At 36.9% G+C, this 1,143,243-nt stretch overlaps 66 protein-coding genes, 11 long non-coding RNA genes and 1 other non-coding gene across 122 annotated transcripts; 38 read left to right on the forward strand and 40 right to left on the reverse strand.

The window, feature by feature from the left end:
- The first annotated feature begins 14,005 nt into the window (after positions 1-14,005).
- Positions 14,006-194,179, forward strand: LOC149610225 (latrophilin Cirl-like). Of its 4 annotated transcripts, none has more exons than XM_089859280.1 (15): positions 14,006-14,485; positions 78,662-78,760; positions 180,137-180,175; positions 181,739-181,928; positions 183,006-183,112; positions 183,178-183,693; positions 183,817-183,920; positions 184,973-185,164; positions 185,236-185,419; positions 185,507-186,045; positions 186,162-186,274; positions 186,378-186,768; positions 188,316-188,588; positions 190,034-190,220; positions 190,798-191,051. In XM_089859280.1, exons 2-15 carry the CDS (start codon positions 78,685-78,687, stop codon positions 190,905-190,907), a joined length of 3,021 nt encoding a protein of 1,006 aa, XP_089715406.1. In that variant the 5' UTR covers positions 14,006-14,485; positions 78,662-78,684; the 3' UTR covers positions 190,908-191,051. The 4 variants fall into 4 exon arrangements, with proteins under 4 accessions (XP_089715406.1, XP_089715405.1, XP_089715402.1 ...); XM_089859276.1 differs by having other exon boundaries at positions 14,010-14,485; positions 190,034-190,147; positions 190,798-194,179; XM_089859277.1 differs by having other exon boundaries at positions 14,011-14,485; positions 186,174-186,274; positions 190,034-190,147; positions 190,798-194,179.
- Positions 194,180-228,733: 34,554 nt separating this feature from the next.
- LOC149610226 (1-phosphatidylinositol 4,5-bisphosphate phosphodiesterase delta-4-like) lies at positions 228,734-235,791 on the reverse strand. Its single transcript, XM_089858813.1, has 6 exons — positions 233,288-235,791; positions 233,011-233,205; positions 230,999-231,409; positions 230,733-230,930; positions 230,001-230,671; positions 228,734-229,928 (listed from the first exon to the last, which is right to left on the reverse strand). The coding sequence occupies exons 1-6, from the start codon at positions 233,626-233,628 to the stop codon at positions 229,225-229,227; spliced, it is 2,520 nt and encodes an 839-aa protein (XP_089714939.1). The 5' UTR covers positions 233,629-235,791; the 3' UTR covers positions 228,734-229,224.
- A 9,200-nt stretch (positions 235,792-244,991) lies between these two features.
- Positions 244,992-246,352, reverse strand: LOC149610227 (uncharacterized). Its single transcript, XR_016376692.1, has 2 exons — positions 245,667-246,352; positions 244,992-245,323 (listed from the first exon to the last, which is right to left on the reverse strand). It is a non-coding gene; the product is annotated as an uncharacterized LOC149610227 (long non-coding RNA).
- Positions 246,353-246,439: 87 nt separating this feature from the next.
- On the forward strand, positions 246,440-248,056 carry LOC149610228 (uncharacterized). Its single transcript, XR_016376659.1, has 3 exons — positions 246,440-246,678; positions 247,020-247,216; positions 247,856-248,056. It is a non-coding gene; the product is annotated as an uncharacterized LOC149610228 (long non-coding RNA).
- Positions 248,057-251,500: 3,444 nt separating this feature from the next.
- Positions 251,501-253,200, reverse strand: LOC149610229 (uncharacterized). The gene is made up of 3 exons (XR_016376665.1): positions 253,104-253,200; positions 252,566-252,762; positions 251,501-251,952 (listed from the first exon to the last, which is right to left on the reverse strand). It is a non-coding gene; the product is annotated as an uncharacterized LOC149610229 (long non-coding RNA).
- Positions 253,201-253,767: 567 nt separating this feature from the next.
- On the forward strand, positions 253,768-254,789 carry LOC149610230 (uncharacterized). Its single transcript, XR_016376745.1, has 2 exons — positions 253,768-254,115; positions 254,459-254,789. It is a non-coding gene; the product is annotated as an uncharacterized LOC149610230 (long non-coding RNA).
- Positions 254,790-257,722: 2,933 nt separating this feature from the next.
- Positions 257,723-264,573, reverse strand: LOC149610231 (uncharacterized). The gene is made up of 5 exons (XR_016376642.1): positions 262,584-264,573; positions 261,149-262,494; positions 260,206-261,065; positions 259,665-259,858; positions 257,723-259,107 (listed from the first exon to the last, which is right to left on the reverse strand). It is a non-coding gene; the product is annotated as an uncharacterized LOC149610231 (long non-coding RNA).
- Positions 264,574-264,695: 122 nt separating this feature from the next.
- On the reverse strand, positions 264,696-308,563 carry LOC149610232 (uncharacterized). 3 transcript variants are annotated; one of them, XM_089859151.1, is made up of 7 exons: positions 308,413-308,563; positions 290,384-290,544; positions 288,535-288,687; positions 286,499-286,583; positions 266,223-266,289; positions 265,843-266,153; positions 264,696-265,775 (listed from the first exon to the last, which is right to left on the reverse strand). In XM_089859151.1, the coding sequence occupies exons 2-7, from the start codon at positions 290,495-290,497 to the stop codon at positions 265,150-265,152; spliced, it is 1,356 nt and encodes a 451-aa protein (XP_089715277.1). In that variant the 5' UTR covers positions 290,498-290,544; positions 308,413-308,563; the 3' UTR covers positions 264,696-265,149. The 3 variants fall into 3 exon arrangements, with proteins under 3 accessions (XP_089715277.1, XP_089715279.1, XP_089715278.1); XM_089859153.1 differs by lacking the exon at positions 308,413-308,563 and adding an exon at positions 301,477-301,561; XM_089859152.1 differs by lacking the exon at positions 308,413-308,563 and adding an exon at positions 293,324-293,463.
- LOC149610233 (uncharacterized) lies at positions 308,544-674,659 on the reverse strand. Of its 5 annotated transcripts, XM_089859160.1 has the most exons (9): positions 674,510-674,659; positions 672,731-673,312; positions 599,249-599,318; positions 539,060-539,127; positions 485,361-485,428; positions 451,188-451,289; positions 371,634-371,711; positions 326,686-326,726; positions 308,544-308,563 (listed from the first exon to the last, which is right to left on the reverse strand). In XM_089859160.1, the coding sequence occupies exons 2-7, from the start codon at positions 672,778-672,780 to the stop codon at positions 371,704-371,706; spliced, it is 366 nt and encodes a 121-aa protein (XP_089715286.1). In that variant the 5' UTR covers positions 672,781-673,312; positions 674,510-674,659; the 3' UTR covers positions 308,544-308,563; positions 326,686-326,726; positions 371,634-371,703. The 5 variants fall into 5 exon arrangements, 1 of the variants encoding a protein (XP_089715286.1); XR_016376639.1 differs by lacking the exons at positions 308,544-308,563; positions 326,686-326,726; positions 371,634-371,711 and adding exons at positions 514,317-514,365; positions 672,303-672,608 and having other exon boundaries at positions 451,276-451,289; XR_016376638.1 differs by lacking the exons at positions 308,544-308,563; positions 326,686-326,726; positions 371,634-371,711 and adding exons at positions 514,317-514,365; positions 672,303-672,614 and having other exon boundaries at positions 451,276-451,289.
- Positions 348,301-350,261, reverse strand: LOC149610234 (uncharacterized). Of its 3 annotated transcripts, XM_089859692.1 has the most exons (8): positions 350,116-350,261; positions 349,819-350,034; positions 349,542-349,663; positions 349,281-349,485; positions 349,014-349,195; positions 348,909-348,948; positions 348,726-348,827; positions 348,301-348,456 (listed from the first exon to the last, which is right to left on the reverse strand). In XM_089859692.1, exons 2-8 carry the CDS (start codon positions 350,021-350,023, stop codon positions 348,356-348,358), a joined length of 957 nt encoding a protein of 318 aa, XP_089715818.1. In that variant the 5' UTR covers positions 350,024-350,034; positions 350,116-350,261; the 3' UTR covers positions 348,301-348,355. The 3 variants fall into 3 exon arrangements, 2 of the variants coding, with proteins under 2 accessions (XP_089715818.1, XP_089715817.1); XR_016376838.1 differs by having other exon boundaries at positions 348,526-348,948; positions 350,116-350,258; XM_089859691.1 differs by having other exon boundaries at positions 348,726-348,948; positions 350,116-350,258.
- Positions 350,309-354,338, forward strand: LOC149610235 (uncharacterized). 3 transcript variants are annotated; one of them, XM_089859686.1, is made up of 5 exons: positions 350,309-350,693; positions 350,790-351,183; positions 351,257-351,420; positions 351,554-351,619; positions 351,979-354,338. In XM_089859686.1, the coding sequence occupies exons 2-5, from the start codon at positions 350,907-350,909 to the stop codon at positions 354,172-354,174; spliced, it is 2,703 nt and encodes a 900-aa protein (XP_089715812.1). In that variant the 5' UTR covers positions 350,309-350,693; positions 350,790-350,906; the 3' UTR covers positions 354,175-354,338. The 3 variants fall into 3 exon arrangements, with proteins under 3 accessions (XP_089715812.1, XP_089715813.1, XP_089715814.1); XM_089859687.1 differs by having other exon boundaries at positions 350,309-350,660; XM_089859688.1 differs by having other exon boundaries at positions 350,309-351,183; positions 351,979-353,574; positions 353,643-353,829.
- Positions 372,041-447,530, forward strand: LOC149610236 (uncharacterized). 4 transcript variants are annotated; one of them, XM_089859137.1, is made up of 3 exons: positions 378,775-379,853; positions 414,506-414,607; positions 431,475-447,530. In XM_089859137.1, exon 3 carries the CDS (start codon positions 431,858-431,860, stop codon positions 436,832-436,834), a length of 4,977 nt encoding a protein of 1,658 aa, XP_089715263.1. In that variant the 5' UTR covers positions 378,775-379,853; positions 414,506-414,607; positions 431,475-431,857; the 3' UTR covers positions 436,835-447,530. The 4 variants fall into 4 exon arrangements, with proteins under 4 accessions (XP_089715264.1, XP_089715262.1, XP_089715263.1 ...); XM_089859138.1 differs by lacking the exons at positions 378,775-379,853; positions 414,506-414,607 and adding an exon at positions 372,041-372,200; XM_089859136.1 differs by lacking the exons at positions 378,775-379,853; positions 414,506-414,607 and adding an exon at positions 376,937-377,471.
- Positions 400,275-407,860, forward strand: LOC149610237 (uncharacterized). Of its 2 annotated transcripts, none has more exons than XM_089859437.1 (2): positions 400,275-403,393; positions 403,496-407,860. In XM_089859437.1, the coding sequence occupies exons 1-2, from the start codon at positions 403,132-403,134 to the stop codon at positions 407,581-407,583; spliced, it is 4,350 nt and encodes a 1,449-aa protein (XP_089715563.1). In that variant the 5' UTR covers positions 400,275-403,131; the 3' UTR covers positions 407,584-407,860. The 2 variants fall into 2 exon arrangements, with proteins under 2 accessions (XP_089715563.1, XP_089715564.1); XM_089859438.1 differs by having other exon boundaries at positions 400,275-406,604; positions 406,673-406,821.
- LOC149610238 (uncharacterized) lies at positions 423,710-424,605 on the reverse strand. The gene is made up of 2 exons (XM_089859157.1): positions 423,848-424,605; positions 423,710-423,795 (listed from the first exon to the last, which is right to left on the reverse strand). The coding sequence occupies exons 1-2, from the start codon at positions 424,554-424,556 to the stop codon at positions 423,746-423,748; spliced, it is 759 nt and encodes a 252-aa protein (XP_089715283.1). The 5' UTR covers positions 424,557-424,605; the 3' UTR covers positions 423,710-423,745.
- On the reverse strand, positions 424,648-425,711 carry LOC149610239 (uncharacterized). The gene is made up of 3 exons (XR_016376643.1): positions 425,482-425,711; positions 425,264-425,421; positions 424,648-425,174 (listed from the first exon to the last, which is right to left on the reverse strand). It is a non-coding gene; the product is annotated as an uncharacterized LOC149610239 (long non-coding RNA).
- Positions 633,502-635,013, reverse strand: LOC149610240 (uncharacterized). Its single transcript, XR_016376497.1, has 3 exons — positions 634,341-635,013; positions 634,146-634,251; positions 633,502-633,812 (listed from the first exon to the last, which is right to left on the reverse strand). It is a non-coding gene; the product is annotated as an uncharacterized LOC149610240 (long non-coding RNA).
- On the forward strand, positions 651,140-671,823 carry LOC149610241 (serine/threonine-protein kinase NIM1). 2 transcript variants are annotated; one of them, XM_089859146.1, is made up of 4 exons: positions 651,140-651,449; positions 665,440-665,822; positions 666,759-667,027; positions 670,366-671,823. In XM_089859146.1, the coding sequence occupies exons 2-4, from the start codon at positions 665,540-665,542 to the stop codon at positions 671,185-671,187; spliced, it is 1,374 nt and encodes a 457-aa protein (XP_089715272.1). In that variant the 5' UTR covers positions 651,140-651,449; positions 665,440-665,539; the 3' UTR covers positions 671,188-671,823. The 2 variants fall into 2 exon arrangements, with proteins under 2 accessions (XP_089715272.1, XP_089715271.1); XM_089859145.1 differs by lacking the exon at positions 651,140-651,449 and having other exon boundaries at positions 664,964-665,822.
- Positions 674,660-675,148: 489 nt separating the features above from the next.
- Positions 675,149-678,029, reverse strand: LOC149610242 (ribosome biogenesis protein BRX1 homolog). Its single transcript, XM_089859155.1, has 9 exons — positions 677,889-678,029; positions 677,538-677,782; positions 677,285-677,396; positions 677,039-677,203; positions 675,912-675,985; positions 675,772-675,822; positions 675,572-675,707; positions 675,417-675,511; positions 675,149-675,358 (listed from the first exon to the last, which is right to left on the reverse strand). The coding sequence occupies exons 2-9, from the start codon at positions 677,652-677,654 to the stop codon at positions 675,170-675,172; spliced, it is 939 nt and encodes a 312-aa protein (XP_089715281.1). The 5' UTR covers positions 677,655-677,782; positions 677,889-678,029; the 3' UTR covers positions 675,149-675,169.
- Positions 678,030-678,091: 62 nt separating this feature from the next.
- On the forward strand, positions 678,092-682,347 carry Paip1 (Poly(A) binding protein interacting protein 1). Its single transcript, XM_089859149.1, has 8 exons — positions 678,092-678,509; positions 678,583-678,701; positions 679,541-679,714; positions 679,781-679,996; positions 680,071-680,184; positions 680,402-680,632; positions 681,052-681,131; positions 681,232-682,347. Exons 1-8 carry the CDS (start codon positions 678,092-678,094, stop codon positions 681,323-681,325), a joined length of 1,446 nt encoding a protein of 481 aa, XP_089715275.1. The 3' UTR covers positions 681,326-682,347.
- Positions 682,006-689,057, reverse strand: SCOT (Succinyl-CoA:3-ketoacid CoA transferase). The gene is made up of 14 exons (XM_089859147.1): positions 688,710-689,057; positions 688,095-688,209; positions 687,894-688,027; positions 687,732-687,824; positions 687,513-687,662; positions 687,274-687,441; positions 687,018-687,125; positions 686,837-686,951; positions 686,637-686,731; positions 686,442-686,563; positions 686,313-686,388; positions 685,112-685,288; positions 684,938-685,039; positions 682,006-684,281 (listed from the first exon to the last, which is right to left on the reverse strand). The coding sequence occupies exons 1-14, from the start codon at positions 688,773-688,775 to the stop codon at positions 684,234-684,236; spliced, it is 1,569 nt and encodes a 522-aa protein (XP_089715273.1). The 5' UTR covers positions 688,776-689,057; the 3' UTR covers positions 682,006-684,233.
- A 151-nt stretch (positions 689,058-689,208) lies between these two features.
- On the reverse strand, positions 689,209-711,519 carry LOC149610245 (ubiquitin carboxyl-terminal hydrolase 24-like). Of its 5 annotated transcripts, none has more exons than XM_089859132.1 (37): positions 711,382-711,519; positions 710,352-711,062; positions 709,319-709,549; positions 709,082-709,228; positions 708,889-709,011; positions 707,708-707,743; positions 707,430-707,636; positions 707,090-707,363; positions 706,303-706,514; positions 705,553-705,807; positions 705,243-705,485; positions 704,285-704,416; positions 704,034-704,222; positions 703,767-703,964; positions 702,902-703,198; positions 702,725-702,823; positions 702,279-702,653; positions 701,302-701,805; positions 700,614-700,782; positions 700,388-700,543; positions 700,063-700,306; positions 698,832-699,079; positions 697,997-698,414; positions 696,974-697,376; positions 696,283-696,402; positions 695,743-696,221; positions 694,857-695,082; positions 694,474-694,791; positions 693,784-693,903; positions 693,609-693,704; positions 693,422-693,533; positions 693,132-693,364; positions 692,972-693,037; positions 692,581-692,671; positions 692,432-692,510; positions 692,161-692,329; positions 689,209-691,188 (listed from the first exon to the last, which is right to left on the reverse strand). In XM_089859132.1, the coding sequence occupies exons 2-37, from the start codon at positions 710,598-710,600 to the stop codon at positions 690,964-690,966; spliced, it is 7,743 nt and encodes a 2,580-aa protein (XP_089715258.1). In that variant the 5' UTR covers positions 710,601-711,062; positions 711,382-711,519; the 3' UTR covers positions 689,209-690,963. The 5 variants fall into 5 exon arrangements, with proteins under 5 accessions (XP_089715258.1, XP_089715257.1, XP_089715260.1 ...); XM_089859131.1 differs by having other exon boundaries at positions 703,767-703,961; positions 708,883-709,011; XM_089859134.1 differs by having other exon boundaries at positions 700,644-700,782; positions 708,883-709,011.
- On the forward strand, positions 711,478-713,778 carry Dph2 (Diphthamide biosynthesis 2). The gene is made up of 5 exons (XM_089859150.1): positions 711,478-711,624; positions 711,711-711,823; positions 711,891-712,111; positions 712,578-713,231; positions 713,293-713,778. The coding sequence occupies exons 1-5, from the start codon at positions 711,478-711,480 to the stop codon at positions 713,589-713,591; spliced, it is 1,434 nt and encodes a 477-aa protein (XP_089715276.1). The 3' UTR covers positions 713,592-713,778.
- A 1,869-nt stretch (positions 713,779-715,647) lies between these two features.
- heph (polypyrimidine tract-binding protein 1 heph) lies at positions 715,648-831,849 on the reverse strand. 5 transcript variants are annotated; one of them, XM_089859140.1, is made up of 18 exons: positions 831,512-831,849; positions 830,992-831,114; positions 829,287-829,320; positions 736,857-737,117; positions 728,923-729,072; positions 726,803-726,940; positions 726,298-726,349; positions 726,129-726,187; positions 725,853-726,018; positions 725,034-725,125; positions 723,404-723,547; positions 721,217-721,250; positions 720,763-720,855; positions 720,582-720,679; positions 720,342-720,460; positions 720,146-720,223; positions 719,415-719,478; positions 715,648-719,307 (listed from the first exon to the last, which is right to left on the reverse strand). In XM_089859140.1, the coding sequence occupies exons 1-18, from the start codon at positions 831,517-831,519 to the stop codon at positions 719,239-719,241; spliced, it is 1,782 nt and encodes a 593-aa protein (XP_089715266.1). In that variant the 5' UTR covers positions 831,520-831,849; the 3' UTR covers positions 715,648-719,238. The 5 variants fall into 5 exon arrangements, with proteins under 5 accessions (XP_089715266.1, XP_089715268.1, XP_089715267.1 ...); XM_089859142.1 differs by having other exon boundaries at positions 723,404-723,537; positions 725,036-725,125; positions 831,512-831,848; XM_089859141.1 differs by having other exon boundaries at positions 726,803-726,937; positions 831,512-831,847.
- Positions 779,026-780,523, forward strand: LOC149610248 (uncharacterized). Of its 4 annotated transcripts, none has more exons than XR_016376695.1 (3): positions 779,026-779,090; positions 779,196-779,396; positions 779,474-780,523. It is a non-coding gene; the product is annotated as an uncharacterized LOC149610248 (long non-coding RNA). The 4 variants fall into 4 exon arrangements; XR_016376694.1 differs by having other exon boundaries at positions 779,059-779,396; positions 779,474-779,606; positions 779,740-780,523; XR_016376696.1 differs by having other exon boundaries at positions 779,059-779,396; positions 779,474-779,606; positions 779,762-780,523.
- On the forward strand, positions 783,806-790,052 carry LOC149610249 (uncharacterized). Its single transcript, XM_089859503.1, has 4 exons — positions 783,806-783,911; positions 787,265-787,541; positions 788,840-788,951; positions 789,036-790,052. Exons 1-3 carry the CDS (start codon positions 783,806-783,808, stop codon positions 788,862-788,864), a joined length of 408 nt encoding a protein of 135 aa, XP_089715629.1. The 3' UTR covers positions 788,865-788,951; positions 789,036-790,052.
- A 704-nt stretch (positions 831,850-832,553) lies between the features above and the next one.
- Positions 832,554-834,920, forward strand: LOC149610250 (SAP30-binding protein). Its single transcript, XM_089859154.1, has 7 exons — positions 832,554-832,675; positions 832,751-832,949; positions 833,004-833,140; positions 833,221-833,272; positions 833,355-833,535; positions 833,605-833,837; positions 834,403-834,920. The coding sequence occupies exons 2-7, from the start codon at positions 832,778-832,780 to the stop codon at positions 834,579-834,581; spliced, it is 954 nt and encodes a 317-aa protein (XP_089715280.1). The 5' UTR covers positions 832,554-832,675; positions 832,751-832,777; the 3' UTR covers positions 834,582-834,920.
- On the reverse strand, positions 834,862-895,495 carry Reg-5 (Rhythmically expressed gene 5). Of its 2 annotated transcripts, none has more exons than XM_089859159.1 (5): positions 895,269-895,495; positions 840,989-841,055; positions 837,426-837,530; positions 837,261-837,335; positions 834,862-835,995 (listed from the first exon to the last, which is right to left on the reverse strand). In XM_089859159.1, the coding sequence occupies exons 1-5, from the start codon at positions 895,302-895,304 to the stop codon at positions 835,904-835,906; spliced, it is 375 nt and encodes a 124-aa protein (XP_089715285.1). In that variant the 5' UTR covers positions 895,305-895,495; the 3' UTR covers positions 834,862-835,903. The 2 variants fall into 2 exon arrangements, with proteins under 2 accessions (XP_089715285.1, XP_089715284.1); XM_089859158.1 differs by lacking the exon at positions 895,269-895,495 and adding an exon at positions 845,543-846,034.
- Positions 856,697-878,332, forward strand: LOC149610252 (uncharacterized). Its single transcript, XM_089859504.1, has 31 exons — positions 856,697-857,057; positions 858,109-858,211; positions 858,284-858,458; positions 858,527-858,673; positions 858,747-858,855; positions 859,432-859,548; positions 860,377-860,493; positions 860,845-861,201; positions 861,274-861,388; positions 862,264-862,449; positions 862,524-862,615; positions 866,009-866,184; positions 866,759-867,070; positions 867,136-867,282; positions 867,344-867,455; positions 867,796-868,005; positions 868,072-868,100; positions 868,532-868,619; positions 868,686-868,808; positions 869,506-869,781; positions 870,067-870,181; positions 870,872-871,057; positions 871,409-871,510; positions 873,011-873,261; positions 874,153-874,427; positions 874,915-875,170; positions 875,235-875,480; positions 876,417-876,695; positions 876,761-876,875; positions 877,327-877,518; positions 877,586-878,332. Exons 1-31 carry the CDS (start codon positions 856,892-856,894, stop codon positions 877,725-877,727), a joined length of 5,316 nt encoding a protein of 1,771 aa, XP_089715630.1. The 5' UTR covers positions 856,697-856,891; the 3' UTR covers positions 877,728-878,332.
- On the forward strand, positions 863,018-865,879 carry LOC149610253 (uncharacterized). Of its 2 annotated transcripts, XM_089859466.1 has the most exons (5): positions 863,022-863,110; positions 864,565-864,833; positions 864,905-865,019; positions 865,333-865,521; positions 865,589-865,879. In XM_089859466.1, the coding sequence occupies exons 1-5, from the start codon at positions 863,079-863,081 to the stop codon at positions 865,680-865,682; spliced, it is 699 nt and encodes a 232-aa protein (XP_089715592.1). In that variant the 5' UTR covers positions 863,022-863,078; the 3' UTR covers positions 865,683-865,879. The 2 variants fall into 2 exon arrangements, with proteins under 2 accessions (XP_089715590.1, XP_089715592.1); XM_089859464.1 differs by having other exon boundaries at positions 863,018-864,833.
- LOC149610254 (pancreatic triacylglycerol lipase-like) lies at positions 878,653-882,151 on the forward strand. The gene is made up of 8 exons (XM_089859505.1): positions 878,653-878,806; positions 879,281-879,552; positions 880,406-880,552; positions 880,622-880,730; positions 880,803-880,919; positions 880,978-881,100; positions 881,668-881,943; positions 882,006-882,151. Exons 1-8 carry the CDS (start codon positions 878,653-878,655, stop codon positions 882,149-882,151), a joined length of 1,344 nt encoding a protein of 447 aa, XP_089715631.1.
- LOC149610255 (pancreatic lipase-related protein 2-like) lies at positions 891,291-895,118 on the forward strand. Its single transcript, XM_089859506.1, has 13 exons — positions 891,291-891,393; positions 892,020-892,318; positions 892,428-892,553; positions 892,700-892,776; positions 892,851-892,920; positions 893,214-893,322; positions 893,382-893,498; positions 893,847-893,963; positions 894,082-894,134; positions 894,198-894,402; positions 894,475-894,598; positions 894,704-894,880; positions 894,951-895,118. The coding sequence occupies exons 1-13, from the start codon at positions 891,291-891,293 to the stop codon at positions 895,045-895,047; spliced, it is 1,674 nt and encodes a 557-aa protein (XP_089715632.1). The 3' UTR covers positions 895,048-895,118.
- A 1,170-nt stretch (positions 895,496-896,665) lies between the features above and the next one.
- LOC149610256 (afadin- and alpha-actinin-binding protein B-like) lies at positions 896,666-900,042 on the reverse strand. Its single transcript, XM_089858805.1, has 10 exons — positions 899,902-900,042; positions 899,677-899,800; positions 899,476-899,612; positions 899,236-899,404; positions 898,953-899,167; positions 898,202-898,364; positions 897,839-898,129; positions 897,538-897,696; positions 897,296-897,468; positions 896,666-897,207 (listed from the first exon to the last, which is right to left on the reverse strand). Exons 2-10 carry the CDS (start codon positions 899,797-899,799, stop codon positions 897,120-897,122), a joined length of 1,518 nt encoding a protein of 505 aa, XP_089714931.1. The 5' UTR covers position 899,800; positions 899,902-900,042; the 3' UTR covers positions 896,666-897,119.
- Positions 899,093-900,070, forward strand: LOC149610257 (uncharacterized). Its single transcript, XR_016376501.1, has 3 exons — positions 899,093-899,179; positions 899,250-899,295; positions 899,364-900,070. It is a non-coding gene; the product is annotated as an uncharacterized LOC149610257 (long non-coding RNA).
- Positions 900,071-900,703: 633 nt separating this feature from the next.
- Positions 900,704-901,880, forward strand: Fdx1 (Adrenodoxin-like protein 1, mitochondrial Ferredoxin 1). Its single transcript, XM_089858844.1, has 5 exons — positions 900,704-900,735; positions 900,819-901,102; positions 901,231-901,425; positions 901,484-901,536; positions 901,679-901,880. Exons 2-5 carry the CDS (start codon positions 900,840-900,842, stop codon positions 901,780-901,782), a joined length of 615 nt encoding a protein of 204 aa, XP_089714970.1. The 5' UTR covers positions 900,704-900,735; positions 900,819-900,839; the 3' UTR covers positions 901,783-901,880.
- Mettl4 (Methyltransferase like 4) lies at positions 901,848-904,517 on the reverse strand. The gene is made up of 8 exons (XM_089858843.1): positions 904,292-904,517; positions 904,187-904,228; positions 903,499-903,694; positions 903,277-903,438; positions 902,777-902,843; positions 902,531-902,705; positions 902,136-902,313; positions 901,848-902,063 (listed from the first exon to the last, which is right to left on the reverse strand). Exons 1-8 carry the CDS (start codon positions 904,490-904,492, stop codon positions 901,933-901,935), a joined length of 1,152 nt encoding a protein of 383 aa, XP_089714969.1. The 5' UTR covers positions 904,493-904,517; the 3' UTR covers positions 901,848-901,932.
- A 569-nt stretch (positions 904,518-905,086) lies between these two features.
- On the reverse strand, positions 905,087-906,145 carry LOC149610260 (uncharacterized). The gene is made up of 2 exons (XM_089859525.1): positions 905,717-906,145; positions 905,087-905,631 (listed from the first exon to the last, which is right to left on the reverse strand). Exons 1-2 carry the CDS (start codon positions 906,143-906,145, stop codon positions 905,278-905,280), a joined length of 783 nt encoding a protein of 260 aa, XP_089715651.1. The 3' UTR covers positions 905,087-905,277.
- Positions 906,146-906,216: 71 nt separating this feature from the next.
- Positions 906,217-907,222, reverse strand: LOC149610261 (proton-coupled folate transporter-like). The gene is made up of 4 exons (XM_089859071.1): positions 907,113-907,222; positions 906,960-907,046; positions 906,739-906,895; positions 906,217-906,357 (listed from the first exon to the last, which is right to left on the reverse strand). Exons 1-4 carry the CDS (start codon positions 907,213-907,215, stop codon positions 906,327-906,329), a joined length of 378 nt encoding a protein of 125 aa, XP_089715197.1. The 5' UTR covers positions 907,216-907,222; the 3' UTR covers positions 906,217-906,326.
- On the reverse strand, positions 907,216-908,323 carry LOC149610262 (proton-coupled folate transporter-like; the record flags this gene model as incomplete). Its single annotated transcript, XM_089859526.1, has 2 exons — positions 907,429-908,323; positions 907,216-907,352 (listed from the first exon to the last, which is right to left on the reverse strand). Coding segments are annotated over exons 1-2 (1,032 nt in total), but the record flags the coding sequence as incomplete, so codon positions are not given.
- Positions 908,324-909,906: 1,583 nt separating this feature from the next.
- On the reverse strand, positions 909,907-911,893 carry LOC149610263 (putative peptidoglycan muropeptide transporter SLC46). Its single transcript, XM_089858874.1, has 3 exons — positions 910,905-911,893; positions 910,352-910,591; positions 909,907-910,032 (listed from the first exon to the last, which is right to left on the reverse strand). The coding sequence occupies exons 1-3, from the start codon at positions 911,797-911,799 to the stop codon at positions 909,923-909,925; spliced, it is 1,245 nt and encodes a 414-aa protein (XP_089715000.1). The 5' UTR covers positions 911,800-911,893; the 3' UTR covers positions 909,907-909,922.
- Positions 911,894-912,906: 1,013 nt separating this feature from the next.
- LOC149610264 (proton-coupled folate transporter-like) lies at positions 912,907-914,832 on the reverse strand. Its single transcript, XM_089859527.1, has 5 exons — positions 913,848-914,832; positions 913,545-913,784; positions 913,402-913,485; positions 913,174-913,330; positions 912,907-913,106 (listed from the first exon to the last, which is right to left on the reverse strand). The coding sequence occupies exons 1-5, from the start codon at positions 914,830-914,832 to the stop codon at positions 912,977-912,979; spliced, it is 1,596 nt and encodes a 531-aa protein (XP_089715653.1). The 3' UTR covers positions 912,907-912,976.
- A 1,884-nt stretch (positions 914,833-916,716) lies between these two features.
- On the reverse strand, positions 916,717-921,444 carry LOC149610265 (proton-coupled folate transporter-like). The gene is made up of 7 exons (XM_089859528.1): positions 921,306-921,444; positions 921,119-921,238; positions 917,697-918,761; positions 917,394-917,633; positions 917,251-917,334; positions 917,023-917,200; positions 916,717-916,955 (listed from the first exon to the last, which is right to left on the reverse strand). Exons 3-7 carry the CDS (start codon positions 918,679-918,681, stop codon positions 916,829-916,831), a joined length of 1,614 nt encoding a protein of 537 aa, XP_089715654.1. The 5' UTR covers positions 918,682-918,761; positions 921,119-921,238; positions 921,306-921,444; the 3' UTR covers positions 916,717-916,828.
- Positions 920,809-922,450, forward strand: LOC149610266 (lysosomal proton-coupled steroid conjugate and bile acid symporter SLC46A3-like). The gene is made up of 4 exons (XM_089859529.1): positions 920,809-921,754; positions 921,785-922,034; positions 922,114-922,212; positions 922,279-922,450. The coding sequence occupies exons 1-4, from the start codon at positions 920,813-920,815 to the stop codon at positions 922,437-922,439; spliced, it is 1,452 nt and encodes a 483-aa protein (XP_089715655.1). The 5' UTR covers positions 920,809-920,812; the 3' UTR covers positions 922,440-922,450.
- Positions 922,451-928,910: 6,460 nt separating this feature from the next.
- On the forward strand, positions 928,911-930,772 carry LOC149610267 (lysosomal proton-coupled steroid conjugate and bile acid symporter SLC46A3-like). Its single transcript, XM_089859530.1, has 5 exons — positions 928,911-929,898; positions 929,963-930,202; positions 930,260-930,352; positions 930,414-930,570; positions 930,649-930,772. The coding sequence occupies exons 1-5, from the start codon at positions 928,980-928,982 to the stop codon at positions 930,770-930,772; spliced, it is 1,533 nt and encodes a 510-aa protein (XP_089715656.1). The 5' UTR covers positions 928,911-928,979.
- A 735-nt stretch (positions 930,773-931,507) lies between these two features.
- On the forward strand, positions 931,508-934,215 carry LOC149610268 (lysosomal proton-coupled steroid conjugate and bile acid symporter SLC46A3-like). The gene is made up of 5 exons (XM_089858702.1): positions 931,508-932,791; positions 932,861-933,100; positions 933,161-933,244; positions 933,306-933,462; positions 934,042-934,215. Exons 1-5 carry the CDS (start codon positions 931,873-931,875, stop codon positions 934,163-934,165), a joined length of 1,524 nt encoding a protein of 507 aa, XP_089714828.1. The 5' UTR covers positions 931,508-931,872; the 3' UTR covers positions 934,166-934,215.
- LOC149610269 (putative peptidoglycan muropeptide transporter SLC46) lies at positions 934,210-936,750 on the forward strand. Of its 2 annotated transcripts, XM_089858700.1 has the most exons (5): positions 934,213-935,795; positions 935,868-936,107; positions 936,171-936,254; positions 936,310-936,466; positions 936,528-936,750. In XM_089858700.1, the coding sequence occupies exons 1-5, from the start codon at positions 934,868-934,870 to the stop codon at positions 936,643-936,645; spliced, it is 1,527 nt and encodes a 508-aa protein (XP_089714826.1). In that variant the 5' UTR covers positions 934,213-934,867; the 3' UTR covers positions 936,646-936,750. The 2 variants fall into 2 exon arrangements, with proteins under 2 accessions (XP_089714825.1, XP_089714826.1); XM_089858699.1 differs by having other exon boundaries at positions 934,210-936,107.
- Positions 936,751-936,881: 131 nt separating this feature from the next.
- On the forward strand, positions 936,882-939,474 carry LOC149610270 (uncharacterized). The gene is made up of 5 exons (XM_089859176.1): positions 936,882-937,335; positions 937,410-937,497; positions 937,568-937,718; positions 938,286-938,365; positions 938,480-939,474. The coding sequence occupies exons 1-5, from the start codon at positions 937,112-937,114 to the stop codon at positions 938,597-938,599; spliced, it is 663 nt and encodes a 220-aa protein (XP_089715302.1). The 5' UTR covers positions 936,882-937,111; the 3' UTR covers positions 938,600-939,474.
- LOC149610271 (dynein light chain Tctex-type 5-like) lies at positions 939,443-940,719 on the reverse strand. The gene is made up of 3 exons (XM_089859177.1): positions 940,347-940,719; positions 940,123-940,274; positions 939,443-940,037 (listed from the first exon to the last, which is right to left on the reverse strand). The coding sequence occupies exons 1-3, from the start codon at positions 940,353-940,355 to the stop codon at positions 939,872-939,874; spliced, it is 327 nt and encodes a 108-aa protein (XP_089715303.1). The 5' UTR covers positions 940,356-940,719; the 3' UTR covers positions 939,443-939,871.
- A 2,492-nt stretch (positions 940,720-943,211) lies between these two features.
- On the reverse strand, positions 943,212-955,533 carry LOC149610272 (uncharacterized). The gene is made up of 23 exons (XM_089859261.1): positions 955,388-955,533; positions 954,510-954,563; positions 952,571-952,728; positions 952,283-952,507; positions 952,062-952,214; positions 951,781-951,991; positions 951,463-951,709; positions 951,237-951,402; positions 950,670-951,168; positions 950,130-950,602; positions 949,930-950,073; positions 949,199-949,855; positions 948,987-949,140; positions 948,644-948,910; positions 945,798-948,583; positions 945,556-945,733; positions 945,334-945,491; positions 945,108-945,273; positions 944,836-945,026; positions 944,540-944,769; positions 944,177-944,475; positions 943,813-944,108; positions 943,212-943,744 (listed from the first exon to the last, which is right to left on the reverse strand). Exons 1-23 carry the CDS (start codon positions 955,437-955,439, stop codon positions 943,433-943,435), a joined length of 8,076 nt encoding a protein of 2,691 aa, XP_089715387.1. The 5' UTR covers positions 955,440-955,533; the 3' UTR covers positions 943,212-943,432.
- A 4,181-nt stretch (positions 955,534-959,714) lies between these two features.
- LOC149610273 (ankyrin repeat domain-containing protein 13C) lies at positions 959,715-971,997 on the forward strand. 2 transcript variants are annotated; one of them, XR_016376658.1, is made up of 12 exons: positions 959,715-959,971; positions 960,190-960,231; positions 960,324-960,428; positions 960,488-960,619; positions 960,679-960,745; positions 960,814-961,090; positions 961,158-961,225; positions 962,150-962,393; positions 962,474-962,502; positions 962,573-962,673; positions 963,559-964,011; positions 964,121-971,997. XR_016376658.1 is itself a non-coding variant. In XM_089859174.1 (11 exons), exons 1-11 carry the CDS (start codon positions 959,803-959,805, stop codon positions 963,690-963,692), a joined length of 1,368 nt encoding a protein of 455 aa, XP_089715300.1. In that variant the 5' UTR covers positions 959,715-959,802; the 3' UTR covers positions 963,693-971,997. The 2 variants fall into 2 exon arrangements, 1 of the variants encoding a protein (XP_089715300.1); XM_089859174.1 differs by having other exon boundaries at positions 963,559-971,997.
- A 2,696-nt stretch (positions 971,998-974,693) lies between these two features.
- On the forward strand, positions 974,694-979,461 carry Cth (Cystathionine gamma-lyase). Its single transcript, XM_089859668.1, has 10 exons — positions 974,694-975,305; positions 976,282-976,363; positions 976,433-976,528; positions 977,434-977,543; positions 977,622-977,744; positions 977,882-977,939; positions 978,002-978,079; positions 978,147-978,474; positions 978,539-978,677; positions 979,262-979,461. The coding sequence occupies exons 1-10, from the start codon at positions 974,946-974,948 to the stop codon at positions 979,280-979,282; spliced, it is 1,395 nt and encodes a 464-aa protein (XP_089715794.1). The 5' UTR covers positions 974,694-974,945; the 3' UTR covers positions 979,283-979,461.
- Positions 979,462-979,500: 39 nt separating this feature from the next.
- LOC149610275 (histone H2A deubiquitinase MYSM1-like) lies at positions 979,501-983,347 on the reverse strand. The gene is made up of 10 exons (XM_089859664.1): positions 983,140-983,347; positions 982,956-983,070; positions 982,781-982,888; positions 982,417-982,718; positions 982,192-982,355; positions 981,797-981,916; positions 981,541-981,716; positions 981,258-981,444; positions 980,183-980,577; positions 979,501-979,738 (listed from the first exon to the last, which is right to left on the reverse strand). Exons 1-10 carry the CDS (start codon positions 983,181-983,183, stop codon positions 979,637-979,639), a joined length of 1,713 nt encoding a protein of 570 aa, XP_089715790.1. The 5' UTR covers positions 983,184-983,347; the 3' UTR covers positions 979,501-979,636.
- Positions 983,348-986,026: 2,679 nt separating this feature from the next.
- LOC149610276 (VWFA and cache domain-containing protein 1) lies at positions 986,027-1,025,019 on the forward strand. Of its 2 annotated transcripts, none has more exons than XM_089859660.1 (16): positions 986,027-986,646; positions 987,242-987,304; positions 1,018,420-1,018,568; positions 1,018,635-1,019,025; positions 1,019,098-1,019,233; positions 1,019,305-1,019,636; positions 1,019,705-1,019,840; positions 1,019,914-1,020,302; positions 1,020,383-1,020,703; positions 1,020,781-1,021,070; positions 1,021,134-1,021,602; positions 1,021,679-1,021,794; positions 1,021,889-1,022,005; positions 1,022,085-1,022,230; positions 1,022,308-1,022,556; positions 1,022,630-1,025,019. In XM_089859660.1, the coding sequence occupies exons 1-16, from the start codon at positions 986,236-986,238 to the stop codon at positions 1,023,100-1,023,102; spliced, it is 4,188 nt and encodes a 1,395-aa protein (XP_089715786.1). In that variant the 5' UTR covers positions 986,027-986,235; the 3' UTR covers positions 1,023,103-1,025,019. The 2 variants fall into 2 exon arrangements, with proteins under 2 accessions (XP_089715786.1, XP_089715787.1); XM_089859661.1 differs by having other exon boundaries at positions 1,022,320-1,022,556.
- On the reverse strand, positions 1,025,001-1,027,840 carry LOC149610277 (myophilin-like). Its single transcript, XM_089859674.1, has 6 exons — positions 1,027,625-1,027,840; positions 1,027,316-1,027,470; positions 1,027,183-1,027,249; positions 1,025,909-1,026,013; positions 1,025,645-1,025,677; positions 1,025,001-1,025,585 (listed from the first exon to the last, which is right to left on the reverse strand). Exons 1-6 carry the CDS (start codon positions 1,027,673-1,027,675, stop codon positions 1,025,391-1,025,393), a joined length of 606 nt encoding a protein of 201 aa, XP_089715800.1. The 5' UTR covers positions 1,027,676-1,027,840; the 3' UTR covers positions 1,025,001-1,025,390.
- An 819-nt stretch (positions 1,027,841-1,028,659) lies between these two features.
- LOC149610278 (uncharacterized) lies at positions 1,028,660-1,030,587 on the reverse strand. The gene is made up of 3 exons (XM_089859673.1): positions 1,030,457-1,030,587; positions 1,030,147-1,030,354; positions 1,028,660-1,030,088 (listed from the first exon to the last, which is right to left on the reverse strand). Exons 2-3 carry the CDS (start codon positions 1,030,201-1,030,203, stop codon positions 1,029,456-1,029,458), a joined length of 690 nt encoding a protein of 229 aa, XP_089715799.1. The 5' UTR covers positions 1,030,204-1,030,354; positions 1,030,457-1,030,587; the 3' UTR covers positions 1,028,660-1,029,455.
- LOC149610279 (membrane-associated tyrosine- and threonine-specific cdc2-inhibitory kinase-like) lies at positions 1,030,521-1,035,852 on the forward strand. Of its 2 annotated transcripts, none has more exons than XM_089859666.1 (12): positions 1,030,521-1,030,695; positions 1,030,753-1,030,885; positions 1,030,957-1,031,086; positions 1,031,167-1,031,264; positions 1,031,644-1,031,928; positions 1,031,995-1,032,117; positions 1,032,194-1,032,538; positions 1,033,564-1,033,762; positions 1,033,834-1,033,963; positions 1,034,036-1,034,158; positions 1,034,239-1,034,380; positions 1,035,368-1,035,852. In XM_089859666.1, exons 2-12 carry the CDS (start codon positions 1,030,823-1,030,825, stop codon positions 1,035,410-1,035,412), a joined length of 1,683 nt encoding a protein of 560 aa, XP_089715792.1. In that variant the 5' UTR covers positions 1,030,521-1,030,695; positions 1,030,753-1,030,822; the 3' UTR covers positions 1,035,413-1,035,852. The 2 variants fall into 2 exon arrangements, with proteins under 2 accessions (XP_089715792.1, XP_089715793.1); XM_089859667.1 differs by having other exon boundaries at positions 1,030,783-1,030,885.
- Idh (isocitrate dehydrogenase [NADP] cytoplasmic) lies at positions 1,035,826-1,041,351 on the reverse strand. The gene is made up of 12 exons (XM_089859671.1): positions 1,041,211-1,041,351; positions 1,040,972-1,041,117; positions 1,040,858-1,040,897; positions 1,039,224-1,039,330; positions 1,038,889-1,038,975; positions 1,038,654-1,038,814; positions 1,038,016-1,038,159; positions 1,037,513-1,037,580; positions 1,037,383-1,037,451; positions 1,037,173-1,037,324; positions 1,036,798-1,037,101; positions 1,035,826-1,036,228 (listed from the first exon to the last, which is right to left on the reverse strand). Exons 2-12 carry the CDS (start codon positions 1,040,985-1,040,987, stop codon positions 1,036,147-1,036,149), a joined length of 1,230 nt encoding a protein of 409 aa, XP_089715797.1. The 5' UTR covers positions 1,040,988-1,041,117; positions 1,041,211-1,041,351; the 3' UTR covers positions 1,035,826-1,036,146.
- Positions 1,041,352-1,041,419: 68 nt separating this feature from the next.
- On the forward strand, positions 1,041,420-1,047,213 carry LOC149610281 (protein KRI1 homolog). Of its 2 annotated transcripts, XM_089859663.1 has the most exons (13): positions 1,041,420-1,041,921; positions 1,042,140-1,042,210; positions 1,042,283-1,042,385; positions 1,042,446-1,042,545; positions 1,042,618-1,042,713; positions 1,043,162-1,043,324; positions 1,043,398-1,043,637; positions 1,043,698-1,044,037; positions 1,045,011-1,045,117; positions 1,045,200-1,045,454; positions 1,045,543-1,045,607; positions 1,046,658-1,046,762; positions 1,046,868-1,047,213. In XM_089859663.1, the coding sequence occupies exons 1-13, from the start codon at positions 1,041,804-1,041,806 to the stop codon at positions 1,047,211-1,047,213; spliced, it is 2,109 nt and encodes a 702-aa protein (XP_089715789.1). In that variant the 5' UTR covers positions 1,041,420-1,041,803. The 2 variants fall into 2 exon arrangements, with proteins under 2 accessions (XP_089715789.1, XP_089715788.1); XM_089859662.1 differs by having other exon boundaries at positions 1,042,283-1,042,545.
- On the reverse strand, positions 1,046,629-1,052,039 carry Skp2 (S-phase kinase-associated protein 2). Of its 2 annotated transcripts, XM_089859670.1 has the most exons (12): positions 1,051,870-1,052,036; positions 1,051,564-1,051,689; positions 1,051,314-1,051,488; positions 1,050,594-1,050,750; positions 1,050,419-1,050,527; positions 1,050,139-1,050,253; positions 1,049,981-1,050,030; positions 1,049,734-1,049,862; positions 1,048,507-1,048,605; positions 1,048,308-1,048,435; positions 1,048,070-1,048,232; positions 1,046,629-1,047,512 (listed from the first exon to the last, which is right to left on the reverse strand). In XM_089859670.1, exons 1-12 carry the CDS (start codon positions 1,051,953-1,051,955, stop codon positions 1,047,329-1,047,331), a joined length of 1,521 nt encoding a protein of 506 aa, XP_089715796.1. In that variant the 5' UTR covers positions 1,051,956-1,052,036; the 3' UTR covers positions 1,046,629-1,047,328. The 2 variants fall into 2 exon arrangements, with proteins under 2 accessions (XP_089715796.1, XP_089715795.1); XM_089859669.1 differs by lacking the exon at positions 1,051,564-1,051,689 and having other exon boundaries at positions 1,051,870-1,052,039.
- Positions 1,052,040-1,052,047: 8 nt separating this feature from the next.
- On the forward strand, positions 1,052,048-1,053,663 carry Taf8 (TBP-associated factor 8). The gene is made up of 7 exons (XM_089859672.1): positions 1,052,048-1,052,367; positions 1,052,536-1,052,634; positions 1,052,705-1,052,767; positions 1,052,841-1,052,965; positions 1,053,031-1,053,178; positions 1,053,259-1,053,369; positions 1,053,439-1,053,663. Exons 1-7 carry the CDS (start codon positions 1,052,235-1,052,237, stop codon positions 1,053,549-1,053,551), a joined length of 792 nt encoding a protein of 263 aa, XP_089715798.1. The 5' UTR covers positions 1,052,048-1,052,234; the 3' UTR covers positions 1,053,552-1,053,663.
- A 739-nt stretch (positions 1,053,664-1,054,402) lies between these two features.
- Positions 1,054,403-1,054,692, forward strand: LOC149610284 (Nuclear RNase P). Its single transcript, XR_016376852.1, has one exon.
- A 739-nt stretch (positions 1,054,693-1,055,431) lies between these two features.
- On the reverse strand, positions 1,055,432-1,056,598 carry Cchl (Cytochrome c heme lyase). Its single transcript, XM_089859456.1, has 4 exons — positions 1,056,389-1,056,598; positions 1,056,051-1,056,322; positions 1,055,902-1,055,985; positions 1,055,432-1,055,839 (listed from the first exon to the last, which is right to left on the reverse strand). Exons 1-4 carry the CDS (start codon positions 1,056,596-1,056,598, stop codon positions 1,055,605-1,055,607), a joined length of 801 nt encoding a protein of 266 aa, XP_089715582.1. The 3' UTR covers positions 1,055,432-1,055,604.
- A 556-nt stretch (positions 1,056,599-1,057,154) lies between these two features.
- LOC149610286 (mitochondrial substrate carrier family protein S-like) lies at positions 1,057,155-1,059,005 on the forward strand. Its single transcript, XM_089859454.1, has 8 exons — positions 1,057,155-1,057,294; positions 1,057,448-1,057,601; positions 1,057,673-1,057,741; positions 1,057,815-1,057,877; positions 1,057,934-1,058,006; positions 1,058,074-1,058,121; positions 1,058,188-1,058,411; positions 1,058,508-1,059,005. Exons 1-8 carry the CDS (start codon positions 1,057,237-1,057,239, stop codon positions 1,058,677-1,058,679), a joined length of 861 nt encoding a protein of 286 aa, XP_089715580.1. The 5' UTR covers positions 1,057,155-1,057,236; the 3' UTR covers positions 1,058,680-1,059,005.
- On the reverse strand, positions 1,058,795-1,059,927 carry LOC149610287 (C-reactive protein 1.1-like). Its single transcript, XM_089859459.1, has 2 exons — positions 1,059,386-1,059,927; positions 1,058,795-1,059,326 (listed from the first exon to the last, which is right to left on the reverse strand). The coding sequence occupies exons 1-2, from the start codon at positions 1,059,815-1,059,817 to the stop codon at positions 1,058,997-1,058,999; spliced, it is 762 nt and encodes a 253-aa protein (XP_089715585.1). The 5' UTR covers positions 1,059,818-1,059,927; the 3' UTR covers positions 1,058,795-1,058,996.
- A 225-nt stretch (positions 1,059,928-1,060,152) lies between these two features.
- Positions 1,060,153-1,062,671, reverse strand: okr (DNA repair and recombination protein RAD54-like okr). The gene has a single exon (XM_089859450.1). The coding sequence runs from the start codon at positions 1,062,536-1,062,538 to the stop codon at positions 1,060,337-1,060,339; it is 2,202 nt and encodes a 733-aa protein (XP_089715576.1). The 5' UTR covers positions 1,062,539-1,062,671; the 3' UTR covers positions 1,060,153-1,060,336.
- A 15-nt stretch (positions 1,062,672-1,062,686) lies between these two features.
- LOC149610289 (uncharacterized) lies at positions 1,062,687-1,080,269 on the forward strand. Its single transcript, XM_089859447.1, has 19 exons — positions 1,062,687-1,062,833; positions 1,063,299-1,063,343; positions 1,063,424-1,063,513; positions 1,063,579-1,063,722; positions 1,063,800-1,063,856; positions 1,063,935-1,064,018; positions 1,064,087-1,064,398; positions 1,064,474-1,064,649; positions 1,065,649-1,065,835; positions 1,071,778-1,071,857; positions 1,071,926-1,072,097; positions 1,072,316-1,072,378; positions 1,073,042-1,073,407; positions 1,074,445-1,074,510; positions 1,074,587-1,074,674; positions 1,074,750-1,074,884; positions 1,074,968-1,075,038; positions 1,075,920-1,076,402; positions 1,079,615-1,080,269. Exons 1-19 carry the CDS (start codon positions 1,062,807-1,062,809, stop codon positions 1,079,903-1,079,905), a joined length of 2,937 nt encoding a protein of 978 aa, XP_089715573.1. The 5' UTR covers positions 1,062,687-1,062,806; the 3' UTR covers positions 1,079,906-1,080,269.
- Positions 1,065,880-1,070,155, reverse strand: LOC149610290 (uncharacterized). Its single transcript, XM_089859452.1, has 9 exons — positions 1,070,002-1,070,155; positions 1,069,832-1,069,938; positions 1,069,618-1,069,770; positions 1,069,391-1,069,552; positions 1,069,099-1,069,321; positions 1,068,796-1,069,029; positions 1,068,080-1,068,729; positions 1,066,925-1,067,077; positions 1,065,880-1,066,203 (listed from the first exon to the last, which is right to left on the reverse strand). The coding sequence occupies exons 1-7, from the start codon at positions 1,070,146-1,070,148 to the stop codon at positions 1,068,277-1,068,279; spliced, it is 1,479 nt and encodes a 492-aa protein (XP_089715578.1). The 5' UTR covers positions 1,070,149-1,070,155; the 3' UTR covers positions 1,065,880-1,066,203; positions 1,066,925-1,067,077; positions 1,068,080-1,068,276.
- Positions 1,070,442-1,071,190, reverse strand: LOC149610291 (uncharacterized). The gene is made up of 3 exons (XM_089859463.1): positions 1,071,052-1,071,190; positions 1,070,769-1,070,988; positions 1,070,442-1,070,708 (listed from the first exon to the last, which is right to left on the reverse strand). The coding sequence occupies exons 2-3, from the start codon at positions 1,070,937-1,070,939 to the stop codon at positions 1,070,457-1,070,459; spliced, it is 423 nt and encodes a 140-aa protein (XP_089715589.1). The 5' UTR covers positions 1,070,940-1,070,988; positions 1,071,052-1,071,190; the 3' UTR covers positions 1,070,442-1,070,456.
- Positions 1,080,270-1,080,493: 224 nt separating the features above from the next.
- On the forward strand, positions 1,080,494-1,090,882 carry LOC149610292 (uncharacterized). Its single transcript, XM_089859449.1, has 11 exons — positions 1,080,494-1,080,788; positions 1,081,157-1,081,275; positions 1,081,337-1,081,490; positions 1,081,566-1,081,666; positions 1,084,288-1,084,409; positions 1,084,475-1,085,644; positions 1,085,733-1,085,842; positions 1,089,264-1,089,398; positions 1,089,479-1,089,696; positions 1,090,256-1,090,371; positions 1,090,564-1,090,882. The coding sequence occupies exons 1-11, from the start codon at positions 1,080,678-1,080,680 to the stop codon at positions 1,090,617-1,090,619; spliced, it is 2,412 nt and encodes an 803-aa protein (XP_089715575.1). The 5' UTR covers positions 1,080,494-1,080,677; the 3' UTR covers positions 1,090,620-1,090,882.
- On the reverse strand, positions 1,085,800-1,088,705 carry LOC149610293 (uncharacterized). Of its 2 annotated transcripts, XM_089859458.1 has the most exons (3): positions 1,087,591-1,088,705; positions 1,087,467-1,087,512; positions 1,085,800-1,087,379 (listed from the first exon to the last, which is right to left on the reverse strand). In XM_089859458.1, the coding sequence occupies exons 1-3, from the start codon at positions 1,087,675-1,087,677 to the stop codon at positions 1,086,829-1,086,831; spliced, it is 684 nt and encodes a 227-aa protein (XP_089715584.1). In that variant the 5' UTR covers positions 1,087,678-1,088,705; the 3' UTR covers positions 1,085,800-1,086,828. The 2 variants fall into 2 exon arrangements, with proteins under 2 accessions (XP_089715584.1, XP_089715583.1); XM_089859457.1 differs by having other exon boundaries at positions 1,085,800-1,087,512.
- A 2,315-nt stretch (positions 1,090,883-1,093,197) lies between the features above and the next one.
- Positions 1,093,198-1,103,682, forward strand: LOC149610294 (uncharacterized). Of its 2 annotated transcripts, none has more exons than XM_089859446.1 (15): positions 1,093,198-1,093,347; positions 1,094,981-1,095,188; positions 1,095,271-1,095,349; positions 1,095,455-1,095,498; positions 1,095,560-1,095,754; positions 1,095,825-1,095,988; positions 1,096,066-1,096,181; positions 1,096,244-1,096,555; positions 1,096,624-1,096,657; positions 1,096,730-1,097,933; positions 1,098,006-1,098,356; positions 1,098,429-1,098,844; positions 1,098,923-1,099,303; positions 1,099,885-1,100,049; positions 1,100,123-1,103,682. In XM_089859446.1, exons 2-15 carry the CDS (start codon positions 1,095,045-1,095,047, stop codon positions 1,100,223-1,100,225), a joined length of 3,708 nt encoding a protein of 1,235 aa, XP_089715572.1. In that variant the 5' UTR covers positions 1,093,198-1,093,347; positions 1,094,981-1,095,044; the 3' UTR covers positions 1,100,226-1,103,682. The 2 variants fall into 2 exon arrangements, with proteins under 2 accessions (XP_089715572.1, XP_089715571.1); XM_089859445.1 differs by having other exon boundaries at positions 1,095,010-1,095,188.
- Positions 1,103,573-1,106,520, reverse strand: Bap55 (Brahma associated protein 55kD). The gene is made up of 11 exons (XM_089859453.1): positions 1,106,361-1,106,520; positions 1,106,205-1,106,281; positions 1,105,967-1,106,138; positions 1,105,792-1,105,892; positions 1,105,533-1,105,725; positions 1,104,799-1,105,057; positions 1,104,600-1,104,714; positions 1,104,453-1,104,533; positions 1,103,971-1,104,066; positions 1,103,818-1,103,904; positions 1,103,573-1,103,743 (listed from the first exon to the last, which is right to left on the reverse strand). The coding sequence occupies exons 1-11, from the start codon at positions 1,106,383-1,106,385 to the stop codon at positions 1,103,663-1,103,665; spliced, it is 1,287 nt and encodes a 428-aa protein (XP_089715579.1). The 5' UTR covers positions 1,106,386-1,106,520; the 3' UTR covers positions 1,103,573-1,103,662.
- Positions 1,106,521-1,106,586: 66 nt separating this feature from the next.
- LOC149610296 (uncharacterized) lies at positions 1,106,587-1,111,193 on the forward strand. Of its 3 annotated transcripts, XR_016376759.1 has the most exons (6): positions 1,106,587-1,106,717; positions 1,106,962-1,106,997; positions 1,107,404-1,107,580; positions 1,107,637-1,107,859; positions 1,110,031-1,110,752; positions 1,110,820-1,111,193. It is a non-coding gene; the product is annotated as an uncharacterized LOC149610296 (long non-coding RNA). The 3 variants fall into 3 exon arrangements; XR_016376758.1 differs by having other exon boundaries at positions 1,106,962-1,107,580; XR_016376760.1 differs by having other exon boundaries at positions 1,106,962-1,107,580; positions 1,107,664-1,107,859.
- A 192-nt stretch (positions 1,111,194-1,111,385) lies between these two features.
- LOC149610297 (uncharacterized) lies at positions 1,111,386-1,113,291 on the reverse strand. The gene is made up of 2 exons (XR_016376574.1): positions 1,113,051-1,113,291; positions 1,111,386-1,111,854 (listed from the first exon to the last, which is right to left on the reverse strand). It is a non-coding gene; the product is annotated as an uncharacterized LOC149610297 (long non-coding RNA).
- A 1,524-nt stretch (positions 1,113,292-1,114,815) lies between these two features.
- LOC149610298 (uncharacterized) lies at positions 1,114,816-1,118,150 on the forward strand. Its single transcript, XM_089859531.1, has 6 exons — positions 1,114,816-1,114,843; positions 1,115,422-1,115,501; positions 1,116,756-1,116,890; positions 1,116,969-1,117,166; positions 1,117,237-1,117,392; positions 1,117,823-1,118,150. The coding sequence occupies exons 1-6, from the start codon at positions 1,114,816-1,114,818 to the stop codon at positions 1,117,982-1,117,984; spliced, it is 759 nt and encodes a 252-aa protein (XP_089715657.1). The 3' UTR covers positions 1,117,985-1,118,150.
- A 3,188-nt stretch (positions 1,118,151-1,121,338) lies between these two features.
- Positions 1,121,339-1,123,433, forward strand: LOC149610299 (telomerase RNA component-interacting RNase-like). Of its 2 annotated transcripts, XM_089859461.1 has the most exons (3): positions 1,121,347-1,121,812; positions 1,122,144-1,122,212; positions 1,122,759-1,123,433. In XM_089859461.1, exons 1-3 carry the CDS (start codon positions 1,121,531-1,121,533, stop codon positions 1,122,861-1,122,863), a joined length of 456 nt encoding a protein of 151 aa, XP_089715587.1. In that variant the 5' UTR covers positions 1,121,347-1,121,530; the 3' UTR covers positions 1,122,864-1,123,433. The 2 variants fall into 2 exon arrangements, with proteins under 2 accessions (XP_089715588.1, XP_089715587.1); XM_089859462.1 differs by lacking the exon at positions 1,122,759-1,123,433 and having other exon boundaries at positions 1,121,339-1,121,812; positions 1,122,036-1,122,212.
- g (adaptor-related protein complex 3, delta 1 subunit-like garnet) lies at positions 1,123,022-1,136,748 on the reverse strand. 3 transcript variants are annotated; one of them, XM_089859443.1, is made up of 26 exons: positions 1,136,495-1,136,748; positions 1,136,190-1,136,285; positions 1,135,939-1,136,100; positions 1,135,756-1,135,863; positions 1,135,004-1,135,133; positions 1,134,596-1,134,735; positions 1,131,744-1,131,817; positions 1,130,565-1,130,614; positions 1,130,378-1,130,406; positions 1,130,125-1,130,173; positions 1,129,242-1,129,663; positions 1,129,073-1,129,176; positions 1,128,779-1,129,004; positions 1,128,571-1,128,716; positions 1,128,277-1,128,502; positions 1,127,854-1,128,206; positions 1,127,653-1,127,776; positions 1,126,803-1,127,192; positions 1,126,546-1,126,728; positions 1,126,403-1,126,450; positions 1,125,330-1,125,467; positions 1,125,116-1,125,256; positions 1,124,964-1,125,049; positions 1,124,778-1,124,902; positions 1,124,593-1,124,675; positions 1,123,022-1,124,093 (listed from the first exon to the last, which is right to left on the reverse strand). In XM_089859443.1, the coding sequence occupies exons 1-26, from the start codon at positions 1,136,588-1,136,590 to the stop codon at positions 1,123,962-1,123,964; spliced, it is 3,861 nt and encodes a 1,286-aa protein (XP_089715569.1). In that variant the 5' UTR covers positions 1,136,591-1,136,748; the 3' UTR covers positions 1,123,022-1,123,961. The 3 variants fall into 3 exon arrangements, with proteins under 3 accessions (XP_089715569.1, XP_089715568.1, XP_089715570.1); XM_089859442.1 differs by having other exon boundaries at positions 1,130,378-1,130,427; positions 1,136,495-1,136,747; XM_089859444.1 differs by lacking the exons at positions 1,123,022-1,124,093; positions 1,124,593-1,124,675; positions 1,124,778-1,124,902 and having other exon boundaries at positions 1,124,960-1,125,049; positions 1,130,378-1,130,427.
- Positions 1,136,749-1,136,902: 154 nt separating this feature from the next.
- mRpL17 (mitochondrial ribosomal protein L17) lies at positions 1,136,903-1,137,585 on the forward strand. The gene has a single exon (XM_089859460.1). The coding sequence runs from the start codon at positions 1,136,942-1,136,944 to the stop codon at positions 1,137,491-1,137,493; it is 552 nt and encodes a 183-aa protein (XP_089715586.1). The 5' UTR covers positions 1,136,903-1,136,941; the 3' UTR covers positions 1,137,494-1,137,585.
- LOC149610302 (uncharacterized) lies at positions 1,137,576-1,142,341 on the reverse strand. The gene is made up of 13 exons (XM_089859451.1): positions 1,142,167-1,142,341; positions 1,141,657-1,142,083; positions 1,141,455-1,141,571; positions 1,141,287-1,141,373; positions 1,140,902-1,141,219; positions 1,140,643-1,140,834; positions 1,140,267-1,140,389; positions 1,139,878-1,140,074; positions 1,139,637-1,139,791; positions 1,139,368-1,139,558; positions 1,138,501-1,138,582; positions 1,137,832-1,137,941; positions 1,137,576-1,137,758 (listed from the first exon to the last, which is right to left on the reverse strand). The coding sequence occupies exons 1-13, from the start codon at positions 1,142,298-1,142,300 to the stop codon at positions 1,137,738-1,137,740; spliced, it is 2,154 nt and encodes a 717-aa protein (XP_089715577.1). The 5' UTR covers positions 1,142,301-1,142,341; the 3' UTR covers positions 1,137,576-1,137,737.
- Positions 1,142,342-1,143,243: the final 902 nt, after the last annotated feature.

Raw genomic sequence — 1,143,243 nt, forward strand, 5'->3', positions numbered from 1 at the left:
TCTCTGGTGTTTTCTCGGGCAAGGGGTCGTTCTGTTATCCCCGCGTCGGTCAATTTTAGGAAGCCAGGCGAAACATAGTATCTCCTATAGCGCGCTCCCCCTTTAATAGTAATTTCTCCTCCGTTATTTGCAGGTGTAGGTAGGGTCTGCCGTTATCGCGGTTTACAATGAACGGTGCATGGCAAGACCTTCCTTGCTAAGAGAATGTTGTTGGAGTTGGTTGGTTGGTGCATTACGTTTGAAAGTTGGAATCTCTCTCTCTCTCTCCTCTTTCTCTCATTGTTATGTAAATAAGCATGCAGTCGTTTTCCTGTAAATTCGGCTCGGTTTGCCCCCTTATTCTAGATACTGTATAATAGTTGTCGCGCCGCTTCGTTCGTTCGTTTTGGACCGAGGGGCTAGTCATTAACCAAAATTTTGTACACCTGATTACTGATTTCTCAATTTTTATGCGAATTTCAATGATTACTGAACGAATTCCTTGATTTCTGTGATTTCCTTAATCTTTACACTGATTTCCCATTATTGCCGCAGATTACCTGTGATTCCTGTTTGAATTCCGGTATTTTTTAGTGAATGCCGTGAGATTACCACTGGATTCTTCGTGAATTTCGATGAATGCTGTGATTAATATTTCTATTTCAACCGATTATGATTTTTATTTTGGATTTTCGAATTCCTCGATTGATTATGCTTGATTTTTTCACGAAAGGTGTGATTACCGAGGTGATTACAAAAGATTACTAGTAATTCATGTGATTATTTTCTCAAGACTTCACGTGATTTCAATTATCGGAGATTTCTGATTACCTTTGATTACCCACAAGAATGATTTTGATTACTAAGAATGATTTTCTAAGAATTCTAGAAATCGAGTAATCGATTTCTGCGGTTTTGTACACCTGATTATTCAAGTGACTAACCCCTCGTTTTGAACCTTCAAACCGATTGAAATCCTGGTTGGATATTTGCAACCCGACAAAGTTATTAACCCGAGAAAAATTCATTTTGAAGGTATATCTTCCACTGGGGATTTCTAGTATAGCTCTCTCTTGTCGAGAATGGTTGGTCGCGGAACAACTTCAAAATAATTAATACAAGTGATAATGATGAATTCTAGCGAAGGCTTGATTTCAAAATTAAAATAGAATATTATGAATACCGCGAATATTTGGTATATTTTCGGCAATTGGTCACGTGATCTTGAATTAACTTTGAAATTGTGTACTCCTCGAAGTGTAACTTAAATACTTGAAGTTAATATGATATCGAAAGTCTTGAGTAACTCTGAATAGCTAGAAAATAGCGAGCGGTTCTAACTCAGATGGTTACGCAACGATGGTATTGATGTCGGAGAAAAACAAAATGGCGCCCAGAAAAAAAGATGGCGTCGATACCATTGAAAACCTTCGATACCATCTGAGTTAGAACCGCTATTTTCTACCTACTACTCTTTGCCAAATACGTATCAATTGGTCACGTGATGTGGACCTAACATAATTGAAATTACGTTGGGTAATTAGTGACTCTTTTCTTGCCGATTATTTGCAATGTCGCTATGAATACCGCGACAATCGACGAATATTTGGTATACTCGGCCATATTAATATGTCCGGTCACGTGTAGGTGGAAAAAACACTTCGAAATTTTTACCCCTAGCTAACTGAAAGAGTATGAGGGAAGGTTTTCTAAAATAGAACGAAACCCATTTGTTAATTTATTGAAATACCTTATACGCCTGCACGCAATAAAGCGGGAAATAGTTCAAAATATTCCTCGAACCTGCGCTTCGTTCACGAAATCCGATTAAGTTTTATAGGAAATATACTACAGTAGTGGACCCCATTCGATTTAGATCTCTATATACAGATGTGACACCCAATAATTTAATCCAATAAAAGCGCGAGGCGGGAGGGGGTTGCAATGGGGTGTGGGGAACATCAACCATGGGGGCCCAGCAGCGGATTAAATCTTCTTCTTCTTTGTATCGAACGCGCGGGACCCCATTTTGCTTTCCCGAACGCGCGCATTTCGGATTAAGACTAAATTATTAAGAGTTTTGTTTGTTCGACCAATTTCGCGAAAGGAGGATCCGAAATTTTCATCCTGGAGCAGGAACTGCTTGCTTGCTTGCTTCAAATGGATTGCGTATATAATTATTCCGTTTTCCGACGCCCCAGGGCACCCGCGACAAAATTCGAAAACCCAATCTGGTAAACCCGAGCATAGAACATACCGTTGAGAGGGGTGGGACACTTTGATAATGTATAAGGTGATTCTGATAAGTCTGCCATATATTAAAGGGTGCGTTCTTAGGGTCACACTGAGTGGAAAGTGTCGCAAAGAACATGGAGTTGTTACGGAGATGTGGGCCCCTAACATAGATTGACCCCTAAAACAGGGAAATAGATTGCATATGTGGAGTGTTTAGCTTTACCAAGAAGTGATTTCTAGTTTATTAGGGAGAAGGTATAACATGCCTAAGTATTCGCGCGCCATAGTCCCTGCAGTCCCCCTTTCAAAATACAAGGGGGGGGACGTTAAAGGAGGCCGGGCTATTTCGCCTCTCCTCAGTAAAATACGTCATATTCGTCATTCGCGTCGCGCTGACGTGAGTTTTCAAGAACCAATGAGAGATGCTGGTTGTAATTTAAGGGCGGGGATTAACTCCGGACCTACGTTTGGACTGGAGATAAAGATATAAATGTCTCGAATTTATACCTTCTCCCTAGTAAACTAGATATCACTTCTTGGCTTTACTTTACCAGCTTACGTACACTTATACGCATTTTATGGTGTACTTCTGCTAGATGGAGGAAGTAGGGACTTAGAGAAGTGCTCATTACTGATTAAGGTTCAGTAACGTACCTTGATTGAAGACCATTGAAGGCTGATATGTCTTACGATTTCCTAGTTTAAGGAGTCAGTCAATGTTTGGGAGCCCATATCTTAGTTACTAAACGTAGTACAACCCATTTCCACTCAGTATTTGACCAAAAGAACACGAAGCCCTTAAATTTATGGCAGACTTATCAGAACCACCCAGTATATATTAAGTATTTATAAATAGTTGATAAGTTTTCAATTAAAATCTTATAGAATTTCTTGAATATCCGAGCCCTCTTTATTATAGAATATTTGAGTTGCATTTGCGTTTTACCTGTATATCATTTCATTTCCCCACGCGGAACCTATATAGCTATCTCTGGTTTGAGTTAAAATTTAACAAAGGTTTCAAATCGACCTGCCATGAAGTTTGTTTGGTAAAGCTCTTTGCTTTAACCTCGCTGAAGAATGTACTATACGGCGTCGTCTTAATTTTTAATCGGTAAGGTTTCTGATGATATTGCGATTTCGGGCTATATTAATTGCATATTATATACCCGGCCTTACCCTGGTATTTTACGGGACTGGAAACTGGGTAGCGTTCTCTGTCCGGGTTCTTATGTAATCTGTAATTCGTGATATATACAGGGTGTTTCTGATAAGTCGGGCATAAATTAAGGAGGGTGTTCTTTGGACAAACGATTTTGAGTCGAAAATTTTGTAACTTCGATGACATTTTCCCGTCCGGGTCACTGTTTTCGAGTTATTATTTGAGTGTTTTAGGGATGACCCCTTAATTAAATTAGAAATAACTGTCTAAATCAATTTCTTAAACAAATATAAGGGGTCATCCGTAATATTTTACGGATGACCCAATCTTAACTTGAAAACAGTGGCCCTTAGGTCAAAATGTCATTGAAATTATACATTTTCGACTCAAAATTGCTTCCCGAAGATCATATCCCTTAATTTATGGCAGACTTATCAGAAACACCTGTACATAATATAGTATTTATAACTCAAATTTTCTCCCCACGTGCTGGTGACGTCATTAAATAAAGACAAAAATCAATGTTTCATTAACCGAAATAAAATAAAAAAACCGCTCACCAACTAAAGTGTCGGTATTTCGGTTGGAAAAGCACCTTATCGTAAAAGTTAAGTAGGATTTTTGTCGTAAAATAATACTGTGGGGGTAATTATTATACCCTCTCTCTCCGGATCCTCATTTCTTTATGAACGACTATAAAATCTTAAAAGAATTGTACCTTTTTTTTAGTGTCGCTATTATGGTGGACGGCTTTTAATAACGACCTTCCCTGTCATATTACTATCGAAAAATGGAAGGACAAGCCGATAACTTGTTTTTAACATGTGTCTTACATAGATGTATAAAAAAAATATTTTAATTTTTTATACAGGGTGTTTCAGAAAGAGAGGTAAGAATTAACGAAGTATACGTCGTTTACCAGGCAAATTCCAAGGGGCTGCCATTGCGTCTTAGTAGTTTTTGAAACCGCCATCTAGCGTCGAAGTAAAGCGTAAAATTCGGTATTTTTGTCTCTTGAAACGTCGGTGCTTAAAGCCATCTAGCGTTCAAAAGCAGGAAGTTCAAAACCATCGTCTGAAATCCTTTGGCGCGGTGAATCCGGTGATTTGAACATATTTTTTAATTCTCATTGGTAATTAGTATGTTTTGAAAAATAAAAGTGGCAAGTTGGGGTAGAACATGTTCCGTTCTTGGCTGTAATAGTAGTGATAGGGGTTTAAGGGAGTGGAGATCGCGCGTTTGCAAACTTCATTCGGGGCCTGACAAAGGGTTAACTCTGTGTCATAAAGATTGTTGTTGTCCGCGGCCATTTTTAAAATACGGAATAAAATCAAAGTACAGAATTCGCTCACTATATGGCGCTATCAAAAACTACTAACATTTAAGAAGTGGGAGGTAACCTCGTACATCGCGTATAGTATGGAAAATCAATTTTGAGTCGAAAATGTAGCTTCTATATGACAATTGGAACCAAGGGCCACCCTGAACTAGTTATGATTGGGGTGTTTTACGGAGGACCCCTTAATTAAATTGAAATATTAGAAAATATAACATGGTGCCGAAACCCGGGATCGAACCATGCATGAACCTTTAGATTGTATCTCCGATTTTCAAACCACCTCCTGATATGCAATATACGAAATTCTCCAACATTTTCTTTCAGTTTCTTACTTAAAAAATTTAAGAGGGTCCTCCGTAAAACACTTCAATCATATACTTGTAAACGGTGAAACTTTGGTCAAAATGTCAATTGACCTAATAGCTACCGAGTTATGATTGTAGTGTTTTACGGATAACCCCTTAATTGAATTGGTATTTTCTTTCAGTTTTCACTTAATTTAAAAAGGTAAATAACTCCAATCATAACTTTTTTAGGGTGTTCCTTAGGCCAAAATGTTTTAAAAGTTACAACATTTTCGACTCAAAATTGATTTCCCATTGAAATATTCCACTGTACTTCGATCCCATAATTACCCCTTTTTGGAAAACCCTGTATTTAACCAGTGGGCGAAAAGCTTTTAAAGTTTTTAGCGTCTTAATTTTTTTTCGGGGGGTTGGTTTTTTTTAGCTCCGGGCATCGTAAATTAGAAAAACCTACAAAAGAAAGGTCTACGCCTTTACCTATGCTCAATTTTTTTTTAATCCTACCATTTTTTCTTTTGCGTTATGACATGATGGGGTCGCGATCGTGTCGAGTTATAAAATCTTAATCAAAAATTATAATTAAGATTCTTTCCGAAGGGTTATTCTTAGAACTATTTGATTAGTTATCCACCAACGTGTGCGGGCGATGATGTTATTATTCGGTAAATAAACCTTAGAATGTTTGTGTGCGGTCCCGAAGGATTTAAAGTTAATTAATAAATACAAAGAGTATAATTAATTATAACTTGTTTTTAATTTTTTGTTTCTTCTTTTTCTTCTTTTTTAGGGCATTTTGAAGACTGACTGATTTGAATAAATTGCCAATTTGTTATGTTTGGAACAGGATAGAAACTGACTGATTTCTACAAATTGCAAATGTCTTATCTTTGAGACAAAATAGCGACTGACTGATTTCAAGAAATTGCAAATGTGTTATCTTTGAGTCAAATAGCAACTGGTTGATTTGAAGAAAATGCAAATGTCTTATCTTTGAGACAAAATAGCGACTGACTGATTTCAAGAAATTGCAAATGTGTTATCTTTGAGACAAAATAGCAACTGGTTGATTTGAAGAAATTGCAATTGTGTTTGGAAGAGATAGCAACTGGTTGATTTGAAGAAATTGCAATTGTGTTTGGAAGAGATAGCAACTGGTTGATTTGAAGACATTGCGAATGGGTTATGTTTGGAACGAGATAACAAATGACTGATTTGAAGACATGGCGAATGTGTTATGTTTGGAACGAGATAACAAATGACTGATTTGAAGCCCTTCCAGCGTATGGACAAACAATAGAGCAACTAATCAACTAAACAGGGTGAGTACTATGATTTCAACGTATATTTGTGTTTGTTTATACATTTTCCTCATCTTGAAATCAGTATATACTTGAAATTACCGCAATCACTCTAAATAGCAAATTTTTAAACTACGCATAAACTTAAAGCTCTCTGTAAATTCAAATTCCTAAATCCTTTCAAATTCTACTCGCGTAAATTTTTAAAAACTGAAGGTATAGTCGGTATAGGTTAGTTTTCAGTCCAGGGAAATTATACGAATTACACGCTTTAACGCGATTTTTGAAGCGTGGGCGTCCGATGTACTTCTCTTATAGTCTTTTTTTTTAACGACCTCCGAAGTAAAGGTACCCCCACCTACAAAATTTAAAAAAAAAAACCTTGTGGTCCCCCCCTGATTTCGGTGCAACATCTTTTGCTTTTGGCCAGGGGCTTCCAGACCTTATTCCAAATAATTACACATTCATTATAAGTAACCAAGAAAAAGAAAAAAAAACCACCATTACTTGAAAAAATGAATATTGAGACAGAAGTTACTATGTTGATGTAAAACTCGTATAACCAGACAATGTCACATGAAGTAGAAGACCTGATTGACTGATATTGCACATCCAGCCCAAACTGCTTCACCTAAAAGGTTGAAATTTGGCACGGAGGTTACTCGTATTATTAACGCGCTAGGAAATATTTTTTCAATCCGCCTTCATCTTGAAAAATGGCGGCCAGAAATGCAAAAAGACATTCTTTATGAAATAACTTTTTGATTGCTCGTTTCACTTATATTTAGCAAAATGGTTTCCTATATCTTATAGACGGCATTTTTATGGGTTTTGGGGTTCGATTCGCTGCCATATTTAAAATGGCGAGCCTAAGACTAACGACTTAGTCCAGGTTTAAAGTCCTGACTTAACAATAATAATTAAAATCCAGCGAAAACCGCTTTATTTTAAATACGGAAAAATTGCGGGGACATTAGTCATAAATAGTACGCAAAATGGAGTTTATGGCAATCCACCGCCATATTGAAAAATGGCGGCCGTATCAATAAATCTAAAGCGACCTTCTTGATCTTACCTTCCAAGATATTTCGTTAATATTTTATATACTGGTTGGTATCTATATCATATAGACAAATTTTACGTAAGGCCTTTAGGAACATGCCCTCTGCCATCTTTTAAAATGGTGAACGAAACTATACAGACAGGCGAAACCTTATCTTTTCGCTGCTATAGTTCACTAACGAGTATAGGAATTCCAGGGAACCGCTTTAACTGTTGGGCTCTTTAGATAAAACCCATAAATAGTTTCAAAATGCCCTCCGCCATGTTTTAAAATGGCGAACAAAACTGTACTGACGGGCGACACCGGGTCATTTCTCTGTCAGTTCACGAAAGATAATAGAAATTCCCGGAAACTGCTTTAACTGATGGACTCTTTAGATTAAACCATTATATAGTTTCAGAATACCCTCTGCCATGTTTTAAAAATGGCGAACAAAACTATGTTGTCCTACGACACCGGGCCCTATGGCTTTCAGTTCACGAAAGATTATACTAGGAATTCCAAGGAACTGCTTTAACTGATGGACTCTTTAGATAAACCTCAATAATCTTATCTAAATGTCCTCCGCCATGTTTTAAAATGGCCAACAAAAAACTACTGACCTACGACACCTTGTCCTTTCGCTGCTGTATAGTTCACGAAACGAATGTAGGGAAAGAAGGAATTCAGGGAACCGCTTTAAATGATGGGCTCTTTAGATAAACCCAAAAAATCGTGTCTAAATCCTGTTTTCGGTTTTTAAAAAAAATGCCCCCTTCAAGATAGTGATACAATTGTACGAAGTCTTCTCTAAGATGTTTCAGAAGGTACGGATGTAATTACCTAAAAGACCAGAGATTATTAAAGAAACGAGACCGGTTTTTTACCTTCAACTTGACATTTAACCAAAAGAAGTAGGAGAAGATGGAGAGAGGAGAAATTTTCGTGGCCGTCTATTAATATTTGGGCCCCACCCCGCCAATAACCATTAACTTTCCCGCCTTCTAGATATCGGAGGCGAAGGTTTTTTAATACTTCCAATTTTTACCACCGTTATGTCTATGGCCAATCGAGCGCCATTTTGTTCCCCTAATTGCTCTCGCGAAGTAATGTTAGCGATAGAGTTATTTTAAATCTTAGCTATTATTAAATCTTTTTAATTAAGATTATAATTGATATCAAACTGTGATATCAACTTTGAGAATTATAAATTGCATTCGCGCCAGATTTAATTATTTAAATGTGTATATAGGGTGTTTTTGATAAGTCTGCCATAAATGAAAGGGTGCGTTATTAGGGTCAAACTGGGTGGAAAGCGTCCAAGAACATGGACTGGGATTACAACGTTTGCTTACGGATCAATATGGGCTCCCAAACATTGATTGAAATAGAAATACATGTAAAGTAAAACATATCAGAACTTTATCGAACCTTGTATCTGTTCTAGCTGAAGTTTCTACTATTAAATGGGTAGAAGTGTGCACACGCTGTGTAAAGCTATTTACTCTCGTGCACATGTGTAACTATTTCCTTAATTGTTTTAGGGGCAAATAAATTTTTTGGGTGTCCATATCTTCAGCCGTAACTAAATATTGAGACCCCTTCCGTGTTCTTTGACACTTTCCACTCGGTTTGACCCCACGAACCCTTTCATTTATGGCATGCATACTTATCAGAAACACCCTGTTTATATATGCCTAAGTTTCGAACCTTTTGAGAACTTGGACATTTTAGTTAAAAATCTTTTCGTTAAATATATTGGGAAGGTGCTTGTGGTGAGCGATTAATATTAGGTTTCTAACTTTTAAGGGACCAACCAACAGTCAGGGGGAAAATTGGGGTTGGCGCCCCCCCCCTCCCTTTAAAAGAGAGGGACTAAAATTTATCGAGTAAATTTTGTTGGTGGCAAAATCACTCCGCACTCATTTACTTTAGTAGTCTGAAAATGTTTCGACCATCTTACTGGTCATTGAGTCATGCGGGATGGATAGGTACGTTTAAGCCTTTGACTGTTGTGTCCATTGACGTTGTTAAGGGAATATATTGTCAATTTTCCCTCTGATGTTCTCTTTGCCGCTTGGCGTTGCGCTCTACGCTGGCTATATTTAGAACTTTCCCCCCGCTTGGCTCTTATTTACGCTCGTTGCTGTCTAAATTGTTTACGGGCTTTTGGCCTAACCCGTCAAAGTACCTGCGCCCTCGAGCTGGCAACGAAAGCTATATTTGCCCAAGGTTTATTTGACCAACGTGATGGCTTTGTAAAAGGGGTTATTTAGTCCAAGTGGACGACGGACTTTCATTTTGACACCACCACCACCATCCTATAAGACTTTCTAGCTATACCAGCCTATCGTTGTGCCTGGTATTCGTCTTATGGCGAGCAAACTGAAGGCTAAAATTTCCGAACAACGATTTATTATACGGGTATCTTAAGTCTGTCTATAGAAAATACCTATTTTCAGAAGTGTTTAATATACTTCTCTTCGAGAGAAGTGTACCACTATAGCGGCCGGGGTTAATTGTAACATGCATGGTTCTTCCCAATATCAGAACATTTGGAGGAAGGTTACTAAACCCAATCACATACGCGATAAATAGTTCCCTCGTCATTACTCCTATTAGTGCTTAACTATTTTCCAAGGCGCTTGTGCGTGGATTTTTGTCCCACGTCAAGACAATCAAGGTTTGCGGGTTGATTGCTGAGGATTTAGTATTGCCAAACCGTTATAGAATTCACCCCAACGCGGTGCGATGCCCATCTGAAGTTGGATGAGCAGGAGAACAAATTAAAAGGTGCATGAGCCTGGGAAGAATCATGTTACACTGCTAGAGTATTAAAACGATACAGTGTCATCCTTCTTCTATTATCCCCTTCTGCTATTTTGTGGTATTCGTCTTATGGCAAGCAGACTTGTGCTAACTTTGCCGAACATCCATTTTTTCTTTACAAGTTAGAGACCAAAGATTCTCTTGGGACCCATTTAATATATTTAAAAGAAAATTAATAGCTCTACTTTAAGTTAAGTTTTTTTATAATCGTAATATCTTATTTATTGCGTACCATTTATCTCTCGTTTGGTGTTGCAATAATAACAAAAGTTTTTGTTCTGGATTTCTAAGTTCTAAAAGTAGGGAAAGCTCAAAGCTGTAGGTACTTCTGTATGTTTTCTCGTTTTTCCAAAGATTAGAATTGCAAATTATTTTTTGGATACAAAATAGGCTGCTTTTGCTTCACGGGTTTTCCATCAGGAGCAAGGAGGGAGATACTAAAACGGAACAATAGCTCTGAAGGAAGAGCAGAGAAAACATAAAATATTCAGTCTTTTATTTATTATTATCCTTAAAGAAAGTTAAAAAAAAATAATGATAATAATAGAAACTCGAAAATGTTTCTTTATTTTAAATTTATGATTATTAGTTTTTTAATTTTGTTTTATTCTGGGCTCCTGATTCTTGTAGACCCCCCAAGTATTTTAGTATCGTTATAAAGAGAAGAAATGGGGCTATTGTATGTACATAAAGGATTTACATCTGTATTTATTTAAAACCACAGTTAAAATACTTTTTAGTATAGGTGTAGTAAGGATTCGTGTTGGGAGTGTTGATGACGCTTTTTTGCTTAATTACTCAAATTCTGTTTGCTGTAATCCCGTGTAATTAGTAACCGTTTGAAAGGGATAAGTTGGGCTAGTACATACTTCAAGAAATTCCCTGTATCTCTTATAGAACCAGAGTTATAACACTCAAAGGACATCTCTTTATCTCTTATAGAACCAGAGTTATAACGCTCAAAGGACATCTCTTTATCTCTTATAGAACCAGAGTTATAACGCTCAAAGGACATCTCTTTATCTCTTATAGAACCAGAGTTATAACGCTCAAAGGACATCTCTTTATCTCTTATAGAACCAGAGTTATAACGCTCAAAGGACATCTCTTTATCTCTTATAGAACCAGAGTTATAACGCTCAAAGGACATCTCTTTATCTCTTATAGAACCAGAGTTATAACGCTCAAAGGACATCTCTTTATCTCTTATAGAACCAGAGTTATAACACTCAGAAGACATCTCTTTATCTCTTATAGAACCAGAGTTATAACACTCAGAGGACATCTCTTTATCTCTTATAGAACCAGAGTTATAACTCGGTTATAACACTCAAAGGACATCTCTTTATCTCTTATAGAACCAGAGTTAAAAGGGGTCATGTAAATAAGCCCATATTAAACCTTGCTTCATGAACATTTTTCTTAATTATACGGGCCCTGATTATCGTAATCCTAAATAATTAGTACCGTTTGAAGGGGGAGAAATAGGACTATAACTAACTCAAAGGACTTCCTTGTATCTCTTATAAGGCGTCGTGTAAATAAGCTCATGTGAATCCTATGGAGAGGACTTTTATGAACATTTTGCTTAATTACTCAACTCTTGTTTGTTGAAGCCCCAATTGGTATCCTTATAAAGGAAAGAAGTAGGACTGTAACATACTCAAAGGACATCCCTGTATCTCGTACAGAACCAGAGTTAAAAGGTGTCGTGAAAATAAGCCCATGCTAATCCAATGGAGAGGACGTTTATCAACACTTTGCTTAATTACTGAGCTCTTGTTTGTTGTAATCACAAGTAATTAGTACTGTTTCGAAGTGAAGAAATAGGACTATAACAAACTCAAAGGATTTCCCTGTACCAGAGTTGTAACACTGCAAAGTGAAGGTGTCGTAAGGAATTCACTTTATTGCGTATCCCCCCCCCTTTTTTCCTTTTTTTTTACCAATGTCCAACCTCGAAAGATATCTTCGGAGATTTAGCAGCTGGCGCCAATCACATTTCGATTATTTATCCCACGTGATTCGATCCCTACTAAACAAAAAACATTACTGTATACCGTGGCATATGACACAATAGTGTTTTTGTTGGTCAAAGGGGGCCAATTTTCTGTCACCTTTTGGTAAACGTATATATATGGTACCACCATTACAGCTATCTTGCGTGACCAATATAACACTCACGATATATTTCCATTAAATTCTCCTTTATTTATTTATTTATTTATTAACACTAAATCCATACGTATAGCGTCTGACTCTGATACCTTTACGCTAATTTTCTTCTTCGGTTAGCTAAATCGTATTTAATTCTTATTATTTGCCAGGACTTCGTGACTTGTGAATTTTTTTGCCACCGTCGGGGGAAAAAGGTTTATATTTATGGGTATGTTGTGACGCGATTTATATACAGGGTGTTTCTGATAAGTGTGACATAAAAAAGGGGGATGTTCTTTGGGAAATAAATTTAGAGACGAAAATGTAACTTCTATTTCCATTGTGCCATAAGGGGCACTGTTTTCAAGTTTTGATTTTGATGAGTGTTTTAGGGATGACCCCTTAATTAAATAAGAAATCATTATCTAAATCAGTTTCTTAATCAAATTTAAAGGATCATCCGTAAAATACACCTTCCAATATTAACTTTAAAACAGTTACCCGGACGACAAAATGGAGATAGAAGTTTTGACTCAAAATATCCTCCCAAAGAACATCCCCCTTAATTTATGGCAGACTGAGACTTATCAGAAACACCCTGTGTATATAAGTTCTTATCACGACCGATCGTGACCAAATGGTCATTTTTTAATCTCAGTCGTCCAGCGTCACGCGCGAATACCAAATAATCGAACAAGACCAATTACTTAACAATCCCAACCACTTTATTTCCAATTTTATTTGGCTAATTTACTTTCAAAAGAATTCTTAAAAGTTTAAAGCAATTTTTATTATAATTTATTTTTTTTTTTCAGTACATTTTTTGGGGACCCCAAATTTTTCATAGTGTGTTGGGACCCCTAAGGTATACATATATCTGGTCCCTTTCTTGCTTATATTTTTTCTAGGGGGAGAGGGGAAGAGACCGATTTTCTTTTATAATTTTCTTTAGCCAGGAGGCGCCACTCTACCATACGAGAAATGGCGCTACTTTGGCTTCTGTCTCAATCCTCTATTGGGGAAAAGGGCCCATCCATCAAACTATCTAAACAGTTTTTTTAATATTATTTACATTCTTTTTTTTTATGGGGTTAGCGGGACAGAATAACCTCCAAGATGGTGGTGTGGCACTGTGTCTTTTATATACGGGAGACCCTTAAAAAACCCAGAAATTTTATAGCATTATATTAATGAGTTTGGGGAATAAGTTTGCGCGCCAAATTCGCAAAAAGCGTCCGCGCTGTACTAAAACTTTTAACCTAAGCTATATTTTTACCTTTCTTCTCCTAAGCACTATAACTAATTAGTCTGCACCATTTTTATTCTTCCCGCGGGAATTTCCCGCTTAAAAAAAATACGTTACTATGGGCCCCTAACGGACTGAAAAAAATACCAGTACCATTATTTTATCCTTTTCCGATTTTCGCGCCCAAAATGAGCGCCATAAAATTTCTTATTTGTATTAAGGGGACCATCCGATAATAACACGAAATACTTTAGGTAAAACCCCCTTAAATATGATATTCTTAAAAGTGGTCTTGGAAAAAGGAAAAATCAGGAGGCTATAACGCGTACTAAAGGTCTGGACCAATCAGGAGACGGTATTCTCTTCTCTCTCTTATCTTGGTACTCCGCCGTACCGTAAGAGAGCGAACTAGTCGCGTCGGGGCAACGCGGCTTCATCTTGGGCCCGCTCTTTCTCGTTCATTGTAGCGCGGTATTTCGACGAGTTCACGTGGGTTCGCGTCACTCCGCCAGTTATTAAACGTCAGTGTATTTTCGGGTCTAAATTGTTACTCTCGAAAATTTATACTCCGAAGTATTTGAGCCATGGGTTCGCTTTGAATTTAAACAACTTGCGCTTCGGTTTACTACTTGTGCTTACCGGTTGGTTCTTTTTATATAAGAAAAGGTGTCAATTTCGTCTTGGTTCTTGTTGTATTTTGGTTTATTTTGTTTGTTTCACGGATATCCGTTCGGTTTTAACAAAATAAACATCTATTACTACGATGAACAACAATAAAGGGGAGGCTACTAATAAGCCGAGGGAACTTTGAAGTCCCCCTATCCCCCCTTTTTATCGTCAACTACAAGGTCAAGGGTCATTTCGTCTTAATTTTACAGACAGCGTCTCTTAAAGTAAGTTAAAGATTATAATATTATTTTAGACGTTGATAAAATCGGGTTTAATTTGCATTTCTAAGGGTACATAGTCAGTGTTTTAATTATTACGCCTATCAAAGGCACATTAAAACCCCTCATCATGGTTCTACCCCAATAATATCATGACAATGACGGTAGGGGTATCTTTATATGGGAATGTTTTTGTCGGGGGTATAGCCCCCGCTCTTGTTATCGTCTGTACTGGCTTCCCCCGTGCGCTAATGTCTTTTCAATACACGACCATCTTCTCTTCCGCCCCCCACTTCCCCCAAATTAACGCCCTATCTATATACCTAAGGGGTGTGTAAACCCCCGTGCCCCTCTATTGTCTAATCTTATTGAGCGTATGCAAATCACAGTTCCCCCCATCCTCCCGTTGCGTATTATTACTAAGTAAGGTACATCTTGGATGTTGCTGATAAGGAACGAGCTATGGTTGGTTTAAAACCCCCAAATGTTTATATCTCTTAACCCCCTTCCGCCCCCACCTCGGTTTTAGAACAGATTTAGGAAACCTGGGGGGGGGGGGTTCATGACGAGATTTTGTAGTAGGGGTATTGCCCCCCCCCCCAATTGTCGCGCCATTTCTGTAGAACTTGATGGGGCTTGCATAGTTTGATATTATGACTCAGCTTCTTTGCTTCGTCTGTCTGTCTGTTTGGGATCCGCGTTTCTTTTAGGACATATTAGTAAACTGGGTGTTGTTTTGCGGGGAAATTTTTGTAGGGGTTTTGCGCCCCCCCCCCTACCACACGTTTTTGGGAAATTTATCCAGAATTTGACAGTGAAAATGAAACTTCAATCTTTTTGGATGTGAATCAACTTTAAAACCCTTTTTATAACAGATTTAAAACGAACCTAAATCGGGGGTTTTGCGGGTTCAGACGTGAGATTGAAGTTGGGATTTCCCCCCCCCCTTGTTGTGCAATTTCTCTAGAATAGGGCATTGAAAATGGAGCTTTGATATATTTGAAATGACTTAATTACTTCGCCTTTTCGGGTTTTTTAGTTTCTTTATTATTATTATTTTATCTATTCGCGGGGTTCTCTTCTCTCTGTTTGATGGGAAGGGGAGGAGCCTAATTAGGTATTTTTGTCAAGCGACCGCGTCGATTTTTCAATTTACACCCTGGGGCTGTTGTCTAAGATTTTGCCATCTCAGCTAGCTACCTGACTTTGATCTCCCCCAAAAATTTTATCATCTTTTCGTTAATAATATAAACTGTTAAAAATTCTTGGAAATTATCTCGCTCGCTTGACGATAAATTTTATGCTAATTTTACCACGAAATTTCTTCTTTTTAAAAACGGGATCAATGTAGCGGAAAATTTAAAGAATTTGGTGCAGTGTTTGAGATTCTTTTTATCGTTCGTTACTAGCCTTTTTCCAAGTACCGCATATTCTGTCGTTTGTCGTGTTTTATAGTGAGTAGACAAACAAAATGAGCGAGTAGTTGTTTGGAAGAATTAGTATCTGAGTAATAGGGAGCGATTTGGGCAAATATTCACAAAATGACTCGCCAAATATCGATATTTTACAAGTATAGTGAATATTATTAGGCTGTTGGTATAACCTCGTTGTTCGTCTTATTACGAGCGAGAAATCGAAGTAACAGTCGTACGCGAGTAATTGTTCAAAGAATGTCTAAGTAATAGGAAGGGATTTGGGCAAATATTCGTTCGGGATTCGCCGATTATCGCCGTTTTCCAATTAGTGAATATTATTAGGCTATTGGTGTAACTGCGTTGTTCGTCCTATTACGAGCGAGAAGACGAACAGTCGTACGCCAGCAATTGTTGCAAAGAATGTCTAAGGGATTTGGACAAATATTTTGCTCGGGACTCGCCGAATAGCTCCGATTTAAATTAGTTTTATGTCTTCCGTACGCAATTTATTTTAAATTCGAGAAGAAAGAAAGAATAACAAAGGAAACGGCAAAATTACTTAGGTGCGAAAAACAAATCTGTTGTTTAGACGAGCTGTGTTTTGTACACTTTTGACGGATGTTAGCTTCTCATTGTATAGTTAAAGCTGTAATGGAATACACGTGTGTGACATTCTATCTTATACATGTCATACAAGAGGTCTAGGAAGAGGGGGAGAGAGAGAGAGAGAGAGTATTGGTGTTATTCTTGTTGTTGACACGAATAGCAGCTACAGGACGGCTGCCTCCTTTCCCACGCCGACAATGTCCTTCTCTGTTGTGAGATACACTTAGCTATTCCTGTTGAACCCTCCATGAGAGTCGCATAGACCGGGCCTCTTGTATCTTTTGCGAGGATATCTGTCTTGACACAATCAAAATCATTAATTTTAGAGAACGTATAGACTAATTGGTGTACCAGGGAGCTAGTCTCTTAAGTTGTTGAGCAGTTTGCCTCCCTATGATTTTGGGTTACTATGTCCGACACCTCTTTATGGTAATTTGTTTCCAAATTATAATACGATATCATTTGAAGCTCTATGCATTTATCCAAAATATTTTCAGTTTCGATTGAGCCCATTTTATACCTAATTTGTTATGTCCGGTCGAAGTCCAGTTTTTATTGATCTGTATTATAGTTCATCGCTTGAACACTTTCCCTCCCCTATAATATTGGGTATGTCCGACACCTCTATACAGTAATTTATTTCCGAATTGGGCATATCATTTGAAATTTTTTTCCCCCAAAAATCATGAATTTATCTCCAAAATATTAAAAGACTTTCAGTCCATTTTATACCTAATTTGTTATGTCTGATAAAAATGATGTTTATGGACATTTGAGGTTCAGTTTTTATTGATCCATATTATAGTTTATCGCTTAAAACAATATTATACGGACAACATATCAGTATTACTATAAAATATATACGCGTTAATCACCTACTTCGTTATCCTGCTCTCAAACAAAACCCTCCCATTTTTTTTATTAACGATTGACCGCTATCGGTAAAACCCCTTTTTTTCTTCATATCATTATCGGCTATCGTTTCGTTTTTAGTACCTTACCGTCCGTTTATAGTTGGACATGGAAGCTTCAGGTAGATCTGGGTACACACCAATAACGCTAAACAAATACTGTTTTAAGTGAAGGCCCGTTCAGACTGACTAAAAACGTTACGTTCACTGCGTGCAGGGAAGCTAGTCGTTTTCCTCGCTTTATTAGACACGTGATAACGACTACGTAATAGATTTTAGGGTTTAGTTTTGAATGTTTTCAGTTTCGTTGTACCACCTCGTTAGCGCCTTTTCTTTAGCCATAGCTCACTCGATTATGTCTTACTGACGCGTGATCGAGTGAGCTATGCATTAGCAGACGATGTATGAAACGTTTTAGTATTATTGGCGCGGTATTTTAGTATTCCAAAGTTTTGGCTCAAAAATACGCGACTCGTTTTAAGTCGTCTGCTCTCGCGTCTGAACTGGGAAATGAACGCACTAACTAGGCGGCCGCCGTGAACTTTAGATTTTACTGTAGTCTGAATGGGCATTTAGATCTGAAATTGCGATTGGAATTAGTGGGAAAACGTAGTTTTAGTTGCATTGAATCCATTTTCCGTTTCACTCAGTCGCTCTGCTTCTTTCATTTCCTGGGATTATAGTTATGTTTTGGCGTCCTTGGGCCTTTTTTTGCTGTTCCATGGGGGCCCCTAAGGGGGGTCCATCTAAACACGACTACCATTTAAGTAATCCGATCTATAGGGCCCGCAGAATCTTTTATTCGATTTTGTAGATGCTCTTTTCCAACAAATGTTTTTCGCATTGTTTTTTTATGTAACTTTTCTTGTTTTTCTGTTCTGACTAGCAGCGTCTAGGCAGCTCAAATATCATTCGACAAAGCCAAAAGGGGAAAGGGGGACACACGACAATAAAGCTCGTGCATACGTACACATTTGTAATACACCGTGTACTGTATGGCACGGTTTGACAAAAGGTTACGTAGGAATATAACGACAATATTGGTTAACGTTACGCCGTAACCCCGGAGTTGGTTGGCTTGGTGGACACGCTTGGCGGAACCAGTTTCCGTTTACTCCTGCATCATGGCGTCCCCCTAGCTTTTATACTCTTGAATGTCATAGGTTCCGAGACCGTTAAGTTTTTAGGGTTTCGTTGAGACATGATGTCCAGTTTTATGTGTCCCTCTTGGATAAAAACATGTAACTAATTGCGCTCTTGTTTATTATTACTTGCAATATTTAAAATTAAAATTTTTCCCCTTTTATTAGATATTATCTGGAAGAGAAGTATTATATACTTCTGATATTATCAAGAAGCGATATCTAGTTTATTAGGGAGAAGTTATAAATTCGAAACATTTTTAGCTTCATCTCCAGTAGCGTGTCCGGAGTTAATCCCCGCCTCTAAATTTCAACCAGCATCTCATTGGTTCTTGAAAACTCACGTCAGCGCGACGCGAATGACGAAAATTACGTATTTTCCGACTGAGGAGAGGCGAAATAGCCCCGGCCTCCTTTTACGTCCCCCTTGTATTTTGAATGGGGGACTGGGACTATGGTGCGCGAATACTTAGGCGTCTTATACTTTCTCCCTTGTAAACTAGATATCGCTTCTTGATAATATTTTTTTTACCAAGATTTCAGGGTTGGTACTAAATTCCCATAGGATATATATATTTTTAGATATAAAATATATATATACAGTATAGGGATCTTTTTAAATTGGGCGTTAAAATTTTTATCGTTTCGTATAAATCGCATTGGTTCGCGACCAAATTCGATAAAAAAAGAAGTACTGAGGGGATTTTGCCCTGTATATATGGGGATAAAAATCGTGTATATATTCCCATATATATATATGAAATGTCAGAGTAGAAGTATTATTACACCTGAAAGGAACTATTTTATGTCTATGGGATTTTACTGTCCTGTAACATTCCGCCTTAGTTTAAATCCCTACTGTTAAGTTATAGCGAAGAAATCCCACGAGATTCATTTGGATTTTTTTCAGCGCGCGAGGAGCGGGTCTATAGACCATTTCTACGGAGATTCGTAGCTACAATTACCCCGCTATTACGTTTCATTTTATGGGAAGGAAGTAAAGATGATTTTGATATTTGAAATGAAATAGTCTATATAGGGATGAGAGGGGAAGAATCTCAAGATGAGATGAGGAGAGGAGTAAATCGGATAAATGAGTATTTCAGGGTCTCGTGCCGTGCAACTCTCTATCGGGATTTTTATTATTAGACTAAAAAATTGTAAATTTCTAGCACCCTCTCTCTCTTGTGTAAGAAATATGAAAAATTACTATTGGGTTCTTTTTTATTGGGGAGAGTTATTTTGTGATAAATCGTTTTAGTGGGTTTAAGATAAGCTCGTTTAAAACTGTCCATCCCCACTGTTAATCGTATAAATCCTTAAATTAATATTAATGTTTAACAGCAAAGACACCCGTCATACATTGTTATTAGTTTTCGAACCGCCATTTTTAAAGATGGCGTCCGCAAATCGAACCCAAGGGGCGATAGTAATTTCCTGCATACAATTTTGGAACTGAATCGAACAGAATTCTGCAAGCTTTACAGTTGAATTGCAACTTTTAAGCGCGCCAAACACTATAGATTTTTGTAGATGAAAAATAGACCTTAATACTTTCATTTAATCTATTTGGAAACACGTGTTTTCCTATTGAATTAGTTCGATACAAATCGTGTGTGACTAATATTTTTGCTCTAAACTGTAACCATTAGTAAAACGTTCCCTAACATCTGTGTAGCTCTAATAGGTCTTCGTTTGAACATTTATTATCCTGACACAAAGCTTGACGAAATTTGCCTCTTTTTGGGATATTTAAAAGGGGGCCCCTTCTTCTTTAAATAATCACCATCTATCCATCCACCTTCTCTTTTGGTTGGGGTCCACCCTTCGACCTCACACGCCGTTTTTCATCCTTAGCATAGGCCATGGGACCAAGAGAACTTGATTTCATGCTGGAGTTTTTGGGGATGTTTACGATTAGGATATGTTCCACGCCCTGGAGGTTTTTTTTTTCCTTTTTTGACGTTTTTCTTTAAGAAGAGACGCCATAATCGGTGAACCATTATTCCCTTTTCAAGTCAAAGGAGCGGGTCTTTTAACGAGGGCCCATTAGAAACGGTTCCTTTCTCGCCCCGGGTACCCGCTCTCTCTTTTGCAACTTTGCTGGAATCTCGGGTTCTTTTTTTGAAAAGAAACTGTCATAGTACCCGGCCAACCTTGGAGGAGAGAGGCGAGGTGGAGTAGAAATGTTTATGGGCCTTATTACCATGTGCGGCAGTGAAAATCTCCAAGAGTACCTTGCGCATGCACGCCAATATCTTTGGTAGGGGATTGTTAAGTGTTGCCGCATAGCGCCATTTACAAATAGAGGCGAATGGTCACGAATTGGCATTAAGACATCGGTGACATTTTCGTTCCATACGATATTACCAAGAAGTGATATCTAGTTTATTAGGGAGAAGGTTAAGATGTCTAAGTTTTCGCGCGCCGTAGTCCCAGACCCCCTTTCAAAATGCAAGGGGGGACGTAAAAGGAGGCCGGGCTATTTCTCCTCTCTTCAGTCGGAAAATAACAAAATACGTAACCAATCAAGAACCAATGAGATGCTGGTTGTAGTTTAGAGGAGGGGATTAACGCCGGACCTACGTTTGGACTGGAGATAAAGCTGAAAATTTGGGCCGAATTTATACCTTCTCCCTAATAAACTAGATATCTCTTCTTGATATTACTAAAATGCCTACCGAGGATGCTAGTAGTTGTTGCCGTTCCGTAGATGAGAGTACAGCAGCAACGTTACAGGTTTTGATATTTCGACTCCATCTCACCTTTCTCCTTCAAGGACCAAGTTGGAATGAATGACCTTTCCTCCTGCCTGGTCCATGACTATTTTTAGTTTTTAGGGTTGTTGCGAATTTACATCCCAGTATCAATCCGCGCCGTTAATGGGTTTCTTTTGAACCGCTAAAGACCACCCCACCCCCTAAGGAAAAACGCCCATGGACCTTTTCGGTTCAACTGGGAAGCCGCCTCCATTTTTGCTTTACTTTCTAATAGTGTTATTTTTGATTAATTTTGCGCGGAAGGTTTAGTTCCCCCCGTATCATACTATCTTTTGAATCGGAATTCGTTGAGAAATTTTGAATATTTTTTTCTGGTTGAGAATGTACCGTAGAAAAGGTTTAAGAGATATAGTTTGGAAGGGTAGTGAGTGTAAGCTTGACTTTGGTATGATTTTAAGGTGAAATTCTCGTCCAGGGTTGTTGGTTGGGTTATTCGCGTTTCGCTTTGAGGTCCGCCGGTATCTTGGAAAATCCTCCCGCTATCAAGCCCCTTTCAACAGTTGTTGCCTTCTAAAAGCGTCTTTATGCTTTATGTTATCTGTATAGTAAAAGTCGCTTAGGCCTAGTAATTTAACGTGTTATGAGTATGTTTAATTATGTCACGAATGTTTTTGAAGAATTAACCCTTTGTCTTGGTGAAGTAACCTTAATATTCAGGTTTATTATTGTTTTGTATTTATTTTTAAGGAATCTTAACGCTGGTGATTTATTTTTATTGCAAAGGTTGTTTAACACTTCCTTTGCAAATTCTTTAAACAGTAAATATTGGCTTCTTTTATAAGTAACAAATGTCCGATCCCTTTTGATGTGATTTTGATAGTCTGGGGCAATTTAAGTAGTTTTCAGACAAGGAGGATTCATACCATTTATACAAGGATTCCAAACTAGTTGGAAATACACCAATCTTGAGCCACGAAACACTAGTAGAGGCAGCCCAGCTCATTGCGTGTGAGAGACTATAGGGAGCTTCCAGTTGGAGGAGGAGCTGAGTCTCGTGACGTAAGTTACGCTGCCATATTGGTGGGTTTAAAGCAAGAACGAAGCAGAGACCACCCAATATGGCTACCAGAACAGCGGTATGACTTTGGAGGGTCTCTATAGCCAACTTGGTCATGCCTCTAGCGGTGTCTTCTGACGCGAGGAAAATTACCCAATATGAAGGCTTGCCCCTTTAAGTTTGTTTCCCTGAATGTGAAATTCGTAATGGGCTATTGTCCTCCAAGTAGCCTAGATACTCCTTGTGTAAAGGGTATCTATCCTCCTAGCCTGAAAACTTACGTATTTACATAAAATAAGTCGGGCATATTTTTTGTTGGGAAGTCAAGAAGATTTCGTGTCTTTTTGTATTTCTCAAGAAGGTTGAATCTGGCTAGCTCTCTCTCTCTGAGCATTCTTATGGGAGGGTGTTAGTTCTTCTTCTTCTTCTTCTTCTTCTTCTTCTTCTTGTATGTATCTCGTCTTACTTAAGGTCTAAGAAATCTTTTCTTATATATATATATTTACTCTCGGTGCCCCTAACACGCTCAAATGGGTGGATGTTTTTATTGTTAGAACGTTTTTATTTTTTATTATTATTAAAGTCGAAAAATGGAAACTGCCTTGAGAAGGACTCTTAAAACTAGTTTTGAAATTTGAGAATGTCGTTGTCATCGTCGTACGCCGACAGTTCATACGGAAATCCTGTCTTATATAAGCAATAAAGCGAAATATGGACCTTAAAACGCGCTCTTATCTGGGTAAATAATTGTTGTACCGTTGTATAGAGGACCGTAAGGGGTATGAAGTACTCAAGGGAATTTCCTGGAATTAATCTTGAACTGGAGTGAATTGAATTGTCAAGTTTTGTAAATATTCTGCGACAATATTATTTTTTTAATTGATTAACAAGGGTTCGCATACAAACCTGGAAACTCAGGGGAATTTAGAACTTTTAGTAAAATTTAGTAAAATTCTGGGGTATCAGGGATATTTTTGAGGTTTGAGTAAGTTTGCTCTGAAGGGGTTAAAAACCACCCCTTGTTATTACTCCTTATATGGGAAAAAACTAGGCTGTGCGAGTCCAGTTTTTTAGGGTTCGAGTCGAGTCTCGAGTCCTTAAAAAAGCTCTTTTAGAATCTCGAGTCTAGTCTTTTAATTGGTATCGAGTCCTCGAGTCCTAAAGTCAGCTTAAGAACTGGGTTTCAAGTCCAGTGTCGAGTCCTGATAAATTATATCAAGTCCCACTGGAGTCCTATTAAATTAATTCTATTAATACTAACTTTAATTTAATTTACTTAGTTTAATTCTAAATAATTAATAATACAAGAATTATAATAAATTTCTAATAAGGATAAATTTTATTCACAAAGTATAAATCTCACGACGAAAATGACGCGGAGTAACAAAAATTTTAACTTTTGGTTCTGGTTTGCTTAACTCCTTTAGCTGAAGTAAACATTTTGTCCTATCACCTGTCTTTTCTAAACTTTAAATCGATTAAACCCCACTAAATCCGGCGCTTTACTTAAAATTCCGGGTCACAAAGTAAATATTTTTGGACTTGATAAGGCGTCAAGTCTCGGTTCGAGTCCTCCTCGAGTCCAATAGTGCAGATTTTAAGGACTCGAAATAATTTTCAAGTCCTAAAATTTTGATTTTCGAGTCTCGAGTCGAGTACTCGACTCGAGACTCGATCGAGTACTCGCCTTCATTCGAGTACTCGCACAGGCCTAGAAAAAACTGGATAACTATGGGGAAAAAACCTGAAACTCTGAGAAATCTGTTTTTCAAAACGTTATGAACCCTGTTAACCCTACTAACATTTTTTGGATCCTGAAATATTTGGTACCATTGCATAGAGGACCGTATGGGCTGTAACATACTCAATAGAATTTCAAGGAATTGATTTTTAACTTACAGTTATGAGGGTTTAAAATTTGTAAATATTGCTCTGCGGCGGATGCTTTTAAAAACTGATTAAGTCTTCTCCTAATTGTCGTAAGCCGAAATATTTGGTACCGTTGTGTAGAGAATAATGTGAGCTATAACATACTTAAGGGATTTTCATGGAATTTCTTGGAAACTGTAGTTATGATAATCAAAAATAAATAATCCTCCACGGAATGTTTTTAAAAACTGATTAACTTTTCTCCTAATTGTTCTAAGTCCAAATATTTGGTACCATTGTGTAGAGGATAATATTATCTATGACGTACTTAATAAATTTTCATGGAATTGCTTAGAGACTATAGTTATGATAATCCTAACAAGTTTATAAATAATCCGCGACGGAATATTTTCAAAAGCTGGCGTATTTTCTTATTCAAAGTCTGCTCATAAAAGGGCGCTGTAATTAATAAATCATTAGGGTTCCTTCCTCGTAATGATCCAATAGGGCGGTACGCGCGATATATACTATAGTATAGTGTCTGGTCCTATATAGATATTTAGAACCAACCGGCAGGGGGGCCCCCGCGCTAAGCCTTGGTCTCTTAACTATAATAGCGGGCCGCATTACCATGTTATTGCCTATAAATTTTAGGCTTAATGATTTATTCGTGGTGGCGTCGGCAGCGAAAGCGCCCCGAACCAACATTTCCATAGTTATATAATACAATCCCAATCCCGTTCAATGCTAATCTGATCGGTCTCTTTGGAGAACTGAAATATCCTCAAAACTTAACTGGTTTCGATGTCCTATAAGCTTCCTTTCGACACCCCCGTCCGTTGTCGATAATGACGTGAAAAATAATGGTTTCTACCAATTGGAGAATATTCCTAGCTCTTTCCTCCCCATCTTTGATTAAAATTCAGATACCCCTTCCTTTTCTCTCTCTCTAACTCGCTCTCCTTCCTCGTTTGGACAAATTTAATTCCAGCAATGGCTAATTACGCCAGAGGGGCCACGACATGATGATTTCAACCGAGCCGTTATCCTAGCTTCGCTTGGTCCTTCGTTGACGTTTCCATTTCGAAAACCCCGGCCCAAATGAAACGAATTCCTTATAGATTAGCTTTAATAATACTTACTTATCGATAAGTGTACCGCCATAAGAGCGTGCCTTAATTCCCTATCGAGCATTTTCTTATGATTTACGAAAATCCTTGACTGTTTTGGGGCCTTAACTGAATTTGTAATATTACTGGAAGTTAAGGTGTTATCTGTGCGTTGAATTTATACATTTTTGTTTCGTGAATTTACGCGTTTTTGTTTTCGTAGCGCGTGAATAGGGACTTGGCAGTACTACGTCATGCAAAGTCAGGCTACCTTCCACTAGTGCTAAAAAACGTACCAGGAGGAGGGGCTTATATAGCTTTCATTCTGTTAAAAAAACATACCATAATGGCGCTTGGGGCGGAGTTAAGCCCGAATTGCCAAGTCCCTATTTATAGCTTTTTGTTGGGAAACGCGTGAATTTATGGGGGTTTTTGTTTGGTAAACGCGTGAATTTATGGGGGTTTTTGTTTGGTAAACGCGTGAATTTATGGGGGTTTTTGTTTGGTAAACGCGTGAATTTATGGGGGTTTTTGTTTGGTAAACGCGTGAATTTATGGGGGTTTTTGTTTGGTAAACGCGTGAATTTATGGGGGTTTTTGTTTGGTAAACGCGTGAATTTATGGGGGTTTTTGTTCGGTAAACGCGTGAATTTATGGGGGTTTTTGTTTGGTAAACGCGTGAATTTATGGGGGTTTTTGTTTGGTAAACGCGTGAATTTATGGGGGTTTTTGTTTGGTAAACGCGTGAATTTATGGGGGTTTTTGTTTCCTCTAGGTAAAGTAACCGTCGAAATATTAGCGAAATTACTTTGGAAATTAAATTTGTATGAATGCCGTAATATCACAAAGAGAAGGGGCCATAAGGATGTCACTAATTTGGGTTGATTATATTAGAAATTTGGGTGCGAAGGACGTGATAATCGTGGTATGGTCCCCGAAACGGAAATGGGAAGATTATTTTTTTTCTCCCTTCATTTTTCGGCTAAAAGCGAGATTTTAGCGTCAAAAATTACTATCTTAATGACTTTCGAATGTTTGCCCAAAGGTTTTTTGTTCGAGGTAAAAATGTTTCTTACGATGCGGGGGTGGGATACTATTTGGCAAAAGAAAACATTTTTTTTCTTTTCTTTCTTTTATTTTCGGTTTCAAAAGTTTTGAGGGCGGAATTTTATTAGTTTTTATTAGCAGGGCTGCTCTGCGCTCGTAAAATTATATTATTTTCTTCTCTCTATCTCGTCTTTTATTCTACGGTTATGCCAAAATTCTTATGTTTCTCTTCCTTAAGGTGAGGGGCGTGTCACTGTCATTTTTAGCTAGAGTTAGTAAACAAAAATATTGTTTTTTTTTTGTTTTTTTTTTCGATCCTGGGCTCATTTACCAGTGCAGTGAAATTTACCTTAACAAAAACAATTAATGACGTAATTTAAGAAGTTATTGTCCCCTCGGGCGAAGATGACACACGCGAACTTTTGAGCTGAATTTATCTCGCTCGCCACCCCCTCTCATTCATTCATTCATTTTTGGACACATTTTCTATTCTTTAGTTGGGTTTTCTTATTTTTTTCGTCGTGTCATTGTTTCGACGAACATAATTGAGCTGAAAAAGAAAATAGAATTCATTGTTTTCATTTGTTTCCTTCCTATTTTTCCTTTCCAAAATTGCCCGTCTTAAGAATCCAAACAATACCGTTTCTCAATTTAATAACTCGATAAAAATATATATATATATATGCGGTATTACGTGCGCTTTGGGTAAGATTGTTCGAATTTTGACATATTTTTTATTATTATTATTAAGAAAGTCAAATTAATTTTGTAAATAGAGTATAAATATATAAAAAATATACAGGGTGCTTTTTTTGGCCAAAACAGGGGTGAATGATCGAAGTACAGGGGAATATTTTGACTTAAATCATGACATTAATGACATTTTGCCCTAATGGTCGCCGTTTAAGAGTTATATTTGTAGGGAGTGTTTTACGGATGACCCCTTAAATTTAATAAGAAACTGAAATAATAATTTCTAATTTAAATAAGGGGTCATCTCTAAAACACTCCATTCTGGGCTGGGAAATATGATTTTTTTTAATCTGGCCAGTAGAGTCCAATCACTTAAATTAAATCAACTGGACATTGGGCAGTTAAAATGGTGATTTTTAAGCTGGCCCAGTTAATTTTTAAAGTCCAGGGCCACTGCCCCATCCAATCATAACCCAAAAACGTAAATATCTCATAGAAATTACATTTTGGACTCAAAATTGATTTTCCATAGAACTATCACATAATTAATCTTTTTACAAACACACCCTGTATTTAATCTTCATCTTAACTAACGTGTATTTTTCTTTATATATATTTAAGCACTTGGGATTAGGAATTATATAATATCTTTATCTTGAATGTTTAAAATAAAACTACAAAAGAGAAATAAGAGGGAGAGACTTAATTAATGCAAAATCCTTGCATGTATATTTTATTTCGTTTCAACTTAAAAGTGAATTTACATAATTTTGTTTTCTCTTGGGAAGCGAAAGGGGGATGGGGGGTAGAGAGTTTTAACAAAAAACCGCAAAATGTAAAATCCAGCTAAAGAAACTAATCCCCTTGAGGCGTATGTTGCTTAAAAAGGACGACTTTGACAAGCGAGAAAAACTTTAAATACAACCCCTAAAAAAAAATTCGAAATAAAACAAAGAATATATAGTTTTGCATGAAAAGAAGAGCTTATAAGGGAATCAAATGAATTTAAAATATTTTTTTTTAGAACGAATAGAGCTTTAGTTTAGTCTTACCTAATAAATATGGATGATGTTGGGAATTTTTGGTTGGCTTTACAGTCTTATCTAAATACCCCTAGCTTGTTTTATACATATATACAGGGTGATTCTGATAAGTCTGTCTTATTTAAATTAAGGGGATGTTCTTTGGGAAATCGATGTTTTGAGTAGAAAATGTAACTTCTATCTCCATTTTTGCCCTAAGGGACACTGTTTTCTAGTTATGATTTAAGTTTTTAGGGATGACCCCTTAATGAAATTATCTTGAATCAGTTTCTTAATTAAGCTAAATTTAATTTAAGGGGTCATCCGTAAAATACTCCAGGACAATCTTAACTTGAAAATAGTGGCCAGGGCAGCAAAATGGAGATAGAAGTTACATTTTCGACTAAAAATAGTTCGTACAAAGAGCATACAACTTGATTTGTATAACAGACTTATCAGAAACACCCTGTATATATTTCTATTTTATTTTTAGTTGGGTTTTCTTTAATAAATAAGCCGTTTTTACCTAACAATTGAGGTAGAGAGAGCGACCGAGGCTTAGTAGAGTTGAGTTCTTTGCACCCATGTTTAAAACGACAAGAGCAAGAGTGTGTAAGCATCATGCATTTTTTGGTCTCAGTGGTTTTTCGTGGTCATACGACTGAGGATGGTGGTTAAAGAAGAAAACCACCTAAAGAAAAATAGGTATTATTATTATTATTTGAGCGCGTCACGTCACGTCAACGGGACTCCCTTTTATGTCACGGACTTCTCTCGTCACGACTCTTTACCGCCCAAAAATGTATTTTCCATGCCTGCTCGACTCCCTAATAATAACTGTAGTGAGTGTGTCCCCTCTCTCTGTGAATTTATAACAATATATCCATGAATAAATATTGTACAGGGTGTTTTAAAAAGGAATGGTGATTATACTTGACCGAATTCGGTATTGTGGGATGGTTCTATGGGAAATAAATTTTGAGTCGCCATTTTGAACTAATTAAAGGATACAGTTTATAAGTTGTAAACTTTGGAGTGTTTTGTGGATGACCCCTTTTATTTAATAGGGTTTCTGCAAACCTGGAAAACATTGAAAGCTCAGGGAAATAAATATTTGAGAAAAGGTTTTGTAAAATTCAAGGTAATGAGGGAAATTCGTGTGGTTTGAGTAAGTTTGCACTGAGTGGGTTGCTTCAATTATAATGAAAACCACTCCCGTTGTTATTACTCCATTCAGGGAGAAAACCTGGGAAATAGATTGGAAAAACCTGGAAGACCCTGGGAAATCGGTTTTCCAAAAGCTACATGAATCCTGATTTAAGTTAGAAACACTTCTATCATGTACTTCCGGCCTACCACCCTTTTTTAGAACACCCTGTATACTTTAAGTCATAGAAATTCACGTTCCTTAATACTTAATTCACACACTTTCTTGGCAGAATAAAATATATTCCGCGATTCACTCACTGACAATTCTGCTCCAACGAACCTATTTCGAATTTAGCTAAGGTCGCTCCTTTTGATACCTTTTTTTGTGACCATATGCTTTTGCGGCTTGATGAATGAAGTCCCCACATTGACATATCCTGCCCTATCTGGACCGATATCTTACAATGAGCGACTAAAAGACCATTTTTACACGTTGCCCTTTTTGTGTCTGGGCTCAGGGATCTCTCTTATACATTTTTATTCTGAATATTTAAGATTGGGGACCTCTCGCGAGTCACCCGATGCCAATCTTTATTGGTTTAAAAACATGAATTTTCAATGGTCCACGGTTTTTTTCTTTTTCCTTTTTTTGGGGGTCCCTTTATAGGGAGGGCTAAGTTCCCGTGGAAAATTGATTTTTGACTGCCTTGCGTCGCCTGTCATTAGCTCTTCTTTTTTTCAACGCTTATTCGATCCGGTAACCAATTGCTAAAGAAATTATTTTTCAATACCTAATTCGTGATGGGAATGCGACGCTCGATTTTTTTATTTATTTCTCAATTTTGGTTTTGAAGGAGCGTAGTATGCATGCAAACCGTGTAATATCAATCATTATCATCATAAGTTCATAAGATATGTTCCATCCATAAGATTGTCACTGGTTACAAACTGGAGCTTGTCATGAAGTGATGATGTAGGTCATAGAGTCGAGGTAAAGCGAAGACGCCTGGTGAGGCGATGTCAAAGGCTTAGTAATGCAGACTAAATATGAAGATGGAAGTCCTGAAATATTAAAAGAGTGTAGTCAATTCTCGCTTGTCGTTCTCGAACTAGCTCGAGTTGTAAGTCTCTGGTTATTGAGAATTTGTCATGAAGTGACGTAGGTCATAGATTCTAGTACAGCGACGCCTGGTGAGGTGCTTTCAAAGCCTTATAGCACAGACTAAAAAGGAATATGAATTGCAAATCTAACCGAGTGTAGTCAATCCTCGTGTCGTTCTCGAACTAGCTCACAGTAAGTCTCTAGCATTACGAAGTAAAGGTAGCGTCATACTTATGGAACATAAACTTATGTTCTTTTATACAAACAGAGGGGTTTTAAGACGTTTTGTTTCAAATCTTTGAGAGCATTTTTATTATCCCCCCCTTTTTTTTTGTCTTTTTGGTTCGGAGTGTCCTCGACAATTTCCCTGGTAAATTATTACATAAGGAGGAAGGAAACCCTTGGGTTCTTGGGTTGTTGTTGCAGACGGGGAGAGAAAGATGAAATAGTGTGTAGTCACACACACACCGCGCGTTCTCACTTATCTGCGTTGAGACCCGTGTAGCTTGTAAAGAAAATATCTTGTTACAGCCAAAACCAGAAACACGAGAAGATGAAGAATCCCAAGAACTATTTTTCATCTTACCTTTATTTTATTTTATCCGTAACGCGGGGAAAACAAGAGATCTGTTTAGTTTCAAAAGACTTACGTCTATTTATTTCTAGGCTACATTGAATGTAATCTTTTATATTGGAATTTTCTTGTTCCGACGAGGAGAAAAGTTACTTCCTTAGTATTTTATTTTTTTTTGTGATTGGACGATCGCGTTTGAACTACTAGTTCGTTCGTTCGTTCGTCGTTCTTTGCAAATTAATTTTCTTTTCATTCGGTATTAAATCTCTTTTTTTCTCTGGAATTAGAATAACAATGATTTCAGCCCTCCTCCCTTCCCTCTCTCTCTCTCTCTCTCTCTCTCTCTCTCTCTCTCTCTCTCTCTCTCTCTCTCTCTCACTCCTATTCAAATTACTCTCGATGATAATTACCGTTATTATAAACTCTCCATCAATCATAATTAAGCGCTCAAGAGAAGAAAGAACCCAAAGAAGAAAAAAAAACTAGATTCTGCTAATAAATTCCGTATGTTCGACTCGTAACGAGTAATACAATGAAAGCCAAACGCTATTAATCTTTGAGATACTGCTTATTTTCATGTTATGGCAGTTTAAAGCCGCGTTACCTGGGTTTGAACGGATGATCTAGTTTCTGTTTTGTTTCTGGGTGCTCCCTTAATTTTACATTATAATAGTTTGCCAAGAGTAATGTTTCGCGTGCCTAGGTTATAAGCAGCTTGACGGCACTGAATTGTTATTATTTTCTTTTTTTAAGAAAACACCTCACTAAGCAAGAACAATTTTTCATCAGTTAGGGTACTATGTGTAAGAAATTCCTCCAGAATGGATCGCCCCCCAAAAATTGAATCTTCCAGTGTATGCATTTTATGTTTGTTTGATTGTTACATAGAATGGAGATAATTTGCATATGCTTGTGTTGTACGTGATTGGATAACGTGATAAAAGGCTTTTTGACTGGTAAATTTGGTATGTACAGTACATACCAAGGCACTAAAAGACTATAGGATTCATTAGCTTTGTAGGATAAGGAATGTTCAGAGCGAGCGAAATCAGATTTCGTCGTACGAATCATGATTGTACTGTTGGGGTCTTTGATCCGAAATCCTTTGGGGGAGGGGGCTATATCCCCTCTATACTTACATCTCTTTAGTTGGTAGGCAAGACAGCGTGTCTTTGTGTATAGCAATGTCCGAACAAGCTGCTACCCCGAAAAGACGGCTGCTATGTGTGTCTGTCAATAAGCGGGTGGGGTTTTCGATGATCCCCCTAAGTATAAAACCCCCAAGTGGACAATGGGCCCCCCATCACCCCGTTTACAACTCTTCCAACCTTCTTCCCCCAACGGTTGGTTGTTGTGTCCGTTCGTTCCGTTTCAGATTCGGGATAGTGTTATGTTGCGTCTAATAACGAATGGGTTTCAATTTCTTTTTAGTGCTAGAGGGCCCATGGTATATGCGCAAGTTAACTATACGCCGTACAGGGAAATGTAATACGGAGATCAGTTACGGTATATCCTTGTTTTGGGTCAATTGTTAACTTGGGGTGTCGTCCCCCTACACACAGGATGTTGTTGACCAAGGAAAGCCGCGCCGCTTCTTCTTCGTGTCTCCCGCCGAGTTCTGTTTATATCTTATGCGTCAGGGTTATGCTAGAATAAGTCTTAGGACACGAGATGGTTCGGATCGCCTTTGTTTTCGCTGTAAAGGCATTCTGACTTTATACAAAGCAGCGATCGACGGAAGAGGGATCCGAGTAGCGTGTCGCACTGTTGGTGTGTTTTTAAAACGTCTATCCCACCACCACCACCAACAAGATGGACGGACCGTTTCGATACTATAGAATGTGGTCGTTTTTCCCAACGTTAGACCGTTTGTTGATGGTGTGTGTATGGTTCCAAGGAGATACTCTTTCTTGATGCCATCCCTGACGTTCGGGATATATCAAGCTTGCAAAGGTTAGCGTGGGCTCTTGGCGACCATTTCTGTATAGTAGTGTGTGTATGGTAAGGGCTTCGTGTTTCGTTATCCTCCCAAAAGAATTCTTTAAAAATATTCCAGGAGCGACTGGGTACGCCAAGCCGGAGCTGGGTTATTCCAAGCGTTGTATGGTTTCAACGTTGTCAGCCTTGGGTACCTAGTGTCGCTTGTAGTTGAACGCGATGGTCGTCTCTACGGGGCTTTGGCGATTTCTTTTGTTTAATGTTCTTCTTCCCTCCTTTTTCTTTTCCGCTCTCACCCCCCTCAGCCTCTATTTCAGTCTCTCCCATAACCCCCAACTTCGTACGTTCCTTGTATGGTATGGTAGGCCGCTTTTCCGCGAAACCCCTGGAGGGAAGTGTGAGGGGTTCTCGGTCCTCGCCTGACGGGAGTTTCAATGATTGAACGCTCTTTCCTATTGCAAGGACGCGACCAGCTTGGACGACTTGAGAGAGTGAGGGGTTCCTGGGGCTCCTTTTATTCTCTTTCGCGCGCCACTCCAGGGACAACCTTTAATATAGTCAGTCACATTCTTGGATAGAATCAAATTTCTCCCATGAAAGAATGAGTCTTAGATGGCTTTCTAAGATGGTAAACGAATATAGGAGCTTAAAGAAACCTTGGTGGTGGTGGTAGTGTCGGCTCTTTTCTCGAGTCTATGGTTTTTCTTCAAGATTAGATTATATGGTTGAAAGTCTAAGACGTATTCACTCCTCGAAATACCGTCCGTTTCGTCTAGATAAAAAGTGTGACTGTATAGGAAAGAAAATATGTCACTTGAATAACAATACAAATTTTTATTTATATTCACAAAATCTGGTGTATGGGTTTTATAAATAAAAGTCGATACCGTGAGCTAACGTTTCGTTTTTCCTTTCGCCGGAGAAGTTGGTATTTTTTTTATCCTCCTAACCTTTCTCCGCCGGTTCCTTTCAGTCTTATCTCTCTTATCTTTGATTTATAAACTCTTTTCTCGTTGCCTTATTCGTAGAACAACCCTTTCCTTTTCTTCGAAAGAATACTTGGACAGCGTTTAGAAAGGGGAGGGGGAGGGAGGAAAACTCTTTTCTAGTTATTTTATCTGATTTCCGTTTAGTTGGCCAATTTGTTTCGCTTTCTATTCTTTATAAAGATAAAATAGACTTGGAGAAACTTTCTATACGATAGACTTATTCGCATTATGTATAGAAATCAAAAAATGTTACTCTTTAAATTGCAGTCTAGACAATGCCGTCGACTAGCAATTGGATATAAGGTCTGAATATTTTATCAGAAACAATGGCAAGGTTGAGTTTTGGGTCTGGACGTGACTTATTTACTATACTGTAGAACTTCTTTTATATTAGAAGCGCATCCCTTTTGCTTATACGCGCTTAAATAGAATACAAAAATAATATTGCTTCCTCTTTATGGTTTGTGGTTGGTGACTTCTGTTTTCTGTTTCTTTTAAGTGGGGAAAATCTTTAGACCACATAATCAATGGTTCACTTAGCTTTGACGAATTGAGGTTAAATTCGAGTTAAGGCCCATTCAGCCTCGTTCAGTTAGTTTCTGTCGCGTCGGTACATTCTTTGCCAAGTTCAGACGTTAAAGCAGGCGACTTAAACGAGTCGTCACTTGGTTATGGTAATTTTTGGGCCAAGTCTTTAGAATACTATAAGATGACACACAGTGCAAAAAATCCTAAAACTTTATTTATGGTATGCTAAAGCGTAGCTCACTTGATCAGGCGTCAGTAATCGATGCATGATCCAGTGAGCTATGGCTAAGAAAAGGAGCTAATGAGGTGGCGCCATCTCGATCGACACTGCATCCTGACGGAACTAAAAATTTTCAAACTAAACCCGCGAATCGTTTACGACATATTCGTGGACACGTGTCTAATCAAGCGAGCAAACCGACTTTACCAACGTGAACGTAAGAGTTAAGTCTGAATGGACCTTTAAGTTATAATGTTTATATGAAGAAAATATCTTTTACTTAAGTCGGTTTTATTAGTGGACGGTAGCGGGTTTTGTGGTGAGGCGAGATCACCACATTCTTTGCGAAGCGAGGTTAAACGCGTTGATCGTCTTGATTTTTTTTCCCCATTTGCTATATAGCCAGTAATGTGTTTGTTTGAATAGTATTTTTAAGTTGATACGAACTTCATATGGGGTTGGTGGTACGTTACGCGTCATTACCGAAAAAACTTGATGGTGGTGTATGTATGTATGATGGTGGTGAGAAGTAAATGTTTCCACCATAAACATTGTTATCATAAGTTTATAAGATATGTTCCATAAGTATATGACGCTACCTATACTTCGTAATGCTAGAGACTTACAGCTCGAGAACGACAAGTGAGAATTGAAGTCCTACACTCGGTTACTTTTGCAGGACTTCCATCTTCCTATTGTGTCTGTACTAATCCGTTGACAGCGCCTCTGACCTACGACACTTCATGACAAGCTCTCAGTAACCAGTGACAAACTTATGGAAAACATAACGTATGAACTTATGCTGCTATATAACGAGCAAGCCAGTATTTGCACGGATCGGTTCATTTCTTAAAGATATTAACCAAAATCGGAAACGTATTTTTTTTTTCCCCTCTTGAAATACTTGAATCGAGCCAGCTCCATCCCAGCTAGACTTGTAGTAGAATTTTATAATGTAATTTTTACCCCTGAAGGTTTAGTAGCTATAGCTAGCTGTTATCACGAATGAAGTATGTGGCAATGACAGTTAAGTACCTGATGTATAGAAAACAAAGAGTTTCAGTGAAGGTATTCTCTTCCATGTATTTTTATTTTTATTATTTTTTTTACCCCTATGGCATGGAAGCAACGAACGAAGCAGGAACGCTTGCTCTTATTCTCGTCGATTAATTTTATGCCTTTTGTTATTAAGATTACTCTCTTTAGCTTCAGGCCCCATTTTTAATTTAAACGTCGTTGAAATTTCGTAATTACAAAAATGTTGTTAATAATGTCTAGACAATAGAAAAGATATCCCAGGCCCGAATGATGTTTTAGATTCTCCCATCAACAAATTGAAGTGCACGGACTGACATGTTTTCATCGATTTTTTTTTTTACTTTTAAATTATTTTAAATGATTTGAGATTTCATCTTAATGACGTTTAACATTTATTACAAGCACCCAAGGTAAAAATTGGGATTGGACCCTAAGGGGCACATGTATAAAGTATACAGGGTGTTACACAACTTATGGTTAGACCGAAGTATAATTATCGATTTTGGGTCAAAAATGTAATCTATGACATTTTGCTTTAATGGCCACCGTTTCAAAGTTATAATTGGAGCGCTTTACGTATGGCATTTAAAGTCAAGGGGTCATTCGTAAAACACTAAATTATAACTTGGAAACGGTACGATCTGTCACCTTAGGACAAAATGTAATAGAAGTTACATACATTTTAGGCTCAAAATTGATTCCACATAGAGCCATCCCTTTGTGTTCTTCGGTCTTATAATAATACTTCGTGGAACACCCTGTATTTTTTATTGTATGTAGTGGAATTATAGAACGTTCCTTTCAGCGTACACGTTCCAATGCCCTTCAGATTTTCGCTCGAATGAAACCATCGGTTAGTGACATGTAGGGTCCCCAATTATCGGTAGGGGGTGCCCATCTTGTGAAGTATAAAAAGTGCGGGAATAAAAAAATGTGCGATGAATTTCCCGCTTCAATAATAATAATCTATAAGATTTTAGATATATAGGTACGTACCTTTAAATTAATTGATAGCCAAGGGTTAAACTAGGGAAGATTGCGAGTTAGAACGGCGCGTGCAACCTTTAAGAAACGTCCCAAGAGAAAACAACAAAAATTAGGAACCGACATTCTGGTATTGTCAATGAAGATGACCCTGGATGTGTGCAGCCCCCTCCCCCCTTTTCTTTTAAATGTCAAGTGAGATTGTCTCGGTGTTTAGGGAACTATTAGCACGGTGCGGCGTCGGTCTCGCCTTGGCCTTCCTTGTCAAGATGAGGGGAACCGTAGTACATTTGGGCCAATTAAGGGACCGTTCCGTACGATTTTCGTTTTCTAAAAGACGCTCTTCCCTAAGCTCCCTCTCTTTCTCGCTAAAAGCAAGTGCTCGCAGACTTTGGCTGACTTGATCTTCGTCCCGAGATATTTAAGTGTAATAGCGCAGGCTGCCTACGCAGACCGGGATGGTGGTGGTGGTGGGTTCGGCTCCTTCTTCATCAAGTAAGAATCTATTTGGGTTTTGGGCCGCGTCTTCCTTTCAAACGGAATCTTATTTCATCTTCTTCCTCTCGATGAAGAACAGTTTTTTGAAGCGGAAGGAAGTTGTAGAGAGTAGTTAAAAAGGACGGAGAAAGAGAGAGATGGGAGCGACACCAAAAGAGATAAGAGCAGTCTAAGATTGTCTTACTTAAATGAAGTAGTCTCTACAGCTCATTCGATTTTGACGCGATACCATCCAGATGAGTCGAGGACTCACTTACTTGAACTGTTCCCTCCCGTTTAACGCTCAATTTGCTTTTAGCGAGTATCTCTAATTAGGCGAGCGCTTTTGGATAGAGATACCCAATCTAGATTATTTATTTATTTTTATTTTTATTATTTAACCCCTAATGAGTTACGTATATTTACGATTTGAGGAAACTTTCTTTCTTTCATCCTTCTGCCATATTTGATTTTGGGTTGCTATAAACAACCTCTTGGTCCTAACTTCTAACCTAGGGCCATCTTGTAGATGGAGTATACTTGTCAATCAGTCAGATTTGGCCAATTTATCGCGAAGAAAATTTTTTTCTTCTTTTCCGTAAATTGCTTTAGCAGACGAATTCATTGTAAACGTCATTTCTTTATCCTTCTACCGTCATTCATCATCAAAACTGTAATAAAAAAGAAAAAAAAAAAAGATTGTTGGACGTGCCAGACGAAATATCTTTACCACAATTACGGAATATGTTTAAGGCCCTTTCAGACTACAGATTAAAATCTTACCGTTCGCGGCGGTGAAGTCGCTTTGCTCGCTTATTTATTAGACACGTGATAATAAATGCGTAAAAGATTCTTTGCGGGTTTGGTTTGAAAATTTTTAGTTTCGTCGGGCAGTGAGTGTCGAGATGGCACCACATCGTTAGCGCCTTTTCTTTAGCCATAGCTCACTCAATCATGCCTCGATTACAGACGCGTAATCGAGTGAGGTACGCATTAGCAGACGATATTTAAAAAGTTTTTAGCATTTGTCATTTTTATTCGGCGATTTTATTATTCAAAAGCCTTGGTTCAAAAATAACCCTATTATGCTACTCGTTTAAGTCGTCTGCTCTTACGTCTGAACAGGGATATGAACGTACTGACACGAACCAAGCGGAATTATCGAGGCGACCGATGGGAACCTAAGATTTTACTGTAGTCTGAAGGGGCCTTAAGAAGAAACTTAGAGATAAAAAATTATTTACATTCTTATAAATCTATCACTCGATCCGCACGTGTCACGAGACTTGTTTTGCCTAATTTTCTTTAGGGAGAATCCAAGAAGGTCAAAACGTTACACTTTTTTTTTCGTAGAATTATTTGCAGCTATACTTTCTCGGGGTCGAACCCGGTTCGTTCTCGAAAAAGGAGCTGACAGATTGACCGAATCATTTTTAAGACCGTTGTCCCTTTTAAAAAGAACTTAGGCAGTTTGTGTTTTTTGTTGTAACGCGATTTTATTTTTTTCTTACCCAAAGTCTTCTTTCTTTGCCAGCGTTTTAAATTGCTACGATGAGACAGAGGATAGACTTACGAATTTTCGTGCGTTGCGAATTTGTTATATGGTTATATAGAAGAAGATAAAAAAAAATTCTTTTAGTGGAAGAAGCTAGGTAAAAGCCAGGACCTTTATTTTGGAGGAGTAAAATATATTCCGTCCCTTCTTTTAGGCGGCAATGCCCTAATGTAAGGGAACATCTCCCGCATCAGAGAAAGAGAAAATGAACGCGGGAGGTTGGTTGGTTGCTTGATTGCGTGGGGACACCGCCATTAAAGTGGATTAAACAGAAGTTTCTAAGATATATTTCAAAAGAATGACGCTACCCATACTCCGTAATGCTTCTGAGAGACAAGGGAGAGTTGCCTACACTCCATCTTCCTATTTAGTCTGTACTAAACCTTTGACAGCGTCTAGCTCACCAGGCGTCTTCGCTTTACCTCGAATCTATGAGCCACGTCACTTCATGACAAGCTCCAGTTTGTAACCAGTGTCAAATTTATGAAACATATCTTATGAACTTGGATAACTTCGTGTTGAGACACTTTTTTAAGTGTGGGGTAGCAAGCGTATACGTAAGATGGATTGTTTCCAAGCTGGCTGGCCTATTAACAACTCGCGTATAGAAGACCCCAACGCCGCCCATCGTGGTATATAACATCCCCCTTTCGTTATCCGTTGGAAATGCACTGCTTTCTTCTCAATGTGAGATTATACTTAGGTAACAATCCGCCTTAGATTAATCGTGGTTGTCAGGTTATATTGTCTTGGAGCCACCCTGTCGTAGTCATCTAAATGTATGTAGAAGGAACCCCTTTTTAAAAGAAGTCGGATTTTCCGTCATGTAGTCCTTTTTCTTCTTCGCGTTTTAAGACACCACGATGTCCACGTGCTGTAACCATATATTTCACTTTGAGATGTTACCAACCAGAATGCGGTACAGTGGTGGTTAAATCCCTTTTTGTATTTTGGTAAAGATGATCGGAGAAGATGTCGCATTTATAGATACGTCTTGTCTCTCCAAAGAATTCCTAATTTCAAAACTCAAGAAATCAAATTGTATCTATTGTCTGATCTTTTAATATCTTCAAATGGACAGACAGATAGTTCCATACAGAATCTTTATACCACTGTAGATTGGCTGCTGTATTGTTTTCATTAAGTTTAAACATATATTCTAGATTAATGATGGTGGTGGAGGAACTTTCAATCCAGTTTTTTTTTTGTAGTCGCAGTCATGTCTTGCATGTACGTTATAAACGCCAAGGGGGTATTGATGGATCCCTGCATGGCGTTTTAATTTGAGCGGGAAAAACTGGTCCCTGATTCCTTTTTTTTATATATCACTGTAACAGTATAAAGGGGATCATGCAGAGCCAGAGAGACTCTTCTCTCTCTCCTTTAGGCAAACCAATAATGTTTCTCTACCATCATCTTCTCCCCCCCCCCTTCTTTTCTTAAATGGATTCCGACCATTTTTTTCTATTTTTTAAATCTCCCCTTTAGCAAGGGCGATTATGAATTTTGAAACGGGGTTGGTGGGTGTAAGATTTCTTCATTAATTTTTATCCCGGTTCTCCATTAATTTAGTCAGCTTACTTGATCCGATATCTCAACGTCGTCAAAAATGGCCCCCAAAAATCTACAAAATGGGTTAGATATTTGAGGAGAACCAATAGCTGGAATCATAAGTTTATATGTTCCATAAGAATGACACTTCGTAATTCTAGAGAGTTACATATCGAGCTAGTTCGAGAACGACAAGCGAGAACTGACTATATCTGGTTAGTTTTGCAGTCCATCTTCCTACTTTGTCTGTATTAAGCCTTTGACAACGCCTCACCAGGCATTGCTTAATGAGAATCTATGACCTACGTTACTTCATGAGAAGCTCCAGTTTGTAACCAGTGACAAACTTATGGAACATTTCTTATGAACTTCAGTCAGAGGAGCTATTAGAAACGATCTGCTGTCGCACGAGATTTGAAATCTTTGTCACGTGATTTACATTCAAGTTTCCAATCAAAAGCATATAGTTCGTAAACAAAATTTACATAATATTTAACTTAAGTCTATTTATCGCCTACAAATAATTATTCTCACGATTTTTAGTTGTTTAGTCTTGTGACCTTGTTTAAAAAGACGTGCAATAGCAGCGTGCAACTTGGAAAACTTGGATAGATTGACCTCCTTCAAATAGCTAAACCAACCTTTCGTTATTTTAAGCTACCAGGATTATAACTGTATCTATGGATCATTTTGATACCACCTTTTGTTTACTGTTGCATGAACCGGCAAGTTCCCCATAAGTTTCTTGCACACATACCTTATCCAAAGCTGATAAATTATATTGGCAAGGCCCATCTTGGGTTGGTTTGGTAATGGGGTGACTTTTAAGGGTGTTTTTAATTACTAGGTCATTTTTATTAATAAGGTAGCCGCTAAAATTTCAATTAAGAGACTACAGTCAAGGCCCTTTTTAAAAATACAAGAGAGAAAGAGGTAGAGAGAGAAGATTGTTTATCGTTGTATTTTTGTCGCATATGCAGGCGTTTAATACCGGCGACTTAAAAGGTGTCATTAAAGAAAAAATATTTTATCAACCCTTTATTAATGAACTTTCATTGCGGCATTAAATTGTTTTGGCGCTCTCTATGCATTCTCTCGGGGTAATACGTTTTATATTAAAACCCTTTTATTTTATGAAAAGTCACGCGCCGCAATAAAGCCTTCATGACGCAAATTGCGTTTTGCTGAAAAATGAACACTTCAGCACCGTCGTTATTCGTGAAAACGTGGATGAATTTTCAAATTCGTATTAAACCCACACACACATACACATTAGGTTATTTCTGGCGTTGTTTTTTATATTATATAATTTTCGCTCTGTACACTACATTTAGTAAATTTGCGCCGCTACAAATATTATGATGGCTATTAGGTTTATATAGAGTTTTAATTGTTTAGAGAGGTATAATATATTCCTTGGGAAATTTGAAATTCATAAAGTTCCATTTTGTAGTGTTGTTATTTGATAGGATGAGAAACAATTCTTAAGCTCGTTGTTTTGAAGTTTGAATTGCGCGCTATTCAATAGAATTTTCCTAATGCCACGTGCTGCGTTAAGCCTTGTTTGAATTTTGAAATTTCGCGCCTTATTTTGAATTTAGCGCTTTTTAACATTTCGTAATGCCACGCTCTTCGTGAATTGCTTAAAATCTTCGTTAAGCCTTGTTTGAATTTTGAAATTTCGCGCCCTATTTTGTATTGCACGTGCTTCGTGAATAATTTAAGTTCTTAGTTAAGCCTTTGTTTGAATTTTGAAATTGCGCGCGAAATTAAAAAAATTAGATTAATACCACGTGAATAAGAAATTCGGTATATACTTGGAGCAAGGAAAGCATTTACCACCAGACCCTCTTTTTGCGCCAGATACACGCACGCGATTAGATAAAAAGTGACGTCATTGCGGGGTTGATTTTGATCAGAAGGTAGCAGCTAGCCGAGGCTAATTTCTAATAAACCTTTGGATTAATAGTTCTTACCTAGCTTGGCTTTTGTTTTCATTTATGGTATGTTGCCCTCCCTGAAAGGTAAAAAAGCCTTGTTTGGGGATAGGTTATAAAGCGTGCGAAGCGAGTATTAAAACGTCATTACTCGTTCGTTGGTCAGCTTGCATGGTGGACCCTTTGTAATTCATGGTGTAGGTAGGTATAGGGGCCACTCCAAAGTTAGCTACAGCCATCTAGCCACGCATCCATTATATTTGGGCACTAGCTGACTCCCTAAGGTTTAATTGCCTAACTCCCCTACTTATATGGGGAAAGGAGGAACGAAGGGGGTTTCACTATCTAAGGTAAACAGCGTTGGACGCGGCTTATTACGTTCTTAATGGTAGTTAATACCCGTTTAATCTCTCACCCACCACCCCTTTGATGGTAGCCACGCGATCTCGCCACCGTCCAGAACATACCTACCCACCTACACACCTACCTACCTTGACACGAGGACTGACCAGCACCGCGAAGTTTCTAAAAGATCCATATGGAATACAGAATAGCGTGCTCCTTTGATTATAGACTATTTGGTACACGGTTGTTTTATAAAATATACCATTGTAACGTTTTGCTATAAATTATACGGGACAATAGAGCAAAGGTGACATTCGTCCCACGTTGATAGAAATGGTCTATATGGTTTTTTTAATTGTATTCGTTTTGCCTAATTTCCTGACGGATGGTCATTCGGTCCGTATGGTTTAACACGAAATATTCTCGTTCTGGTTGTGGATTGAGAATAAAAACCATGAAAAACCTCGCTAATTAATATAATTGACAGGTTTTTTTCCCCCTCTCTCTTTGGGTTTTTGGCTATTTTCGTTTGCCGCGTGCATTCCATATTTCCGAGAACTTTTTCAGGGGTGTTTCTAAGTCCCCATTAAACGTTTCCTTCCTAGCGACACTCGCAACTAAAACGCATTCCCTTGTACCTTAATAAACCCGAGTTAATTTTCTAATTAAAGTTAAGTATAGAGTGTGTGTTTTTGATAAGTCTGCCATATTTTAAAGGGTGCGTGGCTTCTTGGGGGTCAAACTTAGTGGAAAGTGTCGAATGTGCAGGGGTCCATGTTTACTTACGAAGATGTGGGCTCCCAAACATTGATTGACCTCTAAAATAAGGGAAATGTGTTGCAGGATATATCAGCCTTCAATAGTCTTCAATATAAGAACAGTATTAAACCTTTATCTGTAGCAGAAGTGTACTATTAAATGGGTAGAAGTGTGCATAAGCTGGTAATGTAAAGCTAATTAATCCACACTTGTTATAACTATTTCCTTAATTGTTTTAGTGGCTAATCAATGTTTGGGAGCACATATCTCCGTAACTTAATGTTGTAGACCCCATCCATGTTATTTGTGGCACTTTCCCCTTGGTTTGACCATATGAACACACTCCTTAAATTTATGGCAGACTTATCAGAAACACCCTGTATATAAGAGCCACGATATTTAAAAGGAAAAAAAATATTTTGACGTTCGAATTAAGGGGCTTTCCCAATTAAAGAGATCTTAATTTTTAAAAATTGCTGTCGTCTTGGGAAAAAGTCTGGGGTAATTAAGTTTAGGAACTCACCATTATCGTCTCAACGATTCCTGCAGTCCTCTCTCTCTCTCTTTTTATTTTTAAATGTCCGAGACGAATCGTTGAACTGGTCTCGATTAAGACGTTATACCAGAAATATTTTGTCCGTAATACATAATTTAGCCCGCGGCTCTAAAAGATTATTTTATTTTTTTTTTATTTTCTTGGCCCGTAATATTACACAAGACAAGAATGGCGATTGCGATACGCCAAAAATTTTAATTTTGTATTCCATATCTCTGGGTGGTCTATAAGACATATAGTTTAGACGAACCTGTGCCTATGAAATCCTGTCTAGGGCCGTGTTTGTCTATTTTTCTGTGAGGGGTAATATCCCAGCTTCCCAAAGGTAATATTTTCACCGTGTATGGGTACTAGATAGAATTTTCGCAAAAATGTCCTGACAAAATTGTTGCAAAATTTCCCGAGAAAATTGTTGAATTTTCGCAGAATACTTAATTTGCGCCAAAATGTCCTGTAAAATATTTAATTAGCGCCAAAATACCCTGTAAAATTCTGAATTTTCGCCAAAATTCCCTGTAAAATACTGATACATCTCCGAAATGCCCTGAAATTTTTTTATTATTGCTAAGAATTAATTAGCAAATGTGATCGAGAAAATTAACTTCTCTGTTTCCATTAACGAATGATCTACAGCCTTAAAGATGCTGCTCACTAAGTTTTCATGTTAATTGCTTCTCACGTAATTAAATAGTGACCTTATAATTTTGTGAAAGGTGATCAGGACTTTAAAATAAAAGAACATTTCATCTACAAAAATTACGGTCGGATATAGGGATGGTTTTAATTCAAATCAGTCTGGTTGGTTTAACGTTTTTTAATCTGAACTATAATTATTTATTTTTCGCATTATTCTTTTTCTTGGAGTATAATGTAAGGACGCGAAGATGGTCCGGTGAATGCGCACCGAATTTCGGTCCTTTTTCTTCCGCTTCTTCGTGTTGTGAGGATTAAATTGCGCTCGTAATAGGTTGGGCGGTATCATCTCTATACGCGCCGTTTAACGCAACAACGTAAGCCCGCTTTTTCCCAAAAAGAAAAAAAAAATCAAAAACCTCTGGACCTTTCTCTGAATTCTCTCTCTCTCTCTTCAGCGTTCGTTAGCCTCTTTGCCGCAATTACTTTAGAGTTTAAAGTCTTCTGTGTTTTATATTTAAAAGGGATAGGCTATTATTATTTCACTACCGAGTATATAGACTTAACCGGGGTTTTAAGGCGGTATTTTTCAATTTTTTTTATTTTTTAAGTTGCGTGTCATTTCTTTTAAAAATTATGATGCGGTGAATTTTGAATAAATAATCAGGTTTGCGTTTGAAATATTGTAAGAAATAAATTTTATGTTTTTTGAGCGTTATGTTATTTTTTATTTTTAATTACTGTTAAGGTCACTTTATTTTATTATGATTGGTCCGTTTTAGGGTTGTAAGTCGGAAAATTTTCCGGAAAATGACCGAGCTATATTTTTCCGGAAAATTTTCCGTATTTTTCCGCTACCGGTTTCTTAATTAAAAAGTTAAAACTTTAAAATTTTTCAATTGCCTTTCTTTTCAAAACATTCATTATTTTGTTTTCGGTGAATTCGGAGGGGGAAAAATTGTTTGTTAACCCTGTTCAAAGTCACAAATTATGGGAAAATCAACCACTAATATTTGGCGGTACTTTAATAAATCTATTAAAGATGGCAAAATAACTGGAGAATGTATATATTGTAAACAATGTTATGCAAATAACGCAACGTGGATGAAACGCCACTTTTCATCTGGTATATGCAAAAAGTGTTTCCCATCTTGTATTGAAAAGTTTTAAAATTAACTGCAAGAAAAATGAGTCATCTCATGATATGCAACTACATTTGGTAAGTCAGCGAGGTGTAATTAGTTAAATTCGTAATTCAATTATATAAAAAGGCTGCAGTTTCTATTTTAAAATGTATCTATTATATTAATTTCGAACTCAGGACAACAAAACTGAAGAAGCTATCGAAATATCTTCAAAAGTTTGATAAATTGACTCTAAGCTCACTTAATTGCTAGTTTTATATTTTTCCGATTAGCGGAAAATTTTCCTCTTTGCGGAAAATTTTCGGGAAAATTTTCCGGAAAATTTTCCGCGTTTTATTTTTCCGGAAAATTTACAACACTAGTCCGTTTCTTGAAAGAAGAAAAATTTATTATTTTTTAGCCACATCTTATGATGTATTATCTACGATGAGGATATTAGTTTCACCTGACCTGGAGTAGTAGTTGTATTATTAGTAGTAGTAGTAGTAACAAATATTTCGTTCGTCTTTCTTTGAAGGGAGAGGGGATCTCGGCAGGGTGATAATAAATATGGTCTAATGAGGTAGAGAACGATGTGGGTAGCTAGTATTATGGCTCAGAACGTGGGTCATCTTGTTTTTATTTTGTTTTTTTCCTTCGTTGCAATGCAATTCGCAAGTAATATTTTCTGTATCCGAAGACATTTTTCATCGCTTTCTTCCCGCTCAATTTTTTTGTTTCCGAGAAAGACTATTATTGCTTTTTTCTTCTGTAGCTTTTAATTTATATATGAGATGGTAGAGAGTACATAAAAAATAACCCTGACTTCTAACTTATACAGGGTGTGGCAAAAAGGTGGGGGGTATTTACAGGTCCGAAGTACAGTAGGATGGTTCTATGATGGGAAGTCAATTTGGAGTAGAAAATGTTGTAACTTCTATGACGTTTTGGACTGCTTACAAGTTATAACTGCAGTGTTTTACAGATGACCCGTTAAATATATTAGAAATCATTGTCTATTTCAGTCTTTTACTTAAATTTAAGGAATAAGGGGCCATCCGTTAATCACTCTATTCGTAACTGTTTTGGGTGTTTTGTCCCTTGGGGCAAAATGTCATAGAAGTTACATTTACGACTCAAAATTGCCTACATTTTTGAAAACCCTGTACACTAATAATTGAACACTTTACCAACTGATGACAAGGAGTGCAATTGGAAACTAGCTACGCATTTTGTCTTAGAAAATGCGCGAAATTATTAAAGACAAAACATTTATTTTCTCAAATATCTCATCTATTAAGATGGTCTACAGTATGTTTATGCTTTGTAGGGGCCTCCTTATGGTTGGGCCGCCAAAGGCCTTTGATTGATAGAGTGATGTTTTTCGAAGCCTTTTGCTTTTCAAGCCTCTATCTCTCGCGTTAGCTCTCTCTCTCTCTCTCTTTCGTCTCCCATGATGCAATGAAGTACTTTCTTCTAGATCCTCTCTCTGACTTTGGTGATGTATATCTTTTTGTTCTGTCCCCTTTATGGCGAGTTGCCCGGCCAAGCAAAACTCCATTCTAATTATTTAAAGTGCTAGCTAGCTGGCTCCGTCCAATAAAAACTTATGTCCAAGGACATCTTTTGACGCGAGATAGAAACTTATCAAATTATGAACACGTTCGTCCTTTGTAAATGAAGCTCATTGTAATCAACTAGTAGTTCTTTTCGGATCTAACGCCATTTTTCCATGCATTCCTGAAAATAATTATTATCCTGCGTTATTTTTACCTCTCCGAGTGACGTATGTCACGGAGAGGTTCTGTAACGATCGTGTGTGTCTGTCTGTCTGTCTGTCTGTCTGTCTGTGTGTCTGTTGTTACACCCACGTGACCGCGTTCGCAGTTTCCAAATCGGAGCAAACGTGTTCGCCATTTCCGAACTGCTTTCACAGTCACGGAAATGGCTACTCTACTCGAGTTCTCACACCACCATCTTCTAGTCTTTGTCCATCCCACAAGGACACCAGTCGGTACTCACTGGCTTCTAATCACCACCATCTTTTCATCTTCGTCCATCCCACATGGACACCAGTCTGTACATACTGGCTTCTAATCACCACCATCTTCTGGTCTTCGTCCAATCCACTTGGACACCAGTCTCTACATACTGGCTTCTAATCACCACCATCTTCTGGTCTTTGTTCATCCCACTTAGACACCAGTCTGTACATTCTGGCTTCTAAACACCACCATCTACTGGTCTTCCGTCTATTCCACATAGACACCAATCTGTCTCATTGGCTTCTACTCCATTATCATCGTCTGGTTTTAGGATATACGCGGCGATCAGCTAGGGTTACGAGAAACGTCTAGCCTCCCTAAGGTGGGATCGCCACCAAAGGTTTTCGCAATTGCGCTTTTTCCTTGCTATTATAATGGAAACGAATCGTATATATACCCCAATATTTGAAGAAAGCGGGCAAGAGGGGTACCCATCACTTTAAACGTCAATATTAGCAAAGTTTGAGATGATAATAGGTATAACTTTATTTTAAACGATTTAACTATTATTAATGTTAATTATTGAAGATTAAAATAATTAAAAATAATTATATTTATTTAAATATTAAAGATAATCTTGTTTCTCAACTCAAAATTAATACGGAAAGAGTTAAAAAGCAGTCTTATGTTTTTGTCTGTGTGTGTCCGTCCATTGTTACACTAGTGCGTCGCGTTAGCAGTTAGCCCTGTGTTGATGTGTTAAGAAATCATACAGAACCTTAATATTCCCTTTTTCCATAATATAAAGTGAATATGTGGAAGTATTTTTCGTAATTATGATGCATTTAGTACTTTTGTAGCTTTAAAGCTCTGTTTCATTTTGATATTCCAAAGATTTCTTTTAATATTGTTATTTGAAATGGCTGTTTATATATTACTTAAGCTATACTACATCTGTATATAGAATAATCCTTGGTTTAGTGATTTCATGAAGAAAACTAAGACCTTGACTCCGGCGGGTATAACAAGTATCATCCGCAATAGGCTTAGTGAAACAAAGAGTAAATAATTGAGGCCTGAGGTGAAGTAAACTTTGGGCTTTGATTTTCGTGTCTGAAATGAAGAGACATCAACGGTTCAGAGTGAGCCGAAAGTTAAATACACTATTAAATAATCAGGTTAAGATTTTATAATAGAAGAAAAGATCATGGTGGTAATTAGAATAGTAACAGGGCTAATGGTAAACGGGTAGTAGCTACAGGCTTTTTATTCTCTTTATGGTGCGCATTGACTATTAGTGCTTCTAGCTACAATTTAACTTTGGTGTTATTTAACGTTAACATTCATGTTGGCAAACTAAGAATGTTATTGAGGCGAGACGAGACGATAGTGTTTACACTGCTGAAGCGTAGACTTCATTTCCTGATCTTTTCCCCATTGACTTATTTCCATGTGTCCAAGATTTATCCTTATTGGATGTAAAATGTCGTCTGCTTTACTGTATTATTCGCTATGCTTGGAATACTGCTTCAATATTTCGTAAATTTTTACTTCAAAAAAGAGAAATAATTCCATAACTCGGTAAATAAGTTTGTAGTAGTAGACCTTTTGACTCGGAGAGGTAATATTTTGGTTTTCCCAACTTGTTTTATTTTATTTTTCAAAACTTCAGTTTTATTAACTTCTGGTGTCGCGTAAATAAACACATTTTCAATATAATATAGATTGAATTTCAATTTATTTCTCTTAGTATTTGAGTGGCTTGGTTTTCCCCCGTAATTTTTACAGAAACCTTTGCATCAAAGGTACCCAGCGTTGTTGCCATTTTTGGTCGCCATTTCGAAAGATGGGGCGGAAATTCGAACACCAAACATTTACCATAAAGCCACGGGTGTATATAGAATATGGGCAACCAGTTGTGAACTAAATATTGTTCAAATCGTTTGTAACAAGAAATCAGTTTTATTCCCTAAATGTTTATTTCCATTTCTGGCCGCCATTATTCAAGATGGCGGCGGATTGGAAAAATCTTTCTTACCGCGTTAATACAACTTAAGAGTAACGTCCCTGCAATTTTTCAACCTTCTAAGTAAAGCGGTTTGTGCTGGGCGTTTACTATCAGTCAGTCAGTTTGTCTGTCTTTCAATAAATTGACTGATATAGAGATGTACGTTTTTCACCCTTTGAAACCAACCCGCTTAAATACTATTGCTGGTTAGCTCAAGATATTTATTTTTCGTAAGTGCATGCATACCACTCTTTCTCTCTCCCAAAAAAGAAAATATATGGACTTAAATAAACATCTCTAGAAAATTAAATTGAAATTGTAAAATAATATTATTTTTTGAGGAATCTTTGATCTCCAAATCGATATTACCTTTGATCAGATGAATACTTTTTTTGAAGGTCTCTTATTTCAATTCTCGATGATTTAATCGTTAGAAATGACTTTATTCACGAAAAGAGAATCGAGATAATAATAATAAAAAAAATAATAGAAGAACCTAAAGTGAGATTCGATATTCCCATCTCCTCCAGTCTCCATCTTTGCTCTCTGCATGCGGACCAAGAGGGGGATGATTTTTTTTCTTTTTTTCTTATTGATCTTTGACATAGTGCCGCTAGAAATTTCCATCTATCCACTTTGCTATACTCCCCCACCTCTCTCTCTGCAATGGGAGAAAGGGTAGGGTACTGACTCAAGAGGATGATGGGATGGGAAGGATGATGCTGAAGAAGAGATTTTGGGATGAGATGATGGAGGAAAACCAGTGGGATTCGACCGCGAAAAATGAATGCTTTAAGCTGGATGGAGAGAGATGCGACTGGGAAGTAGGGATGGAATTAAAGTAGGACTAATATTCCGTTTAGATATTAAATGAGATGGTTAAGTTGTAGCGGGCAATCGCGTATTGAGCAGCGCGAGGGGGTTATTTGCCTTAGAACTACAAAATAATTGAGTCCAACCGCACGTTGAGGATATAAAAAAAAACATAAGTTTATTTACATGAATTTAGTCAAAGAAAAACCTTTTAACCTCTCTCAACCATCTCTTGGTTAGAACTGTCTTTTCCTCTCCCTCAACCCCGGCTTAACGCCTCTCGCGGACAAAAGGGGTTTTGGGATGATAGGCGAAAAAACTTTCCATCACGTGGTCAGCGCGCAAAGCGCGGGACCCGTGGGTTTTTTGGGGCATCTCTCTTGAGATGACTAAGAGGTATTTTTCAGTAGGAAAAATACCTTTTCGATACTTTTATATTGCTTGGGGAGGGGAGCCAAATACGGGTGTTACAATACCCCCCCACCAAGCTTGGTTATACAGAGGATAAGCAAGGTGTAATAACTTAAAAACTATACATTAGCCAAGCCGATTAAAAGTAGATTAACAAGGCGTTATCATAAACCGACAAAACAAAACGAAAACAAATGATTAAAACAACGACACACTATTGGGCGATTTGAGAAATTTTAACAATAGTGAACACTAATAAAACACTTCGCGACAAAAATTTAAACAAACAAAACAAAACAAAAAACATTACGACCGAGCAAGGCGAGAAATTTCAATTCGGGTATCTTTTGATTGGGTTTGTAACGCGACGTGGCCTACCCGTACCAACGGGTGCGTGGGAAGGGGTTTTATCTCTAGTGGTTTTAGTTTGAATATCAGCCTTAGTTTTACTAGTAGATTTAGTTTTACAGGTAGTGTTAGCTGGGGAATTTAGGGTGTCATCGGTAGAAACGTCCGTAAGGTTCGAATCAGGAGGGACTGTTTGCAAGAGGTCGGACGTTCTGGCGTCATAGCGTTTTAGGTTTGTTACGTGATGGGTTCCTAATTTAACTACTTTGCTACCTCTCCTATCAATCAGAGAGTAATTAACGTCGGACGATTGTCCCTCAATTTCGTATGGGCCGTCAAAGCGTGGACACAGCTTTTTAGCAATTCTATCGTCTTTGTTAGACAAGGGGTGAGTTTTTAGGAGTACAAGGTCACCAATGTCATATGAAACGGGCACGTGTTTGGCATCGTATAAAGCCTTTTGTTTATCGTGGGCTGTAGCTCGAGCGGCCAGGACAAGGTCACCGATCATGCCGGAGCGACTAACAAGCTCCTCGACGTAATGAGCTAAGCTTTCTGGTTCAGCTGACCCATCCTTTTCTAACACTCTTTGCAAGGGAAGTTTCATATCCCTCCCAGTTAACATAAAATAAGGGCTTAGGCCCGTTGTGGTGTTCATGGCGGAACGCATCGCCATGGCGAGAAGGGGTAAATTTTCATCCCACTTCTGATGTTGGTCTTCGACGTAGGTTGCAAGCATAGGCTTAATAGTTCTATTTTCTCTCTCCGTCGGATTGGATTGGGGGTGATAGGTTGTGGTATTGCTAATCTTAACGCCCCAATCGGTACAAACTGTCTTAAAATATTTCGAATTAAACTGACTTCCATTGTCAACGATTAGTCTACGTGGAACCCCATAGCGTGTGAACACCTCGTCTGTCATTTTGCGAGCTATTGAGACAGAGGTCCCAACGCGGAGAGGAAACAGTTCCACGTATTTCGAAAAATTGTCTACGAAGACTAAAAGAAACGTATTTCGCTTAGAGCTTTTTGGAAGGGGACCCATCAGGTCCGCTGCTATTACTTCCCAGGGCTCCGTGGGTATGATCGTACCTAACAAGCCAGCCGGCTGTTGGTTAGGCGCTTTATATTTTTGGCATTTATCGCAGGAAGCCACGTATTTTATGCAATCCGCGGCCATATTGTCCCAGTAAACCGTCTGTCGCAATCGCCATAGTGTTTTCTCCATTCCGAAGTGTCCTGACGTAGGATGGTCGTGGAGTTCAAACAAAACATTGGGACGGAGAGCGACTGGAATTACTGGGCGCCAAGCTATAGGGTTAGACAAACGTCCCGCGTGTTGACAAGAGCGGCTTTCCGCAAGAAAATAAAGGACACCATCCTCTGAGACGCTATAATGGGGCGCTTTACGCATAATGCGGCGCGTTAGCTTTGATCTTGGCGGAAGGTTACCTGTCAACAAATACACTTTTAAAGGACCTAATTGTGGGTCAACGTCTTGGGCAGAAGCCAAGAGTTTAAGGTCGCGGAGTAGAGCTGGCGTAATGGGCGGAGTTGTGGCACAAATTACTGGATTATCCGATACTCGGAAATCATTTGTGTCTGTAAAACTGCAGATATCTTCGAATCTCTCTGATTCGGTGTAAGCGTGATCTGGGGTATCTATAGGGTTGCGCGACAACGCGTCAGCCACTAAGTTTTCTTTCCCTTTTCGGTGTACTACTTTAAAGTTGAACTCCTGGAGTTCGACCGCCCACCTTGTTAGTTTAGAAGAGGAGTTTTTCATTCGGGCTAACCATTGCAATGCGCTGTTATCAGTTACTAACGTAAAAGGAACACAGTCGACGTAATGGCGGTACTTATTAATACTCCATACGACTGCTAATAATTCTCGTTCCGTCGCATGGTAACGAGTTTCAGTGTCCTTTAATTTTTTACTTCCGAATGAAATAACTCTTTCTTTACCGCGGGGGTCAATTTGGTACAGCACGGCGCCTAGGCCTATCAAGCTAGCGTCCGTTCTTAGGAAAAAGGGGAGATCATAATCAGGAAAGGTGAGAATGGGGGGTTGGATGAGGGCGTCTTTAAGGGACTCAAAACTCTTTTCGCATTCATCTGTCCATTCGATTTTGGTAGTTTTGGCGCCCTTTGTGAGATTTGTCAAGGGGAGGGCCAACTCCGCGAAATGGTCGATGAACTCTCGGTACCAACCACACATTCCCAAAAAGGATCTAACCTCCTTCAGATTAGTAGGTCTCGGGTATTTCCTGATAGCCAAGGTCTTTGAGTTCTCAGTTTCTATCCCCTCTTCACTAACCATGAAGCCCAGATACTTAATCTTTTTTAGTAGAAAATTGCATTTTTCTCTCTTACAAGTTAATCCAACCTGGCGCATGCGCTCTAACACCTGCTCTAGTACTTCCAAATGTTTCTCTATCGTTTGGGTTTTTGTCAGAAAGTCATCGAAATAAATTTCGGCACGCTCAGTCAAAAAGTCTTTGAAAACAAATTCCATAAGCCTTTGGAAAGTCGCAGGTGCGTTAATCAATCCAAAGGGCATGACATTAAATTCGAATAACCCTTTGTGGGTTACAAAAGCTGTGTATTGTTTGCTTTCTTCGCTGAGTTCTACCTGCCAAAACCCGTCTTTGAGATCGAGGACAGAGAAATATTTGTTTCCTAGCAATCTGTCTAATTGAGCCCTAATTAATGGAATAGGATAGACATCGGGAATAGTTACGCTATTTAACTTTCTAAAATCTCCGCAGAAGCGAAAGCTAGGAGGCGGTGCTTCGGTAGTTGGATCCTTGGGAGGAACACTTTTCTTTTTAATTAGTAGGATTGGGGATGAGAAGGGTGAACTACTTTTCCTAATAATTCCATCTTTGAGCATTTGCTCCAGCTGTTTCTCTACTACCTCGCGTTTGGGAGGAGAGAGAGGGTAAGGACGTGATTTAAATGGAGTAGGATCAGTTAACTTTATCACGTGTTGAACTACGTTAGTTCGTCCTGCTTTGCCGGAAAATACGTCAGGAAAGCGATCGACGAGTTTTTCTATCTGATCTAAGCCCTGGTTTTCCTCTGGGGTCCTAACAATGGGTTCCTCCTCGGACGTGGCTTCTACTCTATCAGGTTCTAGGTCCTTACTTATTTCAATCTCAGCGGGAGAATGATCAGTGGCGCCACAAACATTTGAACCAAAACTTGTTACATACGATACTAGTGGGTAATCTTGTCCCTCATCCCGGAAAGTGTAGGTAAGCGTATGTGGCTTCGCGTGGAGGCCAGAATGAACGCTAAAATCCCACCCAATAATAATATCTGCTTCGGGGTTACGGGTGACGAAAAATTTCCACTTCCAAGCGCGGTCACTAATTTTGACAATGAAAGTCGCGCGTCCTTCCAGTTCAACTGGGGTGTTGTTAACGGCCTCTAACGGGGGTCCTAAAAAGGGTTCTAATTCTTCGTTAGGGGTTTTAAGACTGTCATACAATCTTTTCGACATCATTGTGACGTCTGCTCCATTGTCTATTAGAGCTGTGCCTTCCCATCCGCGAATAGTAATGGGGACACGAGGCCTAGCGTGGGTCGTCGCGGTACAGCAGCTGAGCCGCGGAACTAGGGCTTTATCTTTACTTCCCATTTCATCTACTTCTATTTTCGCGAGATCATCCCAGGGGTCAGTTTCGGGGACTACGGAACTCTTAATTTTGATATCGTTAGGGGAAACTTCGCTCGCAATTCGCGCGTTACCAATGGGTTCAATAAACAAGGTGGCCGAAGCGTGTGGTCCAGACCTAGAATTTTCTGGGGTCGCCTGATTGTCTCCCTTTTTGCCTTTGGCATTCTCTCGCCTCTTTCTACGGCAATATTTTTCCGTGTGATTGTCTCTGCCGCAGTAACTGCAATTACGGGTAGGACGCTCACTATTGGGGGCCTGTTTCGAGGGTTCGCCATCAGATGACGGGTGTCGTGAGTTGGCGCTTTGCTCTTCCCTAGGTTTTTTATCAAAATTACTCGTTTTCCCTTTGTAATGATTATTGGTGCCCCTGAAATTTTGGGAATCATAGGCGTCGCATTGCGCCTGCATGTGTTGCGCTTCCTGAGCGGCTTCTTGTACGTCCGTGAGGGATGGTTCGTCCGCTAGTCTCATAGATCGAACTAAATGGGGATTTAGGCCATTTAAGACCCTTCTAGCTATTTCGTGTGACGTCATGAGGGGATCGAGTTGTTTGCAAAGCTGTTCTATTTCTAGAACAAAGTCTAAGACTTTCTCCTGGGGTTTTTGCTTTCGGTTATTAATCGAAGCTTCTATTTGCCTCTTATAGTCTCTTCCCAGAAAAGCTTGAAAAAATTTTACCCTAAATTCTTTATAATCTAAAACTCGATCCCTTTCACGGTCCCACCAAAGACCAGTATTCCCTTCGAGCATCAAAGGGACGTACTCTAAAATTCTCCTATTATCTAGGCGCTTCATACGCATGAAACGTTCGACCTCGTCGATAAACCGCATGGGGTTTTTGCTAGGAGCGTCCCCAAATTTGGGCAATGCCACCTGTATGTCGCGGCCAGCGTAAGCGGGTAATCCGGCATAGGGGGGTTCGAAATTTGGGGGGTGGCCTTGCTCTGCCATTTCTACATGCAAATTTTCGCGAGACGCGTTACTTCTAGATCTAGCGGTAGTGACGGGAATACCAGTGTAGGGGTCATAGATCTCCGTCGAATCAGAGCTAGATCTAGGGGTGTTTCCAGGTTGGGGATTAGCGAGTCCCTTGGCTAAGAATTGTTGAATTAATGCCTGACTTTGTTTCTGACTCTCCATCAGTAATTTAAGAGTAGCATTTATGCCTTTAATTTGCTTTTTAACTAACAAAGGGGCCATTTCTTCGCCGTCACTACTACTGGAATTTTCATCTGCCATTGTTAACAGGTATATAAAAATAAAGGGCTGAGCCTTTCTTTACGCGACAGTTAAATATAAAGACAGAACTTAAACAAAATATAATCGTCTTCGAAAATGATATAGCATCAAATACAAATAAAACTGTCCTCAGTGAGTTTTAAAATTTTACACCGACAAAATTAAATTAGTGGTAATTGTAAATTTTCTTACTGGTACGTTATCAGTTCTTTTTGGGGATTAGATGCCTTCTTCTTTCCGGCGTGGTTTTAGCTTCGTTGCTGGTTGGCGCTCGTAGTTTCCAAGAGGCGTTACGATCTGGTCTTCCGGTCCTTACGGGTAGCGGAGATATCGTGTACGGCTTATGGTCTTGAAAAAAAAAATCGGGCGGAATCCTTTGTCTTCAGCAGCGGCGGTCCACGAGGGTTAGGTTTTTCGGCGGGAAAAGGGTCCAGTTGGCTCCCGTTGTTCCTTTGTTGATTATTTTCGTTTTCTTAGTTCCTCCAAGAGTTTTTAGTCTTTTTGGTCAGCGTAGTAGTTCTTGGGTGCAGCATTCGTTTGGTAGAGTTTGTCCGTAAATCGTTTTACTTTGAATTTACTTTTAATGACTAACTTAAGTTTAATGAAAGCTGCCCCGCGCCTCCACCATATTTGTAGCGGGCAATCGCGTATTGAGCAGCGCGAGGGGGTTATTTGCCTTAGAACTACAAAATAATTGAGTCCAACCGCACGTTGAGGATATAAAAAAAAACATAAGTTTATTTACATGAATTTAGTCAAAGAAAAACCTTTTAACCTCTCTCAACCATCTCTTGGTTAGAACTGTCTTTTCCTCTCCCTCAACCCCGGCTTAACGCCTCTCGCGGACAAAAGGGGTTTTGGGATGATAGGCGAAAAAACTTTCCATCACGTGGTCAGCGCGCAAAGCGCGGGACCCGTGGGTTTTTTGGGGCATCTCTCTTGAGATGACTAAGAGGTATTTTTCAGTAGGAAAAATACCTTTTCGATACTTTTATATTGCTTGGGGAGGGGAGCCAAATACGGGTGTTACAAAGTCTTGAATGTGGGTGTTTTTAATTGAAATGAGCAGTTTACAGTGATGCCATAGGACTGGGAAAAGCCTGGGAAATTTTAAAATAGGTCTTAAAAGGTCAGGGAAAAGCCTGGTAATTTCGAAATGGGTCTTATAAAAGGTCAGGGAAGTTTAAAAATTTCAACAAACGCCACTCGGGGAATTTTAAGGGTTTAAAATATCTGCGGTTCAATCATCCAATTCGGTGATTTTTTTAGTGTGATCACGTTTGACCAGACACCGAAATCATTTACCTGCTCAGCAGTGTTTTACATTCATTTAAATTAATAAAATGCGGTTTAAACAAAATTGTTTACTTAAATCACCCCTGCCTTTATTTAAAACAATAGTAATGAGGCCTAAAACGTCAGTGAAAATCGTAGTAAAAGCTCATGCGAAAGTCAGGGACTTAATCTGAAAAATAGGTGTCAACCATAGTTTAGAATTTGGTTTGGTTAGATCAGGTATTAATGGATCAAATAACTGTAATGTTTTTAATCTTCCCAGTTCAAATTTGGGGAAGACCGCGTTGTAGAATTAGGATGCGGCGCTCAACCATCTTTTATATATTACACACGTACGTATATTGTACCTAGGCGTTTTAAGATGTTAACGAAATTTGAAACGGCGTCTTTGCTCGGGTTTCAAGTTCCACCCGGATGTTCCCTCATCCTCCTTGCTTTTTTTCTCTCCTCTCTTTTTATATATATAAAAAAACTGTAATAATATTCCTGTCTCTCTGGGATTCGAAAGTTTTCCTTTTTTTAAAAAAAAAGTATATATATAAAAGCTTAAAATCAGTTTGAAAATTCAATGGAGAAATAGTCGTATGAATTTTCTGTTTGTCCATGACGAAAAGAATAAGGGACGCGAGATAATAGCCCCCCCCCCTCCCGCTCAAAGTCCAAGAAATTTGTTCCGCCATAAATATCAACGTTACTTCTAACTAAAGACGAAGTAACCTTAACACTCCCCCCTTTTAAAACTCAGCCCAATTGAAAAACAAGGGAAATAACTTACACTTAACTCCAAACTTAGGTTGACGTTATTCCGGATGAATTTCACTTTTAATTCAAAGTGCGGTCAAACCTACATCGCGGGTGAATTAAATTGCATTGAAAATACGTTAAGCTTGCCTTTAAACTTTAGTCTCAACTTAACTTGTAATGTCACAGTTTTTTTTTAAAGAGGGATTTTTTTTTATACTTTTGGCTTGTCGCTGAGAAGAAATTCGAAACTCAATTTTTAGCTTTTTTACAAAAGGACGTCAAGTATTATAAACCCGACCTACGGATAAAATTTTTCATGGTGAAATTTGACCAGGTTATAAAGGCGGGTGTATGTGTGTGTGTGTAGGGATGAAGGCCAAGGTATTTTAACGGCTACTTAACTCCCATCGCCCGCTTTAATCTAACGTAGGGAAGGACTTGGGTAACGAAATGACCCGGGAATGTATGTATGTAGTAAGCGCGCTCACGATTTTGGCCCAAAACGCGACAGAATATTATTTAGTTTTTTTTTTTCTTCTTAGCTGTTTTTTCTCTTTTTTCTTTTTCCTGAACCTACGTCCTTCTCGAGTTTCTCCAGGAGGAAGAGGACACTTTATTTCATCTCGGACATAGTTCTAGAAATCTCTCCAGGGTATTGGGAAAGATTTTTTTTTTTTGGTGGTCGACAGTATAAAATATTCAGCTTAGAAATTCGGTACATCTAACCTCTAAGACACATTTTATTTATGTGTTTTTATGCCGTGTTTCTCGTATAGTTTCTAAAACGGACTCGAGGGTTTCATATAAACCTGGGAAAAACCTTGAGAACCTCTCGGATATGTCAGGGATAAAAATAATTGACTAAAAATTTCAGGGAGAACTTTGGGAAATTAAATTTATTATTGTTAGTAAAATTTAGAGAAAACTCGAGGAAATTTGTTGTTAGTAAAATTTAGGGAAAACTCGAGGAAATTTGTTGTTAGTAAAATTTAGGGAAAACTCGAGGAAATTTGTTGTTAGTAAAATTTAGGGAAAACTCGAGGAAATTTGTTATTAGTGAAATTCAGGGGAAAACTCGAGGAAATTTGTTATTAGTGAAATTCAGTGGAAAACTCGAGGAAATTTGTTATTAGTGAAATTCAGGGGAAAACTCTAGGAAATTTGTTATTAGTGAAATTCAGGGGAAAACTCTAGGAAATTTGTTATTAGTGAAATTCAGGGGAAAACTCTAGGAAATTTGTTATTAGTGAAATTCAGGGGAAAACTCTAGGAAATTTGTTATTGTTAGTGAAATTCAGGGAAAAACTCGGAGAAATTTGTTATTGTTAGTGAAATTCAGGGAAAAACTCGGAGAAATTTGTTATTGTTAGTGAAATTCAGGGGAAAACTCGGAGAAATTTGTTATTGTTAGTGAAATTCAGGGGAAAACTCGGAGAAATTTGTTATTGTTAGTGAAATTCAGGGGAAAACTCGGAGAAATTTGTTATTGTTAGTGAAATTCAGGGGAAAACTCGGAGAAATTTGTTATTGTTAGTGAAATTCAGGGGAAAACTCGGAGAAATTTGTTATTGTTAGTGAAATTCAGGGGAAAACTCGGAGAAATTTGTTATTGTTAGTGAAATTCAGGGAAAACTCGGGGAAATTTGTGAGGTTTGAGTGAATTTGCCCTGAAGGAGTTGCAACAAACAGAAACAACCATGCAACTCCTGCAGTTACTAGGTAACCTTGTACGTCTGTAAATATCAGGGAAATATATGGGAAAATACCTGGAAATGTCAGGGAAATCCGTTTTCTTCCAATAATTGTATAAACCCAGGGTCACTCCGCCTTTTTTGTTCTGTTTTGTTTTATTTTGCCCTTGATTATTTTCCGCCAATGTCTCTGTACGAATATATTTCCAGAATTGTTTTAAGAAGTTCAAGCGAAAAAAATAAAAAGAAACAGTTCCGTCTTTTCAATTATGGTTAAGAGAGGTCATTTATAATGACCTTTACTTTTAATTATAATGGAATCTAGTTATAAATACTTGGGTTGGTTGGTGAGGTTGGATAAGGCGTACGCGTTAATGGCAGACAAGCGAGAAGGGAGGGATATGACAACATGACTCGGGGTTATTCTCTAGCGATTATCATTCTGGTGTTATTTTTTTGTTGCTCGTCATCAGATTCCGCCTTGGGATATTCTCGATTCCATTTCTGTCATTCTATCCTTTATAGCCACGAGGTTGCTTCTCTTTTGACGCGCACGTCTACGTGTACTCCTATTTTATTCACTAGAGTATTGTCAAAATATGGCCCTTAGGACAGACATTTTTCTTTCTAGACACTTCCCCCCCCCTGAATTTTCCTACGCGGATGAATACGTAATATCAGAAGTGAGATGAGACCAGAAGTACTGAGCTAACCAAATTCTTCACTCGCCAAAAGTGAATATTCTTGATAACACAGGAACGGTTGGCCCTCTAGTAGCGGTTTCTGAATTTTCCCTCCAAAACGTGAGACGCTCGTGGCGGTAGACGGCCGAACTAGATTGAAGGAGCCGCGTCCGTGTTCGGCCGCTTTAGGTTGAGGGGAAGGGGGTAGGAAATGTTTTTGGAATTCGACCAATTTTTTTCTCAGTAGTGTAGGCGCGTGGGAAGCGGCATAAAATCCTGAAATTTGTTCACTAGTGCCAGGATCTACTATCAATGCTAGAGCCTTTCACTTCTAGTCTCATCTCACTTCTGGTAATATGACGATGTGTATATAATTTTTTTACTCGCGCAACGACATTAATTTGAATATATTACATTCAAAGTTTATATTATTTTATCCCCAGCTTCTCGGATCGGATGTACTTTGTTATTCTAAAGCTAGAATAAACCTAGAATAAACTTACCTGAGAATAAAAAAAATAAATATTCTACGCCCGATAAAGCTTTTATTTCGGGTCCGGCCGGGTCGATACCAATGGTAGCTTAGCTAGACTTCGTTTGCCCCCCCCTCCACATCCGTCCATGCACAAATTAGGGTTAGGAACTAAAATTGTTCTGTGGGAAAACATCAAACCCTATGTATGTATGTTTTTTTTTCTTCTTTCCTTTCGTCTTCTTTTCTTGGGGTTAGGTAGCTAACGTAGCGTTTAACCTTCTGACCCCTTTCCCCCTCCCTCCCAACCAAAGTCAATTAGTAACAACAACCTCCTCGTTCTAAGGGGGGTAGAACTATGGGAAGCTTTTCCACTCAACTGAAATAATGCAATTCTTCCGCAGAAAGAAAAATACAAATTACTCTATACTATACCTTTGTTTGTTTTCGTTTTTTATAGGGGCTTTATTTTTTTACCTTATCGACTTTTTCAAAAGTTTTGTCTACCTATAGGTTACTTTTATTGATCTCTGAATTCGAAATTTAATTTAACAATATCAATCTTGTGTGCAGGGTGTTTTTTGATAAGTTTGGCATAAATTAAAGGAGGATGTTCTTTGAGCGAAATGTAAGTTTTACGACATATTGCCACAAGGGACACTGTTTTCAAGTTAAGATTGCCAGAATATTTTACGGAAGACCCCTTAAATTTATTTAAGAAACTGATTTAGACAATTATTTCAAATTTGTTTAAGGGTGCATGACCGTGCATCCCGAAAACACTCTAATCATAACTCGAAAACAGTGGCCCGAATGTCAAAATATCATACAACATTCTAGCTTTATGAGTAACCCCTAAATGAGCATCGTTTTACTAACCCTATTATATGTTTCTGGAAAAACCACATCATGATTACAGATTACGTATGTAACCATAGACTATTTAGTATTCTACCTAGACGGGACAACCTTATCCCGGTTGGTTCCCAGTCCCATTAAAACCCCCGGGCCCCGGGCAACGCCGGGTATAGCTTAGCTATTATATGAAGGAAATAGACCAAATTAGACCTAACGATCTTGACCCATTATCCTATATTACGTACATACCCATCATTTGTTTTTAAATAAAACAAAACAAAACCAGATAATGCGCTGATACAACAATGTCCTCCATCAAGAAATGAGAATTTGCGGACGCACCCAATGTCTGTTATATTTCGTAACATACTTCTCGATTAACTGGCTTGCTCGCTCTTCTATTTTAAATCCATTCGTGACTGACCAAGGCTTAAAAAAGGGGTGAAGATTATAATCCTCGATGCATGCTCTCGACTTGGCGAATATTCGTGAGTCATAACACTCGTTCCCATTCCTCTTTAAAGAGGGGCGGTTGCATACGTCTAACGCCTTGGATGGGTTTGGGTTGGGGTGTTTAACCCCTTCAGTATCCGGAAGGAAGCTTGGGGAAATAAAGGGTTGAGATGGACTCACTGTAGAGAATTACTACTAAACTCTCTCTCTATGAACGTTTTCCAAAATATATTGAGTGTTAAATCTTCCCATATAGTTTCTAAATTAGTTTTTATCGATGGGGAGCTACCCCCCAAAAATACCCCAATGCAACTCCTGACACATTGACCCTTCAAAAGTAAATTAAACTAGAGTGCAAGAATTACTTCATAACTTAAGTTCAGAGTAACAAACACTTTTCAAATTCCGGGCAAGTAAAATATACTGTTGTTTGACCACTTCGTTTTCGTAAGACTTTTAAACATTAATGGGTATTTGGCACAACAAAGACGTAACACAACACGGACCACATTTAATGGACTGGCAACTTTGAAGCCCTGTCTAACGTCCTTGCTTCCACATGCCATCCGGATGTTCCATCTTAACCATGTATCAATAAGACGACACTGCTTTCTTTTGTTAACTTCGCGTTAATGTATTGTTAATGAGGGAAGAGGAGGGTCTTTGTAATCCAAGTCTATGTCAACTATATGGAATTTTTTTCATACTAGTTTTGTATATAACTCCGCCCACCCAAAATAGCATTACAGAAAGAGGGAGCAGGAGCTAAAAGCGCGTGCCAAAGCTCGTTAGGCCTTGTCGAGTATGAAGTTTACGGTTCATGCAAGGGGTTACCAAACGCGAACCTTCCTGCAATACTGCAATACAACGTAACCAAGGGTTCGTTCGTTCGAATGACTTATACGAGAAGGGGATAATAGAAGAAGGATGACACTCTGTATCCTCTTTACTTTTGTAACATGATTCTTCCCGGGCTCATGCACCTTTTTCTTTGCTCTCCCGCTCATCAAACTTCAGATAGGCATTGCACCTTGCTAGGGTGACTTCTATAACGGTTTGGTACTAAATCCTCGGCAATCAACCCACAAACCTTGATTGTTTTGACGTGGGACAAAAATCCACAAACGCATGCGCCTTGGCAAATAGTTAAGCGTTACCTAATAGATTAAAGACGAGGGAACTATTTATCGCGTGTGTGATGTGATTCGGTTTAGTAACCTTGCTCCAAATGATAATTCTGATGTTGGGAAGAATCATGCTAAAATTACCCAGGCCGCTTAGTGGTGGTACACTTCTCTCTCGAAGAGAATTATTATATACTTCTACTTATACCTATCCGCTTGTGTTTCATTTCAGTCGGAGTTTGCCCTTAGCACTCCATCTGTACGGTTGCTTAATTTACTTTGTGTTTATTGCATTTTATCTTTGATGGTCTCCGTCCATTTGCGAGAGACGAAGAGGAGTTAGGAGTCGTTGCCTGTATTTATTCTTAACGTTTATTCCCCTATTTGTCTTAATTCGTCCTTTGAGAGTGGATGGATCAGTGGGGGAGTTTGGTTAGTAATGCTCTATCACCTTAGCGTGTTAACTATAAAATGGATCGATAATTCAACGTTGTTGTTTATTTATAGATCTTTTAGGGGAATTCGAACGTATATTTTATACCCCGCTTTTTCTTCACTTCTTTTCTTGCCTTCGTGTGTTGCTCACGAGTTTTTCGGGGGTCTTCTTCCCCATCTGGCGCAATGTTTTTAATAGCTAATGTTGCGTGACTATTTTCTCTCTCTCCTTTTCGTGTTTTATGTATTTTTAACATGGCGCCCGTATAAAAACATGGAGGTTGATAAATCGTGTAGTTAATATTATAACATTTGTAAATAGGTTCTTGCTGCTTGTAAATTTACTCGTTATTTTTATAACCTCACCTCCCCATAGAAGAATTATGGCGGGAGATTTTTACGACGTTAATACGTAATGCGGTTTCAAAAGTATCTCGTGGTCTTCCTCACGCGCGACCATAATCACGTGACATTGTTTGAATTTTTAAAAAGCAACAAAGGCTTAACGAATATTTTAATGAATTTACTGGTTATGTTAGGGTTATCTTGTTGTTATGCCTTTGAATCCGTGTGTCGAGCTAAAAAGAGTAACGCGAGGTCTTCCTCTTGTGCGACCGTAATCACATGACATTGTTTGAATTTTTTAAAAAAGCAACAAAGGCTTAGCGAATATTTTAATGAATTGAATGGTTTCTCTTGTGGTTATGCCTTTCAATTCGGGTGTCGAGCTAAAAAGTAGCCCAGGGATCTGTAATTTCAAGAAAAATAGCGAGATATTTCTGTTCTTTGTAGCTTTTCCGTACTAAATCCTTTAAGCGCATCGCGGGGGGCTTGATAACATCGAACCCTACTATTTTTTCTTTCTTCACGGATCTTCCTTGGTTGCCGTCCTGAGGCAATTTCTGGCCCCTAAAGAGCAAGCAAGGAAGCAAGCTACTGCAACAGTATAGAGACAACTCCTAATTTTTGGGATTTTTTGGTGCACTAGGATTTAAGGTTTAGTGATGAAACTATACCCCCACTATATACCTAAAAGAATACGGTGGAAAAGATAGCCCCAGCTTGGTGTCTAAGGTTGTACCACGCGGTACCTTAAGCCTTATGCCTGATGGAGTTGGAATCTTTCAACTTCCAAAAGATGCTTTCCCGCCCAAACCCAGTACGCGGTATAGTGGTATACCGGCTTATTATTATTGAGACCTAGCTTCCTTATTGGTCGATACAAAGTGTTTGTGGTTGGTCCAAATGGTTTTAAGATCGGATTCAACGTTATTAAAAACTCAGCACCCAGTTACAAAATCTGGTAATTTTAGAATGCATACTACAGCGCAAAGCTGCACGATTCTTGCTAGATATAAAAGAGTGGGGTACGAAAAATAATTTAAACGAAAGTGTCATTCCAAGTAAAGAAGCTCTTGGGAAACAACCCTTTTTTTAAGAAGGATGGTATGTTATATTCGTTGCAATAATCTCGGACATTGACGAGTTAGGAATGTTCTATCTTTGGTAGAGAAAGAAGAGAGGGGGTCATGTAGAGTTGAACTTGCAAAAAGCAAGCGCCAAGGAAGCTCAAGATGAGAAGAGAGGGAGAGGAGAGATGGGAGAAACGCGTTCCTTAGCAACGGTTGCTAGGATGATGGATATTATAGTTGGGGAGATGTTGAGTCCTAAGCCTCGTTTTCGGAGGAATATCGCCGTGCATGCATACCGTGTTTGTTGCCCTTTAGGAATTTTCTCGAGCGAGAATGTTTCAAAGGATGAGCCCTCCTACAGCACCCCGACGCTTGGTTGCTGCTGCTCGTTGCTCAGACGATAATCTATAGATTCAAATCCCGGTCGGTTCGTCCATCGTACTAACTAGAATGAATATTAAACCAGCCCTTAACTAAACTATAGCCGCTGTTGAATGCATTCGCTGTTGCGGATAGCTACCGACTGAGCAAGTTGCTTATATAATGTTGGCTGGCCCCGTTCTGCTGTACCGCGGGAATTAACAGTGTAGATTCTGTAGGTAAGGTAAGGGGGCGAGGGATGTATAAGCGCGTTAACATCTTGGACGAATATTTCAGCATGATTTTCCAAAAGCTAGCTATATACGATCACGTGCACACCACAGAAGTGAATTAATATAATACTATATAGAAGTTTTCAATTTATTAAATCGTATTTTTATTAAAGGTCTAAACTTGTACACAATGTTATTGCTAAGACAAGTTTGAAACTTAAGATTGAAGCACGTGATTGGCGAGAGCTGGCGCCGACCTCTTTCGTAATTATGACGTAGAAAGGGAAAGAAAGTAATTGTGGCGCATTTTGGAATTTCACAATCTTTTTTTTTTGTGTGTGAATCTGATTGTTACAAGATCTTGGTGACATTTTAATCGATTTTAACGAAACTTACATTATTTTAAAGAGAAAAATACGCCCTACCTCATTAAATAGAATTAAGGAAATTAATTTTAAATTAAACTTGCCCTTTAAATCTATTTACTTATCTTTACGATGCATGCTGGTAATTAAAGATAATTTCGAAATTAATGACATGGAATTTTTAAATGTATACTCATGTTAACTGACTTCGTGAATACATGTAAGATAAAAGGGGGGAAATGGGGAGAGAATCCATTTGGCCGTACTCCATGTGGACCACCAATATGACGGACCCTTTAATGGGTTTCCGTGCGAAGTTTCGAATCACTATCTCTCTCTGTACAGATAGAAACATAGATGCTGGTGTACTGTTCCTACGTACACCTTTTGGGAATAGACTTCACCCTTCTATGTCGTCGTGTCACCTCTCCTCTTCTCCGTTTATGTATCGAGCTTAACAATGAAGATGGGGAGGATTATTAATTATAATCGGGTCGTCGACGAAAGACCTCCCCCCCCCACCTAAATCCCCTTTTCGCACCCCCTCCCCCCTTTATAATGGAATTTGCGATAAACATTTGTCTCTCTCTTAGGCGTTACACGTTAGACGTATGAGTCCTTCCTTCCTTACCGTATGCTTATACTCAATTTTGATTGGTTCATAATCAACCAAATACCTCTTTAAAAAGCCTTTGTCGTCGTCTGCTTTCAGTTTCAAGTTCTTAATCTATAAATAATTCTAGTTCCATTCACGACTCGCGAGATTTCAGTATCAAATATTTTTAATAACCATTAACATTTTAATAACGAAATTGAAATTGCCTCGAGACTTATTGCCTCTGTCTGTCTGTCGTAAAATGAAATGGCCGGTTTTATGTATCACATCTGCATCTAGATTATGTATCACATCTGCATCTAGATTCTATTTTAAAATTCCTTGTCTGTCGGTCGGTCGGTCGGGGGGACCACTAACCTATTTTTTTATTATTGCAATTCATAAAAATGGCTTCCGAATAATTTAATAAGAATGTGGTTTTAGTCGTCAAGAGATCTCACTTAATATTCTACAACGAGGTTTTAATAAAATAGTGAGTGGCCTAGGGATCCATGCCGTCTGTACGTCCAAAAGAGGAAGGGTTCGGTTTCCGGTTTCTCAACTCATTTTCCAATGGAAGTTAAATTACGGGCGGAGTGATACGTAGTGTAAATTTAAATTGAAAAATCTTTAACTTTTACAATGATGGTGTTACAATAATGGCGGAGTGAGACGAAGGGGGGGTTTTGCCGTTCCCCCAGTGTTGTCAGGTCGTTGGTGAGTCAGGGGATTCACCTTTGCAATGTAAAAAGGGGTAGGCAACCCTCAATATCAGGACATACAAGGGGGGGTTGATTCATTGCCATCCTTCTCTGCGCACTGTCATGATACAAAACACCTAATACAAAACACCTACAGCGCAGGCGCCAAAAAGCAAGATGCAAGGCAAAGTTTTACCCCTGCATCTCTTCATATTAGTTACATCGAAATGATCTATTGCAAACAGAGAGAGCGACAGATTTTGACTCGTTACTTGACTAATTTGACTTGCAGAAAGCCTGACAACACTGCATACTGAAATTTAATCCGAGATTTTGGAAGGACTTTTCTGAAGCCCCAACAGTGAAAACTATCTATTAAAATTTATATATCGGAACATTTTTTATATATATAGTTGAGAACCCTTTTCTGTCAAAATTATTGTAAATGAGTTGGTTGGAAACTTGGAATGGGGGAAGGGAACTTAATTACCCCATCTGAAACCTTTTTACATATTTTATTGGAGCATGCCAGCGAATGGAGGGGCTTCTCTCTCACACACACTCTTTTTCCCCGATATCTTTATAATTGAAAGACCAAGCTAGAGAAGAGGGGGTGTCTTATTTAGAGAAGGAATTAGTTGGCGCCCTTTAACAGGGTCAGAGTCATTAGCCATGCCTAAGAGATTGAGTCAAGGGGGGGGGAGAATGGTTGGGGTACCCCAAGTCTTCTTATTCTTTCTTTTTTACCATTTTTTCTCTTCTCCGCGTCTTCATAATTTCATTTTCGCGTCTTTTTCTATCTCATTTCATTTCTCTCTCTTGGCGCCCAAAGTCAACCACTGCCACATCACCCCTCTCTCTCTCAGTTCCCGCCTTCTTTTTTGGCGCTCTTTATTCGCGCCCAATATCGACCCGTGCATCCCTTATATTTATGGATGGGCCTTAACTAATCAATTTTGTATAATAGTTCACTGAGAGCTTGGTCATGGGATTAAACCGATATATGATATCGGTATCGGTGAACGATATGCCCGCACATTAACCCATATATCGTTTCTAGTTTAATTTAATGATTTTTACAGAGAAAAAGGTTGATAATGGGAAAAATAGGGTGATAATGGGTAAAAATAGGGTGATAATGGGGAAAAATAGGGTGATAATGGGGAAAAATAGGGTGATAATGGGGAAAAATAGGGTGATAATGGGGAAAAATAGGGTGATAATGGGGAAAAATAGGGTGATAATGGGGAAAAATAGGGTGATAATGGGGAAAAATAGGGTGATAATGGGGAAAAATAGGGTGATAATGGGGAAAAATAGGGTGATAATGGGGAAAAATAGGGTGATAATGGGGAAAAATAGGGTGATAATGGGGAAAAATAGGGTGATAATGGGGAAAAATAGGGTGATAATGGGGAAAAATAGGGTGATAATGGGGAAAAATAGGGTGATAATGGGGAAAAATAGGGTGATAATGGGGAAAAATAGGGTGATAATGGGGAAAAATAGGGTGATAATGGGGAAAAATAGGGTGATAATGGGGAAAAATAGGGTGATAATGGGGAAAAATAGGGTGATAATGGGGAAAAATAGGGTGATAATGGGGAAAAATAGGGTGATAATGGGGAAAAATAGGGTGATAATGGGGAAAAATAGGGTGATAATGGGGAAAAATAGGGTGATAATGGGGAAAAATAGGGTGATAATGGGGAAAAATAGGGTGATAATGGGGAAAAATAGGGTGATAATGGGGAAAAATAGGGTGATAATGGGGAAAAATAGGGTGATAATGGGGAAAAATAGGGTGATAATGGGGAAAAATAGGGTGATAATGGGGAAAAATAGGGTGATAATGGGGAAAAATAGGGTGATAATGGGGAAAAATAGGGTGATAATGGGGAAAAATAGGGTGATAATGGGGAAAAATAGGGTGATAATGGGGAAAAATAGGGTGATAATGGGGAAAAATAGGGTGATAATGGGGAAAAATAGGGTGATAATGGGGAAAAATAGGGTGATAATGGGGAAAAATAGGGTGATAATGGGGAAAAATAGGGTGATAATGGGGAAAAATAGGGTGATAATGGGGAAAAATAGGGTGATAATGGGGAAAAATAGGGTGATAATGGGGGAAAAATGGTTCGAAATCGACATCTTTTAATTTAGATATCAGCCATCACTACTGAGAACCAAGCTTAGGAATGTTACCAGTTTTTGATGGATGATGGACAGACTTTAAGTCAAATTTACTTATTTTCATAAGTTACCCCATTATTGTCATTACATTTAGGATAAGATGGAATTTTTGTTTTAATTTTCTATTTTCTTTTCAACTTTTTTTTACCAACTTTCCCTCGCGGAATGATGGAAAAAAAGAAGAAAAAAAGGGAGCGATAGAAAAATTTGCAAGTTTATTTATGCAAATTATATTCGTTGGAAAAGAGAAATCTATTTTGTGTCTCGCGTGGCGGCGACTCCCCCTAAGTTGTCGCTCGACGACTGCCGAGCACTATCAACTGCCAGTTTTCAAAGCCCCATATTTTTTTTCTTTTTTGTTTTAACGAAATCAAAAGAGTTGGGGATTTTTTTTTGATTTTTTTCGTTTCCAAGGAGCTAATAGAAATTACCATGGAAAGCCTTTTTTTACAATGCATAAATGAGATGGTTGAGAACTATACGAATTTGACCCTAAGAAAAGTTATAACCAGCAATGAGCTAAGGAGAGTAGCTCAGCAACCATTTATATCTACTGCTAATGGCATGTTTTCTTGCTGTTGTATGTAGAAAGTTCCCAATTGCGAAATAGGGTCAAACCAAAATGACCTTTTCCTATGTACACCTACCGAAAAGCCTAACTTACTTAACCACTTTATATACTAAGCTGTAAAATTCAGCTACGTATATCACAAGTTCATAAGATATGTTCCTTCCATAAGTTTGTCACTGTTTACAAACTGGAGCTTGTTATGAAGTGACGTAGGTCATAGATTCGAAGTAAAGCGATGCATGGTGAGGCGCTGTCAAAGGCTTAGTACAGACAAGAAGTGATGTCTAATTTATTAGGGAGAAGGTATAAATTCGCCACATTTATCTCCAGTTCAAACGTAGGTCCGGAGTTAATCCCCGCCTCTAAATTACAACCAGCAAGCATCTCATTGGTTCTTGAAAACAAACTCACGTCAGCGCGACGCGAATGACGAAAATTCCGTATTTTCCGACTGAGGAGAGCCGAAATAGCCCGGCCTCCCTTGTATTTTGAAAGGGGAACTGGGACTATGGCGCGCGAATACTTAGGTATCTTATACCTTCTCCCTAATAAACTAGATATCACTCCGGTACAGACTAAATAGGAAGATGGACAGCTGCAAAACTAACCGAATCTAGACAGTTCTCGCTTATCGTTCTCGAACTAGCTCTCATTAAGTCTCTAGCATTACAAAGTATAGGTAGTGTCATACTTATGGAACTTACCTAATAAACTTATGATATATAGGGGTTGGGGCTTTATGCGAAAACATTTGGGGCCGTCGAATTAACGAAGAGGTTTACACTTAATCTGGTATGCTAATGAAGCGTAATTTGGAGTTGGAAGACCTTTTTTTCCTTCTTCTTATTCTTCTTTCTTGCTTTACCTACATTTTTTTATTCTTATACTGGGAATTAGTCAAAAAAAAAAAAAAAATCACTTCAACCTTAAGCGTGTTCAACGTCGGAAATGTTTGTCTAGGTTGGCCTCTATTTTTCTTTCTTTCTTTTTTCTTTTGCCGGTAAAAGAAAGGTTAGCGCTTTTAATTAAATTTAAAACACGCTCCTGAATAATTAATTGATATTAAAAAAAAAATAAATGAAAAAAACTAAAACGCCAAGAGAGATTTAGAGAGTAAGAAAATGTTTGAGAACTTCCGGTTTACTTGCCCTGGACTAAAATGTTAGCGTTTAAAAAGAAAGAAAAAATAAAATAATAATACTTAAATACATTTGCGGAACTCGTAAAGTCTAATTAGGCGTACACTGTATTGTCTATTTGATAAGTAAGTACTTTCTTAATTTCGATGTTTTCAAAGTTGGGAACCCCAAACTATACTAATGGTCCTTGTTTTCTTAGATTTGGCGTATTAATCTCTTTTAAGTCATGGTAGATAAAAAAGTTCGCCCCGGCCACTCACTATCTTTAGTATATATACGCTACTTTTGTCTCGAAACCTGCAAGAAGCTTAAAGTGTACACCTTTTTTTACAGGCTCATGGTGTCCTTAAGTAACTTTACTAAGCCTACTTTAAACCATTTAGATGTTTTTCTTATAAACTTTGAAAACACGAAGGACTTGAACAATGTTTTTGTCCTCTTTGGGGGGATTTTGTATCTTTTGTTTTGTTTTTAAAGGTCTTAGGGGGTCGATCCAAATGTCTTCTGGGAGATAGTAGACACGTGACTTGACACTTGTTTTTTAAGGTTAAAATAGTATGGGTAAGTTAGCAGACGACGTGCAGCATTTTCGGCACCGGTTTTGTAATATTCGAATTATATCATAACTTGCCAAGGCTTAAGAAAATTTAGACTTGGGTGAAAATCGTTTTATCTTTTTATAAAGGTCTTAGGGGTCAATCGCAATGTCTTCTGGGAGATAGTAGTCACGTGACTTGACACTTGTTTTTTAAGGTTAAAATAGTAATGTTAAGTTAGCAGGCGACGCGTCGTGTAGTATTTTCGGCACCAGTTTTGTAATCGTCGATCGAATATTCGAATTATATATCATAAACTTGCCAAGGCTTAAGAAAATAGACCTAGGTACAAAATCGATTTTAGGCCAATTTAATAAAGGCCGATTCTCGCATCGCTAGCTCGCAGTCAACAAAGACTTCAATTATAGATACTCGTCATGCGAATAACTGTGGAATCAACCGAGTACGTACAGAACGTTTGTCAATAAACATACGAGGATAGTAAGTTGGCCATAGTTACTAAACTCGGTTTATATGTGCTGCATTACGATTTAAAGGGAGGGTCGTTTTTGAAGGATGTATTATTCTTTAATAGTTAAAGCTAAGCTATATATATCCGCACCATTTAACTTTTGAACGGGGGCGTTTAACGAAGGTATACCCCCTTTCCCTATTTCGATAGTATTTGAAACTTTTGGTGGCCTGCCTTTAGGGATGATGGGTTTGAAACGCGCTATGAACTCTACCACGGGTCATTCTGGTAATCGTAAGCGATTTTAGGCGCCATTCCGTAGAGATGAGTCGGCATTTTCAAGAGAGAGAGAAAGAGCCCCCTATAGTTCGGTTTAGGGGCCCCTGAAGACCAAAGAGAGATTTTAGGCATTCAAATTAATCCTAACCCCGCAAGAGTTCGGACCACGCTTCTCTCTCACTCTCTCTCTCTCTCTCTCTTGTCTTAGAAAATCACTCCCTTCTCCACCTGTTGAGAAAATTCTAATAGACCATTTCGATTGAAAACCCCTAGCTATTTCAATGGAAACTTTCTTGACATTTCATTCTTGTATTTGGTTGAATTGCTTCCGAGTTTTCTATCAAAGTGGTCCATTGATATATGTATGTACCTTGTACCTTCAATCTGTAAGCCTAGTAACCAAGGCCTAGCTAACCCCTTTCTCTATATATCGTTCCCTGAACTGGTTTTGGTTGTAGTTGGAACAAGAGGAGCTTTAATTTTAAGCCCGAATTGAAAAGCCCTTATATACTGGAAATTGAAACAAGTCCACCTAATTTACAATGTTTACAATTACCTAGCGACGATGGTTCTGAATCTGAGTAAGAGGGAGAGGGAAAAGGAGTTCAATTCAGTATCTTCTTTAGAACGTTTTATTTGTAGATTTAAAAATAAATAAAAATAAATAAAAATAACAAGTAAAGGAATTATTATAAAAAATAAGATAAATAAATTTAAAGAATTTTTAAATTTGAAAATAATAAAAATAAATAAATAAAAGACGTTGGGGAATATTTTTTATTTTTTTTAACTGAAATTAATTCACGATCTAGAAAAGACTTAGTATCAAATAACTTTCTCTTTTGAGTAGTGAATTAAGAAAAAAAAACCAGTTTGTAGTTGTACCTCTCTCAGACTAGACGAAAAGACTCCTCTCTCTTTAATTTCAGTACCAAGTTCTTCCTTTTCAACTTCAGGTTTATTTTTTTTTTAATATATATAAAGAATTTTTGAAATACAGTACGGAGTACGAGTTATCGTAAATTAGTCTATGTATAATTCGAACCATATCAATTTGTACCAAGCACAATGGATTAAGATATACTTGCTTACGTTTTAACATCACTGCAAAGTGATATTGTCATGGGAAAAAAAAGATCTTTCATGGTAGAGAGGTATGAGCTTCGTCAAAAAAGAAGAAACAAGTTTTTATTTTCTTTATTCAGTAAGCCGTGACGTTTACGGTAACGTAATAAATTGTAGGTTGGTATTATATTTCCATTAGGAATGTTAGTTGCTGCTACCTTTTATTTCGTTTTTCGTCTGGACCTTTTAAAATGGAGGAATTTGATTTTTTTTCATGAAATGTTTTTGTTTAATTGAACTCGGCGTATTCGATTTAAAGTTTAAATTAATTTAATTTTAAAATTATTGTATTCTTTCGGTTTCTTCTGAACTATCTAAGTTTTTCATTTTTTATAATCTAAAGTAAGAAATATTTTAAACTAAACGTTTGAAAACGTTTGATCACGTTTTTGATAGCTTTTTTTTATTATCACACCGTGTTAATCCATCTTAGATATATTGTTGTGGAGCTCGAAGTGTTTTTTTTCTCCTTGGTCGGATTAGATTCGGGGCGGTTTGAATTTCTTAAGGATAGAAGAAGGGCCGTGCGTGTCAGTGGCCGAGGCCCGAATTAGGCTTAGCTGCACCCTCGCTATGGGAAAACAATGCGAAAGAAGAAAAAGTATATATTTTTCTATAAAAAAAAAACAGACCCGCATACTTTTCTTAAAAAACCAAAGAGATCTCGAAGAGAAATAAATTCCTGGAGTTTTAAATCGTGGTGAAGCGAGAAGTATTTTTACCTTCCTATGAACACGAATTTATACAGTTTAACCTTAAATATTCAACTTAATCTAGATAGTTATTTAAAGGGTTATGTTTAAAATAATGCCTCAAATTGATTTAGCTTCAATATTTATGGTAAAACTAGAAATAAGGGCCCCAGCATTACCCCTCAGGATATTTTTATTTATTACTTTTCTTGCCGCCATTTTACAAGATGGCGGATCAAAAAACCTCAGCAGTTTAAACCATAAATCCGTCTATAGGACTGAGGAAACCAGTGTTCTAAATTTTATTGAAATATGTTGAAACGTGCAAGAAGCATTATTCCACAAAGGTTTTTTATGTTTCTGGCCGCCATTTTTCAAGATGGCGGATTAAAGAACCCTAGCAGTTTAAACCATAAAGCCCGTCTATAGGATGATGGGAGCCAGTGTACTAAAATTTAGTTAAATGAGTTGAAACGCGGAAACAATGTTATTCTATAAAGAACGAATTTTATATTTTTGGCCGCCATTTTTCAAGATGGCGGCGGATTATAATGAATTTTCTTAGGACTTGCCTACTACTTAAGAGTAACATCCCTGCAAATTTTCAGCCTTCTAGGTAAAGCGGTTTAGGTTTGGCGTTGATTATAAGTCAATCAGAATTTTCAACTTTGACTTAGTATATTTACGGTATTATTGAATAAATTCAGGATGGTATTACTATCTCCTAAATTAACGCCTAGAACTTTCTAGGGGGGGGGGTTCTGAATTTAAATGGGGTAAACTTAGACGATAATACGTTAAAGCTCTTCACGATTTCTCCATTAAAACTATTGGATTTTTGATAAACGGTTTGTTGGCGTTACGATCTGAAAATATTAAAATCTTTTCCCCAAAGCCCTGCATTACCAAAATATTCTAGAGAGGATACCTACTACCGCGAAATGTGATTAAATATCCCTTAATCACGAATTAAAGTTATTGTTATGATGCAACCCATTATCATTAAAAACATTAATTAAGTCCTTAATCGAGATTAAAAATACGGGAGCGTATATATTATACATATTGTTTCGGAAAACAGAAGCCGACCGGTATTTTATTTTTGTTGATTCCTTTATAATAGACCGTTTCATGAGTAAAATAGTCTGGTGTGTTGACTACCTTGTTTTAAGAAGCCAGCCGGAAGTTTCGGCACATCCGGTTTATGTGAATAACAAAGACGTTATTTGTGACTTCAAACAATAGAACTTTAGTGGACCGTTAACTTCGAAGCCCAATTTAACGTCTTTGCGTCCATATACCCAATCAATGTTTCGTTTTAACCCTTTAGAGCTATCTCAGGTGTGACGTCAGTGCCTAGGTAAAACGTCATGGACTTAGCTTTGGCAGTTGGCGGCCATGTTTTGGTACCGCTTTGGTTCTATGGGCAAATAGCATGGGTGACGTCACGCTAAGGCTTCTGAGGTAGCTCTATAGGGAAGCAACAGAAGGGGCTGAGCTCAAGACGACTCCATCCATTTACTTCTACATGATGGGGGATTTTATGAAGTGGAAGGCTAGTGGGGGAATTAAGATGATTGGTTAAACGGAGTTCTGACGTTTTGTAGGCGGGGATTATGATGTTACTGCCGTGTCAATGTATCAAGCAGACAATCGCTTTAAGTAGTGTCTATAGGGAGTGGGCAAAGGGGTGAAAATTTCCCCTATTAAGCATCAGACCCTCACTTAGCCAATCAGGAGCCTTCCCCCACTAGCCTTTCACTCTGTAAAGTTTGTCGCCATTTTGGTGGAAAGAGAGAAGCCACTTTAAGCCACACCTCTCTGCCAACTCCCTATTATAAAATATAAATACATAGAAAGAATAAAAAAACACAAAATATTTGCAAGCAACAGTTTTCTTCCATTGGAAAATAATGAAATATGAAAATACATTTCTTTACCCTCAACCCAATCCAATCGTATTATTGCTTAGAAAGGATGGATGGGGATGAGGATGAGGGAGGACCAAGAGCAGAGATCGGATGAGAAATCATTGACGCGTTCTTTCTCTCAGTTTGAGGTCACATTTTTTTTAACGTCGTCGTCGTCTCTTCCTCTCGGTTCTTTCATCGTTGGCAAAGGATATTTATATTTAAGAGGCGGAAAAAAATGGTCCAGCGCTTGTTGAATCCCAAAGATCGATTTTGTTTTTTTTTAAAGAAGGAAATTCTCTTTTTTTCCATGGAAGAGGCTGCGCTCGGAGCATCTTGGATGGAGAGAGAGAGAGAGAGAGAGAAAGAAAAAAGGAGGTTTAATATTCCAAAGTTGTTCGATCGGAGATATCGTCTTTCTTCTTGCATTTTTTTTCTGTTATATTATTTTTTGCCCCCTTGCTGCAATAGCTGCAAATCGAAGAATGAATGAATGTATGCCAGGCGCAGTTTACGCGTTGAGAAAGTAAAGGAAAATTTCAGGTAATATAACATTATACCTTAAAAGAATGGCCTTTATCTAAATATAAAAAGAAAAACATTGTTAAAAAAATTAAATGATATCTAATTACAAAATAATTAGGATTTAATTAGTCTTAAAAATAATCAAGGACTACTGCGCCATCCGCCATTTTTAGTGGCGTCTGCTAAATCGAACCTCTTACCATCACCTCTCAGCCTTTGAAAATTCAAGCAATCCCATTGGGGTAAGTGGTTCGATTTAGCAGACGTTACTAAAGCAATGGCGGATGGCGCAGTAGCTAGTCCTTGATTATTTTTAAGACTAATTAAATAATTATTTTGTGATAAGAAATCATTTATTCTTTTAATATTTTTCCATTTGTACTTAGAAAAAGGTTGTTCATTTAAGGTATAATGTTACGTTACCTGAACTTTTCCTTCAAAGGCGCACAGATACGTAATGTTAAATTTCGTAGACTCGAAAGAAATCATTTTGTAATATTACCAAAATGGCCTGTACGTTCGCGTTCCCGTTTGCCATAAGTAATATTTTATATATAAGTTAGACGCTGATTGAACCGACATTACTTAATGAGAAAAATTACTTTTTATTCTTCACAGTTCATTTGTTCCATATCGTTTAGATCTATTGGATTCTCTTCTCTTCTTCCTTTTATATATATATATCTATTTGCCTCCTTTTCTGATTGGCTGACTGAAGATTGTAGTTTGGTAGTAGGGGGGGGGGGTCCCCTCTTTTGAAGGTCTAAATGGGCGCTAATGGCTTCCGCTAAATATCGATTTTTGAAGGAAACTGGCACTAAATCATCAGAAACGTTACGAGAAAATCCTTATATCTATCTAGAAATGAAAGAGAAGCGAAGGCCTGGCTCGAAGTATTAAATGGCCATCGTGAAGGGGGGGATAAAGACTGACTGACTTGGGAGGGGGGTATGGGAGTCCGTCGTCCATTTGTGGGTCATTTAGCTCTTGCACTAGCACTCTTTTGCTCTTTCTTCTTTATCCTTGGGTGTTACATCATCACTCGTTACGCTATTAAACTCCTTTATCGTCGTAAGCCTATCACACAAATTGAGCGTCTCCGCATTATTAGAAACCTCTTCTAGAGATTGAGAACTTTTCTCTTTCCAAAATATTTCAAGTATAAGTCCATCATATCAACCCTTTAAAGGAAAAACACGGTGTTCCTTATACAGGATGTTTTTGAAAGATATGTAAGAAATTATGGGTAGGTTTTTTCTTTGAACAGTTTCGAGTCGAAAATGTTGTATGAAATTTTGGACCCTAAGGACCTTAGTTTTTAAAACTTGCAGTGTTTACAGATGACCTCTTATATTTCAGTGAAGGAAATTGGATGACAGTTAGGACTTTCAAATTGAATTTGGGTCATCCGCGTAGCACTCCAATCGCAACTTTTATGACCTGGACGACAAAATGTCATCTAACATTTTCAACTCAAAACTGATCAAAGAACACCCCCATATTTCTTACAGACCTTTTAGGAACACCTTGAGCAAACTGCGAAGTGTTAGTTTTGCACGGTATGCACGAGCAAGGGAAATTAGCTATCTAGTATATCAAGGGCGTTCTATATTGGGAAGCTAAACTCACTATGATCTAGTCGAAAATACTTCATTCTTAGTCGAATTTTAAAATTTTAGTCACGGCGTGCTATTCTTACCTTAATATCTGTTCCAATTTTTCCTCGTGATTCTATTGTTTTTGCTAATCAAATCGCTTTTTTTATTTTTTCTCTTTTAGGTAGATCACGTGGTTGCTTGAGGATGAGCGTGTTCGGTTATATGACGTTATGGGCCTTCGTGATCGTCGTGACCGGATCGGCCGCTGCTCGTCTAGGTGGTGAGTGAACAAAATTCATATATATATATTTTTTAATGTCTCTTGTTTTTTGTTTTGTCTTATACTGTTTTGTTTCGTGAATACGTTATGTTTATTATTATTATTCTTATTCTTATTATCACGGAGCACGAATTTTACCCTCGCTATTTGCGAAAATTAATAGCCCATTATGAGCAAAGAAATAGGGTGTATATAGGGGTAATAACAAATTTGAATTGTTCTCAGAACTTTGAAATAAGGAAATCGTATGAATTGCATTTTTGTTTTGGGTTAAATTTAGGGGTTTTTTTTCCTGGACTAATTTGTTAAACTTTTGGGTGCCACATGGATTTTACAATTTTGTCGACGTCATACAGTGTACAGTGATCAAAGTACGTAGGATCGGTTTTCTCGCAGAACGCCGTCAACAAACGTCCTTTCTCAAGGCCCTTTTCAGGCGATTCAAGTTTTTATCCAACTTGAGTTGAGTAAAATAGTTGGGGCGTGTGAACAGAAGTTGCAAAAGTTGAATTACCAATTTAAATATTGGGCACTAATGTGTGCTTACTCGACTTTTTGACCCATCTAGTCGAATCAAAAGTTGTATCGTTTGAAATGGCCTTTAGTTGGCCGTCAATTTTTGGAAGTACATTTAGGATTTGCCAGTTTTTGAAAGTACGAAACAGTAAAAATGTTTACAAATATCTTCTATTACCAAGGGTTATTTTGCACTATTTGTACCAATCCGTTGATGAAACCAAATCATGCGACAATAACCCTTTAAGCTCTTCCCCTCACTCATTAAGTATACACCGCAAGAAATAGAGAAGAAAACAACATTGATTAATCGTGTTTTGCGCAGAAATTTAACTTAAACACTCATCACGTGAAGAATTTTAGTCAAAATAACCTTTTTATAAGTTCGGTTTTCAAGTTTAATATGTTAAAAACACAACGGATGTCTTGTTTATTTGAAAACAGAGCATTTTCGTAAAGAAAATATTCCCTTTAATTGTATTTTTCCGCCGTATCAAGTTTAGGTTATATTTTTAGAGTTTAAGGAGATAGAAAAATTCTCGGCCGATTTGCTACGCAGCTGGCACACACTCTTATATATATGAGATTGGATCATGAACTTGCTCTTCTTTAGTTCGTTCCGGAAAAAGCTAGGTTTCCTCTTCCTCTCACCCCCCCCAAAAAAAGCAGTTCCTAGGAAGAGGAAAAAAAGGCTTAAAGAGAGAAAAAAGTGTGCAAGATCTCTTTAATATCATGGTACCCTAGAGATAGCTTAAACGATCGCAAATTAAACGAGAGAAAAAATAACTAGTTAGTTGAAGGAAAAGTCTGACATCAAACTTATATACAGGGTGTTATATAGAAAAGGGTGATAGTATGGTACAGAGTTCATAAAAAAACCTGGATGGAAATGTCTGGGAAATTAAATTTTTGACTCAAATTTCAGGGAAAACTTAGGGAAATTTATATCTCTTTGTAAAATTCAGGGAAATTTGCGAGGGTTGAGTATGTGTGCCCTGAATTAAGGGGTTGCTCCAACTGAAAGTAACCAATCAAGTAACAAAAGCAGTTACTAGGTGGCCTTGCACCGGAAATATCAGGGAAACACATGGGAAAAACCTGAAATTGTCAGGGAAATCGGTTTTCCAAAAGTTGTATAAATAATGCAGTAGGTTCTGCGGAGTTTTGAGTCTAAAATGTAACCTTTGTGACATTTTGTCGTAAGGTCCAACACCCTAAACGAGTTATGATTGGAGTGTTTTACACATGACCCCGTAAATTTAACTGAGAAGACACTGATTGCTAATTTGATTAAGGGGTCATCCGTAAAACTCTTGTTTAATCATAACTTGTAAACGGTGACCGTTAAGGCAAAATGGGTCATAGAATCAACCAAATTCACATCGGTCCTACCATCATCTTTTTTGAAACACCCTGTATAGTTAGTAACATTTTCGTAACCTTTATTTTTAATACTCCGATGAGTCTAAATTTAAGGCAATCTTAGAGTGCAACTAGATTTCTTTTTTCAAGTCTCGAGTTCATTGGCGGCGCTGGCAATTTGCTAACTTAATCAAGGCCCAAGTCCTTTTCTTTTCTTTTTTAGTTAAGTTTGTCTCTCGAGACAGTTGGAGTTGGCTGCAGCTAAGATAATAGCCCCTCTGTCCATTCCCCGGTGCTTAATAAAAATAGCTTCGTTTTTTCCCTAATAACTTCATCGCGTAGTACCCAGTAAAAGAAATCTAGTACTACTTTTTCTCGTTTTTATACTTAATCTAAGAAGTATTTTTCTCTCTTCCTTTTATTTTTTACTTCCGATTCCGTCGGGATCTTGTAAGCCAAAAATAATGTTCTTACTTACCATTTCCTAAGATTTATAACGTATGTACGTACGTATGATGGTGTTACACGCCCACTTTTTCTTTTCTTTTCTTAATTTCGTATTAAGAAGAAAAAGTTCCATTTGCGTACGTTAACGAACGAGGAATTGCAATTATGGAAAAATAGATGAAAAATAGGCCAATTAATCAAAAGTTACATTTTTCCCTCGGGGAATTTTTAAGTGATGTTTGGGATTTTAGGGGTTTTGCAATTATGGAAGAATAGATGACAAATAAGCCATGGGGTTTAATGGTTTTTGGTTTTGAATGAAAGGGTAAATCTTTTCTTAGAGGGGGGAGTATTGTTTGCTTGGTATTGGGTTAAAACGAAACACACGCTATCATGTGTTAAATGCAAAGATATTAGGTAGGGAGGGCTTCAAAGGCCAAGTCTGTTGTTTGAAGCAGTTTTTAAGGTATTTGTTTGTCCACATACCCGTAAATGATCTGTCTTAAGTAAGCAAGGTGATCAACACACCAGATTTTATTTTGAAAACTTGCGTATATTATATTTTAATTATGTGATGTTGGTTGGAGTTTGGGAGTCCCGAGCGCCTAATCCTTGACGATGATTCGCTAATCGGAAAATAGTGAAACCGAAAAAGAAAATAGATGTATTAAATTGGAAATATCCATATATTTCGTTTAAAACTTTCTAAGCCATTTTTCAGCCATCACCTGGAACTTCTCCCGTAACAACATAAGTTTATAAGATATGTTCTATAAGTATGACACTTCTTATGCAGTTCGTAATGCTGTAGACTTACAGCTCAAGCTAGTTCTAGCAGAACGACAATCGAGAATTGACAGTACACTCGGTTAGTTTTCCATCTTCCTATTTAGTCTGCATTGCTAATCCTTTGACAGCGCCTCACAAGGCGTCTTCGCTTTACCTCGAATCTATGACTTACGTTGTCACTTCATGACAAACGCTTATAGTAACCAGTGACCAACTTATAATGGAACATATCTTACAAACTTATGCAGTAATATATAATCCCTTTCCATAGAGGTTTGAATATCTCTGGCGATTTAAAAGTAGGGGGTTTAGATGATTATTTTTTTTTCTCTATCTCTCTCTCTGTTTTAATCTGTGTTGAGTTTAGAAGCGTGTAATGTATTCCTTGGAAGCTATTTCGGTAGATTAGTCTCGCCTTAAACGAAAGTGGTATGTCTGGGAAGTTTTCCAACTTTCTCTAGCCCGCTCGCTTATAGCAGCTTTATTTGTTTTTGTAGTGAGTGGCTCACTATTTTTCTTCTACTCTCACTCTCTCTCACTCTGTGATTTTTTTTGTTGAGGAAAGTTCCATTAGTTCGTCACCTTTTTAACATCGAGGGGAAGGAAAGTTGGAACCCCGTAGTAATTTAGTGTATTAGGAATGGGACGTTATAACACCAGTATCTAGCGGAATAAATGACGCTAAGTGGTGTGTGTGTGTGTCCCCCTCGTTTTTAGTTTTAAAGGCTGCGGCGATGCTCTCTCTCTCTCTCTCTCTCTCTCTCTCTCTCTCTCTCTTGGGATTGCTATTAAAAGGCCCTGGCCACTCTTACGGAATTTGGAAACTTTTCTCGCTTTCGTATTTAATTGAATTTTTGGCCCACTAGTTTCCTTTTTTTCTTCTTTTTAGTTATTTTCTTTCGGTTTCGATTCGAAAGCCTAGACTTAATACCATGAAGGAATGGAACCTGCAAACCCTCCCAACCTCTTTAGCACTCGCCCTTTGCCCCCAATCTCCCTGCGGATTCAGATTCTGATTTGAAATTCCCCAAATGTTTAATTTTTTTATTTTTTATTCTAACTTGTCTGGATGGTTTGGTGGCGATTTTTAAAACGTTTTATTCGTTTTCCGGAATTCGATGTCGATCTATTTTTAAGGCTTTAATAGTTTTAAGCGGTGGTTCTAATGAATATTTCCCCTACCGCTCCCCCCTTTCCCAATCTCGTTAAAATAAATTAAGCATTTGACATGATTTTTCTACCGACCAATTTCAAGTTTCGAAAGAAAGAAAGAATGAATGAATAATCGTGATACGAATTTGAAATCACTTGTCAGTCAGACCAACGTTGGGTTTTTATTCAGGGTTCGTACGGTTCCTGGATAATCTGAAAAACCTGGATAAGTCAGGGGTTTGGAAAAAAGGGGAAAAGTCAGGGATTTCTTTTGGTATATCAAACCATGATTGCTTCGAGCAATGCTAAATATGGGCCCAGGTGTGATGAAGTGGACTCTGCAGGTAAACACCTTAAAATGGTCAGGGATATTTTTACAAAATTTGGTCATGGGTAAGCTGGAAAAGCCAGGGATTTTCAATATAAAAAATTTGGTCCGAACCCTAGCTGTTATTGTTACGTCACGTCTTGTTTTTTGAAGAGCAGAGGGAAAGCCCCTTCCGGAAACCAATTGCATTTTGTACTAGGATTTTTTTATTTTAGTTTTTCATTTCTCCTAAACCCTGGTGACCCTGAGGTCGAAAACTGAAGGGGATTTTTTTCTTTCCCTTAACCCTTTTGGCGTCGTTTCGTTTCACCAAATGGATTTTTTTCTTCTTCTCTTCTCCTTTTGGCGCTCGTGGGTGTCCCCGCTTCATTCACCTTTAGAACTATTTTACGTCACCCTCCATTTCCCTCTCCTCTCTCTCATCCTCCCCCATCATCTCTCCGCTCTTGAGCTTCATCATCCCGGGATTCTCTCCTCTCTCCATCTTCAGGAAATTTGCCGCTTCATTTGGATGGAATATAAAAATCTTTTAGCGTAAATACCCCTTTTAGTTGAGGTAGATAGTCCATCCCACACTTTAGTATCTTCTTAGTACTAAAAAGGGGACAGATTTGATATAAAAAAATTGGCTAGACATTCTCTCTCTCTCTCTCTCTCTCTCTCTCTCTCTCTCTCTCTCTCTCTCTCTCTCTCTCTCTCTCTCTCTCTCTCTCTCTCTCTCTCTCTCTCTCTCTCTCTCTCTCTACTCCACTTTTAATTTCAATTTCGGAAATAAAAAAAAACGGGGGTTCCCAGGCACGCAGTACGTCAATCATTCCCCAGTTTTATCAATTTAAACTCCTTCCCTCCCCCGCCCTTTTGCATTTAAGGAGATTTAGGCACGCCTATTTTATATAAACGATACGATACTATGACGTCATCTTCACCCTTAACGACTAAATCGAGTGAGGACACTGAGGAGACTAAACAATTTTTATACTTCCGCGTGTATTTAGTTCGGTTCACTGATTACCCTTTGACCTTTGTATCTTTAAGTCAAGTCAGAGATGTCTAAATTGATTGTTGGGAAAGGAATGTATTGTTTCGATTTAAGCCTTGGAGCTATAAACAACGCTTGTTTTCGCCCAAGTTGGAATAATATTTAATTACTTAAGTTTCATCCTTCGAAGTTATTTTGTCTCGAGGCGATTTTTGCGTTAAAGATGCGCGACCTCACGTAAGATACCCTTACCATAAACATACCTGAGTAATTTGAACCTACCTAGTTTTATTATCAAATGATATGATATATCTTATTGTTTCTCCAAATTCATCGGGATGGTCCTTGGTGCTTAACTTAAGAGAAAGAGAGAGATAGATAAAGGTGCAGGGGAAATACTAATTTATTTGCCCCTCAAAACTTGTTTTCGTATATATTTTGAGAGGGTCTTTTCTTCTAGTGTGGTCCGAATTAAGATTCGAAATAGATCACGCGATTCTCTCGTTGATCAAGATCTCGCCGTTACACTCCACCCCTGTAAGAATTGCATTCTATTTTATATGATGTTAACTACTTAAGACCGATTCCAAGGCCCAAAATATATTCTTGAAGGAATTTAACTTATTCACAAACCGCGACGCGCCCAACTATACAAAACTTAGGGCGATGATTTCAATAATATTTTCATGAATTAATTGAATAAATTCACGTAATTTATATTTCATTTTACTTAGCAGTCGAATTCCCTAAGGCTATATTAGGAATTTAATTTAGATTAAAACGTTTTTAATCATATTACTTATTCCCAACTTATGTCTATATTTACTAGAAACTTAATCTCATTCTTTCTTGATTTGATTAATATATATATATATATTAAATTTCCCCATCATGTCTTTTTCATTTTATTTAATATTAAATTATGGGAAAAATTCCTTTCATAATAATACTTTGATAATTCCCAAACCATACCGTAATTTTCTATATAATAGAAGAAATATATTTTTAAGAAATGAATTAATGGTTATTTTATTTTTCTTTAAATAAGTGGCCCACCATATTTAAGAAAATATTTTTACGGATATTACGTTTTTTTTTATATATGAATGGAACCGATTATCGGTAATTTTAGCGGTTAGATAATATTCTATATATTCGATGGTGGTGGTACTTGGTTATTATCATTGAATAGTTACTATCTAGGGACTCTTTGATATCGGCGCCTGCGGCTATTGTTGTTTGCATGATAAGAAAGGATCCTCCTGGAACCATTTTATTTTTTTTTATTATTTTTATTTCTTTGTACCATACCTAAGAGAGAGAGAAATTCCATTCAAAGTAAAACACCCTCTCTCTCTCTTTCTCTCGTTCTCCCTCTTTCGCTCTCTGGGAGAGAAAAAGAGAGAGAGAAAAAACCCGCTGAGAAACAATCGAATACAGTTTTTTTCTCTCTCTTTCATTCTTTACAAAACAGATATAGTTCTGTATTATATATTTCCAAATATAATAGTTCTTTTCAAATTCTAGTGCATACGTATAGTACATACATTTTTGGGGGATCCTTTATTGACCTCCCAAATAGTTTTAGCTTAACTTTGGACACGGTCACCAGTGATATATACATCCTTTGATTGGTATAAACATAAGTTCATAAGATATGTTCCTACCATAAGTTTGTCACTGGTTATAAAGTGGAGCTTGTAATTTTGAAGTGATTGAAGTAGGTCATAGATTTGAGGTAAAGCGAAGACGCCTGGTGAGGCGCTGTCAAAGGCTTAGGAAAACATACTAAATAGGAAGATGGACTGCAAAACTAATCGCGTGTAGTCAACACTCGCTTGTCGTTCTCGAACTAGCTCTCTAGCATTACGAGGTATAGGTAATGTCAGAAGTGAGATGAGACCAGAAGTACTGAGCTAACCAAATTCTTCACTGGGCGAAAGTGAATATTCTTGATAACACAAGAACGGTTGGCCCTCTAGTAGGGGTTTCTGAAATTTCCCTCCAAAACGTGAGACGCTCGCGGTGGTAGACGGCCGAACTAGATTCAAGGAGCCGCGGCCGTGTTCCGCAGCTTTAGGTTGAGGGGAAGGGGTAGGAAATGTTTTTGGAACTCGACCAATTTTTTTCTCAGTAGTGTAGGCGCGTGGGAAGCGGCATAAAATCCTCAAATTTGTTCACTAGTGCCAGGATCTACTATCAATGCTAGAGCCCTTCACTTCTAGTCTCATCTCACTTCTGGTAATGTCATACTTATGGAAAGAACATATCTTATAAACTTATGGTATAAACTATAAAAGCATAGACCCCCCCTTATAGTTAGTTGTTTGTTACACAAAGCTAGAGCGTTTTAGAAAATAAAAATCCCATTGTTTTACGGTTCAATCCAATCCATTCCATTCCATGCAACCAACCGGAGTTAGATTTTTCTTAAATACATTTTTTTATAGTGTACTCACTTGTTCTTCCCCCCTCCCTTTTACCCCTTATCACGTGACTTGAACATCCCCCTTCCTTTTCGATTATCGCGTTTACCTGGTAAGGTAGGAAGGTAAGTCTTAGCTGATTTTAAACACGCATGCATCCGAGTGATACAGCGAACGAAAACTTGTCTGACCGGTGGTGGGGAACGACCTTCTACGAAAATGAATAAGATTCTGTTCACGGTATAAACGTTAATTATATGAAAGGCAGTTGCGATACCTTGGTATTATTAGTGAAGATTTCTTTAGTGGTATTCATTATTTAAAGATGAATGAAGAAGTACCCTCCCGAGTTATTACTGGTCGGTATATCCAATTAGAAGTCACGTAATGAGGGAAGTTACTGCCCCCCTCCCTAATATTTATCGCCCCCCCCTTTAAGTTTAAATGAAAAGGATATCAGGAATTTTTAAATATTTAAGTGTTTGTTGCTGCAGTTGGGATTTACTTAATATTTTAGGGTTTCGTTTTCCTTTAAAGTTATGTTATGTTACGTTCGTCATCTTCAGACTGACTCCATCTTTAAATAATATAATTCTTACTTCTTAGTAAATGTTTTGTAGGGTCTATGCTAACTTTTGATTGTTAAAGAATGATGAAGAGACCTGTTTCTATTTTTCTTAGGAAATTTTTAACCCATAGCTATTTTTAAAGAAACTGGTAATTATAAACTAAGATTATTTGAAACTGGAGACACGATATATTTTGTTTGACTCATAACAGAAGTGGGTTTTGATGTTTTTAACCCCCTTTATAATTGCCATGTATAGCTAGCTTTATTGAGATTTAATTCCTTTATTATTTATTGTTACTAAATTACTTGGGAACTTAATATCCTGGTTTGTTAATAATTATTTTTTGTTGAGTAAAAAGGTCAAGGAGATATACAGGGTGTTTCTGATAAGTCTGTGGTTAATTGAAGGTTTTCTTCTTTTTGTTGAAGCAGAGTCGAAAGTGTTTTGAAGAACATGATGCGGTCGACAACATTTAGTTAAGGAGATATGGACCCCCAAACGTTGAATGGCTTCCAAAACAAGGAAATATATTACACATGTGTAGTAATTAGCTTTAATTGTACCCATTTAATGGTACGCTTCTGCTAGATAAAGGTTCAGTAACGATTATTGAAGGCTTGGTAGTCTATTTCCTGGTTGGTTTTAGGGGCCAATCAATGCTGCAGACCCCATGTTCTTTGACTCAGTTTGAACACAAGAACACACCCTTAATTTTTTACAGACTTATCAGAAATACCTTATATAATAATTATAATAATATTTATTGAACTTTATGAACCCAGAGTCCTTGATTGTTGTCAGTTGTTTTCTTGCCTTATGGCGATTGCGAGAAAATTATCAGTTCCGGGTTCAAGTCGCAATTAGTTTCGGTTTCTTTCTTTTCAATTAAAATTAATTTCTATCTCTTGCTAAGGTGCCTACATCTGTTTTATACCCTAGATTTGAACAGAGTTGTATTAGGAAACCATCTGTCTTCTATGAATTATAAATACATCTTTCTAACACACTCGTGTTTTACAAATTGTCACCCCAAACTTCTGTATAGAAATAATTAGCTGTAAAGGTGTACTTAAATTTTAGAAGATGTATCTAAGATGAACATCGTAGTAGTTGAGGCCCAAGACAAGTATTTTTAAGGTGAAGTAACAGGTGGTATGCGATAGAGGTTCCCCTCTTAGATGCCATATGGATGACGACGTATGAGTAGTTGAAAAAAAATCTATATTTTTTTCTTTCTCCTAAGGTGGAATGGAACAGCTCTTGGAGGTATCTTTTGATTGTAGTTCAAATTCTCTAGCTCAGCTCTCTCTTTTTCAAAAGAAAATTGTTGGAATAATAAAATTTAGCTAGGGGGCCTTTTTTTTCATTTTAACAGACTAATTCTAGCTTCTATTTCTTCCTATCATTTGTTAGCTTAAAATTGGTATCAAAAGTACGTTTTTCTCTATGTAATTTTACACCCCTCCCCCCTATCTTTTCTTTGGGAATCGATGCGCTCCCTTCGAGAGAATAGGCGTGACCCCATAGACCATTTTAACACACGTTCCAATCCGCCTTTCGTAATGTTAAAATTATATATGAAATCACGTATAGGTGCTATATACCAACCTCGCACGCACGCGATTTGAACCAAAATTATCTATTTTTTTATATTTTATATCTATACGAAGTGAAATTGATAATGAAGTAATTAAGGGGGGAAATAAGTTTTGGGGAAAGATGATCGTACCTTCCAGCGTATTACTTAAATACCCGCGGATATAATAAAGGATGATATTCACGTGCAGGGGCAAATCGTTTTTAGTAATATTGAAAGTGAATTAAATCGAAGTTATAAGTGTAATATGTAGGCCTGACTCGCTGATAATCAACGCCCAGGCCAAACCGCTTTAGTTAGAAGGATGAAATTTTGCAGGGACGTTACTTTAAGTAGTATGTACGCCCCAAGATAGTTTTTTCTCAATCCGCGGCCATTTTGTATAAAAATCTTATATGGAATAACATTGATTGCACGTTTCAACCGATTTCACTTATGTTTTGTACATTGGTTAGTTTTATCCCATAGACGGGGTTTATGGCTTTTTGGGGTTCGATTTTCTGCCATTTTTGAAAATGGCGGTCGAAAAGTTTGTTTTAATAAATTGCCATAATAATCGGTATTTTCCAATTTCAAAGTATTAAATTTTAAACATCGTGTTAATTGACTTTTAAGTAATGTTGATGGAAACATATGGCAACGTGCCTGAGATAATATTGTGCTTTTTTTGTTTTGTTTTTGATGATAATGGTAGGGCATCCTTTTGACGTTTAGCGAAAAATACCGTTTTCTCCCCTCTCTATCTCTCTTTTTTTCTCTCTCTCTCTCCGGATGAGATTAAAGATCGGCGGCGAGATCCTAGAGAAAACAGAGCAAACCTGTTGTGATTTTTTTTTTATATAAATTTCGATTTTACAATAAAATAACCCCCTAATCAAGATAAACGAATGTAACTCCCTTTCTAAAAGAGGCGTGGTTGGTACATAATAGTTTTGTCTAAGAAGAAGAATTCGTGTTTTTGTTTTTCTTCTACTTATTCGTAAGTAAACTATTATTTCGTTACCTCGTTTTATAAAGTTACATTCCCACTCGACCGAAAAATACCGACGGAAATCGCGCAATCTTACGCCGGACTCCGGCAGTAGACCGTTTAGACTACGACCGAATTTTAAATTTGTCGGTTGATATTTTTGAGTCACGTGCCAGATCCCGTAAACTATTATTTCGTCACCGCGTACGGTTTCTAAAGCTACATTCCCACTCGACCGAGAAATACCGCCGGAAATCACACAACAACCGAATTTTTAGTTTGTCGGTTGATATTTTTGGGTCACGTGACATCCCGCGAACTCATACTCTCTTTAAAAGTATGACGTCATTAGACCGATTAATTTCATTGGCGTAACACCGAATATGCGACCGAAAAAAGAGAACGCAAAATCCGTCGGCTCGGCGTAAAATATTTTCGGTCGAATCCCTTTCTGCTATATTTCCGTCGTGTTTTCGGTCGAGTGGGAATATAGCTTAATACAAAGTAGTTCGCGTACTGGATCTCATTTCCCTTTTACTGAAAGACAGAACTTGGCGTTTTTGCGGATCGATATCGTAAATAGATCGTAAATTAAGCCCTATTTCTTCTTCTTCTTATTCGGAAGGCGATATTTGACGCCTACAACTATATAGAAAAGAGAGCGAAAAATCCCAGGTATTATAAGGAAATGAAGGTTTCGCGTGTTGCTAACCCGAGCTCTAGTTGCGCCGCAACAGAACCAGAAAATACGGAACAAAGGAAAAAGAAGAGTCACTTTTACCTTTTCTTAGAATAATATCGCCTAAGATCTTAAATTTCAAGTTATTGCTTTAAAAGGTTGTTTTTCCACGTTAATATTTCGTTACATTTGAACAAAACTCACGATCAAGTTTTTAAATTTTTGAGTTAAAAGTATAAATTTAGGGTTTGAAGACAAAATTTGCATAATAATATTACTGAAAAAGGTCTATGCCACGTGGGTGGTGGTAGAGTTAATTAAGCCTATTATTGACCTACAAAATAATGATTCTCCCTGTCTATTTGAGTCTAATCTAGTTAGTTAACTTGTTTACTTTTGAAAGTTAAGGGCATACTCGTAAATCCAAAACAATAAATCAAAATCGCGAAAACTTTTGCGAACATTTTGTCTAAACATTTGTGTGGGTGGTGGAAGTTAATTAGGTCTATTATTTTGGCCTACAAATAATTATTCTCACAGTCTTCTTTAGTCTAATCTACGTAGTAAGTTACCTTGTTTACCTGTGAAAATTAAGGGCCTACTCTGAAATCCAAATCAAACAAAATCATGAAAACTTTGGGAAAACACTTGATCTAAACATTAATAAGTTACAAAGAAACTTAACTTGATTTTCTTCAAACTGGTAATATAGTTGAAACACATTTTTCTTATATTTTTTTTCTAGTTTAGGGGGGTGGGGGTGTTCATTCTTGACCTTTGGGAGCATCTTTTTTATTTTTTTTTTTTTTACTTTTTGTGTTAGAAGACTTTTTCCCGCTCGTTTTCGGTTGCAATGACAGGTAGAGAGTCCTATAGACCAGAGAAAGAACGTAGAAATCAAAGTATTCCCATTTTCTCCTGGCCGCGAACCCCTTTTGAACTTTTAACCCCTCTCTTTCCCCCCTTAATGTATTCCAATGCCAGGCCATCATCTATTCAATTTTCAACTCAAAATATATAAGTCACGTGATATATTATGTTTCCCTTAAATCCCAAGGGTATTAAAATTCAAGAAAACTTTTTTATTCCAAAATCTTTACTTTAAAAATAAGAAGTAAGCGAAGAATTTCCGTTTTAGTTATGAACTACAGTAGATAGATTTCCCCGCTTTTTCAATGTATTTATCTTTTTATTTATTTTTCAGTGTGAAGTTGAAATAAGGCTATTTTGTATTTTGTTTATAAGATAGGCGCCTCGTGTACTAGCTCGACGGAAGTCATTTTTGGGTAAGGGAAGTTAGTGCATAAGGAAATGGCCTTTTGCTGAAAAGAATTTGGGTCCATTCGGAAATAAACAAATTCTGGAAATGATATCTATCCATCTTACTGTATAGTCTATATATATACTTTTTCTATTGACCATTATAGCACGCGCTATATGCTCGCGTGGTGAGGGGTCACGCACTTCATTACCTTATTATAAAGGATATATAACACAATTTGGTGTTTATTTCAAACTTTCCTTCCTCTCGTATCTCTTTCCGAAATATCTTCGATACACCCAGGCGGAGTTTGCCTTAAATCTAACGGTGTCAACCGCCTATAACTTATATTCGTTACTTAAAGCAAACTGCGATTGTATCTTAAGGATTATCACGTAAAGGCGAAAAAGGTCATCCGAAATATAAACTCTGGTCCCGGAAAAGCTCCGTCCATACATCGACGCCCTAGACTGTAAATTTTTTTATCTTAAGATAGTACCAAAGTTAAAGGCAAATGTATACCCTTTTTTCTTAAAGAAAGGGAAACGTTGGCCATTACCGTAGTCGCTTTTGATCCTAAAATTTATCCGAGAATCCTGGCGATATTATTCGACTATATGTTTTTATAGATTACATTTCGGAAAAAGCTACTCTATAGATTTCTTATTCCCATATGGTACGTTCACTATGTAAACGTGAATGGAGTTAAAGGTGGGAATGAACCATTGGAAGGTAGTCGAGTTAAAACCTCTTTCCTAGTTCTTTCTTTATTCCTCTTTCTCTCTCTCTCTCGGTCCTTCTTTTCTTTCTAGCAAAAGTTCTCCGGAAAATAAAGTAACCTTTCGGTTTTTCTCTCTCCTTTACTTATACTGGAAATAAAAAAAAAATAAGGAAAACCAGGAAAGAAAGAAAGAAAGAAGCGAAAATCCATAAGGTTTCGTTTTGATAACTGCAGAAGAACCAAATATGTTTAGTTTCAGAAAAATACAGTATACAACTCCTTAACTCTCTATCTGACTTGAAGGGGAGAAAACACTTGTCTGTTTTCAGCGAGTGTTAAACATGCACCGATTTCCATACTTTTTGTGTCAGTGTCTCATTTATTAAGGTACGAACGAAATTATGAATATTAATATACAGGTTGTTTATGATAAATTTGTCGTAATTTAATGGTGTGTTCTGAGGGTCAAACTGAGTGGAAAGTGCATGTCAAAGGACATGGGGGTCTACAATATTTAGTTATAAGGAGATATGGGCTCCCAAACATTGATTGATTGACCCCTAAAACCAGGGAAATAGAAATAATCACACATGTGGTAGGAATTGTCTTTACTTTACCAGCGTATGCATACTTCTACGGATTTAATACTTACATTTCTGCTTGATAAAGATTCAATATCGTTTTTAGATTGAATTGAAGACGGATATGTCTTAATACTCCATGTGTGACTATTGCAATGTTTGGGAACCCATGTTGTTCCCTAACTAAATGTTGTAGACCCCATCATATTCTCTGACTTCTAACACTCAGTTTGACCATAAGTTGATAAGATATGTTCCATAAGAATGACGCTATCTATACTTCATAATGCTAGAGACTTACAGCTCGAGCTAGTTCGAGAACGATAAGCGAGAATTGACTACACTCTGTTAGTTTTCATTTTTTCAAGTCCATCTTCCTAATTTAGTCTGTTCTAAGCCTTTGACAGCGCCAAAACCAGGCGTCTTCGCTTTACCTCGAATCTATGACCTACGTCACTTCATGTCAAGCTCCAGTTTGTATTTTCGTAACCAGTGACAAACTTATGGAACATATCTTATGAACTTATGGTTTGACCTTAAGAACGCACACTTTAAATTTTTTATATGATTTTTATATGAGACTTATCAGAAACTTCCTTAAGTTATGGTGTATAAAATTTAGACTTATTTTGTCATATCGTCACTAAGCCTTGACCCTAACCAGTTCAGTTGAATTACAGCACTGACAAGTGACTTTGTAAAACGAATATATTTATTCCACTGGATCAATTCCATCCTCTCCCATCCTCCATCTCTTGAAGAGAGAGAGAGAGTGAGCGAGAGAGAGCAAGTTTTTGTTTTTCCGCATTACGAATGCAATCCATATTTTTTTTTCGTGTTTCGTTTCTTAGTGTTAGCCAAAATCCCCTCAAGACTGAGATAGTCCAAGTGCGGGGAAAGTAGAAATCTCTTCCGCGGAAGTATTTTATAAGCTTGTTTTATAATACATTTTATTTTTTATTTCCTTCCTTCGAGGACCGGGAGAATGTGCGATTTCAAATTCCAAACGGATAAGAATCTAGTCCTAGAATTCTTTATTTTGATGTTGTTTAAAAACAGTGTCTGGAATACATTTTTAAGATTTCTGTTTATTACAGCTTCGTTTGTTACTTGGGTTAAATATGTTAATTAGCGAATTTTAAGCGTACATTATAAAATTTTACAGTAATCCCTGTCGACTTAAATTTGCTATGTGTTAACAATATTGTCAGAATTTTTATAATTAGTTAAAAATTCCCCTAAAGTTAATTTATCACATGTTTGTACCTAGTGTTTATTTTTTCTTAAGTACAATCAAATGCATATATAGGGTGTTTCTGATAAGTTTGCCATAAATTAAGGGGGACTTCCTTTGGGTGCAAGATTTTGAGTCGAAAATTTAAGTTCTATCTCCATTTTGCCACAAGGGACACTGTTTTCGAGTTATGATTAGAGTGTTTTAGGGATGACCCCTTAATTGAACCAGAAATCATTCTCTAAATCAATTTCTTAATTAAATTTAAAGGGTCATCCGTAAAATACACCATCCAATTTTAACATTAAAACAGTGTCCCGGACGGCAAAATGGCGATAGAAATTACATTTTCGACTCGAAATCGTGCACCCAAAGAAAATCCTTAATTTCAACATTTTAATTTGTTTGGCAAAGCGTAGGGAAGACCTGTTTATGCACTACAAAACGCGCAATTCTCACTTCCGCTTGGTAAAATCTCTGCATCTCCTTGGAAACTGAAAAATAAGGCGGAAAACATTTAATATGGTTTCATTTTCTAAACGCTCCTTTATATACGCATTGCGTAGGAGTATATTTTTAGGCCGTCTTATGTTCTTTACGAGAGGCAATTTAAGCAACGATATCATTATAAATCCCCTCCCCTCCCTTCCCCACTTTTTGGTTTTTGCGGGGGAGCAAATTGAATTTCACGGATTCCCAGCTATAGTACTCTTAAGAACAAAAGAATCGTATGGTAGTAGAGTCGTGGCTAGAAAACATTACCACCAATGTAATGGTATAATGAAATTTCGTTCGTATGGCTTGCTATAGTCGGGAACTTGCCTGAAATGAATAAAATAATACACTAAGTGTCGTAAGGGGATCCCATTTACTTGATGGTCAGCTGTGGTGGTGTTAGTTATTTTAGGATTGACCCTTCATTACTTTGTAAGTGCTGGCTGGAGGCGTATACGTCATTAAATGCGGGCGTCCCACAGATTTGTCGATTATCGAATGGTACTACCTTACTGTATTCGCCATATTCGGAATAGATTTAACCTTTGACCCCAAAAATTTATGTATTGCCTAATGTACCACGTCGCTGAAGTCGCTATATTCTGAGTAGGTTTAAACTTTGACCCCTTGAATAGAATATTTGAGGTAGAATATTTGCTCGACTTTGACTTGACCCCTTGGATAGAATATTCGAGCTAGAATATTCGCTCGACTTTGACTTGACCCCTTGGATAGAATATTCGAGCTAGAATATTCGCTCGACTTTGACTTGACCCCTTGGATAGAATATTCGAGCTAGAATATTCGCTCGACTTTGACTTGACCCCTTGGATAGAATATTCGAGCTAGAATATTCGCTCGACTTTGACTTGACCCCTTGGAATATTGATCTCTCAAAAACTCAAAACTCGTCTTTGCTTTATATAGGATGATATCGAAAGTGAATTTATATCGGCATAGGTTAAGTTCGCCCAGATTTCAATCTCCAACACATATCGGGTTTTGGATTCGTGTTCCATATCGAATAGTTGTGGGTCGAGGCCAACCAGGGAGGGTAGACTTCGCTCGTTCAAAAAATAAAAGAAAAACCCTAACCTATTGGGTCATTTCAATTGTTTCTCATTTTTCCTCAATATTTTTCTCGTTGAAAATTTTTTTTGGGAGAGAAATTTAAAAAATAGAAAAAAAGGAAAGAAAACGCGTGTTGGGGCCGAATTGCTGCTCCCTAGGACTGAACCGCATACAGATGAGCGGATTTTCTGGCTCCATCTTCTTTTTGCTCAGCTTCGCTCTTTCTTCCCATGTGTTGGGGGTTTTGGTTCGATACGATTTCTTATCTTCTTTTTTTTTTGTTATTTGGTGGTGTGCGAGACTTTTGCTTTAGTTTTTTTTCTATCTCGAACTGTAAGGGCTGAGAAAGAAGAAGAAAAAAATGTACTTTTGTCTTTTATTCTAAGTTTAAGAAGGGAATACAAGTTTCCAATATTGCAATCGCCACAAGAAGAGAAACTTTTTCTCTCTGTCCTAGTTTGATCCCCCCTTCCTGTTTTTTTCCTATCCCCTTTTACGTAAAATGGCGATTTAAAGGGTTAGCTCTGACGACTTATTATCGCCTTACGATTGTCTGTCTTTTCCTCCCACGTAATGTTAAGTTGAAAAGAGTAGCTTGTACGATGAGATGAATTTCACATTTGTTAACAAAAAAGTAGGTCGTTTCCCACGGGTCAAGATTTGAAAACAACAAACGGAACGGTCAAAAAGAAAAACTTACTGTTTTAAAAGTTTCCTTTCGGTTATTATAGTTGAAGATGACATAATGATTATAGGAAGTAATTGACATTTTTTTTTGTAAAGTCGTACTGTATAGTTTCGTGTAGGGATGATAATTGAAGAAACGGTTCTTGGAATGTAGGTTACTACGGTTGTTATTTATGTAAATTAAGACAGGCTCGAAACTAGTTTTAGTCATTTTCACACCTCGGAATTGGAAATGTTATTTATGAAGTGGTAAAACTGACCTGAAACCAAGGCTTGAGTCGAACCCAGGTTTAGGTCGAACCCAGGCTTCACAAAATAGAGAAATGGTTTTTTTTTGTTGTTTTGACACCTTTAAAAATAAGGGCAAGTATTTACAAAAACTATAGTTTATTTAAATGAATAGTAAATAACCATATTGCGCATTTCCTCACGTGATTGCACCACGTGTTTAGAATTAATTTAATCCAGATATATTTAGCTCTTACTTCTTATAACGTATTTCTGTAATCACCACCGATAAATGTACATTACATATTCTTTTTTTACGAGGTTTTTTGAGTAATGCGCGTCTTGGGACGGGGGGAGGGAGGGAGCTAGGCCGTGCTACAGGCCAGGTCCATTTGGGAATTGAGTAAGTAATCTTAGATTTGGTTTGGCGATCGTGGGAATAATTTTGGTGACAATGCAGATGCCTAGGAAGATGAGATGAGATGAGGTTTAGGGGGAATCATGGTTAGAAACGACGACGACGACCCCATTTCCCCGTGCCACTAATATTCTTATTGTTTCAAAGAGAACAACTGACTGATGGGAACGGAAGGAAGGAAAGGAAGATATCGGATATTATTTTTGATCTTGTTCCTACGGGCTATTATTTTTAATCTTCTTTCGTCTTGAGTCTTGACCTCAATTTTCTCCGGGCGATTTATTCCTAGCGTTTTTTCCTTCTTTCTTTCTTTCTTTCCTTATTCCCCAAACCAAATCAAACGCAGTCAGCAGCAATTCATCCATAGAAATGACCCTTTAATGGCGGACTCTCACTTTCGCTCACTTTCTCGCAGGATGCGCAGCTAAATTGTATTTAGGCCCCATTTATAGTTGGTGATTTGTTTTTATTTTTATCGCGAAGTATTTGCTTATTCGGACTTATTTTATTTTATTCCATAGTAGGTGTAAGAGTAACTTAATCCATTGCCACCTTTATCTATCCAGGATTGTGCATGGTGATGTTTGTAGCCCGGGGACATTTGGTTGTATAGTATTGCCTAACTCTTAACCTAGATGGCGCTATTTATCAGCAGATTCCCGCGCAATTTGACAGCTGAATTTTAAAAGTGACGTCATTTTGCGGGAATTCGTTCCCAAATAGTCTGGGCGCGCCTCCAGCGGGAAACAGTGGCGATTACTTATTTTGAACACAAAAATATTACCATGCACAGGCCTTGATAAATATAAGAGGCAATGATTAAATTCTCATTTTTCGAAGTATGATATATTGCTAACGCTCCTTTTTAGACAGTCTAGTTAAAATATTTTTGGGATTGGTTAACTTCCGTTTTAACGTGAGAAATTCCCGGTTTTCTCTTACACTATGCTTAAAATTTCTGTTTTTAAAATATTTTTGAGAGTGCCTCGTTAAAACGTCGCCTCGGGCAGGGTACCTAACATCCGACACTATAAAAGACAAAACTTCATTCATTCTTAACACTCACCTTTGTATCCTGAGGACCGTTAGGAATTTCCCCTCTCTATCTCGAGGTTGAAACGTTTCATTAAAAATGTCTAATTTTTTTTCCGGTGTCAGACATATAACTTAAATTATAACCATAATATTGAATTTCATTTTTAAAAACTCTTGAAATAAATATAATAACAATATTACCTTTGGCTCTAACAAAGCAAACTTTTAAAAGTAAATTTAATGTGAATTAAATACGAAGGGAATTAATTAATTATGAGGTATAAGTAATTATCTATTGTATATTTAATGAAGACTTGACCTTTCACACCTCCCACATAGGTCAAACTCAATTATTAGTTTAGGTAAAAATTGATGTTTAAGGTCAACTCATTTATAGTCTAGTGTATAGGTTAGACCTCATTAGCACTCGGCAAGAAGAGGTCGTAATTAAAAATGCCTTTCTGTTGTAGATAAGGGTGGGAGGGGGGAGGGGGGGTCATTCGGTTTAAAGTTTTAATTAAAAGGCGAAGAGTGGCAAGCTATAGCGGCGCGAAGGGCTTATTAGAGCGCGACTAATTCGGTTTCCTTCCACTATGCACAAAAAAGCGCCATCTACAATCTTGTAGGAGTCCCTTTGTTTCTATCCTATAGTCTCTTTGGTCTCTTCTCGATCCATTTCGGATCTTCAAAAATGCCAAATAACATTCGCAAGTTGCAGTGATTTTATCACCAAAAACGCAAATTTATGTCTTAATTATAAAAATTTTATTTTTTAATTATATTGGTCAAAACTGACCTCATCAAACGTCGAAAACTGACCGATTCGAATCAAATTTTCAATACCATTAGAACTAATCACGTGACATGTCGTAACGAAGCCCGTTTTTTGATTATGGTCCAAAACTTGAATTTATGCCTTAATTATTATATAAAAAGAAAATTATTTTTTTTATTATTGGTCAAATCTGACTTCATCAAAAAGCGATTTTTCTCAGTAACCAACTGACCAATTTGAATGAAATTTTGAACGCTGTTAGAACTGATCACGTGTCATGTCGTAACGAAGTCCGATTTTTGATTATGGTCCAAAACTTGAATTTATGCTTCAATTAAAAAAAGAAAATTATTTTTTATTATTGGTCAAATCTGACTTCATCAAAAGGCGATTTTCTCAGTAACTAACTGACCGATTCGAATTAAATTTTGAGTGCCATTAGAACTAACAACGTGACATGTCGTAACGAAGCCCGATTTTTGATTTGCGTCTTTCAAACAAAAAGAGAGACATTAATAAAAGCCTTCTTATAAATTAATTTTTAGTCAGTGAATTTTTTTTTGGAATGTGATGCCATCTATTAGCAAACTTGTTAGGACAAAATCCACCTTTGGTGTAGGAAATTAAAGTCCATTTAGTTCCCCCCCCCTCCGGTTTGGTTTAGTGTGGGTACCATTTTTATATCAACGCCATATCAATAATGGCTGCCGCTTGCAATACGTGTAGAATATGAAAAAGCGGAGACCCCTTTCCGAGATATTTTTTAATGTTTTACGAGGTTCCAGTCAGAATTAAACGCTTTTATATACCTTAGTTAGTATTCCTTATAGCTAAGTTGCGTGGGGGAAAAAAAGAAAACGAATAATTAATAGTTTTAAGAGAGAGAGACGGGGGGGCTGATGCCCCAAGTTAACTAACTCGGATGTGTCCCAAATGTAAATTAAAACGAAATTATTAAATGATATTTTTTATACCCATCAATGCTTTAAGCATAAGGTTTTAAGATGTGTTCCTTATACTTCGCAATGCTAGTGACTTACAGCTCGAGTTAGTTCGAGATCGACAAGAGAGAATTGAAGTACTACACTCGGTAAAAATTGCAGGACTTCCATCTTCTCCTATTTAGTCTGTAGTAAGCCTTTGACTGCGCCTCCCCAGGCGTCGCTTTACCTCGAATCTATGACCTACCTCAATCACTTCATGACAAGCTCCAGTTTGTAACCAGTGACAAACTTATGGGAACATATCTTATGAACTTATGTTTAAGTCATATACGGTTCGCTTTGCGTTTAATATATTTCTGTTGACATCAAAATGCGTGAAGTTACTCTTATGTACACGAACTTCTTATATATAATTTTCCCCTGCAAAAAAAAAAAGCAAAAAACGGAAGAGTTCCTAGCAGGTTGGAAGGAACTGCCCCAATAAATCTTGTTTATTGATTAAATACGTTTATCCGTTTTTAAGACCATTATAATTTGGGAGTAACTCCTATTTATTTAGAAAAGAGGCCTAGCTCTTTAATTCTTTACCAAGTCCCATGTACAGGGTGTTATTCCAAAAATTGTAATTACAGAAATTGGGAAATCAATTTTGAGTCGAAAATTATGTAACTTCTATCACCATTTTGCCCTAAGGGACACCTTTGAAAAGTTATGATTTGTGTGTTTTACAAGGGTTCGTACACGACCTGGAAAAGTCGGGGAAATGTTCGCCATGTACGACATTTCAAATGATCAGGGAAATTTGTGGAATTTAGTCAAGGAAAACCTGGAAAAGTCAGGGAATTTCATTCCAAAAATTGTATACGAGCCCTGTTTACGGATGACCCCTTAAATTGGAGTAAGAAACTAAGGGGTCATCAGTAAAAAACACAAATCAAAACTGGTAAACGGTGTCCCTTGTAGAAAAATGTCGTAAAATTTCGACTCAAAATTGATTTCCCATCGAATTCACTACTACTACTTCGGTCCTACCTTCCTTCCTTATTGGAACACCCTGTATATTTATCCTCAAGCCTGCAATTACGCAACAACGATCATACATACTCCTCTTTTAAATAATATTTAACATCGAATTCGTGTTTTCATGAAATTCACGTTTTTTTCTTCTCTCTCTCTCTCCATTTAAAGACAGGCGTTATTTAGAAATACAATTTTTATTACCTTCGGGAGGCCACCATAGCAATTTTCCAAAGTCCGTAGATTGAATTTAATTTCAAATTAGAGGTCATTTATTATACAAAGAAATATGACGTTCAAATAATAATAATAATACTAGATTTAATTTGTTCGTGGGAAGAGATGTAATACGAACGCGGCCCTCCCTGCTGTTGACCCCGACATTCTTGACCTTTTTCTTATTTTAATAAGATATTCTATAAGGTCAAGTAAATCTGGGTGTATGTGTAAAGCTAAAATATTTAGGCTTCTATAGCGTTATTTTTAAGTTTTTCTTATATCTTGTACAGGGTTCTTATGGAACCATAATAAGCCAGGGATTTGGAAAATTTAGGGAAAAAAGTCAGGGATTTAAAGTTTTGTTCTTAAAAATCAGGGATATGTCAGGGAGGGATTTCCTTTGGTATTTCAAAGCATTCTTCGAGTAATGCTAAGTATGGGCCAGGTGTGAGGCTCTTGTAAACACCCTAAAATGATCAGGGAAATTTTTTCGACAAAATTTGGTCAGGGATTGTTGAATTATTTCGCGTCAAATTGAAAATATGTTGTTATAAGTAAATTAAATATTCACTAAACTTGATTTAATGTTGTAAATTAATGTTGTGTAGGAAAACGAAAATGTATAGTTAAAATTACGTGTAAAAATATAATGTAAAAAAGAATTTTTGTAAAACATGAATGGGTTTTTGACCCTTTTGTGTTATCAATAACCATCAGTCGCCAAGCAGTCGCCGAGAAGTACCGGAGGGTCGAGAGATAGCCATCAGTAGCCAAGCAGTCACCAAGAAGTACCGGAGAATCGAGAGATGGTTCTTACCATCTCGGAGATTTTCCGGCCTTCTCATTGGCCACCTCCGGCCTTCTCATTGGCTGCAAAGAAATCCATTTTCAAGTCCATAAAAAAGTATAAATAGAAGATACTTTTCTTTAAAAAGACCAGATTACTTGAAAACCGCTTGTAACGCAGTAGCCCACTCAGAAGGGACCCACTTAGAAGGGACAAAAATAAAAAGATGAATAAAGAACTTTACGGCGTAAAACTTAGTCGTTTCTTTAAGGAATAAAACTTAGATAAAATTATAACTACAATTACGACGCAAAACTTAGTCGTAATAAAAAATAAAAACTTAGAAATTTAGAGCGGGAAATAGCATTTTTCAGTCGGTGCTATATTCCAATAAAAACAATCAGCTCTCCCAGCTTAACACTTTGAGCACAAAACTACATGGTGCCGAAACCCGGGACCACGAGCGAAACAAATTGGACCATTAGAAACAAAAAGAGAACAATTGAGCAAAAATTAAAAAACAATTTCGCGACGCAAAATAAATAGCGGAAAATACGCGACGCAAAATAAATAGCGGAAAATACGCGACGCAAAATAAATAGCGGAAAATACGCGACGTAAAATAAATAGCGAAAATTACGCGACGGAAGAAACAAAACCGTAAGAAAAAATATCCGAATTTCCTTAAAAACAATCGGAAAGAAATAGAATAACAGTCGGAACTTTAAAATGGAGACGCCGGAAGAAAGAACAAAGAAACGGGACGCAGAACGCGCTAAACTGAAGACCTCCCGAAAGGTTGTTCGCCAACTTGTTACCAAATTAGTCACGGAAATAGAAGGGCTACTAACCGGAACAAGCTGCCAAATAGAGGACGTAGAGGATGCCGTAGCATTACTTCAACAGAAAGAAGAAGCGATCATCCAATATGACGCGAAAATAGAAGCGTTATTCGACGACGAAAAGGAACAAGCCAACGATACCCTCAAGGCATACGAGTATCGGGACAAAATCACGATCACAATAAGGAAGGCCAACCGCCGGATCAGTAACATCAAGGGAGCCGTCGCTACCAGCAATTCCAGCTCGAGCGGAACCATAATCACGACTGGATCAGCGACATCATCGTCCCAAGTTCACGCTAAACTTCCAAAACTGACCATTAGCAAATATGGAGGAGACTTCACCCAGTGGGGCAGTTTTTGGCATCAATTTTCAATAGCAGTGGACAAACAAGACATGAGTAAGGTCGAAAAATTCACGTACCTAGAGTCTTATTTAGTTGGGGACGCCAAAATGTCTCTTAAGGGAATGTACGCGTCTGACGAAAACTATGACGAAGCGATTAGAATCTTAAAAGATAGGTTTGGTAGGCCGGATATGGTAAAATACATACATTTGAACATTTTAAATAATTTAGAACCAGTTACTAAGGTTGGGGATTTGAGGAGTCTGAGAAACTTATATGATCAGTGCGAAGTTAACATAAGAAGTTTAAAATCGTTAGGGGAAAATATCGCAGAGTGCGGGACGTTTTTATGCCCGAAGCTTTTAAAATGCTTGCCCGAAGAAATAAGGCTTGAGTATAGTCGTACTAGAAAGCCTGATGCCGACTGGAATATAGTAATGTTATTAGAATTCTTAAAAGATGAATTACAATCGAGGGAAACTTGTCAAGTGTTGGGAGCTAAATCCGTCTCAGAAAAACATGGTGGTGCTAGCTTCCAATATAATCAGAATCAGGATAGGAATCAGGATAGGAGATCTCAATACCCGAGAAATACCACCTCGGCCCTTTCGGCAGGCGTAAATTATCGCCAGAACCCATCTAATCAAAATTATAATCAAAACCGTCGGGAAATCCCACAATATGAATATCAGGATAGAAGGAATAATGTATACTGTATATTTTGTGAAGAAACCACACACAAAACCGCCAATTGCGAAAAATTTAACATAGAACAAAAGAAAAATTTCATAAGGGATCAGGGTAGATGTAACCTTTGCCTTAGGAGCTCGCATGAAGCCAGAAATTGTCATGCCAGATATAGAACGTGCCTAAAATGTAAGAAAGGTCATAATTACGCAATCTGTTACCAAAATCCCGCAAACATTGGCCCAGAAAGGAAAGAGGAAACGAGGGAAAATGTAGAAACTAACGTCAATGTAGGTGTAGCTTCAATAAATATAGGAAAATCAGAGAGAAAAAACACAACAGTTCTCTTACAAACAGCCAGAGCTATAGCGAAGCACCCCGAAGAAAATCATTTAGGGGTAGAAATCAGGTGTTTCTTAGATTCAGGAGCCCAGGCTTCCTTCATACGGGAAGACATAGCTAGAAAATTAAACTTGCCCATAATAGGTGAAGCAAAAATTGGGATCAACAAGTTCATGAGCCGAGAAATTTCAGAACACGTTAGAAATAAAGTGAAAATCACACTAGAAAACATAGAGAAGCCTGAAGAAAGAGTAGAAATCGTCGCCATAGAGGTTCCCTTCGTATGCAATTCCGTAACCACCTTCGATTGTGACGAAATAGAAGATTATATGAAAGACAGAGGATGGCAACTAGCCGATAAATCAAATAACGCGGCGCCAATACTGGGAGATGGCATGGAATTGTTGATAGGAGGGGATTTCTACTGGGCAATAGCTTCGGGTAGAACGGAAAGATTCGGACCAAAGGTAGTGGCCATAGAAACAAAATTAGGGTGGGCCGTACAGGGACCCGTAGATTCAAACGGCCAAGGTGGCATAACTTCTTGCCCAATATCAGTAATGAGGGTTGGAGTTGTGGAAAAAGAAACAGACAAAATAGTTAAGGGATTTTGGGAATTGGAATCCATTGGGATAGTTAGCGAAGACCCCAAGTCAGAACTGTTAGAAAATGATCAATGTATCCAAAATTTTAACTCGGAAATAAAAATGAATAATGGCAGATACCACGTAAAGTTTCCGTGGCGGATTGAGAAAGAGGTGTTACCTGACAATTTAGAGATAGCGACCAAACGCGCCAACGCTCTAGTACGTAGGTTTAAGAGGGACCCCTTACTATACGACGACTACAAAGCCGTCATTGAGGAACAGTTGAAAACTGGGGTGGCCGAGGTAGTTGAAAATCCAAACGAAAAACCAGCAGGTACCTTTTATCTCCCCCATCAGCCGGTAAAAAGAGAGGCAGCAGAAACGACGAAATTACGCGTGGTTTTGGACGGTTCATCCAGCGCTAAGGGGAGCCCTTCTTTAAATGACTGCTTGGCTTCGGGGCCAAACTTAACCCCCGATATTCTCTTGTTATTGTTAAGATTTCGATTGCACAAGATTGCCTTTATTGCAGACATAGAGAAAGCTTTTCTCCAGGTAGCCTTATCAGAAACAGAAAGAGACTCAGTAAGATTTTTATGGGTTAAAGAGGGGCCAAATAAACAATTAGAAGAAAATAAATTCGTAACGTTGCGCATGGCTCGCGTGCCTTTTGGGATAACCTCCAGCCCGTTTTTGCTAGCTTCATCAATAAAATATCACATACATTCAGTAGAGGGGTCAGACAAAAATGCCGTAAAATTAATTGATAGGGATCTTTATGTGGATGACCTAGTGAGCGGAGAAAATAATGTAGAAGCAGCGTTTACAGTTTCTATGGGAATTAATGAAGTAATGAGTACCGCAAGCATGCGATTTAGAAAATGGCAGACTAACTCAGCGAGGCTCAGAGAATTATGGGGAAATACAAAATCAGAAAATGAAGTCCCAATGTTTGAGGGAAAAGATGCCCCGGAGGGAATAAAAGTTTTGGGCTTAAAATGGAACCCCAATTCAGATACGTACTCTTTTGACCTCACGAAGTTAGTGGAAATATTCCAAAACATTAAACCAACAAAGCGTCACGTGATAAGTGCGGTAGCTCAGATCTTTGATCCAATTGGGATCTTGGCACCCTTTACCATAAGGGCAAAAATGCTATTTCAAAAATTGTGGGTTGAAAAGGTCGCGTGGGATGAGAGATTAAGTGAGCAATTAGAGGATGAATTTATCAGCTGGTGCCGGGAATTGCCCAGCCTGAGACACATTAACATACCAAGGCATTACTTCGATAGTTACGCCGACATTCAAGAGCTTGAATTACATTGCTTCACGGATGCCAGTAAGAGCGCATACGCCGTGACAATTTATGTGAGATACGTTACGCAATCAAATTATGTAGGGGTGTCTTTAGTAACATCTAAAGCGCGCGTGGCTCCACTCAAGGAATTATCTGTGCCCAAACTAGAACTAATGGGGTGCAACTTGGGGGCTAGGTTAACGAACTATGTCAAAGAAACATTTAGCGAAAAATTAGTCCGAACCTATATGTGGTGTGATTCCACGATAGCACTATATTGGATAAGAGGAGCAACGAGCATGTGGAAACCCTTTATCTCGAATAGAGCAGCCGAAATTCAAAGGCTCACTAATATAGACGATTGGCGACACTGCCCAGGGATAGAAAACCCTTCCGACATCCCGACTCGGGGCATAACCGCGGAAAAATTAGCAAGTAAACAGCTGTGGTGGGAAGGGCCTGATTGGCTAAAGAAACCGAAATCAGAATGGCCAGAAGACAAATCTAGAGAAATTAAAATAAATGCAGAAGAAATTGAAAAAGAATTAAGAAAGACAATAATGGTCGTAAACTGTCAAGAAAAAATAGGGTTGGATAAAATTATAAACCTAGAAAAGTATAGCAATTTGGACAAATGCTTGAGAATAACTTGTTATGTAAAAAGGGCTTTCAAACAAAATAGAGCAAGGGGCCCCATAACAGCTGAAGAGATGGTTCAGGCAGAGATAGATTGGGTAAGGTGTGCGCAGCAAAAAGACTTCCCAAATGAGTTAGCAACAATTAAAGAAAATAAGAAATTAAAACCATCAAGTAGCTTAGCCTCTCTAAACCCAATAATGAATTATCAAGGTCAGTTATGTGTAGGAGGGAGACTCGATCAAACAGATTTATCATTAGAGTTAAAGCACCCAATAATACTAAACGCTAAACAACATTTGGCTCGAATGATAACCCAAAGATCACATTGTAAAGTATTACACAATGGGGTGCAAGACACCATCACCCAAGTAAGAGGGCGATATTGGATAGTAGCGGGGCGCCAGTTAGCCAAGAAAATAGTGAAAGAATGCCTAATTTGTAGAAAAGAAAATTGTAAGGCGGGGGACGCACCTACAGCCCCATTACCAAAGGATAGAATTGAGCAGGCACCTCCATTCCAAATTTGCGGAATAGATTTTGCTGGGCCATTGTATATAAAGGGACCGTCGTACTATGAAAATAATAAAACGTTAGACAAGGCTTATATATGCCTGATCACCTGCGCGGTCACAAGGGCCTTGCACCTAGAATTAATGCCCTCACTATCCACCGAAGAATTCATGCTAGCTTTTAGGCGAATGATTGCTAGGAGAGGGATACCTCATACAATATACAGCGACAATGCCAAAACGTTTGAAAAAGCAAACAAGGACCTTCAATCTGTCTGGAAAAAACTGAATGACGCAACATTGTTAGAATATTTTGGAAGGGAGGGAATCAGATGGAAGTTTATTGCCGAAAGAGCCGCATGGTGGGGAGGGTTCTATGAACGCCTCGTAAGATCAACTAAATCAATCTTAAAAAAGGTATTAGGATCAGCCAAATTAAATTACCAAGAATTAGAAACCACCCTTGTAGAAGCCGAGGCAGCGATAAATTCTCGTCCCATCACTTTTGTCTATAGCGACACTCGAGATCCTTCCCCCCTATCCCCAGCACAATTCTTGATAGGTCAAAGAATCACGACACTTCCACCTCAAAGGTTCACGCAGACGAATCAAAATTCCAATCGTGAGCTACTCACAAAAAGATTAAAATATAGGGAAAATTTAAATGACAAATTATGGAAACGGTGGCAACAGGAATACGTGTTGCAATTAAGGTCCGCGCATCATACGGACTCGAAAAAATTAAATGAAATACAATTAAAGGACGTAGTTTTGGTCCACCAAGATAAAATACCAAAACACGTTTGGAAATTAGGAGTTGTAGAAGAAAAATTAATTGGTAGAGACCAAAAGGTCAGAGCTTGCATAGTTAGAATGAGCAATGGAACTAAATTGAGAAGGCCTATACAGTTACTATATCCAATGGAGATTGGAGAAAACAATGTTTAAAAACGCAAAATAATGTAGGTCAGTTAAAATTACTCTCGCTTCGTCACGTAATTTTGTGGGGAGTGTTGAATTATTTCGCGTCAAATTGAAAATATGTTGTTATAAGTAAATTAAATATTCACTAAACTTGATTTAATGTTGTAAATTAATGTTGTGTAGGAAAACGAAAATGTATAGTTAAAATTACGTGTAAAAATATAATGTAAAAAAGAATTTTTGTAAAACATGAATGGGTTTTTGACCCTTTTGTGTTATCAATAACCATCAGTCGCCAAGCAGTCGCCGAGAAGTACCGGAGGGTCGAGAGATAGCCATCAGTAGCCAAGCAGTCACCAAGAAGTACCGGAGAATCGAGAGATGGTTCTTACCATCTCGGAGATTTTCCGGCCTTCTCATTGGCCACCTCCGGCCTTCTCATTGGCTGCAAAGAAATCCATTTTCAAGTCCATAAAAAAGTATAAATAGAAGATACTTTTCTTTAAAAAGACCAGATTACTTGAAAACCGCTTGTAACGCAGTAGCCCACTCAGAAGGGACCCACTTAGAAGGGACAAAAATAAAAAGATGAATAAAGAACTTTACGGCGTAAAACTTAGTCGTTTCTTTAAGGAATAAAACTTAGATAAAATTATAACTACAATTACGACGCAAAACTTAGTCGTAATAAAAAATAAAAACTTAGAAATTTAGAGCGGGAAATAGCATTTTTCAGTCGGTGCTATATTCCAATAAAAACAATCAGCTCTCCCAGCTTAACACTTTGAGCACAAAACTACAGGGATAAGCTGGAAAAGTAAGGGATTTTCAATATAAAACTTTCCTCCGAACCCTGATGGAGTATAAAAGGTTATTTTCCCAGCAAAAAAGTATATTTTGTGTTTTTTTTTCTTTTTCTTCTTTTTACTTTGTTTTTTGATGAAAAAAACAACTTCTAAGGGCAGATGAAGCCCTGAAAAATAAAAAAGACGCATCCCCAGATATTAGATTATTAACTAACAATCCCAAAGTTTTTTCTCCCCCCCCCCTGTAAGAAAAAATAAAGAAAAAAAAAATAAAATAAAAAATATCAAGTTGCAATCCTGGCGCTTTCCCTCGCCCGCCTTTACTATGAAGTTAAGCCTTTTTATGGGACCTTTTTTTTTCTTTCTTTTTCAATCTGATCGATATTGAGGGCTTCCGTAAGACCGTAACTCGATTAAACCCTGCCCCCTCTGTCGGCCACTATAGCTCGACAGGAAAGAAAACCCTTTCTTTTTTTCCAACACCAAGCAAAGGATGACATGAAAAAAAATATCTTCACAGCGGACGGAAAGGGGTAAAAAATAAAAGCTATATACCTAATATTGCCACCGGTTTCTTTTTGGTTCTCCAAAAGTTATATTGAACCATACCGCGTTGACTGCATAAAAAGGGTCAAATTTTAAGCAACAAGAAGTTGGTTTACTCTAGTCCTAGCACGAGCTTCAATAGACATATTCGTTTATTACACACACAGAAACCGGCAGAGGCAGTGCAATTTGGCTAGTGAACTCTGGCTCCATCTGGCGTTGCTTCTTGGCGAGAGGGAGGATACCCCAATGGCGACATCGCCCCCGTGTGTGTTGGTTTCTCTGTGTGTAATAAACGAATATGGCTGACTAGTTACAAACTAGACTTAGCAATAACTTTACGCCTAAGCCTTGGTTCTGGCGTACTTTTCATCTTTACACGTCACTGATAGTAACTTCCGGTAGCACGAAAGGTTTTTTGCTGAAAGATTTTCACTAAATTTATATTTGGTATTTCTATAACGTTTTAAAAGGTATTTTTTTTTAATTATTGAAAAAGTATTACTGTATTTATACGTATTAAGTAATAGACGTGTTACGCGTAAATTTTAATAACACTGGTCGGTCTGGTCCTTATAACGAAAGTTTTGAAATTTATGTGGAAGCCCCTGTTTTATCAGCACCGTATTTTTTTACTAAAAGAAAAAAAAACAGAACAGGAAAAAAAAATGCCGGTGTCTCTTTGGCATCAAGTATTGTTAGTTTAATATTAATGTTTAATGATCCATTGAGAAAAATCTCTTTAGACGGGCGTACGTATCCCCTCCCTTAGTAGTACGTCCTTATCCGATGTCAATCAATGTTCTCCTAAACCCTTTTGACATACCCACCAATCTGTATATAACGCTTGAAACTTTATCGATTGTTCTATAGCTCTAGATAGCAGCTAGCCATAAGAGCCTATTTAACAAATATTGTTCCAATTTTTCATCTAAGCCTAACGTGTAATGTTGGTATATCAAAGCCTCTAGAAAAGCGGTTTAAATCCTTCTATACAAAAGAAGCCTTAAAAGACTTGGGTAACATTTACAATCTTAGAATGAACGCAATAACTATTTAATTTGATGTATAAAGGTGTATGTTCTAAGGTTGAATGTCTGGTAGTCATCGTGGTTTGGCGCCCGAAACTAATACGTCCGGTGTGTTGTGAGTGTATTTTTTTACGCTTCTATTACCGTTTTCATTGGATTAATCGTAGGAATGTTGTAACTATCCTACCTCTTTCATTTTAATAGTTACGACATTTTGGCATTAAGAATGAGTCTGATACTCCTTAATAGTTTATAGCCGGATTAGGGGTTCTATATATCCAAGGCTTATCGATTATGAACAGCAAAAACATCGTATAGATGAAGAGAATGACGACAATTTTGTTATTTTTGTTATTAATCATGGTCCGGATAGGGTAACGTTGGTTTCCTCATTTTGATTTGTTGGTCTTCCGGCTTATTTTTGTTTTTGCTTTTACTTCTACACAAAAATAAATAGATAATCACTCCCCCCAATATAAATGACGTATACGTCGGAAATGGGAACGAAATTGGACCAAAAAGTTCGATAAAAACATTGAATTTTTCATTATATTAAGGGAATTTATTATATTTCAATCGGACTTTGCCTTAATCGTGACTTTTATGGCTTCATTATACCCCGTTATCCTTGTTGTTATCTCTGATTGGTTTGTGGTAATACCATTTTTACAATTTACTAAATTTTACCATGTAGAGACTTTAAGTGACTGACCTATTTGGTTCTGAATATAAGCTCTCTGACCTACAAATGTTAATCTTAACGAAATCAAAGTGTGCACAAGAAGTGATATCTAGTTTATTAGGGAGAAGGTATAAATTCGCCACATTTCTAGCTTTATCTCCAGTCCAAACGTAGGTCCGAAGTTAATCCCCGCCTCTAAATTACAACCAGCATCTCATTGGTTCTTGAAAACTCACGTCAGCTCGACGCGAATGACGAAAGTTAATTATTTTCCGACTGTTTTTTAGTTTTTACAAAACAATCTTTTATTCTGTCAGATAACACGAAATATAGTAAGTTAAGCACTAAATACAAATTAAACATGGGATACAAAGAATAGTTTCAGTGTGTTATGAATTTATGATGGGTAATTTTTTCCGACTGAGGAGAGGCGAAATAGCCCGGCCTCCTTTTTCTCCCTCCTTGCATTTTGAAAGGGGGACTGGGACTATGGCGAGCGAAAACTTAGGCATCTTATACCTTCTCCCTAATAAACTAGATATCACTTCTTGGTGTGCATGTTGTTAGGAGTTTCTTAAACTGTCTATTGGATACGTGTCCTTGAAACCGAACATCTCCCTGTAGACAAACTCTTTCACATGTTTGATCTACAAATTTAAACATAATGAAGTTAAAATATATTCTACATAGACGTTATTTTCTTAAACTGTCTATTAGTACGTGTACTTGAACGAGAAAGAGCTCTGGGTTCCAGATGATCCTCCCTGCATGGGTCGGGTGGAATTATATAACGGTACCTAACAGTTGTTGAGGTGGGTGGATGATGGTGCGGCATAGCGGGGATACAAAGGGTGAAAGAATTGGAAAAATGGGATCCCCTGTCAACCAGTAAGCGAACCTCCACCCCTTTGACAACCTTACACGCTTCGTTCGTTATAAAGAGGGGCGATCGTGGGCCCCCTTAAGGGGCAGAAGGCGCGGATGGCCTTTGCCTATACATCTTCCCGCTCTTTTCCTACTACCCCTTTCTCGATATATTTTCTAATCGTATCGATCAATTGGCTAGCTAGCTATATTGTGAAACTATTGTAAATCTTAGTAGGGGCCAATTTCACCCCTTTACCATTTAGTAAAAGTGGTCGTTTTAAAGACTGCGAATCATTTTTGGGGACTATTGCAAAATATACTATACCCTCGTGTTTTATCAGTAATGCATACAGACAATGGGAACCATTGCGCCCCAAATTCCCTCAAAAGTTAATTCGTATGCTGCTTTTGTCAACTTGGCTTGATAATTAACTTACTATCCGTTACTCCTTATTTTTGACGTCTTTCTGAACAGTTATTTCATTGGTTAATATCAGCCCGAGAAACTAGACGCAACAGGCAGCGAGATGGAAAACGTTATTCGCTACATATAAGTTGGTATAATGATTAGTCTAACTCCAGGGTTCGTACACGACCTGGAAAACCTGGAAAACCGGGAAAAGTCAGGGAAGTTGAAAATGGGCCTAAAATGTCAGGGAAAAGTCAGGGAAATTAAAAATGGACCTTAAAAGTCAGGGAAATGTCAGGGAAAAATTTATTGGAGGGAAATTTAAAGTCTGGATAACTGTAGGGTGACCTTCTGAGACTTGAGCAGAGCCCAAAATTTGCGGAGCTCGCTTCGCTCGCTCTAGTTATTTACAACAATAATTCGTGCAAAAATTACTCTAAATTTAGATTGGTTTTCATATATGTTCGCCATGTACAATATTGAAAATGGTCAGGGAAATTTGTGGAATTTTGTCAGGGAAAACCTGGAAAAGTCAGGGAATTTCATTCCAAAAATTTTGTACGAACCCTGAACTCTTCCCACAAACTCCGCAGTCCTAAATGTTTCCTAGTAGCTCTATGCATTCCTGGTTTTAGTGGTAACGCGCTTAAGGGAGATGGTGTACTCTATAGGTTATTGATTCTTTATTCGATTCACTCTGAGCTGTCAGTTAAAACACTGACCTTGTAGCTTGGGTTTATGTTTTAAGATATATTTACTCTCCATCTGTTAGCTAACCCTGCAGCTTCTTCTGTTGGACTGACTATAAAGTGTCCGCTATTGAGAACGCCCTTTTACTATGGTTGTTTTCTTATCCTTTTTTCTTTCTTGAAAAATATAATATGTCCAAAAACGTTATCCGTTCTTCCGTGTAGACTTTAGAACTTCTCTTCTTTAGGCGAGTATGTGTATGTGTAGTTTGTCCATTGACCTAAACGGAATAGAGTTCAAAGTTATCGATTGGGTTAAGGTGCTATCCATCGTACCCCTTTTCAATCAATTAATCTTAGCTGGGTGAACGAATGCATTGGATATTTCGAGATGAAAACCAATATTCTTTCTCTTGGAAATAGCTAGCTAGCTGGATACGTAATGTTATTCGCCTTTGGTAGAAAAATGGAGGGGATGGCTACTTCGATAAGATCCGTAATATACTGCGGGAGTATGTTTTTTATTGGAAAGTATTGTACCTCTCCAGTAGGATCTCTGGTTTTTAAAGTTCGATTTTATATATATATTTCTTTTTTCTTGGTAGCATAGCATCTTAAAAAGTGAAGGCTTTTCTTTGTTTGACTCTTCTGAAGAAGATTTTTATTACTTTCATAACATAAGAAACTTTATACTTCGCCCCCTTTCCTTTACCATCTTCCTTCTGTATTTCTAATTTAGTTGAAAGGAGTTTCGCCCCCCCTCCCAATCCCAATCTTCAAGATATACAGAAGCCCCCATCATAGATTATTATTTTGTCTGCAAATATACATGTATAAAAATAAGAATTTTTAATATCGCTATAGCCTAACTTCTAAACATATCGAATTTTCAACTTTAAAACTTATATTTGTAAATATATATTTTCTCTAAGGAATCTGACCCTTTTCAAGAGTGTAATTTTCAATGTTATTCTATATGAATATTTAACTATAGTTAAGATTTATAATATTTAAAAAATGCTATTCTTGAATTGAAGTTCATTTAAATTTAAATGGTATTATTGGTGATTTTTATTATATTCATGGGAGTTCGTAACCTAACTCATTAGTACGATAGTTTGATGTGCTACTGGGTTTAGTACTTATTTATTTTTCTCTCAAGAAATGTCTAGAACACTCGCGTATATTTATATGTACAGGGTGTTCAAAAAAAGGGTTATTTATTGGGCCGAAATAAGCTGGGATGGTTCTATGGCAAATCAATTTTGAGTCGAAAATTTTATGTGACTTCTATGACAATTTGTCCGAAAACAAATTATGATTAAAGTGATTTACGTATGATCCCTTACATTTAATTTAGAAACTGAAAATTAATGATTTCTAGTTTAATTAATTTATGGGGGTCATCCGTAAAACACTTCAGTCATAAGATGTGTGGTGAAATGGCGATAGAAGTTACATCTATTGAATCCCTTAGAACCATCCCACTTTACTTTGGTACTATAATAAAATTACCCTTTTTGAAACACCCTGTATAATAAAGCCACTCTTTGTCTCGAGATGTCCTTCAAAAAGGGGGCCCCATTAGGTCTAAATGGGCCCCACATTCCGTCTCATTTCGGGACCTAATAATTTGCTCTTTATGTTGACGGAAATGAAGCTCCATTTTAGCCTTTATATAATATTTTCTCGACTAAACAAGATCCTCGTTTTAAAATTAAAATATATTTCCTAATCTACCCTTTAACCTAATTTCCTTAAGGAACGTACGTGCCTTTGAAACTTATTAATTTTAAGCTTAATTAGAAAAATAATGTTTGCTAAAATTCCATTTAATCCCTTAAGTGCATGCCCCGCCGTTTAAAAGTGTTATTTATTTATTTATTTATTTATTTAACTTAATTTAAAATTGTTTACAAAATATTTCGGGAATGAAATAATAAAATATAAATAATAATTATTTACTTAAATCGTGACTGTCTTTTAAATTAATTAGAAAAAACGTTTCCTGTAAGTCAATTAACGAATACATACCCTTTTATATTTAAAGATAAAATTGTATTTTACTCTTCCTGTAACGAGGGATAAAATAATTAGAAACACATCACGAATTTAACCTTTGAACCTTTGAAATACGTATTGATTATTCGGGTTTTTTAAAAAAAAAATTTGAAAGAAAAGGCGTCTAATTTAGATAATCAATGAAAGAGTTAAAGTAGAACAAATCGGGATTCACGATTTACCATTAACGCCGATTATAAAAGACCTTATAGTTTTTTTAAATATGTTTAATTTTAACCGGTTTAAATATCCTTGGATTTAATATATTTTTTTTATTTTATTTTTAAATATCTTCCGAAGTATTTCCTATTCGTGTATTTCGTTTTTTGAAATATAGGACAGCACCCTTTACTCTCACTCTCTTACCCTTATAGACAATTCCGATTCTAATCTGTAGCTATGTTTTTACTCGTCTTTATACGTGCTATACTTAAATATTAGAACCGTAAAACGAGTTTGGAATTTGAAATAGTCTATTATGAAACAACAATCTTTTATTTTAAACGATTTTTCCCGAAAGAGAAAAGAAACAAGAATTCTTGGCAGGTTTTTTTTTCTTCTTCTGTTTCTACTTGAAGTTATTAATTTTGGGCCTCGAGAAGGGTGTTTTCTGTATTTGTTGGCCCAATTTTTTGGACCACGTTAAAGATATTATTCATTCTCTACAACCAGCCGCCTTCACTTGTACCTTACCAAAAAAGAAGATTTGTTTTAAAAAATTTCTCAAACATTGAGGTCAAAACTTCAATCTTTTTTATTTGGTTCTGAAGGTGTTAGTTAGTTACTTTGCGGAAAACAGAGAAAGTTTGCAATTTGTTTTTTTGCAAAAATATAAGGGATGGTTTTCTCTCATTTTTTTTTGTTTAATAATATATATTTTAAATTTATGAATGAATTCAGATGTCTCAGTAGTAGGACCGAAGTACCAGAGGGAAATAAATTTTAAGTCGAAAATGTAAATACTCCTACGTATTTTGGTCAAGAGATCATTCTAAACAAGTTATGATTGAAGTATTTTAAGGATGACTCCTTAAAATCTAGACTGATCCAGTGAGTCAGGCCTCCTTGTGTACCACCTGAACCCTGGCCTCCCTGCATAAATGGTATGAATCCTCCTAGTCTGTAAACTATGTATATGGTGGTGGTGCTGTGGTTAGTTGTGGCAAGAAGCGATATCTAGTTTACTAGGGAGAAGGTCTAAGATGCCCAACTATTCGCGCGCCATAGTCCCAGTCTCCCTTTCAAAATACAAGGGAGACGTCAAAGGAGGCCGGGTTATTTCGCCTCTCCTTAGTCTGAAAATACGTAATTTTCGTCATTCGCGTCGCGCTGACGCGAGTTTTCAAGAACCAATGAGATGCTGGTTGCAATTTAGAGGCGGGGATTAACTCTGGACCTACGTTCGGGCTGGAGATAAAGCTAGAAATGTGGCGAATTTATACCTTCTCCCTAGTAAACTAAATATCGCTTCTTGGTTGTGGCATAGGGGTGAGATGTCACCTATAAACAAGCCACGTGCTAGTAGAAAAAGCTTATATTAACTATTACTACCCTAATTACTTCGATTAACGCTTTGAACCCATTCAAAAGGCTTTAGTTGCTAATTCATTAGAAAAATTTATAAATTCATATCTTTACTATATAGCGTATCTCATTTTTACGGGGAAGTGACCTAATAGTGTTCAAATAACAGGTAGGGAACGGAGAATTTGTTTCGTAATCTCTACGAAATCGTGATCTATCGAAATTTAAAAAGCAACTTGCGAAAGATTTTCAAAACTATCAATCAAAATTATTATTATATATGTACCTGAAAAGGAAAAGTCGGTTTCAATTTTTTTTTTATTTTTGGAATGCCGCTGCATGCCTTTATGATCGGCTTTATACGTTAAAGGGGCCTATTTTTATATCTATAATTCGCTATTAAATTAAGGAGTTGACCCCCTCTCTGTTCCGTAAAATAACCCTTTTAAATATATGTAATCAATACTATCTTATCTCTATACACGGTTGTTACATAAAGTAAATTTACAAAATATTTATTAGACTAATTATGAATTGTCCCATTTGGAAATTACAAATTTATTTATAAAACTAGGCCTATATTTCTCGTGAATTAACCGAGCTCCCTCCTCCTTGCCGCAGTTATAGGTGGCGTTATTAATAGACGGACGAAGATAAACAAAATAATTATTGAATGAATGAATGAAAAACTATATCAAATTGGGGAAAAATAATTTTATAAACGATATTCTTTGTTGTGAATTAACTGAGCTCCCTCCATCTTGCCGCAGTTATAGGTAGCGTTATTAACAGACGGACAAGGATTAACAAAATAATTATTAAATGAGTAAATGAAAAACTATCAAATTTGGAAAATTTATTTAGAAAAAAACAACTATATCTTGTGAATTATCATAACTCCCCCAATTATCTTATTGTGGCGTTATTAACAGACGGACAAAGTAAAATTTACCGAATTGTTATAAAATTAACGAAAACTTTCGCATTGGAAAATTTATTTAACGAAAATACGTTTTAGTGAATTAGCTCAACTAAATCTAACGCCCTAGATCTTGTGTACGTTATTAACAGACGGACAAACGAAGAAAGTTATTTGTTTCGTATACGTCACGTGATATTCATTCCAACAGCTGCGATGTGGTCATCCTTCTCTAGAGTAGATATTGGAAAAGCTTCTTGAGATAGTTGATGTTGTCGAATATGTAAGGGAGAGAGTCAAGGTTTGATTAATGAGCGGATCCCGAAAATTCTATTCCATTTCTTTTGCCTTTCCCCTGTTTGTTGTGATATATTTTCCGTTATCCAATCGTCCAAGACTTGACCGATTTCATTGGGACGGATTCATGGCATCCCAAAAACAAGAAAATAGAGAAAAGATAGTGTGTTCCATCCTTGATGTATATATATACAGGGTGTTTATGATAAGTCTGCCATAAATTAAGGGGGCCAACGATTTTGAGTCGAAATTGTGACTTCTATCTCCATTTTGCCACAAGGGACACTTTTCAAGTTAAGATTGGATTGTGTATTTTACGGATGACCCCCTTAAAGTTAATCAAGAAACTGATTTAAACAACGATTTCTAATTTAAAATTAAGGGGTGATCCCTAAAACACTCTTAAGATCTTGACTTTGTGGCAAAATGGAGATAGAAGATACATTTTCGACTAAAAATCGTTCGTCCAAAGAACATCCCCCTTATTTTATGCCAGACTTATCAGAAACACCCTGTATAACTATATCTATCTATTAGTTTTACTTTTGTTATTAAACCCCTAGCATAGATGAACCGATTTTTGTTCAAGAATCAAGATAACTTTTCCTTTATATCCTGTTTCAACGTTCAACTTAAGACGGCATAACAGTGTATTAACTGCCGTAAAAATTAATAGTAAGTCTTGCTAAAGATATAAATTGAAAACCATGTTAAATTGCAGCGTTATTAAAGGCCGGGATGACCCTAATATCCCCTCTTGTTCAAATTGTTTTTAATGTGGAACTAATAGCTAGCTGGTTTCACGGTTTGTCTAGAGATATGTAGGAAATTAAAAACGTGCGTTGAGTATAGACCATTTTAGTTAGTCGTCCGAGCTATTTATTACTAGCCTTTATTTATGTATATAAAATTTATAGTATGAAGTTTTAGGAGTTGAATTTATTAAAATGGCCTATTTGACCATGAGAAATTGCTAGACCCCCTTTTTTTCAAACGCCAAGCTAAAGTATTCATTGTTTTCTCTCTGCTTTTAACAAATTAGCTTTTTTCGCGATTAATAATTGCTTCGGAATAATATGAATTGAAACCATTTTTCTTTCGTTAAAAACACAAGTTAACGAAGCGAATATTGTTACCTTTTGCTTTTAAGATTGAATATTCATAATAAATTTTAGTAAATTCATGTTGAGGTTGAATTTAACACATTTTGCGATGGATCCCAATTCCGCCTCTAAGAAGGTTAAAAACCATCGTGTTATTTTTTTTTTAACGTTTTCTTGATAATGATGAAATTCTCGATAAATAAAAGGCCTTGGGGCCAAGACAGTCATCTTTACCGGCTTGGTAACGATCTTAGAATGATCTGAGATGCTATGGGGAACTACGGTTTAACTAAGGCAATATTGAATCATTCTAAGGTTGATTTAAGAAAATCATATCGCGTGTTTAAGAAGTAATTTAAAAAATTGTTTTTGAAAGATTTTTTTTTTTCTGTTAATAATTCACGTGAAAATAATCTTAAGCGAGGGGTGGCACACTTTTCCCTGAATGTTTCTAATAAGGTCTATAATTCTGATTGAAATTAGAAGAGCTCTTTAAAAGCTAAATAAATTTTAGAATAGATTGTCTTATGTTAAATTTCGGAGTACCCTTATTCCTTAATCGAGAATTATCGAGAAAAGCCGAGCTGTAATTCTATCTCTAGAATAATTAACTTCCGAAAGAGAGAAAGTGGATGCTAGGGACCCTTTTGACCTCTTCCGTTCTCCGAAGAGAGCTAAGCTCCAGAGCGGCCTGCGAATCGTCAATTTATTTGGCCTAGCTTAGATACTTTTATTAACTTTCCCGTTAATTAATTTAACACCATAATTAATCCGAATTTATCCAACGCTCCTGGAGAATTTCAAATAGAATTTATGTAATTTTCGATTTGTAGCCAACTTTAAATAAGCGTGTAGCCATGAGAAGTATAAAGGCTACAGAAGAAGAAACGGCGTAACAAAGGAAAGTGATAACTGTTTACTTTTGGTGTTGATAAAAACGTTGCTAAGCCTATACAGGGTTTATAAAAAATAATTTAAAGAAAACGTGGTGGGACCCAAGTACAGTATGGGCGATTTTAAGTCGAAAATGCAACATTTATGACACTTCCCTAAGGTTCACCGGTTTCAAGTTATACTTGGAATGTTTTAGGGATAACCACTTACTTAAATTAGAAATCATTGAATTTTAGTTTATTAATTAAATAATAGGTGGTAGGACCCAAGTACAGTATGGACGATTTTAAGTCGAAAATGTTCCATGACATTTTGCCTTAAAGTCCAAAGTTTTCAAGTTGCAATTGGATTCGTTTTAGGGATGGCCCCTTATTTAAATTAGAAATCATTGTATTTTAGGGTCTTAATTAATTTAACTTGTTTACTTTCACTCCCTTAAGGCAAAATGGCGATAGAAATCACATAACATTTTGAACTCAAAATCGATTTTCCATGTTCATTCATCGATCCCACCTACCATCTTTTTCATTTTTTAAACACCCTGTCTAGTTTCTCTAGAGAAGTTAAATAATAAGAACATTTACATTCTTGCCGAGGTATTTCTCGGTGGTGCATGCAGCATGGATGACTCTGTGTGCTGTGTGTGTGAGAACTTCTATTGGAGTCAGGCCAAACCCCGTAAGGAACTTAAAGGAGGAACCAGCAACTCGGTCGGTATAAAGAATCTCTTCTTAAATCCAATCCGTGTACGCTATGACTCGATTGCGGAACGGACATTTTGACGGCTCGACGCTATAATGGCGGCAACGCGAAAAAATCTTTTCGGTTCTCTACACGCTCCTCCGCGAAAAACGTGTTTCTACCAACAAACTACCTATGAAAAAAAGAAAAAACTTTTCTTCCCAACCGTCATTTTTCTATTTTTTTTTTTTTTTTTCTATTCCAAAATCCTCACATATCTTTTCGCTAGTCGTTAAAGAATTCCGAGATATTTCGCGTGGGTGAACTAAATTTTGAAGCCGATTTTTTGGCCCCATCTTCCCTCCAAAAAGCCAAGGAAGAGTCGTACCATCGTACGGACGGTCGGGATTTATCAAGATTGCTACTGTACAGGGTGTTTCTGATAAGTCTGCCTTAAATTGAAGGGTGTGTTCTTTGGGTTAAACTGAGTGGAAAGTGTCAAAGAACATAAATGGGGTCTACAACATTTACTATATTTAGTTATGTCGGAGATATGGGCTCCCAAACATTATTTGGCCCTTAAAACGCTTCTACCCATTTAATAGTACACTTCTGCTAGATAAAGGTTCAATAACGTTGTTAGATTGAAGACTATTGAAGGCTGATATGTCTTACTCCTTGTTTTGGGAACCAATCAATGTTTGGGAACCCATTCGTAGACCCCATCCACGTTCTTTGATGCACTTTCAACTTAGTTTGACCCAAAAATACACAGTTTAATTTATGGCAGACTTATCAGAAACACCCTGTACAGGAAGGTATATTCAAACGCGGTCTGTATTCTTGCTTTACAGCAAAAAATAAACCCCCCTAACTTGTCTCGCTGGATTCAAATTTCACCCCGCTTGCCGTTGACAAATATATAACAACGTTCCAATAGAGCAGGGAACTTCTTTTTGCTGCAAAATATTGGCTACTCGCTAAACTACACGTGTTTGTAAAGGAATAGAATTTACCCGTTAAAGGTTTACTGTCTTCCGTGGGTCCACCAATTATCCGGAATAGTGCGTGTTTTTTTTTTTTAGAAACTATTTTTTACAACAACAAATTCAAAAGCTATTCTTTCTTAATTAGGGGTTGTTCATAAAACTAAAATGAAAAGGCTCTAGAATAGGACGGTTTTTACAGGCTTAATGTCCTTGCAACCACAAAATCATGTCTAATGAACCTTAATTTCCCTCGTGTTACTGACTGGTATCAGTCATCAAATCCAGAACTTCAATTTTCTAATTGCGGCATTGCATAAGGAACAAACAAAATAAGCAAACATGTAAACAAATCAACTTTCTTAAATAGATGAGCACTTTCCTTAATAAGCAATATTAAGTCTGATTTTTAAAGATAGCAATGTACATCCCAGCTTTATTCATGTCAAACCATTCAATACCACTCCTTCAAATTTCAGAAACGAAATGTTCGCGCCATCCCCGGTAATACGTACAAACTTATGGCAAACTGATATATTTAAAATACCCCCCTATATAATACTTCATTAACTTTAAAAGGATGAACAAGCGACAAATTCTTGGAACAACTTTAACGACAGTTAAGTCTTAAAAATAAGAAAAATTGCGCTTTTAAATAAATGACCGGGCACTTTTTTCTCCTCTCTTTCTCATTCTCTCATCGTAGCTAGAAATAGTTGGAAAGCCCGGTTCCTAAATATTCGGTAGCGTATAAACAACACGCCTGATATCATAAGTTTATAAGATATGTTCCATAAGTATGACGCTTCCCAAACTTCGTAATGCTAGAGACTTTCAGCTCGAGCTAGTTCTAGCAGAACGACAATCGAGAAAGTCCTACACTCGGTTTGTTTTGCAGGACTTCCATCTAGGTCCTATTTAGTCTGCTACTAAGCCTTTGACAGCACCTCACCAGGCGTCTTCGCTTTAACTCGAATCTATGACCTACGTCACTTCATGACAAGCTCCAGTTTGCAACCAGTGACAAACTTATGGGACATATCTTATTAACTTATGCTAGGATATATATTCCTCTAAACTTGCGTAACGCTTCGACGACAAAAAAAAAGTTCCTTGAGAAAAAAAAATTAGTAACGAAAGAAAATATGCCCGACGACTTTTCAACACTTCATAGAACCGCGCCAAAATATTTTTAAGATCCTTCCGCGCGACACTCTCTCTAAATAAAGTAGAGCCCCCCTGGAAAAGTTATTTATGGTTACTACAGTACTTTATCTAATCCATTCTTGGTTAGTTACTAGATGAGTTGGTTGACCTGTTTTTGTTTACTTTTGTCCCTAGCGGGGAAGAAGGTACGGCCCAGCGTTAACATTTTTATTACTTTTAGGGCGGCCATTTTAAAAGATGGATGGCCTTAAATTGAACCCATAAAGTCATAAGGCAAGTCCCTAATAGGGTGTTGGGAGCGTGTGTATAAAATTTTAGTGAAATCTCTCGCAATGAACGTTTTATTCCATAACGAAGGGTTTGGTTACATTTTTGTACGCCATTTTTAAAGATGGCAGCGGATTGGAAACAATCTTTTTTAATGCGTTCCTACTACTTAAAAGTAACGTCCCTGCAAATTTACAGCCTTTTGGATAAAGGGGTTTGAGCTAGGCTTTGATTGTTTATAAAGACGTAAACAGAATATCGTAACCATCTCATTTTAGTAAGTGATCGCTTTAGCTTCATCTTAAGCCTAAAAATGCGAATTCTGACGGTATTTTGCTGAATAGCAAAACCATACCAATTCGTTGAGATTGAAATAGGAATTGTCACACAGTAGTGCATGTCGGCTTTAGGTTTAAGTATTGGATTTTCCAAAATGAAAATCGCATTTTTAATTTTGAAATGGAGACAATCTTTTAAGGGGATTGAATTTAAAGTATAAAATTTTCATTGCCCCAAAAACGGTTCTTGAAAGTCTTTTTGATATAAAACTAAAGTTTTAATCCCGTCGAATGTTGTATAGACAGACAGACCACCCCATGAGGATCAGCTACTAGTCCCTGATTAAATACCACTACATGATTTAAACTTATTATTTAACGGGGGATAGGTGGAGAGGGGGGGGGACCAAATTCGTGATGAATGACAATAGCGTAGGCTTCAACGCCCCAAAAAACACGGGTGGATCCTTAATTCTGATCGCCCCAAAGGTAAAGGTACATTGAAACGATTTGTAGACATCCATAAACGCAGTACCTATTAGTTGTCTACTGATTTCATCGGATAGACTAACTTAACCCTTTCAATCAATTAATTTATGTGACTTAAATTTAAAATTCAAGACACGCTGAAATTATTTTTTTTTTTAATTTTTTATTTTTTATAGACGTTATGGATAATTTTTAAATATACTTAATAGGTTCAGTCTCTCTTTGGTTATGCAGTGGAAAACTTAATTATTGGTTTACGTCCCATCTAGGTAGGTATATATATAAAAAAGAGCACCATGTTTAATTGAAGACTTTGATCAGAGGGGACGGCTAGAGACGTATAAAAAATTTTTAAACAAAATTTTGAAAAATGTTATAATATTTTGACTTCCCCCCCTAAGGGACGTAAGCCAAGGCCGTATCCACTTGGCAAACACTATTTTTATTCCTACGTGATTAAATATTACGTATTAATACGCCATAGCTTTCTATATAATATCAAAATAGTTTGTCCGAAACCGTATACCGCGTAAGTAATAATTAACAGAACTAGCTTGCTTTCATCGTCGTAAATAAACTACATATTTCATCTTTATAGATAGATGGCTAAGGCGATACTCAATATAATTATACACTCTTTGAATATACCATATTTGTGCCGTCAGTTCTTAATAATTTTAAGCCTTTCTTAGATTGAAACGGGCTATAAGGGATAAAATGTACGCCTGGGAAATAAATGTAATAAATCATAAAACGTCTCCTTACAGGAGTAACGGCGTCTCCCGCCTTTGATAGGGCTAATTTTTACGAGGCATGCCGATTCTTTTTATTTCTTTTACTAGTCCGGTAATAAATTGGTTGCAAAGTTGTCACATTTCGGCCCCAAAAAATATGAAATAAAGTACTTTTCCCGAGTCTATAAGGAGTTTGCAGTGCAGTCCGACTCTGGCCCCTGTCCCACTACGGACTGTCAGAGCGCAGGATGATTACTCGATACCAAGGCACATCATTTTTTACGCCGAAAATCATATATTTCATTGCCTAAATATAAACACAACATCATCCTCATTCGTCTACTCTATGACAAGAAATATAGACATCACTTGAATCTATTTATAATAATTTTTCTGGATGAATATATTGCAACGCATTCATTAGATCAGGGAGTAGGATAGAAAAGGAGAGGAATATTACTTATCACGTGGCGAGAGGTTTCAGATTTCCCGCCAACTGCCACAGCGTACTGCCCTCTTGCGAGAATCTTATGGAACAAAAAAGTCTGTTGGAAGTAATTGCGCAATCAGCACATTTTTTTTTGAAATTAGGACATTTTTTGTTGGAGAGATGGCGCAAAATAGTAACCCACGTGACAAGATTGAACCAATTTAGCCCCCATTGACCCCCGTTCTCTCACTGTTGGTTTTAGTTGGGGCAATCAGCACGAGACTTTTGTAAAAAATAGGGCATTTTGTGATAAAGAGATGGCGCAAAATAGTAACCCACGTGACAAGATTGAACCAATTTAACCGAATTCGACCCCCGTTCTCCCACTGTTGCGTTTAGACTATTGGGATAGACAACCCTCAATATCCGAACATACAAGGGGGGTCGTCTACAACAATATGGGCGCCAAAAACCTAAGCGGAAATCTCCTTCTTAGTTACATCGAAATGGTCAATACGACTCCTTTTCCACACTCCTCCCGTATATTAGATAAAATAAATATGAATAGAAATATTTGATACACTATTGATTAATTTGAAAAGCATTTTGTACCTAAATTATCCATCACGGGCTGTTGACAAGTTCTTCTTCTTTTTTTTTACCCCCCCCCCGTTCATTCAACTCCCAACGAGATGCTTCTTATCAGTTTTTAGTCCAGAAAGGAGAGAGAGGCAGAGAGGGTTAAAAAATGTTGAGCACATCCTTTTGAGGTGATCGCGAAATTCGCTAGATAATTAAGCGAGCGGCCGACGAAAGGTTGGAAGCAAATTACATTTGCATATTTTATCTCGCGGAAAACCTTTTCGTTACCAGTGTTCTTTGTAGAGTGGTAGGGGGGGGGCAGAGAGAGATGATACCGAGCTATAGTGTATCTTTACCAGGGCATGGAATTCCCCCTCTTGCTCTCGAAATAGGATTAATTAATGGGAATCTCCTCCATCTTCCTTGCCTCATCCTCCCGTTGCTGCATGGTATACATCGGGACCGGACTGGATGATGTGGAATTTTTCTGCCCGCTACAGGAAGCTTGTTGTGTACGGATTTTCTCGTGTCACATGTCTCGTTGGGAAGAGACGAAGATGAAAGAGTCAAACATCCCTGGCTTTTTTTTTCTCTCTTTTTGTTTCTTTCTCTCCCTACCCTAAAGTAAACTAACGGGAAGATTTTTGTATCTCTTGACGTTTTGTTGATAGAAATATTTGATTTTGATTTTTGAATATTTCCACTTAATTTGTTTCGGTATTTTATTTTTGCGTATTTGATGGATTATTTCGATAAAAGCTTCGGCCGCCTCGTGCTCGGCTGTCACGAGCTTGATGATTTGAATACCGTTAAAAGCAACTCCGAGCTTGCACGCGCTGAAGGTCGAAATGCTCTTGAATTATTTTCAAATACGGCGTTTCATTTGTAATCCCGAGCGATTCATTCTCGTAACTCTAATAAGTGCAATTGATTTTTCTATTTTTTTTTTATGAAAGTTTTTTATTCGGAAATGCTACTGTTAAACAGAAGAGATGCTACTCGGAATAACCCATCCACATGTAATAGACCATTTCGGTGCAACTAAGAGGGAACGACCCGGAAGTAAATCTTTGCCTTCCACTTAGCTTTTTGGCGATTGCGCTGTAGTCTTTTTGTGGGCGTATGTCCCGATACTGAGGGTTGCCTACCCCCTGTTTTCTGTCTAAAAAGGTCCATCCCAGAATACGCGTACTTCATTTTTGTTAGGAAACTTAATATTCATGAGTTTATGCTAATTTAAAAACATTGTTCCATGACCTTTCTGACCCTTACTCATAGAGCTACCGCTGATTTTATTTCCTAAATTTTCTCTTTCATTTGTTACGAGGAAATTTTAATTATTGAACTAAAATCAATTATACATTTTTAGAGAGGGCACTGGAAAAGTTAACTTACTAATCGTTCGATTTTAAATTACCGAAGTTAGTTCTCTTATACATATATAGGTACATCTCGTTATAATTCGAAGATGATGATCAAGATGATGGGGACTTTATTCCCTCCTACTTTGCAATTTTAATGGGATTTTAATTCAAGCCCCTTTTCTAAAGGAATGAAACCCTAAAATTATTCACAAATTTTAATCGCTCCTTTTAAAGAGTGAAACGTATTCCTCTTTGATGAAGAAAAATTTCCAATTCCGATCACGAAAATTCGTCATTCGGGAATCATTCATTCCAAGGGGTAAGACACTTTGTTGCAGAGTTTTAAGTATTGCTTGCGTTACGAAGTTAACAAGGCGTGTGTGCGAGAGTCTATCTGGGGGGACGCATGCGCGTGGTGACCGTTTACGCTTTATAACGGAAAATGTCTTTCTAGGCAAGAGGGATTGTACTTGGCTCAAGTTTGAGTTCGCCTAATTGCGCTGAGGCGTTCGGGCTTACTGTAAGTCTTATCTTTACGCTTAGGAGTCTGTCGGGCGCCGTTCAAAATGTTCTTGGCGTATTATACGAAATGCGCGTCCTGAAATCGGCCGACCGTTCAAGCATTTAGCAACGCCAAGGCCTAACTCTCTACACTAACATTTGGTCGTTCCCCGTTTAACAACAAACTTGGGAAGCAGAAGCTTATTCTTTCTTTATGTTTTGGGGCAACTATAGAACTACAGTCCGGAACTGTTAAAGGACCCAAAGCTCCTCGAGGAGGGGCTGAATACTTCACTGAGAGTTTAATTTATGAATTATGGTATGATATATTTGTGTTTTATGAAGTATCCATCCCCACGTAGGGTACGTAGGAAGGGGGTTTATTGTAGCGGAATTTATTTGGGTCCTTTACAGTTCGAGTCAACGAAAAGGAGAGAAACTTAGTCTAATAATATTCGGGACCATTAAGCCAGTAACCCCCCCACATTTTGATTTTTCGACTCCCGTCAAAAGTTAATGGTTTTTAAGGAGAAATAATCCGTCTTTCTCGCGCTGTACGCTTTAAACTAACGCTTATTTGAAGCGGGTCCGCTTCACATATCCCAAGTATTATTCGCCAGTAATTGCAACAGTACTCGTTCAATGTCAAGTAGTACCATGGTGAATAGTGTACCCGAGTTATGTGCGATTTAACAATTAATTTATTTCCTATTTGAAGAACATTCCCCTTTTGTTTTGGTGTTGTAATACTTATTTCGTGACCTAAATAGCGGCGGCTTTCGTATAGTTCAAAGGGTTGTGGGCTGAGTTAGTCTTTTCAATATATTGGTCTCGAGTGACTTGGCTGTATCGCAAACACACCACTCAATGGAGAAGAAATTCTTTCTCTCTTTTCGCTCTATCTCTCTCTCGCTTTGAAAGAGATCGGGCCACCAGCACATTTAAGAGTAAGAGGAGGCGCTAATTAGTAAGTCAAAGCGAGTGAAACGACCAAATGGGAATTAGATCAATGTCACTTTGACCGACCTAAGTAATTAAGTATTCCGGAAATTATTCCTTTCCCTTGGATTATCTATCTGACTTGGTAAAAGCCAGTCCAAAAGAGGAGCATATAGTCCCAACTTTAACTTATACCATCAGCGCAAGTTTATTGGTTGATACCTACCAAAGGTAGGGGCGTGCGCAAGGTACTCTGGGAGACTTTCATTGCATGCCTCACATGGTGACATGGCCCACGAACATTTCAACTCCATTTCATCTCTTTTTTCCAAGCAAAAAGATGGATTTTTATTTCGTATGAGGACTTCCAATTTTACTCTGGGTCGTCCACAAAGCCACGCTCCATCTTTCATGGGACAGCTTTGATGACTCAATTCCGTGGGGTTATATACCCCCTGTATTTTTTCATCCTAGTTTTGACCCCCGTGTCGTACATTTTTTTTTGCCCCGAGGTCTTAACTCTTATAGAAACGTACCTTACTGGTGACCGCTGTTTATGTTTAGATGACCAGCGTCTTTCCATTCTTTTATGGTCAAGGGATGTTGTATGGTCGACTATTGTCCTAGGGTTGGATATCACGACGCGTCTTTCATCAAACTTGAGATGGGGTGAGTTGAGGAAAAAGGAGAGAAAAAAGGTCCAAGTGGTCATCTGGCCGCAATCCACTCAATCTTCAATATCGCCTACTTGACCAAAAAAAGAAAGGGGGAGGGGGTAAAGAGAGGGGATGGGAAGAAATATCATCTGGAGTGAAATCCATCTTAGGTTGTTGGATTGGAAACCCGCCGGCTACCACCTTATTGGTCAAGAAAGAGAGAGAGAAAAAGAAAATTCCCCAAACCCTCGGATATGATTTCTTAGATATTTCAGGGTTTTTTTTATTTTGCTTTTTCTATGTTATTTCTATGGCGCCTGTAAAGTCTTTCATCCGCCTTACACTTGTGTACAGGGAGAAGTATAGTCTAAAATATTCAGGGGTAATATATGAAAATATTTAAAATCTATTTAATTTTAAATAATAAATTTTCACAATATTTCTCGGATAGTTTCTTTTTGTTATATTATTAATACATATATCTAGTTGGAATCATTGTTCTCACGTATCTCTCACGTTAATTTCTAAGCGGGTTTTTTTTGGGCCGAGCTTGAGAATGTTACTACACGTCACACACTCTGAATTCATTGGTTCACAAGGTTCAAGTTAAATTTTTCTCGAGTCAAAAATGGCTTACTACACCATAATTCCTATAAACTGTATGCATTCTTGGTTATACGTACATCCTTTTGTTACACTTAGAGCGATTCTGTTTTTCGTTTTCACCATTGGGATTCCCAAACCACTCTCAGAAATCAGATAAGAAAGTTATTCTCTTGTTTTTCTTTTTTCCTTATCATAACGATAATAAACGGCCCTAGATATACATAGATAAAGAAAGGTATTGCGCATGTTCAAGAAATCTCATTTCTAGAATCTTATCCCTTGGCCATGTCATAGCGGGGGAGAGTTTCCTACCCCTCGCACTTGTACCACATCATCCTTATATAAGAGAATTTCTCTTCTGCCGTTACCAAAAGAACCCAAAAAGCGTAGACGTAAAGCTGATAAATGGTTTAATATCATAGAACGTAAACAAACGAGCTCGACCCAAGCATTTCATCCCCGAACTTCCCAAGATCTATTCAGATTTAAGCTACGTTTAACGTAAATGTGGTTGGTTATTCCGTGTGAGACGTACGTACTAACATGGATGGAGATGTGGAAAGAAACTTAACCGTTATTTCGCGTTTCGCGTTAGAGGGAGAATATTTGACGCCATTTTTCTTTGAATATTATCTTGTATACCGTCTCGTCCCCCTGGTGATATGGCTGAAATCATCATTTTCAAGTCCTTCTTAACATGAATGTAAGTTATGGCGGTTTTCAAAGCAAAGGTTTTACTATAGCTACGCGTTGAAGTTAACTTGCGGTTGCATGTTTCAAGACATGTAGGACTGGAATGTTTTGCTTACGGTTAAGCATAAGTTTATAAGTGATGTTCTATACGTATGAATATTACTACACTTCGTTATGCTAGAGACTTACAGCTCGAGCCAGTTCGAGAACGACAAGCGAGAATTGAATACTACACTCAGTTAGTTTTGCAGTCCATCTTCCTACTTAGTCTGTACTAAGCCTTTGTCAGCGCCAAAACCAGCCGTCGGTTTACGAGAATCTGTGGTCTATACGTCCCTTCATGACAAGCTCCAGTTTGTAACCAGTGACAAACTTATGGAACATATCTTATGAACTTATGATATCAGGGATATATTTGAACAGTTTTCTTTTTTGAATATTTGGGGCTTTTGCTGAGATCAGAAATTACTGAGAAGAATAAGAATGCCTTGAGTCGAAGTCGGATATAAGCAAAAGTAATAATAGACGAGATTCAAACACAATGTCCAGATAAAATCAAATTTAGAGCATTACTTTTTGTTTTTGGTTTTTTTCGCAGCTTTGTACTGGTATTATTAAGTTTGAAATGCCAACTCTGGTTTTCTCAATTTTCTTTTATACTCTCTTCAAGTTTTTATTTTTATCTTTCTTTATAACAGTATATTCCATCCCTTAGGATGTTTGTTTAGCTTGCTTCATCCTGAAAAGAAAGTTTTCTGCCGGAACCAGTATAGATTTTAATACAATTCAAACCGACACTTTTCCCCAAACATAAAATCCTTTGTTTTTCGTCTAGAACTCTAGATAGATTTTTCATTTCACCATCGGTTGTCTAGAATAACTCAATTTATCGTTTTCTTAAACCAACAATACTGATGAGATCGACTGTCCCCGAAGGATGCATTTTTAATTTTGTTTCCAAAAGTCTAGTCTGTATAAATAATTTATTTCCCCACTAATAAATTTAGCGCAACCTCAGCGAGAAACGTCTTGATATCTCAGCGAAGTTGGTTTAAGAAATATATCTGATTTAGTTTATCATGGTTGCGTGGTGCGTGGTGGTGGTAGATTTAAGTCTTCGGTTGACCGGACTTGATCCCCAATGCAGGGGGTCATCGAAAAACGCCGACAATTTCATTACTGGAATTTATACACTTCTCTTATATATAAGTCTAGACTCTTCTAGATCTAGTATCTTTGTGAATCTGAGTTCCTCCATCTTGGCTGGTTAGTTGATCGGTCGGTCGCCGGGTACTTTTAGGAGTTGGGCTCTCGCTAAAAAGCCTTCTCAGCAATCGTAATTCAACCCTCATTTACTTCTTTTTTTCTTTCTTCTCCTTTTCCTCTCTTGGATCCTTTTCAGTTCCTCTCCTGACTGAATTCGTGTCTCTCATCTCTTCCCCGCAGCATCTCTCTCTCCGCTTGCTCTTGGGCTTCCCTCCTCCCGTGATAATCATCATCTCTCAGCATCCCTCCTCTCTCTTTCTCCCTTCCCTTTTTAACTGAAGGATATTTCACAAGGAAAGCCTACTAAAACCCCTAGTTAAATGCCCTATCTTTTCAAACCACGTTCGCCACTTATTCTTCGGTAAATTCTTACCCCTAAACTATACCGGGCACTTGGACCATTTCATTTTAAGAAGGGAGCCGTCTTTAATGCCAACATTGGCTAAAGGAAAAATATATCGCTTCAGGCTAACACGCGCTGATACTTAAAGACCCCCGGATAGAAACGAAACGGTCTAAAATGTATTTTACCCTGAATTGGTACTACCAGGAATGGGTTGATACAGTAACGTTTGTAGGGATTGTTTGTAACTTATTGCGTGGTAAAGGTTCGTCTTACAAAAGGAGAATCACGTGGGAGAGGAAAGGCGGTGGACGCTGCTTCTCCAATTGCTTCGTATCCGTTTCCGTTGTCGCGTTCGCTCGTCTCCAAAAGAATCACGCGCGCCACTTCCCGCAAAACCTAACCCCCATTCTCCCCTCCTGCCTATTCTTGGCCTAAACTGTCCAATCAGCTATCTTAAAATGAACGCGGATGTTGGAGCAAGGGGGAAAATCCGGTAGAAAATAATTAAGGGTGTGCCTTTCGCTGTATTCATGTATTACGAGTGGATTAAGGTTGGGTTCATCTCGCTTGGCGTCCGAAACACGTCACCTTTAACCCTCGTCCGGAATTTCTTTTCTTGTTGCGGAGAATTAAGAGAAGAGCGCCACTGATTTCCTCCGCCAACCTCGCCCGGACTTACCCAAAACCTAACCGAGGGGACCCACAATTAACTGACACCTTTGAACCTTGCAAATGAACGGTGTTTATGAAAATCAAAATATTGGAAACATTTTCAGTGTATTTCCGATTATTCCTTTGTGCTAACCTCACAGTCATGATATATGACGAGTATTTAGTAACTATCGTTACAAGATAGTGATGATACCCTCGTCTGTAGCTTACGCACTTTCTCTCTCAGTTTATTAATTTTCGCAGAAATCTCATTATTACGTTTCCAGAGAAGCACAAGCTTTTTACTTTTTTTTGTGTTGGTGGATTCCCGCAGTGTTCTCTTTAATTACGGAATATACTGATTATAAACTCTTTTCCCAAGTATTTATCCAGCGTGCAGGGCCATCCATTCCTTTTGTGCCCAATGCTAGGTACCTCCTTTTTTTGTCAGCTAGGTACTTACTATATTATGTTTTACCAGCAGCGGCTGATGCTCAACAGTGCTATGACTAAACTCATCTGGTAGACCAAAGATAACATTCTAAACACGCAAAAATGCAAATGAAATCCTTTAATTCTTTCCTATTCTCAGTAAAATTTAAGTGGGGTACCTTGAATTGGTCTTTTTGTTTTAGCTAGAACGTTAATTAAACAATATTTAGTAAGTAAGTTCAGCTAGCTAATTGGACCAAGTCATCTTGCGACTTATTGCCACTTATCTAACGCCTTTACAATACATAGAGGGGTGGTGGCTAGCCCCTATGCCACAGCTAACCGACAGCGCCCTATACTAACTATTACCGTTAACCTCTGCAAGTTTTGATGGAAAGGAGAAACCGGGTTAGACCGCGGAGGAAAACTCCCTTAATTAATTAACGTTTTACTAATTATCCTACAAAAGAAATAAATCCTTCCCCATATATTTTTTATTCACGTCGTCTGCTATTTTTTATTCAAGGATTAGTTTCAAAGTCATTAAGTCGATTTTAAACCATTTTCGGAAAACCCCAGAAGTTTCCCGCCCTTTTTGCAAAGAAAAAAAGGTCAATTCGTAACATGACTTACACAAAACCGTATGTGATAGGAAAATCCGCTTGTAGGGGGCGCTATAGTAGGGACTCGTAGTAAAAAAAGTAATCCCTAGTTTGTTTTGCTTAGCTGAATTTGCCTTTGGTGCGCGTCGTAAGCTTTAGTGACCCCCTTCCCTCCTTGGGTTTGACCCCTATGGTATAGTACTAAAAACGGACGGGTCCATCCAAGCTAAAACTATCGGACTGGACTGGCGAGCCATAACTGCGGCATTCCTCCGAGCGGAAAGATATGGACGAGTCATCGGGGTGAAAACGGTCCACTGCCCCAAGAACCCCTCCCACCCCTACGTTTGATTCATCAAGGAATACACAAGAGTTACTACCATTCTTTTAAGAATAAGTAATAGATAAATTATCGCCGTTTTGCGCTTTTCACCCATGATATCAAAAACTAATTCAATTGGCTAGAGAGATCTCCTCCTCAGATTCAGGGTTGCCAGTAATTTCTGAGAGCATCTCATGCATGCAGGTTTTGAACTGAATGATTACTGAATCGAACAGTGGATAGCATTTGAATTGCACTTGCAAAGGACTGGCAACACTTTGTCCACAAACTATCCATATTCATGGAAGGATTGTAGTAACTATTTCACGCATTCCTTATCCATCCTCTCTTTACTGTAGATAATAAAATGGGGCGTAGGGATACGTAATATGAGATATCGTTGAAATGAAAACAGATCGGGAACAAGTAATTTTAGTTGTTTGGTATCGGCTTCGGAATTTGTTGCCCCATCTTTCCAGCCCAACACACGCAGTCGTCTCGGAGACTCGGAGCATCGGTCGGGTCCGGTCCAGGGGTGAGGTGAGGTTAGGTTCGCTTCGTTCCGTGGCTAAACTAGACATCCCATTAGAGACGGAGGAGAGAAAGAGATGGGGTGGGGGAGAAACCCCCGTTAAGTCGTCGGGCTTTCCCCGTACCCTTAAGGCGCATCGGGACGCCCGAGTTCGTTCGGGCGAAAGCCCTCGCGTTCACAAACTTCCTTCCGAAAACGACCGTATTCCCTCGCGCCCTCAAACTCATCTCTCGAGTCCGATAGTAAACCCTGACGCTGTCTAAGTTATTTCAAAACCAGGGACCAAGGCGTAACAGACCCATATAACGCCCTTACGCTATTACCAAAGTTGACTTGATTCCTTCTATACGGTTTTTCGTGTCCTAAAGTTCGTTTTGTTGAAACATAGTCCCTCCTGCACGAAGACGCGGACATCTCGTCTTAGAACCCTTTGCACCGACAGACGACGGGTTTGTTAAGTTAGTTTTATCACGTCTTATTGGTCCCTTGGATCAAATTCGATTGATTCCCGCCATGTCTTATAGGATAGAGAAGGATATTAATTCAACCGGAACAAATCCCAATTGATCATTGGATGATGCAAAAAATTCCAACGAATTGGAATCCAACAATCAAGATTGGCTAGCTACCGGGTATTTTTGGAGCGTTGGGCAGTTTGGAAAACTCTAGGGTCATTAGGGATAGACTAGAAAATGGTGCTGAATCGTTTGGGTTTGTGTTGTTATAGGTCATATGGGCTCTCCGACCACCCTCCGTTTCTTACTAATGGAGTAAGCCAGTTCGTAATGTTGATGGTAAAAACGTTTCTTCCAACTATATTCTCTGGGCACCCAAGCGAGCTTTCTTTTTGGGCCACCCGCGGCGCTCTTGGCGCGATAGAATAGGGGACCCCATCTTCTTCCATATAGATGTGTTTAGTATAAGAACCAACCCAACGTCTTGGGACAAAGAAAAAAAAACCACATACATACACTACAAGAATTGGGGGTATATATATATCGTTGCATGTTTGGGTTTTTTTGCGCGCGTTCGATCAGTACTAGTCTAGTAGTACTTTACCACGGGGTGCACCGACTACGCTCTGGTGATTTTGCGGATGGAAAAGCCGGGGGTACTTCTTCGTATACTAGAGCTTTACCAGCCATGGAAAAAAGAACGTATCTTGTCAGATATCCATAATTTAAGGGTCCATTCAGATTAGGGTAAAATATTTCGTTCCCGTCAACGGTGGCCTCGGTAATTTCGTTTCGGTACGTTCATTTCCCTGTTCAGACGTGAGAGCAGACGACTTAAAACGAGTCGCCTACAGTGATTTTTGAGCCAGGACTTTAGAATACTAAGTTTGACGTATCCAAAATGAGTTATATGGTACCAAGAATTCTGAAGCTTTTCATATAACGTCTGGTAAAGCGTAGCTCACTCGATCAAGCTTCATTAACCGATGCGTGATCGAGTGAGCTAAGGCTAAAAAAAGCACTATCGAGGTGGTGCCATCTCCATTGACACTGCAAGACGAAATTGAAAACTTTCAAGCTAAACCTGTGAATCTTTTACGACGTAGTCGACGTTAACACGTGTCTAATTAAGCCAGCAAAGCGACTACACCGTCGTGAACGTAAACTTTAAGTTATAATCGAGTGAGCTATGGCTAAGAAAGGCTCTTTCGTCTGAATTGACCTTTAGGTGTTTGAAGTGAGGTGAAAACGAGTATGATATCAGAGTTTGTCATTTAAAATTTTATACTTTGAGATAGGAGCTTCTACCAACGCAACCGCCGTCGTATCGAGGGTGTTTCTGGGATGGGAATCGGTGTATATATGTATGAAGAAGGGTGCGATGGGTTGCCGGCAAACGAGCTTCTTCGCCACGGTTCCCAGCCATCCGAAAGAAATCTCCGAGTTCCAAAAATCTAGTCTCGGTATTCCTTTTTGGAAGGAACAAATTTGTGGGGATTCTCGAAGAAGATGATGATGCTAAGAGGGTGGTGGTGGGAGACTAGACGATGACGAGTGGATGAATACGCGACCATTAAGGGTCCTTCCATTGAAATATCGGAAGACCCCTATCCCAATATCACCCCCCACCCTTTCCCCCTTTAGTCTGGGAGTCGAAAACGCGTACTCAATTTGGATGAAAACACTGTGAGCCGACAGAGAAAAATCAATGGATCCCTTTCCTCCTCCTCTCTCTCTCCTTCCTCTTTAGGAAGGAATAAGTTTCAGCGGCGAGTCATTTTTACGGTTCATTCGTCCGTAAGTTAAAATGCTCCCGGCTAAACTGCACTAATAACCGTTGCTCCCGATTTGTTTAATCTCTATCATCTGATATCTCGCGGAAACCACGTTCTCGAGCCAGCCCGCTCGCGCGCGCGAGATCAAAGGCACGTGTTATTTAACCAATCAAGTTAACCCTTTTCTTTTTTAGACCTTATTTTCCCGCCAATAATTTGAATTTGAAAATATTCTATATTTTATTGATTAAAAAAAAGAAAATGCGACCTAATGAGGCATGCATTGATACGTGATGTTTTTGGGTTGGGGTAATGATAAAGTAATCGAATTCAATTGTAAACAGTTGTTTGAAGCCCCAAATATATTCGGTTGGTCGAGGGCCAGGAACGACGCTAGCTCATTTTGCGATTGGGGGAAAAATATTATTTGCGCTTGTCGTAACTGATCCGTTTTTCATCCGTTATTGGATTTGCGATTTTTCTCGCGTTTTCACAAACCCAACCCAAAATGTGAGATTTCTCCAAACCGATATTTGCCTTTTCGATTTTTGCCTAGCGACCTACCCGAAAAAAAAGGGGTATGCTCGAATAAATTTCAAATTCGTTACTATACGCCGACGAATTTATCCAAACTGTACCCATAATTCAGTTTTCAAAGCAATCTTTCCCTCATATTTTTAGACGACGTTAGAAAAAGACTAAAAACCAATTTCACTTCGATTTTAGGGGGTTTTTTTTTATTATGTTTTTTTGCGTTCAGATACATCGATATGTTGGTATGATATTACAATATTTATTAAATAAAGTTTTCATAGAACTATAGATGAAAATATGTTTGCAGCCTTCGTCGTAGTTCAAAGTAAAACGTACGCTTCGTCATTAAATCCTCAAATCTTAACTACAGCTGGGAATTAGAACTAAAAGGGTTTATGAAACCATAAGCGTAGTTCAAAGCGTAAAAGGGTTTTAAATGGCAAAAGCGTAGTTCAAATAAGAAAAGGTTCTAGAGGTCGTACGTAATCGTAGTTCAAATAAGAAAAGGTTCTAGAGGTCGTACGTAATCGTAGTTCAAATAAGAAAAAGGTTCTAGAGGCCGTACGTAATCGTAGCTCAAAGTAGAAAAAGGTTTTGGAGGCCGTAAGCATAGTTCAAGGTATAAAAGGGTTTTAGTTTAGAGCATAAGCGTAGTTCAAGGTATAAAAGGGTTTTAGTTTAGAGCATAAGCGTAGTTCAAAGTATAAAAGGGTTTTAGTTTAGAGCATAAGCGTAGTTCAAAGTATAAAAGGGTTTTAGTTTAGAGCATAAGCGTAGTTCAAAGTATAAAAGGGTTTTAGTTTAGAGCATAAGCGTAGTTCAAAGTATAAAAGGGTTTCGAAGCCGTAAGCGTAGTTCAAAGTATAAAAGGGGTTTTAGGAGTTGTAAACATAGTTCAAGGTATAAAAGGGTTTTAGAAGTTGTAAACTTAGTTCAAAGTATAAAAATGCTTTAGCACTCATAGACGTAGTTCAAAGTATAAAGTAACCTTTCTCATTTGCTCCTCTGACCAAACCCAACTATTTGAAAATTTACCGCCTTTTTTATATCTATTCATTTTAAGTTGAAATGATTTTAAACTTCGGTTTAGCGTTCTTCTTTCCGGTTGAACTAAACCTTTTTTGACGTTGACTTTATACAACTATCTCGTGTGGCATTTGTGGATCGATTTAAAATGTATTATAACCAAGTTAGTTTGCAGTACGTTCAAAGCTAAAACCTTTAACCTAATATCTACCTACTTTAAGGCCAACATATATTGAAAGATGGAATAGGAGAACCTTCTCTTTTAAAGTTTCCCGCGCTGTAAATTCAAGTCTTCTGGCGAAAAGCGTAAAATGAAACTAGATTCCGTTGCCGCGACTTATTCTTAGCCCGTAAAAAACGCTATTCAACTGCGAAGGGCGTTCATTGGGTCGCTTATATCCCTTCCCCCTAAGTTTTCCCCTATTTTCCCTGGTAACTGCAATGGGAAAAAGTAAAGGGATGTGGGGAAAAATGCAAGTTTAAATTTTTTTTTCTTCTCTCCCTTTGGTAACTCGCTTCCCAGAGAAGATTTTTATCGTTGCCGCGAATGTTATTTGAAAAAGTAAACCACTCTGGCTCGAGTTAAAAAAAGGTGCTGGATATTATTCCTTGCTAAAAACAGGGAGGAGTGTTTCATAGGAGACGTATTATTTGGTGAACTAGTATTCTACAGCGCGAGCCTACACTCCAACAGTTTGAGAGTGGGGGTCGAAGAGGGTTAAATTGGTTTCTTCTTGTCACGTGGGGGGATTCATTATATTTCGCGCCCTCTTCCCAACACAAAATGTACTATTTTCAAGAGAGTAACTACCGCCAACGGATTTGCTTATTTTTTCCTTATCAAGATCGTCACTAGAGGGCAGTTTATAGTGAGAGTTTGAGGGAACTCTGATGTTGCTTGCCACTTGATAAGCAATAACCGAGTTTCCCCTTCTCCCGGGCTGTAATGGTTGGTTGTTAAGATTCTGATCGTGCGGCGCTGAACTTTACTTCAAGTGTCCTTCCCCTCAAGTCTAACGCTTGAACAGAATTTTCTGTAGTTTTCCAAACGACGATTTACGAGATCGGAGATGCTTTCGCTCTATATATATATCCTTTCCTTTTAATCCCAAACTTTAGCCACACGAAGGGTTCACGAAAAAGGAAATAGAAGTTAAAGTTAGGCTTAGCAAAGTTCTCCTATGCCTTGGCTCCTCTTACTTTATAATCAAAAGTTTTCGGAAGTCCGCGGAATTTTTGTATTTAGAGTCTCTCATCTCCTCCCTTTACTTTTGGGGCCAAAAATGGCCGCCATCTCTTCAATAAAGCTATAGCTTAATACCATTATATTATTCTCAGCAATTTCCGAAGTTGGAGAGAATTTTCGAATTTTTCTCTCCGATGGCGGAATACGGAAAATACTGAAAAGTCCTCGCTAACTAAAAATACTGGGGAAAAAGAAATCAGGATTTTACTGGAATGTGAAGCGCTCCATTCGAATTGCGATGAATTTTTCGTTTTTGGGAAAGATAGGGTTTAGTTGGTACAAGGGACCATTGATAGAAGGAAAGGACATATCCCTGGGACTCTTTTATATAGTAGGGAATTGTTGTCTAACCACACCCCCTCACTCACCGATCCGATCGTCCAAACGTTCCAATCGAAAATATTCGCAAGCAAACCGCCAACCAATTGTGCTTGTATGTTTAAAATTAGTTTGGGGAAACATTACCCCTGCATTTCTCTACAAACTCTTGTAAATTGTAATTGTTCGCAATTCCTAACAAGATTTTTTTTTGCTTAGGATAAAGTTTCGAGCGTTATACACAGGGTGTTTCAAAAATGGTGGAAGTGGATTTTATGGGAAATCAATTTATAACTTATAAGTTTACTAGTTATTGAATTGAACTATTGTTTATGGTGAACTACAACATTGATTAGATTGTTTTACGGATGACCCCTGAAATTTAAGTAAGAAACTTAAAAACAGTACTAATTTTATTAGGGGGTCATCCCTGAAATACTAGAATCATAAATTGTAAACTTTGGGCTTTAGTACAAAATGTCATAGACATTACATTTTCGACGCGAAATTGATTTGACACAGATTCCATTGTACTTTGGTAATATAATTACCCTTATTGAAACACCCTGTATATATTGACTTAACATGATCCCTTTGGCTGAGTGGCATAAGCCAATTTTTATTCGTTTCCACCCAAGTAAGGCGAGGGGTTAAATTTCTGGATGTCATTATTCAGAAGCACGTGCTCATCGCCGCATCCAAAACCATGGCACCACCTTCTCTCACCACCGAAGGAAGAGATTTCTCGTGCAGTTAGTTATGTAGTATACTAAACGTTATAAAAATGAAAGCCGAGCCGAGGGTGTTACCCCAATGGTCTCGAAATTACGCCTACTTGTCACGTGTTGGGGTAGAAAAGCCCCGTCTTTATTTTTAAAAAGTATTTCTCTTTTCCCTTCGCATCCTTTTTCCTCTCTTTTCCGCCCAAATAGCCAAATATAGGAGAGGGCGCCGCTAGACGGCGTTAAACATTAAGGGATAGCGCCATCTTTGACTGGTGACGATAGTGGAGGGCATAGCACCATAGCCGTTGACTCGTTAATCCCCGTATATGATTCTATACGTTCCTCGGGGGTTCTTCTGGAATACCTACTCTTGGTTATCGATCCCTGTTACCAAAACGTTCCTAGCTCTTTTCCCCATAGCTAGCTTCTCTTGAATTTAACCGCGTTTCCAACGCCTTCTTTTCTACTCACTCGACTTTCTCCCTCTTCTGACTTTTCTCTCTCAACGGGAATCACTATCATTTCATCCAAGAATATCTTACTCACTACAATATTATAAACACTCCTGTTGTCTTATTTGACTTATTTTGGAACGGAATACAACAGTGAGTATATATAATGAGACGGCTAAGCGAGACCAAATTCTCCGTCAGCCCCTTTTCAAAACCGTTACCGCGCTGTGACTCGGTATCGGCGTTAGCACATGCGCAAACGGCGCAAAAGAGAGGGGAAAATCAGAGAAGTTTGTTTACGGCCAGTACGGTTCACGTGACGTCTGGCTTTTCGGCCATGCGCCGAGGTAGGTTCGCGTGAGAGAGAGAGATCGGGTTGTGCTTTTATATTTATCTCCCACCTTCCCTCTTTGACTCTCCTTCGTATACGAGCTCACTGTATACAGGAACCTCTTCGTTTAGAAAGTTTCCTGGGCTGGAAAACACTGTAACGATTTATTTTAAATATTCATGGTGCAATTGAATGAATTAGTTTAGCGCGGGCGTGGTAGCTAATGTTCGTTGTAGCTGCGCTCGCTCTCGAATCTTTCTAGGGGCTGTTTCTATGATATATACAATATAAAATATCCTTTGGGACAACTAAATATGATACCCCGATACGTCGCTTCTTCCCTGTATAGTTCATTTCACCCCAAAGTTACTACACCCTCGATATAAACCCCTATACCCAAAATGTCCTTTTTAACCTTAACCCTAATTGCGATTGCAGTTTTAATATGGTATGAACTTTTGCAGTATTATACGCTTTTCGCCTTTCTTAACGTTCAACCAAAGGAGACCAATAAAAAGTTGACGCTTTATATAACGTAACATACTGATAAAATACAAATATGGAATTCCCCGTAATTATAAACTTTAACCCCCAACATGGCACGGTGTACTACTCCAGAAGAACTTGAGGGAAATAATTTCTTCGTCGTTTTGTAACGCCTTTTAATAGAGGTAACCGCACCAGAGCCTGGAGTTTCTCATTTCCTGTACAAGGCTTAATATGCACGTGCAGTTTGAAGAAGGAAAAGCGGGGGAGAGGGGGTTAGAGTTTAGCCTCGCGAGCGCACGCGATTTCGGCTACACTTTATATACCGTAAGGTTTTTTATTTCCGATTATTAAAAATGCATTTGTGCAGAGGATATGGAACGAACGAGAGCAATAAGAGGTGGTGGTGGTGTTGGACCCCCCCTCCTCCTCCTAAGCCTAACGGTGTATTGAATCGATATATTTCTATAGGGTTAAAAAGGTCCGCCTCTTACAGATGATAATAAGTAAGTTCCAGTTTCCTTCGGATTCTAGTTCCGCTTACTTCTTCCAGAACTGAAGGAAGTACAATATTCATTTTGTAGTTCAGATATTTTTCTTTTGATTCAAGAGCCAATTTTCTTATTTTATTTTTTGCCTTGCTCGCGAAGTTGTACTTTGTCATTTTAAATTATATTAATTTAAATATTGTAATTAAGATTCGGAAGTAAAATTTGCGGAAGTGAAGATTACGTATTTTTTATACAACCCCTGGAAAGTAGCTTCTCTCTGAGCTTTGGTGTTCAACACGGGAAACATTTCTACAGGCGTTTATGCTTCAAAGTTTTGGTCTAAATTTGACCTAAAATCAATTTTAACCCTTATCTTATAAATATATTATGAAATATTTATATTTATTCACATTTTTTTCTTCCGGAAATTGGCTTGGAAGTTAAGCTGGTTTGTTTTTGCGACCGACGGAGATTAGGCTTAAATATTTTGTAGTTGACGTAATCCTGTATCTACTGAAAACTGAATGGGGATTTGTTTCATAATATTTTCTTTTTATAAACGACTAAGCCTTGGTGGTTCCTGTTAGGTTATGATAATCGCTTCGTTTTTATGTATTCTCTGTATAGCGTGTTAATATCTTTGTCTTTACATATAAACATAAAAAGAGTTATTTTTTTTTTCTTTTTCCTTTCTCTTTTCGCTGGCTTTTGTGGTTGCGCTGTAACTCGCTTCCTTTATTATATAGAAGACGAAAAATGACAAAATCGATGGTTTCGTCTATAAAATAACCTAGTCTTTCTGTTCGTCTTCTTTGTTTGGGTTTTCTTAAAGGGAGAGTGAAAAGGAAAGTTATTTTTATTTGATGTTTTTACAAAGTGGTCCTTCCTAAAAGGGTAATTATAGGACCACCAAAGTACAGTTCAGTTTTGAGTCGAAAATGATACTTCTGTTACATTTTGCCCTAAGGGACACTGTTTACAAGATATTATTATTATTATTAATAAAGATTTACAGATGACCCCCTTAAATTTACCTAACTGATAGGCAATGATTTTTAATTTATTTAAGGGGTCATGCGTAAAACACTGCTCCAATCATAACTTGTAACCGGTGGTCCTTGGGTCAAAATGTCACAGAAGTTAAAACATTTTCGACTCAAAATTGATTCCCCATAGAACCAATCCACTGTAGATCAATCTTACCATGCTTTATTTTTTTTTAAATCTGTAGAATGACACCTTCGTTTATAATATTGTTAGCAGTATAAATACCTTTCGTATCATCTTACCTTTAAATAAAGAGAGAATGTGAGAGTGAGACGCGTGTGTTCTATTTTATCATATCTTGTACGTGGTGGGAGGAGGGGCTGGGAAAAGGGGGGAGGGGAGTAAGTAATTCTTTAATGGCGACCACCAAACTTCGTTTTCCCCAAAAGTGAAAGTGGGCCGTCACAAAAATACATCTCTTCTAGAATCCTTTTGTTTGTTTTGTCATTAGAAGAACAACGACGACGAAAATTTTTCTCTTTCCTACCCCCCCCCCCTATCTTAAAAAGTAAATGGCGGAAGAACTTTTCGGAACTGTCTTTCAAGTAGCTATTTTACCCAGAGCATAAACACGACCGCAGTTCAAACTAAAAGTTGACAGTATACGTCAACGTCTAGATTTTTAATAACTTCACGTCTCTTCTCTTTCAAGTTTAGCGGCGCGAGGAAAATCAAGCATTTTTTTTTCGGTTTTAGTTTTAAAAATAGGCTTAAGTTCAAGTGAACGAAATTGAAGTTTAAGAACGTCTAGGGTAACAATACACGTTGACGTTCACGTTCTGATTTCACGCCTACCTAGCCCTATTTCTAGCTTTTAATATCTTCGCATCTTTCAAGTTTTTGGGGTTTTGAAAATAGGCTTAAGTTCAAGTGAACGAAATTGAAGTTTAAGAACTGTCTAGGGTAACGATACACGTTGACGTTCACGTTCTGACTTCACGTTTACCTAGGCTTATCCATCTCTATCTTTTAATAACTTCACAATTGTTCAAGTTTGACCCCGCGAGAAAAATCAAGCATTGTCCTTTTTAACCTTCAAGTTCAAATGAACAAAGTTGAAGTTGAAGAAGGTCTAGGGTAGGGTGTACTATTCTCTTTGACGTTCACGTAGGGACGTTACGCCAACGTCTAGCCTATCTTTAACTCTTAATAACTTCACATCTCTTTCAAGTTTGACGGCACGAATTTTAATTTTTGAAAATAGGCTTACGTTAAAGTGAAATATATTGAAGTCTAAGGTATACGTGTACGTTACATTTAGACGTTCACGTATGGACTATACGCCTAGAGCAGCTATAAGGTCATAGTTTTCTTAACAGTTTTATCTTGAATATTAGTTTTGGAAGATATCCGTCCGTTAGAGGCGCTTCTTAAGGCTCTTATCATGCGAGCTCCGAGCTCTCTTTTCCATCTGTTAGTTGACGAAGGCCCTTCCTCTCCTGCTCCATTCGGTAATCATTTCCAAAACAGGCCCTCTCCTTTCAATATATATATACCTGTATTGATTCGTGAAGGCCTAGCTTACTTACTGTACTGTACCAACGTCGCGTGCAGTATTGTATACTCCAGTATGGTTTTTTACAACCTTGGAAGGAGTACCATAATCCATACTATACCCTCTTTATTTTCTTAGCATTTTAAGACTGTCTATTTATATATTGATATAAAAAAAATATGAATTCCCACTGATGCCTATTGGTATATAGGTAGTAGGTGTATTTATGTTTAAATCATTCAATCAATCTCCGTGTTAGCTAGCTGTTTAGTTACGGTAGTTCAAGATGTAAATGCAATACGTAATAATATATATGGCGGATGTATTTTCTTGTTGATTCTCGTATTGGAAAGAAAGTAGTTCAGTCAAACTCAATGTGGGGTATTATAGGTAGACGTATAGAGGGGGTTTTGTTTAAAGATCTTATTGTTTTTTGGCACGATAGATTATTGAAAGGTTGTCATTCTCCCAACTTGAAGGGGGGGTTGTTGTAATTCTCCTCTTTTCGTAGTAGTAGGTAGTATACATTTAAAGGTTCCTATGTCCCTCCGCCTCCTTCTTCTTTAACACCCTGTATATATATATTCTTTCTTCGAGTAGTTTTATATACCGCGCAATCTTTTTTATCGAAATGCATCGAGGATTGATGGCACTAGCCAGATTCAACTTTTAAACCCAAAAAAGAAAATAAAAAATAAGGCTTTTATTTGTTTTAGGTTTTTTTTAAATCGAATTTGCGCCTTTGAGATTTTTAGTCTGCAGTTCGAACGTTGATCTATCTGTCTTAGATGGTGCAGCGTGGCTTAAGTTACGCGCAAACCCTTGATTTGTTAAGCCTTGTCTTCCAATTCAAGATTGATCTATTGGTTCGGTTTAAATGTAATTCAAGATTGATGACCGTCTTGCCTATAGTTAATATTGAACCGTAACCGTAATTGATAATTTTATTAATTTGTTACGACGTCATTGTGAGTCAACAAAATATCCTGAACTGAACTAGTAAGAAATATTTTATTTTTAGCAAAGGCTTAACGAAATTAGTTTATGGTAGATCTTTTTATTTGATTTGTTAAATTCTTTTTTATATACATATATTTATTTTTGGTGTGAAATATTGGAATAAGTGGATTTCTTTAAAAAAAAGAAAATGAAGCAATAGTTCCTTGAAATTGACGCTCGGTTCACGAATAATTGAAAAGAGCTACTAGATTTTCTTCTTTTTAGCTGTAACGTGTTTTTTCCCCGCCATTTCTATGGATTCGGATCTATCCTTGAAGAGAGGATGGATTTTTTTTTTCCTTTTTTCGTTACAATACACTTTCTCTCGATTTTAATATCAATTCGAGTCTTCTCCATTTGACGGCTCTCTTCGGGTGTGCTATCGCCCACGCACTAGGCCCTAGCTAGTGAGCTCTACAACTGTTAATACATTCAGTTAGAAAGATAGGAGAGAAAAAGGTTTTCAGGAACGACGCCGTCTTCGTCGTTGTCGTCTCAATTCGCTTTTTTTCTCCCTGAATTGCAATCCATATAGAATTTCTTTAGCTGTGCTAAAAGATGCCGCTCGTAGCTTTCCTACCACTATAAGTTCCCTGTCATTTCTACTTGGCGCGAAACGGAACGAACGGTGCGTTCCGAGAAAGATACCAACCCCGTATTTATGAACTTATCCATCCATTCCTCTGAACCGAATAAGTCTAAACCTAAACCCAACAGTCGCTCGAATTCGGTTTACTATCATGAACGCGTTTAACCTTAGTTCCAAGTTAGGTTCATGGACGGATTATGGGTTCATATCCGTGTGTTGAAACCGAATAAAATCTAAGGCTATCTTGTCGATTTTCAAGGGATTCGTGTTGTCTTTTTCGTTTATTCCGTTTTAGTTTAGGGGGAAAAAACCTCCGGGCATCCATCCGCCCCTACCCTTGGCAGTAGTAGTATTGGAAGGAAGGGAAGACGATTCAGACAGTCTTTTACGTTACGTTATGTAAGTAGATAGGGACTATAGCTCACTACTTGGGGGCATACGTTTATAGTGTGACAGAAATTCAGACGACGGTGCATGGGGGTCGGGGGACACCCCGATCAGTTCTCTGATTGAAGGTTATAGCTGGAATAGTGAGAGCTTTGAAAGTAGACGTACGTTTCTCGCTACAACGCCTCCTATCATCACCCCTCCTTGCTTCATTCAAATCTATTTTTGGTCATAGACATTGGGGGGAATATAGAGAAGCCCAAAGACATTTTTGTAGTTTAGATATTTAAAAAAATAATGGCTTAATACTTAATTTTATTATGTTAAATTACTTTTGCGCTGCTTTATCCGTAGAGAGAGAGAACTGTTTTCTGTTTTTGTGTAATTGCTGTGTACGCTTAACTCGTAGAGGGTAGAATCCGGGGATTAGCAATCGATATGGCTCCCAAGTACTTAAGTAAAGGCGTTGGGATTTGTAGCACCGGTCCTTAATGGACTCTTCCTGGTTAAAGTTTTAGTAGTCGAGTCCCTTCGTCTCTATCAACACGCCTGTCTAAACCATAGACCCCCACCTCCCTTTGCTTAAATTATTTAGTTTAAGCTATCTTGTTACTGCTTGGTTCATGCAATCCGCGAAGGCGATTCTTCGGCACGTTTTCTCTGTATTTAATCCTCTTGAAAAGCGCCCCCCATCGTTGGTTGTTTGTTAAGATAGTTTTAACATCGCCGGATGAGTGAAGACAACACTTATTTGCAGCCTACAAACCACTTTATTCAAATTAATTTCAACCACGTAGTCATTTATTTTTAAGTGTTTATATCATTTAACGCTAAAATGAGTTTATACAGTAGTATCTTTAATATTATAATACAATTCATACCTTATATTAAGGGTCAAGATATTCTGACCTTCTTTCCCCAGAGCGCGTGACAGCTTTTAACCTTTGACCCCAGGGTTTTTGTACAAAGGAAAAGGAGCTCGGGCTTTCCCATCTATCTGTCTATTGGGCGGGAAAGGCGGGAAATATTCGATGAGGCGTAAAAAATAGTCATCGACCCTGCGAAAGTGTCCACACGTCCATGCTAGAAGGTGAAAGATTCCTCTATGGTCAGTACATGCCAAATGTCATCAGAAGGGGTCGGATATACTTACTCCCCCCTTTAAATATGTATGGGGTCGAGGCCTTGGGGCATCCATATACCCCCCCCCCTCTTTTTCTTTCATAGTTGTAGATGGAATCAGTCGATAACCTTTAGGACTGTCGTTCAAGTACTTATTTGGTCGATATACGTGAGGTTCGATTCCCGTGACTTTTTGGGACCTTGTTTTGAAAATGATATTGAACTTGTGTTTTCATATACGATTTTAAACCCCCAAAGTTGTTGGACTTGGGAGTTTGAAATAAATAAGTTTGACTGGCTCAATATTTAAGTCTGAGAAATGTGTTTTTTGGTTTTCCTTTCGACTCGAGTCTCGAAAGAAAAAGGCTTTCCAAGCTGTGTGTGTCTGTGTGTATACACTTTCATTTTCGGGTAAGGCAGGCAGACGGATGAAGTTTGGACAAGGTTTTCTTTCTTTTTCCTCTGTAAAAGCGACTCGCTCCTCGAAAAGTAAACGTATTTGCGCGCGTTGCCTTCTTTACTCAAACTATTTGCACTCGGATTTCTCCTTTACTTTTCTCGCCTTACCCCTGAACAGTGAGAGAGAGAGAGAGAGAGAGAGAGAGAGAGAGAGAGAGAGAGAGAGAGAAACGGACCCCCTCGTCCCCTGGCGTTGAAGCCCCAAAACAAAAGCCCCCCGTAGTGAAAAGCGAGATCCAAATACGAGCTTCATTTTTGGAAAGCTTGTTCTTCTATTCCCCTCTCCATCTCTTTCGTTTTTACCTCTCCGCGGACTAGATTCGAGAGGATGGGGTATAGTTGTGAGGGTAAAACTCTAACGCGCAGCCGGTGAAGCCCTCCGAGCTATGGATCTCCCCCTGCATCTTCCATCCAGCCTCTCCTGATCCTAGAGAGAGCGAAGAAGCCCAAGAGCTAGCTAGGCACTATACTTCTCAATCGATAAAAATAGTACTCGAAAAACCTGGAAAGGAAAATCAGTTCGAGCTGTGCTCCAATCTCTAACACTTTTTACTTCCAGCGAATGAACTTCTAAAGGTTTGGTTCGATTCGTTTTGAGTGAATCTGGTTTATAGTGCAGAAGTGTTTTTTAGCTTGACCTCCCTCTCTCTCACTCACTCGTAGACGCGATTTAATTTCATGATGGTCAAGCTTTGAAGGAGGCCAGTCTTGACCCCTAGCTCACTGATCGATTCCATCTTCCCCTTCCTTAAGGGAACCTTTTTATCGAAGGGGGATTTTTTTATCATATCGAGAACGGTTTAGCGCCTACCTTCCTCAACCTTCACCTTCTCTCTCTCTACTAAATTGAATCTTCTGCGAAGTGAATTTGCTTTTGGGTACTTTCCCGCCCGAAGTAAATCTCCCGCCGCCATTTTTTATACACATAAATACATTTTTGATTTGCTCAGTTTACAACAATCAACCTCTTATACCAACCATCCCAAGGATATATTGGAAAATGATATAAATCACTTGAGGTGATGTATTGTAGAGAACTTCGAAATGAAAAGAATGATGGGGTACATTTTTAAGAAATTCATTCATATCTTTTCAAAGAGCCGATTATCGATTGGTGTTTAGGTTTTTGTTTACATAAACTAACCGATCATAATTTGTTGACGAGTGTTGTGAAAGCTGTACTAATGGATCTATAACAACTTTGCAGTTTGAAAGTAGGGGAGTTTCCGTATAAGTAGGTCTTCAAGAGAGTCGAGGTTAGAGATAGCAAACTCATTCCCCTTCTCTGTCCCTATAGTTCCGGACGTGACGTAACCTTTAAAAGCTTCCCCCTATGTTATACCTATATAGAATCTAAACAGGTAGAGGTACTGGGGCTTTTATCCCTTTCGGAAGTCGAAACCGTGCGCCGCGGAAGAAGAAAAACTGAACTGCCAGAGAGAAGGTATTTGGAACTAAATCCGTAGACATATATGTAATACTAACATCCATGAAGTTACTCTTTTCTTACATGAAATTTACCCATTGGTTAGACTTAGGCAAACTGAAGAAGTCTGTACTATCTAGGGGATATATTCTGGGGTGTGTTGGATAACTTCTTGATAGAAGAAAGATTTTGGGAGGTTGGTTCGTCCGCCGGAAATGATTCGTCTTGACTTTGGGTGGCGTCCTAGAGAGGGGGACCATTATTCCATTGGGCGGGGGGTACACGGGGGGGGGCTAAAGGGGTTCTAGCTCGGATTAAATTGCAATCAAGCATCGGGAGCTCTCGACCTCGTTCTGTCAACTCTTTCGATCCCTACTAGCTCATCCCCGACAAAACACTGTTAACATTGCAGCGATGTTGAACCTACAGCGGAAGGTTACGTAATATAATCCGCCGTTATGTATAAAATAGTCATTGTAAAGGTTCGGATATCTCCGTGTAGTTCGCAAGATATCGCAATTTATGTACGACGTAACCCAAGATGACTATATGGTATGCTTAAGTCTACTCATCCTTCAACCAACCAACCAAACCATCCTGGGTTTGTTACAGATGGTGTTAGACGCGGAGGAATACCTAATACATAGTATAGTGGTCTGGGGAAACTACTTACCCCGAATGGGAGTAAATATATATATATATAGCAGACGATTGATAGTGGTTTGCCTCCCTTACGACGGCGTGAAAGAGTTAAAGACACACGTCCTAAAAGCTGGTATAAAATCCCCTAATGGAAGTTGGCCTAGCTGCTGGAACTATTTTTCTTTTGACGTGTTTTGGTCTTAAAACCAAAATGATCCTGATCGAAACGTGATATACCAAAAGAAAATTAACGCGCCCATCAACTTCTGTTTGAGATCATATTGACCTATTGACCTCTGACTAACGCCTATCCGTTTACCATCAAGATTGCCTTTTTTTTTCATCCGGCAGACGGTGTTTGAACTTTGCACAAGGCCTATTCTTTGTTTTTTCAACGTTTTGTCAGGCTTTTGGGTTGGGCATTTTCAAGTCAATCTTTTTTGATAAGAGACCCTATATACCCTACTTGTAATTGAGATTCCGAGATAGTGTGTATGTGTGGTACGCGACGTAAATGCTCTTTTCCGTTACAAAGTTTGACTTTTTTTTTTTTTTTTTTTGCTTGGTTGACTTGTTGTTTTGATAGATAAGGCTTCCCTTGGACGTGCCGTTGGGGATTTGGCGGGTTTATTTTATTTTTTTCCGTTATTTTTGCGCCAAAAACGTCAATGTTTGTCTCGACTCCAATTAGTTATCGCTTCGGAATTTCTAGATAAGGACTTGAACAAAAAAAATTTTGAAAACAAAAATAGTCAGTCCGAATTGAACTTTGAAACAAAATGAATCGATGGGAAATATCGTAAGTTTATAAGATATGTTCCGTCCATAAGTATGACATTACTAACACTTCGTAATGCTAGAGACTTACAACTCGAGCTAGTTCGAGAACGACAAGCGAGAATTGAGTAACTACACTCGGTTAGTTTTGCAGTCCATCTTCTCCTATTTAGTCTGTACATACTAAGCCTTTGACAGCCCCTCACCAGGCGTCTTCGCTCTATGACCTACGTCACTTCATGACAAGCTCCAGTTTGTAACCAGTGACAAACTTATGGAATATATCTTATGAACTTAAGGAAATATGTGTGTTAAAAATATTTATTACAAACTATTCAAGTTCTAAATTAGACTGCCACCTAACTAACAAATGAAGTCAACTTAAAGTATAGTCTATTTATTTTTATTAATTATTTATGGGACTTGCATAGGAAGGACATCGTCCTTTTCGAAATGGTAATTAGAGATGAGAAATTAAAAAAAAATACCCAGTTCATTTTGAGGGAAAATGTATATAGGTGGTGTTTCAGTAATTCAACTGGGGAATTTTGCGGGAATCAACTGACCCTTTCCTAGCTTTCAATATTGACCACTACTCCGCTCGAACCAAAGCTAGAGAGAGAGAGAAGATACTCCGACGGTTGACAAAAGAGGAGATAGAAAGAGAGGCTTAGCTACTTAAATTCATTAAAGCAATGCCCATTAAAATCCCTCCCACTCCAAACCTGTCTTTGTAGTCAAAACTCTTTCCATTTCCCGATTCAAAACCCCGGGAAAAGGGATGCGCGTGCTTACTTCGTTCATTAGAATACATTTAATAAATAAATATTGAATCTAGGAGAAAACACGTGTGGCCGAAATGACCCGTACGGTATCGTACTCGTTAAACATTATAACTTGAACGGAGGACCTTTGCAGTGATCGTGCTTTTGCACGTGCGAACCAAGGATTACGTATGTCCACCAGGCGACCCCGAATTAAGATAATCGCGTATTTCAAGTTAAAAATACGGCGTGCCCCGCCTTTTACTTTATTAAACGTCTTAACCTGGGCTGATTTGCATATTTTTTTTATTTTATTTTGCACGGGTAGAGAGAGAGAGTCGCTTTTCCAAATGGTACCCATGTTCATTTAAATTTCAAAGTTGAGGGAAAGAGAGAGAACTAGGAACTGGGGAGGGTTAGGGGAAGTAATACCTACAGGCTACAGGTAGGAAACCACCAGGAAAAGGGGGGAAGTTCTCCGGAAGAACTAAGCCTTATTAGAAGAGTCGCTAATGCGTCAATTACACCGCCGCGCGTCTGTCTATTTGCAATCCGCCCCATGGTCTTTCCGAAGAAAGCGGCTTATCTTCCCCCGGATCCTTTCTTCTTCGACAAGCTAGCTTTGTCAGGCGGTAAGTTTTACCGAGCTACTATCCCTAATTAAATATATAGAAATAGGCTTAACCCAAGAATTAATCTACTGTTTTTTTTTGTGTGTGTGTGGGTTATTTATGAAATTGGGTGGTGGGTTTTGGTTATTTATTGTTAACGTGTTTTATTGAAAGTTGTTCATGAGGATATAGTAAAAAATATTGGTCCCCGAACGTATTAATTTTGAAGGGACACATGTCCTTATACCGAGACCCCATTTCTTCCTTTTTGGATCTTGGATGGGACAAGCAATATTGTTTCGGATATTAGTCGCTAATTGCCTATAAAAAGAGGCTATTAATCAGGAAAGCCGAGTGTCTCTGTGTCCTAGCTTGTTCTTCTCCCTTCTTAAGTACGCTGCCGCCTTCTTCCCACCCTTCCCCATCTTTAATCTTCTTGTCTCTACGTCTTCCCATGGCTGGCTGGCGGATCTAGAAAATACGTACGTACGTACGCTTGATCTTGCTTGCGTCCAGCTAAAGCATTTTTTTTCTTTGCCCGGAATCTTCTCTCTCGGTTAATATGTTGGACTCGATCCTTTTTGGCGTCGACCCGGGAATATACATCATTGAACGCCGCAATTTCGCCATCTTATTCTTTGCGGTTGCTAGCGTCTTGGGCCCCCATTTATTAGCCGGAGCATGCACCCACCTACGAACCATACCCCGCGCATGCAAGGCGCCCCGACGGAGGAGCCCAAATAGAAAAATCTCTCTCATCTTTTCGCTCCAATGAATCTCGCACTGAGAGACGAATTTTTGGGACTGGCTTTTATCCAAGTATGGTGGTGCTTGGGTTCCTGTTTGGGGGTCCCCCACTCCCTCTGTTTTTGGCCCCCACCTTGTTTCGTCGACTTAATTCGGGGTGTCATCCCTCTTATGTCTGATATTTTTTTATCTGTCCCTTTGTCTTTAAAAACGAAAGAATTCTGTGCCCCAGAAAAATAACGCGGGAAACAGACAGACACGCGGGAGAAATTTGCGCCAAACTCGTTTATAATGTAACATACATTTTTTTTTTGTTTGGACCCCCATTTATACAGGGTGTTTCTGATAAGTCTGATAAATAAATTAAGGGATGCACAATTTTGAGTCGAAAATGTAACATATCTCCATTTTGCCACAAGGGACACTGTTTTCAAGTTAAGATTGGAGGAGTATTTTACGGATGACCCCTTAAATTTAATTAAGAAACTGATTTAGACAATGATTTCTAATTTAATTAAGGTGCCATCCCTAAAACACTCAAATCATAACTCGAAAACAGTGACCTGGACGGAAAAATGGAGATAGAAGATACATTTTCGACTCAAAATAGTTCGTCCAAAGAATATCCCCCTTAATTTCTGACAGACCTTTCAGAAACACCCTGTACTTCTTTCTTCTTGTCCCACTAGCGTCCGGAGACTGGACGACGTACATTTTTACTAACCAACCATTTCTTATCACAGACACACTTAAACGATTTAATCTAATGAGAACTGAACTTTAAAATAATTCTGATTCATTTAAGTTTAATCGAAAAGGCGTTGTCTTTAAAGGTCCAGATAAATATTTTTTTTGCCTCTGCCTTTATATTCCTCCGGCCCCATCCATGTATCAATCCGTCCGTTTTAACTCTTGGGAACTTAAGAGAGATGACTTCTAAGGTAAACATTATAACGAAACTAAAAAAAAAAAATAAAACATTCCAGGCTCTTCTCTCTCTCTGCTTAAACGATATAAATTCTTTCTTTGGCCCGCCTTGGCTACATACGTCTTTAAGTCTTCTTCTTGTAATCTCGTTTGACAAAAAAGTTGAATGAATTCTAATGGGAGAGACGCCCCGCTTTAAGAACGTTCGCGAGATAACCCCAGCTTGCTTGCTTTTCGTTGAGAGAAAAAAATGCTGGAAAAAAAATGTTATGTCGGTGTTCGCGACCGGAATAGCAATTCTGCCCTGTAGGAAAACAAGAAAATCCTTATAGAGCAACTCTAAATTAAAAGCGAAAATTCGCTTCTTTCTTCAACTCCTATTATAGCAGGGTTCGTACAAATCTGGAGAATTCAGAGAAATAAATAGTTGACAAAAAACGCAAGGAAAACTCAGGGAAATTTAGAATTTGTGGGGTTTGAGTAAGTTTGCTCTGAAGGAGTTGTTTAAACCCACTCCCATTGTTATTACTCCTTACGTTTGGGGCAGATAAAATTTACTCATTTGTTCCGTGTTGCCAGAGCATTGTCAAGCTTATGTCTAGCGCTTTAAGTTACCGAAACTTAAATTATTGTCTGCTTCATAATGAAGCACATTGACATTTGAAAATATATGGGAAATATATAGGAAAAAATCTGAACTTAAGGAAATACATCGGGGAAAACATAGAAATCACAGGTAAATATGGGGGAAAAACCTGGAAATTTCAGGGAATATACGGGGCAAAAACCTGGAAACTTCAGTGAAATATATGGGGGAAAACTCAGGAAAATCGGTTTTCCAAAAGTTGTATGAACCCTGTGAAACTGAAATTAACTAATATCCTGTATGCTTTCTTCATCTTGAATAGACAATTCCATTAATTCCATAGGGAGGCCACCTTCTTGGGCACCTCTAGTCGGCTAGACTCCCTCCTAGCCGAACTCTGGCTCCGTGTGGCCATGGAAGAACTCGGCCTAAGTTCCATGGTGTGGCGTTGCCTCTTGGCTGGCGCCAGGGGAAATAACTTACCTAATAGGGTGGGCCTCCCGCCTGTGTGTTGTGGTTTCTCTTCATATAATTAATTGAAGAGTCTATTGTTATTACTTACAACGCTATATACTTTAATAGCGCTTTTTATTTATTTCTTCATCTCCTGAAAGTTTACGATGTTCAAATTCAACTTACTTGATTTAATGGATGTAATACTATTTGTCCGGTACCCTTCTATGTCCAAATAAGGTTACTTCATTGAATCAAAGTAAATTGAACCAAGGAATGTTGTGTGTATATATATATACTCGCTTTCGAGATGTCTTTAATTGAATTTGGGCGAGCCAATGACACAATCGACTCGAGAAATCTTCCCCGCTACCAAAAAAAAATCACTAACCGCGCGACACATCGTCTTTATTTCTTATTGTACATGGATATACCATTGAGGTTTTTCCCGAGTGTAATTGTCCTTTATCAGATCTGACCAAAACAACATTTGAAGTTGGGTACGTCCAAGTAATTTATTTTTCGTCTACAGCAGACATTTGTGGGTTTTAGAAACTTTATACAAATCAATTTGATATTGTTATATACTCTTTAATCGAAACAGAACACGGATAAAAGGGGGGGGGGGGTTATTTTTGACCATTGGTCTTTTTCGTTCGTGTTTCTTCCGTTAGGGGGAGTTAAAATTATTCCTTCGTGTTTCGGAATACATACAAGAATGACGGCATGCAGCCAGCCTTAGTCTAGGTATAGTTTCTAAGCCTTGGCTCAGCTGAAAATATCGGTAGGGGAAATTCTAATGACAATTTATTCGCCAAGAGTTAATCGTGTAAAAGCGGCTGCTACAAGAAAAGGGAGGGACCCTTAGCTCAGACTCCCCCGTCGCGAATTCATTTAATTTTACCCTTGAATACGCAACTGGCTCTATAGAAAAATGTTCCTTAGGTCTATTTATTCTTCAGTTCAAACTCTAAATTTAAATTTTACACCGCTGTATTCATGGAGGTTTTTATTAAATTCCCGTACCACGTGTATTATATTATAATTCGGGCATAGTTAGACGAGCATGGTGGAATTTAGTTTATTCAACTATACCACGTGATATATATAAAGTGAAGGTATTTCCGATTTAAACAGTCTTTCCTTCCCCCCCTTCCTCTCGGGGCTGGTAGACATTTCAATCTTTGCGCCCTAGAAAATTTAACCTAACATATCCCTCCGCTGTAATTTTTCCCCTTGTTGAAAATAGATCATGGTACTTGAGGAAGTGGCTCTCCGAGGTTCCCTGAATTGTGTTTCTTTATGTGTAGTTATAGTCTATCTTGTATTGCTTTATTTATTTCGTATTGCTTGCTATAAAGAGCTTTAGCCGAAAATGTAATGGTTCCTCTGGGAAATGAATTGCGTCCCTAGAAACACTGATTTTCTTGGTCTATCTTTTAAGAGAAGTATCAGAAGGGGATAATGGAAGAAGGATGACACTCTGTATCCTCTTAATACTTAAGTTATGTAACATGATTCTTCCCAGGCTCGTGCACCTTTTGTTTGCTCTTCTGCTCATCAAACTTCAGATGGGCATCGCACCGTGCAAGGGTGAATTCTATAACTGTTTGCCAGTACTAAATCCTCAGCAATCAACCCACAAACCTTGATTGTCCTGGCGTGAGGCACAAATCCATGCACAAGCGCATGCGTCTTGGCAAAATAGTTAGGCGCTAATTGAGTAATAATGAGGGAATTATTTACGGCGTATGTGATTGGGTTTAGTATAACCTTGCTATAATAAATTTTATGATATTGGGAAGAATCATGAATTACTCCAGCCACTTTGTGGTACACTTCTTCTCGAAGAGAAGTATTATATACTTCAGGGACTATGCAGTCATTTTATTGGCTACAGCTCTTAACACGATTTTCTTGGTAAATTGGTCAGTTCTCTGAGTAACACCGCGTCTAATCCACCGAGTTACAACTTAGGGAAACTTCCGCGTTTCGCTTTTGGCTACAAATTTGAAGATCCTTCGATAGATGACTATTTAATAGATGATAGAGTCCAGAGTGTTTTATCATTAGTAGAGTATATATGTACTTCCAGCCACAACGCCGCAGTTGGGTTAGTGGTGGCCGACCAAACAGGTATTACAATTATGGATCTTTCACTCAATATACACCCCCTCATCTAGCTATTGCCTTATAGCTCTCGCGGAGAACACGCGAACCCCATTAGTAGTTTCACGCCCGGCTACCCAACAAATTACATTAACCAAGCCCCACAACACACACACAACTATGAGAACTATATATTCCATATCGCAACCCAGCCTGGCTAGCTAGCTAGCTACCCAACCAAAAACCCGCAAACCAGAACCAATTTTTCAAGCAACGCAACGCAAATGATTCTTTGCCTTCATTATTATACCAACTTCGGTTTTGAATTTTAAATTAGGCTTAAGTCTGATTTTTAGGAATACTTAATGGATAACCCCTTATATGATAGGGGTGCCTCATAAAGGTTTCATATCGTAACTCTCCCAAAAACAAATTTTTCCAATAAGCAACTTGCACAAATGAATGATTATTTGCCACTATACTTCACCAACTTCCGTTTTGAATTTTAAATTTGACTTTATCCTGATATTTGGTAATGAGAGAATGCTCGGTAAATACTTAATGGACAACCCCTTATATACTAGGGGTGCCTACTAAAAGCTTCATGTTGCAAGCAACCCAAACTAAAACAACCAATGTTTCAGGCAAACAACGCAAATGTTTACTAACATCCGTTTTGAATATCAAACTTGATTTCTGATTTTGAGTAATATCCTTTGAGAGAAAACCTTTATGAACGACCTTTTATATATTAGGGGGCCTCCTAAAAGCTTCAAATCCAAAAAACCAAACCCAACGAGAACAATTTTTACATTCAACACAAATAAATGTTTCTTTGTCAGTAGAAGTAGACCACAACTTCCATTTCGAATTTTATATTGAACCCTGATGATAAGGAATGGGCAATAATAAAAGTCTCAGTAAATTCCTAATGAACGACCCCTCATATATTAGGGGTGCCTCCTAAAAGCTTAGCGATGAATTCTATGGTTTATATACGTGAATTAGTTTCTTGTCGATTGGCGATCGTTCTTGGAGCACCGCGCGGAATCACCTTCGTTTCGTGCTTACCTTTAATTCTTGAATTCATGGGATCGCTTTTTACCTGGCGGCACTTTTCGATTTAATACTAATGGATTTTCTAGAAAGGCCCGTTCGCTTTTTTTTTTGTCGGGGAGGGAGGGTTTAACTTGATTCGATTTGCAGCAACGGCTCAGAGGTTAATAGGGAATAAACGAAAGAAGAAGAAGAAAAAATACTCAAGACTAAAATCTCCCCAAAAAAATACTTATATATATTTCCCTAGATTTGTCAGGTGGCCCTTTTTTTTCTTCATAAATAGAATTTATTCAGTTTGATCACGAACGTCTTGGTATAAGTTAACCAGAAATATATATACATTTAATAAGAATAATTGTGTATTGCCATTTTCACTCAAGGTATCTAGGCGGATTTTGCGGTAAGGGTTAGACTAATCGTTACGTATGACGAATTTTACCTGGCGAATAATCTATCCATCTCGCTGCCTGTTGTACCTCAGACCGCATAAAGTAGATGGACAGGCAACTGAATAGGGAGCTAGGTTTGCTTAGAGCAACGCCTGACACTAGCGCTGTTGGCGGCATGTGTCGCAAGTTTATCACCAAACCCTAGTAAAATAGTAAAATTCGGCGATAAATTGCGGTCGGTAGACGCGTGAGGGCGCCTACTATGTATTGCCATTTACTTTGCCTGTCCATGGTTAGGTGGTCTGAGGTTGCACCTTGAGCGCGCAGCTAACCTCGCGCTCCTACCAACCAATGAAATCGCTGTTAGAAAGACGTCAGAGTTAGGCCGGCCCACAAAACCTTCATAGAAATTAACACGGGATATATGGTATAGCACAATAATTCCAATTATCTGTATGCATTCCCGGTTTCAATATATATATTTTCATGGGGCAAATGAAAGTAAATTCATTGGTTTGACCCTCTAGTAGTTGCCGTCCGTGATTTGGACCTATAACTGCAAATGCAGACTCGTAACGCTGCCGAGCTAACTCAGCTAAGCCTAAAAAGGGAGTGAATTCAATTATCGAAATTCGCTGTATCTCTTGATTATGTTATTTTTTCTTCGTTACCTTTTAGGTTTTTTTTTTTTTTGTCGATTGCTTTTCTATCGGTCATTAACTTTAGAAAGGACGAAACGAGTCGGTATTAACATTCTAATTACTTTTTCTTGTATTTTTTTTTCTTTCTTTTTACTTGAAAGAACGTCTCTCGTTCGCCGCGATTATAGCCCAAATTAGTTTCGCTTCACCGGTTTTTCTGTCGGCGTGACTTTTAACTCTGGATTATTTCGATTAAGTCTTTGCCTAACTTTGGGTTATTTACGGAAAATGGGTATAGTTAAAGGCTGAAATGAAATAGTTTATAGATTGAATCGATATAGTCTATACAGGGGCAATATAGACGTCAAGGTATAAGCTTAACAATATTATTCCCCTGCAAAACGTCGCGCGGGAATTTTATAATCCTATTTAGAAGATCGGATCCGATCGGACGAAATCCACTAAAAAACGCCTTCAATATAATAGAAGCTGATTTTATATCGAACATTGGAATTTATTATTCTTTTTTTGTCCCTATAACAATCAGAAGTAAATTATACGAAGTGTATAACGTTTTATCTTGAATACAGGGTGTTCCTAAAAGGGTAATTAAATTATTGGACCAAAGTTCAGTGAGTAATTCTATGGGAAATCAATTCTGAGTCGAAAATGTTGTAACTTCTATGACATTTTGGATTTGCCCTAATGGAAACCGTTTTAAAGTTATATTTGGGAGTGTTTTACGGATGACCCCTTAATAAAATTAGCACTTTCTTCTAATTTCTTAACTAAATTTAAGGGGTCATCCATAAAACACTCCATTGTTTAGGGCGCTCTTTGGGTCAAAATATCGTAGAAGTTACAACATTTTCGAGTCAAAGTTAATTCCCATAGAACCATCCCACTGCACTTCAGTCCTATATTTACCCTGTTTGGAAATCACCCTGTATTGTGTGTTGAAAGACGACTGTTTTTACTTCGGTTTATGAATTTCCTAGTTTTTCTGATATGGCGATTGCAGCTGGGATCTTCTTTCTTCATCGATTTTTATTCGGGTGAACGTGATGGATTCTGTTACGACTCTGTTTAGTTAGGCTTAGCAATTTTTGGTAGTGGTACAGCCAGAACAGAAGGGCAAAATTGTCGCCAAGGGTTAGGCCTAGGTTTTTTGTTGGGCAGGGGGGGGAATCAAAGATTCAAATGAACCCTCGCACCACTCCCATCGTCGCGCTTCTGCTGTTTGTTAAATCCGTTTACCATTTTCCATCCTGGCTGTTACCTTGTTACCTATACCCTTCGAGATGGCAAACACAACACACAGCACCATACTTGCCCGGGTCCATTCCGTTCATGTTCAACTTGTATTTAACATTAAAAGTTCGCCCTGAGGTAATGGGTAATACCTTAATATTCATTGACTTTTCTAAGTTGAACCGTTAACAACAACCAACCCGCGAAAGAATGTCATGTCCCTCTTTGATGTTTACTTCATTTTGGGAAGGGAACTTTGGCCCCAAAGAGAATGTATTCATTTCTCCTAATAATAACAATAACAATAACAGGAATGCGTACAGATACTAGGAATTATTGCGTCCCATATCTCATGTTAGTAGATAATATCTATGCGAGTTTTGGGGGCTGGACTTGAGAACTTACTATCCGTCATGCCTGATAATTCCGATGTAACTGAATTCCATCTCTCTTTTCCGCGCCTCACGTTAAATGAAAATGGCTAAACTTATTCTTATTAGCTGTATGCATTCCCGTGTAAAGGAACCAATATATGCCACTGAAAAATCGCTTCGAGGGACCGATGGTAAATGTATTCTTTGTCGATGAGACATTGATGGTGCCTTTTATAGTTATGTTTTCGTATTTAAGTTCCTCGGGACTATAGTTAGTGCAGGGTGAAGATTGGGCCGCCGAAAAGTCATTTGGGAATTGAACTTTAGGGAAATCTTCAGGAGATTCTTTGCCCTGGGCTCCTAAACTTTGCTCTTTACTTAATGGCTTTTTAGCTTAGGGTAATGCTACGCTAGAGATATATTTGTTAATATTGTTTTTTTAAAGATCCAATTTCGGTGTCTTTTAGAGACATTTGATCCTAATCACGTGACTTCATCATTTTTTTAAGCTCTAGAATATTTTTATATATTAAAAAAAACACACGCGCGAAAGAAGAAAGAAATCGTACGCGAAATTAATTTTAAAATTTGAAAAGCAAAGGCTTAGTGAATTTTTCAAATAGACTGGTTTTTAAATTAAAAATTTTAATATTAATATCAAAAATGAGTCTTGTTAATATGAAATATTGACTTAATCCGTCCAATATATTTAACCGAATTAAAACTAAGCCGAAAGAGAGAAAGTCTCCAACACTCTGTTAACCCTTACTTTGTATTGCGCAACTCAATATGGACGTTGGGGTTTCTTTTGATGCCTTTTATCTTTATAAAGACTAATTTATTCGTCGATCGGAAAGTGAAGAAGGAGGAAGGAGAGAGAGAGGGGGGGGGTAGCCGGGTTAAAACAAATTGTGTAGGATAATCTTTCAAAGTATAGAAGAAGACATAGAGTTTTTGGTGTGGTCCCCTCTTACCCCTTACCCCCCTTTTGGGGCCAAACGCGTAATCGCCTTTGATAAAATAATAAGAAAGTTCAAGAGAAAAAAAACCTAAACTATGTAAGGGCTTCTCCTCTCATCTCATCTCCTTTTATAAAGATGTTGGTTGAACTCTTTTTCCAGCAGCATAGGCGGAGCCCAGAGAGAAAGGGACGGTGTAGAAGATATACCCATAAGAAAGTTAGGCGTATTAAGCCTTGGCAAAGGTCTTGCTTGCTCCCATACAGCAAATTTCCTTAAAAGAATTCGGTCGTCCGTGAATACCTTGTCACCCCTTCTTTAAAATAAAAGAAAAAGTATAAGAATTTGCGACTAAGAACTGCGTGGCTTTCCACAGATAAGCTATGGATTATTATACAAATTTAAGACGTTAAGTTCTCTGTGGAAACGTCATAGTTGGTAGGTGACTTGGTTTGGTGTTGGTTGGATCTTAAGATTTCGTTTTTGGGGGTATCCGAGACTCCAAAAGTAAGGCGTATCCTCTAGTGGTGGTGGTTGCACGGCGACTTCAGTACGTGGTTAGGTAGTTGCTGCAAAGTCTGAGAGAGAGGGTCATCCGTTGAGATGGAACCGAACCGCGCCGCATAGGCTTGTCCTCCGGGCTTATCTATCCAGCCGGAAAAGTTAAAGATCTTATTTTAACCCCCTTGGGAGTTCGTTCTTCTTCAAACCCGAAACCCCCCTTCCCTCCTTACTCGTTTTAAATCTCCCTAAGGAATATTACATAAGAGATTGTGTCCCTATCTCCGTTTTTTTTTGGTGTGGCGAGTTACTTGTACGACGTTCGGGGCGACCCCTGTAGGATTTATTTCGTAGCGCGTGTCTTGATGAGATGGGTGTGGCGCCTTATTCAACCTCCCAAACCCTCCCTGCTATCTGGCACTACCTTTTATAGAAGAATATAGCGTAGGAGATAACGTAACGTAGTCTTCCACTTTCTTAATAATTTGGTTCGTCTCTCGTTTGAAGTTTGCCCGCGTACTTGCCAGTCTATTGATGTCTGTTCATCCATCTAAAACGAATGATAAATATACCCATGGAAAGGGAGTTTGTTTTAGCCTAATTCGTCTTTTGTATTCGTTACTTTAGTTTAGATGGATGTATTTGAAAGAATAGCGAGCGAGTGAGTGAGTGAGGTACCTCTCGGGGGTTGGATGAATGCAGGACCCAACTCCTCCCATATTGAGAAAAGAACGCGGCTAATCACTTAATTGCCCGGGCCAATTTCCCCCTTGAACGTGAAACCCTCGTTTGTCTTACCTTCTTCTCCTTCAACTTTCTTCCTGTTAAGAATGAAGTCCATTTTTTTCTTTCTTATTGTCCCATCAGAGTTGGAATTAATCATTAAATCCATGAACTTCTTGACCTTTTGGGCCATTTTCTTATAATAAACTATTTTTATGAATCTATTTCTTTGGACGCAGGGGTTTTTTCACTATTTCATGGAGAGGGTAGTTTTGTTTTTCTCTAAATTCTATGAGTGCAGAAATATAAATAGTTTTCAGACTAGGAGGATTAATAGCATTTACACCAGGAGGTCAGGATATTTGGTACAGCACTTTGAAGGCCAAGTAGCCTGGCTTCCTGGTGTAAATGGTATCAATCCTCCTTGTCTGAAAACTAAGTATTGCAATTCTATTTATCTAAATTATTTTGAAAACGTGATTTGGAAATCTTTCATAACCAAAATGTTTATATCGTGTTGAGACACTAAACAAGAGAAAGGTTTACGAAACTTATAGTGAATTGTACTATACATAGTTTACCGTAAATTCTTTCAGAAAAACCGATTTATTTATACCATAAAGTTCATTTGCTACTGAATACTGAGTGAGATTAATTTATTTATAGTTTGATAAACAAAAATTTAAACGTGATTGAAATTGCCTTTAAGGGAATCTTTTAATGTTTCGTTTAGTGTAAAGGCAATCCCCCAGCTTTGTCTGTAATAAACTCTATCTGTAAATAACATGGGGTGCCACTAGAGTATGCTCACTTTTGATGTTAATTTGGAAATGTGTAGGGGTACATTTTTTTCGTCTCTAATCCGTCAAAGTCTTTTGTAGAAAAAAAGAATTAAAAATTTCTATATTGCATGAGGGGGATCGGTTAATAAAGTTCCGTACACAACCGGAATATATATTTCCCGTTTGCCAGAAATGGATTGAAGCGTTTGCTTCTTCGTGATGAATTGTGTTAGGCGCGTGCTAGTGATGTGGCCCATCATTCATAACGTTCATTTTTCTCTTATCTCGTATTTTCATTGACGTAGAAACCTTTAGGCTTCAACCCCCGGTTTACTCAATTTCCTTGTGATAACGTGGGCGCGACTCCTTGTCACTCTCGCATCATATCACCCACCGGTAATAAAAAACCACCGCCGATCGGGTTCTTCTACCTGATACTGTTCCTTTAAAGGTGTATAGTACATTAGGGATGACCGTCAATTGGTTCCCCTCCTTCTGTCCGACTCTCATCTCACTGATTTTGAGTGATTACTCTTTTTCTTTCCCCATAGAGACTATAAAATGGAGACTGCATTGTAGGAGTTAAGGCCCATTCAGATTACAGTAAAATCTTACGTTTCCGTCAGTCGCGTCGGTACGTTAATTTCCCTGTTCAGACGTGAAAGCAGACGACTTAAAACGAGTCGCATATACTGTGAATTCAAATTGAAAAGCGTCGCCAAGAGCGTACCAAGATGCCTAAAACTTTACATATATCGTTTGCTAATACACAGCTCACTCTATCATGTGTCAGTAACGTATGATCGAGTGAGCTATGGCTAAAGAAAGGCGCTGACGAAGTTGGTGCCATCTCGACACTGCCCAACGAAACACAATTTTAAAATTTAACCCGCGAATCTATTACGTAGTCGTACGTCACCGACGTGAATGTCTAGTCTAAATGGGCCTTAGGCAACCATTTTTAACAGTAATCTTTCCAATAACAATCACGTGACGCGTGGCACTCTATTTACAGCAGTTTGCGCCTGGTAAAACGCGCCTAACTGCTGCACCCTTCACGAGCAGCATGTTTGTTACCTTGAACCTTTTTCTAAAACATGTCTCCCCTTTATGGTTTCCCTGCCACAGGTACACACCCCCCAAAACTAAAAACCAACCCCCATGGTCGCTTTTGTAATACCATTAATTTTGTCGGCGATTAGCATAAAGATAACCTTCAAGCCTTAAGCCACCATTTTCCTCTACTTTTTTCCACCCATGTGCCGAGATAAAGAATCTCACCGGTCGGTCTCGGACAATTTCCTTTTAGGATTTAATTTTTAGTAAATATTTCAGTTAAAATTAATACTTATCAGCAAGTATCCGATACCTTCCCGGGTTTACCTGATGTACTTACTATCTTCCTCGTATCTTAGTTAAAAGAGAAGGATGGTGGGGATTGGGGGAATGAATTTTTGGCAAATTATAAATTAGAAAAACTTAAGCTTAAAAGTTTTTTGAGGTATAATAGCTTTTGGGAAAAAAGGGCGCCATACTTGCGAGGCCCACCATCGAAGTGTCTTGACTGTAAGAGGACCACCCGATAGATGAGTTTTTTTTCTCTCTCTCGTAATCCTCTCAGCGAAATCCTTACCCCATCTTATTCTCAAATCCCGTCAAGAAATTAAATAAATTTAATTGTATTTAAATGAAGTATATCACCGTCACTTTAATTATTGGGTAAATAATAATATTTAAAAAAAGAAGTGATCATTTTAATGACTTAATTAGTCTTTTCTAGTATTTAAATAGTAATTATCCCCGCCCCCCTGGTAATTAGTAACGGGAAAGAGATTTTGGTTCATTATTATTTGAACTCCTCCTTCCGTGAATACGCATTTAACTGGTTTTTATGCTCAAATCTCCCTCCTCGATTTACTATAATTAACTTTAGTTTATTAGCTAGATACCTGAAACCAACCCCCACGTTTGTTTGCCAAAACCAATGCAGTATAATTAATAATACAGGTTGCCTATTACAATACGCTTTATTTAAATATAAAAGTTGAATATTAAAAGGATAAACCTTTTCGGGTTTATGTTTAATTTTAATTTTGAATTGTTGTTAGGATTAGGTTTGCTTTGTTGTTAGGCTTAGGTTTAAATCGTGAGGTTTGAATTAGATTTGGTTCAGTTCGGTTCAGTGGGATGTAGGTCAGGTTGCCATCTTGAACCCCATAGTTTCTAGGCTCTATTAATTCGAAACAGCCTCGCTCTGCTAGTTGCACGCATTTACTGAATAAATTCAACTTGAGGTTAAAGGTCATTATAAATTGATAATTGAAGCAAAAGTGACTTTATACTTAATTCAAATAGGAAGTGTTACCTATACGAGGAATAGGGGAGAGAATGTTATATGATATAGTGATTTTATCCGAAAATTTGGCTGGCGTGTTTGACTTTGTCTCAGCTAACTCTTTCCTGGCCCTTCCTTATCTAGCTTAGAAATTTAGAAACAATATTTATATTCTGGACGAAACTCCAGGACGGTGTTGGGAAGTTATAGTTCCCGTGTTGTTTTAACTACAGGCATTGGCTTAAGCTCGGGGTTAACGGGGTCAAGCGTAAATTTCCCCCTGTAGAAATACTATTGTAATCTCGGGTTGGTTATTTCGTAATAGATTAAAATAGCTCCCCCGCCATATTAAAGGCGGGAATCCAAAGGCGGGAAATACGACTTTGAACCTTAAGAGCCCTATAATCGATCGCTAGGTGGTAGGTAGGTAGGTATGCCTTAGCCCGAACGAGAAACACTGATTTAATTGAATTAACGTCGGCGGAAAAGCAAAGACAAGGCGTTGTAGACGGAAAGGTAATATATGCCTATCCGATTCAATAACATTAATGTTGGCCCCCCCCCTGATATTATTAGGGCCTCCCTTAAACACGTCTACTACCTTCGGAATATTCTAATTATATTAGGAATTCACCCTGGCAAACATTTATACAATTCTAATTTAGATAAACACTTCCTGGAATAGACCAGCTTAGAATAATGACGGAGGAATTTTGAGTATGGAATACTTTCCGTCTGCCAATTGTCCCCTATACCCCGACCCCAAATTCCCGCCTTCAATGAATAGACCACTTTACTAGAACCAGGAGTTCATAATAGCCCGAAGTACGAAACTGGTTAAAAAGCCCGTAACAACAAAGTTTCGCCGTAAAGCTCAGCGGATTCATACACCGCTTAACTCCCAAAGAAATAGTTACCCCATTTTTTAGCGCCCACGCGCATTAACTTCCACACTTCCGGTTTAGCACTATTTTTATCTTGTGATTTTGGGAGCGAAAATAGCTCACGTCTGCTTCTGTCGGAAGACTCGGAACGGTGTAAATTAAGCCTTGGCTAAGAAGTTGGCTTTTAGTCGGGGTTTCTAGTTTTCTACAAAACATTTAAACGATCGTCAATGATGTTTTGTTTTGATATGTGTGAGTGAGAAATCCGTGGTTAAATTAAAACGGTTTGGACAAATTTATTCCCAGTTTCTTTAATATAAGAATTGCAACGTGTTTCTACGTCCACCATATCGCTATTTTTCTTTTCGACGGAGATCCCAGCCAACGGAAGTTTTGGAACGAAAACCAAGGAGCATAGATACCACTACGATATACTGTAAGGTTGTATGTCCATAAACAGGCTAATCCATTCTATGCGCAACGACAGAATCTTGTTGTTCGCGATTTTTACCATTAGCTCTATGGCCAGTTTCATACTTCCCCCCCCGAAGGGGGGTTATTATGAACTCCTGCTAGAACTAATTTTATTATTATTATTATTATTATATTTAAAATTGGTGTATTTAACAAAATTTATACAAAGCGGTTGTTTAAATGGAACAAAGCAACAAAACATGTTGTATTGTGCTCGAGGTTTCAAGTTGAGGTTTGTCAACAGTGACATTAGTCAGTTAAAAGGAATTTGAGCTTCTAGTGATTAATTTTAATTAAGTTAAAAGCCAGAACCAATAACGATATGGTTAAGGTAATATCGCGTGTGTTTATCCTAACTTAAAATCATTCTGAAGTTTCCTTTATATACGTTTTTGGGGGGTAGTCACGTCAAAATGGTACAGCCTTGACTACCTTTAAGAATCAATTCAATCTACAGTGCCAAAATTATCAGTGTTGGGATTGGGGAAATTCACGTCTGTCTAAAGTTACGTATATCTTTCATCAAATTATATTGCGAAGGAAGCTGTTAGCCAAATTGCAATCGGTCTATTTGATGTTTAATTTTCGGACATACGTCCAATCCAGTCCAGGCCAGGCTGCACGCGCCATCGTGTGTGCCCTTCCCCAACGGAACGGAAAAGAAAGTATATTTGACGTGACAAATAAAATCTCGGTGACAGAAAAGGATATCCGCTTTCATCCTCACGCGTCACTCGCTCGTTTCCCCTCCGTCATCCACGTTTCTTCTTTCAATCAGGGCACGTGACACCTTTAACCCCCAGAACCGTATGGAATGATTGGCTCGTGCGGAAGGTGCCGCCAGAGGTATAGTAAGGGGGAAAAAGAGGGCTTTACTTCCGCGCCGCCCGGAGTAAATAGATTCCCCCGAATTTGTCATCCGTGGAATATGTAAAAATACTTCAAGATTGAAACTACTTCTTGTACCTTAAAGCCATCGCCCATCTCTCTTTCTCTCTTTTTGCGTCTGAATCGAAAATATCTCTGTATCAACAAAAGTTCATAGTTGAAAACAAAAGTATACCCTTCATTTAAACTTGCTCGCGCCGTGTAATATGAGAACCCCTTTATCTCTCAGAGTAGTGTCGACCCTCCTCAGCGTATGATTACCTTCACTACCTAACAACAGGGAGCATGCGTGAATAGGCTACCAAGAGTTAACATTTGGATCGCCAAGATGCAGTACTATTTTCTGTAAACCTTTAACCCTCAAGAAAGGTTCTTCTCTGATTGGTTGGTTCTTTTAGAGGTCGAGAGGAGGGTCGTTAGCTTCTCATGGCGTCTACAGCCAAAAACTGGGATCTGAAGTGTATACTTTTTGCTTTTATGTATGAACCTTTGGTTAGTACTACCACCCATCTATTTTTATATCTCTTGCCCCATCTTTCGAATCTATTTCTAGTACTTTAAAAGAAAGAAATGGGAAGTAGATCTAGTATTTTTCTATCTTGTGAGGGAAGAAGATAATATAGAAAAACACGAGCTCTTTACACCTAAGCCACCCATCCCGGGGATACGGCGGTGAAACTTACCAGGATCTTTTTAAAGTAAAGATACCGCACCATTCTCCACTGTCATCGCCTTTACTTGTTTGTATTTCTCTCGAGTTAAGCCTTTTTTTCCGGAACGTAGGAGGATGGAGAGATGTTGGAAGAGGGGAGAGAGAGAGAAAGAGAGAGGATTATCCTCGCACACTTTCTCCCCAATTGAGACCATGCCTTACTTTCTCTCTTTGTGAAGCAATTCCACTTTTCCTCGTTCGGTATCATTTCGAACCAAGAGAGGAAAAAAAGCATTAGTCGCGTTTTTAGGTGACACAAAAGAGTTTATCGAATTCTCTCCTGAATTGTTAACACTTTTACTGCGTTAAGTCAGTGCGCGGTCATGTATAAATACTAACGTACGATGTATTCTCATCTCTTACGTTTCACAATTCACTTCGTTTAGGTGTCCGTTGAGGAGAGATAAATATGACTTCCAACCCCCAAACCCGCCACCCTTGTGAGTGAGATTGAAATTCGTTTTTTTTCTCTCTGCGCATGGGCGAAATTTCAAACGCACCACTCAGGATTCTCCAGAGAGATATAGTTCCTTCACCCTCCGTTACGTAGCTACTCGAGGCACCTCAGCTTCTCGGCTGCTGCGCGTATTTGGTGGCGGGCTTTTGGGCCTAGTTGGGAATCCATTATACATTAGTATTTACACATATCCATGGCTAGAGCGTTGAAGATTCTTGCTTGTGCTGAAATAATTCTTAGAACTTTATTTTTCGTTCCGTTTGCTATAAATAGTTCTGTTGTAATAATAGCCTCGCAGTGACTTACTTCTTGTCAATAAGCCTAACAGTTTTTTTTTCTTTTTCGGGGGATTACCCCGCACTGGTCTTTGGATTTAGTTATAAATTTGGAGCTATTCTTTTTATATCTAGAAGGCCAATGGGGTCCATAACGAATTGGAGCGGATTTTGCTATTTTTCTAAGGGGTCCCCTTAAATACTCTGGGCTTTATAACCATCCTCAACACCATTAAAGACTGAGACGTTGCAAAGACCCTTCCCAACCCAGTTTTTATAACTATATTAAATTTTACTTGCCAATATAAAGTATTGTTACGATTAAATTGGATTAGATTTTCTCATTTTTATTTTGGAAGTAATAAAAATTGGACAAATCTGAAAAATAAATATAATTTTTAGTCTGCGTCGTAAAGAGACAGACAGACCTTGATTAAAAATGTTTATTGATACAATTTAGTGTAAATGTTCAGTTAAAATTCCTTCTAGAAAAGAAAGGCGTGGGATTTCTCATTTATTTTTTTTTTTACTCTTTTCTTGCGATACTTTTTAATTATCTTTTTAGAAAGGGGGTGGGTAGGAAACGACGCGGTGTTTTCCTGTATCCATGAGTGGCGTTAGACAAGACCTACTACAGCGCAGTCTCACATAAATCTACTTAAGAAAGAAGCACACACAAAAAAAAAATCCAAATCTTATAGCCCCCTGTGTTTTGAAAAGAAAGAGAACGAGCTAGAGGAAGGAATCCTTTCATAGGGGCGCTGTGGTCGGAAATTAATTACTAAAATGGAACTAGAGGGGGGTCTTCGGCGACATGTACAACTTAACTTCAAAGTAGAACTAAAGAAATAATAGACTTACATAGATTAATTATTAATTTTAGGTTAAAATGACGAAATATTCTGGTGATACATACATGGGTGGCTTTTTTCTATTATGATACACGTTTGACTGATGATAATAACGTTTAAAAATTTGAGGAAAAAGAAAGGGTAAGGTTCTTTAACGCAGTAGGTGTAGTGACGTCTCCCCTCCACGTGCAATATCAACACACTTCCTCTTTATGTTCGCTGTATTAGTTAGCTTCCTTGTCTTTTCTTGGATGGTACAGTACCAACCTCCAAGAATTCCATCCTTCTGTTTATAGAGAAGTGTCTTAGAACCCCCGTTGTCTTGGAAGACCTCACCCATCTCCGGACAATTATTATGCAGTAGGAAGGATTTTAGTAGTGGCTCAGGGTTTTTAGCCTGAAATTGTCTAGTCGCTGTGATTAGTTGGGTTAAAGGATATAGAGCTGGTAATCAATTTCCTTCCTTGGAATTTGATTGAATAAATCTACTGAATTTGAGTCATAAATATACTGACTGATTGATGAACTTGGTATTCTTTCAAGTATTTATCATAGATATGATCATAAGCTTATAAGATATATATGACTACTTCGTAATGCTAGAGACTTACTGAGAGCTAGTCTGCACTAAGCCTATCAGAGCCTCACCTGGCGTCGCTTTACCTCGAATCTATGACCTACGTCACTTCATGACAAGCTCCAGTTTGTAACCAGTGACAAACTTATGGAACATATCTCATGATAAAACTCTTCTGAAATTGCAATCAACTCAATGTGGAAAAAGGATGAAACCAAAAGGGAATAATAATGAGAAGGATGCCACTTGATACTGTATGGATGTAACATGACTTTTAGGAACCTCTTCCCTGATTGGCTAACGAGCTGTCGTCGTTGTGCCGCCGTTTAGTAAAGTAAGGGGCGCATGGAGAACCTAATAATAGTTGAGGATGTAATCCGCATCTTTAATGAAATGAATTTAGCTGTAGTTATCGTAGTAAAACAAAATTGAGCAGACAACATGAGGGGAAAGTGCAGTGGCGTAAGCTAGGGACTATTTTTTGTGTAGTTGCGCGAGCTTTCAGCGTATTTCTGATTCTGAGCTTGGTCAGACTCTCGCGTTACAATCCTGTACCTAGATAGCTCCCTTCTCGTATTATTATTATTCCCCTTTGATAAAACGAGTGGAGCAGAGCAATCACTTCCAAATTCTTATTCCTTTTCCTTCAATCGAAATTTCTTATTTTCCGGGTGATGGAGGGAGAGAGGGAAGAAACGAAAAGATCCATCGTAGACTAGCCGATTGTCACGGCTTTGAAATTCCATCGATACTCTAAAGAGCCAGCCATCTTCAGACATCTCTCATTTCATCCATCCCAACTATACCATTTTCTCCTTCTTTCTCTTTTTCTACCTCTCTACCTCGATCCATCCCAACTGAGAACTTCCATCCTAATCTCCAGTCCACTGGTTTATTATATACAATTTACCTTCGTCCGCATTGTACTCTCTTTATGGATGCGCGAGGCAGGTTCTTTTTCACAATCTTGATAGGAGTCGTTCAACATATTTTAAACATTAAAGGTGATACAGGAATAATAGAAAAATCATTGATACCTCGTACCTTTTTACGCATTAAGGCAGTTAAGTTGAACTTCACGAGATTTTTACCTCGCGATTTTAAATTTTTTTCTTTTCATTTTTTATCAAACGAAATTGAGATTATGATGATAACTTAAGAGAGTAAGAAGTTTTTATAGCGAATTTATGTTTAAAAAATCCTTGCATATTTAGCTTTTTTGGTATTACGTCAATTTCATCGAACGCCTGATAAGCAGTTTGAAAGATTTCTTACGTTTCGTTTCATGTCTTGGAAAAAAGGTTTGAGAGGGGAGAAAGGTGTCTATAGACTGCTATCCCCCTTCTCATTGTGTTGGTACGGTGGCGAGTGCCCACCCACCTGCTCATGCAGTGCTCAGTTTTTGCAGATATGAGACGTCTGTCTACCTTTAGAAGGGGTTTGTTTCTTCTTTAAAAAGAGCCGACGCCACTTTAACAGTTTTTCCAAGTGAATTGAGCGTGTGAGGTCCGTCTCATCTTCTAGACTAGAATATGTTCTCCTTGGTTTTCATATCACGCTTGTATTTTTTTCTTCCTTCTTATCCAATGAGGTCGTGAACCCTAAAACAAAAAAATATTTCATAATATTCGGTAAAGGAACAGCTCTAAATACCCGCTTGGAATTCCTTTCATTATTGTATTTACAGGGTCACCACAGGTCAGAGAAATTCAGGGAATTTCAAAGTGGGCCAAAAAGGTCCGGGAAAAGTCAGGGAATTTAATCTGAAAATTTTGTGGCAGCCCTGATAAAGGAACAGCTCTAAATACCCAGAATTCCGTTCATTGTTATATTTACAGGGCTGCCACGTGTCAGAGAAAGTCGGAGAATTTCAAAATGGGCCTAAAAGGTCCGGGAAAACTCAGGGAATTTGAATCTAAAAACATTTCGTGGCAACCCTGATAAAGGAACAGATCTAAATACCCAGAATTCCTTTCATTAGGGGTGCCATAGATCAGGGAAGACCTGGAAAACTCAGGAAATTTCAAAATGGGCCAAAAAAGTCCGGGAAAAGTCAGGGACTTTGAATCCGAACATTTCGTGGCAACCTTGATAAAGGAACATACAGCTCTACATACCCAGAATTCCTTTCATTATTATATTCAGTTTATTTTGACTATAGATGAAAATTGAAACCAAGGAACTTAGGGCCATCCCAATTCCCAATGTGTTTTTAGAAATGACCCCACTCTTACAGTCATAATAAATATCTTTGAGCTTGTGTTAGGACAGACGTCTGAATATTGTATTACGGACAGAACTTCTTCGAGTCCAAGTTAAACTAATAAACGAACCAAAAGCGAGCAGGGGTTGAGTTTCTCTGGTATGGTTGGTATAAATTTACCAACCAAAAGGGGCCGCTGCGAATAACAAAACAGTTTTATTTTTTAAAGCAATTTTCGCTTCTCGAGGGTTGCCGCAACGCTTTTAGGGGCAATGTGCACTTTGTCAACTGAAGAAGTGTTTACTTTAAGACACATCTATGGTTTTCCTTCCCTTTTAGCGAAGTCAGTCAGACATTGTTTACGTTTGGAAATTGAATAGGGCCATTTATAACGCAATTAGACCAATACATTTGGTGAAATTGTTTACGAGAGGTTGGACACTATCCTAGGTTTTAGTTTGAAGCGAAAAAATAGACACTAACCACCTCGGGGATATTATTATGAATTCGGCTGGTAATATTCGCAGCAGCATCGTCCGCACGCACGACTTCGATACAAGTTGGGTGGTCCATGTTCGGCCTTTAGTCTCGCGGGCCCTTCAAATTTCCTTTCCCAAGGACGTCTAAGTATAAAATATTTTTCATCCCAAAGCCGTAATTATGTTAATTACGCCCCTAGAAGTCGTCTGCTTCCCCTTAAGTTACTTCGGAGATATTTTTCACCATCCAGAGTTCTACGCCAGGACTTATCTATTATAGATAAGCCTAAAACCTGAATTAATGCTTTTCATGTATCTATCTGTTACCTTACGTTACCTATACTGAGAACAAATTTTTTATCATTGTTTTTATTTTTTTCAAGTAGCGTGTAACGAAATTTAAATGGTCCGTAGATAATCAGATGGAAAATAATTTAAAAGTTATTCGGGTTGCCCTTGAACTTAATTTAACCGATTTTCTGAGTAAACTTAAAAGGGAAGGACGTTATTTAATTTATGTAATGTCTTAATTAACGCAAGAAAAAAGGGACTGTCTTGAGAAATTTTCAATTTTCTTTAAGTTACGTATTTTAAAATAACTTATATGGGATTAAAAAAAAATGTTTTTTGATGGTTATTTATACAGGGTGTTTCAAAAAGGAAAGGGTAATTATAGGACCAAAGTACAGTGGGATGGTTGGATCTATGGGAAATCAATTTTGAGTCGAAAATGTATGTAACTTCTATGGGAAGTCAAGTTATGATTGAAGTGTTTTATGGATGACCCCTTATTGAAAATATCCCTGTTTATCAATTCAGTTTCTTACTAATTTTTGGGGGTCAACTTTAAACACCAACCGTAATCATAGAAGTTACATTTTCGACACTAAATTGATTTCCCATATGATTGGAGTGTTTTAGGGATGACCCTTTAAATTTGCTTAAGAAAATACTCAATTATCCAAGGGATCATTCGTAAAAGATAACTTTTAAACGGTGAATTTTAGGGTAAAATGGTGATAGAAGTTACAATTTGGATTTCCCTGAGAACCTTCCTACTGTACCGAATTCGTTCCTAACCCTTTTTGTAACACCCTGTATATATTTTTGGGGATATAGGGATTTTTTAAAATCTTATCATCGACGGTATATTATATATATTTTCTTCTATAAAGACCTATGAAGGCTTGCTTTTTTTCTACTCCCATTTTCTCTCCATCATCTTTGGAGGCTCCCGATATTCTAGATGAAGAAGAACTAAGAAGATGACGAGCGAGATAATGACGCTATGAACTATATAAGAACGGAACGGGCCCGTTTAAGAACGCTTTCTCAAAGATAAAGATTTTTTTAAGCCTTTAAGCGGACTTTCCCCTCCATCTTCCTTTTTATCCTCTCTCTCTCTCTCTCTCTCTTTCTCTCTCTCTCTCTCTCTCTCCCGAAAGAGAAAAGATCTCGTTCTCGTCTTCATCCCGTTAACGGAGGAAAATCTTTTTTATTTATTTCGGCGTCGTTGCATGCAACAGCTTTTCCAAATTTTAAACCCCGTACCCCTGCCCCTACTTCGCAATCTTAAAAAGGATCGATTTCTTTATATACAGGGTGTTTTTGATAAGTCTGCCATAAATTACAGGGTGTAGGCCTAGGAGTTCTTTGGGTCAAAGTTACCAGAACATTCTGGGGCCTAAAACATTTGGATACGTTGGAGATATGGGCTCCTATCATTGATTGGCCCCTAAAACAATTAAGGAAATAGTCACAAATTTGGAGTAATTAGCGTTACTTTACCAGCAAACACAAACTTCTACCCATTTAGTAGTGAACATTTCTGCTAGATAAATGTTCAGTAACGTTCTTAGATTGAAGATTGATATGTCTTACTTCACATGTATGACTATTACATTGTTTTTTAGGGGACAATCAACCCATATCTCCTTAACTAAATGTTGTAGACCGCATCCGCATTCTTTGACATGCACCTTGCACTTTGTTGACCCTAAGAACACGGCCTTTTATTTATGGCAGACTTATTAGAAAACACCGTTTATAAAAATGAAAAAATCTACGAGAAAAATTCCCTTTAGAGCGCATTAATCTGATATAAATATTCCTTCGAAACGTCTTAGAAAGATAGACGCTTATACGTCTGTAATCTTTTGCCCTGATTATATTTAAAAGCGTAAGTAAATTGCTCTCTTGTAGGTGGGAGATCGTGAAGAATTTTATCTATAAGTTTTAACAACTTCTAATCCATAAAGTCTAGAATTAGGTATAAAAATATATATTTATATTTAATACAAACCGAGCATTCTTTATTTATTTATTTATGCGCTTTAGTTCTAGTTTAGGCATGCATTTGTGCATTGTAACTCCAGGTCGAGACTACGGCTGTCAACGGTGTTGTAAGCCTTTGCCTGGACCATCTAAACTAAAATATAAGTAGCTGGAGTGATGCTAAATTATGTAGAAAGACGTACGTTATTTTATAAGCAACAAGCTCTTAGCTTAACGAGAAAGAAGTGACTATACTTACTTACCCCCTTACAACCAACAGAAAAAAAAATATATATATATAATCCAAGTCCCTGAGGTTTGCTAGAGAGAGAAACTTTTGTCAAGTAAAAAACGTAATAAGAATGGGTTTTCCGAGCGATTTATGGTTCACAACGGGACAAAAGAGAGTCGTTAGTCCTCAACGCTATTTGGATTGTCAGACAAAACCCCCACTAGCTATAGAGAAAGACTCGGAACAACCAACCGCCAAGGCCTAGAAAAAGAAAAAATACAAGCCAAGGCTTAAGGGATTTGAAATATATATATTCGTGTACGGTTTTGCATACCACGTGGTGTGTGTGGTTACAGTTGAACTTTGTAAAAGGCAAAGACAAACTGTAGGAGTCCATAAGCGGATCAGTTTTGTTTTTTCCTTCTTCTTCTAGTATGAGATGGGATGGGGCTTTGGGGCAGACAAAAAAAAGGGGTCCTTTGGGGACTCCTGGCTGGACCCCTTCGAACTCGAATCACTAGAAGTGTATGTATGTAGTCTAGAAGGTAATAAACCGGGCTTTTATAGGTGAATAAACTTTGAATTTTTGGTGTATCCTTTATATATACTATGTATTACGAACCCCGGTTTTTGAAATATCGTCTCCTAAATCAGTGTCTTATTTTTTTAGGAAAGGGGGTCGTACGTTAAGGATAGAAAATAGGATTAAATCAATTAATAAAGATTATAGGAATGGCTACGCCGACAATTGAATTTCTCAAATCCGTTTTTGCTCGACAGTATCCGTGTCTCCGTCTCTCAAAACTCTCGACCTTAGCAAGGACCATTTTAGCAGACTTATCGGGCTAGCTTGTAGACGTCTTTTGTAGGTTGCCATAATCTTATTAAGGAAAAGGCCGGAATTGATTTGGGTTGAATTAGTCTATAAGAAGGGCGGTACTAACAAGATACTTTATAAAGGGCATTTAAAATTTAAAGCACAAGCCTTAAATATCTAAGATTAAAGGAAAGGTTCAGGTAACGTAATATTATACCTTAAAATAACGGCGTTTTTCTAAATATAAAAGGAAAACTATTAAAAGAAATAAATGTTGCTAATTATTACCATGGAATTAGCATTTAATTATCCTTTAATTGGTTTAGTGGCATCTGCTAAACCGAACCTTTTACCCCCTACTTTACCCTCAGCCAGTTAGAATTCAGCCAATCCTGTAGGGGTAAGAGGTTCGGACTAGCAGACGCCACTAAAGCAATGGCCGATGGCGCAGTAGTCATCGTTTTTAAGACTAATTAAATGCCAATTATTTTGTATTAAGAGATATTGTATTTATTTTTTTTATAGTTGGAAAAAGGCCGTTCTTTTAAGATATAATATTACCTGAACTTTTCCTTTTTAAGTTAAATTTTAATTTATTTTAACTTAAATTCAATGTTCTTCTGTATACTTATTTATTTTTATGGAAGATCCCTTATCATTCAATATTAATCTTGAAATTTTTATTTTCCCCCCGCTGTGGAAGAAAATAAAAAAATAAATGTTTTGTTCTCACCAATTTTCAGTTGGAATTTTTGTTCTTTCAATCTTATTGGATTTAATAGCACTTTCAATTTGACATCCGTAACTAATAGAGCCAGTTCTATATACAGTATATCGCCCCAACATATATTTTTATACCAAAAAGAATATATACCCCTAGAGAGTGAGATTGAGAAAGAGTAAACCTTTTTTCTTTTTCAAGGAAACTTGATAAAAATATTATTCGAACCTCTTTGAATAAAGTGAGTTAGGCATAAGCCTTTGCAAATATTCATTTTATTTATGATAGTTCAGATCGTAATGATGTAATGTAAGGGAGCTAAGGGAAGGGGAGGACCCATGGTTGGTTGTGTATGGTGTTTTTTGTATAGTGTTTTCCAATCACGTCCCATTTTTATTAGTATACTTTATAGGAAAGACATCGTTATGGCTAACTTGTCCCCAACTCGTATCGTAAATTGTCCCCGACCGCGTTACCCTTTACTTCTCCCAACTCCAAAATAAAAATAATGAAAAAAGAAAAAAAAAATACCCCCATCAGTGCCGTCTGCTTACGTTTAACAACAGAAGTTTGTAACATGTAGACGTACCTGGAATTTTATTTTATCTATAATTACATCGCAATATTATACAGGGTGTTTCAAAAATGGTGATTATAGGAACGAAGTACTTAAGAGTGGGATGGTTCTATGGAAAATCAATTTTGAGTCGAAAATGTATTAATTTCTAAAACATTTTTCCATGAGAGGGCCATTTAGAGTGTTTTTTAAGAATGACCCCTTAAATTTAAGTAACAGTCTGAAAGACCATGATTTCTAATTTAATTAAGGGGTCGTCCCCAAAGCACACCTAATTGTAATTTGTAACTTGTACACGCTAGCCCTAGTTACATTGATGTCATACTGTACATCAATTTCGACTCAGAATCTATATTGACAAATTCCTTTTATTACAAATAGAGAAACCAACACACAGGGGCAAGAAGCTCCGCTAGAGGCAGCACGAGTTGGTTAGCCTCCTGCGTCTAGTGAACTCGGGCTCCGTCTGATGTTGCTTCTTCGCGAGAGGGAGGATACTCCATTGGTTCCCTCGCCCATAATTAAACGAATTTATCTGTTTCCCATCCCTGTATACTTCGATTTACATTCTTCTGCTATTAAGAAATATTTCTTCCCTTTTTAAAGAAGAACACGTCAGATTTCTTTTCGTTTTCGTCTTTTGGTTTTTTTTTTCTATAATATAATATACACACTCGAGCAAGGAGACTCTACTCTGGTTTATAGGATTGTAAATTCTTTCAAATATGGATATGTCACGCGATACCAAACTTTATTTCTTAGCCTGCCTAACTTCGTAGACTTTCTCTCTTATTTTATTTCTTGTTGGGGATTTAAAAAGAAAAGAAAGAAAAACCATCTGATAAAGAAAGAGAAGAAAAAATAATGGGTAATTCGTGCCCCGTTTCTTAAAAATCGTCTTTTAAAAAGACCCCTAACCTTTTTTTGTTGTTGTACCTAACCTTCTTCTCCTTACCTAATACTAACCCGGGGTCACCTAACCACGTGACCCCTTTTCTTTGTTAACTTTGACCGATGATACCCTTGTTATTTTTAAGGAGTATTTATTGAACGTTAATTTGTTTAATTATTGATTTTACTTTATTAATTATGTTTTTTTATGATTTTTGTTAAATTTTGTTTTTCTTTTTTGTTCATTATTTTCAGCGCCCGTTCCTAATTTCAGTTTGCGACCCCCGTTATTAGGTATTATTATAATTTTAATTTTTATTAATTAATTATTTTGGTTTTTAATTAAGTTGGTGATGGTTTACATTATTATTATCATCATAAGTTTATAAGATATGTTCCATCCATAAGTATGACACTACCTATACTTCGTAATGCTAGAGACTTTCTGAGAGAACATACGAGAATTGAAGTCCTACACTCGGTTAGTTTGCAGGACTTCCATCTTCTCCTATTTAGTCTGTACTAAGCCTTTGACAGCGCCAAAACCAGACGTCGCTTTACCTACGTCACTTCATGACAAGCGCTCAGTAAGCACTAACCAGTGACAAACTTATGGATGGAACATTTCTTATAAATTTATGTTGATATTATTACATAGTTTATTTTTAATTACAAGTTTATGAGATACTTTTTAAACTTAATGGTGAACATTGTATAATTACTAAGAACGGTTTAATATATTTTTAATATAATAACATTGTTTCAGTGGCTCGTTAAGTTTTGAGATAGTCATTTAGTAAGCCCGGGTAATTTAGGGCGCTAAATAGCCCTCGTTTGGCGCGTCATTCGAAAAGAGAGAGGGGGGGGAGAGATACGAGCCCGTCATTGTTAGTTCAGAATATATTTTTTTTAAGCTGATTTATTAGACAACCTTTCTTTTGTTTTTATATACGTTGCTACATACAAATAGAACGAAGTTATACTTCAAAAGTATGCTAGGCTACAGTATGTTGTCATAAGACAGCAGACGGCTGGCTAAGAATCCACGAGCTAAGCCTTGCTCTGTTTGTTTGAAATAAAAAACGAAAAAATAGTGATTTATAGCTTTGGTCCTTCATCTAATAGTGTTTTCCTTTGGGTCCTCGCGGAGCGCTCCCATGGAGGAATAAAAGTAGGAGATCCTATTCTTCAAAAACAGTCTTCAACGAAGCTAGAAACTACTACTACCTATTTTATTGCTCCTTGGGAGCGCTCCGCGAGGACCCAAAGGAAAACGCTCTTACTCTTCTTCCAAGAGAAACTCCTTTGTTTAAATACATCCCTTAGTTTTATTTTCTTTTAGAAAAAAATTTCTTAGACATTTATAAGAATTCGTTTTCTTAATAAAAAATAAATGTAGATAAAGTACAGGCGTAAAGGTGGTGGTATATTTATACAGGGTGTTTCTGATAAGTTTGTTCCATTAATTAAAGGGTACGCATGTTCTGTGGGTTAAACTTAGTGGAAAGTGATAAAGAACATGGGGCCAATCAATGTTTGGAAGCCCATATCTAAATGTTGTAGACTCCATGTTCTTTGGGACACTTTCAATTCAGTTCGACATTTTAAAAACACACCCTTTAAATTATGGCAGACTTATCAGAAACACTCTGTATATTTTTCAATTAATTTTAAAGTAGGTTTTAATTAAAATCCGAAATTAACGTATACGTATTCGAAATTGGAATCAAGAATTTTTTGATAAGATTTTAGTTTTCGTTTTTCCCCCAATTTTCGTTAGAGCGCAATATATCTGTATAAAATGTGCTAAATTAGGCCTAAAATTTAACCTATTATTTTTTATTCGATTTTCATTAGATCGCTTAAACTACGAGACGAAATACGCTTGCGAAGGTCGTGAGTTAGAAGTCTCCTGCGATGTCGGAGTCATCCGACTTATTCGTGGTAATTACGGCCGGTTTAGTATCAGTTTGTGCAATGACCATGGCAACCTGGACTGGAGCGTCAACTGTATGTCCTACAGATCCTTCCTCATCATGCAAAATAAGTAAGTACCTAAGTAGAAACCCAACCCAATCGCGGATTAATTCTGGGAAAGCAAAGAAATAGTACCGCTTGTTTCGCATTAGATGAACCAACAGCAGTGTTGGTCATCTCAAACGGACCCTTAATGGACTGGACTATATGGTTTCGGTGCCCAATATTTTTCTTGACGAAATAGCTTAAGTTTGCGCGTATTAATACTTAATAAGGTAGACACTGACAGAAGGTGATAATAGAAGAAGGATGACCTTCTGTATCCTCTTAATGCTTTAGTTTTATGTAACATGATTCTTCCCAGGCTCATGGCTCATGCACATTTTTGTGTTGCTCTCCTGCTTATCAAACTTTAGATGGGCATCGTACCATGAGGTGAATTCTATAAGTGTTTGGTACTAAATCCTCAGCAATCAACCCACAATCCTCGTCTTGAAATGGGACAAAAATCTGTGCACAGGCGCTATAGAGTATTGATCAGGGAACTGTTTATCGCGTTTGTAATTCTGCTTAGTAACCTTGCTTCAAAAGTAAAGCCTGGGATATTGGGAAGAATTACAATTACCCTGGCCGCTTTGTGGTACACTTCTCTCAAAGAGAAGTATTATATACTTCTGGTTGTAACGGTACTCAATATGGTTTAGGCACCGGTTATTATTACTTTGCTTTATCTCTGGGTTGGTTATTTTTTTTAAACAATACAAGACAGTGCAATGTCTTTTACGAGGACCATAAACCTTAGCTAAATGTTTTTAAAAGCGTATAGCGACGGATGGTAGCCGTAGGGTGTCTCTTTTTAATATAAAAAAAAGTTACTTACTAACCTTCACTGACTTTATACCGTTTTACGACGGACTTAGGTTTTTTTTATACACCTATACACTAAAATGACATTTTTGCCCAAGAAAATGCTAAGCCCACGCTGGAGGCAATGTTGGGTTTTACCTTCTTCCGTAACTCTTTTGACCTTCTAAAGTAGATCCTACTTTAATACCCGTGGACTTCGTTTGATGTTTCTAGAACTTAATAGAGTTACTTGGGGTCTAAGATAGCTTTTTTTTTTTTTTTTTTTTTTTTAATCTTGTAGGTGTAGCCAAAAACAGAATTGTAGCGTGGTTGTGTCCAGTAGTTTATTTGGAGATCCTTGTCCCGGAACTGAAAAATATTTGGAAGTTCAGTATCATTGCGTTTCTGGTAAGTTAAGACTTTGTTGTATTGCAAGTACTTGTTGTGATTTACTTACGAAACTATTCTTGTAGACAATTCCTCGTTTGGTTCAAAGAAACGTCTCAATTCCACGACAAATTCCACAAGTGTCGCTAATAACGAGACAAAAGACGCCACCCAAAAACCGCCTTCCGCGTCACCATCCTCCAAAAATGATACCACATCCGTCTTAGTTACGTCATCACCTCCTAACCCTGGTGGTGGGGCTGGTTCCGTTAGTAATTCCAAGTCGAAACCAGGAGGAAATAACTCTCCCAAGTCCTCAATCGGAGCCATGAATCCTTCACCGACCACGCAAACTTCCGTTGACCTTCTCAACCCGGAAGTTGGTGGTGCCAAACCTGAAATGGGTTCTAATACAGTGGCCCCATTGGTTGTTAATAACGAAGATGGTCCAGGAGGAGGAAGTGGCGGTAAAGATAACAACAGAGAAACATCCGTTACCATCGAGGATTTTTTCTGTCCACCAGTCTTGGCACGGGGATTGGTCTGGAATTGGACGCGAAGTGGCGAAGTCTTCGTTCAGAAATGTCCGGGCGGTTCAACCGGTAAGTAATCCCCTAAACTTGGGTGTTTTTTAAAAAATAGGAACTCTGAACATTGTTAAGCCTAAATTTAATCCCATCAAGTTATAATGGGTATTCGGGCATTAAGAGAGCTGTTTTTGACAGGTTTGGCCCGTTGGGAATGCGGCGATAATCCCGTTTCCTGGAAACCTTCTAGTCCCGATCTCCGAGATTGCAAATCCGTTTGGGTCGAAAATCTACGCGAAAGGGTAAGTTTAAGTTGTTTTTAAAACATCTGGCTTTTAACCCCCAGTGATAATCCTATACTTGTAAGCTTTACTTTAGTTTCGGGGTGGTTTTTTTTATTTTTTCGGGACGTTTAAATCGCTTTTTACCTTGTTGTAATTAAACTGGATTAAGTACTTAAATATCCATTAACTAATCGAGATTGTAGCGCAACTTTAATAATTAAGTTTACGCGTCCTACGCGATCGCTTTATTCCTTCGCAACGCTTTGGTCTAAACCCACGTAATTTATTTTGATATACCGATTAAAAAAACATCGTTCGGATTAGTCGAATCAATCACTTGTCCTGTCTCTTTTCCTATCCATGATAGTCGATATAGCAAACGCCTCTTAAACATTTTCTTTTTCGTGGCTCTTCATTTTTCGGAAGCGTTTATATTGATATCGAGATGTCACTTGAACTTTTCCTCCTTTTACTCGAAGTTAATAAACTAAAAGTACTTTATTTTTAGACAAAGGTAGTAGCGTAGGTTTATAAGATATGTTCAATAAGTATGACACTAACAACAACTCGTAATGCTAGAGGCGTACTGAGAGTTAGTTCGAGAACGACTCAGCTATAGTTTTGCAGAATTTCCATCTTCCTATTTAGTCTGCATTACTAAACCTTTGGCAGCGCCTCACCAGGCGTTGCTTTAGAAATAATATATGACCTACGTCACTTCATGACAAGCTCTCAGTAACCAGTGACAAACTTATGGAACATATCTTATTAAGTTGTGGGTTGTGATAGTAGTAAGTAATATTACCGAAAGAATTTCAAAGTTTAAACGTATTCAACTTCTATTTATCTGCTTCTACTTCGGGCGATAACTCGAAAAACGGCTTAAGTTTCTTGGATGGTTATAATCCGGTATAGCTGTAGAGAACCCAAGCTTGGTATAAAAAAATGCGCGCGTAAATCAATGTCGTATTAACGTCGCGTCACGGTGTGGTTTTAAATCTGACGCCTATGTACCTACTGCTGGTATTCTTTATTTAAATTTATGTTCCTCACTTTTGAATCCCTCATAGTTGATTGAAGGCGATTCCGTCATCAGTATCGCCTCGGAATTGTCATTGATGACGCAAACGAAATCCCTGTTCAGTAAAGACTTGTACCACGTGACGGATTTGATCGAACAAACTTTGTCTCGCGCTGTTAATGGAATGGAAGAATTTCTAGACATGTGGAGGCGATATCAAATATTGCGTGAACTACTACAGGTACTTGATTTATATTAAGAGGTGACCAAGGGTTAAGTTTAGGAGGACTAAAGGGTTGTATCCGTGTTTAGTCTATCGTGGAGACCGTCAGTAAATTATTGGATAAAACTCAGCAAGATGCTTGGTTAGATTTGACCTTATTAGAGCGCAAGGAAATTGCTTCGGCCTTATTGGACGGTATTGATAACAGCGCGCTATTGTTAGCCGAAGCGTCCAATCAGGAAGGCCTTTACAGATTAATGAGAGATAATATTTGTAAGTACTTATCCGTTTTTTTTTCGGTCTTTGTAAGTACTTAAGTACTTGTCTGATTAGAGGAAGGGTTATATTATATTTCAACAGGGTTATCAGTACAAGTCCTCGATGTCCGCAACATGAATTTCGTCTCGTTTCCACCGAGAAACGAAATTGGTAACGAGGACGATGTATCCTCATGGGTTAGGATGGAAGATTCGTTAGTTCTACCAGCCGACGCCATCTTGGACTATTCCAAGAGCGGTGTTACTAAGATAGTTTTCGTGGCCTATAACGGCATGAGTCAACTCTTGGCACCCGAAACGGGCGAGAATCAGTTCCGGTTTCACGCACCCGGCGAAGATGACGCTAGAAACATTTCTCAGATTGTTAATTCGCGCGTTGTGTCCGCTTCCATTGGACAACAACCTGGAAGAGGCGCGGAACTGACCCAACCCGTCATCGTCACCTTGAAACATTTACAAGAGGATAACGTCACTAACCCTAAATGCGTCTACTGGGATTTTAATTTGAGGAAATGGTCCGAGGAGGGTTGTTGGGTTTTGTCCTCGAATCGAAGTCACACTGTCTGTTCTTGCACTCATTTGACCAATTTCGCGGTTGTCATGGATGTTCAACCGACACCCGTAAGTCCCTTTTATATATAAAAACGTTCTTAAATTTTTCCAGAAAACCATTTTTATCATTGAAATGTATTAAGTAGTGGTAGATTCTAAATCTTATTTCTTACGCTTAAAACCAGACATTTTTGCAGGCCATTCCTTCGCAGAAGATTCTTAGATTGGTGTCCTCTGTCGGGTGTTACATCGCGGCGTTCTGCTTCCTCGTTGCCTTTATAGTTTTGCAGATTCAACGGTAAGTAACTCTTTTTTGCATTACAATTACTATTACTATTCCGAATACATACCAGAATGAGGACCAAGGCTAAATGAACTCTTCAATTTCGTTTTCTCTCTAGGCACATGGTGGGTGATTACGTCACGATCCACAAGAACTTGGCGCTTTGTTTAACGGTGGCCGAGATACTTTTCGCCGCCGGATTGGACCAAACTCATTTGCCAGTTTTATGCGGAGTTGTGGCTGGATTGTTGCACTACTTTTTCTTGGTTGCCTTCATCTGGGTCTTCTTGGAGAGCTTCCACATTTACGTCCGTCTTGTTGAAGTCTTCGACGGCGACAAATCCAAGAGTATTTGGTATTACGGATTGGCTTACGGAACACCCGCTTTGATAGTTGTCATCGCCGCCTTGGTTGACAGAACCAGTTACGGGACGCGACAGTATTGCTGGTTACAAGCTGACAATTACTTCATATTTAGCTTCGTGGGACCCGCAGTTGGCATTCTCTTTGTAAGTACTACATTTATGACGTTTCATTTCTCTTCATTTTTGGTTTTGGGAAAGGGGTATGGTTGAATGGAGCTCGTTAGTAAATAATATTCGTATTTCCGCCGCATTCGAAATCATCAAATCGTACTCCTTTGATCTCGGGCAAACTAACTAGTTCTTTTGAAATCCTAAAGTTTTCTATTTATTTTCCACCAAAGCTGGCTCATTACTGCAAAATTAAATTTATACCGCTCATATAAGATATATGCTCAGGGTTTGTATGAAGCCTGGAAAACCTTAATAAGTCGGGGATTTGTAAAATATGGAAAAAAGTCAGGGATTTCGTTAGGTGTATCGAACCTTGCTTTGAGCAATGTAAAATAAATAACAGATGTTATGAAGTGGGCTCTGCGTGTAAACACCTTAAAATGGTCAGGGGTAACCTGTAAAAGTTGTGGTCTTCATTACTAAAATTCCCCGTCCGAACCATGATACTCTATTGAAATAATTTCTCCCTTTCAAACGTATATACTCTTTTAATTAGTGCCTTCGCAATTAGCATTGACCATTCCTATTTACCTACCAAACACTTGCCCATTATGGCAAAGACCTACAGTCTGACAGTCTCTAGGTATATGGATATTTGTGGAAGCAAATAAAGTAGATCAATATCTCAACTATCTGATGGTATATTTGAAGTCTCTGTTAATTTGCAGCTGCTGGATAAACCTGGTCCGGTATTAAAAGCCCCCTCTTACTCTATCTCTCTCCTTCTTATTAAGAAGTCCAAACTAGCTATCCAGTAACAGAGAGGGAGCAATTAATTACTTTCAAACGTTTTAGTAACGAAAGCTTTCGTTCCAATTTCTTGATATACTTGACTAAATGTATGCCCAAAAAGGTACAGCTAAGTGTCCACTTAGCTAAAACGAATGGAAAACAGGTTGAATTTCAAAGCGTAATTGTAACCCAATATCTCTTCGGTCTCATTCGTTACCAAATTTCTCGTTCATTAGTCCTTTCGGAACCCTTTGAAATCTATCTACGTTCCCTTGAATCTGAGTAACGATGGCAATTAATGTAATGCTTAAACCTTTCCTTTTTCTTGGAAGCGAAGGCACGCCATGGAAACCTTTGATTTTTTTCATCATCCTGGAACTTATTAAAACTAGGGTAGTTTTTTTCCTATTAATTCCTCATCTGAATCATTTTTATTTTTACGTTTTTCCTTGATGAGAGATTCCGATTAAAAGGAACTGAAACTAATTGCCTGGAAATTCGATGCAATAGGAAGTTATTTTCAATCCCAAGTTTTGTTTGTAGAGAAACTTTGTTTTAACTAATGGGGGTACGTTCGATTCAGGAAAGGCGCGGGGGGGAGGGGTGCACTCTCAGTCAGTTGCCGCCTGTCAAAGACAGCGGACTTAATTACTTTGTAATAGATTCTCTGATCACGTGGCACCACCCGCTTCCAAACGTTCTTGCCATCGTTATTTCAAACGAATCTAGTTTTATTTTGAAATTGGGTAACAAATTTATTTTTAATAAATATTTTTCATTCTCTGCAGGGTGCCGCTGTGTTTCTGTGCATTGCCACGTGTATTTTGTGCCATCATACTGGATTGGCCACCTCTATAAAGGGCAAAGAAGAAGCCAGATTGGTGGCCTTGAGGATGTCCGTTCGATGGGTTTTCTTCCTTTTGGTTCTATTCGCTTTGACGTGGTCAACCGGATTGGTCTACATCACGGATGAAACTCCATTCGTCGCCTACTGCTTTACCATTCTTAACACTCTTCAAGGGATATATTTCCTAGCCTTCTGCGTCTTTGGCAACGGAAAGGTAAGATACTTTTTAAGTACTTACGGTTGGTTAAGTTAAAAACGGTAATATTTTATAATACGGGACACAAAGCACGCTTAGAAATTTTTAAATTTACTTATACGCACTCAAAAGCACTTGCAAAATACGCCGGGTAGTGAGTGGGATCATGTATTCATTAATTGACTGAACTTTTAATTAGGTCTATTTTAATTACATAATATATAAGGGGGAAATTAGAAATATCAAAGGGCCCGAGGCCCGGGGTTGTAAAGTTTTATTTGATCTTGTTTTTGGCGTAAAAGAGTACAGAGATACAAAATGGTTCTTACTGGTTAACTAAATATTTAAATGCTGCTTTTACGAGAAATTCTTCATTTGAAATTCTAAAGTTTTTCTTCTACGAAAGATATCTGTAATAATTAATGAGGGAACCGGGAACCCTCGAAAGTCTTCTTCCCCTTTGGTAAACAAACTGTTCAGTTATCTCAAGTCAGTTCCTTATACTATACTCTTTCCTTAGAAAGAACTAACGCTAATACACCTTTGCGACGTAGCGCTTCCAGGCACTTAGAATCGCTTCGAGTTCACTATGAATATTGACTAACTTGATAAATCTGAATTGTTTAAAGTACAAATTGAAGTAATTTCCACGCTTTTGGCCCGGGAACTTATCATTGTAGAGCTAGATGTTTCATTCATGTTATAGTTGAATAACTTCATTCTAGGATCTAGTTAGAAATTTTCGTAAGAAAAGGAAGGAAGGGTAAAATTGGGTTTGCAAATTCTGAGAGACGACCCGCGTTGCTGCTTTAGTAGAAGAAGTCTCGTTAAAGATTCACGTAGCTTTTAGTATAACGAGCGGAAGAAGGGCCAGGAAAAGTCATCCTAAGAAATAGGGCATTTCGTTCAAACTATATTCATGCCCTCAGTAATGTTACAACTTTAGACTAGTTTAGCGTTGTTAAAGTTTGGGCTTGGTTCTGAGTAGGAATGGTTCAATATTTGAAGCTATTTGAGTTTGCAATGGGTAAAGAAGCGAGTCACGGGGTATATTTTGCTCGGGTTGTACCTGAAATCATAGCGATTTCTTGAAGTATTCGCGCGGGAGTTTGTGAGCTTATTTGCTTAACTGTAGCGCATCTTGGCGCTGTACGTTCTTGAACGAACGTTTATTCAAGATGCAAATACGTCGCTTCTCTCTTTAACGGAAGACTTTAAGAGCTTCCCTCGCATGCCATACAAATTATACTAGCTTTCCTTTTTCCCCGTGCTGGGGAAAAGAATAAAAAAAAAGCGGGAATTTTTTAGTTTCTGAATCTCGTTTAAATTTTCATATTTTGAGTGCTTTCTTTTAGTATTTGATCAAAGACGATATATTTTTCGACGTTAAAAGACTTTGTAGGAAATTTTCCCAAATTGATTATGCGCGCCTATTTTTTGTGTGTTATTTTTCTCGGGTGCAGTTGTCCGAGGGTTGCGAAAACTTGATGTCCGGCGTTCTATCGAGGTTGAGGAAGTCTCGATCGAATCAGGAGCCGACAACGGGTCCGACAGTGGCCAGTCCGGGACAACTCAGTGTGGGTAGACAGTCTACGACGGGGGGATGTCCTCCCTTTAATAGCAACACCCCGGTTGGCTCTGTGTCCACAGGTATTGGCACCGGCACTCTGACTTAGTATAACAGTCCCTCTTAAGTACTTAACCGAACGAGATGGTATTTAACTTTAACTCTGGACGGATAGTGGCCGGCTTATTAACCCTCTGTATAAAAAACCAAACAGAATTCAAAAAGAAATTGGTGCTGGGCTGATATCTGGGTGGGCAGAGGGTAACGAACCGATTGTGCTTTTAATTGTCTAAGTTCTTATTCGGCATTTTTTGCGATTTTTATCATCGTTGTTTGCGTTAGTTTCTTAGTTGTTTGGCTTGGTATTCATTGTTTGGCTTTGTTCCGTTGCATGAAGTACATACTTTCGACGTACTTTGCTAATTTCATGGCATGCTTTTTTACTTTTCTTGAATGATATTGTTTCCTTTCTTAAATTCACCATGGTGGGTCTCATTGGTTTCTAATTTCCTTTGGTATATAGTTGGTTTGAGTAGTTTCCTATTTCCGTCGTTGTAGTTGGCTGGCATTGTTCTTCTCTTTCATTTCCACTATGGTTATACTTTTGATGGTTGGACTTATCCCAATTAAGTTTATAATGTTGGTTACGTCTAAATTTAGCTCCAGCAACAATCTTGGAACTTACCAACCGAGAAAAGCTTCAACTCCCTTTCATTCGCAACACAAGGTCCCCAATCTACAGTAGCACCGGCAACTCTAGGAACAGCTGATCAAGTGCAAGCCAGGATTATTCCGACTTCCGGTGGCATTTTGGTCGAGGGTCCGCGCGTTAATCAAATTTGGAAATCTAGCGGACGTGGAGGGGAGAATCATTTTAACAGTCTTCAGAAGGGGTCAAACGGAACCGTACTTGTCAATACCAACGGAACTTGGCGTACCATTAACGGAGTCAGCGGGAAACCCGAAACGAAACGACACCAAAAGGATCATCGTCACAAAAACAATAACGCGGTGGCGCGAAGTCGGTCTTCTTTGAACTCCGAAGGCGCCAATGGACCTTTCAGCGACCATATTTACGAAAGCATTGACGAAGATTCTCTGTCGCCTTCCGGGGACAGTCGAGCGAATACACTATCCGGGGCAGACCAAGAAGGTGCCAGAGTTCCCGTTGAAAACTACTACGGCGATCATTCGGACATGAGCCAACATTCCTCTTCGAGTTACGGTTACGACCAACGTCCCCTCTTGGTTACGGGGAACGGTACCTTACCGAACAGGACCGTCACTCCCGTGTACGACTTGGATTCGTTGCAAAGAGCCAATTACTACGTCCCGGATAGTCCCGAGACGAACAACTCGTACCGACCGGAAAGGTTTTTGACCTATGGTAGTCAACGGAACCATGACGCGGTTGCTCAGTTGGCACACCGGGCGGCCTTACTGGCCAAACAACGTCAAATGCTCGAGGACAATTGCGTCAGTATCGGGGGAGGCGAGGTCCTAAGTGATCGTGAGGACATGGAGGAACCGTGGGAAGAAGGTTCCTTACCCGAAGCCTTGAGGTGTCCCAACGACAACGCCGTTGTCATGGCCATCCTGGACGGAGAACGCGTCGTCACACGATTGAGACCCGAAACCACGAACGCCCTTTCACGATCGCCCCACCTTCAAACGTCCCCTCCTAACCCGGCTCCGCCAACTTCCGGCGGGGGTGCCACCGTAAACATTCAATCCGTCACGCCCCCTCACTATAAACTAAGTACTTATTGCTGACTGCGGGACACTAGTTTGTAAAAAAAAAATGAAAAGTATTTAAGTATGGTGCGACAAGTATGATGTGACTCTAATTTGGAGTTCGCTATTAAAATAGGCCTTCAGGATAAACAATGACAAATTCGTCATTTAAAATAAGATGGTTATTCGCCGCTCGCTATTTTTCTCGTAAAATGATAAAAATCCCTCCTTTACTTTAAGGCTAGTCTAAAAAAAATCAACAATCAACTACAGTGTACGATAAGAATATATATATAAATACGATACTCCTAGTCTAAAATTAACTAATTATTCGAAAACGGTTAATTAACACTCGAGTGATGTCGTGTACGCCTTTTTTTCTAGTAATTAAGAAACGCGTCCAGGTAAACACTCAACAAACACAAACAGAAACGCGATCGCTTTAGCGAATGAACAGAGCTTTTATTTTTTAAGTGAAAAAAATAATCTAAAGTGAATTAATCTAAAGTTACCGGTACGTAAATTCACAAAATCGCGTGAACTTCAATCGGTGCGATTTTTTGCCAAGAAGGTTCATTTTTTTTGTAGATAATCTTAATTTCAATTTTTCTTTCTTGTCCCTTTGGATTTCTTATAATCCTATAAAGGATTATTGAGAACCGTAACAATCTAAAGAGAAACTTAAGTGCTTCGTGTGATATAAAAATTGAATGACCAATATATTAAGTAATTAATGAAAATAATAATTAAAATAATACGCGACGTTTTTATAAAGTAATTATTAGTCACGTTAAATAATCGCGAAAATCCTACCTACCGTAAAAAAAAAAATTATCTTGCGTATAAAATGATAAGTATGTGTAGTTTTCGGTGTAGATAATCGGAACAATCATCCCATCTACTACTTAAGTAAAAACAAAACGTTTTATTTTCATTCGCCAAAAACTCCCCTTAAACTTTAAAAGTTAGCCAAAATAATTTCGCACCCTTTTTTTTCTATAACATTATTTTAATACATCCCTGAATAATTGATGAGTTGTGAATGAATTAGGATTTAGTGTAAATAACGTTAATTTATTTTTAAGGCCCTTCCCCACCCAAAACGTGAGTGATTTTAATTCATTTTTAATTAATTTAAATTCGTGATATGTTTTATTTTTTAATTAATACAATTAACTCTCCAACAATCAATAAACCAATCATCAATCTCTCTGTCAGTTTGCGGGCTTAGAAGGGATCGTTTTTAAGTCAAAACCCCTTATTATCCGTAGTAATTTAAACCCTGACACTCATTATCGAACCTCGTTTTACAGGGGTTCCACTAATTAACCCGGCTAACCCAAACTAATTACATACTTAAAGATAAATAAATAAATATTAATTGTAGAGTGCCTGCGATTATATAAAAATTGTTCTAGTGAAGTAAACAAAAATCAACAAATAATTTTTAATTAGGGGGAAAAAACAATTTCTGCAAACAAATTAATGTTGTGACAGTATTTTTATTATATATTTCTCGTGCCACGATAATTGCCTCGAAATTCGAGGTTAAATAATTAAATTAAATTAAATTAAATCGTTGGCATACGTACTTAAGAATTTATCTAATCCTAAAACTAAATAATTAATAATTAAATATCTTTTTTAACGGTCCAGGCTTTTTAATATACTATTGAATATATACGAGAAAAAAAAGATTAACCGTCCTGTTGGTAATATAAACGTTTTTTAAGTAAGATTAAAATTAAAATTAAATTTTCATTTCCCCCTCGCGCTCTCGCAAAAGTTTTCAGCCGAAAAACTTCTCTAAATAATCTTCTAAAGGATTAGATTAATCTTTTTAAAAGTGACAGATGGATCCCTTCTCCCCCTTAACCTTTAACCTCTAACCTTCTTCTCTTAACTTAGACTTTAATTTAAAATTCAATTATTTTGCCCACAACCAAAAATGAAAATAAGAAATCAATCAGAGAGATTTAAAAATTAAAAAAAAATCGCTACAAAGTTTTAGCGACAAGCCTTAAAAGTGTCCGGTATATAGCTACAGTTTATTTGCCCCTCCCCTTAAAGTGACTGAACATTGTTTTTTAATTTTGTCAGATATTCTTGTTTAAAAAAAATAAATTCCGCGGAGACACGTGAAGGGAGGAATATAGCCGTGCCAAAGCCCGCACGTGGTCTCAATTTCATTTCCAGTATAAATATATGATAAATGATAAATATATTGACAACAACAACTTCACGACGCAAATTAAACTTTTTGTACAGACAAACAATGAGTAAATAAAAAAATGGTGTTCTTTCTTAAGTAATTGCTTTTGCGTTACAATGTGTGTTTGCGCGGTCTTCTAAATTAGAAACTGCCAGCGCTGTAGTAAGAAAATGTATTCTAAGCTTATTAGAGTGTATTTGCGCGGTCTTCTAAATATTAGAAACTGCCAGCGCAATATTATATCAAGAAGTTATATCAGTATCTCAGAGAGAAGGTATAAGATGCCTTTGTATTCGCGCGCCATAGTCCCAGTCCCCCTTTCAAAATACAAGGGGGGGAAGTAAAAAGAGGCGCCGGGCTATTTCGCCTCTCCTCAGTCGGGAAATATGACTGTAATTTTCGTCACTCGCGTCGTCGCGCTGACGTGAGTTTTCAAGAACCAATGAGATGCTGGTTGTAATTTAGAGATGGGGATTAACTCGGACCTACGTTTGGACTGGAGATAAAGCTGGAAATCTTTCGAATTTATACCTTCTCTCTGATATACTAGATATATAACTTCTTGATTATATATATGCAAAGTTACCCGGGGTTTTTAAGGGATTGGAACCCGGGAACAGTTTCCTGTCTATGTAGACACCTAACTCGTACAGGGTTGCCACGGGTCAGGGAAAACCCGGAAAAGTCAGGGAATTTAAAAATGGGCCGAAAAGGTCAGGGAAAAGTCAGGGAATCTTAAAAATTTCAGCAAAGTCAGGGAATTGGATTTTAGTGGGTAAAATTTCTGGGAATAAGTTTTTATTAAAAGAGTATTGAAAGTCAGGGAATTTGGTTCTGAAAATTCCGTGGCAACCCTGTCTTAACTAATCCCTAATTTCTCTAACGTTTTACTGATATAAACTATACACTTTTTGGTCAAATTCGCTAACTAATTTTCACTGTGCATAAAGAACAAACCAACCCAAAAATCCACTTTCTGAAATATTTTTAAGTAATTTTTGGTAAATGATTTGAAGCAGTTTTAGTTTTTTTATATAGTAATTGATGTCTCTAGTCGTGATCTTGAAACCTTTTAAACCGCCAGAATTTATAAAACGGGTCGATGCACTCTTAGTAAATAGTAATGGGGGTATGGGCTAGAGAAACTAATTTGGCGGGAGGTTTCCTTGGAAGGTCAAAGTGGGTTGCAACCCCACTTTCTAATATTAAACGATATTGGAAGCATTTTCTTGATATACTCTGTTAAATATTTGCCTCTCTCGTTGTTGGTACCATTATTTTGGGGAAGCATTTGGATACTTTCCCTAATTAATTATAACTAATTAATTTAATTAACAGTCTCATCCTCCCGGTAAAATTGCACTGTATCTATTGACATGGCCGCCTTTTCCAAGATATTGGCCTTAATAATTAACTTGAATTTATATTTATTATTTTGTTTGGAGGTTTTGAAATAGTTTTGGACCTATACTTCCGGCGGAAGAATATTTCGCGCTCTTATTTCCTGCGAATATATACAGTTCAATCCTACCGACCTCCCACTATAACTACGGGAGCGTTTTTTCATTCCTCTAGTATACTAGGTGTCTACGTGTGCCTTAACGATGTCCACCGATGTCCGAACATAAAACGTAACGCTGTCCGACTAAATGACTGCAGCAGACACTACAAAAATGGAGCTAGAAAAAAATGGGAGGTACCAGTCCATAACGCGTTAAAAATGTTCAGAATGAATTCTGTCATCGACAGCGCGTTATTCTTCCCGTTCCAACAAAACGGTGGGTCCTGTCGATCGAATTTTAGGCAGAAAACGGTCCAATGTTGATATAATTGGCCTAGCAGGCGTTGGATGATTCACGCTAACACTCAGACCGAGAGAAAAAAAGCCGAGAAGTGCATGCGAAAAACGTGGCAATCCCTTGCCCCATCGACCGCCCTACCAGAAGCCCCCACTCTTTAAAAAGAGACATGGAGGAATGGGAAATCTCTGGTAAGTCCATTCAATAGACTATTCCATTAATCGCATGCATAGAAACCAACGTGCATGGGTGGGGCCGCCATCTTTAGTCATTTCCCATGGCTAGGATGACCCTGGACGTTTCTGCGTACTCTCTGGACCCAAACACCTAAAGCGCAGGCGCGGAAAAGCGACATCTAAGTCAGTTTTACCCCCGTGTCTTTCCCTCTTAGTTACATAAGAGCTTTATACCCCAATAGAGTAGTGTCAGTACTACGTGTACAAACGTCATACTCTTCTTAGGCTTAGCTCAGTGTCATCACCCTACTAGGCGCGTACAGTATCTCCTCTGACGACACTAGTCTATGGCGGCCTCGCCCCTCTGTGTTGGTTTCTCTGTATGCAATTGTCGAAATAGTCTATAGTTCTTTAGGGTAAGTAAGTAGTTCAATGGTTGAATTTCAGTATATTTGACATCAAAGTCGGGTGAGTGGGAGAAAGTTGAAACCCTCGTGCTTTTTGATACCAACTTTTCACATTTACTACTTCAGAAGCACTTCAGTAAAATACTAAATTGACATTTCTTTTTATAAGAGGGCCATGGGGTTTGGGGTATAACCCCCTGAACAGAAACCTTAGCGATATCTGCCATATATATATCGAATCAGTGCGCAAGGAAAGGGAATAAGAATTCAGGTAACATCTCGTATCACTCCGCCTGTAGTTTCATCAGTACTATTTATCATTTTGGGGGTTTGGGGCCGGGTTGGACTAGGAAAAGCAGGCGGTAGATTGAGATATATATGAAGAATGGGAGGGAGTTTTTTTTATGGAGGGGCGACAGATTCAAACTGTTTTGTCTCCATTTTCGGAGGCGACTCCCCCTACCCTAATTCTGTGAATCATTGAACATCAGGACCATTCATTTTTTCCTTTGGGGTTTTCCTACGTTAAATTTTTTCCCCATCTGAAATCAAAAGTGGGAGAGACGTGGAAACCTACCTTAATCTACCTACATCACTTTTTAAACTTATCAGGCATTTTATCTTTGATAACTTAAACTATAATATCAAAACGGGATAATAGAAGAAGGATGACACTCTGTATCCTCTTAATAGTTATGTAACATGATTCTTCCAAGGTTCATGCACCTTTTTGTTTGCTCTCCTGCTCATTAAACTTCAGATGGGAATCGCACCGTGCCAGGGTGAATTCTACAACTGTTTTGTACTAAATCTAGTAAATCCTCAGCAATCAACCCACAAACTTCGTCTTGACGTGGGACAAAAATCCACAATCGTGCCTTGGCAAATAGTTAACCTCTAATAGAGTAGAGATGAGGGAACTATTTATCGGGTATGCGATTCGGTTTGTTCTGGTTTTGGGAAGAATATTGTTACAATTACCCTGGCCGCTTAGTAAGGTGCACTTCTCTCGATTATGTACTTCTGTATTATGTACTTCTGATAATATGAATTACCCTATGGTCTTAGTCAGCCTATTACACCAGTACATGGTGTTTGATGATTTATTTTTGAGTTTCGCGGTGTTGTGCAGTGCAGTCAGTTTTTTTTCATCCAGATAATCGATAGGAACATGGCAATTGGCAAACACATCGTTATAGAGTAAACATTTCATTGAAAAGATATACACTCTTTTTTCCCCAGCGCTATAAATACATTGGTGGGCCTCAGTGGCTTTTCATTCGTAACTAATAGCTCTCCTCATTTTTTGAAAAGACTTTCCGACTCGATTTTTTTCATCCTATCTAGGCCTAGTTGTTTATTTAGCGGTTTTTCCCCAACAACAAGGCGATCTTCCCCCGCACTATATTAGCCTCTAATCCTCTGAAGATGTACTGTAGAAACGTTTCAATGGACGGTGCGTGTTTACCAGTCGTCTTTCAAAGGAGTAATCATCTTTAGAGTTTGAATATTCTTGATAAAATTGCAATTTATTCTTGATGGGGGAGAAGATTCACGAGAATCAATTCATTTTCGAAGAGAAATTATATCAAAGGAGGTATAGTTTAGATATATCCTTAAGAAGGTTGGGGAGAAAATGGCTTGACTGCAACTTGATGGCAGGGAATATAGAGGTTTTACTTCGAAAGGAAATAACTATACAGGGAAAGAGACGTACGTGTCTTATAAGTCTTCATTTGTGTGTGTGTGTCCCTGGCGTCCGCTTTGTCCCCATACATGTCCTTAATTCTTGACAACCCCCGGAAAAGAGATACGTCCCCGTAACTGAATCAAGGAAAAGGAGTTGGGTCCCTAAATGTTGCAGCCAACTTCTACCCATTTGGCGATAAACCAAAGCTTCGGGGTGAAAATTCTATAGCGTAAAGGCTTAGGTTGAAGTTAGTAGTTGTTACCATCAAAATGGTCCATTTTCTTAAAAGCAAACAGACTTGGCTTGAATGTTGTTTGTACAAGGTGACATCAGCGTGGTCATCCGTGTCTTCTTTCCATAGCTGTCGAAATGAAAGAAACTTGTTTCTAGATGGGAACAGCTAATCCCCCACCCTATACTTCTAAAGTTTTGTTTATCGAATCGATGGAGAGCATTTTTTCGATTATGAGAACCCTGGTGGTGAAATTAAGCTTTCACTTGACTGTAGAGTATATAGGAGAACCAACCTTATTTTGAGAATGACGCTACTCTATTTTCTTTATCGTACACCATCCAATATGTCATCCTTGTTTAACGTATTTGAATCAACGGATAAATGCCAGGGGACAATACGGTATTCAGGGACTTAGTAATTCTTGCGCCATTTTAGCTTCGTACGCCTTACATTCAATTGAACGAACATTTCGAGGAAAGTGAAAATTGGTCTCCTCATTTTCGCTAGGGAACGTGGCACGTGTTTTGATACTATTTTTTCAATGGGGGTCGAATAGAGCCAATGAGGGAAGAGGTGGCACGCGCTTTTGTTTGATTAGCTTCCAGGAAAGTGGCGGGAAAATAGTTTATAATCCTTCCGGGATTTGGCTGGAGCTTCAAAGTTTGTAATTAAATTTAAGATTACTTTTAAAAAATTCAATTATCTTACGTGTCAAAGGGTTGTTTTCTTTCTAGGCGAGAAAAATATGTAAAAAAAAAAGAGAGAAAATAATCCCGTAACTATGGGAGTAATTCGTCTGTTATTTTGAAAAGTCCCTGCCTGTTCCAAAAGCCAGCTAAGTCTCTAGTGAAGGAATATTAATAATTTGTAGGGCCAGTTCGATCAATACACAGCTAATACTCTACGTAAATAACAGTTCGTCCACCGGGGGTGTTTTTAATCGTGGGGCTATCCCCCCACTCGATGACACATTTCTGATCGATGACGTGTCCCCTGTATAAGGAGAGGATCCAAGATTGACGGGTCCCATCTAGAAAACGGACTCTCTTTGTCAAAATGCGGGGGTCCAAGGCCCTCGGTCACTGCTTGACGAGGCGGACACTCCAGTTTTCATCGTGGTTAAGACTTTTGAAGGATAAACCCCAACCCCCAATCCTTTTTCTTTTCCTTCTTTCTTTCTTTATTTCAAAGAAAGCTAGTCTTTGGGTTTTGCTTTTTCCGGAGGATGGGTGGCTTTGGGTGGAACACTCCGTTAAAAAAATGACATTCTAAAGAAAAACTCTTGAGCCCAAAGTCGCGTCGAAGGAGATTCTTGAAAAGAATTTTTATTTGCCATAAACTTGAAGAAAGTTTCGCCCCGTTTTTATTTTTTTGCGTATGAGAAATTTTTATCATATTGTTGATGTGGGGGAGTTGTCACAATAAGTGGACTTGAACGCGCGCGCGGGGTTTAGGACCAGGGGATGGGGGAGTACCTCCTTTTTATGACTGTTTCCGTATTTGATATATAACGATATCAACCAAAGTATCTTTGCTTTCTTTCTGGGGGCAAACATATTGTTAAGATTGTTATTGTAGCTATCCTCCGATCCTCGTATCAAAAAGTTCACAAAGTCTTAGAACTCAGTTGAAATTTTATAACGTTAGAAGTAGATTAATCCGTGAACGATGCGAAGTTAACCATGATAGTGGTCAAGATATTATATTTCACTGTCAAGACAGACAGCAGGAAACGGGAGACGATATTTTTTTCTTTTCGGCTGCTGGGGAAGAAATTTCTGAGACAAAAATTGGGTTGTAAAAGACACCGTTCGTCGCCTATATCCTAGACGGCCAGTAACCATAAATTGACCATTGTTATAAAAAACGGACAGGGTGCGCCCCGCAAAAAAAATAAAGATATTACACTCTGAGAATGCACTTTCAGTTCTCCATGAATATCGTATCGGTTTAGAACAATGATAAAGTGCGGACAAGTGAAATTGCCAGTCATTTGCGACATGTGCAATTCAACCCTATGATCCTATCTGCAACAGACTGAAAAGCTTGTAGAATAGACCAATGACTGAATATTTATTTACTTTTCACATTACAGTGAACCCCTTTTGGATGCAATACAAGGTAAACAAACTTCCAGGGGCAAGCCTGCGTACTGAATAATTTCCTTCACGCCAGGAGACACCGCTAGAGGCATGACCGAGTTGGCTAGCCTCTCAGATGTAGTGAGCTTCGGCTGCCTCTAGTGGTGTCTCTTGGCGTGAGGGAAATTAACTAGTGTTGGAGGCATGCTCCTGGAAGTTTGTTTATCTGTATGTAATATTCGATTAAGTTCCAAACCGGCAGGATAAGCTATAATAACAATTACTGCCAACCCTGAAGCGAAGTAAAAGGTTCCGTCTTAGGCGCTCAAACACTAGGCGCTATTTGACCGCCTACTTTTGAATAAGGTCTATTTGAAACTGCGGGTTTAATAGATGATATTCTTGGGAGGGTTGTACAACGTCCGGCAGTATTACTAGCTGGGAGGGGGAGCGAATTACTCGTCTCGAGAAGGATCAGACTATATAAGAGGCGTGATATCTGTTGGAAAGAAATCCGAATCCCCCATACCCTTACTTAATACGATCCGCAAATATACGACCACAATGCCTATTTCTCTACTAGACACGCCACTACGCTCTTTGGAACTTAGAGAACGTGGTGACATTGTCATCCCATAACCCCTCCAACGGTCACGTGCCCAAATCCCTACGAAATAGAGAGGTTAAGAAATTCATCCAATTCGAAAACATCTATCCCTCACTATATTTTGCTTCTTAGGTCTATAGCGCTAACACAAGAGCCCCTTTACCGTACATTACCCATAGTACTTGGTTGGACATAAGCTTTAGTCGCCACCTGGTTATAGCAAGAAGAATTTCTATAATTGCACGAGACTGAGCTAGTAAAATGTTTCCACCGATAAGTGGCTGCCAACCACGAAAAGCATGCTGGGATTTTTAAATAGCTACGGCTAGGTTTAGGTAGAGCGGCAATAAGGTGGTAGACTTAAACTCTCTAATATAAGCGTTAGATTTTTGGGTTTAACTCTAGTCTTGCTTTGGTTTAACTTTAGTCTCATTGCGTTCTCAGTTTGGGACGGGATGAATTTGAGCCTATCTACTATAAGGGGATGATAATATATGGTCTAATCCTCGTAGACTCCCTCAGTTTTAGGAAGGCCTATTCTACTTTCAGCTTCTTAGCTTTGGCTGCGAGCGAGGGTGAAAGCGGTAAATCGAAGCTTGACGTTATTAACACCTTATTTATTGGGAAGACGAGTTTCCATTAAAGGTGACCCCCTTGACCCATTCTTCTTTCCCGGCTCTTAATTCTTTTGTCTATAGATCAGTCCTTCGTCTAATTTCGCTACTACCATCGGGTCGATTCGTATTAATCCTCTCTCAGACGAACTAATGCAACATTAATGTCCTAAATATTCATTCCACGTTCAACTTTGGAGTCCAGTGCTCCCCAAAGTTTTGGAGTTGCTAGTGCACAGCTTGGACTCGATTACAAATACATGACACACGTTTTCATGGGTTTTTAGAGAACTGTACAGGAAATTTCTGATAAGTCTGCCATACATTAGAGGGGGTTGTCTTGTTGTCAAACTGATTGTCTACAACATTTAGTTACTAAGACATGGGCTCCCAAACAATTGGCCCCTGAAACGAAGAAGCAGTAACACATCATGTAGAGTAATTGGCTTTGAAGACTTTTGAAGGTCTTAATCCACTCTTTTAGCAACTTCCTTGGTTTTAAGGGCCAATCAGTGTTTGATAGCCCATATCTCCGTATGTTGTAGACGTTCCCATGTTCTGTGACACTTTTCAGTCAGACACTAAGAACACAAACACACCCTTTAATTTATGGTAGACTTAGACCGTCTGAAAGGGGCTTAACCAACTCTACACATCCCGACCTATTTTTCCACCATTCTCGACCTTAATTAAGTATTTAGTTCTAAGTGCTTGTCGGAACATGCTTGCTACATTTGGGTACTTTACTGCAGATGGACGTACATATATTCTGCATGGTGATTGCAGTTCGTAGAGAAGTAATTCACATTTAAGAAATGTATGGCTTCGTTTTTATGACGTGTGTCCAGCGTAATACGACGGTCATATCCAAAGTCCTTTCGATGCCACAAAGTAAACTCGATATATCACAACCCTTTATAGCCTATAACCGGTTGGTTGAGAATAAAAAAATATCAATAAAGTTTCTTGGAAAGGAAAAAGTTCGAAACGCGCGTTATTCGAAGTGTTTTCCTGCAAGGTCTTTTCTTTTCTTTGAACTGGAAACTTTTTCTCGTGTGTCCTAAGTCTCATCATAGACCAAACAGAGAGAAACCACCAGAAATGCTTTCACATTACATTGGAAGATATCTTTTTTAGGAGCGAATTACCAAAGTTTTCTCCTCGCGTTTATTAAAGTGACGAGGAAGTTTTTGATGAGATAGTTGAGATTTAGTTGCATTCTGGGTAAATATAACGTATCTAGGCGGGCTTTGAGGGATAAATTTTGTGTCACTAATAGTTTATCTCGCTGCACGTTGAACAGTGCCCCTCTCCTGGCCTCGTTTTGCTACGTCACATCATTCATCCTCGAGACATTATTGCCCATGCGCTAGGAATATAAACAAACGACCAACAAATGAAATCACAGTTAGGAAGACGTCAAAGCTATGACGCGTGACGGAGGCCACTTAAGTCCCGCCCATAAAACCCGCGTAGAGATTAACATGGGATACATGGGGCACAATTATTCCTGATAAAACATAATCGTGATAACTGTAAGCATTCAGTATCTACTTGGTAAAAACTTACGAAACTCTCAATGTTCTCATCTACTCGTTCTGAATCTCTAGTAACCCATATTTTTTCGGGTTGTCCGAGTGTCGATCCGACTTCCCTCGTATTAGGGATTTATTTGGGCTTTTTGTGGGCCCTTGGTGAAGAAAATGGAAGAATGGAGGAAACTTCCCGGGGTGATTTTTACGTCTGTATCTGTATCTAAGGGTCAGAACCGTAAAAGGTTCTGTGTCTGAAATGAGCCTGGTTGGAATGCCCCCATTGTTACGGGAGAGAGAGGGGGGGCGATCTCTACTGTTATAATCTTCGGGAAGTGATTTTCGGACATCCTTCCATCTAGTTGGCGCGAGGAGCTTCTGGGAAAAAACAAGGGTATGATATGAGAAGATGATGGGGGCGGGGGGGGAGTGGTTTCACGCGGTTGGAAAAATCAAGTACAATGACGTCATAAAGCAAACCGGACCCTCCTAGCGGATGCATTAGTCGCCTCCGAGGGTAGCCATTTCCTATGTCCCTAGCTTCTTTGTTAATAGCAAGGGCAGGCGCCCTAGCGTCCAGTCCAGCCGATTTTTGATATCAATAGCAGGCAGCGCCCCGTTGTTAAAAATATTTTACGATCTGACCAAATATACAATTTTTTTATCATCCTTGGACATCATTTAATAGGCTATTTATATGGAAGGACCGTGCAACGTTCGTCTCGTTTCTCCCCTTCCATCTTTGGAAGTCGCGCGCAAGCCAGGCTCGCGTTCTGAATGAAAGTAGCCTATTAAGAATAGCCTTACCTAACAATGACAAGATTTGATTTAAGAGGTAGCTCGTTATCCGAATTATTAAAGCGCGTAAATAAAGGGAGATTTATAATGTTTGGTTCCGCGTCTTAAAGGCCATATTACTCTTTATGTATAAGATGTCGAGGGTCATAATATGAGATACGTCCAATTAAAAAAGATCTAGAACTAACTTTTAGTATGTCGTAACTTTCAAAGTATAACATTTTATCTCGACCTGACCTAACCTAACCTAACTCAAAATGATAGTGATAAAGTGTAGTCATTTAATTAAAAAATGGTTCCACTCAATTTTGGATAAAGGAAAGGCGTTGATCATCTCTTTGCAATCGCAACCCTTTTGGGATGGAGTGGAGATAAGTATCCTTTTTTTTTTCCCTCTTCCCTCCATCCCCATCAATTTCCAATTTTTCCTTTCGCTAATCCCTTCCCTCGTACCACGCGGCTTTCACCATCAGTTACACTCTAGAAAGGATACGAAATTCCCTTAGAAAAGCACCTTTTATCGTAGAAATCTATTTGATTTTGGCCCTAGCTAAGGGGCTATACATTATGGAGTGATTTTGATTTCGATCAGCTGCGCGAGGGACAGATGGCGCGTGATACAGAGTGACTTTATAAATATATCCAGCCCCTTCCTTACTTATGATGAGTCTGCAATTTTTGATATACTGTAATGAGGTCAAAGGCTTAAGTAGTTTTTAAATGAAACTATAGCACCATAGCTAGTTACAAATATATCTTCCATTTTTGACAACCGAAAATGTACAACCTAATTATGTTTTAGACCAAGTCTTAATTTGATGAAAAGGGTATCGTTCAATTTGTTTCTGTTAATGAGTTCTAGGTATCTTAGACGTAAAATAGTAATTACACGCAAACCCTTAAGCCTTGTCCTTATTAATTCAAATTAGTTGAACCAGTCGGTATCTTTTCAATGGACTCTCTCGCTCAAGAAAGGGTGACGTTGAAACTAATTTTCGCGCTCCATCTCATTAAGAGCCTTGCCTTCTCGAAGCCAAGGCCTAAAATAAACGATCTGGCTTCAGAAGTATATATCTTGAAGTAAAACGTGTAAATGTGTGTATTTATCTGTACTAAATTTAATGTTTTACTTCGAGTTACGAGTTTTAGTAGAGAGCCAAGACATAAATAGTAGGTAAGGTAAACCGAGGTGCAAAGCGTTTGACAAGCTATAGCTGGTAGGAAAATTCCTCCGTCGTGGTATCGTTGCGGCCTTTTCAACCTCTTATGGTCGTCATCAAGTTGACGATAAAATTGAAGTATGTTCTCCTGGTCCCTCATGGAAGGGGCCCTCCGTTACCACCATCTTTTAGAAAAATCTTCAAGGCAAGCTTGAGGGCGGGAAACTACGCCAAAAGAGATGTCGTAGCTAGCTAGGTGGATGAGTGGGTGGTGGTGGTGGTGGTTCGCGATATTAATTTCAGCGGCCATTATGCCACCTTCCATGTTTGGATAGGCTTTATTATTTTGACTGAGAGCGAAGAACCCTATACCTACTACCTTTAGCCAAATATTACAAGACGTATTTCAAATAAACCTAAAGAATGAACGAAGCCACGTTGAAATTTAGGGTAAACTTTCATCGGAGAAGCCCATTCTCTGCCCATGAGGTTATTATTAATTCTTGCTTGGTCCCGAGGCGCGTGCGAGGCTTGTTAGGGAAACTTTGGGGGTCTTTGGGAAGAAAGAGAAGTTGGGTTAGGGAATTGATGAAAGTCCCTGCCGCTAGTAGGAGCTGGAAATACCTACTACGTATAACTATTAACCGTTGGGAGGAAAGGACGAAGAGAGGGTGGCTAATTTCGTATCGATTGTTCGCCTAATTAGCTTCTCTTCGGTCTCTCGTGTCAATTTACGTATATAATACTCTCTCTCTCTTCTCGGAGCCCTCGCATCCTCATCCTCATCTTCTCCTCTCATCTGTTCTTGGTGCTCCATTCGTTCCATCATCCTTTCCTTTTCTCTTCTCCTCGCAAAGGCGGGGGAGAGAAGGTTTATACGCGTTATTATTAGACAGACAACCCTCCCCTTCGCGGTGCCTTCAAAATATCTCGTTTATTTTTATAAGGATGTACCTATAGATCAACTTTTATAGACGTAAAACTCATCCTTAGAATTTAATAAGAAAAAAAAAAACTAGTTCATAAAAAACCCTTGGGGATATCAATGACCTTTTACGGTGTCGGTTTAGGTCGGACGTTAATATTGGTAATTGTAACTAACTGTCGGGGGTTAATCCTTTACTTAATTAGATTTAATTAAGTTAACGAAAATGACCACGGGGAATAGAAACACAGTCGTTTGATAGTTTTAAATCGTATATCGCGAAACCCCAATCGATCTATCTATCGGCTTGGAAAGGGTTTCCCCGATGATGCTTGGCCTGAAAGGATTGGGAATGGTGTTTGGGTTTAAGAGGAGGTTGGAAGGGAGGGGTGGCAAAAAGTGGCTGGTGATTTATGTCTGTGGCCTGATAAGGTTTAATTGGGCGAGTCGTCGTTGGAGCCCGCTAATAACCTTGCTTGGTTGGACCACCAAGTCTGATAAATCACGGTTCCCTTTCTCGCTCAGCCTTCTCTCGCTCTCCGATCTAATTCCTGAATCCTAATGATTATACCTCGAAATGATTTCCTATTTCCTCTAAGGGATAGATAGATCTCCATAGATCTCCATAGATACTAATAGTAAACTTAACCATTTCTCTAAAATTATTTGATTCTGGGTCAATACCCTCCTTACATGTATGTGTGTGTGTGTTTACACGTTATTTCAAATACAACTTTATTTTGTAAAAATAACACGTGTAATCCCATCTTGACCTGATGGATTTAAAAATCACGGGGGTAAAGTCAGATTATAGCCATGTGAAAGAGAAATATCCATGGATTATGCTGTGTAACTGAAAATGTTTCAAGTATCCCCTACACCTAGTGTGTCTGGGACGTTTTGACCCAACGATAACATGAATTGATTCTTTACCTAGAATCTAGAATGTTGGAGGAAAATTATGGGTACTCTGGGAGATTTTCATTGCCTCATGACCGATGAACTTTGGTACTCCATCTCACATCTCTATTCTTAGGAGCTAGAATCGTTTTTGAGGGTTATACTTGGCTCTCCAGCTGCTTATAAATATATTCCTGGGAATTTTGGAATTAATTCTTGCTACCCACAAACCAAAAACTAAAAAAAGAAAAACAGCTCTCTGAATAGTTCTGGGAAATAGAATTTCTTGTATTTTCGGTTTTTTTTTAAATGGGCCAGAAAATCCCTAGTAATCCCCTAGATTTAATCCGATCTAATTTATCGTGACTCTCAGAGTTTTTTCTTCTCTCCTCCTAGCTCCTTGAATTGGAGACCCTTCCTTTTTCGTCGCCAGTATGCTTACCATCTTACCCCCACTCTCCTATACAGGGTGTCACAAAAAGGGTAATCATAGGTACAGTGGGATGGTTCTATGGGAAATCATTTTGGAGTTGAAGGTGTTGTAACTTCTATGACATTTTGTCTTGAGGCACACCCTAAACAAGTTGTAATTGCAGTGTTTTACGGATAACCCCTAAATAAGGGCTAAATTTAAGAAGGAAACAGAAGGACAATCATTTCTAATTTAATTTAGGGGTCATCCATAAAACACTTAAATCATAACTTGTAAACGATGGCCTTTAGGGCAAAATGTCATAGAAGTTAATACATTTTCGACTCTAAATTGATTTCCCATAGAACCATCCACTGTACATCTGTCCAATAATTACCCGTTTTAAACACCCTGTATTAACATGTATAGAAACTGCTTCCCTTTACAAATTTACGCAAAGATTGAGTGTGAAAAGTATGTGTTTTTACCTCTCCGAGTGACGTATGTCACGGAGAGGTTCTAAATTCGACGTGTCTGTCTGTCTGTCTGTCTGTCTGTCTGTCTGTCTGTCCGTTGTTATACCCACGTGACCGCGTTCGCAGTTTGCAGATCGGAGCAAACGTGTATTCAATTTCCAGACCGCATTTACAGTCCCGGAAATTGTATTCCACTTACAGGCTATAACTCCATTGTCTGTCTAACAACTGTTCATTTGTCCACCCCACATGGACACCAGTCTGAACTTTCTAGCTTCTAAACACCACCATCTTCTAGTCTTTCGCCCATTCCACATGGACACCAGTCTGTACACCTGGCTTCTAACACCACTATCTTCTGGTCTTTGTTTTTGTCCATCCCACATGGACACCAGTCTGTACACCTGGTTTCTAACACAACCATCTTCTGGTCTTTGTTTTTGTCCATCCCACATGGACACCAGTCTGTACACCTGGCTTCTAACACCACCAACATCCTTAAGGTTAAGACATACGCGGCGATCGGCTAGGGTTACGAGAAACGTCTAGCCTTCCAATGGAGGGGTCTTCCTCCAAGGTTCACGCAATTGCGATGTTCTTATCTACAGCCGCGATTCGAATCCCTTATATACTACCTATTTGAGTAAGTCGAAGCAACCGGCGTATGCTTCATTTCAAACGCCAATATTAGTCAAGTCTCTCTAGAATGTTTAATTGTTCTATATCAAAACGATGTAACGTTCAATAAGGCAAACAACTGACGAAGAAAATATTTAATATTAATTATATTTATTTTAATATTTAAGATAATCTTGTTTCTCATCTCAAAATTAATACGGAAAGAGTTAAAAAGCAGCTTATTTTTTTGTCTGTGTGTGTCCGTCCGTTGTTACACTAGTGCGTCGCGTTAGCAGTTAGCCTTGTGTTGATGTGTTAAGAAATCATACAGAACCTTAATATTCCCTTTTTACATAATATAAAGTGAATATGTGGAAGTATTTTTCGTAATTATGATGCATTTAGTAGTTTTGTAGCTTTAAAGCTCTGTTTCATTTTGATATTCCAAAGATTTTTTTTAATATTGTTATTTGAAATGGCTGTTTATATATTACTTAAGCTATACGACATCTGTATATAGAATAATCCTTGGTTTAGTGACTTCATGAAGAAACCTAAGACCTAGACTCCGGCGGGTAAAACAAGTATTATCCGCAATAGGCTTAGTGAAACAAAGTGTAAATTATTGAGGCCTGAAGTGAAGTAAACTTTTGGCTTTGATTTTCGTGTCTGAAATGAAGAGACATTAACGGTTCAGAGTGAGCCGAAAGTTAAATACACTCTTAAATAATCAGGTAAAGATTTTATAATAGAAGAAAAGATCATGGTGGCAATTAGATTAGTAAAAGGGCTAGTGGTAAACGAGTAGCTACAGACTTTTTATTCTCTTTACGGTGCGCTATGACTATTAGTGCGTCTGGGTATAATTTAGCTTTGGTGTTATTTAACGTTAACATTCGTGTTGGCAAACTAAGAATATTGTTGAGGTGAGACGAGACGATTGTGTTTACACTGAAAACCAGTTGTGAATGTAGCTACCAGAATATAGGGTAAACAGCTGAAGCGTAGACTTCATTTCCTGTTCTTTTCCCCATTGACTGATTTCCATGTGTCCAAGATTTATCCTTATTGGATGTAAAATGTCGTCTACTTTACTGTTTGCTATGTTTGGAATACTACTTCAATATTTCGTAAATTTTTACTTCAAAAAAGTGAAATAACTCCATATCTGGGTAAATAAGTTTGTAGTAGTAGACCTCTTGACTCGGAGAGGTAATATTTTGGTTTTCCCAACTTGTTTTTTTTACTTATCCGGATGTAAAAAGAGAATTTCGGAAGTTCCTCCCTGGGGATGTGCCAAAAACACGTGTTTCTCTTCTTGTGTTACGCGCAATTTTTTTCCTTTCAATTCTCGTTTCCTTTCCCGCGGAACAAGTTGATTAGGACTATAGTACCTTTTTCCCCTAGCTCGTGATTTACAAATTTATGCTTTCAGAGTACAGGTAGACATACAAGACGATTGCGATACTTCTCACAGACTTCCAAGCTATAGTATTTTGGGGCAGGAATAACTTAAAGCGGGATTACACACATACAGATAATGGGAATTATTGTGGCACCGTGTCTCCGATGTTAATTTCTATGCGGTTTTTGTGGGCAGGGCGTCATAATTCTGACGTCTTTCTAACTGTTGTTTCATTGGTTGGTAGCAACAAGACGTCTCAGGTTACGAGCAAGGATCAACTCGCAGCGATATAAATAGTTTGCGAGGCACAATTCGTTATACATAATGATAAGTCTAGATATTCCCACAAATAGCGCCTAGATACGTTAAGGAATTTGCTACACAATGATTCCAAATAGTTGTATGTATTCTTTGTTCAAGTAGAAAACCCCCAGAATAAGCTTTTGGGAATTATTAAGCATGGATGAAATTCCGTAGCTAAGTACTTAAATATAGAGAAACGTTTTTAAAGATGAAAAAGTATAAAAGATGTGGATAAAACTCGTGAAATACCAATCTCGAATCGGATGCAAGGAAGGGGACAGACAGAAATGAAGTTTTTTGGATTTAGGGTCCGACAGAGAACGAGAGAGAACTTTTAGGTCAAAGTATAGAAAGATTTTTAAGGGCAAATGATTCCTGGGTTGGGGTAGTTCATAAGATATATTGCATAAGTTTGTCACTGGTTACAAACTGGAGCTTGTCATGAAGTGACGAAGTTCATAGATTCGAGGTAAAGCGAAGACCGAAGACCCCTGATGAGGCGATGTTAAAGGCTTAGTACAGACTTAATAGGAAGATGGAAGTCCTGCAAAACTAACCGAGTGTAGGACTTCAATTCTCGCTTGTCGTTCTCGAACTAGCTCGAGCAGTGAGTCTGAGCTAGCAGGAAGTGTCATACTTATGGAACATATCTTATAAACTTATGTTGCACATAATGACTTTAACACTCTATCCCAAACCGAAACGGATTATGTTCCTTTACACATTTCTACAAAAACCTTACATTTTTTCATTTTTTTGCATATATGGATTAACCTGCTTTAGTCATATTTCTTAATTAGAAATATTAACATGTGAAAACATTTTATGAATTTAAATACCACCAATAAGAAGGTATTTCGAGCACGTATGGATCCTGTTTAATAATTTCGTAGGTTCAGTTTAGTTCAATTCCTTTCCCAACTGAAATGTTGCCTAAATTAGCTTCCTATAGCGTAACCTTAAACTCCCAATTAAAATTTCTAATTTTCTCTTTAATTTCGACCTTGTTGCTTAAAAATTGATCGCTCATTTTCGTTCCCTAAGCAAACTCTATCTACCTAAATTTTAAATATCCGTTTCACCCGCTTTTCATCGTATACTGAAATTTCATTTTAAAACTGATGAAAGTTCATCGTCGATTTCGCTCGTCTTTTAAATTAAAATTGTCTAGGTATAATATCATTGGATCTAGTTTAATTTATTCGGTACCAGAACGTGTAGGACTCTGCACGTGCTAGAAAAATTCCTATTTCGAGGGGTCGAACAAGGGTTTTTCTCATAGCGCGAGACATGTTTTTTATGAATTAAACGTATTTAAACAGGGCGTTCTGATAAGTCTGTCTTAAATTAAAGGGTGTGTTCTTTAAGGGCCAAACTGAGTGGAAAGGGTCAAAGAACGTGCAGTGGTGTCTACAACATTTAGGAACGGAGATATGGGCTCCAAAATATTGATTGGCCCTAAAAATAAGGATAGTCACACATTTGGTTGGAGTAAGACATATCAGTCTTCAGTAGTCTTCGATCTAAGAACGTTATTGAACTTTTATCTATAGGCTAATTACTCAACATCTACGACTATTGCCTTTTTTAAATGTCAATCTCCGTAACAAAATGTTGCAGACTTTTTCCACTCAGTTTGACCCAAAGAACACACCCTTTAATTTATGGAAGGTTTATCAGAAAGACCCTTATGTCTGGCTTTCTGAAAGGACTAGTAGCCGACCCCTTGATTATTCTAATTTGCATCTTGGTAAATTTATAAGGAATTTAAAATCGACTTAATATATGCTAAGATCAAAGAGTTTCTCGAATATTTCCTATCCTTTAAGTAGATTCATCTTTTCTAGATAATTATTTTTTAATCTTCATATAATAATCTTGTTGTAAAGTTGCTGATCTAAACTTAACTTTTAAATTTTAAGGAATTTACGCCAAGTCATTAGTAACGGTTAAAATATTTATCTTTTTTTTTAAATCAAATGAAACTTGTTTAACAAACCGTGAATATTTCTTGAACTATTCATGAAAAAACTGTTTAGGTGTAATTTACTTATTGTATACTTTAACAGAAAGTCTATTGTCCATCTGCCATGCACCCACACCACGCCGTACCATACCATACCGTAACGTAGGATTATGTTTATACCATATTGCAAGTAGGGTCATTAGAGTATATGTCTCGGATTGCCGTACTTCCTGTCATTATAAGACTAAGGCGCTGTCTTGAGTGCTGGTTGGAATCCTGGTAGACAAAGAGAGACCGCGTTTATTAGTGAAGGAGGCCTCAACCGACGGACGGTCTGCTTTTCTTGAAACGCCTAACGCGTAACATCGAGTATAGTGTCTTATAATGAGGGAGCTCTGCCATCATTTTCCGGATTGGGTTTCCGTCGACACATACTCCTCTTGACCTCTCTTATTGACCCCCCCCTACCTTCCCCCGCACCAGCAGCAGATGTAACCAAGACCATGGTGTTCTTATGGATACAATTATATCGTTGTATTCTTAATTACTTTTAAAATATATCAAAATATACCAAAGATATTAAGATAAACGTCTGTAAAAATCTTGTTAAGCCTTAGTTTCAAAATAGGCTTACTTATATCACTGTATTCTTAATTACTTTTAAAGTAGATCAAAATAGACCAAAGATATTAAGATAAACGTTTTTAAAATCTTGTTAAGCCTTAGTTTCAAAATAGGCTTACTTATATCATGGTGTTCTCTATCCCTTAAGAAATAGACCAGAATAGGCCAAAAGTTGAATGTTTTTAAAAATGTTGTTAAGCCTTAGCTTAAATTAGGGTTACTTATATCATGATATTCTTAATCCTCTAAGAAATAGACCAAAATGGGCCAATTAAATATTTTTAATCTCGAAAGCTTTGCCATCAAATTAAGCTTAAGACATGGTGTACTTAAAAATACAATCTTGATCCCTTAAAAAATAGATGGAAAGTAAACTTTTGTAAAAAAAAATTTCTTAAGCCTTGGTTTCAAATTAGGCTTAGGGCTTGAAACTTCTCGTGGATTTTAATACCCAGAATCCGTCTGTTATTTTTGCAAATCGTGAAAGATTTTCTCGACAAACAGCTAGTAACAAATTTTGTAGAACTTGGTTGAAATCTCAGTGTGGGAAACAAGGGTCAAGAAAAGGTCATTTTCTTCATTCCACTCGATTTTTTTAAAGCTAGGCGAGGGGAAGAAACTGCAGGAAAAGACTAATTTGTTCAAGGTAAAGCGAACCCGCCCTTCAAAAAAGCGAAGAGTCACAAATTGACCGCGGGCATTTAAAGAGATGTTGCCCAAAAAAATCATGAACAGTTTCGAATTGGAAAAACTAAGTTGAATATTTTTATACATTCTTAATTAACCATGGGAATGTTATTTTTTCTTCTTTTTCATTTATCTATGGGGCGTTAGCGCTAAATTTGGATTACAGAATTCCAGCAGAAAAAAGGAACTATTTCAAGGGTCAGTCACGCGGTCTAAGTGTCCAGCTGACTATATACGTATACAGAGAGATTGGGTTCGTAATGGGACGTAAATGATCTTGGGTGGTAATTGTAATTAGGTAATTACAAGAGGCCATTTCCGTTTCTAATTAGAAAACGGCCCTCTAGCTCGTAATTAAGTCGGAACGTTTTCGAAGAGCGATTAAATATAAAACCATGCCTCATTTTGACGATAAAAACACCAAATTGGGTAATAACAGAATGGGATTATAGTAGAAGGATGACACTCTGTATCCTCTTAATACATTGGTTATGTAACATGATTCTTCCCAGGATCATACACCTTTTTGTTTGCTCTCCTGCTAATCAAACTAAGTTCAGATGGGCATCGCACCGTGCCAGGGTGAATTCTATAACTGTTTGCCTGTACTAAATCTTCAGCAATCAACCCACAAACCTTGATTGTCTTGACGTGGGTCAAAATCCATGTACAAGCGCTCATTGGCAAGTAGTTAAGCGGTAATAGAGTAATGATGTGGGAATTATTTTCGGGCATATTTGATTGGGTTTAGTAACCTTGCTATAATAAATGTTCTGATGTTGGGAAGAATCATGTTACAATTACCTCGGCCGCTTTGTGGTACACTTCTATCGAAGAGAAGTATTTAATACTTCTGGTATTAAATTATTGTATAACAACTGCACTTGGCATCGTATAGAAAAGTAGCATATTTAGACCACCTGCTAACTCGCTACAATTTTTTTTTCGAAGTTCAGAACTGATTTCAAGTGCATGACGTTCATAAATTTATTGAACATTCTTATTTACTTAACGAAAGATTAACATGACGTACACACAAAACTATATAATCTAGTTATAATATTACCAAAAGGGCCTATATAGCGACGTATCTCAAAAACATCCGGTATGTCCTCGGTCCAACGTTTGCTAGCCAACCGAAAAAGATCTTGTGGATTATTTACGACAAAAGTGCTATGGGATCTCCTTTTTTCATAGTGAATATTCGCACGCGATGTCCCCCTTCCTATGGATATCCTACTTGGTGGGCCTCCATCGCGTTTTCTCAATACCACGGCGTACTTTCATCCCTGGAATAAAAATGAAATACTAACGAAATTAAACGAAACGGGGCCGAACCACGTACGTAACGTTTATGTTCAGGTCATTGGGTCAAATAGATAGACGTACGTTCGTAGGTTTGGAAGAAATATATTTTTACTTTGCTATAATTATTTTTGGGAAAAACGCCTTTTAGGTTAACTAACTAAATTTGGTTGTGTATTGAGGCGCGATAGCTCTTCGCCAAGTATACTCGGGATTCGACAAACAGGTGCTCGGAACTCAGCAAATATCGAACACGAAACGAATGTCTTTCCCGAATGTAACATAAATCTGTTTTTGTTTTTCATTCTGAACAGCTATAATGTCGATGATTTTATACTCGGAATTCGGCGAACAGTCGCTTGATACTCCCCAAATAACGAACTAAATTTGGTTGTATGTTAAGAGGTGATAGCTCCTCATCGAGTATATTCGGGATTCGGCAAACAGTCGCTCGGGACTCCCCATATACCGAACACGAAACGAATATGTTTCCCGAATGAAACATTTACTTCGTTTAAATTCATTCTGAGTTTGAGGCGCGATGGCTCTTCACCGATTATACTCGGAATTCGGCGAACAGTCACTCGGGACTCGCCAAATACCGAACACGAAACGAATAGCTTTCGAGAATGAATAATTTTTTTTGTTTTTCATTCCTAGTTTAGTTTTAATGTCGATGAGAAGATGATGAAGATGTTAAAGAATAAAAAAGGGAAGTAAATTGGCGTGCTCTCTTTATCTTATCTGATTTTGTGCTTCTGCTGGCGTATACGTAGACGTGGAAGTAGGCGTATCACGTCCCAGCTTCATCGATCCTGATCCCAAATATACAATCTTGATTAAAATTTTGTTAATTCAAAAGGCCGCGTGCCTACACTCCTCGTTATCTCATCAACCAATCAGAATCGAGTAAGAGAACGCGATAGATCGATCAATGATACTACGGTAATACGTTTGTATCCCAGGAGATGAAAAAAAAAAAACCGCTGAAAGTTGAAAGGTGCAACGAGAAATCGTTCCATTTTCCATCGTGTCAGAATTTCGCATTGTCCCTCGCTCTCTCTCTCTCATCCGAGATGAAGATGCTAAAATCATACCCACGAAATAAACTTCATCCATGCTCCTTAAGAGACCTTATTAAGAAAAAATCCTCAATTAACATTGATAGATTAGGTAGGTTGGGCATACTGTTCTTGGTTCTCCTAACAAGAAGTCGCGAGTGGTACCATTACCAGAATTGCCCGTTTGCTTGGTGCTTGAAGTAGAGATAGAGTAGAAATCTCCATACCTATAACCATAAGTTTATAAGATATGTTCCAAAAGTATCACTGTAACTATACTTCGCAATGCAAGGTAGTTCGAGAACGACAAGCGAGAATTGACCACACTCCGTTTTGTAGTCCTACTTAGTCTGTACTAAGCCTTTGACAGCGCCTCACCAGGCGTCGGTTTACGAGAATTTATGACCTTCTTCGCTTCATGACAAACTCGAAACTCTCGGTAACCAGTGACAAACTTATGGAACATATCTTATGAACTTATGCTATAATGTAGCCTCTGTAGCACCATCTACCGCTACGAAGTTGTCCCAGCATTTTATTAGGGTCGTATGGTACTAAAACGTCGACGATACCCATTGGGTTTTAAAAATAGAAGAAAATTCATGAGGACTAGTTATAATTTGTAAAAAAACGCTAGGCCGCAGCACTTAACAATCCCCTACCAAAGGTATGGAAATGGGCAAAATACTCTGGGAGAATTTCATTGTCGCACATGGCTTACTATCATTTCAACTCCTTTTCACCTCACCTCTCACTCCTCTAAGATTTAAGTCACGTTCACACTTGACACTTTGAAACCATTTACAACTATTTTGGAAAAGTCGAATATGTATTTTTCAAAATAATAATTGTATTTTCCCATGAAATATTTTTATGGTTAACAGGCAAATTTAAGGTGTTGACCTTCCCAAATTTGCTGGAAACGGTTTCAAAGTGTCAAACTTGTGTGAACATGGCTTTACATTTACATTTACAATCATATTGATGATTTGAATTGTTAGCCTGGTTCCCTTGTGAAGTACTGTACTAAATTAGTAAAGTAACTTAACTTGGGAACAGTCAAACTGTGCTCTTGAAGACCAGTATATTCATTAGTATTTAAATGCACCGTGTCAAAATTTCAACTCTATAGCCTAAAGCTAGACACTATAAACTCGTTCTTCATGGGAAAAACGTTAGCAAAAATATAGAACTTTCCCTTTTACCTTATGTTAGATAGGTACACATAAACGCGAATTAAATTAGTGGCTAGAAAATACACCATTAATCAAACTCGACTATAATTAAAACTTTTGTGTCTCTCTCTAACCCAACATTTTAAAATATTTAAATGAGTCCTTTATGAGCGGCACTAATTATACGAACGTACTGCTATCGAAATGGCCGACGAAATTTTCCAAGGTCTTTTAACGTCCTCAGCAGTACGACAACATTTTTCTCGTCCATGTTACCAACTTGAATAAGATGGAAGTTAGAATCCACCTTACAATGAATGCAATTTGTTACTAACATTCCATTCGCTTTTCTTAGATGGACAAAATTATGCTCGCACGAGTAACTTTAAAAATATATCTCGCGCTTGAATTTTTGAGAATTTAGCTTATATACCTTAAGGTAGGGATCCTATAGATATAAGAAATTCGTAACTTTGTCTGTCCAATTTAAGTAATATCAAGAAGCGATATCTAGTTGACTAGGGAGAAGGCATAAGATGCCTAAGTATTCGCGCGCCATAGTCCCAGTCCCCCTTTCAAAAAAAAGGGGGGGGGGACGTAAAAGCAGACCGGGCTATTTCGCCTCTCCTCAGTCGGAAAATACAAGTAATTTTCGTCATTCGCGTCGCGCTGACGTGAGTTTTCAAGAACCAATAAGATGTTGGTTGTAATTTAGAGGCGGGGATTAACTCCGGACCTACGTTTGGACTGGAGATAAAGCTAGAAATGTAGCGAATTTGGTCCTTCTCCCTAATAAACTAGATATAGCTTCTTGCGATAAACAACAAGGATTTAGTAAATAAGATGTAGTGATTTTTAGGCCTAATTCAGTGTACATAAACTAATTATTTGTTATGGTTTATTATATTTCATATATCTATGTAAAGGTAGGTACGGAGCGTTTTGAAGGTTCGTGACTGTCCCTAATGTAATTAGCCGGACATACTTTTGAGACTTTATAGTTGGTGAACGTTCCTTGTTTACTCCAGGGTTAGTGTAAACAAAGTTAAACAGATACGATTATTTAAATTAGGTCTACCCAGCCACCTTACTCTTCCGGAGCTAATTACTTAAAGCGGACCATTTTTCCCCCAAAAAGAAAGTTTTAGTCACTGGCCAAATTTAAAATGACTACCTTTATTAACGTTAAATACGTCTCACGAATTAATTTCAAAAGGGAATTATTTACGTTTTATTGAGTTACGACTTACGTTGAATTTAAATTTAATATTTAAAATGAAAATATGTGTTCAAATGTATTGGTTTGTTTATTTATTTATTTATTCCGAATATTTTCTAGGCATTTTTTCTGTTAAATTTTACCTATATTTTAGTTTAATTACGAATTCTTTGGACAAAGGAAAATTACTTTAACGATAAACGAATTGATTTCTTACGCTATTATTCGGTGTTCGGCGAGTCCCGAGTAACTAACTATTTAGCTCCAGAAAACGTGTGGTGAGCCCTTATATAACAAAAAATAAATTAATAAAAAGTAAAATAAAAAAAATGGGAAAGTAATTAAAAATATTTAAGGCGGAGACATTTATTAAATTTATAATTATAATTTAACAAGCTGAAAATCAACTTTCACGAAACTGTTCCCTCCCCCTTCCTATTTTGGATTGAAGTTAATCGATTTAAACTTTGGATTAACAATTAAAAAGCCATCTGCTCATTGTGCTGCCTTGACAGTCCGTAATTCATGTTTCTTCTCACGTGAATTTTGAACAAGCTTTATAGACTAATTTTAGGGGCACTTATTGAAATAAAGATGTAATATTCCTGAAGGAAAATTTTTAAATTCATGGTGGCATTTAAACACAATGAAAATATGAATTAAAATTCATTAGAATTATCCGCCCTAATCATTAAACGCATGAGTGACTCATTGTTTTTGGTTTTTTTTCCGTTGGTTTTTTTGTTAAATGATTTAAAAATTTAAGAGGGTTTTACTTTTACACGCAGGTGTTTTCCGAGGGGCCGGTCACTCAGTGTAATCGGTGTACACGGCTGTACCTTTGTCTGTACTAAATTGATTACGCGTAATCTTTAAAAGCCCTGTCATTGACAGTGCTAAAATAATTACATGTAAGCTAACTTTGACAGTGATTAGGCCCTCGGTTTTATCATCTTATCCACTAACTTTGACACGCTCTATGATCTGCACTGTTTATAATATACGTACCTGAGGTTTCACTAATTAACGGGGTTTTTTAGTAATGTATTGGTCTAGCTAATGAAGCGCGTTTGAGAAAACTAAACCAAAATAAATCAATTTAATTTAGAATTAAAAATAGAGAGAAAAATTTCATCCTTAGAAAGAGATGATTTACGCAAGTTTAATACTTGTTCTCTATGAGAAAGTATACCACTTTTAAGGCTGAAACTTTTCCTATAGAAAGAGCTACGTATAAAAAACAAATTGGGGTTGCAAGGGCGACCTTAATTAACACTAATCGAATTTCAAGACAAAAAAAAACTCAGAAAATAACCGAGGCTTGTTTGCTAGAAATTGGATGGTGGTTTTGGTTTTCCTATAAAAAACCCGCAACACTGTTTACAAGGCGCTATTCATTTCTACTAGTTCAAATTAAGATATGTTCTCCGACCTATATATTTTTATTTGTTCCTAAATATAACAATTTTCGATAATCCCAAAAAGAAGCACGATCAATTTCGGAATGTATTCAATAATCCAATACTAACAGCAATAATATAAAACAATATTTTACCGTCTTAATCAACGCTTTAAACAGACAGTAGTATGAGTTCAATATTCATCATAGAATTAAAGTTCCAGCTCTCTTAAATATGCAGTGTATTGAAAAAGATAATACTTTTATGGGCAAATCTGTAGGTGAATTTTATCTAATGTTTTATACGCGCCTACAGATTTTCTATGTATGGAAAAAAGCATTAGGCTACGTTATTTTAACGAGTTTTTTCTCTATCGTAATTTTTTCTTGTCATGTATAAGAAAACTAATGATGATAAAAGATTCGAAATAGGAGAGTATTCATACGACACTCATTAATTTTCGAAATAATGGGGTAGCCGTCATTGTTTTATAGTTAGCCCTTACAAAACATTACTAATTTTTGTCCTTATTAAAATTATTTAAAATATTTTAATATCTGTCCGTTCAACCAACACAATTTATTTTTAAATCACGTGACATTGTCTATTTTTAAAGTATAGCGCGTGCAGCCCGTGAAAGAGTGAGGTATGATTAAAGCGCGCGAAATTTTAAAGCATTCATAAAACCATAGCCCACTTGATCACGCTGGCTGCATGGGCTCTAGAAGCCCACTCAATCGACCCTAAGAATGAAAATAACATGGGTTCGGTCTAAAATTCAAACCCGTCTGGTTTTAACATGGGCGTCTATGGAAGGGGACCAGTTTTATCAACCTTTTTGACCCAAATAATGCATACACTGGTTCAAATCTCTTGAATTTTTAATGAGACGTGTATTGAAAGGTTTGATATTATCCTGTAAAATTTAAAGTCTTCAGCTATAATAGTTTTTTTTATAAAAAATTTTGCCCATAGAACCAAAGCAGTCCAATGTATGCTAATTAATTATAATTAATTCCCAATTAGCAGTAAAAGAATTACAATTAAATGGAAAAATACTGATAACGTGGAAAAATACTGATAACGTGGAAAATTACTGATATTGTGGAAACTTACTGATACCGTGGAAAAATACTGATATTATGGAAAATTACTGATACCGTGGAAAAATACTGATATTATGGAAAATTACTGATACCGTGGAAAATTACTGATATTGTGGAAAATTACTGATACCATGGAAAAATACTGATATTGTGGAAATTTACTGATAGCGTGGAAAAATACTGAAATTGTGGAAAATTATTGATAACGTTCTTTCCCAGTTAGGTTTAATTTGAAAAAGCGTATCACCGTAATTAGTGGAACGACTAATTATCTGCTAAGGGTACGGTCTTGCTACCACTTTCATTCGTGTCCGTAAAGTTTTTAAGGTCAGAATCTTTCAATTTTATTTAAATTAATTGATATTTTAATGTTAAATATACAGGCTGTTTCTGAAATGTCTATCAAAAATTAAGGGGGGCTGTTAATTAATTACACAATTAAACGCCTCAAACGTCAGACGATATTTTATTTTTCGTCTTCCAAACATACAGGGTGTTTCTGAAATGTTTATCAAAAATTAAGGGGGATGTACTATGGACGATTTTGAGTCGAAAATGTTCTATGACATTTTGCTGTCGTCGCCACCGTTTTCAAGTTTTGTTTTGAGTGTTTTACGGATGACTTCTTATAACTAAAATGAGAAACTCAAAGACAATGCTAGTTAAATTAAGGGGTCATCCGTAAAACACTGCAATCAAAACTCGAATATGGTGGCCCGGACGGCAAAATGTCATTGCCGTTTTCGACTCAAAATCGTCCATAGCACATCCCCCTTAATTTTTGATACACATTTCAATAACAGCCTGTATGTTTGAAAGACGGCCGTTTAGTTGCGTAATTAATTAACAGTTAGTCGTGGAGATCTGTAATCATTGGAATCAAGAGGCTCGGAACTTTCAGAGTTCATGTGTTTTCTTAAATAATTAAGCTAATTACAATCGGAACCCGAACGAAAATAACCGAAAAACCAAAACGTGTGTGATTTCAGCTTCCAACCTAGTGTTACACCCCTAAATACTAGTTCATACGTTTGCAAGTTAAAGTTTCGATGGAAAGTTTGTGGAAAATTACTGATACCGTGGAAAATTACTGATACCGTGGAAAAATACTGAAAACGTGGAAAATTACTGATACCGTGGAAAAATACTGAAAACGTGGAAAATTACTGATATTGTGGAAAATTACTGATACCATGGAAAAATACTGATAACGTGGAAAAATACTGATAACGTGGAAAATTACTGATATTATGGAAAATTACTGATATTGTGGAAAATTACTGATATTGCGGAAAATTACTGATATTGTGGAAAATTACTGATATTGTGGATTGATATTTTAATGTTAAATATGCAGGCTGTTTCTGAAATGTCTATCAAAAATTAAGGGGGGCTGTTAATTAATTACGCAATTAAACGCCTTTAAATCTTTAAATTTCTCTACTATGTGATGATTTTTATTTTTTATAAAAAAAACTATTATAGCTGAAGACTTTAAATTTTACAGGATAATATCAAACCTTTCAATACACGTCTCATCAAAAATTCAAGAGATTTGAACCAGTGGATGCACTATTTGGGCCAAAAACGTTGAAAAAACTGGTCCCCTTCCATAGACGCCCATGTTAAAACCAGACGGGTTTGAAAGTTTAGACCGAACCTATGTGACGCGCTGCATTCGCGAGTTAACATGGCGTGCAGCCAGCGTGCGTGATCAAGTGGGCTATGATAAAACACGTGACATTGCAACTTTTTATTCGAATGGATTAGGCTTAAGGAAAATTTCCAAATTGATATTATAAGCCCACGTTTTATTAAAGAAATAAATGGTAAGCAGATGATGAAAGTAGCCATTAAGTCAATTTAAATATGATTGAAATATTCGGTTTACCCGGTTACCGGTAAAATCCGGGTTATTGCTGACAGAAAGGTATCGAATTTTGATACTCCATCACTTTTTAGTCTAATAATGGCGTCTTATAATAACAATAATAACGGTGATATCATATGTCTACAGTTTTTAATGCGGCGGGTATTCTATCTCTCTCTCTCTCTCTCTCTCCTCAGTTCATTGTATATAATAATCAATCACTATCTTTACCCTATCAATAACTAAGTGTAATTACCGTACTCGGATTTTTCCCCCCTCTCTTGTTTTTTATCCCCCGTCTTTTCAGCTAGGGGTTTCTCTTTTCTCTCGACGGGCGTGTGCTATGATAGATGGGCGTATTCTTTAATTATTCACGTTTTTATTACTCTCTAAGCCTCTGTTGCTTTTTATTAGAATGTCTAAGAAACGTGTACACCAACGTGTAGTCGAGTCGTTCTGCAATTTGAATTCGTTGTTTGAATTTCAGTTGTAGGCCTAGTTCTTATGCCTAATTTTTCCCGCGATTTCGAACGTGAAATATCATCACTAGACGTTTTTATTACTCCCTAAGCTTTGGTTTCTTTCTGTTAGAATGTTAAGAAACGTGGAGGCGTTCTGCACTTGATTTCTTTGTTCGAGTTTCAGTTGAACTTAGCTTTAGGCTTAGTTAGAGTTAAGCCTAATTATGCAGGCGATACCAAACTTGAGAGATCTGATATCTAGACTCCTAGAGCACCGCTAGACGTTTTCAGTCTTGGTTGTTTGTTATTAGAATATTTAAGAAACGTGTGCACCAACTTGGTGACGACGTTCTCTTCTGCACTTAGATTTCAGTGAACTTGTAGTCCTTAGGCCTAATTATTCAGGCGATACCCAACTTCAAGAAATCTTACATCTAGAGCGCACCCTAAACGTTTTCGTATTGCTCAAACTCTCTAATAACTCAAAAGAATAAGAGAAATAAATTTTTAGGCTGCAGTATTTCTTTCCGTAGACTAAACTGATTCTAAAACGATACTCGTTACATTCTAAGGTTTTAAGTAACTTTCTCTAGCTATTGCACCGATTACTCAAAACCGTATTGAGTTAAACAAAAGAGAGAGGACAATGTAGTAATAAAATTATGCAATCTCTTGTATAATGAAAGGGGTTTTGATTGAATGGCTTTAGAACTTTACTTCTAAAAGCTAAATACAACGGGAGGCGTAATCCATCCTCTCTGACTTTAAAACTGAATAGAGAATCTGCGCCTCCATTCTTTCAGTTTCGCCTTTCTAACTCTTTGATAAATAAACAACCTTACCCTTCTTTGTTTTATTACTCCATGGAGTTTGGTGTTACGCAAATTTTCGTCTCTAAGACTTATATGGTTAGTTTCTATGGAAGGTTCCCAATTTCGCGGAAACGATAGGTTTATACACGTTACGGCGACATGCCATGGAACTGTTGCCGCACATATATGTTTACCTGTCGGATACTTTAAAATTAATAACTCTTTAACAAGCTTATCTCATTCCCCATAAAGTCCCGCTTGGTCCGGGAACGTCCTTTTGAAACTTGAAAATATGATGAGATGGTTTAGTGAAAATTAGTAACCTCAAATTTCAATAGCTCTTCCTAGGTAACTTCAGCGTGTTTCTCAAAAGCGGAAGTTGAAAGCGTGACGTACCCTTTTCCTTAGCTTCCCAGAACATCTTCTGAGAAACTTGATCTAACCCATGTTTGATTGTGAGGTCAGAGCTTTGCAATTAAAGGGATTTTTATTTACTTCCTCGAAAACTGTGCTGATTTCTATTTACTTGCTCGGAAACTGTGGGGATTTCTATTTACTTGGTTGGAAACTGTGGGGATTTCTATTTACTTGCTCGGAAACTGTGGGGATTTCTATTTACTTGCTCGGAAACTGTGGGGATTTCTATTTACTTGCTCGGAAACTGTGGGGATTTCTATTTACTTGCTCGGAAACTGTGGGGATTTCTATTTACTTGCTCGGAAACTGTGGGGATTTCTATTTACTTGCTCGGAAACTGTGGGGATTTCTATTTACTTCCTCGGAAACTGTGGGGGATTTCTATTTACTTCCTCGGAAACTGTGGGGGATTTCTATTTACTTCCTCGGAAACTTGGGGGGATTTCTATTTACTTCCTCGGAAACTTGGGGGATTTTTATTTACTTCCTCGGAAACTTGGAGAATTTTTATTTACTTCCTCGGAAACTTGAGGAATTTCTATTTACTTCCTCGGAAACTTGGGGAATTTCTATTTACTTCCTTGGAAACTGTGGGGATTTCTATTCACTTCCTCAGTCACCTCGTCTACCAATGTCCTCCCATTACTTAGTGAAAACAAAGCTAGAGTTTTCAATGAATTTTGAATGATGGAAGGATTTTGTCAGGAGATATTTACAATCCGGAGGTAGTTTCCATAGCAACGGAGAAGTTGCTTGCCAATAGTTTTATCTCGATAGAGCGAGCGCTCTGACGAAGACGATTGTTTACGCCCATAGCTAACTAGTTAGCGCTCTTTTGACATCACAATAAAAGCTAATAAAATTATTGCATCTCTTTCATGGTCGAGTGATAACTGAACCGTTAATTATAATTTTGTTCATGGCTTGTTAAACCCCGAAATTTGAATTAGAAACAGTTTAAATTAGGTAATTTGAAATTTCTTCGGCGTACGTTAGTGGTTTTTTGGCGAAATCGATTAGCGAGAAACAATTTTAATGAGTTGGACCACCGTAAAAGTTAATTACTTAACTTTAAATGAATAATTAAGCATTTAGACAATGTCGCTTTATGGGTGGTATCGTCTAGGGAGTTCTATTAGGTGAAGTCCAAGCTCATAGGATAGCTTTTATATTTTACATTTTCTTAGATAATCATATAGGTAAAAATTATATGGAATTATTTTTCTTTTTTTTTTCGTCTATAGGGGGACCACCGTCGACGATTTAGCCGGGAAAACTAGTTTTGGCGCGACTTCAGGTGCTAAGACTCGAAATTCTTACTCTCTTAAAAACGTTTTGTTTTTTTGCCAAGGCCTATAAGGTGTAACTTTCAGCTACGATGTATAAATTAATTTAGTGGTAATCAAAATTATCGTAGACTGTAGAGAGGGCAGATTTGAAGGCTATAGGTATATATTTGGATAAATTATTGACGTCTAATATCGTCCGTTTGTATCACATAGTCTGCTCCCTTGGCACCTTACCTGATTGGTTGTCAACTAGAGCTTCGATTCATAGGAGACTCTTATAAGAGAGGCCTAACATTTGCTTGGCAAAGTTTACTTAAAACGTTTTGAGTTCTATCAACATTCTGGAATTAGAGAGTTTAAGAAAAGGTCTATGATCTTTCAGTATGTCGCGAAAGCAGAACTACCCCACGTGTGACGTGCAACGTGTTTTTCTTTTCAATTTCTATATTGTAGCGCGAGAAAAATTACTGCACGTGCTTTTAAAATTTGTTATACTAGACTTAGAGGTTAGGTGTACGCTCAACCTTTCTAATAGACCTGGTATTGCAGCCGATTTTACTCCCCCCCCTTTACCCGTTTCCGATCAAAGTTATGGACTTAACGGAGTGCTATGATGAATGAAGCCCCGTTCGTCATTAATATCGGCCGTGCCTTACAGGGTCGATTGTCAGGGATAGGGCTTTCCTTCAGGGATACAGCCTTGCCCTTAATTGGCTCCTTGCGCCTTAAAGATGGGGAAGTTAATATACTTTAATAAGTGAAAGAAACCATAAGTTTATAAGATATGTTCCATAAGTATGTCACTACCCATACTTCGTAATGTTAGAGGCTTAATGAGAGCTAGTTCAAGAACGACGTGAGAATTGACTACACTCGGTTTTGCAGTCCATCCTCCTCTTTAGTCTGTACTAAGCCTTTGACAAGGCCTCACTACGCGTCGCTTTACAAGAATCTATGACGTTTCACCTACGCCACTTCATGACAAGCTCTCATTAACGAGTGACACACTTATGGAACATATCTTATAAACTTATGGTGAAACTCAACGCGGTCTTAACAGTCAAAGACTGCGATACTCAACCATCTCTTCTATTACCCTATTGGTTAGGGTGATCCCTACGAAATCAGGGACTCGGGGTTTTCTCTTTTCAGGAGATTTTTCCATCACCCTGGCCCTTTTAGTCCGGGAATCAAATTATTGAGGCTTGCCTTTATTTCCGTATCCCATATCAAGGAGAGGATAGGGGGTGGGAGGGGTGTTTTCAACTTTGGCGCCATTAAGAGTAAAGCCGGAGAATGAAATCAATTAATTATTGGAATTGAAACATCCAAAAATCCCCTGGGCTAATTATTTTTTCCGCTTTACTGAACTCCGGATGGATTGAGAAGCAAACGCGAGCTGCGAAGGAGAAGGGGCCCCAACCATTTTTCACTATGACCCCTTTCCCTAGCTTTTTCCTATTAAACGGATAGACGAAATTTTTCCCGCCATATTTCTAAGGAAAACGACACGTTTTTCGTCATCCTGCAACATTTATTCATATTAAAACTAGTAGAAGAACCCCTAACGGTTATAACATTAAAGGGCTCTAGAATATAAATTTAATATATTTGTTAAGCCTTTTGTTTTTTTTTCATTTTTTATTTCGCGCGCCCAAAACCATTCGAAACGTTATGTGCATTTTCAATACGTTAAACCGTTGTTTTTGAATTTGAAAATTGCGCGCGCTTTAACAGTTGATGTAATGTCAAGTGATTAGTGAATTAGGAATACATATGGAGATAATCTTTTATAATTAGTTTCATTTAAATATCACCTTGGACTTTAGGAAATCTGTCCAAAAATATCCCCTTTAATGTCACGTATTTGGACTTAAAAACCATCGATATTATTGCGGGTACCTTATTAAATTTTTGCGCGTCTCTCCCAAATAAGGGCGCTTTCCCAATGTTAAAATTTTGTTATTTCAACCAATTAGTTCCCTGAGAAAGGTTTCAAAAGGACAAAACTGTAATCGTGTGAAGTCACCTTTGAAGGTGTATACGTAGGCGCGTGGCAACAATTACGAGAGATTAACGCGTTATCTTAATTCCAAGAGAGAATAATTGAGATTTCTGCCTTTCTAATTATAAGATGAAGCTTGCCTCCAATGAAGCAATTATCGCAGTTTCCTCATTAATAATCTTTCTATGAAAAGTGTCTTTTCTCTACGTCCGAAGTATTCTATTGATATGAAATTCTTATAATACGGGACGTGTTTGGTCCCCAAGTTGACTTCGAGCGGGAAAATCTTAATCCCATACGAAGAAAAAGTAATTAACGCTCCTACCTTTTTCTGGAGAAGGTACTATCTACTAAAGTTAATTATAGTACTCGTCCGATATCCCTTGAGGGAGCCCCTAACAGCCTGGGCCCTCGATAAAGCTTACTACACATTAGCGTGTTTTGAAACTTTGCGTTTTAAAAATCGCACCAACGTTTGCGTTACGGCCATAGCGAAATCTGGCGACGGTATGGGAAAACTCATACCCTACACAGGGAGAAATGAGGTAAGATGGAGTGGTAATGAGGATAGGCGACTTGCGGTACCGAAACCCTCCCAGTGTACCTCGCGCTGTAGGCGATTGTTAAGTGCTGCCGCGTAGCGCCATTTTATTTGTATGTGTATTGAGTCCTTCAAGCCCTACTGAACGCCTTCAAAACGCGATAATGTGTAGTAAGCTTAATGAACCGTTCCTTACCAGGACCACTTTTTAAAAGAAGTTTGTCCAATCGAAGAAAATTTTAATATTCAAAGACACTATTTGTCTCTGTCACTAATTAAGAAACTGTGTTTTTCATTCGAGGATTATTTTATTAACTCATATTAATTTATTCATTTAACTTCGTACTATTTAAACAAAAGTTTTTAGCGTTGATATTACTAATTAAAAAGCTTCATCTAATTAATTTTTTTCTTCTCAGCGGGAAAATTCATTTCCTTTGAAATGATTTTCGCAAATATTTATCATTTTTATTAGAAGTACATTATTTGTTCAACTTCGGTTCTCGAGAGAAATTAAGGGACTATATTGACTTTTATTAATTAGGAATATGTTTTATAATTAATATGAAAAGCGTGAAATTATATATTAATTTATTAGGAAGCTCAAAGTCAAACAAAAATTCGACGCAGCCCGGGACGGAGTTACAATTATTTGGCGGCATCTCTCGACAAAAAATATTTAATGTAAATTAAAACTTTTTAAATTAATTTAAAGCTGAAGTTAAAATAATGTTAGTTAAATAGGTTTTAAATATTTTATTGGTAGTTAATTTGGTATTAATAACGTACGTTAAAAACGTAATTATTAGAGACTAGATGGCAGTGTTAGATTACGACAAAGCGGTAAATTTAAATCGTCATCCTGGAAAAAAAATCAATTTATCGAGTTCCATTTCTTATAGGAAATCTTGGACTTGGTGACGTGAACGAAAGAATTCGTTGGAACCATAGGGTCGAAGTGATCATCCCATAGGTGAACGTATTAGGGACTAGATGGCGGTGTTAGACTACGACAAATGCGGTTAATTTGAACAGTCAGCCTGGCAAAAAATCTATTTCTCGACATCATTTCTTGTTAGAAATCTTGGACTTGGTGACGTGAACGAATAAAGTCGTTGGAACCATAGGGACGAAGTGGTCATCCCATAGGTGGACGTGACGATATCCTTCCTGGATGCAACTGACGGGCAAGGCGAACGTGGCCAGTTTTCGATTTTTTCCTATAAAGTTTTCATCCTTTACGGTAAAGACCATGATAGCTACTTCCGGGTAATAGAGGTCAAAAGTTAAAGTTTCGTCCCATCGAGGATTGAAGCCGTTATCGCGGATGATAACCGTTTGTCGTTTTTGATCGTCCAGAGGGTGACCGTACACCTTGATGGTAACGTACGGGTCAATTATCTCGCCGTCTTCGGCTTGACCGGCTTTTGGGATCCAGTTCCCGCTGATGACTTTGAGAGTCAGGGTCATCCGGTTAAAGGCCGAATTCTCCGGGTTTGCGGCATCGTAAGTACCATTTCTTAAATACTCGGGTTTCAGGACGTATCCGCAGCAACCGTTCTGGGAGAACATGGCCTTGTCCAAGAGACATCCTTTGTCGTAAGCTTGAACGTTCATAGCTGCAATTTGACAACCTGCTGCCCAGAACTCGGTTGGCACAAAATTACTGGAAAATGTTCGAAGTCCGCTTGGGTATATTCGACTTAAATGATGGCGGTTGTAGTCCAGGAATTCTTCGTTCTTGTTTTCCAAGAAGTATTTAGCTGTACCTAATTAGAAAACGAAATTACTCATTAGCTCGTTAATATATTTTTTTTTCAGAATTAGAGACGTTTTAGTACCTTCAGCGAATGATGCCATTTCGTAAAACTTCCAGTTCTTTTTAACCTCGTCAAAATCATGAAATCTGGTGGCCTTGCAGAGATTGACTAAGTCCGACAGTTGACGGGAGAGTTTCTGATACGTCACCGGCTTATTGGAGGCCAAATCCGTTTCGATCTCTTTGAAGTTTTGCCCTTTACCGACGATTCTGTCTTTAACCTTGACACTATCCTTCTGGACGGAGTTTTGCGTAGGTAAGCACGTCAAAGTGTCCTCTTCCGGGGCGGACAACTCTTGTTCGAAAGATTCCTCCTCCTCCAAGAGTTCCTCTTCCTCCTCGTCGTTGGCGCTCGAGTAATTACCGTCCTCGCTTTGACTCTTCATCTTCTTGGCCTTCAAGATGATTTTTCCTTTCAAGTCGTTGAGGGAAGGGTATTTAGTCGCGTTGGACGGAACGGGAGTTGTGTAAAGCGATTCTCCCAGGATATCGACAAACATATTAGCAGCCACTTTTTGCTGTTCTAAACTACAGTGATTTTCCAGCGAAATGATCAAGGGGTACTCGGACTTGGAAAAGGCGTACAGTTTCAAAGCTTCGATGACGTCACTGAGGAGGATTTTCGTTGTAGCAGTGTAACCATGGAATACTATGGGCAAGTCGTCGGGGCCGTCCCACATGTCAATTTCGATACTGTAATGTTACAAGGGGGAATGTATTACAAATTGAAACTTGCACTGATTTATTTAAGTACCATCTAATTCCGAATTTTAGAGCACGAACATAGGCCTCCATGGTACTGTCACCGACTAATTGGCCTTGTCGCAAGTACGTATTGTGTGAAGACGCGATGAAATACTCGTTAAGAGGACGGGACATATCCTGGTTGATGGATGTTTGTTTGACGTCGAAAATATCTTGGTCGTAGGAAAGCATAAAGTCCTTGAAACCTCTGAATTTGAGATGTTAAAAATTATTAATTTACATTTATTCAAAGAATGCTATTTAAATTTGCCTAACCGGAACGTAAGGCAGCCTGCGATGTGACCAGGGTCATTTTCATAACCTTCTATGATCGCTGCACACTCTTCTCTGGTTCTGACAGTGTTCTGTTCAACTTTCAAGAACTCCGCCAATTCAGTGGGACCCATAATGTCGCTGTTTTTCAAGGAGTACTTGTCGAATATTTGCCTGAGTTCGGGTCTGGCTTCCAGCAGATGGTAGAAGGCGACGAACTCGTCTCTGTCAAGAACTTCGCGACCAGATATCGAAGACGTAGACGATTTTCGAATGTTGGCTTTTCGGAAAAGATCCCTGGCAATTTTCTTGTCCATGTTGACGTTGAGCGTATGAAGAAGCTTGAGACATTCTGTGAAGGAAAGATTGCCACTCCTGTCCCGATCGGCTCTTTGGAATTGTTTTATTAACCATCTGCGTGTGGAGAAAGAAATTTCCTGGTAAGTTTAATCAGGGAGGAGTAGAAAAGGAGCCATATTGTCGGATGAACTAGTATTCTACACCGCGAGCCAATCCTCCCACAATGGGAGAAAGGGGGTCGAGGGGGTTCAATTATTCCTTCTTGTCACCTTGGTACTGATTTAATATTTTGCGCCCTCTCTCGTACTTATTACATCACTACAGTAAACAGATGCTTTTGTTCATTTATGAATATTCTTACGAGAGCGCATTTCGTCTTGGAGAAACTAGCTTGTCTGGAGGCGAAAAGAGGTTGTGACACGCTCGGCAGCATAAGTTACCCACTATACTCTAGTTTACTTGGGCCTAATATTGCGGCGCTATCTATCGCATACCTCAGTTTTTAGCCACATCGTATGTGTGAACAATAAAAAATAACTTCGCTATTTTGTCCACTAGATGGCACCTGAGGAGTAGGCCCACGCTAACGCAAAGTATTCTGGGTGTTTAAGTGCAAGACCTCTCTATAATGGGTATAGGCTTTCCGCCTCCAGTAAATCTGATTCCTCCAAGCTATAACCAAGTTTTCCCTTTTCCCTCTTGTGGCAGTTAAGATCTGCGATTGTCAGTCTAAATTTAAGTTAGTACAATTTGTCTCCTTTTCTACTCCTCCCTGATTTAATTTATTATTTTGGCATTTAGAAATCCTTGAAAACGCACTTCATAAAATTAATATTTGAAGTTAATTTAAGTGGTAAGACTATAAAGGAAAACCGTGTATTATAAGAATATGTTTATCGACGTTGTTAAGGTTATCTTGAGATAGTGTAATCAATTAAGTTGGTTCAATGATTCAACTGGCGTAGCGTAACGAATCGTTGAATTTGTACGTTATTAAACAGGGTGTTTCAAAAAGGGTGGGGTACAGTGAGGTCTATGGGAGATTTTGAGACGAAAATCATTGTTTAAAAATTATTATTATTATTTAAATTAGAAATCATTGTCTTTCAGTTTCTTGTTTTAATTTCAGGGGTCATCAGTAAAATACTTTATACATTAGGGCAAAATGTCATAAAGCATTTTCGTCTCAAAATAACTCATAAAAACCACTGTACATCGATCCACCACCCTTTACAGAACACCCTGTACATATTAAATACTTATATCGTTAGTTTGCGTAAAATATTTGATGGACATTTATGTTAGGGCTGCTTTGTGTCGCAACGGGAAATACACACGTAGGAATTTCAAGCTATATCTATAGTTAACGCGTCCTTGATATAATAATTTACCAAATGTCAGGGGATCATAAGTTCATAAGATATGTTTTATAAGTTTGTCACTGCTTACAAACTGGAGCTTGTCATGAAGTGACGTAGGTCATAGATTCAGGGTAAAGCGACACCTGGCGAGGCGCAGTGAAAGGCTTAGTACAGATTAAATCGGAAGATGGACTACAAAACCGAGGGTAGTCAATTCTCGCTACAACTAACTCTCAGTAAAAATGTAGCATTTCGAAGTATAGGTAGTGTCATACTTACGGAACATACTTATAACTTATGGTGGATGCAATAAAGGAAGGAATGGAAAGACTAATTAAGAATGTTGTTTATTACCTGTCAAATTGTTCTTCTCTGTGTCCAGAGCGACATTCTTCAATTAAATGTGTTAATCCTTTGACCCAGGCGTTTCTGGTCCTTTTATTAGGGGCCACCAAATTGATAGTCCGGTAATCCGGGTTGACCACAATTGAGAAACACTGATTTTCGTCTAAACGTGTCAAGGGGACGCTACGATTTCGAACTAGTTTCCTATTCCATTATTAATATTAATATGTCATTAAATTGTGTATTAGCGGAAGTTGATTACCGGAAGTTGCTCGAGGATACTTACGCGTATCTGGCCTGGATTTGATTAAAAACGTCGCTATTCCAACCAGTCCTGACTTCAACAACCTCTTGCAAGTCGACGCGAGGCATAGTCCAACAACAATATGTCTTATTCGAAGGGTAATACTGAAGTCTCATTGTTTTTAAATCAACGTAGAAATGTCTGCGGTAGAACGTACTCAAAGACTTGATTTTAAACATACGAGTTCCTTTCGCTAACCCAGGAAGTATCAAAGCAATCGGAAGTTCCTCATCTTCAGTTCCGACTTCCGAATTTCTCTCGCGAAATTCTTCTTTGGAAGGTTTAATATTAGGAAACTTGTCGTCGGTTTTAGCGTCAGACATTGTTAAGCTTATTTCGCATTAAAATCTGATCTTAGAAAATGGTAAACCTCGACTAAAATCAAAATAGATTGAACTAAAATTAACCGATAACAAATTTTATCATACTTTTAACGCGAAAAACACCATTTTGAAAACCGACACGAAAAACGGAGCGAGTATTTTCGTAACGTTTTAACGCTACGATCTAAATGGGACGATTACGAAAAATGCGGAATAATAATACTAGCTATGACGAAACTTTGATGAAGTTCATTTTTTGAAGCCGGTTTTTAATGGGAGGGGAACGACAAACGCCCGCGCTCTCGCTTCAAATTCTCTTAAATGAGCGCTAACGAAGTTAGAACGGAGCTTCGAGAGCGTGTTTGCGATACCTCTACCTTATTCGCGTAGGTTTTTCGAAATATCAAAGAGAAAAATATACAAGCGCTCTATGTATATACTTGAAAAAGCCAAATACCGAATCCAATTATCACAATAAAATTTTGGCCCCCGTCCTAAAGTGGGCCAATAACCTTTAATAGCAGTGACTGAGGTTCGAAAACTTTAAACCCATAAGAGTTTTAAATGGAATTTAGTTATTCATTTAATAGTCTCAAATTTTAATTATTAATTATATTCTTTAAAGGGAGGGTGAAAAGGATAATCAAGTGATTTTTTTAAATAGATTTTTCTACTAATTATAAGACCAATTTGCATTTAGTGAAACATACCGGAAATAACTCCGAAAATTTTTAAAGTGAAATGAGGGAAGTTTGACATTTCATGGATAACTTCAAATAAGTACCTCTGACCAATCACGTAACGCCCTGCCTTATTGTTAACAAAATTCTCGTGGCAAGCTCCATAACTCGGGCCACGATTCGTATGCACATCGCGCTGAAATTTTATCAAATCTCGCGATAAATTTCAATCGACACGGAACATGACAGAGAATTTTGTTAATAAAAAGCCAGGGCAGTCGGAGGTTCACGAAATTTCAAACAAATTGTAATTTTAAAATCATTCGGTGTTATTTCTTGGATGTTTCACTATGCTGATTGCTCTTATAATTAGTAGAAGAAACGATAAAAAATCACTTGATTTTCCATTTCAACCTCCCTTTAAGCTCCAGTTTTGGATGAAGATTGGCAAGGTTTTCCATCCTGTTGAACGAATCAGTGTAATCATGTTTGTAAAGTAGAATTTGACAAACCTCTAAACAGTAACCGGTTGTGTTTATTTGTGGTTATTAGTTGAGTCGGCCTAGTGATACGTCCTCCTTAATCCGTTAGTTACCCTAGCTAGAATTGTGCACTCGGTTATGTGATGTATATAAACTTTGACCCGTATTAGCCATGGTTTTGAGGAGGGCAGGTTCTAGTAAGTCGGGCGTTAGATATGACGAAATTTTTAAATTTCTTTTTAGCCTAAACAGGGCCGGGTTAAAGGGGAGGCGAGGGGGCACTGGCCCCCGGGCGCAAGGCTTGTTGAGGGCGCATTGGGTTAAACTATGCCCCCTTAGCAACATTTGCTGTTCCTTTTTTTCCGACTTAAAGCAAAGGGCGGCTTCGTTGATGCCCCTGAAAGACGCCTTTTCTGCTACACGTTGGCTAAGCTTGGCAAAGGCTGGTTAAACCAAAGGCAGGAACCAATGGGACCTAGTGCATTAGATCTGATTGTTCCTGCCTTTGGCAAGGTAAAATTCATGTCCAGAAGATTAGCCATTATGCTAGGGGTGATAATGGAGCTGCCTGTTACTTTAAGGAAGCGCACATTACTATCTCGGCCCCGGGTGCAAAATTTCTTAATCCGGTCTTAGTTTAACGTCATCCATGATATTTGCCCATAGAACCAAAGCGGTACCAAACATGGCCGCCCACTGCCAAAGCTAAGCCACGTGACGTTTTACGTGGCACTTACGTCACAACTAAGATGACTCTACACTCCCATAAAAGTTTTTACCATGGTTTAATCGGCAGAAGCTTTTTTTATTCAAAATAGTGTAATAAAGGCAATTATTAGGCCTCTGAAGAGTATTTGATGGCACTTGTGTGTGTTAATACAGATAGAAAACTAATTAAACCACGTTAATTCACACAGTAAAAAATTTTATTTAAAAAATTTATAAAACGTTTATTTAAACGTACAGACGACTAGTTTCGCTTCTATTCAGAAGCATCTTCAGGTCTGGTCTGGCTTCTCTTTCCGTGCGTTAGATTACGACTACGTCGGCCCCCCTCCCTCGTCTAATTTGTCGTTTCCACCCCCATACCAAAGTTCAGTCAAATAGCTGGCAGGGCCATTGTCTTTATTTAATGATGTTTTTTGTGTTCTTTTTTTATTAATATGGAGCGATTCCCTAAGGTTTAATTTTAAGTAATGGTCTACTACGGTGATAGACTTTGCTTTTTCAAAAAGTATTTTGTGGTCGCTGTTTTCGTTGATATGTTCGGCTAGCGCAGATGAATCGATTTTTTTATTTTTAATATCATTTTTATGTTCGTTAAATCTAAATCGGAAGTTACGCCTCGATTGTCCCGTGTATGATTTACCGCAAGAGCAAAATATTTCGTAGACACCATGTTTGTCTAGTAGGCTTATCTTGTCTTTCAAGGATCCAAAGATCGTTTGCATTTTGTTGGTGGGTTTAAAAACTGGCTTTATATTATTGTTACTAAAAAAGTTTCCAATCCGCTGGCTATGAGAATTAAACGGAAGTATCACGAAATCGGATTTTTTGTAATCGGATTTGAGTTTTGTATTGCGGTTAATTTTGTTTCTGTTTAAAATTCTATCGAAACCTCTATTGAGAGTAGAGCTAGGGAAACCCCTGTTGTCCGCTATGGCTCTGATAAAGTTTATTTCTTTCTCGAGGGAAATGGAATTAGAGCAAACATTTACTGCTCTTGTCAGAAAGGTGTAAAAAGCTGTAAGTTTTTGGTTAGTAGGATGGCACGACTCCCAGTGAGGTGGGATTGATACCGAGAAGGGTTTACGGTACACTGAAGTGTTAATTTGGTTATCAGTTTTTTCAATAAGGACATCTAAGAAGGGGATGGAGTTATTAGATTCGATTTCTAATGTGAATTTAATGTTATGGTCTATAGAATTAAGGAATTGTAAGAAAGTGGTTAAATTCTCGTTTGTATATGACCATTTGCACAGTATGTCGTCGACATAGCGTTTCCAAAAACAAATGGTGAATGGGGATGTGTTAATAATCTGGGATTCCAACTTATTCATATAAAGGTCACAGAGGAGCGGAGACAGGGGGCTGCCCATGCCAAGACCTGATTTCTGGGTATAGATTTTATCATTAAATTTAAAAAATGGGTTTCTGGTGCACAGGGTAACTAAGTCTATAATATCCTCAAGTTCTAAAGGGTTGAACTTTGCTTTTAAAAGGCGCTGGCGTAATTCGGCTATGGCTCCGTCTACTGGGACTTTCGTAAACATACTAACTACATCGAAAGACACCAGTAGGTCGTTGGGTTCTAAAGCTAAATTATTAATCTCATTCATTAGATGTTTAGTGTTTCTCAAGGTGTGTGGGTGTTCTTTACATAAGAAAAATAGTTTTTTAGAAAGGAATTTAGCTATTCTGTGAGTCGATGAGCCCATACTATCGACTATGGGCCTGAATTTAAGAGGGGTTTTATGTATTTTGGGCAACGCATACATTCTTGGAGTTATGAAGTTACTTGGGATGAGAGATTTTTTCTGTTTATCTTCTAATGTTAGGCAGTTTTTCACTGTTGCTTTAACCCGCGTGTGTGGGCTCATCGACTCACAGAATAGCTAAATTCCTTTCTAAAAAACTATTTTTCTTATGTAAAGAACACCCACACACCTTGAGAAACACTAAACATCTAATGAATTAGATTAATAATTTAGCTTTAGAACCCAACGACCTACTGGTGTCTTTCGATGTAGTTAGTATGTTTACGAAAGTCCCAGTAGACGGAGCCATAGCCGAATTACGCCAGCGCCTTTTAAAAGCAAAGTTCAACCCTTTAGAACTTGAGGATATTATAGACTTAGTTACCCTGTGCACCAGAAACCCATTTTTTAAATTTAATGATAAAATCTATACCCAGAAATCAGGTCTTGGCATGGGCAGCCCCCTGTCTCCGCTCCTCTGTGACCTTTATATGAATAAGTTGGAATCCCAGATTATTAACACATCCCCATTCACCATTTGTTTTTGGAAACGCTATGTCGACGACATACTGTGCAAATGGTCATATACAAACGAGAATTTAACCACTTTCTTACAATTCCTTAATTCTATAGACCATAACATTAAATTCACATTAGAAATCGAATCTAATAACTCCATCCCCTTCTTAGATGTCCTTATTGAAAAAACTGATAACCAAATTAACACTTCAGTGTACCGTAAACCCTTCTCGGTATCAATCCCACCTCACTGGGAGTCGTGCCATCCTACTAACCAAAAACTTACAGCTTTTTACACCTTTCTGACAAGAGCAGTAAATGTTTGCTCTAATTCCATTTCCCTCGAGAAAGAAATAAACTTTATCAGAGCCATAGCGGACAACAGGGGTTTCCCTAGCTCTACTCTCAATAGAGGTTTCGATAGAATTTTAAACAGAAACAAAATTAACCGCAATACAAAACTCAAATCCGATTACAAAAAATCCGATTTCGTGATACTTCCGTTTAATTCTCATAGCCAGCGGATTGGAAACTTTTTTAGTAACAATAATATAAAGCCAGTTTTTAAACCCACCAACAAAATGCAAACGATCTTTGGATCCTTGAAAGACAAGATAAGCCTACTAGACAAACATGGTGTCTACGAAATATTTTGCTCTTGCGGTAAATCATACACGGGACAATCGAGGCGTAACTTCCGATTTAGATTTAAAGGGCACCCTACACGCTCAATAATTTGAGCAAAAAACGTGGGGCCCGTTATTTAAGTTACAAAGTATAAATAAAACGTTATGCAGACTTATAATTTGTGCGAAGTTCAAATATAATGCTACAATATGTATTAGGAAATGGAAAATCATTTGCGTTAAATTTTGAACAATATTTGCGTAAAAAAACTGAACATACATATTGAGTGAGTTTTTATTCCTCAAAATATTACTCAAAATACGAACAATATTTCGCATTCGATTAAAACTAAAGTCTGTGTATTTAACGATTTATATGTTATGTTTGGTCCTTAAAATTGTACACGATCCATGGACTCAACATCAACTTTTTTATTGCGATAAAATATATTCAATATAATTGAATAAATCGTGTGCAATGTGATCAATATATTTGTCCAATAAAATATTGAATTTTTGTTCTACATATTGAGCTTTCAATATTATGACAGATTTCTATTTGCACAAATAGTGAAAACTCTAGGGAATAATTTATAAGATGATGAATTTTATAAATGTCCCCCACTTAATTTGTGCAAAACATTGAGCGTGTAAAGGCCGCTTTACGAACATAAAAATGATATTAAAAATAAAAAAATCGATTCATCTGCGCTAGCCGAACATATCAACGAAAACAGCGACCACAAAATACTTTTTGAAAAAGCAAAGTCTATCACCGTAGTAGACCATTACTTAAAATTAAACCTTAGGGAATCGCTCCATATTAATAAAAAAAGAACACAAAAAACATCATTAAATAAAGACAATGGCCCTGCCAGCTATTTGACTGAACTTTGGTATGGGGGTGGAAACGACAAATTAGACGAGGGAGGGGGGCCGACGTAGTCGTAATCTAACGCACGGAAAGAGAAGCCAGACCAGACCTGAAGATGCTTCTGAATAGAAGCGAAACTAGTCGTCTGTACGTTTAAATAAACGTTTTATAAATTTTTTAAATAAAATTTTTTACTGTGTGAATTAACGTGGTTTAATTAGTTTTCTATCTGTATCTGAATTATTAGGCCTATTTTAACCTATTTCTTTCCAGGGTGACTGCTAGCCAATATTACGATAACTTGACGTAAGTATATTTTGGAAGAAATCTCCAACTTTGAAGTATTAATGGCAATTTTTAATTTAGATTTTTTTTCACGCGTGTTATCGTAGACATCTTAATTTTTTAGACATTTTTACGCCCTCGATTGACCTACTGCGCATGCACTCTTACACCTTTTTCCGATAAAAAATAACACCATAGGTGGTCAGTTTAGATACCGCAACATCGTCAAACGCATAGCGAGTTCATTTCTTGGATCGTCACGCTGCCTCTCAACCGTGAACTCTCGTCGGATTTGGACACTGTTTAATCCGTGTTTAACTTGAACTTGGCCCGTTTTTGGTTAACTAGATTTCCATTTAAGTACGAGTCAGTATAGGCGAGTGCCCGTGGTCAACGTGTGATTGTTTGGAGTCATCTGAATCCTTCTGATACTGGTACTGTGCGTAGGGTCTATGATTTAAGCGTCATAAATTATCCGAGGTTATATAATGGCCTTAACGCCTCCCCTATTATGAAATGCCTATCCATATGAAAAGCCAGTCTATTAAATTATAATTTTAAATAAACCACGACCACGAGGTTAAGACATTTGAACAAGGCTTAAGAAATTTAGCTTAGATTATTAAAAAAAATTCTTAGCAATATATCGCCAGAATTTCGCTAATTATTTAGATGTATGGGATTATTTCGGTAAATTATTATTTTGTTAGGCTTAAAGTAGCATTTATTTTAAAATTAGGCATTGCCTTAATATTTGTAATTAATTTATTTTAATTTTTAGACGCGAATGATTTTCTTGGATGATCTGTTGCTGGTCATTCAGAGACGTTTTCAAGTAGACTTGGAAGTTCATCCGATGTTAAGGACCCTTATTCCAGATGACATCTTTCTTGGATTTTCGAAACACGAGGCCTTCAAACTGATTGGACCGTGAAGTTTTTCCGCTAACGAACTTGATTTTATTCTTAAATTTAATCGGTAAATAAGCCTACCCCTTTTAATTTTACGCGGTCAAATTTTAATTTATGGAATACTTTAAATATTTTTTTTTGTAGAAAATTTTTGTAAACACTTATATTGTTTTTTCTCAATAAAGAATTTTTACCTTGCCTCACGTTATTTGTTTTCTTGAAATAGTTTCGATAAGAGGGATGGCTTGCATTTTTTAGGGTCTGTACTTGGGGTAGTATTTTTGAGCCCCTTTTTTAGGCTTTTTTTACTTTTTAAAACAATTTAAGCTTATTTTTGCTTATTTTTTTCGTTTTAAAACATTTTTTTTCATATAAGCTAAAAGAAGCTTAAAAGAGGGTCCCCAAAAAATAGGCTATCTGTTCAGAGCTAAAAAATTCAAACCTTCCCTCTCAATCAAATAATTTCTAAGAAAACAAAAAAGTGGTTTAAGGCAAAATTATTTATTGAACAAAAAGTAAAAAAATTGGGTCTTTACAAAAATTTTCAACAAAAAATAATATAAAGTGTGACGTAAATTAAAGTTTGAACGCTTAAAAAGAAACTAAGTAGTTGCAAGTATAATTCTAATAAAAATTTGAATTTTCTAGATTCGGTTATGATCATCGCCAGTAATTGTAGAGAATGGTTGCAAGGCCACATGACGTTGAAAACATCTTGTATCGCAAATCCAAGGAAGATGTCAACTGGAATGAGCGTCTTTAACAGCGGATGACCTCCAGAGTTTATCAAAGGTTGAAATCATCTACGAGAAAACGTCTCTGAATGACCAGCAACAGAATATCCAAGAAAATCAGTCACATCTAAAAATGAAAATATATTTATAACAAATATTAAGTCATTGCCTAGTATGAATTAAAGGGGTCCTAACAAAAAATATTTTTATCTATGGTAATGTTTCCGTAAATTATTGAAGGAATATTTCGTTAAATATTTCCATAAATAAAATCACACTAAATATTAAGCCATTACCAAATCGGAATTAAAGGGCTACTTTAAGGTCCTAAAAAATAATAATTTACGGAAAGAATACCTCAAATTTAAATAATTTAAGAAAAAAAACTAAAATATTCCCTTACGAAAAATTTAAGAATCGCACTAAATATTAAGCCATTTCCAAACCAGAATTGAAGGGCTGCTTTAAGGTCCTAGCAAAATTATGATTTACGGAAACAGAATCATAGATTAAAATGAATTAAGCTTAAGAAGAAATAAAGAATTTAATTTCCCCTAATATGAACCCAAGTACGTGATTAAAGATGTTCTAACTTAAGCCTTGTCTAACTGACCTCGCGTCTGGAAATTTTATCATATTGTAGTTAATTTTCAATAAATAAACATAATTAACTAACAATTAACTCTACCTAAATAATTTAAAATCTAGGATTAAATAAAATAATAAAGTGCTAGCTGGATGGCTTTGGATTATTGAAAGGCTTTCACACATACCGTACTAGGCTTAACCTTTCGCGTTGATTTCAGCGTTCTAATGGACAATCAATGGCGGAGAGCTTAGAGTCACGTCCCAAAATCGGCGTAAAACGTGGCATTCCATCCAATATTGCCTTCGAATGTCAGCATGACGAGGAGCTGATCAAGGAACGATGTTGACTGGTCGCCGGCGAAGAGAGAAAAGAGAATTGGACAAGTGGCGTCCGAGTTTTATAGTCAATTCTGTCGTTGGGGGCGCTTCGAAGTATCACGTGGGCGTAATTCAAATAAGAGAACACACCATTAGGCCTATAAAATATTAAAGACAGCGCCCCTAGCGGCTAATTTCTTCACGTATTAGATGTCAGTAAATACGTAACTACGTATACAGCGCCCCTAGCGGCAATTTATGAACTATACTTTGCTTAAACGAATGTGTAGCAGAATTTTATCATGTTTTAGATGTCAGTAAATACGTAACTACGTATACAGCGCCCCTAGCGGCAATGGAATAAAGGAGGGCTTCTCGTATTACGCGGTGCGAGCAAGTTTCAACGAAGCGTACTTTTTGATTTTATGTCTATATACTTTTGTTTATACTTTATAAGTGTACAATGGAATAAATAAAATTAAATAATTGTTCGTCAATTTAATGAATCTCATTTCTTATTGCTTTTCTTGTCAATAAAGTTACAGGCATATGTATGATTTGTCGAGGGGCTATTCACTACTGAAAATTTTCTTTCATTGGTGATTTTTATTGATGCTTTAAAAAAGGATAGGGATTCATTGGTCATTTAAAATGTAAAATTCTATTAGACTTTCGTGTAAGCAATAGATGGTTTATACATTGCCGCTAGGGGCGCTGTATACGTAGTTACGTATTTACTGACATCTAAAACATGATAAAATTCTGCTAGACATTTGTGTAAGCAAAGTATAGTTCATAAATTGCCGCTAGGGGCGCTGTATACGTAGTTACGTATTTACTGACATCTAATACGTAAAGAAATTTTTATAGGCCTAACGGTGTGTTCTCTTATTTGAATTAGCGCCCACGTGACACTTCGAAGCGCCCCCAACGACGGAATTGACTATAAAACTCGGACGCCACTTGTCCAGTTCTCTTTTCTCTCTGCGCCGGCGACCTGTCAACATCGTTCCTTGATCAGCTCCTCGTCATGCTGACATTCGAAGGCAATATTGGATGGAAAGCCACGTTTTACGCCGATTTTGGGACGTGACTCTAAGCTCTCCGCCATTGAATGTCCATTACAACGTTGAAATCAACGCGAAACTTTAATTCCTACTACGGTATGTGTGAAAGTCTTTCAATAATCCAAAGCCATCCAGCTAGCATTTTATTATTTTATTTAATCCTAGAGTTTAAATTATTTAGGTAGAGTTAATTGTTAGTTAATTATGTTTATTTATTGAAAATTAACTACTATATGAAAAAATTTCCAGACGCGAGGTCAGTTAGACAAGGCTTAATTTAGAACATCTTTAATCACGTACTTGGGCTCATATTAGGGGAAATTAAATTCCTTATTTATTTTAAATAATAAACCTCGACTGTTTGCAAATTAGGTCTCATTTACCGGCGCGAAACTATATTACCTAAAATGAGTAACACATGGTTTAACAGGGGCCAAATTAGGTTGTACTAGGCTAGACTAAATCTTTTATAAAAATATATCTGGGCCTGGCAATAATCTCTAAGCTTTTGCTTTATGCCGTCATTTTAATTTAAATTAATGAGGGTATTTTTGAATTATTACGCGTAAATTATAGATTTGAGATTCTAAAATTTCATTCGTGGCAGAATTTAATTATTTTAGATAATTCACCACGGTCTATTTAATAGTAAATTAAATGGTTTAAATTAATTTGGATTAACTGTTAATAAATTATCATTAATTATGCAAATTAAGCCAATTTAATAATTTTAAAATGAGCCACGAACGCGAAGTTAAGGCTTGAGATTTTTAATTTATATTTACTGGAATATTTTACGTAGTTTTTTTCTTAAATTATTTTAACCTATGGTATTACTTACTATTTTGCTAGGACCTTAAGTACCCGTTTAATTCTGATATGGAAATTGTTTAATATTTAGTCCAATTCTTAAATTCTATTTATGGGAATATTTTACTTGGTTTTTTCTTAAATTATTATTTTGCTAGGACGTTAAAGTAGCCCTTTAATTCCGATTTAGCTTAATATTTAGTGATTTTTAAGTTTTGTTTTTGGGAATATTTTACAAAGTTTTTCTTCAATAATTTACGGAAACAAAACCATAGATTAAAATAATTTTTTTGTTAGGACCCCTCTAATTCTTATTAATATTTGCTATTAATATATTTTCATTTTTAGACGGGATGATGTTCTTGGATGTTCTGTTGCTGGCCATTCGGAGACTTTTCCTAGCAGATGATTTCAACCTTTGTTAGAGACGCTCGTTCCAGTTGACATCTTCCTTGGATTTGCGATAAAAGATGTTTTCAACCTTATGTGGCCTATGTGGCCTTGGAACCATTCTCTACAATTACTGGCGATGAACATGACCGAATCTAGAAAAATTCAAATTTTTATTAGAATTATACTTGCAACTACTTAGTATCTTTTTAAGCGTTCAAACTTTAATTTACGTCACACTTTTAATTTACGTCACACTTTATATTATTTTTTGTTGAAAATTTTTGTAAAGACCTTTTAGTTTTTGTTCAATAAATTTTGCCTTAAACCACTTTTTTTGTTTTCTTAGAAATTATTTGATTAAGAGGGAAGGTTTGAATTTTTTAGCTCTAAACAGATAGCCTATTTTTTGGGGACCCTCTTTTAAGCTTCTATGAAAAAAAGTTGTTTTAAAATGAAAAAAATATGCAAAAATAAGCCTAAATTGTTTTAAAAAGGAAAAAAAGCCTAAAAAAGGGGCTCAAAAATACTACCCTAAGTACAGACCCTAAAAAATTCAAGCCATCCCTCTTATCGAAACTATTTCAAGAAAACAAATAACGTGAGGCAAGGTAAAAATTCTTTATTGAGAAAAAAACAATTGAGGTGTTTACAAAAATTTTCTACAAAAAAATATTTAAAGTATTCCATAAATTAAAATTTGACCGCGTAAAATTAAAAGGGGTAGGCTTATTTACCGATTAAATTTAAGAATAAAATCAAGTTCGTTAACGGAAAAACTTCACGGTGCAATCAGTTTGAAGGCCTCGTGTTTCGAAAATCCAAGAAAGATATCATCTGGAATGAGGGTCCTTAACATCGGATGAACTTCCAAGTCTACTTGAAAACGTCTCTGAATGACCAGCAACAGATGATCCAAGAAAATCATTCGCGTCTAAAAATTAAAATAAATTAATTACAAATATTAAGACAATGCCTAATTTTAAAATAAATGGTACTTTAAGCCTAACAAAGTAATAATTTACCGAAATAATCCCATATATTTAAATAATTAAAGAAATTCTGGCGATATATATTGCTAAGAAATTTTTTTAATAATCTAAGCTAAATTTCTTAAGCCTCGTTCAAATGTCTTAACCTCGTGGTCGTGGTTTATTTTAATTCAAAATTATTATTTAATAGACTGAATTTACGCAAATAATAATAATTAACTGCCTGTTTCATTAAAACTACTGAATTTATTAAAACAATAAGCTAATAATTATTAAAAGGCTTACATTTGCTGCGCATTAAGAAGTTTGTTCATTCCAACATGGCCTTGATAAATTGATTCCAAAAGAACATTCAATGGCGGATAAGGGCTCTAGATTCTGGATTTATTCCTTGACGACGAAAAGAAAAATGGCTGATCGTCGGCGAAAGTCCTGATTTCCAAGAGCTGAGCAGGAAACGATCTTGACTCCACGATGCCAATCGAAGAAAGAAATTTCGGCCGGTTACTCAAGAACAAACTTCTCTCCCGCAAGATTTACACCCTCAAGGCGTTAAAAGCAGACGACACTAATTGGTGTAAATTCAACCAAGGAGTAATACCGTTTTTCCGTTGGCCTATTCCATGGAGTAGTTTTCTTGGAGCGAAAATGAAAGTTTCCTTAAAATTCCATAAAATTTGTCTGTTTTCTGCAATATTGGCAGACGGCCGGAAACAGACAAATTTTATGGAATCTTAGGGAAACTTTCATTTTCGCTCCAATAAAATTACTCCATGGAAAAGGACAATGGAAGGTATGGAGCAATATTGTAGGAGACACCAAATTTTATGATATTTTAGGGAAACTTTCATTTTCGCTCCATAAAAATTACTCCATGGAAAACGACAATGGAAGGTATGGAGCAATATTGTAGGAGACACCAAATTTTATGGAATTTCAAAGAAATTTTCCTTCTCGCTCCAAGAAAATTACTCCATGGAATAGACCAACGGAAAAACGGTGTTACTCCAATTAGTGTCGTCTGCTTTTAACGTCTTGGGGGCGTAAACCTTGCGGAGAGAATTTTGTTCTTGAGTAACCGGCCGAAATTTCTTTCTTCGATTGGCATCGTGGAGTCAAGATCGTTTCCTGCTCAGCTCTTGGAAATCAGGACTTTCGCCGACGATCAGCCATTTTTCTTTTCGTCGACAAGGAATAAATCCAGAATCTAGAGCCCTTATCCGCCATTGAATGTTCTTTTGGAATCAATTTATCAAGGCCATGTTGGAATGAACAAACTTCTTAATGCGCAGCAAATGTAAGCCTTTTAATAATAATTAGCTTATTGTTTTAATAAATTCAGTAGTTTTAATGAAACAGGCAGTTAATTATTATTATTTACGTAAATTCAGTCTATTAAATAATAATTTTGAATTAAAATAAACCACGACCACGAGGTTAAGACATTTGAACGAGGCTTAAGAAATTTAGCTTAGATTATTAAAAACATTTCTTAGCAATATATCGCCAGAATTTCGCTAATTATTTAAATGTATGGGATTATTTCGGTAAATTATTATTTTGTTAGGCTTAAAGTAGCATTTATTATAAAATTAGGCATTTCCTTAATATTTGTAATTAATTTATTTTAATTTTTAGACGCGAATGATTTTCTTGGATGATCTTTTGCTGGTCATTCAGAGACGTTTTCAAGTAGACTTGGAAGTTCATCCGATGTTAAGGACCCTCATTCCAGATGACATCTTTCTTGGATTTTCGAAACACGAGGCCTTCAAACTGATTGGACCGTGAAGTTTTTCCGCTAACGAACTTGATTTTATTCTTAAATTTAATCGGTAAATAAGCCTACCCCTTTTAATTTTACGCGGTCAAATTTTAATTTATGGAATACTTTAAATATTTTTTGTAGAAAATTTTTGTAAGCACCTCAATTGTTTTTTTCTCAATAAAGAATTTTTACCTTGCCTCACGTTATTTGTTTTCTTGAAATAGTTTCGATAAGAGGGATGGCTTGAATTTTTTAGGGTCTGGACTTAGGGTAGTATTTTTGGGACCCATTTTTAGGCTTTTTTTACTTTTTAGGGTAGTATTTTTGGGACCCATTTTTAGGGTAGTATTTTTGGGACCCATTTTTAGGCTTTTTTTACTTTTTAAGCTTATTTTTCCCTATTTTTTGTTTTTAAAAGAATTTTTTTCATATTAGCTAAAAGAAGCCTAAAAGAGGGTCCCCAAAAAATAGGCCATCTGTTTAGAGCTAAAAAATTCAAACCTTCCCTCTTAATCAAATTATTTCTAAGAAAACAAAAAAAGTGGTTTAAGGCAAAATTTATTGAACAAAAACTAAAAAAATTAGGTCTTTACAAAAATTTTCAACAAAAAATAATATAAAGTGTGACGTAAATTAAAGTTTGAACGCTTAAAAAGATACTAAGTAGTTGCAAGTATAATTCTAATAAAAATTTGAATTTTTCTAGATTCGGTCATGTTCATCGCCAGTAATTGTAGAGAATGGTTCCAAGGCCACATCAGGTTGAAAACATCTTTTATCGCAAATCCAAGGAAGATGTCAACTGGAACGAGCGTCTCTAACAAAGGTTGAAATCATCAGCTAGGAAAAGTCTCCGAATGGCCAGCAACAGAACATCCAAGAACATCATCCCGTCCAAAAATGAAAATATATTAATAGCAAATATTAATAAGAATTAGAGGGGTCCTAACAAAAAAATTATTTTAATCTATGGTTTTGTTTCCGTAAATTATTGAAGAAAAACTTCGTAAAATATTCCCAAAAACAAAACTTAAAAATCACTAAATATTAAGCTAAATCGGAATTAAAGGGCTACTTTAACGTCCTAGCAAAATAATAATTTAAGAAAAAACCAAGTAAAATATTCCCATAAATAGAATTTAAGAATTGGACTAAATATTAAACAATTTCTATATCAGAATTAAACGGGTACTTAAGGTCCTAGCAAAATAGTAAGTAATAACTCACGGAAACAATACCATAGGTTAAAATAATTTAAGAAAAAAACTACGTAAAATATTCCAGTAAATATAAATTAAAAATCTCAAGCCTTAACTTCCGGTTCGTGGCTCATTTTAAAATTATTAAATTGGCTTAATTTGCATAATTAATGATAATTTATTAACAGTTAATCCAAATTAATTTAAACCATTTAATTTACTATGAAATAGACCATGGTTAATTATCTAAAATAATTAAATTCTGCCACGAATGAAATTTTAGAATCTCAAATCTATAATTTACGCGTAATAATTCAAAAATACCCTCATTAATTTAAATTAAAATGACGGCATAAAGTAAAAGCTTAGAGATTAGTGCCAGACCCGGATAAATTTTTATAAAAGGTTTAGCCTAGCCTAGTGCAACCTAATCTGGCCCCGTTAAACCATGCGTTACTCATTTTAGGTAATATAGTTTCGCGCCGTTAAATGAGACCTAATTTGCAAACAGTCGAGGTTTATTATTTAAAATAAATAAGGAATTTAATTTCCCCTAATATGAGCCCAAGTACATGATTAAAGATGTTCTAAATTAAGCCTTGTCTAACTGACCTCGCGTCTGGAAATGTTTTCATATTGTAGTTAACTTTCAATAAATAAACATAATTAACTAACAATTAACTCTACCTAAATAATTTAAACTCTAGGATTAAATAAAATAATAAAATGCTAGCTGGATGGCTTTGGATTATTGAAAGACTTTCACACATACCGTACTAGGCTTAACCTTTCGCGTTGATGTCAACGCTCTAATGGACATTCAATGGCGGAGAGATTAGAGTCACGTCCCGACTTCGGCGTAAAACGTGGCTTTCCATCCAATATTGCCTTCTAATATCAGCATGACGAGGAGCTGATCAAGGAACGATGTTGACTGGTCGCCGGCGCAGAGAGAAAAGAGAACTGGACAAAAGGCGTCCGAGTTTTATAGTGAATTCCGTCGTTGGGGGCGCTTCGAAGTGTCACGTGGGCGCTAATTCAAATAAGAGAACACACCGTTAGGCCTATATAAATTTCTTTATGTATTAGATGTCAGTAAATACGTAACTACGTATACAGCGCCCCTAGCGGCAATTTATGAACTATACTTTGCTTACACGAATGTCTAGCAGAATTTTGTCATGTTTTAGATGTCAGTACATACGTAACTACGTATACAGCGCCCCTAGCGGCAATTTATGAACTATCTATTACTTACACGAATGTCTAGCTGAATTTTATCATGTTTTAGATGTCAGTAAATACGTAACTACGTATACAGCGCCCCTAGCGGCAATGGGATAAAGGAAAGCTTCTCGTATTACGCGGTGCGAGCAAGTTTCAACGAAGCGTACTTTTTGTTTTTGTCTATATACTTTTGTTTATACTTTATAAGTGTACAATGGAATAAATAAAATTAAATAATTGTTCGTCAATTTAATGAATCTCATTTCTTATTGCTTTTCTTGTCAATAAAGTTACAGGCATATGTATGATTTGTCGAGGGGCTATTCACTACTGAAAATTTTTTTTCATTGGTGATTTTTATTGATGCTTTAAAAAAGGATAGGGATTCATTGGTGATTTAAAATGTAAAATTCTATTAGACTTTCGTGTAAGCAATAGATAGTTTATACATTGCCGCTAGGGGCGCTGTATACGTAGTTACGTATTTACTGACATCTAAAACATGATAAAATTCTGCTAGACACTCGTGTAAGCAAAATATAGTTCATAAATTGCCGCTAGGGGCGCTGTATACGTAGTTACGTATTTACTGACATCTAAAACATGATAAAATTCTGCTAGACATTCGTGTAAGCAAAGTATAGTTCATAAATTGCCGCTAGGGGCGCTGTATACGTAGTTACGTATTTACTGACATCTAAAACATGATAAAATTCTGCTAGACATTCGTGTAAGCAAAGTATAGTTCATAAATTGCCGCTAGGGGCGCTGTATACGTAGTTACGTATTTACTGACATCCAATACACAAAAAATTTATAGGCCTAACGTTGTGTTCTCTTATTTGAATTAGCGCCCACGTGACACTTCGAAGCGCCCCCAACGACGGAATTCACTATAAAACTCGGACGCCACTTGTCCAGTTCTCTTTTCTCTCTGCGCCGGCGACCAGTCAACATCGTTCCTTGATCAGCTCCTCGTCATGCTGATATTAGAAGGCAATATTGGATGGAAAGCCACGTTTTACGCCGAAGTCGGGACGTGACTCTAATCTCTCCGCCATTGAATGTCCATTAGAACGTTGACATCAACGCGAAAGGTTAAGCCTAGTACGGTATGTAAGAAAGTCTTTCAATAATCCAAAGCCATCCAGCTAGCATTTTATTATTTTATTTAATCCTAGAGTTTAAATTATTTAGGTAGAGTTAATTGTTAGTTAATTATGTTTATTTATTGAAAGTTAACTACAATATGAAAAAATTTCCAGACGCGAGGTCAGTTAGACAAGGCTTAATTTAGAACATCTTTAATCATGTACTTGGGCTCATATTAGGGGAAATTAAATTCCTTATTTATTTTAAATAATAAACCTCGACTGTTTGCAAATTAGGTCTCATTTAACGGCGCGAAACTATATTACCTAAAATGAGTAACGCATGGTTTAACGGGGCCAGATTAGGTTGCACTAGGCTAGGCTAAACCTTTTATAAAAATTTATCCGGGTCTGGCACTAATCTCTAAGCTTTTACTTTATGCCGTCATTTTAATTTAAATTAATGAGGGTATTTTTGAATTATTACGCGTAAATTATAGATTTGAGATTCTAAAATTTCATTCGTGGCAGAATTTAATTATTTTAGATAATTAACCATGGTCTATTTCATAGTAAATTAAATGGTTTAAATTAATTTGGATTAACTGTTAATAAATTATCATTAATTATGCAAATTAAGCCAATTTAATAATTTTAAAATGAGCCACGAACCGGAAGTTAAGGCTTGAGATTTTTAATTTATATTTACTGGAATATTTTACGTAGTTTTTTTCTTAAATTATTTTAACCTATGGTATTGTTTCCGTGAGTTATTACTTACTATTTTGCTAGGACCTTAAGTACCCGTTTAATTCTGATATAGAAATTGTTTAATATTTAGTCCAATTCTTAAATTCTATTTATGGGAATATTTTACTTGGTTTTTTCTTAAATTATTATTTTGCTAGGACGTTAAAGTAGCCCTTTAATTCCGATTTAGCTTAATATTTAGTGATTTTTAAGTTTTGTTTTTGGGAATATTTTACAAAGTTTTTCTTCAATAATTTACGGAAACAAAACCATAGATTAAAATAATTTTTTTGTTAGGACCCCTCTAATTCTTATTAATATTTGCTATTAATATATTTTCATTTTTGGACGGGATGATGTTCTTGGATGTTCTGTTGCTGGCCATTCGGAGACTTTTCCTAGCTGATGATTTCAACCTTTGTTAGAGACGCTCGTTCCAGTTGACATCTTCCTTGGATTTGCGATAAAAGATGTTTTCAACCTGATGTGGCCTTGGAACCATTCTCTACAATTACTGGCGATGAACATGACCGAATCTAGAAAAATTCAAATTTTTATTAGAATTATACTTGCAACTACTTAGTATCTTTTTAAGCGTTCAAACTTTAATTTACGTCACACTTTATATTATTTTTTGTTGAAAATTTTTGTAAAGACCTAATTTTTTTAGTTTTTGTTCAATAAATTTTGCCTTAAACCACTTTTTTTGTTTTCTTAGAAATTATTTGATTAAGAGGGAAGGTTTGAATTTTTTAGCTCTAAACAGATGGCCTATTTTTTGGGGACCCTCTTTTAGGCTTCTTTTAGCTAATATGAAAAAAATTCTTTTAAAAACAAAAAATAGGGAAAAATAAGCTTAAAAAGTAAAAAAAGCCTAAAAATGGGTCCCAAAAATACTACCCTAAAAAGTAAAAAAAGCCTAAAAATGGGTCCCAAAAATACTACCCTAAGTCCAGACCCTAAAAAATTCAAGCCATCCCTCTTATCGAAACTATTTCAAGAAAACAAATAACGTGAGGCAAGGTAAAAATTCTTTATTGAGAAAAAAACAATTGAGGTGTTTACAAAAATTTTCTACAAAAAAATATTTAAACTATTCCATAAATTAAAATTTGACCGCGTAAAATTAAAAGGGGTAGGCTTATTTACCGATTAAATTTAAGAATAAAATCAAGTTCGTTAGCGGAAAAACTTCACGGTCCAATCAGTTTGAAGGCCTCGTGTTTCGAAAATCCAAGAAAGATGTCATCTGGAATGAGGGTCCTTAACATCGGATGAACTTCCAAGTCTACTTGAAAACGTCTCTGAATGACCAGCAAAAGATCATCCAAGAAAATCATTCGCGTCTGAAATTAAAATAAATTAATTACAAATATTAAGGAAATGCCTAATTTTAAAATAAATGCTACTTTAAGCCTAACAAAATAATAATTTACCGAAATAATCCCATACATTTAAATAGTTAGCGAAATTCTGGCGATATATTGCTAAGAAATTTTTTTTAATAATCTAAGCTAAATTTCTTAAGCCTCGTTCAAATGTCTTAACCTCGTGGTCGTGGTTTATTTTAGTTCAAAATTATTATTTAATAGACTGAATTTACGTAAATAATAATAATTAACTGCCTGTTTCATTAAAACTACTGAATTTATTAAAACAATAAGCTAATTATTATTAAAAGGCTTACATTTGCTGCGCATTAAGAAGTTTGTTCATTCCAAAATGGCCTTGATAAATTGATTCCAAAAGAACATTCAATGGCGGATAAGGGCTCTAGATTCTGGATTTATTCCTTGTCGACGAAAAGAAAAATGGCTGATCGTCGGCAAAAGTCCTGATTTCCAAGAGCTGAGCAGGAAACGCTCTTGACTCCACGATGCCAATCGAAGAAAGAAATTTCGGCCGGTTACTCAAGAACAAAATTCTCTCCGCAAGGTTTACGCCCCCAAGACGTTAAAAGCAGACGACACTAATTGGAGTAATACCGTTTTTCCGTTGGTCTATTCCATGGAGTAATTTTCTTGGAGCGAGAAGGAAAATTTCTTTGAAATTCCATAAAATTTGGTGTCTCCTACAATATTGCTCCATACCTTCCATTGTCGTTTTCCATGGAGTAATTTTTATGGAGCGAAAATGAAAGTTTCCCTAAAATATCATAAAATTTGGTGTCTCCTACAATATTGCTCCATACCTTCCATTGTCCTTTTCCATGGAGTAATTTTATTGGAGCGAAAATGAAAGTTTCCCTAAGATTCCATAAAATTTGTCTGTTTCCGGCCGTCTGCCAATATTGCAGAAAACAGACAAATTTTATGGAATTTTAAGGAAACTTTCATTTTCGCTCCAAGAAAACTACTCCATGGAATAGGCCAACGGAAAAACGGTATTACTCCTTGGTTGAATTTACACCAATTAGTGTCGTCTGCTTTTAACGCCTTGAGGGTGTAAATCTTGCGGGAGAGAAGTTTGTTCTTGAGTAACCGGCCGAAATTTCTTTCTTCGATTGGCATCGTGGAGTCAAGATCGTTTCCTGCTCAGCTCTTGGAAATCAGGACTTTCGCCGACGATCAGCCATTTTTCTTTTCGTCGTCAAGGAATAAATCCAGAATCTAGAGCCCTTATCCGCCATTGAATGTTCTTTTGGAATCAATTTATCAAGGCCATGTTGGAATGAACAAACTTCTTAATGCGCAGCAAATGTAAGCCTTTTAATAATTATTAGCTTATTGTTTTAATAAATTCAGTAGTTTTAATGAAACAGGCAGTTAATTATTATTATTTGCGTAAATTCAGTCTATTAAATAATAATTTTGAATTAAAATAAACCACGACCACGAGGTTAAGACATTTGAACGAGGCTTAAGAAATTTAGCTTAGATTATTAAAAAAATTTCTTAGCAATATATATCGCCAGAATTTCGCTAATTATTTAAATATATGGGATTATTTCGGTAAATTATTACTTTGTTAGGCTTAAAGTACCATTTATTCTAAAATTAGGCATTGTCTTAATATTTGTAATTAATTTATTTTAATTTTTAGACGCGAATGATTTTCTTGGATCATCTGTTGCTGGTCATTCAGAGACGTTTTCAAGTAGACTTGGAAGTTCATCCGATGTTAAGGACCCTCATTCCAGATGATATCTTTCTTGGATTTTCGAAACACGAGGCCTTCAAACTGATTGGACCGTGAAGTTTTTCCGTTAACGAACTTGATTTTATACTTAAATTTAATCGGTAAATAAGCCTACCCCTTTTAATTTTACGCGGTCAAATTTTAATTTATGGAATACTTTAAATATTTTTTTGTAGAAAATTTTTTTAAACACCTCAATTGTTTTTTCTCAATAAAGAATTTTTACCTTGCCTCACGTTATTTGTTTTCTTGAAATAGTTTGGGTAAGAGGGATGGCTTGAATTTTTTAGGGTCTGGACTTAGGGTAGTATTTTTGGGACCATTTTTGGGACCCATTTTTAGGCTTTTTATACTTTTTAAGCTTATTTTTCCCTATTTTTTGTTTTTAAAAGAATTTTTTTCATATTAGCTAAAAGAAGCCTAAAAGAGGGTCCCCCAAAAATAGGCTGTTTAGAGCTAAAAAATTCAAACCTTCCCTCTTAATCAAATAATTTCTAAGAAAACAAAAAAAGTGGTTTAAGGCAAAATTTATTGAACAAAAACTAAGAAAATTAGGTCTTTACAAAAATTTTCAACAAAAAATAATATAAAGTGTGACGTAAATTAAAAGTGTGACGTAAATTAAAGTTTGAACGCTTAAAAAGATACTAAGTAGTTGCAAGTATAATTCTAATAAAAATTTGAATTTTTCTAGATTCGGTCATGTTCATCGCCAGTAATTGTAGAGAATGGTTCCAAGGCCACATAAGGTTGAAAACATCTTTTATCGCAAATCCAAGGAAGATGTCAACTGGAACGAGCGTCTCTAACAAAGGTTGAAATCATCTGCTAGGAAAAGTCTCCGAATGGCCAGCAACAGAACATCCAAGAACATCATCCCGTCTAAAAATGAAAATATATTAATAGCAAATATTAATAAGAATTAGAGGGGTCCTAACAAAAAAATTATTTTAATCTATGGTTTTGTTTCCGTAAATTATTGAAGAAAAACTTTGTAAAATATTCCCAAAAACAAAACTTAAAAATCACTAAATATTAAGCTAAATCGGAATTAAAGGGCTACTTTAACGTCCTAGCAAAATAATAATTTAAGAAAAAACCAAGTAAAATATTCCCATAAATAGAATTTAAGAATTGGACTAAATATTAAACAATTTCCATATCAGAATTAAACGGGTACTTAAGGTCCTAGCAAAATAGTAAGTAATAACTCACGGAAACAATACCATAGGTTAAAATAATTTAAGAAAAAAACTACGTAAAATATTCCAGTAAATATAAATTAAAAATCTCAAGCCTTAACTTCGCGTTCGTGGCTCATTTTAAAATTATTAAATTGGCTTAATTTGCATAATTAATGATAATTTATTAACAGTTAATCCAAATTAATTTAAACCATTTAATTTACTATGAAATAGACCATGGTTAATTATCTAAAATAATTAAATTCTGCCACGAATGAAATTTTAGAATCTCAAATCTATAATTTACGCGTAATAATTCAAAAATACCCTCATTAATTTAAATTAAAATGACGTCATAAAGTAAAAGCTTAGAGATTAGTGCCAGACCCGGATAAATTTTTATAAAAGGTTTAGCCTAGCCTAGTGCAACCTAATCTGGCCCCGTTAAACCATGCGTTACTCATTTTAGGTAATATAGTTTCGCGCCGTTAAATGAGACCTAATTTGCAAACAGTCGAGGTTTATTATTTAAAATAAATAAGGAATTTAATTTCCCCTAATATGAGCCCAAGTACATGATTAAAGATGTTCTAAATTAAGCCTTGTCTAACTGACCTCGCGTCTGGAAATTTTTTCATATTGTAGTTAACTTTCAATAAATAAACATAATTAACTAACAATTAACTCTACCTAAATAATTTAAACTCTAGGATTAAATAAAATAATAAAATGCTAGCTGGATGGCTTTGGATTATTGAAAGACTTTCTTACATACCGTATTAGGCTTAACCTTTCGCGTTGATGTCAACGTTCTAATGGACATTCAATGGCGGAGAGATTAGAGTCACGTCCCGACTTCGGCGTAAAACGTGGCTTTCCATCCAATATTGCCTTCTAATATCAGCATGACGAGGAGCTGATCAAGGAACGATGTTGACTGGTCGCCGGCGCAGAGAGAAAAGAGAACTGTACAAGTGGCGTCCGAGTTTTATAGTGAATTCCGTCGTTGGGGGCGCTTCGAAGTGTCACGTGGGCGCTAATTCAAATAAGAGAACACAACGTTAGGCCTATATAAATTTTTTGTGTATTAGATGTCAGTAAATACGTAACTACGTATACAGCGCCCCTAGCGGCAATTTATGAACTATACTTTGCTTACACGAATGTCTAGCAGAATTTTATCATGTTTTAGATGTCAGTAAATACGTAACTACGTATACAGCGCCCCTAGCGGCAATTTATGAACTATATTTTGCTTACACGAGTGTCTAGCAGAATTTTATCATGTTTTAGATGTCCGTAAATACGTAACTACGTATACAGCGCCCCTAGCGGCAATGTATAAACTATCTATTGCTTACGCGAAAGTCTAATAGAATTTTACATTTTAAATCACCAATGAACCCCTATCCTTTTTTAAAGCATCAATTAAAATCACCAATGAAAGAAGATTTTCAGTAGTGAATAGCCCCTCGACAAATCATACATATGCCTGTAACTTTATTGACAAGAAAAGCAATAAGAAATGAGATTCATTAAATTGACGAACAATTATTTAATTTTATTTATTCCATTGTACACTTATAAAGTATAAACAAAAGTATATAGAAAAAAAAAACAAAAAGTACGCTTCGTTGAAACTTGCTCGCACCGCGTAATACGAGAAGCTTTCCTTTATCCCATTGCCGCTAGGGGCGCTGTATACGTAGTTACGTATTTACTGACATCTAAAACATGATAAAATTCTGCTAGACATTCGTGTAAGCAAAGTTTAGTTCATAAATTGCCGCTAGGGGCGCTGTATACGTAGTTACGTACTTACTGACATCTAATACACAAAAAATTTATATAGGCCTAACGTTGTGTTCTCTTATTTGAATTAGCGCCCACGTGACACTTCGAAGCGCCCCCAACGACGGAATTCACTATAAAACTCGGACGCCACTTGTCCAGTTCTCTTTTCTCTCTGCGCCGGCGACCAGTCAACATCGTTCCTTGATCAGCTCCTCGTCATGCTGATATTAGAAGGCAATATTGGATGGAAAGCCACGTTTTACGCCGAAGTCGGGACGTGACTCTAATCTCTCCGCCATTGAATGTCCATTAGAGCGTTGACATCAACGCGAAAGGTTAAGCCTAGTACGGTATGTGTGAAAGTCTTTCAATAATCCAAAGCCATCCAGCTAGCATTTTATTATTTTATTTAATCCTAGAGTTTAAATTATTTAGGTAGAGTTAATTGTTAGTTAATTATGTTTATTTATTGAAAGTTAACTACAATATGAAAACATTTCCAGACGCGAGGTCAGTTAGACAAGGCTTAATTTAGAACATCTTCAATCATGTACTTGGGCTCATATTAGGGGAAATTAAATTCCTTATTTATTTTAAATAATAAACCTCGACTGTTTGCAAATTAGGTCTCATTTAACGGCGCGAAGCTAAAATAAGTCTCGTGTATATAGGCCTAACGGGGCGAGATTAAGCTGCACTAGGCTAAACATTTAAAAAATTTATCCGGGTCTGGCACTAATCTCTAAGCTTTTACTTTATGCCGGCATTTTAATTCAAGTTAATTTGAGCGCAAAAAATTAAAAATAAACTCGTTATTTTAAATATTTGAGATTATAAAATTTCTTTATGGCAGTATTTAATTAAATAGTTTAAATAAATTAGGGTTAACTGATAATAAATTGGTGCAAATTAAGTCCTTTTAATAATCCTAAAATGAGCCGTGCACGCGAAGTTAAGGCTTGAGATTCTTAATTTCTTCTTATGGGAATATATTACTTAGCTTTTACTTAAATCATTTTAATCTATGATTCTGTTTCCGTAAGTCATAATTTTGCTAGGACCTTAAAGCAGCCCTTTAATTCTGGTTTGGAAATGGCTTTAGTTTTTTTCCTTAAATTATTTTAATCTAAGGTATTCTTTCTGTTAAATATTATTTTGCTAGGACCTTAAAGTAGCCCTTTAATTCCGATTTGGTAATGGTTTAATATTTAGTGTGATTTTATTTATGGAAATATTTAACGAAATATTCCTTCAATAATTTACGGAAACATTACCATAGATTATAATATTTTTTGTTAGGACCCCTTTAATTCTTACTAGGCAATGACTTAATATTTGTTATAAATATATTTTCATTTTTAGATGTGACTGATTTTCTTGGATATTCTGTTGCTGGTCATTCAGAAACGTTTTCTAGTAGATGATTTCAACCTTTGATAAACTCTGGAGTTCATCCGCTTTTAAAGACGCTCATTCCAGTTGACATCTTCCTTGGATTTGCGATAAAAGATGTTTTCAACCTGATGTGGCCTTGCAACCATTCTCTACAATTAGTGGCGATGAACATAACCGAATCTAGAAAAATTAAAATTTTTATTAGAATTATACTTTACACTACTTAGTTGTTTTTTAAGCGGTCAAACTTTAATTTACGTCACACTTTATATTATTTTTTGTTGAAAATTTTTGTAAAGACCTAATTTTTTTAGTTTTTGTTCAATAAATTTTGCCTTAAAACACTTTTTTTGTTTTCTTAGAAATTATTTGATTGAGAGGGAAGGTTTGAATTTTTTAGCTCTAAACAGATGGCCTATTTTTTTGGGACCCTCTTTTAAGCTTCTTTTAGCTAATATGAAAAAAATTCTTCTAAAACGAAAAATATAAGCAAAAATTGTTTTAAAAAGTAAAAAAAGCCTAAAAAGGGGCTCAAAAATACTACCCTAAGTACAGACCCTAAAAAATTCAAGCCATCCCTCTTATCCAAACTATTTCAAGAAAACAAATAACGTGAGGCAAGGTAAAAATTCTTTATTGAGAAAAAAACAATTGAGGTGTTTACAAAAATTTTCTACAAAAAATATTTAAAGTGTTCCATAAATTAAAATTTCAATTGAAAGGGGTATTCTAGTTACCGATTAAATTTATGAATAAAATGAAGTTCATTAGCGGAAAAACTTCGCGGTCCAATCATTTTGAAGGCCTCGTGTTTCGAAAATCCAAGAAAGATGTCATCTGGAATGAGGGTCCTTAACATCGGATGAACTTCCAAGTCTACTTGAAAACGTCTCTGAATGACCAGCAACAGATCCAAGAAAATCATTCGGGTCTAAAAAATAAAATAAATTAATAACAAATATTAAGGCATTGCCTAATTTTAAAATAAATGCTACTTTAAACCTAACAAAATAATAATTTACCGAAATAATCCCTTATATTTAAATAATTAGCGAAATTCTGGCGATATATTGCTAAGATATTTTTTTTAATAATCTATGCTATATTTCTTAAGCCTTGTTCAAATGTCTTAACTTCGTCGTCGTGGTTTCTTTACTTTTAATTCAAAATTATTATTTAATAGACTGAATTTACGTAAATAATAATAATTAACTGCCTGTTTCATTAAAACTACTGAATTTATTAAAACAATAAGCTTATTATTATTAAAAGGCTTACTTTTGCTGCGCATTAAGAAGTTTGTTCATTCCAACATGGCCTTGATAAATTGATTCCAAAAGAACATTCAATGGCGGATAAGGGCTCTAGATTCTGGATTTATTCCTTGACGACGAAAAGAAAAATGGCTGATCGTCGGCGAAAGTCCTGATTTCCAAGAGCTGAGCAGGAAACGATCTTGACTCCACGATGCCAATCGAAGAAAGAAATTTCGGCCGGTTACTCAAGAACAAACTTCTCTCCCGCAAGATTTACACCCTCAAGGCGTTAAAAGCAGACGACACTAATTGGTGTAAATTTAACCAAGGAGTAATACCGTTTTTCCGTTGGCCTATTCCATGGAGTAATTTTCTTGGAGAGAAAATGAAAGTTTCCTTAAAATTCCATAAAATTTGTCTGTTTTCTCTTAATCAAATTATTCGAAATCATTGGCTTCAGAGTGTTTTCATTACGGTCAATGAATGAAACTTTAAATTGCGAACCCCTATCAATATCCTAATTGATAACTCAATCACGCAGTCTGGCGAAAATACATCCTACTTACAAAGGAACAGTAGAAACGGACTTAGCACTGCTCGGTCATCTTCAAAAATATCACTAGCATGGGGCAACGATAACGCTGATAAAAAAAAACAATTATCACCATTGAAACAAACCATTCGCCTTAAATATATTTCATTTTCATAAATTCCTTCCGCCGCTTCCTTGCTATCGCCGACCTCTTTGTTCCCTTCCACTCAAACTGAAAATATGAACATAAATTTATTTAAAAAATAATTAAATTAGATTCTAATTAAAAGTCCGAAACAGTATTAATTCGTCCAAGACACTCCGTTCCACTTCCAAAGCCCAACGATCACCTGAAATCAAAGACACACCAAACTTAATCATCCATCTGTACGTGTCGCTTCACAACTGAAACTAATGTAATAATGACCATTACCCATTCTATTGTCTGACTTGAGCGTCACATCTTCGTCCAACGGGCACCATTCGTCATTTTGCGATTCCTAACTACTTTAAACCAAACTCGTTAAAAGTATTCAACAAAAATACCCAAACGTTTACTTTCCCACACAACTTTGAAGCAAAAGTCACCATTTAGAGTAAGCCTAACGCACTCACTCTCGCATTCACAACAACAAGGAAAATATGCTTATAACCTGATGTTATAACCATAAGTAACATAATAAACATAAGTATGACATTTCGTTAAATTTCTTAGTCAGTGTGTGTTTCGGTGTACAGTATAAAGTCCGTACGACCCAGCTTGTTTGTTTTTCTAATAGAGACCGCTAGTGGCAAAAAGTTCCAAAATCTTGCTCGGCGGTGCGACCGCGTTTGCGGAGTTAGAAAACCGTGAATCGTCTAGCACTCTAGAAGACAGCTTTTAAATCTCTGCCGGTAAAGTTCGGGCCTTTGCTGCTCTCTAAGGTGTAGTAAATAATGAATCCCGTGGAGCACTATTTTATAAGAGGACTATTTTTATAAACTGCTGTAATTGGACAAAATTGAACTACGTTTCAGCGAGAAAGAGCCAATGGCTATAAAGACCAAGGATTCATGTATGATTTGTTAGTTACTCACTCTTTTCTTCTTAAAAACATTTATCTATACTAATGAAACACACGGTGACTTACAAATTTAACATTGAAACAATGGGAAGTGTCATACTTATGTTTATTATGTTACTTATGTTATAACTAAACCTAGAACCTTACACAAACTTTCAATAATCGTCAAAATTCACATTTTACAGCTACCCACCCTACATCTGCAAAATATAATTAAATAACAATAAAAAACTTTACATTTTTATTACAATGACCTTTTTCGGGACCATCGACTTAGACTGCCAATTTTAAGTTAAAATTACTTGTTAATTCCACCAAAAATCTTCACCTTAGTTTTAGTCCTTTGCCATCAGACACACTTCTAAATTTCTCTTCTGAAAGTTGAACTGCACCTCAAATTTAAATAAAAATTAAGATAAGCACTCATTCAGCTATAACCATTTAAAACGGCTGTCGTCCATCCCTCAATTTTACCGTCACATGATTTTATCTTGAACTGATCTCATTTAACTTGCGATCGATACAAATCCAACCGCAATCATAACATCGTCGGCTTCCTCTAAGAGTATAAAAAAACCATTAAAACTCTAACTTCTTATTAGAAACACCTTCAATACATCTAAATCATCTCAATCGCGTTCAAAAGTGATTCCATTAGAAAGAGACACTGTCAGGAGTTCATAGTTCATCTGCAGAGATGCCATCAACGATCCAACTAAAACAAAAAAGTAACGGGATACAGTTATATAATTATACCCCAGGCAGGCCCTATTCATTAGCAACCGTCCTATGGATTCCGCTTACCACTATATTAATTGCCATACACATAGGTGTAAAACAGTTATAAACACTGGCGATGATACCATTATATTCGTGCACTGTACACACGCCAAAACGTATTAACCGGATATCTCCACATTTTCCAAAGTGTTATGGCTCGGGGAGTTGGAGGGAGTTCAACGTCGTAAAAATTTGCTGATTTCCCTTAAAATTTAGGTGATTGAATGTTAATCGTGAATTATATAAAGCATTTAAAGGATCAGAAATATTTTGGAAGTTCACAAACTAGAATAAAATAAAGGATTTTCGCAAGCAAATTTTATTTGGAAAGATGTGGGTCTCAAAAATTAAACGTGTCAAAGTATGCTCGAATAAATTTGACCATTTCGATCATCCGTAGCTCAAATTAAAACCAAGATTAAAATAAAGTAATACCAAGAGCTACAAAACATGACTCGTAATGTAAAATTAAAACGTACTTCGATCTTGGCTATATATGATAGCAGAAGTGAGATGAGACTAGAAGTGAAGGGCTCTAGCATTGGTAGTAGATCCTGGCACTAGTGAACAAATTTGACGATTTTATGCTGCTTCCCACGCTCCTACACTACTGAGAAAAAAAATTGGTTGAGTTCCAAAAACATTTCCTACCCCCTTCCCCTCAACCTAAAGCCGAGGAACACGGACGCGGCTCCTTGAATCTAGTTCGGCCGTCTACCGCCACGAGCGTCTCACGTTTTGGAGGGGAAATTCAGAAACCGCTACTAGAGGGCCAACCGTTCTTGTGTTATCAAGAATATTCACTTTCGCCGAGTGAAGAATTTGGTTAGCTCAGTACTTCTGGTCTCATCTCACTTCTGATGATAGCGATAGATTGTCATTTTCGTTCAAATTGTTTTTGGGGACCTCAAAAAATTACTTGGAAAAAAACAACGCATTCCAACCCATAAAACCCCTAAAGCTGAACCTGACGGGTAGTGTTAGTTGCTACAGGGTTTTACGGAACGAAACTTAGATCTATTTTTGACCAACTCCGATTAACGTCCCATTAAAATTATCGGTACGGGTTTCAACTCTTATGAAAACGTAAATTTCAATCTTGGTTAATTTGAAACAAAGAGATCAAATGGCGAAATAATCTTCAGGCAAATTTGTGGATTCACAAATTTCCCTAGATTAAACCTAAATCGAAAGTAGTACTATCTCTTGTACAGGCATATTTAAGGTTCGAGCACTTGCTTTGAGAATAAACTATCCTAAAATATAAAACTGATCTGACCTGTTCATCTAACGCTCGACATATTAAAACCTGCCGTCCTCAATACGAAGCAGCCCTTACCACTAAAATTGACGACAATGGCAACTCAGTCTAAAGACTTTTTACTCTTCATCTGCTATGACAACATCACCCGTTTCCGCTAAACCAATAGGCCTCGTTTGTAAAATAACCTCTGATCAACAGGACAGACATGATTAGAAGTTAGTTCAACTTAGTACCTAACATGCACTACAATTTATCGAGAACAGATAAATGGAGAAGCTTGTGCTAAGAAGTAAATTAGAAGTTAAAGTCATATCTAACGCCCGACATACTGGAACTTAAATTCCTCACTAACATGGAAAGCTTCAAAATTTATATATTTTTTCTAAATATTGGCCGTTCAACATCATGTAGGATTTTATTTGCACAATTAGCGAAAAGTTTTGGAATAATCTATAACATGATGAATTTCATAGATGTCCCCCTTCAAATTTGTGCAAAATATTGCGTGTAAAGGCCACGTAATTCTCGCAGCTACTACTATACAGTTTAAAGCGATTCCATGGGTCCAATCATAGAATGTTTCGATCACATCCACAAGGCATAACCAAGGACATAACCACGGTGTCTCTACACAGGACAACTCGACTTACGCAACAACTTACAGCCATTCTTCTTTCTGTCTGCTCAACGTTCACGCCTTTTCTCTCTTTAATCTCTTCCTACTATCTTGGCAAAGGAATAAATAAACACACTGTAACACCTATTACCTCAAATCCGTTACTGCAACCATATTAAATTCTTAAGTCTCCTTGCACCATTTAGCTCTGAAAAAAATGTATATTTTAATGTATGGTTAAATCATACGTTGAAAATTAGTTGTGAGGATCGAAATAATTAGAGTTTTAATTTATAATATCCGTGAAATGTACCACCAGAAGTCCCCTTCTTAGGGAAAGCGACACGTAAAAGTAGTCGATATATTGATTGAAGTGGGTAAAGTAAAATAATTAAAAATAAAACAAGATAACGACATCACGCCACAAATTAAGAATGTTTTCAACTTCAAATTGTGCGCGTTTTAACGGAAATGATTTTTCCCTTAAAATATCATTTTTACGCGAAAATGAGTCCACTCGTGAAAAAATATTCAGTTCAAGCCGCGTTAATTAATCGATAAGTATAATTACACATTTAAACAAATAATTGAATGAGCATCTTCTTTTTAAAAAAATAAGTGGATAAAACGTATTGTCTCAATGGCATAAAATTCTAAGAGTTGTTAGTGAACATCTTAACTCTATCGATTTTCCAAGCACCTTTGCAGACTCAGTACGAGAGATCGCCACTATCGGAATCGTCCATAATCTGTCCCTCCTCAATGTCACTTTCTACGATCTTGGCTTTCCTCCGTAACTGCCGCCTGTTGCGCCTCTCTCGCTTCTCCCGAGCCACAACCTCGTCACTCACGACCTTCAAGAGCATCATGGAGACCACTTCTTCAACTTCTTCCTCGATATTTCCGCGATACTGCCCATTGTCTTCCACTATTTCTTCTTCCGGTTTGTCATCTTCGACAATGATTCGTTCCTCTTGGTCTTCTATTGGGATCTCCATATCATCTAAAGTAACGTTGGGTTCGACCAAGTCTTCCTCGTCCATCATTTCCGTTGGTAACTCATCGTGGCTGAATTTTACCGCGGATTCTCGCGACGTAACATCTTCGTTTTTGTAATGGGAAGCGCTAGATTCGCGTTTGGAAGAAGAACTATCGCTTTCAACTTCCGTTTCTCTTTCTTCCTTTTCCTCTAGATCGTCGACTGGAAGCGTATCCGGTTCGGTTAATTCGGCTAGCGGAGAACACGAAATTTCTTCTACTTCTGGTTGTTCCGATTCTTCTTCCTCTACTTCCGCTATTTCCGCTTCTTCTTCCGAATCGTCGGGAACTGGCATACCTTAACGCGTGACGGAGACAAACGATTCAAGCCAACACCTCAAATGAAACTAACCAGGCTCCCTTACCTTGAGCTTTCATTAGAGACTTGATTGCTCTGGCCCTCATTTCCAGTTCCAGAATTTCAAGCTGGGATTTGGCCAGAGACGAAACCCATTCAGTTCCAACACCAGATAAATCGGCTACCCCACCTTCTTCGGTTTGGTCCTGATCGTCTTGCCTTTCGTTACCGATGGTTGAATCTTCTTTGGCTTCAGAAAACAATCGAGACTCCTTCGATTCGGAACCAATTAAACTATCGACTTCTCCTTGATCAGGACAAAGTTCCAGAGTATCGTGGTGACGTTTTTGATGTGGCGGATCATTTACCATTTCGTCCCTAGTGATGTTTAAATGACACTGTGTTAGTTAGTACTTCAAAGATAAATACGCAAAGTAGCTAGCGTACCCGACTTCAGAATGACCTTCCTGGTTGACATCAGTCTCGCGTGATTTGGAAACATTCGGAACAGCTTCTATATCAATGAAAAGAAAAATACATTATGAAAAATTAGAAAATGAGCACTTCAAAAAATATAAAACAGAACTAAAGCATATCATGTGATGAAATAAAATATTTATAAGAATGTATACAAATCTATCAAGAATACCAAACCCATACAATGAGAAAATAAAAACTGCAGTTAATAATGCATGTATTTGGAAAATACTCTATTATTATTTTTGTCACGTATCTATTGAGTTCATAATGAATTAAAAGTAAATGTAAAAAGAAAATATCAACCAAAAAAATAAACACTGCATTATTGTTTATATTCAAATGAAGTCATAACGAACTGGAGCAACATTCCCACGGGAACTTAAAAATAAAATATACAGGGTGTTTTTAACAAGTCCGCCATAAATTAAGGGGGATATGTTCTTTGAGCGATTTTGAGTCGAAAATATGTGAGACGTGTACACCACAAAGCGTGATAATTGTAACATGATTCTTCCCAACATCATTTTACATTTGAAGAAACTCTATTATCGCTTAACTATTTGCCAAGGCGTGATTGTGGATTTTTGTCCAATGCCCGTCAAGACAATCAAGGTTTGTGGGCTGATTGCTAAGGATTTAGTACCAAAACGTTAAAGAATTCACCCCACGGTGCGATGCCCATCTGAAATTTGATGAGTAGGTGAGCAAGATATAAAAAAAACGTGAGCCTGGGAAGAATGATGTTACATAACTAAATTATTAAGAGGATATAGAGTGTCGCCCTTCTTCTATTATCCCCTTCTGATTTTACTAAATAATTTTATTTGGAACAGATTCTGAGCTCAAAAACAAAAATTATTTGGTTATTACCGCGAGAAAAAAAATGGTTCGATTTTTCGCTACTTCTTTAATTATGAGAAATTTGAATAAAAACTGAATTATTGTCGTGGTTTTACGATTACCCGCGTATTCATTCATTTTTACATTTCGCATTGGAAAATTTTCATTCTTCTCTTAGACATAACTGTTTAACTCTTTAAACTAATGTTCTATGCAAAACGTAGATTTTTTGTTGCTGTAGTGACCTCACTGAAACAGAAACAAATCGGCATTTAAAAACCGCTTTTCATGGCAAGAAATCATTAAAATTGTCAACGTTTAATACGAATTTTATTTAAATCTGGGTAAATATCTCAATTGTCGGTTAATTTTAGGGCTAGGCCTCGAATATAAAATAGACCCATTAAAGGGAGGCTAACACGAGGCTTGAAAAATGTATATAATCAGAAGGGGATAATAGAAGAAGGATGACACTCTGTACCCTCTTAATTCTTTAGTTATGTAACACAATTCTTCCCAGGCTCATGTACCTTTTTGTTTGCTATGCTGCTCATCAAACTAAGTTCAGATGGACATCGCACCGTGCTAGGGTGAATTCTATAACAGTTTGCCGGTACTAAATCCTCAGCAATCAACCCACAAACCTTGATTGTCTTGACGTGGTACAAAAAACCACAAGCGCATGCGCCTGCGCCTTGGCAAATAGTTAAACGATAATATAGTAATGATGAGGGAACTATTTATCGCGTATGTGATTCGGTTTAGTAACCTTGCTCCAAATATAAAATGATGTTGGGAAGAATCGTGTTACAATTACCCCGCATTGTGGTACACTTCTCTCGAATACATCTGATATAGTTGATTAAGCCTAAAATTCAAGTTCTTAAACTATGATAACAATTTAAAAATTGAAATTGATTTAAAAGAATACAGTATACATGGTTAAAAAGGTCACACAAACTTCTATCTTTAAACAATCTGACAGTTTTCATGCCGATTTTGCTTCAGGGGTCAGTAGAACAGAATAGATCTGTTCCACCCTATATAACCCTATAACTATAACAACCTGTTCCCAAACTTCAAATGACTCTTAATATAATTTTCAAAATAAACTTAATGAACCCAAGACAAAGTTCTTAAGCCTAAATGCAAGATTAAAATAAGGGTGAAAGACGCCAATATCGAAAAAAAAACATATAAATAAATAAAAGAACCGACAGAGTTCACTCTTAGACGCGTACATTGTTGCATTTCCCCTGACCATAGCGTACCTAAACTAAACATAGTTACACCCTCTCTTAAACCAAGTCCGTAAAAATGTAATACATAAAAACTAAATTATTTCAATATCGAGGAAACACATGAATCACAAATTAGTATTCAAGACACATCGCCACCAGGTTTTACAACTTAAGAGCCCAAAAGCTAAGCTCCCAACCAAAAATAGAATAGAATTCAAATAAAAAAAAAAAAAAGTAAAGTCGCTCAGTACTACTACCCAGGTCCCACGGAGCCCAAATTATTCTAGATACGCAAATAAGCATTATCTAATTTCTATTTAAAACGGAGTTTCATTTAAATATTTTTTATTGGTACACGCTAAAAAAAGAAAGAAAAATTATATTTTGACGTTACCAAGGCAACCAAGTCAAAATCAACAAAAAAAAATTTCCAACAACCCAAAAGTACTTATTACTATAGGGGCCCAAAACTGGATATTCGTGTTTTTTGCACATTATGATACAATATAAATTAAAAATTCATTATTAACGTGGAAGGGTCCGTTTCTTCCTTCCCCACATATTGTAAAGGTACAGGCCCCGTTATAAACAAACTTCCACCACTACCACCACCCCTACTCCCGCTCTCCTTATGGTACAATTAAATAAAGTTACAATCGTATATTTAATAACAAGAGTGAAATGATCTGGTGAGGCTTAAGTAATTGTGCAGTGGGGCAATTAAGGTCTTATTTCCCCCCACGTTTGACCGGTTACTGAAGGAGGGAATACATGTACGAGTTTTTCGTATAAACATAGCCCTGTAATGCATAAGTCTGAGCCTGCAGTAGGGCCCTGAAGGAGAAAATTTTGATTCCGGAGTAACGTTGTTGGTGGGCTTCCGCAGATGTTAAAAATCCCTGCATACTTTTCATGGTTGGACAACAGTGACTGCAGCCACATCTCGATGGAAATATTTTAGAAGCGAATAGTATTAAAAATAGAAAGTCTTGTTGATATAACCAGACCAGGCGGCGCCTAAAGCGTATGCCCAAGCAAAATTGGGGTACTATGGGTAAATTTTACGTTCATGAGTGGAAAAGGGAATCCAGTGTTAGTGCTATAGAATTGCTCCTCTAGTATGAATCTTTCCTCCTACAAAGTAGGAAATTTTATGGGAGACAAAATTAAAGAGACTACAGCGCCATCTATGTTAAATGTTTTCTTTTAGAAACTGGAACAGAATGGAGGCAGGGCCATCTGTGATTTTTCTTCTGAAGAAACGGAGATTACAGTAAACGATAGATTCTGTTTAAAGGCAAATTTTCCACCAGGATGTGCCCCTCTACGAGACGTAAATGGCCACTAGACGCCTCTCTATACCTTTCTTATGAAGGATCCGTGGTCGTAGGCAATATTCTGCGGCCTATACTTATGGAGAATATGATCTGCTTATGGTATAAACTACAGTGGGGACAGGGACAAATTGCAACACTGAATAATATTGTTTGATATGAATATAATGTAAGGTTAGATGACGAAACTGGTTATTGAGTTTTCGTTTGGCAATGTCGCAAACCTTTAGGAGTCTTTATTAGTTCATGGTTTAACTAGCAGCTGAGGTTCTCGGCGTTGTCAATCTGTGTGAGAAAAATCTGAATTTTTTCCCCTATTTTTAAATTGTGTATAATAGTACAAAAGACAACTTAAATATATCGAAAGTGTTTCAACATACAACCAAACACTGACGAAGGTTTTGTTAAATTTCGTATTATAATAAGCAAACAAAATGCCATAAATTAAACGAAATTGCGATTAATGCAGGTCTCAACTTAAACCTAACTCTGACAAATGTTTTGTTAAATTTCGTATTATAATAAGCAAACAAAATGCCATAATTAAGTATAACCATATATAATCAAAGATTATACGAAATTGCATTAATGTATAGGTCTCAACTTAAACAGAAAGCGGCTCGTTACCGTTTAATGACCCAAAAATGCAAAATAAAGTTAATAAACCTGAACAAAATATATCTATTTTGGTAACAACAAAAATACAGGTCAAAACATTAAACACCTCTTCGTGTAGTTTATCGTAATGACCCCCTGATAATTTATACTTTTAATCAAGTCTAAAGTAAGTTAAAAACATCTCTCCCTCCCCCCCTTTTTGTACACACGAATATTTAAGTCGAATCTCCAGAGTGTCTTGGGGTGTTTTGTTGGGACAACAGTACCTCATGGGTTGCACGCAAATTCCAAAATTTTAAGCGTTTGTCCAGCGCGCGTTGTACTTTCTTTTGTCTTTACGCACGTTGTTATTCGATTTCCTCAAATGAAACCGAAATAGATTAAGCCATTGAAGTTAAGGAATACCCAACTTAAAATTATTAAATCGATTCTAAAACTTTCCCTGAAATAAGGTTGGAAAATGTTAGTAACGAAAAGATGGGTCCTGTACTTATTACATGGTTAACAAGGGGTTAACCACTCTCAGATCCCCAGAGCTACACCAGTAACGACTTACGAGTAATCAATTTGGCAATGGTAATTGTAATCTCTTTGCTACAATACAGAGTCTACACCATTAGAGTCTCGATAAATGGTAGAAACTGAAACTAGCTTACTGATAAAGTAGTAAAATTGTCAATTAAAGTCCGAATACCAGCGAAAAGAGTTCTAGCAAACTTAAAACCGAGCATCGAGACTAAAAAAAAAGTGACCTTTCAAATTTTCGAATCCCCTCTGCATGGGGAAAAAGTTGGAAGGGTTTTATAGTTAACTGAAAGGCGTGTAATATGGTTCTAGCGAACTGAAGATAAACAAAACATAGTTTTCAGACTATATAGGAGAATTGATACCATTTACACCAGGAGGAGAAGCTACTTGGTACTGCGCTTTGTCCGCCAAGTATCCTGGCCTCTTGGTTTAAATGATTGATACATCCTCCTAGTCTGTATAAAAAAATTTCATCACAAAAAAAAAATCGGGAGGAAATTTTTATTAAAAGGCTTTCTGTTGTTGTTCTTCTTCTTATAGCCCGCCCTTCACAGTTTTCAGTTAGTCAGAATTAACCTTTCAAACTCCTCAAATATCTGCACGGTCTCCGCATTGTTGGTCTCGATGCTCGGTTTTCAGTTAGATACAACCATTTTTGCTGGAAGTCGGCCTTTAAAATCTTTGAAAATTCATGTTCATTGATTCGTGGGAAAAAGTCACGTGTTTCTAGAGCTGCAATAATTAAAACAATAGCGACTTCTTTGGATTGTTATTAAGAAATCGTTCGATCGGAGTTAAGGCTACACAACTTTGAATTTGCCTACTTCTAACAATAAAGACAACGGCTACTTTTGAGAGTCCATTTAAACGCGAACTAGCCGTTATCATTTTTAAAACTGGAGTCCCATTAAAGGCAGGCAAGGTGTAGAAGCTGGTATGACGCGTTTGCTTTGTTCAAGAGACAAGGGAATTATTTACCCTAGAGAGTAAATCAACATGACGCTAGACGACGCGGACATAAGACAAAAGAATAATAATATTTTATATATATTTTCCGAGGGAGACTTTAATCGTGTTCAAATATAAGATAAACATCATTAAAGTTTAACCACGAACTTTGGAAACAGGTTCTCCAAGAACTAAATTCATTAGTAAAGTAATAATTTAATCGTACGCTTCAGTGGGGTGGTGTTTACGTTTCTAAGGGTTTGAAAATAAGGCGCAATTTTTATAAATATTCTTGAGAGGCAACTTGTCTCGCAATACTGAAGCGCTAAAATAGGCCTAAAAGACGGCAAATGACCCCGATTAAGAAATAAATAGCTAAGCCTAACCTTAGCCTGACACACTATGAATACTATGGGGAGGGTGTCTGTTTGCCGTATCGTCTGCTACTACGAACTTTCTCGTTACGTCATACCCTCCTAACTCTTACTTCGGTTTTGGCATCCATATTGGAAGTAGTCAGCTCAGGCCATAATAATTAATTTAGACTATCAATATTGACGTCAAGTATGTAGCTCCTCCCATCTGAGTACCACTCTATTATCCAAGAGAGAAGAAAAACACTTCAAGGAGCAAAACTTGATATTTAAAAATATAATTTAGTGAAATACACTATTTTACTGTTCACGAAAAAGGCGCTAATTTTAATTTAAATTGTCCTCTAGACAACTAACCTCCGTATTAACTAATCACGTGACATTATCAATTGTCAAAGCGCGAGGAATTTCAGAACGAAAACAAAAACAAAGACAATATGTCAACAATCAAAATAGGCTTAACAATTTTTTCAAAATGAATTTGCTGTAACGGGATTTTCTACAAGTTGTGTCGTAATATTTAAGTTAAATCCTCAGCTTTCCTACCCCATAAAGTTTGGTCAAAACTGGCTTTAAGAACTTGGGAGGGGGAATTCGGAATGGTCAAGAGTTCCAACTTAGCCTTCCTCCTTCAAGAAAAAATCGTTTAGAATAAAATTTTGGATAAACGCTTTTCCATATAGATTTCGAACGCCTTTTTTGGATTTCATTTTAATTTTCGTTTCACCGATTGAGACACGAGTACGCCCGGACTAAAAGCAAAACGATGCTTTGGCAGACATTTTTTAACCAAACAAATCGAAATAAAAAAAAATGACTGGGGAAATGAAAATAAATTTATCAGTAACGGGTCGGTAATAAAAAAAAAAGAGCGCGAATAAATGGGGTGATTCGGTTTCGCCTTCTTTCGCGCTCTTTTCTAAAACAGATTTTGGCGCGCGATGATCCGAGTAGTGGGATTACCCGAATTTAGATAGCTCTCTTTAATACACCGTAACCAGAGCTAGCGATTCCAAACCGTATAGTTAGATATTATTTAAAAAAATATGACAATGCGCATCCCTAAAACCGTCCCTTTCTGTGTTTCGATTTCAATCGGGTCACACCCAAACACTATTAATGCTCTTTCAAGTTGAGAAAGCTGTTTCAAATAATATTCCACCCAAATTCGATTTTGAAAATAGAAACACTATCACCCGAAACTAATGTTTTTCATAAAATATTGATGCGCGTAACGAGATTGGTTACGTTCCAAAGTTAATGCCAAAAGAGACCTCTTTTCAAAATTAAGATAGAGTCTGGTTTTTGATCACGTGCATGTTTTTCTTAAGGACGGAACATTGATGGGTATGTGGACAACAAACACGTTACATTCGACTTTAAACAAAATTATTTTGGTGGACTAGTAACTTAGAAGCCCAATCTAACGTCTTTGTTGTCTATATACCAATTAATGTTTAGCCTTAACCGTATACAGGGTGTTTCTGAAAAGTTCATCAATAATGAAGGAGCGTGTTTATTGGGCCATTTTGAGTCGAAAATGTTCTATGACATTTTGCCGTCCGAGCCACTGTTTTTGAGTTATGATTTGAATGTTTTAGGGATGATCCCTTAATTAGATTACAGTTCTATTTCAATTTTCTAATTAAATTTAAGGGGTCATACGTAAATTACGCCAATTCCAACTTGAAAACAGTGGCTCGGACGGAAAATAGTCATAGAAGATTTTCGACTCAAAATGTTCCAATAAACACGTCCCTTCATTATTGATGGACTTTTCAAAAACACCCTGTATATCAAAGCAGACGACACTGCCCCTCCCCCTTTTGAAAAGTGTCTATTACTAGCCTAAAACTTAAATGGTTAAATTATTTGTTACTAGTTGAAATATTGGTTTAAATAGTTAAACTAATTGTTAGTAGTAGAAATATTGACTTAAATTGTTCAATCACTTGTTCTTAGTTGACATATTGGTTTTAAAAACATTACAAGACATAATTACCGGGTCAACTATGTGTTATTTATATAATTGTTTCTGCTACAACTAACAGTACAACGAAGCAAGGGTGTTTCCTCTAGTAGTTTTATAAATATCAGCAAGGTGATAGCTTTCCTTTAAAGTTAACCCGAAGAGAGAAGCAATAAATATTGAACTATTTATATATTTCCATGCACTGAATGGCTGTTAGTTTTTTATATAGAAATTTTACAAACACGATTTTTATTATGTTTCAAAACGACATCATGATTTAATAGTTTAAGAAAATCGATGCGGAAAATATATAATATCAAAATTCGTTTATAGATTAACGTGATGATTCAATATTGAATATAAATATGTCGGGGATTTTTAAATGGTTTTGATTGCGTGTGCAAAAGTATTTGCCTTCAAGTGATTATTTCTTTATGTACATACAGGCTGCTTCTGATAAGTCTGCCATAAATTAAGGGGGATGTTCTTTGGACGGACGAACGATTTCGAGTCGAAAATGTAATTTATATCTCCGGGCCACTGTTTTCAAGTTAAGATTGAAGTATTTTACGGATAATTTTGTATTATAAAAAGGGAGTTACAGTAATTTATGTAATTTGTAAAAATCAAATATTTTTATACGTATTTTATTGATCTTGAAAGAAATTTAAATTTGAGATAAGATCGTGGAGTTTTACAATATCGCCTAAATAATAGCTTCTCCCTGAGATTTGGTGTGCAGCAGGAACAACATTTCTACAGGGGTGGGTAAGAAATACATTAGAAAATTTCCCCCTAAATGCTGGCTTTTTAACTAACACCCAAAATCGGAAATATGATAATTTCTACCAAGGCCCTTAACAAATATCAATTAAATTCATTAATTAAAGACCTAAATTGAGGGGATATAACGTTTATCTAGTCGAGTTTGTTTGTGTAAATGACATACCTTTCGAAACTTTCATATACCCTTTCGAAACTAAAGATAAAGAGTTCTTTTTCAGACCATAAACTATACAGGGTGTTTCTGGTAAGTTTGCCATAAATTAAGGGGGGATGTTCTTTGGGAAATCAATTTTGAGTCGAAAATGTATTTTCTATTACATTTTTCCGTCCGGGTCACTGTTTACAAGTTAAGATTGAAGTATTTTAAGCATGGCCCCTTAAATTTAAATAAACTGAAAGAGAATGATTTCTAATTTAATTAAGGGCTCATCCTTAAAACACTGAAGTCAGACCCGGACGTTAAAATGTCTTCATAGAACATTTTCGACTCAAAATCGCCCAAAGAATGTACAGCGGATAATACTCGGTACACAGAAAGAAAATAGTTTTAAAACTATTTTATTTGTATTAGGTTTTTCGATGCTGGCCCATTTTAACTAAGAATAACATCAGCAAGGCGCTTAAAACTAACCCTGACAATTATTTAAATTAAGTGAAATTAATTCTTAGGCCATTAAACAAAGACCTTATAATGGTTTGTTTTCAATTTTTAAAAGGCGACCGAATCGGGAGGCCACAAACTTAATTCCAAAGACACTGTAAATTAAAACGAATTAAGTCATTTATAAGTCTTAAGACAAAGGGGACGCTGACATATATTCAAATATATTCTTTGAAAGAATTTTAACAAAAGCTATTACAAGAGCGCAGGCGGGAGCTGCAAGGTCGCTTAACCGACGAATAAGTCGCTACTAAATTTCGGCAACAACGTTCGGAATCATTAAAATATTCTAGAAACACAGCCAAGCTAGCTGTAAGCTTTGGAGGTTTGTTAAAACTGAAAATTCCGTCGTTACAGGAGGTCCCTTAAATGGGACAACCGAGACCAATTTGAAAGATATACTGTTTGGAATTTAGAAGCGACAGACTAACCAAATTTACAGGGGGGGACAAGGGGGGAAGGGTGAAGGGTTCTAGCCCGCGAGGGGTTCGGCACTCTGTAATTATCATACCCAAGTTTGAAATAAATTACGCGAATTAACAGATTTTAAATTGATTTGATACGTTTCAGAATTTAAAACAGATTCCAAAAATATACAGTATATCTTGCCGCTTTGGTATTTAATTTTAGCAGCATTAATTAAATTTTCCAATGAAATTGGTTACTAGCAGAATCCTTGTTAGTTATCACCGAAAGTTTTCAGTCCCTACTTCAAGTATGTCAGGTACTTTGCAAGCTGCCTCATCACTAAATAACTACACCTAATGACATTAACTTTTTTTTAAGACAAGTCCCAAAATGCACAATTAAATTTAAGGTACCAGTATCCCTTGTAATCGGGAATACATACAGTAAACCGGAATCATTGTGCCACCATATCTCCCATGTTAATTTGAACGCGGGGTGCCGGGGTTTTGTGGGCCGGGATTAAGTTCTATCTGTCACGCCTCATAATTCTAAGGTCTTTCTAGCTGTGATTCCAAAGCGGGTTTCTAGGCGCACTAAAGGTGGAAGATAGATTATTCGCTAGGTAAAATTCGTCATGCATAATGATTAGTTTAGCTCTTCCCATAAATTCCGCCGAGATACCTTTGGAAAAAGGATACGCAATAATTCCTATTAACTCTATGCATACCTGTTACGATAAATATCAACACAAAATCATGGAATCTTAGAAATGAGCGAAAATAGTGTCGATACCCTCCGCAGTCGAAATTTTCCATCTCTCTCTCTCTCTCTTTTCGGGAGTAGAGTTGGAAAATTCTCGACTCGACTTTTCATTTAGTCCTCGAGGGGTAAAAAGGGGACAGGAGTCGTCGTGAAGGGGAGAGAGTGTAAGGGGGTTTGAAATTCTCATCGTTCAAAACAAGATTAAAACAGCGAAAAGGGGGTAAAGGGTTGGGGTAAGAGAAGGGTGTGAGCTCATTAAAAGGGGAAACCCAAAAGCCGTTAAACTTCTCTCGTAATTAAAACGCCTTGATTTTTTAAATAATTAAACGTTGGAAGCGGTATCGCCGCCACAACCAAGAGTGTGTGTGTGTGTATGAACTCTCCGTGCCTGTTTTAACACCCACCGTTCCACTATCTCGCTCCCATGAACGTTTTAATGGGTTTATTTTTGGAGAAGGTACTTGCTTACCTAAATGAATTTATAAACAACTATATGGGTTTTAAAGGCCCGGTGTAATGATACGTAAAGGTACTTTAATTTAGATTGAAATTATTCTAGCTTAATTAAAAATTTAGTATCCTTCTTCAACCTTTGTGGAAATTGAGGTCTTTTAATTATATAGTTTATAGTCTGAAAAAGATCCGTTTATCTTCAGTTTCGAAAGGGTATTATATGAACTTTTATATTTAAATTTTCTATATCATTTACACTAACAAACTCGACTTGATAAACGTTATAGACTAGGAATTTGGGTCTTTCGTTAATGAATTTATTAAATATTTGTTAAAAGCGTTTGAAGAAATTATCGTATCTCCGATCTTGGGTGCTAAGGAAAAAGCCAGCATTTAGGGGTAAATTTCTAATGTATTTCTTACCAGCCCCTGTAGAAATGTTGTTCCTGCTGCACACCAAATCTCAGGGTGAAGCTATCATTCACGCGATATTGCAAAACTCCACGATCTTTCACAAATTTCAATTTCTTTTCAAGAACAATAAGAGATAAATAAAAATTTAAATTTTTATAAATTACACAAATTACCGCAACCCTCTTTCACAACACAAAATTAAAAAGTTTAAGAAATTGGATGAAAAATTTGTGTGGAAACGTTTAGATCTCCAGAACATCACGAGTGTTTTTCAATTTTAATTTCAAGCGTTAGGCTTAACGCGTACTGAAATTTAGGCTTAACTAAATTAAAGTGCAGAACGACTAGAGTGCTACGTATTTTCGGTCAATTATTAGTATTATGTGAGTAAACACGTTAAAACAAATAAAAAATTGATTTAACATTTTAAAATACTCTTCCATTTCCCGAGGCTTTAAAAAAAGGCAGGAACCAAAAAATAAAACGCAGTTTAAAAAATGAGAAAGCTTTAGATTCAACAGGTTACAAGAAAACGAGCTACTTCCTAAAGTGGCCGGAGATAAGGCAAAGACTTCGTGAACAGAAAGGCAGAGAAGAGCTTGGAGAATGTATAAAAAAAGAGCGCAACATCCCTAAGCCTTTGCTAACGACTACACAATCGCCTCCCTCGCCTTTTCTCCCTCATAAACGATGAAAACCACTAGCCTCACCACCTATTTGTCCTCCTGCCCGTTTAAAGTCTCGATTTCCACGCATACCCTCATCTCCCCACCCCTTTTAACTTCCTCGTTCGCGCAATAAAATTCTCTTCAATTCCAATTGAGTCCTTTCCCCTCCTACCCTCCCCTGGTTTTTCTCTCTCTCCTCTGAGAATCCTTGGGTTAAAGTATGAGATGGGGATTGTAGCTAGGGTAGGGATGAAGTTAAGATGATAGAAGAAAAAAAACCAGGAGATTTTTGAGGGAGGATATAAAAAAAAATAGTGGAAAAAGGTATGTACAGCTTGGGTTGTGGTAGTTCATAGTCATCTTGTCTTCACCACCTGTTTAAAAAGCATAAAGAAACGAGAGCCAATCTATCCATTCCCCTCTCGTCATCACTACTATAATCTTAACCGACCGACCGCGTAAGGATCCCCTTATGAGAGTGGAGAGAAAAAAGATGGGGAGGGAGAGAGAGAGAGAGAGAGAGAGAGAGAGAGAGAGATTAAAAAAATTCCATACCTTTCATCATATACCTAAACTTCCTAAAGGTGTGGTGGAACTAAAATTTCAATAGACCATTTCGATGTAACTAAGAGGGAAAGACACCGGTGGTAAAACTTTGACTTCCAGCTCGCTTTTTTTGGCGCCTGCGCTGTAGTCTCTTTGTATCATGAGAGTGCATGCGCAGAGACGGATGGCAATGTATCAATGTCCCGATACTGAGTGTTGCCTACCCCATTTTCATATGGAAAAGGTCTATTCGTCGCAGTGAAATTATGGTTTTAAATTGCATGGGCGTTTGAGTCTAAATATGGGTGTTTCTGATAAGTTTGTCATAATTAAGGAGTAAGTGATTTGGGTCAAAATGAGTGGAAAGTGTCAACAACGTCTTAGTTACGGAGATATGGGCTCCCAAACCTTGATTACCTCCTAAAACAAAGAAATAATAAAATCACATGTGAAGTAAACAGCTTTACTTAACCAGTTCACTTGTACCTGTTTAATAGTAAGTACACTTGATTGATTTAAAAAATATTGTATATCTTTACGTTTAAAAATATTTTAAAGTACTTGATTACACCAGCCCTTTGAAAACTCCCTGATCCTCACACTGACTTTTTCTTTCCCTTGCATGCAAAATAAGAGCGGAGAGAGCGAGAGAGGCAGGAGAAAAAACAGGGTTTTTACTACCCGCAACATCTTTTTGCGTTTACCGCTAATCTCTACCTTCTGGCAATAACCCGGCCGTCTCATACGCTTCAAATAAGTCTATAACCTAGCTCCATCACCTCATCCTCATGCATCCTCATCTTTCTAGGGGTCGACGTAAGAAGCCTCGAGGCTACCTTACCGACACGGATCCGAGGATATGCATAAAAAAACCACGAAAAGCATGCAGAGTTTGTATACGGTATATCATCGACACCCTCGTCGAGCTCTCCATCCTTAACCATTTTCAATGAGAGGAGAGGAGAGGTTTTTTATGACGAAAGAAGCCGGAGAAGGGATGAAAAAAGGCGGGGGTGATCCGGTGGGTAAGAAGGATGGAGTAGAAGGCCTAAAACACGTAGTTCTAACATCATTACCCCGAGATACATGTCAACAAGGAAATAACGTTCATTAAGATCTTGCGTAAGTTAAAAGAAGAAAAAACACCAGGAGAAGAAACTGAAGCAATATTGAGGGAACGACCACGTTTGGATGAGGGGGAAAATTATGTTGGATTATTCGTGGGGTTGGATGCAGTTCTTAATTATTTTTTAATCAAAGAGCTAATTTTAAACAGGACGTGAACATTTAGTCTTGGAGGAACATTCAATGCCCACAAAAAAATCATTCCTAGAATATGACAAAATTCTCTCACAACTTCTACCAATATTTCGCTTAATACCTACTCGAAAGAATGTCAATTTCAAGTATCCTACCCCTTAAGATTATTCCTTGGAAAGGATGAGACTATACGGACTGCCAGTCAAGAAGACGCGCGGTCCAAAAAAAATCGCTGAAAGAGAAAGCCACCACCAGATTCTACGTGTACGTATACCAAAGATGAAGAAGCTCAAGAGGAAGGAAAGATGGAGAAGAGAGTGAAGTTGGTCGTGATGGGGGAAGGGGAATATACGGCGACGTGGAAGGTTAGGGGAGGGTAGACGCAAATGAAAGAAGGGTGCTGGGTGCCGGGAATGAGAGGGGGGTGTTCAAATTAGTGGACAACCGGAGTGTTTGGGAGGGGATGGCGTTATAGAGACGCTCATTTTCATTTTGGGCGACGAAAAACCCCAAGTATTAAACGACATTCGTTCCGTAGCCCGCCCCCTTTTTAATAAACGGATTCAAAGTCGGCAGTTTTACAAAACCGTTTTTCGCCCTTTTTTGCTCATTTCCCACTCTGCATCCCCCCCCCCATGCACATCTCTCGACTCTTCATCTCTGAAAAGTTCTTCACTAATTTCGGTGGTGGTTTGCTTAGCATATCTTTCCAAGCTCTTACAGACTTCTCTGTCGTTCTCTAAGTATGAACTGGTTTTCGCGCTTTCAGTGTTAAAATATCGCAAGACTGCCCCAAAAGAAAATTAATTTCAAAATGATGAAATTGGTCTTATTTTCATTTAAGAAAAAGTTGGGTATGGTGTGGTTCAAAAGGTTACAATTAAAATTAATTAACTGTTCAATATAAAATAATCTATCTGCGACCTAATTACTTAAAAGGTTTAAAATTTCAAACTAGGCTTAGCATAACACTGAGTATAAGATAAAGCCCAAGCCTTATTTCTTGTACACTTTCCACCTTCTACGTCATAGGGAACCTAACATTAACTTCCGGTAACGCGTAACTTTCAACATTTTGTTTTGAGGTGACAAAAGTTTTCTTTTGGTAAAAGTTTTAAATGATTGAAAAATCATGTTCTTTATACGTGCTAAGTAATAGACATTTTAATGACATGTTTGAAATTTTACAATTTAAATTAGACTTGCCCTTCAAATAGATTAACACTAATCTGCTATACAAATCACTCCAAATATTAAAAAAAAATAAAATTAACCAAAACAGAGTTACAATTATTTCACCCTCATTCATAATTATACCTAAAATTTCCACTCCCTCCATTTTTCCCCCTCAAGTTGGCAAAGGAGCAATTACTCGGAGATGCACTAACGAAATTCGTCGTAACTCTGTTATACACATCACAGAAGTACGTCCATCTCATTGCAATTTAGGCGCGAATTAAGTCCAAGCTAACTAACAGCCTTCTTTTCTTTCTAAACACCCACACAACTGAATCCTAAAATGAAATCCCCGGGTCGAGTCGCAAAAAAGATGGCGAGAATTTTCAAAAGGTTAAAGGTTAAGAAATGAGAGGGTCTAAAAGAGTTGAACTCGAGGATGTAAAACATCGATGAGATTTAGGGACTGTTCGTACAAATATGAATTGAGTTCAATAATTTTGCCCTTTTAAAATATTCACCAGGAATAAATACACCGTTAACAGGAATAATTTCTAGTCATTATTTCAAACGTATCAAGGACTGCGGAATTTCAAGGAAGAACTAGACTTGCCTCGCAGCAAGAGGATCCTGGTTTCGATCCCGGCCTGTGGCAAGCGGGTGAAAATCTGGGAACAAATCCTTCTGCGTAGAGTTTGCAAGTTCTCTCCCCGTTTGGTAAAAGGAGTTTTCCTCCGCGGTCTAACCCGGTTTCTCCTTTCCATCAAAACTTGCAGAGGTTAACGGTAATAGTTAGTATAGGGCGCTGTAGGTTAGCTGTGGCATAGGGGCTAGCCACCACCCCTCTATGCAATGTAAAGGGACCCGGCCCACAAAACCCGCATAGAAAGTAACATGGGCACAATTATTCCAATTATCTGCATGCATTCCTTGCTGTCGCCTGTTACTCCTTGATTTCTCAAAACAAGATGAGGACGAGGACGCAAAATTTAAAAAAAAAACGTCATCACTACGCCATGATACTAAGGTAAATGGTCACGTTACGTCGTTAAAGTTGAGATAATCTCAGTCAAATAATGGATTATTTGGCTGCTAATGTTTATGTCAATATTAAGCTCAATTTGTCATACACGTTTGCTCGCTTTTACCTAAGGTATTGAGTCAAAATATTATGTCATCATACGAACAGGCCTTCCTTTCCCTTTCCTTCCGGAAACCAGACTCAACCCTTTCATCCCCCTTATAATATAAAAGTCCCCGTTCCATCCTTCTCCCTCTAAAAAGAATATTGCAGCTCGTGAGAGTAAAGGGTTAAAAAAGAAGATAGGTATAGGGGAAGAGTTTCCCTGCAAAACAGGCATGCAATCGAAGCAAGCATGAGCACTATACATTTGCTTCTGGTTCAAACCAGAGAATATGCCTAAACCCCCGAGATGGCATATATATAGGCCAGTGAAATCGGCGTAGGCAACCATAACGTAGGCAAAAAGAGGGTGCCAAAAGATGACGGGAAAAGTGGGTGGAAAATCTAGAGACGGAAAAGAGGAGAGAGAAAGAGAGAGAGAGAGAGAGAGATGGAAAACTTTTACGCTCGGCCAAGCCAAAGCTCTTCGTGGAAAAACCCCTGGATTTTCTCCTCTATACTAGGGGCATGCATCGCGAAACTTCGGGGAGTGTGGGAGTCTCTCTCTCTCTCTCTTTCCTCCGTTACTCTCGGGTCTCCACACCGACCCCCCCTTTTGCTTTGCTAATCTAATTTTAATTTCATCAAAGTTAATTTCATTCCTAATTTCATTTCATTACATCCAGTTTAATTAAATTTAATTTAATTTTCAGGCACCGACGCAATTAGAATAATTGAATATCCCGAACCGGAGCGGAGCGCGAGCGAGCAAGGGGACGAGGCTTAGCAAAGAACCAAAGAGAGAGAGAGAGAGAAAGAGAGAAACTTGGGTAGAAATAAAAGACTAATAATATTCCATGGGGACAAGAAGGATAGCAATTTTTTTGAACTAAAAATCTGAAGTGTACGATGCGAAACAGTGAAATTCCATAGGGAGTACCAAGAGCAACCGCGTCATTTAACGCATCTTCAAGAGAAGAGAAATACGAAAATAACATATTGATGTCTTCGTTTTTCTCATACTGCTCGAAAAATATTGCAATACTTTGGTCCAATTGGTGTTTAGAGCATTCATCTTTCCTCCTTAATTCCAGTGGAGATATTTCAGAACTATTATCTCGGGTTAAATTTCTGAGATGAGATGTTTAGACAGGATCTGTCCCTACGGAATATTTTGTCGCGCCTGCTGCATGGGTGAGGTCTTCTTCTCCCAGCGCGTGTCTCGATCCTATATTAGGAGGGAAAAATCCGTGGATGGTATAAACGCGTTGTTCATTCGCAGTTTCTCGCGAAAGAGAGAGAAAAGAGGCCTAAGAGTGAGAGAAAAAGAGAGAAAAGAGTGTGGCAAAACGGGAAGGAGAGAGAGGGAGAGAGGGGGTGATACCAGAAAAGGGGTACGATTCCGTACCCCCCACGTGTATAACCCCGGCTATACCCTGGCAATACCCCAACCCCTAGTAGTTCGCTTTATTCCTAAAAGGGGGTTTTGCTTAATAAGTCGACGTAAAAGAGAGTGAGAGTGAGGTGGGGGTCCGAACTTTGGGATGTACGCGGAAAAAGGAACGAAACTAAAGGGGGATGGGAGTGAGATGGTTTTGGCAAAACAGCCAATCTGCTTTCTTGATGAAAAGAGGGGTGGAGTAAGAGCCAACGCTGATGAGGGAAATGAGAGGGTGAGAAGTGGGTGGTTTGATGAGCACAAGCACACCATAGCAAAGCGTACGTACGTAAAACCATAACCTAGCTTACTCCTCGTGCTGCGTGTGTGTGTCTCACGATGTGCTCGCGAATTAGAGAGGGGTGAAATCCCGACCAGCAAAACAACATCACCCTCTTTTTGCATCGTCAGATGGCTACTAAAAATGATGCCAGCAACTACGACGACATCGGTAGTAGTTCCCCGCATCGGTCACGAGGTATTACGGACTAACCCCGCGATTTTAACCTTCTAATCGTCGTGCTATCGTTTAAAACAACAATTTAATCATGAATTACCAAATAAACCGCGAGGTTAAAATTTAAATTTAAAAACTTTATAAAAACTTTCAAACTGGGAGAGTTTAAAACAAACTTTTCCAAGTTTCATAAAAGTGACAAAACAATATCTTCTCGTAGTGTCTCAACAAGTTATTAACCCTTTCTACCAGAAAAAAAAGAAGGAAGCAGAATTAAAAAAAAATAATAATAATAATACTAAAACTAACTTCAAAACAGTGTGTATATCAGTGTCGTGATTAACTAAAAAATTAACTGAAAACCTTTAGTGATTAAAAAAAACCTCGTTCACGAAGACTTTGAAAAAAAAAATTGAATTCGAAGTTAAACTTGTTCGGTGGTGTATAATATTGAAACCTAGGCGATAATTTACAAACTTTAAAAAACATACTTTTAAGAAGTATCGCTCGGGGTCAGTTTATTTTAACTAAAACTCTCGGAACTAAAAAGTGCACCGCACCATCGGTGGGTGAATCGTGTGTATATATATATAAAAAATAAACCCATCTCTCTCAACGTAATTTTTTTGGGTTCCAAGTAGCACCAACTGAAGAGAAGGTGAGATTGTTCGTTCCCCTACTGCACTCGCTCCACATCTTCTACTGGGTTTCAATGGCATTTCGTCTCCCCCCTCTCTTTATGGTATGGGGATAGGAAAATAGAGTTCTTGAAGCTGGCAACCCCTTTTTTTATAGCTCACCTATAGTAGCAAGTACCCTCACGTAATCGGGTCTTTGATCTAGCTCTTACACCGTCGGGATTTTTTTTTTTTTTTGGTTGGGTTTCCCCCTTTCGTTACGTAAGTCTCCTTTCGGGTCCAGTATTATAAAGTGGCGCGTGGTGGTGGTGGTGAATGGATGGTTCGGGGGGCTCTTTTAGGCGGGGCAGACGGGCGGACTTTTCCGATCGGTCGTGCATGGTGGGCGGCGGAATAGTAAAAGTTAAGGAAGGGAAAAGAGGTTACCGAGGAATCTCCTCTCCAGCAAGGAGCGACCGGAGTAAAGTATCGGAGAACCCCCGTATCCGGGACGAAAAGTTTTCCCCTCTATCGCCAAGCTGTTGCTTCCATCCCGTTAAAAGTCAAAGTGGAATCGCGCTGCAGGATTGGGATGCAGGGTAACAATTACTAAGAGGACAAGGATAATTGCATTGCTCTTCTATTGAGTGTCCTCGTACTTAAATGTATAATTAGTTAGATATTTAACTAAGTCGGTTTCCAAATTTAAATTTTGAGATGGGACAAGGATAATTGCTCATCTATTGAGGGTCCTTAAATGTTTAAATATATATTGAACTAAGTCGGTTTAAAAATAAAACTTAAAACGCATTGAAAGGTATGGTATCAGTTTTCAAAAAATTCTATTGGCTCTTGTACCCAGTTTAAAATCCCAGTAGGATTCAGAAGATAGGGACAGATTGACAATTACTTCTATTGGATGTCCTTAACGTTTAATTACTTAGATATTTAACTAAGTCGGTTTTCAAATTAAAATTTTGAAAAAGGACAAGGATAATTGCTCTTCTATTGAGTGTCCTCCTTTTAAAATGTTTAATTAGTTAGATTTTTAACGAAGTCGGTCTCCAAATTAAAATTTCAAGACGGTGCTCAGCTACAAATTAGAATTTTAAGTAATGCGGAAGCCTGCCTGGTTTTCAACTTAAAAAGCATTGAAAGATATGGTATCCGTTTTCTGTTGGCTCTTTGGTCCCGTTTGAAATCCCAGTAGTATCGCGAGTATTGCGGGTCCTTAATGTTTAATTAGTTAGATATTTAACTAAGTTGGTCTCAAAAACAAATTTTGAGATAGGAGCTACGTATCAGATTTTTAAGATAAAGTTCTCATTTTCATCTTAAAACGCATTGGAATGTACTCTATCTAAATTTGAGTCCTAAAATGCGACAATGTTTTGAACTTGAACCGTATAGCATATCCCCTGAATGTAGGCTGCGCTTCAACACTGCCTGGTGTTGCAAAGCAAATACACTTACGAAATAACTATTTTTCGTGTCATCGTTATGAGAATTATATTTTACCCAAAACCTATTTAAGGCATTATAACAACGCTAATTAACTTAATTGAAGAATTCGACTCTGCTTCAGAAGCGTCAATTTGAAAAAAGGTAATCAATCTTACCGTGAATGATCTTTAAGATTTCTTCATTCTTGTACTTCTTGGCTTCCAACATAACTCTCTCTCGAATTTCAGTTAGCGAATAACTCTATATATATCAAAGACGAGAAATTTAAAACTTAGAAATTACATTACAAAATGAAATTAAATTAGTGAAAAACTAGAAGCCCTAATTGTAAATTTCCGGCCTAGCGCGAGAGAGAAAGAGAGAGAGAGAGCGTCGTTACAAAATTTAAATTACTTAATTACGAGAAGTTCATTAGGCGGTATGCAACAGCGATGGGGGGAGAACTTCTTGAAAATTTTTAGATTCAATTTAAAACTTTGAATTAGAAAAGGGGGGTTGGTTAGCCGCTAGCTCGGCACGTGAGTATAAAAAGAATGAATGGAAGGGAAGTGATGTGATGTTAAAGGTTGTTGCATGGTGCACGGGGCTTGTCTAGTTCCCCGTTCCGCGTGTACGGGAAGTCTCCATGAATGATAGCACGCTAGGTGATGCGGAGAAACTACTTAACAGAGTTAATGAAAAGCTAACCCATCCCTACCTTCGACTTTATTAATTAGGTAACACGCGAATACGGTGGTATACAGAAACCCGACAATTTTGAAGCGGGGATGTTGATGGGGGTGAAGTTGTAATTTCGATGACGAGACCGATGAAGGGGGATCTGCCGCGCGATGAAACGTACGTGGGTTGCCCCGGTGCACGGAAACGATGATGTCTCTAGAATCGACAGGGTGTGCGCAGTACATATCTATATGTCTTTTAAATTGTTTTCAATAACAACCGTGAAGAGATTGTATTCAATAACACAACATTTAAGCAGAAAATAATTGAAATGACCTCTTAACTTTTGGTATATTTTTCACGCCGCTAAAATACATTAATTGTACTATTTAACTCCATTACACTGGGTGCCATAAATTGAAGGGTTTGTTCTTACGGTCATACTGAGCGGAATGTGTCAAAAAAGCATGGGCATCCCAAACATTGATTGGCGCCTAAAACAAGGAAATGGTGTGGAGTGAGACATATCAGACTTCAATATAACGTTATCGAACCTTTATCTAGCAGAAGTGTCTAATATTAAATGGGTAGAACTGTGCGTACGCTGGTAAAGTAAAGCTAAACATGTGTGACTATATTTCCTTGTTATAGGGACCAATCAATGTTTGGGAGCCCATATTGAACCGTAACTAAATGTTGTAGACAGTCCCATGTTCTTTGCGACACTTTCCATTCAGTTTGACCCAAAGAACGCACCATTTAATTTATGGCAGACTTATCAGAAACACCCCATATAATAATAGTTCAATGATTTATATATAATAAACATTCTTAACTTTGAGTTAAATTTTAAGGTGCCAGTAAGTTTATAACTCGATGACTGTACCGAAGGAAATCATTATTTCCACAACTTAATTATAGTCAATCGAATGACCCACCGATTTTATAAACCCTTAATTCATAGAAGATGGGAAAACTAGCGGTTCAAAAAACTGCGTCACGAGAAGGAAACTTAGGATCTAGTCTATCAATGTCCTTTGAAATTTCACGGCACTGTTGAAGCTAAGAGCGGTGAGACTATCACCATGGTGCTGTTTTAGCTCGTCCTCAGAAAAATTATTGAAAACATGCAATTTTAATGAATAAGTCAAAGTAATGTCTAACTGATAATCAACGCACAGCTAAACCGCTTTATATATGAAGCTGAAATTTTGCAGGGACGTTACCCTTAAGTAGTAGGTACACAATAAAAAAATATTTTTCCAATCCACCACCATCTTGAAAAATGGCGGCCATAAACGTAAAATAACATCCGTGCATTTCAATCGATTTCACTAATATTTAATACAATGGTTGCCTATATCCCTTAGCTGAGCCTTAGGGCTTTTAGACTTCGATTTTGTAGTCATGGCGGCCCTAAAACTATCAAAAATATCCCGACGGCCTGGCAAGAAACACCGGGTGCCTTATCCCTAGTGAAACACCCTGTAGACTAAAATAGGCCAGAATTGATATAGAAACGTATAAATACCTGTAGAGTGGCGGGGATCATCTTTTGAAGTTGGTCTCCGGAAAGGATGGTGAAGAGTTGATCCACCAAGTTATCGCGGTCGGAAACGTAGTGACTCAGGGGGTGCAAATCCAGCCGCAAATTCAATTCCTCCCGGCTGAAAGTCTCCGTCGCCTGCAACGGCCGTTGACAAGAGTTAGTTTTCAAGATATGTAAGTGCAACGTCGTATATATATTGAGGACTGAGTTAGGGTTAGTACACGCGTTAGCCTACGACGAGAAATATGATCAGAAATATTATCAGACAAGCGGAAAGATTTCGTTACTTCCATCAACCTTGATTAAAAGGTTACCGAGGGTTAAACTACAGTTTCGACCCTAAATCGACCTTTTTCGGGGTTAAAGTATTGAATATTTCATACGTAGGCCTTGGTTTAATGTACACGTGATGTATGAAGTTAGCTAACACGTTCGTAACAAGATGTATCTAGCGCCAATAATCTTCTTGGGTTGTAATGCCATAATCTAACTTATATTGGGTGTTCCAAAAGGATGCGTTAGGCCCGAGGTACACGGGGTTTTACGGGTGAAAGAGTACAAAAGGTCACCGTTTGCAAGCCATGATCGAATGGTTTTATGGATAACCCCTAAATTTAATTAAGGGACCATCCGTAAAAAAATTCAAAAATAACTAGTAAACGGTTACTCTTAGCGCAAAATATCATATTAATTAAATTTTCGACTCATAATCACCCATAGAACACCCTGTACATGTTATTAATTGAAGAACAACATGTGTTCAATAATACACACGCAACTACATCATTCTCATAACCAGTGAAATATTAAAAAGCTCTTTGTTATTGAACATGGAGTTTTATCAAGATGAAATGAAAATTTCAATTTATTTGGCGATTCCTTGATAACAAGCTCATAAAATTCTTCCTTCAGAATTAAGTGTCCTTTTAAGTCTTTAACCGAGTCCGATCACGTTTCAAATTAGAATTTAAACGAGTTAGAAAGTGTTCGATAATAGGGGAGGGAGTCAAATATTGAAAGATCGAAGTTACAAGCCTAGATCGTCCTTTTTTCCCTAACTTCAATCCGTCAATTTTGCAAGAACAGGCAGAGACAAGTTTATTTCCATAAAACTGCCGTCTTAACAAGGCGTTATGATGTTGAAAACGGTTTCTTTTCTTTTTTTTCTTTCGAAAATGTCGATACTTAGCATTCAAGACGCGAAGCAACTTTACCGCTTAACAATTTCGATAAATATACGATGACGGACTATTCAATTTAAGTTTTGACGTCTTAATGTTAAGTTACGACTTTATTTTCTTAGTTTGCCGACAAAAAATCGTTACTGAAATGACAAGGAGTTTGTTCGATAAACCAAAAAGGTAAAAGTATTGGAGAAACAGAGCACATAGCACGTATGAGACAACATTTTTTTAGTAACTATGAAGGCAAAGGTAACAAACTATGTAGTTTAGCATCCTAATTAACAGTTGGCCTATTTTAAGTATAGCTAAATTCAGCATGCATTAAACAATTAACCAATTGTTAGGATTGGGCCGTGCTTTCAATAAAGGATCTCAAACGTGTCTTAAAGCATTTATTGAATTAACTAGTAGCATCGTCCGTTACATACTGCGCGCCATTAATTGATCTCCCGTCTTTATTTGTGGATAGATAAAAAGTTAATAGGCCTACACGATAATAAAGTATAATACATATGATTTGACCTACTGTCGATAAAATACTATTTGGTCTACAAAACACAACACTTATTAATATATTATTACAGTCTAAATAAGGTATTTGTAGCAATAGAAACATTGATACACGATATATTTAGGGTTAAAAGTACCTTTTTGGCTATTTTCTTGGTAGTCGTCTCTGATTTGGTGCTTTTTCTCTTCTTAAGGCGTTGTTGTTGTCCTGTTGTTGAACTCGTTGGGGTTTCATCTTCAGCTTCCATCATTTTAGGGTTAAAATTTACTTCGGTGACTTCGGTCCAATGCAACGAAACTAAATTAAGAAGCATAAAATACGGGTGAACTTCAGTCGTTGGTTGCTAGCGCGCTAATGATGGGAACGCAACTTTTTTCGGGTTCCGTATCATCACGTGATACGAGACAGCCAATCATTGAACAATGTAATTTTTTTTGTGGCAAGGTTGAATGGTAAAAAAGAAATTTTTTTACAAATTTCTTTTTTAAATATTTCAAAATATAACTTCAAAGATAAAACTCTGATTGTTTCTATTCAGGGGTTAGTCATAAAAGTTTTAATTTCAGTATTTAATCTTTAGAATCTTAATTTAAATATTTATGATATGGCGTGAGTAATTAAAATGGAGATTAATTTAAAATAATTAATAAGGTGTTTACTTTAAATTAAGGTTTCATTTCTAATTGATCTTATTTATATTTGAGGACGATGTTGGGCCTTTGCTGCGATTATGAGTCGAAAATGTAACTTTCATGACATTTTGTCGTCCGGGCCACTGTTTTCAAGTTAAGATTAGAGTATTTTACGGATGACCCCTTCAATTTATTTAAGAAACTGATTGAGACAATGATATCTAATTAAATTAAGGGGTCATCCCTAAAACACTCAAATCGTAACTCGAAAACAGTGCTGGCCCGGACGAAAAAAAATGTCATAGAAATTGCATTTTCGACTCAAAACAAAGGACATCCCCCTTAAATTATGCCAGACTTTATATTTGAAGACACGATTACCCCACAATAGATTCACCTTCCCTTGAATGTTTAATAATTTCTAAATACCGAATATACTAATCGTCGTATTAAACGAAATATTTGACATTCTATCCATACGAGTAAGCCCTGAACAAACCCTAAAACAAACTATGGGACAGATAAACTAATTTCATTGAATTGAATTGAATTGAATTAAACTACAGCTTGTTCAAATAAATTCAATTTAACACTGGATATAAAAACAATGTTAACAATATAATTTAGAGGAAAAGTATCCCCCTTTTAAAAGCAGCGCACCGTGAAGACAAAAATAACAAATGAACAAAACTCCAAAAAGGCAAATTAAATAAATTCAACGACAAAGAGAAATAGAAAAGATAGAGAGAGAGAAAAGAGAGAAATAAAATCTCTCTCCCTCATTCCCCGCATTTGAAGCGAGTATATAGCAACAACGACAAATCTGTTTTAAATGCGAACCCCTCTTCTTACACCGCACCAGTCCAATTTTTAAAAATTTATGGAAAAATAAAACAAAGTAAGAATCGGGGTGAAATGGATGGTAAGCCCTTAAAAAGGGTACGAGGCTATTGGAAGTATTTAAAGCTAAAGTGTCGTGAGTCAAATTTAAATGAAATCTTGGAAGTTTGTAACTTTTGTATCAGTGGTCAAAATTAAAGCTAAAGTGTCGTGAGTCAAATTTAAATGAAATCTTGGAAGTTTGTAACTTTTGTATCAGTGGTCAAAATTTACTTCATGATGTCGTTATAACCTACAAAGTTGTATATAGTTTTAATGCGCGTTGCATTTAACACCAATAAATAACCATATATACTTTAATCTTAATTTGTACCATTTTCGGGGTAGTTGTGGATCAATTAGATGAAAAAAACACCAGAAGTTTAATAGGAAAAGGTCACGAATTTCTAGCACAATAATTTTAATGAGAACTAATAAAGCCAATTAACTGCAATTTTTTCACAAAATCTTGAACTCTCTTGGATTTATAGTTTCATGGCAGATTCAAGTGTCAATTTTAGATTAGTCGATTACAGTTATTGTAAGCTATTCCGCCAAGGACATGCGCATAGAGTTCGTAATAGAGAAGCAACACGAAAATTTTATAAAGATATTAATTAATTAATTCTTGCCCCATTGGCTTTTGGCGCGAAAAATCCCGTATCGAATCACAATTTTCCCAAAAACAAACCCCAATTTTAAAGAGTTACATCATTTCAACCCCGAAACGGGGGTCATACAAATACGAGACTGAAGTCATATTTCAAAAAGCGAATGAGCAGAAAAATCGTATTAATTAAAGGAGCAATTGGCACACATCCCCATATACGCAAAACACATACACAAAGTGTCGTCGCGGATCCGAAAACAGCTTCAAAAATCACCACCACTACCACCATCATCACCGAGCCGAGCTAAAGGGGGATTTTCCCCTTCTAAATTTCTCTTGTCAAAAGATTTAAAAAGGGGAGGAGGGAGAGAGTGTTAAAGAGGAAGATGGGAGAGAAAGAGAAAAGAGTGCGAGACGACGGTTGAAGCCTTTCTAAAATCCCTTAAGAGCTTAAAGAGGCTGCTGGCTTGTAAACAGCCCCGTTCAACTTTTCTCTCTCTCTCTCTTTCTCTCTCTTCACTCGTTTAGCTGTTTAGCCGCATCTTTCGTATTCTTTTTTTAAAAAAGGAGAATCTTGCCCGATGGCGTGTTTAAAATGAAAGATTTTTCTCGTAATTAATAAGTGGCGGTTTGAAGCTGACGCCTTCCAGTTTACGACGTCAATTATGAGTTTATTTAATCATTTCACGAGTATGACGGTGTATACCAACGTGGAAAGGATTCCATAGCCTTCCCATAAACATTGGAATAGAGAGAGAGGTGAGATGGAGTTAAAATGTTGGTGGGTTCTGTGTGGAAATGATAGTCTACCACAGTACCATGGCCACGCCCCTATTTTTGGTAGGGGATTGTTAAGTGCTGGCGCCTAGCGCCATTTTAAAATAGAAGATAGTTCTCATGAATTAGCTTCTATTTCTAAGACACAGGGGGTTATGTATTGTCGACATTTTCGTACCTTACAACCCTACCAAAACGTTTCCCCACCGAGGATGCAGTAGATGTTAGAGGTATGGAGATAGCTGCTCTATGTCACCTCTCTCCTTCAAGCGTAAACTGTTGCGCAGAAAAGCCAGGCGCTCATTCCCAGCGAATAACCTATCATAAACGGATTAAACACGTCACGTAGCGCGTAAAAACAAGGAAGGCCAGGGGTGAAGTCGAAATAGGGAATAAATTTAAAGCAGGATAGAAGGGAACTAAACTACTGAAGAAGTAAAAAATAAATACGTGTATAGAAACATAGGTTTGCCTATCTTATTAGGTTTAAATATGATTTAACTTAAAAAATATTACACATTATACCAAACTGGGAATTTTGGTGTCTTGAAAGCCGCTCAAAGGCTGTAGAAAAGAGGACTCTGATAAGTGGAAGAAAGACAGTATTAAGAAAACCATACAAAGAATAACTTCTATGCTTCTGAACTAGAGGAGCAACTAACTACAGAACTTACAAGCCAAAATGATTGTATCATCAATATTTATGCGAGAATGTCAATGATTCACGTAACTTCTCTCCATCTCTCTCTAAAGAGAATAACAGAGAGGAAAATGGGGATGAGAGAGAGAAAGAGAGAAGATGGGTTCCTCTATCTTCTAAATGACGAGCCATATCAAACTCTCGTTCACTCTTTATTAGCATATTTCACGCCTGATATTTTTCCAAGGGTTTCTATATATATATACATATTATTAGCTTTATTTTATATATAAGCCCTTTATGGAAATACCTTTAACTTATGGGATATGTAACAGGAGTTAATTTATGGAGGGGGGCGAGTAACCGTTTCTTTGTTGCTAATTTCCTAATTTGATACTTATGTCTGAAACTAAATCTCAAGGAATATTTACATAAAACAAGATCGTTGAACCTTTAAAAACGTTCTCGCAAAAAAAAACCTATTTTCCTCACAGAAGCTTATAACCATAAACAAAGTTCACATTTGAAACCCTTGGCATTGGCGATGAAATTTTCTATCGCCGCGACCGCAGCGCGCTTATGCGGACTTTTCAATTTTTGTCTGCCGAAAAACCAAAAATAAATAAAAAACGTTCCTTTAGCTAAAAGGGGCGTTGCCATTTTAGTTAGAGGTAATGAGAACGCAAAGGGGGACGGGGGAAAACATCATTCTGGTTAAAAAAAAATAGATACAAGCAGAGGCTGGTAAATGTTTTTTAAATTTGATAGGATATATTTATAGTGACGTCAAAACCCTTTTACAAAAATTTTCCTCTCCTGAATCTCATACCCTCTCGAGTTTTGAAGGGAGCAAAATTTCAACCCCACGTGTACTAAAAAAGGGAGTTTTTCATCACCAACGCCGGACACAGTATAAAGCATATTCTTCTTAGTACTCCCATATAATAAACTTCTGATAATTACCAATGGCAATAATTCAAATACTTTTCGATAAGGATAAATATTTTATATCAAAAACACGAAACGGAAGATTGTACCTTGAATATGTAATCACGCAATAACATATAGTCTTTCTTGACTAAAACATTTTTCAAAAAAAAAATAAAAGCAATATTAAGAGTTTATGGTTGATAATAAATCTATTCTTCTTTTTTTTTTTGCCTAGTTTAAGGCAATTTCGATTTTACAATAAAAGTATTCTCGTGTTTTGACTAAATTGAACGCGAAGGAACTACGCCAGAAACTTATAAGGTTCCCCCAAAAATATATATATATAACTTAAATATATATAAAAGAAAAAAAACGTTGATAGCAATTTTTAAAAGACTATAATTTAGAAAAGATATTTTCTCTCGATAGCTTGGGAAATACTTGACCTTTTTTCCCCCTCTGCTCGTACCTGATCGTACAACGATTTATTAAAAAAAAAAAAAAACAGAATGAAAATAACGCTCATTTCCTAAAGTTTATAGTACGTAGTTGTACCGGACAATATGGGAGTTACGAAATATTGGATATTACAGCGGTTCTTGTTTTTATTTTATTTTTTAAAAGTGGGAAATGATGTATCAAAAACTATTTAGATTTTATACGTTATTGTTTTAAGGGTTTCGATTTATGTTACACAATTTAAAAGTATCGGGGAAAGTTACATTGTTTATCATTTGTTACAGTACAATTATATTTAAAAGCATATGGATTGAAATGATATTGCAGGAAGTTAATTTGGTTTTCGTACATTTTGGGCCGCCATTTTAAAAGATGGCTACGGATTACTAAAATATTTCGTACAGAGTGGCTAATAACTATGAGTAACGTCTATAAAAAATTTCAGCTTTGTAGGTTAAGTAGTTTGGGCGGGGCGTTGATGAATAAACCAGTCCATAAATAAATAAATAAAAACACCATAGTCGCCTGTAAGATGGTTTTTCCTTGAACACGGGTGTGTTGTAAGGTAAACATTTCTACAGGGGCTGATTGAAAATACATGGGATGGTTTGCGCCTATAAGATGGCTTCCCTTTGCATCACCACAATGCATAGAGATATTCAAATAAATTTTGCTTAATCAATTTAAAAATTAAATTGAATATGAAATTAACTGTTAATGATGTGAAATAGACGCTTTTCAAAGGATGGGGCGCAATATCGTCTGATTAAGACGTTATATGGATACAAAGACTTTAAATAGGACTTCAACGCTACCAGTCCTCATGGTTTGATGTCTTTGTTGACCACATACCGGATGTTAATCTATCTTAAGAAAACAAAGGTGCTTAAACACCAAACTCAATTTAACACCCCTGATTTTTGTAAAGAGTTATACTAATAATTCTTTAATTTAAATTAAATTTAATTACATTACAACTTCAAATATTCCATTACTATATTCCTAAACTAAACACTTCCCAATTACGTCGCATTCGTAGAAACGAGTGACGCAATATAAAAAACCCTCCTTTCTAATAACAATACTAGCTAGACGAGGGTGGTTCATTTTGTCAAAAGTACTTAGGCTTATTAAAACGTTAAAAATACAAATATGGGGTGGAAAAATATATAGTTAAAACCACACTAAGCCGCGGGTGAAAAGCCAGAGAAGGGCCGGGCAAGAAGAAGGGGTAAGGAGGTCATAGAATGAATTCAAGCAGAGGGGGTTACGATTATAAAGAATAAAAGCACCGCGCAAAGGCCTAAAGCACGAAAATTTTTAATCACAAAATGAGCTTGAGTAATTATTATTCCCTAACTCCCCCTACCACACCACCAGCACCACCACTTCTAGTTCGTCCGTCTAACAAGTTGATTCAATGGAGTAAACTTCCCTATTTCATAAAATAAACCTAGACTGTCCTTGTTTAAATAGTGAAATGAATATCAGTCCCCCCCCCCCCTATAAAGTGAAGAGTAAAAAAAGGACAACCTTTTATAATCGCTGACTGTTTATTTTCATCAAAATTAGAAGTTTGATAAAAGCATTTCCTCATTAACTATCAAAAAATGGGAATGGAAGAACCAGTAGTAGTGGAATCGCGGGTAGAAAGGTGACCACCAGGTGTGGGGGTGGAGGGCTGAACATAAGTTCTAATTGGAGAGAGTAGTTTTTGAGGAAAATAGAAATTTGGGCGCGCGCCTCAGTCGAATGCCATTTTGTAATTTGGCGGGAAAAAACTGGGGGAGGGGGGGGGAATGAGACTAAATGTACAATAAACCTGGGAAATAATTAAAAAAGGGTGATTTGATATATTATTTTAAAGTCAGGAATAAATGCCAATAGAGTTGTATTTAGTATGGGCGATGATACGTCACTGGTGCGTGCCATAAAATGGATGAACTCATCCCCTATAGCACCCTCTAGTGGCTATAGAGGTTGTGATAAATATTACCCCTCAAAATGGCGAATTGGTCGGAGCTTACTATCGTCGATATTACTCTATCCCTGGATTTAAACCAATGAGATTCATAGTTGACGAAAAACCTTTAGGGATCCAATAGACATACACGTCTAATACTCTCTTCAGACCCTTTTCATTTAAGGAAGGGGGCAATAACCTGCTCAATTTAGGGTTAAAACGGAACATTGATTGGGTTTTTAGACCCAAAGACGTTAGATTGGACTTCACCATATTTGGTCCATATTGTTTGAAGACATAACTAATGATATTTTTGTTTAAGACAACAAAGTTGCTAAACATTAGACTAAATTTTACACCCCCCCCCCTCCAAATCGACTTTTGAAAAAGATCTTTGCACTCTTGTTAGGGAACAGCTAACGTTCTATTTAACAACAAAAACCTTTCTGGTAAAAAATGAAAACAATTTCAACTCCTCCGATTATTTACTCCAATATTATAGAGTGAACTCTGTTCAGTTCAAAAGAGCGACAAGGGAGAAGAGAGAGGACCGCACCCTTCATAAAATTCCTATCAAGCAATCGTAAATTTCGAGCCCTATTAAAAATGACCCCGGCTTACGTTTTATATAAGAACAATAATAATAAAAAACATTTAATCCTAAAAACCAAACCCGACATATGGAGGTTTAGTATACGAACTATGACCGCTGTCGGGTGAAACCAGCTTTAAGGGGTCACGCACACCGGCATTAACTAAGCAATTACAGTGAAAGTGCAATCTTTAAACTATATAGAACCTATTTTGCATACTTGCCAGCTTGACTGTTTGAGATTAATTTTATCTCGAATAATTTCCGCAAAGGTTGAATTTATTTATATGGAGGACTTTAGAACTGTTTTAGTTAGAGTGCTTTTAAATTGCATTTTTAATGACCAAGGCTTAAGAATAGGTGAGGCACACAGTGGTCTACAAAAATGAATGAAATAGGCTACCTGCCTTTTTGATGTAGTGTTTATTTGGGCTTTAAGTTTATGTTAATTAGCGTTTGAAGGTTCGTTAAAATTTCGATCGCTTATACAAAAATTTCATTTTTCAATGACCAAGGCCCTAGACATTAGTCTACGAAAAGGAATGGAAAGTGCCTATTTTATGTAATTGGAAAATTACTTAAATTCGTTTTAATGAGATATATTGTCAGTCCAAGCCTGGTAAAAGAGAATATTTGGAATTTGAGACGTCAAAATACTTGAAATTTAAATGCTAAGGAGAAACCGTTTGAGAATGTCACACGTGATAGATTAAGTAGTCCTCTGTCCAGTGGCACAAAGATCAACTAGGCCTTGGAGACAGTAAGATGTGAAAAAAATATTAATTTTTTTTTACAAAATTATGTTCTGAACCTAAAATATTCATCTAATAGATTTTTGGAATAAATTAAAACGAATACACGCCCCTTTTTGCTAATTTAAACCTTAAATATTTCGTTAATTAAAATAAAAATTAAAACTGCAGCCCTGAAGCCAAATATTACAAAAAAATTATAATAATAATAAATTTTAAAGTTATATATTAAAGATAAGAAAGTCCATTTAGACATTTAGGCACTCCCATTTTTAATACCGGCGAAACTTCAAAAGTCAAAAGCGTGTTTTAAAACACGTCCGTACAAAAATTCACGCCAATTAAGGGGGTCAGTTAAGCGCTCGTTTAATTTCGTAACATAACAGGACAACATAATTCGTATAACCATTTAATCTTTTGCTAATAAAAAGCTAAAATTAAATTTTGCTTTCCCAAAACGTAAATTACGACTTAAAATCACGAGATTTGAAAATTACAAGGACCCAAAATTAAAACACCGATGTAGACTTGTCTTTAGAAGAAAAAAAATGTTTCTAAATTAAAAAGCTTTCAACATTAATTCCCCCAATACGTTTGTCATAAGTATATGAACGTAAGTGTACAACGTTGCATAGTACCTTAAGTAAGAGATAATAAAACCTGTGTTAGGAATGTGAAATCACACATACCCTTTGTTTCCACATGGGTACCCAATACGTTTGTCATAAGTATATGAACGTAAGTCTTCAACGTTGAATAGCACCAGGAATAGATTTAATTTTAGAAGTAAGAATGGAGAACGGTTAGTATTTACTTCAGTCCGTCTCATAGCCCAGTATAGAGCCCTTCCCTCCAACACGTAACGAAAAGTTTAAATCATCTTATTGTCTCACTTAAACTACGTTTTGATGACGTTGCTGACGGGGACGACGAAAAACACTTAATTCCTTTTTACCTCTGTCGCTATGACCCGCCTCTTCTTTCATACCCCTCGTTCCCGTGGAAGGGGGTCCGGGACTTTGACGCGCGCCCAGATTACTCTGTTCTCCATTCCTACTTCTAAAATTAAATCTATCCCTGGTTTTACTCAAAAATATTTTGACTCTAAGCGCCTCAATTTGGAAACTGTTAGGTAAATTACAATTTGTCAAATTACAGTAGATAAGATATTTAGAAGTTAATTAGTAAATATTTATTATTTTTCTTAATGTACCTTCTATGGTATTATTCACCATATAACAACCAGTAAGAGGAGAGATAAAGATGCACGCGCATACCGGAAGTTAAACGGTAAACATCTTACCTCTCCAGACCATCCATATTTCTACTCCTCTTCCTTACATACTCTTTTGTTTCCAATTGGGTAGACAAATATTATTTTGCGTTGAATAGGGACTTAGGGAGGTTAGATCATAAACTTATGATTTTATACCGCATAGGTATATATTTTTTTAATTTTCAAAATGTAATAAAACTAAAGCATACCCACCCATTTCATTAGCGATAGAAAGAGAAAGCGAGAGAACTTGCTAAGCCTAATAATGAATTGAAAACACGTCGGGTTCAATTAAAATTTAACGGGGCGGCATGGAGAGAATACGGAGAAAAACGTTGGAGAGAAGTTGAAAAAAAAAAAAACGTCAGACATAGGCATGCACGCAACATATATATATAGAATTCCCGCCATTATTTTATATACATGTAAGAAGAGGGTTATATCAAGCTCACCCCTGTCTTCTCTCTCCTCACTCGTTAGGCAAAATTTCAGAGGTTCTCTCTCCTAACCGAAGCTTTTTAATTTAATTAAAAAAGTAAATTAAAAATTCAAATAGACTTTCTCTCCCCCCTCCTCCCCAAGTGCTTGCTCTGGCTTTAGAGATGTACATGTACATGTGAATCCCCCCCCCCCCAAAAAAAAATTCATTCGCGGGTGAAATTTTCCCGCTCAAACTAAAGAGGGTTAAAATATCTCATAATTTTTTTGGGTTGCTCATTATAACAGAAGCATATAAGGGTGGTAGTATAGGGATTATCAGGAGTATATTGACGCGAAGTAACAATGTCAGGACTGTACGATCTAACAAGGTTCCATATATGGTTTGAAAAAGTTCAAAGAGAGACTTGACGGCAGTATTAGTCTTATCTTCAACACTATACTATCGGCCTTATCTTCAACACTATACTATCGGCCTTATCTTTAACACTATACTATCGGCCTTATCTTCAACACTATACTATCGGCCTTATCTTTAACACTATACTATCGGCCTTATCTTTAACACTATACTATCGGCCTTATCTTCAACACTATACTATCGGCCTTATCTTCAACACTATACTATCGGCCTTATCTTCAACACTATACTATCGGCCTTATCTTCAACACTATACTATCGGCCTTATCTTCAACACTATACTATCGGCCTTATCTTCAACACTATACTATCGGCCTTATCTTCAACACTATACTATCGGCCTTATCTTCAACACTATACTATCGGCCTTATCTTCAACACTATACTATCGGCCTTATCTTCAACACTATACTATCGGTCTTATCTTCAACACTATACTATCGGTCTTATCTTCAACACTATACTATCGGTCTTATCTTCAACACTACTACAGCCTTCATCATAGTTTATAATATCAAGGGTATTGAAAGTTTGTGTCTTGAGAACTTAGCGGTTATTTACTTCTGTACTTTCACGTTTTCAAAAGCGTGTAGGGATGGAGGTCGGTTGGTAAAATGTCGTTAAGAAACTAAGTTAAAGGGGAAAAAATAGCCAAGAGCGAAAGCGAAACTAGACGCATCCGAAATTAAAACCGGGGCTAATTTAAATGACGCTATTAAGGGGCAGAATGCGCTTTAAAAGAGAGAGAGAAAGTTGGTTAGAGTGCTTGGAATAGCAGACAACATTAGTAAAAAAAAGAAGACCAAAAGGAAGGGGAAGTAGAAGTGAGTTATTTTCCCAACTGCTAAATAAAAGCTTACCTTGAAGCTAAATGTCCGCTGTATATTTAGTTTTTGCGCGCTAATGTCCATGCGTTTTTTATTTTTAATTCACAAGTGCGTAATAAAGTTTCGGGTAATTGCAACGCCTGCACATGACAAGAATTAATTCATTTCATCCTACAATATTAATTAGTAATTAATTGGTGATACCAAGAGAAATTTCATATTGTACATACATAGTTTTACATCATGATATAGATGTTTTACAATATTGATACTGAAATAGCGAGCGAGAGAGGTAAAAAGGAATTACGTATTTTCCGCCGTCCCCGTCAGCAACGTCATCAAAACGTAGTTTAAGTGAGCCAATAAGATCATTTAAACTTTTCGTTACGTGTTGGAGGGAGGGGCTCTATACTGGGTTATGAGTCGGACTGAAGTAAATACTAACCGTTCTCCATTCCTACTTCTAAAATTAAATCTATGCCTGGTAATATCAAGAGCAATTTCATATGGAATATATACATAGTTTTACATCTTGATATTGATGCTTCACAATATTGATAATGACAGAGCCCTTAGGCGAAAGAAAAAACTGTAAGAAAATTAGTATATGCCCAAAGATAAGCGTTTTAGTATACATTTACCAAAATTAAATTACATAAAAAACATCCTTTAGTTTGAACGAAACCCTTTCAAAATTTGGCTTGAACTTCAAACGCCAAATTTGCATTTTCATATTTATTTATATCTCTAGGGGGTTTAAGTGCAGTATAGCTAAATATATCAACTAAACCGAGTGTCCAGGAGCCAGCCTAAGAGTGTGGATGACATTAAAAAGATCTGCATGGTCGTATATAACAAAATTACGAGTAAAAGTTGTAAGGTCCACGCGTGCTAGTATAGAAAGAGTAGGAAAAGCGGCTATAGCTATCACAGGGGGGTTTTTGAAATGCCCTACGGACTTAGGGTCACCCCTAGACCCTCAGAAAGCACACGCGTCCCACTCATAAGTTACGTTGGTAAACTAGTGGCGAACCATAAGACTAAAAGGAAAAAGAAGGACTTTGGGGTTCTCTAGCTCAGTCCCTAGCTGTAAAACGTGGGCATTAATTTCGTTAAACGCGTCGCGAGAGCAAAATTCCGCCCCCTCCACCCCGTACACAGTGCGACGAAAAAGGTAAGGCCATAAGATTTAGACTGGAAAAGTGTTTTTCCCCCCAGTTGTTTTCCCTTTTTCCTGGGTCCTTGCTTCTACAGTATCCTCGCGCGCGCGATCTCTTTCCCTCCTTTTTCGGTTAATATAAAAGTAGAAATAGAGTGAAAGATCAGGAGAAGCTAGCTAGTAGCGAGCCAAGGCTTAGAGAGAAGTGTGGATCGTGTTGGGGGTAAGATCGTCACTCTGGGAAAAAGAGAATGGGAGAGATGATGTGGGGAGAACAGAGAGAGAGTTGAGACCCTTGCGAAATGAAGGGCGCTGGGGTAAAGAGGGTGTATGGGATGGGGGATAGGACAGAACGCGGGGAATATGTGAAATTTTAATTACGCCGGCTACATTGTTTAATTTAATTAAAACCGCAGGGGTAGAGCTGCCGGGGCCGGGAACGCGACTTTTCTCTAGTCCTCTTCTCCTAGTTTTTCCACCCCCTTTTTGCTCCTTTTTACTAAAGGCTAAGGCAGCTAGGCAAAGGCCTAAGAGAAGCTTCACCTGCTGTTTTGCATCTGTATACCATCAATTATGTAAGCTTCGCCGCAGTGAGCTCTAGTCGGCGAAAGTTTTATACCCTCCTTTTTCCACGTCCCTTGACTAGTGGGCTCCCTACACCTAGAGTTCCCTTTCCTCTCAGACATCAACGTTAAGGCCTGCCTAAGGGTGGTTTGGGTGAGGGAACGGGCCGCGCAGTGTAAAAATACATTTTTACTCCTCATCCCATGGTACAGCGCTGGTCAGAAGAAGTAAGGGGCAGTTGGGGCTATCCCGAACGGTTGGGTGGCGGCGTTGACCCCTCCCCCTTTTCTGGAGAGAGAGAGAGAGAGAGAGACCCCGTGGAAGAAAAAGCAAAAGCAAAATAATAAGAGAAGAAAACTAAAGCTAGTGGGATAGCCTAGGGTCCGTACGAAACTTTACAAATTTTAAGAAGTAATTACGTGATGATGCTGGAGAAGAGAAAACGTCGGTGTTGGGGTTTTTATAGATCAACCCACTCTAGCTTTTTACGAATTAACAATTAAAAGGCGAATAACATATTGAAGGGGAAAGAAAGAAAAGGCAAATGTGGATGTGGATTTTGGAAAACAGGAATGGAGGATGAGTAGGCAGGGTATGGATGCTAGGGATTTTTACACCACGGTGGAAGGCCAGTTAGGTTGGAAAACGCGAGAATCTATGCAAATTTTTAACGTCGCTGTACACTGAAGAATATCCCTTTTTATTGACCCCCCATCTTCCTCGTCCCCCTTGGTATACCCCTCATCTTTTTCCCCAAAAAGTGTTTTCCATCCTTCTATCCTCTCCGTCCTCCCCATCCATTTTTCTAGCTTCCACTTTCATTTTGCTCCTCTTTCTAACGAAGGCGAATGCAGCCCCCCTCATCCCAGGCACCTTCCGCATCCCTCTAAGCCTCGGCCCTAGCTTTAGTAAAACTCCGAGTTGGGTCACCCTCCCTTCCTCGTTTCTACCCCTGGTTCGAAAGCATCCTTACCCTTTCTCTCCTCCGAAAAACCCCTCTTTCGGAAAAGGTTCTTCGGTTTGGGGGGGGGCAGGGAGAAAGTGAGGGGAGACCTAAGGCCTAGGAATGCCCGTAGTTTTATTTTAGAATTTAATTACTGCGCTCCCGCTAATTGAATCAGCTCAATAATAAAATGCCAGGGTCACTTCATAATTCCGAAACTCAATTAGCCGTTCGTTTGGGAGGAAAAGTGGGGTTTGCGCCGCTGTTGGGTGAGGGGGCCCACACTCCCCCCAGAACAGCGTCAGAGAGTGAGAAAGAGAAAGGAGTGAGGTGCGAGGGGCAGAAGGAAGGGGTAAAAAGAAGGGAAAAGGGGAGTTTGAACAAAAAGGGGTGGTGGGTTTAGATGGGGGGGGGTAGAGTTGAAAACCCATGGTGGAAAAGGGGGGCAGTCAGCCTAGGTTTTGCGTAAGAGGGAAAAAGAAGGGGTACAGCTGGCGGAAAAGGGCCCCTGAAAGTCGTGGAATTAATTTAATTAGAACTTTAGCATAGGGTCCGGCCAACGACGTGCGCGCGCCATGCGCAAATTCATACCCCCCCCTATATATTTTTAGATCTACAAAACTTATAACTAGTATTTTGCAATCACCCCTCTCCCCCTCAATATACTTTCTTCCACAACCAACTCTGGCTGGTACACAAGCAGCATCCCCCCTCACACGATATGTACACAACAAGCCGAGAGAAAAAGGGGTGATGTTTGAAAAGAATTGGTTGTATTAAGGGAGGGGGGGGGGCAAAGAACAGGGATGGAATTTTCATTCTCCATCCTCTTTTTGGTCTCCCACCTCTAGATTCCCCAAAAACTTTTTCTCATCCCCTTGTCCTCCTCATCCAGCATCCCTTTTCTCTAAACTAAAACTTCTTCATCTCCTTTTCACCAATAGAAACCAGATTTAAGGCGCTTATATCTCGGGTTGGTAACGGCGCGAACTTCCAATTTATGAAACTGCCCCCCCTCTCTCTCTCTCTCTAAGTTGGACAACACATCCGCATCCCCCTTCCCATCCCTTTTGGAAAAATCTTTCTTTCATCAGAGTTTTGGAGAGTTTTCTAAAACCATTTCTTCATAATTTCAGAGAGCTCTCGCTCTTGAGCTTCCCTTCTCCCTCCGCATCATCTCTCTCTCCTCTTTCCATCTCAATCCCAAAATTCCCATCCCAATCCTGACTACAACAAAAAGGGGGAACGGAGGTCGCGAACGAAGGAGTGATCACTCTACTTCTCGGCATCTCTAAAAATTCTTCTTTCCCTCCTCCCGCATCTTTTTTATCTCACCCCTTTTCTCTCTTCTCATCCTTTAATAGAATGATTCGTTAGGTTAGGCCTAGGAAATCGTCCTTCTAAATTTGGAGTCAAGGGGGTACAGGGACTTCTATATATTTTAGAAACCCTTATTCCCCTCAGGGAACTAAAAATTAATACAGAGATGCTTCATTATGAGAAAGAGGGAGGGAGTCTAGAAAGAAAAAAGCTTGGGAAAATATGTTGATAATTCGTTAACTAAATCTTGGTGTTATTTATATACAGGGTGTTTTTGATAAGTCTGCCATAAATTAAAAAGAGTGTTCTTATGGGTCAAACTGAGTGGAAAGTGACAAAGAACATGGATGGGGTCTGTAACATTTAGTTACGGATCAGTATGGGCTCCCAAACATTGACTGCCCCCTAAATCAATGAAAGAGTCACAAATATGACATATCAGTCTTCAATAGTCGGAATCAATATTAGAACGATATTGAACCTTTATCTCTTTATCTAGCAGAAGTGTTCTATTAGTTGGGTAGAATTGAGCATACACTGGTAAAGTAAAGCTAAATCAAAGTGTCATTTTGTTGCAAGATCTCACAGCACCCAGTACAAGTGTTTCGAGCTAAGGTAAACTTTACTTCGCACAAAGTTAACACAGTTATTTAGAGATATTGTTCAAAATGTCAACTCTTTGGGGTCATCTCAAGGACATGAAGAGGCCAATAAATGTCTGGGAGCCTATATCTCCATAACTAAATGTTGTAAACTAAGTGTTTTTTGAAGAACACTTTCCACTCAGTTAGACCCAAAGAACGCACACCCTTTAATTTATGGCAGACTTATCAGAAACACCCTGTATACCACGACTTTGGCGTCATATTAATCATAGTTTCTTTTCTATATTTTTCAGGTTTTTTGCTGACTGTATAAACACTATCATAAGGAATCTGTATTAGATACAGTCCAGGAGGTATGTACTACTTTGAATAACAACTTTTAAAAATAGTAAATGAGAAATTAAAATATTTTATAAATACACTGAAATATTTATGAATTTGAATTTATAATTCCGAAGCATTAGAATTAACATCTGATAGATTTAATTTTCCTTAGTAAAATATAAATTACTTTCATTAAGGTAAATAAATCCCCGTGCCATTGGCATCAAGATTTTTCTAATTAAATATAATTAACGTTTTTTCGCTTAATTTATTCAGATATAAAATATAAATAAGGGTTTACTGAAAAACTTACGACAGGTATTGGCGAGGAGGGATTGGAGCAAGATGAGAGTGAGAGAGAGAGAGAGAGCAAGAGATATACAAGCATCTCAATCCCACGAAGCTAGGTGAAAATTCTCATCCAAAGATAAAAATCTTTCTACCTTTCCTTTCCCTCAGGCTAACCGTACGAAAAACCTTTTTTTTTTAATCATCAACGTGCCCAAATAAAAACCCTCTCTAATCAAACAACATTTTTTGCACCTCCATCCAAAGCTCGTTGCCTCATCTCGCGCCCCTCTCTCTCTCGTCTCTTTTTGCTCCCGCACTTCTTAATTTGAAGACGGGTATACCCGCTAATCTGGGTTAGGGGATATTTTTGAAGTAAACTTTTAATTAATTATAAAGTTTATTAAGTAGATGGTAGAGAAGTAAATTTTTCTGGAGCTCTCTTTGGTAGAGGGGAGGGAAACTGGGGGGATGAAATGATGGGGTGGCAGAAGCATGAAGAAGATGAAGATTAGGAAAAGAGAGAGATGGCGCAAAAGCTACTAGTACTGTCGACAGGAATAACTTCCATTCTACCCTGAATAAATATTTGTTAAAATAGACCATTCCTGTCTGTAATTCCTGCTGAGAATAAAAGATTTATTAGGCTTCATTACAAACATCCCTTTTGTAACAGGGGGAGCCATGCATGAGTGTATGATATGTAAACAATTGATTGAATTGAATAATACAAGGCACAATACTATGAGATTTACAATGATTTTTTGAAAAACTATGAACAGCGAAGTTAAAGTTAGAACAGGGTTATCACCCTGGTGCCAAAAAGCACCACTAGAGGCTTGTAACGACTCGGACTCCATCTGGCGTTGCCTCTTGGAGCGAGGGATATAACCTAAGATTTCAACCTCCCCCTGTGTGTTGGTTTCACCGCAAGTATTGTCTTTATAACAGAAGTTTCAACAAACTCTATACTTTAAAGGGACTGTAAAGGAGGCATCGGAGAGTGCATTGGTAAATATTATTAGAAATAGGTTACGTCATAGATACCACACCACGTGACGCCAAGATCCAAAGATTCCGTATGGAGTAGGCCTTGTTTTATGCCTGATTGCAGCGCCAATTCCCCGAAGTGAGGACTGTTTTCGAAATAAAACTAATTTTTTGAACAATAACTCTCCTCGGTCACGTGCCTCTGACGTATTTCAAATAACTTTTACACACCCCTTTAGAACGGATATTTTACCAATTTTTTCGCCGTAACCTGTGCCAAACAGGGCTAAATATTAGCATATATTTCAAAATTTCAAAGTATAGTCCTTTTTCAATGTCCTTACTCTTCCCCATAAATGTTCCTAACTTTTTGTTATTAAAAGTCAATATTAAAATATTCAAATCGAAGTCTCGCTGCTATTTATTGCTCTAAATGAGTTGACACGATTGTACGCTAGCTAATATTCATGCAACTATGTTTAGAAACTCATTGGTTATACCGGTAGCTAGCTAAGAGAGAGAGAGAGAGAGAGAGAGAGACTTCGGTTGTGTGTTCATTAATTTTTTCTCATTAGCTGAAGGGGAACTTTCTAAAGCTTAACAAAACATTAATCAAAACCGGGGGACCCCCGCACTAATTAACCGAGTTTGTATAAAATTACAATATTTAGTTCAAAGCGAACGTACCTACGAAAGGTGTACATCTTTCTCTCTCCCTCGATTCTTTTTTCGATAGACTAAAATACCTTTACCTTAATTTATATAATTTTTCTTACCTTTAATAATTATTATCAGTGAGCTTGACCTCCCAAGTCGCGATGCTCTCCGCTTCTTGTGGATGGTTCGTTGTTTAATTTTTGAAATTGGTTAGGATGAGTTTACACTTTAAATTTTTTTCGAAATTTTTAGGCTTTTGATAAAGATAACCTGTTGAAAATAAAAAGAGAAAAAAAATTATATATTTTTAATGAATACTTATATTGTTTTAATTATAATTATAATGTCAGACTTTCGATTTGTTTTTCCAATTATGAGTAGATAAGTGTTCTAACCCCCGTTTTTAATCTACTTTTTTTAAAGGAAAAGTTCAGGTAAAATAATTAGCAGTTATTAGTCTTAAAAACAAAGAACTACTGCACCGCCATTTTGGGCGTCTGCTAGCACGAGCCCCTACCTTCCTGAACCTGTGAGAATTCAACCAATCCCGTAGGAGTAAGTGGTCCAATTTAGCAGACGCCACTAAAGCAATGGCGGATGGCGCGGTAGTCCATGTTTTTAAGACTAAATAAATGCTAATTATTTTGTAATAAGTAATCATTGATTTTTATTCAGAAAAAGGCCGTTCTTTTAAGGTATAATGTTATGTTACCTGTACTTTAACTTTGGAAAAATTTCCCATAATTATTAAAGCGCTACGTTTCAACAACGTACCTCTGAATGACTACCTAAATTTAATTTTATATTTATGTTTTTCTGTATACTTTTATTGGATTTGGTTCTGTATTTATGATTATACAAAATTATTTTCATTATATGGAAGAAGTAGTTAAACTGCAGTCTATTTCTACAATCGTTAAAAAACAATTACGAAAATCATTTAAATTCAATCGAAAAACTAATAAACTACAGACGTGTACGTGTTTTGCGAACTAATTCGAAAAAAATAATATACAGAAATATATTCACTCTTAATCCAAATCCATATATTTAGTCATGAGAAAAACAAACGGTAAATAAACCTTGGAAAAAGAAAAAAAAAGTATAAAAATGAACGTTTAAATTTTCCCACGAGAAAGAATATATATAAGTTGTCTCCAAATTAAGTCAGCAGCGAGTTCGAGTTAAACCTCATTCGGAATCATGTTGAAAAGTCAGTGTGTACAAAGCTACATACTCTATTATATCATTAGTATTTAATCAGGGAGAGATACGAGGGGCTCCAGCTTTGAAAACGCTGAAATTTCAACCTGATTCTGAAAACGAGTAAAAAGGGTAAACTAAGGTAAGTTAAGCTATACCGTGGGTTTCAATTTACAGTTTCAAAAGAAAGTTAGTAAGAAGATTCCCAAATAAATATTCATTTATTCCTTCCTTCCAAAACTAACTCCAATATTCAAATATTCAAAAAAAGAAAAAAAAGGTAAAAATGTTTGCGTATTCTCTGCAAAACTGGGAAAGGGAGGATAGTTTATAGGATAAGCAAAACCGAAGTCATTTCATTAATAAAATGGAAAAATATATATAAAGAAAGTAAGGGCACGAGCGGCGCAGAATCTTAAGGGGAAACGTTTATCCCTCCTCCCATCTTCTTAGATTCTCGATTCAAAAATGATGAAAGAAAATTTGCTTCGGGAGCTTCTCTTCTCTTCTCTTGGAACGGGAGCTTAAAATAAACTCCGCCTCGACTCCGCCCACATTCAAACGGCCCATGCCTTTTAAAGACGCGTTAAAAAGCGGCTCAGAACTGCGGTAAAACGGCCCAAAAGATGGGCATCCATGGACGAGAAAAATGTGAGATTGGGCCGGAGCTATAGGGGTGATGCGGAGGAGATGCTGGGAAATTAAACGTAGTGAGGATGTGGAACGGAACGGGGGTGAATGGATGGAGGATGAACTGAAGATGATGATCCCAAAAGTTATCACTTTCTCTTGGTACATGGAAATGGAAGGTCATTGATATTCTTGATGACCTCTAATATACAGAGTGGCTCTGTGTGTTCTATGGGTCAAAATGAATGAAAAGTGTCACAGACCATACAGGGGTCCACAACGTTTAGTTAAGGAGATCCGGATCCCAACCAGTGATTGGCCTCTAAAACAATTAAGGAAATAGATTACACATGTGAGGGTACGCACTGTTTTAGCCATTTAATAGTACATTTTGAGGCTGATATGTCTTACTCCACTTTCCTTGTTGTTACGGGGCCAATCAATGTTTGGAAGCCCATATCTCCTTTCACTAAATGTTGTAGATCCCATGTTCTTTGACACTTTCCACTCAGTTTGACCCAAAGAACATGTCCCCTTTAATTTATGGCAAACTTATCAGAAACACGCTGAATATTAACGGCGGATAACTTTGGGTTCATCTACTTCCAATGAAAAGGGAAGAAATCGGTTAAAGGGTCCTTTTATTTATCCTAAGAGAACTTTTATCCGATGTCTCTTAAAGATCGTCGGAGCTAGTCTGACCCCGGGAGAGACGTACGACGGTGTATATAGGTCTTAACGGCCCTGTCTCTCTCTCTTTCTCCTCTTCCTCGGTCTTCCTCTCAACTTCTCCGTTTTCTCAGCCCCGTCCGTTTTGTGGAGAGGGGTTTCCCCTATTCCTCTTGGTGTGTGTAGAGAGATAGAGGTGTTTAGAGGGCTGGGGATGGAGGGTAGGACATAGCTACCGGACGTTTTCGGTCCAACATGATGAACCCATTATTTGACCCCTCGAGCAATACAAACACAAGGAAAGGAATGGATGCTGGAAAACGGGCTTGAGAGGGACAGTTTTTGATTAATCGAGGAACAAACGTTTATTTCAGCAGCACTGACTTGAGTTAGAGAAAAGTGTCCCGGATTTAGCTATTAACGAAAGGGGTGAGATTAAACGTTCGTCTTATATGAATTCGACTAATCACAGTTGTGATTGACTGACTTTGGGTTCGTATTACGAAACTATTTTAAAATTAGGCATTGAAAATTAACCGACTTCGGACTCTTATTACTAAACTATTTTAAAACTAGGCATTGAAAATTAACCGACTTCGGACTCTTATTACTAAACTATTTTAAAACTAGGCATTGAAAATTAACCGACTTCGGACTATTATTACTAAACTATTTTAAAACTAGGCATTGAAAATTAACCGACTTCGGATTCTTATTACGAAACTATTTTAAAACTAGGCATTGAAAATTAACCGACTTCGGATTCTTATTACGAAACTATTTTAAAACTAGGCATTGAAAATTAACCGACTTCGGGTTCTTATTACGATACTATTTTAAAACTAGGCATTGAAAATTAACCGACTTCGGGTTCTTATTACGAAACTATTTTAAAAATAGGCATTGAAAATTAACCGACTTCGGGTTCTTATTACGAAACTATTTTAAAACTAGGCATTGAAAATTAACCGACTTCGGGTTCTTATTACGAAACTATTTTAAAACTAGGCATTGAAAATTAACCGACTTCGGGTTCTTATTACGAAACTATTTTAAAACTAGGCATTGAAAATTAACCGACTTCGGGTTCTTATTACGAAACTATTTTAAAACTAGGCATTGAAAATTAACCGACTTCGGGTTCTTATTACGAAACTATTTTAAAACTAGGCATTGAAAATTAACCGACTTCGGGTTCTTATTACGAAACTATTTTAAAACTAGGCATTGAAAATTAAATATAGCTAAGCCTATAAATAACTTTGATATGGATAGGAAATTTAAATAGCATTTAATAGTATACAGGTATTTCTGATACATCTACCATAAATTAAATGGTGATATGTTCTTTGGGTGAAAACTAAGGGGAACGTGTTAAAGAACATGCATGAAGTCTACAATATTTAGTTACGGATTAACATGTACTCCCAAACATTGATTGGCCCATATCTCCGTAATTAAATGTCGTAGACAACATGTTCTTTGACACTTTTGAGTCATTTAATTTATGGCAGACTTATGAGAAACACTTTATGACTGTTTATTGTTATATAATAGTAAAGGCAAGGCTCCTCTGGGGAATTCTATTCGTGATATGAAATGTTATATAAGCTAGTTTTTCGATTTTTACATACGTCCTTAACCCAATTAACTAAGAAGTAATATCAAGTTTATTAAGGAGAAGGTATAAAATCGCCACATTTCCAGCTTTATCTCCAGTCCAAACGTAGGTCCGGAGTTAATCCCCGCCTCTAAATTACAACCAGCATCTCATTGGTTCTTGAAATTTCAAGTCAGCGCGACGCGAATGACGAAAATTACATATTTTCCGACTTAAAAGAGGCGAAATAGCCCGGGGCCTCCTTTTACGTCCCCCCTTGTATTTTGAAAGGGGGACTGGGACTATGGCGCGCGAATACTTAGGCATCTCATACCTTCTCCCTAATAAACTAGATATCACTTCTTGACCCAACTTACTGAGTAGAGTTCAAGTTGCACAATATCTTATTGTTTCTCGTTTCCCGATTGGTCAATAGCATAGGCCATAAAACAATAGTAAGTCTAAATATTCATAGAACGGTTTTTAACTTAATAAAGGCCTTATATGCCCTTAAAACTATATCTTAATCATTATAAAAGATCTACTGGATAATATTTACACGAGAGTCCGTTATAGATAGAAAAGTATATACATATAAATAAGAAAAATAAGCTTAAATATTATTAAGTCACGATATGGTGACTTGGGAAAAGTCATTTACGCGAATTTATACACGCGTAAATAAAAAGCATCTAAAACGAAGCGTATGGGGACACTCCGTTATACAATAATATTCTATGTATAAAACAATATAAAACTATAGAGGGGGGTCAATAAGCTTGACCAAATAAAAATAAAAGAGAAAAACGTGATACTGGTTAACTTTAATGGGAGTAGAGGGAGAGAGAATACGTTAGCATATGCCAAATAGGGGAGAAAGAAAAAAAGTAAATAAAACATTTAAATTAGAAAACAGTGTAGAAAAAAGTATGTACCTATACATTACATTGTTTATGAATATGAATCATAAATAAAAAATATTTCGTAAGGGTTTTAATGCTAAAAACGTCCTTCCACTAAAATCACAAAGTAATAACAAGAAGTAATATCTAGTTTATTAGGGAGAAGATGTAAATTCGCCACATTTCCAGTTTTCTCTACAGTCCAAACGTAGGTCCGGAGTTAATCCCCGCCTCTAAATTACAACCAGCATCTCATTGGTTCTTGAAAACTCACGTCAGCCCGACGCGAATGACGAAAATTACTTGTATTTTCCAACTGAGGAGAGGTGAAATAGCCCGGCCTCCTTTTACGTCCCCCTTAATTGTATTTTGAAAAGGGGACTGGGACTATGGCGCGCGATCACTTTGGCACTTTATACCTTCTCCGTAATAAACTAGATATCACTTCTTGGTAACAATAATGCATCTACAAGGGAACAACTCCCCAGTTGTGGAAGTAGCCTTGTACTTTCATAGATAATCGTACTCGTAGGAGAAGAGGAACTAGAATTTTTCTTTTCTTAATCGAAAGAGCGTATAAAATAATAATTGTTATCAATTGGAATTATGTTTCTATCTACAATATTAAAGAAGATACGAGCGCAATTAAGTTTCCGTAATGGACACTACGCGTTAGGCTATTCCACGAAGCACACACTTGGAGTACCCCAATTGGACGCCTTGTACCACCTGATGGATTCTCTAGAGAGTACTTGCGCGTAGCTAACTACACAGAAACTCTAAGCTAAGACCCAAAAAATTTGAACCTCCCTTATAAACTTACCACTAATCAACAGGACAGAACTAATTAGATGGTAGTTGAACTTATTTCATAACTTGCGCTAGAAATCATAGAGAAAAGCTAGTATTGCAGAAAAAACTGCGCTTGACAAAGCTAATTAAGAACTAAAAGTAGCTTAACTAGTTAGAAATAAAGCGCGTGTCTTAGTTAACCAAGACGTTTAAAACAAAGTATAAAGAAAAGGTGCGGCAAAATCGCACGTTTAAAAATGCACGTCATCACATAATAAAAGCTAGCTTTTAATTCTTTTTATATATTCATCCAATTAAAATGCTACCTATTGTGCTCATTTCCATGCACAAAACCTTAATTATACTAGCACGTGCTAATTTACATTTAAAGCTGCGGTAAGGTGCTCAATAATTATACCTAAATCCTTCACATTTCACGTGAAAATATATATATATATATATATATACACCTATAACCATAAGTTCATAAGATATGTTCCATAAGTTTGTCCCTGGTTACAAACTGGAGCATGTCATGAAGTGACGTAGGTCATAGATTCTTTCTAAAGCGACGCCTTGTGAGGAGCTCTAAAAGGCTTAGTACTGACTAAATAGGAAGATGGAAGTCCTGCAAAACTAACCGAGTGTAGCATAGTCAATTCTCGCTTGTCGTTCTCGAACTAGCTCGAGCTGTAAGTCTCTACAAACATTACGAAGTATATGTAGTGTCATACTTATGAAACATATCTAATAAACTTATGCTACAACTTATAGAAGTACGTGAGTCGAGTAGCGAAAAATCAAGAAACACCGAAACGGAATATCAAAAAAAAAAATTAAGAACACACATGCATCAGGAGTGCAAAAAATCATTACCGTATATATGAAAAGTTCTGTACTGTTTTTTTTTTAAATATACAATACGCGTACGTACACTTCGTGAGTGTTATAGTGTAGGGGGATTAAGTATATGCATAGATTAAAAATATCCTCACTTATTCCATGCACCTCCGGTTGACAGTCTCTGATAATATTATAGAGTTTCCTAATCGGACATGTATAGGTGACGGTAGGCAAAAAAATATTTTACGTTTTGAATAAAAATTTACGATTACTTTGAAACCCAACACGCAGTTTTAACGGTAAAATGTCGTAACATCTATGGTTTAAATATGAAAAAGAGAGCAAATTAAGGACAATTCATACTCAAGAATAGGCCAAAATTAGACGTACACATAGCACAAATTATATTAGTTAGTTAAGAAGTTGGTTTCTTGAGACGGATGATATTGGAAACTTTCAAATTGGCGGATTAAATCTATATGCCAAACAGTCCTAATTAACTAGAGGGCCGTTGTCAATCTACTTTATCGAACTTTTCACGCGTATTTCAAACAAGCATTAAATTATTAAAATTTAGGAAAGGTGTTGCAACTCAATTGCTTTTACTTTGAGCAGAAAAATCGTTATGAAAGTGAGAAGAAAATATGAAACTCGTTTAGATATTTGCTCGTTTCCCTAAGGTTTAAAGCCTGAATAGACGAAAATCTTTAAGCTTGTTTGCAAACCACACCTAGAATGTGTGTTTCAGCTTTTGGATCTTTAATTTTTGATCAAGAAAATCTTGATTGAAAAGGCGCCTTAAAACAAGTCAAATTAAAGCTATTGAAAATTTTGTAAAATATTTTGGCTTCTCCTGGGACGTCAGTGCAAAGCGGTAGAAACATTTTTAAAGGCGAACGAGAAATATAGGATTATTATTCACGTGGAATTGTATTTGAAGCTTGAAATTTAGTGGTTATCCTGCGTGAAAATCTACCAACGTCTACCGTCCAGCGACTCTATACTCATTCCATATTGAAAAATTACACTCAAACTATAAGTTAATTAGCATGTGAAAAATTGCACTCAAACTATAAGTTAATTAGCATGTGAAAAATTACACTCAAACTATAAGTTAATTAGCATGTGAAAAAATACACTCAAACTATAAGTTAATTAGCATGTGAAAAATTACACTCAAACTATAAGTTAATTAGCATGTGAAAAATTACACTCAAACTATAAGTTAGCGTGTGAAAACTTCCATTCAAACTGAAAGTTAGCATGTGAAAAACTACACTCAAACTATAAGTTAGCATGTGAAGAAAAATCACTCAAACTATAAGTTAGCATGTGAAAAACTACACTCAAACTAAAAGTTAGCATGTGAAAAATTCCACTCAAACTATAAGTTAGCATGTGAAGAAAAATCACTCAAACTATAAGTTAGCATGTGAAAAACTACACTCAAACTAAAAGTTAGCATGTGAAAAATTCCACTCAAACTATAAGTTAGCAAGTGAAAAATTACTCTCAAACTATAAGTTAGCATATGAAAAATTCCACTGAAACTATAAGTTAGCACGTGAAAAATTCCACTCAAACTATAAGTTAGCATGTGAAAAATTACACTCAAACTATAAGTTAGCATGTGAAAAAAACACACTCAAACTACAAGTTAGCATTTGTGAAAAAAAATACACTCAAACTGTAAATTAGAATGTAAGAACCTATACTAAAAACAAATTGAGATACGACATTTTAGACCTAACACTACACGGTATATAACTTTAATATTCTCTACAATACCTCTCCTTTTTTCACAAGCGTGTATAAAACAATACATATCGCGTATATAGTATATATATATATATATATTGTTTCGTAGTATACACTATATATCTTCTATCCCCCTTACACAGCAGCAGCATGCACACTCTATTCATATTCCTCCACCTTTTGACTGTGAGTGGTGTAAACTCATTAGAAGTATCCGCCCTAAAACGCGGGTAAAACACTAGGGCACGTGTCGTGAGTGAATAGTAATGTCGCGCGAGCCTTTAGTCTCTCGCTCCACGACGAAACGAGCTTAGTGTAGTGCGCCTTGGACGGTGCACGACTCGATATACCCCGGCTATAGCCTAATAAAAACCTCTTCAATTTCAAAAGATTAAGATATTAAAAGGATCTTTTAAAACACTTAGTTAGTGGCTCGTGTATGCAGTGTCATGAAGAAACATTTAAAGGACTCAATTCATTGGGATTTTACAATTAATTCCATGTGTTAAACTTGGGAAAAGGAAGTTGTTTTTTCATTTGAAACTTTCTCTTTCTTCGGGAGAGGTTTTCCTCCGATCTCCGAGCTCCGTCCGTTAGTGGGACAACCCCGGATTAATCTATACGTTCCGGCGGCGCAACCTCTCTCTTCGGCCGCGAACAACTCACTGAGAATTCTCCGTTGACACGTGAATTTTTGGGTATGCACGTCTGAGTTCTTTTTTTTTCTCTTCTTCTCGTTGTTTTTATTATGCAATGTGCCGCAGCTGTATGTACCCTTCATTTAGTTAGTTACCTTTTGATATCGTACGTACGTACGGATTATATTGTGATAGCTAATACCATGCGTTATGGGTTTAAGTGATCTGCAGGTCTGAGGAACTCTAAAACCGTTTTAGTTTAATGTGTAATTTTAAAATGGGTTTCTTTGTTTTTTACTGTCGTTAGTTTCTTATTTTTCAAGATGTTTAAAGTTAGTGTGGTAGTTGACTTCATGTTAGTTTGATTGCAGATAGAATTTGATATGGTTTCAAATTTTAAACTTTTTTAAACGGTTTTAAAATTTGACTGCTCACTTTAAATTAATTTAAATTTTTATAAAAATTAAAGAAATGGTTAATTTACGTGAATTTGAGCGCGGTAAAATATCATAAATTTATTTCAAACCTGGTTATGTACTCGGAGAACTAACTTTATATTTTTAAGTTCATGAACTCCCGCGCCGTTTAGTTAACAAAGTTTGACATTGTAATGCGTTTAGTTTAAAGGATTTGGAAATTTATACCATTTTAACGAATCTGGGATAACTGGGATAATTAATTTGGCAAACTAATTCTAACTCTTGCATAGAAACCGTAGTGCGTATTATCTTTGATTTCAAATAAGACTTAATTGGCTCAAGATTTCATTGAATTAACGGCCGCAAAATAATTTACATATAATGTGAATTAAGATAATGTTGAGTTAATCCTACTACCAACTTAGTATTTAATTTTAAATTATAGTGATGGGCACAAACCGGTATCTAATATGGATGGCACTTTAACCGATGTCGGTTTGAGCTCAATTTACAGATTTTTACCGATTAATCGGTTCGAGCTCAATTTACCGATTTTTACCGATTAATCGGTTCGAGCTCAATTTACCGATTTTTACCGATTAATCGGTTCGAGCTCAATTTACCGATTTTTACCGATTAATCGGTTCGAGCTCATTTATCGATATATCGGTTATAATCGGTTTCATTGGGTTATAAATAAAGTGTAAAAATCGGTTTCATTGGAATAGGTAAAAATCGGTTTCATTGGGTTAAAAATAATGGGTAAAAATCGGTTTCATTGGGTTTAAATAATCACTTATATCGCCGAGTTCAAATAATCGTTTAAAATCGGTATCGATTCCAGTAAAATTTCAACTTATCGGCATCGGTATCGAACTTGGGTTAATACATATTTCCACAATACCAAGAAAAAAAAATTAATTAAAATAAAAATAACGATTAAGCCCAAAGCGATATATACCCGGGTCAATGTTTGCGCAGTATGCACAACCCTTTTTACGCAATTAAAATTTTTATATACTTGATACAAATTTAATAGTTTTATACAAAATTTACCCAGCCTAAACCCATTATAATTAAGAACTGAAAAACTAAACAGAACTATATAGAAACGCTGAACAAATAAAATAAACGATGTACCTATATTTCTCTAATAAAACTATATAATTTAATAAAAAATATATATTATTACTAAGTGATACCTCGCGTTTTAATTCGATTCTATCCGATCAGATGTACAGACCTTTTTAAAAAAAATTATTAATTAACTATAAATTTAAAATAACAATCATTCCGTATACATACATTACGTTTCCAGATATGAAATGAAAAAACACTTTCAGCGTCACTTTAAATTACACCGTAAGTTAGGACATGATTTTCTACTTAACTTCACTTGAATTGCTTATAGAACTGAACGATTTGTCGTAAATAGGGTTGCTGCCATGGCGCACTTTCAAAATTTTAAGGGGTGAACAATATACTTAACCAAGAAGCGATATCTAGTTTACTAGGGAGAAGGTGCCTAAACATTCGCGCGCCATAGTCCCAGTCCCCCTTTCAAAATACAAGGGGGGGGGACGTAAAAGGAGGCCGGGCTATTTCGCCTCCCCTCAGTCGGAAAATACGTAATTTTCGTCATTGGCGTCGCGCTGACGTAAGTTTTCAAGAACCAATGAGATGCTGGTTTAAATTTAGAGGCGGGGATTAACTCTGGACCTACGTAGAAATGTGGCGAATTTATTACTTTCTCCCTAATAAACTAGATATCACTTCTTGACTTAACTATATACACACGCGGTCAATATGTTGTGAAATCTCAAAGAAAATCCTTATTTAGCGTTCGAATTCCGATTCCACACGCTTCAGTTTCGTGATATATATGGGTTATAACTTATCCTTTGCACACTTTAACTCACCGCCGCTCTCTCTCACTCTCTCAATCTCTACTAATGATTGAATAGCACGTATCCAACTTAACGCCTTAATAGCGTTTCCCTTTGATATATATACAGGGTGTTACATAAAAGGTGGAATGGTTCTATGTGGAATATCAATTTTGAGTCGAAAATGTTATGTAAGTTAGCTGTGACATTTTAACCTAAGGATGGCCTTAAATAAGGTTTGATTAGATTGTTTTACGGATGACCCCTTAATTATTTAATAAAAAAAAGTGCCTTTGATAGCAAAGCTAAAAGATAAATAGTCAAAATTGTTTGGCTGAAGTAACAGATATTAAAATATTCTGTTTTAAAGGCATTATTATAAAACATTAATTATTTGAAAGAATTACTTATCTTCTTTTTTCACAAAAATTTCATTTACGTAAGTTTAAGGGGGTCATTCGTAAAACACGTACTCCAATAATAACCTGTAAACTATGGCTCTTAGGGCAATATGCCTTAGAAGTTATGTATACATTTTCGACTCAAAATTTGTTTCCCATAGAACCTTCCCATTGCACTTCGGTCCTATGATTTCCCCTTAATTAAATTAGCATTGCCTATAAGTTTCTTACTTAAATTTAAAGGGGTCATACGTAAAACACGTACTCCAATCATAACTTGTAAACTATGGCTCTTAGGGCAATATGTTGTAGAAGTTATGTATACATTTTCGACTTAAAATTGATTTCCCATAAGACCATCCCATTGCACTTCGGTCCGATAATTAACCTTCCTTTATGAAACACCCTGTATATATATGGTCACACGGTTTTTTTTACCAGTATTTCTACTTAGCGGACTAGAAATTGGCCACAATAAGTTAAGCGGAACTGCACGGAATGCAGAAAATAATACCGACAATTTTAGGTAGATATTTACGTTCAAATGTTATAGGTACGATTACAAAAATAAGTGTGATATTTCCTTCTTCTGTTTAATGCCTAATTTCTATGGAAGGTTTTTCAAATGGGAGTTCATAGTGCATGTGAAATGGAGGGGTAATATTCGGGAAACGCTAACACAATATTACTCATTGGTATTTATACCTATTGGCTCTAGTTCATCGTGTTTCTTTTATATGCAGGTTTTAGACTAATATCAAGTTCGTTGGTTAAGGTAATCAATTGCGGTAACTAATTGCGGTTACGTCACTTATGGTTACGTACGTTCATACAATATCATTTCTATGAATGCAACGAAAACATTTACGTTGGAATGTTTACTATTAAACTAAATAAGAATATTGTAAACAACATGATCTAAATCTATCTGATGGATTCTATTTTTAAAATCGCCCGTTATTATGCAGGTGAATCACCTAATTGCAATAAGCAATCAGCAATCAGTACCAACAGCTAATTAGCTGTATCATAACGTCATAAGATATGTTCCATAAGTTTGTCACTGGTTACAAACTGGACCTTGTCATGAAGTGACGTAGGTCATAGATTCTGGTAAAGCGAAGACACCTGGTGAGGCGCTGTCAAAGGCTTAGTACAGACTAAATAGCAAGATGGACTACAAAACCAAATGCAGTCAATTCTCGCGTCGTTCCAGAACTAGCTCTCAGTAAGTCTCTAGCATTACGAAGTGCAGGTGGTGTCATACTTATGGAAAATATCTTATAAACTTATCGGAGTACCCACTTGCAAATTTTCGATTTCCTGTGAACTATCAGTCAGGGATAGTACTAGAGCTTGGTTTGTGCAATTTATCCGCGATTAAAAACGTACAATGTTGTTTTCAAATATAAAATTTTTATCAAGTGTCCTACCCCTTAATACAACCCCATAAATAAAACGACCTCGATTTAAAGATTCAGATCATGCGTGAATTTAGGTTCTCATGCAATGCAATATCATATAATACATTATTGCAGCTATAGGCTTAACATTCAGTTATTTTTACACGAAAGTTAAAGCTCGTGGAGGGAGGTAACCCCTACCCGAGAGGGGACCCCCTAAGCCTCGGTCGTTAGGCTTAAGCAATTATTGAAAATATCAATATGGTTTTGAGTATGTAGCGTTTCGCAATCGAGTTCCACTGCCTACTTTACCTAGTTTATATTTCATTAAATATTATTTTCTTGTTTTTCTTATTTGCATGTAGCTTGATGTAACGAGATATATAGCGTGTAATTTTCATTTATACATGCAATATTTGCTTTAAGGTATTGAGTATTACGAAGATTTTAGTTGAACCTAACTATATCTGACTCGGATACACAGGGTTGTTTTAAACAAGCTGCGTTGTACGGTTCTATATTTATTGTGAAGAAAGTGTGTGTAGTTTCCCCGTTCTTTATAACAATATTTGTTCTAAATAGCTTGGGAAACAGCTTTCAAAACTAAGTAATTTGGAGAGTTTGAACTATCTATTGAATGGCTTAAAACTTGGTTCGTTTTTGATAAAAAAATTTATGATATTACTTTATGGTGCGAGGTATAGTTAATTATATTATATTAAAATTTCATACACTTTATTTGGAATTGCAATTAAAATATATGGGAATTATTGAACCAAGACTTTTGAATAGCCAAAAAGAAAGTGATAGATACTGCCAAGCATCCTAATACATTTTATATATCGAGGGCTAAAGCATTGCTCACACGATCATGCGTCAGTAAGGCACGATTGAGTGAGCTATGGATAAAGAAAAGGCGCTAACGAAGGTGGTGCCATCTCGACACTACCCGACGAAAGTAAAAAAAATTCAAACTAAACCCGCGAATCTTTTAAGTAGGCGTTGACACGTGTCAAATTAAGCTATCAAAGCGACTTCACCAATTTTAGAATCTAGTCCGAACGGGCCTTAATAATCGGTGCTAAAAAACACCTAATTAATGTGCTTCAAAAAACCCAGATGTATTGTTTAAAACCCTGCAGGGTAATTATAAAAAGCCATGCGAAAAAAAAGCTTGTGGCATCATGTAATGACCCTTTCGAAGTTGATTGTGTAAATTTCTTCATGAATGGGACCATTAAGGTTGATGTCTTCACAAAGGTGACTAACGGAAAAAGAACGCTGAGAGATAATTGTAAAGTGTAAAATTTAATTCCATCGCACCACCCACCATTTTTTTAACTAGTCGTTAAATATCTAATTTAAAAACAAAAGGATGCTGAGGCTCTATAGAAAATTCCTAAGCCTAACCACCCTAAAGAATGTGACACATTGTTCGTCCTCGAAAAAGAGTAGGACAGTAGTACAAAAATGGATGATCTGGAACTCGCATATTTTGGGAGAAACTTTCTTAGGATTTAGGTTTGGTAAAACTTACGTCATTGGTCTCATTGTCAACCTTTGACCCCGTGCACTTTAACTCTATTGATTGCCACCTAAACAATTCTAATGTCTTGGTACAAATTTGTCCTCTAAAACTCTTTCCACCAACCAAACATTTACTTTTAAGTGGTTTCCCAGCAGTTTGTTTACTATACATAATTTTCTAGTTTTCTTTATTTCAACGTGTTTACGTGATCAGCTACATATTTCGATTGCAAATACATAAGTTCATAAGATATGTTCCATAAGTTTGTCACTGGCTACAAACTGGAGCTTGTCATTAAGTGACAACGTAGGTCATAGATTCTCGCAAAGGGACGCCTGATGAGGCGCTGTCAAAGTCTTAGTACTGCAGACTAACTAGAAAGATAGAAGTCCTGCAAAACTATAGGAATGTAGTCAATTCTCGCTTTGTCGTTCTCGAGCTAGCTCGAGCTGTAAGTCTCTAATATTACGAAGTATATAAAGTGTCATACTTATGGAACATATCTTATAAACTTATGGTAAATAATAATATCGTTCTGGCACGAAACATTGTTTCTAACTGTTCTAAAAGGGATTTATTTGTAGTAATGGTGAGAAAATAAACAAAAAATTCATTCATCATTCATTCATTCATTCATTCATTCATTCAGTTGGATTTGGGGACTGTATTGGAAATTTTAGTTATTGGCGTCGTCTGCTTCACAGATAGGCCTAACTCGTAGACTCCAATCTTCGTAAATGCGTATTGAAGTGATAAATACGTGGTTCCAATTTGAAATTTTCATTGTTTTCTAACTAAAATGAGCTACAATGAAATAACCAAAGGGATCTAATGAAAAACAACTCATGACAACTATCCAATCCCTTTACTTGCCTGTTAAAGTAATTTTAAAAAACCGCGTTACAAATTGACTCCCTTAATTAAATTTTACGGCAATTTCTTCGGGCCTTGCCGTGACACTATACAGTTCTTCGCTATACTACGCTCTTAAAGTACTTTGGCCCTTTTTAAAAAAAAGTGGCGTTCCGTCCCTAATGAGTCGACTACTAAACAATTATAATAAAACATCTTTTAAAAAGGGAGAAAGGCAAGCGACTTCTAGACAATAACCCTAACACGAGGGGGGGGGCAGGAGAATAATTCGAGAAAGCTCGGGCTAAGCTAAGCCTAAAAAGGGAAGCTGCGGATAAAGATGAGGGGAAACGAAAAACTTCCTTAACTTCCGGTGCGGGGAAGTTATACTGGCGATGCTACCAAGAAATTGTTTTATTTCAACTTCCGGCGGCCGAGACTGTTGAAATATTAAATAAATTTCAATGTATCAAATGCAGATTTGGTTCTTGAAGAGATACAATGTTCTGCCTGGGTATAGCTTGATATATAGGTTGAAATAAACTGTAAGTGGAATAGCTGCTAACGTCTGTAGTTACGAGCTTTCTTTTTCTGCCACACTTAAACTAAACAATATAACTAAAAATTTAAGTTGGTTTATGGAATAGGACATACTGTATTATTGATAACACATGCACAGAAATGACAACTTGTCTGATCTAAAGGAAATGGCGTTAAGTCTTGGACAGGAAGAAAGATACTGGCCATGTTGTTATTATCTTCAACAGTCTCTTTCTTCTTGAATTCCAAGTCCGTCACTAGGTCAACACGTATACAGTAAACAAATTGACCATGAGACATAGCATCATAGTCCATGGGTTTTCCACTATTATCAATAACTTGTAGCTGGACCTAAGAGTGAACTGGAATAGATACACGGCAGCGCCTCTATAGCGTCACTCCTCTACCAATATTGAAACTTTTTAAACTACAATCATAGCCATAATATGAATCGAAAAGTTTCGGGACTCGTCGTTTGGAGCGACGACAGGCGATGCCATTGGAAGAACTGGGGTCTTAGTTTATCATTCCAAATGTCCATCTGTGTTTAATGATCTTAAACTGGACCATCCCCGCTAAGAATGGCTGGTCTATACAATTGTAAATAACGGTTTCATCCAGATGATCGCAGGTCCGTCACCTTTTTATCATTTAGACTATTATATTAATTCCAGAAGATAAGCAAACACCACAGGTGCGAGGAGACCACCTTGTTGGGTTATTTCCCTGGCGTCAAGAAGTACCGCTAGAGGCAGTGCGAGTAGGCTAGCCTAACATGCACATGTAGTGAAATCGGGGCTCCATCTGGCGTTGCCTCTTGGCGGGCTCCATGGGAAATTACCCAAGAGGGCGGCTTCCCGCCTGTGTGTTTGTTTCTCTCCAAGAAACTCTGCCTCAAATCCTACAACCGAAAGTTTCATTCAAATTAGAAAACTGCCGACTTTAGTCATAGTCAAAGGGTAATACCGCCTGAATTAGAGGCTTAAGTTTTGAGCCGAAAATTATGCACGCTTTAAAAAGCCGGGTTAATTAGCCAGTTCGTTTAGAACTTCTACAGGGAGAATACGAGAGAGAGAGCTCTCCGTGAAAGAAAAAGTTTATTTATAATGCAGTAGAAAAACGCATTTTGCACTCTGTCTAATTAAATGAGTCACGGCTAGCTTAAGTCCCGCGAAACGAACGACAAAATTTACTCTAGATGCTTCTTTCCCTAGTATGGGTTCTATATAGTTTATAATCAGCACTCAGCACCCCCCTTGGTCCTCCCGAAATCTTCCGAGTTTTGGGTAAGAATGCTCGCAAATGTTCCCAGGAATGTTCAAGATACAGTAAATTGTTAAAATCAAAGGCACCTTTGCTTCAGGGTTGATTGACAGTTCACGTGAAAGGAGAAGAATCTCATGGCACGTGGTGATTTAAAACCATGTTCAATATTTACACTTGGCATTCTCCTCGCACGTGGTCTAAAGCCCATTCAGACTCAATAAAAATCTTACCTTCCTGTCGGTCGTCTCATCGTTAATTTAGTTTCAGTCGCGTCGGTACGTTAATTTCCGTGTTCAGACGACTTAGATCGAGTGAGATAATCTTGGATAAAAGACTATTGGATACTAAAATAACCAAATCCTGAAATTATATCGTCTGCTAAAACGTAGCTCTCTAGATCACGCGTCAGTAAGACATGATCGAGTGAGCTATCGCTAAAGAGAAGGCACTAATGAGGTGGCGCCATCTCGACACTCACTGCTGGACGAAATTGAAAATTTTCGAACTTAACCCGCGCAGATTTTAAGTAGTAGTAGACACGTGTCTAAGTAAGCTAGCAAAGCGACTTCACCTACGTCAACGTAAGATTTTAGATTGTAGTCTGCATTGACCTTTATGATGTACAAACTCGGAACGTGCACTATATGCCAACGGAAAATATCGGTATAGTAAACTACAGACCTAAGAAATTCGTTTTAGAATTAGAAATACGCGAGATGCATTGGACTTATCAATTATTATACCGAAAGTGCCAATAAAATTTGAGAGCTAAAATATTTGCGTCGCTCCTAATCTCAGACCTTAAACTTTCTAGGGAAGTCCCACCCCCTTAATTCTGTATATTATCTTTAATTACTAATCAGATGATAAGTGATAACTAATTGTAACTGTAATTTAGTAGGCCGATTTCTTCCATTGGAAGTTTCGCAAGGGCTCGATATTTCCCGAAATCGAGTGTTTTCTCTAAGGTTTTCTGTTTGTTTCAACGCGAGTTCAAGTAACAATACCAAATTTCTAATTCATGTCAATAATCAATAAATTCATGAATTTCGGGGTACTCACTCTTAACACGTTTTTTCCTTCCTATTCTCCCACGGCGGCGTCTAGAATAAAAATTAAAACATTGTTTAGAACAGGAAGTATTTACCGTTTATTTAAAATAAAATAGAAAAGAGAACTAGTTGCATTTTAAATGATATACAAAGTTATAATTGATATACGACAGACTATGGTTAATACGGTGGAAGAGGGATATTAACGTTTACGATAATCTCCTTTTCCCCCGTTTTGCTGGCGTTAACGCGGTTATCGCGAATAAGGGTAAGCTGGGGTTGCAGACACAGTGGAATATTTGAATTAATTCTATTACCTTCTTCCGTTCGGAATATATCTCTCTTTCCTGTCCCCTAACGTGACCCTCTTTAACCTCCCATATTGAAAATTTTAAAAGAAAAATGTATAGAGAAGAATCTTCCAACGAGCACCCCCTACATGGGTAAATAAATTGTTTGAGATTTTAAGAAGGCGGGTTTATGTTACGAGAAGGAAACGTGGCACTTTCTAATACCTTAATAGTAATTTACCAAATCTTAATTTAAGAATTAATTAGCCTTGTTTATATCTGTATAATTTCTAGACACGGCGTGGTTAATTTTGGCGTACAGGAAAAGTTCTTTCGCATATTGATTTCATTTAATCTTAATTGGTATTTTTTAATTGTGGGTTCTATATGGGAAATAAATTTTGAGTCGAAAATGTATTATTTAATTTAAATTAATTATGACATTTTGTCCCCTAGACAAGTTATGATTGAAGTGTTTTACGAATGACCCCTTATATGTAAGGGTCAAAAATGTAATTTCTATGACATTTTGCCCTAATAGAGGGACACCCTAAAGAAGTTATGATTGGAGTGTTTTACGGAAGACCCCTTATATTTAAGTAAGAAACCTAAATATAATGCTAATTAAATTAAGGGGTTATTCCTAAAATACTTCAATCATAACTTGTAAACGGTGTCCCTTAGGGCAAAATGTCATAAAATTGACTACCCTTAACTGTACTTGGGTACTAACACCCTTCCTTTTTGGAACACCCTGTATACTATACCGGTAACCGTAATTTCCCCAAGGAGCTAATCACTATCAAATTCCCTGTACACTGATAACGGTTTAAGTGTAATAATTTTAGCACAGTCAATGGCAGGCTTTTAAATAATAATAATTCTTAACTAACCGTTTTGAAATTAGGTCATATCTATCATTTTTCTATTAACCATATAGATATTTATGAGAAAAATAAATCAATTAATTTATTTTTAAAAATACATTGGTGTTAGGCCTTTCAAAAATGCGGTTCAAATCAGTTTAAAAAGTGGTTCAGTGTAAACGGGGCCTTCTTCTACTGTTTAATTGACCTAGCTAATAACACACTCTTAAAAATCACTAAAAGCCTATTTCTATAACTTCGTCTGAAAAATTTAATTCAATTTCTTGAAATATTTAAAATATTTTCGCGGTACACTTAAAATCGAATTAAATAAGGTCATGGTTTCATAAATTGAGTACAAATTAATAATAAAAGCTTACACTTAAACTGCGCGTAACAGAGGAGTTGAGGCGACGTCAAGAAATGGCATCAAATATACCGCAAACTCAAGCCAATCACGTTGAAAATTTATACATTTACATCTCAGTTAAACTATGCATAAATTATATAGGGAGTTAAACGGTCCGGGGTGACTTTTAATTAGAGAGAATAGGTATTTGAAAGACGACTGTGCCATTGGGGGAAAACACCCGCGGGAGTCGGGAGCTTGAAAAGACAAACCGACATGTTTAAAGGCAAAGTTCAGGTAGCAAAGGAATGATCTTTTTCAAAATATGAAAGGAAAAATATTAAAAATTAAATCGTCTCTTATTACAAAATAATTAACATTTAATTAGTCTTAAAAATAATCAAGGACTACTTCCTTGCCATCCACCATTGGTTTAGTGGCGTCTGCTAGCCCGAACCTCTTACCCCTCTCAGGCTGTGAGAATTCAACCAATCCCGCTCCCGTATGGGGAAGTGGTTCGATTTAGCAGACGCCACTAAACCAATTGCGCAGTAGTCCTTCATTATTTATAAGACTTATTAAATGCTATTTCTTTTGTAATAAGAGACCATTTATTTATTTTTTAAATATTTAATTTCTTTTATATTTTGAAAAAGGCCTTTCTTTTAAGGTATAATGTTATGTTACCAGAACTTTACCTTTAAAGTTGAATTCCCCAAAGACCTAAAGAGAGAGAGAGAGAATTCATCGAAGAATGGAAAACCCAAGTATACCAATCTTGCACGTGCAAACATTGATATTCCAAGTAACTAATTTGCGTTAAAATGTATTTCAAAATTTTACAGTCTTGAATTTACAACCGATTATTCGAGGAAAAACCACCCGTTGCGCTTTTCTACGTGGTGGGGAAATTAACAAAATAACTATAGGAGGTCGTCGCCGGGTTAAAACACGCCATTTCAAACAAGATAAATTACGATTACTCATCTTGACATCTATTTACCTCTGCTAGAAAATAAGTCCTTAAAATAATAAATTTAATATGAATTTTGAAGAAATATACAAGGTGTTTCAAAAAGGTTCTGCTCGAGGTTCTGTAGCCGAAATACAGCGGTTTTAAGACTAGGAGAAGTGATACCATGTACACCAGGAGGCCATACTACATGGTACCGCACTCTGCCCCCAAGTAGCCAGGCCTACTGGTGCAAATGGTATCAATCCTCCATGAATGGGTGATTTTGAGTCGTCGAAAATGTAACTTCTATGACATTTTGACACAATGGACACCATTTACAAGTTATGATTGCAGTGTTTATGGATAACCCCTTAATTAAATTTAAACAAGAAACTGATGCTAATTTTATTAAAGGGGTCATGCGTAAAACACTTCAATCATAACTTGGATAATAGAGCCAACTAAATTTGGCTTATACCACCCTTTCTGGAACACCCTGTACATTTCAGAAAGATGTTTGTTTGTTTATTTGTATGTTTATTCTTTAAGCACGGTCACAATTCGTTAATTTACGAATTCGACCAAACTGCATTAGTAGTGGTTTGCTAATTGAGTTCCTCAAGGTTAGTTATTAAGCTTGTAATGAACGTAAAACCTTTCATATGCTGCCAAGGCCTATAGTAATCCACAGCTATATTAAACGGTTTTCTTTTTAAGATTCCTAATTTCGTAGTAATTAATTTTAGAAACTAATATACTTGTCCTAAAAAAAGGCCGATGAAAATTGAAATTTCCATAAGTTTGTCGTAAATAATTTTTAAGAACTGTATATGATGAAATGCATGCCGACTCGATCTCTCGCTTGCAAAGAACTTAATTTAAAAAAAAAGGTTTATATAGATATTTAAAGTATTTGGGACATATTTTTAAGGAGAAGATATTAGTTACTATATCCTTAATTTAATAACGCTGTTTAAAATCCTTTGCGCAACATTTTTAGATGGAATTAAATGTTTATGCATATTTGTTCCTTGAATTTTTTATTCTCTACAGAAATATGCAAATTACTTTTGAGTAAATAAAATTTTCTCGTTTTCACCGAGACATAGGCGGGGGTTTATTTTTCATTGCACCCACTAAGTTAGCCCGTTAATTTAAATTATAAATTTAACTTTAAGTTAAGATAAGATATATTTGGCCTTATAAAAGTCAGTCTTCAATTAAAGTTAAACTTGAATTTAATTATCAAACTAATTTAATTAATATTCCCCATCAGTTTAACCAAAATCTAATTTAGCCAATTTTTGTCCGACCAAAGGTTAAGATTAGGGTCATGGAACATTTTAGACTCAAAATGGTACATAGAACTAGAAGAAATTGAAAGATAATTCTAATTTGATTAAATCTTTATTATTACTTGCAAAAGGTGACCCTTGGGTCAAAACGTCACTGAACATTTTAGACTCAAATTGGCTCTAAAGAACCCATTATAATTTAATTAAAACTTTAATTAATTAATTAATCATAACTTGTAAACGGTGACCCTTGGGTCAAAATGTCATAGACCATTTTAAACACAAAATGTCCCATAGAACCCACTGAACTTCGGTCCAACCACCATTTTGTAACTCACTATGCATTAACATAAGTTTATAAGATATGTTCCAAAAGTATGACGCTAGCCATACTTAGTAATGCTAGAGACTTACAGCTCGAGCTAGTTCGAGAACGACAAGCGAGAATTGAAGTCCTACACTCGGTTAATATTGCAGTCCATCTTCATATTTAGTCTGTATTAGCCTTTGACAGCGCCAAAACCAGGCGTCGCTTTACCTCGAATCTATGACCTATGTCACTTCATGACAAGCTCCAGTTTGTAACCATTGACAAACTTATGAAGCATATCTAATGAACTTTTGATTTTAGTGAGAACTTATTAAAAACTATAAAACCGAATCTACACTACTCAAATCTACGCGTATAAATTTAGAGAAAAATTCAGCTAGCGACTATTAAAAACGAGGTAATAATCGAATGTCACGGAATCTAAAAAAATAAATCAACCAAGCATCTAAACAGCCAATAGAATTGACGCACACACACCCTGCAGTCAGTTCTTACTCTTAACTGTACAATCGTTAATAGCTTGAAGAATCAACAGGGCTTGTTTCTTCAATGTAAGTAATGTAAATTAAAGACTAAACTCGCAACTAAAACTACAGAACTTCCACAATTAAATTGTCGCGAAGCGGGCGGGAATAGAACGATTAAGAAACAAAGGCGCCTTTGAAATATATTTTCAAAGTGGGAAAAATATGAAGGTGTTAGAAAGTAAACACACCGGAACAAAGTGACTTAAAGCGTGTTTCAATGTTTGGTTTTCGTTTGGAAAGGGTGCAAAATTTTTAGGGACTGTTGTATATAAATATAGAAAATTATGAAAAAATTTCAGTTTTATTTTTTTATTATTTCTTTCTTCAGGTTTAGGTACCGCCCACTTGCATTTCATCAGACACGCATATAGGGTGACTTGAAAAATCCACCTCTTTTCCCAAAGCTACTATTATATTAACTTAATTTTATCGACTTTTTAAAAGGGATGTTGAATAGATTGTCGGACGTGATCTTTAACTTTCAATTTACATATCAGAAAATTTTCAGAGCTAGCTTTGGCTCAATCTGGAATACATATTCAGCTAATAGAAATCATTGTGCACCATGTTCATACCTCTACGGGCTTTGTGGGCCGGGCTATCCTTCACGCCTCATTATTCTGACGTCTTTCTAGACTATGATTTCATTGGTTGAGAAGTTTCTTGGAACGAGCAAGGTTCAACGTGCAGTGATAAACATTATTCGAGAGGAAAAATTGGTCATCTATAATGATTGGACTAGCTCTTCATACAAAATCCGCAGTCCTAGATATGTTGAGAAAACAGCTACACAATGATTCCAATTAGCTGTATGTATTCCTGGTTCAACAGAGTTCTTTCAGTTCTATGGCGATGACGTCATACCCCCTCAGTGACATTTCACTATCAGGGCAGTACAGAATCTTCTGTTATAAAAGTGTCCCCAAAGCGAGGGATTCATAGTCTACTCCCAGACTATACCGGCTTTAGTTTACCAAAGATATTAGATAGGCCTTCAAAATTACCAGTACTACAAAGTCCCTATGTTTGTAGTCATATCAAGAAGCGATACCTAGTTTACTAGGGAGAAGGTATAAGATGTCTAAGTATTCGCGCGCCATAGTCCCAGCCCCCCTTTCAAATACAAAAGAGGCCGGGCTATTTCGCCTCTCCTCAGTCGGAAAATACGTAACTTTCGCGTCGCGCTGATATGAGTTTTCAAGAACCAATAAGATGCTGGTAGTAATTTAGAGGCGGGGATTAACTCCGGACCTTTGTTTGGACTGGAGATAAAGCTAGAAATGTGGCGAATATATACCTTATCCCTAGTAAACTAGATATCGCTTCTAGGTCATATCTAAAGTCTTTGTTGTCCATTTACCCATCAATGTTCCGAACGTCTTTAGAGTATAAGACAACAAAGTGGCCACTCGTCACACTCCACTTATGAAACCGTTAAATCATTGACACTTAATCCTGGTATTCGGTTAAATATTTCGATTGAAATGAATAAAACTAATTCTATAACTACACCATTTTTAGAATTAACGTTAAAAACGCGTAATTTTAAGCATACACTTCACCCTCTCTTTAAAATTAAAATACAATGTATCCCCGAAGAAAAAAAAACAGCCAATTTATATACTCAAATATGTAAATTCGTATACAGAAGAGGCGTGCAACGGGAGGTTCAACCTCCGTAGCCGTTCGAACCGAACGCCCCCGCTATGGCGACATACATACACCTCACGGGCTAAGCTAAATTGAATTTTTTAAAAAAAAGAGGGCTAAACGCGTATAAATATATATACCTATGAAATTAATATTCCATAAACACGGTTTTACAAATATTAACGCTGTGCAATACAGTACATAAACACGAAACATATGTACGCAATACACAAATATAATGAATTTTGTTGATAGATAAAAATCAAAGGCTAAAAAACGTAGAACAAAAAAGTTTTATATGTTGTCGCTGTAGAAGTTTGGGGGTATGGTTTTTGGATAATTCGCTATTCCTAAACCCAGATCACGTATTTAACGTAATATAAAAATGAAATAACGTAATACTATGATAGTAAAGTAGAAGCGAGAAGTAGCTTCTAAGGGGGTTGTACCGCTACCCATTTTCTAGTAAAAACGCGTTAGAGAGGCGGACCCAAAATGAGGCCCTTTATACCAAGGCGATTGAGACGCGTATAATAGAAATGAGTATAAGACAATCCAGCAGAAGGGGATAATAGAAGAAGGATGACACTCTGTATCCTCTTAATACTGTAGTTATGAAACATGATTCTTCCAAGGTTCAGTGTTCACCTTTTTGTTTGCTCCCCCGCTCATCAAACCAAGTTCAGATGAGCATTGCACTGTGCCAGGGTGAATTCTATAACTATTTAGTACTAAATACTCAGCAATCAACCCACAAACCTTGATTGTCATGACGTTTGACAAAATTCCACCCAGAAGCGCATGCGCCTTGGTAAATAGTTAAGCGTTAATATTGTAATGATCAGGGAGCTATTTATCGCGTATGTGATTCGGTTCACTAACCTTGCTATAATAAATGTATAACGATGTTGGGAAGAATCATGTTACAATTACCCAGGCCGCTTTGTGGGTAGTACACTTCTCTCGAAGAGAAGTATTATATACTTCTGACTATAGGCATAGTTAAAAAGGCGTAAAAAACTACCGGAGAGGAAACTAGGGATTTTTTGAAAAGACTGTACATGCCATGCTCCTGTACAGCTACTTCCATGCAGGTATACTAAGGCCTCTCCACCTTTTACCTGTTCAAAATTTGGAGCACGTGCCAATGACCAATGCACGTATACGTCTATGTATACGCTATAGCCTTTTGTATGGAATATTCAAGGTTTGTTTGCATTTAAGGTATAAGTTGGGTTTAATTGATAAATTAACGCCGTGTCGTGTCATATTGTGCTCGTAACTAACATTTGACGCATCTTTCGCTAGCTTTTATGTTTAAAATGAGTATGTGTACCTTTCTTTCATTGATACGATACGGAAGACAATGAATTTATTAAGGACAGAACAGGTTGAGTTTGTTAAAATTCAATAAATTATACTGAGAATTGGCATTTTTCATGATGTTCGCCTGTATGTTTGTTTTACCGGCTGCACATCAATGTTAGCGTTGCAGAGCGCGTACGGGGGTTTGAAGAACTGACATTTTTTAGACCTAAATTTTAGATTTGATTATGGTAAGTTTACTGTAATGGAAAATTATTTTGCGATTTAAACTTATTTATACGAGTTTTGTTTAATATCCAAGCAAGAAAAAAATTTGCCGGAATAATGCATAGTTAACTTTAATTCATGGATAACTAATTAATATAGAGTCACCTTTTACTATATTCAGGAATTATCTGGGTCCTTTCTAAAAAAACTGATATAGAAATTGAGCAGCGTTCCCACTGCAGACTTGGCATACAAAGCCAAAAAAAAAAACTATTTCGTCTTATTTCAGGGAGGAATAGGAAAGAAGCGGAATTACACGCACGTTCTAGATCTAGACATCTGAACTCGCACACCGGGAGAAAGGGAGATCGAGGGATTTAGGGTGGAGGGAGGGGAACATCGTCATGGCTTATCACGTGACCAGCGGCACATCAGAGTTACCGTAAACTCGCACTATGAACTGCCCTCTCGCGAGAATCTTTATAACGAAAGAAAGCGTCCGTTGGCTGCAGTTTCACGCGTAATCAGTTTTCAAAATGGTACATTTTGTGTTGGAGAGAGGGCACAAAAAACGTTAACTCAATATACAAACAGTTACCCACCTGTCAAGATGGAACTAATTTAACCCCCTTCGATACCTTTTCTCCCACGGTGGGTGTCTAGGCTCGCGGTGTAGAACACCAGTACAACTCACAATACGACTCCCTTTCCAGTCCTCCCTGGTACTACGTACCTTTCAAACACTGATTGTCATAAGTGCGAACAAGTCTATAATAACCACCCAAATTTAGCATACGTTTACCCTTGCGAAGAAAAAAAAAAACTGTAAATCTAAATCCCGATACGACTTTAATAGCACAAACAGGCGTACGTACCTCGATATTTTTCGATATTCTACGATGGATTTTTATAACGCTACCTTTCACCTATGGTTTTATGTAAATTACAAAGTCGGCGGTCATTGGAGAGTAGGGGGGAACGGGGGTCACGAAAAAATAGGGGGTAGATTTACCTTTTGATAGGTGGGTGGACTCTAGGGGTAGCCGAAATTGGTCAGCTAATGAAAAAATCGTGTCCAAACTCCTCCCAAAACTTCAAATGTAGACTTTTTTAGCTATAAGCTATAGTAAGTTTTTTTCTCTCCCTCTCATACCCTCGTAACGGATGGGTGATATTTTTTGTCAGGTTTTTTTTTTATACGGTGGGATATTACCCTAAGGATTTTACCTAACTGTATTTCAATCGGTAAATTAAACGACCGCACCTAGAGATACACTCTTCTAAGAATTAAACCTGAGCCAATTTAGCTATTTTAGTGGATTTCACGCACATAGAAGTATGATTGAAGGGATTTCACGCGCATAGAAGTATGATTGAAGGGATTTCACGCGCATAGAAGTATGATTGAAGGGATTTCACGCGCATAGAGGTATGATTGAAGGGATTTCACGTGCCTACAGAGGTATGATTGAAGGGATTTCACGTGCCTACAGAGGTATGATTGAAGGGATTTCACGTGCCTACAGAGGTATGATTGAAGGGATTTCACGTGTCTACAGAGGTATGATTGAAGGGATTTCACGTGCCTACAGAGGTATGATTGAAGGGATTTCACGTGCCTACAGAGGTATGATTGAAGGGATTTCACGTGCCTACAGAGGTATGATTGAAGGGATTTCACGTGCCTACAGAGGTATGATTGAAGGGATTTCACGTGCCTACAGAGGTATGATTGAAGGGATTTCACGTGTCTACAGAGGTATGATTGAAGGGATTTCACGTGTCTACAGAGGTATGATTGAAGGGATTTCACGTGTCTACAGAGGTATGATTGAAGGGATTTCACGTGCCTACAGAGGTATGATTGAAGGGATTTCACGTGCCTACAGAGGTATGATTGAAGGGATTTCACGTGCCTACAGAGGTATGATTGAAGGGATTTCACGTGCCTACAGAGGTATGATTGAAGGGATTTCACGTGCCTACAGAGGTATGATTGAAGGGATTTCACGTGCCTACAGAGGTATGATTGAAGGGATTTCACGTGCCTACAGAGGTATGATTGAAGGGATTTCACGTGCCTACAGAGGTATGATTGAAGGGATTTCACGTGCCTACAGAGGTATGATTGAAGGGATTTCACGTGCCTACAGAGGTATGATTGAAGGGATTTCACGTGCCTACAGAGGTATGATTGAAGGGATTTCACGTGCCTACAGAGGTATGATTGAAGGGATTTAACGTGCCTACAGAGGTATGATTGAAGGGATTTCACGTGCCTACAGAGGTATGATTGAAGGGATTTCACGTGCCTACAGAGGTATGATTGAAGGGATTTCACGTGCCTACAGAGGTATGATTGAAGGGATTTCACGTGCCTACAGAGGTATAATTGAAGGGATTTCACATGCATACAGAGGTATAATTAAAGGTATTCCATGTTCATACAAGTATAATTGGACCTTTATCCAGCAGAAGTGTAATATTAAATGTGTAAAGTAAAGCTAATTACATGACTATTTCCTTGGTTTAGGGGCCAATCAGTGTTCGGGAGCATGTATTTCCGTAAACCCCATGTTCTTTTAATTGGCATGCACTTTCCACTCAGTTTGACCCAAAGAACACACCCTTCAATTTATGGCAGACTTATCAGAAACACCCCGTATAACTGTCAACATAAACATAATTCTGTGACTCAATTACTAATCAAAATCCTTTCTTATGATGTTCCTTAACAAATAAAATTAGCCATGGCACAAAACCAGGGTATAACACGTGCAAAAACTAACAACATTGATAATAACCTTCTTCGATCCGTTACTAAACAGTGTATAGTCTAATTTCACTGGACGTAATATTGCAACAATCCCCTAAAAACAAATTATGACTAAACCTTTTAGAAAAATTACAATATGTATATATTACCAGGAATGCATACAGTCAATAGGAATCATTGTGACACCATATATCCCATGTTAATTTCTACACAGGTTTTGTGGGCCGGGCTTGAGAACTTACTACACGTCACGCGTCATAATTCTGATGGCGTCTTTCTAACTGTAATTTCATTGGTTGGTAGCAGCCTCGAGGTCAGACGCGCGCGCTCAAGGTGTAACAGGCAACGAGATACATTATTTGAGATGTAAAATTCGTCATATATTCATATATTATGATTAATCTAGCTCTTCCCACAAAATCCGAATAAAGATATGTTGAGAAACTGGTTACATAATGATTCTTATTCGCTGTATGAATTCCCGATATTACAAATGCATATACATTTTGAATAAAAATATACTTTTATAAAACCTCGTAGAAAAAAACATTAGGTTTTTTATACGTACAATCATTTGATTTTCACAACAATCTAAAACTTTCTCCCCGTTAAAGGACCAGTCTAATTTAATTCCTAAAATTTTAAACACGTCATTAAACATTTCTATGTGTATAAATACAATATATACCAAAAAAAATTTGGTCCCATCAAAACAAAATCTTCAAAATTTCGCGCTACCGGAAGTTGATATTAGTTCTCTGTGACGTAAAAGGTGAAAATTATACAAGAAATAAGGCTTAGATTTAAACCTAATCTTATACGCAATGTTATGCTAAGCCTACTTTGAGACTTGAACTATGACGCAGATGGGGAAAGAAAATAATTCCCGCGCATTTCAAATTAATATCAAGCTGCATGGTTTTTAAATTATTTCAAAAAATTATATCGTAGTGAAATCTTAACCGATTTTAACGTAACTTGCCTTATTTTAAAGAGAAAATACCCCTACCTTATTATATTTTATTTAAATGAGACTTGACCTTTAAACAAAGCGCGTGTTGTTCCTGGGACATTAACATAAAAGTTTACGTTTTGAAAAAGTGTATTCGCATTTATTGTGAAGGAAAAATAGATTAGTGTATAAATATATTCAAACGATTAAAAGCGAGTCGCTTTCACCGGAATTCCATTTCAAATTAACGGAACTAAAGAGAGTCTAAACCGAAAGGGGTGATTTTCATAATGTAGACTATATATTTCAACACCCTCCATTATCACAATATTCGACTTAACTATACGTAATATAATTTCAATCCTTTTAAGTTCATTACCCTTTCATACGTTAAACAAAATCAAATTTAAATAAGTTGATTTATTTACTAGTACTTTTGTAAAAGATAAAATATACTTAGTTCTTCATGGGCAAATATATTTATTTTCGGTTCCATTGTTAAACTAAACATTCGGTTATATTTTGTTAAGTTAAATAACGTATAGGAAGGAAGGTCATTAAAAAGCTTTTAAAATCATGCGATTTACCTAATTCGAAAACACAAGGAGTGTGTGATCTTGGGGTCGAACTGAGTGGAAAGTGCATGTCGAAGAACATAAACGGGGTCTACAACATGATTTAGTTATAGGAGATATGGGCTCCCAAACATTGATTGGCCCTAAAACAATTAAGGAAATAATAACACATGTTGAGTAATTAGCTTATTTTACAAGCGTACGCAATAATTCCTGCAAGATAAAGGATGAATAACGTTCTTAAATTGAAGATTATTGAAGGCTCATATGTCTTACTCCGTATGTGTGACTATTTTCTTAATTGTTTTAGGGGCCAATCAATGTTTGGAAGCACATATCTCCGCAATTAAATGATGTAGTCCCCATCCATGTTCTTTGTGACACTAACAAATCCTTTAATTTATGGCAGACTTATCAGAAACAGCCAGTATAAAGAGGTGCACTTATGATTGAAGAAAATAACCTACGATTTAATAAATGAATTTAACCGTCTAATATTCGTGAGATAATTCGTATTAACTCACGATAAAAAACGTTATCGCAAGTAGGTCTGTATTTAATATTTAATCAAGTATTATATATAATTATTAAAAGTGGATTGGAATGAGTAAATGACGTTTTAAAATTGATTTCATTTCATTAATTGTACACTTTGTTAATTAAAATCGTGAGTCGATAAGCTTAACGGAAAACGCACGATTAAGTATTGTGAAATTTTTATAACACTCCTTGGCAATACTGACACGCAATACTAAATCACGTTACCAGAAGTGAAATTCCGTTTTTGGCTACCAGAAGTGAAATTCCGTTTTAGGCTATCATAAGTTTATAAGATATGTTCCATAAGTATGACACTAACTATACACTACATAATGCTAGAGACTTACATTTCGAGCTAGTTCGAAAACGACAAACGAGAATTGACTACACTCGGTTAGTTTTGCAGTCCATCTTCCTATTTAGTCTGCATGTACTAAGCCTTTGACAGCGCCTTGCCAGGCGTCGCTTTACGAGAATCTATGACCTACGTCACTTCATGACAAGTTCCAGTGTGTAACCAGTGACAAACTTATGGAACATATCTTATGAACCTATGATTTTAGAAGATTGTAACTAACTACACGGACCGCGCGGTGTGTTGGGGTTTTGTTGACAAAAGGCACTTAGTACAGTATTCCCCAGTGCCTTTTAGGCTTAAGTTTAAACCAAAGCTATATACATTTGGCCTAATTTTAATCAAGAGTTGACTTAAATATAAACTAATCATTCTTCAAAACCTTTTTAATTATGGTTCGTTTATCAATTTTAAACTGCCAATTAAAAATCTGATTTCGACTCGACTGACGTTTGCAAGTCAAATTTAAAAATATGAGCGTCATCACCAATTCTTGAAGGATGGGGTAAGGAAGTATGTGTATATAATACAAGTCGAACTAACCGGGGTTCAAACTGGGGGTCAACTACTCAACGGTCAGCGGATTTTCGAGGCGGAAAGGTGAAACTAAGAGGAAAAGAAGGAGGGGTTGGAGGAGAAAAAGGGTTAAACGCCACGCGTGCACTATATAGCATGAATATATATTATTTCACCCATGAAAACTCAATAGTCAATAACCATGAAAACATCAATTTTCAACGTGACAGCATGCAACATTCAAAATGGTAATTTTTCAAGAAGACTACCTTGAAGGGCAAGTTCAATTTTTTAAATCCAATTTAATGAGGTAGGGGGCATTTTTCTCTTTGAAGTAAGACAAATTTCGTTAAAATCGGTTAAAATTTCACCGAAAAGCAAATTTTTGAAATAATTTAAAAATTCATTCAATCAAAAAACGACTCTGACCATCCACGTCATAAATACGTAAAAGGTTGGTTCTAAACAATCGCGCTTGAATTTGAAATTTCAAACTAGGCTTAGCAATAACATTGTGTTTAAAATTAGGCTTAAGCCCAAGCCTTATTTCTTGCATACCTTTCACATTCTACGTCACAGGGAACTGACATCAACTTCCGGCAGCGCGAAGATAGCAAAGATTTTGTTTTGAGGGAACGAAATCTCTTTTTGAAATATCAAACGCTGTAGAAATTTAAAAATTATTACTGTCTTTATACGTACTAATTAATAAACATGTTTAATGTCGTGTGTTAAACTTCACGATCTAACTAAGACCCACGATTTTAATTAAAATGATTTCTTCAACGTGGTTCCATCCCAAGATGATAAGTTACCAACAAGTCATTATTCCAAAACAACAACTGCGAACTTTCTAAAAACTGTAGCTTTCATACTCAAAATCAATTTAATTACGTCGGTCTTAACTCTTAAGTTGAATAACCTTGTTAAAACTGAATACATTCTTGACTATATAACTCGACTCTAACCAGAGAAAGTTAAAGAGGAGGTTGGCAAATGGTAGGAGAGAGAGGGGAGAGAGAGAGAGAGAGAGAGAGAGAGAGAGAGAGAGAGAGAGAGAGAACATGAGGAAGAGGAAGAGAGAGTAGGAAAAGGAAGAGGAGACGGTCGTCGTCGGCAACGGCGGTGAAGGGAAATTAGCGGCAATATCCGTGGATGACTTCCCCTGTCCGCGTTGCAACGCCGCGACCGTTCCGTTTTCCAGCAAGCAAGCCAGCAAGCGGTAGCTTGAGCGCGCCCATCGTCTCGTCGCGGATCGTCCTGGTCCCCTTCCCGCACCCAGAAATGAAAGTGGAGGAATCCATCCATCATATAGATGTCTAGGACATACGTTCATACTCGTGTAAAAGACTATGGCTTCTCTCCTCCTCTCGTCATTCGTCCACTCTTTACTCACTCTTAGCCTAGCTGTCCCTACGTCTAGCTAGCTAGCTGGCTTCGTTTGGGAGCCAATACTTGGTACATAGTATTCCTGCTTGGTTTATACTTATAGATAAGGATGGAAAGAAAGAACTGCAGGGATTGGTGTGGTGCTGCCCAAAATTTGTTAGACCGCATTTTTTCTATCTCTCTCGCTTTCCAGAGGTAGATGCATGGGTGTACCGGTTCTTTCACTTAGAAAGTTTTCTAAAGATGGTATACGTGGTATGGTATCTTGGTTCTTGGGTTATATATGTACCGTATAGTTGATGATCGACTCATCATCGGCTTTGTGTCCAAAAAATCTTTAAGAATCTCAGCTCCAGAGGAAATGAGATGGGTTTCGGTCGGACTCAAGTATACAGTAGCACAGTCGGTAATTTAACAAATATAGCCCCAAATTACCTATTTATATCAGACCGTCATTTTTATAATGGTAATTTACCAAACAGTTTACAAATTTTGACCCTCAAAACCTTTTTGAGTAAACTGCCAGAGTTTATAAAAATGAGTCCATTTTACATCTACGTCCAGGTTTTTACACAATTTCCCATTAGTTTGAGTTGTTTAAACCACCTAAACTAGGTTTAAAATGCTCACAATTCAACGTGGTTAAATAGACTATATACACATTAAGAAAAATAAATTTCCATAAATTACCCAAAATTTGAATCGGTAATTTCACATCTCTATATAGACCCGAGCCAGTTCCACCTTTATGGCAAAAATTACTGAGAGGGAACCAATCATTGGCAATGCAAATTATTTGACTAATTATAGCAATTTTAAAAACTAATTTATACAATTTAATTTAATTGATCTAAACTAATCTCTGGGGCCCATCGGTTTTCTAAAAAAATCAATTTGAAAAACCAGATCAGTGATATCAACAAGGGTCTCAATTGGAGCTCGAAATATGTTTTAAAACACTCTGATGTTGTTTCACAATTATAGCAACTTAGAAAACTAATTAACTTATTTAAATACGTATATCTTAAACTGATTTAGTTTGTTTGTGCTTTGGCCCAGGTTTGGCCAAAAAGCTCTAATTTCGGGACGACAGCGTTAGAGAAGAAATACTCCATGGAGATATTCTTCTCTAGTTTATTTTCCATGAACTACTCACGGAAAATAAACTGCATAATCCACGAGGCAGTTAATTTGTTTCCTTTAATAGAGAAGTTACCAATGGGCCGCCTTTATTACTAAGTCAAAATTAAGACATCACTCATTGAAGAACGTGCGCCATTTTATCACTAAATATGGACACGTAAACTTATTAATTTACCAAAATGTAGATATTAGTCTTACAAGTCGTTTTACACCTCATAGTAACAGGCAAAAAATACAGTAATTATGGGACAAATATGAAACGGAAAACAAGTAAAAAAACTAGAAGATAACGACAAAAAAAATGAAACCAATTTCCCTCTGTACGCAAAAATCTTTATTGGTAATAGATTTTTTCCCTTGATTATTTAAGAATTCTGAAAACGAGCGCCGGATATTGCAAAATTTAGTCCTTCATGCAGGGGGGGGGGATCATCTAAAAATGCTTCAATAAATAATCTATAACCTTTCTGCGAAATGACCAAAAAAATCTACATGGAAAAAATTATAATGTGGATAATACCCAAGAGAGATATATCTAGTATACCAAAATGAATGAATGAAGCGATATTCAATTTGAGTCTCAACTAGAACCAAAGTTAATACCATGATAAATACAGCCTAATTTTTATATTTAAAATGGCTTTCATCTATGGTATAATCTCACGATTGAAAAAATGTCATACCTTCATTCGCGATGACCCAAGGAATGAAGTGGAATACTGAATTCTTTCTAATAAAGGTTTCTTCACGTTTCCTTTCCTTGCATTCCCATTATTAAGTAATTCAACGCGTACAAATAAACAGCACGCGCACAGTAGATTGAGGGTGGGGATATATATATAAAAAAGCCGATAATTACGTCGCAACTGTGGGTGGGGGGAAAGATGGCAAGGAGTAAAGTATACAGGAGAAGAAAAAAATTAATAAGCGTTCGACCAGGGAATTTGCAATTATCTTAGGCTCTGACCCGCAAGAGTAGCTTGTATATTCATGGCGACGGCTTTGAGACTGACCGATAGGTCTGGGGAATTCAAAGTAAATCGGAGTCCCATACTCATAAATAACGCTATGGGTCATCTTATTATTAAGGGGAGGGGGAAAATTGGTTTTAAAGACTCGATGGACTTCGGTGGTCAGTTTGTAAGCGTAAAATTGTATATAGAGACCTTGGATATTGGTGTACTACGTTTTCGGGTTGTTGGTCATCTTGCATGGATATCACGTCTACGACGACGTTTTTCCCGCTGGCCCCTTATACAGGCAGTCTAGCGCCGCTTGCAAAAAGCCACCTAATAAGCTCCGATCACTGCCCTAGCTCCCTATAGTTTAACCGTGCTTTCGGTTGCACGCATCAAGATGGGTGGAATTAATTTAGAAGTTGCCATTCCTGAATTTAGTTAGGTAAAAACGCCAAGGTATGTCCAAGAAATGGAAAGTTGGTCCCAAGTGACGACTGATAATCAATGTTTAAAGCACAAAGTACTTTAACTAGGAGGTTGAAATTTGGCAGGGACGTTACCCTTACTAGTTCGTACGCAACAAAAAAGGATTTTTTTCAATCCATCACCATCTTGGAAAATGGTGGCCAAAAATGTAGAAAATTCGTCTTTATGGAATAAAGTTCACATTTTTATACCGAAAACGGTAATATTTCGAACAGTGGTTCCCTTTATCCTATAGATGAACTTTGTGGTAAACCTTTGGGGTTCGATTTGCCGCCATCTTTTAAAATGGCGGAAAGAAAAGTAACAACAAAAAAAAATACTCGAAGGGCAGCGCAGGGTCACTTACGAATTAAAACCCAAACATATTTTTAGTTAGTTTAAACGGGAAGAAGCTTAAGGGAGTCTAGATGTTATTAAAGGAGCTCGATCACCGGACTGGAGCCTAGCTGTTGGGGTCAAGTCCGCTCTTAGTTCCGAGGAAAAGCACCCAACTCTTTGGGCACAAGGAATGAGGCCACCGTCACTATACTAACCAACAATTTGACCCCCACAAGCTCGGGTCAGTTCCTTTAACTATTACGTTTTTTTGCAACGAATACAGGTAATTGAAGAACTGAAATAACGTACACTGTCCTTTATTAATCTATCCAAGTATCAAGCTTCAATCGCGCGCCATACGCTCACTTGGCACCCACCACCTATAGCTCCTCTATAACATGGTTGGAATAAACGTAAAATTGGGCAAGCTCTACTCTTTGCGGGAATATAGCTTATACCGTATGCGGATCGAGTCCCAACCCCCAGTGAGAATGAGGTATTGGCGTTCCGGGACAACTAACTTGTAGAGTGGCAATTTCACTTTTAGAAAGTGTTGGAACGCCGCGATGAAATACTTAGGGACTTAAACGAACAAGCCAGACCTCCCAGACCACCATGCACTCAATGCCAGGAAAGCCATTATGACGTAATCCATAAAAAATGTTCAATATTGACTACGTAATTTCGTTCAGTTCAAATTTAAAATGCGAACATAAATCTACTCTATAGACTACAGTACAATAATTTATTAGAATCAGAAGTATATAATACTTCTGTTCGAGAGAAATATACCACCCACAAAGCGGGGTAATTGTATCATGATTCTTCCCAACATCCCTTTACATTTGGAGCAAAGGTAATACTAAACCGAATCACATACGCAATAAATAGTTCCCTCATCATTAGCACTTAACTATTTGCCAAGGCGTCCTTGTGGATTTTTGCCCCACGTCAAGACAATCAAGGTTTGTGAGTTGATTGCTGAGGGGTAGTACCACCAAACAGTTATAGAATACATCCTAGCACGGTGCGATGCCCAATTGAAGTTTGATGAGCAGGAGAGCGAACATAAAGGGGAGTCTAGCGGGGAAGAATCATGTTACATAACTAAATTGTAAGATTAGTAATAAGAGTGTCATCCTTCTTCTATGATCCCCTTCTACTTGAATGTACTTCTTACGCGGAAGCAAAACTTTGGAAATTATGTTTCAGTTTTTGGAAAACCAAAAAATTTAGAAAAAGCGTGCAAATTCTGAGGTACTTTGTAATTTCTAACAAAAGTATTAGTTTAGGGTAAACACTTGTTTTAAAAATAAAACACGGAAGTCTGCATGAACTTAACCAGAAATTTTTCGCGTAAAAACATAAATGAATTATTATTACGCAAAAACAAACCTAATGGGTATACAGTATACCAAAAGGGTTTAATATTTAATGTTACACTAACTGTGAAACTTTTAAACATTACTGAAATTGTAACATTGTTGAAACTTACGAACGATTAACGTTGAAACAGGAATGCATACAGTTAAAAGGAATCAAAAGGTCCCATATACATCTCGTGTTAATTTCTGGGACGGGCTTGAGAACTTACTATCCGTCACTCGTCATAATTCTGACGTCTTTCTAACTGCGATTTTATTGGTTGGTATAGAAACACGAGGTGTAACGCGAAGCTAGATACAATTCGTTATACATAATGATTAGTCTAGAAAAATCCGCAGTCCTTACGTTAAGAAAATGGGTGGCTACACATTTATTCCACTTAGCTGTATGCATTCTTGGTTAAAATAAAGTGTAGGCACTTTTAAGCAAACAAAAACAGACTTCAAACTAATAACTAAATAAACAATGGGAGCAAAAAAATATATTGGTTTAAAAGAAGGTTCAAACTTACAGCATAGAAACAAAATTTAAAAATGAATACATTAAAAATATTATGTAATTTTTTAGCTTATAGCCTCGAGTTCGAACGTTTATACTGTACGTATATAACATTATAAATAACGCAAATACGTAAACGGTCGTATAAATTTCAAATGGATTTTAACACGCGAACAATATATTTCAAAACATTGCTAAGAACAAACAGCTCTCATTTAAGCATGAATTTACTCAATGTGACCTGATATATTGAGCTAGATTAGATTTTTACTCGTTAGTTATGAAGTCATTGCAGATGTTCAGGGAATTTTAATGTGGCAAGGGTTAACTGAAGTAATAATTATGGGACGATCATTTAGTGTTTTGATTGGGACTATACAAGGTGTTCCAAAAAGAATAGGGGTCATCGGTAAAACAATCGAAAAACAAGTTGGGAAATCAAAATAACCTCTCCGAGTCGAGACGCTATTAAGAGGTTTTTCTCAAATAATTAAATAAATGTAACTGATATCAATTATTTTAATCGTCATTAAATTACCTTAATTCCTCAAATAATTTTAAACATAGATATTGTTGACCTTTGAATTCAAGCGTACGCCTCGTTAACAATTTTTGGAAATTTAGGGTCTATAAGGCGACTAATTCACAATAAATGATATGAAAACCCGCAATTGCGTGAACCTTTAGTGGAAGCCCTGCCATTGGGAGGCTAGCCGTTTCTCATAACCCTAGCCGATAGCCGTGTACTTCTCAATCCCAACGATGATAATGGAGTATAGACGTCAAAAATTGCTTTCTGCAAAGACATTTACTCCGATTTGCCAACTGCGAAGACGTTTTCTCCGATTTGCCAACTGCGAACGCGGTGAAAGACACACACACACAGGCATGTCCAGTGTAATACCTCTCCGTGACGTCATCGCCACTCGGAGAGGTATAAAACTTGTGTCTCTTGTGACAAAATGTCATAGAAGTTACATTTAAGACTCTAAATTGACTTCCCATAGAACCACCCCAGTGTACTTCGGTTTCACGTGTTAAGTATTAGATTACTTTCACTTAAAAAATGAATAAATTCATTCAGTACTTTTAGAGTATTCATATGGGAATTTATTACGACATCCAAGTTTTATGAAATAAATATTGCATTTAAACTCTCCACGGAAATACAAATTTTAACTTAGCCTAAATGAGCCAGGAAATATACATATTAAACCAGTAGAAAAATGCAATTAAAATTTCGACTTTGTTTCTATACTCCGTTTATACCAACCAAAGCCATCATTATAAAATGTGTCGTATACCTTGAAATAAACGCTAACACGATATAGGAGGACTTGGTATACCGATTAAAAATGTGTACAACTTCAATATTACTTTTTTTATATAGCTATACATTGAGATAGAAAACAGTACGACCCTTACAAAAACATTCTATAGACATTTATTTAGAGTAGCTATATAAAATATCTATAGCGTATTTTTTAGAATTTTTATCGAACACATCAATAGAATGTCTTTAGCAAATGGGTCATTTTTATAAAGAATTATTTTAGATTATTTTTAGAAATTCCTTTAGATTCTATAGATTGGATTCTAGGTTTTGTTTAAAAAGTTTCTAGGTTTTGTTTAAAAAGTTTCTAGGTTTTGTTTAAAAAGTTTCTAGGTTTTGTTTAAAAAGTTTCTAGGTTTTGTTTAAAAAGTTTCTAGGTTTTGTTTAAAAAGTTTCTAGGTTGTGTTTAAAAAGTTTCTAGGTTGTGTTTAAAAAGTTTCTAGGTTGTGTTTAAAAAGTTTCTAGGTTGTGTTTAAAAAGTTTCTAGGTTTATTTTAAGAAGTTTCTGGGTTTATTTTAAAACGTTTCTAGGTTGTGTTTAAAAAGTTTCCTGAATTTGAAATAAATTTTCATTTATCTTTAAATTAATATAAAAAACCATCACATGTTTAAAAATGCTAGGTACCCGTTTATTTTGAAATAAAACTACATTTTATCTTCAAGTAACCATATATTTAGTATTTATCTCCTTTACTTTGTTTGACAATGAATCCATAATTTCTCTTTTCGTCGCAGTGGGATATCTTTTCATTGTATATCCTAAAAAATATTTAGGGTGATCCTGATCAGGCTCAATGTAAATAAAAAACTTTAGACGGAAATAGTCACCACAAAGAGAGTGAGATCAGGCTAATTGTAAATAAAAACTACAGACTGAAATAATCACAACAGAGGAAGAGAATCAGGAGATTAACACATATATACCATATGGCCATTGCTCTCGAGATTCCGTTCAAAGTTTTAAAGTTATATACAAATTTTTGTATTTTCATTAATTTTAGATTAGAACCAACAGCCTTTAAACTTACCAATAATTGCTTCTAATTTGATTTTATCCAGACCTGGCTTTGGTGCTTTCCCTTTATGGGCGTTACTTTGCCGCCCAGTTAGTGACTTCCCTATCAAGTCCTCTGTTGTAAATAAGTGCATAAGGAGGGATCTGGCTAGAACTGTTGGCCCAGTAGAAGTTCTTAACATCATGGATAATATACCTTTACTAACGTTTACAAGGTTTCCAATTGAAACCATAACCTGAAACAATATTTTTTTTTGTTGACATCTATCATAATATCAATCAGACGCTAAAGATTTCTTACATTTTGAGCATCATCTGAATTTTTTGGTCGAGATGTAGGAGATGAACTTGTGGAGATGGTATCATCCAAAGCAGATACATTGCCAGCCGTAACTGATGATTGAAAAGTATTCTCGTTACTTGAGATAATTTCCCTGGCAGATTCGACTAATGTTCTTAATTCGGAGAGCAGTGTTTTCCCCTCTACATAAAATAAATGATATATTTATAAGTTAATAAGCCAAAAATTAAAAGAACTCTTTAAATGATCGATAGTAATTATTCAAACCTTTCATTCTTTCAACTTTTTCCAAATTACTTGAATTTTCCCTTTTCAACAATTTGTATTTTTTTTTCAAAGTTTGATATTTATTACATTTGCAAGGCATTGGGCTTAATGGTTTAGTTAAAGAGTCAGAATTTAACTCTGAGGAGCTAGTGTTCAATACTTGTTGCATCAATAATGTTTGTTGATCTTCTTTAACTCTCTTCCTCTATAATCAAGAATAATTGTTAGTTTTATGCTTAAAATTCAGGCCAAATTTGTTACCTCATTCTTGCTAATGCCAGCTGTTTCAGTCGAAATACTAATTGATGGTCGGTCATCACTAAGCCTCCTCAAATTGCTGTTAGCAATTTCAGTCCTTTTAGCTTCCATATCGGAAAACTTACCTAATTAAAAAGAATTAAAGACCTGATGAGGGTTCATTTTTAGACTTCTAGGATTAAAGGGCGATACTCGATAAGGATATTTGTTTACAAAATTTCCGGGTTTTGATAACAGTAAAGAAACTGATTTATTTATCATTAAAAATCCAATGGCCTACCATGGGCTAGCAAAAGTCCCGTAGCTAAAGGTTTTCCATCACTCCAATTAATATCCAACTCCTGCCCAATAAATTTATCAGGGTTTTCCAAGACATTTCTTTTCATTATGCGATTATGTTTTAACATATCTTCTACATTTAAAACATCCCACATATCATCGTCTTTCCATTTTACAACAAAGTAAACAGTTTTAGCCTTGGCCATTGTGTGTTAATCTAAAAGACAAAATCATAAGTGCAAACGTAGGCAATTTGAATTTCTAATAAATAATTAGTGAACATTTGTACGTAACTTACCTAAATAAATTTTGCAATAAGAAATTCTTGTAGTTAAGCACTTAAATTCAACTTCGAAATAGCATAAATTCTAAAGTTCAATATGCGTCGGACACGTAGTTTCGGGATTCCCGTACAAGAGAAAAAGCGGGAAAAGTTAATAATACGGCACAGCCAGATATATAGAGATCCAGCGTTCATGAGCCGAGGAGCCAGACGTCACGTGATCCGTTAAGAAGGAAATACGAAATTTTTTGGGGGGTAAAACGGCGCGCGCATACTAGCTGACTGGAACAGGATATATAGCATATAGAATATAGATGTTTACAGGCATGGAGGATTCCTACCATTAACACAAGGAGACCAAGCGACTTAGAGTGTAAAATCGTCTGCTATTTTACACTCCAAATTGCCTGGTCTAGAGCTCCTTGTGCAAATGGTATGAATCCTCCTTGCGTATAAACCTTAATTGTAAAGTATTCCGCGGTCCTTATATTTCCTGCCAGCAAAATATTATTAATTTTAACAAATAGAGTTAATTTTTCAAAATTAATTGGTATTAACCGGTATTAACGAAACTTTTGATAGTTTATGATAAAGTAAGATAAGGGTCATAAATGTTTAATAAACATTTTCTGCTGTTGGAATTAGTAAGCCTTGAATAAACATTTTCTGCTGTTGCCTGTTGGAATTAGTAAGCCTTGGAGTGTAAATTATTGAAGATATCATCGGGAACTTTCTCGGAAAGGATCAGCTGTTTAAGGACTATACAAGATTTTAATGTCCAGTTGAGGTTTTTGGCACTAGACGAAATGGGAAAAGTTGCGAAGTCAAGTCTTTGGAAACAGCCGTATTTTACTGGAGTTTTCCGAATTCCAAGAAAGACTGAATATAGAATTCGAAATGCTAAAAACAAGAGAAGCAAGAATTTAGTTTTTGAACCTGATCCCAATGTTCAGAATCATGAACCTCTCGATGTATTAAACAAGCCCTCAACATCTACCATCGGAGTAAATAACCATCTCAAACATATGACCTTGCGCGCGAGCTCAACAATATCTTCAGACAGTTTGGTGGATTCTACCCAAGGTATAAAACAAGAAGGAAATATTGTTTACCCTAGGTTATTATTTAATTAAAACTATAATTTTAAAATTTATAGATATTATTAGATCGACAAACTCCAGTATTTATGATTGTGAATCTGGCTCTGAAAAAACGTCGGATCATTCCATTCCATTCGATGGTCAACCACAGTTTAATGACATTGGGCCCGAAACAAATTATTGCGATGTTCGAAATTCAGATCCCACCGAATCTAATGATGTAAGTCTGTCATGGTATAAAAATAGGTGACTGAAATAGGAGTTAGTTATTTACTGAATTTGTTTTTTAATAAATATACACCTGACATGTGAACGCTAAGTTCAGTTAAAAAATGTAATTTTCCTATTTATAGGGTGATAGAATTTCCGAATCAGGCTCCGAAGGGGTTGATGAGAAACAAGATCATGAAGACACTCTAGTAAAAGCAGAACCACATATCTTTCAGCTGTATTATGTGACTTAATCTATATGCTATTATTAATTTGTTTACAAATATTAGTAAATTTCCTCTAGGCTCAAGTTTTTTATCTTATATAATTATTTGTAACGATAGATTAAGTCAAATTATATAAGCTATATCCCGAGATAAAAAGCTGTAGTGCAGAGGGTGAATTTTGAGAATTATCTCAAATTTAGCCGTACTTTGAGGTCTTTTGGTTAGGATTAAAAAGCAAGCATTCAATTAAGGATGCTTATACGCACGCAAGCTTTTTATGGCCATTACACAAAAATCTATTATTATGCTTGAAATATACTTTTCTTATGTTATTCTTTTAGGATGAAGAGCTCTATGCTGGTTCATCTATCACATTAAGACAAAGTCTGTTGCTGACTATGGCGCATATTATACGTTTCCAAGAAAGCAAAGAAGCAACGGCTTCGTTACTAAAGCTTTTGAGTTTTCATATGCCTAGCGATACTGAATTACCACAAACTTTATATCGCTTCTATAAAAATTTTGATCATTCAAAGTCGTTATTCACATTTCACATGTACTGTGCTAAATGTTGTGCGTACATTGGAAAAACGTCAAAATGTTGCCAGTTTTGCCAGTGTTTGGTATCTTATGAAAGAGCTTTGGAAAATGGAAATTATTTCCTCGTATTTGATATTGAAAATCAAATTCAAACAATTTTACAAAAACATGAGGCTACCAAAGAGAAATTTAAGCCAAGAACCAATTTGCATCCATTGCAAGAGGGATATTGTTACAAAAAATTGGGCTTGGGAAAGAATGACCTTTCAATCACATGGAATACCGACGGGGTACCTGTATTTCACTCATCTAACTTCAATATTTGGCCATTACTGTACGTTCTCAATGAATTGGAATATTCCGGCCAAAAAGATGTTCAGCTGGCTGCTTTGTGGTTTGGAAATGGTAAACCAGACATGAACACTTTTTTAAAACCATTTGTAGACCAAATAAATAAGCTGTCATCCGAGGGTTTCAAGTATAAACGTGCAGGTGCAAATAAGGAGAAACTAATAAAAGTATTCCCAGGGCCTTTGACGTGTGATTCAGTGGCACGTTGTACCTTGCAAAATTTAAATCAGTTTAATGGAGCCTACGGGTGTAATTGGTGTTTAAACCAAGGCGAAATGGTTTTGAGAGGTGACGGTCATACAAGAATATACGAAGCAGGAGAATTTGAGAAAAGGGACGAGGCACAGATGAAAAGAAATGCAAAAACAGCGATACAAATTAAAAAACCAGTTAACGGAGTCAAAGGATTTTCTATATTAATGCTCCTTAATTATTTTAACGTAGTTAATGGATTCGTAGTAGATTATATGCATTCTGTCTGTCAAGGTGTGGTGAAAGCAACGTCATGTATGTGGTTTGACTCGTCTAGCTATCAACGTGAATATTACCTTGGAAGGAAAATTGATGAGATAGATAGCATATTTCTCTCGCTAAAGCCCATCGACGAGATTACAAGAACACCGAGAACAATAAAAGATCGAAAACAGTGGCACGCTAATGAATGGCGTTCGTGGCTCCTTTTTTACTCACCTGTAATTTTAAAGAATTACCTCCCTGACATATATTTTAAACATTGGATAAATTTAGTGCTCAGTGTGAAAATTTTGCTATCAGCCAAAGTTTCACCTGAAATGATTCTAGAAGCTGCCAACTATCTGAGAATATTTGTTCAACAATATTCTGGATTGTACGGAAACGATACTATGACCTTCAATGTCCATTTGCTTCTTCACTTGCACGAAACTGCAACTAATTGGGGACCTTTATGGGCTGTATCATGTTTTCAGTTTGAAAACATGAATGGCAAGCTTATGAAACTCTTTAATGGAACACAGAAAGTGCCCCATCAAATAGCTGAAAAATTTGCCATTTTAAGTCATATCTCGGTAATATCTGACAAAGCTTTTTCAACTTCTGCATCAGACATTCAAGATTACTTCTTTGATTTGCTTAGAGGGTACCCATTGCTGAAACGAATTTGTATAGTGAATGATTTAAGTTTCGCTCACGGTTTACCAAGAGAGTGTGTGATAACTAGCGCTGTTAAATTAGCTTTTCAACCATATTTGGGAAACGGAAACATTTCAAATTTGAAAACTGCACGGGAATTTACAAAAATAACGACTTTTGGTCGCACAATTTGTTCTCACGAAGTAGCCAAAAGATGCAACTGCGGAATAAAGTTAAAGAATGGGTCCTTTGGTATAGTTCAAGGTTTATACAGGTTAAAGGATGGCATCTGCAACTGTCTTTCAATTAATTGTTCCTGTAGTTTCAATTTTTTTGCAATTGTGAAAGAGTTAAGAATATATCACCAGTCGCAAATGAATAATCAAATTTCTTCTAAATGCAAATTTACCAACAAAATATTGGCTTACCCAGTATCGGATATAAAAGAAAAAGTTTTGGTCCTTGGCACAAACACTCCAAAATTTGCTGGTTATATTTATGTAATCGAAATGCCCAACTTTTATGAATGTGATTAATTGATGTAAAATTTCTTTAATATAGCTATTTCAGTTTTTTAAATTATCTTTATAACTCAAATACTATTGGTGAAAATAAATATTTAAAATTTATTCGTTAAAGCTCTTGAGAAAAATAAATTTTGATTCTTAAGATTGTGAAAAATAAAGAATATTTTTCAGCATTTTAAAGAATATTTTTCAGCATTTTAAAGAATATTTTTCAGCATTTTAAACAGATTTAATAGAATTGTTTTGAAAAACATTGTTTAGAGTGCTTCTTAGAATTTTAAAAAATAAATTCTAAAGGTTTTTCTATAGCACAATCTATATGCTTTAGAGCACCATAGGAACTCTTTAGAGCTCTATAGGACTTCTTAGAGTTCTTTTAGAATGTTTTTGTAAGGGGAGGCAGAGTAATATTTGTTCATTTGAGTATATAAGCGGATATTGAAAATATGGTACAAGTGCCAGGCGATGAGGGGTCAAACATAAAGGGTTTTGCCATTAATAGCGAAGAACAGTGGTGGATTCTTTGAGTGATTTTGAGTCGAATATATTTATTCTATGACATTCTGTCCATGAGGGACACCGTTTATAAGTATTGATTGGAATGTTTTACAGATAACCCCTTAATTAAATTAGCAATTTCTTTCAGTTTCATACTTAAAACTAGCTGTTACCCGCGGCGTCGCTCGAGTGTAATAAGAACTTCCATCAAAATGATATAAAGAATGGGTAGATTTTACTGATGACTAATATTTTTGTAGCACCCTAGGAGCGAAGGTACTCGGCCTTGCCCGTCAGCCCGTCGGGACATTTTTTATTACTATTCATGCGGACAATATTCCATAAAGAAGGGTTTTTAAGATTTTGGCCGCCATTTAAAAAGATGGCAAAAAATCGAACCCGAAAGACCATTCAGCCCGTCTATAGGTTAAAGGAAACGAGATTTACTAAATATTTGTGAAATCGGTTGAAACGCGCGGACTTTGTTGCATAGAGAAGATATTTTACATTTCAGGGCACCATAAATAAAAGCTTTAATTATTATTATTATTATTATTTTTTAAGATGGCCGCGGATTTGAAAAGTCTTTCTTTGTACGCGCCTGCTACTTTTGAGTAGCGTTCCTGTAAATTTTCAGCCTTCTAGGGCAAGCGGTTTGGGCTTGGCGTTGATTATCAGTCAGTATGTGAGTCAGTCAGGACTTTGATTTATATGTATAGATATAGATTTAAGGGGTCATCCGTAAAACACTCCAATCATAACTTGGAAAGGGTGGCTCTTAGGACAAAATGTCATAGAAGTTCCATTTTCGACTCAAAATTCTCACTGTATAAAGGTGTGTTCATGGTAAAATGGGGCTCGATTGCAAGGTATAAATGGTACACACGTATGCATTTCGTTCAAATATGATGTGTTTTTGCGAAAAGAAAAATATACCTAGTGCATGGTGCTAGTGCATTTACAATGGCGTCAATTTCACCATATATAACGTTTAGGTAAATTATGTAATGTAAAGCCTTGAATTATTTTCCTTTTACACGCTATAAAGTACTTCTTTTAAAGTACAATTTTACGCTTGAAGATTTTGCTACTACATTCCAACTTGACCCCGAAAGCAAAAATAAGTGAAATCGTTAAAACCACGTCGGCAAAACTAAAACCTAACTACTATCAAAGTAACTAATTTGAACTAATAAAAACAAAGGCATAGAGTATGAAATTATGTCCCTATCTCGCGGCCTTTCTACGCATTGTCTTTAATTTACGCATTAAACCAAAAAGAAAAAGAAAATGTGAAAATCAACAAAACTAAAAATAGAAAAGAAAGAAACTGCAATTTGTTCTCATTGCTTATCATCTTGGAAACGAGGCTGGTCACGCGATATTATTTTAACTTATATCTATAGGCGAGCTTCAAATATAACTAGAAAATGTTTTCTTGGGGTTGTACTTACGAACAAAACGAAACAATATTTCATAGAGACATAGGCCTACAGAGTGGGGAATTTGTTCATGCGGACTCGCGACGGAGTTAACAGAAGGGGCTGCATTGCTTCCGCAAGGCACGTGTTTCAAAGCATGACTTAAATTAAGAGTTGATAGTTTTGAGGGAAGAAATATAGACCTACTCTCGGCGCTCGGGCTAAATATCAAAATACTAGTCGAATTTGACTGTGTGTTGGACGGGCAGTGGTCAGCCGATCATGAAAATGCTAGTTGAAAGGGAGTCAGTTAGCGTCCAAACGACCATTTCGCGCACTGTCTTGGTCTCAGTTGAAAACAGATTTGAGTCAGGTAATAGATGTAATGGAAGTGGTCAGCAGACTATGAAAATGCTATTGTCAAATCTGAGTCGGTAAGCAGCAGTACAACGACCATTTTGCGGACTGTCCATTGGCTATCCATTTGTCTTGAACATGGAGGACTATATGGCCTAGTATCAGTTTAAAAATTGAGTCGGCTGATAAGTGTACGGGCATTGGTAAATGGTCAGCCAACTATGAAAATGCTATAGTCAAATCTGAGTCGGTAAGCAGCAGTCCAAAAGACCATTTGGCACGCTGTCCATTGGGTATCCATTTGGCTTGAACATATTGGACTATGGCCCAGTCTCAGTTCAAAAACGCATGAACTGTGGTCAGCCGATTACGAAAATGCTTAGTCAAATCTGAGTCGGTTATCAGCAGTCCAAAAGACCATTTTGAGCGCTGTCCATTGCCTATTCTTTGTTTTGGACATGGTCCGGCCTCAGTTTAAATCAAAAATATTTTACAGTCGGTTGACTGTTTTTACGCTATAAGGGTTTTATTTAGAAATGTCCCCATGGGATAAATTTGTCTAGAAAGAAAACGATATAGCCAACTTCATTATAAAAAGAACTCATTTAAAAGAAGAAACATTAAGCCGGGCAATTACACTTTTCAAGTTTTAATCGCTACTTCTTTTTTTCTCTCTCTCTTTCATTTTGGCTTCTCCGGTTCTCTTTTCGGACTGTTTTAAGTGGGTCCTATTCGAAATGAGGGAAATGGAATAGTAAGAGGAGGGGAGCTCAGGGAAGCTAAAAATTGTAATCGTCTACAATTACTATTTTCAACGTTTCTAGCTCGGTGCCTCGTTAATTTTTTGGAGAACCATTCCAAAACGAGCGGGGGGGGGGCAAAAATATGACGGGGAAAACGTTAAGCGCGTCTTGACGCCTCGTGTGGTTCACGCGACCGTGGTCCATTTCAAAGTCACTCATAACGAGTCGGGGAAAAAATGGGTTTTTAGTAGTATAGAGGGCGCCATAGTTTTTCTCAAAAAGTGTTTTGTAAGCTGAAGAAAGGTATAAGGCGCATTAATACGCGTACTTAATGTCGTAGGGATAATTGTAATAAGGTGCAAAGAGTTCTGGAATGAAACATGACAGTATGAAAAGAGACTGTGTGCTTAGTTTATAAATGGGAATACTCGATCTTAAACTGAACCGTAGCTCAGAATAATTCGAATTTGTTTTTAAATCATTTTGATAATAGGTTTGGGTCAGTTTTCATTAAATTATTTGTTTATATTAATAGCAATAGGCCTAGAACCTTGCTGATTTCACCGTTGAATAGCCCTAGTTTAACTGCTCAAGCCTGCTAAATTTTGTTAAGAAAAACTAAATATAACAGAAGTTATGACACCTTTAGTAAAAAGGTCCAAAAAGAAAAAAATTTATTTGCAAATAGTGGGTTTTTTAAAAATTGGCATTATTCAAAAAGTTCTCAAAATTTTACGCTAAAAACTTGGAAACTTTAGTTTCTTAATGGTATCTAACGGTGTACAAAATCTGAAAAAAAAATCGATTGACCTATGGTGACATCACTGGTCGAAATCGCATGGAATGCCCCAATACAGTAACTACAGGCTTGACTAACTTGTTAGAAATATTATTTAAAGAGCTAATTAAACGCTTTAAAATAATATGAATACTTTCAGTATACCGTTCAAGGAAGGGACAGAAAAAGCAAAACTATGTTCGGCGTTAAACCATTTTTTTTTTCAAGTGTATTGCATCTAGAAAAACCAAAAACCAAAAAAAAGTGAAACGTTCTGGGCAATGCCGATGAACTTTATACAACGTAATTTTGTATAAATATATATATATATAGACGAAAGCTGTGACTGCATACACGCAACGAGTACTTGTCCACCCATGGTGTTATAATACAATGAAAGGTGTAACTAATCATATTTATATAGCCTTAATCTCGCCTATACCCTCCTTTGTCTTTAATCAATATCACGTACATGGACGGAGCATGGATATAAGGGGAATTGTAGAGAGAAGAAGAAAAAAACCAAAATAGCTTTCTAGAGCCAAGAGGGGGGAAGGTCCAGTAGAGAAGGACGTGGCTTTTCTAATGCGAAGATATCACGAAAGATTAGACAAGATATATTTCATTGGGACATTTACTAATACCAGGGATAGATTTAATTTTAGAAGTTGGAATGGAGAACAGAGTAATCTGGGTGCGCGACAAAGTCCCGGACCCCCCTTCCACGGGACGGAGGGGTATGAAAGAAGAGGCGGCTCATAGCGACAGAGGCAAAAAGGAATTAAGTGTTTTTCGCCGTCCCCGTCAGCAACGTCATCCAAACGTGAGCCAATAAGATAATTTAAAAATTTTCTTTACGTGTTGGAGGGAGGGGCTCTTTACAGGGCTATGAGTCGGGCTGAAGTAAATACTAAACGTTCTCCATTCCTACTTCTAAAATTAAATCAAATTGATTTCCCATATGTCCCAATGTATCACCCATTTAGGAAAACACTGTTTTAGCTTTTAGATATTTAAGAAAAATAATTAAACACAGCGATATTTCATGATGTTTTTAACAAATAAATGTTTAGTTATAAATTAGGGCAATAATTAAACTTCTTTAGTCTTAACTCGGAGCGGAGGGACGTTTCTATGGAATATTATTTGTCTATGAGGAAAGAAAACTAAATCGGCTTGGCGGGTTGCATTCGCATTAGGGTTGTATTTAGCACGCTTTATATTTTCCTTTCTTTTCTTTTTCTCTATCCGATTGACTTTGACCTCTTTCCCGCCAAAACTGTGCATTCCGTGCGTGGTTACAATCACAACACTGCCAGTGATGCTACAGCAGCGATAAAGCTGGCTGCTGGTATATATTCAGATAGCTCAGCGCCGGTGCGAGACACCACGTATCTATAAACATTGTGAGCTAGTATGTGTTCTATGTTATTTTTTATGATACACTTTATCCGTTTTAAGAGGCACGTTTTAGGCCGAATAAAGACACCTTGGCATTAAACCTGGAAACTATTTCTATGTCAGATCTAAGAAGGTCGGGCGAAATGTGAAAGAATTCATTGGTGGATGAGAAGGATGTGAAAGAGAATTTTCACACGAGAAGCATTTGGTTAATAAAACAATCGCGAATTGATCAAATCCTTCCATTTTGCGCCTTTTATTCCCGCCAAAAACATTTTTGCGCCTTTTATTGTCATAGTTTCTTTAGCTAAGAAACGAGAAAACGCCTGTAGAAGTGTTCCAACACTAACGCGGCTGTGTGTTAAGGCGAAGCGAACTTACAGGAACTTAGAGCCCAATATGAACGCGTGAAAAATCGAATAAGGGTGGAACGAGATCGCGTGCTGATTAGAACGACTTCAAATATGCAGGAGTTTAAATTACCTTAAAAGCAAAGGTATACGCTTGAATACGGGAGGGGAAACGAATAAAAAAATTGCCGTGACAATAAACATTTCACGGAATTCAGTAACCCCCCTCAATTTTTAATATAAAAAGAGTGTAGAGGCTCCTGATACGTGATAGAGATATTGAAACTCTGCACGGCCGCCAAAAAATGTATTTACACTTCGCGACAAAATATCCATGGAACTTAAAAAGGTCGAATTGGTTCCCCCCCCCCCAAAATGACGCCTGACATTCCCTATAATTTGTTTAACCCAATTTAAGGGCTACAGTTTTGATTGTCAGTATGCTTTACACAATTGAAACTAAATTAAATTGCAATATATATAAAAAGCAGTTTATATTTTAAACTTCTTAACTTCTGTTCCTTGAAGGCTTTGACCTATGCAGTTTTTGAAAAGCTGCTAAGCAAAACTACTTCTGTATGATATCATAAGTTTATAAGATGTTCCATAAGTATAACACTACCTATACTTCGTAATGCTAGAGACTTATAGCTCGAGCTAGTTCGAGAACGACAAGCGAGAATTGAAGTCCTACACTCTGATAGTTTTGCAGGACTTCCATCTTCCTATTTAGCCTGCATTAAGCCTTTGACAGCGTCTCACCAAGCGTCGCTTTAGGAGAAGGTATGACATTTCACCCACGTCACTTCATGACAAGCTCTCAGTAAACAGTGACAAACTTATGGAACATAACTTATGAACTTATGATAATATAAATATATTCCAGCGAGTTTCTCTCAAGAAAGTAAATTCAGGTATCACGCGATCTCTTGAACCGAGGCTTAACAATTTAAAATACAAGTAGTACATAGATATACCTGAAAAGAGTTTGACATTGTTAAAAGCATTAAAGGTTAAAAGAATAAATGGATATTACCGATTTAGGATCACTATGGCCACACGAGGGCGTGTCTTTGTTTGAGTTAAGTTACAGTTTTTTTTTAAAAATATATATATATATATATATTATACATATATTTTCCTATATTGTAGGATATTTTAGGAGTTTAATTTTTGAAAGGTGTATTGTATGGTCTAGAAATGGGCGGTTCATTTTATATAACTCCTAGCTCAAACAAAAATGAATAAATTACTTTCAAAAGGGAAGGTGAACGTTACGAGTGTGAAAACGTTGCTTCAACGCAACTCACATTGTTAATACTTGCATGGTGGAGAGAGGTGTGACGGTGGAGTAAATGTTCATGGGCCATGTTGCGATGCTTGTACAGTAATGAAAGTCTTCGGACCCAGAGTACCTTGCGCACGCCCCCACCATTGGTAAGGGATTGTTAAGTGCTGCCGCATTTAAAAACTAGTTATCATGAGTTTGCTTCTATTTTTAAGACACATTGTCAACGTTTTAGTACCGTATGCCCCTACCAAAATGCCCACTGAGGACGCGGGGAGTTGCCGGTTCGTAGACGGGGTTACAGAGGCTACATTATAAGTATGGAGATTTCGACTCCATCTTACTTCGCTACTAGAAGATTAATTTATTGAAGAAAACTAACTGTTTTCGAAGTTTCTACAGCGCAAGCTCAAGTTTTATCGTATAACCAAGAAGTGATATCTAGTTTATTAGGGAGAAGGTATAAATTCGCCACATTTCCAGCTTCATCTCCAGTTCAAACGTAGGTCCGAAGTTAATCCCTGGCTCTAAATTACAATAAGCAACTCATTGGTTCTTGAAAACACCAAGAATGACGAAAATTACGTATTTTCCGATTGAGGAGAGGTGAAATAGCCCGGCCTCCTTTTACGTCCCCCCCTTGTATTTTGAAAGGGGGATTGGGACTATGGCGTGCGAATACTTAGACATCTTATACCTTCTCCCTAATAAACTAGATATCACTTCTTGGTAATAGAAAGAATAATAGATTTCACTCTCTATTTGAAACATTATCGTTGGAGTTTATTCTGAACGTTTTACTTTTGGTTTTATAAGCTTCTACATGAAAGTTTCCCCAATTTTTAAGCTTTAATAGTGTATAAACTGTAGAATGGGAGTGTCAGTTGAAACTAAAGGTGGGTCTTGTACGCGTACGTCGCGCCGTTTTTATATTTACTTTAGATAGACTAAAGTTTTATCTCGTTAGAGAAACGCCTTCGAATCAAGAAAGGAACTAACTAAACAATATTAAAACCTACTCTTATACGTTTTAAAAACAAGAAAAAATTATCCAAGTTGAAACTTACAATATTTTTAAGGATAGGTACGTTTTCAACAACATCCATTAAACGATTGAAAACTTTCATTGATAACTATAATTATTGAGAAGTGGGTAAGAATATCGGATAAATAGAATTTTACGAAATTCTGAGAATATTTCATTATTTTCCAAGTAAGAGTAAAGAGGAAAAGATGGCGCTAGTATCACGTTTTCCGGATGAAGTGCTAGAGGAAAAGATAGAGAAATAGGGATGCAAGGCGTTCTGCCTTTAGGGATATTTCTTCTATAGCTAGGAGATTAAAAAGTGGAAAATTAAAGTCAAGAACGTGTGTAAAACTATTGGAAAAATACTAAAAAAAAATCCACTTTGCCTGCAATTTAATTATGAATATCAATTATGGAATTATCAAAAATACTTTTTATTATTTTAAAAGCAGACTTTCAATGATGGTTAATTAGGTTCGCTGGAGATTGCTAATTAATAATAATTACGTCAGTGTGGCGTTGCGCTATTAAAAAAACTCAACGTGAACTGAGAGGACTACTTGCGTGACCTTGTTGCGGGTCAAAATTGGTCACAAGGGTAAAAGAGAGAACTTGAACGTGTTAATTCACCAGTAGCTTATGGTTCAAGAACCAAGTTAAACTTTTAAGTCGGGTTTACACGAGACACTTTGAAACCGTTTTGGAAAGGTCTATATCCATTTTCAAAGGCAGTACTTTTAACATGAAAATGTTATAAGTGAAGTTTCTGGCTTACGGTTAACTCAAGAGCAGTTGACAAATATAGTGAATACGCAGCAACGTTCAACTTCGTAAGTATGAAGTATAGTTGTCGAAAACGGCTCCTATTGTTTCCCCACTAAATGTATGTACAGTATAAAACTACATGTAGTGGCAGGAATACATACACCTACTAGTAATCATTGTGCAGCCATTTTCACTCAACGTATCTAAGACTGCGGATTTTGTTGGAAGAGCTAGACATATCATTATGTACGACTAATTTTACCACGCGAATAATCTATCTCGCTAGGCGTTCAACCAATGAAATCCAAGTTAGAAAGGCATCCGAAATTCCGAATTATAACGCCCACTAAACCCGCATTGAAATTAACAAGGAATACATTTTAAAAACTACGATTCCTATTGGCTATATGCATTCCTGGTAGAGGATAATGAAAAATAGTAAAAAGCTTTCAAAATTAATGGAAAAAATTGGTGCGAGGGTGGCGAGAGAGAGAGGGAGAGAAACAAAATAAATTTATATAAAAAAGCTGGTCTGAACTAAAAGCTGACTGGGTATATAATATACCTCACTCTACGGTCTTCATAACACGCAGTATACCAACACATAATAGTCTAAAAGCCTGCCAGACACAGTGTAGCCACTAAAATTGGCTTCAACATCATTCGAAAAAAAAGAGCAGACGAAAAAAATAAACTATGAAAAGAAGAATAAAAAAATGATAAAAACAGAGCGGGACATAGTCATATAGCACTTGGGAGAAGTACAGCAGAAATCCCCATAGATGGGAGGGTAGCCTTGTAAAAAAACTGTAACACTAAGAGTTCTTCAATTTGGTAGGCTCCTATAAGGCATACATTTTAATGATGTTATGATGACAGAAGAAAACATTATTCGTTTGGGACAAATTTTCCGTCTTTTTTTTTTGTTCTATTCCATCATTCTCTATTATTGTAGCTCGTATTAAAAACATTCGTTTTTAGTAAATTAACGAAACAAGATGCGGCATATACTAATTTCATTCCGAGAATTTACCACTGTTTACACGGGGGTTTCATTGTTATTCAATATCGATTTAAATAGAATGGTTTCCGCCTTTTACTTTGTTGTATTCTTATAATGGTCAGGTGAAAACCGAGGGATCTGTTACTAATCGGTGTGAAAATTGTTTTTTTTTTTCTTTTAAAGCCCTTTGGTTGATATTGGTAAAATTATTATATACCATAAGTCTGTCATATTTTCCATAAGTATAAGTTTAAAATATACCTTTTATAAAGGTATAGGAGCATCTCCTGGTGGTTGCATTTGGCGGAAATTGAAACCATCGTTTACTGAGATCCGTGTAAAGCGAATCTGACCAATCAACGGCCATGCCTCTATATACCCCTTTTCAAAATGGAGGCCGCAGTATAGTCTGCTTGGGGGTTTAGACAAAACTTCCGGTATGAGGACAACAAAGACAAGAGATAGGACTTCATCGTTACCAGTCCACCGAAGAAATTTTGTTCGAAGTCATATCTAACGTCCTTGTTGTTTACAAAACCCGAATGTTCCATACTAAAGGGATGTACAATGTGTTATGTAAAGATAGGGCCTATATCAAGCTTATCATCCATCAAATACAGCTCTACTGGACATGAGTGAATTTCGTAGCGTTGTCAGTGCATTTGCAATGGATATCGGCATTTACGTCGAATCTATCCGCCGAGTCGTTCAAAAATTATAGTCACATGATATTGCCCAATTACTTACTATACTACTTCAAATATAGTTTTTGACACGCCCCTACATAAAACATTGTACATCCCTTTAAGAAAACCCTGGCCTTTGAAAAGGGTCAATTCTGTTCCGGTTGAAAGTAAGATGGCGCTGTAGACTGTAAATCTGTCTCGCATAGACTATAACCTCGATGGCAGACTTATACTTATTCATTATAGGTTTATAACCAGTAAAAAGTGTAGAGGGAATGTAAGAGTGGCTATTCCCTCGAAATAGAAGCGCCTATCATCAATTTTTTGGTTGGATTCTATTTTTCTACCTGTGGTCTGTGGGGGAGGGGATTATTTATTATACAAAAACAAAAAGATGGTGCATGGCCCTCTATCCGATCTACTAATTAAAATTTGTTATTTTCTCTTAACGAGGTTCTGGCAGAGAAAAAAAATATGCTAGGTTTTTTTTCTTTTTTTCCATATATATTGATAGAGATAAACTAAATTAGTTTAATGCATTATGGGAAATTATAATTATTATTTTTTCTTTATTATTTGACTATAAGGTAGGTATAAACCTAGTTCATTATACGAGGTACAGAAGCTTAGAGACAGTCGTAAAATGAGCGGGTGAAGGTAAGAAAATTTCACATTACTTAAATCTCATTAAACATAATTAAATTTAAATCGCCTTTCTTAGTCATTTCAACCAAAACTTTCCTATTAAAAATTGTCTATGATATTATTTTGTATTTTTTAGATATCAGCTACAAGTGAAAGGGGGGATAATTAGCCTTTAATTTAATTATAAAAATATTTAAACCAATTTTCGGTTTCAATCAACATTAATTTCCCATGTAGACCTTGATATTTCAATTAAATTTTACGGGGTTCATCTCCGAGTCTTTTATGTTGTTCTAAATGCCATTTTGAAATAATTGATTTTCATTTTCAACAAAAAATTCAAAAGAGTCAAGGACCATCTGCTAAATCTAAAATTATTTATAAGAAATCACGAGAAATTCTTTATTCACCGATAAGATTCCCAAATCCACCAATTCGAAAATAAACCCTATACCGAAAAAAATCTAAAATACAATTGAAAAATATTTCTTTCCCTACAAAAGTTTGAAAAAAGTTGAAAAACGTGACCCCTAGCTACAGCCGCAATATCCTTTGAACTTTAACCTTCTTCTTTTAACAATGAAAAAAAATTTCGTTTCAACAAAATTTCAATTCACAAAAAAAAAAAATCTTTGCAGCCGTGCTCGCATCTGATGTTGCATGCAGTTTTGTAGATCGTAAACAAAATACTTCTCCCAACCAAATTTCCTGTCTAGGTAGAGTCCGGCAGCAGCGGGTCCATAAACCTTAGTCCTTGATTTACGAAAACCCCAAAATTTTTATTCACGTGGTGTGTTTCTGATAAGTCTGCCATAAATTAAACGGTGTGTCCTTTGGGTCAAACTGAGAGGAAAGAGTATGTTAAAGAACATGGATGGGTCTACAACATTTAGTTACGGGGCTCCCAAACATTGATTAGACCCTAAAACAATGAAATGGTCACACATGTGGAATAATTAACTTTACTTTGCCAGCGTAGGCACACTAATTGTACCCATTTAATATTACACACTTCCGCTATAAAGTTTCAATAACTGTCTTAGATTGAAGACTATTGAATCCTGATATGTCTTACTCCACATGCTTGACTATTTTCCTTGTATTAGGGGCAAATCAATGTTTGGGAGCACATATCTCCGTGACTAAATGTTGTAGACCCCATGCTCTTTGCGACAATTTCCGCTCAGAATACTGCCTTTAATTTATGGCAGACTTATTGTAATCACCCTGTATATGGGATTGGTACGGTATTCAAAAAATATTCTAAAGTAAAAACGGGGTCCCGTTTTTCTAAACAATTTTTTAAAGTCGATTCTCCCAACCCCCCTTGAACAAAATTTCTGTGGGAAAAAAATATAGGGGAGAGACCCCAAAAATGTCTCAAAAACTCAAAACCTCCATAGACTCGCTGCTTCCCTATTGATTGTTATCCCCACGGTTATCCTTTCCTTGTGTATTGGGACCGTGCACCGAGGACATCCGGTTTGTATGTTGCTTATTTACTACTAAGGTATCGGACACTTTCCTCATCCAAAATCGGATCGGTAAGACTCTAAACATAGTTCCCACTAAAGGGGGGTTTTGATATTCACATAATGTTACCAGGGTCCAGGAGACTGGTTACCTGTTCAGTTTAAACCCAGTACTTGCGACTAACTTAACTCACCAAGGGTCTGTCAATAGATAGTGTGTATTAAACGGGCTAGAGAAATTTCCTTACCCCTTTCTTAACTTTAACCGTGCACAAGGGCTGCCAGTAATTTGTTATTAGAGCATCTCCTGCAAGCAGGTTTCGAACTGAATGATCACTGAATCGAACAGAACCCGCAGCTTTTCATTCTGTTGCTGTAGATAGCGGTTCAATTGAACTTACAATGCCTGGCAACACTTGTCTGCACACTATCAATACTGTAGTGAAAATTACCTATAAGCCTAGCTGAGCGAAAACACTTATGTAACGGTACACTAGCGTTCTCACTACCTTCTAGCACGTCGTTTCAATCGTGTTTATAAATTTTAAAATACAGTCCGTGTCGGTTGCATCTTATAACGAATTACACCGAAGTTTTTCTTGCCCTGCATAGAGAGCTTTCAGTTGGAGGAGGATCCGAGTCTCGTGACATAGTTGACGCTGCCATATTGGTGGGTTTAAAGCAGGAATGAAGCTGAGACCACCCAATATGGCTACCAGAACAGCGGTAAGACTTGGGAGGGTGTGACGTACTACTATCCCATCTGAAAGGTCTCTATACACCATAGTTAATTGATAGAGTTGCCTAAAGAATTTAACTTTGTTAGTTAATTAAAAACGCTCCATATTTAGACCGGCGAATTTGTACAGTCTGAAAGAGAATATTTTTTTTCTTCTTCTCTCCATTAAATTGCTAGATTGCACGTGTCCGGTCCCTCGTGTTTACAACCCCCTTTTTCCCGCCATTTCCTTTAAAAATTGCTTTTTCGAACCCAAAAATTTGGTCTGGAATATTTTTCAACTATACAGGCATAGGGGATGCTAGCGAGAAGTAGACTAAATTTCCTTCATGGGCGCGGACCGACGAGAGAAAGGCAAAGCAGCGCGCGGAGTTCAAAAAGTTTACGTAACTTTAACCTTTGACCCGGCAACTTCCCTTCCCTTCCCTTTTTGGCTTGTGTCAGGATCGTTTTTACTCTCCTGTTTTTTCCCCTTAAAAAAAGAAGCGGGTGACCCCTAGTCAAGCAGCTGCGACCAAGGAAGTTATTTCAAACGACGAACGAACTTTTTAGGCGAGCGATGTATATTAGAACTTAAGAAGACGACGGCCGTCTATAGTTTTTGGTCTATTTATACCACGTGACTAACCTTAAATGTTTCCGAGGAGAAAGCGCCAGGGACTAAATGAAACGAAACAGATTTTCATAAACAACGGGGAAAACGCAAAAATTCTTTACGATATGTTTATATTTAACCGAATTTTTTTTTTTTTTGAGAGTCGACTCATGGCTATTTCTAAAATTTACGAGTAAATAAAAATTTTTCGTTATCTAGAACTGTATACGATTTAGTTTGGTCTATTTAGTTTGGAATAGAGAGTTCAAGAATAGGTCGAAAAGTTGTAGTACTCTAAACATATTACGGTTCAATTTCGTTAAGTCGAAATTTAACTCGACCACGCACGTCCTAAGCCCAAGCCCAACTCGACCGCGCACGTCCTAAGCCCAAGCCCAACTCGACCGCGCACGTCCTAAGCCCAAGCCCAACTCGACCGCGCACGTCCTAAGCCCAAGCCCAACTCGACCGCGCACGTCCTAAGCCCAAGCCCAACTCGACCGCGCACGTCCTAAGCCCAAGCCCAACTCGACCGCGCACGTCCTAAGCCTAACTCGAAAACGAAACTTGATATACATCTTTGATTAATATCGCCAAACTTGAACGATTTCTTAAACTCCCTATTAATATAAGAATCCATAAAACCAAAACCAGCAGCTTTCAAGTAAAGAATCTGCAAAATTTCATGTCGGGGATTAAATTGCGCAAAACGTCTTTAATTTACAAAAATAAAACCCAAAACCTAGGCTTAGATAAATTATAAAAATCATGTCGTAAAGCGTTTATTTTTTTCCCCCGAGGTGCCTCCGTGAAATCTACACGAGTTCATATCTATCTTCATTATCTATATTTTCAATTGAATTTTGTTTACGATGGAAAATCTCTTTAAAATATATAAGATATATTTGCAGAGAGAGAAATGTTTTTATCTCATGACTCTGAAATAGTTTTCAAAAAAAAAATTTATACGTAAATTCGTATTACGAGATAATATTATCTGGCAATGTCAAGGTCTTTTAAAAGTTAGGGCCCCCCTCATTTAACAACAAGGGGCGCCAATACACTTGGCCAGGGTTTATAATATATATAGAAAAATTTTATGATAAAAATTTTAAGTTGGGGGAGAATAATATTTCTTAAGAAGAAGTCATAACGTCGTCAAAAAAACAAAAACTTAAGATTCGATTTGAGAAAAATATTTGAACTTTAAAAAAGAGATTAAACTATTTATTCTGCATTCTATACATTATGTCACTCAAAGGGAAAGTGAAATGAATTAGGCTCAATCCAGGATGTAGCTCTAATCTTTCGTAACACGTTTCAAATAAGAAAGAGTCTAGATTTGCAAGTGCACACATTTTAACTCCAATGCTTGTTTCATATAGCATTTGAACTTCACGAGCTGCTACTATACTTATCTCTCTCAAATATAGGCTTAGAGATCAGATTAAGCCTAGTTTTGTAGGTGCTAACGTTTCAACTTCAAACCAAGGCTTAAAGATAAGATGGAGCGCAACTTACTACGCGTTAACGTTTCAAATTCATGAACTACTACTTATCTTTCTCAAACCGAAGCTTACGGCTTGGTTAGATAACATGGAACGTACAATTCAGTTCCGCGAATTACTACTACATTCATCTCACTCAAACCAAGGCTTAAAGATAAGAGATGGAGTCCAGCTTAATTTGTTAGTGCTAACATTTCAATTTCATGAACTACAATCCTTATCTCCTTCAAAAGCAAGCTTAAGACAAGATGGAACCCAGCTTTGTACGTGGTAATATTTCGATTCCAGGAACTACTACCTAACATCTCTCTCAAACCAAGGCTTAAAAATTATTACTGTTAAGCCTAAACGTGCTTCCTCTAAACCAATCGCCCAAAAATCACAAAAAAAAACCTCGTATATGTTATTCATTATTATTCTTTTGAAATAAAATATTACGACAAAACTCTTTTACGTAAATTCAATTTCGAAATTTTACCCTTTTTTGTAAATGATTGAAAAAGCATTTTAAAAGCAACATATTGTCTCTAAAACGTTAGCAAATAGGCTCAGCTGGAATAGTTGACTCAAAAACGTTCAACAAACAGTCTAAGACAGTATTAACCAATATGGTTTGTAAAATAGAAATCACTCAGACATATAAGCGTTTGTTTCGTTAAGCCTAATTCCAAGTTGCTAAGCCTAACTTTTGAAGACTGAAGCCTTAATCTTTGAGATCGGCACGCGAACACGCGAATCAGCTGAATAAATAGAGAGTTTCAACTTCACTTTAAATCGAACCCCCCCTTTACTCGGAATGAAATATGTCAAATAAGAAAAATATATTTTAAACCGCTGAAAAACGATAACTTTAGAGCGTTTTTTTTTAGGAGAGAGGAGGTGCAGGAGGGTGCGAAAAATGGGAAAATATGCGCATTTAGAGTGACTTGCGTTTTCCACTTAATCAGAGAAAATATTTTTACAACTATAGTTAAAATGTATACAAATTTTCACGTTCCCCAATGAAGGTTTTATCAAAAACACAGTATAGGTGTATATATTATTAGAATACACCTATTTTAAAAATTGAAACCCGAAAGATAAGATGTTTTTAAAACTTTTGGGTCATAAACAGTCGTATACGCATGCGCTGGAAACTTCAGAATTTTCCATTTTAAATATTCTCTCCTCTCATACATAAGAGTGATGCAATTTTTTACTGAGTAAATACGATATATTTTAACGAGAATTATTAATGAAGATTTGTATTTTGCGTGTGAGGTAAAATGATTTTGATTTACTTTGATTTTCATTAGGTTTATAATATCTATAGTTTATGTCAAAATATCTGTTTTATTAAACTACTCCCCTCCCCGTTATATCCCCATATAAAACCTTTTTTCTCGGGAAAATACCCTTTATCGACTATTTTTCTATGAATTAACACAATCCTTCAATATTTATCGATTGTTTTTCCATGAATTAGACAATCGTTCAATATTTATCAATTGTTTTCCATGAATTAGACAATCGTTCAATATTTATCAATTGTTTTTCCATGAATTAGACAATCCTTCAATATTTATCAATTGTTTTTCCATGAATTAGACAATCCTTCAATATTTATCAATTGTTTTTCCATGAATTAGACAATCCTTCAATATTTATCGATTGTTTTTCCATGAATTAGACAATCCTTCAATATTTATCGACTACTTTTCCATGAATTAGACAATCCTTCAATATTTATCGACTACTTTTCCATGAATTAGACAATGCTTCAATATTTACAGCCTTCTTTTCCACGAATTAGACAATCCTTCATTATTTTGTCGACTTCTTTCCCATGAATTAGACAACCCTTCAATATTTACAGACTACTTTCCCATGAATTAACACGATCCTTCAATATTTTGTCGACTTCTTTCCCATGAATTAGACAACCCTTCAATATTTACAGACTACTTTCCCATGAATTAACACGATCCTTCAATTTTTATCGCTTATTTTCCCATGAATTAAAATATTCCCTTCCACTAAAAATCAATCCCTCAAAATTTATCTTAAATTTTTTCCAGAAATTAAAACACTCCCTAAATATTTCTCAAGTATTTCCACAAAATACTTCCGCAATACATTTAACAGTCACAATTCCAGGTAACATTACAGATCACCTCACGAAAACAATGGAAATTAAAAAGTTAAAAACTTACGATATGAAATCCAGAAAATGTATAAATCTTGAAGTACCAAAAAGGCGAACACGAGTGTTTACACAAAACTTCAATATCCTGCAAAAAACAAAAGATATAGGAAAAAAAATTAATTTCTGTACTATACTAATCGAGGCGTGTTATCAGTTAAAAATTATTAAATTTACAACTATAAGACGAATCAAGGTGCGCGGGGGGATATTTTTCATTACATTATGTCTGATAAGATTTAAGTTTCGCAAAATGCCTTTCCCATACACACAAAAACACGGCGGCACAAAAATATCCTTTTCTAGATCATTTTAATCTACGCGCCTTGCTTTAGAAAAGGAGAAAGAGAGATTAGATAAAATTTTATTAAATTTACGGTATGAAAATTTTCTCTTTCATTCAGAAACGTCGTTGGATCGTGCATCATCGCGACCTAACCCTCCATACGTAAACAGTACATCAATAAATTGCCGTATTCACATCGGATCTTCGTAATTCTTTCAAAATTCTTTGAAAAAGGGAGGAGTAACATTCAGTATTTCATAAAATACTGATAGCTGTGGTTAAAACTTGAAGGTAAGGCCCAATTTTCTTAATTGATTTCAATATAAAACCATAAGTTTATAAGTGATATGTTCCATAAGTATGACACTACCTATACTTCGTAATGCTAGAGACTTACAGCACGAGCTAGTTCGAGAATTGACTACACTCGGTTTTGCAGTCTATCTTCATATTTAGTCTGTACTATGTAGGCCTTTGACAGCGCCTCACCAGAAGTCGCTTTACCTCGAATCTATACCTACGTCACTTCATGACAAGCTCCAGTTTGTAACCAGTGACAAACTTATGGAACATACGTTATGAACTTAAACCAATTTACTTCATTAAAAGTTTAATGTTTTCTGTTCTGGGAAGTGTAAGACTGATACTAAAGACCATTTTCAAAAGAATGGTCTGCTTGAAGTTGAGTTTAGAGAGGGTTAAGGTGGAACATTGATTGGTACGTGGAAAACAAAGACGATAAAGTGGCCTTCAAAGTCTCTTTGTTTTGAAGCCATATCTGAAGTCTTTGTTGTCCAGATACCGGATGTTCCGTTTAAAGAAAACAAGTTGGTTAAATACCTGATTACATTTTTACTAACAGGGATGTGCAGATTTATACTTCCCAGGCGAAAATGTTATTTACTTCTGATTGCGTATCCTTTTAATTCGACAACGAATTTATCAAAATCTTTATGCAAATGCAGAAATTAAGTCAAGAATCATTGTATAGAAAGCGTTTTATACTTCATAGGATAAATGTTATTAAATTCTGATTGCACGCATTCATTTTCATTACTGGCTTATCAAATATACTATATACATTTTTAAATAATTATCTAACATTTAAACTGGTACTCTGAAATGTAAGACTTAAATGATTAAATGTAAACAAAACACTCCAGATGTGTTTACCTTTGTTCGGATAGATGGGGAGTTTTTGAGTAAAACACAAAACTTAAAAATTCGATTTCTGTAGAATTATTAAGAATTATTAGAGCTGAATGTAGAGTTATTAAGAATTATTAGAGCTGGATGTAGAGTTATTAAGAATTATTAGAGCTGAATGTAGAGTTATTAAGAATTATTAGAGCTGGATGTAGAGTTATTAAGAATTATTAGAGCTGGATGTAGAGTTATTAAGAATTAATAGAACCGAATGTAGAGTTATTAGAGCTCAATGTAGAGTTATTAAGAATTATTAGAGCTGGATGTAGAGTTATTAAGAATTATTAGAGCTCAATGTAGAGTTATAAAGAATTATTAGAGCTCAATGTAGAGTTATAAAGAATTATTAGAGCTCAATGTAGAGTTATAAAGAATTATTAGAGCTCAATGTAGAGTTATAAAGAATTATTAGAGCTCAATGTAGAGTTATAAAGAATTATTAGAGCTCAATGTAGAGTTATAAAGAATTATTAGAGCTCAATGTAGAGTTATAAAGAATTATTAGAGCTCAATGTAGAGTTATAAAGAATTATTAGAGCTCAATGTAGAGTTATAAAGAATTATTAGAGCTCAATGTAGAGTTATAAAGAATTATTAGAGCCCAATGTAGAGTTATAAAGAATTATTAGAGCTCAATGTAGAGTTATAAAGAATTATTAGAGCTCAATGTAGAGTTATAAAGAATTATTAGAGCTCAATGTAGAGTTATAAAGAATTATTAGAGCTCAATGTAGAGTTATAAAGAATTATTAGAGCTCAATGTAGAGTTATAAAGAATTATTAGAGCTCAATGTAGAGTTATAAAGAATTATTAGAGCTCAATGTAGAGTTATAAAGAGTTATTAGAGCTCAATGTAGAGTTATAAAGAATTATTAGAGCTCAATGTAGAGTTATAAAGAATTATTAGAGCTCAATGTAGAGTTATAAAGAATTATTAGAGCCCAATGTAGAGTTATAAAGAATTATTAGAGCTCAATGTAGAGTTATAAAGAATTATTAGAGCTCAATGTAGAGTTATAAAGAATTATTAGAGCTCAATGTAGAGTTATAAAGAGTTATTAGAGCTCAATGTAGAGTTATAAAGAATTATTAGAGCTCAATGTAGAGCTATAAAGAATTATTAGAGCTCAATGTAGAGTTATTAAGAATTATTATTAGAAACATTACAGCTCAATGTAGAGTTATTAAGAATTATTATTAGAAACATTACAGCTGAATATAGAATTAAGAAATATTACAGCTGAATATAGAATTATTAAGAAATATTACAGCTGAAGGTAGATGTCAAATTGTATTTTAACCAGGCTCGTTACACGAACATATTATTGGTCGGGTCTGTTATAGCACCGCGTATGATAGCTACTAATATCATAGGTCTTTTAGAATGGCGTGTAATGGGGGGGAGGGGGTTGCAAAAAATGTTCTCTTTAGGCCGGGCCGGGTTCTCCTACAACACCGGGTCCTTTTAGGATATAGGAAAAAGGGGGCAAAGGGGTAGATACGTATATATCCGTTTGGCAATTACCTAAACTCCCCTCTTTTAGCCATTAGGAGTAGTAATGAGCCGCGTAAGCAGCCAACGATAAACTCTCCCATGAAGGCTTGGCTAGCTCGGCTTGGCTTGGCCTTTTCAAAACGTCAATTTCTGGTTGGTAAGAGAGAAGGGGAGGGGATCTAAATCATTTAAGGGACATATCAATAAAGCTTGTAGTATGGAGGGTAGTGTTCCCTTTGTACGGAAGAAGCGGAAGAAACGTAAATATTAGAGTTAATGTCTGTTATGCCAGACTGACTGATCAGACGTCTGAATACCGGCCGGTTTTCACTAATAGTTTCCATGGGTTTTCCCCCGACATTGGAAAGACAATACGTTATATGTTAAGAAGCGCTGGTATGTGATCTATCAGGTCGGCAAAGAATTATTTACAATTTATAAATTTTTCAATTAATAATTCTAAATTATTTGAATTATTTTTCCCTGCATTTAAGTAACCCTTTATAAAATTACTTAAGCCGCGCTGGTATGTGATCTACGAGGTTAGAAGAATTAACTAAAATTTCTCTATTTTTGAACTAATAATTCCAAATTGTTTGAAATAGGTATATGGATTTTTTAAAGTTTTATATTTTCGTGCATTTAAGCACCCCTTTATAAAATTACTTAAGCTGCACTGGTATTTGATCTATCAGGTTCGCAAAGAATTATTTATAATTTATAAATATTTCAACTAATAAATAATTCTAAATAGGTATATGGATTTTATAGCTTAATTTTTTGGCGCATTTAAGTACCCCTTTATAAAATTACTTAAGCTGGACTGGTATGTGATCTGCGAGATTTCGGAAGAATTATTCACAATTTATTAATTTTTCAACTAATAAATAATTCTAAATTATTTTAAATAGGTATAAGGATTTATATAGCTTAATTATTTTGGTGCATTTAAGTACCCCTTTGTTATAGTTAACGTATAGATAACTGAAAATATCATCATGTAATAGATTACATATTTTAAAAAGTAAAAGCTACGTGAATAAACTAAATATAAAGTTAAAATATACGTATTTAAACCAAACATTGAAAATTAAGCACGAGTGTATTGCGGGTAAAACATTTCTACAGGGGTTAGATAGAAAATGCATTATTTTCTTTGCCCCTAAATGTTGGCTTCCTTCTCAAATTTTAAAGCCAGATTGTTGTAACATTTATACAGGCGGCAAATATTTTACCGCTATTAAAAATTAATTACATTTTAAGTGTACGTTAGGATACAGTTAAAACAATATTTAATTAATCTAATTACGATTAAATCTGATTTAATTAGCTGATTGGCGATTTTTTAAAGAAGGAATTGATCTCTTAGTCTTCCCTTTTGACGTAACTAGAGCTAGTGGACCATCAAAAGCTTGATTCCCACTCCACCGAAAAAAAGGCGGCGGAAAAAGGGTTCGACCGATTTTTTTAACGCCGAGCCCGATGGAAAGTTCCGTTTGGCCGGACGTAGCGTTTTAGCAATTTTTTCCCGTCGTCAATGATGTTAAGCCGGTGTCCTAGCCAATGAAATTAACCAGATTAACGACGTCATACAATTTAAGAACGCATGCGTACGCGAGATCGACCGATGACCGCCATTATTTATCGCTTTTAATATTAGCAGTTACAAGTAGTTGACCAGGGCGTTTTTGGAAACAATGTCACCAATTCGGACATAGCTAAATCCCCTGTCACCATTCTGGTACCCATTTTCACAGAAGCTATTTGAGAACATTTTCGACCTATTCCCTTATTGGTAGCATGAGTGGAAGTTAGAGTGACGTCACGTGACGTAGTACGGCCAAATCCGTACTATAGATGTGTCAGTTCGCGCCCACGAGAAAAAAACCTCCCTCAATCACGTGACCCTAAAATATAATCTCCCGCCAAATTCAATATCTGGTCGCAGTACGTGTGTTTACCGCCACAGAAAGTTCAAATTTCTACCTACCATCGGCCCTATTTTTAAAATTCGAGTGTTAACCCAGCTTTAAATAATTGAGATATTGAATAAAAAGCCCCTATCCTACTCCATCACTGTAAAATCCCAAATATTGAAGTACTGTAACTTCAGTTTTAAAAGAATCAGGAGGACCGGAGTCAAAAATGCTAGGAATGAGTCTTTTACTACATCTCAACACGTGCTCCCGCCAAGTCACACGGTGACTGGTCTCTCCTCTCCCCATCTCACCAATAGACTATTTCCATCCCCCCCCCCTCATAACATCCCTACGTAATTTCTCCGTTTCTCTCTCTACTCTCTCTCCCTGTGTCTCTGTGGCGCGCATTCGGTGTGTAGTATAGCGTCGGCGCGTGCGCGATATTCTACGCCTTCCATCATAGCGGCTCGTGGCTTTGGCTGCTCCCGCCAAAACACGGGCTAACCGTGAAGCGCGAAATATGGGCTGAACGTTAGAAGGGCACTGTTTTTTTCTTGGTTTTTCGACCCCCCTTTTAAACCTTTTTAGTACAAAAACCATGCCCGTTGTGAATAGGGCGTAATTAGATGATATTATACTATAGATGTAACTTTATTATATAGGCATCTTATGACAAACAAAAAAGAAATTAAAAAGGTACGCTCAATGTTGTTTGTTGATTTTTTTTTCTAATTGACTTTACTACGTCGGAGATAAGAAACTTATGCGCCAGGAATAATACGCCACTAGAGAAAAAAAATACTATTCATATTTTTGAGTATATTTCAACGTGAATATCATCGGTGTGGTGTGGAATGTTGTAGGGCCGTGCCAGAAGAAAAAAGAAGAAGAAGAAGTTATGGAATTTAAATGGATTTTTAGGAATTTAACTTTTTTAAAAAGCAAGTATTTATATGGTTTATTCTATCTTTCTTTCTTTCTTTTTTAGTCACATCGTTTGATGTACATTTAACGATGGGGGTATAAATTTTTTAGTTGAATTTTATTATATTTTATTTTTGAATATTTGTTAGAGAAATTTAAAGTTATAGATGGTGACTTTAATATTTAAAACATAGGCCTAGAGTTATAAAGTATGCATGCAATTTTAAATTAAGTTTAATAATCCTTGCAAAACTATTTCGCTAGCTCTAATTAACTGTGACAGAAAAATGTTTATTTTATTTTACGAAATTAATGTACGTTTCCTGAATCCTAGTATACTTTTTTATTTTTTGAAATTATTTTGGCAATATGGAAGCTAGGTGGTGACTTTAATATTTAAAATACATAGAGTTATAAACGTATATAATTTTCAATTAAGTTTAAATTGACTATAATCCTTTACAAAACGATTTTCCAAACTCCGCAAAGATCTCTAACTAGCTTAACTTACTCTGACAGGAAGCTGTTTTTATTTCACGAATTAATTAACGTTTTCTAGTATACCTTTTTTTTTTCTTCTTGAAGTTATTTGGAATTTGTGTGTATACAAATTCAAAAATTATTCAGTTTTATTCCCAGATATATTCCCTTATAGCTCAGAGCCAGTACTTCACGAGGTTTTTGGAGAAAAAAGGGGCCGGGGAAACTGTTTTTCTATTTTTTTTTTGGTAACGAAAAAAGTAAAAGTTAGCGGTTATTCTTATACTGCCTTTAATAATTTTTTTTATCCCTCCTAAGGCCTAGTGTATTTCTCTTTTTTTCGGGGAAAAAATGGAAGAAGGGCCCCTTGTTAATTAGGCTACGCTTAATGCTTTAATTCACGCCTTGGTAGAGCTCTAGCCTGCTCTCAGTCTCTCTCTGTGTGTTATTTAGTTTCTGCTTAGTTATTTTCTTAAAATTTTAGCTTTTTTTGTTTTTTTTTTTGGTTTTAGCTATACTAAAATTATGGGGTATTTTATTTTTTTAATATTTTTTTAAAAATGACTCTGGGAAATTCTTCGAAAATTGTGTATGAATTTAATTAGTTATGATTCTCCTAAAATTACTACGAATTTTAAGATGAATAATGCGTGAATTTATTCAATTGTCTAATGAATATTGATGAAGTTATTATAAAATATACTTTACAATCTAGAATTCTACTCACGTATTTAACTGTCATACAAAAATATCCAAATCATTATTCACAATTTGCAAATTTGAAGTCAAGGTTTCAAAGTTAGGTAACTTTTCAAAATCTGGTCCGATTTGGACTCAGTTGGTTTTATTTCAAAGCTGACATTACCATCTACCCAACTATTGAACTGTCTTAAGTCTTAAAGGTCATCGTTCATCGTATAATTGAAAGTTAAATTTTATGGCTTCTTATATCGTTATGTTAAAAAAAGGGCCATCAGAAAGAATTTTGACATGGTGAAAGAACATCAATAACTTTTCAATATATGACGTTATTATGGAAGGGAAGAGGGATTGGGGGGGGGGACGGACTGGTCATTTTTGAGGAGAAGGAGAAGGCGAAGGAGAAAAAAAAATAAATGATATAAGGGAGGCTAGGATCTATGGCTATAGGGTTGGCTATCCTCGTGTCCGCCTAGCGGCGCAGTCTCTCGTCGCCATCCCCCGTTTATTCGCCCAGCCCTTCGCGGGTACGTGAGAGAGACGACGGGCTATTCCGGCGTTAGTGCGCGCCTCGTGCCGAGTGAAGCCTCGCGAGCCGCGAGAGTTCTCCGTCGAGGACTGGTCGGACCCAACAAAAAAAAAACCCCAAGAAAAAAAAAGTATTTTTAACGCTCCAAAGGGACAGTTCGCCAGCCACGCGAGCGGCTAAGCCTAACTAAACCGTCGCCTCTCCTCGTAGCGGCGCTTCCCGCCGGCCTTCTATCCGAAATCCCCGTCGGTTTTTTTCTCCTTCCGATTGCCATCCCCCCATTTTCGGACCCCCTCTCGGCAGATCTCTCTCCGTTTTTCGGGAAACAACAAAAATCGATCAGGTATATTTCTGCGGCGCGCTGGAAAGAAAATAATGCCTCGGCGGCGCTGCCCTTAACCTTAAGCTAAGAACCAAGGAGGAGGGGGCGAAAAAATTGAAATGAAAAGTTTACGGCGATAGAACTTAAAATTTTGCGGCGCAATTCGAATCAATCGCGCGATGACAAACGCCAACATACCGTCCAGTCGCCGGGTTACGAGCCACCGTCGTCGCCGCGCTCGCTCGTCGCCGACGCCGCCGCGTTTTACCAGTTCCACGGCCGCCGCCATTTTACGTCGTTCGGGGGATTCTGGGAGATTGATTGCCGACCCAACATGGCTGCTGAAGAGTGTCCTCCGTCAGGTCTCGCGTAAGTTATCTTCCGTTTTTTGTCTCGCATCCACCGCGCCTTAATCACCGACCTCCCCGAAACCCGAGATTTAAATTTAAAACCGAGAGAAGCGCTACTTAAAATCGCACCAAGTCCGCGACGCGACGACTAGGCCTTTGTTTCGCTGGGAAATCTAGCCGCGTTATCGCTCTCTCTCGCGGGGGGAAAAAAACCGGGAAAAGTCGACATCTCCAACCGCGGCAGACGGCGGAAAAAGGATGGAGGCGCGCTATTTTTAATAGTGCAAACTTCTCCTCGGCTCTCTCCTCGCTTTTTCCTAGCTACTCAAGATTGGCCCTGGGTCTCCACTCTTAATTCTCCCAAAGGGTTTTAACCCAGCCTTAAAAGTGTGAATGTAAAAATCTTACGGAAGCTCGGGATACATTTTTGAGAACACCGATGGGGGTGAAGTTTTTAAAGAGAGATTGAATCCCGGGATGGAAAGAGGAGAAAGAGAGGATGCGGGATGAGAAGCCGAGGCTTAACCGTTTTTAAAGATGCTGTGGATGGACGTAAGAGAGACGGGAGGAGTGGAACGGAATAGAGAGAGAGAGAGAGAAGAGAAGCTTGTATGAGCTGTTTCTGGAGTGTTGGGGTATAAATTCTTTGGGAAAAACGAGACTCCCGTAGATGAGTGAGTCGTGTGTGTGTGTGTATGACTGCCTTTGAATTTGATAGCCGCCAGGCATGAAAAGAAACCGATGACAGTCCGCGTCTGACATCCTTATTAGACGCTTTAAATGACTAAAATACGTTTATTAAATGCGTTTTCATAGTTCTTTATCCATGTTAGATAAATAGATAGCTCCACTTCTAGGTGCGATTGCCTTTATCTTTCTTTTTATAAGTATAAATGATTTAAATCATAACTTAATCATCATTTACTTATAATTAAATATATACTGCGTGTTTCTGATAAGTCTGCCATATATTAAAGGGTGTGTTCTTAGTGTAAAGTATTGTGAACCTTTTAACCTTTGCGGCAGTAAAAGCACCCGTGTTCAGGGAGAAGCTACCTTGTAGGGGCAGCAATAGCATTTACGTTGAACGAATGAATGAATGAATGAATGCATTCTCTATCGGAGCATTTGAGAAATCTATTGCTCTCTTAAATATGATTTTAATTAAGGGCAGGCAGCATTTTAAGTATTTCTGTTTAGTGATGTCTAAAACCAAAATAAAGACGTTTTTAATCTTAAGTTTAAGGTTATGAAGATGGTTAGGCAAGCTTTCCTATAGAGTTTTCTAAAGCAATTAAGTCGTTTTATGTGACGATAAACGGTACAAAAGATGTACGCATATTTTTTTATATTAAAACGAAACTGTATCATGTAATAAAATTAAATCCAGGGTTCAAAAGGTCAAACAGAAAAGATCAAAACCCTTAAAAGGAAAAATAACTATTCTTTTAGAAAATCATAATTATTTCAAATAGAAAATTACTCTTAGTTAAAGTAGATACTCGAGACTAAATAAAATTTAGAAGTTTGGTTCTGCATCCTAATGTACTGTACAAGAAATAGATGTTTGTTGCGCAGAAAAATGCACATTAATTGAATGCAACAATTCAGTTGTGATTCCTGCCTTTTTACACATATTATAAAATTATACGACAAAGAAATTAATCAAAATTTGTAAAGCCTTAATTGATTTTAAAATTTCCTACTAACGTTATCTATAACTGTAAATTTAGTTCCTGAGTCAGCCAAAATTCTCTGAAACCTTAAAAAAAAACCCCACCTCAAGATTATCACGGAAAAACATACTTAATAACACTTAATAATAAAATTTTAACGACATTTCCATTGTAATCTGAATAATTAAAAAGTTCCCAGTAAAATAAATTCACATCTGATATTCTTGTACTTGGGTTTTCTTCCTTGAAAAACGGTAAAACCCCCTTGGAAAAAATACAGACAGACATATTTTTTTCTTTTATTATTATTTTAGTGCTATATCTCCCCCACAAAATGCATGCATTGCCTAAAAATGCGTTAGCTTAGCTGGGCTAAAAACGAGGGGTTTTTAGGGCTTGAAAAAAAAATGGGGGAGATTTTTGGAAAATGCTGAAAGAAAAGAGAGAGCGAGAGAGTCAAGCTCCGTACTAAACAGGAGGAGACGGGGCAAGAGAGAGAGAGGGCAAAACGTCTGGGTTTGTAATTAAAATCCGGATGGCTTGTAAACAGGATGTTCGCCACCCGAAGTAGGGACCCATAATTGCTCGCAATATTTTCTCAAGTATTTAAGACTACGGGATATCCTTAAATTCAAACTGCAACGTCCCCCCCCCTCCATTGCAATCTCTCCGTTATAATATCAAGAAAAATAATAACAAGGACTTGAATTGAGTGATAGCACCCCCCTTGTTAAACTTACGTAGACATTTATAAAGGCAACTGTACGTACTGCATGCCCTTTCCATTTATATGATTCCCCCATACACTAGGACCGTTTTTAAATTTAACATAATTTTGATATAAATTTTTCTTTATTTAATTTCATACCCTTAGGGCCTCTGAATTCGTGAGTTTAAAGGCCCGTTCAGACTAGAGTAAAAATCTAACGTTCCCCTCAGTCGCCGTGTTAATGTAATTTCCCTGTTCAGACGTGAGGCGAGAGCAGACGATTTAATTAAAACGAGTCCCGTATATGGTGACCCAAGACTTTTGAATACTAAAATAGCCGAATCAAAATGGCAAATATAGCCTCAAGAGCGAGCCAAAAATCCTAAAACCTTTCATATACCGTCTGCTAAAGCGTAGCACACTCGATCACTCGTCAGTAAGGCATGATCCATTGAGCTATGCCAAATATTCAAACTAAACCCGCAAGGAATCTTTTACGTAGTCTTTGGCACGTATCTGATTAAGCGAGCAAATTAAGCAATTTCACCTAAGTCAACGTAAGATTTTAGACTCTAGTCTGAAGGGGCCTTAACACTTTGAGCTCACCTCTCTCTATGCCTTCACCATTATCTCAATTAAAATATTTTAAAATTAAGTTTTTCAAAAATGTTCACTTAAGAACTTGCCGCCCTTGAATTATCAAACTGTGGCATCTTAAAGGCCGACTTCCATCGAAAAGAGTTCTAGCGAACTGACAACCGAGCATCGAGACTAACAATGGAGCGACCGTGCCAATTTTCGAATCCCCGCTGGGGTAAAAGATGGAAGGGTTCTCGCTAGCTGAAAGCCGTGCAATGTGGTTCTAGCGAACTGAAGATACACAATAGAGAATTTACTTCAGAGGAAAGCAAAAATTCGAGAGGAAATAAATTTAAAAGGATTTCTATTGTTCATCTTCAGTTCGCTAGAACCACATTGCACGGCTTTCAGTTAGCGAGAACCCTTCGAACTTTTGACCCAGCGGGGATTCGAAAATCGGCACGGTCGCTTCATTGTTAGTCTCGATGCTCGGTTTTCAGTTCGCGAGAACCCTTTTCGCTGGAAGTCGGCCTTTAACATAGTTAAATTAGAAATCATTGTCTTAATCAAATTAAATGTAAGGGGACATCCGTAAAACACTCCAATCCAATCTTAACTTAAAAACAGTGACCCGAACGGCAAAATGGAGATATATCATTTTTAACTCAAAATCGTTCGTCCAAAGAACATTCCCCTTTATTTATACCAGACATATCATAAACACCCCCTGTATGAACTGATCAAAACATCTTAAAAAGAAATAATAATAATTTCAACATGACCATGCAGACATGCATTGACTAACACTTAAAAATATAACATTGAATAAAAATGCAATAACCCTGAAATTAGAAGACTCGGAGTCGGACATGCATGCACCCTCCCTAAAATATGAAATAGAATATCAAATAATAAATATTTTTTTATGATGGTCGGTTTTTCCAATCTCTCATCATCAATTGTAGGTCTAGCTTCTCTCAACTTCTCAAGTTCAAGTTATATCTTTTTTCTCAGGGTCTAAAAAATTCGAAAGAGCGCGTGGTGCTGGCTGGCTGGTGGGAATGATTACAAACAACCCCTCCACCACCTCCTCCTCTTCCCTTCTTTAATTTTGTGTTCCTTCCCCATCCCCCCCCCTCTATATACGAGTTATATAGTGTCTGCCCGTCTAGCTAACGTCTGTATAACCGGTTTATTTACCAGAGATAGATGAAAGATAATAAAAATAAAAAAAAATTGTAATGATGACCGTTAGAGAAATTATTTCAGAGTAATCTCTTTTTTATTTTTATATTTTTTCGTTCCTTGAAAATGATCTAATGATAATCGTGATAGCTTAAGATTTTAAAGGGATGGTAAAGTGACGCCAGTGATGCCAGTAATTAATTTGAAGCGTAGTATGGGTCAAAGGTGTTAGGTCGCAAACGTTGTTTGTTTATTTATTTATTTATTTTTACTAGTTACTTGATGAAATCCGATTTAATAATTTTTATTTGTTTTATATGAGATATTTGAGGTCAGTGGTTACGAAGTATGATGACTAGGTGAACTTGATAGGTGTAATTTTTGGCGCGAAAATGCAGGGCCTCAGAATACACAGAAATTCATTGGTAAATAGTGAGGGAAATAACTTGAATATTAAGGAAAATATTTTAAAGGATTTTGAGACAGAATTAAACATAGATTAGAATCCTATATGGGTATTTTTGATTACGCTGCCTAAATTAAATGGTGTGTTTTTAGGGTCAAACTGAGTGGATAGTGTCAAAGAACATAGAGATATGGGCTCCCAAACATTGATTGGACCTTAATACATGGAAATATACACACATGTGGGTGGAGTAAGTAAGACAAATCAGCCTTCAATTGTCTTCAATCTAAGACCGTTATTGAACCTTTATCTATTGCATAAGTATACTATTAAATGGGTAAAAGTGTACGTAAACTAAAGCCAATTACTCGATCCACATGTGTCACTATGTCTTTAATTGTTTTAGGGGCCAATAAATGTTTGGGAAGGTTACGGTCCATATAAATGTTGTAGACCCCGTCCATGATCTTTGCGACACTTTCCACTCAGTTTGACCCGTCCCAAAGAACCGAACAAACCCTTTAATTTATGTCAGACTTATCAGATACACCCTGTATATCCCTTATCATTAATTTATCCTTAAATTAAACAGCTATCACTTCACCATCCCTTGAAATAAAAAACTAAAACAAAAAAAAAAACTGATAAAATTATTATCAAAACTTGTTTTTGTTTTCATTTCGAAGAATAACCGCCTTAGGCAAATAACTAGAAATAAATTTAAAAAAAATATATATATATATATATATACACACAATATATACAATATATATATGGGTGGGATAATTTATACTTTACATAAATAGATTTATAGATATAATATTTTACAGTTCAAGATGCATCATCCAACCAACCAGAATTCGGAATTATTTTAAGATTAAACATCGCATCGCCGTAATATTTAAAAAAAAGTAGCAGTAAAATAAATAATAAAAAAAGAAGATGTTTTAATGGATCATTAAGAACTTATAAGTTAAAAATGATGCTAAATTATAGAGTGTCCCGCTCTAATATATAAAAAGAGATATACAAAAATAATGTCGTACATCTTTTAAATGTTTGTAACGAGTATGTTATTAAAATTACGGTTATATGATCTCTCATCTTTCTTTTAAGTTAACGTATATATGCGGTATATTTTCTTTATAGATTTTTGGGTGGAAAAATTAAAAGGAATTTTAATGTTTCTAGGATCAAAAAATATTTATTCCGCGCCTGAGGTTATTTTTTAGTATAGAAAATATTTTTTTTTTTTTAAGAAATATTTTTTAGTTAACGCTTATAGTTAGTTAGCTTAGCCGGGTAGGGGTGGCCTCTGTTTATAGGGGCCTTTAACCTCTAACTTTCTTTTTTTTATTTTAAGGTTTAATTTCAACTTATAACAGCGTACACGAGACCAGGGTATTTTTAATTTATAATTTTTCAGGGTATTTTCTAGCCCCCCTGATAAATTTTAAAGGACCACCCGTATAGTTTATATTAAATTATTATAAATTGCCTGCATCTGCCATCGAATTACTTTTACAAAATTATGTATAACATCTTTTATAATTTAGCAATTGTTATATAGTTGATAATAGCAGGGATAGATTTAGTTTTAGAAGAAGGAATTGGTATTTACTTCAGTCCGACTCATAGCCCAGTATAGAGCCCCTCCCACCAACACGTAACGAAAAGTTTAAATTATCTTATTATCACTTAAACTACGTTTTGATGATGTTGCTGACGGGGACGGCGAAAAATACGTTATTCCTTTATCTCTGTCGCTATGACCCGCCTCTTCTTTCATACCCCCTCCCGTCCTGTGGAAGGGGGTCCGGGACTTTGACGCGCGCCCAGATTACTCTGTTCTCCATTCCTACTTCTAAAATTAAATCTATCCCTGATAATAGTGAATGAATCGTGCACGTTAGCTTATTCCCTTGATTTTTTTAATTAAAACTTAATTATTTCATTAAATATAAGGGGTCATCTGTAATATACACCATCCAATCATATCTTGAAAACAGTGGCCCGGACGGCAAAATAAAGATAGAAATTACATTTTCTATTCATAATCACCCAAAGATGGCAGACTTATCATAAACATCTTGTTTATTTAAACGGACAATACCCTTATAAACAAGCTCATTTATTTTAGTATCGAGAACAAATTATTAAAAAAAATATATACTAATTTTGGTTTCAATGATTTTAATTATAATAGAAAAACTGCCCTATAATTGAAGCTTTTGTAACTATTTGATTGTTTTTGGAAATGGGGTTGGACATTTGCTAAAATGCGACGTAAATTTTCATAGAAATAACGAGCGATAAAATGGAAATTCTAGTTGAATTTTCCAACACCTCTGTTAAATTATGTATTTATCGCTTTACGCATATTCAATACAAGAATTTAACGCTATATATGGCAATAGCGAGGTTATCTTAAAGGGTATTGGCACACCCAGTCATATCCCCATAGATAACAATACAGTTACGCGCATAGAGCTGCCATTTCAATATTCCCAATATAGAAGTTACACGTACCGGGCCTTGGTTGTTGCGAAAAATATATATGTTTATCCTTAATATGTACGACCTTTTTAATATTAGATTGAATGTTAATTTAAATATGTTTTAGTGTTAGTTAACTGAAGGTTTGTGTGTACTGTCTTTTTAAACCCCGGGTTTAGTGTGTTTAGGGAAACACGTTTACTTGATTATGTATGTATCATTAAAATAATTATCATGTTAATTTTGTTGTACGAATTTGACTAAAAAAACATTGACACGCGTGATGTCTTATGTGTTTTTCGACAGATTGGTACACACAAATCAAATTTTTCATACAAGGTACATAAAAAACTAATCGTTTTAAGGGATTTTTTTTTTCATTTAGAATGCATATTTAACAGCTTAATATATGAAAGTTAAACAAGTTAATAGTCGAGTAATTAGAATATTATGTTTAACACGATTTTATATCACTAAATTAAAGGTTGCACGCTTTTAGGGTCAAAATGAGTTCAACGTGTTAAAGAACATGGATAGAGTCGACAACATTTAGTTACGAAGATACGGCCTCCCAAACATTGATTGGCCCCTAAAACAATTAAAGAAATAGCCACACACATGTGGATGGAGTAAGACATATCAGCCTTCAATAGTCTTCAATTTAAGAACGTTATTGAACCTTTATATATCAGAAGTGTATTACTATTTAATGGGTAGAAGTGTGCATACACTGGTAAAGTAAAGCCAAGAAGCGATATCTAGTTTACTAAGAAGGTATAGGTCCGGAGTTAATCCCCGCCTCTAAATTACAACCAACATCTCATTGGTTCTCGAAACCTCACGTCAGCGCGACGCGAATGACGAAAATTGCGTATTTTCCGACTGAGGAGAGGCGAAATAGCCCGGCCTCCCTTGTATTTTGAAAGGGGGACTGGGACTATGGTGCGCGAATATGTTTGGACTGGAGATAAAGCTGGAAATGTGGCAAATTTATACCTTCTTCCTAGTAAACTAGATATCACTTCTTGATCAAACCATGCTTCTAGCAATGCTAAATATAGGTCCTGGTGTAATTATGAAGTGGGCTCTGGTAAACACCTTAAAATGATCAGGGATATTGGCAAAATTTGGTCAGGGATACGCTGAAAAAGTCAGGGATTTTCAATATAAAAATTTCCTCCGAATCCTGAGCTAATTACTCAGTACACATTTTTTAATTGTTTTAGGGGCCAATCAATGTTTGGGACCCCATATCTCCCTAACTAAATGTTTTTCTTTGTGAAACTTTCCACTCAATTTGACACTAAGAAGACAATTATGGTAGACGCGAGGGGGTAGACGCTCTGGATCTCTGTGTACACCTGAGTTCAAAAGAGTTCAGCTTTGACAGTGCCTCGAGTTCAAATCCTTCGGAACTCACAGTTCAGCTTTGATAGTACATTGAGTTCAAGTCATATTGTACACCTGAGTTCTCAAGTGTCTACCCCCTCGGGTAGACGTATAAGAAACACCCTGTAAACATATACTTTTTTATATATATATATATAAATTTGGCATATATTAGATACATATGACAGATACCGAATTTGTACCCTAACTCAGTGACGAACGCGATTTAGGTCTATACTTAGTTACGTAGTAGGTACATACATAATATTGTCGCGGAGTTGAGGATACGCCTGGGCTATATGGTTTGACGAAGAGAGATTTCCAGGAAAAGGGACGGCTCGGACCGGCGTGAATTTCGAAGGAGGCTGTCATTCATTGCGGCGCGCGGTCCAAGGTTCCGACTTTTTTACCCCCCCTCCCCCTAATTTATCTTGTCGCTAGTGCCCACGACTAAAAGGGGTTGTGTGGATTCGCATCTAGAGAGAGAGAGAGAGAGAGAGAGAGAGAGAGAGAGAAAGAGAGAGAAAGAGAGGAAGAAGATAACGGTAGAATCCTTTCCCATCTCTAGAAAAAAAGAAGAGAAAGAAATCCTCATCCTCCTTCAAGAGAAACTCAAAAAGCTAAAAGCGAAGCTGTCTCTCTAGGAGCTAGCTTTGGTGCACTGTCTTTCTATGCCCCTTTCTTTTTTTTTCTTCAGTTTAGTGATTTTTTTTTTGGGTCTTCCTGGGCTTCCATAGCATCGTGGCGTCTGATAAACCACGCCTTTTTCAACTCATCCCCCCTGTAAACAGCCACTAATGGATAGAATGCAAAGGCATGAAAGAACAAACACAAAATAGAATGGAATAAAGTAAGAATAGAAAAGCTGGCAAGGCCCAAAAAAATTGGAAAATAAATTTGCGCCTAGATAGGCAGCTACGTTGCTAAACAACTAGATTGGGTTCTCAAATGAAATCCCGCCCAACTCGCCATGCCTTTCATTTAATTTGTACTAATGCTTTATTAATTAAGTGATGGAAACCTCTTTTTACTTTTTTATTTTTTTTTGTGGGGATGGGATAAAGAGTTTAGAAAACGATTTTGTGGCATTTTTTTCTTTTTCTTTTTTAAATATTAAGAGTAGTGTGTTTTACAATTAATGGGTTTTGTTAATATAAAACGTAGCATAACATACGCTGGGAGCTGCTGTTTCCCTATTTAAATCTCAATCTAATCTAAATGTTTCGCTATAATTTGAATTTTGAATCATATCAGAAGGGGATAATAGGAGAAGCATGACACTCTGTATCTTCTTAATACTTTATTTGGGTAACATGATTCTTCCCAGGCTCAGTGTTCACCTTTTGTTTGCAATGCTTTCCTGCTCATCAAACTCGGTTCAAATGGGAATGATCGCACCGTGGGGTAAATTTTATAACTATTAGATGGTACTAAATCCTCAGCAATCGACACACAAACCTTGATTGTCTTGACGTGGGACAAAAATCCATCCACAAGCGCATGCGCCTTGGAAAATAGTTAAGCGCTAATAGAGTAATGATGAGGGGAACTATTTATCGCGTATGTGATTCGGTTTAGTAACCTTGCTATGATGTAAAATGATGTTGGGAACTATCGTGTTACAATTACCCCGGCCGCTTTGTGGTACACTTCTATCGAAGGGAAGTATTATATACTTCTGTTTATATTCATTTAAGAAGTCAAGGGTTCATTTTCATTAGCACTAGGGTAATCGCGCGCAACGATATTAGACAATTTAAATTAGTGCAAGCACTACTGATAAATTGCGTTAACACCTTCCTATTACTGTCAGTTGGGAGTCAATTGCAATTGGCATGTTTCTGACTCCCACTGATTCTACTTGAAAATGTTGTATAGTTTGAAACCCACGCTATAATTTTGCCACATATACTTTAGTTTTAAGCGCAGGTTGAGTTTGGCAATATTCATGTACGATTGTATCACTCCGATTTGATTTTTCTATAACTACTTTTTAACGATAGCAAGAAGTGATATCTAGTTTATTAGGCAGAAGGCATGAATTCGCTACATTTCCAGCTTTATCTCCAGTCCATTCCAAACGTAAGTTCGGAGTTAATTCCCGCCTCTAACCATCTCATTGGTTCTTGGAAACTCACGTCAGCGCGATGCGAATGACGAAAATTACGTATTTTCCGACTGAGGAGAGGCGAAATAACCCGGCCTCCTTTTACGTCCCCCCTTGTATTTTGAAAGTTGGACTAGGACTATGGCGCGCGAATACTTATGCATCTTATACCTTCTCCCTAATAAACTAGATATCACTTCTTGTCGATAGTTTTTATTGGAAATTCGAAAAATATGAACAGATGATTTATTACGTACAGTACACCTATATCATGCCCAGTAACAGCCTTCGAAATGACATAATATACCGTAACAACGCTGGCTTTTCAATATTGTAAAGGTTCCTTTCTAGACTGCAACCCGGTAAAGCAAAATGTACTTCCGACCCAAAAATATAAATTTTTTTTAACGCTCTAACGTTATCCCAAAGCGATAACATCGTAAATGTGTATCATTGAAACTATTTCGGTAAACTAAATATTTTTTAATACGCTTAGGCTTAAAACAGAACAGATGTAGATTCAAATATAGCTAGCGTGACCCGTCCCTTTTTATTACACTGTCGAAATGATCTATTCCAATATGCTCTTTTAGCCGTTCTCAATCCGTAAGTTAATTATAGAATTAACATTACTCTATCCAAAACAATGTTGTAGAAGAAAAAAAACGAGTCACGTGGTGACGTAGGTGAAATGTCGAACTAAATAATTCTGTAGCCGTAAAAGCCGCGTTTACAAGAGTCACTTTGAAATACCGTTTTCAACCGTTTAGGAATAGGTCGAAATGTAACATTTTGCTGTTAAAAGTGGGTGGATTAGTCCATTGCAAAGCAGTTTGAAGAGATGCGTTTACACGAGAGACACTATGAAACCGTTTTCAACCGTTTGGGAAAAGGTCGAAATGCAACATTTCGCTGTTTAAAGTAGAATGCTATTATTAGTGCTTTCCAAAGCGGTTGAAAATCATAATGGTTTCAAGAGCCGCGTTTGCGCGAGAGACACTTTGGAACCGTTTTCAACCGTTTGGGAATAGGTCGAAATGCAATATTTCGCTGTTTGAAGTAGAATGCTATTATTACTGCTTTCCAAAGCGGTTCAATATGGTTTCAAAAGCCGCGTTTGCGCGAGAGACACTTTGGAACCGTTTTCAACCGTTTGGGAATAGGTCGAAATGTAACATTTTGCTGTTAAAGTTTGCTATTACTAGTCTTGAAAATGGATTAGTCCTTCGGTTTAAAACGGTTTCAAGAGCCGCGTTTACACGAGAGACACTATGAAACCGTTTTCAACCGTTTTGGAAAAGGTGGAAATGCAATATTTTGTTGTTAAAAGTATATAGAATGCAATTACTAGTTTTGAAAATGTTTTAGTACTTTCCAAAATGGTTCAAAAAGGTTTCAAGAGCCGCGTTAACACGAGATACACTTTGGAACCGTTTCCAACTGTTTGGGAAAAGGGCGAAATGTAACATTACGCTGTTAAAAGTATATAGAATGCAATTGCTCGCCTTGAAAATGGATTAGTACTTTCTAAAGCAGTTCGAAACGGTTTCATAGTGTCTCCTGTGTTTATGCCTGCCGTTCTCAAGCTATATTACTAGATGTCACACTTATATATAAGTAAGAAACATAAATTTATGATATATCATATGGCGATATGATCGCGTACGATACGGCACGGTTTTTAAGGCGTTTCGCAATAAACCTCTTGAACCAAAAAAAAAGTGAAAATTTTTCAACGTTTAAATTGTTAAAAAACAAAAACTGAAAAAAAGGAAAAGCTCTGTGTACTTGGCGTTTTTTGGAGTGCCAATTGTCAAGTACTCCGATAAAAGACACATGGCGTTCTATTTGAAATTGTAGAGGTGTTTAGAGCGATATGTACTAGCAACGCGTGCTGCTATATAACATTTGTTGAAGTTGGTTTTTAACGTAAAATTTTAAGCGGTTTATGAAAAATATTTTATTTTCAAATATACCACCACGATATGACGTTTGAAAATCCTTATCAAGGTTATTTACAATTAAAGGAAGCGTATAAAGTTGTTTAGAATAATCGTATGTTCGGAATTTTAACATTTAGAGGTTTTCATGAACAGTGTTATTAAAAATTGGTGGTGTTCTTGCTTATTAAGTAAGGAATGTTTCAGCTGATTAGTGTTCCAAAGATTTTCATTACCGTACTTTTATTTAATTGAAACTTAAATAACTGAAACTAATATTTCATCAAATATAGTCAAAATATATATAAATGTTTTGTGAAAATAATTTATCGTTAACATTTTAGGCCTAGATAAGGGTTCGTAAGGAGCCTGGAAAACCTAGAAAACCTGGATAAGTGAGAGATTTGGATAATGGGAGGAAAAGTCAGTGATTTAAATTAATTTCCCAAAAAGGTCCCAGGGATACGTCAGTGATTTAAATTAATTTCCCAAAAAGGTCCCAGGGATACGTCAGTGATTTAAATTAATTTCCCAAAAAGGTCCCAGGGATACGTCAGTGATTTAAATTAATTTCCCAAAAAGGTCCCAGGGATAAGTCAGTGATTTAAATTAATTTCCCAAAAAGGTCCCAGGGATAAGTCAGTTTTTTAAATTAATTTCCCAAAAAGGTCCCAGGGATAAGTCAGTTTTTTAAATTAATTTCCCAAAAAGGTCCCAGGGATAAGTCAGTTATTTAAATTAATTTCCCAAAAAGGTCCCAGGGATAAGTCAGTTATTTAAATTAATTTCCCAAAAAGGTCCTAGGGATAAGTCAGTTATTTAAATTAATTTCCCAAAAAGGTCCCAGGGATAAGTCAGTTATTTAAATTAATTTCCTTAAAAGTCAGGGATAAGCGAGGGGATAAGTCAGGGATTTCGATTGATATATCAAACCATGCCTCGAGCAATGCTACATATGGGTCAGGTGTAATTATGAAGTGGGCTTAAAATAGTCAGGGATAAGCTGGAAAAGTCAGGGATTTTCAAAATATAAAAATTTCGTCCGAACCCTGATACAATATTACTAAAGAAAGCATCATTCGACCACGCAATATCTCACCCCCACTTGAAGAACAATTTAATCTAAAATTAATCATATTAATCATTGGAATTTAACAATTGTTCTTTAGCATAGTAAACAGTCAATCAAAGTCTAATAAGAGTCTTGATTTTAATTAGAGCAATAAACCTTAACGAAAGATAAAAGTAAATAATATATTAACTTGTGATCATTAATTCTGAGGCCTTTTTTTCCTTGGACAATATTATCGCCTTAGCTTTTGTTTTTCATATAGATCGGGCGGGTTCCATAGCATCTACGTTCCATCTGTTAAAACTAATACATGTATACAAGCGCGCTAAGAGGCTTGACACGTATGTATATTTCGCCGTTTTCTCTAGCAAAGCCTGCATTCATAGTCGCCTATTCTACAACGCCTAGGAAATAAGGGGTTTAATGGGGAAGTAAGGAATACCGGTAAGCAGATTCTTGTATAGTATAAAATGTGCCCCTTCCTTTCACTGTATTAATATTTTGGATGCGAATATGCAGGGTTATAATCAAACTAAAACGCCCCCGCCAATCACAGCCTACCTATATAGTTAGCTAATAAAATAATTTCAATCTATAGAAGTATATAATATAAGTGTTATTAAATGACAGGTGTTGTCTAATTACACGAATTAATTTAAATTCATCTTTTTAGAAATTGACCGAATCACGTTTAATTCTAACTTGCGTCATTATTTTTCAGAAACTTAGAAGTGTAATAACTTAATAAGCCTAATTCAAGAGATCATGTTATCAAGTTTTTAACAAGGTAACTAAAAGTCCCTAGTTACCTGCAAGGTCCTTTATCTACCCTAGAATCTGTATTTGGTAATTAAAATCAGGCTATTTTCCCAAAAAAAAAAACTCAGAAATAAATCTTTAATTAGTAGTTAGTTAAGGGGAGATATGTAGAATAACTATTTCTGTAAAGAAGTAACTAAAACTCTTCATTCTAAACAAAATATCAGTCAAAAAAGACCGAAATAACTTGTTATTTTGTTGAATATCGGAAAAAACACTCATCTTCACTTAACAGAGAATATGCAGCCATTATACCGATCCAAGATGGCGGCCACTCAAGGGGGAGGAGTCGGGTTTTTTCGATCTCCTCTCTCTTTACCTGTCAAGATTTGATTGATTGTATAGGCTTATAATAAAAGATGGTTTTGTAGGAATAAAGACCATAATATAAAGTAAAAAAGTTATTTTATTTTCTTTAAAAGTATAGGTTCTAATATTAAAGACATTTTTTTCAATTTTCATTTTAAAATGCATTTGATTTATTCTAAAATAATTCCTTCTATCTTCGTAAGGAAGAAGATAAATTTTAATATTATTTTTAAATCTTACGTAAGTCATTAAGCCTTTCTTTGATATACAACGCGTTAAGTTGTTTTCTAACGTAGAGTTCCAAAACTAATCTTTCGAGATCTTTAGTTTTGACTTTAAAGGTATGATAAGTTTCTTCCGTGTTTTCTTGAGGTTTTTCAGGCGTTTTTTCTTCAGTCTTGACTTTTATATTTTTAGTGTACGTTTCTGTCTCATCAATGGTAAAGGGTATGTTTTTAGTAGGCCCACCTCTGATAAAATTACATTTGGGGAAATGTTTTAAATGTTCTTCGTAAGGATTATCGGTCGGTTGCCAGGCTAGCAAAATCCCGTTGCATTCGAAACATTGTACTAGATCATCGGTATGTAACGAATAAAACCCCGCTCTGCTTAAAGCTTTTTTATAGTTTTCATCTTGAGGCCAGGAGTAAAAAGAATGATATCTTTGCAGCTCGGAGTTCATGATGCTGAATGAATATGATGATCGCATTATCTGAGTTATATCCCCTAAATTTACTACCCCCCCCCTTTTTTACTTTCCCCCTTCCTTAATATATGAAATAAAAGAAAACAGTATTAAAAAAAGGATGACACATTTATTTTTTAAAAATACAAAAGAGATTACAAAGAGTATTTTCTAACAAAAGGATTAAGTTAATCTTTACGGGCGCGCTTCAACATGTTTGTAACAATGACGTCATTTTTCAACCCATCTCGTCCAAACTGCTTCATGAATGATTTGTGGCTCTTTCTTTTTGTTCTTTGTATTATATACATAATACAATATAGTCCGCATGTCGAACTTGACAAGTTTTGAAGTCTTCTTTTGTTAAAGGACCATTTTCTTGAATTTCTTTTAACAAATTCTTTAATCGAGGGGAGAAAGTTCCCTAAAGCCAGTGAGTCAAAATAATAACCCCTTCTGTTTCCATCAAAGTAACAGCATACCCAGTGGGACCCGTCTTTATAGTGATTGTCTAAATTTATTATAATAGATGAAGGAAACTTGTCAATTTTTTCGGGTAATAAATCACTTGGGTAAACACCTAGGAAATGTGGTGTGAATCGTAGAAAGCGTGTTATCTGATCGGCGTTCATTATTTGTTTAACAAACGATTGACACGTTTCTATTTTTATCTATTTGTAACAAAGCCTGGAATTCGGCTAATACGATACAACTAAGAGTAGTGGGTGTGGGTTTTTCAAATCCCAATTCTAATCTTAATTGTCCTTGTTTCGTGGGACTCCAATGATCTGAATGACTCGCGTAACCGTCAGGTGTTAAGTCTAAACAGTAAATGGCGTAACCCGAGGCAAAGTCGTCCATAGAGATATTGTTCCCCTTGTCATTGTAGTGGCAGTTTGACCCCGAAAATAAAGTGTAATAGCTTCGGACAAATTGCTTTTTACTGTAGTTGGGTCTTAAGGCTCTGGATGGGTATTGTTCGGAATTGATGAATGCTGCTAGATGATTGACATTCCAATGTCCAAAGTCGAAAGGGTTGCTATCCAATGTTCCATTGTAAGCGGTATGCTTTACAATAGCTACTGTAATCCTTGAGGGCTGGGTACCCAGGTAGATGTTTCCGATTGATGTGTTTAAGATATTAGGCGAGATTGTAAATATTTTAGTTTCCGTTCTAGTGTAACTATATTGGGCTGGTTTAATACTTAAGGCTTGTTCATGAGCAATTAGAATTTTAGGGGCTAATTGCAACTTTAAGACGTATAATATGGCTTCCACGATGACGGGTTTATAACCAGTGCCTGCCGCGGGAAGTTTACCCATAAGACAAAAATTAGGTTTGCTTCTGTGTAATTTTAATTTCATAGAAACGCCGTTTATCAGATATCGAGGGATATTAAACATGTCTACGTAAAGGCTGGAATACATCTCAACTTCCTCGGATAATGCTGTAAGTTTCTGTCGTTTAACAAAACCCATATTTTCTGTAAGCGAATCCATGCTTCCACTTGTATCTTTGTAAAACAAAGAAGCCCCCAAATGAGATTCTTTAGCCGCCGGACCGTATGACGTCAGAGCCGAAAGCAAAGCCGTGTACGCGTAGTTACTAGCAGCGGGTGTTGTTGCGCAATCACCCAGCTCCAAATCGACACGCTCAAATTGACTGTGTTGGAAATTATTTACGGGTCCAACCACATCAGTGGCTGTTAAAGCGGTTCCATCCTCATTTACTATTTTAGTTCTGGTGTACAGCATTGTTAAGGCTGTGTCCACGTATTCGCTACCGCTAGACGTTACTTCAAATTCAATAGGTTGGTCACCTTTCAAGGAAGTCAAAGGTTGATACGGAACCCATTTGGAATTTTCGATGGCCGTTTGAAGGGGAGGGGTGGCGAAAATATCGAAACCAGTACTGCAAGCTTCGGTCATTTTTTAGGGAGAGAAAATATCACGAACCGTTTTGAATGAAAGTTTACGTTTATCTGATTTAAATTTGTTTGTGTTGCTTTGTTTTATAGATTTCTTTCTCTTTGGTATTTTTTTCTTTTTAGCTAGTCTTTTCTTTTGTTTGCCACCCCCTCCTCTACCGTATTGTTGTTGTACATCATCCAGCGTTTCGGTGAACCTTCTTTTAGCGGAAGTTTTCAGATCCTTTCCAGCGGCGACATCGTTTATAATCTCTGAAGATGTGCCCAGAAGCTGTTTACCAAGGAACTTTGCCCCTTTAATTAAGAAAGGTGATACGTATCTTCCGAAAGATTTCAAGAAGGACCCTATCCCGTGTCCATTTTGTCCGTGTCCGTGTTGTCCTTGTTTGCCGACGTAAAAAGTCAGACCACCACCTGACATCGCTTGTTGAGTATAATAATCCGTGTAGACACATCTTTTGTTATCTAACGCGTTTGACTTGCGCATCTTAAATGAACTTTACAGTGCAACAGCCCAAACTGAAATAAAGCCGGTTCACCCATGTGATCCTTTATATAAATGCCAACCTCGCTAATATAATGTTTTGACAAAGGGACGTAATGGGGTGAGACAAAAGTAAGGCACACGGTATCCCCGTGTTTCTTGTCTTCGATGGGTATAATACGTAGGAGGGGGGCGTGGATGTTACCGACAATTTCCCCTTCTACCAGGTCGCAATAAATATATAATTGAGATGGTACGTGGTAGTTTAGCCTGGCTGGTCTATCGCTCACACCTTGTATATTGAGATGGTCTTTGTACCCCAAGATGTCGGCTAATGATTTGTGGGTCTTGAAGATAATTTTTGTATCACCAGAGGCATCGGTTTTTAGTTTTACATGTCCCGTCGTTTCATTAATATGAAATAAAGAAGCTGTTTTTTCGCATACTTTGGAAGTATTGATAGTTTCCACAACGTGGTTTAGTGATTTGTAATGACCAGCCGGTATATTATGCAGCTGATAGATTTCGTATCTGGTCAGTTTTGCATCTCTTCGTTCAACCTGGTATGTTAAGTCGCATGACTTGGGGTTTTTAGGTTTTTTAAAGTTTCCATCATCCAATGAATCTTCAGATGTTTTTCTCTTATTGGTTTTGTATATTACATTGTAGAAGCTGTTTGTATATATTATCTCTACTAACGAAATTTCCCATTGTCCTTGTAAATTAATAGGATCCGGTAGTTTAGTGATGTAACTACCCATAGTGTTATTAGGGTAGATGTCCATACTAGCGTCGCTAGGTAGCGTTAAATAGAATTCAGATTTTCTCGACATTTTCGGCTGTTACCCAAGAGTTCTGTGATTTAGGTAAACCGATAAACGATACAAAATATTCCAATTTCCCTTTACGTTTACGTTTCTTGAGTATGGAGTCTATCTTAAACAGTTTGGGTTCCACTGTTCGAATGAGCTGATCAGAGTAAAACAACCCGCTTATATGCTTGTCGTCCAAATCTTTCAGACGATATAACACTGGTTTTCTGAAACTCAGAATAGAGGAAATGACAAATACTTCCGTCGAGAAATTAGGTTCATAACCTTTAGAAAATTCTGGTTTAAGCTTACTTATTCTTACAAAATCACCAACACGAAATTTGACATCTTTTTTAGTAGGCTTATTACTCAATTCTGGTTTGTAAATGTTTTTGTAGACTTCCAGAACGTTAGAAGGGGAAACATTATCGGGTGCCATTTTTATTACGGAGTGATAAGAGGCATTGTAGCCTTTAACTATGTCTGTCAAATGATCTATATATCTATGAGAATTGAAATGAGTCAACATTTTGAATATTCGATGTTTTAAAGTTTTAATTAATCTTTCTACAAAAGGACAGTGGAATTTTTCTGACGTCATAGAACCGTATTTGATTTTATTTTTCTTTAGAAGTTTTTGGGTACTTGAATTAATAAATTCTTTACCTAAATCGGACCAGATGGCTTTAGGCTTGCTTTGTTCGATGATTATTTCGAGAGCTTTCGTAGCTTCGGTAGCGTGTTTTCTTTTCATGGGTACCACAAAAGCTTTTCGGGAAAAGCAATCAATGCCTACCATAAGGTATCTGTAGTTATCGTTGTACTTGGCGATTGAACCCAGATCAGCTAGATCAACTTCGACTCTATCCGAGATGTTAAATACAGGGATTTTACGTCTTTTGAATTTATTTATAGCAGTTTTATGTAGTGTGTAAACGTCAGTTGCTTCTAGAAAGGCTTTGACATCGTTTCTCGAAATGTCAAGATGTTGAACCGCCCTGTACAAAGGGTTTAATCCAGTGAAGGAGGCTTTGTGTTTACTATTGAGATAAGTGTTCTTTAAGGTTTCTTCTTTTTGGAGCCGCGATAGACCTCCCATAACGTCTTATTATAAGGTTGTTTCTTCAAAATTAAAGGGCTCGTTTTATTGTCAAAGGTTAATCTTTTCTTCGCTTTTAAATAAGTTCGTGGTCGAAGTTTATTCTTCTGAGGTACAGAGCGGGGTGACGTCTTTATAGACACAGGTGCTACTGGTGGCGACGGTTTAACTGGTGGCGGGACGATAAAGTTTTGGACAAAGGGTTGGAATTCCGTCCATCCCGTCGGGGGAATGGCGATGAGTGACGGGGGCACGCCTTTGTTATTGAACAATGTAGGATGTATAGTAAAATATACTAGTTGCACTATATCGGAATCTGGGATCTTAAAGTTATTTACAAAAAGAGCCCCCGTGTCGTCCCAACGTATACAATGGGCGTTATCTGCCAAGTGATCGAATATTTTTCTCGCAGCTCCCCTATATTTCAGTGGAAACATATTAATCCATTTGTCGTTTTTATTCGATGAGCGGGGTTTCAAGATGTTCTGGTATCGTTTCAATGCTTCCTCGTAAAAAACCCACTTGGTTCTTTCATCTAAAGTAGGATTTGAGATAATTAGGTTCATCTCTTTATCCAACTCCGATAACACTGCATTGTTTTTTGAAATATCATTGTTTGTTGTTGTTATTAATTGACGGGGTGGTGGGTTAGGATTTTGCTCGTGTTGTTGTTGCTGTTGTTCCAGAGGCACTAGGGTCATTTTATTAGCGTAAACTAACTGTTTATTCATTTTGCAAATAATCCGCCTAAAAGGCTCGAAATTACTGGAAAAAGGACGCTAAAGAAACCACTTCCGGTTTGCTTAGATAAAATAGATCTTTTGTCTTTCCAATGAGTATTTTTGCAAGCAATTTTACGAATATGTTTCTTATGCTTACATAGTTTATTATATACGTCTGGTTTCAAATTGACAGCGCCTTGTAAGGCGTTGTGACAACACTCGCTAATTGAGTCAATAATTTCTCTATTAGAATTTTTGAGAATAGCTAATCTTTGAGGTTTTTTTAATTGCCCCAAGGCGGCTATTAAATTGATATTTTTAACGGCTAAACTTTTTTTCTTTTTATTCCCCGATGTTTTCTTGACCTTTCTCGGTGGTGACATCGTAAAGAATGATTGAATTCCGGAAATGTTGTTTAATTATATAGTTTTCTTCTTGGGAGTATAAATGACTATTTGTTCTCCCGGTAAAATATTTGTTCTAAACCTTAAATCGGGATGACATTTTTGGGTTAAATCACAAAGTAAATACCCGTGAGGTTTTTCAGTTGCATCCAAATAACATTCTACTATAAATTTAGAGTTGTTGGGTGCCAATTGTTTAGAAAGGGCCACTAATTGCATAAGATCTCTTACGGTTTTCATAAGAATCATGTAATGAGCGTTTAAGGATGCTGTTCTCAAGTTTTTTTCAAATATATTTTGTAAAAGGGTAATTACGAATAATTTCCTATGATGTGATTGTTTAGTAAAAATTTCTGATAAAATATTATTCTTATTTTCTAACATGAGATCATCTAATACGATTAATATTGTTTGAGAGCCGTCATATACAGTGACATCGGGTACACCTTGACGCATAATTACACCCATTTCTTTTAATTCATCGTAGCAAGGTTGATATATACTATAATGCCAAACAACTAAATCGACTTTAGGTTCGAACATTTTATCCTTATTTTCTATTATTCGTTTACATAAAACTGTCTTACCAGATCCCGAAGGACCAAAAATAATCAAATTTCCGGGAGTTGTGAATGGTATCATATTCAATACTCGAATGAGACTAATTTATAATAGATATTCATATTTAAACGCGTATAATTAACACGCGGTCGCGCGCGCGGTTTCGCGAAACGGGGGGGGGAACGCGTTGTTTTTTGGCCCCCCAACGGCTCGCGCGCCACCCCCCTCACCCTCTATCCTATAAAAAAAAATTATTTTTTTATAGGATTTCCCCCACTATTAAAAATAGGGTAGAGATTAAAAAAGAGTATACAACGGATGTTAAGTTCAATTCATTTTATTGTAAGCAAAAATTAATATAAAAAAATTAGCAAGTATAAAATTAAAATGATATGTATTTAGAAAATATAACAGTTTTTCGGTTCAATTCAATTTATTGTAAAGACAAAATTTATAAAAATAAATACAAATAAAATTAAAAGTGAGTTAGTAAATGCATACGGGTTTTTAAATAAGTTATTTGACCCGAGATTACAGAGAACAAATTATAATTATAAAAATAATTTTCAAGATTTTCTTCTTGAAGAACATTGTTGAATTTCGTCACTACCTGGTAGGATGTCACAAAATTGGTGAAGTAGCCAACCACGACGTCGAATTTTTCGTGCTGTCCATCTAAATAAGGTATACGATCGTGATCCCCGTATAAATTATCATAAATTTCGTTATAGAACTCTATAATAATATCGGCCATGTGTGTAAATACAATTTGGTGATTACTGATCTTGATGAGATGCTCCTTTACAGCGCCCGAAACGCGGTTCAATGCCGCTGTTTCCATACTGGTCAAAACAATAGAGTCCTCCTTTATTAAGTCTTTAATATGGCATGTGTTATGGTACGCCACAACTGTTGTCTTTTCATTAGGGGTATCGTTTAAAACGATTTCGAAATTGTTGGCTTCATGGGCGGCAGTCCAGCCCGCTAAAACGGGTAAGCGCGGCATCAGCTTTTCCCAGGTTTCCGTAGAAATGGCGAAGCTTTTTACAGATTGTTTCCGGCATAGACGAACCTCAGGATCCAGGGTTCCGTTCACGAATCCAGTTGTTAAGAACAACTCTTTAGATATATGGAATCTGCCGTTAATTTTACGTTCGTTAGTCACACCTATCTTCCTTTTGGGAGCTTCTTGATTTTCCATCTCGCAGGTTTAGGATCTTCTCGAATAATGATGCTCTACTCAATTGAATCAGGGGTTTTTATACAAAATTTCTTACGTAGCTATTGCGAAATATCTATTGTCCTTGACTGTTCCATTGTTAGACTGTAGGCGTATTTTTATGTCAAAGTTCTGAAACCACAGATTAAGGAATTCCAGTACCCCCAAAATCAATAAAATAAATAATACAATAAGTAGTTTTTGAGGATTAATCTCCAAGATCTGACGAATTCTCGACCTCCTTTGTGTACTTGACTCCATAACGACTTACGAGTAAATAAATTATACAATAGTAAACTTGACCTATTTATCCTAAAATAGACCTGTCAATATTTGATTGATCGAAGAAATATTTTCTTAACAATACATCTTCACGTAATGTCGTAAAAACCCCGCTAATGGAATGACGCATCATCTCTTTTGTTACAATCCTTTTGTTGAATTTAAAAATCTATTGATGGTTCATCCTTTTGTTACCATCTGCCACCTGGATGTCAATCTTAAGTCACCTATTGTTGATTGACAAACAATAGTAGACGTGTTTAAACACGTCCGGAAGGTCAACGTACCATTGACCAATAGAAGCGTAGGTAACCCTCCATCCCCCCTGCTAATAAGCCCAGGGAAATTTAGTATAAAATAACGCGAGAAAAAATCAGAATATCGCATTCGTACTTTAGATCTCGTAACATCAAGATGGATCCTGAATCACTTCGCTGGAATTTGGATGAATTAGCTGTAAATAGGCCCTGGCCACTACCAGTACTATACAAGTTTTATTTTTTCCTATGTGCCTATTTACACATCGACCCTGCCAATGTACCCTCAAGTTTACCCACTTTTATTACGAATGGAGGTTTAAATATAATTCAGACATTCCTTGATGTCATTGAATACATGAGAACCGTCCCTAGAACACCGGAAGACTGCGATACAATAGACGAATTGGACCACCTAAGTAACTTAATTCCTAGACCTTTAAATATTTCTTACGTCGATCGCATAGAAAGACGCCTGAATGAATTACTACCCACTAACCAGGAAGAATCCTTAATCGCAGATTTCAACAATCCACAATACGATATAGAGATGGCGGCATTTTTGAATCAGGAATGTCAACAAAACGACCCTTTTGAGTACCTATCTCTGAACTTCTCCGACTACCTACCCAGTGAACAGGAGTCTCTCGTGGACTCGGAAGAAGCCGCGGCCGATGCGTACGACCAATGGGGTGGCGGTTGCCCCCCTTCGCCTATTGAGGATGTCCCTTATTGCGAAATCTTGGAACAGAGCGAAAAATTCTATGAACAATTTAATATGTACGGTAGAGAATTAGTTCTAAACATCACTGACGATCCCGTTGACAGTATAAGTAGTATTACAGAGCACGTGTTAAATGAGTACAGAGCAACAGATTATGTCCAAATAACATTGAGAAGCCTTGGCATAAATTGCAGGTCTGAATTAGAATTATCCTTTAAAAGACTAGACCAAGTAGATCCCTCTATCCTCTTTGACCAACTAGCTGAATTACTTTACGACGACGAAATTGAACATTTTTTTCAAGGTCCCGTAAAAATTATTTTCCATATAGTGAGGATTCCCGAAGGATACGGTCGATCTAGCCGTCGTCAACTTAAGCCATTCGATATTTTCTCTAAAGATAGGAGAGGAATCCTTCGGATTACGAGTACCGATAATCTCTGTTTGGCCCGAAGTCTTTGTGCAGCTATTTCCCATCGTGACTACATGAACAACAAAAACAACAAAGAGGCCAAAACCCGTTACATGACCATATCCAAAAAAACCACCGGAAACACGTTGCAAAAAACAGCTGCTTTAGAGCTATGTCGTAAGGCGGGAGTCGCCGTATCTGAATGCGGGACACCCGATTCATTCCAGAAATTTAAACTATATTTATCGGCTTACTCCATCTTTGTCTATAAATTCGAAAATAGGGCACCCATTTTAATATTAGGCGAAAATGACCCTACAGACACCAGACCACGCCTCTTTCTACTTAACGAGAGTAATCACTACAACGTTATTACCAATTTAAAACCATTGTTTAGTCACGAGTACTTTTGCGAGAAGTGTCTTACTCCCTACTGGCGTATTCAATCTCATAAATGCAACGACTTTTGTTTCAAATGTATGCGTCCAACAGTTTGTCACGGTGGCGAAAAAACATGCGGGTCATGTTTGCGAAAATTCTGGGGCGAAGACTGTTATAACAGTCACTTGGTTCCAACTGGTAACAAAAAACCTCTTTGTGAGAGGCTCTACCTTTGTAAAAATTGTTTTAAAACAATAGATTTCGCAAACCGCAAGACTAACCATACTTGTGGAGAAATTTTTTGTCAAGTATGTGGAAAACATCAACCCAGCGACCATTTATGCTACATTCAAGTGATAAAGGACAAAAACCTCAGCGTTATACCCTCGAAAAAACCACGCCGTAATATACCGGAACTAATGTATGTTTTCTTTGACGTGGAATGCATACAGACAAAAATATGTCAGGAAAAGTTGGGTGCTTACGAACATCAAGCCATCTTATGTGTCAGTATCTCTGTTTGCGAAGATTGTATTGAAGAACAATCCCTAGATTTTAATTGTATCAAATGCAACCAATTTGGACCTCGCAAACAACGTTTCTCAGGAGGCAAACCCATAGCTGCCTTCCTAGACTACTTAGTCAGCTTATTCGACGTAAAGAAGGTTATCGTATTATCTCATTTTGGTAGCAATTACGACAATCAATTATTAATTAGGGAAATAATTAACCGAGACGAGAAATTTGTCCCCGACACTCTGAAAATTAACGGTACGCGCATTTTAGAGATGAAACTCTCTAATCTATTATTCCTCGACTCATACAATTTTATCCCTGTAGCTTTATCTAAGTTCCCTGCCACTTTTGGGTTACCTAATGCCGCCAAAGGGTACTTTCCCCATTTTCTTTTCAACGTAGTCGAACACGAGTTCGATATAGACAAGCAGGAAGAGACAAACTATGTGTTAGAAAATACTTTACCCCCCACAGAGGCTTACGGGTGCCAGTATTTCACAAAGAAAAACTTGGACGCTTTTATGAAATGGCATGCCTCAGAAGTCAGTAAGGGTAAAGGCTTTAATTTTTTAAAGGAGCTTTATTATTATTGCGAAAACGACACTCTACTCCTATTTTTAGGTTGTTTAACCTTTCGGTCCCTTCTACTTAAAGTTACCAGCGTAGACCCTTTTAATTGCGGCTCTGTTACTCTCCCTGGCGTTTGTTCTTACGTTTTCCGGAAAAATTATCTTAAATCGGACACAATTAGTATCATTCCCTCAAACTATTACAGACTTGGCGAGAACCAATCTTTAGGCGCCATTGAATGGCTTGAATGGACTTCACATGACAGAAATATACCTATTCAATCCTCTTTTAGGGGTAAGGAAGTTAAAATCCAGACCCTAAAGGTAGACGGTTATTGTCCAGTCAACAAAGAAGTATTTGAATACATGGGATGCTACTACCATGGTTGTAAAATTCACTTTCCCATCAATAGAAACAAGATGTTACATGGCGACCCTACTGAAACGTTAAACACGCGTTATTCGAGAACAGAGAAAAAAACTAGCCAACTAGAGTCACTAAAATATAAAGTAAACGTCAAATGGGAATGTGAATGGCAACAAGACAAAATAAATAACCCCGAAATTAATGACTTTTTAAAGCGTAACGACATTCGTGTTAAAACATCCAAAAGATTGAACCCTCGCGACGCTTTCTTCGGGGGACGTTGCTGCGCTAACAAGCTATACCATAAAACAACGGGTACAGAAAAAATGCACTACGTTGACTTCACTAGCCTATACCCATTCGTCAACAAAACGGGAAAAATTCCTATCGGACACCCTAAAATTATTTTGGATAATTTCCCCGACATCTTCTCATTCGATGGGCTTCTCAAATGTGACGTACTTCCGGCCCAAAATCTGATACATCCGGTTTTGCCAGCTAGGATAAACGGGAAGTTAACCTTTCCCCTTTGTTACACCTGTTGCAAAACTCAATTTCAAGGTGACTGCGTACACACACCTGATCAGAGAGAGCTGCGGGGCACGTGGGTAACCGATGAGTTGAGGTACGCCGTGGAGCGAGGATACAAAATCACTCAAATGTATGAAGCTTGGTCGTACCAGGTAACACAATACGATCCCAATACTAAACAAGGCGGGCTTTTTAAAGACTACGTAAACGCCTTCCTTGAATATAAAACCCTTGCTAGCGGATTCCCTGCCGATTGCGTCACCCAAGAGGATAAAGAACAGTACGTCAAAAATTACAAAGAAGTCGAGGGAATCGATTTAGATATCGATAAAATTGAAAAGAATGAAGGCTTAAGATGCCTGAGTAAACTCATGCTGAACTCTTTTTGGGGGAAGTTCGGACAAAACACCCGACACGTCTCAACAGATATAGTAAAGGACGCTAAGACTCTATACGAACTACTTCTTAACCCAGACAAAGAGGTCAAAACTCTATTGACATTAAATGACAACACTATTCTCGTCAAATCAGAAGATATTGCAGAAAACGAGATAACTCACAAACATACAAATGTAGTTATAGCGTGCTATACTACAACTATGGCACGCCTTCACCTTTTAAAACATCTCGAGCTGGTGGGTGACTTGTGTTTTTATATGGATACGGACAGCCTGATCTACCTCTCGCCAGATGGAGCCCCTATACTACCTACAGGAGATTATCTTGGTGAGTTAAAGAACGAGCTAGAACCATACGGCAAAGACGCTTACATTTGTGAGTTTGGAAGCGCAGGACCAAAAAATTACTCCATGAACATTTATGATCCCGCAACAGAAAAAATCACTAACATAATTAAAGTTAAAGGATTTTATTTAAATTCGTCTACTGAGAACCACGTCAATTTCGATATCATGAAAAAGTTGTTAGGCGTAAACAACGACGGCAAACCAGAAATGAACTCTGTACAAGTACCGATTGGCCCCCAAATTCGACGATTACCTAATCACACTTTAATTACTATTGATCAAACTAAAACATATCAGGTAGTCGTTGACAAAGTCAGAGTTTTCAATGATTACACCACGACCCCTTATGGGTATCTTAAGTAAATTTAAATTTGTAAAGTTGTATATAATTGTATAGTTTTTAATTAACTGGGGGTATGTCTGCAGACTTTTTTTATTATTAATACCAAATGAAGCTTCATTAATCTATTTAATATCATTGTTATTGCGAAATAAATGTTCTTAACCTTATATTATAGTCTTTATTCCTACAAAACCATCTTTTATTATAAGCCTATACAATCAATCAAATCTTGACAGGTAAAGAGAGAGGAGATCGAAAAAACCCGACTCCTCCCCCTTGAGTGGCCGCCATCTTGGATCGGTATAATGGCTGCATATTCTCTCTTAACATTTAAAACCGTTTCAATTTAAGACATTTTTATATATTAAAGATATAATTTTGCATTACCAGTGGTCCCTTTTTGGTTCCTAAATATACTTTTAAAAGATTTGATAACTTCTCAAGGATGATTTAGAAATTTTCTGATAACTATTACATTATAACCTCAGTAATCTTTTTGTCATATTTAGGGAAAAATATATGGAAAAAACAACTTAAATATACAGTCTTATCTTTTAGTTTTTAAAATATATCGCCTCATTTTGGAGGGGCAAATGAAATTATACTGAATCAGCGAAATAAATATGCGTTCTAATACGAACTGTACTTCAAACTATAACTCGAGATAACGATGAAAAAAAATCATACATTGTTTAAGTTTAAATAATACTGAGATAATTTTTTTATTTTTTTTTCATAATATTTTTTGTTAAGTTGATATTTTGTATCGCGGTGTCGAGCTATAGCTTTGAGGTAAGGACATTTGAAATTTCCCTTTCCAAATTTTATAAATATGAAATTAGTACTATCAAAAGTTCATAGAATAAAGCAAAAAGTCTACTTCAATGAAGCTTGCTCGCGCCGTGTAATTTGAGAACCCCCTTTACCTCTCAGAATAATGTCGACCCCCTCTGCGTATGATTACCTTGTCGAACGTAGCAAGGGAACATGCCTGTAGAATAGACTCCGAAGAATTAACGTTTGGATCACCACCAGTAGAGTACATTTTTCTATAAACCTTTTACCCCCCAAAACCTCTTCTCTGATTGGTTGTTTCGTGTAGAGGTTGAGAAGAGGGTCGTTTGCTCCTCATTTTACATGCCATCTACAGCCCAAAGTCTTATTGGAACTGTGAACGTAGTATACTTTTTGTTTTTAACCTATGAACCTTTGCTATTATAATCCGCAGCTTTAAAGTTTTATTAATTAACCATTTTTTTGTAATTATTATTCTTAACCAACTATGAAGAACTTACAGTTCATATTACCTTTAATTACGTGCCCAATTACAAATTAAACTCTACGCTACAATAAAAATAGTTTGCATTCCTCAAAAATAAAACACGGGCTTAAAAAGGCAAAAAAGAAAAACGAGATAAAACCTATTAAGAACGAGCCTATTAAAGAACAATCTTGGAGAGAAAGTGTAAAGAAAGTAAATTCTTTTTAAATTAAAGAAGAGAGAGAAAAGGAGAGGGAGAGAGAGAGAGAGAGCGGCTTTATTTCGTCGCCCCGAGAGCTAACAACTAAGGAAAAGCTTCTTACCGCCTCATTTAACTGCGAAAATGATCTTCAACACGCCGCGTCGCCGCTAGCCGATTTTAAACTTTACTCTTCCCTAACATCCCCTTCTTTCCTTTTCCCATTCAAGATCTTCCACGCGCAGTCAGTCTCTCGCGATCCCCAGTCTCCTAAGATCATTCTCTCCCTCTCTCTCTCAGCATCCCTTCATCTCCATCTCTTTTCTCCGTTCTACGTTCCGAGGCTAGCTATCTTAAACTGTTCAAAATTTAAAGACCTTCTCCGTTTTCTTAGGGCAACGTGTGTTTTAGGGCGCTATCTTGAAAGAAAGTATCGTACAAACAACGTTTAATTATAAAATAAACAAATTTCGGTTCCCTCCCCTCGGCCTCGGCTTCTATATATTGTAGAGTAAACCTTAAGAGGTTTCTTGCATGTTAAAAGTTAAACTATTAATCTTAAATTATAATATTTAGTTTTTTCGAGAGGTGTTGTCATCTTTAACGGATTGAGCATTGGGGATATGTTTAAATATGATTGTATTTGTTAACTTGAAATGAATGTTTTCAAAATTATCAGCCATTAGGTACCTTCCTCTTAACATCTTTGTACCAAAACCTAAAGAGAGTTTACAACGTATCTCTACTAAATTTTGAGATACAATATGTTGCTGATAAGTTTGTCATAAATTAAAGGGGGACATGTTCTTTGGGGTCAAACTGAGTGGAGAGTGCATGTGAAAGAACATGGATGGGGTCAACAACCTTTAGTTACCGAGATATGGGCTCCCAAACATTGATTAGCCCCTAAAATAAGGAAATAATAATAGCACATGTGGACTATTTAGGTTTACTTTACCAATGTATGCACACTTCTGGCCATTTAATAGTAGACACTTGCGCTATAGTTAAAGGTTCAATAACGTTTTTAGATTGAAGACTAATGTGTCTTAATCCATCCACATGTGTGTACATTTCCCCATGTGTGTACATTTCCCGATGTTATAGAGACTCATATCTCCGTAACCTTTTGCATCATTACACTATCCTTCAGAAGTAAAAAAGTTGAAATTGAAAAACATCATTCAAATTAAAACCAGTAAAATTACTAAAATAACAGACGACTATTAAAGCTCCCCACGTGACTGCCAGAAACGGAAGCTAAAAAAGGGGGAGGAGCCAACGAAAAAATAGTTTTTACGCCTCTTTATTTCAAACATTAAATTAAGGCCCCATTAAGCTCGAAACGCCCTCCCCTTTCTCCCTCCCTCACTCACTCACTCGAGTTAACCGTTGCACTAAAAGGCTCTAGTTTTAGGCGCAAAAACTGATAAAATGCATTTTTCCACTCTCTGCATGTACTTTCGCATCAGTGTTAATTTAAAAAGTGGTGTAAAAAAAGGCCTGGATAGATAGATGCCTGGAAAACGGGTGGAAGAATTGTTGCACCCCATGCAGCAGCTAGAAACTTTTCCAAACCATATTAACTCTACAACACCCCCTTGAAAAATCCCTTCCTAGAAGTTATTCTCGAAAACATCTAGCCAAGGCCTAGCGCGGCTTTTGTATATAGTTGCAGCTTCTAGAAATATACGGAATATTCAATTAAAAACGGCCTAGTCGTGGCTAATTAAGTTTAAAGCGAGCGAGCGTAAAAATTTCTCTGCTTAATCTCTTGTAGAGAGAGAGAAAGAGAGAGAAGAGTGGAAAAGGCCTAGCGTTTTCTCATCTCTAGATGCCTAGGAAAAATTGTAATTAACTAAAAAAAGTTACCGTGGTGTTGGTTGGGGAAATAGGGGGGGGGGGATAAATTTCTAGCGGTGAAAAAGATGGGTGGGGGGGGGGGAAGAAACATTCAGCAGGCTTCCAGCTTCTAGCCCTAAAGCTTGGAAAATATTTCCAAGCCCTAACTTTTGGGCCTTACTATATATAAAACCTATATGGCAATTAATTTAATGTGTTATTAAACGAATAACATTTTCTCATTTTGCAGAATGAAACATTCTCGGGAAGTTTTACTACTTTTTTATGCAAAAAAGCAGTGCACTTAATTTGAAATGGCCCGAAGCCAGCCAGTCGAAATCTCCTCTCTTTGGGCCGCATGCGGATTCTAGCTCTCTTTTTGGCCCACCCCCCTATGCCCCCCGTATTTAATCAAAGTCTTTCTGAAATGCATAATTGCGACGAGTTTCTTAATTTCGTTTTTCAACCCCTCTCCCCTTTTTCCTTCCTTATCCTTCCCCCTTTTGGGTTCTTTTTGCCGCATGGCCCACCATCTTCGAGCTTCATCCTCCTAAATCATCTTCCCATCCTCTCATCTCTTATTGCTTCTTTTTCTTTCAGTTTCTTTACATTCGTTCGCGCATGGGCAGTGAATTAAGATTAGGCTTAACCGAAAAATGAATTTTTGCGTGGTAATATCAGTAATTCGTTATTTGAAATAAGTATTTTTTGTAATGACAAAAGCTGTTCTGTCACGTTAAAATTGGGATGTATTTGGCGCCAATTCTATTGGGCCTGGGAAAGGAAATAAGCCTTCCTTCAATACTGTAACATAGCGTTAGGGTTAAGCATTTAAACACGTGCATCTCTGCATGGCATCACGTGTTTTACTTCAATAAATGAACTGCCAGTACGCCATTTAAATTAAGTTCTTAGGCTTCTTTACACCGCAGCCTTTCCTTAACAATTTTCAAATTCCAAATTACACGATAAAAGGCGCGCGCAAAATTGAGCGCGAACTTGACGCAAAAACCCTGTATAAAACTACTTCTAACCCTTTTTCTTCCTTCATTATTTCCTAGCGTGAATCACCTCCTAGGATGAACCCAGTCATCATCTTCCTTACAAAACCCAAAGCTTGTCGCAGTTTAGTTTTTTCCACTCTTACTTTTGGCTGCTGCACTCTCGACTAGAGTTTTAATTTGTATAAATCCGTTCTTGGGATATTTTCTGACGCAAAATGAACAAGAACCACCACGCACGATACAACTTTTATGAATAACAAGAAAAATCGCGATTACCTAATTTTAATAGCTACGTGTGTTAGAGTAGTTCTAAAAAATAATATCGTTATAATGATGAAACTTAAGTCTTATATATATCTTTGAGAAAGTGGTGTTTGTCTGTTCTTATGTGCAGTCTCAATTCGTTATTTATCCAATTTGATTCATCAAACTGTATGGTTAATATTAGTAACACTAGAAAAAGGTTCATTAGAAGTGGTTTGGTTGAAGGTTGGGTATGAGAACCTCTAGCCATAAAGAGCCTCCTGTTCTAACCCCGTTATATTTTAGCTTTATGTATAACCCTTGTTAATTGCCCAATTTGATTTACCAAACCGTATTGTTGATATCAGTGACACTAGGAGAATGTTCATTAGAAGTGGTTTGGTTGAGATTCTCACGGTTGGGTATGACAACCCCTAGCTATAAAACCCATAATCAGCGCCCCATTCTACACCCGTATATTTTAGCTTTATGAATAACCCCCAATGATCTGTCAGTTACAGTAAGACCCTTTCTAATAAACGCCTTTCTTAATCTAACTAATCTATTAACCCGTTCTTCAAATTAAAGCCTAATAATAGTGTCTTCAGTTAGTGTCATGTCCTCTTTCTCTATTGAAGCTGGCAATATAGGAGTTACAGAATTAGCCATGGTTACACGACGTACGTCACAAGACATTAAATGATATCTTTCCCATTTCTAGCTGGTATCGAATCTGTTCTTAACACACTTTCGTGTACACGATGAGCACACACACCCACTAACTAACTAACAAACACTCCGTTCCTATAAGCTACGTTGTGTTTACACGTAGATAAAAACTTTTACTCCCTCTTTGAGAAGAAGCTAAAGACAGAAATGGGACTCGCGCTAAAGTGGCGGCAAAAGGAAACCAGAGAGAGATAGAATCCGACTTGGTTATAAAAAAAACTAATTACTGCTGCGGGGCAACCCTCCTGAATTTTAATTTCGGATCTTCATCAAGAATTCATTTTTTGGTTTAGGGAAAGAAATATCTGCGCTTTTCAGATTGATATAAAAAAGTCGTCTTAAATTAAAGTTCATGTCAGGAAGAAATTTCATATCTTTAGCACAAATTAGCATGTAGAGTTTAGGTTTGTACACGATGCGAATTAAGGTTGAAACGTAATTTTTTATTTTTTTTATTTATGGAAGAAAAGTATTTCTTTAATTTGTATTCCTTATGGTTTTTCCCCTTCCATCGGGGAGTTTTGATTAGATTAAAATATTAATTTCATTTTATGCATTAAGTTTTTGATAAATATGTTTGTTAATATTGGAGTTTGCGCGGATAGTTGCAACATTGCCCTCCAAGTACGTGATAAGATAACTTATTAAGTCATCCATGAATTGATTATTTAAATGAATATTATAGTAGTAAATATTATTAGGAGGAGCCATAACCAAATTTGTAGTAATTAAGAAAATCCCGTCAGGGATTTTCTATTTATACTCAATCCGAAATCGTAATGTTAAACTCTATGGAGCTTAACATTATGAGGTGGAAAAATTTTTGCGAGTTAGACCCAAGGTTTCGCGACCAAGGGGGTACACTTTTTTCACAACCTAACAGTACAGCACTAGCAAAGGCTGAAAAGGTATAGTATCTCATTTCGCGTAGTGTAAAGTTAAGTTGACCTTTTTGTATAGGTTTTAAAAAAAAATCTTTTTAAACCACGCGCTAGCATCACGCGCCAGCACGTGCGACATTTCATTAAAGTTTCAATTCAAAGCTCGCGCTTAATTTCACGTGATTTTTTTAAAACCTTTTGGGCCTAATTTTGTTTAAGCCTATCAGCTACTTTAACCATAGCCCACTTGATCACGCACGCTGGCTGCACGCGCTCTAGAAGCCCGTCCAAACGATTTTTTTTACATGTTAACTCGCGAATACGGCGCGTCACATAGGTTCGGTCTAAACTTTCAAACCCGTCTGGTTTTAACATGGGCGTCTATGGGAGGGGACCAGTTTTTTCAACGTTTTTGACAATATTAGTGCATCTACTGGTTCAAATCTCTTGAATTAAAGTCTTCAGCTATAATAGTTTTTTTATAAAAAATAAAAATCATCACATAGTAGAGAAATTGATAGTAGAGAAATTCTTCAATTTCTCTACTATGTGATGATTTTTATTTTTTATAAAAAAAAACTGTTATATCTGAAGACTTTAAATTTTACAGGATAATATCAAACCTTTCAATACACGTCTCATTAAAAATTCAAGAGATTTGAACCAGTAGATGCACTAATATTGTCAAAAACGTTGAAAAAACTGGTCCCCTCCCATAGAGGCCCATGTTAAAACCAGACGGGTTTGAATTTTAGACCGAACCTATGTTATTCTCATTTTTAGGGTCGATTGAGCGGGCTTCTATAGCGCGTGCAGCCAGCGTGATCAAGTGGGCTATGCTTTAACCAACGAATATTTAGCATGAACTTTCCGACGATTCCAAATGTAAGTTACGATTTATATACTATATAATTATTGTTAAAGAAAGGTCGACTGAGCTTGACAATTCCAGAACCAATTTTTTCAAAATAACGTTTTTCCCAAAAAGGGACAGATATTATACAAAAACGAGTTTTGCTTCGCAGTCCTTAAAAACTGCATTTATACACAATCCTTGGCGACACTTTTTCAAACCCACAAAGGGCCAGAAATTAGAAATTACTAAATGTATTGCAATTTGAAATTAAGTTTAATCGATATGGGAAATTCGGTTTTAATTGCGCAGTTCAAACATTTGTTATGATTAGAAATTTTACAACAAAAATGGGTATAAATGCGGCGTTTTAGAACAAAGAGCTAAAATCAAGGACGCTTAAGACTCGAAGTCAAATGGAAGTTTAAAACTCATACAGGGTGTAACAACACGCATAGTGAACAGGGTTCATACGAACATGGAAAACAGGGAAAACCTGGAAATATCAGGGAAATTCGTGTAGAGGAAAAAAATCAGGGAAATATCAGGGAAAATGAAAATTTCTTCGAAAAATCAGGGAAAATTAATTTTTTTTCCAAAAAATCAGGGAAATTAAATAAATTGAAACAAATACACTTCAGTGGGACCCATAATCTAATTTCGTGCACGAAAAAAATCGATGTTAGTTCTCTCAGTGGAGAGAAATATATTTCTTCTGAGCTCGCTTCGCTCGCTCAGCAAATGTTTAACTTATTATTTAAAATTAATCCAGTTCAAATGAATGTTTTGTTTTTGATTTAAAACGGCATCAGTTGCTTTGAATTCTGTAATTAAATTTCGCCGTAGACCTTTTATGAGGTGACCTTTCCTTTGACTGGAAATATCTAAGACCATAGATTGGGTTAAATTACGACACTGACCTTCAAAATATCTTTTAAATCGGTCATTTCTGAAAACATTTCATTTCAAGTGGCCCTTTTTTATAGCTTAATTCGACTTAATTTGCCCCTATTTAGTCACTTTTGCTTACTATTTCTAAATTAATTAGTCACTTATTCAACAAAAATTGAGCGTATGAGTGAGTATCAGCCCTATTGTATGGAATTCTGTATTTTGGTCCTACCTACCTAACAAAGAATGGTAAACAAATAATATTTATTTCGTAACCAAAGCTACTGGCAACCACAAAGGCATGAGCCCAAATAGAATGTGGTTTTAGGTATAGTCTGATTACCCTATTTGAAATTATAACACTCCTCGAATGTAAAAAATGCACCTGGAAATTTATAAGAAGTACTCTGGAAAACCTGGAAATATCAGGGAAATTGGGTTTGGAAATTTCGTATGAACCCTGGTGAATATTTATTCTGAATGTATGATAAATGTCAGAAATACGACACTGCATTTAAAGTCACAAATCATAATGACGGTTCTCATTTTAGGATTAGTAAAGCGAAATTTTAATCGAAGTAAGTGTTCTTCTTACCTGTTCCACCCTGAAAAATTAAAATGCTAAAAGCTCATTTTGTATTTTTTCGCCTAAATTATTTGACATGGAGAACAATTTCGTACGTGAAAATCTAAGCTCCCTTTATCTCGAAACGCCGCATTTATACCCATTTTTGTTGTAAAATTTCTAATCATAACAAATGTTTGAACTACGCGATTAAAACCCAATTTCTCAAATCAATTAAACCTAATTTCAAATTGCAATACATTTAATAATTTCTAATTTCTGGCCCTTTGAGGGTTTGAAAAAGTGTCGCCAAGTATTGTGTATAAATGCAGTTTTTAAAGACTGCGAAGCAAAACTCGTTTTTGTATAATTAATGAATAGATGCGCAGAAAAATGCACAGTGAATTACAGCTTTTTTTCCTACGTTTGAAATACTAGTTCAATGTTAAAATACACAAAACTTGATATACAGTAAATGTTAAGTGCACCTAGCTACCACAAACGGTGGTCTTCGAGTACGCTTTTCAGGGCCATCGATATTGGGGAAGGGACAATTCAGTCTGCTTCCACGGGGCCCTAGTCCCGAGCCTTCTACGGGCCTGGACCACGTGTCTGTATGGGGCCCGCAATTTTTAATGGGGCCCACAAACTCTCTAGGCGGCCCTATCTGTAGTAGAAGCTAGACTAATTAAACTCATTTATAAAATGAATTAAATTTTTCTTTTTTCATTCTATATCATATTCGATAAAACTCTCCACTGAAATTAAAATTATTAATCAACTAAAAGGGTATTTTATATTAAATCGAAGTTTTATTATAACCCCTCGATTTTTTTTTCCTCTTGAAAGAGCAATTTTTTAATTAGTGGCAGATGGTACCGGTATTATATTTTCTTTTAGGATTTTTTTAATTAAATAGATTATTGATTGAATTAGGGATAAAATATCCAGTCCAGGGGATTTTTTTGAACGAGTAAAATTGAAGGGTTTTACATTTTCACGTCGATCCCCTGTACAGGGTGCTACAAAAAGGGTAAGTATAGGACTGAAGTATTATCGGTTGTAGTAGTAGTATTGACTACCCAGATAGACATGAATCCAAGATGGCCGCCGCCAACAAAATGGCGTCCATGAGTCATTACTACTGCATGGTTCCATGGGAAATGAATTATGAGTCGAAAATGTAACTTCAATGGCATTTGCCCTAATGGTAAACACAGTAACCCTTGCATCGAAATGTCATTTTCGACTCAAAATTTACTAACCATACCGTACTTTGGTCCTACCACCACCCTATTTGAAACACCCTGTATACCATGTTCTTAATTAAAGAAAAACATATATTCTTCGTAAATTAGTTAATTATATATAGCCCTAATCTTTTTTTATATATATATATATTTTTTTTGGGTTTTTTGAATTAGGGTCGGGGTTTTTTTTTTCAGTAAGGGGTACCTTACTAAAAAAAAAATAAAACGGGTCCCTTTTAATAATGTTTCGCTTAAAATAAGCTCTCCGGGGCTACTAATTTATTAACTATTGAAAGGAGTGTTAGTTAGGAGGTGAACACTCCCTCTAATCTTCTAGAGTTAAAAAAAAGAAAGAAAAAAAGGTATTTAGCTTTATAAGTTTTGATTAAAATTACTTCGCAGAATTTACATTTTTTCTTCTTTATTTTTGCAAAAGAGAAAGAAGATTATTGCTTATACATTCCTTTTTTGCACAAACCTTAAAAAACCCCGCTAATTTTTATTTCTACCTTTTTAATTATAGCTAATTAAAAGGCAATATTGTGAATTCATTCATTTACTCCGTGAAATAAATGTGAATTCATGGAAAATGTGGGGCTGTTTATGAGTTTACACTTTGTTTTTATGGACATTAATTTCTTCCGTTGGCTACAGTTTAAATTTACAATTTAATTTTCATTGTAAAATTAAATAAATTCACTTTAATTGTTTGGTTAAGTAATTTATTTTTGTCTGAGAAAAAAGTTTATATTTTATATTGAAGTAATAGGATGATAAGGATAATTAAATTCTTTTTTAATAATTTTATTTTCAAATTATTTTAGATAGGTATTAAACTAATCAAGAAGAAATTTTTTAATTAACGAAAGAAAAAAAGATTAAATTTGTTTTTAAATATAGCTTACACAAACTACCTTATAATTTCAATTTTATATACGCATTATAATCATTACTTCTCACTCGGCGTAAGTTTGCGTATTTGCAATACCGGGTTTTTTGTACAAAGACAAAAAGAAAAAAAATATTTTAAATTAAAAAAGAAAAAAAAATTAACTTTAAAATATTAAAACCAGTTTTAAATGGATTTATAATAAGGGAGTTATTAATTATTTTCTTTTTTTAATTTACTTTTTTTCTTCCCTAAAGTCTAATTAGAAATACGCCTCCAAGATAACGATAGTTTAATTATGGCGGGAAGATTTCTTTTTCCCTTAATTTAATTTGATTACTTTTAAAAGAAAGAAAAAAAAGAGTAAAAACTAATTGATGAGATTTTGAATTAAATGTCGTTACCACGATCTAATTTAGATGAAAATCTTAAATTCAAGTGAAGATGGAAGTGAAATAATTCGAGTCTTAAAATTGTAGATTTTCAAGCTGCTCAAAGAGTACGTAAAACGTGATCCAAATAACTATACTAGATTAGGCTTAGCAATTTTTTAAAATTGATTGCAAGAAAATTAAACTAAAGATATTCGCTCCTGAGAGAGTAAGTAATGGAACCCTTTTCAGGAGAATTAGGCTTAGTTAAATAGTTGCTAAATGATTAAGGTTTAGGCTTAACGTGGTCCAAATAACTGTACTAGTTTAGGTTTAGCAAATTTAAAAATTATTGCAAGGAAATTAGACTAAAGATATTCACTGCTAAGGGAGAAAGTAATGAAATCCTTTTCAGGAGAATTAGGCTTAGTGAAACTGTTGCTAAACAATTAAGGTTTAGGCTTAACATGATCCAAATAACTCTATTAGATTAGGCTTAGCAAACTTTTGAAATTGATAGCAAGAAAATTAGGCTAAAAATATTCAGTGCTGAAAGAGTAAGTAATGAAATCCTTTTCATGAAAATTAGGCTTAGTAAAACAGTTGCTAAACAATTAAGGTTTAGGCCTAACGTGATCAAAATAACTATACTTAATTAGGCTTAGCAGCGTTTGTAAATGAATTGCAAGAAAATTAGACTATCTGCTCAGGGAGTATGTAAATACCAACACATATATAACCCTTTGAAATAGGATTAGGTAGGCATAGTAAAACAGTTGCTTAACAATTAAGGTTTACGCTTAACGTGATCAAAATAACTATAATTAATTAGGCTTAGCAACGTTTGTAAATTGAGTGCAACGAAATTATGCTTAAAATATTGGTACTAAAATAGAAATATTTCCCCAAAGAGTAAACGACTAATTTTAAAAATTAATTCTGCAATTAAATAGAGTACACCACACACGTCCCGTGTCATTACTTAACCTCATCGTCAAAAATAACACACAACTTCAACTTCCCTTTATCTGAAAAGAAAAACCTCCCCGAGATAACGACAGTTTAATTACGAAACGACACAGTAATTTAATTACTTTAAATTAAAAATTAATGAGGAGATATACTTGGTAAAAATTTACAAAGTCGTAATGTACAATAGCCTTAAGTAACCTTTTTCTCTCCGCTCCTTGCACTTACTTAATCTCGTCAAATTAAATTTGTACACTCATTAAGTATTCAGTTCACAAAAATTCGTGAAATAAAACGGACTACTAAACTTCCTATAAAGCAAACTTAGCTAATCTAATAAATATATAAAAAAAAAATAAAAAAACACTGACATTGTTGAACGAAACAGATAAAAAATATTGTAAGGTCAAATTGTTTCAAATATTTCATTTCAACCATGAAAAATTATGAAATTAAACTATAGCAAAGTCAAGTGGCCTTTAAGTCACGTCTCTTTACATCCTATATGGGCTCAATATGAATAATATTTAAAAAACGTGTTCAGTTTACTAAAAAGTATTTTAATTTAAAATAACAATAGACTAATAAAGGGGAGTATTGTACCCTATATGTTAGAGACAGGGCACTTAGTGTTATAACAACATTTGAGTTAACGCTGTTAAAATGGGGGAGGTGCCATCACTCGTGTCGTTATCTGTTTTATATTATTTCATTTCATAAATGGGTGGTGCGGGTAGTATTTTAAACGTAAAAAAAAATACAAAAACCCCAAAAAATTGGAAATGTACTTTGTCAAAAGGTTAAGATAAGTGTAGCGAGTTAACCCGTAAACCGTAACATCTTGAATGTATTCAAACTTTTTAATAATATTGATATATTTTTTTTTTCTTTGGATAATTGGGACTTCTATAAAACCAAGTAATCGAGATATTTAACTTATACAACTTAACTTTAAATTATTGTAGGAAATCAATTAAGTATTTCTACCATAGGTTCACTATTAATAATGGGGTTTATGGGTTTGAATATGCCGCCATAATTCAAAATGGCGCCCAGAAAAGTGACAACGCCATACACATTCACTGAAACTTTATCAATTTCATAAACTAATTATTTAGGTATTTGTTTCAATGTTACACTAATCGCAATTAACTTTTATAGACACTCCTGGATATCAGCTAGCAGCTGAGGAGTATATCCAAAGAGAACCTTAATTATTAATACTAATTAGTTAAAGATAAATGATTGGATTATTGCAACAACAATAGTATACTAACTAGTTCAACACAGATAGTGTGCTGACAAGTGTTGCCAGTCATTTGCGATTGCAATTCAACCGCTATCTACAACTACAACTGAAAAGGTTGCAGTTCTGTCCAAGTTCAGAGGTCATTCATTCATTTAGTTTGAAACCCTAAGATATTCTTGCAAATTATTGGTAACCATGAACAGTAACTCAATTAAAGTTAAAAACGCTATCTATTGCCAATTAAACACTCTTATATTTAAGTTTTAATCCCCCAAAAAAGAGAGAGAGATATTCATGGGACAAAGGTAGCATTATCCCCTGTGACTTTTTCTCATAGGATTTTTAACAATCGCTTACCTATAACTTATTTAAAAACTTACAAGCGTGAACGCGATCAAAGTGCTCGTATACTCAAACCTACCAAGGTATGAAAAAGAAGTAAAAAACATGTGTACTTTATCGTAAAGTTTTTGCAGTAAAGGCGCGGGGCTCCTCATTTAAACAACTCAACCGTAACTAATGGATGTTTAAATTCTTTATTATTATAGAAATTTCGTCTCTTTGAATGGACCTTTTTACGTAATTTAATGTAGCGTGGTGTTGTTGAATTGTTGAATTAAATGTAAAAGAATTAAAGAAAACAATTCAAAACAACGGATTTTTAAGTGTATCATCATTGAAGTTAACTGTAAATTGTCTAATCTAAGCTTTGTCTGTGAAGAGATGTATACACTAAGCCAGTGGCATCACAGAGGGGTGGTGACTAGTCCTTATGCATTTCTAATTTGGGTTGATATAAATTATCATATCATCAAGTAAAAGATAAGCTGCATAATAACAAACACTTATTGACTCTTCACGGAAAGTATAAGGCTTAGTATCCATTCCTGCTATTCTCCAAGATGCTCAAATATTTGCTTTATTTGTAGATAAAGTGAACTAAGACTAGAAATTTCCTCCTCGTGCCTTAAATTTTAAACTTCCCTTAAAGGTTGCCAGTAATTTGTTATTAGAGCATCTCTGCAGGTTTGGAACTGAATTGAACAGAATTCTACAAGCTTTTCAGTCTGTTGTAGATTGAGGTTGAATTGCATATGCAAATGACTTTCAATACTGGTCTGTACAATATCATAAGTTCTATGAGTTCCATGAGTTTGTCACTGGTTACAAAATGGAGCTTGTCATGAAGTGACGTAGGTCATAGATTCTCGTAAAGCGAGGCCTGGTGAGGCGCTGTCAAAGGCTTAGTACAGACTAAATAGGAAGATGTAAGTCTGCAAAACTAACAGAGTGTAGCCAATTCTCGCTTGTCGTCCTCCCTCGAACTAGCTCGAACTGTAAGTCTCTAGCATTACGAAGTATAGGAATTGTTATACTTATGGAACATATCACTTATAAACTTATGACAATATCTATAGACCGATTCCTAATTGCAAAAGTTAAAAGTGTAGAGAGATTTTTTAAAAGGTTTCAAGGTGAAGAGGGCCAGCGAGACGCCGCGGCCATGATGTAATTAGTCAGGTTTACTTGGGTGGTGACGGATGGGCTGTGAGAGGGTATAGGGTGGACAAGGGGAAGTCGGTATCTATAGGGTAGGACGTTGTCCAGAAGCCTGGCTTACATTAATTAAAGCTCCAGTGTAGGGATAGGGTTAAAAGGTGATCCCGTTACAGGCTGAGTTAATACCCAATTCTCAGGCGAGATGGTTCCTGCAACTCTTACCTAGTTAGTGTACATGGAACAGGGTCACAGTACAAGAGTCAAAGTCACAACTCATACCAAGAGTTTTCAAATTAACCCTCGGCCCATTTTACGTTCTCACTTTATATTTATATCAATTGACATTGGCCTAAATGTTCATTTACATTAACAGCAATATACAAGGTGTTTCTGAAAAGTCCATCACAAATTAAGGGGCGTGTTTATGGGACCAAACTGAGCGGAAAGTACCAAAGAACATGGGGTGTACAACATTTTGTTACGGAGATATGGCCTTCCAAACATTCGCCCCTAAAACAAGGAAATATCCAAAAATGAGGAGTAACACTTAAGACCGACTAACCAGCTTGTTTAAAATTACTAGACAATTTCAATAGCCTTTAATCGAACAATTGATTTCTACCTTTACTAATCAGAAGCGTATAAATGAGTAGAAGTATGCCTACGGTGGTAATGTAAAATTAATCCCAAGTGACATGATGTTTCAAGATCTTCCCAGCACCAAGTAAAATGGTTCTGATTGAAGGGACTTTTATTAGCACAGCGTAAACAACGTTATTTTCAGGAATTAGTCCAAATGTCCACGGGCGGCATTACAAAAACGAGGCAGTCTTTCGAATGATACTTGGACATGTTGGAAGATCCCTGGCTTGTTCCTGTTATCTCAAACCGTAAAAAGCTACGCAAATCTTCATCATCACGGACAACACTCTTGTACGTTAGGTATGACCTTGAGAAAACCTAAAAGGACATCTCGAATGTATTTGAAAAACCCATCTCCAATTAAGGGGCGTGTTGTTTGTTTCCAACAGAGTAAACTCGCCCAGAGAACAATTACAATGCAGAGCCACGTTTCGGCGTTAATGGCCCACAAAGGTGGTCCCAAAAACAAGAACAAACTTTAATTTGTTTCGTTCAGTAAGTGTTTCATGTGTCATAGATAAAACGCCATGATTAATGCACGAAGAAAATGAATTTATTGACAAGTTTTAACATTTAATTGCAACTAGTTACAAAAATTGTTCAAAGTGTTCACCACCCGCGTTAAGGCACACATTAGCACGTCTTACAAATGATTCCCTTACACGTTGAAAAATGCCTGGAGTTTCGCGAATTGTTTGACAGCCGTGAATTATTCGTCGACGTAGCTCTTCAACATCGGGCACTTCAGTCTGATAAACTAAGTCTTTCAGGTGGCCCCAAAGAAAGAAATCACAAGGGTTCAGATCGGGTGATCGAGCAGGCCACTCCACAGGTCCACCTCGACCTAACCACCGCAAAGGGAAGGTCGCGTTAAGATAATTTCGGACCGCGATGCTGAAATGTGGTGGTGCACCATCGTGCATGAACCACATTCTGTTTACCAAACCTAAGGGTACGTCTTCGAGTAGTTCCGGTAAATCGTCCCGTAAGAACTGCAAGTAAGCCACACCGTTTAACCTGGGCTCTAGGAAATATGGCCCAATTAAATTGTCACCCACAATTCCACACCACACGTTTAAACTGAATTGTACTTGGTGACTTCTAACGCAAGTTGCGTGGGGGTTTAGCTGGGACCATTGATGTTTATTATGTAAGTTAATAATACCATCCCGTGAAAAGTTAGCTTCGTCAGTAACCAACAAATCCCGTGGGAAATCGATATCGTTTACTTTAGCCAGAAACCACTGACAAAACGCCGTGCGTCGTGGGTAGTCCGCTGGATTCAAACCTTGAACTTTTTGAACATGGAAAGGATGAAACCGGTGGCTTCTGAGGATTTTCCACACGAGCGTGTGGTTTACGCCTAATCGGCGACCAACTTGGCGGGTACTTGATTCAGGCTCGTCCTCGAAAATGGTGAGAACTTCGTCTTCTACGGCCTCTGGGATGGCTCTCGCTCTAGGTTGAGGTCCAGCCGGTTGGATTCGTCCATCTTGCCTCAAACGTCTGTCCACAGCCTCGAACGTCAGTCGATTTGGTAGTCGCCTCTGCGGAAATCTTTCCTGATACAAGCGTACAGCTGCAGCGGCATTCCCCTCGGCTAGTCCATACATTAGGTGCATATCCGCATATTCGGCATTTGTGAAGAAAGGCATTGTAACAGACTTCGTTGAATTATGAGTTTAATAAAACAAACACATGTACGTGAAACCTCTTTGAAACCTCTTTTATTCCTTTCTTAAAAAACATAGTGCTCTGTTTTAGTGCTCTGTTTTTTAAGAATAGGCGAAGTTCTCACTATTTTCGAGGACGATCCAAAAACAAGCAGCCGCCAATTGGTTTGCTGATTAAGAAAAAACCACACGCAACTTGCGTTAGAATTCACAAAGTACAATTCAGCTTAAACGTGTGGTGTAGTATTGTGGGTGACAATTTAATTGGGCCATATTTCCTAGAGCCCAGGTTAAACGGTGTGGCTTACTTGTAGTTCTTACGGGACGATTTACCAGAACTACTCGAAGACGTACCCTTAGGTTTAATAAACAGAATGTGGTTCATGCACGATGGTGCACCACCACATTTCAGCATCGCGGTCCGAAAACTTGTCAATAACATTTTCTTCGTGCATTAATCATGGCGTTTTATCTATGACACATGAAACACTTACTGAACGAAACAAATTAAAGTTTGTTCTTTTGTTTGGGACCACCTTTGTGGGCCATTAACGCCGAAACGTGGCTCTGCATTGTAATTGTTCTCTGGGCGAGTTTACTCTGTTGGAAACAAACAACACGCCCCTTAATTGGAGATGGGTTTTTCAAATACATTCGAGATGTCCTTTTAGGTTTTCTCAAGGTCATACCTAACGTACAAGAGTGTTGTCCGTGATGATGAAGATTTGCGTAGCTTTTTACGGTTTGAGATAACAGGAACAAGCCAGGGATCTTCCAACATGTCCAAGTATCATTCGAAAGACTGCCTCGTTTTTGTAATGCCGCCCGTGGACATTTGGACTAATTCCTGAAAATAACGTTGTTTACGCTGTGCTAATAAAAGTCCCTTCAATCAGAACCATTTTACTTGGTGCTGGGAAGATCTTGAAACATCATGTCACTTGGGATTAATTTTACATTACCACCGTAGGCATACTTCTACTCATTTATACGCTTCTGATTAGTAAAGGTAGAAATCAATTGTTCGATTAAAGGCTATTGAAATTGTCTAGTAATTTTAAACAAGCTGGTTAGTCGGTCTTAAGTGTTACTCCTCATATTTGGATATTTCCTTGTTTTAGGGGCGAATGTTTGGAAGGCCATATCTCCGTAACAAAATGTTGTACACCCCATGTTCTTTGGTACTTTCCGCTCAGTTTGGTCCCATAAACACGCCCCTTAATTTGTGATGGACTTTTCAGAAACACCCTGTATAAGTGTACAGAGTACATTGTTTTGATCTCATTCTAAAATGCATCGCTTCTGAAATATAGGCTTTTTGTTTGTTCATTTGGCCCTCATCAAATAGCTAACCCATTTTTGTAAAAAATTTGTAACCACGTGAACGACACCAAGCAGCTTAATAATATACAGCGCATGCGTAAAAGAAACTTGTCCTTCAAAATTTTTATAGTATTTAACACTACATTTCTCTCGTAACCTTAGCTACTTCACTAGGAATTTCTGTGACAGCTGAACTTTAGTGTTAAGGGTAATGCAAACTTCAGGGGGTTATTTTTATCACAGCTGTCACGTTGTTCCAGATAATATAAATTAAAAATTCATAACCCTGTTAAAATGAAATTCGCAAAATTAAAATGAACTAATTATTCTACAAATTTTTCGCCAGGGCTTAAAATTTTAAGTTAGTATTACTGAATTCTAAACGTAATTAATTCCCTTTTTCAACCTCTTTTAGAAATAATTATTTTTAAGGGAATTTAGAGGCCCGTTAGAGCTTTTTTTATGCCGATTTCATTTCACCTTTAATTTATTTATCTAAAAATTATTTTTACTTTTAGAACGCCCGCAGGTTCAAACAATATATTATTGTAAAGTGATCATCCGATACTGTTTATAGCTTATACAGGCACATTTTTTTAATGAATAAAATGTTACATTAATTATTAGTCCCCGTAAAGAACTGAAGTGGCATCGCTAATTAAATGCGCGGCGCTCTTATTAAAAATTATAAAATTTATTCATCGTCATCTTTCAAAAAGCTTCTCATTTTATTTTAATACATTAAAAAAGAAAATAAATTCGCTTTATCACGTTTGTAACATTTTGTTTATAGTACGTTCATTAAAATTAAAGTAATACTATCAAAGGTATTTTACTCTCTCTCGCCACACTTGCTCATTATTAGCTCCAATTTCGCGAACAATATATAAAACTGTATGGCCACATTGTATTAATTTTTAAAAATTGTTAATTGACAGCTAAAACGTCGTATATGTATATATATAAATGCTTTTCGAAGCGTGTTATTTGAAGTAAAAACCTTCGATTTCGCGTTGTACTTATTATTTTTAGTCAGGTAAATTTTGTGCCATACCTTTACACGTGGAGTTCAATTCAAACTTAATACCAGGTTTTATGTTATAAATATATACTGCTACGCGTTGAAATGAAACAAATATTGTCATGATGAAGGTGATATAATGCATCGCTATAATATTAAGAGCATAGATGAAGCTGCGAGTTTTGATAAAGACAATTTAATTCCTAAAATTAACTTTTTACTGTCGCGCCCTGTTTTAAAACTAGCAAACTATGTTTCCGAATGTTCACGGACGGTCAACAAAATAATAAGTAATAAGTAGGGCGTGGTTAATTTTATTGGTCGTCTGCTATAGGAATTTAAGGTGCAAGACTCCGAATGTTTCTATATAAACGGCCAACGTGAACGTGATTTTAGGGCGTGGTTTAATCAGCGTAGGTGTCTTTAACGTTTGGGCTACTGCATCTCTTAGCGTTTAACGTTTGGACACCTTTGCGAGCATCTTTGCAACAAAAAAGATGTTATGGATTTGTATTGTACTAAGAAGTGATATCTAGTTTATTAGGGAGAAGGTATAAATTCGCCAAATTTCCAGCTTTATCTCCAGTCCAAACGTAGGTCTAGAGTTAATCCCCGCCTCTAAATTACAACCAGTATCTCATTGGTTCTTGAAAACTCACGTCAGCGCGACGCGAATGAGGAAAACTGCGTATTTTCCGACTGAGGAGAGGCGAAATTGCCCGGCCTCCTTTTACGTCCCCCCTTGTATTTTGAAAGGGCCACTGCGACTATGGCGTGCGAATACTTAGGCATCTTAAACCTACTCCCTAATAAACTAGATATCACTTCTTGATTGTACATTCTTAGGTATTATTAGCGTTCTTTGCACCACGTGAAATTAAGTGATAATCTTAAACTACATTAAATAATTAACTTCGAACGAATATACTATGGTTCAGCCGTAAATATAGTGGAATTACTTTGCACTTTTTTTAGAATTCTAAAGGTGTCTTTTATAGTATTGTAGCTAGATATGTATGATAAATTGGACGGTTTTTTATTTTCATTTTGGTATATAGCAACGCGGTTAATTATATTGAATAAGAGCTAGGGGATTTATAAATATAGTTCTTTGTTATCTAAGCGCTAAAATATCTGTCGTCCCCCGGTTCGTGCCCTTGAATACTAATTTTCTTAAAACCGTATTATAATAAACGTATTTTCATTTTTATAAACGCGTTTCAATAAAATTTGCCGTGTCAGCCCATAGTTGCTATTGCCAGCGCTTAAAGCCAAAAAAAAAAAAATCTTAATTCAAAAATAAACGCCACGTTCACTTTGTGATTTTTGTAATTGGAAATTTTTGAATGAATTTCAAAGAGTCATCATACACAACACCTATACTTGAATTCTGTTTTTTTTTTTCCAATATGTTATTTGAAATTTTTCGTTAAAGTGGTTTTAAACGCTTTGATCGGATGCGTGTGTTGGATAAAATTATTTGGGTCTCGTATGAATTTTAGATTCAGCGGTAGAGTTTCGGTTTGAACTGGATTTAATAAACTAACTAGAAGTATTCAAAAGGGTCCAAGCACTGTAGTATCTAATATGGGTATGTAAAATCCCTCATTTAAAAATATGCCGGGTCAAATTAACCACTAGACAAGCTGGCGTATGAATACCAAATTGAGTACGCGAACAAACCGAATTACATTTACCAAAAGCTTTCATTATAATTCAAAAACCGAACCATTTTCGATGGAGAAACCTGGAAAATAACTACGAATGGTTTTCATCCCCAATGTTTCACTTTGTTATACCAAGAATACATTGATTTCTTCAACTTTGAATCTTTATTAGGCCATTTTCTGCGTATTTCTGCTTGAATTAAAGAGGAGGGGCTCTAGAAACAGTCACCCTGACGTCAGGACGGTCAGGCAGAGTTTGTTTGAGCTTAGAAATCAAGTGATATCGACGCAGCTCGCGACCTAATGCGCACCGCAACAGAGTTAACAAAAAAAACATCATATACATTCAAATAACCAATGAGATGCGAGGGAGGAGGAGCTGACGGTTTAATGAAATTTTTAGCCCTTCCCCTTACCTTCAATCAGATGTTAGTATGGAGTCTTTGGGCATTTTAAGATTCCAAGTAAAAGAAATCTATGTATTCTTAGTTATACCAATTTACATTTGACCTTAGGGTCAATTTCAAGCTATATGGGTTAGAGAAAATTCCCAAACTCTTTAAGCTTTTAACTTTTACTGCAATGTTGAGAGGCTTTTTCAAAGGAAATTACTGCAAATCAAACTGAACTGCTAGCCTGGCTTATCAATGGTCTAGCAACACTGGGGTAATGGCTGAAACCCCCTTTAGTGTGAAATGAAATTAAAAACCGCAAAAACGACATGACCTTCTTAGCCAAAGGCTGCCAGATTAAAGGACCACACTAAATCAACCGAAGATAGACCCCCTTAGGTCTAAATTCAGCTTCATCTAATTCAAAACCCATTGTCTTTTAACCAAATTAGTTGCGTGTATAAATATAAATCATTTTGAGTTTAAAAATAACTCTCGATCCGTTATAGAATATATTACGAATTGAAGCGGGTACCATCGGTTCCAAATCCCGAAAAAATTATTAAATAATTCTATATTAAAATTTATAATTCCATTGATAAGGGTTTGAATTTCCGGTGCATGCTATAAAAACCTTCCTCTCTCATTTTTTTTTATTTTCGAATAATTATTTTAAACGAAAACGATCGGATATTTAAAAATGCACCCGCTTTTTGAGTTAGAAAATACCATTTTTCGCCCTGTAAAATCCAGGTGTACCAAAAAAAATATATATATAGGAAAAACCGACAACTTATGGGTTGATGTACAACAGTACGCTTTTGGAATTTATAAAATAATATGATCGAATAATCTCCGATTTTTAGACCTTGAAGCTGGAGGGTAAATCTAAAATTATATTATTTTTTTTTCACCATCGCTGATTGGATAAAGATATATATATTCCAATATGTTTAGTTTAGTCAAGAAGCGATATCTAGTTTATTAGGGAGAAGGTATAAGATGCCTAAGTATTCGCCCGCCATAGTCCCAGTCCCCCTTTCAAAATACAAGGGTGGACATAAAAGGAGGCCGGGCTATTTTGCCTCTCCTCAGTCGGAAAATAGGTAATTTTCGTCATTCGCGTCGCGCTGACGTGAGTTTTCAAGAACCAATGATATGCTGGTTGTAATTTAGAGGCAGGGATTAACTCCGGACCTACTTTTGGACTGGAGATAAAGCTAGAAATGTGGCGAATTTAAACCTTCCCCCTTGTAAACTAGATATCGTTTCTTGCTTTAGTATAGTATCCTATAGGTGAAAAATATATTGTGAACTTTTTCCATAACTCATGGCGCAGTACTAGTATCACCTATTACATTCGCTAGATGCCTAAAAATGCATGTGTTACCCGCAAAACCTACTTTATTCATCTACTTTAATTGATCGCTATTCTTATTTGCAATTTATCTAGGTTTAAAAAAATAAATAAATTAGAAAATGAGGTAAAATCACGAATGTACTAAATCATTACAATAATATTTAACTATTTGTTTTTACTGTAGACCTTCCAATAATAGACACTCGTTTCTTGACCCTTGTTGTTTAAGATTATCGGATATTGAACGGCAATATTTGTCACGTAGTAAGGTTGATAACTTCGTATATATAGCAAGGTCGCGTTTATAATTTTATTTTGTCAAAGCAGCTTGCAGTTCACAGTATTTGTGTGACTATTTTATAAATTCGCTCCACAATTCTAAATACTAGATAACGGAAACTGTACTGGTATAAAAAGCTATAGATTTTACGTTTGGCACGAGGGGTTTTTGTTGGAGATACCAGTACCAAAGTAGAGAATTTATACCGTTGCATAAATGTTAATTTTTTATTAGTTCGACAGCTTAGCTATCGCATGCGATGATTGTTATATGATATGAAGTGTAAATTGCGATTCAAATTCTTTATTTAAAGTTGTTGCTTTTTTTCGCGAAGAGGAGGTATTCGAACAACTTTGTTTTCTTCTTTTATAACTTTTATCAGAAGTATATAATACTTCTCTTCGAGAGAAGTGTACATACCACAAAGAGGGGTAATTGTAACATGATTCTTCCCAGCATCATAACATTTGGAGCTGTTTTACTAAACTGAATCACTTACGCGATAAATAGTTCCCTCGTCATTACCCTATAAGTGCTTAAGTATTAGGCAAGGTGCGCTTGTGGATTTTTGTCACACGTCAAGACAATCAAGGTGTGTGCCTACTTGATTGCTGAGGATTTAGTATCAAACAGTTACAGAATTTACCCCACGGTGCAATGCTCATTTCAAGTTTGATGAGCGGGAGAACTGTAAACAAATAGGATGAGCCCGGGGAAGAATCATGTTACATAACTAAAGTATTAAGAGGATACAGAGTATAATACTTCTTCTATTATCCCCTTCTGCTCTTGTGTATTTCTAAGTTGTTTTTTTCGATACTGCGTCTCAAAATGTGATTGTTTTTGTTTCATTTCAGGCCACACTCACTCCTCCAGAAGCAAAGAAACGAAACCGAAAATGAGTTGAGTGGCAGCGCGAAAAGACATTGGCGTATTTGGTGTCGTGGTTACAGTGGGGCGCCCTCCTGTGGCCTTTTTTGAACATTTGAGATAAAAAAAGCACCAAAGAAGCGAAACAAAAAACCCAAAAATCAAAATTAATCAAAAAAAAATACAAAAACGTAAATATTATATATACTAAACCCACTCATTAAAAATTATTATCTTCACACCACGAGAAAAAGTATCGCATTTTTATTCTTAGTTATTTGAAAAAGATAAAAAGGTAATATTTAAGTGTTTCGGAGAAGAAAAATTATAAAATTTTAAATAAGAAAACCAAAAAAAAAGAGATAAAAAAATGAATTTAGCGGTAACTCCGGAAAGAGCGCATAGCGTGATGGAGAACTTTCTGCCCTCTAACGATAGTAACGCCAGTGGTCAAAGTTCGCCACTTATCGACAACCAAATGTATTCGGGCGACGAAGATGGAACGGGCAGCGAAAAGAACGGGCGAATGACGCCCATCTTCGGCAGCCGGATGGACGGGCATCACGGGTCGGGCGGCGAGCCAACGGCGGCTAAAAAACGCCGGAAACAGAGCAACCCGGTCAGATATCATACGAGCCCGGCCTACTCATCTCCCCCGCCTCCCTTGCCCTTGGTCGATTTCGAAGAGTCCGAAGAAGTAACGTCCGTCCTCGGGACGGAGAGAACGCGTTCGGTCATCTCGTCGGCCGTGGTCGAAGAAGCGCTCAATTTGGGCAAAAAGTCGCGGAACCTCGCGGTCGTGGCGAACAATAACAACAACAATAATAACAATAATAATAACAACAACAACCACCACCACCACCATCACCACCACCACCACCACATAAATAATCGGAACAATAACGACGGAGAAACGGACGAGGAGAGGACGCCGGCAGCCTTCCAATGTCACCATTGTAATAGGGCCTTTCAAAGCGAAAATAGACTAAGGTTACACGTGGAAGAAGAACATGTGAAAAAACTACTCGAACAGCAACTATTACATCAGCAACAACAACAGCAGCAGCAGCAGCAACAACAACAGCAACATTCTCACACCAAATCTACCTCATTAGACGGCAGGGATGACAATAGTAACGAATCGCCTCGAGACTTTTCTCTGTCCAAACCTTTAGAAAGTTCGTCGATGTCGTCGTCGGTGGCGACGGCGGCGGCATCCATGATGCAACAATCCTTGATGGAACGCGAGAAAAAAGCGCCTCCCACGACATCGACCGGCAGCAATTCCGTTCCCTTATTCCCCGGTCAGTTGGGCGCGGACGGCTCGATCCTGGACCATAAAGACTTTAAACAGGCGGCACACGCTTTCCAATTTCCTAATCTCTCCTCGTTGATTCCTTATACGCAATCGGGCGGCGCCTGTTCCGGGTCAAGCGTCGATTCTAAGTCACCAGCGGGGCTACCGCTTCCGCTGAGCATGTTCTCCGGCCCAATGGCGCCCTTCCTATTCCCAGTCATGTCTCAGGGTCAGACTCCGCCAATTTCGAACGGCGGCTCTATGTCGGGCGGTCCCGGCGGCCCAACGCAGAGCGGAGTCCGAATCTTCAACCCCGAAGCTTATTGCGAGCTCTGCAACAAAGAGTTTTGCAACAAGTATTTCCTCAAGACCCACAAGGCGAATAAACACGGGATCTATTCGGTAGATTCGCTAGTCAGCAGCCCGTACGCCGGTGCCTTTTTCGGCGCCAGTCTGGGCAGCAACGTGCCCATGCCTCCCGCCCTCCTAGGGCCGCCGCCCACCTCTTCGGCCGATATGGCCGTCATTCCTCGGCAAGGGGTGCTGAACTTGGAGTCCTATTGCGAGATATGCCAAAAAGAATTTTGCAACAAGTACTTTCTGAAAAAGCACAAATACAAGATTCACGGAATCGGCGAACCTAGTCAGAACTCGTCAACTTCGCCGACCAGTACCCCGAACACGACGTCCATGGCTTCGGCCCTCTTCTCGACATCGGCCAGTCCCGGTTCGTCGAACGTAACGGTTACGGTTAGCGCCGACCGCAAAAGCGGATCACCTTCGCCGGTGACCCCGGCCACGTCGCAACACCACCACCCGTCGGTCTCGCAGCACAGCGTCGACTCTGTTCCTACCTCGTTATTCCAAGATCAGTCGATGGCGTGCGACGTCTGCAAAATTGAATTTCCCAACTCGTTCAGTCTTCAAAATCACAAGATTCTGGCCCACGGGGTCTCGGTGTCTGAAAGCGGAATGCTAGTGCCCTTCACGTCGTTGGCGAATTCTCTACCTTCGCTGGTAACTACCTCGTCGATGGAAAATCGCGTCAGCTCCTCCTCAATCTCTCAACCAGCGGTCTCAGTCGGTTCGGAGGGATCACTCTCGGCATTCACACCCGAGAAATTGAGAGAAATGGGGGTCATCAACGCTGACGCGTTTTGCGACATTTGCTGCAAAGAATTCTGCAACAAGTACTTTCTCAGGACTCACAAAGCAAATAAACACGGCATAGGAACCCCTGAGGCGTCCAATAAGTCCAATAGCGGTTCCGTTTCTGGAGAGAAAATGGAAGAATCCAATTCTTCCCTCAAAAGCCTAGACGAATTGGGGCCCGAATCTCAGTGGAGACTACAAAACGAGTTGGATCAAATGTCCAGCGGCGCTCTAACGAATCCCACCGGCGGAGAGATTAACTGTGATGTTTGCAACCGACCATTTTCCAGCCCCTACCTCTTAAAAATGCACAAGTTTTATACACACAACATTCCGTACATAAAAGAGGAAAACAAATCGAAACCCGGTTCACCGGTAGACCAACAATCGCAACAGCAGCCGCTACTACAACAACAACAACAACAAGGTGGAGTAGGCGGAGGAGCGGGAAACGGTCTAGAGGGCAAAGACTGTAAAGATTTCGATCCTAGGAGGTCCAACGCTCCGACTCCCACTCAACAAGAACGAAACAGTTTAATGGAAGATTCGGCCAACCAAGACTTGCAGAAATTGCAAAGCATGATCAGGGAGTTGAACGCCTCGGTTTCTTTCGACAACATCTGCAGGACGCCATGCACCATATGCATGGCAGAATTCGACAACAAATACTTTTTGAGAGCGCATATGATGAACGAACACGGAATATTGCCAACGGAAGACGGTCGAGCGCCCGGTTCGGTAGAGCATCTTCCGGTTTGTTACTCTCTAGCCGATACGACGGGAGAACCACCCAAATCTTCCAGCGCCACGGCGTCGAGTCCCGACTCGGAAGCCTTTTGCGAAATTTGCCAAAAAGAATTCTGTAGCAAGTATTTCTTGAAAACACACAGACAAAACATCCACGGGGCCCCGATGGACCCTCTACCTCCGCTCAGAAAACCCACCATGTCTCTAGTACCAATTGTACCAGAGAATGGTGTCAAATCGAAACCGTTGGCTATTCTACCTCCGCCTTTACCACTACCTCCGCCTCCAATGGGCACCCCTCAGGCTTCCGAGTCCTCGATACCTTTACCGCCGCTTTCTCCCTCCGCTGACACGACCTCTTCGGCCGAAAGTAAAAGAGATCGCGAGCGAAACGTCACTGGTCGAAATTACTGCAATATTTGCAACAAAGAACTGTGCAACAAATACTTCATGAAGACTCACATGTTGAAGATGCATGGCATAAACCTGGAATCGCAACCGGGCGAGCCGACCAAAACGTCGGCAATCGGCTCCATCGGAACAATCGGAGGGGTCACGTGTGATATCTGCCAAAAAGAGCTTTGCAGCAAATATTTCTTGAAGGTTCACAAACAAAACACGCACGGAATCAGCGAAGACCCCTCTCCTTTGCGAGACGCCCCCACTCTGGTCAGCTCGTCCGTCGAAAAAGAGCCGAGTTTACTACCGGGAGAAGTACCAGATTCCACCAACCGATACTATAGCCATTACACGGAAGTATGCCCGCTCTGCGATCGACGCTTCAAGAGTATCAAATGGCTTAAGTCTCATATGTTAAACGACCACGGCGACGTGCTCAAAGATAACCTCTTCGCCCATCTAGATAGCTTGCAAGAAACGAGTCTCATTTGCATCATTTGCGCCAGCACCTTCGGCGATAAATCTTCGCTGCAGCTCCACCTGATCAAAGACCACCGAATTTCGACGGAAGAATTGGGGATCCTGAATAACTCAGGGATAAAAAACACGTCGGATCCCCTCAGTCTAGTGGTTCGCGATCAGCAGCAGAAGACGACGGTGAACGGTTGTCCCTCCCCGGGCGCCGCTCCTTCCGGACATTTGATGCCCCCGTTCCCTCACCAAGTCAAAATTATCAAGAGACCCGGGGGAGGAAGCACTCGCATTTACCACTGCTCTTACTGCGTCTATTCGACGCGCTGGTTATCGAACTTGTACGCGCACGAGAAAAGACACACGGGTATCAACGTAGAAGGCGAGAAACGTTTCGTTTGTCGAATATGCCATCGGGGCTACCGGTACAACCATTCTTTGCAACGCCACATGCTCGGGCATCGCGCCGCTCTCCGCGACGGTTCTCGGGCATCCTTGCACGCGTCGCGCTCCGAATCCGGCGAATTGGGCGAAAAGAGCGAACGGAACGGAGATGGCAAACTATTCCAGCTACACCAGCGCCCTTTGAAGATGAAGAGATACAGGTGTAGCAAGTGCAACAAGAAATTCCGAACCAGGGAACTTTGCTTGGCGCACATTCACGCTGTCCACCGAAAGGGAGGTTCGCTCGGCGGCGGCTCGCAGCCCAAAAACGTCCGACCGTACCGATGCCGCCTCTGCAGCTTCTTCACGCGTTCCTGGAATATCCTCAAGATACATATCAGCAAGCAGCACCCGGACGCCTTGATAGAGCCCGGTTTTCGGGAGGAGCGACGCCGATTAAGCGGTACCGGCGTCACGGAACGCCTGGAAGACGAAGAAGAGGAGGAGGAAGAACCCGAAGACATGTCGCTCAGACCGTTCTCCGAACAACCGCTATTCCTAAACAACGCCGTTCAAGATCTTTCCAAAAGTTGCCCGCTTCCGGAAGGCGGCGACTCGAGACGGTCACCTTCGCCTCCCACCTCCTCCTCCTTGCAGGGGCCACTGGCCAGGACGCCATCCACTACGCCCCAGCTTCCCATGACGTACGCCATGCCCCAGAATCCTCCCACCGCGGGCTCTTTTATCATGCAACCGTTCCTGATCGCCCAACCGTCGTCGGAAGGCGACCCCGGTCCCGCCAAAAGAGACACCTTTGTTCCGTCGCTAGTCTATTTACCCGTGTGCCAGAAAATCTCGCAACCGATGACGGTCGCCTTCACCTTAACACCCGCGTGAACGCGTCAACCGAGCAACTCGATCGGACAAACAAACAGATAAACTTCCGGCAAGCGGAGCCGTAAAACAACCAGAGAAAATATAAGATTATGAGTAAATAAAAAAAAATATAAAGTTGATCCAGCAGATTTAAATCCGTTTGCAACCCGCGTGGAATACGAAAAATTCCGTCGTCTTTCTCTACTAATTTTCCCCTTTCAACCCTCCTCTCTTAAATTAAAAAAATAATCGTTTCTCTTCAAATACCACCTGCATTTTCTTCCGGAAAAAAAAAGATTAAACGCGAGTGCGTCGTCTGCTTTTTGATTTTAAAAAAACGGAAAAATGAGAACGAATGAGAGGAAAAGAAAAAAATTGGGAAAAAGAAAGAAGAAAACGAAGATATTATAAATATTTTACTTAAATTAAAAATCATTCCTCCCAATTATATATAAATATAAATAAATATGATATTGGAATGAAAAAAAAAACGGATGAAAATAACTGGAAACGAAACGACGATGAAACTGTTTTCCTCAAATTGAAAGAGAAAATTAAACCCCCTTCAAAAAAACCTTCATATTTTAACCAAGATTATTAATGATAAAAAATTAATCGTTTTCCGTTTAATTAAATCAAAAAACAAAAGAGAGATGATGAAAAGAAAGAGACAAAAGTATCCGTTAAGTTTTAAAGTGAAGCTCCAAAATCAAAATGTACTAAGCTTAACCCCCCTCCCATCCCCTCCTTTAACCCCCAAAAATTTAAAAATATAAATAACCCATTTCCTTTTTAAAATAATCCCCATCCACAAATTATTAAGGAATTTAAGAATAAACCCCATTTATATATTTAAAAACATAAATTTAAATATTCCCTTTTCCCCCACTCCCTTCCCTCCCCCTCTATTATATGGATAAACAAAAAATAACAAAACAAATATGAGCCAAATCAAAAACACTTCACTGGTTGAACGTTTTTGCTGTTCGTTAATTTGAAGCCGAAACGTTTTTAAAATTATTATAATTTTAAATATTAATTAGTAAATGAAGAAATATAAAAAAAAATAAAAAAATTATAATTTCAGGTCCCCCTTTTTGACAAAATATCAAAATATAAATTTAATTAATTAATATATTAGGGCTTAGTTTAATTTCTTTTTTAGTTCATCCATTTATACACACCTATTTCCCTTTAAAATTGTAAATTTTTTATAATTTTTCTTAGCTATATTTTTTTTTTTTTTCAAAATTATGGTAAAGAAATCTTTTAATTGTTAAATTGAATAGTTTTTTCGCCTCATCCGGGATTGTGAGAAAAATTATGTGATTCCATGACATAAGACGTAAAACATCACTAAAACATTTATGTGGAAAAAATATGTGAACTTAAACCAAAAAGAAAAAAGATTTAACTGCTTAAAAAAAAGTATTCATCAGTTAAACTAAAAAAAAAAATTTTTGGTTTTTCTTTTTTTTTTTTTTTTACTATTTCTTCCGAAAATAAGTTTATAGTTATTGCGTGTGTGTCTGTGCGCGCATTCGGCACTACCAAAAAGAAGAAATATTGGCGGTAAATGACTTTTGATAACTTTCTGTGGTCCTACTACACTTAAAAACAATACCAAAAAAAAACAACCAATCATCTCAGGGTTAAAACTCCTTAAAAAAAGAAATTTTTCAACTTTTTCAAAAGCGACAATTTTCCGTTTACCTCAAATAATCACCGGAAGATAAAATTTTGCAACGTTCGAATCCATCAACGGGTAACCAAAAAAAAAATTGACCAAAATATTTTATAGAAATCAAACCTTATAGAAAAGTCAACATTAAATTGGGTGAGAGAATTTTGAGGCATGTTTATATATATATCTATATATACGTCATCTTGATTGATATCATTTGCATGATTGTTTTAAATATTTTTAGCTTAAAGGTGGTAAACAATTACCTACCCGCGTTTCAAAAATTTAAATTAAATAATAATAATAAAAATAACCAAGTTAATTTCCTCCATCCAATTTTTTTAAAATTAAATCGGTGTAAATGTGAAACAGGTGATTTTTTATATTATACAAAATTTTATACCGATTTATTGTTAATTAAAACGAGGGAGTTAATTAACTTGGTGTAATAAAATTTAGTTATCCCGAAAATAACAAACTAAATCAGGGTGTGATTAGTTCTAAAAACAACCAATTTCTATTTAATTTATTTTAGTTTTTAAATTCCTCCCAATTTCCCCCCCCCCTTAAAAACAGTAGTATTACACCTATGATTATATACATATATATACATATAAACTCAAGTTAGTAAGAAACCCACCATTCCCATAAAAATAGTAGTAGGAATTATTCCATCAGTTTTTACCTCATTTCTTTTAATTTATTTTTAACTATGGTCTTAAAGAGACAATTTAATTTGAAAGTAGTTTATTGAGCCTATTTATTTTGTAAAAATATTATTTCATCCATCCTCAGATAATTGATTAAACTTAACATACAAGTTTAATCATATTTTAATTCATCCCCCTTATACCCACGCAATTTTAATTAGTAAAAAAAAGCGCAAAAAAATTTCCAGCGTGCAATATACGAGTATAAATTTTTTTTTCACACCAATACCAATTATTTTTGCAATCCGGAAATTCGGTTAAAAAAATTGCAAAAATATATGGTACATTTGGTTTATAAAAAAAACATATTTACGTAAATATATTTTCAATTTTTTTCTAGTCAGTGTTTTTATTTTATTATTACAATTTTTTTCGCTTCAAACCAAAAATAAGCGTATATTACGCGCTGAATTTTATCAGAAAAAAAATCCCCATTAAATTAAACATTTTATTTTATTTTGGAAACGGGCTTTAATTTAATTTGATTAAAATTCCTTAGTTTTTCACCCCCCCCCCCCAAATACCACCTTAAACTACAATTTGCTCACATTTCCCTTAAAGGCATGTTTTTCCAAGGAAATTACGGTTTTTGATTAAAATATATTTGAATTTGGAATCAAATACTTAAATTAAGATCAAGAACGTCAAAGTCTTTCTAAAATTAAATTATAATATTTAAATTTCTTTCTTTAATCTGTTAAAAAATATGCTAAAAAACCCCTGAATATTACACCTCGATCAGCTCTGAAAATTTCCACCACTAAATTATATTAAATATCTTATTTAAATTAATATTTTGAAATAATTTAAAATTAAGGTTTCATTTTTTCCAAATTAAAAAAAAAATATATCTAACGAAATCTATAATTTCCAAAAACATGGCCTTCAATCCTTTGTAAAAAATAATTCAATTTTAATTTAAAAAAAATATCGCGGTATTATAATTATTATTATTTTGTGTTTTGTATTTAAGAAAAAAAAGGTTAAAGAAATTTTTAGCACCCACCCTGAGGGACCACGGAAAAATATTAAACTAAAATCAAAATTAACTAAAAAAGAGAAATATATCCAAAATTAAAAAGTTATAAATTAATTTGGATATATTTAAAAACATTGAAAATTAGGAATCACAGTAATTGTGCTGGTGTGACGTATTTGTATGTCTGTTTTTTTATTTCTTCTCTTTTTAATTATAATCGTAATTTGTTTAATTTTTTAACCGTTATTAACGTTAAGGTTTAAAAAAAAATAACCCACAAAATATTTCCAAGCAAAAACTCCGCACTCTGACGTATACTGCTTGTCAAAACGGGTATTTCAGAATTTTATTATAAAAAATCAAGTAGTAGGTCGAGAACGGATTTGTTTTTGACTTGGGAAAAATTAAACTAAATCGGAAACTTAACTCTTTTTAAGGGGGACTTTAATATAAATCAATTAAAAGAATTATTAAATCATTGCTTAGAGTAAAAAAAATTAAATTAAGAAGAAAAAATGCGTTTAGATTAAACAGTTGTACAAAAGAAAAAGATACTACCTCAAAACATAAAAAAAACAAAATCGTTGGAAGTCTGATATAAATGAACATTTAAAAAACAATTTTATATATAGCAACAATTCCATCCCAATTTATTTAAGTATTATATAGGTTGATCTATTTTAAATAGAACCTATATAATAAACTTGACCCCCGTTTAATTTTAAACTACAAAAAATTCCCCGGTTTGCGTTTTTAACCCCTTTAGTCCAGATTGAAGTAAAAAAAGAACAATTCAATTCGCATCACTGCCACTAAATTATGATATTATTAAGGGCCGATTTTTAATCGATAAAGAATTTCTGTAGATCGCAGTTTTATTTTTAGTTTACCTTATAATTTAACGGTATTGGTTTAAATTATTTCAAAAAAGTCAAATATCATTTTTATTATCAATTATTTCAATTAAAAAATAAAATCAGAATCCACCATTAAATTTTTGGAATTCGCGATTAATTTCAAATATTAGTTTAACACATTTTTTTAAAAACCAATTAGACCCTCCAATAATTAAAATTTTAATCAACTATGATTGGCTAAGACAGACACGATATTTTTTAAACCAATACCAAAAAAATTTTACCTTCTAAAACAATTCACAAACTCTTACTTTTAATTAAGACCAAAATTAAGCTAATTTCTGTCGGAAAATTCTGTACAATTCCTTCTAAACCAACCAATCAGGGACAAGTACAGGTAACGCGGTCCCCCATTGGAGCAATTGCGAATGACCAAAAAAAAAAATGACCTCATAGCTTAAAATGTAAAAAACCCTTCACCACCACACCACGTACGCTCACAAAAAAGGTATTAACTTAATTCCATTTTTTTGCTAGGGGGGGGGGGGGCTAATAAAAAATAGTATAATATATGTATCAAAGAACAGAAAAGAAGGGAAATAATTGTGATGGATTATATTACATTGGGTACAGTGTAACTTAGTAAAACAGCTCACCTCTTTCATACAATTTTTCTAATTGAACTTTTCCTTCGTTTTTTTTACACGAAAAAACTTTTTGCAATTAAGTTTTATTAAGGTTATAGCTACGCAATCACCCCCACCTCCCTCCTCTTTCTATCGCTTAAGTCACTCGCTCGCAATCGCGTGAGTCTCGTGATCACGCTATTCCATATATTTTAAATAATAAAAAAAAGTATAATACTCCCTTAAAGGGAGGGTAAAAAGGAGAAATCAACTGATTTTTAATTTAAGTTCCATACTGAAACATCCAGAAAATACCTCCGAATGATTTTAAAATTCAAGTTAGTTTTAAGATATCATAGATAATTTGAAATAAGCACCTCCAACCAATCGTGTAACGCCATGTGCTTTTTATTAATAAAATTCACGTGGCACGCGCTCTGTATCTCGCGCCACATCGCGCGCATTTTTTGTCCAATCTCAAGCTAAGTTTTGATTCGACATGGAGCGTGCCACGTGAATTTCGTTAACAAAACTTCAATTCGTTACGTGATTGGTCGAAGGTGCTTTTTTCAAATTCCCCATGAAATCTTATAAACTAAATTGAATTCTAAAATCATTCAGAAGTATATATTTCATAGACGTTTCACTATTCAGATTGGTCTTATATAATTCACTCGACTTTCCTTTTCATTCTACCTTTAATCTAAACCCCCTAAAACCTTCCGTTTCACTTTGGTTTCACGCGTGCCATGCCAGCTATATTTAATACTGCTTTGCCTTGAATAGACATAAAACAAGAGGTTACAAGTAAACCCTTACAATTTTGTCGCGCTTTCTAATGTATTTTAGCAATGTATAATGAACTCCATATTGATTTAATAGCAAAGGATAATTATTACAAAAACTATATTTAGGCACTGTATAATTAATGCCTTACTTATATACAGTAACATTGCTAATTAATATTGAAATCGTATAAAGAATATCTCCTCAACAAAAGCCGAGATACAACAAACCCCAAAAAATCCTTATTTCTCAGCCTGTTACGGCTACAATGACAGGGAGCCGAACATAAAGAGGTCACACAAAAGACACGTGTCCTTGGAATGACCCATATTAGTTTAAAACACGTTTCCGCACAATTTAAATGAGATCATAGTGTTTAGCAGACGGCATAATGAATTTTAAACTTTTTAGGACGGTCTGAGACAAGGACTAGGCAATATCCACGTCGGCGTTACAGCGTCACTTTCGGCGAAAATGAGCCAAATAACGATGAAACCGAATTAAAAAATTAAACACCGTTAGCGGAATGCAGTGAGCAACAAAAAATGTCGAGTCCGCACGTTTAATTACCGAAATTCAAAGAATAACAGCGAAAACATGATAGTGGAGGTATTTTTAGTAAGGTCTCAAACACAGTTATAGAAAAGCCCCGTCATGAGTCCCGAGGAACAAACAATACGAGCTTTTCCAAGACCTATGGCAAAACGCTGCCAGTAGATAAAACCAAAAGACGGCGATAACACGAAAAATAGTTTAAATCACTGAAAATTAAGTTTGATTACCGTTAACGGAAGGCTTTAGAAGTCGTTATGTGCAAAAATCAAACGAAGCCAACTCGATCACGCGCTCAGCAAAAAAAATCCTTATTTCTCAGCCTGTTACGGCTACAATGCGGCTCTGGAGCAATGAGTTAGATCTCTATGAGATAGATAGAGTTACAATTCAAATACTCGCGTATGCGTATTTTATTTAACACGTTTAAAAACTATCTTGACAGCTTGTTACACAGATTATAGCAGCAGACGTTAATAAAAAAGTTCTTAGGGTGGCGCCACCCGTATTTGATAAAGATTCATGCTCGATAAAAGGTGTATTGCGAAACGTCGATCTCGAGATCTCACGTTGTGACTCTAGGTTTCATATATATATTCTATCTCATTGCTCTGGAGTAGTTTAAAGAGAGCGAAGGCGAGACGACGACGAAGGCGGAGCTGACGACGAAGGCGGAGCTAATCTTCCGTTTTTATGTCTTTTATGTCTCCGTAATATTTTTTCGACATCATAGATGGCGACAAAATAAAAATAAGGGAGAGGGAGAGAAGTTTATTAATATTCAGTTTTATAAGTTGTAATTCATTTTAATTATATTGTATAGAGTTAAAATTGAAAGGTGTATTCGCAACTTTGTTAATAATGGCTGGAATAGCTCTAATACGTCACAGGAAATTGCGTTCCCCTAGCGTTGAATTTCAGTCAGTTTAAACAGAGTTTTGGGTTCCTTTTTTCACATCACGTTCTGTTAATTATATTATTTATTTTTTCTTTTAATAATAGCGCAAAACTTGAGAATTATATAGATAAATATGTACTAACCAATATTGGGAATTATATTTTTAATATATATATTAATATAGTTTTAATAGTTAATCTCAAAGCAGCTGTATATACGTATACACTTTGTTTAATATAAATATTAATTTCTTTCCTTACTTTTACAGTTTTTTTATCTATCTGGCACGTATATTTAAACTAAAAATGTTAATAACCTTTTATTTGCCCGGTTAAATAATAATTCGACAACTGATCATACTTTTTATTTATATTATTTAAGCTAGTTAATTGTGGTTAATATATCCTTGTTTAAAATTGTCCTTTTAGTTAAAGGGTAAAAAGTCTTAATTATTATATGCATGGCACGTTTAACCTAACTATACTAAAATAGTATACCTTCCAATTAAGAGTATAGTTAAAATTTTCCTTTTAGTTAAAGGATTGAACGTTAATATTATATATTCAGCTTAATTATTATATGCATGGCACGTCTAACCTAACTATATTAAAATAATAAAACCTTATTCCAATTAAAAGTAATAGTTAAGGTAATTAATAAGGCTTAGGTCTTTGTTTTCAACTTTCGTGCTTCGCAATTTTATACCACCGAAATATAAAACACTGGGGGCTTGGACTATCATACCATTTCAAAAACCTTCTCTAATATTGATTTTGTTGCTCAATGAGTATAACTGTAAAGTTATTCAACTGTTACTACCATGAAACTTTTGAGATCGGGGAAAAACAGTCTGAAAATTCCCTTCTGCATCATTAACAGCTGATGAGAGGGCGACTTCCGAACATCCAATAGAGCCACTCTACCCAAACATTAGTTTACGCTACATGCACCCATACAGTATGACCCCCGATCCGCCATTTGCAAAATTTCATACCAAGGCTTAGGCGCTGTTTCCATTACCTCCTAACTTCTTCAGGCCTAACGAACGCTTTAAGGATATTCTGTTTTTTAAAAAACAGCTTTTTTTTTGGGTTGGGGGTCCAAGCTGACCAAAGCTAGCTAGCTAGAAAGTTTCAAGCAAATAACAACAAACAGGATAAAGTTGAAAACAACGGGCACCTATAGAGGGGGTTGCTTATATTTTATAGATGCAGAAAAGGGTCCCGTAAGTGAGGGTGCTTTCCCGGTTCGCATGAGTAGAATGAGTCAGCGCGGAGACATCTGCGAACAGCCACGCTTCATTTGGCGTTTATTGCGAGGGCAAGAATGGGGAGGGGGAAGTAGAGAGAGTAGGTCCAAGGGGTCTCGAACCCCATTTTTGGCTTCGCTCATTTGAGGCTGGACAAAAGCCTTTTCTACTTCATTTCTAGTAAAAATTTACCCTACCACGTAGACCTTGTGTACTGCACTTTTCCACATTTTCAATCTTATTTATATATATGTTTTTTGCATTTTTTTTTCTAATCGAGGGGTTCACCACAAACATGCTCCATGCCACGCTAAGACCTTTTACATTAAATGCATAAAAACACGGCCCGTACAAAGAGTTAACTAGTCCAGGCAGTGACCAGTCCCTTTTGTAGCTGCGGGGTCCAAATGGGTTGGGGGGATTAAACATGAAACACGCGTTCCCAATGTTGTTAGTCACATAAAAAGAATACAAAAAAAAATAATAATAATGATAAGACAGATTCTTTGTCTCTGTTGTTTACAAGTTACATTTTTTTTCTGTTCTTTTTGCCCCCTAGTTTTGCAAAAAGAAATAAGTTATAATGGTTAAATTTCTAAAGCTCCCATCACCATAGTCTCCCGTCAGCCCAACTGCTTTTAATATGGAATTCTACAGCTGTATTTGTGTATTTTATATATATATATATATATATATTATTTATTGACGGTTTTTTGCATCGGTTTTTTTTATATACGTGGCTTCAATATGTTCTTGAGAATTAAGGGTACGGATAACCGTTAAGTTTTCTATTCTATTCTGTGCCATTTAGTATTTGCTCTCATATTTAGATTCGTCTGGCATGAATTATTGGTGGGTCGCTATATAGCGTTACGCAAATTTGTACAGAAATTTCGACAGAAATAACGTTTTACTATGGTTTTATTAATAATATAAGTTACCGTATTAAGGTTTTTTATGGTTATTTATTCATATAAAAGTGGTTGAATTGAGCTTCAAATTGAGTCTGATTAAGCTAAAAATCGACTGATTCGTAAGACATTTCTATTTCGACTCTAATTTTATTTATTATTTTGTTTTAGAACGATGAGGTTGCATCTTTAATTCGAACTTAGTTTGTTTCTTAGATCGTCTGCTGATATTTAAAAATAATACAGAATTATTTAATTACACGATTAAAATTATTTAGTTATAGTTTCAGTTCAAATTTATTCAAAAGTCAAAAATTTTAAAAATATTATTTTATTTGTCCAATTTCGACTTTCTTTTAAATATTTTTTGGGGGTCAATTTGTCACTCAATTCACACTCTACACGAATATATAACCATTTTTAAACTCGACTCAAAATTTTAAACTCCCTTTTATCAAAAGAAAATCAAACGAACCAAAATTGATATATTCAAAATCAAAAACCAAAACCCCAAATCAAGTTTACCAAAAAAATTTAAATCAAAAATAAATAAATAAAATCTAATGATGTTTTATATATAAAATTAAATGAGAAATATGACAGCGGTTGTGAGACGAAACAAATCAAAAGACAAATTTAAATAAGCTGCTATTTTTTAAATAAATAAACATAACAATAAACAAACAAATAAACATTCCTTTACCTCCTTAACCAAAACTCCATCCCCAAAAAAAACCTCATCACTCTTTATTTTTTAATATAAATTTATTTGTTTTAATCCCGGCCATGTTTGCATATATTTTGTATTACTTATTTTGATGACCAAAATCAAAAACACCAAAATTAAAAAAAAAAGATTTTTTGATATTAAAAATCCTCATCCCTCATTGATTGTACGTACTTCTGTTTTTTCAATGTTAACCCATTTTTGATAAAGTAAAAAAAAAAAAAAATACAAAAGCATGAAGCTAGTCCCTGATTTTGATTTTTTTACAATGAATTAATAAAAGAAAATTAAACCAAAGTTTTGAAAAAAAAGAACCTTCTTTCTTTATAAATAAAATATTATTGTAAAAAGATATGAATTAAATCCCACCACCAAATTACTTTTTGTTGTTTGGAATTAATTATTAATTAATTAATTATGAATTTGAAAAATATGCCGAGGCCAGTTTTTCATTTTATAAATATATATATTATTGAATTAATTTTTTTCTCCATGAATTGTGTTTGTAATTATATATATTTTGCATGAATGAATTAAGAAAAATGAAATAATTTCAGTTTTATGTTGTTGGATCGATTGGCTCCTCCCCCTTTTGTTCATTTTTATTTCATTAATTATTGCGTTTAATTTTATAGAATAATTTTTTCCTAAAATCAAACCCCTCCGTGACAGATATTTTTAACAAAAAACTTAAAAAGAGCGAGAAAATAAATGCATTTTTTCCAAAGAATTAAAAAACACTTCGTTTTTATTTTAAAATATTGATATCTTAAACCTCAATATCTTTCTCTTAATTAATGATTTATTTAGATCTTTAAAAAAACTGAAGACAACCAGCAACACGGGACTTTCGCAACATTAATTTTGTTAAGGGTAACAACCTAGCTGCTGATACCATAGCAAAATACCTTCCTAAATTAGAAGCCTCAGTCTTAAACGACTAACAGAAACACACGCTATTAGTTTCTCTTATTTTGATTGGGAAATAAGATTAGCTGCTGATACTTAAAATATTTTGGCGCGAAACTACATGATATTTTGGCGCGAAACTACATGATATTTTGGCGCGAAACTACATGATATTTTGGCGCGAAACTACATGATATTTTGGCGCTAAAACTACATGATATTTTGGCGCTAAAACTACATGATATTTTGGCGCTAAAACTACATGATATTTTGGCGCTAAAACTAGATGATATTTTGGCGCTAAAACTACATGATATTTTGGCGCGAAACTACATGATATTTTGGCGCTAAAACTACATGATATTTTTTCGCTAAAACTACATGATATTTTGCCGCTAAAACTACATGATATTTTGCCGCTAAAACTACATGATATTTTGCCGCTAAAACTACATGATATTTTTCCGCGAAACTGACATAATAATATTAAAAAATCTGTATTTTGTGCCACAAATCTAGCTTGAAAATTCCCCAAAAAACTTCATCAAAATTAGACTCTAGTTATAAGAGAAAAGCTCTGATATCTTGGGTACCTTTGGGATTACCGTTTGAACCTCCCTCGCTGCAATAACCCACATTCTCCGACCCCCAAACAGAATCGTAGACACGCAAAAAAAATATCCTCCTTTTTTAAACAAAAACCCACTAAAAGTAAAAACACCCCATCCCGTCTCGGAAAAAAAAACATTGGCATTATAAATAGAAAGTTTCCAGTCTAACATAGACAAAAATACACCCCACCCCCATGCAGTACAGATAAAGAGCTCGGGATCACGGACGGGCATCGGGTATTCGCGCCTACATTTAGTTCGAAACCTGAACATACTGTACACACTCAGACGCAAAAAATTTTGAGGAAACTAACCGGGAAGGGAGAAAAACGAAACTGTACGGTACGTTGCAGCCAACCGCGTGTGTTGTGTCTAAAAGAAGTTTTATCCCTAAAGTCGTCTATTTCCGATTTAGGTTTTCCACTCTCTCTCTCTATCCCTTATCTAGTTGCTAAAAAAAAAAAAAAAAAAAATCCGGCAAGCGGATAGGATAGCGTAGCATAGCATGGAAGTAAACGTCAGCTCAAAACCGCACGTAAGAAGTTCATAATACGAAGATGCTCTTTTGAAGAATGAGCTCTGTGTGATGTAAAAATGTTACATCTCAATTTTACATTCAACTTTCTCGATTTATAAAAACACCCACGCTCTCAATTTTCGTTTCCCAATATTATCTTTTACACTAAAATACCTCAATTTGATCACAAATCAAAAATTTAACACTTTCTCAAAAACATGCGCGTGAACTTAATAATTAGATCTCAAAATTTCTCAAACTATTTAATTTTTACTGTACTTTCATTTTGAAACACGTGACTTTAACTATGACCTCACGTTTCAAAACAAACCCAACCCCCTTTGAAATTTTAAACAATTTCTTCTCAAATTCAATTCTCAAAAGAAACACCCTTCTAAATTAACAATACCCAATTACAGCTTTTTCTCAAAATACCAATGAGCCTGCTGTAATTGAATATTCCCAAACAATTAAGACATTTCATAATTTCAAAAGATTTCTTCCCATAAATACTAGCCTACAACTAACAAATACTTTAGATTACATACTTCTCACTCAGTCTAGAGATTTTTAACGATTTTTTTTTTCAAACACAAAAACCCCAAAAAACCCTAGATATATATATGTTATATATATATTTATCGTCCAGTCAAAAAGAGAGAGTAGAGAGACCGGTAACGTAACCAATAACAATATTTCAACATCAGTTTCTAATACAGTAAAAGATGGAAACCCAATGTTATCTGAACGGTATTCTTTAAAGCAACTCCCCTCCCTAGGTTTTATCCATGGTCAATTCTTAACATAGAAAAAAATATCGGTCTGAAAATGAGAGGAAGCCAAAATCGGAGGAGAGGAAAATTCCCTAAAAAAAAAAACTACGAAAGAAAAAAAATTCACCTCTCCTTTTCCAGGGATAAAAAAAGAGCATCTGAAAACTGAGTAGGAACTTTAGCTTCGCGTGCCACGCGAATTCTGTCTTTCAACTTAAGGGAGCCGTGGATATGGACAGGGGGGTTATATGGGCTGGAAGATACCAAAATATATATGGAATAAAGGAAAGGAAGAAAAAAAAATGGGGGTACGAATAGCCGAGGTAATAGGGACCTTCCGCTAAAGTACATTTAGCTTTTTTACTCGTCTTTTTCACAAAGGCGTATATACAGATTTCTAAATTAGTTATATTCGATTTTAGATTGGCTTATTTCGGAGCAAAATTTATTTCAGAAATTACGTGTCATATATTATATTTTTGGAAAATAATTCGAAATAAATATTTATTTCATGTATTGGGAAAAAGGTATTGACGACCCAAATAATATGAGTGAAATTTGTTACAGCACACACTGAATTTTAGTTATAACCTATTCCAATTATTTTGCCTTGATAAAAATAAAACACATGGCGAATTTAGTTTATATCAGTTTTGTCGTACATATGTATGTAATAAAATTACACTTCATACATTTCCGAAACTTAACGTTAATCACAAACTCCACCCCCTAAAAGTTAAACACAAATTAACAATCGTTAATCCTAATTGAGATCTGTCATATTAACATTCAAAGTTATATAACAATGCGGCGTTTTCGTTTCAGAGTATTATTTATCACATTTAAACATAATTTCGAAGATGTATAATTTAACCCCCGCAAGTGCACATACCAAGGCTCTAAAAGGAAACGTAACCTAGTAGTACGACCCCTCCTTTTCCATTTTTAAAAAGACAGAAAAACGCGCGAAAAAGAGAGAAGGAAAGGCAAAAAAAGTGGGGTGCTGGAAGCAAGTCACTGTTGTCATGGTAACATAATGCATCTGTGCCGAGTGGTCAGCTGACGACTAAAAGGAAGCTCGCGCCAAAGTTTCCCCCCTCCCTCTTTCTCCTTCTCAACTCAAACCCTCGTCTCACCCCCTCCCCCCTTCTCTATTTTCAGCCGCTTTTTATATATATAGTATATATATATATATATATATCTCTATATATCTAAGTCCTGTAGACCGAAAGAACTTTTATATTATAGAAAAGGCAGAGAGAGAGAGAGAGAGAGAGAGAGAGAGAGAGCTGGCCGAAATACAGACTTAGTAGGCCTTGGCCAGTTTGGCCGTAGAGAGACTTGATGCGAGAGATCCAGTTACAGGTTCTTGCACTTAAACTGGTCTTCCTTTCCCAGCCTCTTCCATCTCGTACATAGGAGAGAGAGACAAGAGAAGCTCAAGAGTTTCTCTCCCTTCATCCCACCCTCCCACTTTTTTTTTCTTACAACCTTCTTATAAGTCCTCTCTCACACCTCCCTAAGATAGTGATGGGGATGTTGGAAGAGGCTGGATGGACCAAAAAGAAGAATAAAAATTCCTCACCTTTGCTGCTAGCTTTCCATAGCTTTCTAAGTAGAGTAGTGTAGAGGATATGATGTATAAAAAAAATTGGCTCTCTCCCACTATTTTTTCCAATAACGTTATCTGCAAAATATGTATGGAAGGATTTTGTTAGAATATAAAGATGGTTTTTATATTATATTATATAGTAAAGGTATTGGAATATATAACATCGGTGGAGCCACCAAAGTATGAAAGATTGCCTTAGGTAATTTACATTAAAATATGACAGGGATTATTTATTATAGTTTATAAGAATATATGGTTTATTTTATGGTATAAGTTATATTTGCTTTTTTTATAGAAGATTTTCCAAGTATTTTTTACGGCGAAACGTAGCTTATTCCCAGTTGAAATATCCATGAATTTATTATTCGGCCATTTTTTTTCTTCCCCTTTGCATTATCCCAAAAAGGTAAAAAGGCACCTAATGTTATTTTTTGGTATGACCCTAATACAGCCCTGCCATTACTCTCTAAAAAGTCAGCAAGCAAACTTTCCTATAGAAATGTTTTACTCGCCACACTCCGTAGTGCTACACTTAAGCCATCATTCAGGGGTTAAAAGTCCGAAAACTGGACCTTTAGTTACTGAAGTCTAGAGGTAATATATTTCGTTACCTTCCCCCATCTTGGGGATAAAAACTAACCACACCAAAAACCATTCTTTACCGTAAACTCCATAACCGTAAATTTACCTACGGTTACAGTGAAATAGTTTGCCCATTTAGAAAATCCCCAAAATCCCTTTTTTTCGTTTAGGTATAAAAGGTTAGCGAAGATAATGCTTGGAAACCACTCTCTTAAAGCGTAATTTAAAAGGTACGGTTTCTAGCCATTGATAGTGGTAACATCTTAAGCTGAAAAATATCCCCTAAAACAAAAGAGACATCAAATAGAGGAGGGGGGATTTTCAGAGGCTGGACATAAAAAGAGTGAAAGTGACCTCCAATGACATTACTGTAGGAAAAGTCATTTATATTCATTTTAACACTTAACTCGGTCAAAAAAGGGAAGACTCTAGATTCTAGAACAAAGATAGAAACCCCGATGAACCAACAAAAATCGTTTCCTTCGGACATAGCCCCCCCATTGGTCAACGAAGGCCGCTTGCTCGCCACACTCGATTGAGATTTGTGGGGAGGCAAACAATTTCAGCCTAACTTAGTACCATTCGTGTCGTTACAATGTATACAGTGAAAGGGTAAATTAGAATTTCAGAACAAGGTTGAACCATAGCCTTCATTCATCGTTATACCGCGAACACCCATTCAATTCCACGCGGAAAATACCGTGCAATCAACCTTAATCCACCAATAACGTTAGATAAGTACATTAAGCAAACTCCGCTTGAGATTGCGCGAAGATTTCGGGTCCGGAAAAGCAACAGTAACTTGTATACTTTTGTCTCTTTCAAACCTTATATTAGACCACTCGGTAGTCCGAATGAATGAATTGTTTTCTTGCAAATCTTACTTTATACAATCCAAGGGGTCTAACAACACTTTCAATTTACCCAAAGAATCATCAGACTTACATTACATAATTTTTTTTTTAGAATTTGCCAAGTGTTCCACCACTTCTATATCTTTTACCAAACAAAACTAAACCAAGCTCTTCTTCCTCGTTTTCTCTTTGGGTTAGAAAGATGGAGAGAGAAGATGGTGGTGGTGAGGGAGGAAGGGGATTCTGCTTCGAAATTAGAAAACATTTGTTTGAGAGTCAGAAAAAGTAACGGAAAATACTGGAGTCTGTGCAAGAAATGGTGGCGGCGAGAGAGTGGGTGGGAGTAGGAACGCATGGAGGATGGCCAGTCCAGTCCAGTCCACCAGTGCCACGAGATAACTGTCTTTTTCCATCACCTTGTGTAAAGTTTATTAACTCGAAAAGAAGAAGAAGAAAAAAATAACGGGGGTCCGTACTTTGTACAAGAAAACGTTAGGTTTAGCTTTGCCAAGGTTTAGCTTTATCCCCTTCTTTTTCTTAGCAGAACGAATTCAATTTCAGAGTTTTTCTTATTGCTTTTTCTTCTTCTTCATTCTCTTTTCCGCTTCTTTTATATATTATAGTATTTTTTGCTGTACTTTTTTTTCTTTCTTATAATACTTCTACATGAGTCCCCATTTATTGCAAAACACGCTCTTTAGTACGTCTGATCTAATATTTTTTCTAGAAGAGAAACCTTACACAGATGGGATTCCAACTTTTATTGTCGATGCCGTCCGTATACCTCTTCTGTTTTTCGTCTCATTTTAGCGTCCAAGCTTTAATTTTTGAAAGACATAAATGTCCCAGCACGATATATTTTAACCCTAACTTGGGGTATAGTTTTACCGTATACCCAAGAAATGATATCTAGTTTATTAGGGAGAAGGTATAAGATGTCTAAGTATTTGCGCGCCATACTCCCAGACCCCCTTGTAGAAAATTGAGATAAAAAATGATTATATTAGATAAACACAACATAATATCTAGGCCTATTAGACGAATTCGTTTTTATTGGTTTTTTATAAAGACAAACACTTTTTGGACGCTATTTTTTACTGATAAAGAGTTTACCTTTGAGATTGTTAACGATAAGGTAATCAGAGTTGAATTTTCATTTTAAACGAGTACTACGCGAATTGTTTTCTTGCGAATAAAATCTAATTTAAGAACTATTCGTGTAAAACTTTCTTTTAAAGTTCCACGCTATCACCCACCTTTAGATAATTCAGTTAGTGCGAAAATATACGCGAAGATATATTTCACCCCTTTCAAAATACAAGGGGGGACGTAAAAGGAGGCCGGGCTATTTCACCTCTCCTCAGTCGGAAAATACATAATTTTCGTCATTCGCGTCGCGCTGACGTGAGTTTTCAAGAACCAATGAGATGCTGGTTGTAATTTAGAGACGGGGATTAATTCCGGACCAACGTTTGGACTGCTGGAGATAAAGCTGGAAATGTGGCGAATTTATACCTTCTCCCTAATAAACTAGATATCACTTCTTGGTATACCTTAATTCATTTAGAAGTCCTATTTACGAAAGCCAGAAAGTAGCTCTACGTTTAATGCGGTTTTTATTGATTTTAAACTAGATTGGATAATTTAAATTCTATTTATATATTTATAGATTCACTAATTTAAATAATTTTTAGTTCTACAAAACTTAGGATGAATTTTAAAACACGAATACTAAGATATAATCTATGAAAATTTTATCTTTTAAAATCGGAAAAATTCCGTACGTGAAACTTGAATTCAAAAATAGCTAACATTGAAAAGTACCATTTATAAAATAGCCTAATTTGAATAAAAGTTCAATTTAGACCATTCAATTCAAGACGGACACCCGAAATAGAACCATTTACAATCGTTCTTTAATCGGAACGAAAATTCAATCAAAATTGAAAGAATTTTTACATTTACAAGAATTTCCAGATAATAAGTAAACCAAATAAAAATACTAAACCATAAGAAAAAACTATATTACTTTTCGTCTTAATAACCAAGTCCCCAATTAATCATCGTTACCTAAGAAAAGCAATATATCGAGATAAACCTCGACAACGCAAAACAACATTTCTATGAAAAATACACGCGGCTAATGACTTCGGAATAAACTAGGTTCCATATGTGGATACGATACTTTTTTCCTTCTAAAACCCTGGGACGTATCTTCCATATCGACTACGTGGATACCCGTGGGTTTTCGACTTCTTGGTACCTTATAACCAAAAACATTATTGGTGTAGAAATAAGGTTAATATCGGTCAATACAAACTTGAGTGTTGTTACATTGGAACCAAGGCATTTACTATACCGAATACAAGTAATTTTGAGAGAGTTAGACGAACCTGAAGCTAAACATATTTGTCCTAATTTCATCCCTAATTTACAATATCATCCAGGGTTGGAACAAATAGTAAACAGGCTTTAAACAGGGTAGAACATTAAACTCGTAACTATCCATTCGTGACCGTGTCCTTCAACGTCCAACATAATTATTAAGAAAGAATTAGGCTTAGGTAAAGAAACATCTAAGAATTTGTCATACAACTATGCCTTTCACAATCGGGTCATTTTCTTAATCTTGGCAGTTAGGCTTAAGAAAAATTCGCGTCACCCGTATCGTCAACGCGACTAAGTATACTATTATCGACTAATTTCTCTCGTATAAATAAGTTGCCTTTCCCCCAAATAAAAAACGTATCCTTTAGGTCCTAAAAGTGGCGTCCATTTTTTACGCTATCATTTTCTTAGTTCAGGCAGCAAAGGACATAACGATCCTGGGTGTAAGAAGAGCAATAGGGTTAAGACAAGGACTGTGGGGAAAGGTGGGGTGCTGCCGCCGCTGGTAAAGAGACTGGCAATTACATAGCAATCTTGGAGCTGTCATCGCGAAGCCGATCTAAAACTTATCAAGATGTATGGAAACGGACGACTGGTGAAGAGAGAAAGGGGTGCTAAATCTGAACACCGATAGCGAGAGCCAGTCAGAAAAAGGACAGGGGGGTTGGGGACATAGCCAAGGAAACAGGACTCATATTCGTTATCTGGCAGAGACTAAGAAACATAACTCCGGGACACCGTTTAAACTATCAGTTCTACATCGTTGTCGACGGTTGCTGCCGAGGAAAGCTATTGTCACCTTTTTCTTCTTCTTACTGGACATCGTAGTTAATTTCTGTCCGATCTCCTATCCCTCCTTGGCGTACTTCTCTTGTCCATTTGGATGTCCAGAGGAGGGGAAAGGAGGACAATACTAGGGTGGACTCGGGTGCCACCCCTGTCCGGATAAAGAAGATAGAGGGTACAGGGACGACGAAAGATGTCGCAATTCAATCAGTAAATCGGACAGTACCATCTCTAGCCCGGTCTCTCCCCCACCCCATACCACTATTTCGTATAGTTTTTGATACAGAAAGTTAATAAGTTGAAGTAAATCATTTACATGGACTCTTATAACTAATTAAGTTATGGGAGAACGTTTAATATTAATTTTAAATAATATTAATAAACTAATTTAAATCATCGTATTAAGGTTAATTTTAAAGAAGAGTAATGTTATTATATAATTAAATTATAATCAAGCTAGATTTTGCTATAATTATTCTTACTTTTAAAATTAAAATAAATTAAAATATTAATGATTAAGTTTACTCTTTAAATTTTTAAACTTAATACTACTTCTATTGATTTTTGCCCCTCTTTTGCCAAACCCTTGTAACTTCGCTTCGAATTAGCTAAACTAGACATCCGGAAATTAACTGTTTACTAATGATTTACTACATCTTGCTAACTTCTGATTTTTTTGCCAGCCAGAACTTAGAAGGGAACTAACTTCTCGCTAGCCACTGGTCAACCATGGTAGAATAGTGGACATCCCAAATAAAAAAAATCTGGTGAAAAGAGGGGTGGGGACGGGGGTGGGATAGATGGACAAATAGATCTTTCTCCGTAGCACCCCCTCCCAGTACAGCTTCGTCCAATCCATAAGAATTAATTGACCCAAAGACGGAAAAGAAAGATAACCAGTAACGATACTATTTAAGGAAATACAAAGCCCCGAAGCTTCCAGTACATTACGTGAAGAATCTTGAACCATAGTACATTGCTAGAGCTCTGCTTTATCGTTGTCGTATTGCCCAAGAAGAGACAGATTTTGCGCGATAGGTCAAAGTACCAGCCCGCCTATGTACAGCGTTGGATCTGCTTTTCTTCTTTTTTTCTTGTCTCGGATGAGTCCGAGTTAACTAGAAAGCTATGGGGGTAAGGAGTTTGATAGTAGATCAACATTATCCATAGTGTTAGGATAAATTGACGCGCGCGGTTAAGGGATGCTGTTAAAAAGAATGTATATATGGCAAAGGAGGATGAAGAGCAAACCGATATACGACGGGACGGAGAAATGGCATCCCGTTTTATTTAGTCTATAGGATAATATCGTACGATGGAAGGAACTGCCATTAGAGCTTGGGCAGTGAACGGACGGGATAGGACCAGACCAGTCAGGGTCGGCACGGAGGCGGCAAAATGGTAAAGTGCCTCTAATGACAGACCATAGTCTTTTCCGAGGGTTACGTTCGTTGATTTAGAACCAATACGATCAAACCTTACACGGGGTATCATCATCGTATACCAATTATCATACTTCCTGACTTTACCCCTCATTGGTTCTAATGTCCGAGAAAAAGTATGTAGGGAAAGTAGTGGCGCGAATAACCCCGTGATCTAATCTGTGTTAAATGTTATACACCCTCTCTCTCTCTCTTCATACCACTCTCATTTATACAACGTCTACAACGCGATGAACTCTGTTGTCTCTTAGCATAAACAAAAGCGTCCAATACGTTGCATTCCTTGCTTGAAACGCAACATACATACGTCAGATTTATTCGGAAGAAGTATATTTTTGTTTTGTCCCTGTAACCAAGTGGCCCAATCTGTATCGAGGGGAGATTCACTAGAAACAAAATCAAATACTTGGAAGATTTTTGAAAGGAAACTTGCTTATGTTAAACTGGCCCAAGAAATTTTTTGTAGAAAACTTTCATCTTTAACTAGCATCAAAGAGAAATGGCATTACTCGTAGTCAGCCTGTAAGAACATTTTAAAATAATTTCGAACCGCCATTTTAAAATATGCGGGAATGCTGTTAAACCTTAGTAACCATGAACCCCGTTTATTGGATAGCCTAAACTTAATTAAATAATTTGATAGGTATACGGACCTTATTCCGAAACTAAGCTATTTTTACATTTATGGCTGCCATTTTTCAAAATGGCGGCGGATTGAAAATATCTTTTATATCGCGTACCTACAACTTTAAAGTAATGTCCCTGCAAAATTTCAGCTTCCTATGTAAAGCGGTTTTGAGTTGGGCATTGGTTATCAGTAAGTCAGTGAAAACGTTTGGGTATTTTCTTTCTCTTAATAACAATTAAAATTAGCGATTATCCCCTTGAACAAACAAATATTCCAGTGACATCATTCAGAGAGCGTGACTACTACTTCCATCAGGAATTATTTAATTTTGTCCATTCCAACACGACGAGTGGGTGCCAAAATCCATCCCCTCTGTGTCGTTTTCCTCAATAAATCAATCCATGATTCCATGCCATGTCAGGGCGTTCTAAGATGGTATTACATTTGGAAAGGACCTACAATTACTTATAAAGGATGGGACTTTGATCATTGACTTCTTGTTTTATCGTTCGTAAAGTTATTTGTTATTAATGAAGTTTTCTTCGATTTGAGAGAGAGAAAGAAAGAGATTGGGAGGAGGTTTAAAAGAAAATGTTATATTTACAAAAGGCATCGGTTAATATGTTACGAGATTAAAAACCTCCAGCTTTATTACTTTCCGCCCTATTACTTCTTTGATCTTCTTTTCATTTTTTCTCAATTTATATATATACTCTTTATTTTTTCTTAAAAAGATCGTTTCATTGCTATAAATGCTTTCTTGAAATGTGTTTGAAGAGAGAAGAAGAAAAAATGCCCTGGAGAAATAGAACGAAATAGATAAAGGTTCAACTTCTTTACCCTCTCTTCAATGTAGACATATATATGACCCAAGGAAGTTAAAAACCATTAGATTTCTAGTTCCACCTAAATGACTCAACAAGAAAAAATAAAACCCTTTCATTTGGCGGGAATATATGGCGACGTAAAATAAACATGGTTTTCCCGCCAAATATTTACAGTACTGCCAGATTAATTAGAAATTACTACTCAAAATTAATAAATTAGGCCCGAATTAAGACTAATTTTAAATAATGGCGGCGTAAAATAAATATGGTTTTCGCGCCAATTATTTACAGTACTGCCAGATTAATTAGAAATTACTACTCAAAATTAATAAATTAGGCCCGAATTAAGACTAATTTTGAATAATCAATAATGATCATAAATTAAATCAATTTAAATTAAATTAGGTCAAATCTAAAATTTACTAAACTGGGGGTTTTGTTTTCTGAAGAACACGGTTGTATTGTAAGAGAAACATTTCTACAGGGGCTTATGATAATACAATGGGAAGTTTTACCCCTGGTAGCTACTTTCACCCTTTAACATCGGTCTCCATAGATTGAACCCTTTTACAGGACCAAGTAGAGAAAAAGTAAATAAATTTCCGTAAACTAAATTCAACCCATAAATCAAAATTCTTCGATGTTTGTTTAACTTCTAAGAAAATCTCCTGAATAGTTTTTCTACATTTTTCTTTTTCTTGCTGATTTCGTTCAAGAATTTTTTGTCTTAAACATTTTCTTCCAATACATTTTCTACCATAAAAAAACCCAGTAATCCGTATCAAATGAAAGTTTAACAATCATAAGTATGAAAAAGTGAAAGCAAAAATATAGGCTAATAGTTTACTTCCCGGTATTACAGCCCCTTTTACAAAAAAAAAGAACCATAAAGTTAGTAATGTCCGACAGATCGAAAAGAAAATAATTTTTTTTTACGATTTACGCAACCCAAACCTATCTTGTTTAGAAGTAGATAAAATTGAAGTTATGAATCTCTAGAAAATAAAATGCGACTTAATCTAGCAATAGAACCAAATTCAGTTCACGTTAAATTTAACTCACTTGCATCCTTAATGTTTAAAAAAATAATTGATGTTTAATAATTATATCTTCAAACTTAAAAATATTAATATCTGGCACTTCAGTCATTCCATTCCATTTTGTTCTCTAATCTTATCTTTTACTTTTTCTATTATTAATCCACTATCATATTTTTTATTAATTTTTAATTTTGGTGTAATATACTTCTACCTACACATATATACATTAAAGTATAGCTTTTTTATTGTATAATATAACATAATAATATAATATAAAAAATCCAGTGCTAGAGTATAGAAAACTAGTCGTTTGAACGGAAATACACGCGTCTACGGGATGAAACCGTATAATTTACCTCCCCATAATACAATGCAAACATAATGGAGTAGAGAGGACATGGAGAGAAAGAGAGAGCGAGGAGAGAGAGAGAGAATGTAAGAGGGGAGAGAAGTGAAAAAAAAATCGACCTAAAAAACTCCACCCTAGAAACTTCAACAATAAAAAAAAAACCAGAAAAAAATTTGTCCAATATCTTCATCGTGAGTTTATAGAGAGTTTGGCTTCCCCGACAATTTCAGCGCGACTTAAAGCCGATACAAGATTTAAAGGGATGGTAAAATAGTTTTAAATTTGTCGTAAAGTCCTTGGTGACATCGAATATTATCATAAAATACTTATGACATTGAATAAATCTTAATTTTAAGACTGAATGTCAATGGTTTTGGTTCTGGTTGCGGTTGCGGTATAACAACCCAGAGAGGCATGCACGTGACTCGAAATCGAGACACAGGATTAGTTAGGAAATGACCAATAAAACATCAGTTAAAATAAAACACCATCCGCCATAATTTGTAAACACTTTTTAAAATACCTAAACCCATATTTCTTGTTATCATCTTAACTCAAAGCAATTTTCAAATAATTTGAGATGTTAAACTATTCCTTTAAATGCAATCATATTGTTAAGAGACAGGAGATCCGTACAAGTATTTAAGGGAAGAAAACATCCCGGGAAGCTGGAGGGGGGGGGGTTTAAACCGGGCCGGTTCGTTCCCGACAGACTCTGGGTGAGTTCAAAAAAAAAAAGAAAACAGATATCCAAAGACCAGAGAAACTGGAGTAAGGTGGAGAAGAGCTAGGCTAGTGAGAGAAAGATCTATCCAGCAAGGAGAAAACTGAAGCCACGAGCCCGCGCAAACGGCGGCAAGGCCAGAGCGTTGACGTTCATCCGTCAAAGTGGGAAGTGAAGAAGGAAGGAAAGGGAGGGGGGATAGAATAGGGTTCGGAGGGTGATACCTCCTTCCCCCCTCCACCCCGGTTGGTCCAAAGTAGAAGAGGGGAGAAATGGATGGCAAAAAGAGGATATGTAAGATGGCCGGCCACGAGCCTTCGTTGTGTTTTTGAAAAGATCTCTCTAGAAAGAATCCAAGAGGAAGAAGGGAGGGAGAGAGAGTCCGGGAGAAAGCGTCTGTAACCATGGCAACTCATAATCCTCGCAGGTGCTGCAAAACTGGCGACCGGAACTCGATTAGTCCGCCGAGATTTGAGCATCTCCACACCCCTCCATCCATACATCCCTCCGCTCGCGCTTTTACTCAAACACCCCTCACTCATCTCCCTCCCTTGAGAATGCTGGTGGTGATGGTGGTGGTGGTACATAGCACCCAAAGCGCGTGCCGATGCCATATACAAAATCCGGGAGCGGGAATTTAGGTATCAGTCAATTCCAAGGAGCGTTGCTTCAAAAGATAGTTTGTTTTCTCAACCAATAGGAGAGGGGGTAGGGTATGAGGAAAAAACGCAAAGGGGGATATGACGTAGTTACACGATTCTCCTAATACCTGCCTTTCACTTCATTGGCTTTATAAGATTAGACAATGAATTTACGTGTAGAATGATTTCTTAAAAATCGGGTTTTTTAAACTCAATGGGCAATTTCATTTCAAATCAAACATGAATCGCTTCTACCTTTGAATATAATCAATATTATTAAATTTAGACAATTAACTTTGTTAACGTTCAAAATTTCTTTAAAACATCTAAGGAACTTGGGCCTAGTGACCTTGAGAGTTATAGAAAATCTAAAACATCTAGAAAACCTATAACAAAATAATTGAAATTTTAAATATCTCGACTCAAGAAAGGCGGGCTTCAATTCGATATTTAATTTGCAGAAAACAATCAGTATTTAATTAACGAAAAACTGTAGACAAAAATGATCTAATTTACCGAAAAGGAAATTACTTTTTAGAAAAGAAACTCAATTTCGATTAATTCCTTTCTTTATTTTATTCTTCACGAGGGATATTCGCCGTCTGCAGTCAGCAGTACGTCTGAGTTGATTCTAGACCTAGGCCTAGGCCTAGCTTTGGCAAACAAAAACGCGTGTAGTTCGAGATAAGTTAAAGGCCGTGAAGCGAGATATAAAATCCCAATACGTTTAGAGTTATATTTGACCGAACAAATATATCGTATATAAAAAAAGGAGGTTTTGAAACACACCCACTTATAAAAGGTCTGCCCCTACCGCAAAAACTCAATTACTATATTAAACTCTAAAACGCGACCCCCCTGACATCCCTTTCCATTTCTGTCGATTCTACAAACTATAATACCCAACCAAGTCTGAAAACAATACTTTGAACGGTCGATTGTATTGGCGGAAATAGCTTTTTTATTTTTTCATTTCATATTTTTTTTTGTGGAATGTTTTTTCTACTAAGTTTTTGCAAGGTTTCTATTTTTGGTGCCAGTCTGACGTTTTAACCGTATTTTCAAACATGGGTTATTGTTCAAAAAATTGATCGGAAGGTTGTGAATTATGTATGGGTAACTGTCATTGGTTAATCACGCAACGAGTCTAGTATAGTTGAACTAGTATAGTTAGTAATTAAGGATTATTCTGAATTTTTGACGTATGTTTTTTTTTCCATCTGATTATCACTCATATAGAAATTACTGTGTTGACATTTTAACTCAACGTGTCTAGACGGATTTTGTGGGAGGGAAGAGCTAGACTTATCATTGTGTATGATGAATTTTGCCTCGTGTTGAACCTAGCGCGTATCTCACCTCGTGTTACTACCAACAAATTAAATTACAGTTTGAAAAGCGTTAGAATTGTTTGAAGGACGGATGGTTAGTGCTCAAGCCCGGCCCACAAAACCAGCATAGATATTATCATGGGATATATATAGGGACACAATTATTCCTGTTAGGTGTATGCATTCCTATCATTATTAGTTGAGAACCAATTTCGGTTTAGCAGATGTTAACGAAATTTCAAGTGTAAATATGAAAATAAGTACTACGATTAACACATGAAAAAAAGACAGAATAACTATTAAACTTTAAATTAATTTAACCAATTAAAACTCTCTTTCAGATTAGATATAACTACACCCCATTTCTTAAGCCTAATGCCAAAAAAATCCAAACAATAACCTCAAATTAACGTCTTAAAAATTACACCAATTAAAATTAAATAACCTCAAATTAACGTCTTAAAAATTACACCAATTAAAATTAAATAACCTCAAATTAACGTCTTAAAAATTACACCAATTAAAATTAAATAACCTCAAATTAACGTCTTAAAAATTACACGAATTAAAATTAAATTCAACAATTAGCAAAACGTATATCATAAATTAGGGGAAATCCATTTAATTTCAATGCCACACCTTCGTGCAAAAAATGATGGCTTAGCAAATTAGAACACAGGGCCACACGTTTTTTTTTGTGTTAAGCCTAATCTAACATAAAACATCACAAAAAATCCCTGGAGTCTCACTGTACTCGTTTTCTATTTTCCGCCATTAGACAATAGACCTAAAAAATAGGTTAATTCTTTCTCTATTAGACGAACGAACGAACAAACAAACATTGTTTCAAACCTCTGTTTACATCCCTTTCGCGCCTAATGTGAAAAAAGGAGGTTTGGGAGATCAACTAGACCTATATAATAACTAATGTTGTTCTGTAGATCAGTTAAGGGCAACTAAAAGTAGAGTATAATACTACACCAGGAATACATAAAGCCAACAGGAATCATGTTAGCTTTTTTTTATTTAGGGTCAGGCCCTCAGGTCAGGCTTGAGTACTATCCTTTACGCATTGCAATTCAGACACCTTTCCAAACTGAGGTTTCATTGATTGGTCAGGCGAGAACAGGCACATGAAAGGTTCAAGTTCTGCCCCAGGTAAAACTAAATACATCATACATAATGATAAGTCTAAAATAGTTCTTTCCACAAAATCCGCAGCCCTAGATACGTTTTCGAAAATGTGTACGAAATTATTCCGATTAACTAGTATACATTCCTGACTACACTAATAACAAGAAACAATATTGTAACAGCCCTTGAAGTATAAGATAAAAAAAATGAAACAAAAACATTCGTCACAAATTATACCTAGATCTATATATACAAGTTACATTTATAGCGAGTGGTACAAGGTAGGGTTGCAGCTTGAAAAATAAAAAGGAACAACGTATAAAATTTCGTCTTAAAATGAAAACGCCTTTTTTTTAGAAATTTTTCTTGTTTAAATAATGTTTTTTGTCACGCGATGGCTAAAATTTTAAGTTTCCGTCGACGCAAAACGGTCTCCCTTCTGCTGATACCGGTATTCGTATTGAATGAATTAATAAGTGTAAGGGTAACAAAGGTTCAAAATCCATAGGCCATTCCGATGAATAACTTCCCATAACCTACCCAATACAACACTACTACCCTTACCAAAGTTAGCTCGATTACACCGCTTATTTTCAAACGAAAAACGTCTACCTTAAAAACTAAACCTTCATAAACCAATTGCCATCGAATACAACCTAAAATTGCACGTTTTCCTAGGCACCGCGCCTTAAAATACATTCGCTGTGAGTGAATTAATAACATTAAAGCCTTGATAGTCAAGAAACCGATACCTTAATCTTAACATTTAACTCTATTAACACTTTCCTGGCGAATGCGTACGCCTTTCGCATATTATTTTTTTTTATTATTTTAAAAAGGGCGTCCAACACACACACCTGTATTGAAAAATCGTTCGTCAAATAATTTAACATCCGCCGGCTTGTAATAAAATAATATTAAAAGAAAGGTACAGTGTAAAGTCACGTGGTATGAAGAGGATAAGAGGAGAAGGGGGGAGAAATCGGGGCGGGAACGAAGGGGGGTGCAATGAAAATCCGATATTTTATTGAATAATTTCTCGTTAAAACCGAGTTAACCGGAAGGATTCAAACCAAGCAGAAATTTTTACGAGATTCAAAACTTAATGGTCTGTAAAAATGTTGTTACACTCACTTCCCCCAACGCTTTTTTTAATATAAATTTATTTGTGTAAAAATCTTCTCTAAAATCGCATTAAAAATTATTCAGCCTTTTCCAAAATTTCCAACAAACCAGAAAACTGTGCCACCCTCCCTGAAATTCAATTTTATACTTCTTGGGAGAGATTTAGTTTTTATATTCCACGTATTTGAAATTTTTAGGGTTTTTTTTCTTATTTTAAATTAAGTAGCTTCTTAGTGACGGTCCTAGTAATAGTATAGTAAGTCAGAAGGACCCATGATTGGGGAGATACGATTAAACTTAGGAAAAACGTGGATGATATTAGCAGAGTATAATTTTACTTCCAACGGTGCCTAACAGGATATGCATTTACATTTTTTTCGCTTTCTAACTCAATGAGTTTCAATTCAATTATAAATGAGATTCGATAAAATTCCTCGAAATTTTCCCAATTTTAATTTCTTTCTCACTCAATTTATTGGGGGTTTAGAGTAACAGCATTAAAAGCCTTTACTAATGAAAATTTAAGTTATATAAAGACCCAGCTGCTGGAACCCTAAAATTATACCAAATCCTAAATATTTCCCTTGAATTAAAGAAAATGTTCATAAGACTTTTAAGTTTAATTTGCAGGAGCTTAAAATACTATATTCCAGTACATCCATTGCTAAACAACTTACTTTCACGACAAAGGCTTAGGTTTGACCTACAAAATTCTACACCACATCCCATCCCCACTGCTAAGCCTAAGTATATCTCATAACGTGCCGTCAATTTCAATTTTAAACCTTCATAAATCTTTAATACCACTAGTCCCGGACGCACATCATCCAAAAAATTAATTAAAAACTTTTCTATCAACAACAGATTAAAGATAAAAGACTTATAAAGAAAGCTCTTGGGTAAATCTGAACAACGACGGGGACAACGTTACTTATAGGACTCTGGCGGGTTTTATTTTTTATAATCCCTTCTCTTAAGCCTAAATTCAATTTCACGAGAAAAATCTCTACAGTAACCCCCCACGTGACCTTTCTTAAAAGCCTGGCTGGTGTTATGCGGGCTATAACGACACTCGGGATAGGAGGCAGGGGTCAAAGTTAGCCGCTTAAATACTCTTATAAGAGATCGAGAGCTTGAGGAGAAAAGAGAGAGAGAGATAGTGACCAAAGGGAAGATGAGGATGAGGGGAAAGGGGGGGTAAAAGTGAAATATGGTCGTTTCCTTGCCAATATCCTGAGAAGGCAGAAAAACTCCCCGTTCCTATAGTTCCTCCAAAAGCTTAAATCTTTTAGTCTACGAGCGTCCGTTTCGGAAAAGGTCTGACGCGTTAAACTAGAAGATAAGGTCAGCCAGACCGGAGAGGGGTCGCGTTCAGGAGAGAAAAAGAGAGAGAGAGAGGGGGGTGATGGAGAAACACCTCCTTTTCTTCCCTCATCCGTTTAGGAAAGCGAGTGATGGTGCTAGATTCAGGAGAACGTAGAGCATAGAGATGTAGGAAATAATATTAGCTTAATTGCACGCGTATTTAAACTCAAGATTCTAATGAGATATTTTCTCCAAAAGTTAATTCTTTATGTACTAAACTTTAAAATATAAGAAAATATTTTTTATCGTTATTTATATAATTATTCTTGAACTGGACAAGCAGTAACATAAATAATACTGTTTTGAAGAGTGGCTATCGTTACTTCCAAAGCTCATTTCTTCCAATCATTGAGCCAAACCTCACCAACCCTTTTAGGTCTATTGAGGCTTTGGAAGAACCGAACTTTGGAACAAATGGAATAATTGGAATAATTCTGTTTTGAAGAGTGGCTATCGTTACTTCCAAAGCTTACCGTTCCATACTTTCGCCAACTCCTAAAAACTGTGTTTCCGGAAATTGACTTCCCAACTAGGTAAGGAAAGAGTAGGACGTGTGATTGACGGCGTTCGGCGAGGAAAACCGATCAGCATTACTTTCGCATAACCAATATCTTTGGGACGTGCACTGAACGCCCCTGTATAACTTCGAAAAAAAATAAAAAAAAAATCAGGCATAAACAAGCCCAAAACAATATTACGAATCCATCTATTCAAAACTTAATTTTTAAAAAAAGACTTCGACAAAAAATGGCACCATCACTAACTCGCCTTTGTAAGATTATAGAGAGCTACATAACGTAGAGAAAGGGTTTCCCACGCATGCAGGAAGATGCTAAGGATAAAGAAGGAGGAAGGAGACAGAAAGAGGGAGATAGAAAATTAAGGGATATCGCGAAACAGGCAAGAAAAGGAGAAACGAAAAAAAGCAGATATAAAGATATATACCTAACTCCTTTCGTATTCTACAATACAATATAAAGAATGAGGAACAACGGGGGAGGGGGGGACTTATGTATAAAAAACTCTGACGCAAAAAAAATCTCTCATCAGAACAGCCACATCTTTATAAATCATACTCGAAACCCTGTATACCGGGGGAAATGCTTCCATGGTATAGTAAGGGTTACAACGTAAGAAAAAAAGGGCCCTTTCTCTCATAGCCTGATTTATCGAAGGGTCTTCAAGGAGAGTACGGGGGATGGCTACTTATATTATACCTTTTTTGACAGCTCACAGGAGAGGGGAAGGGGGATGTGATAGGTCCCTTGTTCTATGAGAAACATAGGCTTGGCCCATCTACCATTTAGATTTATTGGTTATAGTTATTCCACTCTTTCTAGACTGTACAGATATGGATAGCCATCTAATTCCAACACCTTGCTTCTGTTATAATATTCGGTGGTAAAGATATTTTAGGAGAGTTCTATACTATAATCTAGTGACCTCTACGTCACTCCCATATATTGTTGTAGATGAAAATTCTACAATAGATCAGTTGTGAACGTGGAAAACCATGATTATATTGTAGGCTAGCTTAGCAACAGTGTATCTCCAAAGGCCCAGAGTTGAATTAGAAATAGGCCTAAGCGTTACTCACGGACTTAGAGAATAAACACTTATCAATGTCTTCATTGCATGGTCAATTAAAATCGAAATCTTGCTTTTTGTGTTTGAATGTATATTAGTTTCGGTTATTATTAATAATTAACAGAAAATTACTTAGGTTTTTACTATTTTAATTTAGATCTTTACGGACCTGACACTTTAGTAGTATCTGTAGTTTTTAAGCGGCTTTAGAAGATTTTAAAAATAACTTTAGGCAAATTGGTGTTTTGCCAAAGGCTTAAAAAATATAGTAAGATTGCACTAGGTTTGATTCGTAGAACTGGATATTCTAGGCCTAAATCCGGAAATTTAAACTGTACCTTTCTTAATTTTAATTTTACAATTTAGTTCGATACCTAAAACCTAACCATCAAAAATAGGGTGTGAAAAACGTTAACCAAGCAAACATAATTAACTATATATTTAATTACATAAATTCCTAATACGAATAATGTAATAAATATCAGATGTATCGAAAACAACCCAAGAACAACTACAAAAACAACTCAAAAAAATTAAAACTAAAACTATATTTCCACCCCATTTCCCATTATGGATGTATTTCTCAGAATCCTATATTTCCGAGTAGAATAAAGAAGGGAGGGGAGGGGTTAAAAAGGGGGGAAGAACAAGGAGAAAAAATGTCCGCAATCGATATGAGACCTAAAAAAATCGATTCATCGGAAGAATTCGACTCTTTCTCCTCCCCTCCCCCTTCTTTCTAAGTTCTACTCAGTCTTTTTTTTTCTGTTCTCCAGCTCTCTCAGAAAAAGAAAAAACCTCTCACATCTTCAATGTAAGATATAGAATTCTTCTGGCCAACAGTGTTGAAGACTGCGCAAGCGTCGAATTGTATAGTGTTTAGGAATAAGGGTGGACAGGGCGAGAAAAAAGAGTGGGGCATAGTGAGGGGGCATGGGCTTTAGTATAATGCCCCAGAGGAATACGGAGCTAACAGAGAACCTATACTATACTGGAGGTTAGAGTACGGACGGAGGAGTATTTCTGGGGGTGCACTGGGTGTACACTGGTGTAGGTGCCAGGGGTTGGAGAGGGCGCATTTTTTATGGATAAAGTAATATTGTTGGACGTGAACAAGCCTCTCTCTCTCTCTCTCTCTCTCTCTCTCTCTCTCTCTCTCTCTCTCTCTCTCTCTCTCTCTCTCTCTCTCTCTCTCTTCTTGGGCTTCTTTACCCCTCCCATCTCGTATCTATGTGTGTCTCTTCCTATGGATAAAATAATCCGTTTTCGATTAGAAATCGTTCGACTACTTCGGCAACTGAAGCTTCAGAGATAGCAAACAAATTTTCGGACGGTTACATATGGTCAGGAAAAAAAAATTCCAATAGAGTTAGGAAAATGACAACTAAAATTGTGCGTATATCGAAGTTTGGGGGTTGAAATACCAATACAGGCGAAGAAGCATAATGGTTAATCAAAAGGGATTTTCATAATTGTTTTATAAAATATCTGCAAGGTACTCCAAAGAAGGCAGCGAAGGTTATGTAAACATTGTTTGAAATACGTCAAAGGCATTACGTGATCCCAAGATCCAAAGACTTAGTATGGACTGGTCACTAACTGGTTTTTGGCTGGATCGCAGCGCAAATTCCATGAAATGCAATTATTATTTTTTTTTTAAATAAAACTAACCACGCCTCTCCTCGGTCACGTGCCTCTGACGTATTTCAAATAATTTTTACCCACCAGGGCCGCTGCGTTCTTTGGGAGTCCCTTTAATACAAACACTACTTTCTCAAATATCATTTACAATAATTCGTATTCCTCCACCCTAACCTTCACTCAACAGTAAAGCTTTTTTAACTAATTAAGAAATCAACTTGACCAAAGTAGTCCTCTCCATCAGAATATCAAAAATAATAATTAAATACAAAACTTAATTGAATCAACTATTTTTCAGTTAGAACTAATTGTACCCCCAAAATTCGTATCTAAACTTTATTTTCCGCGAGACTTAAATTTATAATAATAAAGTGGGTCAACTTAATAAACATGCAAATGGCGTGTTCTTTCGTTAAAACAAAATTAAAGATTAACCAGCCATAAATAATTTAGTTTGATATACTGCGCAAACTTCCAACTGTATAAATATAAACCTAGAAAAAAATATGCCCATTTTACTATTTTCGCAGAGAAAACTTCGTGAAAATACCACGATCTAAGAAGTTTTCCAATTAAATGTTTTGGAGTATATACGCGAAATTCTAATTTTCTTTCTCATTGTTAAAAAAAACAACAGTTGTTCTTAATTAAGTCTTAATGATCTTTAAGGCCCGAGTTATTAAAAATATACTTTAACCGCGTACACCGGTACTAGTTCAAACAGTTCTAATGGCAAAGTAAAAAGAGAGTAAAACTACAATTGGGAAAGTATACGTAGATAACTTTGCATTTGTACCATGCACTCTTAAAGTCACAATTTTCGTTTAAATGAAGAAAAAGCAATTAATTTATAGCGTTTAATAATAATGAAAACCTTGTTACCGTTGCTAACGCAAAGGAATAGTACTAGAATAATTCGAAAATTTAATAAATTCGGTTTTATAAATCTATACATGGTTTTCTGACTAGGAGAATTGATAACATTTACACCAGGATAAAACGCTACTTCGTGGACAAAGTACAGTACCAATTAGCCTCGCCTCCTGTTGTAAATGGTATCAATCCTCCTAGTCTGAAAAATATGCATACATGGTCATGCAGAGAAGTATATATTCTGAATAGAGTGTTAATTTAACATATTATTATAAAGGAATTCAATTTAACTTTAAAAAGTGTTTAAAACCATCTAAATTTCGAATTTAAACATAATAAACCCAAGTTATACTCTCCCTTTATTATTATAATACACACAAAGCAAACGTGAAACTTTTAAATTAAGTTTCTATTCGTCGCAATTTCAGTATATTTTATATTAGGTTGTTATTTCTTTGCCCAAATATAAAGGTAATAGAAACAAAAGGGAAAACGAAATTTCAGTTTATATAAGGATTATAATAAAGGACCCTTGGGGAAGAGAGAGGTCATACGTAGAAAAATAATCCAATTGAACATTAGACCCGGTTGTTGAAGAAAATTAGAATTTTTCTATGTATTTTTCTTGCTTTTTTTATTTCGTTCTGTCGGTACAATTTCTGTTGATTAGTCACTTCATTTTGAGAGAAAAAAATCGACCCGAGAACTCGAAATATTCCGCCTCTAATCTCACCACCCTGTTAAAAACGTAGTTTCAAGTTTGTTTGATATCCCAAGCTAGCCTAATTATTATACAGGTGTTAGACTGTTAGCTAAGCCTAACGTCGACTTGAGAGGAAATTCGTCGCAACTCGTGTATTGTACAAACGTTTTATATCAGGAAAGTTTATGCAAATATTTGACTTCCAAGAGTTAAGAAAAAGAAATTGTTCGGTTATTTCAGAGAGTTAGCAAACAGTTGGTAATAATTTTATGTAAGTTTTAGTTCAGGTATATTTTTCTTAATCTATTCCATATTTTAGTCAAGGTAAATCTTTCTTTATATTAATGAACAATATTACGTACGCTTTTCAAAAGCACATTTAGATCTCTGAGACATTTTTCTGTACCTACTTTCATCAGAAAAATACGTTTAATAACAATATTTAACCTTACTACGCCATTTTAAGTGAACAATATGGAATTAAATCACAAAATAAACACATATTTCCATAAAAAATTGCAGTTTTTCAATAACTTAAGATCCCAATTCAAAATAATAACTTAGAAACAAGGAAAAAACCTGTAAATCAGTACACATTTTGGATTGAAACTTAAGTTACAATTAATTGAAATAACTTTCAAGAGTTCGAGTTACAATTAATTTCCTCTCAATTCAACACGGGTATATAAAAATAGTTGAAAGTTGGATCCTGCCAGTCTTAGTAATAATTTTCATTCCCTTATCAGTTATAGCTCTTAGCCTGAAAAACCCACGTGAATAAAAAAAACTTCTATTGTTTACAGTTAAAAGTCCGAATTTTTTACAACCTTATTTAATTCCCCCCGCACCCTAGCTTAAAGGCCCCTTCAGACTAGACTAAACTAAAGTCTTTAGTTCACGTCGGTGAAGTCTCTATACTCGCCTACTTAGGCACGTGTCAACCACTACGTAAAGGATTCGCGGGTTTAGTTTGAAAATTTCAATTTCGTCGGGAAGTGCATCGAGATGGCGCCACCTGGTTAGCGCCTTTTCCTCAGCTATAGGCTCACTCGATCCTGAAATAGTTACTGATGCATGATAGAGTGTGCTACACTTTAGCAGACGATATATGAAAAGTTTTAACATTCCTGGCACGGTATTTGTCATTTTGTATTAGGTTATTTACTATTCAAAAGTCTTGGTTAAAAATAAAATCACCATATATGCGACTTGTTTTAAGTCGTCTGCTAAGATGTATTAATTAACGAGGCAACCAACGGGAGCGTAAGACTTGACTCTAGTCTGAATGGGCCTTTAGTTTACACAGTCGACAAAATTATATATTCTATCAGGGATAGATAGACTTTTTTAAGACGGAATTCCCAACGGTTAATATTTACTTCAGTCCGACTCATAGACGAGTACATAGCCCCTTCCTTCAACACGTAACCAAAAAATTAAATTTTCTTATTGGCTCACTAAAACTACGTATTGGTGACGTTGCTGACAAGGAGGGCCAATAATACGTAATTCCTGTTTACATCTGTCGCTATGACTACGACCCCTCTTGCGTTGTACCAGAGCCCACTCGATCCGCGCTCCCGGACGCTGCGCTGCTCGCGCTATATAGCGCGAGCAGCTTACGTCGTGATGCGCGTGATCGAGTGGGCTATGGTTGTACAGAAAAGCATCTTTACAGGGGTTCAAAATGAAGCTGTCTAAAAGCAAGGGCACGGAAATTATTCGGGAATTGTTTTTAATAGCAATTAAGAGGTAGGGAATTTATTGCCGGTGTTTTGGATTTGGAGTACATCTGTAAAGGGTGAAAAGTGTTCGCTAATTCTTTCTAAAGCCAATCATGTCTACTATCCTCATAATTTTGTAAGCGAATTTGATGAAGTTAACCAAGGCTTAGTGAATGGCCAGGAGTTTTGTGAGCTTAGTGTTTTGTTAAAACCTGTTCGTGTTGTAATATCTATGAAGGCTTTTAAAGCATCACTACAACTTCATCAAAGAGAAATAAATCGTATTTCAAAATGTGTTTTGATTTCAAGCCCTATGTCTTGTGTTACTTCCATTTTTAAACAATGTTCTTTCAAAAATTACAATCGGAGCCCAATCCATTCCAACTTGGCAGACGACGTTTATTTGACCCGGATATACATACAACGCCATAATGAAAATAAGACCCGCCTCTTCTTTCATACCCCCCCGTCACGGGTAAGGGGGTCGTGGACTAGGACGCGCACCCGAATAACCCTGTTACCCATTCCGTCTTAAAAAAGTCTATCTATCCCTGATTCTATATACGGGTAAGGAAACGTAAAGTACAGCAAAGGGACCAGAGAGAGAGAGAGAGGGGGGAAATACATCAAACCACTAAAAACACTTCAAATTTGGTTTTTTATCTCTAAAAAAAAAAAGAAAAACTTTATCAGCCCTGAATAAAACTTGAAATTATTTCGTTCATTTTATATTACGCCATAAGGAGCAAGCGAGACTGGGGGCCCCATGGATTATAATATTTTCATTTGACAGATAAACACTCTACCCGGCCCCAATTTTAATTAAAGACAGGAATAAACAGATAAAAAATTATATATGAAAGGGGAGGGGGATAGGAGAGATTGTTATAAATTTCCATAGTTAAAGTCGAGGGGTCGAGCACTTTCCCATATGTGCCGTTTAACATCAAACAATGTACTGCAAAAAAAAAAAGGACAGTAGGTTCTATCGGAAAACAGGGTTTTTCCAAAAAATGGTTGTAGATTAACCGAAGGACAGTAGGTTCTATCGGAAATCAATTCAGAGTCGAACATGTAGCAGGGTCACCGATTACAGTATTTTATGGATGACCCCTTAAATTTAAATTAGAAATTAAAAAAGACCATGTTAATTTAATTCAAAGGTCAAACACTTTAAATTTTAATTTTGTTTAGGGAAAAATGTCGTAGAAGTTACAACATTTTGGACTCAAAATTGATTTCCCATAGAACCATCCCACTGTACTTCGGTTCTACCACTCTTTTCGCAAGTACACCCTATATAACAATTTTAAAAGTTAAGACCAGAAATGTCTCGCAATTTCCTAGGCGAGTTTTAAAGGTTTGTTCCGTGGTTGAAGACCTAATTTATCGGTTAGCATATCTTAAGTGTTCGATCCCTCGGTTTAAAGCTCAAGTTTGATGTGGTGGGCGCGTTTTAAGTGTCACGTAAATATTTGCGAGTCATCAACGTGGGTGGGTTCCGCTTCACGGAAACGCGAACCTCCAGAATATTTTAACGACACGTTAGTTATAACCGAAGAAAAATTATTCTAAATTTTGAACGCGAGAGACTTATAGAGAGAAAGAGAGCTAGGGAGTACGTTTTCTCTTTCCAATTTCCGGTTGGATGCTTGATGATTGTTAATAACTGTATATAGGGTCACGCTATTTTACAATAAGTTTATATATTCAAAGTGTTTAACATCTCCTCCCATATTGCACCCAAGTTCTTTATGAATTATGACGGGAATTTATTGGTTATTCATTTTATTATAAATTCCTTAACTTTTTTTATTTACTCATTGTAACGACGTTTTTATTTGAAACGTTAATCATTCTAACTTAATCATACTTAATAAATAACAATCATATCTAAATCGACCAGCCAGGTATAATATTAATATTAATTGAAAATCCATAAAAATTATGAATTGGTATTTTAAAAACTCATTAGCAAAACGTTAATGAATGATTTTAAAAAGGAGTTAAAAACTAAATTCATTCTTTCAGTTAAACTTTTCCCAAACGACAAAAGAACGTGTGTTTAAGCGAAATCAAAACGAGAAATCCAGTTTTTATTATCAACCTTCCTCAAAATTTAAACCAACACTTAGAACAAAACAATAATAACAATAAAAAAACACATGTGCGGTCTAAGATTGTTTTTCAAACCCCATGCCGATATGTCTACACCCTTAAGTCCTATCATAGACAAACAAATCAAGCATCTTCTCCTCTTTCTCACATCTCATCTTGGTCTTCTCTAGGCACATGAGAGATTGCGAGGAGAGGATGAGAGCGGGATTGAATTAGGAATGAATCCATGGGCGCTTATCCTTGTATAAAAGATGGTGGTTTCTGTATCGAGCTAACACCTACTAAAACTAAACTAAGGGAAAGAAAGGTAAAGCCCAACACACGTATAGCGATGGCTAGGAGGTCCTCTTTCCTTTTTTTATTCCTTCCTGTTCAGGGAAAGGAATGTTTTACCTGGGATAATGGGGAGGGGAGATGTGGCTAGAAAGGTCCGCGTGGTCCGTTTTGGCCGCAGGGTCCCACGGCGCTATATATGGCAATGGACCCATGCAGCCAGGCGATTCCCTTCTCGAGGTGGTCTTTTGGGACCACTCTGCGCATTTCTCTATTTCTCCCTCTCTCTCTCTGGTTTCTTCCCATTACTACCTTATTCTTCTTATGTCCAGCCTTACTCTAAAGACTTATCCTGTAGGCTGGCTGCTCTCTATAATGTTCCCCTAAATAAAAAAAATCATTCTCGCGACATAACTCGGACTTTCCCTCTCTGGGATTTTGTGTGCGCGCGAATATTACATAAATTGGTAGGTATAAAGGGAGTGGACAGTTTACCTATAATTTTTTTGGGCCTTGGAGGAATATAGTAGTGAGTCTCGACACGTTGCGTAGAGAAGGAATACGCCATGTTTTGGGACTAATGTGTAAGGATACGTTGTGTTTTAACCCGCGAGTTAGAGAGAGAATAGACTAGATCAGCAATTGTATGGCAATGGGAATGGGTTTATGTTAGGATTAATGCAGTGCCATTTAAGATCGTGGTTACGTTTGCAGATATGGATGCCATTTATAATATTTCACTTGCTCATAATTTACTTAAATGGGAACTCTCTATAGATGTTTTAGGATGAAGTCCAGGTTTAATCCTAAAATTTATTAGTTTTTCAGTTATTTTCAAAATAATTTCTGGCATTCTTTGTATGATAAAGCATTTATCTTAAATAACCCTGTTTAGTAAACCAAAAAAATTAAATATTAAAATTAAAATTTATAGTAAAAATCAAATATTTGAAATAAAATTTAGACCAATTAATCAAATGTATGAAAAACCATTTGACCAAAAAACCTCAAATATTTGAAAAACAATTTGACCAAAAAAAAACCCTCAAATATTTGAAAAACAATTTGACCAAAAAAAAACCCTCAAATATTTGAAAAACAATTTGGCCAAAAAAAAAAACCCTCAAATATTTGAAAAACAATTTGACCAAAAAAAACCCCTCAAATATTTGAAAAACAACTTAAACTAACAATGTAATAGTAAAAAAATATACAAAATTAAAATGACTAAGCATACAAAACAACAAAACGGTGTCTCCCGAGGTAAAGAGAGAAGTACATTCACCACCGGACAAAAAGTATATAAGATCCTTGATCAGTATCGAGGCATTTATCAACTCCCCATCTTCAATAATCAGCCTCTCAGCATCCCATCTCAACGCGTAAGACTTAGTACTTGAGAGAGCCATGGACGATCTCTCTATTACCAAAGCATACATATACTAATAATCCCCCAGTTCCCTTTCGCCCCCCCCCTCCGTACAAATGACGAGTCAGGCAAGCCCCGCTAGTACACACCTTGGGAGTGCGTCTGATAGTCCCCAATACGGCATAAAAGAGAGTCCCCCACCATACGGAAAGAGGAACTCCTACCAAGCATCAACTATAGCACCTTTTTCGCGTTGGCAGTGATGTATTCATTCCTTTTGTCCCATTTACATTGGTGGTCCAAATATAATAAGCGGGCTTAGCGGGCTGAAAGTCTTAGACCAAGGCCTAGCTAGCGTTTCTCCTAGTCTCTCCCTCGGCCTTCAGACAATATTCTATCCATTCATTTAGTCTAGGGAAGAGAGGACTGACTATAATTTACCAGACCAAGCGAGCATCAAAACACTGAAAGGATATACAGGGTGTTTCTGAAAGGGTCTGCCAGAAATTAAGTGGACAAACGATTTCCGTCGAAATAGTTCTACGATATTTTGCCCAAAACCCATGGTTTCCAAGCTATGAACATTGCAGTGTTTTACGGATGACCCCTTAGTTTTAATTAAAACATTTATTTCAGTTTCTCAATTAAATTTAAGGGGTCCACCCGTAACACTCTCCAATCATAACTTGAAAATTGTGACCATTGTAAAACAAAATGTCATAGAAGTTACATTTTCGACTCAAAATCGTTTTTCCAAAAAACTTCCCACTCTGATTAATTTCTGATAGACTTCTCAGAAACACACCCTGTATGTTTAAAGGGAACAGCTAGAGAACGTAACGGAATACAATGAACTTTTGTGTATTAAGTCTAGTAAGTAACGCATATGGGAGATAGAGAGAAACATTCCGACAACCAGTATTATGAATGAGTGACAAATTAGGTGGAACGGACAATGGATTCCGTAAAATTACTTCATTTTAAATTGAAAATTTCAGGGTAAGTTTCCCTGTAGAAATGTTCGCACCGTATACACCGATGTAGAGAGAGAAAGCCGTCTTTAAGGGGATCTCCGCCTCAGTGAAATAATTTTACAAAAAATAATTGAAATTGAATGTTAAATCAACTATGAAACTCGAACAATTAAGTTTTTACATCGGTCAGTCTACGCGAAGATTCTACTAAAAATTTAAATTCGAGTCATTTAAATTTTACTACACATTACAAAATTTTAGTGTAACTTTCCCTGTAGAAGTGTTCCAAACGTATGCACCGATGTAGAGAACGAAAGCCCGCTTTCAGGGGATCTCCGCGTCAGTGAAATCATTTTACAAAAAATAATTGAAATTGAGTTTTAAGTTTTTACATCGGTCAGCCTGGTTTAAAATTTTACAAAAGATTTAAATTAGAGTCATTTAAATTTTACTACACATTACAAAATTTTCACGTTGTTTAAAGCAGTTCTTAATTTTAAACTCGGTACCCAAAACAGCCAACCGAACTAACTTACTTCCTAACCCAAAAACCACTCAAATAATTTACGTTAGTTACGAACCCATATTATTAATAATCCTACATAACAATTCATAAACCCGACGTTAAAAGAGATAGAGTTGTGTGACTAAAAGGTGCGCGGTTTCAATATCCCCATCCAAATTTACTCCCAAAGACGAACTTAGTTAGCGTCACGTTACCCTTCACCCACGGAGCAAATTCCGAGTGCAAACTGAACTGAAGGAGGGTGTATAAGAGAAGAGTAGGCAGAGGGCGAGGGAGAAGTCCTGCTAGATGGGTGATCAGGTATGGCTGCGTGTCCCCAGGTGAGGACGTAAATGGATTCGGACACACACACGAGCTCGACGCGAGCCTTCATAACTCTTTCGCGTAATAGAGAACCAAACCTCCACGTCCCTCTCTAACCCTTTCCCTACCACCAACTCCCGCCTTCTAGCGATCAGGAAGAAGGAAAACGGAGAAGGAAGTTAAGAGGAGGAGAAGAAAGGATGGAGAGAAGAAAGGAGAATAATTCCTTTTACCTGGGAGGAGACAGAGCAAAAGCGGCATGCAGTAAAGAATTACCAGCAGGAGTGAAGGAGTTAGAAAGAAACCGAGGGTGTTCGTCCGAGACGCTTTAACGAGCGGCTCTAAAACCCGATCCGAAAGGATGGAAGAGGAAAGAGATGCAGGGAGGGTGGATGGTTTAGCTGGATCACAAACGCGCGGGCGCCCGGCTTCCGATTGTTTTTAAGATCATTTTTATTTGAGCCGGCAATTTGGTCAGAGAAGATTAACCTTTCACTGATTGCTCGTTTCTCCCCGTGCCTTTTGAACCGGGCTAGCTTTTTTGAATCATTTTTCAATCTCATCGATAATTGATTTGCGAAATTAAATAATAATAATAAAAAAAGAAATACTGAGAATTTCTCCAGCACAGACTAGATTTTTCATTTCCAATTAAAAACCCCATCTGAAACTGGCAGATTATTAAAATCACTTCATCGTTCGATTAATTAGGCATCAAATTAATTATTAATTCCGAGATAAAACAAAAAATAAAAATCAACTCAATATTTTCATTTGGAAAAATATATGAAATTAATTTCGGGGTTTTATTCCTACATCATTCTAAACGAAATGGGTTCTGGGTGTGGGTGGAAGCCATTTTCCTTTATTTGACGTCACAAGTAAACGTCAGTAGCGATCAGCTCAGCTCTAGGAAGAAAAATAATGAAAATGGGGGAAATAGAAAAAGCTAGTGAGGGGTTGGCGGGAAAGAATAAAAAGGCCAAACTACGGGGTCAAATCTAGCTGTCGGAGCCAATCAGAATTCTCTGTCCAGTAACGTTAACGCCAAAACAAAAGCTTTTTCCCCATCCCGCCTTTCAGCCCACACCCCACCCTTCGAAATACACACAAAAGGGTATAGTGGCATGACATCCACCATTTGCCGGTGCTGGACGCGATCGGCCTCGTCCCCTCCGAACCCCTTCTTATTTCCAGTACACTTTCTCCTCTCCACTCCTCTGTTTGCTCTATTCCTAGCTATGTTTTGGGCTAGACTTTCACCTTGTCACGGCTAATTTCACGGACGCCTAGTCTTTTTATATACTAAGTATTTAGGTTATAATCCCCGCTTAACGTGAAAGCGTAGTTAAGGAGGTCGAAAAAGGGGCTTCCTCTCTCTCTCTCTTAGACCATCTTTTCCGTCTAACTCCATACAGAATCCCGCAAGCTTTAGTATTTAGTAGCCGGTTAAGTTGGTTAACGAACGTAGATTAACAGGGTGTTATACTAAGTAGCGTACGTTAAGTCTTATAACACATCGACGAGTGATAATAATTGGAAGAGTAAAGCAATTAATTTGGGTTCAAAATTAGTTCTTGATAATTTAATTTGAAAAATTGTTGGGGCGTTTAAGAACTTGATAATTCGACAACAAAACAACAGTTAGGAACGTTTTTTAGCCTATTTGCCATAAACTTTTCAGAAGAACCTCTGGAGCATCGCCACTATCACCTTAAAAATCCTAATTTCTTGTTTAAAAATATCCATTCTGTCCTATCCGCAACATAAACCTTAATTTACCACCCTGTACAGAAATCCACAATGATTTCCGAGTATAGGCAACACATCCCTATGAGCGTTTCTATCTCGTTTTTTTGTTGCCATAGATATAGGCATTGAAGGCAAGCAGGCAGAGAGAGAAAGAGAGAGTGAGCGAGACGACCCAAATGACCCGCGTCCAAAAAACTGGCTAATTGCGTCCCCTCGACAGCTTGTCCGACACAAGTTTCCGAAGCTAGTCCCGCGTAGGAGAACCCCCAAAAGAACGGAACAAGATCGGGGATCCGCCCACCCTACCGCCCCGGTCTGCCCTATCTGAATCCAGGAGTTTCGGCTCTAGCTTCAAGCTACGTTCTCTCTTTCTCTCTCTCTCGGAATCTAACCGGACATACTCTATCTCTTTTACAAAAGTCTCCTGACCACCGCCTCGCCCGATTGAGGGAAAAAGATCCGTGGGACAGACAGAGCCAGAAGAACCAGAGAGGATAATTAAAACCATTTCTTTCTTCTTCATCGTTTACCCCTCTCTCTTTACCCCGCTTCAAGTCACCAACTAACCACCACGCTTGGTTGGATAGATGACTTTCTTAAAACCCTAGATTGACCCTAGAGGGAGGGGTTTTCTTTCTTTTTTCATTCATTCGGTACGGTTCATAGTGAACTACTTGTTCTAAACGATTACACCATGATACTATATTACCGACCACGTTTGAAATCGAATTAACCTAATAGAACATAATGTTAGATTACAAGTAGGAAAGCTATGGGAAAGATCAATTACATGACGGTTGGATTGAATTGTTCTAATGGTTTTACAAACGGTTCGTACAACTTCACTAATCGAGATAAATTGTTAAATTGTTTTATTGGATTGAGGGATATTACTGCACCCGTAGATTACCGATCGAATATCGGACAGTTTATAAGAGTTCAATTACATTAAGAGGTTCAAGTATTTTAGACACGTCCCGTTTCAGCAACTTAATATACTTTGGCGGCAAGTTTCAGTTTGTGATCTGTATGTCGGGTTTTGATTCCCCAATTAATTTCACTATTTTTCAATATAACTCAAATTTAATATTAAAAATCCCTAAACCATACACGGACTTATTTAATAATTTAAATTTAACAATTGACCTGTATCAAGAAGTGATATCTGGTTTACTAGGGAGAAGCTATAAGATGCCTAAGCACTCACGCGCTACAGTCCCTGCAGCAGTCCCCCTTTCAAAATACAGGGGGGAGAAGCAAAAGGAGACCGGGTTATTTCGCCTCTCCTCAGTCGGAAAATACGTAATTTTCGTCATTCGCGTCGCGCTGACGTGAGTTTTCAAGAACCATTGAGATGCTGGTTGCGGGGATTAAATCCGGACCTAGGTTTGGACTGGAGATAAAGCTACAAATGTGGCGAATTTATACCTTCTCCCTAGTAAACTAGATACCGCTTTATGCACGAAAAATCATAAACATTACCTCTACACTTTCAGTGCTTTACGAATAATTTAACTGAAATGAACTTTAACCTTTAACCAACAACAGCAATCGAGTAAAAATACCAAAATAAGCTAAGAACACGTATCCATTCCGATATTATAGATGACGACATTAAGAAATAATAGCTGGCCCACTTTAGTCTATACTACACATACAAAAAAAGAACATTCCTGGGCATTTTTCCACGGGCTGCCCCTTGTGTAGAACAATCAGAATCGCGTTTATCAGATGGAGAAATCACGGTTTGTCTCAATCTATACCTTGATATGTATATAAGAGTGTATACTGCAAAGGCGTATACTTTATATATATATACTTATATAGTTGTGTGTGTATGTATGTTGGGACATCAATTTTTAAGCATGGGAGCCCCGCCTTGTGGATAGTAATATCACACGACCGATGTCAATATATAAAGAGGGACCAAGCCAGCTTTTCTCATTTCTCTCTCTCACTCTCTCACTCTTACACTTTTCTTTTTCTCACTCTGCAGGCCGGTCAGACTGGCGGTATTGGCATGCTTGACCACCTCGCGTGCTGGACAGATTTATATATACAAACTCCTCCTTCCTTACCACCGCCACCATTCTCTCTCTCTCTCTATGCCTTGGCTACAACTAAGGCCTATATACAACATTGATGGTAAAGCTATTCTAGTATAGCGTAATATTTCATGATTAGTATCATCAGGGGAAAAGGGGGGAGGGGTCAGCGAAAGCTTTGCTTTGCAGACAGATTTTCTTTTTTTTTCGCGCCTTTTTTTCTTTCCTTAGCGAGGTTTTGTTTAGAAAAGATTTGTCTAATAGCCATGCACACGTGATGTGTTTAATATCACACGATGCTCTCTATAATCCAGAGCGATGGCGTTGTTAAGTGCGCGGGAAATGTATTGGCGGGAAAGCATCGAGAAGCAGGGAATAGTTAACTTGCGTATTTTCTGTTTATAGCTTTTCTTTGAGAAGGTGCTGATAATAAGCATTTTGAAAAAATCTTCTATTTTAACACGACGTACTTTTAAGTTCAGTTATATAGACTAAAACAAAATTTTTGTTAACATTTAAATATTTTGAAGAATTTATATTTTACCAAAAATCAATTCAACTGCAATTAGTGATTATTACATAAAATTTGCGCCTGTTTTTGTTATTATCATCCCAAAAAAATGCCGAGTTTTCCAAAATATTGCTAGATACACAGTATTTTTTGTTAAAATTTTAATATTTTTCAGGAGGAACTTGGTGTTCACCAAGAAAAAAAATTAATTCAACTGCATGCATATTATATAAACATTAGCAAAATTACGGTATACCCAATACTGCATTAATGAATTTCATACATTCTTTAGTATTTATTAAAACTCCGCAAAATTACTGTTTCCCACAAAAGAAATAGAGTGTTTAAGAAACTAACCGACAAACACGATTGCGTTAAGCCTAATTTGAAAATTATAATTGAAAAGGCACGTGAATATTCGCGCCATAAAGATCTAGAACGCTACACGGTTTTTAAGGAATTTCTTAAACTTTCTCTTTTACACTCATAAAACTTCCCACTACATTAGAGTCTCTTTACATAATTAATACGATTTACCAAAGTCCTGAAACGCAACGCGAGCTAACAAAAAAAAAACGCAATTTTTAGCTAAGAGAAAAAAAAGAGTAAAAAACTGCAACTGTACATTACGAAATTGCTTCGATTTCATACACGAGAAGAAAGAAAAAAAACGCAATCCTACCCCTTTTTTGGATAAAAATACATTAATAATTAACGTTGTGGGATTGAGAGGAGAGTTGAATAAATCGCTGTCAATTTTTGTTTGCCAACAAGGGATAGAAATAAAGAAGAAAAAAATGTATAAAAATAAGGGATTTGGCCCACAAAAAGTCTCTCTACGTACATTGTGAAGTATAGTAAGGTATATATAACGATAAAAAATTATTTATGAAGCCCGGTTTGGACCCAAGAGAGGTTAGGAAAAAAAAAAGATTCTCCAATGCTTTTTAGGAACCCCCTAAAAAAATGAATAATTCAAGATTTTCTTTGAACGATCGAGAAAAATATGAAAGATCCAGATTTTTGTAATGGTTTTCTCTTGCTAGAAAAACTTTAGACCCCTTGTGATTGCCCCTTTCGGCGGCGATTTTTTTGGACATTTGATCAGAGATGGAGACAGAGAGAGATCTGTGCTCAGAGGGGTTAACCACCGGAAACTCTTGTACTAGTTTAAATAGGTAAATCGTAAATAGGCCTACAACATTAAAAAATATACAAGCAGTTAAGCTTTTTTCTTTGAAAGAGATACTCTGGGCTAAAATATTTTTATTTTTAATCGAAATAGCGTGAAAAATAAGGAATATAACAATTGGAACCATGTTTCTATCTACAATATTAAAGAAGATATGAGCAAAATAAGTTTCCGTCATGGTGCGTAATGAACACTACACGTTTGGCTTTCCCCGAAACACTTGCAAGTATCCTAATTGGATGAAGCCCTCACGTGGTGCTAGGTGTCCAATAGGGGTACTACCCTGTGCTTTGAGGAGGAGAAGCCAAAAAGCGTATAGTGTCCATTACGGAATATTAATTGTTTGTATCTTGTTTAATATTACAGATAGAAACATGATTCTAATTGATATAATCATTATTTACAGGCTATTTCGATTAAAAAGGTAAATTCTATCCCGGTGTATCCCTCTAAGATATGACCCTTTTAAAAATGAACAGAACACATAAGGGTCACTTATGAGGGGAATAATTTCTATTCATATTTCTAATTCAAAGACCTTCCTTCGGACAAGGGTACAAATACTTCAATAGTGGTTACCCCCGTAATTCCAAGGCTAAGTGTAGGTGGCAGCTCAAAAAAGGGGGTCGCTGAATTGACCTATTGTTTTTCGAACTTTCCTTATCAAGATGGTCATTTTTTAAACCCCACCCTTTGGTTCTGCACCCCCTTTTCATATATTTTTCTATCCGTGAATGGTTCCCTTAAAAGCGTTTCTCTCCCCTTTGAACCCAAGGGTCATAATTCGACCCCATTCTTCTTTTTCCAACTCTGGCCAAAAATTTCCCAAAAACTTATCTTGCTGGTCATAACTTTTATCGGTTATGAGCATTTTGGCCTCCTTTTAAAAGGCGAGCTTGGAGCATTGATAGAGAAATTTTTTTGTAAGAAAGGGGGGGGGGTTAATGGGGGAGCGTTCGTAAATTGACTCTTTAAAAAAGGAAAAAAACTTGGTTTCTTTTGGGGGGACATAATGTCTCCATATGGATTTTACGATAGCGATTTTGTGTTGCGCGACCAATTTTAAATGATTTTTCACAAATATTTTACTTGGGGAAAGGGACCAAGCATACAGTTTCCTTGCACCTTAGTTTTTGCCTACTAGGGTAAGCTTAAATGTAGTAGTAAGCCAAGCTTGGCACGGGTATTATCTCGATTATTATAAATCAAATTATTTTAATTAATTCTTGGATAAATCAACCAGTCATTTAAGACAATTCGATGACCTTTGATGTCATCAGGTAAAGGTCAAGTTAATTTGAAGGGTCAAAATCTAAAGTACAGAGGAAATTGAACTTACCTTTGATGTAGGGTTGATGTTCTTGACGAGTAGAATTTTGCTCCTCAAGTACAAATGTAGGATACAATCTAGAAAATAAACAGAAAATATAACGAATTAATATTACAAAATTTAAATACAAATACCTAATTAAAATTACAAATTTAAAAGAGCTAATTAAAATTAATAATTTAAAATGCGAAATTAAAACTAAATAGAAAATATTAATAGCACTGATTTCATTTAATTAAGTTAAATTAATTTAAACTACCTTTGAGACATTAATTGGTTTTATCGTGATTACATTAAACTCGCAATACAAAACGCGGTTAGTCAATTTTAAAACTAAGGGCAGTTCGTCTTTAACTCTAACCTTTCAATTCCGCAAAACGTTTAAAATAAACGAGTGAATCTACGTGTATCTCAAGACTCATCAATACCCCCCCCCCCCTCCACCCATTCTGTAAAAAATTGAGTTGATAAAAAGTCTACACTTTGACCTATTTTTTATGCCATTTTCCATTCACATTTCCCATGGAGTAAACATATTTTAGTGGGAAATACAATATTTTTAAACTTAGTCTACTTAAATATTGCTCCATGGTAACGGATTTCAAGCAGCCAAGTAAAAACAAAACGAAATAAATTGAATTTTAGACAAGTAAAACAGTTCTTCACCTACAAATTTCTATTTCGCTATCTTTTAAATAACCATTTTAAATGATCATTTTTACAAGGAGTAATAGTGTTGGAGTTTCATTATTAAAGTGTATTAAATTGCACCTAGACCTCCTCAAACGTTTCTAAATGGTAGAAGATGATTTTTAGCAGTCAGGCATGAGTAACAGACAAGACTTTGAAGCCTAAAAACCCAAAGAGTTCCACACAGACAAACTCTCACAATACGATGACACTTTCACGAGGTAACAATGACGAAAGTGCACTCCATAACACACCAGTGCACCATCACCTCTTAAACAAACCCTTCCAATTTAAAACCCAGTAAAACCATCACGTCCTTTAGGAACGAACCCAAGGGGGGGGATGAATCTACCAACCAGAAAAGTGCAAGAGGGGAAATCGGGAAGTTCAGCAAATGTCAAGTCTAGGGTGTAAAGTGTAGACTGACAATATTCCAGTTTTCAGACAGGGCCAACGCTACGCTACGTGTACCAAAACCCAAAAACCCCAACCAGGAAGCTAGAGTGTGAAAGGAAAAAGAGTCTAAGAGAGACTAAAGAAGGAGAAAAAAGTCGATATATCTTTTTAAAGAAAAAAAGAAAAGGGGGTCTGGGATTCTCTAGAATCCTGGATAGCAGTTAAGACCGTTTGAAAAACCAGGGGTTCTGGTAACGTTGGGTTCGCCCGTGTTTTGACCCGTCAGGCGGCAAGGGTCGGGGGCAGAACTCCGCCTGGGTCGTGTCACTCCGTAACCAACAACCCGTATTTTACACTGCCCAACATGTGCAGCTGTCTCGAGCAGTTAAAAATAGTGTTTTTTTTTTCAGTCCAAAAAAGGCACCCATTTCTGGCCCTTTTTTTTCAGACAATTTTTTTTTTTTTTGGCAGTATAGATCATTCCTTCCCGTTATACACACCCTTACGTCTGTCTGTAAAAACACCCAGACCTCTAAACCCCCTACTTTTTTTTCTACTCTCTCCTAAAAACAGCGAAATGCTATCAAAAAAGAAGATTATTGTTTTTCCTTTCCAAGGATTCAAACATCTCTTTTCTTTAACTGTACTTTCTTTTGATATTTGGGGGATATATATCTTCAGAATGGGTCTTTACAATTGCCCGGATTTTTCCGCGTGTCTCTGTGTGTTTGGAAAATAATATCCCTTTTTTTCTTCAGTTTGTTGTTGGTCAAAAAAAACCGTCATATTTCAGCGCTCTGTAAGCTATTATAGTATCGATATATTTCTATGATAAAAAACCTTGCGTTCTTTTAGTTTTTTGACCGAAAAAAGTTAAGTATATCACATGCCTATAAATACCTTAATGTGTTTATTTATTTAATTTTTCTTCGGAGTTATTATGTTTTCAAAGCCTAAAAGTTTTTTTTTTAAATATTAATTGTAAATTATGACGATTAGTTTTAATTAAAGATTATGTAGCTGGTATTGTCTTTAGGTTTGAATCAGTTTCAATTTAACAGTGGCCATAAACGTTAATTTGAAGCTGGTTTTAGAAAAGTCGAGTTTATTTTTTAAAGGGCATTGAATTGTGTCTGCAAGCAGTCATAGTTGAGGGGCTATTCACTCTTAAGTTTCCTGCAACACCGATTGCCTTTGGGTTAAGTCATTTTCAATTTAACATTCGCGATAAACGTTAATTTGAAACCTTGTTTTGAAAAGTCAAGTTTATCTGGAAAAGGGCATTGAATTGTGTCTGCAAAACAGCCATAGTTTGAGGGGCTAGCCACTCATTATTCTAGCATTATCAAGGGCACGGGTTTTAAAGACTACCCGTAGTACAACGTGTACACTTATTATGTAGAGTGGCTGGCCCCTCGGCCATAGATTCCAATTATTAATTACTGAAAATAATCTTATCTTTTGGAAGAAGTGTTTTCTATTTTCGCTTTCATCAAAACATAAATTACGTAATAGTCTGTCTGTCACACTGTCTCGCATAACTATTTGTAAGTTTGATTTGGGGCAAATATGGATTTGATACTAATTAAATTAATTAATTTCATAAAATATTGGAATTAATTTGCGAAGGTAAGGAACACAACGTTTCGTCTCAGAAATTCTTTACAAAGAAAAAAAATCGGCCCAAAATAATTTCTAATTAAAACCAATTATAAAATTCCCATTATTTCTGTAAGACGTTTTGGTAGCAAATTAACGCGAAATTAAACAAGGATAACTGAAGTTCCTATGAAACTTAAGCTCAAAATAAAAACGGCACTAACTTTAAACCATTTAACAATACGATTTAAAAAAAACAAATCACATTCCATTCCAAAATAAGCAAGAAAACAAATGGTTTTCCAATTAAAAAAAAACAAACAAAATTAATCCTTCCTTGTTACCACAGCAACGTCTTCCAAAAAAAGCAAAAAAAAAAAAAGAAAACGCAATTTGAATCCTTTTAATTAATTCCTTAAGACCCACAAACTCACTCTCCCTTAATTAAAAAAATCTTAACATTCCACACGTGACGTATATTTAAAAAAAACCTTAACCCTTCCCCAATTAAAGTTTAGAAATTAATTTATATAAAACGAAACAAATCGGACCTCCAGCGAGTTCTTTCAGATATTGTACATATTTCCACGTGAAGATATTTAAGAAAAAACTATATTATGGATAAAAAACAAATTCGCGTTTAAAAAACAAATGTTTTTAAGCATCAGATGTGAGTGATATTAAACACGCTTAAAAAACCAAAAAAAAACGCAATTTAAAAAAACCCACAAAACGACACAAAAACTTCAACTACTCAGCGAATATTTACCTAATTAAGATAAATTCGCGATTCAAGACTACCTCAGGGGTAAAGAAATAGTATGAAAAAAACCACAATCTCTACCTCCAAAAAAAAATTAAAAAAACTTTGAATAAAGCAAAAAAAAAATTGATTATTCAACAATTTTTTGTACTCGTATTATTTTTTGACGGTACGAAAACTTATTATAGGAAAAATTAATAATGATATGCCGTTTAAAATAAACAAAAATACAGAAAAAAAAACAAAACAAAAATATGACATCTCAGGGTTCGATGTTTTCGGTGCATATATAAAAAAAAATATAAATATATATAATTATATATATATATATATATATAATCCTAAATAGGAATTTTTCTTAGTGTCGTATAAACAAAGAAACAAATCTTTCTATAGTTCATAGAGAACTCGCTATACACGCAAAAATATTGAGGCAAATTTGAAAAAAAAAATGTAATTTGTCCTCGTAAAATATGACCCCATTTAACCTTAAAATTATTTTATAATAATTTACGTAATCCATAACTAAAATAATTAATTTTCGATTAATTAAGAGGTTTTTCCATCGCGCATCGCTGCCACATTTGAGGGACATTGGGTATTTATGTCCCTACGGGTGATAAGTGACCGCTGCACGAAAGGACTATATCTCTTGACCTTTTGACCCTTCTATAAAATAATTTAATCCCCTCGTAACCCTGGATCACCGCCAATAAAATTAAACCAAATTAATATTTAGTAAATAAATAAATAAATAAACAAATATACCTCGTATATTGATAAATAAAAATCACAAGTGTAGAGAATAATGCTAAAGTCCCTTCCTAATCCCAAAAAAAACACGAAAATGAAAAATTTATGTCGTCATTTGTTGTCCGAAAATTTGTTAAAAAAACATTAATGAAAACAAAAATCGACTCGCGCGGATATTAAATAATATAAAATGATAAAAAACGTAAAAAAAAAAAAATAAAACATGTAAACGGTTCCATAGTTTCGTCCACGTCCTGTATGTGTGTGAAAATGTGAAAAAAAATCAATTAAACAAAAATTGTAAAAAAAAAATAAACCAAAAATACCAAAAAAAATAAATAAAATCATCATACATTAAAAATAAGAGAAAAAAAATTTCAGAAAATTTTAAGTTTTGTATAATTTAAACTATATCCTTAATAAGTTTTATAAATTATGTTAAATGATATAAAACCAAATCAAAATTTCCTTTCCAAAAAAAGTAAATCAATCCCAAATATCAAAATCCAAAATAATTAAAAATCTTTAAATATTATTGTTAATTATGATGATATTTGTATTGAAAAAAAAATATTGTTAAGTAATTTTTACACCCCAGTTTAATTAAATTAATTATAAATAACTTTTTCAAGTTCTCTGGTTCAGAGAGAGATCCTTAAATCTAATTAATTTAATTTTTTAAGGTAAGTAAGGTAATTAACTTTAATCTTATTTAAACTAACAAAATATTGTATATGATAATAAATAATTTTAGATAATTTGGGATTAACGTTAAACCACCTTTCAAAAAAAAATTCGAAATTATAACGCGAATTTTTAATGTAAAATATTTAAAAAAAAAAGAATAAAAAATAAATATAAATAAGCCAAGGCCTATTTTACCAAAGGGACCGTAAAAAACACTTGTAAATACTGTACATACAAAAGGAGGCCGTTTTTAAGGAACCTCAGGGACACTGCCTGCCATCAAGAAAAGTTTCTTTTAAAAATAAATTGTAATAATTTTTAAAATATATTACAAAAAACCCCGTGTGGCTTAAAAATAGGAGTTGTTGTTAATTATATAAAAATTACAATGTTAATACAATGATACAAAGTTAATACGGGTAATAGGAGATTAAAAAAATGGAGGTGAATTTTAAAGAAACCGAATCTTGGTGGAAAAAAGGTTCTTAATTAAGGTCCCTTAAAACGGTAAATTAGGCCTTGCGAAAAAAAAACAAATTAATTATTTTAAATTAACCCCAATTTTTATTTCTGTCGCTTAATTGGTTTATATATTCCATGAAACTAAAAAAAAATAAAAACCCCCAATTAAATCTTTTTAATTAAATTCTAATTAAACGCAAAAATAATATAGTTATAATTATTGTATTTAAATATAGTAATTAAAAATAATGGCCTAAAGCCAAAAAAAATGTTAAACGGGTGTTCAATGACGTCACTTACGTGTTTAAACATTTATGAAAATGAAAATACGTCCTCTTGTCTTATTTAATTTATTTAATAATCACGTCGACAAAAATAACGAAAACAATTAACGATTTTACGTTAATATATTTGCTTTTCAAGTCGAAAATGGGCGAAAGGGTTACACACTACAATGCCTGCCAATTTTCGATAGACTTTTTCGACGTTTTCGACACCCAAATACGGTCAATTATTTAATTTTAATTAATTATCATAAATTTGCATAAATTATACGTGAATTGGCTATATTTATAATTAGCCCACTGCTGCCGCGAAAAAAAAATATATATAACCATAAAAATGTCCACTGATTGGGGGGAAAAATTCATCAAAATAATTCAATTTAAAAGTGTGGGGCTAACCACTCAAAACTAAAAATATAAAATATTTAAGGCGTTATTTTTATACACAGAAGAATTAAAACTAGAGTGGTTAGCCCCGCTGCTAATTTTGAATTATTCGTAATTATTATAAAATAATAAAAAATAATAATAATTGTACCGTCAAAAATAAAAATAATTTATAATTTAAGAAAAAAATAATGAAATAGACATTTTTCTCTCGGCTTTTTTTACGAAAATATAAGAAACTTATCAGTATGGTAAAAATACGCGTGGTCAGGAGTATTGTATGCACTATTTTTCTATACACACGTGTAAAAGCCACTTAAACATTATTAATAAATAAAAATAAAAACGATTTAAATAAATAAATAAACAAACTGTGTTGTAAAATATTAAAAAAAATAATAAATCGTACTTTTGTACTACGGGGCATTTAAAAAAAATATTAGAATACTACGAAAATAAAATTCTATTAAAACTACATCAGAGGTGTGAGAGAAAAAAAAGTATTTTGATGTTTTCTAAAAAAAATTTAAAAAAAAATGGGTAAAGGTGAAATGAAATACAACGCGAAATTACCCCAGCAGTAACCGATTTTTTTAAACAATTTAATTTAAATTAAATTAAAATTTTGGTTTAATTTAAAAAAAAAATTATGTTTCAAATTGGGGGTGGTCTGAAGCTGGTCAAGAAAAAAAAACTTACGAGTCATATTAGTACAAAAATTTAAATTAAATATAGCAGCGGTTGGGCATTAAATAAGCTAAAAAATAAAAAATTAATACCGAGAAAAAGCGTTTATTTAATTTATTTATTACTAATTTTTTTATTTAAATCGAAACCTAGCTTCATGCCGCCAAAAATAATATTTAAAAATGTATACAAATTATACCGAATATTAAGGGGTCGCCTTATGTATACTATATTAAATAAAGAAAAAAAATTATAATATTTGCAAACCTGGGCCTTATAAAATTGTAAATAGAGTAATACCTCGCAGAAGAGGCAACAGAAGTGCCAAGGCCTCAGGTTATGCAAAAATACACAAACAAATCGCTCTCATAATTAATATTATATACCTATTCACGAAAAGAATTTCTCTCAATTTAAGTTTGAATAAAAAAAAAGAATAAAAAACAATAATTTAATATTTCTCTGACTTAGGGAACTTGAGCAATTAATTTTAAAATTAATTTAATAATGAAAAAAAAAATACCCCATTTAATTTAAATTGCTAATATCTATTAATTTTATTAAAATAAATAGCCGAATTAAAATTAACTAAATAACCAACCAAAAAGAAAAAAAAAGGGTTCCGGTATAATTAAAAATAAATAAAAAAGATGTGTTTAAAAACAACGGACTAATTTTTAATAAACGGAGAAACTAATGTTAATTAAATCCCCATGAAAAAAAGAAACTGTCTTCGTTAAATGACTTAACTTTTCTCCAATTAAAAATAAATAAATAAGAACGAAAAAAAACGCATAAACAAAGAAAAAGTAAAACATGTCATGTCTCATCATTTTTTCAATGTCTTTTTGGCGAAAAACAAGATAAAATTTAAATGAGAGAAAAACTAAAAATAAATACCCCTTAAGATGAAATATAAAACGGGTGATTATAAAAACAAAAACAAAAATAAAAAAAATGAGAAATTCAAGAAAAAAAAAATAAAAAAATATATTATCCATTATGTATAACACGTTGCATCAAACCCAAAAATTTGGCTTTTCATGCTTAGCATCCTTCGTGTTATTTGCCTGTGTTTTCTGAAATAAAATGTGTGAAAATGACTTGTACAAACCTCTCGTTTCTTTCTTTTTTTTGAACTTTTTAGAACAAAAATCAATTTTCCAAATAGAAATAAATAAAACGAAAGATTTATAGGCAAACACAAAGAAATACCAACAACCCTTTTAACGTTTCAGTCTACAAAGAGCTATACACGATAAAAGCGCATTTAAAACGATACCAGACCAGACCCAATGGAAAAGAAAAACAGTCCGACACATTTCCGAATTCGTGCAAACTAGAGAAATACTTGGGAAAGAGTTATAAAACTGAACGGCGCCGGGTTGAACGGGTTCTCGCCACTTTAATCAATTTGGCCTATTTTTATCTACAACCTCTAATAGCGAATTCCATTTGGACTGCTATATAGGGGAGCTGCTCTGAAAAGTTTCTCGCGTTCTATTTAACGAATCGAGTTCACATCTCCCTCAGATTCGTGTCTTCCAATGGCCTCGTGCTCGGCCCGAGTTCCGATCGGATCCGATCAAGGATCAATACGGATCACTTGATAAATCAGCTGCGTAGACATTTTGGCGGGGAAAAAACAACTAATGTTTAAACCTCTGTAGAAATGGCGGGTATTTTTGTTCAAGATTGAACTGACAACAATTTTATCACTTTCAATCGGATATGATGACGCAATAGAGCAAAATCGGAGCAGTCCAATGGAATTCGCTAATAAAAATCGGAAAGTCAGTAAAAAGAGTGTGTATCTTAGATCTTATAGGTGACAAGATTTATTAACATTAAGGTTCAAATGAACGTTTCCGGATATTTAAACGTGAAAAGTTTGAAGGCTAACCACCATTTTTCTGATAGAGACCTCAAGGACGTAATTCTCCGTTACCCCACCATCCCGGAGTAAATGGTATCCCATCATTCTATCACGGTAACCATCAGATATTCATAATACAGTAGACTTGTCTAAGGCTTTTACTGTATCGTGTAAGAATACACACACAAAAAAAAACCGCCAAAAAAGATGAAGAAGAAATGAGAGTACGCTATTGATATAGCAAACACAATATTCAGTCTCGGATCATGGCGGACGGTCGGGAGAGCCTGCTCATCCTACTAGACGATACCCATTCCTCTTTCCATTATTATTCAGACTGTCACAATGTAGGACGCGCAACGCAAGAACGAGTGACTTCTCATCCAAAGTCGTCGTTTCAATTCCTCCATGTACTTTGCCTCTTTTTCGCGACAGGTTTAAGACACCAGACGTCCATCAGTTGAAGAGCAATTGCATTCTCTGGGACAGATGAAGTTGCTCTAAAAGTTACACGATTTATGTCCCTTTCTACCCGGTACAGCTAAAACTTGCACGATTTACGTCCCTTTCTACCCGGTACAGCTAAAACTTACACGATTTACGTCCCTTTCTTCCCGGTACAGCTAAAACTTACACGATTTACGTCCCTTTCTACCCGGTACAGCTAAAACTTACACGATTTACGTCCCTTTCTACCCGGTACAGCTAAAACTTACACGATTTACGTCCCTTTCTACCCGGTACAGCTAAAACTTACACGATTTACGTCCCTTTCTACCCGGTACAGCTAAAACTTACACGATTTACGTCCCTTTCTACCCGGTACAGCTAAAACTTACACGATTTACGTCCCTTTCTACCCGGTACAGCTAAAACTTACACGATTTACGTCCCTTTCTACCCGGTACAGCTAAAACTTACACGATTTACGTCCCTTTCTACCCGGTACAGCTAAAACTTACACGATTTACGTCCCTTTCTACCCGGTACAGCTAAAACTTACACGATTTACGTCCCTTTCTACCCGGTACAGCTAAAACTTACACGATTTACGTCCCTTTCTACCCGGTACAACTAAAACTTACACGATTTACGTCCCTTTCTACCCGGTACAGCTAAAACTTACACGATTTACGTCCCTTTCTACCCGGTACAGCTAAAACTTACACGATTTATGTCCCTTTCTACCCGGTACAGCTAAAGGTTAAACTATTTATGTCCCTTTCTACAAGGTATAGCTAAAATGTAGACGCTTTATGTCCCTTTCTACAAGGTATAGCTAAAATGTAGACGCATCTATGTCCCTCTCCAGCCTGTGCAACTGCAAGGTAAGACGCTTTATGTCCCTCTACAGCCTGTACAACTGAAAGGTAAGACACATCTATGTCCCTCTACAGCCTGTAAAACTGAAAGGTAAGACACATCTATGTCCCTCTACAGCCTGTAAAACTGAAAGGTAAGACACATCTATGTCCCTCTACAGCCTGTACAACTGAAAGGTAAGACACATCTATGTCCCTTTCTACAAGGTATAGCTAAAATGTAGACGCTTTATGTCCCTTTCTACAAGGTATAGCTAAAATGTAGACGCATCTATGTCCCTCTCCAGCCTGTGCAACTGCAAGGTAAGACGCTTTATGTCCCTCTACAGCCTGTACAACTGAAAGGTAAGACACATCTATGTCCCTCTACAGCCTGTAAAACTGAAAGGTAAGACACATCTATGTCCCTCTACAGCCTATAAAACTGAAAGGTAAGACACATCTATGTCCTTCTACAGCCTGTACAACTGAAAGGTAAGACACATCTATGTCCCTCTACAGCCTGTACAACTGAAAGGTAAGACACATCTATGTCCCTCTACAGCCTGTACAACTGAAAGGTAAGACACATCTATGTCCCTCTACAGCCTGTACAACTGAAAGGTAAGACACATCTATGTCCCTTTCTACCCGGTACAGCTAAAATTGACACATCTATGTCCCTCTCTAGTGGTTACAGCTAAAATGTAAACGCTTTATGCCCCTCTCCAGCTGTACAGTTAAAAGGTAAACTCTTTATGTTCCTTTCTAACTGTTACAGCTGAAAGGTAAGACGCTTTATGTCCCTCTACAGCCTTTACAGCTGAGAGGAAGGCCCTTTATGTCCCTTTCTACCTGGTACGGCTAAAGGTAAATGCTTTATATTCTCCTCTAGTCGAGTTTCTTTTTATATTCCAAAAACTTCATGGAAATTGAATATTTTTGTAACCCTGTAACCGTTTTATTTTAATGTTTAAATTATTAGTGTTCAGATGTTGTAATTGCCTCCCAAACCGACCTTTAACTCGAGCTCTCGTTTAAGCATTCCCAAATATTAGGGAACCCAAATAAAAGTAGTGCCATTTCAAAAATTGGGACTGTTTTACAGCTCTTAACGAACTTCTGTCAACACATAAGAGGGTACAGCACACCTCCCCAATAATATCCATCACAGGAACGACTCCTCGACGAAAAGAGACATCTCTCTCTCTCTCTCTCTTCTTCACGAATACTCATATTGAACATCCCAATTCGATCACGTGACTGCGCGTCCCTTCGCAGTTTGAGAGAAGGAGAAAAAAAGGAAGAAAGAAAGGAAGGAGGAAGACTAAGGTAAATTGCATTTCGATACCTTGCTGTAGCCATCACAAGATGACACACAACCTTATACCGTACCAGGGTGGGCGGGAAACGGCCAAAAAAAGGGAGGATGGACCATACAGAAGGTTGGGCAGAGAGAGGGGTCGAAGGGGGGATGAAATTGGGTTCTATTGAAAGAGAGGGGGCTGGTAAAAAGAAAACCTGTCATCGATTTACTGGATGGGACGTTGGATGGCGTTTCAGTATTTCTTTCCAGTTTTTTTCTGACCAGAGCATGCTACTGTCAGCAACTACTTCTACTCTACGATATTTAATATATAATAACCTTCCGCCGCTGTTTCCTACACGCTGACATTTCAAGGTGGAATAGACGTAGTAGACGATTCTGAGAGACGGGGGTATGATACAATTTTGACTTTACAGTGAAGTTAACGCGTGGTGGAAGTCCATTCGTTCATTGGGTCTACAGACAGGTGATACGTGAACTAAGAGAAACATATCTTACGAGTATACCATCCTCCAGAGAAACAGAGAGAGAGAGAGAGAAAAAGAGAGAGAGAAAGAGAGAGAGAGAGAAAAAGAGAGAGAGAGAAAGAGAGAGAGAGAAAAAGAGAGAGAGAAAAAGAGAGAGAGAAAGAGAGAGAGAGAAAAAGAGAGAGAGAGAAAAAGAGAGAGAGAGAAAAAGAGAGAGAGAGAAAAAGAGAGAGAGAAAAAGAGAGAGAGAGAAAGAGAGAGAGAAAGAGAGAGAGAGAAAGAGAGAGAGAAAAAGAGAGAGAGAGAAAAAGAAAGAGAGAGAGAAAAAGAGAGAGAAAAAGAGAGAGAGAGACAGAGAGAGAGAGAAAGAGAGAGACAGAGAGAGAGAGACAGAGAGAGAGAGAGAGAGAGAGAGAGAGAGAGAGAGAGAGAGAGAGAGAGAGAGAGAGAGAGGATAGCAAAACCTTTTTCTCTACAATTTCTACGAAAATATATATAGATATATATATCGCCTTATTTCTAAAAGGTCAAACCATCTATGATTACTTTTAGATTAAAAACGCCAAACAGAGAAAACATTATAAAAACAATGTGATCAAGTTAGATTAACAAGCCCTTATTCTTCTGCAATGCGTTTCAAAATGCAAATTAAAAGTCCTTGCCATCCGGATCTAATCCCAGCCTCTAAATTGCAACCAGCATCTCATTGGTTCTTGAAAACTCACGTCAACGCGACGTGAATGACGAAAATTACGTATTTCCGAGGAGAGGCGAAATAGCCCGGCCTCCTTTTACGTCCCCCCCCTTGTATTTTGAAAGGGGGACTGGGACTATGGCGCGTATACTTAGGCAACTTATACCTAGGCAACTTATACCTTCTCACTAATAAACTAGATATCGCTTCTTGGCTCTATAATATGACGATTTTAAGTTCCACCTAATCCGGGTATATTTCACCAAGCTTATAAAAATCGAGAGCGAAAGGTAAGCGCTCATAGAAAATAAGGTTTTCGGGTCTTCATTTAAATTATAAATTTAGTTTCAGATGTAGCCACTCTTCATCTTCCATATGGTTCACATCAAAGAGCCAAAAAGCCTTTAGTTCCAAGTAGTTAAAAACACTATAAAGGGGGTATAATAAACCTTGTGTAAAGTTTCAACATTTTACAGCCTATGGAAGGTTGTAAATCAGATTTCTCTTATACTTTTTTCTCTTTTGCTATAAGGAAATAATAAAAACTACGCAGGGTGTTCCAAATATGGTGGTAGGACCGAAAGAAGTTCAGCGAGTATATGGGAAATCAATTTTGATTCGAAAATGTGTAACTTCTACATCATTTTGTCCTAAGACCCATCGTAAACAAGTTTTGATTGGATTGTTGTATGGATGACCCCTTAATTAAATTAGTATTACCTTTTAATTCCTTACTTAATTAAAATTAAGGGGTCATTCGTAAATGAATTCAACCATAACTTGTTTAGGGTAAAAATGTCATAGAAGTTATACATTTTCGACTCAAAATTAATTTCCCATAGAACCATCCCAAAGTACTTCGGTTCTACCAACCCTCCCTTTTTATAACACCCTGTATATATAAGTTATACAGTAATATTTCGCACGATGCTGGCGGAAGAAGAAGAGCAAAAATATCGTCCATATAAAAGAAACCAGAATAACCCACACCCCCGTTTTAGACTTTTAGAGAAGGATATATGTCGTAGAAATAGCATGGCCGAGCTACAGAGCAGTTCGTGATTATGACCATCGTAAAAAGAGCAAAAACCTAGAAGGCAGTTCGCGAGGAAGGAGAGGAAAATGGCAAGAAAAGTGGAAAAAGAACAGATTTCGTCCTAGCTCCGGCCACCCTCTCTCTCTCTCTCTCTCTCTCTCTCTCTCGTGCAGTGCCCAATAATCTCAAAGCTTCTTCTTCAGAGCATAGACATCTTACCCATATAGGGACCCCTAGCAGCCAAGGGAACCCGGCGTTGTTGTTACTTTTCGGGCCGCCATTTTAAAAGATGGCGGATGACACATTCAACCCCAAAAGCTTAACTTAAAGCGCAACACAGAGGGTTTGTGATAGGTCTGCATGCCATAAATTAAGGGGCGATTTGAAGTAACTTCTATCTCCATTTTGTCGTCCGGGTCAGTATTTTAGAGTTATGATTTTTTGAATGTTTTAGGGATGACCCCTTAATTCAATTAAAAATCACTGGCTTTCAGTTTCTTAATTAAATTTAAGGGTTATCCGTAAAATACACCATCTAATCTTAACTCGAAAACAGTGGCTCGGACGGCAAAACGTCATGGAGCATATTCGATCAAAGAACATCCCCCTTAGTTTGGCAAATAATCGATTATCTCTCAAAGTTGAAATAAACGGTTAAAATCAGTATCGGTTCCATGCAGTAACATTGGTTAATTTACAATATCGCCGCCCATCACAAATATAGACCATATTGTATGATGAAACCACTTTGACGAGTCTAAAACATGTCGAATTAACTATAACCCGATAATAACAGATACTACATTGCCCATCATCATAACAAATCCACGATTTTATCTTGCCATGCAATTTCTTCGAAGAAACTCCAAGGATCCCTATGAAACATTTTGTCTCTGTCAATATGAAGATCATCCGGTAAAACAAAAAATAACTTTCATAATCATGGACTCTAAGCTAAGGGGTTAAGCTCAAAGTTTTTGGGTTATGGGAATTAATTTCTATGCCTTTTGCTCAGGCTGCGGAGATTCTTCTACGTTTCTATACGTAATTCCGGTTTCGTTTACGCTATTCGCAGGAACCTTACTGGAATCTTCTTCGAAAAGAAAGAAAGAAAGAAAAACTAAAAATCGTCCGTTGTTTCTTAACGTCAATTTTTCCTAACGTTTGCTAGGAGCAGGACTTCGGAAAGAAGTAGGAAAAAAATAAAATAAGAAGAAAGCCAGGCTTTTTCTTCTTGCCCGTTTACTCTCTCTCGACCCACCCTCCCTCTTTGGTATATATCGTAGGACATACTGCGTAAACAGTTGTAGCGTCACCAGCTGAAACGGTCCGAGCACAAAAAAAACTTCCAAGAATGCACGCTCGGTCCAGCCATGCTCCAGCTCAGAACCAATCTAACATATTTTATTTAGTCGAGTTCGCATTGTATTCGAAAACGATTCAAGTAATTAGGGACTCAACAACATTTGAAACGGATTGTAGAGTTACAGTCAGAATAAACAATTTCAAAAATTTGAACAAATGGCCGATGCTTAAATTATAACTTTTAAAATGGTCTAGCGCTAGACCAAGAAGTGATATCTAGTTTATTAGGGTATAAGATTCCTAAGTATTAGCGCGCCATAGTCCCAGTCCGCCTTTCAAAATACAAGGGGGGGATGTAAAAGGAGGCCGGGCTATTTCGCCTCTCCTCAGTCGGAAAATACGTAATTTTCGTCATTCGCGTCGCGCTGACGTGAGTTTTCAAGAACCAATGAGATGCTGGTTGTAATTTAGAGGCGGGGATTAACTTCGGACCTACGTTTGGACTGAAGATAAAGCTGGAAATGTGGCGAATTTATCCCTTCTCCGAAATTTAAACTTCAACGTACTGTAAAGAAGGCATCTTCGGGTGAATAAAAATTATTTGAAATACGTGGTCACAGGCACCAGGTGACGTCAAGTCACAAAGACTCCACATGGACACCCAGGCCTTGTTTTTCGCAAGATTGCAGCGCCAATTCTCCCGAGGTGGTTGGTACTTTTCGATATAAAACGAACCAAGTTTCTTTGACCGACGCCTTTCCTCAATCACGTGCCCATGACGTATTTCAAATAACTTTTAACCACCCGTTAATGCCTGAATTAAAAGTGCAAAAGGTCTTGGGTGCTACAACGTTTTTTGGTATAATTCTTGAACTCTCTAATAACCTCTAACGTTTACCAATTCAACCTTTGCGGTTTTTACCGAAAACCAAAAGTGAGTTTTAAAAATAGACCAACCAACCAGATATATTGGAAACAAACTTAACTTGAAAGAAAAAAAGGCAAAGCCACGCGCCGAGGGATAAGATTAGAACTAAAGATGAAAACCCGGAAATGTATTAAGACTTAGTCCATCCCATAGTGAGAGGACATTGTCGCGAAGCGTACCGCCATCTGTAATACCATGTAAAATTAATACTGGACAGGGGAAATGGTACTATGATCGCATTCCCAGACTCCAATTGGGATAAAGTATAATAGCGCCATGCAGGGACGGGATTTAGCCGAATTTACGCAACATTGAATCGGAATCCGATATATGCGAACACATTCTCCATCTCTATGGGTGTATATAGGGACATAGTGGAGAACGAAGGAGCGGGAGGGTATAGGCTATAACGTTTAGTCGACTGAGCATCGCTAGAAGCGATGTTGCAATATCCCATAGACCTTTCTTGGATCCTTCCTCTTTTTTTTAGGCGAGCATTGGTCATTTCGGGGCCGGCATCTATGCGAAAGAGAAGTTCAAGCTAGGTTGGACGGGAAGAAAAAGAAGGAGAAAATGCGCAAAAAAGCTGCGCAAAAAGAAGACCGCTGGCCGAATCTCTCTCCCTCTCTTCACAACACCCCCCCCCCGGTTCATTTTTCATCGAGGGGTCTCATAAACAGAACTGAAAAAGGATGGAATTTCTTTCCTTTTTCCCCAGCAAGTTCCTCCTATCGAGAATGTACTAAACTATTCCAAGAATATTGTATTCCAAAAATTATTATATAGGCCTAACATGAAAAAAAAAACCCTTTTTTTGTAAACTTAACATACTTTTCATATAGGCCTATAATATAATAAAAATATACATAAAATAATATAATATAATAAAAAAATATATAAAATATAATAAAAAATATATAATATAATAAAAAGTATATAAAATATAATAAAATATAATAAAATAAATATAAACTTTCAATTTTGATATTTTAAAGAATTGCGCAAGGCGACATACAATGAGATTGATCCAGTGCCGTCTCTGCGCAATATCAGGAACCAAACCGCCTACAGCGCAGGCGCCAAGAAAGTGTGATAGAAGGCAGAGTTACACCCCCGCTCCTTTCCCTCTAGGTGTATCTACATTTACAGCTGTTATAAATAGACCCAAAAAATGGCATAGATTGTCCAACCAATATCTTGGTCTTATCAAGAATTTTGACCCAATCTTTGTCATCAGTTATAGCGTCTCAAAGCATCTAATACAAAAATTCCCTCGACCTTCAATAAAGAAAATTTAACTCAATATTCATTCAATAATTAAGAGAATTCGCGTGGTGCTTCGTGATTCTCCCACACCCAGACACCCACCCCGCTTTTCTCAATATATTCTCTATCCCTCCCAATGGAACGCCGGGAGAGGGCGCTCGCCCACTACCCCCTTCCCCTCATGTCCAGGAAGAAATGTTATACGACTCTAGCCAGGGCAGCTAACTCGGACCAGCCAACGTAAATGGTCAAGCCAAATTTACAGCGCACGCTGAAGGGTTGTCCAGTTAACCAAACCTCCGGCGGGGAAAAATAATTTCGTTTTCTAGGGAGACGTGGAAGGTGGGCGGGAGCCCCAGTTTTTGCCCACCCCCCACTCCCAAGTAAAAAGGAGAAGCGGGGAAGCCTTAGGCCTGTGGAAAAAGGAATGCGCTCAAATCTAGCGCATTTTCGCCTTAGCTTAAAGGTGTATACTACACTACTGTATAACTAGACGGGATTCTTAGCAAAGCGGCCGCGTTTCCTTACATTATTAGCTCTCGAGTCTGCCCCTATCCATTCGCTGACAACTTAGAATGACCCATCCCCCTTTTACAGATATATTTTTTCTCTCTCTCTCCTCTCTTAGTCACTAGCATTTTTTCTAAGGGGCGAAAAAAAAAGCAATTGGAGTCGATATAGAAGAACCTTTACCAATCCTACTCTTTCCCGATTTATATTGAAGTTATACTTCCTTAGCACCTTAGAAAGTCAGAAGGAACACTTCACCACCACTGTGTATCCTTCCATAGTTTTCGAATTGGGCTGAGCGAAAACACTCAAATTCCAACGTCACGTTAAGGCGCTAAGAAGGTATAGCTTTTCAGACTCAGACTCAGACTCGCGAAAAAGGGAATCCGAGGCGTCGGATAGGCAATTAGCCTACTTGAGCATAGGGATTACGTTACCAGTATGTATTAGTAAGAAACCCTAATTATGGTATTTTTCCTGTAAATTTTGAATTTAATGTATTTTCTTAAAACGCGGTATCTGTCCGACATCTTGGACAAAAAAAATCTAATGCCCCTGAATTGTAAGGGCTTATTTTTCAAGAGATCCTTTTACATTCGATTTTCGACTAGGTCTCAAGTATGTAAGGGTACACAAACACACACACATCTTTCTAACGAGTTGTAGAGTACCGTTACGATTACAGACGAATTTAGCAATTGGTTTGAGTGTTTAAGGTGGGCTTAAGTAACAACAGTTTACAAATAGTGACGCAAAATGTTTTTGTAGACCAAAAATAGACATAGAAAAGGTAAGTGAAGAAAAACGCAATGCCCCTGTAGAAGTGTTTCAACCCCTAAGCTTCGATGTTGTGCGTGGAAGACACCATAAAGGCGCAGTAAAAACCTACACAATTATCAGGTATGTAGCTTTTAAATTATTATATTTTTCGTTAATACTTTATTTAAACCTAATGTAACTTATTCCCGATACATGTGACAAGGCTTAACGCAAACTATAAGTTTAAACAAACTTGCAGAGGTTAACGGTAATAGTCAGTATAGGGCGCTGTCGGTTAGCTGTGGCAAAGGGGCTAGCCACCACCCCTCTATGCATTGTAAAGGCGTTAGATAAGTGGCAATAAGTCGCAAGATGACTTGGTCCAATTAGCTAGCTGAACTTATTTATATTTTTATAAAATGATGCGTCGTCTGATTCAGAGTGGAATCGTTTCAATATTTTCAATTCTGAAGCAGACGTCGCACCATTTCGACTCAGATTTGTCAGTTAAAATCGCAAGTTAAGCCTTGGCACACGTATCGGGAATAATGTGGATTAAGAATGTCCACCAAACTCTTCATGGCTCCAATTTCCCCAAGATCTTTAAATTGACGAAGCTAGACGTTCCTTTTTATAAGGTTGATTATAAATACACTTTGAAGAAGTCATCACAATGATCAGGTAATTTTCTTCGTCATGAATACCCTTTGCGTTATATTACATCTTATTCGTTGGCAAAAGGAAGCAGAAATACAGCGTGGGTAGGAAAAGTAAACCTCGGAAACAACATAGGCTATCTTAAATACGTATCAGGGAAAGCGTTTGGCGTGTAGTCTGTTTCACCTCACGGCTCCCAATAACAAATCGACGTAGGCACGAAAGAACACTAGTATCAATATATAGCCAAAAGAAGCGAGTAAGACAGAGGAGGCGGTATAGAGAGGGCATGTAGTGGCTAGCGCGTGTAGACGAAACGGCTGTGAACGCGACGTATAGTCAGGGACCGGGCCCATCTAGGCATATCTAGAATGGCCGCCAACGGCCAGTATACCTTCCTATTGCCCAAGCTAGAAATCGCGCGTTTTCGTGGACCGAGAGGTTTCGGGCCATCATAAGTCATTCCTACGCTATCCATCTGGTCAGTAGTGGGCGCTTTCCTTCATCAACCCTCACTGGTATTCCATCCATAGATTATACCATGGTCAAGGCTTAGATAACCGTTATCCCAACGTAACTTCTTTCGAATGATCTTAAGCCTTGGTTAGTGCATGAAAATGACGACGAAATCTAACACAGTGTAGCCGGGAAAAAAAAAAGAACGGTAAAAAGAAAGAAGCGAAGAAAAGCTAGGTCCGGTCCGGAGAAGACGACGCGGAAGATGTTAAAAGGGCGACCGGAGGATGAAGAGAGGGCAGAGGGAACCGACGAGCGGCAAATGATGGCAATTACTACCTCTTCTTCTAAGATCATAATAAGATGTCACAGGATGTCACAAAAGGAGTCTAACGCGACGACTAGGACTCCGTCCGACTTTCTCTCCCTCTCCTCGGAATCTCTACTGATGATGCCTTCCTAAAAGACTGCCTTATATATTTTACCTCAGTAGTTATTTCTGTCGCTATAGCTCGCAGCTTCTGAGAGTACCGACGCGTCTTGGCGAGATGAGAATGGGTTAGTTTCCATCAACAATACGGGGTATTTAGCTTCAAGGGTGTTGCATATTCCGCCTGTAACTGCTTTTATTTATTGTAAAAGTTATAGATAAAAAAACTAAATCATTAGGCGTAGTTCCTTAATCCTGTTTATGTTTGGAGGAACGCAGTTGATAAGTCGGATCATAATTTTTTAAATATAACAACGAAATATTTGAAGATAATTGAACTTATATTCTAGCAGGGATAGATTTAACTTTAGAAGTAGGAATTATTTACTTAAGTCCGACTCATAGCCCAGTATGGAGCCCTTCCCTCCAACACGTCACGAAAAGTTTAAATTATCTTACTGGCTCAGTTAAACTACATTTTGATGACGTTGCTGACGGGGACGGCGAAAAATACGTTATTCCTTTTTACCTCTGGCGCTATGACCTGCCTCTTCTTTAATACCCCTCCGTCCCGTGGAAGGGGGTCCGGGACTTTGACGTGCGCCCAGATTACTCTGTTCTCCATTCCTACTTCCATTATTAAATCTATCCCTGATTCTAGAAAGGTTTATATGGAAACATTTTAATTATACGCGTAAGTAATATTTGTAGGGCTCTAGTTAAAATTGATATGGTTGCGATTAATTTTGTGTTTTCTACTGAAAAATGGCGATAAAAATAGGTCAAACATTATTGGATTTATAAATGACCCCAACAGCCAGCGTGATCACAGTCATATTGCGCAGTAAATACGTCACGCTTGATACCCTGATATCGCAATATTGACGATTTAGAATTAAAGAGTTTGTTACACATACCTTCTAAGCCTAGATAAGAAGATGCTGCAGGAACGGAAAATATATGGATTATATATATAATAATAAAACACGAATCGAGGACGTAGAGGATGATTCTGACTCCGAAGGAGGAATATCTTTCATAAGTGGAGAAGTGATGGGAATTGAGGTAAAAAGGAGAGGGGGATCGGGATGGAGAGAGAAGATGCGGCGTAGGGAGAGAAGAAAACTCTCGTTATTTACACTCGTTTCCCATCGCAACGGCTTTTCTTGCAAGTTCAGCCGAAAAACGAGCTAGTCCTCTTATCCGGGTCAAAATGGACCCCTAAAAAAACCCGCCCAATCTTGAACCGGGGAAAAAGATACCCGCGGGGCAACCTCTATGACTATTCCCGCCAAAAAAAAAAGGTAAGAGATGTTGGAAGAGCTAGTGAAAGTGCGGGACAATAATAGGACCCAAAAATCTACTTTTTAAGTCCGGTTCGCATTCGTTATCTATTTAGAATGTAGAAAAGCCTTCAATACAATATTCATCTGAGTTTTCAGTGAAAAATGGTATCTGAACTATACTCGAACACTATAATCAGATTTAAAACTTTGAGCGGATTGGTTAACAGCAACATTAACATGAAAAAAAACATGAACAAGACAAGAAAACAACGTTCTTTGTGTCTATGTCAGCACTGTACCGATTTTCATAGATAGAGATTTCAAGATTAGGGTTCGGATGAAATTTTTAAATTGAAAATCCCTGGCTTTTCCAGCTTGTCCCTGACTGAAATTAACCAATACCCTTATCAGTTTAAGGTCACACGTGACCCATATTCAGCATTGCTAGAAGCATGGTTTGATATACCAAACGAAATCCCTGACACATACCTAACATTTTAGGATAAAACTTAAAATCCCGGACTTATCCCTGACTTTTCACTCCATTTTACAAATCCCTGACGTATCCAGGTTCCGTGCAAACCTTTGATATCAACGTGTACTGAATCTCAGCGATTTTGTAACGATTTCGAAATTTTAAAGTCGTAAGATATCGGTACTGTTAGGTTAATGTTCTGGACCGATATCGTATTTTGTGGATATTTATTCATGAATTATTATAATTTTGCTTCGGTCTAATATTTAGGTTAAAGATTGTTTTACAATGCGAACACAACCAGAAATGGCGGTCATATCAGTAAGGCCAGGTATACGAAAAGGAAAAGAAGACTCAGCCATTTTCATATAAAATTTTTTTTTTCCTTCCCTTAGTTCTTTCTCGGGAGCTGGGAGCAGGCAGAGCTAGCCAATCTCCCAACAGAGTCGCGTGGAGAGAAACTTGAATTTGCAGAGTAGAGAGCCACCAGCTCCAAGATGGACAAAAAAGGAGAGTAGAGAGAGAGAGAGAGCCGAAGAGGGACAGAGAGAGAGAGAAAAGGGGGTAGAAAAGGTAACTTATACCAGAGAAACGAACGAACGAACGTTGGGTTGGATCAGAGAGACAGAAAAAAAAATCCAGCTAACCCAAAGGAAAAAGGAAAGAAAAAATATCTTAGAAGATGCGGAGGAGACGATGGACCAACCTTATTTCCCCCTAGCGCTCTCATTTATTAAAGAGTAGATTCTTTCTACTGCTTCTTCTTCTTCTTACCGAAAAATGTTTCCATATATTTCGTAAAGGGAGAATGAAACGCCTAAACAATACTCAACAGACAAGCCATGTCATTTAATTGTTGCTACAACTGGTTCATGTATCAAACGGCACTATTGCTAAGACTGATTCCCGTATCGAACTGCACTCTTGCTAAAAATGGTTCCTGTTTCAAACTGTACTCTTTTTTTTTTCGAGTGACCAAAATACGTACTGATTTCCTAAGTCGGCGCTTCTAATCTAAACAGCAACTAAAACTTTCAAAATCCTTTTAGCACACTAGTTTTCAGACTAGGAGGACTGATACCATTTACACCAGGAGGCATGGCTATTTGACGGACAAAATGCAGTACCAAGTAGCTTTGCCTCCCATTGTAAATGCTATAAATACTATACAGGGAATTTAACTATGTATAGATAGTTTGTCACCAGAGCTAAGACATAGTGGAACGAAGACAACTTAGGTCCAAGGAGTAGAATTGCATTTTCATTCGCTATATTATTTCTTAACAAATTAATGCGGCAAATGATTCAAATTGCACTTTTTCAGAAGAGACCAAAATACGTCTTCATTTCTTTAGTCGCTCTAATCTACGCAAATACTACATTAACTAAAAAACAGTGATCCTGCAAATACGTAAATAAGTAACTAAAACTTTCTCAAAATCCTTATTGGAAAGTAGACCAAGGAGCACAGGAATTGGGTATCATTTCGTATTAACAAATGAACAGAACACAGCACCCACCAAACTTTATGAAGACTAATTAACCGATCCCTAAATTATATGAAAAGGTATATAACAACGCAAGAAATACATCATAGCTAACACGCTCAGTAATATTACACACACATAGATAGATATATACTGTCCAAAGAAATCTGATTATATTACTATGTTTGTCTCAAGAATCCTATCCTCCATCCCTCCTTATCATATCCGGCATACAATATAAGTCTTTTATTTTTTTGACAAAAGGAATTCCCGCGTAAAAGGGCAACGTCATAGCTAGGCCTATATAGCTTGGGCTGTTTCTTATAAGAAAACCCAATACGATTCCATTTTCCATCCCCCAGCATCCACCTCCCCTCCCCTCCCCCCGTCTCCATCCTGATATTCCACGAGTTCTCTCACTCCTCCCCATTGTTTTGTGCAAATATGGATTATCCTTTCCCTTTTTCTCATTTCACGCATATATATATATATATAACTATATATATATATTCTATATTGGGTGGTTCCGATAAGTCTGCCAAAAATTGAAGTTTATGTTCTTGGGTTAAAACTGATGACACACTCTGCAGGTTCTGCAGGGAGGCAGAGGATACCTCCCACATCCTCTGCAGCTGCGACTACCTCGTGGTCATGAGGTTTGAGCATTTCGACATGCTCAAACGAATGGAACCTCACCAGTTCTCTGCTGTCTCGGCCAATCGGATTCTCCGTTTCGTTGAGGCGACACGACAGGACTCTACGCAGACTAACCAGCTCGGGGAGCACAATATACCTTTGGTATCGGTGCTTGACATGTTGACGCATCACCCCTTTCAACGTCAACATGAACATTAGGTTCAAACTGAGTGTAAAGTGTCGCAAAGAACATGGATTGGGTCTACAACATTAAGTTACCTAGATATGGGCTCCCAAACATTGATTGGTCCCTAAAACAAGGAAATAGATAAACATGTTGAGTAAGACATATCAGTCTATAATCTAAAAATGTTATTGAACATTTACCTATAGCAGAAATGTACTATTAAATGGGTGGAAGTGTGAAGCGTACGCTAGTAACCCCACATGTGCGACTATATCCTTTATTTTAGGGACCAATCAATCTTTGGGAGCCCTTACTTAATCTCCGCAACTAAATCTTGAAGTACCCAAGCAGGTTCTTTGACATGCACTTTCCACTCACTTTGAGCTTTAATTTTATGGCAGACTTATCAGAATCAACCTGTATATATATTTTCGTCTCCCTCCGTTTCCCACCTCTCTCTTTTTGGCCTTTACTTAGGCTCAACCATCTTACGTACGGAGAAAACCTAGCTTTGCTAGCCTCCTTATAACGCTCCCTGCCCCCTTCACCGCACCCCCCCTTTTCTCCAATCCAACAGTCCGAAATAGTTTGGCGTCCGTTCGGTATATCGGTCTTAGTCCTACACAAACAGAACCTAACAACATGAACCCGATACTTTTATCATCTGCGCGACCCGTCCACCAACGTCTCTCCAATCTCCCCCCGTCTCTCCCCCATCCTTAAAAGATGACCAAGTGATGACGATCAAATAAAATAAAGTACTTAAAGACAAAAATTGCCAAATATTTTTCTTGTTTCATTGTTCAATAACGTATGAGTGATGTATGGAACCGTAAACAGACGGTAGTACCTTTCACTATTTTTCATGGATGCAATAGAGTAATTTAAGTGACCACTGATAGCTTTAAAATAATAAAAATTGAGCTAAAATTGTTGACATCACGAAGAAACTATCTTTACTTATAGTTTTTCTATCTAACAACCGAAGGTACTTTCACATAAGCACCCAAAACCTTTTGAAAGCCTCTTAAATACACCACTTCGATGAATCTATAAGATGGTAAGGTCTCATTTGGCTCCTGAGCTGTAGGCGTTTGGGATCCAGAGAGCGGGCAGTGACTGCAATGGATCAAGCTCCTCCTTGTATTCCCTGATACCCAGGGTTACCTACGCCAGTTTTAAGGTCGAAAGGGGTGAATTGCTTTCTTTCCAATGCCTTTAAAATAGTTCTTAAGGCCCTTGGAAACTTGGAAATGACCATAAACCATATGGAACATAGGCACGCGAGAAACGTTAAAGTTAAGAAATGTGACTCAATGGATACTTTGTGAAAAGGAATGAATGAACCATAAAGTCCATCAAAGCTAGCCACGGAGTAATTAGGCCCTGATGGTTAAAACAATAAGTTTCCATCCATCCACCCAACCACAACATCCTCAAAATTTATCCTCATCACTGGTTATTCCCTCATCTCAATCCTCCATCCTCCATCTTCCATCTACCCCCTTCTTAATTTCGGCACCAGCGTTATTTCTTATAGAAACTTGGGGTCCCATATTCCTCACCCCCCTTGCACCACCACCTTTTTTCGCGTATTCTGACTAGCTTCAATCCTCTCTTGTCCACCACCCTTACACCGACAACCCCCTTCAATAGAATAGCCATGGCTGAGTTAGCCTTTATATATTTTTTTTTTGCACTGGCCAAGGTTTCTTTTTCGACTGGTTGGTAGCACTGGGCAAGAAAAAAAAACTTTTTTTATTCAGAGCCTAAGGCAAAAGGGGGTTCTCTACCCTTCCATAACCCCCTCCCCCTTTTCCTTATTCCATAACCTTAGGTCGATGATACGTAATCCAGGAATCCCTTGGCGTAGCTTGGCAAAACAAAGGGACCGTCGTACCACTTCTGATTAAATCCATTGCCTCCCCATCCTCCTCCTCTTTTCGTCCTCTCTCGTTTCGTTTCTCCTCTTCCACCTCACCTTATACTCCATCTTTTTTTTTGTTTTCTCGTCTAACTATAGGTTATATTGGGACCTCCTTAAGACGTTTCTGTTGTCCCTTTTTTAGCTAGGCTCTTTTGGGATTATTTTCTTTACAGAAATGTGTTGTAAGCTTCCGCCCTAATACCTTGCAAAGTTATGACGGTTTATACAATGATGATTTTGTTTTTGCAGAAAGCTAGCTATAGTAGAGTTCATGCCATGGTATGATCATAATGATTATTATTTAGGTGTCATCTTAAAGTGTAGATGAAGACTCATTACAACTAATGTAACAGATAACCCTAGCTTCATTTGAAACTAATGGAATGACGGAATTATAAATTGATTTCATAATAGTGTTAAAATTAATTCGATTCTTTTTAAGGCAAAATACCTCAATCACTGATTATTCTTCGGGTTTTAAACATACTTAAGGCCCTTTCAGACGGTACAACTTTTTGATTCATTTAGATGAGTCTACTTGAGATAACTAGTTGCGACGTGGGGACAGAAGTTGGACAAGTGGAGTCACCAATTATAAATTGATCACTGACCAATTTTTGTTAACTTCTTTCTGACCCATCTAGTTGAGTCAAAAGGTGCATCGTCTGAAAAGACCTTAGCAATTTTTTTAACAAACTTACTGAAGTTCCACGTAACAGGAAACGATGACAAATTTGTAATTTACAGAGGATGCACATTACAGCTTTAACTGGTGAACTCGATTAAAGTTGTTGGTATACTACACTAATTTCGAAGCTTGGAAGTTACCTGTGTTATTTCTTACAGACCTTTAGAGACACACCCTCTACACCCTGTATACCACGTGATTAAAAATGTCACCACCATCTAGTGTTATAGTATGAAGAACTCTACGATAAAACCACCTTGACTCTAATTTCATTAAGGAACTAATGAATATATTCAACTTCCCAAGGTCATTGAACTATCCTCCAGAACAGAACTGAAAATTTTAAAATTAATTACTCATATAAAAATTAAATAAATTCATGTTGGTTATTCAATATGAAAATGGGTATTGACAGTTTTGAGAGATTTGTTTTTTATCTTCTTTCCCTGGGTCCCTCCTGAATACCTCCTACATTTCTCTCACTCCAAATTTATAATTTATATATATATATATTTTCAACAAAAACATTTTTGACAAGTTAGAAAATGTGGCGTAATAAATCTACGTTACAGTTGAAATAAAAAATATACGTGTACATACCCCCCTCCCCTCCCCCACCCCAAGCCCCCAAAGCACATTTCTAGGCTTGTTGTAAAAAAAATAAATAATAAATTCATTGCAATATGAAAACTTAAAATAGGTATACCCAGGAATACATAAAGGTAATAGGAATCCTTGTGCACCATACATCCTAAAATATTTCTGTGCAGGTTTTGTGGGCCGGGCTTGAGAACTTACTATCCGTCACGCCTCATAAACATGGCGTCTTTCTTACTTTGGTTAGTAGCATCGCGAGGTCAGGCGCGAGCGCAAGGTTCAACGTGACAGCGAGATAAATTATAGGGACTTAGCAATTCGGGCTTAACTCCGCCCCCAGCGCCATTATGGTATGTTGTTTTTTAACAGAATGAAAGCTATATAAGCTCCTAATCCTGGTATGTTTTTTAACACCAGTGGAAGGTAGCCTGACGTTGCATGACGTAGTACTGCCAAGTCCCTATTCGCGAGATAAATTCGTCATAGTCTAGTTCCTCCCACAAAATCCGCAGTCCTAGATACGTTGATTTTACAATGATTCCGATTCGCTGTATGCATTCTGGGTATACCTATATACTCCAAAATGGAAAAATACACCACGCCAGATGTTATACTTATGTAGAGGGATCCATAGGCTTGTTAACTGTTACAAACTAGAAGGTTTTTTTAAATACATAAAGCAACGTGTACATTGTCATTTTCCCAAGGTTTCCAAAACACGTTCTTTGGTGTAGAAATAACTTTTAAGCATAAGTATGGCGTGGATTATTTTTAAAATAAAATTATTTCACCTCCAAAAAATATGGTTTTAATTCATGGGTTATGTTTGACGCTGATTACCAACAGCATTTCGTGTTACATTAGATTATCCTAACGTGACGTAACGCCCAGTTTAGTTAGTAGTTAGTAGGTGAAGGTTAGGGATTTTCAAAGGCTTAGTACACGCAAACTAATTACGGAGAACGAAAACGTTCGCGCGTTTATTAAACAGTAGTCCTCGTGTCGCCCTCGGTTAGAAAGTCAAACTTATTCCTAATTAAAAACCCTTTATTTTAAACCAGGTTAAAATAATTGAGGGGCTAACCACTTTAGCGTAATCGGTGTACACGATGTAATTTTGAATTTACTACAGGAATACACCCTTTTTCAAAAAGTCAGGGGTAAAATAGAGTCAGGTGATAATTAAGCAAAAGGTTCATGAACATACGCTCCATAGGATAAACACTACACTAAACTTTGGAAGCTCATAACTATGGTTCTACTAGAGATACGGGGATGTCCTCTGAGTATGTTAAAGTCCTATTTTCCCCCCATCCAACCATACTAAAAACATGGGATTGTGTCAAACAGGGGCCGAGTAATTGAGCAAAATGTTGATAAACATAACCTCCAGTGGATTAACATTACACTAAAGTTTGGAGGCTCATAACTCTGGTTCTACTAGAGATACAGGGATGTTCTTTGAGTATGTTATGGTCCTATTTTCCCCTCATCCAAACAAACTAAAAAAGTGGGGTTGTGTCAAACAGGGGCCGAGTAATTAAGGAAAATGTTCATAAACATAACCCCCATTTCATGTTCAAAAATGACAGTATATAACTCGTAATAGAAGCTCAACGAATAAATAAGAGGAGTGATTACCTTCTCGAAAATAATCGAATATTTCACGTTAATATATTACTTTTGGCATACTTAGGTAAAACTCCCCTTGATTCGAATTTTTTAAACGAATAAAAAATAGTAAGCCGTCAAAACTAAAAATATTTCTCGATTGTTTACGATATAAAAATGAAATATGAGAATTTCTGAAGTTTTTCAATGTTGTCGACATTTCTCTTTCTCTCTCAAGGATTTGACACCCTTCTCACTCAGTCTTCTCCCAATACCACCTAATCCACTAGCCCACTATACAAATCAAATAAATCGAAGCCCCCAATCTCTCTTCCTGTAGTTTCAACTTACTTTTAAGTGGGAAGCTCCGTGAGACGTTTTGAAAAATGCTCAAAAACACCTGACAAAAAGAAAAAGAAAAAAAGTATAAAGAAAATGAAATTAGATTCGTCACAATGACTCAAGTCTGGTAATGTCACTTACTTCTTCACTGCCCTAGCTGGATATTACAAATCTGACGATATCAGTGTATAGTTTAGAAAGAAGGGGAAGTGGTGTACCGTGTTTTTCTGATTGCGAAAACTCGGGCCAATCTAAACTAACCACGCTGCTAAATCTGCAAGTTCGTCCCAAATAGAATTAGCAATGGACTCTGAACTTATCCTTGCTTTAAAGGTACACTCAGTATTTAAAATCATGCTCAAAGGTAGAGCGTTCGACACGTGACATTAAAGTCCTAATATTCTCCTTATCACAATTGTTAAAGACGGAATTTCAAAATTGAAATCAGGCTTAACCAAATTTTAAAATTAAAAGCTAGGTATGGTTGCATTATGCGTCTTCAACCAACCTCAATTTATAAAACTATGCAGAAGGAGCTCAGTTTAATCATGCTCAAAGGTAGAGCTTGTTCTTCTATGTGACATTAAAGTCCTAATATTCTCCTTAAGGCAAAATTTTAAAATTGAAACCGAGGCTTAACTATTTTTTAAATTAGCTAGGTATCCGTCTTCAACCAACCTTATTTTATAAAACTAAGAGGGGGAGGTCAGTTTGAGGTCACAACCCACATTAATCTGACAAGGGACATTCCTACAAGAGAACAAATTATGTCCAGAAATATTTTTCACACGAATTTGGGCCTAATTTCAAAGTTTCACCTTCACTTTAAAACCCTGTTTTGTGTGTATGGTAGTTTTGCCATGATTCCCTTAAGATGTACTGTAAAAGGAATGCAATTTTAACAGACGCTGGACAAGCCACTGGTCAGAAGAAAAGTACAAGAGAAAGAAGAAGAAAAAGAAAAAAATAGTAATAATAAATGTAAAAGGAAGATGGACTAGAAGAAAATTGCATTTATGGAGGTAGGGTGTAAGGAATATAAGAGAGAATAAGTTTCTCTGGAAGGTTTTTTTTTATTATTTTTTTTTACTTTTTTTTTGTTCCCCTATATAATCATTCTTCCTATTCAAGCCCGATAAAGAAATATACCATATACGGCGGCGTGGCCCGGAAAGAAACGAAACGAGGCTACGTCAGATAAAATTGACGTATTAAAGCCAATAAACCCTTCTCCCTCGCTGATAAAAGTGCTAATATTATTGTAAATATCTAAAAAAAACTTACTGGAAAGGCATATTAGGCCTTACATAAAGGGCACTGAGAACTATCTTTTCTTAACCCTAAAATTGTTAAATTAAATAATCACCTTCAAACTGATATAAATAATTTGAAAATTGAAGTAATTTACAATTCTATTCTAAATTATCCTTGTTTTCCAATATTATGATGTTCTATTTCCAATCTGTCACCACAAATACATAGTTTACTAACGTTTGGAAGTAAATAATGAAATAATAAGAATAGTAAAAATAATTTAAAATATGTTATACCAAGGCTTAACGATTTTGTATCAAACTTGAGTTACGCTTAGCAAATTTTAAATAATTTAACTAACATATTTACGCAATAACAAATACATAGTTATAGACTAAAGTTTGGCAGTATACAAAAAAATAATAATACTAATTTAAAATATGCTAAACCAAGGCTTAATTTCTTTAAATCAAACTTAAGTTAGGCTTGGCGTATTTTAAATAATTCAACTAACACTTTTACGCCACGTAAAAATCCCATTCCGCCATCCCTTTAAAATAACGAAGAGATAAACCGTAAGCGCCTGTAAAATGTTTAACCCGCAATACACCGATGTAGTGCATAGGGATGTAAAGTCACCGACCAGGGGCAACCCGAAAAAAAAATACACGTTTTCACGTCAAATTACACGTAATTTATAAAGACGTTCTAAAGTTTACTCTCCAACAAAAGCCACCATCTACCTACCCCCCTTGCTCTAAAGAAATGAAAACGGCTCTTTTATAAAGAAGAGGGAGAAAAATTGAAGAAGGAGAAGAAGAAGAAGAAGAAAAATGCTTAATGGCATCCACCTTTTAAATCATAAATCTAATAAAGTCAGAGGAGAATGTGGGCTGAAAAGTTTTTGCGGTCTATAACTTTGATAGCGCAGCCTTCCTCCCTATAGTGAGTGCTGCTATATTGATTTTATATATTTCGTTCAAAAAGCCTGCCCTGTATGGACCGGCGGAAAAAATACCTGGCTTTTTTCCGACCATGGCACAATTTTTTTTTTTTCGAAAAACGAATTTTCTGCAGCTTCACCCCTTAATTGATTTTTTGAACTATATATATAGTACGGGCTTGTTCGTCCCATTGTAAAGGCTCAGTTGGAATTTTGCTAGTACCTACACTAGTATTTAAAGAGAGGATGAATTGGATAAATCATAAGTAACATGTTTTTAAATTTAGTGGAAAATTATCCTCACTTATTATAATAAAAATCAAATTGGGTGATTTCAATATCAAAACATGAGGTATTTCAATCGGTAGTCAATGAAATGCTAAGTCTAATTTTTTAAAGTATACTATTTTGAAATTTTCCAAGGTGTTTCTTCAATTTTGAAGGGCTGATTTTGATTGTCAAATATTACTAGATAACTAGTTATGCTTTAAGTGGCTAGAATTGGCTTAATTTTTATGTCGATCGCAAAGACCAATTAATTTAACACCATCCTCTAACTGGAGAAAAAAATGTCTGTCCTTAAAGAGATGGGACACAGTAGATTTTTTTCATAGTAATTTCAACTATGTATCTATCTACAACATTATAGAAGCATGAATACATTCATCCTTAAGTTCATAAGATATGTTTGCCACTGGTTACAAACTGGAGCTTGTCGTGAAGTGTCGTAGGTCATAGATTCGAGGTAAAGCGATATCTGGTGATACACTGTCAAAGGCTTAGTATCAACTAAATAGGAAGATGAACTGCAAAATTAACCACCAAGTGTAGTTATTCAATTCTCGCTTGTCGTTCTCGAACCAGTTCTCATTAAGTCTCAAGCATTACGAAGTATAGAAAGTGTCATACTTATGGATGGGACATATCTTATAAACTTATGATACAGCTAATAGCAAGGAATCATCAAGAATTTCTCAACACATCTATTTTAAATTAAACCGAATCAAACCGGCTTCTTGAGAAATATTTACAAAATATCTCGATATTTTTACCATCACTTTATAAAAAAGAAAAACAACCTATCCTTTACTGAAAACTTCACCTGGTATGTTGTGGACAGCGTACGGGGGGAAGGCGATAGTGGATTTATATATAAAAAATAATCCACTATAAGTTTTCTTTACAAATTTTATTACTTCAGGATATGGGAGGGGAGGGGGGTCATAGTTTGAGGTCTCCCTATAAAGCCAAACAATGCGAGTTATGATGAATTAACTAACCTGATATTACATTTTTTTTTTCTTCTTACCCTCCTCTATTTCAGTATACCCACGTTTTTTTAGGACTTAGGCTATTTCAGGCTCTCAAATTAAGAAGAAAAAAAACTTCGGTGTAGTAGCAAATGAAGTATTTTTTTAAAAAAACCTTCCAGGGGTTATTGGCAAACAACGAATCATAAAAAGCTATAAATAATTCAAAGCAATTTATTATTATTTATTTTTTTTGTCCTTATATCTTTCGTTATTAAAGAATGTCCCATGAATTAATTTACGATTATTAATAAGTTTAGTTGGTTCGCTTTTCAAGTATAAGAGAAATTTTTCATTAAGAAAACGTAACGTACAGTGTGGAAAAGATCAGAGAAAATGTGGCTGGAGTACTCGTAAAAATCAGACGAATCACTCTTACTTCTAATCACAAAAACATGTCCAATTACCAAAATCAACCATTTTTAAAATAAATAATTAGTACTCCTATCTTTGATGACTTCACGATCAATTCAGAAGTTTTAAATTCTGGTACTTAAATTAAATATTAAGCTGATTAACGCTGACAATGAGCAATGACCATCACGAGTTTTCCTAATGACGTCAAAATCAATTTCCTTAATTGGTTTTGAGGTTATGTTCAAATGTGCCATTTCTTTATCATATTACATAAATGATACATTTCTTTGAGTCGTTTTTACTTGGTATATAAGCTTTTATAACCCAACAGAGGTTTTAAAAACTATACTACCAATTTTTGAAGAAAAACGTGTCTCTAACCCTTTAAAACCACTTTTTTTAAACCATTAAATTTAGAGTTTCAATAATGAAAAAAATTACATTAAACATTCAGTATTAGTTATAAGTCACTATTTTTGGATTCCAAATAATCTCACTGTCTTTAGGTGTCTAGTGACATCACGTAAGTGTATGTATGATCTGCCCCACTCTGTATAAATGGAAACCGTGGAAGAATTATCTGGTTTACTATCATTATTATTAAATCCAGATACCAATTACTTGAAAATAAACTAGTTAATTTATTCAATTATAATATAAAATGAGCTCCAGAAAAAAAATATTAATTTATATTTGAAATGAAAAGGATCTATAAAAAGTAAACCTATGCGGAGATAATTTCTTGGAATCCGATATACGGCATGTACGCATCTCTCTTTATTTTTATAATTCAAGCTTCCTCCCAAACAAATTCTTAGAATTGGAAATAAGTTAAACACAAAAGATCAAAGTTGTGTCTCTATAGAAATCAGTGTTTACCGAATAATAAACTAAATTCGTATTCGTTTCTTTAATCTAACATCAAACCATTTAAAGATTTACGAAAGAAAGAAAGACAACAAAAGGAAAACAAACTAGATTCATTTATTCCACGTTTACTCGTTTAAATAAGTTGATAGAAGTCGAATTGGAGAAGGGAGGCTTTGAAAGGAAGAATTAAAGAGCATACAGGGTGTTTCTAATAAGTCTGACTGGGTGTCTTCTAAGGCTATCATGTCTTACCCATACATGTTTGGCTACTGCCTTGTTTTAGGGGCCAATCAATATTTGGGAGTGCATATCTCCGTAAATAAATCATATCGTAGACCCCCATCCATGTTCTTTGGCATTTTTCAAATTTCCACTCAGTTTGACAAGGGATAGATTTAATTTTAGAACTAGGAATGGAGAACGGTTAGTACTTTCTTCAGTCCGACTCATAGCCCAGTATAGAGCCCCTCCCTCCAACACGTAAAGAAAATTTTAAATTATCTTATTGGCTCACTTAATCTACGGGGACGGCGAAAAATACGTAATTCCTTTTTACCTCAGTCGCTATGACCAGCCTCTTCTTTCATACCCCTCCGTCCTGTGGAAGGGGGTCCGGGACTTTGACGTGCGCCCACATTACTCTGTTCTCCATTCCTACTTCTAAAATTAAATCTATCCCTGGTTTGACCCAAAGAACATGTCACCATTTAATTTAAGGCAGACTTATTAGAATTAGAAACACCCTGTATACAGTTTATGTACAATATCATTAAAGAAGCGGAGAGGATAGAGATAAGAGAGGGAGAAGAGAACTTTTCTGGCGAATAAGGAAGTATTTATAGTTTTAAATCAAGAGAGAGAGAGAGAGAGAGAGAGAGAGAGAGAGAGAGAGAGAGAGAGAGAGAGTTTTCCTCTTGCTCTTTGCAGAGAACTCTCTCTTTCTCGTTCGGTGTTAACTGGTTCGAGCACTGTAACGCAGTCCAACCCTCGTTGTACAACAACTAGCTTGCAGCGTGATCACTAATTTATATTCGAGTCAGCATCTAGGCAGCTAACTCTCCAGGAGCATGGGAGAGACACTGGATAGCGAGGGAGCGAGTGCCAAGGCGACAAAAGGGTGGAAACAAAAAGGGGTTTTGATATCAGAGCCGACAAACGTGCCACTCGCGCAATTTTATAAGTATATTTATCTTTATATGTCTACACTTTCTCTATTGTTTTGCAAATAAACTGGCGCATCAAGAAATGATATAAGAAAATTAAGCCTATTTCTTTAGGCTTAACTGTAATCAACGTTTCTTGGTGCAATACTTGAATTATAGTTTTGGGTGCAAGTGTTATGAGAATTTCTAATATTGATAAACAGCAAGATTAATGTCAACTGATGAGATTTGCTTATCAATAGGTGTTAAAGTTGATATTCTTTGTGCTAAATATCCTGACTTACTTATAATCAACACCCTGTCCAAACCTTTTCACTTAGAAGGCTGAAATTTTGCAGGGACGTTTCTCTTAAGTAGTAGGCACGCGATAAGAAAGATTTTTCGAATCCACCACCATCTTGAAAGATGGCGTCCAGAAATGTAGAAAAACCTTTATGGAATAACTTCAAATGATATAACTAATATTTAGTTCTTTGGTTCCCTATAGGCCTATCCCGTAGACCGCCTTTACGGTATAGTTTTGGGGTTTAATTTTCCTCCATATTTTAAAATGGCGGCCCGAAAACTAACAATAAAAATTAACCGAAGGGCTGACGGGAAATCCAGCGCGCATTTGCTGCTAGTTCACTATATAATTTTGAAAACCAATAATATGAAAAGTTTTGAACGTGAAAGCAACGACCTTAATGGGTTACTTAAAACCTTAAACTCTCTTTTATAGCTTCAACAAAACCCTTAATAATAATGAAAAAACAGGGCCAGGCTATAGACCCCTTTTAATGAATATCATACGATAATGTGACACAATCCATCTAGATTTATTTAAATTAAGTAATTGTAACAATAAATCATCACATTTACGTCAAAAATGGGCGAGGCCTACAATTAGGAAATACCATAATATAATAATCATTAAAAAATATAGAACCTTACATTTCCTCGTTCCAAATAGGGTTATTTATAGTTATCCGTAGAGCGGAAGTCGGTTTTATTATCAAAGCTCCGATACGCCCATGGACCCAGAGCAACCCTACCTGTACCTAATCGAGTATGCAAGGAACGCGAGGAAGTATACGCTCAACCCTCGTCCCTCCTTCTCCCACAATACCTGTAAGATCCTCGGATCACGCTTCCCGAGCGATGACAACCCAAACAACACACACACACAAAAAGTAGATCCCGATATTATACAGGGTGTTTCTAATAAGTCTGCCATAAATTAAAGGGCGTCTTCATTGGGTCAAACCATGAACCTTCAATCTAGAAGGACCAGAAACTGGGACGGTTTTTTCTGCTTACAACGTCTATGCGCTATTGTCCGCCAATTTCGCAGGGTACGCGCACCGCGGTACAAAATAAACAAACCTGACGGTTTGGGAAGCGTACAAAACGCATGTTTTTTCATTTCAATTTCCTTGAATCACTTTCACAATTGCTAAACGCGCAAATCTTTGTTTTTCCGATTTTTATTTACTTTATTAAACTTTAGATGCAAAAAATTAGCATTAGTCCCAAGGCTTAGTGAAATGAAACCAAGCGGCCATTTTACTTGTTTACATTGTACCGTCTTTCTCCAAGACCTTGTCAATTGTCATATGCTAGTTTTTCTTTTCTTTATAATTTTGGGACCCTTTAGCAAGAAAACTTCAACATGGGATCCGCCATTAAGATTCTGGTCCATTATACAGAAGGTTAATGGTCAAACTGTGTGGATAATGTCAAAGAACATGGGGTTACCAACATTTATTTACGGAGATATGGTGTCCCAAAAATTAATTGGGCAATCTATTACACACATGGCCTAAGACTTGTCATCCTTCAATAGTGTTCAATCTAAGAACATTTTTGAACCTTTATCTAGCAGAAAAGTACTTTTAAATGGGTAGAAATGTGCATACGGTGGCTATTTCTTGTTTTAGGGGCCAATCAACGTTCGGGATTCCATATATCCTCATAACTAAATGTTATTGTAGACCATATCCGTGACATCCATGTTCTTTGAGACACTTTCCACTCAGTTTGACCCAAGGAACACACGCTTTAACTTATGGCAGACTTATCAGAAACACCCTGTATAGGTAAAGCTTATGTCCAGAAGAGATGGAGAGGGAACTCCTGGACAACTCCATGGGAATTGCAAAATTCTCAAAGGAAAACGTTATTATCTCTATTTACGATAAAGCTTATGCACGATTCAGCCTGTGCATCAAAAAATCTTAAGTACTAGAGGGCAGCGACCAGCAATTCGCTAAATACCAAAACTGGTGTTTTTTGTTTCGGGTGAAAACAGTTAATGATATTATAAGTGGACCAGTGCAAGTATATGCTTTAAATTCATTCGTTTCTGGATAACAATCCCAAATAATTATACATTAATATTTTGCATCAAAAGTTTAAACTGCAAAGATTCGTCCTCATACGCCCGGGAAACTTCAGGTAAATTTTATTTCAAAAATTCGGAAAATTTAAGGCCGAATTATTTTTTTATTATTATTAAGTATTTTAATTTTTATAAAACAATTTAACATTTTCTTAGATTACCCTTGGTTTGGTTGGTATAGTGATGGACTCAAGAACCCAACATTTATAATTTAGAAAATAAAATAACTGTTATACTTATACCGTTTCCACTCCATTACCAGAGTAAACACGGAATAAGTGTATAGACAAAAAAAATCCAGATGAAGATATAACTATTTTAATTATAGTAATGGCGGGTCATCATGATTGAGCTAAATTTAGCGGCGTACGTCTAAACATTAATGGACACACTTATCCGTCACCTCTTCTATCACTATTTGGGGCCCCTCTAAGCTGACACAATCGGCCGTTATTCCGCAATAAATGATGACAAAAAAATTACGTGATGTAGATGTGAAACATTTTTTGTTTATTGTTTTAGGCTTAACGTTCAGAGCTTTTTTTCTCTCTCTTTTTTTTTGTTTATGAGTACCCGGCACCGCTCATCGCATTCCCGTAGGAGCGATTCTATACGTATCGTCATAACTTTATTATTATAGGTTCTATTCTTCCATGAATATCGAAAGAGTCTGTTTAATTTTCTTCTAAATTTTTCATATATTTCAAGAAGCGCGAACATAGTGGTACTTCGGAGGATAATTTTAAAAAGGGCCCAAACTAGAACTCTACAATATTTAGAAAACCAAGGCCTAATTATTTATGGATTTATTTATCCAGTTTAAATATTTATCTCACCATCAACGCCATTGTAATCTTTTAATTAAGCAAAAAGTAGTTTTGTTGTTAGGCAAAAATAACTGCAAATAGAGAGCTTTCAGTTGGAGGAGGAGCTGAGTCTGGTGACATAATTTACGCTGCCATATTGGTGGGTTTAAAGCAGGAATGAAGCTGAGACAGTGAGACCACCCAATATGGCTACCAGTACAGCCGTAAGACTTGGGAGGGTGTGACGTACGCTACTACTATCCCATCTGAAAGCTCTCTATGGACGTTGCTTTCAATCTAAAGATGTGAAATTTCCGTATTTTTTAAAAACGGTAATTTACTACTCAAATTTTGAGGAAAATTAAAATTACCACTGGCTCGGTAATTTATGGTAATTAATTTTCTTTTCACGTGTATATAGTCTATCAAATCAAGTTGGATTTCAAGCACTTTATTGCCTGGTTAAGAAGTAGTGGGAAATTGAGGAAAAACTGGCAGTACACTTCATCTTACTCCAAAAGGTTTTGAGTCTAAGCGCCAAAATCAGGAAACCTTTTGGTAATTTAATGTCAAATTACCATTGTAACATTACGGTATGATATAAATAGGTGTAATTTACTACGGTATTTGCTAAATTACCGGACGGTAAGTTACGAACATCTCTACCCGAGTCTTAGCTTACTAATTGCATATTCAGGGACGAATTTAATAAACTTTTAGTATATCATTTAGGAAATTCACGCTCGTACAGAGAGCCAAAAATAAGGAATGAATAATAGGCACGGCAACTTCAAGCTTAGGGGATGGGATCCCAAACAATCTCCACCTCTCCCTTTGGAAAACAAAAAAAAAAAAAGCTGCCGCTGGAGATAATTTTAATGACGTAACGCTAACACACTATATTATTTCTACCACAAAGTTTATCACCTAGAAATCTACGAGTGTTTTAGTCCTATTATTTGGTTTTAATCACAGGGGGTGACAAATAACAAAAAACCTCCGAAACAAAATAACCCAAACTGACTTTAAAATTCAACGAGATAACATCTAAGATAAACCATTAAGTTTTATAAGCTATTATTAACGGTATATAATTATAATACTTATAATTTATTTCAAAAATAAAAAAAATTATAAAACGAAATAAAAAAAGCTATTCATATATACTATTACATCCTGTGTAGCTAGGGTGTACATACGGACGACGGTTTAGGAGAAGCTGATGAAAATTCATGCTCAGAAAAATTGCAAATTGCAAATCGCTCTCTAGGATGGGGGAGAGAAAATAATTGAGTGTAATAAAAAATTTAAGTGGATGAAACTGTATAATTTTGTAATTAAACAAGAGAACGTATTTTTTTTAGGGTACTGAAGTTCTTTCTCCTGCCGACTTTATCTATATTCCAGGGGTTTGGAGGGGGAGGAAACTAGAACGGGGAATGCCAGAATAAAATTTAAACCTCTTAAATGCTTAAGGAGTTTTGGGGTTTCTTGCCATGATTCAAATTTAAATTTTAAGAATATTGTTGAGTAAAGACAATATCAAATAAAAGAGATGAATTTTTTTTATATCGTTAAGTAATTCTCGAAAAAATGCTCGAAAGTACATTGCGTTCTATGGGAAATCAATTTTGAGTGGAAAATTTAACTTCTATGATATTTTGTCACTAGGGTCACCCTAAACAAGTTATGATTATAGTGCATTAGGGATGACCCCTTAATTAAATTAGAAATCATTGTCTTTCAGTTTCTTACTTAAAGGTAAGGGGTCATCCGTAAAACACTGCAATGTTCATAACTCGTAAATGGTGTCGCCTTAGGGCAATATGTCATAGAAGTTACATTTTCGACTGAAAATATATTTCCCATAAAACTATCCCACTGTTCTTCGGTCCTACAGGTATAATTACCCCTTTTGGAACACCCTGTATATTTAAAGCAGCCCGGCAAGGATATGACGATATTTTTAAAGTATGTTATTGGCTCTCTAAAGTCTACCTTTTGATGACGGGGATATTTAAACAAAGGGGTGTCTCTCGTTTACCTCCATGGTTTTGGAAAGAAAAAACCCCACCCTTTCGTCACGCGTTTTCAATGAAGTCTTATTCATTCCTGCTTCCTTAAAATAGATTCATTCCTGATGCTCAAAAATTCAATTTTCCCATCTCACCTACTGTATTGATATTCCGAGATAGAAAAAATTCAAAGAATTCTCTTAATTGCCTTTGACTATTTAAAAATTCCTGAATTTGGTTTTAAACTGCGCAGCCGCTAAAATGCATTAAAATATTGCACGTGGGTATATCTAAAAATAGACCATTTTGTCAACCAAAGTAAATCGAAGGTTTCAAAACCTCACTCGCTACTCTTGTTACTACAAGCTCCCTAATTCTGACATAATTCAAATAGTAACAAAAATTCATTTGTGATAATAGCAATTTAAAACATGAAATAAAAAAAGAAAATAAGTCCACGATGGTGTGTTTCCTGTTTGTATAAATATAAAATGTTAATTGATATTCCGGTTCTTGTTTGTTGCTTAATGGAAACTCAAAAATATACAAAACATCTCATCGATAGCACCACACCACCAGCTGCACGCGGTTGATTTTTACTCTACTTAGCGCGTGCGCTTTGGGGGGTTGACCGAAGAATACACTCCGCAGGTGGGCGTGGTTTGAATTGCAAATTAATATATAGTTAGTTTTTTTTTTCATAATATTTTCTCTCTTCCCCCACGGACGGTGTAAAATGATTAAGTATTCCAGACGCGACTCTTATCGCGTCACCTTAGCAACCAGGTCTAAAAACACTCTGATAAAAAAATTTGCAATGGGAAGCTTTAGTTTATAATTAGGGGTCAGCGATGATCCCCACCACGTCGATAGTACTTAATTGCTTTTTTTTTTCTTTACTAGGCGGGTCTGAAGAAATTTAAATTTTCTCACATCAGTATAGATGAAGGTAGATATGAAAATACATCGGCGAAACTATTTAATAGACTTGGCTATCCGTATTTTGATCTAAATTGCAGAATGAACCCTCGAGGTTTTATTTAAAATTTGACCGAAGATGATAAAAAATGGATTAAATGTCAAGAATAAATCAAATATAGAATGATGAAAACAACTCAGAAAGAAGCGGAATAGGCTATGACCGTTTAATTAGCCGATACATAAGTTGATAATCTACCATTAAGTTTATAAGTCTAAATGGGAACTATAGAACTGCTGCCTATAATCCGTCTCATCCCAACCTTGTATTATATTATACGAAACAATACCACCGTGAAAGCCTTCCCTTTAGTGTACTATTAGTATGACACGAGAGAGGTGATTGAAAAAAAAATCCTTTCCTCGATTGCCGGCGAGGTTTTTGTTCGGTAATTTTCTCCCCCAAAATGTTTGTACAACAAGTGCATGATCTCTTAAAAAATCATGGTAAAAACTTGTTCGTCTTTTTCAAAACGTATAAACATTAGTAGCGTAAGGGGTGGAAAAGTTCCGCCTGATTCGAATAAAAACATAGGTTGGAGATAGCTGGAGAAAAATTCCACCCAAATATATACTTTTCTTTGCCACTAGCAGCGCTATAGGGAAAGAAAAAATTCTCTCTTGTATTTTTCGCTTCCGATTTCTCTTAGGCACTGAGGGGGCAGGAAGCCTTCCACCAAATGATGAACACTTAAAGAGGATTATACGCTTATGACAGAGGGGAATGTTGGTTTCAACCTTTGGGCAAGCTCCACCGTCCTTATCGCCAAAAATGGCAGATGAGTGTGTGCGGTCCCGTACCCCCGGTTCAAAGATAGTGAGATAATATTAAACATTGGCCAGTTTCGTGTCGAGATCGGTCGAAATATAACCCATAACAATTATAGACCAACTCGCCGCCCTTTCAAGTCAGGAATGTGGGATTTATAGTCACTTATAGAAAAATTCACTTCAAATAATTCCAAATAAGATTACGGAATTGTCAATTGTGGCGTCATATTAAAAACACTTAATCAAAAAAAAAAAATAATCATCTTCTAATTTGAGAAAAATTTGGGATGAAGACGTTTTAACAAATTCCTGAAGCGGAAAAATTTCTGGAGCTTTTAATTTTACGACGTTTCTTTTGACGTTTATGTTTTAACCGAAAGAATTAAGACCATTCCCTCCCATCTCCTTCATTTTGAATAGTTTTTCATCCTCCCGACGCTCTCACTCTCTTTCGTTTCTAAATATATGTTTAGTTTCCGGTATGCGGCACTATAGAGAATTATAAGAAGAGTAGAAGGGCGTCCATCCAAAGACTTCGTGACTTCCTCCAATTTAGGTAAAATGCATTGGCTCAAATCAGTTAGCTTTAAAGTGGAATTCATAAACTTCGGACGCAACGCAATTTAGTACAAGCAAAGGCAGAGGTTGCGAGAGCAACGCACCGCCTTTGCATGTACTAAATTACTTTGCGTTCGTCATTTAAAATGACAAAATATAACGCAAAAACCCGCTTTTATTGGCCAAATATTCAGCCAACCAAAGAAGGGAAGTTGAAAAGATGGAAAATGGTTCAAAAACAGTACACAATTTTAAATAAAGCCTTGGCAAAAGAAAATACTACGAGATTACGCATTTCGCGTTCCATTCTTTGATTGGCTGAAACTTTGACCAATGAATAACAACGCCTGTCGGATTTGGCGTGAAAATTCTTTAAAATACAGAGTAAACAATGGGTCAAATTCATTTCGGATCTATTAGGCCTAATATCGCTTACTGTCAGCTTTGTACCAATTTCACCATTCTAAAACTAAATAAAATCAAGTTGTTTGAAGCCTTTGCGCTGTGTTTAAATTAAGGAAGAATGCTCCTCTTGATATGATTCTCTATGACGACAGCACCCTCACGTATGTATATACGGGACAACTCTCTCTTTACTAGATCTCTTTAAAGGCAAGGTTGCGAGAAGTTGAGGGAGTATTAGGGGACGGACACCCGGGGGTTTTGAGGATTCACTAAAAGAGGAGGGTTAATATATTGTCGTTCTCAAATTTTTGCCTCGACAAATAGCATCAACATTTCATATCTTGGGAATTTTAATTAAAATATTTTTCAAGAATTTTCTCTCCTCTCTCTCTCTCTTTTCCCTTCATATCTTTCTCTCCATCTCTCTCTCTCTCATGGAGTCGTCATCTTCCTTTCCCCATTTTCTTTTCATTAGAGTTTTATCGTTGCTTACGAATAGCTTTAAAATTATCGTTTTATCCTTCTTAATTTATGGGAATACATATTTGTTTGGGATCTTATTGATATTTATTCTTAACTTAATTAGAAATTCCTTTGTTTAATGTTTTATTTGTTTATATATGAAAACCCTTAAGTATAACAATTTTCAACTCGCATATACCCTTTCAGAGCCTTGGGGATAACCAAAATCCTTTGATCTTTAAAGCTTAGCAAATTTGGGGTTGGATAAAAGTCGCTAACGCCATCCGTTTCTCGGTGATAACTCTAATTGAATGATTTCAATAATTATTATTTCTTCACTTAAACATATTTTAAAGATCTGTGTCGTAAGAAAACCGATTTAAAAAATATGGCATAGGTCAAAGGTTACAGTCAAAGATGTTTATTTTCACGCGCAATTCAATATGCAAAGTAATTGTTCTAATTAAAAATAAACAATTGTAATTTCAACATAAAAACAACAGATGTAACTGTTTGCGAAATATGTTTCCCATGTTGCAAATTAGGCCTCAGTTTATTCATAAGTTCATAAGATATGTTCCATCCATAAGTTTGTCACTGGTTACAAACTGAAGTTTGTCGTGAAGTGACGTAGGTCATAGATTCTCGTAAAGCGACGCTTGGTTAAGTGCTGTCAAAGGCCTAGCTAGACTAAATAGGAAGATGGACTGCACCAACAGCGTGTAGTCAATTTTCTTTTGTCGTTCTCGAACTAGCTCGAGATGTAAGTCTCTAGCATTACGAAGTATAGGTACTGTCACACTTATAGAAAATATCTTATAAACTCATGGTTTAGTGCATAAAGTAATGAACATTTCGGTAACTTACAAGCCACTCAATAACTATAATATACTTTAGAAAAATATAATCCTGAATAAACCATTTGAAAAATAATAAAAATAAAAAATGTATTCTATTTTTTAACATTTTCCTTTCGTAATAATATAGTTTGCCTTGTTCATATAAAATAAGACTATTTAATTTTGAATTTTTTAGGACAGATAAACCTACAGATAGAAGAAAAAAAACTACAAGTAGAAAAGTCATTAAGAAGTATCCCAGAATGCCTTTCAAAGTTTTAACGCGACTTTTCGCCAAGAAAAAAAATAACTATTCAAGAAGGAGAAGGGCAATAAAACGTTTCCAGAAAACTAACTTTATCTAACACTTGTAAAAATTGATTTCGAGAGAGTAAAATGTTGAAAGATTTCAAGAGGGGAAAAAGATTCCATTTCGCAACTTCTTTTTAAATCAATGTGTTTGAAAAAAAAAAAGGCTTAACGTCTTTCGACTCCAGTACAAATCCCCTTCGGAGCAATAAAATAAAAACTCTCTTCTTTAAAGAGTAAAGAGATTGAACCCGAGAAGGAAGAAACGAGACAGAGTTGAAAACTGCAAAACACTTTATAAGCCCATAAAAAGTTGTCTCTCTCTTCCTTCTTTTTAAAACCCTTTTTCCTTCCTTCCTTACGCGGCTTTCTCTGAAGTTTTCGGAGAAGTCTCTATACAGGGTGTTTCAAAAAGGGTAATTATAGGATTTGTATGGGAAATCAATTTTGAGTCGAAAACGTAACATCTACACATTTTGACCTATGGGACGCTGTTTAAAGTTATGATTGGAGTATTTTACAGATGACCCCTTAAATTTAAGTAAGAAACTGAAAGACAATACTAGTTTAATTAAGGGACCATCCATGAAAGACTCTAATCATAACTTTTTAAAATGTAATAGAAATTACATATTTTCGAATCAAAATCGCCTTTAGAAACTACCACCCTTTCACGAACACCCTGTATAGTGTTGAATAGGTTAGAGGGTCTACCCGTTATTTCTTAACAATGTATTTTATAGAACTTGCAAGAGTGTGGGGAGAATTTTGAGATCTTTTAGAGAGAGAAACTTTTTCATCTCTATTTTGTAAACATTCCACTTGATTCGTTAGCGATATTTTTCTCGCGAACTTTTATAGTTTTGCATTAATTCTTAGAATTGGTTAGGCTTAGTTTCCATTTTATTCAGAACAAAAAATTTCAAATTACGGCTAAGGAAACATTGTAATTTAAGCGAGGAAAGACTTCGGAAGTTCGTTGGAAATTTTGGGGACTGCGCCAGTATAAGTGTTCTAGCCACTACACTCGGGTGTTTGGAAGAAAGATGACTTTAAGGGTAAATTTTAACTGTTCCTGACTTTGGCTATATTTTGTTTTTGTAGATTTTCTGGATTGAAAATTGGAATTTGAATCGTTTAAAACTATATTAGAAATTCCACTGATTGACACCATAATTTAAATACCTGATATAAACCTCATTATTTATGAAAATTGAAAATATCAACGCATTTGGACCAATATTTGAGATTATTTTTCAGGATATTGAATTGAAATTTCAAATATTCAAAACTATAAGAAGAATTTCACCGATTGATACAAAAACTTAAATGCCTGATATAAACCTCATTATTTATGAAAATTTAAACTATTAACGCATTCGGACCAATATTCGAGATTATTTTTCAATATATTGGATTGAAATTTCAAATATTCAAAACTATATGAAGAATTTCACCGATTGGTACAAAAACGTAAGTGACTAATATAAACCTCATTATTTATGAAAATTGAAAATATCAACGCATTTGGAGAGAGATTATTTTTCAATATATAAAATCGGAATTTAAAATATTCGGAAGTACACGAAAATTTAAATACCTCTTATTCTTCATTAGTAATGTTAAAATATCGAAGCATTGGAATTTGAATCGTTTAAAACTATATTAGAAATTCCACTGATTGACACCATAATTTTGGAATTTGAATCGTTTAAAACTATATTAGAAATTCCACTGATTGACACCATAATTTAAATACCTGATATAAACCTCATTATTTATGAAAATTGAAAATATCAACGCATTTGGACCAATATTTGAGATTATTTTTCAGGATATTGAATTGAAATTTCAAATATTCAAAACTATAAGAAGAATTTCACCGATTGATACAAAAACTTAAATGCCTGATATAAACCTCATTATTTATGAAAATTTAAACTATTAACGCATTCGGACCAATATTCGAGATTATTTTTCAATATATTGGATTGAAATTTCAAATATTCAAAACTATATGAAGAATTTCACCGATTGGTACAAAAACGTAAATGACTAATATAAACCTCATTATTTATGAAAATTGAAAATATCAACGCATTTGGAGAGAGATTATTTTTCAATATATAAAATCGGAATTTAAAATATTCGGAAGTACACGAAAATTTAAATACCTCTTATTCTTCATTAGTAATGCTAAAATATCGAAGCATTTAGATCTAAACTGGGTCAGTAGTTGCGTCAAGAAGCATTGTTTACGAAAACAGATATTTCTCACACATCTTTGAAGGACAATCTTAGTCTCACTATAGTATCATGAATGAATTTTGATATCGATTTAAAATTTCGCAACGTGTCACAGTTAAATGTCAGTTCTTTAATTTAAATCGTATTATATATATACGCGTTTCCTATTTGAATCCAATTTTATTTTATTATTATTAAATCCATTTCGTTGTCAAATGGATCAAAATACGTTTTTATTTCCATATTTCAATATAAGCTATTTTGCAAATAGGGCTAGAAGCAAGAGAAAGAAAAAAAATGTAAAAAATTGGAATATTTTGGACACATTTTCAATTTCCAAATAAATAAATGTACAACTTTGCCCACGGGTTCCTGCTGATATATAACCTACGCAAGGTTGGTGGTCGCAGTTTGCGACGCGCTTATTAATGCGCCCAACGCTATAATATAAACAAATTCTTTAAAACTAACTAGCATTTCGCTGTATTCAAAGTTACCCCGCGAACAGACGAGACACAATAAAAAGAATACGTTTTATAAAAAAATTCATATCTAATATAGACCTGAGTGAAAGTTATATAATGAATATATAAAATATCGCGAAGAATATTGCATTGAAATTGAAGATAAAACAAATAGACCCAAACAAAAAATCTTTTGAATTTTTATAACGGCTCAGATCTCGAGCTCGGGTTTTGAGGTGAGAAAGGGATAACCTGATTGGCTTGATTTTGCCATGCGCAGAACCCGTTTTACCCCAAGAGTCAGACTCTAAACCAATCAGAAAAATAAGAGATTTATTTTCGTCGCTCAACGACAGATGGTACTACAGTCAACTTTGTTAGTCACGTAATCCTATCCCTTAAATGGAGACTTGACCAGCCCAACTTGTTTATTTGTTGGTTGGGACTATTCAAATGGAGCAATTGTCAAAGTTTTTAATTGCATATCTCAGTAAGAATCACGACAACGAAATTATTTTTTTTCTGTAAATATACAGGTTGTTTCTGATAAGTCTGCCATAAATTATAGGACGTGTACTTTGGGTCAAATTGAGTGGAAAGTGTCCAAGAACATGGGCTCCCATGGTGACTAATTCATTGTTTTAGGGGTCAACCAATGTTTGGGAAGCCCGTATCTCAATAACTAAATGTTGTAGACTCTTTACACTCAATATAACTCAAAGAACACACATCATTTAATTTATGGCAGACTTATCAGAAACACCCTGTATTTTGTATCATTGCAGAAGAAGGTGGTTAAAATATCATTAATTATTTTACATGTACGTGTGAATAAATAAATAAAAAATAATTCATTCCATAACCTAATTCTTTCCTAAGCTTATTAAACTTATAAATACTCGTGTCAGACTTGAAAATATTCATTTTTATGTATAAATATATTTTATATTGAATATCAATAATATAAAATATATATAGAAGAAGAAGGCGCTGTGGAAGTACGGTATAGTTAAGCCCAAAACAGTCGCCTGCCCCCAAAATTGATTTTTATGAAAACGAGAAAAACGGCTTTAAAAACTCATCACTATTCAATTTTCTTTAAAAAAATGGGAGAGTAGTAAAACAGAAAAAAAATATACCATATATCGATACATATTTACATATTTTCTGATAGAAAATTCGACTCACACGCTGGATATTTTATGAATCGTATAAAGAAAATATATATATTAAATTCAATCCCGATATCAAAATATAAAAAATAAAATATATTGTATATTCGGGCGTCGTGTTTTATTCCTGAATAATTAATAAGGGAAGAACATTCTTTATTCAAACCATAAAGGGATATTTAAATTAAAAAAAGTTTGACCTTTTGATATTGGAGAAGTTAAATGACCTCTATACATTAAATACATCGAATTAGGTACAGTATAGGGTCTATAGAAAATCAATTTTGAGTCGAAAATGTAACTTCTATGACATTTTGCGATAAAGGAAACCGTTCACAAATTATGATTGTCTGAGTGTTTTACGAATGACCCCTTACATTTAATTAAGAAACTGATTTAGACAATGATTTCTAATTTAATTAAGGGGTCATCCGTAAAACCCTCCAATCAAAACTCGAAAACGGTGTCCCTTACGTCAAAATGTCATAAAACATTTTTTGATTCCAAATTGTCCACACTTTGGTCCTAACACCGTCAATGGAACACTCTGCATAACGTGACAATTAATTTCGGGGTATATGGTACAAGGGATAGATTTAATTTTAGAAGTAGGAATGGAGAACGTTTAGTATTGACTTCAGTCCGACTCATAGCCCATTATAGAGCCTCTCCCTCCAACACGTAACGAAAAGTTTAAATTACCTTATTGGCTCACTTAAACAACGTTTTGATGACGTTGCTGACGGGGACGGTGAAAAATACGTAGTTTCCTTTTTACCTCTATCGCTATGACCCGCCTCTTCTTTCATACCCCTCCGTCCCGTGGAAGGGGATCCGGGACTTTGACGCGCTCCCAATATTACTCTGTTCTCCATTCCTTCTTCTAAAATTAAATCTATCCCTGATGGTACGAATTTATTAATTTAATAAATTTTATTTTATTAAAAATATAAACACTCAATAACCAACCACCACTGAATTATTCTTCCTTAAATTAGCAATACAACTTTAACTCAACTCAACCCAATAAAGAGCTCCCAAACTTCACCCTTCATTACCAAACAGGAGAATATCTTCAAATTAATTAAATAACTAAACAAAAAAAAACCTCCCTCCATGCATGGAATAAGAACCCCCCTTAAATTGGAAAGAAACTACGTATAACAAAGTCCTGCAACGGGAACCTAACGTCCCCCATCTGCCAAAAATGTTCACGAATAAAAGATTCTAAAGACGATCTTGCGAATCAAAAATCTGACGAACGGAAGATGGAGAGGTAAGTATACGGACCTCTGGAGAGAAATAAGGGAGAGACGAAAGGGTTAAGGAGGATGACGCGCCAGCCAAATGAAAAAGGGGTTAGGGATGAAGAGAAAGAGAGGAGAGAGCGAGAGAGAGAGAAAAGAGGAAGAAAAGAGCAGCGGCCACTTCCAATTAAAATAGTGGCGGGAAGGAAAACAAGATAAAATTTAATTTAAAAAACACTTAACAAGGAAAGAATGAAAAGGAGGAGATGGAAGAAGCTGGGAAAAGGCGCGAGATATGATTTTGGGGCCAAATTTACATCTTTTATAAAGGAGAAAAGATGAGGAGTAGGAAGAAAAGTTGGAGAGCACGTCGGGTCGCGGGGTTTTCGAGAGAGAAAACAACGGAGACTCCGCACGCTCTAAAACTAGTGCTCTGAGAGAGAAAGAGAGCGAAAGGTCCAGTACGGTGGTGTGTGTGTACTGAGCCTCCGACCACCCGCTAGAGATGAGAGAGAAGAATTTTATAAGACGCGTATAGATTAATATCGCTTCCGCGGGCCTTGGCCATGCAGAGGCAAAAAAGAAGAGAGAAGAAGAGGGTTAGGGGGTACCAAAGTAAAAATAAAGGAGGGGAGAGAGGTATAGGGAGGGAGGAAGGGGGTTTTCCTAATCACAAAAGGGGGATGGGGTGGTGGGAAGTGAGGCGGCGGCAGGGGCGCTTCCAGTTTCGCCAAAACTAATTCTTAAACCAGCTACCAGAAGGCGCTTGTTCGTGTTTTCTAATTAAACTTTTCGTGGAGTTTTCTCTGCTGGGCCGTTCCGTTCTTCTCTCATTAATTAATTAAAAGTGTATACACATTGGCCAAAGAAGAGGAGCGTAGCCCGCCCTACTACTGGAAGAAAAGCGAGCGCCGCCGCCACAGCCAATTTTTCCCCGAAAAATTTTGTCTTCCGCGTTTTCCTTTAACCAACTCTTTTAATATTGAAAGTTGGACGCCGCTTAAAGTAGTAGGAAGTCGGGGGGGGGGGGTTGGATGGGAAAGGGAGCGGTAAAAATTAACGCGGAGGGTGGATGGGTGGGTGAGTGGACCATTTCTTATAGAAGCCGAATAACGCAAAGTTAAAAAAGTTTCTTTAAAATTATTGGATTGCTAACTTTGTTTCAAATTTCAGTCGAGACTCTTACGCGGTTCCAGATGTTGATAACACTGAAAATGTGGTTGTTTTTTAATTTTATCATGAAATAAAGGTGGCTTCAAATATCGTGTTTTGAAAGCGTGCACCATTTCCTAGCTAAGATTTTAAAAAACGTGTTCATTCAGCTGACTAAGGAAAGCTTAGAACACGAAAAATTACGAAGGCATTTCTCTGAAATACTCTTTCTAAATATAGTTACTAAATTAACAGTTGTCCTTCAGCTCGTCAGGAAATTTTTTTATTTCTTTTCAGGCCACCATTTTAAAAAATGGCGGCAAGTCAAGCCCCTAAAATTCATAAAACCCGTCTACAGGATATAATCAACAAGTGGTGTAATAAATATTAGTCAAATCGGTTGAAACCCGCAATAGACGTTATTCAAAAACAAAAACATTATTTAAATGTTTGGACGTAAATTCATTCAAGAAGATGGAAATAACGGATTGGAAAAATCTTTCATAGTATGTGTCTACTACTTAAGAGTAACATCCCTGCAAATTTCCAGCCTTCTATTTAACGCGGTTTGGGCACAATGTTGATTTTCAGTCAGTAAGAAAATCAGTCAGTATACTTAACTTCCACAAAAAATCATAAGCTTACACATAAAATGTAATACGCAAATTCAAAATAAACAAGAAATCAGTGTTGAAATGAAACAACATCCTCGGGTAATTTTGAGCACCCACTATAATTTTTTTAAAAGGTATCTATTTCGAATTCCTAGACTTCTTTTTACTAAGAAGTATAAAGAAAAGATGAGGATGCTGCATGGTAAGGCTCCTGAAGATGGAGAGGATTTTTGGAGGTTACACGCTCCCCTTTCGTCGTCCCCTCCCTCCACCTTCCCCCCATTCACACACTTCGCGTTTTCATCCCAAGCTTAGAGTCGGTGAATCGCAATTAGCCGAAGAACTTCGTTAAGATTTTCACCGGAAAATGAGAAAGTAATTATTATGGCGGACGCTTGAATAATCAGGTGTTTCTCTCTCTCTCTCTCTCTCTCTTCAAAAGACGCGCGAAAAGTTAGGCTTAACTAAAGAAGGACCGCGTGGGGGGGGGGGAAGGGGTGAATAAAACAGAATAAGAAATACACCCCCTCCCCTTTTACCGAGCTAAGAAATAAGAAAACTCCTTTTGCCTAAAAAGAAAAACCAGGGCCGCCGAAAAATTTTTGTCTGAAACATTTTCCTCTCCACTATCTGTCCCACTGCACTTTATTTCTTGGGGTAGAGTCCGAAAAATCCGCTCCGACGAACAAACGTCGCGAGATGGAAAAAGATAGGAGGAGGAGGGGGGTTCGAAAGAAGGGATGAGGATGAAGATTGGGAGAGACAGAACAGAGAAAAAATTTAATTTTGACGACGACAGATATACCTACCCCTTCTGCCCCTTCCTCGTACGCGCGTTGATATTATGGTTATGGATTGTACACCAGCAGCTCGTGTATTTTTCGAGTGTGGAGGTAAAGTGAAGTGACAGAGCTATCTAGGAGTAAGGATTTGCTTCGGGGTTTGCGAACGAAGGGGTTTCCAGAAAAATTTCACACTGACCAGTCAGAGCTAGGACCGAGTTTTTCGCGCCTGGTTTGTTCTTTCGCGCTCGAGGTTTTTCGGAAGGAGAGGGTTTAAGGCCCTATATAAATCAATTTCAGCCGAGCACTAAAGTAAAGATATAGCTAGGGAGAGCTACGCAACAATTGCAGACACTCGTGATGGTAAAAAAAAAATTGATTTCAATATTACATATTGTAAATTAAAAATTACTTCTAAAGGCCCTTTCAGATGATATAATTTTGTTACTCAATTAGAAGAGTCAACTTGAGTTGAGTTAACTAGTTGGGACGTCTGAACACAAGTTGGATTGCAAGTTGAATCACCAAATTAAACATTGATCACTGACCAATTTTTCCTGACTAAAAATTTTGACCTATTTGAGTCAGAAGTTGTATTGCCTGAAAAGGCCTTAACTCCATATGTTAATTCCTTGTCTTGGGAAATAATGTTTAGGAGCCCGTGCCACCATAACAAAATGTTGTAGACCCCATGTTGACCCAATGTAGACACCCAATTTTTGCTGACTCAACGTTTTGGCCCATCTATTTGAGTCAAAAGTTTTATCGTCTGAAAAGGCCTTTACTGTCATATAAGAAGAGCTCTAAAGATTACACTTTCGTAAAGTGTATTCAGGCTCAATCTGTTTCAATTTCGTCAACTTCCCAATAAGGTAAAAAAACTTCAGGCTTAATAAGAAAGAAAGAAACCCCCTCTTCCTAAATAAGGCCAAAATTTACAGAATACAAGAAACCCCCCGCGGCAAAATGACATACATTCCTTGCTTTAACTAAATCTAATCATCAGTCATCCATCCCTACAACCTTAGATGAGTCGACTCCAAAAAAATCGAAAAAAGGGGTAAAAGTAAAGTAACAAGAAAAAGAAGCCAAAAGTAAAACAAAAAAAAACTAAGTAAAAGTTTCTCAAATGATGGCCCGCAGGTACGAAAGGTCCAAGGACAAGAAAGGAGACCCAGAATACAGGAAGAGGCTATAAATTCCTTCAGTTTTAGCCCTCAACTTCCTATTCTTTTCTTTTCATTCCTTTCTTTAAGCTTAAATGTTAAAAGAGGAGAGATTGAGAACTTAGGGAAATAATAATTAATTGGGACAGCTCACGGTGCCAAATCTGAAAACAGATCTCGGTATGACATCAGACAAAAAGTAGAATCTGAATCTTTATCTTTCTTAAAACGTATTTGTGTAACAATGAAACATAGAGAATTGGGTATAGGTCGTGTGGAACACGTTTACAATTTCATTCCCCCTTTTTTGTTTTTGTTTTGCACCCATATGGATAAATTTTAGTTGGTAAACAACATGGATTTACCATGGCTTATAGAGTTAGTAGTCAAATAAATAGGATTTCTATCAGAAAAAAGGAATGCTGTGGACTGTCTGTCCTGGTGTTGACAGTGGTTTGGAAATAAATTATAAAAAAAAATGTACTTACGTTTCAGAAGATTGTCCTTTTGATGATTCGACGAGATACGTTTCGTTCTTCTGTGTGTCCAGGAAAATCTGTTAATTTTTATTCAATTAATTTCAATGTTTAAATAACAAAGGATTAATCATAAATAACAACTCGAACAGTAGTGTCACAGTGAACGCTGTAATTGTACTACCAACTCTTAATTTCTTTCCCAATATGAGTTTAAAACTTTTAGAGGATCTCTAAAAGGAACTGTTAGGAAGGTATCGACGTGTGTGTAAAAATTTGTTGAAATACTTCACAGGCGCCACGTGACGCCAAGATCCGAAGACTCAACATGGAGTAGGACTGGACACCTAGTCCTTGTTTTTCACGAGATTGCAAGCAACGCCAATTCAACGAAGTGCTAGTTTAGTTTTCGAAATAAAACGAACTAAGTTTCTTTGAACCACGCCTCTCCTCGATCACGTGCCACTGACGTATTTCAAATAACTTTTACCCATACGCCGACGCCTTCTTTATAGTCCCTTTAAGCAAATCCTCCCCAAACTTCATTTTCATGTTCGTTCTCAACAGTCACACATACAAGGCCACTATTTCAGAAAATGTACGTGTTTTTAATCACACGTAGATATAAAAAGTAAAACTCCATTTTCGAAGAAAAATAGCAAATCCCACTTGAAAACTCATTTTACAGAGTTTCAACTACGAGAATAATATCCCATTAACATCAATAAAACCGACGTTAGCTACACATACATCAAGGGGAAACAAATCTGACGTATCAAATTAAACTGAAACAAAAACTGCATGCACTAAATTAAATGTGTTTTGAAATTTAAAAAGAGTCGAATAACAGAGTCAAAGTTTTTTCTCATAATTTGGTTACTAAAGTATTAAATTTCATTTTCCAAGACATATCTTAATATATTCATTAAAACGTATTTATAAACAGGGTGTTCCAAAAGGGGTAATTATAAGAGCGTAGGACAGTGGGTTAGAACTATGGGTGATTTTGTGACGAAAATGTACAACGAAACGTCCCAATTCGATACATTTTGTTTCGGTTAGAGAAAAGGAGGTAAAAACGCGCGGGGGAAGATGGTGCAAGCGGTCTAGGGTGATGGGAGTTTTAGGATTTGTCCTTCGTCGCGCGCGTTGTCGTCATCCAAAAAGATCATCTGAAGAAGACGCGTTCTTAATTGGATACAAAAGAAGAGGTGTACCAGCCAGCGTGCATTGCACCATCCAACCTTCAAAAAAGAACTAAAAGCGAAAGAAAGAAAAAAAAAAACCGCAACGGAGGAAAATTCGTTTTCAATTAAAATCGGAAGAACTCGCTCCCATCACCCACTCACTCGCTGTACCGAAGAGTCTGAAGGATCGTTCGATGGTTAAGCGAAGGGATGAAACCGCTCCAAACCCATGAGCTCCATCCGTTAATTCCTCGTTCCTTTTTCTCCTTTATTACGCCTCAAAAATCCTAACTAGCTAATTTCATTAAAAAAAGAGCAAACGCCGAGAGAAAAATCGCTCCGATATCGAACCGAAATATAATAATTAGCCACTCCTTTCCTCTTTGCTCCGCTCCTCTCCTCTCCTCTCCCCATCCTATCCCTTCCTCCATCCGATGATCTCATCCCTCTCTCTCTCTCTCTCTCTCTCCATCCTCTTCCCGAACTGCCGCGAAACGTTTCTCCTAATTTGGACTAATTTTTCAAAAGCTAAACGATTCCAACGTATGAAAGCGTACCTTGGCCCAGACGTTTTCTTTCAGGTTACCATGCATTTGAAGGGACAATGAAGTTACCAAATAGTTAATTAATTTTGGGTTAAATTTAAACGGAATAAGCTACAGGGACTTTCTAATAAAAAAAGTTAACTATGTATGTAAGATTTCTGTGGTGTTTCTGATAAATAAAAAGGTGACATACGTTCTTTGGGTCAAACTATAGTGGAAAGTGTCACAAAGAACATGGATGGGGTCTACAATGTTTATGTTTAGTTATGGAGATATGGGCTCCCAAACATTGATTGGCCCCTAAAACAATTAAGGCTATAGTCACAAAAGTGGAATATTTAACTTTACTTTCCCAACGTACGCACACCCGTTTAATAGCACACTTCTGCAAGATAAAGGTTCTTAAATTGAAGACTGATATGTCTTACTAAACATGTGTGTCTATTTCCTAGTTTTAGGGGCGCATACCTCCGCAACTAAATGTTGCAGACCCCATTTTCTTTGATAGTGACTTTCCACTCAAATCGACCCTAAGAACACACCCTTTCATTTAAAGCAGACTTATCATAAACACCCTGTTTAAATAAATAAACTAGCTTAATTTTCGAGGCTTCATTGTTCTTTACCGGTACCAATACGCCTAGAAACAAAACTGAAAATTTTGCCATTTCCTAGGCCTACCTCACTTCAAAAATTAACCAAATCCCTATACCAAAGTATATATAGGCAAGAAAAAAATTAAAAACAAGCCCGGGCGTTTATTAATTAATCTTTTTCCTTATTAAGCTTGTAGTGTAATTTATTGGACAGTACCCCCATCCTACAACATCTCTCCAAAACCAAACCCTTTGCATCCCCCGGCTAGTTTCCCCCCATCGTCTTTCAGTATGGACTTGGTTTTAATTTCGAGCCAAAAATGCTGGGCAGCTAGGGGAAGGTTTGGAGGAAGTTTACTGGAAGCGAGAGAGAGAGAGAAGAGGGGATTTTGACTTGATTTAATAAATTTATCTTACGGCCGGGCTCTTTTAATTTGAAGGCTTATTGGATTTTTAAAAACCCGCTAAAGGTTAGCCTGTTTATTTCCGACGGTAATTAATCAGATAAATGAATATTAAGTCAAAATATCCCCCCACAGCCATTAGAGAAGATGGCCAACAGCCACCACCATCCCCCCTCCACCACCACTATCCTATGGGAAAGTTTCCTCTTTTAGAAATACTGACCGACCTTCCAAAGTTAATAATCAACTCGTTAAAAAAATTAGAAGTTGATAAACACGAAATTATTTAATAATAATATAATTTGGTTCATCAAGAACTTGGAAATGTTTTCCCGAATAGAAAACCTCCAAGCCAAAAGATGTCATTCTAGCCCCAGTAAGTTAATTATTTACTCGACTCTTTCATATTGCAGTTGGATAAATGGTTGCTATAAGAAATATTCGAGTTTCAGAAAGCTCCAGCTCGAGTTTCAGAAAGCTCCAGCTCGAGTTTCAGAAAGCTCCAGCTCGAGTTTCAGAAAGCTCCAGCTCGAGTTTCAGAAAGCTCCAGCTCGAGTTTCAGAAAGCTCCAGCTCGAGTTTCAGAAAGCTCCAGCTCGAGTTTCAGAAAGCTCCAGCTCGAGTTTCAGAAAGCTCCAGCTCGAGTTTCAGAAAGCTCCAGCTCGAGTTTTAGAAAGCTCCAGCTCGAGTTTTAGAAAGCTCCAACTCGAGTTTTAGAAAGCTCCAACTCGAGTTTTAGAAAGCTCCAACTCGAGTTTTAGAAAGCTCCAGCTCGAAAAAATGAAGCTCAATCCGATAGTGCATCATCATTAGCCTAACTTAGTTTTAATCTATTTCAGACAAAACGCTTTAAAGATATTTGGCTGTCTGGATCAGCCTTTTGAATGAAGTAAAATTGTAGACAACTCCAAAATATTCCTGCAGCTGGAATTTTGATTAATGGCAAAATAAACCTAAAACTAAGACACTAAACGTTCTGCGTAATTTCGCTTAGCTCGTTTTGAAAGTCGCTTATTTTGGTTTCGTTTTTACGGTCGGAGACAAATAGAGTGGCTAGAGAGAGAGAGTAGTTTTAAATGATGCTTCGGATTCCTTTACAAAAGTTTTCACGAAAGACAAAAGCGTTTTAATAAAAGCATTCTTCGAGAGAAACTCCCAAGACACTTGGACTTATACGAATGAAAGAGAAAAGAAAATGTTGAAGCTTTCCTAGATATGATTTATGAAGTGTTACGAATAAAGTCTTGATTAATTCCATTATTTTATGCTTGGGAAATAACCCTCGGAATGAAAAAGAGTTAATAAATCAAATATATCGGAATTATAATTTAATTGCCTAACTCTTAATTCAAGTTTAATATCTATGTTTGTAAAAACTTTAAGCAACTTTTCGTAACTTAACTGACGAGAGATGCGTAACTACATTTCTTTTCTAATCCTAATTTCCATGATGAAAAAAAAAACTCAAAGTAATCCACCATTTAACCCCTTTTAGTCTGTCCAATTCAATCCAATTAAATTAAACAATCAAAATCAAACACAGCCAGGTCACCAATCATACAAATCTTGTTTAGTGACACAGAAAAAACGAAATACACTCCTCCCAATGACATAATACAAAACGAATGCAAAACAATTCCCAGAATCATCGCTAAATAAAATGAAAAAAAAAAGAGAGACAAAAGCGGTGTTAAACATTCTAAACGGTGAAAAAACCCGAATGTCTAACCACTACCATTCTGAGCTAGACACAACAAAAAGGTGGAACCGATATAAAACTCCCCTGGTCAAACCCTCTATACCGTCGCTCGCTCTTCAATGGGTGCGGAATGAAGCCAGATTGATCCAAAAGAAGGAATGGAGGAAAGGGAGAGGCAAGGGCTTCACTCTATTGTTGACACAACCTGCCCCGTTATAAACCATACGTCGCCAGGTAAGACAGAATGATCGATTGGTAAATTAACGTTCGAACGAACTGAGGTATATAAAATCATATGGGTATATCCAGCTATAGGTGCAGCGTGTATTGGCAAAAAAACCCAGGCTTATTCATTTTAGTTTTTTAATATGGACGGACGTTATGATGTCATAGGAACGTTCCTGGAATTAAGACGATTAAGTAGATGAGGTGGTTAGTTGTTTAATTGAATATATCCATGTCAAATGGGAAGATAATTTCTTAGTCTTTGGTAATTGTTAAAGATGAACAACGCATGCAGTCATGACACTAACCAGATAGAAGAAGAAATAGACCAACAAGTTTAAGATGGTTATACACCAAATGTTGGTCAACCTTGGAGAAAGGAAGTTTATACTGGAGTGGTAATCATACTCTATAGGCACTAACACGAGAGGGTCCTTCCGATGCATGGCCGTTCGTAAAATTTACCCATAGTACCCCGCGGTTTTAAGTTTGGTATACGCTTTAGATGCCACCTGGTTATAGCAACAAGAACTACTATTTACACGTGACTAAGCTAATAAAAATATTTTTCACCGAGAGATGATTGCACTCAATGACGTCGAACTTTGAAAAGCATGCTGGGATTTTTGGACAGCCACGGAGGGTCCTGTCAATTATGCCACTCCCGTATCAAACTTTCCTTCTTCAAGTATCAGCTTCACGCGCTTATTCCTGGATAAATGTTATCACTTCGATGAAAAAGTAGGTCTACCTCTAAATAATGAAACAGCGTTTCTGTTTCATATTGCCTTCGATAGCACATCTTTGGTGCCATGGCCCTTTCCAAGTAGCCGATGTTGATCTAACAGAGCACTTTCATAAGGGTAGAAAACATATAAGCTCCCCAAAATGTAAGCCAACTATTCAACCTGAATCATTTCAAACGCGAAATCTCAACCATCTCTCACTTAAACCGGAAACCCGTTAGAACTTAGTGGCGACTTTGAGCCTTTGAGACTTGATAAGTTTAGAAAAACCAGCTCTCCGTATATTTTTTTATATCATTCCTTAAATCCAACCTTCGTCTGCCTTTTTTTCTAGAGAGGGTAAAAGTAGTCCGCCCAGTCTGTCGCGTTTCCTATATATACAAAGTATACGCGAACTTCCCTCCAATGAAATTAATAGCTAAATTGAGAGAAAAAAACTGGACCAATTTAGAGTTAATCTCCATTCACTGTCTCTAGACGAATAAACGAATACCCTGTACAACTTTCTTTCTCACTTCGTAGAACACGTCGATGAACGTTTCGCACATAGTAAAGAGCAAAGGTGCAAACTGCGATAAAGTTTAGCTAAAATGTTGCAGGTTAAGGTTGTAACGGAAGTAAAAAGGGGAAGTGAATGTTAAAGGTTGTGTGTGTAGAACGTGGAGTTTCGGGAGGAGACGATTACCCCTCCTTCTACTATGCCATTTAGCCATTACGTGGCCCCGAACCCCCATGTTTACAAGACTAACCACGCGATCATCGAAAGCCAGACTAGAGTAGTGTAAAGCCGCACTTCGTACCTCCGTAGGTGTAGAATGTAGGTGTAGAATGTAGGTGTAGAGTGTAGGTGTAGAATTTCAAGGTCACCCTCTCGCCACGCCCCCTTGGGAAACTCGCGCGCGCCCCCTGGAAAACTCGCGCGCGCCCCCTCGCGGGAAAACTCGCGGGCCCCCGCGCGCCCCCTGGCGGCTGCGCCCCCTCGCGGGAAAACTCGCGCGCGCCCCCTGGCGGCTGCGCCCCCTCGCGGGAAAACTCGCGCGCCCCCTCGCGGGAAAACATTGCGCGGGAATCTGGCAGTCCTGTCTACAACTGTCTCTGTGACGTCATTGGCGGGAAAATCTACAACTGTATTTGTGACGTCATTGGCGGGAAAACACCGTGCGCCGCCTATTGGGAAACTCCTCCCTTCTACAACTGTATTTGTGACGTCATTGATAAGAGACGAGAATTTATTAAACGTACATGGCCAAGGGTTAATGATAGGCTGAAAGTTGCGCAATCCATTGTAATATTTAGTTTGACTCAAAATTTCAAGGAGTTTATTTTGATTATGGTATTGTTTTTAATGGTAATTAAAAGTCAGTCTCTTCTACAACTGTGACGTCATTGATAAGAGACGATAAAAACTTTAAACGTACATTGCCAAGGCTTAAATCTTCTACAATTGTAGTTGTGACGTCATTGATAAGAGACGAATGGAAGCTTTAAACGTACATTACCAAGGCTTAAATCTTCTACAATTGTAGCTGTGACGTCATTGATAAGAGACGAGAATGGATAGCTTTAATACATTGCCAAGGGTTAATGATAGGTCTCTGCTGGATGGTAATTAAAAGGTACACGTAAAAGCGTAATTAATATATAAGAAAATCATCTTAGACGTAATAGTAGAAAGCGTAATTAACCTCTGAAAATCAAAGTGTTACTGGTGTGTTAGCGTCTATTTGTAAGCCTTGGTTAAATTCTGCCTATAATAATCCAACAATTGTGACGTCATTCGAAGAGTTGTTGTATCGCGTAACGTATATTAAGGGGTGGCGGTAGTATAGACGAGAATGGATAGCTTTAAACGTACATTGCCAAGGGTTAATGTCTGTTGGAAGTTGCGCAATCCATTGTAATTTTTAGTTTGACTCAAAATTTCAACCTTTTTTCAAGGAGTTTATTTTGATTATGGTATTGTTTTAATGGTAATTAAAAGGTACACGTAAAAGCGTAATTAATATATAAGAAAATCATCTTAGACGTAATAGTAGAAAGCGTAATTAACCTCTGAAAATCAAAGTGTTACTGGTGTGTTAGCGTCTATTTGTAAGCCTTGGTTAAATTCTGCCTATAATAATCCAACAATTGTGACGTCATTCGAAGAGTTGTTGTATCGCGTAACGTATATTAAGGGGTGGCGGTAGTATAGACGAGAATGGATAGCTTTAAACGTACATTGCCAAGGGTTAATGTCTGTTGGAAGTTGCGCAATCCATTGTAATTTTTAGTTTGACTCAAAATTTCAACCTTTTTTCAAGGAGTTTATTTTGATTATGGTATTGTTTTAATGGTAATTAAAAGGTACACGTAAAAGCGTAATTAATATATAAGAAAATCATCTTAGACGTAATAGTAGAAAGCGTAATTAACCTCTGAAAATCAAAGTGTTACTGGTGTGTTAGCGTCTATTTGTAAGCCTTGGTTAAATTTTGCCTATAATAATCCAACAATTGTGACGTCATTCGAAGAGTTGTTGTATCGCGTAACGTATATTAAGGGGTGGCGGTAAAGTTTTATCATTGCTAAATGAAAATGTGTCAGGTTCATAACGATACAGTAGAGGTTTGGGTCGGTAATGGCTTACTGGAAAAGGACTGATACGGGTGTAGAGTTATACTTACAAAAGGAACAAAGATTTGACAGCTCAAACGGAATCAAATACCAGTACTTAGTTTCAAAATACAATCACAGAAAAGTAAGCGTGTGTAAATACTCTCCTTTCAAATCATTCGTATTCAAAACAATTCACATCTAATTTTTCTATTAGTATCGTACTAAAGTCAACGTTAGAGGCAGAGACTACCCCGTTTACAGGCCAACACCAAACGCCAGGACTCGTCCTAACGTGTCTAAACCTAACCTACCTCCAAGTTATAACGTTATTACGTAAGGTGGCGAGAAGAAATTCCACCGCAGAATTTGTATTAGTCTTAGACGTTGATATGATGCCCAACTATAACCTCCACGAAATGTTCCTGGAGTATGCCTGAGAAAATAGGCTCTTTCTCGAATCTCGAAAAGATGATAAAACTGTTTACGTTGTACCCGCATTCGAAATGAAAGAAATAGCCCAAATACCCAAGGATAAAACTGACAACGTTTGGAAATGATGGGCGCCCACCTCTTTTACATCGAGCTTTGTTGGAAATGTCAGAAACATATTGACTACGAAGCCTGGTATAGAGAACCAATGACTAATAAGTTAGCTGTCATTTTTGAAGTCTTGTGGAGAGATCCTTGGGAACCTTCTTCTTCAGCAGAAATTCAGCGCCTTATCATGATGAAAGGTTTAGACAATATGACTTTAATTTAAAAGTCAAGTAAGACCAAGATACCACCGTGTGTAGAAAGAAGAAACCATCGATAACTAACCCATTGATTGATATCTTTGTAGGTTTGCGAATTACACGTTGTAAGATACTAATTTTCAGTTTTAAATAACGCTTTTTGTCATCCATTATGGCCTGAAAATGGCCAACTCATTCCATAAAGAAAAGGATACCGATCAAGAAAAGAGCCGTATCTTATTTCGACAGTTCAAAACTGAACTAAAGGAAAAATATCCAGACTCCTCCAGGAAGTGCTACTGATCTCGAAGCTTCCATTTACATGAAAAAAAGAAGTAATTTATCAGGTTAGTTTTAAAGAGTAAGTAAAAAGAAAATCAAATCTACCTTCCATTGTGTATAAAAACACTGGTCCCGGAAGCTTTGGAACAGATTTTGGCTGTTATGAAAAAACTGTCTCCATTGAGGAACTCTATTTAGATAATATAGGAGTTAAATGGTGTATAGTCGTACAAGTTATTCTTATAATGACGTTATTTAATGTAAAGATTTGTATTTTAAAATAGGGATTTTGCTCATAAACTTGCATTGGTTTTGATAAGTAATCCAAATGTACCTTTTCATACTTTGGACCTATCAAATAACCTAAAAGAAGATAAAGGTAATATATTTACTAACGAAAAAAGAAATATCAAAGACAAATAACAACAATAGCTCTTCATTGTATTTCTTAATGAAATATCTCTTGTCAATTAATTGTAAAGAAAAACAGAAAATAAATGTTACCAATAAACATTGTGGTGAACTTTTTATGAGGATATTATTTCTGCATTTTTCATAATAGCGCTGAACTGCCTATCTGTACGAGGTTGAATTCAGGGTTCGTACAAACCTGGGAAACTGGGAAAACTTTCAAAAATTCAGTGTTTTTTCTTCTTGGCGGTCTAGTGTAAACATGTTTTACTGTGCTTTGGTGTGTTTTATTGTAGTTTTGTTGTGGTATAGTGTAGTTTTAGAGTGTTTTATTGTACTTTTATTGTGTTTTATTGTAGTTTTATTGTACCTTAGTGTATTTTTTTGTGTTTTACTGTGTTTTATTGTAGTTTTTTTGTATTTTATTGTAGTTTTATTGTACTTTTAGTGTATTTTATTGTGTTTTATTGTACCTTAGTGTATTTTTATTATGGTATAGTGTAGTTTTAGAGAGTTTTATTGTACTTTTATTGTACTTTTAGTGTGTTTTACTGTGTTTTGATTTGGTTTTATTGCGTTTTACTGTGTTATGGTGTGTTTTTATTGTAGTTTTAGTGTATTTCAGTGTATTTTGTTGTAATTTAAGTTATTTGTCATAAATTCACAAAGTTTCTGTAAGACTCAATATCATATTGAACATAATAATACGTGGAACAAAGTATTTAGTTTATTATTAGTTTATTTAGTTTATTATTATTATTAGTTTATTATTATTATTAGTTTATTATTATTATTAGTTTATTTAGTTTATTATTATTATTTAGTTTATTATTATTATTAGTTTATTTAGTTCATTATTAGTTTATTATTATTAGTTTATTTAGTTTATTATTATTATTTATATATATTATGCATTTATAACATTAAAGTAAAACGAAATAAATTTCCTTACCTACATCCCCAATATAACTCCAAAATTATTATGATATTTTTCGTTTGAATCAACTAACCATTCCACGAACATCTGTCACGACAAAACGGAAACAGTAGGTGTACCATTTTTGAACGCTTTTCTCCCAATACCAGTTCAGTATAAATCTCTTCAACTAGAAAGTGTATTTTATTGTCCTTTTCGTGTATTTTATTATGGTATAGTGTACTTTTAGTGTGTTTTATTGTACTTTTAGTGTATTTTATTGTGTTTTACTGTATTTTAATGTAGTTTTATTGTACTTTTAGTGTATTTTATTGTGTTTTACTGTGTTTTATTATAGTTTTATTGTACCTTTGTGTAGTGTTATAGTGTTTTATTTTACTTTTAGTGTATTTTATTGTGTTTTACTGTATGTTATTGTAGTTTTATTGTACTTTTAGTGTATTTTATTGTGTTTTACTGTATTTTATTGTAGTTTTATTGTACCTTAGTGTATTTTATTGTACTTTTAGTGTATTTTATTGTGTTTTACTGTGTTTTATTATAGTTTTATTGTACCTTTGTGTAGTTTTATAGTGTTTTATTTTACTTTTAGTGTATTTTATTGTGTTTTACTGTATTTTATTGTAGTTTTATTGTACCTTAGTGTATTTTATTGTACTTTTAGTGTATTTTATTGTGTTTTACTGTGTTTTATTATAGTTTTATTGTACCTTTGTGTAGTTTTATAGTGTTTTATTTTACTTTTAGTGTATTTTATTGTGTTTTACTGTATTTTATTGTAGTTTTATTGTACTCTTAGTGTATTTTATTGTGTTTTACTGTACTTTATTGTAGTTTTATTGTACCTTAGTGTATTTTTTTGTACTTTTAGTGTACTTTTAGTGTGTTTTATTGTACTTTTAGTGTATTTTATTGTGTTTTACTGTATTTTCTTGTACTTTATTGTAATTTTAGTGTATTCTATTGTGTTTTACTGTGTTTTATTGTAGTTTTATTGTAATTTTAGTGTATTCTATTGTGTTTTACTGTGTTTTCTTGTACTTTATTGTAATTTTAGTGTATTCTATTGTGTATTTTATTGTGTTTTACTGTGTTTTATTGTAGTTTTATTGTACCTTAGTGTATTTTATTGTACTTTTAGTGTACTTTTAGTGTGTTTTATTGTACTTTTAGTGTATTTTATTGTGTTTTACTGTATTTTCTTGTACTTTATTGTAATTTTAGTGTATTCTATTGTGTTTTACTGTGTTTTACTGTATTTTCTTGTACTTTATTGTAATTTTAGTGTATTCTATTGTGTTTTACTGTGTTTTATTGTAGTTTTAGTGTATTTTATTGTACTTTTAGTGTATTTTATTATGGTATAGTGTACTTTTAGAGTGTTTTATTGTACTTTTAGTGTATTTTATTGTGTTTTACTGTGTTTTACTGTAGTTTTTTTGTACCTTAGTGTAGTTTTAGGTTTTCGTGACACCTTAAGCAATATGGTTTTTTGTTGGGGCATGCAAAAACATTTTCTAATTTAAAATAGTCTTTTACAACGTGATTACCGTGACACCAATCGGGAATATTGTGCGGTAATTGTGAGGGGCGCGTCATAACATAATTGTACTGTAGAAATGAAAGTTTATAATGCGCTTTAACTCGAAAACCTCTTGTGCCGAAAGATAGTTTAAAATGTTTGAATCGAGACACTCACCGGTTGCAGCGAGTGATTCTTCCAGTTCAGTAGCGATATGAGTTGGTAAACAACCCGAATAAAGATCATGCCGAGAAGCGAGTTCATACTCGTATAGTATATTAAAAGTTTCGCGCGACGCTACTTTAGCCAAGGTATGCAGAGAAGGTATGTTCGATAAAGACATGACTAACAGTTTTTTTTATAAAGCAAAGGCAAGGTTGGTTGATGTCAAAGATAATTTGAAATAAACGTATGACGTCAAGGTTATCCGTGATAAAAATATATTTTTATCACGGTATAGGCGCTATATTATTCACCTTGAGGTATAGAGAACCAACCTATTCGTTATACGTATATTTCAAATTATCTTTGACGCCAACCAACCTTGCCTTTGCTTTATAAAAACACCTGTTAGTTATAACGGAGCAAAATATAACACGGTATAGGCGCTATATTATTCACCTTCAGGTATAACGAAGTCTCGGATCCTAGCTAGCTTAATAGTATTTTATGGAACGAAGTCTATAACCAGCAACTGTTGGAAGAATCACTCGCTGCAACCGGTGAGTGTCTCGATTCAAACATTTTAAACTATCTTTCGGCACAAGAGGTTTTCGAGTTAAAGCGCATTATAAACTTTCATTTCTACAGTACAATTATGTTATGACGCGCCCCTCACAATTACCGCACAATATTCCCGATTGGTGTCACGGTAATCACGTTGTAAAAGACTATTTTAAATTAGAAAATGTTTTTGCATGCCCCAACAAAAAACCATATTGCTTAAGGTGTCACGAAAACCTAAAACTACACTAAGGTACAAAAAAACTACAGTAAAACACAGTAAAACACAATAAAATACACTAAAAGTACAATAAAACACTCTAAAAGTACACTATACCATAATAAAATACACTAAAAGTACAATAAAATACACTAAAACTACAATAAAACACAGTAAAACACAATAGAATACACTAAAATTACAATAAAGTACAAGAAAATACAGTAAAACACAGTAAAACACAATAGAATACACTAAAATTACAATAAAGTACAAGAAAATACAGTAAAACACAATAAAATACACTAAAAGTACAATAAAACACACTAAAAGTACACTAAAAGTACAATAAAATACACTAAGGTACAATAAAACTACAATAAAACACAGTAAAACACAATAAAATACACAATAGAATACACTAAAATTACAATAAAGTACAAGAAAACACAGTAAAACACAATAGAATACACTAAAATTACAATAAAACTACAATAAAACACAGTAAAACACAATAGAATACACTAAAATTACAATAAAGTACAAGAAAATACAGTAAAACACAATAAAATACACTAAAAGTACAATAAAACACACTAAAAGTACACTAAAAGTACAAAAAAATACACTAAGGTACAATAAAACTACAATAAAGTACAGTAAAACACAATAAAATACACTAAGAGTACAATAAAACTACAATAAAATACAGTAAAACACAATAAAATACACTAAAAGTAAAATAAAACACTATAAAACTACACAAAGGTACAATAAAACTATAATAAAACACAGTAAAACACAATAAAATACACTAAAAGTACAATAAAATACACTAAGGTACAATAAAACTACAATAAAATACAGTAAAACACAATAAAATACACTAAAAGTAAAATAAAACACTATAAAACTACACAAAGGTACAATAAAACTATAATAAAACACAGTAAAACACAATAAAATACACTAAAAGTACAATAAAATACACTAAGGTACAATAAAACTACAATAAAATACAGTAAAACACAATAAAATACACTAAAAGTACAATAAAACTACAATAACATACAGTAAAACACAATAAAATACACTAAAAGTAAAATAAAACACTATAACACTACACAAAGGTACAATAAAACTATAATAAAACACAGTAAAACACAATAAAATACACTAAAAGTACAATAAAACTACATTAAAATACAGTAAAACACAATAAAATACACTAAAAGTACAATAAAACACACTAAAAGTACACTATACCATAATAAAATACACGAAAAGGACAATAAAATACACTTTCTAGTTGAAGAGATTTATACTGAACTGGTATTGGGAGAAAAGCGTTCAAAAATGGTACACCTACTGTTTCCGTTTTGTCGTGACAGATGTTCGTGGAATGGTTAGTTGATTCAAACGAAAAATATCATAATAATTTTGGAGTTATATTGGGGATGTAGGTAAGGAAATTTATTTCGTTTTACTTTAATGTTATAAATGCATAATATATATAAATAATAATAATAAACTAAATAAACTAATAATAATAAACTAATAATGAACTAAATAAACTAATAATAATAATAAACTAAATAATAATAATAAACTAAATAAACTAATAATAATAATAAACTAATAATAATAATAAACTAATAATAATAATAAACTAAATAAACTAATAATAAACTAAATACTTTGTTCCACGTATTATTATGTTCAATATGATATTGAGTCTTACAGAAACTTTGTGAATTTATGACAAATAACTTAAATTACAACAAAATACACTGAAATACACTAAAACTACAATAAAAACACACCATAACACAGTAAAACGCAATAAAACCAAATCAAAACACAGTAAAACACACTAAAAGTACAATAAAAGTACAATAAAACTCTCTAAAACTACACTATACCATAATAAAAATACACTAAGGTACAATAAAACACAATAAAATACACTAAAAGTACAATAAAACTACAATAAAATACAAAAAAACTACAATAAAACACAGTAAAACACAAAAAAATACACTAAGGTACAATAAAACTACAATAAAACACAATAAAAGTACAATAAAACACTCTAAAACTACACTATACCACAACAAAACTACAATAAAACACACCAAAGCACAGTAAAACATGTTTACACTAGACCGCCAAGAAGAAAAAACACTGAATTTTTGAAAGTTTTCCCAGTTTCCCAGGTTTGTACGAACCCTGAATTCAACCTCGTACAGATAGGCAGTTCAGCGCTATTATGAAAAATGCAGAAATAATATCCTCATAAAAAGTTCACCACAATGTTTATTGGTAACATTTATTTTCTGTTTTTCTTTACAATTAATTGACAAGAGATATTTCATTAAGAAATACAATGAAGAGCTATTGTTGTTATTTGTCTTTGATATTTCTTTTTTCGTTAGTAAATATATTACCTTTATCTTCTTTTAGGTTATTTGATAGGTCCAAAGTATGAAAAGGTACATTTGGATTACTTATCAAAACCAATGCAAGTTTATGAGCAAAATCCCTATTTTAAAATACAAATCTTTACATTAAATAACGTCATTATAAGAATAACTTGTACGACTATACACCATTTAACTCCTATATTATCTAAATAGAGTTCCTCAATGGAGACAGTTTTTTCATAACAGCCAAAATCTGTTCCAAAGCTTCCGGGACCAGTGTTTTTATACACAATGGAAGGTAGATTTGATTTTCTTTTTACTTACTCTTTAAAACTAACCTGATAAATTACTTCTTTTTTTCATGTAAATGGAAGCTTCGAGATCAGTAGCACTTCCTGGAGGAGTCTGGATATTTTTCCTTTAGTTCAGTTTTGAACTGTCGAAATAAGATACGGCTCTTTTCTTGATCGGTATCCTTTTCTTTATGGAATGAGTTGGCCATTTTCAGGCCATAATGGATGACAAAAAGCGTTATTTAAAACTGAAAATTAGTATCTTACAACGTGTAATTCGCAAACCTACAAAGATATCAATCAATGGGTTAGTTATCGATGGTTTCTTCTTTCTACACACGGTGGTATCTTGGTCTTACTTGACTTTTAAATTAAAGTCATATTGTCTAAACCTTTCATCATGATAAGGCGCTGAATTTCTGCTGAAGAAGAAGGTTCCCAAGGATCTCTCCACAAGACTTCAAAAATGACAGCTAACTTATTAGTCATTGGTTCTCTATACCAGGCTTCGTAGTCAATATGTTTCTGACATTTCCAACAAAGCTCGATGTAAAAGAGGTGGGCGCCCATCATTTCCAAACGTTGTCAGTTTTATCCTTGGGTATTTGGGCTATTTCTTTCATTTCGAATGCGGGTACAACGTAAACAGTTTTATCATCTTTTCGAGATTCGAGAAAGAGCCTATTTTCTCAGGCATACTCCAGGAACATTTCGTGGAGGTTATAGTTGGGCATCATATCAACGTCTAAGACTAATACAAATTCTGCGGTGGAATTTCTTCTCGCCACCTTACGTAATAACGTTATAACTTGGAGGTAGGTTAGGTTTAGACACGTTAGGACGAGTCCTGGCGTTTGGTGTTGGCCTGTAAACGGGGTAGTCTCTGCCTCTAACGTTGACTTTAGTACGATACTAATAGAAAAATTAGATGTGAATTGTTTTGAATACGAATGATTTGAAAGGAGAGTATTTACACACGCTTACTTTTCTGTGATTGTATTTTGAAACTAAGTACTGGTATTTGATTCCGTTTGAGCTGTCAAATCTTTGTTCCTTTTGTAAGTATAACTCTACACCCGTATCAGTCCTTTTCCAGTAAGCCATTACCGACCCAAACCTCTACTGTATCGTTATGAACCTGACACATTTTCATTTAGCAATGATAAAACTTTACCGCCACCCCTTAATATACGTTACGCGATACAACAACTCTTCGAATGACGTCACAATTGTTGGATTATTATAGGCAAAATTTAACCAAGGCTTACAAATAGACGCTAACACACCAGTAACACTTTGATTTTCAGAGGTTAATTACGCTTTCTACTATTACGTCTAAGATGATTTTCTTATATATTAATTACGCTTTTACGTGTACCTTTTAATTACCATTAAAACAATACCATAATCAAAATAAACTCCTTGAAAAAAGGTTGAAATTTTGAGTCAAACTAAAAATTACAATGGATTGCGCAACTTCCAACAGACATTAACCCTTGGCAATGTACGTTTAAAGCTATCCATTCTCGTCTATACTACCGCCACCCCTTAATATACGTTACGCGATACAACAACTCTTCGAATGACGTCACAATTGTTGGATTATTATAGGCAGAATTTAACCAAGGCTTACAAATAGACGCTAACACACCAGTAACACTTTGATTTTCAGAGGTTAATTACGCTTTCTACTATTACGTCTAAGATGATTTTCTTATATATTAATTACGCTTTTACGTGTACCTTTTAATTACCATTAAAACAATACCATAATCAAAATAAACTCCTTGAAAAAAGGTTGAAATTTTGAGTCAAACTAAAAATTACAATGGATTGCGCAACTTCCAACAGACATTAACCCTTGGCAATGTACGTTTAAAGCTATCCATTCTCGTCTATACTACCGCCACCCCTTAATATACGTTACGCGATACAACAACTCTTCGAATGACGTCACAATTGTTGGATTATTATAGGCAGAATTTAACCAAGGCTTACAAATAGACGCTAACACACCAGTAACACTTTGATTTTCAGAGGTTAATTACGCTTTCTACTATTACGTCTAAGATGATTTTCTTATATATTAATTACGCTTTTACGTGTACCTTTTAATTACCATCCAGCAGAGACCTATCATTAACCCTTGGCAATGTATTAAAGCTATCCATTCTCGTCTCTTATCAATGACGTCACAGCTACAATTGTAGAAGATTTAAGCCTTGGTAATGTACGTTTAAAGCTTCCATTCGTCTCTTATCAATGACGTCACAACTACAATTGTAGAAGATTTAAGCCTTGGCAATGTACGTTTAAAGTTTTTATCGTCTCTTATCAATGACGTCACAGTTGTAGAAGAGACTGACTTTTAATTACCATTAAAAACAATACCATAATCAAAATAAACTCCTTGAAATTTTGAGTCAAACTAAATATTACAATGGATTGCGCAACTTTCAGCCTATCATTAACCCTTGGCCATGTACGTTTAATAAATTCTCGTCTCTTATCAATGACGTCACAAATACAGTTGTAGAAGGGAGGAGTTTCCCAATAGGCGGCGCACGGTGTTTTCCCGCCAATGACGTCACAAATACAGTTGTAGATTTTCCCGCCAATGACGTCACAGAGACAGTTGTAGACAGGACTGCCAGATTCCCGCGCAATGTTTTCCCGCGAGGGGGCGCGCGAGTTTCCCCGCGAGGGGGCGCAGCCGCCAGGGGGCGCGCGCGAGTTTTCCCGCGAGGGGGCGCAGCCGCCAGGGGGCGCGCGGGGGCCCGCGAGTTTTCCCGCGAGGGGGCGCGCGCGAGTTTTCCAGGGGGCGCGCGCGAGTTTCCCAAGGGGGCGTGGCGAGAGGGTGACCTTGAAATTCTACACCTACACTCTACACCTACATTCTACACCTACATTCTACACCTACATTCTACACCTACGGAGGTACGAAGTGCGGCTTTACACTACTGACTAGACTTTTTTTTTTTGTTTTACCAACCTGGTTGGTTGTGTTTTTTCCTTTTTCCTTTTTTTGTAAAATAATGTATTTATATCGTTTAAATTGTGATATTTTGTTGCAACTTTTAAATATAATTTAACACTTATGAATTTTAAAGGGATAATGCCCATAAATTTATCGTTATAAATTTTGAATCGAAACATTTTTATTTTTTGAATGTAATGTGTAAAAATTAATTTATAAAAAATTGTACTTTTAATAACTTTGGATGCAATATCGTGAAGAAAGGGTCAAAGTTATAAGGTCAATTTCTTGCATTAGTTAGGTCATCGCGCATGTCATTCTCTACATGAAAAATTTTACTAATAATAGGGATAGCAATTCAAGCACCATTATGGTACCCTTTACAGAATGAAAGCTATATAAGCCCCTCCTCCTGGTAATTTTTTAGCAATTATTGAAGCTAGCGTGACGTTCCATGATGTAGTACTGCCAAGTAGTCTGGGGTTAAAAAGCAGTTTTTAAATTCAAGAAGTGGGGGTTACTGGTCTGAGAACCAGTTTATTAATCGCGGATCCATGGGTAAAATAAGCAGGACCAGTCCTAAGCACCAGTTTACAAACGCTAGGGCGTCAATGGTCCCAAGGACTAGTATTTAATAAATATTCTTATTTCCCGGACTGCAGTCAGTGCCAAGGCCCTAAAGAAACAAACTTTTCTTCATTGTTAATTCAAAATGCTATACTGTCCCTTTAAATAATGACATAAAAGGGATATGAATATTAATGTCGCGAAAACCACAGCGCTTACACCAATTACACTATCATATTTTTCATCTGCCCTTGACTTTCAATTTGGAAGTTTATATAAATGAAACTCGTAAAATATATATAAAATATGGCTTAATTTCCATATATTTTTACAAAAATGGTAATTTCTTATATTTAATTTTTTTTCCTAGAATCTCTCTCTCTCTGGTTTTCAATGGCACCTGCTTTCGATATCAGTCTTTATATGACGACGAATTTAAAAATAGAGGCAAAAAATACTTGGAATTGAAGCCCGTGAGGCCGAAATAAACGAAATAAATAGCTATTTCATTCAAATTTAATCGAATTATTTCGTGTTTAAGTTGCATTTCCACTCAACTTACATAAAATGCCCTAAAATACTAAAATATATCTGCTCCCTCCAAACAGGACCCACCCGCGGTTTTTTAAAACTTTTAAACAATAGAAACTATAAACGACTATATTTATATTGGCGCCGCCCATCCCGTTGTAGAAGAAAATAAGTTGAAGTAAGTAAACTTTGCTAAGCACTCTGTTCTAATAAGAAACGATATCTAGTTTACTAGGGAGAAGGTATAAATTCGCCACATTTCTAGCTTAATATCCAGTCCAAACGTAGGTCCGGAGTTAATCCCCGCCTCTAAATTACAACCAGCATCTCATTGGTTCTTGAAAACTCACGTCAGCCCGACGCGAATGACGAAAATTACGTATTTTCCGGCTGAGGAGAGGCGAAATAGCCCGGCCTCCTTTTACGTCCCCCCTTGTAGTTTGAAAGGGGAACTGGGACTGTGGCGCGCGAATACTTAGGCATCTAGATATCGCTTCTTGGTTCTAATTTGGCCCATTTTGGTTATTGCTAGATACGAATTAAAATGGAAATTGCAAAGATATGGACATTTTTATGAAATAGCCCTAAATATCGGGTCCAACTTCACGGAAATCAGGCAGGATTAAACTGAGTGGAAAGTGTCACAAAGAACATGGATGGGGTCCATAACATTTAGTTAAGGAGATATGGGCTCCCAAACATTGATTGACCCCTAAAATAAGGAAATATTCACACATGTTTAGGAGTAAGACATATCAGACTTCAATAGTCTAAGAACGTTATTGAACCTTCATTTATAGCAGAAGTGTGCTTTTAAATGTGTAGAAGTGTGAGTACGCTGGTAAAATAAAGCTAATTACTCCGCATGTGTGACTATTTCCTGTTTTAGGGCCCAATCAATGTTAGGGTGCCCATATCTCCTTATAACTAAATGTTGTAGACCCCATGTTCTTTCTTTGAAGAACACTTCCCACTCAGTTTCACCAAGAAGCGATATCTAGTTTACTAGGGAGAAGGTATAAGATGCCTAATGTAAATCTAAAAAAAAAGTGCTTGTAAATCTAAAAAAAAAGTGCTTGTAAATCTAAAAAAAAGTGCTTGTAAATCTAAAAAAAAAGTGCTTGTAAATCTAAAAAAAAGTGCTTGTAAATCTAAAAAAAAAGTGCTTTCAAATCTAAAAAAAAGTGCTTGTAAATCTAAAAAAAAAGTGCTTGTAAATCTAAAAAAAAGTGCTTGTAAATCTAAAAAAAAGTGCTTGTAAATCTAAAAAAAGTGCTTGTAAATCTAAAAAAAGTGCTTGTAAATCTAAAAAAAAGTGCTTGTAAATCTAAAAAAAGTGCTTGTAAATCTAAAAAAAAGTGCTTGTAAATCTAAAAAAAGTGCTTGTAAATCTAAAAAAAAGTGCTTGTAAATCTAAAAAAAGTGCTTGTAAATCTAAAAAAAAGTGCTTGTAAATCTAAAAAAAAGTGCTTGTAAATCTAAAAAAAAGTGCTTGTAGTATTCGCGCGCCATAGTCCCAGTCCCTCTTTCAAAATTCAAGCGGGGACGTAAAAGGAGGCCGGGCTATTTCGCCTCTCCTCAGTCGGAAAATACGTAATTTTCGTCATTGGCGTCGCGCTGACGTGAGTTTTCAAGAACCAATGAGATGCTGGTTGTAATTTAGAGGCGGGGATTAACTCCGGACCTACGGGTTTGGACTGGAGATTAAGCTGGAAATGTGGCGAATTTATTCCTTCTCCCTAATGAACTAGATATCACTTCTTGGTTTCACTCAAACCAAAGAACACGTCACCCTTTAATTTAAGGCAGACTTATTAGAAACACACTTCAACTAACTAACTTCTAAAACGTAACATTTCAGTCTCAATTTATATATTCATTTGGAATCGCGATAAAAGAATATAAAAACGTATGTAAATATTCTTTGGTTTTTTTTTCATGTAAATTCGAGTGCGGGGATAAGATGTAATATAAAAAAGGTTTTAACAATTATTTCTCGGTGCCTAACAGATGTTTGCCTGTCAAACTGCTATAAAAAAATTTTATATAAAAAAACACAGGCACGCACTTACAATGACGCTCAAAATTGATTAAAAACGAAAAAAAAAATAAAAAAATAGAAGTATAAATATATATATTTACGTATAATGCGTTGCACCACGTCCCCTCAAAAGTAGACTATATCATTTATTAGGTAAGCACGCTAGTAAATACTTTATTTAAGCGGTTTATTTTATTTTTTATTTATTTCTAAAACGATTGCACGAGACGGATAAACTAACCCGCTTATTGTGTTTATTTAACTGTTAAAATGAATAGTTCTATTCGTCTTAAAGTCATTCACCTTCTTTATCAATTCTTCAGTTTAAGAAAAATTCGATGAAGGTTAAAAGAGTTGTATTTCCTAAATGAATTCGAATGAAGTTGTATCGTAAATAATAAAGTAAATATCCTATCAAATCCTGTGTTTCTTGCAAATAATTAAAACATTTTAAAAATATTCTTCACCAATTTCGATAAATATTTCATTTCTTTTAAATAAAGACATTTTAAAGCAAGCATTCGATAAGTTTAACAGTTTTTCGACATATTTAGGTCGAAGGTCACTCCATAAGGTGTCTATGGTCCACGATAGCCCACCTCAGAATTAGTGGTATTAAATATAAACAAACTATCGTTATAATTGTCTTTTTTTGGTGATATTGAGGTAAAATATTGCTATATTTCTGAATATTAAGGTCAAAGGTCACCTTAATGGAGTATTTATAGCACACCTCAGAAGTATTTAAATATAAACCAAAGATTTCGTTCAAATTGGCTTTGTTTTATCAATTTTAAGTAGCCAACAAACATCTATCAAAATGATAAATAATAAATTCAGTCGAGAGCCAAAATAATAATCCTAAATGAAAGGGGATTTTCTTCAGACTTGGCAGTTTAGAAACACAATCCTAACCGTAAGAAATTAATTTACGAAACAAAAATCGCTTTATCATAAATAACTTACATTTATCGCCGAGTAACTGCGCGATGTTGTCGTATTTACAATAAATAAAGTTATAATTTTGTTATATTTGTCGTGGGTGATTATGTTATATAAACCCCCAATTCCTTTCAATATTCATTTCTTATTATAATAAAATAGAAAAATAGGCCCACCCACCGAATTTTCAATATAAATGATTAATTTCATTATATTTTGCTTAGTTGTTATTGGAATTAATAACACTGGTTTCACTCTTTATTGCAACACAATTTCGTCTCAAACTTACACTACGCAATTTAGTGCCTACCATTTAATTAGTCATAGTTAAATAAAACCAAAAGTTATCAAATGAACCTGTAAATATCGGAAATTCATTTCTTTCATGACGGGGATTAAAATTTCGTAATTGTTTCTCTATTATCCGTGTTCGAGCGAGGCATTATGGGGAAACTTATGGGAAGTAAAAGGAGGCTGGGCTATTTCGCCTCTCCTCAGTCGGAAAATACGTAATTTTCGTCATTCGCGTCGCGCTGACGTAATTTTCAAGAACCAATGAGATGCTGGCTGCAATTTAGAGGCGGGGATTAACTCCGGACCTACAGGTTTGGACTGGAGATAAAGCTGGAAATGTGGCAAATTTATACCTTCTCCCTAATAAACTAGACATCACTTCTTGCTTTGAACTAATCTATTTTTAGAAATACTGAATTATTACATAGAGTCATACGTCAATGGCACACTCAAGCTGCACATGAACATGGAAGCTACAAGCGTTCTCATTCCTGACACAAAGCGTTTATTACAATGTTCAGCTATAAAAAAGGGGACCAATTTTTTTTTAGATTTGGGGGGGGGGAGGGGGTGACTTCGTAATACACTTACACACACTCACACAAAAAAGATACTTTTTTTACCTCTCCCCTCACAAGCGAGTAACCACACTTTATTCTAACTCCCACTAGTTGTTTCCGGTCCTAAGGGAGAGTTTTTTTTGGTCTGGGGAGGTTTTTTCATGGGTGGCTCGCGATGCGATGGTGGTTCATATAATCAAGGCTCATATGTATGCAAGGCCACGAGAATGTCGCCGGAGAACGCGCGTAACTGAGGAGGCTCAAGCTAGGGATTCCTACTCGAGAGGTCTTGTAGTAGCTTCGTAGATATCAGCAATAAATATATCACAAAATACATCATTAAAAGACCAATCAAGCTTGTTCAACAATCTGCAAGTTTTTTAAAGAAACGCAATACCTTGGGAATATACCTAACCTAGCAGCAAAGGCACCCATTGGAACATATTTATTAATTTTCAGGCCGCCATTTTAAAAGATGGCGGCAAATAGAACCCCGAAAGCCATGAAGCCAATCTTTGGGGTATGGAAAACCAGTGTACTAAATATTAGCAAAAGGTGGGCGTTGCTAGTCAACTTATCGGGACATCCTTATTATTTTTAGGCCGCCATTTTAAAAGATGGCGGCAAATCATACCCCAAAAGCCACGAAGCCAGTATTTAACACGTGGTGAACCAGTGTACTAAATATGAGAGAAATCTGTTGAAACGCGATTACTTAATTCTACAAACAAAGTTCTTTTACATTTCTGACCGCCATTTTTCAAGATGGCGGTGGATTGAGAAAATATTTCTTAATGAGTTCCTACCACTTAAGAGTAACGTCCCTGCATAATTTCAGACTTTTAGGTAAAGTGGTTCGCACTGGGCGTTGATTATCATACAATTAATCAGAATTTCTAATTAAATAAATATGGATTTTTGATATCCATGTTGAATCAAGTGGGACTTTTTTATACGAAGGGGGGAGGGGGAGTCGTTTCTCCGTTAAGCACGCGCGAAAACTAAAAGCTTGAAATGGGGGTAAGGTGGGAGGTCACGTGGTTTAAGTACATAATTTTTTTCTTTTTTTTTTTTGTCCCCTACTATTTTGGGTAATGAAGTAAAGCCGAGGACCTTTTTTTAAAAAAGCAAAGCACGCGTAACGTTGAACAAGTCTTCGGACGTACTAAGGTACCTCTAATAAACCCGCTACGTATTTGCCCTGGAATGGTCTATGGTGGACTGGTAGGCTTTAATAGTCAGCTCCGTTGCATTTAGACTAAAAGAGCGCCAATTGGCAGGTTGGTACTATAAAGTAAAATTACTTACAAGTATAACGTACTGTACGAACTACGAGGGGTTCTCAAGGAGGAAGTAAGAGTACTTAAGTTTCGGTGGCATGGGATGGAATTCTAAAATAGATGGTTCGTTGGTAAACTATACTGCTGCTGGTGGTTGAATTAAGTGTGTAGATTTCATTAAGAACATTAATTCAACTTCCGTTTTGGTTTTCTTACGTGGTATAATCGGAGGTTTAGTTTTTCCTAATAACGAGGTTTTTCTGCCCTTATTTAAGAGTTTATTTTGGTATTTTTTAATAGTTTTGATATTATGCCTATGAGGATAATTATTTGAGACTGGTTGGTACAGGTCAACAGTGGTTTGGAACCGGCTGGTACGGGTCAACAGTGGTTTGGAACCGGCTGGTACGGGTCAACAGTGGTTTGGAACCGGCTGGTACGGGTCAACAGTGGTTTGGAACCGGCTGGTACGGGTCAACAGTGGTTTGGAACCGGCTGGTACGGGTCAACAGTGGTTTGGAACCGGCTGGTACGGGTCAACAGTGGTTTGGAACCGGCTGGTACGGGTCAACAGTGGTTTGGAACCGGCTGGTACGGGTCAACAGTGGTTTGGAACCGGCTGGTACGGGTCAACAGTGGTTTGGAACCGGCTGGTACGGGTCAACAGTGGTTTGGAACCGGCTGGTACGGGTCAACAGTGGTTTGGAACCGGCTGGTACGGGTCAACAGTGGTTTGGAACCGGCTGGTACGGGTCAACAGTGGTTTGGAACCGGCTGGTACGGGTCAACAGTGGTTTGGAACCGGCTGGTACGGGTCAACAGTGGTTTGGAACCGGCTGGTACGGGTCAACAGTGGTTTGGAACCGGCTGGTACGGGTCAACAGTGGTTTGGAACCGGCTGGTACGGGTCAATAGTCGTTTGGAACGGGTTGGTACGGGTCAATAGTCGTTTGGAACGGGTTGGTACGGGTCAATAGTCGTTTGGAACGGGTTGGTACGGGTCAATAGTCGTTTGGAACGGGTTGGTACGGGTCAATAGTCGTTTGGAACGGGTTGGTACGGGTCAATAGTCGTTTGGAACGGGTTGGTACGGGTCAATAGTCGTTTGGAACGGGTTGGTACGGGTCAATAGTCGTTTGGAACGGGTTGGTACGGGTCAATAGTCGTTTGGAACGGGTTGGTACGGGTCAATAGTCGTTTGGAACGGGTTGGTACGGGTCAATAGTCGTTTGGAACGGGTTGGTACAGGTCAATAGTCGTTTGAAACGGGCTGGTACTGGTCAATAATCGTTTGGAACGGGCTGGTACTGGTCAATTATCGTTTGGTACGGGCTGGTACTGTTCAATAATCGTTTGGAACGGGCTGGTAGAGGTCAATAGGATATTAAGGACATACTACCGATAATTGAACTAAATGAACCAATTGCATTTGAAAAATACTTCAAATATGTATAAAAAGCAGATGATAATCGTAAAATTTTGATCCAATTTTTTAAGAGAATCAACATTTTAGAGCTCGATATTAATTTAAAGTGTTAGTGCCACGTTTTTTGAAAAGTGGCTAATTTTCGTTTTAAAACATCAATTGGGTTATAATAACAGTAGATCCAAAGTAAAAAGTCTTATAGAAATGTATTCATTTTGTAATATGAACAAGTTGGGAAACCAAAATAAACCTCTCCGAGCCGAGACGAATTTACTTTCTAAACACAGGTCTACCAGCCAATGAGAAAAACCGGAAATACATAGTTCAAATTGGCGAAATATTGCCAAGGTATTTAACAATTTCCTTTGTATCCTCAATAATTCTAATGAGGACCTAAATGTATCACTGAAGGGTGTATTTAACTTTCGGCTCACTCTGAACCGTTAACACCTCCTATAAGAGAAGGCGAAACAAGGTCATTTCTAGTTTAAATCTAGGGTATCTTATTTCACAGACCCAATCGTTTCAACACTTGTGGATAGATGAAGAATTAACACCCATTAACACCCATATTATATAATGAATATAAAAAAATGCGATTACACTATATATAAATGAAGTAAAGCTGAATTAAAAAGTAAACACCAAATTTGAAATGTTAATATCGAAAGATGTTCTTGGAATATTAAGATGAAACAGAGCTTTATAGCTACACAACTACTTAAAGAATCGTAATGCCGAAAAATATTTAAAATATTTCCATTTAATATTCTGCAAAAAGGAAATGTTATTGTTTTGTAAGAGATCTTATCATCATACTCGCTTTATATTAACTTTGATGTGCGTGTAGTGTTTCGATTCGGATGCAATCTTCATTACTCGTTCTATATAAACTCTCACTTGTGTCATTACATAGAAATAAGTTTATCTTAAATAATTAATTAAATATAAATGATATTAATTATTTTAATCGCCAGTAAATAACTTTAAAAATAGTTAAATCGTTTAAAATAAAGTTGTTCCTATTATCTTTCGAAACTTTGCTAATATTGACGTTTAAAGTGAAGGGTACCCCTCTTGCCCGCTTTTTTCAAATTTTGGGGTATATATACGATTCGTTTCCATTATAATAATAGATAAAAACGCATTCGCGTGAACCGATGGTGGAAGCCCTGCCATTGGGAGGCTAGACGTTTCTCGTAACCCTAGCCGATCGCCGCGTATATCTTGAAACCAATAATAGATAAAAACGCATTCGCGTGAACCGATGGTGGAAGCCCTGCCATTGGGAGGCTAGACGTTTCTCGTAACCCTAGCCGATCGCCGCGTATACGCGCCGAGCGAGCCGCCGCGTTCGCCCTCTAGCGGATTTTAGAAGAACAAATTGGCGGGAAAATGACCGCGTCTTTAAATGAAGCCATAGGGTTGTTGTTATTACTGAAATTCCCCAGAAGTGGTGAAATTTTACCCATTTTCGAAGTATTCATTGTATTAAAAGAAATGAATGAATTAACGCGCTTAGAGAGAAAAAGTAAGTTTTTAGACTTTATCTTATCTAATCCCAACACCCAAATTAAATGTACAAAACTCCTACGAGATGTATATAGGTACAGTTAACCTCAAAAATGTGTCTGTCTGGAAGCAAGTTAATTTAATTAACTTACAATATAAACATATTTATTTAATTTGAACACTTAAATAAATGGTAATATCAAAAACTTGCTTGGTTACAGAAGTTTCCCTGTTACACTATCCAGGGACTACGGTATTAACTTCGTTTGGTTTACAAATACCTCTTACGTTAAAAATGTGTTTAGTTTTTATTAGATTTTAGGCTTTTCGACGAGTAGAATCCCTAAAATAATTTTGTAAACCTTCTATTGCTAAAAATGCGACGTATTTTATAATTGTAGCGCTCCCCATTTTTAAACTGCCAATCTACCATTCGCGAACTTCCCGCCAAGAGTTTTCAATTCAGTCCGCTAGAGGCGCTGCGTGTTAGTTAACCTCTCAATCCTCGGCGCGTATATCTTGAAACCAAGCGATGACGAAGGAGAAGAAGCCAGAATGGACTGATTGGCGTCCCTGTGGAATGGACAAAGACCTGAAGATGGTGGTGCATAGAAGCTGGTGTCAATGTGGAATTGACGAAGAACAGAAGATGGTGGTGCATAGAAGCTGGTGTCAAGGTGAAATTGACGAAGAACAGAAGATGGTTGTGCTTGGAAGCTAGCAAGTACAGACTAGTGTCCATGTCGAGTGGACGAAAACCAAAGCTGGTGGTGTTGGAACTCAAGTAGAATAGCCAGAGACAAACCCAAATTTCCGTGAACTGTCAATGCAGTCCGGAAATTGGGAACACGTTTGCTCCGATACGCAAACTGCGAACGCGGTCACGTGGGGCGTGACAGACACACAGACACACAGACACGGCCGGTGTAATACCTCTCCGTGACATACGTCACTCGGAGAGGTAAAAAGAAAATTGATATTTCACATACCTCATTAAGACGGAATAAATTATAAATATACCCCTGGTGACGTCATAAGAGGTTGACCAGCGCGAGACAGATTTCATCACGAGAGCTAAGCCTAGTTTTTAAACATTTCGCGCGCCAAATTCGATCACTTTGAAAGCACCACCACAATTGGAGTCGCGGTTCACGCGCGCTCGAATCGTGACGTCACCAGGGGTATATGGAGTACCGCGAAATTTAACTGTCAAAATAGTTTGAAAAAATTCTGCGAGTAGGTTCCGAAAGCCGGGGTTTTAATAATATTTGAAAAATTATAATGCATTATATAAATAGATATTCTGAATCAGAAAGATTTGATCTTTCAGATGGGAATAAAACCTTTTAGTTTTAAAAATAGCGATTTTTGGTGACTCTAACACTTTAAAACCTAATTAAATTGGACAAAAACGAATATTAATTTACTTCATGGTCTCCCAGTCTATGATTTACTGACATTTACGATACAGCTAGTTTAAGCCATAATCCCACCTCTTTAGAAAAAAACATAGAATTTTTATAAAAAAAAAAAGGCTGAACATGAGTAATTACTTATCGATTAAGAAAAAAATCCCAGTAAAAAAAGAAGAAAAATTAATAAGCCTAAATTATAAAAAAATGACATCCCCTTCAAAGGAAAAGCAAAACTCTTTGGTACAATACGTTATCTACGGAACTACCTATATATTTATATTCATAATTGATTAACCGTAAAAACTATATGGAATTATATATGTACAATATAAAACCAGAGTTTAACGACCTCACCTTCGAAAAATCTCGAACACATACAAACGATATCGCGTAACGAATTCAATAAAATTGCAAAGCCATATACGACAAGTTCCAAAATTTCGATGATGATGTAACGCGGGCATAACAAAAATTACCCCGTTTTCCACCCCCTCAATTTTCCCGCCAATAATTCCCCAAAGCTTACATTTTCCCGCCTTTTTAAAACAACGGGGTCTGGGCAACTATGTAACTAAGAACCAGTTAAAATGGTATACGAAAAATATTAATTGGAAGTAGTAAAATACCTTAAATTCTCACTCGGGGCCTCAGAGGCTGGATTTTGCGAGGTATTGTGGGTTAATTATGTCATTAATTTTTTTTATGTAAATATAATTTTCTTGTTAGAATAATCTTAAAACTATAAAACGGTAACCTAACACTAACCCTAACCCTAACCCTAACCTGAAATTAAAAAATGGAAAACTTAAGCCTAACCTTAACCTAAAGAAAAAAAAATAAAAAACTAACGTAACCACTAAATTAATCCTAACCCGAAAAACAGTACCCAAAACCAAAGCATAACCCTAACCTAAGCCTATCCTAACCTATCACACCATTAAATTTAATTTAAATATTTTAAATTTAAAAATAAATATTTTGCTTCTTATAATAATAAAGTAACCAATTAAGCTGCCCAATTTAAATTAATAAACTCACCCGAATTAATATCCCATATTATATCTTCCGATGGCGTCGTTTGATCGTACGGTATTTCACATTTTTCCTCGGCAGGCCCGGACGAAACGTGGGCCGGCGAACGATACACGAGCTTCGGCTCGGGATGTCTCGTTTCTAAGCCTAATCAACCTCATTTTAAAACCAATAAAACCCTCGACATTTTCCAAATTTTCTTTAAAATATATACTGTATCACATTCCTGGATTGTTTAGGCACATTTCTGTATAAAATTCCGAACTCTAACTATTATTTAAACGCGGATTATATCAGATTTATATTTGCATATTAATTACTGGCGACCACGTATCATTCAGCCATCTTCATTAACGCGATCTGGCTCTGCAAATCGGAGAAGAAATGGTAGGAAACCACCCGGTTGGGAGTTGGAGATAGGGTCACCTCTACTATAATGGGTGGATGATTCCGTTACAATACTTTTTCTACCAGATTATGGTAACATCTTTCGAATGGGTGTATATTAATAAAAATAATGATATAGGGTGTATAGTATGAACAGTATGATTTAAATATTAAATTTGGTTGGTATTGGAAATTTTAGAGTTTTAAGTTCGAATTTTTGGAAGTTTTTCGTTTTACTTCGTATTTCTGTATTAAACTTGAAAATGATGAGTCATTTTTTGGTCCAAGCAAAGAAGGGGAATGAATATTCATGATTAAAATCCCCCCAGCGATGCTGCCTTTCAACAATGCTTTGAAATTACATATGCCTATTAGTGACGTGTCACCATATACTGTGAAATCCCACGTGACGTTGATATGTCCTACACGATCTTCTTGCTCCTGCCGCGGTTTCTTGCAAGCCAGTTAAATATAGCTATATATTATTTAATTATGTACATTTTAGTTTTAAAATTATAACGAATAAAAAAAATCAAAATTCTGGGGAATTGTAAATAGTGAACCTCAAATTAACATGAGAGTTAAGAAACCCCACTATTTTTAAAAATGAAAATGAAGACAAATCCAAAAAGACTCTGCTTCATATTTATGAAACAAAATCACATTTACTTATACTTCTAGCTCATTAACTTCGGTTCCAACTTGTAACATTCTTAGCCTCGTAGCTTTTGTTAAAAGTTGAAAATTTTAGCGTGAAAACAAGCATAATGGGGTCCGCGTCTAGCCAGAGGGGGTGAATGCAACGATATTATTTATAATTAAATATGCAAACGACGCCACGTACAACCCAGACCCAAACCTCCATGACCCCCTCCCCAATCACATAAGGGGGCAAATGAAAAGTTTTGATTTCGTGTAATCATAGTTAATAGATAGAATGCAGTATAAAGTGCCTGTGTATCGTTTCTATAAAGCAAGATTATTGAATATCGTTCCCTCTTAATTCAAGGGGAGACCGCGAATGAAGGGAGAATATGGGTTTAGAAAACCATATTTGTTGTTGACACGATCAAGCTGTATAATTCATTGTATTACGAACAATTTTACACCATTAGTATTAAGAGAAAAATGTAATAATGTAGAATGAAGGTTCTAGATACATTGAAAGTAAGTTATCTAACGCTTAAAATTTTACCTCACGTGTATCATAAGTTTTTAAGATATGTACATCAGTATGACACTTCCTGTGCTTCGTAATGCTAGAGACTTACAGCTCGAGCGAGAATTGATTGGCTATACTAGGTTAGTTTTGCAGTCCATCTTCCTATTTAGTCTGTACTAAGCCTTTGACAGCGCCCCAGTCACCAGGCGTCACTTTACCTCGAATCTACGACCTACGTCACTTCATGACAAGCTTCAGTTTGTAACCAGTGACAAACTTATGGAACATATCTTATGAACAAATGGTCAATATGAATAGTCCTAACTGACCGGCATTAACTCCATCTCAAACAAGCTTCCCCATCTATTGACTGTCTCCCCACGAACAAACACACCCATTGTTGATGTCACATACAATTTCAATTAAACAGCCCTTATCACCTTACAAACAATGGCATTTCACTCGCAGTATTCACGTGCTGGAATGAACTATAGAGCGTAGGACGGGGGCGCAATCGGGCTGCCCCGCATCCACGCCCCTTCTTTACCCAAACTGACTGACGTATTGGGCGACACGGCGCGCTCCAATTACGTTAATCGAGCATCGATTAAGTCAGAGACCGATATATGGAAATTGGTATTTTCTCCCACCGAAAATTGCGCAAGAACCACCTTTTTATCAGCACGCCCCCCAATCTCTCTTTGCTCTAACTTTCACTTTAGGGGCACCCTTAAGAGGGAGCTGTGTAAGAGCGTGTAGATTAGAGCTACGTGTACGAGAAGGTAGAATCGCTCCGTACAGGGCCTCAACCGCCATCATACGGACGTACCAAGGTTAGGTTACAATAAAAAAAACCCGTACCATTGCACTAGCGACCGCCTTTTCTTTATAGTTAATCGGTTTTATTGAAATCACGTATTCGCTTCTTGGAAATAACGGCACGGCATTAACAATGTAATAAAATGTATCGTGCTGTTAAAAATTTCTCTATCGATTCTAGTATAACGGTATATGCAACTATTTCCAGGGGAAGGGAAAGTAACTGAATTGGAGGAACTAATTAAGGAGTATTATATTATACCAAGAAGTGATATCTAGTTTATTAGGGAGAAGGTATAAGTATTCGCGCACCATAGTCCCAGTCCCCCTTTCAAAATACATGTGGGCAGAGCTATTTCGTCTCCTCAGTCGGAAAATACGTAATTTTCGTCATTCGCGTCGCGCTGTCGTGAGTTTTCAAGAACCAATGAGATGAAGGTTGTAATTTAGAGGCGGGGATTAACTCCGGACCACGTTTGGGCTGGAGATAAAGCTGGAGATGTGGCGAATTTATACCTTCTCCCTAACAAACTAGATATCACTTCTTGATCATACCGATGAGAACATAACATATAGAACCAAACTTAAATCTTTTTCTGCAGGCTTGGACGTCAGGGACTAACTGCGGGTGTTATGCCAACCTTTGATTGACATTGGGGTCCTCCTCATTTAATTGTTCCAAGGTAGAGATACGATTATGTAACAATGGGTCCAGTTTTCTTAGACTTAATGTTAATATAAAACTTGACATAATAACTTAGGAGGGGGTTCTCTACGTTCGCATCTAAGGGCTTCGTGTTTGTCCACTCGCGTGTTGAATTTTCTTTCAGATGTATCGAGGCAATTACGCATATTTTTAAACTGACGTTAGTTAGAACAATCAATAACGGGAGTTCCGGCGTATTTATGACAGCCTGCAGTTTTAAAGGGCTTTCACTTGAAACTATTCACGTACAACTTGACATTTTTGCAATGAAAATGGCGCTTGAAGACTTGAAAGAGTTTTTACATTCTTATTAAGAATTTCGTTTAAATGTTTGGCGTGTCACTGAGCAATCGTCGAATGTCATGCAGTCATTTGAAAATATTATATTCTACGGTCACACCCTCTTTACTATGTTTGCTCGTGATAAGTTTATGATATGTTTTCCTTAAGTACAACACAGACCATAAGTATAGTTAGAGCCTGGTAGTGATGGGCCCAAACCGATTAGAGATCGGTATCGGTGACCGATATCGCAATTTTACATTTTAATAGGTTCGAGCTTAAATATCGATTAATCGGTTAATAATCGGTAATTATATCGATTTCATTTGGTTAATAATCGGTAGGTTTGTCAATTGATATCGGTTTCATTGGGTTAATAATCGGTAGGTTTATCAATTGATATCGGTTTCATTGGGTTAATAATCGGTAGGTTTATCAATTGATATCGGTTTCATTGGGTTAATAATCGGTAGGTTTATCAATTGATATCGGTTTCATTGGGTTAATAATCGGTAGATTTATCAATTGATATCGGTTTCATTGGGCTAATAATCGGTAGATTTATCAATTGATATCGGTTTCATTGGGTTAATAATCGGTAGATTTATCAATTGATATCGGTTTCATTGGGTTAATAATCGGTAGATTTATCAATTGATATCGGTTTCATTGGGTTAATAATCGGTAGATTTATCAATTGATATCGGATTCATTGGGTTAATAATCGGTAGGTTTATCAATTGATATCGGTTTCATTGGGTTAATAATCGGTAGATTTATCAATTGATATCGGTTTCATTGGGTTAATAATCGGTAGATTTATCAATTGATATCGGTTTCATTGGGTTAATAATCGGTAGATTTATCAATTGATATCGGTTTCATTGGGTTAATAATCGGTAGATTTATCAATTGATATCGGTTTCATTGGGTTAATAATCGGTAGATTTATCAATTGATATCGGATTCATTGGGTTAATAATCGGTAGATTTATCAATTGATATCGGTTTCATTGGGCTAATAATCGGTAGATTTATCAATTGATATCGGTTTCATTGGGTTAATAATCGGTAGATTTATCAATTGATATCGGTTTCATTGGGTTAATAATCGGTAGATTTATCAATTGATATCGGATTCATTGGGTTAATAATCGGTAGATTTATCAATTGATATCGGATTCATTGGGTTAATAATCGGTAGATTTATCAATTGATATCGGTTTCATTGGGCTAATAATCGGTAGATTTATCAATTGATATCGGTTTCATTGGGTTAATAATCGGTAGATTTATCAATTGATATCGGTTTCATTGGGTTAATAATCGGTAGATTTATCAATTGATATCGGATTCATTGGGTTAATAATCGGTAGATTTATCAATTGATATCGGATTCATTGGGTTAATAATCGGTAGATTTATCAATTGATATCGGTTTCATTGGGTTAATAATCGGTAGATTTATCAATTGATATCGGTTTCATTGGGTTAATAATCGGTAGATTTATCAATTGATATCGGTTTCATTGGGTTAATAATCGGTAGATTTATCAATTGATATCGGTTCCATTGGGCTAATAATCGGTAGATTTATCAATTGATATCGGTTTCATTGGGTTAATAATCGGTAGATTTATCAATTGATATCGGTTTCATTGGGTTAATAATCGGTAGATTTATCAATTGATATCGGATTCATTGGGTTAATAATCGGTAGATTTATCAATTGATATCGGTTTCATTGGGTTAATAATCGGTAGATTTATCAATTGATATCGGTTTCATTGGGTTAATAATCGGTAGATTTATCAATTGATATCGGTTTCATTGGGTTAATAATCGGTAGTTGTATCGGTTTGATTGGGTTAATAATCGGTAGTTGTATCGGTTTGATTGGGTTAATAATCGGTAGTTGTATCGGTTTCATTGGGTTAATAATCGGTAGTTGTATCGGTTTCATTGGGTTAATAATCGGTAGTTGTATCGGTTTCATTGGGTTAATAATCGGTAGTTGTATCGGTTTCATTGGGTTAATAATCGGTAGTTGTATCGGTTTCATTGGGTTAATAATCGGTAGTTGTATCGGTTTCATTGGGTTAATAATCGGTAGTTGTATCGGTTTCATTGGGTTAATAATCGGTAGTTGAATCGGTTTCATTGGGTTAATAATCGGTAGTTTTTTCAGTCGATATCAGTTTCATTGGGTTAATAATCGGTAGTTTTTTCAGTCGATATCAGTTTCATTTTTTTATAATCGATTATCTCATTGAGATTAAATAATCGCTTTAAAATCGGTATCGGCAAAAGTAAAACATCGCTATCGACATCGGTTAATTTACCATCACTAGATCCCAGTCCATCTCCCTGTTTAGTCTACACTGAAGCCTCGTAATCGTGTAACCAGGCATCGCTGTGACGTTTCTACTATAAGTCCAGGACTCGATATCAGTAACCATTGTCAAACGTGCTATTATTAATTTTCGTCAATATTCTAGAAATGTTTGTCAACCAAGCGAGTCCCCACACCCACAGATAAGCCTCAAAACATACCCCTTTACAGAAAGTAAATCTATGGGATTTTTGACAGGATTAAGATATTCCAAGTTGCAACCCACTATAAGAACTTCAACTTAACCCCTCTCATCTCTAGAGCTCAAGGTGGGACGTCGTAGGCGGCAAAATAGAATACGGGATCATAAATAAGGGAAGGTGATGAAGATTCTGGAATCCAAATGTCGGGGCGTCTAGCGCCTCTTTTCTTATAATCTCGGGGATGAGTACCCAAATCCGCGAGCTCTCCAATAAAAAATGGTTGTCCTCAAGTGAAGAAGATCCACATGTATATACGCCGGGTCCAGAGAAGGTATACCGTATCGACTATAAGGGAGTGAGCCTAAGCCTAATACCGCAAAAAAAAGAAAGCACAATGTATACTTATATAAGCAAAAAGCCGAGGCCTAACTGCGGGAGATACTATAGGTGCAAGCATGGACCCGGCTACATTTCTCAGTGCATGATGGATGATACTTATGGGGCAGAGCCCAGTGTCGCCTTGCGGTGACCCAACCGAGGTCACTTCGGGGGTTCTAGTGGTGAAAAATGATGACGGACGAGCTAACTTGAGGGGTCAAACGCGCCCAGAAACTAAGGGGGACGAACCGTACCAGGACCAAGGGGGTCCTAAACTCATAAACCACCGAAAATGGAATACAATCCCGTGGATTAGATTACCAACCAGTTTAGACCTATAAGATTAAGGCACAAGCATGCTTGGCTTTTACGTCGATGAGCCTTAAAAATATTTAATATTTCTCCCAAATTTAACGAACAGCTTGTCAAACTTCACATTGCCTGTTAATACTTTCTCCAATGCATAACAAATATGACACTCGAGAAGGTGGTCTATACAGGGTTGTTTCTGATAAGTCTGCAATAACATAAAGGGCCAAACTGAGTGGAAAAAGTCAAAGAACATGGGGTTAAAACAATTATTTGGGGACCAATCAATGTTCAGGAGCCCCTATTTCCGTAGCTAAATGTTGTAGACGGTCCCCATCCATGTTTGACGCAAAGAAGACACCCTTTCATCTATGTCCAACTTTATAGAAACCTTCTTTTAAAGAATTAAGAGCGTATTATCTATTCTTACCAGAGAAAATAAATTTCAAATTCCAGTTAGCATAACTTTCCATCAAAATCGACGTACACAAAATAATATTTTTACAATTTGTTTATCGTTTCATCCTCTCTTTAAATTCATAAAGTGGTAGGGAGTAGTTAAAATGAAACCCCTTTGTTTAACTTTATCCTATTCTCCTCTTTGCCCATCTCTCTCTCTCTCTCTCTCTCTCTCTCTCTCTCTCTCTCTCTCTCTCTCTCTCTCTCTCTCTCTCTCTCTCTCTCTCTCTCTCTCTCTCTCTCTCTCTCTTCTCCATTTCAGTTTTTCCGAGAGCTCCGTCCGCGGTATAAAGCAACAATATATATTCCAGTCGTTTGACTTAATTAAAAACCAAAAGCGTTAATTTTTCTCCTTTTTTTTAAGAAACTAATTAAAAGGGGGTGGTACCGTCGGCGTCTTAAGGCGTACGCGAATATAAAGCATGAAAAGAAAGAGTAGAGCTATGCAAGGAAGTCGACCAAGAGGAGGGAGGAAAAGGAGTTGAAAATTATCGTATCTCCCCATCCCACTTCTTTATACCCATCTTCATCTATTTGATATAAAGTTAAGGCCGTTGGATATTTACACTCTTCATCTTCTCAATTTTTGATCTTTCATGCGCCATCCAAAGTTCCAGACATCAAACTCCAAGCTCTTTACAGTTTCCCTCCCCCATACTTGGTCGCTCTTTCGGGGGTCTTTTCCTCAAACTTCTTTGTCCTCATTTCTAATTATTAAATTTGCTACCCCCCATCTCTTTACCACCCTTAAAAAGTAATTGTCTTTCGACGTGTCTTAAGGCTTGCCGTCGTGAAATACGGTGAGGAAGGGGTTAAGTTCTAAAGGGATGATGCGTTATAAATGTGTAAATATCCTATGTAAATATTCAATAACCTTTTAACCCCTTAAATTCTAAAGATAAACAATTGCACAAGTAAATATTAGTGCCAAGAGAGTTTTACTATACTATTCAATCTTAAATATAGACTAAATTATTTCTCTTTTCCTTCCTTCAAAGAGCAAACAAAATATTGAGTGTTTCAAACTGAAATTAACCAATAATATTGAAGAAGTTACTAGTTATTTCCTTAAGCCGCGTTCACACGAGCCACTTTGAAACCGTTCTAAACCGTTTTGGAAAGTACAAAAAGGAAAGAAAGCAGAGATCTTTCACGATAAAATGCAAATATTATTTTTCAAAAAAGATTAGGCGGTTGAAAACGGTTGAATCCAAAGTGTCTCGTGTAAACGCGTCCTTAAACTAGCTAAGCTGCTGTAAACACTAAACATCTCATGGCCAAACCCAAATGAAATATCTGCATGATGTTGTTTTTTAAGAAACAACTTTAGTTGAATAAAACGTTGATCAATTAGCGGAATTTACTGGGGGTTCACCCAATTCCCAACCTAGAGCAACTCAACCCAACCACTTCTTGAGGAGCTTTATTTACCCTAGTGTTGCTGATGTCAACCCATAACAGTTTGGTAAATCAAAATTGAGACTGTGCATAAACAATAAATAAACATACAAACAAACCACTTTTCCACCTCAATCTTTGTAACAGGAGTAGGAGTTATTTAAAATTTCGTTCCACCTTCCCTTTAAAACAAAAGATGGGGATAAATCTGTATAAAAAGCTAAAAAATTTTAATATTTCCTTCTCTTTCTCGCTCTTGAAAACGTTTCGTTCTAGTAAACACTCGAGAGAAATTTCCCTTCAGTTTCTCCGAAGGTTCTTAAACGTCGTCGTTCTTCATGAAGTGGCTTTTTAAAAATTACGCCTCGACAAACTAAATGAGTTTAGGGCGCTTCTATTATACAATAAAGCCAGCCAGGGTGCATGGAAGAAGGGAAGAAAGATAACCGAGAGAAGAAGAACAACCCCTTCTGAACTATCTCGCAACTAGAAAAGGAAAAATGGTTCTCTAATGACAAACGAGACGTGCTAAGGGAATCGAGTGAACTAGAAAAGACTATACGAGCCGCTAGTGGAGATTTTTTAAAAGAAGAGACACTCATAGAAAGAGAGTGAATACGAGATGGGCAGTAAAATTGTTGAAATTAAACAATGGAAATCCTTTTATCTCTCTCTCTCTGTCGTTTTCCTCTCTACTTCTTTTAACTGGAAAACGTTTTGAAATGAAAACAGATCGCTTCTTAAGATGGAGACTTCGCTTATTTCCAATGAATTTAATTTAACAGGCTGCTTTCTCTGATCCTGGATTCAATTTCAGTTTAAAAATTCAATAAAAAAAGGCTTAGCTCTTTTGATTATCATTTCTCTAAATGGTTTACCGGGACTTACAACAAGGAATTATTACAAAGTGCACCGATTAAAATAAACGTTCCACTCGTTTTTATCAAGGTTTGAAAATTTAAAATCACACCTGTAACAGAATCACAATACACAGGGTGGTTCTGATAAGTCTGCCATAAATTAAAGGGTGTAGGAGTTCTTTGGGTCAAACTGAATTTTAAGTGTCAAGAGCATGGATGGGTCTAAAATATTTAGTTACGAAGGATACGGTCTCCAAAACATTTATTGGCCCCTAAAATAAGGAAATTGTTACAAATGTGGAAAGAAGACATATCAGTCTTCAATCTAAGAACGTTATTGAAGCCTTATCTGGCAGAAGTGTACCATTAAATGGGTAGAAGTGTTCGTATGCTGGTAAAGTTAATTACTCCACACATGTAATCTATTTCCTTGTTTTAGGGGACAATCAATGTTTGGGAGCACATATCTCCGCAACTAAATGTTGCAGACCCCATCATGTTCTTTGTGACACTTTCCACTCAGTTTGACCCCAAGAAAACACACACCATTTAAGTTATGACAAACTTATCAGAAACACCCTGTACATCAATCAACGAAATTTGGGTTAAAATAATTTAAAATTGAATAACATGAGTATGTGGAAAATTGGAACCCTCAATTTCAGGTGAATTCTAAAGATAAAACTAACATTTCACGCTAGATAGACCCAGTTCTTAGAAAAAAATAAGTCGCTGATAAAAACCATACATCAAAGCCAACTGACTTAGCAAAAAAGAAGAAAAAAATTTACCTAAAATAACCCTAATAAGATCAAAAATCGATAAAACTCTATCGAACAAAAAACACCACTCCCACAATTCTGACGTCACATATACCCTTACAAAACGTACTAGAACATGTGCAAAAACAAGAAAGAAACGAAGGAAAAAAAATCAGATGACTTCGATCGCGAGAGAAAATTCTTTCGGTGGGATATTTCTTTCCCCTTATAGCGCTGCTTAGCTGTATACTCTGTCTCCAATTCTATACTTCATCCCAACGACGCTCAGCTATGAGATATAAGGTATATACAAAGTTCATCCCAAAGGGAATATGCAGTTAAAAATAATGTTAATATACCAGGATTTCCTGGGTTTACTTATTCCTGAAGTCAGTAATATGAAATGAATGACTGATCAAAATATGTATTTTGGAAAAAGAAAAAATTATTTGTTTTCATCGAAAGTCTCTTATTACTTAAATTTGGATACTAAAAGAGTTCAATATTCTATTTGATACTGTTTGTAACTTTTTGGTACATTTAAAATTCTCGCTTTTTGCAATATTTAAAATTCTCGCTTTTTGCAATATTTAAAATTCTCGCTTTTTGGTATATTTAAAATTCCCGGTTTTTGTTATATTTAAAATTCCCGCCATTTCGAACCTCTTCAAAAATTCTTGGAATAATATTTTGAAAAATTGAATAGCAATTTGTGACAATTTCAAAACATCAAATCGCAATTCGTGTCAATTTTCGAAACATCAAATCGCAATAAATGTGAATATTGAAACATCAAATCGCAATAAATGTGAATATTGAAACATCAAATCGCAATAAATGTGAATATTGAAACATCAAATCGCAATAAATGTGAATATTGAAACATCAAATCGCAATAAATGTGAATATTGAAACATCAAATCGCAATAAATGTGAATATTGAAACATTAAATCGCAATAAATGTCAAAATCTAAACATTAAATGGCAATGCGCGTCAATTCTGAAACATTAATATAAATTTTCACCCAATTTGAACAACAAACATTTCACTTTTTCCACGTACAACACATACCCGACCGTTTCTCAAATATATAATAAAATATCAATTTAAAATTCAACCTATTGAACCCTGACAGTTTCACCGTCTGCTTCCAGTAACTAGAAGAATATTTACGTCAAATTACAAACATCCTTTGGATAACTAAACTAAAAACATCGTTGCAATATCGCAATGAAACAAATCCGGGTAAAAAAAAATCCGAGTCTTGGTATAGGGTATAAAAAGGAAGAAAACCCGTAGGGTTTTGGTAGGGGGAAATGTGCAAGGAAAAGGAGGAGAAACACGCGCCCTCCCGCCGCTATAACTTTTTCCTTCCCGATATAGAATTTGTTGACTTGTGTATCCTTTGACGGATAGTCCTTTTCCTGATCGCAGTGCCGCCTATGAGTTCGGCACGGATGACTCCGACTCCAATTACACGATCTCCCCTTAACCCCCTCAGCGCTCCGCATACCGCTCTCTACCTTCTTCTTCCTCATCCTCCACCATCCTCCCTCTCTTCTTTCGTCCATCCGTCCCCCTTTAACTAACCCCTTGGATCACCCCTTTGATGATGGTCAGCTCGTAGGAAACGGTGACCACCGTTCGAGCTCGCTTAGAGCGCTAGAGGAAGAAAAAAAAAACTCGTGGACAGCTAGAGAGAGAGAGAAAGAGAGTGAGATTCGTAGAACACAAGACGGAAGAGGCTGGACACCGAGAGAGATCTATGGGGATCAGGATGAGATGGGATGCGATATGGAGAAAGAGGTAGTCCAAAAAGGGTGACAGTTAAAAAACGTTAGGGCTGGATCTTTTTACCAGATTAAAAATATTAAAATAAGTAGATTAAAAATGTCGATTAAGCATCAAGATGTAAAGGGTGTTTCAAAAAGGGTGGTAGGACCGAAGTCAATTGCGTTCTTTGGGCCATCTTGAGTCAAAATTGTTCTATGACATTTTGCCCTAAGGGACACCGTTTACAAGTTATGATATCAGTGATATAAGAACTCAAATCTGCTGAAACACTGCATAAAGAAAAGAAGAGCAATTAAGATTTCCTAAAAACTTAGGCGCCACTGCATGCGAAGATGATGATGATGACGACACAGGGTTTTAAAATTCCATTGGACGACTAGCACCACCTGACGGATAGGCGCCTCTAAAGAGTATATTTTAAAACCCAATAAAATCTCTTGAAACATTTTAGAAAACGATCCTTTGAACTGAGTACTAGAGAAGGGAATACGATCCCTAGAAGAGCAAGAGCAAATGTGAGAGTCTGAGAGAGAGGAGAGAGAGAGAGAGAGGGACGCAGAGAAAAAGGAGTAAAAGGGGGAGAGAGAGAGCGAGAGAGAGAGAGAGAACGGGCGCGTTTTCATCCAGGTCACCGATTGGAAGGTGCAAACGGATATTGCAGGATGAGATTCTCTCCTCGAGTTTTCTTAATGGATACAGGCAACGAAAGAATTTATAGACCATCGTCCGTTACGTTTAAGGGAGGAAGCCAAAGCGTGCAACATCACCAGCTTAAGGATAGATACGGGGAAAAAGGGGGTCCACTAAGGCCTAACCCTAACCCTTTTCTCTGTATTTATAGTAGTTATACAAGGCAAAAGAGATGGGGATGGGATGAAGGTGAGAGTAACCAGTCGCTATCTTTTTTGGGGAGGGGGGGTCGTCTCGCTTTGGGGTTGCGTTACGTAGCATCGGGGGTTTGCGTCGATGGTTTGGTATATATGAGCAATAAGAACAATCATTAAATTAAAGGTCTTTTTCGCGGGCCTCTGAGCTTTTCTTTTTCTCCATTTATCCTTTATCAACCCTTCGCTACGTTCGCTGCATTCTTTTTTGTTGCTATTTGGGGAAGCAGATAAACTAAAAGTTGAAAGGGCAAGCAGACCCGGAGCGTTACGTGTCCTGTGGATAAGTATAAGACCCTCTATAACCCGTAACCCCCCAAAAAGATGGGCAAAATCGAGAAAAATTTGGATCCAAACGAGTAATATTAATGAGGTAACGACGCATAAATATGACCTCTGCACCCTTTAACTGCGAAAAGTGTATTTAAAATTGCTGGGTTTCAAGTTAAAGATATTCTCACGTGGTGCAGCATGTACTTCCAAGTTTAATTGACTTCCGTTGTTTGTTATAAGAGGGTAAAGAGGAGCTTGTGCCTCTGATAGGACGATGATGTTCGTTAAAATATGGTTCCACAGCTATAGCTATTGTTATCTTTCAAATGGGACCCTAATGTACCGGTATCCAGACACCCAATTTTTTTCGCTATACATCCCTTTACTCTCTCCTTCTCTCGCTCTTCTTTCCTCAACTTCCTCTATAACCCTCCATCCCATCGTTCCGAACGAGAGTTTTTGGCCTTTTTTTGTATTGCGTCGAAAAAAAAGCTATTGTGTAGCTCGAGAGGAAAGAAATATGGTATTTCACGTTATACCTAATACTATAGTACAGTATATTTTTTTCGGAAAGGATAATGGGACCTTTTTTTGTAACATGGAGCTTAATTAGGAACATTGGAAATTAATTGGACTTTGAATCATACCCAGAAGAAATATCTTTACAAATCTCCGAAGTCGGAAGTAAATATCTTTACAGATCTCCAAAATCGGGAGCAATTGTCTTTTCAAATCTCCAAAATCGGAAGTAAATATCTTTACAGATCTCCAAAATCGGAAGTAAATATCTTTACAGATCTCCAAAATCGGAAGTAAATATCTTTACAGATCTCCAAAATCGGAAGTAAATATCTTATCAAAACTCAAAAATCGCAAGTAAATATATTTTAAAAACTCCAAAATCGGAAGTAAATATCTTTTCAAATCTCCAAAATAGGAAGTAAATATCTTTTCAAATCTCCAAAATAGGAAGTAAATATCTTTTCAAATCTCCAAAATCGGAAGTAAATATCTTTTCAAACACCAAAATCGCAAGTAAATATCTTTACATAATCCAAAATCGCAAGTAAATATCTTTACAAAACTATAAAATCGGAAGTAGCTTCCTAAGTTTTTAAGTCATAGGTATAATCTCATTCTGCTCAAACACTTTCATTTCATACCATTTCCACGTCATCAGAACTCCGAAGGAGGGAGGGAGGTAGCTTTTTATCGACATTTTCAGCTGGTAATGTCATCGTTTACAAAAGAGAGTGAGATGAGAAAGGTCTAGACGAGCTCGGACATCAAACATTACGGAGAAAAACTGACCGATTGGAGCTATACAGTATAGGAGGCTAAAGAAGAAACGAAGAACACCCATATACACATACCAGCACCAACTTACTAGAAAGTCAAGACGAAATTGTACGGAATATGGGACGGCAGAAGCGTGGATGGGTGAGGGTAGAGAGAGAGAATGCGTAGCAGGGTCCTTAAATGTATCCGCCTGTACCGATATTTCCAAGACAAAAGCTTTATGCAGCATTGAAAAAAAAGGCCCGAGTTAGGCCTAAGGAGTCCGAGGGGTGGGGGAAATAACGGGGATGCATTGGTCAGGCTTAATAAGCCTCATTTATTGTAGACAATAAGAAACGAAAGAGACTAAAGGAAGAGAGGGAAAAGAGAATTCCATTATAGGTTTCGCATGGATCGAATATCCAACTACGTTCCGCAACTTTTTCTACGTCTTAAGGGCCATTCACACCATCGAACTAGTTGGCATAAATGAGAATATGTCGAGTTGGCGAAATTAAAATCCTCTGCAGAATACATTGGGCTGTTCTTGTTGACCCAATTTCACCTTGTCGCGCCCAACTTGAAGAATTTGACCATACCACGTGATAGTAATTCGTTTATTGTCGCTTAAAATTAAGATAATGCGTGGAAAGGTTTCTGATAACCATGCACGTGACTGAAAATGAGTTATATAATTTTTAAATTAATAATACGTTGAAGTATCTTTGTTTACATCGTTTTTCAACAAGGATGAATTTAGTCCAAGGCTTAAGTTAAAACCCAATGGTTGCTGTTGACTACAATCGGAATAAGAATTCCTGTGAGCAGAGGAGTTGGACCAACTAATGGCCATTTCAGACGATACAACTTTTGAGACTCAAACTAGAAGGGTCAAAAGGTTGAGTCAAGAAAAATTGGTGCGAAATATGGCGATTCAACTTGTCCAACTTCTGTTCACACTCAAGTTAACTCGTCTAAATGAGTCAAAACGTGGTATAGTTTAAAAAGGCCTATTAAGTGGCCCAACCAGTTGTAGGTGAAAATTAGATAATGTGCAAGGCCCTTTAATAAGAGTATCTCCTCGACTCAAAACAAATGCGTGTTCCAATTTATTTCACTTAATATCCCCGGTATATACACGTTACGGACTAAAAATTGGGATTTCGGATCTAGTTTTTCTCTTTTAGTACAAGAAATTTCTTACATTTTGACGTTTTTCTGGGGTTTTATTTCTAGGTTTTCGTAAGGGTTCTTCCGCAACGAGTAAGTTTAATTTGATGTATAGCTCGGGAACCTTTCTTCCAATCAGTTTTATTTGTGCCCGTTTCTCTTCTTTTATGTTTATATAGGTGGTATACGGAACACAAAAATTAATTTGTCAAAAAGAACCAGTGTGCTGAACTTTTGCAGCAGAGTTAGGTTCAAGACCAAGAGAAAAAGAATGAAAAAGGAAAAAGTTTGTTTTATATTTTCCTTAATTCATTTTCTTTATTACTGGAGCAGAATAAAATTCCGAGTGTTTTCTCTTCCATTGTTGTTATTATTATTTTATATTAAATTGAATGGGATTAATTAATTTTTCATGTAATTGCGTGTGCATTAACATTAATTACTAGATTTTCTTGCTTCATATTGGTAAAATATACAGGGGTATTTCTGAAAGGTTTGTTTGAAATTTAGTGGGATGTTCTTTGGGTGATTTCGAGTCACTTCTATGAGATTTTGCAATCAAGGTCACCGTTTTCAAGTTTTCTTTGTAGTGTTTTAAGGATGACCCCTTAAATTTAATTAAGAAACCGAAAGACAATTCTGTTTCAACTAAGGGGACATCCCTAAAACACAGCAAACATAACTTGAAAACTGTGGCCCGGACGACAAAATGTCATAGAAGTTACATTTTCGACTCTAAATCGACCAAGGAACATCGTCCCTTAATTTTTGACGGACCACTCAGAAACACCCTGTACAGAATTAAAGAACAATGAATGTGGAATATTTCTAACGCATTTTGCGATTACATTTTTTAATTTCGAGTTAATATTGTAATGATTTACTAATTTCTTAAATGGTGGAAATAATTAGCCCTAAAATTTTAATTGGTTCTTAGCAAGAACTTGGAAAAACACGAGTTGAAGAGATGTGATTTTCTCGTCTCACTTGAACAACGTCATGAAAAACGTAAACTTAACAAAGCCAAATAATTAAAAATGTGGAGCAAACTTCACAGAATGCCGTATAATGAATCGAACGATGAAGTTTTGCAGAAAATGGAACCATCCCTCTATAGAGAAAACCATTTCATTCTTTCCTTACTAGCTTTGAGCCTCACATAAATTCGTTGGTATTTATCTAAAGTCCTAAAAACTTTTAATCCATAAAGCAGACTACAGTTCAAACAAAACTGGACATAGTTTTATATATAAAAATGAAACCATATCTTTCACCTCGGACATCATGGACACGTGATATAACTCAATGTAACGAATTAAAGCCTCTATCTCCAATAGCAAACGCAACAGCACAAAAAAAGAGAAAAAACAGCCGATGAACATTAACTCGAGGGGTTATATTGCTAGCAATAAACAAGATTTCTTCGTTTACCGATCGGACGACGTTCAAGAAAAAAGGCAGGGATGGTAAGGATACGTAAGGCGTTGAACAAACAACAAAAATCTCATCCCCACATATCCCATTTTTTGGAAGAGGAGGAGGCGTAGGAGGAGGATGCGACTCCTCCATCCCTTCATCCTCTATAAAGAACAACAACAGAAGAAATCCAGCCCAAAAATAATCGCTGTATCGTGCATGACGTAGTGTTATGACTTTGGCGCGCGTTTGCTTGAAATCTCGGGCTTCGTTCGTTTTACATCGAACTTTGGGGCTATTCAGCGGCGCAAGCCCAGATCCTTCGCAAATAATTCCTTATTTTTTTATTCCCTTTTTCTCTAACCCCTCCCTCCCCTTTCGTACAGTAATTCCAGAAGTTCATAATTATAATAAAACATCTCTCATCTCTGAATTCCTTTGATCCTTGGGTGGGCTCATCAATATTTTGGAGAATCTCCCCTTTAAACATTTCATATATATTTTTTTATAAACTGATGAGCTGGAATTTACTCCGAAGCTATCTATACACCAGCACGCGCTGGAAATAAAAATTTAACTGCAGAAGCTCTTTACTTGAAGTAAATCACCGTTTTGTTTGATTAATAAGTATGGATATTTCATAGTTTGAAATTTTTCTCGGAACCTCATTATTTATTCAGTGTTGTTAATAATTGAAGCGTGTTCCAAACAAAGCGTTATATCGTAGGTTAATTGAGCAATCGAAGGTTTAATACAAACTAAATTTAATTAATCAAAAATAACATTACAAGAATTGTGCCATTACAAGCTCGAAGGAATCCCGAAGTTTAACTGCCTGTACATAGTATTTGGGGGAAATATTATCGTGTATGTTTATATTGTAAGGTGGCTCCGCCTGGCTAAGGAATGTGGGATATACAAGTATTTATATAGGAACTTGGGAATAGTGGAATGGATAACTAATACTGAGGATATACAACACAAAGGATAAAACAACAGCGAAAACTTTGATTGGCACCAAAAGTTCCAACTTGGAAAGGGGACAGAAAAATTGTTCGAATCCAAAAACACCTAGCCTTAAAAAACCCTTAATAAAACCCATCACTAAAAATTTCTAATTATGAAAGATTTAAATACTAAAATAATTTATTTTTAAAGATATAGTTTAAGATGTGTGTGGTTTCAACTCTATATTATTTAATAATATTTATTATTCTTTATGAAACATATTAAGATTCTAAGTAACTTTGACTTTTGAATGTTACTAAATATAAAAAAAACTCGGGGTTTTTCTTTGATAAAACCCGTATTTTTTCGAACCCTGTAGAAAAATGGACAATTCTTACTAATAATCGGACCCAATGTATTCTGAGAGAGCGGTAGCTCTCTTAGATAAGACTTGATACTGCCTCTAATGTATAAGGATGGTTTTTTGATTGGCTGTAACGTTTTTCGTATTGTGTTAACTGCTTTGACAAAATTACAGCCCTTAATGTGTGGTTAAAATTTCAAAGAAATCCATCTCATAGTTAATTTTATCAAAACTTGACTTAAACTTTCTACATTGTTTAATTCTCTGGGCGACCTAATTATACTTCTATTGCTGTATGTCTGGTAAGTTTTATAGACGATTCACCCTTCTCTGCCCCGGCTCTTGCCTAAATCAGCCCACCCTCTTTTGTCGTTTTTGTCTGCTACCCCCTTTCCCCCAGTATTTTTTTTTCTGGTGGGGGAAGGGGGGGCTCTAATCACCCGCAGACGATAACTATAATTTATAGGACCCGATATACAGAGTAATAATCCGTATATTACAAAATCGATTTTCTCACCCCGCTGCCGCCAATGCTACATGGCCCAACTTTGTAGAGAGAGTTAGGTTTTAGCCTTGTCGTATTATATAGCTTTAGCTGCCGAACTTCTCAATGTTGAACGCTTATAGGTTTGACTTGAGAAGACAAGAAGTGATATCTAGTTTATTAGGGAGAAGGATAAGATGCCTAAGTATTCGCGCGCCACAGTCCAAGTCCCCCTTTCAAAATACAAGGGGGGACATAAAAGGAGGCCGGGCTATTTCGCCTCTCCTCAGTCGGAAAATAAGTAATTTTCGTCATTCGCGTCGCGCTGACGTGAGTTTTCAAGAACCAACGAGATGCTGGTTGTAATTTAGAGGAGGGGATTAACTCCGGACCTACGTTTGGACTGGAGATAAAGCTGGAAATGTGTCGAATTTATACCTTCTCCCTAATAAACTAGATATCGCTTCTTGCTTGAGATCTATGTGAAGGGAGATGTAGGAAATATAAAAAACCAAAAAAAAGTAGTTCCAGTACCCCTTGTAATACGCGACGACAAAGAAGCAAGAGCGAGTGGGATAGCTTAGATTCCCCTCCTTGTACTACGGGTTATGGTCTCTCTAATGTAAGGACATTGTTGTAGCTATTAACATTTTTGGAAACTTGGGTAATATCATGTACTCCTCCCATTTCTCCACCTCTAACTTCCATTCTACTCCTGTTTTTGCTTGTAAAACGGATATTATGCCCGTTTTTAATATACATTATTTTTCGCTTTTCTTTACTAATTTTGATCGTATTTTTAACCCCAATCCAATTTCGCTTTGAACTACTTTTGAGTGTACGTTTTATAATTTTTTAGACCTATAAGTACTTAAATTTACATTTAAGTAGTTTTGGGGCAAATACACCACCCGGTGGCGTTGCCCGTTAGCCCGCAGTGAATATTTTATTACTCTTCGAACCACCATTATAAAAGATGGCGATAAAAACAAATTGAACCCAAAAACCTATAAAAACAGTTTATACGATATGAGGATATAATGTAATAAATATAAGTGAAATCGGTTGAACAGCGCCATCAATGAACGTTATTCCGTAAAGATGTTTTTTACATTTCTGGCCACCATTTATAAAGATGGCCGCAGATTGAAAAGTCTTTCTTAGCGGGTGAGTACTACTTAAGAGTAACGTCCCTGTAAAATTTTAACCTTCTAGATAAAGTGGTTTGAGTTGGGTGTTGATTATCAGACAGATATTTATAAATATGAAGAATTTTCGGAAAATGATTAAACATTTTGATAAATAAAACTTAACAATCCATCAGATTGTTTAATATTTGGAGCAAAATCAGTAGCAAGGGTTAATAATCAAGTCTCAGTACATCACGAGTCACGAGCTATATAAACATTTCATGATTGCGTATAAAATTTTATCCGAAACTTGTATTCAAGGAAAGACAACATAAAGGAGTAAACATCTCCATTCATTTCCAACGTGTGCCTGTAGAATTGTTTACCTCTCCGTACACAGCAGTATACAGAAATAGCCGACATACAGGGGCAATAACAAAACATTTCGTTTTAAATGAATTTCTAGTCCGAAATTAATATTAATATAAATATAACTAATTTATTATTAAATCACTAGCGAAACATTTAAATATTTCAGGAAATTAAACCTAAAAAAAACCCACAGTCACAAACCGTATTACATAAATTCAATTAACTTCATTCCGATTCTTTTAATTTCCATAATTTTCCACGACCAAAAAAAAAACATTAATAAAAGCCAGCACCATATTAAAAAGCTAACGGTCTCGCAATAATTAAAATACCACCCATAAACCACCGTACCAGAAAAGTAGAAAGAAAAAAATTTGTCTGTTACCAGACACTGTTTTAAAGAAGAAAAAAAAACGCTTTCCCCTCTCCAGTCTAATTTGCATTAAAAACCTAAATAAAAAATATGACGGGAAAAATCTTCCCCATCCTAAAAACGGGATGAGTTTTTCGTTCATCACCATACAGCTCCGGGCCTCTTTTTTAGGGGGGGGGGTCTTATCATATTACAACGCCTTTTTTATTTTTAATTTCTCCGCATGGCTATTTCCTTATACTGGTTGGGCTCTAGCTGATGTCTCCCCTCTCAAGAAAAAAAAAATAATAACCATTATACGTTTAATTAACAGAAAAAGGTTCCGAATCTCATTAAAAACGTTTAAAGCGGTTTTTTGCGCACCCCGCCGCCAAACAAACCGTGTCAGTGCCATAATCTCGCGGTTGAAAGAGATGATGAAAAAAAATTTTTGAAGGGAAAAGTGAGAGGATAATGAAAAAACTTGAGAAGTGTAATTTTTCTCCGAGGAGGGAGTTTTACTAAATTCAATTTTTTAACCAGATTTAGGGTAATGAATTTAGGGAGCTAAATTAAAGACAAAAAAATGGTGAGGGATAAGAAAATTTTATTTGAAACTGAAGAGGAGTTTGCTAGAGTCAAAATGTTGTAAGTCAAATTTTGTTTAGAATAGACCCTTTTCATCAAAAAATTAGAGTCTGATGTTAAACTACTTTGTGTTATTAAAGGGATACTTCGGGCTAGAGATTTTCTTTTTTTAATCGAAAGTGCGTATAAAATAATGAATGCTATCAATTGGAACCATGTTTCTATCTACAATATTAAAAAAGATAGAAACAATTAAGTTTTCGCAATGGCGCGTAATGAAAACTACGCGTTAAGGCTAGTTTTCACTGGGCAAAAACGCGGCGCAAAGCGGCGCAAAATATTTTCAATTTGGCGGAAAGTTAGCGACGATTCCGCGACAGGTTTTCACTAAAGACGTTTTCCGGCGTTTTGTTTTTCGCGGATTTATTTAGCGCATGCGCATCTAGCGGTAAGAAGACTTCGGTCAAAGCAAAGGACAAAGTGCGCGAAAATAGATAGCGCGAGACTACGTTAAAGCGCCACCACAAGACCGTCAGTGATTGGCTACTATTTCGCGTTTTTTTAAATAACGGCGGAAAGATAGAACTTCAATTCCGTGCATTTCTACGTAAAATCGCTAGCTTTCCGAAATATTTTACGTAAAATATTTTTACGCAAACTCCGCGGAAGGCCTTTTCCGCCGCGTTTTTGCCCAGTGAAAACTAGCCTTTAGGCTTTCCCGCAGAGAACTGAGAAGTACCCCTATTGGACGAATCCCGTCAGGTGGTACTAGGCGTCCAATAGGGAGGGGTACTTCCCAGTGCTTCGTGGAAGGGAAAGCCTAACGCGTAGTGTCCATTACACGGAATCTTAATTGCAGTGTATCTTCTTTAGTATTGTAGATAGAAACATGATTCCAATTGATATATTCATTGTTTTATACGCTCTTTCGACTAAAAAAGGGAAAAAATCTAGATTAACATTCGTTATGTGAATAACAAAGACGTTAGATGTGGCTTCAAATGGACAGGTAACTAAGTCTCTTTCAGTCAAGTTGCTTAAGTACCGAGTGGATGCAACTGAACTGCTAGGCTTAATTCATTCTCTCTGCAATCTATTGACTCACCAACAGCCTGGCAACACTGGGGGGAACGGCAATCAAAAACCCCTTTAGTTAGAACTATGTATAGACAGGCTGGTTAATTTTTGGTTTGAATATATCCTTCACCATATTTAAAAATGGCGATGCAGAATAAGTAACCAAAACATCCTCTGTTGAGATAGCGTCTGTATACATTTTGACCATTTAGACTGATATTTAGTGAGTCAGTTGATTCGCAGATTCCAAATAAGAGCGAACACACCCATAAAGATGAGGAGAGACGGGGGAAAAAAGGAAAAGAGTGTTAAGAGGCAAGCAGCATCTAGCATTCAATAGTACTTGGCAATGACCGAAAGTAAAAGAGAGGACCAGCGAAGTGGGGAGGGGGGTTGTTTTTCGGCATTTGATGTTTTGGGAGACAGGATTTTTTTTCTCCTATACTTCTACAGTCTTACAGGGGCAGTTAAGACCCCTGGTCAATGTATTGTAGAAAAAAAAGACAATATATTTTATGTAGGGACAATTCACGATTAGTTTTCATGGAGTATCACTATCAGGGTTGTCAGGAAAGTTTCAGATTCAAATTCCCTGACTTTTCCAGGTTTTCCCTGACCTTTTCTACTACGATTTTTCCTGACTTTTTAGGCCCAATTGTCGTTGTTCTAAATATAAGTAAACAATTGCGTTTAAAAGGTATTTTTGAATATTTAACGTAAAACATTGCAGATTGGCAGAGCGATTTTGGTGTCTGGTCAAACGTGATCTCGCTAAAGTGGCTTTTAACACGTCAGCCATCTTGATGGTTGAACTGCATATATTTTAGCCACTTTAACCAAATTCCTTTACTTTTCACTGACTTTCATTAAATTCTTAAAAATACTATGACTTTATTGAAATTCTTTCAATTTCCCTGACTTTTCTGAAATTCTTAAAAATTATTTTCCCTGACCTTTTTACGGCCCATTTGAGAATTACTTTTTGGAAATCGGTCTAATTAAAAAACAAAACACTTTAAAATAAACTTCAGTCAATCAGTCATGAACTTGATCTCTTCGCAATGAAGAAAAGATCCCATCCAGGAAAGGGCAAATTTGAGGATGAAGAAAAGAAAAAAAAAATACAATTGTGTGTCTACATGTTATATTATTTGTCGAAAAAGAAGGGCCAGGGGTGAGCCGGGGTTACCCGAGGAGAAAAAAAAATAACAGGGTGAGAGAAGGATGAGGGTGTTGATTTATTTCTAGGGCGGAGTTAACAATATGGCCACTACGCTCAGACATAACGAAAAAAGAGAGGAAAAGAAGGGAGAAAAAAAGAGAAAAATCTAAAATTTTTACATCAACATAAAGAGAAAAGTGCGGCGGAGTAATATTCAGTCGCATGCATGCAGGGATGAGTCATATAACTGTATCGAGGACGACTGCTACCACACGAGGTTTTTGTGCGGGGGTGGATGTCGATTTATACTCTACAAACCTCTCACTTTACCCTCCCGAAAATTTTTACTCCTCTAGCTACACCGTTTTTTTGTTAAGGGTACATAAAGCTGGACCAGTTCGCATTGAATGTCTACTGTTTTTTTTTTTTGCTTTTCAAGTATCGATCTATTTACACCGTGGCTGTGGTAAAATCGCGAGAACTTCCTAACAAATTGAGGGTTAAACTGTAGGTATTATAATTTCTATAAGTTGTCTAGGTTTCGTAATTGGAAAACAAAAAATAGACAGAGAAAAAACGTCCGTTACCACCTGATTGTGACTAGATTTCATTGCAAAAAAATTATTTTGCAAAGACTATCAAGTTAAACTTTGTCTTAGTTTGACAAATAGAACCCGAGGCTTGGTAATTTCAGTTTTGAGAATTGGTTTTTTATTAATCTTAAGATAAACTGGCAAAAAGAGAAATTAATATTTCTTTATAAAGCAAGTTAAAATGAAGTGGCTTATCGACAACTGAATTTCCACAACAGAATTTAAGAAATATACAGAAACACGTGCGCTCGAGGAGTAGAATTTTGGTGCCAGAATGTGCTTTACAATTTAAGTTATTTTTCATTTACAAATTATAGGCTTAGCTCGTACAGGTTTTTGTGAAAATTCAGACTTAAATAAAAGTGCAAAACGTTTAGGGGTGGTACACGATTTTTGATCATTTTCTCAAACTCTAATTTATTATAATACTTAAATAAAACAGACTTTCTTTACAAAAGTGTTGCAAAACTAAAACGTTCGCAATTCACTTATTTTCACATGGAGAAATGCGAACAAAGATAAAAGAATTAATTTTAAGGGAGAGAGAGAGAGAGAGAGAGAGAGAGAGAGAGAGAGAGAGAGAGAGAGAGTGAGAAAGGAAGCTATAGGTTGTTTGGTCAGTTAGAGCGCGGGGTCGTGGGAAGTATTGCCTAAAGGGGGTCACTGAGGGAAGTTAAAACCTGGGCCTTTGAAGCTCCGTTATCCCAAAATCCCCTTCTTCTTCATCCCCCTCCCCTAAAAAAGAGAAAAAGAGAGAAAATATGAAGAGGAAAGCGGCGGCGGAAAGAAACGTGGTTACGCATAAGAGCTTTTTCCAAGCAATATATCTTTACAAAACTTGATACCCGATTTTGAGGAACTCCAATATAATATAATATATACCATTTTGTTCGGCGCGCGAAAACAGATCAAGCCGAAATGTTCACGGTTATTGCTGAAAACCTATTTTGAAAATTATCAGCAAAAAAAAAATTCTATTTATCGCAAAATATCCAGGATGTTTCAAAACAAAATGGTGGTAGAAGCGAAGTGCACTGAGTTCTTTGCGTTATTTAGGGAACACCGTTTAGAAGTTATGATTAGAATGTTTTACGGATGACCCCTTAAAACATTATCAATTTCTTTCAGTTTCTTACTTAAATTTAAGGGTTCGTCCGTAAAACACTACAATCATAACTTAAAAACCGTGTCCCTCGTAACAAAATGTAATAGAAGTTACATTTTCGACTAAAAATCTACTTCCTATAGAAACCACTGTACCGCGGTTATAACCACATCCTTTTTGCAACACCCTGTATAAACTACGTATTGAGCTACTCTTCAATTTAAAGAACGCGTGTCATATCTAGTTATTAATTAATAATTAATAATTATCGAATTAAAACAATTTAACTCTAGAGAAGGATACCTACAATTAATTAATTTTACAACTTCGGATTCATCAAATTCTGGTTGCTAAGGTTACCAAAAAGAACCGAGCGCGCGTGCGTAGCAGATAAAAAAGCGCGCGTTATTTTAACGCGCGAAAATTCCCTCGTGTACATACACCCATACATGTATGTTTGGATAGAAATAATTCAAGTTGGGAGAAAGTGACGAGCAAAAATGTGCATCCAAAGAATAACGTTTAAAAAGCTAAGAGATATCAAAAGAGAGAGCTATGGGGGGGGACAACGACAACGGGTGGGGGTTGCTTAGGTATCTATCATTTAAATGACCTTTCATGATTATTATACGCGCGCTGGGGTCCCCAAGTCCAACGGACGCCAAAAAATTGGAGGGGGAAAGTTGGCATTTTCCCCGGGTCTTTTAGAGAAAAATTGGTCAATTATATTTAAGGCTAGTTGAAGCGAATATAATAGAGATTGCGTCCCAGCCGCGGCTATTCTGACCATTCTAGTATTTCTAGTCATTTCGGGGGTATAATGATAAATATTCTACCATTTTAGATGTCCAACTGTAGGCATTAAGTTTCGCGATTTATATGTAGTATCATTTCTGAAATTATCAGGGATATATTTTACGACTTAAATTTATTAGGATAGATACAATTAAATGGGGGGAAAAACATTTTTTACTGCTAAAGTATAGCCCACTCGATCATGCGTCAGTAAGGCATGATCGAGTGAGCTATGGATAAAGAAAGGCGCTAACGAGTTGGCGCCATCTCGACGCTGTAAGACTGAACTTAAAATTTTCAAACTAAACCCGCGTTACTGGCGGTTCCCTCGCTAATTAATACGGTTTAGCAGACGGCTTAAAACGAGTCGCCTATATGGTGATTTTTTTTTAACCAACACTTTTGAATACAAAATGACAAATACCGTGCCAAGAATGCTAAAACGTTTCATATATCGTCTGCTATAGCGTAGCACACTCTATCACGTGTCAGTAATTGAACATGATCGAGTGAGCTATGGGTAAAGAAACGGCGCAAACCAGGTGGTGCCATCTCTAGACACTGGCCGACGAAACTGCATTAAAATTTTGAAACTGAACCCGCGAATCTTTTACGTATAGCCGTTGACACGTGTCTAATTAAGCGGGATAAGCGACTACACTGACCACGTGAAGGCAAGAATGGGCCTTAACACTTACAAATAAAAACTGGAGAAAAAATTACAATAATTCAGAGAAGAAAAAAAAAACACGTAAATTAAATTCCTAGTTCAATAAATGAGTTTCAACAAACGAAAGAACGAATGACGAACGTTTTACAGAATCTAAATAATTACCCCACCAATTTATTTTGAATTTAATATCGTATTCCCCGAAAAGAAAAGAAAGAAGATTTCGCTCCCCTTCCTATAAATTTAAGAAAAATGGTAGAGAAAATTCACTGAAAACCCAATCAAAACGATCGAGTTATTTCAGCTTGAATGAAAATAACGTCAGTAATATCGAGAGTAAAAAAAGTAAAAGATCATACGGGAAATGGTTATAAAAAAGAGCCTCTCCTGGTTTTCATTTAAACGAGATCTCGACGGAATTGGAAATTATTAAGATTAAGAAGAAATCAAATTTCAGAAATTCTCGAATCTCGAATTAAGACCCTTAAAAAAAATTGGAATGGGGGAGGAAAAGAAAAATATTCTAAAAATTGATTTCAAGCTAGCTTATTAGCGTATTTTTTTTAGAACGATATTACTACGTAAGAAATGGAGATTAGAATGAGTAAAATATGAAGGTAAAGATGGGAAGTTTTTTTTTTAGAAATAGAATTAGAGCGACATGTATTACAGATTTTCTTGGAAGTTCAATTATGCCAGTTCGTGGGTAGTTTTTTTTAATAAAATTTCTAGATAAACTCTATCTTTAACAATTTGCGTATTAATTTTGCCAGCAATTAAGATAAGGTTCGTCTATATGGGTTTGTACCTATAAATGTGGGCAATTTTCAATTCCAGTGGTTCCTAAAGTAATTTAAAAAAATGTCTGACAATGCCAGATATTTTGAAAACTTTTCATTGCGAACCCAGTCCATATTCTGAGTTTTCTGACCTTTGGGCAGTAGATTATTATATAATTAGAATAACCCTTTTTTACTTCTCGAACTATGTCCCGATATGATAAAGCTTTCATATTTTAATTTTACAAATTTCCAAAATTAGTTATTGACAATCAATATGTCATACTTTTACAGACAACTTAGAAACTGGAGTCTGATACACCCCGTAACCTTTCTTAATTCAAATCGTGCCAGTTTGTAAGTAACCCTATAGGTGCTCTCACGAAAAGAATTGTCGCTAGTTTGGCGAGTGAGAGCGAGCGAAGCGAGTTGGGTATTCGCATCGCTACGTTCTGGAGGTTGGCGTGTCCCATGCACGGATTCCTTCATGAGGAACCAGCGCCTCCGTGTTGTTGCCGGACTTGTCATAACACACGATCTTCGTAAAGGGTGTTTCTGATAAGTCTGCCACCATAAATTAAAGAGTGTGTTCTTTGGGTCAAACCAGGGATTCATGTAATTTTAGAAGCAAGAATAGAGAACAGTTTAATTTGGGCGCGCGTCAAAGTCCATGATCCTTATTTCCGGGACGAGGGGTAAGAAAGAATAGGCGGGTCATAGTGACAGAGGTAAAAAGTAACTACGTATTATTCGCCGTCCCCGTCAGCAACGTTATCAAAACGTAGTTTAAGTGGGCCAATTAGGTAATTTAAACTTTTCGTTACGTGTTGGAGGGAGGGGCTCTATACTGGGCTATGAGTCGGACTGAAGTAAATACTTACCCTTCTCCATTCCTACTTCTACAACATTTACTTACGAAGGTATGCGCTCCCAAACGTTGATTGGCCCCTAAAATAAGGACATAGCCATACATGTGGAGTAAGACAAGTCAGCCTTCAACGGTCTTCAATCTAAGAACGTTACTGAACCTTTATCTAGCAGAAGTGTACCATTAAATGCACAGATGTGGCGTACGATGGTAAAGTATTTAAGCTAATTACTCTAAATATGTGACTATTTCCTTGTTGTTATGGAGCTAATCAATGTTAGGGAGAACGTATCTCCTTAAATAAATGTAGTAGATCCCATGATCTTTGAAAAACACTTTCCACTCAGTTTTACCCAAAGAACACACTGTTTAATTTATGGCAGACTTATTATAAACACCCTCTACCTAAAATGGCTCAAGCCATGGTAAATTTTCATTTTTCTCCACCCTTGACCGAGCAAGAGAATCAAGTTCAAAAGAACCATCTAATCTAATTTCCTGAAATTTTCTCCATAAAACCTCGTTATTATTCGCTTAAAACTCTTTAAAAGATGCACGCGTTATTAACGTCACGCTTAGTAAACATGGCTGTTAAATCTAGGCAGTTCGTCCTAGTGAAAATTTCAAACATAACAATTGTATCAAATCACTCGTGTGTAATATTAATTTTAAATAATGAATCGTTGTACTTTTTTTCAAATAATCAATATGTCATAACTTAACTGTTAATATGAATTAAAAAAACTTTTCGAAACTAGATTTTGATTTCACGTTTGTTATTATAGTTTCAAATATCGAAGTTTTCAAAAGTAGGGAGTAAAAAATAGAGCCTGGTGTCTGACCACCTTGTTTTCCTAAGATGGAACATCCCGTATGCGGACAATAAGATTTGGCTTCAAACTATACGGACCAAATTTGGTGGACTGGTAACTTTGAAGTGTTGTCCACATACCGCGGGCTTTCCGTCTTAAGTATCAAGCGGACTATACTTCGGACCCCATTTTGAAAATAATGTATCAATTATCACAAAAAAAAACACACTTTATAAACAGGGTATCTCATAATTATTGTTAAGACTGTAACATAATTAAGAAACTAGATATTTTCAAATTACAAATTGGACACCGCTAATCTAAAAATTACGGTATGATTCGACCACCAACTCCACCCCCCCCCCTCCCAAAATAGATAACGGTCAAAAACGTCCACGCTAGATTGCACTCATTCCCAAACCAAAAACCCAATGAAAAACGTGGGTCAAATAATAAAAAAAAAACCTCAACGAAATAAAGCGTGTGCAAATGCAAGAAACAGTCCCATAAAACCAAACCCTGGACCCACCAGCTTCCATACTAGTAATCACTCATTCGAAAACCTTAATTTCTATTCAGAATCAGAATAATTCGGCAGAGAACCAACCAAACGTCGAGAGTTTGAAACGGTGGTCGTTTTTCTACCAATTCTTTATCCTTCCCGTCCACCCACTTATTAGTGAATAGAGGTTTTTTTTTAATCATAGATTTCGATGACTATAACCCTACTCTAGGTGAACGAGGGAGTGTACCAGAGTACACCAGGGTAGGGACAGTAACAACAGTCCCGTCTGGAATCACTCGAGTACTTAAAGGAGACATTTCCGGGGTTATATGGGAAATACTATTCAAACTGGTTGAAGAGGTCGCGTGGACTGTCGTGTGGAACACGTTTACAATCTCATTCCCCCCTTCTTTTTTTTTTGCGCCCATACGGATGAGTTTTAGTTGGTAAACAACATGGGTTTACCATAGCTTATAGTTAGGCCTAGTAGACAAATAAATAGGATTTCTATTGGAAAAAAAGGAATATTGGGGACTGTCTGTCCTGGGGTTCGGATTGACAGTGGTCGGAAATAAATTTAATTATAAAAAAAATTGTACTTACGTTTAGAAGGTTGTCGACCGTTTTGATGATTCGACGATTATGTTTTGTCCTCTCGTGTGTCCAGGAAAATCTGTTAAAGAAAAAATAATTTTTATTTAATTAATTTCCATGTTTAAATAACAAAATATTATTCATAAATAACAATTAGGCAATATCCCGAAATAGTAGCGCCATAGTGAAAACTATAATTGACAATTGTACAATCCTGAACTCTTAATTAATTTCTTTCCCAGTTCGGAACTTTCAGCAGTACAGAAGGGACAAGGAAGGAAGGGAAGGGCAGGTCGGTTAAAATTATTTGAAATACATCACAGGCACAACATCCAAAGACTCCACATTGAGTTGGACTGGACACTTAGTCCTTTGCAGCGCCAATTCAACGAAGTGCTAGTTTAGTTTTCCAATTAAAACGAACTAAGACTCTTTAATCCATGCCTCTCCTCTGTCACGTGCCTCTGACGTATTTCAAATAACCTTTTCCCACCCGCCGATGCCTTCTTTACAGTCTCTTTAAGCAAATCCTCAAACTCATTTTTCGTGTAGGCGATCTTAACACACACAACGTCACTGTTTCAAGAAATCTACGTGTTTTTAATCACGCGTAGACATAAAAAGTAAAACTCCATTTTCGACGAATAATATAAAATCCCATTTGAAAACTCATTTTGTAGAGTTTCAACTATGAGAATAATATCCCATTAATATCAATAAAACTGAGGTTAGATGTATACACATACATCAAGAGAAAACAAATCTGACGTATCAAATTAAACTGAAACAAAAACTGCATGCACTAAATTAAATGTGTTTTGAAATTTCAAAAAGAGTCGAATAACAGAGCCAAAGTTTTTTTCTTATAATTTGGTTACTAAAGTATTGAATTTCACTTTCCAAGATGTATTTTAATATATTCATTAAAAACGTATATACATACAGGGTGTTCCAAAAGGGGTAATTGTAGGACCGTAGTACAATAGGTTCCATGGGTGATTTTGTGTCGAAAATGTAACATTTTGCCTTAAGAGACACCGTTTTCAAGTTAAGATTGGATGGAGTATTTTAGGGATGACCCCTTAAATTTAATTAAGAAACTGATTTAGACAACGATTTCTAATTTAATTAAGGGCTCATCCCAAAAACACTCTTAATCATAACATGTAAACGGTGGCCTTCATATAAATTACATTTTCGACTCAAAATTCAATTCCCATAGAACCATCACATTGTACATCGTTCGGTTCTAACCACCATTTTTGGGAACACCCTGTATATTTAAATATGAAACCTCAGTATATATATGATAATTTTAGAAGTAAAAAAAAGGTTGACATGACAGGGCGACCACTACTCATCCCCTATATGTCACATCCCAAATTCTCCCTCCCTGTTTTTAATCAAAGCTCTCTCCCTACGCAATACCCTTGTACGCTAGAAAATAAGAAAAAGTTATTCCAGATCTACTATATAGGCCTCGGCTTTGCAGCTTATTCCTTAATTCATCTAAGTCTATTGGTTATTTTCATTTGGACCCAAAAACCAGTTGGCTGCTACGAAGTGGACGGATGGAGAAAAATATATCAGGGATTGGAAGAGGAAAGAGAAAGAGAGAAAGAGAAATGGACAGAGCGTGACATCAATTGATTATGTCAAAAAATTATTAGTCAAATGATGGCGTGGAAGCAAGAATGTCAAATATTTTACATTATAATTAAGGTTCTTCAAAATTGTCTGCCAGTTTTAATACTTTACATGACAGAAACATCAAAATTGATTAGGGTTTTAAGATGAAGTTTGAGTTGTTTAAATCTCCTACGCATAGGTGCGCTTTGACCATCCATGTTTGACCAAAAATCTCAAAATTCAAATTCAGATTTTTTCTTTATCATTTTCAGATCTCAATAAAGAGGGACCAAGTCTATAATTAGTCATAAACTTTTTTTAAAATTAATTTTGTTGTCGCATTGACATTTTTGAACAATTTTACTTGGACAGAAGCTCAATCTTTACACTTTTCATTTTCTGCTAATGAAATCGTGAGGGAATTGAACTGAACCTCAGCGATTATACATTGGAGTATAATACAAGTATAAACACAATACTGAAAAATTAACGCGCAATTAAAAAACCATTCTTTTAGATAATTTCCACTAAAGGGGCTTCAGAAAATCCCTCCCCCTCTCTCTCGGCTAAAACTTCAGTGCAGTGTTGTCACCTCCTCAGTGATTCAAGTTGGTCAAGTACAAATTCAAACTGAACTGCTAGCCTTTATCTCCACAATATCTTGATTCACTACTGGCCTGGCAACACTGCAGGGGGGAACGGCAAAAACCCCTTTAGTGTAAGTCTGGCAAATAGCAGGCGTCCTCTGGCCCAAAAACCAGTTTGTTAATTGATTAGACCAGTTTTTAAATTCCTCTGGTCTCGTTTATTAACTGCAAATCTATAACAAAACTAAGGGGGGACAAGTCCTAAGGACCAGTTTACTATTTTGAACGCTAGGAAGGGGTGAGTGGTCAGTTTACTATTTTGAACGCTAGGAAGGGGTGAGTGGTCAGTTTACTATTTTGAACGCTAGGAAGGGGTGAGTGGTCAGTTTACTATTTTGAACGCTAGGAAGGGGTGAGTGGTCAGCCTACTATTTTGAACGCTAGGAAGGGGTGAGTGGTCAGACTACTATTTTGAACGTTAGGAGGGGATCACTGGTCAGCCTACTATTTTGAACGTTAGGAGGGGATCACTGGTCAGCCTACTATTTTGAACGTTAGGAGGGGATCACTGGTCAGCCTACTATTTTGTACGTTAGGAGGGGATCACTGGTCAGTTTACTACTTTGAAACGCTAGGCGGGGGTCACTGGTCCCAAGTACTAGTTTAAAAAATATTCTTATTTCCCAGACTGGTGGACACAAATAACTTCACTCAAAATTTATCATGATCACTCGTTTATCTATACAAGAAACGACGGAGAGGTCAGTAGAAGAGGGAGCGAAAAAAAAGGGGTGGTATGGCCAGATAGAAAAAGGGTGGTGTTGGTGTGGGGGGGGGACGAAGTAAAAGCGTCGAATTAGAAATTTCTGCCTCTTTCTCTTCTTCTCCCCCAGTTCTCTTTCTCAGTGCTCAGGTCATCGATCACTTTTGGATCAACTCCCGGACTTCCCAAGACTTGACCAATTCGTAAGAGGCGTTTCTATGCATTCGAGATGACCAATGTTTGAGAGAGAAAAAAAAGAAAAGCACCGACTAGCGAAGAGAGAAAGAGAATCTAGACTTTGTCAACGTCTTCCTTCGTTTTTGACCTCCCTCGTCATATTCCCTGCATTTTTTTAGGGATTTTTTTTTCTATCAGGGAAGGCTAGATTTTTCTTTCCCCTTGTCCCCTCTTTCATATAACGTCGTAGTGAGACTGTCCAGCGAGTGATTCCAAGTGGGGGGGGGGGGGTGTGTGGAATGTGGACGGTAGAGTAGGGATCAAGCGGACGTTGGGAGAAGGGGGGGGGCAATAAGGGGGTCGGAAAAATCCTCAGTCAGAGGGGGGGGGTGGATGCTTCGGGGGTCAAATATGGAGATGTATCGATCGAAATGGAAAAAGGGGAAGAAAAAAAAATTGATTGCCAGAACATTGTAACTCAATTTTACGTCAAAATGAGGAAGTAAAGTTTAAGGTCAAAGCGTCATACTTCCTAATCCTAAACGAAACATTTGCAGCATATTAAAATCTTTTTCAAATTAAACTTCCCATCAATTATCAAGTCAAACCTTAAAATGACAAGTTTAATTTAAAATTTCCCTTTTCAAAATCCGATTTAATGAGCTAGGGGGTATTTTTCTCTTTATTTAAAACAAAATCTCATCTGTAAAAATTTCACCAAGATACAATTTTTTTAAATAATTTAAAACCCGGGTTGGCTCTTGCGAGCTCTCGCTCTTTTCAATTTAAAGTTTCAAACTAGGCTTAGCAATATTGCGTACAAAATGAGGCTTAAGTCTAAGCCTCATTTCTTGTATACTTTTCACCTTCTACGTCACAGGGAACTGACATAGAACTTCCGGTAGAGCGAAATTTTGAAGATTTGGTTTTGAGTGGACAAAATTTCTTATTTAAAATATCTAAAAGCACGAACGAGTACGAAACTACATTCAGCGGTTAGGTAAACAGTATTGAAACAGAATTATAAAAATAAGTTTCATCAGAGGTTTCATTTGCATATAGAATTTTAAAATCGTCTTTATGCAAACTTCGATCCCATAAGATTATTGAGTTACAACCACCCCTCCCAAAAAAGGTGGTTACATTAAAAGGTTAAGATGAAGAATTACCATATTTATTACATGGTCCTTATCATTCACGTGTTTTCGCAGATTTTTCGAAACCCAAACCTATTCATAATCCGCGCAAACGAATTCAAACTTATTCTCAAAGACATATCGGAGCCAAAATTAAACCAGGATATAATGAGTTACCATATAAAAGCCCTAAAATCTGTCGAAATGTCCAAGAGCTGGGAGGAAGAGTGGGGTTAAAGAGAAAATACCAGGAATGGAAGCGAAGATTTTGAGAGAGCGAGCGAGTGTGTGTGTGTGTGTGTGTGTGTGTGTGTATGAGGGTGAAAAAAGCTAGCAGGGTCTCCGCCCAAGCCGAGTTCCAATATGTTCGAGACACCAGGCATACATACATACATACACAGCGTCCGTCTAGAGTTGAAACGGACAGCAAGAAATAGTAGGGAATCATCGAAACAAAAATTGACCAGGTTTTTCTATCCCTCCCTTGCTTCCTCGCCTATTTCTATACCATCAATGCATACTTCTAACAGGAATCATTGTGCTCCGATTTATCCCATGTTAAAGGGTATGCGAATTTACAATTTCATATCATATTTTACAACGAAAGTGGTATTATGTTACACTTTCAAGTTTCTACTTTCAAAATATCAAGTTTTTGAACCAAAGTTTCTATTTTTAAAATCCATTAAAAAATCACGAAAACTCAGTTTTGATATATCAACAATTTTGTCTTATCGAACGTTTTTGCCTGTTTTATGACATCACTATGACGTGAGGAAAAAAAGCGCGGGAATCCTATACACGCGTGGTATACGCGTCTCGAGCTTTCTCGCCAGTCTAAACTCTGGGTCTGCTAGCGGAGAGAGTGGCACCATCTCACGTGAAAAAATATATCTGTGACGTCGGACTACAGGAAACATTTTAGCCTTTTTAAAAAGAGGATTTCAAAGAATTTCATATGAAACATTTTCAAATGCATATTGCCAAATAACTAGAAATCGGGGAATTAAAAGCTTGATATTTTTGAATTCACAGAAATCAATTCTATCTTTTGCTTTATAAATCAGAGGTTTTTCATTCCTTTTAATATCTATGCGGGCTTTGTGGGCCGGGCTTGAGAACTTACTACACGTCACGCATTATAATTCTAATGGCGTCTTTCTAACTGTGATTTCATTGGTTGGTATCAGCCTCGAGGTCAGGCGAAGTTCAACGCCCACCGATATAGATAATTCGCGAGGTATAACTCGTAATGGATAAATGATTAGTCTATAGCTCTCTACGCAGTACAAAATCCGCCTAGATATTTTGAGAAAAATGGATACACAATGATTCCAATTACCTGTATGTATTCCTTTCTATACCTATCTGCAGATCTATCACGTAGAAGAGCTGCATGAGTTCACTGTTTTCATAATAGATATCCCAACCAAAACCTTAGCATTATTACGAGGGCGGTAAAGGTTTTAACATTTCAATACAAATTGTGTAAAAATATGATTATGCCACAGTTGTATTGAAATCAGCGGTAATAAATGCTCCAATGGTTAGTTAAGGCGTCGCTTAAGTTGTAGAATAAGTTTATAAGATAGGTTCCATAAGTATGACACTACCTACACTTCATAATGCTAGAGACTTACAGCTTGAGCTAGTTCGAGAATGACAAGCGAGAATTGACTACACTGTTAGCTTTGCAGGACTTCCATCTTCCTATTTAGTCTACATTACAAAGCCTTTAACAGCGCCTCGCCAGGCGTCGCTTTACGATCATCTATGACGTTCCACTTACGTCACTTCATGACAAGCTCCAGTTTGTAACCAGTGACAAACCGATGGAACTTATCTTATGAACTTATGGTTTTAGGGATGATGTAAGTCCCGAGTTAAGACATTACGATGCTGGTTGGCAAGGCCTAACTAAGACTTGTATCAAGATTAAAGATAATTTTATATATTATGTCTACCAGTTGCGAGTTAAAGAAGCCCACTTTAGCAAATCGTTTATAGGCCTACTTATCTTCGCTTCTCGTAAACACTGTTAGAAATAAAACCTAAGCCCGGCTAAAAAAAAGTGGGGCGAAGGGTTAGAGGTTAATAACCTTTTTTTTTTCGTTCAAACTCTCCCTTGGCTCGCTTAACGAATATCGTCTCATAAAAAACCCAGCATCATTTTATGTTCACCTCCCAGTCTATCCCCTTTTAACCTGATCAATTAAATCTATTACCCATCCACGTGACATCGTTGAATAGATTGGAAAGCCGCGATTGTTTATATTCATTGCAGGTGTGAAATTATGTAACCAGCCAGCTCTTAGTGTTTTACAGTTATTTACCTGACTGGCCTAAGTTGGTCGAAGTCGTCTACGAGTGGCCTAAGTTGGTCGAAGTCGTCTACGAGTTATTCGGTATTCTACGTTGACAAAGATCAGATAACAACCTAGATGTTCTTCACTTTAATTTAGTTTAAGTTTAAATTTCACAAAGTGCAACAAAAGCTTTACTTATTAAAGGAATAGCGACGTGATTTAAAAATTATCTCAAATCTAAAGAAAACCTTACTTTTTTGAGAGTTTAAACTCTTCTGATTCCAAAAATATGCTTGAATAATATTTAATTATGAGGGAAAACACAGAAAAAACACCTTGAAAACTTGAAATTTGGGGGACAAAGGCAAATTTGCGGAGAAGATTTTTGGCGGGGTTTTCTCCTTGATACGTCACTCACGGCATCTCGAGGAAAAGCCAAGCGCGAGACTCCTGAGTCTACTAATGCGGCTCGCGCGCGAATCTGAATAAATTAGGCTTAACGCGGCGCGGCGACACTAACAGGCGCGTCACGTGAGCGACATCTAGAGTGAAAATTTCTCCCTACTACGTCATCAAACGAAAGAAAATCTCAACTAGGCCTTTTCCAAACACAAAACTTTGATTGCAATTTAATAAATTGCTACGAAACCAAATAAAAAAGTAAACATATCATAATAAACTAGATTTTTCAAGGATTTTTTTCGCATTTTAAGTTTGAGGATGACGAAAATTATGTCACTAACACTTTAAGTTTATTTTTTAAAAATGACTAAATTGAAAAGCACGTTGTAATTTTACTCGCGCCAAATTTTAGAATGACCGAATTGTAAAACACGTGGGATTTTTCTTGCGCCAAATTTGAAACATCTTACCTCTAGAGAGCATGCAATAAGTTTTATTTATTTTTCTTCTTGGGCCAATTTCTTAAAACTATTTACGTTTAGTAAGGTAAATTTCTCTAATACTGTTAATTTTCACCTACTTCAGGTTAATTCCACTTAACCTAAAACCAACAATAATTCAATACAATTTGAGACAAAATCCCATTTCATTATATCAACCAATATGAAATTAAGTCTGATTCAGTGTGATTTAAAAAAAAACATTCATACAGTTTGGGTGGCTTGGTTAACCTGCCATTGAAAAACGGTTTTTCAAGAGGAGATTTTGCTGGCGTCCAAGCCACTCAATGTTGAAAAAAAGGAAGGCCGAATCGAATCCAAGATAATTAAGTATTCGGGTCAAAATATCCTCTTTTAATCAGATGACGACCTCCCCAACCCATGACCCGTCTTCCTCCAATTCTTCCGCCCCCCCCCTCTTTTCACTTCCCGTTCTATGTCCAACTGGGGGGATTTTGACCCGCCCACTTTCGGAAACTGCACCATCCTTATCTCTGTCGCGGAGCTTCGGTTCGGCAAAAGAAAAGGCAATGGCACTGGAGACTCCAAAATAATCCTTTCTCTCTCTCTCTCGTTTGACCTAAACCGCTTCGCATATTACGCGCTTAGCAGAGTCCAGCTTCCTCTTCTAGCCCCTAGTTTCCCCTCGTCCGTCTTCCAGTGGACTTAACTCGCTATAAAATATAGTTTTCCACCCTTGCAAAGGGGAAAGAAACTCTTGGAAGGAATGAGATATTGTACATCTAGGTTTATAAAGAAATATAAGAATCGTCTCTACAAGCAAAAGGTTCCAACATTTTGAAAAGGCCGAAGTTTGAGACGTTTCAAATATACTATAGGAATGGTTTTGAATGTTAGAAGGAAATACAAGTTTTGGAATTTAAGCTAAAATCCGAAAAACTATAACGTTCCCTGATCTTGAAAGACCTATCTTGAAATTAATTTGATTTGTTTTACGTTTTCGCTGCAAATGTCTATAATATTTTAGACATATTTTCTAATTTTAATAGATTATCTCTGAGGATTATGACCTGTTTAAAGATTTATAACAAATTCCATTGGACTGTTCGGGGCGCACTCGGAGTGCTCTGAAACATTTTGGGTATTCCATGGGTAGATTTGAATCCCCTCTCCCTTGGGTTCCCGTTTTCCAATTGTTACTCGCTCGGCCCGAGTTCCGCCATTAAAAGCCAGATCAGTTTGGATCATTCTGTAAATCTGCATAGACATTTTGACGCGTATTTTTCTTCAAGGTCAAACTTAGATTTTTGTCAAATTTCATGACGAAATAGAGCAAACCACGAGCGATCTCTCGGGGCAGTCCAATGGACATCACTATTAGAAACGTTAGTAATCATAAAAAAATAGATGACGTGGTTTTTAATTGCACAAAGGTAATCACCACGTCACCTTAATTTGATTGCTAAAATTTAATCCGAGACAATTATTGTAATTTAATTCCAATCAGAAGTTGTTAATACGAGTGTAAGGCAGTTTCCACGGAATTTTAAGAGTGTAGCATATTCAATGACTTCCCTTATCTTGACGGACGAAGCCTTCCCCACCCTGAAACTGACCACAATGGGTCTGAACCGAAAAAGCAAGCGTGGCTTTAGGCTTTAGAATTCGTCCGCTAGGCGAGTCCAACCCCTTCTCTTCAATATATATATTATATATATATATAATTTTTCCCCCACTTTATTCCTTCCACTATCCTCGAACCCTATGGGCTTTTTTTCTAGCCCCATTCTCTCCCTCCCCCGGCCCGGTTTCTTTCCTACATAGCATGGCGCAAAAACTCTAGCTATAGCCATCCCACCCCATACATCATATCAATTTTCCAAAACCTCTCTCCCGCCATTTCTCCCATAGCCTATGGATAGGACGTAAGATATAGGGTACGTATAAACCCGATCCGAGCACGGACTCTTTGTATCTGAGCGGGAAAAACGGGATTTCAAGCTTCGAGCTACGTAAAACGTCCTAGTGACCATAAAGTAGAAAGTTTCCCGCACAAAATGGGTCGAAAATGGGGGATGCTTTTTAGAGGGGCAGTGGTAAGAAGACCCTACAGTAGAATGGGTAAGTTTAAAGGATGTTGCGCAGGATCAACTGATCATAGATGGAGTGCTGAAATGAAATCAATCAGAAGTCGTCGGTGAGAAATAAGGACTTTTTTAAACTGGACATTAGGCCAGCGACCCCCCCTGCCTCGAATAAATAAACTGGTCCTTGACCACTGACCAGGACACGTCGCTTGCTAAACTGAAGAAGTGGATAACTAAAATATTTGACTTAATGTCTGGACTCTGGTTACCCTTGAATTTTCTTAGTGGTCCCGTGGACCACTGACTCCCCTCCGATTTAATTTTTAAACTGGACCAGGCAATTTTCAAACTGGTCATTTGCCCTGTGCCACCGCCTTATTTCCCACGCTGCTACCTTCAATTGGTCTCTCGATTCTAAACAGCTAAGAAGAATTAAAGGGATGAACAATGAGTTACGTGGGGGTCCAGTCAAGAACTACATTTTGAAGAGCTAGTGAGAATATTTCCGAGAGTTGTGATTGTCACGTGACGAATTGACCCCATTATTCTAACCCATAACCAACTTGTTTTTGCTGGAAATGATATGTCTACTACTTGTAGACGTGTATACGAAATAATATTGATCCATCATCTCAGAGAGAGATGGACCAAAAGGGCCTCAAAAGAAGGAGGAGGAAAAAAGAGGTGGGGGAGGTATAGTGGAAAGAGAGGAGAGAGAAAAAACGGGGAGGGGGAAAAAGAAATTCACTTTGAAAGACGAGGATTCCGAGTGACCACCCGCCACTGCTTGACCGAATGAAATTGGTTTAGAGATTGACCTATAGCTGCTGCAACGATCGACCCTATAAGTTTTCTTCGGTATATATAGGCCGAAACTTAGGGCGGTTTTTTTCTTCTTTTTTTTTCTTTTTTGTTACTCCGCACATTCTGCGTCGAAAAGAAAATTTCCTAATCTTATATTTTCTTAAAAAGCGTTGGACGCTTGGTGATGCTTTATATGGTTAGCGATCTTAAAAAGCCTTTTATAGGCAGTATAAGAATCGCTATAGACGACAGACTATAGCAATCGATTTGTACAACGATTTCAATTTATTCAAATCACGTGACTGGATAAACAAATTCGTGAATTACAAACAGAGAAACCAATACACAGGGGGGGGCGAGACCACCATTAGAGTATTCCTATTCTCGCCAAAAAGCTCCGACAGAGGTTGTGCGAGCCGCGTAAGAATACCTCAATGGCGGTCTCGCCCCTGTGTGTTTGTTGGTTTCTCTATTTGTAATATACAAATTGGTCTATACATAGTTTACAGACATGGAAAATTTCAACCATTAACACAAGGAGACCAGGCGACGTAGAGCGTAAAATCGTCTGCTATTTTACGCTCTACGTCGTCTGGTCACCTTGTGTTAATGCCTGGTAGGAATCCTCCATGTCTGTAAACTATGTGTTGCAGTTTCGCGCTTCAGTTATAAGAATTTATGCAAGAATTGCATATGCATCCCGGTTGACAACAAAATCGAACCATTTTAAGTAGGCCTTTTCACTGTATATTCCGTATCAATATTGAAATTTGAATGAAGCATTAGTAAACTACGCCGATGCCTAACGATCGAAAAACTGAGTGATTACAAATACAAGTCAAACTGGGCACTGGTCAACATTACGACGAAACATAGGTCATAAACCTCAATATCGGTCCTTTAGCAATTAATCATCAATTTCTTACAACTCATTAACCAATATTCCCTAGAAAATGGACATACCAATCACGAAACAATATTTCTGCGAACTTCCCCAGCACGAACTAGCTCCTCTCAAATTCGATACACGAAAAAAAAAATCAACTCCCAAAATCTATTTGATCACTTCTTACTTACTACAGAGGTTTGAGCTTTGGAGCTTAAACCGAAAAGACAGTTCTAGTTTAAGAGCTTTATCTCAAAGAACTGGTTTTCACTGGTCAAAAAACGGCCGGCGTGAATCGCGCGTCAAAAAAGTCCTACTTGAGCGTAAAAATACGCCAAACTATTGCGGAAAACATTTTATCCTCGCGTTGCCGAAAAATAGAAAAAGGGTTCCGGGCAAATAAGTTTAAAAAATACGCCGAAGAAAACGCTAAAGAACATTTGTAAATTCCGCGGCGTAATCGCGCGTCAAAAAATAAGTCTTACTTTAGCGTAAAAATACGTTAAACTATTGCGGAAGAACATTTTCCCTGAGGATGTTTTCTCAATCTTCACGTTGCGAAAATAAATAGAAAACGGTTCCGGGCAAAACAGTTCTACCAGTGAAAACCGGGATTTAAGCCTATAAATCTCTTGACTAGGTTTCACCCCGTCCCTAACTCTAACCAATAAACCCAAAGCGTCTCCTCTTCTCGGTATCCTTCGGCTTGGGCGATCTTTCTCGTCTAGCTTTAAAGATTGCGGTTTTTCAACCAACATACCTCCCCCAAACCCCATCCCCACATCCCTTTTTTCTCCTACACTCCAATCCTCCTGAAACGGAGGAGTTTTTCAGTTTCTCAGAGCTAGGTTCCTTGAGAGACGAATCGTTTGTTTCCACTGATATCGAGTAAAAAAAGGAAGGAGAAATACAACTTTTTCTTCTTCTAAAAGCGTGGGAAGGAAGAGATTGAAGAAGCTATGCACCTTCTAGCAACTCTTCTTGGGGAAGGGGATGGGGCAAAAAAATACAATTTTTAAAATTGCTTTTTCTCAGTTTTTCTTTTCTTTCCTTCTCTCCAATCGCTCTAACTTGGTTCAAACGATTGAATCTTATTTATCGCTGCGCAAATCGTTGCCACAGACAGTATTCTTTATATATACCACCATAAGTTTATAAGATATGTTCCATAAGTATGGCACTACGTATACTTCGTAATGCTAGAGACTTACAGCTCGAGATAGTTCAAGAACGACAAGCGAGAATTGATTGGCTACACTCGGTTATTTTTGCAGGACTTCCATCTTCCTATTTAGTCTGTATTAAACCTTTGACAGCGCCTCACCAGGCGTCGCTTTACCTCGAATCTATGACCTACTTCAATCACTTCATGAAAAGCTCCAGTTTCTAACCGGTGACAAACTTATGGTGAACATATCTTATGAACTTATGATATCACCCAGGAAGGAATGGATTGATATCGAAAAAAGGGGCTATACACCGTTGTGTTTCGGTTTGGTTTGATACAGCGATGGATTTAGACATTTTTATTTTTTATTATGTCTTTTGTGTGTGTATATATATATATACTTTCAAGAAATTGAGTTTTCTACACCAAATTTTGGTTTTTCTTTTTTCAAGTCTCAAGGTTTCACGAAGATAAAACGATTGGGAGATTTTGTTCAATGGCCGTTAAAGATAGATATTTTGGGGAAACCGTGTTCATTGATTATTTATTTACCTTTCATTTTCAATGATTGGTATTGTGGTTGAACCAATAGTATTTGATTTAAAGCCAAAACGATTTGAAATTAGGGATTTTGAATGATCGATTAAGAAATCTGTAATCGAGTCTATTTATTTTATAAATATATATACAATGTAACAGGACCTGACATAATCGTTATATATTACGGGTTAACCTAACTAACTCCGTGTGATTTCTGTTTCTAGTATAACAAACCTATTGTTTCTTTCTTTTAAAAACAACTTCTTCCTTTTTTCAGGTAATTGGAAATTCATTCCGCTCGGTTTGGCCAGCGTTTCTAGAATGCATGGGCCAATAAAAGCGGGACACGACTCTCTAGTCTAGAGTCCACCGAGAGAAACGCGCGACTAGTGGAGGCACCAAACGGGAACAAATTTGGGAAGCGGAAATACGTCATATCGGTAGATACAAAACATAAACACAAGGACGAAGGATACTCTTAATCTTAAGAATGGATTCATGACCACAAAACTAAAGCTTACTAGACATTAGCGCATTTTAAAGCATTGCATAGGGTACGCATTTTCCCAAGTCAATAGTGTCGCCAGATGTCACTATAACCTTAACGCAAGCTTTGGCGCAATATTTTTCAAATGCAACGATTATGTATAGTAAAAATAAACAGAACCGAACCGAACCGAATCGAAACTTGTTACCAATTCCGTTTTGAACGCCTCTTTCTCAGGGTTGCGGATTTTTAAGAGAGAGTAAAAGTAATTGTCCTCTAGTTTTTGGTCCATGTTCCATGATATTCAACTCGTTCTTTTCCTCGAAAAATGCACAGAAGGAGAAGGAGAGAGAAAGGGAGAAAGAGCACACCCAGAAAAATAACATCCCTATCTCAAATGTACATGTACCTCCAATACCTTTCTTTTCCCAGCAGTTGGAATCTAAACATAATTATAGAGCTCCATCATACTTTTCCGATCAAAAGAAATGAAAGTTTCATTTCCAACTTCTTATTTTCTCTTTTTATTTGCCCGGCTTCAGTTTATCTTATGGAAAAACAACCCGCCTACAACCTTTCTCTGGGGATTTTGGGGTTAGGGGAAAATAAAAGTAGTTTTTTAACTTCGTTGTTGCTTTGGGAGCGAGCAATAAAATCCTGAAAGTTCGGAAAACGTTCATGATAGTAAAAGTGCGGTTACTTTAAAAAATGGGAGGATTTTTGATCTTGGTTAATTAACCTGGAAATTGGACGGTTTTAACTCATGGGACATTTTGTGTCTGTTATAATAGATGTTTTCAAAAGGCGGCCGCTGTATCGTCTGCTTAATGAGAAGGGACACTTATTGGTAGGTGGACCCAAAGACGTTACACAAGGCTTCAATGTTACCAGTCCTGCACCAAAGTTCTTCCTTTTGTTTGAAACCATATCTAACATCTTGTTGTCCATATACCGGATTGTAATCTGCCAAAAAAAGCCAAGGTTGTCAAACATAAGACTCTATTTTGCCACCGGCTTTTGAAAATGGTCAATGAAACATTATTAACGTGATGAATAGAAATGATTGGACAACCCTATAAATAACTGGCGTAATTTGCAATAGATTTAGCTGAAATTTTACATACAAATTGAAATATGTTCAATTTATCAGTCACGTATAGGAAAACTTTCACACCACGCACTTTCATCCCCATTTTAAATATTCTTTGCATAAAACATGTAATGGAATCTTGTTTGGAGAAGGAAAAATAAAAGAGAGTAAAGAAAAGATGAAGAAGAAAAGAAACCTTTCCATTTTGGGTTGCATAAAGGCCCACTCAGACTAGAGTAAAATCTTACGTTCCCGAATTTAAAGTCGCCTCGTTAATTTCGTTTGGGTCGCTTCGGTACGTTCATTTCCCTGTTCAGACGTTAGAGCAGACGACTTAAAACGAGTCTTGTATATACGGTGACTTTTGAACCAAGACTTCTAAAATAGCCTAATCAAAAACGACAAATACCGCGCCAAAAATCCTAACACTATTCATATATCTTATTCTAAAGCGTAGCTTACTCGAACACGAGTCAGTAAGACATGATCGAGAGAGCTATGGCTAAAGAAAAAGGGCTAACCAGGTGGCGCCATCTCGACACCACAAAACAAAATTGAAAATTTTCAAACTAAACCCGGGAATCTTTTTCGTAGCCGTTGACACGCGTCTAATTAAGCGAGCAAAGCGACTCCACAGACGTGAGTGAACGTAAGAATTTTAGACTAGTCTGAATGCACCTTAAGTTGTTCTTACAGTCCATGCTTTCTCGTATAGTAAGACTGTATATATACAGTCCTTGTTTTAGAGGTCCGGCCGTGTTAAGGCGATATATGGAACAGCTAGCGGCTTATTCAATTATTCAGGTTCGCCCGTCCGCTGGCTGGCACTGAATGAAGTTCTTGCATTATTAAAAACCCCTGGCTATACGGACTTTCAACATCTTATAGGAGCCTATAGCTCCAAGGAAAAGAAGAAAACCCACTCGCTCGTGACCCAAGAAAAAAGAAAGAAGGAAGCGCGAGATGCAAGTATAGGAAGTGATGTAACCAACATGGGGATACCTTAAGACATCGCAACAAATTATAGCCTCATTCATCCTATTATTTATTTTCTATTTCTAATTCTAACCACTCTAGTTAATCAACATTTCGTTGATCTACTTTTAAAATCGAACGTGTTTCGATTTACTTATAATAGTGTTAATACGGCAAACCATACGGGGATAGATGTAATTTTAGAAGCAGGAATGGAGAACAGAGTAATCTGGGAGCGCGTCAAAGTCCCGGACCCCGTTCTCCGGTACGGGGGAAGAGGTGGGTTATAGCGACAGAGTTGAAAAGGAATTACGCATTTTTTGCCGTCCCCGTCAGCAACTTCATCAAAACGTAGTTTAAGTGAGTCAATAAGATAATTTAAACTTTTCGTGACGTGTTGAAGGGAGGGGCTCTATGCCGGGCTATGAGTCGGACTGAAGTAAATAGTAACCTTTCTCCATTCCTACTTATAAAATTACATCTATCCCTGATCTCTATTAAAAAAAAACTTATTTCACGGAGTTTAGATTTGACTCTGATTCAAATTGAACTATGTCAGAGTTCACGCAACCTATTAGCAACCCTTCGATGAAATTAAAAGCGAGAAAGAGCAGGGTTAGTACGAAAAAGGTCCCTGACTTTTCATGCAGCTTATCCCTGACGAAATTTGGCCAATATTTCTGACTAATTTCAGGTATTTATCGGCAGAGCCCATTCCATCGCACCTTTCCCATATTAGCATTGCTCGATGCATGGTTTCATATATCAAACGAAATCCCAGACCTATCCCTGACGTTTTTGGAAAAAAAAACAAAAAACTTTGAATCCCTGACATATTCCCCCATTTTCCAAATCCCTAGGTTATCCAGGTTCCGTACGAACCCTGAAGAGGTTGTGCTACACTTTGAAAAAAATAAATAAATAAATAAATAATCTAGGGTATCTACAAAATTATTAATTTATCTTTAATATATTTCTCGACTTAATTTATTTCTAGTTAAAGTTACGGTCATCAAGATGAAATCGATTCTTTCCGACGTATAAATAAAAAACAGCGAAATTAAGCTATCTCTATACAAAAACAGTTAAATTCGAGTCACGTTGTGTCAATATTAGTTCAACGGAAAACAATATTATATAAGAAATGCGGTTTTTTTTCTTTCTCTCATACTCTAGTATACAGTTAAGTTAAATTAAAAGACCAAACAACTTTTAAGGGAAAGCCAAATAATGACTGGACTGGTCACACAAACTTGGTCGACAATGCAAATTTATAAAATCCTTAAATTAATGCAGCGTCTATACTATCAAGAGTAATTTAGAGAGAGTGTATACTTGTTCTTTTCTTAGTAACTACATATAATAAACTCAAAATTACATGACATCAATTGGAATCATACTTCTATCTACAAGCAATAAGCGATATCTAGTTTACTAGGGAGAAGTTATAAATTCGCCACATTTCTAGCTTTATTTCCAGTCCAAACGTAGGTCTGGAGTTAATCCCCGCCTCTAAACTACAACCAGCATCTCATTGGTTCATGGTTCTTGAAAACTCACGTCAGCGCGACGCGAATGACGAAAATTACGTATTTTCCGACTGAGGAGAGGCGAAATAGCCCGGCCTCCTTTTACGTCCCCCTTATATTTTGAAAGGGGGACTGGGACTATGGCGCGCAAATACTTAGGCATCTTACACCTTCTCCCTAATAAACTAGATATCACTTCTTGCTACAATATTAAAGAACATACGAGTAATTAAGTTTCCGTATAATGGACACTACGCGTTAGGCTCTCCCTACCGCGAAGCGCTGGGAAGTACCCCTATTGGTGGAATACGTCAGGTGATACTAGGCGTCCAATGGGGGTACTTCCCAGAGCTTCGCGGAAGGGAAAGCCTAACGCGTAGTGCCATCCATTACGGAAAACTTAATTGCTCGTATTTTCTTAAATATTGTAGATAGAAACATGATTTCAATTGGTATTTTCATTATTATATACGCTCCTTCGATTAGCCCGAAGTATCGCTTTAACAATATTAAGGAAAATATTATGAGAAAAAATTAGATTTTCTCAACGTAGACTTTGCGTTAACGTCCCACTCTTTTTACTTCACTCTTGTTACTAATATTGAATATCTAGTTAAGAACAAAGCCGACCCCAAAAAAACGAAGTAAAAAATAAATAAATAAATAAAACACACATATGTAGGCCTAACATAATATAAAAAATAATAAATCGAATAACATGAATAATGCACCTTGGGAAAACGCGAAACAATCACGTGAGGACCCCGATACTCTACAGTATGGTCATAGAAAAAGTGAGGGGAGTAATAAAGAAGGCTAAATTAAGCTTTGAAATTTACAATAAGTGTATAGTAAAAAGGTATAACGCCATTACTGAGCTAGGCGAGAGAGTAAGAGAGAAAAAAATAACCGTGGATAATAGTTTATTTCGGTAGCTAACCTTAATGAACACGTAACATGCACACCCCAAGCTTTAACCATGTTTATAGTTCAGGGTTATAGATAATAGGGACAAAGGCTTTAAAGGACACTTTCGTAGCTATTGAATATCAAGGTTTTTTTCATATCCACGCCTTTCTTAACGTTGGTTTAAATTCAATAAATATTCGAAGTTAGGTACAGAAATAAAGAAACTATATAAGAGTGTTATTATGTAAGAATTACACACGTTTGAATTCAGCAAGGTACAGTACAGTACGTTTGCAATGCGTGGTTTACTTCTTACGATTCAGGCGAATACGTAGCCTTAAATACTATAAAACATCAAAGATTGACTATGGTAAACTAACAATTATCGGAGTGGTTTACCGATGTTTGTTACTCTAGAAATAAATACTCCCATTTTTAAAGTGCAAAGCGCACAGCCTAAACTACCCTAAAACATCAAAGACTGTTAGTGAAAGAATTTTAAAACCTACAATCTACAGGGTGTTTCTGATAAGTCTGCAATAAATCATCATTTTAGTGATTTAGGGATGACCCCTTAATTAAATTAGAAATCATTGTCTTTCAGTTTCTTAATTAAATTTAAGGGGTCATCCGTAAAATACTCCATCTGGACAGCAAAATGTCACAGAAGATACATTTTCGACTCAAAATCGTTCGTTTAAAGAACATCCCCCTAAATTCATGCCAGATTCATCAGAAACACCCTATATACCATCGATATTAATCCAAGTAAAATTAACTAGTCTAATTTAATTTTTAATTCGAAATCAAATAAATTTTCCAGTGGAATATTCCAAACATTCTACCTCATATTTCGTTAAAAAAAAATAAACTGCAACATTTATGTAACTACAGTCTTCAACCCAGACTGGCATTAGTATTTGAATTTTCGCAATGAAACATTAAATAATACCGTAACATTTTTTCAGTGTTTTATAAGGGGTCCGAATCCTATTTACCTACCTCCTCTCTCTCTAGTTAATTGTAATGATTACGTGGCGCACAGTCTCGTTATATCGGGGACTCCTACCTAGGTATAAATACACGCCTACCTTGTTTATTTCAAGTGAAACTCTATAGCCGTTCTATATTACGTTTTCGATCGAATATTAACAGGGTTTACGTATAAAAAATGTATAAACTTCTCTGCCCCGACTCACCGCGTTTCGTGAGTTGTTACGCCTAGGTCAAAGTTAAGTTCAGCGTTAATTCACGCGTGCCTTTAAATAAAAAAAGTAAAGTAATATAATATAAGAGTAACAATGATAAACATTAAATAAACTAGAAGGAAAGGGGTTTGAAAGGTACGGTACAGGTGTGCGTGTATTTTGTTAAATTGCTTTGCCATGTTTAAATGGGGGGGGGGGAGAATAGATACAATGTCGCAATTTTGATATACTTAAGGCTGTTTTTTTTTAAGTTGGTCAATGACTCTATTCTATACGAAAATATATAAATATTAAAGTACATTACTTGATATAAAACAGTTAATAGTTTTGTGTGTATGGTTATCTAATCTTGGAGGAGAGGAGTTCATACAACTGGAGTAGAAATATAATCTCTAGCGCTGACACAAGAGGGTCCTTCTAATGCATGTTAGTAAAATTTACCCATAGTATACCCGCGGTTTTAGGTGACACCTAGTTATAGCAACAAGAACGACTATTTACACGTAACTAAGCTATAGTATAAATATTTCCTACACTCAATGACGCCCAACCTTGAAAAGAGCATGCTGGAATTTTTAAACAGCCACGGATGGCCCTCCCAACTATACCACTCCAGTATGAAACTTCCCTTCTCCAAGACATAATTTTGTTATGAGGCTAGAGATGTAAAATTACTAATTAAAATTTTGAGGAAAAAACTAATTACAGTTTTGTAAGATTACTTCATGCTATAAATCGGTATATGGTAAATTAGCGATATTTTAATGTAAATTACTAACTACTATCTGTAATTTTACATCCAGATTTTACTTCTTGCGTTTATACCTCTGACCAAAATTAATTAAAATCATTTTTCAAGTTAAATATGGTCTAACTAAACAAAATGAAATTACAAGTAATAAATTTTCAAACCCTAAAACTAATACCCCTTATTCCCAATTTAGAATTGTTCAAGAAGAAAAAAAGAAAACAGTTTAAAATATTCAGCAAGCATGCCACATCTATTTAAGCCTCGGACCCTTTTCCGATTTCCTGACGTCCCTCCCAATTTTATGAACCTTAAAATGAAAACCACGTAAAAATAAAATAAGGTCTCTCAACCCCCCCCCCTCTTTAACGAAATCAAATTCAAGAAGAAACGTAGAGGATAAATTAACCGTACCCACGTAACAATAGTTACATTTTTCGGTAATATACGTTATATAGTATAATTTAAGCAATGAAAACCCTTCCCCCTTTTTAAACACGAACTGTCAAAAAGGGCTTCTATTCATTCTTATTCCATTCAACACCTCCCGGTTTGACTAAAAATCTCCCCTCAACCCTGGCTAACTGCTCTGCCACATTTTGAACCACGAATTTAAACATTTATCTCTACAATATTCAAACCCTCGCCGAAATAAACCTTTGTATTACTCCTAAAAAATACAGAAAACAACCCTATAATGAGTAAGTATGGGGCTGCGGTAGGAGCTTATTGGCATAGTCCATGCGGGACAAAATGAAAGAGCCTACTGCGCCATCTATAGTTTGAAAGTTTATCTTTCAAACTGATAAAGAAAGAAAGGAGGCAGGGTCTACTGCAATTTCATTTCTTGAACGAGTCGTATGCGTCGGAGGTATTTACTTATATCATCGGTCTTGTCTATGCGAGACAAAGTTATAGAGCATACTGCGCCATCTGTAGCTCAAATATTTCTCTTCTAAAATAGAACAGAATAGAGGCATGACCTACTGCGACATCATTCTTTGGTGTAATCGGATTACGTGTAGAGATGGAGATCACGGGAGCTGATTGTTTATGTTTTAGCCACCATACTTAGGGAGAGTGTAATAGGCGTATGATTTAACTTAATTCATTATTCGTGGTAAATTTAACTAATTCATGCTTAAATTAAAAACCTCGGTCGTTTCAGGAGAAGGAAGGGAGAAGTTTAGTAGTTTCCTTCGGTGTCGGAATATTTAGTAAAACTAAAATAGCGTAAAATTAAAGAGAGAAAAGAGTTTGAAAATAATCGCGATAAAATTGTCACGTAATAAAACCGGAGGTTCATTGAAATAATTACTCAAAAAGGGTTTTTCGGGTAAACGCCCCTTTCGTTTTCTTCTAATTTTTTTTTCAAATGAGAAAGTAATTCATGAAGAAGCGGAGGAAGAGTGAGTGAGTGAGTGAGAGAGAGGAAGCTTGGAAAGGAAAGAGCTGTTTAAAATTTTACAAGCCTGGTTTAACAGTTAAAAGGAGGGTGAAATTAATCTAGTTTCAAGTTGAGTTTTGAAAAATAGTTTTAAATCCAGGGTCAATCAGGGCCCAGGGTTAATCAGTCCCATATCTTTGAAGCACCCTAGTATGTTTACTTTTTACTCCAAAGTGCATATAAAATAATGAATATTTCAAATTGAAACAACGTATCCATCTTTATCTATATAAATCAAAGTCCTGACTGACTGATAATCAACGCCCAGCCCAAACCGCTTGCCCTAGAAGGCTGAAAATTTGCAGGAACGTTACTCATAAGTAGTAGGCGCGTACTAAGAAAGATTTTTCCAATCCGCCGCCATCTTAATAAATGGCGCCCAGAAATGTAAAAAATCTTCTCTATGCAACAAAGTCCGCACGTTAAAACCGATTTCGCAAATATTAGCACACTGGTTTCCTTTAACATAATGTCCGCATGAAAAGTAATAAAAAATGTCCCGATGGGTTGACGGGCAACGCCGAGTGCCTTCACTCTTAGGGTGCTACAAAAATATTAGTCATCAGTAAAATCTACCCATTCTTCATATCATTTTGATGGAAGTTCTTATTACACGCGAGCGGTGCCGCGGGTAAAAGCTAGTCTATAATATTAGTAAAAGATACAAGCAATTAAGTTTAGAATAAATAAAGAAAAGCAGTTTTCTAAGATCAATGTGGAGCATGAACCCAGGTTTCAAATTTAAGTTTTACCCTCACTTTAAATGAAAAGCGCGCTTTAAAACGAGAGAGAGAGAACAGTGGGTGGAGAGGAGAGAGAGAAAAGGTGGTTGAAGAGTGTCTCGACTTTTAAATTACCTCGGGATCCCTATACTCGAGTAAACATAACACGCTTTTAAGCAAACTCGTTTGGTTAATACGCTTCCATACGAGATGTTTCGCAGTTTGTTCAATTTAGTTTTAACGAAATAAACGAGCTATACTCTTCAATTATACCAAATTCGTTAAGTTGTTTAAACAAGGAGAGAGAGAATGAAGGGAAAGGAGGTTACGGGGAAAGCAATTTGAAATGCGGTTGGGTTGCTGCCAGGATCGGGGTGGAGGGGGGAAAGGAGTGAAAATTTTAAACGATGCAGTTTATATTTTGGGTTTGATAAACGCTGAATAAACAAAAGGGTTAACAAGACAAGAGTGGCATGATTAAGTGGCCATAAAATGGAATTGTTAATATAACCCTATATTATATTATAATAAGGGATGTTTTGTATTTGGATAATATCATTTATTGAAAGCGCCTCTGGATTTTATGGTGAATTTAACTCTACAGTATAATTAAGTTTATTTGATCTTTTTAATTCATTTTTCCCAAAATTTTAAATAGGTAATTTAACCTTATTTAAAAATTATGAATGATTTAATTTTGCTCATAGAAATAGGGCAATAAAAAAACTGCAATATATTTTGTACGAATGCCTGAAATCAGTTTAACCGGCATTACACCAACGAGCAAGGTAAAGGGGAAAGCCAGCTTATAGGGGAATCAAAACCAATGCTATTTCAACCTACCCCTGTAGAAATGTTTACCTCTCAATACACCACTATTAAAAAAATACTCAGTTCCCAACTTATATGAAATCATACCGTATTTATGCAATGCCATTTTCAGGTAAATTATCATTGTAAAAAACACCTTAAGTGCTCACAATTAGACGTGGTTTAATAGAATATATACTAGTAAAAAATAAATTACCAACAAAACGGTAATTTCATTTTTCCCAAAATTTAAAGTCGGTAATTTAACCTTATTTAAAGATTATAAATAATTTAATTTTACTCATAGAAATAGGGAAATAAAAAAACTGCAATATATTTTCTACGAGCGCCTGAAATCAGTTTAACCCGCATCACACCAATAAGCAAGGTACAGGGGAAAGCCAACTTACAGGCAAATCAAAACCAATGTTATTTCAGCCTACCCCTGTAGAAATGTTTACCTCTCAATACACCACTATAGAAAAATACCAGATATAATCAGTTCACAACTTAGGAGAAAAAATAAAAACCGAAAATCATTATTAATCACTGTACTATCCTAAAAGACAGCTTAATATAACGTATATTAAAAAAAATACTTCTATTCCATTAAGTAATTAATTGGTCAATCATTTCCTAAGCCCAATTCTTCAAAACTATCTACTTCAAAGAATAACGCCTAACCCCAATATAAGCCTATTTCAAACTGCCGCAATAATTGTAAAGGGGGTTACGATTTAAACCATAACCCTAATTCCGAATCATTTATCAAAGATTATCATAGTTATTATTGCCTGAAAAGGATGTATTATAACACGTATAAAAACAACAAAACTGATTTCGAATGCAGGAGAAGATAAAAAAACAGGCATTTGTTAGTAACGTTCAAATTGGTTATTTTTTCATTTGAGCTTATTTCATATAGCAAAGCATGTCGGCCTAATTATTGGGTTCGTTCTTTCGTTCAACGACTAAGCGCCTCGCGGCTAAGTGTCGGGCGCTTAACGGCGCTTTTTCTGTTGGGGGTGGCGGTGGGGGATGAGGCTCGTACCTTTTACACAAAGAAACAAGGCCTAAGGCAACGATGAGTCCCATGGGCCTCATAGGGACTCTTCGTTTGGTGCCCCCTTACGATATCTTAGAGACGATGAACAAGCGGGGAGAGAAACGCTGCCAAGAACAAAAAGATTTCGACATTCTCCCTCCCTCCTCGCTTTATTCTTTCACGTTATTATAGGTCTGGAAACACTAACTCATCGGCTTAGAGGGGTTGTTAAAAGACCAAGAGATTTAACCCTTTGCTTCCCTTCGTAGTTTCCTATAGCTTCCTTAAAGGGCCAGTCTCATATTATTCGAAAAATTTTAAACACGTCAATAAACATGCCTGTTAGTTCGTATAAATGCAATAATAATTTTTCAATCATTTTAAAATTTTATCTTCTAAAAACCTTAGATACGTCAAAAAGAACTATATCACCGTAAAACAAAATCATCATAATTTCGAGCTACCGGAAGTGGTTGTCAGTTCCCTGTGACGTTGAAGGTGAAAAGTATACAAGAAATAAGGCTTCTGAAGGCTTAAGCCTAATCTTACAAGCAATGTTATGCTAAGCCTAGTTTAAAATTTACGTAATCATGGCGTAGAAGAGGAAAAAATTAATACTTCCCGCGGATTTATTTATATCACAATCGATTTTTGGGCTAACCTGGTTTTAAAACTATTTAAAAAAATTGCACCTCGTTGAAATCTCAACCGATTTTCACGAAACTTGCTTTAATTTAAACGAAGAAAAATTCCGCTCCTACCTTATTAAATTGAATTTAAAAAAAAAAAGCATTTTAAATGAGACTTTCCCTTTGACATCTGGTTTGCTCTACTAATTCTGGCTTTACGAGAAAATACGCAACAAAACTTGCCGATTTATATGAGATAACATATCTATATATACATGTGTGTAATTTCGGGGAAAAGTTAATAACGAGACAAATGAGCGTCAAACTTAATAACTGGAATCTTATGGGTGGAGTTACGAGGCTTTTGGATGCGGTGGTCATTGAACAGAAAGATGATCGAGATTTTCTGATGAATTGTAATGTACAGTCATTGTTTTTTTAGAATTTCATCTAAGCCAAACTAACTGGCTTTCTTACAATAACGGGTACGTTATTGTCTAATTTGAAATGCCTATTCTTTCCGAAAGTCGAGGGTAAAATTGAGCCCAGTTTTGAGTAAATGGTTTGATTTGTTTGCGAGTCACAATTAGGCCCAGTTCATTTCCGAATTTGATTTACTTAACTGCATGGTTGGTATCAGTAAAACTGAGGAAGGTTCTAGGAGTGATTTGGTTGAGTTCCTCCAGGTCGGAACGTAGGTTAACCCCCAGACATTAAGCCTGTAAAGAAGGTCCTATTCTTAACCTGTAACATTTTATCTTTACGTCTAACACCTAAAAAAGCGAAGTTTTATTGAATTTTAAATTTGTAAAAAAATATTAGGCCTACTTTCTTAATAAAAAACCATTATCAAGCATATTTTTCAAGTGTTTAGTGACTCTACATAGTGACTCCAATTTTAACACCCGGTAGCTATAGTGTGGCCTAAAGGCCTTTTCAGACGATACAACTTTTGACTCAACTAGATGGGTCAAAACGTTGAGTCAGCAACAATTAGTCGGTAATCAATATTTAATTTGGTCGTTCAACTTATCTAACTTCTTTTAAAACGTCCCAACTACTTCAATCAACTCAAGTTGACTCATCTAAATGAGTCAAAACGTTGTATGGTCTGAAAAGGCCTTTACTAAACAATCTAAAGTTAGGTTTTCAAAGAAATTCCTGTATAGGACGAGCCTATGAAAACGCCATAATGAAAAAAAGAAAGCCTAAATTTCCACTGAAAAACCCTTTCCATTCTAAAAACAGGTTTTTCTCGTTTTTAAGAGTCTAATATTTCTTGGAAATAATTTCGTGCTAAGCTTTCCTTATAAATTCTTAAAAATGAATCGATTTTCAAAAGCAAAAAGAGATAAAAAATTCTAGTCACGCGATTTAATTGATGTTCTGTAGTAGCGGAATGTTTTCAATTCTTTCTTCGTCCCGCTTATATACAGTATATACATTTTTTTAAAATAAAATTTTTCAAATTAAAAATTCATATTTTCATAGAAGGTTCTTCTCTAACGTTACCATGACTACGAGGGTCGCAAACATTTCCACGACCCGTTTTTAATTTCTATCCCAGAATGATATTTTTGAAAAAAAAATGGGCGGTTATCTTTTGTAAGGCGTAAAAAGGTAAGTATAATACCTTTACGGAACGGCAGGCGGGAGACATTAGCTCAGTGTAATATTCCACGAAAGAAACTAAATTATGCATATTCGTTTAAAAGTTTTCTTTCCTTTTCAAATATAAAAAACCCTTGAACAATTTATGTGTCTCTAGTAAAATCGATATATAACTTAAAATGGTTAAACTACTACTACCTATACAGGGTGTTCCTGAGAAGTCTGTAATAAATTAAGGGGGATGTTCTTTGGATGCACGATTTTGAGTCAAAAATGTAACTACTTTGACATTTTGACGTCCGGGCCACTGTTTTAGAGTTATGAACATTGGAGTATTTTACGGATGAACCCTTAAATTTAATTAAGAAACTGATTTAGACAATAATTCATCCCTAAAACACTCCCGGACTAATCTCCACAAATTTCCTGACCAAATATATTTTCAATAACTTATATAAATTTTAAAACTAATTATGTAAAATGTCGAATTACTGGTAAAATCTCAAACTACACATTTTCTGGTCATCCTGACACTGTTATCCAGACGTTCCCTCTAATATTCTTTTCCCTGACCTTTCAGGCCCATTTTCAATTTCCCTGACCTTTCAGGCCTATTTTCAATTTCCCCGACTTTCCCTGACCTTTCAGGCCTATTTTCAATTTCCCCGACTTTCCCTGACCTTTCAGGCCTATTTTCAATTTCCCCGACTTTCCCTGACCTTTCAGGCCTATTTTCAATTTCCCCGACTTTCCCTGACCTTTCAGGCCTATTTTCAATTTCCCCGACTTTCCCTGACCTTTCAGGCCTATTTTCAATTTCCCCGACTTTTCCCTGACCTTTTAGGCCTATTTTCAATTTCCCCGACTTTTCCCTGACCTTTTAGGCCTATTTTCAATTTCCCCCGACTTTTCCCTGACCTTTTAGGCCTATTTTCAATTTCCCTGACCTTATAGACCTATTTTCAAATTCCCTGACTTTTCCCTGACCTTTTAGGCCTATTTTCAATTTCCCTAACTTTTCCCGGATTTCCAGGTCGTGTACTAACCCTGTTATAAAAGATATATTGAACTCCATACACCATAGCTCTACTCCTTCCCATTCCAACGTCTCCTCAACACAAAGACACTAAATACGTTGCGGTAAAGTACACACAGAGAGAGAGAGAGAGGTTGAGGGAATGTTTGAAATGGCAAGGGAAAACGGGGGTAATTAAATTTGAAGCGCGTGAGACCATAAATATAGATTTTTCAATGTGGGAAAAGGAAAAATTTACAATTCTTTATAGAAGACCTGTTTAACCCAATATATACAGTATATTCAGCGTTCAGTAACAAAATTCAAATAACAAATGGTACAGTATAAATTCGACAAAAAAATAAACTTTTTGAGTGACGGAGGGAGGGTCAAATAAGAGGTGGGGGGAATAAGGCATGTCGATGGGATCACGCAAAGTTCTAAGTTACGTCGGGTGCAAGAATGTTTTAGAGTCACTTATAAAAGTTTGCGTGCACTTATAAAGGGGCTTTTCAGTCGTTCGTCCTTTTCACGACACGATTTAGAACAAGTTGGGAAAACCAAAATATTACCTCTCCGAGTCAAGAGGTCTACTACTACAAACTTATTTACCTAGATATGGAATTATTTCTCTTTTTTGAAGTAAAAATTTACGAAATATTGAAGCAGTATTCCAAGCATAGCGAATAATACAGTATAGCAGACGACATTTTACATCCAATAAGGATAAATCTTGGACACATGGAAATCAGTCAATGGGGAAAAGATCAGGAAATGAAGTCTACGCTTCAGCTGTTTACCGTATATTCTGATAGCTACATTCACAACTGGTTTGCAGTGTAAACACTATCGTCTCGTCTCACCCAAAGAAAATATACGCTCCGGGAATGGAAGCTATGTCTCGGGGTTGGGTGGACCAAGGAACTTCCGGTCTATGCAATTTCAATGTAGCCGGAAATACCTCGGTCAACCGAGCCTGCCTTTGGAGCGTACTAGGAGGGGAGAGACAAAAATTTACACTAGAGGAAGCTACACTTACCATTCCTGGGGCGTGTATCTTCTTTGTCTCACCTCAACAATATTCTTAGTTTGCCAACATGAATGTTAACGTTAAATAACACCAAAGCTAAATTGTAGCTAGACGCACTGATAGTCAATGCGCACCATAAAGAGAATAAAAGGTCTGTAGCTACTACCCGTTTACCATTAGCCCTTTTACTATTCTAATTGCCACCATGATCTTTTCTTCTATTATAAAATCTTAACCTGATTATTTAACAGTGTATTTAACTTTCGGCTCACTCTGAACCGTTGATGTCTCTTCATTTCAGACACGAAAATCAAAGCCCAAAGTTTACTTCACCTCAGGCCTCAATTATTTACTCTTTGTTTCACTAAGCCTATTGCGGATGATACTTAATATACCCGCCGGAGTCTAGGTCTTAGTTTTCTTCATGAAATCACTCAACCAAGGATTATTGTATATACAGATGTAGTATAGCTTAAGTAATATATAAACAGCCATTTCAAATAACAATATTAAAAAAATCTTTGGAATATCAAAATGAAACAGAGCTTTAAAGCTACAAAAGTACTAAATGCATCATAATTACGAAAAATACTTCCACATATTCACTTTATATTATGGAAAAAGGGAATATTAAGGTTCTGTATGATTTCTTAACACATCAACACAAGGCTAACTGCTAACACGACGCACTAGTGTAACAATGGACGGACACACACAGACAAAAACATAGACTGCTTTTTAACTCTTTCCGTAATAATTTTGAGTTGAGAAACAAGATTATCTTTAATATTTAAATAAATATAATTATTTTTAATTATTTTAATCTTCAATAATTAACATTAATAATAGTTAAATCGTTTAAAATAAAGTTATACCTATTATCTTCTCAAACTTTGCTAATATTGACGTTTACAGTGAAGGGTACCCCTCTTCCCGCTTTCTTCAAATTTTGGGGTATATATACGATTCGTTTCCATTATAATAGTAAGGAAAAAGCGCAATTGCGAAAACCTTCGGTGGTCGATCCCACCTTAGGGAGGCTAGACGTTTCTCGTAACCCTAGCTGATCGCCGCGTATATCCTAAAACCAAACGATGATAATGGAGTAGAAGCCCATGAGACAGATTGGTGTCTATGTGGAATAGACGGAAGACCAGTAGATGGTGGTGTTTAGAAGCCAGAATGTACAGATTGGTGTCCCAGTGGGATGGACAAAGACCAGAAGATGGTGGTGATTAGAAGCCAGTATGGACAGACTGGTGTCCATGTGGAATGGACGAAGATCAAAAGATGATGGTGATTAGAAGCCGGTAAGTACAGACTGGTGTCCGTGTGGAATGGACAAAGACCAGAAGATGGTGGTGTGAGAACTCAAGTAGAGGAGCCATTTCCGTGACTGTGAAAGCAGTTCGGAAATGGCGAACACGTTTGCTCCGATTTGTAAACTGCGAACGCGGTCACGTGGGGTCTGACAGACAGACAGACAGACAGACAGACACACACACACACAGACACGGTCAGTGCATTACCTCTCCGTGACGTCATCGTCACTCGGAGAGGTAAAAAGGAAAAAAAACTATATCAAAATGAGATTCAAACTTAACTACATACGAACACTTTAACGCCATCTAAATTTCAGCTTGAAAAAACGCTAAATTTAAATAAAAAGGCAAGGGTATAAAATAGAGTTTGGTGTTGAACCACCTTGTTCTCGTTAAACATAACATTTATTGGTATGCGAACAGCAAAGACATTAGATATGGCTTCAAACTAAAGGACTTTGATGTACTAAAACATCCACATATCGCAAGATATGTTCCATAAGTTTGTCACTGGTTACTGAGAGCTTGTCATGAAGTGAACTCCAACATTCACATATCGCTTGTCATGAAGTGACGTAGGTCATAGATTCTCGTGGTGTCAAAGGCTTAGTACAGACTAAATAGGAAGATGGACTGCAAAATTAACCGAGTGTAGTCAATTCCTGCTCTCAGTAAGTCTCTAGCATTACGAAATATAGGTAGTGTGATACTTATGAAACATACTTATCAACTTATGGTTTTACTTAACCCTAGGTCAAACAGACGATACTTACGTTAGACTCCATCAAAGTTCGTTAGTTTGAAGCCAAATCTAGCGTCTTTGTTGTTCAATAACGGATATTACTTATTAACCCTACACCAAGCAGACGACACCGCGACCTCCCTTTTGGAAAAATGATCTATTTTGCTTTACACATTTCTTATATCTCAGCTACAATCATCACCATAGCTTCAGATAAGAAACTGAACTAAACATTCCACGGAAACGGCGCGGGTTAATTCATTATTATACAGAATTTATCAGGCCATAACTTTGAAGTTTTTCTTTTCTCCTTTCGAGCCCTATAGCTCTATCCCAAACAAACTCTAGGTTAATTTACAAAAGTTGGTTTCCTAATTCAAACTAAATTCCTTCCTGGGAAATGCCAAGACCCTTCCTCATCCCATCCAAACACACACACAGGAGCGGGCGGGCGCTTCCCCTTTTACTCGCCAAATACCGAAATGGCGATCTAATTCGTTTTTAAAGCGCAGTCAGAGCCGAGGAAGCGCGAAGAATAATTTAATAAGCATTTTCTTCGGCATTAAATGGGACGGTGTTTTGGCGTCGTAGATGGGGTGGGGGGGGGGCTGAGGCGGGTTATGTGTACAACCGCCGCTTGAACTGCAGTGTAAAACGCTGAACTAATAATGCAGAAAACGGGGGCCCGTAATCAAAGGAGGATCGAGGCAAAACTAAAGTAGAAAAAAATGAGAGCTACAGCTAGAAAAGGGCCGAAGTGTTTGCGAACTGCATGCACTCCTTTCGGAGGCTAGCGAGAACCGCGCTTACAAAATTAGCGCCTTCACCTTCTCTCTCTCTCTGGTTCATCTCCCCCTAAGAACAAAAAGGCGCGCCAAAATTTTCGCGCGTTCCTAGCATCCCAACTGTTGGCGGGATTCATTTCCGCCAAGGAACCCCAAGAACGTAACGTCCGCTTTATTTATACCCGTCCCACCTTTAACACTCTTATTTCCATTTTTTAACCAAGCCTTAACGCTGCTAGAACCCGAACCCTAGAACCTACAAGCTATGGTTTTCTGGGTCCCGCTTAGCTTACGGACCCTAACAGTGGCAACGCAACTTAGTTTTACATCCAATTTTCTGTCGGACGAGGCCAGCATTTGAAAAATGCTTTTCTAATCACCGTATGATTAGTGTTTAAGCGCGCTTGCGAGTTCCCTTCTCAATCACGAATCTTCCCGGCTGAGATGTTTCTCCGGTGCTCTTCCCAAAGCTTAAGCTACCACCATAGTTTGATAAAAATAATAACGGTTGATGATTTGGAAGTTGGACCGTATATACTGATCATACGAGATTGAGATTGACTTATGTCCTTCCTAGAATTCCTGGCAGTAGTTCCTGAATGTTTTACTAAAAAAAGGAGGGGGGACACCACTTCCTCTGTCCTTATTAATAATCAGGTGTTCATTTAGGGAAAACAGTAAGAGAAAAGCCCCCCTCTAATTTCTGCTTCGTTAAAAATTGTATTAAGGCAAAACGCTTGCTTGAACAGTCTTTTTCATTAGCATGATGGAAATTTAAAACATTTGCATCAGTGCAGGGTGGTGGTGGTGGTGGTGAAGGACTAAAGGTGGTACAGGACATATCCCTTGGAGTTATTTCTTTCTTTCTTTCATTGTTGTGATCATTTATCGCCCGCTGCTCTAAATCCACTTTTAAAGGGATTAATTTAATTGCCAGGCTGACCCATTGTTGTTAGATTAATTATTTAATTAATTTCTGAAGGATTGGTTTCATTTAATTTAATTTTGATACTCGTTATTATAAATGTAAGATTATGAACTTTGATTTGATGTAAAGTTGAAAAGGGGTTCGGTCTTTAAATATCTATTTAGGCTACTTATGTCTAAAAAATATATATGGAAATGAACCAAATTTATAAAAAAGTAAACAAATAGCTTTGACAATAATTTGAAAGGATAAAAAATAATAATATAAAAACATACAATTTGGATTAGTGATTAATCTTAACCATTAATCACACGCATTAATTTAATCCAAATTAGAAATTAACTAAAAGTATTGTAAAAACCACAATATTGCCCCCATACAAGTTAGTTGTGGAACCCGTATCGTAAATTCTTCGAGGAAATAGGCGAGATGGAGTTGATGATGGTGGGGCTATCCGCGGCAAAGGAAGTTTCCCAGAGTACCTTGCGCCTTTACCTATGTTAAGTTCTGCCACGTTGCCCTTTTTAAAATTAGAAGCCTGCAGTTCTCACGAACTAACTTCTATTTATAAGACACGGGGGGGGGCATAAAACGCCTAGCATCCTGCGAGAGTTTGAGCTTCGTTGTTGTAGAGGGGGATACAGAGGCTACGTTAAAAATATGGATATTACCACTCCATCTCATCAATTTCCTCCAAGACCCTTAGTCCATCAACGCGCGCTTTTGAAGACGGTAACGCCATCTAACCTAATATCGATCAACTACATTTTTAAAAACCTAAAAAAACCCATAATCTAGGGCGGTAAATTCGAAATGAAATTGAACATTGTAATGCGAGCTTAGCAATAATATTTTGGGGGCAGAAGAGGAGGGAGGATGTATGGAAGAAGAAGAAGAACCAATTGGAATTTAACGCAATTTGCATTAATGATGCAAACTAATGAAGGTCGAGCGCGAATGCATGGGTGCGGAAGTTAGGGAAGGAAACCTTACGTTCTCTCTCTTCTTTTCTGGTACGTTTTGATCATTTCCGCGCCAATGCAAAAAGACGGGAGGAATTGGAAGGTGGGTGGGAGAGAAGAGTGAAAAAATGAGAAATTAAGCTCATACCGTAGTGCTTTTGAAAATGAGAAAATTTTTTGCGGGCTCACTTATTCGAATTCAGGCGAATGAGGGGGAGTTAGCTAAAATGATGATTTTTTTCTTCTCTTCTCTCTACCAAGTCTTATTAACTTTGTACTCTCCCTTCTGGGGAAAGAGGAAGGAGAGGGAGAGAGAGGTTGAACGGACCAGAAATCCATTTTGATCAAAATATATTAGAAATTTGCAATCCGTAAAATAATTAGTTTGCAAATTGCTTTGGGCAAAAATTTTCCTAGGTGTAATCGGGGAAACGTTAGTTGACTTAGATGAGATGAGATATACGGCAAATTAAACGTGATTTATTTCTACTATGATTTTTGTAATCAGAAGTTCGTCCTTTGCGGTGATTCAAATAGCTGAGGATATACAGGGTGTTTCTGAAAAGTCCATCACAAATTAAGGGGCGTGTTTATGGGACCAAACTGAGCGGAAAGTACCAAAGAACATGGGGTGTACAACATTTTGTTACGGAGATATGGCCTTCCAAACATTCGCCCCTAAAACAAGGAAATATCCAAAAATGAGGAGTAACACTTAAGACCGACTAACCAGCTTGTTTAAAATTACTAGACAATTTCAATAGCCTTTAATCGAACAATTGATTTCTACCTTTACTAATCAGAAGCGTATAAATGAGTAGAAGTATGCCTACGGTGGTAATGTAAAATTAATCCCAAGTGACATGATGTTTCAAGATCTTCCCAGCACCAAGTAAAATGGTTCTGATTGAAGGGACTTTTATTAGCACAGCGTAAACAACGTTATTTTCAGGAATTAGTCCAAATGTCCACGGGCGGCATTACAAAAACGAGGCAGTCTTTCGAATGATACTTGGATATGTTGGAAGATCCCTGGCTTGTTCCTGATGTCTCAAAACGTAACAAGCTACGCAAGTCTTCATCATCACGGACAACACTCTTGTACGTAAGGTATGACCTTGAGAAAACCTAAAAGATAGACATCTCCAATTAAGGGGCGTGTTGTTTGTTTCCAACAGAGTAAACTCGCCCAGAGAACAATTACAATGCAGAGCCAGGTTTCGGCGTTAATGGCCCACAAAGGTGGTCCCAAAAACAAGAACAAACTTTAATTTGTTTCGTTCAGTAAGTGTTTCATGTGTCATAGATAAAACGCCATGATTAATGCACGAAGAAAATGAATTTATTGACAAGTTTTAACATTTAATTGCAACTAGTTACAAAAATTGTTCAAAGTGTTCACCACCCGCGTTAAGGCACACATTAGCACGTCTTACAAATGATTCCCTTACACGTTGAAAAATGCCTGGAGTTTCGCGAATTGTTTGACAGCCGTGAATTATTCGTCGACGTAGCTCTTCAACATCGGGCACTTCAGTCTGATAAACTAAGTCTTTCAGGTGGCCCCAAAGAAAGAAATCACAAGGGTTCAGATCGGGTGATCGAGCAGGCCACTCCACAGGTCCACCTCGACCTAACCACCGCAAAGGGAAGGTCGCGTTAAGATAATTTCGGACCGCGATGCTGAAATGTGGTGGTGCACCATCGTGCATGAACCACATTCTGTTTACCAAACCTAAGGGTACGTCTTCGAGTAGTTCTGGTAAATCGTCCCGTAAGAACTACAAGTAAGCCACACCGTTTAACCTGGGATCTAGGAAATATTTCCTAGAGCCCAAACAGAATGTGGTTCATGCACGATGGTGCACCACCACATTTCAGCATCGCGGTCCGAAAACTTGTCAATAAATACATTTTCTTTGTGCATTAATCATGGCGTTTTATCTATGACACATGAAATACTTACTGAACGAAACAAATTAAAGTTTGTTCTTTTGTTTGGGACCACCTTTGTGGGCCATTAACGCCGAAACGTGGCTCTGCATTGTAATTGTTCTCTGGGCGAGTTTACTCTGTTGGAAACAAACAACACGCCCCTTAATTGGAGATGGGTTTTTCAAATACATTCGAGATGTCCTTTTAGGTTTTCTCAAGGTCATACCTAACGTACAAGAGTGTTGTCCGTGATGATGAAGACTTGCGTAGCTTGTTACGTTTTGAGACATCAGGAACAAGCCAGGGATCTTCCAACATATCCAAGTATCATTCGAAAGACTGCCTCGTTTTTGTAATGCCGCCCGTGGACATTTGGACTAATTCCTGAAAATAACGTTGTTTACGCTGTGCTAATAAAAGTCCCTTCAATCAGAACCATTTTACTTGGTGCTGGGAAGATCTTGAAACATCATGTCACTTGGGATTAATTTTACATTACCACCGTAGGCATACTTCTACTCATTTATACGCTTCTGATTAGTAAAGGTAGAAATCAATTGTTCGATTAAAGGCTATTGAAATTGTCTAGTAATTTTAAACAAGCTGGTTAGTCGGTCTTAAGTGTTACTCCTCATTTTTGGATATTTCCTTGTTTTAGGGGCGAATGTTTGGAAGGCCATATCTCCGTAACAAAATGTTGTACACCCCATGTTCTTTGGTACTTTCCGCTCAGTTTGGTCCCATAAACACGCCCCTTAATTTGTGATGGACTTTTCAGAAACACCCTGTATGTAAATAAAAGCGAAATGCCAGGAAATTATATACCAAGTTACTTTAGATTTTAATTAAATTAAATTAAGCTAAAGCAGATATTTTCAGCAATTATAGATCACGGGATTGGAGGTCTAATATACATATTCTTCACGGGCTAGGAGATCTAAAATATATATTTTTCACAGGCTAGGAGATCTAAAATAGATATTTGATGGGCGTTATAGATCTAAAATAGATATTTGATGGGCGTTATAGATCTAAAATAGATATTTGATGAGCGTTATAGATCTAAAATAGATATTTGATGGGCGTTATAGATCTAAAATAGATATTTGATGGGCGTTATAGATCTAAAATAGATATTTGATGGGCGTTATAGATCTAAAATAGATATTTGATGGGCGTTATAGATCTGAAATAGATATTTGATGGGCGTTATAGAGCTGAAATAGATATTTGATGGGCGTTATAGATCTAAAATAGATATTTGATGAGCGTTATAGATCTAAAATAGATATTTGATGAGCGTTATAGATCTAAAATAGATATTTGATGGGCGTTATAGATCTAAAATAGATATTTGATGGGCGTTATAGATCTAAAATAGATATTTGATGGGCGTTATAGATCTAAAATAGATATTTGATGAGCGTTATAGATCTAAAATAGATATTTGATGGGCGTTATAGATCTAAAATAGATATTTGATGGGCGTTATAGATCTAAAATAGATATTTGATGGGCGTTATAGATCTAAAATAGATATTTGATGGGCGTTATAGATCTGAAATAGATATTTGATGGGCGTTATAGAGCTGAAATAGATATTTGATGGGCGTTATAGATCTGAAATAGATATTTGATGGGCGTTATAGATCTGAAATAGATATTTGATGAGCGTTATAGATCTAAAATAGATATTTGATGGGCGTTACAGATCTGAAATAGATATTTGATGGGCGTTATAGATCTGAAATAGATATTTGATGGGCGTTATAGATCTGAAATAGATATTTGATGGGCGTTATAGATCTGAAATAGATATTTGATGGGCGTTATAGATCTAAAATAGATATTTGATGGGCGTTATAGATCTAAAATAGATATTTGATGGGCGTTATAGATCTGAAATAGATATTTGATGGGCGTTATAGAGCTGAAATAGATATTTGATGGGCGTTATAGATCTGAAATAGATATTTGATGGGCGTTATAGATCTGAAATAGATATTTGATGAGCGTTATAGATCTAAAATAGATATTTGATGGGCGTTATAGATCTAAAATAGATATTTGATGAGCGTTATAGATCTAAAATAGATATTTGATGGGCGTTATAGATCTGAAATAGATATTTGATGGGCGTTATAGATCTGAAATAGATATTTGATGGGCGTTATAGATCTGAAATAGATATTTGATGGGCGTTACAGATCTGAAATAGATATTTGATGGGCGTTATAGATCTGAAATAGATATTTGATGGGCGTTATAGATCTGAAATAGATATTTGATGGGCGTTATAGATCTGAAATAGATATTTGATGGGCGTTATAGATCTGAAATAGATATTTGATGGGCGTTATAGATCTGAAATAGATATTTGATGGGCGTTATAGATCTGAAATAGATATTTGATGGGCGTTATAGATCTGAAATAGATATTTGATGGGCGTTATAGATCTGAAATAGATATTTGATGGGCGTTATAGATCTGAAATAGATATTTGATGGGCGTTATAGATCTGAAATAGATATTTGATGGGCGTTATAGATCTAAAATAGATATTTCATGGGCGTTATAGATCTAAAATAGATATTTCATGGGCGTTATAGATCTGAAAATAGATATTTCACGGGCGTTATAGATCTAAAATAGATATTTCACGGGCGTTATAGATCTAAAATAGATATTTCACGGGCGTTATAGATCTAAAATAGATATTTCACGGGCGTTATAGATCTAAAATAGATATTTCACGGGCGTTATAGATCTAAAATAGATATTTCACGGGCGTTACAGATCTAAAATAGATATTTCACGGGCGTTACAGATCTAAAATAGATATTTCACGGGCGTTATAGATCTAAAATAGATATTTCACGGGCGTTACAGATCTAAAATAGATATTTCACGGGCGTTACAGATCTAAAATAGATATTTCACGGGCGTTATAGATCTAAAATAGATATTTCACGGGCGTTATAGATCTAAAATAGATATTTCACGGGCGTTATAGATCTGAAAATAGATATTTCATGGCCGTTACTGATCTAAAATAGATATTTCATGGCCGTTACAGATCTAAAATAGATATTTCATGGCCGTTACAGATCTAAAATAGATATTTCATGGGCGTTATAGATCTGAAAATAGATATTTCACGGGCGTTATAGATCTAAAATAGATATTTCACGGGCGTTATAGATCTAAAATAGATATTTCACGGGCGTTATAGATCTAAAATAGATATTTCACGGGCGTTATAGATCTAAAATAGATATTTCACGGGCGTTATAGATCTAAAATAGATATTTCACGGGCGTTACAGATCTAAAATAGATATTTCACGGGCGTTACAGATCTAAAATAGATATTTCACGGGCGTTATAGATCTAAAATAGATATTTCACGGGCGTTACAGATCTAAAATAGATATTTCACGGGCGTTACAGATCTAAAATAGATATTTCACGGGCGTTATAGATCTAAAATAGATATTTCACGGGCGTTATAGATCTGAAAATAGATATTTCATGGCCGTTACTGATCTAAAATAGATATTTCATGGCCGTTACAGATCTAAAATAGATATTTCATGGCCGTTACAGATCTAAAATAGATATTTCATGGCCGTTATAGATCTAAAATAGATATTTCTCATGAACTTGGAGATAGTCTAGTAGCATGTGAAATACATAACTTTCTGATACGTCAAGACGAAACTTTAAAAAAGAAAAATTATTTAATAACAATGACTCTTAAATATTTTACTTCAACTATAGTTAATCAACTATTACTTAATATACACGTACAATACCATGCACAGTTCACATCCTTGGGGTTAAGAGCGAATGAGTACCAAGCTTGGGTTTTACGTAATAATCATGGTCGGGGTGACCCCACGCCTGGGTGAGGGGGAATGAAAAAGGGGGGAAACTAAAAGAGATAAAAATGATACCAGAAACTTATGTCATATTGGGGTTGAGAGAGGAAACATTAATTTTCTAAAACGACTGTCTTTTTCCTGGGTTCCTGCATGGGGGGTTTGAGGGAAGAAAAAAAAACCCGCAGTGTATGGACACTCCGGCTCTTTCGACGATTAGAAAAAAAAAGTCCATTTGTTTTAATGACTTCGAAAACCATCACCATTTAATTATAAATAGGTTTTTCTTTCTGTATTTTTTTTCTAAGAGGGGGGTTCCCCCCAGTAGGTAACTGTAAAGGTTGGTTGCTGTAGGAGGTTTTCAAGTCCTGTGGAGGGTTTTTTTCTTCTGTATGATCAAGAAGCGATATCTAGTTTACTAGGGAGAAGGTTTAAGATGCCTAAGTATTCTCGCACCATAGTCCCAGTCCCCCTTTCAAAAATACAAGGGGGGACTTAAAAGGAGGCTGGGGCTATTTCGCCTTTCCTCAGTCAGAAAATACGTAATTTTCGTCATTCGCGTCGCGCTGACGTGAGTTTTCAAGAACCAATGGGATGCTGGTTGTAATTTAGAGGTGGGGATTAACTCGGGACCTACGGGTTTGGACTAGAGATAAAGCTGGAAATGTGGCCAATTTATAACCTTCTCCCTAATAAATTAGATATCACTTCTTGGTAGGATCTAGTCAAATATGGACATTCGGGCTGCATGGACGTGAAGAAGGGGGGGTGGTTTCCAGGAGGAGGGAGAGAGAAATTCTCAATAAAACGTTAATTGAATTAATCGTTCAATCAACGGGATTGCTAGAAACGCGTTTCCACCGGGGTTTTTCGGTACCACAGTTGGGCGTTTTTTAAGCCTTATTGGATTTACAAGGAAAAAAAAAAAAAGTCGGATAACACCGATTTATAGGTGGAGGGAGTTAGGACTATGTAGAGTTTATTTTAAGCTAGTGCCGCTGTAAATCCAGTTGAATTATCACTAAGTTATTTATTTATTTATCTATATATAACTTAATTCTCCTTATAGATATTTGACATAATTACACATCTCTTCCGATATTTCTTCGTGACCTTAAATGTCAAAGTTATCAATGTTAATTGTAGGATCGACGTACAGTGCAATGGTTCTATGGGAAATAAATTTTTAGTCGAAAATTTAACTTCTAGGACATTTTGTCCTAACAATCACCGTTTACAAGAACCGATGACAGTGTTTTACGGATGATCCCTTAAATATAAGTAAGATAATGAAAGACAAATGATTTCTATTTTAATTAGGGGTCATCGCTAAAACGCACTTAATCATAACTTGTTTCCTGTGGGCCTTAGAGCAAAATGTCATAGAAGTTACACATTTTCGACTCAAAATTGATTTCCCTTAGAACCCAATGTATTTCAGTCCTACTCAACTAGATCATTCCACTTGAGTGAACTAAATTTGGGTGAAAAATTGATCGATGATTCGTTTGTTTTAGTCGTCATTTAGTTGGATCAAAAATCTGGCTAGTACGAAAGAGGCATAAGTCCAGTTAAAAATCATAATAAAATTAGTAACTATTCTCAATAATAAAATTGATTTACTTTAGGCCTAGTAGTTTCCCTAACGTTTGTGAGATAGCAGTTTAAATCATTTCTCATTCCCTCAAGGCGATCAATAAATATAATCGATCGACTTTGATCTAGGAAAATGCACCATCTCTGATTGAACATTATAAATAATAAAATTTAATTATTACCAATTTTTGTAATCTAATTTTTTGAATTTAAATTAAATATAGATAAGAAGTTTATAAATGTGGATAAACTGCGGTTAAAAATTATTGTTAAATGATAAAAAAATGTCCGAGAGATGGGTGTGGAAAATTAGAAGCCAATGAAGTGAAAAGCAAAAAATCAATAACAACTCTAAACAGGGTTTTCACGCTTTGTCCAATGGAAAAGTACTTTGCTAAAAATGTATGGTATTTTCACACTCCCAACTCTTATTTTTGTAGGATTAATTACCAAGGTATAATTACAGCGGTATTGGGTTAATTGCCGGTAACGTAAATCACTAGCCCAGTTACACCTCTACCTTATGACGCATACGCTAATTACTCGCGACAACCCTAACAGGAATCTTCAGTATTTCATTTGAGATAAGACTTGAAACTTAAGTCTTGAAGGAGTATCTAACTGTTCCTATTTACGTGGTAATAACAAATTTAAGAAATTTACCAGAAAACGCGCGCACAAAAATGTAGTTCCCTATACTTGGAGGAGATAGGTGTGACGGAGTAAAAATCTCCATACCTATGACGTAGCCCCTGTACTCCTATCTACAAAATCCACGGTGGGCGATTTGTTAGGATCGTACTAGGGATAGATTTAATTTTAGAAGTAGGAATAGAGAACAGAGTAATCTGGGCGCGCGTCAAAGTCCCGGACCCCCTTCTACGGGACGGAGGGGTATGAAAGAAGAGGCGGGTCATAGCGACAGAGGTAAAAAGGAATTACGAATTTTCCTCCGTCCCCGGCAGCAAAGTCATCAAAACGTAGTTTAAGTGAGCCAATAAGATAATTTAAACTTTTCGTTACGTGTTGGAGGGAGGGGCTCTATACTGGGCTATGAGTAGGACTGAAGTAAATACTAACCGTTCTCCATTCTCACTTCTAAAATTAAACCTATCTCTGGTAGTATCGTACTGTACAAAAACGTCGACAATACAGGCACCCTTTGTCTTAAAAAACCGTAGCTAATTCATGACAAATAGCTTCTATTTTAAAATGGTGCTAGACGGCAGCACTTAACAATCCCCTACCCAAAGGAGGAGAGTGTGCAAGGTTCAGTACGGCACATAGCCAACTAAAATTCTACATAAGTCGAAATTTCACAAGAAATTGTACAATTAAAAACGTAATTATAAAGCACCTTGAACTCTGGCCACGGTTCAATTTTTAAATAAGTTCACGACGAAAAAAACTATCTATTGACGCTTTTTCTTCTGCGATAAAAATGCTCAGATAATTACAATCACCCTTAAAATAAGTACCAGTCTCAAAAGAGTCATACGTCAGCGACCCTGCGTAACCTTTTCAAAAGGTTAAAGATTATTCTTAGAGCATTTATATAATAATAGGAATATATACAGATATTAGGAATGAATGTGCCACTCACTACGCGGGTTTTGTGGGCCGGCCTAAGTACTAGTCCGTCACTGCTCATAAACCGAACGCCTTTCGAACAGTGATTTCATTGGTTGGTACAAACGCGAGGTCAGACGCGGGCGCAACTTAAATGGTTTTACTAGAGATACGGGGATGTCCTTTCAGTATGTTATAGCCCTATTTGCTCCCCATCCAACCATACTAAAAACTTGAGGATCGAGTAAACAGGGGCCGAGTAATTAAGCAACATTTTCATAAACATACCCTCCATAGTAATAGCATTACATTAAACTTTGGAGGCTCAGAACTCTGGTTCTACTAGAGATACGTGGGTGTCCTTTGAGTATATTATAGGCCTATTCCCCCTACCCCAATTAAACCATACTTAAAAACTTGAGGATCGAGTAAACAGGGGCCGAGTAATTAAGCAACATTTTCATAAACATACCTTCCATAGGAATAGCATTACACTAAACTTTGGAGGCTCATACGTAATAATTAGCGTAAGTTTGTAAGATATGTTTAAAAGTATGACACTTCCTATTCTTCGGAATGCTAGAGACTTACAGTTCGAGCTAGTTCGAGAACGACAAGCGAGAATTGACTACACTCGGTTTTGCAGTCCATCTTCCCATTTAGTCTGTCCTAAGCCTTTGACAGCGACTCACCAGGCGTCGCTTTACCTCGAATCTATGACACCTCGTCACTTCATGACAACCTCTCAGTAACCAGTGACGAACTTATGTGATTAGTCTCTAGCTCTTCCTTGAAAGCCCGCCTAGATACGTTGATAAAATGGTTATACAATAATTCCTATTAACTATATGCATTCCTGATAATAAAAAGAGTCATCGTGGGCGCTGCCTAAGCCTTAACCGTCACCTTTCTTCCTCTTTTCCATTTAACTAATTCGAGAGAGCGAGAGAGAGATAGAAGAGGTGCTCTTAGAAAGGGTTCACCTCTTTTCAAAAGGTTGAAGAGTAGAGCTGGGATTGTTCATTATTTTATAAATAGGTCGGCGCTAGGTAGAAAATTACTTCAACAACGGGTGGTCAGGTTGAACAACTCGGAGAGGATTCGGAGGAAGCGACTGTACCTACCCTACGCACGAATCTTTTGTACTTTCTCTCTACGTCCCGTCGATCCCATTAGTGAAAATGAATTTAAGACCCCTCCCTCCCATACCCTTACCAATTTCCCTTTGGGAACTTATGTCACAGGTCGCTAAACGCGATCACAGCTTGAGAAAAACGTCATCATTTCAGAATGTACGGAATTATTAATATTAGTGGAGAATTTTGACCCTGGCCGAGGCTGATCATATTAGGTAAAATCACGGATAGATTTAATTTTAGAAGTAGGAATGGAGAACGGTTAGTATTGACTTCAGTCCGACTCATAGCCCAGTATAGAGCCCCTCCCTCCAACACGTAATTAAAAGTTTAAATTATCTTATTGGCTCACTTAAACTACGTTTGGATGACGTTGCTGACGGGGACGGCGGAAAATACGTAATTCCTTTTTACCTTTGTCGCTATGACCCCGCCTCTTCTTTCATACCCCTCCGTCCCGTGGAAGGGGGTCCGTTACTTTGACGCGCGCCCAGATAACTCTGTTCTCCATTCCTACTTCCAAAATTAAATCTATCCCTGATAAAACACATATTACATTTAAAGTTTCATTAAACTATTTTTAAAATGTTGGTATAAAAATAATCAGTATGATAAATTTCATTCAGTCACAGAGTATTACGCTGTGTTTAAGGGAAGAAATAAGAATGACGGATCTGACTGAATTCACTAGTCATTTGTACTCAAAATCTGTTCCACTCTGTATATTGTAATATGAAATTTACAGGAGATTTGAGTGGTTTTCGGAATACGGAAATGTAGGAAGGCTTTCCAGCCCACGTTTAACAAACTTAACCTGTGGTATTTAGTACCATTGGATAGGAAAGAAGTTATCAATCTTTAGAGTTAGAATACAAAAAAGCCCTAGAAAACCCCAAGGGTTTTACCGATCATAAAAAACCCACTTAATAAACTCCATACCTAAAATCTTCAATTTCGACGAATTTAAATTCTAAAATAATTTATTTTTGAAGATAAATTTAAGATATTTATCGTTTCACCTTGAAACGTATCATTTAAAGGGAGGGTGAAGTAGAAAATCAAGTGATTTTTAATCGATTCCTCTACCAATTTTAAGACCAGTCTGCATAGTGAAACATTCAGGAAACACTTCCGAATGATTTTAAAATTCAAATTAGGTTCAGATTTTAAGGATAATTTTAAACAAGGACCTCTGACCAATCGCGTAACGCCCTGCCTTTTTGTTAACAAAATTCTCGTGGCACGCTCCGTGTCTCGCGCCACAATTGTCACGTCGCGCGCCTAATTTTATCAAATCTCGTGATAAATTTCATTCAACACGGAACGTGCCACGAGAATTTTGTCAACAAAAATGCAGGGCGTTACGCGATTGGTCGGCAGTCCTTGTTTAAAATTATCCTTAAAATCTGAACCAAATTTGAATTTTAAAATCATTCGGAAGTATTTCCTGAATGTTTCACAATGCAGACTGGTCTTATAATTTGTAGAAGAATCGATAAAAAATCACTTGATTTTCCAATTCACCCTCCCTTTAAGGTTTTTTATTATTAAGCAGTGATTTTTGAATGGCAATTACTACAACTTACGTAAATGCTAAATAAAAATCCAGGAATAGCAAAAAAACTCAATAAAACCCGGTGGGCTGGGTTTTTTAGAAATAAAACCGGAGTGTTTTCGAATCCTGCTAATCTTAAATAACTCAGGGGTTTTTAGAGATACAGGAAAAAGATTGGGATTTCAAATCCCAACGCCTCTCTCTTCCAGCTACACTCAATACTTTTTAGGCTTTCAATTTATTACGCCAATCTAATAGACATTACATTCCCATCACTAGACAAATAGCAAAGTGTTGTATAATATACTATTACTATACATTCACCCGTTATTGACACAAAGACCATAAAAACGATTTAAAGTCGTTCGTCTACCAGCCCCCTTCTTTAGCCTTGATATAAAAGCGCTGCGCCAACGACCCATTTTTACCCTGGCACCAAACCCCTTTCCTTTGAAAAAATAATCTATCCTTTGGCAAAGATCGTAAAGAATGGAGATAGAAAACCATTAATACTTTTACGGGTGCTCTTACAGACAACCGACACTGACCTTGGACTTTTCAATAAAGACATCAAACACACTACGTGACATTCATTCATCTTCCCAGACGTTTTTCTAGATATTTTGTATACGGTTTGTTATATAGCTCTTTGCGTAAGGTTGTGTCATCCATAATATATATCTGGTTCCTCGTTTTCAAAACCTTAACCCTCGGTCTTTTTGAGATCCGATCCGAGTATCTCTTGTACAGTAAAGACAAGTTGGGAAACCAAAATAAACGGTACCTCTCCTAGTCGAGACGCAATTAAGACGTTTTTTCTAAAATAATTACATAAATATAATTGATATTAATTATTTTAATCGTCATTAATTTACCTTAATTCTAATTAAAATAGATTTAAGACACTTTATTCCTAAAATCATTTTAAACATAGCTATTGTTGACGTTTGAATTCAAGTTTATGCCTCTTTAACAATTTTTGGAAATTTAGGGTATATGAGGCGACTGATTCACGATAAATGATAAGAAAACCAGGAATTGCGTGAATCTTTGGTGGAAGCCCTGCCATTGGGAGGCTAGACGTTTCTCGTAACCCCAGAAGCCAAAAATTGCTTTCAGCGAACACGTTTGCTCCGATCTGCCAACTACGAACGCGGTGACAGACACACGCAGACAGATACGTTCAGTGTAATACCTCTCCGTGACGTCATCGTCACTCTGAGATGTAAAAAGGCGATTTCTACCCGAGGGCAAAAGACCCATTAACAGCAATAGAAACATAGAAACTCGCGTCGTATTACTTCTGGTAAATAGGTCGTGTTTACGTCGTGAAACCGGAAGCTGGTATAAGTCAGCTTACAGGTTACCAAGACGGTGAGCAGAGATTAGAGAGAGTAATGGAAACTGACCTTAAATCGTGCGCGTCAAGAAGTAGAACTCTTTAAGAATATAAATTTCTCGAATACTTGTGTTAAGCCTAATTTCAGTATACGAAATCGATTTTTGTGTCAAGCCAAATTGCCACGCGGAATTTATTTTTGAACGACGTTAACTCCACGTGTTTTGGTAGGCGATATTTAGGTCAGTTTCTTAAACTCTCTTCCTTAACCTATATATTCTGAACTCCGATGACCTTAGGTAATGGTGTGTCATCGACACGACAGAATATTAAAAACCGTAAAACTTTTATGTCTTCTCATAATAACTATATATCATTCCATATATCTAATATATTTACTTAATTTTTACTCGAACATATTAAAGTTTTATTAGTTAAAGGCCCTAAAAGGAGTGTAAATGGAAAATCAAGTGCTTTTCTATCGATTCTTCTACTAATAATAAGATCAATCTGCATAGTGAAATATTCAAAAAACAACACCGCATGATTTTAAAATTACAATTAGTTCGAAATTTCGTGGATAATTTTAAATAAGTACCTCCGACCAATCGCGTTAACAAAATTCTCGCGGCACGCTCCATGTCTTGCGCCAAGATTGTCACATCGCGCGCAAATTTTATCAAATCTAGCGATAAATTTCATTCGACACGGAGTGTGCCACGAAAATTTTGTTAATAAAAAAGTTAGGGCGTTACGCGATTGGTCGGAGGTACTTATTTAAAATTATCCATGAAACTTCGAACTAAATGTAATTTTAAAATCATTCGGTGTAATTTCTTTAATGTTTCACTATGCATATTGGTCTTATAATTAGTATAAGAATCGATAAAAAAATCACTTGAATTTCCATTTCACCCTCCCTTCAAGTTATTGGTATATTTCGCCCAACAATGCTCAATTAAGCCTCGCAAAAGATTACAAAGAATCTTACGAATTACGTCTTCCAAAAAACGGGAGAATCATTTCAATCCTACTTCTTTTAATGCGTGAAGAAAACATAATTCCAGGAAGAACCTTCATGACTCCTTTCTGGGTAATTGTAATCAGTTAAGCAGAGAAAAACAACATGCAGAACTTTATAGTAGAAGGGACACTTAGCGCTAAGGGGGTATACGGGTTTGTTTGTTTTGGAAATGTATGATATTATAATTCTTCCATATTTGCTCAACGTTTTTCTCATGGCTATAGTGACCGCCTTTCTCAACTTAGGTTTTCTCGACTAAATTAACCTTTCTATTGATTGTCTTGTTTCGAAATGAGAACCATAGCGAACGACACTCGAGCGGTTTGAAAGCTAATACCTCGCATGTAAGGTAAAAGTCAGAAATACAAAAAAGCCGACATCTAGGGTTTCAAATTTCAATATATTTCAAATACACCCCTGTAGAAATGTTTTAACTTCCCAACACCGGTGCCCAGGGAGAAGCTACCCCAATATTTCGAAGGGGCTTCAAATGTCACGTTAATTTCGGGTTTTTCTACTGGTAGTTTTGGTTGCTTCTATGGCTCTCAAGAACTAATTAACTGAAGTATAGAGATATATTAGGGATTTGGGGTCGGGTCAAATGTGCCGTGACAGAACCCAATTTCTAAAAATTCGATCCCGAAATATTTGATATCAAACACCCTACTCTACGGAGACATTCAATCGACACAATTTTCGGGCTCAGCTCAGAATGGCATTTTATCCTAAGAAGGCCATAGTTTACAAGTTGTGATTAAGAGTGTTTCACGGATGACCTCTTAAACTTAAGAAACTTCCAGAAAGTGGTAATTTAATTAAGGGGTCACCAGTAAAACACTTAACCCCTGACCCTCAGAATAATTTCGGTTCAAAAATCGCCCACAGAATGCACTAAGTATGCAGTATACCATATTTGGAACACAATGAATTTACCAAATAAGTTTTGATTAAACTCAAATTATTTTTAAGTAAAAAGAGTTACTTTTTACTGAAAATGCTGTAAGATTGAAAATTTTTAAAATATATTGCATATATTATCTTTATGAACTAAAGGTTTGGAGCGTGTCAACATTACAAAGAAAGTAGAGAGTATATAGGGGGAAGCTAATATAAATTTCCCTGCCTGTATACTGACCATATACGGGAAACAAAGCCGTTTATTTCCCAAGCTCACGCTCGGCTGTTGGTCTATATTTTATCCCCCATTACAACCTTTGATAAGGGGAGAGTGACCTGCCACCACCACGACAACGTTACGTTTATAATAACGATTGTTATCTAAATGAGTGTATAGTATAGTCAGTATCCATTAAATTGGCGGAGCACTTTACGCTCCTCTAACTCAGATCTATGCGGGGACGCTCTCATAGTGTCGTACAAAACAGAAGCGGGCCGCCGCTGTTACACGTAGCAATTTTATTGCGTACACATCGGTGTCAATATGGAGCTCCGTGTTATTGGATAACATGGCCTACATTCACGGGTAATTTTTCCGTATTTTCTTCCGTTTATTCAATTCCGAATCAATATAAGCACTTATTTGCAATATTACAAAGAAAAACACGATTTTTCACTTTACAGAGTGATTCTGAATGGTAGATGGTCAGAAACTAAGGGACGTGTTCTTCCCGCGATTTACAGATTTCTATGACATTTTTTACATTGAGGGTCACCATTATCAAGTTATGATTGTAGTATTTTACTTATAACCCCTTAATTAACTTAGGAACTATTGTATTTCAGTTTCATAATGAATTTAAGAAAGGAGTCATCCGTAAAACACTACAAACATAACTTTTAAACGGTGGCAAAATGTCAATTGCCCAAAGAAAGAGCTTGCCTAGGGTTCTAAAAATATCAATATAATTTATTTTTGAATTTTGGTAAATTAACTTGAACGGCAATTTACGCTGTAAATTACGGTGTAATCTACCATTTTCGAAAATTACCGTAATTTTCGAAGCCTAAGCATGCCTATTATTTTCTGACCGACCTTTCATAAACACCCTGTATACTTGAGTGTTTTTAAAAATGGTCTAAATTGGATCAATTTTATCGACTTATAAAGAGTATTAACCCTTTTCTGAAAACAGGGCGTTATATCATGATTACATAGTACACCGTTATAGCGTTAGTATGCGAGACTGCGCAAAAACGTATAGAAAGTAAACAGAGAAATAAGGTATATTAGAGAGATTAAGAAGAGCATTGAGTGCGCCTATTTTTCCGCTCTATCAGAGAAAGTGAGAGTCAGTAGCGCCATAATTGAAAGGAGCTAAATAAGGGGCGTTTATAAAGCGATAAAGCTTACTACACATTACATTAGGGCATTTTCCCGCGTGAATAGCGTCGGTAGATGTCGCTATAACCGTAACGCAAGCTAAGGCGCAAGGTTTCATGCACGCGACGTGTAGTAAGCTTAACAGAGATCCCGTTACGAACGCCATTAAGAGAAGTTTTGAAGAACTGTTTTAAGATTAACACAAATCTACCAGAAAAATGGTAAACAACAAGAGTGAAAACTAAAATTTATATATCTTAAAAAGTCCTGACTGTCCTATCAGCACAAACCGTTTTACTTGTTTACCTTATATGCACTTAAAAAATATAATTTTCCTATCCGCTGCCATCTTGGCAAATGGCGGAGTCCTACAATTGTCAAAAACAAACAAAAAAATCTTCAAGAATAACGTCAGTATACGTTTCAACCTTTGATATCGAATAAATACTGTTTCACTGTCCAGTAGACAATCGTCAGTACCATCTTTTAAAATGGCATACAACCCAAGATGGTGTTTTTTATGCTAATTGAGTATTAAGTTCATTACTACAATATTCCTTAACGTACCTATGTAAAAAAAAAGATATGAAAACGTGGCGCGTTCTACACAAGGCTTAAACCTAGAAAAAAATAAAGAGAAATGGTTTAACAATCTCAGCGTCACTCAGAGCTTATTGATTACACCGCACATAGGCACACAACAAAACACAACACAACATAAAACGAGTAAGTTGAAATGGAAAAGCGAAATAAAGAAGGTTGCGAAAATGGCTATTTGGAAGTGTGTTAAGCGCTTTTCCCCTCTTTTTCCAAGTTAACCCGAAGTGTTACAGAGAAAATCGAATCTTAGTGCATGGGGAGGAGGGAGGTTAGATATTGGTAGCCTACAGCCTAGAACTAAAGGAGTTTGTGGGGTGGAAATCAATCAAGGAAAGACGTTGACAAGCCAACAGAACTTTCATGGCCTCTTTTTTCCCCGTAAAGGCAGCGGACGGCATTTATACCGTATAAACCTTAGGACAACCGCCCCTTCACTATATCGAATTACCCTCGAATGCAACATGTGGCCCTAGGCATACACACTTCCGCAGCCACGAAAGATTGAACGAGACGGCCGGGGAAAAACTAACATTTAACTAATTAACGTTATCCAGTTAAGTTGGAAGAACCCAAACACCTCAGAACTTTGTGGATTAAGTTTCGGGTTCTATAATAAATAATTCTCCATGAAAATACTCAAAATATATTAATCATAAACCTTTAATTAGTTAATTTAAAGCCGGGTTTTCACTGGTCGCTGGAAATATGTCACCATGTGACTCTGTGAGCCATGCAGTTTTTCTAAATTTATAAATTTTTAAGAAAACTCACACGAAAATTACTCCTAATGGAAAAACGGCGTTAGGGTTTACTATGCACACGTGTAAACAAGTAAACGCTGAGTGTAAACCGGCCAATTTAATATTTAAACGTTCTCAAGACATATAGTTAAGGACATATTGAAAGCAGAGTTTTACCAATTCCTAGAATTTAAATTTATATTGCAATAAATATAAAATACTAGCTTAATTACACTCAGAGTTGCCCGAATTTTGTAATAGACTGAAAACTGGGATGTGTTTCCTGTCTATATTTTGACTCTAAACACTAAATATAGTTAAAATATAAATTAACAAATTGAAAGGCAACGCTAATTTAATTAAGAAGGGTTATCTGTAAAACAATCCAATCATAAATTCTTTACGCGTTCCTTGTGGCAAATGTCATAGAAGTTACATAACATTCTCCACTCAAAATTGACTTCCCATAGAACCATCCCACTGATGGTCGGCCATACCATCCTTTTTAAATCGCCCTGTATATAAGTCGAATCAAGAAGTGATACCTAGTTTATAAGGGAGAAGATACAAGATGCCTAAGTATTCGCGCGCCAGAGTACCAGTCCCCTTTACAAAATACAAGGGGGGACGTAAAAGGAGGTCGGGCTATTTCGCCTAAAGCTTCTCAGTCAGAAAATTCGCGTCGCGCTGACGTGAGTTTTCAAGAACCAATGATATGGTGGTTGTAATTTAGAGGCGGAGATTAACTCCGGACCTACGTTTGGACTGGAGATAATGTTGGCAATGAGACGAATTTATATCTTCTCCCTAATAAACTAGGTATCACTTCTTGGTCGAATAAAAATATAGAAACAACATTTCGAATAAAAATCTAAGCCTTCCATTTAAAAGAAAAATAAAAAAATAAATCTTTTGAAATATTCGAGGAAGTGCTCGATGAAAAGAGAACCCGTTGGCTCCAACTATAACTCCATCCAATATGCATATTCTTTCATAAGATTTTTCCCAAAAGGAATTAAAAGAGTATAGATACAAGTTTAAGAAGATACTTATAGAAACCGAGGCCCGATTGAATACCAATTAAATTGTATACATCTATCCGACCAAAGCATCCGCAAATAAAGATTTCTATGGAAATGAAAAGCCCTTTTACTTTAGCGGCACTCGAACCTAGTGGAAAGAGAGATTGGGGAGGGGGAGGATAGTTTTAAAGGTTGGTGGAGGTGGTAAGGAAGAGAGACATCACGTGGCTTTATCCGTCGATTTTCGGAGGAGTTGGAGAACAGCACAGCGCTAGGAGAGGAGTAAGAGAGGCTGGGTAGAGTGTGTTTAGCACATAAGCTAGACTACACTCCTTCGCTTTCGCTTCTAGTTCGCGTTTGGTAGCGAGTTGGAGAAGGACGTGTGCTGGCGTTAATTCGAGGTTGCTCCGGTTCTTCGAAAAGGTTTTTATCCAATAGAGTGCGCCCCTATAACTTTGGAATTCCACTCATTCCGTGGCGAATATATATTCGATATTGAATCAAATTTTCCCACGGTTATCGACAATGTCCGAAATTAAATTCCAAAGCGAGATTGACATCAACGGAGGATTTACGACGACTCGCAAAACGGGTGAGCTAGCTCAAGTTTTGTCACTTGTCAAAAATTGTCCATCGTTGCTTATCAATAGATTGTATGTACTTGTGGGGGAAATCGATTCTCTTTCGTTATCTGCCGTTAATTACGTTTCAATGTATTTACTAAATTAGAATTATTTGGGTGTTTTTTCTTTTAATAATTGTTAAGTACAATATACGTCAAATTTTCGCAAAAATATATCAAAATTTCCGTATACTATGAATCAGAGCTTAGAAAAACCAAGTGATTTGAAATTAGTTAGAGTTGTTTCCATATAATTTTGGTTGAATTTATTTCGAAATTTGTTCCAACTAATTCAAAAATATAAAGTTTTCATATAAAATAATTATAATAAAACAATAGCCCCTTCCAAAAAGTTTGACTGCCTTGTGCATCTTGTTGTTTAAGTTCTTCGCGCATGCGCACTTGGAGCTAAAAAACGTCATATCTAGGTTGTGAACTAGGCTATGCGGGGAAACTTGTTCCTGTTTGTAGGAAGAACTGAACTGACTCAGACTAAGAACATTTTTTCAAAACTTTTTGGAAGGGGCTATTGAAATAATCCCAAGAAAGCTATTTTCAAATTTTCTGTATTCCGTAACTGGAAGATAGGCGTTTAATTACACTTGAAGTATCTACCCCTTTCAGTTAAGTCTAGCATACCATTAATATATTAGAAAAATGATATAAACGCAGAGTTTCTTTAGTTACTAAACAACGAGGGGGAAAAAGGGGAAATTTTCTTTAATGTAACAGGGTCAGAGAATTAATGACAGACAAAAATGTCCAGAAAGAAAATTAACTCTTTCAACAATAATTTTAAAATTCATTTCAAGATGGCAAGTTCGAAACCAACAAATATGCAAATTAACCATTAAGTTCCTTAAATCTGACTCCTATTAAAATAATACTTAAACACTGAAAACCAATCTCCCTAATTACGATAAATTATTCCTGCATTATATGGTTACAAAAGCGTATACGGAAATTATTAGTAAATTGTAGTTTCATCGCAAAGTAGATCGGCCCCGAAATGAATTATAATCGAACACAGGGTTCATACAACTTTTGGAAAACCGATTTAAAGTTTTTTCCCTATATATTTCCAGGCTTTTTCCCCGATATATTTCCAAGGTTTTTCCCCCAAATATTTCCAGGCTTTTTCCCCGATATATTTCCAAGGTTTTTCCCCCAAATATTTCCAGGCTTTTTCCCCGATATATTTCCAAGGTTTTTCCCCCAAATATTTCCAGGCTTTTTCCCCGATATATTTCCAAGGTTTTTCCCCCAAATATTTCCAGGCTTTTTCCCCGATATATTTCCAAGGTTTTTCCCCCAAATATTTCCAGGCTTTTTCCCCGATATATTTCCAAGGTTTTTCCCCCAAATATTTCCTGGCTTTTTCCCCGATATATTTCCAAGTTTTTTCCCCCAAATATTTCCAGGCTTTTCCCCAAATATTTCCAAGCTTTTTCCCATATACTTCCCTGTGTAAGGCCTCCTAGTAACTGTAGGAGTGGTTTTTTGGACTAATAAATTTCTAGAGGATTGGTTACTTTTAGTTGGTGCAACCTCATCCGGGTAAACTTACTCAAGCCCCACAAATTTCCCCGAGTTCTACAAATACTTATAAATTTCCCTGAGATTTCCCGGAATTTTTAGTCAACAATTAATTTCCTTGCCAATTCCAGGTTTCCCAGGTTTGTATGAACTTTGTAACAGGATTTAATTTGCGAAGTTTTGACACCCTCCAAACACCCCTAACTTCAATCGCGATAAGGAAACACTTATTTGGATTCGAAATTGGATATCTATCGTAGATTGATCGATTAATCCACGAAAGCCCTCGATAAGACGTGGGTGGAAAGACAGCTATAGGCTATAAGAAAACATGGTGCGCGGTTGCGGCAATTGCTGACGCCTGGGGAGGCGTTTCGAGTCTCGATATAAATTCAATATAAACCAATATATCCACCCTGAAAAACTTATAGGGGCCAAGGGCGAACCGCATTCTTAACAAACGTACTTTAAAATGCATTAAAACCGCCTTTCACAGTGATGTACTCTCGCAGTGAGATATTTAGGCGTATGGCGGGAAAGACTGGTTTTCCCCAGCGGAAATGCTTCGCTAAGCTGTTATACAACGCATTCCTAACTTGGGTTACAAAATTCAGACTTAGAATGCAATAGTTTAAAGTGAAAAGGTAATATCTTGCTTTGAAGTTCAAATGTTCAGCAAGTAGTGAAAAAGTGGAGTCTCCAGTACAAAAGCTCCCCTGTATTTCCTACGGGGAGCCGGAAGCCTAGTACTACCTATTGGGAGCTCCCCATTGTAATTTCAATGGGAAGCGCTCCCGTGTATTTTCTACGTGGAGAAACGTATGTTTATCTAAATTACCATAAGTTTATAAGTTATGTTCCATAAGTATGACACTACCTATACTTTGTAATGCTCAAGACTAACAGAGAGCTAGTTCGATAGCGACGCGAGAATTGACTACACACGGTTTTTCAGTCCATCTTCCTATTTAGTTTGTACTAAGCCTTTGACAGCCCCGAAACCAGCCGTCGCTTTACGAGAATCTATGACGTTCCACCTACGTCACTTCATGACAAGCTTATGGAACATATCAAATGAACGTATGATATTACTACCTAGTAAGCGCCTGACTTCGCGTTGCTACCACCCAATGAAATCACAGTTAGAAAGACGTTAGAATTATGAGGCGTGAGGGATAGCAAGTACTCAAGTCCGTCCCACAAAACCCGCATAGATAATAATACAGCAGCGTATGAGGGCCCAATGATTCTTAGTAGCTGCATGCATTCCTGGTATATCACTTGATCTTTGATGGACTCTGAAAATGAATTTTTCATGAAAACTCAACAGATAGGGTGGAATTCATAAACGTTGTCAACAAGGCAATTTAGTCCAGGCAAAGGCAGGAGTTTATATAAGGTGGAGGTTTATATAAAGAGAACTTGCTATAGTTACAACGGCAATAAATCGGGTGTTGATGGCGTATAAGAGCGTGACCCAGTTATTATACACCTGTTACGAGAAACATTGCCGTGACATACAATATATAGAAAGCTCTCTCTCTCTCTCTCTCTCTCTCTCTCTCTCTCTCTCTCTCTCTCTCTCTCTCTCTCTACCTTATCCCATTATTATATCGGGGGTCCTTGGATAAACGGAAAACAAGACCTGGATACTTTATAATACTTCCGATCTCTATTCCGGGTTGGTTGCTTGGTTGGTCGACAAGCAGCGTGGCTTCGGGCTCTGTTCCGTTAATGACTTGCAGTATATTTAATCGCTATAGTATAGTACAATATAGAGCTTAATTTCATGCATTTATGGTGCTACTCCCATAGTTAAATATTCTCTATACAGGGTGTTTCTGATAAGTCTACCATAAATTGAAGGATGTGTGTTCTTGGGTAAAACTGTGTGGAAAGTGTCACAAAAAACATGTGGGGTCTACAACTTTTAGTTATAACAAGAAGTGATATCTAGTTAAGTATTCGCGCGTCATAGTCTCAGTCCCCCTTTCAATATACAAGAGGGGACGTAAAAGGAGGCCGGGCAAAATACGCCTCTCCTCAGTGGGAAAATACCTAATTTTCGTCATTCGCGTCGCGCTGACATGAGTTTTCAAGAACCAATGGGATGCTGGTTGTAATTTAGAGGCAGGGATTAACTCCGGACCTACGTTTGGACTGGAGATAAAACTGGAAATCTGGCGAATTTATATCTTCTCCCTAATAACTAGATATCACTTCTTGGTTATAAGGAGATATGGGCACCCAAACATTGATTGGCCGGGTTTGGCCCCTAAAACAAGGAAATTTCCCCATATATACTTTACCAGCGTACGCGCACTTCTACCCACTTCTGCTGTGGATAATGGGTATTTCGTTCTTAGATTGAAGACTATTGAAGGCTAGTATGACGTCTTACACCACATGAGTGAATATTTCCTAATCTTAAGGGCCAATCAATGTTGTAGACCCCATCTATGTTCTTTAACACTTTCCACTGTGTTTAACTCCAAGAACAACATGTCACCCCTTAATTAATGGCAGACTTACCAAAAACACCCTGTATAACTCTAGAATACAAACTTATTTCAAATATAGACCGAAAAAAAATCAAGTAGTTAAATGTTGTTTTGCATTCAACCAATAATTACTTTTAAATAATAAATACTTCAGGGTTGGGTCGACGTTTAACGATTTTTAACAAGTATACTAATAGCTGATCCCTTTGCAAAAATTATACGAAACAAACAAACAAATGGTTTAATATATTTATAATTCAGCACCACGAGGTTACCGTTCTAATCCATATCAACTAACAGACGGAATAATAATTATATAGTCAAAAGTTTGAAACGCAGCTGCGGGTTAGTTGTTAGAGCCATGTTTGCCTTACAAAAGGATGCATAGAGTAAATAGTCGGTTATAGCTTCCAGTTATGTGTTTCGCGTTTCAAAATTCAACTATAGTTAAGCACCATAATAATTATGTTCGCCGTAAAAAGTGAGTTTTTCTTATTTTTGTATCCTTTTCCAATCAAATTCGTTAGATTATTTTGGGTTGGACATTTATTGATCGAGATGTACTTTTCAACCAAAATATTTTTGTCCTAATTTTGTTGTTTGGTATTGGTGCCCCAAATAATCAATTTTCACTTCGAGAGGCGATAAATGAATGTTTGAATTAATTTTGCAGCAAATACTTAGGGATCATTAGTTTATAAGATATGTTCCATAAGTATGACACTACCTATACTTCGTAATGCTAGAGACTTACAGCTCGAGCTAGTTCGAGAACGACAAGCGAGAATTGAAGTACTATACACTCTGTTAGTTTTGCAGGACTTCCACCTTCCTATTTAGTCTGTACTAAGCCTTTGACCGCGCCTCACCAGGCGTCTTCGCTTTACCTCGAATCTATGACCTACGTCACTTCATGACAAGCTCTCATTAACCAGTGACAAACTTATGGAACATATCTCATGAACTTATGGTATGATAAAGAAAAAGCCGGGTATTATTTTTCAGTGCATGGTTTCAACTGGTGTAATTCTTGGTGTATGGTTTTGGATTTTGTCATTTATAGTTTGCACAATAGCTAAAAAATAGTCAACTTAACAGTTTCAAAATGAATATTATATTTAATATTCCCTTAATTTGAATTAAAAGTAATCGAATAGAATTAAGAGCTCAAGGGAAAAGGAAAAAAGCTTACTAGACGTTACGTAATTTAATTTGTTTAAATTAAACTGCATAAGAACTTCTACGATTTAACCCTAATTTAAAATGTAAATTGAAAAAGCACGATTGATTTTTCTGTTCAAAGATCTTACGCTAGACCAAGAAGTGATATCTAATTTATTAGGGAGAAGGTATAAATTCGCCACATTTCCAGTCCAAACGTAGGTCCGGAGTTAATCCCCTCCTCTAAATTACAAGCAGCATCTCATTGGTTCTTGAAAACTCACGTCAGCGCGACGCGAATGACGAAAATTACGTATTTTCCGACTGAGGAAAGGCGAAATAGCCCGGCTTCCCTTGTATTTTGAAAGAGGGACTGGGGACTATGGCGCGCGAATACTTCGGCATCTTATACCTTCTCCCTAGTAAACTAGATATCACTTCTTGGCTAGACGTTTTCGTAAACGCGGTTTTCGGTCAATTTCTTAACCCCTTTCGTAGGTTACTCTTTTTCCCAAAACTCTAGCTAGGCCATCTTGAAGCTCGCAGCTTTTATGACAAGGGTTTATTTTTCTAAACATTTAGTGTATGGCCTAATCCTACCATAAACGTTTAAGCTCCATAACCCGTACGAGTCCCTAGAGGCGTACAGAGTGATAAGGCTGAAAACGAATTTACTCGAAACGAGCCTAAGCGAATGTGGGATTTTAAGATTAAACCACCGGAAAAAATCTCATTCCGTTCCATATAATCCTTCGTTTCTTTTCTATCTTTGAGGGCGAATTTGTACAGGGTCAAGGGTATACGTACCCTTATATAACTGCACCAAATTCAGACCATTGTTTAATGGCGGGAAAGCGTGGTCCAACACCGTTGCTAATAATAGGTACCGAAGGAAAACATTAAAAAAAATTAATAGAAAGTTAACTTTTGCCAAGGCACAGGGTGTTTCTGATAAACCTGTTATCAATTAAACGGTGCATGTTCTTTGGGTCAAACTGAGTGGTAAGTGACAGGGAACTTGGGGCCTACAACATTTATTTACGGAGATATGGGCTTCCAAACATTGATTGGTCCCTAAAACAAGGAAACATTCATACATGTGAAGTAAGACATGTCAGCCTTCAATGGTCTTCAATTTAAAAACGTTATTGAGTCTTTATCTACCAGAAGTGTGCGTCCACTGGTAAAGTAAAGCTAATTACTCCACGTGTGTGACTATTTCCATGTTTTAGGGGTCAATCAATGTTTTGCAACCCAAATCTCCGTAATCAACTAACTTTTGACCCTTCCCACTAAACGCGGGGGTGGATATTCATTAGACAGCTTTGACTAATTCATTTCTGACCCAAGAAATGCACCCTTGAACTTGCTACACTTTAATAAACACGTTGTATAATCCACATACTCTAAGGAAGCGGTAAATACCCTTATAGGAAATGGTATATATTATTACAACACAAAAGATTCAAGACGGGTAATAAAAACAACAGATAACCTCGCGTGCCAGCGGTCATGGAAATAAATAATGGATGACTAACATTTAACGTTTATCAATTAGCCTGGACCCCGGAGTTGACATATACTGTAATAACGTTTCTACATAAGAAATTAATACGGCTAATTAGAACAAGTGAAGGCGTGCTATAACTCTGTCTTTTCGCCAACGTTAACAGGTGGCCGCTCGAGGCATTCGTAACGTCACCATGGCAACAACACTCTTTTCTTAAGATATCGTTCGCAAAGAAAATATGAATTATATCATAATGGGAGAAGGTCAAACGAGAAAACAACACGATCGAGTACTAACCCCCTATTCACGGGTCGCTAGCGAATTTAACAAGGCACGCGCGAACCGATTGTTGCCCTAAGTGCTAAACCCGGGTAACTGCACGCGTTTCCACAACGCCCGTAATGTTTATGAGCAAGTCTTGGCTTTCTCCGCGCGCCCGTTTCGTGTGACAATCGATTTCACCAAAGAGTAATACCAAGAAGTGATATCTAGTTTACTATAGGGAGAAGCTTCTCCAGTCCAAACGTAGGTCCAGAGTTAATCTCCGCCTCTAAATCACAACCATCATCTCATTGGTTCTTGAAAACCCACGTCAGCGCGACTCGAATGACGAAAGTTACGTATTTTCCGACTGAGTTGAGGCGAAATAGCCCGGCCTCCTTTTACGTCCCCCCTTGTATTTTTAAAGGGGGACTAGGACTATGGGGCGCGTATACTTAGGCCACTTATAACTTCTCCCTAGTAAACTAGATATCGCTTCTTGGTAATGCATATACATAAGCAAGTGGGGTAGAAATTGTCTCATATTCTGAGCTAAGTCTTTCTCGACTTATCCTTCGTGGGGAAAGTTCCTTATAGCTTTTCTTCTAAAGTAATAAACTGAGAGCTAGACTAAAGTCGAAAACTTAAGAGGCGCACTTTAAAGAAGCGGGTTTTCTACTCCAATCAATATACTTCCCTCTGATTATTCTTAGCTTCTTAGAAAAGACTTGATACTGGCTTTAATACATTTTGTCTTAGATACATGACCAAAGCATTGTTGGAAATACTTTAATTTATGGCTTATTCTACAATGGTCAAACTAATCAGACAACGGAAGCTCACGATAACTGACGTGACCCATGTTTCCCTGACTATTTAGTCCTGCAGTTGCAACATTTCATAGCTACCCGAATTCATAATTCTCAAAAACGGGAGAAATGAATCCAACATTGGAAACAGTAGAATTTAACGAATAAAAAACCTTTACTCTACGCCAAGTGTTAATGGTTCTAAAGTTGAATTCAAATATAGTTTATCAAGGTTTATTTACTAATAATACCAGAAGTGGTATGATACTAGAAGTATTGAGCTAACCAAATTCTTCACTCGGCATTAGTGAAAAGACTTGATAAAACACACACGGTTGGCCCTCTAGTGGCGGTTTCAGAATTTTCCCTCCAAAACGTGAGACGCTCGCGGTGGTAGACGGCCGAACTAGATTCAAGGAGCCGGGTCCGTGTTCTGCGGCTTTAGGTTGAGGGAAGGGGGTGGGAAATGTTTTTGGAACTCGGCCAATTTTTCTCTCTCTAGTTTTAGCGCGTGGGAAGCGGCATAAAATCCTCAAATTTGTTCACTAGTGCCAGGATCTATTACCAATGCTAGAGCCCTTCACTTCTAGTCTCATACCACTTCTGATAATACATATAGAGTTGAACATAAACTTTCAAACTATTCAATCAATATTTAACTCAACAGCAAATTTCGCAAAAAAGGCTTAAGTTACTGAGTAGTTGCATGGACTGCAACCATGCCACTTGAGTGAAGTTGGCAGGGAAAAAATCTAACGTTCATTTTATCAAGCTACGCCTTAACAAACACTAAACACGTCATATAATAATCACCACAAAGTTTGACTAAGGAAGGCTGTCTAATGCAATTTCTATCGAGGTCTTTTCTTATTTCCCAAGACAATAGACTGGCATTACACAAGCATACATAACACCAGAAGGGAATAAGAGAGAAGGGACACACTTTATATCTCCATAATGCTTTACACTCGTAACAACAGTCTTACCAACCTCAAATCAACTACCCTTCACTGAATGGCTATCTAACTTCTGTCGTATAGCTGTGACGTCAGATAAGAAGGTGACGTCTCGATTGACGTATAAAAAGTAGTTTTGTTTACAACTTTACATTTAAGGAGATAAAATTGGCCGAATTTCATGTTGATAAACGAAATCAAGCTGTGCAATTAATTTAGAGGCGCGGGAATTGAGAACATACCAAAATCAGATAATTTGAAGGTAATAAATAGATGAAAACTAATTATTCTGAATTAATATTAAAAAAATAAAAATTAGTTTCAATAAAATACATACTTGAGGTTATAATTACACAAGAAAGAAACATCGACAGCCCTAAGCCTTTGGAGAATGAAAATCTAGCAGACAAATAGGCCGCCTGATACCGCGGACTCGCGGAGAACTTAAAGAACTATATTTGCAGTAAATTGGTTAAAAGCTGTGTACTTGCGCAAAGTTTTCACTGTTTTCTTGAGGTTGGTCGGACTCTCGTTACCAAAGCAGGCTCTAATGTCTCCCTTCTCCCTTATGCCCTTCTGATAACACGCTAACTTCCGTTTTATTATTTTGCATTTTTTTTTCTCTCAAACGCGAAGGCCTGTTTTAGTTTTCCTTCTGAATAAGGCCGGTATTTCTTTATACCCACAACGAACTATATACCTGACGTGGAACTCGAGTTAAAAAGGTGTCGGACAAAATGATACCTTAAACCTTAACTATGACCCCAAAAATATTCATGGGGCTAGTCATTCGCCAAAATTTTGTACACCTGATTTCTGAATTTTAATGTGAATTCCGTTGATTACTGAACGAATTCCTTGATTTCCGTGATTACGATTTTTTTAGGCGATTTCCATAATCTTTACACTGTTTTCCCGTTATTGCCGCAGATTACTTGTGATTTCTGTTTGAATTCCAATGAATTCCGGTGATTTTTTGGTGAATGCCGTAATTACCACCGGATTCTTCGTGAAATTCGATGAATGCAGTGATTATTTCTATTTGAACTGATTACGATTTTTATTTTGGATTTCCGAATTTCTCGGTTGATTACGCGTGGTTATTTCACGAAATGTGATTTCCGAGGTGATTACAAAAGATTACTAGTAAATTATATGATTATTTCTGATTTTCTCAATATTTCTCGTGATTTCCAGTGATTATAGGGGATTTCTGATTACCTTTGATTACTCACAAAAATGAATGTGATTACTGATTTTTTTCCAAGAATTCAGAAATCAAGTAATCGATTTCTGCGGTTTTGTACACCTGATTATTCAAGTGACTAACCCCTCGAGTTTAACTGCCAGGTGGATGTAACGTTTCTAATACATCTGATTAAGTATAAGTAACCCCCGTCTATCTTCTCCATACTCATACACCAAAATGGCAAGTTTCCAGCCACTCGGAAAGGATATACACCTTTCCTTCATATCGTTCAAACTCTTTATAGTCTAAAATGTTTCCGGAGTCAAATTTTTCTTTCACGAGCTCGCAAAAAGACGGGAGGTATATTTATCTAAGATATATTTTTTTACTGAGAGGTAAGGAAGTGATGGAAGAAGACGATTCAGAGTTTCCCCGTGGGACCAAACTAGTTTGAAAAAGGAAATTGCTTGCCAGGAAGAACCCATAATGGGAGTGAGAACGTTCACCAAAATAATTGGGCTGCACTGCCCTGATCTGAGGTTCTTACTCTGTCTATAGAGGGCTCTCAGATGGGATTGTTGTACCTCACACCCTCCCAAGTCTTACCGCCGTTCTGGTAGCCATATTGGATGGTCTCAACTTCATTCCTGCTTTAAACCCACCAATATTGCAGGGTAACTAATGTCACAAGACTCAGCTCCTCATCCAACTGAAAGCTCTCTATTCCTGGGTGGGTTCTCAACATGACCGACCACCCAGCGTTAAGGAATTAGATTAAGGGAACCAAAAGATGGATATTTATACGTTCCCAGTTTTTACGTGGGTTCTCGTTGCCGCAGTTACTTATCGGAATACTATGGGCCAGAAAAAAGAAAGAATAGGGTTCAATGGAAGACCTTCCATTTAATATGACGTAATCTGGCCACAACAATGCGTGTGTGCTACTGTCCAGAAGGACGTGCTCCCATGAAGCTACCATAAAGATGAAAAGAAATCGGTTCACAATACCAATTCCTGGACATTTTCAAGCTTTTCTAGTCTATTTCTTTTTCTATGTTTATCCCTGACCTATTTTTGGATGTTTTTCCTGACCTATTTTTAGCCTAATTTACGAAAGGAAGTCTAGAATATAGGGACAGAGTAATATATAGATTCAATTGGATGGACATCGCTAAGAAACCAAACAGTTGTTGTCTCAATCTATTAACGTTTAACCTACGTTACTTTGTATTAACTTCTCATTAACTAGTGTCAAAGTTACAGAAAATATTAGGGTTGTAAGTCGGAAAATTTTCCGCGGAAAATTTTCCGCTCGGAAAATTTTCCGGAAAATGACCGAGCTATATTTTTCCGGAAAATTTTCCGTATTTTTCCGCTACCGGTTTCTCAATTAAAATGTTAAAACTTTAAAATTTTTCAATTGCCTTTCTTTTCAAAACATTCATTATTTTGTTTTCGGTGAATTCGGAGGGGGAAAAATTGTTTGTTAACCCTGTTTAAAGTCACAAATTATGGAAAAATCAACCACTAATATTTGGCGGTACTTTAATAAATCTACTAAAGATGGCAAAATAACTGGAGAATGTATATATTGTAAACAATGTTATGCAAATAACGCAACGTGGATGAAACGCCACTTTTCATCTGGTATGCGCAAAAAGTGTTCCCTATCTGTATTGAAAAGTTTTAAAATTAACTGCACGAAAAATGAGTCATCTCATGATATGCAACTACATTTGGTAAGTCAGCGAGGTGTAATTAGTCAAATTCGTAATTCAATTATATAAAAAGGCTGCAGTTTCTATTTTAAAATGTATCTATTATATTAATTTCGAACTCAGGACAACAAAACTGAAGAAGCTATCGAAATATCTTCAAAAGTTTGATAAATTGACTCAAAGCTCACTTAATGGCTAGTTTTATATTTTTCCGATTAGCGGAAAATTTTCCTCATCGCGGAAAATTTTCCGGAAAAGTTTCCGGAAAATTTTCCGCGTTTTATTTTTCCGGAAAATTTACAACACTAGAAAATATCTATTACAATTATGATCATTAGTCAACCTTTTGAACATCTTTGCTAAATTTAGTGCCCCGGTATTGTGCAAAAAGACAGCATAAGTTCATAAGATATGTTCCATAAGTTTGTCAATGGTTACTTAGAGCTTGTCATCAAAGAAGTGATGTAGGTCATAGATTCGAGGTAAAACGACGCCTGGTGAGGCTCTGCCAAAGGCTTAGTACAGACTAAATAGGAAGATGGAAGTCCTGCAAAATTAACCGAGTGTAGGACTTCAATTCTCGCTTGTCGTTCTCGAAGAAGCTCACAGTAAGTCTCTAGCATTACGAAGCATAGGTAGTGTTATGCTTATTGAACATATCTTATAATCTTATGCCATTACCCAAAAATCTACATCATTTCACCTACGTCACTACACGACTATAACTTATAGAATTACGTACATAATACAACCAACAACGTGAGCATCTTTGCTAAATTCGGTGCTTAACAGAGGAGAACTTCAGACTTTGAGCAACGTAAATATACCCTTATCTCTATCATTATCTTTAACGACAAATTGAAAGACAGTAATTAATCTCTTAGGGGCTTCTGTACACGTACCGAATAAACCCTTTCGGCCCAAAAATAAAAAAAACTTCAATTAACTGATGAATCTTCGGAAGAGAAGCGAAACCGACGAAGCTAAAAGAACGGCGTGGGCGGAGTTGCTTCGAGGGGTTACGCTCTCTTTCACCTCTATACCCTTCCGCAAATTGAATGCAAATTAGGGTCCCTTGACTAAAATAGCCACGCTCGACTGCGTATATTCTTCTATAGAACGAATATGGCTTCGAATAAACCGTTATACCTATACAGGGTGTTCCCAAGAAAGACCGGTAGGACCGATGAACAGTGAGATCATGGTTCAATACATAGTTTACAGGCATGGAGGACAAGGAGACCTGGCGACTTAGAGCGTAAAATCGTCTGCTCTTTTACGCTCTAAGTTGCCTGGTCTCCTACTATGAATCCTCCCTGCGTGTAAACTACGTATGGGAAATTAATTTTGAGGCTAAAATGTGTATTTCTGTGACATTTTGGCCTAAGGGTCGCCAAAGTTTCCAAGTCATGCTTTAAGAATGATCCATTAATTAAATTAGCATTACGAACTTTCTCGTGACGTCACACCTTAATATAAAATCTCTCACCTCGGTTTTGGCGACCATATTGGAAGTCGTCAGCTTAGGCTATACAAGACTACCAACATTGGCGTCACATCCCCGTATAGCTCCTATTCCTCTCAATATCACTCAATAGAACCATCCCGCTGTACTTCGGTGTAACCTCCCTTTTTCTTAGAACACCCTGTATAGGAGTAAGACGATAAAAGCGCATTTTATATCCTAAGCTTGAACCGACTATAAGAAGAAACTAAAATCAAAGTTTAGGGCATTAAAGCTACGGCCTTTTTATTTTTCTAGTAAAGAGTTTCGATCTTAAGTTGAATCTCAGCTTTCCACAAATCGATGAGAGAGAGAAAAAAAAAATCCTTTTCTTTACTTTTATAAGTAATGAAAGCGAGCTCAGATTCGACTTTTATCTTGCCCTAAAACAGCAGCTATAGGGCATAGAGTCGTGTGTGGATCTTATATTGTCGTATAAATACAGAGTTATTTGGGCAGTATAACGGTGCATTTCTCGGTTTAAAGACGAACCTCTAGAAAAATACGACCACTATTTTCTGGGGACAACTGTTGTGTTGCAGATAACGCGCGCGTAAGGCATTGGGGTGATGGGAAGTTTCTAACTAACTACGTCATCCAACAAGATTGACTATATACAAAACCACTTGAGTCAATTCTCGCTTGTCGTTCTCGAACTAGGCCTAGCTCTCATTAAGCGTGCCATACTTATGGAACATATCTTATAAACTTATGGTAAAAAAGATTAGAAATTCCACGAATCTCTATGGCACGGCAATCGCATCTCAAAAGGGATGCCTTTCATTGACCACTATTATTTTTATTTACTCTTGCAGGGCTCCTGTAGTCGGGGTCGTATGCGTTGAGAGAAAGACCGAGGTCGGCCCACCCATCTTTTCCTCGTGGAAGGGGGTCGGGGGGTGCCGGGTCGGGGCCATGCCAGCGGCCAAGGTCTCTCCGGCCAGACCCTCGCTGACCTCCCAAGGCACGACCGGAAGTGCCAGCAGCACCGAAACGGAAACGGCCTCCTCGACCTCCCTGCAACGAGAAAAGCCGACCCTGTCCCCCTACCAAAGGGTCTTGAGGAATCTCAATCAGGACGAAAAATGGCAAAAGGAGATCGCCCTTGGACGGAGAGTGGGATTCTACCGATTTCGAGGCGATTTGGGGAGCGGAAATTTCTCCCAAGTTAAAGTGGCCATTCACTGCCTGACAAAAGGTAAAGATTTATAGGCTATTTCACTCATAACTGCGCGGCAAAACTAAACCAATCTCTTTAAGCGTGTTATATCCCAAATTCACAGTTCTAAAATTTTATATGTTAACCTAGAAATTCCCCCATAAGGACACAACTGACCTACTTTCGGAAATAGCATAAACCAAAAGTAAAATAGTTTCTTTTTTTGGGTGGAAAAATGAGGAAATTTGATAGAAATATAGGATGAAATGCGAAACTTATTTTTTGACAGCCGTGGAATTTGGGTGAGATGGGGGAGTTCACATTTATCACTTTTAAACTTGGCGAAATCATTGCATAGAAGAGTCAGAACTCTGGGAATAGACCATTTCGATGTTACCAGGGATAGATTTAATTTTAGAAGTAGGACTGGAGAACAGAGTAATCTGGGCGCGCATCAAAGTCCCGACCCCCTTCCCCGGGACGGGGGGAACTTGGGAAGCTATGAAAGAAGAGGCGGGTCATAGCGACAGAGGTAAAAAGGAGTTACGTATTTTTCGCCGTCCCCGTCAGCAACGTCATCAAAACGTAGTTTAAGTGAGCCAATAAGATAATTTAAACTTTTCGTTACGTGTTGGAGGGAGGGGCTCTATACTGGACTATGAGTCGGACTGAAGTAAATACTAACCGTTCTCCATTCCTACTTTTAAAATTAAATCTATCCCTGATGTTACTAAGAGAGAGAGAGAGACAGTTAGGTAAAACTTTGCCTTCCATCTTACTTTATGGCGCCTGCGCTGTAGTCGTTTTGTATCAGGAGAGTGCGCAAAGACGGATGGCAATATATAAACCCCGTTCTATGTCCCGATACTGAGGGGTTGTCTACCCCCCTTTTTATATCGAAAAGGACTATAAAGAGTACACAAATAACCTTGTTTTTGATACATTTTTTTCTCCCTCGGATTCTTTCCCTATCAGAAAAAGTGGCCATTAAAATACTGGACAAGGCCAAATTGGACCACAAGACTCAAAGGATGCTAAGCCGCGAGATCAGTAGCATGGAATCGTTACACCATCCGCACGTCATCCGTCTCTACGAAGTTATCGATACTCTCAGCAAAATATATCTCATTATGGAGTTTGCCAACGGAGGAGAGCTCTTCCAGAGGATTTCCAGAGACGGAAAGTTTAACGAAGAGGAAGCTAAGCCTCTTTTGGTGCAGGTCACCGCCGCCATAGATCACATGGTAAGCACCCTAAGCTTAAAAACAAACATATTTTCCCGCTTTTTTGAGAGCGCTTGCTCGCTCGCGAGAGTGGGACTCAAAGGGTTACTTAAACCTATATTTAATTTACGCGTATAAGTATTATTATTATTATTATTATTATTACATAATTTTTATAAGTTACGATTTGAGTGTTTCACGGACGACCCCTTAGTCATCCGTAAAATCAAGGATAGATTTAATTTTAGAAGTAGGAATGGAGAACACAGCAATCTGGGCGCGTGTCAGAGTCCCGTACCCCCTTCCCCAGGACGGGGGGGAGTATGAAAGAATGGGCGGGTCATAGCGACAGAGGTAAAGAGGAACTTCGTATTTTTCGCCGTCCCCGTCAGCAACGTCATCAAAACGTAGTTTAAGTGAGCCAATAAGATAATTTAAACTTTTCGTTACGTGTTGGAGGGAGGGGCTCTATACTGGGCTATGAGTCGGACTGAAGTAAGTACTAACCGTTCTCCATTCCTACTTCTAAAATTAAATCTATCCCTGGTAAAATACACTAATCATAAATTGTAAACGGTGTCCCTTAGATCAAAAGGTCATAGAAATTACATTTTCGACACAAAATTGCCCACCTTTGTCCTACACCACCCATTTTGGAACACTTTTATTCAAAGAAATGTAGTTAGTGCATTCATTACAGTACATCTTTAAAGACTTAACGGCGAAGAGTTATGTGGTTTTTGACCGAGCGTTTTTGAAAAGCGTCAAAAACTAAAACGAAAACAAAAAACTTAAGTTAAGGGCTTTGAAGTTGAAACTAAAAACTTTCTGTCATAGAACACCGCCTGTTTATAATATAATAAATATGAAAATGACTAAAATAAACTGGCTGTCAAGATAATAAATCACGCGTTCAATTCCTTTCGGGTTTTGTATTACGACCCGAAAGAAGAGATGGAGTAAAGCCAAAGGTTTCAGAGTTAATTTTTCTCCCTTTAAAGACACTTTAAACTGGGAGTGCAAATTGAGGGAGATGACGACAGTCACACACGTTGAAAAACTGGCGGGTTGTGTAGAAGAAAAGTGTCCCCCCCCCCCGTTTTAACGAGCAGGCTCCCTGCATCGGGCCTTGAGCGACACTGTTCTTACACTCGGACCAAGACTGACACGCCCCTTTCAAAACCGTCACTATACTCGATGAAAGAATAAACCATTTCGATGTAACTAAGAGATAAAGACACGGGGGTAAAACTTTGCCTTCCATCTCGCTTTCTAGCGCCTGCGCTGTAGTCTTTTTGTATCATGAAAGGCGCAGAGACGACTATGGCTCAACACCCTTGTATGTCCCGATACCGAGGGTTGCCTACCCTAAAACCCCGTTAGCACTGCCCCAAGTTCCTAGACTATCAGCTCGAAGTTCTTAACGTAAAGCAAGTGTGTGGGACAAGTACAATGATAACTTCTAGCCCCTGTACGAAGAAAGTACCTTCACCCAAAAGGACTTGAAAACCCCCAGTATACTGATCTCAACTCCTTCTATTCGTGCTTTCTTCCAGCTTTAACCTTCGTTGGCTTCAATTCCCTGAGCAGACGATACATATGTCTGCGGTAGACGTTTCGAAGCATCAACCCCCACCCACAAAATTAGTTTCCATACGTCGAGAATAAATATTCGGGACGCGCGCGGGCCTTGGCGCGAGACCCGTCACCCTCAATAAAAAAATCCATAATTTTTCCTGGGCGAGTTCCCACCCAAAGGGGAATAGATAAGCTAGGGGGGAAGCCGCTTTTCGACTTTCCCGTTATCTGGCAGACATCAATTTTCGATAAACAAGTTACACCACCAGGGTTACACTCAACGCGGCGCGTACATCAAAACATTTTCATTTCTTATCCGTAAAATTACACTAATGAAAATAGAAATGTGATGTGATGTTTATGGACGCGTGTAATGCCCCTTTACCATTGGCTGCTATAGCAATCTCTAGCCATGGAGCAATATTTAAGGAGACCTAGCTGAAATTTAAGGGAAGTAACTTGTAGGGAAACTTTCATACTCAGTCCAATACAATTAGGCAACTCCATGGAAACATATCAATGGAAAACTAATGGCCATACTATGGTGGCCAAATTTTACCAAAAATGCATACAAGATAATATATAAGCAAAAACTGATGTCTAGTTTATTAGGGAGAAAGTATAAATTCGCCTCATTTCCAGCTTTATCTCCAGTCCAAACGTAGGTCCGGAGTTAATCCCCGCCTCTAAATTACAACCAGCATCTCATTGGTTCTTGAAAACTCACGTCAGCGCGAAGCGAATGACGAAAATTACGTAATAGTCAACAGTTTCAAAAGGAATGTTATATTTAATTTAATATTCCCTTAATTTGAATTAAAAGTAATCGAATAGAATTAAGAGCTCGAGGGAAAAAAGCGTACAAGACGTTACGTAATTTAATTTGTTTAAAGGGAGGGTGAAGTAGAAAATCAAGTGATTTTTTATCGATTCTTCTACTAATTACAAGACCAGTCTGCATAGTCAAACATTCAAGAAATACTTCTGAATGATTTTAAAATTCAAATTTTGTTAACAAAATTCTCGTGGCACGTTCCGTGTCGAATGAAATTTAGCACGAGAATTTTGTTAACTAAAAGGCAGGGCGTTACGCGATTGGTCGGAGGTCCTTCTTTAAAATTATCCTTAAAATCTGAACCTAATTTGAATTTTAAAATCATTCAGAAGTATTTCCTGAATGTTTCACTATGCAGACTGGTCTTGTAATTAGTAGAAGAATCGATAAAAAATCACTTGATTTTCTACTTCACCCTCCCTTTAAATTAAACTGCATAAGAACTTCTACGATTTAAACCTAATTTAAAATGTAAATTGAAAAAGCACGATTGATTTTTCTGTTCAAAGATCTTACGCTAGACCAAGAAGAGATATCTAGTTTATTAGAGAGAAGGTATAAATTCGCCACATTTCCAGCTTTATCTCCAGTCCAAACCCGTAGGTCAAGAGTTAATCCGAGTCACTAAATTACAACCAGCATCTCATTGGTCAGCGCGATGCGAATGACGAAAATTACGTATTTTCCGACTAAGGAGAGGCGAAATAGCCCGGCCTCCTTTAACGTCCCCCCTTGTATTTTGAAAGGGGGACTGGGACAATGGCGCGCGAATACTAAGGCATCTTATACCTTCTCCCTAATAAACTAGATATCACTTCTTGATAATATATAAGTTGATAAAGTTTAAAATAAAGATATTTCGAGAATTTTTACGGGCATTTTGGTTGCCTGCCTACGCATAGGTTCCCGGGTCTAGCTTTTCTAAAAATTTCACGTTTCTTTTCAGCATCAACACAACATTATCCATCGAGACATCAAAGCCGAAAACGTTTTCTTCGCTGGACCCAAAACGGTCAAAGTGGGGGATTTCGGTTTCAGCACCCAAATATCCAGCCGAGAAGACACCTTGGCAACGTTCTGCGGTTCACCTCCTTACGCGGCACCGGAACTTTTCAAAGACGAAAACTACCAGGGTCCCCTGGTGGATATATGGGCTCTGGGAGTTTTACTATATTTCATGGTAACGGGCACCATGCCTTTCAAAGCGCAAACGGTCGCCGCCCTGAAGAAAATGATCCTGGAAGGTTCCTACCCCTTGCCTCCTTACTTATCGGAGGAATGTCGGACGCTAATATCAAACATTTTGCAACAAAACCCCAAAGAACGGTACACCCTCCAACAAATAAAGTCTTCGGAATGGTTGAAGGAAGAGATATTCCCGGTTGGTTTGCCCAAGTACAACGTGCACCCCAGTAGCGAGCCGGAAGACGCCATAACGGAAGACGAGAGACAAGCGCGTCAGTACTTGTTGGAATTGGGCTTAACGGAGGAAATGATGAGAGACTGCGCGGATAAAGGGGCGCGTAGTAACGTCACGGGGACTTACAGAATAGTCTTGCACAGGTTGCAAGCCGCGGCCGCCATAGTTAAAGGACCTAATGGTAATGTCGAAGAGGAAGAAGACGAATGTTTGGGGTACTTAGAAAACGGCGGTGAAAATCATAAATCCGGAAACGGTACAACGAGCAAACTAAGCAAAATGCACAAGAAGTTTTCGTTCGCGTCGTGCCAGAATGGAAAGAGGTCAAGAACGTGCGTCTTATTATAGTTTTAGTTGCAAAAATCTAGGCCTAACCAAAGTTGAAGAATGGCTCTAAAATTTCCTAAATTCCCTGTTCCTTATTTCAGAGTTAATACAAACTTTAAATGGTCAAAATACTGCCAAAGTAATCTTAACCGGTATAAATAATTACTTTGCTTCAGTAGCTTATGAGTATAGCTGCCTAAAAACAGAAACATAAGCCTAAAGATGGCGACCATACATCGTCTACTTAGTTTAGGCAAACGTAGCAGACAATTTATAGCGGCCATCTTGGGTTTGGTAAGACTGACAGCGACGGCTCAAGTTAAAAAAAAAATTATTTGCCCATTACTGGCCCCGTCGTCTATAGGACCATCAACGAATTGTAACTTATGATAGGCCATCAATTAGTATCATAACCTAATTAAGTTTGTACATTTTACCCAGCATCAACCGGAACCAGTCACTGGTAATATATTATGATCGGTAACAATTACGAAACCTAGAAGTTAACTACATTCCAATACAAAAAATGCATAATATCGAAGATTTTTATAGGTATATTTAGGTAGTTGAATGTTGTTAGTAAATACTGTAAATTAAAAATTTATATTTGTATATAACGATTACCTTCAATAAAGTTTTGAAGAAGTGTTTAAAAAATTTTCACCAAATAATTTCGCTACAGAGTACAGACATTTATAATAAATTCAGCTAGCTAATTGGACCAAGTCATCTTGCGACTTATTGCCACTTATCTAACGCCTTTACAATGCATAGAGGGGTGGTGGCTAGCCCCTATGCTACAGCTAACCGACAGCGCCCTATACTAACTAAATCGGAGAAGCAAACACCAAACGAGGAGGGTCCTCCAACTTAGGTTATTTCCCTGGTGCTTAAAAGCACCGCTAGAGGCCAGTGCGCGTCGGCGTGTAGTGAACTCTGGCTCCGTCTAGCGTTGCCTCACGGCATAAGGGAAATACCCTAAGATGGCGGCCACGTCCCTGTGCGTTTCTTTCTCTACAAATAATTAACCGAATGGTCTAAATAAACTAAAATATCGATAAAACACACCTGAGATTGCCATTGCAAAAAAAAGAACCTATCTTGAACTTTCACAATTTACACTTTTGGAATAATACTTTGGTATCCTGATGAACTTGTGTAGATAACCCTAACTCGCGAAACTGAAAGCTGACGCAAAGTTCAAAGTAGATAACCGTATAACTCCCGAAACTGAAAGTTTACACTGTTCGAAAAACGTATAACCGTAACTCGCGAAACGTAAGTTCACACCAAGTTCGTATAGTAGATAACATAACTGCAACTCGCGTTAAGTTCGAAGTAGATAATCCCTCGGTGATAGCCAAATGTGGGCCTTCGAAGATCAAGTGACCTCCAGATTGCAGATTAGGGTAAGGGACTATAGGACGCAGCGCTACGCAGACCTGAAACTTTGTTAATGCGCACCTCAAGATTCGCAGACTATAAGGTAAGGGTCTAAGGGACGCAGCGCTCTGACTTGTATGCTTGTTAATGCGCGCGCAATGCAGAGAGATTTGGTACTCACCCGTTTGTTGTGGTATCCCGATGCACTTGTAGATAACAGTTGATAACCATTAAACCGCATCACCAAATTGAAAGTTCACACAAAGTTCAAAATTTGTTCAAGTAACCCGATTTAAAAATATAGCGGGAAAACTACGCGTTCGGAAACCATCGTGACGTCATTGTAGTTGTCTAGAACGTGATTGGTGTCCGCAATCCTCCATGCAGGCGTGCACTGGACCGTCAAAATCTTGATCCCTCGTTGATGGCCAAACGTGGCCCTTCAAATAAATTAAAACCACTAACTAGTCCGTGACGTAATTGTAGTCGACCAGAACGTGATTGGTTTTCGCGATCCTCCGTGCAGGCTTGCACTGGACCGTCAAAATCTTGATGCCTCGCTGATGGCCAAACGTGGTCCTTCGAAGAAAATAAAACCACTAACTAGTTCGTGAAGTCATCGAAGTCGGCCAGACTGTGACTGGTTTCTGCGATCCTCGGTGCAACGGAATGGCAAAACCTTGATCCCTCGCTGATGGCCAAACGTGGCCCTTCAAATAAATTTAAACCACGAGTCTGTGGCGTCAATCGGTCAAATAACGGCCTAAAATTAAAATAAATTCCATGACTTCAGATAATAAATATGCAAATTTAACGATTACACAACAATATTCCTCTAAAAACTCCAGAATAAGACAACAAATGGTATAGGTTTGAAATTTAACATGAAGTCTACTGATCCTAATGGTTAAAGCACAGCATAAAACTCCTAGTAAAACCTATACCCATTTCACAAACAGAAAACATGCCAATAAATCCGTCTTCATCATCGCGCAATAATTAATTTTGCGCAGAAATAATAACTGAATTATTGTACGGCTATCACGAATTTTAGTATTTAATAATTATTTTAACTTCAAAGCCATTACCGTTTTAAAAACGTTAAGCCTTTCCACATGTGGCTTTGACGTAAGATGGGCGAATAAATTCTTAACCAGCTACGTTTAACCAACGGGTTCCAACATGTACGTTTCCTCCCCCCCTCCCTCGACCAATATACGTACACTTCCCCCAGCGTATAATTCTCCACGTTGTACGTAAAATAATCCAATACATTCTAATAATTAAGAATATAATGAACTTTCTTACCAAATAAAAAGTCACTTTCTTCATTAAATAAATGATCACGTGTAAATTACTTTAAAATAACGTTAAACGAATTAATAAAGAATAAGACATTACACATTAAACCGGGCTTCTTCTACAAGTCACAAAGGCATGCCAAAATTTAGCAGCTCACGTTGCACTTCAGTCACGTTGCGCTTGCCTGCAACGCACGTGACTATGCTAGTTTGCACATGACTAATTTGCAAAATGGACGCAATAAAGCTAATTTACACCATGAGCAAAATTTTAAGATAGCACTAATTTACAACATTAACGCAATTTTTAATCCCTATAAGATAGAGCCAATTTTCAAAATGAACTTAAGTGGCGAATTAAAAGAATCGGTTGTACTAAAATTTATTGTATTCAATTCGTAATTATCTCCAACACAATGATTTCTAGCGAAATTCTCGGTAAGCAGATAAATTGATCATGTGATTAAACAGGGCTTTTAAGTGGCATTTGGCTTCCGAAACAAAAATAATTACGCAATTCAAGCCAGAAACCTATATTAGGCTTACGAATTTTGTATATTATCAAATTTTAATCGAAATAAAATGGGCAAACTTAGTCAAAATTAACGAAAATGTAATGTTAAAACCAAGGCTTAAAGACGTATGTCCATTTCACTTACTTCTTTCTTTGCAACAAGAACGACTAGAGCTTGTTTTCCGTATTAATTGTATTCAATCATATTCTAGAACTTATTTAAATGCGAAATTATTTTAAAATAATGTTAATACGCACGTTATTAACTCGCGAAACAACAATTCGCAACCACTCCTACCTGAGAAACGCGGGAAAAATAGGCGCCTACCGAAGTTTCAATGTTCCCAAAGCTTATAGCGCCATCTCGTGATCTCAAAATACATTCATCTCAATGGCAATGTTCTCTGAAAACGAATCTACTCTTGATCCGTCTCAATATAAATGTTCTCTGAAAGCGAACCTACTCTTGATCCGTCTCAATACTAATGTTCTCTGAAAGCGAACCTACTCTTGATCCGTCTCAATATTAATGTTCTCTGAAGGCGAACCTACTCTTGATCCGTCTCAATATTAATGTTCTCTGAAAGCGAACCTACTCTTGATCCGTCTCAATATTAATGTTCTCTGAAAGCGAACCTACTCTTGATCCGTCTCAATACTAATGTTCTCTGAAACCGAACCTACTCTTGATCCGTCTCAATACTAATGTTCTCTGAAATCAAATCTACACTAATTTAATTACGACACTAAAATATAGGCTTTTAATTTGAAATAAAACTGCAAATCATTTTTTAATACGACAATTTTATTTTTTGCTTCGATAAAATATACTTTTCTTACTACCCTTCACTTTTTCAGGTGGTAATGTATTGAAAACTTCATCTGTGGGGTCTAATTTGTACGACACCTTAGGTTTACGAACCTCAGCTGACTTCTGTTGATCAATTTTATTTTGATAGCGTTTAGAAGTGGTCGCTTTTAATTGTCGACGATGCTACGAAGAATAAAATTAATAAAATCATAACAAAATTAAGAATGTTATCGAAGCTTACAATATTTGGTGAAACGTAATGAGGATTACTAAATAACACCTTTCCACCGAAACTTCCTTCAAATATTCTGATTGGATTCAAGACAAATCGGGGACCTAAAAATAGAGTTCATTATAGTTTAATTTATGCTTCGTATTTTAATCAAATCTCTTTACCAATTTCTACTAACGAGCCATCTTCTTCGAGAATCTGATAATTTCTAAACCAAACACGATTGTCCAAAATGGTGAATGTGTAAACATGGTCAATAAAGGGTTGGCTTTTAGGGTGGTGATTGGGTGTTCCAAAAACCTGTTTAAATTTATATTTATTGTTGTTTTTTGTGCTAATTTAACTTTTGCTAATTAAAAATTACCTGGGTAAAAACTTCCCTGAGGAGAGACCAGTGTGGTTTACTTTCAAAACTCTGATGTAAAAGAAGTTATTTTAAATTTTAGAGGTTGAAATGAAACTTGAACGGTTTGGAAACTTTGGAGAATGTATCTATCTACTTACGGGGTCAAATGATAAGAGAGGTCTCGATCCCTTTAAACAATTTCCCGTCATTTTTAACTCTTCCATTGTATGAACTAAGATAAAATAGATATTAGATATTCTTAATCAGGGTTCATACAACTTTTGGGAAAACAAATTTCCCTGAGATTTATGGGAGGTTTTTCCCATATACTTCCCTTAATTTTCCAGGTTTTTCCCGTATATGGAGTATCATATGGAGCAAATGTTAACGAAGGAGGGGGGGGGGGGCAAATAGGACTATAATATACTCAAAGGACATCCCCGTATCTCTAATATAACCAGAGTTATGAGCCTCCAAAGTGTAGTGTAATGTTAATCTTATAGAGGGGATGTTTACGAACATTTTGCCTAATTATTCGGCCCCTGTTTGACGCAAATTTCCCTGATTTCCCTGAATTTTACTAAAAATTCGAAATTTCCCTGATTTCCCTGAATTTTATAAAAAATTCTAAATTTCCCTAATTTCCCTGAATTTTATAAAAAATTCTAAATTTCCCTAATTTCCCTGAATTTTATTAAAAATTCTAAATTTCCCTAATTTCCCTGAATTTTATTAAAAATTCTAAATTTCCCTAATTTCCCTGAATTTTATTAAAAATTCTAAATTTCCCTAATTTCCCTGAATTTTATTAAAAATTCTAAATTTCCCTGATTTCCCTGAATTTTATTAAAAATTCTAAATTTCCCTGATTTCCCTGAATTTTATTAAAAATTCTAAATTTCCCTGATTTCCCTGAATTTTATTAAAAATTCTAAATTTCCCTGATTTCCCTGAATTTTATTAAAAATTCTAAATTTCCCTGATTTCCCTGAATTTTATTAAAAATTCTAAATTTCCCTGATTTCCCTGAATTTTATTAAAAATTCTAAATTTCCCTGATTTCCCTGAATTTTATTAAAAATTCTAAATTTCCCTGATTTCCCTGAATTTTATTAAAAATTCTAAATTTCCCTGATTTCCCTGAATTTTATTAAAAATTCTAAATTTCCCTGAGGGTTTTGTCAACTATTTATTTCCCTGATTTTTCCAGGTTTTCCCGGTTTTCTAGGTTTGTATGAACCCTGGTAAATATTTGGAAATTAAATAATAATATGGATAATTATACCATTTTCAACTAGAAATTTGATAGATGGACCATGAGGTACACCAGATATCCACATATAAAGATCCTGTTGTTTGCGATTTTCAAAATAAATACATTTGTTGCAATTTTTCATTTCACATATTTCATTAATAACAAATAAAGAGTCTTTCTTTTCCATTTTGGACTCTAAATTAAGCATAAATTTTAATTTTAATTAGAACAAGAGCAACAGCTTAACGTAAATTAGGTAAAGGCCAATCAATATACCAGTCTTTGAATGTGGCAAAAGAGTTCTTAGATTTTGCATTAAGTGTCTGTCTCGGAAGGTTATGCCACGAGATGCGAATATCATAACCCTTTGTTTGTTGATCCATTTTCTCTAATATAATCAATTTAAATAATTCGTAAGTTTCATCGTAAAAAACCAAAAAATACAGATTTCTCAATTTTTTTTAAATTTCCCGCTTTTCACAACATTGACCAAACAAAGGCTTAGGGTGGATAAGAAAAGTAATCCTACCTTTTTCGTAGGAGGTTCATCCGATTTTCTTACAACGGGAATGAGTTTTCTGGCTTCTTCATCTTCATCGACAAGAACATTACTGTTTTGTTCTGCTTTTCTCTTAATTTTTCTCATAATTTTGATTAACAAATAACAGACAAGGCTAAACGACAAACACGTGTTTCAGAAATTCAAGGATTAGCAAAGATCTGCAAGACGGCTAGCAGCTCCAGGCAGTGTTGCCAAATTATGTAATCGAAAAGCTGCAAAGTTTAAAAATAAATGCTTAACTTCAGATTATCACTTATGTATATTTTCAATACATCAAAAAAATCAAACTATATATCTTTTACGAAGTTTCTCACGTACAAATTATGAATCAGAATTTCCAATGAGCGGAGAGATACAAAAAATGGCAGCGGAGCAGAACTGGCAGGCTCAGAGCGCGCCTGCATCTGCACTAAAATGACGTCAACGACCAGAATTAGGCTTACCACAGTTACACCACGACTCCACGAGTAATAATGGCGTTCGTGTGCTAATAACGGCGGATCAATTAGCTTTTCGTTGTCATGGAGAATAATTATAGTACCGGATCGTCGAAATCAAGGGGTAGAGGAGCACCAGTACAGAACCAGGATTTGAATTCCGAGTTACGGCGACCCCACATTATTTCTCAGCAGCCACCGGTGTCGGTTGACCCTCGGTCTGGTAGTAACATGGCCAACAGCTTGCCGAGTTACGCCGCGGCTGTGGCGGGCAGTGTAGCACCAGGGTCCACCGGGGACCAACGCCAACCAGAAGCCCCCGCAGCATTTAATTCTTTTAACGACCCCAGTTTAAGTCAGAAGAATCTCAAAGGCAGTAATTCATCAATCGACGCGCCAGTTTCATCTTGCCCCAACATGCTTAGAAACAAGGAATCAGTACCCGGTTTGCCAGAGCAACGCACCAACAATCCTGTAATATCCTATGAAATAACACCCACTGGTTTGTTCTTTAATCTTTTAATTAATTTAATTAATAAATTATTAATAAATTTTAATACTAAGAATGCTTACAGCTGTTAATGTTACACCAGCTGTTTATTCTGCTAGTTCAAATTTTGAGAAACAACTTGAGAAACAAAAGCTTTCTCCATTTGCAAAAGAATTTGTTCCACGGGGTTTTACTCCCTTGGCAGTAAGCCTTGACTCTTAAAAACCTTTACCAGGGTTCATACAAACCTGGAAAACCGGGAAAACCTGGAAAAATCAGGGAAATAAATAGTTGACAAAAACCTCAGGGAAATTTGGAATTTTTAGTAAAATTCAGGGAAATCAGGGAAATTTGCGTCAAACAGGGGCCAAGTAATTAAGCAAAATGTTCGTGAACATTCCCTCCATAGGATTAACATTACACTAAACTTTGAAGGCTCATAACTCTGGTTATATTAGAGATACGGGGATGTCCTTTGAGTATATTATAGTCCTATTTATCCCCCATCTAACCATACTAAAAACTTAGGGCTACGACAAACAGGGGCCGAGTAATTAAGCAAAATGTTCATAAACATCCCCTCCATAGGATTAACATTACACTATACTTTGAAGGCTCATAACTCTGGTTATATTAGAGATACGGGGATGTCCTTTGAGTATATTATAGTCCTATTTATCCCCTATCTAACCATACTAAAAACGTACGGCTACGACAAAAAGGGGCCGAGTAATTAAGCAAAATGTTCATAAACATTCCCTCCATAGGATTAACATTACACTATACTTTGAAGGCTCATAACTCTGGTTATATTAGAGATACGGGGATGTCCTTTGATTATGTAATAGTCATATTTGCCCCCCCCCCTCCCCTTCCTTCGTTAACATTTGCTCCATAGCATACTCCATATACGGGAAAAAGCTGGAAAATTAAGGGAAGTATATGGGGAAAAACCTCCCATAAATCTCAGGGAAATTAGTTTTTCCAAAAGTTGTATGAACCCTGTAATATAAACTATAAGTAATGAAAACTCCGCTTTCCAGGAGGAAGTCATCCCAGATTATAACGTTATTAGCACCCTAAATAATTTTATCACAGAGGTAACTTGTAACCCTGGAAAATATGATAATTTCGTCAAAGGAATATGTAACTTCCTAAAGTCAAACGTTAAAACCAATTCCACGTTAAACTCCGTAGTGGATACTATATTTTCCCAGGTATTCATCCGTCCCTCTTATCGTACATAGTTCCTTTCATTCTTACAATAATCTTTTGTTTCCCAGGCCATTTTAGAGGCAAACTTTAGATATAACGCGGCTCGGCTTTGTAACCAATTAACCACAAACTGTAATTTTGAGGGTACTACCACTAGCTTCAATGACGCTATCATACAGAGATCACTTAGTGATTTTGAAAACAGAGACGTGTATTTAAATTCAGACCCGGCCACGTTGCGAGGTTTTACCTTTTTTCTGGGAGAATTATATTCCCAAATTGAGGTATACTCGGCTCTTTGTTCCTTCTAGGTCTTTCCAAACCAAAAACTAAAGAGTTTTATTTACCCACAAAACAGATTAATAATGAAAGGATATCCATCCTTGCCGAGTGCATCCCAAAATTATTAGAAACCCTCTTAAATGCTCCTCCGTCTGCTGATAACTTTAAATGCGTTTGTCAGGTCTTTAAAGTGAGTAAATGAGGGTGTTTGCTTAGACTAAAGGCTCGTTTTCATAGAAGCTAGAAAATTCGAAAACGCTCACGCTTCACGAGCTTGAATACGCGCGGTAATGTATTTTTTTCAAACGTTTCCGCTTTCGCTCGAAATTTTCACGCAACTCGCGCCTATGAAAACGAGCCCTAAGAGGAGCTTGAGAGGAGAAGATTGCTGAATTATTGCATTTTAGTTTACCGGTGCCAATTTGGAAGATGACGAGAAAAGAAAAAACGCAGGCACTACTCCTTTAATGAGCAAAGTCATAAAACAGTTAGAAGACAGTATTGAGAATGCTCCTAGAGAAGTACAAAATATGATGAAATCGGTTGTGGAATTGCAATCTAAAAATTGGGGACGGCGGGCATCACCTTCTCCACCCATAGTCAACAACTACGCCGCTGCCTTACCTCCAGATCCATACGTAAAATTATTTTTTTTTATTCACTCCCTTCGAAGTGGTATGATACTAGAAGTATTGAGCTAACCAAATTCTTCACTCGGCATTAGTGAATATTCTTGATAACACAGGAACGGTTGGCCCTCTGGTGGCGGTTTCTGAATTTCCCCTCCAAAACGTGAGACGCTCGCGGTGGTAGACGGCCGAACTAGATTCAAGCACAAGCGTCCGTGTTCGGCGGCTTTAGGTTGAGGGGAAGGGGGTAGGAAATGTTTTTGGAACTCGACCAATTTTTTTCTCTCTAGTGTAGGCGCGATGGAAGCGGTGGCGTAAAATCCTCAAATTTGTTCACTAATTCCAGGATCTACTATCAATGCTAGACTGGCCCTTCACTTCTAGTCTCTCATACCACTTCTGTTATTATTAAACACACTTTCTTGCAGATGGTCTGTTACGGACCAGATGGTCAACCGTTAACAGAGGAAGAGCAGCTCTTTCTTGAAAGCAATCAGCCAGATTCGGAGTAAATAAAATTAATAATTAATCCATCCTTAGAAAGAAAAAAGAAAAGGAACAAATATTAATTAATTAATTTTAAACTAATTTTCTTTTTTTAACAACAGCGGTGACGATGATGACGATTCCAGTGATGGTATGGGTGAAGAGATTAGAGCGGCATTTGAAGACTTTTTGTTGACAACGGGTCAGGATCACTGAAACATTTTTAAAGTAAAGAAAGAAAGAAAAAAAAGGAGAGGAGGAATTTTTAACTGAAATACTCCCCATTGTACTTGAAGCGTTTAAACAAAAAAAAAGGCAAAATTGTTTTTCTTTTGTAATATGGTAGAAAGAACCATTTTTTTCCGCGCAATTTGTTTTTTTCTCTCGCATCGCATTGCATTGCATTTGTTGGATAAGGAATTCTTCTGTTTTCATTATATAAATCAATCATTTCTTTAAGTTGATTAATTAATTTTCGTTCGTCGTCATATTATTTTGCTCCACAATATTATTAATTATTTTTCTTTCATTTAATTTTAATTGCGATCTCGGAAGATTAAAATCTCTTAAATTCGTTTTTTTCTTATGTTTGATGGAATTTTTGAGCTAGAAAGAAAAATATTTAATATACATTTCATTCGCCCCCCCCCCCATAAGTTACGACTGATTTAGATTATAATTTAACTTGTTTAACCATTCGAGTTATTAGTAATTAAAAACTTGAAAAAAAAAAAAACAAACTACGGAGAAAACAATTGTAAAAAAAAAAATAAAATTATTAGATAATTGCTTGGTTTAACTTTTAAGTTAAGACGATGAGGTATTAATTGATTATAATAATAAGGTTAATTAATTGTACGGCGGTATCATTGGTTCATTTTACCAATCCCACCCACTTTTTTTTGGTTACGAATACGATCATTGTGTTTAATTTTATTTTATATACAATACAACCTAAATTTTTTGGTAGGTTTTTTTTTGCCGTTCTCTTGCCCCTCCCCCTTTATCATGAAATTAAATTACCCGATTAATTTTCCTCCTCTTGTTTAAGAATCACGTACACGAGATGATGAAGTTATTCTAGTTATGCAAACAAAAAAAAATTGAAATTGTACTAATTATTACTATTCATATAAAACAAACAAAAATTGTGTATTTTTTCCTTTCGTGGGTTTTTTTTTTTTTTTGAGTACTTTAAGTTCGAAGCCAAGTGAAATAAATTTCATATTTTAGAGGAATTTCTCTTCATTTCATATTATAAAGATATTCTCTACACAAACACAATTTCATAGAGAAACTATATTCTTTGATGCTGAAAAATCAATGTTTTAATTTTTTTTCTTATTAGGTAAATCATAAGTTTATATCAAAAACGGATTTATTTATTTATTTATTCCATAAATCCGTTTTTGTTTATATCACTGAGCTGTATTGTAGAAGGAGTAGAGACTCTACTAAAAAAAGCTAGACCTTATTTGTCCATAAAAAGGGGATACGAATTTTGACCCTCCCTCCAAACCTAGGCGAGCCAATGTAAACAATAAAGATGGCCGCGAGCTACTTACGTTCCGGAGGGTTAAGCCTCGGTCTTTTGTGTATCGACTGGAGTCCGGGCGACGGGAGTTTTTCAAGCGTTTGCAAATCTTATTTAAATTTTTATTTTTACTATTATTTCTATTTATATTAACTATAATATGGAAAATATTCAAAGAATTAAGCCGGGCAAGAAGAAAACGACGCCTTCTTTAAAACACGTGACGTCAGAGATTGTTTACATAGGCTCGGTATGCGCGAAAATTGTGCGCGGTGCACTAGTACGCTTATGTCTAGGCCCTAGAGGCCTAGTCTCTACTCCTTCTACAATAGAGTGCTGTCAGTTGTGACGTCAGATCCAAGGTTAAACGTCACGAGTCTGCCTTTAGCAATGGGCGGCCATGACGGTTACCGTTTTTTCTTTATGGGGAAAACAGCATGGGTGACGTCACACCGGCGCTTCTGACAGCACTCTATACAGCTCCGTGTTTATATGTTCCATAAGTTTGTCACTGGTTAATGAGAGATGAGAGCTTGTCATGAAGTAAGGTACGTGAGACGTCATCGATTCTTGTAAAGCGACACCTGGTGAGGCGCTGTCAAAGGCTTAGTACAGACTAAATAGATGGACTGCAAGACTAACCGTGTGTAATCAATTCTCACTTTTCCCGTTCTCGAACTAGCTCGAGCTGTAAGTCTCTGGCATTACGAAGTGTCATACTTATGGAACATATCTTATGGCAAATGCGATCATGGAGAAAGGGGGGAGGAGTCGAATTGAGTAGCGTTTGTCGGTCACTATGCGTAGTAAGTTTCACCCCCAAGTGGGAGAAAACTGTGGGGGATGGAATGGGGAAAGATTCTTGCACACTGTGGTAAAACCACCATGCTTCTTTGGCTACATTTATCACGCCCTCTCTCGACTATATCTCGACTTAGCAAATTCAAAATTTAGTGGCAGCATGGTTCCAGGCTTCCATCGTTTTAGATAATAACTTTGGCTTTTATACACGCAGTATATGCCCATATTCAAATAATTAATACGTGAAATATTATTTAATTCACAAAAAGCTTGCCTCCGTTCCTCCGTTGAAATCTACGCGCCACGGAGTAGTAGAAGGCAATTAAATTAAACTCGCCACCATGGTGGTACAGACGGCGCCAGCTAACTAGGTCCACGTGTGTTTACCACGATGTGGATGATGCGTCCCCCACTATTTCAACCCACCCCGTCCTCCCGTTTTTGTGGGAAATTATATCGCGGGTCGGGGCAGAGTTCGGCTCAAGATTTCGACTCCTCCCCCCTTTCTCCATGATGCGATAAAGAACGAGAATATTCAAGTTTTACAACCTGAAATCCAGTTTGCTTATCTATATAGTGATTAGTGACATTCAAATTACCACTTCAACCACAAAGATTAATTTAAAACCAACTTTTTTTTTTGGTAGAAAAAGATATCTATATATTTATTGATAAATAAAAATTTATCTACCTAATATTACTATAACAATTTTAGTTGATAAATGTTCTTAAAAACATCGGGTGACTTGCGCGCGCATATCGCATTGTAATAATTCCTCCCTATAAAACTCAATACTTCACTTCAACCTGTTGCATCGGTTGTAAATCATCCGATATCTGAATTCCATCAAAAGGGAAATCAAATCATCTCTCAAATTTGACGATATTTCCCAAAGACTAAAGTAATTAGCTATACCAAATGTGGATGAGAGCGAAAGTATGACAATGGCCATAGAGCCTGTGTTAAAAAACGCGGACATCAAACTTTCACAAATGACTATTTAGTCTAGTAGTGACTGATGGACTTGCAAACTCGCGACTGAAAGTAGTTCAGTCATTTATGCTCCTTGGTTTAACCATAGCCCACTCGATCACGCGCATCACGACGCAAGCTGCTCGCACTATAGCTAAATTACCGAGATTTGTTTTAAACGTATCTAGTTTTATGTGCTCTTCTATTGCTTCGATAACCTTAAATCCATATTATACCTTCAAATACCTTTTAAAACAATACCAGCTACTCTGTCCTGACTACAAACACAAATCGAGGAAGTTCTAGCATACAAAATAGCAGACGACGGTAACCGCGTAACCGCGAATTAACACAAGACCTATTTTAAGGGAGTGAACAGGCCCAGTATAGCTACGCCAATAAAACGGTCAACTACGGCGAAACTCTGATGACTGGCCACTTTTGGCCATTTTCATACTTTTCCTCTCATCCACTTTTGCTATACCAAATGTGGATGAGATCCACTTTTGACTATACTTACCCGAAATTGACATTCTGTTGATTCAACAATTTCTTCCACTGTTGAACCATCAGCCAATTCAATAAGAGTTAAACCATTTTCTTTATCGACGTCGAAAACGCACTGCAATTAAATGACGGCGGTTATCAAGCTCGCATGACGTCGTTCGCGTTCGCGTAAATATTTAGAAATTACTTTTTCAGTTATTATTCTGTCAACGCAGTTTCTACCAGTAATGGGGAGTAAACATTCTGATAGTATTTTGGGTTTGCCACTTTTGGCGACGTGTTCAGTAACAACCACAACTTTTGTGCCCGCTTGGGCGGATGAAACCAAATCCATCGCACCACCCATTCCTTTAACTAGTACGCCCTAAGAAATGTAAAACATTTTATAAAATGTTTTGACAAATCATCATGGAGACTAACTAAAGGTGGAACAAATAAAAGTCGGACGCAAAGCAATATAGTACAGGCGAAGGTATGGCGTCGTGCGCAAACGTCTGCTTTTTGCGCACGACGCCCTGCCTTCGCCTGTACTAAATTGCATTGCGCCCGACGTTTATGTGTTCCACCTTTGCCCTGCCTTCGCCTGTACTAAATTGCATTGCGTCCGACGTTTATGTATTCCACCTTAAAGGTGGGACAAATAAAAGTCGGACGCAAAGCAATATAGTACAGGCAAAGGCAACACGTTTGCGCACGACGCCCTGCCTTCGCCTTCCTGTACTAAATTGCGTTGCGACTGACGTTTATGAATTATACTAAAAACATTCATAAACTTTCTAGGCGTCGTTTCTCGCCCCCGCCCTTGGCAAGGGTTAAGCCAAGCCTTGGCTTTCATATTTCAAGGATTCCTTTTAGTCCCAAGAAGACTACCAACTGCCTTGGCTTTCATATTCGTGGTAGGCGTTCTTTCTCGCTCCGTGGGGCCGTGACCCGTTGCCATAAACATTTAGTCGGCCTGGGCAAGGCTTAAGTCAAGCCTTGGCTTTCATATTTCAAGGATTCCTTTTAGTCCCAAGAAGACTACTAACTGCCTTGGCGTTAATATTCGCGGTAGGCGTTCTTTCTCGCCCAGTGGGGCCGTGACCCCGTTGCCATAAACATTTAGTCGGCCTGGGCAAGGCTTAAGCCAAGCCTTGGCTTTCATATTCGCGGAATCGTAGCGAATCTTCCTCGCCCCAGTCACCCTTGCCAATTATTTTCTATTTATTCCCGCCTTTGCGAAGTTAGCAGCGAATATGCCCATTTCTGATTGATTGCCAAGACTATGCTTTCATAAATTAACACTTCCCGACTCCACCACTAACACTCGCAACAAATTTAGAACATGTTTCTTGAATTCTAATCCTTTTTAGACATAGGGTCTCTTAAATTATTATCGATCAACCTACAGGTATCATCCAATTTGCGAGATCTCCATATTGAGAAACTTCCATGGCACCCAAGAATGTCATATTGATATGTCCTCTAAGAAAGATTGCGTTATTCTTAATGTACAGAGTACAGACTTAAGAAAATACCCTCTAATCATGGCAAATGACTCTTCACTGGGGAAAATAGAGGCTCCGGGCAAAAGTGTGACGCATTCTTTACCCGCATTAATAAGATCAGCGTCTTCCTCACCTTCAAGAGGGTAAGGGCCCTATACTAACACCCCAAATTATTATTAATACCATGTTGGACTTCACCTTATTTGACCAAAAGGGGTTACTTACGAGTCCTAAAATTCCATTTTCACTTTGCAAATGAACGGTGACACCTTGAGGAATATAATTTGAAATAGAGTTTGGTAAACCAATACCCAAATTAACTGCGCAATGTTTCGTTACGGGAAATAACAAAGTAGCGATCGAACAACAACAAGATGCTCAGTGATTTCTGAAATAAATTCTAACTTATTATTATAAAAGGATACTGTACATTCCGTCTTTTAGTTCCATAGCAGCTCTTCTAACAATTCGTTCCCTTATAACTTGCGCCGGAGTTTTTGGCTTGGGTACAGTCTCACCTGGCTTTCTAACAACTCTTTTCTACGTTTATACGCATCGTTAATATAAAATACAAAACACTCAAATGGATTGTATAAAAAACTACACCTCTATCATCTTTTCATATTTTTCCCCTTTGACAACACGATCAACGTAAATTCCAGGAACATGGACATCTTCTGGCCTAATATCTCCACTTTCAACTATTTCTTCGACCTTGAAATACAATCAATGTCATTTAACATACTGTAATCTGATAGGGATCAACACCCTCAAGTTTTTAACGTCTTATCAAAGAGGCTCCTCTGTTTACGCGTCATTCATAAGATAAAGCGTCAAGCGTCGGGATTAAAGATAGTGTTACCTCAACGATTGAAACTTTGGACGCTTTGCACATGGCTGGGTTGAAATTTGAACCTGATTTTCTAAAAATCAAATTTCCAGATTTGTCACATTTCCAGGCTTTTATTAATGAAAAATCGCCTTTCAACCAGCGTTCTAAGATGTAACGTTGACCCTCAAACTCGTAATCCTATTAAAAAAATGACGATCACACCCAATCTAATTCAAGAAGGTTATCGATAACACTGATTATATATTTACCTCTTTCGGTGGGCTGACCATTGTTAGATTGCCCTTTTCATCGTGTTTTACAGGAGCACCACCTTGATGCAATAAGGTGTGAAGTCCAGTTGGGGTATAAAATGCGGGGATTCCAGCGCCCGCCGCTCTTATTCTCTCCGCTAATGTACCCTTGACAATGTCGTAAACATTTTAAATCCGCTTATAAGTGGATGGAATTTCAGTATTTTAGTTAGTTACTTGGGGCACAAATTCCAATTCCAACTCTCCCGTTAAAAATTGCCGCTCAAACTCGTGATTTTCACCAACGTATGATGATATCATGCGTTTTATCTTACAGGGAGTGATTCAAATACGATTAACTATAGCTCAAAATTAATTAATCTCAATCTTGTGTCTAACCTGTCTATTTTTGATTAACATTCCCAAGCCATAGTCACCCGTCCCTGCGTTGTTGCTCGCACACGTCAAGTTCTTTACATTTTTCACTTTTAAAGCCCTAATTAAATTTTCGGGTATTCCACAAAGTCCAAATCCTTCAAGGATAAAATAAAGAATATCAGTGCAATTTTTAATAATAATAAAAATAAAGCTTATTCTCACCTCCAACGAGAAGAGTAGCACCATCGGTTACATCGTGCACCGCTTCTTCGGAACTATTATAAAACTTGACACGGTTTCCTCCTGTTGAACTAAAGTTGGCGTAAAGCACCTGACGCTGATTTATAATTAAAATTTTGTAATTTGTTTATATCTGTAACAGGGTTCGTACAAAATTTTTCGAATGAAATTCCCTGACTTTTCCAGGTTTTCCCTGATTAAATTCGACAAATTTCACTGACCATATGCAATAACGTACATAGCGAACATATATGAAAACAAATATAAATTCACTCGAATAATTTTTGCAGAAGTTATTGTTATAAAAATTAGCCAATTAATTCGTTTAAATTAAATTTAACTTTAATTAAATTATAAATAACCGGAGCGAGCTCCGCGATTTTGGGACTCTGTTCAAATCTCAGACAACACATTTTCTGGTCACCCTTATACTGTTATCGAGACTTAAATTTCCCTCCAATATATTTTTCCCTGACTTTTCAGGTTCATGTTAAATTTCCCTGACCTTTTAGGCCCATTTTCAATTTCCCTGACTTTTCCAGGTTTTCCAGGTCGTGTACGAACCCTGTGTAACATCTTTTATCGTTTTGCACTTACTATGGTAAAGCGATCGCTAAATCTTTTTAAACATTGCTTTAACAACAAAGTCTTAATAAGTGACATATTTCAAGGAAAGTTTCAAACTACTACTTCCGCCTTCCAATATAAATTTCATGCACCTGTTTAAGTTTAATTAAAACATATCAAACACGGTGGACTGGACAAAAATCGGAGCAGCACATTCCGCTTCTACCGCAATAGGATTATAGGAATAGGCCAGTTCAAGTTCACCTACTCGAATGGGCGGCGGCGGCGCTGCGACCTCAAAAGATTAAATTAATCAATTAAATCATTAATCTTATGCTGGTGTAATAGATATGCCTACAAGCAGCGCTGATTGGTTGAAATTAAAAAGAAAAGAAAATAATGGCGGGAAATTTTAAACTGGATCAAGCCACATGAGTCTGAACTCAGCTCCAAACGGAGCCTCCGCTTCAAACAACGTTGACAAATCATTGTGGAGTTTCTTCGGTGTTTTAAATCTAATTCTTCTTAATTAAACTTCAAAAATTTAATTTTGTTTTTCATTTTGTACAGGCAATGTACATAATATACAAAAGCAAAACAGAAAACGATTAGCCTCCGACCGATTTTGGTTGGTAAACTTCCAAAATATTTTTTTTAAACGAGTTCGGTTGGTTATTAATAAGTGCCAGGCAGGGAGGTCAATTAGAGTTAAATCTAAATGACCCCCTAACTACGTAACGTTACTGCTTGACTAGATAGATGATTCATTTACAAGTTTTTTAAATCAAATTTGCTTAGTAATGAACTATTATACAAAAGTTTTAGTTTAGTCGGATATGAAATGCCCTAGGCCTAATTGCTGCTATTTCTGTTTAAAATTAGGTTGTTAATTTTCAAAGCGCGGTAATCAAATTTGAAATTTCCCTCAGCCATTTTAATTATTATTATTTTTTTTTTAACTATATTTTAAAAAACTTCCATACAATCTTCTTCTTCCCAATCATTCAGAACTTTGAAAAATTTACGCTAACAAAGTAATAAGACACGAATGAAAGTTTTAAGGCACCAGTCCAGTTCAATACGAACTTTCGTAATTACTAATTTCTTTTCGGCAATCTCTTTCCCCCAGAACGTTACGTTTCAATAAAGAAAAGATACGAGAATGATTTCAAATATAAAGCACCACCTTTTTTTGAGCCCTCGCCGCGCTTCTTAATTTAAATGACCAAAAATTATATACTTTTTTTTTTCTCACTTAAATATATAAAACTCAATTTAAAACAGTTCGTATATATAGAATTGTTTGTTATATAAAAACTTGGAGCATTACAATTATACAGTACTGGCTAGGGTTTTCAAAATATGTATAAAGTATAAACACAGCTCCTGATAACTGGAATAAAGCCGTAACAGCAGCGCTTTCAGTTAAAAACAGCGCAGCGGATGTATTATTTAATTTTGCCACAAAAATTGGCCAAAATCAGTGGCCGATGAACTTTACTCGAACCTTTTGATGTATTACCCTTTATACATCATTGTTATCTACTAATAAGTACGGATTTTAAGTTAAAAAATACATTTCCGTCTGTAATATATGATTATGGAAGAATATTTTAACGGTTGGATTTCAGTGACACAAATTGTAATCATGACGTCGTTACGTTACGTTACGTAACGTTTAAGTAGTTTCTTAATTTTCTGGTGTGTGTGTCCCTTTAACTAACGAATGTAACTTAAGCGTAAAAATGTTTTAGTACAACACACGCCTCCCTCTTAACTTTAAATGAAGGAAATACAACTTTCAAATTCAATTCTTTTTATAAACCCCGACATTAATCATCTGTGTAGCGTATAAGAATAACGGTACTTACGTTACGTTACCTTTAAACATTAGTAGTTTTTCCCTTAATTTTTTTTTTCATTTAATAATATTAGAAACGTTGCAATTTTATTCCAAATATGATGGAAAAAAAAACAATTGAGCTCAAATTGACTTTGTTTCGTTTCGTTCAATTTGAAAGAGAAAAAAAGGAATCATACTACGGCCAGCGACAAGCCGACAATGAAAGCTTTTCATAAATTAAAATTATCAAACCTTGTTGTAGCGAACAGCTACATTATGATGACAACAACAACAACAACGCGAGAATAGGAACTACGAATGCCGTAAAAACTTATCACCCGAATGAATAAGCTTTGAAGTTTGAAGCTCAATCGAAAAAAACCAAAAATAAAAATAACTTATCTCTTTAAATTCTTTTTGTTTTTTTTTTGTTTTTTTTTTTCACACTGAACCAAGATCACCGACTAAATCGTCAGTACGATGCGTCCTTTTCAATAACTCACTGTCATTATCTTGTGTCATTTCTTCGGAATTAATAGCATTTAGATCATCCGACTCTTTGGCAGATTCAGCTGAACAATCAATACCATCATCCAAATCCATAGCTTCAACAGCTTCGGGTGATTCCAACTCTGTTAGCAACGCGGTAGCCTCCGTTAACGTTTCCTTTTAATGAAAAAGACGTGAAATATTGAGGTCGAAGATTATGGATTTACAAGCATTAAGCGACTTAACCGATAAACAAGAAGCGATATCTAGTTTATTAGGGAGAAGGTTTAAGATGCCTAAGTATTCGCGCCATGCCATAGTCCTAGTCCCCCTTTCAAAATACAAGGGGGGGGGACGTAAAAGGAGAAGCCGGGCTATTTCGCTACACTCTCCTCAGTCGGAAAATATGACTGTAATCCGATAACAAGAAGCGATATCTAGTTCATTAGGGAGAAATTTTAAGATGCCTAAGTATTCGCGCGCCATAGTCCCAGTCCCCCTTTCAAAATACAAGGGGGGGGGGGCGTAAAAGGAGAAGCCGGGCTATTTCGCTACACTCTCCTCAGTCGGAAAATATGACTGTAATCCGATAACAAGAAGCGATATCTAGTTTATTAGGGAGAAGGTTTAAGATGCCTAAGTATTCGCGCCGCGCCATAGTCCCAGTCCCCCTTTCAAAATACAAGGGGGGGGGGGGACGTAAAAGGAGAAGCCGGGCTATTTCGCTACACTCTCCTCAGTCGGCAAATACGACTGTAATTTTCGTCATTCGCGTCGTGCTGACGTGAGTTTTCAAGAACCAATGAGATGATTGCTGGTTGCAATTTAGAGGCGGCGGGGATTAACTCCCGCCACGATTCTCCGCTAGAGGCGCGTTTAAGTCTAAAAAAATTACGTAAACCTCACGTGGCTCTAAGTTTCGAACCTCGAGTGAGGGAGTAGCGCGGCGCGATTTTATGCGCATTAAGCCTAATCAGCAGCAAGTGTATTAAGATACTTAGAAGCGCCATCTATCAACCACACAACTCAAATATATATGGGTGAGGGACCCCCCTTCGAAGCGAGCGTGCATGGGCCTTTTACATCTTGTTGGTAGTGGATTTACCCATTAAGCGACTTAACCGATAACTAATAAGGAATTAAGATTACCTGCGCACTGACTGTTCTTTGAAAAGTCTTAGTATTTGAATCTTCATTTGACATTGAGGCGGCTGGATGATTCATATAAAAAGTTGGCGACATTTCTTTCTTCAACCAATCAACAGCCCATTGCCAACGAGCGGGTTGATGCATTAAAATTTCCTTTGCTAAATTACACCTTTTAATAGAACGAAAAGAACAAAATATTTCCCCTCTAATGTTTAAACACCTTGTAACCGAATAAAAAGAAATTAACGGTAAAACTATAATAATTCCTCACCTATGAGATAACATGACTAAAAACTTAACACCTTGGTAAGACCTCCTACTATCGTTATGTTGATTCTCGTTAATTATAGCTTTAAAACAAAGGAACGAGTAGATTGTAATTAATTTTCAACACCGTTAATTAAAAATTAAAAGACTTACAAAATAGTCCTTCAATAGGAGTCTCATTTTCATCGGAAAAACCGCAAATGACGTATTTCAACCTCATTTCTTGTAGAGGATCTTTCAACGTCTTAAATTAATTGTGTTAAGTTAATCTAATTAGCCTTATTCCTGATCAGCGCCACCTACCCATAGCGGCGACTTTGAGAACTACTGTAAGCGGTAAGCCAATCAGATGTCGCTAAAATCTGGTGACGTCACTGACGAGCACTCTCGGGGTCTTACCAAAAATGACATCACCAGATTTTAGCGACATCTGATTGGCTTGCCGATTACAGTAGTTCTCAAAGTCGACGCTATGGGTAGGTGGCGCTGATCAGGAATAAGGCTAATTCTAATTAAAACTATCATAACAAAAATAAAACCTTACCAATAACTCTAATAACAAATGAGAAAGATTTTTAAGTTCATTAGAAGGCACTGACGAATACTGAAGCTACGTAATGAGAAAAAAAAAAAAAAAAAAGCAATTCACGATAATCTTATCATTAATTGAAATTAATTTAATTAATCAACCAATATAAACTTACCATGACTTGTTTGATTAAAATAGAAGTAAACTGTGCATTACAGAAGCTGCACTGCATCAACATATCAACAAAAATTGACACAGGTCCTGAAGCTTCACGGAACGTGTTAACCACCTCTTGAACGTATCTAAATGATCCCAAGCCATAAAGCGCTTGTCTAATTTCTTCGGGCATTGAAATAAAATCTGGACCAGGAACCCATTGCGTTACGCAAACTTCGTAATCTTCCGGATCTTAAAAAAAAAAAAAATGCAATAATGTTAACACAACTTTACTTTCATTCATTTTACCGCAAGTCCTATGAGGTTCCATTTCGCAACATAAAATAAGCATGGCCATAGTTTTATGAACATGAACCATATCTCGACTTTGTCCGGGTCTCCAACGACAAGGGAATATCTCCTATAATAATAATAATAATAATAATATTATAGTTAGTTCAGTATCCGAGTTTATAGTTTTGTATGATCATCGTACGTTAGAGTTCATATTAGCAGCGTTTGAACCCAATAAGTACACCAAAAGTTTGGTGAAAGTAGATTTATGTATCAGGTGTTCGCACGTGCTTGTATTCTAAACGGAGATGTCGAAATAATTATCGAATTAATTTAGATAATAATAATAATAATAATAATAATAATAATAATAATACCACTTGGGAATAGGCACTTAAAAGCTCAAAATATTGACTACAACTACGGCAATGATTGGCAACTTCACTATCCAACATATCAATGAGGCGATCAATAATCACGTCACATGCTGGAGAACTCTGTTTGGATTTGATAAGAAAGGTGGTAGGTTACCTCTTAAAGGGAGGGTGAAGTGGAAAATCAAGTGATTTTTTATCGATTCTTCTACTAAATATAAGACCAGTCTGCATAGTGAAACATTCAGGAAATACCAGCTCCAAATGATTTTAAAATTCAAATTAGGTTCAGATTTTAAGGATAATTTTAAAGAAGGACTTCCGAACAATCGCGTAACGCCCTGCCTTTTTATTAACAAAATTCTCGTGGCACGCTCCGTGTCTCACGTCACGCGCCTAATTTTATCAAATCTCGTGATAAATTTCATTCAACACGGAACGTGCCACGAGAATTTTGTTAATAAAAAGGCAAGGCGTTACGCGATTGGTCGGAGGACCTTCTTTAAAATTATCCTTCAAATCTGAACCTAGTTTGAATTTTAAAATCATTCGGAGCTGGTATTTCCTGAATGTTTGACTATGCAGACTGGTCTTATAATTAGTAGAAGAATCGATAAAAAATCACTTGATTTTCTACTTCACCCTCCCTTTAAACTAGAAAACAAAAGAAAAACGGAACAGCTAATAACTTACGGGTTTCCCTCCATGACGGAAAAAGTTGATGATATTCTTTTCAATAATGGAAGCAAACATTTTTCGAACTTCTTGATTCGGACATTCGAGAAGAAATGGCTTCAAGAGTGAAAGTCCTTCGTCACTCGCAAAGTAATTCAAAAGCCAATTCGTCGCTTCTTCGCAAGAACTCAGAATAGACTCAAAAGTGTCAACCCATTCGTTAAGGGTGACTGTTGACTTCCTTTTGTACCTCAAGTACGTATTGAAGAGGAAGTTAACGCTCAATTTTAAGCTTTCAACCATAAGCCTGGCGTAATCTTGCGAATTTTGATTGTACTGAAAGTTTTAAAAGTTTCAAGTACTTTATGAAGAAATGAGGAAGTTTTAAGCGGTAAGCTTACAATATTTGCTGCCACCAAATTTTGAATGAAGGTAAAGTAATTATCATTGTAGACGTCTCTGTTGTTCATAAACCTCAAATTTTCTTCTTGAACAGAACGCTGGATTCTACCTGGCATTTTATCTACAAATATCCCGTGTTTCTCTCCCCTATCTACAAGTTGCGTCAATTGACTGAGACTATCTCGTTGCTTGACGTTTCCGCCACTGTTACTCTTCTTAGGGGTCCTAAAAGGCGTTGTTACTCAAAAAGTGAACCTACTTAATAGGAGTGTGCGAATACCACTTTTTGGGTATCGAACCGGTTATCGAATACCAAAAAATTTTCCTTATCAAATACCGAATCGAATAGTTTATTACAAATCGAATACCGAATAGTTTGGCCTTGGTAATTTTTTTCCTTCCCGATTAATCGCGAATAGTTAAGCCTAGTAACCGCGAATATTTAACCCTAATATTCGCGAATACTAGGCCAACTATTCGCGGTTAATCGGAAAGTAACCCTAACATTCGCCAATAGTCAATACAAAGCAAGGAGAAGAACATTTAGAAGCTCCTAAATTTCAAAATACCTCTCCTCAATGGTGGTCAAGTATTTCTTAAAATTTTCCTATGCACTTGCTAGTAGTTTTTGATGGAAGACAAATAAAATTGGGATGATATTTTTTAAATAAGGAGGGTCTCTCTAGTGCCAAGGACCTAAATTTATGGTTGTCGAACTTTAACCGAACAGTCAGTTCGGTATTCGATATTCGAATCGAATAGTGAAAATGGGTTTATCGAATACCGAATCGAATTATTCGGTTCGGTATTCGATCGAATTATTCGATTGAAACGGTTAACCGCACACCTCTACGTACTTAACTTTATAAACAAGCGCAAACATACCTTCCACTTTCCGTTCTCCTAAAATTCAATTTATTGGGTGTTTTTCTGGGTGTTCTGGGAGTTTTCGGTTCCTCCAAACTTTCGTAAAAGAGCATATAGGCATTCCAATACCGTTGCCTCGTTTCAGGGTAAGAGCTATTTGAATCAGATTTGGCTTTGTATGTTCCACCGAAACACTCGGCTTCCAGCATCTGTTCAGTCATTTCAACTTCCTCAACGGTTGTATCGTTAAATTTAAACCATTTAGATTTATTTCCTTCGGGAATTCCTTCACTACGCCTTTCTTTGATGTAAGAGTAATAATGTCCAGCACTAGCTTGACCACTATGAACCACAATTCCAACAAGTTCGTAAAGAACTGATTTGGAAGCGTTGGAACCGGGAGAAGCGGAGCTGTCAACAGAGTTGGTCGATTTTCTCGAATCATTTTCCTGAAAACCGTCGGATTTGTAGGGGCTCATGTCTAATACCCATGGAAACTAAAGGAATTGTAAGGTTAGTTTATAGTAGTCTTAAATGAAGCCAATTTTTAGCGCAGACCTTAAAGTAATCGTCAAATTTTAAGGCTCTATTAGCTTCCCAATCATAATCGAAGCGTTTTAGTTGCATTACTAACACTGGCGGTAGGGTTTTAATACAAGTTCTTTTAACGGTATTCCTCTACAAATTTAAAACGGTTCAGTTTAACACCGAGAAAAACCTCTTAAAGGGAGGGTGAAGTAGAAAATCAAGTGACTTTTTATCAATTCTTCTACTAATTATAAGACCAGTCTGCATAGTGAAACATTCAGGAAATACCAGCTCCGAATGATTGATTTTAAAATTCAATTTAGGTTCCGATTTTAAGAATAATTTTAAATAAGCCCCTCCGACCAATCGCGTAACGCCCTGCCTTTTTGTTAACAAAATTCTCGTGGCACGTTCCTTGTCGAATGAAATTTATCACGAGATTTGATAAACTTTCCGGGCGACGTGACAATCGTGGCGCGAGACACGGAACGTGCCACGAGAATTTTGTTAATAAAAAGGCAGGGCGTTACGTGATTGGTCGGCAGTCCTTCCTTAAAATTATCCTTAAAATCTGAACCTAATTTGAATTTTAAAATCATTCGGAGCTGGTATTTCCTGAATGTTTCACTATGCAGACTGGTCTTAAAATTAGTAGAAGAATCGATAAAAAAATCACTTGATTTTCTACTTCACCCTCCCTTTAAAGTTCTTCGTATCATACTTTTTCATGACACTCCTCGCAAAAATAGGCATTATCGCCTTCTAAAAGTTCTCCTTTCACAAATTGATCTAACGATTCCTTCAAATCATGTGATTTGACTGGCAAGTTAAGGGCAATGAAGAGCTCCTCTCTCTCGTATCGATGGGGGCACCCATTGCAAATCTTTTGATCGGAAAAAACACCCCCATATTTGTATTGAAACAAGGGTTCCCGGTTGATGCTTTTCAAGTATTCGTCGACTTGATCTACTAAATGAGTGAAAAACTCAAAGGCATCTTGCTGCTCTCGAACGTTAATGGGTTGTCCCCATAATCGAAAACATTTCCAAAATTTTTCCGGGATGTGATATTGCAAGTGTGACTCGAAAAGATGACCAAAAGTAAGTTGAATTTGATAGAACAGGCTGAAAATTAACCGTGTAAAGCTTGATTTTAGTTAAACCATAAGAAAATAATATATAGCTCCCTATAAGTATGAAACTCTCCATTTAAGCCATGATTGTAAACAGCATTTTCTTCCACTGAAATTTGTAAAAAGTTTCTAATGCCACCTATTGAGAGTTTTTGGCGTTAAAAAGTTTAAAAATTTGTTTAGAAAATTTTCAAATTTTATATTGTAATTAAATAGTTAAAGGTCTAGACGTCATTATTTTGATAATTATAACTGATGTGATTAAGTACATGTCAAAATTATCATAATAAATTAATAGATGGCGCGAGATTTTGAGGAACGAGGCTAGCGCCTACACTGGTACGAGGTAAGGAGTATCTTGCGTCTCTACAGGCGCGCGGCGATATTTTCCCGGCCCATGGTGCCTTTCGCGGACACCTTAGGTGGCGGCGGCGGTTTCGCCCCCCTTTTACTCGTAGTACCGAAACTTCTCCCACGGGGCGTAAAAGTGTAAGCGCGCCAAATTTGGAAGCAAATGCTGTAGTATGAAAATGTACTACGTTTCATACTTATAGGGAGCTATATATTATTTTCTTATGGTTAAACCTAGAAGATTTAGATTAGGATACTTACCTCTCTTCATCCAAATCATTCTCGTCTATGGCGAGAATAGCTTCGCGAACGCCCGGTTGCATGTATAATTGTTGAATGACCGAGTTCATATAACAAGTGGCACCAGCATTTTTAAGACCAACGTAACCGCAATTAGCTCTTTCAGCAACTAAAGGCTCGTATTCGTATTCTTTAGCCAAAAGAGGCTTGGATGTGTGATGCATGCTAATAAGTTTGTTAACTATAATCTCCAAATTATCAGCGCAATTCGTGGCCAATTCAACCAAAACTAAAAACGCGGCGATGGACGATTCTTGCCCGACACACCTATTTGTTAAGTGTTGCATAATGGCGTCAGTATTGTGGCCAATCCCCTCATTTATTAAATGAGAAGCCGGGAACAAAAATTGTGTCAGAACGTGAGGAATCAATGTACTCCCTACACGTAAAATTTAAATACGTCGCTTAATTGTACTGTGAGAGACCATTACCATGGATGAAGGATGCGCGTGCAAAACTTTCGACGCTCTACAGGATGTGCAACTCCCTATACTAAAAAGTAGACAAGTCGATACTAGCGCCGCCTGGCTACCAGCGCTGGAAACCCTCGCGGGAAAAATAAAAAATTCTGGACATAAGAAAAAAACACGCGCTACCATCAATTTTTTTCCTTAGCGTCGTCTGCTAGAAGCAAAACAGTGGTTTTTTTTCTTATGTCCAGTATTTTTTATTTTTCCCGCGAGGGTTTCCAGCGCTGGTAGCCAGGCGGCGCTAGTATCGACTTGTCTACTTTTTAGTATAGGGAGTTGCACATCCTTCATCCATGCTTTAAATGCGAAAAAGAAGTTGCACTTACCAACATCAAGTTTCTCTACTCCTTCGCAAGTTAATAGAGTTTTAATTAAACTAAAGTGACCAGTTAAAAGGGCATTATCAGCGGGTTGTAGTGCCAAACTATTGGACGGAGAAAAGCCTTGAATCCAATTCATTTCGTCCTCAATCATTTCTTTGGGCTTAATACGAAGAACCTGCTGGTCTTCGGTGGTGAGTTCATTTAGTAAATGGCACCCCAGTTCAAAATACTCTTTACACTGGCTCAACAATCTATCGTTAAAGAAAGATTAGCTTACCTTTAAAGGGAGGGTGAAGTAGAAAATCAAGTGATTTTTTTATCGATTCTTCTACTAATTATAAGACCAGTCTGCATAGTGAAACATTCAGGAAATACCAGCTCCGAATGATTTTAAAATTCAAATTAGGTTCCGATTTTAAGGATAATTTTAAACAAGGACTTCCGGCCAATCGCGTAACGCCCAATGAGATAGATAGAGTTCCAATTCAAATCGGCTTACCGCGATACACATTTTTTTATCAAGCAAGTTTATCAAAACATGACAGCGCCACCTGTGAGCCTCTAGCGGAACTAATTACAACTTTTACTCGCTTATTTTCAATCAGAAACATCGTTATGATTTTTATTTCATCTATTTATTAGATTAAAAAGGACTAGAGTTTTTATTATTTAACTTGCTTATTTTATTTAACACGTTTAAAAAACTATTTTGACAGCAGACGGTAATAAAAAAGTTCTTCAAGTGACTAATAGGCGGCGCCACCCGTATTTGATAAAGATTCATGCTCGACAAAAAGTGTATCGCGAATCGTCGATCTCGAGATCCCACGTTGTGACTCTAGGTTTATATATATATTCTATCTCATTGGTAACGCCCTGCCTTTTTATTAACATAATTCTCATGGCACGTTCTGTGTCGAATGAAATTTATCACGAGATTTGATAAAATTTGCGCGCGACGTGACAATCGTGGCGCGAGACACGGAGCGTGCCACGAGAATTTTGTTAATAAAAAGGCAGGGCGTTACGCGATTGGTCGGAGGACCTTCTTTAAAATTATCCTTAAAATCTGAACCTAATTTGAATTTTAAAATCATTCGGAACTGGTATTTCCTGAATGTTTCACTATGCAGACTGGTCTTAAAATTAGTAAAAGAATCGATAAAAAATCACTTGATTTTCTACTTCACCCTCCCTTTAACCAACGAGTACACGGAGGCTTCAATTTAATTACCTTTGATTGCCTCCGCGAGTGCTACTGGATGGAATCCATAGTGGCAATGGAACTTTGAGCAATGCTTGAAGCAAAAAATGTTTTGGTATGATTGGAGGATGATTATTTGGCAGATGATTTTGAACCCTAACACAGCTCAGTCTTATAAACTGAATCAGAGCCGTGTGTCGAATACTTTCACTATGTGAACCCAGTAAAACTTCAATTATAAAATCTCCTATACATGGTATAGTTGAAAATAAACCTGAATGAACGAAGAAAGAAAACTCGATCATTAGCAATTACAAACCTGGGAACAACAAATTGAATTTTGTTAAAAACTCACTAAAAGTATCTTCTCTTAACTCTATACAGCTAACAATAAACGCCAGCATCTCTTGAGCCAGCTGAGAATCTAAAACACTAACGGAATTCTGCTGTACACAGACACCACTATGAAGACCTTGAGTTTCTCCGTCGCTACTGGAACTAGCGGTACTACCTGTATGTAATTCAATAAGAAATACGTTCATTATTAACCATTGGAGGTCATAAAGGGATCAATTAGACACCTGTACTACTTTGACGGCTTCGCCTACCACCTAAAGAAAGATGGCCAGATGAGAAACTCTCCTTTGTGGGCAAGACAGAATTAGCCAATTGAAGTTGACCGGCAGCCGCTGCCCAAGTAACTCTGACAAGACTCTGCACTACATCTAAAACTTCTAAATTCGACATCAACTGCAACAGAAACGTTCTTACATCAGGAAAAACTAGGGCTGTGCGGGTACTCGACTTCGAGTCCGAGTCCGAGTACCCGGACTCGGACTCGAAACTGGTTTTCCTAGGACTCGAACGGGTACCCGGGTCCTGGTCCAAGGCCTAAAATTACCCGTTTAGGGCTTGCCGAGTCCATTTTTCTTTACCAACTTAATAGGCAACTTTATCAGCTACTGATAAAAATGTTTTCATATTCAAAAAAGTTAAAATTACTATTAATGTTTAGTTTTGAAACAGTTAGAAAAAAAAAAAACAGAATGTTTTAAGAGTAAATTTGACGAATTTTGGGCTCGGATTAAGAATTTTGGACTCGAAACCATTTTTTTGGACTCGAAAATGGACTCGAAACCATGTTTTAAGGACTCGATGGACTCGACGAGTCCTGCAAAATTTCCAGGACTCTGACTCGAAACCTAAAAATGAGGACTCGCACACCTCTAGGAAAAACCAAACCCCTCACTAAGAAAATTTAAAATTTACCTTAATAGCGGGTTTTCTAACAAATTCCGTCAACATCGGTATTTCCTTTGGCTTTGAATGTGGGTTATTTATGTGCAAAATATTGGGTTTGAAGTAGGATGTGACTGGAAGACCGCTTAATAAATAACTGGCGATTTGCATGGCCACGTAATAGCAACCGTGCCTAATTTTGTACTCCGTATCTTGAGGAAGAGAATCACGTTGAAGTATCCCTAGGATAAGTTTCAAACCTCCGGATGACAAAAAATCCTCGCAAAAAGCTTGAGCGCTTTGAACAGTCGCCGCGTCTTGAATGGTTGGAATTAATTTGCCACTCAAAACCTCTAAATTGTACAAAAGTCTGAAAGGAGTAGGTTTATCCGGTAACGTCACGTCAAACAACTTCCTCAAAACGTCCTTAGGACCATCGGGTTTTTCCTTAGGTAAAAAGAAGACGCTTCTTTTTGGACTATTTCGAGAGCTTTTCAAGTGAGTTTCGGGAATCGGTGTCGGTTCATGAGGCGTCTAAAGTTTAATAGAAGGTTGAAGAAAAAAACCTACCTGGAGACGTTGGCCCTAATGTTTAAGCATGGATAAAGAATGCGCCTGAGGAAATTCAAATTTGTTTTCACTCTACAGGATCGGCAACTCCCTATCTCGAACGACAGCTTATTCCGTATATACTCTGTTACAACATCGGTTGGCAGCACGCGCAAAGCTAAGTCTCTATGTAATCTAGCCTTGCGCGTGCTGACAAGAGACACAAAACTTCAGGATATTTTAAACGATTTTAAGTCCTGAAGATCCTGAAGTTTTTTGTCTCTTGTCAGCACGCGCAAGGCTAGATTACATAGAGACCTAGCTTTGCTCGTGCTGACAACCGATGTTGTAACAGAGTATATACAGAATAAGCTGTCGTTCGAGATAGGGAGTTGCCGATCCTATAGCGTGAAAACAAATTTCCGCACGCGCATTCTTTATCCATGGTTTAAGCTTACTTTTAACGCGACTGACTCCAACGCATTGAGTACTGACGGGTCAGTAGGAATAAGATGCAAAAGACTTCTGATTCGATAAGTTATTCTCGAATCATCATACGCGGTTAACTTGTAAAGCATATCAAAAACATTGTCTCCATTAGACATAACAACTCCGGGTAGAAGTTTCTCTTGCTCAAATAAAAAGGACTGGTGACTAGAGGCGGCGATTGGTTGAACCGAACTTGAACTAGAACTGGACGAATCTCCGGGGGACGAATCGTTTTGACTACTAACAACAACGGGTAGAGAGCAGGGCAAAAGTTTCAATGACAATTGATTGTTATCGGGAAGTTCCAAGTCTTTGATAAGTTTCTGATCTTTCGAAGTTAAAACCTAAACAAAAAATTGCTTCAACCGTCAGAATGCGAAAATTCAAAATTGCAAACGAAATTTAATGAGCATACAACAGATTCGTTAAGGCATAGCTGAATTTGCTCAACAGAAACTTGGAAATAGTTGGCAATTCGTTGACGAACTGTTCTTAAACATTCATTACTGTGGCTCTATATGGTAAAGGATATTATTTACCGTTTCTCAAAACTGTAAAGCGTAAAGTGTTGAGTAAAAACAATAAAAAATACCATGACTAAGAACTCTTCTTTCGTAATGGCAGTTTCATGAATGATTTTCAAAACCATGGGAGTTCCCAAGAACGAAGCTCCGTGTGGTAAAATAGTCCTCGGAGCTGTATGAATCTCCTCAATCGTCGATATATACCTCTCGGCAATTAAAAGTATTCGTCTGACGCTTTGTAACTGAGCGGCTCTATTTGGAGGATGAATGGCGGCCACTTCAGCCACCGATATGGCGGTTAAAGTTTTAGTGGCATTCGAGACAGCGGTAGACACGTCAGATACACCGAGACCCATAACAAAATACTATAAAGTGTAGTTTAAAGGTTTGAATTTGAATTCACACCTTAATTCGATCGAAATAGCCACCCAGGTTTAAAGGGAGGGTGAAGTAGAAAATCAAGTGATTTTTTATCGATTCTTCTACTAATTTTAAGACCAGTCTGCATAGTGAAACATTCAGGAAATATCTCCGAATGGTTTTAAAATTCAAATTAGGTTAAGAGTTTAAGGACAATTTTAAAGAAGGACCTCCGCCCAATCACGTAACGCCCTGCCTTTTTATTAACAAAATTCTCGTGGCACGCTCCGTGTCTCACGTCACGCGCCTAATTTTATCAAATCTCGTGATAAATTTCATTCAACACGGAACGTGCCACGAGAATTTTGTTTACAAAAAGGCAGGGCGTTACGCGATTGGCCGGAGGACCTTCTTTAAAATTATCCTTAAACTCTTAACCTAATTTGAATTTTAAAATCATTCGGAGCTGGTATTTCCTGAATGTTTCACTATGCAGACTGGTCTTAAAATTGGTAGAAGAAGCGATAAAAAAACAGTATATTTTCTACTTCACCCTCCCTTTAATTAGCGTACCTCCAATCTTTTATAACATTCAGCTATAAATCTATTATGTAGAGCCACCAGATCCGATTTAAGTTTGATGGACAAACCGTGGTAAGATATTTTCAATATTATATCGGTTGCCATATTAGCAATATCATCTTTTTGCGCGGATAAAGCGATCATCCAGAGAAAATCAACCCCGGTTAAGTCAAGCTTTTCGACAGTCTGCTATGAAATTAATTGTAAGCTTAAGAAATATCAAGATTGCATTGCAAAACACGCGGTGTTAGAACTAACAGTGTATTGTCCCGATCTACGCAGTTTATTCTCCGATGTATTTATACTCTCAAAGTATTGTTGAAAACATTCGAAACCATTATAGGAAATATGGGCTGGATCTAACTTCAAAAGTTTTTGTAGGAAAAGACAAGATTGCGTTTCCATCTCCAAATCCATCATGCTTCTCTTGAACCACTCAAAACATAACTAGAATTTCCCTTCATTAATTTATCTCGAAGACTCAAAACCAGGTTTAAGCTTAAACGTACTTCACGATCACATTCACACGCATCAGGATTTGTGACTAAAGTATCCCAAATTTCTTTGGTTCGATTCCATGGAAGATACTGGGAGCCTTCTTGCAAAAGAAATTGCAAGAAATCCAAATGAGCCATGATATACTAACAAATACACGATCAATTTAAATATCATTCAAATCCACACAATAAAAATTACAAACAACTGGGTTCATACAACTTTTGGAAAACAAATTTCCCCCATATATTTCCCTGAGTTTTCCAGGTTTTTCCCGCATATGGGGTATCCTATGGAACAAATGTAAACGAAGTAGGGTGGGGGGCAAATTGGACAATAACATACTAAAAGGACATCCCCGTATCTCTAGTAGAACCAGAGTTATGAGCCTCCAAAGTATAGTGTAATGTTAATCCTATGGAGGGAATGTTCACAAACATTTTGCTTAATTACTCAGCCACTGTTTGTCGTAGCCCTAAGTTTTTAGTATGGTTAGATGGGGGATAAATAGGACTATAATATACTCAAAGGACATCCCTATCTCTAATATAACCAGAGTTATGAGCCTTCAAAGTATAGTGTAATGTTAATCCTATGGAGGGGGTATGTTTACGAACATTTTGCTTAATTACTCAGCCCCTGTTTGTCGTAGCCCTAAGTTATTAGTATGGTTGTATAGGGGGCAAATTGGACTATAACATACTCAAAGGACATCCCCATATCTCTAGTAGAACCAGAGTTACGAGCCTCCAAAGTATAGTGTAATGTTAATCCTATGGAGGGGGTATGTTTATGAACATTTTGCTTAATTACTCGGCCCCTATTTGACGCAAATTTCCCTGATTTCCCTGAATTTTACTAAAAATTCTAAATTTCCCTGAGTTTTCCCTGAGGTTTTTGTCAACTATTTATTTCCCTGATTATTCCAGGTTTTCCAGGTTTGTATGAACCCTGAAACAAGTAGTCAATTACTTCTTCATGATGATATCGACCATCAATTAAACTACTGGGTAGAAGAGGCTTATTGGCTTCCGCTACAGTGGTAACCGCGTACTTGTGGTATTTCATAATACTCAATGTTACCAATTTAACAATATCATGGGCCTTATTTAAATCATGAATGGCTGCCTTATCCTGTTTGTAAACTCCGGCCGATTTCACAAGCATTGAACCCAAATTATGAAGAAATTTTAAAGATGGCAATACGCACGTTTCCTAAAATAAGTAATTGAAAAAACACCAGTTAAACTATAATTAGTCTTATTAGTCTTATTATAATTACTTTTTTAATATCTTCGACGCATTTTAAAAGAAAATTTTTCTTCGTTATGTCTTTATGGGGAACTTCGCCTAAAATGCAGAGATGCTCTTCAAGAGCGTGCTCCACTAAAGGAGGCGATAAGTAAGGAAGATGAGCCATTTCCCATAAAAGGTCTAAAACTTTGGTGGTGGCTTTTCCTTGGGATGTTTCTTTTCCAATTCGTCCCGTGAATGTAAGTAATCGCCTCCAAGTTTGTTCATTACCATCTTCCCAGCTCTAACGCGTAACGAAGAATTGAATAACAAACAATTTTCAGGGTTCGTACAAAATTTTTGGAATGAAATTCCTAGCTGACTTTTCCAGGTTTTCCCTGACTTAATTCCACAAATTTCCCTGACCATTTGCAATAACGTACATGGCGAACGTATATATGAAAACCAATCTATATTCACTCAAATAATTTTTGCACGAGTTATTTTTATAAAAATTAGCCAATTAATTCGCTTAAATTTAATTTAAAGTAAATCATAAAAAAACTTGAGCGAGCGAAGCGAGCTCCGCGAATTTGGAGCTTTGCTCAAATCTCAGACAAAACTTTTTCTGGTCACCATTATACTTTAAATTTCCCTCCAATATATTTTTCCCTGACATTTCCCTGGCGGTCCATTTTAAATTTCCCTGACTTTTTAGGCCCATTTTCAATTTCCCTGACTTTTCCAGGTTTTCCAGGTCGTGTACGAACCCTGATTTTATCAAAGTTGCTGATAATACCTTTTGAATTAACGACAACAAATGATCAAACTGTTGATTGTTAAACTTTCCCGAAGCAGCAGCCATGACTGAATGAATATTATCCTGAATTTGGCAATTTTGGTCATCCTGCATACTCCAGATTTTTGTTAGTTCATCTATGGACAATTTGGGTCCCAAAAATTCTATAATGCCCTTAATTTTTTCGGCATATTGAACTTGATCAATATTTCCTGTAGAATTATAATTCAATCACCGTTATAAATTCGCAATTGCACCTTAAAGGGAGGGTGAAGTAGAAAATCAAGTGATTTTTTATCGATTCTTCTACCAATTATAAGACCAGTCTGCATAGTGAAACATTCAGGAAATACCAGCTCCGAATGATTTTAAAATTCAAATTAGGTTCAGATTTTAAGGATAATTTTAAAGAAGGACTGCCGACCAATCGCGTAACGCCCTGCCTTTTTGTTAACAAAATTCTCGTGGCACGCTCCGTGTCTCGCGTCATGATTATCAGGTTGCACGCGAATTTTATCAAATCTCGTGATAAATTTCATTCAACACGGAGCATGCGTGCCACGAGAATTTTGTTAATAAAAAGGCAGGGCGTTACGCGATTGGTCGGAGGTCCTTGTTTAAAATTATCCTTCAAATCTGAACCTAATTTGAATTTTAAAATCATTCGGAGTCTGTATTTCCTGAATGTTTCACTACGCAGACTGGTCTTGTAATTAGTAGAAGAATCGATAAAAAATCACTTGATTTTCTACTTCACCCTCCCTTTAAACAATCTACACAAACGAACCTTCTAAAGCAATGGATAAAACGCGATTTTCCGCTAACCAATCTAAGAGTTTATCAGATTCCACAGCCAGCCTTGACGATCTTACACTATTACAGTCTTCAATTAACCTAACTACTTCTTTCAATCCATTCATCCTAGCGTTGAAATGAGCGCACTTTAACATTCTTAAAATAACATCCAGCCTTAAGGCTGTCATATCAGGATCTTCGAGGGGACTCAAGTGAGATGATAGAATCTTCAAGACTTTCAATAATTCCGTTACAGTTCCTATATTCTATTTAAATTAATTAAGATTACTCGTTAGAAATTACTAATTAGTACCCTTCTGCGAAACTGCTACCTTATTCTTTAAATCTGCTTCAGTTAAACTTTTAACGTATTCAACTGCACGATGCAAACATGGTGCAATTATGGGGGAAACTGTATCTGGTATTAAAAAGTCTACACTTTTACTAAAAGGTACCAAAAGCGCCAACATGGCTGATCCAGGAAGATTTTCATTAAGAAAATGTTTATGAACTTCGTCAAAACCTCCGGCAAATCCAAACTAAACAAGCAAACATTACAGCGTGAACAAATAGTTTTAGACTCGCTTTTGTTTTGTGTATAGAACTCTACCTTATTTATTAAGTTAACTAGCCAAACATATAGTTCCTAGAATATTAAAGAAAACACATCAGTCAATGTGTGCGATGTTAAAACGGCCTTAGATTTTGTATTCAACTCATAGGTTTTGAACTTCAGTGTTAAAGTTCAGGTAACATAACATTATGCCTTAAAAGAATGGCCTTTTTTCTAAATATAAAAGGAATTAAATATTTCTTAAAAAATAATAAATGATCTCTTATTACAAAATAATTAGCATTTAATTAGTCTTAAAAATAATCAAGGACTACTGCGCCATCCGCCATTGGTTTAGTGGCGTCTGCTACCCAGAACCCCTTAACTCTACACTACAGGATTGGTTGAGAGAGGTAAGGGGTAAAAGGTTCGATTTAGCAGACGCCACTAAACCAATGGCGGATGGCGCAGTAGTCCTTGATTGTTTTTAAGACTAATCAAATGCTAATTATTTTGTAATAAGAGATCATTTATTATTTTAAACATTTAATTCCTTTTATATTTAGAAAAAGGCCGTTCTTCTAAGGTTGCCTGAACTTTTTCTTTAAAGGGAGGGTGAAGTAGAAAATCAAGTGATTTTTTATCAATTCTTCAACTAATTAAAAGACCAGCCTGCATAGTGAAACATTCAGGAAATACCAGCTCCGAATGATTTTAAAATTCAAATTAGGTTCAGATTTTAAGGGTAATTTTAAAGAAGGTCCTCCAGCCAATCGCGTAACGCCCTGCCTTCCATTTAACAAAATTCTCGTGGCATGTTCCGTGTCGAATGAAATTTATCACGAGATTTGATAAAATTCGCGGGCGACGTGATAATCGTGGCGCCAGACACGGAGCGTGCCATGAGAATTTTGTTAATAAAAAGGCAAGGCATTACGTGATTGGTCGGAGGTCCTTGTTTAAAATTATCCTTAAAATCTGAACCTAATTTGAATTTTAAAATCATTCGGAGCTGGTATTTCCTGAATGTTTCACTATGCAGACTGGTCTTGTAATTAGTAGAAGAATCGATAAAAAATCACTTGATTTTCTACTTCACCCTCCCTTTAAGGTGTCCTTAGATCATAACAACTTTCAGTTGCTTCATTTATTTTTACGTAAACCTATTATTTGAATGATACAGGGCTTGGCCTGCTCCAAAAAAAAAAAAACTGTTTCTGGAGGAATCTAACCCTTACGGAAGATGAGGTAGAACTACTGGCGGCAAAAGCCTTGTCTGGATCAAAATTCATTATAGCATGAGTGGACGAAAGTCTTCTTATCTTATTTTTAATGTGAAACTCAGTTTCTGGATCAAAAGCCTGAACAAAACATAGTTTAAATCATTCCAAATTAGAATATGATAGGTATTTTAAAAGGTTTATGGTTTACCATGGCAAGAACATTAGAAAGCAAGTGCTCAGGAACAGGCTCGTATTTTAAACGAGCTACAACCAAATCAATCAGGAGGTTTAACATGTTATAAACTCCTTCTTGAACATCCATTCCCCATGACCTAACAGCTCCAGTAGTTAGAAGCTTTAAAAAAAACGATGTCTTACGATAAGTAAAGATGCAACGATGAACAGTCATTTTTGCAATTTTTGCAATTGCAAAACAGTAAAACACCTTTTTGAAGGCTTCAGGCATACATCCATCCATAAATTTTTTACAGTTTTCATCCGCTTCACAGAGTCCTTCATTGGCTAAATGAGTAGCGCTAATAAGGCACTTTCCGAGAGATTCTTCCTTCTTGTAAGGAATGGACCAATTGTCAGGATATACTCTGGCAGATAATTCGTACAAATTTTCAGCTGGAAACTCCAAAATTTGACTGGAACCTCCCATAGAACAATTTCTCTGAAAATTTCATATAATACAACATCTTTTACTTAAAAATTGGCTTGACATTGGTATGCCAGGGTTCATACAACTTTTGGAAAACAAATTTCCCTGAATTTTTCAGGGTTTTCCCCGTATATGGAGTATCCTATGGAGCAAATGTTAAGAGGGGGGGATAAATTGGACTATAACATACTCAAAGGGCATCCCCGTATCTCTAGTAGAACCAGAGTTATGAGCCTCCAAAGTATAGTGTAATGTTAATCCTATGGAGTGGGTTGTTTATGAACATTTTGCTTAATTACTCGGCCCCTGTTTGACACAATCCCATGTTTTTAGTATGGTTGGATGGGCGGCAAATAAGACTATAACATACTCAAAGGACATCCCCGTATCTCTAGTAGAACCAGAGTTACGAGCCTCCAAAGTTTAGTGTAATGTTAATCCTATGGAGGGAATGTTCACGAACATTTTGCTTAATTACTCGGCCCCAGTTTGTCTTAGTCCCAAGTCTTTAGTATGGTTGGATGGGCGGCAAATAGGACTATAACATACTCAAAGGACATCCCCGTATCTCTAGTAGAACCAGAGTTACGAGCCTCCAAAGTTTAGTGTAATGTTAATCCTATGGAGGGAATGTTCACGAACATTTTGCTTAATTACTTGGCCCCTGTTTGACGCAAATTTCCCTGATTTCCCTGAATTTTACTAAAAATTCGAAATTTCCCTGAGGTTTTTGTCAACTATTTATTTCCCTGATTTTTCCAGGTTTTCCCTGTTTTCCAGGTTTGTATGAACCCTGGTAATTTAGTCTACACACCTCATCTTCCGTAACTTTTTTATAAGAAGGAAGAGGTAATAACTGAGAGTTGCTCTGTTTTGGAGCATCTAAACTTTTATCGTCTAAATAGTCCAGGGATGGAGACTCCCTGGTTAATATTGATATAGCGTCATTTATATCATTCCTACTTGACCGCACTGCTCTTTTAATCTTTTGAAGGTCTGAGAAACCCATGTTCAACAGTGTGGTACAAGCGTTACTTTCTTCGTCACCAACGTTATCCATCATTTTATTTTGTTACTTAGAGACTCAAGTTCTTTTAAATTATAATTTTCTCAACATTTTATACAGTAACTCTTCTTATTTAATGAGACGCAACGTGTTTTATAAGGATTATGTCACTCGGTGGAGGCCATCCGAAAGGCGTGGCGAATACCCATCCTGAAGCATTTTTTTTATATAGTAACCAAATCTATGAACCAAGGCTTAGCTACACCGATCGGTGATGACCGATGAAGATTTCTCCTTCCCGCCTTTATACAGGTTTTTATCAAGACTTAAAACGGCACTGCAACCTTAATGTATATAAACTTTATAAAAAAATATACTTAATGTTAATATTTAATACGTTTATCCCAGCAAATTTATTCACACTACAACGGCGTAAAACCATGGTAAAACGAAAACGAGGTTCGCTCTAAAAAACACCGACAACATGGTGATGATGGAGAGGAGAGGCAACGGCGCCGTCTAGGACGAAATCAAAAGTTTTTTTTTTTTTTTTTTTGTTCCGTGTTTATTGACGAGCTAGGGCGTCAATAAACACGGAAGTAAATAAATAAATTTATATGATGACGTAATGACACAAAGTTGCAATATCTATTTATAGCAATCAATGTCTTGTTCATAGTTTACAAAGTGTCAAAAATATCTTTATCAAATGATTAAGAAAGTCTCATTCTCTCTCTATTTATATGCCCTATGAAAATTCCCATAGCCATAGCCAACTCGTTCACGTTTGCAGTGATCGCCTATATAGAGAAGCCCGTAACCCATTGCAAATACGTACCGGGAGCTGCTTGGATCCATCAATAATTCCATATGTCTATGGGACGGGTCTATCAGATCGAGTAGGCTACAACAGTTTTTTTCAACAGATTTTAACATGTCCGTATTATTTAGCGGCGAAGAAACTTCAGTAATTAATCGAAAATTAAACGTAACTGCTACGCGAACCGATAATGCGGTTTTGAAAGAAAAATATGAACTTTCTAGGTGTTGCAAATGGATCGAATCGCGTAAATATCAAAGGGTAAGAAAGTTTGACAAGCCAAGGCTTAATACAATCGTATCAAGAACATCACGCTGCACTGGTTTGATTATATAATTTTCAAACAGATTGCATTGCAATTTCCTGATGAACTTCTTCCTGATGCTTTTGAAATCGCCAACTACATCGAAGGAGAAACGGGCAAAGTGGTTTTCGTATTAGGTGATACTTCCTATGGAAGGTATATATACCAGTTGTCTCTCTCTGCAAAGGTTACGCATGTAATGATACATATACAAAAATTATAGTTGTTGCGCTGATGAAGTAGCTGCAGAGCATGGCTCAGCCGATGCTTTGATTCATTTTGGTAGAGCTTGTTTAACGCCAACTATCCGTCTTCCAATTTTATATGTCTTTGGTTTCAAACCAATCTCCTGTCAAAAGGCAGCTGAACAATGCATCAACTATAGCAAAGACAAAACCAAAAACATCATAGTTATATGTGATGTTTTCTACGCTTATGCTTTAGGTAGATTACCATCATTAAACCATGGATAAAGAATGCGCGTGAGGTTGAAATTTGTTTTCACTCTACAGGATAGGCAACTCCCTATCTCGAACGACAGCTTATTCTGTATATACTCTGTTACAACATTGGTTGTCAGCACGCGCAAAGCTAGGTCTCTATGTAATCTAGACTTGCGCGTGCTGACAAGAGACAAAAAACTTCAGGATATTTTAAACGATTTTAAATCCTGAAGATCCTGAAGTTTTTTCTCTCTTGTCAGCACGTGCAAGGCTAGATTACATAGAGACCTAGCTTTGCGCGTGCTGACAACCAATGTTGTAACAGAGTATATACAGAATAAGCTGTCGTTCGTGATAGGGAGTTGCCGATCCTATAGCGTGAAAACAAATTTCCGCACGCGCATTCTTTATCCATGATTAAACTGCGTACGTCACGCCTCAATCTACAATGTTTTATATATTTTTAGCTGAAATTGGCTCTCTTTTGAAGCCACATTTCTCCAATGTCATTGTATCCGAGTTAGACATTCCGCAAAATAAAGATGATGATGACGCAGTTCCTGATGACAACTCTGTGATCAAAAAATGTGGACGAAAGTTTTGTCTGCCTAATGATATCACTCTGAAGGATTGTTATTTCTTTTACATTGGAGAAGAGAATTTGACTCAAGCTAATATCTTCCTCACTTTCAACAATTGCAACCTCTTTAGTTACGATCCTTTGAAAGAAATCATAGTCACGGATGCATTAGATATTGGCAAAACTTTGGGTAGACGTTATTATTTAGTTGAAAAAACGAAAGATGCCAAAATTATCGGAATATTAGTTGGAACTCTTGGAATCACTCACTACCTCACTGTTATTAAACATTTAAAGTCCATCATTAAAGCTTCGGGGAAAAGATCTTATACGTTGGTTTTTGGGAAACCAAACCCCGCCAAATTAGCAAATTTCTCGGAGATTGACGTATTTGTCCTAGTAGCGTGTAGCGAAAACTCCCTTTTGGATTCTAGAGATTATTATAGACCAATTATAACTCCATTTGAACTTGAAGTAGCGCTTAATAAGAACAGATCTTGGGATGGTCAATACATCACTAACTTTGCCGAAATACTTTGTGGTAACTTAAGCCTAAATTTTGTGGTAAAAGTCATCGTGCAAATCTTATAATTTGTTTACAGGCGGTTCAAATTACACTCCTCACGAAGTCTGGGATGTAGAAGTGATGGACATGTCACTCGTCTCTGGGAGAATGAGAAAGATGGGCACAGAATATACAGAGGAGCAAGAGGGCATCGATAATGTTCTCGAAATCAGGGATTCAATGACAGTGGCTCCAGTTCACAGGGAAGCTGCTGGAGAACATTTAGCAGCGAGAAGTTGGAAAGGGTTAGAACAGAAACTGGGGGAGGTTCCTGTTGAAATGGCTAAAGAGGGTCAGAAAGGTCTGGCAGCTGGGTATAACAACGAAGGCAGTTGATTCTTCTGTGAAGAATAAAAGATCTTCCTGGATATTTGCTTTTTGTTTTTATGTACAAATTTGGACTAAAAACCGTCCAAAAACATTTGTTTTTGTTTTTTAAAGCTAAAATATGACGCTTTGAAACGACCTATCTTTCTACATTGTAACTTACTACATTAATAAAATAAAATTTTTATGACTTTGATGTTTTTTCTTTGCCATTTACTCTGACAAAGTAAACAGAGTTTAGACAGTAAAAAATTCAATAGTTGAATAATCTTACTTTTATAGCGTTGGACTTGCAATTACTATGAGCATAAGTTTATAAGATATGTTCCATCAGTATGACACTACTTATGCTTCGTAATGCTAGAGACTTATTGAGAGCTAGTTAAGAGAACGACAAGCAAGAATTCACTACAATCGGTTTTGCAGGACTTCCATATTCCTATTTAAGGTGGAATTCATAAGCGTCGGACGCAACACAATAGACCAATACGAATATTACCTACAAAGAAACAAACTTCCAGGGGCACGCCTACATAGTGTATAATTTCCCTGTCGCCACAAGAGAACACTAGAGGCAGCCCAAGATCACTGCATCTGAGAGGCTATCCAACTCGGTCATGCCTCTAGCGGTGTCTCCTGACATGATTGAAATTATCCACTATAGAGGCGTGCCCCTGGAAGTTTGTTTCCCTGCATGTAATATCCGTATTGGTCTATAAAGGCAAAGGCAGGACGTTTGCGCACGACGCCCTGCACTAAATTGTGTTGCGTCTTACATTTATGAATTCCACCTTTAGTCGGTACTAAGTCCTTGACAGGGATTCACCAGGCGCCGCTTTACGAGATTATATGACCTACGTCCTTAATGACAAGCTGCAGTTTGTAACCATTGACAAACTTACGTAACATTTCTTATGAACTTATGCTATGACGGGACCCTTCTACCGATCTATTCCCAAACATTGACACTTCACCCACCTTATAATTCTGTTGGCTTCCTAGAAGTTGAACCGAAATACATAGTTAATCCGTGACAATTGCAGCCAATGAAAATAAAACTTGTGTAGGCTTTACTAACAATCACTACGACGCGAACACTTTACTCCCTGAAAACGTTGGACTCTGGCTTGAATTCCTACCTTGTAATTTTTTGGCTGGCTTGCTAAAATTAAGTAAAAAAAAATTAAATTCTTAGATATCCCATCATAATTGCCAATGAAAACTTAAACTCTAATGTTGAACGCTGATTGATCCGCAAAATTGTCATTTGAGTCTTCGGGTATTTCAGAAAGATCGACTACAACTATTAGAAATTTAAGAAGAGTAAATTAATTGTGTATAGAAATTTTAAAAGATTGAGACTGAAGAAGAAAAAGTTGTAAAAAACAAAATATTGAAAGCGAAAATAGTAAAATACAGATGAAGGAAAAAAAAAATAAAGAAAAAAGGCCCACAGTTTTAATATATTCAAGAGAAAAAACTACAAATAGACAAGCGAGAGACTAAACACATTAGCGTATAGAGAAAAAGGCTGGAAGTTTTTGATATCCCTTAGAAAAAGGCGAAAAATATAATATATATATATATATATAATAAAATAAAAGGAAAATTTGAAACTACTACAAAGAGAATAATTCAAGAATTTTTGTGAATAATCAAAAAAAAATAGAAAGAATTTAAGAGAAAAAAAAAATGAAAATCGACAAGAGTTTCGACAGAATTTCACAAAGTTATAGAATGATAGAAAGAGAGAGGGAATAGGCTAGAAAAATTCAATATTTTTAAATATTGTTTGTTTGTTTGTTTACAACAGCATTATGAATAAAGGCATTTTTGGGGGGTTTTAAAGAAGGTATACAAAGTAGTCGCAAGTATAGTTTGTGTTTGATTTGGCAACGGTCCGAACTTCAGAGCAGTCATATGTTATCTTATCAAGAAATATTTTTAGATAGATATCAATAATTTTCCCTTCCTTATCAATTCTTAATGCCTAATTGAAACCAATAACAAATTCTTACTATTATTTTTGTTGTTGTTTTTGTTTTTTTCGGTTTTATATTTTAAATTTTAGTTTGTATAAAAAGTTTATTCTAAACTATTATCGTTGATGTTTTTATCTTTACATTTGTTTCTTTGCTAGGTTTTTTTTTTTTGTTTTTTGCCATTGGCGAGTTTTAAACAAGGTTTTCTCTTATTTATATAAAAACACAGAAGTTAAAAAAAATTAACTTCTAATTTTTTTTTTTTTGTTTTTGTTTTTCTCCCGACAAATTTTTGGTGGTTTTTTTTTTGGGAATATTTTTTTTTTTTAAGTCTCAACAATACTTTCTCCTTTCTTATGTTTAGAACAAAAGGCACAGATTGTACAAATGGACAATTGTTGATATGTGGTCCTTAAATTTTAAATTTTGTTTTTTACGGTTTAAGGGGGGGAGGGAGGAGATCTAATATTTATCAGTTTGTTTTTATACAATCGAAGGAGGTTTTTTTTTTTTTTTAAATATAATTTCCCCAGTTTTCTTCACGGCAAAAATACCTTTCTCTCAGAATTTTGTGTTTTTGAAACATACAGCAACTACATTTGTGGCCTCCTTTTTGTTTTTTTTATAATATTTTTTGTTTTTTAAGGCTTTCGGACGTAAAAAACATTTTTGTTTTTGTATTTGTTCTAGCCCTAAGTTTGTTTTTTTTTTCTTCTTATAAATACCCTCTCTTGATACAAAGTTTGTTTTTTAAAGTTTTAGAAAAAAAAAAAAAAAGAAAAATGGGACTTATCGTTGCTTCACAAAAAACATTTATGATGACGAATAACTAACATTAAAATATGACAGAAAAGTGTTGGCTATGAAAAAATGTTTGTTTTTTTTTACGATTGGTTTGTTATCTTTGTTTGTTTTTTTTTTTTCTTTCTGGTCAAGGCACAGACAGTTTAGATATAGAATTAAAGAATGATTTTACATGAGCTACTATTTTTTTTTTTTTTTTTACATTAGAGAGGGAATTAACACTTGAAAACGAATCTATGTTCAATTTAGTACAGTTCCAATATAACAATGGTGGCTTTCTTATTCCTAATGGAACTAACTGTAAATTAACTAAATTAAATCTAAATTAATTTCGCAGCATTAATTCCCCTTCTAATATTTATGATCCAATTAGCCTTATTCCTGATCAGCGCCACCTAACCATAGCGGCGACTTTGAGAACTACTGTAATTGTCGATAAAATCTGGTGACGTCATTTTTGGTGAGAGACGCCCGAGAGTGCCCGTCAGTGACGTCACCTGATTTTAGCGACATCTGATTGGCTTGCCGATTACAGTAGTTCTCAAAGCCGCCGCTATGATTAGGTGGCGCTGATCAGGAATAAGGCTAATTTTTACTAAAAAAAGGAAAAAAAAAATAAAACGAAAATTAAAAATACGATTAATGCAATTTTGTTTTTGTTTTTAAATATTTTTCTCTCTCCTCCGTTAATTTTCTTGCAAAAAGTTAATTGACATTAATATTAATTTTCTTTTTTAGTCAGTAGTAGTAGTAGTAGTAGGAATAACAGTACAAAATAGTATACGCTCTAAAAGTCTCAAGAATACTGCTCCGCGCGCGTTTTTATTTATTTTTTTTTATATTTCATTTAATTAATAATTCCGTCTGGGGGGATGTGCCGTTTAGTTTCAAAAAGTGCCAAAGGTTCTCGCGGTTTGTTATTTTTCTTTAAGGGGGAGGAAATATTTAAATTTCGGTACCGAGTTGAGATGCTCCAACTCGGGATCTTATTCTGTTACACCATGCAAAAGAAACCAAATATATAGAAAAAAAAAGCTAAACATTGGAATGTCACAAGAAAATAAAATAAAAAAAAATAATAATAATAATGTTCGTTAACTACCCTTCGGAATAACTTTCTCCTATTTATTTATTTAAAAAAAAAAAAAAAAAAACTAGGGATGGGTTGGTAATTTCAGCGCTAAAACCTATTTATATTTAAGTTAATTCATCTCCATGTTTATGTTTTTCGTTTTAAATGCGCGCTAATTTCGGGATCGGGAGGGGGGGGATGAGATTATTATATTTAAGAATACGGTATTGAGAAGGGCAGTTAATATATTATTAGGAACACAAGCAAAAAAATTAAAAATTAATATTTAACAGATCTTTGTGAACTAAAAATAACACATTAGTTCCAAATACAGTTCGGTTAATACGTAACCTAAAGCAAAAAAAAAAAAAAACAAATGCACCACTAACCTATTACGACAAAAAAAAAGAAGCAATTTTCTTCTTTTCGATCTAAATTATGAAAAAATAGAATTTTTTGTGTTTGTGTTTGTTTTTTTGAAATGTTTTATAAACAAACCCCAGGCGCACTTCTAACTTCTCAAAAAACAACTGTTGGTTTCTTTAAATTAAAATCAGGTGTGCTTCAAAAATGGGGTTGTGTTATTTAAGAATAAACGATGATTAAAAATAAGAAATATATTGGAAATAATAATAACAACGCACAGTTTATAAAATAATGAAAAAAACAAAAGGGGGGAATGGGGGGGAAAAAACATAACGTACGACTAACACCTAAAAAAAAATAGAAAACGAAATAGCCACTAATTATGGGTGGGTCAATTTGAGTTGGTTTTAATTCATTTCATAGTTTTGTAAGCGGGGGGGGGGGGGGAAGGGGGTATAATTTGAGCCAGTCTTGATTTCGAACAAAATTTTACCGTTTTTTTTTTTCTTTTTCATATTTAAGTCTTTCAAGGAGTTGGTATATTTATAAAATTACCAAAATATTTCATATTTTTTTTTTATTCTTTCTTTTAATGTCTAATTAATGTTTTAAGAGAAAACGGTTAAAACTCCCGTTACTGACGTAACGAACCAATCAATACGTCCGCATAATTAAAAATCATGAAATTTTTTTTTAAAATAAAACAATTCATTAGTAAATGGCCCCTAAACTTTCAAAATAACGAAAGAAAAATAATCATGAAATGCATGTCTGTTTGTTTGTTGTATAAAGGAAAAACAATTTCACCCTAACTAAAGAAAATTTTGTTGGGAAGGGGGGGGGAATTTAACCAGGGATTAACAAATTAATTAATTAACAGAAGATAAAACAAATTAAGGGGGATTTTTTTGAACATTTTTTTGATCCTTCGCGTTCTTTTTATTTTTTTTTTTTTACGAAATATTAGACACTACAGTACGAGTGAAGAAACGAGAAAAATACAAAACCACTCATTTTCTTCCTTCCAAAAAAAAAATGTTTCTTCTTTCTTGAGGTTTTTGTTTACTAAATGCAATGCGCAAAAAATGTTCAAATAGGTTTTCCTGGGTTTTTCGGGGGGGGGGGGGTTGATTTGTTGGTTTCGTTTAATGTGTTGAATTTTATTTTATTTTTTTTTGGCATGTTTAATCCTTCTTCAAAGTTAGTTCATAAAAACAAATGTTCCATCATAATGCCGGGACGACGACGTATATAATAATTAAAAAAAGGAGAAAAAATACTCCTTTTCATGTTTTTTGGTCGCGTGGCGGATGTAACGTTGTGTAAAAAGTTTTTGTTTTTGTTTTGTTTTTTTTTTTTAAGAATATAAGGTAGGAAACAAATGTAATATTTATTCCCCCCTTTGGGTTTGTTTTTTTTGTTGTTTTTTTATTTAGATTGTCGATTTTGAGAAAGAAACTCTCAAATGGCTGGAATCGCTCAGCTGAAAGTTGTGCATTTTCTGATAATGCGTTGAGGAGAAGTATATTTGTTAGATATTGTAAGACATGAGAAATTCGCGCACCGAAAAACTTATAAATAAATATAAATAATTTAAAATGGACTTACAATCAAGGCTATAACAGCTTCTTCCACAGATCCCATCTGAATGAGTGCCATTTTTCTGTCTTTCCTAAAAAAAACCAAAGAAAAAAAGTGTTCCTTGCTTGAAATTAAGGTGATTTATTAACCATAATGCTTGATTCGCAATGGTTCATGCAAGTCTGCAAAACCTATTTCCCATGTGGTATTTTTCGAGAATTGAAGGAGTCTTTTAATCTACTACAACAGGGGTGTAATAAATATACATTTCTCTGCACAATGAACGTTTTTCTTGTTACTATACATCCCCCCCCCTCCCCGGGTTAAAGGGATGTACAATGCGTTATGTACTAGAGTGTCAATAACTATATTTTTTCAGTAACAGTATATTATTTCCTGGAGAAGTGATTGTGCAATGTCACATGAATGTAAGCATAGAACAACTGCTGATAGATTCATCTGATAACGCTCCCGAAATTGAAATTCACCCATGCCCAATAGCGGTTCCATTAGATGGAAGATAAGTTTGGTAAAGACCCCGCTCCCACATAACACATTGTTCATCCCTTTTAAAGTGTATTACATTCAAGGCTAATAAGTTTTACCAAATATTATGAATTTTCCAAAGTTATTTGCTCTAGGCCTAAAACTAATTTTAGTTATATTTCTACTTCGTTGTTTGTATGAACCCTGTCACATCTCAACTGGAAACAGTAGTTTTCGGGCGAAATTTTAAAAGGTCAAAGATTGAAACTTACGGGAAAAATTTGAAGTTCACAACATTGTTGCCGTTATCAATGAATGCTTCTTTGATTTGTTCTTCCGTTACACTTGGTCTAATCGGGATAAAAATAGTAATGCGCACATTAAGTGATAACACAGCTCATCAGTTACACAACAATTAGCGAAAAACAACCTGAAATATTTCATTAAATTATAAATAGTTTAACTTACGGTATGTTTGACAAATGCAATGTCGACGATGGTGGATAGATGTTCTGATAATTTTTGGAGCCAGGTTTTTTAAACCGATGAAGTGGAGAGTTTGAGTAATCTTTGGTAAGGCCTGCGTCCTGCAAAAAGGCAAAACAAGCGAAAACAAACGAATTACAAAACATGAAAGTAAAAAACAAAACAATAAAAAAAACAATCCACATAGATTAATATATTAAAACAGTAAATAAATGAACATACTGGTTGTCCTTCCTTTGGCATCTGAACAACTTGATGTTTGGAAGGTGTGACACGAATTTGTTTGTTAAAGAACTTCACTTTATCCAGATGAGTTAGTGCTGAGGACAAAAAATAAATAAATTTGATTGAAACTCGATAATTACGATAAATCTAGTAAAATAATTGAAGTAAAGATAATTACCTAGCTGAGCTTGCTGAGGTTCAGCCATCTGAATCAAGGCATTATCTTTTTTGTTATATAGGATTTTAACCCTGATAACATCTCCGTAAACACCTAATTATATAGAATATAATTAAATTTGTTTCAAGAGAAAAAAAAAATCGGCAAAATTCTAAAAACCCTATCTATCGCAATCATTTAAATTTAACAACAAAAAAAAATATATTAAATTAAAATTATACTATTAACATTAATAATTAAGTATAACTAATCTAATTTACAAATGACAAATAACACAGACACATAAATAAGTAAAGAAAGGTTTAAAACGAATGAAAAAAAGCTCGATAAAATTAAATTAAATTAAATAAAATAATTAAAAATATATTGATCTTTTTTTGGGTAATAATTAAATTATTTCTTTTGTCTTGAAAAATAAATTAAGACAAGTGCTTGTTTGAAAAAAAAAACATACCAAAAAGGGTAAAGAGAGCATCGGGCGTGACCGTCTGTTTTAGATTTTGTTTTATGGTTTAATTTTCAGAGCGGAGAGGTGATGGTAGCACAGCAGAGGCAGAAGTACGGAAGAAGGAATATTGTTCAAAAGTGAGAAAAAATATGAAAAAATTCAAAAATAGAACAAAAACAAAACAATCAGTCAAAGGTTCCATCTTTTTTTTCTATTGTAATTAATTTTTTAGCGCTCAATTAAATAAATAAATCTAATTAACGATTTAACATTAATTAAAACGCTATACTACAAACTACGAAGCTTTTTTTGGTTTCTTTTCTTAATTAAACTTCACTTTAAAATAAGGCATTATCGTGTGTGTAAGCCATGTTTTAAAGTTCTTAAATTTTTAATTATTTACTTAGTATTTAAAGAAATTAATTTCCTTTTTCCATTTATCGAAAACCGTTTTTTGTTGATAAAAAATAAAAATAAATAGCAAGCTTAGTAGTCAAATAGTAACAAAGATAAATAAACGAAATAGTTACAAAAAAAACCAACAAAAAAGGGTTAAAAAATTAAAAATAAAAGTATGAAACGTCAGGAACACATACAGTTAACTTGAATCATTGTGTCCCCATTTCTACCCGTGATAATTTCTATGCGGGGTTTTGTGGGCCGGGCTTTAGTATTATCCATAACGCGTCATAATTCTGACGTATTTCTAACTGCGATTTCATTGGTTGCTAGCAAGGCGAGGTCAGTCGCGCTCTCAAGGTGCAACCCGTCTAGCTCTTCCCACAAACCCCCCCCCCCAATAAGATACGTTGATAAAATAACTACAAAATGATTCCGATTAACTGTATGTATTCCTAGAAACATAAATAAAAAACCGCATTTGTTTTAGTTCGGAAATATAAAACTAACCACCTAAATTAAGTGAAAAAAATGAGGTATTATCCTTATTATATAGTTTGTAGGTTGAGTTGGTATGATTACCAGTAATTTTAGTCTATAAAGTCAGGTGTATAACTATTTATATTTGACTTCTAAATCGCACCATTAGTGTAAATTGAACTAGCAATTTCACAATATCAAAATACATCGATTTATCATTTACAGCATTGAATACGTTCAAAACTGCCTTCTTATATAGACTATTCCATTAATTCAAGCAGGGAAGCAAACACTACAGGGACGGGGATAGGTCACCTTGGGTCAATTCCCTGGCGCCAAGAAGTTCACAGAACTGTTGTTTACCAATACTTTATAAACAATTACCTCGTACACTTTTGATCATTTTGGTTTATTTAATTGAAAGTTTCATAAACTTAACTTCACTTACACTTCGCCGCTATTGTTTAGCTTATAGACTAAAATTACTGAGAGTTTTATAAATGACATGAATGTGGTGGATTCTTATCCCTATGATGTATGTTCAGAGGGATTAAAGAAACAAAGCGATAGCAGTAATATAAAGACTAGGACAGACATAAAAATGAGTTACGTCATGGCCAGAAACATAAGTATATATACAGGATGTTTCTGAAAGGTCTGGCAGAAATTAAGGGGGATGTTCTTTGGACGAACGATTTCCAGTCGAAAATGTAACTTCTATCTCCATTTTGCCGTCCGAGCAGTGTACAGTTTGAGTATTTTATGGATGACCCCTTAAATTTAACTAAGAAACTGATTTAGACAATGATTTCTAATATAATTAAGGGGTCATCCCTAAATACTCAAATCATAACTCGATTTGAAACAGTCGCTCGGACGGCAAAATGGAGATAGAAGTTACATTTTCGACTCAAAAACGCGCACCCAAAGAACATCCCCTTTAATTTCTGCCAAACCTTCCAGAAACACCCTGTATAAGTATATATATATATATACAATATATAAATATTTAGATTTGGGTCTTCAACTACTACTGCAGGGCCATCGAGAGAGTTTGCGGGCCCCGGGAAAATGGACCAAATTGCGGGCCCCCATCAAGACCGCTCTATACTCGTCCCGGGCCCTTAGAAAGACCGACCCTCTCGACGGCCCTGTACTACTGTCTACTACACTAATTCAACGTGTAATGTCCACAAACTATCTAAGAGCCTTTGGTTAATTTCAAATAACAGCGCGTTCTGTCTCCTATACATTTATACTGTATCAAAAAACAACTTGACCATCATTGAAGAATAAACGAAAAAGGACAATTACCTGCTCGTTCAGATTGCTGACCAATAAGACACATCCGATGAAGCCCTGTCCCGGTAATCTGATTCCGGCGACACCCAAGGCAGCGTTTGATGCAGCGGCTGATGGAGGTAATGCAAAACCCCCGAGTGGCAGTGCTAGGTGATAACCAGCGAAAGAGAAAAATAAACAGATTATAAGTATACAAGTCAATTAGATTTAAATTTTTTTATATTTATTTATTTAAATAATTTCTATTGTTTCTAAGTATCAAAAGAAAGAATTAAGTTTTGAGTGAAATTAAATTTTAAAAAAATGCCAGAAGTAATGAAGATTTTCTTTGATTTGAAATAATTTCATATAGTTTCCGAGTCCTTTAATTAAGTTCCTAATTAAATTGAAAGTTTTCTAATGCGAGAATGTGTAAAATTAAGAATATTTAAACTGGCTCTAATTAAAGTGTTCAAAGTGATTTGAAAAACATTGCTAAACTTCCGTCTCTTGAAAGTAGCTAACAAAACCATGGAAGAAGAAACTACCACTTTTGTATCTCGTTGTTCACAAACATCATTAATTTAAGAGCGAGTTTAAGAAAAAATTCATGTTAAATCTTAAATCGAAACAATGTTGCATGTCATACTGACATAACACTTATCATTAGCGTTAACGATAGTCTGAAGTTTTAAAAACATGTAAAAAACAAACAAGATGACCCAAGAACTGGGCTATTATAGTAACAACACCGTTCTCTACTTAAGGTCTTTTCAGACGATACAACTTTTGACTCGGGTCAAATAGTTTAGTCAGAAAATATTGGTCAGTGATCAATTTTAAATTTGGTGGTTCCACCTGTTCAACTTCTGTTCACACGACCTAACTAGTTTACTCAACTCAAGTTGACTCACCTTAATGAGTCGAAAAGTTGTATGGTCTGAAAAGGTCTTACTTTGAACGTAATAAGGAATGAACAATTCACAAATCACCTAGTCTTAAGTGATAAGTGAATAGAAATAATACTCAATACGGTTTCGAATATATAACCCCGCGAAGCCGAATAAACAAAAAAAATTGCGACACAAGGGAAAAATTACTCTTAACCTTACTTTTAAGTCAATACCATAATCCTCTCCCTCAAATATCACCTTAAAAAATCTGTCCCTTTCACTTTAATTTAAATATTTGGTACTACAACACCGTTACTACTACTACAGCGCAGGTAAAACTATTAGTCTCGTCGTAGATATACATCATACGATATGGCTAATGACAAAAACATTTTCAAAGTACAAATCTAATTTAGTCCGAAAGAAAAATAATGGACAATATTCTAGATCAGAAAAATTTCAAAATGACCGAACAATCATTATATGGGGAAACATTTTCCAAGAACGTAGAAAACAAATATTTCTAATGATCATTTCTGGGAAACGATCTCTTCATTACTTCAAAACACTTTAAATAATTAAAAATGAAAAGCAGTGAATTAAAAAGGGAAAAAAGAAAGATAAAGAGAAATAGAAAAGAACCAGAAATTTGAGAAATTTCAAAAGAAAGCCAGGGAGGAGATTATTTAAAAAAATAATCGAAAAACTACATTCTAGTAAATTAAAACTAAGTTCTAAATTTGTGTGTGCTTTAATTTCGTTGGACCCCTACCTCCAGCGGCATAGGCAGCAGCGGCTGTTAGTGGCGATCCCAGGCTTTGGGGAGCACTGGCAAATGGGGAAGCCAACATTCCCATTGAACCTTTAAAGTTTGTGTTTATTTGTTTGTTTGATCGCAATTGTGGGTAAAAAAACAAAGGAGGAGGAGGAGGCGGATTGGAAAAGTCAGGGATTAATTTTCGGGGTCGAATAACATTTTACAATAACAACAATAACAACCTTCACCACGAAAACAAATTGAAATTAATCTTTCAAAAAAAAGTTATTAAAGGAGAAGTTCAGGTAACATAACATTATACTTTAAAATAACTGACTATTTCTAAAAATAAAAGCAAAAATATAAAAATAAATACAAAATAATAAGCATTTATTTAGTCTTAAAAACGAGGACTACTGCGCCATCCGCCATTGCATTAGCGGCGTCTGCTAAACCGAACCTCTTAGCCATAACGGGATTGGTTGAATTCTCACAGGCTGCGAGACGTAAGTCACGTAAGTGTAAGGTCATGGTTCGGGCTAGCATACGCGACTAAACCAATGGCGGCACAGTAGTTCTCGTTTTTAAGACTAATTAAACTCTAATTATTTTGCAGTAATAATATTATTTTATATTTCTCCTTTTATATTTAGAAAAAAGGCCGTTCTTTTAAGGTATTGATATTATGTTACCTGAACGTTTCCTTCAATTTTAAAACCAAATATTAATTAGAAAAAGAGAAGAGCGTATATTAAATAGAAAATTTGGTAAAGTTAAAAAATTAAATAGAACATATCTAGCGCGAGAGAAATCGATTTAAAAATTCACTTACCAGAAAGTCCTAAAGATTCTAAGGACGACAAATCTCCAGTGGGCAAGTTAGGATTTGTGAAGTCTCGACTCTTGTCATTGTTGTACTTAACATTTAAGTTGTTCATTTTGGAATACTCTATCCTCAACGTACAGCACGCGTTGTATATGTTCTGACCATCGAGCGACTGTTAAAAAAAAAAAAAATTGAGAAACAAACATCTATTAGGACATGTCAAATTTATCATCGTAGAAAAGTGACAAAGGTTGGAGAAAATTATTAAACGTAATAAATTACCAATTTCGCAGCCTGAGCGGTTATGACGTCTGGGTATTGAATCAGTGCTTGGAATGTGCCTGATTGAATGAAAAATTTAAATTGATTTTTTTTTTAAATGTTTTTCACTCGAACTTTGGAGCTACGCTTCCTAAAGAAAGATGATCATGATGAAAAAAATTATAATTACCATTCTTTGTGAACGTAACGATTTTTAAAACTTTCCCGACACGAGAAAAGATCTGTTATGAAAATACGAACGTATTATTAAAATCAATATTTATATAACCTAAGTCCTGGCTAACTGCTAAACTGACTGACTGACTAACTAACTGATAATTAACGCCCAGCTTCACATTCACAAAGGCTGAAATTTTGCAGGGACGTTACTCTTAAGTAGTAAGAGAAAGATTTTTTCAATACACCGCCATCTTGAAAAATGGCGGACAAAATGGTAAAGAACTTTCTTTAGGGTATAACATTGCGCGTTTGAATCGAATTAACTAATATTTATTACAATGGTTCCCTATATCGTATAGACGGTTTTTAATAGCGTTTTGGGTTCTATTTGCCACCATCTTTTAAAATGGCGGCCCGAAAAGTAATAAAAATGTACCAACAGGCTGACGGTACCCTAAGTCTAGTATTTATTATAAACACAGAAGAAGAGGTGTTTAGAAGATTTTGCGTCATACCTGAAAAAGTACATCTAAGCCAACTGGATAGATCTGATTGTCAACGATAACTCTGAGTACTGTATTGGGCCCTCCTTGCGTTTCCGTCTGGTTCACCAGAGCTTGGGCTGCCTGAAGAGCTGCCTGCGTCGTGGCCTGCTAATCAAAATGATAATGGCAGAATGTACGGGAGATCGCCGCATCCAAAAACACACCCAGTTTTTACTAATCGTGTTCACAGTGCAAATATATAGTGACGGGTACGTATATACAATGTGTACAACACCGATGTTTCTACTGACGTAAAATGTTCACCACAAAAATATCAAGTTGAAACATTACAGAAATACACAGAAAACATTCTGCGAATTTCAAGTTTGTTTCGACTCACTCGAGACATAGTCGTGCGACGTTAAAAATTACTACAGACAACTTATAGATAAGTCAGGGAAAATTATCGAACCCTATATGAAATTCCCTAACTTTCATGACAATACAAGGAATTTAAACTGACATTGTCAAAACTCTGACACATAACGCTAAACAACTTATAAATATATCAGATCATGGTATTACCATAGGAAAACTACCCTAACTTCCATGACAATTCAAGGAATTTCACCTGACATTGGGTGCACCGTTAAACATAAGACAACCAACAACTTATCAGCTCATGGTATTACCGTAGGAAAATCACCGAACTCAATACGATATTCCCTAACTTTTATGACAAGTTTAAAAAGTTTCCTCGAATTACCCTGACATTATCAAAACCCTGACTTTACCAGGAGTGGCATCCCCGAGTAGTTTGTAATTTCCATGCAACTAAAAGCATTCGACACTTAACGTAGCTTCGTTATTTACAACAACACCCTTATAACATCGTGTACCATTCCGCCATAGCTATATATCTAGGGTGGTAACTGTTCTCAACATTTTGGCAAAAATAGGCGTTGTCAAATAAATGAAGACTGCAGAAAAAAAACTATCATAGTAGGCCTGTATCCAAAAGAAAATAATAAAAAAAAGATGAAATAAAAATTAAAAGTAGAAGCAGGGGCAAAAGGAAACGTGTCCTTGATATTTTTTTATGCCAAAAAGGACCAGGTAGAGCTGAGCTGAGTATTGGGGCTGGTAAGATCCAGACTAGACACTCTAGCCGGATAGATAAAGAAAGAGAGGAAGCCAAACTGGTTTTTCCCTCTTACCCCAGTCACTCAAGCTGAACATTAAAGAAGAAGAAAAAATATTAAGTAAGAATGAAAATGAGGCCCTTCATCTTCCTTTCCAAACTTTAAGACAGGGGTTTATGCCGTCCGAGAGAGCTCACCAATTTAATCTTCGCTGGCTGATAGATCACACAATTCTACCTCGGGATCACGGATCCGAAACGTTTTAAAAACAAAATTACTTAAAAGAGTATTGATCCTAAGTTGCGTTGTATTATTATTTTTTGTTTTACAATACACGGATGCGTGTAATTCCTGTAATGGAAAATGTCTGGCTGGAGCTCGAGGGGCCATTCACTAGGCGTAATCGGTGCGAACGCACTGTACCTTTGACAGTATTAAATTACTAAAATATTATTACTTTTGTAAGAGTGATTATCCCCTCGGTCTGACTTATAAAAATTTCCCCGAAAAGGTACAAGGGAAGTTCATATCGAGCGATATTCAATATGCAAAATTGGTTTTATATACGTGTGTAGCTTCATTGTCGAGATCATGGAAATTAATAGTATCATAAGTTTATAAGGCATGTTCCATAAATTTGTCACTGGTTACAAACTGGAGCTTGTCATGAAGTGACTTAAGTCATAGATTCTCCTAAAGCGAAACGTGGGTAGGCGCTGTCAACCTAGGCTTAGTACAGACTAAATAGGAAGATGTAATTCTGCAAAATTAACCAAGTGTAGTAGGTACTTCAATTCTCGCTAGTCGATCTCAAACATATCTTATAAACTTATGATAGTATTTAAGGGTTACATGAATGTTAGAGTCGTGGGCATATCCCCATAACCGGTATCTGAGTTTACGTCACTTCGCACTGCGTTACACAATATCAATGATGAAAAACAAACAAGACTAGGGTGTGCTTGGAATTTGTGGCTAACGATAAAATATAACGAAACCATAACGTACTGCGTTAGAATGAGTGCTATCGGTCTTTAATTCTTTGTGATTTGAATACTGAACGTAGACAGTCCTTCCTCGGACCAATGGAGCTCCCGAATTTCCAAAGTAGTTGACCATTGACGTCGCCGAAACTTCGTCCACCATCTCCAAAAATGCCTTCGAGAAAAATAAACAATTGCTTGATTAGTGGTGGATGACGCAAATAAGAATAAACAATAATTAAAACAAATTACGTAAATGTAATTAAACTTTTTCCTTAATCATGATCGTTATTTAAATAAAAGGGTAAGTAAAATTATAAGGTTTCAACAAGAAGTGATGTCTAGTTTATTAGGGAGCCAACAAGAAGTGATGTCTAGTTTATTAGGGAGAAGGTATAAATTCGCCACATTTCCAGCTTTATCTCCAGTCCAAACGTAGGTCCGGAGTTAATCCCCGCCTCTAAATTACAACTAGCATCTCATTGGGTCTTGAAAACTCACGTCAGCGGGACATGAATGACGAAAATTACGTATTTTCCTACTGAGGAGAGGCGAAATAGCCCGGCCTCCTTTTACGTCCCCCCTTGTATTTTGAAAAGGGGACTGGGACTATGGCGCGCGAATACTTAGGCATCTTATACCTTCTCCCTAATAAACTAGACATCGCTTCTTGGTTTCAAATTAATGGGGGAAAACAAAAAACAAAACAACACCCTTCAATTTTTAAAATTAAGTTTCCTCTTCTCTTTAAATGAAAATAATTAACTAAAATTTTAATAATGACACGTCCCTTATTTAAATTAGTTAATTTAAAATATTTCTCAGGTCATTAGACTTCAAGTAAATTTAGCAGAACAACAATGGATCTAATTAAAAATAGATATACCCCTAGCTTTCCGTTTCCCACCCTATTGTTTGTTAGGGGAATTACTCGAGTCAGCTGGAAAAAACAAACTTCCTTTCTTTTAAAAATCAAAAATAGGAATGCAGATTCACGACTAGAATATCTAATTTATTCGTTAATTACCTGTACCTCTATACCGCTAATGACTAAATTCAAAAAATAATCATTTAAATAAATTTTTTTTTAAATTTAATTTCAAAGAAATAAGGAATAATTAAATAATTTCACTCAAGAATACACAGGGTGTTTCTAGTAAGTCTGCCATAAATTAAAGGGTGCGGTGTTCTTTGGGTTAAACTGAACATAAAGTCTTATGTAACATGCTGGTGTCTACAACATTTAGTTATTGAGGCATGGGCTCTCAAACATTGATTGGCAACTAAAACCAGGAAATATTCACACATGTGTAAGCGCACTTCTACCCATTTAATAACACAACTTCCGCTAGATAAAGGTTCAATAACGTTCTTAGATTATAGACTATTGAAGGCTGATAATCTTACTCCACATGTGTCACAATTTCCTTGTTGTTATGGAGCGGGCCAATAAACATTTAGAAGCGGACCTTCCACTCAGATTGACCCTAAGAACATTCATGGCATACCTATCAGAAGCACCCTGTATACACAGCATAATTTAAGCAATTATTAAAGAAATAATGGAATATATTCAGTATGTAGAACTATAAAGAAGGGTTTTGCAAAAATAAGAGTCAAAATTTAATTGGTAGCTTTTTCTTTCTCCCTCTCTTCAAATTTAGACATTGCGTAAGATCCATCAGTTCAAAACCCCGAGAACTCTTATCCTTGGAATTAATTTTTTCATCCCTCCTCTTCAGCTTCTTCCCCAGACTCTTTTTCATACCCACCCACCCACTCTCACGCTTAAAGAACCTAGGCCTAACTACACTTAATTCAAGGTTGACTTCACTTGGGGGTGCAGCTAGAAGCTGGCTCGAAAAAAATAAACTAGTCATTCTCTATTAAGTTCCTTTCTTAAAAAAGAAAAATTTATTGTTCTTCCCAGAATGAAAAAAAAAGAAAAAAACTTTTAGAAACAATGATTTTGGATTTAATTTATGATAGTTTCTTAGAAATGAAATGAAAAGCACGTTTAATCGGTTTATCTTGAAAAGGTTTTAAATAAAAAAATTGTAACAGAATAAAAAATACCAAGGATTAAAATTAGGGTTATTAAAACTTAAGTTGGTTAGATTCAGCCACGTTTGTCACAACTAAGGCAAAATATTTTACTGTTAAGACCCTTAAATTTCGAGGGGCTAGTCACTCTCTAAGTTCCTGTACAACGATTACGGATTACGTGTAATAATTTTGGCACTGTCAAGGGCAGGAATAATAAAGATAGCGGTTAATCCCTTTAGTACAGGCATAAGATATGTTCCATAAGTTTGTCACAGGTTACAAACTGGAGCTTGTCATGAAGTGATGTAGGTCATAGATTCGAGGTAAAGCGAAGACGCCTGGTGAGGAGCGGTCAAAGGCTTAGTACCGAGGGGCTAGTCACTTGAGTAATCAGGTGTACAAAACCGCCGAAATCGATTACTTGATTTCTAGAATTCTAAGAAATTATAAGTAATCATAATCAATTTTGTGAGTAATCAGAAATCTCCGATAATCACTGGAAATCACATGGAATATTGAGAGAATCAGAAATAATCACATGATTTTCTAGTAATCTTTTGTAATCATCTCGGTAATCACATATTTCGTCAAATAATCACGCATAATCAATCGAGGAATTCGAAAATCCAAAATAAAAATCGTAATCAGTTGAAATGGAGTAATCAGTGGAATTCAAATAGTAATCACGAGTAATCAGTGGAATTCAAATAGTAATCACGAGTAATCAGTGGAATTCAAATAGTAATCACGAGTAATCAGTGGAATTCAAATAGTAATCACGAGTAATCTGCGGCAATAACGGGAAATCATTGTAAAGATTATGGAAATCACCTAAAATAATCGTAATCACGGAAATCCAGAAATTCATTCAGTAATCAACGGAATTCACATAAAAATTCAGAAATCAGAAATCAGGTGTACAAAATTTTGGAGAATGACTAACCCCTCGCTTAGTACTGACTAAATACAAAACCGAGTGTAGTCAATACTCGCGTCGTTCTCGAACTAGCTCTCAGTAAGTCTCTAGCATTACGAACTATAAAAAGTGTCATACTTATGGAAGATATCTTACGAACTTATGGTACAACCTTGTACACCGATTACGCTAGGTGACTGGCCCCTCGCTAAACATCTGATCTTGGAAATCAAGTAAGCCATTGTTTAAGGGTACAATATCGCTTTGAAAATATGGTAAACATGACACGGGAAACGATGTCCGTACCCCAAAACGCTTACATCTTATAACAAACTTCTATTTGCCAACCAAGAAAATCTAATAAAAAGTTCGCTTTTGAAGAAATTTTATTTTATTTTCCCATAAAAAGATGCTAAAAATAGCTTTTAAAGTTTGCCTGAACTTTCAAAAGAAAAAAGGTTGGGCCCCCTAGCCCATTTAGAGGTCAGGTCACTCAACCACCTAAGATTTGCGAAAATGGAGAAGCGAAGAAGAAACATCCCCAAAAAGTTTCTTTCAGATTTTAAGGGTGAAAAAAAAGCATCTTTGGTGGTATTGGAGCAAAATGACAGATCATGGAATAAATTCCCTCTTTACTTCAGCTTGGGCATTTGGGGTTCCAAAGCAGGGGTCCAGGGGGGGGGGGGTAAATAAAACGCGAAAAGAAGCCCTTACACGCGAGGTAGGTACAACCACACCACTATCCAAGGACCAGGGTTGGGTGGTTCAAATATCCATCCCAGAAAAGAGAACTCAGGCAAAAGAACCATTCGTTCTGGACCCGACCCGACGCAATGGGGGATATAGTATTTGATATATATGTATTTTGCCAAAGCGCGGGTTTCGAATGAATGGGCATAGAGCGGGATATGAAACTGAACGAAAATATGTGCAGAGAAAGAGAGGCCAACAATCTGGAATGGGGAAGGAAAAGGTTCAAGAGAAAATGTGGACGGGGTGTTGGTGAATCATCCTCATGATGATTCTCATCGCGGTCTTTTATCATTTCAACATGGCGTCATGGTGTGGGATAAAGGGACACCATGAGTTATGGCAACAATTCATTCATGTTATTAATAATACGGAAAAACTGAGACTGTTGTAAATCCATAAAATATACTTGAAAAGGGTTGTCCCAATTAAGAATGAAAAATGTGCCCCAAAAGTCGTCCCAACCCAAAACTATACATCAAATCAAGCTGACCATGATCGGTTCTCATGAACTTCATTTCCAAATATTTCGTCATGGAGTGGGATAAAGGGACACCATGAGTTATGGCAAGAACTCATTCTAGTTATGGTAAACTGTGACTGTAAAAGTCCTTACTTCTTACTTGAAAAAGTGTTGTTCCAATGGACCAATTGTAAGAACAATGTGCCAAAAGTTATATACCAACCCAACAACCCAAAACTTCATCAAACTTCATTTCCAAATATTTAATTTCTCAACAACAATGACCCTCCATCAAAACGATGAAAACCTTTAATGGGCCTCTTCTATCAGGGTCTCAATACCTACTAAAGTTCCTTTCGAAAGAAAGAAAGAAAGAATCTACACTAAAATTCAGGCATTAAAACACCATCATCGTCTATAGACGTTCGGTTACGCCTAGAACGCACGACGAAACGACGACCAACCCACGCAATAAGAAAAGTTACGCGAGGGCACTACTCGCTTCAACAATGATGAAAAATAAAATTCTCCCACAATCCCTCTTAAAGTCATCACCATCAGGGGCTCCTCGCTATGGCTGCTAAAACCTTGGAGCAACCAGCTTAAGTTTTTCTATATTTCCAAGTGGACCTATATAGGCACACGAGAGCGGGGAAATTCCAGAACTTCAACGAAAAACGATGGAAGAATTAATATTAAGTAAGAGTTGTGATAAAGACAGCTCTCGTGTTCTTAACGGATGCTAGTTTCAGACCCTTTTCACATGTCAGCCCAGTTGGTGTTTGACCACTATGTTTTTCCAGGGTATACCTTTTATACGTGGATACAAAGGCGTTTGATATGGCTTCATATTAAAAAACGGAAAACGACTTTAATGGACGTGTAACTTTGTAAGCCCTATCTAACGTCTTTGTGCCCACATACCCAATCAATGTTTCGTCTTAACCCTAATCAAACAGAAGATACTTCGGCCCCTCCCCGAAGTTTTAAAAGGGTGTATTAGGAAAACACAAAAAAACTGAAAATCAAGACTACGTTTAGGGAGCATTAAACACAATGGATTGATTACTGTCGCCCACTGTCCGAGATCTCAGTTATTTCACCTCCACATCTTGACCACCTATTTTTCCCAGCTGCGATTTTGGACTATAGTAATGCCTCCCAAATTTTGAAACCAACTTTATCCGTGGCTCTCAGTGATTATGTTTATTGTGGCTTCGGAAAGCTATAGTTACTTTCTCTGGGTTGATTCAGTCTTTATAAAGGGATCCTACATTATTGCATACTAACCTAGGCATGAGATTATAGTATTTTTCTTATAATTTCCATGCAGTTTTCGCAAAGTATTCTCAGCATCTTTGACCAGTTTTACTGTTTTATACACGAACTGAGAGGGACGTTTGAGTTAGCTACATCCTCTGGGCGTTGCGGAGGAGAGAGAGAGTGAGAGAGCAGTGGAGAGAGTAAAAACCATTATTCTTAAAGAGGGTGGCACCACGAAGTCGGGCGAAGCTCGTATATATAAATACACACTCAAGAGCAAAATACCGAACGAAAAAAAAGAAAAGAAAGAAAACGTTCTCCATTGACCAGACCACCCTAGAGCCCCAATATGAAGAGTCAAAAACTAACCAACCCAGCTAGCTAGCTAGCTAGCTGTAGGGGCCATCTGGTCCATACTAAAATTTCTTTTCTCTGATGGATGGATATAATCAAGAAGAAGAAAAAAAAAGAAATCTACACCTATCAGATCAAAAGGGATTTTTATAGTTTTATAAAAGCAACGGGGTTGTTTAAGAGTTTGGGTTTTTGTAATGTTACGCGAGAAAGAATTTTCGCCAAGGCCTAATTAAAATAGCTGCTCTCGTTGATTTAGTTCGTTGGCGTATAAAGCTGTCAAAATGCGCACATGGAAATGATTGATGAATTCAAAAGATATCTGGAAGCCCCTTTGTTAAAAATATATTGGTCAAATCGTCTAACTTTAAAATTTAAATACAACTCGTGAACCGCCAAAAAATTTAACCAAGAATTGTACGGACTGCTTCCAAAATGTAAGCATTTGTTCTTGTTGTAATTGTTCTACATCAACGTTTGAAATTGCGCCAAAACTACAAACGTCACCTCACTCACGGTCCGGACCCGCATGTTTATTAATTTAACAGCGGGCAAACCGAACTGATAACAATATAAGCAGTAATAATTCATCAAACCAGACAGCCAAGGCAAACGATCGTATAAACCCAGATAAAACCCTATGGAAACATAATCCGGTCGTCCCAATAAGTTGACCTTTACCTGGTTTCCCAAAGCACCACCACCCAACCCAGACTGGCGTTCCCCCATCCAACGATACGGGGGAAAAAAATCTTCGGAGGTATTTGCATGATCCAAGATTCCATCGAGACTCTTCTTCCCACAAATACCCATCATCAAAACACCCATCTAAACCAGTTTCGTCGAAATCAAGTCGGATAACTCTTTTTCTTTCCCTCTCTCAGTCCCTTCCCCATCCATAAAGGGTTCAAGACAAAATTCCTTCCAGTACCATCCCACCTTTAGAAAACATTCTCCCTTCAAAGTTTAAAAAAAAAAAAAAACGCGCTCAATTTTCTTCTTGAAAGAAAGTAAGAAAAAGGATGTCCTCTCTTCACAGCAAAAATAGTAAGGGAAAGAAGCATCTCCCGCTTTAATATGACTACCATGGAATTTTAGGGTGATAAAGGAGATACCAATACCACGTTTGGAACGTTAGGGATTATTATGTCTGCCGCCAGTCTGCTTTGCATCTTTACCAATATATATAGAGAATTAGAGAGGATTGAGAGAGAATTACGAATTTTTCTCTTCAGTTACTTTGGTAATGGTACGTTGGTAAGAGTTATTCATACTAGAAGGTACTATCACGATGTTTTTGTTATTGAAGGGGGGAAATTTGATACTGGAGTCCTATAGTTGGGGGTAGGGTATCACCATCAGTGGCTGTTTACATATCCCAGCATGCTCTATTCGTAGTTGGGCATCATGAAGTACAGCAAGCCATCTCTCGGTTGAAATATTATTACTAGCTTAGTCACGTGTAAATAGTAAGTAGTTCTTGTTGCTATAATCAGGTGACTTATGCCCAACCTAAAACCGCGGGGTACTATGGGTAAATTTTAAGACCATGCATGGGAAGGGCCCTATCGTATTAACACTAAAAACTACGTTCCTCCACAAGTATAAACCTCTCACCTACAAGGGGATTCGAAATGGTTTTCCCCTCTATGGAAGACCTTTGCACCTTAATGATGACCGGAAAGGTTAGATTTATCTCATAAGTTAAATTGGTATTGGGTTAAAAATGTAGGCGGCTCTCTTGAAACCCAAACGGTCAGCAACAATGGAGGAAATACTGAAACCCTTTAGTGTAAACAGTATTGAAACAAATTGGCCGGATATCATTTTTAAACCTTTTCCTAACACGTTATCATTGGAAGAGAGTCCGGAAAAGTGTTTAAGTACGTGTCACCATCACTTTAATCTCTAATTAGATATATTTCACCCATCTTAAGTCCGAGGAAAGTGGGGAAACAGTAGGAGGGGAGGTGTAGGCCTATATTATAAAGTCAATTATAGTAGAAAAACGTAAAGCCTTATTAAGACCCATCGCCCTTAGGGGGTTTAAAAAGGACTTAATTGCGTCTTTAAATGTCATACAGTTTAAAAGAGGATTAGGTCTTACATTATTGTAACGAGTTTGTAATAATTAAGAGAGTGGTGTTTTTTTATTTTCAAAACTCACCTGGTTCTTTCCCTTGAGAAGTAGAGCGTTGGTTACGCGTCCAAATGGAATACCCAGGTGAATAACGTCGGTTTCCGTCGCGTCATTGGGAATGTTACGAATGTGAACAACTCGGGAAGGTTTGCCAACCCCGCCCTTGTCGATTTTGTCCAATTTGACCTTTTTGGCGTCATTGTTGTTCTCAGAGTGGTTCGACTGGGGACTGAGAACCGCTCCGTTACTGACCGCTCCGGTTTGAGCCAAAAGCTCGTCTGACCCACGCTATAGAAAAAAAGAAAGAAAAGAAAAACAATTTAGACTTAATTCTAGAACAAAAAGAAATAAATTAACTAACAGATTTCATAAGCTTAAATGAACCTTAAGAATGTACACATGCCCCCAAAAAAACTACCTTCTATGGCTCTAAAGCTATTAAACATTTACAAGGGTTCATACAAATTCAGGAAAAACGACTTTCCTGATATTTCCCATAATATACGTCCAAGATATTTCGGGTGCAAGGCCACCTTGAAACTGCAGAAGTGGTTTTTGGGGGAATAACAACGGGATTGGCTAAGTTTTTGTTGGCTAACTTACTCGAAAGCCTCACGAATTTCCCTGAATTTTTAGTAAACAATGCATTCCCCTGACATTTCCAAGTTTCTACGAACCCTGTTTTCACAGTTTTGCCGCTTTTCATTTCCTCTAGACTATTTTGCATTTAAAATGAGATTCAATAAGAACGGGCCCATAAAATACCTATGAACTTTGAACTTTCAAAGACAGAATTAGGCTGTAACCCACTACCGTACATTTCCGTTTCATACTTAATTGATTCTTAAAGACGCACTTGAAAATTTTATGGCTACAATTAAATGAAATATTGGTAAGAAAGTACCTGTACCTTTAATATCCTCAAATATATAAAAATAATGACAAAACTTTTAGTAAGGAAACTACATCTATACGTAATATATCCTGAACCCTTTTAATTAGTCAAGGTAAACCGGATAAAATAATACAAACACAAACAAATCAATAGCACGAGATAAAATGCCTTTTAATTAAAAAAGAAAAAACAATATCCTTCGGTTTACAACCTAATCTAGATGGGTTGTCATAAAAAAAGGCAACAGTAAAAATATATTGACCCGTAAAACTACGGAGAGAAAGTCAACGTTCCTCCAAGGTTTCCATAGCACCGTATAAAGGTACATAACGAAAATAAATGACAATAGTCAGGAAAAAGCCGCCCATTGACTTAGAAAGGCCACAAGGACGTCAAATACCAATGGAAGTACTTTATTTAATGATAATTGCATCATTATTTTTACTGCCACCATAAGTTCATAAGATATGTTCCATCTGGTTCCATAAGTTTGTCACTGGTTATTGAGAGCGTGTCATGAAGTGACGTAGGTCATGGACACATGGAGGATTCATACCATTTACAACCGGAGGTCGGGCTACCTGGAGGACAAACACCCGTCTGCTATTGTCCTCCAGGTAGCCCGGCCTCTCGATGTAAATGGTATAAAATCCTCCATTTGTGTTAACTATCTATAGAGAGCTTTCAGTTGGAGGAGGAGCCGAGTCTCGTGACATAATTTACGCTGCCATATTGGTGGGTTTAAAGCAGGAATGAAGCTGAGACCACCCAATATGGCTACCATAACAGCGGTAAGACTTGGGAGGGTGTGACGTACTACTTTCCCATCTGAAAGCTCTCTAGAGACCATTTCAATCTAACTAAGAGGGGGGTGAAACTTTGCCTTCCCTCTCCCTTTTTGGCGACTGCGCTGTAGCCATTTTGTATCATGAGATTGCGCAGAGACAGCAATGTATCAAAAGCCTTCTATGTCCCGATACTGCATGAGAATTCTTATCGCATACCATTCCAGAGAAATTTGCCAAAATTAATTAATTTATTTACCAATAATGGTATGGTTTTATATTGCAATAGGTTAATCAGTCAAACCGGTTTTTGTTAAAAAATATATATACATATAACTCGCCATCACGCAATGAGATAACATCTACGCTAGCCAAATTGTATAGTATAAAGAATAACAATTTAAGCCAGGAATTCAACAAAAATACTATATTATTATTATAGTGTATTATGAAAAAGGTTCATTAACATGTCGAACACGTACAAGTAGAGCTGCCAGAAAGAAGGTATGCTACTAACCAGTAAACCACGTTTACAGCACGCGGTCTATCGCAACAATCCCGATGTCAAACCAATGAATTGAACAAATGTTTATAATTTTCTTCTTTGTAAAATGATATAAACAATACTTGAAATTAGTGATAGGCACAAACCGAAATGGCACTTTAAGCAAATTTTTACTGATTAATCGGTCGATATTGGTTGGTAATCGGGTTAAAAATCTGTTATATCAACGAGTAAAATTGGTATCGGTTCCGGTAAAACTTCGATACCGGTATAGATTAACTTAAGGTATGTGCCATCACTAAATTTGCTGTACAGTTTATTTAAAATCGGTGGCCATTTTGTAAAATGTCGGCTTGAATAGATTTATTCCTTCGCTAGTTACTGCTATATTTCGATGCATTAATGAATTTATTTTCAGAGGCTGGAGTTTTACTCGATTAATATTTATGAAGAATGTTAAAGTTATTAAAGTCGGGTCGAAAAACTGCGAGAAAGGTACGAAAAATAAATAGGGGCGCAAAAATGATGGCGATAACAATGCGATGACAATACATCTACGCCGTTGGTTTAGAAAAGCAAACGCGTGCGGAGGGTTGAACGAGCCGAATCACGTTGGAAAAAAAAACTATAAATTCCACCGCTACTCTATACAATAAATAAAATATATATGGAATACCACTCTTAAATAAAGAATAACAAATTTTTCAGACAAGGAGGATTCATACCATTTACACAAAGAGCCCAGGCTTCAGAAATTACGCAGGGAGACCAGACTCCGTGGTGGGGTCAAAAGTCAGCCCTCCTTGTGTAAATGGTATGAATCCTCCTAGTCGGAAAACTAAGTATACCACGTAATAAAGCGGGTTACATTTGCTTCAAATAAATAATAATAATAACGGCAGGCAATAGGCCATCATCAAGGTTGTCAAAAGACCACCTGTTCATACAGTTACACCATCAACACCACTTTTGTCTTTTTACCTCTATGATAGATACGGGTAGATAAATGTTGTTTGACGAGTCTACTGTCGAAGTTACAAATATTTTGTTTTCACAGATTTTTCCATTATAAAATAGACCTCCGAAAAGGGGTAGTGTCGTCTGCTTGGTATAGAGTTAATTCATAACATTGATTGGTATAAGTTGCCAGTCCATTAAAATCATATAGGGTAGGGACCGAGCAATATGGAATAAACTCCTCCTATCAAACGTCAGACCTCAGCTTACACAATGATCTTTACTCCCCAATCTAGCCTTCTACTCATAAAATCCTCCATCATGTAGATGTAAATGGGAGGAGCCTTCTTGAAACCCCGCCCTTTTGCTGTTTCCCTTCCTTATAGCTTCAAGCAATATCTAATGTCTTCGGATGTCCATACTCATCAATGCCCCATCTAAACAAAACATGGTGGTCAACGCACCGAACCCTAAATTACACCTGACCTAAGAAAAGGATCAATTCCCTGACCGGTCATAGTAATCTATAGTACTTTGTAGATTACCTTAAAATTTAACTATACTCTCTCTTACAAACATAATTCCAAACAAAGAATACTTAAAAACCGCCGCACATATACCATTTACACAAATGACAGTAGCTTCTCAAACTTCATTAAAAGAGAATAGAAATTACTGCATTGCGTGATGCCCCTTTCGTCATTAGAATTCGCCTCCAAAGGGGGGGGGAGGAGAATTGGGCTGGCAACAATGAATTCAACAAATACCAAAAGAGGCCCCTGTCCTTCCCTTTACTCCTTACTAATCCCAACTCTCTCCAACTTCCAAGATGCACTAAGGCCAATATCGCTTGAAACGTGTCAAACTCCTCGCGTAACCCCTTTGTCCCCAAAATACAGTTCATTTCAAATAAGTGTACAACAGTGAAATGTCTCATCCCACAATGTCACTCGAGTCACTAATCTCAATTATTTGTCTAGCTGTAAGATTCAGCCAGAAGAAACATTAACAATTATTCTTAATCCAGGAACATGCTCCATAGAGTAATAGCAGTCAACCACCTTTGGCTGTATTAAGAAGCTATATGAGTGGAATTATGGGATGCCATTAGTCTATTGTCAATTGGACCATGATCACAGAGAATTAATTTTACGAAGAGCAGTACTAACAACCATAAGAAAAGACTTCTCTTATGCTTATTTTCAATTGCGGTTCTCAGGCTCAATTCTCTAGATTCGAGTCAAGCAGGGTTGGTAAAATAGACCTTCTACAACACCTCTTCATGTAATTCTCTCTGATGGAGTCCTAACCCAACAGAGCCGAATTCGTCGCAGGGAACGAAAGAGAGCTTCCAATGCAAAGGATAAAAGGAACGTCGGGGATGTAATCAGGTTGAGAGTTTTCAATTAAGAAAACATTCCATAAACGTCCGTCCGGACCAGTGTTCTAGTAGTACATGTTGGAGTGGTCAGTTAGCCTTCGATTGAAATACATATACAAAACACCTACAGTTTGGCGAATAGCTAGCCTATAGCGGTACAAGGACTTAGTTGCAATGGGGTAAAAAGGAAATGTTTTTGTCATAACAGAAAATACCCATTAAAATACATTTCCCCCAAGAACTAAGAAAACACGCGGGGTGTAAAAAAAAAAGAAAAAATAATAAACGAATATCAGCTGCGTTTTTAGGTCACAACTCATTGAAACTAATATTAATATTACAAATATTTTGCCACCAAGGCTTAAGAGAGATGTCATTTGCCTTAGTGCGTGTGGGAACATGTTGGCAATGATAACGTATACGCCTCCGCAAAGATAAACAAACCATTCTTTTCGCCAGTTATGTTAACAATAGATCAAAATTGAAAACTAAACCGTAACTTTTTAACTATTTTCAAAGCTACTTTTCAATAACAGAATTTTACATGTAGTACCATAAGTTCATAAGCTATGTTCCATAAGTTTGTCACTGGTTACTCACTGGAGCTTTCCATGAGGTGACGTTGGTCATGGATTCGAGGTAAAGAGATGCCTGGTGAGGCGCTGTCAAAGACTTAGTACAGGCTAAATAGGACGAAATGAACTGCAAAACCAACCGAGTGTAGTCTGCAATTCTCGCTTGTCGTTCTCGAACTAGCTCGTGCTGTAAGTCTCTATAGAGACTATACTTCGTAATGCTATGCATATATAGATACTTATGGAACATATCTTATAAACTTATGGTAATACTTATAAAAACTAGGTAAATTAAGGTCTATCTAGACCTAATCCTTCGTAATTCGACGATAAAAACCATGTCGGAAAAACGGAAATTTAGTAATGATGCCCTTTAAGGATAAATTGCCTAAAACCTTGTTTACCGAATTCCTTCCTAGTCTGGTCGATTCTGGATTAGTGTAGTTGCTAAACTTGCTATCTCATAAAATAATGTCGTTTTTTTAGCTAACCATTTTCCGCTACCCGTACATAACAAAAAAATAAAGAGGAAGTAAATGTATATAAAAAAAACACACAAAACATTTCGTCTCCAGTCTAAAACATACATAGAGTTATCAACTAATGGCAAGTCCTCGCCTTTAACAACATCCGATCCAATTGGAAAGTTTTTTCGGTCTGCCTATTCTGTACATACATTCAGCACATTCCCTATGACACTGTTTATCCCCATAACGTAGAGAGAGGACTTGAGCTAGCATCCTTCCATCATGATGCGGCGGCAAGGGAGATCTTATTTTACGAGTAATTGCGAGTTTACGAGGCAAAATAAATCCTATGAAAAACATTAACATGTACAAAAATGGGCCAAGCCTCGCTTCGTGCCCTTTCCGCCGTAAAACGTTCTGAGATCCCATGTAGAGCCAAGTCTGCCTTTTGTTCTCATTCAATCGCCAATTGAACAATTATGTTATAAATTAGGTCCTTTTCCTAATTAATAACCAATATTCTTTGACTCTATCATTATTATACATCTTTGTTCGTATCAAAAATATCGTGACTTGGCAATCGCAGGTAAGTAATATTAAAAGGAAGTCACTAAATCGTTGGCGATTTTAAAATAATCGAAGGGATGTTCACTAAATCGTTTATGGTATAGGGGATATGTACAAGTTTATAAGATGAGTCATGCTCAACCCTATGTACAAATTATATGGTGAGTTATGCATAACCCTATTTACATGTTTATTAGGTGAGTTATACATAACCTTATGTACACGTTTATAAGGTAATTACCTGCGCTTGCCAAGTCACGATATTTTTGATACGAACAAAGATGTATAATAATGATAGAGTCAAAGAATATTGGTTATTAATTAGGAAAAGGACCTAATTTATAACATAATTGTTCAATTGGCGATTGAATGAGAACAAAAGGCAGACTTGGCTCTACATGGGATCTCAGAACGTTTTACGGCGGAAAGGGCACGAAGCGAGGCTTGGCCCATTTTTGTACATGTTAATGTTTTTCATAGGATCTCACTTCTTTTTGTAGACCCTCTCGTTATACTTCGGTAGTTATATTAAAAGAAGACCCTCTCGTGGTAGTTCGTTTACCAATATAATCGCTAACGTTTCTCCATATTTACGCTGAATTACCCCTTTCGACCCGCAGAGAATATGCAATAAAGATTGTACGCGATATCCTAATATAAGAATGTAGCATCAGTTACGACACATTTATTTTAAATTAGCTTTAATATATATTTAACTTTCGGTTAACTTTGGCCCATTGCGTCCTTTCATCAAGAACACACACTATTACTGTTAAAAAGACGGCAGCGCCATCTAGTTTTAAAATAAAGAACTAAAGAACAATTTTATAAAAATTTCGGGATGTTTTAATTTTTCTGTGCTTTATAAAATAAATGAAAACTAAATCCTGAATTTTAAGTTTCTATCTACCCTAGAAGTACCTTAGAATTTTGATGATCGGTGAGTGAGTGAGTGAGTGACAAAATAAGGTAAATTTCACCTGTGATATTTCGAAAAGTATATAGGGTAGGAACTTGAAATTTGGAAACTATAGCTAGAATTGACAGTCCTCGCGGCAAGCAAAATTTCAGACTTTTACCTATACCCATCGCGAAGTTACAGTGGGCTTAAAAGAGCCACGAGTTGCTTCGAGAAAAGGATGTCAGTGCTCGACTTGGCTGGGAGCACTGCCGTGCTCCCAGAACCAGGGAAGGTTCTTTTTTAAGCTTTACGGAAGATGATAAAGACAGGCGGAGTTTTCCCTACTGTTACCCCTACGATAATGTATCTTTACCATTAAATAAATTTGATTGCAGAGCAATCTGCGATAGTTATAAGATATCTACACCATCTCAACAGGAATGTTCACCAACTCTTAACGTTTTCTATAGCTAGCGGGTACTTTAAAAGCTGTTTCTGTCGTACAGCAAATTCCGTTAGAGACCAACCAAGTCTTAACAGACGCTGCTTTAGCAAAAAAAGGCTGTAATATGGAAAACACATGGTCAATTGGGTTGACTGGAGCCTCGCCATATATCGGGGATACAGAAAGAAGAAGAGAGTAGAAGTTTTCAATAACAAGCCCCCTGTAGGCGCGTTTACCATATGTCAAGGACTAGCTAGCGATTCCAACGAACCCAAGCTAAGCCTATATTCAGTAATAATTCAACAAAACATCTTTCCCCCGAAGGACGTGGAGTGAAAACGGAAATATTTCAGTTAAAAAAAACTAAATTCGAAACCTTACTGAATTTGTGGGTTCTGCTGATATTTGATATGTTTGTGATATACATAGGTTTCAGGCTAGGAGAATTGATACCATTTACCCCAGGAGACCAGGCTACCTGGTACTGCACTCTTCCCGCCAAGTAGCCTGGTCCCCTTGTGCAAATGGTATCAATACTCCTAGTCTGAAAACTACGTCTAAAGCAAAAACAGAAATGCATTAATTTAAGTTAACAATATTTGCAATTAGTCCGAGTCCCTGGTTTACGTTTCATAACGTTGTATTTTGCAAAGCTCCTCTAATTTCAGCTGACAAGCAGGTAGTAAGTTACAAAGGTTAGCAAGTCTTAGGTGACACAGAACTTCAATTTATGAACAGGTAAACAGATTGAAATTCTTTAGGAACGCTCCCTCAGCCGCAGAGGAAAAGGAAAAGCGGAAAAAAAATTAGCTAGGGATGCGCGTCATTGCTTCTCCATCCATACACGCAGTAGGTTTTCGTGGATTGGCGCGTGACATAGGAGAATATGGCGGGAAATAATGTATTTTTCTCTTCCATCCTTCCTTTTGCCGCGCAAAATGAAGCTCGCGATAAAAGCGCGCGCGCAAAAAAGGCGCCAGCTGCCTTTCTCTATAGAAAACTAACCATTGAAAAAGATGGGCGCACGCGGGGGCGATTCCGCGCGGACCCTAATCCGACAACACGTGCGAAAACCGGCTTAAAACGTGCGAAAAAACATCGTGTTGGCTTTGGTCCCTCTCATGAGAGTTTTAAATAAAACTAAATAAGGGAAACTTTGTTAAATTTGGCGCAAAATGTAACGCGCCAAAAACGAAAGGAAGGCGCGTTTGGTTTGAATTTTGAAAACAGGCTTAATACAAAGAAGATGAAAAAAATTTGCACCCCCTTAAAATTCATTGACACTAACCTAACGAATCACGACTATGGGTTAAAAATTTCTTTTAACCTTGAAAACCGGTTGATGAAAAACGTCTGTATCTAATAAATGTTCGCCTCTCTCTCTCGCTATGCAACGTCCGTTAACGAACGCGTACCTTTTACCCATTAAATAACACCAAGAAGCGATATCTAGTTTACTAGGGAGAAGGTTTAAGATGCCTAAGTATTCGCGCGCCATAATCCTAGTCCCCCTTTCAAAATACAAGGGGGGGACGTAAAAGGAAGCCGGGCTATTTCGCCTCTACTCAGACGGAAAATACGTAATTTTCGTCATTCGTGTCGCGCTGACGCGAGTTTTCAATAACCAATGAGATGCCGGTTGTAATTTAGAGGCTGGGATTAACTCCGGACCTACGGGTTTGGACTGGCGATAAAGCTAGAAATGTGTGGAATTTACTCCTTCTCCCTAGTAAACTAGATATCGCTTCCTGATAAAACCCACGAAGAGTTAAGTTTTAAATTTAAAATGTGAAGGGCGAAAACCCCACAGACTTAACAATCGGAAATATCAAATTATACTGGACAGGAGAAACGAAATGGCATGCGCACGTTAATTTTACAAGGAATCTTAAATTAGTTAAATTGTAATTGAAAACGGTTGCAATCTTTATTGCCTAAGAGGGAATTTACCTTTTAAGTTACCTTAAAACCCAATGATATAAATAAAATGGTTTGGACTAAAGGGGTTAGTTAGACAAATTTCCTACCCCACTTTAACTATATATCATAAGAATGAGTCATGGACAATACAACAATATTCATGGATTAATAAAAAAACATTGTTATATAAAAAGTATGTTTTCCGTCGTGGTAGGTGCTTATAAAATTTAATATGGTTAATCAAATCGATTTTCGATTAAAAGGCAGGGTAGAATGTTTCAGTAAATTTTTCCATTAAAAGAAATTATTAGAGAAAAGGGGAGGGGAGAGATATAGAAAATTGTTTTCTTGAAATTGCCCATGTGCCTACGAAATTTGAGCAATCCAAATTGAACTTTCCTTTTTGAAATATTTAGTATGTTTACTTCTGATGTCGAAATGACAGTGCAATAATAAGAATAAATTTCACAGACGAATTTCGATATCTTTTCTAAAAGCCTCGGTCGGTACTCGAACGAAAATTCTTTCTCCTATGCTTTAAAAACTCGTGAACTATGACCTCCCTCAAAATTCAAAACTTACGAAGTTCTAATAAGAAACGTCAATTGAACCCCCACGTGTTACCTGCCCTTAAAAGGAAACGCAAATATGTAACCGCAACGGAAAATGGTATTATCATTATTACCATACACATGAGTGCATGGTTAAACAAAACAAGTACAAGGTGCACGCGCCTGCCTGACTGACTGATCAATGGCCCCATTATTTTCCCAAGTACTTAACTGCCACCGGCACGAAAATGACAGCGATTGCGAGAAAATAGAGAGAGCGGAAACCGCAACTACAGGCTACAAATAATACACAGGATTCGACAGAAATTTACAAAGTACATGGCCTTATTTCCAGAGAAAGTCTCATAAATTTCAAGGTGTTAACATTTTACATTTGAAGGAGTCTTTGTAATCAATATGGCTGCCAAAACCGTGATAGGACTTACTAGGGGGTGTGACGTACTACTCAGCCATCTGAAATCACTCCATAGGTGGAGTTCGAAGCGTCTCAATTTTGTATTTCCTAAGCGTTATAGACTATTTCATTAATTCCAAAAGAGAAGCAAACCCCACAGGGGTGGTATTATCATCGGAGGCTATTTCGGTCGGGTCAAAACGCACCGCAAGAGGCAGCCTTCCACGTGTAATGAACTCGGGCTCGGTCTGGTGTTGCCTCTAAGGCACGAGGGAAATACCCTACTATGGTGGTCCTACCCTCTGCGTTGGTTGATCAGCAATTATTTGAAGCAATGGCCTATAGTCTGCTACTACGAATCGTCACACCCCTTATCTTTCGGCGGCCATATTGGAAGTCGTTATCTCAGGCCATACAATTACCAATATTGACGTCACGTCCCCGTAGCTCCTCCCCTCTCAGTACCTCTCTATGCAACAGAATTACTCTCAGAGTTTCAACCCTTTTATCCCGATACTTAAAACCCCCGGCGCAGTCCAGTTGTCAAATACTGATCAACTTCCCTACACGGAACTTTAAAAACATTCTCGATTCTTCTACAGAGATATTTCCATGAAATTATAATTTACAATCATTTTAACTGTTGCTTAGCATTACGCAACACCGATACGCTTTTATCACAAAACAGTTGACTTTCGACCTAACTCGTGGCCGTGTCTAGCTAAAATGACAGATGGGCCAGCCTCTCCCCTGGTAACCTGAAAGAAAGAGAGCAAGCCGGGGCTCACGGCAGCTGTTCAATGATTGCACAAACACTTCTCGGTGATACGCTTCTTTCTCAACAACAAAAAAAGTCCACAAGCTAAGAGTAAACCAAGAAGAAACGTACAACGCCCGCTTAAATAAGGCCTATGAAATGAAATTAGGCTTAACATATCACACCACCTAGTTCTAACACGCTGTAAACTGCGACTAAAACTTGATCCAACCAACCACGTACGCCAGTAACGCCACCCTCTCTCTCTCTCTATCATCAACGATCCGAAGCTCGCTAAGCCTATTTTTAAACTCGTCCAAGGAAAGGTCAATAAAACCTTTTGAAAGGATTAGTTAGACCAGTGCCCTTTATTGACGGATGAACGGAAGTAGATGTTTTTCACAACGCGACCCTAGGGGGTTCAAAAGCCCCATGAAGTTTTCTGACATGATGGAAAGACGTAGTAGGGGAGCTTGCCTTAAAGGTCTTGACCCTTAAACCGCTTGGACAATTATCGGACAAACGTGACCAAAATCTCTGGCCTGGAAGGACTTAACTTCTGCACTGGTACTTAGCGTGAGAAACGGAGAATCAGAATTTGGGGGAATGGGCAAAATTTTAAAGCGATGCGACTTTAGTTTGTGAAAATGTAATTCATGACTTGTTACAATTTTTCTTTCTTTCCAAGTGATGTTCAATGGATTTCACCAAAGAAATAATTTACAACACATGCAGAAAAGTACAGGTGAAAATCGAGTACAAAATGCGTGTGGTCCATGGTTAAAACTGCAGGTTATATCGCGTGACAATGAAGGCGTCATACAGGGTGTTTCTGATAAGTCTGCCATAAAATAAGGGAGATGTTCTTTAGGCGATTTTGAGTTGAAAATGTAACGTCTATGACATTTTCAAAGCCGCCCGTGCCACTGTTTTCGAGTATTTTACGGATGACCCCTTCAGTTTAATTAAGAAAGGGAAAGAAGGATGACGATTTAAATTAAGGGGTCATCCCTAAAACACTCAAATCAGTGGACGGTGTGGACCGGACGACAAAATGTCTTGGAATATTTTCGTCTCAATATCGCCCTTAATTTATGGCAGACTTATCAGAAACATCTAATATTTATCGACCCATTAACAGTATCTTTTAGCACACGTGGTACATTAACAAAGCTGTAAAATGTGCACATGGAATATCACATTATTTTTACAGTAAATCAACCGAAATGGCAAAGAGTTTCCTGTAAAATTGGCGCTAATATTCAAAGCCCGTTGAAAAAGAGGTATCATGATATAGAACACTTATCAAGGCGGATAACTAACTCATCCACAAAACTTAAATATTGACTTCTTATAAGATACCGGTTCTAGCTAGTCTCTAAAAAAAATTACAAGTCAAACGGGTTAGCGGGGTGATGATGATTAAGGATACACAAAATGGGTATATCGACCTTATTTATTTGTTAAGGACCAACATTCCTTTCGTATTCATTACCACCATTTAAAAGAGTTAAGAAAAATTAAGGTTAATTATGAAATGGAAAAGTTTCGAAATAAAATATCTGTGGAATTAGTCAGCTTTGGGTAGGTATTCTTTACTCCCAATTAGCTCTCACGATCTAAAAGACGTAGGTTTTTACTACAGTCTGAAATTGGATTTTAGACTAAATGAAATTTGATGGTACTATCGTTAAATAGAATAATTAAATTGGTTGTCATGGTAACGATATCATTATAGTTTGACTTGGTATTTTAGACGTTCTACCCTAAGTTGCCTGCGTACCTTTACGAAATTATTAAAAAGTTAAGTTTAATGAAATACTTTTAAGAGTTTATCGAATTCTATAGATATACAAATAATTACTCAGTTTTAGTTAAGATATGCAATCAAATCTGTACAAATTATTTATAAAATGGAGAACCAAATAAAGAGAAAAATCTATAGACAATTTCGTCGTTCCCACGCTAAGTAAGCCCAGACTTCTGTGAGGCCTTGGAGGAAGGAAGTTTGATACTGGAGCAGCATACTTGAAAGGGATATTCGTGGCTGTTTAAAAATCAGTGGGACCTTAAGATTATGCCAAACCTAAAACCGGAGTACTATGGGTAAATTTTACAGTTATGCATGGGAAGAGCCCTCTCGTGTTAGCGACACGCTATAGACCTTTTCGACGTAACAAAGGGGTGGGCTTCCCTCAGTATCGGGCCATCCGTCTCTGCGCATTCTCGTGATACAAAAAGACTACAGCGCAGGCGCCAAAAAACGAGAGGAACGGCAAAGTTTTACCCCCGTGTCTTTCCCTTTTACATACATCGAAATAGTCTAGAGAGTATGCTACTCCAGTGTATATAAACATCCCTCCTTTAAGGTAAGGCAAAAATTACAAAACTAACGAACAGTTTTAAAACAAAACCCCATTGTGAATCGCATGGCGTATTTTCACGCGTTATTTCTTAAAGATCATTAAATCCCACGCCAATGCCAAAAAAAGAGAGAAATTAATGGAGGAGGGGAAACCAAAGGAATGAGAGAGAGAGAGAAAGAGAAAAATTCAAATGATTCATCCTCATCAGTCCGGTTTTTGTGGTTGATTATATACCCGGTGGGAAGCCGAAGTATAAGGTCAAACGACTGTAAACGCGCCCAGAAAAAAATTAAGACTTAAAATAAAACAGGCGTCATTTAATTCCTTCGTAACTAAGTTTTGAAATTTAAAACGCGCCATTTTGCATTTAATAATTTATAACAACAAAATTTCTTTGTTTGATGTTTAAAAACATGTAGGCAGGCCTACTTGAGAGAGTGAGAGTCTGTCATACACGTTTATGAAACTTCACACGTGTATTTGTAGAGTTGTTGGGCACGAGAATTTAAAGGGACAGTGTAATTAAGTTTCACAATATATATAATGCAGTGTGAAAAACTAAAATATATTTTTTTCATTAAAGGGAGTATTAAAAGAAGCCTTGGCTCGAAAGTGGTTAAATTTTTGGATTAATTAAATAAAATTGTCGATTTTTCCTGGTGATTTCAGGTCACGGTTCATACAACCTTTGGGAAAACACCGATATCACCTGACATTTCCAGGTTTTTTTCCTAATATATTTCCAGGTGCAAGGCCACTTAATAACTGAAACCGTTCAATTTTTTTTTGAGTGATAAGTGAAGTGGTGTTTTAGTTGAAGCAACACCTTCACAGCAAACGTACTCAAGCCTGACAATTTCCCAATTTTCCCGAAGTTCATTAAAAAATTATAAATTTCCCCGAGTCTCCCTGAATTCAAAATCAACAATTTATTTTCCTGACATTTACATGCTCTCCACGTTTGCATGAACCCACATACAATTTTATGATGTTCATTTCAAACAAGCGTTCGACACACAGTTTGAAATACCAAACGAAATCCCCAACCCTTCAATTATGTCAACACCTAAAACATCCCAGTTTCGTACGAATCCATTAAGAAACCTTTTACTAATCCAACTCACTCAGAGAGATCGAGTTAAGTCTAATCTAACGATTTCTTTTCCACCCCTCTACATCTCCTGCGAGTTTTTTAAAAAATAAAATAAAAAAGTGAAACCACAACCCTTGAAATGTGAGCTACAGAACACAATAGTAAAAAATGGAAGTCGTTTTAAAATGCACGCAACAGGAACGTGATGATGACCGGATTTTTTACCCAAATGAATAAAAAAGTAATGTTTTTAGTTCTTTTGGTTATATCAAGAAGCGATATCTAGTTTACTAGGGAGAAGTTATAAGATGCCTGTATTCGCGCGCCATATTCCCGGCAGACCCCCTTTCAAAATACAAGGGGGGACGTAAAAGGAGGCCGAGCTATTTCGCCTCTCCTCAGTCGGAAAATACGTAATTTTCGTCATTCGCGTCGCGCTGACTTGAGTTTTCAAGAACCAGTGAGATGCTGGTTGTAATTTAGGAGGCGGGATTAACTCCGGACCTACGTTTGGACTGCTGGAGATATAGCTGGAAATGTGGCGAATTTACACCTTCTCCCTAGTAAACTAGATATCGCTTCTTGGTTCTATATATATAAAAAACCGATAGAATTACACGGTCGTGTGAAATATAACTCTACGAGTTTTCAAGGTTTCTAGGAGTGTAGAAGAAAGCCTTCCCAACGAATTAGCTAAGTTATAACCCATTATTACCTCAGCGTACAGACGAAATAAACCTCTATACTCCTAAAAGCAGCGGGTCTACGTCACTTATAAAGAAATCACAACAGAGATTTCGCCAAACTCTCTTAAAGATCAAAGAGTGAGGGAACAAAAACAAACGTAACAATGGTTGTTCTAAATCGTTTTCGAAAGGGAAGATTAGGTATATAGCAACCATTAACGTTCAACAAGCCACAAAAAACCCTATACTCTTAAAGACCTAAAGAGAAGGTGAGATACGTACACTACTGTTTTGTCAAGTTATTTAAATCTTGAAGGAGAGAGAGGGATGGAGCAGAAACCACCATACCTACAGAGAGAGTGGTACTGCGAGGGGAGGAGCTACAGGGATGTGACGTCAATATTGGTAGTCTAAATTGTATGGCCTTAGCTGACGACTTCCAATATCATGGTCGCCAAAACCGAGGTAAGAGATTGGAGGGTGTGAAGTTATGAGAAAGCTCATAGTAGACCCACCCACGACAACGAAATCCTCCTCCCAGCATGCTCGGCGTTTTGCTAGGGTCGTACGGTACCGAAAACGTCAAGGATGCCCCCTGTGTCTTAAAAATAGAAGCTAGTTCTAATACAAATACAATGGTGCTACGCGGCAGCACTTAACAATCCAATCGCCTACCAAAGGGTAGGGCGTGCGCAAGGCACAATGGGAAAATCTCATAGCTGCAGGTCGCCCATCATCATTACCACTCCATCTTCCCTCTTCTCCCTGTTTAACTTATATTCTGAGCTATTCCTAACTGCTGTAAAAGTTTATTTCGCTATAGTAGCAAATGCCTAAATTATCTCCTCATCTTAGTGGAAGAAGAACTGCAAACCGATTCACCAACACTTTAACAACGAATCGTATTAAAACTAAAAAGAAAAGCATATTTCGATTGTTTAGTGTTCTGTTAAGGGCGTGAAGCCTACAACGACGCTATTCCATTCATTCAGATTCTCTGACAACTTAATGGGCCCGTATTAGAAGCAACTGTTATCTTACGAGAGCACGTGTGTCAACTGTCACCCAACCTTCCAAACTGTTCCACCAATAGAACAAAATATAGAAAGATTTCAATAGTTGGGCGGTTTCACATTCAACAGCTAGTGTGAAAATCCTTTATTCTTACACTATCTTAAGAAATTATACTGTTGACAAAGCTGCAATAAATACAACTTTTAAGGCAAAACTGTGCCTTAGGCACTGGTTGGTAGAAATTTGAGGCACAAACCCTTACACAAAAAGAAGAAAGAAAACCTGGCTCTAAAGTTTCCTTTGTGTTTGACACCACTAAACTGATAGATGGAAATAGCCTAAGGCCAAACAGTACAGTTGCAAACCTTTTTTCGCACCACTTTTCAATTTTGAAAAAGGGACTGATTTAGAATATAACTAACCCCCCCCCCTGGTCAAGAGTTCAAGAACCTAACCAACCATTCTGAGTAATACCAGGGTTCGTACAACTTTTGGAAAACCGATTTCCCTGACATGACATGACATTTCCAAGCTTTTTCTATCCATATATTTCCAGGTAACTGCAGGAGTGGTGTTTTATGGAAAATAAACTACAGGATTGGTTATATTTAGTTATAGCAACCCCTTTAGGGCAAACGTAGTCAATCAAGCCTCAGATTTCCCTGATTTCCTTAAATTTTACAAAAGAAATTCCCTGAGTTTTCCCTGACACTTCCAGGTTCTCCAGGTTCGTATGAACCCTGTAAAATTTGGTGACTGTTGAATGCAAAGTAAGCCCCACCAGGTAGGGTACAGTGTACATAAATTCTGTCCCTTTACCTACGAATAGATAAGGTGTGTCGATACTGAACTTTTCACAGCAAACCAAACCAAAGCATACAGTGGAAAGCAGTATATTTATGGTTGAGAGATTCTCAAACCATACATACGTATACATTCATTTCCAGTTCTATACTTTCATCCAAAAGAATTTCCATTTCAATGATTTTTGGAGGGTTAGGCTTAGGTACTGGGGAAGCAGAGTACAAGGTACAAGTATTTGAGAGAAGAAAAAAAAACCGGCCATCTCCTCCCAACTGGCTACAAAAAAAAACATACAAAGTGGAGAGTTGAAAAAACATGTAAGATAACCGTCAAAATTTCGCCACTACCTCCCCTTTAACTTGAGCTCCGTTCACATGGATTTAGCTAGAACCACGTTGTTGATAATGTGTCAAAATGTGGCAGACATTTGTTAAGTGGTTCGACTTAGATTACGTTCATACAAAGTTTGGATTTTTAATAACAAATTCGATTGGGTTGGGGTTGCTACGAAAGATTCAAATTCTATAATGACTTTTCAACTTTTTTCCCTGAGCTTTTTCTACGATTTTCCCTGACGTTTTAAGGCCCAATTGTCATTGTTTGTTCTAAATATAAGAAGGGGTGATTTAAGCAAAATAATTTCGTATTAATCTAGTTTTATGAATCTTAAACGCAAATTTAGGTGCCTGGTCAAACGTGATCTCTCTAAAAACAGCATTTAAAACGTCACCCACCAGATACTTTAGCAAGTTTTAATCAAATTTCCTGACTACGTTGAAAATCCTGATTTTCCAGGTTTTCCCTGACCTCTGGCAAAAGCGTTTAAATTCCCGAACTTCCCTGAGTTTTCCAGGTCTTCCCTATTTTTCATGTTCGTATATTACTGCAGTAAAACATACAGAATAACCGAAGCAAGTCAAACTTCTTTCTCCCTCCAAAAATTCATATTAATTCTACAATATTCTTTGTTCTCCGAACACTGGCCTATTCGTAATCCGAACAAGCCTTTTTTTCCAGTACTTAAAAAGCAAAAGCCATTCCTCCTCCTATTTCCCTCATTACACATACAGGAAATTTAAACCCCCTTTCTCCCTCGCCTCACGTTAATCACAAAATTCCGCGCTTGCTAAGCTAGATAACTCTAACCAGGGGTTAAAAAATACTCAAACAGAAGAAGGGGGATATTAGGTTAAATCTGCAATGAAACCTTACATTGGCATAATATATAAAATTTTAAACTCAACTTATACAGGGTGTTTCTGATAAGTCTGGCAAAAAAGTTATAGGGGGATGTTCTTTGGGAAATAGATATTTTGAGTCGAAAATGTAACTTCTATCTCCATTTTGCCACAAGGGACACTGTTTTCCAGTTATGATTAGAGTGCTTTAGGTATGACCCCTTAATTAAATTAGAAATACTTGTCTAAATAAGTTTCTTGATTAAAATTACGGGGTCATCCCTAAAATACTCCATCCAATCTTAACTCGAAAACAGTATCCCTTGTGGCAAAATGGAGATAGAAGTTACATTTTTGACTCGAAATCGGTTGTCCAAAGAACAAACATCCCCCTTAATGTATGCCAGACTTATGAATCAGAAACACCCTGTATAGAGTAATGGCAGCCTCCATGCTTTGACTGCATACGCAAGTAACATGGGATGCCATTAGTCTATTACTATAGTACAAAACGTCTAGGATTCGCTATAGCAACTTCAGAGTGAGTGGAGAGAAGGTTGGTGCAGTACATAGGAAAAGGGACCCTTCATAAAGAAGGTTATTTTTTTAAACCGTAGGCAACGGATCCCTGACTAGCTCAGGGTCGAATGTTTTTAACGCCTTAGGGTAAAAAAAATGTTATAAAACATAATTTCACAGTTTTGACACGTACAGAGGACCCAAACCTTTGGGGGCGACTATTTGGGGGGTAGCTTTTAATTTCCTCTGAGCACACTAACTACACCGTGATCATCCTCCTCTCTCTCTCGTCTGAGGCGAACTGCACCTCAACCCAAGGCAAAAAACCCCATAAAAAATATGTATAAAATCCCCGACAGATTTGCCCTAAAGCCTGAAGACGTCGTCTGGAGCTATAGTTATGTATCAGAATGTTTTCTTTTACATAGAATTTTCCTTTTCTTCCGTTGACCCATTTCTTATACACACACAGCACAGTCTGGGGATGAGTTCGAATATCTATAGACTAGCGACACCCCGCTTTATCCATCCCTAGAGTTTTAATCCGGATAAAGGCCGGAACTGCCATTTAAACTCTCCAAACAACCAACCGGCAAAAGAAAAAAAAATGTAGGCTAAGATGCTATAAAACTCGAAAGACCATGCATGCACGTGAGTTTCAAGTTGAGTTTGCTCAAGTTACTAAGAAGTAATTTAGCACGTTTCTTATTGGAATTCGGGGCATATACATTAGTTAAGGTGTACGTTCGATAGTAATTGCAAATTCCGGTTGAATTAAAACTAGCGTAACGAGACTTATTCCAAACGGATGTTGAGGGGCTCCCACTATATACTTTTTAAAAGAGTAATTCCATGAATTTACAAAATTGTATCAGTAATATTGATATTATACAGGGTGTGTTTCTGTTCTTTGGGTCAACTGACTCAACTGAGAGTGGAAAGTGGTGTCAAAGAACATGGATGGCGCATCTACACATTTAGTTGCTTATAGATATGGTCTACCAAACATTCATTAGCCCTTAAAACAATTAAGGAATTGGTAATGAAACATGTGCAGTAATTAGCTTTACTTTACCAGCGTACGCTGCACACTTCTACCCATTTAATATTAGACACTTCCGCTAAATAAAGGCTCAACAACGTTCTTAAATTGAAGACCATTGAAGGCCTGACGTCTTACGTCACACGTGTGTGACAATTTCCTTGTTGTTTTAATGGAAAATCAATGTTTAGGAGCCCGTTATATCTCCGCAACTAAATGATGTAAACCCAACGCTCTTATACATCTACTTTCCACTAAGTTTGTACCTAAGAACACACCTTTAATTTATTTATATACTTATCAGAAACACCCTGTACTTTCTTAGCTACAGAATTACGACAGTTACTCAATATTCATGACGTAATTAACTAATTCATGTTAAAAAAAAAAAAAACAAACATTTTCTAGGCTAACGTTAAAATTACTGAGCCAGACCAGTTATACTTTATAGGGGGTTCGGTTTTTAACTTTTTTTAAAAGACATTTTCTTTCTTAAATATGTTAATGCTAAAAGGATGTGTTTCCTAGAACATTTCCTTCTCATTTTTTGTTGCCTCGTGTTAAGTTATGTAGGCCTAGGGTGTCGGCGTTTTTTTCAATGACTTACAAACAAAACGAGAATTATTTTAGTACGAGAAAGCGGATTTCGCGTGATTGGAGGTACCGGCGTTTTTAAACAATGGAACCAAGGCTTAGGTTAAAACGTTGGCTTCGCTATTAAACTTGAATTTTTTAAAGTTATGTGCTGATGTTAACGAAAACAAATTAAGTAAAAATAGACTTTAATTTAATGATTACGGTGGTAAAAAATTTAATTGGGTATAGCTGTCACGGGTTTTAAATACTTAATTATCTCGCATTACGTAATTTAAATTCACATGAACTTAATTATACCAATTAGGTATTTTGTTGACGTTCAAAAGATAATTATTATTTACCTAATTAAACCACTAATTGGAATTAATATTCAAATTATACAGGGTGTTTCTCAAAGTTCTGTCAAATGTTTTTTGGACGAACGATTTCATGTCATTGATCATTTGCGACTCTAAAATCGCCTAAATAACATTATCCCTTAATTTCTGACATACCATTAAGAAACACAATGTTTAACCACTGAAATCTTAACACTGTCATAATTAAACTAATCTAAATTACATTTTTAAAAATATAATTAAAACGAATGCACTTACCATTTGTAGTTCTTTAAAATTACACCCAAAAAAAATTCCAATAAAAAGCGATAGAATAAAAGTTAATTTCTTGCGACGATAATTAAAATTAACACGTTAAATATAATTTAAATTAAAACCGTTGATTAAATCTTTACGTAGGACGAGGATGAACGACGGAGGTGCTGGCAAAAAACGTGGCGCACGGATTTTTAAAACACCGACATATAACAAATAACAACAATTCAACACGGGGGCACCTTGTCGTTTATAAATAGTTAAAATAATTAAACAGTATCTTCCCTCGACAAATAAATTATCTTAAGTTAATTATAATTAAGAGTTAAAAAAAATACCCGAAGCGTTTGCTTTTTTTATTATTAATCAAACTTCGTATTACGTTGTATTTTTTTTTAGTTTAGTTTTGCTAAAAAATATTTTAGCCGAGATCTTTTTGAAATAAAATTTCAATTTTCTCCTCTACAAAAATTAAAACTTTTGACAAGTCTCTTTCAGTACCAACGAACTAACGTCAACGAGGTCCGCGGCGCGATTTTTTTGGGAGTAGAAGGGCCCGAAAGACCGAGTTTTAGAGCCGCGAAAAATGTTGTTTTAATTTGGATAAAATGTTTTGGACTATTTAAAAAACACACTTCTTTATCCTAGTCCGGAAAAATTAAAATATAAAAGGGAAAAATAAAGGAAGGGTAGGAAAAAAAGATATAGAAAAGGGAAAAAACGCAGGAACGGCTTTTATCGTTGCCGCAACGCGTGAAAATCGCACACCGTCTGATCGAGTACAGCGAGAACTACAGCACGACAAAACTAGCGTAGCCCCAACCTCTCCTCTCCTTCCTTCCTTCCTCGCTCTCTCTCTCTCTCTCTGCAGAGTAAAGCGTCTCTTTCTCCTTCCTCCCTTCTCCCCTCTTTCCTCTCTCTCTCCCTGTCCCTCTCTTTTCCCTCTTCCACAAATCTAAGGGAGAATGGAACGCTATGCTAATTAAACTTTCATAAATACGATATTTCCGAAATCAATTTCCCCTAATATTTTTCGTTCTTTGATAAATTTCTAGATGCGTAATTAAATTAAGCTGTAGCCCCAACGGTGGGGGCAACTTTGTAATAGAGTACACTATTCAATATTCGCCCCCCCCCGGAAGGGGATATCACTGAGGTAAGAGATAGATAGTTATGACGTTAACATAAATGGGAAAGAAATTACTCAATACACAGAATGGTTCTGATAAGTCTGCAATAAATTAAGGGGGATGTTCTTTGGGAAATCAATTTTGAATCTAAAATGTAATTACTATTATGACATTTTACCGTCCGGGACACTGTTTTCAAGTTAAGATTTAATGGTGTATTTTAAGAATTAACCCTTAAATTTAATTAAGAAATTGAAAGACAATGATTTCTAATTTAATTAATGGGTCATCCCTAATTAATTTATCGGTTAAAATCGGTACCACTTGGCTTCTAACTTTCTAAGGCCTTGAGCAATTAAGTGTTCCACGACTTAATTAACGTCGTGTTAGCCTCACTTGAAAGCAAACTGACGTTCCCCACTAGAATGCAAAACTTTTCCCCCTATACAGAACTGTACTCTGGCGTAACGACTACAATCTTTTCTCATTATATCTACAATTTCAACAAAGGTTGTATTTTTTTTTACTCCTGGACAACGATACGAATTTATGCCTTTTTCTAATTCTAAGCATTTCCATTGGAAATTATATAAATTACGTACAGAGAGCCTCTAAAGAAGTTTTCCCAGGACTTTCAACCAAACACGCGTTGAAAATCAACAATTTCTAAAATTGCGATATTCAACAATACTGTTTCAAAAATGATCAATGTGTCAACACCCAATGCTCCGTAAGTTTGTCACTGGTTACAAACTGGAGCTTGTCATGAAGTGACGTGGGTCATAGATTCGAGGTAAAGCGAAGACGCCTGGTGAGGCGCTGTCAAAGGCTTAGTACAGACTAAATAATAAGATTAACTGCAAAACTTCGTGCAGTCAATTCTCGCTTGTCGTTCTCGAACTATTTCTCAGTAATTCTCTAGCATTACCAAGTATAGTTAGTGTTATACTTATGGAACATATCTTATGATCATAGTCATATCTTCAATTACCCCCAAGTTCGACAGCGTTCTGTTTAAGAATTCTAACGTCTTAGGTGTGAAATTTACCTTCTATTCAACCAAATACCGTTCCCATATTGTTGAGTCGTGTGGTTAGAAAAGGAAGAAATCTTTTGTTCAGGGTTACAATTTCGATTTTAAGCCTTATATCTTATCTTTTCGACGTGTCAAAAGACATACATTAATTATCGTATCGCCGGAGTTGTAAATTTTACAAGGTGTTATAAAGATTATGTCAATTATATCTTTAAGCTTTCTCGGGTCTGCTTGACATTTACGAGTTCAAAATATTTTTGAGCGATAGTTTGTGAAAAGTTGCCAGGGTTACGGCATCTTTCCTATTATCCTGTATTGGTTTTATTATGGTATATTTACACGAAACTGGAACACTTTTACATCTAACACTAATTGAATTAATTTAAAGAGATTTAAAAGTTAAATTCTACACTAAAGTTTTAATTGAAACTCGTGCCAATCAATACTTTGGAACTACATTACACTAATAAGACTACTCTTTAATGTTCAACGGTAATTAAAAAAACAAAACAATTAACCCTTAAATGAAAAATTTGAATCAAAACCGAATTAAAAATTTATTTCAGCCAACCAAACATTCTGACTTAGGAAGACATCGCATTGTACGCAACATTTCAGAGTCAAATCTATCATAGAACTATGGCCAAAAATAATTAAAATAGATCCGTATCAAAGGTCAAAGGTCCTGGCCATCGTGGGTAAAATCTGGTGTTGGACCCCAAGGTTTCCAATATGTCCATTTAAAGACGTTATACCTGGCTTCAAAACAAAAGGACCTTGGTGGACGGGCAACTATGAAGCCCTATATTTCGTCTTTGCGTCCACATACGGATAATCCGACTTAACCCTATCAAGCAGACAACACTGCGGTTCCCTTTTGAAAAAGGGCAGGTCTACTTGGTTGGTAAAGACCGCAAAAACATAAGCAGTCCAAAACCATTCATCGAGTTGGATATTAACATAATATTATGTAAAACAAATATTTTTGTGTGATTCTAGGCGGGGGAATAAATATATCATGATAGCGAAAGGACAAAATTACCAAATGAAGAAGATGGTATTGTATTGCCTGCATGGGAAAGTTTTAGCAATAGTGTGGTACTGTAGAAGGGAGGAGTTACGGAGACGTGACATCAATATTGGTAGTCTAAATTGTATTGTGGACATGACGACTTCCAATATGGTCGCCGAAACCGAGGTAAGAGATAAGAGGGTTTGACGTCACGAGAAATTTTGTAGCAGCAGACTATTATGTGAAGGAATACATACATCTAATAAGAATCGTTGTGTAACCGTTTTCACAACGTATCTAGGACCGCGGAATTTGTGAGAAAAGCCAAGAAGTGATATCTAGTTTACAAGGGAGAAAGTATAAGATGCCTAAGTATTCGCGCGCGCCATAGTTCCAGTCCCCCTTTCAAAATACAAGGGGGCGTAAAAGGAGGCCGGGCTATTTCGCCTCTCCTCAATCGGAAAATACGTAATTTTCGTCATTCGCGTCGCGCTGACATGAGTTTTCAAGAACCAATGAGATGCTGGTTGTAATTCACAGGCGGGGATTAACTCCGGACCTACTATACGTTTGGACTGGAGATAAACCAGGAAATGTTGCGAATTTATACCCTCTCCATAATAAACTTCATATCACTTCTTGGTATAAACGAAATGATTTTGTTTTAAAAGCATAACATACATGAACCGTAGATCTACAGTATATTGTCATTCTAAACCCCGGCTTTGAGTAAATATTTATGGATAATGACTTTAGCTTGAAAGTCCGTATAAGAGAAAATACCATTTTAAATATTAACCCTTTTGACGGCACTAATGAACATAATACCGATTACAGTCCTCGTCATGTAAGCTAAACGTTGACAACACGAAAACCAAGCAACAATTGGGTCAAAAGGTGAAATATAAAAGAGTAGATTGAAGATACTTCTACATACTTCTGAAAATGTCATACAATTTTAAAGAAGAAGATAATTTACATTTGAAATGAAAATAATACAAATTATAATCAATATTTGAAATATATTCATCTTCGATATTAAATAAAATTCGAGCTGTTAACTAACAGGAGCCTACAATCGGATGACGTAGAAGGGTTACGTGAACTGTATAGCTAACTTTAACCATCTGACGTCATGCGCTTCATGGATTCGAATAAAGCGTAGGTTTCAGTATGAAACCTTAATTGCAGGTATAATTTGAACCTGGATACATAATCCCAAATGAATGCACAAACTAAATCGAATAAAAAGACAAGATTATGTGATCTTAAATTTGATGAAAGACTACATGATTTGTTTGTATATTTGTTCTTTATATACAAATCTGTTCTTTGGGCAATTTTGAGTCGAAAAAGTAACTTCTATCTCCATTTCGCCGTCAGGGCAATTGTTTTCGAGTTGAGATTTGAGTAGTTTACGGATGACCCCTTAAATTTAATTAAGAAACTGATTAAGACAATGATTTATAATTTAATTAAGGGGTCATCCCTAAAACACTATCAAATCATAACTCGAAAACAGTGTCCATTAGGGGCAAAATGGAGATAGAAGTTACATTTTAGACTCAAAACGCGCGCAAAAACACCCCCTTAATTTCTGATTGACCTTTTCAGATACACCCTGCATAAAGAAATTACCCCTAACTAAAAAATATATACATACATATACAAAAGTTCCCCTATAACGAAATACCCAAATTTATACATTACCAACAACATTCAAAGAAAAAAAAAACATAATTTTAAGTAAAAATTAAAATAAAAAACACCGCTTAAATAATTTTTAAATGATTTCAAACCTTTCCCCAAACTATTAAAAGCAATGATGAGGGTAGTCACTAGTCAGACCCAACCCATATGCAAAAACGAAGCATGGCGCACAAAATAAAAAAAATATCAACCTTGAATAATCTACCGGTACCTCAGGCAGTGCTGGTATTAATGTATATAAAAAGTGGTTAGTTATGTATGGAGATATTTGAACGAGGGGCTGGAAAGTTAGGACCAAAGAAGAAGAAAAAAGAAGTGGTAAAACCAGACTGAAAGTAAACTCTTCTCTCGGTAGTGAGTGAGTGACCACTCTTTTTTTTTGAAAGCGCGAGTGGCCATGGAGCGACCGACCTACCAACCCGCTTGTCGTTCTGCAAGGTTACACGTAAAAATCAAATGGGCTTAAAAAGAAATATTATTGAATAGGAGCAACGTGCGACGGATGTCTGACTCTAATTGGTTCTCTTTGGTTTTAGAGGCATACAGAGTGTTCAAAAAAGGAAGGGTAAAGACTCTTGTACCATGGAGGGGGTTGTACCCAAGCCCTGGTGGCTTCACGACCCTATTCCTCGAGCCTTATTAAATAAATAAATTTTCAGACTGACGCACAGTGGAGTGGTTTTATGGGTAATCAATTTTGAGTCAAAAATGTAACTTCCACGACATTTTTCTCCAAAGGGCCAGTTATTATTACAGTACCCCCGAATCAGAGGGCAATTTATTAATATGCTAAGAACTAAAATGAATACTCTGTCCTCTCAAGTACTCTTTCGAAAATAATGCAAAATTTCATGATAAATAAAAAACGAAGAGCCATTTTTTAAAATCCGTTTACGAGTTAAAATTGGCGTGTTTTAAGGACGAGTCACGACCCCTTAATTAACATATCTTTCTCTTTGACTTCTTAGTTCATCCCTAAAAACATTCCAATACGTAAAATGAATTCTCTTTCGAAAATAATGCAAAATTGCATGATAAATAAACGAAAATAAGTAATTTTTTTCAAATAATTGATTTTTTTTAACATCTGACACTTCAGTCATTCCATTTTGTTCACTTATCTTTTGATTTTTTCTAGTCTTTGACCACCAAGACATATTTTTACTAATTTTTTAAATGACCCCAGAATTAAATTACCTTTGACTTTCACTTCTATCTTACTTCATCCCTAAAAACCCTAAAATCCAATCTTGTTTAGGGTGGTGGTCTTTAAGGCAAAATGTCATAGAAATTACATGATTTTCGACTCAAAATTGATTTCCCCATAGAACCATCCCATTGTACTTCGATCCTATTAAGTAGTACCATTTTTCTTAAAACACCCTGTACACGTTAACAATTATCACGCACCGTGGCACCGTGAGTTATGTCTGAATTTCTGACATTTATTGTAAACTCCCTTGTACAACAACAATATGCAATCAAGAGGGGAAATAAAATTGCCATTATATGAGCAATACGAATTAACATTTCAATTTACTCGAGTTAACAAATTAATTCCCTCAAATCAACGTTAGAATTAATGTAGGAATTTTCTAGGAACAGAATTAATCAGACTATAGTTACATGCAAATAAGTAATACCTATGATGTTTTAAATCAGATTTATCTACAAAAGGGTAAAATTTAAAAATTGGAAATACTTGAGACAGTTTTATGGCCCGTTAAATTTAATTAATAAACTGAAAGACAATGATAATTTAATTAAGGGGTCACCCATAAAACACTCCAATCATAACATGTAAACGGAGGTACTCATAGCAATACGTCATAGAAATTAAATTTTCGTCTCAAAATTAATTTCCTATAGAAGCATGAGCATCCCACTGTATTTCAGTTCTACCACCAAAGGTTCTTTTTGGAACACCTCGCGCATGTTTTTCTGGATATAAATTTCACTAATGTTTTTAAACCATTCAATTTAAAACGACCCCTTCTAAAATTAAGATAATTAAGGTATTTATAGTGTTTACTAATAACAACAAACGATCTTACCAAGTTAATTATAGACTAATGAAGAAATAGGTGCCCATATAAGTTAATAATGAAAGTTAAGGAGGGACAAGTGTGACGTAAAACGTACGTCTCTGGAATTAATCTGCAGCAATGAAAAAAAAATAAAAAATAACTAAACCGATTTAGAAACAACTCTCATTTTTGAGGCTTAGCTTTATTTCTTCTTAAAATAAAATATATGTATTTCAGGGTTAAGAAAAACGGGGATATCTCTGCTCAAACTAAACATTATTTTTGAAAATAGAAGTCTGCGCTGCGCATACAGAGACCAATGTACATCTACCGTTTCGCTTTTAAGGCGCAATGAGAGTACGGTTTAAGTTCTTAGCTCCCACTCGAATTCTTTTTCCGACCAGGAATTATAAACTATCGAAAGAGTTAAGGGGGCGGTTTAAAATATACAAAAACAATCAATCGACCAAAAATAAAGTGCCTAAAGATTGAAAAGAACCTTTCAGGGTAGATGTAGAACTTCAGTTGAAGTTTCTTCTGGATGTTTGTATTTAATTAATGTTTGGGATAATTAAGGGATCTGTCGAATTTTTAAGGCTTAATTATAGCTAGTTTTAACGTAAATCATCTTTAAATTTAATTAGTTTGGACGTGAAAGTCAACATTTTCGAAAACATTAATTAATTTGCAGTTGCCGGAAAAACATAAGGCGAATTGATTTATGTATAATAATAAACGTTTGCAAAAGCTAATGAGCAGATTCATGTAAGGGTCGGCAATTGACAACAAGGATCAGCTTTATTGTAGGGGTAGATCGGCAATAGACACCAACAATCAACAATAAGGAGCATATTTATTGCGAGGGTTGGCAATAGACACCAACAATCAACTATAAGGAGCATATTTATTGCGAGGGTTGGAAATAGACACCGACTATCAACTATAAGGAGCATATTTATTGCAAGGGTTGGCAATAGACACCAATCATACACTATAAGGAGCAAATTTATTACAAGGGTTGGCAATAGACACCAACCATCAACTATATGGAGCAAATTTATTGCAAGGGTTGGCAATAGACACCAACCATCAACTATATGGAGCATATTTATTGCAAGGGTTGGCAATAGACACCAATCATACACTATAAGGAGCATATTTATTGCAAGGGTTGGCAATAGACACCAATCATACACTATAAGGAGCAGATTTATTGCAAGGATTGGCAATAGACACAAACAATCAACTGTAAGGAGCACATTTATTGTAATTGTTGGCAATAAACCCCAAGAATCCAATTTTTGCAAAGGGATGCATTATTATAAGTATTGCCGGTAATAAATCCAATAAAAAGCCAATTTCAATATGAAATTTCCGAAGGTTTATATACGTTACACATAACAACCTAAGTAAAAGACTAGAAACGGCGGTCCATAGCAACGGGAACCTTAAAGGAGTTAAGTCTACCTAACAAAGCATAGTTACATTATCCTCCCATCAGTTTCCATTCAAGCAGCACGCAACAGACGAAAGAGACTATAAGAGAAAACATTCTGAAAGGTATCCTCAGCGGGGGGAACGAATCTGGTAAGTAAAATAACTATGAGATTTAAAATGACGAGGCCATCATCCTCTTATTTCTTCTTCTCTTTCATGCTATATATTTTTTCTTCTTTCTTGGGTTTTGTTATCCTCGGGATGTGGTGTGTGGAAGCTCGATCCATCCAAGCGAATCGAGCTTGCAAACCAAAAAGATTGGAGAGAGAAGGCAGACTACAACCAAGAAGCGATATCTAGTTTACTAGGGAGAAGGTATAAGATGCCTAAGTATTCGCGCGCCAGTCCCAGGCCCCCTTTCAAAATACAAGGGGGGACGTAAAAGGAGGCCGGGCTATTTCGCCTCTCCTCAGTCGGAAAATACGTAATTTTCGTCATTCGCGTCGCGCTGACGTGAGTTTTCAAAAAAGAAATGAGATGCTGGTTGTAATTTAGAGGCGTCGGGGATAAACTCCGGGCCTAATTTGGACTGGAGATAAAGCTGGACATGTGGCGAATTTATACCTTCTCCCTAGTAAACTAGAAATCGCTTCTTGCTACAACCCTGACATTAACCGAGCGTTAGCAAAAATATCCAATGGATAGAAAAAATTCTCGCTTAAATAGACACCACCGCTGACTTAGAAAGTAAAAAACACCGAGACAATTGAAAATTGATAAACGAAAAACCTGACCATGCGAAGAAACGAATTGAAGAAGTTTTCTCTTTTATCTTTCATATTTCGTTTTGGGAAAAGATGAGATAGGCAATTATAAGGGACAACCTTCTGATGCTCTGGCAAGAAATGAAGGAAGTTGCAATCTTATTTAGTCTGGGATGATTCACGGGAGGAAGTTTTTAAGTATAATTTTTCCAACGTGGGGAAAAGCGTAACCAGTGTTTCCACAATTTATAAAAAAAAATCTTTATTTTTGAAGTTAATGGACTGATTAAATTGTTTGTACGGTACGATTTTGACAGGGACTTGGTGCATAGCTGTCACCCCCTTTTCACATGTCGGAGGGTAAAAATAGAGTCTGTTGTGTTGACCACCTTGTTTACTTAAGATGGAACATTGACGGGTATGTGGACAACAACGAAGTAAATAAGAAAACTAGAATTGTTTTCTTAATTTTTATCTCAAAGACTCGAAAGGTTTAAAAGGAAAAGTTCACCTAACATAACATTATGCCTTAAAATAACTGCCTTTTTCTAAATATAAAAGGAAAAATATTAAATAAATAAATAAATTATCGCTTATTACAAAATAATTAGGATTTAATTAGTCTTAAAAATAATCAAAGACTACTGAACCATCCGCCATTGGTTTTCTGCTAGCCTGAACCTGCCTTACCCCCACCTCTCACCCTGTGAGAATTCAACCAATCCCGTAGGTGTAAGAGGTTCGGTTTAGCAGACGCAACTAAACCAATGGCAGATTATTATTATTAATGCTAATTATTTTGTATTAAGAGATCATTTATTTATTTTCAATATTTAATTCCGTTTATATTTAGAAGAAAGTCCGTTCTTTTAAGGTATTATGTTATGATATCCGCAATTTTCCTTTAAAATATGGCTTCAAAGTTCAAACAATACGAACCAAATTCATGCTAGCAGTCTGATAACATCCAAGCCCTATCTAAAGCCTTTGATGTACACACACCGGATGTTCCCCCTTAACCCCATATCAACTTTAAGATTGAATTACTTAAAATTTATGGGAAAATTGTGAAATTCTAAACTAAAAACCAATCCATAAACATTCCTCCCAGCTTTCAATCTCCTTCAATAATAATACTTCGATACTTGGTCATAAGAGGAAACAATATTATTCTCATTATTCAAAACAAATTACGACGAAAATTGCCACAATATTATGGTTCATATCATGGTTTACCGATAACACAGTGGCCACTTAATTCATGTTAGGCTTAACGACAGGTAATAACCAAGAAGCGATATCTACTTTACTAGGGAGAAGTTAGCTATTCTAGCTTCATCTCCAGTCCAAACTCGTAGGTCCGGAGTTAATCCCCGCCTCTAAATTACAACCAGCATCTCATTGGTTCTTGAAAACTCACGTCAGCGCAACGCGAATGACGAAAATTACAATCATATTTTCCGACTGAGGAGAGGCGAAATAGCCCGGCCTCCTTTTACGTCCCTTGTATTTTGAAAGGGGGACTGGGACTATGGCGCGCGAATACAAAGGCATCTTACACCTTCTCCCTAGTAAACTAGATCTAGCTTCTTGTAATAACTTTATGGTAAACAAATGGTCCCCATCTCTACAAAACTCTCATTTCTAATAACACCCATGAAATTCACAGATTGACCATTGTTAAAAAAAAAATGGACATTACGTCGAAATTCACTGAATAATTTTGAGCAACCTCTTTCTGGTTCGTAACCATAACAACGAAAGAATACAATGCTACTACTCTTATCTGGCATCCAATTATTATTAACATGTATAAAACACATATTTCGTGTTCTTACCACCCTGGGAATAAAACTTCACTCGTCATAAAACGGAAAAATTAATTCGAAGTTTTCTGCAGGGTACTGGGTTATTTCTAACATTAAACAAGGTTTAATTAAGTTTCATTAACTTTAGGGACAATTTACTTCCGCTTTAAGTAGGTCAAAATTTTACAACTTCGGAACAAATCATAGTACCTCAAATAAACGTTTCTGTTCAATTAAGGAAAATGATTGGCGTACAGAGCTGTGACTCTTTACTTTGGCCAAACAGTAAACACGCCGTGTTATGGATAAATACAAAATCCTCTCCCTAATCAAAGCCTCTTTCAATTCGAAAAGTAAATTAAAACATACATTTTTGATTAGTTACAAAAACTTTTTATACTTGTAAAATATTCAAAGAACTGTTGAAACGAGTTTACTGTTTTGAATATGAGATACCGAAAGACTAATTTATTATTCTTGACTTCAGTATCCCTTAATATTATCATAAGTTTATAAGATTTGTTCCATAAGTATGTCACTACCTCTACTTCGTAATGCTAGAGGTTTAATGAGAGCTAGTCCAAGAACGACGCGAGAATTGACTACACTCGGTTTTGCAGTCCATCCTCCTATTTAGTCTATACTGAGCCTTTAATAGCGCCTCACCAGGCGTCGCTTTACGAGAACCTATGACGTTTCGCCTACGTCACTTCATGACAAGCTCTCATTAACGAGTGACACACTTATGGAACATAACTTACAAACTTAGGATATTATATAGATTTAAAGGTTAAAGGGGAATTATTGGCGCGAAAAAATCACCAGGTTAGGGCGGCGCGAAGGCCAACTTTCTTAAAAAATAAAGCACGAAAAATTTTTTTATCTCAAAAAAGAACATTAAACATAAAAGGATTTGAGTCCTCCCAACCTTAAAAGTTATAAAAATATTTCCCAAGACTATATATAGAAGAAAAATAAAATATTTCTTAGCAAAATCTTGTAGATAAGATTTCCCGCGTTTACGTGTATTTTTGGCGCAATTTTTCAACGTTTCGCGCCAAAAATATCGATCGATCCGCAAAAGCTCGAGGGAAACTTGTTGCGCGTTTTCTGACGACCTGTTGAAGGGAGTCAAGAGGGAATAAAGGTTAAATCCGTGGACTGTATGTAATACTAAAGAGGACCAGGAAAGAAGTCATATTTCGCGATTCAATCACAGCAATCTTAAGCGGGAATACATTAATTTAATTTACTTCCACCAGTAAACTGCGCTGAAATCAGTCACAAATTTAGAAAATTCAACTTGATATTCAAGAACCCTTTGGACAAAGAAATCACAAAGGATTTCCAGTCCCCTATCACTCAGCGTTTCAGATCCATGATAAAACTAAAGTCCATTCTAATTAAGAAAAATGAGTAAAGGCGGAACCTGAAGGAGAGGGGAGGGGGAAAGATAGGACCGAAATATTAACTTTTAAATTAACCATTGATTAAAAAGTTAGCAATGTATAAAGTGACACAGAGAGGACACGCTGGCCACTCTGCGTCCAAAGTTTGGTCTACTTTACATGTTGATGTTACGGTTGCTACACGAAGACAATGATGATGTTATAGCACGCGACAGTGTCATACCATATACAGGGTTCATATAACCTTTGGAAACTTGACTTCACTGACATTTCCGGGTTTTTCCCCCATTTTTTTCCCTGAAATTTCCAGGGTTTTCCTCCTATACATTTCTATGATATTTCCAGGTGCAAGGCAAGAGTTATTTTTTCAAGCATAAACTTCAGTTAAAGCAACCCCTTCAGAGCAAACTTACTCTAGTCTTACGAATTTCCATGATTTCGCTGAATTTCCCTAAATATTATAAATTTGCCTTAGAGTTTTCCCTTAATTCTTAGTCAACAATATATTTCCGCGACATTTAATGCAGGTTTGTACGAACCCTGCATAAACGTGAAAATTATTCGTGGCATGGAATTGTCATTATGTATTATGTACACCTCCCACCGCATCACCACCACCACCTCTGTCACTTTCATTTAAATTTTACATCGTGTACTAAGAGTTTATACGAAAAGTAGAAAAATGGATCGAAAGTATATACAACTATATCGTTTACGACACTTTGTTTTTGAAATGGTCCTCAAGAGAGAGGACTTTAAACTACATTACTTTATATAAATATTTTATCTGGTTAATATCATAATCTTGTAGCAAACCTAACCTGTTGTTTCCACCAAAATCAAAAGTAAATGCTAAAAGGGACCGGGACAGTTTGTTAATTTTTGTTCCTTATGCAATATCACAACTCGTTTATCTCCGAATTCGACAAACTCCGTGGTAACACCATAAGTTCATAAGATATGTTCCATAAGTTTGTCACTGGTTACAAACTGGAGCTTGTCACGAAGTGGCGTAGGTCATATATTCTAGGTAAACCGACGCCTGGTGAGGCGCTGTCAAAGGCTTAGTATAGACTAAATAGGAAAATGGAAGTCCTGCAAAACTAACCGAGTGTAGTATTTCAATTCTCGCTTGTCGTTCTGAAACTAGATATCAGTAAGTCTCTAGCATTACGAAGTATAGGTAGTGTCATTTCATGCTTATGGAACGTATCTTATAAACTTATGGTAACACTATAGGGGAATATATCTATTGAAACCACGTTTCTATCTACAATATCAAAGAAGGTGCAAGCAATTACGCTTCCGTTAATGGCCACTACGCGTTAGGCTACTCCACTAAGCACTGATAGTACCCCTATTGGACTCAGGTGGTACTAGGCGTCCAATAGAGAGGGGTACTTCGCAAGTTCGCGGAATAGCCTAACGCGTAGTGCCATCCATTACGGAAACTTAATTGCTGGTATCTTCTTTAATATTATAGATAGAAACATGGTTCCAATTGATATATTCATAATTTTATACGCTTTTTCGATTAAAAATAGAAATATTTTAGCCCGAAATATCCCTTAATTAAACAAAATTCAAAATCAAATTTGAATATAAATGGTTATACCCTAAAATGAGAAGCCACGTAACGAATCGAGAGAGAGGGAGAGAGGTAAATATTTTAGGAGCTATTCACGTGACGAAACTATAGGCTTAACCCTTTCGCTTTTAAAACTCTCCTCTTTTGAGAGTGAAGGAAAGTTCGTTTACGCTTAGCATACAACGATGGGCGTAAATTACAGACGCAATAAACTTTGGAATTTCAGGATATAGTGTTACATTTCACGAACTACCAAACGCAGAACGACTAAGTCTATGTTAAAGTATATTTATCGCATAGCAAAAAAAAAAAAAAAATAATAATAAAACAAAATTCATTTCAAACTAGAAAATTTAGTTTTTCACGAATGAACGAAACTGAAAACGAGCAATGTCATTTCAAAGAAAAAAGAGGGGAACTTTTGCTATTTTGCATAAAATTCGACAACACTACAGGGGAAAGAGTGGGGGGGGGGGGGTTAATAACTTTGAAAAATTAAGAATATATTTGATATCAAACCGCTTTAGAAGCAGTCTCTTAATAAAACTTTTTTTTAATTAAAGTCTACCTAATTTCCGGAGATGTTTAATTACACTGACGTCAAACGTCAACTTGAAACCTTCCCAATTATTTCGTAATATTTAAATCCGATAGCTATTGTTTAAAATTATTTCGCATTCCTAAACTAAAGAGTAGGATATCACGTATCACGAGAAAAAGGTGCCAATTACTAAATTCGAAAACCAACAATGCCTATAGGCCTAGCTATTGTTTAGTGAAATTGAAAATTAATTATTATTCTTGCTTTAGTTTGAATAAAACAATTAGAATTAAATAAATAAATATGACGGATCGTTGTTTATACTATATTTGCATTTAAATTTGATATTAGTCTCTATATGGTCTATCATCATTGATTTTAATTTACTACATGTACATATAATATTATCCTGTACGCGATCTGCTGCAGCGGATGATTTAAATCAAGAAATACAGGGTGTTTCTGATAAGTTTATCATAAATTAAATGGTTTGTTCTGAGTGGAAAATCCATGTCAAAGAACATGGATGGGGTGTCGAACATTTAGTTACGGAGATATGGGCTACAAAACATGGACTGGCCCCTAAAACAATTAAGAAAATTGTAAAGAACGGTTCGCGGGTAAGCCGACTTACAGGGTATTCACAATAATGCTATTCTTCATAGCGCCTGTAAAGCGTTCGACACGCAATACACCAATTTCAAAGTAACAATCAATAATATTTTATTCTAAAATTATTTCTGCTAAATAATTAGTTTTAATTATAATTAAATATGATAAAAAATTTTAATAAAAAAAAATAAGAATTTGCGAAATGAGAAACATTTTTTTAACTTTATAAATTGGTCGATTGAACTCAAGACGGTGGGTGAGCTCAGTCTAGCATTTTTGAAAGCAATTTTAAATACCAGATGAAGAATCTCAAGAAGTATCTATTTATATTTCAAAACCGGTCCACCGGCGTTAGTAATCCCACTAAATTAGTTTCGTTTATTACTTGGTATTTTTTAAATTAAAGGAAAGGTTTACCCTCATCCTAAAATTTACTATTTTATTTAGTACTGCCAGGGATAGATTTAATTTTAGAAGTAGGAATGGAGAACGGTTAGTATTTACTTCAGTCCGACTCGTAGTCCAGTATAGAGCCCCTCCCTCCAACACGTAAAGAAAAGTTTAAATTATCTTATTGGCTCACTTAAACTACGTTTTGATGACGTTGCTGACGCGTACGGCGAAAAATACTTAATTCCTTTTTACCTCTGTCGCTATGACCCGCCTCTTCTTTCATACCCCCCTGTCCCGGGACTTTGACGCGCGCCCACATTACTCTGTTCTCCATTCCTTCTTCTAAAATTACATAACTCCCTGGTACTGCACATATAAAATAAAGAATACTTGAAAATTTAAACTGCTTGCTTATCTGCTTATTTACCAACAACATTAAAGAAGTTACAAGCAATTAAATTAACTAATTATAACCCACGTCACGTCTTAGCACTTTCTGGTGAAGTATAAAATTCCACTGCACGAAATTACTAACCACCTGACAGATGTTTAATATGTCTTAATATAATTATTCATATATATACTTTTTTAATAATTTAATTCAAATATTCGTACTACGCACTTTCAAATAAGAAGACTTTCAATGATGGCACTTTTCTTGAAAAACGCCAAAGTAATTGACCCGTACATCCTTTTGAAAAAATTAAGAAAACATTCCCAGCTCAATACGCGCGACTACCATAGTGGAACGCACCACCATACCATAAAGAGTAAAAGCCCTAATTTGAATTTTGCAGGTTTAAGAAATATTAACTTGGAAATTTTTATATTTTAAATTAGCTTCTTTTCAGACTGTCTGCGTAGAGTAACGGCAGACTTCAACCTTCCATAAGAGACTCAACTAATCAAAATTAACGAATGGTGCCTTAACGCAGTTTTGCCCAAATCTAAGGAGAATAATATATAATATTATTCAACCAAAAAAGAACAAGTTTTTAAACACTTTAAGGCGTAAACAAGTAAACATTTGTTTACTGGTTTATGTTTAATGTTTTCAAAAACCATAATGATTATTTATAGCCAAAATAATTAAAATTAAAATCTAAATTCAAAATTCAATACTAGAAAACATGTTTAGTTTCCTTTTTACATACCGGTTTGAGCTTAATTTACCAATATATCGGTTGATAACCGGTAAAAATCTGTCAATAATTGGTCGATATCGTTTTCATTGGGTTAAATAATCGGCTTCATCGGGTTAAATTATCGGATAAAATCGGTATCGAGTAAAATAATACTTCGATATCGGCATCGGTATCGACAACTGGTAATTTACGATATCGGCCATCGCTACAGTTTTTTATATGAAATCTTGTACACTGTTGGTCAATTGTCGAGTGGACAGATTGATCGAATTTTTAAACAAAAGCAAACAGAGTACAGATAGATAAGTCGAAGGGTGGAAAAAGGAACTTGCCCCAGATGTCCATACTGTTACAATCATTATGCAAAATCGTCATTAAGAGTAATAGTCTATTGCATACACCGGTATAGATACAAACACAGGCGAAATCGTATTATATTAAAATGAGTGCCCAAAAATCGATATTACAGAGAGAAAAAGGTTAAATTCGTCCCCAAACTACGATTCGCCATCGAAGCAATTTCAAATATACTAGATATAGAAAAGAAGTGATATCTAGCTTATTAGGGTGAAGGTATAAATTCGCCACACATTTCCAGCTTTATCTCCAGTCCAAACGTATAGGTCTGGAGTTAATCCCCGCCTCTAAATTACAACCAGCACCTCATTGGTTCTTGAAAACTCACGTCAGAGCGACGCGAATGACGAAAATTACGTATTTTCCGACTGAGGAGGGGCGAAATAGCCCGGCCTCCTTTTACGTCCCCCTTGTATTTTGAAAGGGGGACTGGGACTATGGCGCGCGAACACGTAGGCATCCGATATCTTCTCCCTAATAAACTAGAGATCACTTCTTGAAATTGCCGACGATTCGAAAAGGAAGCAATTACATACAAAAATATAGGCCTACGTTATAGTAAATTGCGTATAAGTTGATATATTATTCAAATATTCACAATTTAATATCATAAATAATAAATTAAAATATCTTTATTACTTATAAAGGTCAAAGGTGAACTTCTAACTCTTACGAACTTAGTTTGATAAGGGAGATTGAAGTACAATAGGATCAAACGTTTTCAATAGAGAAATGTATTCTTTTCTTGGGACAAATAGGTTGTTCGATCCAATCATATATATATAGGTCACGAATGAACATTTAACTCCCTGACCTTACGACCTTGGTTCGATCGAGGGGCTAATCACTGTCAGATTCGCAGTACACCGATTATGGATTACGTGCAATAACTTTAGCACTATTAAGGGCAGGGCATTTAAAGATAAGGCATTATCACTTCAGTACAGTCAAAGGTACACCGAGTGACCAGCCCCTCGGATTGGATTACAATTCGATCAAACGTTTTTTAAAGATAAATGTAATAATTTCTCAAAGACAAAAATATTTGATTTGAATTTTACAAATTGTTGTTTTTGGTCCTAGAAATAATTTATATTCTCCGTTTTAAGCACCACGTTTAATACTGTTTATTAATTAAATAATAACCATGAGAAATTATCGACTCCCAAATGACTTTCATTAACAATAGTCTAGAAACAATGTATATAAAATATTATATCGTTTATATACGTACCGTATGTTTGTTATAACATTTAACGATATTAAAACAAATTGCATTAAATTCAACATCATGGAACGATTATAGAGCAAACTTAGGCGAAAAGTTTTATTATGGTCAATTAAAAACGTCGGTTATAATCGATCATCTACAGTTTGAACACGTAGGGTACTAAGGCAAAAACTGAACATCGAAATATTTAATAGTCGTAAGGTAAAGAACATTAAAATTGGCGAAATCAAAGCGTGCGGAGTGCAGGCCTTCAGAACTATATAGGTAAAATGTATAATTTAGAGATGAACTATAGGGGAAAGTGCAAAATGAAATTTTCTAAATTATACTACTACATAAAAGAAAATTACTTTTTTTCCCAGTTACATAACTTCAAATGTTTCTCATTTATATTATTATTATTTTCTCACATATGAGCAATTATTATTAGACTAATATGTCTCACACCTAAATTATTATTAGACTAACATTTATAATGTAAGACATCGCTGAAACAATAACTTTGAAATAACTTGAAATAGATCAAATATATTTCAAACTCCATTTAAATTATCGAAAGCCATTGAATAATTTGGAAATGCAAGCCAGACTATGCGAACGAAAACCGCTGCTGAAAAAAAACCTATTTTCTTCAACAATAACCATCAAAACCTAAACACAACACACAGCTTAGGAGATATCGTAAACGTAATAACATAATCGTTGCTTAACTAGCTAATTTAGGCTTGTTAATAATATCTACGAGGCAAATATAACTAACAACATTAACAGACGGCGTCCAATAAAGCCAAAATAATTCCTGGTAGAATAGTCTAGACGGGACGGAGGTTAAAAACGCCTAATAATCCCCTCAGTATAGTCTAGAAAGCACCCTGACGTGGACAAAGATTAGCCTACTCCATATAGCTCCGCTACAGTCGCTGCCGAAATTCGGTAACAAGCTAGCACTATCTTACCACAGATCCTTCTACCAGACGTGGGTTGGATCAGAAGAGGGGTGGGACAAAAAACAGGGTTGCCACGGGATTTTCAGATTCAAATTTGGCCCGAATTGCCAAGTCCCCTCTGGCCCCGAATTGCCAAGTCCCCTCTGGCCCCGAATTGCCAAGTCCCCTCTGGCCCCGAATTGCCAAGTCCCCTCTGGCCCCGAATTGCCAAGTCCCCTCTGGCCCCGAATTGCCAAGTCCCCTCTGGCCCCGAATTGCCAAGTCCCCTCTGGCCCCGAATTGCCAAGTCCCCTCTGGCCCCGAATTGCCAAGTCCCCTCTGGCCCCGAATTGCCAAGTCCCCTCTGGCCCCGAATTGCCAAGTCCCCTCTGGCCCCGAATTGCCAAGTCCCTCTGGCCCGAATGTTTCTTAAATGTAATCATCAACCAAGGAAGTGTTGGGAATTCTCCTTTGAACATCAAAAAGAAATTGTAGTGCTCACGAACTGTCAAACCCCTCGGTGAAAGCTTCAAAATAGCTTGGCGAAGTGCTTCGACAGAGCAGTGAGCAAGCGAAGGAGAGGCGAAGGAGAGAGAAAGGAGGAGGCATGGAGATGAGAGTCTGAGTGAGAGAGAATAAACTTTGACCAGATGGTTGCCTCTCCTATTGCGCGTCCCAAATTTAGCCCACAGGGTGATTCCGTCCCATCTCCCTCTACCCAGTCTGTGTTAAAACGTTTCCAGCTACATCAGCCATCCCCCTTAGTGCTAGCTAATACATACACACACAAAAAAAAATTTAGTAGGATATTTACCAGTCTCCAGGGCCTAACAAAAAATTCAGCATAAAAAAAGAGCTTACAATCATGACCCAAATGCGTCGTTGGTTCTAGGGGACAGACAGAAAAGCTAAAATTCAAAGCATCACAAAGATGGGAGCTTTTAAATAGAAAATGAATAAAAGTAGGTTTAAGTTCACTTTGAAAGTTCCACGAGTCGCGATAGAAAATTATTCTTTCTTTCAAATGTTAAATTCAGTCAAAAATTATTATACACACACAGCGGAGCTTCGGCTAGGGTTCATACAACAACTTTTGGAAAACCGATTTCCCTGAGCTTTCCAGATTCATTTTTTTCAAATGTAAATGTGCTCTGAAGCAGACGATAATTTAAGTCTCAGACTCTCAGTAACTTACAAGCGCTAGACATAAGCTAGGCAATGCGCTGGCTGGCAACACGGAAGGCAATGAGTACATTTTTTCTGAGTTTTCTAGGTTTGTATGAACCATGTTCGGCCGGCGGAAGGATACGATATAATTTAAGCAAAGATTCTGAGAGACCCTTCATTAACGCAATTAAAAAATTAACAGTATGCCATATAAATGACGACAATTCAACCTACAAAACAGGAGAGAATTAATTTGAGTGTTAAACGATACAGATTCCTGTGGAATGTTGACGGTTTTCAACAAATACAAATCAGACGTTACGCAGAAAACCAGTCCAAAAAAACCACAGCAGCTAAGTAGTTACCTATTCCTAAGTTTATTGGCTCTTAACCCTAAACATCGCAAACTTTTGAGCCAATTGGGAAATGGATGGCAGTAGAAATAACAAACCATCTCCATCCGAAGATTCATACGTGTAGACTCAATTAATAAACTAAAACCTTAGTAGTATGGAAAGGAAACCAGAACAGAAACCAACTGTATCCAAGTCTGCCATGAATTCACCCTTTCTGCTCGAACACTCGCGTGAACTTTTAGCACAAACAAATCCCATAGCGGGGCGCAAAAACCGTTGATGTATGAACCCCATAGGAATAACCCTTGAAACTTTTAACCATAGAGAGTAAGCGAAAGATCAAGGAACAAACCAGGGAATCCTACCCAGATGGCTTTACTTCACCCCGTAGAGTAATGGCACATTCCAATCTCATCCTTTATTCCGTTCTATGAAAAGATAACACGGAGTGCCTCTAGAACGATAATATGCTATCGAGGTTGAAAAGGGGGCTGTACTTTGCGTTTCACCGTGCACCGAAAAATCACAGACAAACACGAAAGCTGAAGCAACCAGGGTGAGGGCGAACCCAAGGGTCAATGAGCACTAGTGCAATATAAGTGAGCAAGAAAAGGCAGGGTTCACAGCATGTTTTTAGTAACTCTATAGCGAGCGTCTTTTCAAATATATAATTTTTTTTTCACTATGTTTCCATAAATTCCAAGAGTTTTCATTGGAGCCTTCTGGGCAATTCTGTCAAAATTTTGAATTTCGAAATTTTCTATTTATTTGGGGACTAAAATAAACACGATGGCCTGCTAGAAATACTAGTTCGAATCTCGCATTTGAAGAGCAAAAATAACATTTTCCGATAAGTTAAAATTTAGGATATTATTGGAGAACCAAAAACGTATCACCGCTGCAAGGTACGTTTGATTTTATAGCAAAGTTGCTCGAATCAATAGTTTTTAAATTATTATCCCCATATATTTCTATCAAAAAGGATAGCTTAGGATAGAATAATGTCCTTTCATTTCACCAAGAAAATTAATTCAGACTAGGAGGATTGCTACAATTTACACCAGGAGGCCGCCTGGCTACTTCATAACATTATGCCTCATACCTTTCATAAAACCGTAAGTTTATTAGATATGTTCCATAAGTATGCCACTAGCTATGCTTCATAATGATAAAGACTTAATGAGAGCTAGCTCAAGAACAAAAGACTGCACTCGGTTTTCAACTTTTTCAGTCCATCTTCCTATTTAGGCTGTACTTAATCCTTTGACAGCGAGATCTCACCAGGCGTCGCTTTACGAGAACATATGACCTACGTCACTTCGTGACAAGCTCCAGTTTGTAACCAGTGACAAACTTAAGGAACTTAACTTATGATATAACAAAACGCACTTTCATAATGGCCAATATTCAATATTTAAGTGATTATGAAAATGATTCATTTCAGAAATATTTTTATTTCGCGATTTTCCATATTATTGGAAAATATTCAACGATAATAACAATGAGTAAACTTTTTGACTGTTTCAGCTTTTCACTACGCTTAACATTAATGGTCAACGTTACAGTAACAAGTCCGGATTTGGATGGCAAGGAGATAAATTTAAGCCAACGTTACTTAACTCAAAATTACTATCATTATAATATTACGCAGCCAAAATAATCGATATTTCATATAAGCATAACTTTCACTAATTTAACTCAAGAGAAATAAATGAAACTATTTCATCATACAGGGTGTTTTCCAAAAAAAAAAGGGTGGTAGAAGTTGTTAATACATAGTTTCAAAGTTGAAGACTAGGATGATTGATACCATTTACACCAGGAGGCCAGGGTACTTTGCGTAGAAAGTGCAGCACCTAGTAGCCTGGTCTCCTGGTGTAAATGGTATCAATCCTCCTAATCTCAATGTTCTTTCAAATATTCAAAGCATTTGGACAAAACTTAAAGCTGTATTCAAACAATTAACAAAGTAACAAAATACAGCTTTTGAATGCGTAGAGTAAATCATTTTAAAGTCTAGACTTTCTGAAGTTTTAAATTAGTATTTAAAATTTCTAGGCCTAAATACGAAGAAAAAAATGGAGGGGGGATAAGAACGAATCAAGAACCCTACCAAAAAAAGCCACCAACGTCTTCAACCACCGAATATTTTCGTTAAAAAAAATAATAAAATAAAAAACTCGCATAAAAAATCCTTAAAAACCCAAAACCAGCCGAGTTGTGACGGGTTTTCTTGTTATTTTTTCGACTAAACAACCAACCTCTTTCCTCTCTCCGGTTAGCAACACCAGAGTAATTTCTCTCTCCTCTTTCTCTCTCTCTATTCCCGCCTTACATAAAATATTTTCAAGGCCAACGAAACCTTGAACTCAACTTGAACTGAGACAATAGCCGGGGATGCAAGCACGTGATTTGGAAATTTTTAACATCCCCCTCTCTCTCTCTTTCTCTCCTTCAAATACCCGCCTATCTAAACACACTAGTTGGGATGTTAAATAAAAATAAAAAATAAAAAGAATTAAAGGGCTCAGGAAAAGGTACGTGGAAAACATTAATGTAGAGGACTTTTAATTCCAAATGAATGTATCTCCAAAAATAACAACCACAACCAAAGGTTTTCCATATTTGAATGTCTCACTATTATTTCGGAAAATGGGTGTTAAAATCGCAAAATATGTTGTCTAAACTTTACATTCCCCTTGCTTTTAACTATTTTCTATATAATTATATTGCATAAAGGGTGTTCCATAATCTAAACAGAATGGAAGTACATTGGGTTCTATGAGAATCAATTTTTAGTCGAAAATGTAACTACTATGACACTTTCCCCTCAGGGCCAATGAGGGAAATTAAGTTCAATGATTAGAGTACCACTTTAGGGATGACCCTGTAATTACATTTAAGGGGTCATACGTGAAATACTTCAATCATAACTTGTAAAAGGTGTCCCATAGGACAAATATCATAGAAAATACATTGTCGACTCCAAAAAGCTCATAGAACCCACTTTACTTAAAGGGTAATACCTCAATTGTTTGGGAACACATGTGCCTGTATTCAAAATGCCTTAATCGTTTCCTAAGATATATACATAAACACCCAAGAAACGCACCAATTAACACCCAAAAAACACACCAATTGACACCCAAAATCAAACTGTACGCGTTAACCCTAATAAATTTAAAAAATATCAAAACTGTTGCAACAAAATTTCCTAATAAACAATTTTAAAAAGTCTAGCAAAACGCCAATTCAACCTCGAAACTAACGAACCCCTTTAGAAACATACCAACCATGTTTTAAACCGAAAACATTCGAGAAATTAATGGGGGATGATGGTCTCGGGAATGTGGGAGGTGGCGAGAAAAACATTTTCTTCTTATTCTACATACAGACTAGGAATACATTGGCTTTGCTTGATGAGAGAATCTCTCTTAGTTCCGCTAGCCTAAACAAAACTTCAAATATGGTAAAAAAATAGGGGGGGCGGGGCGACAGCACACACACGAAAAACGCGTTTTCTTTCGATTCTTGTTTTTATGAATCTTGATTTACCAGTCGGGGGACACGACTAAACAGTAACTTAAAGAATATGAGGATACGGTAAGAGGAGAGGAGAGAAGCGGGGGGGGGGGGGAAGATATTATTTTTCATCTAGATCCTTGAATCCCCCCCTCCGTGGCATTCACTGAATTCAAGGTCAAGGGAAAAGTGAATATTCTTATATCTTCTTCGAGACGTCAGGTATTACATGGCGGTTTATTACCCGCCAAGATATTTTCCCAAGATTAAAGAGGCCGAGCAAGGGGGGAAAAACACTTTTTTTTTAATCTTGCTCCTCTAAAGTCGTAAATAGCTATTGACTTATGGTATAGCGTTAATAAAACTTAAGTATTCATGTTGAACGCGTAATTAAGTCTTATTAAAAAAACCTGCCAGTTTCCGAATAGCTAGCTAGAGGCGTACTATGTTTATGTCTCTCTGTTTCAGTCTCTGAACTTCGCGCCAATATTTTGGCGGGAAAAGGTACAAAACTAGGTAGAGCTCGTGGCGCCAGCTATCGTGATAATTTCGAAGCAATCGATAATTTCAAAATTTTATATTAAAATTTTCTTTTAAAATTAGCTTTATGTGATTAGTTAAAACAAATATATTTAAGTATCTTTAAATATATTTAAATTTCACCTAATTATTTATACTTGAGATTTTTATTATAGAGGGCGGTAAAGTTTCGCGCCAAAAAGTTGCAACTTTTCAGTTTTTCCCACCCAAATTTCGATCAATCCCCTCGGGTCTCAGCTATAAGAATCCTCCTATAGCTCCCAGTTCGAGAAGTCAATAAAGTGCCTGCAGCACTTCAGGTTATTTACAAATAGCTAGTGTTATATGCAAAGCGGGGGAGCTGTCGCTTCTCTAATAACCTTTCACGCTGTATATCGACAATCAACATTTACGGAAGACAGTTCATTAAAGCACCGGATCGTAAAAATTACACCAAAGACTAACTAACCCTGAATTAAATACAGCTGACACCATATTTATAGATAGAAAAAGCAGACGTAATGTCAAAGACACACACGTAGTCGTCAATTCTAATGTAAAATTAGATGCTATAGATAGTTTTCCGACTAGGAGAATTGATACCATGTACACCAGGAGTCCAGGCTACTTGGTACTATGCCTTGCCCCTACTGGTGCAAATGGTATCAATCATCCTTGTCTGTAAACTATCTATTCCCATTTTTCGTTTCTCAGTGCCCCCCCCCCCCACGATACTAAAGATAGACAATTTCTATTGAAAACTCGCGCTAGATTCATTCATCTAGACTTGGCAAAGAAAATACAAAGTAGAAGAGATTTGGAATTTTTCCTCTCTCAACTTCCGGTATGGGAGTGCTTCTTCCTCTGCCCTCTAATTGGTTAAAATAAACCAAAACGGATATTAGAACGAAAATTAAACAAATAAGAAAGAAGTGTTTGACAAACTTCCTAAAAATACTTTTGTCAAAGCTGTTAATTCTACCCTCAACGTACTTTGCATGAAATTGTTGACAGAAAGTTTTTAATAATTTAATTAAAAAGATTTTGAATATGTTAAGAACGTCCTAAATTAGATCCCGCAACAGAAAAAATCGTAATTAAGAATAGTTTAATTGAAATCATAAGTTTATGCAGATATTTAAAAAAGAGGGGTGGGGGTAAGGAGTATTTACCGTTTAGTTTCTACTCTATTAAATCACCCGGGCAACGCTGAGTAGCTGAACTAGTAATTTTATAAATTTTTCAATCAAAATACCAGTTCGTAACATCGAAAATGATCTACATTCAATATACGCCTAGTCGATCGAGGAATAAATCAAATTCAAACAAGATCATTCGTTATTTTTACGATTCGTCGATTCCAAAAAGAAAGAAAGAAAGTAAAGCCGAGTCACGAGCTCGGAGAGAAAAAAAAATCCGGGGAACCAAAACTCGGCAAACTATTCGGAATTCGGTGAATAAGCATGGGGTAGTAGCGGTAATAGTTTTTTCTCTTTGCTCATATCATACAGGGTGCTTCTGATAAGTCTGCCATAGATTAAAGGGTGACGTGTTCTTAGGGTCAATCTGAGTGGAAAGTGTCACAGAACATGGAGGGGTCTACAATATTTGGTTATAGCAAGAAATGGGCTCCCATACATTGATTGGCCTCTAAAACAATTAAAGAAATAGTCACAGATGTGGAGTAATTAACTTTAAAAAGAAGTGATATCTAGTTTATTAGGGAGAAGGTTAAAGATGCCTAAGTTTTCGCGCGCCATAATCCCAGTCCCCCTTTCAAAATACAAGGGGGGACGTAAAAGGAGGCCGGGCTATTTCGCCTCTCCTCAGTCGGAAAATACGTAATTTTCGTCATTCACGTCGCTGACGTGAGTTTTCAAGAAACAATGAGATGCTGGTTGTAATTTAGAGGCGGGGATTAACTCCGGACCTACGTTTGGACTGGAGATAAAGCTAGAAAAGTGGCGAATTTTTACTACTTCTCCCTAGTAAACTAGATATCGCTTCTTGGCATTACTTTAACAGTGTAGGCACACTTCTACCCATTTAATAGTACACTTCCGCTACAGATAAAGGGTCAATAACGTTCTAAGATTGAAAACAATTGAAGGCTGATATGCAGGGCGCCAACTCTTGCAGAGAAATTTTTAATAGGAAAAATAGGATTCGCTAGTCGAAATTATAGGATTTTATAGGACCAGATTCATGAAATTATAGGATAATATAGGACTCTTAAATAACTATTATATAACCAGAACCGACCAATTTTAATGAAATACTGCTTTATTTTTCAATTAAAATAGTATACAATGCCTTTGCACTGCTAAAAAAAATATCACCAACTATATCACATACAGGGCTCCCACCAAAATCTCAAAAATAAATAGGGGAAAAAGGGACTTTTCACGATAAAAATAGGGTAAAATAGGGACCTAAATTTTAAAAGTAGGAACCAAAAAGGGACCACTGGTAAAACAAAATGATATCTATTCTGTGAAAATATCACAAACAGACAGTTAGGAACCTATTACTCTTTTCTATTTTTTCGACAAAATAGGATATTATTTCTGACTTTCTTTTGTTTATATTCTTATTCTAAGGGAGCGGTAGGTAAGACTTGATACTGGCTCAAATGTATAAGGAAGGTTTTCTGATTAGAAGTAACTATTTTCGTTTCATGTTTACTGTTTTTTAAAAAATCCACTGAACTAGAATTTGGGCCTTTACGGGGTTCGTAATTTTTGGAATGAAATTCCCTGACTTTTCCAGGTTTTCGCTGACTAAGTTCCACAATTTTCCCTGACCATTTGCAATAACGTACAAGGCGAACATATATGAAAACCAGTCTAAATTCAGTCGAATAATTTTTTCACGAGTTGTTATTGTTATAAAAATTAGCCAATTAATTTGTTTAAATTTAACATTAAGTAAATCATAAATAACCGGAGCGAGTGAAGCGAGCTCCGCAAATTTGGGGCTCTGCTAAAATCTCAGACAAGACATTTTCATGTCACCCTTATACTTTTTCTGAGGTTTTTCTTAAGGAATTATAATTCATTACTTCAAAATTCTCAAAATATAGGACTTTATAGGACGATTTGTGAAATTATAGGATAAAATAGGACACTTTTCAAAATATAGGATTTTATAGGAATTATAGGACCTCTGGGCGCCCTGGATATGTCTTACTCCAATGTGTTAATATGTCCATGTTGTTTTAGGTGGCATAAAATGTTTAGGAGCACATATCTAAGAAACTAACTGTACATTGAACTGAACACGCACCCTTTAATTTATGTCAGACTTATCAGAAACACCCTGTATCTACTACTCTCATACTCAGACCGAGTGAACGATACGTAACATTTTTAATCCGCCAAGTTTCCGATTACTTGACTTTCCCGGAAATCATTCGTGGAAGAAAAATAAGCGTGACGCTACTCATGACTGATTCCCCGTTCAGTAAACAGACGAGACCTTTCACGGCTGTCCCATATTTATCCCCACTCATATCAAAGCGCCCCCATTTATTTCATACTTTGGGAGAAGAAAAAAAACCTGAAAATTTATGTTAAAATCTCGCAAAAAAAAAAAACTCACGTGTATGATAGAACTGGTATTTCGTAAATATGGAAAACTAAAAAAGTGTATTTATTTAATACGGAATCGGACAGAATCTATTGCGAGTATAAACTTTATATCAAGATTTTCCCACAAATGTTAGAATCTTTTACATATTTTAGAATGTGGGTTTGTTTGTAACTTCGCTCTTTACGCATGTTCACAATTCATTAATGTCTAAATCTGAGTTGCCAAACATTACCAAAAACAGGGCGTCTCTGAAAGGTCTGTCAAAAATTTCGTGGGATGTTCGTTGGGCAATTTGTAGTCGGAAATGTTCTACGATCTTTTAAATTCCGGGCCACTGTTTTCAAGTTATGAATGGATGGAGTATTTCACGGATGACCCCTTAAATTTAATTACGAAACTGAAAGATAGACAATGATTTCTAATTTAATTAACACTCAAATCATAACTCGAAAACAATGGCCCGGGCTGCAAAATAACATGGAAATTACATTTTCGACTCAAAATCGCCCAAAGAACATGATACCCCTTAATTTATGCAGACTTATCACAAACACCTTGTACATAAAGTCATGCTGGATGAAATTAATCCCAATTACATTAAAAATTAATTCAAATTGATAAAATTGGTGGATTTAAAAAAAAAATTGCTTGCATTGGCTTCTCAGTGAAAACATAAATTTGGATTTTCTTAACTCCGAAACTAAGAACTCATATTCTTGGCACTCAAAAGTGGTGTCAGAAAATGTTTCCAAACCACACTGATTAACTGAGAAACGCGATCAGTAAAACAAAGAGTTATCAAATGATCCGTGTAGGGCTTCGTCAAATAAAGGGAACCACGACGGGGGGAACCGATCGGAATCAAAAATTATGACTCATCGATTCTTTTTAAATAAAACTGTGCTTTATCACAGGGAGGATAGGGGAGAAGATGGAGGTGCGAGTAGATTGATTAATAGAAACTGGGGGGAGGGAAGAGAGAGAAAGAGAGAGAGAGAGAGAGAGAGAGAGAGAGATAAAAAGAGAGAACGGAAGAGGACGGACGAGGTCGGGGAATAGATGGGAAAACCCCGGCAGCCATTTAGCCCTATTCAACACCGCGGGGCAATCACAAGGAATAATCTTATTTGTCGGGAAAAAGATTCAGGGAAAAGGACAAGAGGGGAAAAACGCAAAAAACGGGGGGGGGGGGGAGTTAGGGGGGGGAAAGAAGCGAAATATCATTTGGGAGTAGTAGCTAGAAGCCGGAGTAAACTCGACAACGAACGAAGACGAGACAGAGGAGGGATTTCCCAGCCTCCAACACTCCCAACAACGACGACGACTGAGTGGGATGGGAAGCGCAAGAGCAAAAGGAGGAGGATGAGGATGAGGATGAAAATAAAGAGAGAAATGCGCTCGCCTCGCGCCATGGAGCAGTGAGTGACCTAAGCGTTTGTCCTAGTTTCAGCGTTCAATATTGTTTAAAGTACGACATAATAGACGAGCCAGGATTTATGGTAAAGGTTAGAGAAGTTTTTATTTTGTTAGACGATACTCCAGAGTCGCCAGACATTTCTATGTCAAACTATTTAAGGTGGAATTCATAAACGTCGAACGCAACGCAATTTAGTACAGGCGAAGACAGGGCGTCGTGCGCAAACGTCCTGCCTTTGCCTGTACTAAATTGCGTTGCGTCTATACGTTCATGAATTCCACCTTTAGTTATTGTAGTTTATACTGTTCAAGTTCGTGTTCCAAAAAATGGTGGTAGGCCCGGAGTCCAGTGGGTTAGTTATATGGGAAATCAGTTTCAAGTTGAAAATCATAACATGCAACTTCTATGACATTTTGCTCTAAGAACTACGTTTACAAGTTATTATTGGAGTGTTTTACGAATAACCCCTTAAATTTAAGTTATAAACTTCAAAGACGAAGCTAATTTAATCAAGGGGTCATGCGTAAAACACTCCCAATCATAATTTGACGCATACTGTCAAATATTTTCGATTCAAAATCAATCAACCATTCATTCGACCGTAGAAAATTATCTAAATATTTACGAAGCCTGAAATTTTTAGTCCACGATTTTCGAATTAAAGAGTAAATAAAAATATTTCTTGGTATAGGTACTTTAGTTAATCTTCCAAATAAATTAGTTTAAACATCATAGGTTAAGTAGCTCTTGGAGATAACCGAACCAATCACCAATTTAGTGATTTAGTGAGTAATCTATTTCAAAATAAAAAACCTTTGTTCTCGTATGGAAAATTCCCTACCCTTTCAACAACCAAGGTTTTCTTGATAAAAAATCCCATTTCACCGATTTTGAACAAATAAGCCACTTCACTTCAAAATAAACAAAACACAATCCAGAAACAACTAAAAACATCTATCGGCTCGGCTAAAGACTTATCAATTGACAACTAAACTCGACACGAACTTTTTTTAGCTAGATTCTGGAAAGAGGCGCACAAAAGAATATTTTATTACCCATGGCCTGGATTTTTCCTGCATCCTCCTGATCCCAGAAATGTTTTTCCTCTTCCAGTTACTCTCTTTCTCTCTCTCTTTGCTCTACTGGCGCGCGTGTCGGGGTAGGGCAGGTTAGAGGGTAAAGATGGTGAAGATCTTTTTCTCTTTCCAAGCGACAGCCGTTACCCCTGACCGAGATTATTAAATTAACAAATATATCGAATATAATGATCCCAGTTTTTATACAGGATATATATTTCAGAGGATCGAGCGTTAACAGATTTTAGACAGTACGTGTCCATTTCACAAGAAATGCAACAAACCATCAACTTATTGGCATACTTCATACTTCAAAAAACAACACGAGTATTTCGGTACAGATCGAAATAATTTCTGTTCGTGATCCAATTACTGGGACACGGAAGATAATTAATTTTGAAGATGTTAAATTATTTTAGGGATTTGCCTGATTTCATTGGCGGAATCAATCTCTGGGAGTACACAAAAAAGGCTACAACTCAGGATGAAGACGTTACTACCTTGAAGTAGTAAAGTTTATACTGAAGTGGCACTAACATTTATGGCTGTAAAATTTACCCACAGTACCCTGGCTTTGATTTAAGTAGTTGGCTGCAACGCGAGGTCAGGCGCGCACGTGCAAGGTTCAACTCGCAGCGAGAACGATTATCCGCGAGATAATGATTAGTCTAAATACGTTTCCTAGTAGCTAAATTTATTCCTGAAATGTATAACAACCAATGCTTAAAAACTGAATATTCCGATAAAAATTGCGGGGAACAACCAATGCAGTAGAAAAATATAGAGAAATCCTGATAACTTCGGGAAAATTAACCCGGAAAAATTGCAATACAGAAAGAAATTGGGGGATAAAGTTCTCTCTCTCTCTATTACAAATCGCAAGGAAATCGAATCCTTGCTATATCCAATTGCAAGGGCCGATCATGACTAGAGAGCTAGTTTTCTGGATCTAGTTCGGATTCTTCATCGAATCACCAGGATGAGTGGGCTAAATCCTTTCCCCGTCGGGCAACTTCGGGGCTCCAGTTTCGGAGTGTGGGATGGTGGGTTGGGTAGTCAGTCCAACTTGTTACGAGATTTACTCTATAGCTTACTTACACAATACTGTATTAGTGTACCAGGAATACATACAGCTACTAGGAATCATTGCTCTCCCATATTAATTAATATTAATTTCTATGCGGGTTTTGTGGGCCGGGCTTGAATAATTTACCAGTAACAACGTGGGCAAATCGCTATGTTTTCTTACTCTCTCATTCATGTAACCAAGAGTTAAGAGAACAGTGGATAATAAACATGAATAAACCAAATTAGCCTTATTCCTGTTCAGCGAATCAGCTCCAATGGCGGAGGGTCTGGAAACTGCTTCCATAGAGACTGGGTAGCTTACAAAGAATCTCAGAATTAAATCACCGGCAGGTGGCTCTAGCACCGCGCCATTTGGCGGGGATTCTGCGAACTTCCATAAGTTACCCAGTCTCTTGCAGACCCTCCGCTAGTGGCGCTGAATAGGAATAAGGTCTATTATGTTTACATAAAGTCTATTCAAATTTAGTCCACTCAATTTACAAGTGACTATTTTGAGAAAATCCCTGCAAGTTCTTGGCTCAAGATTGAAGATTCGTGTTGCTAAAAATCTACTGTACATGTCTTGAGTTCCCTAAATCCTCCTATTTCCAAACAACCAATGAAATAAGGTCCACATTCTGCCGTCACATCGAATCAAACACGCTAGACGGTATTAGGCGGTTATTTTAAATTTCAATAAAAAAACATAGGACTGTACTTATCTTAATTATAAACGTTTTTAATCGAAATCTTTTGTAGCCCACATAATTTTCAGGCTAATTTTTTCTACATAAAACTGCAGCAATCTAATACAAGTCGTAAAAGAGTGAGAGTATCCCTTTAAGAAACAGAAATAACAGTCTTCCAAGAAACAATTCGCCAAAAAAAATATCTTCTCCAATTTCCCAATTATACCGTATTAAAAAACTTTTCAGAGATAGCTTCTCAAGTTTCAAAATGCGTCCGGGGTATTACAGCAGTTAAGTAAAAAGCAACGAAAATGAAAGCGACATAAGATGATATACAACCCCGCATTCCGAAGTCTAACTTGACACGAAAAAAAAATCGTGCTATATGTGCTCTTTGCTCTTGTCAAGAAACTCAAAACAAATTTGGCAAAGAAAAACAAAAGTGACAAAAAGAAAAATCTCAAAAGTGGATTTATACATTTCTTTTTTTGTCGGGAAGGTCAACCACTATCCCATAAAAATATTTCGGGACGCAACAGGTGTAAAAGGAAATGGACGAACGGGTTGTCATGGTAACCATCCAAAAATAAAAATCCATCTACATTTTCCATCTATTCCTCCCCTTTCATCTTTGGTGAGATACTGAACGTTACATTTTTGGCGCGAGGAAATTAGGAGACAAACGACACGTTGACCCAAGAGATGAAAGAGTATTAACTTGGAGAACGGAAGTTAATACTGGAGTAGCAATCATATTCTATAGCGCTAACACGAGAGGGACCTTCCTATACATGACCGAAAACTTACCCATAGTACCTCGTTTTAGGTTGGGCATAGGCAAGACTTCAGGTACCACCTGGTTATGGCAACAAGAATTACTATTCACACGTGACTAAGCTAGTAAAGAAATTTCCACCGATAGATGGCCGCAGTCAAATGACGCCCAACCTCTAATAGAGCATGCATGGAGAGTAGAAATCTCCATGCCTAAAACGTAGCTTCTACGTCAACTAAGTCTTTCCAGGATCTTCGGTGGGCGTTTTGGTAGGGTCTTATGGTACAAAAACTCAACAATGCCCCATGTGTCTTAAAAATAGAAGCTAAGTCATGAGAACTAGCTTTTATTTTTAACGGCGCCAGGCGGCAGCACTTAACAATCCCCTACCTACAAATGTAGTAGGGGCGTGCGCTAGGTACTCTGGGAGACTTTCATTGCAGCACATAACCCACCAACATTTCTACTCCATCTCACCTCCCTACTCCAAGAGGATGGCTCCCTCAACCAAGCCACTCCAATATCAAACTTCCATCCTCAAAGGTACGGAGATCAAAGTTATCACACGTCTCTCGCGCCTCTACTGACTCTCTCAACCCTTTCACCATCCATTTTTCCAAGGGATTCTCTCTCTCCTCTTCTTCATCCCAGGGATTTAGGTGGGAAGAAAAGGAGGAAAGATACGTAGCAACCCCTAAAAATCCCTGTTAATATACAGCATCCTCGATGGATCTCTTCCACCTACCGCCCACTATAGCTTCGCGCCAAAACTCAACCTTTTCTCAATTACGTGGGGCTGGTAAACTCTCAATCAATTTTGATATAAAAAGGTGATAGATATTGCTGCCAATATATCAAAACCCTCAACCATTACAAACCGCCTGATGCTGGTTATAACCGAAAGCCACGGTCACAAAAATTCTTGACCTAAGCTTTAATCTTCTAGGGCTTAATTTATTCATTACCGCTAAAAATTCTAGAATCATTAACTATATAATAATTCTCAAATTTTCATGGGTATTTATATTAACTATTAGGTTTTATTTATTAAACCGTGGAAGATAGTGTCCATGTTAGGTAAGAAAGGCACGTTGCTTGGCTTGCCTAACAAGGATGTACTAATCTTCGACAGGTAATATCAGACCCCAGTGTTTGTTATCTATAAAAGCCAATAGTTAAATACATCCAAAGAAAAAAAAAAAGAAGAGAATTTTGTTAATAAAAAGGCAGGGCGTTACGCGATTTGGTCGGAGGTGTTTGTTTAAAATTTAAATTATCCATAAAATTTCAAACGAATTGTAATTTTAAAACCATTCGGTGTTAATTCTAGAATGTGTCACGATGCAGATTTATATAATATAAAAAAAATTCACTTGATTTTCCATTTCACTCTCCCTTTAAGCTTGGAATTTTCCCTCTGATATTCAACACAAAGAATAACTTATACCAGTTGTGTAATGTTCTATAGGTATTCAAAGTGCAATTACTGCAATCATGAATAAATTATTATTTACCGACGTGCATTATTTACTAGTGTGTATACAAAATTTTCAAAAGTTGGAACCGATAACCCCAGAGGCCAAGATGAGTCTAAAAAGTCATTTACTTAGTTTAACTCCCATCATATATTTTTCACTTAAGAGGTATTACCGGGAATTACATAGGTTTACCCGCTATAGATATCGGCGCCTATAGTGTATCATCATCACGTAAAAACCCTTCTTAACTTTAGGGGTTAGGGTATCGGCAAGAATACATACGGCTACTATAGGAATCATTGTGTACAAAACCATTTTCACTCAACGTATCTAGGACTGAGGATTTTGTGCAGGGAACAGCTAGACTAGTCATTATATATGACGAATTTTACCAGACGAATAATCAGCCTCGCTGCACCTTGAACGCGAACTCGCAACAAATGAAATCACCCAGTTAGCAAGACGTCATAATTATGAGGGATAGTAAGTTCTCAAGCCCGGCCTACAAAACCTGCATAGAAATAGGTGATTTCGCAAACTATGTCAGCACCCTCCAGCTTATGCGACGTCACAACTACGTCATAGATTTATTTCAGGGAAAACATCATTCAGGGTGAAAAAAAATCGATATTTTCAAGATCAAGCTGTCTTCTTGTTCAAAGGTTACAGTTGGGTTAGTTAATATGGATTTAGTAGCTTAAATGGTTTGTTTCTAACCAAAGTAATGAAGGCGCAAACACATTTGTAAGACTAACTTGCAGCATGGCCTGTCTAATTGTAGCAGACGACACATAACACTCGATCACCCTCTAGAAATACGGCCGACCAAAACCAATTTTTTTTTTTTTTTTTTTTTACAATAGTAGGACTTTGTGTGACGTCTCAAGAAACAGTTGCACGTAACCAGCCTGACTTTGCGAAATCACCTATTAACAAGATGGGAGAAATGAGAACACAATGTCTACCAGTAGCTGTATGAATTCCCGGTCTCGGTTATAAGGTAGTCCATTTTGGTAAGCGAAACTACTCCATCTCGGGAAAAACGGAAATAAATGCTTTACTAGCGGGGAAAATGGGCGACCTAAATAATATATCTAAGTATTTCTCTAAAAGATTAAATTCGAGAGGAAAGAAGAAAAAGGTACTTCCGAAGAACAGAGAAAGAAAGAAGAGCAAAGCTATAAATAGGCCTAGAGTTTAGTATATAGTTTCTTATAAAAGTTAGTTAACCTAAAAGCCCTCGATTTGAAATTCTAGATACATTGTAGCATGCAGCTTCCTAGATAATTTGATCAGATGTATCAACCATCCTGGTAAAGTATTATACCATTAACGTTAACGGAGTACCAAGTGAACTACTAAACACATTTAATCTAAGTCTCATATATCGGAAAGCTCCGATTACTAATAAGTCACGGAAACGGGAAACGTATCAAAAATATATGGCACCATCCATAAATAGGAATAAAATTGGAATTTGAAACTATGATCTTTGCAAAACTGTGACGTATAGAGAGCTATATCTTCACTCTCAAAAATGAGACTCGAGTCGACTTGACTATTAAATTTTTTCCCTAGGTATGACCAAAGAAGTTTGTCAATAATGTGCAGGTGATTTTTCTACTTGAGCACCGCAATTAAGATAATTAGCCGGAAAATAATAAATAGCTATTTCCCACGCCCCTGTAGACCTACATAGACATCACCTATCACCTCTCGCGAATTGCGCAGTTGAGCTTTTATATGTTTGGTAAAAAAAACTAAACTAAGCCACTCTTCACTATAGATATACTGTGCAGACAAGTGTTGCCAGTCGCATTTGTTAGTGCAATTCAACCACTATATACAACTACAGCTGAAAATCTTGTAGTTCTGATCGATTCAATTCCAAACCCCGTTATGTTCTGACAAATTTCTGGCCACTCTGAAGCTATAATCGTTTAGGGTTCACGGAATGAAGTTACATATTTCAAACATTTAATTTCTTGGTACATTTTTCCAAAAACGCCCAAAACAAACTTGCCTGAGAGAGATAAAACCTCGCTTGTAGAAATGGCAAAGGAGAGAGATGACAGAAATACCAGAGACAGGACTTAGTGACGCCAAACCGGCCATCATATTAAGACTAAATAACCAAGAAACTGCGCAAAACACTTCTCCTAAGCTATAATATAACCCAGCCGTAAAAAGATGCCAAACTACTTTTTCAATTCAAGGCGATATCACTCCACCTGTTAATCCTCTCTGATGTATATATTAATTATTATTTTGGTCACCACCAAGAGTGGACAGAACAAACACTGACTTAATGAGCCCTTCTTTAATTTTGCCAGCGAATATAAAAGTGGGCATGAGTTTCTATAGTGGGTGGATGAAAATATTCCGTAACCATGACAACGATCCTTTCCCCCGCTTCTCTCCGCATCCTCCTTTCATCATCATCATTTCTCACTCTCCTCTTAAGTTAAAACCGCGTGACTCTCTAAGCATCTAACAATAATAATAATACCAACAAAACGTATTAGGCCTAACGGAAAACAATATCTCAAGGTTGCTTATCTTATCGACTCGAGTAAATAAATTATTTACAACTTAACATCATAACGCAACACCATTATGATCAATAATATCCCAATTTAATTTGTTACCGAGAGGTAAAAGCAAGATTTGAGATTTTCCCGTCAATATTATTACGTAAAATAGCCCTGGGATGCTGGGAATTTGAAATAATTTGGTTTGGGCAGGGATAGATAGACTTTTTTAAGACGGAATGGGTAACAGGGTTATTCGGGTGCGCGTCCAAGTCCACGACCCCCTTACCCGTGACAGAGGGATATAAAAGAAGAGGCGGGTCTTATTTTCGTTATGGCGTTGTATGTATATCCGGGTCAAATAAACGTCGTCTGCCCCTTCGTCTGCCAAGTTGGAATGGGCTCGGATCAGGGTGAGAAATAAGGAAAATTTTTAAACTGGTCATTTGACCAGTAGAGCCCAAGGGTTTTAATTAAAAAACTGGTCAATGACCACTTAATATTTCTATATACTGTCAGAGCTGCACTGAAATGGCTCTAGGGATGGTTTTATTATACTGTTTATTTGTTTTATAAGCATTAATTTCTATAACCCACTTCTGGGAATTATTTTTTACTAAAGAAGAGGAATTTAAAAAGTGGTCACGGTGACCACTGGACCCCCAGGCATTTAATAAATAAACTGGTCAAAGCAATTTTTAAACTGGTCATTTGCCCAGTGCCACCGCCTTATTTCTCACCCTGGCTCGGATTGTAATTTTTGAAAGAACATTGTTTAAAAATGGAAGTTACACAAGACATATAGGGCAACAGACAAAAAATCGGGGAAGACCCAAGAAAATTAAAAGTGAGTTAGAATTGAGTTAAAGTCTTCATAGATATTACAGCACGAACAGGTTTTAACCAAACACTAAGCTCACAAAACTCCTGCCCATTCTCTAAGCCTTGGTTAACTTCATCAAATTCGTTTACAAAATCATGAGGATAGTAGACATGCTTGGCTTAAGAAAGAATTAGCGAACACTTTTCACCCTTACAGATGTACTCCAAATCCAAAACACCGGTACCAAATTCACTAACTACCTTCTTAATTGCTATTAAAAACAATTCCCGAATAATTACCGGACCCTCCCATTTCGACGGCTCCATTTTGAGCCCCTGTGAAGACGCTTATCTGTACAACCATAGCCCACTCGATCCGCGCTCCCGCTATAGCGCGAGCAGCTTGCGTCGTGACGCGCGTGATCGAGTGGGCTATGGTACAACGCAAGAGGGGTCGTAGTCATGGCAACAGAGGTAAACAGGAATTACGTATTTTTGGCCCTCCTTGTCAGCAACGTCACCAATACGTAGTTTTAGTGAGCCAATAAGATAATTTAATTTTTTGGTTACGTGTTGAAGGAAGGGGCTATATACTCGTCTATGAGTCGGACTGAAGTAAAGGCCAAACATTGTTTATTCCGTCTTAAAAAAGTCTATCTATCCCTGGTTTGGGTAAATAAATATTTAATCAAGAGTTTAAATTTTTTCCCCAATTTAATTAATTCACATGACGATAACAAGCCTACACGATTAAAAAAAGAAAATTGCCAGTTTCACACTTAATAATAAGCTTTTCATTAATAAGGCCTAAAAAACTTAATTAAAAATGTCTAGTGACAATATTGTTCCATTCTCAGCTTCCAATACCAATAGAGAAAGCAAAGGCTGAATCATTATTATTCTCATGTTAAGGGCACTTTCCAGCCGTTCCCGCTGTGTTGCCAGACTTTTGATGACCAAAAGGAGAATGGCTATCAGTTCAGTTGGAACCGCAGTACTTGACAAACTTGCCTCACCAAGGGTCTGACAACACTGCTGAAGGGGGAGAAATTTTCTTAAGCCCTTTTAGTTTAAAAACAAACAAAAAAAAAACTATCGATTCCCTGGTCCTTCCCAGAAATAAATAAACCACAGTAATTTGCCCAATGGAAATAAACAAGAAAATCAACATATCCTCGAAATCATGGAAACTACAGACAGACAGCACTTGCGAAATCAAAGGCGTATAAATTACTCAAACCGAAAAACAAATCGATACTCGCTTTAGCCTCCCACTACTAGATCCCACCATCAAATTAAAACCCTAAAACGGGGTAGTTCAGAAAGAAAATGATTTCAATTCAAAATGAATGAAGTCGTTAGAACGTAAATAATCCTTGGAGACGATTTAAATACATATATATATATTTTTTCTTTTTCTTTTTTTTTTCTATAACGAGGTGCAGGACGACCTTATGTAAGGTAAGGGGAGGAGAGGTGCACCAAATTCTAACAATCGAGAGCGAAATAGATAAGAGGTAGTAGCGTAGTAATAATAATATGTTGTCAATTCTCCCCCCATTTCCTACCCATTAGTGATTAAACCATGGGTTTACAGCAAGCACAGCTCTCTCTCTCTCGCTCGGCCTTTTGTTATTTGGACGGCCTCCGAACCGGAAATTGGCCTCGTAAATTGCAACTCGGGCAAAGTTTCATATAAGTTTCTAAAAGCCTCTCTCTACTTCATCGCGCATCGTGTTAAAATTCCGTCGTATCAGACAAGACTTAACTGAGGAGAGGGGTCTAACGGTTCCTTTATCATTTTTATTATTCGCAACCACTAATTCATTAATTTATTCAATTAATTAGACAAATTATCATTTAAACTTTGAGAGGACAGTTTCAACTATATATTCGCAACGTTTTTCTAAGCTTAAAACATTCTTGACTACAAATTAATAACTTATTAAATCAAATTAAAATTATAGTTGCCAAACAAGCAATAAAATTCAACACTTTAAAATGACGGGAACAAGATTTCGAGATTGGAATACCAGGACATTTCTTAGTAGTTTACATTCTTTTAAGTCTTAATTAAATTAAAAATTACGTTTTAGAAGCACGAAAAAAATAGACTTAGAAAAAAAAATATAACTTCTAATTGATTTGGCACATTTTCAAACAGAGATCACACCATCTTTTCCCTGTGGAGAGAGAAACTTTCTTCCTCTACAGAGTGGTATTGAGAGGGGAGGAGCTACGGGGACGTGACGTCAATATTGGTTGTCTAAATTGTATGGCCTGAGCTGACGACTTCCAATATGGTCGCCAAAACCGAGGTAAGAGATATAGGACGGTGTGACGTCACGAGAAAGTTCGTAGTAGCAGACTATAGCGAGCTACTTGTAACATTGTCGTGATGCCACGCCTTCCTAACTCAGTTCCGGCGACCATATTGGAAATCCTTAACAATTTAGACCCCAATACTGACATCACGTCACGTGATAACTCACTATATTTGAATATACAGAGTTTACAGACTAGGAGGATTTACACATGGAGGCCAGGCTTCACGTGTTACACAAGGAGACCAGACTCACTGATGCAGTCTAAAGCCAGGTCTCCTTGTGTAAATGGTATGAATCCTCCTAGTCTGTAAACTATGTATAGAACCATTTCTTCTTAGCGTACGCCGCACCACCCCACGTTTGTCATTTTGAGCCAACGGCAAATTTAGTTTAATGAAAGATTAAAACGAAATTTTGGGGAAATTATCCAACCTCTCTTAAATCCAACGACTCTTGCGCGCTAAAGTCAAAACTACTCCCAGCTGACCTAAAAATCGCTGGAGCCAACGAAAATTTTCAATTCTATCTTTTGGCGGGGGTCTCTTGTTCCGAAGTCCCAAGCTAAAGTTGTTAAAAAAAAAAGTTACGTAAAGTAGCGCAGCTGGTCCCTTCCAAGGTTCCCGGTAGCATGGCCCCACCATCTCTCTCTCTCTGTTTCCATTCAAATCAACTTCCTTTTATTTATTAACGGTGGATAGTTGCTGTTATTTCATTCCTCCTAAGAACTAAATTCAACGAAGCGAACATACCCGGGCATCGATTCCAAATATACAGGGTGTTTCTGATAAGTCTGCCATCATTTAAAGTGTGCTGTGTTCTTTGGGTCAAACTGAGTGTAAAAGTGTCACAAAGGACATAGATGGGGTCAACAACATTTAGTTACATAGATATGGGCTCCCAAACATTGATTGGCCTTTAAAACAGGGTAAAAAACAGTCACACATGTTTAGTAATTAAATAGCTTTACAAGCGTACGCACACTTCTATCCATTTAATGATACACTTTTGCCCTATAAAGGTTCAATAACGTTGGTAGACCGATTGAAGACTGATATGTCTTACACCACATGTGTGACTATTCTCTTGTGTTAGGGGCCAATCAATGTTTGGGAGCCCTAAAACAAGGAAATAGTAATAACACATGTGAAGTAAGACATATCAGTCTTCAATAATTTGAATCAATCTACGAAGGTTAATGAACCTTATCTGGCAGAAGTGTATTATTAAATGGGTAGAAGTAAGGCAGCGTACGCTGGTAAAGTAAAGCTATTTAATTACTCCACACTATTCCCTTGTTTATTGGCCAATCAATGCTTGGGAGCCTATATCTCCGTAACTAAATGTTGTAGACCGCCATGTTCATTGACACTTTCCACTCAGTTTGACCCTTGAACACACCCTGTAATTTTTGGCAGACTTATAAAAAAAATCCTGTATATTTTGGTTTATATTATTTTTACCCAAATTTCATCTCTCTCAAAACTTCTCGGTTGGTTTTTGGTAGAGAAGTAATTTAGGTCTCGCTTCCCAAGTACTGTTTTAAGAGGCTTCGGGAAAACTTCAATGGAATTTTGACCACCACTAATTTAATTTAAAATCCATCGAGAGCTCTCTAGACTATACAGAGTCTAACGAGTCAGCCAGACTTGGTAATGGTTGAGAGAAGAGAGATGGAGAGAAAGATGATTAATATTGGAGAAACAGTAATAAAGAAAAGTAAAAAAAATCATATTTCATCCGCAAAATTGGGGTTAATTGAAAAAGAAAGCTACTTTGAGAATGACTGGTAACGCGGATCAGGTTATGAAACGGAATTGTGGAAAAGTAGCATCGTGGATTTGGAAAATTGATTTCTATTTCAGTTTTCTTTTTAAATCATCTTCAGCAGCTAAATAAAAGTCGATACAAATACTTTTTTTTTAAAACAAACGAAGGGCAAGAACGAATTAAACCTTTGACAAAACCTTTTTTCTATCACTGACAGACTACTTCATGACGTTCAACGTTCAGTTTAAAACAAGTATAAAGGAGAATGTCCCTTAATGATCTCTACTAGTAATTTATCCGAGTCTTTTGTTTCCTGATGAAGAAATGTCGGCGACCAGAAGTCGCCTGTAAAACTGTCTTCCCTGCTCTAGCCTTAATCACTTGGTTCAATTGCCATTTAGGAACTTAAAAAACGTTACGATTGTTCAAACAAAATAAAGCTTCTGAACATTTAGCCTAAAGTAAATGCCCATTCAGACTTGACTATAGAATCTTACGTGAACTCACGTCTGTGAAGTCGCTTTGCTCGCTTAATTAAACACGTGTCAACGACTACGTAAGAAGTTCGCGGGTTTAGTTTGAAAATTTTCAAATTTCGTCGGGCAGTGTCGAGATGGCGCCACTTCGTTAGCGCCTTTCCTTATCCATAGCTCAGTCGATCATGTCTTACTGACGCGTGATCGAGCGTGCTACGCTTTAGCAGACGATATGAAACATTTTAGGATTCTTGGCGGGGTATTTGTCATCTTAGATTCAGCTATTTTAGTATAAAAAAGTCTTGGGGTCAAAAATCACCACATACGCGACTCGTTTTAACTCGTCTGCTCTAACGTCTGAACAGTGATATAAACGAAATTAACAAGGCGTCGAGGAAAGTATAGATTTAACTCTAGAGTTTGAATGAGCTTTAAAATGTTAGTTGTGTCCAAAATCCAAATAAGCTTTACTTTGGAGTAAATCCCAAAATTAATTATTCATCTTTAACATACGAATGCATCCCTGAAATCCATTCACACTTTAAAACGTATAAATAAATAAATGAATGAATGAATGAATGAATGAAAGACACAAACCGACATAACCGAATCACATCCGTCGTATCCCCCCCCCCCCCAAATCAATTTGCATCATTTAATTCCAAAGAGTCTGTATGAGAACCTTCCTCCCTATTTCCAAATGGCTAATCAATAAAATACAACCAAAATCTATACGTATATACATACAAGCACTTCCTCTTCATCCTCTCATACCAAAACCGTCTATTCTCCGAAATACAGAGATGCAAAACGTCCCCCAAACCCCAACCCTAGGATTAACAAACCATGTACAACGATGCAGTCACTGTGTCTCCAACGATCTCGTTTCGCATCAAGGCACTGGGTAAGTGAGTATAGGTTCAGAACCGATGACTTCTGAACAATGAACCCACTAAACTGATGAGGGGAAGGAAGGAAGTTACCGGAAGAGAAAAGAGGAAGAGTGAATTCTTAAACAATCGTTTTAAACTAATGACAAGAATAATTATCTAGCATAGGAAATTAGAGGGATAAAATATTCCTTAAATTTTGTGTAGTACTTAGTGAAAAATATTAAGAATTGAGACAATTTCGAGAATTAAGGCAGAAACACGGGCTGGATTATGTAATAAAATTTTAAGGGGTATCTACTATCTTATACAGAGTGTTCCAACTTCCAAAATGGGATGGTGTTAGGATTGAAGTACATTGGGAGCATGGGTTTTATGGGAATCAATTTTGAGTCGAAAATATGCAACTTCCACGACATGATGATGATTTTGCCATAAGGGTCACCGTTTAACAGTTTAGATAAAAAAGTTTTATTGATATACAGATTGTTTCTGATAAGTTTGTCATAATAAATTAAGGGGATGTTCTTTGGGTGCTCGATTTTGAGTCGAAAATGTAACTTCCATCTCCATTTTGACGTCCGGGCCACTGTTTTTTAGTTATGTTTTGAATGTTTTAGGGATGACCCCTTTGGATTAAATTAGAAATAATTGTCTAAATCAGTTTCTCTTTAAATTTAAAGAGCCATACTCCAAACATAACATGAAAACAATAGCCCGGATGTCAAAATGGAGATAAAAATTACATTTTCGACTCAAAACAGACCGAAGAACATCCCGTTTAATTTATGGCAGACTTATATGTAACACCCAATCAAATGTACAATATTATCATTAGTGATTTACCCCTCAAGAAATTTAACCTCACTGTTGATGGGGGTCAGATAAATTTAACGCTAATTAATGTTATAATGGAATTCGGTTGAAATCGTTAACTCTTAAATAGCCCCATTTATCTAAACTAAACCTTAAATTTCGCTATATTCTTCCATATATAAATAATTAAATCAATAAATATAAATACAAGTTGGGAAAACCAAAATATTACCTCTCCGAGTCAAGAGGTCTACTACTACAAAGTTATTTACCTAGATATGGAATTATTTCTCTTTTTTGAAGTAAACATTTACGAAATATTGAAGCAGTATTCCAAGCATAGCGAATATACAGTAAAGCAGACGACATTTTACATCCAATAAGGATAAATCTTGGACACATGGAAATAATAATAATAATAATCTAAGCTTGGTCTATGAAGGGATTTCCACACTAAGCCTGAGGCTTGTTTACAGGTGGGTCCCTTTACAATGCATAGAGGGGTGGTGGCTAGCCCCTATGCCACAGCTAACCTACAGCGCCCTATACTAACTATTACCGTTAACCTCTGCAAGTTTTGATGGAAAGGAGAAACCGGGTTAGACCGCGGAGGAAAACTCCTTTTAACAAGCGGGGAGAGAACTTGCAAACTCTACGCAGAAGGACTTGTTCCCAGATTTTCACCCGGTGCCACAGTCCGGGATCGAACCCGGGATCCTCTTGCTGCGAGGCGAAAGCGCTAGCCGCTACGCCACCCCACAGTTTTTTTAATGGCAAAAAGAACAGGAAATGAAGTCTACGCTTCAGCTGTTTACCCTATATTCTGATAGCTACATTCACAACTGGTTAGCAGTGTAAACACTATCGTCTCGTCTCACCTCAACAATATTCTTAGTTTGCCAACATGAGTGTTAACGTTAAATAATACCAAAGCTAAATTGTAGCTAGACGCACTGATAGTCAATGCGCACCATAAAGAGAATAAAAACTCTGTAGCTTAGCCCTACTAATCTAATTGCCACCATGATCTTTTCTTCTATTATAAAATCTTAACCTGATTATTTAAGAGTGTATTTAACTTTCGGCTCACTCTGAACCGTTGATGTCTCTTCATTTCAGACACGAAAATCAAAACCCAAAGTTTACTTCACCTCAGGCCTCAATTATTTACTCTATATTTCACTAAGCTTATTGCAAGTAATGCTAGATTTACCCGCCGGAATCTAGATCTTAGCTTTCTTCATGGAATTACTGAACCAAGGATTATTCTATATACAGATGTAGTATAGCTTAAGTAATATATAAACAGCCATTTCAAATAATAATATTAAAAAAAATCTTTGGAATATCAAAATGAAACAGAGCTTTAAAGCTACAAAAGCACTAAATTCATCATAATTACGAAAAATATTTCATCATATTCACTTTATATTAAGGATAAAGGGAATATTATGGTTCTGTAGGATTTCTTTACACATCAAAACAAAACGAACTTCTAACGCAGCACACTGCGGCACTAGTGTAATAACGGACGGACACACACAGACAATAACATAGACTGCTTTTTAACTCTTTCCGTATTAATTTTGAATTGAGAAACAAGATTATCTTAAATATTAAAATAAATAGGTAGTATATAAGGGTTTCGAATCGCAGCTATGGATAAGAACAGCGCAATTGCGTGAACCTTTGGTGGAAGCCCCACCTTAGGGAGGCCGGACGTTTCTCGTAACCCTGGCCGATCGCCGCGTATGTCTTAACCTTAAGGATGATGATGGAGTAGAAGTCAGGTGTGCAGACTGGTGTCCATGTGGGATGGACAAAGACTAGGAGATGGTGGGGATTAGAAGCCAGTGTTTACAGACTGGTGTTCCATGTGTGATGAACAAAGACCAGAAGATGGTGGTGTGTAGAAGCCAGTGTGTACAGACTGGTGTCCAAGATGGAAGGACAAAGACCAGAAAATGGTCGTGTGTAGAAGCCAGTGTGTACAGACTGGTGTCCATGTGGGATGGACAAAGAGCAGATGAAGGTGGATTATAGACGTCAGTAAGATGGACAAATGGCCTGAGGATAGTGGTGTTAGATAGGCAATGGATATTAGCCATTGTAAGTGGAATACAATTTTCCATATTTCCGGGAACTGTAAATGCGGTCCGGAATTTGGGAAAACGTTTGCTCCGATTTGAAAACTGCGAACGCGGTCCCCTGGGGTGTAAGTCAATAACAACAGACATACACACAGACACACACACAGACAGACACGTCGAAATTAGAACCTCTCCGTGACATACGTCACTCGGAGAGGTAAAAAGAGCTCTTACATTAAGAAACGTTTATAAATTAACTCAATGGGGGTCAATTAAGAGTTCAACTGACAACAAATTAACCGGTCCTCCTAAATAATTCCATTAGCATTAAAATTCCATTTGTTAAAATCATTTTAGAAATATTTTAAATCAAACTTAACCGCGATGAGTTCCAATTATCGGAAAAAGTTATTTCGAGATAAATCTATAACAATTAATACACAAAATAGAGCAAGGATAACTACCAACGAAGTTGGAAACCATTTCAAGAAAAGCATACAGGGTCGTAGTACCTTTAAAATTATGCAATATAAACTTTGCTAATGAGTTGAACTTGGAAACTCAGCATAAACAACAATTAAATTAAAATTCTAATGCCCATTAGGAAAGCCTTAGAGAACGCTTAGAAAGTTTGGAAAAGCCTTGAAGGAGAGAGCGGGATGGAGAAGAAATCTCCATACCTATAACGTTGCAGTCTGCAACCCCATCTACGGGAAGGCAACAAAGTTCTCCCAGCACACACTCAGCGTTCCGGTATTGTCTTTTAAAACAGAAGCTAGTTCTCATACAAATATAATGGCGCTACCGAAGAGAATGGGCGTCAACGTATACTGGTTGACTTTCACTGCCGCATATCGCCCATCATCATTTACCACTCCATCTTACCTCTTTCCTCTCGGAAAAGCTAAGAAGCTATACCATTAAAAACAAGGTCACATCACCCATCTATTAAAATACTTTAGAATTGCAAAAACATTCTCACAAATGGCTCGCTCTCTCGCTCGCTTCTTCCATTTGGGGCACCTTACCATTCCACAAACACATACATACAACAGTAACACCGAAACAATTTCTCTCATCATTAAAAAATCGTTAGGACCGCATTTTCCACTTTATACGTAATTAGGCGGGAAAAAATATGCCTTTAGAGAATAGAGATGATGATTTAGCTGGCTTAGTCTTTTGGGAGCGTACATTTCAAATAAAATTGGCGCGTTTTTCATAACTATACACATAAAGGGGCGTGCCATATAGCATCATCAAACAAAACAAAGGAGGCGCAAAAATAATAACTGACCAAGGCAAGGGCGTCAAAAAAGGGTTCGTTCTTTCGTCGATCCAACGTCATTTTCGTGCTAACGCGGTATTTATAACAATAACAACACAACATAATATAATATAAAACTAACGAGGAACGGATCATTTATCAACAACCACGTGTAAGGTGTAAGTCGTAGACGGCACCTAAGGTCTCGAGTAAGGTAAGGTATTAAGGTACAAGGAGTTATTGGAGGAGTTCACGGCGATAAATTTGCATAAGGCGTACAATATCTTAATTCCACGGGTATCGGAGTTTGCGTGCGTGCGAAGAACACCCCCTTTCTAGCTGCTACTCAATTTCTAGGCCGTAACGAGAGGAGAGACTCAAGGTATGGTGAAACGACGAATTTATACATCTAAGCAAGTCGAAGTTCAGGCCAAACTGCTTTACCCTGGGAGGCTGAAACTAGTTTTGCGGGGAGGTTACTCTAACTTTGTAGGCACCCACTCAAAAGATTTTTTCCAATCCGCGTAAATCTTGAAAAATGGCGCCCAGAAATGTAAAAAAAATCTTCTCTATGCAACAAAGTCCTCGCGTTGCAACCGATTTCACTAATATTTATATTACACTGCTTCCCTGTATTCTATGGACTGGCTTTATGGCTTTGATTTGCAACCATCTTTTAAAATGGCGGCCGAAAAAATGCCCTGACGGGTTGAAAATCAACACCGGCAATTAAACTGTTACAGTTATTGAGCAGCTGAAATGAAGTTTTTATAGCTTTCCTTAACTGACGTTTTTCTCCGTATAATAAAACATTCACAAGCCCTTGAAACCCCTCGTTCCAAGGAAATTAATGCATAAGCCCTTTCAGATCCCTTCCGTTGTAATGTCTTTGAACTATTAGGTTATACTTCTCATCCGTTTTCTCATTGGATATAATTAGTCAAAGGTATAATGTTAATTTTCACAATACTGCAACTACCTATTATTAGATAAAACCCCTTTGAATTTGAATTTGCGTATTTCGTAAAAGGATGCCCGCTAAACAGCCTCGTAATTCAGCTAAAAGGCTTTTAAGGTAACTTCCCAGCTAAACAGAAAACAACTTTCGGAAATTGTCATTCAGCTATACAATTGTATTTTGAAACGCTAATCGAAAAATATTGATTTATGCTAACTAAGGTGATTAAGTTACTATAAAAACAGAAAAATAAAATACTCGTTATAGTAATATTAGAAAGATTACTTTGTCAATTTTCAGTGACAAACAAACTAATTTACATGTTGACTACGAACAACTGTAGGGAAAAAAGTACAAACAAGTATTATAAAAATAATAATGGCTTCAAATACAGCGTGTTCCAAAACTTTTGGCAGGACCAAATTAGATTAATAAAAAATGTCTTAGTGGACAAAGACTAGAAAAAGTAAACGATAAGAAGAAAATGGAATGACCGAAGCCCCAGATATTAAAGATTTTGAGTTTAAAGACAAGATTATAAAACATCAATTATTTGAAGAAAAAAATTATTATCTTCGTTTTTTTCATCAAAATTAAATTATTTGTTTTCGAAAGACAGACTAATCATTCTATATAAGGATGGTTCCATGGGAAATAAATTTTGAGTCGAAAATGTAACTTCTATGACATTTTGACCATAAACAAGTTAAGATTGGAGTGTTTTACGGATGGCCACTTCTTAAAGTTAACTAAGAAACAGAAACACAATGATTTCTAATTTAATTAAGAGGCCATGTGTAAAACACTTCAACCATAACTTGTTTAGGGGTGCCCCTTAGGTAAAAAAAATGTCACAGAAGTTACATTTTAGACTCAAATTCGACCCCATAGAATTCAATGTACTTCGCGAAGTCCCACCACACTTTCAGAAACACCACCCTGTATTTTGATCCATATCCTACCCAAACTCCTCGAAACAAAACAAAACAAAACAGAACAGAACCATAACCGCATTCCAGAAACGCAACCCCAAAAACAATTCCTCATAATATTTTTTCTTCTTCTTTCTTTTCCACCATGGCAAGGCTTTGAAAAATTGCACTCCTGTAGGTTACAACAAAAGGGTGGGCAATGTTGAGAATACCCAATTTTCGGAAGAAGAGATTGTATTAATAATGTTTAGTGCCAGAAAGAGTTCGTGCCTCGCTTAACCAAAGAGAGAGAAAGAGAGAGAGAGAAAGAGAGAAAGAGAGAAAGAGAGAGAGAAAGAGAGAAAGAGAGAGAGAGAGAGAGAGAGAGAGAGAGAGAGAGAGAGAGAGAGAGAGAGAGAGAGCGAAAGAGAGATATAGAACAGAATAGATTCTGCTCTCTAGCTGCTCAGCGCTAGCGGTGATGTATATACGAGGTCGTAAGAGGTCAGACGCTAGACCAGACTGTTCACTCCATTTTCCGACTACATACTATACTACGCTCCAGGAGTTTGGGGTGAGCTAGAGTCCTCTAGGGAGACTCGAGAGTCAAAACAGGGTTCGGACGAAATTTTTACATTGAAAATCCCCAACCATTTTAAGGTGTTTACCAGAGGGGCTAATCAGTTTCAACTTTCTTGTGCACCGATTGCAGATTACGTGTAATCAGGGACAGACTTAATTTTAGAAGTAGGAATGGAGAACAGAGTAATCTAGGCGCACGTCTGAGTCCGGGACCCCCTTCCACGGGACGGAGGGGTATGAAAGAAGAGGCGGCTCATAGCGACAGAGATAAAAAGGAATAATGTATTTTTCGCCGTCCCCGTTAGCAACGTTATCAAAACTTAGTTTAAGTGAGCCAATAAGATACTTTAAACTTTTCGTTACGTGTTGGAGGGAGGGGCTTTATACTGGGCTATGAGTCGGAGTGAAGTAAACACTAACCGGTCTCCATTCCTACTTCTAAAATTAAATCTATCCCTGGTGTAATCATTTTAGCAGGGCTTTTAAAAATAACGCGTAATACATTTAGTACACCGAGTGACCTGACCCTCGTGTTTACCAGAGCCCACTTCATCAAACCTGGGTAACCTGACCCATATTTTGCATTGCTCTAAGCATAATTTGATATAGCAAACGAAATTCCAGACATATCCCTAACTTTTTAAGAGACAACATTAAATCCCTGACTTTAAAAAAACCCTGACTCATCAGGGTTGCCTAGGTTTTCCATGTTACGTACGAACCCTGGAAAAGCAAAATCCGTAGGCACCTCAAATCACGTACCACGTCTAGAATTCTCAAACGAAACATAAATTCCACAACCATAGTGTCTCTCTCATGACATTGTGAAAATGAGATATTGGAATTTGAAAAATAAATAAAAAAGAGAGCTTACGTTAGTTTATATGGCAAGTCAAAATGATTGCTGAGACTGACCCGACCACCGTTCACAAAGGTTTTAAAATATGGGATTAGGTCTGCGAAAAAAATGGTAATTCAAGCGACTTATCCAGGTTGATTGACGTGAACAATACCAAGCTTTTTTTAAAGTCGCCACTCACGTTGCATACAAACTTCCACAATCCGAAACTTTAGTCTCCCATGATACAAAGCAACGTAAATCGTTGAACTTTACACAGTAATATAATAAATCTATTCAAAGATTTATTATTATTATTATTATTATTATCACAAGTTTATAAGATATGTTCCAGATAAGTATGACACTACCTATACTTCGTAGTACCAGAGAGACTTACAGCTCGAGCTAGTTTGAGAACGACAAGCGAGAATTGACTGGTTAGTTTTGCAGTCCATCTTAATCCTATTTAGTCTGTACTAAGCCTTAGACAGTGCCTCACCATGTGTCGCTTTACGAAGGTGAATCTATGACCTACGTCACTTCATGACAAGCTCCAGTGACAAACTTATGAAACATACCTTATGAACTTAACTTATTATTTATTTTTCTCTTTTTTCTTTTGCTTTTAACGGACTATTCATCAAGTTATTCAAACCGAAACGTACACAATTAATTTATAAACTGGTATACTGAAGAGGAATAATAACTCGCGTCATGAATACATTACCCACAACAGTAACAACAACGAAATACCACCGGAGGTTAGTTGGTTCGTGTGTGATGTACATATGGTCATAAAACGTTGGAAATTAAATGAAATAAAAATTTATCCTGACTCGGCCCTAAATCTAAATGGATGTTTCGTGTGGAATACACATTATCAAACGTAAAGCGACTAAAAGGAGTTATAGAGAAAAAGGCGCAAAATAAAACCAACTTTTACGAGTCTATGTTGGGAAAAGCCTTCACACACAGAAAGAGTGCACGGTGTTAGTCACTTTACTTAAGTTTTAAACGAGAAAAGAGAGAGAAGAAAGACTACTAGAAGTAGATTAAACCCAGGATTTTCAAAAACAAACAAATAAATAAATATATTTACATATGAACTCTCGTGGAAATTTTGGAAATTTGAAATGAGTAATACTTTGGATATCCACAAGAAGTGATATCTAGTTTACTAGTTAGAAGCTGTAAGATGCCTAAGTATTCGCGCGCCATAGTCCCAGTCCCCCTTTCAAAATACAAGGGGGGACGTAAAAGGAGGCTGGGGCTATTTCGCCTCTCCTCAGTCGGAAAATACCTAACTTTCGTCACTCGTGTCGCGCTGACGTGAGTTTTCAAGAACCAATGAGATGCTGGTTGTAATTTAGAGGCGGGGATTAACTCCGGACCTACGTTTGGACTGCTGGAGATAAAGCTGGAAATTTGGCGAATTTACACCTTCTCCCTAGTAAACTAGATATCCAATAGACCATTTGGCATTTCATTTCGGGCAATTACATACAGAGAAATCATCACACAGGGGCAAGGTCGACAGTGGGTATTCAGATTCTCCATAGCGCCAAGAAGCGACGCCAGACGGAGCTAGAGGCTAGCCAACTCGCACACTGCCTCTAGCGGTGCTTTTTAGCAAGAGACAGAACACCCCAATGGCAGCCTCACTCCTGTGTATTGGTTTCTCTGTATGTAATTGTCAAAATGGTCAATAGACATCATATTTAAGATAAATCCGAGTCTTCCGAGATAATCTCCTAAAATAATTAGTAAGTACAGTTCACGGAATTGTTTATCTCACACAATATAAGGGGAATCTAGCGAAGATATTCGAAGAAATAACAATGTGGGATCTCGTGTAATCAAAGATAATTATTTCACGGAATCTGAATCTAAATATATCCCATGAACCTCGTGAGAAAAAAAGGAGAAATATGTAACGGAGAAGCAAGCTAGTGAAATCTGAATGTCACGAAATATCTGAGAATATCGTGAAAAATTGGGAGATTATTTGAGGGACTAATCACAGTCAGATTACGGATTACGTGTAAGTAATCAATTTAGCACTGTCAAATTAAGAAGGGCAGTGCTTTTAATGATAACGCCTTATCCCTTCAGTACAGTCAAAAGTACAGCCGTGTCCACCGAGGGACGTGCCCCTCACGAACTCTGACACTATATACAAGGTCCTTCACAATCAAGACGATTACTTCATAGTTTTGACAACTTTTGAGTTTAATTGACGTCGACTAAATCCGGCGCAAAGAGAGTAAGTAGTAGAGAGAGGCCTTTCTCGGAGGACCAAAAGGGATGAAATGAAAATGGTAATAAAATCCTTACGTCCGGTCGTTGAACCAAAGACAAGTCGCCTTTACGAAGAAAAACAAAAGATATCTCCCCTTCTAGCGTGAGTGTCACACAAAGTACAATACCGACTCATTCGTTGAAGTAAGAAGTTAAGGGAAAACCGAATAAGACAATTCCAAGAAAAATAAACGTCATTCTTTCGAACTTTAATATATGTTAACCAGTTTTCACGACTCCCTCATGAACGCTTTTAAATGTAAAACCAGTAAGAGGGGTTTTGTTAAAATTCTTTTGAAAATTTAATTATAATTTTGGAAATACTTTTCGTTTCGTACAGGTAAGTTAACGCGGTATATACATTAATATTTTAAAATAAAATGGAGCACATTTTAATATTTAAAGTGGGAGATTAAATTTAACTTTTATACGACATACGAGGTTCCAATGGTATTAAATGAAATTCTATGAAGGAAATTTAAATATTTGGTTTTCTGATTAGGGAGGATTGGATTGGTACCATTTACACCAGGAGGTCAGACAATTTGACGTACAAAGTGCAGCCCCAAGAAGCATGGTCTCCTGGTGTAAATTGTATAAATCCTCCTAGTCTGAAAACTAAGTATTTGCACAATTATAATTTTATAAACATAAGACTCATCATAATTTAATTCAAAATAAATGCCCATATTTGGTTTCCAAGCCAATTTTATTCAATTCAGAGACCTTCATTTTGAAGTACGTCCATTTGCCCTAAACAACCAAGTATCAAACAACTCGCATCGCAGAGTTTTGTACGAACCCTGGCTTTTCTTCTTCCATAATTAAAATTTCCTAAGTCCTATTAACTTTCGAGTGACTAGTCTAACCTATGATAAACCCGCCCCTATTACGTACAAACTCGACTTGGGTTTAAATAGCGACGGCATTAAGGTAAAGAACGCGTTATAGTTTTATTAAAGTCCTTAATGAAGTCGAGACACGCGCCAATCGATTTAAACAGTTCAAGTTCGCCTAGACTGTAACCTCGAACCAAATAAGAGCCGCCAACAACAAAAATTCACGCTATCAAACTGTTAGTTAATCGAGTTTGTATGCTACCTATTCTCGTCAAAACTACGTATTTCAATTCCAGAAGGCGCTTATTCGAAGTACAAACGTTCCGACCGACTTAAGGAAAAGAAAGCAATTCCCAGATTTTATCAGATCATCTAAAGAATGCTTGTCTCAATACGATGGAGTGATCAAAAAAGCGAGTGTTCCTACGTTTAAACATAACAGGTCAGGGTTCGAACAAAAAATTTATATTGAAAATACCAGACTTTCCCATCTTATCCCTGACCAAATTTTGACAATATCCCTGACCATTTTAAGGTGTTTATTTGCAGAGTCCACTTGATCACACCTGGCCCATATTTAGCATTGCTCCAAACGTGGTTTGACATACCAAACGAAATCCCTGACATTTTAGGGAAAAAACTATAAATCCCCAACTTATTCCCCCATTTTCGAAATCCCTGACTTATCCAGGTATTGTAAGAACCCTGTAAAAGCCCGAGAGATTTCAAGGCGGCGTTTCTCTGTACAGAATTTAACTAGAAGTTTAAAATATCTTTTAAATTCCCTGAACTTTTCGTCAACAATTTATTTATTCCATTACGGTTTGGGCGTAACCACAAATTATCCATTTCTTAAGACCCCTCGATCCCATTTAGCTCAGGCAGGCAGGTAAGACCGGAAAACGACTATCAGAATGTAATTAATTAATTTTAAACGTAATTAAAACTAAAAATAGAGGTGAGGCTAACTAAACATCTAACGTAACAAGGGCCGCATTTTACCCCATCAAGAAATGAACTTCCAATCAGTATGATTCGAAGGGGTAGACACTTGAGAACTCAGGTGTACAATATGTCTTGAACTCAATGCACTGTCAAAGCTGAACTCTTTTGAACTCAGGTGTACACAGAGATCCAGAGCGTCTACCCCCTCGGTATGATTCAACAAACACGTCAAGAGTTGAAACCGAAAGTAAACAAACTCGCGTAATGCGAAAATAAATATTTCAAAATGCCCTGGCGACTGAGTTGGCGTCATAACACGAGTCCAAAAACTCACTCAACATTGGCACCACGTTTAATCCTATCTCTACTAATCGACCCGCAAATGGCGCGGAATGGACAAAGAATGCTCGGGCTATATTTATTAAATGGCAGCTGTAGATTATAACAGAGACTGTATTAGTTATATCATACAAGAGGGTGTGGTAGGAGAAGGGGGAAACGAAATGACGGTGAAAACCGTGATATAGTCACGGGTAACTAATAGTCCGTTCCGACGGGCGTCATAGAGATGACTCAAATACACGACACGTCCGTCAAAGGGGAACCTTAGCTCTCACTCACCACAAGGGCACGGAGTCTCTCCCCCAAACACGAAAAGGATAACGTAATCAATCGATAGACGTATCATGAAAGGGGAAAACACGGTCTAAATTAAATTATTGGGTTTCTAAAAGGGGTGGTCGGGAGAAGGTAGGAATGCTGAATTCAACTTGATATGGAGCAATATATACAGGGTGTTTTTGATAAGTCTGCTATAAATTAAGGGGGATGTTCTTTGGGAGTTTTTGAGTCGAAAATGTAACTTCTATCTCCATTTTGTCGTCCGGGCCACTGTTTTTGAGTTAAGATTGTCTGAGTGTTTTAGGAATAACCCCTAAATTAAATTAGACATCAATGTCTTTCAGTTTCTTAATTAAATTTAACTGGTCATCCGTAAAATACTCCAATCTGAACTTGTAAACAGTGGCCCGGACAGCAAAATAGCATAGAAAATTTTCGACTCAAAAATCACCCTCTTATTTTATGGCAGACTTATCAGAAACACCCTGTACACATTATAAACGCCAAATAAACAATAAATGTTCAGCGCATCTTAATGTATTTCCAACCGAAATAGGCGTCCACGTGGTTTGACCAATAATGGACAAGGAAGGATAATTGTTATTATTATGTTTAGTAGACCTACATTACAGGGACAGGAATTTTTTTGTTTTTCAATTCTTGACCCAAGTTGTTCAGGTTGGCGGACCACATTTTTCCTTATCTTTTGTTGTTTTTTAATTGTAACTAAATTCGGCCGAGTAAAAAACAATATAATTTATTGGTTATGACTTTTCATGGAAAAGATAAGTTACCAAACTTTTATCTTTACTGTAATTTAATAATAATAATAAAAAACAGGCTAAAAATTAAGAATTAAATCAAATCTGAGGAATGAAAATAAATTCTCATTTCACAATTAATTTGATTAAAAAGGTTTTAAACCAATTATATAACATTAATTTCATAAAAAGTTAATTTTCACAACAAAAAATATTCACCTTAAAAAAAAAAAAGGAGTTTTTTCAAAATAACATTATACCGTTGTTTTAAAACAAACTGCACAACATTAACGTGAAATTCCATCACTACCCCCTTCCATTTAATAAATAAACAAAAATAAAAATTCACTTAACAAAGCCAACCAATAATAATCTCACTCAAATTTCCGATAGGAAGTAGTGACATACTTGTCAACTCATCTGACAAATCAAAATAACATCAATTTATCTTCCGATACATAAAAAAACTATTTATCCATTTTTACGAGGGTGCATATTAAAAGGGTTAAATGTAAACAAATGAGTTTTATTCCCAAATGATATAGATTGATTTTGCAATACGACATTTTTGACAGCTAATATCGACCAGTTATTTCCTAAAACTTCTAGTCTGGGATTTTATAAATAAAGTTTTCGATTTATTGATTATGTGTTATTGTTATAAAAAGAATAGGGGGCGTGTATTGGGAGTGGATGGAGGGAGGGAAGGTTAAAGTCGTCCTATTGAACACCATTTATCGTCGTAGAGACACATTGAACGAATTCGACTAGATCTAATCCAAATAAATATATCACGGAGTGGAAAAAATTCCTACAGAATGTTTCAGATAAGTCTGCCATAAATTAATCTATGTGTTCATGGGGTTAAAAATTAAGTGGAAAGTGTCAAAGAACATTAGATACAACATTTAGATGCGGATATATGGGCATAATGGGCTCAAAACCATTAAAGGAAATAGCTACACAAATGGAATAATTAGCTTTACCAAGAAGCGATATCTAGTTTATTAGGGAGAAGGTCTAGGATGCCTAAGTATTCGCGCGCCATAGTCCCAGTTTCCCTTTCAAAATACAAGGGGGGACGAAAAAGGAGGCCGGGCTATTTCGCCTCGATCCTCAGTCGGAAAATATGATTGTAATTTTCGTCATTCGCGTCGCGCTGACGTGAGTTTTCAAAAACCAGTGAGATGCTGGTTGTAATTTAGAGGCGGCGGGGATTAACTTCGGACCTACGTTTGGACTGGAGATAAAGCTTGAAATGTGGCGAATTTATATCTTCTCCCTAATAAACTAGATATCGCTTCTTGGTTTCACCCACAAAACACACCGTTTAATTTATGGCAGACTTATCAGAAACAACCTGTATAAATTCGGAGAACTATAAACGGATATCAATTTCACTCGAAATAGATTAAACGAGAAGTTGTCAAGAGACCGTTAGCGATTAATTATCATGGCTTCGGAGCTATAGGGAAAACAGACATCGATACACACTCAAATTCTACAATTTCAAGATAATTTTCACAAATACTGGGAAGGGATAACTTCGAATTTATCTACTTCTCAATCCAAATAATCCCTTAATGACTTTAATTTTATTTAAAAATAAAAGAAAAAAATACACTCGGTGGGTGTCGAATTACAATTCGAACTTGAGACTGGATAAAAACCTAAACTATTTTAATCGATTGATACTGAAAACTTGAGCTTCAATATCCAGTTAATGACCCCGTATCTCACTTAACAAATTATTCGAACTTGAACTTCGAAAGAATTGCAAATACGTATAACAAAGTCCTTTTAAAACTTTTATTATTAAAAAAAATCTGCCCTCGTTATGTTTCTAACCCTAAAAAGTTGAAAACGTGATACGTTCAACCTACAACCCCTTTTAAAATTACAATTGAGAGTGAAAAGGGGGGTATGGGGGGGGGGTAATTCTTGGCATCACATTCTATTTCTAATTAGGCCCTTTAAATACATTAGTAAATGGATAGATTAATCAAAAAGCAATTAGCGTAAAACGAGGGGTGAGTCACTAACTAGTGATTTAAAGAAATCAAGTGGAATTTCCAAAATGGTGCGGCGAATAGACCCTTTGAAAAGAGGGAGGGGCCGCAGTGTCATCTGCTTGTCGTAGCTGTAGGCTTAAGTGTAAATAATGTGGACAACAAAGACGTGAGATAAGGCTTCAAAGTCACCAGTCCACCAAAATCTTATTGTTTAAAGCCACATCTAACGTCATTGGACACACAAACCGGATGTTAAGCGTCTTAAGAAAACAAGATGGTATAACACAAGACTAATTTTACTTCCGACTTTTGAAAAATGTCGAATTAATAAAAAATACTTTCAGTTGATCAAAGTATACTTATATTAAAATTTTTTTTAAAAAAATTGCCCATATTTGAACAGAGAAAACCAAAATACAGTAGGTTTAATCAAGGATGATACGAAATATGAGAGAAATAGGCGCGCTAACTGTGGTACGGCTCAGGTTGGGTGGGACGCCAAAAAGGGGACAGAAATAGTCTAACTCAATTGCAATTGGTTCATCTGTAGTCCTTCTTGACCAATTACAATTGAGTCCGACTATTCCTCCCCCATTTTTCTGGCGTCCCACCCAACCTAAGCCGTTCCACACTTAGCGCGCCTATTCATCTCAGGTTTCCCATCCTCCCCCACCCCCATAATCATTGGTCTCTAATTAAACATAATTTGTCGTGGGTTCCAGTGAAACAAATAGAACCGTACCGTACTGCCGAGTGTCATCGCTACTTTAAATTCCTGAGTGGCAAACGAGTTGTCAGATTTAGATAACGGAAACGGGGATGTAAGGAAATTTAAGAAACAAGTTCTTCCGTCGGAAAGGGTGGAATGACACTGCCAAAGAACTTAAACTTAAGAAAAAACCAAACTGAAAAGAAAAAAATCCTACACAAAAAAACTAAAAACTATAGATGGTTTAGGAGGTTCATTTTCTGCCAAATTGCTCGTAAAAATAAAGAAAAAATTATTATTTTGCATCCGCCCACACGGCATCCACGAACGAATCTTTCTCTCCCGCATCCCTTAATCTTTTCTCGCTTCGCATCTTAGGGATGGGATGCATGGAAGAGGATGCGAACTTTGAGAGGAGAATGTGCCAGACTTTAAAAGAGGTTTGGGAGAAAGAAAGAGAGAGAGCGAGCGAGAGAAGAAAAATCAAGAAAGGCGATTGTAGTCAGCCGTTTTCAACAACCGATTTTCCCACAGTTTAAATTCGACGAAATGTGAAAAATAAGTTCCATCAAATCAAGAAGTGATATCTAATATATTAGGGAGGAGGGTTAAGATGCCTAAGTATTCAGGCATCTTTCAAAATACAAGGGGGGACGTAAAAGGTGGCCGGGCTATTTCGCCTCTCATCAGTCGGAAAATACTTAATTTTCGTCATTCGCGTCGCGCTGACGTGAGTTTTCAAGAACCAATGATATGCTGGTTGTAATTTAGAGGCGGGGATTAACTCCGGACCTACGTTTGGACTGGAGATAAAGCTGGAAATGTGGTGAATTTTTACCTTCTCCCTAGTAAATTAGATATCGCTTCTTGAAGATAGCTTGTGCCTTTGCTTGAAAAAAAGAGTTTCGGTTTATGGTGGGAAAAACAAAAATTAAAATTGGAAGACTAGAAGGAGACGAAATGAAGCACGTGAATAGGGGAGGAGTGTTGCTGTGGGAATCGTAATATTGCCAATCGGTCGCCTATCGTGACAGCTTCAATAAGTCATTTATTTTTTTAAATAAACCACCGGCGGTGGGATTTTTAAAGATATAAATTCAGTGGAAGTCCATTTATCGATGTAAAACCAATATTATGGCTTCTAATCATTTTCAAAGTTTGAGGGTTTTACGATCTTTCCTAGATAATGTTATGGGGCTAAAAATAGGTTCATAGCGTTTGCATAACAAAAATCATAAAAGAATGAAAAATTAGCGTGTTCAAATGAACACCCAAGCACCTGCAAAAAAGAAATTTCACTTCAAATTAATGGACGTCTGCGCAATAGTCATACAGAAAAGGAGATATGAAAAACATTAGGCCTTAAGCCATGCTCACACAGGTTCGAAAATTCTGAAGTTAAGTGTTTACAAAACCGATGCTTTTTTCACCTAGTCTTCAGGGTTATTTCACATGGGATGAGAATAGTTTCCAGGGATAATTCACGTGAGACTAGACTAAGGTTCAGGGATATTTTACATGGGGTGAGAATAGTTTCCAGGGATAATTCACGTGAGACTAGACTAAGGTTCAGGGATATTTTACATGGGGTGAGAATAGTTTCCAGGGATATTTTACATGGGGTGAGAATAGTTTCCAGGGATATTTTACATGGGGTGAGAATAGTTTCCAGGGATAATTCACGTGAGACTAGACTAAGGTTCAGGGATATTTCACATGGGATGAGACTAATTTTCAGGATTAATTCTGACAACACTAAAGCATGGTGACTAAAGGAAGCTTCTTAAAGTATGAACCTAGGCTGTTAAGAAAGAAAACCACTTTGAACTCGCGAAACGAAAAGGGTTTCAAAAGTCGTTGAGCAAACCAGTTCTGAACCGATTCACTCCCGTGCACGTGTGAACATAGCTTTAGAAAGTATTTTAAGAGCTCTCCCCTCCTCGACTATCTATCTCTCTGTCACGGCGTCACTCCGACCATGCTCCGACTCTGTGTTCAGGAGGATGAAAAGCTCGGAGACTAGGGTTAGCTTCACTCCTCCTAGTCCTAGTCGCGTCTCTCCCTCTCTGTTCCCTCCTCCATCCCATCAAGGCACGAAATCTGATGGAATAGGACGAGCTGGAGCGTCAACCCTTTAATCGCGAATTCAATCTGTCACGGATGCTTAGCGAAAGATTTTTCCCACTCCCTTCCCAGACTTCTTCAAACCCCACTCTTTTCTCTTATTTGAAGACTGTCGCGAAAGGAGACTGAAGAAGGACGGTCGCGTTCGTCGTGGTCGTACCAAACCTACAGCTACCGTATGCGTCCGTATTTCCCCTGAGGCGTTTTTCGATAAAATAAGAATCGCGTAGACCTCTTTCATTAATTTCATTCAATAATTAAAAAGCCGTCAAGAAAAATTTGCATATTATGTATAATTGTGGATTGCATTGTTTTAAGAGGAAAATTTTAAATTTAATTTAAACTTTTTTTATTTTGAAGGAGATTGTCTTAATGAAGACAACAAAATAAAATTAGAAAAAGACCGGAAATGGTTTAAAATTGTAACTACATATTTGGTAGTATTAAATATATTCTTAGATATCATTCTTAGATAAAACATTTTCAGATCTGGCAGGACCGTTCGGTGAAGATATTAGCAAGGCATAACTCGAATTTTGGCGATAAGTATCGATAAACCTTACACGTTTTAATAGGTCTATACCTAATCAGGTATCAGGGACAATCCAAATAATACGAGAGAGGCTAAACACTTGTCTTCCCAGAAAATTCGCAGTCCTCGATACGTTGAGAAATCGGCTACACAATTCTTTTTAACTATACCATAATTACAGACGATATGTTCCATAAGTTTGTCACTGATTACAAACTGGAGCTTGTTATGAAGTGACGTAGGTCATGGATTCGAGGTAAAGCGACGCCTGGTGAGGCGCAGTCAAAGGTTTAGTACAGACTAAAAGGAAGATGGACAGCTGCAAAACTAACCGAGTGTAGTTACCCAATTCTCACCTCAGTCTCTAGCATTTACGAAGTATAGGAAGTTCAAACTTATGGAACATATCTTATAAACATACGGCCATATGTATAGAGTAATTTCGGTTGAGAGAGGGAGTGAACTGTGTATCCCCTACGTTAGGGGCAACTTTGTACTAGAGAATACTATTTGCCCCCGGAAGGGAAGGGGAGGGGGGATATCACTAAGGTAAGAGATAGAGGGTTATGACGTTGCCGTATATGGGAAAGAAATTTCTCTATTCCCGACCACAACAACAACGAAAACAAAACCAACGCCCCAGCAAATAAACACCTAAACATTCTTTGACAGATATTACAACAAAATTTTTCAAATTCCTAGAACTACCAGCAGTTCCTAGATAAAAATTCATACAGTCAACTAGGAAATACAGTTCATCAAGAGATGAAGAGCTGAAGAAATTGGGATCTTCCATACGGCGCGAGTAATTTAAAACGACTTCCATAAAAATAGTGAAGGATAGTTAAGATAGAAGCCATTCCTCTCTTTCCTTTCTGGCGTTCCCCTTCAATTGGCCTCCCTCCTCCATTAATTTAGAAAAAAAAAAGAAAAGAAAGAATGATTCTAGAGAAACCTACACCCTGAGCAAGCCCGAAAACTTCAATCGCAATTTTTTTCTTTCCTCGCTAACTTCTCTCCCATCCTCCTTTTGGAATCATAGAGGATATACAGTAGAGAAGTAGACACTTTAGCCTTTACCAATAGAGTAATTTCGGTACAGAGGGGCAATGAAGTGTGTATACCCCAAACTTGGGGGTAGCTTTGTAAGAGAGAATACTATTTGCCCTCGGAATGGGGGGATATCACTGAGGTAAGAGAGAGAGGTATAGAGAGCTTTCAGTTGGAGGACGAGCTGAGTCTCGTGACATAATTTACGCTGCCATATTGGTGGGTTTAAAGCAGGAATGAAGCCGAGACCACCCAATATGGCTACCAGAACCGCGGTAAGACTTGGGAGGGTGTGACGTACTACTATCCCATCTGAAAGCTCTCTATATGACGTTACCATATTTGGGAAAAGAAATAACTCTACACTCTCGCTAAATTTTCACTATTTATTTCCGGTTTTTCCCATTGGTTGATTGCCTTCTGTACAAGACATATCACTATTGGTTGAAAAATGTCGTCTACTCTACTGTATATCCTTTATGGGGGGGGTGGCGGAGTGTGATACTCAGACGAAGGCAACCACGTGTCTACCAAGAAACCGAGTGCACATGCGGAAGTAGCTCCAAAAGATGAAAGGGAACTGCATATAACAACTGTCTACTCCTCTACTATATATCCTCTATGTAGGAATCTACTAGATTGGCCGTTACTCCTACTGACTTTTTTTTTTCAGCATCCCTATCATCCCACGCTTCCCAAATGAATTCCTTGGAAAATTTCGTCATTTCTCAAAGACATTGCTCCCTTTTCATATCCCCTTTGGCAATAAGAAAAACAATATTTATATTTAAGAAAATTCGCGGGATAAATTCAAAAATTTAAACTCTGCAACTTAAAAAGATAAAGTGTCATTAAAATTGAAGTGCAAACAATCTTGAGCTCATTAATTCAAAGTCGCGTGACCCAGAGTATACGGCCTAATAAGCGGATTAAAATAGTAATTTTTAACATAATCTATTTCATGGGTACAAAATTAATTAGAATCGAAATCTAAATTTTCGTTTATTGTGAATCCCAATAAAAACTAACGTGAAATCTCGTGTGAAGTTTCAAATTTCACAAGATCTTATTGAATCTCACCAACAAGAAGTGGGTAATTTGTGAGATTTGAAGATATCACGCTAAAGTAATTAATATAATCAAATTAGGGGAAACAAGAAAGAAAAAAAAAAACATTGAACAAAAATCAATGAACAAGACTATTTTTAACGAAAGTTCACTAAACAAATCAATATATTAAATAATAATATAAGGCTGAATACTTCATGAAGTTGTACGCATCTGTTTATAAACATTTGCCATAAACTTAACACATTTTTCTTGCACTGTTTTCAGTTCAAATACATCTTTACCCAGATGTGATACTTCCCCTTCAAAAAGTAAACGATACCCTTAACTTTTGGCAAGGAGGTTTTAAGTAAAAATAAAAAACCTTTGCTCTTTTAGGGGTTGAATAGGTAAAAGTAAAATTTTTCCTTTTTGCATATAAAATTTTTAAAGTACCGAATTACATGTAAATGACTCGAAATGAAAAGGGTTTTTTCTTTCTTTACTTATTTTTCTTTGCATATATTTTAAAATAAATTTAAAGTTTTAGTCTTTCCCCCCCCCCCCAATTTAGATAAGGATAAGTAGATAAAAAAGGTTCTAACTGTCTTGAGAAAATGGGTTTCGGCTGAATTGTAGAAAACTAACTTCTGGGACAGCAGCTGAATTCAGGGCTCCCACCAAAATCTCAAAAATAAATAGGGGAAAAAGGGACTTTTCACGATAAAAATAGGGTAAAATAGGGACCTCAATTTTAAAAGTAGGAACCAAAAAGGGACCACTGGTAAAACAAAATGATATCTTTTCTGTGAAAATATCACAAACAGTTAGGAACCTATTACTCTTTTCTATTTTTTTTCGACAAAATAGGATATTATTTCTGACTTTTTTTTGTTTATATTCTTATTCTAAGGGAGCGGTAGGTAAGACTTGATACTGGCTCTAATGTATAAGGAAGGTTTTTTTGATTAGAAGTAACTATTTTCGTATCATGTTTACTGTTTTTGAAAAAATCCACTGAACTGGAATTTGGGCCTTTACAGGGTTCGTACAAAATTTTCCAGGTTTTCCCTGCCTAACTTGAACAAATTTCTCTGACCATTTGCAATAACGTACATGGCGAACATATGAAAACCATTCTAAATTCAGTCGAATAATTTTTGCACGATTTGTTATTGTTATAAAAATTGGCCAATTAATTCGTTTAAATTTAACATTTAGTACATCATAAATCACCGGAGCGAGCGAAGCGAGCTCCGCGAATTTGGGGCTCTGGTAAAATCTCAGACAAGACATTTTCAGGTCACCCTTATACTTTTTCTGAGGTTTATAAAAATAGGGTGATTTAAGGACCGAATACCAATTTTAGGGTAGATTAAGGACCTTGTAGGAAAATAAGGACTTTAGGGACCTGGTGGGAGCCCTGTGAATTCGTTCAAGATAATTTAGACAAATGGGACAGCGACCAAAAAAACTATCTTCTTTCTATTTTTCTTTCTTTCTCTCTTTAAAGAAGTACAGACTAACGAGGAGGAGACATTGAAACGAAGAAAATGTTAAAAGAAGAAGAGGAGGGTTGCGGTTAAAAGTTTGTTTGAAAGAAGCCTGATTGATTCCGAAGCCAAAACTATAATGGATTGGGCATTTTACCAATTTTTTAAACTCGGGAAGTATCTTTGGTAGAGGAAATTGTGAAGAACTCAACAAAAATGTCTCTTAATTTTGAAGAGAAGTCTTTCAAAATTGAAGGGGATTTGCGTGACTTCAGATTAAAAATCCGAAATAAATCGTATCGACTTTACTGACCCATAAATCAAATCGTATCGACTTTACTGACCCATAAATCAAATCGTATCGACTTTACTGACTCATAAATCAAATCGTATCGACTTTACTGACCCATAAATCAAATCGTATCGACTTTACTGACCCATAAATCAAATCGTATCGACTTTACTGACCCATAAATCAAATCGTATCGACTTTACTGACCCATAAATCAAATCGTATCGACTTTACTGACCCATAAATCAAATCGTATCGACTTTACTGACCCATGAATCAAATCGTATCGACTTTACTGACCCATATTTCAACTTCTATCGACTTTACTGACCTATATTTAAACTTCTATCGACTTTACTGACCTATATTTAAACTTCTATCGACTTTACTGACCTATATTTAAACTTCTATCGACTTTACTGACCTATATTTAAACTTCTATCGACTTTACTGACCTATATTTAAACTTCTATCGACTTTACTGACCTATATTTAAACTTCTATCGACTTTACTGACCTATATTTAAACTTCTATCGACTTTACTGACCTATATTTAAACTTCTATCGACTTTACAGACCCATATATCACTTTTATCGAATTTATTGAGACCTTAAATAAAGTTCGATAAGTTTCATCGTGTCACCATCCCATTATGCAACGCAAAAAATTACCCTTTTGAAAGTACCGTTGCAACAAAAAAGGGTTCCAGAATTAAGTAGTCTGTCGCAAGAACGTTTTGTTAAAGGCAAACTGTCTTAAAAACTTAACTTAAAAACAAAAAAGAGAAAAGAAACTTGGAAATGGAAAAAGCTAAGGTTAGTAAAATGGAATATAAAATGAATTTTGACTCCTCGTTGTGTCTGGTATATAGCAATAAAGATTTTAACCAAACCCTAAGAGACCGTCGGTGGTTTAAATAAAAAAAAATGTAATAACAAAACCCAGACAGAGAAAACGGTTCCGTAAAAATTAATGGACTACTACGCAAATGATCCCATTTTCCCGCGATAAAGAATAATGGCAGCCCCCTACCATTGACTATATTGAGCTCAATTGGGAAATAGCATTAACTGCCATTAGTCTATTGACAAACTCCCTTACTTAGCAGGGGGATTATTACCATCCGATAGAATTTTACGACCACGGCAAGACTATACAATTTCGCGTAATTTTGAATATATTATAACCAACACAAACCGCCGCGTAAAATTTCGAATAGCTCAGTTTTCTAAAAGTGACCTAAAAAAATGCCAAGTTGAAGCCTACGACCCATTACTCAAAGCACCACATTTAACCTTCCTTGAAAAGTCAACTGTCAAATATAACAAAACCAAGCAAACTTAGGATTAAAAAAAAAACCCAAGAACGCCTGCTAGAGCTTCAATGATGCAGAAAATCTTTTATGTAGAAACAGCAAAGCTACCCCGCCTTGGTCTCTATGTCTTTTTAAAAAGAGAATATTCCAGTTTCAAGTTATAAGAGGGGTGAAATAGGTAAAAATCCGGTGTACGTGTACTGTAGAAATAAAGAGAACCTTCAATCCACTGTGACATGTAAAAGATACCGAAATTGAACTAAGTACTAACAGAAGTGAGATGAGACCAGAAGTACTGAGCTAACCAAATTCTTCACTCAGCGAAAGTGAATATTCTTGATAACACAAGAACTGTTGGCCCTCTAGTGACGGTTTCTGAATATTCCCTCCAAAACGTGAGACGCTCGTGGTGGTAGACGGCCAAACTAGATTCAAGCACCCGCGTCCGTGTTTGGCCGCTTTAGGTTGAGGGGAAGGGGGTAAGAAATGTTTTTGGAACTCGACCAATTTTTTTCCCAGTAGTGTAGGCGCGTGGGAAGCGGCATAAAATCCTCAAATTTGTTCACTGGTGCCAGGATCTACTATCAATGCTAGTCTCATCTCACTTCTGGTACTAAGTAAATACTTTGCTTCTGGAGGTTCTTTCGAAAATTCGGAGATTATAAATAGACAAACCAACACTTAGGGGTGACGCAACCGCCATTGGGGTATTATCCCTATCGCCAAGAATTACCGCCAGAGGCAGTGAGAGTTAGTACTGTTGGTTAGCATCCCTCGTTTATTGAAACCGGGCTCCATCTAGCGTTGCTTCTTGGCGAAGGCAAGAATACCCCAATGGCAACCACGCCCCTGTGTGTTTGTTTCTCTGCATGTAATTTTCGAAATTTTCTATGGAGCTATTTCAGAAGCCTTAGTGTGACGTCACCCATCCAATTTGCATATAGAACTAAAACGGTACCAAACATGGCTGCCCACTGCCAAAGCTAAGCCCGTGACGTTTTAAATAGGCAATGACGTCACAAATGAGGTAGCTCTATTGAAGGATCAAATACCGATATCAGGGTAGATTAGGGACCTTGCAGGAAAATATTAAATAAGGACTTTTAGGAACCTGACAGCTGCTTTGATTTTTTAATCACGTGGAATAGATAATCTCGTGAAATTTAAGGGAACCAGTAATGGAATACCCTGAAACCTTGTGAAATTGACGAAAACTCACGGAATATTTTTCAATCATTCAAAACATTTATGAAAACTCACGGAATATGTTTCAATCACCCAAAATTAACGATAAATCACAAGCAACCCTTAAGAAATCGACCTGAACTTTTGTCAGAGGGGTATCGAGAAACTTCGCAAACAAAACGTTTAAACCAACTTTTAAGTGATTTCCCCCTCGCTTTTAAAATACTTAAACCTTAAAAAGGTGGACTGGTCCGCACCGCAGCTTGTTCAGGAGGGGATTAGGTTACAAGAAAATACTCGACGAAACTTCCCAAGCAAAGATGGAGAGAGGGGGGAGGAAGAGAGAGAGAGAACCAACACAATTTGCAAGCGTAGGAAAAAGGGAGGCACGACAATGACTAAAGACTCTAGAGAAAACCTTGAAAATTCTACGCTTCAAGAGCGGAAGAAACCGAACCAAGGACCAATTTCAACTTTTCCCCAAGTATAATATACGTTAACGGTCCGAAAGGACCCCCAAAACCCGTTTCTTTTTTTAACGAGATTAAAAAGGGAGCTGCTAAAATAGTTACGTTTCCTTTTAACGAATTAAGATCAGCGTTTCTTCAAAAATTTCCAAAGTAAATGAAAGGTTTCCTACCTTAGCCCAGTTTAATTATGGCTAAAGAGCGGAGTGTAGATGGTCGGTGGCTTTTAAAAAGATTCCATTATTTAAGTTTTACGGTTTTTATGAGGTTTCTTTACGAGCTAGCTAATTAATTGGAAGTAGGCTAATTACCAGGGAGAATTTCTCCAAGGTTTAAACTTAACCTAATTGTTTTATACTGTATATTTAGTATTGGAATTCTTCATTTCATCACTTTCCCTGATAAAGTAAAGTATAAACATTCCCTGATAAATTAAGTTCATACAATAACTTTTGGGAAACAGATTTCCCCGTATATATTCAGGTGCAAGGACACCACCTAGTAACTGGAAGATGGGGTTTTGTGAGTAATAAGCACGGAATTGGCCGATTGGTTATGTTTAATTGCAGCAACCCCTTCAAAGCAAACTTATTCAAGCCTAAGAAATTTCCCTGAGTATTCCCTGAATTATAAATTTTCACTGAGCTTTAACTGAAGTTTACTAAAAATTATTTATTTTCCCGAGTTTTCCCTGGATGTTACCAAAATTACTAATTTTCCCTGAGTTATTCCCTAAATGTTACCAAGAATTATAAATTTCCCTGAGTTATTCCCTAAATGTTACTAAAAATTATTAATTTTCCCCTAGTTCTCCCTGAATTTTACTAAAAATTAATAATTTCCCTAATATTTCCAGGTTTGCATCAACACTCCCGGTCCCGGAGTAATTCACCAAACAAATCGCGAGACATCTTACAAATAAACCTAAATAAAACCGATATTAAAACGTATCTTAATTAAATAAATAAATAAATAAATAAATAATGATAAAAACTAAACCAAATAAAATCCCCTTGATTTTACGTCATTAATCAAGAACCTAGACAGACAAACGTAATTATCGGAGACACACCAACGAACCACGTTTCCGTTACATTTTTTGAATGAAAATATCTCTTAACAAAACTAATTTCGCCGAAGGATAGGGCGACCGTGTCCTAAATACAAGTTATTTTTTCTTTTTTCTTTATAATATTTCAAACTTATTAATGCCCTTGATCGTTTAATAAAAAATGGTGTTTAATTTTTTTTATACCTTTCACTAAAGCCTAAAAATCAAATCTCATTTATTTGGGGGAAGGGAGGGGGGACCGGAAGGAAGAAAAAAAATTAAAATATGACAGAGTCCCAATAAAACTTTATAATAAAAATAATTCAATAAAAAAACTCTTTATATGGGAACAGGAAGTCAAACTTCTCGCTCAATGATTAAAAACAAAAGGAGCTTTGTTGTAAATAAATATACAACAAAAGGATCAAATGGGGTTTGTTGTTGATGGATGGTTAGCTAGCGATCTGTCAGTAATTTGATCAAAAAAAAAGGCGGGAAAAGTATGTAAATGTTTGCCAAGTCTATGCAGTGTTTTCCATGTTAAATGACAAAAGGTATAAATATATCGGAAATTATAACTTTGAGGAAGCAATTTTAGTAATTAAGCATGTTCACAAATTCACGCATTATTTACCAGCGGACGATCTTGTTCATGAAAACAAATATCACATGACTAAAGTGAACATTGTGTCAAAGTCAACCTACATATTTTGTAGACATTCTTAAATTATGGGATAATAAAGGGCCAAGGCCTAATTTTTTTTTTTGGTATAATTTCTTGTTTTATAATAATAAATATCACATGACTAAAGTGAACATTGTCTCAATGTCAACCTACATATTTTGTAGACATTCTTAAATTATGGGATAATAAAGGGCCAAGGCCTAATTGTTTTTTTGGTATAATTTCTTGTTTTATAATAATTTCTTGAAGATTAAGTAATCCATAACTCCCTCCCCTCTACCCACCCCCAAATAAATATTACCATAAGTTTATAAGATATGTTCCATAAGTGTGTCACTCGTTAATGAGAGCTTGTCATGAAGTGACGTAGGTGAAACGTCATAGATTCTCGTAAAGCGACGCCTAGTGAGGCCCTGTCAAAGGCTTAGTACAGACTAAAGAGGAGGATGGACTGCAAAACCGAGTGTAGTCAATTCTCACGTCGTTCTTGAACTAGCTCTCATTAAGCCTCTAACATTACGAAGTAGAGGTAGGGACATACTTATGGAACATATCTTATAAACTTATGATATTACCCAAAATCACCGCTAAATAATTGCGGGAAAATTTCTGTAAGCTTGAACCCCCTCCCACCCCCAACCCAAACCCAAACACCTCCTGTTTATACACCCCAATTGAAATTCAACTTTCTTTTTTTACGAAGAAATTAACCAAGCAGAAAAACTGTGAAATGTTCCTTATTTACTTAAATAAAAAAATGTATTCTGACAAGCCACAATTATGTACGGTTATCAGAAGATAAATGTTGCTAGGCAACCTCTTAAGACTATTAAGTTCTCTCTGAGAGAGCAACAGAAACTAAATATTTAAGAACTATATATGTAACTAACTAAGTTTCTAACGCAATTAACAAATTAAGACCATCACCATAACCGACAAAAAAAGGGTACTTACTTTAACCCCCGTCGTTGTTGTAGTCAATAGTTCTCTGTAAGATAAAAATAAGCTATTTTAGTAACTCGTTAAAAAAATTAATTACGTTCTTAATTAGTTAAAAATTAAATAATAGTAATAGAGGTTAGAAAAATGTAAAGGTTTATTTAGCAGGCGGTAGAAGTAGTAGTAGCTGTAGCAATAAACACACCATATGACACAACCCATTAAATGTGAGGGGTCGGACATTCGGCATTTTAGTGTACGGGATTTTGAGATTTCAAGATTTTGAGATTTTGCCCCAGATTTTGAGATTCTGACTCAGATTTTAGAAATCTGGAAATCTAGTCCAAGATTTTAAGATTTCGGGATTTTAAAGGAGATTTTCAGATTTTGTACGCGATTTTCAGATTTCGAAGAAGATTTCGGGATTTTGTTCAGGATTTTCAGATTTTGAAGGAGATTTCGGGCTTTGGAACAAGATTTTCAGATTTTGAAGGAGATTTCGGGCTTTGGAACAAGATTTTCAGATTTTGAAGGAGATTTTCAGATTTCGAGGAGATTTTCGGATTTCGAGGAGATTTTCGGATTTCGAGGAGATTTTCGGATTTTGATATTTTAGGATGAGATTTCGGAATTTTACGTTAAGATTTCGGGATTTCTAGATTTTAATGTGAGATTTCGGGATTTTAGGTGAAGATTTCGGGATTTTCAGATTTTAAAATAGTGATTTCGGGATTTTCAGATTTTAAGGTAGGGATTTTGGGATTTCTAGATTTTGACGTGAGATTTTAAGATTTTAAGATTTTTAGATTTTGACGTGAGATTTCGGGATTTCGAAATTTTCGAGAGAGATTTTAAACAGATTTCAAACGAAGTGTACGGGATTTTGACAAACGTCCGACCCCTCGCGTTAAATGTAAATGTAGATATATATTAACGTTAACGTTGGATATTTTTTTCGACAAGAATTTTTCTATTTTCAATTAGGAAAAACTCTCAAATGTGTTATATTTATAGGCCTATAATTTTAAAGAAGAGCTGATGCAAGAAGAAAAAAATAAATAAGTAAGTAGGGAATAAACATCGAAGAGAAACAAGCAGCTGGGAAACACAATCTTTCTGTCCTTTAGGAACCCGTACAAAAAAAAATATAAATTTGCAAACCACGTGTTAGAGATAAACATGAATGAAGTACGAGTGGATTTGGTGGAATAGAATTTCTAAGGACTGTCAAAGGACCAAAAATCTACAAAGTGGGTTTTATGGGACTTTAGAATCTACCTCTTGTAGAAAATACTCGACTAAAAGTAGCGATAGTGGAATAGAATGTTCAAACACAGCTCCAAAAAAAGGAACGAAATAATCAATAAAATAAAATACAAAGTTAAAGAAAAAATGAACATAAAATGAAATAAAGATGAGCTTATATAAAAAAAAGTGGAGGAAATCATGTGTGTGTATCTAAGCAACAAGAAGAATTTAAAAAGAGCCCCAAGATCTAATTCTAAATGTTTAAATATAAAAACATCTTAGTCATACAAGATAAGTTTTGAAGTGTGGTGGTAGCCATTGAATGCGGAAAAAAGAGGCAAAGAAGTAAAGAAGAAATGTAAAGACACGTGAAACTAGCTGTTAAGATTCGCCAGGCAATAATTTAAAAATCACCAAAACTAGGTTTGTACTATCATAGACCCTTAGAATTGGGCTTGGAAATAAAACCTACCGAGGCAAGTAGGTGGCTGAAGCCTTAGGGAAACGATTTGATTCTAATTTCCAAAAATGTTGGCTTAAGTTGGGAATGATTGTTGCACTGATTGCTGGATTGATTCTATAAGAATCCACGAGTCTAAAAACAACAAAAACAAACCAAATTTTCATCAAGTGTAATCATATAAACTTATTCCCATTTTCTTTATGAAAATTATGCATGACATTCGCTTATTCGTAATTAAAATGACTCTACATCAATCATTAAATAGTAACAAATACGTAAACATCATTAAGAAAACATCAATCTTAGCTATATCATGGCCCCTGCATAATAGGTTTTCCCTCCAAAAAATCGTAATCACAGGGGGAGGGGGGGAACGAATACAAATATAATAATTCCCTCCATAAATTTCTATTGATAATATGGCAATGACAATAGCTGGTATATTTAGATAACGTCAACGGTGAACGTTTAAATAAACTACCGCTTAAATTTATAAGAATAAACATTTAATAAGAAAAGAGAATCATACCCGTTCATTGTCCTCGAAGACTTTGTTAACAGACCAAGGCTTCGTTTTTCCTACTACAGGCACGCGTTAGGCTTAGTCACTTTCACGCTTCTTCTACATAGATCAAAGCTCGCCACATAAACCATTCGGTGGTCGAGAGATGGTTCGAATTTCCAGACTTAATTTCGCCTTGATAATTAATTTCCGACACAAAACCGATGCCTCGCCGTATTTTAGGCTCACTTACGAAAAAGAAATCGTCCAGAGATTGAAATTAGATAAAAGACATACCCGACAAAAAACAATAATTCGCGAGAGCGCGAGACAAAGAAATCCCTTTGAATGAGACCGGCGCGTGCTATTCCGTTATGCCCCCCTTCCACAATCATACAACTAGGGTCATCTGACGGTGACGTCACTGCAAACCGCTCGATGACAAATATACGTATTTGAAAAAATTTAGAGATCGTAGGACAACGTCACCCGAATTTTAAATAAAAACTGTAAAAGATTTGTAAATTTTTGAAGCAAATTTAAGCGGATATAATAAGAAAACAAATTAAATTACAAACATTTCGTCACTGATTGGCGCGCAAAACTTCTAAATAGCATATTATTTACCACCAAGAGAAATCGATCTGAACTGAACTGAGCCGCAAACAAAAATCAGGGTTGCCATATTGGGCTGGAAAGCCGCCAATTGGGCTTCTTTTCAAAAATATTGGCTGGAAATAAAAGGGTTGGCTATTGGCTGGAAATTGGGCTTGTCGGGGTTTTTCTTTGGCTTTCTTTACTTAAAATACCGCCAATAGGCAAAGATCATTAGAATGCCCAAAAAAACTGACAAATGGTACTGTCAAACCTTTTGAGCGGCTTATAATTCGTCAATTCATGATTAAATGAAATAGTTTCATTTTGTTTTGGGTTTTAAGAATGGTGTCAGTATAAAATATGCATTGAAATTTTTAATAGAAAAAATAATTTAAAATTTTCATGATAAATTTTTGGCTGGTTTTTGGGCTGGATAGCCTAGATCGTAGGCAGTTTTTGGGCTTCTTTTCGAAATACCGATTGGCGGTTTTTTGGGCTTGTTTCCAATTTGATTTTGGCGCGTTCAAGGTTTTCAATCTGGCATCCCTGACAAAAATAATTTTGCAAGCAAGGCTTAACGTTAGAATTTTAAAGGTTGTAAAACTGTTATAAATTATTAAAAACTTATAATTAATCAAATGTATTTAAAATTTTATTGTTTTCTCGTAGCAAGTATTAACCCAAGTCTCTATAAAAATGAGCCGAGATGTGCACAAAACCGCGGCTCTGGCTAGTTTAACCGAAACTTACACGGACTCTGAAGGCAGTGCTGGAGAATATTCTGATGAGGAGGATGATTCTCGAACATTTACTGCACCAGATATTTCTGATGAAAAATCCAATAGTGATAGTACCCCACAAACCTCAGGTAAGAAATCCCATCAACTTTCGTAAACTTAATAATAAAATATACTCCTAACAGCCTATTCTGTATCATCTCTGGAGAAGCGGCCAACGCTACTCGTTTCATACTCAACCAATGAAGAGATTGAGGATGCGGATAGAGATAAGTACAATGCCAACTCTACTTTCGAAAGTGAACCCATGGATGACACACCAGTAAGAATATTATTCCTTTTATTACTGAAATAACGCGTTAAATTAAATTAAATTAAATTAATTACGCAATCTTGATCTAGTCATCTGAAGGTAAAAGAAATGAAACTGATAGTAAGAGGCCAGTATCTCCAAGTATGTATTATATTTTACTAATTATTTCAATTAGTTACGTGTACCTTTTGATATATTTTGTATAATCTGAACTCTATTCCAGTAACGTTCCATCGTACTTTGCTATTAATGAAACCAGAGGAGATCGAATTACCTCCTGAATTTAGCGGACGTTGTTCCTCAGCTTTACAAGATAAATTTGCAAAACATTACGAGAAGAAAGTGAAAGAAGGCAAAAATATGAATGATTCCATTCAAAGAAGAAAAGATTTTAGAAACCCGAGGTTTTTAATTTAATTCACTATATTAATTAAAAAATCCTATTTTAAAATTAAATGATTATATTTTTGTAGCATTTATGAAAAATTAATTGCTTATTGTGGTATTGATGAAATGGGAACTAATTACCCTCCTGAAATCTATGATCCTCATTGTTGGGGACCCGAATCATTTTACGATGAATTAGGAAAAAGACAAAAAGAAGAAATGGACAAAAAAGAAAAAGAGAGAAAGGAGAAAACCAAAGTTGAATTTATTTCCGGCACCGCTAAAAAACCTCAAACTGACGCGGCAATTGCTGCAATAGGTAATTATATTTAATTTAATTAAAGGGAGGGTGAAGTAGAAAATCAAGTGATTTTTTATCGATTCTTTTACTAATTTTAAGACCAGCCTGTATAGTGAAACATTCAGGGAATACCAGCTCCGAATGATTTTAAAATTCAAATTAGGTTCAGATTTTAAGGATAATTTTAAAGAAGGACCTCCGACCAATCACGTAACGCCCTGCCTTCCATTTAACAAAATTCTCGTGGCACGCATGCTCCGTGTTGAATGAAATTTATCACGAGATTTGATAAAATTTCCGCGCAACGTGATAATCGTGGCGCGAGACATGGAGCGTGCCACGAGAATTTTGTTAATAATAAGGCAGGGCGTTACGCGATTGGTCGGCAGTCCTTATTTCAAATTATCCTTAAAATCTGAACCTAATTTGAATTTTAAAATCATTCGGAACTGGTATTTTCCTGAATGTTTCACTATGCAGACTGGTCTTATAATTAGTAGAAGAATCGATAAAAAATCACTTGATTTTCTACTTCACCCTCCCTTTAATTAAAAACAATTATAATATTTTATAATTACCTCAGAATTAGCCATGAAGAGACGTAGCAAATGGGACATGGGAGCCAATCAGGGAACGGCACTTCCAGTCCCAGTTAAACCAGCTACTTTAATTACTCCTAGTGTTGTACCAATTACTTCCGCAACAGGAACAAAACCGACTGTAATATCGGCCTTTGGTACTATAACGAAGAAGAAACAATAATGTTACATTTTAGTTCATAAAATTAATTCACAAATGTATCTCCCTTTTTTTAAAAAAAGTTGTATGTAAATAAAATCATTACTTATAGATTTTTGTTTAATATGATTTCCCCGATCAGCGGAAGCAAAATAGACGGTACCACCTCTCCACTCTTCAGTACATTTGAAATTTAAATGTTCAAAACTGTGTTCATTTTTTATTTTATTTAATTTAGGAATACTAGGGAAAAAAACGAAAATATAAAAATATGTTTTTGTGATTGTGATAAAAACTAAAAAGGTCATTTGTCATTATAATATTTACTCCATGAATAAAAACAAATATTTTTGAAACATTTAATTGATCGTATTTCTTGTTTTTTAATTTAAATTATTTAATATTTATAATAGCAGAATGGATTTATTCATTGGGATATGTGAATAAATTCGTGATTAGCCAAGGGGGAAGGGATGGGAAGAAGACCACGTGACAGTCGCCTTCGTATCAAGGAGGAAAAAAACAAAAGGAGAGAGAGAGAGAGTACACTGCGGGAGCTTCATAAGTTCACCGTGCACGTGTTTTGCGCAGAAGTCGTTCTTTTTCTCATCTCCTAAGTATGTCCTAAGTAACTGAAGATCAGCCGTGGCGTGAAGTATGCCCCTTTGAAAATTGCGCATTGTCGCTGAATGTAGCGGAATGTAAATCCCTTTATACTGATTCCATCTCCTTATGTATATTTCCTCCGTGACTTTACAAAGGTGTACGTACTAGCAGGGCCGGAAATAAGCACAGGACACTGGACATTGTCCAATAAAATTTTAAATTGTCCAATAATTTTTTCAAAAACTAAGGGGTCACTGGACAGTTTGACCAATAAATTTTCCCAAGTTTTGATAGCTTGACTATGGAGATGCGACACTATTTTTGCACAATCCAGTGGACAATGTCCTATAAATTTTCCAGTCAAAGGGCGTATCACTGGACACGTGTCCTATAAGAAATTTTTCTTATTTCCGGCCCTGCGTACTAGGCCCTACGTTGCCTAGCTAGCACTATTTACGTCTTACAACAGTCAATCTATTTGTCTGTCCAAACCAAAGTTGTACGCGCGCGAAATTTGAATTATTGCAAGATGCCTGCTACAGTTTTTTTGAAAAATCATAATAAATCCACGCGTACATTTATTAAAAGAGACGCGAACCAGCGCGTTTTTAAGAGCTTTTATCCGTAAATTTACAACTTTTGAAGCTTATTCTTAAAGCTTTTGTTTGCTTTTTTTAAGTTCTTAAAAACATTTCGTCTTAAGACTATATGATGAAAATCAGAGGTTTTTTTACAAGTTTTCATTTCGTCCTAGATGGTTTCATTGGAGCCAAAAACTTTGTCGGGGGTCTTTCAACATCTTCATCAAACTCCTCGAGACCGAACAAAATTGCTATATTGGTTAAGAAAAAATAAGTTAAAATTTGAATCAACTTGACATGAAAAACATCAAGTATTTTAGCCTTTTTAGGTGACAATGTTTGGCTGTTTATAATAATAATCTAAGCTTTGTCTACGAAGGTATTTTCCACACTAAGCCTGTGGCTTATTTACAGGTGGGTCCCTTGGCTGTTTATCGTTATCATAACCTAACAATACTTCCCATAAGTGTGGATTTCCCGTCGTAGTAGTCTATAGTACTGTCATTGTACATACATTTTAGATTGATGTAGGCCTAATTAACAATTGTCCTTATTAAGCAAATTCCGAGCTATAGTATAGTATCTATACCGTCGGTAGACTTTTTTATTTATAGATAAAATTATGCCCCATAACTTTTTCTCGGTAAAAACCTGCGGGTGAGAACTGAACTAAAGATAGATATAGAGAGTTCCGTGGAATCTAATTAGCGCATCTAATATGATAAACTAATTTCGTAATGTTTTTAATTTCAGGAAGTCATGGGAACGTAAAATCATGGATAATTTACTCATTTTAAAGAGATAGTGAAAAGCAATGATTCCTGGAAATGATTTAAGCTTATAAATAGCCTAATAAGGGATATTTTAGATTACAAATTTTGAAGTATGGTGACGTCACAGTAGGCCTAACTGTTTAACAAAAGTCTGGAGTAAAATAGATAGACGAAACATCCAGTATGTGGACAACAAAGACTTTAGACATGGCTTCAAACAAAAGTGACCTTAGTGGACTGGTAACTTTGAAGCCCAATCTAAGGTATTTGGATCCAAATACCACCGGATGTTCCGTATTAAAACTATACCAAGCAGACGATAAGGCTCTATTGGTGGAATCTTTGATTTAAACAAGAAGTGATATCTAGTTTATTAGGAAGAAGGTATAAGATGCCTAAGTATTCGCCCGCCATAGTCCCAGTCCCCCTTTCAAAATACAAGGGGGGGACGTAAAAGGAGGCCGGGCTATTTCGCCTCTCCTCAGTCGGAAAATACGTAATTTTCGTCATTCGCGTCGCGCTGACGTGAGTTTTCAAGAACCAATGATATGCTGGTTGTAATTTAGAGGCGGGGATTAACTCCGGACCTACGTTTGGACTGGAGATAAAGCTGGAAATGTGGCGAATTTATACCTTCTCCCTATTATACTAGATATCACTTCTTGATTTAAATAAGTCAATATTGAATATTTGCATGTTCCTCCAAGTCACTCAAAGTCTAGGGATAATTTAAGGGTACTTACAAGATAACGTCCGACTTCCCGCTTTAACGGAAGAAGATGGAAATTTAAAGCTGGATTTGTAAGCCGCTTGCCAAACTATTATGCAAAATAAGAATAAACAGAGTTAATCATCAATAAATAAATAAATAAATAAATAAATATGGTAAATAATAAAGTTATTCTTACTTGTTTGTAAACTTTCTTTTTGGTAGGGATCCAACTGTTCCAAATTTTTATCGCTTTGGTTCATCAGACTAGAAACACCGTAGAGCATCAACACTTTCCTACAATCTAAGCATTGAATAAAAAAAGTATAAAAGATTAATTAAGAAGAAATAATTAATGACAATAAAACGCAAAATATTATTATCAAGGGCGAGACAAGTATTTAGGTTTATAGTCCTTTAGCGGTCAACAAATTTACCCGCAGACAGGTTTTTCAACGAGAATAATTGTCCTTTACAAGCCACTCAAAAAATATAACGATATCTTTAAATACCTAATTAAATAACCTGATTTATTTATTAAAAAAGACCTCATTTTCATTTTTCAATATAATTTAAATTTTTTGAAAAAAATTAAAAGTGTCGGGAAAATATTTGTGGTTTTCATGAAGAACTCGGCGTAAATTATTTATTGTAAATAAAGAATTATATTAGAAGCACAGTTCTCTATATAAAATTTACGTTATACCAAGATTGTAAATATATACAATTCTAAGTTTGAAATCGGAGCAATTCTATTGTATAATTTTGTATCTCTTCCAGCCCTCGAATTTATTATTCTACACACTACATTAAATTATTATTTCTTCTTTTTTATCTCCAAAACTCGATTAAGAAGATGTTACTTCTAGATATAATATTATCCTAAAAAGTGTGTAATATACAGGGTGTTTTTAAAAAAGGGTGGTATGAGCGAAGTACAGTGGGTTCTAAATGTAATTTCTTTAACATTTCGCCCCCAAGTTATCATTAGAGTATTTTACAGCAGACGACCCCTTAATTAAAATAGAAATCATTGTCTTTCAAATTCTTACTCAAATTTTAAGGGGGCATCCGTAAAACAGTCCAATCATAAATTGTAAATGTGATAGAAGTTACATTTTCGACTTAAAATAGAGGCATCTCTAAAGCCTTAGTGTGACGTCACCCATCACAGTTACAGCTTACAGTTGGAGGAGGAGCTGAGTCTCGTGACATAATTTACGCTTCCATATTGGTGGGTTTAAAGCAGGAATAAAGCTGAGACCACCCAATATGGCTACCAGAACAGCGGTAACGTACTAACTATCCCATCTTACCATTTGAAAGCTCTCTATAGAACCAAAGCGGTACTAAAAATGGCCGCCCACTGTCAAAGCTATGCCCGTGACGTTTCACCTAGGCACTGACGTCACAACTGAGATAGAGTAATTTCGGTAGAGAGGGGGAGTGCACTGTGTATCCCCAATGTTGGGGGCAACTTTGTAAGAGAGAATGCTATTTGCCCCGGAAGGGGGATGTCACCAAGGTAAGAGATACAGGGTTATGACGTAGCCATAAATGAGAAAGAAATTACTCTATAGCTCCATTTATTTCCCATAGAACCATCCCAATGTACTTCGGTGTACAATCCTTTTTAAAACACCCTGTATTTGTCTTCAAAACGCGTGGTGTAATATATAAATCTTTTTCCAATTTTTTTTTTATTTGAAAAAAAATCTAATTTATTTTTTCCTCGAGTGTTATTTGGCGTTGTTTAATATTAGTGTTCATGCTAGTTTTTGACCTGAATTGATTTTGTTTCTCTCTCTAGCAGTCTAGCTAGCTATAGTGTATATTCATTTTTAGCTCATCTTGTGCCCGTGGAGAAAGAATTCCTTTCGTAAAAACAGATTCCTCCTCTCCATTCTTATCCGCTTACATTATTCCGTTTTCCATCCTCTCCGACTCTCATTATATCTCTCTCTCATTTTCTCTTCCCTCACGATTCAACTAGTTGTTGTTGAGGTCACGGGGTCATTAATTATTACATCCCGAGCCCAGATACTGATAATATATTGACGATATTTTCCTATGGAAGTTATAATGTACGACCAGGGATAGATTTAATTTTAGAAGTAGGAATGGAGAACAGAGTAATCTGGGCGCGCCTCAAAGTCCCGGACCACCTTCCCCGGGACGGAGGGGTATGAAAGAAGAGGCGGGTCATAGCGACAGAGGGATAAAAGCATTAAGTATTTTTCGCCGTCCCCAGTCAGCAACGTCATCAAAACGTAGTTTAGGTGAGCCAATAGGATAATTTTAACTTTTTGTTACGTGTTGGAGGGAAGGGCTCTATACTGGGCTATGAGTCGGACTGAAGTAAATACTAACCGTGCTCCATTCCTACTTCTAAAATTAAATCTATCCCTGGTACGACCATGTTTCGAATAATATCTTTTCTCGTTGAAATATTTTAATTCAAGGATTCTGTACCAGAGAGAATCGTTATCGTTAGAGGATGCCTGTCATATTCCCTCTCTCTCTCTAAAAGATACAAAACTAAGGTTCCGACTTTTCATTCTTATTTTCTAAATTCATACGTTTTCTACAACCTGTGTTAACCCCGGAAACGTTTCCAAATTAATACGTTGATATTTTTCAGTGGAAGCAAGCTCATAATTTATACAACAAATTTGAGACGTTATAAATATTTCCAGGAAATTATTGAGATAGGTGACAACTTAGAGGAGGGAAGTTTGTAATGGAGTAGGGATAAGACGAGTGGGTCCTTACCATGCATGGTAGTAAAATTTGCCAATACTACCCCGGTTTAGGTTGGGGATAAGCTTTAGGCTTAGGTGATACCTGTTTATGCCTTACTAAATATTTCCATCGAGAGGTGGCTGCGCTTAATGACGTGGAATCTCGAAATGAATGCCGGGATTTTTGAACAGCCATGGAGGGACAGCAACCAGAGAGAAAAGAGGTAAGATAGAGCGGTAAAATGATGATGGGCGACCTGCGGCAATGAAAGTGTACCTTGCGCACGCCCCCTACCCTTCGGTAGGCGATTGTTAAGTTTTGCCGCATAGCGCCATTGTATTTGTAAGACACAGGCGGCATCCTCGACGTTTCCGTACCGTACGACCCTACCTAAACGCAGAGGATGCTGGGAGGACTTAGTTGCCCTATCTTAAAGTGCTGATGAAACTTCGCGATGTTTGGGGACATGCTGACGTCAATAAAAAGGATATAAACTCCTCCCAATTCTATATGTATCATAGCGGCGTAATAATTTCCTTGTACATATTATTATATTAATTTAATATTTGATAACAAGAGCGTATATAAATACGAGGCGAAATATTTTTAACAATTATGGACTGTGTGCTGTGTCATACTTTACAAATTCGAACTATTTTCAGTTCCAATTATAACACCTTTCTTTTAAAATAATTATTTTTAAAACCCTTTTTAGAAGGTTCTAATGATTAATGGCTTCGAAACCATCCCGTAACCTATAATCATCCATGTCTCTTTATCTTTAGTTTTACTAGAAACGCCTATCTTAGATATGTGAAATATGTATAAATAGTTTCCACTGAAAGTTGTTTTTTTGCCCTTCCCTCTCCTTTCAGTGTTGCCAGGCCGTTGGTGAGTCAAAGATGGCGATGATAAAGGCTAGCAGTTCAACACTGCACTGACAGAGGGGGGAGGCCTTCATTTTTTGTAGCCAATTTAGTGAAAACTATCTATAAAAACTTCAAATTACGTAATTATTACCTGGAATTTCGGAACTCCTGCAGTAATCTCCGACTAAATGCATTAGAGAGTACAAAACTCTACCCATCTAAAAAAAGAGAACAAAATAATAGATTTTTAGTACAATGAACTATTTTGGTACTTAGCTAATTAGCTAATTAAAAAACGTTATTATAAATTGGACCAATTATTTCGCCAAAAAAGCAGTCTATACTTGTAATGAAAAATCGGCTCCAGTTAAAATTAATCACTTATTATTTTTTTTTAATTTAAAGACCTGATTTTTTAATCAAGGATATTCTAGAAACTTTTTAATTACTACAGGAAGTAATTATATCTTTTTAGAAAGAAAGTTTTTTATGAATGAAGTTATTTTTCACCGATTCAAAATTTCCATAGAATATATTTTAAAACCGCAGAGATATAATCTTAGAAACTTTAAAATTATGAAGAAAAAATAAATTTAAAGGGATACTCTGACCTAAACGAAGTTTCCGTTGTGTAATGGACACTACGCGTTAGGTTTTCCCACGAATCTTTGGGGAGTATTCTTATTGGACGCCTAGAACCACCTGACGGATTCGTCCAATAGCGGGAAAATCAAAGGCGTATATAGTGCCATCCATTACGGAAACTTTATTGCTTGTATCTTCTTTAATATTGTAGATAGAAACATGGTTCCAATTGATAACATTCATTTAAATTTTAGCCCAAAGTATCCCTTTAAATTATATAGGCTTTAATATACCCTTTTTTAACCTCTGATGATTTTGTAACATTTAACCAAAACTACACCAAAATTCACCAAAAGTCAGTCACGGGATGTACAGTACTACTCATCCCTCGACTCATCCTTTATCAATATTTAAAATTCAAACCAATTTAATCAAAATAATGTCACAACGGCTATTGCGACACGAAGTGCAAATACATGACACACCAATCAATATGAGATAAAAATAAAAACTGAGTACCTTCTTCCGTTCAGTCAATAAAGTATATACGGACCAAGAACCAACATAAGACCTGAGACGATCAAATAAACTCTAGTACATTCCCTGACCTTAGGTTTTCGATCTCACCCCATAAAGGCAAAATTTCCTCATAAAACTGAAACTTGGGCAACTATCTGTGGAGACCAAGTCTTACCTTTCACCTTGAAAATTAAGCTAAGAGCAATTAACCCATCGATTTTCTGTAACTTTGCCTTTATAATAACGCTATGTTTCATCATATAAATAATGATGAAGCCAAACTTTCTCAACAAATTCACAGCATGGCTACCGCTTTCCTTTCCGAAACAAAAATTGCGGAAAAAATAGAAACCGCAAACCCGAAAAAAAGGCACGACACGTGGTTACTTTTTTCCCGCGTTTGGGTCAGTGAAAACCAGCCTTAATTCTCCACTAATGCAGTTAGCTTAGAAAACTGTCACATTGTCAACCTTACAACAACCCAGTGCAAAAATAATCAGCTAATGAAAATACGGTTTATACAAGTTCTCAGGTGCTATATGAGTTCCACACTTCGTAATATTTTACGACATATTACAAAAACCAGCGTCAGAAAAAAAGGGATCTATTTAGGGCAAAAGGACGATCAGAAAATAAGTTCTAAAAACCGATGGAGGTTATAACACCCATAATTTATCCATTTAGTTACATGTGTCGTATGTTTCTTCAAGTGTTGCTTAATTCTAATTTGAACGGGGGAATAAAAATCAACCTTTACGCATACAGAAATGAAATGGCAGTTACTAGAAGCCTACGCATTAAACTTCGTATTAAAATAATACCTATTGCCTTGTCTCCATCGGAAGGAAGATACCTGTGGATTATTCCAGGGTCTAATAAGATATTTTTGTCGGTCAACCGATGATGTTGCATTGACCCAAATTAACCCATTTAACTCGATGAAGTCTCGAAAAGACGTAGTAGTAGTAACGAAAAAACATACTCAAAAGTGTTTTACATAACCTTTTTTTTCTTTTTTACTTCTTTTGGTTTCAAGTTCAGTAGAAAAAAATGCGTGTTTTTTTAGGTAACTTACGAAACTTGAAATTTTCAAGAATATTATAATTACCCGGTTCACCTTCTAAGGTGACTGTCGCGTTGGAATTTTTAACTAAATAAGATGCCCTTGCGTAATTTTATGCAAATTTAAAAGAAATATGAAGCTTTCCCGAGGGAGAGATTGAATTTCTAAAGATATACAGGGTGTTCAAAAAAGATGATGCAGTCTGCAGTTGTTTCTATGGGAAATAAATTCCAAGTGTAACTTCTATGATATTTTGCTCTATAAAGGGTAACCGTTTACAAATTATGAAAATTGGAGTGTTTTACGGATGACCCCCTTAAATTTCACCGAATTTCACTAAGGAATTCAAAGACAATGCTAATTTCACTAAGGGGGTCTTACCTAAAACACTCCCCAATCATAGCTTGCAAACGGTGCATGGCCCTTTGGGTAAAATGTCATAGAAGTTATGACTCAAAATATATTCCCCATAGAACCATCCCAATGTACTTCGATCATATAATTACCCTTTTTGTAACACCCTGTATACTATATATAGGTTTCATCCATCGCTTGAACGAACCATACTTTAAAGTTATTGACCTTGAACCACAACTGTCTGTTTAGTTTTGAAAATAACTTAATTTAAAATATTAGCGTTTTCTTTACCAAATACCAAAATAAAAATAAATTTAATGATTTAACTCAACGCACCTAAAAAGGGTCAAAACTGTAATTAAATTTTCATATATTCCCTTAATTTAATAAATAAGGCTATATATTTTTTTCGTATTTTTAAGTACCTCATGTTTGCGTTTTAATTGACTAATTGAACCCATTTCTTTCAAGGGTCGGGCACTCGCCTTATTTGAACGAAAGAATTAGAAAGATTTTGTTGAAGAGGTTTTCTAATGATTTGGAGACTTAATTGAAGTACTGATCGCCAAGATGTTTGGTCAAGAATAGAATTAAGATTAACGTATTCTGTTTATTTTTGATACGAGATAGCGGATTCAAACGTGGCTGAACAGTTTTAAAGCTTTTTTTGTACTACCAAGAACCTGGAGAGCGTTCAAAGATAAAATTTGGAGGTAGTATTGCACCATGATTTAAAATTTTGTTTCCCACACTAATCTCAATTCCCTGATATCATCGTCATATTGACAAAACGCCTGAGCCCATGCTAAAAGATGGACAGTCAGTCATACGTTCTCGTTTTTTACGTGTGACATCACGAAGGCAACCTAGAGTTGTGTCAGGGTGCGGACCAAATTTATATATTGAAAATTCCTGACCAAAGTTTCAAAGTTTGACAATAGCCCTAAGTAATTTTCCCAATATCCCTAAGAAATTTTTCCAATACCCCTAAGCAATTTTTCCAATACCCCTAAGTAATTTTGCCAATATCCCTAACCAAATTTTGCCATTATCACTAAGTAATTTTGCCATTATCACTAAGTAATTTTGCCATTATCACTAAGTAATTTTGCCAATATCCCTAAGTAATTTTGCCAATATCCCTAAGTAATTTTGCCAATATCCCTAAGTAATTTTGCCAATATCCCCAACCAAATTTCTCCAATATCGCTAACTAAATTTTGCCAATATCCCTAACCATTTTAAGCCCACTTCATAATTACAACTGACCTATATTTAAAATTGCTCGAAGCATGGTTTGCTATATCAAAAGAAATCCCTGACTTATCCAGGTTATCAAGGCTCAATAAAAACCCTGTGTATAAAAACAAAGCTTCTACGGTTTTTAAACGCCAATAATAGTATAACCTTCAAAAAATGCTAATTCATTAAATTTTAAAATAACCAAAGAACAATTTTAGAAACATGGAAACAATAAAGCAATAAAAATGAATGACGACTGCGTTTAAATCAAGAAGACTATCAAAGCGAATAAGATAATTAAATTAACAATGATTTTACCCTTGAAAAATGCTAAATCGACAGTTAATAAGGGAGTGTTCATTCTTCCGTAACTGATTGAACATAATTTCAAGTGATTTTTCATTTCGACTTTGTACTCTTACGTAAAGAAATTATTTTTCGATGACAAGAGATACGCAAGCATGCTGCTGCAATTTTATGTCACAATTGATTAGGATAGATTATTTGTATGCAAGTCGAAGACATCCCCGTATGACGATAACAAAAACAGCTTTATCGCAAAAACAAAATAATAACAAATCACGAACCGTTCGTTTATCTATTGTATCCATAAACAGGGGGCAATAATCGACGTATAATCGTTGAAAAATGCTACCTCGTAAGTCGTAACAGAATTACTTCCGTATATTATAGCTATAGTTAGTTAGAACGTCGATAGACTCGAAAAACACTACCTTTTTCAACAACACACTTATTTGAAACATCTAACTGCAATAAAAAACACACTGCATAAATTATAAAATTTTATTGTATCCATAAACAGGGGCAATAATCGACGTTTAATCATTGAAAACTGCTACCCATACCACAATTACTTCCGTAAAAAACATTCACAGACTAACTACAATAAAAATAACACTGTATAAATTATAAATTTACCTTTTCTTCGTAAGTTAACATTTCCCAGATGGGCATAGCGCTTGCTCTGGAAACAGACGCTAAACAACAAGCCGCGACAAACAAACTAATCACTTTAAAACCCATAATTAACTAATAGTTAATCAAATTTGAAATGAATTAAATCGAGCTAAAGACGAGTCTTTCTTTTAGAGTAAAGGATAACAATTTAGCGCGTTCACTCGTTTCGACGATAAGGCGCCGAGTGTCTTAAATAATCTTTTTAAGGTCTGCAGGGCTTTGCTTGGCTTTCTTTTCTTTGAACTTTTGGGAAGCGTTGCGAGAGTTCAAAAACTGCGTCTTCTCGAAGTCGGTCACGCTTTTATATCTCTCTTTAAAAAATACAGTTTTGCCAGTTAGTCGGCTTCGACTCTGCTTTGCAAAAAACAGAAGGATGATGATGGTGGATACATTAAGAGGCTAGTTGAGGGGTAATATAGGTTGGGAGGGATGGTAGAAATTGATGTTAAACGGGATTGGGAAGCCCTAGGAAAACCGTGGAAGGAAAATTTAAGAAAAGGGGGTAAGAAGCTTGATGATGATTAGAAACAAGCCTGCAGTGGTGCATTCTGGGAGAATGATGCCGGAAAGGCTTAAGTATTTAGTTTTACTAAAGGATACTTTTTGAGAGCGCTAATATTGTAAATTATACTCTCAGTACCTTTGTCTAGGGTTGCCTATAGTCTAAGATCTTCAGTGGAAGATTATGCTAATAATTGGTAATGAGGAAGGGAAGGACTATATGATGACAAATGCCGCCTACGAAATTTTAGCTATAAACGTTACCAGGAATGCATACCTCTAATAGGAATCATTGTGCGCCCCCATATATCCCGTGTGCGGGTTTCGTGGGCCGGGTTTGAATACTTTCCGTCACTCGTCATAATTTTAACACCTTTCTAACTGTGATTCAATTGGTTGCTATATAAGTTCCTAAGGTACGCTCCATAACTTTGTCACTGGTTACAAACTGGAGCTTGTCATGAAGTGACGTAGGTCATAGTATTCGAGGTAAAGCGACGCCTGGTGAGGCGCTGTCAAAGGCTTAATACAGACTAAATAGGAAGATGGACTGCAAATTTAACCGAGTGTAGTCAATTCTCGCTTGTCGTTCTCGAACTAGTTCTCAGTAAGAGTCTACTATTACGAAGCATAGGTGGTGTCGTACTTATGGAACATATCTTATAAACTTCTTATGTTGCTAGCAACGCGAGGTCGGGTGGTTCAACGCACAGCGAGAATAGATATTCATTCACGAAGTAAAATTCGTTATCCAAAATTTTGCTAATCCCCGCCTCTCTCCCCTTAATTGCCCGTTAAATTAAAACTTCTTTCATTAATTCTTTTCTCTTCTTTTCTTTTCTATCAATTGCGTCGGGTTACACTTTTAACTCTTTAAGTGTTTTTAATTTGCGCGTAGGAAGTAGTGACGTGGGTTTGAGAGACTCTTGAATGAAAGTTTCGCACCAACTGACGACGTCATAGGCGAAGTGATTAATTAAGAGATATAATTATGATTTTCTTTTCTTGTGGCCGAGGTATAATAACAATTTAAGGACTGGTTTTCTCATTAAGTTTATAATAGTACCACTTCAAACTCCTAGTTCCCTAGTTCGGGAGCCTTTAATCAATTTTTGATGAGGATTCAAGGGTATTTATATTGCGAGTGGAAACCATTAGCTTCTATGGTGAAACAATAACACCCACGTAAACTGGTTTTAGATTAAGGTAGATTTGTTTTTCCGAACTTCGTAAGTGATTTAATTAAAATATAGTGATATAAGTAGTCGAGAATAACATTGAAATGAAACTTAACGCTAGCAGAAGTGAGATGAGACTAGAAGTACAGAGCTAACCAAATTCTTCACTCGGCGAAAGTGAATATTCTTTATAACACACCAACGGTTGGCCCTCTAGTGGCGGTTTCAGAATTTCCCCTCCAAAACGTGAGACGCTCGTAGTGGTAGACGGCCGAACTAGATTCAAGCACCCGCGTCCGTGTTTCGCCGCTTTAGGTTGAGGGGAAGGGGGTAAGAAATTTTTTTGGAACTCGACCAATTTTTTCTCTCTAGCGTATGCGCGATTGAAGCGGCGTAAAATCCTCAAATTTGTTCACTAATGCCAGGATCTATTACCAATGCTAGAGCCCTTCACTTCTAGTCTCATCTCTCTTCTGTTATTACCAAAAAGGGTAATTATAGTACCGACGTACAGTGTAATGGTTCTGGGAAATAAATTTTGAGTCGAAAATGTGTAACTTTTATAACAAGTTGTGATTGGAATATTTTAAGGATACCTCAAAGACAATGATACTAATTTAATTAAGAGGTCATCCCTAAAACACTCTATTCAAAACTTGTAAATGGAGGCAAAATGTCTTAGAAATTACATTTTCGACTCAAAATAGCCCATTGAACCCACTGTGGCTAGGTCCTACCACCTTTTAACTTACTGACTGATCTCTGTGACCCCCATATGACCTACGAAGCTGAAAATTTGCATTGAAGTTGACATATAAACCCTTCCTTATCTATGGCCATTTTGAAATAATGCATGGTACCCAGAAAAGGTACTAACTAAAACTTTCTGACGCCGGAAATACTTTCACTCTACTGTTTAAATTACCTTTGTTTTAAGAAGGTTCACCATCTAAGTCATTTGAATACGCAATATTTATAAATAAACACATAAATGTATAACCGCTTTATATATATGTATATACTTTTACACACCCATATGTTAATTTATGATTAACTTTACCTGCGCTTTGCACCTATAACTTTTCTATCTCACGCTAAAACTAAAACGCCCCCAGAATTTTATACTTTCATTTGTTGATAGTATCGTTTTTATATAGCCATTAATATTATATTTAGGTCACTATCAGTGTATAGCAATGCACGAGATTAGGGTGTTTCTGAAACGTTTGTCAGAAATTATTGGGGTGCCGATTTCGAGTCGAAAATGTAATTTTTATGACATTTTGACGTCCGAGCAGCGCACCGTTTTCAAGTTATGATTGAAATGCGTTTTACGAATGACCCCTTTAAATTTAATTAAGAAACTGAGAGACAATGCTTATTTAATTTTTGACAGACCCATCAGAAACAAACACCCTGTATCTTCGTTAGTATTTCCAAAAGGGGATTATAGAAGAAGGATGACACTCTGTATGCTCTAAATACTTTAGTTATGTAACATTATTCTTCCCAGACTCATGCACCTTTTAGTTTGCTCTCCTGCTCATCAAACTAAGTTCAGATGGGCATCGCACCGTGCTAGGGTGAATTCTAGAACTGTTTTCCATTACTAAATCCTCAGCAATCAACCCACAAACCTTGATTGTCTTGACGTGGGGCAAAAAACCACAAGTGCATGCGCCTTGGCAAGTAGTTAAGCAGCGCTAATAGAGTGATGATGAGGAAACTATTTACGGTGGTATGTGATTAGGTTTAGTAACCTTGATCCAAATGTAAAATGATATTGGGAAGAATCATGTTGCAACTACCCCGGCTTTGTGGTGTACACTTCTCTCCAAGAGAAGCATTATAAACGTCTGGTATTGCTAATCAACGTTGGGGTTTTCCATGCAGAGATTCCAATACCGGAATGGATGACTGTTAAAAATGATCAACACGTGACAGTGGTGTCCGTTTTGAGATCTTTTAAATTAATTCTGCCACACTTTTGCCTTCACGAGTTTTTGAATCCTTTATCTGTCGAGGGAATCTAGTATTTCTGTTATTTATTAAGCGACTGTCAATTCACGTACATCGTTTTTTTTTCTGTTGGGTTTTTGCGATCGAGGAATGCCGAGAAATTCCTGAAGTTGATCATATGGAAACGGCGTCTGGAAGACGTCGTCCCTGAACCCCGAGCAATATTATCGAAAAACAGACACAGAGAGAGACCAATTTCCAACCCCCCTCCCCCATTTTCGATGGAATTGTGAAATCAAGATCTAAGAATCTTAAGTATTTTACGGACGAGACTCCAATATTGATGCCGACATTAAGGAACATCCTTTCCCTTAATAGATACTTTTCAAAATATACAGTAGAGTCTGGTGTTTGACCTCCTTGTTTTCTTAAAGGGATACACCATCCTAAAATTCTTTTTCTTTTCTAATCGAAAGGTCGTATAAAATAATGAATATATAAATTGAAATCATGTTTCTATCTACAATATTAAAGAAGATACAAGGAATTAAGTTTCCGTAATGGATGGCACTACGCGTTAGGCTATCCATCCCGCGAAGCACTGGGGAGTACCCTATTGGACGAATCCGTCAGGTGGTACTAGTCGACCAATAAGGGTACTTCCTAGTGCTTCACGGAGTAGCCTAACGCGTAGTCTCCATTACGGAAATTTAATTGCCTAGTATCTTCTTTAATATTATAGATAGAAACATGGTTCCAATTGCTATATTAGATTATTATACACACTCTTTTGATTAAAAAAGAAAAACTAATTCTAGCCTGGCGTATCACTGCAAGAAAACAAGGTGGTTAAACACCAGACTCTATTTTACCCCCTACTTTTGAAAAAGGTCTATTCAATTCAAATGGCTCTACGCCATGGTAAAGTGTAGGTTTTTCCAATAAAATCGTTACATTCTACCAATTTAAGTTTCGAAATTTGTAGCAATAAATCAAAATATGAAAAGATCGAATCTCTATATTTTAATGTATCCTGTTTGTTGCTATAAGGACTATAAAATTAAAATTGCGTCATTGCGATCGAGATAAGCATTTTTTTTATAGGAAAGCCATGACATTTTTTCACAAGATAAATAAAAACAATATCAGATAGGAAACAAAAAATGAGGGACGGAGCTAACCTCTTAATCTTAATTTATCTTTACGATCTATTTCGAAATAAATATTAATTTCTAATGATGACCCAGGAATTGTAGTTCCAAAGTGGGTGGATAAATCCAGATAAAATCGTGAATAATCAAAGAAAAGAAACAAAAAATTGGCATTTGTGATTAAAATGGGGTCCCGTCGTCTCGTGATCACCCCAAAAATAACTGTGTCCATTTAAGTAAGATGTTTTGGTGAATTTTTGATTTTCCTATATATTATGTTTGAATTCAACTCAGGGCATCCATCATTTGATGGTGTATCCACTATATTTGATACACCAAGGAGAAAAGAGATGAGATGGAGCAGAGGAAATGATAATAGGCGATCTACTTCATGCAATGAAAGTCTCCCAGTGTACCTTGCGAATTCACGCCCGTACCCTTTGGTATAGGCAATTGTTAAGTGCTGCCGCGTAGCGCTATTGTATTTGTATGAGAACTAGCTTCCACTTTTAAGACACAGGGGGAATCCTAGACGTTTCTGTACTGTACGACCCTTCTGAAACGCCTACAGAGGATGCTGGGAGGACTTCGTTGCCGTAGATAAGGGTAACAAACTGAAAAGTTATAGGTATCGTGAAGATGGTTTCTGCTCCATCCCTCTCTCCTTCAAGGATACATATAGTTAAATAAGTTTACGCTTCGCCTTGAAACTTCCGTTCCGCAATTTCGCAAGTTTGTCGAATCAAAAATTTGAGAACTTTTTTTTTCCATTTGATCATTAACCGTACTTGACTCGAAACTCAATACGCGCCAACAAGGACCGTACTTCATAGTAAATAGTAATGGAATAGAAGATAGATTGGATAGTTGGTAAAGACCCCTGGCGTTCTCCGGATCTACTTCCGGTTAGTTACGACGTTACAACAGAGGTAATACCATCCAGAAGGGGATAATAGAAGAAGGATGACACTCAGTATCGTATAAACACTTTAGTTATGAAACATGATTCTTCCCAGGCTCATATTGCACCTTTTTGTTTGCTTTCCTGCTCATCAAATTCTATAATTGTTTGATAATAAATCCTCAGAAATCAACCCAGGATTTGAGTGGGACTCTAATCCACAAGAGCACGCGCCTTGGCAAATTGTTAAGCTCTGATATCCATTGTTTACAGACTAGGAGGACTCATACCACTTACAAAAGGAGGCCTGGATTTAGACTCCATCAGTGAGTGAGGCCTCCTTGTGTAACACTTGAAGCCTGGCCTCCCTGAGTAAATGGTATTATTCCTCCTAGTCTGTAAACTATGCACAGCAATGATAAGGGAATTATTTATCGCGTATGTGATTCGGTTTAGTAACCTTCGCTTCAAATGTAAAGGGATGTTTGGAAGAATCATGTTACAATTACCCTAATCAGAGATAGCCTGTGTAACAAAAGGAGAAACCGAAAGAGTTCCAAACACACGTGCAACGCGAGCGAAAACCTTCTATTCCAGTACTACAATATCTCAGATAACTTGAACTCTATGAGTCTTTGGAATACTGCTTGGCTAATTTTGTGTATTTTTTTGTGGGAAAAACCACTTCAATAATATTACGTATAGTAGCTTGCAGACTGTGGGAATACACTTAAGTGTACGTAAGGACTGGGGTTTTTTGGATTCAAAATGAAGAACTTCATATCTGATCCTCTATAAAATAATTTATCTTTTTTTTGGTATAAAACTTCCATAGAAAAATACCAAACATTCCATTTAACTTACTGACGTCATATTACCTCTTTTTTCTCCGGGAAATACGCGCAATAAATCTGGTATTAGATATACCAAGAAGTGATATCTAGTTTACTAGGGAGAAGTTATAAGATGCCTTGCAATACGACATTTTTGACAGCTAATATCGACCAGTTATTTCCTACAACTTCTAGTCTGGGATTTTATAAATAAAGTTTTCGATTTATTGATTATGTGTTATTGTTATAAAAAGAATAGGGGGACGTGTATTGGGACAGTGGAGTTAGGGAGGGAAGGTTTAAGTCGTCCTATTGAACACCATTTATCGTCGTAGAGACACATTGAACGAATTCGACTAGATCTAATCCATAATCCATATAAATATATCACGGAGTGGAAAAAAACCCTACAGAATATTTCTGATAAGTCTGCCATAAATTAAAGGGTGTGTTATTGGGGTCAAAAACTAAGTGGAAAGTGTCAAAGTACATGGATGGGGTCTACAACATTTAGTATACGGAGATATGGGCTTCCAAACATTGATTGACCCATAAAACAAGGAAATAGCCACAAATGTGGAATTATTAGCTTTACCAAGAAGCCATATCTAATTTATTGGGGAGAAGGTATAAGATGACTAAGTATTCGCGCGCCATTGTCCCAGTCCCCCTTTCAAAATACAAGGGGGTACGTAAAAGGAGGCCGGGCTATTTCGCCTCTCCTCAGTCGGAAAATACGTAATTTTCGTCATTCGCGTCGCGTTGACGTGAGTTTCCAAGAACCAATGAGATACTGGTTGTAATTTAGAGGCGGGGATTAACTCCGGACCTACGTTTGGACTGGAGATAAAGCTAGAAATGTGGCAAATTTGTACCTTCTCCCTAGTAAACTAGATATCACTTCTTGGATATACCGAGTATGTTGGGTAGCTTAAATCTGGTTTTCGACCTGCCTTGACCCCTAACTCGTTACCCAGGTACTGTACGTCCTTGCCGACATCTCGACGCGACAGAAAGGATGAGCGTTAAATGTTTACCCATCGGTGTTTGACGTTTTCCGAACGTTTCTCTTAAAATCCTCCCTCCTCCAAGAACTTTGATACTGGCGTCATAGGATTAAAGTTAATTTTTTTTTCCTTTCAAAAATGTTGACTTGAAGTTAATCATCAATTAAAGTTGCTCGATCTTGAGTTAAAGTGTGTGTCAAATAATAGATAACTTGGAATTGATTGAATGTACGATACTTATTGAACTTAACGAGAAAAATAAAGAAAAAAAAATAATTGTGAAACCGCAATTTTATATTTTTGTTTGTTTTAAAGGCCGACTTCCATCGAAAAGAGTTCTAGCGAACTGAAAACCGAGCATCGAGACTAACAATGGAGCGACTGCTAGGGTAAAAGATGGAAGGGTTCTAGCTAACTGAAAGCCGTGCAATGTGGTTCTAGCGAACTGAAGATACACAATAGAGAATTTCCTTCATGGGATAGCAAAAATTCGAGAGGAAATAAATTTAAAAGGATTTCTATTGTTCATCTTCAGCTCGCTAGAACCACATTGCGCGGCTTTCAGTTAGCGAGAACCCTTCCAACTTTTGACCCAGCGGGGCTTAGAAAATCGGCACGGTCGCTTCATTGTTAGTTTCGATGCTCGGTTTTCAGTTCGCTAGAACTCTTTTCGCTGGAAGTCGGCCTTTAAATGGAGTCATTTTCTTGATTCTTGGAATGGATCTAAGTTTCGTTAAAAGTGATAAATATTGCGTGTCTAAAGGTGGAATTTATAAACGTCGGACGCAATGCAATTTAGTACAGGCGAAGGCAGGGCGTCGTGCGCAAACGTCCTGCCTTTGCCTGTTCTAAATTGCTTTGGGTCCGACGTTTATGAATTCCATCTTAAGTCTCCTGTAATAATACTCCATGGTGGCAGACTTCTAGCAAACGCGATAAATTGCTACTACAGGATTTAAGTAATCTTTTGTAGAAACCAAATATTGAAATATACACTAAGCTATCGCGTCAAAACCTTTCTTATTTGTTTTTTTCTTTTGTTCCATATCTTGCCGAAATTTAAATATTTTTTGATAAAATTTAAAAAATAAAATAAAATTTGCGGCCCTCTTCAAGAGCGACGTGAAGAACTGTCCAAAATTTTATGATAAATATGTTGCAGTTTCCGGAGGTAATCATGTATCACCAGGAAAAACCAATTACCATAAAACGATCGAACGATTTTTGATTGAAATTTCGCAACCTTGAAAAATCATACAGAGAAAGTGCTTCAGTTCAAAAATAATTGAAAAAGTGCACTTAAAAAAATCTAACATTTACATGACCTACATTTTGTAATCATCCCTTAAACTATGTATCGGATAATTAAATCTTGATAAGGTGTAAATATATATTGCGAAAACAAGCGAATGCCCTTTTCTTTTTCAAATAGCGTTTAGGATAATATTTAAGTTTATATCTACAAAAGGAGTTTTAGTTTCGAGAGTTCAGAAAAATCTCTCTACATATTTATCAGTAAAATTATCAGTCAGTTTTTGAAAAAACACGTGTAGTGTATAGGCTCATCCCTCGATGGAAGGGTTTCCCATTATAGATTAAAACGAGGGGAAAGTTCTGGAACGTACTGTAAAAATAGAGAGGGTGCTACACTTGACATTGACTCTCGTTTTGTTGGTCTTGTAAGTAACGACAGGTCCCGTTTGATTATCTTCAAGCCGTCCTGATGCAACGAAAATTTTCCATAGAAAATCGTGTTGCTTAGATTTTCGTCGCTTTACTGACTAAGACACTCAAAGAGTATGTCAGTGTAAGCCTTGATGAATAAGATTATATCATGGAGGAAGAGAAGGAGTCGGAATCAATCAATGGCATAATTTTTGGCATTAATAATTTGACATTAGTTTTTTGGCCTTTTAAGTAAGGATAAGGCCTCTTTGACTGTTTCCACAGAAAAGCATGTTGCTTGGATTTTTGTCGATACTGACTTAGACACTCAAAGAGTATGTCATTGTAAGCGCCGCGTTGATGTATAAGATTATATCATGAAGAAAGAGAAGGAGTCGAAATCAGTCTAATTACTAATTTTCAAGTGGAGAATCTAACATTGAGGGGATGGAATTTAGGGTGAATTCTGATAAGATGCTAACACACAGGGGCGAGTCCGCCATTGAGGTATTTTACTTCGTGCCAAGGAGACAAGCCCAAGTACGCAACACGCGGGAGGCTAGCTGCTTCTACTTCTTGGCGAGAAGGAGAATACCCTAAGGGCGGCCTCGGTCTGTGTGTTGGTTTCTCTGTATGTAATTGCCGAAATGGTCTATATTTTTTCAAGCCACCAGATTGTCTCAGCAAAAACTTCGCGTTCTCTCGCTCCATGGTTAGAACAGGAAAATAACAATTTTAAAGCGAGGCGCAAGCTTGAGAGGGAAAACCCCTCGCAACTGTTTGTTAAAAACGAAATTAACTCCAAATTTCTTGAATATCTATTGCGGAACATGGGCAAATCTCGTTTCACTTATAGTGCTATTTCAGCTTTCACGTTAGCGTCATTGCCAAACGTCATGGGCTAATTTTACACAATGGCGACCAACCACAATGTTTGGTACCAACTTTCTTCAATGGGCAAATAAGGGTGACGTACAGTACACACTAGGCCATAACGATTAACAATCTTCGTGGAAAGGCGTATTTTCTCACCCTGTATGGTCCTTGACTTTCGTATCAGATAGTTTAGTTTTTGACGTAAGTCAATTAATTTCAATACATACACCGCGTTTTCAAGGTCCAATTAGGGGATTCGCGAATACCGCGAGTCCACACCTCCCAATTGACATATCAAATAATAAAATATTATCAGAGATTGTATTGTATAATTGAGTCACAGCCCAAGCGAAAAACATTTGGTATTTTATCAACGCCCTCAAGGTCCACATCATAAATTTATAAGATATGTTCCATAAGTATGACACTACCTATACTTCGTAATGCTAGAGAGCTAGTTCGAGAACGACGCGAGAATTGACTACACTCGGTTTTGCATCTGTCCATCATCCTATTTAGTCTGTTTTAAGCCTTTGACAGCGCCTCACCAGGCGTCGCTTTACGAGAATCTATGACGTTTACCTACGTCACTCATGACAAGCTCTCAGTAATCCGAGAATTGACTACACTCGGTTTTGCATCTGTCCATCATCTCATTTAGTCTGTATTAAGCCTTTGACAGCGCCTCACCAGGCGTCGCTTTACTAGAATCTAAGAAGTTTACCTACGTCACTCATGACAAGCTCTCAGTAATCCGAGAATTGACTACACTCGGTTTTGCATCTGCCCATCATTCTATTTAGGCTGTACTAAGCCTTTGACAGGGCCTCACCAGGCGTCACTTTACGATACTAGAATCTATGACGTTTACCTACGTCAGTTCAAGACAAGCTCTCAGTAATCAATGACAAACTTATGGAACATATCTTATGCCCCAATATATAGAACCAATCACCACGCACCCTCGATTCGCAATATCCCAGAATTATCAACGCAAACAATGTAAAAAATAAAAAAGGAGAGCTTTAGATAAAAACCGAGAGTAGTCTTTATATTGATCGTACTAGTTTTCTAAATGATCAGTATTTGGAAACAGTTGAAATTGTGAAGAGATCCACGATAGAACAATCACAATTTTTCGTTTAGTTTCCAAATAATTCTCCAGAACATTTATTTATCAAATGATTCTAGAACCTAACAGTTCCATTTGCAAACTTTCAAAGTCATAAATATCTCACGATGAAAAGTTTCAATTCGACAATACGCGTATTTTTAATAAAGTTGGTGCTTATTCACGTCGCACAATGTTCAACTATTTTAGACGATCTTCACGTTTTTACCGGAGAATTATTCGGAAATAATTTTCCAAATGACAAGAATCGTCCGTTACTACGGGAAATAAGAGGTATTGAAACAATGACGAATAATGCCAAATTAATATTTATAAAGTTACCATTTAGCCCACCCTAAAATTTAAATTCCTTATGGGGAAAAATAGGATTTATTTCTTTTCGGAATTACAGGATTTTATAGAAAAATAAATGTGTTTTTATAGGACTAAAAATACTCATATATATCTTAGTATTAGAATTAAAGGATTTTATCAGGGAAAAATGTGTTTTATAGGAAAATATTGGACTAAAAATGCTCATATATAATAGTATTATCAGAAGTGAGATGAGACTAGAAGTGAAGGGCTCTACCTTTTTTGGTAATAGATCCCGGCATTAGTGAACAAATTTGAGGATTTTTTGCGCTTCCATCGCGCCTACGCTAGAGAGAAAAAAATTGGTCGAGTTCCAAAAATATTTCCTACCCCCTTCCCCTCAACCTAAAGCGGCGAAACACGGACGCGGGTGCTTGAATCTAGTTCGGCCGTCTACCACCGCGAGCGTCTCGCGTTTTGGAGGGGAAATTCTGAAACCGCCACTAGAGGGCCAACCGTTCTTGTGTTATCAAGAATATTCACTTTCGCGAGTGAAGAATTTGGTTAGCTCAGTACTTCTAGTCTCATCTCACTTCTGGTATTATGGCTTAAACTATGGTAGAAAAATCTATGACAAAAATAAATTGGATTTTACTTTGAAAAGAGGAATTTAATTAAAATATAGTATATATAAAAAGTCCTGAGCTATCTCCGCTATTTCGGTGTCCAGTCAAATGTGATCTCGATAAAAGAGCTAAATTTTATGATAAATTTGATGCTAAATTATACGAAAACTTCGAATAAGTCAACAAAAAGTAGGATATTATAGGGCATTTCATGAAATTATAGGGTAATATAGGACAGGTTTAAAAATATAGGATTTTATATTAATTATAGAATCGCTGGGATCCCTGATTAGTTGTTTAAACGAAAACGCGGAAATTAGTTTCGAAACAATACGAAATTAGTTCTAATTACTTAAACTAAATCGAAACTTACACCGCATTTAAATAATTATAATTCTTTTTAGCCGCTTTACCAATTTGCATGGAGGAACTCGGTTGTTTCTCAGCGGACGAGGAAGGTTTCTTTGACCCTACGCATCGATCCGTAAATGTTCTTCCATTCCATAGGTAAATATATTTTTTTCTTCAAGTTTACAATATCGAAGCAATTAAATTAATTAACCTGTTATTAATTAATAGGGATAAAATAAAGGCGCGTTATCTACTTTACACTCGCATGAACAGAGATCAACCATTTGTTCTTAGTACGAAGAATTCCTTTAGTTTAACCAAATCCACCTTCAACGCGAACAGAAAAACAAAATTTATAATTCACGGATTATTCGACACAATTAACTTCATTCACTGGATGAAAGTAAGTCGGATGAAGAAATAAATCGTAAAATTTCATCAAAACTAAATCTCTCTTAATTGTTGATACAGGAAATGAAAGATGAGTTTTTAAAAAGAGGAGATTACAACGTCATTATCGTTGATTGGAGTCACGGCAATCAAATGCCTTACACCCAAGCGACAGCCAATTGCAGAGTTGTCGGAGCTGAAATCGCTCTACTTATTCGCTTGTTAGAGGTACAGTATAGAACTTTCTCTTTCAAATATAAAACTCCTGATAACAAACTTAATCTTCGAATTTGTTTTATAGAAACGAATGGGTATAACTCAAGATTCAGTGCATTTAATAGGGCATAGTTTAGGAGCTCATATATCGGGTTATGCCGGTGAAAGATTGGAATCTCTGGGCCGAATCACAGGTTGGTTGCGAATTTAGATGTACAGTGTGGTATTTGTGACTAAAATTGCGCCTTTAGTGATGTAAATTACGCGTTTAGTTATTTGAATTGCGCCTTTAGTGACCTAAATTGCGCCTTTAGTGACGTAAATTACGCGTTTAGTTACTTGAATTGCGCCTTTAGTGACTTAAATTGAGCCTTTATACAGACTAAAATTGCACTTTACTAAAATTGAGACTTTTGAGACTCAACTTGAGCCTTTAGAGACTCAAATTGCGCCTTTAGTGACCTAAATTGCACCTTTAATGACTTAAATTGCACCTTTAGTGACCTAAATTGCGCCTTTAGTGACTTAAATTGAACCTTTACTGACTAAAATTGCGCTTTACTAAAATTGAGACTTTAGAGACTTTAATTGAGCCTTTAGAGACTCAAATTGCGCCTTTAGTGACCTAAATTGCACCTTTAATGACTTAAATTGCACCTTTAGTGACCTAAATTGCGCCTTTAGTGACTTAATTTGCGCCTTTAGTGACTTAAATTGCGCCTTTAGTGACTTAAATTGCGCCTTTAGTGACTAAAATTGCTCTTTTTTAGGTCTAGACCCGGCTGGTCCATACTTCCATCATATGCCCAATAAGGTACGCTTGGATTCAACAGACGCCAAATTTGTTGACGTTTGGCATACCGACGCTGGCACAATTCTAAAAGGATGTAAGTATAATATGACAAACATAAGTTCTTATCATTGACGAAGTCAATAGACCTTATCGACGTAAAAAAGGGGTAGGCAATCTTCAGTATCGGGACATCCAAGGGGATTGATACATTGCCATCCGTATCTGCCTACTCTCATGATACAAAAAGTACAGCGCAGGCGCCAAAAAGCGAGATGGAAGACAAAGTTTTACCCCGTTGTCTATTCATGATGGGTGACCAAGTGGGTAGCGCTTTCGCGTCGCAAATAAAGGGTCCAGGGTTCGATCCCGGACTCTGACACCGGATGATAAAGCTGGGAACAATCCCTTTCACGTTGAGTTTGCAAGTCCTATCCCAGCTTGTTAAAGGGGTATTTTATCTCCGCGGTAATACCATGGAAGAAGAAGGGTGTAATGGAATGGTGAGGTGAATAGGCAAACGGCTACGCGAAATGTTGGGTCACGTGGGAAAACTCTCCTCTTCTCTCGGCACTAGCTGTAACTCGATCACTGCTCTGCGCAAGCCACCTCCTTTCGCGTACAGAGAGACGGATACACTGTTTAGATCCGCTCTCTACCGCTGCGCAGAAGCTTTCAACGTTGGTGATAAACTCGGGAAGGAGGGGATGAAAAGGGGGAAGTTACGACTTTTCAACGCGATCTCTTTAACACTATAGGACCCTTCCATACACCCTTCTTCTTCCATGGTAATACCCTATTCTCCTTTTAATCAAAACTTATTGAGGTTAACGGTAATAGTTTGTAAAGGGGCTGCCACACCGTTTTATGCATTGAAATCGTTATTGAAACAAGCAAATAAAGTTATTTTATTATTAATTTACAGCGTTGGGATTATATGACTCAGTAGGACACGTTGATTACTTCCCCAATGATGGTCATTCACAACCTGGATGCTGGACACGAAAGCCTGTTGATAATAGGAAAACTAACTTTGTAGAAGGTAGGCGGGCGATGTTTATCTCATTTTAATTTTGGGTGAAAAAAAAAGAATAAGACTGCGTTTCGTGAAATGAATTGTTTAACGAGATCAGAACCAATGATGGGAAAGGAAGTATTGGGTGATGAAGTATTCAATACTCGTATCTCCTTTCCCTATACGAGTGTGACACGTGTTTTCACGAAATGTTCTCAAATGAACGATACGAGGCTGGGTTTCTTTTACAATTTGCGCACTAAACTAAGTTTAGTTTTGTATTTCTTTGGTTTTTCTTTATTTTTTCTATTGCACGTTCCTTCTTCTCTCCGGTTGGTTTTTGCGTACAATAATACTTCATATTCGCGTTAAATAAAGATTGGTTCGGAACATTCTCACTACATAACATATTCTCAGGCATTCGAAGCTTTGTCATATGCCAACACGACCGAGCCATTAAGCTCTTCATAGATTCGATTAACAAGGAAGAACCGGGTCAGTGTCGTCACGTGGCCTACGAGTGCCCCGATTATTCGACTTTTCTAAGTGGAAAATGCGCCGATTGTGGCGAAGACGGTAAAGGTTGCGCTATCATGTCCCTGGATATGGAAGACACCAAAGATAGACTTCTAGAAAGGAGGTATTACAGCCGTTCCAGATACGGTTACGTCGAAGGCAATCATACAGTCTCTAAGAAGTACTTTCTAACCACGGGGGAAGACGAACCTTATTGTCGTAAGTATAATTGCAGCTTACTTATCCATGATTTAGTAATTGTTACTCAATTTTGCTTCGTCTCCCTTACAGTTTATCACTACCAGATCGTTATTGAGCTAATTGGAAATCAAGTTGAAGAAGGGAATATACATATGGATGTTTCTACGAAGTCTGGAAAGACATACAGTTTCGTGCTACGTCAAAGGTGAGTCCTAAGTGTGAAGTAATGTAAATCCATTGTAGATTCTTATCGCGTCACGATTAAACTTCAAATCGGCCTCCGTTTACAAATGTCGGTAAGTTTATATGATATGTTCCATATGTATGGCATTACCAATACTTCGTAAGGCCAAGAAGCGATATCTAGTTTACTAGGGAGAAGGTATAAGATGCCTAATTATTCGCGCGCCATAGTCCCATTCCCCCTTTCAAAATACAAGGGGGACGTAAAAGGAGGCCGGGCTATTTCGCCTCTCCTCAGTCGGAAAATACGTAATTTTCTTCATTCGCGTCGCGCTGACGTGAGTTTTCAAGAGCCAATGAGATGCTGGTTGTAATTTAGAGGCGGGGATTAACTCCGGACCTACGTTTGGACTGTAGATAAAGCTAGAAATGTGGCGAATTTATATCTTCTCCCTAGTAAACTAGATATCACTTCTCGGTAAGGCTATAGAGACTTACAGCTCGAGCTAGTTCAAGAACGACAAGCGAGAATTGACTATACACTCGGTTAATTTTGCTGTCCACTTAGTACTATTTATTCTGTACTAATTAAGCCTTTGACAGCGCCTCAACCTCGAATCTATGACCTACCTCACTCACTTCATGATAAACTCTCAGTAACCAGTGACAGACCTATGGAACATATCTTATGAACTTATGGTTACGATTTTCATTAAAAAAACAGTATATCATATCCCTCCCAGCCCATCAAAATCATTCTAATTTTGACTGAATATTTAAAAAGGGGGGGGGGCAGGTCGATAATTTAGTTATAAATTGCGCCCAATATCTCTATTCTACACAAAAATTAAATTTTCTTCCCGCTAAAAATTTATATCAACTTCTTTTCCTTCATAGGGCGGAAACATTCATGCCAGGATCAGTAGACACGCATTTAATTACGAGTTCGGTCAGATTGAGCCCTAGTGACATCAAAGGGGTTTCAATTACGTGGACAATAGATTCCACAAAATGGTCAACACTCGAAAGGAGATTACGTATTAAATACCTCAAACTCGTTCCAATGGAGTACTCCACGAGAAAGTAAGGATCATATACGCTAAACAGCTAATCCCTAAATATCGAATTAAAAATCACTAAAAACACTTTCTCAACAGGGCACAAATTAGCAATACAGTTGTCTTTGGTGCAAGCGAAGAACTGGAACATCCTCCTGGACACCGGTTTTCTCTTAGAGCACTTAACGCGGGTTTTTAAAAGACATTTTCAAGATAACGATTATAGCAAAAAAAGACAATTACGGATTCAATGCAACACAAGCGAATATGTGATACGTGTATATATTTTTTCTTGTACAAATACCGGTAGAAATTTAAATTAAATTGTAGGCACACTCTTTTAAAAAGTCTATAAAGTCTCATATTTTAAAGCAGCAAACACTAAAACCTAATGTGAAGAGTTTTCACTCTGGGACGGGTTCCGTGTGTGGGAAACAGCCATTTCCCCTTCAAATATATTTCAAGATCACTTGGTCCACACTTCTTTCAATTTCGCCACATGGCTAATCAACCATAAGTAACAATTAACAGTAGGTAAGGCGCTACTTAACGCTGTACATTGGACTCCATATTTAAATGAATACATACAGGGTGTAGTTGTTCCAAAAAGATTGGCCCTTAGGGCAAAATTTTACAGAATATTTTCAACTCAAAATGACCCATCGAACTCAAGTTCTGTATTTGGGGTACGAAATTACTATGACATGATATGTTCGTGGGGTCCATCTGTCACATCTGACCCTATGGATAAGATCGCACCAAGGATAGATTTAATATTAGAAGTAGGAATGGAGAACAGAGTAATCTGGGCGCGCGTCAAAGTACCGGACCCCCTTCCACGGGACGGAGGGGTATGAAAGAAGAGGCGGGTCATAGCGACAGAGGTAAAAAGGAATTACGTCTCTTTCGCCGTCCACGTCAGCAACGTCATCAAAACGTTGTTTACGTGAGTCAATAAGATAATTTAAACTTTTCGTTACGTGTTGGAGGTCGGGGCTCTATACCGGGCTATGAGTCGGACTGAAGTAATGCACTAACCGTTCTCGATTCCTACTTCTAAAATTAAATCTATCCCTGATCGCACTATGGGCAGCTCTAAAACTTAGTTTCAATATATTGGCTCTGCCTCAGCAGCCTCACCCTTCAGGGGTCACTTCTACAAATGTTTTGACAAATACTTTGGAAATAAACTAACATATACGACCCTATCCCTCGAGCCTTATTAAATAAATAAATTTTTTGAGTGACTAGCGGCAAAGGACATTTTATTCCGTTTCGGGCCACCATTTTAAAAGATGGCGGCCAATCGGACCCCAAAAGCCATCAGGCCCGTCTATAGGATACAGGCAACCAGTGCACTAAATATTATAGAAGTCTTTTGAAAAGCATGCCGACGTTATTTTGCAATGAAGGGTTTTTACATTTCTGACCACCATTTCATTCAAGATGGCGGCGAATTTAAAAAATATTTCTTATTGCGTGCCTACTACGAGAAACGTCCCTGCAAAATTTCAGCCTTCAATGATAAAACGGTTTGGGCTGGGTGTTGATTATCAGATGGAATTCACTTTTATCTTTTTCATTCCATTTAAATTTCACATCAACTTTAAATTCGTTATTTTTTGTTGCTAATTTACTTAAGAACATACTCGTATGAAATATATCTACTAATACTTATGATCTGTATCAAATTTTCAAGTCTTTACAAAAAATTCCTTTCGATAAAAACTCCTCAATTAAATAGTATAAAATAGGTCAAAAGTAAACATGTTTGTGCTATTATTATGTCTGATGTGCATGTGCATATCCCAAGCCGCATTGTTTGATATGGTTAGCGGCACCCCAGACATCTTATCCAGATTGGGTGCCGATGTAGCTGGAAAAGTTGACAGTGCGGTACCAAAATTACCGTCGATTGACTTATCTGAGCTTGAAAAACTGTATCCAAATACGACGATTCATATACCGGACCCAACAAGTTAGTAATTACCGTCTTACAATAACGTTTTTGGAAATGTACTTAATTTACAGACCAGGAATGCGTACAGCTAATAAGAATCATTTTGACCCCTATGCGGGTATTGTGGGCGGGGCTAGAGGCTAAAAGCATATGTTATAAACCTGACGTTTATTCATTTAGAAATTTCAAAGACTTGGGATGTTTCGAAAACACAAACGAATTCTTCCATCCCTTGCTCAGACCATTCAGTCTCAAGCCTTCGAAAAGAGAAAGTATCAACACCAGGTTCCTGTTGTACACCCGTGAAAACAATAAACAATACGATCTGTTAAAAGCCAAAGACGAGAACAGCGTCAAAAATTCCCATTTCAACGTTCAAAAGAAAAGAGATGGCACTACAGAGACTGTTACGCTATATTTTGAAACGGGAAAGCAGTCACCATTCTGCCGTAAGTCGACAATGAGTGCATGTAGACTTTGTAGACCACAGGCAAAAAGCATACCATGACGCGATTTTCAGTTTTTCATTATCGCGTTTCCTTGAGATTAAAGACTAATATGATACCTAGAAGAGGCGAGCTGACACTAACCCTGGTTGGAACCAAGGATCGAGAGACTTTTGACTTAGGAGAGAGGCAATCAACCAAAATATAAATAAAAACATAAGTTCATAAGATATGTTCCATAAGTTTGTCACTGTTTACCGAGAGATTGTCATGAAGTGACGTAGGTCATAGATTCTCGTAAAGCGACGCCTGGTACAGACTAGGAAGATGGAGAGCTGCAAAACCGAGTGTATAGTCAATTCTCGCGTCGTTCTCGAACTATAGCTCTCAGTAAGTCTCTAGCATTACGAAGTATAGGTACTGTCTCATTTATGGAACATATCTTATAAACTTATGGTAAAAACAAGTTATTCGAGTTTAAATTTAATTTTTTTTTTAACAGAAAAGTAAACCTTGTTCCAGGATCAACTAAGAACTTTTTGATTAAAACTTCGAAAGAATTAGGGCCAATAAAGGAAGCTAAGTTCTTATGGAAACACGAGTTCCAACTGAACCCATTCTCTGGTGGCAGTGAGGAAACTCTCTCCTTGGATTGGATCAAAGTGGTACCAATGATCACTGAATCCTCAAAGTTAGTACTGTACCTAATATCCATTATCTAATTCCGCAAACAATCTAACGTTTAACAAACGTTTTAGGGAACAAGAAGAAGGGACAAAGGTCTTTTCCAAACCATCTGCAAATCCCATTCCTTCGGAGAAGGAAGTAACCCTTGACGAGGGCTCGAATTAATATAAAAATAATAAACCGTAATTAATCATTGCCTGAAGCGTGATTAATTAATTTAATTATACTGTCTGCGCGTGTTACTTGATCCTCTTGAAAATGCATGCAAAACTGCTAACCTTTTTGAAGTTAATCTATCTGAATGATCTTTATAAAATGTGTAAATCATCACGGATTAAATATCTTGCCTTGCCTTCGCAAAATTTGGGTATTTATTTATTTAGTCGAAAAAGCGTTTTATTATCCAAGTCAGCGTAAAATATTATGTTCCTCGTTATCAAATCGATGGAGGAATATTTAAAGGACTATTTTTTAAGTAATTTACTTGTTAGATAATTGGAAGTGGTCGACAACTATATTTCGTTTCGAAATGGGTCTCCTATCCATTGTTCTAATAGTGTGGTTACTTCGCGACTACACGAATAAAAATTGCAACGATGATCTCAAATCATCGGCTTCTCCAATTCCACAATTGCCCGATTACCAAGAACTCTATCCTAATGCCACGGTTCATGATATTACTCAATTGGGCAGAGGTAAGTTGAAACTAAATTTTATCAACTGGATTACACGAGATTGTCGTCAAACAATGTCCTGTTAGACTAACGCGAGTACAGACTAAATTGGAAGAAATGTTAGTCTCCGCACGTTAGGCCATTTATACCTATCCTTCTCAAAGAATAACTGCCCTTCTCAAATAATATCTGTCCTTCTCAAAGAATAACTGTCCTCGAAGAATAACCGCACCCCTCGGAGAATAACTGTCCTTCTCAAAGAATAACCACACCCCTCGAAGAATAACCACACTTTTCAAAGAATAACCGCCCTTCTCGAAGAATAACCACACTTCACAGTGAATAACAGCCCTTATCAAAGAATAACCGCCCTTCTAGAAGGATAACTGTCCTTCCCAAAGAACAACTGTCATGTGACGTGGTCTTTCTTAGCAAGTCACTGAGAACAGTGCTACTAACCAACCAGTGTAATCTCATATAGAAAGGTGTCAGAATGATGAAGGGTTTTGCAAATAACTCCACTCGCCGTTGCCTTCTTTACAGTATCTTTAAGATTTAATGATTTAGGTATATGCCCACGTCATCATGACGTCATGTATTTCAGGACGAATGTACAAGTGCTACGAGGAAATAGGTTGCGTTGTTTACACGCAGGATTTCTATAACCTGACGAACCGGCCCTTCAATCTCATGCCACAAGATCGAGACAAAATAAAAACCCAGTTCTTGTTATACACGCTTAAAAATATCAAGCAGTATACTAAACTGAAAGCTGGGAACGCTAGCTCTATTAAAGCGTCTCATTTCGATTCGAGTAAACCGACTAAGTTCATTATTCACGGTTTTGTGGACACGCAGCTATTCGGACAATGGATGAGGGTAAAAATCTGACAAAGTGTCGAACCACGTACGAGATAATGATCCAACCATTTACTCCCCGGCAGGACATGAAAGACCAATTACTAGCATCCGAAGACTGCAACGTCATCATTGTGGATTGGAGCGGTGGTAACATGCCGCCTTACGCCCAAGCTACATCCAACACTCGAGTAGTTGGTTTGGAAGTTGGATTTTTGATTAATTACTTAATGGTATTAAATATCCTTCAATTAAATTAAAGTGACCTTTAAGAAATAATAAGTTAAATCTTAGGACAACCACGGACTGACATCGGACAAGGTACACATTCTAGGACACAGTTTGGGTGCTCACATCGCCGGTTACGCGGGAAAAATAGTTCGCCTTAATCGCGAAAAGACTACAGGTAATATCATAAGTTCATAAGATATGTTCCATAAGTTTGTCACTGGTTACAAACTGGAGCTTATCATGAAGTGATAAAGGTAGGTCATAGATTCAGGGTAAAGCGATGCCTGGTGAGGCACTGTTAAAGGCTTAGTACAGACTAAATAGGAAGATGGATTGCAAAACCGAGTGTAGTCAATTCTCGCTTGTCGTTCTCGAACTAGCTCTCAGTAAGTCTCTAGCATTACGAAGTATAGTCTGTGTCATACTTATAAAACATATCTTATGAACTTATGGTAACACTCAATTGTTCTTAAAAAGGATGAAAATTAATAATGGGCCTTTTTTATTACGAAAAGAAAGCAAAAATCAAACAGCTGAAATTTCTGATCAACCCACAACTGTTAGCTTCATCAAAGATTTGGAAAATTTCAAACCTTTAAGTTTTGGTGTGTCAAATAATGATGAGGTAACGAGTCAAGATGCCGTTATCATAGCGGGACAAATATTAGATCCCAAAACAAGGCAAATTCAGAGAATTGAAGGTTCCATCATAGCGAGAATCACCGGTATTATAATATAATTATTAAAAAATAACTCTCCGTCCACTAATTAAATATTTACCTTAATTTTAGGAATGGATCCGGCTGGACCTAATTTTGAAGTAAAACCAAAACCATGTACTAACAAATGTTCATGGATAAAAGCCAAAAGTATACTTCATTGAAGCCTGCTTGTAATATGAGAACCCCCTTTACCTCTCAGTTAGTGTCGACCCCCTCTGCGCATGATTATCTTCACGCCCATAGCACAGGGAACACACTTTAATAGACTCCTAAAGTAGCAGATGCTAGCTCTAGTACCAAGAATTAACGTTTGGATCACCACCATAGAGTACCATTTTCTACAAACCTTTGACCCCCAAAAAGCTCTTCTCTGATTGGTAGGTTGTTTTGTCTATTACGTGGCGTCTACAGCCACGAAATGCTGGGAAATTTGAACGACGTACACTTTTCGTTAATACCATGAACATTTGGTACAACCATCTCTACCTAAATGACATTTTACTAATTATCACAATGCATTTTCAAACAGGGAATGCCAGCGATTGTTAGATTAGACCAAACAGACGCGATGTTCGTGGACGTCATACATTCGGACGCTGTTCCTATTTGGAATCTAGGTACTTTAGCCAACTGGAAAAGGCTATTTGTTTCCTAATAATTTACTTATGTAACAATTTTTAAAGGATTTGGAACTAGGGATAAATTAGGCAACGTTGATTTCTTTCCCGACAATGGTCTTGAACATCCGGGTTGCGGCAGGATTGAATCTGGACTAGAATCTGTTATTTTAGATGGAGTTGGAGAGGGTAAGAGATCGTGAATATAAAACCCAAAAATTGTTAGTTAAAACCTACCTAGGTAGTTAAACCAAGAAGCGATATCTAGTTTACTAGGGAGAAGATATAAATTCACCAGATTTCTAGCTTTATCTCCAGTTCAAACGTAGGTCCGGACTCCGGAGTTTATCCCCGCCTCTAAATTACAACCAGCATCTCACTGGTTCTTGAAAACTCACGTCAGCGCGACGCGAATCACGAAAATTACGTATTTTCCGATTGAGGAGAGGCGAAATAGCCCGGCCTCCTTTTACGTCCCCCCTTGTTTTTTGAAAGGGGGGCTGGGACTATGGCGCGCAAATACTTAGGCATCTTATACATACTCCCTAATAAACTAGATATCGCTTCTTGGTTAAACATAACGTTTTTTATTCCTCCCCTTTGATTATCACTGGTGTTCACATTTGTGTCCAGTGTTCAATATTTAGGGTCAGGGTGTTGACATTTAAGAGCCATTATTCATATTTGGGGTTTTGGGAAATAAATTGTGCAAAATTTAAAAAAGTTAAAATCTGAAAATATCGTGTATTGTGTCTAAAGAACCATATTTCATATCCTGAATGTTTCAGGTGTCTAGCGTTAGCGGCACTGAAGTTATTCAAAGATTTCTAAAAAGTGTTCATAGTTACCAGTACCAACCCTAGCTAAGCCTGATTTTCCTCTATAGGGGCCAGAAGATTCGCGTCTTGCGATCATCAACGATCCGTAGATTTTGTGGTAGACTCGATAAACAACGAGCAATGCAAGATGGTCGGTTTCGCGTGCGACAGCTGGGAGAATTTCTTGGCGGGAAAATGCGCCGATTGCGGAGAAAATGGTGAAAAATGCGCCACTTTAGGTTTAAACGCCATCGACTACGTGCCTCGGCTTCATAAACAGGCCAATGGTACTACCACTCCGACAGCGTTCTACATGAAAACCAATGATAAATCGCCTTTCTGTCGTAAGTATATACTAAAAGCACTCATTGTTCTATCTTGTGTTCCAAAAACGGTGGTAGGACCTAAATACAATGTGTTCAATTTTGAGTCGAAAATGTTCTGTATCATTTTGGCTTCGTTCACAATACATGACTCCTAAATTTAATTAGCATTTTGTATTAAAAATTGTCCATAGAACCTAATGTACTTCGATCCTACCACCCTTTTTGGAACACCATTCAAATACAAATACTTATGAAGAGTATTACATGGTTATGATTGATTTTCGTTATCACGTATCGTTTCAGTTTTCCACTACCAGATAATAATGAAGTTAAGAAACACTTCCGATGAAACAACGGCGAGGATCTACTTGACCATACACGGTTCTAGATCGACGAAAGCATTGCTTCTAGGAGATGGGTCAGTTTACGATTCCCGCCAATTTGACCAGAATTTCATATCTAAAACCAAGAAGCATACTTCGTACACAGTTCCCAGTCGGAAATTTCTGGTTTTCTTTTTAATTTTTCGATTTTTTGGGAAGTGTTTTCGGGCTAGTGCTTAGCAATTAGGGCAGAGTTCGGGAACATAGGTTTAAAGAGGACATTTTGGTCTATTAGATTTGCGTCGTGCAAGAAGCCCTCTAAATTACAACCGGAGATTTGGCAAAAGGAATTTGAATTTTATGGAAACATCTGGTTTTATGTTTAATTTTTCGGTTTTTTGGGACAAGTTTGGGCGAACGGTTTGCAATTAGGGCAAAATTGTAGAACATAGGTTTAAAAAGGACATTTTTGTCTATTAGATTCGCGTGGCGTAAGAAGCCATCCTATTCCAGAGAGAGCGCAGAGACGATTATGGGTCAACCCCTTGCAAGTCTCGATACTGAGGGTTGCCTACCCCTTTCTTACGTCGAAGAGGCTTATTCCCTGCGCTACGGTCGTGAAGGTAATCATACGCAGGGGGGAGGGGTCGACAATATTCAGAGGGCAAAGAGGGGTTTCTCATTTTACAGGGCGCTAGCAAGCTTCAATGAAGTATACATTTTTTGCTTCTTATCAATGAGCTTTTGCTTTAAATTAATTTCTTCAAATTTAACTATTACCACAGAAACATCGATCTGAATCCGGGTGAAACACACACTTTCTTATTAACGACCCAGGAAGAGTTGGGAAATATTGGTGCGATTTCAATCAATTGGGTCAAAATTCGATTGGGAATCGCGGCTATATTTACGAAAGACAAGATATATTTGGAGTATATCAAAATTACCCCAATGAATACCGACAACAGAAGGTACGGTTAACCCGCAAAATGTGGTTGGAACAAAGTACAATGGGTTTCATAAGCTATTTTCAATTTTGAGTCGAAAATGTAACTTCTATCTCCATTTTGCCGTCCGGGCCACTGTTTACGAGTTATGATTGGAGTGTTTTAGGGATGACCCCAAATTAAATTAGAAATCCGTTTCTTAATTAAATTTAAGGGGTCATCCGTAAAATACTCCATCCAATCTTAACTCGAAAACTGTGGCCCTTGGGGCAAAATGGAGATAGAAATTACATTTTCGACTCAAAATTGATTTCCCAAAGAACATCCCCCTTAATACATGGCAGACTTGTCAAGAACACCCTGTATGTATTTCAGAGATCAAGAAGCCAATACAGGAGCATTTTGTAAACACACCTACCCAATAGCTCCTAGGACGCAAGTAACTATGGCCCGATTATCACCTCAAGAGTGCGGACTGTAACAGAAATAGTGTAACATAATACGCAAATACAAAATATATCGATGTATTTTCTAAGTTGACGCAATTGAGTCAGCACGATACGAATTAAACACTTATTAAGCAATAAAAATAATACGACCTTGATAAAAATAAATGAGTGTCAGTAGCTGTGTTAATTACTAGAGAATTAATAATTACTAGAGAAATGAAAATTACGCAACAGGCAACAAGCTCTCTTTTCTCACTGCCTGAACTAGTAATGGGCACAAATCGATATAATATCGGTATCGGTGACCAATATGGCACTTCAACCGATATATCGATTCAAGGTTTATTTTACCGATATATCGGTTCAAGGTTAAATCTCAAAACATTAAACACAGATGGACTGCAACAGAAGTGAGATGAGACGAGAAGTACTGAGCTAACCAAATTCTTCACTCGGCGAAAGTGAATATTCTTTATAACACACCAACGGTTGGCCCTCTAGTGGCAGTTTCAGAATTTCCCCTCCAAAACGTGAGACGCTCGTAGCGGTAGACGGCCGAACTAGATTCAAGCACCCGCGTCTGTGTTCCGCCGCTTTAGGTTGAGGGGAAGGGGGTAAGGAATTTTTTTGGAACTCGACCAATTTTTTTCTCTCTAGCGTAGGCGCGATTGAAGCGGCATAAAATCCTCAAATTTGTTCACTAATGCCAGGATCTATTACCAATGCTAGAGCCCTTCACTTCTAGTCTCATCTCACTTCTGACTGCAATGATAAGTTAAAAGCCCCGTTAAAAGCATCACCTGTCGTAGCCCTTAGCGAGAGGGTCCCGAAATTTCTCCACACTTATAGGTCATGTTATGGCTATGGTTTGAGTCGAAAGCGTTTCCGTATTGGTCGTCGCGTGGCGCTAGAGAGACGCTGGTCTAAACCAACCACGCTCTGTATCTCTATTCCAGTCCATCTATGTTTTTTCGCGATATATCGTTCAATATTCGGTTTAACATCGGTTGATAATAGGCCAATTTTGGTTGATAATAGGTAGATATCGGTTTATAATTGATCGATTTTGGTTGCTAATCGGTCGATATCGCTTTCACTGGGTTAAATAAACGGTTATCTTACCGAGTTTAAATAATCGGTATCCGTTCCAATAAAACTTCGACATATAAACATCGGTTAATTTACGATATCGATCATCAATAGGCCCTGAACCTTACAACAAGTATATTTGTCATCTCCAAGTCAAACCACATTCGTCCAATGACAGTAGGCCAAATTTCAAGTATTCTAGTATTTAGCCATTTCATCAATCAGTCAAGATTCTTAAACAGATACCAAGTTTTCGTTCCCAAATGTTGAAAGCAACACTTATCTTCTACATTAAAAATATTAATAACGTAGTGTCAGCGCGATAAACCGTTAAACACTAGGCCAGCAATATAAAACCGACTTTGATCATAAAATCTCTAAATCTAAAATCGCCTGCTGAATCGACGCATTTCTGAGTTTTAGAGAATCATTCTGGATGATACGTTCCTATAGAGCTATACCGCTCAGACTTTTTCAAAATGTGTCTTTTAGAGATTGGTTTACTTATTTCGTACGTTTGTTTACAAGGACTATTCCCCAATCCGTTGTTAACTGACCATTCGACCACGGAATTAAGAAAGGGCTCAGGACGATTGAGAAGTGGATTGGTGTGGGCCGACACTCAAACGGACTTACAGACGCTTTACCAAAATATTACGACGAGACGTTGGGATGAATTAGCTATCAAAGGTGAGCGACTAATTGTCATTCTGACGTAGTAAAAGAGTAGAGAGAGAAGTAGTGTACCACAAAGCGGGATAATTGTAACATGATTCTTCCCAAGATCAGAACATTTGGAGCAAAGTTACTAAACCGAATCAGATAAACTGATAAATAGTTTATTCATCATTACTCTATTAGCGCTTAACTATTTGCCAAGGTGCGCTTAAGGACTTTTGTCACGCGTCAAGACGAGGTTTGTGGGTTGATTGCTGAGGAATTAGTACCAAACAGTTATAGAATTCACCCCACGGTGCGATGCCCATCTGAAGTTTGATGAGCAAACAGAAAGGTACATGAGCCTGAGAAGAATCATGTCACATGACTAAAGTATTAAGAGAATAGAGTGTCCTCCTATTATCCCCTTTTAATACTAGTTATTTCTGAGATTTTAAATAGAAAAAATTTGATGACCCCCAAATCGAGAATTTATAAATAAACTATAACTATGATGATAATATAACTTAACTAATCCTTCTTAACCATTTCGGTACGTGCATGGAGCATGAGTTTCCTACTTTGACTAGGGAGAAAGAGGTAAAATGGAGTGGCAATGAAGAATGCGATCTGCGGCAATTCAAGTCTCCCAGCGCACGTCCCTACCCATCCATTTTTAAGACATAGGGGGTATTCTCGACGTTTCCCTACCTTACGACCCCTACCAAAAAGCTAAGCACGCTGGGAGGACTTTGTTACCATAGATGGGGGCACACACTTCAATGTAATAGTTTTGGAGGTTACGGCTCCATTGGACCTCTCTCCTTCAAGGCGTGACAGTGTATTTCAAAGTTGAAATTGAGCTTATAGAAAAGTACTCTCCGAATGAAACGGATGTGAAGCTTTACTTTCCTTTCCATACAGGATCGTTAACAAAATGCTTCGAAGATCTCGGATGCGTAACGATTGACGACGCCTTCTTTGACCGTTCGAAAAGACCCCTTAACCTTTTACCCGAAGATAGAAGCGTTATCAACACTACGTTCTGGTTGTTCACTTTAGAGAACCCTGACGTATTTAGCGTACTAAAAGCTAAGAATGCCGAGAGTGTTAATAAATCACATCTAAAGTCGACACGCAAAACTATCTTCATCGTACATGGATACATTGAGGACGCAGAAAGAGTGGATTGGATGAAGGTAATACTATATAAACAGGGTGTTTATGGTAAGTCTGCCTTACATTAAAGGGTGGGTACTGTTCTTGGGGTCAAACTGAGTGGAAAGTGTCAAAGAACATGTGGTCCAAAACATTTAGTTAAGGAGATATGGGCTCCCAAACATTAATTGTCCTATAAAACAAAGAAATAGCCTCACGCGTAAAGTAATAAGCTTTGCCAGTGTATGAACATTTATACCCGTTTTTATACCCTGTATAATAGAGTAAGTGGCTTGTTTGTTTGTATGTATGTTGTTTATACACAGTCATAACTCGTTTCTGAAAGGTATGTCAGTCCAAACATGACTTGAAAACGGCGGTCCGGACGACAAAATGTCATAGAAGTTACAATTTCGACTCGAAATCGACCAAAAACACCCTTTTTCATAATTTATGACAGACATTTCAGAAACACTCCATACTTTAGTTATTATATGACGTTTTTGTTAATTCTTCGGTACGTTTCAGGTGATGAAAAACGCTTTGCTCGCAAACGGAGATTATAACGTCATCATTGTTGAGTGGAGCGGAGGCGACAGCCCACCTTATTTACAAGCATCTATCAATACTATAGTAGTCGGAGCCGAAATCGCCTTCTTGGTCAAATATTTAGAACTGAATTATCGAATGAATCCGAAAGACGTGCATATCATTGGCCACAGTTTGGGAGCGGAAGCCGCGGGGTACGCGGGACAATTGATTCCTCAACTAGGACGAATCACCGGTAAGTAATTACAACTTGGATTCGAGGATATGACAATTAGCGACATCGCGTCCACGCGCAACAGGTTTGGATCCAGCGGGTCCTTATTTCCAAGGCATGCCCAATAAAGTACGTCTGGACAGGTCTGACGCGACTTTTGTGGACATTATTCACACAAATGGCTTAACGGTCAACAGCGAGGAAATAGAAATTGGATTTGGAGATTTGGAGGCCATGGGCCATGTTGACTTTTACCCCAATGGTGGAACCGAACAACCAGGATGCCCCCAAAGCGAAGAAAACTCTTTTGCACTTCACGGCATAGATGAAGGTATTTATTTCAAGAGAATAGACCATTTCAATGTAACTAAGAGGCAAAGACAAGGGGATAAAAACAATGCCTTCCATACCGCTTTTTTGCGCCTGCGCTATAGGCTTGAGGCATCACGAGAGTGCTCAGAGACGGCAATGTATCAACCCCCTTGTATATCCCAATACTGAGTGTTGCCAGAAGTGAGATGAGACTAGAAGTGAAGGTAGCATTGGTAATAGATCCTGGCATTAGTGAACAAATTTGAGGATTTTACGCCGCTTCAATCGCGTCTACGCTAGAGAGAAAAAAATTGGTCGAGTTCAAAAAATATTTCCTACCCCTTCCCCTCAACCTAAAGCCGCGGAACACGGACGCGGGTGCTTGAATCTAGTTCGGCCGTCTACCACCGCGAGCGTCTCACGTTTGGGAGAGAAAATTCAGAAACCGCTACTAGAGGGCCAACCGTTGGTGTGTTATCAAGAATATTAACTTTCGCCGAGTGAAGAATTTGGTGAGCTCAGTACTTCTGGTCTCATCTCACTTCTGGTGTTGCCTATCACATTTTTTACATCGAAATAGTTTATTTAAACCTTTTTGAATATTTTAAAAACGTCCGCACTTTGCATTGAAAGATTTCTTTTTACAACTTTCAAGTTCAAACAAAACGAAGGGTAATTAGGGGTTATTCATAAAGCTAAAATGTTACGGCGTCTTGAATATTACGTTCTTTAGAAACTCAACCAAACCACCTCTAAAATCTTCTCCTAGCGATACAACTTTTGAATTAACTACATGGGCAAAATGTTGAGTCAGCAAAAATTGGTCATCTAAATGAGTCAAAAATTGTATCGTCTGAAAAGGCCTTTACTAATAACAACCAAGCGGCTTGGTCAAATTCGGGAATTAACGAACTGTGGCTGCGAAAACAGAAATAATATGTAAATTTTTTTACAGGATTGAAACGTTTCGTGTTTTGCCATCATATTCGCTCCGTTTACTTGTTTATCGACCAGCTTGAAAACAATCAACGTCCAATGGTTGGATTCGCTTGCCAAAACTACGACAGTTTCAAATCCGGGGCTTGTTACGATTGCGGAGTTAATTCGGAAAGATGCGCCCCTATGGGGCTGGACGCCATTCAAATTAAACCAAAGTTGCCTAAACCTTCCTCAGATGGTTCAATAACTCCCTTGAAACTCTACCTCGAGACTCGGGATGCGGCACCCTTCGTCCGTAAGAACAAACAACAAAGAACAAAGAATAACAATGTCCTAACATTAACAACAGTTAAATTTCAGTGTCCCATTATCAAGTGACATTGAAATTGAAAGCAGCTGGCGACCCGACGAATGGAAATTTATTTTTGACTCTTCATGGATCGAAAAAGAATGTTAAGGTTCAATTAGGGAAAGGGTACGCAACTAACAGATAGATAAAAACAAAAGTTCTCAGCCTTTGACTGTAGACGTCATGTAAAATGAGAAGCAAACGACCCTTCTCTCAATCTCTGCACGAACCAATCAATCAGAGAAAAGGATTTTTGGAGGTCAAAGGTTTTTAGAAAATAGTACTCTATGATGGCGAGCCAAACGTTAATTCTTGGTGCTACAATATTGAGCCTATTCACGCATGCTTCCCGTGCTATGGTCGTAATGGTAATCACACGCATTGGGGGTCGAAACTATACTGAGAGGTAAAGGAGGTTTCTCATATTACACGACGCAATGAAGCAGACTTTTTGTTTTATTTATGTACCTTTGCTAACAGTCGAGCATTTCTGAAGCTACTGCTCAAATATTTGTCAAAAGAGCAAACTTTAAGTTATCACTTCATAGGGATACATAATTTTTGAAATTTTCAACAGAAGCGTAAGTTTACAACCGGGTCAACTTTACAATTTCTTGGTGACAACCCGGTATAAGGTTGGTGATATTGCCATGGTTACTTTTAAATGGGACAAGACTACAATCTTTGGGATGAATCTCATGTTGCCAAGCTGGGACAAAGTTTACGTCGATTGGATAAGAGTAACCCCAATGAACAGCGCTAATGCAAAGTGAGAAAAAATATAGAAAAAAATACGGTTGTGCTGTTAAATAACTAATTTTTTTTACATCTTCAAGGGATCAAGAATTAAATACGGGCACTTATTGTCAACGTCCAACGTCCCAGGTTGCCTATTCCAAGAATCCAATAACGATACTTCGAGCTTTGTACGAGGAGTGTGGAATTGCAAAGAATTCTTTCGAAATGAGAACTTCATAGAAAAATATACCAGGAATGTATACGGTTACTAGGAATCATTGTGTAGCCACCCATTTTCTCAACGTATAAAGAACTGCGGATTTTGTGGGGAGAGCTAGACTAATCATTGCGAATGAAGAATTTTACCACATTGCGTGCGGTGCGTAGGGCCTCACGTTGCTACCAACCAATGAAACGAGAGTTAGAAAAACGTAAGAATTATGAGGCGTGACAGTACTTAAACCCGCGTAGAAAAAACATGGGAAATAGATCAATTCGGAAATTACAAACAGAGTAACCAATACACAGGTGCGAGACCGCCATTGGGGCATTATCCTTCGCGCCAAGAAACAACACCAGACGGAGCCCGTGTTCACTACACGCGAGAAGCTAACCAACTCGCGCTGCCTCTTGTGGAGCTTCTTGGCGAGAGAGAGAGAGAATACCCCAATGGCGACCTAGTCCCTGTGTTTTGGTTTCTCAGTTTGTAATTTCCGAATTGGTCTATATGACGGCACAATGATTCCTTTTATATCTATGCATTCCTGCTTATACAGAATAATTTTGTAAATTCTTTGTAATTTTAATTGATATACATATAATAAACAACATTATTATTCAAAAAATGCTATATATGGGTTGTTATTCGAACCTAAAACCGAAGATATCACAACCTGTTGGTTGAATTAATACCACCATAATTTACAACAACTAAAAAATTATCGTTTATCTATCTTTATAATAGCGTTTACTTAATAACAATTATCAGATAATTTATGGAGTAATTTTGACGCGTAATACAAATATTAAGCGCGGATTATCTCAAAAACGCGTTATCTATCACTAATAATTAGGTGCAACTCAAACCTAATCAACAGTTCCTTGTTTCGACTTGTCAATTAAAGACAAGTTCAAAACCTTCCTCAAAACAAAATAGAATTTAAAGATGTTGCCGTTGTTATGCGCCACTTTGCTGGCGGTTTATTGCCAAGCATCGGTAACCCCGGAGTTCATTTACAACGAAGAAGAGTTAATTAATTCGACTAATTACCAAAATCTGTTCCCTGGTTCGCAAGTCGAACACTCCTACGCTCTAAAAGGTATACGTATGAGCAGAAGTATATAATACTTCTCTTCGAGATAAGTGTACCATCACAAAGCTGGGGTAATTGTAACATGATTCTTCCCAACATCCCTTAACATTTGGAGCAAGGTTACTAAACCGAATCACATACGCGATAAATAGGTCCCTCATCATTACGCTACTAGGGCTTAACTATTTACCAAGGCGCGCTTGTAGATTTTTGTCCCACGTCAAGACAATCAAGGTTTGTGGGTTGATAGCCGGGGATCTAGTACCAAACAGTTATAGAATTTACCCCACGGTGCGATGCTCATCTGAAGTTTGATGAGCAGGACAGTAAACAAAAAGGTGGCTGAGCCTGGGAAGAATCATGTTACATAACTAAAGTATTTAGAGGATACAGAGTGTCATCCTTCTTCTATTATCCCCTTCTGGTATGAGGTATTTATCTCAAAAAGATTACTAATTTAAACTGACCAAACACGCGCAGGCCTGTCCAAATGTTTCGAAGATATTGGATGTTTCACAAACGACGGAGATTTCTTTCACCCTTTGAAGAGACCGATTAATTTACTGCCCAACGATAGAGAGAAAATAAATACCAGATTCTTGCTGTACACTCGCAAACACATTAAACAATTTCACGAATTAAAAGCCAAGAATGCCAAGTCGGTGGAAAGTTCCGACTTCAACCCCGAAGCCGAAACAAAGTTCATTATTCACGGGTATATGGACAATCAACTCTTTGGCGAGTGGATGAGGGTAAGTCTGAATAGTTAAGGTAAAAACATGGTCCTCTATGGAGGATCTTGATTTTTAAAGGTGATTGACGACAGTAACAACCAATAGGGAGTTGTATCTTGTTTATAAACAGGAAGAAATTATTGTATACATGAAAATAACTGATTAAATATGGGTCTGTTGATCACTGATCAGGTCCTCTATGGAGGATCTTGATTCTTAAAGGCTATTGGCGACATAATAATCGTATTTTTCGTATGTAACAACCAATGGGAAGTTTGGACTTGTATCTTGTTTATAAACATGAAAAAATTACTAGGGATGAACCGGTACCGATACCATATCGGTATCGGCACCGATACTCAGGGTTTCCCGATAGTATCGGATCGGTTGGTTCGATACCGATACTAAACCGATACTCGTTTAAAATGCGTTATATGACGCTACATGACATTTTTAGGTCTTTTCGTAACGTAATGATGGTGATAATATCTCATTTCTATGAAATACAATCGTGATGAGTTCTCATTTATATAAAAAGTACCTGAATTCAGTTTATCTAATAACAACTAATAAGCGAAAATCTTTCTTAGTACGCGCCTGTAGGGATGAACCGATACCATATCGGTATCGGTTCATGTTTGTACCGGTATCGATCGGTATCGGGTTAAGCCTGGTATCGGCCATCTCTAAAAATTACTGTACTGACTAAATATGGGTGTGTCGATCACTGTTTACCATTCCTCGCGTTACCTTTAGACTTAGAAACTTTGGTATCAGTTGAACCTGGTTGGTAGCATAGACATAGTACTGGTGTAACGGGCGCTAATAGTTGAAACCCTGAGATTTGAGCTGACTGTTCTATTGCCTTTAGGACATGAAAGACGAATTTCTCATGCATGGAGACTATAACGTCATACTTGTGGATTGGAGCGGAGGTAATGGACTACCATACGCGCAGGCTACTGCTAATACCAGAGTGGTTGGAGCTGAAGTGGCCCTTCTCATCAATTACTTAAAGGTTTGTCGATGAGACCATGATGAGACGTTCCTTCAGAAAGAAATTATTTCATTTCAAACATAACCTTAGGACAACTACAAACTGAAACCCGAAAAAGTTCACATCCTCGGACACAGTTTGGGCGCTCACATTTCAGGTTATGCCGGAGAAAAGGTTGCGAAATTGGCTAGAATTACAGGTATTTGATATAATATGAAATTGATGTAACATCAACAAAGAGCTTATTGAGAACGTCTTGGGTGTGTCTCAGCTATGGACCCAGCTGAGCCATTCTTTGAAGGAATGCCTATTAATGTTAGAATCGACCCGAGTGATGCTGATTTCGTTGACGTCATTCACACGGACTCCAAAAGCATCTTATTGCTTGGTAAATTTACAAAGGTTATACCCCAAAATTTCTGACTAAAGCAATTGTATGACATCAGGGTTTGGAATGAGTGACTTAGTGGGACACGTGGATTTCTTCCCGAACGACGGAAATGATCATCCTGGTTGTAAAAGAGTCAATTCCGGTTTGATTTCCATCGTAATTGGAGGTCTCGCCGAAGGTAATTGGAAACAATAAAGTGGTTTCAGTTTAAATAGGAACACATACACAGTAAGAAGTATATATAATACTTCTCTTCGAGAGAAGAGTACCACAAAGCGGGGTAAAAGTAACATGATTCTTCACAACATCAGAACATTTGGAGCAAGGTTACTAACCGAATCAAATAAACGCGATAAATAGTTCCCTCATCGTTACTCTATTAGCGCTTAATTATTTGCCAAGGCGTGCTAGTGGATTTTTGTCCCACGTCAAGACAATCAAGGTTTGCGGGTTAATTGGTGAGGATTTAGTACCAATTAAACAGTTAAGGAATTCACTCCATGGAGCGATGCCCATCTGAAGTTTGATGAGCAGAAGAGCAAACAAACAGTTTGAGCCTGGGAAGAATCATGTTACATAACTAAAGTATTAAGAGGATACAGAGTGTCATCATTCTTCTATTATCCTCTGATTAGTCTAACTTTTCCCACAAAACCCACCTAGATACGTTGAAGAAAATGGCTATACACAATGATCCCAATTAACTGTATGTATTCCTGGGTTAATTAAATTTTATATCCTCAAGGTGCCAGACGATTCGTCGCTTGCAATCATCAAAGATCCATCGACTTTATGTCTGATTCCATTAACAACTTGCAGTGTCAAATGGTGGGTTTCGCCTGTACCGATTACGCGACATTCAAAAAGGGAGCCTGCTTCGATTGCGGGAAAAACTCTGAAAGATGCGCCACTTTGGGTCTTCGAGCGATAGAGTACAAGCCACGACTTCAAACCATGTTGGACGGGTCAACGGCTCCAGTCAAATTGTACTTCAAAACTGGGGAAAAATCCCCGTTTTGTGGTAAATCAACAAGTACCTTACTTGTTTACAAAAACCTCGATCTAATTATTCATATTGTACAGCTTTCCACTACCAAATTTCATTGAGACTAAAACCGGAAGGGTCAGAACGAACGGGAGAGGTGCATGTGACACTACGAGGAAGGAAAAGAGAGGAGAAATTCGTCCTTGATGAGTATAGGCCTAAGGTTCTTGGTTTAATAATGTAGACATGAAAATCAACAAAACAAATTCTTGGTTACAGTAAGATGGAGCTACAACCAGGCGCCACTTATCGCTTCCTGGTGACAACTTCCAAGGATTTGGGCGACATTGATGCCGTGACCTTCGGTTGGAAAACGAAGAAGATATCTATCATAACTAAACACACAATCTCCTTGGATTTAATTAAAGTGGTACCCATGAACACCGATGATAGAAAGTACGTTATTTGGGGATTTGAAAATCAGACAGAAATTTAACAATTCAGAAAAAATATCATATAAAAATAACCAGTTGATGGATTAACAGTAATTAATTCTCAAATGGAACGCCAAATTTTCAGAACAGAAATTATTTTAATTGAGTTATCTTGTCTTTAGTGAAACTCACAATGCAGAGCTGACCAAACACGTCGCTAATTTGGGCTTTTTCGAGTTTCTTCTTAAAGTAACTTTTAAAACTTATTTCTTAACAGCTTGCAAGACTCAATGACCAGGACCTTCTGCAAAGTACCCACAAACCCAATTCTTTCCGGAAAAGACGTCAACATAGTAAATTCTAAATGTTAATCGTCATTTAAACATATTAAAGTTTATTTTTGAATTTTGTTTATTTCAAAATTCTAAATTTTAATCGTCATTTAAACATATTAAAGTTTATTTTTGAATTTTGTGTATTTTGAAATGCCTTTTTAACTCCAGAAATAAAAATTATTTTGGGTGAAATATTGCATATTTTTATTTAAAAACAGATGCCTAATTCCTCACACCTATCTCGTTGACAAAGAGTAAATTCGACGAAATATTATCTATCTCGAACATCGGTAACACCTTTAATATTTCCCCCCGTCATTATTAAAGCATAATTTATGGCGTCATAAAAAGCCTTGAAAATGTTATCGTATTGATTAGGATTAATTAACCTCGAAGATTAATGTCTCTCACCCCCCCCCCCGCTTTACGCGGATTTAGATTAAGACGAAATTTTAACAAATGTTGTGTTTTCATCACAAAAAAAAATAATCAGCTATTTTGTAACAGGATATAAATATCTAGGCACACTTTAAAGTTGTTAAACGATGGAAAATTTAAATTTCAATAGGATATTCCGACTTATTCCAGTCTTAAAACATTACATCTAATTGAAGACATCTTAATTAGTACTGGCATACATTAATTTGGGCTCTTGAAAACTCCTTTTGAATACTTTCCCCCTTTAAAGTCCTCAATTCCTCAATCAACAGTATTACAAGTAATACCAGAAGTGAGATGAGACTAGAAGTACTGAGCTAACCAAATTCTTCACTCGGCGAAAGTGACTATTCTTGATAACACACCAATGGTTGGCCCTCTAGTGGCGGTTTCAGAATTTCCCCTCCAAAACGTGAGACGCTCGCGGTGGTAGACGGCCGATCTAGATTCAAGCACACGCGTCCGTGTTTCGCCGCTTTAGGTTGAGGGGAAGGGGGTTAGAAATTTTTTTGGAACTCGACCAATTTTTTTTCTCTCTAGCGTAGGCGCGATTGAAGCGGCGTAAAATCCTCAAATTTGTTCACTAATGCCAGGATCTATTACCAATGCTAGAGCCCTTCCCTTCTAGCCTCATCTCACTTCTTCATTGACTGGTATCTCCAGGAATACACACATCTTGTTAGCCATCATTGTTTAGCCATTTTCTCTACGTATCTAGGCGTGCTTTTGCGCGAAGATCTAGACTAATCATTATGTATGGCTTATTTTACCTGGCGAATAATTTATCCATCCTCTGAAATCACAGTTTAAATTAGAAAGACGTCAGAATTATGACGAGTGAAGTCCTCAAGCCCAGCCCACAAAACCTGCTTTGTAATTAACATGGGATGTATGGGGACACAATGATTCCTATTAACTGTATGCATTCCTGGTATCGAGTAATGTAATAATACGAAAGACACAGCTTAATTTATCAATTAGTAACGCTGTTATAACATTCATCTTACAAAAAAAACCAATAGAAACTATAGTATAACAGAAACAATTGTCGTGGTCAGGGTTCAAACCTGTAGTACACTACCCGGAGACTAACCCATTGCAGAGTGTTTCTGATAAGTCTGCCATAAATTAAAGGGTGCTGTGTTCTTAGGGTCAAACTGAGTGGAAAGTCCCATAGAGCATGGATGGGGTCTACAACATTTAGTTACGACATAAGATATGGGCTCCCAAACATTGATTGGCCCCTAATACAAGGAAGTATTTACACATGTGGAGTAATTAGCTTTACTTTACTAGCGCACACTTCTACGACCTTTCTGCTATAGATAAAGGTTCAATAACTTTCTTAGATTGAAGACTATTGAAGGCTGACATGTGTTACTTATTTCTTGTTTTAGAGGCCAATCAATGTTTAGAGAACAAAACTCCATATCTAAATGTTGCAGACCCCATCTATGTTCTTTGATGCACTTTCCACTCAGTTCGACCCAAGATCAAGGAACACACCGTTTAATTTAAGGCAGACTTATCAGAAACACCCTAAATATAACCATGGATCATTTAGCACAAAATTAAAATGCAATTAAAAGAATAGTGTAATAGAATTAACTGTCAGGTTAGTATAATATGAAGGGCTAACTTGCAGGTTTCTAATAGATTTACAATCAACTAAATAATTACTATTAACAGGTGAAATAATTCTCACGATGGATGTTCAGCTATCAGATTAAAAAATTTACAAAACATGTCAATATTCCATAGCTTAAATGCGAGAATCAACTGTCGAAAAGATCAGATTTGTCTTATTCGCGAGAAATGGCCATGTCTAATTCTCGCGTCTTACTGCTTGTGGTTGGTGCCCTCTGCGCGCTAGCCATCTCTGTACAGAGCCGGGCTTTGGATGACCAAACTGACCTGGAAGTAGTTCACCACCTTGATAAAAGTACGAAACCTCTACCGATTTGTTGACTAAAATTTTAAAAATCTGAAATTGCCAACTCTATATATAGGAGCAAGATCAAAATGCATGGGAGACTTGGGATGTTTCGAAATCACCAGCGATTTTTTTCATCCATTGTATCGACCAGTCAAGTGAGATTATTGACCCTTTACGTTGGTAATTAACATTCATTTCTAAACATCTTGGTATTTTATTTTTACAGCTTATTACCGTCCGATCGCGAAAAAATCAACACCAAATTCTTATTACACACTCGTAAAAACATCAAGCAAGAAGAATTGATTAGACAAAAGAATAAGAAGGACATTGAAAATTCGAACTTTGACCCCAAGAAAGAAACCAAGTTCATCATTCACGGATTCATTGACAACCAATTTTTCGGAGCTTGGATGAAAGTGAGTAAACAACTTTGTAACATCGTTATTAAGCTAATAAAATACAGGGTTTTTTCCGAAAGGTCTGTCAGAAATTAAGGGGATGTTGTTCTTTAGACGAACGATTTTGATTCGAAAATGTAATTTCTATGACATTTTGACGTCCGAGCCACCATTTAAGTGTTATGACTAAGGGAGTGTTTTACGGATGACCCCTTACTTAAAAACATTACAAACGGGCATCAGGTCTTATCTACAAGTACCTACAGGGCCTGTAGAATTAGAAACCTTTGTCTTTCAGTTTCTTAATGAAATTTAGGGGGTCATCCTCAAAACGCTCCAATCATAACTTTAAAACGATGCCCGGGAGGCCTGGACGGAAGATCCCAGAACATTTTCAACTCAAAATCGCCCAAAGAACACCTCTCTTAATTTCTAACAGGCATCTCAGAATAAGCCTTAACTCATTGGTAAATTTAAAGGATATGATGAGGGAATTGTTGATGCACGGAGACTACAACATTTTTCTCGTGGATTGGAGCGGTGGTAACACTTTACCTTACACACTTTCCACAGCTAATACCAGAGTAGTTGGAGCCGAGATTGCGTTGTTTGTGAAGTTCCTTCAGGTTGGTAACGGGTTGCGGAGTTCAAATTATAAAGTTTATAAAAACAATATAACTTGTCCCGAATAGGAGAATTTCGGTTTAAAGCCCGAAAATGTTCATATCATGGGACACAGTTTGGGAGCTCACGTAGCTGGTTATGCCGGTGAAAAGATTAAGAATTTGGGTAGAATAACCGGTATGGATCCTGCGGAACCCTACTTTCAATGTAAGTTATTTTTCAACACATTACTAATTACTTCCATGCCCAAGTTCTCCAATACAGAGATTTCTCTCTCTTTATCCTTAAAATTTAGCTTAAAATAAGTAAAGACCAAGTTGTTAAGTTCTCAAGGAACCCAATGTCTTCTAACAATTGTCCATAAGTGTGTTCAAATCTAGTAAATAATAACTATTTTCCTGAATTATATTTGCAGATCTACCCGAAAGTGTTCGTTTAGACCCAAGTGACGCCCAGTTCGTCGATGTAATTCACACCGATTCGAAAACCATTTTAAAACTTGGTAATTGGTTTTCATTTTCGTAAAAAAAAAATGGTCCAAACGCCATATAATTATATCGAAACGGGAATACATAAAGCTACTAGGAATTATTGCGCCCCATACCTCCCGTGTTAGTTAGTACGCGGCTTTTGTGGGACAGGCTTGAGAACTTGCTATACGTCATGCCTCGTAATTCTGACGTCTTTCTAACTGTGATTTAATTAGTTGGTAGCGCAAGGCTCAAGACGCGGCGAAATAGATTATTTGCGAGGTAAAATTCGTCATACATAATGATAAGTCTAAAGCTCTTCCCACAAAATCCACTGTCCTAGATACGTTGAGTGAAAATGGCTTCACAATGATTCCAATTATCTGTATGCATTTCTGCAGAAAACTGTTCATCCAAACATTTGATAATTGAATTTTGTACCGTTCAAAAGAGCCACAATGCGCATGCTCATGTTTGACGCGGTAAACACATAGGACAGTCAATTAAAACTAACCAATTAATTTGGTTATAGGTCTTGGTATGAGCCAATTATGTGGACATGTTGATTTCTTCCCTAACGATGGTAACGCCCACCCTGGTTGCTCTACTGAAGGAGGTCTTAAGATCTTGACCGAGGGTCTTATTGAAGGTAAGCCTGACATTGACAATTCTTAAATGTACTTCCACAAACCAAATGAAGACAATCCCTTAACGACAATTCTTTTTGACAGGAGTTCGACGATTTGTAGCCTGTAACCATCAAAGAGCGGTGGACTTTATGATGGCAAGCAATTAACTATTCCCAAACAACGCCTAATTCTAATTATAAGTTAATTAATTTACTTCAAATAGGATTCCATCAATGACCAAACCTGTCAAATTATGGCTTACGCCTGCCCCGATTTCGAATCCTACAAAGAAGGACGCTGCAGTTCATGCGGGGTCAAAGGTGAAGGTTGCGCCCCAATGGGTATCAACGCCATCGAATACAAGCCTTTCGTGCAACCAGGAAAATTCGTCAAACTTTACACCGTTACCGCGCCAAAATCTCCATTTTGCAGTAAGTGTTGAAAAATAACCAAAGTTATTAAACCATAAAATCTTACGCCTATCCATTTCATAGCCTTCCAATACCAAGTAACTTTCAAACTACAAGCGGACATTGGTAAAGACCGTCAAGGAACTTTGAAACTGAACATTCGTGGATCGAAACGATCAGAAACTTTTGAACTCGGAGATGGGTAAGTTGTAGTAATGTTCGTAAAACAAATATACTATAGGTAAAGATATGCTAATTTTGAAGAATTATTTTCGTAGTAAAATGGGCTTGTATCCTGGTGCCTCTTACTCGCATTTACTGGCCACTCAAAAGAATTTGGGCGACATCGAAGCGGTGACATTCTCTTGGAAGAGATCTACTTGGGTTTCTGGAATTCTAATCAAACATTACATCTACTTAGATCAGATTAATGTTATCCCAATTAGCGTAAACGAAAAGTAAGATTTTTTTAAAAAAAATTAGTTAACGTCTTAATTAGGGCCACGTAATTACGAATTATTCAGACTCATTAGAGTCGTATAATTAACTAGCTATAAGCTAACCGGAGTTGCCAGCGGTGTTGAACCTGGTAGAGTTTTTTGTTTATGTGGACACTAAACACCAAATGGTCTTAAGACCCACTCTTCTGAAAAATCTGTATGATGTTATTTTTTACAACTTGCTTAATAAGGGGTTAACCGTATAGGATAGGACCTTCTTTACAGGATTAATGGCTAGGGGTTCGCGGACCCAACCTTGAGAAGAACTGAACCAAACCACTTCTAATGAACCTTACCCTAGTGTTACTGGTATCAATGATGCCGTTTGGAAAATTAAATAATGGCAATTAACGATTTTTGACAGTGCATAAAGTACAATCATACAAACAACTTTCTCAAATATATACAGGGTGCTACTGAAAGATCTGTCAGAAATTAAGGGGGATGTTCTTTGAACGAACAGTTTGGAGTCGAAAATTCAATTTCATTGAGATTGTGCCGTCCGGGCCATCCTTTACTAGTTATAAACATTGGAGTGTTTTACGGATGACCCCTTAATTAAATTAGAAATCATTGTCTTTCATTTTCTTAATTAATTTTAAGGGCTCATCCGTAAAATACTCTAATCCTAACTTGAAAACGGTGGCCCGGACGGCAAAATGTTTTAAAAATTTCATTTTCGTCTCAAAATCGCTCGTCCAAAGAACACTTCCCCTTAATTTATGGCAGACTTATCAGAAACACCCTGTATATAAGGAGCTTAAGAATTAATAGTTAATTCGGGCCAAATGGTTAGGAACTTATTTCAAGATCTTTCAGAGATAAACAAAATATAAATATGTATTTCATCTATTCCGGTTATTCACCGCGTTATACAACTCACGTTTAATCTAAGCAGATAAACAATCCCAAAACTATAAACCCTCTATAAAACATAATTTATTTTTATTTATTTCAGACTTCGCGAGGAATTAAGCAGACGCTTTTGCGCCAAATCTAAGGGAGAAATAAAATCGGGTGATTCCATCACTCTGTTACCCACCTACAGCAACGAATGCTAACATCCATTGATAAATGATAACAAAAGAATAAATATAAAAATTATATAAAAATGTAATCAATTTGTTGAAAAAAGGTTGTAATAAAGTAATAAATGTATCAATTTGTTATATCAATATCAATTAATTTTCCTCTTATATTTGTAAAAAATAGGTATATGTTTCGAAACCAATACAACCTTGAATATATAGTATAGAGATAAAGCAAAGTCAGCTGATTTGATAATGACGTTTATAATATGTTTTGGAAAGTGACATCAGAGAAAACTAACAGTTGGTTAGTGAAACGCGACCCTAGAAGAAAATAATACGATGTAAAATATTTTCTTGGCTAAATACGCCAACCTTCTGTGTCAAAATTTGACTTTTAACCCCCGATTAGCTAACTGGGAGTATTCATTTACAAACATTCCAATATGGAAAGTACTCCACCATTTTGATGGAAAATGGAGCTAGGAGTCATACCTAATGGCCGTATAAATTTATATCTCTTTTAGTACAAACAAGAAGCGATATCTAGTTTATTAGGGAGAAGGTATAAGATGCCTAAGTATTCGCGCGCCATAGTCCCAGTCCACCTTTCAAAATACAAGGGGGACGTAAAAGAAGGCCTAGCTATTTCGCCTCTCCTCAGTCGGAAAATCATTCGCGTCGCGCTGACGTGAGTTTTTAAGAACCAATGAGATGCTGGTTGTAATTTAGAGGCGAGGATTAACTCCGGACCTACTATACGTTTGGACTGGAGATAAAGCTGCAAATATGGCAAATTTATACCTTCTCCCTAATAAACTAGATATCACTTCTTGGTACAAATAATCAAGGGATAATCACAACTCATTGTTCTTTCCCATAACTGAGTGTATTGATGATGTCATACATAGAGACACAAAGGCTATAATTCTAATCTGATTGAATTCCATCCCCTCAAAACACAGCGAAACGTAAACACTTTACTTCAAAAAACATACTTCTAGTCTTTCTAGACAAGGGGAAACTTTCTAACAAAAGAAACTGAATTCTTTTCATGGAGGATATATCGTCACTTCACCCGTAAGTAGCAAATATATGACGGTATTGGTCTAATACGTTGTTAAATAAGATTTCCGTAAAATAGCGAAGAAAAACAAACATGTTTTCCTACAAAATTCATTTTGAATTTGAAAAGGGCTTTATAAAACCTAGAATGCATACAGCTAATAGGAACCATTGTGTGTAAAAATTTTCTCACGTATCTAGTACTGCGGATTTTGTTCGGTGAGCTAGATTAATCAACAGAGAGTACGTCACACCCTCCCAAGTCTTACCGCTGCTCTGTTAGCCATATTGGGTGGTCTCAGCTTCATTCCTGCTTTAAACCCATCAATATGGCAGCGTAAATTATGTCACGAGACTCAGCGCCTTCTCCAACTGAAAGCTCTCTATATGTATGATGAATTTTACCTCTCACATAATTTATCTCGTTGCGCGTTGCACCTCTCGTTGCTACCAACCAACCAATGAGATTACAGTTAGAAAGACGTCAGAATTATAGAATAAAGCGTGTTGGATAGTAAGTTCTCAAGCCCGGCCCACAAAACCCGGATAGAAGTTAACGTTTTAGATATGGGGGCGCAATCATTCTTAGTAGCTTTATGCATTTCTGATTAAATTGATGGAGATAGAAGAATGGGAATATCTCAGTATCAATTTCGACAAGACTTCTAGTAATTTGAAATATTTCGAAAAGTAGGGTATAGTTTCTAATCAAAAACGTTTCATCGCGGAGGAGTGTATATAATGTCCTCATGGCCTGTTGAAGATTGAAGACCCACTATAGTTAACTCTCCCTTGCTACCAATATCAAGACATTCATTCATCTCCTCCACAAACTCCACGTGTTTACAGAATATATTCGGGTCGTCAAATTGACTTTTTAATCTTTTTCCAAATTAAAAAAAAAAAAATAAAAACGCAGGGGTTCATATTCACACGGAACCCGATACGCTGACTTCGTAGATTTTCACTGGTTTTATTACAATGGACGATAGTGTATTTGATTAGATTAAAAATTATTTTGGAGGGACAAACTTGCGACTATAAAAGGGAAAACGAGTAAGGTCCTCAAGGCCTTTTTGCCGTTTGAACTTGAAGCCGCAATTACTAATAATCATGGAACTGTTACGAGGAGCCTTGTATTTGTGCGCGATTTTTTTAGTCGCTCGTGGCTTGTCTATTGGTGAAGCCGAAGATGACTTTGATGTTTCGAAAGAAAGTAAACAAGTTTTCCAAAATGTCACCAATAATAATATGTTTTGGAACGTGGACGAAATAATACAGTGTGTTTCAAAATAGGGTGGTTAGGCAATCAATTTTGAGCCGAAAATGTAACTTCTATGACGTTTTGACGTCCGCGTCACCGTTTAAAATTTATGAATTGAGTGTTTTACGGATGACCCCTTAATTAAATTAGAGCTCATAATCTTTCAGTTCTTTACTTAAAATTAAGGGATACAGTGTGGTGGTTTTATGTAAATCAATTTTGAGTCGGAAACGTAACTTCTATGACATTTTGCCATCCGTGTCACCTTTCAGAACTTATAATTACAGTGTTTTAAGGATGACCCCTTGATTAAATTAGCCTTTCTTTTCAGTTCTTTACTTAAATTTTAGGGGGTAATCCGTAACACACTTAAATCATAACTTGTAAACAGCCTTCTTCAGAGTAAAATGTCAAAGTACCCACTTTTCTTCGGTCCTATTAATACCCATTTTGGAACACTCTGTACGTTTTCTACCTTCAAAGGATGGGTTCTATCAAGAACCCATTAACTACTCGAGAACGCGTTGCATGATCACCCTACATTAATTAATAACGTATTTTTCTTCAATGAACAACAGTCGCTGCAGCACCTAAAGACACCAAGCAAAAATGCATAACAGACCTAGGTTGTTTCCGAACGGACGGAGACTTCTATCATCCCATTTACAGACCGATCAGCTTCTTGCCCATGGATAGGGAGTTTATCAACGTAAAGTACAGAATTTACACAGCAAAGAACAAGTCCAAGTACTTGTTACTTCCGGCTGTGAACGTCCTTCGTTACAACATGAACAAAACTAACATCAATCCAGAACATGAGACTAAAATCATCACCCACGGTTGGATTGATAATCAAGTTTTCGGCGAATGGATGAAAGTAAGAAACTTTAAAGTGGCTGTTAAAGAGGGCATCGGCGGGTGGGTAAAAATTATATGAAATACGTCAGAGGAAAGGCGTGGTTCAAAGAAACTTAAGTTTTATCTAGAAACCTAACGCTGCCTTGAGTGAATCGGAGGCGCTGAAATCTCGCGAAAAACAAGGACTAAGTGTCCAGTCCTATACTCCATACGGAGTCTTTGGATCTTGGTGTCACGTGGTGGATGCCTGTGGCGTATTTCAAATTATTTTTACCCACCCCGTCGATGTATGGTTTACTTTACAGTCCCTTTAACACTGCTAAATACACAACAATGGCAGAACAACTTTCGCCAAATACTACTGGACTTCTGATCATAATAATGTATATGCTATTTTCAGAACATGAAAAATGAATACATGAAAAACGGAAACTACAACGTTATTATTGTAGACTGGAGCGGAGGCAATGCTCCTCCGTAAGTTAAAATTAAATTAATTATACATTAAATTTAAGTTTCATTTATAAATAAACAACGTTTTTGACCTATAGTTATACTCAGGCCGTAGCTAATACCAGAGTTGTTGGAGCTGAAATAGCTCTATTGGTGAACACCTTGAAGGTATTTATCCTCAAATCAATAGAATAGACTATTTCCTTAATTACTTGTAGAGATACCAAAACACAGGCGGGAGGCCCCCTCTCAGGTTATTTCCCCTGTAGACAAGAGGCAACGTCAAAAGGAGCTCGAGTCGACTCGAACTGCCTCTAGCGGTGCTTCCTGGCGTGAGGGAAATAACCCAAGAAGGTGATCTCCTCCACCCCTGTGCTGTTTGCTTATCTTGTGGAATTTATGGAATGGTCTATTGTCAACATAATAAATACAACCTACAAAAAATTATTTCTTTATCTTAGGAAAAAGTAGGTTTGGATCCCCGTAAAGTTCACATAATGGGTCATAGTTTAGGAGGACAGATTGTTGGTTATGCCGGAGAACGTATTAAAAATTTGGGAAAAATTACAAGTAATATATACGTGAAATTTATCCACAGCAAAGACTTCATATTGATTAAAATGACTTAGGTTTCGATCCCGCTGAACCTTTCTATCAAAATATGCCCCCATCAGTTAGAATCGACCCAACAGATGCCGAATTCGTGGAAGTTATACATACAGATTCCAAATCAATTTTATTGTTAGGTATAATAATATATCTCCACTGGATAAATAATATCATAAGTTCATAACGTATGTTCCATAAGTTTGTCACTGGTTACTGAGAGCTTGTCATGAAGTGACGTAGTTCATAGATTCTCGTAAAATCGACGCCTGGTCAGGCGCTGTCAAAGTCCTAGTACAGACTAAATAGGAAGATGGACTACAAAACAACTAACCGAGTGTAGTCAATTTTCGCTTACTGTCGTTCTCGAACTAGCTCTCAGAAAGTCTACCATTACGAAGTATAGGTAGTGTCATACTTATGGAACATATCTTATAAGCTTACGATAATATGAATATTTCTAATTGACCTTTATAATTATTTCTAAGGTTTGGGCATGAATCAGTTGGCAGGTCACGTGGACTTTTTCCCTAATAATGGAGTGGAACAACCTGGTTGTTCATTGGACAGAATATTCAAAATAGTAACTGATGGACTTTTGGAAGGTGAGTCCATTATCCCTTACTTACAGATAGATGTAGGAGTCCATCACACTTTATGGGGTTATGGACTTCTGATAGAGGTTTTTACATATTTCTTATGTTTTATTAAACTTCTCTATAGGTGTTCGAAGATTAGCGGCCTGTGACCATCAAAGAGCCGTGGATTATTTCCACGTGAGTATTATACATGATTTGGCGATTTATTAATAAATCTATTTACACTGTTATTCAACTCAGGAATCTATCAACGGAAAATGTCAAATGGTGGCATACGCTTGTAAAGACTGGAACACATTTTTAGAGGGAAAATGCTACGATTGCGGCGCTAATGGAGAAAAATGCGCCATTTTGGGTGCCAGATCGCACGAATACGTCAAAAATAAGAACGACAGTAACCCAGTCAAAATGTACGTTAAGACGCATCACAGCGAACCGTTTTGTTGTAAGTATATCTATGGCAAAGCTTTCAATAAATATTTCTAACGACCATATTTATAATATAACTATTAATTAGTGTACCACTACAACGTACAGCTTAAGCTACAGAAAGGTACGTCGAAAGACAAGGATCAAAAAGGTATTCTGACGCTAACACTAAAAGGATCGAAAAACAGCGAAACTTTTCAACTAGGAAATGGGTAAGTAAAACAAAAGAACTACACTTGCAGTCTTTTCTTACAATTTTCACGGAAAAGATGAAGAGGATTTTAAATAAAACACTTTAATTAACTATATTTATTTAGAGCTCAAGATTTGTATCCCGGAGCCACATATCCCTTCTTAATAACGACACAAAAGGATTTAGGGGATATTCAAACGGCGATATTTAAATGGAAATCTAGCCGATTCAGTATTTTCAGTACCCCTAAGATAAGTCTCGAAAAGGCGGTAGTTACGCCCATGTTCGAAATTGAGCAAAAGTAAGCGAACAATGGTCCCCTTATCAATGTGCTTATTTTATTAAAAATTTAACCCTGACTGGTATTGCAGCGCAAGAAAAGCAGCAACCAGACAATTTTGCTGGAAGCACGTAGGACCAATCACTTCAGGAAAAGATGCTTCATCAAAATTATCGAACGAGTGTTAATTTTAAACATTGGTAGGATTGAACTTAGTCTAACCCAAAACGCACATGTTTCTATAAGACTACGCTATTCAACATAAACCTCAGTTATATAATTCTCTTAAACTCGTTTGTTTTAAGTATTAAAATAATTTAAAAAAAAAATATACAAATACAATCCATTCCAATATTTAAATAATTGTGTAACTAAAGTGTAAGAATAAAAGAAAATCATTTAAACTCACCCAAATTAGCCCGAAACAGAAACGATTTCCGACCATTCACCCCCGTAGAGTCATATTACGACATTTGAATCGGGCCTTGGCTATGGTCTATTTCTTTGTCTTCAATATCACAGTGTCAATATTTTGAACTCAAATTAAAACCCGAACACTAATGAAGTTTATTCAGTTATTCACAACACCACCGCGATAAATATTTTACATAACAAATTCGTTAAATTTGGAGAAAGAAATCCTTGTAAGGCTCATTCCTTTGTACAACGAGCCAAAAATTCAAATAATGCAACATCGCATTTAACGCCGTCTATTGAATAACGGTAGTAACGGTTGTTCATAAGTGGTGCACTAGCGCCATCTATTGAAGAACGGTAGTAACGGTTGTCCATAAGTAGTGCACTAGCGCCATCTATTAAAACTTAAGAACTGTTATAAAACTTATGCAATTAATAATTTAAATAACTGTAATATTTGTTACATTAAATACCATGTAGTATAAAATGGAGAACTATTTTAATTTTATAATTTTAAAATATACAAAATATTTATCTCTTTAGATGGCGCTTATTGCACTAATAAGGTTCCATTACGTCATGGCATAGCGTATTTAAGTATTCCCGCCAAAAATGAAGTAAGCTTGTCCAAATGTGGTACGCTGGCGACATCTATTAAAACTTCAAAAACTTAGTAAAACTTATACACTGAATGATTTAAATAATTTTAATGTTCAGTGTATTAAATACCATCTAAAATAACAAAGTAAAAAACTATTCTAATTTAGTAAATTTAAAATATTTAAAATTGTTCTCTTTATTTTTTATAGATGGCGCTTAATGCACTAATAAGGTACCATTAATGATTTCCCACCAAAAATGAAGTTTTAGTTACATATGCTGCCGATAGATGGCGATAGTGCCGCATTAAAATCCAAAAAGTGTGGCGCTTAATGCACTAATAAGGTACCATTACGTCATAGCTGATAATTTCCTTCCAAAATGTAGTTTTAGTTACATACGCTGCTGATAGATGGCGATAGTGCATCAATAAAACTCAAAAAGTGTGGCAATTTTAAAAATTACAGATGATTGGATTGACTTCCTTCTCTTTCTCTTTTATAGAAAGCGCTTAATTCACTAATAAGGTACCATTACGTCATAGCCGATGATTTTCCCGCCAAAAATGTAGTTTTAGTTACATACGCTACCGATAGATGGCGATAGTGCATCATTAAAACTCAAAAAGTGTGGCAATTTTAAAAATTACAGATGATTGGATTGACTGCGTTCAATATTACGTAGGGACAAACAACACACGTTTTACAATGTTTTTCTTACCAAACAAACAACATTGCTGTTCAGTGAACTGTATCTTACTGAAATAAATATGAAAACAAAATACTCAAATTATAAGAAAAAAAACTTTTATTAAATTCATCACAAATTGTTAAGTTTGGAAGAAATTTGTTTGAAACCCAAAATTAATCATTTTATCCAAACTTACGAAGTGCCTTGTCAAATAGGTGTAAAAATACTAGTGAGCAGTTGTTTTCTCAGACTTACAATATGTAATAATAAGGCACTTCAAAATGTTAAAAAAAAATTTAAAATCCCAAAACATTTCTTTGGTTTATCTGTTCATTATTGATATCATAAATAAAAATCACAAACAATATAATAAAATCCTACATGGAAGAAAAGAAAAATCTAAAATTACATTATTTCAACTTCGTTGGGCTTAGAATTGTAAAAAATGCAATGCTTCAAAATGTTTGCGGACAAAGCTTAAGATTATGGATGGTGTTACAAATACAATGAAAAATCTTTTAGCAAAATATTCTTAGTAGCAAATTGACATTAATTAATTTGAAAGTCTAACTGAATTTTCAGTGAAAGTGTTTTCGTCCAGAGCTGATAAGTAAAATTCATCTTTGGATTCGGTACTTTCTCTGATATTGTTATCATAAATTAAAATTATACTGCTTTTCCTGAAAAATTTATTAATCTTAAGATCTAATCAGTAAATAAATATCTCACCGATCAAAATTTAGACGACCCATAGGAAGTAAAATCTCCTCCAAATCATTAACTGGAGGTAAAATGTGCATGAATTTTTTATCACTGACATCAGTCGGAGTTTCAGGGGATAAAGGAGAAAACACATGTTCTTTCTTGTAAAAATCAGTCTTTTCCTTATGAAAATCACGTCTCTAATGATATTAAAAAGCGTAGTTTTAAGAATAAAACTAATTAACATTAAGAAAAACAAACTGTAATACTTCTTTAGCTAAGCGTAAGACAGCCTCAGTATAAATTTCTCGTTCCTTATGAAAGTTTGACTTCATTTCAGCAAGCATTGATTTCTCTTTTTCCAAAATTACCTTCTCATCCAAAAAATCCTGGTTTTTAATTGGACTTCCCTCAATATTCACAGATGCCTTTAAACATAATTATAATTATAATTATAATTAAATAATAAATATATGTTAACACTTAATGACGATGCCTTTAAACATATCATAAACATACATTAACTCTTAATAATATTGACTAATTAAACAAATTAATTATTTAAACAACCTGAAGGAATAAATTTTGCCTATCCATTATCTCTTGAAAGTCTTCAATTTTGGATTTCAGTTCAGATATCTCTTCTTCAAATTTACGTTTTCTTATCGTCCATTCTTTCTCCAAAGATTCGTCAAAGGCCTGTAGACGTTTCTCTATTATTTGAAACTTCTCATTGAAACCTTTCTGGATTTTTTGAACAACTTGTTGGTAAGGCATTTGAAAAATAGGCGAGGAAAGATGGCTTGTCAACTCTAAGGCACTGTTGGCAGGCTCATTTTCCGCTAACACGTTTACGTTTTCCTAGATGTAAAGATCTAATTAGTATTGGTTACTTAATTATTAAAATTACCCAAGTAAATTGGGGATACTTGCGTGTGATTTAACATTGCTAGGGTTATCAGATAAGTTTCCTGGAACGGGAAGACTTCTATACATGTTGTAAAGTGTATCTCTTAACAAAATATTTTCCTCTAGTAAAATTTTGTTTCTATTTTCATAACCAGCCATTATTTTGCAGTGCAAGTCATCCTCGTGTCTAAAAAGTTGCATTAAAGGGAGGGTGAAGTAGAAAATCAACTGATTTTTTATCGATTCTTCTACTAATTATAAGAGCAGTCTGCATAGTGAAACATTCGGGAAATACCAACTCCGAATGATTTTAAAATTCAAATTAGGTTCAGATTTTAAGGATAATTTTAAAGAAGGACTGCCGACCAATCGCGTAACGCCCTACCTTTTTAGTAACAAAATTCTCGTGGCACGCATGTTCCGCGTTGAATGAAATTTATCACGAGATTTGACAAAATTAGGCGCGCGACGTGACAATGGTGGCGCGAGACACGGAGCATGCGTGCCACGAGAATTTTGTTAATAAAAAGGCAGGGCGTTACGCGATTGGTCGGAAGTCCTTGTTTAAAATTATCCTTTAAATCTGAACCTAATTTGAAATAATTTTAAAATCATTCGGAGCTGGTATTTCCTGAATGTTTCACTATGCAGACTGGTCTTATAATTAGTAGAAGAATCGATAAAAAATCACTTGATTTTCTACTTCACCCTCCCTTTAATTACGCTTTATGATCTAATTAACAAATTATGATTAGTTAAAAATAATAAAATTAACCTGCTTGAAACAGAAGTGGTATTCCAACGACCCCTTTTTCCATCAGGTCTCTGAAGAGTGTTTGTGATATCAAAGCCTAACTTCTTTTCAAGTTTTTTATCATTCATAGCATGATGTAAACGTTCTTTGAGCTGATTATACTCCATTTCTTTGCGACGTTTCTCATGGTGGTATTGAGCATCTCTTTGTTGTATAACTGATTGAAGTCTTTTTGTCTAACAATAATGGTGGTTAACAGATATTAATTAATTAATCTAATTAGAGTTAAATTTAATTAATATACTTCGTCTTTTTCAGCTTTAAGATCACTTTGGAAGGCTTTTAATTTCAGGGATGTTTGGCGGTTAGTTTCTGAAATACTACGGAGAGCTCTTTCAGTTTGTTCTAGTTTATCTTTCAATCTTATTCCAGCTATCCTCTGAAGATCAAAGTCGCTAAGCAAGCGAGATATTCTGTAATAATACAAACCAAAGTGATCAAACTACGCGGTGTTAATGAAAATGGCAATCCAACAGTTTCAAACCTTTCATCATTATCTCCCCGTTGTTTGACATTGCTTTTATGAAGTCCTAATAAACCATAAATGGCATTTACAAGTTTGGGGACATCATACTTAGCACCATTTGAAACTAAAGGACTAAATCCCAACGCCTGAAGTTCCTGAAGTCAATAAGATGAATTATATAATGATGGGGAGAACATTAACTACAACTTAATTAAATACCTGACTTAAATAGGCAATACAGTGATCTATATTATTTTGATTACAGAATGACATATTTGCTTCGTCATATGATTCATCATAGTCCGAGAAATGGGGCTTTTCTCCCACATTATTTTGGGCCATACTACAACAAAAATTAAGTTTCCAGAAATTTTAATTAAAATTTTCAAATTTGGGGACGGTTTGATTAGCAAAGGCTTAGCAGTATTTCAAACTTGATCATACCTGAACGAACAGTCCCTTTAGTATGAAAGTCACTATTTTTTAATTAAAATATTTGTTTTACTTGAATGGTTACTTGCATAAAATCCAAGAGAGAGAAAAATATATCATTTAATTAAACTAATCTACAACGATTGATAGAAAACTGTGGCTGGAAAATTTAAATTTCAAATACGGAGCCAGACGACAGAGACGAGTAAAAAGCATGGAGTAGAGGTTATTGGAGTAGAAATGTTATTTTTCTAGCAATCTGTCACTATGGAGTAAAGAGCTATATATAATCACTACCTCCTATATAAGAATAATTATATATATTATATATATTCTTATATAGGAGGTAGTGATATAATGAAATATCTTTTAACGAAATGTTAGTTTCCACTCCAATACAGTACCTTAACCTGTAAATTTGCATTTCTATTTTGTATTTTTGTATATTTCTGTATATTTTCTTTTTTTTTCCCTATGGAGCTGTATGACCTTCTGATAGGGTTCTAGCTCGTCAAATAAATGGAGCAAAAAAAAAAAAAAAAAAAAAAAAACTCCATGGAAGTTGGTACTGGAAAACGGCAGTCTGGGAAATAGCACACTTCCTATGGTCCAAAACCAGTTTATTAATTGCTTGGACTAGTTTTTTAATTCAAGAAGTGGGGGTTACTGGTCCTCAGGACCAGTTTAATAATTGCAAATCTATAGGAGAACAAAGGCTGGGACCAGTCCGGAGACCAGTTAATTATTTCGGGGACTAGGGGGGTCACAGGTCCCAAGGACTAGTTTAAAAAATATCCTTATTTCCCAGACTGGAAAACGGTATCAGATAAAGTTGTCGTCTGCAAGGTAGTCTACTTAGTTTCATAAAGAATCTGTGAAAAATCAATGGATTTTATTTGTTGATTCTTTTGATTATTAAATCTTTCTAGGAGTTTAAAGTTAATAATAAAATGACCTCGATAATTCTAAAAAGATTCCCTATTACATTACAAACCAGATTTTTAGTTTTAAAATATTCAAATTGTTGTAAAAGTAAAACATCGCTTTCAATGATGAACATTTTAAGCCAAGGCTTAACCATAAGAAGCCATGATGCAGGCACCCATGTTTATCCACATGACCCATTCCTTAGCGTTTTATCTAGTCAAAAATTTAAAATATTGAAGAGGTTACATGGTACCAGTAATAATGAAGATAATACGGAGGAAGAACAGTACGTATCGGACACATTTGTATAGACTAATGGCACCCCATGTTATTTCCCCATAGAGCTTAATACAGTCAAAGGCAGAGGGCTGCCATTACTCTATTGATATGAGATGCTAATCATTTTATTTGCAGAATAAATCTCACTTTCATAACTAAAGATGGTAAACAACATAGAGTCAAAGGAAAAATAGGAGAAAATGCCCTTTTTTTAGCCCAGAGACACGGAATTGAAATGGAAGGGGCGTGTGAAGCTTCACTCGCATGTACAACATGTCATGTCTATGTCAAAGAAGACTATTTTGACCAGCTTCCTCCAGCGGAAGAAAAGTATGCTTATGAAATAATGATGACCTTGACCTCAAATTAATTAATAATAAAAAATTAGGGAAGAAGACTTATTAGATATGGCACCATTTCTCAAACCAAATTCTCGTTTAGGTAAATATAAATAAATTTCAAATGAAATTTAAAATAAAATAGAGTAATGGCACCTTCCTGCCTTTGGCTACGTTACATTCTATGATAAATTAACATGGAGTGCCACTACTCTATATTGACTCTATTTCATTTATTTTTTTAGGTTGTCAAATTATTTTGACTAAAGAAATGAATGGAATAGAGTTGACGTTACCAGCTGCTACTCGTAATTTCTATGTTGATGGTCACAAACCCCAACCACATTAGCTATTGTTCAATTAATGCTTTTAAAATAAAATGTAGAATAAAATAATATGTAATAGATACTGTGCTTTACATAAAAAATATATTTTTAATGATCAAAATGACATACATTATTAAAATAAAAAAATAAAATTAAGTATCGCAATTGTAATACTAATAATTATAATAATTAATGTTTTGAAGTTTAAGAACTTCATTTCCGCAACTTGTCCAACCTGGCAGTAAATATCTTGCAAAGATTTCTAATCCTTTGAAGTTGGTTTTTAAATAAGGTTTTAGAATTTCTAGAAAGTAATTTAATTTTAAATGTTTTAATTAAGTTTATAATAATTTTAACGTGTAATAGTTATTTTTACCGGTTAATGGAGGTTTATGGGAATGAATCAAACTAGGGACGCTAACTATGACTTTTTTCCCTTTTAATTTGTTAGGAATTTCAGTGGAATTGGTGGAAAATTGACCAATAATGATATTCTCGTAAACACACTTATTTGGGGATTCAAGAGGTATTGCAAAATCACCATTTTTTGTCACCTTCAAATAATGGTATGGTAAGTTAATTTGTAGTAGGTTAAAACATCTATAGAGTGCTGTCAGAAGCGCCGGTGTGACGTCACCCATGATGTTTTCCCATAAAGAGAAAACGGTAACTGTCATGGCCGCCCATTGCTAAAGGCAGACTCGTGACGTTTAACCTTGGATCTGACGTCACAACTGACAGCACTCTATAGACACTTTAAAAGCAAAATACCTTAACCCAATGTAAATCAGTTACGTATTTAACTGACCAATTAGGAAATAAAACGTCTTTAACAAAACTATTTTGGTCAAAATTATTAGTTGTCCAAATTATAATTAAACAACCTTCATTTGATAAGTTTGGGACTGAAATTTTAAGTAGTCTTTCTTTAGATAATGTATTGTACCTATATAATAAATTAGTTCAATTAAACTTAATTAAATTAAATTAATTTAAATTGATTGCAATTTAATTCACTTTTTTAATCTCTTTATTGATTTATTCTCCCATGGAGGATCCAAAAGAATAACGTCAAATTTTTCACCTTAAATTTTGAATATTTGCGTTAAGTACTTAATTTTTTAAAGGAATTATCTCCATGGACGAAGGATGCGCGTGAAAAAAATTCGACGCTCAACAGGATGTGCAACTCCCTATACTAAAAAGTAGACAAGTCGATACTAGCGCCGCCTGGCTACCAGCGCTGGAAACCCTCGCGGGAAAAATAAAAAATACTGGACATAAGAAAAAACACACACTACCGTCGATTTTTTTCCTTAGCGTCGTCTGCTAGAAGCAAAACAGTGGTTTTTTTTCTTATGTCCAGTATTTTTTATTTTTCCCGCGAGGGTTTCCAGCGCTGGTAGCCAGGCGGCGCTAGTATCGACTTGTCTACTTTTTAGTATAGGGAGTTGCACATCCTGTTGAGCGTCGAATGTTTTCCACGCGCATCCTTCATCCATGTTATCTCCTCTTACCATGACTCATAAGAATCTTTTCAATATAGTCTAAATTTGCTAAGATAAATGCTGAATTAGGGGGTATTAGGTAATCTTCGGAACGGAGCTTTATTTTCATTGCTAATTGAGTTTTATTTGCAATAAGGGATGGTAAAATACTTTCAATCGAACCCTGAAATTCTAAGGGATTTAAAAATAAATATCTAAATTTATATTCTTAATTTAATTAATGGTTTTTACCATTTAATTCAAAGTAATGTTGATTAAGATCATTTTCTGGAAGACTAATTAAATCAAGAACTTTATGTAGGCACTCTATTTTGGTACGGGCTGTACGATTGTTGTCTTTTATTTCTTCAAGAGTGATATCTCTTGTTTTGAAATAATTTGATGAAGATATGATATTTTTAGCAGCGTTAATTACTAATTGATTGTTCTAAAAATACAAGGGAAATTAATTAACCTCATTGCTTGGTTGACACATTATAATTTCATTAAGCTTATAGCATGGATAAAGAATGCGCGTGCGGAAATTTGTTTTCACTCTACAGGATAGGCAACTCCCTATCTTGAACGACAGCTTATTCTGTATATACCCTGTTACAACATCGGTTGTCAGCACGCGCAAAGCTAGGTCTCTATGTAATCTAGCCTTGCGCGTACTGACAAGAGACAAAAAACTTAAGAATCTTCAGGATTTAAAATCGTTTAAGATATCCTGAAGTTTTTTGTCTCTTGTCAGCACGCGCAAGGCTAGATTACATAGAGACCCAGCTTTACGCGTGCTGACAACCGATGTTGTAAGAGAGTATATACAGAATAAGCTGTCGCTCGGGATAGGGAGTTGCCTATCCTGTAAAGTGAAAACAAATTTCCTCACGCGCATTCTTTATCCATGCTTATAGTTTGGGAGATATAATTATGTTACCAGATTGTTTTTATACTTCTCTTTTTTACGTTTTCTTCTTTTCTAAACACGTAATAAGGTTGATTTGGGAATATTACGCGATCATTATTTAGTTTTAACAATTACTTCAGCTTTGGTTTCTTCTTTTGTATCTTTAGAAGCCAATTTTTGGGCTTGACTATCCATGATAAACGGGGTTTTGACGTTAAATAGTTCATTCTTTAATTGATAATTAATTGGTTTCGAATCAAGTTCGTTTACCGCGTAATTTATGTACGATTCGTGACATAAAAGCCACCCATCTTCGTTTTCAAATTTGACAGCCATTTAAATTGCTAAAGAACGTTTTTTCACGATAAGTGCATACTGAAGCCAATACGGGGGTTTAGGCTTTCTAATTCTGGCTCTCGTTAACAATGGGTTCCCGTTGAGACTGTGGACCACATTCGACTTTAAAAATCCTTAGCCTTGGAAAAAAGAAAAGCGGCCGATAGATGGCAGTCTAAATAAAAATTCAAGATCAAGGTCAAAACAGAGGGAACGTTTTAACCCCCTTCCCCGAATCCCGCTAGAGACATTACGCACGCTCTGACCTTGAAAATAATAATGGCAGCTCGTAGCCTTTGACTGTCTTATGATCTACACCTTATTAACGTAGACTGACGCCTCTGGATAGGATACATAGTTTACAGACTAGGAGTTTACACAAGGAGGCCTGGCTTTAGACTCACCCAGTGAGTCAGACCTCCTTGCGTAACAACTAAAGCCTGGCTCCCTGAGTAAATGGTATGAATCCTCCTAGTCTGTAACAGTAAACTATGTATAGGATGGATGTTAGCAAACATGATATTGACATTGTAAGATAATGCGTCATCAATGACCTTGGCTCTTTGCTAGGACACCTGTCAAACATTTTGTCGCTTACTAACGCATTATTTTTGAAGGATGTTTTTACCAGTAATACAGCATTTTATAGTGAAATAGTTAAGAAATACATGGGTTACATAATTTATTGGGGTTTTGAAGCAAATTTAATTGTGGAACAGTTATCAACTTGTACATAGTTCTCAAATTACGCATATCAATTAGTGGGTGACAAGGAAGCAAATTGATTATTTTTCCTGTTGGGGGGTTTTAAAATCTTCAGTTCGTTCCAGTCGGGAACTAACTGAAAACCAAGATACAATGGTACTTCCGCTTTTGAGTTCAATTTCCGTGTTTTGAACTTTATCCACGCTTGGGTAGGATGACCATCGAAACATTTTCTTGGCGGGAAACTCGATGTTGCGGCTTAGAATATTGAAGGTCGATGGTTTGGGAACCATTCTTTCGTCACCAGGGTCAGATTGAGAGTCGGAAGTGTTGAATAGGTCAATAGAACCGGCTATAGTGGGAATAATGCAGCTTGAACTGTGGTTGACCACCACTGATAAGGATGACGTTGTTCCGGCGTAGGTCAGAAGAATCTGGATCATAAAGGGAGGATAAAATGAGGGAATCAGGATATTTTAGGGTTATTATATTCATATTGATTTTCAATTTACGACTTACTGGGCTGTAACACCTGCGAAACTCCATGCTCATAGGTGAAATATCTGCCTCAAGATTCAAATGTTCCGATAAACATCTTAATTTACGTGGTATTTCTGGACTGGGCTGAGAATCAGGGGTTTCAATACCTTCACTAGGACCCCTGATATCACTACTGTCAACGTTTCTTGGGACATATTGGTTACATTTGCAGCAAACCGTATTTGCACACTTAGTTAGCGATACTTCGGGATGATGGACTTTTAAATGCAGTAGATAAGCCAGTACAACAATGAGTGAGAAACAAATAAATAAAACTAACGTTATTATTAACAAAAGATAAATACTAAGCTGGCAACAGTTATTTGAGTTATTCAAGGAACTTCCCGGTACTCCTAACACAGACCCTGTATTGACGTAACGTTGGTGGTAGGTTGAAGCGTTTGACATGTTTATTTTCTTAATGATTGTGAAAATCTTAGTTAAACTTAATCACCGAAAAAAGCATTAAAAAACCACTAGTGATAAAATAATTTTTATTGTTTATTGATTTGTATACATCGTGCTTAAAAAATTCGTAATTTGGAAGTTCTTTGCTTGAAGTTTGTAGTTATAATCACTCAACGGATAGTTAACGTTTCCGAATAAAGATTAGTTCAAACCTGTATATAAGAGCATGCAAAACAGATTAGAATATCATGGTGACCTTCACACTTTCTCTGCGAGACTGCTGCCTAAATTGTTCGCGTTGCATACCAGGCTGAGAGAAAAGTATTTAATTTTTTAAACTGGACATGTGGCCAGTAGAGCCCAAGCACGTTTAATTAAAAAAAAACTGGACATTGGCTACTTGAAATGGTTAATCTTGAAACGTTTTAAATTAATTAAGCGGCCATACACAGGGTCGGTAGACCCCCCCCCCCCCAAGCATTTAATTTTTAAACTGGCCCAACTAGTTTATAAACTGTCCAGGGTCACTGCTTTATTTCTCAGCCTGTTGCATACTCCAACGCAATGGGTTGTGGAGGAATTATTTTTCTTACGCAATAATTAAAATGGGAACAACGAGGAAAGCACTGCCAGCTAGGAAAACCATTCCTGGGAAAGAATCTAAAGTGTTGTTGTATATTGTCGCGAAGATATAGGTACTGACTGTAAGAAGGGTGTTTTCCATTATCATCAAGATGCAGAACACTTTACCTGCAATGCAAAGGAATAACGGAAAGAATCAATAAATCATAGTTCCAAAATGAATCTGTCAAACCTTGATCGTTGGGACCAACAACCTTGGAAAGTTTCGCGTTTAAAACCATAGAGCAAAGACCAAGCAAAACAGATTCGAACACAGAAGCTGCAAACGTCATATTAGTGGTGTTAGCTGACCTCTTATAGACTTAGCTCTGAATATTTCTTTTACTAGCGTAGAAAATCCAGGGTTGGTACGCGAAAGCCCTTCCAATGCATTGTGTCGCTAATATGAACATGTAGATCATTGCCAAACAGGAATCGGATATTTTCATGACTTTGGTCAAGAAGGGAACTATCAGGGCTGCCAAGAATAGATTGCCGAATTTGAAGCCGTTATTAATTAAGGTGTATCGTGCCACATCCCAGCCATAAACTTTATTCACGAAGAAGAACATGTTGTGACTGATGCCTAAATGAAATTGTTGAGCAAGTTTAAAACGAGGGTACTAAATCTCAAAAAGAAACCACGGAAATGAATTTCATACCAGAGTTTGCAATGTAAAGGCAGATTTTCACGGCGAAAATAATCAAAATATAAGTTCGTCCTTGGTTGTCCCTTTTCTTAAAGCATGCCCTAAAGTTATCTTTCAAAGAGTCCAGGTTGCAGAAATTGAAAAAGGCGGTTCTCCAAGAATAGTGCGCCAGATGGTCCCGTTTTTCGTTAATGAATGCCACCACGAATAATAGAGCTAACACGTCGACAATTACAGCGGAACCATAGAGCCATTTATAGCCAAAGTATTTCCAAACCTGCCCGGCGATAATCGTTGCTAATGGACTAGCGGTCGAAGTAATAACTTCGAAAATGGCGAACCGCAATGTTCTTGCTGAAGACCCACTGTCTTCCGTAAGCATGCAATATATGTTGTTTATGTACGCGAGACCGGCTCCGGTGAAACCGTATGGTATGTTAGCCAACAAGGCGAACTCAACCCGTAATGATGTCCAATAGACGAACAACAACATGTAAGCCGCTTTGAAGATCCTTCCAATTGAGGCGATAGTTATGATTGGTTTTCTGCCGAATTTGTCGCTGAATGGACCCGCGAAGATTGTAACTATAAGTGAGGGTATGAATTCGACGAATTTTACGTACGTAGTCATGTAATTAGCTTCGCGTTGGGCTTCATCCAGTATGTCTTGATGAGCAGTTATGTTGGCGCAGACTTCCTCCGTTTGGTTGAAGTTAACCCTGCAGGCCCGATCCATATAGAGAGCAGACTCCGCTGTGCCGAACAAAGCGGCACCAAATGCGTGAAGTACCATAAATAACTCGAGTCTTAAAGTTTTCCACCATTTTTCACTGGTTTGTTCCGGCATCTTTTCCTCTCCCTCGTGTGCCACCTTTGGAACGTCGACTTTAAACGTTTTTGAAACCATTTTCAGCTGAAGAAAGGTCAAATACTCGTTGCAAATAATTCAGCTTTGTGTAATGGACCCGGAATCTTAAATACATCAAATTTTTGTCTTGCGAAGATAACAGTTTAGTTTTAACGAGGGGTTGCTTCTATATCCGTGGATTTTTACAGTGTGTTGTTTCGTGGATTTTAGCGAAGCTGGAGTTGCGATGTCCTTGTAGACCTTATGCAATGTAGCGGTTAGATAGTCAGGTGTTTTGGCTGACTTAGTCCTTGTTTATAATATTGATTTGTTATAGGAATACCCCTTTCGCCGTTTTGAAATTAAATTAAAAGTATTCAAATTCGAGAGATCTCTTGACAGCTTAAGTAGCATATATGAAAATAAGTATGACACTCGATCAAATACGTTTATTTTGGTGGATTTTCGAGTAAACCTTAATCCACGCCGACCGGCTTGTTATTTGTCAAAATTTCTATAGAAGCGCCAACTGGCGAGACTCAGACAGTAAGTACAAACATCCAAGGATAAATATGAGTTACACCATAAGTTCATAACACTTCGTATACTTCGTAATGCTAGAGACTTACTGAGTTCCAGAGCGACGCGAGAATTGACCAGTAACCAGTGAAAACTTATGGAACACATCTTATGAACTTATAATAATATGTTTATTGTTTATTAATTTGTACATATGATGCTTAAAACAATTAAAATTAAACTTCGACTCTTAGACTAGACATTTTTTGACGTCTTCACTTCGATTATTTACAGTGGCGTCGCTAGGCCCCCCAAAATAATCCGTAAACCCTACCAAAAATTGCTGTTAGGAACCTAAAATTCTGTAGCAAAGATTATTATGATAGATTCGTTAAGTTTCATCTCTGCAGAGATGAATTTCAATATCAAACAGTACAATTTTGAAGAAAAAAACAAATGGAGACAAGTAAAATGTTTCATGTTCTTTCGGAGGGAGTCCCAATAGTGTGGACTAAAAGCTAACCAAAACCAAAAATAAACTTAAGACGAGTGAAAATCATTCATAATCGGTTCCGTAGTGGCGTAGTCTTTATCAATAAAAGGTTGTATATCTTTAAATACGACTAATTTCACGTTGACACAAATTTACGGATAGTTTTAAAGGTCTACACATTTTCCAATGAACCCATTAAGCAATTTTTTTTATTAATTTCTTATAATAACTAGTTCGCCCAGATTTAGCCCCCCCAAATTTCAAACCCTAGCGACGCTACTGATTATTTATGAAATTACGAAGGTGGGTTCTTCAATTTCTTCATCACTTTCTATTTGAGTATAAACGTGACTTTTGTCATCGAAATATCTTACGAACCAACTGCATACGTGTTTTCCATGTGAATTAATATATCGCCTTGTAAGATTTTCTGAACGAAAAAGTTTTCTTACGCAAAAATTCCAATAGGAACAATGTAGAAACCGCTGGCGACTAAGAAAACCATTCCTGGGAAAGAATCTAAAGTGCTGTTGTATATTGACGCGAATAGGTATGTACCCACTGAAGGTAGCGTTTCCTCCAGTATCGCTACGACGCAGAACGCTTTACCTGACAAGAAATAATGGAAAGGCACGTTAAATCAAGTTTTAAACTTGATAGTTCATCAAACCTTGCTCGTCCGGACCAACAACCTTCGAAATTTTTGACTTTAAAACCGTTGAGCATATACCCGGTAGAACGGATTCGAACACAGACGCTGAAATAGTTATAAAAGTTGCGTTGGCGGGTCTTTTATAGGTTTAGCATAAGTTATGTTCCATAAGTTTGTTACTGGTGGCTGGGAGCTTGTCATAAAGTGACGTAGGTCATAGATTCTCGTAAAGCGAAGACGCCTGGTGAGGCGCTGTCAAAGACTAAATAGGAAGATGGACTGCAAAAACCGAGTGCAGTCAATTCTCGCGTCGTTCTTGAACTAGCTCGAGCTGTAAGTCCCTAGCATTACCAAGTATAGGTAGTGTCATACTTATGGAACATATCTTATAACCTTATATTTTAGCTCTGAATATTTCTCATACTCGCGTAGTAGATCCATGTTTTGTAGGCGAAGGCCATTCCAATGCACTGTGCTGTTAGTATGAACATGGAGCCTAATGCCAAACAGGAATCTGTGATTTTGATGACTTTAGTCAAGAAGGTGCCTATCGCGGCAGCCAAAAATATATTGCCGAATTTGAAGCCGTTATCGACTATAGTGAACTGTGCCACATCCCAGCCGTAAACTTTATTCACGAAGAAGAACATGGTATGATTGATGCCTAAATGTAATTGAATCGTTGATTAGCTTCCATGCCTCAAAACATGGAGGAAAATGGATAGGAGAAGAAAAGACAGGGTCAGCTCTACATGGCTTTTGATGTCAACCACCCACAGCGGGGAGAAGGGGTAGGTTGGAAATGTGGTGTAGTCACGTGACAAAGAACCTTGGAATGTTTACCAGGATGCTCTTCCATGCACTTGTGGGTGGAAGGAGTTTCGGATGGACAGAGTAAGAGAACCCTCTTTTCCTCTCCTTCTATTTTTCCTCTTTGGTCAGAAGAAACCGATAAATTCAAGAAATAATTTTCGAACCCGATTTTCCAATGTAAAGACAGAGTTTTGCAGTGAAAACCATCCATATTTGAGTTCGCCCTTGGTTTTCCCTTTTCTTCAAGCAAACTCTGAAGTTTTCTTTCAAAGAGTCAAGGTTACAGATACCATCAAATGCAGTTCTCCAGGAATACGACGTAAAGTTCTCCCGTTTTTCTTTAATGAACACCACTAAGAACATCAGAGCTAACGCGTCGAGAACTAAAGCGGACCCAAAGAGCCATTTATACCCGAAATATTTCCAAACCTGCCCGCCTATAATAGTGGATACTGGCGCGACTGTCAACTTGACAACTTCGTAAATGGCGAACCGGAGTGTTCTGGTGGAAGTTGTACTGCTGTCCGAGAGCAGGCAGTAGATATTACTCGAGTAGGCGATGCTGCCTCCAGTCAAACCGAGTGGTAAGCTAGCCAACAGGAAATACTCAACCGGTAACGTTGTCCAGTAGACTAAAAACAATGTATAAGCCGCGCTGCCCACCCTTCCAATTGAAGCGAAAGTTATGATTGGTTTTCTGCCAAATTTGTCGCTGAATGATCCCGCGAAGATTGTCACGATTAGTGAGGGTATGATATTGATGACGTAGTTGTACGTTGTCAAGTAATTAGCTTTGCGTTGGGCGTCATCCAGGATGTCCGGGTAAGCCGTTATGTTGGCGCATACTTCCTCCGTTTGGTTCAAGTTAACCATGCAGACTCGATTCATATAGAGACTAGAACGCGCCGCGCCTCCTAAGTATGTCCCAAATACTTGAATCACCATGAATAATTCGATTCTCAACGTTTTCCACCATTTTTCTCTGCTTGTTTTTGGGTTATTTTCACCTCCAACGTATCCCACATCAGGAATGTCGTCTCTGTACGTATTTGAATCCATTTTTTTAATACTACGTCATGAAGATCAACTTCCGTTGCATTCTTTTTTATACATCATGGGAATCGGATAAAGCATAGTTTTACCTGTAGTTGTTTACTACGATATACTTTCGATGCTCTTTTTCTAGGCCCGCGCCAGTCTACGTATAGATGTAGTGGATAGACCATATAGAAGTATGATACTCAGGTGTTTTACGTCGAAAAACGTTCCATTCTATAACATAAAAGAGTCGCGTGCATGCATCGTATCACTACAATTCTCTCCCGCCCTTTTGAAATTAACAAAATAAGAAGTAAAACCATGAATTTATCTTGATGGTGATTTTTAGTTGATTCAGAACGTCACTGTTATACGATGTGGGAGGTTATTTCTCATTACTTCCTGCCTAAACGCATTGAAAATTAAAGTTTTGTTTGAAATAGCAATACGTTCTAAATCTAAACCAAGATAGGGGACGTAATTCTAATTTACACGAATTAAAATCGATTGAAGGGCATGAGCATCTATAATAAACAAAATTTATCCGTCTTACGACTAGAACGTTAGACTTTTCCGTTCCTGTTTTTTACTGTCAATTTCTGTGGTGTTCTGATAAGTCTGCCATATTTTAAAGGGTGTGTTCTTTGGGTCAAACTGTGTGGGAAGTGTCAAAAAGAGCATGGGGGTCCACAAAATTTAGTTGGCCCCTAAAACAATGAAATAGTCACACATATGGAGTAAGACACATCAGCCTTCAATAGTCTGAATCAATTATAAGAACGTTATTTAGCAGAAGTGTATACTTTTAGATGGGTAGAAGTGCGCGTTCGCTGGTAAAGCTAATTACTTTACATATGAAATCTAATTCCTTGTTTTAGGGGCCAAACAATGTTTGGGAGCCCATATCTCCGTAAGTAAATGTTATAGATCCCATGTTTTTTGACACTTGACACTCAGTTTGACCCAAAGATCACACCCTTTAATTTATGACAGACTTACCAGAAACACCCTGTCTTTCCGGAATACGATTGGCGCTGTGATTAACTTTAAGTTGCAGTAAAATATGAAAGAATTAAGTCTTGGTGTATTAAAATCGCACTTCTTATCGGTTTCAATAGATCACAAAAATGTATGGACAAAAACAATTATTTAATATAAACAATATAGTGTAGTTGTACATGTTCCGTCGACTACGAGGCTAAGCTTTAACAGGAATAGAAGAAAGTGGTGTTGACCCTTCAGTCTCAGGGGATTTAACCGAACAAATGTCATCACCAATCATACTTTCGTAGTCGGACGGTATCACAGTTGGTAACGTTAGTAACCAACTACAAGAAAAACAAAGTTAATTGTTATTGTTTAAAAAAGATATTAAAATTAGTATTAAACTCTTACATAAATACACCAATTGGATAAATTAAAAGGGTAGCCGTTACTAGGTAAACCAAACCCGGAAAGATTTCCAGGGTATTGTTGTATAGGAATGTAACAAATAGAGTTCCTGGAGTCGGAGCCAAAGATTCGAAAATGGCCAAGACTGCAAATATCTTACCTAAAATTGAGATAAGAAGAAATGGTTAACTAATTGGTCGTAACTCGAGCTTTGTCATATTTTGAACTCACCGAGTTCATCTCCACTGACTGTTTTGGACAGCTTTGACCTGAAGGCCATTGGTCCTGCTCCACTCATCAGTCCCACAGCGAAGGCTAGAATATATTTAAGTTGCGGTACTAATTGTAAATAACAAGAATTAAGCAAGACTTACATATGTAAAAGATCCACGGTTCGGTAGCCAATCCACGGCTGACGTTTTGGGCAGTCAATGACACAATGCCGATTAACCCTAACACGGAGTCGGTTATTTTCATGACACGAGTCAGGATAGGAATCATTATTATCATTATAGCCATGCTCGCTAAACTGAACGCAGTCGATATGGTGGTATATTGAGGCAAGTCCCAACCATACATCTTATTAGCGAAGAGATACGTCAAGGATGCCAAAGCTAGAATTTACCAATTATCAGTTAGACTTAATGATGGTTTTAGGACCAAGAAGATCTAATTACATATATAATTAAGTATCAAAACGCAGCCGCAAGGCATCAGCAACAAAATCTGGGCCCTGGCTTTGTTTTCTCTTTTTTTGAAGCAACTTTTAAAATTTTCTTTAACACTTTCGAACGCAAAGAAATCGGTCATTTTGGTGTAAAAAGACGCTTTAGTTATGTTGGAACGATCGTCGCTGATTTGAAAGAAACCGTAGACCAACGTGATGACGTGAATTATCAACCCTGTTCCGTAGACGGGAGTGTACCTCCAATACTTGAATATTTGTCCCGCCGCTAGACTCGATAAAGGCAACGCTAGAAAGTAAAATCCTTCCAGGATGGCGTACTTCAGTGTCCGATTGGACTCGCTAGTTTTATCGGACTGCATACTGTAGACCATAGCCAGAATACTGATCATACCACCGGTCAAGGCCATAGGGACTGACGATAACAAAAAGTAACCCACCCTCAAGCTTTCGTAATAGACGAAGAGGAGTTGGATAACGTCTTGGATGATACTCCCTATGACGGCAACAAGCAATGGTGATTTTCTCCCGTACTTGTCACTCCAGGAACCAATGAACATGGCGTACACCGCGCCAGGAAGCATGGCGATTAGAGTAGTGTATAAGGTCATGTTGTTAGCCTGGGCTTGTACCTTATTTAGAACGTGCTGGTACGAAGACAAGTTGAAACAGACATCACGCGTTTCGTTGTAGTTGACCAGACAACCCCGTTCCATGAGAAGGTTAGGGTTTGTCGTCATATTCAGGGTATATCCAAACATGTACATGAAGATGAAGAATTCAATTTGTAATTTTTTCCACCATTTTGCTTCTGGGACATCAAGTTTTTCGACAAGGGGGATAGGGTCATTGGAAGATGGTGGTGTCTCTGTCAATTTTCGGTCCAAATTTGGGGGTCCATTTGATGCGCTTTCGTCGTAGGGTAGGGATAGCTTTAAAGATGGTCTCTTGAAGGCGGTATTTTCAGTGTCGGCCATTTTCGAATCTCGGGTTATTTATAACAAATGAATCGAGCTTTGTACCTCTTGATTACTCCATTTTAGCGTACGCTCTTTGTCTTGATAAATTATGAAATAAGGTAAAGGGGTTAGTTGGTTTGCCAATTTATGCTATAATCTTTCAACAGAGCGGCTTTTCTTATCATGTTTTTTTGCTGATAACAGGAGATTAATAAGTATAGCATTCTTAATCAGCTGCTTCTAATGCGTATATCGTGTAGGTAGCATGGAAGTCCCAGGTACTATCATAAGTTCATAAGATATGTTCCATAGATTTGTCACTGGGTACTGAGAGCTTGTCATGAAGTGACGTAGGTGGAACGTCATAGATTCTCGTAAAGCGACGCCTGGTGAGGCGCTGTCAAAGGCTAATAGAAATATGGGCTGCAAAACCGAGTGTAGTCAATTCTCGCGTCGTTCTCGAACTAGCTCTCAGTAAGTCTCTAGCATTACGAAGTACAGGAAGTGTCATACTTATGGAATATATCTTATAAACTTATGGTACTATACTAACAAAACTCACGTGTTTTTCTGCGTTGCCATAACGCTTTATACTCGGAAACTGCAGTAGCCTTATTCAAATATTTCCATCAAAGCGATTGACCAGATGAATGAGCGAGAAACTAGTTTACTTAGGGTATACTTTACTATACTGCTACCTTGAAAGACATACGCCCCTACATCAACCCGCATTTCAATAATACACAACGTAGCTGAGTAACTGTTCTGGTTATAAAAATTGTCATATCTCTAGCTAATAGTTGAATTGGATTTCGTAATCTTATATCATATTTGTTATATAAACATTTCCTTCTGTTATCTTAAGTTTTTAAACTACTCAAAGGGGGTTTCTGAACCTCTCTTCTTGAGAGGCATCTACACTCTTACTTCGTCACATCCTAAACGTGTTTCTAGGAAGCTTCCAACGAAATTGCCTCCTCTAGTCCTCCACGCAACGTTGGGTTGCCAGAAACCATTTTCATTTATGCTAATGATAGTTCACTCTTTAATTGATAATTGATAATTAATTGGTTTAGAATAAAGTTTGTTTTCCGCGTAATTTAGGTACGATTTGTGACATAAAAGCCACCCATCTTCGTTTTCAAATTTGACAGCCATTTATATTGCTAAAGAATTCCGTTTTTCACGATAAGTGCATACTGAAGCCAATAGGAGGGTTTAGGTATTCGTTAACAAAGGGTGCCGGTTGAGACTGAGGACTGCATTCAACTTCAGCCTAAACGCATTATAATGAAAGTCTAGTTGAAATTGGAATACGTTCTAAACAATTATAGGGGACGAAATACTAATTTACATGAATCAAATTCTTTTTAAGGGAATAAGCATCTATAATCAAAACATTTTACACGTATTACGGCTCAAACGCTTGATGTTTTCACTTCCGGTTTTTCTGTCAATTTCTGTAGTGTTTATGATAAGTCTGCCATATTTTAAAGGGTGTGTTCTTTGGGTCAATTTGAGTGAAAAGTATCAAAGATTATCCACAATATTTAGTTGGCCCCTAATACCCGGGTATAGTCACACAAGTGGAGTAAGACACATCAGCCTTCAATAGTCAGAATCAATCTAAGAAAGTTTTCTAGCAGAAGTGTATACTATTAGATGGGTAGAAGTGAGCGTCCGCTAGTAAAATGAAGCTAATTACTAAACACGCGTGACTTTATTTAGGGGCCGGTCAATGTTTGGGGGGGGCATATCTCCTGTAACTTAATGTTGTAGATAGTCCCATGTTTTTTGCCACTTTCCACACAGTTTCACCCAAAGAACACACCCCTTTTATTTATGACAGACCTATCAGAAACACCCTGTCTTTACGATTGGCGCTCTGAACTTTAATTCTCATTAAAATATAACTTTTTAACAATTTCAATGGATTACAAACATTGTATAAACAAAAACAATTATTTAATATAAACTACTTAGTGCAGTTGTACATGTTCCGTCGACCGCAAAGCTAAGCTTTGACAGGAATAGAAGGTGACGATGACCCTTCAGTCTCATCAGATTTAATCGAAGAAGTGTCATCATTAATCATTCTTTCGTAGTCGGACGGTATCACAGTTGGTAACGTTAGTAACCAACTACAGGAAAAACAAAGTTAATTGTTATTGTTTAAAAAAGATGTTAAAATTAGTATTAAACTCTTACATAAATACACCAATTGGATAAATTAAAAGGGTAGCCGTTACTAGGTAAACCAAACCCGGAAAGACTTCCAGGGTATTGTTGTATAGGAATGTGACGAATAGAGTTCCTGGAGTCGGAGCCAAAGATTCGAAAATGGCCAAGACTGAAAATAACTTACCTAAAATTGAGATAAGAAGAAATGGTTAACTAATTGGTCGTAACTCGAGCTTTGTCATATTTTGAACTCACCGAGTTCATCTCCTCTGACTGTTTTGGATAACTTTGACCTGAAGGCCAGTGGTCCTGCTCCACTCATCAGTCCCAAAGCGAATGCTAGAATATATTTAAGTTGCCGCACTAATTGTAAATAACAAGAATTAAGCAAGACTTACATATGTAAAAGATCCACGGTTCGGTAGCCAAGCCACGGCTGATGTTTTGGGCAGTCAATGACGCAATGCCGATTAACCCTAACATGGCGTCGGTTATTTTCATGACACGAGTCAGGATAGGAATCATTATTATCATTATGGCCATGCCCGCTAAACTGAACGCAGTCGATATGGTGGTATATTGAGGCAAGTCCCAACCGTACATCTTATTAGCGAAGAGATACGTCAAGGATGCCAAAGCTAGAATTTACCTGTTATCAATTAGACTTAACGATGGTTTTAGGACCAAGAAGATATAATTACATATATAATTAAGTATCAAAACGCAGCCGCACGGTATCAGCAACAAAATCTGTGCCCTGGCTTTGTTTTCTCTTTTTTTGACGCAGGTTTTAAAATTTTCTTTCACACTTTCGAAGGCAAAGAAATCGGTCATTTTGGTGTAAAGAGACGCTTTAGTTATGCTGGAACGATCGTCGCTGATTTGAAAGAAACCGTAGACCAACGTGATGACGTGAATTATCAATCCTGTTCCGTAGACGGGAATGTATCTCCAATACTTGAATATTTGTCCCGCCGCTAGACTCGATAATGGCATGGCTACAAAGAAAAATCCTTCCAGGATGGCGTACTTCAGTGTCCGATTGGACTCGCTAGATTTGTCCGACTGCATACTGTAGGTCATAGCCAGAACACTGATCATACCACCAGTCAAGGCCAAAGGGACTGACGATAGCAAAAAGTACTCCACTCTCAAGCTTTCGAAATAGACGAAGAAGAGTTGGATAACGTCTTGGATGATACTCCCTATGACGGCAACAAGCAATGGTGATTTTCTCCCGTACTTGTCACTCCAGGAACCAATGAACATGGCGTACACCGCGCCAGGAAGCATGGCGATTAGAGTAGTGTATAAGGTCATGTTGTTAGCCTGGGCTTGTACCTTATTTAGAACGTTCTCGTACGAAGTCAAGTTGAAACAGACGTCACGCGTTTCGTTGTAGTTGACCAGACATCCCCGTTCCATGAGAAGGTTAGCGTTTGTCGTCATACTCAGGGAAAATCCAAACATGAACATGAACATGAAGAATTCAATTTGTAATTTTTTCCACCATTTTGCTTTTGGAACATCAAGTTTTTCGACAAGGGGGATAGGGTCATTGGAAGATGGTGGCATCCCTGTAAATTTTCGGTCCAAATTTGGGTGTCCATTTGATGCGGTTTCGTCGTAAGGTAGGGATAGCTTTAAAGCTGGTTTCTTGGAGGCGGTATTTTCAGTGTCGGCCATTTTCGAATCTCGGGTTATTTAAAACAAATGAATCGAGCTTTGTTCCTCTTGATTACTCCATTTTAGCATACGCTCTTTGCCTAGATAAATTATGAAATGAAGTTAAGCGGTTAGTTGTTATGCCAATTCATGCAGTAATCTTTCAACAAAGCGGCTTTCTTTCTTATCATGTTTTTGCGGATAACAGGAGATTTTATAATTATAGCATTCTTAATCAGCTGCTTCAAATGCGTAATTCGTATGGGTTGCATGGCAGTCCCAGGCACTATCATAAGTTCATAAGATTTGTTCCATAAGTTTGTCACTGGTTAGTGAGAGCTTGTCAAGTAACGTAGGTCATAGATTCTCGTAAAGCGACGCCTGGTGAGGCGCTGTCAAAGGCGCATGTCGTTCTCGAACTAGCTCTCAGTAAGTCTCTAGCCAAGTATAGGTAGTGTCATACTTATGGAACATATCTTATAAACTTATGGTACTATACTAACAAAACTCACGTGTTTTTCTGCGTTGCCATAACGCTTTATACTCGGCAAATGCAGGAGCCTTCTACAAATATTTCCATCAAAGCGATTAACCAGATGAATGAGCGAGAAACTAGTTTACTAAGGGTATACTTTACTATACAGCTACCTTGAAACACTGACGCCCCTACATCAACCCGCATTTCTATAATACAGAGAGTAACTGTTCTGGTTAAAAAAATTGCAATATTTCTAGCATCATAGCTAACAGTTGAATTTGACTTCGTAATCTTATATCATATTTGTTATATAAATATTTTCTTCTCTTATCTCAAGTTTTTAAACTACACTCAAAGGGGGTTTTTGAACCTCTCTTCTTGAGAGGCATCTACACTCTTACTTCACGGAATCTGAAACGTGTTTCTATAAAGCTTCCTACGAAATTGCCTCCTCTAGTCCTTCACGCAACGTTGGGTTGCCAGAAATCATTTACATCGATGCTAATGATAGAATGTGACGTCAAGTCATTATGTTTCCTCGCCAGTTTTAATTGAAACTAACAAGTTTTCGAGCTACAAATTCGTGGCTTTATTTTTTCACTATTTCAATTAAATGACTATGTGTGAAAGTAAATGTTATATAACATTTGTATTTAATGTGGAACAGGAGGTTTAATTAATTTCATATTATGAATTATCATAGCGCGAGATAGATTAGTAAAGGGGATCAAGTGAAAGAGATCGCTGGTGAGTCTAGAGCCATATCACCAAATATTCATAGCTAAATACCAAAAGTATGTTTCGTTTAAGCATGCTCGCGCCGTGAAATATGAGAAAACCCCCCGCGGGGGGCATATACCTCTCAAAATAGTGTCGACCCCCTCTGCCTATAAATACCTTCACAACCGTAGCACAGGGAACACTCGTGAATAAACTCATATAGAACAAATGCTAGCTCTATAACGCCAAGAATTAACGGTTGGATCGCCATCGTGGAGTACTATTGTCTAACAACCTTTGACCTTAAAAAAGCTTTCTTTCTGATTAATTAGTTCGTGTAGAGGTTGAGAGGAGGGTCGTCGGCTCCTCATTATACATTGCGTCTCAGCCAAAGGCTGGAAACTGTGAAAGAAGTTTACTTTTTGATTTATCTATGAACTTTTGCTATAACTATAACGAAGTTGACTCAGGAGATATATGGTGAATTATTGATTATTTTATGGTAAATGGGTGTGGTTTTACATGTTTTCTTCTAATCTTAGGGTTAGGATTATTTCTTTTTACATTGAAAAATCTCGGATTACCGTGGTTAATTGTATAATTTACTGATTTCCAGTTTTGGGTAATTTTCGAAGAAATAGGTGGTTTTCTTTCAATTTGAAACAATAGACAACAATCACGAGGCTAAAAATTATAATCATCCTTGAAATAGCGTAGAAATACGCATCCCATTTCCATCTGATTACGGGTATCTTATTTAAGATAATTATAATGGAATTAATCGAACCTTCATGGAAGAAAAAATTATAACATAATGGGGGCGTATACTATATCGTAGGTCATATAATAAATTGCCATGATTAAATAGTTTCCTTCATCTCTCTAAATAAAATCTGTAACGCAATTTTGTTACAAAAACTTACGGGATATATATAATAACGATAAAATTAAAAAATGACCAAATCGGACAAAGAAACGGCCCTCCCGGCCTACGAAAATCTGGAGGATGTACCCTTGAGGGAGGAAGAGGACTCGTCCAAGATTACTTGGTCGGTGGTGATAACGTACTTGAAAGGGGTCGTAATCGAACCATTCTTCATGCTGTTTATGTTTTGTAACGCGGGCCGTAATGTTTTCACCCTATCTTTATTGAAAGACAAGGCTTGTCTAAATGAGTTGGGACACAATCGCACCGTGTGCGACGACCTTCACAATTACCCGGATATCGAGAATGAAGTACAACGATACGCCAACAATTACCATATGGCCTTTAGCTTGCTCGATGTATTGCCAGGGGTCGCTGCCAATATTTTTCTCAGTTCCTGGTCGGACAATTACGGACGAAAGGTCCCTTTACTCCTGGCAACTTTTGGGGTTATCCTGGAATTTGTCGGTATTATCATCAATCTCCTGGATTTCGAACTGCCCATTGCCTACTTGATATTGCCCGCCATTCCTGGAGGTTTTTGCGGCGGTGTCGTGGTCATCTTGACCGCTTGCGTCAGTTACATATCGGACGATAGTGACAACGCTACCAGAGCGCTTCGATTCGCCTTCTTCGAGTTTGCCTACATCTTGGCTGCGCCGATTGGAGGAGCAGTTTGCGGTGTACTCTACGAGAAAAGCGGTTATTTGGCCGTCTTCTTAACGTGTCTGGGTTGCGTCGTCGTCGGTTTCGTATTGCTCTTATTCCGATTGAAAGAAAAGAGGAAGAAGAAGTTGACCAATTTTAAAGAAGCCGCGAATTCTCTGTTTACCTTGGAGAACGTCAAGGCCAATGTCAAAGTTTGCATCCGTAAACGCGATGGTACTGTCCGAAAAGAAATGTGGCTGACTTTTTTCGCCATGAGTTGTTCCATACTAAACGTCTTGGGTTCGAATACTATTACTGTTTTTTTTTATATTAATTTTAACAATCGTGTTTGACCATGCATAGGTACTGAAACGGTCAATTACTTTTTCACCTCTAAAATGTATAATTGGGGAAATTATACTTACTCTATGTGGTCTATGGTTTTCAGCGTTTCGAGGGGTATCACTGTCCTGGTCGTCGTCCCTTTGGTCACCAAATTCTTCAAGGCCTCCGACGTTACCATCGCCTTGATCGGAGTGATATCGACTTTTGTCCAAACTGTACAACGTGCATTCGCCTATGAAACGTGGCTATATTTTATCGGTTAGTGCTTCTTTTCATTTAACATTATTAGGAGTAATCTGTACCTACATTTCTCCAGGACTCTAATATAATAAACGAACCTTAATCTTGATAGCAACGTTTACCGGTTTACTCGGTGGATTATTCAATATCGGGGTTCGATCTCGTCTTTCTAAACTCATACCGAAAAATGAAGCTGGTAAGTACTTTGTTGGTCATAGGGTAGGACTTAGTGTTGACTTTGCAGAAATACCATCTCTTTCAGGGAGTGCCTTTGCCGTCCTGATGTTATGTGAAAGTGTAACTCCAGTCATTGGACTGACCGTTTTCGCCCAAATTTATAACGCTTCAGTGGCTTGGTTTCCAGGTTTGACTAACTTGGTCGCGGCCGCCTTTCTAATATTTCCCATATGTATTTACGCGTAAGTTTAGAAAATTCCATCTATAGCTCTTCTTCACTTATTAGTACACGCAAAACTTCATAAGATGAAAACAAAAAGTATATATCATACATAGTTCCCTGTCTTTGGCTGTACATGCTATGTTAAGTGAGAAGCAATCGACCCTCCTCTCACCCCTACACGAACCAACCAATCAGCGAAGAGCTTTACTTTTTAGGTCAAAGATTTAGAAAATGGTACTCTATGGTGGCGATTCAAACGTTAAATGTTTAATGAGTAACTAAGAGGGAAAGACAGAGAGACGATTATGGGTCAACCCCCTTGTATATCTCGATACTGAGGGTTTTTTACATAAAAGAGGCTTATTCAAGCGTGTTCCCTGCCCTACGGTCGTGAAGGTGATCATACGTAGAGGGGCTCGACACTTTTCTAGGGGTAAGGGGGGTTTCTCACACTACATGGCGCAAGCAAGCTTCAATGAATGAAATGCACTATTTGTTTTTATCTACGAACCTTTGGTACTGTACATGTACCGTTGGGTTTTTTAGTTGGATCGGACGATTTGCTACACCACCTCCTTATAATGGAAATCAGGCGAAATCGACTGATAGTGAAAACAGTAATCATGTGGACGTAATGAAGATTGGGGACGTAACGGAAACACCTTCTATTTAGGTGTATGATGGGCCTAGATAATATGTTTGGGCTACGATATAGGGGCCCCTAATTTTGGAAATTTTACACTGGGCCCGACCCTTTTTAATGCTTTATTGATTTTAGTCCGAGCCAAATTGCGTACGGGTATATTGATAATTACATATTATGGTATAATTTATTTATATTTATATGTATATGTATATAATAAACACATTCCTTGTTTTTAATTTGGAAAAACGTTTTAATTTACTACTGATAGAAGTTAATTACATATTTCAAGGTCATTATTTTCTCAAACGGAATTCAGTTATCTAGAACCCCTCAACATTTTGCTCGAGAAACGGCACGGTCGCCCGATTGTTGGTCTCTATGCTTGGTTTTCGGTTGCTGAAATACCAAAGTCCATTTAGGAGAGTTTATGGCAATGTCTCTTCACTGTATTTGATTTTTTACGGCATTAAGCGACACATGAAAGGACAGAAAAAATTTAAAATAGGCCTATCTTTGAAGCAGGTGACACTGGGCTATAAAATTCCATTGGACGAATAGTACGTACTTACACTAAAGATCCCTTTAAAGAGATAATTTCGGGGGTATTACTGATTCATACATGCTAACTTTAATATGGTCATGAGGTTCAAAGGTTTAATATCCTTGAAAAATTGTATTTTTATCTTATCGTCGCTATCTTCATTATTTATATCTTGTTATTAAACTAATAATAACGTGAAAGCGGGTGAAAGATATATGAAATAACGATAAGTAAGTGTGGGGCGTAAATAACCATTTATGTAACTTTAGTTCATCAGTTTTCCCGATTCGATTTCTTTATACAGAAACGTAAGTATCATGACCTAAACTCAGTTTCAGTGAACTCGAGCCTGGCCTAAACTAGTAATTAAAGCAATAACATGGCAAAGTCAGACAAAGAATTGGTCCTCCCGGCCACGGAGGATTTGGAAGAAGTACCTTTAGATAACGAGACTGTTCCGACTAAAGTCACCTGGTCCGTGGTCATCGCGTACTTGAAAATAGCAGTAATCGAACCCTACTTGATGCTCTTCATGTTCGCTGGCGCCGCGCAAAAAATTATTGGTCAATCTCTGTTCAAAGACAAGGCTTGTCTGAATGAGCTAGGATACAACCACACTATTTGTGATAATCTCCACAGCTACTCGGACATTGAGAATGAAGTACAGCGAACGGCTAATAATTACCATATGGCTGCGTCAATGCTTGGAATTCTACCGGGAGTCATCACGAACCTTTTTCTCAGCTCCTGGTCAGACCATTATGGACGAAAAATTCCTTTACTTGTTGCCACTTTCGGAATTATCATAGAAATTGTGGGTATTATCATCAACATTATTAACTTCGAACTGCCCATTGGTTACATGATACTGCCAGCCGTTCCTGCCGGATCTTTCGGTGGTATCTTGGCAATAATGACCGCTTGTGTCAGTTACATATCCGACGACAGTGACCCCAGTACTAGAGTTCTTCGGTTCGCCCTCTTCGAGTTTGCCTTCATATTGGCTGCACCAATTGGAACAGCAGTCACCGGAATAATCTACGATAAATATGGCTATTTGGCCGTCTATTTGACTTCCTTGGGTTGTATTGTTACCGGTTTCATCTTGCTCTTATTCCGTTTGAAAGAAAAAAGGAAGAAGAAGTTGAGCAATTTCAAAGAAGCCATGAGTTCCCTGTTCTCCTTGCAGAATGTCAAGGCCAACATCAAGACTTGTACCAAGAAACGCGATGGTACTGTTCGAATAGAAATGTGGCTGATTTTCCTAGCTGTGAGCGGCATCATACTAAACATGATGGGTATGTCTCAACCATATACTTTTGGTTATACGTTTGTTTTAATCATTTTTACCTTTGGTTGGCGTCGCTTCATACTCAGGTACCCTAACAATGGAGTACTTTTTCGTGTCCAAAATGTACAACTGGAGCAACTATAAATTCTCCATGGTTACTATGGTCTTCAGCTTTATGAAAGGTGTCGCTGTCATGATCTGCGTTCCTTTCTTAAACAAAGTGTTCAAAGTTTCGGACATTACACTGTCTTTGGTAGGAATCGTCTCTACATTGGCGCAAACTGTTCAAAAAGCCTTTGCTTACGAAGAATGGCTATATTATCTTGGTTCGTTTGTTTAAAACCGAATCTTATAGCATAATTTTAAATGTTGATGCTTGACTTCAGCGTCTTTCGGTGGTTTACTGAGTGGGCTATCCAATATCGGGGTTCGAAGTCGTCTTTCTAAATTGGTACCGAAAGAAGAAATTGGTACGTCTTAACTGGCTCGTTGGACTTGATACTGACATTACAAAAAACCGTCTTTTCAGGGAGAGTGTTTTCAGTGATGACGTTGTGCGAAAGTGTAACGCCTGTCATTGGTCTGACCTCTTTCGCCCAAATTTACAACGCTTCTGTAGCTTGGTTTCCAGGCTTCACTTTCCTGATAGCGGCTGCCTTTTTAGTAATATCTATGGCTGTTTTAATGTAAGTCGAGGAGGAAGTGGACCTGCAAGTATTATCCAATGATGAGAGGTATTTAATGTAATTAATTGAACTTGTTAGTTGGATGTTTCGTTACGCTACACCGGCACCATTTGAAAATCAGGGAAAGTCAACTGAGAGTGGTAATGATAATAAAGGAGACGCAAAGACCGCGAAAATGGGGTTGGAGGCACCCAGTGTTTAATATTTAAAACTTTGTAAATAATGTAATAAATTGATTTTTATTTTGTTTCTTTATTGTTGTCATATCGAAGCAGATAGGAGAATATTATCATCCCTTCAGGTTCTGTTGAGCTCTTAGGTCCATTAGTGAATGAGGTCCTTAATATTTTCTCTTATACCTAAGACAATTAAGTGGAGTTTAGAGCTGAGTCTCTTCACTCTATTTGATTCTTTTTCCCATCAAGTTATAAATGAAATGAAAGCCCAAAAAAGTTAAATCGTACGCGTTAGCCTTAGGGAAGCCTTCATATGAGCAGTCCCCATATGAGCGGATTTCATAATAGAGGTCCTCATAACAACAGTTCTCTAAATAGCGGTTCCCGAAATGGCGGTTTACCCATTACAGCAATTACCGATACAGCGGTTCTCGTAAACGCGGCGTACCGTTACAGCAGTTCTCTAAAGAGCGGAAAAACAGATATGCGAAAAACTATAGTTGTTTATTATGGTGTAAGCTGGCCCAGCTGGGTTATATGAACTCAAAAAGAACTAGGTCAGATATTGATAATTTGGTTAGGTTAAAGTTGATTATTTCAACTAAATAGTATTAGGTCAGGTTAGGTTAGGTTAGATTTAGTTTAGTAATATTTTGGAATTGGTGTAACAATGTTACGCCTTTTCCAAAAAATTACTGTACAATATTAAGGCCTAAATGTATTTTTTTTAAAGAAAAAATTCAGAAACATGATGTTTTATTAGGTCACATTCCTGATACAATGATTACGGAAAAGGTAGTATTTGTAACCATAGAATATAACTGTATTGTTAATACATGCTCGAAACTAAAGACAAACACTGCTATTTCTCAAAATAGCAGCCGCTATTTTAAAACAGCAGCCGCTATTTCTAAAACAGCAGTTTTGAAAAACTCCGCTGTTTTTTTGGAATCGCGGTTGCTATTTCGAGAACTGCTCTACAGGGAACTGCTCATATGGGGTACACCCTTTGCCTTATCTTTGAAGCATAACTAAAGTATTAATTAAGAGAAAACAGAGTGTCATCGTTCTGTTATTAGGTGTAATCTGCATACCTACATTATTCCTGGACTGCAACATAATAAATTATAAAAAAACCGTTTTTACAAACGGAAAAAACCTGATATATACTACATCGTTCATTTTGGGTCGCCACTCACTGTTCTTGTCACAGCTTCTAAGGGACAGATATTATTTATTCTAACCGTTTCATATAACACCACCATTTATTAAAGCGGTAACATTGCGTCATGACAATTAATATCACATGTCATGACAGCACCAACTATTAAAGCGGTAATATTACGTCATGACAATTAATTTCACCTGTCACAGCTAAAAACTGTCGATTCTTATCAGGGGCGTCAACTTCATTATCTTAACACATTTTCTTTACTTTTTATTTCGGCTGACATTTTTTGAAGCTAAAAATAAATAATTTTTACCATAACAACGAAGTTATGGTAAAAATGTCAGCCGAAATAAAAAGTAAAGAAAATGTGTTAAGATAATGAAGTTGACGCCCCTGATCAGAATCGACAGTTTTTAGCCGTGACAGGTGAAATTAATTGTCATGACGTAATATTACCGCTTTAATAGTTGGTGCTGTCATGATATGTGATATTAATTGTCATGACGCAATGTTACCGCTTTAATAAATGGTGGTGTTATATGAAACGGTTAGAATAAATAATATCTGTCCCTTAGAAGCTGTGACAAGAACAGTGAGTGGCGACCCAAAATGAACGATGTAGTATATATCAGGTTTTTTCCGTTTGTAAAAACGGTTTTTTTATAATATGTGTCCCTTCCTTGAAAGGCTTGGTCTTACTAATAATGAAATATGAAAAATGATTAATTTCAAACGGAATGGATATTTATGTGTCCCTTCCAAGAAAGGCTTGGTCTTACTGATAATGAAACGAATCGGAGAACGACAGAGATACGTGCATTGTAACTCAAAGAGAGTCCAAGTCTCAATAAACGAATCGGAGATACGTGCATTTTAACCTCAATCAATGCCTTGGAGTTACAAGAATTTTGAACTCGAGTACGTCGTTAAAAGATCCCCCACCATGATAAGAACTCGAGTACGTCGTTAAAAGATCCCCCACCATGATAAGAGCTAGATAAAGCTCACCCTCGAGAAAAACCTACGCGACCTACGCGACCTACGCGACCTATACGCTCGTGGCAGCACAAGGGTTAAAAACGAATTGTCAATTATTCGCGTGTAGCCGTAGGGTTGCCATTTCTGCACCTCAGAAATACTTACGCTAAAGGGGCTGTTTGCGACACAAGGGTTAAAAATGAATTGGCGTTTATTCGCTTGAAGCCATAGGCCTGCCATTTCTGGCGTCAAAATTATCTACTCTCCCGTTCCAAAAATTTGCCCGTACAAAGGCAGGAAACACGAACGACCCGTATATATCAGCCAGTCTGTCGACTGGCTTAAATTAACCTTGATCTTGATAGCAACGTTTTCTCGGTGGTTAATTCAATATTGTGCTTTGATCTCGTCCATTTGATTTGATTTTATTTCATTTATTTTTTGCCATTAAAGGGGCTAACCGGCGCTGTTGGGGTGAAGTCCGCCCTTAGTTCAGGGGGAAAACACCCAGCTCTTTGGCCATAAGGAATGGCGCCACCGTCGCGGTGGGCCGGTAAGCAATATGCTAACCAACAGTTTGCCCCCCCCCTTCACCGCAACAGCTCCGGCCAGCCCCTTTAAGCAACGCGTAAAAGGACAGAAAACATTTGAAATGGGCCTATCTTTGTAGCAAGTGACATGGGGTATAAGATTAAGATTCCATTGGACAAATAGTTCTTACACTAAAGGTCCCATTAAAGAGTTCATTGCGGAAGTATTACTGATTTAAACATGTTAACTTTAATATGGTCATGATGTTCACGGGTTTAAAATCCGTGAGAAACCTATATTTTTAATCTTATCGTAGCTATCTTTATTAATTGTATCTGGTTATTAAACTAATAATTAGGTGAAAGATATATGAAATAACGATAAATAAGTGTGGGGCGTAAATAACAATTTTTATAACTTAAATAGTTTAACAATTTGATCCGATTCGATATATTTTATACAGAAACGTAAGTAGCGTGATCTAAAGCGCACTAGATTTGATTGAAACTGAACCTCGATTAAACTTGTAATTAACTCAACAAAATGACCAAATCTGACAAAGAATTAGTCCTCCCGGCCCCGGAGGACTTGGAAGAAGCACCTGTAGATAACGAGACGGTTCCGGCTAAGATTACCTGCTCCGTGGTCATCACGTACTTAAAAACGGCCGTAATCGAACCCTACTTGATGCTCTTCATGTTTGCTAACGCTGCGCATAAAATTATTGGTCAATCTCTGTTCAAAGACAAGGCTTGCCTGAATGAGTTAGGATACAACCACACTATTTGTGACAATCTCCACAGCTATTCAGATATTGAGGATGAAGTACAGCGAATGACTAATAATTACCATATTGCTGCGAAAATGCTTGGAATTCTACCGGGAATCATTACGAACCTTTTTCTCAGTTCCTGGTCAGACCATTACGGACGAAAAATTCCCTTACTTGTGGCCACTTTCGGAATTATCTTAGAAATTGTGGGTGTTATCATCAACATTATCGACTTCGAACTGCCCATTTTCTACATGATATTGCCAGCCGTTCCTTCCGGATTATTCGGCGGTCACTTGGTAATAATGACCGCTTGCGTCAGTTTTATATCCGACGATAGTAACTCCAGTACTAGAGTTCTTCGATTCGCCTTCTTCGAGTTTGCCTTCATGTTGGCCTCACCAATTGGAACAGCAGCTAGCGGCGTAATCTACGATAAATTTGGCTATTTGGCCGTCTACTTGACGTCCCTGGGTTGTAACGTTACCGGCTTCATCTTGCTCTTATTCCGTTTGAAAGAAAAGAGGGAGAAAAAGTTGAGCAGTTTCAAAGAAGCCATGAGTTCCTTGTTCTCCTTGCAGAATGTCAAGGCCAACATCAAGACTTGTACCAAGAAACGCGATGGTACTGTCCGAATAGAAATGTGGCTAATTTTCCTCGCTATGACCGGCATCATACTAAACAAGATGGGTATGTCTCACCCAGTTTAACGTTTGATTTAATCATTTTAACTATGGCGTCGCATTATACTCAGGTACCCATTCAATTGAGTACTTTTTCGTATCCAAAATGTACAACTGGAGCAACTATAAATTATCCATGGTTTCTATGGTCTTCAGCTTTATGAAAGGTGTCACTGTCATGATCAGCGTTCCTTTGTTAAACAAAGTCCTCAAGGTTTCGGACATTACGCTGGCTTTGGTAGGAATTGTCTCGACATTGGCGCAAACTGTTCAAAATGCCTTTGCTTACGAAGAATGGCTATATTATCTTGGTTTGTTTGTTTAAAACCGAATCTTCTAGCCCTAGCATGAATTTAAATGTTGATGCTTAACTTCAGCGTCTTTCGTTGGTTTACTGAATGGGCTATCCAATATCGGAGTTCGAAGTCTTCTTTCTAAGCTGGTACCGAAAGAAGAAATTGGTACGTCTTAATTCGTTCTGTGGGCTTGATATTGACATTGCAAAAAACCTGTCTTTTTCAGGGAGAGTGTTTTCAGTGATGACATTATTCGAAAGTGTAACGCCAGTCATTGGTCTGACCGCTTTCGCCCAAGTATACAACGCTTCAGTAGATTGGTTTCCAGGCTTCACATTCCTCATAGCGGCTACCTTTTTAGTAATATCTATGGCTGTTTTAATGTAAGTCGTGGAGGGAGTGGACCCGCAAGTATTATCCAATGACAGGAGGTATTTAATGTATTACATTTAACTTGTTAGATGGATGTTTCGTTACGCTACACCGGCACCATTTGAAAATCAGGGAAAATCAACTGAGAGTGGTATTGATAATGAAGGAGACGCAAACACCTCGGAAAAGGGCACCCAGTGTTTAGTATTTTAAAATTTTGTAAATAATGTAATAAATTGATTTTCATTTTGTTTATTGTTATCATTTTGGAGCAGATAGGACAATATTGTCATCAATTGAAGTTCTGTTATTGAATGAGGTCGTTTAATATTTTCCCTTAAGTCAAAGATAATTAAGTGGAGTTTAGAGCTCCGTCTCAGCACTTGCTCTATTTGATATTTTTTTCGCATCAAGTTACCAATGAAAGCCCATAAAAGGTAAATCGTACGCGTAGGGCCTACCAGCTGACATAGGGTTTAATATTACTTTAAATTAAGACACCCAACTTACCTGACTTGACTCATTTTTTACCAAACAAAATACCCTGTTAAAAGTACACATTTCGGAAATCTCATTGCAGTTTTTAATAAATTTTACAAAGATAATTTACATCCGGTGTTATCGGAAGTATTTCAGACTCAGTCGACACATTCAAAGGAAATTTCATCGGAAAAATAAACCTTAACGTGGTCACGAGATTCAAAGGTTTACGATCCTTGGATAAACTATATCAGAAGTAAGATGAGACCAGAAGTAAAGAGCTCTAACATTGGTAGTAGATCCTGGCACTAGTGAACAAATTTGAGGATTTTATTCGCCGCTTCCACCACGCCTACACTAGAGAGAAAAAAATTGGTCGAGTTTCAAAATATTTCCTACCCCCTTCCCCTCAACTCAAAGCCGCGGAACACGGACGCGGGTGCTTGAATCCAGTTCGGCCGTCTACCGCCACGAGCGTCTCACGTTTTGGAGGGAAAACTCAGAAACCGCTACCAGAGGGCCAACCGTTGGTGTCTTATCAAGAATATTCACTTTCGCCAAGTGAAGAATTTGGTTAGCTCAGTACTTCTAGTCTCATCTTACTTCTGACTATATATATCTATATCTTATCATTCATATCTTTATTACGTATATCTCGTTATTTGGTGTAAGATAAATGAAATAACGATAACTCGGTTTGGGGCGTAAATTGTAATTTGTTTAACCACGGCAATTTCACTATATATCTCTTAATACAAAATCGGAAGTAGCATGATATAAAACGCAGTTTCTGTAACCCAAGTTTTGCCTAAAATTATAATTAAAACATCAAAATGACTAAATCGGACAAAGAATTGGTCCTACCGCCCTCGGAGGACATGGAGGAAGTATCTTTAGAGAACGAGACGGTTCCGGTCAAACTCAATTTATCCGTGGTTATCGCGTACTTGAAAACGGCCGTAATCGAACCCTACCTGATGCTCTTCATGTTTGCTTACGCTGGTCGAAGCATTATTGGTGCATCTTTGTTCAAAGACAAGGCTTGTCTGAATGAGCTGGGATACAACCACACTATTTGTGACAATCTCCACAGCTACTCGGATATCGAGAATGAGGTACAAAAAACGGCTAATAATTACCATACGGCTGAGACTATGCTCGCAATACTCCCTGGTGTCATTACCAATATTTATCTCAGTTCCTGGTCGGACAATTATGGACGTAAAATTCCTTTACTTGTGGCTACTTTCGGGATTATCTTAAATTTTTCGGGCGTTATCATTAACATTCTCGACTTCGAATTGCCCATCGCCTATTTGATATTGCCAGCTATTCCTGGAGGATTTGGTGGTGGTATCTTGGTAATAATGACGGCTTGTATCAGTTACATATCCGATGACAGTGACCCCAGTACTAGAGTTCTTAGGTTTGCCCTTTTCGAGTTTGCCTTCATATTGGCTGCGCCCATTGGAACAGCAGTTTGCGGTGTGGTCTACGATAAAATGGGTTATTTGGCCGTCTACTTTATGTGTCTGGGTTGTATGGTTGCTGGTTTCGTCTTACTCTTATTCGGTTTAAAAGAAAAGAGGAAGAAAAAGTTGAGCAATTTCAAAGAGTCCATGAGTTCCCTGTTCTCCTTGGAGAACGTCAAGGCCAACATCAAGACTTGCACCCAGAAACGCGTTGGTACTGTTCGACTTGAAATGTGGCTGATTTTCATCGCTATGGGTGGCACCGTACTAAACATGATGGGTATGTCTCAGCCAGTTATACGTTTGTTTTAATAATTTTAACCTTTGGTTGGCGTCGCTTTATACTTAGGTACCCTAACAGTTGAGTACTTTTTCGTATCCAAAATGTACAACTGGAGCAACTATAAGTTCTCCATGGTTTCTATGGTGTTCAGCTTTATGAAAGGTTTCGCTGTCATGATCAGCGTTCCTTTATTAAACAAAGTTTTGGGAGTTTCGGACCTTATGCTGTCTTTGGTAGGAATCGTCTCGACACTGGCGCAAACTGTTCAAAAAGCCCTAGCCTACGAAGAATGGCTATATTACATAGGTTCGTTTGTTTAAAACCAAATCTTCTAGCATAATTTTAAATGCTGATGCTTGACCTTAGCGTCTTTTGCTGGTTTACTGAGTGGACTATCCAGTATCGGGGTTCGAACTCGTCTTTCTAAAATGGTACCGAAAGAAGAAATAGGTACGTCTTAACCGGTTCGTTGGGCTTGATTATTGACATTGCAAAAACCTGTCTTTTTCAGGGAGAGTGTTTTCAGTTATGACGTTATGCGAAAGTCTTACGCCAGTCATTGGTCTGACCGCTTTCGCCCAAATTTACAACGCTTCAGTCGCTTGGTATCCAGGCTTCACTTTCATGATAGCGGCTTCCTTTTTAATAATATCAATAGCAATTTTAATGTAAGTTCAACGAGAGGATGTGAGTATTACCATGGACTTTGTATTTATAAAGAGAACTAGCTAAGTAAATTATTTTGCGATCCGAGCTCAATGAGCCTTGAAACAAACGTTCATAGATAGAAACAAAAAGTGTACTTCGTTCACAGTTCCCCGCCTTTGGCTGCTGACGCCATGTAAAATGAGAAGCAAACGATCCTCCTCCTTTCAACCCCAACACGAACCAAACCAATCAGAAAAGAGCTTTTCTTTCTAGGTCAAAGGTTTATAGAAAATAGTACTCTATAGTGGCGATACTTTACGTTAACTCTTCTACTACATTGAGCCTATTTAATTATGTACCCTGCGCTACGGTTGGAAGGTAATCATACGCAGAGGGGGGTCGACACTATTCTGAGAGGAAACGGGGAGTTTCTCATATTACACGGTGCGAGCAAGCTTCAATGAAGTGTACTTTTTGTTTTTATCTATAAACTTTTGCTAGAATCCAAATCTCCCCTGGCTCGGACCAGGAGTAATAAGATCCATGGAATAACACAATTTTAAGAGGGTATTAATGTACATTTTTTGGGGGTTATTTAGTTGGATCGCTCGTTATGGTACACCACCGCCATTTGAAAATCAAGGAAAATCATCTGAGAGTGGCGTTGATAATGAAGGAAATGTTGAAACCGCTGAAAAGGAATTGGAGACACCCAGTATATAGTATTAAAAACTTTGTAAATAATGTAATAAATTAATTTCCGTTTTGATTATCGTGTTTTATCCTTCGTTTGTTTGGTTTATTTGTCGCTATCTTTTTGAAGCAGATAGGAAAATATAAGCACACTTCGCAATTTGTGTTAGAATAGTTGGAAACAATGTAATCACTGATCAGATAGGTGATCATTGCCACAAATTCGTAGAATTAAGCTAATATTCCACTAATAATGTAGGAAATCCATCCTGATGTCATAGTTTGCACTATTTGTTGTGTGCTTGTTATAATTTTCGTTTTTATATTAGGGAGTTTTCAAAATGTGGAATTTTAAAAAGGGAAGTAAAGGCTTTAAATTAAAAGGAAGGAAAGGGGAATTAAATGTTCCTTCGCTATCTTTAGCTCGTTCGGTCTTACATAACCAGATCATTAAAATCAAAGTAATCATCCATCACGAGGTCAAAATTTAAAAATAAATTACCCCGTTATTATCTAATCACTCGTATCTTCTTTGTTTTTAAATAATTGGATTAACTACCCGGATTTAGTATTGATACCCGAGATGATCAAGCTTTAGGGGCGTAAGCGTGGAAGGATTTATATAACTTATTTTCAAATTGATGTTGGGGATGTTTTCCAAGGTATACATTTTTGGGTCATGGTGAGGAGTTGACGTGCGATTTAAAACACCTCTAAGTCATAAAATCCAACATGGAGTTGAATAAATTTGACAAAGAGAAAGAACTGGCCTCCTCGACCAGTAAAATTATTGAGGAAAAACCAGCAGAGGTGGTGACTCGGCCTAATATCACCTGTTCCGTGGTCCTCACGTACCTGAAATCCGCTGTGGTCGAACCCTACTTGATGCTCTTTATGTTTTCCTTCGCTGGACGAAGTATAACAAATCAAACTCTGTTCAAAGAAAAGGCTTGTCGAATTGAGTTAGCGTACAACAGCACCATTTGCGACGACATTCACAGCTACTCGGATATCGAGAACGAAGTACAAATACTGGCCAACAATTACAATACCGGCGCAAACTTACTCGGGATACTACCGGCTATCGTCACCAATGTTTTTCTCAGTTCTTGGTCTGATAATTATGGTCGAAAGATCCCTCTACTTATTGCCACTAGCGGAATTATCTTGGAATACGTGGGTATTATCATAAACGTCCTTGATTTCGAACTGCCCATGGTCTTCTTGCTACTGCCGGCCATTCCAGGAGGAGTTTGCGGAGGTATCTTGGTTATCATGACGGCAACCGTCAGTTTCATATCCGATGACAGTGACCCTAGTACTCGAGTACTTCGTTTCACCTTGTTCGAGTTTGCCTTTATATTGGCGTCACCCATTGGCACAGCGGTTTGCGGAATACTCTTCGAAAAGAGCGGGTTTTTGGCCGTCTATTTGACTTGTTTATCTTGTATGGTTGCTGGTTTTCTCTTGCTCGCCTTTAGATTGAAGGAGAAACGTAAAAAGAAGCTTAGACGCTTTAGGGAAGCCATGAGATCCCTCTTTTCTTTAGAAAATGTTAAGGCAAATATCAAAACTTGCGCTAAGAAACGGGAAGGTTCCGTACGGTTAGAAATGTGGCTAATTTTCGTCGCTATGAGTTGCACCATACTAAATATGATGGGTATTTATTCAACTATTTTTTTCAAATTCAGTTCATTATTGTTCAGTTTTTCGTTGACGTCTTTATTTTCAGGTACCATATCAGTTGAGTTCTTTTTCGTGTCTAAAATGTACAATTGGAGCAACTATACTTTCTCCATGACCTCCATGGTGTTCAGCTTCATGAAAGGATTTGCTGTCATGATCACGGTCCCTTTGTTCACCAAACTCTTCAATGTTTCGGACATTACCCTGTCCTTGATTGGAATCGTCTCGACTTTGGCTCAAACAATTCAGAAAGGCCTTGCCTATAAAGAATGGCTTTATTACTGCGGTTAGTTTTTTTTATCGATCTTAAATGTTTATTTAAATTTTAAATTGAGGGCTTTTGATTTAGCAAGCATATGCGGTATTCTTGGTGGACTAGCTAGTATAGGAGTTCGAGCTCGCCTTTCGAAACTTGTACCACGAGAAGAAATTGGTACGTTTAAAAAAAAGAGTTCTGTTGAAGTTATAGTTTGTTTAAAATCTTCCAGGGCGAGTTTTTTCGGTTCTGACATTATGCGAAAGTCTAACGCCAGTTTTTGGAATCGTTGCTTTTGCCCAAATTTATAATGCTTCAATAGAGTGGTTTCCTGGTATGGCATTCATGGTCTCGGCTGTTTTTCTTGTAGTTTCCATGATAATTTTCATGTAAGTTATTTCCAAATTAAACTATTACACTGTTTTGTATTATTAATTTTTGCATTTTTAGTTGGATTGCTCGCTTTGGTGGTCCCCCGCCCTTCGAAAATGCAGTAAAATCAACTGGCTATGATAATGAAGTAGCTAAAAACAATGTAGAAAAGGAATTGGAAATTTCCCATTTGTAATTTCTTTCTTTTTTTTTTGTAAATAAGACTTTTTTTTTGCGTATGTACCTGTATTAAATTTTGCATATAATGCTTTTTTTTAATGAACACGTGGTGAATTTTGTTTTGAATTTTCGCGTGTTTATCCCAATTGGCTAAGAATTTATTGCATACAATTGAACAACCAATAATAATCAACTTATCGATTTGCGCAGCTGTGGGTTTTTTGAAAAACGGCGCCATCTTTCCCACCGGCAACCGCGAATGTTTATGTTTGTGGTTGGGAAAGGTGGAAACGTTCTGTTTTTAGTAATTTAACTAATTTATGGTTAGAAATCTTATTAATTTTAGAAATAAAAAAGCAGAACATCTTACTTCAAAACTATTTAGAGAATTAATGCGTCAGTTTTTATAAAACTGGTGAAACTATTAGGGTTGTTTTGAAGTTTGATAGACCAAGGCTTAGTGTTAAGAAGTTCATCCAACCATGAGTGAAGAGATAGACGTCAAAGAACAGTGGAATGACTTAAATAAGAATGTTAAGGATGAAATTAACTGCAAATGGTGGAATACTATCGTTGATTGCTATAACGAACCCCATAGAAAACATTACACCATGGAACACATAATATCCATGTTTAAAAATTATGTACAGTATGAAAAACATCTTCAATCCAAAGATGCTGTTCGTTTTGCCATATTCTTTTACAAGTATGCTTTCTTTCAATAAGCTAAAAAATAATACTGTTACTTAATTATAACTCATTTAATTAATAAACTTTCAGTGTTAGTTATGATCCAAAATCCAGTGAGAATGAATCTAAAAGTATTCAAATGTTTGAAGACTATGTAAAAGAATCTGGGGAACCAAAGGTGTGTGGTGTGGTGTGATTTACTGAATCAATAACTATACAATTATATATAAATATTTGCCCTTATACAGGACAAAGATGTTTATGAAAAGGTTAAAGAGCTCATTGTTTTAACTGTAACTCACAGTACTGAGGAACATAAAACTGTTGGAGCTATTGGTCAAGAAGATAAACATTACTTCTTGGATTTTGATACTAGCATTCTAGGAAGTACTCCTGAAGGTAAAAGTCCTCTTTTTAGCCACATCGTAGTATACGATGAGGCTCTTAGTTTGACCCGAGCCGTAGTAGTAACTGTAGTGGCCAGAGTTTTCGCTATCGTTATCGTTAGATTTTAGCTTAAAAGAAACTCGATAGTACCTAAACCCACCAATAGGGGTAGCTGAGCTCTGTTAGAGATTTTATTTTAATTAAAGACTTTTCACGTCGCACCCAGGAATTGAACCCGGGTCGCTGGCGCAGCAGTAAGGCGAGCTACCACTGAACCATAGAGACTCGATAGAACTGTCGAGTTTTTATCCTTAAGTTTATCTCTAAAGTGTCGGGGATGGGGGGAGGGTACCTCTCTATCTGTGGGGTCGGATACTTTTGAATTTTTATCTGTGGGGTCGGACACTTCTGATTTTGTTTATTTTAGGTTTTTATATTAATTTTCTTTTTTTTCTACTCATTAGGGTAGGGTATAGAGGGGCTATTCACTCGTACGATGTGGCTACTATTACGAGCCCTTGGGCCGTCTTGTTTTTATTAAATCTACTGATATACTTTAAAACCTTTGATTACTTACAGAATATAACGTGTACGCTGAACGAATTAGAGAAGAATACAGTTTTTTACCTGATGCTGGATACCAACTTTTAAGAACTAGAGTAAATATAGTTTTGTTTATTCCTTAATTAATTAAGTTCATAATTAGGATTGTTCTATTAACCTTCCCTTCAAAAGTTCAAACTAACAAGTATTCCGCCTACTTCTTTTTTTAGATACTTAAACTCTTCCTTCTTATTCCTAACATTTTCTCTACTAAAATCTTTCGTGATCTTTATGAAGAACAAGCTCGTAAAAACATTGAATCTGAGATTTCAAAACTTCAAAAGCTTTAGTTTCTTCTTAAAAACATTAACTTTTCCGAAATAACTGTTATGAAACTATAATCTTCGTAAATTTGTTAAAATTTCTACCTTAAAGGGAGGGTGAAGTAGAAAATCAAGTGATTTTTTATCGATTCTTCTACCAATCTTAAGACCAGTCTGAATAGTGAAACATTCAGGAAATACCAGCTCCGAATGGTTTTAAAATTATTTCAAATTAGGTTCAGATTTTAAGGATAATTTTAAAGAAGGACCTCCAGCCAATCGCGTAACGCCCTGCCTTTTTATCAACAAAATTCTCGTGGCATGCTCCGTGTCGAATGAAATTTATCACGAGATTTGATAAAAATAGGCGCGCGACGTGATAATCGTGGCGCGAGACATGGAGCGTGCCACGAGAATTTTGTTAACAAAAAGGCAGGGCCTTACGCGATTGGTCGGAGGTCCTTGATTAAAATTATCCTTAAAATCTGAACCTAATTTGAATTTTAATATCATTCGGAGCTGGTATTTTCTGAATGTTTCACTATATGCAGACTGGTCTTATAATTAGTAGAAGAATCAATAAAAAATCACTTGATTTTCTACTTCACCCTCCCTTTAATCCATGGAAAAACCTAAAATTTTCTTAACTGTTAAATTAATTGTGATAGTCATAACTTAAGCTTTATGTATCTATTCTTAACTAACACATCTAATTTAGAGGTAGGTTTTAGCTAAGCTTAAAGTTAAAATAATTAATTAATTGTAAGCTTATAAATAATTATCAAGAAAAACGGATCTGAAAAAAAAAAAAAGAAAATAATAATATTTTCTCCAAAATCGGCAATGCAATGCAATGAACAAACAAATAGATGTATTTTGTAATATATTTTAATTTCAAGCAATCTTGGGTGATATTAATTAATTTAATTAACTTACTAAACCAAGCAAATTTAATATAAATATATTAGTGGAAAAAAACATTATGTTTAGGCTCATAAAGAGTTCAGTTAAATAACAAATCTTTGGCACTACTAAAAAATATTAAAAGCAAAATTTTAAATTTTTGCTACTTTAAACGCAAAAAGACACTAGTAACATGAAATAAATTAGGGTTATTAATTTATTAGTTAAATTTTAGGGGGTTTCTTTGCACGTAGCGTAGATAAAGAGTAGAAAATATAAAATTTATATATATATTACTGTCATGGGTTAATTAATTAATTTTTGAGTGTAATATTTTAGTATATCAAAATATTAGGTTTGTCATTTTCTCCAGTTTAATTTTAAAATAATGTATTATTATTCAAAATACGCTGCGAAAAGTGTACAAACTGCGTAGAATTGAGTATTTTCATAGGTAACAGTTGCGTAATTATCATTTTCAGAATCCCATAAAAACCTGCTCACCATATGGATACCTTGGTCCCGTTTTTGACCCACAGTGACCAGACAAACAAACTTGTAACTATAAAAAGAATGGGTGAGTGATCAACTTTTCTAATATTTATTTGTGGTAGTTAAAGTGTAATTGTTACTACTGTTCTATGTACCGTAAAAATCCCATAGTTTTGACTTCTCTTAGAACTGTTTCTGAAAGCTCTTTGGTTAGTGTTCCACATAAATGTGGATCATAGGTTTTGTCCTTGAGACTGTCTTCTAAAATTCTTTGCATTAAAGTTTCCACTCTTTCTGGGACAAATTTCTATATAGAAATTGTCCATATTTTTCTTGGACATACATATTTTAGTAACTGAATATAATAATTACAATTTACCTGATCCATATTTCAAAATAGACTATATCCCCTGTTAAAAATGACTAGATTATGATTGCTTGCTTTGTCATCAAAATTCCGATCCTGTTGTTAACCCTTTCAACTTGTTGACCCTGAACTAGGCCTATAAATCTGCACAATTTTTGAAATTCTAAACACTATTAGCCAGTAAGGTGGAAAAGAATTGGCGACACGTAGAACTTGTTTTTGTTTAAATTATAGTAGAAAGGTTATGTTAATTTAAAACACGTCATCTCCTACTAATTTTCGTTTTAATTGAAGCGTAAATTATATGGTTAAAAGAGTTTCAGAGACTCACCCCCGACTGAGTCCCCTCCTTGAGATATTAGTCGTGACGTCGTCACACCCGTCCCTAAGCCTACTTGTCAAAACTGTAATAAAAATCAGCTGATGTAACATTTGAAGAAGATAGATGGTGCCACGCACTGTACACAATACACATAGTTTTTAGTATGGAGAATCGATACGGTAGATGGCGCCACGCTCTGTATGCATCGTTTTCAGGCTAGGAGGATTGATACGGTAGATGGCGCCACGCTCTGTATGCATCGTTTTCAGGCTAGGAGGATTGATACTATTTACAACAGGAGGTACTGCGCTTTACCCGCCAAGTAGCCTGGCCTGCTGGTGTAAATTGTGTTAATCCTCCTAGTATGAAAACTCTGTATTAATTCTTTTCGGAAATCGGTTTTATGAATTTATATTTGGTGTCTGTCTGTCTCGCCGTTGAGATTGCGACTTTTGATCGCTTTTGACAGTCTCAGTTTATCATTGGCCGTATTTGACTATTATGACGCTTATTCATTTATACTGGCGTGGCTAAAAGTACGCCTTTTTTAGGGTAGAAAGAAACTTAATTAACAATAGATAGTTTACGCACATGGAGGATTCATATCATTTACACCAGGAGGCCTGGGCACCTGGAGGAAAAAATCCGTCTACTTTTTGTCCTCCAGGTAGCCTGGCCTCCTGGTGTAAATGATGTGAATCCTCCATGTGCGTGAAATTTCTATATTGCGGAAAAGGTGGCAATAAACAAGTTAAGGGGCAATTTTAAGGGATAAAAACATATCCAATTAGCCTTATTCCTGATCAGCGCCACTAGCGGATGGTCTGAAAACTACTCCCATAGAGTCTAGGTATATTTAAGCGGGTTTGCAGAATTTCCGCCAGGTGGCTCGAACGCCGCGCCATCTGACGGAAATTCTGCAAACCCGCTTAAATATACCTAGACTCTATGGGAGTAGTTTTCAGACCATCCGCTAGTGGCGCTGATTAGACATATGGCCAATTAAGTGAAGTTTTGGAAAGGTGAAATTTATTCAGTTGATAAAAGTTGATAATATCAAAAACAGGTGCACATTTAGCCGCTCATATTTATACCCCCATACGCCTCTCTAACCCAATGAACGACCATTTATTATCATTATTAACTCTTAATTCTTCAACTAATTTCCTCTTTATCCTTTTTTCTAAACAACTTGGGAAAACTTCTTAAAAAAGGGAATAAACGTCCTTTGGGTATATTAATAAGGTCATAACTTCCCCCCCATTTCAATGATACTAAATTCCGACAGTCAGGGCCCTAGTAATTAAGCAAAATGTCCCTAAACATTGAACTAACTTCCGTGCGTTTCAACCGATTTCACTAATTAGAGAGTTTAAGCTGACCCGCATTTATTATACTGGTTCCCTATAACCTATAGACGGGTTTATGGCTTTTGAAGTCCGATTTGCCGTCATATTTTAAAATGGCGGCCCGACAACTAATAAAAATGTGCCTTATGGTCTTATCATAAGATATATTCCATAAGTATGACACTACCTATGCTTAGTAATGGTAGAGACTTACTGAGAGCTAGTTCGAGATCGACAAGTAAGAATTGACTACATTCGGTTTCGCAGTCCATCTTCCTATTTAGTCGGTACCTAGGCTTTGACAACGCCTCACCAGGCGTCGCTTTACTAAGGTGAATCTAAGACCTATGTGACATTGTGACTTCATGACAAGCTCCATTTTGTAACCAGTGACAAACTTATGTAACATATCTTATGAACGTATGGCATCTTATATATTCTTGAGAAAGTGGTTGTTTTGTTTCAATGTTTGATCTTTATGCCTGCACACTCGCAATTCCTTAATGAATTTGCAAAAATTGCTACGCTGATATCAGTAGCTCTTGGGGAAGTGGTTCGGTTGAGACGTTGGGTCGGAGAACCCCTAGCCATTAAGCCTGCAAAGAACGTCCTATTCTAAACCCATATCATTTCAGCGTTATGATTAGCCCCAAATTATTATCTATTGAATATGATAGATGAAAAAAAAAGAGATTTGGTCCAAGCATATTTCATGTGTGGACACGGTTTGGTATTATTGTCTACATGGACAGGAAACTCTTCCTAGTTTATAGGCCCCTTAAAACAGGCTTCATACAAAATAGGGAAAACCCAAGGAAATAAATCATTGACAAAAAATTGGGGAAATTTATTATAATTTCTGGGAAATCAGGGAAATTTGTGAGGTTAGAGCGAGGGTTTGAGTATGTTTGCTCTTAAGGGGTTGCTTCAACTATAAAACCACTTCCGTTGTTATTACTCCAAATATGGGAAAAACCTGGAAAACTCAGGGAATGTATGGGGGAAAAAAACCTGGAAAACTCAGGGAATGTATGGGGAAAAAACCTGGAAAACTCAGGGAATATATGGGGAATAAAACCTGGTAAACTCAGGGAAATACAAGGGAAAATATCTGGAAAAATATGAGAAAAAACCTGGAATACTGAGGGAAGTTGTATGAGCCCTGGGTACCGTTTTTAAGTGTAAAGGAATGAATATATGTCATAATTAAGCTTGATATAAGTTAGGTAATTTTATTACATTCATAATTGCTATATTAATAGAAAATTTACATTTTTTGTTTTTTTAATTTAAACGTCAAAATTTATGACAATATAAATGCGCGGGCGTGAAATTTGATAACCGGACCTTTTTTTTTTTATTTATTTAAGGTTTTGTTTTACTTTTAATTATAAATCATTTATTTATTTTAATTGTGATATGCATATTTAAAACATCTCCTGAACGGCGTTAGAGAGCGCCCTTAAGAGCTTGGAAACGCTTCTTTGATCCTCATCTTGGTCATTTTCTGGGTTATCGTCATTTTCGGCCTCAGCCCATGGGTTGGCGGATTTCAAGGAAGCGTGGATTGTCTTACTATCGGGATAACGGAGCTTGACATCGATGTTACCGCTTTCGGGGTCCATGGTGATGACTTGGATGGAGTTGCCTAAAGTTTGAGAGTTGACGAGTTCTTCGGCCAATTGGAGGGCGTGTTCGGTGGCTTTCTCCAAATGCAACGATCCGAATTTTTTCTTGATCTACGTGAAAGATTAGGTTTTGAGGATTTTGTAGAAAAAAATGAAATGAATTGCCTATTGGTTCTTACTGTTTTTATTATGTCCTTGATGAGTTCGAGAACGTGTTCCATCTCGGGATTCTCCTTAATTTTTTTGTACAAATCTTTTAAGTAATCAATCATCTTTTCGTAATTACCGCCGAATTTTTCCTTAATGTCGTCCCACTTCTCCTTAATAAAGTCCTTCAACTTCTCCGCGGTTTCGCTTTCCCAGAGCTCCTTCAGTTTGTCTCCTAACTTCTCCTTCCACTCACCAAACTTTTCCTTCAACTTATCCCACCATTTGTCAAGGGGTCCGAGACTGATACTGGGAAGATCGAGGTTTTCTGTTTGGGTTTAGTTTTAGTTTAAGTTTAAGCGTATTTAGCAGAATTTATGGTGATTTTTTTTTTACCAAGAATCAAATCCTTGGTAGCGACAACCATTTTGTAGTAACCAACGGGCATGTTTTCGATCTTGCTGTAGACTAGTTCGCCAACTCCTTCGATACCATGGCGGTTGTAGGCGTACTTGAGTTCGTAGCAATAAGATCTGTATGGGCACGCGGCTTCGGCGATATCGGAGATTTTCTCAACGATAATTTTCCAAAGGTTCTTGATTACATCGGGGGTGCCATCCTCGATCGCGACCCTCATTTCCTCAAAGTACCGTTTTCCAGCCTGATACAGATCCTCCCAGATAGCGCGGAAGTTTCTAAGGAGCGTGACAGTAAGGATTAGTTAACCTCGAATTTGACGCGGTTAGTGCGAAACCTTACGGCAGAGATCCTAAAGACTTGCGCACGGTCTTGGAGAAGTGCTTGTACTCTTGTAGCCATTCCTTGTACATGTTTGACCATTCTTTCTTGGAGTATTCGATGAAGGGTCCGACAATCGTTTCTTGGGCTACTTCAAGAGCGTCTTTAGTCACATCCCAGGCAGCTAGAAGGGGTTCGGTGATCATACTGGCGTCCAGGGAGTTTGATTCGGACATTTCCATCAGTTGGTACTGCGTTATAGTAATCACGGGTTATACTTAGCCGTCATAAAGAGTAGTAAAGGTTTTTTTACTAACCATAACTTCTCCGAGTTTCTCCGGGCTCCATCTAAGGCTGGCACGAATGACAGTTTCGTCTTGAGGGTGGCTGAGAACCAGACTGGCGTCGGTGGTCTTTTCCTCGTTATCGTATGATTCGGCGGTGAGGGACAGAAGTTCTTCCCTATCTTCGGAGCTGGCGCAAAAGTGGTATCTCTTCGATGGTTGCTCTGATTGAAATAAAATTCAACCGTAATTTAGTACTTTACTTTCCTTATCCAAAAGAAATAATTTAAAAGAATGGGTCTCACTGGTTTCGTCTAATGTAACTAATTCAGCGCAGTTGCTGGGAACGTCGACAGTCAGTTTGTAGGCCATCGGTTCTCCGTTAATTTCGCTGTTTTCTTCGAAGACGAAGGACTTAGAAGTGACTTGCCACGAACCGTGACCCTCTCCGTTGACGCGAGGTACACGAATCTGTTGACATAACACCCGAGTTAGTTATGTAGTTGAGACGCGTCAAAAAATCTGTCTTACGTAGTAGTGGTATTCGTTGCTGTCGGTGTTAAGTTCGGTGTAAACGCTAACGGGGTGTTTGCTGCTGGAATGTGGGTTGATCCATTGTAATCCGGCGCTCATGACTTCATCAACCTTAGCGATGTGAGCCTTGGCCTTGACATCCAAGTTTTGGCGACCTGGATTTCGATAAAGTTTGGTCAAATCGTGTGAATTTCGTTATTTTTCGGCTCTTTGACTTACTTTGATCGTAGATTGAGACGGTGAGAGTCAAATTTTGGTGTTGGCGCGTAGCGTCATCGAGTGCAACATGGGCAACGTATTGATCTTCTGACTCCGGAGACAATTCGAGGGTAGCCTTTATTTCAAGAGGTCGGACGCTTCCTTCCTTGTTGATGATGTCCAAAGAGGCTTTCTTGGGCTAAAATTGAAAATATTCAGAATCAAAGAAACCTTGTTTTCAATTACGGAGTGTGCATGCGTACAGATTCCATAGCCGGGTGTGAAACTTGGGCGGAATAGTGATACTGTTCCTCGCTCTGCTTTCCGGTCACGATGACTGTCAATTTCTCTGCTGGTTGACGGATGGCGTCAGGAACGAAAGAGGCGGTCAATCGGCTGCTATCTCTAGCCCGTTTGCATTGGGCTTGCGCAACGGATTTTCTATGTGGCGTGACTAGTTCGATGGATGCTTCAGTTTCGCCATCCTTTCGGTTGTCGAGCTGGGTGACCAGTTGGTAAGGGCGTTGATCGACCTTAATTGCGGTTTCGTGGTTGAAATAATCTGTGGAGATTTCTAGGGTCGATTCGGCGTTAACTTCCAAGGTTTTAGCCAGTTGAATTTGAAATTGTCCGTTGCGTTTGATTTGTCCGCGGCTGTCCTGGTTGCTGTACGATGCGCTGGTAATAAGGCATTGTTTGGAACCGGGTGGCGAGCAGACAGTGAGTTCTGGTTTGATACCGTTCCTGTTGCTCAGCCAACGGGCGTTGATTTGAACAGGTTTTCCAAGACCCTTGGAGGAAGCTGACACTTCGTGGCTATTTCTTGAACTAGTCCTCGATCCGTCTAAAATCCAGTTGAAGTCACCGTTCTTCAATTGTACCTGTCCCGAGTATTGACCTTTTCCTTGTTTCAACAGTTGAAATTTGGAAGCCATGATTTCATCTTCGTCTTTCTTTAAAGCTAAGTTCAACTCTTTTCGGCTTTGGTCGGCGTCCAGTTTCAAGACGAGGCCGTATTTGGCTGTGATATCGGTATCTAGGTCGAGGAAAGCTTCCAAACGGTTTTCGTTGACTAAACCGGCGTTAGATTCGAATTTCCTATGGTCATTAACATCCACGGTGCTTTGCAGAGAGTATCCATTGCTGTTATCAGCGACTCCGTGCATTTTCAACGTTTTGACCGCTGGGTAAGGAGTCTTGGCTTCAATGGTGGCGGAAACCTTTTGGCCTTCTTTGGCTAACTTGACGGATCCTTGAACTCTTTGTCCTTGAGCGTTGGCGGCTTCAACTTCTAACTTCAACATCTTGCGGTTCTTAGCGTAGCTAACGGCAACGTTTTGCTTTTGGTATTTTTGCAAAGGAGTGGTGACGGTCAAATGGACGCTGTTTTTGTTCTTTCCAGATTGAGCGATTTCCAGGTGGGCGGTATAAGGTTTTCCTGGTTGCACTTGGACGCGTGCGTTTAGGTTCGTCTTGGGGGTTGAAGAGGATTCCTTCTTAAATCCCAATGAAAGTTCTTTGCCGTTTAATGTGGGAATGGGGGACTTCGAGCTCACAGACCAGGAGATTTCGGTTTTGGCCGAGTCATGTTGGAATTTTCCGACGCTTTGTAATTTAAGCTTCTCTTCGTCATTTTGGGCGACAGAAAGGGCGCAGTTCATAGTGTGATCTTTGTCGATTTCATGTTGTACGGAAAGAGCCAAACTTTTGGGAACTCGTTCTCCATCAACAACGATTTTCAAGTCGTGGGGACCCGCGACAATATCGTCACTAACTAATCCTTTAACGCTTATTTGTACTTCTTGGCCGATATTTGCGCTGGATACAAGTTGGTATTGGGGAGAGGCACTGTTGTCTTCGCGAATCAATTTGACTCTTACAGCGAGTTGGCTGGAATCGTCTTCAGGGTGTCCCCATGAGGCAGCGATTTTCAAGTCCCGGGTTCGGTCATCTTGTTCGAGAATGGCCGATCCAGTGTATTGCTCGTCTTCACTGGGTTGGATGTGATAGTCAACTTGCTTTCGGTTTTCGTCGCTTTGGCCTCTAACTCGAATCTTCCTTCCATTGAGATCTGCTTGCACTGTCGCTTCTTCGGGACTGATGTGAAGCTCGACATCGTAGACAGGCTTTCCTTCGGATTCGGTTTGACTGCGAATATCGACTCCTTCCTCGCTGATCTTAAAGAGAGCTTTCTGTCTGAGTGGGATGGTCATGGATGGAGTTTTCATCTTGAGGTCAACTTCGTGGTGAGTCTTGCTGTTGTCGCTGTTCATGCGGTAGTTGTACTCAACAACGGCTGTTTTGTCTTTGGCCCATTGTACTTCAGTGTGACCCTGGAATTCGTTTGGAGCCGTCTGTTTCAGTCTGTCTTCATATTTCAAGTTGATTTGAGGAGTCCTGACTTGAGCTCTCAAAGAAATTTGAACCGGTGAGGTGAATTTGCCACTGTAGTGGAGAGAGGCCAGGGAAACGGTCTTTTGGCCTAGTCTGTAGGTGGCTTGGAAGGAAGCGGAGGGAGCTTGGGGCGTGGATCGGTCCCATTCGGTCTTAACGCCGATTGCGACGGGTTGTTTACCTAGTGGGGTTTTGAGCACCACGGAATTGTCGCTGCTGCCTTTTACGTATCCATTATCGGCTCCTTCCAGTTTGCTGACTTGGTGAAGGTGAATTTGGGGTGAAACGCTGCTATCTGGACCGTATCGGTAAGCAACGTCGTTCTCGACATGCTCATCGCTCTTCAGGATATAATCCCAACGCAACTGAGCGTTTTTGCTGGGGAATTGGGTAGTTTGAAGTTCGACTACGGTGCTGATTTTATTGAAAGTGGCGCTTCCTTGGTTTTGAACTTTCAGGGCGAGGGAAGCGGTTTGTTCCTCATTGTTACGGGTTTGGTATTTGGCGATTACGTTGACGCCTGTCGAAGATTCGCCCTTGTCTACGGATCCATGGACTTGACCTTCAATACCTGGAACGCTGACCTTTAGGTCGCACGCCACCCTAAGTTTCGCTGCGGGGTGCAGGCTTAATCGACCGTCCTTGGTTATGGAACCTATAGGTGAATTAGGCGTTAACTTTAAAGTGTTTCATTTAGGGTTTACGAATTCCTTACCTCTGATGTAGGAAGGCTTGTTGATCGGACGGTTGGCTTGCAAATCAATGTTTATTTGCTTTTTTTGTCCTTTCTCGACCGTGGTGATAGTTCCTCTGAGGGTAATGGGTTGTTGTCGAGGAATGGTCACGGTTAAGGTAGGCTTTATTTGCTTGGATGATCCCTTTTCGGAAGTTTCGATTTTGCCTTGGATTGCGTATTTCTGTTTTCCATCGATTAAGACGGAAGCTTGGGCGCTTTGTTCCGCTTCGGTGTTTTCCCAAGATACTAAGAATAGATAAATTAACTATTATATTAAAACAATAACCATTCCTAGCTCGAAGCTTCAAGCAATTTTTCTTACCTTCAGCGTTAAGTTTCTTGATGGGGGAAACTAATCTAGCGCTGATCGAGTGTTGTCCGGGATTACATTGGGTTTTAACTTCAAGGGCAATGTGTCGGTCGACTCGGGAGCCAGGGGTGTTGATTTCGAATTTGTAGACATCTACTGGCTCATCCTATTATATAATTAATTAATTTCAGTAATAACTTTAGAGATGCGATTAAAAAGCTTACTCTGTCAGCGGGAACTTCAAAAGAAAGTTCGAAAGCTTTCATAGATGGATCGGTTTTCTTGAGGACAATTTGAGCGGTAATTCCACCATTGGGCAAGTAAGGAGCTTTTTCGTTCAGAATGGGTTTGGGGGCCTGGGAGTGGTAGCAAAGCTCGACGCCCAAAACTTTGGACAAAGAACTTGTGCAACCTTGACTCTTATAAGCTCCGCTAGTGGGAATGACTTGATCTTCGCCGGAACCCTGGATCTTGTAAAGTTCGTAGTTGACGGTGGCAAATCGAATTGTTGGTTCGGGAGTATCCAACCTCAATTGGACAATGCGTCCTTCCTTGAGAAGAATCTTTCCTTGAATGTGGTTGGAGGTGTGCATTTGGAAAACGGCTTTAAGACCGGGTTTCTCGCTTCCGGCGTGAACGGTGATCAGAGCCTGAACTTCGACTGCGGCGCTGGGGATGAAATGTCCTTCGATGTGAATTTCGGGATTTCTTTGACCGGAAACCAAATCCCTAACATCAGCCTTTCCTTTAGCTTTGAATCCGGAAACGACGGTGGCACCCAACTCGATTTCCATCTTGAAACCACTCATGGTTGGCATGGTCAATTTGGTATCCAAAACCTTGGCGGTATAACTGCGTTCGACTTCTTGATCCTTTGACAACTATTTAGGGAAAACCAGAGACATAATAAACGATAAACTTCTATTGTCGATAAAAAGGGAAAACTAAACTTTACTTCTTCAACCATCTCGACCAAGTTAAAGAGTTCTCTGCGGCTAAGAAGGCTGGAAACATCTTCGGATGTGACTCGGACGACTTGATGTCCGAGCACGGAAATACCGAGAGATCCTCTGGGCTTGCCATGGTTTGGTGGGTTAGCCTACGACAGATAAAACTTAAGTTTTTTCCACTTGAATGAAATATTCTAATACATACCGATCGCCTCAGGATGTTGAACCTGCTGAAGGTACTCGGGGAAGATTCTTCTTCTTCGTCATCGATTTCGTTGTCTGATTCTTTGAATCCTAGCATTTGCTTGATGTCGGCTAGGGTAAACTTAGTCAAGATTCCTTTGGGGCCAAACAACTTTTGAACGACGTGTTCCAAATTGACAGCACGAGCGTTTAACTCCATGACGTTTATGGAACTTCCAAAGAGGTGAATGGTAGTGTTGAGGTTGACGGATCGGGGAACGGTCTCCTTGCCCTCATGGATGCAACTGGCTTGAACGTCGTAACCTGCGTTCCACTTCTTGGAGAACAGGGAAAATTCGTAGAACCTGGATCGTGCGTCGCTTGATTTGAGTTTCTTGATCAAAGTTTCGTCACCGATAATTTGACGCAGATATTTTTTCAAAGGTGAAGAGGATTCCTGCATATTGGTCAAGTAGGACCAGATGAAGGCGGAAACTAAAGTGAAAAAGAGGATATGTCATTTTTAGGTATATATAAGGACTTGCGTGTGCTTTAATTTTACCTTGGTCAGCTCGTTCCTGCTTAAGAATAGACTTGAATTGGCCGATGGTATCGGGTCCCGCGTATTGGATTGCGGCGGAGAAAGCCTGAATCCTAATCTCATCATCCTCTTGATTGTTAGTAAGGACCTTCATCATGCTTTGGTAAGTTTGGTTGTGTCTTGGAACACGGTTGAAGGCCTCCAAAGCGGCGACCTTGACGGCGTTGGGGTTCTGTTGACGAGCGAAACATTCTACCACGGCCGCCCTGGCAGCGCCAACACGTCCTAAGTTCTTGAATCCGATCAAGGCGTGTACGGCCTCTTCGTATTCTTCGGGGTCGGTGGATTGACACTTCCTCAAGGGTACTTGAAGCGCGGCAATGGCTTGTTTAACGGCGGGTACGTCACGGCAGTCCTTGGTGTTGTTTTGGAATTGTTTTTGGTTACAGAAGTTGTTGATTAGAGCGGTAACGCCGAAAATTGATTGTCGACCAGCTAGAGATGGATCTTTCAAGAATGGCTACGCGCGAAAGACCGTGTTTATATTAACTTTGTCGTTTCAAACACGTCATTTCGAGGTTAACTTACTAGGAAAGCTTCGATGACTTTAGCGTCAGCGTAATGGTTGAAAGGCAGAAGAGTAAAGAAGGTTTGAACTCGGACAGTGGACAATACATTTCTCTGAATAAGAAAAGCCGCCAATTTCATGGGTCCTTTGGTACCGGCGATCGCTAAAGCATCGAGCAAGATATCCCTAAAATTAAGTCATCATTAGGCCCCTTCTTTATGAGCTGATTTAATTACAATCACAAACTTAATAAATTGGCCTTCGCATGGTTGGTCGTTTTCCAAATCTTCGTAGATCCTCTTGACTTCTTCAAATGGTAAGTTACGTAGGGCTTCAACCAATTGGTTAATGTGGTAAGGAGTTCGTGGTTGAACTCCTTCTTTGGTGTTTTGGCAAAGCTTGGACAAGACTTGACGGACAACTCTGGTGTCTCCTTCTTCATCATTTTGGGGTTCGCTAGCGAACAACAAGTCACTGGGTTCTCCGGCTTCGGCTGAAAGTGAATTAATCACGATTTAATTAAACACTGTAACGATAAACTTCGGAGGTTTAATGAATGCCTACCGGGTTCAACTCCGTTGTTTTGGGCGACTAGTCTGAGGCTGGTCTCGGTGACGATCTTTACTCGAGGTGAAGATTCATCATCTTCGTCTTCTCTAGCGAACGGACTAAGCTGTTGCGTCTGGCGACAGTTACTCTGTTGCAAGACTCTGCTCTTTTGAACAATTTGCTGGCAAACGCTTTGTCCCGTTACTAGAGGGATGTTTTGAATGGGCTGTTGGAAGCGATTTTAAGAATTATAAACTTGGGATAAAAATGTGGCGTATTATGTATGGGAAACTAACCGAGTTGGGAGACTCGTAAGAACCGAAGGGTGAAATAACACTGCTCTGAGTTGCCTTGCAGCTGCTCAGGTCCTTGATTTTTTGATATCGTTTGGTGTTTCCGGATGATTCACTTTGCTTGTAAACAGTTTTGCAGACTCCTAAGATGTCAGTCTTCGTTCGAAAGGCGAAAGCGTTAGTGTTTCATGAAAAAATGTATAATTTAAATTGGCATTATTTACCTCCTGTACGGAACTTTCTGGTTGTCCTGGTTTGGCTCCCAATTGAAGGTGAGTAAGAAGGGCACGCTTGATATTCAAGACTTGCTCGCTGGCTTCGTCATCTTCGTGAGGGCAAATGCTGTGGACAACACCATCGTAACTGAACCTCAGTGGGTGCTCTTGCAGTTGGTTCTGCAAAACCCTGTAGGTGGCCGGGTTCGCTGATCGAATATCAACGTCTTTCAACTAAAATCAAGGACAAATTTCAACCGATTGTCTCGAAGAGATTGGTCAATGTTGGCCTCTTACCCGCATGACCATTTCGCATCCACTCAAGGATCCGATATGGACTTTAGCGGTCATCTTGACGTTGAGGGGCGAGTGGCCACCTCCAGTTGCAATTTCAACATTGCTTTGATATTGGTAAACGTAGGTTTTCCCTTCAGGGAACTGGATTAGTTTGTTAGCTAAGGAGGAGGAAAAATAAAAAAGAGATCAACATGTTAACAAACATTCTTGCAAAGTGTAGCCATTCTTACGTCACTCGACAGACTTATATTTAACCCCATGTCTAAATACCCATAATGTCTTTTAGATTATGAGTATTTTCAGCCCTGCCACAAACCCCCCCCCAAACTTCCGGTATAAGTATTTCCATGACGTCAACTTCGTCGATATGACCAGGTTAAATTTTCTATATTAAATAGCTACGTCTTTCTGGACCAAGCTTTTATCTGGTACATCTTCATAAACCCAAAACCCTGATGATAATAGTAATAGCAAAAACCCACATAACCCCGGTGCCACTAATCACGTGTTAATCCTACACCATTTTTTCATTCTAAAAGATGACAAAATAACATAACTCCGGGGGGACCAGTTAAATGTAATCGTCAGTCTATTTTATCATATCAGTTCCCAAGAGATTTTATGTTAAAACTAGCCGTTACCCGCGGCGTCGCTCGCGTGTAATAAGAACTTCCATCTAAAATGATATAAATAATGTGTAGATTTTACTGATGACTAATATTTTTGTAGCACCCTACGAGCGAAGGCACTCGGCACAGTCCGTCAGCCCGTCGGGATATTTTTTATTACTTTTCACGCGGACATTATTCCATAATGAAGGGTTTTTAAGTTTTTGGCCGCCATTTTAAAAGATGGCAACAAATCGAACCCAAAGACCTTTCAGCCCGTCTATAGGTTAAAGGAAACCATTGTACTAAATATTTGTGAAATCGGTTGAAACGCGCGGACTTTATTGCATAGAGAATATTTTCTTACATTTCTGGGCGCCATTTTAAAAGATGGTGAAAAATCTAACCCGAAAGACCATTCAGCCCGTCTTAAGGTTAAAGCAAACCAGTGTACTAAATATTTGTGAAATCGGTTGAAACGCGCGTACTTAATTGCATAGAGAATATTTTTTACATTTCTGGGCGCCATTTTTTAAGATGGCGGCGGATTGGAAAAATATTTCTTAGTACGCGCCTACTACTCATGAGTAACGTTCCTGCAAATTTTCAGCCTTCTAGGGCAAGCGGTTTGGGCTGGGCGTTGATTATCAGTCAGTCTGTCAGTCAGTCAGTCAGTCAGTCAGTCAGTCAGTCAGTCAGGACTTTGATTTATATAGATATAGATTAACTTTCTATTTCGTCACCCCGAAATTATGTCAAATACTTTGGGGGATTGCAAATTTTTTTTATAAGAGGCGATATTTTCTTTCTTAGATAATAGCATAAGTTTAGAAGATATGTTCCATAAGTATGACACTTCCTATGCTAATTCTAGAGACTTAGTGAGAGCTTGTTCGAGAACGACAAGCGAGAATTGAAAGCTACACTCGGTTAATTTTGCAGTCCATCTAGTCCTCTTTAGTCCGTACTAAGCCTTTGACAGCGTCTCACCGGGTGTCGCTTTACCTACGTCACTTCATGACAAGTTCCAGTTTGTAACCAGTGACAAACTTATGAAACATATCTTATGAACTTATGATAATAAGTTAAATCTCGGAGAAGCGAGGGAAATGTATCTTTGTTTTTATCGTATCGTGATTTAAGTCGTCATTTTTATTGATAAGAGCGGTTTTGAGTGGATGAAAGGTTCAAGGCGAAGAACGAATGTAGTCAAGACATCCCAACCATCCATCCCCATCATGGCCTGATACTTAGTCTTTACACCATCACGCGCTCACGTGTAATTGACTTTTAGGCTTTTACAAACAAACATCGTGTTATTTTGTTCTTACTTGGAGAAGTGCAGCTTTCGGAACATATGGCATCGAAATCTCGGGCGATTGGGCCTGAGGGATAAAAACAAAATTAATCATAAAAGTTCCTCGAATTAAATGAGTAATCAGCTTTAGATTTCGAAGAAATTATTAAATCTGATTTGATTACCCCCACGCGCACGCTTCCAATTAGGATATAAAGTTACCCCTTAAGAATATTAATATTATCTTTCAAATTAAAATTCTATTTCTGTATTTGTTGCTATAGCTAACGAGTTCCCCATCCGCATTATCTTAGAGAGAAAGTGCAAATGCCCCGCATCAATATCGTTTTGTGAGGTCACAACTATCTACATTTTCGTGTAAACAGGGCTTTAAAAGTGTGGTAAACAGGGACAGAGGTTTGCGCGATAACATTTTAGAAAACTGGGAAGGAGATTGGGTAGGGTCACCTTTAAAAATCTCGGATATAGGTTAAACATTTTGGAACTTAAATATTCGTTTTATTAGCAATGACCAATTTCTATTCATTATGTTAAGACTGCCACAAGAGTTCATAAGACAAATTAAATTCAAAACTAAGAGTGGCAATATAACTGAAGCTAGAAAAGTACCTTCTTAAAAGATTCTAGCTCTATCATAAACTAGGAAGCTAGCTAGTGTCTTTGCTTCTATGTATGGTTTTGTTAAGGAACAGTGTGCCAACTGTTCATTAAGAAAACCATGGAAACGAGCGAGATGTAACTTGGGTGGATTACAACACATTGTTTAACTCTTAATTTGACTTTGAAAACTGCTCTTGAACCGGAGCGAACGCAAGGGGAAAACTCTGATCCGAATAGTCCTTTGTACTTGAAAGTTAATCCGATTTGGAAGATGGTTAAATGTTTTCTTACCTGCAAAAGCAGCTCCCAGAAGGCACGTAATCACTAATGTTCTCAGCTCCATGCTTGCTTGGAACGAGACCCGAAGTGATTTGGCTACCTGGGACTGGGATCTTTATATATAGGACCCCCCTCCTTGAGAATTGATAAGGGCTCTCGCTTCCCGAAGCAACTACTACAATCTTTTGCCGTTCGAAGCAAGAAACGCGATTATTGATAAAAACTTTACTAAGATGGACAATTTATATGCTTAATCAAGCTAATTTTTATTTTACTCATCACGCGTATATTCAATTAGAATTAAACTTAATTCTCGCCTCGTTTTAAACAAATGTGCATTAACTAGGATTGATTTTTATAGTGATATATATTATATGCCTTTACATTCATCATTTGGTTGTAAAACCGATAGCTTTTCGATGCATTTTTTGGATTATTTTATCGCCTTTTTTTCGAAATATCAGCTGTAATAATTTGCTGAAATTATGGGTTTTTCATAATTTTTAGTGGTTTTAGGAATGACGCGAATCGTCTTCGAAATCAGATACATTATTTGTATCTTACGTTTCATAAGAAATCAGATTGTAGTATGTGAGCGACAAGGAAGTCCCAAAAATTACCATAGAAAAACAGATTATGTTATTGCTGTTTTCCAAATCACTCAAAACTATAAACTCTTTAAATTAAAAAATAATAAATAAAAATCTTAGATTGTAAAATTCGCTGTACACGGATTACTTTACGACTTTACTACAGTCCATGGTACAGGCGTATATCTCGATTACACTGAGTTACTGACCTATCGGAGTATCACGGTATTATATTATCATCCTTTTCAGTGTAAGCTGCCCTGTCCTGGGGAAAAAATGTCCAATGGACACTCATCATCTGCCAGCATCCGTAGATTAGCTTATAATTTGTTTATTAAATGATATTTATATATGTTTATGGGTAAGATTATATCAAAAGTTCATCGATAAAGTCAAAAAGTGTACTTCATTGAAGCTTGCTCGCGCTGTGTGATAGAGTGGTACTGAGAGCAGGGAGAAATGAGGTAAGATGGAGTGGTATTTATGCCGGGAAACCTGCGGCACCGTGACTCTCCCAGCGTACCTCGCGCACGCCCCTACCCTTCGGTAGATGATTGACAAGCGCTGCCTCGTAGCACCATTTTATTTGTATAAGAACTAGCTTTTATTTTTAAGACAGATGGGGCGTCCTTTACGATTTCGTACTGTAAGACCCTACTTAAACGCTGGGGATGCTGCCGTACGTGGGGTACAGGGGCAACGTTATAGGTATGGGGGTTGCCACTCCATCCCTCTCTCCTTCAAGCTGAGAGGCAAGGATTTACGGGGACGTAACGCCAATATTGGTAATCTAAATTGAATGGTTTGAGTTGACGACTTCCAATATGGTCGCCAAAACCGAGGTAAGAGATAGTAGGGTGTGACGTAACGAGAAAGTTCATAGTAGCAGACTATATGGGAGACTCCCTTTACCTCTCAGAACGGAGTCGACAGCTCTCTGCGTATGATTACCTTCACGAACTTAGCACAGGGAGCAAGCGTGAATAGGCTCCTAACGTAGATGGTGCTAGCTCTAGTACCAAGATTTAACGTTTGGATCTATTTTCTATAAAGCTTTGACCCCCAAAAAACCTCTTCTCTGATTGGAAGGCTAGTGTCGATATTGAGAGAAGATGGTCGTTTGCTTCTCATTTTACATGGCGTCTACAGCCAAAGGCTGCGAACTGGGAACGAAGCATACTTCATGTTTTTATCTATGAACTTTTAATTATATTCTGGACCTTTTTGAAAAACTGATGATAAATGAACAATTAGTTCGTTAGGTATGACTTCGAATGTTTTCTTTTATGTTGACAACATATTTCTAATGACAACAGTTGTGAAGTTTTTGTGAATCATTGTCTTTATCTATCCATCCATTGCCAAATTGCAAATTTACGAAGGATAGAAAACGAATGCCCTCTAATTATTTTCGAAAGTGGCGAAAACGTTAAGGGGACCCCTCGTAAATAGAGCGACTATTTAAATAAATGAATTTTTATCATGTTGTTTTGTTTTTTCTTTGGGAACATATTAATGAAAAGTTTAATATTTTAAAATCATGATGGTAAAGATCTTACAGATGTAGAAAGTGAAGATGAGAGGGCACGGGTAATTGGAGCCGAGAGGCTTTATTGGGGTCCAAAAAAAATGCAGGACCCCTTGGTAGCATCATAAGTTCCTAAGATATGTTCCATAAGTTTGTCACTGGTTACTGAGAGCTTGTCATGAAGTGACGTAGATGAAACCAACCAGTGAAATCACAGTTATAAAGTCGTCAGAATTGTGACGCCTGACGGATAGTAAGTTCTCAAGGCCGGCCCATAAAACCAGCAATAGAAATTAACACGGGATATATGGGGACACAATGATCCGCTGTATGTATTCGTGATACCGTTTATAGCAAAGATTTCGTCATAGTCCTTCCGCATTACCAATTTTTAGCTAAGTCCGCCAATGAATGAACAGTACAGTCCTAAAGGATCTCTTAGACAAAGACAACATGACTTATACGGTGCTGGGAGTATCATTTACAATATTACCGCTCTCAAAGAAGTATCTTTTAGCATAAGTTTATACAGACTAAATTTTAAGATGGACCCCAAAACCAAGTGTAGTCAATTCTCGCGTCGTTCTCGAACTAGCTCGAGATGTAAGTCTCTAGCATTACGAAGCATAGTTAGTGTCATACCATAAGTTCATAATATATGTTCCATAAGTTTGTCACTTCGTTACTGAGAGCTTGTCATGAAGTGACGTAGGTCATAGATTCTCGTAAAGTGACGCCTGGTGAGGCGCTGTCAAAGGCTAAGTACCGACTAAATAGGAAGATGGACTACAGAACGAATCGAGTGTAGGTATTCAATTCTCGCTTGTCGTTCTCGAAATAGCTCTCATTATGCCTCTAGCATTAGGAAGTGTAGGTAGTGTCATACTTATGGAACATATCTTATAAACTTATGGTAGAATAAGTTTTCGTAAATGAGGAAAACGATCAAGTGACTCATAAACAATATTGACCCTGTTTTATTTTTGGCAACTGTTTCGTGAAAAGGTTAAGATTTTAAAATCATGATGTAGTTAAAACGTGACAAGAAATGTTTCATGAGATGGCTTATTTTTTCTCCTCGAAAATTGCACCCTGGAAAGTAAATAAGATAACGAGGTTGAAATATTCATTTTAGCTGAATTCGCTTTGATTGAGGAAAGTGCTTACATTTTACTAGCAACTCAGCAGAAGATAATGACAAAACCATTGATACTAAATCTCAGTATGTCATAAAAGAATGACGCTCTTCTTTTTTTTTTTTTTTTTTTTACAATTCCATAGCCACTCGAGTTTGATTGGTCAAAGGTTAAGTAGAAATACTTAGCAATAAGTAGGCCGAAATTAAAACCTAGGTATTATTATAATCACGTTTGTGTCTATACGGTGTTTTTTCCAAAGTAAAACTCAAGTTCCGAAGATGAGTGCGTGTTACTGGGCAGTTTAGTTTTAGTTTTAAACAAAATGCTAGAAATAGGCTTAAAAATAGATCAATTTAATTCTTATATCCGCGGTAATGTTTCTCTTTGAATCTTCATTGGAAAGTTTTTAAAAATGATATTTTTGATCATTATAGTCCAAAAATAACTAGGTTTTACAACGAAATTCACGAAAATTTCGAAATTAATGTAGTTGTAATCATTTTATCGGATTAATTATGACTAAGAAAGCATTTTTACATTTTTATGAATGCGCCCCATACGTTAAAAGCGACGTTCAAAATTGTCACTTCGAATTATGGCGGCAAAACATTTTTTCGCTAAAAAACTTACAAAAAGTTTTATTTTCGAAGTTTTTTCTATATTTTTTCAAACTTATCGCTTTATATCACGAAATTTCATTAAAACTCTAAAGCGCTTTGAGATTAATTACGTAATTTATATAAATGACTAAAAAGTCCGCGACATTCTGCGTAAACCTTTTGTTTTATTCTGCAAATTTGCGGCAAATCTTGAGGTTTTACGGACGAAATTACATAATATTGAATCATTTCTGGAAAGTTGTCGTTTAGTTATGTAGTTATGTGTCTAAAAAACAGGAAAAGTTTAAAAAAGAGGTTTGTTTAATCCAAATTTTATTTATTTCTTTTTTTTTCTAATTTATGTCTATATTGTAAGTTTAAACTTTCATTTATTCATGTCACATGATTATATTTTGTATTTTCTATGGAAAAACGTCTTTATCAAACTAATTGGTACTCTTAAATTTCTATTTGCAGGTTCATTATGAGGCCTTCTAATTGTGAGAAAAACTAATTAAACGTACGCTCCGTGGTATATAATTAATACGAGCAGGAATATCATACATGTACAATGGTGTCATTGTATTTACCTACAAACTTCACTTTGGAATCGGATTCAAATTCTGTAATGGCGGCTGATTCTGCTAAGTTTCCGTTGCACGAAGCCGTGTTTACCGCAAATGTTAAGCAAGTTTCTAGGCTATTAAGAACTCAAGATGTTTCTCAAAAAGATATTCACGGTAATTATGAAGTTTAATTTCAGTTAAGTAACTTAAATCGAAAGGTAGACGAATTAAAACGCATTTGTTGCTAAGCCTTGGTCAATAGTACACCTTTAAGCCTAATTTCATTCATAATATTCAATACAAAAACCAAACATAGCTTGTAATAGAAAATAATAGGTCAACTGTTTAATTTACATCTACTTTATGTCGTTTTTTTCTCCCCAATATTGTAGGAAACACACCTCTACACATTGCAATTATGCTTGGGCATAAAGGTATGTAGATTTCTACATGTCTGGCTCTCGCTACGTTGGGGGGCTTAATTTTTAGTTATATTCAAGTTTCTTGTTATATAATTATGAATTAGAATGTGTACAACTACTGCTAGCCCATGGAGCCCCAGTTAGATTAAAAAATAATCAAGGCTGGAGTCCGCTCGCTGAAGCTATAAGCTATGGAGATAGACAAACTAGTAAGATAGGAGTACGATTTACGAAAGTCTAAAAATGGTAAAAATTATTAATTTTAAAGTTGTGACACTGTTGAGAAAATTGAAGCAGCAATCTAGGGAAGCGATGCAAGAAAGAAGTCCTGATTTAATAAGAGCTTTAAACCAAATAGGCGACTTTTTCATGGAACTTAAGTGGGATTTTCAAAGTTGGGGTAATTATTTCACTACCCGTTCTTTGAAAAAGACTTGACAATAATGATTTCGGTTTTAGTTCCTTTGGTATCTAGAATATTGCCATCAGACATTTGTCGGATTCATAAAAAGCGCTCAAATATAAGGTTTCATTGTTTGTTTGTTTGTTTATCCCTCCTTTGTTTTCCTTTATCACTAACGAAACTTAATTTAGGCTTGACACGACTCTTGTCGATTGCAATGATATGAAATGGGAAAGAGGCGACATTAGTTTCTTATTTACGGGTGATTCGAAACCTTCTCAAGCACTGACGGTATTAGACAACAAACTAAAAGTCTTTCAGAAAGTACGGTATGAAGAAACGGAAACGGAAATTGAAGATGAGGTTGATATTTTGATGAGCAGTGATATTGTGGCTGCTCATATGTCTACAAAGTCAATAACATTTACGCGGGCCCAGTCTGGTTGGTTATTTAGAGAAGATAGAACGGTATGATAGAAACCAAGTTAAAAATGGGATACATTTTACTATAAACGCCTGTTTTGTTAATTTTTAGGAGATGGTTGGACCATTTGTAGCTGATTTTTATAGTATAAATGGGCTTATTTTAGAGTCTCGAAAGAGGTACTACACCTTTGGTTTTTAAAATGACGGTCGTCATTAATTTACGTCGACGGTCGTCATTAATTTACGTCGACGGTCGTCATTAATTTACGTCGACGGTCGTCATTAATTTACGTCGACGGTCGTCATTAAATTACGTCGACGGTCGGCCTTAAATTACGTCGACGGTCGGCCTTAAATTACGTCGACGGTCGGCCTTAAATTACGTCGACGGTCGGCCTTAAATTACGTCGACGGTCGGCCTTAAATTACGTCGACGGTCGGCCTTAAATTACGTCGACGGTCGGCCTTAAATTACGTCGACGGTCGGCCTTAAATTACGTCGACCGTCGGCCTTAAATTACGTCGACCGTCGGCGTTAAATTACGTCGACCGTCGGCGTTAAATTAGTACGTCGACGGTCGGCCTTAAATTAGTACGTCGACGGTCGGCCTTAAATTAGTACGTCGACCGTCGGCCCGAAATTACGTCGACGGTCGGCCCGAAATTATGTCGACGGTCGGCCCTAAATTACGTTGACGGTCGGCCCTTAATTACGTCGACGATCGTCCTTAAATTCCGTCGACGGTCGGCCCGGAATTCCGTCGACGGTCGGCCCTAAAATTACGTCGACGGTCGGCCCTAAAATTACGTCGACGGTCGGCCCTAAAATTACGTCGACGGTCGGCCCTAAAATTACGTCGACGGTCGGTCCTAAATTACGTCGACGGTCGGCCCTAAATTACGTCGACGGTCGGCCTTAAATTACGTCGACGGTCGGCCCGGAATTCCGTCGACGGTCGGCCCTAAAATTACGTCGACGGTCGGCCCTAAAATTACGTCGACGGTCGGCCCTAAATTACGTCGACGGTCGGCCCTAAATTACGTCGACGGTCGGCCCTAAATTACGTCGACGGTCGGCCTTAATTGACATAATTCTTACAGGAGAGAACATTTATCGGAAGAAGATGTACAGAAAAACAAAGCTATTATTGAAAGTCTCACGAAAGGAGGTAACTTATCTTTAGACAACCCCGAACCCCAAAGAAGGAAAACGTTAACCCCACCGGTAGTGGAACGCATCACTTGGGAAGAATATTTATCATCGGAAGCTGGTCAAGCACCACATTTAGGGAGGCCAATGCTTTGCAAAGAAACGAATAAAGCTTTCAAAGCGACACTAGCTATGGTAAGATATTTTACTGGTCTGCAAGTTATACTGAGTTACCGAGTAGGGAATTAATTTCGAGTTAAATTAAATTAATTTAGAGTGAAGAATTTCCATTAACAGTGGAAGCGTGAGTTAATTAACGTTATATGATAGGATTAGTGACGTTCTAACTGTAATTTACGCGTATATTCTTTTAGTCTTTTGAACGTTTTAGAAGTCATATCCCCATTCAAACATTTTAATAAACTAAGAGAATTTGTCCAGATGAAATTACCGCCTGGTTTTCCCGTTAAAATCGGTTAGTTCATAAACTTCAAACTTCAGTAGTAAATCAGGGTTCGTACACGACCTGGAAAAGTCAGGGAAATTGAAAATGGGCCTAAAAAGTCAGGGAAATTGAAAATGGGCCTAAAAAGTCAGGGAAAAGTCAGGGAAATTGAAAATGGGCCTAAAAAGTCAGGGAAATTTAAAATGGACCTAAAAAGTCAGGGAAATTTAAAATGGACCTAAAAAGTCAGGGAAATTTAAAATGGACCTAAAAAGTCAGGGAAATTTAAAATGGACCTAAAAAGTCAGGGAAATTTAAAATGGACCTAAAAAGTCAGGGAAATTTAAAATGGACCTAAAAAGTCAGGGAAATTTAAAATGGACCTAAAAAGTCAGGGAAATTTAAAATGGACCTAAAAAGTCAGGGAAAAGTCAGGGAAATTTAAAATGGACCTAAAAAGTCAGGGAAAAGTCAGGGAAATTTAAAATGGACCTAAAAAGTCAGGGAAATGTCAGGGAAAAATATATTGGAGGGAAAATTAAAGTATAATGGTGACCAGAAAAAGTTTTGTCTGAGATTTGAGCAAAGCCCCAAATTCGCGGAGCTCGCTTCGCTCGCTCAGGTTATTTATGATTTACTTTAAATTAAATTTTAACGAATTAATTGGCTAATTTTTATAAAAATAACTCGTGCAAAAATTATTTGAGTGAATATAGATTGGTTTTCATATATACGTTCGCCATGTACGTTATTGCAAATGGTCAGGGAAATTTGTGGAATTTAGTCAGGGAAAACCTGGAAAAGTCAGCTAGGAATTTCATTCCTAAAATTTTGTACGAACCCTGTAGATATATATACGAAGGAGTGAACTGAAATTAATTAACACCTTAAAAATCATCGTATTATCTCTCTCAGATATCCCTGTTTTACCAACCGTAACAGCTCGCATCACATTCCAGGAGTTCCAATTTCGAAATGACATCCCAGAATCTCTTTTTGAAATTCCTGCAGACTATCAGGAAGATCCAAACAGATTTCCCGATTTATGATGCTTAAGTGACCTAACCTTATTATCTCTGGAAGAGGAGCGAGTTCAATGGAAACACCTCAATCATTACTCTCACCCACAATACCAAAACAACCATCACTATAATAATAATAATAATAATCCTAATGAAACAAACCCTTGGAAGACTCGTAACGTCATCGGATCTTCTTCCATTTTTTTCTCAGTCGAACATTTAAGAAGAAATTCACTAGGTAATTATCACGCAGCTGAAACTACCCAACCATGGCGGCAGTATACTGATCAGTCGGATTGCGGTAGCTTTATCGCTTTTGACGCTCCCCTTTCCTTCGGTTACGGAAGTCTGTATTCCTCATCCATTACTTTAATTTTGGAAAGGTAAACCTAACCTAACCCTTTTCCATCTTCTTTTTTTTTTTTTTTTTCTCTCTGTTCTTTCCATTCTTACAGTTCTACTCGACCAGAGATTTGTTTTTAGTTTAGTTCGTTTATAATTATTATTAATTACTTAGTCATTTGTCGGTAGTTGTTACTCTTAAGTGACCAATCCTGAACAATTTCGTTTTGTTTTGTTTTTTCTTTTGTCTTCTTTATCTCGTGAAAAAAATTGAGTTAATAATCTAAGACGCCATTAAAATCAAACCAAAAATGTCAAAAATTGACCCCAATTTACTTTTTTTGACAATTTTGGACTAATTTGGTGTCACTTTTTAAGGTTTACGTAACATTATAATTATACCTTAAATGAACGGCCTTTTTCTAAATATAAAAGGAATTAAATATTAAAAATAAAATAAATGATCTCTTATTACAAAGTAATTAGCATTTAATTAGTCTTAAAAATAAACGAGTACTACAGCGCCATCCGCCCCTGTTTTAGTGGCGTCTGCTATCCAGAACCCCCTTAACTCTCTCCGACTGTGAGAACACAACCAATCCTGTCTGGGTAAGGGGTTCAATTTAGCAGACGTCTTAAAAACGAGTACGACAGCGCCATCCGCCCCTGTTTTAGTGGCGTCTGCTATCCAGAACCTCTTAACTCTCTCCGACTGTGAGAATACAACCAATCCTGTCTGGGTAAGGGGTTCAATTTAGCAGACGTCTTAAAAACGAGTACTACAGCGCCATCCGCCCCTGTTTTAGTGGCGTCTGCTTGCCAGAACCCCCTTACCTTTAATTCTCTCCGCCTGTGAGAATTCAACCAATCCTGTTGGGGTAAGGGGTTCAATTTAGCAGACGTCTTAAAAACGAGTATTACAGCGCCGCCCCTGTTTTAGTGGCGTCTGCTATCCAGAACCCCTTAACTCTCTCCGCCTGTGAGAATTGAACCAATCCTGTCTGGGTAAGGGGTTCGATTTAGCAGACGTCTTAAAAACGAGTACGACAGCGGCGCCCCTGTTTTAGTGGCGTCTGCTATCCAGAACCCCCTTAACTCTCTCCGCCTGTGAGAATTCAACCAATCCTGTCAGGGTAAGGGGTTCGATTTAGCAGACGTCACTAAACCAATGTCGAATTGCGCAGTAGTTCTTGATTATTTTTAAAGACTAATTAAATGCTAATTACTTTGTAATGAGAGATCATTTATTTTCAATTTAACATTTGTTCCTTTCATATTTAGTAAAAGGCCGTTCTTTTGAGGTATTATGTTACGTTACCTAACCTTTTTCTTTAAACTAAAGCTCTCGAGTAATCTTAACTCGTGACTTTTAAGTCAAGAACAAAATTTTTCGCGAGAAACGTCCTTTGATTAATAATTAGTAATTAATGTCATCTTATTTTAGATTTGTTTTTATTTTCCTTAATTAATTTATAAAAATATAATACGTAATTTTTTAGAGATGGTGTGTAATTTAATTTAATTTAATTTACGTGTAGAGAGAGAATCGTTAACGAACCTTTTTAGCGCTGATAGTGAAACAGTCCAATTAATTGTACAAATATTTTTAAAAGTGGTTTGAGAGATTTTAGGAATTGAAGGGAAATTGGAGGGCGGGGATGAAAATAGAGTAGTTAATGTTGATTAATTTAAATATAATCATTCCTGATAATTTTAGTGTAAAATATTTAGATTAATTCTTGTTTTAACAAAATTATTAGTTTTTTTTTTTGAAGAGATATGAGAGAAAAGGCTTAGCTTTATCACAAACAAAAATTAAAATAATATCAAGATAATTCTAATCATAACGCGAGGAAGCGAAAATTAAACTAAGAATAAGATTTTACGTGTAAAAAAAACGGACATTACATTACTTACTGCCAAAAAACAAAATGAAAATTCAACTTTAAATACGTAATATAATATTTCACACCCTTTTAGGCCTATTTTTAATCTCAATATAGAAAATTAAATATCTTAAAATTCGCCACGCGTTTATGATAAAATAAAATTTAGGGGAAAATTTATTCCAATGGTGGGAAGATTTTCATAAAAAAGGCCTAAAATTAATAAAACCAGAAAGAATTAAACCAAGAAGTGATATCTAGTTTACTAGGGAGAAGGTATAAATTCGCCTCCACATTTCCAGCTCTTTATCTCCAGTCCAAACGTATAGTAGGTCCGGAGTTAATCCCCGCCGCCTCTAAATTACAACCCACATCTCATTGGTTCTTGAAAACGCACGTCAGCGCGACGCGAATGACGAAAATTACAGTCATATTTTCCGACTGAGGAGAGTGTAGCGAAATAGCCCGGCTTCTCCTTTTACGTCCCCCCTTGTATTTTGAAAGGGGGACTGGGAATATGGCGCGCCAATACCAATACTAAGGCATCTTATAACTTCTCCCTATTAAACAAGATATAACTTCTTGATTAAACTTATTAAAGCTTATCATATTTTCATAATTAAAGAAACCGAATACGATTTTAAATAAGTCTTTATTAACATATACTTATTTAAAATCTATAATTTTTAATCTGCAAGAAAATAAAAAATACGAACCAATCAACTTAATTAATTGAATTCGTTCGTAGTAATTTTTACGAAATTGAGTAACAATTAACACAATATAAGCTCAAATACACAAAAAAATTGTTAATATAAAAACGCAAAGTGTAAATAAATCCAGTACCGGTTTTTAATGAAACTTGGACAGATCTAATTAAGCTATAGCGGATTGGTAAGATATTAATTTAATTGGAAAATTTTTCTAATTAAATTTTTTGGGGGGGTGAATAGGAAAAAGTAATTTTGCTATTATTGAAATATTGCCGATGAAATAACAAAGTTATTGAAGGCAATGCAGTGCTTGAAAACAAATATAAATGTCTCTTGTTCGGGGACTTTGAACTCTAGTTATCATCGGAAGAAATTAATTAATTTTAAAACCGATTTAAAGGGGCTTGAACTCAACCCCTGCGGTTTTTTCTTCAATTCATCGTAAAAACCCAGAAACAATTTAAGCACCTATCAATGCATTATCTTAATACACAACAAACCCAACACACCACACCACAAACTAAAAAAAAAGAGATGCATAGCAATAACTTAGCTACGTTTTAGCGTGACACTTTGATATCTCCCGATAAAACTTTAAATATTAGGGAAAAAACTAGTGTTTAGATGACTTAAATATTAGAATATTGTCGTTTGTTTTTAATGGAATATATATACAGGGCCAAAGATCATTTTAATACAGAAGTAAATGCGTTTTTTAATGACGCTAATTAGTTATTTTGGGGTTTTAACATAAGTTTATAAGATATGTTCCATAAGTATAACGCTTCCTATACTTCGTAATGTTTGAGACTTACAGCTCGAGGTAGTTCAATAACGACAAGCGAGAATTGCAGACTACACTCGGTTAATTTTGCAGTCCATATACCTATTTAGTCTGTACCAAGAAGTGATATCTAGTTTATTAGGGCGAAGGTATAAATTCGCCACGTTTCCAGCTTTATCTCCAGTACTAATGTAGGTCCGGAGTTAATCCCCGCCTCTAAATTACAACCCGCATCTTATTGGTTCTTGAAAACTCACGTCAGCGCGACGCGAATGACGAAAATTACGTATTCTCCGACTGAGGAGAGGCGAAATAGCCCGGCTTCCGTTTACGCCCCCTTTGTATTTTGAAAGGGGGACTGGGACTAAGGCGCGCGAATAATTAGGCATCTTATACCTTCTCCCTAATAAACTAGATATGCCTTCTTGTCTGTACTAAGCCTTTGACAGCGCCCCAGTCACCAGGCGTCGCTTAGTTCGAATCTATGACCTACGTCACTTCATGACAAGCTCCAGTTTGTAACCAGTGACAAACTTATGGAGGAACATATCTTATAAACTTATGGTTCTAGTATCGGAGTATTTTGGAAGTGGAGGATATTTAGTTATTAGAATATTGGGGTATTAAATTGGTCTGAGAGTGAGTTAATGTCGTTTAATTAATTTTAGCCAAGACGTAATAATAATAATAATACTAGTCAGGTTTGTTTTTGCTCCCATTTTATTTATATATTATGTTGATTATTTAAAGATACATTTATTTAACCTTTAACTTATAATAAGAAGAAAATTCACTATGCAAATGAAAGCTTTGAATTTGTGTACAGGGTGAGTTAGGGAGGGTAAAATGCCTCTAAAGAAATGGCTTAAAATACTCGGAAAACTTGAAAAGGTAAAGGGGATGAAATGTTAGGGAAAAATTTACGAAGGAACGGAAACTTTACTGGGAAAATAATTGTAAGAGGCTGGAAAATTTGTGGGAAAACTATGCAACGAGGCTGAAAATACTTGACAAACTACTTTGTAAGATGCTCAAAAGTTAGTTAGAAAGCTTTTGAAAGGGAATGAGTTTTCCAGGAAAGTCCGTACTGATCGAGTGAAAAATCGTGTATAGAAAACTGTTTAATGGGTTTGAGAAATCTTGGAAAACTTTCCAATGGGATTGGAAACTCTTGGAAAAGTGTTTTAAGGGATTGGAAACTCTTGGAAAAGTGTTTTAAGGGATTGGAAACTCTTGGAAAAGTTTTATGGGATTGAAAAATAGTGGAAAAGTATTTAATGGGATTGAAAAATAGTGGAAACCTATTCTATGGGGTTGAAACATCGTGAAAAACTATTCTATGGGGTTGAAACATCGTGAAAAACTATTCTATGGGGTTGAAACATCGTGAAAAACTATTGTATGGGGTTGAAACATCGTGAAAAACTATTCTATGGGGTTGAAACATCGTGAAAAACTATTGTATGGGGTTGAAACAAAGTGAAAAACTACTGTATGGGGTTGAAACATCGTGGAAAACTATTCTATGGGGTTGAAACATCGTGAAAAACTATTGTATGGGGTTGAAACATCGTGAAAAACTATTGTATGGGGTTGAAACAAAGTGAAAAACTACTGTATGGGGTTGAAACATCGTGAAAAACTATTCTATGGGGTTGAGACATGAAACATCGTGGAAAACCCTTGAATTGGATTGAAAAATCGTGAAAAACCATCGAGTGGGATTGAAAAATCGTGAAAAACCATCGAGTGGGATTGAAAAACGTGAAAAACTCTTGAATGGGATTAAAAATCGTGAAAAACTATCCAAGGGGATTGAAAAACTGCGGGAAAACTCTATAATGAGATTGAAAAACTGCGGGAAAACTCTCCAATGAGATTGAAAAACTGCGGGAAAACTCTCCAATGAGATTGAAAAATCGTGGGAAAATGATCCAAGGGATTCAAAAATCGTGGAAAACTGTTCTATGGGGTTGAAACATCGTGGAAACAATTATATGGGATTGAAAAATAGTGAAAAACCCTTGAATGGGATTGAAAAATAGTGAAAAACCCTTGAATGGGATTGAAAAATCGTGGGAAAACTCTCCAATGGAATGGAAAACTCGTGTGAAAATGATCCATGGGGATTGAAAAAGCATGGAAAACTTTAAAGGGATTGAAAAAGCGGGGAAATCTATTCAAATTGAGTTTTTAAAAGGAATGTCAGCCACTAAGAAAGGCGCGTCAATAGCTGGACTCATGAAAACGCCTCTTAAAGGATATTGAAAGGTGCTGGTCTGAAAATCGTAAAAAAAAAACTTAGTGACTTGTCAAAAGCCAAACCACTAATAAGGTATTTAATTCTCCCCTCTTTAAGTTAGTAAATCAAAAAAATAATAATAAAACACCCTGTACATCAAATAACTTTTATTTCACGAATAAAAGGTCGAGTTTGCAAATATAGTAAACATAAAACCAGCGGTGATTGTGATGTTAGAAACAATATACTATATGTCACACGGCTTCCATTATAGCTTAGCAAAAACAAAAGAAAAAACTGTTTACTATTGTGAAATGTTGAACGTAAAAATATTGGAAAAAAATCGAGTGTGTTGATCCCAACTATAGCGCCCAAGGGAAGAAATAAATAAATAAATAAATAAATTTCGTATAAATTTGAAGATAAAAAATAAAGGTGCTCCTATTGAAAAATAAAAAAAATAAAAAATACAAGTTTCATATCAGGTCGCGTTACATAAATGTCAAATTAAAATTAAATACGGTAGGTAAAAGGTGATCTGTACGTACGTAGTCAGCTAGTAATAACGTCCCAGCGTAATTAAAGGTAATTAATCATTGCGAAATTCTTACAGCTAAAAAAATCAACGTCCTTGTAAGCTAGCTTTTTAATTAAATTCGAACTGGATTATTCAAGATTAAGATAAAATATATTATTTCAAATTCAATTAAAATGCTCAAAATTTCGAGAAAGGTATTTTTGCCTATGAAAAAAAATAAACCTAATAATTTTATACGCTAATTAAATTAAATTTAATTAAACGAAACGAATTGGGGAAATATTTAGTGAAATTATTTTAATAATTAAATATATATCCCTATCGAAATTAATTAACTATGGTAATAATTAAATACGCGCTAATTAATCTAAATTATTTTCAAAATTAATATTAGATTGATTATGGGGGGGAAGTAGATTAATTTAATTTAATTTAAAATTATTATCTCCGTAAGATGCGGTTTTATTTCTCGCGTATTTCGTTTCCAAAGGTGCTTTTTAATGGGATTTAATTGCTGTATTGTACAGTACTATTATAGTCGTGTAAAGAATAAGAAATTGGGTAGAGTAATGTAATATTTAATTAGTTAATTTAACAATCTGTGACGTGCGAGTGATATATTAGCGAATGTTAATTTGTTTTAAAACCAACCCCATTGTCTCGAAACAAATATTGTGGTTTTCTTCTGTACCTGATACAATCACTAGCTGGGATTTAAAAATAACCAATATTGATTTTGAATGGAAATTGAAACACCGTTTATTTAATTAATTAAAAGCGCATGTAGCGAAGTTAGGGTTAATTTGATTTATATTTCCTTTAAAGGGAGGGTGAATCTATTGTTTTACTAATTATAAGACCAATCTGCATAGTGTGAAACACCACTTTGACATTACCTAGGGCGCCACAGCGGGCTACTGCGAACTAGTACTTATTAAGATGGGCAGGGAAAAAAACCGCGTGGGGTTGCGCTTTTGCTAGTAGGGGTAACAAAGAGCAATTTCCAGTCTTTCCCCTTGAGGCGCTTCGAGCGCGGGGCATTGGGCATGCGCACAACAGAATGTCGAAGTGGTGTATTAGTTTAAAATTTCGTAGAAATTTTTCAATTTGCACCTCTGACCAATCACGTTACGCCCTGCCTTCTAATCTTTTTAATGGGAGTACTGCCTGGGAAGAACAGTCCCTTGAAAAATTGTCTTACAACTATTTTAAGTTGGTCAAGCGGTTAATGACGCGTCCAAAGTAGCCAGAATAACCAGACGACAGCTCGCCGCCATTTTAGGGTAGACTAAAGTGATTAATTGCGTTTAAGAATAGAAATAACTTTGGTGTTTTATTTTCCATTCATCCTTAAACAATCCCACGCTCGGTTTACAGATATATTTAACCCTAAAAGCTAGCTGAAGATGAAAATGTATACAGTTTTTATATTGTATAATTAATAATACAATATTGTATAAAAAACACTAATAACCCTAACAAAAAAAGTGTAATAATAATAATGTTTAAAAGTATATTAGTTAATCTTAATCCCTTATATAAATTATTATTATTATAAATATAATATAAAAGAAAACCAATTTGTACCATTGAATTCCATAAAACAATAATCTGAAAGTAACCAAGTAAATAAACAAATACAAAAGCACTTTTTAGGATGGCGCGGAAGGTTCCGTATTTTACACACGTAGTTTTAGAGACCACAACCAATGTAAATTAGACGTTTGATAAATCTTGTAAATATATATGACTTTAGCTGAAAAAAAAATGATAGATTATATTCGAGATGGATCTGTAGATTGTAATAAAACATTTGTTCCACGCTTAGATTTTTAATAATTATCCCCTCCTACCGACTTCTAAAAACAAAATCTCGTTTATCTCCTAATTGGCTGGAGCGATTTCAACTAAAATTGGTTCAAATATGCTGTTAATAATGACGAATATGGTAGCCACAGTCATTAGTTTATATCATTATTAGTTAATTAGAAATTAATTATTTTATTTTTCATTTACGCCAATGTTATGCTATGACTGAAAGGCGAAATTTTATTTATTTATTTTTTGTTTTTTTTTTTTTGAAGTTTGCGTAACACTTAATGATTACTTAAATCATTATTCGAGCTGATGTCACTTTATAGTTTCTACCTTCCTACCGAAAAAAACGATGGGCTATAACATTTTCTTCTGTCTATAATTATTCTCATATTTCCCGTTCACCAATTACGCACTAACATCAAGAAGTTATATCTAGTTTACTAGGAAGAAGGTATAAATTCGCCACATTTCTAGCTTTATCTCAAGTTCAAACGTAGGTCCGGAGTTAATCCCCGCCGCCTCTAAATTACAAGCAGCATCTCATTGGTTCTTGAAAACTCACGTCAGCGCGACGCGAATGGCGAAAATTACGTATTTTCCGACTGAGGAGAGGCAAAATAGCCCGGACTCCTTTTACGTCCCCCCTTGTATTTTGAAAGGGGACTGGGACTATGGCGAGCGAATACTTAGGCATCTTATACCTTCTCCCTAATAAACTGGATATCGCTTCTTACTAACATTTTGGCCTGTCAACTGAAGTAGGGCTTTTGAAGACAACGCATACAGTCAAAGGTACTGCCTGAGGGTTGACACAATACTGTAGAAGTCAGGGAATTTTAAAATTTGTGTCAAAGGTCAGGGAAAATACTGGGAACTTCAAAACGGTCATAAAAGTCAGGGAATTTCCTTATTGGTTCAGATGCTATAGTAGTACTAGCTTGAACTAAGATACAGGGTGTTTCAACTTGGGTGTATCAAAAACGATGTTGGGACCGAAGTTCAGTTGGTTCTATGGGTCATTTTCAGTCGAAAATGTTCGACTCAAACATTGGCTCACCGCGTTTACAAGTTATGATTGGAGTATTTTACGGGTGACCCCTTAAATTTCAGACATTTATTTAAAGTGAAGCGCGGGTCCAGGGCATCCCCTACAAGCCGGCTTTCCTTACGAACTCCAGTTTTGGCTTGGCGAAGGCAATAAGCATTTGTGGGCGGGATTTAAAAGTGCATGTTTAAATCCCGCCCACTAGCCTTTGCTAAGCCAAACCCGGAGCTCAGGAGGAAAGTCCCCTTGTAGGGGATCCATTAAGGGGGCATTCCATTCATAGCTTGTAAACACCTGCTTGCAAAACCCTGTATTTTTATGTTCATGGTGTAAAATATACTGACTTTTCTACCAATGTTTTTACGAATAAATGTAGGAAAAATTACCTTAGAAGGTCATCAGGAAAGTTTGAAACCAAGAATCTGTGACCACAACTAAATGTACACCTATTACGCCAAGTGACTCACCCCTCTCAAAAAAGGTTAAGTTGAAATGTTAAAATCCTTGGTAGATGGGATGGTTAGCGGCGTAAATTCCTAGCCTGTAGCCTCTAAACGCTGCCTACATTAATCAAATTTACAAACACGTGCGGATGTCGTGTCTGTACTGTAGAATGAGTCGGCATTTTTAAAATACTGTCATTAAATTTCGTTTAAGTTTTGTAAGGCCTTAGGGCCAATTGCTCTATGAAAAATGGTTTGAATATACAGCTGAAGGGACAGTCTGTAATTTTGCAATTTAATAATTTATTTTTTTTAATCGTAGAATATGCAGAGATAAGGTTGAGTATGTTTAAACTATATTTTCTCCTTAAGTAAATTTCAGTGTTTCTTTGATAACGTTTCTAGTAAACTTCTAAAACTGCCTAGTCATACAATCACAATTCTACTAACCTAGTCTACAAAGATTAAACACGGATATTAACTTATTGTAATTACCGCTTTCCTTGAATGAATTAAGTTTAACAGTTTGTAGTTATCCATCCGCTTTAGCTTTAGGTATTGAAAACTACTGTTGAACGGGTTATAGTATAGTACTATTTTCGGACAGAAAAAAAGAAACCTGAAGAAGAAGATAGTTCGATGAAGGTTGCTGTGAAAAGAATTTTAAATCGAATTTGAACCGGTTATCTTCAATGTACATCATAATTTGTACGAGGGGCTAATCACTATTGGATTACCTGCACTGCTACCGATAAGTCTTAATCCTTTTATCACTGTTATAGATAACATCTATACCATAAGCTTATAAGATATGTTCCATAAGTATGAAACTACTAATACTTCATAATGCTAGAGACTTACAGCTCGAGCTAGTTCGAGAATTAACGACAAGCGAGAATTGATTGACTACACGCGGTAATTATCTCCCTATTTAGTCTGTACTGAGCCTTTGACAGCGCCTCACCAGGCGTCGCTTAACTCGCTTTACCTCGAATCTATGACCTACTTCATTCACTTCATGACAAGCTCCAGTTTGTAACCAGTGACAAACTTATGGAACATACCTTATAAACTTATGCAAATACCTTTAGTACAGCGTGTAATCCGATTATTCGGGAGTGGCTAGCCCCTCTTAATTTTATTTTTATTATAATAATAATAATTGTTAATTAAGATATGGAATAATTATATTTTTAAAGATCATTTAATAGAGTTTGACAAATATTTTTTAAGTGTTCATTTTGTAAATTATTAATTAATTTGTAATTGTAAGTTTGTAACACAAGAGTACAACATAATTTTGATAAGTGCGCAACCCCTCGAAGTGAAGGGCTTTTCTGTGAAGCCCAACTATACTTAAAAAGACGCCTAATCATGCTCCCTTCATCTCGTAGCTCTTTCCCATCGATTATCTAAGCTTACGCAAGTAAAGAAATAAAAAAAAAACTAAAAAGTTTTGCCGCCACTGCATGGAGGAGCAGCTTCTATATAAAGCCGGCTTCGTCGCGTGCATTCTCTCATTTCGTCAGCAGATTTCAGAGAACGCGGTATACACCTGTCACTCGGGCTTTACGTTGCCACGTTTTTTTTCTAACTATTTCATCAGCATGCCTAACTTGAAAATTAGCGAGACCCTTAATGGAAATTGTCACACTGACGCTGTAATACAGAACGGTACTTCGTCTAAGCCGCATTTACATAAGAAAATGGGTTTCGAAACAAGGACTATCCACGATGGCCAAGATCCAGCTCAATGGAACAGCCGGGCGGTTATTCCACCCATCTCCATGGCAACCACATTCCAGCAAGAAGCACCGGGAAAGCACTCTGTAATTATACGTTTAAATTTACTCTATAGGTGTCAGTTAGAAAGAAAGGAAGAAAGGTGTGTCTTTGCTGTTTGCTCTAGTACTTTGATCTTTATAATGGGTTAAGGGTAAGGGTAGGCTCCGTAGTTGAGCAAATTACGACTGGTTTCTTTAGTGTTTTAGAGAGGGTTTCAAAGGTATGATAGAGCTACTATGAAAAAAACGTAAATTTTTATTATTTTAATGCTTGCAACTTATACGTGTTTAGCGGCTTGTTCCATTTTCAAAATTACCCTGAAAAACCATTTTGTCCGTGTTAATTTTAATAATTGAACTAATCTACTCAAAAAGTATAAAACTCCCCCTTCTGTAAATATAATTAAAAACTTCATTTTTATGTCTGACTCTAATCGCGTCAAACGCAAGTATTTTTACATTTGTTGATATGGCATAATATCACCAAGCCATATTTGTTGTGACGTTATGTTTTACCTCGTGGCAGTAAACGTCTACTTTGTCAACGTTTTCTGATGCAACTGTAGGATTAGTTTATAAAGCCGAAATTAAACAATGGGGTGATGCTACGTTACTGTCATAAGTTTATAAGACATGTTACATAAGTATGACACTTCCTATACTTCGTAATGATAGAGACTTACTGAGAGCTAGTTCGAGAACGACAAGCGAGAATTGAGTAACTACACTCGGGTTAATTTTCAGTCCATCTTCCTATTTAGTCTGTATTAAGGCTTTGACAGCGCCTTGCTAGGCGTCGCTTTACGAGGATCTATGACCTACGTCACTTCGTGACAAGCTCCAGTTTGTAACCAGTGACAAACTTACGAAACATATCTTATGAACTTATGTCACTATTTAATATTAAAAGAGTCCCAATTTTAACCACAGATTATTATATTACAAAAGTTCAAACTACAATGTTCCATAGTTCATTTTTTAACCCAAGTTTTTAAATTTACCCATCTCTACCTTTTACTAGGGCTTTGAATACTCGCGAAGTGGTAATCCGACACGTAAATGTTTGGAAGAATGCATAGCTTCATTGGAAGGAGGGAAATATGGTATATAAACCATTTATAAAGTGTATACTTTAAAAGAATTATTGTACAATTTATATTCTTGAACTTTAGCCACCTGCTACGCCTCCGGATCTGCTTGTACCACGTCCCTAAGCTATTTGCTAAGTTCAGGGGATCATATTGTTTGCTGCGACGATGTTTATGGAGGTAAGTAAACCGAAATTCAATAAACTAGACAAGAATCTGATCATAGTGATAACTCTATCTCAAACATTATTAACTTAAAATTTAAAGACAGTTTGTACGGAAAAATCTCGAGAGGTTAGAGATAAAAAGGGTTAAGTGCACTTTGGAAATTTTTTTTATGATAAGTTGAAGGCCACTTGTCGATGGGTTGTTAAGCACTTGTCACCGAGTATGAAATATAAAGATAAATTATTCCACCTGTCTCCAGTGTTAATTTCAATTTATAAAACCGAATTTAATCCTCTTGAGTTGAAAGACGGAAAAATATTTTATTACATAACATAGATAAATTGAAGATACATAAATTATTGCTATCGCAAAAGGTTTTTAGGACGGTGAATTCGGTTATTGACTCTATTGTCAACTCAAGTTGCTTACGTCTTTTATCATTCGAGTACTAGCTTAGTCTGACCATAAGTTTATAAGATATGTTCCATAAGTGTGACGCTTCCTATGCTTCGTAATGCTAGAGACTTACAGCTCGAGCTAGTTCGAGAACAACAAGCTAGAACTAACTACACTCAGTTAGTTTTGCAGTCCATCTTCCTAGGTACTAAGCCTTTGACAGCGCCTCACCAGGCGTCGCTTTTACCTCGAATCTATGACCTACGTCACTTCATGACAAGCTCTCATTAACCAGTGTCTAACTTATGGAATATATCTTTTGAACTTATGGTCTGACGTGAGCGACAATCTTCCGATTGAAAGAGTTTAGCAATAATTTGTTACCATCCCTTCACTTCTATTTTATTGTCAATATAGAAAAAGGTTATGCCTATTTTACGTCACAATGTATCTGGCCTTGGCCTTGAAGTATTTGTTAGATTAAATAATAAAGAAATATAATAAAAACTTGTATGATTCAGGAACAAACCGATTTTTCCGAACCTGCTCTGATAAAATGGGTATCGAAACTTCTTTTGTCGAGGCGAGCGATGTCTCTAACGTAGTAGCCGCCATTAAACCTAATACCAAGGTATAAATGAACAAAGAAAAACGTCATTTAGGCTTAGCGGTATTTGAAATTGAACATTTTTTTCGCTCTTGTTTTAAGATGATTTGGATTGAAACCCCAACTAACCCAACCTTGAAACTCGTTGATATCAAAGCCGTAGCTGAAATTAAGGGCGATTGTATATTAGTAGTGGATAATACCTTTATGTCATCATACTTTCAGGTTTGTACACCAAAAACGCGTGTTTGAATTTGGCGCCAATTTTTTCCCGCCAAAAATATATTCCCGCCAAATATTTTGGCGCGATTTTTGAACGCGTAAAACTGTTGACTAACTCGAAATTGGTTAAAATTTTGCAGAAACCTTTAAGTTTGGGGGCCGATATCGTATTGCATTCGTTGACGAAGTACATGAATGGTAAATTGAGTGGTTTTAATTAGATAATATAGTTATTAAAATTTAATAATTAATTAAATAAGGTCATTCTGATGTTGTTATGGGCGCTGCTGTTACAAACAGCCTTGAATTGAATCAAAAATTAGGTTATTACCAAAATGGTAAGCTAACTAACACGGAAAGTTGTTATAATTGCATTATAATTTTCTGAAATTTGTTAACCCATAGCAATTGGAGCGGTTCCATCACCATTCGACTGTTACTTAGTCAATCGCGGTCTCAAAACTCTTCATGTTAGAATGGACAGACACATGGCCAATGGATTAGCGGTAGCGAGATTCTTAGAAAAACACCCAATGGTCGAATCAGTCATTCACCCTGGACTACCCAGTCATCCACAACACGAACTAGCATTAAGGCAATGTTCTGGTTTCAGTGGAATGGTTACATTCTACATGAAAGGTGGTTTAAAAGAATCTGAAGAATTCCTTAAAAACCTTAACGTTTTCGTTTTGGCCGAAAGTTTGGGGAGCGTTGAAAGCTTGGTTGAGCTACCGTAGGTTTCAATTTTAATTTTAAATATTTCTGCGATCGGCGGAATAAATTTATGGTATTTTTAGGTGTATTATGACTCATGCCGCAGTTCCTCCTGAACAGAGGGCGCAATTGGGCATCACTGACACACTAATTCGTCTTTCAGTTGGTTTAGAATCAGAACAAGATCTTCTTGATGATTTGGATCAAGCATTGAGACGTGCTGTAAGAACTCTATAATACCAGGGATAGATTTAATTTTAGAAGTAGGAATGGAGATGCACGGTTAGTATTTACTTCAGTCCGACTCATAGACCACCCAGTATAGAGCCCCTCCCTCCAACACGTAACGAAAAGTTTAAATTATCTTATTGGCTCCCTTAAACTACTACGTTTTGATGACGTTGCTGACGGGGACGGCGAAAAATACGCTATTCCTTTTTACCTCTGTCGCTATGACCCTTCCGCCTCTTCTTTTATACCCCCCCCCCGTCCCGTCCCGTGGTAGGGGGTCCGGGACTTTGACGCGCGCCCACATTACTCTGTTCTCCATTCCTACTTCTAAAATTAAATCTATCCCTGAGTGATAATACATAGTTTCCAGATTAGGAGGATTGATACCATTTACACCAGGAGTCCAGGCTACTTGCAGGACTATGTAGTCCGCACTTTTTGTCCACAAGTAGCATGATGGCCACCTTGTGTAAATTATATTAATTCTCCTAGTTTAAAACGATGTATGTATCGTTTATTAGGACTTAATTAATTTAATTTTAAGCCTAATTATTATTATTTTCCTTTTATTTCAGCAAAAACTACTAAAAATCTAAATTATTAGTTTACCTAATTTTAATAATTAGTTTACTAATTTGCTTTTATTTTAAAATGGATTTTGCGACTTTCGCCCTAAAAAACCTTTTAAATTAAATTAAATTAAATTAACTTAATCTCTCCTCAAAATTAATTTTAATTCAGTCAGTATTCTTGCTAAGTATTGCACTATTAAAAATATAAATAAAAAACAAATGAAATAAACAACACAGTGGTATAAATTTTCATATAATAAAAAATATATATATTTATTTTATGAACAATAGCGACTTATTAATATATTTAGGCAACCAACAGGAATTATAAAATTAAAATTAATCAATATTATATTTTTTAAAAAAGAATACATTAAGTCAAGTGGTAGTTAAAATCTTCCTAATTTCATTCACAGTTGAATTGAGCGTCTCTTCTTCTACCCCAGCCTTTACCGAATGCAACCTGAGAGTATGAATGAGCTAAAAAACCGTACAAAAATTAATATTCAATACTTTTAATTAGTATATCCTTATAATAATTATAGTCAGAAGTGAGATGAGACTAGAAGTGAAGGGCCAGTCTAGCATTGATAGTAGATCCTGGCATTAGTGAACAAATTTGAGGATTTTATTCGCCGCTTCAATCGCGCCTACGCTAGAGAGAAAAAAATTGGACGAGTTCCATAAACATTTCCTACCCCCTTCCCCTCAACCTAAAGCCGCGGAACACGGACGCGGGTGCTTGAATCTAGTTCGGTCGTCTACCACCGCGAGCGTCTCGCGTTTTGGAGGGGAATTTCTGAAACCGCTACCAGAGGGCCAACCGTTCGTGTGTTATCAAGAATATTCACTAATGCCGAGTGAATTAAGAATTTGGTTAGCTCAGTACTTCTAGTCTCATCTCACTTCTGTTATAGTATATACCTTCTCAGTATTAACTTTCTTGATTCTTTGCCTAGATTCCTTGTCAATATCAGCCACTTTTTCCACCTTTTCTACGACACAATCTAAGTCATATTTGGAAGTTAAACGGAAGCTAAGTTCGTATGGTTCTAAATTATTGGCAATGTCCCGTTTATCCCCGTCATTTTCGATAAACCACCAACATAATTTGGAAGCCGGAGATCCTTTTAAAAAAGGGCTAATGATTAAACTAATAAAAGGTTGCTGGCTTTGTGACTGAAACATTTCTTGGTATTTGTACTGAGTTTCCAAGTCTCGTAATGACGGATTTGGTTCAAATGTGGGATGAGAGTGATACCAGCCAACCACTTTGAAGCCTTCAGCGCGTATTAACTCGCTGGCTTCACTTTGTGACACTTTAAAAAGAGTAGTAATATTAATTTAGGAGTTAAGATTAATTAAGAAACTTATACAGGGTTCATACAACTTTTGGGAAAACAAATTTCCCTGAGATTTATGGGAGGTTTTCCCCATATACTTCCCTGAATTTTCCAGGTTTTTCCCGTATATGGAGTATCCTATGGGCCAAATGTTAACGAAGGAGTAGGGGGGGGGGGGAATATGACTATAACATAATCGAAGGACATCTCCGTATCTCTAATATAACCAGAGTTATGAGCCTTCAAAGTTTAGTGTAATGTTAATCCTATGTAGGGGGTTGTTTATGATCATTTTGTTTAATTACTCGGCCCCAGTTTGTCTTAGTCCCAAGTCTTTAGTATGGTTAGATGGGGGATAAAGAGGACTATAATATACTCAAAGGACATCCCCCTATCTCTAATATAACCAGAGTTATGAGCCTCCAAAGTATAGTGTAATGTTAATCCTATGGAGGGAATATTCACGAACATTTTGCTTAATTACTCGGCCCCTGTTTGACGCAAATTTCCCTGATTTCCCTGAATTTTAATAAAAATTCGAAATTTCCCTGAATATTCCCTGAGGTTTTTGTCAACTATTTATTTCCCTGATTTTTCCAGGTTTTCCCGGTTTTCCAAGTTTGTATGAACCCTGCTTAATTTAAATTAATTATTACCTGGGTCCATTTCACACTCTACACCACTACTCAAGCTATTACAAGGCACTGCGCATTCAATTTCCAACTGGTCATCTTCGGGGGTATAGTGGCCTCCTAATAAACCTATCACTTCGCAATCAAAGAGGTAGGAGTGAGTTTCGGCAACGAACAAGGCTCTCATATCTGTAATTAACTCAAAAGGGGCCTAAGAAACAATATACACATAATTTTAATTAGTTTTCTCTAACCGAGACTCTAAGCAGTAAGCATTTCCTTAAGTTTAATTATAAAGTCTTATTACACTTTTTGAACTATTATATCTATGACAAGGCACCAGTTGAAAAGGATTGTTATTTTTTGGTTTGGAAGATTTAGCTCGTTTTTCAATAAATAGGCGGTTTATTTCACTCCCATCGTCTCCGTGCTCTATTGTTAAACCCTTGTCAATCATATCACCGTCATCATACTTTTCATAAGCTTTGAAAGTTTCAAATTAAGAGTTTTGAAATTTGGGGGTTTAAACTTTGGGAAGTCTTAAGTTAATTTAAAATATTTACAAATTGCTTTCCTTTTCCTTAAGGACATTGTTTGGCAATTTGAAATGAAGACGTCAGTGTTGTTATTTTTAACTTTCTTTTCTCCACTGTTTACTTTTCTATTTCGAGGCTCATGCTCACCTTAAATCACCAACAGAGAAAAGTTTAAATTTATTAGGCCAGGGGTTAAAGGGCTCCTTCGGACCCTTGGCCCCGCGGATTTCCATCCCCTCTTCATAGACGATCTTCCTCAACACTTTGCCCCACCGATTTCCGACCCCTAAGTAGTTCCCTCCTTGTTAATATCCCCCTTCTTTCACTCCCTCCCTCTGGTTAGGTAGGGGGCTCGGAAATCCGCGGGGCCATGTGTCTAAGGGTCCGAAGGAGCCCTTTAAATTGTTAAAGGGATATATTACAATTGACATTAATAGCTCCAATTTTTTCCAAGTAGCCATGAATTTTCCCAATAGAGTTGATATCACCGCAGTTATTTAAACCAGCTCTGGCAGCTCCTTTTGTTAAATAATTGGGCTTACATTTATCCCAAGCTCTAAGTATGTGTGACCTGATTCTTAGGTACCTAAAGAGCATCGTTTGTTTTAATTTTTGATAAATTTAAAACTAACGAGTCTTGAGCTGACCTTCCAGGTGTTTTCTTTCCATTTCCAGAGAAAAATTCTGAATGAATTTGTTTCTCTTCTTCACTTACAGGTAATTCCGTGTTGTTGTTTACTCTGGAAATATTAATAGTGACCTGGTTTTCCTCCGCAATATTTTGAGGTAGTGAGGATGAACTGACAGGTGTTTCAGTTGGTTTACTGCTATAACTGGGACCTTCATTATCAAAACCAATATCTATGTCATCTAAATCATCTTCAGTTTTTTTTATCAGTGTTATTTCACTGGTTGAACTGAATGAACCGCAATATTCATTATCTTCACACTAACAATTTAACATGATTTAGGACTAAATCTTGACAGTTCTTGAACTAATGCAATACTAACATTACGTTGCTCTTCTTTAGAAACCTTTTGGAAATAATTCCGTACTTGACAGGGTGTTTTGGAGCCAATTAATTGGGCAACTTTACTCCATTTATTACCGAACTGGCTCTAAAAAGGGATTTAGTTAAGTGTAAGAAATGCAAACATCTGGAATCTATAGGTTTTTTCTGTTTACATAGCCAATTTGGAATAGTTGTTTCTCTTCTAGAGTCCAAACATTTCTTTCAGAGAGATTTAAAACGCTCTCAATGTCAATGGAAGTAGTTTTATTTTGTAATTCGTGTGTATCTCTTGAAAATGTCATTAAACTTCATACTCTAGGACTTGGACTGACTTAAGGACAGGTATTATTGACTTACCTGGACTCGTCTGAATTCCCCATTATATCAATTTCATCGTCCATTATTTTTCTGTTTTAAACCAAACCTTATAGCACTAAAAATATTCTTTAAAATTAAGTTAAAATGTCATAATTAAGTTAATTTTTAAATTATAAAACACTGCGACTTGAACGTTCCGCATCTTGTTAGCAGACGAAATTGGCCAACGCTTAGGACGGTCATAGGTCAACAACCTCTATAGCAAACAGGAACGTACATAAGTCTCAAATTTTAAATTCTCTACTAAATAAAATGTAAAAAATCTTGTCATAGCATTATATACTTCCAATTTTAAGAAAGATATATATTACAGGTATTAATTTTAAGCTAGCCTATAACATAAAGTTTGATTTTCATTAAGAAATTTAGAAATATTTATTTTAAACGAGCAAGTCGACTAAATTCTTATTTCCCTCTCTATGTAGAAAGAAAAGGGGAAGATGTTCAAACTTTTACTGCTAGATGGCGCTAGGTGCTTGATTTTTGTTTATAGATTCTCGGGGGATGAAAAGAAAAGGGACAAGTTGGGAAAACCAAAATATTACCTCTCCGAGTCGGGGAAAAGACTAGTATAGGACTCAATATCGAAATACTAGAGCAACATTTTTTCGCTTTGTTTTGTGTAACGAGGCTTAAGTCATTGAATACAGTGTTGCCAATGTTAGAAAGTGGATTTTCCCACTTACATTTGAAAAATTTCCCACATTTCCCACACCCCCTTTTTAGCCCCACCCCCAGCTAAAATACGGAAGAAAAGTTACAGTCATATTTATCTGTACTATTTTTTCCTACTAGGTTTTATATGGAATATCACTCCGCATGGCTTTGACAATATGTACAAATGCGCCAAAACGCTATAAAGCTTTAAAATTATCTAAATATGCTACTTTTTTCCAGCGCCAAATTTAAAATCACCGAATTTATTTCAAAATGTTACTTGCAATTATTTAACCGAGCAAAATTTTCGAAAATGCACTAACCTTAACTGCATATTCTGCACTATTAACACTAATACAAGAAAATTCCCACATTTGACCGATTTTTGGAAAAAATTACCTTTTTCCCACAGAGCCTAAAACCATACCAAAATTTACCACGATGTGCGAAATTTCCCACACATTGGCAACACTGATTGAATAGTTATCTCTACATTGTCAAAATATATAATCATCCGCTAATCCTAGGTTTCAAATCATTACTTACAAAGAATATATAAGTTCTATGTTAAATTTTATTCTCTGATGCATACCACTAACCCGATAACGATTATCCCTTTCACTGATCTAATTGCTACCATAATGCTTTCTTCTATTATAAAATCTAAATCTGATTATTTAAACGTGTATTTAACTTTCGACTCACTCTGAACCGTTAATGTCCCTTCATTACAGACAAGATAATCAAAACCCAAAGTTTAATCCACCTCAGGTCTCAATTATTTACTCTTTGTCTCACTAACCTATTGCGGATCAAACTTGATTTACCCGACAGAATCCAGGCCTTAGCTTTCGTCTTGATATAACTAAACCAAGGATTATTCTATATACAGATGTAGTATAGCTTAAGTAATATATAAACAGCCATTTCAAATAATAATATTAAAAAACATCCTTGGAATATCAAAATGAAACAGAGCTTTAAAGCTACAAAAGTACTAAATGCATCGTAATTACGAAAAAGATTTCCACATATTCACTTTATATTATGGAAAAAGTGAATATTAAGGTTCTGTAGGATTTCTTAACACATCAAAACAAAGCGAACTGCTAACGCGGCGCACTAGTGTGACAACGGACAGACACACACAGACAAAAAAAATAGACTGCTTTTAAACTCTTTCCGTATTAATTTTGAATTGAGAAAAGAGATTATCTTAAATATTAAAATAAATATAATTAATATTTAATATTTTCTTCGCTAGTTGTTCGCCTTATTGAGCGTTACATCGTTTTAAAAAAGAATAATTAAACAATCTTGAGAAATTTGACTAATATTGGCGTTTGAAATGAAGCATACGCCGGTTGCTTCGCCTTACTTAAATAGGTAGTATATAAAGGATTCGAATCGCAGCTGTAGATAAGAACATCGCAATTGCGTGAACCTTGGAGGAAGACCCCTCCATTGGAAGGCTAGACGTTTCTCGTAACCCTAGCCGATCGCCGCGTATGTCTTAACCTTAAGGATGATGGTGGTGTTAGAAGCCAGGTGTACAGACTGGTGTCCATGTGGGATGGACAAAAACAAAGACCGGAAGATGGTGGTGTTAGAAGCCAGGTGTACAGACTGGTGTCCATGTGGGATGGACAAAAACGAAGACAAGAAGGTGGTGGTGTTTAGAAGCCAGTAAGTACGGACTGGTGTCCATGTGGAATGGACAAAGACGAGAAGGTGGTGGTGTTTAGAAGCCAGTAAGTACAGACTGGTGTCCATGTGGGATGGACAAAAACAAAGACGAGAAGGTGGTGGTGTTTAGAAGCCAGTAAGTACAGGCTGGTGTCCATGTGAAATGGGCGAAAGACTAGAAGATGGTGGTGTTTAGAAGCCAGTAAGTTCAGACTGGTGTCCATGTGGGGTGGACAAATGAACAGAGTTGTTAGACAGGCAATGGAGTAATAGCCTGTAAGTTGAATACAATTTCCGGGACTGTAAATGCGGTCTGGAAATTGAATACACGTTTGCTCCGATTTGCAAACTGCGAACGCGGTCACGTGGGTGTAACAACGGACAGACAGACACACACACAGACAGACAGACAGACACACAGACACGTCGAAATTAGAACCTCTCCGTGACATACGTCACTCGGAGAGGTAAAAAGCAAAATAACAGGCTTTGGCGGCTTTGAAATTTGCCTTAGATATTTTCCCAGTGTCTCTCTCTGCGCCAGAACTGGCAAGCGACAAAATTTTACGGACGTAGGATTTTCTCCGTTTTTTCCGTGGTTTCACCAATTAAATCTGATGTAAATTAAACGAATCAAATTTACCAAACGCGTTTTAAGTATCGATGAATCGCTAAATAAGGCAATCGAAAAGTTAAGTATGCGGTAATCAAAGGCAGTATTAGGCCTAAACGATGGCGAAGGTGAAATGGTTCTCGGCCCTTGTTTTCGCGGTGGTGGTGTGCCAAGGGCTAACGGGGTCGTTGTCGTACGCCAGAAATACGCCAAATAAGAACGACACGAACAACGAGACTTCCGAAATCAACCCGAATTTAGAGGATGCGTCTTCGAAAGGTGGTGTTGTTAGTGGTGCGGACAGTGTTGATAATTTACTAATTAACAAAGCCAGGAGACTGAATCCGTCTTTGAACGCGGGGTTTATATCTCAAACATACACGGACTTCAAAAGGACAGCCGACGCGTACTTGACCTCGGTGCCAAAATCCCAAAATGACAGTCGCGAATATCTTATGAATGATGCCAGGAAAATTGGATACCATCTCAGGGAAATTAGCAATGAAGAACTAGGAGTTACTGCTATGCAGGTAATTATATGTTTATTTCATTCAAATTAGTGTCAAATCTTCAGTCCCAAGTTTGTCACTGTTTTATTCACTTGTCTTCTTGCCCTGGCAAATTCTCATATCTTCATTTAACCTTATATACACTTGTACCTTTGCTGTCAAAATGAGATTGTTAAGAACGTGTTTGGGCCTGGGTTATCTTGTCATAGTCGCACGTTGAAGTTATCTCGAACATTTGAGTACTTATTAACCTATTAAATGCAATAATTGAAAATAGATTTGATGGGGCTACAGCTGGGGATTATTTATCTTCAATTATCTGGTCTTTAATAAGAGAATCGAGTGGATTTCTATGAATGATACCCCAAATCTAAGGTAGAAATTGAGAAAGCACAAAAAAAAAATGAATTTTTGAAGAAGTTTTTCTCAGATAATCTTAAGAAATGATAAACCAAAGATAAATTTCTTTTGTTTGGGGTTAGATCGCACACTTAACAAACCTATTGTAAGCCTATCTATTACGAGTGTTTTCTTATATAAAAAGTTGTTGGAGAAATCTTTTCCCTCTCGAGATTGGCGATTCATTGTTACTTAGCTATTTTCTTATTTTTTATAGGCTGCCTTTGACAATAGCCAATTTCCACCATCTTTGGTTGAACCATCAGAAGACGTTCGAAAGGTAAGATATACATTGTTCTACATAAAAATTCGAGTGCCTTGATCTTGAGGCAATCATTGTCTGAAAGATTTGTTGTTGAGGCTTTGATTTAATTGTGATGGTTAGACAATAGGGACTTGGCAGTGCTACGGCATGCAACGTCAACGTCACACTACCATAACAGCGGATTTGCTAAGTCCCTATAATGCACAAGGTTTTTGGGCAAACCAAGAAACGATATCTAGTTTATTAGGGAGAAGGTATAAGATGCCTAAGTATTCGCGCGCCATAGTCCCAGTCCCCCTTTCAAAATACAAGGGGGGACGTAAAAGGAGGCCCCGGGCTATTTCGCCTCTCCTCAGTCGGAGAATACGGAATTTTCATCATTCGCGTCGCGCTGACGTGAGTTTCCAAGAACCAATGAGATGCTGGTTATAATTTAGAGCAGGGGTTAACTCCGGACCCACCCACGTTTGGACTGGAGATAAAGCTAGAAATGGTGCGAATTACCTTCTTCCAATCTTCCTAATAAACTAGATATCGCTTCTTGGGCAAACCTTTTAGCAAAATAGTAAAAGCAATCTTTAGAATAGGTTTTTATGATAATATAGACTGGAAATGGTTTTTGGTTGATATAACAGAGCTATTGTTTGCTACAAAACAAATGGTTTAAAACCATTCAACTCCATTTTAACACCACTTTGGTAAAATTCTGTTCTTTAAAATGATTCCAAAAATCTGGCAGTGAATCATTTTTAAAATGTGTTTATCCTAGAAAGCTTTAACGGGAGTACGTTGAATTTAGCAATTAGGGTTTCATTTTTTTTGTTTTGGCCCTCCAGTTCTTCTTGGACTTGTGTTTAGTTAGTGGGTGTATGGTATGGTAGGGGGGGGGTTGTAATTTTTGCTTTTGCGTCAGTCTGTGTGATCTTTTACCGCGACTGAAAATTATAAAAACGTGGGGGTTGTGATGGTGTTATATAAAGAAAGGGAGGGGGGCATAAAATCTAGAGAGCACCCTTTGTGTAAGCAACTTGTCCTCTATGTCCTCCAGTGTCCTATGCACTTCTCTGTTCGGTGTGAAGATGAATATGTTCCATTCTTTCATATGTATTGAATTTTGGACAGTAGGCATAATATTAATATTAACGATGCAGTTGGTTGTCTTAAACAACAATTTAATATTCATGAAATGTTTTTACAAATTCTTGGTATAAATAATACCCGGCGTTTCCGATAGATTTTCCCTCTATGGCGGCAAAGATAAAAGGATGTAATACCCCCCTATAGAACTCACCCCTCCATGTAAATGGCCTCCTATTTTTTTATTATCACCCCTCCCCCTTTTTCGTGTTCGTTTACAATTTACACCCTCCCCTCTTAAACTAACTCAGGAGAAAAAAAACTGTATTTCCAAAGTAGATAATTGCAAAATTATCATCAATTTCATTTTAAAATATGACGGGAAATCGAAGCCCAAAAAGCTATGAAGTCCTTCTATAGGTTATAAGGAACCAGCGTACTAAATATTAGTGAAATCGGTTGAAACGAGCGGAAGTTATACCATAAAGAAGGTTTTTTTTTTACATTTCTGGCCGCCATTTTTCAAGATGGTGGTGGATTTTAAAAATATTTCTTACCGCGTGCCTACTACTTAAGAGTAACGACCCTGCAAAATTTCAACCTTCTAGGAAAAGCGGTTTGGGCCGGGCGGTGATTATCATCCAAAAGTTTCGTAATTACTTTCCGGGCACCATAGACTCGAGTTGCCCCTTGCCCTTTTGTCACCTTTGAACTTGTTCATATTTTTTTAGTTGGCCAAAAGGGAAACCTGAGGACAACCATAGTTTTAAATCAGGATTCAGGTTGGGTAAGATTAGAATGGGAGTTCGGTTTGCGGTCGGTCATCGTACAATAAAACTCTTTTGTTGTAGATATTTTATTCACTTTGGGCAGATGAAAAAGGTTCCAAGGGGTCAATAAAACCTACCACGAACTTTCTCGCGACGTCACACCCTCCTATCTCTTACCTCGGTTTTGTCTTCCGTATTGGAAGTCGTCAGCTCAGGCCATACAATTCAGACTACCAATATCCCCGTAGCTCCTCTCCTCTCAGTACTTTCAATATATCATCAAATAGGACCAGGAATCACCTGATAATATCCCTGCATCGAAATTACAAGCCAGACCATGATTATATTAGGGGCGTTGATAACCTCAGGGTTGATTTACATCTGGTATCGTTTGAAATGATGATAAGAAACGTCTTCAAAGAAGTGACGAATAATTTTTTTTTCTTTTACTAGATATCCTCTTCCGTTTGACAAGTTTTTTTTTCTTTCTTTCTTTTTCTGGTTTTCTCGAGACTGTTTCCTTATATCCCCATCTTCCTCGCTTTGCGCCCACTCTTTTTTTTGGTAACTACATATTCTGGTTCTCATCACAGAGTACCCCCGCCGTTTTATTGATGATATTTGTAAGTGAGGAAAAGCTAATTTAAGGCACATTTCTTGATGTAATTTGTTTTCACATTTCATTGCCTTATCAAATTTGATTATGGATGGAATAGAAAAAAAACTCCCCACTACCTCTTTGAAAATGAAGCCTTTGATTTTTACTTCGTGAGGTTATGTAATAACCATCCATCGGAGTATTGCGCTGATACCCAGTTATTGTTTGGTCCTATTCAACTTTATCCAACATTTAAGGACGTATCATTTTGATTCTCTCTCATCCGGATTTTCTTAATTTATCCTTAAGTCTTTTTTCCTCACTTCTTCAATCGGATTTTCTGAGTTAAAACCAGATTCAGCGAAATTTCAATCAAATATGTCGCTGTATTCACCCATAACAGTATTTGAGCAAAAATTGGGCCTAGATTTGATTTTTTTATAAGGCTGTCAAATTTCAAAAGATCCTAAATTTTACCCCTATTTCTTCCTAACATTTAGCCCCCGATTTCTTCCTAAATTTTAGCCCCGATTTCTTCCTAAATTTTAGCCCCGATTTCTTCCTAAATTTTAGCCCCCGATTTCTTCCTAAATTTTAGCCCCGATTTCTTCCTAAATTTTAGCCCCGATTTCTTCCTAAATTTTAGCCCCGATTTCTTCCTAAATTTTAGCCCCGATTTCTTCCTAAATTTTAACCCCCGATTTCTTCCTAAATTTTAACCCCCGATTTCTTCCTGCATTTTAGCCCCCGATTTCTTCCTGCATTTTAGCCCCCGATTTCTTCCCGCATTTTAGCCCCCGATTTCTTCCTGCATTTTAGCCCCCGATTTCTTCCTGCATTTTAGCCCCCGATTTCTTCCCGCATTTTAGCCCCCGATTTCTTCCCGCATTTTAACCCCCGATTTCTTCCCGCATTTTAACCCCCGATTTCTTCCCGCATTTTAACCCCCGATTTCTTCCCGCATTTTAACCCCCGATTTCTTCCCGCATTTTAACCCCCGATTTCTTCCCGCATTTTAACCCCCGATTTCTTCCCGCATTTTAACCCCCGATTTCTTCCCGCATTTTAACCCCCGATTTCTTCCCGCATTTTAGCCCCCGATTTCTTCCCGCATTTTAGCCCTATTTCTTCCCGCATTTTAGCCCTATTTCTTCCCAAATTTTAGCCCTATTTCAAGGACGAATTTCCTTAAAAACCAATCAAAACTTCCAATATAGAGTCACCCTGAAATTGGTTATAAAAAAGTAGTGTCAACTTCATTTAACTTAATGCTGGTAGATTCATAAAACAGTTATGGCAGTTGTTATACTCTTCTCTTGGAGTTTGAGGGGAAATGGGGCGGGCCTCTTTGGAAAGTAACTAAACAAGATTCTCGAGTCAAGCTCAAGCCATAATCTGGTAAAATACGAGTCGAACGAATTTAATCCCTTGATCCTGAGTGAAATATTGGACCCATAAAAAATTTGCTAGATAAGGGGACAATGTTGTCGGCTCCTTTTGAGAGTAGAGTGTGGTGCGAGGAGAAGGAGCTGTAGTATCCTCTCTTTTCTCATGGGAGAAAAACAAACATTTTAATCCTACCCAAGTTTAGAGCGTCGGGGATTCCGCTGCCAGCTAATATCAAAAGACGAGAGTGCGTGTAGTGGATAAGAAGTTATTGAACTTTGTAACTAACATTTGTAAGAAAAGTCGGCCGAAACAGATCTCAAATTATTCCTAAGAAGGAAGGTATCATTCATTCAAATTTGAAACTTTGTACGCAGGACTTAAGAGGATATCATTAGACAGGGGATTAGTTGGAATGAATGTTTGAGTTGTTAGTAGTGTTAAGTTCTCCGCCATTTTGGGGGATTGGGAAGGATACATTCGGAAGCTCCTATCCTCTCCTTATAGCATAGGTTTATAAGATATGTTCCTTAAGTATGACACTACCTATACTTCGTAATGCTAGAGACTTACAGCTCGAGCTAGTTCGAGAATGACAAGCGAGAATTGACTATATACACTCCTAATTCCTATAGAGTGCTGTCAGAAGCGCCGGTGTGACGTCACCTATGCTTTTTTCCCATAAAGTAAAAACGGTAACTGTCATGGCCGCCCATTGCAAGGTGACGTTTAACCTTGGATCTGACGTCACAACTGACAGCACTCTATTTTGTCTATCCATAAGTTTATGAGATATGTTCCATAAGTATGACACTACTTATACTTCGTAAAGCTAGAGACTTACTGAGAGCTAGTTCGAGAACGACCCCAGAATTGACTTCGCGCGGTTTTGCAGTCCATCTCCATATTTAGTCTCACTCTAGGGTTGCTAGAAATTTGTTATTAGAACATCTCCTCCCGGTTTGGAACTGAATGATGACTGAATCGAACGGAATTGCAAACTTTTCAGTCTGTTGTAGATAACGGTTGAATTGCGACTGGCAACACCTATGCGCAAACTATCTATTCATTTATTGGATAGTTTTATTTCTTTTCTTTTTGTAAAAATGAATTCTGTTCATTATAAAGAACTGTTAACTAGTTCTTCAGAATTAATTATCAAATTTATGAAATATTATATTAGTCAGTTCAAAGATGAGTCATGTTCCACCAGCCATTTATGTTAATTTTATGATTCTCATTGGGGGCCCTACCGCAGCTGCTCCATGCGTGTCCCCTCTCTATTGTAGCTCGCCTAAAATCCGCTTTGTTCATGGAAAAGTGTAGTTAATAAATTGAAGCCATTTTCACTACAAATTGGCCAGAATGTTTTCCCAAAAGAAGCACGTCTTTCTCATAAAATTTCGAACAATCCTTTCCTCTGTTAAATAGCTTAGTATGTCCGTAGCTGCTGGGAAGCGGGCTCCCTGAAGTCATTCCGTTGTTAATTTACGTTATAACGCGGGCCAGGGTGCCTATATACGTTACCACCACCACTAATTTCTTAAATACACCCATATAGTCTCGTTCATTTCCTCCCCAGCCTTTGAAAAGTTCACTTTTTTTCTTCGAAGAATTTTTGCGCCCGTTTCCTTTCTCCTCTTTGGGGAAAAAAGTATGAATGTTTAAAAAGAAAACCCTTGTTTAAGTTGTTTTTACCATATAAACTTTCTCATTGGGTGCTACCAGAAGTATATAATACTTCTCTTCATGAGAAGTGTACCACAAAGCCCCTGGGGTAATTGTACAATGATTCATCCCAACATCAGATTAACATTTGGAGCAAAGGTTATACGAAACCGAATCAGATACGCCATAAATAGTTCCCACCATCATTACTCTATTAGCGCTTAATTATTTGCCAAGGCGCATGCGCTTGTGCGTGGATTTTTTGTCCGACGTCAAGACAATCAAGGTTTGTGGGTTGATTACTGAGGATTTAGTACTGGCAAACAGTTATAGAATTCACCCAACGGTGCGATGTCCATCTGAACTTGGTTTGATGAGCAAGAGAGCAAAAAAAAAGGGCCCCTTCGCCTGGGAAGAATTATGTTACATAACTAAAGTATTTAGAGTATACAGAGTGTCATCCTTCTTCTATTATCCCCTTCTGGCGGTAGCTACTTTTTCCTTTTCTACGTATGCCCTTCTCCAGTTTTAAGTTGCCTTTTTAGAACAGTGTCTTCATTTGTTTTAAACACGCTATAGTATGTACATAACATAATATATATACTATATATATATATTATAATATGGGAAAGGTTTCCCATCTTCTTTTATGCTGAGCTTTCCACTCCTCTCAAATTCCCCCATCTTCTCCCATAGGGATTTTGAGACGCAGCTTCTGGTTTTTTTTTTTTTGGACACGGTCTGCTAGTTTTCTTACCCCGGATTTTTCTTTTTAAAGATGTTCGTCTTCGAAAATGGAAAGGCCTAAGAAAGACTATAGCAGCGCATAGAGTCGAAGGTTTCATTATAAAATAACATTAGAGTGATTTTTAGTTCTTATTTTTTTCTTTGATAAAAGCCCCTCTTTCTTAAATTGTACCTAATATATAGCCCTAACTATAAAATTAATATTAGACACTCTTGTAATTGTAAGCAACCGCAAGTATACCGAATACTTGCGGACAGGTGTTGCAAGTCATTTGTGAGTGCAATTTAACCGTTATCTGAAACAGGCTGAAAACTCTAATTCAATTCAGATCATTCAGTTCCAGACCTGAGATGCTCGCTCAAATTACTGGCAACCATGAAGGGCAGTTACGTTAAAGTTATGAAACGGTGAAAGTGAATTTCTCTAACTCCTTCAATTCACACTTTCTATCGCTGCAAGTACTGTACCTTTAACAGAACCAGTGATAACTGCAAAGTGGAGGTGGAATTAGTATTGGAATGGAGATAAATAACTCTATTTTCTAAGCATAAATGTTTTAATTACTTGATCTCTGATTGTTTTAACTACAAATTATTAGATATCACTTGAAAGGGATGAAATAAATTAGTAGAGTTATCGCTTTCTCAAAAGGGTTCTCCCGTATGTCTTTTAGAACCAGAATTATAACACTGCGAAGTGGAGCTGCCATTTAAGCTTGGGTTTTTATGTTATTTTGATAATTTATTCGAGCTCCGATTGACAGAGCCATTGGTAGGTCTGATTAATCCCCTTAAAACTATATTTAATACTTACCTATAGCTATTTGGATGTTCAAACAATTTCCTTGTATCTCTCATAGAACCAGAGTTATAAAACTACAAAGTGTTGCATGAATAATTCAATTAAAGTCTCTATTTTCGCCTATTTTGCTTTAATTACTCGAGCTCTGATTGTCTTAACCCCCCAAATATTATATATCATTGAAAGGGACGAAGTAGTACTATCACATATTCAAAACACTCCCCCGTAACTATCATATAACTGCTCAGAGTTATAACACTAATAGACTTGCGCGATAAGTATCGTGATGGAGTGAATTGACTGTTATTTTCTGCTATTTTTCTAAATATAACTCAGCTGGAAAGGCTGGCTCATTTGGGGGAAAAAAATTGACCCTAACTGCTATGCGTTAAGAATCTCTCGACTTATCTTGTCGATACTTCCTGTATGTTTCTGTGAATCTCTGTCGGACTATCTCACTTCCGGCTGGCGCGAATACAATAGTTGTGTTTTGTTTATTGGATTCTTGTTCTTTTTTATCTAAACGAGGTGACAGTAAATCGATTAGGTTCGATTTCCGTGTCCAGTGACATTTTCTTCCCTACATAAAAAAGAAGAAGAAATGAAGCCCCACCCCTTTCTCCCTCGCCCCTAAAACCCTGATTTCGATACCCTCCACTCTCCATGGGTACCACACAGTTGACCACCGCTACTCCAATGGCTTTCTCCTCAGCATGAGGCCTTTGGAGCAGCTCAAGAGATTTAGTCTCCCCGGTTCTTATTTCGATCTTACTTGGGACTCGGTTATTCCTCTCTTCGGCTTTACTTGTGCCGACCTTTATTGACCGCTGTCGACTTTTTTTCTTCCTCCACCCTGGTACACCCCTTTCCCCGCGTGGGCTCAAGCTCCTTGGGGAAGGAGACACGGGATTTTGGTGTCTAGAGGAAGGTGATGTGTGCGACGTTTTTTTTTTAAGCTTCCCTAAATTCGTCAATGACCTCGCATTGGGGGCTTCAGGGTAACCCAACGCCGCGGGGTTAGCGAACTTATATAGTAGAAGATACTTTTCTTGAATCTAAAAGTTGCGACTTCCCTGGCTGTATTTGAATAGGGTTTTTTTTGTAGGGTATGTCCAAGGCTATAAGGATAGACTTGGGTCATTGGGGTGGAAGGTATTGGTCGAGATTGTTTGTGGCTTCATTTAGAATGGTCTATATCCTTGGCAAGATGATTTGTATATTAAAATAAGAAGTGTTGGGTTTCTTTGAGATTTTGAAACAACGTCGGCTTTCTGATTATCATTTGTACTTAGAAATTGATACGCCATTTTAATTCGAGTTAGGGATTTTATTTGATTGTATTTTAAAATCGGACATATGGAAGATAGTAGAGTTCTTATATTAGAACAATAACAATAGGGAGCTAACAGCTGACTAGGGGGAAGAGATAGTCTGACGTCACGCAGCCCCCCTCTGGTTGGCATTTTTGCGCGTAGAATACTGTTTCCAACCGTTAGGGGGGATGAAACTCCAGTAAGAGATAGAAGGGTGTGACGTTTCAGGGTCAGAATTGTGAGCTCCCTATTGGGCCCAAAATGTCAGAGAAGTCGTAGAAAAAAGTCGGGGAAATCCTAGGAGAAGTTTGGGAAAAACCTGGAAATAAGTCAGGCAAATCGTAGGAGAAAAGTCTGGCAAAAACCTGGAACGTCGGGGGAAAACCTCGAAAGTCGGGGAAATTGTAGAAAAAGTCAGGGAAAAACCTGGAAAGTCGGGGAAATTGTAGAAAAAGTCAGGGAAAAACCTGGAAAGTCGGGGAAATTGTAGAAAAAGTCAGGGAAAAACCTGGAAAGTCGGGGAAATTGTAGAAAAAGTAAACAAAAACCTGGAAGAGTCAGGGAAATCGTAAAAATAGTCGGGAAAAACCGGGAAAATTCAGGGATATCGTAGAAAAAAAGATCGTCGAATTTGAATCTGAAAATGTCACGGTAACCATAAAATCGAAACATTCCCTAAACCACTTCAATATCAAAATTAATGCCAGTATGTTAATTTCATTATCTGGGGTAACATACTTTTTTTAAGAAACTGGGGTTTATATCTATACCTTGTGGTATAGAAACATAGAAAAATCACCAGTACCCCGGACAGTAACGGATAGCTACCCTTCTAAATTCCTTTTCTCAAACTATAAGGAGAAAAAGAAGGGAAGTTCTTATAGGGATTTCGGAAGAGATTTATAACTTGGTTCATCTTTTTTCTTTTCCTTCTTCTTTCCCGATAAATTCTGTTGGAAACGGGCCTTTTTTCCCTGACGCGCGATTTACGGAGTTTTTTTTTCCCAAACTCTACCTTAAAACTAAACCCAGCTACACCGATGTTATACAGAGCTATTTATAGTAAGTATCATAGCGGGTTTTAAATTTAAATCAAAACGTAATATTACCAGAGTTTTACGCGTGTTTTGAAAGTGTAGTGGCTGTACAGGGTGTTTCTTATAAGTCTGCCATAAATTCAGGTGATTTTCTGTCGAAAACGTACAACTCAGGGATAGATTTAATTTTAGAAGTAGGAATGGAATACAGAGTATTGTGGGCGCGCGTCAAAGTCCCGGACCCCCTTCCCCGGGACTGGGGGGTAGGGGTATGAAAGAAGATGCGGTCATAGCGACAGAGGTAAAAAGGAATAACGTATTTTTCGCCTTCCCCGTCAGCAACGTCATCAAAACGTAGTTTAAGTGAGCCATTAAGGTAATTTAAACTTTTCGTTACGTGATGGAGGGAGGGGATCTATACTGGGCTCTGAGTCGGACTGAAGTAAATACGAACCGTTCTCCATTCCTACTTCTAAAATTAAATCTATCCCTGGTACAACTAATCAACTATGACATTTTGCAGTCCGGGCCAGTGTTTTCGAGTTATGATTTGAGTCTTTTAGGGCTGACCCCTTAATTAAATTAGAAACCATTGTTTAAATCAGTTTCATAATTAAATTTAAGGGGTCATCCGTAAAATACTCCTCCAATATTAACTTGAAAACAGTGTCCCTTGTGGCAAAATGGAGATAGAAATTTTGTTTTCGACTCGAGATCGTTCGTCCAAAGAACAACTCCCTTAATTTATGGCAGGCTTACCAAGAAACACCCTGTATATGGCTACGTTATGGCTCCGTTATTGTTCCTTTTGGGGATCATGCTTATTGCTATCATTTTCTTCCATCTTCGGGGTGGTCTCTTTTACTGCCGTGTAGTTTCTGGAGAATCAAATACTTTTTCTATCACCCCTCACTCATTTTCTCTCATCTTTTTTTTCTTTTCTTGAAAAAATGTGTATTTTTTGCAACAAAGTGTCTTGGAACTTCGGAAGATGCTCTCTGAAGTGAAGTTCATCTCAATTTGAGAATGCAATGGGTTGCCATTTTCGGTTGTATTAGATGTAAATTACTTGAAGTGCATCCATCAAATTATAATACAGTGTGTTTTCCGAAAAATATGGTAGGACCAAAGAAAAATGGGTAGGTTTATTGGCGATTTTTAGTCAAAAATGTTCTATGACATTTTTTTCTCGAGAGCGACCACCGTTTACCAGATTGTGGTCATTTATTACGAATGATCCCTTAAATTTAAGTATGAAACTGAAAGACAATGCTAAGAGGTCAACCTTAAAACCCTCCAATCATAACAAGTTTGTAAATGGTGGCCCTTTAGGGTTAAAAATGTCAAAGGACGTTTTTCACTCAAAATCGCTCATAGTATCCAGTGTAGTTCGGTCGCACTATTATTTTCATAAGTTTATAAGATATGTTCCATAAGTATGACACTACCTAATGCTAGAGACTTACTGAGAGCTTGTTCGAGAACGAAAACCGAGAACTGACTACACTCGGATAGTTTTGCAGTCCATCTAGTCCTATTTAGTCTGTACTAAGCCTTTAACAGCGCCTCACCAGGCGTCGCTTTACAAGAATCTATGACCTAGGTCACTTCATGACAAGCTCCAGTTTGTAACCAGTCACAAACTTATGGAACATCTCATGAATCTATGCTACTTTTGAAACATGCTGTATTATAATACGATAATTTTAACCATAGAAGTCACGTGGAGGGTAATTGTATTATCGTTCCTTACTCCTATTTAATGTACTCTTGGTTTATTTTTTTATTATTTATTTTTCAAGTTAAGACTATACCTTAACGCAAAGCGAGGAATTCCAATTTTTCTTTGAGATTTTAATAGTGTATGTTCCTGGTTTGGGCATCAGTAAAATGTTCTTTATAGACACTAGAAAGTTTTGAAGGGAAATCTCTCTCGGTTTTTTTCTGGAAACCGCCGCAATTTCCATTTCAGACCAAATTGAAGCAATTTAGCCAAAAAGAAGCGAGAGAAAAAAAAAGGAATTGAGGGAAACAGATGAAGAAATAAGAGAAAAAAATCTTGGTTAGAGCAAGAAGGGATATCTAGTTTACTAGGGAGAAGGTTTAAGGTGCCTAAGTATTCGCGCGCCATAGTCCCAGTCCCCCTTTCAAAATACAAGGGGGGACGTAAAGGGAGGCCGGGCTATTTCGCCTCTCCTCAGTCGGAAAATACGTAATTTTCGTCATTCGCGTTGCGCTTACTTGAGTTTTCTAGAACCAATGAGATGCTGGTTGTAATTTAGAGGCAAGGATTAACTCCGGACCCACTACGTTTGGACTGGAGATCAAGATGGAAATGTGGAGAATTTATACCTTCTCCCTAGTAAACTAGATATCGCTTCTTGTTAGAGATTCTACAGTCTGTCTAGAAAGGCTCAGGTCACAGGAGTGAAAAAAATAAAGAAAGAAGGGAGGTAGAATTGAGAAAGAATTTTTTTCTCTCTTCAAAGTCGTAATAAAGGGGGCGTTTCTTACGTACATCCGGAGCGGAAAAGGTTCTTCTGCTTTTTTTGTGGGTACTTCATACCATCGCTATCATGCCATCAACATCCATGGACAGGGTTTAGTTGCACTGGTGTTGGGACACTGGAATGTTTTTCCTCAGTAATATCATTCATTACTCTATCGCGCCTTTTTTAAAAAGAAAAAATATATTTGTAATGACAGTTATAAGGTTGATGTGGAAATTTCTAACGCTGAAGGTTTCCGGTTGGTTGAAAAATATTCTTGATGTTTGGGGTTTATTTCTATTCTTTTTTTTTTTAATTTAATCAAGATTATGATGTCCATGTGTCTGAAATGGGATGGAAGTTCTTTTTAACTCTTTTTCCCTTTTTTTCTCTCCCTTCGTGAGGGGTTGTGATGAGTGAAGTGTAGAGTTGATGGATTATTACATTGTGATGATATTTGTGGATAACTTTATAGGAAGATTGGGATGATCTTTATCTTTAAGAAAAACTTTATGGGAAGATTGGGATTATATTTATCCTTAAGAAAAACCTTGTGGGAAGATTGGGATGATCTTTATCCTTAAGAGAAACCTTATGGGAAGATTGGGATGATCTTTATCCTTAAGAAAAACCTTATAGGAAGATTGGGATGATCTTTATCCTTAAGAAAAACCTTGTGGGAAGATTGGGATGATCTTTATCCTTAAGAGAAACCTTATGGGAAGATTGGGATGATCTTTATCCTTAAGAAAAACCTTATAGGAAGATTGGGATGATCTTTATCCTTAAGAAAAACCTTGTGGGAAGATTGGGATCATCTTTATCCTTAAGAAAAACCTTATGGGAAGATTGGGATGATCTTTATCTTTAAGAAAAACCTTATGGAAAGATTGGGATGATCTTTATCTTTAAGAGAAACCTTATGGGAAGATTGGGATGATCTTTATCTTTAAGAGAAACCTTATGGGAATATTGGGATGATCTTTATCTTTAAGAGAAACCTTATGGGAATATTGGGATGATCTTTATCTTTAAGAGAAACCTTATGGGAAGATTGGGATGATCTTTATCTTTAAGAGAAACCTTATGGGAAGATTGGGATGATCTTTATCTTTAAGAGAAACCTTATGGGAAGATTGGGATGATCTTTATCCTTAGGAAAACCTTATGGGATGATCTTTATCCTTAGGAAAACCTTATGGGATGATCTTTATCCTTAGGAAAACCTTATGGGATGATCTTTATCCTTAGGAAAACCTTATGGGAAGATTGGGATGATCTTTATCCTTAGGAAAACCTTATGACAAGATTGGGATGATCTTTATCCTTAGGAAAACCTTATGACAAGATTGGGATGATCTTTATCCTTAGGAAAACCTTATGACAAGATTGGGATGATCTTTATCCTTAGGAAAACCTTATGACAAGATTGGGATGATCTTGATCTTTTGGGATCATTCTCATCAAACTGAATTAAAAAATGTACACAGACCACTTTAGTTTATAAATCTTCATATTTTCTTAAAAAGAGGAAGGAGGCTCAATTAGACCAAATTTGCGGCAATTAATTTTGAAAACTTTAAAAACATGTTGTTTTCGCCTTTAGTTTGGTAATTTTCTCCGTATAAAAACTTAAAAAAAAAATATTTCCTTCATTCCAAATGAAGTTAGTCGAAAAGAGTGAAGAAAAGGCGTTGCTACCATAGCACTATGGTGTTAAAAAAAACCGGTGAGAGAGAGAGAGAAAAAAAAAATAAAAAAAAAGAATTCCTGAACATAATAGAAGCTCCGGTAAAGGCAGTTCTGAGAGAACACAAATTTGCTGAAAAAGAAAAAGAATTTTCTCCTTATTGAGAGGTGTTAAGGTCTGAATACACTCTATACCATTCTTTTCCTTTCTCCCCAAGAAATTACAGTTTGTAGTTCTTTAGTTTTGGCAACCCCAGACCTGTTTTCTTATTTTTTTTAGGTATATGTATATTTTAATTCTTGCTGGCTGGTCTCCCCCTCAATACCGAGAATTTTTTTATCCATTTCGAGGGTATATTTTTATAAATATATCATGAATGCCGTGCCACCTATGTGTACTCCACCCCCTAGACTGTACCCTCCCTTCTTCATCAACTGTGTCGAATTGGTGCCTGCCGGAGAGAAGAAGGCTACTTTTTAAGGGGGGAGGAGAGATGATTAAATCAAGTGGAAAACGAACCAAGCTCTCATACTACTAATAATGTCGCTTTTATTTTAACGTGTGATGGATAAGATGGACTCTGCATTCCATTAAAGAGAGAGTGAAATGTTCAAAAACTGTATCAACATTATAGAACATTATACTGTATGCCTGTGGAGAAGCAATAACAAAGGGGGGGAGGCCACCATATTAGGTTATAGAGAGCTTTCAGATGGGATAGTAGTACGTCACACCCTCCCAAGTCTTACCCTGTTCTGGTAGCCATATTGGGTGGTCTCAGCTTCATTCCTGCTTTAAACCCACCAATATGGCAGCGTAAATTATGTCACGAGACTCAGCTTCTCCTCCAACTGAAAGCTCCCTATAGACCACTTCGATGTAACTAAGAGGGGAAGACACGGGGGGGGGTAAAACATTGCCTTTGATCTCGCTTTTCGGCGCCTGCGCTATAGGCGCTTTGGGTCCAGTCCAGACTCCAGAGCTTCGCCAACATTATTAATAATGTTGGCGAAGTCCAGAGAGTGCACTGAGACGGCGATGGGTCAACCCCCTTGTATGTCCCGGGGACTGGGGGTTGCCTACCCCCTTTTCTACATTGAAGAGACTTATTTCCCTCGCGTCTTGAAGCACCCCTATTCCATAGATGGAACTTGATAAAAACATCCATCGTCTTTAAATGTAGCTTGTTCCATAAGTTTCGGGTCACGTTCATGAACGTAAAATGTTGTTAAATTCAGCCTAAGTTACACGACATTCAAACTAATTGAATTTGATGTCAATAATGGATTAGGGTAATTTTGATACGAAAGACTTACTCTAACCCAGTTTTGTCCATCTATCTGTTAATAACGCGTCTTTAAAAGAGCCAGCCTCGGAACATTGATGGGTATGTGGACAACAAAGACGTTAGATATGACTAGAAAACAAAGGAACTTTTCTGGACTGGTAACGTTCAAGCCCTATCTAATGCCTTAGGTTCGAAAGCAGACGACGCTTCTACTTTTGAAAAGGGTAGGCCTATAGTTTTAAGAAGTGCAATTGAACACTCGTGTAGGTGAAAAAGAAAGGTGTTTGGCCGAACTGCTCCTTCAAAATACATCCGTAAGTTGTGCAGCTTCTCTTTAAGACGATGTGCTCCGTAGCCTTCCACTGGAACTGGTTTCTCAACACCCTTAGGCTATTTTCTCTTTGTTAGATAACATTCTAAAATGTAGGGGAGGTTGGGGGAATGATAAATTAAGGGATACGCGAGGATCTTCTGTAAAATTCTCGAGATGAGACTGCACCAAAGCCTAAACCCGCGAGAAATGCAAATGGAACGTGTATTGGAAAAATATGAAAATCGAGCTTTCGTTTCAATACAAAGTTATACTGATAAATGTTGGCGATATACCCCCCTCGCGCTTTTGAACTCATTACGCCATGTTGGGTCGCTTCTCAGAGAGAAATTCACGCGCCCGAGGGGGCCGTCGCTTCGACAGATCGAGTACAAATCAACCACATCACAGCGAAATCAATGAAGTTGATTTCAAATCATCCAAATAATTAATAAATATGATCTAAGCTTTGTCTATAAAGGGATGTTCACACTAAGCCTGTAGCTTATTTACAGGTGGGTCCCTTTACAATGCATAGAGGGGTGGTGGTTAGCGCCTATTCCACAGCTAACCGACGTCGCCGTATACCGTTAACCTCAGCAAGTTTTCATCAACAAATCATTCAAATCAATTTTGACATCAATGAAATCGTTTTCAAATTGACCAAATCACTTTGAAATCAATGAAACCGTTTTCAAATCGACCAAATCACTTTGAAATCAATGAAATCGTTTTCAAATCGACCAAATCACTTTGAAATCAATGAAATCGTTTTCAAATCGACCAATTCACTGCGAAATCAATGAAATCCATTTCAAATCGACCAATTCACTGCGAAATCAATGAAATCCATTTCAAATCGACCAATTCACTGCGAAATCAATGAAATCCATTTCAAATCGACCAATTCACTGCGAAATCAATGAAATCCATTTCAAATCGACCAATTCACTGCGAAATCAATGAAATCCATTTCAAATCGACCAATTCACTGTGAAATCAATGAAATCCATTTCAAATCGACCAATTCACTGTGAAATCAATGAAATCCATTTCAAATCGACCAATTCACTGCGAAATCAATGAAATCCATTTCAAATCGACCAATTCACTGCGAAATCAATGAAATCCATTTCAAATCGACCAATTCACTGCGAAATCAATGAAATCCATTTCAAATCGACCAATTCACTGCGAAATCAATGAAATCCATTTCAAATCGACCAATTCACTGCGAAATGAATGAAATCCATTTCAAATCGACCAATTCACTGCGAAATGAATGAAATCCTTTTTAAATCGACCAAATCACTGCGAAATCAATGAAATCCACAAAATTGTAAGATTGCAAATCTCTTACGCTAAAAAGTGAAGTGACGGGCCCCTCGCGCACCGCCTCTATCCATTACTTTTTACCAGTTTTTTTTTTAACTTTGTCGGACGCGTTTCTTTCTCGCCTCTTAATACATTTAATGACTTTTTATTTTTAAGGGGGTATTTTTTAGGAAAACTTTTTTCTTATGTGTTATTTCTTATGTTTTTTCTTAGCTAAGAGAGAAGAAAGGACCGACTTTTTTCCCGCCTTTTTATATATTTTTAGAAATTAAAATCAACTTTATTACGTACGATGTGGAAGGAATTTAATCTTATTTCTGCAACATCATTTGACTAAATTTTAATATATGAATTATGCTAATTTCTTTCAAAATGAGACTGTTGAAAAGGTTCTCTTATTGCGATTCTCTCTTATGCCTGTAGAAATGTTAGAACTAGTGATGGACAAAAACCGATATAATATCGGTTCGAGCTTAATTTACCCATTAAACGGTAAAAACTCTGTTGATAAACGGTAAAAACTCTGCCGATAAACGGTAAAAACTCTGCCGATAAACGGTAAAAACTCTGCCGATAAACGGTAAAAACTCTGCCGGTAAACGGTTAAAACTCTGCCGATAAACGGTAAAAACTCTGCCGATAAACGGTAAAAGCTCTGCCGATAAACGGTAAAAGCTCTGCCGATAAACGGTAAAAGCTCTGCCGATAAACGGTAAAAACTCTGCCGATAAACGGTAAAAACTCTGCCGATAAACGGTAAAAACTCTGCCGATAAACGGTAAAAACTCTGCCGATAAACGGTAAAAACTCTGCCGATAAACGGTAAAAACTCTGCCGATAAACGGTAAAAACTCTGCCGATAAACGGTAAAAACTCTGCCGATAAACGGTAAAAACTCTGCCGATAAACGGTAAAAACTCTGCCGATAAACGGTAAAAACTCTGCCGATAAACGGTAAAAACTCTGCCGATAAACGGTAAAAACTCTGCTGATAATCGGTATAAAAATCGGTCAATATCAGTTTCTTTGTGTTAACCAACCGGTAGTCTCACAGACTTCAAAAAATCGGTATCGGTTCTTGTAAAACTTCGATATCGGCTCCCATTTCCTGGGTGAAAACCAAGCATTATTATTTTCTTACTGGACTCAGAGTCCCATAGCCAATCAATTTTACAGTTTTACAACAAAGTTTAAAATTATATCAAGCAAATTGTTGTGCGGTAAGATAGGCGGTTACATGAAAAAAAAAATATTCATTAGAGAAAAAGAGAAAAATGTTGGAATTTCTCGCAATCTTGAACGGGAATCGCGGGGGGGGGACCTTCTTCTTATAGAGGAGGAGGCCCAAGAAGATGCCAAGCCATGCACGTTTTATTTCTAGCCATTTTAATCTCTTATTAACACGTTTAGTCGTGGTTGAACGCGCTAGAAAAGGGGGCAATTAATGAACTTGGATAAAAATCTTTAAAAAGTTATAAAAAAAGTTAAAAGAAAATCAAAAGTATCCGCTCTCTCTCAAAGACGAGAGGGGAGTGTATCTAATGAAGAAATTTTTGCAATCTTATCGGTTCATAGAGTAGTGGCACTTAGTGTTAAATACCCATAGAGTGGAATATAATCGAAGGCAGGGAGGTGACATTACTCTATAGAGCCTATAAAGTTTTTTCTTCTTGTTTTCCCCAAAATTTTTATTTCTCACGCGATCTTAAGGAACGGGTAATTACATATTTTTTTTTTCCTTCTTGCAAATTAGTCATGCGCATTTTTCTTCTGTCTAATTGTGTCTGGATCGCGCCAAAAACGGATTTTATGTTTGATGAAATATTACCGAAGCATTAACCGTAAATAAAAAGAAGTTAAAATTTGTATCGCTATATTAAAGCATACAGATCGTGATTTTTAATTTTTTTTATTTTTAATAACAAAAGGATGGGTTTTCCTATATAAATTTATAAGGAATTTTGTAATTTTTCTGTACGTACTAGGGTGGTTGCAGGGTTCTTGCGACTTTTGGGAAACTTTGAAGGGAAATGAATTGTATTTTTTAGAAAACTTCAGGAATATTTAAAATGCTTGGTAAAATTAAGAGACGTTTATGAGAAATTTGCTCTTTATTAACGTTGCATCAAATAAAAATCCACTAACGAGATTCATACAAACCTAAAAAAAAAAACCTGGAGGTATCAGGATTGAAATAAGTTATTGACTGAAAATTCAGGGAAAACTCAGGGAAATTTATATTTTTTAGTAAAATTCAAGGAAATTTCTGAGGCTTGAATAAGTTTGCCGTAAAAGGGGTTACAAGGTGGCCTTTTATCTGGAAATATATAGGAAGAAAAAACCTGGAAATGTCAGGGAAATCGGTTTTCCAAATGTTGTATGAACCCTGTAACAGGATTCATACAAACCTGAAAAACTGGGAAATTGTTGACTAAAATTTCAGGGAAAACTCAGGGAAATTTGTGAGGCTTGACTAATTTTGCCCTTTAAAATAACCACACCTGCAGTTACTAGGCGGTCTTGCACCTATAAATTAAATATATTTGAAAAACAATGCTAGAAATTGAACAGATTTTGTTTCCAGTTCTTTGTGTAACTAAAACTGTACTACTGTAACTTAGAATGACGTTTTCAAACTGTGAAAAATTTCCCCTTTGCGCGTCGTAGAGATTTACCATTTATGCATTTGTACTTCGTGAAGATTCATCACTAGTATCCTTCAAAAGTAATGATAATCAACTTAACCAAACCAACCTTCCAACTCCTCCTCCGTGATAATTTCAAATTATAAATTTCGTATAAAATTAATATTTAATTTCCTTTGAAAATGTTTCAAGTTGCGCATTAATGAAGCTCATCCATTTTCCGAAATCGCGTTTTATCTAATGAGTTAATTTTTCTCTTCTTTTTCTTCTTCTTCTTTAGTGTAACCTCGCTTCTCCCCTTCCTTTTGAGCCCCCCGATTAATAAAATGTCTACAGTTAAAGCGTGAAGTCTGGCATCCCGAGTTTCCCAACCCCTCTCATTTAAATTTCTAAGGTCGGCGGCGTCTTTCCTCTCCAAATTTCATTTTCTTCTCGACTCCCAATCTCTTCCAACGCAAGAGGTCGGACACTCGCTTCGAAAATCTGTCCCTAAACATTTCTTTAACACAAGAATGACACTATATATAATTTGGTATATCAAACCATGCTTCGAGGATGAAGTGTTCTCTGGTAACCACTAACCACCTTAAAATGGTAAATTACCTATTGTAGCGGAAGATTAGATGTTCATTGTAGAGATTGTAAATGTGTGACGCGACAATTCAGTTTGTGAGTCCTGCCATTGCACATTTTATTATGAAGACTCATTCAGCGTAAAGTTTCAAACTTGAAAATTTATAATAATTTCTCCTGGAAAGCCTGAAAATTAGAAGAAGAAATTGAAAATTTCACCCAAAACTGCATTGTAGAACTCTCCTTATCTCTTAAACCTAGCGCAAAATGGCTAGAGTCCGACCCTTCGAATCGACTTCCCTTCATCCTTCATTTTCTCACTCTCTTTGATTATTATACAGAGTGTTTCTGATAAGTCTGACATAAATTAAGGGGGATATTAGTTCTTTGGACGATTTTGAGTCGAAAATGTAAGTTCTATGACAGTTTACCATCCGGGCCACTTTTTTCGCGTTATGATTTGAGTGTTTAGGGATGACCCCTTAATTAAATCGGACCATTGGCATTGTCTAAATCAGTTTCTTAATTAAATTTTAGGGGTCATCCGTAAAATACTCCATCCAATCATAAGTCGAAAGCAGTGGCCCGGACGGAAAAATGGAGATAGAAGTTACATTTTCGACTCAAAATAGTGCACCCAAAGAACATCCCCCTTAATTTATGGCAGACTTATCAGAAACACCCTGTATAATAGCGAGAGACGGATACTTTTATGTAAAACCGAAACGTATTCGGTACTTTTCATTCCGGCACGATTTTGGGCGACATCCTCCTCCTGATTGCTTGCTGATATTTTCTCCCTTCTCTCTTTCTTTCTCTCTCTCTCTCCCCCTCTCTGTTTCTCTCTCTCTCTTTTATGGGATGGGACTCGTGGGAGGTGGGTAAGGGAGGGAAGGTTAAAAAATGCCGAACGCCAAATTAATTCCTATTAAAGGGGTGTCGTTAAAAACACCTAGCTGGAAGGAAATTCGATAATATTAAAATATCAGTTTTTAACCTTTGAGTCAGGGATAAACCGCAAAGATGCGTCTGCCAAGTTTCATATTTTTGAAATCATCTCACTCCGTTGACTGACTGATCATTGAAACCTCCCAATGAAAAAACCCATGACCCCTACGATTTTCAATTTTCCATCAAGTTATGATCAGTGTGTTTTAACAGGGATAGATTTAATTTTAGAAGTAGGAATGGAGAAATGGGTGCGCGTCAAAGTCCCGGACCCCCTTCCACGGGACGGAGGGGTATGAAAGAAAAGGCGGGTCTTAGTGACAGAGGTAAAAAGCAATTACGTATTTTTCGCCGTCCCCGTCAGAAACGTCATCAAAACGTAGTTTAAGTGAGCCAATAAGATAATTTAACTTTTCGTTACGTGTTGGAGGGAGGGGCTCTATACTGGGCTCTGAGTCGGACTGAAGTAAATAATAACCGTTCTCCATGCCTACTTCTAAAATTAAATCTATCCCTGGTTTTAATCTATGACCTAAGCCTTAATTAAATTAGCATTCTCGTTCAGTTTCTTAATTAAAGTGATACTTCGGGCTAGAATCAGTCATGTTCCAATTTACATATTCATTATTTTATACGCTCTTAATATTAAAATAGAAAAAATTCTATCCACAAGTAAGTATGACTTTAAAATTAAGGACTCACTCGTAAAACACTCCAATTTAGGGTACCTCTTAAGACAAATGTCATACAACATTTTCGACTCGAAATTACTCGTAGAACAAACTGTACCCACCTTTTTTATAACACCCAACGCTTTGTAGATATTTTTGTCATAGTCTAACTATTATTAGATAACATTCTGCTCGATTTTTACATCCGTAGACCAAAGTTATCTAGAATGGTTGATACCAAGAACTTCAAGAAGTGATATCTAGTGTATTAGGGAGAAGGTGTAAAATGTCTAAGTATTCACGCGCCATAGTCCCAGTCCCCCTTTCAAAATACAAGGGGGGGACGTAATAGGAGGTCGGGCTATTTCGCCTCTCCTCAGTCGGAAAATACGTAATTTTCTTCTTTCAAAAAAGAAATGAGATGCTGGTTGTAATTTAGAGTCGGGGATTAACTCCGGACCTACGTTTGGACTGGAGATAAAGCTGGATATAAGGCGAATTTATACCTACTCCCTAATAAACTAGATATCACTTCTTGTTGATACCGAATCAGAAAAACTGCTTGTTGGTATTGACGTTTATATTTTAACCATATATGGTGCAAGTAGTATTAGTCAAGCACGAATGGTTACTGGTTTGCTATTTTGTATATTGTAATTGTCTATATATTATTATCTTTTACGACCTAAAAAAGTTAAAAATATGTGGTTGGCGAGTTACAAAACTTTTGCTATACATTCAAGTCTGGTTTAATGGACCCAAGTGTTTTAATTGCCGAACTGAGGTGCCCGAAGTTCCATTAAATTTCCTCTTCCAAACTTGGAAATGAGTTGCAGCGCGGTTTTATTTATGTTTTTGTTACGGTCCGTCAAAGCCTGCTTTTTAATTATTCCGAATTCTTCTTACTTCTAAGAAGAAGGGAAACTCTTTTATTTAATGACTTTGAAATGGTTTATGCCGAGTCGTTTCCTATATAGCCAGTATCATAAGTTTATAAGATATGTTCCATCCATAAGTATGACACTACCTATACTTGGTAATGCTTGAGACTTACAGCTCGAGCTAGTTCGAGAACGACAAGCGAGAATAGGCCTTTATAGAAAGTTCTAAAGGAATTATGGGTACTTGTCCCCTCTTGTAGTTCAAACTGAGTCAGTTCAGTTCAGCCAGTTTTGTGTTATAAAAAACACGAACTGGAGGCAAGATTTGGAGAGATAAAGCCGACTGATAAAATGGTGGGCTTTTTTTAACGCGTTTGTTCTTCGTTTGTGTTTATCTACTTTAAGCCAGCAAATCTTATTCATATTTTGCCGAACTATTCTAATGTTGATATTTGATACTCGTATGAATTTATAATGATTAGATCTAACGTAAAGTATATTTATTTAAGAATTTTGATCTAAGCCTTGGTTGTTGAGTTTAGTGACGTCACTTCCGAGAGAATTTTGGTGACGTATGGCTGTTATAATGCGCAGGCGCGGCGGGACAAATCAACAAGGTGCGCAAGCCGTAAAAACTTTCTATAAAGGCCTATTGACAACACTCGGTTAGTTTTGCAGTCCATGTTCTCCTATTTAGTCTGTACTAAGCCTTTGACAGCACCCCACCTGGCGTCACTGTACGAGAATCTGTGACCTACGTCACTTCATGACAAGGTCCAGTTTGTAACTAGTGACAAACTTTTGGTATGACACTGCCTATACTTCGTAATGCTAGAGACTTGAAGCTCGAGCTAGTTCGAGAACGACAAGCGAGAATTGACTACACTCGGTTTAACAGCCCATCTTCTTATTTAGTCTGTATACTAAGCCCATGGATAAAGAATGCGCGTGAGGAAATTTGTTTTCACTCTACAGGATAGGCAACTCCCTATCTCGAGCGACAGCTTATTCTGTATATACTCTGTTACAACATCGATTGTCAGCACGCGCAAAGCTGGGTCTCTATGTAATCTAGCCTTGCGCTTGCTGAGAAGAGACAAAAAACTTCAGGATATTTTAAACGATTTTAAATCCTGAAGATCCTGAAGTTTTTTGTCTCTTGTCAGCACGCGCAAAGCTAGATTAAATAGAGACCTAGCTTTGTGCGTGCTGACAACCAATGTTGTAACAGAGTATATACAGAATAAGCTGTCGTTCGAGATAGGGAGTTGCCTATCCTATAGCGTGAAAACAAATTTCCGCACGCGCATTCTTTGTCCATGCTAAGCCTTTGACAGCGCCCCAGTAACCAGGCGTCGCTTTACCTCGAATCTATGACCTACGTCACTTCATGACAAGCTCCAGTTTGTAACCAGTGACAAACTTATGGAACAAATCTTATAAACTTATGTTTCTAGTATACCATCAAGTCCCGGGTTATTTTAATAGCTAAAATTGTTTTGGTTAATTAAAGAGTCTACACGTAAAAATAATTGTCCCTTTTCTTTAAAAAATTATATACAGGCTTTGACGTCCCAAAACACCTTTTAAAATAATTTTTTAATGGGACCCAACATGCAGGATGCTTTTCGAAAATTAATATTATTAGTCTTAATTGGAGGTGTATTTTTTGAAATCAAATTTATAAATTTTAAGGTGTAGTTGTGTTTTTATTATAAAAGTGTCTGGAAATTCATTATTTAGTGACATGTTATTAACTGCATGGTTTGTTTCGCAGATGCGGCAGATGTGTTTATTGTTTAAAATATTTAAATTGTTAGTGATGAGTGAGTGAGTGTTGTGGAAAGATGCATTAGATTCGGATAGATGAATTTTAAGAGGAAGTGCATTTAAAAATATATATTTAAATGGGATAGGGTTAGAAGCTAAAACAGGTATGCATACAGCTAATTGGAATCATTGTATACCCCTTTTCTCAAAGTAGCTAGGCGGATTTTGTTTTAAGAGCTAGACTAATCATAATATGTGACGAATATTACCTCGCGAATAGTCTATCTCCCTGCGCGTTGAACCTACCGTGCGCACCCGACCTCGCGTTACTACCAGCCAATGAAATCGCAGTTAGAGAGAAGTCCTAATTACGACGTGTTATGGACGGATAGTTCTCAAGCCAGGCCCACAAAACCCGCATAGAAATCAACATGGGATAGATGGGGTTGCAATGATTCCAATTAACTGTATGTATTCCAGGCCAACAGATGAGTTAGTCACGCTCTGAAAGTGTTTAACTTAATCGTTAGTCATAATTTGTATTTAATTATACTCCTGGTGAATATAAGATTTAAATATATATATACATGCGTCAAAACAAAGACGTGTCACGTGGCAGGAAGATGGTTTAAGCGGAAATAGGCTTAGTTCACGTAGGAAATGAACCCTAAAAAATTAAGTAAACTTAAAAATACATTCACATTCTTCTGTGGTTTTGTCTTAAAGTATTTTATCAATGATCCCCTTAGTTTACTATACTTTTTTTGGACCACCAAGAAGAATAAGAACATCTTTAAGTGGATATAGGCTTAGTTTATGTAGGAAGTGAACAATAAAAAGTTAAGTAAACTTGAAAATACATGCACATTCTTCTGTAGTTTTGTCTTAAAGTATTTTATCAATGATCCCCCTTAGTTTACAACTTTCTTGGTCTCTTGGACCCACCAAGTAGCCTATAACGTCTCTAAGCAAAGCCTTAATTCTTTTTCTTTCAAGCAAACTTTTTTTATTCACCAATATTTCTTTCCCTGCCTCTCAGTCTCAACTCAGGGCACGAGTGGTGGTGTCACGCATTATGTTTGCGTGACAAGATTTTGAAAGTTATTAGTTATTGCCACTTTTTTCCAGTAAAAGATTGGGCGAATGATGAAATTACTTTAATTAAAATAGCTAGTAAAACTCTACCCTACCGCAGGAACGAAGGGTCACGAGGGGTGGCCATCGGAATCTCTCAAAATTAGACCCTATATAGACCCGTTTTCGATTTATAAATGGTGTGACCTTTAAAGGGAAGATGAATGGACCCAACCCATATGAAATACCTGCATGGTTTTTTTTTTTTTTTTTTTAGAAATGTTAGGGGTCTAGAATATGACGTTCATAACATGCTACATAGCTAAGGGTTCAAATCCGTTCCAGCCTTGATGAACTCAATCAAACCACTTCTAATTAACCTTCCCCTAGTGTCTCTGACATCAGTGCCATGCCATCCAGGCCACCGTTTTCGAATTACGATTGCAGTGTTTTACGTTTGACCCCTTAAATTTAAATAAGAAACTGAAAAACAACGTTCGTTTATTCAAGAAGTGATATCTAGTTTATTAGGAAGAAGGTAAAAGATTCCTAAGTATTCGCGCGCCATAGTCCCAGTCCCCCTTTCAAAATACAAGGGGGAGGGGCGTATAAGGAGGTCGGGCTATTTCGCCTCTCCTCAGTCGGAAAATGCCTATTTTTCGTCATTCTCGTCGCGCTGACGTGAGTTTTCAAGAACCAATGAGATGCTGGTTGTAATTTAGAGGCGGGGATTAACTCCGTGCCTACGTTTGGACTGGAGATAAAGCTGGAAATGTGGCGAATTTATACCTTCTCCCTAGTAAACTAGATATCACTTCTTGGTTCAATTAAGGGTCATCCCTAAAACAGTCTAATCATAACTTGAAAACTGTGCACTACCCGGACGGAAAAATGTCATTATCATAGAAATAACATTTTCGACTCGAAATAACCCCAAAAACACCCCCATAACGTCTGACAGACTTTTCAGAAACACCCTGTTTGAGATTACCATGGTTTTATATTTAACTCCGACCACAGTAGTTTAATTAGCGTATAGTTAAGAGCTTTTACCACCTATAACAAGCATTATCTACTAATATTTCACCTTGCCTTTAAAAAAAAATCCCCACTTTTTACATACACGCCAATCTACCCAAGGCCCAAGGAGAAAAAAATGGCTTTTATAAAGAAGAAACTCCAATCCTTTAATTGACTATTGCCCCCTCCCCCCTCATTTCCGCCCCTATAAAATCGAGTGGGCTTCTAAGTGAATTTTCTCATTAGAGTCAAAAGGTCTCCGTTCGGTACTAGCTTGTCCTTGTTGGACCAGTTCCTGTGCAGCGCATGGGATAATTAATATTAATCCCTTTGCGGGTTTTAATCTCTAGCGATTGGCGATCGACCAACGTCTAATTGAGTCAAATTTCGTTTCCTTTAACTATTTTCCTGGCCAATAAGTGGAAAGAAATAACGGGAAACATTTTGGCACCCACATTAAAACTGCTTTGCGTCGTAAAATATTTCTTTTTCTCCTTCTCGATGTCTTAAAGGACCCATACACGATGCGATTTACGGTGCTAAACATATACAGGGTGTTTCTGATAAGTCTGCCACAGATTAAAGGGTGTGTTCTTTGGGTCAAACTGAGTGGAAAGTGTCCGAGGACATTCTGGGGTCTACAACATTAACGGCCAGGTGACAGGATGTAGTCCAGTCGGACACGTGGTGTTTAAAGACATGTCAGTCTTCAATAGAGAGCTTTCAAGTGGGATAGTAGTACGTCACACCCTCCCAAGTCTTACCGCTGTTCTGGTAGCCATATTGGGTTGTCTCAGCTTCATTCCTGCTTTAAACCCACCAATATGGCAGCGTAAATAATGTCACGAGACTCGGCCCCTCCTCCAACTGAAAGCTCTCTATAGTATTCAACCTAAGAACTTTATTGAACCTTTATCTAACAAAAGTGAACTTACTTTTAATTGGGTAGAATTGTGCGTACGCTGGTAAATTAAAGCTAATTACTTTCACATGTGTGGCTATTACCTTTTAGGCGCCAATCAATGTTTGGGAACCCATATCTCCGTAACTAAATGTTGTAGATCCCATGTTCTTTGACATGCACTTTCCACTCAGTTTGACCCTAAGAACATGTCACCCTTCAATTTATGGCAGACTTATCAGAAACATTTAATGCAACGGAATTTGATTACATTTGGGTGAAAGATAAAAATTAGATTCGACTTAATTTGACTAATTCTAATTATATGTTTATATTAATTGCATCCAAACTAATCATAGAGGAGAAGACTCAAGATTATAATCGTAAAATATGTGGCGGAAATTTTGAGAAACCGGGTCGTATGCTATTAAACGCATCATGTATGGGTCTCTTCTTTATTTATCTATTCTTGGGGGCCCTAAGAAAATTCACGAAGCTGGGGACAAGAGGTAAAATTAAAGCTGGGAGCAATAAAGTTTCTTTTTATATATATCCTCAAAACCAAAAGCTGTGTACGGATTGCCAAGAAAAAAAAAAGTCGGCGAAAGTCCTGCCTGCCCTGTAAAGAGAGGTCTTCTTTGTTTTCTCCAAAATTATTTTGCTAAAAAAGGTTAGCCCCCCGAGCTGTATCGTCCAAACGTTTTTAGCAAACTTTTGCGAGCAGCTTTTAACCATTCAAAAAAGTCAGAAAATTTCTGTTTTGGGGGCACATTGGGCTTACCAAAGAAGAACCTTGAGATTCTAGCTAGGGTCGTAAAATTTTAACGCCGTGGTAACAACACACCCCGTTTACTTCAGTAAAAAGTTCAGTAAACTGTAGCCTACAGTTCTCGTCCTTATCTATATAGCTAAGCGCGGTGAAGATCAGAGGGCACGGTTAATTGGAGCAGGGAAGCTTTATTGGGGTCCAGAGAGAAAAAATAGGCAGGACCCCTTGGTAGCATCATAAGTTCATAAGATATCTTCCATAAGTTTGTCACTGGTTACAAACTCGAGCTTGTCATGAATAGATTCTTATAAAGCGACGCCTGGTGAGGCTATGTCAATGGCTTAGTACAGACTAAATAGGAAGATGGACTGCAAAACTAACTCGCTTGTCGTTCTCGAACTAGCTCTCAGCAGAGATAAATTTAATTTTATAAGTAGGAATGGAGAACAGAGTAATGTGGCTCGCGTCTATGTCCCGGACCCCTTCGACGGGACGGGTGGGTATGAATGAAGAGGCGTGTCATAGCGACAGAGGTAAAAGGAATTACATATTTTTCACCGTCCCCGTCAGCAACGTCATCAAAACGTAGTTTAAATCAGCCAATAAGATAATTTAAACTTTTCGTTACATGGTGGAGGGAGGGGCTCTATACTGGGCTGAGTCGGACTGATGTAAATACTAACCGTTCGCCATTCCTACTTATAAAATTAAATCCATCCCTGCTCTCAGTAAGTCACTAGCATTAAAAAGTATAGGTAGTGTCATACTTATGGAACATATCTTATAAACTTATGGAAACATCATCCTTTTCATTTTGGCTTTGGGATGGTACGAAGCTTTTTTGGAAGTTGGAGTTCCTTTCGAACTTATGAACCGTTTCATGTCAATGTCACTGGAGACTGTTACCAAAGGCTCAAAGACCCTTCTGGTTCCATACTCATTGTCCCAAGTAACTTTGACCATGATGTTACTTTAGGGTCGTAAATCTGGCTTCAATTTTAACCCCGTTTTTAAAGGAGGGGGTGATTGTCGGGGGTTGTTGTAATGGCCATGCTTCTAGGCTGGTTTCTCGAATTCGGCTTTGGGAGTGAATCCTCATCATTCATTCTTTTTTTTTTCTTCTTCTTCTTTTTGTGTAGGCAATAGGCGAAAATAATAGGCTAAGAGAGCTAAGTACTTGCCATTGGGTATACCATACCCTAGATAGAGTGCTTTTAAAGAGGGGGAAACTGGTGGTCTTTGCTCTGCTTTATAATCCCCAAGAGTATCGTTTGGGTCCCGGATTCCTTTGAAAAGTTTGAGTTACTTTTATTTGGTATCTCTTTTTACTGGTTTAAATCCTGGAATATCTGGGACCTGACGAAGCGACTAATATATGTTTTTCTCGAAACTAACACTAGTTTTTCACTTAGTATATCGTGTATGGAGGATTATTATCTGAAAGGGGTTTTAAATGAAATATATCTTGACCCTCGTTTGGTGCAAACATTTGGAAATCTTTAAGTTCCAAGATAGACCAGATTTTGATGTAAATTGATAAGATAATTACTGTCCCCTATAAGAAAAGTAACGAAGTCAAGAAATTTAAATGAAAGCACATTGAAACAGGGTTCATACAACTCCACATAACCTGGAAATTGAATGTCCGGGAAATAATTTGTTCAGGGAAATTTTTGAGGCTCGACTAAGTTTGACCTGAAGGGGGGTGTTGCTTCAACTGAAAAGAACCAATCAAGTAGTTATTACACCCGCAGGTCTTGCACCTGGAAATATATGGAACAAAAAAAAACTGGAAATGTCAGGGAAATCTGTTTATCAAATGTTGTATGAACCCTCACTGATGAAAGCAAGCAAACGAACAAACGTTTAAATGAAACTGGAAATGAATCGTGTCGATATAGTTTTGATAAAGATTTTATTTAATCGAGACTGAAGCTTTGAAACATTTTATTATCATATCATGTACTTTCAAGTCTTGTACTTACAACTTCTTTTGTTCAAGTTCATCTTCTTTTGAAATTAAATTCTTGGGGTTAGAGAGAACGGTGCACACACACATTCAATTGTAGATGAAGATGAATAAAAGAATTGAGAGACCCTCGCGTTCATCGTGAACTACCGAATTCCGTGGTCAAAATGCAATTCATTTCAATATCCAGCCTCCAGCAGGAACTCTTTTCAAATGGAGAAAATTTTTTCTGGGACTACGTTCTCCCCTGCATGGTTGCTTTTGATGAAAAGAGAGGGTAGGGGAAAAGGGAATATCACATTTGTTAGGGTTATAGATTCCAAGACCACACGATATTAGGTTGTTTATAGTTGAATTCGTACTGTAGATCCTGTAGCCATGTCAATTTGTATTTTGTAAGAACATTTCGTGGTTTGTGCAGTGATGTATAGATGGAATAAATTTAGGTATAGACTACCCATGGATATTTTTCCCCAGACGTACAGGGTTCGTACGGTACCTGGATAAGTCGGGGATTTAAAGTATCTTCCTAAAACGTCAGGGATAGATCATGGATTTCGTTTGGTAGTTAAAACCATGCTTCGAGCAATGCTAAATATGGGACATGTGTGGTGAAGTTGACTCCTGTAAACACCTTATAATGTCAGGGGTATTGTCAAAATTTGGTCTGAGACCTGGATAAGTCAGGGATTTAAAGTTTCTTCCTAAAAACGTCAGGAATTTCGTTAGGTATATCAAACCATGCAAGTGTGGTAAAGTGGGCTCTGGTAAACACCTTAAAATGGTCAGGGTATTGGCAAAATTTGGTCAGGGATATTGGTGGAAAACTCGGGGATTTTCAATATAGAAATTTTGTCCGAACCCTGACATACTAGTTTTAAATTGAAGAGCACGCTGTGGAAAAGATAGACGTAAAAAATCCTTTTCATCTTGAAATTTTGCATCAGTATTGCGATGAAAAGCGCGGATGGGATATAAGCTAGCCTATACATAATGTAATGGACAATTGAAACTTTCGTTGAAGAAACCTCTGGGTCTTTTGATCTCTTCTTTTTAATTCGGGCTTCTCTTTGAATTTGGATTTTTGCTCCGAAAAAAAAAAAAAAATAGTTAAAAACAAACTTTTTACTTTTAATATCTTTTTTTAGATGAAGAATTTTAATCCCATTTGGGTTTTGAATTTTTTTTTTTTTTTTTCAGTGTAAGATATAATGAATATTTTAAAAGAAATATTAAGATATAGTATATAATTTTGGAGGTTATGAAGCCTTCTAAAATTTCGCTTAAATATAGGCTGTGCGATTTAAGGATGCTGCATTTATTAATTAACATTTTTGTGGGTTAATTAAAGTCCTAAAAGCAGGGAAATTAAATTATTCTTAACCTTATTTTTTAATAGATCTCGAAAAGACTCCAAGCAAAAGTGGAGCGTTATTTAAGTATACTCAACAAAAACCGTATGGCTGTAGAAAGTTTATATCAACATCATCTAAGCAATCCTTTAACTGATATTAATCAATGTTGCAAAATGGGTTCAGCTAATTTAAAGTGCGTTATTAACTAATTAGTCCACTTGTTTTGGATGGAATTAAACTAACTAGTTAGTACTGTTAGATATGATGACCATTTTGGAATCCCAATCTCCAAAGAATCAACCTGCGACACTGTTCCGCTTAATGTACCAAGTGATGCCTTTTTACCAGGAGCTAATTTATCCAAAGTCTTCAAACAAAACCTTCAAGATAGCCCTTCCGTTAAATGGCAGTATTTCATTTCTACCGCCGGTGTCCATTCCGAATTTCCGGCGTACAATTTGGAAACGGAACTGGGTTGCAAGTTGGAGACCGAAGCCAGGCATCGCAACATTTATTTTCGTACCGTCCAACCTTATGCAAAACACGTAGTAATTGTCATTGATCATGGTAATTCCATGAGTCAATTTCAACTCTCAACCGCCAAGACCATTGGCAAATACATTTTATCTAGTCTTTCGCATCATGATAAGGTATACCGCTTGAATAGCCAAACTATATCATGGGGTTTTTGGCTTAAATTAACGTTCTTGTTAACGTAATAGGTGGGATTAATCGGATTAGCGGCTGAAGCCCAGTTTCCACAGAGTGGTGGTTGTCACGCTAGGCAAATGGCTAGTGTAACGTATGAGACTAAATATCAGTTTAGTCGTTTTATTGATGGGTTACAAAAGTCTTCTGGTATGTTAGTTATTAAGCCGTAGTGTTTTCAGTTTAATTACAAATAGAATTTGAAAACTTCTAATGAACAGATGGAGTCAATCATCTGATGGGTTTCAAACGCGCTTTCGAAATGATTCATAATTCTCCCGATTTTGGTTCAAATTCTACAAACCCCAACGCTGAAGCTTTGATTGTTTATATCAGTCGTGGTTTATTGTCTTCCATCGCTGATGCCAAAGTGATAATGGAAAGTATTACGAGGGAAAACCACAAAACATCCAATAGGGTCATCATCAATACTTATACCATTTTGGAGGAAGGTAAACCGGTCACCTTTGAGAAAACCTTTCTTCAAGATGTCGCTGAACAAAACTACAAGCAATATCATATAAATGATATCCCAAATGAAAGAAGAGCAAAAGTATGTCGGGTACATTTTGTACATGGTCTAACGTGTGCTGGGATTAATTTTCAACTTTTTACATACAGCCTGGAGTCATGGTTGCTGTAAATTCCAGCGAAAACCTTGGTTCTATGATAGGAAACTTTTTATCAGTCCTATCACCAGGTACCCATCCTGGTGTTGTACATTATTCACTTCCTCATTGGGATACAATTGGAAAAGGTCGGCGTTCGACGTTCATTGGCTTCCTTCATTTTCAAGAAATGACTAATTGTATTTCCGAACGTTTAATTAGGTCTTGTTGTAAGCGTCACGCGTGCAGTTTATTTTGGGGAACTGTTATTGGGTGTCGTGGGAGTGGACATACCCGTGGCTGATTTGGCAGATGGGGTGACTTACTATGGTCAACTACCTCATTCGTACGCGTTCTTAATGGAAGAAACTGGCGTGGCCATCATGCACCCTTCATTTCCACGGCCTGCCTACACCAGCGGACAACCTATGCATACGGATATTTGGCATTTGGAACAGCGAGGAGATACTAGGCGCATTAAACGGGACATTGTGAAACAGAACTATGGCGAAGAAAAAGTACAAACGAATAGTTCGAACACTCCTCTTTGGAGGTATGGGTTTGATACTGAGTCTGATGAGTCTTTGTCGCTTCAATACAATTGGCACAAGGTAATTAACCACGCTGGTTTTTGAAGATTTTATTAGATAAGTACTTATAACCCGAGTATTGGTGGCGTATTCGTTTACAGGTTGATGGAACCCCTTACACAGTTTGCATCGTTACTTCAAAGCAAAAGGATCATAAAAGAGGTAAACTTGGTAAGGGAAGTCCAAGACCAGCCATCTTCACCTACCATCGTTTGGACCTAATTCCCCCTGCCACGCAAGTCAAACTCTGCAAGCATTTGAAGCAACTTTCAACGACCGACGTCAGTACCGTATTTCTTTCTGCCGCAACGTTTGAAACGCCCTTTGATTACCTGTTGAAGGAAGAAACTCCGGAAATGGCTGATAGGCTGTTGTCCTATTTGCACGATCTAACTGGGACAATTACAAACCCGGGACTAAAGGTAAATATTCTAGTTTTATTATTTGTTTTCAAGAAGTTGGTTGAAATGTCATCGCTTACTCGAACGCATTTAATCAGGAATCGGTAAGAAGGGATGTGTTAATGGTCGCAATCATCACTGACCATTGGAAAAAGAAGATGGACAATGAGTTTGCAAAGTACATTGTTAGAAAGTATATTGCAACTCAGGGTGGTGTATTTTTGACGTATCCTGGAACTGTAATCGACAAGACGTACGACCCAACAAAGAGGGAATGGTTCACAAGGGCTTTGGAGTTTCCAGGAAGAGTTATCATCTCAGCGCCTTATTTGGACGTTGGCGGTGCAGGATACATTGTTACTGTTTCCTCAGTAATTTTGGAGGGAAAGTAAGTTCACTTACAGTTTCTTCCGAAGATGATGAAACCTAAAGTTACTAATTTCCGAACTAGGTATGCGTCGATGCATAGCACTAGCGACCCTATCGTTGCTGTAATGGGAATGGACTTAACTCTTGGTTACTTCTACAAAGTAGTAACTGAGGTTATTTCCATTTGTCAAGAGGATCGCATTGCGTGTTTCCTCTTGGACGATAGGGGATATTTGATATCCCATCCCACTTTTATCGAACCAAACTCCAATTCCGCCGAACAGCAACACATAACTCACAAGGAACCTTTAGTGGCCGGAGATATTTTGAACCACAAATATTTCGCTGAAAAGAAACTATGCAACAGTTTTAGTGATAGAACAATTCAAAGGTTCTATCAATTCAACACTAGCTCCCCTTTTTTGACTAATTTGGTGCAAGGGGAGTCTTGCGCTAAATACACTATGACCCCGGTACCTGGAACGAATATCTTTGTTGGCATTGTTAATCAAACGTGCGACGTCATTACAACATTTTGTCCTTGTAGTACCGTAAGTTTGTAACTTGAACTTCATTTCAAATGCAATCCGAGTGTTGCAAATAAAACCGTGTATTTAATCCGTTTAGACCGATCGATTATGTTTAAATTGTCATCGAATGGAACAAACTGAGTGTGAATGTCCATGCGAGTGTCCGTTAGAAATGAATCTATGTACTGGTCAACTTATGGACGAAAATGACAAGTAAGATTTTATCTTTTTTTAATTTGATCTCGTGATGTTTATAGTAAGTAGTTCAGAATCATTACCATTGACGGTTCTTAACCAACTCTTATAGCAATCCTAGCTGTCCTCGTTTTCCGGAAGAACCACATGCTCCCGTTATCGGCGTGAATGTCATGGATAACTTGGATCTATGTTTCGAAAGCAAATGCTTTACAAGAAAAAACAAAAAGTCAGTGTTCTTTTCCCGAAACCATTTCACAAGGTATTTGTTATTAAATCCAATAACAATAACAATTTTTGTTAAATAGCGACTGCTTTGGGGTACTTGGTTGTGAATGGTGTCAACTCGAAGCGGATGGATTTACTAGTCTGAAGAAGGAATTTTGCACCGAACAACGGAAATGTTTCGGAGGCGTATTGGGTGGACGAACACCGTACGCTGATGAAATCATTGGTAATTAATTATTCTTTTGTATTAAACTTATTTATTTGTTGTAAAGAAACGGGAGATTAATGTCCTTAAATAATAAGTTCGTTATTTAGGTCTGCCAGCCGAGGATTACCTATCTTCGCTTAACAGTACTCCTGTTGGCCCAGTGGCGGGTGGAATCATTAGTTGTTTTCTCGTATTCGCCTTTGCCGTGTACTGCTATCGTTCTCATATAAATCGCGGTGGTTCAACTGAGTATATCACATCCCCTCCTGATGGTAATATGCACATGTCTCAAATGGACAATGAAGTTGTTGATCAGGACAACAATGAAGATCGCGTTTATAGAGGTTTGTTGGTTGGTTTCTTTCTTTCTTTCTTTTGTTGAAATCTTATTTCAACGCGTTAAAAATATTCGTATAGCTCCATGTTCTAATATTGTCCTGGCGAGTTTCGATAACGCCGCAGTGGTATCACCTTACCGTTTCGCAACGGGATATAGAAGAAGAACCGGTGGTGACTCTGATCCCGGTTATAGCACAATGACTCCTCACGAGGATTCGGAACACGTTCCTTACGTTGAACCTTTACTCTTGGGTAGTAAAGATCGCCAAAAGGTTCCGGCTTCGCAACTTTCGGTTAGTAGTTGCAGCCGAGCCTCTTCTCCATTGACTTATAACCCTAGTAACACAACTCCGCCAGAAATGGGCGGGATTACAAACTTTACCGGCGGCGGCGGTGTTTTGACGCCAATTCGAAGTTGTAATAGCCCCACAATTGCCAATGTTCCTCATCATTGGGGCCAAATATTTAGTACGAATAGCAGAGATCTAACTCAAACTGTTATTCCCGAAGTACAAGTTCACGCCCAAGTTCATATGGCTGATACTCGCTAAGCCTATAGCTACTTTTTAGTTTATTATTTACATACTTTCTTTCTTTCTTCGAAGTTTTTTATCGTTTACAACTTTTTCATTGTGCCGTACGTCAATGTATGTCTTTTTATTTATACGCTCTGTTATATTTGACGAAAAGGTAGTTTTTTTTTTTAATTTAAAATTTTAAGCGTATTAATTACAACTACCAATTAGTCACAACGCGGCGTCCGCGAAAGGTGCGTGCGTGATTGATTGATTGAATGAATGAGTGAGTGCGTACTGTTTACATTTTTTGTTTTGTTTCCGTTGTCGTTAATTTTTTACTTTCCCCCCCAATTCTCAGTTTTTGTAAGTTTTAACTGTACAGTTTCCTAGGCTATCATTTATTAGTGGGCCTAATAGTTGAAAAAAGTGTAAAGTTAGTGTATATATATATAAGATAATTAATATCGTGCAATTATAATTTTTCATTCATAATTAAGTACCTACCGGAAGTTTTCAAAAACTTCCGCGTAACGGACTGACTTTAAAGGGACTGTAAAGAAGGCATCGGCGGGTGGGTAAAAATTATTTGAAATACGTCAGAGGCACGTGACCGAGGAGAGGCGTGGTTCAAAGAAGCTTAGTTCGTTTTATTTCGAAAACCACCACTTCCTGGAATTGGCGCTGCAATCTCGCGAAAAACAAGGACTAGATGTCCAGTTCCACTCCATGAGGAGTCTTTGTATCTTGGTATAACGTGATGTCTGTGACGTATTTCAAATAATTTTTACCCACCCGCCGATGCCTTCTTTACAGTCCCTTTAAAGTAAGTTTACTTTTTACAAATCCCTTCATTGCATAGCTTCAATGCAGAAAATCTATGCATATTTTCGATTTTTTTTAAACAGTATTTACTATTTTTAAACAAATAGTTCTTTATACAAATACACAACAAAAAACCTTTTATCTTTTTATACCAAATAAATAAATAAATAACAAACAAACAAATTTACAGTTTAACGGTGACTATAACCTTAAATGAAATAAATATTTGTAAGAGACGCTATTCGCTACGTAACTCTTAGTGCGTGCTAAATTAGGGATATTAAAAATAGCTTATTTTACCATGAAAAAAGTACTACTAACTATCCAAGTAAATAAGCAGTTATAAAACAGCTAAATGTAGATCTAGTTTAAAGTATGTGGTAGCTGTTCTGTATGATAATATAAAGATAAGCCAAAAACTAACTTGAAAAACGCTCATAACTCTATCGCAACAAAACCAAATCTGTCGATTTTAGAAATTTGTACATATTGTCATTAGCTTTTTTAAGTTTAAAGATAAAGTAACCGAATCATGACATCTTTATGTGTAGATAAGCGCTTTTTATATATACCTACTTAATGTTAAAAGAGAATTTTTTTACCGATATAAGAAATGTTTCTAGATGTAATATACGCAACTGGGCGTTTTTAATCTATGAAATATCGATAATAATCAGATTAAAAGTCCATAAAATGAAGTTAAATATTCAAAACTAATTACTGAAGCCATACTCCACATTAATGAAACGAATGGTTTAGCGTAACTAAAGCTAAAAATAATGCGGATTTGACGAGCGGTTTTAGCTTAAAGGGGCTGGCCGGAGCTGTTGGGGTGAAGGGGGGGGGTCAAACTGTTTGTTAGCATATTGCTTACCCTCCACCACGACGGTGGTGTCATTCCTTATGGCCAAAGAGCTGGGTGTTTTCCCCCTGAACTAACGGCAGTCTCCCCCCCAACAGCGCCGGTAAGCCCCATAAAACAAAGATTTGTCGAGCATGGCTTGATATTAGGACAGGAATGTTTTACTGCAATTTATTTTTGTTTCTGATAACCAAGCTTCCTTCCCACGACGCATTACCATTGAAATAAAAAACAACAAAAACCCAAGTTTTTAATTGTGGTAGGAACTAAGGACTTGTTTATTTTTATTTTTATTTATAAACATTTTGTTCCTAAACACTACAACATTTTTTTTTTTCAAATATTTGGCAACAATTTGATACAACGCTCTTCAAACAATAAGCTTTTGTCACAATTTACATTTCTCAAATAGAAAAGTAGAAAAATACGTTGATTCTTTCAAATTTATGGGTAACTTTCATCATTATTTAAAAAGTTTATAAAAAATAGCAGAGGTGATTGTCAGGTAACAATGCGATGACGTTAAAATTAGTCTCCATCGACTTTAGCGAGAACAAAGTTCGTTTTTGAAGAAATTACAATTATTTTTTTGACATAAAGTTATTTTGGGGTCGATTTTTTTCAGGCACTTTCACTTTCACTTTCCATCGGGAATTATTTGTCGCGAGGCACCATATGGTGTCATTCCAGATTGCGTAGCCCCTTTATAGTTTCCTGATTGGAGGGATAAAATGCTTTTACCCTGATTAAGAGTTTCTTTAGAGAAACTGCGACGGTTTTCATTTGCGACTTTAACTCCTATTGTTGGGCCATCGTAACCTTTCTTTTGGGCCTGAAATTATGCCTAATTTCAATTACAATTCACAGTTTAAAGCGGCAGAACTATCTTACCAATCCACCTAAGGCAAACAAACAATTTACAACCTAATAGGGAAACAAAACATGGATATTATAAGCGTATATTACAAATGTAAGTCATGCATGCTCATAAGATAAGCGTAGTTTGCGTAGTTTTGAACAGGGAACTGGCAGTCCTTTAATTCCCTTTGAATATATATTCCCTATGGGGAAGATGACATGGAGTGCCAATTCCCTAAAACCTTTCCACATGATTCTGATTAATTAAATCATCTAAGATTTACTGAAATATTTTACCATATAGAGATTTTTCCTTTCGTAGAGATCATTAACTTGAAAAATATCATGAGCCCTAAGTCCATAATCCAAACAGCCTTTTAGAAACAATTCTAGATTTTCTCTCTATCAAAAAATAAATAATCATTAGTTTAATTAATAATTATTTATTTATTTATTACATTAAAGGGGCGATATAAAATTTCCCTCCCCCCTCTCAGCTTAAACTAAGTGCAGTGTTGTCAGGCCATAAGTTGGTACTGAGTGAAACCAAGAAGTGATATCTAGTTTATTAGGGAGAAGGTATAAATTCGCCTCCACATTTCCAGCTCTTTATCTCCTGTCCAAACGTATAGTAGGTCTGGAGTTAATCCCCGCCTCTAAATTACAACCAGCCAGCATCTCATTGGTTCTTGAAAACTCACGTCAGCGCGACGCGAATGACGAAAATTGCGTATTTTCCAACTGAGGAGAGGCAGTGAAATAGCCCGGCCTCCTTTTACACCCCCCCTTGTATTTTGAAAGGGGGACTGGGACTATGGCGCGCGAATACTTAGGCATCTTATACCTTCTCCCGGCCAAATGGTAGTATAACGCCTCCACGGATTTTTAAAAGTTTATAGTCGATTCCTATAGTAAACAGGTGGGGAACACGATGCCATCAAAATTTTTCACCGCAAATGATTTTTTTTAAAAAAAAAAAAAAAAGGTAGCACATATTACTTATGGTTGTTTTTATATTTGATATTTGGGGCGCATACACTTGTTTAGATTATGTTTGGGATATTTTAGGTTCAGGTTAGGTTAGGTTAGTTTTAGGTTAGGTTAGGTTAGGTTAGTTTTAGGTTAGGTAAGGTTCAGTTTCTATTAGATTTGTCCTTTTCCAAAATATTGCAATTTTCATAAAAAAAAAAAAAACTTCATAATCATTTGCGGTGAAAAATTTTGACGGCATCGTGTTCCCCACCTCGTTTACTATAGGAAACGACTATAAACTTTTAAAAATCCGTGGAGGCGTTATACTACTATTTTACCCTTCTCCCTAATAAACTAGATATCACTTCTTGGTGAAACTGAACTGCTAGCCTGTCTATACTATGTATAGTAGGAAAAACCTTGTTTTTCAACAGGAAAAAAACTTCTAAGGTATCTATCCACTGGCTTAGAAGCAATAGAATGAAAGACAGAGAGATAGACATTTTGCTTTATTGCATCCAAGGTAAGATCAAAGAAAATATAGAACTATCGTACCCGTGTAAGATATGGATAGACAAACTAAACAAATATTCACCCACCTGTTTAAAAGGGGCCTTCATTGTATTTATTTTAGGTACAGACCCTGGTTGTAAAGCGTTTATTAACCTACATTAAGAAAATAATTATTTTTAACTCCAAAATTAAACGTTTTTAGGTAAATAGTTCACTTACGAACAAAGTGCTATGCCATCTTTAAGACTATCAGCAAAATCAAACTGATCTTGAAACCCTTTTTCACCTTTTGGTGTTATTAAATCTAATTTAGTCACTTCCTTTATCCATTGCAAGGCTCTTAGAGCTTGATTCATATCAAATTTCGCTTGTGCCTTTATAATTTAAAAAAATAGAAGCCAAATTTTAAGAAGTTGCCCCCGAGTAATAGTTCACCCCTATTATAAAAAAAATGTGGCTTCCACAAAAATTCAAATTTGGCACAATTTTTCTCGCAATTATTATGGTAAAAGTACCCCAAAATCTCACCTTTAGTTGGCATTCTCTGCTGAGTCCGTAGGAAGGCCCTTGATACGCCATTATAGTGTATTAAATTTGATATACTTATTAAAATTTAAAAGAATTTTCTAAAAGGATTCAAAATCTTCCTAAAGCGTCCTGTATCTGTTCTACTAAACTGTCAATAATTTTTTTTCCCCATTCATTCTAGAACAGTGGTTGGGCAGGGCTAAAATTCCTTCTCTAAGATTTGTAATCCAATCGCGTTAGAGGGATCGAAAATTTACCCCCATTTCACCTAAAAAAAATCGCCAGTGGCCACTTTGGCGGGAAAAATACGAGTCAGAGGGGGAAAAGGCGGGAAATATAGGCGCTTCTTTTGAAAGTTTACATAAAAAATAGCATACACGTGAATGTTTTTTTAAGCCCATAGAAGTATATATTTACGTATTTATTGATACAATGTTTATTGTAATTTTGTAAAAAAAAAATATTGCGTACCGTTCTTTCTACAGAAACCTAGTTTTTATTTCCGTAGAAGAAATTTGCAATTTAAAAAACCAGTTATATTTTTTTATAATGTAAATATACGTGAATAGACGGAAGGGATGAAAGCCATTTAGGTCCATTTAGGCCTATTTTCTATGTTCGTTTCGTTTGAGTGGAGTTGCGGGATCGTTCAAGCGTAACTCTTGTAAGCATGTACCATTTCTACGTTACATTCTCCCAACTCTAATTTTTTAAACGCATATAATAGTATCAAAGGTGGGTATGAAGTAGCTCTTGCCTTGTATTAAAATAGCCTAAAATAATAAGAGCTATTATATTTTATTTAAAACCAAATCGAAAGTTTAGAAAGTGGTTCAAAAATGTTTTAAAAGTATTAAAGAAATTGAATTTCCATAATAAATTGGAAATAGAGCTAGGTTCCTAATCCTAAAGAGTTCACTAACCTTACTAATATTATCGTATAGGTCTATTAACGCCTAAATATAATGAAATCAAGAAGCGATATCTAGTTTATTAGGGAGAAGGTATAAGATGCCTAAGTATTCGCGTGCCATAGTCCCAGTCCCCCCTTTCAAAATACGAGGGGGGACGTAAAATGAGGCCGGGCTATTTCGCCTCTCCTCAGTCGGAAAATACCTAATTTTCGTCATTCGCGTCGCGCTGACGTGAGTTTTTAAGAACCAATGAGATGCTGGTTGTAATTTAGAGGCGTGGATTAACTCCGGACCTACTATACGTTTGAACTGGAGATAAAGCTAGAAATATGGCGAATTTATACCTTCTCCCTAATAAACTAGATATCGCTTCTTGATGAAATTTAATACTTTCGCGTTAGCCTTTAATAGATCTAGGTCTTCTAGTGTTTTATATACATGTTTTAGAACATCACTCAAATCTCCGCCTTCTTTTATCCCAATCCCCCTCTACAAAAATATACACAAAAAAACGCTTATAAAATTATTGCCATAAATGGCAAAACTTCTTCTACAAGACAGAAAATGATTGAAACTAGAAGCAGTGGTATAAAATACGAAAAAGCTTTATTAGCATCATAGTTTTGATTTTGAATTTTTAAAAAATATAGTTGAACACCTAGCAATTAAAAAATAAATGTCTATTATAACAAGAATATCTTTAAAACAATTCAAAATATTTACCCGGAAGCTATATTAATATATATTTTACAGATAAAATTTGATTTCCTTGACTAAAGTTCAAAGCGCGTAGAAAGATTAACAAAAAATATAACTTTCTTTTAATAGAGGATAAAAACATTAGAACATAATTTACCTAATTAAGAATTAAAAACATTTAATTAGGATTAATTCATGTTTGGGAGAGAAGTTTTAAACTATTTAGGTGGAAATTTGCATCGTTTTTTAATCAAAGAGCTTTCATTGTAATGCCTACTCAAATTTTGATTGCAATGGCGGGCGAAACGTTTTTCGGGGGTTGTTTCAAGGGAAGGTGGTACATTCGATTTCCTTTTTAAAGGATTTGCATTAATGGTACTATCCGTATCCCACAACCTAGCAGTCGATTGAACGCGTCTTCTAAGGGTTTCTTCGCTAGTTTCAGTTTTAGTTACGCGAAGGGCAGACTGATTACAAACCACATTCAGTTTCTTAATTTGTTGACATTGAAGCGGATCTTTGGGGGAACAGTTTTCGGTCCATTTAGCCCAAGTTAAACCGATTTTGGCGGGTTTTTCGCGAGGAAACGCAAACTCGTTTGAGTGTCTATGATTGGGAGGGTTTTTGCTTCCAGGTTTCGTTTCAGAAATGACGTGGGAGTGGGGGAGTTTTTCCTTAGGCTCTTTTGTAAAATAGAAATTCTCCAGGCTTTCCTCGGATTGGTAATTGTTGTCCATTATGGAATTCAGCGAGTGAAAGCTTGGCTTGAACACGCAATTTGCGTGACTTAATTCCTTTGGATAAATTCCAAATAATGGAGTTGCGTTGTGGAAAAGCCCATATTCAGTGTCCTGGGAAATTATTAACAATATTGCAACCTTTATAGTTTATTAGTTAACAGTTTCTCACCTCTTTAAATTTCAAACGCAGCTCTGAGTTCTTTTTCTCATTTGAAATTCCCGCCATGCTACCCTGATAACTTCACTCGCAGTACCGGCTTTAATCTTGCCGCCTCTAGCTCAATCACTGTTATGCAATGCCACGTGACAGGAAGCTTTAATATGCAAATTTATCAGCACCATAAGCTCCGCCCCTATCTTCAACTAGCAAAGAGTACCTAGATGTTTTAGCACAAGGAGTTACTACGGGCAATCTAAAGATATCCATGCTTACTATAGGTTATTCTAGGTAATATCCTGGGTACATATTATGTTTATACCCTCCTAGTCCTGAAGAAGAGCGTCACTTTAAATTTTTTTTTAAAAGTTGTGTAACTTGTTGCTTGTGTTGTTGATACGCACTGAGTTTGTTTCGGTTTGTTTTTTAAGTAAATTATTTAACGTTTAATAATTTAAGTTTAGTAATTAACTTAAAGATAATTGTTACTCATATTTGAAGTGTTTCCTGCTACTGTAAGAATGATATTGAAGTTTGTAGCTATTTGATTTGACTCTAGCGGTAAGCCTAAGCCTTGGCTTTTTACACAAATTTTGAAATTCATTTAAATCTTAAAAGTTAAAACACGTTGTGTCACTTGTGTGACAGTTTATAAAAGTGCTTAAGGTAGTTTTCTTAATGTTTTAAAATGACTTCTCCTCGCCCCACACCGAAATTTTACACTGAAGCGCAAACATTTTCCACCAAGAAGGTATAAACTTGTAAATAAGATTGTTGTCAGCCGCCACTATATATCATATTATATGTTTAATTATAATTAAGGCAAGAGGGACACCCGCTGAAAAAGCCCCTCCAAGACCACCTATTAAAAGTGCACCCCCTATTAGCCGCATATTTGGTAACACCTTAAATCAAAAAGCCAGAGCTATTAGTTTCAAAGAATCAGATATTTGTATCCTTGCATAATATGTTCTCATAACGAAACCTGCTCTTTAGAATATTATTACTTTGATCCTTAACACTTAAATATAGCCCTAAATAACCGACATTACAACGAAGATTCTAGAGACTTATATTTTGAGCAGTGTTTTGATATTATATCTAAAATAGGAGCTGGATCGTTTGGAGAAGTAAATAAAGATTTACTTTTACCAAGAAGTGATATCTAGTTTATTAGGGAGAAGGTATAAGATGCCTAAGTATTCGCGCGCCATAGTCCCAGTCCCCCCTTCAAAATACGAGGGGGGATGTAAAAGGAGGCTGGGCTATTTCGCCTCTCCTCAGTGGGAAAAAGCGTAATTTTCGTCATTCGCGTCGCGCTGACGTGAGTTTTCAAGAACCAATGAGATGCTGGTTGTAATTTAGAGGCGGGGATTAACTCCGGACCTACGTTTGGACTGGAGATAAAGCTAGAAATGTGGCGAATTTATATCTTCTCCCTAATAAACTAGATATCACTTCTTGCTTTTACGTTATTGAAGTTTACAAATTTGGTAATATTCTAATTAGGTGTACAAGGTTAGAAACAAGGAGGATGGGAAACTTTACGCGGTGAAACGAGCTAAGGAAAGATTTAGAGGACAATCTGATAGGTTACGTAAATTAGAGGAAGTCAAAAAGCACGAAGCTTTGCCAAAACATCCAAATTGCGTGGGATTCGTTAAAGCGTGGGAAGAACGTCAACACCTTTACATTCAAACGGAATTATGCGAGAGTAGCCTTAGTGACTATTGCGAATTGAATCACGATGTACCAGAAACTTTAGTTTGGAAGTACTTCATTGACTTGTTATTGGTGAGATCGTGTCAATAGCTTCGTAACACACGAATTTCAATTTCAACGGTATTTCTTTAATTACAGGCTGTGAAACATTTACACGATCATGACCTTATTCATTTAGATATAAAACCAGAAAATATATTCATTTCTTACGATGGCATTTGTAAAATTGGTGATTTTGGCTTGGTGATAGATTTGACCAAAGTGAGACCACCGTTAATTGAATTCAAGATTCAAGATCTGTGTAACGAATTTTCCTATAATCCCGCCATATTTTTAGATGGATAGTTACGAGGCCCTGGAAGGGGATCCAAAATATTTAGCCTCTGAAGTTTTAGACGGAATTTTTACTAAGGCAGCTGATGTTTACAGTTTGGGTTTAACTATATTGGAGCTAGCTTGTGATTTAGATTTACCCAAAACTGGAGACGCGTGGCATAGCCTCAGACGTGGGAAGATACCCGAAGAAATGTGTGCCAATATAAGCGAATCTTTGAAACATGTTATAACATTAATGCTCAAAGATGATTACCGACAAAGACCAAGCGTCGATCAAATCTTAATGTTGCCTATAGTAACCAAATTTCATGGTAAAAGGAAGGGACAGTTAAAGATGAAATTACTGGTAAGTCAAGAAAAAAAATTACAGAAAATACTTTTACTAATTTGCTTAAAAGCAAAGGACAGATAACGTAACATTATACCATAAGAAAATAATATACAGCTCCCTATAAGTGTGAAACTCTCCATTTAAGTCATGTAAACAGCATTTTCTTCCATTGAAATTTGTAGAAAGTTTCTAATGCCACCTATTAAGAGTTGTTGGCGTTAAAAAGATGAAATATTTGTTTAGAATATTTTCAAATTTTATATTGTAATTAAATAGTTAAAGGTCTAGAAGTTATTATTATGATAATTATAACTGATTAAGTACATGCCAAAATTATCATAATAAATTAATAGATGGCGCGAGATTTTGACGAACGAAGCTAGCGCCTACACTGGTAGAGGTAAGGAGTATCTTGTATCTCTACGGGCGCGGCGGCGATATTTCCCCGTCCCATCGTGCATTTCGCGGACACCTTAGGTGGCGGCGGCGGTTTCGCCCCCCCTTTTACTCGTAGTACCGAAACTTCTCCCACGGGGCGTAAAAGCGTAAGCGCGCCAAATCTGGGAGCAAATGCTGTAGTATGAAAATGTACTACGTTTCATACTTATAGGGAGCTATATATTATTTTCTTATGATTATACCTTAAAAGAACAGCCTTTTTCTAAATATAAATGGAAAAATATGTATAAATAATTTCTTATTACAAAATAATTAGCATTTAATTAGTCTTAAAAACAAGGACTACTGCTCCATCCGCCATTGGTTATGTGGCGTCTGCTAGCCAGAACCCCTTACCTGACCGCTCGGCCTTTGAGAATTAAACCAATCACGTTTGGTGTAAGAGGTTCGATTTAGCAGACGCCACTAAACTAATGGCAGGTGGCGCAGTAGTCCTTGATTATTTTTAAGACTAATTAAATGCTAATTATTTTGCAATAAGAGATCCTTTATTTTTAATTTCTTTCCTCTTATATTTAGAAAAAGGCTGTTCTTTTAAGGTATAATGTTAAGTGTCCTTAAAAACCTTTTATATGTTTAAGGTATCGGCTACCTTATCCGTTTTATCCGCTATATGGATAAACATCAGCAAAATATTCACTAACACCCTATTGAAGCCTATATTGTGGTTGAAAGACCATGTCGTCACCCCAAATGGTGTAAATACACCAACCTTTAACGGTCATCTTGGAGTCAAAAGGTTTAATGGCTTTCATGGCTGGGATGGTAGTTTTTCTGATGGTAATTTTAATTTAAATTTACCATTAACCTAAATAATACAAATTAAATTAATAAATTATTTTTCAAAATAGATGAAGTATTTGAAGACTTTGAACAAAACGCGTCTTTTAACAATAGTTTGGGGGTTTCTCCATTAAGTGATACGTCAACATCAGATGACAGTAGAAATGACAGCCAAAATAGTAGTTTCTTTTTACCAAGGTGAATTTAAAGAATCTTAAGGCGAAATGGAGTACAATATTTTAATTTTAATCTTATTTTAATTTTATTTAGCATCACAAATCGACTTTTTAATTCGACTCCATCTGAGTTAAAACGTAGACCTGGATTGAGAACAAATGCCATACCAAGCCATTTACTTAATCATCAAGTTTCACAGCCTATTCATTGGAATGAGTAAATACTAAATATTTTGTTTCTTATTTATTTTCTTCTTTAATTTATCGTGAATATTCGTGATTTTTAATTTTTAATAGAGAAAGAAAAGCGCTAAGTAACGTTAACAATTCACCCTACACTTCGAGTAAACCTCAATTGAGAAGTAGCAGTAGAAGAAAGCTTCTAGATCCGAGGACAAATACATTTAGTAGTCCAATTGGACCGAGAAATCTTATGGACGTAAGTCTGACATTTTATTAATTAATTAGTAATTTATACAGGTCTACGAGTAGTGTAAAACGGGACTCGCGGAGTTCTCGAGTCCATTTTTCACAGTACTCGCGGAGTTCTCGTGTCCATTTTTCGCAGTACTCGCGCGTCCTCTAGCTCATTTTTCGCAGTACTCGCGCGTACTCGAGTTTCGTTTTTCCCAGTACTCGCGCGTACTCGAGTTTCGTTTTTCCCAGTACTCGCGCGTACTCGAGTTTCGTTTTTCCCAGTACTCGCGCGTACTCGAGTTTCGTTTTTCCCAGTACTCGCGCGTACTCGAGTTTCGTTTTTCCCAGTACTCGCGCGTCCTCGAGTCCGTTTTTCCCAGTACTCGCGCGTCCTCCAGTCCGTTTTTCCCAGTACTCGCGCGTCCTCGAGTCCGTTTTTCCCAGTACTCGCGCGTCCTCGAGTCCGTTTTTCCCAGTACTCGCGCGTCCTCCAGTTCATTTTTCCCAGTACTCGCGCGTCCTCGAGTCCGTTTTTCCCAGTACTCGCGCGTCCTCGAGTCCGTTTTTCCCCAGACTCGCGCGTCCTCGAGTCCGTTTTTCCCGGTACTCGCGCGTCCTCCAGTCAGTTTTTCACAATAGGGAGCTAACAACTGGCTAGGGGGAAGAGATAGTCTGACGTCACGCAGCCCCTCTCTGGTTGGCATTTTTGCGCGTAGAATACTGTGTCCAACCGTTAGGGGGATGAAACTCCAGTAAGAGATAGAAGGGTGTGACGTTTCAGGGTCAGAACTGTTAGCTCCCTATACTCGCGCGTCCTCGAGTCCGTTTTTCCCAGTACTCGCGAGTCCTCGAGTCTGATTTTTTTCCGGTACTCGCGACTCCATTGTGTTACTAGCCTTGTGGGTTACTCGCGAGTACCGGAAAATTTCTAGGAAATATTTTCCGAGTCGTACTCGCACAGGCCTAGTAATTTAACATGAATTTTAAATTTAATATCCGTTAATTTTAGGTATTTAACGCTGCCAAATCTGACCAAGACGATGATACTATGTAAAAGTATTTTTTTTTCTGGAGGTTGTATAGACTACTTAATTATTTTTTTAAAAAAAGTTAGTAATTTTAGTTAATTACTAACAACTAACTAGGGGGTTTAACGCTTAAAAAGTTAACTCAAACTCTAGTCAGATTAATTATAATAAACCAAAAACAAAAAGTATACATTATAAAAATCTGACGCTCCTAATATAAGTTTGGGAATTAGAAATATATTTAACGTGTAATTATTTTTAAAACATTTAAAACAGGGGAAATATAGTTTTTAGAAGAGTGTTTGCAAAGGGAATCTTTAATTATTCTTCATTAACATTTTAATAATCAATTATGAATAGTTAAAACTTAACTATTCATAATTTAAATACTTTTCTACTTTGCATTAAAAAAGGTTTTATAAATGTAACAAAACCAAAATTAAAAATATTAGTGTTTTTTATTTTTAATTATAGCTTTTATTTTTCATAACGAACAAGAACAAGTTAATTAATTTAATTAACATACATGTTTTAATTTTAAATTCCATAAATGAGAATAACTTCGTATATAATCGTATAAGCAAAATGTTTCCCAAAAATTGTTTCTACCTAACTTTAGTTTAGTTTAATTTAATTATTTAATAATATAGTGTAAAAAATATAAATTTAAATGGTAATTATTAATTAATATTAATTGGAGAGGTAAAGGGTTACAAAAGTGACCTAAAGTTAAGTGGATTCATAATTTGCTGGATTGAAGTCACAATGATAGCTTTGTTTTCAAGTTTTCCGCTATTTTATCTAGGAACTCAAAGGTGTTGGCGTAATCTGAACGTTGAACGCTGTTAAGGGAAATAAAATTAGAAATGTACCGAGTTATTTACCCCTTAAAGGGAGGGTGAAGTAGAAAATCAAGTGATCTTTTATCAATTCTTCTACCAATTTTAAGACCAGTCTGCATAGTGAAACATTCAGGAAATACCAGCTCCGAATGATTTTAAAATTCAAATTAGGTTCAGATTTTAAGGATAATTTTAAACAACGACCTCCGACCAATCGCGTAACGCCCTGCCTTTTTATTAACTAAATTCTCGTGGCACGTTTCGTGTCTCGCGCCACGATTGTCACGTCGCGCGCAAATTTTATCAAATCTCGTGATAAATTTCATTCAACACGGAACATGCCACGAGAATTTTGTTAATAAAAAGGCAGGGCGTTACGGGATTGGTCGGAGGTCCTTGTTTAAAATTATTCTTAAAATCGGAACCTAATTTTAATTTTAAAATCATTCGGAGCTGGTATTTCCCGAATGTTTGACTATGCAGACTGGTCTTGTAGTTAGTAGAAGAATCGATAAAAAATCACTTGATTTTCCACTTCACCCTCCCTTTAAGACCAAATTTTAACGAACCCATTAAGGCCTTTAATACAAATAGCTAAATCTTTGGTCATGATGCCACTCTCAATTGTTTCGATGCAAACTTCTTCTAGATTTTGAGCAAATTTAGCGAGTTGATCATTGCCATCTAATTTAGCCCTATGAGATAGACCCCTGGTCCACGCAAAAATAGAAGCGATAGGGTTTGTTGAAGTTTCTTTTCCTTGCTGGTGCATTCTGTAATGTCTGGTAACTGTGCCATGAGCCGCTTCAGACTCGACAGTTTTACCATCAGGGCAAATTAAAACGCTGGTCATCAGACCCAATGATCCGTAGCCTTTAAATAAACCAATTAGATGATGATGTTGAGTTACTTACATACACACCAATCTGGGTAAAGGGGCTAACCTTGGGCAACAGAATCAGACTGGACATCTCCGTCGTAGTTTTTGCAAGACCATACAAAACCACCATCAGATTTCATAGCTTGAGCAACCATGTCATCAATAAGGCGATGCTCGTACCAGATTCCTTTAGCTTCGTATTGGCTCTTGTATTCCCTTTAGAATTAACCATAGTTTAGATAAACACTATAGTACTTTAACATGTCGCACGTACTTATCGTAAATTTCTTGGAAAATATCCTTAAACCTTCCATCATATTTTTTTAAAATTGTGTTCTTGGTGCTAAAGAAAATCACCAAAAATTAAAAACTACCCTACTGCGTAATAAATATTTTAAAAATACCTCAAATATAAGGGAAAGCCTCGTTGTAAAGCAAATTGGAAAGAACTATGGGCAAAGTCGGTAATTGACTAAAGAGGAAATGTAAAGAAACCCCCGAATTAATTTAAAATCAAGAGTTAATGAGTTAATATACGCGCAAGAAGCGATATCTAGTTTACTAGGAAGAAGGTATAAGATGCTTAAGTATTCGCGCGCCATAGTCCCATTCCCCCTTTCAAAATACAAGGGGGGATGTAAAAGGAGGCCAGGCTATTTCGCTGCCTCTCCTCAGTCGGGAAATACGAACGAAAATACGTAATTTTCGTCATTCGCGTCGCGCTGACGTGAGTTTTCAAGAACCAATGAGATGCTGCTTGTGTAATTTAGAGGCGGCGGGGATTAACTCCGGACGGACCTACTATACGTTTTGGACTGGAGATAAAGCTAGAAATGTGGATGAATGAATTTATACCTTCTCCCTAGTAAACTAGATATCGCTTCTTGATATACTCTGTCTTTTTTACCTTATCAGTATTGTACATTCCCATAGCTACACCCCCTCCATCCACAAAGTCAAAAATAGTGAAATTCATCTCTTTTCCATCTTCCCCAGTGAATTTCATTTCAACTTTCCCCGGACCCGGGACGACAAAATCGGTTGCCCTATACTATATATTTAGAAATACTAAATTAGCAAATAGGTCTAGTTGGTTTTTAAATAGTAGAAAGAGATATTATTGTCAGAAATAATCTTTCTCTCTCTCTCTCTCTATAAATTAAGTCTTAACAGAAGTGAGATGAGACTAGAAGTGAAGGGCTCTAGCATTAATAGTAGATCCTGGCACTAGTGAATAAATTTGAGGATTTTACGCCGCTTCAATCGCGCCTACACTAGAGAGAAAAAAATTGGTCGAGTTCCAAAACATTTCCTACCCCCTTCCCCTCAACCTAAAGCCGCTGAACACGGACGCGGGTGCTGGAATCTAGTTCGGTCGTCTACCACCGCAAGCGTCTCACGTTTTGGAGGGGAAATTCTGAAACCGCCACCAGAGGGCCAACCGTTCGTGTCTTATCAAGAATATTCACTTTCCCCAAGTGAAGAATTTGGTTAGCTCAGTACTTCTGGTCTCATCTCACTTCTGGTCTTAAGTATTTTAATTACTTGATCTCCGTAGGCATGACGACCAATTACAATAGGTTTTTCCCATCCTGGTACCAACCGTGGGATATTTTTGCAAATAATAGCTTCTCGGAAAACGGTCCCCCCTAAAATATTTCTAATAGTACCATTGGGAGATTTCCACATCTTTTTAAGTTTAAATTCTAAATTTTTACGTATAAATAATTAGTACGCGATTAATTTGCATAACAAAAAAGATATTTGGCAGTATCGGTACCTTCAACCCTGTTTTCATCAGGAGTAATTGTAGCGCATTTAATGCCAACATTATATTTTTTAATTGCATGCGCGCAATCAATGGTAACTGAAAAATATTTCAAGTTCAAATTCAAATTATTTTCAAGGATTTCCCCCTTAGCAACTACTTTCAATTGTGTTATCTCGAGAATCATCTACTCTCTAATATAAAATATAGACAAACAAAGATAACTACGTTAAAACGTTAATCTTATGTATTCTAGAGTCTGGGACTCTGGGGTGACTTTTTTTCTCCGATAATTTTGATAAATGACGCGTTGGCAATGCAATGACGTATTAATTAATTTATATTACCTTGATCATCAGTTGCATCACGGTTTTCAATACTCAAATCATAAGAATGAAGTTCAACGTCCAAAAATGGGAAAATAAGCTTTTCTTTGATCAGATCCCAAATTATTCTAGAATTTTTTTTTTTTGAGAGAAAAAGAAATTCTGATATAGCGTTTAGACTAGAGTCAAGTGGGTTAAGTTTATTTAGTTGGCACTTATTATTAATTAAGACTGAGAATTGGGGTGGGGGGGGGGGGTAAATAGATAGATAGGGCCTCTAGTTGAAATGTTACCTTCAATTATATTGCGTAATGTAGGTGTGTCAATTATGGCTTATGGGGTGTAGAGAATATATAATAAATTGGGTTGCAAGCTTGCAAGATTAGAAGGGGGCAAAGTGTTTACTAATTCGAAGAATAAAAACAGGTTTAACAAAGGTGTCGGACAGTTTCCGATTTTTTTTTTAATGTTGGATAGTTTCTTAATATTAGCATAAGTTTATAAGCTATGTTCCATAAGTGTGTCACTCGTTAATGAGAGCTTGACATGAAGTGACGTAGGCGAAACGTCATAGATTCTCGTAAAGCGACGCCTGGTGAGGCGCTATCAAAGGCTTAGTATAGACTAAATAGGAGGATGGACTGCAAAACCGAGTGCAGTCAATTCTCGCGTCGTTCTTTGACTAGCTCTCATTAAACCTCTAGCATTACGAAGTAGAGATAGTGACATACTTATGGAACATATCTTATAAACTTATGATATTAGTTATTTTCCTCATAGAGAAGAATTTTATAGCTTTTTTTAAATATTGGTCAAATAGACAAATTCGTTTATTACAAACAGAGAAACCAACACACAAGGGCGAGGGCGCCATTGGGGTATCCTCCCTCCCGCCATGAAGCAACGCCAGACGGAGCCCCATACACGCGGGGCGGCGGGAGGCTAACCAACTCGGACTGCCACTAGGGGAGCTTCTTGGTGAGAGGGAGGATATCCCAATGGCGGCCTCACCCCTGTGTGTTGGTTTCTCTGTTTGTAATAAACGAATTTGTCTATAGAGTGGTACTGAGACGGGAGGAGCTACGTAGACGTGACGTCAATATTGGTAGTCTAAATAGAGTAGTGTCGGTAGAGAGGGGAGTAGACGGTGTATCCCTCCCTCCCTCTAAGCGCGCTTTTGTAAGAGCGGATACTGTACGCGCCTGGTAGGGGGAATGACACTGAGCTAAGAGATAGAAGGGTATGACGTTTGCATACGCAGAACTGGCATAACTCTATTGTAAGGCCTGAGCTGGCGACTTCCAATATGGTCGCCAAAACCACCGAGGTAAGAGATAGGAGGGTGTGACGTCACGAGAAAGTTCGTGGTAGCGGTCACTATTGTACTTATTTTGGAAAGTGTCCGACCCCAAAGTTTTCAAGGAAATAATAAACCTAAATTCTGGAGGAATTTTGCAATAGACGCGTCAGATTTGCAACCTTTAAAGGGATGTTTTTATTTTAATCAAAAACATTAATTTAACAGTAGTGCCTTTCATAGTGAGGTTAAAAATCCCGGTTGACCATAAACCCACGCGTAATTAAAATAAAACCTTATCTGAAGTCAGGACTTAAGAATTGGGTGCTCTTTTTCTCTAATCAATAAACATAATTACCTCGTCATTTCATCTCCATTCATTTCTACAACAGGACCACCTGCAATTTAATATATACAATGCATAATTTTAATTTAATTAAAATTAAGCGCGTAATTACGTTAATTTTCTTACATTTTATTTTCGTCATTTTTTAAATAAGTTAATTTCCAATTTTGTAGAACGAATTATGGGATAAACTAAACTGTTTTTAGCGTGTTGTTGGCAAGCTGCAACGTCGACTCCGAGAAGGAAAATAACCCAAAAATTCCGAGATCTTTCTGTGGATTGTGTAAAGAAGCTTTATAAATTTGCGGAGCGTGAAGTGATAAGAAAATTTGCTGATGGGGAGGGTGAAATTGAAAGGACTTTACTTTTGACAAGAAAGGGGGGAAGCCGGTCTATTATGAACATCAACACCACGGGGGTTTCTCCGGGTCACAGGTGATATTAGGGTGGGAAAGAAGAACCCCGGAAATACATTCCCCTTCACACTCCCCAAAAACAGCCAATCACAGTCCACGGATAACCCTGCAGTGTTGCCAACGTGTAGAATGAATCTCGCAAGGCGGGATTTTTGAACGAATCTTGATATCGTGTCAGTTCGTGAGAAAATTCCTTTTATCTTTGATTTTGAGATTGGTTAGGGTTAGGAAGGGTCCATTTGAGAAAATTGAGTGATTTCCGTTGTTTTCTTAGGGGCTATAAAAGGGGTGCGGGTTTTTTGAGGTATGTAGCGGTGGGATTTTCATTTCTCAAGCATTGGCAAAACAGTGGGGTGCACAGCATTTTTTGCTTAACTTGACGCTACTCGGGCCGAGTAGTACAGAGACACGCCTACTGAAGTTTGGAGCGCTAGATAACTATAAGGCCTGTGAGTTTATGACGTCACCATAACTCTTACCAAAAAAATAAAAGTGTGACGTACGCTTTCGTTTGTTACTTTATTTTCATATTTATTCAAAATATGTCTCGGAAGTTAAAAATTATTGACGAGTCTTCAGATTCCGAATTGGAATTGAAAGTGAATGAAAATTACGCCACTAATTACAATAAATGGAGAGAAAAGGAAGAATTGCAGAAACGTAAATACCAAATTTTTTTTGACCAAGGCTTACTGGTTTTTACATTCACACCACGTGGTCGTGGTATTTTAAATTGAGAATGTGAACTCTGGGGTCACGCCTCCTATCACATGTGGTTCAAAAAGTGATTCCCCATGTGGTATCATCTGAACAGTACACATGTTCTAATGTTTATGTCTAAACATTTAATTTATGATATGTTGTATTATTTTCTAAAGTGAAAGATCGATATGGTGATAATCCTAATGATGAATCTAGTTCTAGTTCTTCAGATTCTGAAGATGAAGAGGTTATTGAAATAAAGTCGCAATAATATTCATGAAATAACACACAAATGACACATTTATATATAAACATTTAGGAACTGTCAGCTGTTATTGACAAGCAATTTTTAAAAACACTTAGCTGTTTGAAACGTAAAGCACCAGAAATATATGATAAGGATACACAGTTTTTTTCAAATGGTAGGCGAGATATCTTGGGAATTACTAAAAAAACAATTCCTAAGCTTAATTATATTAAAGATAAATCTGAAAAAGATAGTGTTCCAAAGAAGAAAAAAAAGAAAAATGAACCAATGTTCTTAAAAGATTATGAACGTAAAATAATTTTAGAAAAAGATGGGTAAATTAGTCATATTATTTAGATGCATAGATTAGTTTTGGATCAATCCGCCTAATTTTAGTTTATCTTAAGAATTTTAACCGATGAAGAAGATGAGAATGAGAATGAGAATTTGGGAAGATCTTATTCTCCTACGTATATTCAAGAACAGGAGGATATCAAGAAAAGGTGTTTAATAGTAGAACCATGGATAAAGAATGCGCGTGAGGAAATTAATTTTCACGCTATAGGATCAGCAACTCCCTATCTCGAACGACAGCTTATTCTGTATATACTCTGTTACAACATCGGTTGTCAGCACGCGCAAAGCTGGGTCTCTATGTAATCTAGCCTTGCGCGTACTGACATGAGACAAAGAAACTTCAGAATCTTCAGGATTTAAAATCGTTTAAAATATCCTGAAGTTTTGTGTCTCTTGTCAGCACGCGCAAGGCTAGATTACATAGAGACCTAGCTTTGCGCGTGCTGACAACCGATGTTGTAACAGAGTATATACAGAATAAGCTGTTGTTCGAGATAGGGAGTTGCCGATCCTGTAGAGTGAAAACAAATTTCCTCACGCGCATTCTTTATCCATGGTAGACCCATCATTGACAGCTAATAAATGATATGTTAGTTTTCAAACTGCTCTAGAAGATTCCAATTCCGACTCTGACAATGAGATATTACAACAAAAACCAAAATCAAATGAGAAAGAAGACATTGACGAAGATCCTGACTTGTTATATGTCAAAGGTGAAAATAGCAGTGCCAAAGACGAATCAGCTGAGAAAGAATTGGTATAAGAGTCTGCCTTGACGTAACGGTATAAAACAAATTTTCTGATTATGAAAGTTTTGATTTTCTAATTAGAAACACTTGAAAGAATATTGGAGCAATCCTAAATTAGATGAAAGTGAAGCATTCCTTCGAGATTACATCCTCAACAAAGATTATATGGAAAAGGATGATAAAAAGATACCTACATTTGATAACACCGATGACGAGGAGGAGGATGCCCTCTCCGTTAGCGAGGATGAAAAATTATTTCAACAACAAGAAGAATTCGAACACAAATTTAATTTCAGGTTTGAAGAGCCTGATGAAGAATTTGTAAGTTAATGTTACGAAAAGATTCGGTAGTTGATAATGATAATCAAATTTAATTTACAGATTAAAAGGTTTCCAAGAACTATGAACAATACTTTGAGACGGAAAGATCCAAAGAGAAAAAAACAAAGGGAGGAGTATAGGGAACGAAAAAAAGAGGAGAAAGAAAAGAAAAAGGAGGAATTGAAACGTTTAAAAGCCTTAAAAAGAAAAGAGATATCCAACAAGTTAGAACAGCTGAAGGAAATTACTGGGAATAAAAAATTGGGCTTTGATGATTTGGAAGAAGACTTTGATCCCGATAAATATGATGCTAGAATGCAGGAGGTTTTTAATGATGATTATTATGGCCAAGTAAATGAAGAAGGCAAACCTGTCTTTCCTTATGATGAAGAGATTGATGGTAAACATTTTTAACTAACAAAAACATAAAAGATTTCTACACTTGTCATACAAGTTTTGGAAAACCGGTTACCATGAGTTTTCCCCTACGTTTACCTGAGTTTTCTAGGTTTTCCTCCTGAGTTTTCCTTTATGTTTCCCCATATATTTCCCTGAGTTTCCAGGTTTTTCCCATATATATCCCTGAGTTTCCAGGTTTTTCCCATATATATCCCTGAGTTTCCAGGTTTTCCCCATATATTTCCCTGAGTTTCCAGGTTTTCCCCATATATATCCCTGAGTTTCCAGGTTTTCCCCATATATATCCCTGAGTTTCCAGGTTTTCCCCATATATTTCCCTGAGTTTCCAGGTTTTCCCCATATATATCCCTGAGTTTCCAGGTTTTCCCCATATATATCCCTCAGTTTCCAGGTTTTCCCCATATATATCCCTGAGTTTCCAGGTTTTCCCCATATATATCCCTGAGTTTCCAGGTTTTCCCCATATATATCCCTCAGTTTCCAGGTTTTCCCCATATATATCCCTCAGTTTCCAGGTTTTCCCCATATATATCCCTGAGTTTCCAGGTTTTCCCCATATATATCCCTGAGTTTCCAGGTTTTCCCCATATATATCCCTGAGTTTCCAGGTTTTCCCCATATATATCCCTGAGTTTCCAGGTTTTCCCCATATATATCCCTGAGTTTCCAGGTTTTCCCCATATATATCCCTCAGTTTCCAGGTTTTCCCCATATATATCCCTCAGTTTCCAGGTTTTCCCCATATATATCCCTGAGTTTCCAGGTTTTCCCCATATATTTCCCTGAGTTTCCAGGTTTTCCCCATATATATCCCTGAGTTTCCAGGTTTTCCCCATATATATCCCTGAGTTTCCAGGTTTTCCCCTATATATATCCCTGAGTTTTGCAGATTTTGTATAATAAACCCTGTTCCAACAATCTTTTCAAACATTAAATCTCTTCATAATTTTCAGGGGATGAAAACTGGGATAGTTGGAAGGGAAATAATAATAATAATAATATTGATCAAAGCAATGGGGATGGTGTTGAAGAACCGCACTGTGAAGATTCAAACTTCAATGTTTGTAATTTTGAACCAGACTAACTTTTAAATGTTTTTGATTAAATTATTATTAATTTATTAACGTGTTATTTTTAATCAGATGGATGCTGATTATGACCCTAAAAATAATTTGAAGAAAGAACTAGTTAATGCTTCGAGAAAATCTAAAAGGAAATCAAAGTTTGCTGAAGTTTTATCGAAAAGCAAACCAACGTTTGATCCCAGTGACAAATCGTACGAAGAATATTTGGATGAATATTATAAACTTGATTTTGAAGATATAGTGGGTGACATGCCTGTTAGATTTCCTTATAGAAACACGGTACCAAATGACTTTGGTCTTTCTGTAGAAGAAGTACGTTCAAAACTTCAAAACACCACCGTCCAGAACACTACTAATTATTATATCAAAGTTCTAATTGAAAATTTCGTTGTTTATTAAGGTTCTAGCTGCTAATGACAAAGAACTAAACCAATGGTGTTCCTTAAAGAAAACGTGCCAATATCGGTACTTGATCAATTCAATTTAGTTGGGACTTTTTATGTTGTCATTAATTTTTGATACAATGAAATAGACCTAAATACAGGGTTCATACAACTTTTGGAAAACAAATTTCCCTGACATTTCCAGGTTTTTCCCCATATACTTCCCTGAGTTTTCCACGTTTTTCCCGTATATGGACTCAGTATCCTACGGAGCAAATGTTAACGAAGGATGGGGGGGGGGGCAAATAATCAAAGGGCATCCCCGTTCCTCTAATATAATCAGAGTTATAAGCTTCCAAAGTATAGTGTAATGTTAATCCTATGGAGGGTATGTTCATGAACAATTTGCTTAATTACTCGGCCCCTGTTTGTCGTAGCCCTACGTTTTTACTATGGTTGGATGGGGGACAAATAGGACTATAACATACTCAAAGGCCATCCCCGTATCTCTAGTAGAACCAGAGTTATGAGCCTCCAAAGTTTAGTGTAATGTTAATCCTATGGAGGGTATGTTTATGAACAATTTGCTTAATTACTCGGCCCCTGTTTGTCGCAACCCTAAGTTTTTAGTATGGTTGGATGGGGGATAAAGAGGACTATAAGATACTTGAAGGACATCCCCGTATCTCTAGTAGAACCAGAGTTACGAGCCTCCAAAGTATAGTGTAATGTTAATCCTATGGAGGAGGGTATGTTTATGAACATTTTGCTTAATTACTCGGCCCCTGTTTGTCTCAACCCTAAGTTTTTAGTATGGTTGGATGGGGGACAAATAGGACTATAACATACTTGAAGGACATCCCCCTATCTCTTATATAACCAGAGTTATGAGCCTCCAAAGTATAGCGTAACGTTAATCCTATGGAGGGTATGTTCACGAACATTTTGCTTAATTACTCGGCCCCTGTTTGTCGCAAATTTCCATGATTTCCCTGAATTTTACTAAAAATTCGAAATTTCCCTGAGTTTTTTGTCAACTATTTATTTTCCCAAGTTTTCCTTGTTTTCCAGGTTTGTATGAACCCTGTAAATAAAAATCGGCATCCGTTTTAAACAAATCATTTTTATTCAGAACTGAAGAAGAGGAAAAATACGATGTACAAGCTTTTCATAAAAAGGCTCAGAATGTTAACATCAAACAAAAAGTTATTCCTAGTCTTTTTAAGACTAACGAAGGGTATATCATTTTATTTCAATAATTAATTAATTAATTCTAATAATAATTATTATATTAATTACATAAAAATTTCATCAAATTATTTTTTGGCAAACTAATATATAGGAATGAGGGGCAAGACCTTGTTGCACCAAAACGTAAGCGTAAACGCAAAAAGAAAAATCCCGCCACCACTGGACCCGAAGATAATAATAATAATAAGGCTACAAATGAAAAACCAGCGAGTAATAATAGTAATACTAATCAGACAGTTGTCAACAGTGAGATTATGGCTCGAGTAAATAAAAATAACTCTCGAGAAGGTAATATGAGTATGGGGAAACGAAAGAAAAATAGACCAGTGAAAAATGATTTAGTTAATGGTCTAAACGTGACTGATGAAAGGCTTAAAGCCTATGGGATTAACCCAAAAAAATTTAAAAACAAGTTAAAACATAAGAACAAAAAATAATTAATTAAAAACAATTGACTCGTAACACTTGGACTTATTTTTAACCCATTTTAACGAAATTCAGTTCTAAAACAGTATTTACATAAGTTTTTCAGAATCTTTTTTTTATAGTTTTTTAGTTTTTGAAATCTACGCCCCACATTTTCCAACTAAGTCCCGTACACGGTCGAGCGATTGTTGAAAATATCTGCTTGTTAATTTCAATTTGAGGTAATGAAAGGCGGATTTGTTGTAAAGCGTCTTCGTTAAATAAACCGAATAGTTCCAGCTTTTTCAGATAAGGCAGTTGACGCAATTGCCTGCAAAACATTAATATTATAGAACTAAATTCGGTAAAGTTACTTAAAGGGAGGGTGAAGTAGAAAATCAAGTGATTTTTTATCGATTCTTCTACTAATTACAAGACCAGTCTGGATAGTGAAACATCCAGGAAATACCAGTTCCGAATGATTTTAAAATTCAAATTAGCTTCAGATTTGAAGGATAATTTTAAAGAAGGACCTCCGACCAATCGCGTAACGCCCTGCCTTTTTGTTAGGAAAATTCTCGTGGCACGTTAAGTGTCGAATGAAATTTATCACGAGATTTGATAAAATTTGCGCGCGACGTGATAATCGTGGCGCGAGACATGGAGCGTGCTACGAGAATTTTGTTAATAAAAAGGCAGGGCGTTACGCGATTGGTCGGAGGTCCTAGTTTAAAATTATCCTTCAAATCTGAAGCTAATTTGAATTTTAAAATCATTCGGAAGTATTTCCTGAATGTTTGACTATGCAGACTGCTCTTATAATTAGTAGAAGAATCGATAAAAAATCACTTGATTTTCTACTTCACCCTCCCTTTAAGATACACATACAGGTACTTGACTGGGCATATATTGTAACAATTGCTAGTGTACAAATGTTCTAAAAGAACCAGTTTAGAGATGATGATGTCTATTGAGGCATTTGTTAGTTTAAGACCGTCACTGATGTCTAATTCGCGAAGATTAGGGCACAAATCCCCGAGCATGGCAATGTCTTGAAAAGAATTAAAGTTCAGAACTTCAGACACTCGTTAAAAGTAATCTTTTGATTGAAAGGAAGATTATTTACGAGTATCTTTGAGGGTTTCTCGGGCACCAGCGATATTTAAGTGGCATATAGCTGGAGTTAGATGCATTGTTAGGATATCAAATGAGTAGGAACATAAGTTAGACCAACTAAGATTCAAGGAACGTAAGCTGAAACAATAATCATAATATTCCGTCAGTGTTTCTCCTAAAATACTTCAAAAAGTTTTAGTTTAAATTACTTTTTGCAGTTATTTGTTATGTGGAGCATTCCAGTTGCGGTAATACCAGAACACATGCATAAATTTAAAACTTCCAAGTTTTTATTTTGCCCTATGTACCTATAGTACAAGAGAAAGAAGTCTTACGTTTTTGCTTTGCTATAACAGGGTTCATACAACTTTTGGAATAATACAGATTTCCCCTGAGTTTTCCAGGTTTTTTCCCTTATGTATCCCTGGGTTTTCCAAGTTTTTCCCACATAATATTTCCCCGAGTTTTCCAGGTTTTTCCCACATATTTCCCAGGTTTTTCCCACATATTTCCCAGTTTTCCCCTTATATTTCCCAGAGTTTTCCAGGTTTTTCCCCTTATAATATTTCCCTGACTTTCCAGGTTTTTCCCCTTATAATATTTCCCAGAGTTTTCCAGGTTTTTCCCCTTATAATATTTCCCAGAGTTTTCCAGGTTTTTCCCCTTATAATATTTCCCAGAGTTTCCAGGATTTTCCCACATAATATTTCCCTGAGTTTCCCAGGTTTTTCCCCTTATAATATTTCCCTGACTTTCCAGGTTTTTCCCACATAATATTTCCCTGAGTTTCCCAGGTTTTTCCCATATATATATCCCTGAGTTTTCCAGGTTTTTCCCATATATATATATATATATATCCCTGAGTTTTCCAGGTTTTTCCCATATATATATATATCCCTGAGTTTTCCAGGTTTTTCCCACATATATATATATATCCCTGAGTTTTCCAGGTTTTTCCCATATATATATATATATATATCCCTGAGTTTTCCAGGTTTTTCCCATATATATATATATATATATCCCTGAGTTTTCCAGGTTTTTCCCATATATATATATATATCCCTGAGTTTTCCAGGTTTTTCCCATATATATATATATATATCCCTGAGTTTTCCAGGTTTTTCCCACATATATATATATATCCCTGAGTTTTCCAGGTTTTTCCCATATATATATATCCCTGAGTTTTCCAGGTTTTTCCCATATATATATATATCCCTGAGTTTTCCAGGTTTTTCCCATATATGGAATAATAACAAGGGAAGTGGGTTTTTAATATAGATGAAGCAACCCCTTAAGAGCAAACTTACTCAAATTTCCCTGAATTTTACTACAAAGTAAAAATCCTGGAGTTTTCCCTTTGTTTTTGTGAACTATTTCCCCAGAGTTTTCCAGGTTTGTACAAACCCTGTATAAGTTTTAAGGTTTCTTACCGACACACTGAATCGCTAATTTCGCAGTTTTCTAAGCTCAGTTTCTTGAGATTGAAACAATAGTATAGGATGTGTTCAATCCCTTCAGTAGCTATTGAGCACAAACTGAAGTCTAGGAGTTCTAGTTTGCTAATTACATCAAAAACTAATTAGGACAAAACTTGAGAGAAATATACTAACATTAACAAAAGTATACAGATATTAGCAAATATCTGTGTACTTTTGACGATAGATATGTAGCGCATACCAGTCTACATTATCAAAATCAGTATTTGGCGCAAAAACAGGTAATTCCACCTACAAAATAATATTCTATTCTTAGTTTATGGTTACTTTAAGTTACGAGCTAAGCCATTCTTGAATAAGTTCTAAAAATTTGAATTTTCCTCAAGTTACAATACAAACCTTAGCCAAAGCTAGCCTTAAAATTTTCACTTTCCGTTCAATGACGTGTCCTACACTTTCTGCTGCCAAGTACTTCTTTTTAAGATCAACTTTTTTCCATAATGACTCGTCATATCTGTAGACAAAACGTTAAGCCTAGTTTTGTAAGCAATTTTAAACATTAAAAACGTAAAAATAGACTTCAAAGTTGGCACTATAGAAAACAAACTCAACGTGTAGGCATATGGCGCGCTTGCCACTAATTTTGGAAAGTACTTGGACTTAATTAAATTATACTTACGCTATATTTTTCCATCTCTTACAAACACTGGCGCAAGTTGCCAAATGTTTCTGCGGTAAGAAGGAAAAAATAGTCCAAATAACCTCATCAGGAAGCGAAGCAGTCATATCTGACAAAATAAACCGGTTGAATTTGACCTTTTTTTCAATAATAGTTATAATTTTCTAATTGTTACCAATGCCGTAACGGTTAGAACCTCGCTTTCTCTGATGTAAAACCATCTCTTCACCCAAATATTGATGTTTATTTATATTAGAACCACCACTACCACTCAGTCCACTACGGAAGTGGAACTGCGTGTTAGTTTCACTTTTCCGGCCAAAACGCGATATCTGTAAACCATACGAATTAATTAAGATTAATTAGGCCCCAAAAAGGGCCATCAGAAATCATTATAATCAGAAAAGAAAACAAACAAATTAACCCTCCCAAAAATGCACGCACACATTGCATCAAATTTCTTCGTAACAATAAACGCTCCTCTTCCATGTCAATCATATTTTTAATGACTTTAATGCATTAATTAATTATTCTTTTTAGCAGACGCGATTGATTAGGCTATTTAATTAATTAAACTTACATAACTATCCCCTGAATATATTAATTACTGCTATTCTACCTTTTGATAACAAACTTCAAGATTAAAGTGAAACCAAATGAAGCATGAAAAGGTTTTTCTGTACAAACTTGTCTTGTAGTAAATTTTTAAACTAACTATCTACTTATAGACGGTCAATATATTAAAACACCACCCACTCAGCCCTTGCAAGGGGGGGGGGGATGAAAAATAGGCTTAATTTTAGGCCTATTACTCCAACCAACCAAGTATAGGCTTTTTTTAGGCCAAATTGTAAAACAAACATATAAACTTTGGATTCTTGGACTTCCAACTTACATTTGGATAGGTGAAATGTATGGGTACTAAATCACAAATTTTGTCACATTCATCCTCATTCTCATCATTGTAGAGATTGGTAACTCCCAAGTCTCTCATGATTTCCTCAGCTACATTGCTTTTAACATCCCATTTAACTGAAACCATTTTATCTTGATCATCTTGTACATCTCGCCTTTATTAAATTATAATTTCGGCAAGGATGAATTATTTGTTGCTTATTTTGGATAGATACTATAAGATTTCTTACCACATAATGAAAGAGTTCGTTTTTCCAATGTTTTTTAAAACTTGGCGTCTATATTTGGGACGATTTTCATTGTTGGCTGGGGTTTTCTGGTCATGCATTTGATCGTAATTACAATGTAATGTACCCCTAATTAATTATAAATTTCAATTATGGGGTGCTTCAGATTACGAACACTTTCTTTCAATGAACTTTATTATAGTAAAAAATCAAAATCATTTGATAATAGGTTTCTTGGAGAGTTTGAGACCCATTACCATTTTCAGGAATCTTTTCACAAATATTAATATTTTATAAGATACTATTTACCTGTAGCGATTTTTGGCTTGTGCAGAAAAGTAATAAACGTCTCTATTATTTAATTCATTCGTTTTATACTTTAAAACACTTTTCATTTTATTAAAAACCGAACGCCGGCAACTGAGAAGAAATGTATACCTTTCTTTCCCGCGCACTTGCTTATTTTGGCGCGATGATTTTCCCGCCGAATTTCAGTGGTATGAACCCAAAAGTATCACGTGATTACAATTAACCAATGAATGAGCTAAACGGTGGCGCTATTTGCTGGTGAGTGGTGAACATGACCATCGTCTGCTATTTTCGCGTTCCTGGATGAGCAGCGCTGCGCTGTTCTCTTTTTGTGTTTTTAATTAAATTGTTATAATTAACAAACTATGAGTTCTGAAACGTCAAGTAACGCTTTACGTAAGGCATTATCAGCTACAGTATGTGCTGTTTTGCAAGAAGTTGGATTTTCAAGCGCCGAAAAGGCTGCGATAGAGACTTTAACAGAAATGCTTCAAAGCAGTAAGTGCCAAGGCTTATTGTATTTTTATAGGGTAATGGCAGCCCTCTGCCTTCGACTGTATTAAGCTCTATGGGGAAATAACACGGGGTGCCATTAGTCTATGGGGGAGGGGGGATATCATTGTTTGAGCGTATTATTATTATATATAAACATATTTTAATTTAAAGCATTAACTGAGCTTGCTCGGAGCAGCAGAGCATTTTGTGAACTAACAGGTAGAACTGAGCCTGTAGTTGGTGATGTTATTGTTGCTCTTGTGGAAATGGGTAAGAAATTTGTAAGGAGATACCCCTCTCTGTAGTAAATTATTTATAATCTTCTTGTATCATAATAAAGGTCTCCCAGTTGATACACTATATGCTTACCTCAAACGACCTGCCAGATCTACTTTACCAACACGTAAATAATGAACTTGTTTGGGAAATTAATGAATGAATCTAATCTAATCTAAAAAAACTCATTTCAATTATAGCTTCCATAACTCCAAAACCGTTTACTCCTAAAATTCTACAAGCAGGAGAAAAGAAAAGCTTGCCTAATTACATTCCAGAGAATTATCCGGCCTTTCCCGATCCACATGCATATATTAGGACGCCTGTAAAATCATATAACATTTGAAAATCAATATAGATACATTCACAATCAAAATATAACTCTTTCAGACTCATAAACAACCAGTTACGGAATATGAGGCCATCAGAGAAAAAGCAGCAAGTCAAAAAAGAGATGTTGAAAGAGCCTTAACTCGTTTTGTAGCTAAAACTGGTGCAACACAATCTTTATTCGCTGATGATACCTCTCTTTTTCCTTGTAAAGAAACTTTAAAAATACTTCCATGAAAAATTCAAGGAATTTAAGAGGGTTTCTTTTTCTTTGTAATTTTGTTGCAGTAATTGCCTGCAAATCCATGGCCCATCCTTATTTAAATGCATTGCTTCCCAAAGACCAAATATTTGATGAAGACGAAGATAATTCTAAAAATGATTCCAAGAAAGATAAAGGTATATTTATAATGACTCATTATCATCGTAGATTATTTATTCTTTATGTTTGTATCGTAACAATTTCAGATGGAGATGAAAATGCAGCTGGAACTTCTAAATTAGACACTACAAATGATAATGATGTCATGGATAACCCTTTCTTAAGACCTGTTAAATTACCGAGAAAAAGAAAGCGTTAAGAATGCTTCTGATTTTATTATATAATGTATTTATTTCATTTTTTTTAAAGCAATATTTGTAAATGTATGAATAAAGTAATTTTGTACAGTAATAAAGCAATCATGAAAAATATTCATGCTTTACTTCCATTGGCTTGCACTTTTTGGTTCAGAAAAGTTAGAAACTTTGGCTCTACCGATTATTTGTACATGTATGAATAAAGTAATTTTGTACAGTAAAAATAATTCAGCATTTATTTCACTTTTTGTTCAGGAAAAGTTAAAAATTCAGATTTGGCTCTACTGAATTTTCGTTATGAGATGGGATGATACGAGGCTCCGCCCAGAAATCATACATGTACGTTGGCTGTATCATAAGAAATGTTTCATAAGTTTGTCACTGGTTACAAACAGGAGCTTGTCTTGAAGTGACGTAGGTAAAGCGACGCCGACGCTTGGTGAGGCGCTATCAAAGGCTTAGCATAGACTAAATATGAAGATGGACTGCAAAACTAACCGAGTGTAGTCAATTCTCGCTTGTCATACCCGAACTAGCTCTCAGTAAGTATCTGACATTACGAAGTGTAGGTAGTGTTATACTTATGGAAAATATCTTATAAGCTTATGGTAGGTAGTATGTATCCTCGCAAGTCGCAATTTTTTGCGTTTTGTTAAAGAATGCTTGTAACTAAATTTATATTTTATTTTACAATATTACAGATGAAAATTGTTTACTATCAACAAACCTATCACATAGCGAAAATAAATAATTAACCTTTTATTTATAACAATAAGTGGTGAGTATATGCGTCTTATTATCTTCATTAGAAATTAGTACTATATAAGCTTTTTTGTTACATAGAATTATTGTCTCGGCAGTGATGCTTGCACAGGGGATGACATACTGGGTACTCGTTACTCCTTGGTTGTCCTCGGGAAGGTCTGAGACAGTGGTCAATTTGGAGGCTCTAGAAGGGTCATCCCTTAACTAAAGGGATACGAATTACGAGAAATTTCCATTAGATTGTTGGTACCTTGAGATTCGTTTCAGACGATGATTGGTTGTCAATCTATATGTTGGAATAATTCGTGACCAGCTATATGAGCTCGATGTGCGAGTTCGCTTTGAGCGAAAACTCAATTCAGACTACTCCACTGCCGAGCTCCCATTTTATTATTTAAATAAAGCTAATGACCATTAGCTTAGGTTGGACATAGGAGTTAAGATTTGCAAGCTAAAATCCACCAATATATCGGGTGTTGGACGATATGACATACTACTCACCCAAAGTGAACACTCACATGGGGTATCATGGTATGACGTAGCCTAAATGTATATAAAACGTATAGAGTCATACCGAGAGGGGAGGAGCTCAGGGAACTTGACGTCAATATCAGGTATAAAATGTTTTTAGAGAGCTTTCGGTTGGAGGAGGAGCTGAGTCTCGTGATATAATTTACGATGCCATATTGGTGGGTTTATAGAAGGAATGAAGCTGAGACCATCCAATATGGCTACCAGAACAGCGGTGGTAAGACTTGGGAGGGTGTGACGTACTACTATCCCATCTGAAAGCTCTCTATAGAGTCATATTGAGAAGGGAGGAGCTCCGGGGACTGCCGTCACAACTGAGATAGCTCTATATGGTCATCTAAACCAAGGTAAGAGATAGAGTAGTGTCGGTAGAGAGGGGAGTTGACGGTGTATCCCTCCCTCTAGGCGCGCTTTTGTAAGAGGGGATACTGTACGCGCCTGGTAGGGGGGGGATGACACTGAGCTAAGAGATTGAAGGGCATGACGGTTGCATACATAGAACTGACATTACTCTATAGGAGGGTGTGACGGCATGTTCCTTGTAACAGACTACAGAGCTCTCCATTTTAATTTCAAAGACTGCATATTATTTTTTAATCATATTTAACAGTACACTTTATTGCAATTAATTTTTTACATGAAATGAAAGCTGCATGCATTGTAACATTTTTCAACCTACATTCCAGAATTTCTTTTCTTTTTTTTTTTTAATTTAAAAAGTGATTTATATTTCACTACTCTATACAATAATATTCTGTTTTATGTTTTGCCCGCGGATTCTTCAGGTTTGGATGTTGTCGTCCATCTCCACCAGGCAACTACCATCCTATCCCAGACAGCTCCCCAAGAATCAAAGGCTGGTCGTACATCGAGCAACGCGAATTTACTAGTATTGGCATCAACTTCTCCACCATCATAATAATCAATGATGTAACGAACATCTTTTCCACATCTATCAACAATCCAATCGTGTCTATCAAATGGTAATTCGTATCTGTAATGTAATTAAATGTCAGGCGTGCTCATGGTTTAAGAATTTAGTCTTTCTAGTTCTACCCCAGATAATTTCTGATTCTAGCTCTTGGTGAAAATTCTTTGGCTTTGCCACCAAATTTCTTCAATTTTGGATTGCAGCATTCCCTAAGTCATTTAAAACAACGTGAATTAGGCGTAGAGTCCATGGTTAAGGTGTCTTTTCTTCATACTTTGCGTGTAAAGCTTCCCATTTTAATACTTCTTGCCAAGCAGCTTCATTGTTTACATTATGTATCCTAATAATGTGAGCCATATCACTTTGGGAAAGATCAGATTCTTTCCAGCGCCACCCTTTCCTTAGCATAGCGTTCCAAAACATTTGTTGCGATGGGTACACCCATTTTTCCGCATCTGTTCCTGCTTTAGGGATATTAGAGACTTCTCGTTCAGTAGGGAGAGGAAAAGGTTGGTCTGGAGCTGGTGACTGATTAGGAGCTGGCATCTAAATTGTATTAAGTGGTTTCAAATAAATATAGACCCTAAAAATTAACTAAACTAATGCCCATACCATGTTGTCTAAATTTATCACGTCTTCACCAGCCTTCATAGGGCATTCACTGATATTTTTGCGCTCACTTGGCATATTTGTGGGCATTTTATCATGTTTTATGGGACATTCAAGCTTTTTAGGACTAGGGTTTTCAACAGTTGTTGGATCTTTGGTAGCTAAATCGCTTTGTTGTTGAGGTGTAGCTTGTAAAGATTTCGCATTTCCCATTTTAAATGTCTTTCAAGGTATTCAAGGTGGCACTAAGCCTTTGCAAACGATAACTTTTATCTCAAAAAATTTCGTATTAACGTGGTTAAGTCTGTCTAATACCTACCCAATATTCAAATAGATGAATTTAATGTTGTTATAATCGTAATCTAATTAAATTTATTTGATAAATAATATTTCTACATTTCCGGCAAGCCGAATCGATAACGATAACTCAACAGCGAGCTCACGCTTTCCTACCAAAAGCAAAAAAGGGCGGGACATGAGTAAAGTTACGTAACCAGGTGGGATGCATCTTATAGGGGGTACTTAGAGGGGGAGGAGCTACGTGGACGTGACGTCAGTATTGGGAGTCAATTGTATGGTCCGAGCTGGCGACTTCCAATATGGTCGCCAAAACCGAGGTAAGAGATAGGAGGGTGTGACGTCAAGAGAAAGTTCGTAGTAGCAGACTATTCAAATATTTGAAATATTTGCCACACCCTAGTTTAACCTCTGACCTTGGTAGCTTGTGAGCACGTGACCGTAAATAGAAACTGAAGCCGCTGGCGTGCGGAGTGGCGTAGTGTTTGTTTCTTAGCTTAGTGTATTTTCTATTAAAAGTTATATACAATATATTGATTAATAATACAATAATTATGACGCATAATGAAGAACGAACCCATTGGATTAAGGAAGGAGCTATAGGATTATCAGGTAGGTTTTAATTGTTACTTTTTGGTAAACGATTCGATGTGTGTAATAGCCGAGGCTTAGAAAAATATTTAGGCCTAACGGCCCGGGTCAATGGCACTGCGGCTGAAGTGTCAAAGAACAAAGAACAATTTCGTAATTTGCATTGATTTGTAGTTGGGATATTATATGGCGTCACAAATGTTTGCGTTGGTCATCCTTTGGATACCATTAAAACTAAAATGCAAGCACAAACTGGTTTTGAGAAAGTGGGGATGTTAAGAGCATTTCATAAAACCATAAAATCTGATGGTTTCTTTGGCCTATATCGGTTTGTAAAACCTTGAAGAATAAAACGTCTTTATCGCTTCTCTGAAATATTGATAAGATTGTGCCTTACAGAGGTTGCATTCCACCCTTAATTGGGTCTGGCATGTATCGTTCTGTTCATTTTGCCACATTTGAAGCAATGTACGTTTAAAATGATTTTAGGCCTACTTCTGCAGAGGCCATGCGGAGAATTGAAATAATTTCGATACTGCAGGTATACTCTTATGGACAGTGAATACGGTCGTATTGAAGTTCCTTATAGTGGGGGTTTGCAATTGTTAGTTGTACAAAGTGATAAAACACATTAATTCTAATGGATAATTAACAATGTAGGAGAGTAATTGGTGGTGGTATCATAGCTTCTACAGCACGATCTATTATAGAATGCCCTTTAGAGTATGTTAAAGTGAGTTCTTCAATTTGGAAACATGTGATTCGCGCATAAAACCCCAAAAAAACATGGTAAATTATAGGTTAGAAGGCAAATTGGGCAGTCATGGTCATTTCGAAAGCTGTACACTGTACGTAATTGGTCACTATTTTAAGATGGAGGATAGATAAAACTTATTCTTCATTTTCATGTGTAGGGGTTTGGGATCACTTGGTGTCGAACTACCGGTTTAATGACCACATATTTCATATTACTTGATTCGGCACGGCGACAGTTAAATACCAGCTCAGTCTCAAATAGCTCAGTACAAAACCAAATTCTTGGCCCTTTTCTAAGTTCAGGAATCGCGGCTACATTAGGTTGGTGGCTTGTTTGGCCTTTAGAAGTAGTCAAATCGCAAGTTCAAGGAAACTATGGAAAGTATGTCTCTGTTTGGAACATTGACCTTCTGGTGGTACAACTGTACCATTCTTTGAGATCATGTTGGGACTAATATTGTTAATTTTGAATTTTAAGAAACGACACTGTTTTGAATCGCTTGCGTGGAATAGTCAGAGAAAAAGGGTTTATAGCATTGTATCGTGGGATAGCACCAGGGTCTCTTCGAAGTTTTATCGCTAATGGTTTTAGCATGATAGTCATGACTTTTGCTCAAAGGAAAGTGACTGAACTTGGTCTTCGGGATTGAACCTGTTGTTATACTTAATATACTGTTGTTATACTAAGATATTTTAAAACTAAGAAGGCATAATATATTTTTTCAAGTTCATTGTAAATGTTAATTTCAATTGAAATAAGTTCACTATTTTTTTATGAAGTTTTTATTTTGTTAAGACAAAGATTTATACATAATGGTAACAGTTAAGATATTCTATTGTAATACTTGACGAATATCTATAGAATTTTAATGAATGTAATGTAGTTTTAGTCACAACAGTACAAAATGTTAATTGTTATTTACTCAAATGAGAAAAAAATATATGTATGTAAAAAAAAGTTTTACTTTCAAGCTAAGATTATGTGTCTTTTGGCCATCATTTCATTATTTCCTTTGCATAATTGGGCGGCGCTGAAACCAACCCCTTCCAAAGCGCTAATTGGTGTTTTCATCCATGCAAAGACATTCCCTTCTAGTTCGATATTGCAGCGAGCCATGTTGACTATTTGGTCAGTTTTTAAAGCCTCGTCCCAAATTTGTACGTCAGCGACGTATCCTTCCCACGATTCCTCCAAATCAAATTTTCCATTATAGACGTCCTGATCTTGACCAATCATTAGAACTCCCCCAGAGCGAACTTTGCCCCTAGTTTGGATATTTTTCCCTTTAGCCACCAACTGAAATTAGAAATAAACGCTGTTTACGAGAAAACTGAAAATTAACCATCTTTAACTACCTCTCCATCCAAATAAGCCGCAGTTTGACCTTCTCCACTGGTCCATGTGAAACACATATGATGCCACTTGCCCAGTTTAAACTTTTCAGTAGGTGCGGAAAAGGTTTCGTTTGAAATACTGAAGATTAACTTAGTTTTGTTGATACCGCCGTTCGGCCCAACGCCAGTTTGGATTTCATCAGCCGCTTGACCATGAGCGTACGAAATGACATAGACACCCTTTGATTTTATGGCGTGCGCGTTGACCCAGTGACAAATCGTTAATTCGTTCATATTAGGCAAAGTACCGTCCAAAATAATCCTTGGAAATCGTTTCAAATTTCCGGGATTTGAAGGAAAAACTGCCTTAACATTTACCGAAACCGCAAACAAAGGGGTAAAGAAAACGAGAAGAAAAACTAAAGAAATGATCGTAGATGCCATTTTGTTCATTAAAATTAATAAAGTTGCTGCTGCAGCTTGCTTCTCTCTCTACAGTCAAGAACTGGTTTATGAAGAAGTCGTCATCAAGGACCCACAAATAAAACACTCGAAAATGATTTAGTTTTACTTTTGCTTTGATGTTTCGATAAAAAGTTACCCCTCTTTATGAAACCAAGGCAAGAGGGGGGGGGGGCTAAAACGTTATCGAGAATAGCGGGCCTAAAGAGAACTTTAGTCCCTGAGTCTCTCACGACTCTCGCGTAGAATGGTTGATAAAAGAGAAATTTGATCCCAGAAAGAAGAGAAGATAGGAAGTTAGTGTCAGATTAAATAAATACATCGAATTTAATACAATCAATTATTTTTAATGCGGTTCTGTTAGATGGGAATTTATTTTCAGATGAAAAATGATAAGCACGTCGTAACAGTTATTATAAAGAATGGTTATTTTTAACTTTGTTTGCTACACTTTGAAATGATATTACACTGCTGAAATCGCGAGATACAGATTTTAAAAGTGAAATAAGACTAAGGAACCACTTTCTGATCGTGGGATTTTTGGTGAAAGACAAAGGACACGCCAGCGTCCCAACATTTTTTCAAAATGACATCCACTAATCCTTTCTTGTCATAGCAATGGTTCCATAATGAAAGATCTCGGTTGCAATCGGCGTCATCGGGTGGGGGTTTAACTTGAATGTTATTAACGCATCTTTTGCATCTCATTTTGTCGTGGGTATCACTCAGCGTTCCTTTTTCTAGCATAAATAATTCTCTCAATTCCGCTAAACTGAAATGACGTTGAACGTCCTCTTCATTGTCAACTACGCAACTGCTTAATGCCTTTTTATGAGTCTGTCTTTGAAATATTTTTTCCTCAATTGTTCCCGTTGTTAACAAACGATAGATGAAGCATTGTTTCTTTTGTCCATCGCGCCAAACTCTGGCCATCGCTTGTCCATCATTAGCCGGATTCCAATCAGGGTCGTACATAACTAAACGATTGGCTCCGATTAAATTAAGTCCGCATCCACCAGCTTTACTGCTCAGCATGAAGATGAAATCTTTACTTTCTGGGTTGTTAAAGGTCTCGACAACTTTGGCCCGCTTTTTAATGGACATGGAACCATCGAGCCTTACGTAAACGTAGTTTCGCAGAGCGCATAATTTTTCGAATAGGTCTAGGGTTTGAGTATAGTTGGAGACCAAAACCACCTTATCATTTGAGGTTGCTTTAATTAAAGCAAGGATGCAATCTAAAACTTTAAATTTCCCAGAAAGTTCCGGAACTACTGATTTTGTCGAGTAATTTTTCGGGTACAGTTCGAAACAACCTTCTAAACCATCGGCTTTGTTTTTGACAGCGTCATAAATCAAGTCCGGGTGATTGCATAGTTTTTTCAACGTCGTAATGGCTGCTAGTGACGCGCTCATTTTACCATTATCAGCAGCTGACGCCACTTTGGCAATGGCTTTCGATTTGATAAATTGGTTGTACAGTTGTTTCTGAAAGTCGGACAAGTTGCAGCAAACCACCTGCTCGATCTTAACTGGTAGATATTTGGACAGGATGTTTGCTGTTCGTCGGATCATGCATTTGTTTACGATTGAAATCAGTTCTTCCAACCTCTCTTGACCTTTCTTTTGAACTTCGTCCGTAGCATCAGCGTCTCTTCCTCTTAGAATCGGCGTTTCGAATTTCTTCTTGAATTCCTGAGCAGTGCCAAGTATACCTTGGTTCACAAAGTGAACTAAACTGAAGTATTCCAACAAATCATTTTGAATTGGGGTTCCCGACAATAGTACTCTTCTTTTCGCTTTCAAATTGGTTAGGGCCGCGTAGGTTTGGTTCTCGGCGTTCTTTAACCTGTGACCTTCGTCGCATAATACCAAACCAACTTCCCCTTTGTGAAGCGCGTTAGCGTGCAAACGAAATGTTTCGTAAGATATTATGAGAATGGGACAAGTGGGTCTCCGTCCGTGAGTGTTCATGAAACTAGTCAAATTCTTGTCAATTTCGGCTTTAGTCCCACTGTCAATCGCCATAACGTTGACCACGTTGTTTAACCATTTCTTTATTTCGTTGTACCAATTTTTGACTAAACTACTTGGTGCTACTATGATCCCTTTTTCTATTGTGGGCTTGCAGTCAGGTCCTTGACGCAATAAAGTCCAAAGTAGGGTTATACATTGAAGCGTTTTACCTAAACCCATTTCATCAGCCATAATACATCCGTAACTGCCTTCTATTTGTTTACCGGTAACGCAATCCCACATGAATTTGACTCCTTCACGTTGATGAGGACGTAATATTTTGCATAAAACTGGATCAACCACAACATGTACTTCCTGTTGATTCGGATCAACTTTAAGTTTTTCGTGCGCTGATAGTACTGGTGGGCTGTATAGAACCAAAGCCATTTCTTCATTGGGATCGTGTAGCGCACGTCTTATACCAGTTCTTCTCATACCTAAAGACCGTCCATAGCCACTCCCACAATAATTTGGTATTGGTACTTTAAATGGTCTTGACAGTATTTCTTTAATCATTGATTCATGATCTGAATTTCCACCCAATACTGAATTTGGCTTCAAAATTGTCAAGGGCTTTCTTTTAGCGGGGTCACTGTCTTCATCTTCCATCTTACGCTTCTTGTTTTCTTTTGACATTAAGAAATTGGTTTCATCTGGTTTCCGAAACTTCTGACTCGGTGCGAATCTTCTCAACATATTTATTAATGTTAAACGTAAATTAAATAAATCAGAAAATGTTTTCGTTAATAATCACGAGAGATTACGCGAAAGTCGATTTTCACATGGCTATGTATGAACTAATAGGTCTCGTTCTCTACCACCGTCACCGTTCGACCACGTCGTCTGCTACTGTCAAAACTCCCGCCAAATATATTTCCGTATACAACGCTCTCTACCGGCAATCGGCCGGTGCAACTACAACGGGTTGTCGGTTACGTTTTCAAGATAGAAAGTGATCGCCGAAATGGCAGTTTTGCCGTCGCCCAGTCAGGTAAGTCCATTTAAATCTTAACTTAATGAACTAATACGCTTATTTCTATCATATTTTAAAAATAAACTTTAATTAACGTAAAAATCCTTAGTTTTTAATTGATCGTAACGAAAATGGAGGGAGTTAATATTAGGTTTTATACTTAAGCCTTGGTTATAGCGATATCCATTCCATGCCTTGGCTTCTCATTTAGGCCAAACCCACTTATCCGTTCCGTTCACTTTCATGGGAATAACATAACTTTTTAATTACTTTGAAACAACGTTGTACTAGTCGAAAATGGGGGAGGTATTATATTATTATTCGTAGACTTTGCCCCTAATTTAATTAAGCATTACGTCACGCAGTAATCATAGACATTATGACAACAACATAGTATTTATTCCTATTAGTCACAGTGAAAGGGGTTTGACAGTTGAAATATTTCTTCTTATTAATTAATTAAAACTCTGATAATTTACTAAGGTTGCTGGAATGCATACGGCTTTCTATGAAGCCCTTTACCAGCAGGTAATTCATATGATGAAAAGATTAATGTATATTAATTGGTTTTAATTTGTAACTAAATGAACTAACTATTACATACAAAGCTTGACCCTGCGGGTACTGATAGAGTTGGGGCAATGGAAGCAGCATCATTCCTTAAAAAATCCAGACTTTCAGATAGTATCCTAAGCAAAGTATGCTCAAATTAAAATAAGTGTGGGATTGAGCTATATTTTGACCATATTTATCCCTTCGTTAGATATGGGATCTCTCTGATCCAAATGGCCGTGGTTTTCTAGATAAACGAGGTTTTTTTGTCGCGTTGAAATTAGTTTCGCTAGCTCAAAATGGAAAAGACATTACGATTGCCAATATTAACCTAACAGTGCCACCTCCAACTATGGTAACGTAATTTTTCAATAAAAGTTTGATTTAGATTGTTGTAATCAAAATCTAAAACCGCAATCACTCGTATATTAGGGTGATTCAACTCATTCAAGCGGTAGAATGTCACCCGCTTTAGATTGGACTATTAAGGTTAATTCAATTAATTTAAATACACATTTCTGTATAAAAAATAAAAGTTTTTACGTTAAAATTCTGTATAACCTATAGCCTATGGAACAGAGCAAGTACGATGAAATGTTCAGATCATTAGGACCAACTGATAATAGAATTCCAGGAAATATTGTTAAACCTGTATGTTGGCACCTTAATCCGTTGTTATTATTGAATCACCGATGAGAAATAAATTTTTCTGTTCGAAGATTATGCTCAACTCGAAATTACCCGTTGATACTCTTGGAAAAATCTGGGAACTTAGTGATATGGATCAAGATGGTTTCCTTGACCGTGATGAGTTTATTCTGGCTATGCATTTAGTAACAAAGGCTCTCGAAGGTGTTCCTCCACCAGCTATATTGCCAAACGAACTATTACCAGCTAGCAAGCGAAAAAAATCCTTGATAGCAGGTATAACGGTACTGCCAGACTTACTACCTGGTCTGGATGGCTCTCTATTAGGGCCAACAAGGCGTTCCAGTACCCCTACCATTGGACTTGATGTTACATTAAAAAACGTGAGATCCCTTTGGTAATTCGTTAAACGATTTAAAAGTTAAAACTTATAACTTTCTTTCTTTCTTTATATTTAGGCCTTAAACAAAGTAGCTCCCGCAGTTCCATGGGTGGTGAGTGCGACTGATAAGGCAAAATCTGATGTCCTATTTGTTAAATTGGACACGGATCAAGATGGTTTTGTTTCTGGACTCGAAATTAAGGAAACTCTAATTCAAACTGGACTTCCACCTCAAGTTTTGGCTCATATATGGTGAGAAATTTAGTATTAAGTCCAATCAATGATTCCTGTAAAATCCTATATTTTTTAACCTGACCTATATTATCCGATAATTTCATGGAAGGCCCTAAAATATCCTATATTTTTGACTTGGTAGAAGTTTTTAATTTTTTATAGAGTTTAGCATCAAACTTTGGTCTTTTATCGAGATCACAGTTCCTTTTTTCAAACTAAAATCCAGTTTGTTATTTTTTCAGATTTTTCTACATAGTTTAAACCAATATAGTGTTATATATGAGCATTTTTAGTCCTATATTTTCCTATAAAAACGCTTTTTTCTCCTATATTTTCCTATAAAAACACATTTTCTCCTATAAAATCCTATAAAAACGCATTTTCTCCTATAAAATCCTATAAAAACGCATTTTCTCCTATAAAATCCTATAAAAACGCATTTTCTCCTATAAAATCCTATAAAAACGCATTTTCTCCTATAAAATCCTATAAAAACGCATTTTCTCCTATAAAATCCTATAAAAACGCATTTTCTCCTATAAAATCCTATAAAAACGCATTTTCTCCTATAAAATCCTATAAAAACGCATTTTCTCCTATAAAATCCTATAAAAACGCATTTTCTCCTATAAAATCCTATAAAAACGCATTTTCTCCTATAAAATCCTATAAAAACACAATTTTCTCCTATAAAATCCTATAAAAACGCATTTTCTCCTATAAAATCCTATAAAACGCATTTTCTCCTATAAAATCCTATAAAAACGCATTTTCTCCTATAAAATCCTATAAAAACGCATTTTCTCCTATAAAATCCTATAAAAACGCATTTTCTCCTATAAAATCTTATAAAAACACATTTTCTCCTATAAAATCCTATAATTATGGAGAGAGAAAGAAAAATCCTAATTGTTCCTATAAGGATTTAAAATTCTTGGGTGGACTCCTTGATCTAAGAACTTCAGAGAGAATTCCTCAAGTTTCTTGTTAACCAATACACTCCTATTAAACTGATAGGAATCTCTGTGACGTTCGACAAAATGGCCAACTAAGCTCTGAACAGTTTGCTCTGGCCATGCACTTAATTTCCAACAAACTCCAAGGAATGGAATTACCTCAACAATTGACGCCTGAAATGATTCCCCCAACCCTGAGGCCCAAACCTCAATCGGATTCTGGAGGATTAGCGGGACTAACTCTTAACGTGAGTATTTTATTGTGACGTCTTTAATTTAGCTCCTGATGGGATTTATACAAGAATATTATAGTTCTTTATATTTAAACAGTTTTAAGTTAACATTTTGGTGTTTTCAATTTAATTTAGACAAGTTGAACCTTTTAATTTTAAAGTTTACAACTTTAATTATAACTTAAGTAACACTTTACACCTTAGTTTTCAAATTTCGGTTTTTTAAGGCTCCAATTAAAATTATAAGGATAATCAGTAACGTTAGAATTGCGCCTAAACTTAAACCTAAACCTAACAAATCAAAGGTAAACACCTTTTCAGTCCAATCTGGTGGGGTCACGTGTAATTTCACTGTTCCTATTAGGGTAGATCCATTCCAACAACTGTCAAGGATATTAAAATATTTAATAGTCTATAATAATATTATAATAATAATAAGATTAAATTATTTTGGTCATTCTATTGCAAAATTGGTTAGCAACCAATTGGTTTTATATTTTTTTATAGAAGTTGGGAGGTTAGTTACTAGGCAGGAGACGTTTTATGCTTAGGAAACATTTGCCTGCCCCTTTAAAGGAAAAGTACAGTTAACATAACATTATACCTTAAAAGAATGGCCTTTTTCTAAATATAAGAGGGAAAATATTAATAAAAAGTAAAAGATCTCTTATAAACAAAATAATTAGCATTTAATTAGTCTTTAAAAAAAAGGATTACTGCTCATATCCGCCATTGGTTTGGTGGCGTCTACTAGCCAGAACCTCTTACCCCTTACCTCTCAGCCTTTGAGAATTCAACCAATCACGTTTGGGGTTAGAGGTTCTGGCTAGCAGACGCCATGCACTAAACCAATGGCGGATGGCGCAGTAATCCTTGATTATTTTTAAGACTAATTAAAAGCTAATTATTTTGCAATAAGAGATCATTTATTTCTCCTTTTATATTTAGAAAAAGGCCGTTCTTTAAAGGTATAAAGTTATGTTACCTGAACTTTTCCTTTAAATTTAGGATTATGACGTTGCGCCCTGCAGTAAATGTTAGAATTATAATTTAATCTATATGATGGCAAGATAAGGAGTGATCTGATAAAATGCCGTAACAAACCTGTATATTCCTGAATCATTTCTATTTATTTTCTCAATTTTGAGATTGTTGTTCCAATCAAATGATAGGCGGCCTTCCGTGTTTTTCTCAGTATTGGCCATGTCGAATTTTTCGTTTTTGAAGTGCCATGGTAGATATTCTCCATCTTCATTCCTGCATTGTAATTTTTTAATGTATGACTAAGTTTAGTGGATAATTTTGAAAAGATTATTTGGGAGGTTTGGAAGCCTCCCAAGAAGACCTTTATAGGGCCCATTACCCAATAACAAAACCCAGACAAGTAGGCTTATGTAGTTATTTTGCACAAATTCGTCAGCACACCTCGCAGTAGGGGTGTGTTGGTAGAGATTTTATAGTTTCCAATAGGGTTCGGGTAATCTAAAATTTTGTTCTTGGGTAGCAGTTGGGTTCCGCTTTCCCCTTTTTAAGGGGGCTGTCCGACCTCCTCTTCTTTTTTACCCATACCAATGCTAAGCTCTATGAGGAAGATGGTCTGAACAGTCCCTTAAACTCTTAGTCTTATTTAAACACAGTACACTGGCAATGGGATGATATAGGTGTGTCACTACGTGGTGATTTTATTCTGTCTCAGAAAGAAACTACTACAGAACGCGTACCTTATGGGAACTATATTTCACCTTGAAACAGTGTTTCACTGCATTTCGTCGTTCTTAAAACTCGGAGTCTTTCTAAACTGGGAAGTGGCTTGTCCCCCCCCCCCTTTAACCCCTATTTTCCTACCTACCCGCGAACCTATTTCAGCTTGACAAGTTGACAGGGTAATAGGGGGACTATTCTTACTACCAGACTAGGTTCCAATTGTTGAGGGTATCGGAGTGGGTACACAAGGAAGGGTAGTCTTCGGGTATCGCCATTGGGGACCAGGCACACCCCTAAACGGTCAGAATATTTGCTGCTTTGTAACAGCTCATTTAAAGCAAAGCGCGGGTCCAGTGGATCCCCTACAAGTTGACTTTCCTTACGAACTCCAGTTTTGGCTTGGCGAAGGCAGGAGGCATTTGTGGGCGGGATTTATAAGTGCCCATATAAATCCCGCCCACTAGCCTTTGCCAAGCCAAAACGGGAGTACAGGAGGAAAGTCGCCTTGTAGGGGACCCGCTAGACCCGCGCTTTGCTTTAAGTCGCAATAATTACCCAGGACAATGTATAATAGCAACCGTTCCTTCAACAATGTATAGAACGTCTCTTCCTGCTAATTTGGGCACAGCAGCCAAATTTTCGTTGGTTCCCTGAACTTTTCCAATTTCAAAGACTTGTTCCTTATTAGAGCATTTTTCCTGAAAAAGGATATTTCATAGGCATGATATTTTATTGAAGATTAGCTTTAATGTCTAAAGTGGTCTTTGTACTACCTCGCAACTTCCATAAACCATGAAGCTCTTTCGAGATTTAATGAAGAGCATCTCCTTATATTTTGCTTCCAAGTGATGGGATCTGCACGGTATCCCCGTCGGAAATTCATCCACAAAACTTAGTTCCTCATCCTTTAAAAGATCTGAATCAAAATTATTTGTTGTGGTTGGAAGAGTTATGTTGAATTTTGTTAGTATTTCCTGCAGAGCTTGATTGGCGATGTTTTCAGCGTTGTTAGTTAGATATTCTTGGATTGATTCATTTAGTTTCAGATTTCTCTGATGCATTTGTTCGTTTGTTAAATCTAAGGTGTTCTTCATGCCATATTCTACGGCAATTTTAGCCGAACCATCATAGAGTTCTTGTATTGCTCTAGTTTTCACCTTTGAGATGGCTTTACTGAGCCAGTCTTTAATTAAATGTTTGAAACGCTGCGCAGAGGAGATTATGTCCATCACGTTAATGCTTTTATTTTAATTTAAATTTGTTCTACTAACTGCTACGGTACAAATTCCAATTCTTCTGGCTTTCCCTATGGTATCGCATTGGTCGCAATGAGACCAGTTCCCCCATTTGTTATAGACAAGAATGTCTTCAATTTCATCATAAAAAGCGGACTTAAAGTCATTTGGTTCCATTATACTTTCGTTTTTAAAGAATTTGAAGTAATTTTCAATCTTTTTCGATGGATAAAAGGTGCTTCTTCTGTTTCCAAGTTCCTCTAGTGTTAACTGAGACGCTATTCAATTACTTGAATAGTACTTGAGTGTAATAAAGTATTGGTTTTGCGTAGTACTTACCGTTTCTGTCGGTTCGTCCCTGACTACGTCAATCAAATATACTGAATTTGCGTTACATTTATATAACCCAGAGTCGCTGATGGAAGGTTTTTCCATAACTAGAGCCAAATCATCTCTTAGTTTTATCTTTTCACCGTCAATATGAACACGAAGCTCTTCATCGCTATTCGCTACGAGAGTTCTGTTCCAAATCTGCTTATTTACTTCCGTTTTTGTACCTGAACTAAATTGTTTTACACAACGTTGGTTATAGTTTTTATCTGTAGTATTTTTTGACACCTGTGATATTTACCCACTATGACACAGTAACGTCAGTTTGGTTGTGGTTGATGCCAATATCGCCGCTTTGCGCTGAACATTTTTTAAAATGATGGTAGGACGATTTTTATCGTGGTCCGAAGAAGGTGTCGATTGTAATTTCACAAAACCCATCAAGCTAGACTTATTCCAGCAGCTTTTTCCAAAAATTGGTGTTGTAGTGTATTGTTGCCCGTGTCAAAATAAAAATTTTCTTCTGACCTATAAACTCCTAAGTCGCTTCTAATTATTCTCTCAATTTTGATGTTATTGTTCCAATCGACACACATTCGACCTGCGCTAGTTTTCTCTACGTTAATCACATCGATTTCTTCGTCTCCGAAACGCCATTGGAAGTTTTGATCATCTTCATTCCTACATAGGTTTTAACGCTAGAACCTTTCAGTTATTATTACTATTCTTCAACTTATCATACCTAGGACATTTAATAATGGCAGAAGCTCCTTCAGTAACAACTAGAACCCTTTTATCTATCCCGTCGGAATATTTTTCGTTAGACTCCATCTCGTTTGGACATTTTTCCTAAATCAGTTTCCCAAAACGTTTTCAAATTGGAAAGAAACTCGAGCCCTTCTGTAATTATACCTCACATGGAGCGTAAAGTATAACACTCGGTTTAGATTTAACCCTATCCTTAAAAATATCTTCCAAATAAGCGGATCTGCATGGTACACCAGTTGGAAACTGGTCCAGATAACTTTGATTACTCTTTGGATACGGATTTATGTCCATTATCGCAAGGGATATATTGAACTCCGATAGGGCTTCTTTGACAGCGTCTTCTTGAACCTTATCGACTGTATTTGATAAATATTCTTGGATGGATTGGTTCAACTTTAGATTCCTTTCGTAGATTTGCTGGTTGGTCAAACCCCATGTATTCTTTCGTGCGCTTTCAGCTTCAATTTTCGCTGCACCATCGTATAGTTCCTTCCTAGCCCTCTGTTTGACGCGCAGGATTGCATTAGTTAGCCAATGCTTTAATGCTAGTTTCCAGTGCTAAAAAATTTAGGTATATGTTTAAAACTGAAGTTTTATGCTTAATTTTGGTATGGTACCGCAACTGTGCAAATGCCGATTTTTCTTGTCCTCCCCTTTGAATTGCATCTGTCGCAAGAAGACCATTCTCCCCAAGAAGGATAAACTATTATATCATCCATTTCATCATAAAAAGCCAAATTTAAATCATTCTGCTCCATAATTCCTTCTTTCTGGATGAGTTTTAGGTAATTTGACGCGTCTTTTGGTGCCCTGAATGTTGATACTTTATTTTCAATCTCTTCTTGCGTTACCTAAAGACAGACACTGAAGCGTAAACGATTCAAAAAGTTGCTTTGCCTTTTGAAACTTACTGTTTCTGTTAATTCATTCTCAGCTACGTTAACAAGATATTGCGAATAGTTTAAACACTTATAAATCCCGGAATCATTAATATAGGGATGCGTGATTATTAAAACTAAATCCTTTGTTAGTTTTATACGGTCACCATCAACGCGAACTGAAACCTCTCTGTTAGTTTTCATTGGGATTGCAGTCCAAACTTGGTCATTTTTATCATTTTTTGGAAGCAAACTGTGTAATAATAATCCTTAATCAAGCGTTGATTGTTTAATTACGTTTTACTTCGTTATTTACCCTTTATGACACGGTAGAACCAATTTTCTCTCAGTTGAAGCCAATATCGCTACTTTCTCTAGATTAATGTCGTGTTCTACATCTTTAATTTCTCGCGTAGCGTGTCTGCGTTAATTAAAATAATTATTATCACATTCAAGCTATAAAGCCTATGTCATTAGCAACCACAATTATAGGCTTTTCGCCTCTGTGGTTGCCAGTAAATTAGCCTTATTCCTGATCAGCGCCACCTACCTATAGCGGTGACTTTGAGAACTACTGTAAACGGCAAGCCAACCAGATGTCGCTAAAATCTGGTGACGTCATTTTTGGTAAGACCCCGAGAGTGCCCGTCAGTGACGTCACCAGATTTTAGCGACATCTGATTGGCTTTCCGATTACAGTAGTTCTCAAAGTCGCCGCTATAGGTAGGTGGCGCTGATCAGGAATAAGGCTAATTAAATAGTTTTATTATTATCCATACCCATTGAAACTTATCAATAATATTAGGCAAATATCCACTAGGAAGCTTAAGTATGTTAGATAAGCAGTATTTACAAACATCTTTAAGTTGAAATAACGCTCAGTGCTTCATATACTTTATCTTTTGGAACATTTATCTCTCTTTCTTGAAATAGTTATTAGGCCTAATTATTGTTACTTAGCAATCAATATCACGTTCACGTTTTTATTTATCAAGTTTTATAATAGGCCCAACCCTTTTTTTTTTTAAATCTTGCGTTCTAGGATACGTCGAATGTCACACCACCTTCCGCGGGCAGTAAAGAACTTGATACTCTAACCTCTGAAATAAAAGAACTGCAGAAGTATATTTAAATTTAAACGTGGTTCTAATTAAAGTTTGTAATCTTATCATCTTAAAAATTTATGATAGGGAAAAAACAAAGTTCGAAGAAGACATTGGTAGCAAAGAAAGCGAAATCTCGTCTAAGACTAATGAAATTCAAAACCTACAAAAGGAACAAGAGACTTTAAGTTCCATGTTAAAGCAACTGGAACTACAAAAGTCTGAAGCCAAGAAAAGGCTTTCGGATCTCGAAACGCAGGTTAGATAGATTTCGTCCAGCTAAAACATGATTAGACTTGGCTTCCGGAATATTATATATTTTTCTTTTAGTCATGTATTTATATTATTTTTGATGTTTAATTGATTTTGTTTATGGATTTATTTATTTCACTCATTTTGCTTTTTAATTAATTAATTTTATTATTTTTATTTTCGCGCATGTTTCTTTCTTTCTTTTTTTACGTTGCCATTTTGTAGGAAGTTGGTATAGATAGTACTTTAGCGGAACTAAAGAAGCAGTTCGAAGAAGAAACGATACAGGTACTTTTATTTACTAAGGCGCATGCATGCATGCACGGTGACGTACGTTGTTTAATTGTTTATTTTAATATCATATTGTTTGATCACGATCGCGTTGTTTAATGGGAGGGTGAAGTAGAAAATCAAGTGATTTTTTTATTGATTCTTCTACTAATTATAAGGCCAGTCTGCATAGTCAAACATTTGGGAAATACCAGCTCCGAATGATTTTAAAATTCAAATTAGGTTCAGATTTTAAGGATAATTTTAAAGAAGGACCTCCGACCAATCGCGTAACGCCCTGCCTTTTTATTAACAAAATTCTCGTGGCACGCTCCGTGTCTCGCGCCGCCACGATTGTCACGTCGCGCGCGAATTTTATCAAATCTCGCGCTAAATTTCATTCAACACGGAACGTGCCACGAGAATTTTGTTAATAAAAAGGCAGGGCGTTACGCGATTGGTCGGAGGGGGATACTTCAAATCATCCTTAAAATCTGAACCTAATTTGAATTTTAAAATCATTCTGAGCTGGTATTTCCTGGATGTTTGACTATGCAGACTGGTCTTATAATTAGTAGAAAAATCGATAAAAAATCACTTGATTTTCTACTTCACCCTCCCTTTAATAACCTGTCGGTTGTTTGATATAACTTCTTGTCGCAATTTTTGAAATGATAACAGGTTGAAAATTTGAGGAAAAAAGTGGAAGAACAGAAAAAATCCCTGGAGACGCAAGAAGAGGAACTCAATACCAAGAGGGAAGAATTGAGTGAATTAAGGAAATTGGAGAATTCATTGGAGGAGCAAATAAAGAGTGGACAAAATCAATTAGATTCCATATCAAAATCTTTACAAGATACTCAGTTACAAATCAGTCAAGCCAAAGCAAAAATCAACCAGTTACAGGAGCAACAACGACAAATGAACGATGGAATTGGCACGTTCGATACAGCAATAACAAACGGTGATGGAAGTAGCGTCAGTGATCTATCGCTACGGGCAATTACTCCCTTTTCAGAATTGGAATACCACAATTTTTCGAATACAGTAAGTCACAGGGTTATTTTTATCTTTCTTTGATATGCTAAACTTAAACTATGGTTATGGTATGTGGCACAAAAAAATATACAGCTTTGTAAGATTTGTGTGGTGATATTTCGCGGCCGCAATAAGGAATAAAGTACTTTGTCATGGGAAAAGTTGGGACTCTTTTGTTATTATTAATTTTTTTTGTATAATATTTTGGTTAAAGAAAAGGGTTAGGTTACATAACAGGGTTCATACAAACCTGGAAAAATCGGGGAAATAAATAGTTGACAAAAATGTCAGGGAAATTCATAATTTTTAGTAAAATTCAGGGAAATCAGGGAAATTTGCGTCAAACAGGGGCCGAGTAATTGAGCAAAATGTTCGTGAACATTCCCTCCATAGGATTAACATTACACTATACTTTGGAGACTCATAACTCTGGTTATATTAGAGATATTGGGATGTCCTTTGATTATGTAATAGTCATATTTGCCCCCCCCCCCTCCTTCGTTAACATTTGCTCCATGGAATACTCCATATACGGGAAAAACCTGGAAAATTCAGGGAAATATATGGGGAGAAAACCTGGAAATCTCAGGGAAATTGGTTTTTCAAAAGTTGTATGAACCCTGCATAACATTATGCCTTAAAAGAACGGCGTTTTTCTAAATATAAAAGGAAAAACTCTCTTATTACAAAATAATTAGCATTTAATTAGTCTTAAAAACGAGGACTACTGCGCCGTCCGCCATTGGTTTAGTGGCGTCTGCTATCCCGAACCACTTATCCCTACCTTGCCTCTCTCAGCCTGTTTGAATTCAACCAATGCTCTAAGGGTAAGTGGTTCAATTTAGCAGACGCCACTAAACCAATGGCGGGTGGCGCAGTAGTCCTTGATAGTTTTTAAGACTAATTAAATGCTATTTTTTTTTAATAAGAGATCATTTATTTTTTAAAAAAAAATATTTTTCCTTTTATATTTAGAAAAAGGTCGTTCTTTTAAGGTATAATGTTATGTTATCTGAACTTTAAATTAGAAATCCTTGTTTGTTTAGGGTGCGAGTAGTCCAACCAGCAATGAAAGTGCCTTCAGTGTAATTGACACTGTTGATGATTTCAAAGTATGATTTTAATTCTTATGAAAATGATTAAACATAAATCGCATGTTGATCTGTATCCCCATACAAAAACTTATAGGAAGACCCATTCAAAAGCAAAGATCCATTTGGTACGACAAATGGATTTGACGTGGATCCATTTGCCGGTGAAGATCCGTTTAAATCAGGTTGGTCCTTTATTAATTTGGAATTTAATTATTAAAAATGGAAGTTGTCATTGATTGATAACTTTATCATTTAAGATCCTTTCAAAGCTGAAGTAGTCACGAGCAGTGGATTTGAGAGTGATCCATTTGCCAGCACTTTCCCTCCCCCAGATGTCAAGGCTGATCCATTTGGAGGGGTAGATCCCTTTGGAAGCTTTCCATCTGGTCCTGGTATGACGTCCAATTTTCATTTGAGCTCATTAATAGAAGATAATTTATTTGATAAAATAATCTTTGTATTATTTTTAACACAGCTAAGAGTGACCCATTTGATCCTTTTGGTGACAATAGTGCTAAAAAAGAAATCTCTATAGCAAATGATGGGGTAACTTTGGATCATTTTTCCCATTTGCCATAAAATATTTTGTTTAACAGGGTTCGTACAGAATCTGGATAAGTCAGGGATTTGGAAGTTGGCGGAGCGTCAGGGATTCGGAAATTGGGGGACCGTCAGGGATTCGGAAATTAGGGGACCGTCAGGGATTCGGAAATTGGGGGACCGTCGGGGATTCGGAAATTGGGGGACCGTCGGGGATTCGGAAATTGGGGGACCGTCGGGGATTCGGAAATTGGGGGACCGTCGGGGATTCGGGAATTGGGGGACCGTCGGGGATTCGGAAATTGGGGGACCGTCGGGGATTCGGAAATTGGGGGACCGTCGGGGATTCGGAAATTGGGGGACCGTCGGGGATTCGGAAATTGGGGGACCGTCGGGGATTCGGAAATTGGGGGACCGTCGGGGATTCGGAAATTGGGGGACCGTCGGGGATTCGGAAATTGGGGGACCGTCGGGGATTTGGAAATTGGGGGACCGTCGGGGATTTGGAAATTGGGGGACCGTCGGGGATTTGGAAATTGGGGGACCGTCGGGGATTTGGAAATTGGGGGACCGTCAGGGATTTAAAGTTTTTTCCTAGAAAGTCAGGGATTTCGTTTTATATATCAAACCATGCTTAGAGCAATGCTACGTATCAGCTAGGTGTGAGGATGATATGGGCTCTGCGTGTAAACACACCTTAAAATGGTCAGGGATTTTGCCAAATTTCGTTAGCGATAAGCTGCATGAAAAGTCAGGGATTTTGCCAAATTTCGTTGGCGATAAGCTGCGTGAAAAGTCAGGGATTTTCAATATAAAAATTTCGTCCGAACCCTGTTTAAGTAAATTTAAAAGGTTGTAAGTAATTATTTAAATGTATTGTTAACTAGTTCGGAGGAGATCCATTTGGTTCAGACCCATTTGGTCCGGCTAATACTCCCGCACCAGAGTTACCTCCCAAAAAGAGTAAAGCTCCTCCACCCAGACCCGCACCGCCAAGGGCCGCGGGTGCCCCGGCTAAAACTGGACCAACTAGAGCGGCTCCCGCTCCTCCCCCTCCTCCGACAGCCGCGGCCGTAGCTGCCGCTCACGATCCTTTTAGTGACACCAGTTCTGTAAAATCAGCGGTAGCCGATCCTTTTGCCCCCTTTGCCCTTGAATCGAGCAACGTAGCTTTTTCAAGCGTGGCTAAAATGGATGGCGGAGATCCCTTTGACGATCCTTTCGCTTCCAAAAGTGGAATTGATCCATTCGCTTCAGCCGCCACGGGACCCGACCCTTTTGCCGCAAAGACTGGAATGGACCCATTTGCAGCAGTTTCTACAGGAAACACCATCAATGATTCATTCGCAAATTTCGCAGACTTTGAGAAGGTAAATTGAATGGCAGGTATATAAAGTTTACGGATATATAGTTCTAGTTAATTAAGATATTTAAATTAATAATGTTAAGAAGTGTTTAGAAGTATGAGCAAAAAAAGAATTAACGGTTGTTTTATTATCAAGTGTCTCGAATTGTTTTAATTATTATTATTATTATTCAGGGTCTATAGTAACGAGTTTATTTTAAAATAAGAAAAACTATACTAGTTATAGTTAATTTCCGAGTCAGCTCCCTGTAGTATGCATTTTCTTTCTCAGCGATATTCATTCTTCTTCTCTTTTTGAGTATTTTTTTAATTAGAAATCGTTAATATAAGCGCCGCATTTAACTAATATTAATAATACGTGAGATATATATACATTTCATTCCAGTTTTAATCGCTATCGATATACTATTTCACGCTTTTTACGAAGTTCATGCTTTTTTCCGTTATTATACACACAGAGTATAATAATTTTCATAATATAAAACATACCAAGTAACCAGAGGACGAGTATTATTAGATTAGATTTTTGAAAGAAACAACGTGTATCATTAACCATTAATAATTCTTATTAATTAACCCATTCAATACATTAATTACTATTAGTTAATCAAATACTAGGCTTATACTCATTAATTGTTTTAAAACTGCTTGCTTTTTGTTTTGTTTTTTTTTCTGGGGTAAATGTAAATGATAACAGCGCATTTGAAATTTAATTATCCATTTTTGAATTATCACTAAAAATAACGGCAGTGCCTATATTGTGTGTCAAATTAATTTTGGCAAATGAGATTTGATTAATAAACGTAAAAAGTCTAGTCTTTAGTAGTTAGTTTTTTTTATCGTTAAGCACCTGATTTAAACAAGGATGATGGGGGGTGGATGCGAAATTCGAGAGAAATAGGCGCGCTAACTGTGGAACAGTTCAGGTTCGGTGGGTAACTAGAAATGGCGGAGGAATATTCGGAAAAAATGGCGGGCGGTCTACGCAATTATGATGGGGGATGCGAGATATGAGAGAAATAGACGCGCTAACCGTGGAACGGCTCAGGTTGGGTGGGACGCCAAAAATGAGGGGAGGAATGCTCGGACTCAATTTTAATTGGTCAAGAAGGGCTACAAACGAACCAATTACAATTGAGTCCAACTATAGAGCTATCTCGGTTGTGACGTCAGTGCCTAGGTAAAACGTCACGGCCTTAGCTTTGGCAGTTGGCGGCCATATTTGGTACCGCTTTTATTCTATGGGCAAATAGCATGGGTGACGTCACACTAAGGTTTTTGAGATAGCTCTATTCCTAACTCATTTTTGGCATCCTAGCCAACATGAACCACTCCACAGTTAGGGCGCCGCCTATTTCTCTCAGATTTTGCATCCTGCGTCATCATCCTTGGTCACCGTGATTCGTCACTCTGAACTGGCCTGCCCGCCATTTTCCCGAGTATTCCTCCCCCATTTCTAGCGTCCCACCGGACTGGAACTGTTCCACAGTTAGCGCGCCTATCCCCGTCATCCTTGATTTAAATAAGAACGTAATTTTGTTGAAAAACACTACATTTATACATTTATTTCAAAATAATCGTGAAATTGAAAAGCTTTCCCACCCTCCTCTTCATCAGCCTAACCTAATCCTGTCGCTTTTTGTAAATTATTTTTAAAAAAAAAAAAACCAAACCAATATGTCGATGTGGTGTCTCGCAAAAACTCTTAGAAAAAAATCTTCTCTTAACTTAACAGTGTTAATTAGCTTCAATTATAAAACGAAATGCAGCTAAAAACCAAAACTATATATATAAAAATGAAAAAAAAGGGTTATATAGACATAATTAAAATGAGTGTGGAAATAAAAAAAGTAGGCTTTAAAATTTGCGCGAATAAATAAAAAATAAAAATAATAAACCAAAAAATTAAAGACGAAAGACTTAAAAAATCAACAAGTAATAATTGGTGCTTTTGAATAATAATATTTCAATTATTATTCAAAACTTCATTTTTTTTAGAACCCGATGTTAATCAGGTTAATAAATGTCCCTTAAATAAATAAATAATTAATTAATTGGATTAAAAGCACAGTTTTTTTTTTTGGTTAATTCAGGAAGTAAAATAAAAAAATTTGAAACGTAAAATTTCAACCAAAAAAAAAAAATAAAAAATAATTCAACTGCCAAATGCATGAATTGAATAATAAATACATTACATTTTTGTCTAAAACAAAACCAAAACTAATAAATTTAATAGTTGTCTAGCTCTTAATTAATTAATTAATTAATTAACAGAGATAAAGAATGTTTACTAAGATCTTTGAGAAATAATCGAAAAAAAAAAGGCAAAAATAAAAATAGTGTATTTCGTGTAAATAACTTTTTCTTTTCCGTTCGTTGGTTGGCAAAAAATTTTAAAAACTTAAAACAAAAGAATAAAACCTGGTGCCTCTTTCTTGTTGTAAGTAAAATAATAGATATAAAAGGTTATGTTTAGAGACGAAAAAGAAAAAAACAAATGAGTTTCACTTGAACCTTTAGCCTTTAGATAGGGAAATATTATAAATTAAAAATCATTTTAATATTTCGAAAGATTACCGGGAGATAAAAGAAAATAACAGAAAAATGTTCCATTTTTTTTTTTTTTTTTTTTAGTTTTATCATATGAAACAACCAAGTTTTTTGAGTTTATATATATAAAAAGTGTATTAATGATTAGTAAATGTGTTTTAGCGAGTCTCGTTATCTGTAATTTACTCATGTGTTGACGATAACTACTACTACTACTAAAAAAAAAAAAAAGAAACCCCCTTCCTCTTGTAATCCAGTGTTGTTTCAAAGTTAATGAAATGTTATAAAATTTGCTGTGGATTTTTAGTTAAAAATTTTCAAGGCATGCTAAGGTGAATAAGCAAAGCGTTTTTGTGATCGCTTAAAATACGTCTGTGCTGCTGATACTATACTCACTGCAAATTGCAATTGCGTAATTTCTATTCTTCCTTTTTTGTCTTCGCTTTCGTCTATTCCTTTGACTGATCTTACGAAATCTACGCATACACAGGATGCTGGCTAATTTAGAAAGGGTTTATTTCGCAGCTGTAGTAGGGTATATTTTTATTTTTCATATCGCTTAATTTTGGTTACATTATTTATTATTAATTTAATTTAATTTAATTTAAGCGAATGTAACATGCACGATACTAATAATTTGCTAAAAAAACATTTTGCCAATTGTAGTTTTCCCCACTTCCTCCTTATTTTCCGAGGGATAAAGGTCAACCCGCTTCACCTTCATCAACAGCGGTGTCTTCGACTAAATCTAAATCTAATGCCATAACTTTGTCGGAAGATCAGCAATTAGCGTGGGCGACTCAAGAAAGTTTCCAGCTTGAACAAGAAAGACTGAAACGTCAAGCTAAGCAAGAACAAGAGGATCTTGAGTTAGCTTTGGCTCTAAGTAGAAACGAATCGACAATGGAAAAGAAAAAGACTAAAAGTAAGCGTAAAATTAGAGGCGAGTTTTTTTGATAATTAATATAGTAAATTCTGAGATGTAAAGTCTTTAGATAAAAGCTAAGTAACAACTGTAGTTTTAAATGTTATGTGCTATTTAGAACCTATGTTATAATTCCCATTTTAATTAAGCCTTGTACCGGTATACTTCTATTTTTTTTTTTTTTTTTTTTCGTAAGCATTTTTGTTGATTACTTATGATTTTATTACATATTTTTCCGCGATGATTATAGTGGCAATGTTTCTAATAATTCCCCGGTAAATGCAAATTTTGCGTATACTATGCCATTTTATATTATATTTCTAGTCAACTGTATATTTTTTACCTAAAACGTTTTTGCTGTAAATAGATACAATAAATAGCGGGTATTTACACGCATTTTACGCTGCTAGAATTTTAATTAAGTTGAAAACATAGAGATATTAAATAATAGTGTATTTCTATATCTATATGGTTGAAAAATGACATCCACGTGGGCTTTACCCTTTTTAAATTTGACACGTACAGTGACGTACTTACCCTATTGGTTAAAAACAACGCTGCTGATTGGCTGACGTGTGAAATATTGCGATTCGCGCCATCTATTCGAAACTGAGCGAGTAATAATCGGGGCTTTATACGAGAATTGTGTGTGTTGGTATTCTCGATCGGAGTCGGATGTCGTTTGGTTTTAATAACTTTTATTTTAATAAGTGGTTTTAAGTTTCAAGTATTGTATTTTTTCAGCCTTAAAAGTGCATATAAAATAGTTTAAAATGATATTATAAGAATTAATCGGCTTTTATAATGAGCGAAGCTCTAACTCAAAACCTTCATAATGAAAGGTCCGTTAAGCCTAGGACTTGGACATCAAAAAGGAAAAAGACGAACATTTTGGAAAAGCTTCATCTACTTCAAGTAAATTTTAATAATAATTACTTATGAATGGGTGTACTAATAATAATATACTCTTCGTGGATACTTTAATGTTTTGATGGAATTTCTAGTAACTTGTAAGCAATTAGTAAAACGTTTATACCAGTTGTCACATGTCAGTGACAATAACGTAACTTATCTTCGCGAGAGTTACTTGCTTGCAGCAATTTTTTCCTGTTCTAATTGACTTATTACATTTTCGTTTTTTTAAAATTAAACCACCTCATGACCCCTTTAAACTGCCTAAATTCTATCACATCCCCATCAGTTCTTGCACAACTTTAGTTTTAGTTTACATAAATATTGCAAAAAAACAAAACCCCCTGTGCATTTTACTTCATTGTAAATAGATTCATGGAAGTTTCAAGGATCCAAGAAGAGGGCAAACTCATAGAATTTTTGAAGAATTGCCAAGAAGGCTGGCTTTTAGCCTTTCAAATTTGATAGAGGGCGATGATTGGAAATCTGAGTAAATAGCAGCTTAAAATGCCTATTCCGACATTAGTTGACGTTAACCATTTTCCCCGCAGGTTTACATTTCTAGGTTTTACTAGAGATAGCCAGTTTTTGTTATCTTATAGCTGCCACTATAGTTTTTTAGGCGGAAATCAAATGATAGACCAATATATCCGCATTTACTATATGCAATGGTGGCTCTTTGTTCCTTATCGTCCATTAGAAAAGGTTAATGAATATTTAAAATTTATTTAGCTTTCCTGTAAAATCCAAAACTTATTGACACTTAAATTGAAATCATAGATCAGGGAAACGAGATTGTTTGGGTATCAAGAGATAATGGATGATTTAACCCTAACAATTTGTCAGTGGCCTACTGATGACACAAAACTTTTAGTCTATGGGTAAGCTAGTGGATACAGGGTTCATACAAACCTGGAAAACCGGGAAAACCTGGAAAAATCAGGGAAATAAATAGTTCACAAAAACCTCAGGAAAAATCAGAGAAATTTCGAATTTTTAGTAAATTTCAGGGAAATCAGGGAAATTTGCGTCAAACAGGGGCCGAGTAATTGAGCAAAATGTTCGTGAACATTCCCTCCATAGGATTAACATTACACTATACTTTGGAGGCTCATAACTCTGGTTATATTTGAGATACGGGGATGTCCTTTGGTTATGTAATAGTCATATTTGCCCCCCTCCTTCGTGAACATTCCCTCCATAGGATTAACATTACACTATACTTTGGAGGCTCATAACTCTGGTTATATTTGAGATACGGGGATGTCCTTTGGTTATGTAATAGTCATATTTGCCCCCCTCCTTCGTGAACATTCCCTCCATAGGATTAACATTACACTATACTTTGGAGGCTCATAACTCTGGTTATATTTGAGATACGGGGATGTCCTTTGGTTATGTAATAGTCATATTTGCCCCCCTCCTTCGTGAACATTCCCTCCATAGGATTAACATTACACTATACTTTGGAGGCTCATAACTCTGGTTATATTTGAGATACGGGGATGTCCTTTGGTTATGTAATAGTCATATTTGCCCCCCTCCTTCGTGAACATTCCCTCCATAGGATTAACATTACACTATACTTTGGAGGCTCATAACTCTGGTTATATTTGAGATACGGGGATGTCCTTTGGTTATGTAATAGTCATATTTGCCCCCCTCCTTCGTGAACATTCCCTCCATAGGATTAACATTACACTATACTTTGGAGGCTCATAACTCTGGTTATATTTGAGATACGGGGATGTCCTTTGGTTATGTAATAGTCATATTTGCCCCCCTCCTTCGTGAACATTCCCTCCATAGGATTAACATTACACTATACTTTGGAGGCTCATAACTCTGGTTATATTTGAGATACGGGGATGTCCTTTGGTTATGTAATAGTCATATTTGCCCCCCTCCTTCGTGAACATTCCCTCCATAGGATTAACATTACACTATACTTTGGAGGCTCATAACTCTGGTTATATTTGAGATACGGGGATGTCCTTTGGTTATGTAATAGTCATATTTGCCCCCCTCCTTCGTGAACATTCCCTCCATAGGATTAACATTACACTATACTTTGGAGGCTCATAACTCTGGTTATATTTGAGATACGGGGATGTCCTTTGGTTATGTAATAGTCATATTTGCCCCCCTCCTTCGTGAACATTCCCTCCATAGGATTAACATTACACTATACTTTGGAGGCTCATAACTCTGGTTATATTTGAGATACGGGGATGTCCTTTGGTTATGTAATAGTCATATTTGCCCCCCTCCTTCGTGAACATTCCCTCCATAGGATTAACATTACACTATACTTTGGAGGCTCATAACTCTGGTTATATTTGAGATACGGGGATGTCCTTTGGTTATGTAATAGTCATATTTGCCCCCCTCCTTCGTGAACATTCCCTCCATAGGATTAACATTACACTATACTTTGGAGGCTCATAACTCTGGTTATATTTGAGATACGGGGATGTCCTTTGGTTATGTAATAGTCATATTTGCCCCCCTCCTTCGTGAACATTCCCTCCATAGGATTAACATTACACTATACTTTGGAGGCTCATAACTCTGGTTATATTTGAGATACGGGGATGTCCTTTGGTTATGTAATAGTCATATTTGCCCCCCTCCTTCGTGAACATTCCCTCCATAGGATTAACATTACACTATACTTTGGAGGCTCATAACTCTGGTTATATTTGAGATACGGGGATGTCCTTTGGTTATGTAATAGTCATATTTGCCCCCCTCCTTCGTGAACATTCCCTCCATAGGATTAACATTACACTATACTTTGGAGGCTCATAACTCTGGTTATATTTGAGATACGGGGATGTCCTTTGGTTATGTAATAGTCATATTTGCCCCCCTCCTTCGTGAACATTCCCTCCATAGGATTAACATTACACTATACTTTGGAGGCTCATAACTCTGGTTATATTTGAGATACGGGGATGTCCTTTGATTATGTAATAGTCATATTTGCCCCCCTCCTTCGTGAACATTCCCTCCATAGGATTAACATTACACTATACTTTGGAGGCTCATAACTCTGGTTATATTTGAGATACGGGGATGTCCTTTGGTTATGTAATAGTCATATTTGCCCCCCTCCTTCGTGAACATTCCCTCCATAGGATTAACATTACACTATACTTTGGAGGCTCATAACTCTGGTTATATTTGAGATACGGGGATGTCCTTTGATTATGTAATAGTCATATTTGCCCCCCTCCTTCGTGAACATTCCCTCCATAGGATTAACATTACACTATACTTTGGAGGCTCATAACTCTGGTTATATTTGAGATACGGGGATGTCCTTTGATTATGTAATAGTCATATTTGCCACCCTCCTTCGTTAACATTTGCTCCATGGAATATTCCATATACGGGAAAAACCTGGAAAACTCAGGGAAATTTGTTTTCCAAAAGTTGTATGAACCCTGGGATATCATTTCGTGAAATGTAGAATAGCAAGCTTGAGCGTTTCTTTCAGGACACCTAATAATATGTACTCAACAAGACTGGATCCTGACTTAGTGAAATGTTATTACATAACGGTCGTTGCCATTCCACCTCTACAGCCTTGTAGTGATTGCTCAGCTCTTAGAGTTCCTGGTGAATTATTTTTATTGAAAGACTATGTTGCAATAAATAATGTTCTTTGGGTATCATTTGTACAGATACGGAATTGAATGAGCGTGTAGAGAATGATACTGATTCGGAAACGGGTTATCCGTATCTGAATTATGAGAAGTGTTGTTTGCTTCACTCTTTGGTTATTCATACTCGAAACATGCTAGTATCCCCTTACCCTCCATTTGATCCTACCGTCTCCTTGAAGATTAATGGACTAGTGATAATTAATTCGGGTGACAATCTTAGAATACTTTCAATCGGAATACGGGAATGCGGAGAGACTGACGCTGAAAAGCTTAAGATATCTAATTCTCTCCTAAATGGGCAACAAAGAAATACCTTACCTTACTCGTCAGCGACGGCTGTCGGTAGCTTGGGTATAAATGAAATGGATGTTAATAACGCGTGTTCTTGTTGCTCAACTAAAGAACAGAATCTTCCTAAAGACTGGTTTCATTGTGACTATAGTTCGTTGGAATCTTTTGAAGAACCTAGCTCGAACGAATCTGACAGTGTGGGTGCGGAAGTATGCGAAGAATGTGGTAAAGAGATTATACTCAAGTGGCGCAGTCGCTTAGCCTTTATTAAAAAGGAAGAGGACGATACAGGGGGTGAAATGGCGTCTTTCCCGAAACGAAACAAGTTGACTGAAGAGTGCTTTAAAGAATTGGTCATAACCCAAGATTGTTCTTTCAAAGAAGAGAACATCAAACCCGAAGTTGACGAAAAGAATATTCCCGAGATTAAATGTTTGACTATTCAATTGGATAACGCGTGGAAAGATATAGAGTGTTCAGATTTATCTCTCAAAGAGGAAGAAGTGGTTAAGAAATCACCAACTGTCTTAATTCCGACACCCCAAGTGGTGACTCATAATTTCAGCAAGCATTTTGAAAAAGAAAATATCTCTCCGAAACTCGGTCGTATTATGGGTGTTGTTCCCCGGTTATTATCCCCTAAAGATAAGAAACTCGAATCGAATAAAGTTAACGAAGAGACGGTTGACAACAGTGAAGGAGCCTTAGACATTGACGTGCCTTCCTTTGGCAGTCCTTTGAGCCGCCCTTCTAGTTTCGCTGATAGTTTGAACCAGGATCAAGAATCCGGAAACTCTCATCAATCTCATAGATCATCAGGGCAGTGTGTTTCGGGAAATTCTCAGTATTTCGCTGACTGGCTAGAACAAAGCCCAAGTAGCCCTAGTCAATTCGAAGGTGTGGCGTATTCTAATCCCTCTTTTCTTTGTGTGAATTACTGGTATTTCAAGGTAATAAACTGTCGTCCTTTTATGCCGTTTTTAAGATGTTGAGGATTCTGCTGGCACTGAATATCACAATGTGCTTTCATTCGAGGTACACGGATCCGACTATAAGTCATTGAAACAAGTGAATTTTGAAGATATACAAAAAGTGGTAAGACTATAGAGGAATTTCGGTAGAGAGGGGAGTGTGTATCCTGTACATTTGGGGCAACTTTGTAATAGAGAATACTATTTGCCCCTGGAAAGGGGGACATCAATCACTAAGGTAAGAGATAGAGGGTTATGTCGCTGTCTTTGAAACAAGTGAATTTTGAAGGCATACAAAAAGTGGTAAGACTATAGAGGAATTTCGGTAGAGAGGGGGAGTGTGTATCCCATACATTTTGGGCAACTTTGTAATAGAGAATACTATTTGCCCCTGGAAAGGGGGACATCACTTAGGTAAGAGATAGATTGTTATGTCGCTGTCTTTGAAACAAGTGAATTTTGAAGACATACAAAAAGTGGTAAGACTATAGAGGAATTTCGGTAGAGAGGGGGAGTGTGTATCCCATACATTTTGGGCAACTTTGTAATAGAGAATACTATTTGCCCCTGGAAAGGGGGACATCACTTAGGTAAGAGATAGATTGTTATGTCGCTGTCTTTGAAACAAGTGAATTTTGAAGACATACAAAAAGTGGTAAGACTATAGAGGAATTTCGGTAGAGAGGGGGAGTGTGTATCCCATACATTTTGGGCAACTTTGTAATAGAGAATACTATTTGCCCCTGGAAGGGGGGACATCACTAAGGTAAGAGATAGAGGGTTATGTCGCTGTCTTTGAAACAAGTGAATTTTGAAGGCATACAAGAAGTGGTGAGACTATGGAGTAATTTCGGTAGAGATGGGAAGTAAACTGTGTATCCCCTGCGTTGGGGAAACTTTATAATGGGGGATATCAATAAGCTAAAAGAAATAGGGTTATGACTTTGCCGTATATGGGAAATAAGTTACTCTATTGCAGTTTTTTTTTTCTTTTTTTAATTTTATTAAAGGGGAAAGGTCTTGTATTACAATTTGCAACCAAAGCCATATAATGCAAGTTCAACAGCAGTAGCAAAAAAATTAAACAATACAACTTGAAGGAATGCCTCCCTATTTACCCCTTGAAGGAACTTTTTCTTCTGATTCAACTACTTTAGTATCCTTATCATCTTCCTCTAGAATGATAGGCATTTTTGCCAAAGACTCCTCCATCCTTTCTGAAAGGGATCTCCACATTTTGATAGCCGTATCCCTTATGTTTGAAACAAAAGTCCCCCAATGCAAATGCACAGATTTTGTGATGTGATGAAAAGGATCCGCATCTTTATTACTTGGCTTTTCAGGTGGTGGCGTAGATTCCTCTCTCGTTGTTGGTTCGCTGCTGGAAGTTTTGTCATTATATTGCTCTCCATCCGACGATTTAGGCTGGTCATTTATTACGTCATTAGACTCGGTGGTACTAGATGTAACAATCGCAACTTCATAGACACTGTCAGTGGAATTTGAATTCATTGTATCGTTAGTTGAAAGCTCCAATGTAATGTCATTCTCGATGTCGTCGTATTCGCCCTTTTCAGTTACGGTATCAGCTTCATCCGCCTCTATTTCTGGAGGTTTTGTCTCCGACATAGCGGGAACCGGTGCGGGTGTCCTTTTGTTTTCTAGTATTAAAGTTGTACGCCGTAAGGGAAAAAACCACAGTCTTCCATGATCGATACTAGCATTAGAGTTATTTAAATTAGTTGTACCTGTCTTATCATTAGGTCTGACTGGTCTTATCCTTTTGGCTTCGTTCTGCATTTAGAATTTAACAAATTTTAAGTTGATTATCGTATCCATGAGCTAGTTTATTTAGTAATTATAAAAACTTACTTGAGCAGCGTAAGGGCTGCTTTGAAGTCCCATTGGCTGTAGCAATATTAAAGCCCATCCTAAGACGGCTACAACGGGGATATTCATCTTGTTGGAATCGTTAAGTCTTGATGAACGTTGTTGTTAGTGGGGTTTCCATCAACAAATAACCATAATTTTTCCGAAACGTTATAATAATGTCATCCAAAATATTGATTTAGGAAACAATGAATGACCCAGCTTTCGATATTCTAATGAAGCCATTTTTATTTTCATTTGTTGATATTACCAATAAGGAAGTGTGAAATTTTTGTTATTTGTGGTATTCCCTCAGTTCCTGAAAAGTTTTGCGAATATATTTAAAGGAAAAGTGCAGGAAATATGACATACCTTAAAATAACGGCCTTTTTCTAAATATAAAAGGAAAAATATAAAAAATAAATGAATGATATGTAGGCCTGTGCGAGTACCCGGTACCCGAAAATTACCCGGTCGGGTATCGGGTCGGGTACCCGACCCGATACCCGAAAACTTAATTTCTTAATACCCGAAATTATTCGAATATTTAAATTTTTCCCGCTCATTACCCGTGACAAGGCTTAGGACAATCGGGTATTGGTTTGGCAAAGTTTCTTGAACTTAGAAGATCTTAAGTTTGAGTAAACTTTTCCACAATGCTCACTGCTCAGTATTATTCATTATTTCAATCCTCGCTAATAGCTTAAGGTGGAATTCATAAACGTCGGACGCAACGCAATTTAGTACAGGCAAAGGCAGGGCGTCGTGCGCAAAAGGCGGAAGTTTGCGCACGACGCCCTGCCTTTGCCTGTACTAAATTGCGTTGCGTCCGACGTTTATGAATTCCACCTTTAGCGTCTTATTTTTGTACTTTTCGCCATAATGGTATCCAAGTCTTTCATGACACTTATTTTTTTCACAAATAAAAGTATTTCATCCCGATAAGTACCCGATATGATTTTTTGCTACCCGAAAAGCACCCGACTAATGGTAGTTTAGCTAGGCCTAATTATTCGAGTACCCGTTAGAAATCCGGGTACCCGACCCGATACCCGATTGGAAGTTTTTTCAACTACCCGTACCCGACCCGAAACCCAAAAATCACTACCCGCACAGGCCTAATGATATGTATATCTTATTACAAAATAATTAGCATTAAATGAGGCTTAAAAACGAGGACTACTGCGCCATCCGCTATTATTTTAGTGGCGTCTGCTAAATTGAACCAACCAAACCCGTGGGGGTAAGTGGTTCGGCCTAGCAGACGCCAATAAACCAATGGCGGATGGCGCAGTAGTCCTTGATAGTTTTTAAGGCTAATTAAATGCTAATTATTTTGTGATTAGAGATAATTTATTTCTTTTTTAATATTTTTCCTTTTGTATTTAAATATAGGCCGATCGTTAAGATATAATGTTATGTTATGTTACCTGGACTATTCCTTTAATAGGCACTAACGCTTCATTAGATTTATTATATTTTTAAATATATAAAAAAGGCTTATTATTTTCTGTCATAAATTATAATTGGTGCAATGAACTATATTTCCTGTCTACACAATGATAATGATATTTCAATTGAATATTTTATCGCTAATCATTCATCACCTATTAATGATTAGTCTTAATTTTTAAATTTTAAAACAAAAGTGAATTTTTATTTTTAAATATTTTTAGGGAGGGTCTGCTATAGCTGTTGGCCAATTAAACTTTGACATTGAACTATTTGCTCACGAAATGGCGGCTGAGATTTGTAAGACCGCTCGAAAGAAATACCTCGCTTTTCTTGATTATGACGTCCAAATTATTGATGTAATATTGAAGGCTTCTAAAAAAAAGCTCTTAAAATTTGTACCACCTAAATGTTTTGACTTGTTTCCCCCCTCCACTAGGTTTGCGAGATATCTCTTAATGTAATCGCGTTAGTTATCATGCAAGTTCAGGCTATGGCTGGCCAAAAGGGAGTCGCTAAAGAACTGAGAAGTTCCGTTCGTAAAGTCTTCCTTACTGGGTTCAAATTTGAGTGGAATGTTGGAACGGGAGATTATAACGTTATTGATACCGATGAACTAGTAGAACTAGGACCTAATGTTGGTTTTATTAAAGAGAAGTAAGAAATCTTTTGGCCACGTCTTACCAGGATGCGAAATCTGATAGAAATTGCCGCGCTAACTGTGGAATAGTTCGGGTCCGGTGGGACGCTAGAAAATGGGGATGGAATACTCGGAAAAATGGCGGGTGGTCTTCCTGATCAGGGCAGGAAATAAGCGCGGGACATTGGGCGTTGTCCAATAAAATTTTAAAATGTTCCATAATTTTTTTAAAAACTAAGGGGGTCACTGGACATTTTCCGAAGTTTTGATAGCTTGGCTATGAATAAGCCACACTATTTTTGCATACTGCAGTGTACAATGTATTATATAAATTTTTCACTGAAACGTGGGGTCACTGGATACGTGACCCCTAAGAAATTTTGAATTTCCTATTTCCGGCCCTGTATGTCAGACGAATCAGGAAGACCACACACCATTTTTCCGAGTATTCCTCCCTCATTTTCTATTTTCCCACAGGACATGAGCTGTTCCACAGTTAGCGCGCGCCTGTTTCTCTCAGATTTCGCATCCTTCCCCATCATCCTTGGTCTTACCGTGGTGAATAAATTTTTTCAGTGGTCTTTTATGGAACCCAGCAAAACTGAAAGTTACATCCCTGAGAAAAGAATTCAGAGTTCCTCAGTCGAGAACCAAATCTGTCAGAGTAATGTCATCGGCGAATGTCAGATACGGTAATTATTTCATTTTTTATCTTTAATTAATTTGAAATGCGCGATGGGTTAGCCTAGGATATTGAAGGGAATGCAACCTCCTTAGTTGTTGATCTTCTTAAGTGATCAATTCTAGACTTTGCCTTATATTATTTACTTATGGTGTTTAAGTCTTAGTCTCTAAGTATTCAATATTATTTGTGCCAAAATTAGGAGAATCTTTGAAAATTCTGTGGGCTCCTGGCCAAGATGTCGCTATAGTACATTGAGGATGGACTAACAATGTAAAAAATGTCTCGTAGAAAGTCTTGAAAGTTGTTTTCTTTTCTTTCACTTTTATTTTTTGAGTCCCTTTAAATTTAATGTAAATAATATCATAATAAGATATTGCTCAGAAGTTGAACGTACTATTTAAGACAATAACCCCCCCCCCATTCCTAAAAAGAATGTTTTCAAATTTAGTTCATCTTTTTCGCAACATTTGTAAAAAAATAAAATAAAACTGACTCATTTAGTCATTTAATAATACTAACAGGTTTTTTATTGATATGTTAGTTACATATTAAGAATAGTATAGTAAATGGGTAATTTAATTTAATTAAGTTAATTCATTAAAAGCAAAATGGTATTAAATTTTAACGTTAGGCAACATGTTGTATAAAGAATTTGATGGTTTACGTGTCATAAGAATTTTTCAATTAGGGGTATCTTGGTTGAATACAGATTTTATAAAGCTTGAATCGCAACTAGAATCGCGCGGTGTAGGCCTAATTGGTGATAAAAAATCAATCATATCATATTCGGGTAAAGACTCGTTCATAATATTATCATCCAAGCTACTAAATAAATCTGTTGACTTCCGTCTGTTTTTAATTCCTTCATCTTCATCCAATACGAAACTCCACGGATTATCAAATGCATTGTTCATTTCCTTGATACAAGACATCATGTAGGGGCTATGGCTCTTTTTCTTAATGGTTTTTATTATTTTAGTAACTTCCGGTGTTTCGTCTCTGATTAAGGCGTTTGTTTCCCTGTTTTTAGGCGTAATTGTTGAAGAAGCTGAAGCTAAATTGCGAGAAGTGTTTGTTAAAGGGGAATCTCTCAATTTGTTTCGCGGTTTAAACCCCTCGGACTCTTCGATGCATTCTAAAGGGGATTTTGTAGCATTAAGCTTCTTCGCAGAAGGGTTTCGAACATGAATTTGGCTTCCTCTTAAGATTGGGATTTTCGTGGTTCGTTTCAGTGTTGATTTGGGAGTGACATCCATATTTAAATCTGTATTGGTAGATTTTATTTCATCTTCACGTTTATTAGCAATTTGCAATTCTGGGCTGCATCCAACGTCACAATCTTTACGCAAGAGTTGATGCTTATCAGTTCCTTTTTCAATTGGAGTAAATCTCAAAGATTGGGTCCATAAATTGTCTCTTCTAGGCATGCCATCGAAATTAGGGGTCATCCTCATTATATTGAGTTTAGAACTTCCTTCGGTCTGAGAATTTTGGGATTGACACATAGACAAAGTGTCCTGGTACTTTTCTAGTTCTTGAATTGCAGCTTGCACTTTAGGGAGAAAGTACAATTCCATCTTGTTGTCAATTTCAATTAGGCTCTTATAATTGCTTCTATGAGACTCCGCAAAAGCGTCAAGGACGGGTGCGTGGGTTAGAGTCTGCTGTGGTTGAAAATTTTGGACTATATTTTTATGCAATTCATGGTAAGACTCAAATGCAATTGCTACAGTCTTTAACAAATTTTCCAATTGGAGAATTTCGCCCTTGTATATTTGATCAACTGAAGCGGCTCCAAATTGCATTCTATGCTTTTGAATGAATTCTTTAGATGGCTTGATAAGATTTTCTTTGCCATCTAATACGTTGGAAGTTTGAGTTAGACCCAAAATGTTTTCTAGAATTATTCCAGTTGTTCGAGCCAAGACAGATTGTTCATATACTCCTGACCATAACTCCCTCAATTTCTTAAGCTCTTCTTCGCATTGTTTTTTCGCAGAGTTCTTTAAAATATATTTGGATATATTCTTCCTTAGTTGGTGATTTTGTTCCACCAGAACTTGGATGTGGGATGTGAAGGCATTACGCCTGCCCTGCGCTGTTGCCTCTCTAGATTTGTAAATTTTTACGTAACGCTGCGTAGAAGACACCAAAATATCATAGTATGAGCTAGTAAATTCGGTGTTTAACAATTTCATATAGCGTAACGAGAGCTTTTGCTGCCCATATTCTTCAATAAACATTTTGGTTAAGGCAACTCTAGCAACTGCCATATACAAATGGTAAAATTTATCAAGACGAGGAGACAAAAGTAGGGAAGATGTAAAGGTTGGAAAATGCGACCCTTCTTTCTGACTCAAGGTTGTCAACCATGACAAACAAAGTTTACGGAACTCTTGCTCTTCCTTTTTCCCCGGAATTGGCCACAAATAATAGAAATCTTCCGAGCACTTTCTCGTGTCCAAGATAGAGAATAAAAAGTAGCTAATTACCTGGAATATGTTACTGTTGGGTACTTGAAACATACTCCGGTTGATAATACTTCCTGAGCAGTTCAACTTTCTATGCCAAGTACTTTGCTCAATTCCGAGAATGGCAAGCATATCGTAAAAAGTATCACGCAGGACGTGGCTTTTAACATTTCGCCTAGACATTATTTACTGTGAATTTGTGATTTAAAATTAAACTTAAATAAGGCTTTATAACAGATCACCGAAAGTCCGAGACCAACAGGCAGTGACTGACAACTGAGAACTGACAAGTAAGTTGAAAATTGGAAGTCAACTTTTCCCGCCAGAAACGTCTTGTCTGGCGGGTCGCGCCCTCTATCAGGGACCTCATAGGAAATAAAAAAAACTGGGGTGCGGATGTGTAACAATCTGTAATTTATTTCGTTGTTTTAAACTTTATATTATGATTATTGTAATACAAAATACGTGAATTGTGATCTTTTGTGAAGGAAGTAATGGAAACGACTAAGCGAGTAAGTAAATGAGATATTTAAATTATCATTGCGCAAAGTGAATAGTCGACACTGGCTACTGGCTAGCCTAAGCCTAGTCGTTTTGAAAACTTCGGTTCAGTAGGCCTTGGCAGTTTGTCACCTTTGAAAGACCAAGGCTTAATGGGGCTCAGTCAAAAATCAAATTATATAGCAATTATGTAATTCACAACAACATGTTCTCGTATTATTCTGTATGTTCTTGAATAGTTGAAACGCGCTGCCTATGACCCTTCACCCTATTGGGACGGATTGTGATAGAAACATTTTGTAGATGATTTGATTAAAGTACACTACAAATTTAATCACATATTGTCTCTCTGCTTGTAAATATGCATAAATGTTAAAATGTCCCCAACGTCAGCTAGGAGACAGCAGGTTTATTCCCGATTGACCAAAGCAAACTAAACCTATTTTTAGCCCTACAATGAAAGACCCTACCAAACCCAATCTAAAGTAAACCAAACCAAACCCTACCCTAATCAAAAAAGTCTTAATCAAACCTAACCTTGTCTAAACTAATGCATCATAAATATAAATGGAGGATAGTTTGCTGTTTTTTCACTGTGGCATCAAATTGGGCACCCTGTTTAACTGCGGTTATCATTTTGGTTTCATGATGTTCCTCAAGTTCATGTCAATAGACCATTTCGGAAATTACATACAGAGAAACCAGAATACAGGGAGAGGGCGCCATTGGGTATTCACTACACGTGGGAGGCTAGCTAACTTCTACCAAGGAAGATGGAGAAGATCTTCCTTGCTTCTACTGCCTCTAGCAGTGCTTCTTGGCAAGAGGGAGAGTACCCCAATGGTGGTCTAACTGGTCTTGCCCCTGTATGGTGATTTCTCTGTATCATAAGTTTATAAGATATGTTCCATAAGTATGTCACTACCCATACTTCGTAATGTTAGAGGCTTAATGAGAGCTAGTTCAAGAACGACGTGAGAATTGACTACACTCGGTTTTGCAGTCCATCCTCTTTAATCTCTACTAAGCCTTTGACAGGGCCTCACTAGGCGTCGCTTTAAGTCAATCTATGACGTTTCACCTACGTCACTTCATGACAAGCTCTCATTAACGAGTGACACACTTATGGAACATACCTTATAAACTTATGTCTGTGTGTAATTTCCGAAATGGTCTATGGACGACGTCTTCCTCTCCGCCTCCCGCAAAAAAAAAAAAAATATTCATGAGAATGAAATTTTTAATTAGTTTTGTTTTATTGACATGAGTTTTACCTTATTCGAATAAAATAAAAATAGTTTGCCAATGTTATTATAAATTTAATATCCTGCCTCTACCATGCGTATCTAACAAACCAGTGAAAATTTTATTTAGGTCAGTGGTTCCGGGAGGAATGACAGGCATTATGAGTGCTTTAAGACCCGTAGAGTAGTGGCACTCCATGTTAACTGCCCATAGAGTGTAAATTAGTCAAATGTCATTTCAGTGTTGAAAATTATATTAAAAAAAAAAAACAAACCTACCTGCACCTTTTTTTGAATGGTTAGTTCGTGCCAGACACTCCTTCCAGGATAAAAAAGGCGTTTAGGGCTTAATTTTTTCAAAAAAAAAAAAACATATTGACGAGAGAATAAAATAAAACAGTTAAAATGAAAACAAATTGGCCTCAACAGGACGTGAATGGATAAATCATTTGTAACTTCAAAGAATGTCAGGGAATGCTGGAGAGGTTTCGGGTGGTTCAACCAAAGGTTTAGCGGGCAAATCTAGAAGGCACCAAAATAATCTTCCTGATGTTGAAGTTCAACATCGTTTTTCTAGAACAGATCAGTTACTCGTATCAGCAGCTAGGGTAGGAATCTTTCTGTATTTTTACTAAGGACTGTGCTTCATTTCTGACCTGAATTCACTGTGTATATTTATTAATTTGGTAGGATGGTGACCATGGATTGGTTGTAGAATTACTGTCATGCACCCATACATTTAACATAAATGCCAGAGATAGAAAATCTGGTAAACTATACATTTTTTTGAGCTATATGGTAAAATTTTTACCATGGAGCGGGTCATAATTTTTTAAAAAATAGTATTTTTCTAATTAAATATGGTGTATCATAGGGAGTACAGCTTTAGTTGTAGCGGCAGCTTGGGGTCATGCTAAAGTAGGTTTTGCAACGCAACTTCCAATATGAAGTTTATACACTTAACCTCGCGCGTTTATAGATAGTATCTATACTTCTGGACAAAGGGGCAGATCCAACTCTACATAATTTTGAAGGACATAGTGCTTTAGAAGTAGCAGCTACGACCGAAATCACTTTATTGTTGCTTAGTTGTCTTCCCAAAAGTAGTTGTCCCTCAACCTTATTGCAACAAGCGGCGTGGCAAGGCAATGTACCCTTAGTGGAACAAGTTTTGGTAATTATTAACTGCGGTTAATTTTCAAATTAAATTTGTGTAGTGACTCGTTCCGAATTAAATTGTTCAGTGTAATGATGACAAAGTTGACCTAGAAGCCTGTAACGGCGAAGGTCTTAATGCTCTCCTTTTATCAGCTAGAGATGTGAAAGTCTTCCAAGCATTATACCAGCAAAATTTGCTGAATAATTATGACCCTTCTGAGGTTGTAAGATGTTTACTTAATTCAGGAGCGTAAGTTAAAAGTTTAGGTTCATTTTTTTCGGATGTTGTCGGACTTAGCAGTTTGAAAGTTTACCATTATACATTAGGAACATAAATCACAAAGATCAACAAGGTAGAACTGCCCTACACTATAGTGTCACAAACGTTTCAGAATTTGCCGTTAAAGTCACTAAACTCCTTTTGAAGTACAACGCAGATCCTAGTTAGTATACCAGCCTTGTTTTGATGTAGACAATAAATAAAAATCTGATATTTTCTATACAGATGCGATAGATAAGCACAGTTTTACTCCTTTACACTTTGCTGTTAAATCAAAGTCATTAGAAGCCACGGAAATTTTGCTCGTAAATGGTGCCGATGTCAACAAACAAACATATGCCGGACATACCGCTTTACATATTGCGGCTTCTCACGGCGATGTTAAATTAGCCGCTACTCTTTTAGCTAATAAAGCTGATGTTGCGGCAGTTACAAATAGTGGTTTATCACCGTTAAAATGTTCAGCCAACAGAGAGATGTATACACTTTTGAAAGCGGCTATAGGAGCTACGGTTATAGAAAGCTCTCCGTCAAATGGTTAGACAATATGAAGGAATAACATTTTAAGTTTTTTAACATTACACTATGGGTCTTTTTATTATTAGAATGTCGTCATTATTTGCGTGATGGTGAAGCTTTGTAAGTTGATAAAAAGACGAGTGCATGGTGTTTTTTTAGAAGTTGACTTAAAATTTTTGCAATTGATCGAAGCGAGGAACATAATGAAGGAAAGGATGATTTAAAAGCCTGTCGCAAAAGTAGAAATGGTCGGCGACACAAAAGCTCAAATAGTGTCAAGAAGCAGCTTCTTTTCACGATGCATTTAGGTTTAGCCGTCTCGAAATCACCTAATGGCAATGAATTGCCAGGAAATAGCGCTCAATCTAGAGAGTCTTCCTCTAATCCTAAACCTTTATCAGCACCTCCAGCAAGGTCCAGTCCATCTGGGTTACCTTCTAGAATCCCAATCAACGTTGCCAAATTTGGATCGGGAGATCTTAAAGGAGGAGCTTCTAGCCCACTTCGATCCAGATCTTGTACAAACTGCGAAGGTATTTCCGCGCCTGTTAGTGAACTTGAAGAGAATAAGGAAGGAGAAATTCATTCGGATAGTTCCGATGAAGGGAAAGTCGTCTCGGCTATCCCGGACGTACTTCGAACATCTTCTAATTTGCCTCTCTGTGGGAAGAATCTTAGAAAGCATCGAAGATACGTGGTATCTAACCCAGTTTCATCACCTAGCTCGGGAGTAAGAGAAAGTTTGAGAACTGGCAATCGTGAAGTTTATCATTCGCGTCTCTCTCATGATTCGCCTAGTCGTAAAAATCCAGGCTCGGGTGGTCATTTTAGGGATGATTTTACTTCAGAGAGTAAAAAATCAGTTCAAAGTTTATACGTCATCTTGGGGAATCAAAGTCATAGGCCCCCAGACAGTGTAACGGTTGCTGATTATCAAAAGATGAAGAAACATCCTCATTATCTTCCTGACAGTGACTTGATTGGCTTAAGTAAACCATCTGTACATTTTTTGATTGATTCGAAACAATCATCCAATAATAATAGCGGCGGGGGACGTCATCGTCAAAGGCACAAACATCCTTATTCCGTTAGTGTTAGGGGTTGTAAAAGGAGTAAAATGAAGACTGCCAAAAGCGACAGTGAAGTTGAAACGACTAAATCCATTTCTCCGGTCAAAGGGCAGTCAATTTTTCCACCTTCAAGTAGTAAATCTGGTTCAAACGCTTCGAAGATAGTCAGCAAATTGCCTCGAAAGTGCAAAGATTTTGGTCACCCTTCTGATTTCTCAAAGGACAATAGCAGCGACCTATTGAAAGGAGCCTTAATCGGACACAAAATCAGTACAAAGCCTTCAATGAGCAAAGTCGTTGATCAATTTAGAGCGATAAGTTTGCAGGTACTAGATATAAAAACTCATTCCTTGGCTAGCTTCGTTCCTTTCATTGGCTTGGACGTTTTCTTTCACTAGGTTACTCCTTCCGAGAGTAACAGTACGCTGGATACTTCAATTAGCTCAGATTGTGTTTCGCAAGTTTCGGCCGCTTCTTGGATTTATGTACCTAATGAAGATACTCCAAACTTTGGCAGAATTCACCAACCACCATCCACTTTACCGGGATTATCCGGTAATGGTTTGAGTCACTCGAATAATGACCTAAGAGCGAGTTCTTACTGGAAGGATGATTTGACAACACCCATCATTTGCGAAGATGACATATTGATAGAAGATGAATCGCCCGAACATCTTTACGATTGTCCTCTTACACCACCTCCATCTTTGCAATGCGGTAAAAAACACCACCATTACCACCATCATAAAGTAAATAGATTATATTCACTTCTTTGTGTCCACCATCACGAGAAGTTTAACGGTTGTCTGGTTTCTACTAAGAACTCTTCCGACACCTGTTGTACTTTGGATTCCGAATCAGACTTGTTCCAATGGTCTTCAGACAGCTGTCCAACACCAGTGGGATCGTTGGTTCCTACAATTGAAGAAGCTAGTGGAATAGGAGATGGAGGATGCTATTTGAAAAAATACGAAGGGAAAACGGAAGAAGAATGCTTAGCCGCTCTTCAAGGAGAGTCGCAATGTCATCAACTATCCATTTCATGGGCAAAGGGAAAATTACTCGGAAAAGGAGCTTTTGGCCTAGTTTGGTGTGGTTTGACTGACGCTGGAGATTTGATAGCCGTGAAACAAGTTAAACTTAATGCTAAAGCTCCTCAACAAGCGGCCGAAGAGTATATTCAAATACAACAAGAATTTCAGATGCTACAGAAGTTGCAGCATCGAAATATTGTCAGGTTAGTTTTTGACAGTGACTCTGGCATGCGCAGTTACAGGTTTTGTAATGGTGAGTATTAATTATCCATCGATTATAGTTATTTAGGTACCCAATTGGAAGGCGCGACTGTCAGCATTTTTATGCAGTATTTATCAGGAGGGTCTTTGGCCCATAATTTGACGCAGTTTGGGCAGTTTGCCGAGACTGTAATCAGTCGATATTCGAAACAAATACTGGAAGGAATTGATTATTTACATTCCCGTAAAATTATTCATCGAGACATTAAGGGAGCTAACATCATGCTGATGCCTAGTGAAACGGGAGGCTTAATCAAATTAATCGATTTTGGTTGCGCCAAACATTTACATATGAATTTGCAAGATTCGAGTCACTATATACAATCTGTTCGAGGTACTCCTTATTGGATGGCCCCTGAAGTAATACAACAAGCTGGTTGCACGGAGAAGTCTGATATTTGGTATAAAGAAACGTGTGAAAAGCTTTTGTTAAAGGGAGGGTGAAGTAGAAAATCAAGTGATTTTTATCGATTCTTTTACTAATTTTAAGACCAGTCTGCATAGTGAAACATTCAGGAAATACCAACTCCGAATGATTTTAAAATTCAAATTAGGTTCAGATTTTAAGGATAATTTTAAACAAGGTCCTCCGACCAATCGCGTAACGCCCGGCCTTCCATTTAACAAAATTCTCGTGGCACGCTCATTGTCTCGCGCCACGATTGTCACGTCGCCCGGAAATTTTATCAAATCTCGTGATGAATTTCATTCGACACGGAGCATGCGTGCCACGAGAGTTTTGTTAACAAGAAGGCAGGGCGTTACGCGATTGGTCGGAGGACCTTCTTTAAAATTATCCTTAAAATCTGAACCTAATTTGAATTTTAAAATCATTCGGAATTGGTATTTCCTGAATGTTTCACTATGCAGACTGGTCTTATAATTAGTAGAAGAATCGATAAAAAATCACTTGATTTTCAACTTCACCCTCCCTTTAAGACGCATGCAATTCCTTCAAATAATTATACAAATAATTGTGTAGGAGCATTGGCGCAACGATCATTGAAATGGCTCAGACGAAACCACCTTGGCACGAACTTCCTCCATTCTCAGCTGCCTACGCTATTGGTCAAGGCACTAGCAAACCAAAAATTCCGATTAATCTTAGTCCCATCGCGAAGGATTTTATAGGCAGCGCTATGAGAAGGTTTGAGTAACTTTTTTTAGTTGATGAATTGGGTTTCAGGCGCCTAATTACTAACCTTTTCACACTCGTTTAGAAACCCAGAGGCCAGACCAATGGCTTGTGATTTATTGAAACACGCATTTATAACGGAAACATCAGTTTCAAGTTTGGAAGGCCTCAAAAAATCTGATAATTAAAATATAACCATTAACCATGGGATTTTTTTTATATATATTAATTAATATAATCTTGGTTAATTAATTATTGCTCGAAGCAATTTAATATTTATGTTATGGTAAGGAAATTGTATTTTATTTTCTATTTTATTAATTTTTAGAAATTAATTTAATTCATTTAATTTACACAACAAAATAATAACTTTTAGTACAATTCCCGGTATACTTTCATTTATTAATTTAATTTGGAAGTAGAAGGTTGTAGTTTTTAATTTTTATATTATTTTTTTTTAATTAATAATATTTAATATTTAATATTTAATTTTTTTTTAAATATTTATTTATACACCGTTAAAATTAATTTTATTACCATTAATATTTTTGCCTAGATACTTAAATTAAATTGAAAAAACTAAAGATCTTTTAAGGGTTTTTCAATGATGAAAGGGTTACAAAACAAGATAGTACGATAGAAAATAATTATTTACCGTTATTTGCTCAACTACCTCACTGACATAATTTATTTTATTAATTTAATTTAATTTGGTGCTTTATTTTTTAAATCTTTAATAATTAATTAATACCTTCTTTACCTTAAATATCATCATAAGTTTATAAGATATGTTTCCATCCATAAGTATGATAAATCTTAATGCTAGAGACTTACAGCTCGCGCTAGTTCGAGCGAGAACGACAAGCGAGAATCGACTACACTCGATTTTGCAGTCCATCTTCCTCATTAGTCTGTACTAAGCCTTTGACAGATCTAATACTGAGAGCTAGTTCTTGAACGACTTAAGCGAGAATCGACTGCACTCGATTTTGCAGTCCATCTTCCTCTTTAGTCTGTATTAAGCCTTTGACAGCGTCTAACCAGACGTCGCTTAACGAGAATATATGAACTATGTCACTTCATGACAAGCTCCAGTTTGTAACTAGTGACAAACTTATGGAACATAGCTTATGATATCAAGTAGATTAAAACATTCGAGTCTTAATTGCTTATGCGAGCTTCTTTGGCAAGGTTTCGTAGCGTAGTTCCTAAAGAGAACATATTCTTTTGATCGACCTAATTAAAGGGAATAGAGTGCTGTCAGAAGCGCCGGTGTGACGTCACCCATGCTGTTTTCCCATAAAGAAAAAACGGTAACTGTCATGGCCGCCCATTGCTAAAGGCAGACTCGTGACGTTTAACCTTGGATCTGACGTCACAACTGACAGCAACTCTATATTACCAAATTGTTCTTTAGCAAAATATGAGCCTTCATGTCATATAGGAAAGTGTACAACGTTTTAACTGCTAAAGTCATGTTTTGAAAGATTTTTGGATTATACTATACCATAAGTTTATAAGATATGTTCCTTCCATAAGTATGAGATTACTTATACTTTGTAATGCTAGAGACTTACAGCTCGAGCTAGTTTGAGAGCGACACCAGAATTGACTACACGCGGTTAATTTTGCAGTCCATCTTCCTATTTAGTCTGTGCTAAGCCTTACATAACGTCGATTTAGGAGAATCGAAACCAACGTCACTTCATGACAAGCTCTCATTAACCAGTGACACACTTATGGAACATATCTTATGAACTTATGACTAAAAAAAATTGATAACTAATAATTTAAAACAGAAATAATCGTATTAATATTCATTATTTACACACAAATTGCTAAAGAAAACAATAGGGACTTGGCAGTACTACGTCATGCAACGCAACGTCAGGCTACCTTCCATTAGTGCTAAAAAAACATACCAGGAGGAGGGGCTTATATATCTTTCATTTTGTTAAAAAAACATACCATAATGGCGCTGGGGGCGGAGTTAAGCCCGAAGCCCCGAATTGCCAAGTCCCTATAGAGTGCTGTCATAAGCGCCGGTGTGACGTTACCCATGCTGTTTTCCCATAAAGAAAAAACGGTAACTGTCATGGCCGCCCATTGCTAAAGGCAGACTCATGACGTTTAACCTTGGATCTGACGTCACAACTGACAGCACTCTATAGTGGAAAATTTATTATTATTATTGTATGAAGAAAGTGTGCTCAGCCAAATACAGTTTTCCACATGCTCTCCCAGTACGTGCTAAAGAGCCTAGACTATCAAATTTTATATCTTTTTAATTTTTTATAATAATTAATGGAGAAAACTGATCGTTTTTCTAATCTAAACGTTTTTTCTACCAAAAAGGTTCAATCTGTTCTTGAATCTTTATTATTAATAATAAATAGTTATTTCTGGTGTAGTAGTAGAAAATTTAAAAAAAAAGTACTTATTTGAATATATAATTTTTGTACTGTTAATTTTAAAACAAGGATCTCAGAGAAATCGGCTCGCTAACCTAGAAACGACTTAGGTCCGGTAGGAAGCTAGAAAATGGGGGAGGAATACTCGGAAAAATGGCGGGCGGTCTTCCTGATTCGTCTGACGTAAACCGTCCGCCATTTTTCCGAGTATTCCTCCCCCATTTGTAGCGTTCCATCGGACCTGAGTCGTTCCACAGTTAGCATGCCGATTTCCCTCTGATTAACGCAGGAAAAAGTAGAAGTGACACTGGAATATCTCTCTCTGTCTCCTCTGAGAAGTGGATGGATACTGTAGTAAGCTCAAGATGTTTAGCTCATGGTAAGGCAAATGTAAATTCGGTTTTAACCTCTACACCCGCCTTCAAAGACCCACCTTGACGGCGATAAAGGAATATGATATAAGTACCTCCCAGAAACCCAGATCTTTAAGGATCATGGCACCACCATAAAATATTCCTAGTGTTGCTTCTTTCTTTTCCCAATTTTAGGGAATGGTAAAACCAAGAAGTGATATCTAGTTTATTAGGGAGAAGGTATAAATTCGCCTCCACATTTCCAGCTTTATCTCCTGTCCAAACGTATAGTAGGTCCGGAGTTAATCCCCGCCGCCTCTAAATTACAACCAGCCAGCATCTCATTGGTTCTTGAAAACAAACTCACGTCAGCGCGACGCGAATGACGAAAATTACTTGTATTTTCCGACTGAGGAGAGGCGAGCGAAATAGCCCGGCTTCTCCTTTTACGTCCCCCCTTGTATTTTGAAAGGGGGACTGGGACTATGGCGCGCGAATACTTAGGCGTCTTATACCTTCTCCCTAATAAACTAGATATCACTTCTTGGTAAAACAAACTACTTTTTAAACTCCTTTGCCAGTCCCTTACTAAGTAGGCCTACACTAACTAGATTAATTTTGAACCCCGTGAAACCTTGGAAACTGAAGCTTTACTTAATGGTTAAGAGTGATTAACTTTTTTTTAATACTCCTAAACTAAAATGTTCTAAAATTCATATTTTTAATTAATTTATTTTCAATTTAATTTAATTAAAAGAACTACTTAAAACATTTGTATGTAACAAAATGAGAGTAAGTTTGTTTATTAAGGGCACGCATAAAACAAATACAAGGTAAAAATGTATATAGAGTTGAAACCAATTAAGGACATTTTCTTTCAACTTGTGTTTTACCGCCTTCGTCATATTCTTGTTTCGAGATCCACATTTGCTGGAAAGTTCCCTGTTTTAAACAAAAAAAAACTATTGTTTAACTATCTTTAGTTTTTTCTCGTTAATAGTAATTAATTCCATTACTAGAGACGCTAGAATGGATCCTCCTATCCAAGCTCCAAATCTTCTTTCAACTGTACCACTAGCTCCGATAATTTTTAATCTCATACTCTGAAAGAAAATTCTATAGCATTGCTTTGCAAGTTTAGTTTGCATCCTTTAACAAATTGCAATTACAGGAGGAGTTTTAGCTGATAGATCTCTATTTAATCGATCAGTGAAGCCCTGAAGTAAAGTATTTCCTCCCGTTACGATAACGCTGCCATAGAGAGACTATAACAAAGGAGGGAGGGGAGGCAAATGGTTATGTATTGATTACCAACCGGGTCTGGCACATTACCATGAATCTATATAACTATGAATATACAGCTCTATCATATGCCCCTTCTATCATGTCGATTTGGTTTGGGTGTTACCCTCCTAGCTTTGACGCGTTTTGCGTAGCTCTAATAGCCAATCACGAGACAAGAGGAAGTGACGTTTCGAATTTACACACCCCCGGACTCCCCCTTCCTTCTCCCGCTCCTAACACTAGCAGACACGTGACTGATGTCTCCTTTCGCTAAGCCCCGCCCAAACCTTACCGAGAGGTTAGACAGTGTAACGCAGCTGTATATTCATAGTTATATAGATTCATGACATTACTACTTGTTTCTTACAGGTCTGACATCAATGTCACACATGCCAACGCTGGTTGTTACAACTTGAGCAACACCCATAACAGTGGTCCCTGGGACGCCCTTTAAACGGATTCAATTAAAATTAAATGTCGTTTTTGAATAGTAACGCGTAATTTAATTTTATACTTTTATGTTAGATGGGTCAAATAATACTTCTGGAATTTGGTATCGTTCGTAGCTATAATCTTGGTTGTAACCATTTGGAAATTCATAATGGACTGTTGGCATATTTTCCGCGGTTCTAGTTAAATATGAAATTTATTTTTTATTAAGCATTGATAACGACTTAATTAATTAATTAATTAATTAATTCTTTCTATTTAACTCTTTATCATAAGGGCCATCTTGAATTGTTAAGCAAGTGCTTTGGAAATCTTGGATGACTTCTTTAACTTTGAAATTGTGCCATGATTTGGTAACTTCGGGAATATTTGGTTTTCTGGTCCACTTGGCGGGTTCGCTCTCTTTAACCGGTTCTTTTTCGGCTACCATGTAGTTAGGCACTATCTCTATTTTGTTTTCTTCAAAAAATTGTCTGCATTGCATCGTGATAAAGTCTCCCGCCAATGGGGACTTTACAATGGCTAGATTAAGACTTAGAGTATTATTAATTTTGCAAAACAGGGTTAAGAACCGGTATATATATATATATATTAATACCATGGATAAAGAATGCGCGTGAGGAAATTTGTTTTCACTCTACAGGATAGGCAACTCCCTATCTCGAACGACAGCTTATTCTGTATATACTCTGTTACAACATTGGTTGTCAGCACGCGCAAAGCTGGGTCTCTATGTAATCTAACCTTGTGCGTGCTGACAAGAGACACAAAACTTCAGGATATTTTAAACGATTTTAAATCCTGAAGATCCTGAAGTTTTTTGTCTCTTGTCAGCACGCGCAAGGCTAGATTACATAGAGTACTAGGTTTGCGCGTGCTGACAAACGATGTTGTAACAGAGTATATACAGAATAAGCTGTCGTTCGAGATAGGGAGTTTCCGATCCTATAGCGTGAAAACAAATTTCCGCACGCGCATTCTTTATCCATGTTAATACCCTGAGTAAGAACGTATCCATCATGAACTGGTACAGCCGAGGTTTGACTCGCTCCACTATCAACTACTACACCGGTTGATCTACCATTAGCGAAAGCCGCTAATACAGCGTTTTTAACCAAGAAAAAGGCGGGAATATTGTACTTTTCAAACATTAACTCTGTTAATTTCTCTCTCTTAGCTCTGACATTCCACTATGGATAAAAAATTAATATTATAATTCAAATTAACGATCAATATTTAATTCATTTTAATATTACAGGAGCTTCGGACATTAAAACGGGATGAAGATGCGAATCAGATCTAATGTGTTTGCCATAAATATGATCGAGTACTTTCTCAAACATGTCCCAATCATCGACTATAATGTTAAATTTTATATAATTTACATTTTATCACCCACTTATGAACAGGATATTAAGGTCTTTATCTTACTCATTCCATCTTTGAGGAAAGTAGTTATTTCCATTCCTTTTCGTGCAATGTGGATAGAGTTTGTATCAATTAAGTATCGCTTAGATATTGCACTATCATTGTGTTGGCTAGCATCCATCTCCATCCCTTCATTAGGTTCTTCAACGACTCCGACATTACTCGGAATTTCGCCCTGTATCGACGTGCTTTTAATTAAAATAATGACCCAAAATTAATTAAGAACTTTGGTGTCACCTACTTTTGGCGAATCTTCTCCAGCATATCCGCATCTGATTGAATAGTGGCCAACATCGAAGACAAGCGCACCCACTTCGTCTAATTCAATTATTAAAATAGTAAGTATCCATAATCATTAGGTATTACATTGATAAATAATTACAAATATTGAACTTACCGCCTCCATAAACACCCCCGCTCATGTTCAAATACTGTATTTGTTTGTGTATGTAAAATTATTTTAAATAAAGAAGCTTGGTACCCGGACTACGGGCTACAACGTAACTAATAGCGTTTTCCTTCGGGTCCTCGCGGAGCGCTCCCAAGGAGCAATAAAAATGGTAGTAGTAGTTTCCAGCTTCGTTAAAGACTGTTTTTGAAGAATAGGATCTCCTAGTTTTATTCCTCCGTGGGAGCGCCGCTGCCTAGTGCATGGCCAACTTGGATTACCTTCTTTCGTTGGCTAAAGGCCTGCCAGCTTTACCCGAGACTAGCAAATGCCAAAATCGCCCCTAGTTCGGACTTTCGCCGTTAGGTGAGCTACCAACCCTGTTTCCTCCTAATGCTTTTTCTATAGAGTGCTGTCTGAAGCGCCGGTGTGACGTCACCCATGCTGTTTTCCCATAAAGAAAAAACGGTAACTGTCATGGCCGCCCATTGCTAAAGGCAGACTCGTGACGTTTAACCTTGGATCTGACGTGACGTCACAACTGACAGCACTCTATAGGAAAACAATCGGAAGTGGACTCGGTTTTAGAGCATTTTTATTTTATTTACAGATTTTTTTCATGGCCGAGTTTTAAATGAGAAGTCAAGTAAGTTCTATTCTATATTTTGAGACCTATTTCATTTTTTTTTTATTAGAATTATCTGGGCCAAGTGGGAGTAGCCGATAGGCTTATAGAGTGCTGTCAGAAGCGCCGGTGTGACGTCACCCATGCTGTTTTCCCATAAAGAAAAAACGGTAACTGTCATGGCCGCCCATTGCTAAAGGCAGACTCTGACGTTTAACCTTGGATCTGACGTCACAACTGACAGCACTCTATAGGAATTAGTTTGATTATTATGATTTCAGGTTTCGACCTATGGGACAAACATGTTTATAGGGTAGTTTTTCCAGCTGTAGGAATCCATAAACTCCTGTACTGCTTTTTAAAAGTGGAGAAAAGTGTTTTAGAAGACATTATTAAATAACAATTAACTAATTATTAATTATATTAGAAGATAGAAACAATAAAATTGAAACGCACGCTCCCGCCATATTTTGAGGTCTGCCTAACTTCAGCAGCGCCATCTAGCGGTCCATGTTAGCAAGGAATAAGACTAATCATTCTGGGTGCTTTTTGGGGCGATTTCCGTGGGAACAAGATGCTGCGATTTTCTGTGCGATTTTTGCTGGTAAATATTTTGATTTTATTTATATTTTAAGGGTTAATTTTGATTAAATACCAAAGTTTTATCGCAACCGATCGAAAATTAAGCGTTGCAAGTGGAAAATTTATGGTCAACCGTGCCAAATACGTTTGTTAATTACGACCAAGGCTTATCGTAACCACGTTGACGGTTGGCACCACTCTCTGGTGCTACTATTACCAAGGCTTACGGACCACGTTTGCAACACGGATTCAAGGAAGCTCTTGCCTCTTTCAGTGGCTATTGCTAAAGAGATATTTCCAGGTAAATATTTTATTTATATATTATGGGCTAATTTAGATTAAATACCAAAGTTTTATCGCAACCGATTGGAAATTAAGCGTTACAAGTGGAAACTTTATCCTTAACGATGACAAATAGGTTTATTAATTACGACCCTTGTCTGTTTGTAGAAAACATAACCTTAGTTGATTTTATGTATTGATTATGAAACTATGGAAGTTATTTGAAACTGCATAGTTCTAAAAAACTAATGCGCTTTGTTGTTTTGGTTAATTGCCCTTAATTAAAGCTAGTAGAAAACCTTTAACGGCAGCTGTATAATTATTAACTCCGAAATGAGGTTTTTAAGTAGCTGTATTTCTCTAAAATGTTTTCAATTAACAAATCTATTGGTGTACTGTAAATATGGGTGTCCATGGCCAGAAATAAGCACAGGATACTGGACATTGTCCAATAACATTTAAAATGTCCCATAATATTTTTAAAAACTAAGGGGGTCACTGGCCAGTTTTGACCAATAAATTTTCCCAAAGTTTTGATGGCTTGACCATGAACACGCGACACTATTCTTGCACACTCAAGTGGACAATGACCTTGATAAATTTTCTGGTCAAAGTAGTTAAGTCGTTTTTGTCCTTTGAGTATCTATTTGCCCCCCATCGAACCATACTATAGACTTTGAATTAAGACAAACAGGGGCCGAGTAATTAAGCAAAATGTTCATAAACATTTCATAACTCTGGTTCTACTAGAGATACGGGGGTGTCCTTTGACCATGTTATAGACCCATTTGCCCCCCCCCCCCGCCATCTCACCATAATTACACCCAACTTTGAAGGCTTATAACTATGGTTCTACTAGAGATATGGGGTGTCCTTTGACTATGTTATAGTCCCATTTGCCCCCCCCCGCCATCCCACCATAATTACACCCAACTTTGAAGGCTCATAACTGTGGTTCTACTAGAGATATGGGGTGTCCTTTGACTATGTTATAGTCCCATTTGCCCCCCCCTGCCATCCCACCATAATTACACCCAACTTTGAAGGCTTATAACTGTGGTTCTACTAGAGATACGGGGGTGTCCTTTGACTATGTTATAGTCCCATTTGCCCCCCCCCCTGCCATCCCACCATAATTACACCCAACTTTGAAGGCTTATAACTGTGGTTCTACTAGAGATATGGGGTGTCCTTTGACTATGTTATAGTCCCATTTGCCCCCCCCGCCATCCCACCATAATTACACCCAAAGTTTTGATGGCTTGACCATGAACACGCGACACTATTTTTGCACACTCAAGTGGACAATGACCTTGATAAATTTTCGGGTCAAAGGAGTTAAGTCGTTTTTGACCTTTGAGTATCTATTTGCCCCCCATCGAACCATACTATAGACTTGGAATTAAGACAAACTGGGGCCGAGTAATTAAGCAAAATGTTCATAAACAGACCCTCCATAGGAATAACATTACACCCAACTTTAGAGTCTCATAACTCTGGTTCTACTAGAGATGGGAAGATGCCCTTTGAGTATGTTATAGTCCTATTTGCCCCCCCCATCCAACCATACTAAAAACTGGCAGATGGGTAAAAATTATTTGAAATACGTCAGAGTCACGTGACCGAGGAGAGGTGTGTTGCAAAGAAGCTTAATTGGTTTTATTTCGAAAATAAGCACTTCGGGGAATTGGCGCTGCAATCTCGCGAAAAACAAGGACTAGGTGTCCAGTCCCACTCTATGTGGAGTCTTGGGACCTTGGCGTCACGTGGTGCCTGTGACGTATTTCATATAATTTTTACCCGCCCGCCGATACCTTCTTCACAGTCCCTTTAAACAGGGGTCAAGTAATTGAGAAAAATGTTCATAAACAGACCCTCCATAGGAATAGCATTACACCCAACTTTGGAGGTTCATAACTCTGGTTCTACTAGAGATGGGGAGATGCCCTTTGAGTATGTTTTAGTCAGGGCCGGATTAAAGGGGGGGACAAGGGGGTACTGGCCCACGGGCGCAACGCTTGTTGGGGGCACATTGAGTTAAACTATTCCCCCCCTTAGCAACATTTGCTGTTCCTATCTTTTCGACTTAAGGGGGTGCGCATTATCCCGGCCCCCGGGTGCAAAATTGCTTAATCCTTCCCTGAAATAATTTTAATCTGTATTTGATTGTTTGAATTTTATTTTTTATAGCTACCATCTGTTTCCAAAGGAGAAATTTATGTTGAATTCTAGAATCAATAACTATTTTTTTGGCAAAAGGCACCCAATATTAATCAGGTTAATGAACACATTACAATCCCCTTCTTAATTTAGGTCTACACTTTGATTTTATCCGTTGAAAGGGAATCTCCTTACCAAAACTATTTAGACAGCCTGTGAGACATTTAGGCAATTATTAGGGTATTTAGTTTATTATTTATTATTCTATTTATTGTTAGAAGGGAAGCGCTTGTGTCCTTAAAGTTTTAGGGATTTTTCTTTTCGCCAGGACATAAATAAAATCTTACTTATGGAATAGGTGAACACTGGTCCTAGCCCTCCCTTTTAAGAATAATGAACTCGTAATCAGGATTTCAAGGGTGAGATTCCCTTTGCGGTGTTAAGGTATCTAGTTTATGGTTTTAATTATAAATATTTTTAGGGGAAAAGCGTTTGGCAACTCCTTGAGGGAGTTTTGTAGGATTTAAATAAATTTATGATTTATGTTTAAGGTAGAAGGTTGCTTATACGCTTTGTCCTTTAAAGTAAACACGATTTTAAGCGGGGTTTAAGGCGAGGCTTACCTTTTTACGGTATTCTTTCCCTATTACTGTTACGAGTGTGCCTTTATGCCAAAAAATAGTCATTTGTCTTATGCCTGAACATTTTGCGTTACATCATGCGAGAATACTCTTGTGGATTCTCATATTAAGGTAATTAATTTGAAGTTACGTGTGTACCATTTTTTCCCAAATATTAATTCGAATTTTTCATGCGCAGGAAGAAGTGGACGTCTGCAAGTGGACTCTCATTGGAAATCCCATGCTAAGGACGAAGTGGACGACTGCGAGTGGACTCTCATTGGAAATCCCATGCTAAGGACGAAGTGGACGCCTGCGAGTGGACTGTCATTGGAAATCCCATGCTAAGGACGAAGTTTCCTGGTTTTGGGGGCTTCACAGCGGGCTTTAGTTTAAATTTAATTATTCCCGAGTTAAACAGGGACTTGTTAAATTTAAATTGGGCTCGCAAGGCTTACTTTGGGGGTGGTAGCTAAGTTTTAATTAAAAAATTTCGTTACTATGGAAGGTACAAAAACATAAGAAAAACACTTAGGGTAGTTTTTTTGACCTTTTTCTGCATATTTTTTGATTTTTTTTTTTACTTTTTTTATGAATATTTAATGAAAAAAAAAATTTTTTAATAAAAAATTTTTTTTTATGTATTATTTACCTTATTTTTAAGTAAAAAGTATAAAAAAGGGGTCAAAAAATACTCCCTAAGTCCCGATAAAAAAAAATCGAAACCAAGTGTAGTATCGTAAATATTCAAAGAAAAGAAAGAACGAGGTTTAAGGCAAAATTTATTCAATAAAAAACAAAAAAACCAAATTGTTTACAAAAATTTCGAACAAAAAAATATTAAAGAGTTTTGTAAGTTAAAGTTTGAACGCAAAAAAAGTAATAAGTAGTTACAAATAAAATTCGCAAGCAAAAAAATTAAGTTAAGTGGTTACATGAAAAATTTTCAACTAAAAAAGATGTATTTTGTGTCTTCTAGCTTCGATGACTTCCTCCATATCTTTAAGTCAGCGCTGGGAGAAAGAGCAAGTCCAGAAGCATCATGTAACGTGAATCCAACGAAGCGTGTCATCAGGAATGATACATAGCAAGTCCAGAAGACATCATGTAACGTGAATCCAACAAAGCGTGTCATCAGGAATGATACATAGCAAGTCCAGAACAGCGGAAGTCATCGGGAATGATAAGTTTCGGAATGATAAGCAACGGAAAAATCGAAGAATATCAGCCGCATCTATAAATTAAAACATTAATAACACATCTTAAACTATTGCCTATTTTTGGGCAGAACAAAATAATCTCTTAGATTTAAATAATTTAAGAAAATTGTGTCCTTAATTAAAAAACGTGCTACCAAAACAGGCGACCAACTACCCCGAATTAAAGAAAGGCTTGATTACCGCGATTGCCAACCTTAATTAAATAATCTGGCTAACTAATTATTTCCCAAAATTGTATAGACAATAATTTTAGAAAAACCATTTTAAAATATTTTATGTACCCTTTTATTACCCTATTAATTTAAAGCATCCCCTAAAATTATTTTAGAAAAACATCTACCATTTATTTTAAATTAAATTACGTAACTTAATCATGAAAATAATTTAAAACATCCCCTAAACTAACTCCCATAGAACCGATAAATAAAAAACCTTCGGACAAGGCTTAACTTAGGCTTAAGGTAGCGCAACCTCATGTCTTAAAATTATCTCTTCGGGACTTCATTTTCGAAAATCTGTCGCTTTATCTCTAAATTAATTTAAAATACCCCCTTGGCTGATCTTAGGAAACCTGCTTTTATTTTAAAACTATTCCCACGGACAGACCCCGTAAATAACTAGGGTTTAAATGGGACAAGGCTTAACTTAGGCTTAGGGCAACCTCCTGTCTTAAAAATATCCCGGCAGAACTTGATTTCCGAAAATCTGTCGCGTTATCTCTAACCTAGTGTCTTAAAATTATCTCTTCGGGACTTGATTTCCGAAAATCTGTCGCTTTACCTCTAAATTAATTTAAAATATCTCCTTGACTAATTTTAGGAAAACCTGCTTTCATTTTAAAACTATTCCCACGGACAGACCCCGTAAATAACTAGGGTTTAAATGGGACAAGGCTTAACTTAGGCCTAGGGCAACCTCGTGTCTTAAAAATATCCCGGCAGAACTTGATTTCCGAAAATCTGTCGCGATATCTCCAAATTAATTACGTACCCCGTTTAATATCTTTAAATAATAGCCTCTAAACTAATTATTAAGGGATTCTCTCTTGTCCAACATCTCGTTGTAAAATTTTATTTATGGTACTTGATTTTTAATAAATAAATAAAAATAACTAACATTTAACACTACCTAATTAATTTAAATACTTGAAATAAAATAAATAATCTAAGGGGAGCTAGATGAGTTTGGATTATTGTAAAGTTAGGCTTACGGACTGTTAAAGCACCACGAGGTGAAGCAATGGCTGCCAAATAAGTTGAAGAGCGTCGAATTCAGCATGCGTCCTCGGCAAAAACGAGCAGAGAAATGGCGGAGCTATCAAGAATCGACCTGTAAAGCCGGATCACGATCCGAGAAAGGTTTTTCCAAGCGACCCTCCCTCCTCGACGGTTTCCAGGCAAAGATTGAGCCGTCTGACCTCGAAGGCTTCCAGGCAGCGAATGAGCCGTCTGACCTTTGCCTGTAACCAAATACATTTCCAACGTCGGGGGGCGCTAAAAGCTACTATGCGCGGACTCGGATGCGCCATACCCCGGGCACGAAATCCAAATAGCTGAACACTGCTAGGCCTATATGAATGAACGCTAGGCCTATATGAATGAACGGTAGGCCTAAATGAATGGAAAATCCTTACCTTTTACCATTAACATCTGTCGTGACGTCACAAGTCAATAACCTCGTTGACGTCGTAGGTGACGTCACCGGTATGACGTCATGACACGTCACCGGATATGACGTCATGACACGTCACCGGATATGACGTCATGACACGTCACCGGATATGACGTCATGACACGTCACCGGATATGACGTCATGACACGTCACCGGATATGACGTCATGACACGTCACCGGATATGACGTTATGACACGTCACCGGATATGACGTCATTGGTCACGTCACCCGATATGACGTCATTGGTCACGTCACCCGATATGACGTCATAGCAAAATTTACCATGCTTTAGATGTCAGTAAATACGTAACTACGTATACAGCGCCCCTAACGGCAATTTATGAACTATCTATTGCTTACACGAAAGTCTAGCAGAATTTATCATGCTTTAGATGTCAGTAAATACGTAACTACGTATACAGCGCCCCTAGTGGCAAATGTGTTAATGCTTAATTATCCGTTCATAATGATAATAATAATCAGCCATAGCCCCTAAGTAATCCCAATCCCGTTTAAAAGCACTAACGAGTTTTTAGTGAGTACCCCTCGATGATTACTCGTAATGCAGAGGCAACCATTAATCCAAATCCATTTTAAATGGCTTTTTAAAAGCATCAATAGAAATCACCATTGAAAGAAAATTCTCGTTGGTGAATAGCCCCTCGACGCACTGCCTTTAACAGTGCTAAAAAGTGATTTATTTATTAATGATCATATATATGTATATAAGCCTGTAAAAGAAAAGCAATAAAAATGAGATTCATTAAATCGACGAACAATTATTTCATTTTATTTATTCTATAGTACATTTATAAAGTATAAACAAAAGTATATGTTTAAAACAGAAAGTACGCTTCGTTGAAACTTGCTGGAGCCGTGTAATATGAGAAGGCTCCCTTTATTCCACAATAGTGTCATGGACGAACCAATGTCATGGACGGATGGCAGAGGGAGAAAGTTGAAAAATACTTGTTAATTCGCCTTCTAGCGGCAGATAGTAGCAAACCGGATAGTGGGGGAATCAACGTTCTAAAGAGGGAAGTATCTTACGTCTTATTTTGTCTAGATGGCGCTAGCTTTTTCCGGGATTTGACTCGGTATTTTTCATAACCCCCCCGTCCATTTTGGGGCTGAAAAGGGGGAAATAATCTTAACATTGGTTATTTAGTCGCTTAGTATGAGGCTCTATGGGCTGCCATCGGTATTGGTTCGTCCATGATAGTGTCGACGTACCTTCCCGAACGTGGCACAGGAAACAAGCCGTGAATAGGCTCATAATGTAGCATCAATGAAAATCCTATATGAAGGAAATAGCCATAACTATAATTAGTAAGCTTATAAATAGAAATGATTATATCAAATAATATTTTATAAATATTAACGCAAGCTTTTATTTTGAAATATATTTCATTGATACATTAGATTTTATTAAAAAGATTAATAATGAAAACAATAAGAATATTTTTATAAACGCGTAACTTCCGAGTGTTGAGTCCAGGTACTGAAAATAATAAAAAAATTTCTATTATTAACAAATTTTAATCGGCTTAGAATTTCCACTGTTTTCCCACGCTAATATCCTACGGTGGAAAACGAGGTTGTTAGGATGGAAAACCAGGGTATTTGATGGCAAAGCGTAGCATTACGCTTTTGGGTCCAAATAGGAAGTGCGTAAAGTCACTGAGTGTTGAGAAATTGCATAAATATTATTAACCATGTATAGATTAAGCGTATAAAAGAAATATATATATATAAGTGAACAATAGTAAAAAAAAACCCCACCCAACCTTGAATACAAAAATAACAGAAGTAAAAACGTTGAACTTTCAATTTCTAAAGCGACCAACCCTTAAAAGTAACCAAAATACTTATTGAAATAAGGATTGAGGGTTCCAATTATTTGTTAGAGTATCGAGGGGCTATTCACTCTGATTTTCTTTACGGGTACCATGTTTTACCACTGTTAAAAGATGCGCATCGAAGTACGGTACGATGTGGCTACTCTTACGAGCCCAGCCCTTGGGTCGTCTTGTTATAACTTCGTATTAAATTATTTGTTTAGATAACCCAGAGTTGCTAAATAATTACCTCGGTACTAAGATCAATTAATAAACAAAAATAACTACCCAACCATTGTTTCAGTCCGGTGGAGGGATTTAAATATATTAGCTCTCCCAAGTAGCGCTTTTCTACACTGAGGCCAGAATGCGCGAGTGTTTAGCCCCTCGGTGACACTATAAACTACTTCAATCTCACTATTAAATTATACATTGTCGAGGGGTCCGACATTTACACGAAATCCCGTACGCTTCTCGCGAAATCTTTGAAGTAATCAATAAATTACGAAATCAAAGAGGAAATTCCGAAATCTTAAGCGAAATCAAGAAGAAATCCCGAAATTCCGTACGCTTTTTTTTGGTATAGTCGGACCCCTCAAAACATAAACATTTATAGCTTAGAAAGAAATACCAATGTGGCGGCAAGGAATAGAGTAACGCCGGAATTGCCAGGAACGTTTGAATCAATACCGAACATCTGTAATTATAATAAACTAGCTGTTACCCGCGGCGTCGCTCGCGTGTATGATATCAAAATGATATAAAGAATGGGTAGATTTTACTGACGAGTAATATTTTTGTAGCACCCTAGGGGCGAAGGCACTAGGCGTTGCCCGTCAGCCCGTCGGGACATTTTTATTACTTTTCATGCGGACATTATTCCATAAAGAAGGGTTTTAAATTTCTGGCCGCCATTTAAAAAGATGGCAACAAATCGAACCCAAACGACCATTCAGCCCGTCTATAGGTTAAAGGAAACCAGTCTACTAAATATTTGCGAAATCGGTTGAAACGCGCGGACTTTGTTGCATAGAGAAGAATTTTTACATTTCGGGGCGCCATTTATTAAGATGGCGGCGGATTGGAAAAATCTTTCTTAGTACGCGCCTACTACTTATGAGTAACGTTCCTGCAAATTTTCAGCCTTCTAGGGCAAGCAGTTTGGACCGGGCGATGATTATCAGTCAGTTTGTCAGTCAGAACTTTGATATATTCTAGACAAAGCAAGTCACGAAAATCATTTCGTATTATCTACGTGTGGTTGGGGTGGGTTCTTGTATTCTAGAGAAAACAAGTCACGAAAATCATTTTGTATGATCTACGTGTGGTTGGGGTGGGAAGGTCAAGCGCTAGATCTGATTGTTACATAATCATAATTAGCTAAAAATAATTATTTATTACAGTTAAGAAAAAGTCTAAGAGGAACGCTCCTATTCATTCACATTTTAAATTGCTTCGGTTTTCTGAAATTCCATCCTTTGTTAGAGAAATTCGTTAAGGCCATTGCTGCAATTTGGAAACAGTTGCTTTGTCTTATGGTAAGTCACTAATTATGTCAGTTAGAACTTGCGTTACAACAGTATGTTAAATATATCCTGTGTTCATTGATTGTTCAGGTTATATGGTGTTTTTTCTTGTTCGGAATCGTGATAGTTCAAAAGTTACTTCTGTCTGACGTTGAAACGTCTAACCACGTGACCACCACGGTCAATATTATAAACTCAAAGCGCTCAAAACAAGGGGATCATCGTTACATTTTAACATCGCTTTTTTACGCCATAACAATTTCTATAACGTTTCTAGCATTGGGATTTGTAAGTTATTTACGTAATTATTAACTAATGAAACATTGAAAAGGTCTAGAACAAACTTTTATCTGTGCAGGTGAGAGCGGCTTTAGTAACTTCCTTCCAAAGAGTCAAAACCAATAGATCAGAAGCACCATTTTCCCCTAAAGTTGCCAAGAAAGGCATAGGAAATATTTTGCGTCCGAAGAAGTTCAATACTGTCTCTAAAGTTGAATCGAATAAATTACCACTGGTAAGAGACCCTAGTTATGTCATTTACTTTTAACATAAGTCCATGAGATATGTTCTATAAGTTTGTCACTGGTTACAAACTGGAGCTTGTCATGAAGTGAGTGAAGTAGGTCATAGATTCGAGGTAAAGCGAGGGAGGCCTGGTGAGAGACCCTGCTGTCAAAGGCTTAGTAATGCAGACTGAATAGGACCTAGATGGAAGTCCTGCAAAATTAACCTCCGAGTGTAGGACTTCAATTATCGCTTGTCGTTCGCGAACTAACTCCAGCTTTAAGTCTCTAGCATTACGAACTTGTATAGATAGTGTCATACTTATGGAACATATACTTCTACTTTTAGAAACCCTAATTGTTCCGTTTAATATTAAGAAACTCTTAATTAATTTTAGCTAATTTTAATTTTCTTGACTAAAAAATGTACTTACACGCTAGGAATTCTTGCTTTTCCAATTGGACACTATGGTCAACGAACTAATTGAAAAAGCCAACAAACAAAGCAGTTTGGACTGGGCGTTGATAATCAGTCAGTTTGTCAGTCAGAACTTTGATTTATATATATATATATATATATATATATATATATATGATAAATAAATTAGTTCTTCCATGATAGAACCAAGAAGTGATATCTAGTTTATTAGGAAGAAGGTATAAATTCGCCACATTTCCAGCTTTATCTCCAGTCCAAACGTAGGTCCGAAGTTAATGCCCGGCTCTAAATTACAACCAGCATCTCATTGGTTCTTGAAAACTTACGTCAGCGCGACGCGAATGACGAAAATTACGTATTTTCCGACTTGAGAGAGCCCCTTGTATTTTGAAAGGGGGACTGGGACTATGGCGCGCGAATACTTAGGCATCTTACACCTTCTCCCTAATAAACTAGATATCACTTCTTGATAGAACTAAACAGAAATATTCATTAATTTGCTTGAACCGGCAAATAATAATGCTTGAACACGAAAGATTTGATTAAACAAAATTTCTAATAAATAAAAGGTAAACAAGATGGGCCAAGGGCTGGGCTCATAATAGTAGCCACATCGTACCGTACTTAACAGGCGTACATAAAATTTACGTGAATAGCCCCTGGATGGGCTACTTTTAACTGAGCTACAATGATTACCAGTAATCCTTACTTCAATAAAAAATATTTATGTTATAATTGTAATAGTGCGACGCCAAGAAAAAACTTGAGTGAGTAGCCCCTCGATGCGCTACCCTTAACATTGCTAAAATGATTACCCGTAAGGCCATTATAAAAACGAGGTTTTAGCTTTAACAATGCTAAACTGATTACAAACAAGTAACCCTTAATAGAATAACAGAAAGTTTTAGTGATTATCCCCTCGATGATGAGTGCTAAAATGATTACATACTTAACGTTCATTAATACACGTACAGAAACTTTTAATTTACAACTTATGCCTACGCATACTTATTGTATCTTAAAAATTTCTAACATGAACTTATGGCCAGAAGCGTTTGAAAGAGAAAGAATTCGGTAAAACACCCAATAATTGTAATATCCCGGTGCCTTAAGACCATTCCAAAAATAACATCAGTATATATTTTCTTTGCCTAGATTATAAATTCCCCTCGATTTCTTTCAATTTTTAAATAGGGGAGCCATATTGAAAGCGTGAAATCGTATTGTCGACGGCGACGACGGGTGAGACGAATTTTAACGGGAGAGTATATAGCTTAACCAAGAAGTGATATCTAGTTTATTAGGAAGAAGGTATAGATTCGCCACATTTCCAGCTTTCTCCAGTCCAAACGTAGGTCCGGAATTAATCCCCGCCTCTAAATTACAACCATCATCTCATTGGTTCTTGAAAACTCACGTCAGTGCGACGCGAATGACGTAAATTACTAAGTCTCCGACTGAGGAGAGGCGAAATAGCCCGGCCTCCTTTTACTTCCCCGTTTGTATTTTGAAGGGGGTACTGGGACTATGGCGCGTGAATACTTAGGCAACTTTTACCTTCTCCCTAATAAACTAGATATCACTTCTTGGCTTAACCTTACTATCATAATTCCCTTCCTCATAAGTAGACGAACGAAAAATATCACCTCCCTTTCACTCTTCCTTTCTTTCACTTTCCCTTCAACGACTAACGAAAACTTCTAAACAGCCAAAGGTGGGTATAGAGTGCTGTCAGAAGCGCCGGTGTGACGTCACCCATGCTGTTTTCCCATAAAGAAAAAACGGTAACTGTCATGGCCGCCCATTGCTAAAGGCAGACTCGTGACGTTTAACCTTGGACCTGACGTCACAACTGACAGCACTCTATACTGGCACGACGGGAACGACGACGACGACGGGTCAACAACAACAGGGCAGGTCAAACTAAGAGCCTCACCGTAGATGTACGTCATACGATGTGGCTAAAAATACTTTAACGTACTTTTTCTTACTTGAGAAGTATAACTACTGAAAGCTTATGCAGAGTTGAGAATATGTAAATCGAGTCCATGGTCTTACCTTTTATGATGGCGGCAGGAGGATGGGGGGGGGGGGCCCGGATGAAGAGAAACGTCCAAACCGCGGTCCCCATCTCTTTAGATTGTTACTGAAAGAACATGTAAAGGATCAAAATTAAACACTTACGCCCGTCTTTTCACAAACTAAATAAAGAAATACATTTTTTAAATTAATTTTTGGGACCCTTTTACGAACTGAAAGAGCTTACCTTCCTCAATACACAGATATTAATAATCTACACCTAGATTAGACGTGAATACAACTCTCAAATCTAGTAATTCTCTATTGTGTTTAGCATATTTTTCAAGTTACTAATTTAATTACTATACCAGGGATAAATTTAATTTTAGAAGCAGGAATGGAGAACGGTTAGTATTTACTTCAGTCCGACTCATAGCCTAGTATAGAGACCCTCCCTCCAACACGTAATTAAAAGTTTAAATTATCTTATAGGCTCACTTAAAGTACGTTTTGATGACGTTACTGACGGGGAAGGCGAATAATACGTAATTCCTTTTTACCTCTGTCACTCTGACCTGCCTCTTCTTTCATACCCCACCGTCTCGTGGAAGGGGGTCCGTTTTTTATCGTTATTTTATTTTTTATTAATAGTAAATTATGGTTCTTACTTCTTAGATAAAGGTAAGGGTTTTTTACTCTTTCCCTACACCAAAAACTCTACTAGATAACTGTTTGAGATGGATTAAAGATTAACGCCCGATGAAAATAAAAAAATATCATTACAAGTGCAGTGTCAACACGTAATATAGGCGTCGTTGCTTCAAAGTCCTAAGCTAGCATGAAAAACCCGCTATTTTTTTAATTGGATTTGCGTGGTCACGTGATGCGCATAACCAAGGTAACTAGGTACGGGTGCACGAATCTCATCGGAGAGTGATCATGAACGCTGGATCTCTAAAGGGACTGGTAAACGGAATAGATTTTTCTCTATAGCACGTTTGCTTTGTAAAAAAATAAATAAAAAAACCGGGTACGGCCAAGGTCGTTTAAATTTCTTTTCAATAGGTTTATTCAGAATCACAAAAGACCGAATGGCCTTGAGTGTTCCCTAATTCACTACCCCCGTCCCTTCCCCCGACGCTATGCTAGAGAGGACTCGGTTTGTACAGTGGAAGGCGGGCGTTTTCCGGTCCCTTTAGAGATCCAGCGTTCATGGAGTGATCGAGTGGCTATGCTTTAGTAGGGAAGTTGTAGCCAAGGAGTACTAACTACATAGTAGTAGAATTGGTGGAAAATGTGTGAGCTAGAAGATTTCTTATAAGGAACCCCGAATTAATAAACTGGTCCCACCGTCTATTTTTTCCAAAAACGGTAATTAATTAAGTGGTCCTTGGGACCAGTGACCCTAAGTTTTGGAATAAATAAACTGGTCCGAGCAATTAATAAACTAGTTTTGGACTTGTATACCTGTCTTATTTCCAACCCTGTTCCGGAAATGTACTCCGTCATCTGCTTTGGGTTAAAGGTGAAATGATCCTCCAGTTCCTTAGAAACGCTGAAACCGTTATCACGTAACGTTATGACGGGTTTTCCTTAGTCCACAAATAAATTGATTAATTTATTTCCGTTTGGATTAAACCATTATAAGAAATAATTTTATACTGAAGCGATTATATTTGAATTGATTAACCATGTCAGACAGTGATTCATCTCGAGACACATATTCCAATGATGGAGATAGCAACAGTGAAAGTAATGATTCGCAAACTGCGAAAGGCTTTAACACTTTTGCAAATGACGGAAGTTTCATGGAACAATTCAAAAGACGCATGGAAGAAGCGAAGCAAAATCCAATTCGAGCTGAAACATCTGATAATTCTGTTAGCCTCGATAACGCCAATGACTTACCATCAAGCAGTGTAAAAACTAAAGAGACTGAAAGCGAACCACCAAAGAAACCTTTCTATTCCCTTGTAAGTCTTAGTCTAGCAACCTCTTGGTACCAAAAACTCACTACATATAAGATTTTTTTGACTTTGAATTTAAAAGAAATTTAACAGGTTTTATTATTTAGGTCAACTCTAGAACTAAATAAAAAAAAAAAAAAAAAATTGTTAGAATTTAAGAATGGGTGCTTAATGTCAGTGATATTCCGCGGTACCCTTTACTACTTGAAACTGTTCTAATTTTTTTTAGCTGAAAATTGCTCCCACACATAAAAACATGGTCATCGCTTAGATCCATGGTTCATACCTTAAAAAGAGACCCGATACTAAACAGTCTAGGTACTTCTTTTCTCCTCAGGTGGGTAAGAGACGGGGAGGAAAAATTCTAAAGACTGGCATAGTTAAGAAACAGAAAAAAGAAGAACCCGTAAGTATAACCATGGATAAAGAATGCGCGTGAGGAAATTTGTTTTCATTCTACAGGATAGGCAACTCCCTATCTCGAACGACAGCTTATTCTGTATATACTCTGTTACAACATCGGTTGTCAGCACGCGCAAAGCTAGGACTCTATGTAATCTAGCCTTGCGCGTGCTGACAAGAGACAAAAAACTTCAGGATATTTTAAACGATTTTAAATCCTGAAGATCCTGAAGTTTTTTGTCTCTTGTCAGCACGCGCAAAGCTAGATTACATAGAGACCTAGGTTTGCGCGTGTTGACAACCGATGTTGTAACAGAGTTTATACAGAATAAGCTGTCGTTCGAGATAGGGAGTTGCCTATCCTATAGCGTGAAAACAAATTTCCGCACGCGCATTCTTTATCCATGGTATAACCATATCTGGAAGTTCATTATTCAAAGTAAAATAAAAGAAACCCACATTTCCTTAATGCTTAAATTACTTTGAATAAATAACTTCTGGTAACGTAACAAACTTACCTGGATAAATTGACAGTACGTAACATTAACAGGAAAACAATCCAAAAGATGCCTGGTCTAGGTATATGGCTGAAGTGAACCAATATAAAAAGCATGCTTGCGAAGACGATAGTAAAACTAGACCACTCGTGAAATAGAAAGAAAAAAAATTCTTTGTATATAGCCAGCCCTTTTGGGGGAAAAAATATTACATTCCTTTATCTCCTTAAATAAACAAACAAACAAACAAACAAACAAACAAACAAACAAACCTAAAATATGTAGGATAAAAAAAACATTAATTAAAAAGTCTTAATTCAATATCATTTTACATTTAATTGTAATAATAATTATTTTCTCACATATTTACAGTTAATTCCCCCTTTTTTATAACAAGAATAAACTTCTTGGACAAATTTTACTTTCTCTCCGTGAATTTGGAGAGATGTTGTAGCGGTGTCTTTTTTAGTTTTCTTTTTAATAATTAAATTTATTATTATTAGGCAGGAATCAATCGTGGTTTTGTTTTTCTATACCATCATGAGATGTTTCGAGTTAAATTAATTAATTAAATATAAAAACTAATTAACCAATTCATTATAAGTATAACCTTACCTTGAAATTCACCCCCCCCTCCCCCGGTTTCCCCTAATTGTTGAAAAATAATTAATTAGTTTGAATTTTTAAATATAATAACAGCAAAAATAAAAATAAACACTTGAAGCCATTTTGTCTTTTTTTTTTAACACCTATTTAACCTCCCAATAAACCATTGGCCAATTATCATGAATTATGCTGTACGTTAAGTACTTAAAATGAAAATTGGAAAATAAAACCATAATTTTCAAGTCAAAGGTTTGTTTTTTAACTTTTTTCTTAATAGGGACTTGGCAATTCGGGCTTAACTCCGCCCCCAGCGCCATTATGGTATGTTTTTTTAACAGAATGAAAGCTATATAAGCCCCTCCTCCTGGTATGTTTTTTAGCACTACTGGAAGGTAGCCTGACGTAGAACTGCCAAGTTCCTATAATTTTGTAACCCTTGATAAAATATCTCTCCGTAGTCTTTTAACAAAGTTATTAAATTAACGATGGAGAAATTCATTTACCATTCATAATCATAATAGATGTGTAGAAGCAAATTTGCTTTCTTTATATAATTTTCCATTAATTAATTAAAAAAAAAGCCAAGAAAAAGTATAGGTATTAATTTTTAGTAGTTGTTTTTTACTAGAATTTGTAGTATAAATTGTGGACTAAGGGTTCAAAATAGGTTCTTGGGTCATGGCACTCGATGCCGTATTGAATAGACATTTAATTTCGTCCAATAAACTGGGAAGCAATTGGGAATTGGTGCTTTTACCATCCACACTCAATCGAGTTGCATCCTAAGAATGTTTTAAGTTGATTTGATTACTTAACCTACGTAGTAAACTTCTACACTCCACCATTTTGGCATTTCATCTCAATTATACGTTAGATCAATATTCAATACATTATAGTCAGAAGTGAGATGAGACTAGAAGTAAAGGGCCAGTCTAGCATTGATAGTAGATCCTGGCACTAGTGAACAAATTTGAGGATTTTACGCCGCTTCCTTCGCGCCTACACTAGAGAGAAAAAAATTGGTCGAGTTCCAAAAACATTTCCTACCCCCTTCCCCTCAGCCTAAAGCGGCGGAACACGGACGCGGGTGCTTGAATCTAGTTCGGCCGTCTACCGCCGCGAGCGTCTCACGTTTTGGAGGGAAAATTCTGAAACCGCCACCAGAGGGCCAACCGTTGGTGTCTTATCAAGAATATTCACTTTCACCAAGTGAAGAATTTGGTTAGCTCAGTACTTCTAGTCTCATCTCACTTCTGTTATTGGTAATGTAAAACAACTTACCACATGTTTAACTAGTAAACAAACATGATCGTCCTGAATTGACCGGCTATACAACGAGGCACTCTGACCTACTTGCTCCACCACTAAGTTCAAAGAAGAAAAAAAAAAGAGACTCGCTCATCAGGATTTAGTTCATTACTTTGCCTGAATAAACGACAGAAGGACACACGCTCCGTGTTCATTACCGGTAAAATGGCAGTGGAAACAAATTTTTGCTAAAATCTGTGAAAATTCCAGATCTATATTATTTAAAACGAAAACGCCTTTGGCCGAGAGTTCACCGCTACTCAACAATTCTGTGAAAGTGTCCCTATGAGTATTTAACACGAAAATTAGTATATTTTCCTACGAATATTTTAAACGCGAATTACCTTTTGTACATAGTTCCTAACATGTAGGCGGACACTGGAAGGTTCAATTTGAAATCTAGTTTCTCATGCGTTAAACCGCTTTCAGTCTGATAACAAAAACCGGCTTGTTAATATTTAATGTTTTCTCGAGGATAAATGACTCAATCCCGTACTTCTTTCATATAAGTGAGGGTTCCCCTCAATCTTTGAGGCATAATGATACTTTGGGTTGAGAATGCAAATTGGCCTTCATTAAGTGTTCCAGGAGGCAATTGAAATGGCACTCTAACAGCATCCATAGAATTTGTATCGGACTTAAATGAGAAGGCAAAATAATTAGGCTTCTTAAGTTCTTAGCACGCGATTCACCAAATAAAGTAAGCTTACCCCTCGAACTAATTTAGAATTTAGAGTGTCTAAAACGTTAAACTCCATCTCCTTCAAATGAGATGAACTTTTGTTGCTAAAAACAATGGAAACTACAATTTGATGCCTTTGTCCCGGTAAAACTCTCGTTTCATATGTCTACAAAACCAAGAACGATGACCTTAGTTACAAGTTGAAAGTAACCACAAGTCTCCTGGGCTTATTTGAGGGCATTGGAGTATTCCAGCATTCAAATTCTAACAGCGAAGTTTAAACTAGGCCTGTACGAGTACTCGCAAATCTGAGAGTCAGTAAAACATTTTGGACTCGCATTAGATTAACAATTTTTGACTTCTTTGAGGACTCGCTTGACTGGCGAGTACCGGGTAATTGGACTCCGCGGCGACTACCGGGTAATTGGCCTCCGCGGCGAGTACCGGGTAATTGGACTCCGCGGCGAGTACCGGGTAATTGGACTCCGCGGCGAGTACCGGGTAATTGGACTCCGCGGCGACTACCGGGTAATTGGACTCCGCGGCGACTACCGGGTAATTGGACTCCGCGGAGACTACCGGGTAATTGGACTCCGCGGAGACTACCGGGTAATTGGACTCCGCGGAGACTACCGGGTAATTGGACTCCGCGGAGACTACCGGGTAATTGGACTCCGCGGCGAGTACCGGGTAATTGGACTTCGCGGCGAGTACCGGGTAATTGGACTCCGCGGCGAGTACCGGGTAATTGGACTCCGCGGCGAATACCGGGTAATTGGGACATCGCGGCGAGTCCCGGGTAATTGGGACTCCGCGGCGAGTCCCGGGTAATTGGACCTCGCGGCGAGTCCCGGGTAATTGGACTCCGCGGCGCGTACCGGGTAATTGGGACTCCGTGGCGAGTACCGGGTAATTGGGACTCCGCGGCGAGTACCGGGTAATTGGACTCCGCGGCGAGTCCTGGGTAATTGGACTTATAAAATTAGGACTCGTACACCTCTATTTTAAACTAAAACCAGTCTATTAATGAATACTGAATAGCAATTTAATTTTCATCCAATTCCCTTATCTAAGCCTAAAAATAATCAATTCAATCCCTACCAGTCTGATATTTTCATCATCAGCGAGAAGTTGGTATTTTGATGCAGGCTTTATAATAATAATAAATAATAAATTATACATATTTTAATTTATAACAAACTGATTTAATAAACACGAAATTAAATTAATCTTAATTAAATTACTGGCAGTGATGGAGTCATGGGTGTTTGAGTGATGCTGGTTCCTGGTTCTTTACTTGGTGTTGTAATTCCAGCAGCTTCTTCGTAATCATTCTTATCTCTCGGTGTCTCTTCCAAAAGTAACGAGTTCTTGTGTTCCCTCTTCCGCCTTTCTCTCTTCTCTTTCTTCTTCTTACCCTGATTTTTCTTGAAAAAACGAATTAAAATAAATTTAATTTAACTCTTTAATTTAACTACAATATAAATATCAAATTAACAACCTCCGATTTGGATCCTTCATGGCTGGCTCCTGAAGTGTGCCTTTTACTTTTGTTACTCTCTTTTACTTGTCTCGAATCTAAAGAAGTTTGCTCTTTATTATTTGCCGCATTATCTTCATTGGTATTAGTCGCGGAGATCATCTTGGAATCCGAATTATTTTCAGACGACAACCAGAAGTCAATGTCGTCTAGTTTACCACCATCCTTGGCATGATTTTTGATGCTTGGCCCATTAGTTATCTCCGCAGGAATTGCGTCATTATCATTATCTAATAATTCAGCCAAGTTATTACTTTCGTCATCAGTTTTCTTCACTTCATTTCCCAATAAATCCTTCTTATTTTTATGTTTTGAATGTTTCGATTCCTTGTTTCGATGTTTTTTATCTCTCTGCAAAAGAAAGAAGTTACGAAACTAAGTTACGAATTGATCTAGTCTTCAAGTTCAAACCAATAAACTGGTTTAATTATTATCATGATTGGAGCATGGATTAACTAACGCTAGGGATAGTTCGTTCCCCCAAAAAGATAACGCATGCATGTTCCAAACGCCGCCTAGCAGCAGCTACTATCCCTAACAGGAAGTTATAAGAAAATTGGACCAAATATCACGTGGTCTATGCCTAAATTGGGCAAAACGATTTATTTTGCCGAGAGATGGCGCTATATCTACATCCGGTTTGGTCCAATAAATTGGGGGAATGAAGAGGGGAATCAAGGAATAATTCGGAACATGTAGTTGGCGATAGAATTACATGGGAAACCCAGTTAGTGAAAAATCCCTAGCGTTAGTTAATCCATGATTGGAGAATGTAACGGAGCATAATAATTCTCCGACTAAACTAACTAACCTTTTCCCTTCTTTCTTTATTCTCTTTATTAGACTTCTTTTTGACAGTGGTTGTCTGATTAGAAGCAACGGGATCTGGAACTCTATGCAACCTGACGGGTAATATTTCTTCGTCTCTTAATGGCCTGCAAGTGCAATATCAAAGTAAATTTAAATTTTAACTGAAAAATTCCTCTTTGCACTCTCCAAAATCAAATCATACTCTTCAAGATTGATGTCTAAGGCTTTGTGCGGATCATCGGGGTTTCTTTCATCATCATCATCATCGGAAAGTTTGGCGCCTTCTGGCATTTCTGGAGTCAAAATTGTCACTGGATGAATAGCTTCAGCTTCTTCCTCTTCGCTTTCTTCTTCCGCAATCGCTTTTCCTTTTCCTTTCTTCTTCTTTTTGGTCTTTTTCTTGGAAACTTTCTTACTCTCGTCACGGCTTATCCTCAAATATTTGTCAGAGGATATTAAACCGGGAAGGGCTAATTTTCCAGGAATGTGTAATGGTACTGATAAATCAATTTCGGCAACGGGAATGTTATCAACATCAGCGTGATTTTGCAGAACCTAATAAGAGGATATTAATATAAGGACAAAATCTATAAGAAAGGTAAGCCAAATTCAATTAATAATATACTTTGTTGTTAGACGAATCTGCCTTCAGATAATGAGGATTATTATCTTGCTCTCTAATTCTAGCTTCTTTCATTCGTACCATGTCATCTTCAGTAGGCTCGTATTTCTTATATTGCTCGGTTTGCTGAATTATTCGGTGATCAGTTTTAATGAATATATCTAACCCTACATCTTCATCTTCGGAAGATTCTGACAATGGTTCGTTAATCCACTCGTCTAAATCTAGCCTGAAGTAAAATGTCGGTTAAAGCCTCAAAGACACTTTCAACCTTTCATTCTAATAAATAATAAATACCCTTCTGGAACAGGAACTTTTTTCTGAGCTTTAGGAGCTACTGGATTTAGTTCGCCTGCAAACAAAGACTCCAGGCCCTCGCTAAGTTTTTCGCCCTTACCCTGAAGTTTTACAACCTGCTTAACTAGATGAAGAATGCACGATGCCTGATAAAGAATATAATACCCGTTTTAATTTTCAATTTCAAAGGTTAGGCGTTAATACGTACCCTTTCTTGAACTTCTAAATCGGCACTTTGAACAAAGATAGGAAGTTTCTCTATAAGCATTTGACCCAATTCAATGGAATCCATTTCCTCTTCTTCGGCTTTCCTAACGAGCTTACAAAAAAGCTTGGCAATATTTTGAACAAAGACGCTCTGAATATGAGGAGGAAGAACGGTTACTCTCGGTTGAACCATGGCATCGAGAGTTGATCTGGGATTGTTCAGTAAACTACGCGGAAAGGAGGCATAATTTCAACAGTAACCTTAAACATCCCCGAACTTAAACTCGAAAATTACTTGGAAAATTCCCCACAAATCCAAGCTGCAGCGTGAAGAACTTCACAAATGCTATTCTTTTCAGCATTTCCGACAAGCAAATGAGCATTTTCCAAGAGAATAGCCTGAAATCCTTACAGTTAACTTTTGCTTTTGGTTTTTCCGAATGATTCTCCACCGGAAATCATACCATTTGTGAAACTGCAAAGGCTCTTATAGCCTGAACTCGAATGGCTACGTCTAGCATCTGGGCCGCCACAATCGTTCCGTGCTTTGTTCCTTCTATCCTAGTCAACTCGACCAAGATGCTGACGTACCACTCGAAATTTGTAATGAACTGGTAATTGTTTTGGGAGCAAATATCAATGATTTTGGACAAGAGTTCATCCCTGTAGACGGTTCCTTCGGCTTTATCCATATGAACCATCAATTTCTTGACAATTTCCATCAAGTTTTTCTTAGAGACCATTCCGTAAAGGAGATCTAATGCCCTTAAACGAATAGACTCGTCTTTATCATCTAGGCATTGAAGCACCAAATCTTTATGGGCTTGAACGCTTTTCGGATGAGTTTTTAGAATTTTTGACATGGCCAATAATCCCAAATATTTCACTGAAATGTCGAACGAATCTTTTGATTTAATACCCCCAAGAATAAAATGAATAGATAAAAAGACTTAGCTATAACCAAGAAGTGATATCTAGTTTATTAGGGAGAAGGTATAAATTAGCCACATTTTTAGCTTTATCTCCAGTCCAAACGTACGTCCGGAGTTAATCCACGCCTCTAAATTACAACCAACATCTCATTGGTTCTTGAAAACTCACGTCAGCGCGACGCGAATGACGAAAATTACAATCATATTTTCCGACTGAGGAGAGTGTAGCGAAATAGCCCGACCTCCTTTTACCTCCCCCCTTGTATTTTGAAAGGGGGACTGGGACTATGGCGCGCGAATACTTAGGCATCTTAAACCTTCTCCCCAATAAAATTAGATATCACTTCTTGCTATAACTTAATTAATAGTTATTGCTAAGCCAGTTTCTCCATTGACAGATTAAAATTAAACGTACGGTTCTGATCCGAATCTTCTATTAGAATACGGAGCTTCTGAACACAAAGCTAATCAGTTGATAAAAATGAAAATATTTTGAGAATGGTAACAGTAAAGTGTTTAGATAATAAAAATTGGAAACCAAACGTAGGAACCAAAAAAAAAAAAAAAAATGGGTGTTTTGGGTGTAAGGTGTCCTGTTTATCCTCATGCAGAGATAATTTTATTTTTTGTTCCTCTTTTTTTTTTTAAATAAAACCAGGTACTGGTACCTGAATTGAAGCGGAGTGGTTGGGCATCCCTGAAGATATAGAAATTAAGACTGTAATCACAGAAAAATTGACAAGTCAAATATTTTTTTTTTAAAAAAACAACAAATTAACGATTCAAGAACCAGACATAAACAAAAAAACAAATGAAAAACAATGAAACATTGAAATGACCGGTAGAAAAACCTACCCGCAATAACAGTGTTGATACACTCGTAGAGGAGAGACATAGCTGATGTGCTATAGGGGGTTTTATAACCAAAAATAAGTACAGTTTAATTTAATTTAAAATAAAATTTTAAATGTAGCGAGCCTAATATCCACGTTGGAATTAAAGGAAAAGTTCAGATAACATAACATTATACCTTAAAAACGACCTTCTTTTTCTAAACATAAATAGAAAATAAATGATCTCTTATTACAAAACAATTGGCATTTAATTAGTCTTATCAAGAAGTGATATCTAGTTTACTAGGGAGAAGGTATGAATTCGCCTCCACATTTCCAGCTTTATCTCCAGTCCAAACGTATAGTACGTCCGGAGTTAATCCACGCCTCTAAATTAAAACCAGCATCTCATTGGTTCTTGAAAACTCACATCAGCGCGACGTGAATGACGAAAATTACAATCATATTTTCCGACTGAGGAGAGTGTAGCGAAATAGCCCGACCTCCTTTTACCTCCCCCCCCTTGTATTTTGAAAGAGAGACTGGGACTATGTCGCGCGAATACTTAGGCATCTTAAACCTTCTCCCCAATAAACTAGATATCACTTCTTGGTCTTATAAACGAGGACTACTGCGCCATCCGCCATTGGTTTGGGGGTAAGGGGTTCGATTTAGCAGACGCCACTAAAAAAATGACGGCGGCGCAGTAGTCCTTGATTATTTTTAAGACAAATTAAATGCTAATTATTAATATTTCGTAACGAGAAATAATTTATTTCTTTTAATATTTTTCCATCTATATTTAGAAAAAGGCCGTTCTTTAAAGGTATAATGTTATCTGTCCTGTTCCTTTACTTAAGTAATTTAGTTAGCGACTATATGTTTAATTTCTGGACCAAAATGATATGTAAGCATGTACTCCCACACTCACTCGTCCAAATTTAAAATAAATATAAAAAAAAAATAAAAAAAAAGGATAAAATACGCAAATTAACACTTTTAAATTAAAAACCAAAATTTGATTATAGCGCTAATAGCTAGGTTTCTATCGAGTACATAGTTACAAATCGGGAGATTTTGGTCTAAATGTCTACGAGTTAGGGGAGAATAAATAATTCTTTAAAAAAAAATCCGTGATGATTTAACGAGAATGAACTTAAAAAAAATGAAGTCTAAACCAAAATCAAACTCAAACTTTTACCTGTGAATTAAATTAGTTAGAGGCTCAATCAGTTTTTTACCCAGCCTAGGCTCTAGCGGGGTCAAGGCACCAAACTGCAAAGAGGTGAGGGAAAAATTAAGGAAAGAATAATATGGCGGCCAGTGTTTGTTGGGATAACAAGAACACTTTAGTCTAAAAATTTGGATAAAAATAGGAAAAATCATGTAAAAGCATTTGGTATGACATGTATGTTGGCCTTACAACCGTTACGTTACATAGCCTTAATTCATTTTACCATTAAACTTAATATAGAAATTGCGTTCCCCTTCAAGATGGTGGCACATTGCAACTTGTAAATAACTAAGTATGCAACTTGAACTACTTTTTCTTGCATTAGAAATTGCGAGAAAGCAAAAGGACCGCCCACATCCCAATAATTTGGTAGTAGATGTTGCAAAAGCCAATGAACTAAAGAGGATTCGGGTCTATATAGGCATAATGTAACTTATGAAATTCATGAGATAAAAATGGTCGCCAATATGTAAATTACAGATACTTTATGGCAGTTTAAAGATTACTTCGTATGAGCATACGTTTATAAGGTATGTTGCATAAGTATGACACTATCTAAACATTCGTAATGCTAGAGATAGTTTGAGAACGACGCGAGAATTGACTACACGCGATTTTGCAGACCATCTTAGTCTGATCCAAGCGAGGGGTCCGACATTTACACGAAATCCCGTATGCTTCTCGCAAAATCTTTCACACAAAATCACGAAATCTTTGAAGAAATCACGAAATCAAAGATGAAATTCCGAAATCTTTGGCGAAATCGTGAAATCAAGAAAAAAAAACCACTATTTCTTTGGTGAAATCGCGAAATCAACGAAAAAATCACGAAATCATTGTCAAAATCACGAAATCATTGGCAAAATCGCGAAATCAAAGAAGAAAATTTTTGGGGAAATCGCGAAATCAAAGAGGAAATCCCGAAATCTTTGGCGAAATCGCGAAATTCCGTACCCTTGGGAATGTCGGACCCCTCGGTTCTAAGCCTTTGACAGAGCCTCACCAGGTGTCGCTTTAAAATAATCTACGACGTTTCACGGTCCTCTCTCAGTAACCGGTGGCAAACTTATGAAACATATCTTATCAACTTATGGTAAGAGAGATAGCGACTTAAATTTTTATGAGTTTACAAATATCTTATCGTTATTTTTTTATGTTTTACTACCTTCGTAATTAATGCTTCGAAAATGCAAAGGAATAAAAATAAAACCAAGAATTTATACAAAAGAAATGAAGAATAGGGTTAAGAAGAGAGTGAGAGAGAGAGAGCTATAGTTTATTGGCCTTGCAAATGCAGCTGCAGGATATTGGTTCAAGAGAGGGGGAAAAAAAGGCTGGAGGAAGGCAAACCACACACACATAACATTCATTCATACTAAAACAGTCCAGAAAGCGATATATTATTTCATTTACGGGTACTAAGAGAAAAATCCTAAAAACCAGATTGTATTGTATTAGTAACCAGAATTTTTGATAGAACGTTTTTTTTTGTTGTTTTTTTCCACTATATAAGGAAAATTAATTTCTATGGCAGAGTTTACCTGCGAATAATGCTAATAAGAGGTTGACTCAGCTTTCGACCCAGCCTGGGTTCAATTAAGGTCATAACGGCAAACTGCGAAGGAGAACGAGACAAAAAAGAAGGAAGAAAAATATGGGATAGAAAAAAGAACACTTACACCACCACACGTAGTGACGCCGCGTCACCGTGAAAGATTCAAAAAGGTCATGACCCTAATATTTATATTTATTTACAGCTTATCCATTTTAAAACATTAAAATCACTTAAAGGGAGGGTGAAGTAGAAAATTAAGTGATTTTTTATCGATTCTTCTACTAATTTTAAGACCAGTCTGCATAGTGAAACATTCAGGAAATACCAGCTCCGAATGATTTTAAAATTCAAATTAGGTTCAGATTTTAAGGATAATTTTAAAAAAGGACCTCCGACCAATCGCGTAACGCCCTGCCTTTTTGTTAACAAAATTCTCGTGGCACGCATGCTCCGTGTGGAATGAAATTTATCACGAGATTTGATAAAATTTGCGCGCGACGTGACAATCGTGGCGCGAGACATGGAGCGTGCCACGAGAATTTTGCTAACAAAAATGCAGGGCGTTACGCGATTGGTCGGAGGACCCTCTTTAAAATTATCCTTAAAATCTGAACCTAATTTGAATTTTAAAATCATTCGGAAGTGGTATTTCCTGGATGTTTGACTATGCAGACTGGTCTTAAAATTAGTAAAAGAATCGATAAAAAATCACTTGATTTTCTACTTCACCCTCCCTTTAAAGAAGGAAAGAAAAACTTCCAAGATGGGGGAAACAACATACAAAACAACGGAAAAAAAAACCAGATAAGGGACAATATCTGAAACATCATTCGTTACGTATTATAAAGCAAGTGAGCCCAAAACATGCCAGAAAAACAAATATGAACTAAAATTGGTTAAAGAACCATGGAATTAATTATAATACCATTTGAATGATGTTGACCTTTTTTTTTTTTCTTAGCAAAAGACAATAAAAAATATAATATTTTCATTGATAATTAAGCCCAGTGATTAAATGTATTAATTAATTAATTAATTAACAACCAAAAGCAATCAAAGCGAAAGAGAAAAAACTTGTCAAATAAAGTTGTTGGCCTAACAAATATAAGCTTATTATTAAAATATTTTTCCCTTAATTTATTAAAAATAATAATTTGCTCAGTAAATTAATTAAACGAGTACAATCTTTATAATTTAAATGTAACTCACTGCAAACCTATAACTACTGATGGAAAATAATTAATTAATCACGATCAAAACTTACCAATTTGATAATCTTTATGAGCATCCAGTTATTAGTGGAACTGGTCATTAATTTGAAAAAGATTGGAGCCAAAGACAGGTAATTCTTTGGATTCTTCCTAGCTAGTTCACATATCACATTCACGGCAGCCGACTGAACACCTATTATAATATACATTTATGAATTTACTATATTAATTTTTAATTCTTCTTCAATGCTAAATTTAATAGAGTAATATCGGTTACGGGGAGGGTGACATTAAACTCCGCCCATTCGCCTTTTTGGCGGCAGAATTTAACATGAGCTCTATAGCCACCAGAAGGTGACTCCATCCGTTGGCTTGTTAATTTCATTGGCTGAAAAACCAATGACGTCTCACCCCCCCTCAGCAAATATAACTCTATAGTTTCAAAACTTTATTAAATTAACCTGGGTCAGGATCTTCTAATTTTTCTTTCAACCTAGGAAATGCGGGCCTCAGTGCATCCGGAAATTTTAGGAATATTTTGTACATTAAGAGAACAGCTTTCTTTCTTAGGTAGGGTTTGGTTGACGTTAACTACAAACCAAGCATTTGGATATTTCAAGTAAAATTCAATAAAACAGGGTTCATACAACTTTTGGAAAACCAATTTCCCTGAGATTTCCAGGTTTTTCCCTATATACTTCCCTGAGTTTTCCAGATTTTTCCCCGTAGGAGGGAGGGAAAATAGGACTATAACATACTCAAAGGACATCCCCGTATCTTTAATATAACCAGAGTTATGAGCCTCCAAAGTTTAGTGTAATGTTAATTCTATGGAGGGTATGTTTATGAACATTTTTCTTAATTACTCGGCCCCAGTTTGTCGTAGCCCGAAGTTTTTAGTATGGTTGGATGGGGGGCAAATAGGACTATAACATACTCAAAGGACATCCCCGTATCTCTAATATAACCAGAGTTATGAGCCTCCAAAGTTTAGTGTAATGTTAATTCTATGGAGGGAATGTTCACGAACATTTTGCTCAATTACTCGGCCCCTGTTTGACGCAAATTTCCCTGATTTCCCTGAATTTTACTAATAATTCGAAATTTCCCTGAATTTTTCGTCAACTATTTATTTCCCTGATTTTTCCAGGTTTTCCAGGTTTGTATGAACCCTGATAAAAGGAGAAAACAGAATGATTTTAAGGACTCTAACCAAAGTCATGACATCATTTGCTAAATCCCTAGATAGATCAGGTGTAACAAAACAAGCCAATCCGCTCATAGCAGTACCAGCATCGTAGAGATTTTGGCTGTTAAGATCCTGTATTTATGTGTGTGAAAATTTAATGAAACACTCTTACAAACTCAGAAATTCCCCTAATTATACCATACTTACTTTCCTAATCATATTAGTAGTTAGCATAAGAACTTCGGTACTTTCATGGAAACTCTGAGATGCAGCCAAATACCCAATCCTCTTATAAGTATATTTGGTCGAACTCATAACCTCAATGATATTAAAAGCAGCCCAGCTAATATCATACCCTAACATTTGAAGCTACAAATACATAAAAATGAAGATGCTACTTAATATCTAAGAACGTTATTTAAAGAGCTAATTTAGGTTTAAAAAAAAAAAATAATTACATATGTTAGCTTGGCCACTGCATTTGACTTAACGGAGATGTTTTCTTGACGAAGTTCTTCCTTAATTTCTTCGATACATTGAGCCACATATTTTGCCTTAAAACAATACTTAAATCTTAACTGAGCCACAAATAATGTTCATCATGATTTAAACAAAACGAATTCCCCAAATGGATTATTTAATTATATCAAAACATTCTTCCATAACCATAAGTGCACTCGTTCAGAAAATGTTTTTCACTGAGTGAATGGGCCTTGGCTTCTTCGATATTGGGAGCAACATAAGAAACAGAAAATCTTCTTACCTCATTTTCCTTGTTATTTCTTATTCCACGTACTAGGTCTGTTAAATTCTTGTCGAACATACGTTCGATATTGCCTTTAACCTTCCGTAATGCCATAATTTTAAGCTAATTCTATTACAAAACAATACCTAAGTGTTAAATTTAATTCGCGTTAATCTACTTTTCGCACTTCGCACGATCCCATAGCGTAGACTAGCTATGGCGGATCTTATCACGTGACGACCTTTTGACGTCTTCATATTCGCAGAGGGCGTAAAAATCACGAGACTACCGGCGAACTCGAGCATATCAAATCATTCACCAATCAGGTAACTCGATTTTAAAAGCGGGAAAGTTTAAGCATGTATTGAACTCGTGACACTGTGGAATTCACATTTAAAGAGCCATCATAGTCAGTGGCGCCATCTTGTAAATAATTTTTAAGGGTAAAAGGGCAAAGGCTTAGTTATGGCCGAACTAAAACCGCTCACTTTAAAGGTTGGAAAATTAATTCCACGATTAAAATTTCCTGTACTTGAAAAGAAAATTCTATTATCGCAACCGGAAGGTCCACTTGGACGGTTGAAAAAATTACGGGCTACAGTTACGGCTTTATATAAGTATGAACGAATCGAATTAAATAAACCCAGAGGTATTGAAGCTCGTGGGTACGCTGAGAGACTAATCACGGAAGCCATTCGCAATGGAGATTGTCACAAACCAACGATGGAACTGGCAGACTTTTGGTTGGAAGAAAAACAACTAATTCATAAGTTATTTAAAGTTTTGGTCCCGAGATACGTGGACTACACCTCGGCATTCACGTTGATGCATCAAGTCCCTATCAATTACGAGAATCTGAAACTAAATAAAGGAAATCGACCACAAGTGGATAGAGTTGTCTTGGAACTGCGTGGAAATCCTTACCCACCCATGCCTAATTTCCGCCCTCCTCCCAATAGAAACAGCATCACAAATATGCTTTTAGAAGGGGCAAGGCGAGATAAAAATAATATTTAAATTTAAATTGTTCATTTTGAATACGGGAAGAGCATTGTATAGATAAGTTTCTAAGAAAGCATCAATTAAAAAAACAAACACATTAGAGTGAATCATTTCTTTATTTGTAGTATAAAATTTTACTTATATAACATGACAACATTTACCAAATAATTATCCAATAATAACTTAAATTACATAACATTATCTCGGAAATTACTTTTTTGGTAGAAAAACAAATACATATTTTAAATTTTTACTCGGGCTACATATTGAGAATCTCCATCTGCGAATGCGCAATTAGATAAAGGATTAATTAACATAATTAAAAAATTTAATGTTTTAAATTTATTTCATACCTCAACTTCTATATCAGGAGCTTCAAATCCAAAAACCTTGGCAAGGAAATATAACTCTCCGTCAATAGTTCTTTTAATGTTTTTAGCATTTCTAAATCCATGTTGTTCCTCTATGAATTCAAATAAATATTAGTTGTAATAACCGTTAAAGGGAGGGTGAAGTAGAAAATCAAGTGATTTTTTATCAATTCTTCTACCAATTTTAAGACCAGTCTGCATAGTGAAACATTTGGGAAATACAGATTCCGAATGATTTTAAAATTCAAATTAGGATCAGATTTTATTAATAATTTTAAAGAAGGACTTCCGACCAATCGCGTAACGCCCTGCCTTTTTGTTAACAAAATTCTCGTGGCACGTTCCGTGTCGAATGAAATTTATCACGAGATTTGATAAAATTTGCGCGCGACGTGACAATCGTGGCGCGAGACATGGAGCGTGCCACGAGAATTTTGTTAACAAAAAGGCAAGGCGTTCCGCGATTGGTCGGAGGACCTTCTTTAAAATTATCCTTAAAATCTGAACCTAATGATATTACAACAGGAAGTATTTCCTGAATGTTTCACTACGCAGACTGGTCTTATAATTAGTAGAAGCATCGATAAAAAATCACTTGATTTTCTTCTTCACCCTCCCTTTAATTTAGTTTATAGTTTCACTATAATTCACCAGGGAAAAGAATATAAGCTGTTTTCAATCCCTTTTTCTTCAAAACTTCAAACATTTTCTCAGCTTGTGAGGGTGGTACAACCTTAAGGGAAAAAAAGAACACTTATCAATAATAAAACTATTATAAAATCCATGATCATACAGTTTATGATTTATTAGGGCCCGGCCTAAGCCTTGGCCCCTAATGCAAAACTAAGTCCAGTACTCGGCTCCATACTCAAACCAAGGACTCGAACTTAATGAGTACTCGCACACCACTGAAAACGCTACTAGAACCCTTTTTTGAGTACTTCAACTATGTTGTTATCGAGTATCGAGTTGATACTCCAACCGAGTACTCTAACTTAATGAGTACTCGCACACCACTGGAAAAGCTACTCGAACCTTTTTTGGGTACTTCAATGTGTTGCTAACGAGTATCGAGTCGATACTCCAACCGAGTACTCTAACTTAATGAGTACTCGCACACCACTGAAAAAGCTACTCAAACCTTTATTGAGTACTTCAACTATGTTGTTATCGAGTATCGAGTCGATACTCCAACCGAGTACTCGAACTTAATGAGTACTCGCACACCACTGGAAAAGCTACTCGAACCTTTTTTAAGTAAATCAACTGTTTTTATCGAGTATCGAGTCGATTCTCGAACCGAGTACTCGAACTTAATGAGTACTCGCACACCACTGGAAAAGCTACTCGAACCTTTTTTGGGTACTTCAACTATGTTGTTAACTTGTTATCGTCAAACCTTTTTTAAGTACTTCAATGTGTTGTTATCGAGTATCGAGTCAATACTCCAACCGAGTACTCTAACTTAATGAGTACTCGCACACCACTGCTCAGAAACTAAAATATTAACATTCATACTTTGTCATCGCCTCCTTGAAAGAATGCTATGGCGCTGCTTAATTTTTCCGTATGATGAATGGGTGATCTATCAATGTAGACTTGTTTCTCTTCCGGATAAGCGCCAACCAAACTATCCAAATAACGGCTTTCAAATTTATGAGTATCTACTGCTAACGCTTCCAAATCAGAAATACCATAAAAACTAATTCCTACAAAATGATTATTGAGCTTTCAAAAATTGTGTAAGTGATTAGGTTAATTAATCAAATTGATGTCGTTATCTTTACCAGCGTGAAAAACTGATTTAAAAGTTAATGCCGCTATGGTTGTATAACCACCAGCTGATCCACCGTCAATACTTAATCTATTTCCGTCAACTTTCCCAGATTTCACAAGAAAAAGAGCTCCATTTGTTACGTCATCAATATCAAGAATTCCCCAACTAGATTGCGGCGTAGTAAAAAAATCTTAAACTTTGTACTTTGTACTCGGACTCGGACTCGCAATTAATACAAATTTTACGTTTACTTTTTCTTCAGGGAATCTCTGTATTTTCGTCCAAATCCAGTACTTCCCCGATAGTTGACATCTAGTACCGCTATTCCTCTGCTAGTTAGATATTGATGTTTAAGTGATAAAACTAATCTTGCAGAGGCAGTCGGCCCTCCATGAGCTCGAACCATAAGGGGAGGTAGTTGGCCTTCTGGAGCTATATAGTCTTTGTTCTAAAAATGATAAGTTATTTTAATTGTTCGTCTCAGGTTAAACTTAATTAAAATTACGCTTTCCAGGACTCGCGAGGGCTGGAAAACGGGACGCGAGGGCTGGAAAACGGGACGCGAGGGCTGGGAAATGGGACGCGAGGGCTGGAAAACGGGACGCGAGGACTTACACACCTCTAATTAAAATTAATATACCTTTGGTAAATAAAGATATCCATAAGACGTGCCATTAAAAGACGTAGGAAAGCTGACTTTTTCAGGAATTGATAAATAACCCTCATCTATTTTCTCTGTTATAGTAGAAACTATAGTTTCTGCCTTAAAAACAAAAGTATTAAATCAATATCTAGACAAATTGCGGTAGAGCTTAATCACAACAAAAGGGTGTCACACAGTGGTGTGCGAGTACTCATTCAGTTAGAGTTATTTTTGATACTCGGACTCGGCTCAAAACAGAAAAAAACGGGACTCGCACACCACTGGTGTCAAGTAGTTCCTAATTTAAACTGCGCATCATTATAGTTTCAATAACGACAGCTCAAGAGCAAAATTATATAAATTTTCAGCTAACTTCTCCAGATTTTGGGTCAAGTCGATATAATGCTGAAGCTTGACAAGGATTTCCAGATATCAAGAAAAGTTGTCCATTATTGGAACAAGCTATAGTATCAGTTGGGCTCATCTCGCAAGCTTGGGTGGTTTTCAAAGAACTTGTTGAAATTTTTTTAAGCTCGGATGTTTTTGTATTATACACCGATAGTTCCTGAATGAAATAATAAACTTTGCAGAAACAAAACAACTGAAAGTAAAACTGTTCTTCTAATATGTACTTCATCAAAGTAACCGTAGATTTCGTTAGATCCTTTAGGTCCAAAAGCGTAACCACGTATTCCAAAAATCCATTGTGGTCCACCAATTTCACTTTCTTTGGGGACAATATTTTGGATTTCTTTAGATTCCAAATTAAAATGATGCAAGTTCCACCAATTGTTACGATCATCGATATAGTAAAGTTCTCCTTCGGGGGACCATTTGGGAAGGATGACGCTATTATCATTACCCCCTGCAACTTTTGTTTTGCTATCCTTTATAATGGATGTTCCGTCATCATTTATTTTGGCGTACCAAATTTCAGTCGAATCCCAGGGCTAAGGCAAACATTGATGTTTGGAAATTGCGGTTCAATAAGAAAAGTTTGAACTATTTTTCACCAACCATGTTTGGATGGTTCCATTCTACCCAAACTAATTTTTTTCCATCCTGACTAACACGTGGCGAATTATAAAAATCGGCACCGGATACCTACATTGTTAATTAATTTGAAATATTTAACTAAAAATGTAAAACTAAACGGAACGGAACAGAAAGAAAGTGTGTCTTTACTAAAACATGTTCCTCCTTTGTCTCAGGGTCAATGGCAACAATGGTATTTTCACTTTCAATTCTAGCTTTGGATTCAACACCACTATGGTCTTCTCTTACCGCTACAATTTTTTTCAGCTATATATAAAATGGATGGTTCAATAAATAATTTGGGACTGCCCTATGACCTTTCCTCGCTTTCAAATATTTTATCTTATCTTACAGGTGAAATGTACTGGCCATCAGCGTACATATAGTTTTTATTTTTATCTTCCGTTACCGGTTCAGGTAAGCTATTAGGAGTTTTTTGTCTATATAATCTTTGGTCTTTAAAGTTGCTAAAATAAACAGCCCCGTCTTTGCTAACAAAAAAGGAACCACCACCGTATTCGCTAGCTCTAGTTCTGGCATTAAATCCTTCCGGTGTCCAGTCTGTTTTAACTTTGTCACCACCAGTTTTAAAGGAACAAATAACGTTCCTTCCAGCTTCGGAACTTCTGGTTTCAATCCAGTAAACTCTACCTTCTTCATCAACTTCTAAATCTCCCGCTAGTGAAACACCCCCTTTGGAAACTACATCGCTAGTTATGGGAGATTTCCAAGTTCCATAATCGGCTACTTTCACTGACACTGACATTTCTGAAACAGAGCTTAAGAGGCCAAGGCTTAATGTTAATATTTATTTATGTAAACGGTAATTGACAATTTGACATAAATAGTAAATATAAAGTACAATTTACGAAGTTGAACTCCAAATGATAAAGAAATTCTATTACAAAGCGATTTTCTACTCCTCCCAATTGTAGGTGTAATAAAAACAGATTTTACAAGCTGATTAGCTACAAAACACACGTGTTTAAATAACATCAAACCAGTTGCCGCCTTGCCGGTCACCGGGGCCCTTTAAACACTTCACTGCGCACGCGCCAAAAAATGCCATATTCAGCTAAAGCGTGATCGAGTGGGCTGTGATTGATTTTAAGTTGACTTCTATTAAAACAGTTTAATTTCCTATCCCTAGTTTATTTTCTCCCCACAGTGCAACCAAACTGGGTTCACTTCCTTTGTGCACCTTAGATAGTCCATTATTAACTAAACAAATTTTATTTTGACTATTTAACCAAACACTAGAGCCTAAACCATAGATAAAGCGCGTGAGGAAATTTGTTTTCACGTTATAGGATAGGTAACTCCTTATCTCCGCCGGCAGACTATTCGATATATACTCTGTTCCAGCTTCGGTTGTCAGCAGGCTGAAAGCTAGGTCTCTATACGGGAGTGGCTTAGCGGTAACCTATAGCGTGGTTTGCGCGTGCTGACAACAGTCGAAGAAATTACTGATCTGAGATAGGGAATTGCCTATCCTCTAAGCGTGAAAAGTAATTTCCTCACGCGCTTTCTTTATCCATGCAACCACGAAAAAAGAATCCAGCCGCTTTCCAGCGGGGAGTATTTTGTCAGGGTCACATGATTGTTGCAATAAAGGCGCGCGGGATTTATTTGCGTGTAACAGTAGCTCTGAAAGGCAGCATAGTGATTTGGGATAATCATTCGAATGTCAACAGATAATGCATTAAAAATAAAAAGTACAATGGAGATGCAAACCTTTATGATAAAGATTTGATTAAAAGACTTACGGATGCGACATTCCGTTCGTTACAAAAAGAGTGAATGTTGATAAAAAGGCGGCAAAAGCTGCCATAACAGTGACGGATGCTAAAAATATGAAAAGAACACTCATTTTTAATCCCAATTTGCAATAGGTTTACTGGAAAAATGGACTAAAAAAAATCAATCAATGGGGCAAGCG

This window comes from Phalangium opilio, unplaced genomic scaffold (assembly GCF_054372755.1).
Source record: "Phalangium opilio isolate 3A_F unplaced genomic scaffold, DU_Popi_V2 ptg000329l_1, whole genome shotgun sequence".
Classification (NCBI taxonomy): domain Eukaryota; kingdom Metazoa; phylum Arthropoda; class Arachnida; order Opiliones; family Phalangiidae; genus Phalangium; species Phalangium opilio.

Excerpts from the sequence above, each read along its gene's own strand:
- LOC149610225 (XM_089859276.1), top strand. The coding sequence starts at position 78,685 with ATGAGCGTGTTCGGTTATATGACGTTATGGGCCTTCGTGATCGTCGTG. Across the intron at positions 78,761-180,136 it reads GGCCGCTGCTCGTCTAGGTG|CGCCCGTTCCTAATTTCAGT; the intron begins GTGAGTGAACAA and ends CATTATTTTCAG. Across the intron at positions 188,589-190,033 it reads GCGTCTTTGGCAACGGAAAG|TTGTCCGAGGGTTGCGAAAA; the intron begins GTAAGATACTTT and ends TCTCGGGTGCAG.
- LOC149610226 (XM_089858813.1), bottom strand. The coding sequence starts at position 233,628 with ATGTCTGACGCTAAAACCGACGACAAGTTTCCTAATATTAAACCTTCC. Across the intron at positions 230,931-230,998 it reads GCAGGCTGCCTTACGTTCCG|AGGTTTCAAGGACTTTATGC; the intron begins GTTAGGCAAATT and ends TCTCAAATTCAG. Across the intron at positions 230,672-230,732 it reads CTAAAATTCGGAATTAGATG|TATCGAAATTGACATGTGGG; the intron begins GTACTTAAATAA and ends GTAACATTACAG.
- LOC149610232 (XM_089859151.1), bottom strand. The coding sequence starts at position 290,497 with ATGATGGAAGCTGAAGATGAAACCCCAACGAGTTCAACAACAGGACAA. Across the intron at positions 266,290-286,498 it reads AATCTTAAAGATCATTCACG|AAGCTGTTCCGAATGTTTCC; the intron begins GTAAGATTGATT and ends TCATTGATATAG. Across the intron at positions 266,154-266,222 it reads GAAGGTCATTCTGAAGTCGG|GGACGAAATGGTAAATGATC; the intron begins GTACGCTAGCTA and ends AAACATCACTAG.
- LOC149610234 (XM_089859691.1), bottom strand. The coding sequence starts at position 350,023 with ATGGCCAAGGCTAAAACTGTTTACTTTGTTGTAAAATGGAAAGACGAT. Across the intron at positions 349,486-349,541 it reads CTGGCATTAGCAAGAATGAG|AGGAAGAGAGTTAAAGAAGA; the intron begins GTAACAAATTTG and ends TCTTGATTATAG. Across the intron at positions 348,949-349,013 it reads ATTCAGATGATGCTCAAAAT|GTTATGGTTTCAATTGGAAA; the intron begins GTAAGAAATCTT and ends ATATTGTTTCAG.
- LOC149610235 (XM_089859686.1), top strand. The coding sequence starts at position 350,907 with ATGGGAAAAGTTGCGAAGTCAAGTCTTTGGAAACAGCCGTATTTTACT. Across the intron at positions 351,184-351,256 it reads TTTGGTGGATTCTACCCAAG|ATATTATTAGATCGACAAAC; the intron begins GTATAAAACAAG and ends TAAAATTTATAG. Across the intron at positions 351,620-351,978 it reads AAGATCATGAAGACACTCTA|GATGAAGAGCTCTATGCTGG; the intron begins GTAAAAGCAGAA and ends TTATTCTTTTAG.
- LOC149610237 (XM_089859437.1), top strand. The coding sequence starts at position 403,132 with ATGGATCCTGAATCACTTCGCTGGAATTTGGATGAATTAGCTGTAAAT. Across the intron at positions 403,394-403,495 it reads AGACGAATTGGACCACCTAA|ATTTCAACAATCCACAATAC; the intron begins GTAACTTAATTC and ends CCTTAATCGCAG.
- LOC149610238 (XM_089859157.1), bottom strand. The coding sequence starts at position 424,556 with ATGCCTTTCTTCACAAATGCCGAATATGCGGATATGCACCTAATGTAT. Across the intron at positions 423,796-423,847 it reads ACTCGAAGACGTACCCTTAG|CATCGCGGTCCGAAATTATC; the intron begins GTTTGGTAAACA and ends ACCACATTTCAG.
- LOC149610236 (XM_089859138.1), top strand. The coding sequence starts at position 431,858 with ATGAATTTAGCGGTAACTCCGGAAAGAGCGCATAGCGTGATGGAGAAC.
- LOC149610241 (XM_089859145.1), top strand. The coding sequence starts at position 665,336 with ATGGTAAAAAAGATTAGAAATTCCACGAATCTCTATGGCACGGCAATC. Across the intron at positions 665,823-666,758 it reads CATTCACTGCCTGACAAAAG|AAAAAGTGGCCATTAAAATA; the intron begins GTAAAGATTTAT and ends TTTCCCTATCAG. Across the intron at positions 667,028-670,365 it reads CCGCCGCCATAGATCACATG|CATCAACACAACATTATCCA; the intron begins GTAAGCACCCTA and ends GTTTCTTTTCAG.
- LOC149610233 (XM_089859160.1), bottom strand. The coding sequence starts at position 672,780 with ATGGTTATCAACTGTTATCTACAAGTGCATCGGGATACCACAACAAAC. Across the intron at positions 599,319-672,730 it reads CGGGATACCACAACAAACGG|ATTTTCCTGGACACACGAGA; the intron begins GTGAGTACCAAA and ends TTTCTTTAACAG. Across the intron at positions 539,128-599,248 it reads CGGTCGACAACCTTCTAAAC|ATTTTCCTGGACACACAGAA; the intron begins GTAAGTACAATT and ends AAAAATTAACAG.
- LOC149610242 (XM_089859155.1), bottom strand. The coding sequence starts at position 677,654 with ATGAGAAAAATTAAGAGAAAAGCAGAACAAAACAGTAATGTTCTTGTC. Across the intron at positions 675,823-675,911 it reads CTCTCTTATCATTTGACCCC|AGTTTTGAAAGTAAACCACA; the intron begins GTAAGTAGATAG and ends CTTTTACATCAG. Across the intron at positions 675,359-675,416 it reads ATTACGTTTCACCAAATATT|CATCGTCGACAATTAAAAGC; the intron begins GTAAGCTTCGAT and ends TATTCTTCGTAG.
- Paip1 (XM_089859149.1), top strand. The coding sequence starts at position 678,092 with ATGGAGAATAATTATAGTACCGGATCGTCGAAATCAAGGGGTAGAGGA. Across the intron at positions 678,510-678,582 it reads CTATGAAATAACACCCACTG|CTGTTAATGTTACACCAGCT; the intron begins GTTTGTTCTTTA and ends GAATGCTTACAG. Across the intron at positions 681,132-681,231 it reads AGCAATCAGCCAGATTCGGA|CGGTGACGATGATGACGATT; the intron begins GTAAATAAAATT and ends TTTTAACAACAG.
- SCOT (XM_089859147.1), bottom strand. The coding sequence starts at position 688,775 with ATGTCACTTATTAAGACTTTGTTGTTAAAGCAATGTTTAAAAAGATTT. Across the intron at positions 687,442-687,512 it reads TGGTCAGCCCACCGAAAGAG|GATTACGAGTTTGAGGGTCA; the intron begins GTAAATATATAA and ends TTTTTTTAATAG. Across the intron at positions 687,126-687,273 it reads CCAAAGTTTCAATCGTTGAG|GTCGAAGAAATAGTTGAAAG; the intron begins GTAACACTATCT and ends TTGTATTTCAAG.
- LOC149610245 (XM_089859130.1), bottom strand. The coding sequence starts at position 710,600 with ATGATGGATAACGTTGGTGACGAAGAAAGTAACGCTTGTACCACACTG. Across the intron at positions 692,672-692,971 it reads ATTTGTTATTAGAGTTATTG|ACGTTGAAAGATCCTCTACA; the intron begins GTAAGGTTTTAT and ends AATTAATTTAAG. Across the intron at positions 691,189-692,160 it reads AAAGAACAGTCAGTGCGCAG|GAAACGTTAACGGAGGCTAC; the intron begins GTAATCTTAATT and ends TTTCATTAAAAG.
- Dph2 (XM_089859150.1), top strand. The coding sequence starts at position 711,478 with ATGTCCGTATTATTTAGCGGCGAAGAAACTTCAGTAATTAATCGAAAA. Across the intron at positions 711,824-711,890 it reads GGTGATACTTCCTATGGAAG|TTGTTGCGCTGATGAAGTAG; the intron begins GTATATATACCA and ends CAAAAATTATAG. Across the intron at positions 713,232-713,292 it reads CTTTGCCGAAATACTTTGTG|GCGGTTCAAATTACACTCCT; the intron begins GTAACTTAAGCC and ends ATTTGTTTACAG.
- LOC149610249 (XM_089859503.1), top strand. The coding sequence starts at position 783,806 with ATGATCTACATTCAATATACGCCTAGTCGATCGAGGAATAAATCAAAT. Across the intron at positions 783,912-787,264 it reads TCCAAAAAGAAAGAAAGAAA|ATTCAGGGAAAAGGACAAGA; the intron begins GTAAAGCCGAGT and ends GTCGGGAAAAAG. Across the intron at positions 787,542-788,839 it reads TCGCCTCGCGCCATGGAGCA|AGGATCGAGCGTTAACAGAT; the intron begins GTGAGTGACCTA and ends TATATATTTCAG.
- heph (XM_089859140.1), bottom strand. Across the intron at positions 737,118-829,286 it reads CAACAACGACGGGGGTTAAA|CGTGGGTCAGACGAGCTTTT; the intron begins GTAAGTACCCTT and ends TTTTTTCTATAG. Across the intron at positions 720,856-721,216 it reads TGCTCTCTTTACCCTTTTTG|GTGTTTACGGAGATGTTATC; the intron begins GTATGTTTTTTT and ends CTATATAATTAG.
- LOC149610250 (XM_089859154.1), top strand. The coding sequence starts at position 832,778 with ATGAGCCGAGATGTGCACAAAACCGCGGCTCTGGCTAGTTTAACCGAA. Across the intron at positions 833,141-833,220 it reads AACCCATGGATGACACACCA|TCATCTGAAGGTAAAAGAAA; the intron begins GTAAGAATATTA and ends ATCTTGATCTAG. Across the intron at positions 833,273-833,354 it reads TAAGAGGCCAGTATCTCCAA|TAACGTTCCATCGTACTTTG; the intron begins GTATGTATTATA and ends ACTCTATTCCAG.
- Reg-5 (XM_089859158.1), bottom strand. The coding sequence starts at position 845,647 with ATGGGTTTTAAAGTGATTAGTTTGTTTGTCGCGGCTTGTTGTTTAGCG. Across the intron at positions 837,531-840,988 it reads CAGGAGTTCCGAAATTCCAG|ATTGTAGGAAAGTGTTGATG; the intron begins GTAATAATTACG and ends TTCAATGCTTAG. Across the intron at positions 835,996-837,260 it reads GGGAAGTCGGACGTTATCTT|CAATTTTGTTCGGTCTCGAG; the intron begins GTAAGTACCCTT and ends TAACCAATATAG.
- LOC149610252 (XM_089859504.1), top strand. The coding sequence starts at position 856,892 with ATGAAAAGTTTCAATTCGACAATACGCGTATTTTTAATAAAGTTGGTG. Across the intron at positions 858,674-858,746 it reads TACTTATTCGCTTGTTAGAG|AAACGAATGGGTATAACTCA; the intron begins GTACAGTATAGA and ends TTTGTTTTATAG. Across the intron at positions 868,809-869,505 it reads TTTAGATGGAGTTGGAGAGG|GGGCCAGAAGATTCGCGTCT; the intron begins GTAAGAGATCGT and ends TTTCCTCTATAG.
- LOC149610253 (XM_089859464.1), top strand. The coding sequence starts at position 864,497 with ATGCGGGTATTGTGGGCGGGGCTAGAGGCTAAAAGCATATGTTATAAA. Across the intron at positions 865,020-865,332 it reads ACTTTTGACTTAGGAGAGAG|AAAAGTAAACCTTGTTCCAG; the intron begins GCAATCAACCAA and ends TTTTTTTAACAG. Across the intron at positions 865,522-865,588 it reads ATGATCACTGAATCCTCAAA|GGAACAAGAAGAAGGGACAA; the intron begins GTTAGTACTGTA and ends CAAACGTTTTAG.
- LOC149610254 (XM_089859505.1), top strand. The coding sequence starts at position 878,653 with ATGTTGCCGTTGTTATGCGCCACTTTGCTGGCGGTTTATTGCCAAGCA. Across the intron at positions 880,553-880,621 it reads TTCTCATCAATTACTTAAAG|GACAACTACAAACTGAAACC; the intron begins GTTTGTCGATGA and ends ACATAACCTTAG. Across the intron at positions 880,920-880,977 it reads CAAAAGCATCTTATTGCTTG|GGTTTGGAATGAGTGACTTA; the intron begins GTAAATTTACAA and ends GTATGACATCAG.
- LOC149610255 (XM_089859506.1), top strand. The coding sequence starts at position 891,291 with ATGGAACTGTTACGAGGAGCCTTGTATTTGTGCGCGATTTTTTTAGTC. Across the intron at positions 893,499-893,846 it reads CAAATCAATTTTATTGTTAG|GTTTGGGCATGAATCAGTTG; the intron begins GTATAATAATAT and ends ATTATTTCTAAG. Across the intron at positions 894,881-894,950 it reads ATGTTCGAAATTGAGCAAAA|CGCAAGAAAAGCAGCAACCA; the intron begins GTAAGCGAACAA and ends CTGGTATTGCAG.
- LOC149610256 (XM_089858805.1), bottom strand. The coding sequence starts at position 899,799 with ATGGCCCAAAATAATGTGGGAGAAAAGCCCCATTTCTCGGACTATGAT. Across the intron at positions 898,130-898,201 it reads CTAGCAATGTTAAATCACAC|GAAAACGTAAACGTGTTAGC; the intron begins GCAAGTATCCCC and ends CTTTACATCTAG. Across the intron at positions 897,208-897,295 it reads GGTCGTCTAAATTTTGATCG|AGAAAGTACCGAATCCAAAG; the intron begins GTGAGATATTTA and ends TAACAATATCAG.
- Fdx1 (XM_089858844.1), top strand. The coding sequence starts at position 900,840 with ATGACCTCGATAATTCTAAAAAGATTCCCTATTACATTACAAACCAGA. Across the intron at positions 901,103-901,230 it reads GATAATACGGAGGAAGAACA|AATAAATCTCACTTTCATAA; the intron begins GTACGTATCGGA and ends TTTTATTTGCAG. Across the intron at positions 901,426-901,483 it reads CTTCCTCCAGCGGAAGAAAA|GGAAGAAGACTTATTAGATA; the intron begins GTATGCTTATGA and ends ATAAAAAATTAG.
- Mettl4 (XM_089858843.1), bottom strand. The coding sequence starts at position 904,492 with ATGGCTGTCAAATTTGAAAACGAAGATGGGTGGCTTTTATGTCACGAA. Across the intron at positions 903,695-904,186 it reads AGAAGTATAAAAACAATCTG|AACAATCAATTAGTAATTAA; the intron begins GTAACATAATTA and ends TTGTATTTTTAG. Across the intron at positions 902,706-902,776 it reads TCAATAAAGAGATTAAAAAA|GTACAATACATTATCTAAAG; the intron begins GTGAATTAAATT and ends TTTATTATATAG.
- LOC149610260 (XM_089859525.1), bottom strand. The coding sequence starts at position 906,145 with ATGTCAAACGCTTCAACCTACCACCAACGTTACGTCAATACAGGGTCT. Across the intron at positions 905,632-905,716 it reads TTCGCAGGTGTTACAGCCCA|ATTCTTCTGACCTACGCCGG; the intron begins GTAAGTCGTAAA and ends TTTATGATCCAG.
- LOC149610261 (XM_089859071.1), bottom strand. The coding sequence starts at position 907,215 with ATGAAAATATCCGATTCCTGTTTGGCAATGATCTACATGTTCATATTA. Across the intron at positions 907,047-907,112 it reads ACCCTGGATTTTCTACGCTA|CTTCTGTGTTCGAATCTGTT; the intron begins GTAAAAGAAATA and ends TGACGTTTGCAG. Across the intron at positions 906,896-906,959 it reads TGTTGGTCCCAACGATCAAG|GTAAAGTGTTCTGCATCTTG; the intron begins GTTTGACAGATT and ends TTTGCATTGCAG.
- LOC149610263 (XM_089858874.1), bottom strand. The coding sequence starts at position 911,799 with ATGGATTCAAATACGTACAGAGACGACATTCCTGATGTGGGATACGTT. Across the intron at positions 910,592-910,904 it reads TCTTTACATTGGAAAATCGG|GCATCAATCATACCATGTTC; the intron begins GTTCGAAAATTA and ends AATTACATTTAG. Across the intron at positions 910,033-910,351 it reads AACATGGATCTACTACGCGA|CGTCTGTGTTCGAATCCGTT; the intron begins GTATGAGAAATA and ends TAACTATTTCAG.
- LOC149610264 (XM_089859527.1), bottom strand. The coding sequence starts at position 914,832 with ATGGCCGACACTGAAAATACCGCCTTCAAGAGACCATCTTTAAAGCTA. Across the intron at positions 913,486-913,544 it reads ACCGTGGATCTTTTACATAT|CCTTCGCTGTGGGACTGATG; the intron begins GTAAGTCTTGCT and ends AATATATTCTAG. Across the intron at positions 913,331-913,401 it reads AGTCAGTGGAGATGAACTCG|GTAAGATATTTGCAGTCTTG; the intron begins GTGAGTTCAAAA and ends TCTCAATTTTAG.
- LOC149610265 (XM_089859528.1), bottom strand. The coding sequence starts at position 918,681 with ATGGCCGACACTGAAAATACCGCCTCCAAGAAACCAGCTTTAAAGCTA. Across the intron at positions 917,201-917,250 it reads AGTCAGAGGAGATGAACTCG|TTCTTCTTATCTCAATTTTA; the intron begins GTGAGTTCAAAA and ends TTAGTTAACCAT. Across the intron at positions 916,956-917,022 it reads TATCCAATTGGTGTATTTAT|TTGGTTACTAACGTTACCAA; the intron begins GTAAGAGTTTAA and ends TTTTTCCTGTAG.
- LOC149610266 (XM_089859529.1), top strand. The coding sequence starts at position 920,813 with ATGACCAAATCGGACAAAGAAACGGCCCTCCCGGCCTACGAAAATCTG. Across the intron at positions 921,755-921,784 it reads CGAATACTATTACTGTTTTT|CCATGCATAGGTACTGAAAC; the intron begins TTTTATATTAAT and ends AATCGTGTTTGA. Across the intron at positions 922,035-922,113 it reads AACGTGGCTATATTTTATCG|CCTTAATCTTGATAGCAACG; the intron begins GTTAGTGCTTCT and ends ATAATAAACGAA.
- LOC149610267 (XM_089859530.1), top strand. The coding sequence starts at position 928,980 with ATGACCAAATCTGACAAAGAATTAGTCCTCCCGGCCCCGGAGGACTTG. Across the intron at positions 929,899-929,962 it reads CATCATACTAAACAAGATGG|GTACCCATTCAATTGAGTAC; the intron begins GTATGTCTCACC and ends CATTATACTCAG. Across the intron at positions 930,571-930,648 it reads ATATCTATGGCTGTTTTAAT|ATGGATGTTTCGTTACGCTA; the intron begins GTAAGTCGTGGA and ends TTAACTTGTTAG.
- LOC149610268 (XM_089858702.1), top strand. The coding sequence starts at position 931,873 with ATGACTAAATCGGACAAAGAATTGGTCCTACCGCCCTCGGAGGACATG. Across the intron at positions 933,245-933,305 it reads GGTACCGAAAGAAGAAATAG|GGAGAGTGTTTTCAGTTATG; the intron begins GTACGTCTTAAC and ends TGTCTTTTTCAG. Across the intron at positions 933,463-934,041 it reads ATATCAATAGCAATTTTAAT|TTGGATCGCTCGTTATGGTA; the intron begins GTAAGTTCAACG and ends GGGGTTATTTAG.
- LOC149610269 (XM_089858699.1), top strand. The coding sequence starts at position 934,868 with ATGGAGTTGAATAAATTTGACAAAGAGAAAGAACTGGCCTCCTCGACC. Across the intron at positions 936,108-936,170 it reads AGAATGGCTTTATTACTGCG|CAAGCATATGCGGTATTCTT; the intron begins GTTAGTTTTTTT and ends CTTTTGATTTAG. Across the intron at positions 936,467-936,527 it reads GTTTCCATGATAATTTTCAT|TTGGATTGCTCGCTTTGGTG; the intron begins GTAAGTTATTTC and ends TTGCATTTTTAG.
- LOC149610270 (XM_089859176.1), top strand. The coding sequence starts at position 937,112 with ATGAGTGAAGAGATAGACGTCAAAGAACAGTGGAATGACTTAAATAAG. Across the intron at positions 937,336-937,409 it reads TTTGCCATATTCTTTTACAA|TGTTAGTTATGATCCAAAAT; the intron begins GTATGCTTTCTT and ends ATAAACTTTCAG. Across the intron at positions 937,498-937,567 it reads AAGAATCTGGGGAACCAAAG|GACAAAGATGTTTATGAAAA; the intron begins GTGTGTGGTGTG and ends GCCCTTATACAG.
- LOC149610271 (XM_089859177.1), bottom strand. Across the intron at positions 940,038-940,122 it reads AAAACTATGGGATTTTTACG|TTACAAGTTTGTTTGTCTGG; the intron begins GTACATAGAACA and ends TTCTTTTTATAG.
- LOC149610272 (XM_089859261.1), bottom strand. The coding sequence starts at position 955,439 with ATGGAGCTGAGAACATTAGTGATTACGTGCCTTCTGGGAGCTGCTTTT. Across the intron at positions 949,141-949,198 it reads TTGAAGTTCCCGCTGACAGA|GATGAGCCAGTAGATGTCTA; the intron begins GTAAGCTTTTTA and ends ATTATATAATAG. Across the intron at positions 945,027-945,107 it reads AGTTACATTAGACGAAACCA|AGCAACCATCGAAGAGATAC; the intron begins GTGAGACCCATT and ends TATTTCAATCAG.
- LOC149610273 (XM_089859174.1), top strand. The coding sequence starts at position 959,803 with ATGGTGTCATTGTATTTACCTACAAACTTCACTTTGGAATCGGATTCA. Across the intron at positions 960,232-960,323 it reads AATTATGCTTGGGCATAAAG|AATGTGTACAACTACTGCTA; the intron begins GTATGTAGATTT and ends ATTATGAATTAG. Across the intron at positions 961,091-961,157 it reads TATTTAGAGAAGATAGAACG|GAGATGGTTGGACCATTTGT; the intron begins GTATGATAGAAA and ends GTTAATTTTTAG.
- Cth (XM_089859668.1), top strand. The coding sequence starts at position 974,946 with ATGGAGGAGCAGCTTCTATATAAAGCCGGCTTCGTCGCGTGCATTCTC. Across the intron at positions 978,475-978,538 it reads GAAAGCTTGGTTGAGCTACC|GTGTATTATGACTCATGCCG; the intron begins GTAGGTTTCAAT and ends TGGTATTTTTAG. Across the intron at positions 978,678-979,261 it reads ATCAAGCATTGAGACGTGCT|CAAAAACTACTAAAAATCTA; the intron begins GTAAGAACTCTA and ends CTTTTATTTCAG.
- LOC149610275 (XM_089859664.1), bottom strand. The coding sequence starts at position 983,183 with ATGGACGATGAAATTGATATAATGGGGAATTCAGACGAGTCCAG. Across the intron at positions 983,071-983,139 it reads GGGAATTCAGACGAGTCCAG|AGATACACACGAATTACAAA; the intron begins GTAAGTCAATAA and ends GACATTTTCAAG. Across the intron at positions 982,719-982,780 it reads CTAAAGAAGAGCAACGTAAT|TGTGAAGATAATGAATATTG; the intron begins GTTAGTATTGCA and ends TTAAATTGTTAG.
- LOC149610276 (XM_089859660.1), top strand. The coding sequence starts at position 986,236 with ATGGCGAAGGTGAAATGGTTCTCGGCCCTTGTTTTCGCGGTGGTGGTG. Across the intron at positions 1,019,026-1,019,097 it reads GTCTTTCGCATCATGATAAG|GTGGGATTAATCGGATTAGC; the intron begins GTATACCGCTTG and ends TTAACGTAATAG. Across the intron at positions 1,022,006-1,022,084 it reads TTTACAAGAAAAAACAAAAA|CGACTGCTTTGGGGTACTTG; the intron begins GTCAGTGTTCTT and ends TTTGTTAAATAG.
- LOC149610277 (XM_089859674.1), bottom strand. The coding sequence starts at position 1,027,675 with ATGGCGTATCAAGGGCCTTCCTACGGACTCAGCAGAGAATGCCAACTA. Across the intron at positions 1,027,471-1,027,624 it reads GCAGAGAATGCCAACTAAAG|GCACAAGCGAAATTTGATAT; the intron begins GTGAGATTTTGG and ends TAAATTATAAAG. Across the intron at positions 1,025,678-1,025,908 it reads AAAGGAAAAATCTCTATATG|GTTGTAAATTGTTTGTTTGC; the intron begins GTAAAATATTTC and ends TTTCCCTATTAG.
- LOC149610278 (XM_089859673.1), bottom strand. The coding sequence starts at position 1,030,203 with ATGGCGGGAATTTCAAATGAGAAAAAGAACTCAGAGCTGCGTTTGAAA. Across the intron at positions 1,030,089-1,030,146 it reads TGCGTTTGAAATTTAAAGAG|GACACTGAATATGGGCTTTT; the intron begins GTGAGAAACTGT and ends ATAATTTCCCAG.
- LOC149610279 (XM_089859666.1), top strand. The coding sequence starts at position 1,030,823 with ATGACTTCTCCTCGCCCCACACCGAAATTTTACACTGAAGCGCAAACA. Across the intron at positions 1,031,087-1,031,166 it reads TTTCAAAGAATCAGATATTT|CCCTAAATAACCGACATTAC; the intron begins GTATCCTTGCAT and ends ACTTAAATATAG. Across the intron at positions 1,032,539-1,033,563 it reads AGTTAAAGATGAAATTACTG|GTATCGGCTACCTTATCCGT; the intron begins GTAAGTCAAGAA and ends TATATGTTTAAG.
- Idh (XM_089859671.1), bottom strand. Across the intron at positions 1,039,331-1,040,857 it reads AATGGAGATGAAATGACGAG|AATAATTTGGGATCTGATCA; the intron begins GTAATTATGTTT and ends AAAAAATTCTAG. Across the intron at positions 1,038,976-1,039,223 it reads TGATGCAACTGATGATCAAG|TTACCATTGATTGCGCGCAT; the intron begins GTAATATAAATT and ends AATATTTTTCAG.
- LOC149610281 (XM_089859662.1), top strand. The coding sequence starts at position 1,041,804 with ATGTCTCGGAAGTTAAAAATTATTGACGAGTCTTCAGATTCCGAATTG. Across the intron at positions 1,041,922-1,042,139 it reads AAAGGAAGAATTGCAGAAAC|TGAAAGATCGATATGGTGAT; the intron begins GTAAATACCAAA and ends TATTTTCTAAAG. Across the intron at positions 1,042,714-1,043,161 it reads CAGGAGGATATCAAGAAAAG|TTTTCAAACTGCTCTAGAAG; the intron begins GTGTTTAATAGT and ends ATGATATGTTAG.
- Skp2 (XM_089859670.1), bottom strand. The coding sequence starts at position 1,051,955 with ATGAAAAGTGTTTTAAAGTATAAAACGAATGAATTAAATAATAGAGAC. Across the intron at positions 1,051,690-1,051,869 it reads CAAGCCAAAAATCGCTACAG|GGGTACATTACATTGTAATT; the intron begins GTAAATAGTATC and ends ATAATTAATTAG. Across the intron at positions 1,050,528-1,050,593 it reads TTCTAACCGTTACGGCATTG|ATATGACTGCTTCGCTTCCT; the intron begins GTAACAATTAGA and ends TTATTTTGTCAG.
- Taf8 (XM_089859672.1), top strand. The coding sequence starts at position 1,052,235 with ATGAGTTCTGAAACGTCAAGTAACGCTTTACGTAAGGCATTATCAGCT. Across the intron at positions 1,052,635-1,052,704 it reads TGTTGCTCTTGTGGAAATGG|GTCTCCCAGTTGATACACTA; the intron begins GTAAGAAATTTG and ends ATCATAATAAAG. Across the intron at positions 1,052,768-1,052,840 it reads CAGATCTACTTTACCAACAC|CTTCCATAACTCCAAAACCG; the intron begins GTAAATAATGAA and ends TTTCAATTATAG.
- Cchl (XM_089859456.1), bottom strand. The coding sequence starts at position 1,056,598 with ATGGGAAATGCGAAATCTTTACAAGCTACACCTCAACAACAAAGCGAT. Across the intron at positions 1,056,323-1,056,388 it reads TGATAAATTTAGACAACATG|ATGCCAGCTCCTAATCAGTC; the intron begins GTATGGGCATTA and ends AATACAATTTAG. Across the intron at positions 1,055,840-1,055,901 it reads AGAATCAGAAATTATCTGGG|ATACGAATTACCATTTGATA; the intron begins GTAGAACTAGAA and ends ATTACATTACAG.
- LOC149610286 (XM_089859454.1), top strand. The coding sequence starts at position 1,057,237 with ATGACGCATAATGAAGAACGAACCCATTGGATTAAGGAAGGAGCTATA. Across the intron at positions 1,057,602-1,057,672 it reads GGTTTCTTTGGCCTATATCG|AGGTTGCATTCCACCCTTAA; the intron begins GTTTGTAAAACC and ends TGTGCCTTACAG. Across the intron at positions 1,057,878-1,057,933 it reads TATAGTGGGGGTTTGCAATT|GAGAGTAATTGGTGGTGGTA; the intron begins GTTAGTTGTACA and ends TTAACAATGTAG.
- LOC149610287 (XM_089859459.1), bottom strand. The coding sequence starts at position 1,059,817 with ATGAACAAAATGGCATCTACGATCATTTCTTTAGTTTTTCTTCTCGTT. Across the intron at positions 1,059,327-1,059,385 it reads CGGCTTATTTGGATGGAGAG|TTGGTGGCTAAAGGGAAAAA; the intron begins GTAGTTAAAGAT and ends TTCTAATTTCAG.
- okr (XM_089859450.1), bottom strand. The coding sequence starts at position 1,062,538 with ATGTTGAGAAGATTCGCACCGAGTCAGAAGTTTCGGAAACCAGATGAA.
- LOC149610289 (XM_089859447.1), top strand. The coding sequence starts at position 1,062,807 with ATGGCAGTTTTGCCGTCGCCCAGTCAG. Across the intron at positions 1,063,514-1,063,578 it reads CAGATAGTATCCTAAGCAAA|ATATGGGATCTCTCTGATCC; the intron begins GTATGCTCAAAT and ends TCCCTTCGTTAG. Across the intron at positions 1,063,857-1,063,934 it reads CTTTAGATTGGACTATTAAG|CCTATGGAACAGAGCAAGTA; the intron begins GTTAATTCAATT and ends TATAACCTATAG.
- LOC149610290 (XM_089859452.1), bottom strand. The coding sequence starts at position 1,070,148 with ATGGACATAAATCCGTATCCAAAGAGTAATCAAAGTTATCTGGACCAG. Across the intron at positions 1,069,939-1,070,001 it reads TACTTTACGCTCCATGTGAG|GAAAAATGTCCAAACGAGAT; the intron begins GTATAATTACAG and ends AAACTGATTTAG. Across the intron at positions 1,069,771-1,069,831 it reads GCCATTATTAAATGTCCTAG|GAATGAAGATGATCAAAACT; the intron begins GTATGATAAGTT and ends AAACCTATGTAG.
- LOC149610291 (XM_089859463.1), bottom strand. The coding sequence starts at position 1,070,939 with ATGAAAACTAACAGAGAGGTTTCAGTTCGCGTTGATGGTGACCGTATA. Across the intron at positions 1,070,709-1,070,768 it reads AGAATGAATTAACAGAAACA|GTAACGCAAGAAGAGATTGA; the intron begins GTAAGTTTCAAA and ends GTCTGTCTTTAG.
- LOC149610292 (XM_089859449.1), top strand. The coding sequence starts at position 1,080,678 with ATGAGCGAAGCTCTAACTCAAAACCTTCATAATGAAAGGTCCGTTAAG. Across the intron at positions 1,080,789-1,081,156 it reads AAAAGCTTCATCTACTTCAA|ATTCATGGAAGTTTCAAGGA; the intron begins GTAAATTTTAAT and ends CATTGTAAATAG. Across the intron at positions 1,090,372-1,090,563 it reads ATCGGCGAATGTCAGATACG|GAGAATCTTTGAAAATTCTG; the intron begins GTAATTATTTCA and ends TGCCAAAATTAG.
- LOC149610293 (XM_089859457.1), bottom strand. The coding sequence starts at position 1,087,677 with ATGAATATCCCCGTTGTAGCCGTCTTAGGATGGGCTTTAATATTGCTA. Across the intron at positions 1,087,513-1,087,590 it reads GCAGCCCTTACGCTGCTCAA|AACGAAGCCAAAAGGATAAG; the intron begins GTAAGTTTTTAT and ends TTCTAAATGCAG.
- LOC149610294 (XM_089859446.1), top strand. The coding sequence starts at position 1,095,045 with ATGTCAGGGAATGCTGGAGAGGTTTCGGGTGGTTCAACCAAAGGTTTA. Across the intron at positions 1,095,189-1,095,270 it reads TACTCGTATCAGCAGCTAGG|GATGGTGACCATGGATTGGT; the intron begins GTAGGAATCTTT and ends TTAATTTGGTAG. Across the intron at positions 1,096,182-1,096,243 it reads GAAGTACAACGCAGATCCTA|ATGCGATAGATAAGCACAGT; the intron begins GTTAGTATACCA and ends TTTTCTATACAG.
- Bap55 (XM_089859453.1), bottom strand. The coding sequence starts at position 1,106,385 with ATGAGCGGGGGTGTTTATGGAGGCG. Across the intron at positions 1,106,139-1,106,204 it reads CTGGAGAAGATTCGCCAAAA|GGCGAAATTCCGAGTAATGT; the intron begins GTAGGTGACACC and ends ACGTCGATACAG. Across the intron at positions 1,104,715-1,104,798 it reads GATGGCCCTTATGATAAAGA|AACCGCGGAAAATATGCCAA; the intron begins GTTAAATAGAAA and ends ATATTTAACTAG.
- LOC149610298 (XM_089859531.1), top strand. The coding sequence starts at position 1,114,816 with ATGAAGGAAATAGCCATAACTATAATTA. Across the intron at positions 1,114,844-1,115,421 it reads AATAGCCATAACTATAATTA|AGTATCGAGGGGCTATTCAC; the intron begins GTAAGCTTATAA and ends ATTATTTGTTAG. Across the intron at positions 1,117,167-1,117,236 it reads CGTTTCTAGCATTGGGATTT|GTGAGAGCGGCTTTAGTAAC; the intron begins GTAAGTTATTTA and ends TTATCTGTGCAG.
- LOC149610299 (XM_089859461.1), top strand. The coding sequence starts at position 1,121,531 with ATGTCAGACAGTGATTCATCTCGAGACACATATTCCAATGATGGAGAT. Across the intron at positions 1,121,813-1,122,143 it reads AGAAACCTTTCTATTCCCTT|GTGGGTAAGAGACGGGGAGG; the intron begins GTAAGTCTTAGT and ends TTTTCTCCTCAG. Across the intron at positions 1,122,213-1,122,758 it reads AACAGAAAAAAGAAGAACCC|GAAAACAATCCAAAAGATGC; the intron begins GTAAGTATAACC and ends TAACATTAACAG.
- g (XM_089859442.1), bottom strand. The coding sequence starts at position 1,136,590 with ATGGCATTACGGAAGGTTAAAGGCAATATCGAACGTATGTTCGACAAG. Across the intron at positions 1,131,818-1,134,595 it reads TCATAAAGATTATCAAATTG|TTTGGTGCCTTGACCCCGCT; the intron begins GTAAGTTTTGAT and ends ACCTCTTTGCAG. Across the intron at positions 1,129,664-1,130,124 it reads AGAAGATTCGGATCAGAACC|TGAAATATTTGGGATTATTG; the intron begins GTACGTTTAATT and ends TCGACATTTCAG.
- mRpL17 (XM_089859460.1), top strand. The coding sequence starts at position 1,136,942 with ATGGCCGAACTAAAACCGCTCACTTTAAAGGTTGGAAAATTAATTCCA.
- LOC149610302 (XM_089859451.1), bottom strand. The coding sequence starts at position 1,142,300 with ATGTTATTTAAACACGTGTGTTTTGTAGCTAATCAGCTTGTAAAATCT. Across the intron at positions 1,140,390-1,140,642 it reads TTGACCCAAAATCTGGAGAA|GCAGAAACTATAGTTTCTAC; the intron begins GTTAGCTGAAAA and ends TTTGTTTTTAAG. Across the intron at positions 1,139,792-1,139,877 it reads AGAGATTCCCTGAAGAAAAA|TTGGGGAATTCTTGATATTG; the intron begins GTAAACGTAAAA and ends GCCGCAATCTAG.